This window comes from Podarcis melisellensis (assembly GCF_964234715.1).
Source record: "Podarcis melisellensis genome assembly, chromosome: 2".
Taxonomy (NCBI): Eukaryota; Metazoa; Chordata; class Lepidosauria; order Squamata; family Lacertidae; genus Podarcis; species Podarcis melisellensis.
The window spans coordinates 45,979,665-46,973,228 of NC_138529.1; the positions used below are offsets into that span (position 1 = coordinate 45,979,665).

A 993,564-nucleotide genomic window follows, 5' to 3' on the forward strand; every position below is an offset into this window, starting at 1 on the left:
ATGTGGGACAGTATTCATTGGGATGGCAGCATGTAAGGTAACATGACTGTCCCTAATAAAGAACAGTAAAGTGAACAATCCTGTGGTTGTGCCTATTTTTGTGCAGGAAGAAAGGGACTAAGGTTATGGGCAGCTGTCCTTTTGATGTACCCCTGCTCACAAAACCCCAGCACCAAATTGACTTCATCTTATTCTAGAGGATGGGGGAATTCTCTCAAAGAGATTTTATGACATGCATGGGGAGGACAAGGAAGTTGTCCCATTATGAGAGACTGGATTTTGCCCAGAAAATGGGGCAGGAGGGAATGGAAAGATTTTTATCATGGGGAAAGGCATAGTTAGCTGGCTAGAACTCTGTATAAGAGCACTCAACTTATCTTTTGTGGCTCTCACTTATTTCACACTCTAGATAATAGAATGAAACAGGCAGGTAAACCATGAATAACTTTAGTGCAGTTAAATCTTCATGTACTTGACCTCTGACAATACCATGCTGACTTCCTTAAAACTTCCCTTATCTCATTTTTCTCTGGTTTTGTTTTGTTCTTGATCTTTTAGGATGTCTCAAGCACTTTTCATTGTACAACAGCCTTGGTTATTTTAGGGTTTTTTATCTTTTAGGAACTCTCACACATCTATTGTTTATATTGAGTCTTTGATATTCTAAGTTGAAAAACTAGCAGGTGACAGAAAAGCCTTTGCATTTTTAGGAAAACATTGACAACCTGCCAGAATAAAGGAACATAAACATTGTAAACTGCTGGTCTTCTCATCCATATCATTTTTACTATAAATTCCCTGGAATGCATGGCAAAAGACCCCCTCTCCCTTTCAGCATTCCCTGCAGGAAAGGTTATTATTATTATTATTACTACTATTATTATTATTATTATTATTATTATTATTATTATTTATACCCCGCCCATATGGCTGAGTTTCCCCAGCCACTCTGGGTGGCTTCCAACAAATATTAAAATACAATGGTCTGTTAAACATTAAAAGCTTCCCTAAACAGGCCTGCCTTCAGATGTCTTCTAAAAGTCTGGTAGTTGTTGTTCTCTGACATCTGGTAGGAGGGCATTCCACAGGATGGGCGGCACTACCAAGAAGGCCCTCTGCCTGGTTCCCTGTAGCTTTGCTTCTCGCAGTGAGGAAACCGGCAGAAGGCCCTCGGTGCTAGACTTCAGCGTCCGGGCAGAACGATGGGGGTGGAGACACTCCTTCAGGTATACTGGACCGAGGCAGTTTAGGGCTTTAAAGGTCAACACCAACACTTTGAATTGTGCTCAGAAATGTACTGGGAGCCAATGTAGGTCTTTCGAGATCAGTGCTATGTGGTCTCAGTGGCCACCCCCAGTCACCAGTCTAGCTTCCGCATTCTGGATTAGTTTTAGTTTCCGGGTCACCTTCAAAGGTAGCCCCACGTAGAGCTCATTGCAGTAGTCCATGTGGGAGATAACTAGAGGATGCACCACTCTGGCAAGACAGTCTGTGGACAGGTAGGGTCTCAGCCTGCATACCAGATGGAGCTGGTAGACAGATGCCCTGGATACAGAATTGACCTGCGCCTCTATGGACAGCTGTGAGTTCAAAATGACTCCCAGGCTGCACACCTGGTCCTTCAGGGGACAGTTACACCATTCAGGACCAGGGAGTCCTCCACACCTGCCCACCTCCTGTCCCCCCAAAACAGTACTTCTGTCTTGTCACAAGTCAACCTCAATCTGTTAGCCACCATCCATCCTCCAAACGCCTTCCGACATTCACACAGGACCTTTCTGTGCAAATGGTTTGATTTGATTAATTTACTTCACTAATCTATTTTTATTCTTTGAAATGACTTTCACAGTTGGACAGCCTGGATATAGGAAAGGCTCATAAGCAGGGAGTGTAGGTGCCCATGGAGATCATCTCAACATATATGAGGAGCTAAATATTCAGAGAACTTAGCAGTTTTGCAAGACTCCATGATGGATAAGGGCCTCACCCAACAGAGTCTGCTAAGTGCTATGGCAGAAAGATTGTGAGGACAAAGTGGGGTGGAGGCAATGCCAGACCCATTCCTATGCAGTTAACCCCACTTCCCTTTTACACGTGCCTTAATTTGATGTAATAGTTTACATGTTTCATTGTAGTTGTACAATCTACAACTGTACAATGAAACACACACACAGTTTTTGATTGTCTATTTTGCTGCCCTTTTGCACTCTTTAGTAATGAGGAAATGTGAGGACAGGAGAACTACTTTGATTTCACATATATTTTAGCTTGATTGCCATTTTATTAATTTCCAGTAATTTGCTCTTGTGTAGCAAATATCAGCACATGCAACCAAATATTCACCACAAAGTACTGTGAAAAGTAACCTACCTCATAGGGTTCTTGTGAAAATAAAATGGGGAAGAAGAAACGCATGAATGCCACCTTGAGCTCCTTGGAGTTTAGGTGGGATGTTGGTTGGTTGGTTGGTTGGTTGGTTGGTCGGTCAGTCAGTCAGTCAGTTAAAACAATTACTGCTACTTCCTAGAGGAGGAAGAAACGTGGTGGTGGTGGTAAGTGACTCCCTGCTGAGGGGGAAAGAGGCAGCATTGTGTGGAGGTAACAGGATGTCCCAGGAGGTGTGCTGTCTTCCAGGTGCAAAGATTCCTTCCTTCTGATTCATGCAGGTAAAAATGATAAAGCCAGACACAGCCTTCAACATATAGCAAAGAACTATGAGACTCTGGGCAGGAAGCTGAAGGGCTTTGGGTTGCAGGTGGTTTTTTTAATCACTCCTTCCTATTGAAGACTGTGGCCCAGAAAGAACAAGGACAATACTGGGGGAAATTCCTCTATGAATTTTTAATGCATTGGTTTGTGCAAAACAAAAATCAGAGTGTGGTGAATATTCTTTAAATGAAATTTCTGATCCTAAGGTGGCATCTGATTGACTTCTGTGAGAACAGAATGCTGGACTAGATGAGCCACTGGTCTGATCCCATTGGGCTCCTCTTAGGTTATTTATGTCCCATTGCGGTTCTGAAATGTACCAGATGTCATGGGTTAACTTTAGCTCAAAAAAAAGCAACTCTTTTCAAATCACCTGTACAGTGGTACCTCAGATTACATACGCTTCAGGTTACATACACTTCAGGTTACAGACTCCGCTAACCCAGAAATAGTGCTTCAGGTTAATAACTTTACTTCAGGATGAGAACAGAAATCGTGCTCTGGTGGCACGGCGGCAGCAGGAGGCCCCATTACCTAAAGTGGTGTTTCAGGTTAAGAACGGTTTCAGGTTAAGAACGGACCTACAGAACGAATTAAATACTTAACCCGAGGTACCACCGTAATAAATGGCTATCTCATTTTCTCATTCATGTTAGCTACCATCCATATTGACTCCAAGTTTGTCGCTTTCTCCATCCAAATCTCAGTGACATCCAAAACAGCAACACTGGATTCACCATCATATCACACTATATTTTTTTGCAAATAATCAGTAACTGGCTGTCAGAAACATGGGCTTAGTTTCATAGAATTCCTAATTTTGTGCATTAGCTGTAATACTTCAGTGCTGCTGATGGAGGTCACTTTACTGATTGTCCTTCCCATCCAAGCAAGCTTTTCCATATAGATAACCCACATGTCTGAAAGATGATCTGGCATGCTACTTTTCTACATGGGGGAAGCATTTTGTGCGCATTAGGAAGAGCGTTCTGTCATCTGTGCCCACACCTGGCGTCTGGAGTGACACAGCCAAAACACCACTTTACCAACTCAGTGATACTTTGTCTCTAGCCATCCTCTAGCATTCATGGATGAAAATCGATAGAGTGACCCATTAACAGTAATTTCTGTCCATTTAGATCCATTGTGCTCAGGACTCCCTTGTTCGAGTCATTACACTTCCACCAGAACCAATGCTTTTCATCATTGCTTCATTAGTTCAGCATACAAAATAGTTTTGTTCCATAGTCCCAAGAGCTGGGTAGATTTATTAACCAACTAGGTTTCTGTTATTGGGCTGTTTTTCAGTGTGAGCAGCAGAATGAACTGCAAAACATAGAGTGGAAAACTCAAAAGATGATTCCAGCTCTAAAGATGAGAAAACTGCTATAGTTTGTCAGAAACGATTTGTGCAATAAGCGTAAGACATTTATGAGAAATTAGAAAAAACATTAATGTTTGTATACATTTATTGCTCTCCTCCTTTTTGATATCAAAAGTTGGTATCCAGTTCTATTGCAAAAAAAAATATAATAACCCCCCAAATTATCATAAATAGCAGTAACTATGGCAATAGCTTATGTTTTCCACCACTTATTGTGAAAGAAATTGGCTTGGATCTGGAGATGTCTTGCATGAGAAGAAAACCAGTTGCCCTCTGACAATGCAGCCTTGTCAAGTTCTTGCAGGGAGACCAGCAGTAGGCGTATCCAAGCCAATTACAGTCAGAGCCACCCACTGACTGATGATAAGATGGCAGACAAGTGAGGGCTGGCAATTGTCTGAGATTGGTGCGGCAACCATCCATTTGCCCTGAAATGGATCAGCCTTTACTTAATTTCCCAATGCTTCTGCAGCCTCCATGCCTTGTTGTGCAGAGAGCTTTTAATTTTTCTCTGTTGGTAGTTTTTTTGGTTATTGTTACTGATTGATCTTAATAGATTGTTATGTACTGCCCTGGGAATATTTGAGCCCGTAAGCACTCAGGAGCCATTTGGGGGGGCAATGCAAGGAGGTCTCATGGCAGGAGGGGAGGAGCCAGGAAAGCTCTATTGTGCAGACAAAGTTCCAATCTTGTCAGGATCCAGCCTGTCTTACACAGAATTTATTTGTAACTGTATTATGGAGTCCTCTATCTTTTTGAACTAAAAGAAGGCGTGAGCATTCATTTTATGGAAAATGGGGGGTTAAATAAATATTTTATAGAATCCATGCACTAAAACAAATGAGTTCTGGGTGGTCATGCATGCGTTTTCTCTATTTTTGTTAGCAGCAGCCAGGCTACTTTAGGATTACAAGGAGGATGGGGGTGGAGAGAGTATTTTTAGTTCAGTCTCTTTTTAGTTGAAGTCCTGGATACCATTTGCTGTTCACCCAAAGAAAAAGGCCCAGAGGGATTCTAAAGGCTCTGGGGACCAATGAATAAAACCAGCAATGCTATTGAGCCTTAGGATAAAGAAGCTCCCGAGAGAATGTCTAACCAAGCTAGTTAGAAAAGTTTATTAAAGCTACATTCCTAACCCCACATACCTGGGAGTAAACCCAGTTGAGTTCAATAGGACTTACTCAGTTTCTGAGAAGACATGGTTAGGATTGTCCTGTAAGTCACAGCCCTACCCTAGGTTTTCCCTGCCACTTTAGCCTTTGATAATATTTTTGAGGCAAAAGAATATTCCAGATGTTGCTGAACTACCACTCCTTTAATCCCTAGCCAGTAGTCACGTTTCTTAAGACTATTCGGAGTTGTAGTTCACAATATCTGGAGGGTCAAAGGTTCCCGACATCTGCTTTGAGACATCTAGGAAGAGGTCTTTTTTTAAAAAAAGACTTTATCCCACAGTGCTCAAGAATGAACAAAACCTAACCTATGAATCCAGAGAATCTATGAGAAATATAAATATTAAAGATGAAAATTCTGTTGAATAGTAAATTGATTATAATGGGAACATTGCTTCTTTTGTAAAAACATACAGTTTTGAGTGCCAAATTTATTTTCAAGCTGCATAACAGACAAAAGCCTACTAGAACAGAAGGCAATTGTAAAGAAATTGTTCTTATGATTAGTATGAGCCAACAGAACTCCTGCTACGAAGTGGTGCTATGTGTAAGAAAAGGAGGAAAAGTCTGTTCATGATATTGAGCAGAAATGAATCAGCACTTTTACCTGCAGGTTCGACACATTTAAAACACATTTTACTGGCTAATTAATTATACATTACTAAGCTATAACAATGACATCATATTCCTATTGATTGCAAGAAAAACCCTTTAGAACTCAATACCTGGATGAATTTCATTTTGCCACGTTGTTTCTGTCATAAAGTTTTAGAACTGCAGTTTAAAATAAAAGATGAGTTAATAGGATAGAAGGAAGGGATTGTTCCTTTTTCCTAGCTGTATGTCAGATGTGTCTGAAATCTGCATACCTCAGATTTACCTGTGGTGCAGTGAAGGGTGGTGCAGATTACAAAACCTGGCGTCGTTCTGCATCTTCCTAGAGCTGCCCTTATACTTCTTTTAGAATAATCTGTTGAGGTAAGGTCAGTGAGAAAAGGTTGACAGAGTGTAGTGTGACTAAATGTATACCTTCAAAGCTGCATTGTGTGAGCAAAAGAAACAAAACCACTTCTGCTTGGACAAATCAGCCCAACTGAAATCACCCATTTTCTCTGGGTGCCGCCAGGTGACATGTTGTCCCACACTTTCCAGCACATTTCCCCATCACTTTCCTTATCGCAAGAAGTCTGATCTTTGGGGAGAGCAGGTTTGCCGTGCACATGTTATCCACAGTGTATATCCATTCTGCACCCAGTGCTTTTTATATAAAAATGAGGTCCCAGTACTCATAGCTTGATAAAATGTAAAATGCCCGTGTCCCCCGTTCCTACACCCCTCCCCATTTTTCAGTTGAGTTTGTGATGAACTTTTAATTTAAAAGGGGGGATGATCTAAAATAGTTGTTTGACAAGATAATAATTTCATTGGTGTAGAAAATAAAAAAGTTGCTAGAGAAGAAAGGCAGAAAGACCTTATAGTTATAATACCATAATCCTACTACTTATATCCCCACTAACCCAGTAGAGCCGTAACAGGCAGGAAACATTTATTTATTGCTTTTTAAAAACACACCTTTGATTCCCTTCCTGAAACAGATCCCATTGATCCATTGGTAAAGTTCCAAATCCCCACCAACCATACCTTTGTTGTGCCTGAATACTCACCCTTCTCCTCTCCATTGTTTGCAAAATTGTTTTTTGCAATAACAAATTCCCATTAAATCCTTTTTGAGTGGTATGCCTTTGTTCCGATATGCCTAACTTTCTCTGGAGTACGCCCTGACATCAGGCACTACCTAGCCATTTATTTTTAACTCCCTCAAGATGAGGGCATTAACTTCTAAAATTGGACTATGGGAGCAAGTATTTTCTCTTCCAGCTTCAACTTTTTAAAATATTAATGTTCGAATAACTACATACCAGTTTGTTGAGAAATCCAAACTGCTTAGTAATTAATCCTTGCTACTGTACCACCCACTTTCAGTGCTATATAAACTCTGTTTAAATATAGAATGGGTGGCTACATAAGTTAAACAGCAACAGAAAACCAGTAATGAAGCCAAATTGAATAACAATACAGCAGCACTCCTAAGCAGCTGAAAACTAACATAAATGGCCATGTAGCAAACAGAAACTGAGGTGCCTCCACCCAAAAAAGCTTGGCTGTCACAGAGCTTCTGCTGTCCCCTCCCCCATAGTCTTGCAAAGCTGGGATCCGGGGAGGGTGGTGGCGCCTGCCCACCCATGCTAGGGAGAGCCCGGGGAGCCGACGTGGATGTCAGAGAACTGGACTTTCTGACAGGCAGAGAAGAAACAGATACAGTGGCAGGAGAGAGAGAATTCCTAAGGGAGGGTGGAGAGGCAGTTAGCCACAGGAATTCAACCTTTGTACACAGAGAGCAGGAATTCAGTTGCAAAGCTCAGATAATGACATAGACACAGAAATGGGGGGGGGGGGTGCAAGCACACACACACACCGATCTCGTAGACTCACAATATTAGCCGAGAAGTGTGAAATGGACAGGAAGAGAAGGTGGGGTTTTTCCTGTTGGGGGAAAAGCAGCGGAGCTCAGTTCCGGCAACTGTGTCATTGGAGGAAGACTGAAATTAGCGGAGCTCCAACCGGCTGGCGGAGGGGGGGGGAGACCCAAGCCTTACAGTGGACTTGGCAAGTGCAAAGCAGCCACCACCACCCCACTGGCAGCCCCAGTGCAGCCCTGCCTGGTGCTCCTCTCTGCACCACACTTGTGGGGAGCACCTATTGCACACTCCCTCAAAAATCTGCACCTGGGGCCATGGCACCCCTGGCACCCCCATGCTATGCCTCTGCCTGTACATCATATTAGAGCATTCCACCGGAAAAAAACCACTGTCTGTATCCAAGTTGTTCTTTCTTGGGAAAAACTGCATTTTGATGTATTTCCCCCCAAACCAGATTCAAATTGAGAAAAAGAATGACTTAAGCGCATTTAAGAGAGAATGGAGATGGGGTGATTGATAAGCAAAGCTTTACAATAGTCAACAAAATGAAATTTAATTAGAATAGCCAGCTCATAGGCTTCCAAGTAGCATCATTGTGGGAACAAAATTGTGGACTCAATAAGTCTTTGGCCTGTTCCAGTGTAGGACCCTTCTTATAATAGTCTGAGTAAGGTTTTTAGTTTAAAAATGACAAGTCATAGAAAGATTATAGTATGTTTAGTAGAACATATTGGATAGAAGTTCATGTAAAAGAAATATGAGTATAGTCCAAGAGGAAAATGATGCAATAATTTCTGCAGGTAAACCTATTTAAAGAGTAGATTAGCAATTGTAAGAGTATTGTTTGATTTATGTGTTATGTATTAATTTATTTTTTAATAAGGGCTCTGGAAACACTTATCTCTAGGATTCCCAGCACCACAGCCAAACCCATTTCAAAGACAGAACATGTTCATGTATCCCCCACACTTTAAAAATACATTTTGTTCACTCCAAGTCTTTTAACTTAAAACATCAGCGCAAAATCTAGGAAATGAGAATGTAGAACTCCTCTCTTTTTTCTTTTTTTCTCCTTTTGCAGCAATAGAAATGTGTGGAGATGAAATTGGAGGCATTCTGTGATCGGGCAAATTATGTGTACACTGAGCTTCTTCTGTGATGTTCAGATTGGCAAGCGGAGGAGTGAAAAGAATTGGCTAGGTGATAATGGGATGGAGAATTCCCGACATGTGTTCTGTCACTTTAGGACTGCAAGGGAGATTGTGATCACAAATTATTATCCCCAGGTGATTTTCACAGAACATCTACAAATTCTCTACTCTTTTCTCTAGCCCCATAGTCAGCAGGGGAGAGCATTCATTCCAGCTGGAGAAATAATAATCTGGTCTGGAGATTCTAAACCCCTACAATCACATTCCATTGTGATGGCCATAGAGGGAGAAACTACTGGTCGAAAGGCATTGCCTTCAGAGAGGAGGGTCTCACCTCAATCCAATAAATGAGTGCATAAAGATAATCATTATCCTCTTCCTAGTCACAATCCACTCCCAACAATGTTTTTAGATCTCAGGACTCCTCTCCTACAAAAACAAGTCTCCACCTCCCGCAAAGGAGTTGGCTGAGTTGAAGGAACTATTATAGGAGATGCAGTTAGTTCCTTTGATTTTGGAAGGAAGAGGAGAGAAATAAGATGAATTCCCTGGATTAGAATGGCTACTTTAAAAGTTATGGCTACTTTAAAAGCTTTTTTGGCTCATATGTAAAATAAGGGGCAAAGTCTATGTTATGTTAAATGTGTGATCACATTGTATATATTTGAGGGGGGGATAGATCCAGTCTCTAACTGGGGAGGGGATTAGTTCTTTCCTTTGCACCATGCTGCCAGTTAAATTGACTCTTGGAAACTGCTGGTTGCCCTTGGCACCAATTAGAACGTCCCTCCCACAGCAAGTAACAAGGGGGGGAGGGTCATCAGGACTGTGCTGCAATGGAAAGGGCTAATCACTGACCAGCTCCAAGCACTCTTAGATTAAACTGGTTTTCTGTATCTATTTCAACTGTTTTGGCAATCAGACTCTTTTGGCTGCACTGTATGTATCCAAGATTGCATTGGTTGCACCTGTGTTGGGAGACACTCTCAGTGACTCTCAATACGATTGATCATAGTATCATTCTAGATAAACTGTCTGGGCAGTTGGGCTGGGCAGTACTACCACTTGCATGGTTAACTCCAGAATATATTGCTGGGAGCATACTGTTCTGTTCTGTTGAATCTACACTATGAATCCCAAAAGATTATCTCCCATGCTATTTAATATCTGCATGAAACTGCTGAGTGAGGACATCTGAAGTTTGGGGGTATGTTATCACCAATATGCAGGTGACTATTTCTCCTTTATATCATAATCAGGTGAGGCAGCTGGCATGCTGAGCCAGTATCTGACCGTGGCAATAGACTGGATGAGGGCAATAAACTGAAATGCAATCCAGACAAGACATAAGCACATTTATTAAATGAAGTGATTCATAAGGACCAAGCAGGCTTTCTCCCTGGCAGACATTTATTTGACAACACAAGAAACATCATTGACATTTTGGAATTTTTACAGATTAACTCAAATACAAGAGCGGTGTTGATCTTTATTGATGCGGAGAAAGCCTTTGACAACATTTCTTGGATGTTTATGAAGAAAAATTTGGAAAGGATGGGAGTAGGGCGGGGGTTTGAAAATGGAATAGAAGCAATTTATTCAGAACAAAAAGCTAAATTGATAGTAAACAACGTGGTGACAGAGGAGTTCAAAATTGAAAAAGGGACACGACAGGGGTGCCCTCTATCTCCTCTGTTGTTTATTTCAGTCCTGGAGGTGCTATTGAACATGATTAGAAATGACCGGTTGACACAGGGAATTGTGGTCGGAGAGAAACAATATAAACTGAAAGCTTTTGCAGATGACTTGGTATTAACATTACAGGAGCCAGCCTCTAGTACTAAAAGAGTGTTAGAATTAATTTCTGACTTTGGTCGGGTGGCGGGATTCAAGCTGAATAAACAAAAAACTAAAGTTTTAGCAAAAAACTTGACAACTACTGAAATAGAGGAGTTCAGAAAAGAAACAGAACTAAATGTGGTTAAAAAAGTAAAGTATTTAGGGGTGCACCTGACCTCCAAAAATTTGAATTTGTTTAAGGACAATTATGAGAAATGTTGGTCAGAGATCAAAAGAGACTTGGAAACATGGTCAAGACTGAAACTTTCCTTGTTGGGCAGAATAGCTGCTATAAAGATGAATGTTTTGCCGAAAATGCTATTTTTGTTTCAGGCCCTCCAGATCGTGGATAAGGTGGAATGTTTTGGAAAATGGCAGAGGGATATATCTAAATTTGTCTGGCAGGGCAAAAAGCCCCGAATAAAGTTTAAAATACTAACAGATGCGAAAGAAAGAGGGGGGTTTGCCCTGCCGGACTTGAAGTTATATTATGAATCTGCAGCCCTCTGCTGGTTGAAGGATTGGATTTTGTTGGAGAACACCGATGTCCTCGACCTGGAGGGATTTGATAATGCTTTTGGGTGGCATGCATATTTGTGGTACGACAAGGTTAAAGTTCATAAATCGTTCAAAAACCATATTGTCAGAAGGGCAATTTTTATGGTCTGGTCAAAATATAAAGACTTATTGGAGAGTAAAACTCCGAGGTGGCTCTCACCGATGGAGGCCAAAGCACGTAAAAGACTCAATATGGAGGCCCACTGGCCTAAATATTGGGAAATAATTGAAAAAATTGGAGATAAATGGAGGTTGCAGAGTATGGAAAAGTTAAAAAACAAGGTGCGAGATTGGTTGCATTATGCTCAAATCCAGGAAGTTTTTAAAGCGGACAAAAAAGTGGGTTTCCAGGAGGAAAAATCGAAACTAGAGACAGAGTTGCTTGAGCCAAAATCTAAGTTAATATCGAGAATGTACAACTTGTTGCTTAAATGGAATACACAGGATGAGATTGTTAAATCCTCCATGATAAAGTGGGCGCAGGACTTGGGGCACAACATTATGTTTGAAGACTGGGAAAGGTTATGGAACACCGGAATGAAATTCACGGCATGTAGTGCCTTGAAGGAAAATATTATGAAAATGACATACCGGTGGTACATGACCCCAGTCAAGCTTGCAAAGATATATCACCTGTCTGATAATAAATGTTGGAAATGTAAAGAGGAGGAAGGGACATTTCTACACCTCTGGTGGACCTGCCCGAAGGTGAAGGCCTTCTGGGAGATGATACATAATGAACTAAAAAAGGTGCTTAGATTCACCTTACCCAAGAAACCGGAGGCCTTTCTCCTGGGCATGGTAGACCAGAGGGTGGCTAAGAAAGATAGAACTTTCTTTATGTACGCTACTACAGCAGCAAGGATCTTGATGGCAAAGCACTGGAAGACACAAAATCTACCCACACTGGAAGAATGGCAGACGCAGCTGATGGATTATATGGAACTGGCTGAAATGACTGGCAGAATTCGAGACTCGGGAGAAGAAGAAACGGAGGAAGTTTGGGAAAAATTTAAGGACTATTTGAAAAAGCATTATAAGTTGTATGAATGTTAAAAAATGCTTCTCTCTAGGAAATTATAGCTTCAGTATCGGTAAATCTTTGAATTGGTAAATAAGGCACAACAAGACAGAAGTGGTGTAATGAAATAATTTTATTGTGTTGAAACTAAAGATTAATGGATTCGGATGGAAATGTTTAGAGACCAGATATCACGATAAAATGGAAGATATATTATTATGTTTAAAATAAGTCAACAAATTGCTGAGGTTTTGGTTTTACAGAGAATGCAGTGTCCGGAAGATGGGGGGAGTCCACTAGATTTATGGAAACATGTATTTGGAATTTGAATTTTGTATATTATAAACCTAATAAAAATTATATTAAAAAAAAAAGACATAAGCACATTTAGTAGGTGGTTACTTGACCTGGATATGTGGACATTAATTAGTTCTGAATGGAATCGTACTTCCTGTAAAGCTGGCATGGCCAGACTTGGCCCTCCAGATGTTTTGGGACTACAATTCCCTTCATCCCTGACCACTGGTCCTGTTAGCTGTGGATGATGGGAGTTGTAGTCCCAAAACAGCTGGAGGGCCAAGTTTGGCCATGCCTACTGTAAAGGATCAAGGGTACTCCTGAATCTGTCGTTGAAGGCACCCACTCAGTCACCTACTTAACTGTCACATGGGAAGCAATCAAATCGCCCCCCCCATCAGTCTCCCAACCAGGGATCCAAAACCCTACAGAACAATATCACAGTGGCATATAATTCATTCAAAAGCAATCAAATGGGGTGCTGTAAGTGCCCTCATCCCAATGCCAAAGGGACAAGCCTCTAATGTGTCAGCCTACCATGCTGCTGCAGCTGGTCTTATAAAGTCTTTGGACTAGCCAGGTCTGCCCACACAGCTTTTGGAACTGCCTCCTCTAGCTACAGGTGTTACAAGTCAGTGGCTCAGCAGCAACAAAGAGCAGTTTCCCCAGTTCTGCAAGCAGCTACAGTAGTACCTCTAGTTACGAACTTAATTCGTTCCAGAGGCCTGTCCTTAACCTGAAACTGTTTTTAACTAGAGACGTGCTTTCGCTAATGGGGCCTCTTGCTGCTGCTGCACCACTGGCACCCGATTTCCGTTCTCATCCTGGGGCAAAGTTCTCAACTCGAGGTAACTCTTCCAGGTTAGCAGAGTTTATGACCTGAAGCATTTGTAAGTCAAGGTACCACTGTACAACTTTAGATCCGGCCAGTAATACCTCACAGACATACAGGACTAGAATTTTAAAAGGCATAAAAGACTCCTTAGATATTGGCATCTTATAATCATAATTGTCATATTATAATCATTATCATCCTAACAACAGCAACAACCCTCTATTGCATGCACCATGGTCTTAAACCTAAACATTTTGTTTAGGTTTAAGATTTTGGTTAGATTTTGGTTTGCTAGAAAGATGCTCCTTGGGTGTTCTTTGTGTGTAAGTAAACCAGAAAGAGCAAGGTGTGTAGTTTACTTTACCTTATTGTAATCTTCGTGTTTGGATCAGGCAGAATACTTTTTCTGCTGATTGTGAGAATTTAATGCTGATTTCCTCTGGAATTATGATTAGATTCATGCTGTACATTCTATAAGGTGGGGCCTTGTATATCCTTGTGAAGGGTCACAAATACAAGCCCATAACCACATAGTTTCAATGTGTATAGGAGCGTGCTTTGCTTTACACTTGATGGGGTAAAGGTTTATATCATTAGCTTCAAAGTGGGAACTATTATCCTACCATTATTTAGAAAACATTGGAGTGGTGTGCTCACAACAATTTACCCCAGGAAAAATTATTAGATTATTAAGGGATAAAGATGTTTTAACAGAATTTTATTCTCTTTTTATTTTAGTGCATGTGCTATATAACTTGAACTGCAAATCCATTTCACTGTGTTGCTTTCACAGGAGGTTGAATGTGAAATAATAGTTGGTTGGTTTTCCCTCACTTCCTGTGTTCTAATTGTGTTTCTTGAAAAAGGCTGTGTACTGTTCATACGCAGATGATAATAAATTAAATAACTGTAGAATAAACTGCAGCTGATTTAACTTGAATTGGTACAAACTGACATTTTCATTATGCTATTATTCTTCCTATGTCCCAGTTTTCCTAATGTGAGCATTGTGTTTAGAACTAATTTTCAAATATTTCACATTTCTTAATACTATTTGTCTGATTAATTAATGCATAATACATCCTGGAGACTAATTTGTTTATTCCTAGTGGACTCATTAGGAAGTTCTGTATGCATAAGAGATTAAATTTTAAGAGAGCTACCTTACAATGATTGAATCATACGTCTTTTTTCCTAAAGCCTGACAATAATGCAAGCTATGCTCCTTCCTTGAGCATGGTGGGGGTGGTAGCATTACTTCATGCTTTTGAACTTCATGCTTTTGAACAATATTTTTACTTTTGTGAATTGCGGAGCGGTACTGAAAAATGGAATTTCTATTATCTAATATCTATATGTGTGATTTACTTGGTAATAGAATGACTGGATGTAGTTGATGCAGAGGAACTTATGTTCAGCTAGTTATAGCCTGGTCCCCTTCCCCAAGTCTGAGCAACTGTCTCATTGAACTGTAGAGTTGGAAGGGATCCCAGAGTCATCTAGTCCAACCCCTTGAAATGCAGGCATCTTCGATAACTTAGATGAATAATGGCAGAATGCTGCAGTCTTTCTTTTAGATAGCTATTGAAGGGAAATTATTTTTATTTTGTTTTAACCTATAAATAACATATGGTATTATTTCTCATTCATTACCAATGTTGGGAATTGAGGTTCAATTTGGAATGGTGTATACTGTGGGGAACCCTTTTGGATGCTTATTCCATTTTCTCTTTCACTGTTTTCCTGATTATACTCACACTCATTCTCTCTCGCAAATACCAAACCTCTATTTGGCATAAGGGAAAACATGTATATTTTAAAAAAACAACCCTTGCTCTAGGCTCTCTGAATGAGACCATGTGTAGTTTGGCAATGCTCCTAGAGCCATACTACAGCTGCATTTTAAAGGTCCAGATGACCTCAGTGGTTTAGACTGCCTATTACCAACTTTGATTGGTATGCCACCTAAAACCATTCCTGAGCAGGGATAGCCTTGGCACATGATTGGTAGCCACATGATTAGACTACCATAATGTGCTGTATGTGCACATTAACTAACTACAGCTAATTAAAAGGCAGGTGCTAGCATCTGTACATCCAAGGTGAGTGCCTATCAAAATCTGAGCCCCATATTGGCTTTGGCTAAATTTAAACCCCACCAGTCTACTACCCTTAGTATTGCAAAATTGTCATGAGAGCACTTGGCCTAAATTTGTCAACCGAAAGCTTTACTTTTCTGGTTTATAACCGCAAGAGTTATTAACACTGGGCTTCAGTAAAGCAAATAATTTAATTAGATAGTGCTTATATGATATTGAGTGACAGAATTATTTGGCCGCGATAAGGAAATCTTGTCCATGGTATAATTATTTTCCACCTAGTCATCTTGAGACATTGGCACCCCATCTGCAAAATTTAACAATTCCAAAATACAGTAGTGATTTCACTTTCACAAGTGCTTTCACACAGCACACAACCACTCGTGTCACAGCTTCCTGATCGCCACCATTAGCTCTCCCTATTCCGCTGTCACAGCCAATAGACAGCTACCTTTGTCACAGCAAGCAGGAGCATGATTGGCGGCCGCTGGTGGCAATCAGGCGATTTTTGCAACACGAGCGGAAACCACCTATCAGCTACCCAATCACCGCCAGCGGCTGCCAATCACGCTCCTGCGTGCTGTGAAAAGGGCAGCTGTCTATTGGCTGCGACAGTGGAATCGGGAGGGCTAATGGTGGCGATCGGGCAGCTGTGATGTGAGTGGTTGTGTGCTGCGTTCTGGCGGGTGAGCGATTTTCGGCATTCCCCACCACCACCAACAATCAAGTGGCCAATTGCCACTTACAGTCTCAGGCTCGCACCAAAAAACCATTTGCCCGCTGCCCCCTCAGCACTACCCGTGTATAAGATGAATTTTGAACCTCATTTTGAACCTCATTTTTGGGTCAAAAATTGTGAACCTCATTTTTGGGTCAAAAAAGCTTGTCTTATACACTGAAAAATACGGTGGTTTCTGATAAATTTTACAGCCAAAAGACCAAGTGGCAATTGTTTCCAAACAAATTAATGCAGTCTTGCCTTTATTCCAAGGCACACTGGTATTCATAGCTCCGGGAGCCCAACAACTCGTTATGTAATGTGTATCTATCCTTAGCATATTGCATGCCATTCTTCTTTAAGCCTGCTTGCAAAGCTGGATTTTCAAACAAGTGTCCTTCCAACAGAACGAGAGGTGGATTTGTGCATGCTTGTGCACTTTACATAATAGATATTGCAAAAGTAATAATCGGCCTTACTATTAGAAGGATTATTTTTTCAATCAATTGTTACATAGTTCTTAAGACAGACTAACTCTATAGCCCTATAAAAGTCTATTTTTACTTGTACAGGCTCATGAAAAATGTTTAAATTTTAGAATCATTCTTTCATCCCTTGTAAAAAAATTGACTACTGATGGGCATTAATAATAATAATAATAAAAAGCTAAGAAATTGTTCAGTATTACTGGAACATTATTACAGTGCTGTTGAAAGCAAATTTTCTGTAAGAGAATTTGCTGGTATTTCTTCTCACAGGATATTAACTGTTTAAAGTCTAGTCATAGTTTATATCACATTATTAGTGAAATAGGCAAAGGCTTTGCCCCTTTGCTTTAATTTCAGCTTGCACATCACTTTTAATTTCAGCAAGCATTTTATAGATAAGAATCTTGTTTTTCTCCTATACATAAAGTAGAGAAGATACTGGAGTAGATAGAGTGACAGACAGACAACGATACATGTGCTGGTTAGTCCAGTTTGGTGACTATATATCCCCCAGGAATATATATTTGTACATAGATAATGGAACAACTGAAGTTTTGTGGGTAGGGCTTACAAGGGATTATGACGAGGTGAGTTGATTTGCTAGTGGGAATCATTCATATTGCTGTGGGATGATTAAACAGACAAAGGGAGATGCATCCCAAAACATATGGGGTGGGGAACATGTGGCTCTCCACAACTCCCATAATCCCTGACCTTTGGTCATGCTGGCTGGGGTGATAAGAATGCAAGTCCAACAACATCTGTAGGATCACAGGTTCTCCACACCAGTCCTACTATAACTACCTGGAGGTAGAAGCAATGGGACAACTAGAGCACTCCAGATCAAAATGGGGGCCTGTATAGTCCAGCATCCCTTTTCACACAGATCCTCCAGGACAACCCACAAAAATTGCAGTGTTTCTTTCTGTTGCTTTCATCCTCAGTAACTGATATTCAGTGAAACATTGCCTCTTATAGCTAGTTACTTAGCCATCCTTTCTAATAAGCATTGAAGTTCACTTATTCTCCATGAATCTTGTGGCAGTGAGTTCCATAATTTAATTGTGCATTATGTGAAAAGCATTACTTTACTTCGTTGGTCTATGTGGCTTAGCCAGACATAATGTGACTGTGCATCATCTGACTGACTAGCAGTCTCTGCTGCCAACCATGTCCTGCACCAGTGGCAGGATCTGCTAGCCAGGCAGTAAACTACAGTGCTAACTGAGCCATCTCTGCCTTCATGCTACCTCCCATCCATTGCTAGGTAAGGATGTCCTACCGCTCTCCCATCACTCACTCACAGTCAGTGCCCTCAAGGAGGTCAGAAAGCATCTCTCCCTCAAGTTACTGTTCTCTCTAGTAGTCACCATGACTATATAATTTCATTATAGGAAACTAAACATGAAATTTCTAGAAATATTAGGCAATTTCTAACAGAACTGAAAACTCACAAAATTCTTCAGGATCCAGATCAACCCTAGAAAAAGGCTACAGTTTGATAACTTGAAGACTTATTTACCTTCTCATTTTTGTTTCTATGTACTAGAAATGTACTATGTACTTCAGTAAGTGAGACTGAACTACAACCAGGGTGAGCTATGATCTCAATGTGAGTCAGATGATTCACAACATCAGTTCACTTCCTCAACCTCTCCCCATTTCCAATAAACTCACACTGCCTTTATTTAAAATGTTTGCACCAAATGGGCATTTAGTAGCAACATTTTTGGAATGTGCCCTGTACAAATGATTAAATTGAAAATATCAAATCTTTGAAATTCTCTCAGGAAGGAATTTGTGTCGTTTATAAATGTGTATCGGGTGTCCTACCCCTTAGAAGGAAAAGTTGTTGTCTCTTCACTTCAAGGAACCTAAAGCATAGCAAGAAGATTGTCACAGTTCTTCTCTAGGAAGAATTCTGCGTTCAGTGACTCTAACAGAGTTTGGGCAGGGGGGGTTGCACAATTAATAAGATGGTTAGACTTGGAACTAGGTGACAAAACTGTGAGCAAACCATAGAGATGTATATCCACTTCTTGTTGTATGTTTTTATTGCATTCAGCACAGACCTAATTATTATAGCTGTCTTTTTATTTAATGTGAAACCTAGATCTAATATAGGAGGTAGGAGAAACTTTATCAAAAGCCATATTGGTACTTTAAAGTACCGTTGATACCATTTCAATAATTAACAATGAATTATGACATTCTTCCAGTTGCCCTGGATTCTTTAATATTCATAGTGGCAAATGCCAACTACTTCAAGAAGTTTTGGAAAACAAGCATCTGATCTGTATCTTTAAAATCTTAACAAATTCCCATTTTTGTAACAGCAATTGTAACTAATTCTAAATCACCCTTGTGGTATAAAAACACATTTGATAGCACATATTGAGTTATGACAAACAGAGTGTAATACAACAAACATTTACTCAGTTAAACACTCTCTGTCCAGACAGTGTTTCAAACACTTTAAAAATGAATTCACAAACATTTCTCATGCTCGATGGGTGCTTGAGGTTTGCAGGGGAAGTAGGCAATGTCGGTTGAACAGAGAGTATACAGGACCATGGACAGCTCCAAGGAGCCCTGATAAGATAAGTTGGTAGAGCAAACAGAATGAGTGTAGTAGGCTGTAGCTCCCAAGTTGTTTATAGGAACCTTCAGTGGTGGCAGGCATGTGTTCACATGCTGTGATTGATGTTTCTGCCTTCATACATAGGAAATCCATAACATTTGCAGCATCCTTATGAAGGACATTTTGTTAACACATGCTCTATGTTACTATGCCAGCTCACAGGTAGACCAGCAAAACAAGCAATGTCACAAAATAAAAATATTTTTTTCTTTTCTATTTTAATTAGTGTTATGTATTGTGAGCTCCTAGTAGTAAATTATTTGGTGGGTGCTGCTTGTGCTTTAAAAAAAATGTTCTAGGCTTAATTTTTCTTCCCAGTGAACTCTCAAAATTTAATAGATAAGAAATACATTTGGGATCAGAAGGGGGCTCCTTTCATATCTCAGTTTTGTGAATGTGCCTTTTTGTGTGGTGTTCTGTTTGTCATTGTTGTGCTCCACAAGGACGGCATCTGTTGATGAGCTAGAGTTTTAAGAAGTATACCAATGATAAAACAATACTCTGTTAAAAAAAAAATCTCTTTAATGACAATAACATGTTTTGAATGTTATCCTTAGTAATTGCATTGCTGTAAGACCAATGTTTCATATTTTCTAACTATACACGTTATTTTTTATTCTATTTCCTTTTCAAGCTAAGTGATTATTGTTTTACTGTTGATAAGGTGAATATAGTTAAATTACACTCAACTATGAATATTGTAAGCATTTTAGGGTGAACATCAGAGTATCTACCCATTTGAATCTATAAATAATTAGAAATCAAAAGTAACTATCAAGTCAATCTGTAAGGAAAGGTAATAAAAGGTGAAGAAAGATAATAGAAAATCATAAGGCGAAATGAATGAGGCCATTCACTCTTAACACCTACTTTTGTGGAGGTGGTAGAGAATAAGATGGTGGCTTTCCTTAGGGACAGAAGCAGCATTGGCTTGGTTTAACATTTGAACAAGATCTATAACAAGAAAAGCAGTTATTTAATCAAAGTGTGTAGCATTTTTGTTGTATTTGTCAAACGTTCCATCAAAGAAAAAAAGTATTATTCATGCTTATAATGTAGCCTGACATTTATTAGTCATCTTGGCCATCAAACAGAAAGCTCTTTATGTTCAGTTCTATGAAGAGAGTTCTCCCTTAACCCAAGATCACACATTCGTGAACCTGTTTTCTGTGGTGATGATGCTGATTGTTAAGTACAGCAGCATCTGTCAGTTCTGTCACAAATATATTGTTATTGTCTCAGAAAAAGGAACGCCAAATGTGCATGCACATTTAAGAAATTCTTTTCAATACATCCTAGCCTTTCAAATTGTGTGTGTGTGTGGAGGGGGGCATGCTATGAATCAAGAACACAAGGTGAAGGACAGAGTGAGCCACTGAGCCATGCATCCTGCTGATGCTTCACTGAGAACAGATGGTATTCTGAAACAGTCCATTTGTGATCATTCCATAATAAAGATTAAAGTTGCATATTCCCTACCAGAGGTGCTTTCCCTAATCTGCCAATTTAGAGAGAAAGTCCTTAGTCTTCCTCTTTCTAGATTTTATCTTCAATTGTTGCAATTTGATTAGTCTTTCTATTCACTAAAGGTATGTATATATAATCTATCTGTGAAAATATTTCAGCTGTGTGCCTGTTTCTAGGATGTTTGAGGATGATAATTAGAAAATGCACCCAAGGCATTTCTCTCCATAAAGCTGTCCTTGTGAGCTAGAGAGAACAGGTAAGGGTGTGGGTGTTAGAGCAAGGTGACAGCTGGGACTGAGAGCTGAATGCACAGCAGGAAGGCAGATGTAAGTTAATTTTGTTCTTGTCATGAGTTGGCAACAAACTGTTATTTCCATTGACAATAATGGATCTAATTGGTATCATGACAGGCTGTGTGATGGCAGTCAAGCACACAAGATGGTTACTGAGAACAAATAAAAACAGACATTTTGCACCTGCATAGGGCAATGAGCTCACTCTCTTTTTAGGTTAATGTGGTGGCACTTTTGCCACTTTTTCCAGCTGCAGTTTTAGATGCACTTTTACAGCTATGATCCATTTTCACCTAATCTCCCACAGAACAGTTGGGTTGGTCTAATCCACCTGGTGCTTTCCTGTGACTAATTGAATTTTATGAGAGTCACATAAAAAGCACAGAGAGTAACAATGTTGGGCCCAACTACAAGGCTGCAGACAATAGCTATGATGCAGTGTTTGTTTATTCTCCATCATACTTTGGAACAGGAACTGATCCTATTTTTTGTACCGTTCATGAGCAGCAATTCTGTCATTATCGGGGGGGGGGGCAAAAATAGACACAAGTTTGCATTTGCATAATGTAGGCACTCCTCAATGACTGAATGAGGACATTTGGGTGCAAAAGTCTTCTGCCTCCATGAACTTATTATTGGTAGTTATACAGGTTTCAGATTAGCAGTTATTTGAACCTGCACCAGTGGGCGGTGAAACTGTGATTCAGTGGTTCAACTCCTGGCATCTGCAGAGGGGGTGAAAGTTGGAGATACTCCTATCTGATATGCCAGAGAGACACTGCCAGTAAGTGTAGACAGTACTGAGTTAAACACATCACTAGGCTGACTTGGTATAGTGAAGCTTTCTATGTTCCTAATTAATATATTGTATGCATTTCACTACATATTCCATTAGTCCAATCCAAAGAATTGGGCAATTGATAGTAAAATATACCAGTTGCTTGAAGACAGCATCGTCCCACAAATACTGTATGCTGTCATTGTAGGAAGATCAAGGATTTTCTCTGACATTGTGGATTCTTAATCAGAAGGTGTAAAAGTGTGTATGATATTTTATTTTACCTGATAAACATTTTGTTCATCCTTTACCAGGACTTCCTGACAAGAAAGAAATACTGTTTTAGAGGAACGCGCGCCCCCCCCCAGCTTTTGATACAACTCCCCCCTTTCTGGAATCAAAATTACTAACTTAAGCTCAGACACATACTTTAACTAGATAAAATCTAGTGTTGTAAAACATTCAAAAATGGCAAAGCATGGCAAAGCGAGTTCAGCAGTTACAAAAAGCTATTATAAATGCTCTTCTACATGCCTTGTTTAGCCAACCTGACAAATATATGGTATTATTAATACAGCTTTTTAAGTAATAGGTGTGTGTCAATTAGTGATCACAGATGCCTTGATAGGAGTTGGGGAACAATGTGGCCATTTAGATTTCTTCGGCCTCAAACAGTGGGATAAAAACAAAAGATCATATTTGGTGTCTATGGATTGGATTAAAATAATCATCTATAGTAGCAGGAGCTAGCACTACTCATCATCCTGCTAGTGCAATGGGGCTTTCTACTATCTCTTCCTAGTGTGTCCCCACCTCCACCTCCCAAATTGGCTGAGTGGGAGTTGGGAGAACCCACAGAACAACATAGGAAGGAGGAGAGAGGCAAGTGTTTCATCTGATAAGCATCTTTAGTACACCTGGGTACAGCTCATCAGGCCCAGAGATTTGAAATTATTTAAAGTGGCCCTTACTTACCTTGCATCATTTCTTTTGTTGCCACCAGGTTGGGCACTGCTTTCCTACAGAGACAAAGTAGGTATTGAGCAATTCTGTCTTCTGCCTATCACCCAATAGCATTTATCTGCACTCAGGACCTATTACTTGCTTTTTTTCTTCCTTCTTCTTCAAAGCCTCCCTTCCTTCTCCTCCCTTAGCCCAAATTTTTTTTAAAATTGTATTTAACCTGCCTTGCAAGCCTGAGTTCATTCTGAGCTTTGGCCCACCTGACCTTCTTCCTGCAACTGTTTGCTAGTTGTATATACTCCTCCTTTGTGATTTCCTTTTTCTTCCATTTCTTATGCATGCCCTTAAATCTCAGCTCATCTGTCAGCTCCTTATGCAGCCACACCAGTTTCTTTAGATGCCTCCCACTTTTATTTCTTGTTGGAATTGTCTGCATTTGTGCTTTCAATATTTCACCTTCAAGAAACTCCCATCTAACGTGGACTCCCTTCTCTTATTTCTAATGATGGAATCTCACCCACCAGCTCCTTAAGCTTTTTGAAATTCTTGAATCCCAGAAGAAAAGTGCACATCTGAATACAATGTATGGTTGTGTAATTTATACTGGTGTAGGAATCAAAGATACCAAATCTCCATTTCTGTAAACTTTTAGTCATAATAATTTTGTTCTCTGGCTTTTAATTTAAAATTCACATTCAGTGATTGTAGCCATGCAACAACAAGCACTGATGGGGAGCCGAGCATCTTGAGGATTATGTTGGCAAACACTGTTAAATTGAGTTTGTCATCTTGGTGTGATTGTATCAGAATTATGTTTGCTCTTAAATGTATTCCCATCAACATGCAATGAAACTTTAAGTATCATAATATCCTGTGTGTGTAATTCCTACAGGAATGTGTTTTGTGCCTCTGCTGATCAGCAGAGCCTTTACTGATCTAAAAGTGAGATGAGAATATGCCTTTGGAAATGGACAGGTAGTCCGATTGATTCCTGGGTTAATTTAAATGATATAAAAAGGGGCATCAAAGGATTAGTCAAAAACCTTTTTTAATATCCTTAGGATTTCATTCAGTGCTGTAATTTTTAATCCATAGAAGGATTCAGACAGAATACTCATGTGGTGAAAACTGAAGCAGAAATTGTAAGAGAGAGGGCATGGAAAGAAAAATTGTCAAGAGTTTATATCGAGGGACAAGCCAAACCAAATGAAGATGTGAAGTAGTCCAAGAGAGAGGCACTGCCATAAATAGATTCTAGTGTGATGTTTAGCATTGTTTCCAAATGTGTTTCTGCTGTGTGGCCTGTGGATCATGAATTTATATATTATTGATTTATTTCAGTAGCTTTCTCTCCTGACTTTCTACATCAAAGCGTATTTAAGGTGACTCAAAATAAAACAGCTACAATTCATAAAATAAAAATTACAAATGCTATGCAACAATAAAACAGTAAAAGCAGCTGTTAAAACATAATGGAAAGGCCAAATTAGGACAAGACTCCCCGGAATAAAATAATCTTCGCCACCTGCCAAAATGTGGGTAGCGACAGAGTCAAGTAGTGCTTCTCCTTAGGCAAGCTGTTCCACAATCTGGCATCACAACTGAGAAGGTAACCATGCTGAATCTCAGCCAGTAAGAGGAAGGTATCCATAACAGAGAGGAGTTCTAGGTATGTTTGCTAGAGATGATGTTTCCAAAGGCAATTAGCTTAAGATGCAACCAAGTAAAAATAAAGCATAGAGCAAAGCCAGAAATTTGAACTGAGCTCTGAAATAAATTCATAACCAGTACAGGTGGTTAAAGATCATAGTAATATGATCCAATCTTCTAGTCTTTGCCATAACTCTGGCAACCACATTCTGGATCAAACTGAAATTCCCATGCTTTCTTCAAAGACAGCCCCAAATGGAGTGTGTTACAGTAATCTAACCTGGAAGTAACTAGATGCTGGGTTTGGCTTTTTAAGGTAAGAATGCAGGTGCAATAGCAGTTAAGGTGATTCAATGGCACTCTGGGTCACCAATCACACTTGAGCATCCAGTAGAAGTGCTGGACCCAGGAGCCCCCTTAAGCTGCAAACTTGCTTCTTCAGTGGGAGTTTCCATGTATCATCAGGTCCTCAAGGAATTACACCCCTGTCTGGTCCTGATTAAGATTCAGTTTTTATAGCCTTATCCAATCCTAAACACTTACATATCTCCTACGTATCTCTTCCATAGTGCTTCAATATATCGCTGTGGGGTATAAAGATTCCCCCCTCAGATATTGCATCAAATGTTTAAAAAATGAATGGAAAAGTTATTTGCAGCCAGACTGGCTCTGCTTTTTACATAACTTTTGCATTGGCTCTTGTTAGTGCCACAATCAAATGTTCATAGCATTCCCAGATCAGGAATACATAATGGACAGGAAAGGAGAAACATACAATTCTATTTGTAATCTGCAGTGATGAGGGGCGGGGAAGCAAAATTAACTGTAAAGCAGATTGAAATGTGAAGTGAAAATGCTAGTTCCAAGACAAGATCTGAAATACTTTATCTATCCATTAAGCCAATATTATACACAATATTACATAATACAGTGGTACCTCGGGTTAAGTATTTAATTCGTTCCGGAGGTCATTCTTAACCTGAAACTGTTCTTAATCTGAAGCACCACTTTAGCTAATGGGGCCTCCCGCTACTGCACCACCGCCGCACGATTTCTGTTCTCATCCTGAAGCAAAGTTCTTAACCCAAGGCACTATTTCTGGGTTAGCGAAGTCTATAACCTGAAGTGTATGTAACCCGAGGTACCACTGTATTAGGAATATTTATCTAATTTGAAATAGTTTTTTGGCTTGTGGTATGACTGCAGCACATTGTGATACAAATGTGTGATGCAAATTACAAATGACTACATTTTAACACTTGGGAAAGAAAGATTTTTAATTCCCAGAGCTTCCACTTTAGCAGACCGCTGGCAAACATCACCAAGAATAAATTCCATGGAATAACAACTATATAATGTAGATTATGCAGACATCTTGAAAATAGCCAACTTTAAATGTAATGATGGATGGATGCAACTGTAGGCGAGTTTGGTATCCAAAACGAAAGTTAGTTTCTGGCAGCTTTCAGCTCCATTCATCATAAGTAAGAAACATAATTCTGCAGTTGCCTGATACCCATGATGAGTAGTGCTGGACAAGCTTCCCTCTGTACTGCTTATAAATTCCCATATCTCTCAAATTTGTAAGTCCCTGCAATACAGAAATCAGGTTCAGAGTGTGCATCTCCCAAATTCTGGAGATGAAACCCAGCAGTCTCCTTGACCCACCCTCTGTCAACTGTATTTGGCAACAACACCAAAGCAAGATGGATGGATGCAATTCAGTGTTTGAAGGCCTTGTTCACAGGCAGTTGTAAAGCTGCTGGTGAAGAAAAGTTTTAGCACAGCAGGATTCTTCAATAACCCAGCTACAATCTAGCTCATAATAAGGGGATAGATACAGTTTTGGCAAGTTGTGGTTTTAGTAGTAATGTTAAAAGGTTTGCCTGTAGGTTTTTTTAATGCCTGAAGGCAAGAAAATAGCCAGGCATTTGTTAATGAAGACTGAAGCTGATCAATGACATAACGTAGTCTCCATTCACAACTCCCACCTGAATCCTAGCAGCTGTATTCTGGACCAATTGCAATTTCCCATTTTTTAAAGTATCCCAGTGTTGTTGTGGTGGTTGACAATAAGGTTGATGGCATCATCAGTTGATCTGTATGTCACTTTTCCATGAGAAACAATGCCCAAAGTAGTTCATGCATCATACTAGAAAAACTGAATAAAATAAAACATTTACAGAAAACTTATTAACAATTACAAGACAAACCGGCAACATTTAAATAGTCATAGGAACAGCATATCAACAGGCCAATCAAAACATATAATGTTAATTTAATACAACACTAAGATTAAACAAACCATTCCTTTTTGTATAGGGGTACTCAAAGTACTGGCACCTTTTTTTCTTTTAAAAAAATGCAATGAAACAAACCATATTTCAAATCAGGAAGTGTCAAGTTTAAATGTCACCTCTGCCATGACGTCACTCAGGTCTTGCCCATACTTCCTCTTGTCCCACTGTTTCCAACAGGGGAAAACTGCTCTTTAGCATTCATTCGGTGCAAATGGCAATTTAGGTTTTCCTTAGATTGCCATTTGTTCAAAACTATCTCTAAAGAGCAGTTTTTCCCTTGGAAAGGAGTGGGGCCTAGAAAGTGCAGATCAAGCAGAAAACCACTTAGACTCGTGCTTTCTAGGCACAGCAGAAGCAGTAGTGTGGATGAGACCTCCGTCTCAGCCTCAGCCCCCCCCCACCACCACCACCCCAGCTGCAATATGGGGGATAATAACACAGACTTACCTTACAAATTTGTCATAAGGATTTCAGCTAGATAATATGTGTGACACATTTTGATCACCTGAAAATACTATCCAAGTGTTAACTATTATCATTATTATTAGCGATGAAAAACAGCGGGCAATGACAAATAGTAGCAAAAATGATGGCTAAAATCCAATAGTGTCCATTAGAGAGGAGAAGGGAACACAACTCCACCTTCCTCTCCTTTCCACTTGGGGCTCCCAAAATCTGCTGGTAGTAGGGGTAGTAGTAGGGTGGTATGGGGATCCTCTGAAACAGCTTGGGACAAAAAAGAGGAAGCAGGGATGCATTTGCACGCCATTATGTTTTTAATAAGACATATTGGGCAAAGTCTTATTCAAAGCTGCCCCCTAAACAAGACCACCACTGTCATTGGAATGGGCCAGCAGAGAAGCAGGGAACCAGACCTTACAAAACTCACAGCAAAGTGCATAACTGGGGTGGGCGAATCAGTTTCCTTTGAGTCTAGTTCATTTTCTCATATCTTTACCCAACATTCTGTTGACTTGCAATGTGAGTCCATGGTTAGCTTGAAAGAGGTCCCATGTTCAGTTCCTGGCACTGCAGGGAGGGCTGGGAAAGCCCTGCCTGAAACCACAGAAAGCCACTGTGAGTCAATATAGGAATACAAAGCTAGTTGGACCCTTCAGTTTGATTTTTGTGTAAGTTGGCTTCTTGTGTACTTTTCTGTTTTGTTACAGAGTTGTTTTGTGTAATATTGTGTTTAAATTACAGATAGGTAGCCGTGTTGGTCTGCCATAGTCAAAACAAAAAAAATTCCTTCCAGTAGCACCTTAAAGACAGACTAAGTTAGTTCTTGGTATGAGCTTTCGTGTGCATGCACACGAAAGCTCATACCAAGAACTAACTTAGTTGGTCTTTAAGGTGCTACTGGAAGGAATTTTTTTTGTTTTGATTGTGTTTAAAGTTTTTGTGTGGGTTTTTCATCTTGTTTTGCATGCATTCACGTATATATGCATAACTGAGTGATTGTATTCCATTTCCCTTTCACTCTTAATCTTCTTAAGCAACCCACAGGATTTCTCTCTTGGTACTGAGAATGCAGTTCGGGCTGCATCCTGCTGCTTTGTCTCTGCAAGTGTTTTCCCATCATTATGCTCTGTACCTATCACAACAGTACCTTTTGTATCCATATATCTCCTTACCTACCTGCCCCTCAACCTATGCATGCTGTCGGGTTTTTCTCTTTTGATGTTTATTTTTTATTTTATTTGGCTTTTTCTCCCATACTGCAGCACAGTCCACAGGACTCATCGGTACATCACCTTTTCCTTTCTGCTTTTTGTCTCCTCAAAGAAACATCACTTTGCATTTGAAAGCCTATGTTGCTTTGTCGAAACATGCTAGTGGTGAAATTATTCCCTTCCTAGCTGAACTGGTTGTCCAGATGAGATGAGAAAGGATATACCCTTACGTCTAAATAAGCGTGGTTTTATATGTAAGAGAGACACAAGCATATATATATATTTAAAAAAAGATTGAAAACCCATATTTTTACAAGAGATGAGAACTGTTACTGCAAAAGCCAGCAGACAACAAAATTTTGATCGGTAAGCCTCAGTAAGCAGGGAATGGACTGCATAGTTTTGACAAGTAATTCATACAATTCAAATTCCTAAAGCAGCCCTAAATCTATCTTAGAGGCGATAAGAGCATGAATGACAGGCCAGGTCTGATCTTTCTAGGAAAGGGCAGAGTTGGCATATTAGAGTTGTTTTTAAGCACACACACACTCCTAACCACTGCCATCACCAGAGCATCGATAGTACTTCCACTGTGAACCCTTTGCTTTAAGAGACCTGCAACCCCATTCAAATCAGGCTGAGTACAACAGTTCCCTCAATCAATAGCCCTTCTATCTTGTTTGCATTAAGCTTCAGCTTGCTTACCCTAAGCCAATTCAACATTGCTATCATACACTGATTCAAAATGTCCATAGAATGCCTGGGATCAAAAGGTGGAAATGCAAGATATTTCTGAGTATAATACACATACAGATAATATCCCAGCCCAAATCTCTTGATGATCTCTTCCAGTAGTTTCAAGTACAGTGGTACCTCGGGTTACAGACACTTCAGGTTACAGACTCTGCTAACCCAGAAATAGTACCTCGGGTTAAGAACTTTGCTTCAGGATGAGAACAGAAATCATGCTCTAGCGGTGCAGCAGCAACGGGAGGCCCCATTAGCTACAGTGGTACCTCAGGTTAAGAACAGTTTCAGGTTAAGAATGGACCTCCAGAACGAATTGAGTTCTTAACCTGAGGTACACTGTAAATGCACCACTTAATAAACCAATAGCTACTGGGTGAAGCAATAGTCTTCCAGTTCCAATAACGAGGACCTACCTCCAAGTAGGACTTGAGCTGTTTCAAAACAGTATATACACATATCGCAATCCTGTCCCACAGAGATGGTTCAAAGTAGATTGTATGAAAGCTACTAAGAGATCTAGGAATATCAACATGGTTTCACTCTTTTTCTCTGGCAAAAGTTATCCCCAGGGTGATCAAAGCAGTTTCTGTTCTGAACCAAGATGGAAATGCCGTATTTTTCCGTTTATAAGATGCCCCCATGTATAAGACACCCCCTATTTGGAGGGACTCAGATTTAAAAAAAATAGGGGAGATGTATCAATGTATAAGACACGCCCTAATTTTTCATATTATTTTTAGGGGGGAAACCTAGTCTTATACATGGAAAAATACGGTAATTAGTTTCAGCCAAGAACATGGAGCTGTTTTTCCACTTCACGCTTTATTGCCTTACCCAGAAAAGGCAAATTTGATACTGGGTGATTGTTATATAACCAACCAGATCATGTCATTTTTTTTTCTTTTTCAGGACACGTTTTATTATAGCCTCCTTCAGGACTATTGGAACCTCACCCTCCCACAGTGAGAAATGTATCATTTCTGTGACCCAGCTGGTAATAAATGCTTAACTGTGGGAGGGGAAATTCCAATAGCCCTTGCAGCAATTTGTAAATGCTGTAATTTCCATTTTTAATATTAGGAATAATAATGAATATTATTTACATTTTATGCTGTTATGCCGGATTGCATGCCATGTTGACGGTTCTCTTCTTCAGATCATCTCCTTTTAGCTGTACTTGACTAGAGCCTGTGGCAATTAGCTTTATATGTTTACATGTTACCTTATGATCACCACCATCTGTGTAGAAAATGAGACACCTGTTAAATTTAGATGTACATGTACATTTCTAGGATAATGTGAAAATACCTTGAGGAGACAAGGGAAGTATGCAAATCTTTGTACTTCTGAAGATTACATTCTGACTGTGGTTTCTTTCAAGTCTGTTCCATAGCTGTTCTCGATTCAGTATTATTAGTTTTTTCTTGCTTTACTTGGTCATGTTAATATATTTTAGAATGTTGAAGCCCACTTTTGGCCAGAGTTGCTTCATATCAGCATATTACTCTGGTTCTGAAAGCTACACACTAGCTGCCAACATATTCTGGAGCTGAGTTGAAGGCATAATCGTTAGTACAGGCAGAGGCAAACTCAGCCCTCCAGATGTTTTGGGACTACAACTCCCATCATACCTAGCTATCTGGAGCAGTGGTCAGGGATGATGGGAATTGTAGTCCCAAAACATCTGGAGGGCCATGTTTGCCTATGCCTGGGTTAGTATAGAAAGCCCTAGAGAGCCTAAGTCCAGGTTATCTAAAGGACCACCTTGTCCCTTATATCCTGGCAGGATATAATGAATGTAAACCGATTCTTTTTAAATTATTGGAGCAGTTTCTGTTGACAAGGTATTGTACCTAACTACTACCTATCTTAAGTAGGTCTACTCTGAGTAGGACTAGCATTGGTTACAACTGCCCAGGTTTGGGGCAGTTAAGCATTTTGAAATGGATACCAGTAACAATATATGCATATACAGTGCAATAGATAGAATAACTACAGTCATTTTGTGATCCTAGTTTTAAAAACTTGACATACTGCTGTCGGGGGGGGGGGGGGATCCACTTTTATTTTTAACTGAAGTGCAACTTGTATATTTTTCTTCCTTTAGTTCACACATGCACACACAACTTGTATAATTACACACATCCAAGAAATATATTGCTAATGAAAGCAACTTCCAGGTACTTTAAGAAGCTACTCTTTGAATCAAAAAATAAAAATAATAACATAACCTTGTACATGCCCCCAAGTTACTGGCAATAGGAATGTGGCCTAAATCATGATAAATTATCAGCATAATTGTGCCAGCTTCCCTTTTGCTGCTACACACAGAGTTGCTTTAATTAATTTTCCATTTTGAGCTAAAGCCATGACTATTTTATGTTAATATTATGTACAAGTATGACAATACAGTGTTATATGACTCTGTTAAATGTTCTTTCCATTTGCCTTGTCAATGTGATAAGGAATTCTACCCCTTTTCTTTGTACCAGATTTCAACTGTCTGTAACAGCATAGTAGCCTAAAGTTACATTGTGTTCATTGTCTCTGAAAAAATAAGCGTTAGAATAGAGCTCATCAAAAGGATACATAATACTGTATATCAAACCCTCTGAAACATTTCCCGTCTACACTAACGTGAACAGTTATCATTCTGAATCTGAACCCAGCAAGCTAACAATCAAATTTGCACAGAGGCCAGTGTTCACTGATTGTTTTGCACAACATTAGTGGGGGGTTTTATCTTGCAAATAAGGAACATATCTATTTGTAATTTTTTATGGGCACTTTCAGAAAACTGATATGGAAATGTGCATGAAGAATAGTTATATTGTTCTTACTACTTAAATCCATAAAGGTAAAGGGGCCCCTGACCATTAGGTCCAGTTGCGGACGACTCTGGGGTTGCGACGCTCATATCACTTTATTGGTCGAGGGAGCCGGCATACAGCTTCTGGATCATGTGGCCAGCATGACTAAGCCATTTCTGGCGAACCAGAGCAGTGCACGGAAATGCCGTTTATCTACTTATTTATCTACTTGCACTTTGATGTGCTTTCGAACTGCTAGGTTGGCAGGAGCAGGGACCAAGCAATGGGCGCTCACCCCATCGCGGGGATTCAAACCGCCAACCTTCTGATCGGCAAGCCCTAGGCTCTGTGGTTTAACCCACAGTGCCACCTGCGTCCCACTTAAATCCATACTGATAACCTAAACATGATTGCCCCGTATCTAAAGTTAAAGTCAGTACCAAATTTGGTCACAATATTTCAGCTTTAGCAGAATTATCCAAGGCCTTTGGGTTTATGCTGATGTTTTTGGAAGGAAGGTAAACTAGTTCTGATACAGTTATTCAAATATTAGGTCCTACACTTATTCTACATGGCAGGTAAAAAAGAATCAAGGTGAATTTTCCGGATACTGATTTTATAAAGCAATTTAGAAGAAAATTTAAATGAGGAGATATAAAGTCAAGCAAATTTCTCAAAACAGTGAAGGTGGGAATAGTCTACATCCCTATTCAATTTTAGCAGAAAAATAGTATTTGATCATTAATAATTTTGAACAAATATTTGAACAACAAATAATTTTTGTTGTTACTAAACCAAAGGAAGTTTTATTAAGCTACTAAAATGCACTTTCCTTTTGCACAACTGATTCTGTATATGGTCTGGTTCGAAAGGGATTTCATGACCATGTTTGGTCTGGGCACCTTTAGAAATTAATGTGGATCATTCCTCATTTATAAGTGTGAGAGAATGTCAGTGTGGGAGAAGGCAAGGTATTGGGCAGTACAACACAGAGCCACATGTTTAACTGTATCTGCAATTCACATAGAAGGTGGGAAGAGAGGTTGAATTGGATTTCAAGAGCAAATGTGGCATACCAGTAATGGTGCTGAACCTTTCCTCCTATCAGCAGATCCTCAGACCTATCCTTTATGCGATTGGGAAATATTTCAGTTCAGATACACAGATGTGCTGTAGTTTAGTTTGTTGTCATCTTAGAGCAAAAAGGCCATAAAATTCTTCTAAGTCAGTTAAAGTGTAGAGCAGGATTCACTTAACCAGCCCTGTCAGAATAAACCCTGTGCAAGGACTTCCTTTTGCACAATGGGTTCCCCGCCTTCCCCTTATAGACCCCCAAAATTCATTCTTGGGGGGGTCAGGAGAACCCCTAGAACAGTGCTTGGGCGGAGGACATTGAGGGTCGTTCCATATGGCAAGCTGAAGGGATGTAAGACAACAAGATTGGATTCCACTCACCATGTCTGACATCTAGAAAATAATGAACCATCTCATGATTTCCTCCCATTACATAGCCAGATAACTTTATAACAGTATTATTTTAAAGGTGTAAAGTGTGATCTGGAAACAAGGCCTTCTTCATTAAGACTATTTAGGACTGAAATACAGAATTTGTCTGGAGAAAGTACTGGTTGCAGGCACATGAATCAGTCAAACAACCATTGCTCACTTGTTGCTGAAAATCACTAGTTAAAAAGGGCATATTTATGTAGTCAATGAATATATTGAAATGTTTACAAATAAATCTGCTTCAGAATAACTGCAGTTGTGGGAATGAGGAACTGATAATATTTTTGTCTTACATAAATAATAATAATCCACAATGCTTCTGTTACTGATATAAAACCATAATGCAACAGAAGGCAATTTTTAAAACAAGAAGTCCGACAGGGATGAGCATGCTAGCTCTCCACCTCCTTGTTGTCATCCACATTGCCCTCTGACAGGTGGAGGGCAGTTGTGCTCTCCATGTGTTTTAAAGACCTGTGTTTCCAGCATCACCAGAAGCAGTGATGGGTGGAATGTCGGCCAGTTAATTGAAGGTGAATTCTGATAAGACAGAGGAGTTATATGTTATTGGTTTTGAGAGGTGGGGAGGTGGGCTAATCTAGATAGGGTTGCATTCCCATGAAGATGACTTGGAAACATCTACTGGTACAAAGGCAGCAGCCAGATTGCTGGCTGGGGTTCTATTTAGAACTCACATAACAACTATTCCAAAACAGTGCACTGGCTGCCAGTTTGTTTCTGGATCTGGTTCAAGATGCTCAAACAATTGTTTAGCGTGCAAAATGATTTGAACCCATATTTCTGAAAGATTGCATCCTTTCCTACAGAATCACCTGGATATTAAGACTGGCAGCAGGGGCCCTCTAGAGGTTTGGAAAGTGGCAGCTCAGGAAAGGGCCATCTCTAAATTGTAGAAGGTGTAACTGGCACCTTCATGATATGTCTTTCATTATATGCTGAAGACATACCATTTCACTGTGACCTTTGATACGTTTGTATATTGTTCTAACCTGACCTAGGACCTTTTGGTGGAGGTAAGAAAACAATGACTACAGCAGCCACCATCACCACCTTTAATTTGACATATTAAATGAAATAATGGACATGTGAAGAGGTACAAGGGAATATCTACATAAGCAGAGATATAGACTGGATATATTTAATTCATTTATAATATACCCTACACTTTAGGTTTACAGGACAGAGAAAACATATATACTAAAACCACAAGTTAACAGTAAAAAAACAAAAACTAAACAGAATATATACATAATATCAGTAAAAATTTAGAATATAAATCACTGCAAAATCATAACAGCCCAACTAAAAGGCAGAGGCAGAAAGGAAAGACCATTCTCAGTTCTCCTGCACCACCCACACCTGCTGACAAAATGAGGATATTATGTGCATATTTATGGACTCAAAACATTAAAATGTTATTGTCTTTGTTGTCCTCATCTATAATATTTTCCTTTGCCTTTTTCTTTACAAAGTGAAGAAAACATTGGATAATGAAAACAATCTTTGACTACAAACATCTTAGATGTAGCTTCTCTCCCCATCTTTTAAAAATCTTGCTCAGAGCTCAGACTCAACTGAAAGACTTAGATGGTAATTGCTAGACTCTTGGATGTTAATGTTCAAAGCTTTTGTATCTTTTCGGCATTTGAAGACACAAGTCACTAGGTACAATACAGCAGATGACATGCAAGGGTGTTAGAAAAAGCATTTCTATAAATTAATTACCATTACTAGCTTTCATATTCTTTATTAATCTAGGAAAAAACAAACATCAGAATAAATAAAAAGTTAAGTTATACTATGACATTACATTAATTTAATTTAAAGGGTAGCCCCATTACTTAAGATAGGTAGGTTTAAAAATACTTTGGTGTATCAGTTTGGACAGACTTAATAAATTCAACACCTTCACTGAAGATTGAAATCATCTTCACTTTATATGATTAATTTTGCAATTATTTTGCTTATTAATTTCACTTTCTGTGTTTCAGATCCAATGGCATGAAGGCTTTCATTGTGATTTCTTGTCTCTGTGGAGGACTTCCACTATTAAGATATGTGGGAAATTTTGCCCACTTACGCACTTTTCGTTTTACTTCTAGGTGTATGATCCTACCTTTTATTTATAAAACCTAGTATTTAATTGGATATAAACCCTCAATACAGTTTAAATATTTTTTACCAGTTTTTCCTAATCCATTTAATTGAACTCCACCTCATGAAATCACTAATGTCAGTCTGATGGACTTCCTCCGGCTTTTCTCTGAAGTCTTCCTTCTAGTCAGGTGCTTGAAGACCAGTACAGGGTCACAAAGATATCACAGTTGCCTCCTCTGGGAAATCTTCCTGCTTCCCAAGGTCAATGTCATCCTGCCACTGTGGCCTCAAGCTATCCTGGAAAACTGTCTCCAAAGTCTTCCTGTCTCAGCTCCTGTCTTCAATGGTTTTCAACTTGCCTTCTGCCTTTTCTTACAATCTTCAGTTCCTTCTCCTCTGGACTGTCCTCCCATTACATTCTCTCCTTTCAAAAACCATCAGACTTTCACTGAAATTCCAAACCCTTATTGCTCTATGACTAAGGACCAATGATTCTGAGTAAAATGTCCACTAAAGGGCCTATTACTATCCAATCCTTTTCAATTCTGGTACAATTAAAAACAAGATTCTGCTGTTAAGTATCATAATGGGAAACTTCACAAGCATGTAACCACCTCTTTTGAGACTGTTTCAGCCTTGTTTCTTCTTGGCAGGCTGCCAACTGAGCACCCACCCCTACCAACCTGTATCAATTCAGAAGTGAATTGCCAGTTTCTCCTCACTCTTTACAAAACAATCAGTCTTTATAACAAAACAACACTGGTGTTTTTAAATTTTCCCTCACAATATAACCATTTCCTCATACAACATTTGTCTTTGCTGTTACAGCAATATAGTTATATTTATCCCAAAACAAAAACTTGAAAACCTAAACTTAAACAGATGAAGTATTCCACTTGCATGTGAGCTAGAAAAAGTGGTTGATTTGTATAGAGCTACCCTTCAACGATTCAAGTAGTGTGTGTGTGTGTGTGTGTGTGTGTGTGTGTGTGTGTGTGTGCTAACTATGTTGAGTCACTTCTGTGTTTGGCACAGAGTTGGTGAATACAATTAATTTTTTAAGAAAGCAGTATCTACAAGAGAACCTGAATATTTAACACTGTCTTGTTTAGGATGCTTAAATGCCAAGATGGTCGTTGTTTCCTTAAAACCTATTCTCATGTACTTTCCTCTTAAAAATAAATTGATTTTGGATTTTTTTTAACGTAGGAATTGGCTCTCAAGTGCCCAATAAAAATGTTCTCTTTAAAAAGCCTTAAACACCCGCATTGCCTTATTTTGCTTATTCAGTGGATCTAATAAAATCTGGATGCTTTGAAGTATTGATTGGTGTAAAAGTGGTTTAGTGGCAGAATCATTACTTTTTTAATCTTGGGACTGCCAACCCTTACTCTTTTCAACCTTAGTTCAGGTTCTTCTATTAAGGACTGCCATTACTAATTGTTTTTACACATTGCTGGGACATTTCTAGTTCAAAAAGTTTTAAGTTCTTCAACAATATCTTAGTGTCTGCGTTCTTGAGACAATCCTTTAAAAAAAAACTTGATATATGGTGGCATGGATAAACAGAATGTAAGAAAAGTAGCAGGTAAAGATAAAATATAAATATGGACTTTCTGGTTAAATTTTTAACTATTAATCCTTGTTGCAAGTTGCTTTTTGTCTCATACCTGGAACTGGTGTTACTATTCCATCTTCCTTGTCACAATGAAAACATAGTCCATGTTTGAGCTTCCATGACTACAGTTACACGAATTCACCAGAATTCTGAAGAAAAGGTCATAGAGGGATGATACGTCAAAAAGAATATAATTAACAGTCAGAAAGATTAATATCAATGGTATTTAGTGAAATTGCCTTTTAGAGGAACACTCATCTATTACTTTGGTACTTAACACTTTCTTGCTGCTATAATGTTAGTTCTCTCTAAAAGCTTAAAAATATAGTCTCCTGTGACAGGGTGTCACATAATAAGCAAGCAGAAATCGGGGTTGTTAAGATAGTCAGTCACATTTGTCATAATATATGTAGTCCTTATCACCACCCAAGTGCAGACATGATGGAGTGATTTAAGGCTTAAGCCTGGTGCAGTAAGGCACCAGGCTCCGCCTCCATTGCAGGGTATTCTGGAAGCCTTTACAGTCCACAATGGCCACCACAAGCAGAAGCAGCTTGCCTGGTGGGATGGAGCTGCAAGGCTAAATTCCTGGCAGTGGTGTAACTGCCACTTGCTGGAAACGAGAGGAGGAGAGGTGAGGTGGTAGCAAGGTTGGAGTGATGCAGGCACAGTGGATTGGCTACCTCAGTGTGCCAATGCTACATGAACCTTCCTGCCATCTCCCTTCCAGTAAGCAACAACAACCCCAGTCAGGAAGCAAATGTTGTGGTTCCTCCCGATGGGGCAAGCTGCTTCTGGATATAAGGGTGCATAACGTAAGGTAGAGGCTAGGGTTTTTCTTTAAGATTTTTGGCTCTAGCACATAACTCTCAAGGGCAGCCTGTGGTCAAGGATGGTGGGAATGGTAGTTAAATTATTGAGAATTCTCTGTTACTAACAAGCAGCCCCAATGGGAGATGCTTTCAAGCCAAAATGTGATCCTCAGTTTTGCTATTAATCACATTTACTGAATAACAAAACTGACAAGATCATTCTTGCAGTATGAGGTGCTAATTTTAAATCACAACTGTTTTACTTTTCTTTACTTCAAAAATCCTTACTGGAACTATGTGCTCACGCACAGTGACAGAGTTCAAGGTGGAAAATAAGAAAGCAAGAAAAGTATTCAGTGATACAGTGGAAAGGGAAGTAAAGACTGTATGGAAAAATAGAAGAGACTGCGGGGGAAGGAATATGTCAACTGAAAACAAGTTATGGTGTAGAATAATTCTTCTCTTACAAATATACTCATCACCTGAAAATCCTTAGCTATAGGGCTCTTATGCTATTAGTTTGACACTTAAAGAACATGAACAAATTTTGTACAAAATAATGCTAAGTGGAGGTCTAAATAACTCCGCCTGCTAGTTAGATTGAAACACGTGGCTGCTGCAAAATTTTATTGTGATTGAGGGCCACTGAGAGCTGGATAGACCTTTCAAATTAAAAGAAAGAAAACTTTTTGTTTTGGAAGCATAGCTATATGTTGCTTCAGAATGGTGAATCCTCCTAAAAATAAAAAGGCCAACAGTATCCAACAAAAAACTTATATTCAGTTCTAAGGGTGATGATTTGATTTCAAGCAAGGTTTCTCTGATTAAAAGTCACAACACTTCAGTCTTTTAAAAATTCAAATAAAATCATTTGAGAAGTCAGGTTTGTAGGAAATAAAAGGTTGAAAAACACTGACTTAACTTCTTTATAAAGAAGAGGGAGAACTAGGAACTTGAGACTTTATCTGCCCTTTGACAATCGTTTTAAAAAGAGCACTCCTTATGTTTTTCCCGTTCTCCCCCCCCAGCCCCCGCAGCCTTCTATATGCCTTATCAATGTTATAGGGGGAAAGTGTATGCCATAAATCCTGAACTGTGTGCATGTGTGTGTGCATGAGAGAGAGAGAGAAACAATTCACAACAGAGGGTTCCCATCTCAGTCAAGATTTCTTTTATTTTTGAGGGGTGAAGAAGGAAAAAAGCTTTCCAAAAAATGTATAGCATCCTATCCATCCTTAAATATATTTATTAACTGATAAGATCCAATAGAAAATTAAATTGTACTATGCAGGGATACTATAAAGAAATACTATACAGGAGTTTTCCTTTTAAATATGTGGCTGTAATTTAGAATGCTGCATCTTACAAACCTGAAATTACAACTAACTCTCTCTCTCTCTCTCTCTCTCTCTCTCTACACACACACACACACACACACACACACATATGGTCTTTTCTAATAACTGTCTTTGCTAAGATGTGTGTTCCCATGAGAATACTACTGCTTCAGCTTCTTTGCTGGACAGAAATTGCAGCTGGATATTCATTTCACAAAAGGAAACAGTAAATGAGCCATGTAAATGCTGCTGGTATATTATGTGCTTTCTCTCCCTCCTGCTGTTGACTCCAGTTCCTCCTGAGCCCTGAAACTACACAAATCACCTTTGTGTTCACAAAGTGGTCCTTCAAGGATAGTCTAAAAATTGAAGAATAGGATGCATACACACAAACAAACAAACAAACAGACAAAATGTAGAAAGGGGTTCTGGTCACTTCACTGAATGTAAAATCAAATGGGAACAGCAGCCAACCATAGCTCCCTGGAGAAGGTGCTTATATGATGCACATGCGTATCGTAGTTAAATTTCGCATTTTCCAGTGTGCACTTAAACTGTCATAAGTGTACATGCAAAATATATTCTATGAAGTGACTGTAATAAAGTATCCTATACTCGTGGCTCTATTAGGGGTGTGCATTATCCTATATGCAATTATAAAGACAGTTAACAATGCAATCATGAATATAGCGGAATGGAGCTTGTATTCGTATATAATAATTAGAAGCATAGATGTAAAGTAATTAGGAGAATGAAAATCACTATGGGTTGTTCACTGCTGAACTAATGGGTAGACGTAACAGCATATCAAGAAGAGTTTGGATTTGATATCCCGCTTTATCACTACCTGAAGGAGTCTCAAAGTGGCTAACATTCTCCTTTCCCTTCCTCCCCCACATCTAACACTCTGTGAGGTGTGTGGGGCTGAGAGACTTCAGAGAAGTATGACTAGCCCAAGGTCACCCAGCAGCTGCATGTGGAGGAGCGGAGACGCGAACCCGGTTCCCCAGATTACGAGTCCACCACTCTTAACCACTACACCACACTGGCTCTCAAGCCATGGTTCAGGCTTGCCTTTTCAGCCCCTTGCAGTCAAGAAGTGTCATGTCTCTGCATCCAGCTGAAGGGCACTTTGTTAATTTTGCCCAGCCAGAGGTGCTCCAATATCCATGAGACTCTGGCTGGATCTACACTGATCTGTAAAAATGGTTTTTTTAAAAAAAAATCCCCGTAATATGGCTCTGAATGCAATTTTCCATTGATGAGGGATCGCTGCTCTACAGCGCCCTCTGGTATCAGATTTTTACACATTCTAAACATTCAAACTGATCAGTGTAGATTAGTCCTCTGTAATGGCTCAGTCTTAAAACAAAGCTTAATTCAGACAAAAACAAAAGTTCTTTTGTTATGTTACTCAGGGTTGGTTTTACAGCCATGACAAATAGACATCATGGAATTCAGTGCAAGGAAGGTTAAAAAGACACAGCCTACTCCTGTGAAAATTATTTATGTCGTTCTTCATATCTACATTGGTTAATACAGAAGAAGCAGCTTAGTTTTGTTTCTGTCTCTCAGCCAGGCTAATCATCATACTTTAAAATCTTGGGTCTGATTTCACTATATTAAAGTCATATTTTAACTATAATGGGATTTGTATCTGTCCCCTGGAAATTATTTCCAGTGCTTCAGATTGCAAGTGTTTTGAGGGTTGTTCTGCTCTTTGGTGTAAGAAGAATGGAGTGTTTTTTCAGGAATATTAAATTATCTGCATATATCTCCTCCAATCATATATTTCCTTCATATATTTCCTCCAATTCTTGACAATCAATTTTAAGTCTCATCTATTGGCCAAATTTAAGATGAATAAAGTTTCTGCCATTCCTACTAGGTTATCTGTTCTCTGAAATGCAAGCCAAGTGTAAGCCTTACAGTATGATGTTTACTCTAGCTCTGGTTTAAAGCATTAAATTCTCATGCTACTCCTATTAAACCACCATGCTTGTACAGCTCTTAATAAAACAGCAGAGGTTGGCACAATCCATCTCCTAAAATAGATCACTAAAATGATCTCTGAAAGTATATAAGTACTGCACACTACTATGCCAAATATTGACTTCCCTAGCTAACTCTCCATCACATAAAACTTATGAAGGCAATGTAAGTAAAGTTCAGCTGAAAGTAAAATATTGCAAAATGAATGGAGGGCATTTGTCAAAATGCTAAATTGGGAAGTTAAATAAGCACTGCAGTTGATCAATATTTCACAATGACTCACTCGTTTTCATGAAACTAGCAGGAGTGGAAACATAGAAACGTTTTCTATGCCAAATCAAACCTCATTACCTGATACAAGAGTCCTATGTACTGGCATGGCAACTTAGAGGAACTGGTCTTAAGTATCACAGCCAAACTGCTGGAACATCAATAGTCACTGGTGCTGCTCCAACTTGCCTCCTACCTCATGCAAGTACAGCAAAAGCAAGCATGGAAGGAAGCAGGAAAGATAAAGTTCTTTAATAGTAGGCATAGAACCCATTTGTTAGAGCCATCTGTACATTTATGTTCACAACAGAGCACTTTTTGTTTGTTTGTTTCATTTTCCTTGAGTTAGTTTTCCATTTATAACCTTGCATTTTAAGTACAGTGGTACCTCGGGTTAAGTACTTAATTCGTTCCGGAGGTCCGTTCTTAACCTGAAACTGTTCTTAACCCAAAGCACCACTTTAGCTAATGGGGCCTCCCGCTCCCTCTGCGCCGCCACTGCATGATTTCTGTTCTCATCCTGAAGCAAAGTTCTTAACCTGAGATAATATTTCTGGGTTAGCGGATCTGTAACCTGAAGCGTATGTAACCTGAAGTGTTTGTAACCCAAGGTACCACTGTAGAGGAGTAGTGAAGTGCTCAGAAATATCATGTAAGAAGAACCTTGCTGGATCAGGCCAGGCCCATGTAGTCCAACATCCTGTTCTCATAGTGGCCAACAAGATGCCTATCAGAAGCCCATAGCACTCTCCCCATTGCCTTTCCCAGCAGCTAGTATACAGAAGCATATACCAGTCCAACAGTTGATGCAGAACATAGTCATTATGGCCAGTAGTAGCCCTTGAGGAATACTCATAGGAATTCCATAAACATCTCCAGTTTTATCAAAAACAAGAGAACATCTCACAGTTCTGCTAGATTTTTGTCTAGCTCCCACAGATCTGGCTGGTGGGAAGGAACATCTTCCCTTCATTGATGAAGTTGTTGCCAGTGGCAGCAGCACCAGTTCCCAGACCTGTTGATCCATGACTGACATGGTTGTTGCTTCAGCTGCTGAGGTACAAAATCACTATCTGTATTTCAGTGGAAGGGCCATAAGATGTGGTTGCTTATCTGCCATACCTTCTCTTGAGAACTAAGAAGTTGAACTCATCCCTGAGTGTTCAGTACAGGACATAAGATAGGTGAAAATGATTACACTACAAGTGTTGATGGAAGAAGATAATTACACTACAAGTGAATGTGAAAATGAATTCCTTATAATAATTTGACAGCAAAATTGACTCAAATATAATGGAAATAATATTAACAGCAAAATCTTGTACAGTCCATGTTTTAAAATTATTTGATAATATATGGTCTACAAAAGTAGTTTTAAATCACAGAGTAGATGGGTTTTGAGGGGTTTTTTCCCTCTAAAAGTTAAGCTTATAAAAATCCTCTCCTGTGCATAATGAAAAATCTGTAGCTATAGTGTAGCTAATTGACTGAAATGTAAGTTTTTGGATGGAAGGGATCTTCATATGTTGTAAAACAGGCAGATATTTCTCTTTAGCTTTGAATATATTGTGTAACATAATTGAATTTTTAAAAATGATTGCTGAAGGAGGGTGAAGTCAGATCAGGTCTTTTAATCCTCAAGCTCATTCACAGCTGCAGACCAATGTACATAGAACTATGTTATTGCAATTCAGTCATGCAGGACCTCTTAGGGCATGAAAATTTCTGCTTGCTTTCTGTGCCTTTGTAAGTAAGAGCATCTTAAGTCACATTTTGCAGCTCTTAATAGAATTGTCATGCTCTTTTCCATGACAGGACTGAGCACACTTTTTCTGCTCTCACGTTTGGTGTTATCTTTAGTCTATCAATCAGAATTGAGTCTGGAAGGAAAGGGTCATGGCAGGGTGTGTTGGTGTGCATGTGCTGGCCTTGCTTTTGGCAGAGTGCTGTCTACTGTGATTCGTACATACACTGTACTTACAAAAAACAAGGCTGTGACTAGTTTCCACAGACCCAGCTATTTGCTTAGTACATTTGAGGATGTTCTTTGTTTCTAAAGAACTATAATAAAACAATGTGTTCTTGGTGTAATTCACTTACATCAAAGGGCAGGGTGTGAAAGATTCTCATAAATTTGAATACTTCCCACCTATGCATGTGCAAACAGCATGAGCATCATATATTAGAATATATTGGTCTTCATTGGGCCCAAATGAGTATATACTTTTTATTCAACCCAATGTCCCATTTCTGCCCTTGCACACACACTCAGCTGGTTGCAAGCAGTATCTTCTACACCAGGCACATAGAAGCTTTTCCAGGAGCCACATTACCTTTGAGCAACCCTCTGAGGGCCACACTCTAGTAGTGGATGGGGGCAGAAGCAAAAGTAGGTGGTTTAGCTGGACAATCAAAGCCATTTCCCTGGGTGTGGCCGCTGTGCATGCTGACAGCTTCAAGGACCCACAGGTGAGAGGTGGTTGCAGGGTGGGGACCAAAAGTGGGCAAACTACCCCAGAACTAGCACAATGTGTCCCCCACCAGAGGTACTACCCCTCCCCTCATACACCCCATTCAATTCAATTGAATCAAATTCCATCCAGTGATTCTAGAAATTTTAGTGTACAGAATGAATTAATCTATTTTAATCAAAACAAAGGAAATACATATTGGAAATACTCGAATGTCATATCAAGCCATAAAGAGAGCAATTTAGGAGGGGTTTATACAAAGAGATAATAATGGGGAAAATGCATGGGAAGAATAGGTCACAGCCTGAAAAATGCAAGATGAAGCGATAAAAATACGAGCAACACAAGATTGCATCGCTCTTTTGAATCTCCTTATGGCCGTACCGGGCCTGCCTTCCAAATCTTGGCACCCTTCTGCCTAATTTACTTTATTCTGATACAGAATGACCTTGGACCAGCTATTACTCACGGAGGAAAAGGCAGTGTAGGGATTTAACATTGAAGGCAAAACAAAGAAAAAGAAGAAAACAAGGGGCAGCACTAGAAGGTAAAAAAATACAAAGAGAAATAAGAAAGTCTCAAAATAGTTTGAAATAAGATTTATTCCTGAAAGCACAACATGTTTCATCAAATATCTTCCTCTGGGCATGTGTAAAAGAGGTGTAGAACAGCATAAATCACCTGAATGAATCAATAGTAAAGAATATGCATAATGAAATACTATACTAGCAGTGTACATTGTATTTATTATATGGTTTATATAATACATTGCTATATATTCTGCAACATTCTTAATCAAAGAATGAAAGAGATCATTGATTAATTTAAACTGACACTATTTTTTAAAACCATACTTTCTACATCTCTAGTTACTATAATGACACTTGTACCAGGAATTTTATTCTCAGAGGGAAACTGAAACACTACAAAATTCAGCTTTTTGTCCTGTAGCCCTGTGGATCAGAAACTACTAGTTCTTGGTGCCTGGACAGATTCATACCATACATTTAAATGCCATGATTTCACCTAAAGAATCTTGGGAACTGTAGTTTCCCCTCACAGGGATACAGTTCCTAGCATCTTGATCAAACCACAGTTCCCAGGATTCTTTGGGAAATCCCATGTTCTTGGGATGTCAGATGACATCAGAGGGCAAATGCAATGTGACTCTCTGATTTAATGTTCAATGGGGTGGGTAGAAGGTCATTCTCTGCATTGCCTGCCTACTATTCCTCTTACTTTTACATACACATCTGACATGTTCCTTACTAGTGTCTGCCTATGTCCCCAAGGTGGTTTACTGGTTCTGGTCTTGATCACCTTACACTTCCCCATTTTCACTTCAGAAATGCTGCTTCAAACTCTTGCCATCTCTTGCTCTGATAACACAATGTTCTTCACTCCTTGAGGTATATATTAAGCCAACCAATATACCACTTGTGAAGTGTATGGCGTGTTAGAAGAGGGTAGTAATTATAATATTATAATATAATTAATATAATATAATTTTATTATTTATACCCCTCCCATCTGGCTGGGTTTCCCCAGCCACTCTGGGCAGCTTCCCACAAAATATTAAAATACAGTAATGCATCAAACATTAAAAGCTTCCCTAAACAGGGCTGCCTTCAGATGTCTTCAAAAAGTCTGGTAGTTGTTGTTCTCTTTGACATCTGGTGGGAGGGCATTCCACAGGGCGGGTGCCACTACCGAGAAGGCCCTCTGCCTGGTTCCTTGTAACTTGGCTTCTTGCAGTGAGGGAACCACCAGAAGGCCCTCGGTGCTGGACCTCAGTGTCCGGGTAGAACGATGTGGGTGGAGACGCTCCTTCAGATATACTGGACCGAGGCCATTTAGGGCTTTAAAGGTCAGCACCAACACTTTGTGCTCAGAAACGTACTGTAGTGGGGGGCACATCATGCTTCTTCTAGGACAGTTTGTCCACCTTTGTTTCCCACCCTACACTCAGCAGACTGGCTCCTAATAATAATTAATAATTTTATTATTTGTACCCCACCCATCTGACTGGCTTGCCTAGAAGCTTTCAGCATGTGTCACACCCTGGGAATGGCTTCAACCTGCTCACAAGAAAAAATATGGTATGGGAATTATGTTAACACCTAGGGATGATTGAGAAATCTTTGCAATCTTTATGATACAAATTGACACAGTCCACACCCAACCCTACCACCCAGACTAATGCACAGATTGGAACATAGCAAACCATCAGAGTTCACACTTCTCTGCATGTTGCAACATAGTTCTCAACTCAGACATCATGTTGCCATGTATTTTAAAATGTATAATTTGAGATAACAGAGATATATTTAGAAATGTGCTTTTTAAGAGCAAGTACATTCAAAAATACATATTTATATATGAATTTTCACACATTTTTGTGAGGGGGCTGAGTTCCTTTCAGGGAAAAGGTTTATGAGTGAGCACGTGCAAAAGGGGGATGGTCTAGAAATTGGCTGATCACTCCATCCCTGTTGGCATCATTACTCCTGCAGGCATGCAGATTTCCATGCATACAATGCTTGCAGAGCAATCAAGTCTGCTTCCTTCCCCCATAGTTACTGATGCAGACAGCTGGAGCAGAACAGACTGTACTGTAGGGGAGCAGAACTATATCTGGTTGTTCTGGGTGTTCAGCTCTTATTTTAATATCATACATATTGGTCCCACTCAATATAGGAATATAAATTGAAGAGCAAAAGATTTTTAAATTTCTCTGTGTTTCACAGAATTAAATTGAACAAGTGAGGGCTGATTGATGTGGCAGTTGCAACAGCAGGAAAATCCTACCTCATGCTGACTTACAAATGGCTCCAGCAATACACCACCAGAAACCAAATTCAGCACAGACTTTACTTTTGACACACTAAGGTTAAGTAGAGCTATGCTGAAACTAGGCACTGTTTGTCATGAAATCTACTCTTTGGTGATTTTTCAAGGCCCCTTCTAAAGAATTTAGCCAGTCTTTTACAGAGTGCACACTCTCAGTTACATTCATGCCATTAGTGATGACATCTGTGAATGGCTACATAAATGTTGTAACATCATATGATCCCTTACTGGGTGGAATTCACCTTGAGACTAATTGTGAAGGAACAGAAGCAGCAAAAGCAGCCAGAGAAAAGGAAGTGTCACTGAAGCAGCATTAGCCAAGACAAACAATGGCATTGACAGGCACGAAAATGGTGAATATGGTTGCATGACTTTCAATAATAATAATAATAATAATAATAAATAATAAAATAATAATAATATATTGTTTATATCCCACCCATCTGGCTGGGTTTCCCCGGCCACTCTGGGTGGCTCCCAACTGAACATTAAAACACAATACACTCATACCTCATGTTGTGTCCGCTTTAGGTTGCGTGTTTTAGTCTTGCGTCCCACGGCAACCCAGAAGTACCGGAATGGGTACTTCTGTGCAGGAGCACCAAATCATGCTGCGCACCCGCGCAGACGTAGCACTTCAAGTTGCAGGCTTTTCATGTTACGGACGGGCCTCCAGAACGGATCCTGTCCATAACACGAGGTACCACCGTACAGCATACATAATTCATACACCACCAAAATACACGTTTGCTCAAGACTCAGGTATACAGCATAGGAGAACAGAAATAGGGGGGGGGATGTTACTGAACAGCTTCAGTAAGAGTTTGAGGGCAAGACAAGACATTATGACTACCAAAAATAAATAAATACTTGAGCACTTTCTGCAGCAAATGTGCATAGTATGCAAATAAAGCACCTGGACACAAGCATGTCAGTGACGTGATCAGGCCAGATTTCCTAACTACATGTAAATCTGTGTTTAAAGCTGCACCAAAATGCATATTTTACTTCCATGTTTATGTATTCAATGTCTAAAACATCAGTTTCACACTGGTATTTCAGCAATAATAGTTGCATTAGGTTGGCCTTGAATGATAGACTCTCCAAGTGTCCCTATTTTCCAGGGAATGTCCCTGATTTAGAGATGCCATCCCGGTTTTTTATTTGATCCTGGAATGTCCCACTTTTCCTTAGGATGTCCCTATTTTCATTGGAGAAATGTTGGAGCGTATGGAGTTATCCGACCCCTGAGCCGTCTGAAGGCAATCCTGTATAGGGAAGGTGCTTTTTAAATGTTTTATTATGTTTTTATATATATGTTGCAAGCTGCCCAAAGTGCTGGGGCAACCCAATGAGTTGTGTGGGGTATAAATAGCAAAATTATAATTATGGAATGAGACTTCTCTATTTTTCATCAAAGAAATGTTGGAGGGTGTGGAATTAGAAGAGAGGCAATCGTATTTTAATAGGCCTAAAGGCATTTTCCTATTTAAACTGAGTCTGCATAGGGATACTGAGCAGTGAGATGAAGAACACAGCAAGAAAAGAAGGGCAAGGGAAGCTCTGGAATGCCCTCACAGGGGTGGGTCTTTTAGGAGCTCTCATTTAGGAGATAGGTAAAGATGCATCACTTCTGCCAGGCTTTTAGTAGAGAGCAAGTTTGATAAGAAGCATAGCTTTTGGGAAATTATGCAATGGCTAGAATTGCTGTGGGTTTGCTGATATTGGGTTGTTTAAAATAAATACATAATATAATACAATGAAGACAACAAACTAAATAATAACTCTTAGTTATAGCCATGGAATTAATTCCATTAGCACAAGGGCTTCTGATTGTGCAACAGGACGCTCTGTGCCTCTCCTTGGCCTGTGCCCCCCCCATGTGTTCTGGGGTTTCTCCAACTCTCTAGAGCAGATTTGGAAGGTATGGAAAGAGGAGAGCGAGAGGAAGTCCTGATGCACACATGGAACTCCTTTCGCTAACTGGATGGCTTCACTGGATGCAACCCTCAACTGTTATTATATAGTTTACTGTCTTCATTGTTTTAGATTATGCATTTGCATAATTTTAAATTTGTAAACCACCTGGTGGCAATGGGCAGCATTGAAATCCATAACTAACTATCTAACTAACTATTAAGAAATACAATAATGAATATTATGTTCAATCTAGGATTACTACTGGCAAAACTGGAGAAGAAAACTGATTATATCTATTAGTTTAAAAATAGATTTTTCAAAAAATCACAGGAATCAGCCCTCCTAAGGTAGAGAGGAGGATTTGTAGCAGTATATCCACATACACACAACTGGCTTATGCTTTGTTCATTATCTTCAAAGGCACAGAGTGAATGAATCCAAAATGCACGGTGGCATGGAGAGATGAGAACTCTAGGAACTGAGAGCACAAAGTCACTTTGTAGCTTGGGATAGTCCCTCCTTGTATTCGCAAAACCACTTGCTTTGGATCCGAATTAATGCATTCCTGAACCATGCTGCACTCTGGAGAGCTGCTGAAAGTAGATGCCCTGTTGCCTCCACCTTTCTTCACAGAATCACAAAGTATACCGTACATCCTCTTTTCACAGTTTCCAGGAGTGCTTGCATATGTGAGAGTGAGACAGTGGGAAATTGTAATGGTGGGAGAAGGATCAAGACAAACGCCTTTTAATGACACGAACCTATCCTGCTTTGTTGCCTGTTCTTGATTTTTGTTGTTGTTGTTGTTTAAAAAACATTATTTTGCTTTCCTCTCATCATAACATTGACCAAAGTTATCTAATATTAATTCTGGAATTTCCATTTTGAGTCTTGATGCCTCGTTTATCTGGAACTGATCACAATTAACATCTGTTTTGAGCCAAAAGTACAGGCAGCACGTCAACTCAATGTTGTATGATATACATTTAGGCAGGTATAGATCTGATGAATTTCTAGATGGGGAAATAATGGGAGTGTGATTAATTGTGCCAAATGCCGTTTTTCCAACAGTGCATGAAAATTCACTGAAGAGACAGTAAACATTTATGTTGCAATCTACAGGGATGCACAAGCAAAAGGAGGCCAGAATTTCTTGGTTCCAGAGGCAAAGGTACCATGAAGGTGTGGGTTCAGTCAAGGGCTTGCCGATCAGAAGGTCAGCAGTGAGCTCCCATTGTTTGGTCCCAGCTCCTGCCCACCTGGCAGTTCAAAAGCACGTCAAAGTGCAAGTAGATAAATAAGTACTGCTCCAGCAGGAAGGTAAATGACATTTCCATGCACTCCTCTGGTTCGCCAGAAGCGGCTTTGTCATGCTGGCCACATGACCCGGAAGATGTCTGCAGACAAATGCCAGCTCCCTCAGCTTATAGAGCGAGATGAGCGCCGCAACCCCAGAGTCGTCTGCAACTGGACCTAACGGACCTTTACCTTTACCTAGATTGTTTTTGACTGAAGGCCTCAACCCCTGAGTGCTGACCCCTGGCCACTTAAAGGGTCAGTGCCTTCTGCTGTAACCATTGGTTCCTTCAGGGTAAAGGGGTTTCTACCTGTGAAGTTCTCTCCTTGGGGTTCTCTTGATCTCCTAAGGAGTCTGTAGATCAACCATTCAAGTCTGGTGGCAGAAGCATCTTTTTGGGACTCAGGAAAAGCTCTAGTGTTTGTGCAGCCACATAGGATTCACTAGTAAATGGCATTTATCTCTTCCTTGGAGCTGCAGTTGCCACAGGCCTGGATCCTGCTCCTAGGTCATTACAATTTCTAGAGCTAGGGATTTATATATAGTCTTGATCCTGTTACTCACAATACCCATATTCCACAAATTCCTCTGGTGATGATTATTCAATTTTATATTCCATTTTGGAATAAAGAAGCAAAATCATAGCAGAAATGAAGCAGTATTAGTGGTGGTGTCAGGAAGTACATGTAAGTATAGGTATATTTCACATATATTAATTGTTAAGAAGACCAGTTTAATGTTTTATGAGTCTTGGAAAAGAACACATAATCCGCTCTCTTCCAAATACATTGTTCAGATCCTTAAAAAGAATTTTAAAACAAAAAGTGACAGTTTAAAAATGCAAAGGGCTGGATGTAGTTGACATAAAGAAAAAATATGAACTGTTTTTTAAACATATATAATGCTGATTATAGAGTACATATCTACTCAGCTAATAAATTTATTTGTCAAACATTCCCTATACAATTAGGCAGCCATTGTGCAGAAAATTCTCCATCATACAAGAATTTACCTCCCTGTATGTGTCGCTATTTGGTGGCTCATTACATTTTTGTTTCTGTTAAGGGCAGATCCTCTCACTTTCTCTCCTTGAGCACATCTGTTAGTTGCAAAGAAAGTGAAGTGTTTGAGAAGTACTATTTCTAAGATTAAGCATTGCAAGATTATTGGAAGGATATGTGTCTTATCTGACATTACTGGAGAAGGAGTGCTATTTCTATAAAAGAAAGCAATGTGGTTCCTGTATATTGTGACTCAACATATTGACCAAATTTGGACATGATTTCATAACTGCAGTTTATGAAGCTATGGGAAAACTCTGTGGCCATATGCTGCTCCTTTCCCTCATGGTCTGACTTCAGCACATAGATCCTGGCTTCTATTAAGATAGATTTCCCCATTGCATTCTACCTGGAGAATTCGGGCTTAATATCAATTAATAAATTGGGAGGATCTTAATCAACATTAAGCCAGAATTCTTTGGTGAATGGGAAACTCTGGCTTAATGTAGGGCAGACTCTCCATGCCAATGGCATAGTTCAGTTGGTTAGAGTGGTGCTAATGATGTCAGGGTTGCAGGTTGCAGGTTCAATCCCCATATGGAAGAGCTGCACATTCCTGCATTGGACTACATGATCCTCAGGGTCCCTTCCAACTCTGCAATTTTATGATTCGAAGTAGAGGAGGGCGTAGTACATAGGCACAACTTCATTATAAAGCATGAGGTTGTGTAAAATCACAGCTATTGAATGAGAGCACAGGAAAATTAATTCAGATTTCTGCGAGACTTAAGAAATTCATACCAAAAAAGATCTACAGTAAAAATTGGTCATTACTGTGAATGTTCATATTTACTGATGATTGCAGCAGAAGTCCTCGTGCTTTGGCCTATATTATTGCCCCCACTAATCAACTGAGCTTCAATCTGCATTCAACTTTGAGTACCCTTCTTCTGTGCTAAGACTGCTAAGCATGCATAACATCTTCACAAAATGCCACTGCCTCAAATAATCAAACCATCCTGTGTTGGATTTCGGCAGCTAGCACCAATCCCCGCACTGGATCAAGTCTGGCATAACTGCATGTAAACATAACCAGGCTGGAAGCTGTGCTGAATAGCAATGGCTGATGACATGAGACACTTCCATCTTCCTCAGCAGCATATTAGAGGGGGAAAGCTGGCTGGGTCAAGGAGAATAGCATGTCAAAGTAGGGGAAATACCTTTGCCACAGCATGGGCAGCACAAGAGACATATTTGCTGGTGCAAAGCCTACATGGAACAGAGCCTTCCTGACATTGGGCACCAGAAGACAGAACTGAAATGCTGATAATGGGGAACTAGGTGGGAGAAGGAAACATTGGAATAAAGAGAGTACGCATGGAAAAGGGGAAGCCTGGTGAACTAAGTCCCAGGATTCCTACTTAAACATGGAACTAAACAAGGCTCTTCAAAAGACCTGAAAAAGTTTTGGGCTCTGATGGTATTCCAGGCTTGCCCTCCCCCATCTCCCACCCAATTAGACAGATAGAAATCATTACATATCCATTTCAAGCTCTGAATTTTGATGTAAAAATCTGTAGCATCATTCAGTTGGTTATGTTTGTCATTGTTACCAACTTTATTTGCTACACAGGATTTTACCCCCACCCCCTTTGTGTGTGTTTTAAGTTCACAGTCTTGTAATCAATTGCAGGTTTTTCTACAATAAGCATAGTGCCCTGCGGGAAGGAGGTATTAGAAAAAGTGATTTGTTTAGTAAACCACGTGTTTAAGATATTCTGTTATAAGTGCTGAGAGAGATTGGAAAGCTACATATGATTGAAATACTATTACTACAGGTTTCTGCTGTAGATGACTCTGTGATCTTCAGAGGAAGCGCGGTTTAGAAATTTAAATAATAATACAGGAAATAGATGTTGTCAGCTGGAAGTGATGGCCATATTAAATTCTGTAGTGGGATAGCTCTATTTCAGTTTGAAGCTTTACAACAAATACTTTATCTCATCATTTTACTGGACTGCCTAGAAAGTTCAAATCTTGGAGAAATGGATCTAGTGACACTTGGAAGATTCAGGAGGATGCCTTTCATACATTACTGCATCTGTGTAAGAGCTAGGAATGGGGGGAAATTCAGTTTTAAATTCTGTATTTACACTTTGCAAAACAATATGCAAAGCAAAACACCATCATCCATTGAAGTTTGCATTGCTCTGAATTTTGCAATGCATTTCTCTAGCCATGTAAAGTATAGAAAAAAGTGTATACTGGGGTAAAGTGTGCACAGAAATGCATATAAAGGTAAAATAACAGAATAATGCATTATATTAGGGTATTGTGCCTTGTAAAATGTGTATACTGTTTTGGGCAAAATTGCATCGAAAAATGTGAATGTTGGGAGAAATTCCTCCTAAAACGCTGGGAGTTTTTCATTAGGATTTTTTAAAAAAAATGCAAACTGATGTGGAAATGTGGGTAACTGAACTTAAGACTAGAAAAAAAAGAGAAACTTGGAGAAACTAAAATTGACAAATTCACTCATCCTTAGCAGGAGCCACTTCCCCATTGTATAGTGACTGTAAGAACAGGACTAGTCTTGTTGGCCAATGATCAATACTATAATATTGGGAGGGGCCATAGGCACTGCTGTGATACTATATGGAGAAGGCTACAGAAAATACAGCCCTGCTGCTCTCCTTCTTCTGTGAGCTTGACATTCTCATGGTAAAAAGATTTGAGTGTGTGTACAAAGGAGTGGAAGAATGAAAAGAGCCCTGCTGAATCAGACCAAAGGCCAATCTAGTCCAGTATCCTGTTTCCACAGTGGCTGCTTAGATGCCTCTGGGAAGCCCACAAGCAGGATATCAGGGTAATAGTACTCTCCTGCTGTTGTTCTTCAGTGGCTAGTATTCAGAGGCATGATTCCTCTGATCTTGAATATAGTATACAGCCAGCATGGTGTTGATAGCTTTATCCGTCACAAGAATAAATGAACTCTGTCTGCTGTTCCTTTCACCTACACTACACACCATAGTTGAGGAATAGAAACCTTACCTCCGATTCTCATTCATAACCATGACATTTTAATGATATGAGTCTCATATGGGGGGGGGGCGTATTCTGAGTTTATCATTAACAGTTTAGTATTATGCTTCAGCTACCTGACACACATTATTACACAAATAAAGGAATCATTCTGGATGTGTGTAAACCTATCAAAATAGATCTGTCTTTGACTATGGTCCACCAGACATCAGAACACTCTGCATTCTTATCTATATTTACAATAGGGCAAAAAACCTACATATTTTTTATTCTTTTGGGGGAGCGATTTCATCATGTCATGCAATAAAGAACAAGCTGTGGTCAGCTGAGCTTATTGCAGGATACCCATGCAGCCTCCACACGCGAAGACACCTGCATGCTTAGATCTGTGGACAGGAGAAACATGTGCAGCAGCCCCTCCACTGCTAAACAGTGATACACAACAACATCCTCCAAGTTCCAAGATCCATGCCTTTTGTCTAATTAAAGCTCCTCAATAATTACTGCAATAGTTTGTTACAGAAGAGCCCCATTCGTTTAATATTTCCCAAATTACTTTAAAATAAAGCAAAAACATTATCTAGCTTTCAAACTTTTTGAATCCTTCCAGCTGAGATTTCAGTTTAAGCAAATGCAGCATTGAAAAGTAAAATGGGTTTTCTCGCACCCACCCTCCTCCAACTGAAGCAATCACAGAGTTTCCAAGCAAGTAAAGCTCATCATTTTAGACTCACTTCTAACTACCTCCTGTGTCTGCAAAAGTATGGGTTTCTTAAAGATTCAGCCGTTAGCCCCTTTGAATTACTTAAGTCCACGCTGTTTGAGATCAGTTGCAACAGCTGCTTAATTTACTAGTTGTGCCTCTTAACTCTTTCTCAGCTCTGCTTTTCATTATTGCAACAAAGGTAAGTGTAGAGTAAATCAAAGAATGGCAAGTATTTCAATCACCTGTGAAGCCATGTCTGCCTTTATAAGCCGCAGATATGAAAGCTGCTTCTCTGGTCTATGTGGACACAGAGCACAATAATAGGGGGACAAGAGGCAGCTGTGCTTTAGACCACATGAGGCAATTTGCAGACACATTTTAATTGCCTTTTAGAGAGCATGAAGGAGTTCCAAATAGTCTAATGAGCTTCAGCAGACACCTGTGAAATGATTTTAAAAGGCTATGTAAAACCCAAACGAAGTATGAAATACACAACAAAACCAGCTTGCATACTATTCACCAAGAGAATGTGGGAATGAACAGTTCAATTTATGTGCTCACATTCCCACCTCTGAATAATAATGGAATCTATATGGACATTTTCCTGTAAATTTTCTTTCGGTCTTCTGATTTAATTAATAGCTGAATAGCAAAAAAGTGCCAAACTTTTAAACTTGGCTATGAGGAAAAAATGTAATCTAAAATTGTCACTCACATCTATAAAAGGTAAACTATTGACTGGTCTTGCCAATAGGTTTCTGGGTGACTAGGAATTGTGAGAGATTGATTTCTTGGGCAGTGAGCCTAAAACTTTTAAAATGGAAACAAGCCCCATTGATTCCAATGGAACTCCCCAAGCAGATATACTTAGCACAACAACTTTTACATTTGCTGGTGTAATTATTGGGAACTGTCTTCCTTTTATCTTGAAACATAAACAAGAAAGCAGCATGAATGGTCACTGTCCCGCTGGGTGTACTATGAAAACATTGTCAGGTTATACGCATTCAGTACTAGCTGAATGTCTTGTCCTGGCTGCTGCACTGAGGAAAAACAAAGTTATTGGAAATATAATGGATTTAATGTAAACCCTTCACCAGGGGAAGCACTATCACTCAGTTGCAGAGCATATGCTTTGTACACAGAAGAGCCCAGGCACCAGCATCTCCAGGTAGGGCTGTCTAAAACTCCAGGGAATCACTGCCTGTCAGAACAGACAATACTGAGGCAGAAGAACAATTATCTGACTTGGTGTAAGGCAGCTTCCGATGTCCACCATCTGTATCTTACAGAAGAAATCAGAAAAATAACCTGTTATCATCACAGTACTTTGAAGTGCTAGGTAGAGATATTCTGGTGCAGAAGCAAAGTTTTATTAAGATTTCAGTTTTCAGAGTTGTCTTGAAGAATTGGATCAAAAATCAACTGTTAAAATATTCAGGAGGGTTTTTACATGAAAATAATGTATACTATATATACTAAAAACAAAGTTTCTTGCTAAATTAGCATCATTGACTTTCTTGCTAAATTAGCATTTCAGTGACTTGTGGTCTTTGTTTTGTCCTTTTTTTAGTGGGGGCAGCAGGGGGAAGGAAGTGCTAAATACTTTTCACAAAAAGTGGCAGTGGAAGACACATACACACTCTTTCTCTTACATTACACATACAGCTGAAGAATATCATTTTGACAGGCAAAAGTATATATTTGACACTTTGCATTTCATCATTTGAACTCCCAAGATTGATTTGTGGCATGCAATAATGTTGTTGAAGGCCCTCTTGGAAACGTTATAGCTCTGAAATGAAGAGGATACCAAATGTTTTGCTTTACTGAAAGGAGAAAGGGGGAATTTGTTGTTTGAGTGACATGAATGAAATGACAGTTCATCTCTCGAATACAACATTGTGCTGTGAAGTTGCTATATCATTACTTCCTTTAGCAATGAAAAATTCCATTAAAACCACCCCTATCAGTCACATAGTCGCCGTATTGTACAACTGAGGTGGATAGAAAGGACAAAGCTAACATTGGGAGTGAGATTCAGCACTATCCTAAGGTACAGATTTGCTTAAAATAAATACTTGAGCTTTAAGGGAAACGTACACAGTCCCATCCCCACATCCTGCTTAATTTTTGTAAGGTTATCTTTTTGAATGCTTCTAAACAATCTAGACATGGTCAGGAAAGAAAGTTAGCTGTTTCATTTGTCAACACTCAAAATAGTGAAGGCAGAAGACTCTTGATGAAATGAATCTTCCAAACATAACTTATACTAAATATGGCATTTGGTCTCTATTTCTGTTCCAGACAGCTCTCTTTACAGTACTGAAGGGGTAAACAGCAGAAAGCGGTAACACAGGATCAGAGTGCCATTATAACAGTCAGCATGCCTGAGACTTGGCAGCACAGTGTCAATAACTGCAAAAATAATGTGACACAGTAGTCAAAAAGGCTCAGGATGACAAAGCAGCATGTGGTAACGTTAGAATTTAATTCAGGACATTAAGTAGTAACTACTGAATGTGCAAAGCAATTAAAACAGCAGTGGAACAAAGATTCGTAGTGAGAACATGAGTAATTCCTCAGAAGGAAATGGATATGAAGGCGGGCCACTGCTCCTGCATTATCCACACTCGGATAATTCTCTTGAAACCTGATGATGAGGATGGTGATGGTGATTGTTGTCCCTTGGCAATGCCATAGAGGGTTCACATCAACAATGCCTTTCAGGTTAGGGGTAGTGTTTACTATAAATCAGGAGTAGAACAAAACATTTCTTCCTAATTTTCTCAACTGTTCATGCACAGGTCTTATAAGTCCCTCGAAGGAGCTGTAAACTGAGGCAAACTCTGCATGTTCCAATTCCAGAATTAGTTTTAGTAAATTTTATTTAGCCCTATGCAGGCGTTCTTTCTCCTTGTATGATTAGAGCCAAGAGAGTGAGGATATGCTAGCTAACTCCACCCTCTCTGTCTGATCAGAATTAGACCCAATGCTCTCCACTTACTGGAGAGGGAACGTCTGTCTCATGGGGTCCTGCTATACTCATGTAAGGTCTCTGTGTTATTTAGGACCTGAATTATGCAAACCACTTTTACAACAGTCTCATTTGAATCCAGTTGATTTCCTAAGATAATAAGTTAGGTCATGTATGTTTCACATCATACAAGATCAAGCACTTTAATTTGTTAAATGGAAGCTAGTAATCGTTGTTCAAGGAGAGACACAAAGAGTTTTTTTCAAGTTACAGATCTCGGCTCTATGTGGGAATCCCACTTTGTGCCTCCTGCAAGATGTCGGGGGGAGCCAGCCCAATGCCTGAGTGAGGACCGCTGGCATGCTGACATCACTCTTGGCCAACCACACCATAGACTGGACCCGCCCTTTACTGAAAATCGGTCAGCAACATTGATTGGCTCTTGGGAGCAAGATCTAATGGGCAAACTGGAGAAAGAGCTTGCTTTCTCCTGTCCATTCCAGAATTATAAATCCAGGCCATGGCTTTGTCATTGTTGTCACTGCCTTCCCCCACCCACACTGCTTATATTAATAGATGATTTTGCTGTATAAAGGCAAGCCACAGGTACAACTGGGGTTTGGTGCAGTAAGGTTTTCACTTATGAATAACAGCAGCTATATATATATATAGTGGCAACTGAGGGTTTTTCTCCTCCCCCCAACTTTCTTTGTCGGCAGTGAGCCATTGGGCAGGATCCACAGCTGGGGTCTTGGGGGTTTCACACTATGGCCTCAGGTGTAGCTCAGTTGGAGACTGGATTTAGCTACCACACATCCAAGTTGCTGGTGGGGCCCATGCCATTATGGACCTAAGTGTTCCCCAGCTTGTAGACAAGCTTCCCAAGGTTTAAGCCGTGCTGAACCCTGGTATGTTGTATAACTAATAAAGTTGTGGTCATCTTTAACCCACATCAATCTCTGCACACTTCTTGTTCATGAACAACTTACTTTGCTATATGCGTGTGGTGCACAGCATGCATATTGACATCTTTTCTTTTCTTTTGCTATTTTAAAATCAAGCCAGTAGTGATAGTGATTTGGCTCACAGAAAAAGCAAACAAGGATAAAGGTATTAACAGGATTATTTAAAGGTCTGAGATCTTGTCACTTGGTGTGTAGTTGTGATATAAAATCTTAAGAGCTTCTGATGATGCTGTATTCTCCAGTACATTAGCCCAAGTGTTTTCTTCCCTAGATGACGTTACACCTGTATTGTTTGTTTCATTGTCAAACTGTATCTTCTGACAGTTGAATCCCAACACTGTGCGCTCCATTGATGTGATCAAACTTTCAAGTATAATTTAAGTGTTTCCCGGAAGTTTGGAAGCATTTGAATACTATCAGGATTTCTTTTCTTTGAACTATATATTATCAGAAAATCCTCTTTGTGTACCATGACTTTTAATTCTTTGAGCTACCCACACTGAATCACTGGGCATCTATACATAATTTTAACAGCTTTGGACTTAACACTGGATGGTGACTCCCAATAGAGTTGAGAAAAGCGTAGGAATCTGAAACTGAAAGCAAGAGGGTAAAGGTAAAGGTAAAGGTACCCCTGCCCGTACGGGCCAGTCTTGCCAGACTCTGGGGTTGTGCGCCCATCTCACTCAAGAGGCCAGGGGCCAGCGCTGTCCGAAGACACTTCCGGGTCACGTGGCCAGTGTGACATCGCTGCTCTGGCGAGCCAGAGCTGCACACGGAAACGCCGTGTGCACACGGAAACGCCGTTTACCTTCCCGCTAGAAAGCGGTCCCTATTTATCTACTTGCACCCAAGGGTGCTTTCGAACTGCTAGGTTGGCAGGCGCTGGGACCGAGCAACGGGAGCGCACCCCGCCGCGGGGATTCAAACCGCCGACCTTTCGATCGGCAAGCCCTAGGCGCTGAGGCTTTTACCCACAGCACCACGCGCAAGAGGGAGCCCAGCTCAATAACCAGGCAGACCCTGTCCTTGTCTGCCTTCCTGGCCACCCAGATGCAGAAATGAAAATGGCACTTCTTCTGCCACAAAATTCCCTTCCACTGTCAAGCAAAGAGTTTGTTTTGTTTCTCCTTGTCTTTGCTTTGAAGGGGGAGGGCTGTCAGGGTTTTCAAAACGTTTATTTGGTAAGTGCTTGCAAAACTCTTGACGCTTGCTAAGTATTCTCAAAGAATGCTCACAAATCCCCCAGTGGTTTTTGAGGCAAACAGATGAGTATTTGCCAATCAATAATAGACGCCACCCTTGTGTCAACATTTGTTTTAATACAGCTACTGTGCCCGTATCTGTCACATTTGGTGAGAAGAGCTATTGCAGTTCAGGCCCTTAATAATGTTGAGAGTCCCTGGCCTCTTGACTTCCCTTGGCACTTTCATCATTCTGTGTCAGTTTCATCAGAGCTTGGTGCTTAATTACACATGGGTGTTGGTGGTACTAGTCAATTTCTCTGCTGTTGCACCATGAGAGCCAATATGGTGTAGGGCTAGTATTGGACAATCCCAAAATCCATACACCAGAAAACTTACTTAGTGATTTGAGGAACTGTCACTGTGGATTTTGCAAAGTAGCCTTGTCCCATAAATAAATAAACAAACAAACAAAAAACCTGTGTTTAGTGAATGTGTGATAAAGTGGGATCATGACCTTTGACCAGTCCCACTGATGATGACATCCAGTTGCCAGACCCTCCAGGAACTGTGCATTCAGAAGTAGTTGAAAGGGCCCTGACATTGACAAAATGAATGTTTTGCAGCAGTTTGGAGACAAACCTCATTTAGATAGAATGAACCACCACATGTGAATGGCTTGATGTGTGATGCTACTGACATGCAAATGTGGGCTTGAGTGCCTTTCTCATTGTAGCTGTTTCATGTGAAGCAAGCCTACAGAATACTGAAATATGTGACAAAGCAGCATGAATTCCATTTATTAGGAAAATGTGGCAACTCTGATCTTTCCAAATAGATGTATAATGTTTCAATAAGCGTGTGGAAATTGAACACTACAATACTAGTGAAATTCCTAGTCCTAGGTATCAGTCAAGAATTTCTGCAGGAATCAGACATGGCAAAGCCAAGTCTTTCCTCATTATTATACATTATGTCATATGAGAAGCTGAGCAGCTTTTATATGTATAGAGTGAGTTGCCCACAAACAATCCTGTATCCATCATTGATTACCTAATTACACAGTCACTCTATCAGTAAATCAGCACAACATCTGTGACCCTTTATGTCACTGTTACAACCCCCTCCTCCTATCCCTCAGGAGTCTCACTGAGGCGATTCTGCTGACATAATATATTCATTATCCATTAGATCTGGCACATGCTCTGCAGTGCTCAATTACGATACAATCGAGCGAAGGGCCCAGTGTCAGCTGATGTAATGACTTTCTGATTATCTGTCTTTAAATGATGAATGAAATGAAAATGTACTACTCAAACCAAATATAACATTGTTAAAAAGACACCAAATGGCAAGTCTACGTGTGCCCGTTATGGTGTAATAGGGAGTAGATGAATGCTGTGCCTACGTTTCTTTTTTCTAATGCTTCAGAGCAACTAGAGAATCATCACATTGAAATCATGAATTTGTCACCTTTATATAGCACTGAAAATGTTCCTCAGGCTAGGGAATCTATCATAACATATTTGGATATATTTTTTAACACAGTGTAAATGTTTGAAGGGAAACCATGGCATTGATTACAAGTTATTCATGGCTCTTAAATTCATTATAATTTTATATTTCTATTTTTAAAAAGAAAAATTGTTTACAGGTATGAATGCATCTTTTTTTTGCTTTAAATAACTGAATTATTAGGTTATTATATTTATAGTGAGTGGTTATCAGATTTTTTTCCTTTCATTTCTGTAATGCAGAGGAAGGGGGAATAGACGCATTACAAAAACCAATATCTGCAAACATAATTACACGTACACACCCTTTCAGTTCCAATCACTGCTACGTGTGTGAGCTTGCATGAATGCATATCTGCCATTTACTTGCTGTCTTGTCCCTTTCAGCTACAGCTTTGACACAATTCTCTGAGTAACCCAGGTGGAAAAAAGGCTGCATTCTGTAATCTCAATTACATTTATCTCAGTTAAAAGCAACATGAAACAGCATGGGGACATCAGCACGGTGCATCCATGTTGCACATCCATGCATTTTTATGGGACTGGAAGGGTTCCTTTTTCCCTGTGGTAGTTTTTTAATTGTTGCAGGTAGTTTCCTCATTTCCTGTTCCCTATTAGGAGAACTTCGCTTGAGCTGTCCTAAGAGAAACTATCCAGGGCAAAACCAATAGTTGATAATGTAATATGCTGAATGCAACCTATTTAGCAAACAGAATCAGCCTAGGAGGATCAATTCAAGTTGACAGCTTCCGGGATCAATTATGCAACATGTAGACTGGCAAACAAACAAACATGTGCAAAATGGCAATCAGGGACTTGACGAGTGAACTCTGGAACACTGAAACGTAACTTCGACCAACTGCCCACCAGTGGCTCATCAGAAAATTGGCCCAGCAGCCACTGTTCTGGAGTTGTTTTGTCACTCATGTAACTGCTCCAAGCTTTTCTTATTGACTTTTTGAATATTAAATGCACAGCAGCAGTAGAGCTTACAGCTTTATGAACATTTGAACTAGGAAAGCTTCTAGGGACTTCAATAACACAGGCTCCAGTTCTTTGTGGGTAAATGTATTGTATGGGCCACCAGAGATTGAGCAATGTTTTCAAAAGGATATTTTAATATTGATAATATCTGTTTAAACAAGAATATAACAAAATGAGACATTTAATATCATGCCAGGATTATAAATAGGTGGGAGACTCAAACACATTTTGTTGCTCAAATAATTATGAAGCAGGTGTTCTACAGTGCAGTCAATTCTGCTCCTGTTTATAACTTTAGTTATTATTCCATTAATTATAATTGAAAATCCCATAAAGCTGCCTATTATTGTTCTCACTGAGTCCAACTTTAAATTAAAGCTTTCCATTTTAAACACACACACATGCACATTCCAAATAGCACTTTTGGGCTTCTGGTTGTTAGATCATTTGAGTGATCCAATTCATTCAGTCTTTCAAACCCGTTCAACCACTGCACTCCCAAGGGCAGGGACCTGCCACTTTGATTGCATGTAAACCAACAGGCACACCTACCAAGGGGAGCTTTATAAATAATAAATAGTAATGAAATATCTGAGTCTTTGAGAAACAAGAAAAATAAAATTTCTGTGTCACTTAGAAAGAATTCCAGCACAGTCTTATAATCTGTCACTATGTAACTTGTTTAGAGATTTAAAAAAAAGAAAACATTAGGTTTGAACAGAAGCAAAGAGTCTTCTCAAGTATCTTGAGTGCCAGAATGTTCTATGCAAGGTATTCTTGATTTTAAGCAGCAATCAGCCCTTTCCCATCTTTTTCCTCATTAGCAATCAGATAAAGAAGGAGATGTTGACCTGCCTCCCCCACAGTCCATGCGTTAGGGAAAAAGTCTGAAATAGGAAGACAGATCCACATGCATAGACTCCCCACACAATTTAGAACCCAGACTCCACAAGGTTCTAAACTCTGCAAAGGTTCTGGACATGGCTGGCAGGGAGAATGCAGTGTAGAAACAACAAACGCAGCAGGTTAGGATTCACAGCCAGAATGTTAATACCAAAAAATAGTAGCACGAAACAGGAAATGCAGTGCATGCTTAACTTTAAGCAGCATGGGGAATCCTATCCACATTATACCAGTTTTTAATGGTATAAACGTTTTTTTTAAAAATAGTTTATTCTATTAAGGAACATACAATATTAAAATTAAAGCTCATATCTAATTTCATAGAGCAGGAGCAACCAAATGTATGCTGGTTGAGCATGATGGCAGTTATAGTCCAAAAACATATGGAAGGCACCACATTCCTTAATGCTGCCACTGGGTATCTTACAATACTATACCTTGTGTGGTGGGGGGTGTTTTTTACATTGCTTTTCAGATTTCCCATTTAGCATCAGAGAATCTAAACAAGTACCACAGAGTTTTCTAGCAATGCCAACTTCAAATTTTAAGGGCCCTCAACATGGGCGTAGCCAGGATTTTTCTAGGGGGACAGGTTTTTGTTAGGGGGCAGAACATCAGATTCGTTTTAATTTTGATTGATTTAGGAGGGCAGCTGCCCCCCGGCTAAGCCCATGGCCCTCAAGCAAGATGACATCAGTAGGTCTCCTAAAAGTATGAGAGGTGGACACTAGGCCCAACAACTGATAGCAGGAGAAGGAGTACTTTAGGCAATTCATCGTATTCATTGTTAGTAGAGATGGGCAAGAGCTCTGAGACTGTATGATTGATTCATGATTTTACCAAGCCCTTCCCTGAAAGAAAACTGGGATGAAATCAAGAAAGTCCTGAGCTAATCTGAGCAGCTCAGAAGCTTAGTTATTGCACAAAGCCTCTCTCAGTTCTCCAAACACTTTCCTTACCTGGGCAGAAGCAATGGCAGCTACTGCAAAAGATAGGAGAAAGAACTGTCTGTCTCTCCCTCTCTCCCCCCCCTCTCCCTCCCTCCCTCCACAAGCTGTTAGTCAAACATATTACAGTGGTACCTCGGGTTAAGTACTTAATTCGTTCTGGAGGTCCGTTCTTAACCTGAAACTGTTCTCAGCCTGAAGCACCACTTTAGCTAATGGGGCCTCCTGCTACCACCACGCCGCCGGAGCCCAATTTCTGTTCTTATCCTGAAGCAAAGTTCTTAACCTGAAGCACTATTTCTAGCGGAGTCTGTAACCTGTAGCGTATATAACCTGCGGTACCACTGTAAATTCTTACATATCATGAGGATACGGCAGTCAGAATGTTGCTGTGTTTGATTTCACTGCCAGGTTAAAGTAAGGGAGAGGGGAAGCTTAACTCCCCTCCCACTGCCCGTTTGGTCCCTGTCCTCTCAAAAAAGCAAATGTTTTATCACATGGTATAAACTTGGAGGGAAAAGTTTAGTTTATTCATTACATGTTATATAAGGAAGGTTAAGTGTCCCTTCTTGTATAAAAAGAAAAAAAGATATTCAGAGCCCCTGACCCCTTTCTATTTGTGTTAAGAGACTGATTATACCTTGTGAGCTTTCCATGTTATTGCAGAAGGTTAGCTGACTGCATTGTGTCTCCCACTTAATGCAACAAGGTACTGCAACAACAAATATAAAACATTAGATATAATGTTGATCCTAAGATGTTCCAGAGGGATGGACACCTCTGAACTGAATATAATACTCTCTTTCATTGAACTGAGAATTATTTGCAAGAGGAAATGACAGTACATAAAAGGTGAGAATTCAAGGAGGAAGTCCTTTTAGATACATAATGTGTATTGAAGAAAGTGAGTGTTCCTTCAGTAATTATTATTAAACAGCAGCTACCCTTGTGCTTCTCAGTCTTGTTTTTACAAAACTGGAACTTCTTCACCTTCTGGATTTTATTTCAGAAAGCCCAGCAAGCCTGGCAAGGGGTAAAAAGGGTAAATGGACCCCTGACCGTTAGGTCCAGTCGTGGCCGACTCTGGGGTTGCAGCGCTCATCTCGCTTTATTGGCGAGGGAGCCGGTGTACAGCTTCCGGGTCATGTGGCCAGCATGACTAAGACGCTTCTGGTGAACCAGAGCAGCATATGGAAACGCCGTTTACCTTCCCACCAGAGCGGTACCTATTTATCTACTTGCACTTTGACGTGCTTTCGAACTGCTAGGTTGGCAGGAGCAGGGACCGAGCAACGGGAGCTCACCCCGTCACGGGGATTCGAACCGCCGACCTTCTGATCGGCAAGCCCTAGGCTCTGTGGTTTAACCCAGAGCGCCACCTGCGTCTCTTCTCAAGGGGTAGGTAGTAGCTAAGTGGCCGAGCACGAGCTTTGTATGCAAAAGCATCCAGGTTCAGTCCCTGGTGTTTCCAGCTTGGTCTGGGAAAGACTTACACCTTAACCCTCGAGTCAGTGTTAACAATACTGTATGGAGCTAGATGGTTCAATGGTCTAATATTGTATGAGAGCTTCCTATGTTCCTCCTGATGGAGACTCAGTTTAACATTGTGTTACAGGGTTACAGAAGCAGGAAATGCCCAAATGAATGAATGAATGCTTAAATGAATACTCCAAGTACACATATACGGTTGTCTCCAACTAAATTCTACTCAATGTAGACAAGTTATAATGAAGCCTAAGTTACGCAGGGTGTTAAGGGAGGGGCATACCTGAGGGGGACACACACATCATAGTCCTTCTGGGGTAGTTTGTTCACCTTTGGTTCCCACTCTGCACTCAGATCTCACCGGTGGCTCCTAGAAGCTGCCAGAATGGCATAGTGACCACACTCCGGTAAACGGCTTCAACTGACTGACTACATCTGGATCCAGCCCAATATCTTCCCTTCTGAAACTTGCCTGCTTTTAATGGATTTTCCTTGCAGAAGAGAAGGAAGAATGGCCATTCCAATACACTTTTGATACTTAAGTCCTAACATGTTGCCTAATAAGTTTTACTTGTTGCCAGTGTTACTGTTACTGCTTAGAATAACTAAAAACAACAGGAAGCATAAATAGGTTAACCTTAATTTATGTGAGTGGCACCTTCCTAATGACCTACAAAGCTGTTGTGAAAGATTGGCCATGATCCAGTAAGCCTACTGTCCTCTTGCAAACAGAATTGCCCTATTGCCTGCTATGAAAGAGAAAACAACATAGACAGAACTTTGGGTCACGGCCATTGTCACAAAAATTTGAAAACTGATGATCCAGAAGAATCAGTAAACTGTTTTAAAATCAGCTTTGCCTACATTATACATTGCTCAGTTATGCCAAGATATAATAGATGCCCAATATAATCAACACAACAGCTTCCTGATTATCTGCCTGTAAATGAAGAATGAATTGAATAAGTGACACTCTTCTTTAATATAGCATAGTTAGGATGTGAAGCAAAATCCTGATTTCATGTTCTTTCCACCCAAACATGTATTTTATTTTAATTCACTCCTGCAGTTGGTCTGCTGCTTGTTTTCCCTTCATCAAGATAAGCACTGATTGAACTACCTAAAACAGCATTCATCTTCATTTCTGCTTCCAAACAGCTCTAAAGGTGTTAAACATTGTTTAAATTGTTCTGTTTTCCCTTTCTGTGTTGCCTTGTTGATAAAAAAGAAACTTTCATTTATAAGAGATAGTGTTGGCAATAACTCAGTTTGCACTGGCACAGCATCAAGTCTAGTGTGAGTAATGTGCTGCAAAGGAAGGAACATTAAGGATGGAATACATTATTTATTGGCAATATTGCTATTATCTTTTTCATTTGCCAACTGAGATAATACAATTGTGCAATCAATAGCCTATTGGAAAGTCACAGTTGCCTTCATCCACCTCTACAAAAGCCTCAGTATGGGCCAAAACCACATAATGTGAGGGCCATAGATAGATAGATGATAGATAGATATAGATAGATAGATAGATAGATGATAGATAGATAGATAGATGATAGATGATATAGATAGAAGATAGATAGATAGATAGATATAGATAGATAGATAGATAGATAGATAGATAGATAGATGATAGATAGATAGATAGATAGATAGATAGATAGATAGATAGATAGATAGATGATAGATAGATAGATAGATAGATAGATAGATAGATAGATGATAGATGATAGATAGATAGATGATAGATGATAGAGATAGATAGATAGATAGATAGATAGATAGATAGATAGATAGATGATAGATAGATATAGATAGATGATAGATGATAGATGATAGATAGATGATAGATGATAGATAGATAGATAGATAGATAGATGATAGATAGATAGATAGATAGATAGATATAGATGATAGATATAGATAGATAGATAGATAGATAGATAGATAGATAGATGATAGATAGATTAGATAGATAGATAGATAGATAGATAGATAGATAGATAGATAGATAGATAGATGATGATAGATAGATAGATGTGATAAACTTAAATGACTTCATAAGGTGGTAGATCACTGCCAGTTTTTGATACTGGATAGTATATCACAGCCTACTTGAAGTTGGACATGCCTGCCCTATTTGAAATCCAGGAGAGCCCCTGTAAGTCAGTATAAGCACAACATCACTAAATGGACCAATAGTCTGTCTGTCTTGGGAACATGTGAATCTGCCTTGTACTATGTAGTAGTGTGAAGAAAGGTAGTATCTATCAAGGGAGTTTCTATCAAGTTACACAGTCAACTGGGCATTGCTGCTTCTTTTCCAGTGCTGCCTCACAACTGAAGAAAGGAATGATTTTTTTAAAATAAATAAACCCCCAGCCAAAAATAAAGTTATATATTTCTCAGATAATGAACTTTAATTTTGTGTTCTGAGTTTTGTGACTTTCTGATGAGAATATCTTTCTTTAAAAAAATACTTCCTACATTCTACTTGTTGAGTCCAGTTTTGCATTGAGCAGTGATCAGCACCACTGATGAAGCTATGGCTGGTAGGTTTCTTTGACATTCATCACTGTTTTAGAAAAAGAGATCCAATTAATTTTGAAAATTAATCAAAATATTACACACAACAGGAAGAAAGTCAATTTTAGAATTGTTGTTCACAATGTAGTGCTGCCTGGACAGTTTATACCAAGAATGAGCAGACTTTAGGCCTGTGGTATTAGATTGATTGATTGATTGATTGATTGATTGATTGATTTGTTTATTTATTTATTTATTTATTTCTAAACTCCTGAGATTTGCCAACTTGAGTCAGATGCAAAAGCCAAATACTTAGAATTAAAGAATTCTGACCCCAGAAATTTGTTATACCAGACTTCCACAACCTCGGCCCTCCAGATGAGACTACAATTCCCATCATCGCTGACAACTGGTCCTGAAAGCTAGGGATCATGGGAGTTGTAGGCCAAAAACATCTTGAGGTTGACAAAGCCTGTGTTACACAATCAAGAAATGAACTGAGTTCCATGCAAAATTCCACTTTGCTGAGTGTTACCACCCACCTTTCTCCATTTCAGGATCAATATTTTTAATGGAGTGTAGATTATTTTGTTATTACCATTGTTAAACAATCATGAGGCACAAACTGTTGCTGATCTATTTCAAATCATCCAGAGATCTACCAGAAATATAGACTACAGAATTAAAAATAGATTCTTTGTCAGCCTACATGTTTTCCTAGAATTTGCTCCATCACATTGATGGCCTGCACACACAAATCTTGCTCAACTGAATGCTCACTTTGGCTGTACAGCTAGTGCCTCTTGGCACCTGCTGACTCTTTGATTTATTAACCTGAGGCAGCCTAAAACTGGCCTAACCTGGCAAGATATATGCCTATGGTAGCCTGGAGGCAGTTGGATGTGATGAACACAGTCCTTTATATCACATCGTTTCTGCAAATGCAAAAGAACAGGCCAGAATCTCATGCCAGTTTTCTTCTGCAGCATGCTACCCAACAGTACATGAAGAAATAATTACAGTGTGCCCTAAGGATAATGATTATGTATTTCCATCTTTTGGTGGACAATGTGCTTTACATTTCATTTATCTTTGCAGTACCCCTATTGTGTATAGACGGTTGAGGTTGAGAAGATGGTAAATTTGATCCTCTAAGATCATGCAGGAAGCTTTATGGCTAAAAGGGAATTTGAACCTGGATTTTTGCATCCAACCCCAGCATATCTTCTCCTGTTGTATGCTCCCTGAAACATGTTTTCTGACCATATTCTTTCCTTTCCTTTAAGCTACAGAGTTTAAATAAATGAGAGCCTAATTGCTCCAAAGGAAAAGGGCTTGATTAAAGAAATGTACCAAACCCCTTACATAGCTTAAACCTAGGGATTAGATGATACTATAGATCAAGCTGCTTTGCTAGATTACTATATGCATTAAATTGCCAAAATGGGTTAACTGTATTTATTACGTTGTCTTGTTCCTTTGTCCACTTAAAATTACATTCTAAATCCATTTAATTTTTATACAGCTTAGGTGAACACTCATAGTGGTACTGGTACCTGTGAGCAGTTGTTTCCATTAAATGTGGAGGATGTAAAACAAAGAAATAGAAAATTGGGAAAGTGGGTGATCAGGACATGTCAGATTTATTCTATGTTTTGTTCTTGTTGATTTGTATCCCCCCAAAGTATTCAGGTTGAAATCTGTGACCCATCACATTGAAAGGTATATTTAAATAAATAAGAATGAGATCTAACCCTAGGACAAGAGTATGTTAACAGTGTCCACTCAGGGTGCAGTGCTGCTGCTAGCTGCATGTTTCTACACTAACACTGTATTCCTCCCAAGGAACATGTGGGTGAAGTTGCACCTAGCAGGACTGAGCCCTCCAGCTCCCTGGAGTGTGGTTGGTACTAAGGGGTAGGAGCCACAGCATCTCCCCACTCCTCCATCACAAATCTATAGCATTTAATTAAAAAAATTAAAACCAAACTTTTGAAATTAAACTCCCTGAATTGATTCAAGGCCAGATGCTGCTTGGGTGTTCTCCAGATTGGCTTGGGTCATGTCAGGGTGTGTACATGTTCAGAGCCCTAGAAACTAACAAAATGCATTATCTATTTATAATTCCCAGTGTTTTTGTTTTCTTAGAATTCCTGAGCAATGTGGGTTACTTTCAGCTTGTGTGTATGTGTACATACACACATATGTGTCTATTTCAGACCATTAATATATCTAGCTCAGTATTGTCAACTGGCAGTGGTATTCCAGGGTTTCAATCAGAGGCGTCTTCCAGCCCTAATTGGATATGCTACAAACTAGGACCTTCTTCATGCATGCAAGGCATGTGTGCTATCACTAAGTCATGACCTTTCCACAGTTAAAACATCGCTGAGGATAAGTATTGCTTTCTGAACAGGTTGCACAGCTGAATCTACCCAATCAAATCACCCATTGTCTTACTTCAACATTGCTGAACACTTTTTAGACACTGTTCTAAACCATCACCAAAATAGGTACTGCTTTAAACAAAAGCTTTAAAACAGTTTTGTTTATTTTGAAAACATGGCATCTGTGAGCTACCTATTCTGATTATTGTTGTCTCATTTCTGTTAATTATATTTTCATATATGGTGTGAGTTCATCAACTCTGCACACACATATATACGTTGGAAGGATAAATTTAATGACCATAACCCTCAACCACCACTGTATAACCAAAGAGCAAGATGACTAAAACATGTTAGGTAAAATGATTTCCATTTTATATCATAACTCCCAAAGTGTTAATTAAAAAATTGTTCTGGATCAGACTGAAATATAAGATGCTATTTCCATCCTACAGAAGAGAAAAATACCTTAAACTGGATGCCATTCATGAACAAGTGCAGTCCCTGTAGTTATTTCAAAAGTGACTTCCTTTAACTTTCAGACTTCACTTTACCGGAGTACCTGCAACTTGTGCACAGTGATTGATTATTCAGCACTGAAAGTCAGAAATCTCTGTCTGTTGCATGACAGAATCCATTTTGAATATCAGGATGGGGGGTGGGGAGTAGCAGAGCTTGTGTCTGTGTACTGAAGACTTTCTGGATAAATCAAAGTAAGCCCAGTAAAGCTAAATGCAAATTTTGCCTTGTAGACATTTCTTGTGTGAGGAAGATGCTATGCTTGGCTACTCTATAGTACCTGCTGCTAAGTGAAAACAAGTTAATACTATTTGGAAGCATGTGTAGAATCACTGAAAAGGGCAGCAAGCATTATAAATTCAGTATCAAAACAGCTCAAACGGCACAAAAAAATAGTGTACTTTGCGCAGCCTTATCCAGCCGGTGCCTTCCAGATGTTTTGGTATACAACTCTCATCAGCTCCCGCTGGGGCTGATAGGAGTTGTAGTCCCAAACATGTGATGGGCACCAGGTTGGAACAGGTTTTGGAACTGATAATTTGAGGACAAAGCTGACAAAATGTAAGTAGCACAGTTGTCCAGGTCTTTTAAAGCCAGAACATTTAGGATGTCTGCTCCTTATCCTAGGCATTGTGTTTCTTGGCTCATAATTTGAATACATGTAGAATATTCAAGAGAGTACTCTTCTCCTTGTTGGTGTTAATTGATATAATCCTGACTGACTCCACCAAAGCTCAGGGAAATGATTCAAATAAAATATGCATATGCAAACTAGCCACACTTAAGGTATGTTCTTTTCTTCTCCCTCTTCTTTTTGACAGCCAACAGGATCAGTGCCGTGGCTATATCCAAGGGGATCTCTGCTTTTGTCTGCAAGGCTTTTAAAAGCAGTGGGCAGAAGAGTATTGGCTGCTTTCTGGGCACACTTGAGAAGTGACAAATTGCTTCAGATATTATCCTCCTGGTTGCCTGAGATAGTGTTCCAAACATAGTGAAGCCTTTTATTGACTGTAAAGTGTGATACTAATTATCACTTAACACCTGTATAGTGCTTTTCATCTTCAAAGCATTTTACAAACAGTGACTAATTAATCCTTGCTGCATCCCTAGGAGGTGTGTGTTATTATCCCCATTATACGGATGAAGGAACTGAAGCAAAGCAGATTAGTGCCTCTCTTAAGACCACCAAGAGTGTCAGTGATGGAAGGGAAGTTCCTCAGGAGTTACTCACTGCCAATCTTTCACTCAGACCTCTGGGCCACAGCTCTGTGGGTAATTGATCTATCCACAGCAGCAGCTTAAGTTAGAAACTAACCAGCCATTTTAAGAATACTGCTCTTGATACATCTAATCCTCAGCCAGATGCACAAATGAGGTTCCCTGGAAACCATGTCGCAAGCATATAGTAACAAGGAGAACTGCCACACTCCGTGCTGCAAATAAAATGGGTGGAAATCAAGCAAGGATTTAAACATTGAGTGCTGCTGACTGAAAAGACCCTTAACTTTTTGCTCTCAGCATGAAACTATTGGGTCAAGGAAAACATACATTCTATTCCATAGCCAGTGCGTCAGTGTGTTGTGTGTGAAGGACAGGATGTTAAATCCACTACAACAACAAGGCTTATGAAAAGAAAAATAATTGTAGCGTTTAAAGCCTACATCTCTTAAGAATGAATCTGCCTGAGCAACTTGGTAAGCAACGTTGGTGCAACTGTGCCTGGGAAGAGGCCTTGATACCACAGCTCAATGCAAGGGTGAGGCAGTATTGTGTGCTAGGCCAGTAACACTCTCACATTGCCAACCAGTTTCTGTCTTTCCTCAGTGCTTAACACAGCAGTATTCTCTGTGAGTGGCTCTCCTCACAGCTTTAGGTTCAGGCACCTCAGGCTGAGCTCTGGTTGTGATGTCTGACAACAGACACTTGTTTCTTTTTGAAGTATTATCTCCGCATATTTGATTTTAAGTCTTTGTGATTCCTCAGCTGTTTTAAAGTCTACTCTTCCACACTATGCAGAATTTTTGAGATGTGCAGTGACTCCATCAGAGAAACTTGGGAGGGGCAGGTTGTATAACATAAGGTACCTTCAAAGTATTATGGTTCAGCCCAACTTCTTGCCTGCTGTGGTGTATAGAGCAACTTGCAGAAAGCTTCTGGCCCCATTATCAAACTAAGGTTAGCTGCCCGGGTCTAATCCAGGTCTACCAATGTATGGCTTATATAGCCTTTTGAAGCTCCATAATCACACACATTTTATGACATTCCCTCTAATAGCAAACTCAAGTGGTGATGCCAATCAGACAAACAGAACCATTACTACTACTGCTATTTAAATTTCTTACCTGTCCTCAGTGGCGTAGGGTGGGTTGTCAGCACCCAGGGCAAGGCAAGTAATTTGCACCCCCTAACCCGTGGATTTTAGTAGGTGCAGAGAGCTGCGAGTGCGAGCGCGCGCCCCCCCCAGATGTTGCGCCCGGTGTGGCCGGCCCCCCCTGCACCCCCCCACGCTACACCACTGCCTGTCCTTCACTATGAGGTCCCAGGTCAGGCTACAATTTTAAAATATAATAGTAAAAACATTTTTTTAAAAAAAATACAGTCAAAAGAATAGGGTGGGCCCTAAAATATGTATCTCTTCATAGGTATGTCCATCAGCCATGCTGAAGGCATTTTGACTGTCTAGTGACTTGGTTATTTTGTGTATCGAGTGTGAACTTGTAAAATAAATTAACTTTGATGAGATAATTAATGATTTTGCAATGTGATCTGCCAGGGAATTTTTTTTTTTAAAAAAAAGGTTACATAGCATTGGTCTAAACAAAAAAAAAATCCTTCCTGTAGCACCTTAAAGACCAACTAAGTTAGTTTGTACTGGACCCAAAACATTATGGCTACCCCCTGGGGGTTGGATTGAAGGTATGACTAGCTGATTGGAACCCTTAACAGCACTCATAATTGAAGGTGAGGGTTCACTGAAATGTTTTATTCCAGATATACATCTAAACCCATAAATCCCCAAATATTAGAAAATGCAAGGCAATTCTCTCCTCCAGCCTTTACACTTTTCCCCATACATTTTTCACCCTTCTTAACATGGTTCTCATAGTTGTTATACTTCCCATCTGCATAGACATCTTCCTCAGACAGCAGAACTTAATACAGATACTGCATCCCTCACTCAAAATTGACAGAATAATAAAGAGCTTTTATCCACCTGCACTATTTCTTTGTACACCAAGGTGTTCAAAGATCTCTAGACAACCTGGTTTTTAAATAATAAAAAAAGGAAGAAGAAGAAAATTAATATTTAACCAGATGATTATATTCTGTCTGCTTCATTAATTTTTTATTAATCTTGTGAAAACATTGTTGATGGAAAGGATATTGACAGTTGCAAAAAATCTTCTGTTAAATGGAGTCTTATTATTCTAAGCAGTAGAATCTAAGCAGCATGAAGCATCTTCACGACGTTGTTGGACAAATCCTGCACTTGGTTTCTAAATGGCATCAACAGTAATGGGCACTATTACTGCACAACTCAAATTTATTTCATAGGATGTTTATCTAGGTAATACAAAATTACAATAAAGATGAAGAAATTTTAGAGCAGCATCATGTAAACAATATCTAGGGTTGCCATATGTTCAGGAAAACCCGAACATGTCCTGGGGGGGGGGGCGCAACATGCCCACCCATGCAGATTTTTACATTTTAAAGGAAATGTCTGGAGTTGGGTGGGGGTGTTGGGCTTGGGCTTGGGCTAGGGCTGCTCTCCCTGGCTCGGGATGGCCATGGCTGCAGCTTGCAGAGCAGCCCAAGCCCAACCAACCTGCCCGCATGCCTCTTTTCCTGGCTCAGGCTGGCAGCAGCTAGAACTGTCCTCTTTTTTGCTCTTCAAGATATGGCAACCCTACGTGAACAATATGCTTCAAAACATCCAACCTTCAGCCAAGTATCTGTAAAGGTTTGCAAACTTATGTAGCTGGGCCCCATCAGCAGAACTGACTGCACAGTAATAAAAGTTTTGCTCAGGACTTTCTGCTAGGGATAGGCAAAATATGGCCTCCCAGAACTGAAGCTGCTAAAATTGGGGTCTGAAGTGGGGTTGGGGGGATGAAATTGTCCAATAGTCTAGAATAATGGCTAAACAGGAAAATTCTCTTTTCATTCATTTTGGCTCAGTTAATCTTAAATGAGACTATTTAATAGTTCATACTTGTGGATGAAGGAAGCAGTGGACCAAGAGAGGAGGACAGGAAGCAGTAGGCTCAGGGCTATTGCTTCCTTCAACAATATTAAAATAATACTAAACAATAATTAAAACTAGTCCAGAGCCATGTCACTTTATTCATGAGTAGAGAGGTTGAGAGCCATTTCACAGAATATTTATATCTTTGCACCTATAGGGTTCAACAATAGAGTTAACTGATCTTGCAAAATGCTGAACACAATACGTACCATCCACACAACTAAAAGACTTAGAAAAGTACAACTTTTTCAAAGTATTATAACAAACATATATGGAATTAGGGTATTGAGTTTTAATTATACAAAAGCTCCAACTTTGTTTCTAATTAGAAAGCACCATAAAGGGCAGATTTAAACTCTAGTATTAGTTATTGGAACCAGCTGTAATCTGCCAACATCTATTTTATGAGCGGTGCAATGTGTGTTTCTTTCTTTTAGCTTCTACTGACAAGATTAAACCTGACACCATAATGCAGGAACAAGACTAGTCCAATACTGCAAACAATTTTATGTTTTATTATCTGTAATATTTGCATACTGCAGCAAGCAATTACACCACAATTGTGCAGAGTCCAATCTCCGCAGTATAATGACTTCTTGATTATCTGTCTTTAGATGATGAATGCAAAGTCTCCTCAGCTTTTGAGCAATGGATGAGATGCTGCTTGTTACCACCTGAATCTCATCCCATTTTTAACATGTAAAAGATAGACTGAAAGTGTAAGCGTTCCTCCTGTCATTTCATCATCTTTCCACCCTTGGCTACAGGTGTTGAAATATGTGGCTATGTGTTGTGAATTTTGTTTCCATCTTAATTAGAGCTCATTTTAAGGGGAGGGGAGTCTCATTTTAAGGGAAGGGGGACAGGAACATTGGGTTAGTGTTATAGTTTCAGTACTGTGTTATAGCCAAATCTCTACAGACTGGTAATCTATATGTTCTGTGTTCATGGAAGTCCTCCCAGCACCCTCTCTAAAAATGCAGAGATCTGTCACTTCTAAGGTATATCAAATCTCTGCCCTTGGCACATCTACTGTTTGGTGGACAGACATCTTGTTTTAATATTGTTCATCACTAGCCCTTCATAGCTGCCTTTTGTATCACAAGCTGATAGTTTTAACTAGTGATTTTCTGTTTTCTAGACTCAAGGAAGACATCAAATCACTTCTGTGAAATGTTTTTGGAGTGTAACCTCTGCTGAAGCTCCTGTAAGATAATTGTTATGAATGACAGCAAGTGTGTCATGAATGAAATTGCTGAAAACTGTTTCTCATTCAGCCAAACAGCTTGTCAACTGACTATCCATGTGTTATAGCAACCCCACCAAAACAGTGCCATCTTCCTTCATTCTTGGTGATAAATTAATCTCTGAAGCTACAATCCTATCCATAGTTAGATAAGAGCAATTGTTATTGAATAGAGTAGAACTTACATCTGAGTAAACATGCATAGGAATCAACTTCTTGAATGATAAACCTTTTTTAATAATAATAATATTAATAATAATAATAATTTTTTATTTATACCCCGCCCTGCCCAGCCAAGACCGGGCTCAGGGCAGCTAACAACCAATAATAAAAACAAGTTGATTAAAATACAATTTAAAAAAGATTAGAATACAACATTAAAACATTAGGATGCAGCCTCTTCACAGGAGGAGAAAGGAAAAAGAAAGAGGGGGAGGGACTCAAACTGATTCTAAGCCAAAGGCCAGGTTGAACAACTCTGTCTTACAGGCCCTATGGAAAGAAATCAGATCCCGCAGGGCCCTGGTCTCATGAGACAGAGCGTTCCACCAGGCTGGAGCCAGTGTTGAGATGGCCCTGGCTCTGGTTGAGGCTAATCTAACTTCCTTAGGGCCCGGGACCTCTAGGGTGTTGCTGTATATGGATCTTAAGGTTCTCCGTGAGGCATACCAGGAGAGGCAGTCCCATAGGTACGAGGGTCCTAGGCTGTGAAACATTTTATAAAGCGTTTTCTCATAAAGCATTTTCCATGAAATTCTTAGTGGCCACCATTATAGCTTCTTTGCCTTAAATCAGACAAACTATAACCTTCCAGGTGTGTTGGGGTACAATTCCCATCAGCCTCAACTAGCATGGCTATTTTGGGCAGCAATGATGGAAATTGTAGTCCAACATTATATGGAGGGCCACAGATTTCTCTCCCCTGCCTCTAATAACTGTATGGGAGGGAAGCTTTTCTGGTGTGGGAATGCTAGAAGAAAAGGTTCATCTTTAAATATCTGCCAAGTAAGTATTTTGTTTTGTTTTTGATGGGAAGTGGGGAGAGAACTTGTCAGAGAATTGTGGATAAACCAACCTGTAGAAGTATTTAACTCATCTCAATTGCTCAGAGAAGGGGACTGTACAGCAGATCTGTTATAGAAGTATGTTATTCCTCAAGACAATCTGGGGATCTAGCGACTGAGCCGATGTAAGCTTGGGGTGTTGTCGAGCGTGCTTTACTGTACAAAGTATACAAAAGTGCCATTTGCAATCATTTTGAGTTTACGAAAAGGATATGTCAGATAGATCTCCAAAAACCTACTGTTTTCTTAGGTGGTCACAGACAGATGTGAAAATATAAGTACAATTCTACACAGCTTTATAGAAATAAGTATTATAAATGCACGTCTGTTCTTTTCAGAGTTGCACAACCCCCATTCATTTAAATATCAAGTGCTTCCTGATGCTAGGTAGCTGCTGGACATGCAGGAGTTAAAACTGGCAGGTTTAAAACTGATGAATAAACAGCTGGAGCTTGGCAAGTTATCACCTTGATCTCCATACAACAGCTCTCCAGCCTGTATTCCCACCTTCTGCCCATGTATTATTAAAACCATAGGGAGCAAAATGTAACTTGCCCTCATGGTTGGAATAAGTTTCCAGAGGTTACTGTATTCTTAGAGCTCTGGAGGAGAGAAAATCAATATTGTGATCCATCAAGGGATTATGCTTTTGCTTGGCTGACACTGTTAATTCCTATGTTCCCTTTGAAGTAGAGATGTGGAGTTTGGTACAATCATTCACTGTGTGCCACCTAAAGTAGGAACAAAGACTCCAAATTTAGTGTTTGACCTTTCCCATCAACAACAGCAAAAAATGCTCTTGTTTAGGCTTTGGCAGACTCTTAAATACAGCAAAATGTGAAGAGGGGCAATGATTTGAAGTTAGCATTTTGCTATGTTAGTCAATGCTATTAATCATTATCATATGAAAGTGGCTAAATTGAAAAATGTCAACAAAATAAACATGTATTGGGGGAGGGATAATTTTCCATTTTGTTTTTCCATACCTCTGCAGTAGGATATACAGGAAGTAATTACTTCCTATTATTGTAATCATCATCAACATTTGTTAAATTTCTATACTGCATTTCATCTGAAGACCACAGGGTGATTTACAATCCAGCAAGCCTGCAACTTACACACATTTAACTTGTGTGTATTCGGCATTAAGCGAGTGACAAATAAAAAATGCAAAAAATAAAAAGTAGGTGAGCACTGAAATTGAAATGGATAGCAATCACTACAACCTAAGTTTGTCCATATTTCTGCCCAGATGTTCTGTCTTCTATAGAGCTCTACCCATTTATGAAGCAAGATATGTGTGCCCTTTGGCATGCTACTCTCTCTCAGCTGAATTTATCTGCCAACGTATTGGTATGAGAATAAGATAAAATAAGAAATAAAGAAATCTAATTAATGAAAATTACTGAAGGCTAGTGAAAATATCCTTAAATGCTTCCATCAACCCTTTCCCCTCATCATGTGCCTCTCCAGGCTATATAATTGCATTTTAAGACTCTCTCCTCTGTGACCTGCTCTTTGTCTAAGAAAATATCTGATTTTTACTTGACTTCTACCACCCACACCACCTCTTGAGTCATGCATCCTGCTGAAGTTATTTGGATGGGAATTCTTCACAGCAAGCTACTAATATTTATAACCTTGAGGTTGTCTTTGATCCTAAATCATCTTTTAATTACCATTTTAGTTACACTAGAAAAAAATTATTCTATTACTTCCAGAACACAGCAAGGATAGAGCTGTTGCTGTCTCAAGAGGACACAGTTATTTTAAGGACTTTATTACTAATTATAGAAGGCTTATTACAGATTTGTTGTTCTTCAGCTGTCCAGAACATTTGTTTACTCAGAGTGCCTCGGATATGCTCCAGCAAACTTGTAGATTCATTGTCAGTTCTCTTCATACAAGAGAAAAATGGCATTTAAGCTACGAATTTTTGTTTGTCTGTATCACCAGCAGTTGTTGTATTGAATCCTTGATCTAGCCTTTCATATAGCAAGGGAACTAGCTAAGGCTGCAGCCCCACAATGCCATGTGTACATGCCAGGAAAAGCAACATATAGCAATCCTGGGGTGACATTTCTACTGCAACTTCAGACACGGCTAAACAGAGGGAAGCTGCTTTTCATTTTAAAATTAGCTTGCTTTGTCAGTCATGTGAGAAGTAGCGCATTATTAGAATTCTTCCTGCTTATCATTCTTCCTGCTTGTGTGCATATCGTTTTCTAGGATTACGAGCAGGTTTCTTAGGCATTGAATAGAAATAACTTCAAGCACAGATTAAGGTGGGGAAAATGTAGCCTACCAAATGTTTGGTAGCAGAAAGACCACAAACATATTGTGAAGAAGAAAGAATGGGGGGGGGGATTTGAGATTCTGGGGAAGTTTGACTGAGTGTGCTTGCAGGTGGGCTGTAAGTTTGCACAATATTTTGTAGTTACCTTGCACTTTCTAGTGGAATTATCCCATCATCTTTTTGACCACAAAAAGTCCTATAAGAAAAGTGACAGAAAAATTGCATTGCAAAGTGTTGCAACCAAATACTGGCAATGCGGTAACACCTCTCTGCAAACACATGAGCAGGAATTTTCAGTAAACATGTAATATCACATAGCCTTTATCGGGGCTTTTTTTCCAGCCAGAACTCGCCAGAACTCAGTTCCGGCCCTCTCAGGTGGGCGCCATTGCCATTCTAAGAGAATGAGGGTGGTATTCATGGCGAGTTCCAGCACCTCTCTTTCTAGAAAAATAGCGCTGGCCTCTATTCATGTTTTGTGCAAACATATCAGAATGAATACTCAATAAATAACTCATCAGCAAGGTCCCTTGGTGATCTAATTCCAAATACATACCTTTTCCTCCCTTCTACGGAATCACAGCATACTCACAGATCCCACTCCCACTATTGCTTGATTATAAAGGCTGCACCCAGCTCATCCCAGTTAGGTTCCAGTCCACATAGTTGGAAATACAGTATGGTATTAACCTCACATGGGTTGGTAGAGAACCAATGGCGGACATCCATTTCCTGTCACACGGCAATATTTATTACAGTCATATCTCTTGTTAGGTTCGGTTAAGGTTATGTCTTTTCAGGTTGCGCCCCGTGGCGACCTGGAAGTACCGGAAAGGGTTACTTCTGTGTTTCGCCGCATGCGCAAAAGCGGCAAATTGCAACCCATGCATGCACAGACGCGGGTTACGTTCTGCTCATGTTGCGAACAGGGCTCCGGAACAGATCCCCATTTGCAACCGGAGGCACCACTGTACTATATTTTGAAAGTGATCTCTATCCCACCTTTCTATCGCCTCTGTACTACAATGCCTTTCTGCTTGTTCCATTCACCTGCATAGTCATGGGTATGATTAGATCCAAAGATTTTAAACAGCCTCAGCAAGAAAGACCCCAAGAGGCAGTTTGTCACTAGACAAAACTGTAAAAGCCATTACAGGGGGTTGGACTAGACGAGCCTCAGGGCCCCTTATGATTCATTCTCAGCTTCATACTGGAAAGGAGAATGGGTAGTTATAAATAAAAACATTTGCATCGTGATGTATACAAAAGAATTTTAGTGGCTGTTATGGAAGGGTGAGGATTTTACTGTTGCATTGATATTCTGTGTGGTAGTCCACTGACTGGCATTTATCAATCTTATTTCAATTTACAGGTTTAACTATTTTTTTAAAAAATGCATGTTCTCTGATGTAGCTTCCAAAATACTCCTAGTTTTAGTCTGGAGGTATAAACGAAAATAATATAATGATGTAATAAAACCTGGAGTAAAGCAGTAACTCTGATGATGTACCCTGCAGCCCACAGAGATTGCTTACAGAATAATTGATTCCATCTTTTACACAGATTTTGTTTCCTTCTTTGTGCAGATCTTATTGATGAGTTTTTCCGACTCTCATGGTGTTACTAATGCAGCAAAGACTGCATTTGATAGATATCCTTCAGATAATTTTAAATATATCTTTGTACCTGTGAAAGTTCACTGTCAAATGAATTTCTTACACTTAGTACAGAGTGACATTTAATTTAGATGTTCAAAAATATAGATTATTGGATCTGGAGAGTTATACCTTGGTCATTAATGAGTGCAGAAGTGACATATGGTTGATGTTATTGTTTGCAGAATATCATACTGCCAGTGAAAATAACTATTAGAGGCAATCAAATACCTCCCAAAGGCATAAAGAAATCATTGCTTTTTTGTGGCAATCTTGTGATTTATCCAAAAGGCACTGTGTTATGGAACACCAGGGAATTTGAGAGACAGCACACCATAATCTGCAGGGTCATGACCTCATAGATTAACAAAATGATGACTTTGTGTTGTCAGGGTAATATTGTTCTTAAGACACACTATTGGCAAAGTGGGCTAGGCTGCTGGGATTAAAACTATGAGTTGATTTACATCCAAGGCAAAAATCTGAGCATAAGGGTCTCTCTATCAAGCAAATGACAGAGTTATAAAAGATTTTGCTTTGTGTTGAGCAAGTTCATTTAATGCAAGAACAAAGCATCAAAAACACAAACTCTATTAATAATCTCAGCTCTCTTCATTTGTTTTCTCAAAAGCAACATCTGTTTGCCTATCTGTTGTGTTTCTCTCAGCTTGTGGCTTTTCCAAGGAGTCAGGTGGCAACAGGCCTTTCACCTTTTCCCTCTTGTGCTTTTTTTAAATAAATTACCGTGATCTGAAGTGGTGCATGCTATTCAATTCAATTTCAACAGCTGATGAGATGGGGAAAGAAGACAGGATTTTACTGGATATTTTTAAAAATTGGAGTACTGCACGTTGAACTATTGACTGGTGATACTTTCTAAGATAAAGGGACTTCCAGGATATGCTGAGGGGATATTTTCTTTAAAAAAGTGGTGCTCACCCTGAAAGAACTCCTGCTGAAAAATAGGGGGGGCGTGTAGTCTTGTGCTTCAAATTGTCAAACTGAAAATGTGGCACACTAAGCAGGTTAGGTTTTGATAATCCAAAATGCATTTTATCTATTATGTATCTATTTTGTTTCAGAAATCAATTGTAGGTGTTCATCTCCCACCCATCTATTTGCCAAGCATCAAAATCCATCAGTGAGATGGAATAAAGCTACTTAATTAGCATTTGATATACAGCTTAATTAGGTCTTAATAAGGGGTAGTGCATCCTAAAATCAATTATCTTACTCTACTTAATAAGAACAGCTAATTAGCGGGTAAATCGCCACAGTTCCTCATCTATCCTACAGTTTTCAAGAGCCGTGCAAAGGAGATTATGCGGCGCAAATCCTCCACCCACCCACCCTATCCAGCTGGACTAGATTTACAAAGCATCTCGAAGGTGCTTTGCAAAGCAAGCTATTCTGCATTTAAAAAGAAGAATGGAGTGTAATTTATAGAAACCAAAGGCTTTACTTATGCAGAACTATGCATGAATTGATGGTGTCAGGTCACACAAATGACAAAAGCAAGCAGGGCCTATCTGTTCTGTTGCCTGGAGTAGTACTGCTGTATGCAATAAATATCTGTCCTTCAAATCATTTCTCTGTCTTACATGTTATGTAGAGCTCTGCTAAACTGACATGTCCGTTCTCTCTATCCAAGCTTATGTTTTGGGAAAGGCCTATCGAAGTGCTCCTTTTCTGTGCTAAGCCTACTTTTCTACTTGGAAAAGAGTAAAAGCAAAGCTTATATTAGGAATCAGGTGAAAGTGGAATTATTGCTGCCGCATGGACATAAACATGCATGTTTTTGCAACGTTTTGCCTCCCAAGGACTTGCAATCGTAAAAAGAAATCCAAAGCAGGGGGCAAGGAAGCTGGAAAGAAAGATTACATAGTAAGACTGCAAATGAATGAAGTGCCCAGCCCATGATATTTGGAAGGAAGGCAAAGAAGCAAATATTAGTACAAAAGGGCCATTGGACCAGTTACATCATATGTAGTTGGGTAAGTGGCATGGCAGGTCCAAGACGAAGGTGGTTAAACCCAGTAGTGGCTGGATGGGCAGATCAAAAGTGGGACAACCTTGTTATCTGGCTTCCCAGTGTAGCGGAAGTCAGGAACGAAGAGGAGGAGAGGCAAGCTAGCAGGTTGGTCAGTGTGCTACAGGTGCTGTGGCAAAGCCAATCCAACATGATACTCTTTTCATATCTATATACTAATGCTGATCTGAGCCTTCCAAAAGTCTATGTTTATTGTAGCCAACAAATGAGAAGGAGGCATTGGCAGACTTCAAGTATGTACAAGTGCATAAAAGGGGAACCAGTCCCATAAAAACTCAATGAAACTGAATACTGAGAGGATGACATTCTAATAATATGCAAACATAGACTCCAGTGGGTGGGTAAGCCCTGCACCTTCCACCACACTACTATTACCACTTTTAGAGCCATCCTTGTGTTTGAGGGCAAAGGTCTGAGGCAGAGAGCCTCCTCTACTACCAGAGGCTCTCTGTGGTTTAGAATCCTACACATTCAGTGTACATGAATCTCCCTCCTTCAGACCTTCACTCTCACCCTCATGGAGAGATCTAAATGCAGTGATGGTGACATGTAGAGGGGCTGGGCAGTGCCATCCCGATCCTGCTAGCATGTTTGTTTACACACAATAAGAACAAAAGGTCTAGCAGGCTTTGAATAGGATGAAATGTCAATCATATGTGATTGAGAATGAAACTGAGCAGCTTAACAGTAAAGCGGGAAGAACAGAGACATGGATATAAAATGAGTAGAACAAACCATCTCATTCCTTCCAGTAGCACCTTAAAGACCAACTAAGTCAGTTCTTGGTATGAGCTTTCGTGTGCATGCACACTTCTTCAGATACACAGTGTATCTGAAGAAGTGTGCATGCACACTAAAGCTCATACCAAGAACTGACTTAGTTGGTCTTTAAGGTGCTACTGGGAGGAATTTTTTTTGTTTTGACTATGGCAGACCAACACGGCTACCTATCTGTAACTGAAACCATCTCATTGTTTGGGTAGCCCACTTCCTGGTTCACACTGGTTCATTCTTTTAAAATGTCAGGAATGAAAGACAGTTTCACACAGGCATGAATGGAGAGATCCAAGATTTGAAGGTATCTGTGATTGGGCAAGAGTGTGTCCAGAGTGACTACCCCTTCAAAAATGTCCAAAATTCAGAGAGGGGATGAACCACCACCCACACAGCTCAATGAGGACTGAATTATGATTGACTATAGGAGGCGGGAAGGAAACAGGGTAGGATGGCATGGAATGGAGTGGACTGGACTGGGAAGGAATAGAATGGAATGGCATAGCTGGAAACGTGAACAGAAGCATTTAACTCTACAACATTTTGTTGCAAGGCTAATATTGTATCCTCCTAATCGTCATCTGGTTCATGGTTTAACATTTTATTGAGCAGCACTGCATAGCTATGAAATGAAAGATAATGATTTCCTTGTTTATATTCTGAGTGGGTTCAGTCAGATTTCTTTCAGTTTGTGGCATTGATCCCTTGATCATGATATTGTTCAGCCCACTCCTCACACTTCAAACTGTGAATAGATAAGCTTTGCGTAGGAAGATGCCTCAGCAATAAAACAGGAAGTTTTTCCAGTTTTTCTCACAATAAAAGATATGCGGTACAGTTCTATCCATATTTACCCTAAGTAAATCTCACTGTGCTAATGGAGACTTACTCTCAAGTAAGTGTCTGTAAGATTGCAGCAGCAGTAGTATCACTAATCTGCTGGTACCAAAATAACACAAATAAATGTATGAAACCCTGCACTTAATCCAGCCTGGAATCAACCTAATTCAAACATATACTCGGTGACATTCTGGATGCCAAGCAATTTATGTTGCATGTGGACTGTTTCACATGTTGGTCTACAATATTGTGTCTAGGTCAGCAGTAAGAAGCCCACGTCCCTGTAAATGGCAGTGGACTCCAGCTCCCATCAGCCCCAGCTAGCATGGCCAATGATCAAGGATGATGGGAGTTGGAAAGCCACAGGTTTCCATGTCTGCTGCCAACCCTCCAAGATAGATGCAGCACTGGAATGCATATTTCCCATGTGGTCTGAGAGATTCATATGTGGGAATTTCTAATATTCTCATGTATTGATAAGAGTTCCATCCATATTTCAGGGATTCTTCCATACACTAAAAATGGATCAGCTGGTCACACAAAATTTCACATCACCATAAAAGACTGCATTGCATAAACATAGTATATAAATGCCTTCTTAGTCCTGGTTATGTCATATTTCAGATTTGGAAGTTAAACAAGTGTGAACTTTCTGTCCTTTTCAAGCCATCATTTTATTGTCAGTGAGATCCACTTATTAAAAAGCAAAGATTAAGATGAAAAATGAGAGCTTGTACTAGTGTGAATTTTACCATTCTTTTTCTTGTCCTCATCTCAAGGTATCAGCCTCTGTGATAGGACTTTAGGAAAAGCAAAAATATCAAGAGTAACCCCATAAATTATACAATTCATCTGCATGTCCTAGTTAATTTGAAATAATCTAATTTTTCCTTCTTCAAACATAATACATTTTTATATTTTGTTTTCTGTATGTGTTGCTTAACTGCTTGACCTCTTTCATCTCTCTCTTCATTCTGAATCACAGTGTGAAAGGAAATAGGATAGAACTCTGTGTACTTACAGTCATTTTTGAGGTTGTTTAGCACATTCCAGTGGTTTTCTTATCTTTTTAAAAAAATAAACTTGCCAGGTAGGCCACAGATATATCTAATCTGCAAGTACATAATGCCTATAGAACTTTCCAGGGGACATTATTTGTTTGCTTCCAGCAGCCATTCTGTTCTCAGTATGGCTCACACAATAACTGGGAAATAAGTCATGGCTAACAACTGTGTTGCATATGAATTATAGTCCGTGACAGAGGGCAGAGGTGTTCATTCACAATACATAACAATACTGAAGTGAGTGCAGTTTTTCATTCATATCCAGATGTGCTATTCCATTTTAAAATAGAATGTGGATCAGAATGTGGATCCACATGCAAACTGCATACAGTTTTTTATATGTCTGCTCCCACTAGCCATGCAATGCTGCTTCTTGGAATGTTGTTGCGGACACTCTGGTATGAGAAAGTAGAGGTTGATTGGCATTTATGCACATGCACATTTGCTGGCACAAGCATTGAATGGGGGACATAATCAAATACTTTATGAGCCTTGACCATGCCTTTAAGGGTCTCTTAGGGCTTCAGGGCTGAATATAATTCTTTTGCCTGCTTGCACATTGGGCAAACAGATTTTTCTTCTGATCTGTACTGAATTCAGAGGTTGCTTAGGGGTAGGTGCTTTTAAATAGGTTGATTTGCTTAATTTGGTTGCATGGTTAAGTTGCTCACATTGTTGGCAGGGAGTTGTGAGAAAGGTTATGGTTAGATAGGGTAACAGGTGAGCACCCTTAGGCGCCTTTGAAGGTGAAGAGCATTTCTGGAGGTCAGCTTCTCTGGGTTATGAGGCCCTTAGCCTCGATATGGAACATTCTGGAGCCTCACCTGCCATATCTGCCTGTAGTTGTGGAACCCAGGAATGGGTAGGAAAGGAAGGCTACCCTACTCACAATAAGGTGGAGCCCAGTGTTTGAGGATATGCCTTGCCATGCCCCTTGGAATGAGCAAGGTGTGGCTTTCTCAAGATAGAAATCAAGTTAGTTCATGCTCTTCATATGTGCAGATATTTTTTAAATATGTGGCCCAAGTTCAACCCTTCACTTGTGCCTCACCCCTTTATTCCTGGGTCTGGTTGCAACAGTGTATAGAAATCTGCTTTCTCAATATATCAGTTGTCTTCCTTCAGTGGTTGTGTGACCACTGAGCTTCCTTGTGTACAAGCTTTCTTGCACAGCTAGCACAGTACTTTCTATTGAAGAATTATGTTAGAGACAATAAGGATTTCGCCCTATTTTTTTAACCATTTCTTTAACCAGCAAAGACACGATGCCTCATAATATAATCTCAAGTCCGATAGGGTTTGTAGCAACATTTAAACTATGGTTTCTGGAAACTAACTCAAGATCAAACCATAATTTTTTATCCTGGCTGGTTCCAATAAACTATGGTTTAAACTAACTACAGTCTTGGTTCATATGTAGCAACAAATTGCAATTAAACTAAATCAGAAAGCAGATGTTTCCAATTTCCTCCTCTTGTGCATGCTAGAGGGAAGTTTTTAATGACTGATGTTTTAATGTATTTTTAATCTTTTGTTGGAAGCTGCCCAGAGTGGCTGGGGAAACCCAGCCAGATGGGTGGGGTATAAATAAATTATTATTATTATTATTATTATTATTATTATTATTATTATTATTATTAAGGCCAAGGGGGGAATATGAAAGCCCAAGGTTGGATACCAAAACTTGCCTAAAATATGATTTAGAATTACTTCCAAACTGGGCCGGAGTTGCAAAGTTGTAGAATATTTGGGGTTTTTTTAATAAGCAGAAAGTCTTCTGTTATCATGGTGTATATGGAAGTGTTTCTGTAATATTGGACTTTTGGAAACTATTGTATTCCAGTTGGTTGCAAGAGGGCTTTCCCTGCTCAGTATTTCTGTCTGTGTTTATTGGAAGAAAACAGGTCACATTTGTGCTTTTTTCCTAACAAAAAGTAGTTCTACACATTAGTATATGTGGAGGTGCATTATGTTTGGGGTTTATTAACGGATTTCATTCTGCATCTGAGGAAATCTTAACAGTAAGAAATAATGTAGATTGCTTTAAAAATAATAATAACGAAGCCTGAAAACTGGCTAGGATACAGTAAACAATTATAGCATGATTATAAATAACTAGGAAATGCATGTGATAAGCTCTGGTAGATTTCCTTGCTCTTTGCTATAGGGATGAGCCACAGCTCAGTAACTCTGGGCCAAACACATGCTTTGTGTGTCAAAGAGTCCAGGTTTAATCCCTGGCAGTTCTGGATACAGAAAGGAAGACTTGTGGTTGAAACCCTGGACATCCACTGCCAATCAGTGTAGGCAATACTGAGCTAGATGGAGCAAATGTCTGACTTGGAATAAGGAAGCTTCCTATTTTCCAGTCCGGCTGAATAACACACAAGCATTGCTTGCATGGACAGAGTGGCAAAACCCATTTTCAGAAGTGAAAATTCTACAACGAGACAAGGAGAGATTGGGAACATAAGCAGTAAATAACAACATGCTACTCATCTGGGGAAATACAGGCTAATGCTGCTGCAGGAAATTATTGGGAAGTAAAAATCGAGAAAGTGATAATGCTGAGAAAGACTTCAAGAGTGATAGTAGAAAGCAAATTAAATATGAGTCTGCAAGGTGAAATGCTTGCTAAAAGAGCCAATGATGATCTGAGCTGCATGCACAAGAGCAACTCATTCCGAGAGAGGGATCTAATACTTCTCTTTCTGTAAGATTGTGCATCAACCACATGGGAAATGCAGTAATACTATATTCTGATCAGGGCACCTCACTGCAGAAAGATACTAATACAAATCAGAGAGGATGGAGAAGAAAGCACCAGAGAAAAACAGCAAGCTGAAGGGATTGTTGTGTGAGTTGACTGTGAGGCTCAAAAAATCCTAAGCATATTCATTTACTGAGTAATTTGATAGGAAATATTGTAAGCATCCCACAGGACTTCTAAAATCAATGCTTACACTCACTGAGTTCCTTGCAAAGCTTCTAATTAGATTCAAAAATACAAACAACCCCCATTTTCTTTTCAGCAGTAATGATTCTGCCCCCGCAAAAAAAATAAAAATCACCTGGTTTATGGGAAATGCATTAATAAATACTCTTTTAAAAAGAGTTTCCTTTATATTTCCCCCATATTTATTCTATATACAAGACCAAAGATGTAAACATGAGCCTCCTTTACATATGAATCCTGTGAAGGGATCAGCATACTATTATCAGGACTGGAGCAGGGCCACAATACAGGCCCTAGCCTAGCACTGGGCACAATGCTAGCCCTGTTCCAAGATGTCCACACAATGATGTAGTCCAGGGCTAGGCAACGTGGCACTGAACAAGACCCATCATCCCTTACCATTGGTCATGCTGGCTGAAGCTGATAGTTTTTGTCCAATAACCTCTGAAGAGCACCCCGTTGGCTACCCCTGTCACTGCACTGACTCAGCTGCTCCTGTGTAGGCTTGTTCACATCACATGTCCATGCCAATGCATGGACATCCTGGGCTGGGGCCCATAGCTTGATGCTGCTCCTGGTCATCACATGAAGTTCCCATTGCATAATTTAAGAAGAGGACCACAGTCAATAGGCACACTCTAGGAATAAACTAGGGATACTCCCCTACCTCAGATCACCGAAACCCAGAACCAATGAGGGCTCTTTCGAAGTAATTTGGGCTTCCCTGAAGTGGCTTAAAGTCAGTTTGGTGCACCTTGGAGATTTAGGGCTCATCCAGATTTCCTTTTGTGTCACGATTCACAGGCACAGGTTTGTGCTTTTTTCAGGTCCAGGTCCTAGACGTGTGTTTGTTTGTCCCGCTGCTTTCCCCAGGAAAACCCACTCTTTACCACTGAATTGCAACGAACTATTTTCTGCGGATTGTCATTTGTTCTGATTTGGTGGCAAACAGCAGGTTTTCCCAAGGAAAGCAGCAGAACCACAAAGCCCCACTCTGCCAGAACCCTACAGAGCACAGACCTGGAAAGTGTGGCACAACAGGAAGTCTGGATGATCCCTTAGAGGATGCATACAGTGTCAGCGTGTCAGGCTGATTATTTAAAAAGTGACATCCTTTCCATGCTCTCCATAAAAGGAAAATGCCAGGCAGGAAGAAGGCAAGTAGGGGTTGTTGTTTTGTGACTAATAGCTCTTAGTTTCAACCAGGGAATAATTTTACCAGAGCTCTTCTTCTTTCTTCCAGTCATAACGCTTTGGGGCATGATATAGAAGGAATAAGTTGTCTGTGTCAACTGAGCAGAAAACAAGAACACAAACTCAAGCTGTTTTTCATTCATCATAACTCCATAACCGTGTGTTTGCTCTGGAATGTGGACAAACACACACAGCAATTCCTCAAGCATCCCTAAGTATAGGTTTACTAAGGTTTCGCCCTTGCACTCCATCCTTCTTAACATTGCTGCTGAGTGAGCGGATTTAGAATGAGATTTGGTAGCCCTGATTGAACATGTTTTATATGTGTGATGCCTTTGCAGTTTTTCAACATTTGTTTTAATGTTGTATGAAATCTACTATGGAAATGCATTATGCTAGGTTTTGGTAAGTGGCAATACCAAGATCGGGACGCAGGTGGTGCTGTGGGTTAAAGCCTCAGCGCCTAGGACTTGCCGATCGAAAGGTCGGCGGTTCGAATCCCTGCGGCGGGGTGCGCTCCCGCTGCTTGGTCCCAGCGCCTGCCAACCTAGCAGTTCGAAAGCACCTCCGGGTGCAAGTAGATAAATAGGGACCGCTTACCAGCGGGAAGGTAAACGGCGTTTCCGTGTGCGGCTCTGGCTCGCCAGATGCAGCTTTGTCACGCTGGCCACGTGACCCGGAAGTGTCTCCGGACAGCGCTGGCCCCTGGCCTCTTAAGTGAGATGGGCGCACAACCCCAGAGTCTGTCAAGACTGGCCCGTACGGGCAGGGGTACCTTTACCTTTACCTTTTAATACCAAGATCAAGGCAAGTGTAGACTCCTTTGTACACCTGTTTATTGAGCAATCATTCTGATTTCACTTGCATAAAGCTTACACAGAGGTTAGACTATGTCTTATCAAGAATTCGTTCTGATTGATTGGGAGGCACCTTAATGTTTTCAGCGCTTAAGGCCTCTAAAGGTCTGCTCCAGCTCTGCTCCATGCAAACGAATCAGAATGAATGCTCAATAAGACCAGGTACAATCTAACCTTTGTATAAGCTTGGCAGGGGAATCAGGATAAATGCTCAGTAAACAGATCATCTAGAAGAGCCTTAAATTTCCACTATGCTCTTGAATATTTCCCACAAAACAGTATCAGTCTGGGGGCACCCTACATCATTTCAGAACATGTTAGAAGGGGGATGCTTTTACTATAGCAGCTGGAACAGTTGGGTTACTCTCTTCTTGGCTATTTTCTATCTTTGTACTCTGTTTCTTGTTTTGAAGATCACAGATATGCCCATCTCCTGTTCTTTTAAGCTTCAAGCCCAAATATTTTAGCTAACATGCCAAGCATTCCTCTCGTTGTAAAAAAACACACAATTGCAACTGAAATAAAAAGCATAATGAAGAAAACATTAATATTATATCCTATGGGTAGATTTTCTGCATGGTGTGTGGGGAATTAGGTGCACAAATCCCATTTATGCTAATAGGCCTTGCGTGTCTAATTCCTTATGCATCGCATTGCAAATTTACCCCCTAGTGTCTTTGATGATACAGAGGACCAGCTTGGATGGGGAGGGGGGGAGAAATGAGTGATTTATTTTATGATCCTGTCAATCATATTGGCAACCAGAGAAAACTGCAAAGCCAATTTTAACCTCTGTAGGAACAGCTATTTAGACCATATGTTTTCTCCTTGCCAGATGTCGTCATTCATCAATTTCTCATTAAGAAAACAGTATGTGTGTACAAAAGCAAAAACAAAACCAGAAAACCCCAAAACAGACAAATGTTTCCTTATTCTGTAAAAATTGCAGAAAATTGTATCACTTATTTCAGAGCCTCTTTTTTACAGTCTGGAGTCAAGTTGACAACATTCTCAAAAGATGTGGTCATTTGATGATGTTGCACCTGAACCAGTCACATATGAGCCAAATATTGTTCCAGAAAGAAGATAAAAATAAACAATTAGGGGGTTTTTTTAGTGAAAGAGCTTCTACACACTATCATCATCATCATCATCATTATTATTACATTAACTCTGACAGAAATTTATTTTAAAGTCAAGCTTTGGGAAACAAGATTAAAAAAATAATTCATTGGAATGTGTAAAATAAAGCAAGAGCTGCCAAATAGTAGCAGCTGGTTAATAGTATGGACACATCATATAATTAAGAAGGCCACCATTCTGGCAATGTTTTCATTTGCTTCGAAAGCTGCTGAAATGTGGCATTTGGCAATCTAGTTATCTTCTTTGGTAATAATAACAATGGTGTTGGTGTGCCCAAACAATTATTGGGGATTGGCACAGCGTGTTCAGTAATTCCCAGAGTAGGGCGCAGCAGAGCTGAGCCAAAACTACTTAGTTATTTGTCAGTATTTTTTTGTTGTCAAAAGCCATGCCCCACTTTTCAGTTATATTAGTTACTTCTTCAACAAGATTTGCCTATTGATATTGTCATGAGTGTTGACTTTCAGTGTCAAATGGCTACACCTGCCTGTGATCATGGCATCACATAGTCAAATATGATTGATTGGCTCTGCAGCATTGTGATATCACCCCCATTTATTATCTTTTACGGCTGGAACTAGAAACATTACTCACACTAAGGTGGAACTCAATGTGGCTTATGTGTGCACAGAACTAGGTCTGCTCACCCAGCAATACTTTGTCCCTCTCACACACTCCCCGGCATGTCCTCCACATGCCCCAAAACCTGTTCTAAGTCTCCCCCCACCCCAACCCTCCAGAACAGATCTGGGGGATCACTGGAACAGGAGAGGAAGGAAGTCCCTTGGTGAGCGCCAGCCAGGTGAGCTGGAGGCAGAGGGCAACGCCCCCTGCTGGGTGGTGCTCGGGCTCCCGCCCACAACCACTCCCCTCTCTTTCAGGGAGGAGAGTCTTAGTCTGACACTTATCCTAGGCCAGGGGTCTGCAACCTTTAAGACAAAAAGAGCCACTTGGACCCGTTTCTGAAGGGAAAAAAAACTGGGAGCCGCAAAACTCATCATTATAAAAATAACTTTTCTGTCCCTTTTTTATTATTTCTTTGTTTGACCCATCAGAATTACTCCTCCTCATAGAAATAAACGTTAAATTAACAAGTTACCTTTTTGTGTGTGAGTGTTCTTCACTCCCCTTCAAAACAGTGACCAGCGTACATGCCCCCTTTCAATGCAGTGACCAGCGTACATGCCCCTTACAATGTAGTGGGCGGGCGGGCGGGAAGGTGACGTCGGGACGGTGCATGACTAACGCACGCACCGCCCCCATGCGACGTCACAGCCAGTACAGCGCCCACAACAGTGGGGAGTGTCGGGGCGCATAATGCGCCTCCTCCCCTCGCTAGTATCCGCCCCGGAGCCGTGGCAAAGGTGTAAAAGAGCCACATGCGGTTCCAGAGCCGCAGGTTGCCGACCCCTGTCCTAGGTAATAAAAGAGCCAATAAGACATAAGCACACAAGCCTTACCTTATATTATAATGATAAAGACAGGAGATATATCTTATTTCGCAGCTTAAATGAGGAATGTAACCCAACTGCAATCAGTGGGGCTCACTTCCAAGTTTTTCTTCAAAATCAGTCTATGAATTGTATGTTTCAGACATGTTTCAGGACCATCAATATATGCCTGGATTACTGTGTTTCTTAAAAAGCAATCCGCTGAAAGGCAGACAAATACATTAATGACAGAATAAGCAGCTTTAGTCAGTATTTGTTTAGCTGAAGGCTGTCAAAGCACATAGGAATGTTAGTTTCATCCCTACAGTAGCAACTTTTAAATGTAGCTAAATAATGTACCTTCTGTTTTTATCAGAGCTTTTAATGTCTCCTAGAAAACAACAGGACATCATCCGCCCTCCTCAAATATAATGAAACTTCTTTGCTTTTATAAATACCATCAACATGTTGTAAATGTTTTGTAGGATGCTATTAAACAGCTGTTTTGTTATTAATATTTTAGTGCCCTGCATTTTTCCAGGAGGTATTGATGCTTGCTATTATTTCAAATGCTGCTTTTCATGGAGTTTTTTAATGGTTTGTGTATATCTCCAGACAGTTTCAAGTACTTCAGGCTGTCACAACATGTTAAGTAGGCAAATCCACCGACAGAGTAGTTTCAAGAAAGATAATTTTCTTTGCACAGCTTCTGCATTGCTTTGCCTGACTTATTAAGCAGGAACTGACTCACTGAAAAACAAGGCAAATAATTTAGAGAGCAGAAGATGTGCTGATGGTTAGGGGTGAACTCCTCAGAATTCTGAATTCTCTGCAGATGCTAGCCATTCTGAATCTTGCTTCTTTATTGTGTATTGTTTAAGAACTTTGGGGGGGGGTATTGTTGTTTTATCCCGTAATGTTAGTTATGGAATCCTATTATATCTGATGACACAGTATTTTGAAAGCCAAATTTGTAAAGAGCAGGAATAAAAATAGTACAGCTTCCCTACATTATATCTTTTGTGCCTTTTCATTATCTGGCCTCAACCCTGAAATGCCTGGGTATGCAGAAAGCCAAGGAAATTGTAATAAAAGTTATCTCAGCCTATTCAAATCCTAAATCTCTGTATTTATAGACTGGATATCAGTTCCCTTTCTTACATGATGAACTATTATTGTCCTTTGCTCCTTGTTGTGTATTGGATGGATTGTGATGCTGGGACCTGGGTTCTAATGTGTACTCAGACACGAAAACCCCTGGGTGGCATTAGACAAGTCATTTAGCTCAAATATTAACCCATCTCACAGGTTTGTAGCAAGGATAAAACTGGTCTTACCGATTTATGATCCCGCTCTTCTTGAAGGGAACATGGGATACAAATATAATTGTTGTTGTTGTTAACAATTCCTATTTATTAAATTTATTAAATAAAACTTTGTTTAGCCCCTTTGAGATCTATAATGACATCACAGTATAGACTGGTATAAATTGCACTATCATTCATGATATTGTTATGAGTTTGCTTTCAGATTTCTTGTTTTCTGTGAATAGGACCATCATTCTGGGTTATCTAGAAACAATACCTGGCCAGAGTCTTAGTGATATATTTCCATGAGAACTAAGACTTAAGGACAATTCCTCTAAGTCTTCTAAATGGAGAAAAAGCAAACCTCCCTACTACTTCTGCTAATGTCTCTGTGTGAAACAAGACAGTACAAACCTACAGTTTGGGAAAGAGATGAGGCCAGATTAAGAAAGGCACAGAGAATGCTAGTTTAGGCCTCTGTATATTTAACAGTGTTTTAGGATTCTGCCTGACTCTCTTTGAAGATCTGGTCTGGAGAAAAGGCCTGTTTAAGCTGGTCTTCACATATGCTCAACGTGTATATCTATTTAAAAAAAACAACTTCAAATATTACAAAATGTCATAAGCTCCAGCAACCTCCTTCCAAAGGAAACTAAACCTGCCGCACTGGAACTTCTCAGCACTTTAAATAGAGCAATAATAAAAAATGAAATACTTTGCACCAATGTTAGTTTAAGCATTTGTGTAACAGAAACCCAATTAATCTGTACCTAAAAAACTAATGTTTTAATAATGTATTGAAATTGTTCCTTACCACATCTTATTTCCCCATATATTTCTGATCATGCTCAAGTGCCGTGGAACCCACTATGTACTGCAAAATGAATACTTGCACCACTTCCCTGCTCCCACTTTCTGACAGATTTCATTATTCCATCTAAAAGTTGGACAAAATAAATCTAACTCTTATAAAAGAGGATCAGATTCTGTTCCATGTGTTGTTCAGCACCCAAATAAGTCTGAAATACAAAGAAATACTATATTTATTAAGGGAAATCTTCAGTGGTGCAAAAGATGCAGATCTGGGAAGGAAAAAGTACCGTAATCTAAAAACAAACTTTTTTTACAGCATTTGGCAAGCATAGATATGAACTAACTTCTACTATAGCAACTATACCTCTACAGCACATATCAAGTCCCAAACTAAGTAATAATTAATCCTCATATGCATAGGCGCCGACTCCATGGGGCCTGAGGGGGCCCGAGCCCCCTCAAAAATTCGTTTGGGGGGGCTCTGCCCCCCCAATAATTTAAGAAAATAAGCGGCGGCTCAGCTTGTCGGCCAGCTCGTCGGTGGCCATCGCGAACGAGAGGCGAGCAGCAGACGAGCTGATCCGGCCCGAGCGCGCCTCCTCCCGCTCGCTCGCCCGCCGCCGGTTCCGCCCCGACCCGCTGACTGGGCGCTCCGCGGCGCGGATGGGCGGCCGCCGGACGATGCCTGCGCAGGAGACGCCCAGACAGGCTGGTACGGCAGCAGCAGCAACAGGAGGAGGGGGTTTCAGTGGGAGGAGGGGACGCCTGACTCGGAAGGAAACCCCCCCCCCGCCCGCGTGCATCTGCCGTGTGGCCAGCCCGAATCCGAGCTGTCCCTACCCCGCGCCTCCATGGCTCTCTGCACAAGGCTGGGAAGCCAGCCTCACCGAGTCTCTCCCAGGAGAAGCGCGCAGGCGACGGCAGCACCTCCCGCCCCACAGGGGGCGACGTGCCTCTTTCTGCCCCGGGCCCGAGCAAGAATCCCCGATCGCCGCGGGAGAGGGTGGGCGCGCGCACCTAGCAGCAAAGGGAGCAGACGCCAGTTCCTTTTGCAGCAGCTGCAGATCGACTTCCACGTGGGGTCTCAGCTTGCTCCTAATGTTGATCATATGACTCTAAAATACTTTTAAAAAACTTTAAAACTCACTAATTTTCATCTAAAATTTAGAAAACTTCCCGGGGCAGGACCCCGGTATGGGCCCCCCCCCAATATTTTTTATAAGTCGGCGCCCCTGCTCATATGCACCCCAACCCCAAATGCCAACCTACAGCCAACCTACAGCCCATTCTCAAAACTGGTAGAACATTCCCTTCTTCCTCACCACTCCTCAGGCAAGTTCAGTAACAACCCCTTCATAAGCATGATAATCACCTAACTGTTCCTGTTTGGGGATAAATATTACTTTTCTGTGTAGCAGTATGGGCAAGCCAGGGAGTTGGGGCACCAACTATAAAGGGAGAGGCTGAGCATGTTCTTTTCATGCCAACTCTTCAGCTCTTCTGTTCCACGGCATATTTTCCATAATAAACACAACTGTAATCTTTCCCTCTTCCTATATTATACTTATTTAGTTATTATTATACTTACTAACTAACACAGAGAAGAGAACATGATCCACTTTTTTGATGTCTCTTGCCCACCTTTTGAACAGTAATTCATTTTGTACTGCTGAATGTGCTCCACTGCATTTGAGCACAATCAAGGGTATATGTTAAAGAGATCTGATGGGGTAAGGGGCACTGTTGTCACAATGGCACTGGAGCCTATCAGGAGCACAGATCAGCTCCTTTGCTAATCTCCAGGTAATTAGCTGTTTATCTTTAGTCTATCAAGCACATATCTAAGCATTACACAATCTGAGTGTTAAGTCAGTTCACATTCAGCCATATATAATAATTTTATATTCAGTTCAGCAATCATTACAATGTTATTTTCAAGTAATTTTCAAGTAATATCTGCAACTTGTCTTACTTAAAACCACCAGAGACCTTCTCCAGGCCCATATGGTTTCCATTAACAGTTTTCATTACAGGAAAAATAGGATGTCTATTGCATTTTTGGTTGGCGAGCACTTTCTGAGTTCAAATAATTACTTAATTAGCTAAGGCACTGAAACTGAGGTAGTTTATTCCAAGTAATTCAAGCATTTACTAGACTTCTAATAAACAAATTATGGAAATGACAAGTTGGTTCAGTAGAATCATGCCATAGTCTGTTATTTCCCATGTTCTTATGCAGTCTAGCCTAGTATTTGGTGTGCAGGTCAGTGCTTTGTTCTGATGTTAAGGATCTTGAGAGGTGTGTTTCTGAATTCTTATTTACTTCTTGGGAGAAAGGGAAAGTTGGGGGAGGGGTGGAAGTAGAGTGTAACATTCCCAGTGCTATTAAGAGAACCTGGTTAGTTTGCTGGTTGAAATCAACAGCACGGGGGGGGGGGATTAATTGGGCTTCTGTAAGCCATTTTTTGCATACAGGAGACTTTTTTGAACATCTGATTAAATCAGCTAATTAAAGCAGCTGACGCACACAACAATATTATGGAACTACTCTGGTAAATTTTATTCAAAGAGGAAATTTGATCTCTATAATAAATAAGCCACATTGTGTAGGTTCATGTCATGGGCCCCACAACCCTGACTGGCTCAGGGCTGGTGTGGCAATTAGTTTTGTCAAAGATAGTGTTGTTAGATAAGTTGTCAAAGGAATAAGAGGAAGAGGGTGCAGAGAATGCTCTCAGCAGGGAGTAGCCCAAAACTCAAGGACAGAGACCCCTTTGCCCTTTGCCTCTTTAGGCTTAGGTAGAGGACACAGTCCTGCATGCTCCATGGCTGGCCCATCTATGGAGTGAAGATATTCCCTAGGGTATATGCCAGTAGGGTTGGCTAGACAGCTGGAGGAAGAGGAGCCCACGGGGCTGACCTCCATCCCATCCCCAAGAATGTATTATCTCCATCACAGGGAACAGACCCATGTCCCCCCAAGAAGACCTGTGCCTCCAAGTGAGCCAGTCTCATAGGGAGAGTCTGGTGAGGGAAGGAACGAGTTGGTGAGAGGGGTGCGGCTATTTGTTGAGAATACCTTTGGCACTCGCTACCTGTATGTAGCCTGACCTGTAGAGTTTATAGTCTTAAATTAAGGTTTTCTTCCTACTTGTACATAAGAACCTCAGTTGTGGGGTTTTGACCAGGAGCCAGGGCAGTGTGAAGGACAGCTTGGCTTAAATATTGTTACTTTATTTTGACATCCCATTCATTCAATTTAGAATTCTCTTTCCCCTCACATAGGACTGAAATCAGAATCAATACACTGCGAGCAGAAGAGGCCTTTTCATCTTTTCTCCCAACTTTTTATTTATTTATTTAACGTCATTTCCAGAGCAACATTTTCTGAAACTGTACTTTTTAAAAATCTACAGAGACTGTTTTCTGAACTTCACTGTTCTTGGGAGGTTCTGAATAGTATAAAATGAAACACCATTCTGCAGAGTTAGAGACATGGATACTAAAGTCAACTTTTCTTTTCTTTTCTTTTCTACTTGGGACATCAAAATTACCCAGTTTACCATTTTCAGTGAATATATGAAAGCTTTGAACAGTACACAGTACTTTTTGTGGTGGGAGGTTTCTTTACTATTCTCAAGGTGTGATATGAATTACTGATAACAAAGGTTGAGTTCAACAACTTCATTCAATCTGAGATGACATGTCCAGATTCTTGGAACAAGAAAATGTTCTTTTCCAGCAAACATTATATTTATTTTATTTACTCCTCTCCTCTATGATAATCTGAAAACACAGGTGATTCAATCAGAAGTTTCAGGGACAGATGAGAAATAAACAAATCATTCTCTGGGCTATTCCACAACTAGCCTTGTGGCATTGAAATTGCTGTTGTCACCATCTTGTATCTTGCAGTTCCATCGACACTGATCCCTTGTATTGCTACCAGTCTTCTAGACACATTCATCTTCCCAAATAGCAGTGTTTTATCAAAAGGCATTGTTGATAGGGGTCCATAGCCAGTTCTATTGGAGCTCACGTTCCCCAACAGATCCCTTTTGCCCACCAGGGCACAGGATTGCCCCACAATAATTATAAGCATAGATAGATGTTCACACATTAAAAATAGCTGATGGGGAAAATCTACTATTGTAGGCATTATGTACAATAAATAAGCCTCTTCTGGTTGCTCCATATTTTATGTTCTAGGTCATTCACTATTTTAATTCACAAAACAGTGTCAAGGACAGGAGATCAGAATAGTTTGATCAAATAAATTGTACAGAAGATAAAACTATAAAAGCACAATAAATAAATCAGTAAAGCTGCTTTAGTTTGATTTTTTTTAAGCTTCTGATTGGAAATGAAGGATTATTAGAAGAAGGATTTTTAAAAGAAGAGGCACCCAGTGTAATTTTATATTTTCGGATTATATGATAAAAACGCCATGGAAATTCATCTAAAATTTGCTTACATAAGATGATTCAATAGTACCACATAATCCTTTCCAACTAACATAACTGAAGTGCATTACAAATTAAAGTACACACCATTTGTGGGGTGCTGTGTGTACTTTATGGCATAGGTGAATGAAATAATAGATAGAACCATCCCTAATACATCAATAATGTAATTAAAAATCATAATTCAAGATAGCATAATATTAAGAAATCATTTATTCTTTTTTGAAAAAAATTTCACGTTTCTTACTAGTGCATCATGAATGCTGTTTAACTTTCCTTTGCTTTCATGTGTAGAATATTTAAGTATGTGCCTGGTGGAAATGTGTATCCTAATTTAAACCATGAGTACTTTAATACAAAATCAGAGTTCATGAACACTTGGCAGCAAAAAATATATAATGTATGTTTACACATAGACCCCTATAGATTATTACAGGAAAGTGAGCTCACCGTGTTCTTCACTAGTACTCCTATCCATTAATTTAAAGTGTCAGCTAGTGATGACCAGACCCAACCCTTCTCTGTCCAATTTGGGAAAATTCTAATTAAATGGGGAAACGTGAATGTTTGATGTTCAGAATTAATCCAGATATAAATAAGACCCAGTCAGGGGTCCTGCCATGCTTCTGATGACATGAGAGGTAACATGACACAGGTTAAAGGCCTTCTCTCCCCAACCCCAAAGACCAAGGGGGCTTCTGCCTTGTCTTCCCCATCCACTGGTTGTAGTGTAGACAGGGCACCCCTTTTACACCTCACCACAGTCTAGATTTAAGTCCCACCACAGATGTAACTTGCCACCACAGTCCCTACCACCACAGTTCCTGTTTGGTAATAATATAAAAGGGAAGGGTTTTCTTCCTCTTTTGCATCTACCTATATGGAGGTGAAGTATTGTAGGAAGTATAGAAGTTATTTTCTTCGAATCCTGTGATTTACTGAATTCCAGCTGCTTTTATTAAATGCTTTTTCTGATTAACATCACTTACATTGTGTAAATGTATTATGCAAAATAGGTTTTTCATTTACTCTTTGGTTCCTCCAATTAAGGTTTTTTTTAAAAAAAAAGCAATAGAGAGCGAACATTTCAAAAGTGCTATTAAAAATCAATGCAAGTTTGATTAATGACCTATTTTCATATGCTTCTATTTCTGGCATAATGAAATTGGTAATTGATCTGCCTGTTTCATTTATCACTATAGTTACTCCCCATTTTGCCCCGCCTGTGCTACCTAACTAGTATCAATTGGACCAAAGCCTGTGATTCCACAGTATATTCAACGTTGCATCTCTGCATATTTGACTTCCAACCTGAAGGATCTGCACACACTTTCTTTAAGCACAATCTATTTTGTTTGCTCTACAGCATTTTAAACTACAAATTGCTTTTTAAAATCCCAATGCACACATTATTTCCCTGAATTCCTGTTTGAGGAAAGCTCTTGTGCCTGGCATCCAAACTGCCTTTGAAGTCCAGTGTTTGGTGAATAGTAATTTCAGTCAAGGTTCCAAGAGAGACTACTCTCCTTGGAGAATAGATACTGGGGATGGGGGAGAGGAGACTCAAACAAACCAGAGGCTCGTGCTCAGCATATACACATGTGTCCCTCAATATTATGTCACTATCCAATCCAGCAGAAGTAGAAACCAATATAGTTTCATAGTTGCCTCTAGTATTATGGTAGATCACAAAATGTTTGGAGGCCAATGGATTTCTGGGGTTCATCTTGACCCATATTTTCCATAACCTGAGCTGCTTTCGTCAACTTATTTCCCAAACTTACTGAGACAACAGGGATTGATGCAAAGGGATCACAGCAACCATGGGGCTGAATGGAGAAGCCCAGATGGCATCCGTAACCAGCTTAGGCTGCTACATCAACTACATCCTTCTCTGGAGAGGGTTGATCCTGATACAGTGATCCATGCCCTGTTCACATCCAGACTAGATATTATCTAGTCCTGTAAGGACTGCCTTTTAAGACAGTTCAAAAATTTCAGCGGGTTCCAAGTACATTTGCCAGTGTCCTGTTAGGGTAAAAGGCAGTCAGCATCAGCCACACATTTCCTATTCCAGTTGCTCTGGTTGCTGGTCCATTTCTGGGCTTAATTTGGGCCCATGCTATTTGTTGCAGCTAGTGCCATCTGCCCAAATGTTGAAATGTACTTCAGAGAGCCTCCTGGGGTGACCACCATTTAGGGCAGTCATTTGGGTGGCTACAAAAGAAAGGAACTTCTCTGCATTGTCCCCTCAGCTTTAGAATTCCCATCCTTCAGAGATACATTGGGTCACCACATTGCAGGGTCATGAAGATCTATCCTTATAGAAGTGACATTTAATTGCTGGACTGCAAATATGCTTAATTATACTTTCAGTCAACTTACTTCATATGTACTGTCATTTTTAGTAAAAACAATGTACTTGCTTATTTAAGGACTTCCCTTCCCTGGCACTCAAGCCTTCCCTGATGCTGCACTGAGTACCTAAGTGGTCACAGCTGAATGAGACCAACAGCACCCTGCTCTTTCACCCAGGTTCAGTGATACAGACCAGATTGGTCTCCTCATCCACAATCAGATCATGGATGAGAGAGGTCTTATTCAGAGCTGACCTGGCATCCAACAGCAGCAGCAGTAGGAACAGCAGCAGGAACAACAGCAGCAGCAGTCCTGAGGGCTGGCTGATAAGACAACCACAGTTGGTCTGGTGCCAGATCTGACCATGGACATAGCCAGGGGGGCAGTGGGCAGCTGCCCTCCCATCAAGTAAATCAATAAAAATGCTTAACTGAGGTACTCCACCCCCCACAAACAAAATTTCTGGCTATGCCCCCACAGCAGCCCCACTTTTATTCCACCAGCCAAGCTAGATGATGTTCAGCTGGGGGTGGAGTGGCAGTTGTTGCTGGGAGCTTCTGGGTCAGGGTTTTTGGCCTGTGAGGAAGCACATACACCCAGGAGTCCCACTGGGAAGCAGGCAACCACAGGTAGCTCTCGTAGGGGTGCTGTGCAAAGCAATGCAAGGCAATTTATGAAAAGATCCATTCTGAATGGGTGCCCCATGAGGTTGAGCATTAATAGGTTTTGCCTAGTATTAAGGTCTCCTATAGGCGCTGTGGTCTAAACCACAGAAGGTCAGAGGTTCGAATCCCCATGACGGGGTGAGCTCCCGTTGTTTGGTCCCAGCTCCTGCCCACCTAGCAGTTCAAATGCACATCAAAGTACAAGTAGATAAACAGGTACCGCTCTGGCGGGAAGGTAAACAGCGTTTGCATGCACTGCTCTGGTTCGCCAGAAGTGGCTTAGTCATGCTGGCCACATGACTCAGAAGCTGTCTGCAGACAAACGCCGGCTCCCTCGGTTTATAGAGTGAAAGGAGCGCGCAGCCCCAGAGTCGTCTGCGACTGGACCTAATGGTCAGGGGTACCTTTATTTTTACCTTTAACGCCTCCTGTAAGGACAGTGTTTCCCAGTTTGGTGCCCTCCAGACATTTTGGACTACAGCTCACATCATCTCTGACCATTGGTCATGCTGGCTAGAGATGATGGGAGTTGTAGGTCAAAACACCTGGGAGGAGGATAACCAGGATGCAATAGTAGTTCCTGGAAGTTGTTGGCTGTTCAGTAGCCAGCAAAAGTTCCTGTTTAAGATTAGCTAGATATGACGCTAGCACCTATATGTCCTCTACATCTCTTTAACTTTTGTGAACTAATTCACAATCCCTTTATGCTTTCTCATTTGCTTTCTCCGTTCAGCATATTGCTACTGAAAGGTCCTTTGGGTCTACTGAATCAAATAGCTGCATCTTACATTGGAAGGGTAGAGGATTCATAATCTCTCTCTCTCCCACCAAATTAGCAAAACTGTCCATCAAAACGATGGCCTTCATTTCATTTTCATTTTTACTCTGCACTTTGCAGTCTACAGCATGCTTGTTAATTAGCCATCACTGCACCTATACTGTGGTTTCTAAGAGTGCAGTGAAAGTTGAAAAGCATTAGGATAATAAGCAAGGCAGTAGGAAGATTACCAAGGATATACAATGTGGCTTCTTTTCCTATATTCTGTTTCATATCAGAATTAATCACTTCAATTTTGCCCACAACAGGTTTGCATTATAATGATGTTTAAACCTCCTAGTCTAATTAAGCTTGTGCTTTCATCTGTTAGATATGTGAGGTTTAGGTATGGTATCTAGCATTTCTGCTGTTCTGTTGGAGCTAAAACAAACAGAAAGAACTACTAACGTGAATGGAGGAATTGAGAACTTATCATAAGAGACAAGGTTAAAGAAGCTCATCCGGTTTAGCCAGGCAAAAAGGAAAGCTGACAGGAGTCATGATTATACTCTAGAAATAGCTCAGTGGGATTCGCAAAGAAACAGGGGAGAATCATACAAGCTGAATGTTTTAGAAATGATTTAGTACAAATAGGAATAAACAGGTCATGAATATATGTTATGCAGAGAATTAGAAATAGGAAGCTAGCAATTCTGGGAGAAGAGAATCTTTGTGATAGCCTCAGTGAAGGCTGTGTCAAACTACTTCCTCTGATTCAGATATTAATCACACATTGCAAAGTGGTCCTGAGCCATCTGAGAACATGGGGAACTGTGGCTAAATCCAGTGTATATGAATTCTTTATCTTATGTTTTGCAGTTATAAAATCTTAGAACAGGTTTTCTGCCAAGCTGAAGTACTCTGTTGCACTCTGAAATTTTAGCAATGTTTGGGAATTGAGATGGGAAATTGATGAAGAGTTCAGTGATCACGTGCTACAGAAAAATTTATCTGTGATGTTTATCTGGTGGGTTTTACCTCTAGACTCTACACAGTTCTGACCACATGGTGCATGATTGGGTTCCAGTAGGATACTCCTCTTTTAATAGCAAGATACATATAATCATAGAATTGTAGAGTTGGAAGTGACCCCAAGGATCATCTAGTCAACTAATCCAACCCCCTGCTATGTCTTTCTGTAGAAGGGACCTGGATTTGCTTGTCTAAGTTACAGCTATATATCTCCTTGACTAAGGCATTGCAAACATCTGTCAGATTTTGTTGCCAGCCATATGCCACATGGTGGTGCACTGTAGGGTTGTGTTCTGAATATCTTATGATTTCTATTCTATATTCAGATTTAGAAAATGTTATGCAGGTTGATATAATTTGATTTGGTGATCTTTCTTATATGCAATCAAACTAGATGTCACTTAGCATTGATAATATGATTACACTTTATAAGATGTTGATGGTAGAAGGTGGCAGTGTCACTGCAGATGTGTGAGATAAATGGAATAGTCAGATGAGTTTCCTCATCCTGCTCTTATGGTTATTTATTTATCCCTGTTAATATATGGTTATTAATCTGTGTTTTTATGCTTTCAAAATGAATATAATTTCATTGCCTTAAATGACCGCCCACATGTACTCTGTTTAAAAAAACTCTGCATTACAGATATCTCCTCTGATAACTATTCTTTTTCTAAGTATTTTGGGACATTTGCACATTAATTATTTGCTTAAGATATATCAAATCATAGTTGAATCAGCTTGCTAACTCTAGAAGATAAGATACCTCCAGTTTGAGAAGCCCTGTAAGATCAATGTATTTCTCTAGGTTATGGAATAAGGTTTTTGTTAAAACAATTGATGTTGGTTTTTTGGTTTTTGGTTTTGTTTTTTCCTTTGTTTTGTTTTATTTCTCCTGTTTTGTTTTTCTTGTTTTTCTTCCAGAAGTATTCAATGCAGTTTATCTTGGACTAGATGGATTTTTATTTTTATTTTCTATAACACTGGTCAACAACAAATTTGTTGTCTGCATTTTTTCAGCTGATATAGGACGAATCTGATGCGCTGAATCCAAAAATCACATTGGTTTTGCTCAATCAGGTCAAGTTTTTGAGTTATGGCCACATGTCATTTTTTTACATTTTTGTTCACATGTGCGCTTGTGTGGAGCATTTTAGAAGAAGTTGGCGGTGGTAAAATGCCATGTCGAATAATTGTTTTGGAAATGATTATTTTAATGACAAGAAGTATTCAGGTTCGATAGTTCTGGGTGATTATGTCAAAAAGGGACCAGTTTGAAGTCATGAAATCTTCCATAAATTGGAAGCGGCAAAGCATAAAGTTGGGGGATCAAAACCCCTGGCTCACTCAAGTACAGTGAAGGAAACTATGAAGGGGTGAAGTATGTGCTGGAGAAAATTGGTTATGATCAGCATAAGTGGTTTATTTGTGTTGACCTGAAGATGGTGAACTTTTTGTTGGGACAACAGTCTGGCTTCACCAAGTACCCATGTTTTCTGTGCATGTGGGATAGTAGGGACCGTGCTCAGCATTACACGAAGAAGGACAGGCCTGTGCGGGAGGAATTGGTGCCTTGAAGAAAAAGGAACGTCATCAACGACCCTCTGGTTTTTCCAGGATTTACCATGGAGAAGTTGAAAGCTGGCATCTTTGACAGTCCTCAGATCCGTCAGCTCATCAGAGATCCAGAGTTCAGAAACTCAATGAACGAAGTGGAACTGGAAGCGTGGAAGGCATTTGTTCTGGTAGTGAAGAACTTTCTTGGCAACAATAAGGCCAGAAACTACGCAGAACTTGTCAACAACATGCTGACTGCTTTCAGAAACCTGGGCTGCAACATGAGCGTCAAGATACACTACCTATTTTCACATATGGACCGGTTTCCTGAGAACCTGGGTTCAAAGAGTGACGAGCAAGGGGAGAGATTCCATCAGGACATGAAAGAGATGGAGACCAGGTATCAGGGTCGCTGGGACGCAGTCATGATGGCTGACTACTGTTGGACTCTGAAGAGAGACCTCCCTGTCGCTGAGCATTCCAGGAGTTCCAAGAAACGGAAGTTCAAGCCCTGAAGTTTGAAAAATGGTGAAGCAACATGCAATTTACGTGTACTTACCTTTATCAATGCCCACCATTCAGTTTACAGTAATCAATCTTTCTATCAGGTAATCAATATGTGTTGTTGGAAAAACATTTTTTTCTCTTAAAAACATATTTAGGATGATAAGTGTTGACAAAAATCAGCTGATATTGGCACAAAAATGTAATCGATTTTGTCACAAGATCTGATTTTTTTCAAATCAACATAGCACAAAAACCTGACCTGATGGAGAGAAACATATGCCATTTCCTGATTCAGCAGCGCAAAAATACCCTAAATCAGTTGTAGAAATCTAGACAACATTCAAAAAGTAAAAAATTGTTGCCCAGTGTAATATACCCAACTCTATATATGTGTGCAACTATATATGTTTGTCTGCAAAATGACCTATGGCAGGCAGAATTATTCTAAGTAGGATTACCAGTTGTGCTGTGGGTTAAACCACAGAGCCTAGAACTTGCCGATCAGAAGGTCGATGGTTCGGATCTCCGCGACGGGGTGAGCTCCCGTTGCTCCCTGCTCCTGCCAACCTATCAGTTCGAAAGCACGTCAAAGTGCAAGTAGATAAATAGGTACCGCTCCGGCGGGAAGGTATACGGCGTTTCCGTGCGCTGCTCTGGTTCTCCAGAGTCATGCTGGCCACATGACCCAAAAGCTGTATGCCGGATCCCTCGGCCAATAAAGCGAGATGAGCACCGCAACCCCAGAGTCATCAACGGCTGGACCTAATGGTCAGGGGTCCCTTTACCTTTAGGATTACCAGTGGGCAGAAGAATGAAGATTTACTCATCTAACCTGGTATCTTTATGCCATTGCTGCTGTTACCTTTGCCCTAGCCTCCAAAGTTCACTGTTCCCCTAACTCTTTGCTCTTTGCTCTTCCTTCCTTTCATCATTCCCCCAAGTCCTTAAGACACAAACTTAAATTCTTTGAAAAGTTAAAGTTCAAATGCAGGGTAAATAATATAAAAACAAAGAAGAAAAATATTGATTTGAATATTTTAATCAGGTAATTGTATGTTGAGAATACAATTCATATTATATTGGTGAAGATTTAAACTTGTTTTGAAAGGGGTGCAGATTACACACCACCTTGTTTATCTAATGTTTATGCAATGTGATTTTGAATATCACACAATTGTAATGATAGTAAAATCATAAAAGAATGGTAAAATGGCAAAATAATACAATTGAGAGATATGCAAGAGTAATATCTTATGCTTTCATCATATCTAATTTGTACTAGAGTTAGATATGGAAGGTTAAATGTTTTTGTAATAACCTGGTCCCAGATTAGCATTGAGTACAAATAGTCCAGTAGTAAACAGCGGTGGCACATGAGGAGCAATGAGGTGGCAGTGGTGCTGCTGGGTTGGGATAGGTTGGGAGCAAAGTTGAGGAAGTTCCAGGTTGGCAGTGATGATAATGCAACAGGTTTGCCTGCTATACTGAGTCCATCCAGACCACTAATGTCTACACTGAATGGCAGCAGTTTTCCAGGGTCTCAGACAAGGGGTCTTTCGCAGCCCTAGATGCCATGGATTGAAACAGGTTTTCTAGTTCCATACAAGGAAAATACTCTGCCCCAGGCATATGGGGAGTTTGATTAAGAACAAGGTCAGGTATGGATGAAAAACAGGTTTCCTGATTACACAGAACCCTATTCACAAGCAGGAACTTATGTGTTTGGGCTTTCTTTTTTACAGAACAAAATACTTGCCGTTGGGTTAGGGCTAAATGTGTGCCTCCCCTTCTCACTGTACACACTTAAGTCCTACATGCAAATGACAGTTCCATGTACGTGTGTGAGAGAAGAAGATATAATGAACTGTTTTGCATCTGTGCAGCAGTGGGGAGTATCAATTCTAGGTATATAAGATGCCTTACATTGACTTAAACCATTGGTCTGTATTGTCTACGGTATCGGGCTGCATGTTTCCAGGCTTTCAGGCATGGGACATCCTTAGCCCTACCTGGAGATGCCATGGGTTTAACCTGGGTCCTTCTCTGTGCTTTACCACTAAGCTATGGTCCTTCCCAAATTCTAGAACCTCTATGCCTTCATCCTCCTGACTGGGGAACAGTAATTTAAAAGCTGGCAGTGTGCATCATTTGTTTGGTGAGTAGATTTTTAGATGCTGCAATTATTTCTATATCACAGTGTTTTACTGCCGAGCAGAACTCAATGGGCTAATTGAATACCAAGTTTTGGCTGCTGTCCTTCAACTGCACTTCCCAGCCTTGTCCTTGTGGTTTGAGGAATGCAGACTGCATTGTTTCTGAAGTCTAAACAATAGCCAGTGACAAGCAACAGCAAAGCATCAAACAGAATCCATCCATTCCCCAATGACACAGATCCCCAGGCACTAAAAGTACAACAAGATTCCACAAGGAATGGTGCGTTCTAGAGAAATAAAGGCTCTGCCTGCATAAACTCTAATTGCATGTCATATGCTTTAAAAACCACCCACAAAAATACCACACTAGAATTACAAAGGAAGAGGCATCATTATCTTGTTCTTGTAGAATTAAAGAAATACCAATTAGCACTGCAATTTACCATTTTATAAGTATTATGAACACATAGGAAAACAAGCTTTGCTGCACTGCCAGATTTGTAAAACTAAGTTTTAAAAATCCTTGTGTGTTTTATATATCCTGGACTTTGGCTCAGAATAGTTTTGCTGAATTATATTTATGTTTCAAAAATTAAATCTGGGGCTATATTATTATACTATGAAATGCAAACAAAAATCAGGTAGGACTTCACAAGGAACAGTGTATTCATGCAACAAATGACATCAGAAAAAAGTTTAAGAGACCTTATAAAAAATGAAATTATTCTTATTTTGATTATACTATTTCTATAAAATTAAATGATGCCCATATTTAAAAAATAATAATGAAAGAATGAAAGCACAGAATTATTTTTGGAGTAGATGTGTTTTCCTGAATAAGGACTCAAGTATCTTTTTGATAAAATCTAGGCATATGAGGCTCTGAAGACCATTCATTTTCTACAGTAATAAAGCCAATGTTAATATTATTGCCAAACTTCCAGACAGTTAAGAAATACATACCATTCACAACTTCAGTTATTTGAAAATTATCTTTGCCTTTATAATTATGCATATTCAGTGAGACGTTCTTAAGGAAGTCCACATCATTGTAATTCTTTACAAATATTATTCATTTTTATGTGGATGTTTGGTGTGGTGTGGTTTTGACCAATTCATCCAGTTTGATTCAATTCATCCAGCTGATCTCCAGATAAATTAGATTAGAAGATTCTTACCTCTTTTAAATGCTTACCTGAAACTATATTCAAATCACTTAAGAGTAATTCTCAGTGCTTGAGCTCATTGTTTTGTATGCAGAGGTTCTCAGTCTCCAATTAAATCAATATAGATTTAATATAAAGCAGACACAACTTATCAGGTAACACATCACATTTTTAAAACTTATATCAACATTCTGTTTGTGAACATTATCTCACATCTTTCTGAAATGATCTAAAAGTGCCTCAGTTAGCAAAATATACAGTGTATACATTTCTGATTTCTGCCTTTCATCATGCTCCTTTTTAGTTTTTCTTTATTTTTTTCAATAATAAACAAAGCAAGAGAGTAAAGTCATCACCGACAGACTATTTAGGACTATTTAGATACAATGAATAATTTCAGTTGAGCATTTTTAGAACTAATGAAAGTTATCAGTGTATTACACAGCTGCATTTCAGTTTCTTTACTGGAGCCTGAAGAGAATAGAATTTATAAATAGATTAATGACCACTATTATATATGTGCACAGTAGTCAGTTCATTTTAAGATATTGTTTCCAAATATTTTAAATTCAGTGGGAGGGATTCACTTAATAAACCCCATCAGCAGAAGGCCTGCACAAAGGCTTCTGCTTGTGTAATGGGGCTTTCCCCCTTCTCCACACCATGTGAACCCTGTGTACCCCTTGAAATTGGCTTTCAGGGTCAGGAGAACCCCCAGAACAGCTCACAGTGGAAGAGGAAGCTGATTTTCTTGCACATATGGAACATTCATTGTAGTGCAGTATTTTGTAGTGCAGTGTATTTTGAATTCTACCCAATATCTGCTAATTAGAAAAGAGTATATTGTCATTGGAGCAGTGTGGGTCAGTTTTTAATTGACGGTTCATAAGAAATGTGATTGGAATTGGAATTGAATGGTTCAATAATAAAGTAAGCAGGGTGCTGGGATGAGATGAGGTTTGCTAAAAATCACCGGTAATCAGTTTGATCATTTTATGAGCAGAGGGCAGGCAATGACGCTTCTACTCAGCTGATTTGCATGGATCATCTGAAATGAGAGGACTCTGTGCCAGTGTGTGTCTGCCTCCATGTGGCTACTGAATGTGTCATGCCAGAGGGCTGACCAAGGGTAAATGTAACCCTTGGGCCAAAAAGGGCTGTTTATTTTTATTTTATTTTATTTTATTTATTTCTGGAGTCTCTCATCTGTCCTTCATCCTAAGGTCCCAAGATAGAAGATCCCAGGACATAAATTAATAATACTGATACAATACATAATGATCATCTAGTAAACCAAAAAGGAGCAACAATAAAAGAATAAGGCATGTAACAACTACTAATCCCATTTGCAAGGAGGACAACTTAAAAGAAACCCATTTCACTTCCAAATGTCAGAGTAAGCAGTAACTGGCAGAAGGTGTAAAGCAGGGATAGAGAACCTCTTAGCCTCCAGACATTTGTTATCCCATCTTCTGTGAGCTGCAGCCAGCATGGCCATTGGTTGAGGGTGATACTGGAAAGACAATCTTACTGCTTCTATACCCATTCAGTCACTGCACTCTGAAAGTGAGGGCCATCTGTAGATGCCGTCTTATCAGGAGATCCATTCTGCACAATATAGGAATCGACCTTTTAGTGTTGTGGCACATACCCTTTAGAATCCTATCACCTGGAATGTTGGACAAGTGCCATCTCTGTTGTCTTTTGGGTTCCTACTGAAGTGATTTCTTTTCCAGCAGACTTGTAAGTTGAGATGTTTCCAACATCTATACTGGAAATGTTTTCAAGATGTTTTTATTGTTTTATTTCTTGTTGTTTGACACCCTGGGCTCCTTTGGGAGGAAGGCAGGATATAAATTTTAAAAATGATGGTGGTGGTGGTGGGCACAGTATGTAGAGGGATTTCCGGTTAATCATCTCTGCACTACAATATAGTTATGGGGTTGAATGGGTGAACCACGGGCAATTAGTCCTCTATCTTACCACCATCCTATCACCCAGGCAAGCAGAATACATGGTCAGAGCTTTGGACCACATTCAGCTTAGGCAAAAGTAGAGTGAAGAGCAGAGCTGGTGAAGGCTGTGGCCTGGGGAAAGTCCCAGAGGCAAGATATGAAGGTCTTCTGGGTCACATTTCCTTACCTGTGCAATATGGTCTTCCAATGCATAGATCCTCCCCTTCAAGAAAAAAAGAAATACTATTTTTAGATTCCTCTTTGAGACATTACTAAAGAAACTTAAAATTATGGGAAGATGTAGAAGGGTAGAATAGACCATTGTAATAGACCTGTAAGCTGGACAAAGGTTGTAATTGGTGCTGATTTCTTCTGCTGTAGCACTTACTCTAATGCCACGTCATACTAGTCCGATATTAGAAAGTGCAACTGGATATGAGATTGAGACAATTCCATTTAAAATTAATGAAATATTGCTAGAGGTCAGTGTTATTCCATTTTATTGTTTCAAGAGCCTGTGTGTGTGTTTATATAGCCAAAGAATCTAACTTCTGTGGGCTGGGTTGGTGAGGGTTGTTGTGTTTCGTTTTTTGTCTTCTTTTACTGGACCTCTTTGTAAAGTAATCACCATCATTGTGTTCTTTAAAAACATCTTGCGCTCAACAAAGCAGCAGAATGTTGACCTCCATAAGCTTGGAGTGAAAGCATGTATCAGTGCCAGCCCATGCTTTGATTGAATCTTGGCTTGCTCCAAATAACTCTGTGCAGGCAGTTTTAACAGAAGGTGGCTTGTAAAATTACAGCTTGCTCAAAATTTAGCTGCCAGAATATTAACTCGAATAAAATATTCACAGCACATTTCCCCACTCCCAACTTCGACCTCTTGCTGAGCTTTTCAGTCTAGTGATGAAGTCTCCCATGTGTTCCTTTCCCTGATTAAATTGTAAAACCTTTGGTACAGGCCAACTTTTAGGGGGTGGGCAGTTTGGACAATCAGAGTTCCAAAATCTAGGATTATGTCAGGCTTTTAGGACTACACTGTCACAGCTTTAATAATAGCATCTTTAGCTAATTACAGGCCCGGACTAGCCATAGATACTTTTGATGCTTTGACATTGTGGTTGTGTGGGGTTGATGAGCCCCAATAATACCCCTTTTTGTTTCCCTTTCCTGTAGTCACGCCTTTGGAATCTCTAGTTACCCTTTTGTCCCACATTTCTCAGAGAGATTTCTCACACTGTGTTTTGTATTCAAGAATACAAAATACAGAATCAGTTATTAAGGGTGTGCATGTGTGTTATTCACCACTTGGCCTTTTAGGTACATTGAAGCAAGGCCTAAATCATTTCCTATGCACTGGTTCCATGTATTTTAAAGGGAAATGCAATAAGATGAATCTTCTAAAACAAAAGTAGTCAATGTGGTGCACTCCAGTTGTTGTAGACTGGCTACAGACTTGACAAAAAGCTATGGCTCAACATTAGAGTACATGCTTTGCACTCAAAGAGTTCCAGGTTCAGTCTCAGGCATCTCCAGGTACAGTTGGGAGACATCTCTGTCTGAAGCCCCATAGAACCCACATGCAGTCAGTGTAGCCAGTGTCTGATTCATTATAAAGCAGCTTGAGTCATTGAGAAAACCCTGAAAATCCATTCCTTCTCTCTTTGAAATGGTAACTTTTATTTACCAAACGGAGGGTCCTCCACGATCATGAGTGTTTTTTCAAGGCTGTATGTACCAATCAGAGACTGATAGGGATTATCTCAACAAACTATTGAATGCTTTTAGATATACAATACCCAGAACCGGGGAGGCCTGAGAACTGCTTGGGAAGGAGGCCTTAATATTAGTTTCACTAATTCAGAACGGGAAGCTCTTTGTACCAAGTAACACTTAAAATCCACCTCTGTAAAGATAAGGGAAGCACATTTAAAGCTAATTCACAGGTGGCCCTGGGCCCCTGTTCAGCTAAACCACATAATTCTGCCATATCCCCTTTGTGCTGGAAACATTATCCTCTGAAAGTCACCCTTTATCGATTAGGATGGTCCTGTGAAAAAGCAGTATTTACAACTGTAAGCAAAATTACACAATCTGTAGTACCTGACCGCACTGCTCTCCATATTCAGATAGGAGGTACACGATTTCCTGATGAATAAGATCTGATCCAAAATAGTCTTGAACTAAGCTCCAGCTGGAAAGACCTCAGCAGCTTCTCCATAAATTGATGGCATTCTAGGATCTGGCAGTTAGCTCCAGATGAAAAGCTGATGCAGCACTGGTTTCCATTTGTTATGTATGCAAATACAAAAGACAAAATCTTTCTCCCATCCCATCATCTATCAGTTCTCTATTTCCTGTATTGGCATATTCTTCGTAAACCATGACATTGTTTTACATTTGTTCTTTTGTGTTGTTCTTTTTGATTTTTAAAAAATATATCTTAAAAAGAAAAATGAAACAGGTAACTAGTAGTATTGCAATTCTTCCAGATGGACAGTGATTCTTAGTGGTTGCCACTAAGCAGTGGAATTCTCTTTCCCTGCAGGTTTACTAAAGGCCATTTTTTCATAGTGTCTTCAGGAAACCATGTAAGAGCTTTCCAACTTTGGTGATCTTGAACTTATTGACATGGGATTGCATATATTCATAACTTATCCCTACAAATCCTTTAATCCTTTAATAAATTATAGGATTAGCAGATATAGGATTGGGCTACTCCAATACCACATTGGGGGCTACCGACTCCCTTCTTTCATTATTTAATCAGAATCATAGTGCCTATATATTCACTAAAATGCTGTATGTTCAAATTCTTAATTGGTTATGTTGGCATTAGTTTTCAGTCCAGTGAAGTATATGCAGACTATTGTTCAGCAAACGCAGTTTGGCATAGTGGTCATAGTAAACCAGCTTTTACTCAGAGTAGACCCACTGAACTCAATGTACCAATTTAGTCATATTCATTAATTCTAATGAGACTAATCTGAATATAACTTAATTGAATACCACCCAGTGTCATTTCCAGATATTGGCAGCTGAGATGTATCTCTATTCATGAAGATGCTTTTATTAACAAAACTTAAAATGGGGTGGTCTGCTGCTAAAAGTTTAACAGGTCAAAAATCCTTTTTAATATGAACCCAAAGTAGCTCTTTGATCCCTGGCCAGAGGCCACAAATCTCAGGGAAAAAGAAATGGAGAGTAAACAGGCTCTCTCAGAGGACCTCTCATGTCAGGACTACTTAAATACATTCTCAGCAGTTTGATCAATATGCTTTCATGAAGGAGATAGCTGTGAAAATCCTAATTTTGAGAATTAAATTAAACATAAACTTGAAGACTTAATTTCTTGGTTGTCCAGCTGCTGAGAGTAACATCAACAGGGATTCTCTTTCCTAGCATTCTGTGAATCTGAACATGCAGTTGTTAAGACTCTGTGCTATTCATCTTAACTAAAGCACACAGAGAAATCCATTACATGTCAATATCTGAGGCACTGAAAAATTTAAAGAGTCTCAAATCTAGTTTACAAAATAACTCTTGGAGTTAATAACAGGGTAGGAAAAGAACATCTAATATGCAGCATTACAGCTCCTAGAATAATTTATCATTTATCATTCTAGACATTGCTGCATGGAAACATAAGACCTTCAGGTCACTGTTTGGCTCCAAGACCCAACCTGCTCATAGCTTAAGGGAAAAGATGAGGCTGATAGAAGTCACGATCACATTCTTCAAGCCACTTAAGCAAAATCACACTGAAGTAAATGGGACGACTCTGGAGAGACTAGCTTGAAGATAGAAGCCTTCTGTGTTTAAGTAGTATCATCCTTCAAATTGCCAAGCAATCATTAAAGCAGGGGAAAAAATCCACTGGTAATTCATAAGAGAGTTAATCCAAAAGCCACAATATACCAGCCTTACAAAAAGGATACACACATTGACATTCTTGTTTGGGTCAGTTGAAACAAAGAGCTTTGTAAAAGTTGGGGCCATTGGGTTGTATCCTAAACTGTTGTTGCACAAGTGAAACAAACTTCTACTAACAGGGCTGGAACATATTTTGAGGGGTGCACAAAGGGGTGAACAGTGGAGGAGAGGAAGGGGAAATCTCATTGCACAAGTGGAAATACACTCACACGTTTATGGGTACAACCCATAAATAAGAAAGTATATCAGAATGCCACATTTAAGCTACATTCCAGTAGATACAACACTTACCCCACCACCACCCAGTTACCTAATCAGCTATACCATGAGAAAAATTATCTCTTTTTCTCACTTTCTCTCATGCATCAGCTTCTTGTCCATCTTCTTTTATTATCTGTCACTCCTTGTGGTAGGCCTCTCCTTCTCTGTCTCTTTCTCCCTCCTTTTTGCCCATCTTTTCCTTCTCCAGCTATATTCTCATTCTCTCTCTCTCTCTCTCTCTCTCTCACACACACACACACACACACACAATCCATCTGTCTCACTTCCCCCATCTTCTCTCCCTTATCTCTCAGCTCCTTCTTGACACATGCTTTACCACCAACACAAGTACATTGTAGAATATTTTATATTTTCCTTTGTATAGTGCAAGATTCCTGGCTTAATGAAAGCTTCCCACACACCTAACAAGTATTTTTGTTGGAAATGTTAGTCATGTGCGTATTTTGAGAACAATGCCATCAGGTAATTTTTTTCCTTGTTTCCATTCTTGAGTCATTTTGAAAAATATCAGGGTTTTTTCTGATGAGCTATTACACTTCAAACATGCTAACTTGATCTGTCTGTCAGAAAACAAGAATGCTTATATACATCTGTTCCTGGCCCCATTCAATCATTTCCTCTGTGTGTAAATTAAACATGTGGATGAGGGCAAGAAGCTGCACCTGCTGGCCCTGCCTCTGCTTTTCAGCAGGTTGCAAACAATGCCTGCTGCACATAAAGCTGTATGAACATAGGCACTCCTTTTCAGATGTCCCACCCATTGGGCAGACAATAGGTATAGGGCTTCCAGATGTCATCCTGCTGCCCTCCACGGTTTTAGTCAACACATAGATGAAGCACTTGAATGAAGCTCCAATCAATGGCTTTTCCCATTAACCTAGCTCACTATATGATTTAATGTGTTGGTTTGCTTTCTTCCCTGATAAGATTCTTGTTTGATTTCTATTCTTCCTGACATTCGTTATGATAAACGAGAGACCTCAGCATCCAAAAAAATCACCTAACATATTTTCATAGCAGTTTTGTATATCCAGTTAGCAACTGCAAGAAATTAAATGTTGTATATAAATGCTATCAATAGTCATACATTTAATTCAGCCATTAGCAACCCCCGAATTAATCACAAGGAAATTTAAAAGGTTATAAAAATTATAATTATGGCCACTTCTTTAAAACCTATAAAACATATGTTTTCCTAAAATATCCTCATATTGAAAAATAAAACTTGGAGCCAAAAATAGGACCACCTAAAAGGGGAATCTTGTTTTCTTTCTTTCATCTGGTTCCCATTTCCCTGCTAATATGCATCTCAGTGCAGAACCAAGCAAGTTCCTTTAAACGGAGGTAAACACATATTCATCTCATTATTAATATTCTCTCTTTCTTGTGTTTGTATCAAAATATATATAACATACATTTTTGACTTTTCTAAATAGTGATCTGTTAGCTATGGAAGCATGGGATGGAAAAGTTTTGTTTTAATTCCACTACAACAATAATGAAAAATAGTAGTCCAATCACATCACATAATTATGCTGCATTTTTTAGTTAGAGAAATGGCTTGAACTGTCCCAAAGTGAATTGGCCAGAGAAAATAATTTGTAGCCCATTTAAGGATAAAGTGGTAAAGGGGCCTCAAGACATATGGTCTTTTTTATATTTAAAAAATGCAGGTATTAAATTGTCCACATTAAACTTGATAGATGATGATAGATAGGTAGATAGGTACATAGGTAGATAGATAGATGATTAGATAGATAGATAGATAGATAGATAGATAGATAGATAGATAGATAGATAGATAGATAGATAGATGATAGATAGATAGATGATAGATAGATAGATGATAGATAGATAGATAGATAGATAGATAGATAGATAGATAGATAGATAGATAGAGATATAAACTTACTTCGTTTTCAAATATTCCACCTTTTAATGAAATGGTAATTACCCAGTTTCAGTATCCTTACTATAGGATTGGATAGAAGCTAATAGTGGATGTCTTTTTCAAAAGCTGTAAAATAAATAATATCTGATAGATTGTTGGAAACTTGTTAAAGCCAAACAGAATAAAACAAATATATATATGCAAAGAATATAGTTTGGCTACACTGACCGGTTATTATATGTTATACAAAATATTGTTTATTTTAGAATTTCATGCTGTTCACTGTCCTGGAATCTATTGGATTTTAATATTTTAAATAAATGAATACATTAGATAAGACTTCCTGCATAGCATAGGTGTAGAAATCTGAGTATGTTATCCAAAACAGGTTGCTGCTGTTGTGCATTCATGACACTAACAAGGTGGGCTTCCATTTAACCCCATAAGCCAGTCCATTAATTTTTATTATACCTAGGACAAGTGGTGTAGATGTGCATTTCCTACCCAAGATATATTGGTACTGAGAGAATTGATAGCTGGTTCCTGGGAAAATAGGCAATTAAAGTGGTAGTCCTAATATTCTTTCAGATGTGTGAATCTTGAATAAAGGGAAAGTCTAGGCATACGCTAGTGTAATTTGTAGAGTTGGAAGCAAGGAGCAATACACTTTATCTGCTTTTGTGAGAAATAAATCATATTACATGTATTTGCTCTAATTACATAATTAGCCATTCAAATTACAGTATGTAAATACATAGTAATCAGCTAAATTTTGCTTAGAAAAACAAGGTAATTCCCACAACAGCAGCTACCTTTAAAGAATGTTAAGTTTAGGAAAATCTCAGGAAGTACAAGGAGAAAATTAACAGGGTGTAATTAAACCTCCAGTTAACTATGCAAATTGGCATCAAATGTGGATGCCAATTTACCATTGCCTGCTGTGTCCAGCATATGTCTGAAGTGTAGTGTATTATGGGCTGCATAGTGCACATCTAGAGTTACTATTCATTGTGAGAAGAAAATGCGGTCCGGATCTGAGATTCCCCTGTTGATTAAGAAGCTCTATATTTAAAAGTATGATTCTAAAAGTAAATCATTTTTTAATGCACTTTTCATAATAACATGTAAGTAGATTTTATATATTTTATAGGTCCACTTACTGATTACATCTGCTATCCATTAGGTCAGTAAGCTACTTTCACTGAAGTTTGTTTCGCATCAACACATTCTCATGTTTGTAACTTGCTCTGAGTCATTTTTTCTAGGAAAGCTACTAACCGTCTTCATCATCCAGGCCTCCAGACCCCAATGCTAGGACTTAGCAGCCACTGCTTGGCTAATTAATCTGTCATACAAAGGGCCTTCTTCAATCCTCTCACGTTTGCATATCATATTTCAGCTGATAAGTTTCATTAACAATCCAGAATTTTGGGGTCACTCTTAATGAAGCTCAGCTGAGTGGTGCTTGTGTCCGGTGACAAGACATTGTTCCTTTAACAAATGCTTTGAATTGGCTGCAGTCCCAAAGATAGCCAAAAACACAACAAATAAGCAAAAAAAAAGGTCAATCCCCACACCTCACTCCCCCCAAGGAAGGTGCCAATGGAATATTAATGAATATAATTGGACTGCAGAATGCATTTCAGCCAATTTCTTCATTTAAGTGTGCAGAAAAGGTATTTGCTTTCTGAGCTAAAGTACTTGGGAAGAAGCTTTTTGATATGGAAGAAGCTGATGAAGGATGTCTGGTCGTTCTTTAGCTTGAATACTAAGGTCCTGTTGCACATTTCTGATTATGCTGGGGGATCCTTGCTTTTCACTGATCCCCTTTTTCTCATGGTGTTTCCTAGGATAGCTATATCCCACATCATTCCAGACATATTTCCAAATCTCAGCAACTTTTCAGAGATGAGGGACAGCGCTCAGTCGGTAAAGCTTGAGACCCTTAATTTCAGGGTTATTGAAGTAGGAAGGGGAAGAGGAAAACAGCAGTTCTGTGAGCAGAAAATTACATGCACAATTTAGTTTCCAAAACATTGTTTTAACAAATTATTTTCCTGTACTTTTTTTGAAAGTTCACCTCTCTTATTGATGACCTTTGATGCTGTCCACACTCACCCCTGCTCACCTTTTTGGTGAAGCTAGTTTAGGGCACTTTCTTGAAGATACTTCAGCTAAATAAACATGCTGAAATGTATTTTAAGTATTCCTAAAGGTAAAGGTAAAGGTACCCCTGCCCGTACGGGCCAGTCTTGACAGATTCTGGGGTTGTGCGCCCATCTCACTCAAGAGGCCAGGGGCCAGCGCTGTCCGGAGACACTTCCGGGTCACATGGCCAGCGTGACAAAGCTGCATCTGGTGAGCCAGAGCCGCACACGGAAACGCCGTTTACCTTCCCGCTGGTAAGCGGTCCCTATTTATCTACTTGCACCCGGAGGTGCTTTCGAACTGCTAGGTTGGCAGGCGCTGGGACCGAGCAGCGGGAGCGCACCCCGCCACAGGGATTCGAACCGCCGACCTTTCAATCAGCAAGTCCTAGGCGCTGAGGCTTTAACCCACAGCGCCACCAAGACTGTACTATTCTGTCTTGGAACCAGATATACAAAGCAGCTCCTTAACAAATGGTCAGAATATCTGTTGCAGCTCTTTTCGTTAAAATCTTTCTGTTTTCTGTTGTACTTGTGATTAGGTAAATAAAAACATTATTCCCCATGGAATATCCATCCTCTGGTTTTAAATAATTGAATATAATTTCTGTAAATTGGTGGCTGTTGTATATGACTGGCATGTTTACCCAGATACAGTAAGAATTATTCTGAAAGCAATCTACTTAGCGTCTAGATGACATAAACACTTTTTTATAAGTCCCAGTGCATACTTTAATAGCCTCTGTTTTTCTCTTTTAAGCTTGTAACAAATCATTTAATGTCCCTAGTTTTTCTTCATTTGATCAGTTATACTTACATATTTATAGGCTCCATCAGGTACCACAAAAATACCACCAGAACACTATCAGAATTTCTTTTCTGATTAAGCATCAGAAATGATGTTACCTATCTTTCTTTCCAAGGAAGGGAAGACTCTAAATTGACAGAAGCAATACAAGAGGCATTATTTTGCTGAAAACCTATCAAAATTTGCAAATGCTTCTATCCAGAAAGCATGGTACACAGTAAAGTGACTTCATTAACAGTGCTTATGGCCCACAGCCGAGAGAATCCTACATTTGTCATTACCCAGATAGTTTACCACATTGTTTGTATATGATGAGGTAGTATCTAAAACAGTCTTCTTCATGCTACAAAGCCTTCAGAGTGGTTGCTTCGAAGGTATGGAATGAAGTTCCTGTGGAAATTCAGAAATTCACTCTGCTCACTGGTGTTAAAAAATCAGTACAAATGCAACCTATTTCATGAGCCTTTTGAGGATGGGTAATTGGGCTTGTTTCATTATCCTTCCAAACTTGTGATAGATTTGAGTAGCACAGAATATTGTTTTTAAATATTTATGTAATGTGTTTATGCCATAAATTTAAAGTTTTTACAACTGCATGTAACAAAATACAGGGACAAATGAAGTATAAAGCAGGAAAATTAAGCATCTTGGGTGGTATTGAACTAAGATTTATGCAGAGTAAAATTTAGTTGAATACCACCCCTTCTTCCAGTGATTTAAAACATTTAGATTATTAATTGACCCTCATCTAGATCTGATCAAATATGATAGTTGACTTACGTTAACAATCCTGCTGCCGCCATATCTGAAATGACTGCTGCAGCAGTGGCCGCTTAAGTAAGGGAAGCCAGGCAGTTGGCTTCAGACTACGCCAATGCATTGGGGAGGGGGACTATTTATACCAGCCCTGCTTTTCCTTTGGCCTATTGCCTACTTATTTCCCTGTGGGGTCGCAATGGTTTGGATCCCAATAACTACAAATGAAACTGCACTCTGGCAATGATACTTTCCTCCCGCTCCCCTGATTGCAGCTCCCTCTGCTCTCCAGCAGAAGCTTCTGAGAGCCACAGAGCACATTCACTCACACGGCATCATCTTTTGCTTTCAGGGCAGTGGCAATACAGGAGGGACTCATAGCTACAGTGCTAGTGGTAGTGTAGCAGGGTCCCTCAGGAACAATGGGAAAGAAAAATACAATGGCATTCTTTACAAAGGTTGAAAGACATGCCAAAACTAAACATAATGAGCAAGGACAGGGAGATTCCCCTTTCCCATCATGTTGGTCTGTACAAAAATGTTGAAACCTCTCTGCTCGAGCCACCAGTTGTTGGGGGGAGGGGAAGAATTAATTCCAACACCAAAATACCAAAAATAAATATATAAATAATTTAAAAATGGAATAAAAAAATGACATAGCATCCAAATGGTTGGGGAACTTCAGCTGCCACCCAAAAAAAAATCACTTGAGAGACTGAATATAACCCTCAGGCTATGGATTAGGCAACCCTGATTTAGAGCAAATTAATAATAGTAAAGTATCACTGAGATCAATGAAAGTTGAGTGCATATGTCCCATTTCTTCCTCTTAATTGCCCCCTCTGCAGCCCTTGAGTAGGAGGGTACATTAACCACAGAAATGAATAAAGTGGAGTGAGGGCATCTTCTTACAAGTTGTTGTCACCTACTGGGATTTGAAAAGAGAAACAACTAAGACCATGGACTCATTAATATAAGCCAGTGGCAGATGTGGCTTTTGTCTGTTTGTACTGACATTCAGCTGCACTGCCACAGGCTGCGCCAGTTGCGTTTCAGTCAACATTGACTGCAAAAATGAAGCTTTGACACTCAAAAAGCTGACGTTACCGTGCCAAAAGCCTTTCCATCCCAACTTCTGTGTGTGTAGTCACAAACATCGCAAGCTGAAGGTCAGCAGAGGAAAAGCTATGCCTGCCGCTGACTAAAAAGATCATACGAATACTAGACCAAAATTGGATTAAACATGTTTCTAGAAGACAATGAGTTATACATTCCTTTGGAACTGTTGTCAGGGTAGATGTGGTTATATCTATGCTCTTGACAAGGCATCTGTCTCTGCAAAGCAAATGCTCAACTCACAATTCCAGAAGTGTTTCAAAATCAAATTATTTATAATAAACCACACAGCTGTATTTTATATAGTGTGAATGTTGCAGGAAATATTTTCTTCTCCCCACATGTGATACTGTGTCCCTCTCTTCCGCCACCTTGTCCCTCTTTCTTTTCCAGGCATAGCTAATGTGGTACCATCCAAAAGTTAAGGACTACAACTCCCATCAGTGCCAGGCAACATGACCAATGATCAGGGATCGTGGAAATTGCAGCCCCTAACATCTGGATATTGCCACATTGGCTACCTGTCTTCTCCTCCACTGTGTCCACGTGTTCTTGGTCTCACATTACATTTCTTTCAAAACAACAACAACAACAATTTTATTATTTATACCCCGCCCAGCTGGCTGGGTTTCCCTAGCCACTCTAACCTGGAAGGGGGGGTCATTTTACTTCTATACTTTCAGTGCCGTTCAACCCTGTGCAAGTACTAGGAAGAAAGTAAGGTAAAGGTAAAGGGACCCCTGACCATTAGGTCCAGTCGTGACCGACTCTGGGGTTGCCGTGCTCATCTTGCTTTATTGGCCGAGGGAGCCGGAGTACAGCTTCCGGGTCATGTGGCCAGCATGACTAAGCCACTTCGGCGAACCAGAGCAGCGCACGGAAACGCCATTTATCTTCCTGCCGGAGCAGTACCTATTTATCTACTTGCACTTTGAAGTGCTTTCAAACTGCTAGGTTGGCAGGAGCAGGGACCGAGCAACGGGAGCTCACCCCGTCTCGGGGTTTCAAACCGCCGACCTTCTGATTGCCAAGTCCTAGGCTCTGTGGTTTAACCCACAATGCCACCCACGTCCCAGAAAGAAAGTACCATCCAGTAATTAAGGGCCGAAGGGCCCCTCCAGGTGCCCTTTTTATTGCAAGAGCAAATGTTTATTCTGAAAGTGTGGCCCAGAGGAAAAATGTTAAAGTACCACTGGCATAGCGAACGAAATTGAACCCCGAGGAACACCAAATTGAAGGCTCCACAGGGCCAAAAATAGCTCCCCAATCATCACTCTCTGGAAACAACCATCCAAGTTGGACCATAACCACCCACACCTAATTCTCTGCAGACCACAGCAACTCCCCCTCCCCGACCTTCAAGTCTGCCTTGATGTTGCACTGAGTACCCAGGTGGTACTCCACCCTGCTCACCACTGATACAGACCAGATCAGCCTCCTCATCCATAATCAGATCATGAATGAGGGAGATCTTACTCAGAGCTGACCCAGCATTCAGCAGCAGCAACAAAGGAGCTGGCTGATAAGACAACTGCAATTCTGCAGGTTGAAGGAGAGGCTAACTGCCTGTGCTGTGCACCCCTTATCCAGCCTGTCCCACCCTGCACTCCATACCTCTCCTTGCCCAGAACCACTGTGACTGGGGTCACCCCTGCTCTCCCCAGCTCTCCTCTTCCCAAGCACATCTTGCATCCCTTAAGTTTAAAAACACAAAACCCACAAAATTTACAAACACATGAGTTTAAAAGCTGGTAAAACCAATTTAAAGTATTTTGAACAATTAGGGCAATAATAACAGCCACAGAACTCTGCAAGCAAACCCTCTAAACAATACCCCAACCCAAGAGCCTGTTGGGTCACCTCAGCCTTTGTAACTGGAGTCAATCAGAGCCCTGCCCTCCCAGGTCAGGTGGGAAAGGCCTGCAAGGCAGGGAGCAGGTCTGACAGGACTCACAGCCAAGATGGTCGCATAAGGACCATAAGGATGGCATCATAAGATGGTGTCATAAGGACATAAGGACCAACAGATACTGGCTCAGTATAAAGGCTGAAATTACTACTGAGTGATTAGTTCCAAGAAAGCATTGGTATTTAAACCAACAAAAGCTTTCCAAACATTTGAAGTTGGCAGCATTGTCTCATTAGATATTAGCTGTGCAGGGAAAATACAGTTTTTAATGAAAAATGCTATTGTTCTGTCAAAAAAGAAAACACTAAATAGTTATATCAACAGTGAGAAACTTATCCCTTAAAATAAACAACATGTTTGCATAACATAGCATCTTTATAGCTTAATAGTGAGAGCATTGCTCAGTTATAAAAGGGAAAGGTTTGAACTGGATAAGTTGATATGTTTGTTTCTCAGTGTAGCTCCACCAATACTGAACGTGAGGGACTCCCAATGGACACATAAATGTGGGATCCCACTGAGATTGTCTGGAAACTACTATTCAACCCTGCAGTCACTATGGCAGTGGCTTCAAACAGATGGTCTTCATCCTAAGATGGGGAATGATTCCCATGATGACAGCAGCAAGCCAGTTGGAGGCAATTAGATTATTTGATCTGAGGAAAAAAGAGCATATTTGAACATACTGTAGGCACCAACCTAGGTAACAGAAAAGAGACTTTACATATGACTTTTAAAAGGCACATCAAGCCTGCACAGCATGTGAAAGAATCGCCAAGTGGACATGTATCTCAGCTTTTCTTCCTTGGCCAGAACCTGAATATTTAAATTTTTCAGACTCTTGAGGCATGCATGGAACAATTGCTTCCATACTGCAAAACACTCTTTAAAGGCATCTTATTTATGCTCTTTTTATATTAAAAAAAAAATCTCATGCACATTAAATTGTCAGCCAGGATCCTTCTCCTTCGCAGTGTTTTTACAGCGAGGCTTTAAAAGCATTTTAGGCTAGCTGTTATTGATTTCATCTATCATAACAAGTGGCTGATAAGTTGTAGGGCTTTCCCCCTTCCTTGCAAAAACAAATGTCTGATGTAAGTACTTGATAAGCTTTGTGCGGCCTATTATGCCTCCTTCTCCTAAAAATCTTCTAATAATATCGTTTTAAGGGGTAGAGGGTGAATTTTATTAATAAAAAGACATACATATTAATCAGAAAATTTTCCTACGGATTTTATTTCACCCGCCTTTGATTCCCAAGATAATAATATAGTTTTATATTTTCAGTAAATCTCAAATATTTTGGTAACACACACATATCTTGGGGTAGGCTGTGTGTCAATTTCTGTAGAGAGAAACAGGATTCTGAAGCAAGTGATGATTTCCTCCTCCATCAGCCCAGATATAGGGAGATACCTAAATGTTCCTGGCTGTGGGCCTTCACCGACCCACACTGGATTTGTGGGTGCAACTATACTACATACCTTACTGTACCCATTGCTTATTAATTTTATTTTTAAGATTATTTATAAGATTTCTTACCTGCCTTTCACTATAAGGTACCAGGATTGGTTAAAACAATATAATATATAGCTGGAAAACCCCAGAACAAATAAAACCATTACAATTATAAAAACAAGTAAAACTGTTCCAAGTGGAACAGAACAGTATAAATTCTACCAAAGTACCTACCAGTATAGGTCCTACCAAAGTACCTTAAAGGCCAAAGGCCAGGATAGAGGTGTGTGTCCTCAGCACTTGGCAAAAGCTGTACAATGAAAATCCAAGACACAGCTCAATGAGGAGGGAGTCCCACTATTTAGTGCCTGCATCAGAGAATGACCACTATTCCCCATACTTCTGAGCATAGTGAAAATACCAAGAGAGCCCCCTCTGCAGAGCTTAATACTTGAAAAGGTTTTGGCAAGTGTGCATGCACACGAAACAAACTTAGTTGGTTTCTAAGGTGCTACTGGAAGGATTTTTTTTAAATTTTGTTTCAAAGAGGAGAACAGTGCACCATATCTTTAGAACCTTTCCAAAGACACAGGGAAACATGAGCACTAGCTTTCATGGACTCTTTCCCAAAATATATTGCAATGATGAACATCAATATGCACCATGTCTTAAAAGGTAAAGGTAAAGGGACCCCTGACCATTAGGTCCAGTCGTGACCAACGCGGGTTGCGGTGCTTATCTCGCTTTATTGGCCGAGGGAGCTGGCGTACAGCTTCCGGGTCATGTGGCCAGCATGACTAAGCTGCTTCTGGAGAACCAGAGCAGCACATGGAAACGCCATTACCTTCCCGCCGGAGCAGTACCTATTTATCTACTTGCACTTTGATGTGCTTTCGAACTGCTAGGTTGGCAGGAGCAGGGACCGAGCAACGGGAGCTCACCCCATCGCGGGGTTTCAAACCGCCGACCTTCTGATTGGCAAGTCCTAGGCTCTGTGGTTTAACCCACAGCACCACCCACGTCTTAAAAGGTACAGTGTATTAATTTCCAACAGGCAAATGCAATGCAGAGCACAAATGCATACATGTCTTCTTAGAAGTACATCCTACTGTTCCATTAAGTGGACAATGGCTTGTAGCTTCAGAGATTACATCCTTTATGTATTCATATTATATTCATATATTTATATTAGATGTATGTTGATTAGATAAGCATGGCTTCTCCATCTCCCATAAAACTAAAACTGAGATCACTCAAAGAAATTAATTGGCAGTAGATAAAGGATGATGGCCAGTAACTTGGATGGCTTTGAAGTATTAGACGACTTAATGTGGGATTGGGTTGCTAAAGGTTAGCCATGGTGGCTAAATGGAACCTCCGAATTCAGAGGTAGTATGCTAATGAATATCAGTTGCTGAGTGGCAAAGGGCCAACAGACACTGTTTGTGAACTTCCTGTAAGTATCTGGTTGGCTACTGTATAAAACAGCATGTTGGACAAGATTAGGAGTGGGGAACCTTAAGACTAGGCCCTCTAGGCCTCTCTGTCTGGCCTTTGGAACTCTAGCCATCCTCTCCCCAGGCCCTCCTCACTGATCCTGTTTCACACACCCCAGTGGTTTTGGTTGGCTAGGATGTGTCCTTGAACTCTAGTGATACTTCTTGCTCATCTGGACATGGAACAGAGTGGGGTGCATGAGAGTGTGTGTAGCAACTAACCTTTTGTGAACTGCCCTGAGATCTTCAGATGAAGGGCAGTATACCATTTTTTTAAATAATAATATTACTATACAAAAATAAAATTTGCCTTTGTTCCGCCATCTGCCTTTGCTTCCAGCTGATAGATGTGAATGTGGCCATCAGTCTGAAAAAGTTCACCATCCTTGGATTAGAAGGACCTTCCCAATGTACTTAACATTGTGTTAGTTAGGTCTCATTTCTAATTCCATACATTTCCAACACAAAGAATTTATTTAGAGATCCTGCTGTCACTTCCATTTTCTCATCTCCTATTTCCCCTTGTTGCAAGATATCCTCTTGCTTCTTGCAGAAGACTTGATTTGAATCAATAGGTTATTGGGAAGAGCGCAATTAGCACTCTTTCATTCCTAATAGCACTGTCTGTTCAGCCACTTGTATGTTAATCACAAGAGTGTTGCATGAATCTCTTTTTCAATTACAAAGAGATTAAGAAACAAAGATAACTGTGGGCCTTTTATCTACCTGTTTTGGTGGTTTCCTTGTGCAGTCACATGCCATTTGTTCTTGTCTGCACTTTTGGTATCTCTATCTGCACATATTTGTCCTTCAGAATTGGGATACCCTCGTTTCCTAATGAATCATGCCTCGTGAAACTACAGGTTTTCAGGTGCCCACATCTGGTGGTTTTAGGTCAAGGGTGTTTAGACTGATACTGCAAAAAATCAAGATGGTAGTAAGCAAACTGTTTTTGATACAAATCTACTTGATTGTGATGCACAGGTTTCATTGTAATCTATACAATGGATGCATAATATTGTTACATGCACACCAGCTCTCTGAACAGTGAGAACCCCAGGTTCTGTTTCATTGGAATGAAGACACCTGATCTTACTGGCATTTTGTGGTATATGCTTTATTGTACACAGGTTGAGCACAGGGGAAGTTATAGCTTAACTCTAGCTGTCTCAAATTCACTGCTCCCATCAGATTTCTAGGGGAATTGCCAGCACAATCAAATTTCTTAAAGAGATAAATTCAACCCTCTGTCCTTCTCTCAGCCTTACTCAGGGTGATGCTTGTCTTTGACACAGAAATAGAATTGCGTGGACAGGCGGAGTCCCCAGATCCTGCGCGGTCCCCCCATCATGTGGAATAATGACTCAAGACAACGTGCTATGGGATTAAATTGGCCACAACTTTATCAAATTTCAAATGTGGGTAGACCTTGGCTCAGGCATTGGGCGTTCTCCCTCCCCAGTCCCCAGCCGGGGACCTAGGGAGCATCAAGGTTATCCAGTGGGGGGGGGATGGGCCGGCTCTGGAGAACATATGTTCAAGCAGAGATAGCCACCCCCGTAATGCCGCCGCTGCAGGGGAGAGCAATGACGACCTTTCGGCGTACGGTCAAAGCCTCCCTTCAGAAGACCCCTTTAACGGGGAACCCTGGTATCGCCGCCGCAAAAAGGAAGATGGACAAAAGGATTCCGCCCAAGGCCTGATACCGCCAAAGTTGTGACGTTTTGCAACGGGAAAGGCGAAACCTGCCAATGCAGGGAAATTCCTTTCCGGCCCTTTAACAGCGACCTTAACGTAGCAGCGCCCGCATACCTGTGAAGAAAAGTTAACCTGCAAAACCTGTGAGGAAAATTAACCTGCAAAATAAGACATTGACTGAGGGTGGGTAGGGTGAGAGAAGCTCTGGAGCCAAGTGAGACTTCCCAGGTAAGATCCTCCCTCCTTTGTGTGGGCAGGTAATCCCTCTCCTACCTGGCCTGGTCTCCTTCGCAACTCTTCCCCCAGGTGGGATTGGACAACTGACTGAGGTAGGCGGAGACCTCGAGGTATCCCACCTGAGGGAAGGCAAAGCCAAGCCTATGCTGTTGGAGCTGCTCCAGATCTAGGGGCTGCACGCGTCCACGCAAAGGGCGCCCCCCGTTTTAAGCGGGGAGCGGTCATTAGCACATTCCACAGCTGAGAGGAAGAAGGTCCTCTTCCCCGAGAGCCTGCTTTCTTCCAGAAGGTTCTCTATCCATAAAGCCCTATGGCAACAAATTGCCTGTACCTGACCAGCTATTTTACACAACAGAGCCAGACAGGCTTGGCAGGGTTGACCTCTTAGGCAGTCCTTTTACTGCAACCATAAAATCATTAAATTGGAACAGTTCTTTAGCTCAAACCTCAGGCTCACTGCAATCTTAGTAAATAAATATATTATTAAAATATTAAAATATATTTATTAAAATATACATTAAAATGCAATCTAATTATCATTTTAAATAATGAAATGTATATAGTTCTTGCCATTTAGTAGCTAGTAAGTAGTACAGCTGGTGAGCAACACTGTTCATTCTACCGTAAAACAGCAGCAATGAGATACTTGTTTAATGTGGCATATGATAGGTATAGAATGGTGTTTATAGACCTGGACTTCAAAATAATTTCCCCCTTGCAGTTATGCATGAAATATATATTTTTAGCAAAATATATCCCGAAAACACATTTCTTGACATTTGAATGAAAAGTGAAAGGCTTGCCTTAAAGTATTCAAAACAGTTTTTAAGTGGTTTGAGCAATGTTGACACCTGCTGATTTTATTGCAATCCTATATATGCTCCCAGTTGGCTGCATCACATGCATTTGTCTCTCACTCTGACCTTCATCCTCTTTCCAACTGTGTTTCTTCTTCACATTTTGCATCTTTCGTGCTTCATTGTTCTCTTGTTGAAGAATAGCGCACATGTATTGTTATCAAAATTCATTTCAACTTTATCACAGTGTTGTTTTTCACTTAGCCACATTCCAGCTTGTTTGTGTGAATTAGCCTATCTGTTTAATATCCAGTTTCTGTGGGACTTCTCCACAGGAGCAGTTATTTTTATGCAACACCTATCACATGAATTTTCAGGTACCACCATAAACTGCCAAAGATTTGTTTGTGGTACTGATTCTAGAGTCACTGTGGCCTCATCTGCACTATAAATTTAAAGCATTCTCATACCACTTTAAGCAGTTGTGGCTTCCCCCAAAGTATCCTGGGAAGTATTGTTTGTTAAAGGTGCTTAGAGTTGTTTAAAGGTAAAGGTACCCCTGCCCGTACGGGCCAGTCTTGACAGACTCTGGGGTTGTGCGCCCATCTCACTTAAGAGGCCAGGGGCCAGCACTGTCCGAAGACACTTCCGGGTCACGTGGCCAGTGTGACAAAGCTGCATCTGGCGAGCCAGAGCTGCACACGGAAACGCCGTTTACCTTCCCGCTGGTAAGCGGTCCCTATTTATCTACTTGCACCCGGAGGTGCTTTCGAACTGCTAGGTTGGCAGGCGCTGGGACCGAGCAGCGGGAGCGCACCCCGCCGCAGGGATTCGAACTGCCGACCTTTCGATCGGCAAGTCCTAGGCGCTGAGGCTTTAACCCACAGCGCCACCTGTGTCCCTTAGAAGACTCCTATTCCCCACACAGAGCTAATGACCAGAGTTCCCTGGCAATAGGGGTTGATTTTTAAACTACTCTAGAATTGTACCTCTGTGAGGGGAACAGAGGTCTCATAACAACACTCAGCAGCCTTAACAAACTACACTTCCCAAGATTTTAAAATAAATGGGAGCCATGATTGTTTAAAGCAATCTTACATAGCTTTAAATCTATAGTGCAGATAGGGCTATGTCATGTCTTGTACAAGAGACATTGACATAATTGTCACAAAAATGAACATCATATATTTACACCCTTGCTTTTGTCTTGTGGTCCCAGCTAGCTATCCCTGTGACTGTTAGCTATCTTCTTTTTTTCTTTTGCTTCCTTTCTTGGCACTCTCTCTTTGCCGTAGTTGTTTATCCATCTTTAAAGTTGCTCTCTAACTTCCCTGTTCTGAATCCATTTGTCTTCAATATGTGTTCTTTAGTACTGTCAAAACTTTCAGGTATCATCTTTAAATATGTCAGTGACTCTTGACTCATAGTAACATGCAGAATTAAAAGTGTGTGCTCTTTTCTTCTTTTATCATAGTTCAATCCCATTGGCTTGTAGAGCGATGATTGAGCTGTCATTCAAACCTTCACCTTAGCCTAGTAATGCTATTACAATACAGAGCTCAAACCATGTGTACTCCAGTTTTGTCAGGGAAAATGCAACCTAGTAATTTACAAGGTAGTTCTAGTTTTCTTAACATGTTATCTGCTGAGACTTATCATGAATTCACAAAAAATACTTTGGGGGTTTATTAATGAAGCCAAATATATCAATGCCACAACATTACCCAGTCTTCTGTCCCTTGAGATGAATAAACGATAGCTATAAACTTATGATCACTCTCCACTGAGTGACATTTTCACATTCTCTAGCTTTGTATGTCTTAAGGCCCCACCCAACTAGGGGGCTTTTTTCCAAGTGTATTCTGCAATGTGTCATTGACACAAGAATAGTGGATTTATAATGGACTGCTCACACATCAACCTGCTTTATTAGTTCTGTGATGATTCCCCAATGTACACTTGTGCTATGGTTCACAAAAGTGAGACTAAAACACACACACACACCAGAACATTTGTAGTATGAAAAGTTGAATGATTTCTGCAGGAAGTTATGGGAAATGCACAAATTGGAGAGGAAGCAATATGACCACACCAATATTTTTGTAAGGGCAAACAGGATTAAAAGTGGGATGCTGGCATATAATCACCCTGATACCATCATGAACACAAATAATCATGAATGCACAGTAAGAAGGATGTCTGGAGGGGCTACTGGTGGCAATCATTTTATTCTTGTACTAGTGTTTGAGTATTCTGAGATTTGTTTTTCTCTGGATTTATAAAACTTCTATTAACCTTTTTCTGATTGCCGGCGTCTTCTCAGTAAAATTACTTTGGCATGTCCAGTTAAGGATTTTGAAGTGGCTTCAGATATATTAAAAGTACAAAGATATAATTCATAAGCTACTAGGAATCTTGTAAGCTATTAGGAATTTTCCGGGAGGGATCTAAAGATTGTGGAATAAGTATTTGTCTATACTATTTGTCTGGCAACTTTCAACCCTTATGTGACTGTTCCATCCTGAGAACGAAATGAGAAATTTTGTGGACTACTGAACACTGATTTTTCACAGCAGAACGGTGCAGTTAGTTAACCTCAGCGTCTCTCTAGTTGTGTTTCATTGGGGAACTAATCAGCAGTTGATGACTAAGGCTGCAGTCCTCAGCATACTTATGGGAGTACTATGGAAATCAATGGGAGCTATTTTTGAATCAACAGGTTAAAGTGCAGTGTGTGCCTGCATTCATGTCTGCACTTGCATATAGTATAAATGTGTACTTCTCATTAACTTCAGCTCTTTATCAATACAATGATTTGAGCTGCATGATGGGTATGTCCTGAAGTGAAAGAAAATTTGAAGCGGGATTAAAACAAGCATATCAAGGAATTATGCTTTTGTTTCATAAATATATTCTTTAATTCTGTATTGTAAATGAAGGCCCTCATGAATGCATGCATGCATTGGTGTTCACTGTCATTCCCAAACTTACTTACTTTTGCATTATATTGGAATTTGCTTTTTGAACACAACACCATGTTTTCATTTTCTTCCATTCTGTTTTGAAACTGTTAGAAGCACCATAAGTTGGGGAAACAATTTATGAATGGCAACAAACAGTGCCGCTGTGAGTGTAGCTGAGTGCCCTGGCAGCATTGCTTGGAGGTGTTATTTCTAAACTGTTTGGCTAGCCACCCTTCACCTTTCGCAGCACTGGAAAAAAGAATGACCCTGTGGTCCCTGTATCATCAAAGAAGCTTCCTGGACATCCTTTCTTTCAGTGTTGGGAAGGCCGTAGGACAGCCAACTCAAATGCAGCACATCATTCTGAAAGCAATGTCAGTTAACTGAACAAAGCATGCCTTGACTCATGCACTGTTCTTGAACCAGCTGGCTCAACCTTTTCAGATCTGAAAGTGAGATGCTCCAGGTGACAATGTGATGACAATGTGATGTAGATGCTTCTGGACTTTTTCTGCACCTCACTCCCAGATGGTATACCATGTTTCTGGGAGAAAGGCTGACACCAGTGCTAATAATAATAATAATAATAATAATAATAATAATAATAATAATAATAATAATAATTATTATGTACCCCGCCCATCTGGCTGGGTTTCCCCAGCCACTCTGGGTGGCTTCCAACAAAGATGAAAAATACACTAAAATGTCACATATTAAAAACTTCCCTGAACAGGGCTGCCTTCAGGTGTCTTCTGAATGTCAGGTAGTTGTTTATCGCTTTGACATCTGATGGGAGGGCGTTCCACAGGGCGGGCGCCACTACCGAGAAGGCCCTCTGCCTGGTTCCCTGTAACTTGGCCTCTCGCAGTGAGGGAACTGCCAGAAGGCCCTCAGAGCTGGACCTCAGTGTCCAGGCAGAATGATGGGGGTGGAGACGCTCCTTCATATATACTGGACCTAGTCAGATCTGTTCTCAGGTTTCCCTCCCAGATCATTACATTCCTCTCAGCACTGAGGGTGAGAAGCTAGTACTTGCCCTTTAGTATTGGGAACATTAGTCAGCAAGGCAGTGGGTCACAGGCTGTCTCCAGAACATTGTGACCTGGGTACCAGGTCTCCGAGAGGCTTAGGGTGGTATAGTGGTTAAGAGCAGTAGACTTGTAATCTGGTGAACTGGGTTCGCGTCTCTGCTCCTCCACATGCAGCTGCTGGGTGACCTTGGGCCAGTCACACTTCTCTGAAGTCTCCTAGCCCCACACACCTCACAGAGTGTTTGTTTGTGGGAGAGTAGAAGAAGGGAAAGGAAAATATTAGCCGCTTTGAGACTCCTTCGGGTAGTGATAAAGTGGGATATCAGATCCAAACTCCTCCTCCTCCTCCTCTTCTTCTTCTTCTTAGTTGCAACCATCTGTCCTCCCTGGCTGAAGAGGTTGGCCATCCATGCTCTATACTATGGCTTCTGACATCCACTATTAGTAGAATAAGTGACTAATAATTACAGTACCCCTCTAGTTACTGGGCTTCATGGCTCATAAAAACGTGACCTCATATTTCTTACTATCAGCATATTAGGTGACTTTGTGTGGATGCATATTGTTGACAGTGGATGATTATACTTGCACCATAGACTGAGCCAAAGCGTTCAGTGCAAGATGCAGGACTGAAGAGTATCCAACTGCCAAAGAATCAGTCCATGTTGGTGAATGAATAAAGATGCATATTCAGGAGTTTTGCATCCATTCATTTTTGCTGTGTGTTATATTTTGCAGCATGTTCTACATGCTCCAGTTAACAACTTGCTTTTATTAACTATAAGGTATGTATCCTTATTATGGCAATTATACCCCGCCTCTGCTGCAAACCCCCCCCCCCCCACGTTTCCAGATCACATTAGTCCACTAGCAAACAAGGCAAAATTAATGTACAGTTCTGGGAATGGAACTACAATTGAGAGAAAAGAAACACTGCCCTGTCAATCTATTTCTTTAGTGCCAACTCCTGCCAAAAGGCAGCCATCCCAGAATAAGACAGGAGGATGTTATGGATTAGCTAGATTAAGAAAGATAACATAAAAACTAGGCTAATTGTCTGATCCGCAGCCCAGTTATTTTGATTAAGAGCTGATAATAGCACAATTGATTTCACTGATGTTAAATCACTTAAATCAAATTATTGAGGGCTGACTTAATTGTGGATTCAGACTCTTAATACTTCATAGTAAACTGTTATACAGAAATTCCAACTTTTTTAAAAAAATGGATTTAACATTATTGTAATTGCACATGTGACATGGACAGTGTGATGGCTACTCATGTTTGGGATCATGGGCAAGAGCTGTTTCCTCCTAGCTCTTTAGGATAAGACCTATTTAATAATGGAACTGATATACCTGGATGCATTCAGTGCTGCAGGAGGTGGGTGAGAAATCTACACAGAACCCTTTGCCCAGCAGTGCGGATATAATTCACATATGTGCCCCATTAACACATATAGTGCACATATCAAATTTTCAGTCAACTTTAAATCACAGACTTAACTGCTGCCTTCCTCCATCTTGCTTTGAGAGATTCCCACCTGCCCACCCTCAAGTTAGAGCCTTCACTGAGCATTTTTTTTCTCTCAACCTGATTGGCACAACCTGGTTGGTTTTTTTGTTTTTTTTGCCTTTCCCCTCAGTGAAATTATGGCTTTCATTTGTTAGGCTGAAGAACATAGTTTGTATGAGGGAAGAAATGGCATTGATCAGGATCAACATAGTATGGGGGAGCATAAGGGGCCAGAGGGGAGGATTGACCATGGCAAACCTAAGCATGGGTTCAGTAGCTGCCTGGTTGGAATCTGCACCCTGGTCTCCCAGTGAGACCTGGCTTGCTTCACATGCACCACAGCAAGGTTCAACACAGGCCAACTCCTGTTGTACAGCTTTGGAGCGATCCAAATGCAGCAGATCCATTCCATCAACATGGGGCTTCTGGAATGATGAACTTATCCAGGGACCCAATGCCATGCCAACCCTTGCCCTGCCTGCTGCTGTCAATAAATATTTGGTTACGTTGCTGCTTTCATGGGTCTCATAATGTGCCTGCCTGTGCAAAAAACTGTTGAAAACAATTAAGAGCATTTAAAGGTAATTACAATTAACAGCAAAAAGGATTAAAATATGTCAGCATCTGTGTGTCTGGATATGTTTGCCTGAACAAAAATGCTTTAAGCATTTACTATAATAACTGTGAAAGCAAGATCACTAAGAGCACAATTCTGTTCAGAAGTCAGTCTCATTGAGTCCAGTGAAGCTTAGACTGTGTGCGCTATACATGTATGTAAACTAACATAATAAAAAGGACAAATGTTGCTAGATAACTGAAGCATGATAAGAGGGGTTTGTGGTCCTTTAAGAAACACTTTATAAGAAAAGTGAACTTATTTACATGTTAGGCAATATCCAACTCTGGCATCCTGCTTGTACAACAGACCTCTGCTTGCACAAATGCCCTTCCTCTACTTCCCTTGAATGGGAGTTTGGGGGTGGCTGCTGTATCATTTTTTTCCCATTCAAGTTAATTTTGAAAAGTTTGACAGTTTACCTTTTCCAGTGCTTTCTTCTCCTACAGAACCTCACAGACTTTTAAGAATGAAGTAATTAACAATGCAATTATTTATGACTTGGCTTCTGAACCCCTGACTTATCTGGCAGCAAATCAGTATATCAAGTCCAAAGTTCAAAGACCAGGGGTCAGTCCATGGAAATAATAATAATAATAATAATAATAATAATAATAATAATAATAATAATTTTTATTTATATCCCGCCCTCCCCAGCCGAAGCTGGGCTCAGGGCGGCTAACAACACTCAAAATAATCCAACATTCTAAAAACATTCATTATAAAATTGATTAAAATCAAATTGATGGCAACCATTAAGCAAAACAAAGTCCAAAGGTCAGGAAATGTAGTCCAAGTAAGCAAAGTATGAAGTCTAGCAGTCAGGATACAGTCCAGAGTCAAACTCAAAGCATAGTCCCATAGAGGTCCAGGAGCAACAAAGCAAAGCTCTATCAATCTGGGTAGTTGAGCAGACATAGCACCACAGCTGTGCTTCCCTTTGGTAGTTTGCATTTCTGATTGCAGCATCTGGGCTTGATGAGGCATATGACCCTCACCTGTTCTAAGTGTACTTCAGCTGAAGAATCACACACCTCCTCCCAGAACTAGCAAGTCCCACCTAGCCAGCTAGTGAGCTGGACTATGGGTCCTTGCCTGCTTCAGCCTCCTGGAGCACCCCTGCAGCTGCTCCCTATACCTCAAATCCTGCTGTGTTTGTGGAGATAGGGGCCCCTCTGGCTCTGGTGATGGTTCCTGCTGCTCTGGTTCCTGTGCACTGACCACCATCTTCCATCACCCTGTGAGTACTTCCTCCCTCATCCCTTGCTTGCTACACCCCTCGCTGGGATCCTCTTCCTCCTCCCTGTTGTCCTGCCAGCTCATGAAACTTGGTTCACCCATTCTATATTTTGTTCTTATCGTTAGTAAACCAATAAGCACTGTCTCTTTCCATTTCTAAATACACCCTTTTGCACTTTTACTCGTGGGGGACAGATATGCTGCTGTAGTGAATTTCTTGCATTGGCAGGAGGTTGGGCTAGATGACCTTTGATGTCCCTTCCAACTATTTATGCCTGGCAAATGTTTGTTTGTCTGAAACATTTGACATAATAATAATAAAATTTTATTTATATCCCACCCTCCCCAGCCGAAGCTGGGCTCAGAGCGGCTAACAACAGTAAAGTAATACAGCATTCTAAAACCAATTCATTCTAAAATCAGTTCAAAATCAAATCAATGGCAACCATTAGGCCAGAGTTCTGTGAGGATTACCAAAGGAGGGGGTCAGGCTGTGCCTTGGCCAAAGGCCTGGTGGAACAGCTATGTCTTGCAGGCCCTGCAGAAAGATGTCAAGTCCCACAGGGCCCTAGTCTCTTGTGACAGAGCATCCCACCAGATCAGAGCCACAGCCAAAAAAGCCCTGGCTCTAGTTGAGGCCAGCCTAACCTCTCTGTGGCCTGGGACCTTCAAGATGTTTTGTTTGAAGACCTTTTCAACCTTCACTTTCCTTCACTTTCCAAGACACCACTGTTCACAGTATACAGTATTAAAATCATTAAATAATAATAACAAATGCAGAAACATGGCAGCAGATCAAGAATTAAAACTACCAGTAAACACAAGCATGTTAACCCAATAAAACCTCAAACAGCAAAACAGTTTTTATTTAGTGCATAAAGACCATCAAATTTGGCGCCAAGTCAATACAGTACATAAGGGGAGAAATGTTCCGCAAGAGAAGTTTTAGCACTTAACGCCTAGTAGCCATCCATCTCGCCTCTAAGAGCAGGAACACCAGAAGCAGGGCCTCCAACAAAAAGATTAACAAGCAGGTAGGTTCTTAAGTGAGCAGACAATAACCTGGTACTAGCCCAGAAGTGGGGAACTTTGGGCCCTTCAGATGCAATTTCCATCAGCCCCAGGAAGTATGGCTAATTGCTAAGGGTGATGGAAGTTGTAGTTCAGCAACATCTGGAGGGCCAAAGGTCCACCACACCTGTTCTAGTTCATTGAGGACTTTAAAATGGTAAACCAGTGAGTTGAGCTGAGCCTGCAAACAAACTGGCAGCCTGCAAAAATCTGTAGGTACTGGTGAGATGTACTTGTCTTTGAATATGCTCTTTTCTATATAGTCCAGTGATCCTTATCCTTGTGAGTTTAAGCCAGTAGATGTTTCCAAATAGTCTTGAAAGATAGTCCCACTTAAAACTTTGATATTTCTATGGTGATTGTGAATTATCAGGCCACTTTTTCTAAGAATGGTGATAAATGAACTGTGCATAACAACTGAGACTACTTAAAGGGGAGTGAATAAATCCCAATGAATGTGTCTAATAATAGACAGCACTATCTTTATAACTGTAGCCGCACACATTTGTATAATTAAATAATAATAATAGGGCCAGGCCAGGACATTTTATTCTCTGTGGTGAAGCACTAGGTGGTGTCTCTCCCACCACCAGTAGCCCATTCCGAGTGCAAAAGACTGCAGGTTCAATCTTACTCTGACACTGGCACAGCATGCTTTATTGCACCTAAGGCCATAAGCGAGTTTAAGACGTTCAAGGTAGATCATGTGACAAATACAGCTCTGTCCACTCTATGCCCCTCAGCAACTACCACCTGAGGAAGTTGCCTTACTCTGCCTAATGGTAGGATCAGCCCTCATTTAGAAGAAAGTTAAACGGAATTGCAGAGAAATGGGATATTCTGTACTCCATAGCACAATATGTAATGCAGGTCAATGTCCTCAGTTGTATCGTTACTATTTTTTTAAAAGTGGAAAACAGAATCTGAGAAATTGAGAAAATGAGGTTTTCAAACTGTAATCTAGAGTGAACATTAATTGCTGGCACTTTAATAAAAATAAACATATTCTGAAGCTCGCTGTACAGCCAGGCATTGTAGGAAGAAATTGTCAGCAAAGGAAGAGAATGTTACAGTCCAAACGACTTGTACAGTTGGGTTACAGCACTGGTTGGAAATCATACCTTTAAAGTATTTTTGTTGCAATCTTAGATATATTAGTGATTCACAGGAGCAAGCTCTTCCAACCTATAACTCTGTATATCTGATTCCAGGCACTACCTATAAGTGCAAAATATAAAATAAAATAGAAATCGTGAGACGCATCCATGTTCTCAGTTCTGGGTCCCATTTGTTCTCCTGTGATCAAGAAACCCTATGCTACACAAGCCTTTTGAACAGTCCTTTTGATCGCTTCCTCTCTATATACCCTTTCAACAATTACATAGTGAGATCTCATTATAATTCATAAATAATGTGGTGTGTTAGGTCACATCAGTGTAGAACTTTAAGTAAAGAAACTGGGACATGGCAACCTTCAAGGTAGAGCTCCTGCAGAGGCACAGTAGCACATTAATCTCTGGTGCTTTTTATTATTTCTTTTTCACCTCCCCATACAATTGGCATACCTACAGTCAGAAAGAACCTGAGAATGTAAGTAAAAATTCAGCAACCCTCACTATTCTTACAGGGTTCAATTTCTCTCACACCTCTTTGTGTAAGAATGGGCCAATCAAAATGACATTGTAAAGGGAAGTAAGCAGGATTGAAAAGCGTGTTAATTCATCTTCTGTCACCAACGAGAGCAGAGTTCAAACCAATCCAGAGAGACAAAAAAGGGCTTTCTGTGTGCGTGCTAAATGTGTAAAGTTGTCAAGAAAGAATTAGTTCAAACAAGCCTGGCCTATTTCCAGGCTATAAATGTACTCCTCTCGTAACTGCATGGCCTTTTCATTTTTAAATGAAGAGCACATGTATTGTAAGAAACAGAGATGGTTAGGATGTCATTAGTAGAGCTGAAAAGATGTCGAAGAAAAGATAAGAGCTCCTCCCCCCCCCCAAATACAAACCACTATATTGGACAGAAAGTACAATTGTATGAATAGGCACTTTCACGTGAAATAACTGTCCCAGAGTTTGATGAGGACCTTTTAGCCATTCTCTTTCTATGTGTTTGTTTTAAACCCCATCCCCTACAAGCAGATTTTTCTCTAGTCGTTAGAAGAAGATTGATGTTGGGAAGAAAGAATCAAGCCAATACTGTGTGCTGCTTTCAATTCCCTGCTACATTGTTTAGGTTACCCTTAAAATTATATTTCACCATTTATCTTGGTTTAGCAATATCTAAGCTCATAGATTTGTGACTGCTATTGCAATTACTTTTTTCCCCAATACACACAATTCTACATACTCTGCAAGCTACATTTGTTTCAGAGGAGTCAAATGCAAATGCTTACATGTTTTCTCGTCCACAGTCCAGCTACTCACACCCAGCCTTTCCTAGTCCTTACCCTACAGGTTTATTTATTTGATTTATATTCTGCTCTTCCTCCCAAAGGAGCCCAGGGTAGCAGATACAGCAATGATAAAACAATGAGAATATAACAACTAAAAACAGTTTAAAACATAGTTTTAAAAAGCATTTGACACATTCTCAACCTGTGATTACAGGGTTGCCAGGAAGAATGTCTGTCAGCCATCAAATAACTAGGTGACTATGAATGCTTTTAAATGTCTCATGAAAGCCAATAAAAAGGAAGACAGATGCCCCTCACCAGGGACAGCACACCACAAATGGGGAACTACCACTGACAAGGCCCTGTCACTGCCAGTCAGGTAGCCCCAGGCAGGTTTAGTTCCAGCAGGGATTGCAGCTCCCTCAAAATGTACATTGGGCATTTGTTGAGATCTGTTACAATTAGGCTATGTAAAGGAAACTATGTATGCCAACTACCAAATTTAATTCAATGCATGGGTATGTATTAGGCCAGGAACTGAGGTTAAAACCTAGGAAGAAATAAAATGTTTGATCTTCCCCACCACTTTAATTTTTATTCCCTTAATTCTGTGTTTGTTTGTTTTTTAATGCTGAAAAATGTTTCTTAATTTTTTGCAAATATTTCTTTCATGTTTTTGAGCTACAAAGCTTGGATTCATCCTGCTCTATTAAGAGTGAGGCAGTACCTTAGGGCGTTTGTGAGTAGGGAGTCTTCTGATCAGGGTAAGGCACCAGCTATGTGCTCCAGGCTCTGAAATGTGGGCAGCCTGCTAATGCTCTCCCTGGCATAGTTTATAGTTGTATTAACTGCACTGTGTGGGAAACCGCTTGTGAAAGTAGCAGCCCACACTCTACCTGTCTGCAACTGCTATACAGTATCTGCCTCCTCATTTTCAAGGGTATTAAAATTTTATCACAAACATTTAAAGAGGAAAAATACATTGACTTTTTCTGAAAGCAATTTGTTAATTAACATCAAAGGGATGAAATTTGACTTGCATTGCCTGGTGAGTGGCATTCTTCCATAGTCCTGGTTGCTATGGTGATGAAGGAAACTCGTTTGTTCCGGGTCATTCCTAAATTTGCACATGAAAGCATTAGAGATTACTGCTGTCTAATCAAGTTATATGGAAAAGTTTAAAGGGTGGTACCATGTTTTACAGCCATCAGCCCCCAACAGAATAAAATACAATTGCTGAAAAGAGGATTATCTCCTCCTTTTAAAAACATACTAGGAAAGTTCAAAATGCTTTAAAAGCCTATTTTTACCACACATCTTGATTTGTATGATACTTTTTAAACAGAAAGGATCAAATCCTGTTTCTAATAGGGCATTAATGTATGTATTGCCAAACCTGACAGCAGATTTTGCCTAATAGCTAAGAAATATGGATTGCATTATATTTTAAAAATATGGATCCCACTTTATATTAGGACTTCCACATCGGCATAAATACCTAGACAATGTTCTTTCATTGAGTAAAAAATAGAGCTACAGTTGCAAAGTAATACAGTACTAATTCAATGTTTCCATCTGGAGGATCTTGGACATGGGTGGCACTGTGGTCTAAACCACTGAGCCTCTTGCGCTTGCCAATCGGTAGGTCAGCAGTTCAAATCTGCACGACAGGGTGAGCCTGTTGCTCTGTACCAGCTTCTGCCAACCTAGCAGTGCAAAAGCATACCAGTGCAAGTAGATAAATAGGTACTGCTCCTTCCAGTAGCACCTTAGAGACCAGCTAAGTTAGTTATTGGTATGAGCTTTCGTGTGTATGCACACTTCTTCAGATACACTGAAACAGAAGTCTCCAGACCCTTATATATAGTGAGAGGGTGGGGAGGGGTATTACTCAGAAGGGTGGTGGAAATGGGTGATTGGTTGTTAGGTGTGGTAAACTTGTTGACGACTGTTAACAACTGCAATTGGTCTTACAGGAAAAAGCAAGGGGTAAGATGGCTAAAAATATATATTTATCAGGTCAACTGTGTTTCCATGCACTTTGGCACTCGTCACGGTCCTCCGTGTGCCAGTAGCAATTTAGTCATGTTGGCCACATGACCCAGAAAGCTGTCTGTGGACAAACGCCAGCTCCCTCAGCCTGAAAAGTCACCTTTGTCTGGACTTAGCCGTCCAGTGGTCCTTTACCTTACCTTTTACCTTACTTGGAGGATCCATGGAGTACTAATCTTGTTATTCAGGGTCAATTCAAGCAATATTCACTCATGCCCATCCTTTGCTCTGGGGCCACAGATTGCAGCTATAACCATGCCCAGGACTGGGAAAGTAGTTTATCCCTCTTTCATTAAGGGAGTTTTCTGCTCAAGAGTACATTTTGTTTGGTTTGTTATTTAATTGGTTGACTTTCAGATCTTCTTTCATTATTATATTTTGGATAAATATAACCAATTTTCCCCCATAGTATGGTTCACAAGTCTTCTTCCAGGGTGTGTTGGCATTTATCTACTTGCACTGGTATGCTTATCATTCCTCTTGAAGGTTCTAAAAACTTATCACCTTGCCCTGGTTCCGTAAGCCTTACTTAGTTCATCTTACCAGACCAAATGGATTTTTCTGTATACACTGGTACCTCAGGTTACATACGCTTCAGGTTACAGACTCCACTAACCCAGAAATAGTGCTTCAGGTTAAGAACTTTGCTTCAGGATGAGAACAGAAATCGTGCTTTGGCGGCACAACGGTAGCAGGAGTCCCCATTAGCTAAAGTGGTGCTTCAGGTTAAGAACAGTTTCAGGTTAAGTATGGACATCCGGAACGAATTAAGTACTTAACCTGAGGTACCACTGTACTTAGAATGGCACTAAGGCTGAGCTCCTCAGCTAAAATTAACTTCTATGATGAATATGTATATTCATTCATATTTATTTTAGTTAATATATTATAATTGTTAAAGTATGAAAAAGCAATTGTCATGTAAGCAATCAAGGAAGGGCCTTTTCTATAAAAAACAATTCTTATAGTTCATCTTCTTTTGAAATTTGTTAATGATATGCATGAATCTTTTTCACATAGGGTATGAAATATATATGACTCGGGCCATGAAAAATACAAGTGGTCCATATGTTATGGGACGGCAGCTGGATTTAGCACAATGAGTAAATCTAGCAAATCTGGAGTTTTTAGGAGCCTAGTTCTTGGTCCTCATTCTTATGATATATAAAAGGTGGATTTTCCGTTATCAGCCCATGAGCTCTTCTAGAATATGTTTCAGGACTTCTCAGAAAGATAGGATATGTTTATAAACAAGGTTTTCAAAGGGCCTATTCCTAGTACGGATGAACAAAGTCCTGTTATTATTTCACACTTTTGTTCTGCCTTTCATTCTGCTCTACTTTCTCCCAGCAAGAAAATAATAATAATGTTGGTAATGCAACCCTCTTTTGTGTGTGTGTGTGTGTGTGTGTGTGTGTGTGTTGACTATGTGCACATTAAAAAATAAGTTTTAGGCTTGAGCAAATTTTGAGATGTGTACTTAAAGTCTATATTATTGCCACTTCTCCAGAAGATTAGAGAGTTTAGATTGAGGTTTATTTATGTCTTTCTTTCTTTCTTTATTTATTTACTAAGTTACTTTTTTTTTAATGGCCACAGGATGTAAATTATTCTTCTTGACACTTATTCCTAATGAATTTGGACATTATTATGGATCGGGAACTAGCTGTTGAAATAATAGGAAAGGTCATCATGCTTGGATTGTTTTGAGTGCTGGATTTTGTCTGAGGTCTTCGATAGTATACTGTGAAAAATGCAGCATGAAAGAATGAATTGACTATAAAAGTCATGGCACAAATGCAACAGAGTACAATGAATCAGAGCACTACATTTCTGTTGCTAGTGGTACCACTTTTGTACTGTATTTGTATAATGTATCCGTATTCCAACTGGAGTTGTTTTAAATGCTCTAAATGCAGCATGTGAGGGCAATTAATTCAAATTGCAAATTACCTTTTGATTCAGTTCAGTTCTTCGCTCTGATTGCCGCTACACATAACTGTGATTTTGCCAGAAGAACAACTGCATTTCAGGCAAGTACAAAAGCTGTATGAAGCCAGCATTTCCATATATGAGATGCGTTGCTTAGTTTGAATTATGTCTTTTTGGCAGAGGATTTCTGGTGACCAGCTACAGCAGCCACTGAGTAACAAAGTGTGAAATGAATACTTGAAATTATACTTGGAGGCTGAAATTTATTATCCTAAAATGTCTCACAATTATGAACAAATTCAGATAAATCAGTCTGGTAAAGAATTGCTGAATACTAAATAGGATTAAATATTTGATAAATATTATTTTCAGTGATTAATCCAACCAGCTTTAATCACAGTGTTTCATTTCAATTTATTGGCCCTCCTATTTTATTAAGTTCTATGTTGATCCAAGATGACAGTGTTAATTTCTTTCATTATGCTCACAATTTTACATTTTATAAACCATATAGTCACTAATTTGGATTTGTTCATTCTTACAGATATTCTGCCCTGTTTCTTGAACAAAAAGAAGTATCAGTGGAGAGGCTGCATTAAAGAGGCAGTCATTTTAGAGGGAAAACGATTTTTCATAAGGCTAGAAACCAGGGTTATCTAAAGAAGCTGGACAGTAGGAGATGCAAGGGAGACAAAAGAAATACCCCCCCCCCCAAAAAAAAACAACCACTGCATAGTTAAACTAGAGAATACTCAAATCACAAGACATTGTGACAGTGGCCAGCAACTTGTACAGAGGTTTAAACAAGCATTGTTTGTTGTTGTTGGTTGGTTGGTTGGTTGGTTGTTTGGTTGTTGTTGTTGTTTAGTCGTTTAGTCATGTCTGACTCTTCGTGACCCCATGGACCAGAGTGCGCCAGGCACTTCTGTCTTCCACTGCCTCCCACAGTTTAGTCAAACTCATGCTGGTAGCTTCGAGAACACTGTTGTTAGCCGCCCTGAGCCGAAGCTGGGCTCAGGGTGGCTAACAACAATCAGAATAATCCAACATTCTAAAAACATTCATTATAAAATTAATTAAAATCAAATTGATGGCAACCATTAAAAGCAAAATTCTGTGCAGATTGCCAGAGGAGGGGGTCAGGCTGCACCCTGACCAAAGACCTGGTGGAACAGCTCTGTCTTGCAGGTCCTGCAGAAAGATGTCAGATCCCGCAGGGCCTGAGTCTCTTGTGACAGAGCGTTCCACCAGATTGGAGCCGTGGCTGAGAAAGCCCTGGCTCTAGTTGAAGCCAGCCTAAACTCTCTGTGGCCTGTGATCTTCAGGATGTTTTTATTGCAGACCGTAAATTTCTCTGTGGGACATACTAGGAGAGGCGGTCCCGTAGGGAATGTTTAGTCATTTAGTAGTGTCCAACTCTTTGTGACCCCATGGACCAGAGCACACCAGGCACTCCTGTCTTCTACTGCCTCCTGCAGTTTGGTCAAACTCATGTTGGTAGCTTCGAGAACACTGTCCAACCATCTCGTCCTCTGTCGTCCCCTTCTCCTTGTGCCCTCCATCTTTCCCAACATCAGGGTCTTTTCCAGGGAGTCTTCTCTTCTCATGAGGTGGCCAAAGTATTGGAGCCTCAGCTTCACGATCTGTCCTTCCAGTGAGCACTCAGGGCTGATTTCCTTTAGAATGGATAGGTTTGATCTTCTTGCAGTCCATGGGACTCTCAAGAGTCTCCTGCAGCACCATAATTCAAAAGCATCAATTCTTTGGCGATCAGCCTTCTTTATGGTCCAGCTCTCACTTCCATACATCACTACTGGGAAAACCTTAGCTTTAACTATATGGACCTTTGTTGGCAAGGTGATGTCCCAACTTTTTCTAACCAAAATCCAGGACAACCCACCACCTCCATGCTGCTGCCCCCCTCCCTTTTGGGACTTCCTGTAGGTTGACCTTTGTTCAGAACAAACATCACAGTTCTGATGCAGCAGCACTGTGCTTGGTGTGTGGGTGTGTGTGGGTGTGTGGGTGTGTGTGAGAGAGAGAGAATGTGTAAATAAACTACAATTCAACAGATGGAAGCTTCTGTTACTACAAATGTAATAAATGCACTAAAACCTACTTTTAAAAAAGTAAACCAAAAATATAAACCAACTAATGTTTTAAATTAAAACAACAGTTACTATGCTACATACGCAGAGTTTCTACATAGGAAGCCTTTTTTGAATTACAGCTTGGAATTTTATCTTAATCACAGCATGACACATAAATATATCTCACAGTTCTGACTGAATTATTTGTAATTTCCTATTCACCCTGGCAAGTATTTCAAGTGATGCTGCTGGATTCCAGAAAGGAGGGTTCAGGGCGAAATTTCTTATTACCCATGCCGAAACCCTGTTGAGCTTTACCTAAGCTCATAAACCAGGTTCAACATATTGTGGGTTTCCTCTGCCATTTTCTGCAGCAGCACCGGCAGGGTGTGGAGGGCCATTTCTGGTGCCATCACTAAGCCCCAAAGCCTCACTAACCGGAAGTTGCCAATGAAAAGCCTAAGTATATTACCTTGCGAGAGCTTCTGAGACCTAAGTTATGGGAAACAAACATTATCAGAGATATTTTTACTGGGAATTAACTACTGGTACAGCTGTAATTGGGACACGGGTGGCGCTGTGGTCTAAACCACTAAGTCTAGGGCTTGCTGATCGGAAGGTCGGCGGTTCGAATCCCCTGCTCCTGCCAACCTAGCAGTTTGAAAGCATGTCAAAGGCAGCTAGATTAGTTATATAGTCTTTTTATCACTATGCTCATCAGATCTTTCCTAGAAAGATTATTTGTTTACATATTTTTAAAAATTATACCCTATATCTCAAAGTAAAGAAAATTTAAAACACAAACTAAAACATCAGAGAGTAGAACATTAGAATAACATTCATGGTGCAAAGCATACCTGAAATAAAAACCATTCTAACCTGGCTTCTGAAACTTAGTGCAACGGTGCCTGCCTGATATTTAATAGGAAGGAGTTCCATAATTAGTTAAAATATATTGCAAAGAACTGTGTATGTGAGCAATAAGTATGTCCATCCTACGCTCACAGTCCGTGGACATATTTATATTTCAGTAGGTTATTCTCAACTAACTTTTTTCTTCATTGTCTACTGTCTGTTGCAAATGTGTCTTGATCAGACAGTAAACATATAATACCGACTTGTTTTTTGCCTCCCTTAGGGTTCACCCTCCCAAATATTGTAGTTTTGCAAACCTTGAGGCTTGCCCCACAACTTCTGACACCTCTCTTGTGTATAGAAGGTGCTGTTTTCATTATACAGGGATCAGCAATCACCCATGAACTTTGCAAGTGGAGGGAATAATAATGTTACACACCACCCCCAATCTCCAGGGAGGTCCATGGTGCTTACCCAGTGTTGTGGTTTTCTTTGGAATTGTGGCACAGTGGAGACTGTGGTGTCTTTATGATATATGGTTTTATTTACATACATATATGCAACCTGAGCCTACTGTGGAGGGTTTCCAGCTGCCATGTTGGATCCAAAACTGAAATCAGCCGTTTCTCTGTCTCCTGCTCTCTGCCTGCCACATAACACAGCTTCAGGCCCATATTGCTCTGACCCCTTTCCTGTCTGCTTCCTTTAACAGAGCCCAATGAGATTTCCCTCACTTACACCATCCACCTTGAAATCCTAAACCTAGTCTGGCTCTGCTCACCATCGCATCATAGGAGGAGGAGAGCACAGAGTAATTATTTTGTTAATTGCCCATTGCCTTCTTTTGTAATACATTATGACTGTTCTCTCCAGGCAATTTCCTGGTCAAAATAGACTGGTTTAGCCTGCACTTTAACACTGCTAAATCCAACACTTGGCACCCAGATTAAGACTCTGAGCATTTATTAATTTCTAACGTTTACCAGATCTGTTGTTTTGAGTGACTTACACCCACAAACTCTGACACCCAAAACATAATGACAAAATTATTCTACTGTGAAGGCACCACAAATACAAAGGTGCTATTCTCCTGGGTTTTTATGATAACTGGGTCTCCAGATCATATTTAAATAATATCTGGTAATTGTGTCGTACATCCAAAAACAGGTCAGGAGAAGTAGACGTTTCATAGAACATTTTTACTTTTTAGTGACATTTATAATGTCAAATACCTTTCAAGTGTCCATCTAAAACTTCCACTTACTTTAGACTACCTCAACTCTTTCAAGGCCACATTCTCAGGGTCCGTTAATCTCCTCCCACACTTGCCAGTCAGCATGATGTTGATTACAGTCATTCTGCAACTGTTAGTAACTCTACTTCCAAAAATACATATGAAAGGTTTTCTTTAGGGCTATTCAGCAGAAAACATCCACAGCACGGGAGCAACAGAGAGCTGGGCATCTTGCTTCTGTGTCTCCTTACATTAAACAGCAGAGAGCTCTCTCTGGCTGCAAAACAGTGTCTGGTGAGTTGTAGGAGCACCTCCCATGGTGAACCATAATGAGTGCTTCACCTCCCATAAACCTTTCCATCTGATTCATAGAAATTGGCTCCATGTAAACTCAAACTGTATTTTATGAGCTGACGATTAACTTAGCCAAAAATTAGATTAACTACTCTTTCAACAACTGCTGACTTTCTGCCAGGTATTCTTCTAGAAGACAAAAATACAGCATTTTCTGTGTTTAAGTGCCTGGCTTCTAAGACATGTTGATATTCTCAACCACCTTTTATCATATTTAATGTTATCCTGCTAAGTCTTTGCATCACTTATTAACAACCAGTTTCTTGCCAGCCTGGCATGAAGGACTTTCCTCCTACTCTCCCATCAAGCCTTCCGGCTGCTACAGATTGCTTATAAATATCTTTACTCCGGCAGGGAATGTTGATCTGTATGGCTCTCCAGTTGTGAGAGGTGGAACCTGGTCATTCATTAAACTGTTTAAAGGTCAATTTTCTTTCTCTAAAGGGCAATTTTATGTTCCCCAAATTTGGATTAAATAGGGTAGCCAATAAGGGATGGCTTAAACATGCAACTTTTTCTCGCTAGTATTCTTTATATGCCTGAGTTACATGAAGTTTTCATTTATTCTAGATGGTGTTCATGACATTCAGGGAAATCCTGCATTTAAGAGGTGCTTTTAATTAGAAAACAAAGAGCTCCTTGGTAGGAGAAAACTGCTGGACAACGAGATTATCATATCAATTGAAGAGTTTTCTCCTTAAGAGCCCTTTCTTATCCACAGCAGTGGCAAAGCAGCAGAAAATGGAAGTAGGAGCTGAACTCCAAATGGCAGTTCACTGAAGGGCTTTCCTTTTGCTGCTGTAAGGATCAGTGACATGAAGAAATATGGGACAAGGGGGTCAGCCTCTTTTCTTTGGCCTTAGCCCCACCACCAGCCGACTGTCCATTGTTCTCCCTGGCCGAGGGTGGGTCAAAGGCCAGCCCAAGCAGGTGGGTGGCACCCGCCCAGGTAAGCCCGCTTGGTGCTGCAAACCCCGCCCACCTGTGGGGAAGGGAGGGCGGAAATTGCTGCTGTAAAGATCAGTGACATGAAGAAATCTGAACAAAAAGCACTTGTTCCCATACCTGGCACTGGCATTCCTTGACTAGCTAATTTGGTAATTAACCCTGCCAATTAAAAAATGACCAACTTTATTTAGTTTGATTACAAGTTCTATTTTTTAAAACAATGAATTTAATGCTTATAGGAATACACTACTTCAAGAGTGTGTTTTTATAGGACAACCTGGTTGTACCAAATAGTAGAAATCATCGCTGGTGAATGGATTAAATTCCTGGCATAGCCAGACTAGCTTCCTGGTGAGGTAATGGCTCTCTAAGTATGGGCCATTAAGGTAACAATGGAAGTAACTCTGTGCCAGATGGCAAATGGGTGGGACTCAACTCACTGGTAGTCAGAAAGACAAAGGGCAGATGGGAGAGTTGTATGTGTGTAAGCTGGCAGCTGGGCAGCTGGGAGACAGCACCATGCCTGAATTCTATTGGAATACAAGGCTATACAGCTATGAGATAAGTATGACCCGTTGGGAGTCATAGAATCATAGAATCATTGAATCATAGAGTTGGAAGAAACCACAAGGGCCATCGAGTCCAACCCCCTGCCAAGCAGGAAACACCATCAGAGCACTCCTGACATATGGTTGTCAAGCCTCTGCTTAAAGACCTCCAAAGAAGGAGACTCCACCACACTCCTTGGCAGCAAATTCCACTGTCGAACAGCTCTTACTGTCAGGAAGTTCTTCCTAATGTTTAGGTGGAATCTTCTTTCTTGTAGTTTGGATCCATTGCTCCGTGTCCGCTTCTCTGGAGCAGCAGAAAACAACCTTTCTCCCTCCTCAATGCAGAATCATAACAAAAATTACAAACATTGAATCCAAAATAATATTATACAAACAAAAAAACCCGGAACATACAAAAAAAACAGAAAAGAAAAGGGGGAAAAAACAAAGGAAACAGAACTAAACAAAACAAAAAAGCACACATCTACAGAAAAAAACCCATATCATTACGTACATAAACACAAATTGACTTATTGAACAAAATAGGACTTACTTTTGAGAACGCATGTATAGGATTGCTTTATAAGGCTAAAATCCTGAACCACTTACCTGGGAGGAAGCCCTATTAAAATAAGTGGAGCTTTTCTGAGTAGACATGTGTAGGATTGTACTATAAAGATCCAAAGTTTCAATTCTGATATGAGTAAAATAGTTGTACAATTGTTACATTGTCCAAACCTGTAAGAAAAAGAAATTTTGTTTATTTTAATTTCCATTGCATTTTTTTAATAGGTACCTTGTTGCCTTACAAAAGTTGTAGTACAACAGGGAAAGCATATAAAGTATTAACTGGTGGGGGGAAACCCTAGAAGAAAAAACATTTCTGTCACAAAGTATCCACTTTTAAGTAATCTTTGAAGTTTGTCAAATGACTTCACATACAAAAATGTCCCTGCTTTGTTTCTTCTTTAAATAAAGCATTTGAACATTTTGGGGAGGCCTCAAATGTTAACTGGGTGATTACTTAATCACTGAGGTACTGCTAAAAATCTCATGAGACTACATATTCACTGTCTTAACCTTTTCATGTTTTATTTTGACAAATCATCCATTCAAATTTTTCATTTAATGTGTTCTCAAACACTTTTGCCAGTATATTATCCAGAATATTATCAAAGTATCAAGCTATTTGATAGGAATAATTTAACATGCCAAATTGGTTTCTGTAGCCTTGTCTGCATACACATATTCAGTGATACAGAACTACATGCACAAAGTGATAGGTGAATGGCCCATTTCCTTCACCCTTCCTATACAATCTGAGTTTAATCAGAATGAAGCAGACAGAAATACTCAGCCTGTTTAAATATGTAGGAAATAGAAAACAAAATGGTGGCCTACATGCAAGCTGTTGCATGTCTCTCTACAAAGTTTCTCCTAGGTTCATCACTGCTTTTTACATGCTTTGCATATAGTTTCCCCAATTAAGTAAAATTTTGAGCGTTATCTTTGCTGTAAGAACAGCAGTGAAGCTGATAATGCTGAGTTGAAAGAACTCCATTGTAGATGTGAAATTGACAAGTAATTTCAATCCCTACTTAATGTCACCTTCATAGTAAGGGAATTCTCTGCCCTCACAGAAGAGGTGATGGTAGTGATGGTAAGGGAAAGCTTGTTAATGTCATAACATTTATTTTAAGCATTTGTATACCAATCTCTGAGCTTTTTCTATATCTGATTTTAAAAAATCATTATTCTCAAGGGTTTAGTTTTTCTGGTGGAAGTTAAGTTGCATAGGGAAGTTAAGTTAATTGGGGAGGTCTGGGATTCTTGTCTACAATATCCATGTCATAAATTAAACCTGGCAGGTTATCATTGCATCCCTATTTTTAAGGTGTTTATAGTTCCATTTGCTGTCATTCCAGAATACCTACTTTATAAAGTACATATAATCTTATTTTAGACTCAAAGAGAGGCTATCACAAGTATGCTTAAAGAGGGACTAATGCTTATTCATGAGTAAGATTTAAACTAAGTGTCTGTGCCAGTGAGTGCATGGAATATATTCAAAAACCGTATACATAAAATGGCACAGCACACACAACACAAGCTGATTATGATAATGTATTAGTGCAAAGTTTTGAAAATCAGATCCTGTAAACATATACCATTAACTTTATGTTAATAAAATATTTTGCTCAATATGTTTTAAATTATTCATTTGTAGCAAGTCTAAAAATATAAAAGTTTTCTTATTATCATTCAATTTACATGATTACTTTACTTTCACATTTCTTTTCCTTTACCATAAACAGAGTATAAAATTCCCAATGAGCTTTTGGATATTTAAAATGTGTAATTTTTATGCACAAATTGAGGCAGTTAGGATTTTAACTTTGTGATTACTGTAAGGATAATTTCGGCTTCTGATTTTCAACTCTCTTACAGCTCAGTGAAATTGCTGTGTTTTCTGATTTGAGTCATTATTCTTCTTCTCATTAGGCACATGCTCCTCTTAAAAAACAGCAACAGAGTTTTACTACTCAGAAAGAGCAGATTTAATAGTGTTGCCCGCAACCCCAATTTCCGAAAAGTGAGAGATTCCAGGGGTACCAGGTGCTTATCCAAGGTTTGTGTTTACTTTTGGAAAATGAGGCATAATGGAGACTGTGGTGTCTTTATGATACATGGTATATATATATATATATATATATATATATATATATATATATGCAGGTTTTGGTGTCCTCGGGTGTCTTCCCGTGTAAAAGTTGGGGTGTCTAGGCGACGTTTCGACGAGGTCTCACTCGTCATCTTCAGGCTGGTGCTTTCGGCTTCTTGTTACTGGAACAGAGCAGTAACAAGAAGCCGAAAGCACCAGCCTGAAGATGACGAGTGAGACCTCGTCGAAACGTCGCCTAGACACCCCAACTTTTACACGGGAAGACACCCGAGGACACCAAAACCTGCATTCCTGTACCCGTGAAAATCTACGAAAGCATATATATATATATATACACAACCTGAGCCTATGATGGAAGTGTTCACAGCATTAACACCCAGAAAGGGTGTTTCTCCTATAAGTGTAGCCTTGGATCCAAACAGAAATCAACCATCATGCTCTGACCCTCTCCTTGGCTTGCTGCCTTGACTCCCCTGTAACCCAGTGTTTTTCAACCAGTGTGCAGTGGCACCCCAGGGTGCCTTGAATGATGGTCAGCGGTGCCTCAGGCAACACTGGTCTCTGTCCCCCTTCCTTTCCCTTCTTTCATCTGATGCCCTCTCTGCCTCCCACAGGCTTGCACAACTGTTTGTTGCAGCAGCCCTGGCTACAAGCTCCCCAGGCGAATGGTGCTTCTGGGGCTGGCCAGGGGGTGCTTCCCAGGCCTCTGTGGAGCAGTGTGAGGAGGCACCTCTCTTTGGGACAGGAGGGCAGTTCATAGACCAGGGGCGGCAGCTGCAGCTGCCCAGAGGACTCCCAAGGACAGGGGAGAAGAGAGGATGCTGAGGAAACACTCCACAAAGGAGGGTGTTCAAAAAGGGGTGAGGGGCTGCCGGCTCTGCTGGCAAGGAGTGACTTAGCTGGACTCCTGAGCCCCACAGGGGTGCCACAGAAAGAATGTATTTTGTCAAGGGATTTGTGGACCCAAAAAGGTTGAAAACTCTGCTTTAACCTATTTCCCTAGGTCACATCTCACACACACAATCAGATCTAAAACTCTAATTCAAACTCTGCCTTTATCTTCTAACTAAGTTGAGAGAGCAGCCCCTCCCATTTGTCACCTGGCACAGAGCCCCCTTCTCGTTGGCTTTCTTAATGGCTTATCATCTTCCTTTTGGATTTCTCTTCATTCTTCCTAGGAATGCTTCCAGACATTGTTCCTTGTTGCTGTTGCCAAACAAAATATGATAAGGAAAGTGTCTTTAGGAAGTAGGCATTAAGCAACAAAGGTTTTGGCAGTTATTTTATGCTGCTTTTGTACATTTGGAAGGCCACAGATGCTCATCTTGCAAGTCCATCTGGACTAACAATCACCATGAGGGCCAGCACAGTTCTCATGTGGATTATAGAAGCTTGTGTCTCCATCACTCACAAAACCCTTTGACTGGAAAGTGTCCTGTATGTATGTCATCTTGGTCTTGCTACTGGATCACAAGGCTCACTCTTCTGCTGCAGTACATCTGTAGGATAATATAATATTGGATGGAGAGGTGCTTTGATCCATTGCAACAAGGCATGCTTACTTAAATGGATCAATAGCCTATTTTCTTCCTTGGTTACTGAATCTTGGAAATATCATATTTCTACTCTCAGGTTATTCCCTGCTTTCTTGAAATTTCAGTGCTTTTTATGGGACTTTATTGCACAAGATTTTTGCCTTTCAGTCTTGCATTTCTAAACTATTGGTAAGATCTTATAAAGTATCAAGATGTAAGAAATTATAAGGTGCAAAAGTTTAAACTTCTTATTCCCATCTTTCAGCTTTTATCTATATAAAAACAAAAAAACTAAACATACACACACACATCCCAACCTCCCATTTAGTGGGTGAGCTAAGGTTAGCAACTTAAACTGTTTATTTCAGGAAAGTACAATAAAACCTGCAGCAGTTCAGAATGTTAAAGTACATCTTCCTGGGGAGCAACTGTGAGCAGACACATAACTGCAATTTTTTGTTTTGTTTTTTGCAGTATCTTACCACCTTGCTTCAGTAAAATGACCTTGGTATTCTAAGGTATTCATATAGAAGTCACTTTGCCACTTGAAGTTTAAAACTACTTGCCTTCCAGCCATCAGGCTGGCATTTTTATTCTGCTCAGGCAGCATTTGTTAATGCCATAAATGTCAGAGTTGATCAAGATTCCATCCAGGTTTCCCTTTTCTGTTATTGATTTGCATTTTATCACATTTATTTTTAAAACTTACTATGTCCACTGGATTCATTTACAACAACACTGCCTCCCCCACCAAAGGAGGGCCATGATAAATAGTTTATGTACAAGTTCTTGGAAGTCTATGCACACCCTGGGGATAAAAGAGTAATTCAAACATCAAGCTCATGGGGTTGTCATAAGCGATTGTCTTGTAGAACTGAGGGACAGAGAAATGCATTATCTACACAGAGTCCCAGTCAGATTTTTAAAGCTATTTTCTCTCTTGCATTTTTGCTTCTTTGCATTTTCCAAGTCATGTAAGGGGATCAGAAAATAATTGGATCTGGTCATCTTGCAGTAGAGAGCATTCAACTAGCCAGCCACTTGTCATGTTCAGTCTTAATGTCAAGGCTCCACTCCAAGCATACATTTTGCATCAACTTCACTGGGGCTGAGGGAAGCGAAGATTTGCTTAAAGCAATGTTCACTTTTCAAATAGCCTTGTACACCATGCCCTTTAAGTTATTAAAAGATTATCTAAGCAAATAATGTGGGACTCTAATATCAGCTTCTAGTATATCCATATCTTCTTAATATGTTTTTTTTAAAAAAAATTGGTGATGCCAAATTCATCAGATAATAGGTTAAGGAACACAGTCTAGCATGTGTGTATATGTTCCCTCCACCCCAGCTCCAATCCAGATTCAAAAGATCCCTTCATGTTTACTCAGAGTTAATGCCCGATAAATTAAATGGGGCTTACTTGTACCCTAGTCAATTAGAGCTTTTAAGGCAGTTTCTAGGGAGAAGAGGAACTTCCACCTACATCTTCACATGTTGAAAGGATGTAATCAAATCAGGAGGTGCCACTGTCAGCATGGATACAAATGGTTCCTGCCTGGACAGTTGCCTGGTGTGTGAGCATCAAGAGGCTTGGATATCTGGTCAGCAACCAACCTTGCATGGTTTTTAACATGGTGCTGCTGACTGCATTCACCATCAGCTCCACTTTGGCAGGGAACTCCATCACTGACCACCACTGCCTAAAGTCACAATATTGCTTTAAAAATGAAATGAAATAGAAATCTGACTAGTGTTCTTCCTACAGTCCAAGACTATTACCTTCCTGTTCTACATGACTCATTGAGAATTGTCAACAAACAGTGTTTTTCAGTGTTGACAGGAAACAAAAAAGAGCTCCATCTTTGGTTTTTATTTCCGTTATTTCAAGGATATCACCCTACATTTCACTCATGTGTACATAAAGACCATGTTCAGAGTGATATTGGTACTCACAAGAATCCCAAATAGTTGCAAAAGTATGGCAACCATTATCTGTGCAACCATAAGGTTTACATGTATCAGAGCAGTATTGTAAATAATGTGTATCTGAAGACCCCAGTTCTCACAACAACACTTTCTCATGAGTGCTTCCTATCATAGCTGTCAACGTTTCCCTTTTTAAAAGGGAAATTCCCTTATTCTGAATAGGATTTTCCCTTAAAAAAGGGAAAAGTTGACAGCTATGCTTCCTATATGGGGCAATTGTCCCATAGCCACATAGTTGAGAGATTTCAAAGCGGGCTGCCATTAAATTATTAATAAATGTGAACTAATGTTTGGTGGTTTATGTTGCTTTTCTATGTGGTTTCTTGTGGGTGGGGGAGAGATTCATTATGAGCACTTTCTTCCCAGCTTAAGTAAATAACAATTGTTTGTTTAAAAGCAAAGCTAGATAACTTGGACTATGGAATGAAAAGCTTTATAGCTGCTTCTTATCCATTGCACACCATCTAGCTTGTACACTTCGATAAAGTATCATATGGAAGCTTAATGTAATTTAGCATCTTTATATGAGATTCAGCTTCACAACTACTGAGAACTTGAAGGAATTGATGGCTTTTCAGCAGGAAAGTACAAATTTCAGCATGAAGTACAAACTGACCATAATGTATAGAAAATATTGGAAACCAGCCTGAATGCTAATAAGAAGAAAAATGGCATTTAAAAAAACGTATGAATAAGAATCTTGGTTGCTTTAATTAAGGGTTGCCTACATCAAAGGAGGACATTCAAAGCCATGCATGTGTATTAGTAAAGTATTTGCAAAGGAGCAGAGAAACTGGATACTTCCAAGAACGTCATAGTAAGGATGTTTCAGGAAATAGATTTCTGTGAGTTCTGATGTGAATTGACATGATCTGCACCTTTGGATCAGAACGTAATTATTATTTGGACTTTGGACTTTTCTGAATGTTGTGACAGAGGGCTCAGTTCAGAAAACCTATCCCAATGCATTGAAATGCATATTTTAGCATGAAATATATTTCGGAATGCATACATTTTCACCTTTTTCTTAATGAAAGTCTCAAAAGAAAAATAAAGATATATCTCAAAATTCTCTATAGAGTATTACACCTTTTGGCAAGACAATAGTTGATTTTTCTTTCCATGAAACATATAAATATATTTTAAGTGAACAGTTTAATAAAGTGATACATGGATACTGTGGCAGTAAAAAATAATTCTCATTTCAGATTTCTCTAAGTCATTAGATCCTGGTTACATTGATTTTGTTGGTCCACCCATTATACACTATCCTTCCTATCACAGTGAAAACTGTGTTTATTGTTTTTGTATTTTTCAGGACTGTGTGGATGCTACTTCTTATTATAACAGTCTTTCCAGTCATTTGTCTTTCATGAAGTCAGTAGGGTGGCAAAAGCTGACAATCTATGAAAATGTTGGAGACTTTGACAGTAGATAAAGTATTTGGATAAGAAAATATTCATTAAGCTACTCTTTCCCCAGCCCCCTTCACCACCCTAACTGAGATTACATATTTCTTACCATGGTACTTTTTAGAATAAACACATTTTCATTGCATGTTAAAGTAAACCTTGGTGGTTTCCCTCACTCTTTGCTCCATTTTATGCCAGTGTCAGCTTACTTTCCATTATCAATTTAGCACACAAACAGTTGAAGTTCTCTAGATTGTCCTCTAATTGGGTCAGTGTTGTATTTATGTGTGTCTGAATTTGTATATAAGGTCCAAATAAAATGTTACATGAGAAGTGTGACAAAAATCACCCATTTGTTTTTTACTGAATAGTTTGCTTGGAGGAATGGTAGGGGAAGAGTCTACATTAGCATTTGCACAGCTGTTTGTCTATTCACTTTACAAAGCTATTTTTCTTCCCCTAGGGATATTGATGATCCTCTGTCCCATTGGTTGAAATGGCCACTGAGGAGAATTTTAATTTGACAAATGGCTGTGCACACACACTATACCTCTAAAACACATTCAAAGCACACACCCTCAAAGAATTCTGGGCACTGGAGTTTACCCCTCACAGAGTTTCCATTTCCAGCAACACTTCACCAACTACAGTGCCCAGAATTCTTTGAAAGAGAAACATGTGCTTTGAATGTGCTTTAAATGTGTAGTGCGTATGCAGTCTTACTAACTGCTTTCTCACTCCTGATCACAGGTTCTGATGCCATTTGTCATATACTAAAAACCCCATAAATCATGTTTCTGCTGTGTAGCATATAATTTGACCCTAAGATGATGAAGATGATGTGGATGTGTATTTTCAGTTCTGTGGTGCTATGGACCTGACCCTTTGAGTCTTTAACATGGTGATATTTGCTAGTCTAAGAAGCTTGAAAAGTTGCCACATTGGATGCATCTATCCTTCATCGCTCAGAATAAGGAGGCCCTGTATAGCAACGATTCTTTTTCTATTTATTTATTTATTTATTTATTTATTTTAACAAGATTTATGTTTAAAACAGACCTGTAACTAATTTACATAAAATAATATAAAATATTAATAAGAAAATACCAATAATATCAACACACTTTAAAAAACAGTATATATAAAATGAAAAATATCAAACATTGTTTTTAAGATATTTCTCTTCATACAACTATGATTCCAGGACAGTTTACAGCTCATAGATCATAGAATTGTAGAGTTGGAAGGGACCCTGAGGATCATCTAGTCCAACCCCCTGCAATACAGGAATATGCAGCTATCCCAAATGGGGATCGAACCTGCAACCTTGGCATTATCAGCACCACACTCTAACCAACCGAGCTAGCTGCACACATGCTACTTATAATGCAACCAACATAATGAAATACAATAAAATTCAGCAAAATTCCAACCACAATTTAAAATTTTAACAATAAATTCGGTCCTTACCCAGCAATAAGCACCCGAGTGAGCAGAGAAATCTTTAGCAGGAATTGAAAACTTATCAGAATAAATGCATGCCTTCTTTCATAGAGGAAGGAGATTTCCCATTCTGGGTGCCATGACAGAGAAGACTGCCCAAGTTGCATCAGACCATATGGAAAGTGACACCATCCTGAAGAATGAAGGTAGGAATAAGGACACTGTGATTCTCTGATATAATGACAAACTGTGGAATATCAAGGCAGCTGTTACCTAAAAAGCAGAACTCATCCCTGCCCCTTGATGCAGGATCTATGTAGGGTAAAAGGAGTATATGATGTGGGATTGTGGGATTAAATGGTCTAAATTGCTGTTGAAAAGTCAGTCTTGCCTGTTCTTCTGGGAGCTGGTGCAGCTGATATTAGCAAATCTTTTTAAAAGTAATAGTGAAAAGTGACTTCAATTTTAAACCTGGGGACTGTGAGACTTTTCTCCAAGTATCAGATGTTTGGGAAACAGTGCAACACTGAAATATATGACTACCCCTAGCTATCTTCTTCTTTGGCGGTCGCTCGTAGCCAAGTAAGATTGTCTTCCATAACCACGATTTTAAAAGTGAGTCTATAAGTGACTGTGAGGCCAATTCTGGATCCACACATCCTTCCACAGTGGGGACATTGGGTTTGGGATAGGCTTTTGGAAGATGCCTGTGCGTGAATTTGTTTTATGTGTGTAGAGCAGTGCATGTTGACCAATGCACAGTCTTCACAGTAAGGCTTTATTCCGATGGCATGAGTAATCACGACGACCAGTAGATTCTTATCTGCTGCAGCCTTCATCTGCCTTCATAGCCGTTGTAACATACTGCTTGTTATCTTCTGCCTGTTCTACTATTGAGGAATTTCTTAGTCTAGCTCCTCCCCTTTGACCTTACCGCCTTGGGTGACCCTGCTGGGAGTACAGGACTCCCAATGGCTTCTCTCACAAGGGTCATAGGAACATGCAAGCCCACTCACCATGACAAGGTGATGATCCAGCAAGTGAACATAGGTCTCTATATCTAGGACAGTATATTGCAGTGGAACTCTGGGCAGCATTTGACATTTATTTTGCAGTGTTGACCTCTTAAGTATTAGGACACGAGGAGTTAGCCAGCAAAGTTGTTCGGCTGCACCCAGTTCAGGGGGAGAGCCTCTGGAACACATGGTCACTAGCTGCAAGCAGCTTGCAGGACATTTTGAGGTTTTTAGGTTGAGGTTTTTAATGTTATTGTACATCATTCTGATGTTTTGCAAGAAGGACGAATATAAATAAAATAAATAAATATTACTCATTGCATTCCACTCCCACATCTGACACACATCTGCCAAGACACACAAGCACATTATCTATCTAATCACTTCAATATATCCCACTTAGTCACCAACCACTATCACCAATCACTCATTTCACTATAGTCTTAGTGTTTATACTACTACAATTTTTAATAATAAAACACCTTGTTAATGTGTCATCCCCAAAATTATTATAGACAGAGCACCTCATTCATAGTTCTAGGACAATATATTTGCATATATATATATATATATATATATATATATATATATATATATGAGAATGAAATATGTTTAGGAGTGGGTGGTGCATTTGTTTGTGCTCCAGTAGAATACTGCTTTCTGTTTGCAGTATGCCAGTGTTTTCTTATAAATAAATGAATAAAGAATAAATCTAAACAAGAGAACAGAGAGAACAGCTTGGAAGCCTTGTTGATTTGTTCTCCTGTTGTTGTTTTTTCCCCTCAGCAGAAACTGCAAATTAATTTTGTTTCTTTTTTTCTCTTCCAGTTCTTTAACGGTGCCTGACAAAAACCAGGGGGACCACGAAAAAAACTTGGGAGTAAGTAATTAACATTCAAAGCCTTAGCATTCAGACACCTTTTATACTTTCTCTTGAATCCAACTAGCAAGACATTTCCAAACAAGCCTTTAATTAACAGGTGAGTTTAATTGATATGCGGGTTGTCTTTGACCAGCAAAGACCTTAGTGAGGAGGAGGGAGGACTCCATCATACTTACTCACAATTGAAGGCTATTAATCCATTTGCAGCTGAATCTCTGGTAAGGGGTGGGGGCTGGAATCAATTTACTGTCATGAAGGAAGAAGTCAGAAACCAAAAGGCTACAAAACAGCTTGGGGTTGGAATGAATCACTTTGCAGTAATTTAATGTGCCTTAATCAGAACCCTTTCTGAAGGATGAACACTCATTCTGAAGGACTGGAAGACTTCAAGTTTCCTTAGGATCTATTCAGGCACACACCTATTTTATTAACACCACTGCATACTTGCTTGGACTGTGTTGCATAATTACTTTTAGCACAGCTTATTAGATGAAGTTAATTCAAAATACCCTTTCTTAAAGTCATTCTTTCTGCAGCCTAGATGCATAAAACATAACCACTGATATCTATATGCTACTTATGCAAAATTGGTAATTGAGCCTGCAAATCACCTTAAAGCTAGCGAACCATCTGTTCCAAACTGGTATATGACAGGGTATTTGAATATGAGAGGATAATTATCAAACAACTATAGGCCTTCTTTGCTTGATCAGGTGAAAATATTATAGAGAACAGTGTTGGGTGGGGGTGGGGGTGTCCAATTTATACAACCTAGGGTGGAATTGTACATCTGCTGTCAATCAGGCTGCTATGCCGTGTTGCTGTTTGCTTGCTTTTTGCCTTTAGCGGTGTTAGGAGGGAACAGGAGGACTAAACCTCCCACAAATAAAAAAATGTTATTGGAAGTATTATTCAACACTTCCATCATGATGACAAACTTAACATGCAGCAAGGCAACCAATGCTGCACATGATACATAATATGCTAATGTTTTAGTAAGTATTTACTAAAATCTACATTCTTTTATTTGCATGCAAAATGTCAAATGCTTATGGTGTTCCTAGGTGTTTCATTGTATAGGCCAACCATGCCACTTGAACAGAGCTGCATAAAACTAGACAGTAAAAGCAAGTGGGTTTCAAATATGAATAGTTTTGTTGGAGGCGGTGGATTCTCCATCATTGGAGATTTTTAAGCAGAGGATGGAGGGTCATCTGTCTTGGATGCTTTAGTTGAGATTCCTGCATTGCAGGGGGCTGGACCCTTGAGGTCACGTCTAACTATGATTCTATATTTCACGAATGTTTTTCTTTGGGAAACTTTCAATGTGTGTATTTCACCCATTACATTCATGATATTGATAAAAAGGGGAGGAGGAATGGACAGTAAAATCTTTTAGCACTGTAAGTGCCTAAGCATGCAGCAGAAACAGTACGTAGAATTCCATGTGTCTCATTATGTTTTTGCTCACCAGCTTGTGTAAAGTATGAATGTATTATAATTAAGTTATAATAAACACCTGAAAATAGTTGTATATTCTTGTTTTAATAATATACCAGCTGGCCCATCGAGAATTTCATCCATTCCACATACAAAAATGTAATTGTTCTAAAGTAGTGATATCCCCATTTATCTTCCCTGGAAGACGATGTTTCATCGTCAGGTGGTCCTATCCTAATATATCATTAAAATAACTCAAGTCTTTCTCTATGTATTTTTAGAATCATATCTTTCACTATGGCTATATATAATTCATGCTGGTAAAATATGACATTTATCACATTTGTGAAGGGAGGACAAATAACCCATAGTAGAATGTGTGTAAATTAGGTACACTATTACAAGTTTTATATGCCTTCCTTTTCATTTGTTCTATTTTCTATTTAGGGGGAAATGTCCACATAGAATGTTCTCTTCCAGCTATCAGAAATGTATATTTTTATTGTGATTATAGCTTAGTATAGGTTTGATGTGATTGACTTGGAAGTGACGGATGTCTCTTTGAGGTGTGCCTAGTGTTTTTGCACACATGAGCTTTCAAGCACAGCATCAGAACAGAAGCAAGGGCTGGGTGTGGGATGATTTCCCCACATAGCATGCTCTGTGCACTTAGGACTTGTGGCGAGAGATCCAAAAGGCAGCAATCCATGCATGAGGTTTGTTTCTGTGCACACATCTGGACTGGGGTGTGTTTCAGCAAATCTGTCTTGGGGAAGGTATAGCAAGATTGAAAAAACTGCACAGCATGGACTATTTTAGAAGAGTGGAATGGAGAAGAACCCAAACTGCCCAGTGATTGTGCATATAGCGCAGTATTTTTCTAACAAAAAATAGAGGGAAGTGTCTGCACAAGAGATTAAAGAATGTTTGTCTCATTGTAAGGTTATAATAATAACTGCCCTTCTCTGATCACTAATTGCTTGTACTTGTGCCTCTGAATGTCAGGTTTGAACAGTTGGATAACAGTTAATTGGAGCATAAACTAGGAACACACTCCTTGTTGCTGTCCTGGGTATTATTATTACTTGTATTTTTGTTCCCTATCTTTGGTATATTTTAGATGCTAATTGTACATTAGATCTCTCCTAGTCTTTGAAGTACTACTTTTCATCTCTTCCTTTATCCTCTTTCATGCTTAAGATTTGCTGTTTTGGTGGCAGCACTCATATATTCATTAAGTATCGTGCACGCTTACATTTATTCTGATTTAAATAGCATTGTGTATTTATTTGTGACATGATAAGGAGGAAAGAAACAAAGGTTGGGTGAACTGGGCCACATTTATTAATTTAACATAACGGATTAGCAGGAAGGAACCAAGATATGGAATACTAACTGCACATAGAGCCAACCCTGGCAAGGGGAAGAGACAGCATTTCAGCTGCCTCTTCTTTTAAGCCCCATGCGTTCAGGTGAATAGGGAGGCCTCTGCTTCACTTCTTCCCAGGATCCTACAACTCCAAGAGGGTGTTGCATGTTGGCCTCAGTGGTGTCCTTTCCCAGCTAGCAGGTCCCACAGCCCTGAACGCAAATCTTGGGTCTACACCCTTCTCCTCAGGGTGTCCAAACCTTAATTGCCAGATAGTTTTCCGTATCTGTCTGCCAATTACCTTCTTAGAAAGCAACCAACACACACAAAAAACAGGTAAAAACCCAGCCCACAGGGCCAGTCAGATGGCAGGCAAAAGCTTCCTAGATAAAGGTAAAGGGACCCCTGACCATTTGGTCCAGTCGTGACAGACTCTGGGGTTGCAGCGCTCATCTCACTTTATTGGCCAAGGGAGCTGGCGTACAGCTTCCGGGTCATGTGGCTATCATGACTAAGTCGCTTCTGGTGAACCAGAGCAGCACACGGAAACGCCGTTTACCTTCCCGCCAGAGTGGTACCTATTTATCTATTTGCACTTTGATGTGCTTTCAAACAGCTAGGTTGGCAGGAGCAGGGACCGAGCAATGGGAGCTCACCCCGTCACGGGGATTCGAACCGCCAACCTTCTGATCGGCAAGTCCTAGGCTCTGTGGTTTAACCCACAGTGCCACCCACTTCCTACTCAGCCCCAAAAGGCAATAATTCAGTGCCTGTGGTGAATAAAGAGGAGTGGGGTGTGCCATAAAAGCTGCAGGAGGGTCAAGGGGAAGGCATCAATTACCTAACATCCACCTATCCAGATGGGAACAGTGCATCTTGCATGTGCACACATGAGGCCAGATGCTAGGCTTCCCTTCCCTAAGCAGCCGCAAAGCCTGGCAGCCATGGCAAGTGCTTCTGGTGTGCCAGCAGCATGATTCTACACTTGCCAGCATTGTTCTGCTGAAAAAACATAACTTAAAAATTGCACTGCTTAGTTAAACCAGTGTCCCTCTCTCCTGAATGGGCAAGATACCAAGATTTAAGTCTCCATTGCTGACATGAATCATGATCTATTCAAACAGGGATGATGGACCTGTGGCCCTACAGATGCTGTTGGACTCCAGCTCCCATCAGCCACAGCCAGTGGTCAAGGATGATAAGATCTGTAGTTCAGTAGTACCTGGAGAGTCGCAGGTTATCCATCCCTGTTCTAAAAGTTTTAAATACCGTAAGTTTCAGAAGTGATAGTCATTGCTCTGAGGCCACTGTCTGATGTTCTAACACAGTTGGTTTGTCCCTTTGGTGTTGGTTTCTATGCATATTTTATAGGGCCAGCAATATAACCTTCAACAAAGAAATGGAGGGGATGCAGCAACATTTAAAGTTTATTAAACATTCAGCACTATTACTTTCAGACATTGGGGATTTTCACTAACAGCTACTGCTACCAAAGTGCACAGAGAGCTGATAAAATAAACAGTTTAAAATTAATTCGGGAGCTAAATTGGCAGGATATTAACAAAATGGCTAAAATGAATGCTGGGAGATGAAAGTATTTTCTCCTGTGTTAAGGGATGAGTTCCAAAGAACATACTTACCTTTAAGTTGATGTCTGAGATTAGTCCTGATACTTGTCCTGCACAAGCTTTTTCCTCACAATTTCCTGTTCTAGGAAGAATCGAATTCCGTTTGCACCTCATCCTATATTATAAATATTATAACATATAATATTAGTTCATGAATAGAGCCACTGGTGAAGAATTAATTTTGTATGAATCTTAACAATGAAATGTATTGTATTTTTATGTATTTATATACAGCTTAATACCAAGACAGCTTCTAAGCTGTTACAAACATAAAAACTACAATATATGTATAAAAAAACAGAAAAATAAGCAAAACATAGCACTACATTTTGGAACATTCCACATTTTGAAGCTGATGCTTTATAATGCCACTTCAAAAGAGATATTGCAGCATCTACTCAGGACAGCATCTATTTGTGAGCAGATACTTCACCGTTCTGTTTCAAGTAGGAGGCAAGATTACCCACATTAAGCCCTCTAGATATTGTTGGACTACATTTCCTGTCGATGCTGACCATTCTCCATGAAGGCTAGGGCTGATCGGAGTTGTAGGCCATTATCTGATGGGCACATCCTTCCTTGTACAACTCAGCACATGTGTGTTTATTAACAAGAAAATTTACTTGCTATTCATGGGGTGGATAGTCAACCAAAAGTGTGAAGGACAGCAAAAGCACATTTTCGGACAGTTGGTTGGACCTGCTTGGTTGAGAAGGAAATACACAACTCAACTCTGGTGTGGACACAGTCTTGGGGATTACTATTCAGGTTGTCCAGAGGGATACCTCTTAATTACTTATAGCAATTCTGGTCTCAGTTACCTACCTTTCTATTACATGGCTGAAAGAAGAGAAATCCATGATATATTTTCAGTTCTTGAGGTGCCACCAAATAGCTTATTTGACTTGAAAGAACATATAGGTCTTGGTTCCTTTGCAGTGGGACAATTCATTCAACATAAAGGCCAAAAGCAACACTATGCATGTGTCACATTTCGTGGAACTACACACCTTGCTGGTGGCAACTTCCCTAGGTAAAGGGACCCCTGACCATTAGGTCCAGTTGCGGACGACTCTGGGGTTGTGGCGCTCATCTCGCTTTACTGGCGGAGGGAGCCGGTGTACATCTTCCGGGTCATGTGGCCAGCATGACTAAGCCGCTTCTGGCGAACCAGAGCAGCACACGGAAACGGCGTTTACCTTCCCGCCAGAACAGTACCTATTTATCTACTTGCACTTTGATGTGCTTTTGAACTGCTAGGTTGGCAGGAGCAGGGACCGAGAAACGGGACCTTACCCCGTCGCGGGGATTCGAACTGCCGACCTTCTGATTGGCAAGCCTTAGGCTTTGTGGTTTAGACCACAGCACCACCCGCAACTTCCCTACCCCACTCCTTTTGCCCCAGTCTGCAAAGGTGCATTGCTCACCATTATAAACACAAAAATAACACTATAGCATAAACCTTTATTTAATTTAGTTATTTACCTTTAATTTTTCTTGTGGAGACCACATTCCAAAAGAATTTCACCATCCACTTTGTCCTCTTTGATGAAAGCTCCATTCAAGTATTTATAAAGAATTGTTAAGAAAGCTTACATGGGGAATTGTAGTTTGAAAGTTGAAAGACTTTGCATATATATATAAAAAAACCTCACAGCCATCCTTGTTAGTTAACTGGTCTTTCACCAGATCAGAGCCTCTTTCCTTTGTGTGGCTAGACATGTGACTAAACCAATTTGCCCTCTAATCCACAGAGCATGCTGTCAACTCTGGGTGACGGTCTTTAGCAGTAGTGCTTACTTGACTACGACTACAATTGGGGAAAACTGAATAAAAACAGATCAATTGCTTATGTTTGATATTGCGTTTTTAGATGTTTCATTCTATTTCCATATATACATTTGACGAAATTGGTCTTTAAAATTACTTTTTACTTATCTTCCAGACTCTAGACTTTGAAGTAATACTTCAATGACAGCCGAACTGAGACATTTAACAGCTTCCTGAACAGACCTTTCTGTATTCTGTGCCATACTAAAGAACTCCTTTGCTCTTGAAAGTTTTCTCATGTAGGAGGCTATTAAAGTTATGAGGATGGGGTGAAAAATGTATAAATCCTGAGACTTAGCAATGATGTCATTATACCGGTCAATAAGATACATAGAAGCAAGGACTTTTCATGCTATCAAGATCAGCTAACCAAATCAGGATACACGAGCAATTAACTCTTTAATTAAGATGAATGGGAGACATTAGCCCTCCTTAAACCCTGCTCATCAGTACTCACAAATAGAAAAAGATGGATGTCTTCTTCCCAAGAATTGTAAGCTTTTATTTTTCATTTGTTGACAGCATCTCATTCTTTCTACTCTGTAAATAAATCCACTGAAGAACATTCTCAACCAGAGAATTAAAGCAGGCACAACCAATCAATGCAATCTTTCTTTGCTTAAAGGAACCATACATGAATTTAATTTAACCTTAAATGAAGTTACAATCAATGTACACTTTTAATTGAGAAAAATGAAGCGCTTTTTCTGCCCAAATGCCTGAGATCATATAAACTAATTTTACTGTGACACTTTAGAGGCCTGTTAAATACTGCAGATCCCTCACCCCTTTCTATGATGAGTCATCAGTACAAATTGTTGTGTTTGTAAATTGAGTGAATAATTCACTTAACCCAACAACTTTACACAGAGAAATCTTCTACTTACGTATGGATGAAAACTGATAATTGGTGTTTACAGTAATATGGTGCAGCAAGGAACAGATTTTCAATCAGATATACAACATGCAATTTAAAGTCTGGTACCTTTCTTATTAATATGATTATTGCTTTTAATAATCAGAGATTTGGATCCAGAGATGTCTTCTACAAGCAGAAAGTCAGCTGCAGTTGTGTAAAGCAGCCCCACTGATATTAGAAGCATGAAAATAAAATTTATATTATGAACATAAATTACAAAATAAATAACAAATGTGCACTTAGGGAATAGAAAACAGAAAATTTTGCATTGTGTGGCTTTTTCTTAACTACACCCAAGTAATATTTGGGCAGGCATAGGAACCAGGTGTAACTCCTTCAAAGGCATCTTTTGAAAGCTGCCGCCACTCCAGTATTTATACCAAAATATCTCAGATTTAGTAGGGCTCTGTGCTATGCATCCTCTACGAAAGACTATGTACAGTTACGGCCCTAACAGTAAAATAACAATCTCAGCCTGTTCCCCCCAAATTATCTCTTTTCTCCCGCAAGTCTTTCATGTTACTGCTTATGAGTGTTCCTGCAGGAAACAGAGAAACAGCACAACACAGGACTGGAAATCCTTTTGCGCAGATGAGGATCTGAACCTGTGCAGTGGTGGCTTCTTCTTTGTGGGTGGCTTCACTTGCACGCAGGGAATCAGCTCATGGAGGAGCAGCGGCCAGCACCATGCAGGGTGGATCCTCCCACTCAATAGTCATTAAATGGGAGGATCAAATCCAGTGTGGTGCCATGACCCCCCCAACCTTTAAAAAGGGATTTGGAGGTTTAAAAAACCTCATAAAACCCCTTAGCCCCACCCTCAGATTATTTCAGGGAGAGATCCAGAGTGGGGTGCGTAGCCCCCGGCCTGGCCAGAGCAAATGACTGTGATCCAGGGGCCAGAAATCAAGGCCACAGGGCAGATTGGGGATGTCCCTGAACCGCTCTGTTTGGTGGGTGGGTATCCAAAACAGACAATTTTGGCAAAACTGAAATAGTCATGTAAATAATAGAGAAGGTGTAGCACCCTGCTTGTGGTTAACGCTTAGCTGGAATGAAATATTCAACGCAGCAACAGAGAAATTAAAATAATAATTTATTTGTCAGACAAATAAATGAGAGGCACAGTGGTATATGGTTACCAAGCTCTGGCCTGCCTCCTGCCATTATGGCCAGCACTTATATTCCCTTAATCCAGCCCCCTTTGCTCCTCCTGGGGCTGCCTCTGTTCAATCAGCCTGGTTGGATTTCCTATTGGCTGATTGCTATAACTAATCACAAAAAGATACACCCATTTCCTTCTATCCTTATAAGGGAGACAAAGAGCTATATATATGACATATAAGTAATAATATATCTTACATGGAATCTTAATTACCAGCTCACCTCTTGCCCTATTGCCTTCTAAAACAAATGGTTAATCTTACATTTTTATCTTCAAGGATCTTGAGTTAATCATCATTGAAAGATCTCCTTCATTTGAGGGTCTTTTAAACAAATGCCTGACAACTATATATCAGAAGTGTTCGATGGCGTCTCCTGTCTGGCAAGGGGGGCTAGGCTCATTTGCCCCTCTGGTCTCCTATTGCAATATGACTCTATGAATCTAGCATTTCTTAAATCCTTTGCATAATTACATTTAAGCCAATATATTTAAGCTAATATATTTCATACATTATCATAGGTAGCCTTTTAAAAGAATAAAGCTTCTCAAAGTAAAAAGGAAGGAACTCAGTAAAAAACAGCTTTTAAAAGAAGCCTCTTTAGTTTACACTCCTCCTTTCACCCCCCTTTCCAGCCTAAAAATAAAGTAAAAAGAAGCTTCTTCTCCAGCCAAGTCAGTTGTCTTTTTCACTGCTCTTGGCCTTTCAACCTTAGGAAGAAGATATGGCTCATTTTACTGGGAGGCACATTGGTATTATTTTACTATTTACCCATTCTTAATAGTGTTTTTTCAGCCTTGGGGCAGCATATGTAATTCTCCCTTTTTATGACTTTGAGAATTGTTTTTTCTACCATAAATCAATGGGGCCCTCTTGTCTTAGGAGAAAACCTCTTGCCAAGGTTTTTTCTGCCTGGCATGAAACCTTTGAAAATCTAAGCCCATTTAATTTAGGAACCTGATCAAGATATAAGCCAATATAAGTCTTGATTAAAAATGCAGTCTATATTCAGATGCCACATTCCCCCCTTTCAAGCTCAAGGACCTTGCTTACCAAGCGTCCTTGATAGCTTGATCTTCATCATATTCCTGAGGTAAAGCTCTGTATAGGGCCATGATATGAGGTAGAGTTTCATTCGAAATCATCTTGCTAATTGTACTTCTAAAACATGAGATGATACATGGCACCATACATAAAACCATTATTACTACCGTCAAGAAAAACAAGCAAGACAATAATATCCCTTTGAGTCCCGCAACATTAGGTAACCAATTGGTGAGCCATCCCATATCCCATCCTTCCCATGTTTATACTTGGACATGTGCTATATTCTCCATCTTTGTAGCCAACACACGGATTGCCTCACCATTATCAGAAATGTTAAAGCAACAGGCATTCCCTGTCAAGTTCAAGACTCCACATAGGCCTCCCTGCCTGGCAAGTACATAATCCATTCCCATTTTCAGCTGCAAAATGGCGGCTCTACTTTCATCCAACTGTTGTGCAATAAGTCTCAAACTCTGGGCCGTTGCATTGGTTACAAGTTCCACTACTGCTTGCAATCGAATTATTCTGTTTAGATTATAAATAGGATCCCGTGCCCCTTGTATGAGCTCACCAGGATTCCAGGAGGCAGGATCATAATAGGCTATAATGCACTCTGGCGGCCAATCATCAGTACCGCTCCAACTTTGGGTACTTCCTCCTGCTATACGAGAAATATCAGCATTCCTTCGTGTTCGCTTAGCTGAACTAGTGGGCATAATCCACATTGGTGGTAATACCCATCCCAGGAAACAAGTCCCACTCCATTTGGAAGGGAGTTTCTTGTATGCCCATTCTCCACATATCCACCACAACCATCGGGTCTGAGGTTTTTGGTACGTGGAGTACAGAAGGCGAAAATATCAAAAGAGGTAGAGAGTTCACAGTGCAGTATGTTAGATTGCCTTTTTCTGTCACAGTTATGTTCCACACCACTTTCCATGCATAAATAAAAGGAGGTGCACAGGGCAAGGTATTCCGAGTTCGATACGTAGTACCGTTTGCCCAGGTTTGACTATTCTTAATATAATCCCAAGTATAGTGGCAATGAGAAGAGCCTATCATGGTAGGGTCAGCTGCATCTGATGATTTATGCACACAGATTTCCCCTTGCACAGGTATAACTCGTATTGGTTTAGTTGAGTTCCAACCGGGGAAATTCTGTACTTCTGTTTGGTGTGGCATTTCGCTTACCATACCAATGGCACTTAATGGTATTGGTAATAAGGGCATACCTCCCTCTGAATCATCTGGCCCAAGAGAGCAAACAAGGCAATTAGTCCTATTTGCAACATTGGCTATCATCTCAGCTAAGCCTACCCACATATTGTGGTCATGGCGGAATCCATATTTAGCAAATTTGGTCAGATTCATGGACCCTTCCCCTTCCCAAGGGATCAGGATTAATAATAAAATCATGTTGATGTCTAGCATATGCATTCCTTCCACAAAAGATTACCTTATTGTGATAGCAAATAATTATTAGTCCCAATATAATTCCCCCAGTGACAGAAATGGGGAACCACCAAGACCAAAACATATATCCCGAGGATCCCCAATGTGTAATATCACTTATAATTGTTCCACAAGGGGGCAGTCAATCAATTGTATAAGAGAATCTTCCCGTTCACAATTGCTGGTTTAGACGCTCCTCAAGCTTCAGGCGTGCGCAGGTCAGCCAGCTTCCAGGTTGTGGCTGCAGCAGGCCGGTCGTCAAATGTTGCCCGTGACCTAACCCGCTCCCGGTAGGGCTAGATACAGGGGTTTTTGGAGAGAGTCAGTTTTAAAGGATTAGAGGGGTCACCTTTGCATGTCCAACTGCCTTCAGACTTCTTTCAAACGAGAGTGATGAATCCAGGGGGTCACCTCAGCTACCTTCACCGCTGTTAGAATAGAGAGCAGGACGGTGTAAGGTCCACGCCACTTAGGTGCAAGTGGATCACGTTTCCACTCTTTCACCCATATGCTATGCCAGTCTGGAGCTGATGAATCGGCTTGGCAATGCTGCACGGCGTGTGCTTGAGGGCCCACCTGTTAAGATAAAAAAACAAACAAACACGGGAGAGAGACAAAAACACGGGAGAGATTGCACTTGTCCCTGTGTCACATGGTCTCCTATTTGTTTGAGGTCAGTTGGAATATCCTGAACAAAGGAGGGCGGCCTCCCATACAGGAGCTCAAAAGGTGACAACTTAAGTCTTTTTGTGGGTGCGCACCGAACACGAAACAGTGTTATGGGTCAGCAAGCACATGGGGATATTAAAGCAGCCTGTGCTTTTCCTTTGCAGGCTTGGCACAGCCCGGCCTGGTCCCTGGGGTGCAGGGCCGTAAGAGATGGAGGCAGGCTGGGCCCTCTCCCTCCTGGGTGAAGCACCTGCCGGAAGCCTCGTGGCAATCATCCCCCCCCCCCGGGGGCACACGCAACAGACACTGGGGCCAACGGAGCGTGGTGGGTTAGGGTGGCAAATGCCTCTCTGAGCTCCGCAGAAAAGCTGAACTTGCACCAGAGCCGCCTCTGACCCACATAATGGGCTATTGCCAGCTTGTATTTTAGGGAGCTGGTTTCTTGTTTTCAGCCTTGCAGCAGCAGTACCCGACTGCACACACTTAATGTGATCTCACAACAATCCTAGGAGGTAGGCCATGGTTATTCCCATTGTAGAAGAGAGGAGAAACGGAGTGATATAATGCCAGCAGTAGTATAAATATGTCCCCATACATGCACCATACAAATAAAGAGTGGACACATAGTCCTACAGATACAACCGACCCTTTGAGGGTGACCAAACTGTTGATGCGGCCCCCCGATGAATTTGAGTTTGACACCCCTGCTTTAGACATATTAGTGGGCTTCTGGCATGCCCTGCAGATGCCTTGCACAAGCGTCTGGCGGTAGGTAGTAAGCCTGGCCAGGTGATTTGCATTGTTTGGATCCCAATTAGGATCTTCCAAGGGAAAGTTGTCCTGGAGATGATGGTCAATATTATAAATATTTCCCACTCTGGCCTGCTCACGCAAATATATCTGTGCCTTTTCAATTATGTCTCTCCTTTCTTCAGTGGTGAAAAGAGTATTCAGGAGCTGGCGACAATCTGTCCAAATAGGACTATTACTATTGAGGTCACCAAGTCCATCATAGCCTGAGGTTTTTCTGCGAAAGATGGGGTGTTTTCCAATTCATCAGATCTGTAGTTGTGAATGGAATACATTGCAGGGTCGAAGTTCGAGGTGGCCGTGGTCCAGGTTGCCCATTAACCAGCACAGGCTCCTCAAGTGCATCAAATACTCTTCTAAGAGGGGCTACTACGTGACCTTTTTCTTCACTTTGCTCTAGGGGCCTCAAATCATAGGGGATGGTATTTGTCCCAAGGCGTTCTTTTAGCAGCTTTATACGCCTGGCTGTATTGCTTGCTGACCGATTAAGGTCTCCCTGTAACTTCTGTAATAATTCTCTAGGACTTGGATGTACAGGGGTTTGGGGTAGGCAATCAGTTGTTCCACTAAAAGAGACTGTAGATGGAGTTCTACTGGGACTCACAGGTGGAATAACCACTTCTGCTTGGGCTTCATTATAGGACTCCAATGCCTCCTGAAGATATTTATCATAATCTATCAAGGAATCAAGCTCTGTGACTCCACTCCCATTATTCATTCCAGTTTCTTGCCTTGGGGTTACAACTGGTGGAGGGTTTGAATTAGGCTCCCTTCGATGTGGAGCATAGGGGGGAGGTGGAAGCACCTCTTCCTCTGGTCCCTCAAAAATGGGTTTAAGTTTATTTGGCAAGATTCCTTTCCTAGCTTCGGCTTTTACAGCCAATAATTTGCATCGTTGGACTTTGCATTCCCTTATCCATGGAGGATTTTTTTTTTTTTTTTTTTTAATGTGCTCAGCCAGGAATCTATATATGAAAATTGTTCTGGGCACCCTCCAGTTTCTTTGGTGATGTTAAACCAAAGTTTGCTTACTAAATTTATATCAAAGGTTCCCTGGGATGGCCATCCAGTACTTTGTTTTGGCTACCCTAATTCACATAACGTTCTCAAGCGCTCTGGCGTCATTTTGACTCCATATGCCCCTGAGAAGGCTTTCTTAAAATTATTTAACATACATTCAAGAGGTGTATTTCCCCCTTTGAACCCCCAACTCCCATTGTATGGCCCTGTGAAGTATCCACTCAGTCACTCACACACACGCCTTACTGGGAAACGAAGTAGTACTCACTCCACACTTAGGTCAGCTACACATTGTACTTTCTCACACATGCAATGCACTAGATACTTCAACCACACTCTACCTCCCAATCTTCCCTTTTCCCTACACCAGATCACCATCTGATGTACCCAGCCACCTAGCGTACTCAGTTCCCCTTTACTGAGACGCAGAAGTTTGATCAGGACTTCTCTTCCTCCCAATTAATTGGAGGGCCAAAACCCCTTAGTGCACTTACCCTTAGCTGGTTGCCTGTTTATTTCTCTGGTCCCCCCCGGTCCGTCGCCGTCAGTGGACAGGGTATCAGACAGACGAGACTTCTGCGTTCCCCCTGGAAAAATTTACCAGTGCGCGCTGGGAAGCAGTTTAGAGATCCTCTCTCTTGTACCCTGTCCAATAGGGCGAAGGGGCTGCGTTCCAGCAGACCACTTATCCGAGTCGCAGGCACCATAAAATGTAGCACCCTGCTTGTGGTTAACGCTTAGCTGGAATGAAATATTCAACGCAGCAACAGAGAAATTAAAATAATAATTTATTTGTCAGACAAATAAATGAGAGGCACAGTGGTATATGGTTACCAAGCTCTGGCCTGCCTCCTGCCATTATGGCCAGCACTTATATTCCCTTAATCCAGCCCCCTTTGCTCCTCCTGGGGCTGCCTCTGTTCAATCAGCCTGGTTGGATTTCCTATTGGCTGATTGCTATAACTAATCACAAAAAGATACACCCATTTCCTTCTATCCTTATAAGGGAGACAAAGAGCTATATATATGACATATAAGTAATAATATATCTTACATGGAATCTTAATTACCAGCTCACCTCTTGCCCTATTGCCTTCTAAAACAAATGGTTAATCTTACATTTTTATCTTCAAGGATCTTGAGTTAATCATCATTGAAAGATCTCCTTCATTTGAGGGTCTTTTAAACAAATGCCTGACAACTATATATCAGAAGTGTTCGATGGCGTCTCCTGTCTGGCAAGGGGGGCTAGGCTCATTTGCCCCTCTGGTCTCCTATTGCAATATGACTCTATGAATCTAGCATTTCTTAAATCCTTTGCATAATTACATTTAAGCCAATATATTTAAGCTAATATATTTCATACATTATCATAGGTAGCCTTTTAAAAGAATAAAGCTTCTCAAAGTAAAAAGGAAGGAACTCAGTAAAAAACAGCTTTTAAAAGAAGCCTCTTTAGTTTACACTCCTCCTTTCACCCCCCTTTCCAGCCTAAAAATAAAGTAAAAAGAAGCTTCTTCTCCAGCCAAGTCAGTTGTCTTTTTCACTGCTCTTGGCCTTTCAACCTTAGGAAGAAGATATGGCTCATTTTACTGGGAGGCACATTGGTATTATTTTACTATTTACCCATTCTTAATAGTGTTTTTTCAGCCTTGGGGCAGCATATGTAATTCTCCCTTTTTATGACTTTGAGAATTGTTTTTTCTACCATAAATCAATGGGGCCCTCTTGTCTTAGGAGAAAACCTCTTGCCAAGGTTTTTTCTGCCTGGCATGAAACCTTTGAAAATCTAAGCCCATTTAATTTAGGAACCTGATCAAGATATAAGCCAATATAAGTCTTGATTAAAAATGCAGTCTATATTCAGATGCCACAAAGGCTTCACAGATTCCTACTGCTAAATCTTTTCTGGTGTTAATTTTGAACATTTGCCAACTCACAAAAAAGTATTTTCCAAGCTGGCCTATGTTTCCCAGCATATAATTTAATTCTGAGTCTGTGCAAGGAATACAGGGAGTGATTAACTAAAAACATCGAACATGGTTATTAAATAATTAAACCACCCTGAGATCTTTGGATGAAGGGTGATATACAAATTTAATTTTTAAAAGTGGTATTTATTTATAATATTAAATGTCTATCAACTATGATGCAGTTTTGAATGACACTACTGGCTCTTTCTGTATTAAATCTATCTGTCTGGGGTAGCTTTAAAGACACATTGGCCTGTGAGTGGTATCCCAGCATTTGCACCATAGAAGGTGCTTTTCCTATGTGAGACACCAGAGATAGACCAGGGAGTTGCATTCAGCAGCCATGAGCTGGATTCATTACTATCATAGCAAACCTGCTGGGAAAAGCTGGGCCCTTAGATGTACAATGATCACTACTGGAATGATCATTATACCTCTACAGAATCTATAGTAGTTCAGCCCCTGCTCAAAAAGTCATACCTTGGCACAGATTCCCCAGCCAGTTTTCCATTCCTTTCCCTCTCTTTCTAGGAACACTTGCTAAACCTATAAGCAATAATTCATTGGGAAAGTATGAGTTATTTAGACCTGTCTCCATTTGGCTTTCATGCCATGATACTTCAACACGAGTGATGATCTTCATCTAGAGAACAATTAAGGAAATTATAGCCCATTGTTGGCTGCTATTAGATCTTCCTGTGGACTTTTGATACTTTTCTCTTGAGACACTGGTGATTGCAGGCTATGCTTAATGTTCAAAAATATGTTGTCAGGTGTTACTACTCACTCAGAAGTCAGTGCTTGGTGGAGCCAAAGGTAAAAGTAGACTTTACCTTTGTGCTATGGACTAATTTTTACACAAACTCACACACTTCTCTCCACCCAGGCAAGCAAGAGTAAATATCAGAGTTCTAAGGCACACTCCAGTCAGGCAAAAACACTCAAGGACAGTACACAACAAGGATAGTGAGGGGTATGGCTTAGGAAGGCAATGTGGAGGGAAACTCTAAAGTGCCAAAGAGAGAGACCTGGAGGAAAACTCCTGACATAGAATGAAGTGGGAGATAGGCCACCATATGCATACTATTCTAATATCTTTATTTCTCCAGCCCTGTATCTTATCAGTGCCATTCTACTTCTATATACTGTACAGGGGTGGACTCCCTCACCTGGGAAGCCAAAGAGGCAGTGAGCACCCTTCTGTCTCTGCCGCCTGCGCCACCAGAAAAGGCTTCCAGTGGTACTTTGCCATTGATGGAAACAGCAGGGTGGGTGGGGTGCCTGTCCCTCAAAGCAACTGCTTCACCCCCTTTCATGGCTAGGCTGGCCCTGCTACTATGGTCCATTCAGGGAGCAATGGCAGTATAGTTCTCAGTACCTGTAACTAAAAAAATGCCTTCTGGAGGCTCATCAAATGCTATGCTTAATAACCAGAAACATTACAGTAACATTTTATTTGGGTTTTGATTGGAATTGGATTTAAAGTTCTTTCCCACTCCAGACAGTTCCTTTAAAGGTATAAGATTGAAGTTTAAGTAAATTAAATATATAAAGACCATTCTTTCTTTGACACACTCTGTTTGGGAATAAGTTCAGCTACTGGGCCCATATCAGTTCACACCAATGAGGTGAAGGGAGAGGAATTATTATTCAAGAACAAATATCACCAGTAATATATTTGCTGGTTTTCATGCTAATGCAAAAAGCTAAGATTTCGCCTAGTTAAGTGTACTCATCAAAGATTTAAAAAATATAAATATAAAAGGCAGCAGGGCAGGGATTTAATTCTCTAGTTTGTGCTTTTTAAAATCTCTCCTCTCCTGCTTCATTGGACTGGTTATTCACTGCCAGTGTTGCTCATGGTGTAATGTTAAATTATACAGGTAGCTTTTCTAGACTGTCAAGAATTTTGACTGTTCCAGCTCCCTGTTGTTCAGTCAGTGATCTGTTTACCAGCAGTTCTGTATATAGTGCAGGGGTTTGTTTTGTGTTTTTATGAGAAGCTCTGACAAAAGTGTCAAGGTTGCTTTTATTCAAGAATAAATGGAAACATTTGTTGCCATAGTCTCATAGGCTTAGATGCATGAACAATGTGGGTAGTAGTAGAATGTGATTAAGGCCAGGAAAAATGATGCCCTGATTTATTAATCACCATCCAATCTCATGCATACATTCCAGGAACAATGATGTGGCACAGGGCATTGCAGAATAAGAAATGCTAAATAATATAAATAGCATATTTGGGGAGATGGGGGAGCTCTTCTCTAGGAAACCCAGAATTATGAAGTATTACTAACTGATTCTTTAAAAATTAATGAAGCAGGCTTTCTTTTGAAAGAATTTTTTCAAGTACTATATTAAAAACAAAGATAGGTTTTATTTGCATTATATATATTGCAATGCTCTATAGAGCAGTGAAAGAGGAAGAAGCCACGGGGAAGATTCTAAAAATCTAAGCTCTGATGAAGAATGGATGAAGAATGGCTAAACTAGAGGTCGTGTTAATCAAATAATAATTTTATTTATATCCCGCCCTCCCCAGCCGAAGCTGGGCTCAGGGCGGCTAACAACAATCAGAATAATCCAACATTCTAAAAACATTCATTATAAAATTAATTAAAATCAAATGGATGGCAACCATTAAGCAAAATTCTGTGCAGATTGCCAGAGGAGGGGGTCAGGCTGCACCCTGACCAAAGGCCTGGTGGAACAGCTCTGTCTTGCAGGCCCTGCAGAAAGATGTCAGGTCCCGCAGGGCCTGAGTCTCTTGTGACAGAGCGTTCCACCAGATTGGAGCCGTGGCTTTGAAAGCCCTGGCTCTAGTTGAGGCCAGCCTAACCTCTCTGTGGCCTGTGATCTTCAGGATGTTTTTATTTGCAGACCGTAAATTTCTCTGTGGGACATACTAGGAGAGGCGGTCCCGTAGGGAATGTTTAGTCATTTAGTAGTGTCCAACTCTTTGTGACCCCATGGACCAGAGCACACCAGGCACTCCTGTCTTCTACTGCCTCCTGCAGTTTGGTCAAACTCATGTTGGTAGCTTCGAGAACACTGTCCAACCATCTCGTCCTCTGTCATCCCCTTCTCCTTGTGCCCTCCATCTTTCCCAACATCAGGGACTTTTCCAGGGAGTCTTCTCTTCTCATGAGGTGGCCAAAGTATTGGAGCCTCAGCTTAACGATCTGTCCTTCCAGTGAGCACTCTGGGCTGATTTCCTTAAGAATGGATAGGTTTGATCTTCTTGCAGTCCATGGGACTCTCAAGAGTCTCCTCCAGCACCATAATTCAAAAGCATCAATTCTTTGGCAATCAGCCTTCTTTATGGTCCAGCTCTCACTTCCATACATCACTACTGGGAAAACCATAGCTTTAACTATACAGACCTTTGTTGGCAAGGTGATGTCTCTGCTTTCTAAGATGCTGTCTAGGTTTGTCATTGCTTTTCTCCCAAGAAGCAGGCATCTTTTAATTTTGTGACTGCTATCACCATCTGTAGTGATCATGGAACCCAAGACAGTAAAATCTCTCACTGCCTCCATTTCTTCCCCTTCTATTTGCCAGGAGGTGATGGGAGCAGTGGCCATGATCTTTGTTTTTTTGATGTTGAGCTTCAGACCATTTTTTGCGCTCTCCTCTTTCACCCTCAATAAAAGGTTCTTTAATTCCTCCTCACTTTCTGCCATCTAGGTCGTGTCATCTGCATATCTGAGGTTGTTGATATTTCCATATGTCCATCTTGGGTGGCCCTGCATGGCATAGCTCATAGCTTCTCTGAGTTGTTCAAGCCCCTTCGCCAAGGCGTGATCCACGAAGGAGAATCACTTAAATAGCCATTGGCTAATTAATGGATGCAGGAGGGATGAACTGATGTGGGAGAAGGAGGCTTTAACCTACTTACCATGCAATTCCAAACCATGGAAATCCAATTCCAATACCATGCCTGCTGTTTGTCCTGGGGTGCTAATGGAAGTTTTCCTCCTGGGTGGGACAAATGGCATTGGGAGGAGAGGCTCAATTCATACTATGGTCGGGTTCCCACTGCACCATGGTCCTGATCCAGTTCAGCACCTCTACCCATTGTTATTTATTTATATAAATCATGAAAAGGGCTAATGATTCCATCAAATTTGTCCCGATAGATAGATGGATAGATGATAGAGGGTGTGTGTGTGTGCGTGTGTGTGTGTATACACAACTGTATAGACATGTCAGTCATTTCTGTTTGGAATCCGAGCACCATGCACTTTTCGGCATATTCTTTCCCATGTGTCATACATGAATCTAACCCACCTCCACTATTTCCATCAGCTGCCACAACTCTTCTCACTGGGAGAAAGTTTGAACAAACCAACGAAATGAAGCTATTGTCTATAAATGACATCACCACCTATAATAGAGAGCAAGAATAGTATTCCAATACATAAATATTATTGGCTGGAATTTTAGCAGACAAAGGCATGTCACCAACTATGGAAGATTTTTTATGTGAAGTGTGTGACTAAGGAAAAAAAGAGGCAGGTGTCTGGAAGTGCCCCTGGTGGGATCTCTTGTAGCAGCAGCTTACAGAAAGCTCCCAAACAATTCCACTGGATCCCAAGCTAATCCCACTGCTGTCATATGCTAGCATTAGGCCTACTACCTGTGCCAGTTCCAGGATGATGCAGTGATCTGCCTGCCTCCTACTGCCTTCCTCCCTGGCCCGTGTGAGTGGCAGAGTGACAGATGCAGTGGTGACCCACCTCTATATTAAGCCCCACTACTCTTCATCTGGATTATCACTGCTGCCTAAACTACCTTGTATTAGACACTTTTGTTCAGATAATGAGAGCAAAGTAGCATAAATGTTTCAAATCAATTCCCATGACTCCAGCCTCTCATAATCAGGACAATTGTTTGTAGGTCCATCCATGCATATACATTTTAGTTCTCAGCTGTGCAATTTAGCACTATTGGCCTTTTTCAGTATGGTAAACTGATATAATATGCATCTGACAGGTCCCTTCTACCCACTTTCACATCTCATAGTCAGATGGGGAGAATGGAAGTGGAAGAGCAGACGAGAATGATTTTCAGACGGGAGAACTGTACCAGAAATAACAAAAGGTATTTCAATAGGAACAAATGTAAGGTTCTACACTTAGGCAAGAATAACCAACTGAACAAATATAAGATGGGGGACACCTGGCTTGCCAGTAGCATATGGGTACCTCTGGTTTAGAACTTAATTCGTTCTGGAGGTACCACTTTAGCTAATGGGGCCTCCAGCTGCCGCTGCACCGCCGCAGTGCGATTTCTGTTCTCATCCTGAAGTAAAGTTCTTAACCTGAGATACTACTTCCAGGCTAACTGAGTCTGTAACCTGAAGTGTTTGTAACCCGAGGTACCACTGTAGTCATCTGCAAATATCTAAAGAGCTGTCACATAGAAAATGAAGCAAGCTTGTTTTATCCTGCTCTGGAGGGTAGGTCCTAAACCAATGGCTTCAGTGGCCTGGAGGTATTTAGATGGCCAGCTACAGGGAATCAGGCAGAGGGCCTTCTCAGTAGTGGTGCCTGCCCTGTGGAATGCCACCCCATCAGATGTCAAAAAGATAAACAACTACCTGACATTTAGAACACATGTGAAGGCAGCCCTGTTTAGGGGAATTTTTATTGTGTGACGTTTTAATGTATTTTTAATCTTTGTTGGAAGCCGCCCAGAGTAGCTGGGAAAACACAGCCAGATGAGCGGGGTACAAATAAATTATCATCATCATCATCTGTCATGGATGCTTTAGTTGCGATTTCTACATTTTAGGAAGTTGGACTAGATGACCCTTGGAGTCCCTTCCAGCTCTACAATTCTGTGATTCTATTGTTCATCCTGTGTTGCATTTGAGGAAGCAAAAACCTTGAAGCCTGCATTCAGAGTACTATGAATGCCAGGGATCTTACACAATGGCAGCACTTTACAATAGAGAGAGTGTGTGTGTGTAAAAATAATACACACCACACCTTGACCAGGGAAGAAGGCAATAACAGAATCCAAAGCATAAAATGTCAATAATGGAAATGTACAATGAAGCTATAATCAGAATGAATGCTAATCACTTCATTGCACAAACGACAATTCAGTAAAGTTCCTGTTTAATATTATGTGCAAACCAAGCTGCCAGGTTTTATTTGTCATTTGATATCAAACCAGCTCTAGTTCAGAATACTGGAAAACCCTCTCTTGTTCAGCTTTACCTCTTTAACCTCAAATGAAAACTGGCATTCCATCTGGATGATGTCCAAAGTGTCACATTTTGGTAGTCATCAACCACCTCGCCTTAGAAATCAGGAGTACTGATTAAACAATCAAGATATTTGAAATGTGGTGAGGGAGATGTACGTTCTTTGCATCCATAATTAGAATTCAGTGGTATTGCTAAAATGGATATATAGATTCCACATCTCAACCTGACTTTCATAAATTGGCTATATTAGAATAACGTCCACTTTTCACATTTGTATCTTGAAGCAACTCAAATTAAACATTTTGCAACAGTTCTTTTGTTATCACATTATTTTTAAACTTACCCTTGCAAAATGCATAGGATTGCAGATGCACATTCTCCCCTTTTGATGATATATGCCACTTGAAATTAAGCAAGCACACTTTACAAACACTTCAGTGACTATTGACATAAAAATCAAAGCTTGAGTCTGAAATTGTTTTTCACAAAAAGCAAATTCTGAACACAGCCATAAAACTTTGTCCATAAATTTCTTAGGAATGTAAGATTTATTTTAGAAATAATAATAATAAAAAACTTAACATGAAACTCACATGTTTGGTGAAACATTGTTCAACCAGAGTTATGCAATGGAATTTATCCTGCCTCTCCTTCCCCCTGCAGACCTTGGCTGGCCAAATGTGCTTTGGGAAGTCCACTAGGCTTCCACAGCAGATTGGGAGGCTGTGTGGAGGCTGCATGAGGGAAAAGAGGAAGGAGAAGCCCTCACCAAGACAGAGGTGCTGAGGGTGAATGGTCCCAATGGTTAAAAAAAATGGCAAGTTCTCTGTCTTGTGTGCAGCTGTACTCCCCAGAGCAGGTACCAAGTGTGGAGGTACTTTTGCATCCCGCTTTGTCACTGGAGGCTCTAGTATCCTTGGTGGTTAGGAGCACCTTTCGTCAGCTTTGGCTGGTACAACAGCTGCAGAAATTCCTGGACTGGGATAACGTGACCACATTGGTCTAGACATTTGTGACTGCAAGATTAGATAACTGCAGTGTGGGACTTCCCTTGATTTTAGTCCAGGAACGACAGCTAGTAGAGGGTGCTCCAGCACAGTTGCTGACGGGAGTGAGATGCTATCAGGATATTACACCCCGATCAGAGACCTGCGCTATTTGCTGACTTGTTACTGAACCAAATTCAAGGTGTTGCTATTAGCATATAAAACACTTAACAGCTTGGGAACAGTTTACTTAAAGTATCACCTTCCTCTATATGTGCCCATTGGATCAATTCAACCTGCAGAACTTTTGCAAGTGCCACATAATGTTCATTCTGCAGTTGCAAGGAATCAGCCTTTCACTGTAGCAGCGCCTACACTCTATAACTCTCTGCCTTCACTGTATTGTTTTCTGCACCTGGTAAATATTTCTGTTTAGTCAAGCCAACCCAAATATGTATACTTGACCTGTACTTTAACATGTAATTTCATTTTACAACCTTGTGGGGGTTTTTACCTGCTGATTTTATTTATATTTTGAAAATGTTTAGATCAACTTGCTTTTAACATTTAATGTTATTGGTATTTGCAACATACATTTTTAATTTTTTGTTAACCACTTAGAGGTCTTGATGAATAAGCAGTGTATAAATCCTGTTAAGTACAATTAAAAATTTAAAAAAATATTTTGGCAGAAGTCCATTCTCCTCATGGATGGACACATTAGGACTGTAACCCTTGCTTTTCACAGTACCAAGTATCCAAACCTGACAGACAATTCAAAGTTAAGATGAAGTTAAGCATCCATTTTTTTCAATGGGAAAGCTAAGCATACTCTCTCCCATTCAGAGCAAAGGCACCAGGGTCTTAACTTGGACTGAATCATGCCCCTAGCTTTAAACACCCCAAAAGCTTATGGGGTATCAAAAGCCAACATTGTGCTTATGTAATTTGCCCATTTTGTGCTGGGATGACCTATATATAGCACAATGTCTTTCACCGGAATACATGGGATCAGTAAATATTACTTAGCAAGCATATCAAATTAAGTGTTTTCTTATGATGAATGCAATGCCAATTAAGTAACTTGGTCAACTAAGTGCTTTGTGACTGGTGAAAAGCAATTTCTGTCTGGCAGGAGTATACACTTTTCCCCCAAATGGTTATTATCCTTGTATTTTGTTTTATGATTAATGATAATGTGGCTTATATTAATGGTCTCTTGACATTCTACTGGCATTATGCACTAAATGCATATGAAAGTAACATGAATTTCTCATTTGATGTACGATAGATAACTCTTGTGGTTTACACAAGTATGTATTAGGCATTTGGCGAGAATCCCTTATTTAGTGTTTGCAGGTGTGTGGTACATCATCCATTTCTAGAAGGCAATGATCCAAAAAGCCATGCGGCATATCATACAACAGTGTAAATTTAGATTATATGTCAGTGTTTTGGTGTCTCTTCAATTATTGTACCAATTAAATTAAGCAAAAGAAGGGTAAATCAGATTGATCTATAGCCAGTCTCTAATCTTCCATTCTTGGGCAAGGTGATTGAGTGGGTGGTTGTTGAACAACTCCAAGCACGCCTGGAGGATGCGGACCATTTGGATCCCTTCCTATCGGGATTCAGGCCTCACCATGGGACTGAAACTGCCTTGATCGCGCTGGTCGATGATCTCCGGCGAGCTAGGGACAGAGGTGAGAGCTGTTTCCTAGTTCTGCTGGATCTCTCAGCGGCTTTTGATACCTTTGACCATAACATCCTTCTGGACCATCTAGAGGGGCTGGGAGCTGGGGCACTGTTACACAGTGGTTCCACTCCTTTCTCCTGGGCTGTGTCCAGAAAGTGGTGTTGGGGAATGAGTGTTCAGACCCCTGGGCTCTCACTTGTGGGGTGCCTCAGGGTTCTGTCCTCTCCCCTATGCTTTTTAACATCTACACGAAGCCACTGGGAGAGATCATCAGGGGGTTTGGGCTAGGTGTTAATCAATATGTGGATGATACCCAGCTCTACCTCTCTTTTAAATCAGAACCAGTGAGGGCAGTGAAGGTCCTGTGTGAGTGTCTGGAGGCGGTTGGAGGATGGATGGCGGCTAACAGATTGAGGTTGAATCCTGACAAGGCAGAAGTACTGTTCTTTGGGGACAGAGAGTGGGCTGGTGTGGAGGATTCCCTGGCCCTGAATGGGGCAACTGTGCCCTGAAGGAGGTGCAGGTCAATTCTGTGTCCATGGCAGCTGTCTACCTGCTCCATCTGGTACACAGACTGAGACTCTACCTGCTTGCAGACTGTCTCGTCAGAGTGGTGCATGCTATAGTTATCTCCCACTTGGACTACTGCAATGCGCTCTATGTGGGGCTGCCTTTGAAGGTAACTCAGAAACTGCAATTAATACAGAATGCGGCAGCTAGACTGGTGAATGGGAGTGGCCACTGGGACCGTATATATTGGCTCCCAGTATGTATCTAAGCACAATTCAAAGTGTTGGTGCTGACCTTTAAAGTCCTAAACAGCATTGGTCCTGTATACCTGAAGTAGTGTCTCCAGCCCCATCATTCAGCCCAGACACTGAGAGTCAGTGCTGAGGGCCCTCTGGTGGTTCCCTCACTGCGAGAAGTGAGGTTACAGGGAACCAGGCAGAGGGTCTTCTCGGCAGTGGCACCTGCCCTGTGGAACACCCTCCCATCAGATGTCAAGGAAATAAGCAACTATCCTACTTCTAAAAGACCTCTGAAGGCAGCCCTGTTTATGGAAGTTTTTAATGTTTAATGCTGTAATGTGTTTTTAATATTCGATTGGGAGCTGCACAGAGTGGCTGGGGAAACCCAGCCAGATGGGCGGGGTATAAATAGTAAATTGTTGCTGCTGCTGCTGTTGTTAAAAGTGGTTCCATATTTTATTGCATTTTTTTTAAAAAAAAAATATTGCAGCTAGGAACTGCTCTTGCTGTTTTCTTGCTCTGATTTCATCTGTTTTAGAACCCAAATTTCACTACAGATTGTGTCTTATTTCATCTTCAATTCTATTTAGATTTATCATAAGTTAATCGAAAGTACATTCTGGCACTAGAAAGCATGAGAACCATGACTCTTAGTTCTGAGCTAAGACAGTCATCCAGCAATCATTGTGGTGAAGTCACTTAATGCTGCACAATGTTCTCATCTTCTTTAATTGCTCACTACACTTCCTGATAGTCAAAGAAACCTAATGACTTCTTGCTTCTGATAAACTTAAATAATTTCTTGTTATTTGTTTTTATGTAGCTGACTAATGCATTTAAATGTCTTCCCTTGGGTCTTTCAATCCTCCTTTTATGCTTATCTGTTGTTAATATTTTGTTCTCCCCCCCCCCCACTTCATTTGCCCAGGATTGCTGTTCTTACATTTTTACTGTATGAATGCTGTGTCTGGCTTACCCCACAATCATTAGAGGTTTCTTAAGGGATCGGCAACATCTAGCCATGTCCTGCAAGCCAAAATAATGCATCTCCTTCACACTGACTGCACAGGAGTAAAAAGTGCTCCTTACTCTGGGTGGGTGGGTGGGTGGGTGGGTACACCCACATGCATGTCATTATCAGATCATAAATGCACATAAAAATTTGAAAGTAAGGTGAACACTTATATGTAAGGTTAAACAATGAGTTTGTTGATTAAGAGAAATGCAGAAAATAAACACATAGCAGGGAAGAGTAAAATAATAATAATAATAATAATAATAATAATAATAATAATAATAATAAAATAATAATAATAATAATAATAATAATAATAATAATAATAATAATAATAATTTATTATTTATACCCCACCCATCTGGCTGAGTTTCCCCAGCCACTCTGGGCGGCTCCCAGTCAGTGTTAAAAACAGTACAGCATTACATATTAAAAACTTCCCTAAAAAGGGCTGCCTTAAGATGTCTTCTGAATGTCAGACAATTCTTTATCTCTTTGACATCTGATGGGAGGGCGTTCCACAGGGCGGGCGCCACTACCGAGAAGGCCCTCTGTCTGGTTCCCTGTAGCCTCACTTCTCGCAATGAGGGAACTGCCAGAAGGCCCTCGGCGCTGGATCTCAGTGTCCGGGCTGAACGATGGGGGTGGATAAGGGCAAACCACGGATAAGGCAATAACCATTTCCCATCAGTACCTACCTCTTAACAAGCAGCATAGAATTCAAAAGAAGTTATGTATAAACCTCAAGAATTCAGAATATTGTCTGATTATCCTGGAATAAGGAATGATGGAATACTAGACATGAGCTACAATCCTACATAACACTTGTTTTTCTCACAGAACTTAACATGGCTTACTTTGAAAACACATACATGGCACTGAACTATTGGGGTCTTGGTGAAACATTTGTTGAAGCCAGATTTGTTAAAACCAACAAGCCTATGCTGCTAGGAGGTTTCATAACTGTTCTGAAACCTTTTATTTCTGACCATTTTGATAATGCCTAATTATGTATCATCATAACAGACGGGTGTATTAACCACACTTAAGATCAATTTCCCCAGAGAATGTGGTTGCTTTCTGTTGGGGATGTTTTCAGTTTCAAAACATGTTGATGAAAAGGATATATATCAATAGAAATTAAGGTATAACACATTAATTTTGTTAATGCTGATTATATTTCAGAATGTCTATTCATTCTAGAATTCACCACTACAATAGTTATGTCATATTATTGGTGGTATCAGTGAGGTTGGATATAACTAAGACATACATCAGCATATACAAACAAGTCCTTATACCAGTCACATGGTATCACTATTCAGGCATGCCCCCCTCCCCCAGCAAGTAGTTCTCAAAATGTGTGGAGAGCAACCCAAAGGGACCTTTCTGTTCTCCTCTATGAGTCAGAATATGTTCTGTGTGTTCTAGATCACATAAATGGGCCGCAAAATAGATTGTTCTCAATGATTAGACAATATAGTTTCATAATATAGTAAGTGAGTAATTTCAAAATTATGCTAATGTGTGGGAAAGTATATTTGAGTATAACAAAGACTATGAAGAAAATGCCACAGCTAATTTGTTTTAAAAGAATTCTTATTTTAAAATAAAGGCCATAGAGAAAAGGCTTAAATGGTATATTGATGCGTTTTAACATTTATAATTGAAGGTCAGTTTTCAGTGATCTTTCTGGTCAAACATGTGTTATTTCAAGCAGGAGCCAGGGATCAAGTTTGGCATTTGTTACCTGATTTGCCTATATTTCATCTCAAATAGGTCTTGCCAGTTGCCACACTTACTGCCCTAGCTCATAACTAGACATTGACTGGGTGGCTGTGCCACCCTTCTAAGACCAGAATAGGCTTCTGATTCTGTATTCAAGAAAAGGTCTGTCCAAAACTGAGTAGACAAAAGCAACCACAATGTATAGAATATAAGCCAAGGAAGGTTTCCAGTTTGCGTAGCCATTAAAAAATTACCATTATTATTATTTTTACCATTCAGATGATGTTTCCTTTAGGTTAGCAACACCATTAGTTATATGAAAGGTTAAATGAATTGACACTTGCAACTGACCAGTAGCTAATTTTAATATGTAAGAAATGATACCCATGTTCTAATAGGAGAATGCTACATTTGTAACCAAGAACACGTTTAGGCTGGATCAGATAATACTTTCCCAGCCTGCCTGCCTAGTGCCAACTTAACCAACCCCAGTTATGCAGTAGGTACCATGGCTGAATATAGCCTATGTGCAAAACCTAACGTTTTAAGTGATTTTGTCTTGATTACATTCCAAATGAGTTGAGAGATTCTAGATTGGGATAGAGTAGAAATATTATCTTATCCAGTCCTTTATCAAATCTAGCTCATAAAACACAATTGATGGGAAATATAAATACCATAACAAATCCTAAACATGTTTACTTACAAACAACCCACTGTGTTCACTGGGGCTTATTTAGGTACAGGTATAATGGGTACCTTATATAGGTACAGGGTTACTAAGAAATGAAATCCCAGACAGGGCCTTGAAGAAGAAGGGGTGATGTTCTGGAAATAATGGCTGGCAGTTCCCAATGGCTTAGATTAAGCTATACTGGAAAAAGAAAATGCAACTGTAAATTTATAAAGGTTTAATCCCATCTGTGGTGTTCCCCAATACTTCCTTTGCTTTCGAACATGTGAATGAATGGTTCCTGTGGTCTGCAGAGCATGCAGACACGCATTGTGCTACATCACCTGACCAAGGGATCTCTGAAATATACAGGCTTTCTATGCACAAATATCTCAACCAACCTAGTGTTGGACACATTGCTAATTCACAATAATATTCTGGTTCCTGCTATCTTAAGTGAATCAGGATTTTCTTTACAAGGATAGATTTTGCAATTTAGTAAATTAAGTATGATTCTTTTCATCAACTTTTAGAATATGTGGCATGCTGATTATAACCTGATAAGAAGGCCTGTAATTGGATTTTATTCTATTCTATTATTGATAGGCTAATTCCTGTCCATTAGTTTCAAAACAAACACATGCCTTTCCCACACATTATGAACAGACCTAGATGAAGTTACTTGTGACCAAGACCTGAAATAGAGATATAGGCAGATGGAACAAAAATAGGGCCACTTTATTAAATGTTGAACCAAATCTCCAAGCAGAGGAGGCAAATTAGCCTCAGAGGTGGTCCCCATCTTGCAACTGGACCTTGCAGCCTTGAGCTGCAGGCCTCAGAAGCTGCCAATTTCTCCAGAGGAGCCCAAAGGACAGTGGAATGGGGATTCTGATTATTCATCAGGAATGTTCTGAGCTATACACCATGCAGAGGAAAACAACAACGAAAAAGTGACTTGTTGAAAAACAGTGGCACAATGGGAAAGTTGTATAAAGCACCTTATATCCAGGTGTGCATTTTCTTCAGCCACTTAGCTATCCCATGTCTGTCTCATATTCAACATGTCTACCCTGAACTACTTCTTCAAAGCCTTTCTCTCTGCAGTTACTCTGAGGCATGCAGCATTGCCTTTATCTTTATCTTTGAATGTGGGGATCAAAGGACAAGAAGGAATCAATCTGGCACTAATGATGTTGCCAAGCTTCATAATTTCTTTTCTTGCAATAGGAACAGTGACTATTTGTAATGCTAACACATTTGTTAGCTCCACCCAACATGGCGACGAAGGTAGTTACTAAGTAATTTCGCTTACTCTTATCAAAGTTTTAAGTGGTTTTAAGCAGTTTTTATCTTCCCCTGTTTTTATCCGAGAGTTTTAATGATCTGCTGGCTGTGCTTTTCAGGAAGGACTAAATTTGGCCTCTGGACCCAAGTTTATCCATCCATGGAGCCTGAGTTTTATTCAAAAAGAAACAAGAAGGCTCTTTTTGTGGAGGCTGTGAAGGGAGCTGCGTCATTCTACTGAGCAGCAGCCAGGAAGGCTTTGGAGCTGGGTCCTCAAACTTTTTCAGCAGAGGGCCGGTCCACTGTCCCTCAGATCTTGTGGGGGGAAGGACTATATTTTGAAGAAGAAAAAATAAAAGAGTGACGATGAGCAGCACGTGAAAAGGCTCCAGAGAGGAGCTGCTTTAAATGGCGGCCGCTTGAGAGGGGCGCTCAGCCAACCACGGCTCCTGTGTCTTGCAAGCGGCAGGGGCTGGCAGCGGCGGAGGGATGATGAGCAGAGTGCAAAAGGGCTCTGGAGAGGGACTGGCACCAACAAAGCCCAGCCCCCTTCCTCCTCTAGGCAGGGTGGGGAGAAGCCAGGAGGAGGGAGGGAGGAGGCACCATCACCATTGTGTGAGGGAGAATGAGGAAGAGGGAAAGAACACACACACACTGGCGATCCACCTGCTGGTGATCCACGTGGCGATTCCCGGACCGTCTGCAGGCCGGATTTGGAAGGCAATTGAGCCTGATCTGGCCCACGGGCCTTAGTTTGCCGACCCATGCTCTGGAGGAAGAAGAGGAGCAGCAGCCACAGCAGCCATGCCAAAACATGAATTCTTTGTAGACATGATCCATGAAGGGTGCCCTAATGCCGCTAGCTGTGTTCTCAACAAGCTGGGAGGTATTCAGTTTGAAATTGACCTGCCCAGCGACAAGGTGAATATAGACTCAGAGGACAGTGTTGACACCTTGCTGAACACCCTGAAGAAAACTGGGAAGGATGCCTCCTACCTTGGAGACAAATAGCCACACAGGAAGACTTGGCCAGTGGGGCTACTCTGCTTTAGGAAAGCAACGCTTAACATGGCTTCTGTCAGAAGGCAGCTGCTTACACTTCTGTCAATCTTCCTTTGACCACAGTTGCGCTGCCAGATGTTGGAGAAGAGGGGAAGGGTGGGAGGAAGAAGAAGTCCTTTGGTGGGGGAAGGACTATGAGAAATTTTGACCGCAGATGTCTCATGTCTTATCCTACAACAGTAGTGTTTCTTCTCTTTGGCCTTGTAATAAAACTTGAATCTGCTATATTCAAGTAGAAAAGAAAAGAAAAGAGAAAGGACTGCAATCTCAGTCACTGACTTTGCTGCCCTTATGTCTGGATCTCCCTCTCTGAAAACCTACATTATGACTTCTCTAAAATTTCATTTAAATTCCACAAGAAAACCCATAGGTTTTAGGAAACCTGTGCTTAATCTTCATCTGCAACTATAACCAATTTTAAGTAAATGTAACTGCATTTCCTCATGTTCATCGCTCACTATCCTGCTCTTAGGATGCAGGAATAGGGTTTCCCCCTTTCTTTTGAAACTGTGTAAGCAGCCAGTGTTGGTTCCATGTTGGTATAATAAGCTCATTTTTTCCTTACTCTACTTTCCTTATTCTACACTCAGAATAAATAAAATATCAGTTCTCTGCATTTTGCCCACATCGTTTATGATCTATTAACTAGATTCTAGTTCTATATAAAATGATTAATGCATCTATGATCATTTCAGAGAAAAGCTATATCCTACCTGGAAAATGTTCCTTTAGCATTTTCCCCCAACTTCATTTGCATTAAGTGGAAACCAGGACCGCTACTTTATGTTGAGACTGGTGATTCAGCTGGAGGTTGAAAACTACACGTAGCTTGTTATTCTGGGTGAAAGGTAGTTATGCTTAGGATTTCTTCCCACATCAAAGAGAGCAGTACTTTAATAGTCCAATGTTTACTTGGTATTTTCTGAACTATGTTATGTATGGCTCTCCTCATCTCACATCCATAGAATTTTAAAGAGCACCGTGGATCATCTGTTAAATCATCTGCTGTACAACTGGATGTTCTATGTGGAAGGCATCTTCAAAAAAATGTCAGCCATATCTTTTTCTTAAAGTCTCCAAGGAAGGAGGGTGAGTTTGGGGGGGGGGGTTACATCCTCTCTGGGCATATTCTATTGCTCTACTATCCATGCAGCTATGAATGTTTTGATTGTGAATATTTAGCCTAAATGTATCTCATTGTATATTAAGACTACAGCTCAATTAATTACTTCAGTGGTTTTCAACCAGTGTGCCGTGGCACCCTGGGGTGCTGTGAATGATGGTTGGGGTGCCACAGGAAACACTGGCCTCTGTCCCTCTTTGCTTCCCTCCCTCCTCTTATGCCCTCTTGCGCCTCCCAAAGGCTTGCACAGTTGTTCGTTGCAGCAGACGTGACTATAAGCTGCCCAGGTGAATGGTTCCTCTGGGGCTGGCCAGGGGGTGCTTCCCAGGCCCTGTGGGGCAGTGTGAAGAGGCACCTCTCTTTGGGGCAGGGGGGCAGCTCATAGACGAGGGGCAGCAGCTGCAGCTGCCCAGAGGACTCCCAAGGAGAGAGGAGAAGAGAGGAGGCTAAGGGAACACTCCACAAGGGAGAGTGTTCAAAAATAGGTGAGGGGCTGTCAGCTCTGCAGGCAAAGGGTGACATAACTGGGCTCCTGAGCCCCACAGGGCAGCCGCAGAAAGAATGTAGTTGGTCAAGGGATTTGTGGACCCAAAAAGGTTGAAAACCTCTGGATTACTTCAAACAGTACTGATGTTGATGGAACAGAAAGAGCAAGTGTATTGTGCTTTCCTTTAAATCTCTATTTTTCACCTGAAATACAAATTTATATCTTCCCACCCATCCTAGAGGATGGAAAGGCTGTCTTTTACTGGGAAGCTGATGCATCTCATAGGCAACAGAAATGCTGCTGCAATTTGGCATTTTGGAAAAGATAGAGAATGATGTAGAAGAACAAGAACCACAAGGCACTTGTGTGTGTGTGTCCCCCCCATGTCAAATCTAAAGCCATTCTCATCAGGTAGGTGGGCTATTATGCGAATAATGCAAAGAGGCAGGACTCCTATATTCTTAATAGCTGTATAAAATGGGGGGTTTTGCAGATCCAGTTTGCAGTGCAGGTGTGAAAAAGCCACTGGAACCAAATAGCTTCTTCCTTGCAACTATTGAAGAGAAAGGGACTCTGTTCTTTACATCTGGTTGCTTCTCTCTCTCCTATCTCTCTCTCTGTCTGTCTGCCACTCCTCCTCCCCCCTTTTTAAAAACAACCAATAAAAGAACACAAAAAGTCAAGGGAGTGATGATGCCAGTCACTTTGGGTCAAATCTCACCAGTTTAATAGTTTGTCCTTCGTTTCCAAACCACTGATTATGTGTGCCAAGCTCCACTCCTAGAATAAACAAAGCTATTTAAATATGTTCCATGCCACAGGTACCATCTGACCATTTGGGAGGAAATGCTACATCCAGGAGAACATCTAAAATATCTCTCCTTTCTCTTTAGAAGAGAAAATCCCATTTATACGCAGTCCACACTTCTAGATTCCAAATACCCTCAACACCATCTGTTCAATCCTGTCTGGATTAAGCTTGCTAGCTGTCACCAGTTAAGCATTATCTCCACTGATCAAGAATTTATACTGCTTCTCATGTAGTTGATATAAACTATGACATACTGATGTTATTTCACTTCAGTGCTCTGAAAACATCTCTCCATAAAGACAACTTCCAAGATCATAAGGGACAATACCCCATAACTCCTTATGAATACCCAGAGAGGGATAACAATAATCTCTTTAAATCAACATTGTTCACTTCCGCTAGAAATTGTAGCAGATCCAACACCAAGGTATAATAAATAAGCAGAAACAAATCTAGTAATATGAGTGCCCGTAAGGAGAGGGGCAATGGCTTAATGGTAGAAAGCATGCAAAAGATCTTAAATTCAATCCCTGGCAACTCTAGGTAGGGGTTTAAGAGACCACATTTCAAAACCTTAGAAAGCTGCTCCTAGCCCATACTGAGCTGGATGGACTGACAGTCTGCCTGTATATAAGGTAGCTTCCTATGTTTCTATCAAAAGGGTTATATGTCCCTTGCATATTCTGAACAAGATTTTTTGACACACCAGCCAAAGTGGTTTTGTTTAAGGGCAATTTGTGTATGGCAGATAAACTAGCAAACCACTTGAGATAAAATCTGAGTGGAAGAGTTCTGATATTCACTCTCAGTTTCAGATATGAAACAACATAATGAGAAAGGATCTCTTTCTGAACCTCTTCAGGGATCTGTCTAAAGACCAGGTTAAGAAGTCATCATCCTGCAATATGCTATGAGATTCTTACACATGCCATCTCTTAGGGTTTTTGCTTATTTGTGTGTGAATGGTTTTGTAAAAAGCATCTGCTAAATTGCAGGAGTGAGGGTGAACTGCAGTATTAAATGCTAAGCATATGTAATATCTTATTATCACCATTTTCTTCTAAGCTGGAATCCAGTAACTGTTTTAGTAGTGAATTAAGAGACAAATCCAAAATAAAACTACCTCCAGCAGGTATGCACTGTAAAAGATGCTTTAATGTGTTTCTGGACTCTAGCTGAGACCAGCTTGATGCACCATTCTCTTGTACAGTCCCTTCCTATAGAGAATAGGAATATACTTTGCAAAGATTTCAAAGAATGAGTAAGAATTGTTCTTGACTCTAAGACTAGGTAAGTAAGACTTGTGTCCTGCCACACATCTTCCTGCAGCCAATAATCTACAAGTCAGATTTTACTTCATTCTAATAAGGTAGCTGAGAGCTATGTGAGTGTTGTTTGTTTTCTTAGTATTTGAGTGAAGGCGGATTAACAATTCATCATGTATATGCTGCTATGCCCATCCTAATCCTACACCTTTTGCATAGCTAGGGGTTCTGTATATAAAAGAGGCAAACTTCTCCTGCAGATCTAAGAGCTATGGGGTATTTCTGATCCCAACATGTATAGATGAGAGTTTGGGAACACAGAAAAGGCAACCAATGAAAACTCTTGGGCTGCTCACAGCATGAACTTACTGAGAATGCCTCTGTAACAACCTCTGAGAGAGATGGACCAAAAAGAATAGGCTGAATACAAATGAACTCTCTCACAAGCCATTGCACCCTCCATTCCCTGTTTGATTTGAACACTGTAGAGAGTTCAGTAATGCTGGGACTCTGGTTATACTTTGTTTCCCATAATAAATATTATAATACATATATTTGTGGTTAAGACACATCATTTGGTCGATGGTTTTTCATGACTCACTGCTGTCATGAAATCAACGGTCCTGACATAATGCTGTTCACATACTACTCAGTGTGTGCTGAAACTCAGCCTGAAAGAGATCCCTGAAGGAAAATGTAGGCTTGTGAATAGTTACTGCCCCATTATATGAACCCATCTTTTGGAAGAAAGCTTATGGTAGAACACTGGTCCAGCCTCAAAATAGTATCTGCGGAAAACTGTATAATCTATAACAGCAATGGCTGTTATAGATTGAAGTTCTACATATAGCTAATGTTGAAATTACTGATTCATTGTGCCTGTATGCCAACAATATATAAATCATATATATCTGATAGGAGCTTGGCATGACTGTGAAGTTTCTCAGAATATGATCCTTAAACTCAGTGATGGTTTAGGTGGTTACCAAATTATGTGTGGCTTGTGAAAAGATGTTCAGAAGCTGATTTTAACAGCAAATGGGGACTGGATTGCCGCCAAAATATTACAGGCAGCAAAGACCTTAAAATGAAATACAGAAATTGGCCCACCTATGCTTAAACTGAGTAGTTTATTTGATTAAAGCATCTGGACTTTATCCCAAAGTATTCTTAAAATCTCCTCTGTATGTCCATTAAAGCTGGCCTGAAAGAATTCAGCACAATTTAATTGGTCACTCTGGTCACTTCAGAATATATTATGGCACTACTGAAATACATGAGCAATTTTAAAAGCTAGGAGTGAGACACTTTCCCCTTTTGCAAGTTTGGGAAGCATGTGAACACTCCCCCCCCCCCCCATTATTTCAAACCATCTTCTATCTAAATATTCTGTAAAATATATATCATGAAGTATGATAAAGTGTGGTACCTTATTTTGCTTGACTGAGTTTTTAACAGAGCTAAGGAGAATGTGGTTGTCCATTATTTGCATTATTTAGTAGCTGACAAATTTAGTGGCTGCCTTCAAGACTCCATAATTTACTTTGATTTCATTATGCCATCTGTCTGTCTGTCCGTCCGTCCGTCCGTCCATCCACACACATACTAGATTGAATCCAAATTCACTCCCATGGGCAAAAAAAGGAAGCATATTTACTGATTTCCACATGCATCCCTTCCAGCCCTCAGAATGCCACACTTCTGAATGGCTGGCAGTCAAGTTCCCTTCCCCTTCCACTGGCACAATCCCTCTTCCAGATCAAAGTCTTCCATAGACAGAAGAATCCTTTCAGTTTACGGAAGATGAAGTTTAGGCCCACTGTAGGCGCTAAATCACACAGGCCTGTGTTACATTGCATGACTCTGAAGTCTTGCTTACAAGCAGTTAAGACATACAGAATATTTCATTTATTTTCAGGCTCCCCTGCAGATATATTGCTAGACTATTTGATTTAACTACTGGGTGTTTTAGTCATCACATGAGTTCTTAATCTCAATCGAATTCTACAGAAATAAAATTATTTGATATGAAAACCTTTGATAATGCTAGTTTCATTTAACATTTCAAGCCTCATTTGTATCAGCTTAGTTCACTGAACTGCTAAAACACGGAGGATAGCACATCTTGTCTATACAGAGAGAAATCCTATAGATGTATTCTGTAGCCTGGAGGTGTATTACATAAAGTCACAATTATGTGTTTCTTAAGGAGGAGCCAAACATTCTAGTGTAATTTCTGTTCGTATATTTGTTGGCACAGCTGTAGCAGTAAAATAAAAATAAAAACACACACACACTGAGAGTTATTGGGAAATTAAGGAAATTGTTGCGATTTCTATTGAATACAAAGGATTATCGTTGGGAAAAGACTCGAGCATCTAAGAGAGAAATTCACAAAGGGGCAGAGCTTTGCTTGGTGATTTCACTGCAGAAGCTGCTGTATATCATGTGAAAAGTGGCTCCTTTCTCTTTAGCAGTGGGAACTGCTATGATGAAAACAAGGGAATCTCTGGGACCAGCTCTATACATGCCTTTTCTCTTGAGGATGCCCGTTTCTTCTTCCAGCTCTTAAGAGGAAGGCAGATGCCCCATAATGACCCACACAAATGAATAGCATGTGAATGTTTTTCCCCTCATAGCTGAATAGCAGCTGATATTATACATGATCTACCTTAAATATTTTATCTTTTTAAAATTTATTGTGCATCGCTAAAATATGGGGACATTTCAGCTTTAAATTGAGAAAGTGTGACAGAATATAACTTAAGGTGGTTTGGTCAAAGTGCTAATGGATATCGTAGCTTCTATTGTAAGCATTCATCCAGTTTATGCCCACAGTGGGAATAAATGAATAAATATGCTTTCATCCAGTCATGCTACACGAGCTACCACATTGTTTTGTAACCCTAAGTTAAATGGCAAAGCATATCCTCCTGCGTTTTTAAAAGCATAATTTGTGGCAGACTGAAAAATGCTCCCCTTTCAAAAGGCTTTCTAATATAGCAGCATCTGTGATGGACGGCTGCATGCCTTTGTAAAAAGCACCACTTTATAATGTGCTAAGCACTGCTTTTGACTATGTTTAGACTCCTGATTTCTTTTTCCTTTCCTTTTTAAAGTTATACTAAATGCTTTCGTCTTCACATGATCCTATATGCACTTATCTAAAGTCCCGTTGAACTCAGTGTCTACTATGGAGACATGTATGGGATAATTTTTTAAAAATGATCATAGGTGATAACCAGTCATGAACCTTCTGCGTATGAATGCTTTGTTGGCTTAGTGGGGCTGGTGAACTAGTTTCTGCAAATTGTGTGTGCTCAGATCTCAGAGCCTTTTCAAACACAGAAAGGAGCAATAGTATGCAACATCCGCCCGACGTACAGCTTCCACTTACCCAGTGGGGCTTTCCCTCTCTCCTCCCCCAAGCACCTCCACACCGCCTGCAATTAGATTGGGAGGGGCAGGGCAGGGGAACCCCTGAAACTGTGCATGGGGTAGAAGGGGAAAAACATTCCATCTGGCAAGCTGAATGCTTGCCCTGACAGAATTATCACCTTAGTGTGACACTGAATGTCTCCCTGTGAATCTTAGCCTTTTGCGTGTTGAGGTCCCCAAGCCACCCCCTAAATAAATCACAATTCACACACAAAAAAATGTTTAAGGTTTTTGGCATAATTTTGGCACAACTTTATTAAAATACATAATGTCCCCGCCCCAGGACAGAACTGACTTTCGGATTCCAGCGAAAGCCAGTGAGGGAAAACAATATTGGGGAGAGAATGGGGCTGGGCAGTGTACCGTCGCCCCTCCCCTCATCCTCCCAGGGGCTTGCACAGCCCTAGCCCCTTGCCAGGGATACGGACAAAAGTATGGGAAACCCCTGGATTCCTTTAATGGAATTCTCTTGCAGCAGCAGCATTGGAGGGGCAGGCACAACCAACCCTTACACCTCCACCAACCAATTTTTAACCAATGTGTAACCGCAACCTTACAAGTTGTGATGATTTGCTACGCAGTAGGCAAAAATCAAATGGCACCAGCCAATCTGCCAAATGGACAAAATTCCTACCAGGCCCCTGCCCCAAAAGCAGACGACCCCATGACAGGCATAGCAATGTCAAACACAACAGCCCAAAATTAGGGAGGGCAGTAGGGCGATCCGATGCAAGCAGCAAAAGAGACTGAAAAAACTGTGTGCCAAGAAAATATAACCTTCAGGCCATCCCTCTAATTGGTAACATCAAAATCTCCCAAACAATCCATATTGGCCCAATCACAGTCATGGCCATCCAAACAGTCCTACCCAGTAACCAAGAGGGGGTGTCCTGTTAGACCTCACTGCAACACATGCTCTCCATGAAGGAGAACACACTTTGTCTTAACCTAGTCAACAGGACTGTATGGTCTGCTCCCATTCCATAGAGGTGTAGTTACTGAAGCTTTTGTTAATATTGTGAGGTTTTGTATTGTGTTTAGTTTTACTATTGTTGAAAATTACATGTTCATCTGTTATAGTGCAATCCATCTTGAGTGAGTTTTGCTCATAAAGGCAACCTATAAATATTATAAATGAAATAAATATAAAAGTGTCAGAGACTGGGTGGACTACCAATGGCCCTCCTCTGGTCTTGATAGATGTCCTCCTATAGCTGCTTTGTACACAGAGATAAGAAAACAGGGCCCGGCTATTGGATCCAACAGAGCTTTCACCTTCCTCTTCAACAGAACTATTCCTTATTCAAATGCATGATACTGAATGCAACCCTTTGTTGGCATAGGCGATGAATCCCATGGCAGCTCAACTATGTTTTAAAATCAGGATAAAACAAAAGGACCAATACAAAAGACCAGCAAACATTTGCATGTGCTTACTTGGAAGCAGTGATCAAAATGTTAATTTCCTGTTGAACTACTGCACATAAAGATACTTAGTTAACTTAATCAAGTTATTTAAAAAAAGATATCTCTATGACATGAGCCTGAATATAGCTTACTATTGTTTGAAGATATCAAAGAATATAAAAGAATTATTCCAAGAGCATTAAAAAATAAGTAAAAGTAATTGTGCTGCAGTAATTTGGCAGAGCTTATGAAACAAGAAGTGTGAGATATAAAAGCAAGAGAAATGCGAAGCCTATCAATCAAATCAAGTTAGTATATGCACTCCTGACTCTTATGTTAGTTTCATTTGATTTTACTCTCTGAAATGTAACATTTTTAAATCAAATAGACACAAATCTGTTGTGGATCAGTCTGTGCGCTCTCTTTTCATCTTTCATTGCTAACATTATAGTAATTTTGGTAACTAATGGTGATGTGATGGTGATATTCATTAAGTGTTCAGTAAGTATTTCATTAGAGAGAAGTATTATTACAGGCCTTTATACCTAGTTGTGTTTTTAAAAAATAAGTCCACCTTCTTGAACATGGTCACATAATTATTTTCATATAAACTGCATGTATGTCTATGCATGCATTCACATGCACACATGACTCCTTGCAGCACTGTCCTGGGTGCTATAATCATATTGTCAGCAATGGTATATAAGACATGATTCCTCCAAAGTACAATACAGTTAGGGCCCACCACTTCTCCAAACAGTTTCGTGGGTTTGGTTTTCTTCAGAAGGAGGTAACTGGAGGTTGATTGGCATTTTTGACAGATCTGAGTCTATTTACAAATATACAGGTTGAATATAAACAAAGGTGCAGCTTAAACATTCCAAATTCACTACTCCAGAGAGGGGCATGGTATACCCTCAAATGCTGTTTGCTTACAAAGACTGAATTCAGCTCTCTCTTGTTGCTTCTTTTCTTCCTCTGTCTTACTCCCAGTTAAAAACTACAGTATTTTGCTCTTTTTAACACAAAGGCACCTGGATCTCATCAGCCGTGGGGTAGGGAAAGAGAAAGGAAAAAAACATTTCGATAGTTCCTAGCACTTTTGTTGTTGGCATCTGCCAATCTTGAGAGACAGTGGAATGTGCCACCTGGGCATGGGTAGGCAAACTATGGCCCGGGGCCGGATCCAGCCCAATTGCCTTCTAAATCTGGCCCGTGGACGGTCCTGGAATCAGCGTGTTTTTACATGAGTAGAATATGTGCTTTTATTTAAAATGCATCTCTGGGTTATTTGTGGGGCATAGGAATTCATCCCCCCCCCCAAAAAAAAATATAGTCCAGCCCTCCACAAGGTCTGAGGGACAGTGGACTGGCCTCCTGCTGAAAAAATTTGCTGACCCCTGCTCCAGGGGAAAGTCAAACCTGTGATAGTAGCACTCAAGTGACCTCGCTGGGGTGCAAACCTGAACAATGTGTATTGAAGGCCTGGGCTGCCCAGATGCCAAGCCCCCCCCAGACGTCGATGATGTGGTCGAAAGGAAAGCAGAGACAAAGGTTTGGCACCAGCTTGGCTGCAAGAGTTGCCAGAAGGAGGCATATGAGGTACCATCAAACTTTTTAGGGACTCTTCTCTGGTTTAGCCTTTGCTTCTCCCAAAGATATCCCACACAGCAGCGGAGGTTTAGGACCAGAGTTTTTCTTCTCCTAGTCTTCCCAGGTTGACAAGCCCCATATGCTCCTCACTTCCCTCTACAGAACATGCAGACCATTGGATCACTCTTGGTCTCATCCGCTCAATCCATTGAAGTCTGTCTTTGCATGTAAGGGAAGTCCCTAACTCACTGAGGGTTTGAGACTCATTGGCTACCTTCACTTGGTTTAGCTTGACAGTCGAAGCCGTTCCTAAGGTGTGGCTCCTGTTGTATGCTGACAGCTTCAAGGAGCCACAGGTGAGAGCTGAGTGCAGGGTGGGGCCAAAAGGTGAACAAACTACCCTGTGTCCTCCACCAGAGGTACTATCCCCCCCCAACACCCCTTACACTCATTCCTAGCACTATCTCCCTAATAATCTCTCTCATAAAACAAGATGCTTGACAACCTAAGACCATTAAAGAACATCTGCAGTGATTTGGGTCCCAATAACCACCTCCTGTCCAAATCTCCAATGTTACAATATTTTAAAGTTCTGGTTCTTTATACTGGAAAACTGAAGCATATAATTTACTCTCTCGTTGACATTTATGAGGCAGGGTCATTTTCTTTTTTGCATTTATTTTCATAAAATAATTAGCATCTGCTATATCTTGCTCTAGAGGTGTAACAGTTGTTATTATTATAAGGACTGATTTACATAGCCTGCAGACTCTTTCCAGCTTCAAATTTCTGCATGTATTAGTTTGCTACTCAACAGGTATAGCTAGATTGTGTTCCTGGTCACTGCAAACAAAGAATGGTGCACAATCCAATCTGCACATATTACTTAGTCTGCAACACAGACTGTATGTGTAGGAACAGCATAGGACTGAATGAATCAATTTATTTAGGTCACTGACTAGAGAGGAACAGCATATTTGGTTTTAGAAAAGGAAATGCACTATACTTTACCATTAAGGAGGCATGCACAGTTCTCCCTTACAAGTATTGTTAAAGTGCTACAATGCTTGTGCCCAGCCAATGATCATTGGAAAAGGAAAATTAAAGAGTTACAATAAACCCTATGAGAAACCTAAGTTGGACACATGGGAGGATATCAGACCTTCTGCTAGCTTTGCAGGAACTTACTTTCTTTTTAAGAATCCAACTCTACCTGTGAACAAGTAGTTAAGAGATGTACAAAGGTTTTTAAGTGGCTGCCACAAGTGGCACTTATTCACAAAAATAATAAATAATAAGCACCTTGCGGAGTTTTCACTGCAGAATAAAGTAGAAATCAAACATCTACTGTTTTCCAGTGCAAAATGTTAAGCACAATGCTTAGTTGTATGATTCTGCTTTTCATTACAAAAGTATTTGAAAAGTATTGAACTTTGTAAACCTCTCACAGAACTGCCATGATAACCGATGTGTTTTGTACAGTCTCCAGCACGTTGAAGTCGCATACTGAAGGAAGGCTTTTGATGTTACTAGAGCATAAATAATAATCGTCAGTGCCTTGTTTTTATTTTCCTTGCTAATAATGGTAACAGCAACAACAATTTTGTTTTCAAATAAACTGCCCCTATTTTATTTTTTCAAGTAATTTTGAATATTTTAAAAGTTGATAAATAGAAAACAGGATGTGAATCATCGTGGCATAACAAAGCAAATATCTTTATGTACCATTTATTACTAAATTTAACTCTTATCATCTGTGTTGTGAAATAATGCTGAGCATTGTTCAGGGAATCTCCAAATGCCCATATATGAAGAATGAAGTAATCAGTAATCATAACAGATGCTATGATTGCTTGTGAAAATATTAATCCACACTGAAAAACATCTACTTATCAAGCAAGCAAAATCTATATTTATTTATATCTATCTATTTTCAGTATGTTTTCTGTAATAGCAAGTTAGCAACATTTAAAGGTAAAGGACCCCTGACAGTTAAGTCCAGTCACAAACGACTCTGGGGTTGTGGCGCTCATCTCGCTTTACTGGCTAAGGGAGCAGATGTTTGTCCTCAGACAGTTTTTCCGGGTCATGTGGCCAGCATGACTAAGCCGCTTCTGGCAAAACCAGAGCAGCGCACGGAAACACAATTTACCTTCCCACAGGAGCAGTACCTATTTATTTACTTGCGCTATGATGTGCTTTCGAACTGCTAGGTTGGCAGGAGCAGGGACCAAGCAACGGGAGCTCACCCCATCGTGGGGATTCAAACTGCTGACCTTCCGATCGGCAAGCCCTAGGCTCAGTGGTTTAGACCACAGTGCCACCTGCGTCCCTTCAAAGGCTGCATGTACAAGTGTTTTTGCCAGCCCCTTCCCAAAAACCTCTCTTTTGCAGATAAGCAAGGGATTGCAGAGGGAAGATGGAGCAGAAAAGATTTATGGATCTAAGCCATAATCTAAAGAAAAATAGAAAGCTAAATTATATAATAGTGTGTATATTAAGATTCATATTGTGGTTGCATATTGTTTAACTTCCAGTGATTCCACCATTTCAGAATCTCAAGCTTTAAAAAATATTCTTATAAAGCAAGTGCTATTGAAATGAATGTGTACCTACCATGGAATACAAGAATGAGAGAATACCATACTACAAAATGCACATCATGCACATTGCTAGATCATTAGAGAGAACACCTCCCAAAGGTGAGTGCTTGTAGTTAGTTCCCAAGGACTTTAATACACAGGGCATTGTCAAGTCCTAGCTTGTTCCAGATTCTAAGGCAGTCTATTAACATTAAACAGATTTTCTTCATAGTCACAGTAACTGTAATTTTTGCATAGCCTAATGATGGTACTCACAGATCTGCTAGCACAGATCTGGAAAGGCATCACCAGAAACAAGGATACTAGTGCTCTATGACTAGCATAAACCTCATGGGAATGGGGTCTTTCTTTCACAGTATGAAAAAAACTTTTAAATGATGAATGAATAAAAGCATCTGATCTTCTGCGGCACTACTGTAGGAAAGATCTAAGTCTGAATAATAGCTAACCAGCAAATGTGTTAGTTCAAATGATTCTTGCATGTAGCACAATTCAACATTTCTTCTCATGGTAACTGATTTATCTTCCAATGTGTTGTTTAACAGTTGTGTGCTTTTTCGGGGGGGGGGGGAGAGACAGCATTAAGAAGCACATCATTTAATGCCCACACATGCATTCCCCATAGTGGCTGTAAATTATTTGGAGATATGTATGCATGATGCTGGCATCCATCTGTCTCAAGAGACAATAAAGTACGCCTCTGGGGGTAAAGTCAAGCTGTTGTGTCAGTAGCACGGAAGTGACTTTCCTGGGGCACAAGCCTGGGCAGTGTATATGGAGGTCTTGTGCTGCCCATACAACAGGACCCCCCCCCTCCAGCCTTGCTGATGTGTTCCAAAGGAAAGCAGAGCAATATTTTTGGCATCAATGTGCCTTATTAACTCTTTGACCCACAATTAATCTCATACACTCAATCTGCCAGAACCTGTCTTTGCATACACTCAATCTGCCAGAACCTGTCTTTGCATCCCTCCTTTGGTGAGGGAGACCTCACCAAGAGTTTGACTCCCATTGGCTACCCTCACCTAGTTTAGTCAGCCAGTCAAAGCCATTCCCAGGGGTGTGGCCACTGTTGCATGCTGACTGCTTCTAGGAGCCAGAGGTGAGAGCTAAGTGCAGGGTGGGGACCAGTGGTGGATGAACTACGCAGAAGCATGGCATGTCCCCCCAACAGAGGTACTACACCTCCCCTAACACCCCGGACATTCTGACCAAAGGTCATTCTGTCAAAAGAGTCCAGCTAAATAATGAATGGGTTAAAAGAATATCTAAAAATGACCACGTGAGGTCATCTTTTTTTTCCCTTTAACAAATTGGTGCTTCAGTTTAAAATTTTACACTGAGGTGGAAGTGCTCCATGGCTTACATTTTCCATTATCAATCTCATTTGCAAAATATTGTATTGTTCATGCATACTTTTACCTCTAATAGTTTATGTGTTGTTTATTATCTAAGTCTAGGAAAATAAGTGAACAAAAGTCATTCTTACACAATATTATAGCACCTGAGAACCATTACGGTGTGTACACACACACACACACACACACACACACACAAACACTTTGCAGAAGTAGCCAAAGATTGTAAATCTCTTTTCTCTTCTTGTTTGGAATGTTGAGGTGCTGGGATTTCCTCTGCTCGCTCCACCCCCACCCCCAATGCACACACCTCTTCTAGACTTTTTTCTCTCTCCCTCCACCTTCTCCCTCTCTCCTCTTGTGATGTGTGTGTGTGTTGAAGAGTGAGGTAGTACCTATCTTATAATAGAGTGGAATGTAGCTGGCTCCAAAAGCAGAACTCGGAAAACTTCCCATTTTGCACATGAATATGTTCTTTCTTTTACTCTCGCTCTCTTTTCAAAAGTATGGTACAGCTATGGAGCTATTGGGTGTGTTCTGCATTTCTTTATTCATTTCTTATTATTTTTAAAAATTATTTATTGTACAATTATTTATTGTACAATAACTTATTGTGGGGTCCCAATTTGGGGGGACCTGGGCCCTTTAGAGTTGGGGCTTTCACTCTGCAAGCATCTCTGGCTGTGTGTCTGCTTTCTGTTGCAAAGCACAATAGGATCTGGATTGTGTGGGTTGCTCTAACGCTACACTAATTCATCTGAGGAAATTAAAGGGGAAAGTCCATTATTTGAGGGAAAGGGATTTTATTTTCATACAGCAGAGGTTGGTTCTTTCACACAGAGGTCTTGACTGATGAACACTCATCTCACATAATTTATCAAGTTCATGGCATGCAGGTTTGCATTAATCTTTTGCAACAGTCCCCACTTCTAATTTAAGTGTTCATCATATTATTAATTTGCCTTTGACATCAGTTTCATGTGATCCCCACACTAGCCCTCCTCTGGTGTCACAGCCATGAAAGGGCAACATATAGAAAAGGGCTGTAGTGGCCTATCCCTGTTATCAAATGGCTCCCTCTGGATTCCCCGTGTCCTTGTATAACTTCTGTCTGCGGCAAGAGACATTTTGTTTCTGTGGAGGCTTCCTGCTTCACCCACTCCACATACAGAAACTGACTAGACTGGAAGTTGAAACTTCTTTTGATGCTGGCAATCAGATAGCATCCTTTACCAAACCTGAGGCTGCAGACGATCTTAGGGGCCCCAGGACAGCCCATGTGGCAACAGAGAGGAATGCCTAGGGAGCTCCGCAGGATTGAACAGGGGCTACTGCTGCCACTGCCCAGCATTCTGCCACTGGAGACAGTTGCCTCACTTTGGCTAATGATAGGGTCAGTCCTGTGAATATGAATACTGTATTATTACTACTACTATTACTACTGTTAAAATTTGTATACTGCCTTTCATCCAAAGATCGCAGGGTGATCTACAACATACAAATATGTCTATAGCACATCCATAGTGTTCTATAAGTGGGTTTAAGTTTAGAAAGTCAATATTTTTTTTCATACTTTAGTTTAAGGCCACTGACACCAATAAGAAGAAACTGGTTGTCAGGTAATGTCCTTCAAAGTTTTCCAGTTATATGATGAAGTATGGACAAAAAGGCATTTCCCTGGAAGTCTCTTTCATACAAAGGAGTGGGAAAGATGTTATTCTTCACTTGACACTTCAATCAAAATGTATTACTGAAGCATTTTGGACTTCTTTTGTGTACAACTGTGTGCTATCCAGCCTTCAAATAATTTTCTGATGTGGTTGTAAAAGCTCTATTCCGTTTTAATTAAGCTGCCCTTACAGAGCTCTCTTACAGATGACTGTATTGGTTCCTTGGCGAGAGGCTGAAGGCTTGCCTTTCAGTCCTGGCCAAGTTCTTTCACAATAAAAATTTTAAAAAGTGGCAGAGTTAGTTCACTAGCTTCTACTTGCCAAGCTGGAGGTTGGTAGATAGATGGAACCATCTATTTTTCTTCTTGAAACTATCTCAGGCTTACTACGTCTTCTTAAAATTTAAACTCATCATTCATTTGCTTGCATTCAAGAAACTATGCTATGTTCCTAGGAGATGTGTGCATATGGTAAAGGTAAAGAGACCTTTGACCGCTAGGTCGAGTCGTGGACAACTCTAGAGTTGTGGCGCTCATATCGCTTTACTGGCTGAGGGAGCCGGCGTACAGCTTCCGGGTCATGTGGCCAGCATGACTAAGCCGCTTCTGGCGAACCAGAGCAGCGCACAGAAACACTGTTTGCCTTCCCACTGGAGCGGTACCTATTTATCTACTTGGACTTTGATGTGCTTTTGAACTGCTAGGTTGGCAGGAGAAGGGATCAAGCAACGGGAGTTCACCCCGTCGCTGGGATTCAAACCGCCAACCTTCTGATCGGCAAGCCCTAGGCTCTGTGGTTTAGACCACAGCACCACCCGTGTCCTATGAAATATTTTGGGAGAAATGACAGTATTCCCAGGAGTCATCCTTACTTCTGGTTCAGCAATTGGACTGTTCATTGGAGTAGGTAGTCATTGCCTCCCTCTAGTTCTATTGATCACAGAAATAAAAGGCTGTAATGTTCAACTCTTCCCTGTGAAGTACCAAGTATATCCTGAGCAAAGTGAAGAGTATCCATTGCCATCACGATCCTTGACTTTTCTGCTGAAAAATAATACAACAATATAGTAAGCCTATTTGAAATTTCTGTAAATGTTATTGCTAGGTACACACAATTCTTATGAATGATGGGAGGGGGAGAAAGAAATGTTGGTGGAAAGTGCAGTGTCTTTAAAGCACAATTAGGCATGGGGATGTGAGAGAAGAACTGTATATAGAAATCACGTGCCCAGTTTAGATTTTCTCATCACTGTGATAGTCAGTAGAAATTGGGATATTTTTGAAATTTGTGTGGAGAAATGAGGCAAATCTTGGAATCTTTGTGTTCTGGGCCTGGAGTTTTGTGCATACAGGCCTTGCTGGATCCTTTTTTTTTTAAAGGCGTATTTATTTCTTTATTTGATTTCTTACCTGGCTTTCACCACAGGGCCTAGGGTGGGTGACAACACTATAAGAATAAAAGATTAAAATCAAGTAAAGCAAAATGAAGAATAGGGTGGGTCCTAAAAATATATTGCTCAGCTATCAGAGGGTAAAGAGATGAGGAAGGCGGATAAACAAGAGGTGTGTTTTTGACAAAGCATATGTGATCCTTACTTTAAAAATCCAGGATCCTTCAAGTGCACCATAGATTTTACTTTTACTTAGGGCCTCAGCCTGCCAGTAAATTCTTCCCCGTTCAGTTTTCCCCTAGTGCCGTTCCCTATTCCCCATAGCAACGTGCAAATGAAATGTCCACTGACTCCTTCGGTGCAATTATTAAAGAGGGCTTTTGGGGGGCGGGGGGGGGGGAGGCCAGCACGCCTAACAGCGCACGAGAGAGCCATCTTACCTGCCCCACCGCCATGGAGATGCTATGAGGAAACTCCACCCTTTCCCCTCCAGTGCTGTCAGGGACCTTGGTCCTGAGCCCCAAGCACTTGCTGGGAACTTGACATGCGACCCCTGCTACCTTTGCTGGCAAACGCCTCCCCGCCTCGCCAACGCTCGCCTATGCGGGACCTTCTCAGCAGCGGGAAAGCGCCTGGCGCGCGCGCGCGCGAAAGGGAGAAAAAATATATATCTGAGATTCCCTTAACTGCCTGAGCAGCCGCGAGGGAAAACAAATGCCGCCTTCGCGTCTCGCACCCTGCATAACCTCCCCAGCCGTGCACAGAGCAAAAAAAATAAACCAACCCAGCGGCCGCTATTCGCCGCCGCCGCGGCTGCCGCTCTGGCTTTAAAGCTGCTGCTGCTGCTGCTCTCGCTGTTTGCAGGCAGCCGGCGGCCGGGCGCGCCTGTGCACGGTACCCCTGCGCGCGCGCCACTGAGCCCGGGGATTGGCTCGCGCCCCCCATTCAGGAGCTCGTGCAACCTGGTGGTTGTGCCGCCCGCCGCTAGGCTGGATTCAGAGAGCAGCTGCCACTGAGCTGCTTGGGTGGCTAAGCTCGCAGGCAGGCAAGGCAGGCAGGCAGGCAAGGCAGGCAGCCTTCCTCCCTCGGCTCTCCCCGGCGCCGGTGGAGGCACGAGCCCGGCGACAGGAGAGACGCTTTGGCCGCTCGGGATATCGCGCCTTTCCCCCCCTCAGGAGGGGCCTCCCCTCCCACAGTGAAGGAATCCGTCAGGGCTCTGCTGGCGAAGTTACCTCACGGAGATGGTGTGAGGAGCTCCGGCTGCTCAACCTGCTGCTGCCGCCGCCGCTGGTAAACGCTCTTCACTTCTGTCGTGTAGTTGTCTGCATGCTTAAGGGGTTCTCCGAGCTCTGCATCGGCGCCTCAAACTGCAGCCCGCTCGCTCTTTCTCTTTCTCTCCCCCCCTACCCCCCCCCCGCTTTCTTTCGGTCTTCCCCTCCCTCCCCCCCCCCTTTGCCTCCCGTAATTGCACGCGAGTGCCGTCGACAACTTCGGCTGCTTTTTCGCTGGCGAGGGGTTTGTCTCCTTGGATTCAGCACTTGGAGAGAGGTCATTAGTTGCCCGAGTTCCAGGAGGACTCGCTCTCTTGTCCCTGCTCTAGAAGTGCTGCTGCTGCTTTTGCTTTCTCTGCCCATTAATTGTCATCTTTGGCTGTTGACATTTGTTGTGCTTTCAATGGAGTTTCCATGTTGTTGGTTTGTGGGCTGTTTATTAATAGTGGGTGGTTTCTATTGAACGTTATGTTATTTATTTATTTGGTCTTCAAGGCTCCTTTTTTTTTTGCACCCCCCAACACACATTTCAAGTGCAATTTCATTCCAGTTTTTGGGTAACGCGATAGATGAGAGAGGTGTCGTTTGACCCAGAAACTGCTTTGCAAAGGGGCACGTTGGTTGGAATAGTCAGAACTAAGAGCAAGAAAGCATTTGTATTCTATGTGTCATTTTTATTTTATTTTATATATGTTGCTATGCATTACTGCTGCAGATTTCCAGGAGGCAATAAAGGACAAACACTGCTCATGTTGCTTGCAAAGACCATAAACGTGGACGTGCTTTAGTGCATCACATACTGTCCAGTGCTTGAGCTGTTGCTAAATTCCACTTAATATGCATTCCAAAATGTGGTGGGAGAGGGAGATTGCTAGTTTTGTACTACTCATACCTAAGTCCAGTGTCTAGCATTTGCTGATATCACTCCTGGTAGACTTTACACTGTGTAGCAGCTTGATTTATTATCATCATGCCAATTGGTGTAGTGATATTTAGGTTAGCAAACCTGATGAAAGCAAATGGAGCTGCAAGGTGGCAGGCTTTTGATACCTTTGAATTATATCTCCTTTTAAGGTCTTCCTATCAAGCATAGCTTTAAATTTTAGGACAAACAATCATAACATATGTTTAGAACCGATGCATAAGATATGGACTAACTATATTTATCAGTTCTGTTTTTTAACAAAGTTTGTAATTGTATTAGTTCATTATGGAAGGGAAAATATGCAAGCCAGTCAGCAGTGGCTATAGAAACATTCAAGTTGCACTGTAAAACATACGTGATGCCAATGCTGCATGTAAAAAATAAGTCTAAATACAGCTTCAGGTTTTAGAGACACTCTGTTGAAATAATACTATATAAATTATACTTTGCCATGTTCAGCTGCATGAGTTTAAAAATGAAAGTCTTCCATAAATGAAACTCCAGGAGTCACTATAGTGTTACATTAAAATATGACCTTATATAAAACTTTTCTAAAGGTCATGAATTTCAGAAGAAATAGTCAGGATAGTAAACAGTTAATTATTAAATTAATTTAAATCATATAGTTCTTTTTTTGGTGGGGGGCGGGCGAGACTAACATCACAAATCACCTGCCCAAACTTTATCATTTAACATTAACTTGGGATATTAGTTGTGTGTTTTTTCTAGCTACCGTTTATAAAGCAAAACTGTATTATTCTTTTTACACTAAGACTGGCATATTTTAGTTTTGAGTCTTTCAATAGATGTCTTAAAAATTACTAATGTTATCAAACAACGTCAGTTTTCCTACCACTGACAAGGGTCATAGATGTCTTTCAAGCAAGCTTTGGCAAAATGCCAAAAAGAAAAAGCATTCACTTATATAAGTATGATATTCGAAGTAATTCAAGTTTTAAATATTGCTTTCCTTCTCAACTAATATTTAACAGTGTGCAAAATCCAATAAAAATAAGCACTTTCTCCCCATTGATTTCAATGAGAATCTCATGCTTAAATCTCTCTCATTAAACTAAACTAAACTAAACTAAAATACTTAGTTTGGGCTGGTTTGTGACATATGTTTTATCCTATGAATATGCATTACTTTAAATTATGCATTCTTTCAGTGTTGTTTGTCAAGTGATTTGGGGCATAATCTACTGGGAAGTGTTTATTGTGAATGCCATATTGAAATAAATGGGAGTTGCAGAATAGTGCTAACATGCTCTCACATAAGTCCTGTTCCTTTCAGTTGGACTTGCAGAAGAGAACTTCCTTGTAGATTGTGTGCCTGGTCACTGTTCTTATTAGGGTCACATGAATGTATTTGTTTGGCATTCAGTTGGACTGTTTTGGTATTTTGAATCAAGATGTTTGGTTTACAGAGTTTGTTATTACAAAGATATATTGGATTGGATTCTTCTGTGTCTATAGCACAGCAAACTCCACCCATCCACCCATTTCTAGGTGTGCTATCCCCACCTGTGTGTACTGGTTATGATCAGGGAATAAAATCTAGTCATTTCAGGCATTTGTCAGACGACTTTTTGGTTTCTTGGCATTTCTTGGTGCCAGAAATGACATTGTTTGCACAAACACTATAGTTGTTTCTATTTGATTTAGTACCCAATATTTGTTGGGTACTAAATCAAATAGAAACAACTATAGACATTGGCATGGTAAGTGAATATGCAAATCAGTATTTTATTTCTTAGGTTAAAAAAGCAATGCATGAAATACAGATGTTCACACTTCACAGTTTAAAACACAAAAACCCACCATGACTTCATTTTACTCATATGACTCAGAACTATTATATAGTTGGATCACTATTTTTTATTTAAAAAAACCCTCTGTCATAACTTCTATACTAAAATTAATAAGATTGTCTTTTTAGTTCATTAAAGTAACTTGAGTGTGATATGAACTTATATAAATAGAAGAGGACAATAGTGGCATGTGAAACAAATGGTTGACTCCCAAAATGAACCACTTGTGTCCTAAATCAGGGTGATGTATTTTCCTAAGTGCATATACTGGACTAGTTGTTTTAAAAGAGTGAACTTCTAAAGAGACTAAAAATATAATGGAATATAACTGCAAATATTTGTTTTGCTCAACTTTATGGAATTAGAATCTTGTTACTACCAAAAAAAGAAAAAAATACAAATGTTGCAAGGTAAGTGATGGATGCTAGTTTTATTTGCAAGAAGCACAACTTTCATCTTTATATGTTGTGAAGGGAAGAATAGTTGGATGAGAATACTGTCACAAATGATCCCCCTTGCAGAATGACCTATGCTTTAAATCTCTGTACCCTCCTCCAGAAGTCAAATAGCTACATAGGAAGGCAGACAAAAGGTGCCTGCAGTTGTTGGGTCAGAGAGAGAATTACTACTGCTCCAGGAGTATTGATCTGAGGCGGCTGACAGTCAGATTTGTCTGTCGTCTTAGGACTCATGTTGTATTTGGAAAAGACTGGAGGTGTCTGAGCTGACATTGTAATAAGGTTACTCCCCCCCTCCATTTTTAGAGTGATGGAGGCTAAACTAAGAGAGAATGACCTATATCCTAATCCTCAGCACATTTATTAAAATTCAGTCTCATTGATATAACTGTGCTCTGTTCCAAGTTAGTGAGTGTGTTTAGGATCTCAGCCTTGAAATCAGTGTGATATACTTCTAAGTAAATCTGTTCAGGTTCCTCTGTCAGTTCATTCAAGCCCTTTTTTGCAAATTAAATGGAGAGTCACTAGAACGCAGTATTACCAGCCAGTTCCCACTGACCTTTGAAAAGTAATGGATATATATAGTAACTGCTAGAGATGAATGTGATAATGTAATAATGTAACACAAGTATAGAATAATAATAATAAACCTTCTTAACAATAATTTTACCCAGAAGTTAAGATTTCTTCAAGTTTAAGGATTGTTGTAGTGAACATTTATAATTTAACATTTACTGTGTAAATATAGCTGTCAAATTCTTTTTGGAAAAAAGCTTTCCCCCCCCCCCTGCTTGTGTAATGCAAAGAGAAAAAGTAAAATAATACATAATTTATTTTATAAATTAATAGACCACTTTTTAATTCAAGTGCTTTGGGGTAGTTTACAAGTTAACAAACAGCACATTTACAGAATATGACAAGTGTTTGCTGTAAAACTAATGAGATCATTTCATGAATTAAGATGAAATGCAATTTTTCAGTCTAACTATGAGTGCCTCTTGTAAAATACTTGTTCTGGTATACATATATAGAAAAATATATCATTCTTACTTAGGACACAATGCACAGGGGGAATCAACTTTTGGGGGGATCTTTTGTTCACATTGTTATGTTTCCATGGCAATTAACATCAACGCATCATTTGTTTTGATTTCTAAATGTGCAGAACAATTCACATATAGTAGACCTGAAAACAGTATATGTAGGAGGTATGGTACTAAATGACTTTGTGCACGTATCAAGCTGTTTCAGTCATATAAAAGACTGTCTTTGTGCACCAGTGGTCTCTAGTCTTGTGGCACATTGTGCATTTACTCTTGCAGTTCTTCTTTATATGGGGTTTCAAAACAGCATTCTTTAAAATGAAAATGTAGCTGCAACATTGGTCTCATTTAATCCTCTAGAGGCATTTCTTATATTATATTGTGGCCTCTTCTATTAGCTGATCTTTGTATAGTATTATTGGTCTTTGTTGGGAATTCCCAGTGTCACTAATGTTCAGATATGGTTGTTTTTGTTTTTGTAAATTCTCTTTCCTGACTTCCTCAATATTAGAAAACAGACTTTTTTGATAAACAGTGTATTGATTTCGTCATATAAAATCTCTTATATTGTTATCTATAGATTCTTTTTTCACAGAAGGCAATCTATATGTTAAAGTAATAAATTGGTTCTTTTAAGTTTTATCGAATGACATTAATAATGTAGTAATCATCCCCAAAAGGGGATACAATTTGACATCTCAACAGCAAATACAGCATGCAGTTATAAGTTCCACTTTACTTTGAAGAGCTAGGAAATAACTCTTGGTGATTATTACATATAGCTAGGAAATAACTCTTGGTGATTATTACATATAGCAAACATTGTCTTATGAAGCGAGTTCTCAGCTACATTTGGGAATGGGAGACAACACACTTGCTTTATCTCCAGAGTTAAGAATGCAACAGAATTTATATCTGCAGACCTTTAGTTAACTAGTAAATAGGAGAAATATATAACCTACTTCAGACAATCAATAGTTTAGAATCTGAACTTTAGATGACTGCAAATGAATCATGGTGAACCCCATGCTTCCACACTGCTGTCCTCCTTTCTGTGTTTGTGTGCAATAGGAAGAGAGTGAGAGCTTCTACTTTCACCTGGAAACAAACCATAGTTCTTCAATGGGATCTGTTTTAACCAAAGCTGATTTAACAAACCAGGATCAAAGCAGCTCCTGCTTTGTTCATTTAACAAATGATGATGTTGATGATATTTATAGCATGTGACTGGGTTTCTCCAGCCACTCTGGGTGGCTTACAACATTTCCTTGGGTTAGAAGAAACCATAGATCTGCATACCAAAGTTGCAACTGTTGTTTGTTCTAAAATGAAAACGGAATGTTTCACTCTCTTTTTACAGTTAGAGGGGAAGTATAAAAGCTCAAGGCTCACAACAACTCATTTGCAATTAGTTAAACTATGGTTAGTTTATTGCCTGAAATGAGCTAAGTGGCATACTGAACAGTCTGACTATGGCCTGATCAATTGATTGATAAAACATTTACTCTCACACTTGCCTGCTTTCTTTTTTTTCATATGCAAAAGGATATTGAAGTCTTCAACTATAGAACAAACAACGGTTCTGTGCTACATATGGACCCAGCAGACTATGGTTTGTTCAAACCAAATGAAGTTAACAAGTGAGAATATCAAATCAGAGTTTGATTCTGGTTTGTTTAAATTAATTTTGGCTAAAACAAACCACATTTCCCAGAATTCATGTGTAACATAACTGCAGTTGGTTCTAAAGTGAAATGTTGGTTTATTCTAGCAAAACTATATAGCCAGTATACAAGAGTGAAGGTGAAATACAACCCACATTTCATAAGCATAATATTAAAGCCATACTGAAAGTTCTGTTGCAGGAGATACACTAATATATTCTAGAATACTTAATAAGGAAAGGGGCATTTAGATACGTATACAGATTATACCAGCTGCAGGTGGCTGGCTGTATTTCTCTCGTCACCCTGTCATCTGATGCAGAATTAATAATTTCTGGCAGAATGGCATCAGTCATTTACATTGTATAAAATCATTTTTTAAAAGGTCTGCATGCAGTGACAGTGAGTTGCAAGCAACATTTGAATGTGTGGGGAGGATGCCAAGTTAGAAGCCATGATGTTTTCAAAATGCATTCAGTTATATTTTGTTTTTAATAATAATTATAAACATATATTAAAGGTATTGTAAATGTTGTATGTGATCAGCTGGATTGTGCTGGGGGTGGGGGAAGAAACCATCTAGCAACTGCTGTCATCATTGAGAGGTCAGTACATTATATTGTAAATAGGAAAGCAACAGCACTCTGTGTTATTAAAATGTGAGTTGACTATTAGCTGTTTACCTTGTTTGCAAGTTATATTGGGGCATGGCCAATGCTATTCATGTGGGAGCAGAGCAGGACTTTGCCTTCATTCCCCTCCTCTGCAGACCTCTGTATGCCCCCGAATTCTTCTCCACAATGTTGGTGGACCATCTGAAGCGGGGGAAGGAAAGAAAGGTGAATTCTCTCTGGCCCATGTCTTAAGTGCAACCATACTCAGATATCTGCTGTGACAAGCTTATAAGGCACTTTGAGATAAGGTCATTCATCTCCATGACTACTTGGACACCGTTATTATGACAGATTCAGTAAAGATTTTTCATGTACTGTGTTGTCTGGTGGCATCAGTTTCTGAAAAAGGTATTTTAGTAACATATGCCCATCCTAGCCTACTCAAACTCACTAGGGGAAGTTGATTAGATTGTAGTTAACACGCTTTTGCTTGAAGTTGGTGCCTGCTTTCTCTTAAAGGGCAATAGCATGTTTGTTGCTCCTGAAAATCCCTGCCCTGGACCCAGAGATCTTTGACACCTTTTTCCCTGTTGAACTCTAGGCAGCTCAGCTCCAGACACTCCTGAAAAAAACAAATTATCCGGACTTATTGCAGTCTGACTATAGGCCAGCTTGGGGGACTGAATTAGTATTTGTTGCCTTGATAATCTTTATTGGGTATGGAGGTATGGAAGAGTGCAAACGTGTTGCTTCTCCTTGATCTGTCAGCAGTTTTTGATACCATTGACAATGGTATCCTCTTGGATCAGCTCTGTGGCTTGGAATTAGAAGCACTGTGTTAATCATAATTCTGCTCCTACCTGCAGGGTTGGTTTCAGATAGTAGTATTGAGTGGCTATAGTTCAGCCTCCTGTCTCTTCTGCTGTAGGGTGCTTTCCCCCCGTGCTATTTGAGAGTGGTTATTAGTGAATTTGGAGCATGGTGTAATCACACCAGCTAGGTATGTTGGGAGTTGTAACCCCAAACATCTGGAGAGCACCAAGTGGATGAACGTTGAATTGAAGGCCTTCTCCTCTGCTCATTCAGGATACAGCTGCCTGTGTTCACACTAAAGGTGGAAATGAAAATATGACTTGGTCAAACTCTATAGGATCCTGCCATTAGCAGGTATGATGCCCATGTGGCGAAGGATGTTTGTTTAGATTTATAAAAGACATTGTGAAATACGCTACATTTCAGCAGTGGTGCATCCTGTTTCGCCACCTGAGGTGAAATGGGAACAATCCGCCAGGCCAGGCCATCTCCTCCCCTGCCTGGTTTGTGTGGTGGTGCCTGCAACAATGGCAGCTCTCAGTGGAATCTCACTGGAAGCTGGCACTGCTGCCAACATAGCTTCTTCTCCAGTGGTGGGGTGAGCTGGGTTTCCACAGGGACACTGCCTTTGGGCTTCTGCTGCCCAAAGTGGCTGCTATCCCGCCTCATGAAGAGACTGGCCCTGATGCAAACATGTAAATTATAGCTCACTTTTCTTTTAAGAAATACATACTAGTAGATGGCCCACATTTTGATCTGAACTAATATTGTTCTATCATGTTGCAAAATGCATGTTAAAAGAATCTTGTATATACTGGGTGTGCATATGTTGCAGACTTTCCCAGGAATCGTTTGCAAATTTGAAATATGCCCAACTCTTAAGTGTAATGTTGCTACTATTGTAGCAGAATGATGCAGCACTTATCTAATTATAGGGGAGAAAAGAAGACTCTCTTTTTTATGTGTAGTGTCAAAAGAGAGTCTAGAAATCTGAATTGAAAATTAGGTTGAAATTGTCCCCTCTGACAGAGTTAGAGATTTCAATAATTAATATTAGGTTTATTTGCCCTTTCTTTTAGTCCCAATTTCATAAAACATACATTATTTAGGGCAACTAAATTAAGATATATGAAGTTCATTTGTTTCAGAGTAAATAATGTATTTGCTTTTTAACAATGAAAGAGACATAATTTTTTATTTTGTGTGTGTATTATTACATTATAGATTTTTTTTAAAAAAAATATGGTCCTAGGTTTCATCTAAAGGCACACTTTGCTGAAGCTAAGGAAATCTGAGTCTGGTTAGTGCCTGGCTCATTGCTGATCAATTGGGAACCACATGCACTCCTCCATGAGTAGGGTTGCTATACGTCCGGAATTTCCCGGACATAGCTGGAATACTGAAGTCTGAAGTCAGAGCTCAAAAACTTCTTTTTTTTTTTTTAGGTTTTGTATACAAAGCTCAACAACTCTGGGCAAAACTAAGAAAAGCTCAAAAACTTTTTTAAAAAAATAATTTTTATTAACCGACCAATCAAATCAAATCACATCACATAAATTCCGAATTACAAAGCCGAATTTTAAATTTTTGTTGAGGGGACCCATATTTCAAGTTCTGAAGGGGGATTCCGATCATCTTCTTGTTACTGCATTAATATCCAAATCAGTCCAAATAAAGTTCATAATTCTATCCAGTCTTATCTTGCTGTTTCCACATCACATCTTTTTCGTATATTTCCCCCCTTTTTTCTTTATGATCTCTTCTGATAACCTCCTTAAGCAGATAAACACCAATTATAATCCTGTGTGAACTTTCCATTCGTCCAATCCTCATATCGAGATGGTTTCCATATATCATCGCTTTCATAAATAACATCGCTCTTTCCATCATTTATCTCGCATTCTGTCGTTCTTAAGTCCCTCTGAGGAGTCTCACACACAATATAAAAGCAGCTCTATTCCTCCTCCCAGACTCAAGTCCTCCGACAGAGCTTACCAACATGGCGACGGTATTTTTAACTGCGTCATTCCAAAGCTCTTCTATTTTCCACGATCTTCTTAAAACATGCTTTGGTTAGAAAAATTATCTCCACACAGTCATAAATCCACAGCTTAAGTCATTAAAACGACGTTTCTGGCTTGTGGGGGGGGGGGATTCTTGTTTAATCACATAGAGGAAAGAAAGGAAAGTTTTTTTCCCCTCCCCCATCCAGTCCCTTTGCCATACCGAGTCTTGGCGTATCTTCTCATGATTTATTCTTGTTCCTCCGACTAGTCTTGTTTATCAGAGATCTCTTCAGTTAGCAGTCTTTTCTCCCCCTCCTTCCTTGAAATATGTGCATTCGCTTCCTCCTAATTGTTTCTTTTGAAGTTCTTGCAGCTAGAGGCGCGGATCAGAGACAGCGTCCAGGAGCGCCGAGATCCACAGGAGGGCATTATGCCTAGTGCCCCCATCCCCACAAATCTGGGGGTGGTATAGGGCACAGCAGGCAAGGGCAGCCCTCCCACAACCTTGGGGGGGTAGGGAGGCTATTTACTCCCATCACAGCCTCCTAAGTACCTCGTGTGGGTTGGAGAGATGTTATTGTCAGCCATCTTCCGATGCGCCCCTAGTGGCCCCTCCCGACAAGCTCAAAAACTTTTGTGTCCGGATGTTCACTTTTTGAAATATGCCAACTCTATCCTTGAGTTATGCTGCAGAAGAAAGGTGGGATGCAAATTTCAGTCTAATTAGACTGGCTTAAGTGCTTAAAAGTCACAAGAAGTTTTATCAACAAGAATTGTGTGAGAGAGAAAGAGGCAAGAGACAGAGACACACTGTGTGTGAGAAAGTGAGTGAGAGAGAAAGTGAGAGAGTGAGTGTGTGAGAGTGAGGGAGGAGGAAAAGAAAATATCTTGCATGCATTCAAAAGGATACATGGGAGTATAAATTACATTCAGTATGTATTTATCTTGTTTGCACTATAGTTCTTGGAATTCTACTATTGAACTTGAATTACTAGGATATTGTAGGTTTCTTTTTTCTTTTCTTTTCTTTTTTTATCTTAGAATATAAGAGATTAAACGCTAGCCATAAAATGGACCCAGATTTTAAATGGATAAAGCTTTTGAACATAGACTTCTTTTTCCATTCCGTTTAAAACTGATGTTGGCCAATTTTTCATTTTTTTAAAAAATAGTCTGGGAACTCCTTGAACAAAGCTTGAACAATCAGACCATGTTTCAAAAAACATGTAGTTTGTGTAATGTCTACACTGATCTGTCAAATAGGTGGTGGGTGAGAGAGAGAGAAAAAATCTTGTATGTTCCTGTAGCCTTAAGGCATCTTGTGGGAAACAGAATAGCATGACCTGGAATACTAATTCCATACTGACTGAACTGTATATATTCCTTACATTTTTCTCTTTAAAAACAGACTAGTTCCTGGTTTTGCAAAGTGGATATTATGAGCTGCTACCACTTCCCAAAAGCAAAGGCTTACTAACAAAACTAGTAAGCAAGAAAGGGATTGGCATACAAACGACATACCAAACACTGAGGAATCACAAGAGAGGAGAGCACTGTTGCATTCAGGTCCTGCTTGTGGATTTCCCATAAGCATCTGTGAAATGCATCTGGCCACTGTGAAAACAGGATGCTGAACTGATCCAGCATGCTTTTTTCTTATATTCTTAATTCAGACAAAGAACAAAGCTAGTCTTACCTATGCTTCCGCTTTGTAACAACAATAGGGCACTAACTAATGATATGAATTAATCTACAGCACCACCTAATAAATTTAAGTTTTAACCGTCTCAAAAATACCTGTTCAGAAGTTATTCGAGCACTAGTTTAGATGTTATCACATGCTGGGCCAGGCTGCCAAAGGAAAAATAGAGGAATGCTATATTGAATGTGGCCATTATCAATCATTCTACATGGACAAGTAGGACAGAGCTTGAACAGCTGTGCCTGCACTAAGGTTTTCTCTGCAAACAGACATGCAAAGTGGTAGAAATTAGCCTGGATTGTTTCACTTCAGACTTCTGGTGGATGAGAGTTATCATTTGTCACCATCTGGAGGGCCAAAGGTTCCACAGACATGGTCTAGACTAGAGGAAGAAAACGGAAGTTGTGGACCTCCAGATGTTGCTGGACTTCAACTCCCTTAACCCAATAAAGAACACAGTAACTTGAGTATAAGCCCTGTTGAACATACTGAGACTTCTGGTAAGCGTGTATATGACCCAGCACATAGTTGTCAAGTGTCCCTTATTTGAAGGGACAGTCCCTGATTCCAGCGCCATGTCCCGCTGCTGTCCCTTGTTGATGGATGTCCCAGCCAGGGAGGAGGGAGGCTCCAACTGTGTTGCTTGGCTGTGTTGCTCACCCAATAAGAAGTCTAAGAACGACTGGGGGTGGAGCTTGCATGCCTTGTGTGTGGCTAGTTAATGCAAGCTGAGGGGTTTTTTGAATGCTGGATGCCATTTTGTTGCACGTGCTGCTGCAAACTTTGCAGTGCAAAGCCAGGCTGGGGAGCCATCTTAAGTTGAGGGTGCATAGGCCTTGTGGTGCATGTGATTCAGATTCTATTCAGTTGAACCTCTGGTTAATAAGTTGGTTGGACAGTGTTCTCGAAGCTACCAGCATGAGTTTGACCAGACTGCAGGAGGACAGGAAGACTGGAGTGCCTGGAACAGGTGAGGCTGCAGGTCCCTTATTTTGGCTGCTGGTCCCTTATTTTCAAGGCTGCTGGTCCCTTATTTTCAAATCTGTAAGTTGACAACTATGACCCAGCACCGTGTAAGGGCTGATTGCATAATGCTTGAGAAACTGTAGACATCTTCAGTTCCTTGTAAACTGAGTATTTACAGTACCTTTCTTAAAAATTAAGCCATTATAACACAAGACTACATCAAGCTGGAATCAACTAAGTTGTTTCCTAGAGAAAGCCAGCACAATGAGTCCCTCTAGTGCAATGGGACTCCCTCCCTCTTCTCACACCCCACACCCTTCCCCAGATCTGTTTGGGGGGGGTCAGGAGAACCCTCAGAAAACATGGGAACTGGGAAGAGGGAATATCATTTTGTCTGGCAAGCAGAAATGCTTGTGCTAACAGGACAATCATATTGGCGCAATGTTGAATTCCACCTGGTGGAGTCATAGCTATGTTTACTCAAGAAGTTCTACTTGAGTTCAGTGGTACTCACTCTTAAATAAGCAGGCTACAATGCAGTGCACATGTGAAAGAACTCAGATATGCAGACTAATGGCATAAAGAAAGGCCTTTCAGCACAAGTAAAGCATGCAACTCAGCTTTAGGTATCTGCTAGACAGAAAACTTCATCTTTCCTATGTTTTTTCTTAACCTTATTTTATGTATTTAAGACTATAACTGTTCCATGGAGCAACAACACCACTTTATTCAACAGTTAGCAGTGAGAGCAACCGTGATGAGTTGCAGACTGGAGTTGTTTTCTTATCACTAAGGGAGAAACTAGCAACTCATTCTTTTTCCTGTTGCCAAAAGCACATTTTTGAACAAGAAAAGCTTCATTTTCACAAGCACCTGCATATGCTGTATATTGAGGGTGACTAAAGAACTACTGCAGTATCCCTGTTGCAAAATGCACCATATATATATATATTCTGAGCTTATATTAATTCTTGCTAAACATGCTTTTTGTAAGTGCCACTAGTCCAGAAAAACTCACCCAACTCTTCGTTTACCCCCAGAATGACTTTGCATATGATTCTCCTTGTAGCTTTGATTATTTTTATCCTCCGCTCAAGTGAAAATGCATGATTTTGCAGGTCATGGTTGCATGATTAGGTCTCCTCAGAATGTATATTTATGATCAAGCAGCTCTACAACATATTTGATGGCACATAGGAAACAGTTGGTGCCAGTACTTACTGGCTGCTCAACACCCTTGCATATTATTATTGTCATCCTGTGTAAAGAATGGTATAGCATGCATTTTAAAAAATATATCAAAATTTAAAAACCATCAATAAAAGAGACACCTGCAGCATATTTTCATGCTATTTTTACAACATTTTTGGACTTTATCCTAGGCAAGGTGCTCAAGCAGGTGGAGGCTAAATAAGGTATCTGCAGGAGGGCTGATTGTCTCCTCCCAAGCTGAAGTCCTTGCAATAAAAAGAAAAGGAATCCTATTTCGGATTTTACATAAATAAGTTTAATAATAAAGGTAACTTTTCCCCATACAGTTAATCATAATGCAGTCAGGCTACTTTTAAGCAGGCTAAAGTTGCTGCACTGAATTTTAAACACATAGCATGCACAGGCAGATTGATCATTCTACATTCAAAATATTATACACTATTCTTCCTTCTAAGCCCTGCTACCCTGATGTAAGATCAAAAGGGAAACATCTTTGACAATAAAATCTCAGCCTGACCACTTTTCTCCCTTTATCATTTTCTTTCTTAAAAAGAGATAGAGCCTAATAGACTAAAAACCTGAAAGACTTTTGATTAGCAACAAAGTTTGACAAAGTCCTAGGTAGATTTTTGCTTATTCATGGCCAAAGCCCTTATTTTTTTATGAATAATACTGAAACCCCTTATTTCTTTGTGAAACCTGCAAGCCACTTTTAATATAATATTAAAAGTATTCTTGTTTCTCTGATTAACATCTCTTATCTGTATCAAAATTTACACTGCAACTACAGTGGTACCTCGGGTTAAGTACTTAATTCGTTCTGGACGTCCGTTCTTAACCTGAAACTGTTTTTAACCTGATGCACCACTTTAGCCAATGGGGCCTCCCGCCGGAGCACGATTTCTGTTCTGTTCTAAGCAAAGTTCTTAACTTGAGGTACTATTTCTGGGTTAGCGGAGTCTGTAACCTGAAGCGTATGTAACCTGAAGCTTATGTAACCTGAGGTACCACTGTACTTCAAAATAAATTACGCTTGGTAGGGGGAAGACAAGGGATGCTGAAAAATCCATTGATAATTTAATAATTTAAAACTGAATGGCAAGGAGTTACTCTCTCCCTCATATGCATAGGTGGGGAGAGGGGGGGGGGACAGGCTGAACATACCACCACTGTCTTTTGACTTCAGCACACAAATCCAAATCTCTAGACCAAAATAAAATGAATAAAATATCTAAATAAGGAGTTTGCATAAATATAATTCACTTAATGTACTACACTGCTTAGGAAATGGCTACCATAGAAAATTGAGGGTAAACAGGAGTGAGAATCATGTGGTAATGGAATTTACACTTGGAGCAGAGAGGACAGGTGTACAGTCATCAGAAGGCCGTGGTCTGATGTCTAATTAAATTGGCAAAATATATTCAGTTCCTTTCTGACTACTGAACAATCTTTAACAACTTTTTTTGCTTTTAATAATTAAATCAGACTATGATTCTGTAGTAGGTGCAATAGTACATGCTTGCAAATTGCAGAAAGGCAGAATATTTACAGTTTCTGAGATTTCTAACCCATGAAATTGAGTTACAAAAGCAGCCAAATAGCTACGCAATTATCCAGCGTTTAGTTTCTTATTGTACTCCTCCTCCCTGTTCCTCAAATTCTTTGGCTGACTTCAGATTTCACCTCTTCTTGTCCTTGTTCTTGCCCTGTGAAACCCTGACCCTTGTATGCATCTTCCAGGAGTTGCCTTCTATCCATCACACTGTCAGGCGTGCCAGCCTTATTTTCTGATCCACCTGCTTCTCCCATTACCACATTTTGAGTTTAGTTCAGTGCACCACCTGTACTTAAGAAATCCTTCATGAGCAGCTATTTGAGATCATAGTTTTCTACTCAAGAAGCACCTCCTCTGTAGTGGAAAATGCTAGTCATGGGAGATAAAAAGAAATAACGGTGATGTTTGGTAGATAACTCAAAAATGGCTTTTGATCATTAGAAATGTATTTCATTTGTTCCAAGAAACTGAAATTGAACATAAATTTATGAATCTCTGTTCTGTTTTAATTTCCCCATTAGGCATTCCATATTACCTTCAAGGCCAAGAGTTGCTTGTTTACAAGTCAACAGTCTTTGGCCTTAGTTGAAATGTTGTTAAAACTAATCATGTGTAAACATGATTAGTCTCTGGATAGGAGAACACTGATAATTTATTATGTAAGCTATTATCCCTTTTTAGAGTGTTCAGAATGATTTCCACAAGGCTTCCAGTGGCTGTTCTATAAGTGGGAATAGGGGGGCGGGGGAAGGAAGGAAGGAAATATTGTAGGATTAGGAACCAGGAGTATTTTATATGAATAACAATAATAATATTTTTTTATTTATACCCCGCCTTTCCCAGCCAAGATCGGGCTCAGGGCAGCTAACACCGAATATAAATACAGTAAAAACATTTTTAAAAGCAAAACAAAAAATCCTAAACAAACAGTTGATTAAAATTCAAGTTATAATACAGTTTAAAATGCAGCTTAAATGCAGCGTCATTTTAGTGGTAGCCTATACGTAGATCAAAGCCATAAGGGGAGAAAACGTCAAATCCATGCTGGTCCTACATGGGCCAGCAAAAAGAGCCGAGGGAAAATTTATATACAAAATCCCATGTAAGGGTTCCATCAAAAAAACCAAAAATGACAGGGGGAGTTAGACCGAGTCCAGCCCAAAGGCCAAGCGGAACAGCTCCGTCTTGCAGGCCCTGCGGAAAGATGTAAAATCCTGCAGGGCCCTAGTCTCTTGTGACAGAGCATTCCACCAGGCCGGGGCCAGAACTGAAAAGGCCCTGGCCCGGTTGAGGCCAATCTAACCTCCTTGGGGCTCGGGACTTCCAAAATGTTGTTTTTTATGGACCTTAAGGTCCTCCACGGGGCATACCAGGAGAGGCGGTCCCATAGGTACGGGGGTCCAAGGCCGCATAGGGCTTTAAAGGTCAAAACCAGCACCTTAAACCTGGCCCTGTACTCCACTGGGAACCAGTACAGCTGGTAAAGCACTGGATGAATGTGATCCCGCGGCTTGTGATACTCTGACCTGATTGACTTGAATCTGATCTTAAACCCATAGGATGGCATATCCTTTCCACAAGAGCTTTCCATGCAGATTTTTCCATGAGAGGCCCTCTGGGGCAGATTCTGAGGGATGCATGGGGGCAGAAGGGAAGGGACAAGACGGGGATGTTGCATTGTACAAGCAGAAATCATTGTGTAAGTTGGTGCTCATCATTGGATATGGCCCAGAAAGGACTGACTCAATTAATGTCAGGATACTGGGGTTTCCGTGAAACACACCATAACTGTTTCTGTTTAATTTAATTAAAATTAATTAATTTTAAACTTGCATGAAATAAACTAGATTTTAATATCAGTTAAAGAGAGAAAATTATAGTTAGGATGTAAATCCAGATCTCTGTGTATGCATGCATGTTTTTTCACTAGGTGTTTAGTGTGGAATTGCCATGCTTCATTCACTCACTCTATCTAGCACATCCACATGACATCATCATACAATGATTAGTTCAGTGTTTTTCAGTAGAAAAGAATCTGTAGATGGAGCTGTCTCTTCCATCTTTTTTAAAGGGCAAGGTTTTGACATTGTCAATGACTTACTGGAAAGTAAACCTATACATCTCATCACTCTTAGCAGTGGCTGCCATTTTATGACCCTTTGATCTACTGGATCAAAGTGCATTCTGTGAGTAGAGGGACACAACTGGATGCAACAGGTAGAAAAAGCTAAATATTCCCAACGGTGTGGAAAGTCACTTGCAATAGAAAAGCAACAATTAGGTAGCAGTAGGAGCCACATGTCTGGAATCAGTGTGTGTGTGTGTGTGTGTGTGTGTGTGTGTGTGTGTGTGATATAAAATATAGGTTCACTTAGTCCATTTGACTTTATTGGCGCTAAATTAGCTTATGTCTTTAGTCTGTGAATTTCGCCCCCAATTGCAGACTGTGCCTGAAAAGACTTTTTCACATCAAGCCTGGTTATGTTGCTGTTTGTAGGGTAATACAAATTTTGTTACATTGTCACTAAATATTTTAAATTATTGATTTCATAATATTTTTATGTATGGGGAATAACTTCAGTGGATTTTTAGTGACTGTCACTGACAGCTTCTGTCAATAAAGAACAAGTTTATGTAAAATGCTAAGAATGGTATTCCAATGAAGACTGGTCAGAAACCACTTTCTGAACCAGAAGTTTGAAAAATGTTTATTCCTCTCTCTCTCTCTCATGGTTTTCTTTACTACCTAATTACCTTGTTGTGGTTGTTATAAATGACAAGGCTGGTCTTATTTACAATCATAAAGCCCTTTTTAGCTAATGTGAGATGAAAACTCCAACAATTGTTTTGTGTTTTGAGGAAAACCTGATACCTCTCTGTGTGGTGGGTGAAATAGGAACACACATTAAACACATGTTGACTGAACAGTCATAGTAGCTTAGAATTGCCTTCCCTAATTGTTATGAGTGATGATTTTTAGGTTAGCATGAAATACCTTTTACTATGGTGTCACTCGGCAGTCATGAATGGGCAAGTTTAAAGACTTGATTTTTAAATTGTTAATGCTTTTTCTGATAAAATCATATATATGTCTAATCAGGAAGAGGTCCCACTGAAATCAGTGAAGCTTACTAACTGGTAAAGTGAACAGATCAGAAGAGGCTTACTAATGGGTAAATGTTTCCTGGAATTTTTTCTCACCTTTGGAATGTGGCAGAAATGTTAAATTATTCGGAATGGCAGAACAGCAGTTCGTTACAAATTTGACGTCTGGTCTAGGTACTACATGGAGAGCACATTAACCACATTGTGCTTACGTTTGCTGGCAATGTCTATCCTGTATGGTTGACAGATTGGGTTTTCTGCTTTCTACCTCAGAAACTATCACCTCCAAAATTTCATTATGATTTGGCATGAGAAACCTCTGTGATGATTAGAATTTGTATTGTGCTTTCATAGGATGCAGCTTTGTGCGATGTCATATGTCTGCCCAGCCTGTTGGTCCAAGAGCCAGAATGTCTATGTGACTCTAGCATTCAGTTTTCTATGGCTGAAATGGTCAGTACTGATGTAAAGAAATATTTTATTCTGTGTGGATGTCCCTGCATTTCACAGATCTAATAGTGCTTGGTATGCCAGGCTTTGCAAGGATTCTCTCCTTCCAAATCACCATTTATGTCTCTGTTCAGCTCTTGCCATGAAGATACTGTAGTATTTATGTGTTGACTGTGAGAAAGCGCTTTCTAGCACTTAGCCACTGAAAGCAGTACAGTGCTAGGGTCACCATAAAAACCGAAAAATTCCAGTAATGTCGAGGGGGGTGGCGAGGGCTAAATTGGCGGCCAGGAAGAATTTTCAATTTAATAGTAAATGTTTAGGATTTCATCTGTTCCCTGGCGGAAGCTGAAGTGCTATGCAGCGGTCACTTCCTTATTGCCTCCTAGACAGCGATTTCGGAAGCCTGCTCACCACCCCATTATTCACCACTGCCAATCTCCCAACAACTTTGGAGTGACCGTGGTACAGATTTGTACTTCTTGAAATATGGGAACCCCATGCAGTGCATAGGTGGTGCTGTGGTGTAAACCACTGATCCTTGGGCTTGCCGATCGGAAGGTTGGCGGTTCGAATCCCCGTGATGGGGTGAGCTCCCGTTGCTCTGTCCCAGCTCCTGCCAACCTAGCAGTTCAAAAGCACGTCAAAGTGCAAGTAGATAAATAGGCACTGCTCTGGTGGGAAGGTAAACGGTATTTCTGTGCACTGCTCTGGTTTTGCCAGAAGCGGCTTAGTCATGCTGGCCACATGACCTGGAAAAACTGTTTGCGGACAAACGTCGGCTCCCTTGGTCAGTAAAGCGAGATGAGTGCCGCAACCCCAGAGTTGTTCGCGACTGGACTTAACTGTCAGGGGTCCTTTACCTTAACCTTTATGCAGTGCAAACAGACATCCTCCACACTTGAGTGTGCATTTCAATGCATGTTCATTTTAGTCACATGGTTTTCAATTTAGAAGCATGCTTCATTGATGTGTACAGTGGTACCTCGGGTTAAGAACTTAATTTGTTCTGGAGGTCCGTTCTTAACCTGAAGCTGTTCTTAACCTGAGGCACCACTTTAGCTAATGGGGCCCCCTGCTCCTGCCACGCCGCCAGAGCACGATTTCTGTTCTCATCCTGAAGCAAAGTTCTTAACCTGAGGTACTACCTCTGGGTTAGCGGAGTCTGTAACCTGAAGCATCTGTAACCTGAAGTGTATGTAACCCAAGGTACAACTGTATTATGATGTGTATTCAGCTTCTGTTTCTCCCAATCTCTCCTTAGGATGTGCAACAGTTTAACTGGCAGTTGTGCATGCTATCTTCTTTACTGAAAGAAAATAAATTGGATAGAATCAGACATTGGGAAGGCTTCAGATAATTGTCTGCACCAGCAGAACCACAATATTAATATCAGAAACTGAGCCTGGTGGACTGTAATGGTCTTTAGTAAGTCCTCACCTGCACCTTTAGATGTAGAAACATGGTCTTTCGTCATGCCCATTTTGGGCTTTATTTGGGCAATTTAGTTCCCTTCCAGCACAAAGATGTTTTTATTTTAGGAAGTTTTCCCAAACAATATCTCCTGATGGACTGAGCTGATTGTGTTTTATACAGTGCAATGTAAGGCACATTTAATCTGAAGTATGGTCTCTGTGGTGTTAGTTTTACAAGGACATTGACAGAGGTCTTTAGAAAAACGGAAGCCAACCTACAGCAATACACAATATTCTAAACCAGCTGTACTTAAAGGAAATAGAGGTATTATTTACCTGTAACTAACTATGCCAGCATGTGGATAGGGTTCTGCATTCCATTGAAAGCAATGAAGCATACTTAGACACATCCACACTTCAATGCATCCCAACATGCTTTCAATTTATGCCAACACATCTTTTCAAAACTCATATACTGTGTGCATACTGGATATTTAATCATCTAGCAAGTGATGCCCATGTGGAAACCTGGTTACACATATGGATGTCTATCGGTGGATTGGTTTTAAAATGCCAAGCTAATGACATAGCATACAAGCTTTAAAATATCTCTCCATAGAGTAGCTATTTCTTATGTTGATTCAAAGGTATTAAAGGTTTAGAAAAGGGAAAGGAAACAGATACATTGAAGGTAATATTCAAACCAGAGGGGGTGTGAATTTCATTATCTGAAATTCAATAAACCTTTTTTTAAAAGAAATATTTCTACTACTTTACTCTGATGACTATATTGAATGTCTTATGTCAGATATATTTCATGGTTGTTACAAATAATGCAATTGAACATATGTCTCTTATGTATTTAGTGAGCACTGTTTTAACATCTGCTGCTCTTCTGAAGGACAAAGAAAAGCAGTCTGGAGGAAATTGAGTTTTAGGAAACCTTTATATAGATGTAATTTTTTTAAAAAAACTAATTTCATTGAAAATAAGATACTGACAAAAATACTGCAACAATACTGGGCTCTAAAGTGTCTAATAACCTAGTAACAAACCACGACTAACAACTTCAACTCTTCCTAAGATCCAATTTGTTATGATAAGTTGGCTAGATTATGATGATGATGGGAAAGATCTTTTGGAACCAGTGAAATTAGCAACAAATTTGTCACTTGTTCATTAGATGGATGCAGAATATATGCAAGATGCATATGGTTCATAACTGCTGTACTAGAGGAAGATGAGAGCACAGTGGTATTTTGTAGTTATAAAGAGGATTTTCAACCAACTTTTGACATATGATATATAAATATAAGCCTCTCTGTGCATATTAATAAATGGTATCGTCCATATGCCAGACTTTTCCATTAAATCATGTCTCTAGCCTTTTCACTGCATTGTTTAGTGTCCAACATTAGAGCATATATTACATGAATTGTAATCCTTGTGGGGGAAAAGAAATGACATACACTTATAGAAATATTTCTTTGTGGGCACACAGTGAAGGACTTGAATTGGAGTACATTTTAAACTTTAAACAGAGAAAGTGTCTCAGCAATCCTCATTTTTCAGAACATTTTCCTACATTTTTTAAAATCCTAAATTAGCAGTTTGTAAATGAATGCACATTAAAGTGGCTGGCTGATACTTGCTTATTGGCATTTCAATATTGCAGCTTGCTCATTTTATAATTTACATTTTCAGTGCTACTCATGCATTTCAAATCTGTTGTCAATTTCAACTCTATTGTGAGGAGGCTTCTGTGGAATAAATGAAGAGGTGAAGGGGAAACTTGTCAGTTTCACTGCTCTTCTTTGCATCCATTATATGCAGTTGTCAAGGGTTATCTAAGATGCACATCCAGCTACATCTAAATTTCTCTTTCTCTCTTTCTCTTTCTGACTAGCATATGCAAAAGTTAGTTCAAACAGCTGTCAATACTTTGTTTTCCGATAAAAAATAATAATTTAGGTAGAACTGGGTATAAGGAAGGTTTGGCATATCCCTCAGCACCATAATACCTTAGAATTTGAATCTAATGCACATTATTTAAAGATACAGTTTAAGGCAGCCATGTTACCTACACCATCCTCTACTAACTAGCTTGACTTGGAGAAATGCAGTGTGGTGTAGTAGTCAGAGTGTTGGACTAGGACATGGGAGACCAGATGCTCATGGAGCTCACTGGGTGACTATGGGACAGTCACTGGCTTTCGGCCTAACCTATCTGATAGGGTTGTTGTGGGGATTAAATGAGGAGAGGGAGAGCTATGTGTGCCACTTAGAGTTTTTATAAAATGAGATGACCCACAGCATCCAAATCCACCAAAGAGACCCTGAGGTGGAAACCCATGAATAACTCTGAGAAGAATTACAGGTTGTAAGCCACTGAACTTGGAGTGGTAGTACAGATCATTAAGCAATTATCCAGACTGCTCTCTTGGATTAGCCCATCAACCACGTAAGACTGATTACTTTCTTTAAGACTGAACTGTGTGAACAACATACATATATTGAAGGTATCAATTACTGTTTAACTACACCAGAACACCACTTCTTTAAATCTTTCACATGTTCAGCTTAAGAGGTAGTGCTTATGCAGTCATATATTTTGAAACTGAGCAGATTAACAAGGGGTCGTGTGAGCTCTATCTAGAATTGTTAGCAAATGGCACCTCAAAATTGTCCACCCTATTTACAGTCAGAGAATTTGCGGAAACAATTTATCAAAGAGATTCTCAGAAGTGGGGCTTCTCCTATGACTTCCCATCCCCTGATTATGCAAGTGGTAGCATCAGTAACTATGTTGGTAGCCTGGCCACCATTTTGCATCCTTCACATAGAACCCAGAAAATAGCATCATTTCTGGGGAAGGATGGAATGGAGGCCACCGGAAAAAAACAATGAGAAATTATTTGGGGGGAATTATGGAAAGTGGCTTTTTTCTTGGCATGAGGCAATAAGAAAAATAAATATGAAGAAAGTTCTCAATACTATGCTGATAACTTTGGACTTGACTCTAGTTCTGCCTTTTTGCTGAAGCAACATTTCTGCAGTTATTACACTTGGAGCTGTCCAAGTGCTGCATTTCCTAATGTTCAGATAAAAGTAAATTCCTTTCTAACTCCCAATATGATCAATGAGTATCAAAGGCCTTGTATGCTGGATAAGTACTTTGTATTTATTGTTTATTTTATTTTATTTTATTTTATTTTATTTTATTTTATTTGGGTTGTTGTTTTATTAAATTATAAAACTTTAACTTGCACATCTTCTTTGATTGTGTTACTGAATTGACATTTTAAGAAAATATTTATTCAAAAGTTACAATACAGTTACAATATAATACATTTACAATTAATATATATCCCCTCCACAGACACTTCTGTGATAATGGTGGCATTAAAATATCGTGTTCTTCTTCAATAAAATAGAAACGGACATGATGATGTCCTTGGTATACTAGCACCCTTCCATCTGCACCCACATACTTTATCTCTCTTACTGAACTATGTATTACTAGACTAGGGGGGGAAAGGGGAAAAGCTTCAAGACAGTATGGTTTCAATAAGTCTTAATTACAATTAAATATATTAATTTTTATATGTTGATCCATAAGATTGCATACTGTTTTACAAAATATGTTGAACTTTAGGAGAAATAATGTTGCCTTGTCAAGTTATAGTGTCTATGGAATCATAGCACAGCTTTTTTAAATATCACAGATTCTTGTCTTAAGTGATAACTTTAAATAACTCCAGTGTGTTATTTATTTAAATTCATGTTAAGTATTTTATGCCAAACATCAAATGTACATGATTAGTAGATATGCCTAAAGCAGATTAGACACTGATATTTCATCTAAAAATATATTTCTGCTGTACACTTTAAACTTTTTGTTAATTTTGTCAAAAGTTGAGGATGACAGTGGGCAGATTTTTTAATGTATTTTCAACACTCCTAAAAGGACATAGGACATAGGGCAATGCACTATTTCTTGAGATGTTGTAACAGGAAAGGATCAGATTGCAGAATTACAATCCTACAACCTGCTGTCCACTCAATCACACCTGTGGATAGCACACATTGTTTTTCTGACTATCTACTTTGCAGATATATCTTTGGGGGGACCTGACTGCATGGAGAGAAGCAAAATTCCCCCATGACTATGTGCTCTTTGTGAGCTTAGTTCAGAGGAGTTGCATGACAGATTTAGATGATCGTACTGAGTCAAAGTACAGCCCATAGCAGAATCATTAGCTGCAGATAAAATTTCAACACAATAAGCAGGTTCACCATAGCTCAGGTCGATAAATAGCTTCTAATATTCCCATGAGATTAAAAGTCCAGAATACTAGGCATTCTACGCCTGTAGTGAAGACTTGATGCAGCAATATGGTTAAAGACAATATGTTTATTAAAATATAACAAGGAAAACTTTGACCACAGTAAAAAGAAGTATGGGCAGACCATTAGCTATGCTAACAGGCAGAAAAATATTGTGCCAAACCACCCCAGAGCAGCTCCCTAACCCAATCTGCTGTGGAGGGTGGCAAAACCATCTTCCCATAAAGGAAACCCCATGGTTCCAGTGTGCAGCATTCAGCAGGAGACACCTGCAAGGCTCCGAGAGACCCAACAGCCCCCACTAGACAGTCAACAATAGGAGGTAGCTATGCCCTCTACCCAACACACCTCAGGATGCTAACCACTATCTAAACCTCTTACATGCCTGAACTAAATGCCAAATAAACCAAACAGCCAAATTAAGCCATATCCCACACTAAGCCAATGGAAATCAGAGCAGTGTGAAGTGGTGAGGGGGGGAGCACCCAAAAATCAGCGTACTCCCAAAAAGTTCCTGTTCATCCCCAGTTTGGCACAGTGCTCAAGGGTGGGAGACCACTATGAAGATGAGAAGGAATACTTGGAGGAGAAACAAGCTGTTATAGGAAATTTCTCCCCACCCCCAAGCTTATTATCCCCAAACAAGCCACAGAGTATCATAGAATTGTAGCGTTTTGCCCAAACCTGTGAGCTTAGCTATCCAAGAATAGTGAAGAACATGTGTTCCTTCCCTTCAAAAGAAAGCCACATAAGACTTTCTTCTTCATTGGGGTGGACATCCTGAACTAAAGGTTGGAACCAACCTTAAATACCTTTTTTTTAAAATCCACAAAAGGGCTATCCCTGTCATAACTCTTGACACTTACTAGCATGAGATTGTGTAAGGGGTGTGACTCCACCACATAACTTTTATCAATTCAAGAACAACCTACCACTAGCGTGGAGAGGAAAATCCGCACAAACGCTCTAAAAACACTAGTAACATCAGCTTGTGACCAAAGGTACAGACAATCAGCTACTAATTCACACTTCAAAGCTCATAAATGGTAAGTTCAGAAAGGCCCTAAGTGCCACTCTGTGCTTTATATAGCCATCATAATTGCCACAGATACATTACTGTTAAAACCACTGTTTTGCACCTTAAAATGTATGCTTTGTCCTTAACTTTTTAAGCTATATTTTTTAAGCTATATTTTTTTAAGCTATATTTTTAAGCTATAATTTTTAAGCTATATTTACACATGCTTAGATGAAATTCCTCCAGCCACACTTTATGTGGAAAGCACTAGTATAGCCTAGCAAGCAGGGGCAGCCAATCTGTGTTGTAAATTGTTCCTCAACAAAATCACTCTGGTATACATTCCGCTTCATTTTAGCTTGCTGAATTACTTTTATGTTGCTTGATGTGGCTGGAGTCATTAACAATGATCTCAGAAATGGCTCATGCTTGAAGTTGAAATTTGCTGGCTCTGGCATGAAAAGCTCAGCCAAATCAAACACCCCAATCCTAAATATCCTTCCTTTGATTCTGTTCCACTGATTTAAATAGCACTTGCTATTGTCCATTTGGGATTGTACTTCCAGTATCAATCATCTATCTATCTATCTATCATCTATCTATCTATCTTATCTGTCACTAATATTTAATAGTCTGTTAATTTAAAGCAAATGTCTTAATATGTTTTCTCCCCAATCCTTTTTTAAATTCACCACAACCTTTGATGTCACAAATTGTGCTTTCTGAAATTGCTCCTACTAAAATCCCAGCTTTCCTAATTGGGCACCATGGATATAATATTGGCTGAATATATATCCTTCCAACTACTGATTTAAAAGTAGAATTACAATGTAATTGCAGTAATTTTAGTCCAGAATCAACCCAGTGTCAAGTCACAGTCAGTCTGTAGTTGCCTTTTGGGGCTTTGTGAATTGATTCAGTACTCTAGGAAAAGGCAGGCAAGGAACAGCATAATGGCCCTGTGCTCATTTGTTATATAATAGAGAGAACTAGACATGTGCATTCTGAAGTGAACAGATGTGTGGATGGTTAATTCTGTTGCCCTGACCAAGCGATTAAGGGAATTAAACCTGGCCCATTCCATTACGCTGAGTATCCTTACACCCACTCCTGTTTGAGGCAACACACTGCTTAAAGTGAAGAGTTATTGAAGAGTAGAACACAAAACAAACACTATCAATCACAAAGGTAACATTCAGCCTCTTTGCCTAAACACAGACATTTATGAATGCAGGATTCCCCTGATGTGACCAATTGAATTAGACTATTACAAAAAAGAATAGTGTGAGACAACCATTTGAGTTTGGCTTTGTGCTTTGGTTTAATGAAATTTGTATCTATTGAAGAGGAAAAAGCATCCATATAAAAATTGGGCCCCATTTTCTTTACAATATTGTAGTGTCAACAAATTTTATTTAAACTCTTCACTCTTTATCAAGCTTTCCTCAAGTATTCATTTAGGGTATCTTTAAATTTTGTTTGCCTCTTTTGTCCAAGGGAGAAAATGAAACAGTTTGGGAATCTGTGAAAATGGTTTTAAAAATGAAAATTCAGCTTTGCCAAGAAGACATTGCTGAGAAAAACTAGCTTGACTATAAATCAGATATGAATCAGACCACAATAACCTGACATTACATATATTAGTTATGCTAGTCAAGTTTTCCTATGATCATGACATCAGTCCCCAAGCCCTCTCATTTCTGAACAATGTTAATCTCAAACCTAAATTTGGCATTGTTAGACTGTGAACAAAGTACTTCACATCTATTTGGTGTGATGAAACTGGTATTCATTCAATGATACTATATTAAGATTTTTGCTCTTTTCAGCTCATTAATTGTCATATGTTACAATCATGATCTCTTAGGGAAAGCAGAGTTGCTTTTTAAAAATGTTTATACTGATAGCTTGCCAAGAATTTTTTTTAAGGTACAGGCAGTGCTTTTTTCAGGGGGGTACTCAAAGGTACGCAGTATCAGACCTTTAAATAATTTTTTTAAAAGTGTGACACTTACTGTAACAACTTCATAGTGAGTACCAGCACCTATTTTTCTAGGGGAAAAAAGCACTAGGTACAGGAATCCAGAACCTGACTTCTCTGGCTTAACTGTGAACATCAAAATATAGGTGGCAAAGAAGATGTCACCCTTACAGCACTTAAGAACAAGGATTTATTCATACAGCCATTTATTGGTGAATAGGGGAAAGAAGAGAAATACATTTTCTCTTACCCTATGGTGAAAACATAATGGGAGATTAAACATTGGGTGGATTTCTTGCACTCACAGGAGGGACTTTTGATGTACCAGAAGTTTTTTTTCTAATGCTACCTTCCACCAGATTCCCAGATCTCTGGAACTGATTTTTTAGGAGAAGCTGGGTGACAGGCACTGGCGGAGGAAGAGGGGTGCGGGGGGAGCACACCGCTCCCAACAGCGCGATCCCAGTGGGGTGCCATCACATGAAGCTCCACCACCGGTGACACGGTGGGAGGAATCTACAAAAAGTGTATCCCTTTCCATTAGTAGATGCTGCCACAAGAGGGTATGAGTTGGAACCCACTCATTACAAAGAAGCAGCAATGTTGTTTCCAGGTTCAGCAACAGGAATAAAATCTTTGCCATCCATACTTGAAAGAAAGGTTTGTAAAACCTCAAGGGCCTAATATGGTTTGTGTCTGCAATTTTCTCTGTTATAAAGTGTTGCATGAATTTTCATGTGATGTGCAGCAATTAACAACAAACAAAGCATCAAATCCTATGTCACTTACCTAGGAGTAAGCTTTATTGAACTTCATGACATTACTTCTGAGTAGACATGTTTATTTTTTTAAAAAGGAAAAATGCATGAGCATTGGTAAGGAGTGTATATATATCCTCAGTCATAAGAAGCAGCTACTACTTATAATAAGGATATGATTAGATGACCACTGACTATTGAGTGCTCTCCATAGATTTTAGATTACAGTAAAGCATAAAGAAAATCATTAGATCTTAATACTTTAATCTGTTTCAAATTTCAAGCTTTACAACAACTATAAGATTTAACACATAAGTTTGTTTTTAAATAATGCAGATTAATTACTAAGAAAAAATGAATCAGGCTTCACCAAGAACCCAGGGCAATCAGGAGGCAAAACACAAGGTTGGCGGACAATGGCACTTTTATTAATTTAGCAACAGTTATGCAGTAGGGAACAATTGTGTGAGATACTAACTGTGTATAACAAACTATGGGTTAGCCAGCTCCACCATTCATCTACCCCTGACCTTGAGCCCCACCCTTTCAGGTGAGTTGAGAGGCATTACTGCTTCACCTCCGTCTGGGGCCTTGGTTCAAGAAGGTGTCACAGATGGCCTCAAAGGTGCTCCTTAACCTACCAGTGGGTCCCACAGCCCTGAAAGCAGGTCTCAGCACTACATCATTTATCCTTGTGCTTAAGGATGCTTACCAAACCTTAACTACCTGGAACTTTCCCATACCTATCAGCCGTAGAGGATGACAAGCCTCAACTTAGCCACCTTCCCTTCACCACATGCAGATGACCTCTAGCAGACTGCTGCAGATCTGACAAAAATAAATTGCCCAAATCTGAAAGTTGTACAATATCAGTATGATACAGTTGACCCTATACATAAAGAAACTAAGAGGAATGATTTCTCCCTGGCCACTGGACAGGATGATTTTAACCTCCTTATTAACCTTTCTATGAATCCTATTAGGGAACCTAGGGTTACCTGCTTCCCACCAAACATGCCTGGGAAGAATATTAGACCAAATAGTAACCAACCCAGGCCACTGTTACCAGTACAGAGCCTGTACAGTTTTGTAAAATAAGTGCATTGCCCTTAAGGAGGCCCAGAATGTTACCACCCAAGAAGATAATTAAAATGTGAAGAGGATGCACAAGCTGAAAAGCACAGGCAACTGACAAATACTGTACACATCATTCTCTTCTGACACAGCTATTGGACTGCTTATGAGGGAAGCACCCCCAAATAAAATGCAAAGTGACTAAATAAAGGTCCTCACAGGGTACAACACAGGACTACATGAGTGGGGAAGGGGTTCAGAAACCAAAACACAAGATACTCAGACTTTCCATTGGGTTTTCAAAACCATGTAGAGGGAACAGCTGCAGAAATAAAGTAATCATATTTTGTACATTTCTAATGTTAGGATTGGAAGCTGCAGAGCAAGTTCCCAGTCAAATTGGAGCCCCTACTCTACCACAGTTGTTAAAGAGTTTCCACCTTGCTAGTTCAAAGCATGATGGCAGTTCTTTTCCAGTGACAGGGAAGAGTGGACAAGATGCCAGTTGCAGAAAATGTTACTTATTCTGGACATAGGAGCATAGTTCTTCTGTAATATGTAAGTTTCACAGGAAAAGGCAAGATGGAATGGATGTGAGCTGTTGGCACAAATGAGAATATGGCTTATTGGTTAGACAAATGTGCTGAATAGGATTTGTCATTGCAGCCACTCATATTTACTCTTCTCTCTCAGCACCACTGGTTGTTTTTCATTGTTGCCACAAAACTCCCACATCTCTACCTAAATTTTCTTAATATGGAACAGCACATAATTCACTCAGCTGTGTTACGTTCTCATTACTTTACTTTCCAGTAAAGATTATTGTGTGTCTACTCCAATAATATTTTTACACTTTATCAGATTGATGAGGGAAGGACTGAAAACACCTGCTACAAGATCACCTTTGGACTTTAGCAGTAATTATATCCACTTGAAACTAGATCTACTATCACCTTAAATTGGTAACTTGTGATAAAAGTGAAAAAGAAGAAGAAATCTATTAAAAATATCATTTCTTCAACTGATAATCAATATTTTTCAAAAGGCTTTCTTAGGTTTCTAATTTTTTTTTAAGGAATCATAACCTGCAATTGTCAGTATGTATATGTGTGCCAGAATATGTTTGTAAAGTCAAAAGGAACCAACAAGGCTTCTCAAAGCATAAATCTAACTGACATGCCTGATGCTTAGTGAGGTTGGCATAGTAGTCAGGCAGAAGGATCCCAGAAAACCATTTCAGGTCTTATTTATTCAATAGGCAGCTGATGCGTTTCAAGAGGAACCTAGCAGGATCACAATCCCTGCAAGTCTTACATTCTCATTAAGAAGTGAGTAGGTGGGTTTTGGAGTACATGAAAGCACTCTGCTCCTGGTAGGGATAACCTTTCTTGTCCTCATTAGGATGAGTGATGACAGCAGTGAGAAATAAAGTATTTTCAGTGTTCTTCTTCTTTAGTAGAGTAGCAACAACAAGAGGAAAACAGACCCACACTGTTTCTGCTCTTTAGGTTTATCAGACAGGAAAATACTTGGTTTGATGAGGTGCTTGTTAATGTAGAGCTCACTCTACATATTAATTTTTCATCACATTTCCGTATGGGTTATGCTGCATTTTGCCATTTTCTTTATTTTGCTTTCCCTCTCATATTGTTGTGTATGTGCAAGGATAGGTGGATGAGGGAAGGGGTGGGGTGGAATTCCACCAATGCTAATACCTCCTCCAAATGCAGTTTTTCCCATTAGGAAGTTTAAGAAGGCAAAGACCGTGAGCAGCAAAACTGAACACCACAGGCTTTCCCCCCCTGATTTGTCTACCCAGCCACACTTTTTCATGAAACATGAATTAGGCTTATGTAACAAGTAAACTTCCTTGGCAACTGTTTTAAACTACATAATGTTGGAAAGGAAATAGACTGTGATGGATTCATACATGCTCCTTCCATACATGCAAGGTAGTCCTGCAAAAGGCTCTCACTGGAGGAAAGCAGGAGAGGTGACTTTTGCCAGTACTCCTTTCCCTGTAACCCTCCCACATCACTTCCCATACACGGGGAGAGAGCAACTCTCTGGAGCAGACTAAGAAGAGGCTGAAAAAGAAATAGGAGAAAATCACATTCCACCCTCTTCTGCTGGCTGGACTGTCCCATTAGCAAAACTTGGACGTGTCCCTATTCAGTTTTCCAGAATGTAAAGAAAACCCTTGAAAAATACTTATTGATATGCTGGAAATTAGAAAGAAGGCTATCTTAATAAACAGTAGGTAAACCATGAAGATTGGTAGTGATGACCATCAACTTGAATGGCTTTAAAAGCAGATTAGTAAAGAAGGACAATGGCTACTAGCCATGATACCTATGCTATTCCTCCACAGCTGGAAGCAGTGTGCTTCTGAATACGAGTACTGTCGCTAGAAACCACAGGAGAGGACGCAGGTCCTTGTGCTCAGCTACTATGAGAACAGCATGGTGGACTAGATGGGCCCTTGGCCTGATCCAGCATGCTCCTTAATAGAGAAGCTTTCCCATCCTGTTTGATGACAGCAAATAGGCTTAACCAAACTGTGGAGATTTTGGTAGCAAACCGGTTGATAACAGTTTACCAAATTTAATTCCCATAAAGAGTAGGAAAACAAGCATTGGTAGTATCTTCCTACACATTCTCACAATAATTAGGTTATTTTGGAGGGGTACAGCACACATGTAGTAGTCATATCTATTTTTCAAATGCTTTGTCACTCAAGCTTGCTGTATATGGAATACATTCATAAAATATGAACAGTAATTTGATTTACAGGTAGGTAGCATTGCTGGTCTGTCGTAGTTGAAACAAAATTTTAAAATTCCTTCCAGTAGCACCTTAGAGACCAACTAAGTTTGTTATTGGTATGAGCTTTTGTGTGCATGCACACTTCTTCAGATCCACTGAAACAGAAGTCACCAGAACCTTATGTATAGTGAGAGGGTGGGGAGGGGTATTACTCAGAAGGGTGGTGGGAATGGGTGATTGGCTGATAGGTGTGGTAAACCTGATTGCATGTTTCCAAGATGTATGATTTGAATGCAATACTAAAGATAATGTTACGTAGAAGGACAAGCAGAATCTTGTGTGTTTTATTGTTCTATAAAAGCTGCTGTATAAATGAAACAATATTATATACTTAAATAAACAGAATATAATGGATACATGCATAGAAGGTAATATAAGAATGTCAACCGTTAATATTTCACAGCAGCAAAAATCAAGCATTCCATGTACTTTCTTGAGAGTAAATCCTGTCTACAAGGCACAGCTGCTGCAATTGTAAACTGTTTCTTGACCTACACTCATTAGAATCCTGTCACAATTGTTATTTGCAGTATTGTGTTGATTGGTATTGGTGATAATTCACATAGTTTTATATTCAGTTTAATAAATGAAAGATGTTATCAGTGTTTTTGTCACAAATGAAAACATTACATGTATGGATGAACATAATGTGTTCAGTGGTTTTTGGACATATAGTGCTCTAGGGAGTCTTCCATATTTGCATGTGCCATAGTCTGTCATTCTTTATAAAAATGTGTGAACTGAAATGTGAAAATGGATTGAACATAAAATACTGCCTTACAGAATTAACTTGTAAAGCAATTCAGTTAATCTGGTAGTTCAGAAGGCAAATGAATTTAAGTGGTTAGCATTTTTTTTTCTTGAGAAATAAAAAGGAAATAATTCCTCTCCCTCCCCCCAGCCCAATTTGAGCCTTACTTACTTGGACATACCTTCCACTGAATTCAGTAAGAGGTAGGAGGAGCACATCAAGTATTGCATTATTAGGTTTACTCCTAAAAATGTAACATTTCAATTTGTCCAATATGCAAACGTACTGATCAGTAAACATACCTGTAATTGCTAGTGTGTAATGAACTATGTTGGCTGCTTGTATTTAATTAAAAGGAAAAATAGACCTGGTAAAATTCCCAGGATGCCAAGATCCAGGTTTGGGGCAATTACTTCTTGGTGACAGCACCCCAGCAGAGATTTAAAATCACAAAATATGCAACAAAGTAAAGTGTGAAAATTTTAGGCTATTAAACCTTTTAAATATCCACGTCTAATTTTTTCAAAAGCAGCATACAAAAAGACCACGTTTGGTAAGTTAAAAATGGTTTACTTACAAATACTTCAAAAGGGCAAATTCATGTGCTTTTCTATACAGCAGCAGTAAGAAAAGGCAGGCAGTATAACTTAGGTTCCAAAATGTGAAATGTTTCTAAATTATTTGTATAGAAACACAAAGATGGATTGCTTAAACCATGTGATCTAAACTTGGAGCTTTTAGTTTATACCTCCTTACTGATAGGATTCACATGGTGGAGATGAGAGAACAAAGAGTTTGGTTACCCCTCCTCTTATGATGAGGGTGTGTGAGCTAGCTAAGCCTGGCAGGACAGCTTACTCTATGGTCTTAACCCGTGGTTTGTTTGTTTTTTTAAAGAAAAAAGTGTTGGTACTCACCATGAAGTAGTTACAGTAAGTGCCACATTTTTAACATGGGGGGGGATGTGCCAGTACTGCATACTTTGAGTACCCCTAGAAAAAAGTGCCAGTCTTAACCCCTTCATGTATTCGAGTTAAGTATGTTGGTTATATGAGGCTGATTTATCACACAAAATAGACATTACAGATCATCATGTAAATAACTGCATATTTGAGGACTGTGCTCTGGTTTCTGAAATGAGCTTAGACTGTTGATACTTTTAACCAATAAAAGGATTTAACACATTTTAATTAAAAATTGTATTTCGCTTTCCTGTTCTAATGACATCCTCAGTTGTTTTTTTAAAAAAGCAATAAAAACAAAAAGCAGCAGACAAATAATAACTAATAAATATATGAATAAGGAATCTGTATAAATATTAGAGCACTAGTAAGTGCAAAGTCTTCAATTGATGGAGGAACAGTTATAAATCAGGAGCCAAACTAACACCCCCAGGGCAAGGCTTTCAACACTGCATGCTAAGAGTGAAGGCAGTCCTGTGCATTCTAGCCAACTGTATCTCAGAAGTAAGTGGGATATGCAGAAGTACCTCCTAGACTGATCTTAGGAGACAGCAGATTCTGACTGGAGGGGGTTTTCTTAGTTACGATGGCACTAGGTCATTGAGGAATTTTAAGGTGATAATCAAAACTTTGAATTGGATCCAGAAAATGATTGATAGCTGTGCAGCTGATACAGCAAAGGAGTAACATGTTCCAAAGAACTGGCAAAAGTTAAAAAATGTAGAAGCCGCAATTTGTGCCATCTTCTCGATGGCCTTCAAAGGCAACCCTATGTAGGTCACAATTATAGTAATCCAGTCTAGATGAGACTTTGACTACTTTTGATACCTTGGACACAGAAACTCACTTGGCTAAACTGATTATTTGTGGCAGTGTTTTTTTTTTTTTTTGTATTAGAAGTCACCAGTATGGAGAAACGTCACCTCCCTTCCCTTTTGGCTACCAAGGGCAGCCATTTTGCTCTGGCACCCACCCACTTCTGTCAGGATATGAGTGCCAGCAGCTCGTTTTTCTTTTCAATCAAAACAAGTACTGATTTGCAGATGATTCACCCACTCCCCCATCACAGCCCCTGTCTGATCTTATTTGCTTCCTACCTTAGATAATGCTAAATTGGAAAATGTGCCTGGAAGGATCTCAGGAGAGGCATAGTGTTATTAGGCCCCAGTGTTCTCCCAGTAATGTATATAATGTAATGTATCTAAATTCAATAAATAAATAAATAAAGATTTAGGTAGGTAGCCGTGTTAGTCTGATGCAGTAAAAAAAAAAATCTAGTAGCACCTTAGAGACCAACTAAGTTTGTTCTGGTATAAGCTTTCGTGTACATGCACACTTCTTCAGATACACACATAAATAAAGTTATCATGAGTACACAGGAATACCACATGAAAAAGGGTTTTCACAAATGGCAATGATTCACATTTCTAAGTGGAAGGAGACAGTACAGTGCTTAACTGTACTGTGTTATGCATTGGATACTATTGTAGCTGTTGCTGTGAAAGAGTGTTCCCATGCCTCAACAATCTTAAACAATTAAGCTACTGGTGTGTTAGAAATCTAAGTCAAGACCAATGACCAATGCATTCAGAGAGCAAAAAGTGAATATAGAGAAATACAGTGGTACCTTGGCTTACAAACTTAATACGTTCCAGAAGTCCGTTCTTAAACCAAAGCATTCTTTAACCAAGGCGTGGTTTCCCATAGCAGCGGGGGACTCCATTTACAAATGGAACACACTCAACAGGAAGCGGAACATGTTCTGCTTCCAAGGCAAAGTTCACAAACGAAAACACCTACTTCTGGGTTTGCAGCGTTCTTAATCCAAGTGGTTCATAAACTAAGCTGTTCTTAAACCAAGGTACCACTGTATGTAGTTAGCATACAGCAAGGAAAATATACTAGTGAAACCAATGAATTCAGAGACCTTATTTTCTGGGAAGATTTTGTTGCAGGATATTTAACATACAGTCGTACCTCCGTTTATGTAATCCTCTGGTTACATAAACTTCAGGATGTGCGTGTGGGAAACCTGGAAGTATTTTACCGGGTTTTGCCCTGTGCGCATGCACAGAAGTGGTAGAGTGCTTCTGCACATGCGCAGAAGCGGTCCTCAGGTTGCGGAAACCTCAGGATCCGACCGGACCTCCAGAACGGATCCCATCCGCAACTGAAGGTACCACTGTACTACTTCACATTTTACAAGAAGCAGTGAAAAGAAAGTGTGAGTCATACTTCTGTTTTTCCACAGCTACAACTTTCCTCCTTGCAGCAAGATGTGCAGTCTCAACATGCATCTAAAACTTCCATCATTAAATATTAACTGAGAACATAAAAAGCATAAGTCAATTTTTCAGACATAACATGTCTCTTGTTCATTTACTGTTCATGTAAATTAGTATGATAAAAAAGTAGTTTCTTGCAGAACCACTTATACGCCGCTTATAAGTATATGGAGTAAAGCCGTAACTAATTGAGAAATATTTCAATTTTGCACAAGCATATAATGACGCATGTGCCCAGTAGAACTGTATTAGAACTGGAAATATTTGCGGAGCCTTCAGTTCCATCTTAGTCTATCCTATCTGAAACTATTTTAAAGCTGTTCAAATGGTTTAATTCATCTCCTAAGATTCCTGAGGCATATGCACGTCATGAATTCAGGCTGTGAGTGCTAGAAAAGCTCAGTCTTGATTTTATCTAGTTAGTGAACAGGTCTAAGTAAAACAGTTAAATAAATTGAGCACTTTCGTTCTAATTCCAAAGAAAAGGGTGAAGCGAGCCGAGAGAAAGCTCATCGGCTTGTGCCTTTGTTTAAATGGGGCCCAGCCATGACAGGGAGCCTCCGGGTAATACGGGACTCTGTCCCCTGCACCCAGAGGGGAGTTGGTGGCCACGTGGTCGACCGCAACTCCTCCCCACTGTTAAGTGGAGCGAATTTACTAATTATTGTGTACAAAGCATCATGGATTTTATTGTTAGAAGTTCCATTGAAATCAATGGGTTTACTTCTGAGTGAAGGCTTTCACTGTGACACTCATCAACAAGAGAGTATATTTATAACTCTTATTAGTGCCAAAAGTTTTAGGAGTGGCTTTATATAACCGTAATTTTCATATCAGATAGGTAATATTGGCTCAAAGAACATTGCTTCTTTATCAGTTTCTTTTAGGGCATTTTCAGGCTTGTTTTGTTGAACTGCTATTCCTCTCAAGCTTCTGCTTCCCTAATTTTAAAGATCAAATCAGTAGTTGTTATAATTAGGTGGGGCGGGAAGTCCATTCAGGGACACAAGGAAAAGCTTCACTGCTTTTCAAGCCCTCCAAGAAAAGACAATAAACATTTGGTCCAAAAATATTCAAGGCCTAATCTGCTAGCAAAGACTGCCACCAACTCATGTTAATCAAATAACCCAGATCAAAGATGCCTTGTTAAAACTGCTTCAGACTAAGGCTGTAATGCTAACCCCATTTACCTGAATTTACCCCATTTACCACTGGATTCAGTGTAACTTATTTCTAGGTAAACATAGCTAGGATTATATTGTAAAATATGTTCAAAACACAAGAAATGAGAATAAAAAAATGAGAAGATCTTTTCAAACAAAATTATTAGATGATGTCCAAGAAATGACACATGCCCTAACACATTTGTAGTAAACACATGTGGCTATTAAATTAATGTCAAGTCAAATCAACACAAAAGTCTCCTAAAGGTGACCCCACCTGTATGAAATGGGACATCTGCAAGCTGAGCTGCTAAAAATCATGTGTAAGTAAAAGGGATGAGCGCATGGAAATTTTTTCCTTTAGCAACTCTTTTCCCGTTTCTACAGTTCGCATAAATACATTTTTACTGTTTCATCCACATGTTGCAAATGGTTCCAAAATATTTTTGGCATGTGTCTTGTTTCCTTCACTCAAGCATGTCATGTTGGGATGGTCATCCTACCCCACTGGCAAAAGGGTAAGGTAGTCAGGAAGAAGTTAAGTAAGTGTACTCTAGCCATCTGTTTCTGTTGGAGGAGATAAATGTAGTTACTCTGAAACCTGGAGCTGTCCTCCTTGTCTCTTTAACTCCAGTTCCAGTGGGATACTTAGAAGTACACTACCTCTTAAATCAGATTTAACACTGAACTGCCACTGGAGAAATGCAAGTGCTGCAGCAGAATAGATAAATCCAATAGTATTTCCAGCTGTGTACTTACTCACTGACATGCAATCATTTTAAATTTATATGGCTTTACTAAACAACAGTGAATATGTTTTGGTAGTGTTTGTACCACTGTGTTCCAGTCTAATGGGGGGGGATATGTTTAAGATTAAAATGCTTAAGATTAAAATACTTCAGCTCTGGAGGTGAATTATTTTCAGCTATACTCTTACAAACATGCCTGATAGTACCTCTGTTCTTATTTGCAATGCACATATAAAACTACTATGCATTTATTAGTTTACAGTGTGTTAACATTATAATTACATCTTTGCATTCTTTCCCTTCATGAGATGTCACTTCAAATAGTATTCCAGATTTAAATATGCAAACCCAGAGACAATGTTACTATATAAAACAGACCTTTTATTTTTAAAGCACTGTTGGGTACATATATTGACATCAATTATTTCTTGTATACTTATATCATCACATGATAATTCTTAATAGGAATTTTAAAGCATATGTGAAGGCTTTTAGGAAGGAGCTATTGCTTGAGTGATTCTTACAACTTCTGGATTAATAACTTAATAGGATCATAACATAATACCATAGTTCAACCAAGCTCATATTGATAAATTTGCCTGAAATTATTCTAAAAATAAGTGGGTTCTTACACGAGTAGCATAGTTTGGTTCACAACCAGCATTTAAAACAAAAAACAAAACTTTATCTTGTTGAATTTTAAGCAGCTCAGCTATGTCCCCCCCCCCCAATATTTTAATTATTTGGTTCAGATTATGGATTTGATTAGCTCAGTGTATTAGGATGCATTATAAATTGAACATATTTTTTGTCAGAAATTCTTCTAGGAAATAGAATGTAAAATGACACTCTGCACATGTGCCAAAATGTGGTTTCAGTTAGTCTCTCTCCCCTCACCACCACCACCCCGTATTCATCACTGCTCAAAATTCAATTCCTGCTCTAATCTGTTCCTCACTCAACAAACCAATTGAAACAGGTCACTCCACCCAATGGCTGACAAGGAAGCCCCAAGCTCTGGTACTTTGGGCAGAAAGAGGTGTTACCAAAAAACTCAATTGAACTGGAAGTTTATATGTGCCACAGGAATATGTTCATAATCTGGCTTTGCTCTGAGCAACGAGGGCATCATTGCAGTAAGACAGAGAAATCCCCTAGAGTGCAAGCCATCACTTATCCAAGCAATGCCAGTCACAAGCGGGAGGTTGTAAATTGCCTAATTATTGCTCTCTGGAAGCCATTGCCATATCTTATACAAGTGAGTGTATAATTTGGCCATTAATATCTGTTGTGAATGAATGGATGGATGCCAACTGGCAAACACATCCTGATTTGAGCCACCCATGTGTGCACTTTGTGTTTTCTGAAGTACTTCAAGCTCATCCCATTTCTGTGAGTGTAAGAGCACCTTACTAAAATAAGAACTGGCAGGTAGAGATGCTGCTGTAACTTTGCTTAAGCCCTCACCAGGTGCTTTCATAACATACATTGAGGCACCAGGAAAAAACATTCGTCTTTTCCCAGGCCTTTGGCGAATTAAACCAGCTATGGCCTTTTAAATTGGTGCGGGGGATATTGCTTTTGCTTGTTACTATGCTATGTGTTTTCATATTGTAAACTGCCTTGCGTGTCGAGGTCCCCCAAGCCACCCCTAAATAAGTCACAATTCACACATAATTTTTGTTTAAGGTTTTTAGCATAATTTTGGCCACAACTTTATTAAAATACATAAATGTGAGTGGTTGCTTGGGCAGTGGTTATGACTATCTGTCCCTACGCCCAGGGACAGAACTGACTTCCAGATTCCAGTGAAAGCCAGTAAGGGAAAACAATATTGGGGAGAGCATTGAGCCAGGCACCAGACCCACATCCCCGCCCCCCGCATTCTCCCAGGGGCTTGTGCGGCCCTAAGCCCCGTTCAGGGGTACAGACAAAAGAATGGCAAGCCCCTGGATTCCTTTAATGGAATTCCCTTTCCGCAGCAGCATTGGAGGGGCAGGCACTGCCAATCCTTACCCCTCCACCAACCAATTTTTAAACCAATGCCTAACCACAACCTTACAAGTTGTGACGATTTGCTACGCAGTAGAGAAAAACCAAATGGCACCAGCAAATCAGCCAAATGGACAAAATTCCTACCAGGCCCCTGCCCCAAAAGCAGACGACCCCGTGACAGGCATAGCAAGGTCAATGCAATAGCCCTAGATTAGGGAGTGTGGGCAGGTGATCTGATGCATGCAGCAAAAGAGCCCAGTCAGTGCTGCGTGACTTGATTTTACAACCTTTGGTCCATCCCCTAAATGGCAACACCAAAATTTGCCCAGTAACCCAACCGCCCAATCACTGTGGATGGCCATCCATACTAACCTGCCCAGCAACAGAGGGGTGGCCTCTCAGACCCCACCGCAACACATGCTCTCTATGAAAGAGAACACACTTTGTGGTGCGTGGGTGAGAGGCGGTATGGAAATTTAATAAATTATAACAATCAAAAAATAATAAATTTAGCTGGTATGGTGGCAGGCTGTCCCAGAAAACCTTTTTCTTGTTATGTAATGGCTCCCATGTGCAGCTAGGACCTTTATGAGAAAGCATTTTAAAATTTAGGTTACATTTCACTGGTACCATTTTTGTATTACTGGGTGTACATTGCATGCAGAAGTGTTTCAGATTTCTGGAACCACTGCAGAAGACTGCTCCATGCTATATATTTTCACACAACATACACCTGTGAATAATAAAGGAACTGGTTTCCCGCTTTTTAACTTTAACTAAATCCTTTCATTGCCTCCTATTTTCTTTCCCTTGTCGTTGAACTGTGTTTGTTATTTTCTTTGGAATTAGATAGAACTCCTTTGTGGAGCCACTCCTCGGTGACTTTTCTTCATAGGATTCCCCACCCACCCCCCATTTTTGACCAGATTTGTTGGATTCACAGAAAACATGGGAGCTGATTGCTGGGCAAAAGAGGAAGTCACCCTAGGTGAAGGGTGCTCCAAAATGAAAAGCCTTGTCAAAGCTGTCTGGAGTATCAGTAGTTTTCCACATATCATTACAGTGAAAACCTCCAAAGCACAATTTGGTGTCAGGCAGGTATTAGCATCTTAACTTAACATCTTTCTAACTCCCAGGCATTTCTGCCACTTACTGGGAAAGGGAAAAGGTGGCAGCAAAGTCCTGCGCTTCTGCTGGTATGCTGTGCAGTGCTGACTTTGCTGCTGCCTTGCATCTTCCTCTCATCATCCAGTAAGCAACAGTGATGCTGCTGCTGGGAGGCTATTGCTGTGACTCTGCTCCACTGGGTAAGCTCCTCTGCTAACTCCAGTATTTCCTTGACCTCCCTCACTCTTTCAGCTCTTGCAAAATTGGGAAACCTATTACTTTGCATGTGAATTTTATCCTTCCTCTTTCATTCTCTCTCCCTGTAGCTCTGTAGCTAAGCTGGATCCTTAAGAGTCTGCCCAGCCTTTCCATATTTATAAAGAGTATAAGGTCTCTGCCTTCAGACTTCTCTTTTTCTATTTTTATAAGAGTAACTAAACATATGGTCCAGGCAATGTGGGTGAGTGGCCTGTGTAATGTATTATTAAGCCTTTTTGCTCTGGGTATTTTTGCAAGAGCTTGCCCAACCACAAAAGCTATTATTGTTACTCTTAAACCATTTTTTAAAAAATATAGATTAATATTATATTTGCAACCACGGTATGGTATTCTTCTAGCTGTGCAATTAAGTAAAATGTCAATTTGTTTTCATTGATCATCACTAAATTCCCCAGAGCAAACAAAATATTCATAACTAGTGCAATCCTGTCTATAGTATGCAATCATATCCATTAAAGATCACAAGCATAGTAATTTCCCAATATTAGCTTTCCTGTTAATACAGTGGTACCTCGGGTTACAGACGCTTTAGGTTACAGATGCTTCAGGTTACAGACTCCGCTAACCCAGAAATAGTACCTCGGATTAAGAACTTTGCTTCAGGATGAGAACAGAAATCACGCGGCGGTGGTGCGGCAACAGCGGGAGGCTCCGTTAGCTAAAGTGGTACCTCAGGTTAAGAACAGTTTCGGGTTAAGAGTGCACCTCCAGAACAAATTAAGTTCTTAACCCGAGGTACCACTGTACACATTTAAGATACATGTTCATGCATATGTGTGCACTGAGGTAACAGAGATGTGAGGTCCATGAGCTTGTCTGACCAAACTGGTAGTTCAGTCTATAGCTCTCTAACTCGATTCTATTTTCTTGAACTGTTTAGGTTGACAGTAGAAAGGATGGCTGAAGTTGCATTAGACTAAACATCAGTACATTTCCTTAATCTCAGAGTGATGTGTATTCTGATTCACATTCAAGTACCAATTTTATTTATTTATTTGCAGACTACAGATGCAAAATAGTTTCCAAGTAGTATACAGCATATTAAGGGAAAAGCAAGATATAAGCCTACGTGCTATGTGGGTGATGATCTTCCCAGTCTATGAGGTACAAGGGATAGGAAACCCACTATAACAGAAACATCTATGGACTCCTTCCAAGGTGTGGATTTTGTGAATGTATGTTTAGGCAGACATACCGGTACATTAGTTGTATTTCTGTTGGATTGTTAGTAATTGGGGAGCAAATGAAACAATGGCATTGACTCTTTCTTGTTCATTTTGCAAGTCTGTATGAGAATTCTTTAGTTTAAGGAAATGCCTACTTCTATGGAAAATATCGCAATTGTCTTCTCATGCTCGATTTTATGTTATAGATTTGTTTTGTTTTGTTTGTGCATGGGATTTCCCTCTCCTATTGTGATTTGTACATTTTAATAATCATATATATGGATATGCCTGGCTTACAAACAGACAATCAATAATACTACCTGTCATTACTGTTTCAACACCCACTACTTCTCCAGTGCCAGCTCCCTAATGAATATGTGAAGCCCAAGAGGGTGAGATGGAAGTGCATGGGTATATAAAACTGCAAGTTCCTGTAGAACTTGGACTAACTTGGCATGTGAGAGTAAAGGTGGGAAGCCTTTTGTCTTGGCTTCATACTCCGTAAAACTCAGTATTAACATTTTGTTTCATTTATATAGAATTTCTGTTCCAGTTATGTCAGTGGTATTTGTTCCCTTCACACTTTCCTCTTGTAGATTTTTTAAATGTACTAAGTTCCATAGCTGAGATAGCACTTAGTAAATACAGAGTGCAGCATTGTCTTAAATTAACATGTGTGGGTGGGATCAAATTGTTTATAGCTAGTGCTCGTGCTTAATATTTATTTTTATTCTTTGAGATATTAAGGCATTTTCTCAAAATGATGCAAGTATTTCTGTTCAATAGTTGCTTTTAAAACTATTTCAATTTATTCTCAGCACATATATTGTTGTTCCAAAATATTATCTGGTAGACTAGAAGAATGCACATTAATGTATAAAAATATGTTTTGCTTTCTCTAAAACGTCTTATAAATGTACCCATAAAATACATTATGTCTTAATGGAGTCTTTCAATAAATTATTGAGGATTTTTTTTTAACGAATTCATATTAATTTTTACTCACCAAGCTAAGCAGAGGTCCATGTGTCTATATAAAAACAAAGTGCATTATAACCTACTAATATGAAACCATTACCTCTTTCTGGTGAAAAAATAAATTATTATGACAGAGGGGTAGCTAATCTTTTTTGGCATCCCACCCCTCCAAAGTCCACATGCCAGCAGTAGTTGTAGCTATTTCACACATGTGTGCACACCCACGCACCCCTATACTCATCACACATGCACATTCACCACACATAAAACACACATAGGCACACCAGATATACAGGCATAAAACACGCCCTCTCTTACACTCACATACATACATACATATCATATTTTCCCATGTATAAGACTATGTTTTTTCCCTAAAAAATAATGTCCAAAATTTGGGGGCATCTTATACAAGGATAGATCTTCCCCCATTTTCTTAAATTGCAGTCCCCCAAAATACAGGGCGTCTTATACATGGGGGCATCTTACAGATGGAAAAATACGGTACGTACATACATACATACATACATAAATGCAAACAGAGAGTGCTGTTTATGTGCTCCATGTTCTGTGGTCTAAACCACTGAGCCTCTTGGGGTCACCAATCGGAAGGTCAGTGGTTCAAATCCGTGCGATGGGGTGAGCTCCCATTGCTCTGTCCCAGCTTCTGCCAACCTAGCAGTTCGAGAGCACACTAGTGCAAGTAGACAAGTAGGTACTGCTGCGGCAGGAAGGTAAGCAGCATTTTCTTGCACTCTGGTTTCCGTCACAGTGCTGGCCGCATGACCCAGAAAGCTGTCTTTGGACAAACCGCAAAGTCGACTTTGACTACACTTAACCGTCCAGGGGCCCTTTACCTTTACTTTCTACAATCCAACAGACTTTTTTTCTGTCAGCATTACCACTTTGCTGATATATGTTCAATTTGTACCTGCTTTTACATTATTAAGATGGTAAATAAAAACATCTATTTTTGCTTTATACCACTTATTACTGTCATAAATGTCTTCTTCTGAACAATCCCAATTTCTCAATGCTAATTTTGCGCATTGATTTCTAATCTATGGGCCTGTTCTTTTAGTCTTCAGTTGTTTTCTAATCTCATTAATACAATAAAATAATTAAATAGCAGTAGACCAATGATAGAGTGCTACAGTATATATTTCCTTCAGGCTTGATGTTTACATATTAAATCTCTGCTCCTAAGAACGCTTACCAGGTAGTAAGTCAGCTCTGAGTTTCTTCTGAGTAAACATGCATGGTATTGGATTGCACCAGTTAGTTTTCAGCACACTTCTTTATTTCAGATTTCTTTATCCCATCATAGATGATTCCTCTCACCTTCATTTCTCTAGGTGAAATATAAAAGTGTCATGTAAAACTGTTCCAGTAACCTCTCTGAAGTCAAAGGGCTCCAATCTAAAACTCTGCAGGGCTTTGATGTGTACATTGCCATCCATTAGCAGCACCTTCCACTTTCATTTCAGCGCTGGGAAATTCCTGCACACTGTGTGTGCGCGCAGATCATTTGCCAAAAGCTCCTTTCTCATGCAGAGCTGTGTGCTTTGGAGAAAAAATATATTACGTCCACTGCAATTCTGTTAACTGCTGAATTGATTTCCCTGTCAAGGAAGGAAAGCAGGTTGCGTGAATATGATATATATTTTTGTACGAGTCTTATTGGGGCACCAGAATCATTGAGTTTTTCTCCTTATGTTTGCTTTATAATGTTATTTTACATAATGTTTGTTCTGAGTGCAGTAAGATAACTGTATGCACATGACTGCTTCCTGTGGAAGGTCCTCAGTCAAGATTACAACATTAAAGACCTCATTAAAGAGGAGGGAAATCTCACTTAGAAAAACACATTAGGAGCCAACAACACATCTCAGTTTTTGTGGCAAAATCACCTGTTACAGCAACACTCTTAATGCTACTTACACTTATAAGATGTCAATGCATTTACCTGATGTTGGTACATGTCTGGAACAGTGCGCTGCGCTGCCCTACCACAGCTCCCCTCCACACTCCATGTAGCACAGACAACATTCCAGTCCCCTGGAATCTCAGCAGACACAGGATAAATTTCCCCTTGTACATTCTCACACAAACTGTTCACACACAAACACACACCAGTTCATGTTGACAGCACCACATAGTCACACATGTACATGGGTATCCCTATGCATGTCCACCCCACTTGGGACCCCTAGTCTAGAACAAGTTACCTTGAGAAGTGAGTGGCAAGACTGTTCCTCTTCTATTCAACCAGTGTTCCACCTGTATCTCCACCCTGTTTTGGCTGCTTCTCTGGTGCAGATGTGCTGGCAGAACAAATACACTGGCATAATATTGCACTATCATTGAGCAGTTCTACCCTATCAATCCTTTAGTTGATATATCTCAAGTACAGGATTTCACCCTATATTGTTGGTTGATATTATTACAATAGTGGTAACAGTAGTAATAGCATTTGAGAGAAGAGCCATGGTATTTTACTAAATATTATCAGAAAAGGAAGGGGAGATGTATTGCCTACTTATTGCAAAAATAGGTGTGCAAATGCCACCATATTAGTATTCTGCGTATCTGATCTCTTTCCGTCCACTTGGCACCACTACAAACCAAGGATATGATAAATTAATTTTAAACATTTGTTTCTTCCATGAAAAATCTTGTGATTTATTAGTTCATCTAAAACCCATTAAACATTTTCTCCCTTTGATTAAATAGTTCCATTTTAAAGGTTAATCAATGTCAGTCCAAGTTCTTTTGAAATTTTTAAAATAAAATTTTAAAATACAGGTAACAGTGTTTTGTATTGTAGCCAAAAACAGTGGCTGTGATTCATGCCCAGTAAACAAAAGTCCTATGCAAGGATTTCCATTTGTGCAATGGGGCTTCCCCCCACTCCCCCCCCCACTGAAATTGTTTCTGGGAGGGTCAGGAGAACAGCATACAGGGGAAGCAGAGGAGAAAATGTTCCATCTGCAAGCTGCAATGCTTGTTCAGACAGAATGTTTGCAATAGTGCAACTCAGAATTGCACATAATGAGTTGTGACATCTTAAAGGCTTACAAATTTATTGTGGCATACGATTTCTTGGGCCATAGCTACTTCATCAGATGCATGAAGTGGTCACATATGTAGGTGAGTATATGTACCCTGAATACAAAGAGAAGGACAAAAATGTCTCCTCCCAGGGTGAAGTCGTCCTCTTTTATTTTCCCCCATATCAGTTTCAGTCTGTTGGTTAGGTTTTCTAGCAAGTGAAGCTGACATAAAAACCTCACATATACACTAAGTATTACCACCCCTCCCCAACTCCTCTCCTCTCCCTGCTTCTTCTTCCCCAGCCTTATTCTGTATAACACTGATGTCTCACTTCAAATGTAAAAAAAGACTCTACAACCTGAAAAAAGTGACAGTGCATGTCTTTTGTAAATCAATAAAATATTGAATTAAAATTGTTTTTAAAAATAAAGCAATATAAATGTGCAAAAAAAGTCTTCCCCCCCCCAAAAAAATTGGATAAATAACACCTGGATTTATCATTCAGCCAGCTTGTAGTCTTTCCCTAGACCTCAAAACAAAGTCCTGATGATATTTTTAAAGCAGATTATTTCTAATCTGCCTATTGTGACCTTCCTCATATGACCTCCTGTTTTATTGCCTTGGATGGGCCATTTCACATAGTGAAACATTACTATGCTCAGTATGGCATGTACTGTATAAGCTAGCATTGCATCTTTATACTTCAGCTCATGAGTTAGAAATATGTTGAGGGCTCTGCCTCCTTTGAGTAAAAGACCTTTTGAAAATAATGCAATTTAATGATATTTTGATATTTAACCTTGGATAATGATATGCTCAGTGATTCTATAGCAGACAGAGGTAAATCAGATAACAATTTTATTTTAATTTCTTTCAGATTAATTTAATCAGACCTCATAGATAATTATTTGGCTACAATTCCCTTGTTTACCAAGTAATTATCATTTTAAAAATCTGTTTGGGTTAGCATTTAGCTCTTTTTTCATCCAAGGGGATCATAACTGTGATGGAATATCTATCAGCCAGCTCTTACAAGTGAAAGTAATTAAAATAAGTCTTTATTATTCTCTGTAGACAGTGAACTATAATAAAATTGAAATGAGTTGCTTAAAAATAGAGTATAAAAGCAGAAAATACTTCTTCAAAATGGAGAATAAAGTCAAAACCTGCTTAGTTCTGCTTAGTTTTACAAGGTTTTAATTGAATTAAAGGCTTCTGAAATTACACAAATTAGGACTGTGAAGCATGAGTGATTTTAGCTACTATACATAAGTCCTGACACTTGCATTTTAAGCAGTATGACAGAAACATAAAAGTGGACTTCAACAGTGACTTGTAGACTGTGAGTATTGTAAATGAAAAGAGTTTAAGGAAATAACCTTCTTTGAAGTCATTCTTTATATGAAGGACCCAATCCACTGACCCAAGCACACAGCACAGTTGCCCTTTCTGCCTGTTTATGAACTGCTGCAAAGTTCCTACATACAGTGATACCTCGGGTTACAATGCTTCAGGTTATATACGCTTCAGGTTACAGACTCCGCTAACCCAGGAATATTACCCCAGGTTAAGAACTTTGCTTCAGGATGAGAACAGAAATCGGGCTCCGGTGGTGCGGCAGCAGCAGGAGGCACCATTAGCTAAGGTGGTGCTTCAGGTTAAGAATAGTTTCAGGTTCAGAATGGACCTCTGGAACGAATTAAGTACTTAACCCGAGGTACCACTGTATTGCCAAAAGGAACAAGAAGTATAAGCGGATTTCTCAGCACATTGAGACAACATAGAGAGGGAAAGAGCCACTACCAGCTCCTGTTCAGAATGTTCCCTAAGGACCTAAACCTACCCCACTATTTTACTGGCAGGGGCAACTTACCTGTTACCACTACTCATTTGGCACAAGCACATTGAGGAGTGGGCTTCTTATTATGGGAGGCAGGTGTGAGAGAGTGCAGCAGCCTATTTGAGCACTTTTTCCTAAGGATTCAATGTATCAGTTATATTTATTTCCTAGAGCAAAACTTGTAGATTTGCAGCTATGAATAGCTGTTTCAAATATAGCAACAGGTTTATGAACAAGTATTGCTGATTTTAAAATAAGGGGGAAAGAGAACAAGATGTTTTCCATACATCAATGAGGAAAAATAGCACCGCATCCTATGCAATAGCAAGTTGGCAATGATCCTAACAAGCAATGCTACCTGATGGCTTTCAGAGCATAAACTATGCATAAATAATCCATTTCTCTGTCTCTTGAAGTGTGAAACACTGGGTTGGATACAGATTGTTAACATAAATCCCACAGAAAGGTGTATTCTGCAATAGACTGAGTCTGGTTCTGACCCAGCACATTCAACTCAGCACTAGATACCTTGCATTGTTGTAAACTAGGATCCAAACAACAGTGCAAAACAACTAGTACTGAGTTGGAAGTTATCCAGAGTGAATATTAATCTTGAATGCGGAGACAGCAAAAACAGGCCTCTGAAACTGGGAGCAGTGACTATTTTACAGTACAGCCTATGAAAAACTGTCATCTCATTAGGGATATCACAGACACTATTCAATATGTATGACCCCATTCCAGGCAGTACTCAGATTAAAATGGTAAACTCAGGAAAGAATTGTAGGGAAAATATGGCTTTTCTCTCCTATATCAGCAAATCACATACTGAGTTCTGGGGAAACCAAGTATTTTTGAAGCAGAAGCATCCTTTTTCCATGAGGATGTCTGAAACTCACACACCAAATGAATAGCATCTGATCATTTCACCTATTCTTCAGCCATATACACTAACACCTGCTATTTCCGTTGCCATTATGAAAAGTGTCTGCAGTAAATTAGTATTTATAACTGGTGCAGTCAAATGAAGGGGGGGGGGATACATATTTCAAAAACATTGCTTCATTACAAGCTAATGAACCCTGCCTTTAAAAGAGTAGAATAATTCATTCTAATGTCTTAAACTAGTGTACACAGTTTCAGTAACTTTAAGTGTCAGTAGGTAGGAAGGAAAAACTATATACTGCAAAAGGCTGCAAAATTATACTGAAAATAGAGGTAATGGAGGAGAATGTTAGCCTCTTTCCTTAAGTCATGCTAAGTTTGGATAGATTATCACCTGTATTCTATTAGATTTGAGCAGAAGTAGTTCTAAATTTCAAGAAAAATGTCATGGATCATCCCCCTCCCCCCCCCAAAAAATAAAGAATTTCTCCAAGCATGTGTTTTCCTTTCATGGAATCATAACACCATGCCAATTAGGATGTAATCCTATGTTGTACTCACTTTCCCACTTGAACTCAATGGGGCTTACTCCCCTGTTTCAGCATCAGTTACTTTTTAACACAACTCTTACATTGTAGAATGTAAAATGTCATTTATTTTTTGAAAGAATACATTGGAAACTGGCATATTACTTGGAATGTCAATTCATTGTAAAAATGCCCATATAATGGGCATATTTTGGGCAGTTTGTGTATGCACTGTATTAGAGCAAAGCATGACAACAGGGACTGCAAGAATTGTCACAATTGTAGATAGATAATTTGATATACATTATTCAGCAGGAAGCAGAGAGTAGGAATAAATGGACAGTTTTCTGAATGGAGAGATTTGGGAAGTGAAGTCCTCCATGGATCGGTCTTGGGAACTGTTTTTTAACTTGTTCATAAACAATCTGTAGGTAGGAGTAAACCACGAGGTGACCAAATTGGTTGATTATACAAAATTGTTCATTAAAACAAAATGAGATTGTGTGAAGGACCTCTCTAAACTGACAGAATGAGTGGTAAAATGGAAAACATAATTCATTGTAAACAAGTGTAAAGTGATGCATGGCTGGCCAAAAAATCTTAATTTCATATACACACTCAGAAGGTTTGAACTGGCAGTTACTAACTATGTACAAAACCTTGGGGTCATCGCAAATAGCTCAATGAAGATGTTGACCCAGTGTGCAGCAGCTGTGAAAAAGGCAAATTCCATGCTAGGGAAATTAGGAAAGAGATTTAAAAATAAAACCGTTCATACAATAATGCTGTTATATAAACCAATGGTGTGACTGCATTTAGAATAGTGTACAGTTCTGATAATCACACCTCAAAAGGGTTTTATACAGCTGGGAAAAGGTTCAGAAAAGGGCAACCAAAATGAGCAAAGTGAGAAAAGTTTATATCTTTCAGGACTTCTTAGTTTAGAGGAAATGCGAACAAGAGGTGACATGATAGAAAATTATCAGATTATAATAATTTTTATTTTATTTTTAAAAATTTATATCCCACCCATCTGACTGGTTTTTTTCAGCCACTCTGGGCAGCTTACGACTTATATAAAAATACAACAAAACATCAAACATTAAAAAAACAAAATATCCTATACAAGCAACAAACTAACTAATAAATCAATAGAAACCAATAACAACAACAACAACAATAACAACAACAGTAGCAATAATAACAGTTTACAGTTATACCCAAATTAAAATAACTGCCAACCCAAACTAAACATTTAACCAGCAAAAACGAAACAGAGGAACCAAAATTAGAACCGTTTAAAACATTTTAAAATATTTTAGCCAGTTGCCCCAACCCAAGAGTTGTTCCAGCAATGTCCCTCTGGCCTCCCAGGAGCCTCTTTTAGCCCAGGAGCCTGTTCAAGGTGAGTCTGGGCCCCGCCCCCTAGGCCAGGTGGAAATGGGGCTTGCAGCAGGGAGTGGTCTTCTTCCAGCAAATTATGTATGCCAGTGTTTCCCAACCTTGTGCCTCCAGATGTTTTTGGCCTACAACTCCCATCATCCCTAGCTAGCAAGACCAGTGGTCAGGGATGATGGGAATTGTAGTTCAAAAACAGCTGGAGGCCCAAGGTTGGGAAACACTGATGTATGCCATGAAGAAACAGAAAAGTTTTTCTCCTTCTCAACACTAGACCTCATGGACATCTAATAAAGTTGACTGTTGGATAATTCAGGACAGAGGAAAATAAAGTACTTTTCCTATGCAGCACTCCTACAGGAGAACACTATGTTTTACCTCCACTGTCAGAGGCAGTATGTCTCTGAATACCAGTTGCTGGGAATCATAAGTTGGCAGAATGCTGTTGCACTCATGTCCTGCTTGCAGGCTTCACACAGACATCTGAGTGGCCACTGTGAGGCCAGGACGGAGGACTAGGTAGACTTTTGGCCTGATTCAGCAGGCTCTCACATTCTTAGCATCTTGCCCTCTGTGGCTGTTGCACTAATCACAATTGCTTAATTGTTTAATGCTGTAAATGAGTGTGTCAGTGTGGAACCATTTACTCACCTGAAGCAAATAACACAAATAAACAGGTTAATTGATTACGGTAGCTTTTATAGAGTTGTGTTAGGGCAGAGATGAATTGCCCACAATGTGAGCAGCTCCAGAGCTGCTTCTGCTATCCCCCACCTGGACCCATTGGGCATGTCTGGGAGAAAAGCATCCAAAGGGAAAAGAGCAGCAGGTCCTGTTAGCTAGGGATGATGGGAGTTGTAGTCCCAAAACATCTGGAGGGCTGAGTTTGCCTATGCCTTGTTTAGTAGAACTCCCTACTTGAAGGGCCAGCCAAAGCCTGAGGCCTCTCTGCCTCAGTAAATCCCCCTGGTCCATTATTGGCTTCTGCCTGCCTAGACACTGTAACACTGAATAGGAAGACAATGGCAGCTGCTGCATGACCAAGTACTCCATGGCCAGCATCCAGTTGCACAGACTGGTGACTGAGGCATCCAGCCAAGCAACAGCTGCCCCAAATCTTGTTCTTCATAAAGTCCTGGGGCAAATTCTCACGAGACTTGAGGGAGATCCTACATAAGCCTCTCCCCATGTGGCCTGGCTACTGTCCATAGGTGACTATTGCCAAGCATGGTGCTCCAGCTGCTGCCTGGCCATGGAATGCCTGACAGGGCAGCTGCCACCACTGACTTTCTCCAGGCAAGGGAGGCTTGGCTAGGAGTTGCCCTGACTGAAACTGATTTGGGTATGATAAAAAAAACTCATTAAAAACCCATTTCACACACACACACGCACACACACACACACAGAGAGAGAATATAACATTTTTTTACAAAACACACATAGGAAAATTATTTACTCCTGAAGCCATGATGGAGGGCTTGACGCTCTGCATTAAAAGCTCGAGACTGAGAACTGTGAATGGAACAGTTAATCTCTCACCTCCACATGGAAGTAGAACTGTACCTTCCCCATTCCTTGTTGTGGTTACACTTGAAATCTATACTCCATGCATTAAGAATACTGAAGAATAATTGAGGCTGTTGTTTAATGAATATATGTTGCGTTTTTTGCCCTGGTATAACCACATTTATTTAATTAATTTTGAGACACCTCATGTGATGAGCTTCTAGGCTTTATGTTAAACATTTTAACATATTTGCTTTCTGTGCATATGAGAAGTCTGAACTTTTGGCAATAACGGACCTATTAATGGCATTCAAATAGACAGAGCCACTGATGTTCATGTATTAACGCAGCAACTACAACAAACCAGGAAGAATAATGTTTACTTTTATATTGTTCCAACCCTAATGTTTATTTTGTTGTTGTTAACAAATTGTAGATTTATAGATTTGTGTATACAAGAATTATGCACATTTGTATTTTAAACTTTAAGGAATATGTATGTTGTCCTAGGATAATACGTCATTGTGAGAGAGACATCTTTAGTCTTATAATTATAGCTGCGTGATGGGACCAGCAGATGGATTCAACTTGAAAATAATAACTGTGCCAAAGTAGGAATCTCAAGTGTCTAACTAATGTATTATGGAAGAAATTAAATGTTTTTAAAAAGATTCTACCGAGTATGGATTTCAGGAGTGTAATGACAAGAAGTTGAGAAGATAAAGCAATACCACAATATGTGGCGTTACGTTCCACTCACAGTTCTCAGTGCACAGTTTCAAGCCCTGTGGTCATTTTCCACCCCAGCATCAGATATATATAGTTAAAAAGAGATATAAGGATATAAAGACCAACGGTTTTGATCATATTTTTGAGAGAAGGTTGTGAACAAGGATGAACGTGTTTGGCCATTGTGCAAGGGCAAAGAGAAGCTGCTGTGTTCTCTCTTGCTGCTTCTCTTCCAATGCCATTGTCTTCTAACACTGCATGGTCCCACCTAATTAGGTTTCCTGTACTGAGCAAGATGACATTGTAGCCAAGAAAATAAAGCTACATTGCCTACCCATTTGGGTGGGGGGAGATAATATCTTTCTGTTACTAAGCAACTAGGCAATGCTTCCTCCTTGGCCCCTCTGCACTGCAACACTTTCATCAACCACATCAAAGTGCAACAAGATTGAGAACAGTGGCAAAAATGTGAAAAAGAGTACATTTGGATTTGAATCACCCAGAGTCAGTTTGTAATCTAATGGAACTCCTTCTTTACTCCCAAAACTTAGATGTGAAAAGAACAGTCCCATTTTAATCATTCCGCCCTCTAGGATTTGGGAATGAAGGGGATATCTTTAGGGTTTAATTGGATTCAGGGTCTGAGCTTACTAGAGCTACATTTTGTATTCATGTTGTATTTGTTAAACTGAACAAAGAAGTCCGCCAATTAACACTTTCCCTTCCTCCAATAATGCTTTTTAAAAATTAGACATATGAATTTATTATTTTAATTAAAAAGAAATTGAGCTTGGAGAACACTCCAACCTGTTAATTGATTTTTTTTAAATGATTGCTTAAATTATGTACAACTGAATAGCTCTCTGTTTTCCATTTTAATCTGCAGTGATATTGTTATCTTGTAATACAATACTAACATATGATTATATCTGCCATTAATGCAGTTAACAGTAGATGACAAATTTTATTAGGATATTTTAGGCTTAATTCCCCTCAGCTATGCAGCTATGAATCTGGAGTAACTGCGACAAAGATGATGGTACTGCAGCGGTGTAAAGTGGCTATAATTAAAAAGAATCAAGCCCTCTGTGTGTTGATGTAACAAATTATATTACGGAATATTTACATGCTACCTCCTGCAGTGAGCAGCTGGATTCCGTTTTTATCTTTTCTATTGAATGGAGAGCCACCTTGCCATTTGTAAAGTAGGAATCAGGAAACGGAACAGTCTCAACATTGGACTATTTATTTATTTATTTATTCTTCCTCTGTTTGTTAACATGTGCAAGACACTAAAATATCCTCGTACTATGCATACGTACCAACTGTACTAAAGATTCCATATTAGCACCCACAGCATATTGGCTGTATGTTCCTCAATATAAGGAATGCTGGTACAAAGGTGCTAGAAGCTGCAGCTGAGACCTCATGATAGCTCGGGAAGGGAAGGCTCTGAGCAGGCAAAAGGCAGGGCTACTATTGGACATCATTCTCTCCAGACTGACATTCTTATTTGTACCGATAAGATTGTTCTCTACTGCTGCTAGTGTTCTTTATTCTGGGAAGCTGGACCATCCTTAGCCAATGTGCAGGTGTGAACAAATAGGTAAAAAGGTGAACAAAAATGTTAGGGGGATCTGACCACCTTAACCTACAAAGGTAGTTTGGGTTTGCATTAACAGGTGCAGTGGGTAGCTGCTTTTAAATTCTGCTATGCTTTAAATTTCACCAGTTAGATATTTCATGTGTTGAGCCATGCATTAGGAGAACTTCATCACATAGTGAAGCTTATTTTCACTATGTATTAGAAGCCCTTGAGTGAAAATACCCTATAACATATCTTCAAACCAAAAGCACGCTCAACAAGTAGCTAAGCACTGGAGCATTGGGTGTAGAAAAGCTACTTCTTTACGTTTAACTTCCAGTGAGTAACAATTTACTTGCCATTAAATGGTGGTCTCACTCTCTCACTCTTCTGAGACTAGGCAATTCCTTCCTGGCTTAGATGTACTGCAGAAAAACATAACTTTAAATACATAAAGGAACTGAAGGAATATTTACAGCGTGTATTACTATGTAATGAGTATTAGGTCAAACAGTTGTCTTAATTGTGTAACTACTTACATGTGCATTTTATTCTTATAAGTGCTAGTTTGTACTTCCATCATCTCAATAGCAAAGATCCATTTTCATACATTGCTTACTTTTATTTTCAATCCAACTTGAAATGAAAATACAATTTATGGCATTTCTGAATATCCTTGAGGAGTTGTGTGTAAGAACTGCTCGTTTCTGTGGCTTCATGTAGTTGTTTTTTTTTTCAATGTAGTGCCACTGTGTATTCTGTGCTGTGTATTTAACTGTTTGCTGTTTTATGAACAATAAGAGATCTAAAATATTATCGTGTCTGTTCCTTTCTAGTGATAGTAAGTTTAATCACTTCACCAGTATTAGTACGTTCTACTGTAAATGGCAACAAAGTCTGTTAATTCCATATAGAAATATGAATGAAACCAGATCAACATTAAGGGGAAATAGATCAACGTTAAGGGGAAATAACAGTTGTCTTAATTGTGTAACTACTTACATGTGCATTTTATTCTTATAAGTGCTAGTTTGTACTTCCATCATCTCAATAGCAAAGATCCATTTTCATACATTGCTTACTTTTATTTTCAATCCAACTTGAAATGAAAATACAATTTATGGCATTTCTGAATATCCTTGAGGAGTTGTGTGTAAGAACTGCTCGTTTCTGTGGCTTCATGTAGTTGTTTTTTTTTTCAATGTAGTGCCACTGTGTATTCTGTGCTGTGTATTTAACTGTTTGCTGTTTTATGAACAATAAGAGATCTAAAATATTATCGTGTCTGCTCCTTTCTAGTGATAGTAAGTTTAATCACTTCACCAGTATTAGTACGTTCTACTGTAAATGGCAACAAAGTCTGTTAATTCCATATAGAAATATGAATGAAACCAGATCAACATTAAGGGGAAATAGATCAACGTTAAGGGGAAATAATTTTATCTGATGGTCTCTTTTTTTAAAAAACAACAACGAATCACCTGTTAAAGGTATGCTTTCTGTAATTGCTTGCTGCCATCCATGGTAATGTGAACAAGTGAATTTCTTTGTTTGTTTTGTCCTTTGATTTTGGCAAGCCAAATAACTCATTATTGATTCTCGGATAATCTGTTAATCTATGCAAGCACCCAACAGATAACCACTTTTATTTGGAAGTGAGAGCCACTGTATTCCAACAAGTAGAAAAAGAAAAAGAAATCCAATCTTTGCATTCTCACTTTCTCACTATGTAGTAATGACACGTCATATGACTTATGACATGTAACTTTTTCTGGTCTAGAGAGTTTCCATCCCAGCACTGGCTGTTCCTTAGAATCATATTGTAGTCTCTTTCTACTTGTTAGGTCCTGCATTATTTTTCACCTTCATGACACACTCAGCCAGCTACACAGAAAATATTCCCTTGATGTAGCTGTGCACATACCTTCATACACACACACACACACACACACACACACACACACCAAGGTAGCATCATATTCAGTTTAAAGGTAGATGTGCAGCAGATAGGGAGAGAAACTATTAGATGTCATCATACAAGTTTCCTCTTGAGATTTACAGGTACAGTGGTACCTCTTGTTAAGAACGTTGCTTCAGGATGAGAACAGAAATTGTGCGGTGGCAGCGGGAGGCCCCATTAGCTAAAGTGGTACCTCAGGTTAAGAACAGTTTCAGGTTACGAACGGACCTCCAGAACGAATTAAATTCTTAACCTGAGGTACCACTGTAGATATATACAGATAAGTAGATACCCTACTGTTCTCTGTTTCTTATATACCACCCTTCTCTTTGGCAGCTACGTGTTCATTGGCTAAGAAGTCTGGACTCTTTGTTGCTTTGTTCTGGTTGGACAATCTCTGAGAGACCTATTGGGGGGGTGTTGGAAATCCACCATTCTGGTAAGTGGATTGTGTGCTGCTCTGTGTGTAGCTTTAACCCGGTACTGCCTTATATTGCTTCTTCATGAGCTTTTACAAATTATCTTTCAAGTCATCTACAGAAACTACTTTAAAAAAAAACAAAAAAAAACCACCAACAGCATTTTCTAGTATTATCTAGCATTTTCCTTGGCAGTTCATTTGAACCTGATCAAACAGTTTTGGTGGGGGAAATTTTATTTCTTAGCTGTGCCTGCTTGGATTTACATTCTTGAATTTGTTCACCCTCAAAGAATGTCCTTGTATCAGTCTGGAACTTCTTTGTGGAAACTGATGCTGTTGCTACTATTATTGCTGCTGCCATTAAATAATACAAAAACAGTCAAGTAACTTTATCCAGTCTCTATATTGATAACATTGTGAATTTCCATTTAAAAATGAAATGTTTGCAGTGCAAAAATTAACAACTAGTAGCTAAAATGTTTGAAAGACACTCCATTATTTAATTATATTGTAGTACATATGCTCTGGCATTCTATCTAATTACTTACATTAACATTCTGTGTTAGTGTGTCCACTAAACCAACTTGACTGGGTTGGTAACACCTCAAGAAGATAAAGATAGCATAACCTCTGTAGCTGATCATTTTACAAATTCACTGTACATGCTAAAACTCACTTAAAATGTAGAAGATCATGTAGGTGCATCTTCCATCTGTGCTAATTACTATTTCAGAATACTAATTTTGATCTCTACTTGATAAAAGTACATTCCAGTCAGGACAAATAAGAAATAATAATAATAATATAGTAAATGATTATGCTTTAGAAGTTAGTTATGGATCCACCAACAAAGACTGCAACCTTTGATTGTATTGAACTTTGCTCAGGAATTGGTTTGATATTTAAATGTTGCCTTACTGCTTGAGAGCAACCACAGCACTACTAGGTTCGTCATATATGTGAGTTGGAAATTGTGTAGAAGGCCCAGCACAGTAATATTTTATTTCAGAGGAGGAACTTTCTTTAAAATGAGGGAATTAGATACAACAATTAGATAAAACAAAACTGAAGGCAACTCACTCTGTGATGACAGTCTGAGCCACTGGATGGTGCTAGAGGCTTGGAGGCTGAGCCAGTACTTGGAAGCTGGCCCTTACAAGAGCCCAATCTACCTCAGAGCCCAAATGGGTCTTCTCAAAGGACCAAAGGGAGAGATGCTGCCATGACCTGCCAGGGGGCTCCACTCTCCCCTTTCTCCCTAGCACCGAGAAAGGCTTTCTTTCTTTCTTTCTTTCTTTCTTTCTTTCTTTCTTTCTTTCTTTCTTTCTTTCAGGAGAGAGAGAGAGAAAGGGAAATAGGGGGAGGAGAGTTCTCAGTGTTCATTTGGCAAGAAGTTGTGGGTGGGAAAGAGGATGGTCTGGGGTGGGAATATATGTATCACTGTCTTTTGTGGGGAAGTTGTGGGTGGAAGAGAGGGTAGTCTTGGGATGGAGATATTGTGAGCTATTTGTTGGTTTAGAAGTTGAGATGGGAAAGGCTGTGCTGCTGAGGGGAAACTTAGATTGACAAGGGTAGGATGTTATCATAGAGAAGGATAGTATTTGCACTGAACAATGAAGCATTTGGGACTGAGTGCTTTTTGCCTCTTGTTTGTTTTGTATTTTATTCTGTTATGTCTTGTGAGTTGCCCAGAGAACAGGTGTTATTCAGTGGCCTATGTGTATACAGTGGATGAGTGAGTAACTAAGAAAATAAATAAATGTCATGAGGTAGGAAATTGAACCTAAATTGTAGATCATGCTTGTGAATATTTATGAAAGCTTGTTTTCCTTTATTTGTGTACCATTTGCCCAGATCTTACGAGATTTCCTGGAGCTGATCATAACATGTGTTACAGTAAAACAAGCAACATTCTGAACACTGAGTTGCTGGTCCAAGGGCAAAGGGTGGGGTAACTGGAGACACTCCTTCCATGATATTTCTGACAGACAAACCACAAGAGGTAAACAAAAATAAGCCTTGGTTACAGTTTGTGGTTTGCCCAGTGGCGGAGGAAGGGGGTGTGCGGGTCACCCCAGTGTCATCACTGGGTGTGTGTGACAAAATGATTCTTTTAAAAAAATGGGCTCATGAAACTTTTGCATAGGTGCCTGCAGGTTCCGCACTGCTTGAAACGGCAGCATGGAACTTGTGTCTGCCTACTGCCTCTCTCCCACAGCTGCCATACAACTGAAGGGGAGGCAGCGGAGAGGGTCTCTCCCCCGGGTGCAGGACACACACACACCCCGCACCAGGCACCCGAGTGGCTAGCTACGCCGCTGGGTTTGCCTGGAATGAGACAAACCATGAGCACAGCTTCAGACATAAATCTACAACAAACCATGGCTTAGGCCCAGGTAACAAGGCAGCAGCAGGACTGGGGGAGGAACACTGCAGCCATGATGTTTGCTCCACAAACCTGCCTATTTGTCTATTTTTGCTAAAGCATGGTTTTGCTTAGTATTATGTGTGAACATAGTGAGTGCTCGTGCAGTTAAACAAACACTTGTATTTTGAGAGGCAGAGAGAGTTGTGCACCCCTATGGCTTTCATGAATCATGAATTGTGTGTATAACTAAAGGATTGTGCCGAATATGCAGGATGGAGGGCATGTTCCATGTGCACAAGCAGAAGTGAGAGATTGCTAGGTGGACATAATAATCAGGAACACTGATTTGAGGAGCAGCAGGAGCCAATGCTGCTGGTGGGGTTTACATAAGAAAGCTTTTCATGAAGTCACCCCCTCTCTCTCCTGTGAAAGCAACATAAAACAGCCAAGTCTGTCAAGTAAGGAGACTGTCTCAGAAACCACTAGCTGGAGCTTCAGAAGGTGTGATGAAATAGGCAGGCATCTCTCCCAACCCCTGGTTGAAGACAGTGTCACTGCTAAGTAAAATAATAGTTAGACCAGGGGAAAAGGAGACTGTCTTGCCTTGAACTGGACTTGGAAGAATCTCAGAGGCTTGAATTGCTAAATTCTTGAAACATAATAGGGAACATGATATTGAAAGTGCATTTTACACCCCCCCCCAAAAAAAAGAAGCAGCCTGGGAACAGTAGTTTGTTAAGATTGCTGGGAATTGTAGCTCTGTGGTGTCCAAATGATAGATCCCAGGATTCTTTGGGCAAATTTTGCTTTAAATGTGCTTTAAATTTATGGCATGTACACAGCCTTAATTCTGCGAGCTTTTCTTTATTATGCTCAGCCTAGGGGTTGGACTAGATGGTCCTTGGGGTCCCTGCCAACTCTACAATTCCACAATATGTGGAAATAAACCCAAGGGATGAGTTGGCACTCCTGAAATTTCTCATCGCTCAGAGATTAAAGTGCATGTAGCAATACCTAGCATTATAAACATTATTGAAACGATGGTAGCTCAGTAAAATAATTCCCATTATTATTTTTAATATATAATGTGTTAGATCCAGATTTGCAGAGTTCTATTGACACTGAAGGACGGGACTGCAGAGGCAATTTTCACTGGTTCTTCCTGTAATCCCCTGTACACCTCTTGAAAATATTGGGGGAAGTAGTGTAGGGGAAAGGAGAGAATGGGGAAAATTACTTCCCCTCTTTCTTCCAGTGAGAAGCTACCACTGGATGCCAATCCAGTGAATGGAAGGAGGCCTCGAGTTCATTGGTGGAATAAGACTATATTCAACCCTTTATAATTTGTATGTTATTTACTTACATAGGCTTTTGCTAGATTGCAAGTAAACTATAGCTAATAATAGTATACAAATAAACATATCCATACTATTTTTGTGTTAAGTGAGACAAAACTTTGAACCTCTTCTTATGGCCTGTGTATATGTGTGTGTCATCAAAGGTAAAATTACTGGCAAGCCTGTGCACAGTGGCCACAAATTTTGCTGAGTTGGTCATTTGCATCTGCTGACATAATCAGTATTCATATTTGTAAGAAGACATCTCAGCTTCCCGTTCTGTGAAGTTTCCTAGTTCAGCAGATCAAATGGCATTGTCACACTGGCACTGATAATCCCTTTACCAAGTTGGACATTTTGTTTAAAAGAGATTGAAAAGTTCTGCCCAATAGCTCAGAAGCTAAATAAAACTAAGAAAAATAGTTTTTGAGCTATTTTTAATTAAATTTGCTGAAATCTAGACTTCTGACATTGGTTGCCATCTGCAGGGCCGTCTTACCCATAGGCACTAGGGCCGTGGGGCACTTGGCTGCTGGGCTCTCAGGGGCACCAGGCTGAGAGTCTCGGGCCCAAAAGTTGAGTCCAGAGAGGAGCCCGCCTTCTGGTCAGAGCGCTGCAATGGGCTCTTCTGCTGCGGGCGGCTCTGTGCCACAAGTTCAGGGGTGGCCAAGCCAGCGAGACGCTGAGGCTGCCAGCCAGCTCCACTCTCCTGCGAGCCTGGCATTGGGCAACCTGGTGGGGGCACCAGGCGGATCCTTGCACCCTGGCACTGCATACGCTTAAGACAGCCCTGACCATACGTCCGGATATTCCCAGGCATTTCAGCGATTTTTGCCCAGGTGCTGTTTACGAAGGCTGAATACCAGCTATGTCTCAGAAATTCCTGAGATATGGCAACCCTAATTTAATGTAAGTGCAAAATGATGCACATTTTGATACCTAGATGTTTTCCTTGTCAGTCACTCACAGCCACTTCAGACTCCTCACCTTAATGTGAAGTGGAAGTTTGTTTCCCTGTGTGACTTTGGGGGAAGAGAACTCCATATGATAATGAAACGTGGTTGTCCTCTTCTAACTTGAATGTATTCTCAGTGCTGTGGCTAATGCACTTACACATTTTATCTGTAGCGCCCTAGGCTATAAATAAATATTGTAGACGACAGGATTACTGAAAAAAAGATGTAATAGACAGTTTATGTATAAAATAAATAGTTAACCTAAAATCAAATAATTTTTCTTAGCTTAGAATATGGAATATGGTTTACCTGTTTTCCACTCTGTTTCCTTAGTAACAGATGCATCTGTTTATGTTCTCTTAGTCATTAAATCCAAAGTATGTAGCTGCTTCAAAATAATAATAACAGTTTCTCTGAATTGGCTAACTACTAATTGTTTCCTAAGAAATCTTACAGTGATAATGAGGCCAGAAAACACGGCCATAAGTACTGTTGGTAATGCATATGCCTCTCGTTACCCTGTGCTGGTTAGCAAACATTTCTAGTCTCATCAATGAATTATTGTGCATTTAACTATATGACACAAATGGAACTGTAATCATTACTGTTTCTGATTTATTTCAGACATTTGTTTGGATTTCATAGATTGCTTGGTAACTAATGATACTTTATCCACCCTACAGCTGTAACATAATCAACTCTGAAGACAGATAAATATAAAGAGGCTTAAACCCTGTACGTACAGTTATTTCACTCAGAGTCTTTTGACATCTTAAAGAATAACAAATTTTACTAATGCATAAACTTTGAAGGACTAAGACTTTGTGTTACTTTGGTTTTTTTGCTGCAGACTAACATGGCTACTCCTCTAGAATTTCCTATATCACTTGGTTTACTATTTTTCCATTTAAATACTTCACCAATAAAAAAGAATCTGGAAAATAACTGCTTACTCAGGGTGGATGATGTTTGCCACATGGCTTGGGCACGGTGGGTCCATGGAGGTCGCCATCTTCAAACATGGCAGGGGAGGGGAAGGTTACCTGGCGCCACCCACCTCCAGCCTCAGTGGTCTCTCTGGTATGCCAATCAGAGGCAGGGGCTTGGACGCCTATTTAAGCCTCCCCCTTGGCTCTTTATTGCCGGATTATCCATTGAACCACCCAGTCTGTTAGGAACATACACAATAGTGGAACGGGTGTGTGGTGTGGACCTTGCTATGGTTTACTTAATCTCCATATTCAGGGCCAGGGGGGAATTTTCTCCTGCAAGCAAGTTGGCTTTCAGGTTTTCGCCTACCTCATAGCAACCATCATAACTGGAGGATAAGGCCTTGGGCTTATCCTGGACCCCATTGGAGGGAGGGGTCCAAAAGAGGTGACTCTGTCCAGGAGTCCACAGAGGGACGGGTGGGGCAACACACCTTGCCCATTGGCAGCCTGTAAGGGGTCACAGCACCCAATCCATATTAGCGGTGACTCCTCAACCTATCAGGTAGCAGGCAGGCTGCCTGATGCTGGATACATGCCCAATGCCTTAGCCAAATCTACTATTTCCTGTAATCAATAAGGTTGTGGCCTAATTCAACCCAATACCAGTCTCCTGTGTACATTCTTGTGGCCCTCCCTGCATGTGCTGTGGCCATTATGTGCCTATGCCAGCAAACTTACTTAGCAGTGACTGCTGGGCGTACACAGCTATATATCCTTGGCTGCCTTACAGATTGACCTCTGCCAGCTCTGACTACCTTTTTGGGATGCGGAGCCTGAATCCAAGATTCCACAGCTCTTCAGCTGGAAATGGTCATGTAGCCCAGGTGCGAAACACAAAGGGGCAAAGCATCTGTTTGTGCTTTCACAAGAGATGGGTAAAGGCTTTGTTAAGTTTGAGGTTGGGCAAGGGGTGGAACCTGTGGCTGCCTCATATAGAGTTGCTTCGGCTGCAAAGGGCTTCCTTCAGGACACGGGGCTCTGAATCTGCACTTCTTAGTTGGATTCACTTCTTAGAATGAAGTGGACACTCTGCTTATATCATGAAGGAGCCACCACCACCTTTATCTCTACCCCTTCTGCTGCTCAAGGTAACATTTTGGCCCTTGATGGGTAAGTGACAGGTAGTACTATGCTGTACATGTGCTTACAGGTACCATGCACAAAACATTTATCTCAATGTTAGTGGTACTGCCTATCACCATAACTGGAAGAAGAGAAGGGCAGATTCGTGATTCATGATGATCCAAGGAGAAGGAACACTCATTCCACTTGCTTTTGCAATCTTGTGAAATCTCTTCAATTTTTTCAAGTTCTCACAAAGAATGATGGCAAGAAGCAAGTGGAAATTGAAGTGAGCCAAGGGGAGTTCAGCTATCGCTAACTGAAATTAGAAATGCATTAAGGTAGTGCAGTGTGATGATACCTGTGTACCTTTCAAAGTTGTAATGTGATGGGGGGTTTTGTTCTCTTAGATTGTATTCATATCTTATTTCTTGTTTTGGTTTGTTATATAATCAGGTGGGTTTTTTTATAAACCCTGGTAAATTATTTATATGTAAAGTAAATTTCTGGATTATTCATTTCTTTTTGGAAAGGAAATGCCTTTACATGAAAAATTATCCCTCACTTGCAATGGTTTGCTCAAAATGTTTATTGGACTGACCCCAAATTGCTATTTTTTGTAGAGCCTTTTAAGCAAAGGTGAAAAATCTCAAAAGGAGACAAGGTGAAAAATCTCAAAAGGAGGCAAGGAGTTGAGCTATAAATTAAAAGGAAATGCTAGTCGTATACCATAGAACAACCACTTCTTCCATCACATTTATGTGTGTTGAGGCTTGGCAAAATGACTGAGCTTCAAGACCGGCACATGATTGTTGACATGATCTTGCTAGCTTACATCTGAATTCATGATGGCCTCAGATATTATCACTATTCAATTTCTCAGATAAGACTCAACTGCATGGGTTGCATAGTATTTGTGTGCAACATATTTTTTATCACTTATAAAACTATCAAGGAAGCATATAACATAGAGATACACATTTAAGATTATTCTTTGTGTGTTTCTAAAGGATATTTCAGCAGTGTAGAGCAATCAAGCAATATTTTTGTTAACTACTTTTCTCTTTATTTTTCTGTTTTGTAAATAAAAAAAAGTGAAAGTTTTTTTTTTATCCATATGAATAAATCTAAACCTTCTTTCTTAAATAATTGCAGGGAATGTTTCCAGAGAGTGCAAGATAGTAAATGGTCCAGATACCAACATTTTTTATGGGCTTGGATTCTCTTTTGTATTCAGTGCTTTTTTTAGGAAGTTCACACACTCAGAAATTTAATTAACCTTAAATGTTTCAATAGGTTTTTTTGCTGGTTGTGTTTATACACTGCATGTTGTAGTGAACTGGGATTGTTGGGTGTGAATACTAGAATTTACCCTCCACAGTCCTTTGATTCCCTATTTCACTGCAGGCACATTCTTGAGAACATTACCCATTGATGGCTTATCCTAGCCTTTGAAAATTCATTGGGGGAAAGCTGAGAGTATCTGTCCAGTGTACCTGCATTTCAAAATAAAAGTAGAGGAAAATAAATCACAACCACTGTATTCAAATCACATTATATCCATAAAGTGCTTAAAGTTAATTTTCTCCAAACATATCATAAGTCTGCGTTCTGTCTGCTACCCTGTATCTATATAGCAGTCTAACAAAATTATAATGAAACATTTCTTCCACATAACTTACTGTTTTATAGCATTGAGTGTATTCACCAGACGAGAAAAGAATGTGAAAAACAAACCTTTTTCATCCAACAAAGGAAATAGGATGTTTGACAACATGCATTTGTCTACAAAATGCAATGCAATATCTGATGAAATATGCTTTGTCAATAAAATAAATTGCCAAAGAAAATGTAATCCTTTCTGAAAATGCATTTAGCTTTTAGACAGATATAAGCTCCCTGTTCAAAGTGCATTTTGTTCTTAGAATTATTTTGGATTTCCTGTCTGTCAAAATCTACAGATAAATATTTTGCTGTATATTCTGTCACAGGGTGCATATAAACCATTTAAAAATTAATTATGTAATTGAAAGTGTGAATTCAGTTAATTCGTTCAATTCAATTGACAACACCACAATTTTAATTAAAGGTGAAATTAAAAACCAAGGGCTTGGATCCAGTCTTTGCTGCCACTGGCAAGTAGCTCTAAGGGACTATACCTTTGTTAGTAAATAGAGACACACCCTAAAAGGACAATTTAGGGAGCCTGTGTACTGCTGTCAGTAGTTCACATGGCATCACACAAGCCTATATCTCTACATTTCAATACCAGACAGGCAGATTGTTATCATCCATTCCAGAAATTATTTCTTTCTGAAATCCAAATTTTTCCCATGTTTCTGAGTACAAATCAACCTAATGGTCCACACTGTACTGTGATGGAAATATACTTTTTCAGCAGGGGGCCGGTCCACTGTCCCTCAGACCTTTTGGGGGGCTGGACTATATTTTTTGGGGGGGATGAACGAATTCCAGTTCCCTACAAATAACCCAGAGATGCATTTTGAATAAAAGGACACATTCTACTCATGTAAAAACACCAGACAGGCCCCACAAATAATCCCGGACCGTCTGTGGGCTGGATTTAGAAGCCGATTGGGCCGGATCCGGCCCCTGGGCCTTAGTTTGCCTACCCATGGACTAGTGCCTTGAAATATACCAATCTGTTAATTTCATCCTCTTCCTCCGAAGAGTACTGGTCCAACCTGGTAATCAGCTAAATCTGTAGCAATGACTTCTAAGAGATTAATGGCTGCTTAATAGTTAGCTAATTATATATTGTCATAGTATTTCATGTCTTGGTAATTTTCATTGTTAATTGAAGCAGAAGAAGTCTCATGGGGCTTCCCTCCAGTGGGAGGGAGAGGCAGGAAAACACATGCCACTTCAATAGCCAATGGATCAATCCCTTTATAGAGGAGGCACCACTCTCAAGAAGCACCATCCTTCTTGCCACACACAGTGAACAGTACAGAATTAGTGAGTTGCCTTTAGGATTGGGAGGGCACCTTTGATTGACCTGCTGTTGTCTTTGTTTTTGCCTAGTCCACACTGTTCAGATTGGGGTGCAGGTGGATAATTGACTTCTAGTTGATTTTAGCTTGCTGCTACAAATTGACATTTAGAGTGGGCAGGGAACTAAGGTAAGCAGTGGAGACACGCTTGGGTTAACAACCTCACATTGCTGTCCTCCTTGAGGGGTTCTTTTGTCTGAAGTTCTTAGGACCTGAAGGAACCACCCTGCTGATGGTGGGGAAACGGACTTCCTTACTCATCTTCAGGTGATTTGACTATGAGATCAGGAGATTGCATTTGACCCATAGTTGCCCAAGACCACAGATAAAAATATTGAGATGCCCTTTATTCCAAGCCTGATGTTATTTGTTGCTCATTACTACATAGCTTTAAGCACTTGTTAATAAAGTTGTGAAGTTACACCGTATACACCGTTAATAAAGTTGTGAAGTTACACTTGCCTTACAGGTCTTTGTTCTAAGGTTGTGCAGGCAGCATGTAGCTGTGGAGATACATTATTTTTAAATATGTAGTCCTACAATGGTTCCAATATCTTTGTAAATAACTAATAATAATAATACATGATAAAAATCAACAGTTTAGTCAGAACTTGATCAAGCTGTGGAGACTTTCCAATAGGTACTTACTACTGCCGTAATCTTGGCTATCAATCCAGAATACCTTTCCACAACATTCCATATGTAGTTTGCAGTCTCTGTTGTGCACTTGATCTGCTAACGTATATAATAAGGGCAAAACATGTGCAACACAACAGTAAATCATTTGGGCTTTGGCTGGATATAGCAGCTACCCAGTTGTTTTATATTTACAATAGTCTTTTTACAGTGCTTCACTATTTTTCTGGTAAACAATATAAAGAGATTATATCAATGTAGGGAAAATACATCTTCAGTGAAACGGCCTTCAGGCTCTGAAGTAAGGCTGCCTATTTTTTTTTCATGCCTTTTTAATGCATATCACACTCTTTTTCAGGATTTGTTACAGGCAGGTAGCCGTGTTGGTCTGCCGTATTTGAAACAAAATAAAAAAAATCCTTCCAATAGCGCTTTAGAGACCAACTAAGTCTGTTATTGGTATGAGCTTTGGTGTGCATGCAAGTGTATCTGAAGAAGTGTGGATGCACACAAAAGCTCATACCAATAACGAACTTAGTTGGTCTCTAAGGTGCTACTGGAAGGATATTTTTTTAAAAAAAACAAAAACCAGTATTTGTCATTCATGCATGAAAGATGCCTATTTTGTGTATCATCCCTTTCTAAAAAATAAGTTAGGTTTGTTCAGTTTTTATTCATATATCAACCTAGTTTATGTAATTCCTTCCCATTCTAGTCTTCTAGTTTCTCACATAAAATCTGTGGGTAATTCTGCTTCGTCCATTATTAAACAGCTCACTGCTGTGTTCGTGTATCTCCTGTGTACTGTTTCCTCTGCTAGCTCCGAATTTCATCTTGCATTCCTTTAGTAATCTCGCAGTGGTTTGGCCCCTCTTTTTGATCACTTTTCTTCTGGTAGTGTCCAAGAATAGACGAATATTTCCTTTATTAATTGTCTACAGCACTATTCTGTCAAATCTGTGATTCTGAGCATATTTATTGCATTTCTTTACATGTTTTTTGCAAATCACTTAAAGGCTTTCTGTTAAGAAAGCAGTAAATAAATAAATAACCTCTAAAAGAAACATCTCACAATGTATTTTTTATCTGCCTTTCTGTCTTATATTTTTAAGTTTATTTTCTTGAGGGCTCCTTGGGGAATTGGGATATATTTATTTTCTGGCTTAAAACTATTATGTTTTTCATTTTCAGTCATGATGTAGCTTTCAGTTTCCATGAGGTTAAGGCTCTGTATGCCCTATTGACTTTACTGTTGACCTGTACCCTAGAAAGATTTTTAAAGATGTCATAAACCAGTAATTCGTTTTAGATGCTGAAGAAATGTTTTATTTTGATCTCTATTTTTCCTTGCTGAAATGGCAGAAAATGTATACATATTCATAATGATTGTATTAGATTTAGGTAAATATTTTTTAACTGGTTGAAGGTTTTATACTTCTTAATCTGAATGCATTTCTGTAAGTTTTAATTTCTTTGTATACCAGTTTTTGATAAAGGGTAGTTTATAATTAGAAAACACCAACGATGAAATGTTTTTCTTCCTCGTTGCAGTATCTAGAGGTAAACCCATTCTAATTAATATGGGGTTCAGAACAGCAACATCTCTTATGCATGCTTTAAAGGACATCATCAGGTGAATTTTAAAAATAGATGAAGGAAAATAAAGAAGAAAAGTTAAAAGTGGTAGACAAAAATGAGTTTTCTAGATTAATCACTCAAAATTAGTCTACTGCTAATTTGAATGAAAATGGCTACCTGTGACAGATTGTTAAAGCTATTAATATGCAGTTTATCAAACTTAAATAGATTGCATACAAACTCAACTGTTTCTACAAACATGGTTTTGAAGTAACGATTATGAATGTGCTTTGAAGATAGTAATTTGTGAACCCTTTAACTAGGAGACAACATATTATCACCTGGATGAGGAACTTGGTACAGTCCATTTATTTTCATGCAATGGAAGTGCCATTTATAAAACCATTAAAATGTAACCTTGAAATTAACATGATGAACCTACAAGGAATAATTAGACAGACAAAAAGAAATGGACTTATACAAGTGGAGGGCTACTTCTTATGCAAGCTTCTAAAATACCTGCTAATGAATAATTATTTTAACGAGACTGTGAGATTGCATTAACTCATATTAATGTGGTTTAATTGCTGGATGCCAGTGACAAAAAGTTCATTCTCAGATAGATATGCTAAGCAGTGATGTTATATTTTAGGTACTATTTCCCAGCTAGGAAAGCTATACTTCTAAGTCTCCAAGCTCATATTCTGGTGGAAAAGTATATGTTATTGATGAAACTGAACCTTTTATATTGGTGCCTGACCAGCGTGCTCCTATTATTTTACCATTCACTCCATTTTTGCAGTTATGCAGTAAACTAACTGCATCTAACAGTAATAAGCAACAATATAATAAAACAATTATCAAAATCATGAATAAGCAGCTAAAAATAGAATAGCAAAACAGCAGATGACTAAAATCCTCTGCTAGTGGCCTGCAGCAAGAAAATCGGCTCAATAGGCGGAAGTCCTCTCCAAGAATCATCACCTACCATTGGCAAGAAGTACACTGGCAAGAAGTATATTAATACACAGGCAGGATGATCTTCAGTATCATCCTGCCTGTATATTAATATACATCTTGCCAATAAAGGGAGCCTTTATAATCTGGTTCCAATTTATGTGGGTTTCACTTGTGCCTAGAAATGATCTAGCAGCTAGTAAAGCAATTGTAGTCACATAATATTCCCCAAAACTGGCCATGGTTAGCTGAGTAGCCACAGGCTCACAGCATTATGGGTTATCTGAAATTTCCAAACACTTTTCAAAAGCAGTTCCAAATAGAGCATGTCCTACTAGAGTAATTCACCTGAAAAATAACTAAGACACATGTAATCACAGCCAAGGAGCTCCTGGGACTGTGTGGGGCAGAGCAGCAGCAAGGTCAGGGTGTTTAGGCACACTGATGGGAGCATCAGATTGCCTTTGCCAGTATGCCTAGACTGTTCTGACCTCACTGGCATCCTGTCTAGCACTATTCCAGTGCAGAGCTGTGACACCACTGCTGGTCAGCCAGGTCCATGGCATTACCCTCCTTGCCAGCTGGTCCTATCATAGCAAGATCTAACATTTCATAGAATCAACACAATTAATCTCAGCTGTATAGAAGTGCACCTAACCACTGCGAACACCTGGACACTCAGGCTCAGAACCAGATCCAGGAACACTGGATCTGTGCCTTGAAGGACAATGCTGCTCCTCAAAACAGGTAAACCTTAATTTCTTACTCTGCCATTCTCTTCACTAGGAGCACCTCTGTCTTTTCTGTATTAAACTCCAATTTATTTGCACTCATCTAGTCCATTACCAATGCAAGGCATCAATTCAGCCTCCTTGGATTGAGATGGAAAGAAGAGATTCCCTTCTGATGTAATTAAGGTTTAGCTTATACCCAGCAAGAAATCAGTATTAACGGTGTTTTTTAAACAGGTTCCTTGCCCTTTCTTCTCATGCTGCACAATGAGCTGCTTTCCATTCCCCCTTGATTTGAAAAATGGTCTTCCATCTAATTCAGGGACAACTGTTTGTCAAAAATTAAAACAAAACAAAACAGACGGCTACTGGACACATTGCATAAATTAAAGCTACCACTTGTAGACCCATATGTCAGTGTCTAATAGAAAACTAGGTCAGATTCTCTGGACCAGGGGTAACCAATAGGGTTTTCTCCAGATGTTATTGGACTGCAACTTACATGAGGCCCAGTCAACATTTCCAGTGGTGATGGCAATTGTTGTCCAACAATATCTGGAGGCCACCCTTTTGGCCCATCTGCTTTAGAATTACACAAAATATAGGGGAATGAATTGTAATAATATATTATTTTACTTGTTATGAACTAGAGCATTTAAACATAGTGATACACTCTGAGCAAGAGAATTCATGGCCCAAGTGGATGTGAATATGCTTTAATATTATTGATTACTTTGAAGCCCCAGCTATTTAGCTTTTGGCTTGCTCCAATAATTATTTATCTGTTGTGTGCATAAAAAACTAAATACATTAGCAGCTAATGGATCACCGTTTAAGAAAATAAATCATTATGGTGCTTCTTAAAGTACTAAATTTAGTAAAACCAAGTCAGAAGCTTTTATCTCTTGAGCATATTTTATCAATCACAGTTTGAACTGCTGTAAACATCTTGATGTTCTGCATAGTTTTCATTAAGGACTTTAACCTAAGTAAAGTTGAATTCACCAGTTGGTAATCTGGTAATGGAACTGTAGACCTTTTAATTCTCCCACAGGAATGTTTCTTTTTGCTTAATGTAAAGCACATTTTTGAACATTGTGAATAGAGTCTTAAAGAGATTGGTTTTAATGTAGGTGTCATCTTTTCTTGTTTTCATCACAGAACTTGATGCAGAGATCTTTAGGAAAATAATAATATGCCAAGAAAATGGATGCAATCCTTACTCTAAGTAACATGAATTAGTGTGAAGGAAAAAGTATCATTATCATTAATTTAAAAGTCAAAATATAAATATTTTGGCACAAAGACAATTATTATGATTTGGCCTTCTGTGTTCCAAGTGCTTTTCTGCTATAAGCCTTGTTCTGGATCAAGCCGCTGGTAATTTTACTTTCTAGAAATAAGCAGTGGAAGACAGATAAAAATGCAATACATTCTCCTGTGTTACTGCTACCCATTAATCTCCATGTGTAAATAGTGCTTGTTGCTTCAATTGCTTGATATCAAAACAAAAGTTCAACAAAATTGGACAATAAACTAAATGAAAGCACAAGCTATGTAATTAGGCACCATCTTACTGTGCTGCATTTCTTATAGTTAATTGGTTTTCAATCACAATAAAACTCATTCTGAAAATACATTTCAGGTATCACTGTACCTGTCATTAATTAAATTAAAAACCAGATAATTGTGTGTATTATAAAATGTGAGTGTTCAGGTTTATTTATTTTTAAATCTAACTTAATGATCATCAGGAATGAATGAAACCAAAAGAACACGGTATACATTGCTAGCAATGTGTAAGGTATGCAAAATTATTTCAAGTTGTGAAAATAAAATTTAAGGCTAAGGCAAGACATTTGCATCATTTGAAAGTTTCATCATGATTTTGGTACATAATATTTTGTTTTAAAAATTACAGTACTATGTCTATTGCAAAGAAAAAGCAAAGGCTTTTTCGTAAATGTTCAGCTTAATGGACACTCTAACAAGATCCTGGAAGTCATGCATGCAAAACCTTGTCAAAATTTGGCTTCCAGAAGCTATCCATACAGAACTTGAAAACTCCCCTGAGTTCATGAAACAGTTTAAGTATATGGTTTTTTTAAAGGGTTATCAAGAGCCAATAGTGAACATAATATTTATCTTTTTCAAAGTTTTTGCATCAAATTCCCATGCTTCTAAACTTAGTTTCATTTATATATTTCAGAATTAACTTCTAAACTTAAATACTACGGTACCAGATGAAGCAATAAAAGCCCAGAAAAGCAAAAACACAGCCACACACTTTAACAACATCTTAAGATGCCCTTATCCACACCTTTCAAACTGATGTGTTGATGAGAACTTAGTATCCACTGAATTTTGTACTTCTCCTGTGCCAGATCCTGTGCCAGCTCTGCCCTCCCCTGCCCTTGAAATGCTGCAGGTGGGGATCTCGCTGGCAGTAATTTACTGCTGCCTGCTGTTTGAGCAGGTACATTGAGGCATTCCTTGACAACTGGGTCCCCTAATGACAGCAGAGGTTCCTGCAAAATGGAGGCTGGCAAAGCTGTTTAGCACTGGGCAGGAGGAAATCTCTGCCTTATGCAAATAGCAGATTAGGGGTCTGAATTGCTCTGCAATGTGAGCATGGAATGAAATTATATGCAAAAGTGACATTGACAGGACATAAATAGAATCCTCCATCTATATTAGATTGTGGTTATTGAGAACATACAAGGATGAACTATTGTTGTTGTTCTTGTTGTTATTCTAGTTTTGCTCTCACATGATAGTTTAACAAAGCACTCTGATTAGTTTAAAACAGGAAGCAGAAGTTTCTGATCATCTGGATCTGAACCCAGCCAAAGTATCAATGAAACAGCCAAATATTAACTGAATACGTATGAATATATAAAAAATAAAACATTATTTTATGAAGGTTTATGACAGCATTAGTGATATTATACAGAACCTGTGGGGAACTGCAAATATGAAGTGCAGAGTGCATCAAGGTTTCCAATAGTTTATCGTTAGAAAAGTTGTATACATCACCACATTTACCACAAAGGAATTTTATGATCAAGGAGAGGGAAGGAATCCTAGCTACAGGCACCTGAAATCTCTGGGATTAACCCATCTGTGAATTTCAGTGTACAAGCAATCATTTGTTTACAAGAAAGCAAAAAGTGGTTAAAACTATATCCACACATATACAATAGTATAGACAATTTTTAAAAAGCAAAAGATAAAATACTGTACAACATTGATGCTTAGAGTTTGAACTTGATTAATTTCTAGATTTCTTTAGGGTATCAAGTGAGCAACATGATCCCTGGATCCAATCAGTATTGCCTATCAATAACATCCTATGAAACAATCATATCCAAATTGATAATAGATAAAATGCAATAATATAGGGGATCCAAGATGACAAAACACTAGCAGAAAAGTATAGAAGGTCATTTCTCTAAGCTCTCTGCATGAAGCTAGAATTCCTTTTCATTGCAAGACTTTCAGCTAAGGGAGTGACCTTGATAGCCATATGTTCTCTCTTTATATGAATAGTTCTCTGACTTTTTAACAATGAGAATACTGCAGAAGGAAATATAAGAAAATACCTTAGTAAAGGCATAACTGTAGGTACACCAAATTGCTGGGAACATATGGCTTCTTATTTAAAACTTGCAAGGCTGGCTTTAGGAAAAACCAAACCTCTGATTTAATTGGGATCATCTATATGAAACATTTTACTGAGCCCTGGGGAATGATGTTTGGAAATAAAACGTCTTTTAGAATCAGAGTATGTGGGGGTTTTGGCATTATGTAATCAGCTTTTTATATGTTAAGACGTGGAACAGAGGGAACGCTGCCGTTTAACAACAGAATATTTTTAAAAATGGATTCCCATGTTCCCTCATATGACTTCCATCTAAGTATGTCTTCTCTGTTGAATTCGCTGTTTATTTCCCCCAAATCATGGTGATTTATCTGTGTCCATAAATTATTTGGCATTGGTTTTGACTGAGGGTGAGAATAGGATGTGGAGATCAATGCCAGGTTTTCAGGGTGCCCTGGGTCTCTGTTGGGCCCTCCTCCTATCAGTGAGCCACAACAGGCTTATCTCCCTGCAGTGGCTGTAAGAACTGCAAGCAGTGCTGGGCAGCTGGGTTTAGCCAACCATTTAAACTCCCACAATGTCACAGAACAACACTGAGTTCTGCGTTTTGGGAAAATAAAAGGATTGCAGATCCAGCCACTTTTCACTAACAGACCAGAAATAAAATAAATAAGTGTGTGTGTGTGTGTGTGTGTGTATGGGAAGCCTAAGGCAGCCCGTAACAGAAACCATTTCAATTGTAATAATGATGTCCTATGAATTGGGGAGGTATCTGTTTGTCTGAGAGCAGCATGGCCTTTCTATGATGAAAGAAGCCCAATTTTCACTACAGTGGTAAACCTGTGCTTGCTCTGTAGCATTCCAGCTCGGTGGTAGGGATACAGAGGAATGCTGTTCCATTTGAGCCCCACCACCACCTGTGGCCTGAACTGATTCAGCCAAGACATAGAGTTTACCACCTTAGAGAGCCCATAGTTTCTCAGTAATAATTAGCTAAAAGCTTACAAGAGATTTTTAGCTAATGTTATTTAATCTGATTAATCAGATATTATTAATGAGTCATTTAATGTTTGAGTTGCTTTTATGTGTAGCCTGATTTTTAATGCTGTTTTTATTATTTGGTCCACTGGTAAATACATTGCATAAATAGGAAAATATTGTTGGTCAGTGAACGACAGAAAAAATGGGAGGAAAGATGTCGCCTCATGGCATAAAAATTGCTTACTGTGCTGGTAGTGGCAGCAGTTGCAGCCCAGCGTTGACTGAAGGAGCCAAGGGCGGGGGGAGGGGCGGAAAGCTTCCACTTAAGAAGCTGGCATTGTCATTAGTTGCAAGGATTATCAGGACTTTTTTTAATAGGCCAATTGCAGCCAAGCTAAGGGACGGCACTTGTGAGGTGGACCTGACTTAAACCTGGCTTCACTCAAGTCTGTCTTGAATGCATTTAAACCAGTTGTGCTTGCTTCCAGCAGTGCAGTTGACAATGGATGTCCCACCCTCCCACCTTGCATGTTTTGCTCACCTCAAAACAAAGTCTATTCAGGCAGCTGGCCGTTGAGAAAGAAAATTGATATATTTGGGCAGAAAAAAAACATTTTCAACAAATGATGAAAACATGTTTGGACCTCCTTCATTGCTAAAGGAAGACAATCTCAAAGAACCTGCACAGAATACTGTACTCAGAGCAGAAGCTTGAGTCACAGGATGTGTTGAGCTGGGAGAGGCAGCAAGCGGCTATTTTCCAAGAAGCAGAAATTTGGAAAGGCAGCTTCAGTCTTCTCTAAGGTATTGACACTCTTGTTTCAGTTGTTGTAGGAAGCTCTAGAAACTTTGGAAGCTTTCCCACAATGCTGATGCAAGCCTGTTCCGTTTAGCAGCCCAGAATAGTTTTACTTCAATTGAAAAGAGGTACAATGGTTTGAGGTTCACTTGGAAGAAGTAGGATGGCATCCTGCTCCATCCCACGTCATTTTGAGCACTGTAGTTAGTGTGTGTGTGTGTGTGTGTGTGTGTGTGTGTAGAGGTTTCATTGCATGAAATTAGGAACTTCCTGATATGCTACCTATTAGATACTGAAATTATATTTCTAGCCTTTGCTGCAACTGCCAAAATTTTCCAAAGGGTTGAACTCACTGAGATAGTTTTGAAAATTTTGAATAGGAAGATCAGTCAACTAACCCATGGGAGTTTCATTTATGCAGATACAGTCATACCTCGGGTTACAGACGCTTCAGGTTGCGTTTTCTTTGGGGGGGTTGCGGACCACCGAAACCCGGAAGTACCGGAACGGGTTAGATCTGGGTTTTGGCGGTCACACATGTGCAGAAGCGCTAAATCGTGCTGTGAGCATGCGCAGACACGCCAAATTGCGACCTGCAAGTGCACAGACGCGCTGCTGTGGGTTGCGGACGCTGCGGATTGTGAATGTGCATACTGCACGGATCACGTTCGCAACCTGAGCGTCCACTGTACAGACTTGCATGACTCTAGAGCAGTAGCCCCATACCTAATAAATTCTAGCACTTTTATACTCTGTTTTGTTGTAGTAGCTGTGGAAGACCAACTGTGGGGAAAAAGCAAGTTGTATAGGAGCAGATATTAAAGTTCTGCATATAAATTTGTCAGATATTTGATTTTAAATTTTGAAAGACTGAAATCTAAATATTGAGTTCTGAATTCTGTATCATACTCTGAAAGTGAGGCATTCATTGTTGTTGCTTTGCCATTCAACATCATAAGACCAATAAAGATTGTAACTTACTGATAGAGCACGTGCTTTGTATGCAAAGGGTCCCAGGTTCAATCCCCAGTGTTTCTGATAGTGCTGGAAAGACACCAGCCTGAAACACTAGAGAACTTCTGCCAGTCAGTGCCAGCAATATTGAGCTAGAATGACCAATAATCTAATGTGGTAAAAGGTGGCTTTCAGTGCTCCAAATATTTATTTATGTACTTTAAAGTGCCTATATGCTGACTCTCAGAAGGCTTATGAAAAATAATTGGCCAAATACTAAACAGGATAATTTAGCTTCATGTGTATATGGTAGGATCATTATTCATTGTGTTAAGGGCCAGTATCTATTTTTTGTCTCTTTACAGCCTCGTCAGACCCCCAAACATTATTTATTAGACACATGTCTGTGTGCAATGTAAGAAAAACCTAAGTAATGAGGCCATTTATGCTCAGTTACATATTTTTAAAATATGAAAATGCGATGTGTTTTTTTCCCATTCCCTTCTTATTAAAATGGCTTTTGAAAAAGACATCCTGCTTATGAGATTAGATCGCTGGGAAGAACATACGGTAACATTTTGTATTCAAATAACTTAATCTTCTAAAGGAAATGAAGTATCTGAGCTTACTCATTAGTAAATAAATGAATTCACCATCTTTATATTCATCATCAGTCACCATTCAGTTGTGTCCAGTTTTACTAAGATTCTCTTACCAAAACCATTCCCTTTATTAAAGAAGTAACAGGACATTTGTTGAGGGACTTTGACTGGAATCCTGTAGCCACATTTCCAAGAGTAAAGCTCATTGAACTCAGTGAGACTTATTTCCAAGTAGTCAGACCCATGATTGCCATAGAGGTAATCAGGAAAAGAGCCTCAGCTATGAATGTTGAAAATAACCAAGAAAAATATTCCTTGGCTTCCTTGGGATACTGATGAGCAGCAGGGTGGCATAGAAGACAACTCCTAAGGGCTGAGGTCCCTTCACCCCCCCAATGAAATATTTGAGAGAGCAGTGCCCCCCAAAGTTGTTTGGCTTTGCCATTCATATGGGGTGTGTGCTGCATGTGATCAATTATGCAGGGCGGGTCTTACCTGTCCCCCCCCCCATATTTTATTTTAGATGGCACCCCTGGTAGATGGTACAGCAGCAGAATCCCTGATCTGTCTTTCTAGTCAAACAGATGCAGACTCTCCAGTCCAGCTCCAAACTGGGAGAGTTTCAGGTGCTGGACACAGAAGGGCTACTGACTACAGTGGTTCTCTCCTTGACATACAAACAATAGCCCTGCACATACACTCTTCCACGCCATTCAAACCTACTTACACTCCTAAATCCACTAACATCTATAGTTCCCATTCACAGATTTAAGTGTCCCAGTCAGCCAAAATCACCAACCTCTTGGTACCACCGTATCTACACTCACTTAGATTGCTGTGGCAACTTTGGAGTTTCAAGTCTTTGGAGTTGGCACAGCACCGAAATGTGTACTCTCTCAAGGCCCCTGTATCATTCATGATGCATTTTAAAGTATACCCAAATTCCTTTTCATAGCTTACAACAGCAAGTGCAGTATCTCAACAGTAAAACATGTAATAGGAAAACATTTCATTTCTACTGGGTATAATACCATAATATCATTTGTTGACGATGCACAGTTTAATTAAAGTAAACTTTCGAACATCAACTACAAATGAAAGTACAATAGAGGTGAATAGTGTGAAAACAGGCTGCCATCCTGCTCCACAAAACACAGGAATTGGGCTCAAGAGAAATTGTGGCTAGTGCTGTGCTGAAACCCTTCCTCTAATTTCTTGGGGGGGGGGAGACTTCCTGCAAAAGATCCTGCTATACATTCTGCCTGCTCCTGCTCAAAGTGAACTGAATTAGAGCTCAGAATTGGAACTGAGTTCAACATTGAAGCTCAGAATGAGCCCTGCCCTTTAGGATGAGGGCTGAGAACATTGGTTCTGAAACAGTGAGCAGGACCTAAAAACTTTCTGAATGAGAAAAGCTTAATTGCATGCCTTACTTGCTAGCAGGTTTTATGCTAAACTGTTACTATGATTTTTTAAAATTTAAAATACTTTTTGGTATACTGCATTAAGGGTCTTTGGCTGAAAAGCAACATATATGAACCACTAGTAACACAACATAGATATTCAAATAGTTTCCTGATGGAAAAGTGGTTTGTAATGTTAGATCTGTGAAGCGTTCGAGGTTGTAAGTATGAGAGACTTCTTGTAGATTTGTGTGCTTATTGGTCCAAGTGGTGCCTGGCTTTGAATTGTGTCTATGTGAATTGAAAGCCAGAGCTCTACTTATGACCATAATTTTGATTCCAGCATCTGTTCACATACAATTTAAACATCTTATCAATGCAATCCTCATAAAGATATGGATTTTCCATTTCTTGGAGTTGGGACTGGGTAGAATATTACTTATGGCAGTTGCTATTGTGCATATTTACTTATTATACAGTATATGCAGCTTGTACATTGTGCAACAACTTTATTGGATCCAGATTCTCTGCATTGCTGATTGTGTTTTTATTCATTTTAAATATACATTTTAAATATAAACATGGTTATTTGCCGGCAATGCTTAATTCCAATAAGGGTTATTATACAAGTAGCTTTTGGAGATAGGTAGCTACTGGCCACCAACTCATGGGAAATGGCCATGACTGACCCTGAGCATAAAACACTCAACATTGATGCTGCTGGTTCACAATCGACCAGACTCACTTCGAATGACAGCCTCCTAGAGAAGAACCTTCTTTTGGCAAGAAAAGCATTCAGAAGAACCACATATTCACGGTGTAGGCTTTGCATTGTTGAGCTCCTTTCTGTCAGCAATAGCACTGTCAGCCAAGGGCTCAGAACACTACCTTTCTCTCCACTATGTGCACTATGTGCTCTGATACACAGATCAAGGACCAGTTCCACGAGGAACTGGAGAAGGCTGTCCAAGTCTGCAAACACCGATTCCTGCTGGAAGATTCTGTGGATTGCCCTGAGACCTGCGGGTATAGGGCAGTATACAAATTCAATAAATAATAATAATAAAATAGATATCTCAATGCCAGGATTGGGGATGATCATCATACATGGAACAACTGCATAGGCCACTTTGGTATTGGCAGAGTGAATGAAAACAGACAAAGGCTGTTTCTGCAGTTCTCATATCAAAGTCTCTGCTTCACAAACACATTCTTCTCTACCAAGGCAAAATGGCAAGTGTTATGGAGACAACCAGGGTCAGGCCATTGGCACCAGCTGGACTTGATTATCACCAGGTAATTGGCACTGAACTGTGTTCATGACCTATAGCAAAAAGCAGAAAGTGCAGCCTCAGGTCAATACTGCCAGAATTGTTGTACCTGAAGTTTGTGAACGTTTCTCTCTGGACTCTGTGGAGTTCCGTTTTTGCCAACACAATTTCTCATACAAAGTTTACAGTGGGTTTAACTTAAACACTTACTTCTTTGATGTGTCTAGATCCAGCCCTAGTCAAACAAGCACTGCTGAACTGTGCTAGAGACATTGTTGAAGTAATGTGGAACCACATTGAAGAGGTAACCTACAACACAGCTATGTCCTCTTTTGGCAAAAGAGAGCAGCAGACCCCAACTGATTTTAGGGCGGCATTACAGACATGGAGCCTGTTATCACAGCAAAGCACAAGGCTCTATTGAATCACAAGTGTGTTCCCTGCAAGAAGGTGTGTTCTGCGCTGATAATGGCAAAGAGCAATGCCTATTGGATTTCCAGACAATGTGCCAGTGGCTACTGGCTAAAGCTGTGTCAGAGCATTCAGCTTGCTGCTGACAGTGGCAATACTCGCAAAATGGATGAAAGCATGAAGAAAACCTTTGGATCAACTGTCAGGAAAACTGCACTACTGAAACCCTTGTCTGGAGAAACCATCACAGACCACAGCAAGCAGATGAAGTGACTGGCAGAGCACTATGAATAACTATGAATAACTGACAGTATCCAGCTCTCTGCCTGTATTAGAAAAGCTGGGTGTCCCTCACTCCTCTGATGAGCTGAAGAACGCCATCAACTCTCAGGCATGTGGGAGCCCCAGGACAGGAAGGAATCCTGGAAGGTATGGGAGAATGTGATGCTGACGTCCATTACTCAGATGAAGGTCTACCAGGCATGTGTGTTGAGCATGCTGCGCTATGGAAGTGAGTCATGGGCAACTTACACCCACCAGGAGGAACACCTCAATGCCTTCCATATGTGCTGTGTCAGGAAGATTTTGGACATCACAAGGCAGGACAGAGTCTACAAAAAAATTGTGCTTTTCCAAGCCCACATTCCCAGCATGTTTGCTTTTTTATCTCAGTGATGTCTACTCTGGCAGGTCATGGAAGATGGCAGGAGCCTTTACATGGAGCTGGCTTCAGGCACCAGACCTGTTGGCAGACCAACTCTGTGTTATAAAGATGCTTGCAAGTGTGGCATGAAGGCTGGCAACATTAACCCTGCTGTGTGGGAATCTCCTGCAGATGACCACAGCACCTGGAGATAGACAGGTTGTGATTCCACAGCAGTGAACAGAGGAGAAATAACCGGACACATTCATCTACCCCAGCTGCAATAAAATATGCCTCTCCTATATCGGTTTCTACAGCCACAGCAGGCACTGTACCTCTCCGTGGTTTGACTGTACCCCATCTTTACACACACTTCCATTGTCTCTCAAGACAGATGGATGCCAACAATCTTATTGTATGAGTAGCTTATGGAGATTGGTAGCAAAATATTTCTCACCATCACCATAGGTATCTGGAGAATCCCTTATCATTCTGATCGATCTCTCAACTATAAATAAATGATTCTGGGGTCAATCTGAAAGGGGGGCGGGAATCATGAAAGACTGTTTTCCATGAAGTGTTTTTCAGATCTAACTGAAAATGGAATAAAGCATACGTCTTTCAGGTAGAACATGACCTTCTGCTTTTCTTTTAATTACTTAAGTTAATATGCATCTTGAATACTTCGTTGTTGTCATTTTTAAAGAGTTCTGTGGGGGGAAATAGTAATTTATGAAAATGATTCACTAAGCCAGCCATTTGTTTTGAGTTTCCTATAACATGAAGATGATCGCAATCTGCTATATCATGCTGTTAAAATGATGCATAAGCCCTACTAGCATTCTCAAATGATGGAGTATTATTGCAGCCTCTTAAATGTTGGGCACTGAGATAATTTGGCTGGTGTTGAGGGAAGAATGTACTATAACCCCTGTGGCTCAGCTTTCATTGAATAAATATAGCATGCTGCTTCTTTTGTTCTTCTTGTGTGTGAAAAAGCAATTAATATGTCCAAAAAGAAATATCACAAAATGTTTACTATTTTCTATAAAAATCTACATTAAGTCAGTTTTTTAAAGTTATTTGCACCATGTTGCAGGCTGTTATCTCCAAAACACCAAATGTTCCTTCTACCATATCCCTTACTGAAAGGTATAATAATTGTTCTATTAGTGTGTTTTTTACAGCTAACAGTAGTATGGTATCCAGAGATGCGAAGAGAAAATATGTTATTTCATTCTTTCTATTCAAGAAATAATTGCTACATACAGCAAATGAATCATATGCACAGATCATTCTCATTTAAATAATATATTGATTTCCCTTTAGCCATGAACTAAATTTGCACTCTGCATCCCAGGAGTCAAGGTTCCTATTCCAGAGAGGAGAAGGTTAATGTGTGTGTGTGTGTGTGTGTGTGTGTGTGTGTGTGTGTGTGTGTGTAGTCAGGTTTTTATTTGTATTTTTTCTTTCACCTTGCTGTATCAGAGACCTCCTTTTTATGGAATACAGAGCATACTTTCCCCAAGTTGCATTACACCCTCCTTATAGCCTGAAAATGCAGGATCCCTCTCACTGTGTCAAATATCTAATACATTGGGATGTGAAAAGGGTTTGGCCTAGTCCATTATCCATACCCTGTAAGGTCTCAAATCCAAAGGATAAACTTTAAAATAAAACAAAAACAACAACTGCAATGAATGAGAGGCTGTCATAAGGGATCTAGTGTGCCAAGTCCTAGGGATTCTGTAAGACTGCATGATCTTTTGCTCAAAGGCCACCTGTAGCCCTTAACATGCCTTAGTTGCAGTGTCCCTCAGGTGTCCAATCCGCATTCTGCCACATATGTCATCCCCCCATCCACTACCAAATTTTGCTTTCTGGAGGGGAGTACCATGTAAATCCCAGCAAGATAACATGAAGGGGGCATGATTAAGCTAGGGTGCACAGGGAGAGCCATTCCTCTGTGCCTTCTTCCCATTTAAATCACACTCATCTAAACCCACTAAATAATTATTTGGCATGTTGAGATGTGGGCAACCTCTCCCAGCTAGGATGAAGATGTGGTCAGCCCTTCTCCACACCAACAAGGAGACACTTTGAAGGTCAGGAGTTATGTATGTGTTTACATATACCACTGGTTTGTGGTTGCCCCACCCATCAACTTTTGCATGTGACCTTGATGTCCACAGCTGTATTACTCTGTGATCTCAAATATCCTAAGACTGACAAGATGCAATGAGGGGTGGGAATTTGTTGTCCTGTATTTGAAACTTGCCTATGCTTTCTTAGACAAGGCTGCCTGAAAGGCAGTATCAGAGGCTACCTTTTAGTAATGAGACTATCTCCTGCATTACAACCTACTAAATTCAAGCCAGAGGCTTTTGAGAAAAAAATCAGCCAGACTGTTTTGTTTGGGTTGGATTTTACTGACCAAAATAGCTAAAATTGTTCTGCAGGTGATTCAGTTTCATTTTGTTTTTGTTGTCGTTTCCTTTTTACATGTGGATTTTCCCCCTTTCAGTTTAATTGGATCTTCTTGCTTGCTCTTGTACACATTATTTCTTCCGTTTCTTCCTTTGCATACCCCTGGGACTGAAAGAAATTCTCAATTTCTTTGTACAGTAAATGGTTTAACTGGACTTCAATTTGTCACTGTTAACTCTTTCAGGTTTATGGGCTTCAAAAATTAAGACTTTTGCTCATTGAAAGACAAAAGGCTTGTATTTGGGAAAAGGTTAACTTTTAACTTTTAATGTATACAGGGATGAATTAAACTAACTGGCCCTGTCCGTGTTTGAAAAAAAGCAAAGGTCCTGACTTCCTTTGTCTCCTCAGCCCCTTGTTGGCATATAAGAGTCCACGAGAAGAGTGTCCTTGCAGAGTATTTTCTGCTTTTATTCTTAAAAGTCTCTATCTGCAAAACGACCGACCAACTGTACACACATCAACACTACCTGCTTTCTCCAACCAACCCACACCCAACACTAACATTGACCACTCTATATATACAGGTACAATTAGGTGAAAGGTTGCATGAGTCATTGTAGGCTGCTGACTCATGCTGACTTAGTTCTATTAGCATTAAAGAAACAGCGGTCAATTTTTGGCCGTGACAGGCCCCACCAGTAGAAGCCCGTGCAAGGAATTCTATTAGCATAATAGGGCCTTTGTTCTTTTCCTCCCACTGCTCTAGGGGAAAGTGTGGAGAGGGCAGGGCAGATGGTTCCATCAGGCAAGCAGAAATGCTACATTGAATTCCTCCCAGGGTATTTAACCTTCTGTTTTAGTGACAATTAAAACTGAAGAAACAAGAGAGCAAATTTAATCTTACTGAAATTTGATTAGCATGTCACTGATAGCTTCAAATGAGTGTGATCAAGGTTTAGATTTGTTTATTGCAACCTAAAACTAGAACATTAGGGAACTGAGGGGGGAAAGAGAATGGATATATTTTGCCGGTTTTGTCAATGGGTTAGCGTTTCCAAACTGCAGCTAATCTTCAGTATGGTTTGTTGGAAAAAAGGCAAATTCAACCCATAGTTTAAGAATCTGACTTGTTTCAGGATTTAGCCTTACATGCAGACCAGGCAAAATTATGGAATTTTGGCTGATACAGTAGATTGGATCAGTGCTCTGAACCCTATGTACTTCCTGTTCAAGGATTATGTCTTTCTTGGTGTAACTCAAGGTTCATATACTGTTGTTTAATAGGGATAGTAAACTTCCTGTACCTCTATTATTTCTTTGTTGTCCTTCTGACATTCTCCTCCAAATCACTACCTTCCCACACTTTCCCCTCCCTCAATCAATTTTTTTCTCCTTTTTGGAGTATCCCTGGTACTTGAAAATCAAGGTTGAGTGAGGGCAATATGTGGGAAGGCAGTGATTTGGAGGAGAACACAATAGGAAGAATGAAGAATTAATGGAGGTGCATGCAGGAAACTTACTATGTACTGTAAATTACTACAGTGTGGGTGAGCTCTTATAAATCACAGTTTTAGCTCAAGAGCAGCATGTAGACAGAATAGACAACTGAGCAGAGTAATTAATGCTGTGCTGGCTGCTAACAAGGAAAACGAGATTATCATCACAGCAAACTAAGGCAATGCAAAGACAGAAGGGAGGTGTTTCATTCTTGCATGCAGTGATCTGCGTAACTCGTTGTAACTTTTCATCATACACCCAGATCACAATCTTGATGGTAAAAACCTTTATAAGTCATCATCTTACATTCTTGCTATATATGTATAATGTCATAATTTGTATTCAGGCAAGTATGATGACTCATAATACTCCAGCATTCTGTGTTAATGGAACTGTTTTGCAGATTCTTGTGCTATTGATGCTGCGGTAATTCTCCAATCTGCTACAGTAGAAAAATGTTAAATAATAATGGGCTGTGGATCTGTTTACTTCATGCAGCAAAAAATGAAATGTCCTTGATACTACTGTTATTCCTCTTACATTCTGGTTTGAAAGGGCCTAGTTCAGCAAACAAATAGAGGGAACACATGGTTCACAGGTGGAACAAATAAAAATAAAATGAGGGTGGTTTGTTTATTGATGAGCATAGCAGCCAATGCTGTTTTACAGTTTAACAGCCTATGATTTTTACTCTTCACTTATAGCATACAAACTATCCCATTTTCTGCTTTACTACAGCATCAAAATGTGCAAAAGGTAGACACAAGTCACTGACATTCATCAAGAAACAAAGCTGTATGAACATTTAGTATAATTATTTATATAATATAATATAATATAATATAATATAATATAATATAATATAATAGCCAGAAAAGTGAGAAAGCCTTTTTACTCTGGGCTGATATGAGCCACTGAGTCACTGTCCTGTGCTTTTACAGTTACTCTGTTTTGTTTTTGTTTGCAATTCACCAGAAGGGAATGGGAAGAGGAACAATATAGACTTGAATCCAGGGACAAAGGTGCATTACACCTTCCAGATGCTGACAGCTGTACAAAGGTCCACTGAATTGGCACCAGGATCATGGGTGCCCAGGGCTGTGCACACCATGTGCACGTGCATCTGACAGCAGCACACCCATGGCATGCGCTGACATCACATGCCCGGGCATATTTTTTAGAGGGGGCATTCCCCACCGCAGACTCCCTCATTGGAGTCTGGCTCCTCGTTCCCAGTGACGGCTCTGCTCTAGGGTCAGGTCTGGCCTGGGGATAGAGTGGAGGAGAGGTGGTAGTGGCGGCAACGTTGCCACCCCTCTCCTGCACTAGGCTACATACAAGAGGGGGCAGCCAGCTCCCTCACACTTAGCCTCAACTCTGCTTGGGTGGAAAGTCACGGCGGCAGCTTTGCCACTGTGGCACCCCTCTCCTGCACTGGGAGGCAGTGGCAGCTGTGTTCCTGCAACGGCGTCTGTCTGCTGCATAGGACTGCTCCCAGCCGTGGCTCTGCTCCTGGGTCAGGTCTGATCCTGGAGGCAGAGAGAAGGGGCAGAGTTGCGGCAGTGTTGCCACCCCTCTCCTCAACTGGGTAGCACTACCCAAGGATGCTGCTAAGGCAACATTCTCATGCCCTGCCTGGCCACATCCCCTTGGCGTGCACGACCCTGGCACACAAAAAGAAATTGTGATTGCTCAGCCCCTTCATAGGGAATGTTGTGTGGTGAATGGGTAGATATTCATAAGATGCATCACTTTTTTATTTATTTTAAAAGTCACTTATAACTATCAAGGTGGGACAATGTTTGAGGATTTTGTAAACCTCTTTTTCAAAGCCAATCTCTGTTTAAGGAAATACTTTCCCTGTGTACAATGTGTACAATGGGACACATTAAGTTGTGCAGGCAGTGTGGGCTGTGCAAGTCACTGTGGTATTTCTATGTACAAATCAGATGGGAACTGGCCAGTTTTGACATATCCAATTTATCCCATTTGGACATACTGCATTATTAACAAACTATGAGGAGAAAAAAATAGATTAAAAAGTCTTAAAGCAAAAATGCAGACACTATTTAAGCAATGCACTTTAAAAAAAACCTCATGTACATGATTCAGCAATAGATTGGGAAGCTTAATTTTGGATTTCTGAAGCTTTGGTGTTGTGAATATTAAGGGTACACAATTGTTCTTGATGTGTCCAGGATTTTCATCTGCTTCCTCTTTTGTATACCTTTCCTCAAAGACTGTGCTATTCTTTATATGTGCATTTCACCCCTGAGAACAAATGTTTCACTGTTCTTTTTTCTATGATAAAAAAGATCAATGGCAGCAGCCTGACACTCATGAGCAATCTTATTATAGCAAACTACTGTTCACACCCAATGCAGGAAAACAATTTGGTAAAGAAATAGATTTGAATTTCAGGCTGCCAGAAGATTATTGCAAACCATGGAAAGAATACAATTTCATGAAATAATTACAATTGTGTTGCCGCTTACATTTCATAGAAATGTAGACATGTTACAGATATAGATAGACCTGAACACTGGGGAGGTATCTGCATGTTTCTGCTTACAGAGTAGTGCTTCTCAGGCCCCTCTGCATTCTCTTGTGCGCCTGAAATGTTATCCTGCCCCAGCTGCAGGGCACCCTTGAAAACAATAACCATGGAGTACAAGGAGCTGCTTTAGAAAGACAGGTGTCAGGGCTGAAACACAGGCAATGGTTCAAGGTGAGCAAGAATCTAGGAGGTCAAAGCCAAGAAACAAGCAGACCAGAAAGCAGGACTGAAGAGGAAACTAGAAGGCAGAACCATAAAACCATAGAAAGCAGGGCTTAAGGACAAACCAGCACCTCAAAATTCAGGGCAAACATGTTATTCAGACAAGGCTCAGTTTTACGGGAATCCCTTTTATGGCCTTTCTTGATGAAGAGGGGCCAGTGAGTCAATACACAAACACACACTCTGAATGAACGTGGTTTGTCTGTCCACCTGTTCTTTCTAGTTTGGATGCCTCTCAAGATAAAGTCTCAACAAAGTCAGTGGGTCTACTCTATGTAAAACTTAGCTGAATGCCACTAACTATTGTTAAAAACAGTTTTGGAGTTTCTGAAGAGTGAGGCTATTGATCATTACAGTCCTGTGAGTCTTGCTTGCATAAGACTTTATGATTAAGTAGATGCACTGGATGGAAACTAAGCTAGAGGTTTGTTACATGAGAACTGTGAAGTAAATATGATTTATTTATAGGGTCTATGCTTAAATAAAAATACTCCAGTGTGAAAGTATGTTTAACTTTTCCATTAATACATGGCATTAATTTGATAATCTAAACCATTGTGCATGGGGTAGGCTTTAGAATAGTGCCACTGGTCTGGGTACCTGTTTGGCACTGTTGCTGGGACGTGCTACAATTTGGGCCAGTGAAAGCACTGCAGTTAATCAATGCCAGACAGCTGCAATGTTCTGTCTCCCCAAAGTCAATGCCTGGTGTCAAATTGCATTTTTGGAAACATAACATGGTACCCATCCCATCATAAAATTGCCAGTGCTACTGGATAAGGGTCTGGTGGACAGGGGAGGAGGTGAGTGACTGATGGCACTACAACAGGGCTGTCTGAGATCCTAAGTGGAAGTGGGTGCTAGCAGCAATCCATGTGAGGGCCCAGTGGTATTAAAACCCCAGGCAGGACTAAAGCTGGGCCTTTGTGTCTGTGTGTGATTACAGCATGGATAGGCAAACTAAGGCCCGGGGGCCCAGATCCATCCCAATCGCCTTCTAAATCCGGCCCGCAGACAGTCTGGGAATCAGCGTGTTTTTACATGAGTGGAATGTGTGCTTTTATTTAAAATGCATCTCTGGGTTATTTGTGGGGCATAGGAATTTGTTAATTCCCCCCCCCCCAATATATATATATATTCCAGCCCCCCACAAAGTCTGAGGGACAGTGGACCGGCCCCCTGCTGAAAAAGTTTGCTGACCCCTGGATTACAATGTTGGAAGCTAAAGCATACATTACTCTGTGTCTACTTTTATATTTAGCAAGTTAGGACCATCCACTAATGGAACTTTAATAAAGGCAACCCCAAATTTGTGTGTGGGTTGCATTCCGGGTCACTGCATGCATTTGTGGAACGTGCATTACCCACCCCATTACACCCCCATCATGCCCTCTTCCAGATCCAAAAATGGCCCATTTGTGCATGGGCACACGTTCTTTGAACAAGTGCAAAATGGGAGTTTCCTGTACAGTGGTACCTCAGGTTAAGTACTTAATTTGTTCCGGAGGTCCATTCTTAACCTGAAACTGTTCTTAACCTGAAGCACCACTTTAGCTAATGGGGCCTCTTGCTGCTGCCGCACCGCCGGAGCACGATTTCTGTTCTCCTCCTGAAGCAAAGTTCTTAACCCGAGGTACTATTTCTGGGTTAGCGGAGTCTGTAACCTGAAGCGTATGTAACCTGAAGTGTATGTAACCCGAGGTACCACTGTTTAGTACTTTCCGGTTGAGTGTTCTGTTATAGATTTAGTTCAAAATAAGTTGTGACATAACTTCTAGGGAATAATTTTTAAATGAATTTATGTTACAGTACGCTGAGGAGAATTATTTTGCACTCCTAGTTTAAGAAAAGGATATCTTTTAGATAAGGTATTAATTAGCAGATAGTTAATTTAGGGCAAAATACTGAGCTTAATGTTTTGTGAATGGAAATGAGGGTGTCCCATGCTGATTGAGCTTCTCTTTTTATGCCCATAAATTTTACCCATAGCTCAAGCTGTGTCATTTTTGATACCAACTAATTACATTCAATCTAAGTAGATGGACAGCTAAAGTGAATCAGCAGGACAGCGTTAAATTAGCTCTGTCCACCCATGGTATGCTTGTTAGGAAGTCATGAATACCTTCTATTGGCTTTCTGTTAGTTTGTATGTGGCAGTATTTTCTTTTTAAATCTCATGAACAAAGAGTTGTGAATTACTGTACAAGATTTTCAGAGTTCTTGTTGGTGACAGTGCCAAAGCGTGAAAATGTTTTGTGACTTAACTTGGCTTCAAAATCATTTTAATGTTCTAATAAATATATTGGCTTAAAACTGCACAACAGTGTTATCAGAACATAATTTCTTCGCAAATATTTGCTCAAGTGCTGAAAGGCAATATTTAATATCCATAGCTGTAAAAATTGAAAAGTGTGAATCTCTTTTCCCAGAACATAAAGCATTTCTTTCTTCCAGATAGTTTGGTTTTTATGTCACCAAACAAATGTAATTGTTTCATTGGTTAAATTGTTGTTTATAAAAATAAATATCAGTTATCACACATTTTCTATGATAAAGTAATATTGTGTTCACAGGCGCAGTGTGCCCACCACCTGGGTGCCTTGCAGCTATGTTCACAGAGACACGGTACAACTTTCTTGGACAAAAATAGGCCACGTTTACAGGTGTGTTTTGGCTTAGGCATTGGGTAATTTCCCAATCAGTCAGCGCGTCTGCTGACTGCCAGTCCTGGGGTTGATTCTGAGACAGGATTGCCCCATAACATACATCAAGTAGGAACAACCCCTTAGAATCAACACCCTGGGAAGTGTTATGGCCCTCAGTCCCCGCTCTGGGTTTCAGACAGAAACACCTTCCCTAAGAACCCTTTAAGAGACCTCCCCCCTCCCCCATTCCTTATTATGGATCCCACCCAATGCCTTATCTGCCAATGTTGTAATGATTGCTATGAGGCAGGCAAAAACCCTGGTGGGTTTTCCCTGAGCCCTGCCCTCCCCATGGCACTATGTTTACCGTGCATGTTGATAGGTCAGTTTCACAGGCTGGCAAATTCAAACTCCCAATGACTGTCAGGAGAAGAATACTTCTCCCACCAGATTTTTTAAATTAGGGGCTGGGTCTACAACAGAACAATATGTTTCAGTGGATCAGATTCAGGTAAATAGATGCACTAGCAGGAACCAGTACAAGAAGTTCCATTAGTGCAATGACCTCCCCTCAGAAAACTCCCAGAAAAGAAATGCTTGTGCTGATAAACAATCTTCTTAACACTACACTGTATGCTACTCAATGTTTTATTAACAAGAGTTACATATCTTCATCTAGGAAATGCCATACACATGCGCAAAACACCATACCCTTTATTGCTTAATAGATAACAGTGGTCTAAGCCTGAAGGTCAACAATTTCAGGGAGAATGATAATATTATTGCCTATATATTTATGATAATGTCTTTATGTCTCTAGGGAACCAGTTGATACAGTGGCTAGCATGCTGAGTTAGCAACCAAGTTATCCGAAACAGTCTTGCACATATTAATTTCTCTCGGAGTTCCATGGTGTCATGTTCAGGGTATGTTCCCTGTTTCCTCTTTGGTTGTAGAACACAGGGTAACAGAGAGGCAAGCAGGACAAGTGAAATATCTCCATGAAATAAAAAATGCTGAGACTCTTAACTTTTGTCTTATAAAAATAAAACAAAGTGCCTGGCTGTAGAGGGATTTCTGCAATTACAATGGCATGTTTTTCAGTTGCCTTGATTATGGAAATGGTTTCTAGAGGCCACAGCTACATCTGTATAGGGTTCAGGTCATGGTACATTAGCTGTGTCCATACTAATGAATCCTTAGGGAGTCAACAAAGAATAAATTTACAATTAATCCATCTGTGTAGAAAAAAGCTATGGTGGTATTTGTTGGGCTTCCATGGACAGCGGCACATCTAATATCCCAGTGCCCATTCCTCTAGCCTTCTTTTTCTTCTGTTGCACAAGCACTCACAATCCATGGGATATTCAGTTCACAGTTTTTATTAGGGGATTACGTGCTACATCACACTCTGATAGTTACTCCCAGCAATGGCAGTGATGCATCCCCCTTTGCATTAAGGCAGCCTCACTGAGTTAGGATTTTAGACAGTCACCTCACCACCACCTCATCAGCCAGTGGTTCTACTCAAGAGCCCTTTAGTATCAAGTAAATACACTTCAACATTTATTTACATAGTCATTCCTACATACTGTTTGTATCACACCTTTCCCTGTAATGCATGCATGTGTCAGGGCACTCTTCTCTCTAGAGCGCAGTCTAGAAGGAATAGTATCAACCACACCTTTAGTCCTCAGCATCTTCCCCACATTCTTGGGAGCCTTGGCCAGAAGAATCCTGCTCCTCCCTTTAAATCTGTGCTCCTCCCCCAGTATCTGCTTTTCTCCTGCTGTTTAATCTCTTGCAGGAGACAAAAGTTTCTCCTGGTTTTTCTGCTGTATGGTCCAGCTGGCCTGATAAGTAGGCCAATGCCTCATTCCCAATCAAGTGGTGCCCTAGTTTGTCCTACAAATCTGGAGCTTTTCACCTGACGGTATGCAGTTTGGCCTCCCTAGATTTCTCCAATCATGGTGGCTCAACCACGTTTTACATCTACCTATGTGAGGTGTTTGCAAAGAAAGAACACTGAGAAGCTTTGTTGTTATAAGAAATTAAGAAAGAAGGATCAATTTGGTAAAGAATATATTGCATGCTGCAGTGTTTATATTCTGCACCCTGTAATCTACTCAAGACTGACACTGAAATATATCTTGTGAAACTTATACAACTTTCTTTGTGCTCATCATCAACTGGCTCCAGCATTAAACAATCTGCAAACTTACTGTTCATTTAGGAAACATCTCCACAGCACAAAAAGATTATCCTCTCTTTAAAGGGAAAATGTGCCTGTCCACAAACAAAAGAACTGTGAAGTCTTTCCTGAAACTGATTCAAGCATAATACCTACTCTTCCAGCCTTTGAGACTTAGTTACTAAAGGTAACTATTAAAATCAACATGATTCTCAGCTTTGTAGTTCTTCTCTATATTTACGGTGTATATAACAAAGATACCAACGTACTCCTCTTCTGGGGTGGGGGGGAATCTTTTCATCCTGTTTTTCCAGGCTGTATTCATCTTAGATGCTAACTTGTATCTCCTGATCTGGTTGTACAGAGATTGTACTTGCCACAGGCTTAACACAATTGTGGGAGACAGTATGGAAGGGATCAATAAAGCAGCATTAGACTTTGTGATAGTGAATCTCTACAGGACATTCTGGTTTAACTCTGTTTTCTGTGTTAACACTCTATACTTTCCCAGTGGGAAAGTGGTATTAAAAAAACAGAAAGGAATAGAAGAACAAAATGGGATGAGGCATTAAGAAATCACATCTTGTTATTTAACTAGGATTTTTTTTTAAAAAAATGAAAATAGGAAACAGTTCAAGACACATTTGCATAAAAGGAAATACACTATGGCACACAGATAAATAACAGGAGGTCTTCAGCTTGGCACAAAATAGGCAAGAGACAGAGTTAGAAGGAAAATAAGGAAGTGCCTGATTGCGCCAACTTTGTCCTTTCTTATTTACAAAGGGTGTGGTTTGAAGGCACAGTCAACTTGCTGAAACTAAGGAGGTCTCAGTCTGATCAATGCCAAGGATAAGAACCCATTTGGGAACTCCATGTATGCTACCTTGGGTTAAGACAGGATATCAATGTACTAAATACGTTTAAAAACTTGATGGTGAAGGGTGTATGTTTGCAGAGAAGATAGCAAGAGAGGTCAAAATGACTAGTACTGTACATAAAAATAAATTAGTATAAGATGTAGCTGACTCCATCCTGAAAATAGTTTATTCCTTTCACACTGTCAGTTTTAGGCACATCCCACTTTAATAAAAGTATACATAAATATTAGAAAAATATTGTTTCCTCACTCTTTCAAATTAGCAGCAAAACCAATGCTCACAGCAATAAGAATTTCAGCATGATTGCCTAAGAAATAACTGCTCATTTTGCCCAGTGTTTCTCCAATAATAATTGCACCTCGTTTTGTGATACACAAATATGCGTACACATTGAGCCACAGAACCACAAGCACAGCTGTGATCTGAAAGTTCTGTTCATCTGCTAAAGAATGGATGCCTGAACAGTAGAAGAAGTGTGCATGCACATGAAAGCTCATACCAATAACAAACATTGCTGGTCTCTAAGGTGCTACTGGAAGAATTTTTTTTATAATGTGTTATTCATTCATTTAGTTGATTTGGATACCCTGGTTTTATCCTGAAGGACCCCCAAAGCAGCTTCCATAAAATAATAAAACATTTTAAAATAAAACATTAGGAACATAGGAAATTGTTTTACAATGAATAAGACCATTGGTCCAGCTAGCTCACTACTGTATTTACACTGTTTACACACCATACATTTAAAGCACATGACTTCCCCCAAATAATCCTGGGAACTGTGGTTGTTAAGGGTACTGGTACTTCTGTGAGGGATAAACTCCCAAGATTCTTTGGGGGAAGTTGTGTTTTAAATGTATGGAATGCACACAGCCATGGACTCCACACTGACCAGCAGCAGCTCTCCAGGGCTTCCAACTGAAGTCTTTCCCAGTTTTTAAATAGCCCATGAGTACCGGTAATTTGTTTTAGTTTTTCTAATCTTGTCTCTGTTGCTCCCTCCTTATAAGAGACCTTGTGAGGGAACCCAACTCTTCTTTTCCCTAATCATCTGCTGAATGATTGTTTACAATAGAATCTTAACCCTCCTCCCAAGCCAAGTGAAACCTTCCTACTTTGAGAACAGTTCAATGGGAACAATGCTACATAAAGATATATCACAATTAGCAAGAGCATCCTTGGCTTAAGAAAAAACAAACAAACCTGGCTGCCACTCAGCCCAGTGATTTTCAGAGGTTTCAGGGAGTAGGATAAAAAAATACCTCCCAAAGATTTTTTTTAATATTTGAGGGCTTTTTCTTCAGTGTCCCATTACTGAAGAAACCACAGAAAACAGAAGAGAGTCACCAAAGTGTACATTCTTATTTGATCTCTTCCAGTTGGAAGATAACAAATGCGGAAATGAAATGGACTCACTTCTTGCAAAGGTTGCACAATTTTCCACCAAGAAGGAAGCTGTAATGTATTTTTGATGTGGATTTATTCCTTCCTTCCTTCCTGTACAGTACAGTATTGTACAATAGTAGCCATATACATACAATTTATATCTATTTAGCCACACAGTTATGGGACAGGTGTGCCATATCTATATATATATATAAAAGGGGAGAAAGGTTTCAGGAAAGGTTTTTGTCAGTCTCAGTGCAAGTAACAAGTGCTAGAAATCTCATTAGCTGCCTGTCATATGAAATTTAAAACTACCTTGGCCACTTGTGGCCATTAAAAGCTCCCATGCCACAGTTTATAGGAGAAAAATATTTCAGTCTAGCACTATGGCCAAATTCCAATTTATCTAATTAAATTCTGACTAAATATCACTTGTAGCCTAATCTGTTACCCTCGTGCCTTTTAAGTGAGGTATAGAAATGTCTTCACAGCTAAACAGTGTCCTTTTTGTGTCCAGTCTGGTAAAGAAAGTGTGTCTGAGGCTGAGGGGGGTGGTTTGGTAATCAGTCATTTCCCATGAAAAGCTATTTTAAACATTAAGATGCACCATATATACATTTATCACTATGTCCAAGCATTACATGTAACACAGGTTGGTCAGTTTTTTCAAGAATATGAGGCACTTTGTTTCAGTAGAAGGGGGCCTGTGCTATATCCACTGGTTACATAAAGAGAAGGGAGCTCTGTTGGTGCAAGATTCGCTCCACTACCCCATCCTACTACACAGCCCTGTACTGTACAGCCCAGCCCATACTGTTCAGGGCAGCCCACTGACTCTCTACAGGGGGTACCAGGAAAAGGAAAAGTACAAGCTGCCTTCCATTTATGTAACCACTGCATGCAATCCATCCTTTACTTTTTACAGCCTATATCCAATGATACTTCCCTCTCACTTACCTTGGCTCATAGGTCTGTCCTTGCTAAGAGGCCTAATCAAAAATAGCTACTCAGCAGCAGTAACAGGCAGCAGTAACAGCAGTAACACAGGGACCAGACATTGCCACAATCCCATATGCCAACTCTCTTCCCCCTTCCCCACCTTCTGCTTTGTGGTGACACTGATACAGGACCTAATAGTGTCAGCCATAACATAAGATCCTATTCACCTGCTCGTCTTACAATGTGGCATATGCTGTCATCACCTGCAGTGCTCTTCTGCTTTCTTCATAAGGCAAACACATCAGTCTCTATGCAAAAGCATAACCAGACACAAATCTGACACCAGAAATGGCAAATTTCAGAGAGCAGTGGGAATTTGATCCTCCCAGGGCAGAGTACAATGAAGTACAGTGGTACCTCAGGTTACATACGCTTCAGGTTACAGACTCTGCTAACCCAGAATTATTACCTCGGGTCAAGAACTTACCTTCAGGATGAGAACAGAAATCGTGCAACGGCTGTGCAGCAGCAGCAGGAGGCCCCATTAGCTAAAGTGGTGCTTCAGGTTAAGAACAGTTTCAGGTGAAGAACAGACCTCCAGAACGAATTATGTTCTTAACCCGGGGTGCCACTATACTCTAATGTGAAACTGTTGAATTAGAACTTACCAAGCAACTTGATTCTATTCATTTAGGTTTCAGTCATAACAATGGTTTCCTGTGCTACTACAGACAACCACAAACATAATGCTAGGATGATTTTGTTATCATCAGTTACTGATGTTGTGAATGGTTTGTTGTTGTTGCTTAGAAAATGACTTCATGGGCCTTATTTGGACTGTAGGCCAGAGGTCTACTGGATCACTCTTACCCATATGTTTAGCGGCACTCTTAAAGAAATCTAAAAGGTTACTAACACCTTTCAGAAAAGGCACTTGCCTAAATCCACTCTTTTCAGACGTCACTTTCAGATCTGCAAAATTCAAAGTATGTTTTTATTGTCTGCATTTACTAGCATGCCAGGTTCAGAGCAATGCTGTGAATGTTAGAAAAATATTTTATTGAATAATGTTAGGTTTTACCTAGGTTTACCTAAATTTTTCTTTTTTTCTTCATTAATAAATTGCATTAACCAATATTTTAAGTCGCTTTGAAAGGGAAAGGAATATAATGTCTTTTTTGTGTTTTACTTATTCTATTTTTTGGGGGGTTTTTTAGTATTTATCTCCTGTTAACACTTTCCTTTCCCAATGTCAACTTGTTTGGGGAGAATGAATGGACACTGTCTGGACCATATTCCTTTTTTCTGCTACATACAGTGATATGCGTCTTTCTAACTCAACTCAAGATGTGTTTTACTGATGGAAATTGCAAGTGACTATGCCACTTTTTATTACAAATGCAGTGAAAATTTTAAAGCAATTGCTATTTTTTGTATAGTTATCAAATTTTGTTTCAGTTTCAAGTTGGCACATTGAGTTCATTTTGCTATATAAAGAAGAATTTGTAATGTGTGGTTTAGTGACTAGGATCTGTTACCTGAAGTTCAAATCTCACGTCAATTCATCAATTTACTCAGTGGTGTTGGGCAGGCCAGTAGACCTCTGTCCACTGTTCTGCTATATACAGATATTAATTATGTTTTAAGTTTAGTAAGGTAACAGTGATACCTAGTTGTGCCTAGTTGTGCATTGGAACTCTGCTTGTGCAACAGGACTTGCTGTTCCTCTGCTCTCCTGTCCTGTCTTGTCCTGTCCTGTGTAGTTCCCCAAATGCCACCCAACTCTATTCCATATAGCAGGGGGGGGGGTATATGGCAGAAGAGTAATTCTGTAGGGGGGGGAGAGTAATTCTGCTCATATAATGTTGGATGACACCCAAATAATACTTTGAACTATCAAAAACCTTTGTAAATGCTAAATACATTTAAGGGAATAAGGGGAAGATATGTATTGCAAAAAAAGAGGGGCTCATATATCTTTTCAGTATTGTTGAATTGTCATACTTGTTTTGTAAGTTAAAATGTTATTTTCTCATGTGAAAATTATTGTATCAGGCTAACAATACTTAAGTATATGTGTCAATGCATGTTCCTCTCCTTCTGAAGTCCTTCATTCAACAGTACTGCATTGATTGTGGTAGGATTTGACTCAGCTGAAGAGTTCAGAATTTGACCTTCAGCTTTTGCTCAGCTGTGGAGCAACCGGATTACTGCAGGTTTGGCTATAACAGCTGTGTAGAGAATCACAATACCAACCATTGCTATTCAAGAATCAAACCAGAGCAGTTATTCCCTTGCTTTCATGGGCATTAAAACTGATCCTCAGTTAAATAAAAAATAGATTTTCCCTATCCTACTTTTTCATCAATGGCAAACAATGAAATCACAAGTGAAGACTTTTTTTAATACAGGGTTTGCAAGAGTATTTGTGGGCAAAGTCAGTGAAGCTCATTGTGGTACAGTTCCATCCAGTAATGCTTCAAGAATAACAGTATTTTTATTCTTTTGTCACTTTGGGAGATGAATCTAAGTGGGGGGTTTTTTTAGATGGATTCTTTTCTGGAAGTGTTGCACTCCAATGTTAGGAATATCCCAGCTCCAACCAATACTGTAAGTATCTAAATTTCTTTCTAATTCACTTACGTTCCAACTCCGCTTACAGAGATAAGCGTGATTCAAATATATAGTAGTTTACTAAAGAAAGAGCGAGTAAGCAACAGTAGACACAGTGTGACATCTTATCCCCACTTTTTGTTCCGCTCTTTCCAGTTATAGGTCTGCACTTTAACTATCTGTGTCTGAGCTTTTTTATTTTTTTGTGCTGAGCTTTCCCCACAAAAAACTCTTTTAAAAGCTGAATTGGAGCAAATGTAGATATGGGTTTTCTGTGGATTGACATTTGTTCCAAGTGAGCTTTAAAGAGTGGGTTTTTGTGGGAACAACAACAACAACAAAAAATAGTGCTCGGATACAGAGCTTGAAATCGCAGGTCATGCCTGGAAAGATCAGAGGAAGGATACTTGTGGATTAGCCCTAAGTCTCTTTCTACAACAAGTAGTTATTTTTCCTAATTATTTTGCACTTATTACTTATTACTTTTGTGAACTAGATTGGGAGAAATAGCAGGTGACTCGTGTATGTACTGCAACAGGCTTTGATTAACCATTTCCTTGCATTGACTCATTTAAACCTGCAGCAGCTGGGTGGACGATGAGCAAAGTGCAATTCCACAGTATTTTCCAGAGTATTTCCAGAAAGGTTGTGTACATCTAGCTTAAGTTCGGAATATATTGAATGCAGATGAATGGAGGAAAATGCTGTTGCTGTTATTTGTATCTTACTTTTGCATGAGCTTGTGTCAGTGATTTTCTAAAATGAAAGGTTTGGGTTCTGTGCCTGTTTGGATATCACACTGTCCTTCCCCAAACCTGGAAGATATTCTTCCAAATCTCGTTTTTAAGCGGCTGATTATGATTACACATTTGAACTAAGAGTATTACCTCACATTTTCTGCACTGAGGGTGTGTGTGTGTTTTAGATACTAAAAACTGTCTGTAAATGGAAGGAAGTCTTCCTCCCATTTTAAACGTTTTGTGTGTGCGTGTTTAGTTTTTGTCAGCTGATGTGTAGGTGTAAACAATACATGAATTACAAAATGTATGTCATGCAGTACAGCTTAATTTCTAAATAAGAGTTACCATGGAGTTGATATTGTCTGAAAAGCTTACTTGGGCCCTCTCCCTGTTCCCTGTCCATAGATTTGCAGAGATTGATTGATGTTTTTCAGTGAGGAGACAGTAGCAACTCGGTAGGGAGCCACCCAGAGTGGCTGGGGTATAAATAAATAAAAAATTGTTATTATTAATTATTATAGCACTCTGCACATGTGTAATGACACAGGTTCCTTAAAAAGTGCTGTACCAGTTCTGCTGAGATGAAAATGGTAAGGGTAAAAATTGCAGCCCTACCAAGTCAAAAGTTACCAGCCTCTGGCAGTATCTGTGTTTTCATTTCGGTGTTTTATCCCAACTGTTCCCCAAGAACATAGGGTTGCACTCTAAATAAGGCATATAGTAGGGGTTTCCTTTTGTAAAGGAAAGTAGTCAGTAATGCCTGCTTTCTTTCAATGTAACTTTTGTTATACCTAACGTTTGTGAGAACAAAACACATTAAAAGCATACTCTGTTTCATGTTGTTCTCTGTATGCAACCTAATTTAATAGAAGGCAAGCGGCTTTTTTCAGCTACCATGTCTATAAAAGAACAAGTGTGTTTGTGAACTCAATGTAGTACAGCACATCAGCATAGTTTTGGATTCATGTTGCACAGCAAATCTGTTATCCAGTTTACAGTACCTTAAGGAACCTAGTGATTTTGCAGTGTTGTTTAAGACAGAATGACTAATTTTTTTGCCAACCTCAATTGTCACAACTTTGGTGGATAAGGCCTTGGGTAGGATCCGTAGTCATGGACGGGGGTGGGGGTGGGGTTGTAAGCCTCTGCCTTCCCTCTCCAAGGAAACAAAGTATCCCATGAAAGGGATCCTAGGGGAGGTGCATCTGTCCGTAAACCCAGAATGGGGGCTGAGGGCCCATAGTATCCCCAAGGTGGCAATACTGACAGGTTCTCCTATTTGATGCATGTCAATAGGGAAATACAGTGGTACCTCAGGTTAAGTACTTAATTCGTTCCGGAGGTCCGTTCTTAACCTGAAACTGTTCTTAACCTGAAGCACCACTTTAGGTAATGGGGCCTCCTGCTGCCGCTGCGCCGCCGGAGCACGATTTCTGTTCTTATCCTGAAGCAAAGTTCTTAACCTGAAGCACTATTTCTGGGTTAGCAGAATCTGTAGCCTGAAGCTTATGTAACCTGAAGCGTATGTAATCTGAGGTACCACTGTACTATCCCAGGACTGACCCCCAGTGGTGATCAGCCAGCAGGTAGGTTGATTGATTAGGATATTCAATGCCCGAGCCCAAATTCCACTTGCATCTGCAATAAATAAATGTTGTGGCCTGTTTTGATTCCAAGAATTTCATTCTGTGGTAATTATATTCCTGCGCACTTGGCAACATGGGTGGTAGGCTCACTGTGCCTGGGCATGCCAGCTTCCACGTATATAGTGGGCACCCTGTGTCACAGATTAGGTTCCAATATGGCAACTGTGGGGTGGAAGGAACTGCATAACTTTGGGATGGGGCTGTATGTACCCCCCCCCATCGTCATCATGCTTTCACTCTTTCACTGCAACTAATGCCTGAAGAGGGTGCTTGGAGTGTCTAAATTAGCACTGAGCGATTCAGTATCTTGCGGTTCCTCTCTAGTAAACAAAACAAGAAGAGGAACCAATTGTGTTCAAAGCATATTTTGTAAAATCTATACTCATCTGCTAACGACTTGTAAGAACAGCCATAAGGTTGTTCATATTCAGACCAATACAGAGACATTTTGCATGGTTATGTTTGTCAGTGGCCTCAATATGCTTTTACTTCTTTCATCCTAATATTCCTCAGCTGAAAATTGCAGTTTTTACTACCATTTTTGGCAGCACCAAAAATGTTTTTGCATACAATCTTGGCCCCTTTATGAAAATTAATTTAGTTTCTACTCACTTGCACTATTAATTTAGTTTGCAGTCATCTGCCCCCAGTGACATCACCAAATAGGCGAAACTGACTTGTCTTCATAGCATTTTTAAATGATCAAATATGGAGAAGCATAGGCTATGGGAGATTCCCTAATTGGGTGGAATCGCTTGCGAGACTAATCCGGGAAGCATCAAGGGTGATTACACAATGTGAACATTGCACAATAAGGGGCGGGGTGGAATTCTGCTGCACCATAAACTTCTAGTTTCTACACCCCTCCAAAAAACTGGCAACCCTAGATTCAGCATGGAGTGCTGCGGAGTGCTTTGTTTTTAATGATGCTGACATTGTTGAAGCATGCTAACATTCTAATACACACAGAGAAGCAAAGGAAGCCTTTTGTCCATGAGGAAAGGGGGTGGAAATCCAGTGCGTCCATGGATTCAACATCAAGCAAACTTATTCCCCTGTCTTCTGCCCCCACACCCACCTTGCCTAGGATACACTACAATGAAAAGTTCTAGAAAACACAAATGCTTGATCACTGTTCGTGACATTTTTCATTGGTCTGAATAAGGATTTTGCCTGACTGTGACTTTTGTGTTTTAATCATCATAATGGCACTAATCCTGTCCACATCCACTACAACTGATGGTTTGTACGGGTTTAGAACAGTCCATGTGGCAACTGCTTCACATATTAAACCAAATTGCAGTGTAGTAATTGGACTTGCTGGAATATTATTATACTATATTCTACTAATGGTGATGTTCATTACATATCAGCTAAATTTCCTTCCCTTAACTTTGGGAAGAAATGCACAGTTTGCTTGTTTCATCCTGGTTATTATTCACATTCAGAAATTTTATTATTCCCCTTAGCTAGTATTATATAATACAAGTTTCATGGTTGAAATCTTGATCCAGCATAAAAGCCCACTAATATAAGAGAAGGGGAGGTGAGATTGTCAATTGCTGCTTCCTCCTAGAGCCCCTTCCCTAAAATCTGTTCCAGGGGATTTGGCTGCTCTTCCCAAAACCATGGAAAGTTTCACAGGGTGGGAGGAGGTTGTTGGATGAAAATGACCTTCCTTTTTTAAACATTGGTGTTGCCTCTGCTGAATCAAAAGCTGTTCTCCAAGCAGGATCCCAGCACTGGAATTCACCTAATATCTTTATTCCCTCCAGACTGAGGCCCAGATAATAATTAATCACAACTGCATGGAAGGTTTTTGCTCATGGTGCTATCTAGTACCCAAATCACTATTACTAGGACAGAGAGTGACACTCAAGTTGGGGTGCAGGGAATTATGTCAATTGCCCTACGCACATATTTTCTCCTTCTGGACGTTACCAAAGTATCCTGGGGCTGCAGTTCAGGGAAATGGTTTCTATACTGTTGTGGCAATGCGTGGCTATAGATCAGCCTTTGGTTGTGCATTTGGAACAGGTATGTGCCAAAGCCCGGCCTGATGGAATTACTTCCAACTAAAAATCCATAGAATTGCACTGTTAAGGTACTATTAATGTAAAGTGCAGATCAACCAGCAATTGTTTCGTAATAGCAGATTAATCAGTGTACATGAAGCATAATGTCATCTGCTGTCTTTGTGGTTCAGACTTCAAGTTCTAGTTCTCATGTTAAGATGATAGCGAAAGAGTTTTGACAGTTTTACCATACATCTTTTATTCAGAAAGACTTCTAATCCTGAACCTGCTGCTTTGTTTGAAATCAGGGAAATATTGATTAGCTGTGAGACTGCATGTAACTCACCAGTAGCTGAGGAGGGTATATACACTATGGAATTAGGACAGTTAAACACTGGAATCGATCAGCTCACTCTGCCGCTGCTGCTGCAGCAGCAGCAGCAGCAAGCAGTTCCTCTAAGCTATTAATTTTATTATTAGCACACCTGGAGACACAGTTTCCCTCAGGGAAAAGCAATTCAGTGTTGTGTGCTACAAAGACTAGTGGCATATGATCAATGAGGTAGCTGGGGCTATAAGCTTGTTTGGAATCCCTTTGATTTGAATTCAGGGTGGATAAAGGAATGTTGCCTTGATAATGCAAAGTTATAATCTCTTCCTCTGCTTCTTCATTTCACCATTTTTAATTACAATCAGTCCCCTTTCTGAAGAAGAAAATACCCTTTCTAGGGAGGAAGCCCTAGTGAATACTTTGAGTTACTTCTGCATGCCTAGGACTATGCTGTTGGAGGCAGCAAATTTAACTCTTCATTGGTGATAAGACCAAGATAACTTTTCATAGAATAGAATCATAGAATCATAGAGTTGGAAGACCACCACAAGGGCCATCGAGTCCAACCCCCTGCCAAGCAGGAAACACCATCAGAGCACTCCTGACATATGGTTGTCAAGCCTCTGCTTAAAGACCTCCAAAGAAGGAGACTCCACCACACTCCTTGGCAGCAAATTCCACTGTCGAACAGCTCTTACTGTCGGGAAGTTCTTCCTAATGTTTAGGTGGAATCTTCTTTCTTGTAGTTTGGATCCATTGTTCCATGTCCGCTTCTCTGGAGCAGCAGAAAACAACCTTTCTCCCTCCTCTATGTGACATCCTTTTATATATTTGAACATGGCTATCATATCACCCCTTAACCTCCTCTTCTCCAGGCTAAACATGCCCAGCTCCCTTAGCCGTTCCTCATAAGGCATCGTTTCCAGGCCTTTGGCCATTTTGGTTGCCCTCCTCTGGACACGTTCCAGTTTGTCAGTGTCCTTCTTGAACTGTGGTGCCCAGAACTGGACACAGTACTCCAGATGAGGTCTGACCAGAGCAGAATACAGTGGCACTATTACTTCCCTTGATCTAGATGCTATACTCCTATTGATGCAGCCAAGAATTGCATTCGCTTTTTTAGCTGCCACGTCACACTGTTGGCTCATGTCAAGTTTGTGGTCAACCAAGACTCCTAGATCCTTTTCACATGTACTGCTCTCAAGCCAGGTGTCACCCATCTTGTATTTGTGCCTCTCATTTTTTTTTCCATTCCTGTTCTCAAGGGAAGGGTCTTTCTTGCAAAGAAAGTGGCTTACTTTTGTCTTTTCCTGTTCCCTGCCAGCTGTTTTCAGCTCCACTTACTTCAGAGGGACATGCTCTCAAGAGTGCACAGAAAAGGAAATAATATTTGGGAAGCTGGTGGAGGTTTGATTAATTAGTGTTTGCCTCCATCATGCCTCCTGCTGCCAAACATTCCATTCTTTAAACTGTTTTATCATCTGATCAACCAACAACTGCTCCCATTAATAGGGAAGCTTGTTAAAGTCTTCTCTCTTCTTTTCCCTTTTTGTGCTGCTTTGGAATATATGTATATGATTTTTTGAACCAAAACTCTCGTATTTCTTATTGTTGGTTCTGTTGGAATGAAGGAAAGTAAAGACTGTTAAATTTAAGGGATGTCAGTATATTTGTCAATAACTGGAACTAATATTGGGAGGAAGAGAATTCAGTTCTCCCCTGAAATACTTTTTTGTTACTGTTTTAAATTAATTTCTTGAGCATAAGAACATAAGAAGAGCCGGTTGGATCAGGCAAATGGTTCATCTAATCCAATAAACTGTTGTGTGTGGAGGTCCCCAAGCCACCCCTCAAAATAATTCACAAATCACACGTAATTTAAGTTTAAGGTTTTTGGCACTATTTTGGCCACAACTTTATTAAAATACAAAATCTGTGAGTGGTTGCTTAGGCATTGGTTATGACTATTTGTCCCCCCCCCCCCCCGCCTGGGACAGAACTGACTATCCAAACTCCATCGGATGCCAGTGAAGGGAAAACAATGTTATGGATCAGTTGAGCTGAGTGATAGTCCCTCACCGCTCACCCAACCAGCTCCCCAAGGCTTGCCGGCCCTGGTCCCATTTCAGGGATTGGATGAAATTGTGGCAAGTCCCAGTATTCCTTTAAGGGAATTCCCTTCCAGCACCATTGGAGGGGCAGGAACAGCCTATCCTGACCCCTCCACCACCAATTTTTATAACCAATGCCTAACCGCAACCTTACACGTTATGACTAATTGCTAAGTAGTAGGCAAAAGCCAGATGACACCAGCCAATCAGCCAAATGTCAAAATTCCTACTAGGCCCCTGCCCCAAGGCAGACGATCCCATGACAGGCAAAGCAAGGTCAACCGGAACACAGGGCGGGCAGGCGGATGATCCGATGCAAACTGCGAAAGAGAAAGCAGAAGCAGTGAGCCCCAATATTTAAAGCCTAAGGTCCCAACCACCCAATTTGCTACAAGCAATTTGCCCCAGCAACCCGGTCACCCAATCGTTGCGCCAGGCCATAACCATTAACCAGCCTGGCAACAGAGGGCTGGCCTGGGAGCCCCCACCACAACCCGTGCTCTCATTTTAGGAAGAACACGCTTTCTCACAGTAGTCACTCAGATGCCTATGGAAAACCATCAAACAGGACTCAAGTACAAGAAAATGTTGTAAGTTCTGAATAAACAATGAATCAGACTGCTCAAGTAAACCTTTATAGTAAACAGAGCAAATGAGAGTTAAAACATAGTAGTGTAGATGATGTTTAAAATAAAATAAAACTGTTATTTATTTATTTATTTATATTTATTTATTTAAATATCACAGCAGCTTATAACAATAAAATATTTAAAACATAAATTAAACCTCCAAAATTTAAATATTTAAGAACTTTTTTCTTTAAAAAATGTAAAACTTCTTAGGAGCATTCAGGGTTTAAAAGCTACCTGAAATAAAACAGTTTTGACCAGGCACCTGAAACTCAGTAGGGATGGTTTAACTTCTTGTGGAAAGGAGCTCCATAGAGGTGGGCCTACAATGCTGAAAGCACAACTCCTTATTGACATGGTTGGTTCGATTTTCTTTGTATGTTGGTGTGTCTGTGATGTTGGTGGCAGCTGAGTTGATAGCTATCAGCTAACACAGTTCATGCCCAGACTTAGTACAGTTGAATTAACTGGATTAGAATAGATCCTGCCTGTTCACCCAGACCACCATCCCTAAATCATAACACTGTGCTCCTCCCACAATTACCTTTTTAACTTCTTAAGTGAGGCACTGGAGGAGGTCAAACCAAAATATGGAGGGAGCCACATCAATACTGGCATTGCGACTAACTTCCTTTTCCTTTTTTGCAAAGTCCATAAGCCTAATGGCCAAACTCACATACAAATGCCGCTGTGGGGTTGCCTTGACAGCATGGCCAACAGATGATAACCAAAAGAAGGGATGGAATAACCTCTCAATTTTATTCAATTTCCCACAAGTCTCCAGCATTTTTTTAAAAAAATATCCTGCCATAATATTAGTATGTATTTAAAAAATAAGCACATTTTTTTATTGCAGATTTGCTTAAAATACAAATTTTGGAGGCAATTTACTCTAATATGGTACAGTTTTGTATGCCATTTTCACTATCATATTTTTCTCCACATTTTCTCCCTAATACATGCATTTTTGTAAACATTGTTTGAATAACTACATCACAAAAGTGCAAATTTCTCATATTGTATTATACAGTGTGAATTTGATAAATTTGTCTTTAAATGCAAACTGAATCAAATTTCTACCCCATCCCTAGCATGGGTAATGCTAATAGCAGCAACACAGCTGAACCACTAGATAAACTAGGTTTTTTTTTCTTGGCCAGGCTTCCTCAACCTCGGCCCTCCAGATGTTTTGAGACTACAATTCCCATCATCCCTGACTACTGGTCCTGCTAGCTAGGGATCATGGGAGTTGTAGGCCAAAAACATCTGGAGGGCCGAGGCAGAGGAAGCATGTTCTAGGCTGTCAGCTGCCATCACTGCCAGATTCTGCTTGGCGACTCAGAAAAGAGACAAGGAGAAAACAGTCCTATCCAGGCTCTACAAATAGAGAGAAGAGAGACCCCCAGTTAAAACTGTTCCCACTTGTCTCACATCCAGTTGTGAAAGAGAGGGAGCATTTTTTACTGATACTCTCCACAGAGTGTTCATCAGTGTTTTCAAGATGGGGCTATCTTTCCTGACAAGTCATGTGAAGTTGTCAATGTTCTGGTAAGGGTGGGGATGCAAAAAAGAGAAACCAATCTGACATTCTCACTACAAATAAAATTTTGTTAGAGTTCATGTTGCCTCTTGCGTGAAGCTTGAATTCTGCTGTTCTGTATTAGTGCTATCAAATTCCCAGTTCTGAGGGTTTTCTGCCACTATGTAGGATTCTAAATGTCATGGAATGTGATTCTAAGCAACGAAGCATGTACATACAAACAAGGCAAATGCACAGGTGTATTGCATCAGTATGCAGTATGGGTGTGAAATACAAGGTGTGTTGTAGAAGCACACACTATGCATAGGATTTACAGTAGGCCCCTGTGTAATTTATTGGGCTGCAGCAAGTGAAGATTTCTAGATACACCCCTGTATATATTGCAAGTAAATCCAATATAAATTTTGTCTTCAGATATATTTATATATAGATAAAAATTAAACGTGCTGCTTCTGGTGTCAGTCAAGTCAGCCAGTAAAACGGTGTCAGTCAGTCTGGTGTAAAAATATAGGTATTATTTTTAAGAAAGTACTATGCATTCTTCACAGTTGAAGGTAAAAATGATATTAATACATGATGCAGTGAGAAGGACAGAGGTTTCAAATCACTCTTCTGCCTCTGGACCTTGCAAAATCTTGTTGTTTCAGAGCCATATTCTCTACAAACTGCATGTTCTTCTCGCTGGTTGTGTATCCTAGTCAACTGGGAATCAAGTAGCCAACGTGATGACATTGCAGTACCATGTAACCAGTTCACAACATTGGCCAGAATCTTTCTGTCCCCATTAAGGGTTCTTCCACACTTCAATTTGTCCCATGACTTCTAGGCAAGGGTCCAAGAGGTTTTTCTTTCGCCCTGCCATTTCTCCTGGGGAAAACATACTATTTACTGCTGAATCTAAACAGATGTCAATCGGGTTTTCTGCGGATCACCGTTTGTTCTGATTCAGCAGTAGACAGCAATGTTTTCCTGGGGAAAATGGCAGGACAAAATAAAAATCTCTTGGATCCATGCCTGGAAATCATGGGACAAAGGGAAGTGTGGTTGTGCCCTCACAGGGAGCCATGCTGTGAACACATTTGTCCCTCCTCAGTCACCCAAAGTGGATGCTTATGATGCAGGGGGCAGGGTGTTCTCAAGAAGTCCACTCTTCATTTCATTTCAGATCTTCTCAAGATTACTGTTTTTTACACTGTAAATACTCCTATTAGGATAGCTGTAAGGTTAGGGGATGTTACGATCTTAGCACTGCAGACGGACTGTGGCTTAATATTGGCAGGAAAGTACTGTAATTATAAGGTGGCTTATATTTTGGCAGTTACTGGGTAGCGTCTTACTTTTCTGTCATTAGTAATCTGTGATTTGTTGCTAAAATTCAATGCATGTGTGCAATGTAAAATATACTTGTCAGGAGGAAAAGGTAGGTTATGTTTCTCTATTTAAACAGCTGTAATTATAACACAAGTTCAAAAAGGCAGCAAAAGTACTGAAAACAGTTTATATAATTTGTGAGTCTTTAAGGAATATGTGGAATCATGAAAATCAGCTTATCAGCTTTTTCTTAAAACATCTGTACACTAAGCAAGGAGAGCAAAGAACCTTGCTGACCAAAAGGAACATTGTTGTGGTATGATTACAATAACCTCTTCCTTTCCGGTATGTTAGAAACACAGGTTTCTAGCCAAAAAGATCTTCTTAATGTTATCTTAGTTCTTTTCCTTTCCCACAACTTGCTGCAATTTGCTTGTTTGGGGGTTTTTTATTGGGTTTTATAAACAAGAATAATGTTATACAAACAAGTATAGCAAGTTACCTCATGGCAGTTGCTCTCCCTGGGACAGTGCTTAAATGAAAGGCTACTAATAGCAGGAGTTATGGACAGTAGAATGAAGAATAATGGTTTACAGTATTATTATTTTTAAAAAAACAACAACAAATAACTACACTTAAATAATTGGTGGGGGAAGGTTTCCTAAACTGAAAGATCAGTTAGATAGAATAATTTGATGAGCCAGATATTGAGGCAGGATGTATATCTGAGAATACACAGGATGGGTGGCATGTGAGAGTGTCTCTTACTAATGAAGAAATTGGTTATGACACCTACAGTTTTATACTTTGGAGGCATACATATCACTGTTTCCTTTTTTATAGTTCAGTAGCTTTTATAGTTAATTCAGCAAATGTGTCTGCATCATTAGTAAAATCTAAGGAGAGAAGTGTGATGAACTTTCTGTGTAGATTACCACAACTTCGCAAGTCTCTTCTATTATGTCTGTTTTACAAGGAAAATAAATATGTTCCACATGAAATCATTAACACAATATGTTTTTTTCTTAGCGAATGCCTTGTATTCAGAAATGGGGAGGAGATGTGGCTCTGTTTCAAACTGAACTACTATAAAGTGGTGCAGTTAAATATTATATCAACTGTACTAAATCTGCGTTACAAATGGTATGGCTAGTTGTGCGGGTGCAAAATATTTTATTTAAAGCTGCCCACTGAAGGATTAGGACATTTTGATTGCAGTGGAGATGGAGGAATATGTGCAGAACGTATGTCCCAATCAGATTACACACTCATCGGGGTTCTGCAGTGCATATTTGTTGCACAAAAAGTTGGGATTGGGATGGGTTATAGACGTGCACATTTCTGCCCTGAAAGGCAGGGGTGAATATAATTTTATAACTTGCATTTTAGAGATGTAAAAATATGAATGATTAAGCAGCTTAATTCTATTGTTCCCCTTCCACCCAAATAAAAACTGAGTTGGAGAAGAGAGGTACTGTAGGTTATATGTGCATGATAGTGGAACTCTCCCCCAGTCTTACATTCTCTATTGTTTTCCTGAGGCTACGGTAGTACCTCGGGTTAAGTACTTAATTCGTTCCAGAGATCCGTTCTTAACCTGAAACTGTTCTTAACCTGAAGCACCACTTTAGCTAATGGGGCCTCCCGCTGCCACTGTGCCACCGGAGCACGATTTCTGTTCTCATCCTGAAGCAAAGTTCTTAACCTGAGGTACTATTTCTGGGTTAGTGGACTCTGTAACCTGAAGCGTATGTAACCTGAAGCGTATGTAACCCGAGGTACCACTGTATTAGGAATGAAATATTGTCATATAAATCAAGAAGTAGGAGAAAGTACTGTGCCCCTGAAAAGTCCTGTGCATCGAGCCTCTTATATGCAGAATGTTTCTCAGTCTCTTGTTATACTAGAACTTGGGGCCATTCAATGAAGCTGCATGCTGGAAAATTGAGGACAGACAAAAGAAAGTACTTCACACAGCACAAAAATTCATGAAGTATAAGGTTATCAATGACCACTACTGGTGATGACTATGTTCTGCCTCTACTGTTGGAGGCAATATGTCTCTGAATACCAGTTTCTGGAAATCACAAATGGGAAGAGTGCTGTTGTGCTCATGTCCTGTTTATGGACTTCCCATAGGCATCTGGACAGAAACTGGACTTGATGGGCTCTTTGGCTCAATCCAGCAGGGTTGTATTTTTAAATAGTCTTAAATTACAAACTCTAAACATAATTTTGCTTAAACTGGGCATATTGTGTGTTAGCAACACTTTTATCCAACCAAGTGTAGCAAATCCAGATAAGTTCTTTCTTTGCAGAGACAATTAATACTTGTTAGTTTTTCTCAGTGACAAAAGAACTGAGCTGAAAAACAGAATTTTGTCATGGTAGCAGACCCATTTATCAGGACCATGTCATTTTCAAATCATCACAAAGCAATGTGAGAGTGGGAGTGAGAGATTTAAAGTGCAGAATAGGAAGTAGGATCTCAGCCTATTCCCCACCCACATTCTTCTCTCTTAAACCATGCTTCTTTAATATATTTTCTTCTGCTGTGTTAACATGAAGGACCAGGACCAAAGTAGGAAACCACTTTTTCAGGATTCCAGGTTAGAGTGGGGAGAAAGCAAGTATACCTGTCTATGCAATTTCCAGGCATTCCTCAAGCTCAGAGAATCAAGAAGGTACAGCACATTTCTTCCACCCTCTTTCATATTCAAGCTGGAGAGGGGTAGGCTGAAGCGTGTGTAGTTGTCTCTGTCTGCCAGGCACTCTGATTTCAAAGCACCCAGCAGGTACAGAGGCAAAATAATATGACACCCCTCTGCTTTTGTTCTGCTTCAAGCTGGAGAGGGGAACCAAAAGTACATTGTTTCTATGCCTATTGGTCATCTCCTTCAACCTCTCCAAGCTTGAAGCTGGAGAGTGAAGTAAAGGAATTGCCTGTGACCTATGCTATGTTTCAGAAACGCAGCAGAAGGTCAGGGCAGCTCCTGGAAACCAGCATGCCCACCAAAAATTTGTGGATACCTGCCAAAGAGACATAGGTGAGGAAAATGAAATTCTGAACTAGTGCTAGCTTTGAAGAAAAGGGAGAAGAATCATGTTCCACATTGCCTAATATATATATATAAATGATTGCTACTTCCATTGTAGTTCTTCCAGCAGATATATTATGCTTATCATAATATAAATTTAGTTAATACAGTTTTTCCCCCTCCCAGTGTATGATTTCACGAGCAGGAAATGTTATCTCAAGGTATCTGTTTAGGTAATGTAGTGCTCAAGAGTTTCAAACCGCAGTAAATACAGGGTCTTACTGTATGTTGTTAACATAATTTTTTTGTGAACACGCTGCTTGTTTTTGAACAGCTTTGGAGAGTGTGTAGCTTCAATTGCATGCTACTGCCACCTAGCATCAGTTAATAGCCTTGTGCTTAGATCTCTGAAATTTCCAGGGGAAAAACTGCATTTGAATTTTGATTTACTTTTTACAATGGCTATGATTCCTTTTTTTAATCAGAGAGGTATAAATAGTTATTTTACTTGAAATAGTCCCTCTCTTTTTAAAAGGTTTTGGTTCTTGTAGATGTAAGACAGTTCCAGCCCAAATCTTTAGTCAGATAAACTATTTACAGTATATGTGAACTTCATGCTGGTTTGAATGAATGTTTCTGTGCCTGAAGAATTATTACAGATAGGTATATAATTCCAGAGGGTGCCCAGAATATTGCACATTCCCATTCTGGAAATCAAGCACAGTAATGCTAAGCCTCGGACTCCTTGCTCTTCTTGCTGTGGAAATACTTCGTCACATCTAGCTGTACAGTCTTCTTTGTATCCAGTAATTAGCATATTTGATGTAATTATGAAATTAGTCATCCCCTACATGACTGCACGTAAACCTCTGCCTTGTCTAAGCACCAGGAGGTTTGTTACGCTGCATGACAACATGTAGAGAAGTAATTGAGAGAGATTGCAAATGCAGATGGAAGTTTCTAATGCAGGTTGCTTTGCGAGAAGCACAATCTGCAAACTTGCACGGTATTACTCTATTGAAAATCAATGCTGCAGTGAACAATTATCCTGGATCTGTTGTCTTTTGGTGTTGTGCGCTAATTTATAGTTTTCTAAAATATGATATGTTTAAGCAATTTTGCTAATAAGTGGAAACTGTACACTTACATTGTTACTTTATATAATAAATCCTTTATGGGCTGTAATACCAAATGTTAATCAATAGACATGCCAGAATAGCTTCCAATACAACCTTGTAGAGTTTCTTAAATTAATCCTTATTAAAAATATTGACTTGTTGTGACTTACTAGGCTTGCAACTGACAGAGTTTTTCATCCTAATTAGGAGGTTAGGCTCCAGTGCTTAGACTGCAGATAATAATCCAATGATTGTTTGTCTTGAAACATGAAAATCAAATTTTGCCAATTGTCACAATTATGGAAATTACTCAGGCTCTTAAAAACTCTTCGCTAAATATGTTTTCTTTTAAACAGACTCAAGCAGTGCTACTCAAGAGGATTTCTAATAAGGCAAACCAAATGGCATTCTCATATTAAACACCACATCAAAACCTATAACCTCAAATTGAAAGTATTTCAGGAGCACAGTAATTTTATTATATTTATAATTAAGTTGTGCTCTATTATCTAAACTTTTTAATGGACTGCATGGTGACATTACATTACTGGCAACCATGGTTAATATTTTTTTTACTAATTTTAAAAGGAAAGTATATATATTATCCTTGTCTTGCTTTTTTAACAGCAACAATATAAATATAAAGGAGTTACTCTGCTCATCCCAGAAAATTTTTTTTTAATTGGGGCTATAGATTTTGATGTCTTCTTTTCTATAAATATTCATTTGGTAGATTTTTAGATACATATTCATGCTTGTGTGTTAAAAGAAATGTTGTGTTTTCTTCTTGATAAATTGAGTGACTCTTCATTTGACAGTTTGATTTAAAGATTATATTCTCCCTCCCTTTTTCTACTGTAGCAAATATAGTGCAAATATTGTGAAATGGTCTCTCATTTTTAAATACACAGTGCTGGATATTAGGGTAATGTTATATGTTGAATACGAAATTGGAGAAAATTCAATATTACATCTGAGGAGCATATAAGTCTATTATTAAAATACGGAAAGGTGATTTGGTGTTAACACCACTTTAATCATTTGCTGGAAGCATAGAAAATACAACTTTATGAGCAGCTCCAAGCCTACAATACTTACAGGTTTTTAAAAACTCACAACCTTATATTTTTTAACATTTTTACCTTATTTTAAACATATTTCTATAGAAACATAATTTAAGCATTTAAAAGATAAATGTCACACACACACACATCACATTCTTTAACATCCCTACTTTTTAAAAAACATTTTGTCCTTAAAAATAATGTAAGAATGATGTTTTTAATTAGAAATTAGTCAACACACCAAAACTGAACTATTAATTACGATGCAATTTCTCTGCTGACATAAACTCCATTATTATTATCTACTTACATTTTCTTTTCTCTGTTAATTCTAAACCCCTTGCTAAGTTATATAATGAAAATATTTTACTCTGTGCATATAACTGATTATTATGCAGTACTGCATGTTAAATGAGCAATAAGGAATGTGAAATTAATATTCTTACAGAGTACAATGGTGCAGAATCTATTTGAAAGAATAGGATTTCCCACCACAACTTCACTTCAAAATACAATTTTTAGTTGTGAGTGCATGTTCCTGTGTATGTGTATTTTGAAAGTGTATTACTTTAAAGAATTGTTTTATAGAAAACAAGTGCAGTATTATAGAATAGCATCAGGAAGCAGCACGATTGGACACACTAAAGTGGAAAGGGGCAATGATTGAGTTGACACTCTTAAGAAAGCCTGTCCCTTGACCTTTGGAAAGAGTTTGTGTGGATACAGGGCTGTAATATGGAGAAGAGCTATAAAAATTGTGTTGCACAAGCAGAATTCTGCTTATTCTTCTGTGGATCCAACCCAATAATCATTTTACTGCGAAAGTTGGCTGCAATTACTTGTATTCTGTGGTGTTGTCAATTATACAACTTTTTTCTTCTTCAAATAACACCCCAGTGGTTTTAGATCTAAGTCCTCAAAGCCAGACAGTAAAACTGCATCATTCATGTACACTTCCAAACTACAGTATACTCTATGCACTGTTTTTTGGTTCATTGCACTAATCCATGCTGGATGGAGCCTGTTCAGTGTATTGACTAGTGATCAGCAGTGCTGTTCTAGAGTGTAGACAGACCCGAATCAATGGGCTCAATTTACAACAGAGATTCTGGTTAAACATTATAAAGAACATTATAAGCGTTCCCTCAGCCTTGAAAATTTAGATTGCATTACTAACAATGAAGGCCACCTTACAGTATTTGCTGTGTCACCTAATTTAAAAACGTAATAATCTTGGGTATTTTGGGGTGAAAAGGAGCCATTGTCCTTCTGTGTTAATACAAGTGTCTAGTTTTTCTTCAGCTTTTGCACTTCCAGAATGTTGTTGCTCAGTTTTTGTTTTAAAAAGCTATCATTGTTATTTATTTTGAATATTTATATACCAATTTTCATTTTTAAAAATCACAAGTTGAGAAATACAATTTTGAGGGGGAAATGTGGTTTAAAATTGCATATTAGTAAGGAAATTGGATTTAACAAATTTAAGAGTGAGCACATGGGTTGAAAATAACCAATCATCTTAATGTTGTGTGCAGTTAAATTCTGCACAAATAGATAAACAATAAAATGTGTCTAATAAAGTCTATGAAGCAATTAGTACTCAAGTGCTGTTTTGTCTGACTGCCCAAATAATCCCATTCAGTTCCAAAAAACACACATTATTTTTTACTTTTTTAATAAAATATTTTCACTAGATAGACACTTTAGAAATAATTAGGCATTAGTTTTCATAAATACTAAAAGTATGTGTTAATTCAGTTCAAAATATGTGAACCATACACTCTTTGATATTTGCCTGAAAAGATTCATTATTAACAAATGCTATGAGAAAGTACTCTTTCAAAATTGGTGCAGCACCTGAATGCTTTTAATAAGTGGTTGTCATCATTTTTTAGAGTCTTAGTTATGCCTACAAACCTTCCCTGGCAGCTTTCAACTTGTAAATTTTATATTTTGCAAACCTGCAATACTAAGTCTCCTTTAATAATAATGTACTTAACTTGGTTAGATATGCTTTCTTTCCTTCTGTATTTTTATTGATTTAAAGCAGGTGATCATGATCCTGCATACAGTAGTTCTTGCATGCAATGTGCATCCTTGTAAAATGGCACACTATATGAGGTGTAAATATAATAAATTAATTGTTCTAATAATTTTTTACATTTACACATATACTCAAGAAAATGACACAAGTAATCTCTAGACCTAGACCCCATGTGCACTGTACCTTTGAAGCAGTATCACACCACTTTAAAGAGTCATGGCTTTCGTCAAAGAATGCTGGGGAAGTGTAGTTTCTTAAATGTGCTGAGAGTTCTTGGCAGATCCTTATTCCCCTTACATAGGTAGAATTCCCAGAGTTCCTTGGGAAGAGAAGTTAACTAATAAGCCACTCTGTGAGCACTGATCACCACAGCTGGGTGGAGGGACATGTCTTCAACAGCAAGAGAATAAAAAATCATGATTTGATACACTATAAGTAAACACAACTTATTTATAACCAGCAGTTGAATGTATTGTTACTTTGTCTGATATTTTGTTAATGTGTGATTTCATTCTGATGAAAATGGGACTAGATAACATGTTTTTTTCTAGTTAGGTCATATTATAAGAGCTGAAGCATAACCCAGTTAATCTTTAAATCCTTGTATTGAAGATGGCGACTGCAGTTGTATTGAAGTCACTAGTTTTGGGAAAGTAAAATGTAATACAGTGGAACCTCGGATTACGTACCGTCTTCCTTACGAACACTTTGGGTAACGAGCTCTGCTACCCTGCAAGTAGATGCTCATGATTGCGAACTTTGCCCCGGGATGCAAGTAGAAGTCGTGTGCCAGCAGCACGGCAGCAGCGGGAGGCCCCATAAGGAAAGCACACCTCATGTTAAGAACGGTTTCGGGTTAAGAATGGACCTCCGGTACGAATTAAGTTCATAACCGGAGGTACCACTGTACACCCCATATTAAAAACTACAACTGCAGAATTTATCATAATAGATTTATCATCTGGGTGGGCGGCCGTTGCCGCATGGTGCAGCCATGGTGGGTTCAGAGGTGCCCTCTTCCAGCATTCAGGGACCAAAGGTTCCATTTTTAGTTTAAGACCTATTAGCTGACCTACCAAATTTCTTGCTTTTGAGATACACCTAATTTTTAGATCTAACTCTCAACTGAAACAGATTTTTGCCATTGTTCTAGCATGTTCCCCATTCACAAATATTTCCTGAACAGTTTCTATTTGTTTTAATGAACTTTTTCAACTGTATACAGAGCATGAGATGAATTGTTACATAAATACTCAGTGTATATAGTCTTATCTCCCAATGGTCACTATGTGCACCATCTGGAGGGGGGGGAAGAATCACTTCATATTCTTGGCAAGCAAGTTGTTGGCTATGTTAGGTGAGGGGCGGGGATTCATTTCATAACACAGCTCAGGTCCATTGCAAGCTAACTGACTTCCAGTTTGTCATATAAGTTTTTCCTTTGTAACCTAATTTAGTAATATGAATAGACAGAATAATATAATGATATACTTTGGAAAAATGACAAATGCTTAAATATGCAGCATTTTTATTATTCCAGTATTGCAGCTCACAGAGAAAATGATAAAATTAAATACTTTTTTTTTGTTTGACTTAAAATTGCAGAATATAACATCCCATACAATGAGTTGGATACAAATTCAGGTCTTAATTTCACACCCTTGCTTATTTTTGTTTTGTTTTCACTTGAAGTCAGCTAATATGGGGGGGAAAGGTAGCTGTATGAACATGCAGCAGTCCATAGGCTTAGTTACTGAGGGCTTGGTTACTGAGATTGTGATCCTTCAGTCCTCATGTTGAATGGCAGTTAAATAATTGCAGGGTTTGGGCCTTATTTATTTCCCCATCAAACCCCCTGTCACATCAGTGGAGAGTTTGCCTAAATGAAGCATGGAAAAGGTGGCCTTTCTTGCACTGGGATCACTGCTAGTCACTATCAACCTTGTGTGATTTATTGGGAGATGTGCAAGCTGAAAAATAATGACCTGATGTTAAAGGACAAAATGACTCTCATGAAAACCCTTTCCAGGTTAAAGTGGTAGAAGTCAACCCATAAGGCAACTATAAATACTTTCTGAAAGTCGTTTTAAAAACAAGACCATAGGAAGGGGTTTCTACAGTGTAATGAAAAGTACTGTAGTTATTCCTGATTTTAGTGAAAGTTACCTATGGAAGGATGTGATTAATTAATTGAAGTTTTTTATTTGTAAATGCTTCCTGTTAAACCAATGTGAATATGTCAGACTTTTAGCTTTGCTTCCTACTTTTCCAGTCCCTGTTATACTTCTGATCCTTCAATAAATAACAGCAAATACTTATTTTCTTGCATTTCATGCTATTACTATGGTAAACGTCCCACATATCATGATTATACATGTGAATTCATTGACTTCAACACTATGAACCCCGCAGCATTTATTCTTAGCAAATATAGCATTATTGTCTATGTAGCTATGTTTTGATTTATGTGAATTTTCGTAATCTTAAAATTCTGAACAATATAATCCTCACAGAAGTTCACTCACCTTCCTGGGTGGGCGATGTTACGGCCAGGCCACAGACCATGCAAGTGATCTGAGCAATGGCAGCCTGGATCACCCGGCTGTCCTTGTTTCGGCGTTCCCCTGGCAGTGGGCCCAACCAGCCAATGGGTTCACTTGGGCCTGCTCCCAGGGGTTGTTAAATTGCAGCCTGTCTGGCAGTCGTTCCTGCCTTTTCGTCAGATCTGCCTTTGATCACCAACCTCTCGTTTCCCCTTCTTGGGCAAAGTTCTTGAATTCTGGTCACAGGCCAGATCTAGGATCCATTGGAGTAATCTGATTTCAATCATGTTTTAGGCTGAGTTTTGGCATGGAAACTATTTTGGTTGCCCTGTCAGGAGAGGGACAGAGGGAGAGTGTCCCTGTTAATTCTCCTTGGTCTCTAAGCAGCTTTCAATATCACCAACCCAGATATCCTGCTGCTATTTGAGCTATGGGTGGGCAGCATCATTTTGCAGTGTTTCCAGTCCTACTTAGGTGGTCATTTTCAGAGAGTGGTGCTTGGAGGCTGTTGTTTAGACACATGGAGCCTTCAGTGTGAAGCTCCACAAGATTCAATATTATCCCACATGAAACCACTGAGTGGCACTTTCTTTGGCAAGTCAATAGAAAAATTGCAGGTTTTTGGCATTTTTGTTTTTAAAAAGCAACTTTGGGGTCTTCCTGGTTTTTACTTCTTGAAATATGTCAACCCTAACATACAGCTCTGCTTCTCCTTTGCAACTGCAGGTGTGGCAGTGAATGTGGTAGGTTGATATCTTGTCTTCGTAATGAACTGAATCAAAGAATCATAGGCTTGTAGAGTCGGAGGGTACTCCAAGGGTTATCTAGTCCAACCCCCTGCAATGCAGAAATATAATATTCTCAACTAAGAAATCCCTGACAAATGGTTATCCAATCTCTGCTTAAAAAGCTCCAAGGAATGAGAGTTCATGATCACTCGTACTCAAGTAAGATTGTCTTTCATGAACACTGTCTTAACACTGAGACTGTAAGTGACTGTGGAGGCAAATTCTGTATCCACACGTCCTTCCACAGTGGGGACATAGATTTCCAGGTGGGAGTTGATCATGGTGAGGGTTTGCCAAATGTACCTTTCTCTTAGCACATTCCTCCCTTTCGTCTCAAGTTCGAGCATCTTCAAAGTCCATGATACCTTTGGAAAATGCTGTTCTTCAATTGGAGCCATCGCAGGCCAGTGTTTCCCAGTTGTTGGTGTTTATACTACTTTTTATGATTTGCCTTGAGAAAGTCTTTAAACGTCTTTTGTTGACCACCAGCATTATGCTTTTCATTTTTAAGTTCAGAATAGAGTAGTTGCTTTATTCAGGCATCCAAATAACATGACCAGTCCAACGAAGTTGATGTTGAAGAAACATTGCTTTGACACTGGAGAACTTTGCTTTGCCCAGTTCACTGGCATTAGTTCACCTGTCTTCCCAAGTGATATGTAAACATTTTCAGAAACAGCATTGATGGAGTTGGAGGTGGTGTTTATAAGTGGTCCAGGTTTCACAAGCATACAGTAAAGTTGGTAGAACAATAGCTTTGTAAACAAGCATTTTGGTTTCCCAAAATGTTTGGTTTCACAAAATGTTCCCAAATGAATGTTCTGGTCCTCAAACACTCTGACTTCAGTCGGGAAAAAGCTGCATTTACAGAGCTCAGGCAATGCTGGATTTCGGCATCAATGTCAATCCTTGTGGTGCAGCACTTTGATTTTTGGGATGTTGAGCTTTCTGTAAAGGTAAAGGTACCCCTGACTGTTAATTCCAGTTGTGGGCGACTCTGGGGTTGCGGCGCTCATCTCGCTTTATTGTCTGAGGGAGCCGGCATACAGCTCCCAGGTCATGTGGCCAGCATGACTAAGCCGCTTCTGGTGAACCAGAGCAGCACACAGAAACACTGTTTACCTTCCCGCCGGAGCAGTACCTATTTATCTACTTGCATTTTGACGTGCTTTTGAACTGCTAGGTGGGCAGGAGCAGGGACCAAACAACGGGAGCTCATCCCGTCGAAGCTTTCTGTAAGCTTCTGCAAAGATATTTACGATGGTTTGGAGGTCATCCTCTGAGTGTGTGCACATTACATTGTCATCAGTATATTGAAGCTTTATGATAGAAGTTAGGGTAGCCTGACTCTTTTCTTTTAGCCTATTCAAATTAAAGAGCTTTCCATCTGTTCAATATATGATTTCTACCCTGGTGGGGAGTTTCCCTTTGACAATGTGTAGGATAATGGCAATGAAAATAATAAACAGAGTTGGGGCGATAACACAACCCTGTTTAACACCTGATCCCACTGTGAATGGTTCACTTTGAGAGTCATTGTTATCTGCAGTTGTTGCTGTCATGTTATCATAGAGGAGCAGAAGGATGTTCAAAGATTTATCCGGGCAGCCGTTTTATTGTGTCAAAGGCCTCAAAAGATAAAGGTAAAGGGACCCCTGACCATTAGGTCCAGTCGTGACCGACTCTGGGGTTGCGGCGCTCATCTCGCTTTATTGGCCAAGAGAGCTGGTGTACAGCTTCCGGGTCATCTGGCCAGCATGACTAAGCCACTTCTGGCAAACCAGAGCAGCACACAGAAATGCTGTTTACCTTCCCGCTGGAGTGGTACCTATTTATCTACTTGTACTGTGTTGCTTTCGAACTGCTAGGTTGGCAGGAGCAGGGACCAAGCAATGGGAGCTCACCCCATAGCGGGGATTCGAACCGCCGGACCTTCTGATCAGCAATTCCTAGGCTCTGTGGTTTAACCCACAGCACCACCCGCACCCCATCAAAGGCCTTAGTCAGGTTAATAAATGCCATATACAGGGGTTGGTTTTGCTCTCTGTATTTTTCACTGCTGTTGAGCAGTGAAAATCATGTTCACTGTCCCCCTAGAAGGCCAAAAACCATTTTGGGATTCAGGAAGGGTAGCCTTGGATATAGTTAGGAGATGGTTTGCTAAGATCCTTGCAAGAATTTTGCCAACCACACCTAATAAAGAGATCCCTCAATAGTTTCTGCAATCCATTGTATCACCTTTTTTAAAAAAGAGATTGATAATTTTGGCATCCCTAAAGTCTGCTAGGATCTCTTCTCTCCCAGATTTTTTTTGATGAGCTTGTGAAGTTGTGTAAGTTCAATTCTGCCCACTTTGAAGACTCAGGTCCTCTGACTTTCCTGTTTTTCATTTGGTTAATAGCTGTATACAACTCTCCAGGATTTGCAGATACTGCCACCACCCTCTGAGGTCCATCCCAGTGTCGAGCAGCTCTTACCATCAGAAAGTTCTTCCTGATGTTTAGTCGGAATCTCATTTCTTGTAACTTGAAGCCATTGGTTCAGATCCTACCCTCTGGAGCCAGAGGAAACAAGCTTGCTCCATCTTCCATGTAACAGCCCTTCAGATATTTGAAGATGGCTATCTTAGCTCAGTCTCCTTTTATCCAGGCCAAATATCCCCACCTCTTTCAATCGTTCTTTATCAGGCTTGGTTTCCAGACCCTTTATCATCTTGATCACCATCTTGTTCACCCTTCTTGCACACGTTACAGCTTGTCAATATCCTTCTTAAACTGTGGCACCCAGAAGTGGACATAGTACTCCAGATGTGACCCCGGCAGAATAGAGTGGTATTGTTACCGTACTTCTATTGATCTTGCATCTGTTGATGCAGCCTAGAATACCATTAGCTTTTTTTGCTGCTGCATTGCAGTGTTGAGTCATGTTAAGCTTGTGTACGAGAGCCAATAAACCACTTTGAGTATTTGGGGTGGTCCCTCCCCCTCCATCAAGTGGTATATAAATTTAAATAAGTAAATAAAGTAAATGGAATGGAGTATCTTTGAAGACACCATGGTCTACTGGCTAGAACCATGAACTGAGCATTTTGTTGTAGGTCCTCCTTGTAACATTCTCTAGATGATTGATTAGAGTGCTTCTAAAAGAATATGGGGCACGGGTGGCGCTGTGGTCTTAACCACAGAGCCTAGGGCTTGCCGATCGGAAGGTCGGCAGTTCGAATCCCCACAACGGGGTGAGCTCCCATTGTTCAGTCCCAGTTCCTTCCCACCTAGCAGTTCGAAAGCACGTTAAGTGCAAGTAGATAAATAGGTACCGCTCCGGCGGGAAAGTAAATGGCGTTTCGGTGTGCTGCTCTGGTTCGCCAGAAGTGGCTTAGTCATGCTGGCCACATGACCCGGAAGCTGTCTGCGGACAAACACCGGCTCCCTCGGCCTATAGAGCAAGATGAGCACGCAACCCCAGAGTCGTCCGCAACTTGACCTAACAGTCAGGGGTACCTTTACCTTTAAAATAATATTGCTCTTCTAATTTTTGCATATTCAGATACCTTGATTGATTGATTGATTGATTGATTGTTGCCCTGACCTTTATCAACATATATTACACCATACCTCTGTTTAGGCCTTTCTTCCTGGTTTAGTGTTTATCCATGTGGGTTTTGTAGGGATATTGAGACATATATTGATTTTGCTGAATGTATCTGGGCCATGTTGAAGGATAGTTTCTATTTTAATAGACCTTCCCTTATACATAGAATTCCTTTTTTTAAAAAATGTAAAAATACTATGAGTAATATCCAATGTTAGTCATATTCAGAACAGACCAAATGAAATGATTTTGACAATTGACTTCAATATGTCTTCTCTGAATATGACTTAGTTAGGTATCACTGTATACATATTTTTGTTGATAAGTGAAATGGACAGTGTAAGTTTTTAATACTAGAGCAACATTTATTTTGTAGTTATCTTGTTTATTCAAATTCAATGGCATTTTTTTATCAGAGCAGTTTAAAGTAAAATATTTAAAATATACATAAACACTGTATATATAGTTACCCTCATAAAGCTGGACCCTTGACTATTCATATATTCACCAGCAATTAAAGTATTCATTGAAACTAGAGTGAGAAACAATTACTAAGGAGAAATTCTTAAGCATGGAACCATAGGTTAATTAACATTTTTAATGCAATTAAAAGGTCAGAATATTATATTAAATATTTGAATGCAATTTCAATGAATTAATTTAAGAGATCATCTATAGAGCTAAGATAAATGTTCTTTACCAACACATACAGCATCTTAACAAAAAAATTGGCTAACTATACTTGACTGGTGAAATATGCTGTAAGATAACATAGAATATATTAAACATAAAGGGGAACAAGAACAGATTATTATAGATGGAAATTGGCAAGAAATGAAAGAATTGTTCAGTAAGGCAAACATTCCATCTTGATGAGAATTTTCATAGAAATACAATGAAAGCATATTGCCTCTGAACTACAAAATCATGCATCTCATTACTACTCTCCGCCCCCGCCCCCTGCAAAATTGTGGTAACTGTGAGTCGAGGACCCGCCACCCGCTTAGAGATAAAATAAGACACGAGGACACATGCATTTTAGATCAGTGGGTTAAATAAGGCCACAACTTTATTGGTTACAGCATGTGAGTGGTATTGGCTTAGGCATTGGATCAAACAAACTATACTTGACTCAACCCCGTCCAGCAGGAAGTCATTTTTGAGGGTTAACAGCTAGTGGGAGGAGCTTGTTGATGCAAGTTCCCCTGAAGTCATCGGGGGTTGTGCCACCAGCAGGGCATCAGACAGGATCCACGACCGCCAGATCCCTTTAATGGAATACCCAAAAGGAGGGGGAGTTGATGGCCACAAGCTGCCCTCCAACACACCACACATATTCCAGTGCCTAACCGCCACCCGAGGAGAGGTCTTGCTCTAAACCATTTCCAAACCATTTTTGTGTTCAGAGCTGCTTTTGGGAGTGATTTGGTTGCCCTGATTGATGACCTTCATTTGGAGATAGACAAGTGGGAGTTTGACCCTGCTGCTTCTGTACATTCTATCATCTGCTTTGGATACCATCAACATAGTATCCTCCTAGGAGATAGATATTTGGAGACACTTCTTCAGTGATTAAACTACTGTACTGCTTCCAGGAACAGGGAGAAAAAAACATTGGATAAGTGTTTCTTGGTCCTCTGGATCTTGAGCTCTGAGGGCCACAGGGCACTATATTGTTTCCTATGCTATTTGATATCTGTATAACCCCATTTGGAGCTGTCATTAGGAGATTTGGAGTGAGGTGTAATCATATGCTGATACTAAGCTTTTATTTTTCTGTAACTTCACAATCATGAGTGGCTATGTGTCTGGATGCAGTAGTGGGCTGATGAACTGAATCTGAAGATGGAGGGTGAGTGGTTCCTGAGTTCCCAACATCAAGCCTAGGCCTAAGCATGCATTGATCTCTGGATTGGAGCACTAGGCTTTAAGTAGTATTTTATGCATAGGTATCTTTATTGGGATGGTAGGCTGTAAATAAGGTAGGCTGTAAATAAGGCAATGTATTTCTGCATTCTGTGGGTGGACTAGGGGGGTTCAGTAATAGGATTTTTTTTTTACTGAATTCATAATAGTTTCAATTTTACCATTTACTAATTTGAAAAAATGATTGTATTAAATGTAATATACTGATGATTAGCTGAAGTTCATAAAAGAATTTGGTAGCAGGATATAAAATAGTAAATAAAGCTATGGAATTTTCCCCTTTTGGAATTCAATTCCTTATTCATTAAAGGTTTCAGTTGTCCATTTCTTTGTGTGTGTTTTTACCTTTTGCTTTTTTAGAGTTTTTACTGCCCGCTTTGAAATGTTAGGACAAAGGTTCACAGTAGGAAGTTGTGTTATTTCTGACAAAGTTTTGTGTGCATAAAGCACTGGGAATTCATGGTAACTAAGTTAATGGTTTATGTACACTAAAGGAAACTTTTATGCTCAAAGGTAGGCGGAACAAAGCTCCATTTACTTGTATAAGAAAAAACTTCAGTCTTTCGTCTACTGAAATCTAGGGCTTTTAAACTAATCTTTGAAATTATTTTTGGAGAAAGTTCTGGAAATGTGTAAATTATCTCCAACAATTCCCCTTTCCCAAATTATATGCTCCATGGTGTATCACAGAGAAAATAAACAGAAAAGGTATTGTGATAAATGAATCAATTAAAAGACTACAAGAAGACTCCAGTTGACACTTTTGCTGTCAAGTTTCAATCAACATATGCAATTCACACAACTAATTTAGCTCCCCTGGTCTAAGATTCCCCAGCCTAAAAAAACTTCCATCATGTGTCCATTTCAATAGCAGAGAATTCATACTGCTGGAGAGATACCCCTCCCAATTTCTTTCTTTCCCTATTTTTTTCAGATGTTTGGAGGAAAAGCTTTGAGCTTCTGCTGCCAAGATAGGGGAACTTGCTTACAGTATATGATTTAGCAAGTAAAAGGAAAACAAAGAGAATTGGCCAAACATAATGCATATACATGGTTTGTACTTGCATCTTTGTTTAAAATATAGATAGGGCAATCCTGATCAAGACCAAGTCAGTGTGTATGTATGTTAAAACTCTTTCCCCTCATACATATAAATCACAAAAATTGCTCCCTGTATCTGGGAGTTGCCCTGAAAGGAAAGCTATCAGTGCCAAGAGCAGCTTTTCTCATGGGGGTGGTTGTTAAGACCACCGCAAGACGGAAAGGATTTCTATCACTCTCCACCCCCACTGTGGTCCTAATTCAGATCACCCATTTAAAAAATAGACAGAAGGGCAAACAACACCTTGAATATAAAATGTAGTTTGACTCAAAGACTAGGGCTGGACTTGTCTGTCTTTGCTACAGCCTCAGAACAATTAAAGCTTCCATTATACGCACACAAACATTAGAATTAGTGTCATTGAACCCAATGGATACAAATGTGTTGGATCTGGCTCCAAATTGTATGTATGGAGATGCCGTCTGGGAAGCTGTCCAGCTCAGTTCTATTATTATTATTTTTGAGCTGTCACAGGACACAGGAATGCTGCCAAAAGAAACGTCCCCATATTGAGATCCCCCCTCTCCCTCATAATGTGTACTAGCAGCCATCATATGGCATGACATCATAGTGTCATAAGATTTTTTACTCATACCAGCATCAGTCAATAATGTAAGTGTGGGTGGAGAAATTCACAATGTGATGCCATCATGTCATGTATACATATTTTGGGGAGAAAGAAAGAGAGTTCCACACAAATATGTTGTTTTTGAAGCATATTATCAAAGTTGTTCTCAACATGAATATCTGAAAGTAACTGGAGTTACTTTGGATGTAATGTAGTATGAAAATTAAATATGTGCATACAATCTATTTTGTGCACAGCACAGCCAGACCTTTGCTGCTGCTGCTGCTGTTGCTGCTGCTGCTGTTGTTGCTTTAATTTTTGGTGCAGCAGTTCCTACTCCTTAAAGGACAATCTGATTTTTAAAGCTAAGAAGCAGGTCTCCCCAACACCCAGTGGGACATTCTATACCAGGGATGGTATCCTCTATATGTTGCTGAACTACATTTCTCTCAATCCAAGACAGCATAGGATGATGCGCACTGTAGTCCAATATCTGCTCTATAGCATAACTAGAAATGAGCATGCTGCTGCATACACGAATCTGCCATGTGTACCCTTTCGCATACGCAAGTGTCCAGCGACCCACATCCAGTGGAGCTGTGGGCACGCTAATGCAGTAGCAGAGTACCAGCAAGAAGCGAGGCTGTGGAGGCATTTGGCATCGCGAAAGCTGCTTTATTTACAGCAAATCAAAACAACAAACATAGCTAGTGTGAGCAACAGCTTCACACATGTCCTCTCTGTCCGAAAGCAGAGAACAAAGAAAAAATACAAAAGCACACAGAACGGAAGTACAGTGTCTGAGTTCCGTTCCCACACTCCTATCACAATGGAATGTAAACAGTGAATCAAGAGTTCCAACAGCAATGAGAGAATGAAATTACTAACAGTTTGTATCTCCTGAATTGGCCTTTCCCCTTTTCCTTTCTCATTAATGCTGCCGCCTTCTGATCTCACTGTCCTTCTCCCTTCTCTCCTATCCTTTATAGCTGAAATGTCATTTTCTTTATGTCCATCAGATATGGCAATAGCAGAAATGGTGTTGCCTTTTTATCCAAGATTGTCATGGCTTGCTTAATGGTGGCAGCATCTTTGAGCGGCATCTTCCATTGTGGAAATTGCAGCAGCGCCCATATGAAATTATATGTTCATCTAAATAATCCTCCACACAATTGTCAATCACTCGTGATCCTGATGGCAGCTCTACCTGCTAACAGGGTGATTTAACAATGCTACCATTATGTGTGAAACAAAATATTAAAAACATTGGTATATACTGTAGAGCGAATGTCCTGTGCTGTGCTGTCTTCACTCAAAGCAGTATAACATACTGGGGAATATATGCGCTTCCAACAGCTACGTACTGGATGTCAGAGGATGAGAGTCAGAGAACTTGAGTCAAAAAATGTAGATTAGATCTATGTACCTGCAACTGAAAAGATTGTGTGGGGGGGTTTGGTTTGTTTGTTTTTATATAAAAAAAGTCATTTATACATATCTGATTTTTAGAAGTCAATTTAGACAATCAATTTAGACAGTCATGGTCAAAAATTGTTTCTAAATTTGTTGCTTAATCGAAAGTATTCTCTAGTGATATGAATCCATTATACAAAATTGTTAAAGCATGCTTAACAATATTGTGTTAATTATGCAATGATAAATTATTTTATCTACCTTAACAACACTGTAGCAGTAGATAATTGTTCTTTTTATGCAAGAGGAAAGTATTTATAATTTAACAAAGACTAAGAACTTTGATCATAATGACTGATTTCTTTTTTTACATAACCACTAAAAAAATTGTAATAAATGTGATTCTAGTGGACAGGACATATTTTCTGTGTAGCATGATAAAAATCAAAAAGCCAGAGGAACCTTGTAGCTAACAAATGCACAGAGAAAAGCAACTACCATTCAGAACTCATGTTAAACCTGCAGTTTAACTACTGATTCCAAGTCACCTGAAGTAATTTATACTACTCTTTCGCCATTTGTTTTATTTCATTTATGCTGTAATTCATTCTCAGTCTTAACTAGCTATTCTATGTATCCATTTTTGCTTTGTAACTCATTTCAAACTACTTGACATGGACATGAATGTGAAACAGGAATACTTTTATTGTCTCTGTGTATTCACTAGTATAGGCTGTGCTGTACAGTGGTACCTCGGGTTACATACGCTTCAGGTTACATACGCTTCAGGTTACAGACTCTGCTAACCCAGAAATAGTACCTTGGGTTAAGAACTTTGCTTCAGGATGAGAACAGAAATCGTGCTCCAGCGGCACAGTGGCAGCAGGAGGCCCCATTAGCTAAAGTAGTGCTTCAGGTTAAGAACAGTTTCACGTTAAGAACGGACCTCCGGAACGAATTAAGTACTTAACCTGAGGTACCACTGTAGTGCCTAAATGGAAAGGAGAGAAGGCAGAATGAGGAGGGAAAAGAGAAAGATGGAGGAAGTTTACTGAGCGGAACATAGGAAGGGAGAAGCAGTCTTTATTGGTTGAGTAAATTCAAATAGAGAGATTCATGTCCCCAGTAAGGTTTTTACTGGATAATAACATGTGGAGATTGGTGTCCAGGTGGAAGAGCCAAGAGAAAGTCAAGCTGTTTTGGAGTAAGTGGCCATATCCAGGAATACTCTTGAAGACTGCCAAAATGCCAGAAAAGGTGAATCATGCATTCCCAGGCTGCACTGAGGGTGAAATGCAGAGCAAGTGCCTGGTCAGGAACTCTGCTTTCAGACACAGAACTTGGACTCTCGGCTCAAATATTCCTGAGGACTTGATTCTAAAGGTTAGCACATGGTTTAAACATAAATTAGGATACAGGCTGCAAAATTAGTAGCTCAGAAGCAGGGCTCTAAGATACATGGCTAGGCACAATCTAAGGCATTGTCGCAATCTTACACCCTTTTCAAGGGTGTGGTAGGCACAGTCATTCTCTTAGTTCTCTTCCCAAGCAAGGGGAGTGGGCAAGCAAGCGAACACCCCAAGTAGGCTGTGTTGGCTTGTACAGCTGCATTTGATGATGCACCCTTGGAGATGGGGCCTAAGTTTGCCTGGCCAACTTACTATCTGACTCAGGGTCTTGCATTTTCCCAGTTGCCAGGGCAGCCTTCATCTCCAGTGGCAGGGTGACAGCTGGTTTGTTCAACTCTGCAGCATGTGGAGAATGTGGTCTCCTAGGGGACAACCCAGACCCTCTCCACCAACAGATTCAGTAATCTCCTTCCATTCCTCCTCTCTCTTTCTGACAGAATGTCAACCAAGAGTTTTTTTCGACACAAAAGTGGGTGGACATGTCAAGGCTACTTTCTAAAAATATTATAGAAGATGCTGGATGAGTTTAATGTTCTATTGTTATGTTGCTCACCAAAGAAGTGTGGTGGCAAAACTTTAAATCATCTATGCAACAAAAAACCTTGGGTTGGACTAGTTGATACCTATGAATATGATGTCATATAGTATTTATCAGTTCCATCTACAAGTGATCCAAGGCCTTTAGCTGATTAACATTCTATGATGTATTAAGTGTGTTTGTTTTTTCATTTTTATATATTTAAGTTGTGAACTGCCTTGTGATCTTTAGATGAAGGGGGGTACACAAATTTAATTAATCATCATCATCATCTGAGGGTGGTGACCTAGGTACTCCCCATGCCCTCTAAGCAAAAAACTTCCCCCATACATATACATTTCTGTGATATTTAGACTTCCAAGCCTGAAGCAAAACTTCCAATATTGGAAACACATACTGAATACTAAAAGTATGCTGCCCGTGTGCTTAAAGTTATGCACATGTATATAAATTTGCCTAATATATGCAGGCTGATGGTTTTTACAATTGTAACACTGCAGGCTTTTAAGTAAGTATCTTATATTGGTTTTGGGTGTGTTTTTTTCCAGAAAACGATAGGTATTTGGTTTTCTATTGTTCTGCTTTTTTACCTTGTCTCATGGATTCTCACATTTTTAAAAAATAAGCTTGTTATGATTTTAAGAATTCACAGATTGTAATATACAAGTGGGTGTCTTCAAACATCTGGTTCTCCTGGTTACCTAAAATTGCTTCTTTTCAGAGTGATACTCTGAAGGGGGGGAAAGAACATCAAATGCTTCATGGTTCATGTATCCTGCTCTTAATCCTGGCAATCAGAGGAATACTGGTTTCAGGGTCTTGGCCACACTTTTTCTATAGCTAAGCTAGAAGCCATCTGTTGGCTTATCTTCTGTATATTAGTTATGTAAATCCATGGATGTTGCTGCTGCCATGAATGCTGCAAAACACATTTCTACCTGGTCTAGGGGTCGGGGCCCAGACTCACCCTGAACAGCTAAAAGAGGCTCCTGGGAGGCCAATGAGACATTGCTGGAACAACTCTTGGTTTGTGACAACTGGCTAAAATATTTTAAAATGTTTCTAATTTTGGTTCCTCTGAGTTGGTGTTGGTCAAATATTTAGTTGGAGTTGGTAGTTATTTTAATTTGGGTATAACTGTAAACGGTTTAGTGTTGTTGTTGTTATTGTTGTTGTTGTTGATTTCTATTGATTTCTTGGTTTGTTTGTTGCTTGTATAGGATATTTTGTTTTTTTAATGTTTGATTTGTTGTGGTTTTATATATGCTGTAAGCCACCCAGAGTGGCTGGGGAAACCCAGCCATATGGGCAGAATATAAATTTTAAAACAAGTTATGTCTGTCAGGCCCATAAAGATTCAGAGGTTGCATGAGTATTAATACAAGAGATTTGGGATGATGTAGTACAGAGATTGCCAACCCAGTGCCCATGGGCACACATTTCATGGCTCTCCTTTTTATTTATTTCCAATGGCAGGCACTTCCTTCACCCATGGAGGAGCTTTCTGAATGTCTGTGCTCAAGTATGTTCTTGCTATGTGTGTATTATTGAGAGATATCCACTTGGGCAGAGAGAAAGAGAGTGAGATATCTCTTGATGTGTGAGAGGGCGGAGGAAGCATACATGTACATGTGATCTGTAAGAAAGGGATGGGTGTATGTGCTGTGTGTACAGTCTGTGTGAGAGACTGAGGGATGCATATGCTAAGTATGTGACTGTGTGTGAGAGAAGCGTGTGTGTCTGTGGTCTATATGTGTGCATGTGCTCTGTGTGTGTGTATGTGTGTGAGAGAGAAAGGGAGAGAAAATGTGGTGTGGCCACATTGTATATTTTTCCTGGTACATGGAAACATTCCCTGTTTACCAACAGCATCATTGTGTGCATGATCTGCACAATCAGGACAAATAGGTGACTTCCCACAACAAGCATGTGATTAGAGGGAGTAGGGAGCAGCAAAGATGGCCCTCTGCTTTCGTGTGATGCCATGCCATCCACAGCAGCTATGATAAATTATGCCTGTCCCTCCATGGTACACATTTTGTGTTATGGCCTGCTCCCATGAGAGCCATTTTGTAACTGACACCTACAGCACTTTCTAACAATTTGTAATGTGCCTGCTGGTCGAAAAGGTTATTAACCCCTGATGTAGTAAGAGAGTTAAAAAATGCTTAGGCTGTGATCATTAGACTAAGGGAGCAATCCTAAACTGCTGAACACCGGTGGAGCTTTATGGTGGGTGAGAAAGCCAGTTGAAGAAAAAAAAGTATGATGAAAAAGGGAAATTATGAAGGAATACTAAGGAAGCGTTTGTGGTTTTTCTGAAACTTGCTTGTATAGCATGTGAATCTTAATGGTTCGTTCTTTAAAATTCACTGTGTGCTTCATTCTAATCTGCACACTTCATATGATGCTCTACATTTCAGACCCTCCTGCAGCTATAAAAGGAAGTAATTAAAGCTGTTTCCAATCTGTTTTTCTGTGTGTTGTTGCAGAGCAGGAGCTAATATCAGAGTGTCAAAAGGACTGTCATGTTGTTATCAGTGTGCATGCATAAATGAAAAGATTACAGCAGTTTGTTTTATCATCAATTTTTAAACTCTTCAATAAAAACATAGTTTTAATAAAATATAACTCATGCAGTTAAATCAAATTTCTTTCATTTGTTTCCATTAGGATCAATTACCCATATAGGTTTTTTAAAGCAATTAAAATTCTTTGTTGGCTGTTGTGTCTTTTTCACTTTAGTTTTCTAAGAAAGTGAGAAAATGTGACTTTACACATACACACAGATGTGCGCACACACAAACAAATGTATATTTAAGTCATCACTTCATACTTAAGCATTATTTTTATTTCTTGTAGGTGGAAAAGTAACCAGTCTCTGCCTTAAAGTTTTACATCAGTGGGAAAAAGTTTCCTTTTCTCCCAGAATTATGGATATAAAAGATCGAAGGCACCGCTCTTTGACAAGAGGCAGGTGTGGAAAGGAATGTCGCTACACAAGTTCATCACTGGACAGTGAGGACTGTAGAGTGCCTACTCAGAAGTCCTATAGTTCAAGTGAGACACTGAAGGCTTATGATCATGACACCAGAATGCACTATGGAAATCGAGTTACTGACCTAGTTCACAGAGAGTCTGATGAGTTTCCAAGACAAGGTATGTTCTAAGACACTTTTTTTTTTTACTTCAATGATACCATTACAGCACTATATTTAAGTGTCCATGCAGTTACTCTGCATTTGTATTGGAAGATGTGTTCAGCTGTGATTTGACATGCAAGTGCAAAATTCAGTTTTCATTGTGAAGTGAAGTGGTGAATATGTTAGCTTTGTCATATTCAGGAAGCCTTTCTAGATTCCTTCTTTTAACATAGAGGTATTAATAATTATTAGTATTAACCAGCTGTCATGTTGTCATATTTCCGGAGAGGCCCACATATTATACCCTTGTGTTATGTCACTAAGGTTCATTACAGGTATAACAGAGACATTTTCACTACTTATTTTTTTGTGGGACTAGCATTACTGATAAGATGAGTAAAACATTGTGATTAACATTTGGTAATCATTATCTATGAGGTACTTTGTAATTTATCCCGTATTTCTTACTGAAGTGAATTGAAATGTGGAGAATGTACACTTTTCCCTGACATAATTTTGTCACTGCATAAGCCTTACATTTAATTTAATTTAAAAATGGAGGGAGAAGACGCATCTAATTATTTTCAAGTTCATTAGTAGTTTGTTAGTGCCTCACACAGAATCAAAAGCCCATGTTACATTTTAGATTGACATAAATTCTTCACATGAATGTGTAAACTTCCTTTGATAACTTTTTTCCATTATAACAAAAACAATTGAGAGAAGTATCTTTACATGTTGTTTTTACTTTGCGTACATTTCTTTCAATGTTACTTTAAGTGACAATTTATTATGCTTCTGTGTCTTACCCTTTTCAGTGTGTGAATAATTCAAATACAGAAAAACATAGCCCAGACTTGTGATATGAAAAGTTCCAGATAGTCTGGCTATTAAGAGATAGTTGCATTCCTAAGGCAGGCATAAATGGTGGGTGGGGAAAACCAGCACACTTTTCAAATGTCCAGTTGTCATATAGAATATTAAGTCCTATAATCCCTTTGTAAGATTGATGTCAATGAAGTTATTTCTGTTGCTTTTCGTAGCCCAGAATGAATCCTAGGCAATACTTTTCTCAAAAGATTGTCTTCCCAGCAAAATTGATCCACAAGCATATATGGCTCCGTCTCATGGAAGAGTATTTGTTCAACATAGCTTTTAATTTTATCCTACTGTACAAAGCTAAAAGGACCTGATGCCCTCTAAACATGTTTTAAATTACTGTATGCATGTGCTTGGTTTGGATTGGAGCTAATAGCTCTTAGTGATAGAATTCCATGTGAGGTATTTGTTGTTTCTTTCAAAATTGTTAAAATTTCTTTGGCACTATGAACGTTAAATCACAGTATCTCTGTGCAGTAGATATATTCCCTGCCATTCTTCCAGTGAGCTAGGCAGCTTAAACTGCAGAATAGAGACTTATCTAAGGACCCCAGTGAGCTTTACTGCTGAATCAGCATCTGAATCTGGATTCCTCACATTCAGGCACAACAGCGTACACACTTCTTGTCAATGGTCCTTGTGATGTTTAAGTTGTAACTATGCTTCAGCTGAAGAACTGTTGCTCATGAAGTGTATAAATTATCCTGTGTTTGCATAGTTTCAAAACTGCAATAGGGTTTTTTGTTTCTAGATCACTGATTTTAAAACCCCTTCCCAACTTTCTTCTTCTTTCATGAAATTGCTTCAGCTTTCTTTTGGTATAAAATGGTTACCATCTTTGCTAGTTGTTGTGTACATTAGTTTCCCAAATACAATTATTTTCCCCTGGTATTATTTTTCTTTCCATATTTTGGCCTACTTACTATTTCTGTAACTACTAATTTACATTTCCTTGACTGTTTATTCCCACTTTGAAGTAAACAATATGTGTAGTAAATTAGCCTTGTATGAGTGTATTTTAAGGGTAACTGTATGCACTGCTAGAAAAAAACAACCTGTTACTCTATTGTTCTCTTGTTTGTTGGTGGATCAAGTATACAGGTGGTTACTAGCGGTACTTAAATATATGTCTGTCCTATGTATAATTTGATGGAAAGGAAACACAGTTTTCATGAAAGTTACAGTACATCTTGTGAACATTTTTTTTTCCTTTTAAAAAGTGCATTTTATTGCTAGCAAAGTATTCTGAATTCTAAGTACACTGGAATACTGCAGAATCACATATGTCAAGCTGGCAACTGCTGATTTGTGCCAACTGCACCGATTTGCCTCAGGATGCAGAATTAGATTTCAACAGAATAACTTGGAGTTTAAATGAGGTCACAAGATTTATTTACTGGAAACACTGAAATGGATTTATCAGGCCACTCTCTAGACATGAGGCTCATTCTATTAAATGGGGGCATTTGTCTGATTTGCTGGTCCACCCAATATTGGTTGTTCATGCAGTCCCCCTTTATCCACACAGGCCAAGAGCTTGCAATGAGGCTGCCCATAGGCTATAATAATATCACAAGGGAAGTAAAAGGTTTTTGTTGACTATCTTTCTTCCCCAATTCATAACAGCATAAATCTATCTTGGAATAACGTCTTGTTAGCAACTAGTGCCTTGTTGTGGCTCAGAGGTCACAGGAATAGAATGGGCATTAGTTGCAATGGACAGATATCTATAGAAGTCATGAGAATTAGACCTTTTTAATTAGTTTCATGGTAGATCTGGCCCCGCTCCTGTGGGTGCCATTGAGCAAGGTAACACTAGATGGACTTCATTGCCTTGTGTGGATGCCATTGAACAAGTTAATACCTTGTTGATGTAATAATATGTACAGTGGTACCTCAGGTTAAGTACTTAATTCGTTCCGAAGGTCCGTTCTTAACCTGAAACTGTTCTTAACCTGAACCCCTTTAGCTAATGGTACCTCGTGCTGCCGCCGCGCCGGCGGAGCACGATTTCTGTTCTTATCCTGAAGCAAAGTTCTTAACCTGAAGCACTATTTCTGGATTAGCGGAGTCTGTAACCTGAAGCGTATATAACCTGAAGCGTATGTAACCCGAGGTACCACTGTATTAGGTAAACACTGCAGAAAATTTTTATGCCACAATAAATTAAAAATTGTGCTTTTTCTGAGGACCCAACATGGTCTGGTCCAAAACAAACAAGATAGAGGCCTTTTTTTTAAAGGGTCATAATTTAATAATAGTATTGGGAGGATTTATATCTGGATGCTTTACTTGAGATATATCTTAATTGCATTAATTTAAAGCAGAGAGTCGTTGCAGTGTTTTTGTACTTTGCAAGGTAAAAGCAGGGAGTCTGTATAATATTCTGTGTGACTCTAGGTAGACATAGGATATGACTAATTATCAGTGTTGCCATCATAATTTTTTCTCTTGAAGATCTTGAACAACTTGGAAAAGGTGTGAAGACTGACACACAATTATTGCAAACTACAGTTAGAATGTTACATGATCAAAAGCCCCATCTCTTAGCTGTCACATAAGTATTACTGAGCACTCTCTTTTTTCACGTTGTAACCAAAGCCAATCTAGTAATCCATCTCCTCCAGGAATTATGAGGACAAATAGTATATGCTTTAAAATTTTAATATGTGCAGCCTACAAGGAATTATTTAATGATTTGATAAAGTCTTTTCTAATTTGTCATATGTGTTGATAAGTGTACAGTGCACATATTTATTGTACTTTCTTTTACAAGGAGGTCTAATTTCAGTGAAGCATAGCACAGTATCTGTATAGTATTGCTGTGTGGATCTTCCCTCTATTTTTTTATATTTTTTAAAATAAAAATAAAATTCCCCGGTTCTTTTTCTAATTTAGTTCAGTGGCATTAGTTAAGAAAATGGCAGTGATCTTGATATGCACTTCAGTTTGTCATGACATATCTACTGTTTTTTTTTAAAAAAAGTGTTCCCTTGCGATAGTTTAACCTTCTGACACAACTATAAAGTAAACTTTCATTCTTTTCATTTTCCACTATGGAGTGATAGCTACATAAATTAAAGAGGAACATGCATTCATAAAGCACCCAATTGAAAGTAATAACACAAATTCAAACAAGCTTTATCGGAGACTTGAAAATGAGGATTTAAATAGTAGCCCTCATGTACCCCCACCAGTGTCAGGTCTAGGAGAGGTCCCAAGCAGTAAACCTGATTCTTAAAGGATATGTAGCAACAAAAAGCATGCACATATCCTATTAAAGATAATGAAAGACTAATGAAAGACATGTCTGGCTTGCATAGATTAAGCTTCAGGTCTTAAACTTATATCCAGTCCATAAATAAATACCAAGGACTTCCACACATCTTTGTCTATTCTGTTGCAGCATCTTCCTATAGAAATTAAATAATGTGGGGGACACAACAATCAAACTTAAAATAGATCATTTTGAGCAACACTCAAAAGGAGGCACTGTGGGAAACACAAGTGGCATCATCCCACTAATAGCATCACTGGGATATTGTGGGAAATTTAAATAGTGGCTATGTCAGAAGAATCACAAGGAATTAGCTGCCCAGCACTCATCAGAACACCATGAAATAAAACGATTTAAACATGAGAGTCTGTGGCCTGAGGAGAGTCCAAAGGGCCTGTGTGTGCCCTTCAAGCCTGAAGTTTGCAACTCCTCACTCCTCATCTATGGGCTCAAGCCACTAGTACAGGGTTGCCATAAGTCTGGGGCAACCCAGACATCTCTTCTTTGGGGGGGGGGGGCAACATGCCCATCCAGGCAGATTTTTACATTTTAAAGGAAATGTCCGGGGCTTGGGGGGGAGTTGGGGGCTTGGACGGGGCGGGCTGCCACCACTGCCAGCCTGAGCCAGGGAAAGAGGTGTGTGGGTGTTCTGCATGCTGTGGTCACTGCCAGTCCAAGCCAGGGAAAGATGTACATAGGCGTAGCAGCCCCGCAGGCCCACACGCCTCTTTGCCCAGCTTGGGTTATCCTCTTTTTTTGCTCTTCAAGATATGGCAACCCTACACCAGTAGACATTGACTACTACCATATGTTGTGCTTGTGTAGGACAGAGGAATTACATTTTCATGTGAATAATCCTTAAAAGAATAGCATCGTGTGTGTGTGTGTGTGTGTGTGTGTGTGTGTGTGTGTGTGTAATTAGGGATGCCGACAAAACTTTTCTGACTTGGTTTCCTCTAACTCAAGATACCAGCCCTTACATAAAAGTATGTGTGTTTGTATATATTGCAACAATTGTAGTTATTTAGAATCTGCTTTGCTGCAGAAAAAAATAGATACTCACATGCTTGTGACATGCAATTACATACATAGATTTCCCTTTGCTTGCCTGGGGAAAATGTTATGTGACTCAAAGGAGCCTGTTAAAATGTGTTTCCTGCTGTCCCAGTGTCACTCTCTCTTCCATATCTTCCTGAAATTGCACATTAGCATAGCTTGCCAAGATTGCTATGAACTCTGTCTTTTAAAAACCCCCACAGAAACCCCTTTTGTGCAAGGTTCAAATAAACAAAAAATAAGCAGCTGTAACTGTTTTGTCCTAAGTGGTTGAATATACCATAATATTGATGCAGGACTGCCTGAAGACCCATTTGACTCATCTCTAGAACAAACTTAGATTAGTGGAGTTGACAAAGCAAATGGCATTCAGACATTTAAATATATAGCTTCCCATTCTTTACAAATACTTAGCTGTAAGTGTTTTAGAATGAATGCTAAAATACGTATCTCTGATTGCAGACCATATTGGAAACTGAGATTTACTGTCCCAAAGAGTAATGCTTACTCAGCCATCTGATGAGATCTGAGCACTAAACAGTTTGAGAGGGATGCATAAAACTGTTTTATTACAAGATGCTGTTATGAATTATTGCAGATTTCCTTATGGTATAATGCTGTTACCAAACAACATGCATGAATATTAGTAGTTTTATTTCTTCCTTGTACTTTTTTGGGGAGAATACTTGGATTATGGCTTCCAACAGTTTCCATGTATCCTCAGGTAATAGTCTATATAGAGACCTCTGCTCAGAACCAAAAGGTGCTTTAAAAAATTTGGGTCGCAGTATGTGGAAAGCTTCATTTTTTTGCCCATGAAACTGGTGTTAAATGGTAGCATCTCATAGGGATGGATGCAGAAAATAACCATTTTGCAACCATTAGTTGGTCTCTAAGGTGCTACTGGACATTTTTAAATGTTTTTATATATACTTCGAATGCATCAGATCAACACCTACCTGGATCGTTTTGCAGTTCGTTTTGTGAAACATTCAGTTGTTGTTAACTGACACCCTTTCTATCATTTTTATTAACAGATTACAATTTCTGTTTAATAAATGCAAAGCTGAAAGGGGGCTTGTTAATGGGACCAATTTTTTTATTATGTAGAAGACGTACGTGTGTGTGTGTGTGTGTGTGTGTGTGTGTGTGTGTCCGTGCGCGGGCGTGCACACACACACACACAGTCAGCTGGGACATTATTATTGATATAGTCTGATGGGACATTATTACTTAAAATTTTTAAAGTGTTGCCCTGGGAGGCAGCAAATTTTTATTTGTGTTGCTCGATCACACCATCACTTCATCTAGCATTTTCAAAAGATAGTTTTAGTTTAAAATTCCCTTCTCTTTTCATAAGGGATTTTCTAGCCCTCCAAATTGTCGGGGGGGGCCCCCTAAATTTATTGTTTCTTGTTCCTGCTACCACTAATTAGCATAAGGTGGAGGGGAGGGGGTTACTATTGGTTCTTTCTGTAATTCCCCATCTATCCTACATTCCCAGAGCTCTTTCTTCCAGAGATTCTTAATTCAAAATTCAAGATAATTTTTCATCTCACACTTTCCAAAAAAAACCTACAAGTTTTCTAGTGTGGAATCCTGGGACTGGAAAAGGGAAATAAATGGATCTCACCCAATATTTTGCCCTTAAGGCTCAAGCCCCTAAATATGAGCCCACATAATTAAGATTATATTTAACTGCAACCAGAGCAATAATATAATCAAGCAGATAAGAGTTTTGTTGCTATAAAAAGGGTTCTGCAACAGCAGGGTGCTTCAGTTATCCAAACTGTGAAGAGCTTGTGGGCCTGCAGCCGTTTTAAAATGGCTAAACCACGCCCCCCCCCCAGCCAGTTGGATTGGCTGGCTGGGGTGCATAACACAGGACCAGGACTCCAGTGACACAGGGGGCCCGGCCATGGGCACCTGAGAGCACAGGAAGCGATTCCCGCTCACAACCCCTCCCCTCTGGGAAGAGGAGAGGCTTTACTGCAAATCCTGATGATCAGTAGTCAGAGAGGATGTCAGAAGACTGGAATGGGGGGGGGGGGGACTTGAACACAATGATTTAGCTTTATCTAAATGCATGCCGTGGTCCCAGTCCCAGTGCTGCCCCTCCCAGTGCAGATGCTATAGCTAAGATGTAAAGGAACAAACATGACAAGATAACAGTCTGAGATAAAAATGGCCATAACTTTATTGATTTCAGATATAGGTGTACTTTGGCTCAGGCATTGAGTGTATATCCATTTCAGCCTCCTGCCGCAGAGCTGAAACATTTTATAGCACTGTGCCAAGGATTGTGGCCTCCCCAAAATGCCAGTCTACCAGGGTGGCCATTCCCAGGCTGCCTCTGGAAGCTCTATGGCCCATCTGCCACACACTTGGCTTCTGGACAGAGAATTCCGCCTAGACCCCTCTAATAGGGTATCCTGAGTACACACCTGTTCTTCGGTCAGAATGATACCCAAATTACCTCAAAACCTTGATGACTAGGATTCCACCCAGTGCCTTACCTGCCAAAGTTTGTGACATTTTCCTATGGGGGAGGCAAAAAAAAAGAGAAAACACAATGGGCCCAATGTGTAGTGGTTAAGAGCAGTGGACTCGTAATCTGGTGAACGGGGTTCGCTTCCCCGCTCCTCCACATGCAGCTGCTGGATGACCTTGGGCCAGTCACACTTCTTTGAAGTCTCTCAGCCTCACTCACTTCACAGAGTGTTTGTTGTGGGGGAGAAAGGGAAAAGGAGATTGTTAGCCGCTTTGAGAGTCCTTCGGGTAGTGATAAAGTGGGATATCAAGTCCAAACTCCTCCTCCTCTTCTTCCCAGCTCCCAATACGGCAAAACAGGATTAAAACAAATTACAATACAGTGCAGCATGAAGGGGGGGTTACTCTCTGCTGACTATGCTGAAAGTGTCATGTGCAGTCAGATTTTAAGTGTAGCTAGCAGACCAGAGTGGATGCATGCACGTTCCGGTCTGCCAGTGAAGCTCCACCCTCTCAAGTGTCCATGATTAGGCAGTTGAAATTAGAGCATTTGATGGGCAATCCTGCCTTGCTATGTGGCCAAATGATCTTCAACGGCCAGCTGTGGGCGCAGACACATGGAGTTGCCCCCAACATTGGGGGTGGGGTCCTCTTTGCGTGGGTATGATGTGTGTGCAGCCATGAATGCACATGCCGTTTTCAAACCCTGAAGAGTTTAAATGGGGTGCGGTGTGCTTATGTGTGCTCTGCTGACATGCGTAATGACCTAGATCACAGCCCCCACACAGACAGGGAGTTGCTTATACTAAGATGCAGGAGACAATGCCCACTTTTTATTTTAAATTAGATTTTTGATTAATATTTTACACTTTCATTTTGTAGTTGGATAGCTGTTTATTTAAAGTAAGTAAATATATTTTGGAGCAGAGAGTGATAGTCTACATACAATTACAGTACATACAATTACTGAAACAAATCAACAAAATGTAATTCTTCCATAAGAGTTGCCTGGAAGAAAACACCACTTACAGTTAGTTCGTCCCTGGAGAAGGCACAAATGTGACTTGTAAAGGGGGACTTCGCGTCTTTTTAAAAGCTATTGAATCCTCGGAGAAAGCATACATTTTACATAGAAGTGATTTGCAGTATAGAGTTGACACGCTGATCAATTAGCTAGTAGAATGATCTCCCTCAAATATTCCACGATGCCAAGAATGCAACCGAATAAGTAGCTGCTCACAATTTAAAATTCCATTGTTGGGTCTTTTAGCAAGGTTAAATTGGCTGGTTGCCAGTTTAGCAAGTCCATTGGCTGCCCCCTAGTCCTGGAGAATTTAGGAATGAATTTAGCAGCTCTTCCTGTTTGCTACCTACTACAGCTGCAGGCATCTCAAAAGAGGTACAGAAGCAATTATCAGCCCTGGCAAAGTGCTTGCTTGCTGCAGGACTCAGAAAGCATTTTGTCCTGCAGGTGGCCTTCTGTTGAAATAACTGAATATACTGTGTCAAGAAAACTATATATATATATTGCTGCAAGTGAAAGTTGCTGTTGGTTTGGACGATATTGACACACCTCAAATCTGGCCATCAAATGGAGAGGAGTGGTCTTTCTCTCCCCCCCCCCAGCTTGTTTGGCAGCAACGCATAGGCTAAAACCATGCAGTTGATTTCCTGGGGCTGGGAAACCAACTGCATGATTATCACCTACACATGTTGGACATTGCATGTATAGGCAGCATTTGCATATTCTGTCCCAAGTGGATGTGCAGAAGTGAGGGCAGTGCAGCAACTGGGCAAGGAGGGCCAGCATGCTTGTGTTCACATCAATGCCATGGCTGGCAAGTGGTGGTAGGATATGAGTATTGCCCCATCTGGCCCCAGTATTCTATGATAAAAGCCAGGGAAGAGCTATTCAATGGGTCCACATTTATAGAAATCTTGCCTAACTTTTTTGTTTTTGTTTTTGAATCACTTCATTTGTTTTAAAAGTTAATTTAATTGTGCAGAATAGGAGTTAACTAATGTGCTTTCTAAAATTTAGGATAAGCATATTTATTTTTAGGAGGTGTCGCTGGATTATCAGGTTGGGTTTAGGTTCCGCCTTCATGATGAGGCAGGAGGAAAAGACTCTTCTGGAATGTGATTGGTTACCAATCAGCTTTTTGCTCCTGCCTGTTTCTTCAATATAGGTACAGAGAGAAAAGTGGTGGCCTTCCATCCCACCTATCACAATACATCACGGGGTTTGCAGCTGACTTCTCAGTTAATTAGTCAACTGAAGGAGGCCTTAATTGTGTCTATTGCCTCTGAGATCTCTGATTCTCAATCTGGGAAGCAGAAGCAAACACAGCAGAGAACCCTCCCTTCCCAGACCACCCCCCTTGCTGATGGTGCTGGTGGTATGCTTCCTGGCTCAACTAATCTAGAGTGACACAGCAAGGAAACCTTTGGCCCACTGGTTATGCAATCTCATGTGGAAGGCTCCATCCCTGAGATGAAGAAGGTAGAATGGAGCAATGGTCAGATCTCTGAGTCCTCTTCCATACTAATTCCAACCTCCCTTCAGTTTTTTTTTTAAAAGGCCAGATTGCAAATAAATGTTTATGTCCTCTTTAAAATCCTCCTCAGTGGACAAACCTGTCACCATTTTAGTTTCTAGAAATCTGCTTCCTCAAAAAGGTGACTCTGAACTAAAGGACACCATGGAGAGATGAATAGACTTTGCCTTGTGCAGACTTCATGAGGCTGCTGCTTTTCATTTAGATAGGCTTGTGTTGCCTCCATTTTCTCAAGGGCATTTATCATATGGGTTGAATTATTGACTAACCCACAGCAGAATCCTGCCAGGGGTAGACAATCCCTGAAAAAGTTGTGCAGGGTTTGTCTACCCCTGGCAGGATCCTACTGTAGGTTATTCAATAATTCACTTGTCTTCAGTTCTTCTTCAGTTAGTGGCAGAAAATCAGTATTGATCTGTGGATTCTGAACTCTTTAATGTATGGATACAAAACAGAACTTTTGGCTCAGCCATGCCTCCATTTTGTCTCATCACCAATCTCCAAGGATCATGTGACAGTGTGTACACCAGCTTCTAGACATAGCAACCATCGATCCACTGCAATGGACAAGCAGTTCAGGGGCAGTGGTCACCTCTGGGGTCCTCCAATCTGATCAATTGAGTGGAGCTCAGGGCAGCCCACCTAATCCTTGTGCATTTCACTCCACACTTGAGGATCAAGCATATTTTTCTGTTCACTGATTCTACCACTGTGTGCATATATCAAAAACAGTGGCATCAGGAGTTGGGACTTACAGGCAGAGATTTTTCTGCTGTTCCAATGGACAGAACATCTTCTCAGCCTGCCAACAGAGCACATCTCAAGAGTGTCCAATGTACAGATAGATTGGCTAAGTTGCATCAGGCTGGATCCAGGAGAATGGACTTTGCACTCCCCATTGTTTTGCCAGCTTCAGTTTCACATGGGACTCTGCAAGGAGGACCTCTTCACTAGTTGGGGAAATCACCAACTTCCTAGGAATTTTTACAGGTTCCAGGGGCCTCAAACAGAAGGTTGGGATGCCCTCACATTCTCTTGGCCTCCTGGTCTACATTATGCATTTCCACGCACATCCATTCTCCAATAAATGCTGTGCCAGATATGCTGACCACCCCCCTTTTGGCTGCACAGACCATGGATGTCAGAGATTCTAGCTCTGGCAACATCACCCCCTTGGCCCATTCTTCTTCACCAGGACATGCTGTCCCAGGGCCCACTCATTCACTCTGCTCTCTGTTGTCTGTGTCTGACTGTATGTACTTTGAGTGGAGGCACCTGAAGTGACTGAGCCTCTCTCAACCATCCTGCATTCCCATCCTTCCATGAAGCATATATACCAGGCCACCTGTAAGACCTTTCTGAAGTGGTCCTTGGGCACAGCTATGTCAGTGGACAAGGTAGCAGTCCCTGACATCCTTGACCCAACACACTGAAGCGCCAAGTGGCACTCGATAATGCCTCCCACTTATTGGCACATCCTCTGCTGAAGCACATCCTTGATGGGACAGCCCTACTGTGTCTACTGGTGGCCCACAGTTTTCCTTCCTGGGATCTGCATGCTGTTGTCTCAGCCCTACAGAAGCCTACATTTGAACCCTTGGACAAATAGTTGTTACTTCCAGTTTTAAGAGTGTCAGAGTTGGAGACCCTATCCCATAACAAAGCATTTATCCATAAGGAATGGGCAGTTTTGAGAACTGACTCCTCCTCTCTACCCAAAGTTCTGTCAAGATTCCATGTTCTCCCTACATTTTGTCCCAACCTTTCTCACCCATTGGAAAAGCCTGGCACTCCATATGCCATCACAATGAAAGCTTTAAGCCACCTGGAGGAGCTAAACTTTTTGCCTAAGGAAGTAGGATGAAAGGAAACAAATAAGGAGCTAGTAAATCTACATTCTTTAGTCCTGGTTATGTATACCTTGAGTGCACACCTCACATCTAATAAGCTTATCATTGTGGTGGCATATGGAGTTTGAAGCTACCCCCATGACCTTCTGTTAGAGAGCCAGTGTGGTGTAGTGGTTAAGAGCGGTAGACTCATAATCTAGTGAACCGGGTTCACTTCCCCGCTCCTCCACATGCAGCTGCTGGGTGACCTTGGGCTAGTCACACTTCTCTGAAGTCTCTCAGCCCCACTCACCTCACAGAGTGTTTGTTGTGGGGGAGGAACGGAAAGCAGATTGTGAGCCACTTTGAGACTCCTTTGGGTAGTGATAAAGCAGGATATCAAATCCAAACTCTGCTTCTCTTCTACAGTTTATTCTGCTAGGGCAGCAGCCACTTCAGCAACTTTCTTTGATTGATATCTGTTAGGCAGCTACTTGGGTATCCCTGACTACATTCACAAGGCATCATAAGATGCCTTAGTGGAGGTCGCTTTTGGCCATATGGTCCTGCAGCAGGTCCTTCTGCCTTAGTAATCTCCAGTGCAGCTTGGAGTCACCCTAGTTGGATATGCTATGCTCCTGAAATAGTGCTGTTGGTACTTACCTGAATAGGATATTTAGGAAGGGTCGCTGGGCTATCAGGACCACACCCTAGTGGAGGCTGCAATGGTTTATAAGTTTGTGTTTGTGTTAGATTCATTGACAGTCGTTCATGAAGTGCCCCCCCTCTCTTTACCAGGAGGTGAGTTTTCTGTTATTTTCCTGATCAGGAGCCAATCGTATCTCTGAAGAGTTTTTTTTCCTCCTGCCTCATCCTCATGGTGAAGCCTAAGCCCAACTCAAAAACCCCACAATCCCTCCTAAATCTACCATTCAGTTAAGTAGCAATTGTACTTTATCAATGTATCTTAGTTTGTTTTCTAATAAAGTTGATGCTTTAAAAAATATTGATTGTTACTTGACACTATTTCAGAGGTTCACTGGCTGAACCTAACCCATGTCCTGACATATGTTCCAAATGATACACTGCCAAACTGAGAAAGAGGTTAGGATCACTATAATCATCAAACGTTTGACCGCATAAGAATAGTGTTTGTTATTTGTCAGCCATGATTCAGTGTTATAAATGAAATTCTGATGTTTCTGAGATAGCGATAGTGAATCTCTGGCAAAGTTAATCAAAGCACGCATTTGTGTTTTGTTCTCTGATTTCCATAATTTCTAAAATCAAATTTTTCCAAACTGCATTTGATTCTCTGTCTGAGTCTGTGCACGTGTATTCTTATGCATGCAATTAAATGTGTGCTCTCATATTAGCTTTCTTGCCAAATTCTTGTTAAAAAAAACATTGTAAATGCATATATTATCACCACGATCTGCTTCAAGCACTGAATTCATTAAGTAGATTGTTAATAAAATGGGGAATGATATATCACAATTTTAATGCTCTGTCTCCCAAAGTTAATGAAGAGTTATAATTTTCTAGACGACAAATTAAAAGGAGGTTAAAGTGGTTAGTAAGACTGCCTAGAGATTTAGCAACATTCTAATTAAAAGAAAGGGCATTAAAGCGAATTAAAATCTTGATTTTTGAAGGATTAAGAAGTATGAGTAATATGTGGTTTACTATTGCTGGAGGCCAACATTTCTATACAAGTGAGAAAGATACAGTAAACCTTATTGAAAGTCAAACGATTTCTTTCAAATAGGGTTTAGAAAAACCAAATGTTTCACACAAGTGCTAGTGAAACGTTCATTGACACAGTAGGATATATTTTCAAAGTCACAGAGAACTTTAACTGCATGGGTCCAATCAAAGACAACAGGGATCTTTCTTCCCAAATCACGAAGAATGGAAAAGGTATGCTCTGAAGCTAAGATTATTTATAAATATACCTTTATTGGTTAGATTACTTATATTGCACTATGTCATGTGTCTGCTAATGCGAAATGGTAAATAATTTATCCATTGTATTACATTGGCTCTTCTTTTAGCACTCCAACACAGGTTTAAATGATATCACTTTGCACCAGAGTGCATGGCTTCTACAACATTAATCTTGCCTTATGGTGCATACACCATGTTATATTGATAAGCCCTGAACCTGGCACTGAAGCATGTTATATGTTGATGTGGCTCCTTCTAACAGAAAAAAACCCAAGAAGGAGCCAGTTGTAGGGGGTGAGGGGAAGGAAAAGGGGAAATCTTGATGCAGAAGAGGAAAATATTAATTCGAATATATTCTGAACTGAGTTCTCCTCAGGGCATTATGATTATGAGTATTTTATGAATATAAATATTATAAAGCTATATTACAAACCATTTGTGCAAAGCCATTTTTATGAAACACGAAAATAAAATTTAAATTGTTTCTCGCAGTTTTTAGCAATAACAAAATTATGAAAAGGGTCAGGCAAATTATTTAATTACAATATTAAAACATGAGTAAAAAAAAATCAAAATATATTTACATAACTAATATCAATGGCGATAAGCTGAACAGTGGAAAAAAACCTGAAAAAAAGATTTCTAAAACCTTAAAAAAGTTATTAAAAGGCCCAAAACAAACACTGTTTACAAGAAGAAGGGGTTGTTGTATCTATACCTTCATTTCATGAATCCCCGTTAAAGTTATGTTTTATTTCCTTTTATAATTATTTTTTGCCATTATAATGACATAGCACCATTTTCTTACAGTGGACAGCAAGCAGTACATTAGTACACACACATAAACAGCACAAAGGTTGACCAATTAAGGGGCATCTGTAATCCTCCAGCTGCACTAAGCAAGAAAGCAATAAAATGGGCTGAATGTGCAAACAGAAAGCTTTCAATTAATATTAGAAAAGGCCTTCGCTGAATTGAATTTACTTATGAGTAGACATTACAAAAGCATCTTGGGCATGGAGGAAGGCTATTACTATTCTTTTTTAAAAAAATTACAACTTGCCAGTTTGTTTTTTTTAATCCCCTATTGAAGCACATTGAGATGTTAGGATTCAGTCTACTAGACCTAATTCTGAGACAGTGTTTAAATTAATCTTAGTACAATATTTTTAAAAACCCATTTAATTTAAATAATGAGGTAATGCCAAACAAATATTTAAACAATGTTTAGAGGGAGGTAGTGCCAAGAGAAATAAATTTACCCATGGAGATATGCCATACTTTGAAATATAGAACATTTCTTTGGCCCCTACTAAACATATGAAAAGTTCCTGAAGTACTTTCCTGTTAATGGGGATTGTAAGATTAAAAATAATACTGCAACTGTCAGGGGAATCCAGTTATTGGAAAGCTCACCTTGCTGACACCTAGACTGTGAAGTTCAGATTTCTAAAACCACAAGCAACACAGAGGAAAGAAAGAAAATTTCTGTAGTTACATCATAGGGTGAAATCCAGAGTGGGCAGGGGCCCTTGTGCTTTGCTCCCTAGCTGAAAGCAACTCTAGGAGGTCTGGGTCATTATTGAAATGCATTTCTCTTCTATAGCTCTTTCCCTGCTGGGCTCAGTCTCTGCTTCTGCTCTCCCTATGATCCAGGACACAACAGCAGGAAGAATAAAGGCACCTCTTCAGCTTATTTCTTTCTTCACTCACTTCCTAGGACATTGTAGGAAAAGATTTTTTATGGAACCCATACTTTTCAAGAAATGCTGAGGCAAACAATGGATCTGCTATCTATTAATCCAACAGAACCTATGCTCGTTGCTGCTGCTTGGACATATGTGCTGTGGCTCTAGGTCACTGAGAAATAGTGCAAGCCGTGACCATACCCTCCAACATTTCTCCAATGAAAATAAGGTCATTCTATTCTTTGTTTGTTTGTTTGTTTGTTTGTTTGTTTGTTTGTTTATATATGCTGGAAACCGCCCAGAGTGGCTGGGGAAACCCAGCCAGATGGACATGGTATAAACAATAAAATTATTATTATTATTTTACTTTTTATACCCTGGCCATCTGACTGGGTTGCCCAAGCCACTCTGGCCATCTTCCAAAATATATAATAACATAATAAAACATTAGAAACTTCCCTATACAGGGCTGCCTTCAGATGACTAGGGGTTCAGATACAGTGGTGCCCCGCAAGACGAATGCCTCGCAAGACGAAAAACCCGCAAGACGAAAGGGTTTTTCGGTTATTGCGTCGCTTCGCTAGACGATTTTCCCTATGGGCTTGCTTCGCAAGAAGAAAGCCCATAGGGAAATCTCCGGGGACCTCTTTTAAATGCTGGCGGTGGGGAGCAAAGCCTTTTCCCTCCCCTCCGGCCTTCAGAAGAGGTCCAGGAAGGCCGGCGGGGGCCGAAAGGCTTTGCTCCCCACCGGCAGCATTTTAAAAGCGGACCGGGATAGCAGGGAAGCGCTTCCCGCTATCCCGGACGGCTTTTGAAGGCAGGCGGGGGGGAGCAAAGACTTTCGCCCCCCGGCGGCCTTCAGAAGAGGTCCTGGACCTCTTTTGAAGGCCGGCGTGGGGCGAAAGTCTTTGCTCCCCCCTGCCTGCCTTCCCGGGAGAGCGGAAAAACGCGCTGCGATTCTCCGCTCTCCCCGACGGCTTTTGAAGGCAAGCAGGGGGGAGCAAAGACTTTTGCCCCCCGCCAGCCTTCAGAAGAGGTCCAGGACCTCTTCCGAAGGCGGGCGGGGGGCAAAAGTCTTTGTCCCCCCTGCCTGCCTTCCCGGGGGCTTTTAAATCGCCCCGGGACTGTCTCGAGGCGATTTAAAAGCCCCCGGACGGGTTTTGAAAGCAGGCGGGGGGGAGCAAAGACTTTCCCAGGAGAGCGGGAAGGCAGCGCTGCGTTTCTCCGCTCTCCCAGAAGGCAGGCAGGGGGGAGCAAAGACTTTTGCCCCCCGCCCGCCTTCAGAAGAGGTCCAGGACCTCTTCTGAAGGCGGGCGGGGGGCGGAAGTCTTTGCTCCCCCCCGCCTGCCTTCAAAAGCCGTCGGGGAGAGCGGAGAATCGCAGCGCATTTTTCCGCTCTCCCGGGAAGGCAGGCAGGGGGGAGCAAAGACTTTCGCCCCCCGCCGGCCTTCAGAAGAGGTCCAGGACCTCTTCTGAAGGCTGGCGGGGGGCAAAAGTCTTTGTCCCCCCTGCCTGCCTTCCCGGGTCTTTTAAATCGCCCCAGGACAGCGGAGAATTTTAAGATCGCCCCGGACGGCAGAGAAGTCCTCCGCTGTCCCGGGGTTTTTAAAATGCTGGCGGGCGGCAGCGAAGGTTTCGCTGCCGCCCGCCAGCATTTTAAAATCGCCCCGGGACAGGGGAGAAGTCTCCGCTGTCCCGGGAAGGTGGGGGGGGGAGAAGCAAAGACTTTCGCCCCCCGCCGGCCTTCAGAAGAGGTCGGGGGACAGACTGTCCCCGGACCTGGTCTGAAGGCGGTTTCCATAGGAACGCACTGATTGATTTTCAATGCATTCCTATGGGAAACCGTGCTTTGCAAGACGAAAAACTCGCAAGAGGAAAAGACTTGCGGAACGAATTCATTTTGTCTTGCGAGGCACCACTGTAACTCCATACACTCCAATATTTCTCTGATAAAAATAGGGACGTCCTAAGGACATTCCAGGATCAAATCAGAAACTGGGACAGCTTCTGTAAATTTGGGACTGTTCCTTGGAAAATTGGGACACTTGGAGGGTCCACATGGTGCAGTACCATGTTTACAAAGGAGCAGTTGCTGTCTCATGTTATGAAGATAGTCAAAATCTTCTTTAGACATTTTCACATATCCAAAACTTATCTTGGGGCAATGAGAAGTCGATCCATGGTTATTTGTTTTTTGTGCAGTATCAATGTTGAGATGGTGTTAAATTATGGGGAGGATACTAGCATTGCAGTTATCTCCAACATGCAAATATCTACCCGCTGATTTCTTGTCATAACCCATGGCTACTGCATGTTTGGTAAATAGTTTTTTACCCTTGTACTGAAGTCCCATAATCTTACGATTAAATATTACTTTTCATATTATCTAAAGAGATGAGTTGCAGGTAATTATTTTGTTGCCTGGTGTGTAGCTTAATAGTCTGAGATCATTAGGCAGTCTGTTTTGGGGTTTGGGTTTGTTTTTTGTTTTGTTTTGTTTAGCATTACTCATTCCACAACTGGAGTTAATCATTGCTCTTCTGGGCTGTTGGAAGGGCAAAGATTTATTTCTACCCAAATAGATTATCTCATATGGGTTTTTATTTTGTTGGATTTTTGTACCTTATATTAACTTTTAAAAGATTTTCCTTTTAAGGCGTATCAATTTATTCTTCAGCAGCTCTTCTGCTATGATGTGTGCCCTCAATTATTTTTAATCATTTCAAATATACCACCTAATAACTTCAAATGTTTGTAACTGTAGGTGTGCCACAGAATCCAGTTTCCCACATTTCGCACACAAAACTTTTTAAAAGAAGGCACAAATTTTGTTGCAACAATTCCCTATATTATAATACCCGTTAAATTCAGCACTGTTCCAATTTGTTCCATTCTTTTACCATTTTCACATTTTCTTCCATTCCTGACTATAATTTCAGGCTTTTGTTGTTTATTCTATAATGAATAATATAATAATCAAAGACATAAGGAGAGGAGAGGAAAAAGCAGCTGTTACCTTCCCATGTATGGTGTCCTAACTTAATGTAAAATACCCTAAGAACCAGATCCCTATATAATTGCTATTTAATGTCCTTTCCACTATTAATTCCCCCAAGCAAGCTTACATTGAATAACTAAAAATGCTGTGTGTGACAGTGTAAACAACAATGAAGGAGAAACATCATCCAGTAAAACAGCAAACAAATGATCAAAAATGAAAGGCCTCTTGGGCAACCCCCCCTCCAAAAAACCTATCAAATGCAGCCCATTTTCACCAATACCCATTGGCAAAGGGGGGGAGTGCACCTCCCCGGGCACCAGTTGGGGAAAGGGTGTCATTGCAGCCTACCCCCCCCCCAGGACACACGCCGAACACCGCACCCTCCCGGGACACACTCCACGCAACATCGGATGTGCGCCATGCCCCTGCATCGCTCGCCATGCCCCCGTGGGCGATGCGCCACGCCACCGCCTGTTCTCCGCTCCTGGGGCTGCAGCATGTTGCTCCACCACTGCCTATACCCACTATCAATTGCAGCCTTTTGTGCCATGCCTCATATTGTTCCAGAGAGTTCACCACCCACTTTTGGCTGCATTGGCAAAATACAATTCTCTGTCTTGCACTCGTAGAAGTGGTTCCACTAGCACAAAGCCACTATTGGATAAAAATTATTTGTTAACACTTGACCCCTCGATGTTTAGGTTTAGCAGTGCTGTGCCCATGACAGTACAGTTAGCATTGCTTCCAAAACATTCTCCTTGACCACAAAATCAGAGTTATTCCTCTGCTGGGATAGTTTAGTCAGTAAAGCATGAGATCCTTAATCTCAGGGTTGTGGGTTTTAGCCCTACTTTGGACAAAATATTCCTACATTGCATGCGGTTGGATGAGATTATCCTTGTGGTCCCTTCCAACTGAACATTCTTCAGACAAAATTTACTGTTCAGAGTCTCCAATGGAAGGACGTGATGCTTACTTTCATAAGCAATGTAATGTTGCAAGCAATATCACTTACCATCTTCATACAGTATTTAATATTGCATGCTGACTAAAACATATTCCTTCCTTTAGTATAACTAGCAAAACAAATGTTGCTAGTTACATGGTGGAAATGTTAATTTAATTAATCAGTGTTTTAATCTGTGCTGAGACACCTAAACCTACCTTAAAATAAGATGAGCGTCATCTTAAATAATTTCATGATAGTCTACAGCAATAAATCAGGGCAGTACTTGTCAAAACAGATTTCCATAATCGCTCAGTCATTTTAATAAGTAAATAATCATGTAATGTAAACCTGATTGTCCTCTCAAAATATGCACTTGATATAATTCACTTGTGAGCACTAAAACCCTTCACACAGATGTCTACAGGATTTGTTGTATCTTCTCTTTCAACTAAAGAAAGATGATATTGACTTTCACAGAAGTCTTCTGGCTGTTGCTGAAGTACAACTTGCACAATCAGATTGCAGTGTGTTTTCCCATGTGTTGCAAAGCAAATTATGGAAGGCTTGCCTTTTCCTCTGAAAACTTTATAAAGTTGAGACATAGATTGATTGATTATAACCTTCATTGGGCATTCTAACTTCTCTTATTGGGGATGCAAAGTAGACCCTACCTGTTCTTCTGCTAATTTGGATTATTTATTTATCTATTTGTACAGTTTGTCCAGAGGCTAAAGCTGGTACAGAATGCTGCAGCACAGCTGTTGAGTGGTGCTCCTTATTGGGCACATATCACGTTGGCGCTGAAGGAGCTGTGTTGGCTGCCTATTAGCCACTGAACCAGTTTTAAAGTTCTGCTGCTTACATACTAAGCCCTTAAAAAACTTTGGACCACTGCCCATTTAGGGCTGTGTTTTGCCATGCCCTGATGGTTATAGATTGCAGTAACACACAAGTTGGCTTTTTCACTTGCGGCACTAGTGTTGTGGAAAGTCATCATTGCTGAAAAATGAGAGGGCACATCAGTGCTGGAATTGCTGCTGAATCCTGAAGACACACCTGTTTAGACACACCTGAATTGAACTTCTCATTTCATTTCATGTTCTTTTATTTTTTTTAACTGTTCTTATTCTAATGCTTTTTTAATTGCTTCTTTTATTGTATATTTTGAGGATGTTTTAGTGTCCAGTATAATAGTCCAGCATAAGTTTGACCAAACTGCGGGAGGCAGTGGAAGACAGAAGTGCCTGGCATGCTCTGGTCCAGGGGGTCATGAAGAGTCGGGCACGACTAAATGACTAAACAACAACAACATAATAGTTCTTGTGTTTTTAAAATTATTTATTAATTTTTGTAGTTGTATGCCAAAATGGCTTCTAAGTGGTTTATAAGTTGCATATAAACAAACAAATAATAATATTTCTAACCTGCCCTTCACCAATTTCACTCCCCTGAAATTTGCTTTGGTTAAGACCTTCTAGAGCAGCCTTCCTCAAGTTTCACTCTATAACTCTCATCAGCCCAGCTAGTATGGCCATGGTGAGGGATGATGGGAGTTGCACTCTAAAACGTTTGGAAGGCACAAAGTTATGGAGGGTTCCTCTAAAGCATTTTAAGTGACATCCACAAAGTTTGATGTTTTCCTCTTCCTGCCCATGTACTTGGAAGACTGAATCTGTGTAAAGTTGAAGAATGTCGACCTATGAAAGAAAAAAATACATTTTATGTTAGGAATTTTGGAAAGTAAAGCTCAGTGACTGGTGAAGGCTATGACAGGAGAATTGGAAGAGACTTCTTTAAAATACTGACTTTCCCCACAGCCCATCAACTTATTCATGTTCTGAATCCCCAGAGCCCAATCCTGAAGTTCTCTCACATTCCATTCTGAATAAAATTTCATGACTGGACACAAAATAAATATAAGGATGAATTGGTGCATGTCAAAAGTAAAATAGCCATTTAGACAGATTACTGGTTTAGTTTAGACAAAAAACCAAACAGATTGTAATGACATTTAAGTACTGCATATATACAATATGTAATTTCATTTTGCTTTATGTATACCGTACCTGTCAGATCACAGCTTTCATAAATACAGGCAAGTTAATATTTTAACAGTACAAAAACACTACTATGAAGAACAGTAAGGTGAAGAATGGGTTGAGGAATGCATATATCTGCATTATTACACCATACTATCTTGAGCATGGGTCGGCAAACTAAGGCCTGGGGGCTGGATCTGACCCAATTGCCTTCTGGATCTGGCCTGTGGACAGTCCGGGAATCACCACGTGGATCTGATTCTGATCGTTCGGGCTGTGCCATCCCCCCCCCCCACACACACGCTGTGGCAGTGCCACCTCCCTCCCTCCTCCTGGCTTCTCCCCACTCTGCGGAGGAAGGGGGCTGAGCTTTGATTGGTGCCAGCATCAGCAGCGTGATCACTCAAGTGGACACCATTTAAAGCAGCCCCTCTCTGGAGCCCTTTCGTGCACTGCTTATTGTCCCGTTGCCGCAACCGCTGCTGTCTGGCCCCCCCACAAGGTCTGAGGAACAGTGGACCAGCCCCCTGCTGAAAATTTTTGCCCTGATCTTGAGGTTACTGCACCCTCTTACTGTGTGGTATAGCACTCTAATTCTGAAAGCCTGCTAGCTGCTTCTTTCACTCCAGGTCAAAATACAGGCACACACACCCCCACCTTATGTGCGGTTGACTTGTACATGACAATGTATAGGACAGTGCTGGGAAATAAATAAATAAATGGATTCAAACCAAGACATGGCGGGCGAGAGAACTGGAGAGTCTCCATGACTTGCAAGGAGACTCTCCCCGGAGCCCAAAGAGGACTTCGGTGAGGGCAGAGAAAGCCCCAAAGAGACCAGAGGCACAGCGGGGCTGCTCAACTTCCCTGCCTATCAGCTGACGTGTGGTAGCACAGCCACCACCGCTTTTCCATGCATCCTCCAACCCCCAGCTGGCCCCAGAGCTTCAACTCCAGTTGGAGAGTTGTGGGGGGAGAGTGCAGGGGGGAAATGGACCTGCTCATCATTTAAACAGAGAACACCGTACAGGCAATGGCCAATTCAGGCGTGTACAAGTGGTGTCTGATTGCGCACACACACATGGTGCCAAGCCCCCAAAACATCATGAAAAGGGGTGGAATGGGGCAGGGACGGAGCAGAGCAGGCTTATGTATGTAGGCATCCAGAACAGAACCCGCATGCAAAACAAGAATGGCCTGTATAAAAGATGGAATGGCTCAAGGCTCCAAGGGAGTTGAAACTCACTGGCAATGAAGCAAATTCCTGGAAAAGACTTATGCAAGACTTGACCATCTACATGGAAGCTACAGACAAGCATGAAAAATAATATCCGCAAAAGGTCGCAATATTTTTGCATATAGCAGGGAACAAGGTAGTAGGTTTTTTCCCATGCCATGCAAGTTAAGCCAGGAGGAACAGGCTAGTTTTTCAGTAGCTCTAAAGCTGAAAAATATTGCATGCCCAAGAGCAATGAGACTTATGAAAGATAAAAGTTTTGCCTCAGAGTGCAGCATGAAGGGGAATCAGTAAAAGAATTCCTTACTGACCTGAAACTGATGAGTCAGACATGCAACTTTGGGACCCTAACAGAGTCATTAATTAGAGATCAGATAGTGTTGGGAGTTAGAGACTGCAAACTGCAAAAAAGACTCCTGGAAGAATGTGATCTGACTCTAGAAAGGGCAATCAAGACTGCACCAATTGCTGCTGCAAGAGAGGCTAGAATGCAAGTCTCAGAGAGAAAAACTGCAAATGTTTCCATTAATACAATTAGTGGAGACAGAAGCCCCAGGAATCTTAGATGCAACAAGAGTAGGTTTTCATAGAAGAACCAGCCCCTGGGGGAAGAGAATGTAAAGAAACAAGGAAATAACAGAGATACTAGGCTGCAACGTGCAAACATCTCTGAATTAACACCTCACCAAAAGAAGCACATAAAATGACTTTCTTATTTGGGGTAGTACTAAAGCATAACTTGATTCACATCTATAGCAAGTTTTAGAAAGAGCTTAGGCTACAGCAGTGAAAATAAACTGTGAAAATGCATATTCAGATTAAAGGAAATAAACTTTCTGGGAGAAATATTAACTGATCAAGGACTTCTGATTGATCTGGAGGCAGGAGAGCCATCACAGTTATGCCCTCTCCCCAAGACAAAGAAAGGGTACAGAATTTTCTCGGCTTAATTTATACCCAACATGGAAATATTTTTACTCAGTCTGAGAGCACTTTTACAAAAAGATGGACAGGGGATGCAAACATGGCCCAGTAGGAGCTGCATTGATGGAATAATATGAGAAACACTTCAAGGGATCTCACCAGCTCCAAATGCAACTACATACAAATAGAAAAAGAGGCATTGCCTCTTGTATTTAGAGGGAGACTAATTTTAGCTTAAGCAGATTACAAACCTCAAGTCGTTATTGCAAAAAAGGGCCTATTTTTTCAGATGCAATTCTATGATATTTCCTTGGAGTTCGCACCTGGACAAGATTTAGTAGTGGCTGATGCATTGTCCAGAGCATAGTGGAAACAAGTAGCAAGACAGAGGGTGAGACAGAAAACATCAATTATAAAATTATAAAACTTGCCAGTGCCTACAAGAGCATGGACTAAACTGAGAGAAGCCAATGGTGATACCCTTCAATGGTCAAAATGGCCATCTCTACAGGCGTGTCAGGACACAGAATGCCAAGACCATATAATTATCATACAACTGAGCTCACAAATATGATTGTGACACCCAAAGCACTTATAGGCAGAAATGCTTATGAAAACGCATGATTTTTATCTATAGTCTCATTCTTTTGTGGCTACTAGAACCCTTTCTGGCTCTTCTCATGCATTTCTCTATCCCAAGATGCTCTTCATGCATTTTCATAAGCATTTGATGACGTTCCTTTCTTTGCAAGACACCAATTCCTCCCGCACAGGCCAGTCCTTCTTCGTGTAATGCTGAGCACGGTCCCTACTATCCCACATACACAGAAAACATTGGTACTTGGTGAAGTCAGACTGTTATCCCAACAAAAAGTTCACCATCTTCAGGTCAACACAAATAAACCACTTATGCTGATCATAACCAATTTTCTCCAGCACATACTTCACCACTTCATAGTTCTCCTTCAGTGTACTCGAGTGAGCCAGGGGTATAGAGGCAAACCGGTTGCCGTTGTGTAGCAGAACATATTTCAGTGATCTCTTGCTGCTGTCAATGAACAGTCTCCAATCTTTGGGTTCGTACTGTGGCACTCCAAGCTTGAGCAGAAGCTGCGCAATATCTGCACAGTACACCAAGTCCTTCTCTTCCGAGAAAAAATGGAGGTTTTATGACTTTAAACTGATCCCTTTTCGACATAATCACCCAGAACTGAATACTTCTTGTCATTAAAATAATCATTTCCAATCAAAACGATTATACAACATGGCATTTTACCCCTACCAACTTCTTCTAAAATGCTCCACACAAGCGTACATGTGAACAAAAACGTAAAAAACAACATGTGGCCATAGCTCAAAAACTTGACCTGATTGAGCAAAACCAATGTGATTTTTGGATTCAGCGCATCAGATTCGTCCTAAATCAACTGAAAAAATGCTGACAACAAATTTGTTGTTGACCAGTGTAATAATTCACTTGAAGTCTATTTTTTCCAGATATGGGATGCCTCAGATTCCCAGGAGTGATAATGGTCTTCAGTGTTCAGCATGAGAATTTAGTAAATTTACTAAGGACTATGATTTTATTCATGTAACATCAAATCTGAAATAGCCCAGTGTAATGGGTTGTAATGGGTTAACAGAAAGCAAAGTGAAAACTGTGAAGCGCTGGCTGAAAAAGGCCTTGGATTCCCAACAGTATAGCAGCAGGAGTACCAGGAGAAAGGAGCACAGTGGCTGGGATTACCTCTCCAGGAACCCTCACACTCACACATCTGTACTAAGCCATGTAAACCAGCTGACTATTGTTTTTTTTTAAACTCTAAAATGAAACACAGATCAAGGTCATTTAAAACTGACATTTTCCCCCTCTTCCACAAAATAAGAGATTTGATTAGAGCAACTGATTCAAGTAGATTTCTGCACAATTCTGCAAAGAATTATGATGCTCTTAATCGTGTCCAAGAACAGGAAGCTTTTGATGGCCATGTTCTTTGGTTAAACAATTTGCCAAGGCAGATTCAAAAGCTGCATCAAAGCATTGCCTTGAATAAAATGGCTATTGGCGGCTGCATTCAGAGAAGGATATCTGCATGTACTGTTGTTTCCACCACCAACAGTATTTATCCTCATCAGGGGATGCCAGGATATATTACTTCTTCTAAACGCGGGTGTTAAATATGGTCTTTCCAACTAAGAAGCATTTTAAATTAATTTTAGGAAATTTTAATGGACTGGAAATTGGTCTGAGATTTGAGAGTAGCAAATTTTCCTTCTGGCATCAGAAATGTGTTCCAGAAGCCCTAGTGAGGTAATAATCTTTATGGAAATGTCAGATGTTACATACCAATAGATGCTGCATTTGCAAGTTACTTATCTGAACACAGATGTTCCCAGAGCATTTTTAAGGCAGCAATTTCTGATAAAATATTAAACACAACATTTTATATTGTCACCTATCCTTTTCTCTTTGAACCTGTCGTTCTCAGCTTTCAATGTGTGCAAACAGTTGGCAGGGTAGTTTCAATTTCTGTGCTCTCTCCCATTCTAGTTTAGTGCTGTGATTGGACCAGAGCATAACAGTGATGCATTCCCTCTCTATGAGAATAATATGACTGGCTATATGAGCTACTCTACCCACTGTTCATGGTACTGTTTGTATAGTAATTTGTTATCGGAGCCATTTTGAGGTAACTGGATCTTACACTACAGCAGATGGATCATGTGGGAAGTAAACAACCCTGTCAGTGTCATCAGCCCTAAGGAGGATTGATATAGTTACTTTCCATATGGTTGTCTCATCCCATGTGATTCCTCCGTCCAAATGAGTATCTGAGTTGTGTGGAATCTAGCCATTGGAAGACCTTTCCACTTCCACCCTGCTTATAAATTCTTGACATTTATTTATTTCTTTATTTAACTTATATATTAAATTTATATCATACCCTTCCTATGAAAGGAATGCAGCACATGTCCCAATGCAGCACATAACAAGTGCTAAAACAATAAACCATCTACAAAACTAAATAGAGACTTGCATTACCAATGTCTCACATTGAATATAATTGATCTGTAAAAAAAAAAGACTCTGTGATCTGAAAAAAGAGACGTTGCACGTACTTTTGTAACTAAAGAAAATCTTCCATGTTGTTCTAAAATACCGGTAGTAGTGATGTTTATTGTACTTTGAATGTAATAAACCAGCCTTCATTTTCCAAATAAACCTCTGCAGGGATAGTTTTGCCAATGCTTATATTTTCTAAATCAGTCTGATAAATGTGGGTTGGAAATAATAGCACATTAGAAACCTTATCAGCATGTTATTCTTAATAGGTTGAATGTAATGTGCAGTTTATAACCAGCATGTTAGTCTACTGTATGCTATAAGCCTTGTGCATGTAAACTTACTTCCAATATCTGTTTAAAATTACAGCACAAGTTTGAAATTTAAAAGCACAATTAATGAATATTTTTAAAGCACTGGCAACAGACTTGTTTGTGTTGAATAATAATAACAAACTAAAAAGACCCAAAGAGATTCAGAATAATACCATGACTAAACAGTGGTATAGTAATGTAAGAGAGGTTCTCAAAAGAAACAAGATATGCCCACAAAAGGACGTTCCTTTTATGTCATGATTGCTTAGCCTTGGGAAGGACCCCTGTCAAAAGCTTTTAGAAAGTCAAAGTACACAGCATCAAAGCTGCCGCTTTTATCCTCATGTTTATTGATGGCTGTATGTCATGGTTTTCCTTTTACAAAATTCCTGACTTATCAAGTTTATCCATGTATTTAACCCATTTTTTTCCTCCATAGTAATTTTTTGCCAGCTCGTGAAGCACTAAAAGCAGCATCTCTGGCCTCTTGTCTTTAGAATTACTTCTAGGATTGTTTTAGCATGCAAGCATTTCTGATTATTATTATTACCATCAATTTATTGATCAGTTTCTGAACTGCCGTCTCAAGGCGATTCACACATAAGAGAATTAAAAACAGTGGAAAACACAAAAATGACAAATACATTTAAAACAAGGATAAAACCCTAACAAGTAGACATTTGTGGTAAAGACCGATTTATGCAGCTGGGAAAGCCAGGTGGGACAAAAATGTCTTCAATTTGTTTCTGGAAAGTGCAGATAGTGAGTGCCTGGCATAGCTTGCTAGGAATGCTATTCCATGGAACAGAGGCAGCCACACTAAAAGCCCTGCTCTGAGCTACTGTGGAGTTGGCCTCTGAGATCTTTGGAACTGACAGGAAATTCCCCACAGACTACAGAGCTCTATTGGGTGTATAAGAGATAAGGCAGTGTCTCAATAAACATGGTCCTGTACTACAGATTGTCTTATATGTTAGTACCAACACCTTGAACTTACTAGAGAACCAGAATTGTTCAGCAGATCCCATCCTTTTATAAATGTTATCTGTTATCTTAGCCAATTTGTACCAAGTAATATTCTCAATGTCCTTCAGTTTTGTTACCAGTATAGGAGTTACATTAAAGTAGCATTTATGATACTCTGCAATTGCCTTATCATCTTCAACAGTTATTATACAATGGCCATACAAAATTTCTGGTAGTCCAGCTATGTTTTCTAATAGATTTTGGGGAAACTCCTGTTTCCCACAATGAAGGAAGTTCAATATGAGACTTGGGTGCAGATTTGCATTTGGACTTCTTGTCATTTTACAACTGCTATCAAATTATTTTGGTTTAGAGCCTCCCAGTTCCAAGGAGTCTGTACAGCTAACTAAAATATTTTTAATAATCTCAATTTGCTGAAACAAATTACTATTATTACTTGTGATTAAAAATGATGACTACCTTGGATTATCACAAAAAAGGAAGTGTTAAGGGTATGGAGAAGACTAGGAAATCATAGATAAAATGTAATCATACCTCCACCTTGATTACTGTGTTCAATCATAGTAACTTATATAGGTGTTAATGTTAAGCAGAACAAGGAAACAAGTTGGGAAGTGGATGCTGGGAACAGGGAACAGGGGCAAGGCATTGGAGGGTTCCATGTACCTCCTAAGTTAGCCCTTCCTTTTAGTTGTAGATGCTTTCCCATCCCCAGTGCTGAAGTAAGATTTCACCACCAGTGCAGTCACTTTCTGTTTGTGGAATAGGAGGCTGCCATTTCATCCTTCACATGAAAAAAATCTCAGATCAGTCCTGTCTGTCACACACAGGACTTGGGGGTCATCTTAGCAGTAATTGTTAATGAAGGTTTATAGAAGCATTTCCCCACCCTGACCACGCTGTAGTTTGCAGGGAGTGTAATGGAGGGAAATCAGGCTGTGATGTTGTTGTGAGACTAGACCCTGTGTTTGTCTGGCTTTTAGACTGAGGATTTAGCTAGACTGGTAAAGAAAAAGTGATTTTTATGTGCTGTATGTGCGATATAACATTGTGCCACCAGTCCTGTTTTTCTCTACTTGTTTTCCCTGTTTAAATTTACAACGCTTTAAACTGAAACGCTTCTTGGATGTGTTTAGAGCTAGCCTGTGTGATCTAATTCACATTTGAATCTGTACTAACAAACAGTATCAACTTTTTTTAAAAAAATCAGAGAATGTGGCACAGCTGCTTCTTAAAGTATAATGGCAAATATTTTTTTGTGGCAGATTGTTTTAATCTTTGGAACTTGCTCTCCCCCCCCCCCAAGCAAATGGGAGAAGGAGAGTGTTTGAGTACTATTGAGGTTAATGACATTTGTAGAAGAGGTGGCGCACAATGATTGTTAAGGGTGCTAACTACAAGCAGAGCTTTGCCGTGGTGTAAGCCAGTGTTATGAAGAAGGGTCAGTTGCAATATCGATCCACAGAGATGATGTGGCTGTATAAGTGCTGAAGGAAGATCATCCTTTCAGCTGTGTCTTATACAAAGGTTCTGAGAGACAAAATCCAATAAAACGGGAAAGTAGCTTCTGAAAAAGCTGAAGCAAAAGGTTAAGTAGAAGACAATGGCTTTTGCCAGGCCTGTCTTTCACAGACAGTTTTAATAATTGATAATTAATTACATTAATGTTTTGGAACCTCCTTGGATATTTTTACTTGAGGTTCCAAGTATTTAATTGAATTTCTGTAGGGAGAGTGTTAATCATTCACTTAAGCCATATATTTATATTAGCCAGTGAAAGAACGAAGTCAAAGGGCTAATCTATTGAGTGAGCAAAGCATTGCTTTTCTGCTGGAGGCCATGCAGAGACTGCAAGTCTCTGAGGAGCCCTTATCCTGGAGACAGCTTGCTTTCAGTGCACTCCAGAGACCTTTGGAGCCAAGGATGTGAGTGACAGCTGTTCTTTTTGGATCAGCATAGAAGAGACGATGCTACTGTATTGCGATCCTCTTTTATCAAAGTGTTTTATCTAATGCATTAAATATCACGGTAAGCAGGATGGATTTTTGGCATAACACAGTCAAATTAAAATAACTTCAGAAGGAAATGTTTTAATTTTCTGAGTTTTGTTTGTCTTTTTATATGTCTGTGTTGGTAATGGCGCGGCCATGATAAGCCATCTAATATACAAACCTTTGAGGTGAAGATATTTTCCCCACCATCAATTTGTTTTGATTTTTGTGTGAATCCACCTGACATTTTACACAGAATCCAAAACTGCCATTTGGAGATCTGGAGATAGTAAGAAGATTGATTTTTTTAGCAATTGTTTAGCTTTTAAATTGCTGTTAATTTAGAATCTGAGTGACTCTGCATAACTGTCCCAAGGGCAAAAAAGGTCTGTCTAAAATTCTTTAAAACAATTTGGGTACAGGAAATACTTAATAATTTTTATTTGTATCCTGCCCTCTCCTGCCGAAGCTGGGCTCAGAACGGCTGACATCATAAAAATAATACAATATACATAAAAACTAGCAATCAAACGATTAAAACGTACCCTAAAATTAATTCAAATAAATTGAAATTAAGATTAGACTGGACAAATGGCAATCCTCAGATTAACATTGAAAGCAGTTAATACTCGCCAGGACCAACTATTTCCACTGATATTACAGTGATACCTCAGGTTAAGTACTTAATTCGTTCCAGAGGTCCGTACTTAACCTGAAACTGTTCTTAACCTGAAGCACCACTTTAGCTAATGGGGCCTCATGCTGCTGCCGTGCCGCCGGAGCACAATTTCTGTTCTCATCCTGAAGCAAAGTTCTTAACCTGAAGCACTATTTCTGGGTTAGTGGAGTCTGTAACCTGAAGCGTATGTAACCTGAAGCATATGTAACCTGAGTTACCACTATATAAGGACCTGTGAGCAGGCTGGGAAACCTCCTTTGTGTTTGTTCTTATACAAAGAGAAAATGAGTCAGGCTGAACCCTGGCCAAAGGCCTGGCGGAACAGCTCCATCTTGCAGGCCCTGCGAAAAGATGTTAAATTTCGCAGGTCCCCTGTCTCTTGTGAGAGAGCATTCCACCAGGCCGGGGCCACGACCGAAAAGGCGCTGACTCTGGCTAAAACCAGTCTAATCTCCCTGGGGCCTGGGATCTTCAGGGTGTTGTTATTTGTAGACCCTAAGGTCCTCCGTGGGGCATACCAGAAGATGTGGTCTATAAATGTAAATGTAAATAGCACATTGATATTTGCAAAAGTGTAGGTCTGTGCTCTTATATTACTAATTTTGTAAAAACCAAGGCATCTAAAATCAATTACTTCTGGTGCTAGTATATCTAGAAATAGACATCAGCAGTACAAAAACTTTTATATTTCAACACACCTCATGTGATAGTGTGTTTACTAAACTGAGTTTTTCTGTGTTACAAATACAAAAGCCCACTATAATAAATGCAGATTATAGAATTCTGCAAGCTTTCCATTTTTCTCTAGGGGAAAAATACACCTAGCAAAACCACTCAAGCTGCAATTCTAAAAGCACTTAGTTGAAAGTGAATCCAATGGAAGCCAACTGGAGTTTCTTCCAAGCAACATGACTATGATGGTGCGATATATCAGATAATTTCCATATACAGTGGTACCTCAGGTTAAGAACTTAATTCGTTCTGGAGGTCTGTTCTTAACCTGAAACTGTTCTTAACCTGAAGCACCACTTTAGCTAATGGGGCCTCCTGCTGCCGCTGTGCCACCGCTGCACAATTTCTGTTCTCATCCTGAAGCAAAGTTCTTAACCCAAGTTATATTTCTGGATTAGCTGAAAGCGTATGTAACCCGAGGTACCACTGTATTTCTTATTCACATTTTATTTTTAATTTCACTTAGATAAGTAATTTTAATTTTCCCCCATTCCTATATTATTATTACATTTCACAAACAAAAGCTAATGCTAGTGAAGTTGCTAAGTAATAGTGATACAATCTGCATAACGTTTAACCATCATGATTTTCAAATTTCCAAGGACAACTTTGAAGGAGTCAACTTCCTACACTTTAGCACTTTTGTATGGGAAACAAATGTGTTCATTTCTTGTATATCAGCAATTTTTTATGCCTCTTCCACTATGCATACATGTATTTCAAACTGTACATGCAATTATCAGTACAGTAATGATTATATGTGGTTTGCATGCTTTTACCTAACATGGAAGTGTTATTTGTGTAGGGCTAGGGTTATTTAAATTGGATCTCATTAGGCAGCAGTTCTGAGGGAGAATTATGTCAGGATTCTTCCAAATAAGTGTGTATAGGAATGCTGACTTACATTATCAAAGTGTTCTTTAGTGTAATATATTTCATTTGTAAACATTTTAAGGGGGAAACTAGATGGTCTGTGAAATGCATGACTGCATGTAATTTTTCATGTTTGAGAACAAAGTACATGGGGTTTAACTCTTTCCACCTCCTTAGTCTGCCAAAGCTGCACCTTAGTCTGCCAAAGCTGACATTCTACCCAGGAGGTAAGTTGCCACTGGTGCCAATAGTAGCTCCTTTTTCAGCAAGCCAGCCCTATCATTAGCCACAGTGAAACAGCTGCCTAATCTTGGGTTTCATGAAAGGGCAGCAAATTGTTAGTTGCTTTTATAATTTTTGTATTTTTACTAGCAGAAAATAAATAATGTGGGAATTTTTTCACTTTCAGAAAAAAACAAAGTGTTTGTTTGTTTGTACATTCAATTTATTGGTTGCTTTTTTTACCAAAATAACTAAGCAACTTGGAGTATAAAACAAGGAAAGAAAGAAACAGATACATTAAAACTGAAATTAAACTTAAAGGTAATTCTGTTTTGTTTTTCTTTAAAGCTTGATTAAAACAGGTTAGAAATCCCTCCCTCTGAGCTTTGGTCCCAGCCCTAAATATTATCTTCATTTGCAAAGTGATCATTACTTGTAAAAACAAATATTTTGCTATATTATCAGCAGTGGTACTGTAGAAACCACTGAACAACCAAAAAATAAATTAAAAATTTCAGCATATAATACTGACACTGTGTATCACCACCAATCTCATCTACTTGTGACCCTCCCAACCAAAGCTCTGCGTGAAGAGATAAGGTTTTCAACTGGCACCTAAAACTAAACAAAGACAGTGCCAGATAGATATGTGCATGCAGCTAATGATATGTGACAATGTATAATCAGGGTGAAATGGTCAGTGGCTGAAATTTTTGTTACGTTGGTTAGAGAGGAATCCCAGAAAATGTTTTTTTCTGGAAGTACAATTTCTTATGGATAATACATTTCTTAGATGCTGCTGTAATAAACACAAATTGTTCCACAACAGATTACTTAATATTGCAGCTTCAAAGGACAATCATAGTAAAATCCCTAAATTAACCCAATAAGGTCCCCCTTCATTCATTGGTCACATGAAGGGGACTCCATGTCATGACTAGAGAGTCAGGCTGCATTGCAGTGCATAGGATTCTACTGTGTCAAGGGGGCATCAAGGGGGCATCAAGGGGGCAGGGGCAAGGGCAAGGGCACAACACCATTTCCTGGTCATTGCATAAACTCGCCTGCACGTTATTAACATGCAGTGGCCACAGTTATATGGTTAGTTTCTAAATCTTACTATGATAGTCCTTTGAAGATGCTGTTCTAAGCATATATGGCCTTTTGAAATCAATGTGTTTAGAGAGTAAAAGGAGCCATTGATTATTGCCCTTGCATGGATCTGCTATCAATCGTTGGCATATGTCAGAGTCATCCAAAATTGGTTATGAATGCAACATAATAAGCACTGTATGTAGAGTTCAACTTTTTTATATAGCTGTCTGTCACAAAGTTCTGAAGTACATTTCTTTAAAGTCTCCCTGTCTCCTGAGGAAAGGGGGATAAGGCAGTGAGTCCCTGGACAGGATCTATGACTCATTATGTCAATCAAACCCTACTTCAGAGGGGAATAAAGAGATTTGTATCTCAAAGCTGTGCATAACGACTTCTCGGCTTTTCATTTCATATTTATGAGCGGTTTACTTTGAAGTGTTTATCAGGCAATACGCAGAAACATGAGAGAGCATTGCCTGAAACCATGTTCAAGTGTCTAATCTGTTAAATGCTTGCTGAGCAGGCTAGTTCATCAGTGCATGCAATGCAAAAAAGAAAAATATATAAACTTTCTGTTTTTGAGGTTCTGAAGCAGAATATTTCTATTAGCAATATAAAAAAGGATTATTAATGCCAGGCATTTTGAAATAATTGTACCATAGAAAACTTACAAAAGCAGTTAAATCCACATTCAAACAGAAGCTAGACGAAACTTAACAATATAGATAAAAATTACCACAGTGTGTACTCCAACACAGAATATTTAAGTTTGCAGAGGCCACCAGGCTCTTACTAATTCTATGAAAATTAGGACATCAAATAGGAAGAAATCTCAGGCTCCTTTGAGAGACATTCCTGGCATCCTATGAAAAAAGAAACACTTCCACCCTTGGTCTTTCAAGGAGATAACTGTTCCAAAATGCTTCCCATAGAGCCTGCCCTAGCTGCATATTTTAGCTATTAAACAGAAAATGATCCTAACTGAGACATTCATAACACAAGGTGAGATTAGCAATGCTATCCTAAATATGCTTATTCTGAAGCAAGTCCCACAGTGTTCGGTGGGGCTTGCCTCCAGTTAAATATGCATGGGATTGCAATGGATTACTAAGATTATTTTGCTTTCAAATTGGGCTTGTGATTGTACTATGATGGTGCAACTTAAATCATAAACTAGCAGTTCAGATCCATTCTATCTGTTTTCTAATATTTAAGTGTCTTCTCAGCAGCCCAAGTCTTATTTAATCATATGGCTAATCACAGGCTAATCCATGAACTGTTAGAAGAAGGAATACCAGAGTTTAAAATTAAATAGTCCCACTGACACTTAAATAAATACAGACGCTCAAATAAGTTCAAATTATTTGTCATCATAAACAGAAGGATTCTGAAATGTATGAGAGTCTTTGTAATCATCATGTTTTGGATCATTGTGTTGTCTCCTGTGTGGGATTCTGAAACCCAAACTGTATGATACACAATAACTTTGATCTTGCCATTAATAGATTTAATGCCTAGGTCACTGATAGTTTATAGGGATGGAGGAAATACTGAATAGACATTCCCATGCAAGGGATTTGATTAGAAGGGATTTGAAATGGTTTCTCTCCCAGATCACAGTCCAAAAATGTATCCATTAGATTCTGAGTCTCAAGTTCCCCACATAGAATTATTTCAGGAAATGGAGTAATCAATGATTTATGGTAGGGACATTCATTAGTAATCATGAGAACAACTCACAAATAATTGTATCTCAAAATAAGTTCCATTCCCACATGCACACACACACACACTGACATCTTTTCCAAATTAACTGCTACCCCCACCCCATCCAGTAGATGAGGTAGCAAATTATATATTGTAACATTTCCTCCTTTATGAGGAAAGGCTACAACATTTTGGTCTTTTAAATTTAGGGAAGAAATGGGATAAAGGAAGACAATGTGATAGAGGTTTATAAACTTATGAATGGCGTGGAGAAAGTGAAAGAGAAGTTTCCAAATCGAATTTACTTCCACAAGATATAACAATGGCCATCAATTTGAATGGCTTTGAAAGAGGATTAGACAAATTCATGGAGGATAAGGCTATCAGTGATGAGTAGTCACAATGATAAAGGCTATGTCCTACCTCCACCGTCAGATGCAGTATACCTCTCAATACCAGTTGCTGGGAATCACAAGCAGGGATAATGGTGCTTAAAGGCTTCCAGGGATCTGGTTGGCAACTGTGAGAACGGTATACAGTGGTACCTCGGGTTAAGAACTTAATTCGTTCTGGAGGTCCATTCTTAACCTGAAACTGTTCTTAACCTGAAGCACCACTTTAGCTAATGGGGTCTCCCGCTGCCACCACGCCACCGCCGCACAATTTCTGTTCTCCTCCTGAAGCAAAGTTCTTAACCCGAGGTACTATTTCTGGGTTAGCGGAATCTGTAACCTGAAGCGTTTGTAACCCAATGTACCACTGTATATTTCTGGGTACCAGATACTGGGGAGAAACAACAGAAGAAGGCTCTCACTTCATGAACTGTTTGTAAGCTACAAGAGGCATCTAGCTGATATCTATTGGTAATAGCATGCTGCTCCAGCAAGTCATTTTTATTATTTTATGTGCATATTGACTAGTGGATTAGAGTAAGGAAGTGTATAAGCTTAGTACATAAATGCAGAGAATCACATTCAGCTCCCTTTACAAACAATATGGAAGTTGGTAATCATCTAGTAATGCTGACCTGCATCAGCATTTGTTTACTTGTGACAATAGCACATTGTACTGTGCAGATTTTGTTTAAGGAAAGGGTCAGTATACTTGTCTGTGCTCCTGTCTGTATATTAAATTTACTGATGCCAGTCATTGGCAGATAAGGCAAACAAATAAATGAATCTTATGTTAAAACAGATACACCATCTGTAGGAATGAATGTTCGAGCTCATGGTTAATTGGCTGAGTTGGTGCCAAGTGCTCCATTTTATATCACTACAATAGAAATTGACCATGAAAGCAAGGAATTATTTCACAAGGTCTAAATAACAGTGGGGGGGGGGGATAAAATATAGCACACCACATTAAAAAGTGTTCCTGATTCAAAAACAGAAGTGAACAGTATAGCAGGGTAATGTGCTGTTCAATTCTGCTTATTTTGATATAATAGTATATGATTGAGACTCTGATATCTGTGCTTATTTTATTCATAGTTATAGTCATCAGATCCCATTAATGCTCCATTCCCACTGATTTTGGAATAAGCTTTGTGAAACAATGGTCTGGCATTTTTAATCTGCTAAACCAGAGGCTTTTTCTCTGTTCTCTCTCTCTGCTCTTCACCTTCTTCATTACATAAAAAGGCATATGTCCATTATTATTATTATTATTATTATTATTATTATTATTATTATTATTATAAAACTACTGGGTTTTATGAAATATTTTTCCAGAACCTTTGAGTGAGCAATAACATGTTTTTTATTTTAGAAATGCGTAAGTTCACACCAGTCAAATACATAGAAATATTTGCTATATAGTGATGTCAGACTCTTGTATCTTGCTCTGTAGGAGCTGTCACCAAGTTGGTGCCCTCCAGACATTATTGGACTGTAAGTCCCATCAGCCCTCAGCTAGCTGTGCTGGTTGGAGGTTGATGGAAATAGCAGTCTATTAACATCTGGAGGGCACCAAGTTGGGAAAGGCTGCTCTACAGGATTGGCTGTTTTCTAAAACCAGCACTAAGAGTTTCCACCCACCCACACTTCACTTTTATTACTCCCATAACCCTTTTTCTCATAACAAAGCATGCTTTTAAACTTGGTTAGCTTTTCTCTTTGTTTATGCGTGAGTCTGCTAAAATAAATAAGCCATGACTACATGGGTGCATGGAACCTCTTTCACATACTTTGTGAGCTTTGTTAAATTTCTATGTGGGTGTTTTGCTGTGATGTCCCTGCCTTCTTAACACAATTTTTATAGTACAGAGAGTCCTTCTAAGCAAAGATCTAACAGCTATTAAAGGAAGAGAACTCTTTACCTGTAACTGGGGTCATGCTAATCTATAGAATATTTTTTTTCCCCTTTTTGAACTGGCAAGTTATAAAGCAGAGTGTAAACAAGTTGTTTGATGTAACTGCATTCTACATTTCCAGCTCTGAAGACTGAAAATCACATAGACAGAAACCTTTACTTCATTCTGTTGGTTCAGTGCAGTGGTCTGTTTTGTACTAATTCAACAAGCCTTGTCAAATCAGATTGTCTTAATGAATGCTCCCATTGAATTATTTCCTGTCACCTTTGCCAGTAATTGTTATAAAAAACAATTTTGGGAAATTGCTATGTATGAATTGCCCTAATATGTGCAATGCTTAATTGAAAAGTGATTTAGAGGGATAAAATAAAAAAGACGATCTGACCTCCACTACTAATAATTAATCATCCTTGTTGAGTATTTATGTATGATTGGTTCTATCAAACCAGCTTGAGGCAGTGTGTAAACTGGGTCACCCCTTTTTATTTTGTGGTATTCCTGTGAGACAGGTTACCCAATGATTTCGTATGGATTTAAATCCTGGTCTTCATAGTCCAAATCCAGCATAAATGTGCAAATAGTTCTTGGAGCCTTGGGGCACTTCAGATTATTGCGTATGTATGTTTGTTTTTAAATGACCCAATGTGACCCATTAATTACCAGTCAGCCACATGGAAACCGCCTTCCCATGAATAATTCCCTCATGGCAGGGTGGGTGAGGATTGACTGCCTGAGTGTTAACCACAGAACTGGCATCTAATCAGAATGGGTACTGTTTACCCATTATCAGCAGTCACTCCGCACTCAGGAAGTCAAATTATTTAAACATTACCCCAACCACAAGGGACCTGCTTCCACACCTAGTGTTAATTTTAAAGGGCTCTAGTGCCAATCACAAAATGATTTGCCAGAATTCCATTTCAAAAACAGCTGGGATATGGGACTAGCTGTTCAAAGAAAACAAATTAAAACCATTTCAGTAGACTAGTGGAAACCCCTTCCATGAATGTAAACTGATATTTGAATCTCATCCATAGTCTCTGAGAAGGCCAAGCCTCATGCAGAGGGAAATATTTTCATTCATTGCTCCTATCCCACCCACTGCCTTGTCTTTATTATTTGCATATCCTGTTCCTTTCTTGTTAATATAACATTCCATCTGGTTTGTCTTTTCTTTGAATCTTTTGGCCCTGCCAAAAGGCTTCTGGTAAAATAGATATAGTTTTTGCATTTATGAACCACCCTGGACCCTAAGATAAGCATCTGGACCCTCTGATAAGCTGTACATTGCCCAACAAGGCAATCCAAAAAGTGTTGTCCAAGTGTATAATGTTTTATTGTATAACTTATGAATAAAGCAATTTGTAAGTTTGAAGAAATAGTCTACTTTTCCACAAGTACTACAGATATTATATGCATAATTTAAATTTTTTGAAAATTAGAATTAGCATTGGACATTTTATGCTTCTTGATGTAAGCCACCTTGATCTTTCTGGGCACGTTACTCATTATTACATTGAACACTGGTATAGAAGAACTATTGGTTTAGGTCAAATGGCAGTCTTGCAGTTCTGATGCATAAAGGTAAAGGTACCCCTGCCCATACGGGCCAGTCTTGACAGACTCTAGGGTTGTGCGCTCATCTCACTCTAGAGGCCGGGAGCCAGCACTGTCCGCAGACACTTCCGGGTCACGTGGCCAGTGTGACGAAGCTGCTCTGGCGAACTGGCACCAGAGCAGCACACGGAACGCCGTTTACCTTCCCGCTAGAAAGCGGTACCTATTTATCTACTTGCACTTAATTGTGCTTTCAAACTGCTAGGTGGGCAGGAGCTGGGACCGAACGACGGGAGCTCACCCCGCCACGGGGATTTGAACCGCCGACCATGCGATTGGCAAGTCCTAGGCGCTGAGGTTTTACCCACAGTGCCACCCGCATCCCTGCTCTGATGCATATTTCAGTTTATTAGAATAGTTAGCTTCTTATCTCAGGAGCCATGTGCATTTTGCCAGGCATTTAATTTTCAAAAAGCCGAAGTGCCTGAAAAAGCAAGTTCTTTATTTCTTTGTCCCATTCATTATAGTTCCAGTGATGACATACAAAATAACAAGAGGAGTCATTAAGTTCATTTCAGGCATCAAGTGTTACACTATTTTACGTCAAAACCAAATGCTAATTAGAGTGTAAACATCTGGGCATTTAAAGGATATTAAATTCTACAGCTTATCATTAAAATATATTACTGCATTTATAAAACAGCTTATTTAATGTATTCAGAATTTGATTATGTTCATGTTTGCTTTTGTTGCCAACCAAGAAGAATACATTTTAGATGTTTTGATATTCTCTGCTCATTTCAGGATCACTTAATAGTAGACTTCTTTCTTCATTGTAGCTTCATTATCCCCTTCAATTTTTAATAAATAAGCCACTTTTACAGATACATTTTCCATGGATATTGGTGAGCAAGTTGTTATGATTTTGCTTTGCTTGCTGAGTTTATAATTTTCAAATTCTTCATGTACAGTACTCTCATTTTCCATTGTTTAAAAGATTAATGCATTTGTGCGTGCGTGCATGAACACTTATTCCGAAATATAAATATGTGAATAAAAATCTGTTGATTTTGTGCTTGTACTGTATCCACATTTCCTATTTAAGTTTCATAGCATAAATATTTTTTTAAAAGATAAACCAAATATGTAGATAGAAACATGCATGCATACACAAAATGCGTAAAGCCTACAAGTTGCCATCGCTGGGAGTCTTGGCTTTGCGGCAGGTTCTTAAATGGCCAGGCGGGCCGGATTTAGAACCCTGGTGGACCTGATCTGGCCCAGGAGCCGTAGCTTGCCGATCCCTGGTGTAAAGAACTGTTCTGGTTGCAAGCTTCCATGGTGTAGGAGCATGAACCTTTTTATCCTTAAGAATCACCATATCTGCCAAGAATAATGTCTTTCCATAATAGCAAGGTAACTCCCATATGAACTTAATGAGACTGGATACAACTTGCACATGTACACAAGGTGGTAGTTTTTCTGGATTGAGTAGCAGGAAGGGAGGATACATTTCCTCATTTCCTCAAGGACATATCTTAAAAATTATACCTTTGAGCTATACAGTGTGTTAAGTATCCCGTCCATATGTATCTGCAAAACGAGAAACCCAACACCTTATCTGATTGGTCAATAGCTTTCCCCTCACTTTGTCTTTGCCAACTAGGACGTGGCATAAGATGGACAGGATTTTTTTTAATGTCTTCATTTTTGCCTGGAGAAGTTTTACCTGTTCATATCCAGAACAGAACACATACCATTGTCATATTGAAGTATGCTACAGTTTGTTTGTGAATTACTGAAACTAACTTTAGTATTCATACTGAGTGTGAATTATTATTTTCAGGCAACCACCTTTCTTTATCTTTAATCAGAGCCGTGGAGCTATTTTGCTGTCTCACCCACATACTTAACTGCTCATTCATGCTCCAAACTTTTAAAGAGACGTAGGAGGAAGGTATGGGGCAGAGAGCTTACTAGCAGTATTTTATATATCCTGGGGTTAATTTCTGCAGGTCTTAAGCAACTTCTGGTTTAGGAGCAAGGGGTGGGATACACTAGGATTGCAGCCTAAGTCTACCGTTGAAATCAACAGAACTTGAAAGCACTTCATTTGAGCTGAAACTTACTCATGGTATCTTCATTTATAGACATCAAGAATAGCAGCCTCCTCCCATCAGCATACAGGTTGATCGGTAAATAAAGGCGTAGGCATATCACTTACATGCTTTTATAGATATATCTATATATCTTTTAAAAATAAAAACTAAGAAAACAAATACATGTGCATTATGTATAACATGTACAATTCTGCAAAAATGAGTTGCGACTGAATACCACTAAATTTACTGAAAATCAATAAAATATTAATGCTAAAAGATCAAGCAAGCTTCATTTACGGTTCTTGGGGTACTTCCAACTATTCTAGGTATACAATTATAGAGTTATAGAGCAGCCATCGCTCACCTTCAGATGTTTTGGACTTCAACTGGGGGCTGCTGGGGCTGGAGCTCAAAATATCTGGAGGACACCAGGTAAAGACTGTTGAAAAGTAAGCCAATGCTTATAAGTTGTCCCAACTATAATACATTTTCCAGGTTTCCCTTCTCCATTTTAGGAAACTGATAAAAGTTGCTAGATGTGGGCAATGATCCACAGAACCATAAGACTATGTACATGAGCTCAATCAGAGTTTCGACTTGTTTTTTCTTAATAAGCTACCCTTGCCAAAGGCCACAGCGTGAACTATGTTTGCTACTAAGAGAACTTTATGATATAGTATGCAATTTGTGATTTAGCTTAGGCATACACTGCACTGCCTCATTTTACTTGTGTAGGCTTAAGGAACTCTTTAGGTTATAACCATTGAATATGTTGGCACAATATCATAGTATAGAAACACTTGCTTTGGTTTCTTGAAAATTTAAACGAAGAATCATTTAATGTAATGCTAAGTTTCATGAACAACATTTGGCTAACATACTGAGTTTCAAACACTGATCATTGTCAAAATAAATAATAATAATTTCCATTCTGTGCCTTCAAACCTTATTTGCAGTGCTTTTCTGCACACTCCATGGAGAACAGTGTTTCAAAGATGAGCAATATCATTTCTCCTCTCCTCTCCCAAGCACCCCCAATGCCCCCATCAGTCCTAGGGGGGTCAAGGGAAACCCCAAAACAGAGGGCAGGAGGAGGAGAGCTAATATTCTGTCAGACAAGTAGAAATGATTTTAATGATGGAAAGTTTGTGTTAGCATGAAAAAGAATTTTTCTCTCTGTATTGGCAGACCTAAGAATATAGAAATAAAGTCAGTTTTCTGGTTTAAGTGTTATTTTAATAATAGTGTTTATTAGTTATTTGAATAACTAGTTATTTGAATAATGGCAATTGAAAATAAGTCATAACAGCTGTACATATACAGCATACTGTATATACATACATACTGAACATACTTTTATTTCAGGATAGCTATTGTTGCTTGCTGTGCTACATTTCAATATTATCTGGGTAGGTATTTGCTTATCACTAATAAATTATGTCTATCCACTATTGATATTAAGTCTGGAGCTGTCAATTTCTGGAATAACATGTGTGCAAGCCTTTGCAATTCCCTTTTATTAATTAGCATTGGCTGCCATCTTCTTACACATGGGTCGGCAAACTAAGGCCCAGGGGCCGGATCTGGCCCAATTGCCTTCTAAATCCGGCCCACGGACAGTCCGGGAATCAGAGTGTTTCTACATGAGTAGAATGTGTCCTTTTATTTAAAATACATCTCTGTGTTATTTGTGGGGCATAGGAATTCATTCTTTTTTCTTTCTTTTTTCCAAAATATAGTCCGACCCCACACAAGGTCTGAGGGACAGTGCTGAAAAAGTGTGCTGACCCCTGTTCTTACATAATTCATAGGAGTCAGTGGTTTTTTAAACATCCACAAAAGAGAAAAGCATTGCATACACATGATAGCGAAAGTGACATGTTACCATTTAGGTATCCAGCTGTTTTTACTGAAGTATTTGTGGACCCTGCAACTCTTGAAAACACTTTTTCCCCCATACATGTTGCTATATTGTTCTGCCTGAACAGCCTTGCCAATATCTGCACACCTAGTTCTATACACGTTCTACATAAATGGAAAGGTAAAAAAAGGTCTGTTACTTTAATTTTCCAATAAATTTACATTTAAATTTAAAAGTGCTCTCAGGTTTTAATTATGTTTTTCCCTTCCTATTTTTTCCCTAGGAACTAACTTCACCCTTGCTGAACTAGGAATCTGTGAACCTTCTCCCCACCGAAGCGGCTACTGTTCGGACATAGGGATACTTCACCAAGGCTATTCCCTCAGCACTGGGTCTGATGCTGACTCAGATACAGAGGGAGGAATGTCTCCAGAGCACGCCATACGGCTGTGGGGGAGAGGGATTAAATCCAGGCGCAGTTCCGGTCTGTCAAGCCGTGAAAATTCTGCCCTTACCCTGACTGACTCTGACAATGACAATAAATCAGATGAGGAAAACGGTAGGCCTATTTCTCCCATAAATTTCATAATTTACATCTATAGGTGCATATTTAGGATCAGGTATTTGCTCTATAATATATTATAAAAGTTTTTATTTGCCCATTTTCCTTGTGAAATAAACATGTTGCTGCAATCATCTCAGTCATAGGTGAGCAACTGGCAGACCCGTAGTGCATCTATTTTAGTGAATTTGTTTGTTTTACAGGAGCAAGTTTTGTTGTTGTTGTTGTTGTTGTTTGCTTTTGCAGCTATTAGATCTTCCTAGGAATTTATGACAGGTCTCAGTTTTCCCAAAAGTCACATTTCTAGCCCTCGTATAGAGGTTTTGGATAAAAGCAAACATATTTGGATACAAAAAGTATAAACTACATTTTTTAAAAAAGCATTTCAAAACTGGATTGTGTACATATGACTGTCTCAGGCCACTAAATTGTATAAGGCTAGCATTGGATTGAAGTCATATTTGGGTAAATATGTCAGATATTTTTTTTATTTGAAAAACACAAAAGGTGGTTAGCCCTTGTTTTCTTTTTAAAAGTCTTTAGGAAAATAAAGGTTTCTTGTGTGTTATGCATAGCATGAAACTGTTTAGACACATGTTAAATTACAATTGTACAAGCAAAGGTATTAACGTTTTAAACATCTTGCTTTTCTCTTTGAAAAATCTTGTTTACCACAAGAAAATCAATGTTTTTTCACATCACCGATTTTTATAAAGTTTGGAGCTATATTATCATACAGATTGACAGGTGCCCCACTGGTTTAGTACCACTGCATGGACACTTACAAAGCTATCATTAATTTCTCACGCTTGTGCCCAGCAATGGCTTCCTACATAATAAACACTGTGTCCTTCAGATCCAAATCAATAACTTGTTAGGTATGCACCTTTTGAAAAGGTATAACAAGAGTCTATACTGTAGGAAAAAGCAGACACACACAGTGCAAATTTGCAAGGCACATGGGCTCAGTTGTTGTTGTTTTTCAAATGAATTTTATACATGGGCACTTGCCCATGTGAACTGTCATTGTGATGAATAGATTTCACTGAATCTATTTCTAATTCTTAGGGTTTTTTACTGCTATGGTTCAGCTGCTATATTAAACACACTTAAAAGCTCTATAAAAAAAACCCTGGCATTTTGATACTGAATGCTAATCACAGATTATATCATTCCACTTCAAAATAATAAACTGTCAATTTTCTTTTGGTATTAAATCAATTTTGGCACTTTCCTGTACATTTGCAAGTAGCTTAGTGGAAGCTTAATTGCAATAAATCACTCTAACATGAATATTTTCAACACTGGTGCTAATTCTAATTCACATTCTAGGCTTACAGGATGCCTCTTCACTTTTAGAGCTTCTTAAGATTGAATTCCATTTAAAAGTAGAATTCTATGAACATTGAAGTATTACTAGCTTTGAAAAATGTGTTGATTAACTGAAGTAATGTTTTTAAATATATATATATATATATATATATATATATATATATGCAGGTTTTGGTGTCCTCGGGTGTCTTCCCGTGTAAAAGTTGGGGTGTCTAGGCGACGTTTCGACGAGGTCTCACTCGTCATCTTCAGGCTGGTGCTTTCGGCTTCTTGTTACTGGAACAGAGCAGGATCTCAGTGTTTGAGTTCCTATAAATACTGTTGAGGGGGTGTGGTGTATAGCCCTCCCCACAAAAACTGACACCAGATCCAGAGGCACACAAAACGCTATCACCAATCAACCACACCAGACCCAAACCCAGACCCTCTCCACAGATAAATTACAGACACCATCCAGTAGCCAAACCATGGTGGCACCTCCGGATGCTGCACCCCCCTGCAATCCCTACACAGATCTGGCTGACACAGGCCACAAAACCACAGCTCGCCCCTATACACGAAGCCAAGCCAGAGCACAACTAAGTGCAGTACAGCCATCTTCTCAGAAAAACTCTTCACAAAGTTCAAGAGGTCAAGACACAAAGACTTTAGCAACTAATCCACACCTAATGACCCACCTAAGTGGTACTCAGGATATCACTCAAGAAATCACTCAAGATATCCCTCAAGTAATTAAGGAACAAAAGAAGAAAAGGCACACTAGCCTGGGAACTTCCTCTCTGCCCAGAACATTGGAGGCTATACACCACACCCCCTCAACAGTATTTATAGGAACTCAAACACTGAGATCCTGCTCTGTTCCAGTAACAAGAAGCCGAAAGCACCAGCCTGAAGATGACGAGTGAGACCTCGTCGAAACGTCGCCTAGACACCCCAACTTTTACACGGGAAGACACCCGAGGACACCAAAACCTGCATTCCTGTACCCGTGAAAATCTACGAAAGCATATATATATATATATATATATATATATATATATATATATATATATGAAAATGGATAACCACGACGGCTTTCCAGAATTTCAGAGACATAAGAGTAACCAAATAAAAATCTCTACAATTTTATTTATTATACAGCCACCTGGAAACCTAAAATCATTCATCTATCACAAGGTTTTCCACTTTTCCAGTTTTACAATTTGAATTCTAGTTTCAAAACAGTTTTAAAGCAGTGCCAAATAAAAGCTAGCATTTGTATGATAAAATGTTAACAAGATCGTTGAATCTCTAGATTACGAAAGCTACATTATATTCAAAATGAGTCTTCCAAGAAAGTGTATCCTTAAAATGAATTCCTAGTTATCTGAATTCATTACAATAATAAATCAATGACTTTTTAATTTATTGTTGATGTTTCTGATGTTCCTTTCCAAAGACTATAGCCTTGTTCTTTTGACTAATTAATCTTTAGATTTCCCTCTTTACTATATTTGCCAAGCCTAGACTATTGCCTATGTAGAGCTACATGTAAGTCTTATGGGGTCCAATTGAAGGGGGGGATTCTGTAATGTTTTTCTGCCTGAGTAAAGCATTACATCCATGTGAGTTTTTTGGCAAGGCAAGCAAAGGCCTAATCTGTACTGGTCCCAGGTTGTGGAATAACCTCCCTTGTGCCATCATTGTATGCTTTCTCAACAGTCGGTCAAGATGCACATCTTACCCTAAGCCTTTGGTTGAATAGATGCTTTCTTCCTCCTGCATTGATCTGTGTTGCTGTTTTATACACTCCTGTTTCGTCATTTTGTCATTGGTTGTTTTTCAATTTTATTTGGGATTTCAGTGTAAATTGCACTTTTTTTAATCGTGATATTTTTTGTAACCTACCCTAGGACCATTTGGTGAAGGGCAGGCTATAGGTACAAATAAATAAATAAACCCTTTCTCCCTCTCACCTTCCCAGGTAACTTGCTGGCAATAACTAGGTTGTTGCTCTCTCCCTAGTTCCTTGAATAGGACCATGTTAGCATCACAAGGGCTGGGGACTCAGCTGTAGCACCATTCTACCAGGGAGCAAGAGAGGTCTCCAGCAAGGCATATGCATCACTGCTCTTGTTGATGCCATGGCCACCAGGCCTTGTAAGTGGGAGTCAGGAAAAGCTACAAGGACTTATAAGCAAGGGTTGTGAGGTTGTGAGCAGGAGTTAAAAGGACTTGCAGCAGTTTGGACAGGTGTTCAGCAGGGCAGTGGGATTTGAATTCTTCTAGGAATAAACTTGTTTTGTTTTGTTTTTTGTTTGTCAAGCCTAATTCTGAACTCAGCCAGAAGGGTAGAACCATTTTTAATTTTATTATTTATTACTGAGGGGACTCCTGAAAGTTCAAAGAAGGATACTGTAGTCTTTCCTTGTGTGGGTATAAACTCAATTACAGTATTTTCAGTGTGCTGAATTGTCCAAACTGGCAGTGGCCAAATGTTCCCTGCTCTTGCTTTGATGCAAAAATGTATGAAAAATAGAGGATATATTGAATTGAATTCTATATTTGGAAACCTCATTGTGCTCCAGACAACTAGGGATGTAGCACCTCATCAAGAAGAGACACCTGTTAACAGTGAGTGCTTCTAATTGGTTTACTTTTAAGTAGGCCATGCTCAGCCACACTTTGGGTCCCTGTCACTGCCTCCTCTGACATCTGGTCCCTCTTTCCTTTCCCTCTTAAGAGCTCAGAACTTACCTGGGTCAGAAGAAGAGGTGTGTGGTGAAGGGAGCAAGGCTCTCCAGCTCCTTGGCAGAGCAGTACATTTCTCACAAGCTAATTGTGCTTATTTCTGCTGCCTTTATAATGTTATACAGTGCTGCCAAAGGTGTTTGCCATGTTTCAATATATGACCTGAAATATCAGGATTATAGCCTTCTCAGGGTTTCCGTCTCAGTAGGAATGAGGGCACAGGCTCATATATATATATATATATATATATATATATATATATATATATATATATGAATTTCGTGACCTGAGTTTGAGTAGACACAGCATCCCTAAAAATGTTTAAAAGTTAAGCAGAACTAACCTGCAACAAATAATTTACCAGCATATTGAGTCAATTCAGTGTAGTGTGATGTAGTGGCTAGAGTATTGGACTCAGACTAGGGGATCCAGCTTCAAATCATTCTGCAGCTGTTACTCTCAATGGGCGAGTCATAGGTCACACAGCCAAACCTACTTCACAGATTTGTTATGAAAATAAAATGGGAGAATGGCATGTACTGTAAGCCATATTGTTCCAAGGGGAAGGGTGGAATACAAACAGCAAGTATGCAACAAATATGTGGTCTTGCATTATTAAATTAGGGTGAAAAACAAAACTTTTATAGTTGATGAAATTTCAGGCAATAATTGTTTTTGTACATTCAGAATTGTTTCAACGATGTTTTCCTTTATTGGAATCTGCACTGTAGGTTTTTGCACACTTAGCTGGGAAGAAATCCCACTGAACTCCATAGGAATTATGCTTTGGGTTGCTTATTCACTGTATTTTAGCATTGGGCTTTCAGTGACATAAGGACAACTGAATATCTGGTGTTGAATTTCACAGATATAAGTCATTTAAAAATCTGAATACATTAGGAAGGGCTATACGTAGTACCGGTTTCTAGTGACTTGGACGTGTGTGAAGAATAATGTGGTCCCATTGGAAAACTGAAACTGAATGCAATTAAATGGTTAGACACAGGATGCAATAATATAAAGATGTAGTAAGTATTCTGGGGTATACTGAGTTTAGTAGGAAAAGGTTGTCCTGGTGGTAAGTACTGTAAATAGGTTAATACTTTGATCAAGTAGATGATTCTTACCAAAACTATTTTTTTACTTCTTAATAGAGGCATTTTTAATTAGATTAAATTAAAAATGGTAAAATTCACAAATAAATATTTTTAAAAGGTCACAAATATATTACTATATTGGATTCTGGCAGTTCATTTTCAACTAATACGCTTAAGTTTGGAATTTTACTTTTCCCTTTCAGACACATAATAACTGAACATCATTTTACAAGTAGAACAATGAAGTAAAATTCAAGACAGACTGGTTGGGTCTTGTGTTTCATTGATTAGTAACAAAGAAGCAGAAAAAATACAGTTAACATGTTCCTGAAGTTCCATTTAAATTTTATTACAAAACAACGTGTTAAATTTGTGTTAAAGTACATAGTATTTCACACATACATAGATTCCCCATCTTCGAATGTCTAAAAATATGGGGGGGGGGTTACCAAAAAATAAGGTTTAAAATTGGGGCTCGTAGTGCTGAGGATAGTGGTGAGGGGTGTTTTCTTAATTTGGAGTCCCCCAAAATAGGGGGCATCTTATACATGGGGGCGTCCGATACACAGAAAAATATGGTAGTTTGCTTCATGCTAGCATCCATTTAGCCCAGCACTGAGTGTCTAATGTTTCTGGAAGTTCAGGATCAGCATATGTGCAGATCGACATCTCCTGAAGTTTGTTCTCACCACCTGGCATTCATTGGTGTAGTGGTGAATTTTGAAGTGAAGGAGCTAATATGGCAGCTCTCATAGTCACAACACCAAGGAGATCCAATATCAATACTGCAAGGGAAAGTTTAAAATGCAGGCAGCTGTGTTGATTCTTTCTTATATATATTTACTCACACATCAAAGAGCAGCAGTACATGGCATAATAACCAATTTATTAGGATCAGCATGATCTCAATCCTATTCACAGTTTATTTGCATGGCAGAATGACTATGCTAGTGTCCTGGCAAGTGGGGCACTATTGTTTAATGAGAGTGGAAGGGGTGTCTGGCATGACTGACCACCAGATTGACTCTGCTTCAGCGTTTGCACTGGGCCAACATTCCTCCCACCTTGTCCCTCTCCCTCTTACTCCCACAAAGCAACAGCAACCACCAGAAAGCCAACACAGTGCTTCTGACTGCCTATAAATAGAGAATAATTTTACTTTATATTTTGGTGCAGTCCTCCTGAGTGAAAGGCAGGGGAAGGAGTATAGTTGCAGAATTCGTATCCTCCAACTGGCATTGTGGGATGTACAGTTGTGCCTTGGCTTTCGAACAGCTTTAGTTCTCGAATGTTTTGCCTCCTGAACGCTACAAACCCAGAAGTGACTGTTCTGATTTGTGAACTATTTTGGGAAGCTGAACATCTGACAGGATTTCTGTGGCTTCCTATTGGCTGCAGGAGCTTCCTGCAGCCAATCAGAAGCTGCACTTTGGTTTTCTGAATGTTTAGAAAGTCGAATGGACTCCCAGAACAGATTCCGTTCGACTTCCAAGGTACGACTGTACTTACCACTATTGGTCCTTGGTTTGCTACCTGTGTTTTTTTATTAAATCAAAGTGTCAGAATGTGTCTTGTTGGGCATGTGGCAGGGAGTTGCCAAGATACTGCATCAATTTTGGTGTACATTCCAGATGCTACTGCAGTTTAGCAAACACACAGCCTAGGGTGGGGATTGCTTTTGGATCCAGGTCTGCCACCAGAAGCCAATGGGTCCTCTGTGATAGAAGTGCTGTCCACCAACTTCAGCTGTTGTGCCAGCTGTGGCTGTTCCTGAACTAAGATAGCTTGACCACTGTATTCCAGCAACTGCTAATATCAAGACTGAATTATTGGTATGCACTCTTCATGGGGCTTCCCTTGCAGTTTGTCCAAAAGCTGAACAAACGTGCTGAATGCTGCAACACGATTGCTGACAAGAATAAGATCTTGCCAGCATATCACATCTCTGCTCAAATATTTACACTGGCTTCTGATTTGCTACCAGTTTAAGCTCAAGTAAGGATCACATTGCCTGTCACGTGCCTATTCAAGCATTTCAGTCTGAGCAAATACTCTAGCAGGTACCACATGAATGCTTTACATCTCTGAGAAGTTCGGTTTTCACTATTCCCTGTAACCCCTCCTCTTAGCAATAGGCAAGCACCCTCACTGTGTTGTTTTGGATGCCTTCTTTTATATGTACACGTACATATACAGTGTGTGTGTGTGTGTGTGTGTGTGTGTGTATATATATATATATATATATATATATATATATATATATATATATATATATTTGTAACCCTGTCTAAACTTGTACAAATATTGGAGATATATCTGTATATCTCTAACTTTTGTTGAAACTATTTGTAGATTTATAAATGTTTTAAATTGTTTTATGTGCACCACTTAGGGGTTGTTTTATTAAGAACTTTATAAATTCATATATTATACACACACACGCGCGCGCACACACACACACACACACACATAATGCAGAATAAACAGGTATTAAGGAAACTGTCCCCAGATGCAAAGAGAACTTGCATGGAGTCATGCATGTATTTGTCTCTACTTTATGTGTTCTCTAGTGGCACATTTACAAGGTCATTAAGTAAGGTATCAAGCTCTGTCACTTAAGTGGCTCTAAATTGTTTTTCTGTCAAAGCCCTAAGGGCGCTTCTGAGAGAAAATAGTTGGGGAGTGAGGGAATTTATCTAGTGGAGGTGGCTAAAGGACTTGACACACAGTCTGGGTTTCATACAGGTAAAGGGTTTATGCAATTCATTGTTCAGAAATACAATGAATCAAACGGAGTAAAATAAAAATATAAAATAATCTTTAAAACATTGCGTATGTAAGATAGTTGTGTAAATAGTATGTTAAAGAATTATACACCCCAGTTTCATGTGACAAAAATATCACCTGACAATGCCACAATGGCAACTGCACCATTGTATTGTATTTTGTTATATTTGTATCATAATTTTTAAATGTCAAAAGGTGACAAATACATATATGCATTTTAATAGATAAATTTAAAACTTTTAAATATCATGCACCATTAAATGCATATTTATATGTATATAACTGTTGTTATGTTCTGAATCATTCATGTGTGGTTTTCACATAAGCTTTCCCCCCTGGAAATATTTTAGGCCCAGATGCCATTATTTGTACCACATTCATGTATTCATTAGAGGTCTAGCCCCCTCACCACCCTCACACAGTCAGTAACAATCCCCATATGCTCATGCACACAATATCACACACTTTCTCACTCCCTACAACACACATATATCATGATCTGTTTCAGTCACCTTAATCCCTTACATGCTCACAACCATCTCCAGCACATTCATAATCACACATTTCACAGTGGAGCAAAAATGCAAAGGTAAAACAATGGAACAGTCGTCTTGTTTTCACCTCATTTTGACAGAGTAAATGTCACTGGGCAGACATGAGAAGGAGGTAACACACAAGGATGAACTTTCCCTCCTCTACTGTGCGCAAAATGCTCTGTGGACAGAAGGGCTTTCTACTGCCACTATGAATCCACAGTAACTGAGGAACTAATGGATGTTGGGGCCTCACAGTAGTGACAGGTATTTGTCATTGGCTGTAAGGAATTAGTGTGTAGCAGGACCCAGCAGCTTTGGGGTTTTCAGAGTGAATTATAATGTAGCAGTGCCAACTTCCTCTTTCTAATATTTCTAATATTTTAATATTCTGTCTTTATTGTGTTTTTAATATTCTGTTGGGAGTCGCCCAGATGGGTGGGGTATAAATTTGTTGTTGTTGTTGTTGTTGTTGTTGTCCCATTAAGTAAAAGGCAGGCATAGACTTATTAGCATGAAGATAAGTGATTGGAAAGTTGTTTGTTTTCCAGTAATTGCCTCCCTGGGTTTCAGCTGGTGCATGCAGGCTAGCTTTGTCTTGTGTCGTGCAAGACAGGTAAAAAGGACACTAGGACACTAGGGGTTGGATCCCACTCATGGAAATTTCCGCTGCCCCCATTTTCAGCCAGCCTCCTTCCACCTAGACCCCCTTGCCACAGCCCACCACATTCAGCAGTGACCACAATTCTCAAGCAGATTTGTTGAGCAATGCAGAGTGCTGAAGGAAGATGGGTCAGCTTCCGCCAGCCTCCTACCACATGCTTTTACTATTTTAAAGGAAATAGATTTTGCATAAAGTGTGTTAGTCATACTTAAAGTTTGGGGGGGGGGGAACCCATGGGTTTTTTCCACAGAGGCAAGGCGTGTAAAGAAGACACTGAATAGGCAGACAGAAAGAGTTTTTCACTGCTAACAAAGGCCTGACAGGAACATACAGGAGGGTGCCCTCGTCTAAACTTATTTTTGTTTGGCATATGTTCCCTGTTGAATCCGAGAATCCAGCTTGTGTGTAGGCATATTGCCATGTGGTATAGCAGCATGACTATAGGAAATAAACAATATATGAACATCTTTTGTTTGCTGGAGGCATGAATCACTTTCAAAAATCTTGAAAGGTAGCAGTTGAGTGTTCCCCACTGATGGTGAAGGGATTTTTCTTAACATTGGATTAACTTTCATGATTGAAAGGTTACCTTTTCCTCAGGAGGTAACCTTAGAGATGTGTCAGATCTGAATTAATTATATATAGGGCGTTGTGGAGACAAAACCTTTACAGATTTTTACAAGTGTTTCTCCTGACAAATGGAATTCACTCCAATTATTTCTAAATTTAATAGTCAGCATTTGGATGTAACAAAAGGACAGGCTGAGCTACAGTTTTAAAATTATATTTCTGTAAATGAAAGAAACCTAGGCAGTTATTAGCAGATTGAGATTCTGCACAAAACTCGTATTTTTGATAGTTTCTCTGAGATGATTAAAATACAACTTGCTAATTGCCTGTTGTGACAAACGTGGGTACATCATAAACCATTGCTTTATATAGGCATTTCGCCCCTCAAATAAACCATTATCTCATTATTTAGATCCTGGTGTTTTACTTGTAAGTTAGCTTATTCCAGCTACCACCAACCATTGGAATTCTTGTGCTATGCTTCCCCATCAACATGCTGAAATAAGACAGAATGCAGAGATATAATAACAGGCAGATATCAGGGACTCTTTACTGAGCATCTAAAGACCTCTACCTTGGTTCAACCCTGCCCCCAGTTCTTACAGGAGAAATTTTTCTGCAGCAAGAAAATAGCAGAGGGAAATCAGGTTTGTTTCTGGACATTTAAGAGTTATAGAGGTGTGCAGTACAGGCCAGAAGGCAGAATTATTCTATAGTATTAATGCAAAGATTAAGCCAAATTTAGCCAAATGGTTAAAAAAGAAATATAGAGACTTTGGTAGGAGAATACATATTTTATTCATTTTGTACTTGTATCAAGAATACAATGACTCGTGGCCATTGATAGCCTTATCCTTCATGAAATTGTCTAAGTCCCTTTTAATGTGGTTCAAGTTGTTGGCCATCACATATCTTGTGACAGATAATTCCACAGTTTAATTATGTACTGTGTGAAGGACTGTCTGACCTGATTCATGCCCCCCCTTTCAGCCTGAGGACCACTTTGCATCATGGACAACCTTCCGGTGACAGTGTGCGTAGGGCCAGAGCCAAACATGAGCCGGTGAATAAATGTGTTGCTTTTATTTGCATTGTAAACTATATTCCAGCCACATAAAAGCCAGAGGTTTCCAACACACAAGTCCATCTCTCCATTCTTCATCCATCCAAGCAACAGGCATTAGCACAGTTTGAGGTCACATTTCAACCAGGGTTAAAACATTCAAGAGAGTGGAGACAAACTAGAGCTTGAGGAGGGAGGCATTCCACATTCCAGCCTGTCTCCATTCTTGAGTGTTTTTGCCCTGGTTGAGGTATTATTTTGTAAACATTATTTGTGTGTGTGTGTGTGTGTGTGTGTGTGTGTGTATAAAAGCAATTTATTAATAAATAGCTCTAGGGGGCTGCATTTGGCCCCCAGGCCTCAGGTTCCTTACTGTATGGAAAGGGAATTCTGATGGAAATTAGCTCACCCACCCAAACAGCTGGGTAGTAGAGTTTATTTGTTTTAAAGAGTCAAGCATGCAGCTCCACTTGTTGGATCCACATAGTCTTCTGTACCTATGCTCATGGTTTCCTATGCAACATATAATATCTCAAATTGTGCCACAGCTTTGAAAGTTACACAGTATGTGTACTGTGCGCGGTTATCTCTTGTTTTACTTAATTTTATGAAAGTTTTCTTGGCAATAAGCCCCACTGGGTCCAACAGAACATCTTTCCTAGTACCTACAAATGCAATCTTAAATTCTCATCTTCAATGGTATCAGCTAGTTCCTTTTCTTACAATACAGTACTTTAGAATTGAATAGCTCCCCCCCCAATTGATTCATTTTTAATTGTTCATTTTTAATTCATTATCAGGTGTTACAACCTTCTTCTACTTTTGCAAATAAAAGAGATTATTTTCCCTTATGTAATCTTTTGTGTATTTATAATTATTTATCTGTCTGTCTCCATCTGCATTGATTTATGATTTAGAGCACTACATTTGAATATATCTACATATTCCAAAGTGAGTGTCCTTTAGCAAACAGAAAGAACAGAAGAACCTTCAGGAGAAATTATTGTTTAATAGTTTTTGTTAGCATTCCATTGTTAAAAGGAGAGCCTATGATACTTTTCATCTTATGCGGGAGAATGGCTATTTGTTATTGTAGCAGCATACCAATGTCCTTCAAAGATATCCAACAAATGTCCACCAAAGACCTTCAAAAATTCATATCGAAAGCATGCCATAGTCTAGAAAATAACTATGATCACTGTGTGCACAGTGGTGGTTCCACACTGCTTTGGATGCCACTCCAGGTGCCCCTCTGAACATTAGCTAGAAGTGTTTTGGTTGGTACAGCAAGGTGTAAAAGGAAAGGAGCATATGTCCCTTTTTACACCTCATTCAGCAGTGTTAATTTCATCTGAGTACTGCCACCATCAGTTACAGTTCTTATAGTTACCCAAAACTAGATAACCTTTTCTGCCCAAGAAGCAATAAGTTTCGTAGCTTCCTAAAGAAGCTGCAAGGAAATGACATTCCCTTTGCATCAAATCTTATTCCGAGAGGAGTACTTAGTGTGTGCATTTGTGCAGCCTGCATAGTAACAGACATTTTTTGATTGACTGATAGATAGATTGATTTTTATTGTCAGCCTCACTGAATAACAAAGGGACAAGTTTAAACTTTAACATTTCCTTGATTTATTTGTTTGTTAGATAGTATCATAAGATTACGAGCTGACATATATTAAACAGAGATTCCCTTTGCCTGCTTGGATGTAACAGCAGTGACAATTCTCTCCATACTTTGACTTCTGTGGAGTTGATAGGAGGACACTGAACTCTTCCTTTCTGTTTCTCAGATGGAATGGAAACAGCTGTAATAACGCTAAGTAAGAACTAATATTATTCAATCGGGGTTTAGAGCACACAATTGCCATGCATCTTTCACAATATGGATAAAAACTGTTTAGCACCTGCCTCTGGTGCATAGATAGTCTAAATGTGAACATGACTGAGATGCTCAAAAAGCTTAAAATAATTCTACTTTAATTTTAATTTCTCCTTAATTAAACCTTTTTTTTTTTTTTGCAGGGAACAGCCATAAAAGTTGTAATTTTCTCACACTTTCTCAAGTGGGTGTTTCTGATATTGCATATTTTATTAAAATTTAGATAACTACAATGGCTACTAAATTTAACGGATTTAGATGTTCTGGTATTGCTTTCAGTGACTGAAAAACAAAGAGAGAAAAACTTTAAGAAGAAACCTGTGTGAAAAGTTAGAAAGTTATTGTCTAAAGCCTAGCTATCAGCTTTAATCGAGACTTAAGACTCTATCCCTGTGGGTAAATATGCAGTGAATAATCAGCACTGTGGTGTGACACTATATTTTTCATGGTGCTTCCCTGCCATAGTCCTCCTGGGTATCTTTCACAAACAACATAGTTAAAGCTAATAAAATACCTAGACACCATGTCATGTACTCGAAATAGATGTGTTAGACTTAACTCTAACTTGTTTGCCTTCTATAATTTTTAATCAAGGTGTTGAAAGCTTCTTTTCCAGCAGAAATATTGGTTACCATCATTAAGGTAACCTATAATATTTCCTTGTCTTTTAATTGCTGAAAGAGTGATTCTACATGCCAATTCTTTTACATGCAGATTTGATTATTTGTAGGAAATATGTTCTTAATTCCAAAATACCCATTTAGTCTTCTCAGTGGTGTTTGATGTAAGCCTGATTATTCAGTCATGCAGTTTTGAAAACAGAACATTGGGGGGTCAGGGTTGATTTCTTGTATCTCTGATCTTTTGGATAAGAGCCTACAATTTACAGTTGCAGAAATACAAATCATAATGGAATGGATATATTTCATATTCTTTCAAACACTGTATTGGAACACAGTTGACTCAATAAAACTAATCCTAAAAACAAATACAACTGTGAGCAACGGACAACTCTCCCTCTGGAAACTGCTGGACAACAAGATTCTTGGATGGTACCACGTTTTTGAAATAATGTTTAAAAATGCTCCTTAGACTTAGGTGTTTTCAATAATATTTAATTTCTCTCCATGAGAAGATTGTCACTTGACAAAACACCAACTTTTCAAAGCATTCTGTACATGTGATGAAGCGTTCCTTTGTAAAGTTCTATGTTGCTGATGCCTTAGAGGAATAAAACATACGTGGCAAATCCTCCAGAAAGTCTTTTTCAAAAGAATGTATTAAAGATGAAATATAAGGGTTTTTAGATCAAAAGGATGATGATTTCTTTTTTAAAAAAGAGCTATAATATATTATAAATTATTCTGAAGGTATTATGAAGATGTACAAATGTGCATTAGGGAATAGCTGAAAAAGTTAGTAGTGACTTTGAAATTAATATAGATGCAGAGCTAAAGACAAAGAATACCCATACATTTGTTGTAAACCAATGGCATAACATGGTATAAATATTCACTTTATATACCTTTTCTGTTGCCTGAGTTCAAAGAGAAATATACTTTTTGAGATTCCTCCTGTGGTTTAAAATTATTTTGTCACTGAGCAGAAAGTGATATAAATTGCACAACAATATGAGTGCCATGAAAATAAGAAGAAGAAAGCTAAGTGCTAAGATCAGAGGATAATCATGCTATTGCAGTGAGTTTGTTTGGAGGACAAATGTTGTCTTTTCATGTCACTCAAATCTTGATGCACAGTGTGTGATTCCAAGCAAAGTAGCTAGAATTATATAACTCTCTTTTATGCTATTCAGAAATGCAGTTTTATCAAAATTTATCAAAGTTTACTGGAGAAGGCCATTCTTTCCCCCATTACACTTTAATCCACAGAAGATACTATTTGTGCCTAAGTACAAGTCATGCCTTCTCCATTACAACAACATACATATGGTAGTGCCATGTGTGCATGTGTGTGTGTGTGTGTGTGTGTGTGTGTGTGAGAGAGAGAGAGAGAGAGAGAGAGAGAGAGAGAGAGAGAGAGAGAGATTATATATATATATAGCTGGATATAGATGCATTAAGAAACCATTATTGGAATCCGATCTCTAACAAGTGTAACCACTCTGGCTGATACAACATTTGACTTCTCAACACGTGTATAGGGCAGAAGGTAATATACAAGTGATGCAGATAGGAATCGATTTTCTGATTACTGTTAATTTAGAAACAGATGCTTCAAGTTGATAACTTATAACGTTTAATATTAACTGAAACCTATTCATTTTCTTATTAGCTTAATTCAGTACACTTTCCCCAAGCCAGCCATAGAGTCCTGTGGGTGAGAGAGATCTGTACTGAATGTAGAAGAAGGGTTTCCAGAAGAGGGGGGATGGGTGAGCAACCTTACACCCCAAAGAAAAGATGCACAGGACTTACAAGCTCCTGTGCTATATATTCTCTGCATGACTGATTGTTGACTAGTATATCAAATATCTATAGAGGGCAATGATACAACCACATGCTTTGCTATATGATACTTGATATATGTAACTCTCGTACTTTTCCGTGTATAAGACGCCCCCATGTATAAGACGCCCCCTATTTTGGGGGACTGAAATTTCAGAAAATGGGGGGAAATGGCAAAAAGTTGTTGAGCTTTCTTTAGGGGGAATGCTGAAAATCGCTCACCCGCACATGTCGCAAAATCCGCCTCCCGTATGTCCCCTTGTCGGCAGAAGCTGCCAATTGCTCATCCAATTGCTGCAGCAATGGCCAATCAACACCACCCATTGACGCAGCAACCAATAATACACACAATAGTCACTGACAGCTGCAGCAGAAACTAATCAAACGTCCACCCCATGCACAACCCATGTGTAAGACGACCCCCACTTTTTAGCATAATTTTTAAGGAAAAAACCTAGTCTTATACATGAAAAAGTATGGTTGGGCAGCCTTAGGTACTGAGTTATGACCCAGATTTAATTATAGCCTCATTTTAATTGTATGGCTAATCAAATATTTAAGAAATAGGTGGTTTTAGGTAGACAGGTTTGTTACTGATGCAATTCTAATAAAAGTTGTTCATTTGCTGTTGTACCTTCAGTAAATAGTTTGTTAATAACCATCTCCAGAGAGAGAGCCGCATTTGATAACAGTAAAAGTAAGAAAGCATTTGCAGCATCTTAAAGACTAACAAATTTATTATTGCATTAGCTTTCTGTGCATCTGGTGAAGCAGGCTCTAGTCCATACAAAAATTTAGAAGGGGGATGCTTCAGTGTGAAGTACAATACAGTGGTACCTTGGGATGCGAATGGGATCTGTTCCGGAGCCCCGTTCGCATCCTGAAACGATTGCAACCCGCATCTGTGAGTGCGGGTTGCGTTTTGGCACTTCCACGCATGCGCGTGACGTCATTTTGACCCTCTGCGCACGCACATGTGGCAAACCTAGAAGTAACAGACTCTGTTACTTCCGGGTCACTGCAGAGCACAACCCGAAAATACTTAACTTGAAGCACATTTATCCCAAGGTATGACTGTACCTCAATTTGAACTAAAAATGAAGTTTGATTCGATTCATTTGGGATTCAGTGGAAGCAATGAATTCCAGTTGCAGTACAGATATTAACTTACCTAGCGTACTAAAAGATTGTGTTATCACTAATTACTGATATTTGAATGTTCATTGTACTTATCTTAAATAAATACTTCAAAAACTGTGGGTACGTTTCACACTGAGGGTACATTTTCCTGCCAGAGCAGTGGTATTTCCCCTCCCCCGCACCCCTGAAAGTGGTTCTGGGGGCTTCAGGAGAAGTTCCAGAACAGCGTGAAAGGGGAGCAGAGATGTAGTGATGGAATGATCAGAAGTGTGAAGCACTGAGTTCTTCCCTGTACTTATTCCATACTATTTTAATCTCACTGTTTACAGTTGTTTCCCACGCTCATAGCCTGCCAAACGAGGGTAGCACTTCATGCATCTGGTGCAATATACTTGAGTAAACCACCAAAGCTTACTAAATTTCTTAGTCATTAAAGGAATATAAGTTTATTTGTTTTGGTGGTGATGTTGCTAAGTTTTGTTTTGTTTTGTTTTGCTTTGCTTTGTTTGTGGAAGTTGGCCCTCGGCCTTTTCTGTTAGCATCAACAGTTTTACTTCCCTCCCTCTGTAGCTTTTGGATTTGATTGTTTTTGCACCTTTTCTTGCCTTTTTCCCTTGGTGACTTTGTAGTTTATTCTTTGAAATATCATTAGCAATGCTGAAATTTATTTGGAGTGTATGTATTTACAATAATTTCCCCACCTCCCATTAAGCATGCCAGTTATTCTGTGACACAACTATAAAGGTGTTTCATTTGTAGTGGCATTGACTAAAAGAGAATAATTAATTAATGTGTTGTTTCTCTATTGCAGACATTTTTGTTAATGCTCCAGAAACAATTTGTTTTGAAACAATATTGATTATAAATACATTTCTATTTTAAAACAGTAAATCACTATATTCTTTGCTGTTGTTAAAGCCTAATAAACATGTCACTTCCTTAGCTTATTTTCTACATCATATTTGACTGGCTGCTAGAAATGACTGTATTAAAATTGAATTATTTCCCACATGTAATAGGATGCATATATACACATATATTTATTGACAACAGAGAAATTCAGATTCCAGTTAGATTATTTAATTCCACCCTACATTGAGACCCTTATGGCAGGTTTGGCAACTAATTGTACCCAGGAAGGAAAAGTAGTTGATCTGAGTCAGAATATTGGATATATAATGGACCAGTTATCTGATAGTCCTTTAATTATAATGGTCTGTTAAAAAGGGGGGGGAGCACGCTGTGGCAAAAAACTGCTGCTTCTTTCACTATCTGAAATAAGATAGGTAACAGGCTTTGCACAAACTGTCTCCCACCCCTTTTATTCTCATTTCATGTAAGACAGCTAACTAGTGGGGAAAGGGTTTTATGGTTGTGTTGTGGAAAGAGAGCATGAGAGCCCAAGGCAGACTAAATGGTTGAATTCAGAGGCAAAGTCATATCTTAACAGAACCTGTTACATATGCATGGAGTCCAAAGGAAATTATTTCATTTAGCGGTCTATACCTTGAGTGTGAGTCATTGGTTATCTCTAGTACAGTGGTACCTCAGGTTATATATGCTTCAGGTTACAGACTCCGCTAACCCAGAAATAGTACCTCGGGTTAGGAACTTTGCTTCAGGATGAGAACAGAAATCGGGCTCCGGCAGTGTGGCAGCAGCAGGAGGCCCCATTAGCTAAAGTGGTGCTTCAGGTTAAGAACAGTTTCAGGTTAAGTACAGACCTTCGGAACGTATTAAGTACTTAACCTGTGGTACCACTGTACTGAACTGATGGTTCCCCATGAAGAACATTCAGCTCAGGTATGTAGGCTTGAGCAAAAAATTGCCACTGAAAATGGTGTTGATTTTTCTGACATTTGTACGTGCCTTTTAAAAGGGGTGAGGGCTCTGTTGGAACAAGTTCTTCTGATTCCAAAATGCAGGTACAGAAGCTTCTCACAAGATCTTTTTGACACACACCCCATTATCAATTACCAACCAGTTTATGTATGTTTTCTGATCTTGTAGAGTGCTTCCAGAATTTTACTCTTACTTAATAGCATTGTTTGTATACAATATTAAGGAAAGGCTACAATTAATGTCTCATTTATTCCAGAGTAATCCCAACAATGTCAATGAGACTTCTTCAGAGAAAATAAGTTTAGTACTGCAGCCAAATGTATTTTGTAATCCGTTGTTAGCAACACAACCAGCTAAGTGTGTGTTTAATATGAATTAACTTTCTTGCCCAAATTTCATTTAAAAATATGACACACAGAGGTTCATGCCAGCCATGAATTTCAAAGTACGTATAATAAAAAATTCTGCGAAGTCTGCCAACAAAAGCAGGAAAGCAGCAATGCGGCAGCAAGCAAAGGCTATAGCAGCCAAGACTGCTGCTTGTGGCTGGAAAGCCAAACAGGAAGTTTGTGACTGTTGCCATGGGAACAAAGGGGCAGTCCATTCTGTACTGAGCACCGGATGTTAGCTCAGTGGGTTTGTCATATGACCTGTACAGGATTTACATGGGCGGAGTTTATTCTAACTGCTGATGAGTGCAGACATGTTTTCTCTGTACTGAAGTAAAAGACAGGAATAAAAGATGTAAATAGATTTCTGTCTGCTTCTTTCCCCTCCCTGGGGACACCAAAGGGGAGAGAGGAGCAGTTGGTGTGTTTTCCTCACAGCCTGAGGAAAATCGCCGGAACGGACCTCGAGTATGTTTTATCCTGCCGGGAGTCGCCGGAGGGAGGTCTAAAGAATTCAGCCGGTGCCTGAACAGATAGGCACATACCTCAAGACGGGCTAGAATTCCAACATTGGTAGCAGACGCCGGTTGCTGTTTTCATCGACCTCTGCATCAAGAAGTGGCCTCCATGGAAGCCTGAGGTGAGAAGGCTGATTCTCTGCAGCCAGACGCTGACCAGAAGACTCTGAAAGCCAAGCAACGGAGCCCAGGTATGAGATTTTCGGGCTTAGAAGAGTGAAAGCAGATTGCGTTATTCTCTGCTTCACGGGGAGGAACGTTTGGGAACACAGCTCCAGTCAAAAGAGAAACCGCATTCCAAACATTCCTGTGGTTAATCCTGTCCAAGGGATGGAATGCACTGTTGCTAAGCAACGCCCTTCAGTGAAGGCCATGCCTCAGAGAGGAGAAGTGAAAGTTAAAATGGAATGTTTTGACTACACAGTCTGAAGAGCTCTTGGAAAATTCCAACGCAGCCAGCGTTGAGAGCTGCCAGGTGGCACAGATTGTAAACAAGCCAGCTATTGGATTTTAGAGGCTTGTGTTTGAGAGTCAATGCAAGGACTCAAGATGGATGCAAAGAAGGGAGCTTTGCCTTCTCCGCCCCTTTTGACCAGTGACAATTATGCATCTTGGTCTATCAAGATGAAGGCCTGCTGCAGAATCAGAGACTGTTTGGGGTGATTGAAAACCCCATTCCAGCAGCACCAACGCGTGCTTGGGAGTCACAGGATGTGAAGGCCAGAACGGCTATAATTCTGTGCGTGTCAGATTCGCAGTTGATCCACATACAAGATTTAGACCACGCGAAAGTTGTTTGGGACACGCTGAGAAGGACACATCAGAGAGATGCAGGTTCTTCAGCGTTGCTGTATTTTGAGAAGCTGACCAACCTGAGGCTTGCGCCTGATGGAGATGTTCAAGCGCACCTGACGGAAATGAAATTTCTGCGTCAGCAGATGGTGGAACGTAATTTCCGTCTGGATGAGGAAGTGTTTTGCTTCATGGTGATCAACAGCCTGAATCGGACTTACAAAACGGTTGCCAGTCAGCTGGGGTCTCTCCCAGCAGCTGATCTCACGTCGGAGAGGGTCTTTGCCGTTGTTCTTTGTGAACATGACAGACTTGCCGCCCTGGAAGTCAAGGACAAGGGGAGCAAAGAACGGAGTTCTAACGCCCCTACTGCTGTTGCTACTGGAGAAAGCGCCGAAGCTTTAAACGTTGTCCGATGCTACAATTGTGACCAGACTGGGCATCTTCAGCGGTACTGCAAGAAGCCACGTAAGAACAGAGGAGCCAAGGCGAGCTCCACAAAGTCTGAGGCGTCAGACAAAGGTCACACCAAGCCAAAGGCAAAGACTGCAAAAGCTTTGATGTCGCTAAAAGCCACACCAGAGGTGGGAAACTTCTTTGTCCTAGACACTGGAGCCACAGTTCACATGACAGGACACAGAGGACTATTTTCTACGTTTGAGAAGCAAAGCTTCGCGGTGCAACTAGCCAACGGTCAAATGCTGGAAGCGACCGGGATTGGAACTGTGTATCTTAAAAGTCTGAACTTGACTATAAGCAATGTTTACTTGGTTCCAGAGTTGAAGTTCAATCTGCTCAGCGTTTCACAGATTGCCAAGAAGGGACTAAAACTGTCCTATGATGATGAGAACTGTGAGATCTACAAAGATGGAGAGTTGTATCTTTCTGCCAAAGAGAAAGATGGACTGTATTTGTTGACTTTTGATCAAAGTGATTACATGGAATGTAATTCTTGTGATTCTAACATGATTTCTTTTACAGGTGTAGCCAAGAAGAACACCAAGCAGGTCACCTCGAGGGTCGACAAGGCATTTCAGCGGGTGTATGCTGATGTGATTGGTCCTCTAGCACCATCTAGAGGCAATGCAAAGTATTACCTAATATGTGTTGATTCTTTCACAGGTTTTGTCTGGATTTATCTTTTGGAGAGACCGAAAGAAGCCTTAGAAAGGTTTAAAGAGTTTTGTGACAAGGTTAAAAACATGCATGATGCTGACATAGATTGTCTTTGCACAGATGAGAAGCCAATTTTTCTTTTACAGGTGTTCCAGAGGTTCCTGAAGAAGAAAGGGATAAGACACAAAGTTGCTAGTTCTGAAGAAGCTTGGAACAAATGTGTCTGTAGTAGGGTGAACAAAGAATTGCAAAAGGGAATGGAAGCGCAATTGCTAAGTTCACATCTGCCACATGAGTACTGGGCTGAGTCGCTAATGTCATTCTGTTACACGTGGTTGAGAAAGTTTTCAAAGCAGTTGGGAAGTTCTCCTTTTGAGAAACTGTTCCACAGAAAACCTTCTGTTGCCCATTTCAAGGTTTTTGGGTCTCATGTGAGAACAGAAACTCCAGATGGGGTAAAGAATGCCAGAGGCATTTTTGTGGGTTATGAAAAGGGTCTCTACAGAGTAATTTTGTCTGAATCTGGAAAGGTGATTCTCACAAAATTTCTAGAGCGTGCTCCTGAACAGGAGAGAGTGATTGTTCACACATTTCCCATAGGAGATGATGATGATTCTGATGATGATGATGATGAGTTTGATCTTATTGAGTTCAGTAGTACTGATGATGACAGCGATAGCTCAGACAGCTCAGTTGTCACAGTCATTGAGAGGAAATCTCACACAATGACTAGACCCTCAGAAGAGGAGGATAAACCACTGATTAAGCTTAGTACTGGTTCTCCAGAAAGTTCAGAGGCTGAACCAGAAAGTAAAGGAGAGCAGCACCTCTTACGTAGGTCTGAGAGAGCAACGAAGGGTGTACCACCCAAGAGGTATTCACAAGCGTTTGCTAACTTATGTGTTGCTGTTGTAAACGACCAAGGTCTGATTGAAGCTGTGTCTGAGTCAGAGACAAAGGCACAACAGAGAGTTGCTAACCAAGGTAATGCAGATGCACTCATTCCTTGGAAGTCACACAACCAGAGAGGTACATTGGTAAAACCAGTGGAGGGTAGTTCCAAGGGTGGAACTGAAACAACAGGGGAATGTTATAAGTATAACAACTGTTTGTTTTCTTCTCTGGATGACGCTTTGCTCGCAGCACGCATTGATACTTTAGGGGGAGTATGTTATTCTAAAGCAGCAATGCGGCAGCAAGCAAAGGCTATAGCAGCCAAGACTGCTGCTTGTGGCTGGAAAGCCAAACAGGAAGTTTGTGACTGTTGCCATGGGAACAAAGGGGCAGTCCATTCTGTACTGAGCACCGGATGTTAGCTCAGTGGGTTTGTCATATGACCTGTACAGGATTTACATGGGCGGAGTTTATTCTAACTGCTGATGAGTGCAGACATGTTTTCTCTGTACTGAAGTAAAAGACAGGAATAAAAGATGTAAATAGATTTCTGTCTGCTTCTTTCCCCTCCCTGGGGACACCAAAGGGGAGAGAGGAGCAGTTGGTGTGTTTTCCTCACAGCCTGAGGAAAATCGCCGGAACGGACCTCGAGTATGTTTTATCCTGCCGGGAGTCGCCGGAGGGAGGTCTAAAGAATTCAGCCGGTGCCTGAACAGATAGGCACATACCTCAAGACGGGCTAGAATTCCAACAGGTTTCGGCTAAATACAAAGAGCAACATTATATGCTTAAATTTCACAAGTGTGTACCTTTCAACATTTGTTTTGCTTGTACAATGAGGAAAACTATTTAGTAACAATGGATTGCAGGGGTGGGGGGAATCCTGAAAGAAACTTCTGTATATCAAGTTACTGTAGCACATTGTACTAAACAGTTGAAACAGTTAAAACCTAAGCACATTTTTACAAGAAATTCTAAGGTCACCCATGTGCTACTTATAGCCCATTTTATGGATGTGTGCTCAGAGGTAAAGCCCACTGGTTTCAGTCAGTTTTAGTGTGCATAGGATTGCAGTCATAGTTTCTAATGTGTTACTTCTGAATGTTGCAAAAGAATATAAAAAGTAGATGTGAGGCCTTTTTGTAAGTTGTAATTCACTTTAGGTTTTGCTTTCTGTGGCATAAAGAATCCCAAATACATTAGAAATTGCCCCTAGACCATTTTTTAAAAAAATGTGTACAAAAGAATACTTGTTATGAAAATGGCCTAAGTTTGGGATAAAGAACAATGCAAAAAATTGTCTAGTACATTATAGCAGTAAAACAAATTTTCACTTGTTGGTGTTTAGTTACAAGCATGGAGGAAAACTGTATTGGGTATTGGTTCCAGAATTTTTCAAAATATTACCAGTGGTATTTCTGTTAGTCATTGAATATTTTGGATTTACCTTTTATCTTACCTTTTCTTACCCACTTTAGCTAAAGTTACTAATGACTTTAGGTTGCAATCCTAACTATGTCTCTAATTCAGTGGCGTTCACTCCTAGGTAAGTAGGGTTAGGAATGATGACTTAATGTATGATTCTATGATATTGTTAGTTTCATTGACATTAATGCCTCTAAGAAGGAGGGTTATAGAACTGACATGTTTGTTGCTGTTGCTTCTTAAAATGTATAAAGAAAACATTAAATGCCTTAAGTATTGGCACGGCCTGTACACATTTTAACAATATACATTTCATTTATGATATCATTCAAAATGAAGTTCAGGAAGTCACTCTTGATAGTAGTGTATCATGATCATCATGAGAGATCGATAACATTTAATGGGTTCATTTCAGTTGCAATTATTTCAAGTGAAGCCATAATGTACTTGAAAAGTGTGTTTTAGCTAATAAGAGCAAGATCATAGAGCACACATTGATGACATACAAAGTACTTGTACCTGCTTATGGGAATATTAGCAATTCAATGCTTAGAGTATTTTGATTTGTCTGTGTGTAGTGAGCTGACTCCTGCTAGCACAATTGTTTAGTTGAATGTGGCCCTTACTACTGTTCCAGGAATGTTGCTAGAAAAAATTGCTGCTTCCATCATTGTAAATGGAGTATGTGTACGCAGCTGGAAAGGAAACTGTCAAAGCTTCCCTCCTCATATACTTCAATGCTAGGATTCCACCCTACCCAGACCTCAAACCTAAGGAGCAGTGGCGTAGTGTGCACCTGGCGCAACATCTGGGGGTTAGGGTTAGGGGCGCAAATCCACGGGTTAGGGGGCGCAAATTACTTGCCTTGCCCTGGGTGCTGACAACCCATGCTACGCCACTGCTAAGGAGTAGGCAGAGTGAACCTCCAAGCAGATCTTCACACTGCCAGTGACTGAAGAGCCATTAGGTCTGGATGTTCCTGCCTCAGGACTAGAGGTCCTCACATCAGCTGCTTGGGTCCCTGGCCAGCTTCCAGATCCTTCAGAGATACAAGCAAACCTGGTGAGAAAGCCGGGCTGAGAGTCAGGAAGCGATGGAGGTTCTAGCACCTGTATTTTTATCTGATTTTGGAAGTTTTAATTGTATTGTTTTAGTATCAATATGTTTACTACCCTGGGTTTCTTTGGAGAAAGGTGTGGGGTGCAAATTACACGCATACATATATATATATATATATATATATATATATATATATATATACATGAAAAAGCTCCTAGTCTGAGCTGTTCCAAGCTCCAGTCTTCCTGACCCAGGAAAGAAATATTCAGTCTCAATTAATATTTGATGGCTTGCCACCTATTAAGTACCTGTTGTGCTTCTATGTGACATAATTACCATATACACAACTATCTCTGCACTTTTGATCAAATGAGTAATTGTTTCATTGTGTCTGTGAACAGTCTCCAAATTTCATGCACTCCCTGAAGTATATTTGAGATACCTACATTCCATTTTGCCATTTTTAAGAAAAGTAAAACAACGCAGCTAAGATTATTTACAGTACATTTTTGAAAAACCAGGAATCACTCCCTGTTTCTATGCTACTATTTTAGTAAAGTGAATGATATGGAATTTAAAGATGTATGTGGCCAGTTATTTGAACATACTCCTAAATAACTCCAGTATACAGTGTCAGATCTGGTTAATCAACATATTAGAAATATATTAGACAATCTTGATTAGGAAAATAGCAATCAGAAGTCTTCAGCTTCTTTCCATTTGCAGAGACAGATGGTACAATGGTGAACATTTTTTAAAAATGTAATTTTTAAAAAATGTGGTAGTCAGAATAATTTTGGAAAGGGTCTATTAAATTCAATCAGCCATATGTTCAGTAATTTTACTTGTTTTGTTCTGAGATACGGACATAAAATTTGCCAGTCTTTCAGCATGAATTTGACATTTTTCCTTCTTTCCTCCTACACAATTGAAATCCTTGAGAAGGTGCTAAATATCTGATACATCATTACTCAAACGCAGCAACAAACCTGTACATAGCCACTCCTAAATGAATTTAAATGAGCAGTTTATAGTTAGCTATAGTTTTTCTCAGTGGAATTCAGTGTGCTTGAAGATCTAATTGACTGGCAGCTTCCATAGTTCTGCATAAAATAGATCTAAAATTATTTCCAGATAAGTTCTCTGAGGAATGTATGTTAATCATCTTTCAGTTGTGGATATGATAACAGGATTATAAGTGCATCAGTGAAACACTAATTTGTTCTCCAACAAGTACACCTACTGCAAAAACCATCCTGTACTCATCAGGCATCTGTGTAGGTAGCTAATTCATATAATTGGTGTACAGTTCCGCTTTCTGTTCTTTAAAATTTTAGATAGGAAAATACTTGCTTCTTAAACTATTGATTGCTAGAATAATCCTATACATGGAAGACTTAATTTGGCTTCACCACAAGGAAAAGCCATAAATATTCACCTGATGCTTCCACTTTGATTCTGACAATGAGATTCTTTTGAAACTCACAGCAAAATAGCAAGGTAGCATGGTGATGGGCATCCCCTGATCGCTTCCATAAACATACGCAGCATCTGAACATTTATTTATTTCATGAAATTTATACACAATGAAAGAAAAATTCACAACCATACTTTAAAACATACAAAAGTTAAAATACTAAAATGTATTAAAATCACCTCATGGAAGTTTTGTTTAGCCATCCTCTGTGAGTTTGGTCTAATCTCTCTATTGAAGAGCCAGAACATGGTGGTGGTGGTGCTTCCCTGTGATTACATGTATCCAAGCTGCTCTAGTATAGGAATGCAAAAACAACATGGAAGGATTGAGATTTCATAGTAAGACCAAGACACACACACAACTATGGGATAAGTTTGGCATGCTTCTTCTAATTTGATGTATGTAATGCTATAGTAAGAATTGGATGTTATGATGTACAAGTGTCCTTCAATTAATATATACTGTACATATATGCATTGACAATTCAAAGACCTTCCTATCAAGAAATAAGGGCATGGCTATCAGGAAAGAAATACTGTATAACGTACAGCATACACGGTTATAGATGGAGATAGATAGTTTGGTTCAAGGGGAATCATCTCTAGGAAAAAATTTTTGGGAGAAAATATTAAAATTTAATAAAATTAATTGTTGATGTTTGAACACTAGAGGGTTCCACTAGAGAGCTGTATTTTTCCCTACACCATCATTCCATCATTTTTCTTTGCAAGTGCTGTAAGATTATTTACAGCCTATTTTGTGAAACCTATTTCAGAAGGCAAGATTATGTTCCATTACATGGGAGTAAGTATTGTTGAAATTAGCAAACATATTTAGAATTGCATTGTTAGTATTTGTCAGAAATTAGAAATTTGCTTGGTGAGAAGTTTTCTGATCTGGTTTTATTACTGCTGGGAGGAAAAACTATCTTTAAAACTCTGTAATTGTGTTCTGAGGTTGTTGGTGTTTTTAAAGAGATAAAATCCCATCTCACTAGGAATATATAACTTCTGGAGGTTACATTTAATGGTAAGAAGTGAATATGTTGCTTTCACTGCTGTGCATCTCCAGTAATATAATTTGAAGTGCTAGGGCCCCTTGCATCCATTTCTGAATCTATTATTAGTTGATTAAATTAACTGCCTGGATCAGTACAGTGAGAAGAGATGCAGTAATGATATTACAGAATTAGTATGCTATGATGAATTGTCAAGAAAAGTAACTGTGACAGCCCTGTGGCCATATGCACTTAGCCATGCAATTTATAGTCATTTGAAAAGCCAAGGACTTTTCAGTTTTGGTTAGGAAATTTGTTCTTGCTTTTGACAGAAGTGGAGGTATAGTTGTTGAAGAAGGGGTTTACAGTGGGGTTTACACTCTAAGGAGAAGATCATGAGGCTCTCTTTAGCAGTTAGCATGTGCAACTGTGAGCAAGGCACAGGGAAAGATGTCTCATATTACAGCTCTATAAACACACAAAATGTAACCGGCTGTACTTTTGAACAGACATGTGGAATAGATACATATACATGTATGGACCTTATGCATGAACTGACTAGAGAATGAACTGATCCACTGGGAATTCTGCTTTTTCTGTTGAACTTTATGAGACTTCTGTTGAAATCTACAAATTGATACAATGAATAGTATACCTTATTTATTCAAAAGTACAGCTGGTTACGTTTTGTGTGTTTATTGAGTATGTTCCATGTAACCATAGGTTTGTTGTTGTTGTTTTGTGCATATTGCAGCTCTGGCAATTCCTGAAATCAGATTTATATGATACTGTTGTTTCTTCACAGTTGCAAGAGATAATGTTACTCTGGGTAAGATAAAAGTAAATGCAATCACAATGTTCTTGTTTATAAAATACTTGTAAATCCTGGTCCAGTATATGCAGGCCATTGCTACAGATACAACCAGCTGTTGTTGCTTTCAGTGTATCTGAGTATATTTATTACAATAGATTTAAAAATACTAAAATGGTTGTCACTTCCTTTTCCCTCAAGAATCTGTAAACGAAATAAACTAATTGTTGGAGCAGCAGACGTTTTCATTATGAAATTTACATTGAGTATGAATAATTTTTCTGAAATAGCTGAATATATAGCTCACACTGAGTTGTATCAGATTGCTTCCCTATGCTCACAGAAGTCACTTGGACCCAGAGGAGGCAGAGGAGAGAGATTACTTTTGCTGGTTTCCCCCTCCCTCTGTAGGCACCTCTTCACCCTTCAGAGCCACTCAAGAGGGTTGGGGAATTACACACAACAGTTTGTGATATGGATAAAAATGAGAATTTGCAGTGGGGGTGGGGGAATTACCTTCTTCCCCTTCCTGTTCACAGAAGCCTCTGCTAAAGGAGAGGGACTTCCATGAGCACAGAAACAAAACTGGACAAATTTATATACGGTACTTTTGTGAGTTTAGGATGTTAAGGTGGGTGCCAGGCTCCTCTAATCCTGGGGTCTGGCAAGTCTAAAAATCTAATCAATACTTCTAATTTTTTGAATAGCCAGGCTAGCTTCCTGCTGATAGGTAAGAAGAACAAAAGAAATGGCTCTGTGGGAGACAGCAAATAACTCACAGTGAGAAGGAACAAAACCAGAGTTGAGAGTTTAGGAGTGAAGTGACCTAGGAGTGAAAAGCAGCAAGCTGGAGACAGTGTCCAGCATTTGAGATAATGTTTCTGTCTGAATTCCAGGCTATGGGGGAAACAAGAACCTTTTGGGGTGTTGTTGCTGTGAACCCCTCCATGGTAGGCTCAGGTTGTATATATGTGTAAATAAACCGTATATCATAAATATACCCATACCCTGGGTTTGTGCCTGGGACCCTTGGAATCTTGCACTGTGTTGTGATTGGAGTGATGTGCAACTGTGTATAAGTGTGTGAACCATTTTTTGTGGCTTCCACAAAAGCTCAGTTCTTCATAGAGTTTGAAGGGATTCCAAAGGTTCATATAGTCCTCCCCCTTGCAATGCAGGAATCTAACTGAAACATTCATGACAGAAGGCCACCCAACCTCTGCTTAAAAACCTCCAAGGAAGTAGAATCCACAACCTAGCAAAGGAGTTTGTTCCACTGTTGAAGAGTTCTAACTCCCAGAAAGTTCTTCCTGATGTTGAGTCAGAATCTCCTTTCTTGTCATTTGAAGCTATTGGTTTGAGTCCTACCCCCTAGAACAGGAGAAAACAAGCTTGCTTCATCTTTCATGGTATAGCCCTTTAGGTATTTGAAGATAGATATCATATCTTAAACGAGCAATGCAAAGAAATAGAGGAAAACAACAGAATGGGAAAAACCAGAGATCTGTTCAAGAAAATTGGAGATATGAAAGGAACATTTTATACAAAGATTACCATATTAAAAGACAAAAGTGGAAAGGACCTAACAGAAGCAGAAGACATCAAGAAGAGGTGGCAAGAATACACAGAGGAACTATACCAGAAAGAAATGGATGTCTCGTATACCCCAGGTAGTGTGGTTGCCGACCTTGAGCCAGACATCCTGGAGAGTGAAGTCAAATGGGCCTTAGAAAGCACTGCTAATAACAAGGCTAGTGGATATTCCAGCTGAACTATTTAAAATTTTAAAAGATGATGCTGTTAAGGTGCTACACTCAATATGCCAGCAAATTTGGAAAACTCAGCAGTGGCCAGAGGATTGGAGAAGATCAGTCTACATCCCAATCCCAAAGAAGGGCAGTGCCAAAGAATGTTCCAACTACCGCACAATTGCACTCATTTCACACGCTAGCAAGGTTATGCTTAAAATTCTACAAGGCAGGCTTAAGCAGTATGTGGACCGAGAACTCCCAGAAGTGCAAGCTGAATTTCGAAGGGGCAGATCACCTCATCTGTCTCCTGAGAAATCTCTATGTGGGACAAGAAGCTACAGTTAGAACTGGATATGGAACAACTTTTTAACAATTTACATTCAAGTTTTTGAAGATTTTTATTAGTGAGTTCCTTTTAAAAAAGGTACTTAGGGGATTCAGAAAAGATATTTGCAGAAATTGAATTGTCTATATTTTTCATATTTATGTTAGTTATAACATTTTAATTGGAAGTCACATACATACAGCTACATTCTCTAGTCCAAAATGTCCTCTATAAGCATCATAACTGTGTCTTCACTTCAATAATAGTAATATATCAAAATGAACTGCATCATGATGTAGCAAACATTCTCGCACCTTACTTTCTGTATAGAGTTTAAAGGGTACTCTAAATGGAATGAGATTAAGGCCACTTGGCTAAGAAACAGTCCAGCAAAGCGACCAGTGAAAGTGTGTGCCTTTGATGTCCATTCATTGAAGAAAAATATAGTAAGCAGCTAAATACTTTAATGCTTTCCACACATGAAAAGTCTAAAAGCTTCCATGTACACCATGAAGCCTCTACAGTTAAGGTTTTCACTGTCAGCAAAGAAAAATGAATGACTTTCAGCTTTAAAGTTTAAATGCCCTGCTCAGCAGGGAGTCTGGAGAGATTTGTTCAACTGAAATGAGCTTATAATAAAGCTTTCTTCCAAAGATAAGTAAAGACAACATTCAGTAGCTCAATACTCCCTTACCAGAAAACACAAATAGGTTTTCAGTGTGTTATGATGCTGCTAACGCCTCTTATGTGGTATGTTGAAATTCATACTAATACACTTTGCATACAGATAGTAAAAATGCCAAAGTGTCTGAGGTATTTTTTAGATCTTTTTATGTGGGAAGGAAATCTGATTGAATTTTAACACAGACCAATATAATGGCTATCAGAAATATTTTCAATTGTGTGTGTGTGTGTGTGTGTGTGTGTGTGTGTGTGTGTGTAATTATATATATAATTACATTTCATACAAATGTTTTAAATACAATACCCTGTGATCTTAGGGCTTTTATATATAGATGAATCTATAAATTTTCTCCTATACCCTCTGTTCAACTTCACATAATCTTTTTGTTTTTTTAACCTGCAGTGTTTGAATGTTTAGGATATAGGTTATCACTGAAAACATTGTCCATTTACCTGGTTTGTGTTCACTGTTTATCATGGGATTTTCAGTGCTGCTAATGAGCTGTTAACAAGCCATCAGTTAAGGTGTTCATGCAGATTAACACAGTAAACATTGAGGAATTGATGTATTTAGCATTAAAGTACGCTATCTCAAAACGCTATGGGATAACTCATTCTGATTTCAATCACTGTCCTTCCCTATGCAGTCTCCTTTATGTTGGTAAAGCATTCAACTTGGCAATTTTGTTTATACTATATTTACAAACTGCATACGTAGTTAAAATATCAATTAACCAAAGTCATGAAGAGTGGCAAATACAAGCAATCCAGAAACAAAACCAATTGCTATTGAGAATGTGCTCTAAATGGGTCTCAGTATCTGTTCTTAACCTGAGGTGCCACTTTAATTAATGGGGCTGCCGCCGCACCACTGCCGCCAGATTTCTGTTCTCATCCTGAAGCAAAGTTCTTAACCCGAGGTACTATTTCTGGGTTAGTGGAGTTGTAACCTGAAGTGTCTGTAACCCAAGGGACCACTGTATATGATTTAAGTTCATTCTCACCATCACCCACCCCCCCTTTTGCACAAATTCTCATTTCATTTTACTGTGTCCAACAAAGTGAGTTCTGCCTCTATAATCTTATTCCAACACATATTTTCCATTTTGAAATATTATACCCATCTTTCAACTGAAAGATTCTCAAGACAGCTTACAACTGACATTTAGCCTGGATAAGAGGAGGCTGAGAGAACCTATGATAGCCATCTTCAAATATCTAAAGGGCTGTCACATGGAAGATGGAGCAAGTTTGTTTTCTCCTGCTCTTTTTATAATTATGAATCTGGAAGCCATACTTCTATCTTAGATTGACCAGTACCTTGCCCTGTTTTAGATGGATACCATAGTGCAGGGGTGAGGAATCTTTTTCTGGCTGGCAGGTCAGAGCCCAACCTTTCCCACCTCCTGAAGGCCACTTTGACATGATAACTTTAAAGAAAAAGGCTCGCTGTCAGCACCAATTAGTTACCTATGCTGAAAGCAAATCCCTTTCAACACCAATCTGATTATCAGTGCAGATGGCAATCCCCACATTCTGCATTAGGAGTTGCCAAAGGAAAATCTTAGTGTAGTTGATGCTAGTGAGATTCACTGTCAGCAAGCCCCACTTGTCAAGCAATATTGGGACCACACTTTAATCTCCTGAGGTGTGGTTGGCTTGAGAAAATTGCTTCCTAAGCCAAATTAGGAACCCTGCTGAGCCTAATTTGACTTGTGGTCTGGAAGTTCACTATGCCTGCCACAGTGCAATGCGAGGCAGAAAGGAAGTCAGCTATGGTTAGCTTGGTAGAAAATGAAACACTGCGAGAAATCTCTGCACTATTCCTGCCATCGCCACCCCCAAACGTTAAAACTTACCCTCCCACTGCTTTAGTCTTTATTAGTTATGAACATCAAGATAAATGCTATCTTTGAATAAGCAGGCATGAAAGATTGCATGGATCATTTACAGTTAAATGCTTGTGTTTCTTCCTGTAGTTTCATCAGCAGGGCTTAAGCTGAACTGCTTTTCTGCTTGTGATTCCCAGAGCAAAACAGTATAGTCATCGCCCATTTCAGTTTGTACCTCAATGACATCAATACTTTGCTAACTAAATATATTTGTGTCCTTCCTGTTACCTTCCGCTGCAGTTCTTTAACTCTTATAATACTTTTGCAATGTCATTCCAAAATTCTTACTATAAGTCCTCACTATGTATGCCAGGCCATTTTGACCCCGGTGGTTTGAACACCTCCCTTTTGTGCTTAGCACTGCAATATTTTTTCCTTTTCATCTGTTTTGATAAGATGGAACAAAGTGGCACTTGTTTGGCTTTGCTGTAGAAAATGAAATTAGGAATAGTGTATGAGTGCTTCTTAGCTGACTGTGAGATTTAACACATTTTCGTCACTATATGGACGAGAGGGAAGGTTTTAATTGAGGAAGCTAAGCAACAAACATTCCTTGAATTTTCTAGTTCATATACACGTCAGGCAAAAATTGAGGTGGAGAATTGGCATACACAGCAGTTAGTGTTCTGAGAGGAACTTATTCCATAGAACAGCAGATCCTACTACATGAGATTATGTGCAAACGTTGATGGGTAACAATTGGTATATTAGGGCCTTGAAAAAATCAAACGGAAAAAGTATTTGCTTACATTTTTATAATTGATGATGAATTTAAAAGTGATTATATTAAGAATATTTAATTATCCTAATCATTTCTGTACATATAATAAGAAAAATAATTTCATTTCTCTAAATTCAATATCAAAACATGTCAGTTTCCTATAATTTGTAAGAGTTTTTCTGCTTACCATTATAGATGAATGAACAACACAAATACCCAATCATATAATAATTTAAAGCATAGGTCCAATTACAGAATTCAAATGTTTGAAGACATAGACAATCCTCCAAATTAATAGTAAAGAGAAAGGATTTCACTATACTTGCCAGCTTGTGGCTCCCACTACAGCTTAAATATATTTATCCTTTTCTTTCATTGTTTTGCTGGTGTGGTTCTTATTATTTTACTTAAGAGTAACAGTTCCCCTTATAAACCATCATTTTAGTCTGAGGTTTCTTTTTGTTCCCAATATTTTTTACCATTTTTATTATAATTCCAATATAAATTATTACACACACACACAAATACACAGAGATAGATAGATAGACACACTATGTGAAATAAGCACACTTCCATAAGTATTGGCATTTGAACACTTGCTTTTTAACCTGTTCACCCAGGTTTTACCTGAGAAGTGACCCAGCTATATTGCTGTACTAATCTGGTCTAATACTCTATGATGAATTTTGTATTTGTTTTATTGATGTAATTTTATTGGTTTTTAAAAAGGTTTATCGTTTTCAAAACAAACTTTATCGAAAGGGAAAATTCCTTCCCATCAAGCACAGTTGCTCCTCAAGCACAGTTCCAATCCAATTTAAATACACACAAATACTTCTTGTTCAAAGAAGTGTATATTTCCATATGTCCCAATGAGTTGCTGACAGTCTGTAGCCATGTTCATGGAGATAAATGAGATAAAGATTTTATAAAACTTGTCTGGTTTTTATGTTGTTTCTTCAGTTTCAAGGTTTGTTGTTTTCCCTTAAAATAAAGTCCCACACTTGTCTAAACCAGCATTTAGAATTCTCCAGTACTGAGTGATTATAAGGCACACTACATTCATTAGGCAAGTTATAAAGTCTTTCTGGGTGAAGTCCTGAGCGTCTGCAGAAGAGAGAGGAGAGAAGATAGTCTGTAGAGGAGATGGTAAGAAGAACAATCCTAGGGTCCATATTCTGAGTGCATTTCTCTTACAGAGGTTGATCAGAAAGGACACTTATCCCACATAGGATGCCAGCAGATATCATCAGTGGGTTCACCCAAGTATTATTTTCAAAGTTTTTTTTTAACTTGTTTGATTTGAAAGGTGTATTTCTTTTTTTCTGGCTAAACACAAACTCTTAGGGTTTTTAGATTCAGGTAGGTAGCCGTGGTGGTCTGACACAGTCAAAGTAAAATAAATAAATAAATAAATAAATGTCCAGTAGCACCTTATCTGAAGAAGCGTGCATGCACATGAAAGCTTATACCAGAACAAACTTAGTTGGTCTATAAGGTGCTAGTGGACAATTTTTTTATTTTTTATTTTTTAACCATTTGGGTTTTTCTGAGTTTTGGAAGCAAGTAGAGCAACAGGAACTGTGTGTCATGGAGCTTTGTTTGAGCAGAGCTGAAGAATTATTTTCAGCTCTGTATTCTGAAACTTTATAGCTAGGCATTAGGCTATTTAAGCAGATAGATGATGGATTCACTAAAATATTATCTTCATGAGCAAAAGCCCCCACCAGACACATAAATAGCTTGTCCTTTCAGAAATCCCAGAATAAAAGATGAAAGGACAGATGTCTTTCGGTTGTAATTTCACAGCTGGATCCATGCAAGAAATTTGATTGTTGTGAAAGCACATCATACAGATAGGGTATGCTAAAATTTACATTTTGTAAAAAAAGAAATATAGTCAACAACAACTGCTGGCAGCATCTGGCATTACTGTACATTCTTTCGTTGTTAACTCTTCTACATATATATTTATACCCTATGATATGCATTTTCTAAAATTGTTTTCAAATGTCTCATTTATTCTTCTAGTTTGATATAAAAATATAAGAGAAAAAGTTGTAGATTTGTAGAAAATAATACTAAGAATCTGCATGTGTTGCAATTTAATTAGTTTCTAGCAGTGACAAAATATGCATTTTTACACTGGCTAGCACCACACATTCTGGAGCAGCAGTTCCAAAAAGAAAAAAATACAAGAAACAAAGGAAGTCTAATTACAATACTGCTTTACAATAAGTGACTGCAATAATTTCAACTCTCTCTTGACACTGACATTGAAATACTATGTTCTGCTATGAAGAAGTAGATGCCAATCATATGTTTTCATGCGTCTGAATTCCCACATTTCTTTTTTGAACGTTAACTGCTGAAAGACAAAGTAATTATTTCTATTATTCATTATTATTCATTAGTGCAATTATGATACTGCTCTGGAGAGCAATATTGTACCAGGCACTATACCAAACAACAGGACTTCCTACCTAAAAGCAGGGCTTTTGTAGGGGGAACTCACAGGAACTCAGTTCTGGCAGCTCTCAGGTAGGCACTACTGCCACTCTAAGAGAATGGCACCTCTTTTTCTAGAAAAATAGCACTGCCTAAAAGAAAGAAAAAGAGCCCCCCTTCAACATTCAATTTTGGTGAAATGGATAGAGAAAACTAGGACATGGTATCAGTCAGTGTAAACACACAGACCTCTGTCTGCAAGCTACAGAGCACCAGAGGGTTGCTTTGGAAATATTATTCCTAAAAGAGGCAGTTATCAAAATTAAATTGCAAAATATCATATATGGAGCAGTCATGGCTTAGGTAGATCAGAAGTAACTTCTGTGTATGAGTGAAATTACAACAGAGTAAATATATAACTTAGCAGTGCCTGCAGATAATGCTTCATATTCTGCTGCAGGTATCAGAAACATACACATACAATAAAAATTTTGCAGTTTGTATAGTACAAAAATATGCTTCCAATTTTGCTCTTTCTTTTTTGCTCAAAGTAGCATACATATCCATAACCTGGATGTATATAAATGTTAACTTGACGGTGTTGTTACTTTTGCAGGTTTTATACTTCAGAGTTGCTGAGTAAATCATCTGTGCTAAATCCACTCATTAGCATTCAATTTACTTTTCCATCTCTTTGAAAGAACCATTCAAATGGATAGGGCACTTATTTTGTTTTGATTCCTTGGTGGAAAAATGTATTCACATAAGTAAGCATGCACTGAGTAGCTATAAATCATTATTTCTCAGATGACCAGTGTCAGCAGGAGTCTCATATACTTCACTGCTGGAGTTAAATTTCCAAATTCATTGAATAATTATTGGTGCTGCTCTTAGCAAGTAAGAGCATTTGCTTCTTTCTGATTCAGTTAATTTTTAAATGGTGCTTACCCATCAACAAGTCTAATTTTCTCATAAACGACTACACTGAAATTAAATTACGTCTCTGTTGTGTACAAGATAATGCACACACTGGTAATAATGACATATAGTATTGTCCCAATTCCCCTTTCTAGTCTACTGTTTCATATTACCCCCTGTTTAGCCCACCCCCTGAGTCTTTGTAATTTAATTGGTCACCTTTCAGATCATACTTAAACTTTCCTAAAGAAAAACATCATTTTTTAAAAAAAGTTTGTATATTTAAAGTATTTATTAATTGCCCTTCCTGTAAAGGAGCTGAGGGCAATGTACAACAATCGTAGGAACATCACAGCTCAAATATTAAAAGCATATACTAAAAAGAAATAGTAACAATTTGTTAAAACACTGATTCAAACATGGCTGCTGAGGGTTAAACACCTCATTATCAAAATATAAGTAAGCAAAAATATATTCAACTGACACATGTAGACTGGCAAACATCCCTAGGGGAGAGACTATTTCAGAATTGGGTGCTTGCCACAAAGAAGGCCCATCTCTGTACCCCAACCTTTCCAATCCTGATGGGGAACCGAAGACTAGATCCCTTAGCCAATCTTAAGGATCAGTTTGGCTGTAAAGGAGAAAGCACTCTTGTAGATATTTAGCCCAGGGCCATTTAGGATTTTGTAAGCCTTGAATCAAACCTTGAATCAAAATCAACAGTAACAGCAGCCAGTGCAGTGCCAGGCAGTACCCGCGAAAATGAGAGCTTAGGTTGGCAGTGCACCTTCGGTGTGTGCTTGCATGTGCAGGGCTACCACTGCTCTCCCAAAACTCCTTCATCCTTGCCCCATCAACTTTGCCCCTTGCAACTTGCCTGTTACCAAACTAATGAGCTCAGTGCTGCCATAGGAGGATGCCGTTGCCTGCACATTCCCGCACCTCTGAGCCACTGCTACTTCCTGCAAAAAGACAGGTGTGCCTTAGAGTAATTTCCTGCTCACTCTCAGTTTTAAGAAAAAATAGTTTATGTGTGTGCTGTAGAAGAGGAGTGCAGATAGAAGGACCATTTATATGGCAAAAGGATATATTTGCAGTTTCTGGGCAGGGCAACATATATTTTCAATAAAGCCTCTCCTTTTGCAAAGAGGGGAGGGGTTGTGGGTGGGACCCGATGTCTGCCTCATGCAGGGGGCATTGCCCCCTGCTCCCCCCACTCATCTGGCTGGTGCACCTCGCCCACAGGTAAGCCCCCAATCGAGTGGCTTGGAGGGGACGGGGTTTGCAGTTCAACTTGCTGCTGCGCCAGCCATTCGGCCTCATTTTCCGCCTTCCCGTCGAACCCTTTCCATATTATCACCCCTTCCCAACATGCAGCTTTCAGGTCTGCAAACATACCCAGGACTGTGATTTCCCATTTCCTGAAAGGCCAAGCGGACATTCTCTCTTGATGCCTTTGGAATGACTTTATATATTTTGCAATCCATGCAGACACCAATAGAACAGTACTGACAGACATAATTTATTTTTATTTGGAAAATGTTATTTAAGTTGTAACAGCTTGGTGAGGGAATAGAATGGTGGCAATAGGTGGCTATTTTAGATATCCTTTGTGGTTCACATTAGCAAGCTCTATAAACAATAACTCCATTAATTGGTAATGGTTGTTCTTCTATTTTTGAGGGTTTTCCCTACTTGCCAAATAAAATTATTAATAGGAAAAAATGCATTTGCCATTAAAAGAAGAACAAATAGCAGGAAATGTACCGTAGATAATAAATGTTCATGGTACTGATATAATCTTGCTGGGGGGAGCACACAACATTTTTGGGAGTGGGAAACCACATTTATTAATCATACATTGCACTTTGATTGTGGAAACCAGCAATTTTCCTGCAACCAAAGCACTACCTCAAGAAACACTGTTTCAGTTCTCCCCCATTTGACCCATCATCTGTATCTTTCACAGCAACCATGTTATAGCAGCAGAAAACAACTCTTAATTCGGAAAGTTCCTTATCTCTTCCTCAGCCCTATCATTACCTGAGGCAGGTCTGCCATGCTACAGAACCATAATGAGGTCTGTAGTATTTTGTGTTCTACCATCCTGATGGTGTCCATACTGTCAACAGACATGTGAGGAAAGTCACTAGTATTGTATTTTATTTGAGGAACTAAAACATCTGTTGTGAATATGAATGACCAGAGATTTGGTTAGGTTTGCACTATATCCATTCAACATGTGAACCACAAAGACCCAGTTCCCTATGGATCTAACCATTTATTACCTTGTCAGCCAGTTGCTAGAACACTGTTTTACTTTGCACAAATGCTCAAAAATATGGTGTCCTAGGGTTGAGGAGGGATGAGCTGGTCCTTCTGCTGTCACTAATTAGCAGCAGACCCAAGTCTAGGGTGGCATGGCACAGATCAGGGCTTTGCCGTGACTGGCATGAGCAATGGGGCTGCAAATGTGGTGGCTATGCTGCCGCAACACACTCCACTGCTGCCCAGCCATGGTTAGGATTGCTCTACTGAAGTGGAAGAGCACTGGGAAAAGGTAGGGCTCAACCCTTGGTGCTCCTGTTTGAAATGCTCTCTAACATTCTTTCCCCAATGGAGTTTCCCCAGAGTGGCACTTGTATTTCACCCAATTTAATTGATAGGCAATAGATCCAGGACAGACAAGGGAGGGGGGGGGGATATTCACACAACATATAATTAACATACAATTGGTGGGATTCACAGCCATGAGATGTGCTAGTGACTATTCGCCATGATGGCTAAATTAAATTTCCAGGTTTGTGGTCAATGTACCTGTAAATAGCAGTTGCAGAAGGGCAGGCATTCATGCCCTGCTAGTCATGCCTGTCTATTGTGGTAAGCAGAATCTTAGAGGGACCTTAGAACTAGGACTCTTGTTCTTAATGTTTGTAAACACATCTTTTACCCTTGCAAGCATGCCTCGAATACTGTTGGATAAAAAGGAAATTTGTGGGGAAATGGTTAAGCACTTGTACCACCCAATACATGTATTTGCATTTAACATATAGTTAATCCCCTAGGTGTAGGGACGCGGGTAACACTGTGGGTTAAACCACAGAGCCTAGGACTTGCCGATCAGCGGCAAGTTTGAATCCCCGTGACGGGATGAGCTGCTGTTGCTTGGTCCCTGCTCCTGCCAACCTAGGAGTTTGAAAGCACGTCAGAAGTGCAAGTAGATAAATAGGTAATGCTCCAGCGGGAAGGTAAACAGCGTTTCCGTGTGCTGCTCTGGTTCGCCAGAAGCAGCTTAGTCATGCCGGCCACATGACCCGGAAACTGTATGCCGGCTCCCTCAGCCAATAAAGCGAGATGAGCGCCGCAACCCCAGAGTCGGTCACGACTGGACCTAATGGTCAGGGGTCCCTTTACCTTTAATCCCCTAGGTGTATTGTTTGTGTTTTTATTTTAGAAACCATATCTTTGTGGGGGTGGGAACTTTTTTGAGGTGTGGGGGGGCTAGAGGTGAACAGAATACTTAAATGCCTAAAGGCAGAGGGCACAAAATAAACGAGTATCAGTGGTAACAAGATTCTATATTGTTGGTTATGACCAACATCCAGTGCTCATTTCGTGCCTAATTTACAGAAACCTGCATCCAGAGTAGACTCTGCAGATTACCTGCAAGTAGCAGCTGTATCTGAGTAATTATTACTACATACGGAATGTAGAAATATGAATGACTAGGAGGAAAAAAAGTCATTTCTAGTCTCTGCCTATCAGCTGGTAACATCTGTTTCAGGGACACCAGCTCCCATTAGCAGCCAAAGTAATTGAAATGAATTGCTGCTTATATGGAGCACAATGACCCTGTGTCTTTCTGGGCTATGTTGTGATAATGCGTCACTGCATGCACATATACTGTAAATAAGATTCGTGTTCTCTGCTGAGCATCTGTACCACTGTTTTGTTGTTGTTGTTTAATGCTGCTAAGCCACAAAGGGAAATGGGAAGCCTAGAAACTTCTGCCTGTTTCCACAAAGTCTTTGTGCATGATATCATTTCTTTTATTGTGAAGCATACCATGATATTTACTTAATAGAAATAAAATAGGTAATTTTAATGCACCCACCTCCACTTTATCTTCTTATGTTACATAGGTAAGAGGAGCTATATATAAGAAAACAAATGTGCTTAGTTCAGCTTTTTCTTTCAAGAAAATTTGATTAGGAATGTTGTAGTAGTTGTTACTGTCAGCCTTCTCAAACAGCTTAGGAAGCAATGCATGCCCGTGTAAAAATGACAATTACAGAAGTTATATTAGCAAATAAAGTGGTTTCACAGCTTTTGTGCAGCCAGAGTTCAAGTCTCCATATAAACACAAATATTTAAAAAAGGCTTGTGTTAATTTCACTTCATAAACTGAGGTGCTTAACATCTTCCCCTATGAATTCCCAGTGCAAGCAGGGGCAATTAGAAACTGAATTACAAAGTCAAGCATGTGTGTTTCACAGAACTGTTCCTATGCTTCAAAGCAGAAAATGGGGTAATCTGACCTAGAAACATGGCCAAAATCAGTCCTTGGTTTCATTTGAAACGGGGTGGGAGTGGGGAGTGATGTGCATACAAAATTTGCTGTGATGATTTTTCTATTTCTGTATTTTGCTCTTGTCCCAGTTATCACTTAAGTAGTTATTATTATAACAATTGCAGTCAGCTGTGCTGTTATATTTTAATATCAAATATGTGCCAAGAAAGAAAAAACACCCAAGATTATTCTTGTTTTGATTTTTGTGATAAACACAATTGCTTTGCTTGTACTCCTAGACCTCTGTTTAGAGAAAAATTACAAAATGCTACAAGCTGCACTGCAGGAACCCTTATCTACTCACCTGGCAGTAGAGCAAACATTAAAATCATCATCCTAATTTTAAGAATAGCAGCAAATTATTAGTTGGACCAAAGAATTATTGATTAATTGATTTATTAATGTGTTTGCCGTAGGGACGTCAGATAGGCCGCGCCCATTTTTGCAGGTTAGATCTGACTCCAAAATGCATATAATAGTTAAATCCTCTACATTAAGAGGAAGAAGAGAGCAATATGATTACATGTAAATAATTTTGTCCTGTGGCACCAAGAAAAGAATAGGAGTTTTTCCTGGCAAACTCATTAAAGATGGATGCAATTTAATTTTAAATAAAGAAGCTCAGCTGAAGCCCCTCAACCACTGTCATTTGCATGGTGATCTTAGAAGCTGCAATATAGATGTGCTAGGTCCTGTTTATTATATTTAGGAAACAATTTTAAAGAGCTTTGTAGTTTTACCATTGCTGGCAATTAATTTGTCCAGTAAAATAAGAAAGAGAACACTTTCATGTGCTGTGGTGTTTTAATTCTTTGCTGATATGTGATTAAGTATTCTCTTTCACATAGAACAAAGTGGCATGTTTCTTTGTTATTTTATTCTCTTGTTTTAGGATAGTGGTGAGTCCATTTCATCTTAATTTGAAAATTTCTTCTTGAAATTTAACTAAGGATTTAGTTCATTTATCAACTAGTTTTAAGTGCCACATTTCTTTCTTTCTTTCTTTCTTTCTTTCTTTCTTTCTTTCTTTCTTTCTTTCTTTCTTTCTTTCTTTCTTGTATAGGAAGGTTCAAATCAATAGGTGTTTTATCCAGAGATAAATGAAAACTTTAAAAACAGAGAATTGATTTAGAATAAAAGTTGGTTTCTGTTAAAGTAATGTCTGGAACAGGAATGAAGGGGAGTAACTGGTATACAAGGAAGCTGCAGGAATGGGAAGAAGGCAGGCAGGCAGGCAGGCAAGCAGACAATCAGAGATGTAGAAATTCACTCAGTGAAGGTGAGAATTTCTGGTTGTTGCACAGAGACTGATGGTTGATGTTGAAACATTTATTGTCAGAACAAGGAGAACAAACCATTTGAGGGGTGCTGTGCTGCAGCCTGAAAGAACAACTTTATCCATTCTGAACTATTAGGGGAAATCTATACATAGGTCGCTCCCTTTTCCAGTGCTGACTGGCTCTAACCATCACTTTTGCAATGATGAAAATGGATGGGTGAACTATTAGGTACAGTATATAATTTGTTCCATTCATAGTGATGAAGATGCATATAGTGCAACAACTGTATAAAACCTGTTAGGAGTTCAAAGAAAGAGCCTGAAACTAATCAATTTTATTATTCAGCTCAAGAAATCATGTTTTACATTCTTAGCCCATTGGACTGTTAAAGTACTAAGAGCATGTAAAATTATAATAAGCACATAGTAAAATCAACAACATAAATTAAAACAATAAAAGCAAGCCAGTGCACACCTACAACAAACTGATGCTTGCTAATTTTTGATATTCTCTCAGGAAAGCAGATTGCATCATAACAAACACACGTGTAAAATACATGTTTTATTGTTCATTAAACACTTCAGTTCGCCCGAAAGCTGTACGCTGGCTCCCTCGGCCAGTAAAACAAGATGAGCGCCGCAACTCCAGAGTTGTCCGCGACTGTACCTAACGGTCAGAGGTCCCTTTACCTTTACCTTTTTACACATGTTAAATTGTCTTAATTTGGAAAGTACTTAAACTGCTTGTAAACATGCAAAGGCTTTAGGGCATTCCTGATGTGATGGTCTCTGATTCAGTTTAATTTCTGCACGCTCTAGAAGTATAATGACATAAATCTAAAAATCTTAACTTGCTAAACAAGAATAATATCAATATTACTTGCAATATTACAAGTAGACTGTGGAAATTATTTTTAGCATGGAGGACTATGCCAATTTTCTAAAACATCAATCTGTAGATTCTTTGGTTTTAAGTGTGGATTGGGTAAAAAGCAGAGGCTTTTAGATAACTGAACCAGGAAGAAGAAACCCATTTTACTTGTTTCAATCGTTCATCTCTGGCACCAAGCTGTCTAGTCATATCAAAGCTGCAATTGAAACCATGTATCATGTATTAGTAGCTTGAAGTAACTTCATGTAGTAAACATGATCCTATAACATACTTGGAGCCAAGGATTTTTGTGGCGGCTGATAGATAATAAAGATTATTTAAAACAGAAAAGAAAAAGAAAAACCTTTTGCAAATCTTTCTCCAGTCAGGAATGGAGGCATCAGTAAAATGAAGAAGTGTCTACTTTTTTCAATTTAAAAATATTAATTGATGAGCACTGATTAACATGGAGAGCCTCTCCCAAAGAAAATATATTGCTCTATCCCTGCCTATTGCTCTAGCCATTCAGAATTTCAGATACTGTAATCACGAGCATGGGTCACCCAACATCCAGACTCTCCACACACACAAAACTGATTTTCTACTGGTCAGTGTCAAAAGGTTAATTTTCAGTTAGTATGCAGTAAATGTTTCTGCAACTCTATCCTATGCTGTGGCATATTTTAGATACAAAGGTTCATACTGGAACAGTAATGGCAAAATACATTTAATCCTCAGATTTTTGCAACAGATACAATTTGCATGTTTAAAAAGTTTTATTGCTCCTCAGTTTCTTAGAAATGTCACTCTCCAAACTGAATATTGAGGTTAAATCTAAAGAAACAAGGTTTTAAATTGCAGAATAATTTTCCTTTAGCAGACTTTCAGCTGTTGAAGCAATGGGGAGTGCCGTACATACGAGGATAGGAATGACTGCATTTAAGATGGACACATTGATATAGGACTGAGTAAAAAATGGCAGAACGTGTGAATGGGCACATTCTTCATGTCCTTGCCGGATACAGAATCTGTGTGGGTGAGAAATGACCTCAGAGGTTATGTGGGTGAAGAATTTGTGCCCCTAGAGATTTGAGTGTCTTTTTACACCTTTTTCAGATGCTTATCCTTGTCTGTTCCATTTCAACATGGACTTTAATATTCAATTTGCAAGCTCCGTTTTGATTAACTGTACAAGGCCATGCTACATTCTTCAGCACAAACTCAAGGACGTGTAGGCTTGAGGTGTATAAAATCTCATCTGTGATCATAATATTAGCTACACAAAGGAGATAGCTAGAAAACAACATTAAAGTGCTGGTACTGGAGCTCAAAGGAACTAATGTTTCTTTTGTTGGGTGGTTTGACTTTATCCTTCCTAGTGCTGTAGGTTCAAGTTCAGTTATGAAAATAATCTCATCCAATAGTTTTTAAAACTTTCCCATTCTTGGTTAATTCAGCATGGGAATCCATCGACTCTGATGCAAAGATGTCTTTGCTCACAGATTTCAGTAAATTGTCACATTCAAATCTAATCATCCTGGTTATTCAGAGTCAGCTTTGGAGCACAGGCCTTTTGCTAGCTGTACAGTTGTAACAAAAATACATATATTTTTAAAACACTTATTTTAGACACAGGGAACATATCTATACAGAGAAATTCGGGCCTCTTATTTTATTTTCACCTTGTTTAAGTGAAGGATATCAATGCTTACATGTATGGAAAATTAATTAAGTTGAATGACTAATTATTGTTGATATTTTTAGTTAGATCACTTGATGATGAATAGCTTAATCCTATCTATTTTAATACTATATCATAATTATGCATTTTGAAGTACTGTGCAGATGAAAGTTTAAACTGAAGCCCGTTTCATTACCGGAAAAGGGGTGGAGAAATGTATATTATTATTCACCTTGACCAAGGAAACTACTAATGAAATTGAAGAAAAAGTTCTGCCACTTTAAAATATAGTTATAAATATATTAGATAGTTACATGGGACAATTTATTGCTGGTGTGTGGTTGATACCCAGACTGGATTACTATTTGCAATTTGTTATGCTAATTTTGGGGGTTCATTAATATAGTTTTAATACCTCATGCAAACCAACCCCAGACTTCTCTCTGCCAGTTTTTATTCCTTAATAGAGGGGCAAATTTGTTTCCACAGTCAGAAACATACTCCCCACAATGGGAGGGCCTCTTCCAGTATTACTTTTTCATTTCTTGATAGGAGCCGCTGCCTACAAGAAAGAAGATTAAAGTGTCTACAAGTGTTTATCAGTCTTCACTAGTATTTGCTACATGGAGAGCTTACTGTTTGAGATGGAGGGAAATATAGACAAACCGGTAACCTTTCATCTGTGAGACAGACCTCTTGTGTGTATAGGCAAATTTAAAAGGAACGAGTGTGACATTCAGTCATTAGTCCAATCTTTTCATACTACCCACACAGATCTTTCCATCAATAACAGCAAGTTTTTGCTCAAGAGGTCCAAAGGGAAGGGAGGCTGTAAATTAAACACTCACAAGCAAGGACAGTCAGCAGGGAGCTAAGGTTGAATGTGTAGAAGTAGGAGGGGTCAAGGGGGCGAAAGTTGGACCAGAAAGTGATGGTGCCCACAAAATTCAAAGACAAATGAGGGAAAATTTGAGACAGTACTTAGAGCTGAGGGAAAGAAGTGCAGGAGAGTATTGTGCCAAGGGGTGTGGAATGTGAGGCCAGTTACCATCACACAGGGAAATGAAGGTTTGGGTGGCAGTTCCCTCCTCAGTCATACTTTCATTTTGTGACCCAGTTTTTGTACACTTTCCTGCTCATTTGTCTTGTTTCTTGCAACTATATTGTCCAAATCTTAATTAACGTTGATTTTTTTAAAGCACAAACTGGTTTTATTTTGAAACCCCTTTTCAAGCAATGGGAAATATTTGAAGGTAGAATTGTACTGAGTTAAAATTTCAAAGTAACAGAAACATCAAAGGCATATCATCTGGGTCAGAGAAAAACCTTGGCAGAATTGCTGATTGAACTCTTTTATTGTTGACCTACAGGACTTGAATAAACTTTCAAGGACACTTCTGAGGTCCTGTCAAATAAACTGCTATGCAAGCCCTTTCTGTTGGCCTGCAGCAATTATCTACCACCATTATTAAAATTTAGTTTTAGGGCATATTGGCACGCACACTTTCAGCTGTGTACAGATTTCCAAATGGTCATCTCTTTCTATAAATGAAGAAATAGGGAAAGCAGTAACAGATGTTCAGTGTTACTACAAGGCTTTATTAATGTGCATACTGAACATATTTGAATACTACCACTTTATAGGCCCTTGTTGATGTACGGTGTCTAATTTATATAGCTCAAACATGATCCAAAAGTGCTTAAGCCCAGGATTTCCTTTTATTTTACAAAAATGCCAAAATCCCTTTGAAATCCCAGTAATGTCTGGGAAGATCCAGACGTATGGCAGCCCTAATCTATGTGACACTTCTGGTCACATAAGATGCCCCCATTATTTTTTGCTGCTGATTTAAATTTTTGAATTCTCGTCTATAGTCACCCCTTAGACCAGGCATAGGCAAACTCGGCCCACCAGATATTTTGGGACTACAACTCCCATCATCCCTGACCACTGGTCCTGTTAGCTAGGGAAGACCCTTAGGGATGAAAGTGAGTGCAGGGGAAAAGAAAATGCAGTAGAACCCAGTTTCATAAATCCTGTTCCATGTGTATGACTTCCATGTGTATGTCCATTAACTTCAGTTGCTCTACTTTGAGTAGGACTAGTGTTAGATACAAGCCAACAAGGGCTCCCACTAGCATAACAGGGCTTCTTCCCCCTCTACTCCACCTGCAGCGCCAAAAAAAAATGACTCTGGGGGATTAGGAGAATCCCCAGAACACAATGAATGGTACCCATAGTTTAAGTCACCATTTGAAATTGAATTCAGATTCTAATAAAATTTGCAGGTAATTTTTTGTTGAAACCAGCATGCATTATTCTGGTTAATTTTATATTCCTGTTTTGTGTTTCAAGTACAGTAAATTTTATTGTTCAGAACCATCAACAACAGGAAAACCCTTTACCCATTGTTAGTAATTTTTAGAATTTATCAGTTATGCTCATGAAGTAAGTGGCTTTTGCAGTAGCTTCCAAAAATGTCTGTCTTCTGGCCTAACAAAGCAAAAAAACACACACAAAGAAACCCGCCTTGACAGGATAGCCTTTGCAAAATTATTGAATCTCTGGAGACAATTCTAATATTAATAAATTTCAAGGGAATGAGAAATACTTTTATCACTTGGAAAGGCTAGAAGAACATTTATCCAGCACAATGTCTAGCAATAACGAGAGATTTTTACAAGGTCGTTCATCTCTTCCTTCAGTAAATTGTTATATTCATAAATTGCATTTTTAAACTTCTCTGTTGTCTTCCTGTTTTCCATTACATTTATCCAAGGGTTTTCAAAGTTGTTGCTGTTTCTATGACCTGAGTATATTCCTTTTCTGTCCTAAAATCCATTGGCATATACATAAGAAACAAAAACTTCAAGATATTAGGTTTTTTAAATTTCAGAAATGAGTATAAGTTTTGTTTAGAAAGCTACATAAATTAGGTTGTTTCATTTCAACAGATAAATCATTTTGAACTACTAACTTCTTGGTATTAACGAGCAGAATAATCAGTTTACACTTGTTTAACGCTACATACATAATGCACTAGCTATTTCTTCTTTTGTCCACCATCTGTTAAAACTCCAGACAATTATACTTTGGTTTTAAGATGAGCAAATATTCTGCACATATCCTACTTCAACCAAATTTGTTTGAGGGTTGATCCATCATTCTACTTCCTATGTGCCATAGTGAACCCAGGGAATAGGCAGCTGCATCACTGCATCAGAAGACCTTGCAGAGTACATAATGTGGGTGGTACTATTAATTAGTTTAGAAGACTGATTAAAATCAGTGGACATAACTAAAGTAAATAACTTAAATGAATACTACCCTGTTGATATTTGGGGATTCTAACTGTAAATCAAAATGAGAAATAATCTGTTCTTTCTTTGCATGAGATGCTTAGCTTCCATTTATAAATCTGAGTCTACCACCCCCATCCAGCTGTCCTCATCCATATCAGGGAATGTCTACAATGATATGGGCTTTCATAATTACATTTCCAGATGGTTTGGAAGTCATATATACAAAAGGTGTGACACATATGATGCCCAATATCTGGACCTTGGAGCTGCTTGTATAGTTATTGATCCCAGACTGGGAGCCACTGAGCTGATGATTGATGCCAACAACTTTGTGACAAAGATGGTGGTGGTAGATTCACTATCCCCATTCATTCCAAAGAGGTGACTGGTGCTATCAAAAGTGATACTGCTGACCACCTGTTGGACAATCAGGCATTGACAGATGTTGTTTTATGTACATAATATCTCTTGATTGGAGCCAAGGAGTATAGCACAGAGATGAATATGCAGCAATTAATCAACTACTTGTGCTCCATATGCTGATTTACCCCTTTCATTTGAGAAATGTTCAACCCTCCTTCCAACTGCAGATCTTGTATAAATAAAAATTCCATTGGGCCATTTCCTGTAGTGAAAATGAAAAGAAAATGCATTTGCGATCTGCATTTGAGCATCAAACACTCTTCTAATTAAATTGTTCTTTTAGATCTTTTAGATATCCTATGGAGTGTGTTAAACCCTCTACAACAGATTAAATAAAAATGTTTTTTTTAAGAATAAAATTAGCCTGATGGGAAAAAGAGACCCAATCAACTGGGGATTATTTCAAGTGCTACATGAAAAATGCACACTTATCATCTATGTAATTAGATTTTAATAAACACTTTTGATAGATACCTTTAAAGATATATTTTAATGGCAAAGTGGTGTCGGTGTCATGACTAACAGTGTGAAGAGAGGGGCTTTTTTAAAGTTGGATTTTTAATTACATTTTAATTATGATAAGCTTTTTCTAAACTAAGGTATTTTCCCAAATGATTATTAATGTTATAAATCAGTGTTCAGAAAGTGATGCATTACTACAATGCCTCAGCCAGTAAAATAAACATAGGAACTGCTTGTATTTTTTTGTTCTAAGCTAGATAAAAATAATATTAAAAAATGTGCAAGCTTTGGCACACATGGAGTCCACTAAAAACAGCTTCTCCATGCGAACCAGGAAGTGACCTTTCCAGATAATGGAATGACTCTTCTTTTCGTATCTCTGTGATCTCCTGGGTGACACCCTTAGGCAGCTGGATGTGCATGCCTACTCCATCTGTTTCCCTCCCTCCCACGTCCCCTCTGCACGGCACTGGGCACTGGCAGCCCACGCTACACCACTGCTGGTTAGCAGCTTGTTTGCTGGAAGAAAACTATGAGGAAAAATTGATTTCCCCTCACTCTAAAATAGCCTTTTATGAATCAGTCACATTCATACCATTCATTTAAAGCAGCCTTAAGGCTGCCGACCTCACAGACTGACATATCCCAACACCCTTAACAAACTACAGTTCCCAGGATTCTTTGATGGAAGCAATGGCTGTTAAAGTAGTATAAGAATACTTTAAATGTATGACACAGAGAAGTTCCATTGACACAGCTGCTTCTCATCAATATCAATATTTGGTGAATGGTATTTGGACAGGGATGCTGATTGCTTATCTTTCTACTTAATTGCACCCTATAGTCCACTTAAATATATGTCTAAAACGTAAATTTACCATAGTAAACGAATATATATATATATATATATATATATGCAGGTTTTGGTGTCCTCGGGTGTCTTCCCGTGTAAAAGTTGGGGTGTCTAGGCGACGTTTCGACGAGGTCTCACTCGTCATCTTCAGGCTGGTGCTTTCGGCTTCTTGTTACTGGAACAGAGTTACTGGAACAGAGAGCTCTGTTCCAGTAACAAGAAGCCGAAAGCACCAGCCTGAAGATGACGAGTGAGACCTCGTCGAAACGTCGCCTAGACACCCCAACTTTTACACGGGAAGACACCCGAGGACACCAAAACCTGCATTCCTGTACCCGTGAAAATCTACGAAAGCATATATATATATATATATATATATATATATATATATATATATATCCATCCTCTCCGGTAAATAATAGTATTTACAGTATGATAGTATTTACAGCATTCATTGCATTCTTAGGGTCAGACTAGGTGTAAAATCTGTAAAGTTAGATCTATCTCAGTCTTCTTCTTTCATTAAAGCAACCACAGTGCCCTCAGATATGACCCATAGTTCTCGGGAAGGAGAGGTTACCTCCCAAAGTAACCTCTCTATTAGCAGTGGAGAAGGAAAAAAGATACCTCTATTGTACCTCCATTTCCATCTGCTGTGTATACTGTTAGCATGGGAGGAGTTTATGTCAATAATGGTGCATGAGGAAAAAGTTAACCCCTGTGGCCAGTTTTCCACCATGCAGTAGATTCTTTCAGCAACAGAAACAGTTTTGATGATCAAATGATGGGTCTTCTATGTCATGCCTAATGTGGCCCTTATTGGCTGCCTAGGCTTTTATCTGGTAGGATTAAAAACTCTGCTATATAAGAGTGTGCAAACAATACTGCACTGCCCATCAAGTAAGCAATTTCCCCCCCTGCGGTGTGGTATAATACTGCTTTGTGGAGAAACTGAATTAGTGGCCAACTTACTGTTCTGACTATGCGCACATATTTCTTTTCAGCTAGGCAAGTTTGTATTAATAATGTTTCTTTGGGGAATAGTGACAAAGTGCCAGGATGTCTAGAGTAAATTTTCTATTGATCAGCAAGACCCAAATTCACTCCAATTCGATATTATTTATGTTGGTAATTACTAAATAGAGTAGGCAGAGCCTGGACTGGAACCAAGATTGACATTCAGGCTTAATACTATAATGAGGCTTTAATAAACCAGTAATAGGCAGCTTCACAAAACGAAATGAGCAGTGATCACAAACACATAAATCAGTTGTGCAGATCTTAAATACATAAATGGTATTGATTTTTTAAAAATACTTTTTTTTTTGTCCAAATATAATTATAGACCAAGATAGCATTGCTTGATATGGCAACAGACCTTCGCAAAAAAACCAAAACATTTGCAAATATTGAAAAATGATACACTATGAACATTCTTGCATTTTTTAAAAAAGAAGCTTGGAGGTACACAAGGAAGGCAGAAGGGGTTATTTATGATGTCAACTGTACTGTGTCAAAACCCATCTGGTATCATACCACCAAGAGGTTGAGCTCCAGGGGTCATCAGTTTTATTTGTGGGGGAGACAGATGTGAGAAACCCTGTTAAAGATACATTCAGGTCCAGTTCCAGAGGCGCTAGTCGAAAGTCAAAGGGGGGCAGAGTTACATAATGTAGTCTAATGCAGGTGCTCAGGTATCAGATTCCAAAAGGGGAAGGCGCAAAGGGTGGAGATATGCAGGGCCAGGCCTTGAGATCCACTGATGGATCTCAACTAAGTGACAGGAGTTGAAGTGTAGCATAGTTGGCACTCTTGAGCGTAGTCTAGCTTTTGATTGGATTCTTGAGGTGCCTGGCTACGAGAAACCCTGGGCTGAGAACACCCCTAATGCCTTACAGCTTTCAGCAGTTAAACCTTGCCACAACAGCAGTGTCAATGAGAAAATGGGTAAGTAAAATCCATAGGATGGTATGCAATTGCATGTCCCATCAGTGAAAGGATTCCCACTTTTGGAATGGGACTTTTCCTCCTCTCCTCCCCCTATATATGCTACACAGCCTTCCTAGGGGTTGGGGAAACATATTCCTAAAACCAGAGGTAGCCTAAATAATAGGTTAGGCTCTGGACTAGGGTCACTGGAGAGAACCAGTCTAATACCCCAGTATCCACTGAATAAGTCTGCAGCACATTCTCTCTTCTCTGTCATATGCCTTATTCAATTTTCTTGAAGTAAGTATTGTTTGGGGGAAGTTTCAAAGCATGAAAACCACTTAGTCAAAAGGTCTATTATTTTATTAGAATGCAGGTGGAGGAATAAAAGGGAAATAGTTTGTAAAACAGAAGATATTTTTTGACTCACCTACACATTTGAAATTCTAAGATGCCCTAATCTCAGATACGCACAAAATAATTGTGAAGGGACAGTTGCCTGAAGTCGAAAGGAAGAGCTGAGAGCTGTCATAGGGCAGATAGGTGATGTTTTTGTGGTGCTCACAACAATGAAGAATGAAACCATGTGTATCTTTCAGGGCAAAGCCTTGACACTTAGGGCTAGGCAGGAGCATCATAACGTTGAAAATGAGACTTTGGCAGCTGCCTAGAGATCAAAACAGGTGAGAGTTGAAGCTCAAAATCTCTTCTTTTAAGACAGGCCACTAATATGATATTCAGTTAGCTGTGGACATATTGGATAATTGGTATGTGCTGAAGAAGTTAAGTGTGTGATGGTGCAGATAGGATACTTGGAGGACAAAAACTGAATTCTAAAATTCTCCACAAGTTCCATCTTAAAATCCACTCAAGTCCTCTCACGTGTTCAGTTTCCAAACTTTGCAGTTTTGGGTGGTCTTAGTTTCAGTAGTTGTCATAAACAAGGGTTCCAACCTGGACTGTGCATCAGATAGAGGTGTGATATTTTAATTTTTAACTATTTTAGTTTACTTCTACATTTTATTGCTTGCATGAATATGTCTGCATATTAGAACACTAATAGCATTTACTAGACCTATATTAATGTTTGCCCTAATCTAGCAAGGAAGATCCATGTTCAGTAGCAGCATCTTGCTCATGTAGCCAGTGCTGATGCATGTCTGAATGTGCACTGCATTTTTAAATTGATTTATTTCTTTTAAAACTTATATAAAACATTAAGCATCAGTACCTGAAGAATCTTCATTGGCAGAGTGTTCCACAGAGTGTTTTCCACTGCTGAAAAAATCCCTAATCCTCAGGTCTGTCCTGCTGAGGCGCTGGAGCAGTACCTCAGATGAAAACCAGAGCATTAAGGGTAAAATATATGAAAGAAGGTGGTCCTGCAATATAATGCTGCTCTCAGTCCTATAAATGCCCAAGATATATATTTCATACACATGTAGACACATTTTGATACACAAACTGGTATTGTACAATTGCATTAGGTTGTGCATACACATACAGCTATATGAAAGCAGTTCCTGCAACTAGAGAGGGTCAAGAGGGTCTCCCTTCCTTGTATGCTATCTGGGAGTTTTCCCGACTCTCCAAAGTGGATTTGGAGGAGGCACAAGAGGCATAGGGAGAGAGGAGGGGCCCCATGGTGCTAGTGTGAGTCCTTGAGCTGGCTTATACTAGTGGAATGAGTTTGTTGATTCCAGGCCATTGTATGTACAGGCACAAGTATGTAAACATTGAATACAATGGTGTAACAGATTATAACACTTTTATTAGTATTTGTGTTTGATTTATTTTACACACACACGGCCTAGTAGGAAAACTTCATTAATTAAAATTTTATAGAGGTCATGTGCTCAAAGCTGGATATCTTATTTGTGATGCATTTGCAAAATATTAAATGTGAAACTGTCAATTAAATTCATATATATAAACATACAAAACCTCTGAGAAATATCAAATGTGACTGAGGTAATATAGCATTAAACATTTTTTGAAAAACAACTGGATGTCTGGATTCTGACAAATCAGTTGGGAGAGGGTTTCTTAGAAAAAAACAAAAGAAATTATGCTGACACACTTTACTTTTGCTGATGAGGCACTGGTAAAGCAATGATGCAAGGAGCCACCTTAGACTAGTGTGGAACAATCAACATTGCCATTGCACTAGCATAATTAGACTAGTGTCTAATTGGTCTGATCAGCTGTGATGGTAAATTATTTATTTTTATTAAGAGATAGAAGCAAGGGCCACTTTTGTGGTTGTCCTAACTTGCAAATTGCACTGTTCTTAGCTTCACTCTGAAGGCTTGTGGTGTAAGCTTGTATACTGACTGTCTAATGGTAGTATCTACATATTTTAATGAGGAGGGGAATACAGAAAAGTGTATATATGCTGGCTCTTCATAAATCTACCTCATGCATTCTTCCTCTTGAAAACTGAATTGTTTCTTTTCATTAACATATGATAACTGGGATAGGTTTCGTATCACTATCCACCATTCCCATTTGGCTTGACATTTGCAGAGTTCAGATGCAGCGCTAATAATCTTTCTGTGCTGCTCATTCTAATGATGTCCATACAGTAAACGAGATGTGAGTACTGCCACCCTAATGAAAAGTATATGCGGGGCCAGAGGGGGGGAGAGGGAAGAGACCTGCTTAATTACAAAAAAACCCAAAAACTGTTGTGGGAATGAGTTGTTAGAAACATAATTGTTCTGATTGATTACTGAGATGTTAGAGAACTTATTTATGTATTTGTTTCTCTGTACATCAGTCTCCTTCCTTTGCTGCCTGTGTCGCTGATTTGCTGAAGTCACTTGTGTAATACTTTATTCTCCAACTGAATCCATCTTTTTATTCACAATAGACAGAGGAGGGCAATGTTAAAGTTATTTCAGAGTCTTATCTCACACAAATCCTGAACGTGTTGCAGATGCCTAAACTCACAAATAATTGCTGCAAGCAAAACATTGTTCCACCACATTATATCATCCAAATGTCTAGATCTCACTTGATATTATTCAGTAATTCAACACATGATAGAGCAAGCAAAATAAGGTAAGCAAAAAAGTTTGTTTGTTTGCTTTCTAGATAGGAGCCTTTTTTGTCCTCATCTTTCCCCAGAAGATCTTTAATAATAAATGGTTTTAGAGGGGCTTGCAGGAAGAGAAAAAGGAGCAAATATTTTCCCTTCAGAGCTCAGGTTTAAGAAAAGAAAGTAAATAATTAAGAAGTGTGGTGGTTGGAAATGCTCATAACTCTTTCACCATTTAATCTTTGACTTGTAGGCAGAAGTACATAATTGCCCTCAGTAACCCACAGGAGTGCTGACCACTTGCAGAATCCCAGTCCAGCTAATGGGGAAAAGTCAGTCATCTGCCCTGTACCAAGACAAAACTTAGGCTATTTTCACAGATGATGTTTAAATCACTTTTTGTACTTCCTCACATAATATGGATGTGCATTGGATAGAATTCAGATTCAGTTTAATACACCTTGGAACTTAAAAAACGTGAGCTTAACAAGCAACTCTTAAGGTTTCATCTTTGTTGTTCATTCTTTTTTCTTTCTTTGAGTATTTTCTAGCAATCTTTGGATCTATGTTCTTATCTTATTTACTCACTCTACATTATTTACTTTTAAGAATACAAAAAAAAAATTAATTAAGAAAGGGGTACATTTTGTAATGCAGACACCATATGCACTACCAGCCTGAAACTGCCTCTGGCTGGCAAGAGCTCCTTGCAGCAAGCCATTTTGTACATACTGGTTTGTCATATAGATCAGCCCTGACCTCTTAATTTGGCTGCATGCTATGAAAAGCCACGGAAAAGGATATTTGCCAGTGAAGAACAAAAGCCACAAGGTGTATGGAACAGTTTCATGTGGACTCCTTTTGGTTGTTGTATTGTGAGAAGCAGTCCTCAGCGTGGCTCATGAAAGTGTCCTTTACTTAGAGGTCAATCTTGGGCAGTTCTATTCATGTCCTTTTAGTTTCAGGAACACAAACAAACATTCCAAATCTAGTAAAAAAACCAGGAAATGTGTCATTCTCTTATGTAACTCTGTACCACCACCACCCCAGTCAGGAACATGCATGTTATGACTAGGGATGAGGGACAAATTCGATTTAGTTCTTATTGAAAGCTGAATCTACCAAATTCATACTTTCTGAAACAATATGAGAACCAAAATACAGCCACCCTTCAAAATTCCACGCAGACAAGGAAACCGTTCTCAGCACTACCTGGAGATGCTGGTGATTGAACCTGAGACCTCATGCATAGAAAGCAGATGCTCAACCACTGAGTTACAGCCCTTCCCCTGTACCATCACATTCTGTCTTGAACATCACCTTGAAATTCAATATTTTCTTATGCTTCAGATAGACAAACACCTGAGCAAAGGAAAGACCTATGTTTCTTCTTAGCTTTTCATATTGTTAGGCAATTTGAGACACTTAGCTCTATTTCTCAAAGCCATCTCACTAAGGAGGCTATGCAGGCCTGGACCAGGACCTGGATACAGTGGTAAGCTAGATTAGAGTGAATAAAGTAAGTTTGAATTCCAGCAAGTGCTGTGGATGAGTGGCTCCTATATCTGAAAAATGGACCTGTTTACTAGAGGCCCAGCTAACCCCTGTGGCTAGGAGCACCTTCCCAGAGTCTCATCAGATGTGGCAGTGGTAGCCATTCCTGGAGCTTGATAGCTTGACCGCAGTAATTCAGGCATTGGTAACTTCAAGACTGCATTACTGCAGAGCAATCTATGTGGGGCTTTCTGTGCAATTTGTCTGGAGTCTGCAGTTACTACAGAATGTTGCAGTTTGGTTGCTGACCCAAATGAGATTCTGCTAGCATAGTACACCTCTGCTCAAAGTTCTGCACTAGCGGCCCATTTGCCAGTGGCCCACATCCAAGGTCTCCAAGTATATGCAGCCCTTAACAGCTTGGAACTTGTTTAGCTGAGGGATTGCCTTGCCCCCTACATGCCTACTGAACCACTTTGATCTGCGGAACTTAAACACTTGCAATTACCATATGACATTTTCTCTGTATAGTCGTACCTTGGTTTCCGAACAGCTTAGTTCTTGAACTTTTTGGCTCCCGAATGTAGCAAACCTGGAAGTCAGTGTTCCGGTTTGCAAACTATTTTTGGAAGCTGAACGTCCAACGGGCCTTCCGTGGTTTCCAAACATTTTGGAAGTCGAACAGACTTCCGGAATGCATTCCATTGGACTTCCAAGGTACGGTTGTATCTGCAAGGACTTGGGCTTCCTGTGTGGCACCACCTGTGCTCTTCTAAAGAAGAAACAAATGCAAATACAGTGGTACCTCGGGTTAAGTACTTAATTCATTCCGGAGGTCTGTTCTTAACCTGAAACTGTTCTTAACCTGAGGCGCCACTTTAGCTATTGGGGCCTCCTGCTGCTGCCGTGCCGCTGGAGCACGATTTCTGTTCTCATCCTGAAGCAAAGTTCTTAACCCGAGGTAATATTTCTGGGTTAGCGGAGTATTTAACCTGAAGTGTATGTAACCTGAAGCGTTTGAAACCCGAGGTGCCACTGTAGTAATTAATAAGCCTAGGAATTGCATCACTCAATTTGTCAAGTTCTATGTTAGGAGCTTGAAACATACACAATGGTGGGAGAGGTTTTCAATATCATCTGATATTTATCTGATAACTGGAAACATTCTGTTTGTGTCAGGCATTTTTGCATAGTGTTCACCGTGTGCCAACCTTTTCATTACGTTTGAACTGTATGTTTCTTGTTTGTTTGCTACCAAGCATATGGCAGCTTCCCACCATCCCAGTTGGGCATTGAAGCACCCACCTGCAAGTCCATAAAATGTCCTTGGAAAAGGCAGAGCCCTTTGCAACAGAAGATTGCCATGCCAAAGGAACTAAGAGCACTGCTGTGCCATATGACAGGATACTAATGTCAACATAAATTAATATCAGGAAGACAGAAATAATTATAACAAAGATATAGTGCTAGAAAAGTTGTGCTTTACAGAATTTGAAATGAAACTGGTTAAGATACCATGACTCCATTTAGACAAAGAATGCAGAACCAGAGCTCTTTCAACTGTTGTTGGACTCCCAGTTTTCATTGGCCCCAGCCAGTGTGGCCAGTGGTCAGGATGTTGGATTGGTAGTCTAATAAGATTTGGAGGGCCACAGGTTCCACATTTCTGATTCAGGCCTATTCCCAAAAGCTTAAAGAGGGATCAGGCAGAAAGATCAGGGAATGGTGTTTACTGATGTATTTACATTTTTATTTTTACTAGTATTGTCTTTTTAGGTTGTCTACCACGTATACATTTATGGTTTTGCTTTAAATGGCCTGGGTCTAAGGTAACTGAAGGCTTGCCTCTTTCTGTTTGTTATCTGCATTTCTAAATTCATTGGGCGAAACACTGCCTTTCTGATGTTAGGCATTTGGCTAAAAGAAACAGGGCTTTCTCATTGCCGGTGTCTACTTTGAAGGACGTTCTTCCAAAGGACACCTGCCAGGCACATTCACTTTTCAAAGACACAGTGCTTTTATTCTAGAAAAAAAAGGTGCAGGGACTCATCACAAACAGACCTCTGTACTAGTAGTACAGGTGACTCCCCATTTGTGCAGAGGTTCCATTTTGGGGCCCTGCGGGCATATGCAAAATTGCATATAATGGGGAGCACCCTGGAGAGTCCTAGTGGCTCAAAGAGGAGACCCACTCCAGAGCCCAAAGAGAACGGCTTGCAGAGCTGACGTACAGGGAGGCGTCTTCCCTGTGGCTCAGCTCTGACAGTCCATGGAACAGCCTTGGCTCTTTGGCACAAGCAGGAGAGACAGGGCAGCTTGCAGAGCTGATGCGCTGGGCTTCTTACCATGCATTAGCTGTTAGCCTGGAGGCTGAAGAGCCCTTCTGTGCCTCCAGCTCACAAGGAGACCTTCTCTGGAGCCCGTGGAGGATGTCCCCTTCATGTTCCGGGGAGGGTCTCCTTGTGAGCCACAGGGATGAGGTGAGAGGTGCTGGAACTGTGTTCCGGCACGTTCCAGCTCAAAAAAGCCCTGCGAAGACTGATAAAGACTTTCCTTTCTTGTAGGAAACCAACAAGAACCATGAATGATGGTAGAACCTCTTAATAGAATTCCTACCCTTTCACAGGTTGTGAAGCCCAAAGTTCTATGTCTTTATCAAGTAATGCTATGACTGTGAAAAAAAACCAAAGAATAAATGCTTCCCATAGAGACCTTGCTTGCTTGTGTGAATTGTCATATTCAGAGTGTGCCATGCTACATATACATTCCTCCCCAAACACTCTATAATATATGTCAGGGTTTCAGGGAGAGAAGAGCAGATGGGGGAGGAGACAGAGAGCGAGGGGGAAGAATCCCAGAGAGAGGAGGAGGAGGATGACGATGACCAAAGGTCGTCCATGAGTTTGTCCAGTGAGTCAGAAGACTCCCAGAAGGGAGCCCCCCTGGTCAGACCAAAGGGGGGCCAAGGGGGAAGCAGGGAGGAACAGGGGGGCGAAGGGAGAAGCCTCAGTAGGAGTAGGACACAGGAGCCAGCTTCTCAGCCGGAACGGAGTGAAGGGGGTGGAGTTACCAGGGTGTCAGAGGGAGCAGAGCGTGAAAGAGACAGGGGGAGAAGATCGGAGCAGGACGCTCAGCCGGAAGGGGTGGAGAGTAGCACCGGGAGCAGTGTAGCGGTCGAGAGAAAGGTCAGAAGCAACGTACGCGCGCCAAGTTCAAAGGTAGAGGCGCGCGGAAGTGAGGAGAGCCCTGGGGAGGAGCCCGGCCCCAAAGCGAGAAGGAGGGGGGCGGAGGCGTCAGAGGATTCAGCCTCGGGCAAGTCCCGGCGAGGGGGAACCCAGGGGGGCAGAAAGACCCTGCGGAAAAGGAAGGAGAGGAAGAGGTGGTCCAGCACAAGCCTCTTAAATTGGTGCAGAGGCGGGACAGATTCAGAGGGTACTTCAGCGATCTAACGGTACAGACGTAGAGTCACAAAGATGGAGTGTAAACGCAACCATGATCTTCAATAAAGACTTTCTGTAAATAAACCGGATTGGAGTTGGGTCTCTTGTGAGCTGGGACCAGACGGGTGGCTCTGACAGTATATATCTAAATAGTATTTAGATTTTAATATTTAATAGGTTTATATTGATGCTTCCTTACATTAACCTAAAAGTGGATGAATTGAATAGTTTTTTTCTGTAGAAACTAGGTATAGATTAATATGCTAGTCAACTATAAATGCAGAGAACAGGGCATCATGAGTAGGTTTATAATCTTGGGTGATTGCCAACAATAGATTTTGCTTGCTATTCTTCAGTGGTTGTATTTATGAAGTGAATGCATTATCCTCAGATGTGATTCCATATATTAGGTGTAGAGAACAACTTAGCTCCTACGCAAGTGGTATGCATGATATTCATGCACTGGTCATCTGCCAGACTGTTTTGTGCTACTCATCCTGTTATTAAACTGAAACTTGGGGGTGATTTAAGAGTGTGTGATTGTCTCTTGAAATAATTGTGCATATAAAGGGTACAGAAAATATTTGCTAAAGTGAAACTGCTTTTGAGAACGTTTAAATTGCAACTGAATACTAAGGGTGCAAATGGCAGCACATAGACCCACTACATAGAAGCCAGTATAGTCCACACTGCCAGTAGTATGGCCAAGCCATTCACTCTAAGCAGAGAACCTCCTCCAGAAGCAATTAGAATGACCAAAATGTGTTTCAGAGATTTCAAGCTAAAGTATTTCTTTTCAAAATAGTTTTTCACCCATGATTTCTGCATCTTGGCTTTAGTTCTGTTAAATAAACCATGACACAGTGTAACATATCATGTGTTATTGTTCACCTGAGGTTGTATTTACCTAATTTTAAGACCCGCTAAGGAACAAATGATTGCTATTATGTCCTGATATGTAAAACCACAGAATTCAAAGAGGGTGCACTTTCTTTTTACCATGACTGTATTTGTTATTTTATAGAAACAATATGATCTGTGTTGGTGTGTGTGAAATTGATATCTTCCAATGCGGCATACATTGTCTTGCCTTGAGATATTTCACATTCACTTATATGCATATTACGGAATTTCAATTGCAGTATTGGTGGATTTTATTGCCTATGAAAATACTGAATTTCAGGCTTTATCCTATTCCAGATTCATAACAGCTTAGTAGTAAATGGTGAAATGTCTATGTTCTTCAAATAAAATATTCACAAAATTGCATGAATTGGACAGATACTCATCCTAAGGCTGTTTAGTATACCTCAAACTTTTATCTACCAAGATTCCTAGAACCTAGACAAGAGCTCAGCTGGTATAACATGAGACTCTTAATCTCAGGGCTGTGGGTTTGAACCCCACGTTGGGGAAAAGATTCCTGCACTGCAGGGGGTTGGACTAGATGATCCTAATGGTCCCTTCCAACTCTACAATTATAGGATATTATTAAGTGTGTTCAACTACAAGACCATAATGGAGATGGGTCATAGCTTAGCGATAATGCATGCTTGGCGTGCAGTAGGTCGCATGTTCAATGCCTGACATATCCAGGTAGGGCTGGGAATAGGAAACCCCTCCCAAAAAACACCTCCTGTCTAAAACACCGGAGAGTTGCTACCAACCTGAGCAGACAGTACTGAGCTAAACTAACCAATAGTCTCAACCTTGTGACGGCATTTTGCATACTCACCCTCATACTCCACTATACATATTACAGCGGTACCTCGGGTTAAGAACTTAATTCGTTCTGGAGGTCTGTTCTTAACCTGAAGCACCACTTTAGCTAATGGGGCCTCCTGCTGCTGCTGCACCACTGGGGCCCGATTTCTGTTCTCATCCTGAAGCAAAGTTCTTAACCCGAGGTACTATTTCTGGGTTAGCGGAGTCTGTAATCTGAAGCGTCTGTAACCTGAAGTGTCTGTAACCCAAGGTACCACTGCATATTGTTATGGTTACTGCACTGGAGATCCTATATTTGAAAAGGAAATCCCATTAACTTTCCTGCTTTTGCCTCTCACTCTCCTGTTAGTCTTATGAGAGCTCCTCAGGAAGTTCATCTTTCATGTTTCCCTGTCACAATGTTTCAGTTGCAATACTTCATGTCAGCCTTCAGTATGTCACTGTGCGCCATTTTCTTACAACCTCTCAATAAAGTTATGGCATCTGTTCACCTGAACATTTATCCTCCCACTCACACCTACTTCCACCTGCCTACTAAAAAAAATATAAAAAGAATAATTCACAGGAATCTTTTTTCAAAATATAAAAATAATGTACTCAGTGAATCTGGCTGTGACAAACACAAGCTTAATCAGTAGTTTTTGCAAATAATTACCCTTTTAATGGATTCAATAAAAATAAAAATACACAAATGGGAAAATGTCCTCAAGAGGCAAAAGAATGCTAACTTTAAGCCCTTTAAAAGTTGGAGACATGGTTTTTAAAAATTCAGCATTTTAAAACAATAGGTGGAATTCCTTTGCAGGATTAATTTGCCATCCCATTTGTTTTACTAGTCCCTTAAGATCAGTTTATCTGCCAATGTTATGCTTCATTCTTAAATGCTGATAGCCTTCCTGAAATAGTGTTTCTGGGAATGGAGTTTCAAAATAGCCTTTTTGATTCTCCATGCTGACTGAGATAAATGTAAAATTTTTACAATTGTAAATTACATCCTAGGTTAGTTGACTTGGCTTTTTTCACTCGTATCTGTGGCTTAGACATGGTAAGGGGAATAGAAATGGTGCAACCATGATTTCTATTACAACTGTAAAAACTGTATTTTCCTTAAATGAATATATTTTACTATTCAAAAATATAAATACACTTCAGTAAAAATATAAAGGACATGGGAAATTTAACTTCCTTTTATACTATTTTTGAGATTTTAAAAGGCTGGGCAAATAAAAAAAAACTACTTAATTTGGCACCAACAAGAATGCTATCTTAGTGCTAGTCTTACTTCCTTTTGGAGGGTATTCCAAAGCCAGGGTTCCCCTGCCAAGAAAGTCCCCTCCAAACTGAGCCTAGGGCTTGCCAATTGGAAGGTCGGCGGTTCGAATCTCCACAATAGGGTGAGCTCCCGTTGTTCGGCCCCAGCTCCTGCCATCCTAACAGTTCAAAAGCATGTCAAAGTACAAGTAGATAAGTAGGTACTGCTCCAGCGGGAAGGTAAACGGCGTTTCCGTGTGGTGCTCTGGTTAGCCAGGAGCGGTTTAGTCATGCTGGCCACATGACCCAGAAGTTGTCTGGCTCCCTCGGCCAGTAAAGTGAGATGAGCACCGCAACTCCAGAGTCGTTCGCGACTGGACCTATCAGTCGGGGATCCCTTTACTTTACCTTACATGGGTAAATACATAAAGCACCTCTCTTACAGACAGAACTCAGATAAGGGTCTCATTGGAGACCTTAATGTACAGGCAGCTTGATATATGCAAAAATACATATTTGGGTCCTTAGCAATTGAGGTCTTTAAAGGTAAACACAAGCATTTTTAATTGAGTTTGGAAACAAATAAAAACAGTGTAATTCCTTCAGAATAGATGTAATATGATTCTATCTAGACAAACCAGTCAGAATTCTGTGCTAATTGCATCTTCCGAATCAGCAGCCACATGTGCAATGCATTGCATTTATCCAACTGAAAGGTTGAATCACTATAGCCAGGTTATTTTTGAATCACTATAGCCAGCCGAAATTGGCAAAAGGTGATCTAAGGCTACTTGGATCTATAATTACAGTGTTGGAGTTGTATGCTTATTCCTTTGGTGGGAATGCAAACCCGCCAGTACTATTTGCACACCCAGTTCCTAGTCCTGGGAAGCACCTACTCAACTTGTCAGGGTTCAGCTCCAGTATATTGATCCTCATGTAGTTCATCACCAAGTCCTGACAGTGGTTCAGCATTTCTACAGCCTCACCTGATCAAGGTGACAAGGAGAAATAGTTGCCCTGTGACACCTAACTCCAAATTCCCAGGTTATTTCAACAAGGCATTTTATATAGATGTTTTTTAAAAATGGGTGATTAGATGGAAACTTGTGGGACTCTACAAATCAAATGCCATGAACTGAGCAAAAACCAAAACCAATCTTACCTTCTGAAACTGACCTTGCGCATATGTACAGAACCAACTGATTTTGAAAATTATTGTCTTGTGTCCTTATTTCACACTTGACCCTTCTGAATGGATATTGCAGTGCAAAAGTGATATTAGTGGCTTCATTCCAGTGGCGTAGCATGGGTTATCAGCACCCGGGGCAAGGCAAGTAATTTGCGCCCCCTAACCCATGGATTTGCGCCCCCTAATCCGTGGATTTGCGCCCCCTAACCCGTGGATTTCCCTAACCCCCAGATGTTGCGCCCGGTGCGGCCGGCCCCCCCTGCACCCCCCACGCTACGCCACTGCTTCATTCACCCATAACACTAGGGTCATGAGGATAAATCTATACAAGTCCCCCTTTCCTGTCTGATGTAGAATTGTTTTTGTTTACACATGTAAACTTCTTAAAACAAAATGTAGTAGAGGGAAATGCTTAATCACTGTGGTGCTTGCAAATCTTAACCAGGCAGTTCATTTGATAGTTTAACCTTTCCAGTGTAAATTATTGTTTGAGATACACCATTTAGCCTTCTGTAAAAGTGTTTTTTCCCCTACTTGCCTGAATGACAAACACATGTCACATATTTTATTTTATCCTGGGGTTACAACACAGTGTCTGTATAAACAGATGTATTTTATACCAACATCATAAATAACAGAATTCAGATACTAATTAAAATATTATAGCAGGAGAATCTAATATTTCACTCACACTACCCTGCTTAATGTGTAAGTATAACAATAGTGTAAATGGGATTTCAATTCAAGGAATCTACTTGAGGTTATAAAAATCTTACAGGGAATGGGAAGTAGAGTGGCTGAGCTCTGCTGAATTAGATCCTATTACCCTGCACTAATTAAAACTAAAGTTTCTAGCATGAAAGAGGTCCAAGTGACAGTATTTTAATAAGCAATGGTTGGTTTGTGATACATAATAGTTACAGCATACAATCTTTCTGTGCTAACCTTATCGTACTTACTAAATGCTTGTACAGTAGTACACACTTGTAACAGAGCCACATATTATCTTAATAAGAAGTATAAAGCTAGGATTAAATTTCATTCATCTCTTTAGCTAATGCATTTCTAAAATCAAGTTAAATAAGCAGTTGGCTGAGCACACAGGTCACGTTAATAAGTTCTGAGTCCAAGATTTAAGAAGGAGAATCTCTTGATTCCTTTATGGCCATTTGAGGATTATATAAAGGGCTTTATAACCATAATTTGCTTTTCTATTTAAACAAGGAATGTTTATGAGTAAATATAGTCTCAACTCCTATAGAAATTATAATATTTAGCATTAGTATTAACCCAAATTACCTTCCAAATAGTAGATAATAAAATATAAATCTTTTAAAATATGTACTGTATCTCATATTTCTATGTTGCAATCTTTTATTGCAAGCAACACCCAACACAGCATAGAAAGCAAAAAAAATCCTAAAATAAAAATGTCATGATTAAAATCATCAACAGAAATTTAAGCATGCATATGTGGCTTTCAAAGTGAAATTATAGAAATAATAATAATTTGCTAGTCCATATAGTTCTTTTTCCTCCTTAATATTCAATATTCCCTTATGGATCAATTCTTCCAGGCCCAGAGTACCTTCTGCAGGGTGCTAAACTGAATTGATAGTGCACAGTAGAGGTTACAGTTTGACACTGTAAATGCTCCTGCATGCCACTTTTCATTAATGTTCCAAATGTGGATATGTTTGCCAGTGCAAGATTGTAAGATATGTTTAGTGGATAACGGCTGTTCTCTGTAAGGTATTACTCCTTTCAGCTGCTTATGATTTGATTACAGTCAAAAAGGCTTTCACAGTAGCCTTAATTATAAATGGAGCATAGTAATCTGAAACCTGACATCACACAAACTGTAATCTTCCTCTGTCAGCATCAATTTAAAGGCATTCTCCTTCCTTCCTACCATTCTCATCTCTACCCCCCCCCCATTTATTTTAAATGCTGATTTGATCTTTCTGCTTAACTTTTTTTTCTTTTCGGGGTGTGTCCTACAATAATCCTTGTTTTCATTAGAATATAGGGCAACACACACAAAAGTACTATTATCCTTAGGTGGGCACTCCCAGAATTTTCCACCATTCATTAAGCGTGTGAACTGTTCTGTCAATATTTATGATGTTAGCACAAGCCCTTGATTGAGTTACAAACTTGTATTCAATTAGGGGGCATGTAATTTTGTAAATATTAAAAGCATAAAATGACAAAGGTTTTCCATCTGTGGTACCAGTCCTGCTCCATGTCTACCCAAATAATTTTTCCCCAGGATGATCTTAGATGATCTTACAACAAAGCTAAAAGGAAGAGAAGAAATCAATGACAAGCTCTCTTTTCTATTTATGTCACCCTTTCACATTCAGCATTGTGGTTAGAGCAGCTTTAAGAATGAGTTGAGTATTTAATGGAATAGCAACAATAGTTGATGTCAATTGGAAATGAAAAGGACTAGCATAGAATTTAATCTATATTATCCCAGAAATTGGTCAGAGCATGCCCCAACCTCATTTTAGCCTTGAAAGATAGACCTGTAATAGTGTGATATATAGTTCTCCAGACATAATAGATAGAGGGTAGTCTTTCTCTGTGTTGTGGAGGATTGCTGAGAGATTGCAAAGAAGAAAAAAATAAAACATCTTATAAAATAGAGAGAGTTCTGGAAATGATGGAACATTGCTGGAGGAGAAGGGAAGTAGTGCTCCAGGTATTCACAGTATTTTTAAAATTCCTACAGAAGTGCTGTCGTGCTTGTATAATATGACTAGTGATGTAGTAGAGTTGTCCTCAAGTTTCCTGTTTAAACAAACACTGTTGATTACTAAAATAACACTAAATTATTTTAATATAAAATGCAATTAAGATCTAGGGCCTCTAAGAACAGTCAACCATCTTATCAATATCTCTGGGAGACAGATGGCCCTCCTACAATTATTAACTCTTCACTCTCCCAGTGGAGTTGCATGCACTTTACTCCAAGGAAGTACTTGGTGTTTGTTGCCACAGGTTTTACAGGCACCATCCAATAGGTACCCAGCTGCTTGTGTAACCACATTTTACAGAGCTTTCTCTACCACAATGGTATTGCTGGTGGTGGTGGTATAATTCCCCAGTGTCAATGTATTGCACTTTCAACACTTAGGAAGCTCACCATTTTCATAAAAATACACCCTTGGCAGAAGACATCTGGATTCCCCATAGTGACTGAGTAACTGCTGCATTTTAAAGCCTCAAAAGGAACACCATTTTGGTTGTACTATGACCCATCAGCCTCCGTCTGGGCAGCCAGACAAAAGTACCTCCCCTTGGATCCCTTTAACAGATACCCTGATTCCTTGGACCGGGGTGGGGTGTTCCCAACTCTCTGTCCGCTTAGACTCAGGATCCAACCTAATGGCTTATCCATCACTTGAGTCGACCCCAAACTAGTCACATCTGCAACCCCAATCCCTAATGCCACTGCACACATAAAGCAACCAAACTTCATTGCCAGCTGACAAAAACGCACCAAATTGGGTCTGTATAGAGCCCCATTGTCAAATCTGATGCCAGGATGCCAAATGATCTGGTCCTGAGTGCCAACATGTGCTGCATCACCTTGTTCATTGACTCATGTTCCAGCAGTTCTGATCACAGAATTGTCATTACTGGGTGCATTGTGTACAATGCCTTGAGGTCCAGTGCTGCTGCGAATGTGAGGTTGATGCCTTTCTAGTTTACCAGGTTATTTTCACCTAGCTGAATGATCGGGGCATCTGGCAGGCTCACTACTGAATTGCATGAGGTCAGATAAGGCTTCAGGCCTTCCCATGTCATACCCCTTCGACAAAGCCATGTAATATGGCTTCAGCCCATGTGTTCAGGCTGAGATGTTGGCCCCATGGTGTTTGTGTAGCTTGCATCCATATCCAATATACAATGTTGTGATCACAGATCCACACAATCCACAGATCCACACACTCAACAGCAAGCTTTTTTAGCTCCAGCCATGCTTTCTCACCTTCTCCATTTTATCAGGAATGGGTGTTTGGGTCATGGAATAACCAAAAGAAATAAGTTATAGGGATATAATTGTATAACAAATGTCTCTTTAACCCTGGATCTAGAAAACAGTGGAATTTTAAATGAAGCAAGTAACAAACATTTGTCCCTAGGATGTAGGTTGTAGGAAAATTGAGCAGGGGGAGTAGGGAACAGAAAATTGAGCATAAGGGGGGAGAGAGCGTTTCTACCTGAAGAGCTATAACACAAATAACATGCTGACTTAGTTCACATGATCAAATCCTTGTTTAATATGTCAGAGTACACACAAACTCATATTTAGGACAGTATGGGTGGATCCCTCACACAGGGTGCCAAGTCTAGGAGGTGCAAAATTGAGAAGACATAATTTAGACGATCCATTTCGGAGTGCCAAATTTTGGGCTCCCACAGAGCATCATATGCAGATACTACATTTGAGTGGGAAAACAAGCTAGGAAGCTGCAGTCAACCATTTTGTGCAAACCAGGAACTGTGGATAATGGCCTGCAAACACCCAGGAAGTGAAAGCCAACTTTAAATCATGGTTTCATATCTTAGCTTGTTTAGAAACCATTAACCATAGTTTCCTAATTCACACCTAACAGGAAGCTATACGTAACTGCAGCATCGTGGTTTGCTTCTCCACTCACGTGAAGTGAGTAGCAAAGTAAGAGCTCAAGCATATCCTGATTTATTAAGCCAAATTTGATCATGCCATTGTGTTCATTGTAACACTGGAAGAAAATTATATATTACGTGTGGACTGTGTCTCAGAACATTAACATTGACAACCATGACAGAGCAGGCAGCCAAAGCCTATTTAAACTAGAGGAAGATTATTTATATGCCTTGCTGCTCACCTCCTACTGCTTAACTTCCTGCTTGGTCTAAAATGCCAAGCTTTGGCTTTAACAGAAGCATCATGGGAATTGTAGTCATCACCACAGGGAACTCTGCTGATTATCAGTGCCCACAGCTGCCCTCTATAGGCCTACAACCTCTTGTTTCTGTGCACTGGGAACAGTGTCCAAGGCAAAGGGAGGGCCGGGAGAAAAGAACAGCATTCCTTATTAACTTGAAGAGGAAGACAACATATGGCTAAATAAGAAACAGGTATTTCAGCTGACAAACCTAAGCCTAAACATTATGTTGGACTGAGGAAAATACCCCGAGGCTGATTACAGGCCTACTCATTCACCTGCGTTTGCCTCAAGACTTCATATGACTTTCAAGTCAGGGGATTTCTGCCAGTTCTGCCAGTATTTACCTTGATGAATAGTGAGAGAGGGGATTGAAGAAGCTTAAGCTTTATTCCTTACCTCCAGCCTGAAGAAACAGGTACTTTTATATATATATAAATGGGACATCGGTTATTATTTGAATGATCTGATTGGTGGTGTTGGGTTGGAGCTGTGCTACCCTGTTTTGTAGTGATTAGTCAGCATGCATGAACATGCTGCACATTCACAATAAACCACAATAAGTGTTTGAAAGACCCTTTATAAATGAGATATGGAAACTCTCTCGGATTAAACCATTCTTTAGACTAATGCATAGTATTACAATAATAACTGGATCCAAATAATTTGGGTCCCAAATAATTTAGACCCAAATATATGCAGGATATCAGAGACAACCCTTGTCCAAATTCCATGTTTAGGAGAAGTACATCACACGTATCTACAAAAAATATGAGGCCTTTTCTATGATGGTGCCACAACTGTGAAATACCCTGCTGATTGTGGTACTCCTGGAACTTAAACTATTATATCTGGCACCAGATTAAAACCTGTTTATTTGCTCATGTATTTTAGATGGTGGTGTTTTTAGTTAGTTGAATGCTTTTATTCCTCTTAATTTTATTGTATCGCTGCTTGCGTTTTATATTTGTGTCCCACCCTGAAAAGTATTTCTGGGTATAGGTCAATTTATAATAATTTAAAATAAGTATATAGAACTGAGATGCTTTAAATTCTGTGCTCACAATGCACTTATGTGCTGTATTTTTAAATTGGTAGAACTGCTTGAAAGGAAATTTGTTAACGTGAAGTAATAAAAAGGCTACTTTACATTTCCATAGCTTCAAAATATTAGGAAAGATACATTTTCTTGAAATAACAAGTGGGGATTTGATACGAATTTTTTTAAGGAAAGATATCTGAAGGTTTATTAGCTTGACAATTTGATGCTACTCTTGGGGACTTCACGATTCCTTGTCCATTCCTTGACACTCTGAAGTCCTTGTTGTGACATGGGCTACAGGGTCCTGGAAAGTGCATGCTTTGCATAAGTGTGACACCAGGTTTGATGTCTAGCATCTGCATTTTATTAATTTGGGAAGAATATATTGGTTTGATATTTTCAGCCATCAAATGGCAGTCAGAACCATTATAATGTGATAGGAAAATAAATGATAGCTTTGTTAAGATTTACTTGGTAAAAGACGTGCCCCATTGTTCTGAAGCCTCCTATAGCAGCTCAGCCCTTTATACTGTGCTTTCCCCCCTGCAGCCAGACATTTCTACTCCTTTCTTATTATGGTCTCTATGTTCTTCTGTATCTCCAGCAGAACCGAAGAACATGTTCTTCAGAGAGGTGGTTGTTGTTTAATTCCCTGGTGGGCAGGGTTTAAGCACTGTAAATCTCCCAACCATGCCTCTCTCATTAAATATCATTGCTTACAGCCTTTTATCCCATTGTAGAAATTGCCCTGTGAGAACTGGCAATAATGAGAATGGGGATAGATCAGTCAACATGTGTCCTAGATATCTTGTCTACATTTTGCGCTGTCATCATTCATGTTTCATCACAAATTCCACAGTGACAAGCTAAAAGGTTACCATTTAAAATGGTGATTAATGTAGTTGTGTTTGAAATTAGATCCACTGCAAATAATATGAACATAGATCTTATAAGTTGTTTCCAGTGCCTTTCTAAACTGGGGAACACATGTTCTTGGGTTAAAAGCTCAATGAGCATATGCTGGGGTTAATTATAATTCTCCCTATTTGAGATTACTAGGGAGGTGAGAGGGAAAAGGTTAGGAAACAGAACCACAGCTGACATTTATGAGCTTATCTTAATTAATATATCTTCTGTCCGGTGCATGAAATTACTTCCTCCTTTGCATGTGTCTGCATTAAAGCTATGTAGAGATCTGTGAGAAATAAGCGTATCTGTACTTTTAGACTATAGTAGCAATACTTCCTTGTTAGATAAAATTATTTCATATACTCAAAACTGAATATAAGGCATAAAATAAACAAGACACTTTGACTGTGGTACAGTGGTACCTCAGGTTAAGTACTTATATCGTTCTGGAGGTCCGTACTTAACTGAAATTGTTCTTAACCTGAAGCACCACTTTAGCTAACGGGTCCTCCTGCTGCTGCCGCGCCACTGGAGCACGATTTCTGTTCTCATCCTGAAGCAAAGTTCTTAACCTGAAGCACTATTTCTGGGTTAGCGGAGTCTGTAACCTGAAGCGTATGTAACCTGAAGCGTATGTAACCTGAGGTACCACTGTATAAAAAAGTACGGTAAAAGAGACTAGCTAAAAATTTGAATGACAGGAATGACAGAAGACTAGAAACTGATAGAATGAGGAACCCATGTGTTTTCTTAAGGTGTGAGACAGATCTCAATAACAGCTGGACTTTATATTTTCAAAAAATGGAGACGCCATTGTTTCCTTATCCCATAATTCTATGGGTGACCTGATAACTGCAGCACCTAACAGGGACTAGTTTATTGTTTGCAATCTCCATCTTAAGACTGCATTTAAATGCAGACCTCATGACTACAATATCCAACCTAATATTTGTATTTTTTTGTTTTTGATTCCTCATCCATCTCATCCCCTGCTTTGTCTACCATTTAGCCTGATGAAGAGTTCTGGGAAACTTTTAAGATTTCCTATTTTGTGATATTTTGGGTGGATCTTAATATGCATATAGCCCTCTTGTGTATTTTAATATTGGCTCTTATGGACCAATGCAGCTGTATTTCCTTTTTATGCAGCTTAAAAGTAACATCCAGCTACTGGAAATATTGGTTAGTGTCATATTGATTCAGGTAAAACTAATTGAGCTAGAAAACTGGATGTTCTTGGAAGAATAGGTGACCAGTAGGAAAGCAGACCATAACCCGTCTGATTCAGCCCTAGTGATAGAATTTTAGAGGAAGACAGTGTTCCTTTGACAAAATTACAATACAAGTCCTGCATGTATTCAAAACATATACCGAGCTAGATTAATATATGTATTAACATCAGCAATTAATTATTCGAAGGCATTACATTGCCTGCAACATTTGATACAACTGACAGAATTTAGCATACTGAATTAGCATATTGCAGTGTACTGCTATGGATGACCTATTTCTCTGTATCCTTTGAGAATTAAGATAGAGGAAGCTCTTGCAAGAGAATCCTTGACCTCAGCAGTTAGGCAGCAAGTCGATGGGTAGATGAAATACTGTAATCTCTATCAGGGCAGTGCAAGAGAACAGGGACGTTTGTCAGCATGAAGCAACCTTTAATTTTCTGTTTGTATGACATTGACTCAGACTTGGCTCATGTTCTCCAGTATAAAACTTCATAATTATGAAGTGCACACAAAGCCACATTCATACAAATTACCAAGTTTCCACAAATTTTCTCACCATGGTTGCCTTGGCAAATGTCCCTTCTGCAATATCTGTCCCTCCAGTGATAATCTTGAAGCTGAGTGCAACAGGGATGAGCCTCCATTTTTCCTCCTGAGCTATGGACTAAGATGGAGGGCAGGGGGTTGTTCCTATCATGCTGGCGTCGAATGTCTGATGCCAAAGACATCACAAGGGAGGGATAAGCCCAGCCATAATTTCTGACCACTGCAAAATGAAAATATACATTCAAGTTCCTCTAACCTAGCAAGGCTGAGCCATTTAAAGGGCACATCTACTGCATACTGATTATATCAGCTAACCACCTGTTGTGAGGGGATATTTTTACAGTATAGCAGTGAGCACAATAGTTATATATGATGATCTCTCGATTGGTTCCCATCTAAACAACTATAATTAGAACTGCAAATGTTGCCCGATGTGGTATATATCTAGCGCCAAAAAAGTGACATCTGTGTATTGGAACCTGCAGTGTGCAAGAACCAATCAAGCTGGATTTTCAAATTCACATTGTTTCTTCTTTTCATGATAGAGCACTGTGATAGCAGTTCTGGACACACACACACATGGTATACAGGAAAGTGAATGCTTTGGAAAAACTTGGGAATATTTTGGGTTGCTGCTTAATATTTTCATACATGAGCTCAGCAGTACCTGCAACACACAATCTACAATAACTGTAATAAAGTGTAACAAAGCGTTTGCAAGCTTGGTGTAATGGAGGGGGTTGGTATTGCATGGTAACAAGATGACTTTTTTCTAATATGGTTTTTAAATGTGATATTTGGAAACTATGATTTTAGTTTTTAGGTATCTTATTTAATCCAACCATAATACAAACACTAACATTTGCTCAATCTGCTTTATAAAATGTAGGATGAAGTTCTTACTTTAAGAAGGGCTTTGGTTATACAGTATGTTAAAAGAAGGAAAGTGGGTCTCATGTTGGGTTTCAATCTGAGGTAAGAATGTGTGTATCTCCTCATGTGATAAAATGTGAGAATGCCTTTCCTGGATATTATACTTGAAGCATGAAAACTAGATGCACAAATCTCTGCCAGATCCACTTTCTGCTGACTTGCCATAATGTTGAAAGCTCCTGAGAGTAAAAGGGAGATGTTTTAAACAGGAAAGGTTTTCCTTAAAGATGTAGGTAGGTAGCTGACCCTGAATAAAGTATCCTTCACTTTCAGTTCTGACTGAAAAAACTACTAAAGACTCTTTCTAGCTCTTTTAACATTGGAATCATCTTTAAAATTCAAATAAATTTTGGAAATAGAATGTGTTCTAAATAAAGCAAAAGTCATGAAGCAAATTCCTGCAGAAAATACAGAGAACAGATAAATAAAACACACATTTCTGCATATTTTCAGTTGAAAAATTATGATAACTGTAAAAGTGCTTACTATAAGAAACACAAATACTGTGAGTATGTCTGTGGAATTAAAACCTGAGATGGAGTTGTAGCGTTATAGTAGATCACATATATTGCATGTAAAACTCCCAGGTTATTTCCCTGAGTTCTTCAGGTAGGACTGGGAAATATTCCTCTTGGATACCTGTTGCCAGCCAGTTTAGAAAATATTAGCCTGAAGAAACGACACAAAATATGACAAGTTTTATAGAACATGGTTCAGCTTTATTTCCTGCACATGAAATGCAGCTTCCTATGAGATACACAATCACAAACATTGGAAGCATATAGTTTACAGCTCATGGTTAGTGATGATTGAGCTTAACCCATTTCAGATGACACAGTATGCCAAACCTTGGCTTAGCTCAGTGCAGTACAGGAGCAAAAGGACCAGGAAGAAGCAGAGTGCCATCCCAGTAAGCAACAGGTTGACTTACCATATTGTGTGAATGAGGCCATTATAGATCTTTGTCCAAAATACATTCTTAGCCTTCTGAAATTTTACTTTAGTGTTAAACTAGATGTATTTTCAAGGAATAAATGAGTAACAGTATACTGTATATCTTTTTCAGCGTATATATATTTCTCTTCTAATTAATTGAACATTATAGTCTCAGAGTAGATAGTGAATGTTAAATTAAGATTCTCACTTAAGGCACTTACCTTATTTATTAATAACCTACAGAATGTTGATGCATTTTTTGAGAAAGACATTTAAAAGGAGGGGAAAGGCTTTTGTAGAAAGAAAGGGCCTTACACTTAGTCAAAAATAATTTTAAAACTAAAAAAATCCATGAGGGATGGTCCAGTAAGTCCCTAATGTATGCCTTAGTTGCATAAAACTCTTCATGTGTAGGTGGGTAACCGATGGGGAGATGGATAGATCAGGCAAGTTGCTTGTGTTCTTGAACAAAACATGGTAAAAAGCCTTCAAATTATTTCACAAAGTTAAAGAGTAGTTATCATCCAGATCACATAAAGCTAGTTTGTCTTTCTCGTGATAATTGGGAAGGGGACTGTCTTAAAGGTAATTATAAAATTTATAATTGGGTGACTTGTAAAGGCAAACTGAGAGTTTGTCTTCTGATCCCAGAACTGAACTAAACCCTGAACTCCATTGACATTTAGGCCTAGCTTGTAATAGACTTGCCCATGCCATCCTCCCCACACTTTCCCACAATTTATATTAAAAATGTGAATGATCCAGTGTTATCAACAGTAGATATTTCTCTTAAGTAGAATTCTATCAGTATATATTTTTTTCCTAAGTAAATTCAACTGACAAAATTCAATTTACTTGAGATAAAATTTGGATGGATTATCTGGAAAGCATTCTTATAATGGTACTGATGTTGAATCACTCACTACTTCTTATACTACAATTGGTGCAAGCACTATATTCATATGAATGAGCTCATTTTGTATCTCTAAGTTATTACCAGAAGCAGGATTGTCCTTAGGGTGGTATTCAATTTTCTGATTCTTACTTTATATTTGTTCTGTACGTAATAGATAAGCACATCTAGTGCAAGAATATGTGCTTTACTTACTAGTATTTAATGATAGATTAATACCAAATAGTATTCTCATTATTTATTGTACTATGAAACTGATTTTTTTAAAGTTTACCCTAATGTAAATTACAGAAAAGCAGTGTATGGCACATGGATTTGTTTTTCTTTTCAGTGCTTTGATAACTAAGTCATCAGAGCTGTTTACATTTGAAAAAATCTATAATACTTAAATGTTGATTCCTTTTTTCTTTTCTAAGTCTGTATTTAAATCTGTTTTGTCGAAATAATAAATATAAGGGGTGAGGGGGTAGATTTCCTCTACCAATCTGATTTAAATGGAAAGCAACAGCCAAGCTAGCATAAGCTATTATGGTAGACATATATAAAACTTGACAACTTTGCTAAAATCCTCTTTCCTCTTCACTTTATATCTTTTCCCTTGTCTAACTGTAAACACCAGGACACTTGGGTAGCAATCCTGGATACAACAGGAAGTCCCATAAGAGAGAGTGCAAGTACAACTGAATGCAATTATTTTACTGTAGTGTGTAAAGTCCAGTGAACTCACATTTAATGGAGATTATGGTTCAAATCATATTCTGTGGTTGGATTATATATATGAATTATTAGTCTTCATTTCTAGAATGCTCACAAAATATCTGTCTTGTAATGGAAACAAAGCTTTGGACTACCAAATTACTTTTAACTTAAGCAGTTAACAAATTTATTTTAAATTTTCTGCTCAGATAAGGTCATACACATCTGTCCTATTGATTCTCATGGCCATTACAGCGACTTCTTGTCCTGTGTACCATGTTGAGGTATGAGGCTGGTAAAGGTGTGGCTGCCATCACTTTGAAGTTTGCAAGCAGTCTGTGTTGAAACCATTTTCAAACAGACTTCCAAGCTATGTTTCTCAGTACCCATCAGCTATGTAGTTTCAGGTGTTTGTTTGTTTGTTTTTTTAAAAGTTACAATAGAATACCAGCTCATCTACATTTTGTCCCTATGCTACCACCTTTGCTCATAATTGCCATGTTGTCTGCATTGTCTGAACCAAGTTATCATCTGTTTGAAGGACTAGTTCCTACTTTTTGGTGATAAGGGCAAATGAGCATCTTCGCCTCGATGCCTTGGCTACAAAGTCCTCAGTTTTCTAAACCAATCAAGGCAACACCCAATTGCTTATCGATTACTACTGAGAGCCCTAAGCACTTACATAACCTTCCAGTTAGTACCAAAACAGACCAACCAAGAGTCATGTATCCCTCTATTCAGAAAATTACAGGCAACCTCTATCTTTTGTTCACCTTGAAATTTCCCTTTCAGTTTCCACTGTGCTTTTTTGTTTTTCGAAAGCAAAGTTGTTGGACTCCTAGATCAGTGATGATCTTCCTCTTCCATCCTCCCCACTCACTCACCTGGATGAAATCCCTAGTTGCCTATGGCAACTAGGTAACATGTTAAACATGATAAAATCTTTCGCTCTTCTTCCATTCCTATTATTTCTTCTCTCTTTCTATCCACTTTCCAGTTTATACCACTTTCCCTTCCCTTTCCCCCACTTACATTGAAGCATCACAGCATTTCTACTCTTGGCTTGTAGCCACCTCATCTTTCTCTTTATCCATATCTTTTTCTCCCTTCCTCTCTTCTGGGACAAGCCTTCAGTAATTTGCCTTACAGTGTGCCTTTTTTAACTTTAGCAATAAAACCTGGTTTTTTTTCTGGAGCAGCTCTATACTCATATCAGTTTCTCCCTCCCAGGTGCCTAATGAGGGCATTCTGCTATCTAGACTTAGTTTCTCAAAGTTCCTCATGTGCTATGCCTGTGTGTTTGATTAAATGTATCTGGGCTACCTCTGCCAGCCTTACAGCAGCCTGTCCTCATGCCCAATACTGCCAGGGCTGTAGAGGATAGAGCTTCCCAGACACAAGACTAGAGTAATTCACCTACCATCATTGTGTTGCTCACTCCTGAACCTCGGAAATTTGGTTTCAGAAATGCATAGAAATGTGTGTCCCACACTAGAGTTGTAACAAACAAATATAAAAAATACATTTTAAGAATGCCTGGCTGGGGTTTGGAGATGTGAATGGCACAGTAAAGTCCAGCACATATATTTTAGCATAAGGTTTCATTGGTCAAAGTTCACTTAAATCACCAAATCACCTAAGTATCTGGATCCAGACTCATATACAACAATGTAGTGGTTAGTCTTTAAGTGCCATAATTTGGTGTTTCTACAGCAAACAAACGTGGCAGATGCCTAGTGGGACCTTTGATTTCTTCTTGAACAGCACTCTCCAACTCCACCTGCTCTAAAAATAGGTTGGCTTGCAGCACAGAAGAGGTGGAAGAAAGCAACTGTGAATAAAACACATGAACATTGCTACTGACTGTGCAGGTGTAGTCATGTGGTTCTCTTGAGTGCAGATCTGATTTGTTTACCACTACACGCCATTTTATTTCAAAGTTTAGTTAATCCACTACAACTTTTGATTTAAGCAAACAAATGAGTCTTTTTATCTCAGAAGCTGCCTTTTTAGGGATACTTTGAAACCCATGATGTGTCTGATGATATTTTGCCTAGAGGAAAATATTTAGTGCCATCATCTCTGAAACGTTGGCACTAATAGTGAGCGAGTTCATAATATATGCAGGGGCATTGAGAGAAGAGATTTATTAGCTGCCATGTAAATAAGATGTGTCAACAGAACAGAACATTTAAATTGTGCAGTGTTTTCATGATGTAAAAAATACAGAGGTGAAGTGGGGGTTTAATTAAATATATACACAGAGGTTAAGCCAAGATGTTTAATCAAGGTGTTTGTTAAAGCAGGATATAATAATGTCACGATAATGTTGTACAATAGTATCATATTGCATGATTAAAAATAGAAAGGCATGGTAGCATCAAACATTGCCGTCACCTAGTGAATTGCTATGCTTTATGTAAAGGTATCAGAAGCTGCCTTAGGCAAAGTCAGATCATCGTTCCACGTGACACTGTATTGTCCACTGCTGAGCAGTAGCTCTTCCTGGTTTCGGATATGGGTCTTTGCCAGGTGTCAGGGATTGAGGCTGGAACTGTCTGGATGCAAAGCATGTACTCAGCAATTGAGCTATGTTTCCCAATAGAAATGTAGTAGAGGACAGTTTAAGAAAACCAGCTTATTCCCTACAGCAATGCAATGGCCTTCAAAAAGCAATTAAGCTGCCTTCAGTAAACTGATATTCCTCCTCCAAGATCAATACTCAGCTGCACTTCTTACAAAGCTGATATGAAAATTTAAGTAATCTCCACAATTTAGGAGCTGACAAGGTAAAGGATAGTTAACTAGAATTAACCCTGATAGCAAAGACATGTGACAGACCAACATTTCATAACTCCATTGTAAAAGTGCAAATTGCTGATATTCTTCCTTCGCGGAAGTGGTTTGGGGGTTAAAAATAGTTGCTGTGGTGTTTCTTTAACTGATCTGAATAAGTAACAAATCATTTGCAGAAACCAGTGACATAGTCTATGCTTCATATTTAACTTGTACGTACCACCTTTTCAAGTGAGCAAGTATCAGTGCACTACATAAATAGGAGAGCTAAAGATGTAATTGCTGCAATTTAAACTGAAGTTTACTTCTGAGTGGAAGTTAATTTTTGTGCCTATTTTTAGTGAATAGTTTTTATTGTAAATAAGAGTTGGTAATCAGGCAAGTGATTTGTTGACACCGTTTTCATTTGTTATTGTATCATACAAGAAGTTTCTTTAATGTAGGACTATTTGATGGTACTCAGTCAATTATGGCTATGCATAAGAAGGAAGAATAAAAAGTAAACCTCTAAATTTCTGTGTCTAAAATAACCAGTTTGATTATTTTAGCTTCACTTATATCTTGCTCATTTTTTATGGGTAAGGTTGCAGTCCTAACAGTAGTTAACTAGAAATAAGACCCATTGAATCCAATAGTACTTCTGAGTACACATGGCAAGGATTCCATGGTAGAAAATTAATATTCAAATTCAACCACTGTTAAGATTTTATCTATTTACATTTTCCATTAACAGTTTTAAACAGTTTAAAAATTATGCATTCTCTTAAATTCACTTTTTTAAAAAAATGAAATGAAGCTGAAAGAGCAAATGTGCCCCCTGCCCCAATTCAATCAGATACAAACTCAGGAAGATGCTGAATTATTTTAACAATTAAGAAGAAGGAGCAGGGGGAGATTTATTGACAGGGTTCCAGAAAACCCTCTGCATGTATGTATGATACTTTTCTGCAAACATGGTCTCAGTGTCCTTATGGCATGAGCCCCCAGAGAGCTCTTGATATTTAAGAAAATGAAGCATGTGGAGCACTGCACATGATGGGGCTGGCTTAGTTATTTCCCTCTCTTTGGACAATAGGACCTTGACCTCATTTGTGAGTGATGAAGCTTCATGCCTTTTCTTTCTGTGTTATACACACACACACCTCTCTATCTCTATCTATCTCCATCTCTATCTATCTCTATCATCTCCATCTCCATCTCCATATCTATCTTTGTGGCCTTGCTGCCCCTGTACATAAAACCCACAAAATTACTATTGCTGTGCTATTCTGGAAAACGGGACATGGGTGGTGCTGTGGGTTAAACCACAGAGCCTAGGACTTGCCGATCAGAAGGTCGGCAGTTCGAATCCCTGCAACGGGGTGAGCTCCCGTTGCTTGGTCCCTGCTCCTGCCAACCTAGCAGTTCAAAAGCACGTCAAAGTGCAAGTAGATAAATAGGTACCACTCCAGTGGGAAGGTAAATGGCGTTTCCGTGCACTGCTCTGGTTCACCAGAAGCGGCTTAGTCATGCTGGCCACATGACCCGGAAGCTGTACGCCGGCTCCCTCGGCCAATAAAGCAAGATGAGCGCTGCAACCCCAGAGTCGGTCACGACTTGACCTAATGGTCAGGGGTCCCTTTACCTTTTACTTTTATTCTGGAAAACAAAGATAAAGCACTGGCTCTGTGGACTGGCATTAGTGAGACTATTGAAATAAAAGTTAAAATTTTATTCAAGTGACACAACTTTGGTACTGCATAAAACATAATCTGCAGGTATTATATGATAATATGCATTACTTCAAATGACATGTTTCTTTTTGGAAATGGCTACAAATTGTGATTAGCTGTTATTTTAGTTATAGAAAAGAAACAAATAAATAAAATGCTAAAAATACAAAATTGTATTGTGGTTTTGTTGCCATCAGCAGGAATCAGTTTGATAGTAAACGTGGTTGTAGTTAACCAAACTACAGTACCTGCAGCTCAGTTAGCCAGTGAACTGGATTTTGTTGTATATTTTGTATTACAATTTGAATTGAAAATTGAATTGAATTGAATATGTGCCAGATGCAATTTATTGCTGTGTCGTTTTTAATTAAAGTAGAGTTCTGGGTTTGTGTGCAGTTTAAACAGTATGGGTGAAAATAAGAAAATAAAAGAGAAATGTCTTGTGTTAATCATAAATAAAGGACAGTTGGCTGTTGCTTCACATTTGTGAAAGCCTTGTGTTTGAAACATGTAACTTCAATATGATTGTTATATGTATAAAATGCTTACTAAATTTGTGAAATGTGTCTTAGTGGTTGTATATACTTGTGGTAGTTTGACATACGTAGTTATGATAAAGTGTTGTGCATATAGACTTTTCTTTCTTTTTAAATAATTTTTTTCCAGCAAAATATGAACAAAGCATTAAACTTCCCCCAATTTCACTCGCTGGAACAGAAGTTTAATGTACTGTATCAGATTTTGTTATAAGCCTTCATTAGTGCCAGTCATCAGAGAGCTTGTTCAAATATTTTATAAAGGGGTACCATATTTTGATAAAATTGTCCACATCAGATATATTGTTCAAGGCATGCATCCTTTTTGTCAGTTGTTCAGATAAGGCAATTGTCCATACATTCTGTCTCCATTGAGTGACGTGTAGATGTTCAAGTCCTTTCCAGTTCTGTGCTGTGAGTAGACATAGACTTGTCATGTGGAGAACCTCTGGCTCTTGGGACTAATGAGGTCTCCCAAGCTTCCCATTTGGTCTGCCAGGCCATTTTGGCCAAGCCACATCCATATGCCACTCACCTGGCAGTATAACATGGTGTCTTGAAGTCTCAACAATCAGCAGATTATCAATGCTTAAATTATCATATTACCTGATGCCATTGTGCTGGGTGTTTGACAGGTGGACAGCCCCACTCACCTGACAAATTTTGACTGTGGCAGATGGGGGGTTAAGGACCTGGTCCGCTGGCTGGATCCAGTTCCCCACTCTTGCCTTATAATGATCAAACAGCTTTACTCTGTGCTCTATAGCAGATAAGAAAGACAATGTCTGTGGTTCACAACTGGCCAAACAAGTTCTTTTCTCCAGCACTCACATCTCTTTAATACAGTATTTTGATTCAATAATTTTAGGTCATTTAGTAGGACAGGCATTGTGTGTGCTTTTGTGTATCTTCCAGGGTGAATGTTTATGTAACTGAAATGTGTAATATTTTCGCCATTTCCCTTAATAAAGTTCCTAATCAGTGGTATTGTATTTTTACTTGGACTTTATCCATTCATGTTATAAATGTAATAACAAATTTTCTAATCCTCTTTGAAGCCTCCTATTATCTTATTTGAAGTGTTTTCTATAAGTCTGCAATGTTATAGGGAACAAGATCATTCTATAGCCTTTAGCCATATTCCCTTTTACTATGAACTCGTCAGCCTATTAAGGTTTCTTTTGGTCATTTGTTAGGTTTTGTTCTATTGTCTATTATAAAAGTGCTGCAGGAAGTGAGGCTGTTCTGATGAGCAGATTAACACCTTTGCCTTTAGTTCTGGGGTCAGGCAATTCATGCAACAGACTTTTAAGGAGCATTACATTCCTTTGTAAGTGTTTGGGGGTTTTTAAAATGTGGAATAAAGTAAATAAAGCTCAAAACTCCTGAAGATGTTATGGCAAGTTTTGTGAAAAAGAAAAGAAGAAAAGGGAGGGGTTAACCTTAGGGTAAATTCAAACTGGTAAAAACCAACCAATTGAAAAGTCAATCTCTGCTTTCAATTAAGCAGTTTTTAGGTCAGAAGAGACTGCTATATTATCAAGTGGTCTGCCCTTCTGAATATCAAAGTTATTTTCTATCAATAATACCTGCTTCAGTCTCGAAATGTCCACAAGGATATTCACCTTTTTATAGATTTAACTTGATGAAACATACAATTAGATCCTTTTTTAAAAAATTACCTATGCCTTCACTGGCAACGTTGCTTAAACTGGGAGAAATAGGTTTCACACAGTGGTCTGTTGGGAGATGAGGACTGAACACAGACTATTTATCATCCTATGCACACTTATATGGGAGTAAGACCTGAACATAAGCCTCAGAAGGAGCAGCAGCAAGTAGCAGACCCATTAGACTTAGTCCAAACAGAGGAGATGCAATAGCAAGGAATATGTGCCATTCTTCTGAGAAGCAGCCATTGGTGCCTGGACTTTGTGAGAGAAAGCGAAAGAGCTGTGCTAGAGGAGGGAGATAGAATTGTAAAGGCATGTTTGAGTGAGGAGTGGAAACATCAGGTCCTAGCTCCCAGTGATTGATAGCTAGCTGTATTGGGAGACATTAAAAAGCTAGCCATGGGCAGAGGATCACCATTCAGAGGGTGGCAACCCTGAAGGAGTGACTCCAAAGGGAATATTCACAAGTAGCCATGTGTTCAGTATAGTGGGCCCAATTTTGTTGAATTCCCTTCCAGCTGGGGTCAGACAGCCCCCCCCTTCCTGTTGAACTCCCACAGCTTACTGAATACTTTAAAAAAAATTATTCCAGGAGGCTTTTCAATTGAATTCTGAGTTTATAGTTTTAACTTATTTGTAGTCGTATTGTATTGTGTCTCTTGTATGCTGCTTAGAGTTTACTCTGATTAAATGGTATACAAATTGTTGAAATAAATAAAGTAGCTTCTGTGACTAGAAGTGCAAACACCCAGCTTTGGCTGCTTCACCAGCTATGATCCTTCCTAGACTTGGCTAACCATGTCTCAAGCTTTAGTCACGTCCTACCTGAACAACAGTAACATGCTATGCATTCAAGAACCACTTTTGAAGATAGTCTGGAGGCTGCAACCAGTGTACTAGGTTGGTAAGTGGGGAAGCCTGATGGTACCATGTTTTACCAGTCTGAAAACACTGCATTGGTTGCCAGTAAGCTACCAGGCTCAATCCAAGGTATTAGTACTGGCATATGGATTCCTAAATGGCTTGGGATCCAAGTAGGTAAAGGAATGCCTTTCCCAAGATCAACCATGCCACGCCCTACAATTGGCAAGTGAGCCCCTGTTGCTGCCACCTGAATTATGCCTGGTTAGTACCGACTCATGACGAGTCCTGCTCAGTAGTGGTTCCTTATTTGTGGAATGTCCTCCCTGATGAGGCTGCTTTGTGTCTTTCATTATTAGCTTTCAGGAGGCAATTTCAAACATTTTCATTTTATCCTAGCATTGGATGGCAGAAAGATACTGAAAGATACTGTAATTTTCCTTGAAATTATCAGCTTTGAGAGTAGGTGATTATTTTACATGTCTTAAATGGTTTTAATTGTTTTAAATATCTTTTACTGGTGTTTTATCAGTTAGAATCATAGAATTGTAGAGTTGGGCGGGACCACATGGGTACCGTATTTTTCGCTCTATAAGACGCATCCGACCATAAGACACACCTAGTTTTTAGAGGAGGAAAACAAGAAACAAGAAAGCAACACAAAGCCTCTTGAGCGAAGAGGCAGGAGTGCTCCAGCTGTGCTCAAGAGGCTTTACATGGCTTTCGCTGAAGCCAGGAGAGCAAGAGGGATCGGTGCGCACCGATCCCTCTTGCTCTCCTGGCTTCAGCGATAGCTGCGCAGCCTGCATTCGCTCCATAAGACGTACACACATTTCCCCTTACTTTTTAGGAGGGGGAAAGTGCATTTTATAGAGTGAAAAATACGGTAATCTAGTTCAACCCCCTGCTATGCAGTGTTGGAATTCTAGCCCGTCTTGAGGTATGTACCTATCTGTTCAGGCACCGGCTGAATTCCTTAGACCTCCCTCCGGCGACTCCCGGCAGGAATAAACATACTCGAGGTCCGTTCCGGCGATTTTCCTCAGGCTGTGAGGAAAACACACCAACTGCTCCTCTCTCCCCTTTGGTGTCCCCAGGGAGGGGAAAGAAGCAGACAAAAATCTATTTACATCTTTTATTCCTGTCTTTTACTTCAGTACAGAGAAAACATGTCTGTACTCATCAGCAGTTAGAATAAACTCCTCCCATGTACGTCCTGTACAGGTCATATGACAAACCCACTGAGCTAACATCCGGTGCTCAGTACAGAATGGACTGCCCCTTTGTTCCCATGGCAACAGTCACAAACTTCCTGTTTGGCTTTCCAGCCACAAGCAGCAGACTTGGCTGCTATAGCCTTTGCTTGCTGCCGCATTGCTGCTTTAGAATAACATACTCCCCCTAAAGTATCAATGCGTGCTGCGAGCAAAGCGTCATCCAGAGAAGAAAACAAACAGTTGTTATACTTATAACACTCCCCTGTTGTTTCAGTTCCACCCTTGGAACTACCCGCCACTGGTTTTACCAATGTACCTCTCTGGTTGTGTGACTTCCAAGGAATGAGTGCTTCTGCATTACCTTGGTTAGCAACTCTCTGTTGTGCCTTTGTCTCTGACTCGGACACAGCTTCAATTTGACCTTGGTCGTTTACAACAGCAACATATAAGTTAGCAAACTCTTGTGAATACCTCTTGGGTGGTACACCCTTCGTTGCTCTCTCAGACCTACGTAAGAGGTGCTGCTCTTCTTTGATTTCTGGTTCAGCCTCTGAACTCTCTGGAGAACCAGTACTAAGCTTAATCAGTGGTTCATCCTCCTCTTCTGAGGGTCTAGTCATTTTGTGAGATTTCCTCTCAATGACTGTGACAACTGAGCTATCTGAGCTATCGCTGTCATCATCAGTACTACTGAACTCAATAAGATCAAACTCATCATCATCATCATCAGAATCATCATCACCTGTGGGAAATGTTGGAACAATCACTCTCTCCTGTTCAGGAGCACTCTCTAGAAATTTTGTGAGAATCACCTGACCAGATTCAGACAGAATTACTCTGTAGAGACCTTTTTCATAACCCACAAAAATGCCTCTGGCATTCTTTACTCCACCTGGAGCTTCTGTCCTCACATGAGACCCAAAAACCTTGAAATGGGCAACAGAAGGTTTTCTGTGGTACAGTTTCTCAAAAGGAGAACATCCCAACTCTTTTGAAAACTTTCTCAACCACGTGTAACAATATGACATCAGCGATTCAGCCCAGTACTCATGTGGCAGATGTGAACTTAGCAATTGCGCATGCATTCCCTTTTGCAATTCTTTGTTCACTCTACTACAGACACATTTGTTCCAAGCTTGTTCGGAACTAGCAATTTTGTGTCTTATCCCTTTCTTCTTCAGGAACCTCTGGAACTCCTGTAAAAGAAAAATTGGCTTCTCGTCTGTGCAAAGACAATCTATGTCAGCATCATGCATATTTTTAACTTTGTCACAAAACTCTTTAAACCTTTCTAAGGCTTCTTTCGGTCTCTCCAAAAGATAAATCCAGACAAAACCTGTAAAAGAATCAACACATATTAGGTAATACTTTGCATTGCCTCTAGAAGGTGCTAGAGGACCAATCACATCAGCATACACCCGCTGAAATGCCTTGTTGACCCTCGAGGTCACCTGCTTGGCGTTTTCCTTGGCTACACCTGCAAAAGAAATCATGTTAGAATCACAAGAATTACATTTCATGTAATCACTTTGATCAAAAGTCAACAAATACAGTTCATCTTTCTCTTTGGCAGAAAGATACAACTCTCCATCTTTGTAGATCTCGCATTTCTGATCATCATAGGACAGTTTTAGTCCCTTCTTGGCAATCTGCGAAACGCTGAGCAGATTATACTTCAACTCTGGAACCAAATAAACATTGCTTATAGTCAAGTTCAGACTTTTAAGATACACAGTCCCAATTCCGGTCGCTTCCAGCTTTTGACCGTTGGCTAGTTGTACAGCGAAGCTTTGCTTCTCAAACGTAGAAAATAATCCTCTGTGTCCTGTCATGTGAACCGTCGCGCCCGTGTCTAGGACAAAGAAGTTTCCCACCTCTGGTGTGGCTTTTAGCGACATCAAAGCTTTTGCAGTCTTTGCCTTTGGCTTGGTGTGACCTTTGTCTGACGCCTCAGACTTTGTGGAGCTCGCCTTAGCTCCTCTGTTCTTACGTGGCTTCTTGCAGTACCGCTGAAGATGCCCAATCTGGTCACAATTGTAGCATCGGACAACGTTTAAAGCTACAGCGTCTCCTCCAGTAGCAACAGCAGTGGGGGTGTTAGAACTCCGTTCTTGTCTCCCCCTGTCCTTCACTTCCAGGGCGGCAAGTCTGTCATGTTCACAAAGAACCACGGCAAAGACCCTCTCCGAAGTCAAATCCGCTGCTGGGAGAGACCCCAGCTGACTGGCAACCGTTTTGTAAGTCCGATTCAGGCTGTTGATCACCATGAAGCAAAACACTTCCTCCTGCAAACGGAAATTGCGTTCCACCATCTGTTGACGCAGAAATTTCATTTCCGTCAGGTGCGCTTGAACATCTCCATCAGGCGCAAGCCTCAGGTTGGTCAGCTTCTCAAAATACAGCAACGCTGAAGAACCTGCATCTCTCTGATGTGTCCTTCTCAGCGTGTCCCAAACATGTTTCGCGTGGTCTAAATCTTGTATGTGGATCAACTGCGAATCTGACACGCACAGAATTATAGCCGTTCTGGCCTTCACATCCTGTGACTCCCAAGCACGCGTTGGTGCTGCTGGAATGGGGTTCTCAATCACCCCAAACAGTCTCTGATTCTGCAGCAAGGCCTTCATCTTGATAGACCAAGATGCATAATTGTCACTGGTCAGAAGGTCTGGAGTAGGCAGGCCTCCCCCCCTCTTGGCATCCATTTTGAGTCCTTGCACTGACTCTCAAACACAAGCCTCTAAAATCCAATAGCTGGCTTGTTTACACTCTGTGCCACCTGGCAGCTCTGAACGCTGGCTGCATTGGAAATTTCCAAGAGCTCTTCAGACTCTGAAGACAAAACATTCCATTTTAACTTTCACTTCTCCTCTCTGAGGCATGGCCTTCACTGAAGGGCGTCGCTTAGCAACAGTGCATTCCATCCCTTGGACAGGATTAACCACAGGAATGTTTGGAATGCGGTTTCTCTTTTGACTGGAGCTGTTTTTCCCAAACGTTTCTCCCCGTGAAGCAGAGAATAACTCAATCTGCATTCACACTTCTAAGCCCAAAAATCTCATACCTGGGCTCCGTTGCTTGGCTATCAGATTCCTCTGGTCAGCTTCTGGCTGCAGAGAATCAGCTTTCTCACCTCAGGCTTCCATGGAGGCCACTCCTTGATGCAGAGGTCGATGAAAACAGCAACCGGCGTCTGCTACCACTGTTGGAATTCTAGCCCGTCTTGAGGTATGTGCCTATCTGTTCAGGCACCGGCTGAATTCCTTAGACCTCCCTCCGGCGACTCCCGGCAGGAATAAACATACTCGAGGTCCGTTCCGGCGATTTTCCTCAGGCTGTGAGGAAAACACACCAACTGCTCCTCTCTCCCCTTTGGTGTCCCCAGGGAGGGGAAAGAAGCAGACAAAAATCTATTTACATCTTTTATTCCTGTCTTTTACTTCAGTACAGAGAAAACATGTCTGCACTCATCAGCAGTTAGAATAAACTCCTCCCATGTACGTCCTGTACAGGTCATATGACAAACCCACTGAGCTAACATCCGGTGCTCAGTACAGAATGGACTGCCCCTTTGTTCCCATGGCAACAGTCACAAACTTCCTGTTTGGCTTTCCAGCCACAAGCAGCAGACTTGGCTGCTATAGCCTTTGCTTGCTGCCGCATTGCTGCTTTAGAATAACATGCAGGAGTCTTTTTTCCACCGTGGTGCTTGAACCCATGACTCTGTGATTAAGAGTATCATGCTTTACCAACTGAGCTATCCCAGCATAGTGAAGAGGAGGTGTCCCTTCCTCTCAGAAGAAAGCCACACATTAAGTCATTTCTCCTTTTGGAGGATGGGTAGGAAATTTAAATAATAATAATAATAATAATAATAATAATAATAATAACAACAACAACAACAACAACAACAACAACAACAACAACCATAATGAGACTCATTTCCTCATATACATGCATATGATTGTATAGGTAGAATTCCTTAAGGAGACAGACCAGAGCAGCTAAAATGAGCCATTTACTCAATTCTAAGGCAAAACAAGAAGCTTCATGGAAGTCCATGAGCCTGGATCATCCTTCTGCCAGAAAGAATGATGGTCAGGGAATTTTAATGCTGATTTTAAAGATAGTTTTGAGTTTTTATTTTTTTTTTTTTATAAAAATTTTTATTAAGATTTTTTACAGATACATATTTAACAAACAAAATAGGTTTCATAACATCTTTTCATTCTATTGCGGACTCCCTCACGTCTCCCGCTTCCACTCTCATCATTAAAAACGAATTTTTCCAAGCAAATTATCATCTTGTTTATACTCTTAAGTGCAATGTTTAGGTTAAACTCAAATAAAAAATTATAATTTAATGGTAGACAGTTATTTCTGCTCTGGCTTCCTTGTTAGGATTCAACCAAATTACAATACTTTTGTAAATAAATCTTAAATTTCTTCCAGTCTTCTTCAACCCTCTCCTCTCCCAGGTCGCGGATTCTGCCAGTCATCTCAGCCAGTTGCATATAGTCCATCAGCTGCATCTGCCATTCTTCCAGTGTTGGTAGATCTTGTGTTTTCCAGCTCTTAGCAATAAGTATCCTTGCCGCCGTTGTAGCGTACATAAAAAATGTTCTATCCTTCTTTAACACGTTCTGGCCGACCATGCCCAGAAGGAAGGCCTCTGGTTTCTTGGTGAAGGTATACTTAAATACCTTTTTTAACTCATTATATATCATTTCCCAAAAGGCCTTCACTTTAGGGCAGGTCCACCAGAGGTGAAAGAATGTTCCTTCATTTTCCTTACATTTCCAACATTTGTTATCAGACGAATGGTATATTTTAGCCAATTTCACTGGGGTCATGTACCATCTATATATCATTTTCATTACATTTTCCTTCAGAGCATTACATGCTGTGAAGTTCAGCCCGGTAGTCCATAACCTTTCCCAGTCCTCAAACATAATGTTGTGCCCAATATCCTGGGCCCACTTTATCATAGCCGATTTAACCAATTCGTCTTGTGTGTTCCATTTCAGCAGCAAGTTATACATTTTTGAAAGTACCTTAGTCTTAGGTTCTAGCAGTTCTGTCTCCAGTTTCGATTTCTCCACCTGGAATCCTAACTTTTTATCAATCTTAAACACTTCCTTAATCTGAGCATAGTGTAACCAGTCTCGCACTTTATCTTTCATTTTCTCTAAACTCTGCAGTTTCCAATTGTCTCCATCCCTTTCTAGTATTTCCCAATATTTTGGCCAATTGGCCTCCATATTGGGTCTTTTTCGGGCCTTGGCCTCCAAAGGTGACAGCCACCTCGGTGTTTTGTTTTCTAATAAGTCTTTGTATCTTGTCCAGACATTAAATATTGCTTTTCTGACAATATGGTTCTTAAAGACCTTGTTGATCTTAACCTTGTCATACCATAAATATGCATGCCATCCAAATGCATTGTTAAAACCTTCCAAATCCAACACATCCGTGTCCTCCAGAAGTAGCCAGTCTTTTAGCCAGCAGAAAGCTGCGGCTTCATAGTACAACTTTAAGTCTGGCAGGGCAAAGCCCCCTCTTTCGATAGTTTTGAGTTTTTAAGTGTTGCTAGCTTTGTTAACCAAATTTTGAAAATTAATCTTGGTGGAATATAAGACAGTGGTTTAAATAATATACATAAAGAAATAAACACAAAAGCATGCAAGGAAACTGCTGCAGAGGTGTTTTAATTCCTCTTCTACCAGACTGCTGAAGAGCAGGGCCTAAGCACTGATGAAGCAGTCTTGTATAGAAACAACCAGAAATCATTAAAAATAGACTCTCAACTGAAGTATATGGTTCTACTTTTCTTGTTCAACGTGGTAGGGTCAAATGCAAACTGGTACTAAGTATCTTTAATTAAAATTCAGAATGACAGCACAATCCTATGTATATCTGTCAAAAGTGAGCTCCTCTCAGTGAGACATATTGCCAGATAAGTTAATACAGGATTGCAACCCGAAGCTGAGATACTTGAATCCTGTGGCTTTACAGAACCACTGTAATCAAGAACATGAGATTGTCGAATGTCTGCACTATCAGTCATAGAATGCAGTTATGAAGAAATATTAGCATGATGAGGTCTTCAGTTATCTGATAGTCTAACCTACTCTTTCTCATCCTAGATAATATCTTGGCCCTTCTGGGAATCAGTGGTGACACACATAGCATTAATTTTACAAGACTGGCACACAGTCTATAGTTTTAAATATCCTTTCAGTATGTATATCATCATATACATTATACACAATGCCAATGCTTCCAAAACAAATATTTTGAAATTTCTAACACTTAAAAAAATTCATTAGCAATCTAAACTGTAAAATCTCCACTAGTGTTTTTGAAAGTGAATTAATTCATGTATATAGTATGTCTGAATTAGTTTCAATAGCAGTTTATGATTTTTATAATTTAAGTCATTTATCAGGGCTGTACTGTAATTTTCCTCTTTTCTAGAATATATTTATATTGGATTTTTTTTCTTAATGCAGAAATTAGTTCTGGAATACACTGACCACTTATACTTCTGTAACAAATGCTTGAAAGGTCATATGCACATATAGAAGAAAGGCTGAAGTATTTGTGCATTTAAAATGATTTTTCATATTTTCTATTAAGTCAAATTATGTGGATAAAATCTGTGGTTTCTAGAAATGACAGAGACATTTATAAAGCTTAATAGCTATGTTTGGTTCATTATTGTAGTTGCATTGCTAAGGAAAACTTATAAAATGACTAATCTCTCAGTAAAGTGCCATTCACACTTACGGCATTGTGGGAATGATAATAATAGTCCTTGTAGGAACGAATAGAGCCTATTATTTGAAGTAAGCCAGTTACTTAAAAGATTGACAGTGTAAGGGGGATGTTGCCCTTGTAGACAATGCATGATGCTATGTTTGAATTTTAAGATCTTCTTTCTAACTTGAGTAAGGAGTGAGATTATAACGTTGCTATCACTGATTAAGTAGCAAGTTGCTGCAATGTTGTATTTCTTCCCAGTATTCAAACTGGTAGCCACTAAAACTATCCAGGCTTCAACAATACACTTAGTATGTTTAGTATGTAACTACTCTGGCAAATGTGATAAGCGGCTTTCCTTCCTCCCAACTCTAAAGCTGCATAATTGGGCTGGTGTCATTGATCTCTTCCACCATCCCAACTGCAAACTCAGGAGGAAAGTTGAAAATGGTTTGCCTGCTGTGTAGCCATGGTTCTTGAAGAGTCCAGGCCATGTTGGTATCTGTCTGTCTTCAGAGACAATGGAATGTGTCTCCAGTGGTGAAAGCAAACCACTGGGGAATCATAGCGTCTGCTGTGGCTGCAGACTGGTAACTTGTAACTGCTGCCTCCCACATTGTTTGCTGTGTTAGCAGCAACGAAGTGACCTCTCCAGGGCACAAGCCTGAGCAGTGTGTATGGAAGTCCTGGCCTACCCAGACGACAAGGCCCCACTCTCAGCCTTGCTGATGTGGCCTAAAGGAAGGCACAGCCATACATCTGGCACCAGTTTGGCTGCAGGAGTTTTTGGAAGGAGGCGTACAAAACACCATCCAAATGCCTTAGGAGCTCCACTCATGATTTGTGTAGGGTTTCCTCATTAGCTTTTTCTTCTCCCAAAGTTGTCCTGAAATGCAGTGGGTACAGATTTTTTTCCTCAGGTTTTACTCCTAAAACCTTTCTCATGAATGAGTATAGCTGCAAGATAGCAGAGGTTTAGGTCAGAGTTTTCCTTGTAGATGGGTTACCTTCCCAGGATGATGAGCCCCATCTTCCCCTCACTTCCCTCTACAGCACATGCACTAACCATGTTATTAGACTGAAGAAAGGCTCTGGCAGATTGAATGGACAAGACCAATCTTCGCATGCAGGGGAAGTCCCTCACTAAGGGTTTGAGACCCATTGGCTGTTCTCACTTGGATTAGATGACCAATCAAAGTTGTTTCCTGGGGGTGTGGCCGCTGTCGTATGCTGACAGCTTTTAGGAGCCACAGGTGATAGCTGAGTGCAGGGTGGGGACCAAAGGTGAGCAAACTACCTCAGAAGAAGCATGGTACGTCCCCCGCCTATGGTACTACCCCTCCCCTAACACCCTGTGGCCAAGTAGAGTGAAAACAATAAGTATGAAAGAATGATGAAAAGGTACATGCCATATTTCTCTATGGCAGGGGTCAGCAACCTTTTTTAGCCGTGGGCCAGTCCACCATCCCTCAGACCATGTGGTGCGGGCTGGATTGAGAAGGCGATTGGGCCGCATCCAGCCCCCGGGCCTTAGGTTGCCTACCCCTGCTCTATGGTATAGGGAGGATTGAGGGGCCACAGTTAACAGATAAACACAGTAAACAAGGAAAACTAGACTGAATCCAAATTTTGGAGCAGAAAAGAAAGGAAAATCCCAGTAATAATGTTCCACACAATACAGAACAAGCTAGTGGGAGAGTCAGCTTATATTATAAAAAAAGTGAGCTTAGCCTTTAAAATAGGTGCAATGTAGACTTTGGTTTTTCAAGGATAGAAAGGTTAAGAGATTTTTTTTTAAGGTGAAAAAGACTCATTTGAAAGTTTTACCTTTCAATTCAGTTGAAAACCAGTTAAAAACTAGTCTACTTTATTCAAGCTAAAGTGCAAGTTACAGCGTAAAACTACAGGATAACATGCACTTTAAAAAGTACTTTCAGTTCAGTATAATATCAGGTAAAAGCTAATTAGTTTTTATTTTTTATTTAAAAAAAGTTTTTAAAAGGAAGCTTCAACAAGAAGGAAGGAATCTTCCAAAGGGAGTTAATTCCCCACTAACTTGACACTCATTGTCTACTCCACACTTAATTAAGACCCATTTTCTACTCCCTATCTTCAAGGAACTAAATTGACCTAAAAGTTATACTCTGCTCACCACCTTCTCCTGGTGCTTGTCTGGATTCAAAACAAAATATGTAGGAATAACACTCAAAATGAGAAGAATAATTGCAGGACAGCTGTATATGGCAGTGCTATAGCTATTAGACCATCGTGAGCAGAAGAGTAGCTAATTTCGTTTCTGATTTCTTGGGTTTGGGACATAAATGATTATCTGTGTAAGTATACTCTATGCATGTGTTACAATTTTGTGTTGAAACGCATGGTACCATGTAGATGAGTCATGCTATTGTTTTAAGTACCTAATTAAGGAATATGCAGTTTGCCTAGAAAAGTATTCAAAACAAAAACGTAGGTGTATAAGTAAGACACTTGCAGCATGAGCTTGCCGACCACTACCCACAGTAATCCACAATAGGGCATTATTGCCAGTTAAGTGTAGCATATCAGTCCTCCAGAAAATGCAAATGCATTCTTCTCTTCCTTTTAACCTAATTAAGCCACCCAAGACACATCATGATTTTATCTGGTTTGACAAAGAAACCTTTATGACTGAGGCACTACCAGCACCCGTAGTCACATTAGCACTCATTAGCATTACTTAAGATTTAGAGCTCACCACCAGACACACAAGCAGCTCTTTTTGTGCACTACATAATTCTGCACACATCACCCTGGGTAGGAAACTAAGATTCCCATGAGATGCTGGTGTATAGACCTTTCTCCCACTTTTGTTCTATAAAAAACCCTCCCTTCAGTTTGTATTTTAATGTGAACCTACATAATTTATATTTTCTGGAAAAAGTTCAATTATTGCTGGTATAATCATCGTTTTACATCTGTAACAACATTAATATTTATCTTTGTCTTCTGTAAAAAATGCATTTTATTTTATTCTAAATTTTGGCTTGCTGTCTGATTAAAGACTCGATACAGGTTCCTCCTGTGTACCTGCATTTTCCCGCACATGGAAACAAAAAATACTGTAGTAGACATGTGCAGCGCAGTGCTCCATATATGAGAAAGTAAATGTAAACTCCTAGGCAGTTTGTAAAAGATGTGATAAAAATGAGCATGAACTGGGTAAACAACTTTGGCATGCATCACTATCTAATATATTTTTGGAAGGGATGTGTCACTTGAGTGTAGTGCAGACAAGACACTCCCATGCCCCATAGAGGTTTTTGCTGGTGGTTGTGTAGAATAAGCCTTCACACTGAAATGAAATGATGCTGTTGAACATGAAAGCCAGTCATAAGGTAGATGGCAAGTTTCATGTGCATCCCTGCCATGTACTTTTTATACACAGCCATTTTTGCTTTGCATTTTAGTATTTATTGGCTGCTGAAAAAGACAAGTTCTGCTATTTAACTTCAGGGACTTTTGCGACAGAGCTACACCAATTTTATTCCACGTGAATATGTTGACTTCAGCAGAGTTACATCAGCATGAAACTTGCACAACAGAGGAATAAATCAACCCACAAGATAAGCAGTGTGACTGCTTTACTGTGTAATTGGCTGTAAGTTTGCATTAGTGTACCTGGGGTGCATCTTTTATGGAAAGACTGAAAAAATAATGGAGGCTGTCCTAGCTTTTATTACCTTTTAACTTTTTTTGCTCCCTTAACACAAGGCTGATGCAGCCGAGCAAATTCTAAGGAAGCTGTAACTTTCAACAGCTGCTCTGTTAAAACCTTATGTAGCGACATGGAATCTCTGTTGGAGGCCTTCACGTCACCCTGTTGCTTCATGAAGTATTTATTAAATTTACAAAATATGTTGAAGCAGCACATCACTAATTGATGAGGTTTCTTTGGTTATCTTTTGTGTAGACTAGGGATATGGGGAAGATCATTTGTGATTCTGGAATAGTACTTGAGAAACAATAATTTGGAGAGATTATGCAGGGTATATTACATAATTTTTGCACATTACATTTCTTGCATTCTCTATATAAATTGTTACAAGCATTAGGCTGCAACCCTTCATCCAGTTCCATGATAGAAAGCCCCACTGAACTCCCTGAGTAAACATGCATAGATTTGAACTAAAAACATGAGCTTTGGTCTCTGGAGTTAAGAACATAAGAAGAGTTGTGTTGGATCAGACCAAATGCATAGAATCCTGTTCTCAAAGTAGCCAACCTGATTTCTGTGGGAAGTCACAAGCATGACTCAACAGTGTTGAGTGTTCCCCAATTCCCAAGCAACTGGTATTTAGAGGCATATCATATCTGATACGGGCTGTAATTATAGTCATCATGATTTGTCGCCATTAAGATCAGTTGTCTAACCCCCTTTTTAAGCTCTCCAAGTTAGTGAGCATCACTACACTGTGTGGCAGTGAATTCCACTGAAAAAGTACCTTGTCTGTCTTGAATCTTCCAATATTCATCTTCACTATATGACCCTAGGTTCCTATATTATGGGACAGGAAGAAAAACATAATACTGTCCACATCATGTCACTCATTACTTTGTCTTTCCCCCACTTAACTAAAAAACCCCAGATCTTGTAACCTTTCCTCATAGCAATTGTTACTGCCCGGGATGATAATTTGGGTTACCCTGTTTTGCATCCTTCTTGGCTCTAAAATATCATGTTCAGATTGCTTAGGAATCATGGCTTCTTGGCTTCTTTGTTTACGCTGAAGTCTTTGCTGACATATGTAGGAGTGAGGCCTACTGAACTCAGTGGTACTGACTTCTGAGTAGACATGTTTAGGATTGTGCTGTTGGGGTATATGTATACCTCCTTTAATAAAATCTTATCCGAGGACAATTTACATTACAATTTGAAATGCAATATAATAACTACTGTAATCACATATATAAGAATAAGAATAATATTCAAAATACTAAAACCATAAAATTGCTAGCACTCAATTATTTAAAATGACTTGAAAAAAAGAAAAATGTTTTATGCACAGAACTTGGGAGTGATCATGTCAACTGCCCAGTCATCTCCATACAGGAAGACTAATGCTCTTACAGGCTGTAACTCATTTTAAATGAGAACTCCTTGATGGCTTCAAGGAATTCTTCAGATTCTATCAGCCTCTAGGGGGCAGCATAATAGTTCTTATCCACTTGCAGAACGAAATAGTTGATGCAAGTCTGAACCTCATCAGTAAACGTTTTGACCTGGGGCTAGACAAACCTTTCCATAATTTGTACATTATCCTCGTATCCTGCAGAAAACACCAGATCAGAGTATAAGCTACTATAAATATAGGATTGTTGATGCATTGGACAACCCCGTGAAGATCTGAGCTACTTCAAATGGGGTAGCCTCAAATACTGAAGCCCCAAGGACAATAATCCTGAGTACAATAATCCTGAGTTGGTCTCTGACCTAGTATTAATCCTAATACTAGGTCAGAGACCAACTCAGACTGGGATGTGGTTGGACAGTACAGTGCACCAACAGAATCCAAAATCTGACACTAAAGCTAGATACAGACACTTGAATTCAGGACCTGGTTTTCTGGTGAGTGAGATAGAAATTTTGGGAAACTTCCTTCATCCTCCTAGGTTTCTCAGGTCAGTAAAGACAGCAGGTTTCAGTATGCTTTCTTAATCAAGTGGTCTGTGGCGTGGATGTATGTGTGGTCTTTCATTTGGACATTAAGTCTCCAAAGAATACACATTGTATTGCCATGTTTGTAACATCTTTCAAGGCTTTCCTGGAACTAGCGGCAGGATTAGGCTGGGCTTCAAATCTGAAATGTAAAATGGGTCCTGATCATGAATACCAGTTTCCATTCATATAGTGTTTAAAGGACATAATGCCTTGTGGTGTGTTTCTTGGTCTTTTGAAACAGGAATGGGAGCCAACCTGAAATTCAGGCTTGAAAAATAAAGAGCAGTGTGTTTAAATGTATATATCAACAGTCTTGAAGCCCAAAATGGTTATGCATGTTCTCTATACCTTTGAAAATTGGTTCGTTTCAAATTGTCATTTGAACTCATATCTGAGAACCAGAAAAATATATCCAATATCTTAATATTCATTAGAATAATCAAATTCCAACACTTTCAAACAAACTAAATGTGAAATAAGCAAGGTGGGCCAAATATGTCATTTTGCTCAAGCAACAAATAGATTTGGATAATTAGGCATTTTTAGTTATTTCTATAGAACACATTGTTGAAATAATTAATTTGTAGGTGTGTTCTTTTGCTGGTCATCTGCAAAGGCTTTCACTATGTAGCTTGCATTTCCTCCCCATTTGATTAATTGTTTAAGAGTTAAGGATCGTTATGTTTTAGAAAAGAGATGTTATTCCAGAAAACAGTTTTGTCTGAACAATGTAAACTTAATTACAGAACTAACTTCAAATGTTCTGATATTTTAAAGAGCATAGGGCATTCCATTTGCTCTTGACATTTCAACACATTTCAGATTTCTAAAGAGTTAACATTCAGTCTTAGCTTTGTGGATATATGCAGCAAGAGAGCAATACCTTCCACAGAATAATTAGAAGAGGTTATTGTTCTCCATTAGAAAATTCAGGCACTTAGATTTCATTCACTGACATTTCTTTGGCAAATAATCTCAGCCTCCTACCTGTTCTCTGTAGGCAAGTGATTAGCGGTGCTTATAAACAACGTTATATAAAATGTGGCTTAACTATACCTCCCTTGTCTAGTAAGGAGATATATGAATCTTTGCTTCCATTGGATCAGACTTCACATTATTTGATTTTTTTTAAATTACATCATTGTTTATCTTAGGGGTGGGCAATTGCCCTCCCATTTGCCCTCACAGAGCGTGAGATGTTTAGAATTCCTGAATGGGCTTTCCACGTGTGCTTTCATCCACACATTTTAAAATGTCATTTTCCTCCCACAACTGTCTCCACCACTCTTCCGTTCTTCACTTTTCCCTGCTCCAGAGGAAGCCTTGTAATTAATGATAGCCATAGGTGACAAAGAATTCCATGCAGGTGAGTTTTCCAGTGAAGGAGGGACAGAGCACTTAGTCAGCCCTCTGCAGCCAACATAAAAACTAAGTCGGAGGGAGGAAAACCACCTCCTCTGCACCCAGCATAAAAATGTAGCAGGCTTTCCATCCTTCCTCTGGCAGCCCCGAGCAGATTAGTAGTGAGGGGGGTTTTATTTTATTTTTGCAGGCTAGTACGTCTTGAGGGATTATTTATAGGGTTGCACAATAGTCTCAAAGCTTATCTTGGGCAGGTGAAAGTGGCACAAAGGCCAGGGACAGGGACACAGGGGCCCTGCCGACTTTGAGACAGACTTTTTGCATCACCTCACAAAAATTGGATACAAGAATGCTTGTTTGAGCACCTCATTCAGTTTTTCAAAATGCTCTTTATCTGGCTCTAGGCCATATGTTAAGTGGGCCTGTATGAAATGGGTTGGGTTTTTTACCATTTGGATTAACATCCTGTGCTTAATTGGTATGAGAAATAAGAAGTGTGCTAAAAACAATATAGCTGTCAGAAAGTAAGCTTATAATAATTCCAGTGACAACAGGATTTTTCATTGATCACTCAATATATAAAGTTGTTCTGTATCCAAAAGTGAGATGATTTGACTGCTAGTTGACTTGAGCTTCTTTCATTTATGCATCTTCTTTCAACATCCATCAAACAGCTGATCAGATGTCAAAGGACTGTAGGAACTGGAGAAGCCCCACTATCATAATCCACCAATTGTTTGGGAGCAGGGGGAAACAGCAGTTTTCTCCTTATAGTTCTAAGATCTGGAAATATCTAAATTGCAGGCCCAACTAGGGGTGGAACACACAGGTACCAGAAATGGCCACAGAGGGTTGGCTAGGATGATAAAGGTGATGTGTGATACCAGATATAGGCAGCAGAGTCATGGTGTCAGAACAAGGTTTGCAGCACCAGCAGTAGCTCCATGACAGCCACAGATGTTGCAAAGGATCATATATATCTGACTTGATGTCTGCCAGAGTTCCATCCCAAAGTGTTACAAATTTGAATAACAAGAATAAAAAGTCTGGCAATCCTATTCCTTGGTATCATACAAACTTACTGTGCAAGAAAAGTCATTACTGTTTCATCCGTAGCTTTGATCTTATGCTTCATTCCGTCACAAAATCTCAAGGGGGAGCAGGATCGCAACCACTTGCCCTGTGCCAGTTAATGTCTGCCTGCTGGTCCTGCTTCTAATGCCTATACCTTTAGTGGAATGTGAGAATAGGCTCTATAAGCTCAGAACTATGCATGCAAACCGTAATCAGCATTGGCCCAGAGGGATCTAAAATGAATTATGTGAGGCAGCTTATGCCAGGAATACCTATTGACAGAACAGGCTATTTCTACAAAAGGCCCAACCACACACCCATGCTAATCTTAAGGAAAACCATTTCAAAATATCAGATTGTTGGTTATAAATTAATCAGCAACAGTGCTTTGGTGGAGCGTAGGGTCCAGAGGGTCACGCTTGGAGATTGTTGCTCAACACCCTGGCTTTTGACTTGCTGAGTTCTACAAAATTTCATCTTGTCTCCTATGCATCTACATGAAACTACTGGTTTCAATTTAGTCTAAAGTGTTACAAAAAATGCATGATACTAAACAAACTCCTATGGAGATGATAGAAGGCCCTGAGCTAGTGTTTAGGGGCAGTATTAGACTGAATGTGATCAAAGTGAAACTTAATCCTAATAAGCCGGAAGTGCTGTTGTCTGGGGATGTTTTTATCTGGTTTTAGGTGGGTTTCATGTTTTGGATGGAGTTGTACTCTACCTTAAGAAACAGGTTTGTAGCTGGGGGGTGCTTCTGGATCTGCCACTGCAACTGGATGCCAAAGTTGTAGAGGTGGCTTTGGCAGATTTTGATTTGTTCACCATATGTGACCTTTCCTGGAGAAAACAGTCCAGCCATGGCTATTCATGCCTTAGTAACATACATCTTGGATTAGTATAATGTCATCCACATGGGACTACCTTTGAAAAGCATCCAGAAACTTCAATTGTTTCAAAATGTGGGCACCAAAGAATTAACTGGGACATAACGCATGTTGCATATTTTCTGATATTTTATCATTGGAACTGATTACCAATTTGTTTCTGGGCTCAAATAGTAGTGCTGCTTCTGACTTTTACATTTCAACCCTAACCATGCCTGCTTGGGGTAAGCCCTATTGTAGTTAGGATTGCAGCCTAAAGGTGCAGTTCAAACTCCTCAACCCCTTCTACAGGACTTTGCAGCTTGGCAGGGCCACTGCTGAATGTGCAGGCTTGCCGCTCATGGAGACTGCAGTTGAACAGGGGAAGGACAACTGCACTGGCTCCAGGCTGGATTCGATGTTCTCATGTGATGGCAGTGAGACCAGCTTAGGAACTCCTGGATCCCAGGCTCACTCAGTCTCTCCCTGTCCTCACAACATTCCATTTAATGGCTTTCTGCTGGGTCTCAGAGGTAGAGATCCTGACAGTAGCCCACCTGCCCAAAAATTTGGTGGCCCACTGCAGGTTAAGGGGCATTTAGATTGCTCTGCCTGTGTGTGTGCATGTGGTATTTGCTCTATTTTTATATGCTGCCTAGAAAGTGTTCTGTCCTATAAGTGACCTAAAAAACATGTTAAATACCGTTTTCACGCCTAAAGAGGATATTTGAGTCATGGTCAGGAACTCAAATGCATGCTGATTTTCAAAACATGTAACTGAAATCTAAGTTTAAAAAAATCTATACATTTTAAAGTTTAAGAAATAAACAACATATGTCTTAGAGTGTGTAGGAAGGAGCTCTAGGATGCATAACAAGTTAATCAAACTACACCATCAATGTTTGAAGAATTATAATGTTGACATTCTGCTTGTATGCTTCACAAGAAATCATGGGTAGACAATAACCTTTCATTAAATGTGCAACTAGTTATTCTAATAAATGTAACCAGAGTTGGGTGAAGACATGAATGAGGGTAAGAAGTCATGAAAATGGAAGAAATTTAAAGTAGGTATTTGTCAGGAGCTGGATTCAAGCATAGATCAGCAATAAAAATATGGTGTCAGTGATGTTAACTCAACCAAAACATTGCAGGCCTAGTAATCCCAACAACTCTTCCTGGTAGGTTTTGCCCCAGTGAGGAGGTTGTAAGGACTGAAGGTCCCCACCTTCCCACAACTGCTTAAGTCATCTCTCCAGGGTTTTTCCTAAGCAGTGATAGACTGTGTCTACACACAACCAGTCTTTTCCTGCCATTTTCATTTATCTGTGTGTTCTAAGAGACCAGGGGAGACAGGAGCTGGTCACAGCAAGAGGGGGAGACTCATCAGCTTGCTTCGTAGCTGCCTCTTGGCCCCCGTCCTCTCCAGTCTCTTTGCCCCTGAGCCTGGACTGCTCTCTGCCCCAGCCTCTTCCTGCTCACTAAACCCTGTTGCCCCTTCAGCTTCCAACACCTCCTCTTCCCAGTTTTCTCCCTCTTCTCTGACCACACATGGTTGTCTCACCACCATTCACCTGGCTTTGAGCCTTCTTCCCCTGGGGTTCCCCAACTGGTGCCTCCCACCACTCCTCTGTATCCAGCCAGTCCATGACAGTATTTTAGTGATGGAATAGAGGATAATGTTATATAATGATATGGTTAATTAAAATCAGAACCCTCTTAAATTCAGATTTTTTTTCTTTAATATATATTATTTCTTTAATATATATTATCAATCTGAAATATCACAACTACCTCAAAGTAAGCCCTATTCCTTCTTCTTCTTTTTTTAGTTCAGCTTTTCCTGTTACTGTATGTTGTATAAAGTGTAGTCAGGATGCATTTAGGTTACATTTTGTATTTATGTGTTTTAAGTACCTATACAACTTTGGTGGTGTTTTTGGTCGCACTCTATTCCTACACTCCATCCCTACTTTTTGGTTCCTCTGATCCCACTTCATATGTTGGGCATGATCACTGGCTTGCTGAGGGTTGTGGGGTGAGGTGGCTCTTTCTTGTATATTGCTAAAATTACTAGTGAGATATGTCCTACACAGTTATCATGGAGGATCAAAATACATTAACAGGAGGGATGTATTAAACTGCAGGATACTATTGTGACTTTAGAATTAGCAGTCATCAATAACACCCCCCCCCCTTTGCAATTCTCTCCCACTAACCTTTTGCTCTTTCCCTCCCCCCCCTCCGCCATTTCACACTGCCTTAGCTTAATTTGTCATCTAGTCCCTTTTTAGAAAGCAAACCTGTTTCTACTTCCCATACCATAATCCATGTCTGGTTGTTTTAACCGTGATTGCCTCAGTGACTTCCTATATCTTTCCATTTCGTGTATATCAGTGAGGATTTTGAGTTGTGTTACTTGTCTCTTAAAGACTACTTCCAGTGTTTTAGCATCATGTTAAAAAGGCTAGTCAGACTTCTGTGCTAGCAGCTTCATTAAAATTCTGTTCTGCACATCATCTGACTCACACTTTATAATCTATCAGAACACCTGTTTTCTTTACAATGGCCACAAGGCAGCTCAAAACACTGTGGTATTTAGCATTTAATAATGAGCACAAGATATGTATTTTTGACACTTAAAAATTTCTTTGGGAAAGTGCATGGAAAAGAGCCAAGTCTGAAGGAACAGCCCTCTCTTCCCATTCTATTAGATATATTTTTAAACCAAACTTAAACCAAACTAATGTGTGAATGAGTAATATTCTTTGTTATTTGTCAGTGGACTTTATTTCAGATTCTTGTAAAAAACTGCACAGCTTTTGCTCTAGGAAATCTCCATATGCAAGTAGCGGGGCAGAAATTTTGAGAGATTTTTATCTCCAATTAAATAAAAGATCAAAACAAATATTTACGTGTAATACATTCCACTTTGAGGATGCTTTAAAACTGAAAAAAAAATTGCCAACATCTGTCGCCTTAGACTTCACTTACTAACAGCAGCAGTGCCTACTGTTCTTTCTTGCAGTTAGGTTAAATTGAAACCTTTTGTATAAAAGTTAGTTTGATGTCTAAGAGCCAACATACTTATTATTATTTGACCCATCTTTAATCAAAGGAGTTTAAGATGGCACACGTGGTTATTTTCCTACCTACCTGCAAAGCAACTCTGTACAGTAAGTTAGAATGAAAATTACTGTCTGGTCTTAAGTCACCCAGTGAGCTTCATGGCTGATTGGGAATTTGAACTCAGACCATCCTGGTCCTAGGGCAAACTGCTAACTATTACAAAATTATTTGCAGGTGTGAGAGTGGCAGATCTATGTATTTAACTGTAGAAACGATGAAGTGTAAGGGTGCAATTTTAATAACAGAAGGATGCACATGTGAAGTATATTAAATCCTTCTCCAAACATTACTTTCCTCCCCTCAGCTACTCTTTTATCCCAGCTGGGATAACTTCCACTCTTGGAGTGTGACTGATGGAAAAACTGACTAGGAGAGAAAGGCTTTGGGGCAATGAGCTACAGTGATGGTAAGGATTTAGCATCCCTTATTTAGCATGCCCACTGTTGATTTAGCATGCCCACTGTTGACATCAGGTTCCACCTACTGCAGTCTATATGATTGCGATAGAACTCGTTGGAATCAATGTGTCACAAAGTGTTGCAAGCAAAGAATTGTCCATAATGGGCAAGTAATCCTATAGTTTTTGCCTCCTAACAGAGGACATTCTGCTGTGTTATCTTACCAGTGAGTGGATTAATGCGCTTCTTTTTTTGCTGAAGGGTCTGAATAAACATTTTCATTTACTCCCTACTGCGTCATTGACAAACAGAGCTGTTATCTAGAAACATTTTAGAGCACACAGTAAACAAAACTACACTCACCTACCAGTAATGCCTGTCTGGCTTTATACTGTTACGGAAACTCTCGTGCAGTCATCTGTATAGCCATGAAGAACAAGGGGAAAGAAAGGTAACCTTGTCATTTGACAAAGACACTTGTGCAGTCCACTAAGTATTGTTTGGTGGAGTCTGTGTTCAGCTGTAGGGCAATTTGTACTGTACAGACATGTAGAGGGAAACTTTTAGAAGCTAGTCACTCTGGAGAATCAGAAATTTCAGAGCAGAAATTTCAGAGTAAAAAACAAGAAGAAATGTTTGTATCAATTACCAAAGTTATAGCTGTGAGTGTTTTTTTTGGGGGAGGGGGTCCTGATTTTTAAAGCATACAGTAGTGTGATTTCAGTTCCTATGTACTCTGTCAAATGGAAACCGTACAAGCTAGTATCAATAGTGTTTATGTTTTTTCTTTTCTTCCTGAAGCCTATTACTTATTACTATTAGAGAGATCTCTTCTGAAAGAGGTGATTTCAATGCACATTTTCACTAAAGTACTCCAATCGGTCAGCTGCCAAGCCAGATGTGGCTTCTGAACAGTGAACATATCAGGTGTGGCAGCTAATGGAAAGGGAGGAGAAAAACATTCTGGAAGGAAAAGGAATGTCCAGACCGACAGAGCAATAGCTTGGTCTTCTAAACAATATTAGGTCTAACCTATTGCCACAGGTCACATCATTGTACCACAGAGATTTTACAAATGGATAAGTAGTCCTCCCTGTTGTCAGTAGAACAGTTAACCTTCATTTACTCGTAGCACGCACTCACTGCATTTCCAAAGAATACAATTTATGTGGTTTTGGTCTTTAAGAAAAACTGGAAAAGTTTTGCATGGAGTATAATAGCTTGTTTTCAAGTTACACAAAATAACAAACAGATGCCTATCATTATAACACAGTATGTTCTTTTCAGTAAATTGAATTGTAAAAGTTACATTGTGTTTTTTGATTACCTTGTTGTCTAGTCTGTTGAATAAAAAAACACACATTTTAGCCAAATAATTCTTAGGCTGCTTTTGAACTATGGTAATTAATCTGATAAATAACTCATTAAATGTATACATTGCAATACATCAATAAATGCCCCCTGTTTTTAAAGGAAAACTTTAAGGAAAGTTTTACTTCTGTGAGATGTCAAAAAGGAAAAAGCTGCCACTATTTTAAAAATAGGAAGTCATGTTGGCTGTTCTTCCTCATGTCAAGCCGGAAATATTTGTACAGACTTAGATTTGTGAGTTTAACTGACTAGTTTTTGAGACAATCAAAATGCTCTTTAGTTTTCATGTTATTCATTTTTTTCAAAGTTGATGTATGTGAGCATTTTTTACAATACAAATGGGAGAAGTGTGCATTCAAACCTCATATAACTGGGATATACATTTTTTTCATCTTTCTCCATTGCCTTGCTCAAGCAAATTCAAACAAAAAGAGTTTCTTCTAGTAATTAATTTCCTAATGAATTAGTATGCATTTTAAATCTCTTATTAAAGTTTTAATTGATTAATTCCACCTGATGGCTGATTAGGGATCCAAAAACATCCCTCTGTTTGGCTTAAAAAACAATCTGGTTCTTGTGAATATTTCCATTGGGGACTTGTAAAAACTTGAAAGAAGACATGCAAAAACCCACTTTCTAAAACCTGATCATCCTTTGCGTTACAAGCAAAGGTGAGTGGAAGAGGTGGGGTAAATTTAAATCACCTTTGCTTACATGGAGGTAGAATAACAGAAATAGGAGCAGAAGGGAGCATATTTCACTATCAGAAGTGTTCTGAAGTGCTGAAATAAAAAATGCTTCTAAGTATGTTCAGAAACATAATTTCATTAAAAATATATAATTAGAACTGGAGTTTTGGAAACCATAATTATTAGTATTCTGAACCTTGAAGATGTTTTTGAACTTGCTCAGAAATGTTATATTGAACAAGAGTCATAGGAACTGAAGCTTGTGCAGGCTTTAACCAAGTAGCTTCAAAACAGAGGGCTTTATGTAACTGCAGCTCCTCTGTTGTGATGGACTTCCATGCCTGCAAAGGAGCTTCCTTTTTCTCTCCAACCCCCTGCAGCCTATCAAAATCACCTGTAGTATGTTGGGGGACCCTTCAAAGCATATATTTGGAGTGCATGGGGTAGGAAAGGAAACAGAAGTCCTAGAACTTCACTGGAATAGCATTGGATGCATTTTTAGCAAAAGCAAATTTAACAAATCAGATCAGTGAAATAAAACATGCTGTATGAAAGAGTTCAAGCGCACACAGGACAGAATCCAACACTGCAAAAAGAATTTTTTCTAATCTAAACTGTTTCCCAGTAGATTTAGAGCCGGTGAGACTGCAGGGGAAGGAGAGGAAGGTGATGTTCTGGATCTCATTCACTTTTGTCTTGAATATTTCCAGAAGCTTTATTCTGGAATTCATGACAATGCCCAAACACAAATCAGGTTTTGCAGATCAGCAGTTAAAATGGAGCTTTAAAGTTCTTGATTAGGCATAAGCAAAGCTGTTGTCCAGCCATTGACACAGTTCATGCTAGGGATATCTGATGATACTGAAATGGGACTTCCTCCTAAAAATCCAGTTGGCTGCTCCCTGGGATCAGGTACCATACTGCCTTCCAGTTCTTCCTTTCCTCTCACCAGCCCTACCATGATGTCTCCATGGGGTTCAGAATACGTGAAGTTATGTTGCATGATCTGAAATTTGTTCTGGTCACACTTGGACAACTTTAGATTAGAACGTTTTAAAACCAAATAGGTATTTTATTTGTAAATTAGAAAAAGCATCAACAGGTATAGGATTTGTTTCTTTTCCTCTTTCTCTCTTTCACACACATGTATGTTTCTCCCAAAAGGACTTTGGGAGGTGAAATCTTGCTTGGGGGCTCTTGGTCAATGAGGCAAGGGAACCGGAGATTATTGTCAGTTGCAGATTTGGACCATGCGGAGAGAAAGGTAGTTTTGAAGTTTGTCTTTCTCAGTGTGGCATTCATTCTTAAAGGCAAATGGGAGAGGAAAGCAATAACTATCAGTGTAAGTCTGCCCTGTTCCAGCCCCTTTTCTGGCCACTTCTGGGTTGCATGAGGTGCGCATTAATGATCACATGTGTGCTGAACAAGTGTAAAATAGTCATTGCCTGCATACAATAGTATAATAAAAAATTACACATTTTTGTTAAATTATAATTGGAAAACTATGGTTTACAACTTCAGAACAAGCCAAGATATTAAGTCATGGTTTGAAGTTGGCATTAATAACTTGTCTTGCTCTGATGCTGTTAACCATAATTTCCCAATCTGAACAGAACAAGTAACTATACTTAATTGAAAAGGTCCTGATTTGTTTCCTCACACCAGAAGGGAGGGAAGCAGAATGACTCTATGTGTGCTTACAAATCTTGTTTGTATCAGAGCTTATTATGCAGAGGTACAGTTGTCTAGATCAGTCCTATGGCCCAGTTCATACACAACACTACCATAAAAATACATTAAAATAAAAATACATTAAAATACATTAAAAATATATAAAAATTATACATAAAAATTAGCCCCGTGCACTTCCTCTCTCTTCAACTGGGGCAGCTGCAATAAGGAGAACAGAAGCATCAGCTTCAGTTTTCAGCTTACCAATTTTATGTAAGCACAGGCAAAATGAACCCTGGGAGTTTATTTGCTTTGTCCAGGAAGATGACAAGTCTGCTTTTTTAATTAGTCACTGATACATTTCCAGAAGGAGGTTTCTCCATCACAAATATAACAGAGTTGGCTATTGGTAAATGAATTTAAGTACATAAACATACAATTACAAAAATAATAATAAAAAATGGCAGGCATTGTAGATTGCAGTGATAGAAAAAATGTTTGACATTGTTTAGTTAGCATCAAAACTAGACTTTCAGCCTTTCCTCTTCATGAGCAATAGGGAGAAGATCTTCAATGTCATATCAAAGCCATAGTATTATTTTTAAAATTTTAGTTAACAAATACAGAGAAATGTAAGATGACTCCACAGGACTGGGATCTCTTTCAAATAGAGCCCAGTGGAGATAATATATTGTGATGAAATTTATTGCATAGCATCAGAGATAATAAGGAAAATTATAGGTGTGGTTTTGTGTAGGTTAGTTCTTATTTTTAATCTTCTTGCCTATGGTGATTGAGGGTTGGGGTTAATGATGGTGATTGAGGGTTGGGGTTAATGCTGTTCATGTAATGAATATAAATCCATTAAGATCAAAATATCAGTTAAAATTACATGGAAGTGCCTCTAAAACTGCTCAAAGCCCCAGACTTCCTGTCTCGTGAATTAAGCTATTTTTAAACTAAGGAGACAAAATCATCCTTGATACTGCAGATAAGCCGTGCCTCTCAATATGGCTGGATTGATGAAGGGTCTGCAACTGTTATCTTGATTCCTTATGCTGCCTTTCCTTCCAAGTAAGATGAGAGCATGGCATTTTCTTTATAATTATGATAGCATGTGAGTTCTCTAGTACTATATTTTATTGAAACTTTCCCCCCTTTTCATATGACCTGCTTTAATATTTTTAATTATACTGAGATATTACAACCACAAAAATCGGAAGAAAGTAGGTATATGATATCAATCCTGATTGGGAGGCAATCACCACCATTTTCATTTCCAGTGTATTTTTAAGAGACATCTTTTTTTTGGGAAATGTACACAGGAGAACTGCTTTTCTTTTTTCATTACTATTCTGCTCCTGCCCCAACTCCTTGTCATGAGTTGGCAGGACAATGGGAAGGAGCGTGTAGCTGGGATTGGGGCATACCAGGGAAAGCTGGGCATGGGGAAGGAGAGGTTGGTGTAGGAAGTACAGGGTGACAGAAGGTGATGAGGGGATGGGGGCCAGCGCACAGGAAGCAGAGCAGCAGGACCCATCACCAGAGCCAGAGGGGCCTGTGTATCCACAAACACGGTGGGCTCTGAGGCATAGGGAGCAGTGAGCAGGGTGCTCCAGGAGGCTGAGGCAGGCAAGGGCCCACAGCCCAGCTCACTGGCTGACCAGGTGGGACTTGCTAGCTCTGGGAGGAGATGTGTGATTCCTTGACTGGAGTAGGCTTGGAACAGGTGAGGGTCACATGCCTCATCAAGCCCAGATGCTGAAATCAGCATGCAAAGGTATAAAAGGGCAGCAGAGCTGAGGTCCTGTGTCTGCTCACTGCTTATGTTGATGGACCTCAATTTGGATGCTCCAGGGTCTCTGCAGGACTTTGCCTCTGTTTGGACATGTGGATTGACACTGGACTGGAGACTTGATATACTGGCTTGCTGCCAGGTAGGCCAGTATTTCAGGATACTTTTTATCAGACCCATTGATTATATGAAGACATGTCCCTGCCATGACTTTATTCTCCCAAATATCCCTTTCCTGTTCTCAGGGCAGTTGTGAGTTTTCCTTCAATTCCCCCCCCCCCAGGTTTTCTGAACTTCATGGTTCCCTTCTCTTTCACTTGAAGGTTCCTTGCCAGAACCGCCTGTTATTTTGTCAGGTCCCTTGTTAATATCTATCTAGTTCTCCTTCCTTCACAACCTTTTCCTTCAGGAACTTTTATTCTTCCTACAGGTACATTGACACCTTGTTTGGCTTACCAAATGATGGTTGGTATCCCACGCTGTATGAGTGGCATTTCACTCACACAATGGGACTTCTCTATCAACTCCTATCTGTGTACCCCCCCCCCCACAAAACATGCCCCAGTGGGTCCCCAAACCCTCAGGAGCAGAAAATGAGGGTGCCTAAGGGTTTGGAAAGGAGGGAGAAGTTCTATTGCACAGGTGGAGGTCTGTTGTGCAAGCAGAAAGAAAAGATTGGATACAGCCCAACACATCCTCAGCTTCCAAAGCTTCGCTGTTTGGCTTCCAAGCATGATTGTTGCTATTTAAGAGGGGGGAGGACAAAATTCGGAATTCCAGTCCAAATCTTTCTTTTAGCTTTCTATTCCAATGTCTCCTTCACACGTCATTCAAGACACTCAGCAGCATCCCCAAACTCCAGTTGGGCATATAACATCTATAACCCTAATATATTTTCTGAAGGAAGCACAGCTGTTGTAGTTCATAGGAAACATATTGGCTATGTAAAATACATTGGAGGAACCCCTATACAGTATCAAAGGATTCTTCAGATTTGGCAGTGATATTCTGGTGCAATACATTTCAAATTGTTAACAAATTCCCAAACTACTGGCCAACCATTGGTGCAATACGGCAGATGATACCAATGATGTAATCCAAGACGGCCATAATGCAGGCCAGAAAGAAGTGTTGTTGTTTTTAAACTACAGATGAGCACACGGAGAAAAGGGCAAGTCAATTTCCCATTTAAAACTTCCTTGCTTCTTCAGTTGGGTGATCAACTGCAGTAAATAATTGACAGCTACATGCCCATTACTTTCCCCCGCACACTGTGGCTGTCTAGGATTCTCCAACAGAGTACAAAATTTGATCCTTATTTAAAAACATTCATAGAGTGTGACCTGGCTACAGTTCTTTTATGGCACCAGTAAATGAAACAAGCCTAAATGTCATTTTCTGAAAAAAGTGAATATTCTTCTGTACAAGCATTTAAACTAGTGTGTAAATAGCATTGGGTCCATAGGCCTTCACATTTATTATGGGTGAAGTAGCTGAATCCAGTCTCATTAAGTACGTTTAATAACTTCTAAAAATATGTTGTGCGTTATTCATTGATAACAGTGTAAAATCAGCCTTCTGACAAATTCCTTGTGCCACTTTTGTTTAGATAAAAAAGGGGTTATAATTAAATTATTTATATGACATTGTGCCATAAAAGAGAAAGTGTTACACTATTTAAAACAAAATGAGGCATATATAGCTGGATAAGTAACACTGGTAAGAATAAATCCGTAAACAAAATCATTTACCTAACTGAAAATAAGCCTGTAATGGTTCTTGGGGTACTTTGATATTGGTGGGTAGCTGACTGTGTGCCACTACTGCCGCTAACTTTCATTCATACTTTTGTGTGTAGTCACAAAACAGTATCAAAATTATTTCTGTTACAATGGGCGGATTTGCATAGTACAAGAATGCTTTATTTGCATTCTGTTCCTTATAGCTACAACATAAATTTTCTAAATCAGTTATGTTCACTGGTTGTATTTAATAGCTTTCCAAAGCTGACTTTTCAAAGTTGTTTGCTGTAACTGCATAAAATGGCATAGCTCTGTCATCTGTAAGCAACATGAACTGAACAAGATAGTTGGGAAGTGAAAAGGATTATTTCTATTGTTTTGCATTCTTCATTTCAGAAGCATCAAAGATGAGCCAAGTTTAAAAGTGGCACCAGTTAATGCAGCATAAAAGTGATGTGTGAAATGTGACATCTCTTTAACATTGAGAGAAAACACTTGCCTCCATTGAGTGCTTCTAAATGCAAAATATTGACACATCCTTATTATATTATACAAAAGGCTTTGTTCAGAGAGATAATTTTATAGAATGGGTAGTATCATGTGATCTTATTCATATTTATGAAATGCGATAACACAGAAAAAAGGTGTACTAGTGTACAGTAACTATCTTTCTAGACCTGCTTCAGTTTCAAAATGTTTTTCATTTCACACATCAGACACTAATTAGCAAATATCTAATTAGTGTTAGAAGATTGCTCATGGGAGTTTTGAAGCTTTAAGCTTTCGTGCATGCAGAAATAGTGACACTTTAGGTGCATTTGTTAAGGTACAGTAACTTTAAATGGTCCAACTTTTATTTTCCTGTGAAATGCCAGAAATTGCAATTAATTAAATAAATTAGAGGAAGCTGAATTAAACGCAAAAACAGAAAGTGCTTCTAAAGAGATAAACTGAAAGAAAACTTAAAATGGGAAAAGTGAAATATCTTCAGGCTGTTATCTTGGGGCTGGTGTACACATTATAAAAACTTTATTACCAGTCCTTCAAGATCAACTCTCCCCATCTAGACCTGTCCTCACCCTATGTGTATGGCTGGATGGGCCCTCTGTGTATCTCACTGTTGGCTAAAGAGCCATTATTGGGAACCAGGAAGATGGGCCTTGGTTGTGATGGCACCCAGACTGTGGAACTCCCTGTCCCAATAAATTCCTAATTTTGATACTGTTCAGACATTTTGATCAATGGGGGGTAAATAAAGCATCACTTATTGGTGGCATTTTATAAAGAAAGTGATAACAAATTGACACAAATAATAATGAGTTTAACTTCACATTTATTGTTGCTGTACAAAATGAGAAAAAATGTAATAATAAGAGTCCAACACTGATTTCAAGTTATTCAAAAGCTAGGTTATATTTTTGACTTAAGATTAATTTGAAAAAAGTTGTGAAGAATATTGTTGTTGCATCTATTATATAGCCAGTCTTCAACAATTAAATTAATAGTGAAATTCATTTCTTACAAAAACCTTCAAATACATATTGAGATTTTACAAGGAAAATGAAGGAGATTTAAGATAAAAATTGATTGTACTTGTTTCAGCAGCAAGCTGCATCAACACAAGTCTTCAAGGGTAAAGCAGCAATTCAGAGCAGAAATGTACTTCTGCTTGAAAGCAAAAAATAAAATATTAAAGGCTGGTAAAACAATGCTAAAATCTGTTTCACACAGGATTAGTAAAAGGGTGGAGTTGTTAATTCTAAACAGGCTCTATTCATCTATGTTATCAGGTGTCAAGTGCTTTTACCTTGACCTGAATTCCATTTCAGTGTTTCTTATGTGTGCTTCTCACTCCCCCCTCAATGAATATCTACACAAAGAAACAAGCTGCACTTTGATCATGATTTCAGTATAAGAATATGTATATCGAGCCTAACTTTTCATTGTGCAGATTACACAGAAACTGAGAGGGATTGGGAGGGGGGATCTTTTTGAGCTGATGTTCTTCAGAAATCGAAGACTTCTTTTCATACCTTTGTGCTTACATTTGCATTGCTTTTAAACTCACCTTATTTGTGTCAAAGCAAAAAATGCTATGACAGGAACATTTCATATTTAATGGAGGGTACCTATGGAAAGGCACCCTTAACTGTGGAAGCAGGATCCGTTCGCTGGGTTTAAGTATGCCTCAGCATTGCATCTTTCTTCTCTTTCTCAAAGAGTGAGCTAATCCCTCTGTCAGTATGAGTGTCCTAATTTAGAACTCAACACCCTCAGGCAATATTTCTGCCCTTTTCTTGTAATTGACATCTCAATGAGAATGCAAGAACATTCACCCACCCCCCTAGTAAATACTGCACCACACAGATGTCATTAAGGATTAAGGATGTTTAGTATTCAACAAATGTTATATACAACAAAGCAAAGTGCAGGCATGTTTGTTTATCTGAAATAAAAAGCCCCATTAATTTTATGCTATCATATGCCATGCTCTAACTGAAGCTCTGGGATGGGAATCATATTCTGTAAGATAAAACTAAGAAGTATGTATTGCATTACATTACATTACATTACAATGCATAACATTATTATATTATAGTTACAGATAGGTAGCCGTGTTGGTCTGCCATAGTCAAAACAAAAATTTTTTTCCTTCCAGTAGCACCTTAAAGACCAACTAAGTTAGTTCTTGGTATGAGCTTTTGTGTGCATGCACACTTCTTCAGATACACTGAAACAGAAGTTTCCAGACCCCTTCTATATAGTGAGAAGGTGGGGAGGGGTATTACTCAGAAGGGTGGTGGGAATGGGTGATTGGCAGATAGCTGGTGATGCATCTATTGTTTCACCTGTCTTTTCCAAAACAAACAAATGATCACTAATTTGTATTTACTTAACCATTTACATTCCTTTGTCAAGTGGATCATTGCATTATGAATGCAATTATGGTTGCAGTTTCCAAAGATAAAATTACAGCTGAAATTGTCTATGTGGCTAAACACCTTACATTTCTAAAAATGTGTTCCTGCACATGACCAGCTGGCCTAATTTATTTTCAGTCATTTGATTTAAAGATGCATGACTGACATCATGATGGCAAAGTTACATTAAGGCATTGCTTTATGCTCTATACATCCCATAATTATTTAATAACAAATGTGACATTCTTGAAGCAGTGGAGGAAGAGCTGCCTTTTTAATTTGGGTTTCACATGCTTACATTTTCAAAAATGAAAAATGCAAAGAATTGTGACTATATTGTCTGGCATAACCATATTGTACATTTTATACTGTCCACCTCCTTTAATTTTTTTATTTACTCCCAGGTTTGTGTAGGTATAGCCAATGTTCAGAGTGCAATATATGTGAAGACACACTTTTGCATTTGTTGATATTTATGTTATTTGCTGATGGCTGCACTGCATTTAACTGTTTCCAAACATGTTTGTCTTAAGGTGCTTTTCTTTTCCTTGGAGCTTATACCCCCTTCACTGGCAAACACTGTATTTCTAAAAATGTTTCAAATTTCTGCTTTTGAGGTAAATAATCTTGAAATGCCAATTGTTGCCTGAAAAGTGTTCTTTTTTAGAACAATGAAATAAAAATCATATAAACAACTATTGCTTTCTCAGACTACATTTTGTTTCTTTCCGATCTTCACATTGTTTGTGTGTGTTTGTGTGTGTGTGTTTCAAGATCAATTTCAGTTGTTTTTGCAAGAGTGAAAATGGAAGCTTGTGAGAGGCACATCCTTGAGGAATTCACAGGTTGTAACATTGTATTGGAGGAGGAAGAGTTGCCAAAAATTGCCTGTTTCAGGCTGATGAAGCAAAACTAGACATCTGCTAAATTATCATCTACCTAACATTTTTCCTTTTCAGTCAAATGCATTAGGGAAAAAAAAATTGTAGCTGTTGAAACAATCTGACAAGATATTTACTTAGCTGCTTGCTTGAGTTAACGGCACAGCACTCATCCTCTGATCTATACTGCCCACCAGCTCCTAAGATTTGTGCTGGACTTCAGCTTCAGAACCTGTTTTTCTGGACAGAATTTAACCCCAAAGCTCATAAATCAGTGGAGGGGGAAACTGCTTCTGAGCATATACAGAATGAATTCCCCATTAAATTGAATTACTGAATGCAGTCTTCATGTACTAGGACTTAGCAAGAAGGGTTTTGAAGTTGCAGAATGTGTCTTCTCTAGAACACTCCAGAGCACAGGTCTTTAAACATCTAAGTTTTATTGTTGCGAAATCTACACTATAGTCTTCTTTTTAGTTTGCAATAAATGTAGCAACACATTTTTTGTGCTACTACATGCCCTTTTGAAACGATATACTCAAGCTGTGCTACACATTTTTAGTGAGAATTCTACAACTTTCGTTTTCCCTTTCCTTTCAGTAGAAAAAAGACAATGAAAACAGAATAAAGAAAGATAAATTTTCCATTGTTCAGTGGAATATACTAGTACCAGCTCATCATTTATCTCTACTAACAATAGACAGAAATGAGCTTCTTTTTAGTTTAATCTTTGATCAATCATTTCTCTTGATTCTAAACGAAAAAATACAACAAATGAAATAGGAATGTATGTGATGGTTGGAGTTTTCATGAGACTTGCCTTGTCCCACTTTGTCTTGTTCAATGTAGCATTTATTATTTAGACAAAGTTGAAGCTCCCTAAATTGGTTGGCTCAGTTGTTACACTAAGAACTCACTGTGACAACCAGCAAGTTGAGAAACTGTATGTTACATAATATTGTAAGCTAGGGATACAACAGTATTATCTCAGCTCTATTCTTACTTAGGTTTTGCTGCATCCATTCTGTCTTCAGTCCTTTATTTTCTTTATACACAAGGAAAAAATACGGATGGGAGAAGGAAGAAATCGAACCACATAAGAAGCATGTGTGAATGTGAGATAGCCTGCTCTGGGAATAGCCTGTAGCTTTCCAGGCTGGTAAAGATTGCAAGAGCTCAGGATATGACACACTTCACCTCTGGGGAGACAAGAAAAGTGTCACCCACACCACTGCAAACCTTCAGGGAGCATCCTCTGCTTGCTCATTCACAGAGCTGCTTCAGTTTTCATCTCAAAGCAAGAAGAGCCCTATATAAAATCCATGCAATAAATCACTGCATTTCATTAGTTATTAATAGAAATTTTTCAAGTACCCCACTAGGCATTTCTGAGTTTCTGTGTCAGAAGCATACAGCACTTGAACACTGAGAAGATGTTTGTAAATGTATGTAGCATTTCAAAGGTTCCTTTTTAAAAAATAGAGATTCCATAACACTAACTCTTAAAAAATAATATTGTTAAATATTGTAGACAGCTCCTACAGTATGCTAAGAAATGAAAGTTACTGTAAAATAGTAAATTACATTTTTCTCAAATAAATACATAATTAAAAGATGATTTTTAAAAAAATTCTATACAAAATATTTGTACATATTTGTACGGCTAAAATCGAACATATTTGGGGAACTACAACTGTCATCTGCCAATTTGTCACTATGAAAGTTGTTGTTGAGCTTTTTCACCATGCAGGGATAAGATCTGTCAGTAGAAGCACTGATAAGCATACAATAATTTGGTAACTTATGCAAATAGCTTATTATTATTCCACCTCAGTGTTAAATTACACCTGTTTGGGGGTAGTGACAGTTACCGGTATATTGTGATCCTGTCATGGCTTTCTTTTCCAATGCAAATCTATATGTGTATTCAGAAGTAGGGCCCATTTAGGGCATTGGGGATTACTCTCAGATAGGTATGAATAGGATTGGAGTAAATTTAGTTGTTTAACATTTCACATGATTAGAGATGCTAGTGGTTTGGTTTTTTGTTTTTTAATTCAGAGGTTTTAATTAAATATTTCTGAAGCCAATTAATATTTTGAAATCTGTTTGCAGTATATTTTAAAAAACATAAAAACAATGAACAGAAGCAGAAAAACAGGAACATGTATATAGGAACGGTATTATAAACTTATAGTTATCCTAATTATAGGGCTATTGGAAATATCTTTTTGTATTGTTATACCTTATTATGCAAGAATTGCTTAATGTTATTCTATATTGAAATGTTTTCAATAGTTATTGTATATAACTATTGAAATTTTGTAAGTGTTTGAGCGAATTACACAATTTTTTTGATGTTGAAAGCTGCCATGAACATTGGTTTAACTATGGAAACGTGGCATACAAGTAAATAAGAATAATGACGATGGGGTGAATCCCAATGTGTGTTACATGTGCTTCGGACCACCATTTGAAGTCCTTGCTGTGAATTAGCAACTCTGTCTATCCAATGTCCAGACCATAGTTTTCATCTCAGGTTAATACAAAGGCAATAGAATGAGATATGTTCAAGGCCGATTTCAATTTTAACTACCTGAAACTTTTATTTTAATACTGATTGCTTCAATGCAACTGGGTGGCCATGTTTAGACCATGGCTTTCTTTGAACAATCTGCATTCAAGCACCTATCGTTAAATATTTCTCACTGCATTCCTTGCTTAACATGAGTGGAAATACATGAGACTTGGCTTACCATGACGTAGTGCTCCTGTCTCCAAGGGAACCTGGCATGACATTGGAGATCAGGTGCTCTTATATCATGTAGAGTTAGAATAGGTTCAGAAAACAGCAACCAAAATGATGGAGGTAGAGCAACTCCTTGAAAGTTTGCAGCTTGGTTTTGGGACTTTTTAGTGTAAAGATGAGTAACAAGTGACATGATAGAAGTTTATAAAATTATGCCACAAAGCTTTTCTTCCTCTTAAGACTGGAACTTATGAACATCCAATGAAGTTGAATGTTGGAAGGTTCAGGACAGATAAAACAAAATACTTCACACAGTGCATAGCTAGGGTATGGAACTCACTCCCACAAGAGGCCAACTTAGATGGCTTTAAAGGAGGTTTAGACAGATTAATGGAGGGGAAGGCTATCAGTCGTCTCAGGGTGGGTGACATTTTGCAAATACAAAATACATAATAAGTACATATAAAAAGACACAAAAAGTATTATTTATTTTACATTGCTTCATGAAGATGCACAAACTAAGGTATGATGTCTAGCTGATTAAAGCTGCTTACTTATCTGTTGTTCCACATGGTTCTCTTAATGTTTAAATTGGATATTCAGCCACTATGTGTGTAACTTAAGTATATTGTCATGGCATTTATCAGGTGTGTGGAAAACTTCATGAATGAGCACAGTTATACTATATGCTATAACATTCAAATTGGGCCTATGGGCCAAACAACACATTGAGGAAAAATTATGTGGTATGGACCTCCTACACCATTTCAGGGTATAATGATGGAATTGCATGTGTGAAAGCTTCCCGGCTGTGGAAAAACCGTTATGTCTGCTGGAAGAATTCCAGTCTAGATTTCTTTCTGACATTTTAACCCTTCATGCATGTGAATATTTTTAGCATGGATGGCACATACAGTTCCTTGCTGCCCAACATTATTTTTCAGAATATTTCAACACCAATGTAGAATATTCTGAAAAATAATGTGTGGGTGAATTTCTACTTTAAACCAATTCCAGACTGGTTAGCAGGCATAGTGTCTTCAAATTTTATTGACCATTGATATAGTGAAGGGATGTGGAGGAAAAGCTTGGGTCTAATTGCGATAAAATGTTTCTGCAAGAGTACTTTGTCTATATATTTTAATCTTCTCATCATCATTTTGGCTGCTGGACAACATATCTACTTAATACTTAATCCCTTTGTCAGTATAGGAGTCAGCAACATCTGTCACATATCAGCACACAGGGTGCATCTAGGGGTTGCTTAGGTTGGCCCCTGCCAAGGGCACAGGCCAGGGGGGCACAGAAATAGTGCCTATTCACTCTGCTTGGAGTGGCTAAGAGCTCACCTGCCCATCTGTGCACTCAAGAGGCGCACAGATAGATTGTATAGTGATACAGTTCCTTGCCAAGGGTGAAAGAGAGCCTAGGTGTGCCTTCAGCACAAACCAAAGTTTGTGTTTTATTGTCACTTGATATGTTATCTTATTTTAACTCTTCATATGAGGTAACTATTACTTTACTGCTCGGAATCATAAATGAGTTTCAAGCAGGACAAAGTTACAATGACTCATTGCCTCTGTAAAGAAAGCAGACTACAAAATTATTGTTGGCATCCATGTATGCTTTGATCTATTATTTAGTATTGCTTTGGTCTCAAAGGTGTGTGAGTGTTTGCTTCATGTTTGCATAATCTTAAAACAGATTAAAATATATTAGAGAAGTTAAATTTATGTTCATAGTAAGTATACTTAGGTAAAGGGTTAAACCACAGAGCCTAGGGTTTGCTGATCAGAAGGTTGGTTGTTCAAATCCCCATGACGGGGTGTGCTCCTATTGCTCAGTCCCTGCTCCTGCCAATCTAGCAGTTCGAAAGCACAAAGTGCAAGTAGATAAATAGGTACCACTCCGGCAGGAAGGTAAACGGCATTTCCATGTGCTGCTCTGGTTCACCAGAAGTGGCTTAGGCATGCTGGCCACATGACCCGGAAGCTGTACGCCGGCTCCCTCGGCCAATAAAGCGAGATGAGCGCCGCAACCCCAGAGTCGTCCGCAACTGGATCGAACGGTCAGGTGTCCCTTTATCTTTACCTTTATACTTAGGTATGATCCCTATTGTTGTTTCAACACTAAATTGGTATTGATAAGATTGAGGATGAGATAGATGTAAAGCACTGACCACTGTCACAGATCCATCTGAATCTGAGTCAGAATCGCAACCTGCTTCTTTCCCCTTCATGACAAGGACCAGGGCCAGGATTCCACTTTTTTCTGTTAGAAGCTGTTTCTTAGGCACTTGTAATGATGGGGCCTGCTTCAGGAGAGATAATGCCCTCTGTGGACGTGGGAAACCTCAGAAAACCTCTGCTATATAAACCAGAAAGACCAGTGCACCTCCTTATTCATTGCTAGTCCCCATTCCCATTTGTTCCAGTCCTGAAGTCCACCTGCCTCCATTGCCTTAAACAGACCACATGAATAAAGGCTTTCTCTGTGGAGGGGAGAGGTGACTACTACATTCTAATATCCTGAAAACAGTTCTTGATCTGATTTATTATGCAAAAATAAAACTGGGAGCTTTTGAACCAGTCATTATATAAACTACTTTGGAAGAATTTTCAGAATGGTTATAATGGATAATATATTATATTCTAGCTGCTGCATAATGGACTGACTGGTTTGTTGGTGCTAGTGAGATGCTGTTCATTATAGGTCGGTCCTATTCAATTGTTGATTCAGTTTGCTACTGTAAGTGGTAACACATAATTTCTTATCACTGGTCCCCATTTAAATACTTATCTGGCAGGCTTTTTATCTTGATCCTAGCATAGGCTATTCTGCATTGGACCTTATTCTGCTAAATCTGCTTTATTGATTTAGCCTGTAACCCTAAACACACTTACTAGAGAATAAGCCCCATTGAACAAAGTAGACTTTCCAAAGAAAACTTACACAGGGTTGTATGGTTAATATTCTTTTTGTGGTTTTCCTGATAACTTTCTGAGCCTAGTAGTTCCTTTCTCTGAAGTTTATACACATTTCTAGGTTGTTTTTTTTAATTAAGTCAAGGTAAATCCTAACTAATCAGATAACTTTTTTTATTTTGTAGGATAGTTAATTTTTCACAGGTTGGTTGATTTAATTGGTTTTCAACTCCTACTTTGATTAACTAGAGGTTTTGCATCACTATATTTTTAAATCACATTTTGCTGTAGTGCTTTATGGATGTAATGTTAACTCAGACTAACTACTGTATAGCTGTTTTTAATTAAACTATTCTAAATGAAAAGAAACTGACAACAGTGCAGATCTTTCAGGTAGTTTTAAATTGATGTGTGCTGTGCTTGCTCAGGATATGTTAATATACGTCCTTACGCATGAACAGGATTAATGCCATACCCTTCACTTACAGAATAAGACTAAAAATGACACCTTTTTATTCAGGCACCTAGGTAGTAGTTTGATCATAGTCGTGACTGTCTAGACATCATTGCCACAAGGAGAATGCCCCTGGTTTTAGTCTTTTGGCATCTGTTTGATCTGCTGTGCTGCTTGGGTATTCCTTCTGCATCATCAGCAACCACAATCCTAAGGAGTTTTCTGCTTTGCCCCTCTCCATTCTTGAGCATTTTCTCAGTTCAGACACTGTCAGTCCTGCTTTACATCAAAGACTATTCCTTCTCTCTTGCAGCCCAGCCTTAGAACAGGGTCACCCTTGGAGTCTTCCTGCATACTTTGTTCAGTATGCTACAGATGCTGCTGCTGGATCTCAAAATCATGTTCAGCTTCAGAGTACAATGGAACTTATATACATCAGAGAGGCATGACCTCTCTATATCTTCCCCACCAATAACATATAATTTGTGCCTTCATCATATGACATGCAGTTCTGAGAACAGCTTTGCAGCAAAGCTTGGGTAGGTCTTAGAAACTATCAGTTGCACTCCCACCCATATAGTGAAGGTCTCATATAGTCTGTCCCCCAGAAATATATATACACACACACAAAGTATATAGTCTGTACAGTGGTACCTCAGGTTACATACGCTTCAGGTTACATACGCTTCAGGTTACAGACTCCACTAACCCAGAAATAGTTCTTCAGGTTAAGAACTTTGCTTCAGGATGAGAACAGAAATCGTGCTCCGGTGGCGCGGCAGCAGCAGGAGGCCCCATTAGCTAAAGTGGTGCTTCAGGTTAAGAACAGTTTCAGGTTAAGAACAGACCTCCGGAACGAATTAAGTACTTAACCTGAGGTACCACTGTATATTATTTCAAAGTAAGTGAAACAGACACAGACTGCCAGAGTTAAGTCAAATGCATCATTCTCCTTCCTTTCCATTATGTGATCTTCCTTGGCCATTTTGTAGAGTGGTGGACAACTATAGAGCAAACTTTAAAAACAGAGGACACACTTTTTAATGGTGACAGCACTCGATCCTTCTAGACAGAAATGGACTTGTTTAAACTCGTTACATAAGAGAAATGACAGAGAAGGCTGACACTGATATACTCTGAGTTACTGTGCCCTAATAAAAATAAAGTGACATGAGCTGAGAAGTGATGTACCTATATTGTGTCAGGTTTGTGATGTATCTGTTGTAAGGCTGCACCCATTCAGTTTGGTCTTTTTGTGGGCCACTGTTGCAGCCAAGCCAGACCACTTTGATCTTACTTTGCCCCCCTGCCTGCATATCTGGGGTTGGACCGAGATAGAGATAGAGAAGTGAGGTATTTCAGACTGCCTAGAAGTGTCATGGCTGCAGCAGCAGCTGTAAGAGCCACCATGAGACATATAAGGATAGTTGGAGGCTGATTGTGTCTCCATGCAACCCACTATAATGACCAAAGCAAAAAGAAACACAAGTTCTTCAAATACTTTGCTTATTTTACATCCTCTCCTAATAATGTGGGAGCACCAGAGATCTTTCCTCTATGATCAACTGCACTCAAGGCTTTTAAGATGGCCACACATGGCTAAGGTTTTGAACCTGAGTCTCACAAGATTTTTTAATCCTATGCTACGGTGGAAAGTAGTGCACATCACCATAGTGATTACATCACCCTGCACTGTTTTATTCCATGTTATAACAATCTGTGGGTGGGTGAATGTCCGTTGTCTAGGCAATCAAGGCCACTGCTCCATGTTGTGCTTGGCCAAGCTGCTGTAGAAGAATGCTTACATATTGTCATAAATAATGTCTCCTGTTTCCTAGCCCAGTGCCTCCTCTCTGTATGGGATTGTACCCACCCCACATTAGCATGTTACAATGGTAATGGATGGCAGAGGTTTTCAACAGAGCAGCAGTTTTTTATGTTCAGTAGTATCTGGCACCTTCCACCTTGCAGCTGACAAACCAATAAGACAAGTCTTGTACCCTTAGTGTGGTCAGGATTCAGGGTCAATCAGCTCACCTACATTCTTGCCTTGACCATGGCCTGATGTAGACTACATATGTATATTAACTATGGTTATAGTTATTATGGCAGAAATTGGTCTTTCATTATAGCTGGATAGCTCAGGCGGTTAGAGCGTAGTGCTGACAATGCCAATGTTGCAGGTTCAATCCCCATAAGGGACAGCTGCATATTCCTGCCCTGTAGCTGGTTGGGCCTGATGATCCTCAGGCTCTCTTCCAACTCTTATAGATCCATAGATACCTCTTTATTTTTCTTCCTTCTTGAAAATGCAGTTAACTCATTGCAAATTCACTTTAAAAAAATTAAATTATAAAAAATACACGTGCATATTCATGATACATGTTTATTTGCATGGGTAATCTACCTGAATGGCATTGTAGATGCAATAAAAAGTATTAGCAATGGTTTTAGAATCAAAGGAAAGTGTTAATTCTTATGAAGTACCTGAGGTTCCACTGCTAAAATTAAGAAGCTGATGATTCTATACTTTCTCCCCCTACTGTGAATAGAATTAACTAGACACCAATTTACACCTCATTGTTAAGAGTAGCTGATTTGTCTACAAGTGAGACCACATTTACATCTTTTGTAATTTAGTTAAAAGGGGAAAAGGCATTTTCCTCTACTGCAAATCACGAAGCAAATATTTAATGTTAAATGAGTTCAAATGTTAAAATATACACAATTCTGAAAGAAAGGAAGAAGTGCCTGATTCTGTCATAATCTACTATACTGAAATATTAGTAATCTCTTCTGCCGTTAAAGAAATTGTTTTATGAAGTAGAATAATTACTATTGCGGAACTGAGAAACTTTAAAAGCAAAAGTTCCATGACTAGCATAATTAATACAAGTGAATAGGTAATATTGCTCAGATTACAATTATTAATATTTCAATTATAGAAATAATAGCCTGCAGAGAAGGAGAAAACAAGCTTCCTCCATCCTCCATGTGACAGCCCTTTTAAGTATTTGAAGGAGGCTATCATATCTCCTCTCAGTATCTTCTTTGTCAAGCTAAACATGCTCAGTTCCCTCAACAATTCCTTCTACAGCTTGGTTTCCAGACCATTGATCATCTTAGTTGCCTTCCTCTGCATATCTGCCTGCTTGTCAATATTCTTCTTAAATTTTGGCACCCAGAACTGGACACACTATTTTAGGTGTAGCCTGACCAAGGCAGAATAGAACCTAGGGCTTGCCTGATCAGAAGGTCGGTGGTTCGAATCCCCATGATGGGGTCAGCTCCCGTTGTTTGGTCTCTGCTCCTGCCAACCTAGCAGTTCAAAAGCACGTCAAAGTGCAAATAGGTACCGCTCCAGTGGGAAGGTAAATGGCGTTTCCATGCGCTGCTTTTGTTCGCCAGAAGTGGCTTAGTCATGCTGGCCACATGACCCGGAAGCTGTACACTGGCTTCCTAGGCCAATAAAGCAAGGTGAGAGCCGCAACCTCAGAGTTGCCCGCGACTGGACCTAATGGTCAGGGGTCCCTTTACCTTATTACTTCCCTTGATCAGGACCCTATACTTCTGTTAATGCAGCCTAGAATAACATTAGCTTTTTTTGCTGCTGCATCACACTGTTGACTCATGTTAAGGGTGTAGTCTCCTAAGATCCCTAGATCCCTAGATCCTGGTAAAGGTGTCCCCTATCTTATAGTTGTGCAGCTGGTTCTTCCTGCCTAAGTGTAGAACCTGACATTGGTTCCTATTGAAATTCATTTTGTTAGTTTTGTTCCAGTTCTTTAAAACTAACAAAATGCATTTCAGTATGGACAAATATCAGGTTCTGCACTTACGAATATCTTAATTGTTCAGCAGGTTCATGTGGGAGAAAGTAGTGTGGAACCTGGATGAAAGCATTGTGCATTGCTTGCAAATCACTGGGTGGTGGCATAGCTTTTTCCATGCTACTATGTTTAAGGGGATCAATTCACAAAAACTGCTGCCAATTCAGAAGTATTCAGACACAAAATAGGAAGCATTTGCTTATTTTCTAGGCATTTGGTTGCCTACAGGATTCTAAAACACTTTCTGATCTCTTGCATGCTACTTTATCCCCATGCGTCTCACTTGATGTAGGAATGTATTGTACAAGACAATATTCTTGCAGCTTTATTTCATATGACAATGAAAAGTTGTATATTTGTCAAGCTATATATAATAGCAAAACATAGATGTAAACTACTGCATATGTCTGGTAAGCAGCACTCAGTTTAGTGGATCACAATCTGGAAATGCCTAGCTTATAGCAATTTGCTAAGTATGTAAATGAAAACTGTAAGGGCAAATTTGCCCCTACACTGAAGGTTAGCTCATTAACACACTGCTACATGAATATTGTGCTGCTGCTCACAAGTTGTGCAAAGTGCAAACTAGTCCTCTGAGATGATACTAATTGCTCAAACTCTCTTCCCCTCATAATGTCTTACACATTATCTTGTGGACTCTGTTCGCAGGCGATAGAACTATTGAGGTAGCACTTTCATATTGTCCTTTATCAAAATGATTTTACTTTCTAAATAAACCTAATAAACTCTCATTTTGGTGAGCACTGCAACATGTACGTTTAACTGCTCCCTGAAAATTTAATAAATAAATAACCTTTGTGATAGGAAAGTAATTTTGTGGGTGCTAGATAAAGACAAAATGGAAAGTGTTTTTATTTTAATTTTATTTTAATTTTGCCTTGCATGGTTTATCAGATTCCTTCACCATGACCTTACTGAATGATATCTTTGCTCATTAATTCTTCAGAAAGCTTTTAAATCCAGTAAGATGCAGTGAATGAGAAACAGCAATAGGGTAATACAATTGAATAAAAAGATGAAGGGCAACGGAATACATTGATTTTAAAGCATCTGTAAGTAAACTAGTAGTGGCCACATTGGTTGACAGCATGCAATTCCTTTTGCTGTTTTGTTTTTTTTAAAAAACAAAACAAAACCATAGAGATGTTTAACACTATGAATAGAATTTTAAACTTGACTCCAGGAATTCTAATCCTACCAGGAGTGGCGATTAACTAGAGAGGAGGAGAGGCAATGTAACATAACGGAAAGCCCAATTTGCTCTGTGCTATAATTTTGTTCCCACAGAAGTGTTTAAAACCTGATAGTGCAGATGTCACCACTATTGAGATGCATATATTGGTTTTACCTTTATAGTCCCCTAGATAATTTTGTGTAAGTATAGCACTTGCAAAGAGTAAACCAGGCTTGTGTTCTTTTCACTGTCCTTTTCTCCCCTCTCAGTCATCACTTGGCAGGGAGCAGATCTGGGGACAAGTAAGAAGATATTTCACAGCAGAGGCTCTTAAAAAAAACAGGCACTATTTCAGGACCAGAAGGGAGCAAGCTTGGACGCGTGGATAAATGTATTGTCAGTGTGCTTTTTTGGTGAGCAAAGAAGTAGCGAGTTAGAAACATGCAGGTGCACATTTATGAAAATGGTGATCAAACTAGGTTTGCGTTTCAAGTGCACAGTTGTTTTTTAGATTATTTCAACTATTTTTGAAGATAGAATATTTATTTGTGTTTTTCCAGACTAGGGCCCTTAAATGTTATCCATGTCATGCCTCACATTAAGGCAAGCACTTTTGGTGTATGCACTATACTTCTAAAAGTACATAAAGTGTATCTGTTTTCCGTTCATAGAATCTTTTCTACAAAACAGTTATATTCATTGTGAGACACCAGTGCTATAGACAGTATAAGGTTGGGGAAGAAGAGATATAGGGAAAGAGAGAGGGGAGTTAGTAAACTTTTGTCCTTTTACATAGTCTGTATCCAATGTTTTTATGTCACTGTCATGTGGGTAGGCTCTCTTTCTGTTCATTTATTAGTTTTCATTGGTGCTGAGAGAGGTTAGGGGGCCCAGGGCATGGTTGGTTGACTTCAGTTCAGTGTCCAGAATTATTTGAGGGAAATAATGTATTTTGAATGTACTTGGGTGTGTACACAGGGCTGTATCCAGTGGTATTGCTCAGCTGATGTGTTTCTCCCTGTCAGTAGAAAAGGCAGCAAAGCATCTTTCAGTGATTCTTGCAACAGAGTTTCTGGGCAACCTCATAGATATATAGGTACCTTTCTCACAGATAGGTATAGATGTTGTAGCATATTATATTGTGAAGTTCATCTCACTCTCTCTGTCTCCTAGTTTCCAAAAGGTGTTAGTTATTTGTCATCCAGAATTGCAGTTTATCCCAGATTTCACAAATAACAGTCAGATTATTATGAAAAGAGCTTGTTGATAAGCTTGCTGAATTGCTTCTGTGATTGCCATAGGTGGGACTATACTGGAAAATGGCAACAGCTGCGGCAAACTGGCTTGCTGGTTGTTGTTTGTGTGTGTTTAAAAAAAATATTTTTAAAAAATCTGTAATACTGAATTTCTTTGCTTATGAATACTTCAGAAACTGTGTTTACTATAAAGCTTCTGCTCTGATGCTTCTGAATTTACAGTGTTGGAAAACATTCATAATAACTACCAAATAGTTTGCCGATGCCTGTATGCAACTGAGTGGAAGAGACAGTATATACTCAGTCATCAGCTTTTGCTGGAGCTTAATCTAGCTATTCCACAGGGGGAAGTAAATATTTGAAGAAATACAACATTTTTTTGATTTAATGTTGTTCTTGCTCTGCTCTATATGGCCAGTTTTTGGAATGATGGGTTACTTTCTATAGACATTTATGAGAAACCCCATGATTAAAAAGTTATGATTCAATCTTATCTAGCATATTTCATGGCTACACTATGTAAGTTTTTAACCAAATGTGTAGGTTCCTGAGGTACATAGTACTGTTATTAAACTGTGACTATTTGACAGAATTATCTAATTGAACCTCATGTTTGCCAAGGTAACCTAAAGCAGAGGCAAAGGGGACAGTTAGAAGGTATAATTGGGAATTCGGGAAGATGTGGAAGAATGTTTAACCACTTCTATGCCTGATTTAACTCTCTAAACGTTCCATTTCTACCTCAGCTGGGCTTGCTTCACGTTTAGGAGACTTGCTGGGCAAATAACAATTAAAAAGGCCAATGGGAATTTCAGGGAAGAATCATTGTGTAGTTGCTTAAGCATTTCTTCCATCTCGCCATTCAAATGCTGCTGTTGCTTGATATCTCCTTATAAGAAATGCCTGGAGTTGGGGAACATGTTTTTTCTCTCTTAACAAGTAGTTCTCCCCTTAAAAGATAAGTGGAATGGGAGAGTCTACCTTATACTTAAAGAAAATTCAGAGTAAAAATTCTGTTCCTACTGCCATCTGTACCAACCTCTTTTCTGTAATATACTAACAACAATCCAAACTATAGGAAGCCTGTGTAATTTACATTTGTGTAAATTATGCAATTGTAACTTATCCCTTTTCCTAACTCCATCCAGGAGTTTTTGCCAGTGTGAATTCTGTTGAATTGCTAGATCATTCAGTGCCAGCCCAAAGACATTTTGGGGCCTGAGGCAAACCACAAAATGGCCACCCTCCATTCCAGGGAAGAAGGGATAAGTGACGGTCTGCTTCAGGAACAAGGAGAGGGGAATAAAGATCTGCGTCGGGATTTGCTGCCCCAGTGGATCCTGCCGCCTGAGACAATTGTCTCACTTTGCCTCATGGGTAGGCTGGCCCTGCGATCATGTTGCTGAGCTGATTAAGAGTTTGGAATATGGGTAGGTCTCACCCCTTTCCATTCTCTCTCCACCACATCCCTGCCACTGCCCCACAACACCCTTTTGAGGGAACTGACACGGTCCTGGCTGATCTGGCTTCAGCTTAGTCAGCTGAGCTCTGGCTGGGCTGGGGTGGAGGCCTTACATTGATGTATCTCCAACTAAGGGGGGGTTGGGGATTGTTTGTTTACTGAAAGCAGGAGAGGAAGCTTTTGCAGCACCTGTGCCATCCATCAATGGCAAGCTTTACAGATAACAGTAAACCATGGTTTATTTATTATTCTATGGTTTTACTAGGGCTTGTTTACGGCCAGCATACCACAGTTTGAAGCCTTGGTTTGTTCTTGACCTATGAACTTGATTTGCTCTAATGGTTGGAATCCAGAACCCTTTCTTAACCACAGTTTGGCAATTTCATCCCAGATGCTCACCAACCTACAAAGGCTTTTGAGACAAGGGCACCTGGAAATCAAAAACAAACTTTGGAAAAATTAGACACGCTTTGTTTTATCGTATTGTGACTTGGCATTATGCAGAAACGTGGCCACTTGTTTGTCCATCCTTCCTTTCATCTTACATTTATATCCCACCTTTCCTTCAAGTTGTTCAAGATGGCATACAGGGTTTTCCCCACTCCCATTTTATTCGCACAACAATTCTGTAAGATAGGTTAACTGAGAAGCTGGCTATCTCAAAGTCATTCACTGCCTCTTCTTGGTTTAATTACCTGTATAAAGGATTAAATAGTCAATTAAGTAATATTTTTAAATTTATTCTTTTTTACAAAAGCTTTGTATCTAGTTATGTTCCTCTGTTTAACCCAAGGCTCTCTGATTCAATGATGGCTTACAATTCTAAATAGTGAGAGCCGAAAGCCATTTTTGTTGATTCCTCCTCCCTTCTGCAACACCCTCCCACATCTGCTACAGAGAGTTGGTAGATGCTTTGGAACAGTATGCGAAGTGGTATAGGGGACTTCAGAACAAAGGGAGAATGTGTCCTCTGTTGGATCAAAGAGCCTTATGTCACAATTAGATACAGGCACATACACTTTTGAATAAAATGCAAGCCCTTGGCACCTTTGTTTCGGATGCAGGCATATGATTTCTGCATTCCTCAAATGAGTCAGTATTCAGATTAAGTGGCATTTCTTTTCTGCCCTCATCTCCTCTCCAGTTAAAAAATATACTGTGCAAGCTGTTAAGAACCTTGAATGAGAGATAAATGAAAAAATAATGTGAAACCTACGTTATTGTGGTCTTAGTGCCTATTACAGGATGATTCACTAAGTTTTAAAGAACTAGCTGGGGATTCTGGGATTTCCCATCTGCAGGGGGAGAATTAAGTTTAAATCACTGAATCTGTACTTCACGGCATTTACCTGGGGCCATGTACTTTGCGTAGTCAGACAGTTAAATTTGGCTTTCAAGTATGCAGCCAGGGCTCAATATCTATCTATTGCTGTGAATAAATGCCACTTCTTACACTGTCACATGCAGTCACTACTCCACTTGAATAATAATAATCAGATATTATGCTGTTGGGCATTGCAAAAGTACATTTTGCCCACAAATCTGGTTCATTGGTCAGCACTGAGGTTGAGTAACTAACAGAAATTTGTGCTGTCTTACCACTAGTACATTTCCCTGCACTGTTGGAAAATTACATGTTTGATACCCCTAATCTCCTAAATTTTGGGCATTTGGTATCACAGCTTCAGACTATAGAAAGGCTAAAGAAATGAGAGGGCCTAGTTTGTAAGAGAAGGAAGCAGGAGGTCTTTCTCTTAAGTGTTAAACTTGCCTTATAATTGGCTTTTCTAAGGTGATGGTGAGAGAAACCTTTGATTAGTTGTTTCCCTAGAGCTAGGGAAACTTACATGAGGCTTGGGCTTGAAACCAATTATTTACATTTCCATGGAAAATGTCATTATTACTAAATTTTGCTCTGTAATAGTTATTCTAATGTGCTGTGGGATGACTTTTGCATGGCTCAGTAATGATGGTGGAGAAAATTTAACTCCAAGCACATTTTAAGAAGAAAAATAACTTGTATATATTCATGTAACTTAAGCACATAGTCTCTTTTGGGCAGTTCATATTCTCTTTCCTCACAGAGATAATTTACTTGTCAAAGTAAATTTTATACTGTTGAAATAGTAAAGGTAAAAAGTAAAGGTAAAGACCAGTCCAGTCAAAGGTGACTATGGGGTGTGGCGCTCATCTTGCTTTTCAGGCTGAGGGAGCCAGTGTTTGTCCATAGACAGCTTTCTAAGTCATGTGGCCAGCATGACTAAATCGCTTTTTGTGCAATGGGACACTGTGACGAGTGCCAGAGCACACAGAAGCACCATTTACCTTCCTGTCACAGTGGTACCTATTTATCTACTTGTACTGGTATGCTTTCGAACTGCTAGGTTGGCAGAAGCTGGGATAGAGCAATGGGAACTCACCCTGTTGTGCGGATTCAAATTGCCAACGTTCCATTCAACAAGCCCAAGAAGCTTAGTGGTTTAGACCACAGCGCCACCTGTGTCCCTGTTCAAATAATAGTCATGCTAGATTGTTAGGCTTCAGCAAGCCTTCCGATACTGACGGAACAATCTAAAGTTACACATAGTTTTAAATATGAGAATACAGTAGAACCTCCTCGGCACAGGTTACCTACAGAGTTTTGTCTGCACATCTATCTTTTGTTTAGGCCAAGTGAATTTGAGGATTAGTTTGGGAACATAGTTCATTTGAAAGCTCCCAATGTCCATTTTGGAATTGACATATTTATGATAAATGACAACTCATTATTGATTTAGAGAAGTACTACAGTGATAAACCTTCAGGAAAAGACTTTTCCGATGACAGAAAATTAAACTGAGTGCCCAGGAATTGAAAAGATATACTTTGCACTGGAAGAGCAAATGGTGTTGTTTTGCTCGCCATCACAAGGAAGTTTGGTTTGTAATGTGGCTAAAATAGAAGACAACTGTGACAAGGAACAACCAGGAAAGGAAGCCAGGAGAGTTAGTCCTCTCCTGTTTTTGAGAGTAGGAATGGTATTCAACTAAGTTTTACACAAGTGTAGACCTACTGGCATTAATGGACCTGACTTAATCATGTTCATTAATGTCAGTGGATCTACTCTGAATAAAACTTAGTTGAAAACCACCCATGGATGTGTGCTTCGTGCAAACCTTCATGCTTCTGGTGTGGTTCCTTATCAAAGATTCCTGAGTAAGCATCGCATTCATAGAATAAGTGCAAAGGTTCTCTTGTAGTCCAGTAACTCGTTAAAAAACCAGGAAGCAGAGAGTAGAAATAATAGTAATTTACTACTTGAACCCGCCTGTCTGACTGGGTTGCCCCAGCCACTCTGGGCAGTACTCTCAGTCAATCAGAGTATTGGGACCTGTCATAGGAGCCAATTCCTAGGGGCCGAGGTCCCTTTGGCTCGCCTCCCAATAAAATATTAGAGGGGGATGAGCCACTGCAAAGTTGATGGGCATTGCCATTCAAATTGTGTGTACGCACCATGTCTTGTGATCGATTGTGTAGGGCAGGGTTTACTCTCCACCCTCCCCTGCCACAATATTTTATTAAAGTTTGCATCCTTGGGGTCTTTGGATAGGGGTGATCAGTGAAGTAGCCAAATTTGCTGATGATACCAAATTGTTCAGGGCAATTAAAATACAGTAAAAAGCAGTAAAAAGGCAGGTGCAATTCAGTGTAGGATAGTGTAAAGTGGTGCACTTGAGGGCAAAAAAAACTCTTACTTTCACATATGCAGTCATGTGCTGTAAAGTGGCTGCGTCTGGATCAGGAACAGGATATTGGGGTAGCACAATGTTGATGTGCTTTTCAGCTGTGAAACAGGTGAATGCTATGCTGGCGGTAATTGAAAATAAAATTGACAACATAATGTCATTTGTACAAATCTATGGTACAACCATGCGTGGAATACTGTGTAAAGTTGTGGTCACCTCATCTGAAAACAGAAGATAGGTCTTTGGTATGATCCAACAGGGCTGTTTTTACATCCTTGGTGTGTGTGAGGGGGGCGGGGGGGGGGAGTTGTGCTATTTTTTGCTTCAACAACCTTTCCTGTAACTCCGGCTTGGTATGCAGATAGAAAATGTGGGCTACCAGATGTTGCTTTCTATTCCTAGATCTACCCTGATCTGAAAAACACTTTTTAAAAATCCCACGTAATATAGCTCTCAATGCAATTTCCCATTGACGATGGATCTCTGCTCTACAGCGCCCTCTGGTGTCACATTTTTATAACACGTTTTTAATGTTATGACTGACTAGTGTAGATTAGACCTATATGTGATCTTAATTTTAGTAAATAAATCTCACTCTTGTCCACAAGGAGCTGCTTGCTCTGCTGTTGGTTACAATCAGACCTGAAATAGCCAAACTTTGGCAGCCTGCATTGGGTCCCTCTAGGGATGGATGGTTTGAGAAGGTGTGGGACATTGACTTCTCTGAGCATTTCACCCAAGGTAGGAGAGTTCTAAGAAGGATTGTGAAATGAAACCATTTTGGAGTTGGGTGGGTACCATTTATATGTTTTGTAAATAAAAAATAGTGTGCTGCATGGGCCCCCAACAAGACAGGCCTCTATGAGGCAAGGCTTCCTTATCAATATGCGACACCTAGTTTCAACATCTCCATTCACAGAATGTTTCCTTATTATGTCTGCAAAGTGTACTGAACCTTCTGTTTATTTCATTCCACCTGCAATAACATGCTCGACGCAGTCGATCTTTGTTTCTTTATTGTTTGTGTTGTTGGTATGTGGTAATTTTTGAAAACTCAATGAACATTTTTTTAAAATGTTGGTAAATAAAACATATCAATGTGAGCAATAGGTATAGGAATGTGCTGAACATCAAATATAAATTCAATATATTTGGGGATGCAGTTTATGGTTCAAAGCTGAAATTCTAAATACCGTTCTCAGATTAAATTTTCATTCATATCTCTTATTTCTAAAACCAATCTAATGGCTGGCTAATTTGGCATATTGTTAGTTCTTGATCACAACTCCCCACCACCACCACTTTATTTCAGTGTAAAAATAACAGTGTGAACAGAGGGGAACGTCTATCATACTTTCCTTTTGAAGCACAGATTCAGCAGTGATAATGGTTTTCTCTCCCCCCCCCCTCTTTTTACAGTGCAAATTCAATTAGTAGCATTAAGCATTTGTTCAGGCTTTTGTTTACCAGTGGCAGTTTGTCAGTAGTTATAAGTAGAGTTCCATCTGCCAGTTAAACTCCATTGTAAATTGAGGTAGAAATTAGCAGTTCACTTTTAGAGGGAGGTGGCGAGGCAGTTCAAATGAATACGTGAACTAAAATTGTATGTAAATGTATTCCAGGATGAATTGTTGTTGTGCATGCTTCCCGGGCACAGGGAAATGACAGTGAGGTGAGAGCAGCACACATGGTGACTCTGGCTCCGTTTTCAAACCTAAGAGACAGAAGAATGTGCTGCTGAATATGAGGGAGGCAGGATGTCATGCTCAGTGAGAGGTAAACAGAAGATGCTAGACGCCTTTGCCTTATTCTGCAAGCGCTCTCCTTAAAACTCCTCCGTCTTGCTTTCCAGCTTATTCTGCTCTGCTCTGCCTCTCTCTTTCTCTCCCCCATTGTTCTCTCTCTTTTTCTTGTCTTTGATGCACATACGTTGTCACATTCCATTGACTCTCCCCTCTTCTCTGTTCTTACACTCACGCCTAGTGGTGCTTTAAGCCAGAGCTAGCAGCCTCTCGGGCGAGTTTTAGTCATGTGTGAAGCTCAGTTTGATCGAGCGCTCCTTTTCTGCCTTTTCACTCTTGCAAAAGATTAATAGGTGGCGTCACATTGCTCCCCTGCTCCTTCCCGCAGGAGGGACTTAAAAAGGACAACAAAAACTAATCACTTTCGATAAGAATTTTCTCGGAAAAAGGGACTTAGCCGTGCAATCTGCGATCGGTGCCAAGGACTGGGAAGGCTAGAGATGCTTCATACTGCTAACAAGGGAAGGAAGGCTTCCACCGAGGCAGGTAAGAAGTGCCTGCCTGCATCGGAGGGTTTGGTGGAGTCGCTTGATCCAAGCTGTAGATTTTAATCATTTCGCACCCAAGGAAGGCATCTTTAGTGGCAGATGGCAAGGATCTTGTGCGGGCTTTCTTTTGTTTGTGATGTTAAGTACCTGTAGTAATGTTGATGAATTGGAGCGTGATACGGATTCAATTGCAAACGGGCTTGTGTGGCAGCTGCATTTGCAAGGAATGCTTTTCTTTGCTTTTTTTAATATTCAGTGTGGACAGAACACAAATGCTGCTCTAGTGAAAGGCAGGACTTTGGCAGAAGGTTAAATTCAGTGCTTCAGGAAATCTCAAGGTGCAATTCCAGTTCCTCAGCTTGCAACCTTGCAGGTAGAAGGCATTCTGCCGTTTGTAGCACAATTAATCTTTAGTGCTTTCCGGTAGGGATTTGGTCTAACTGTGCTTGGTCAGTTGAGGCTAGATGGTGGCAATGCTATGTTTGTCCAGCATCACTGTTAAATGAGGAGAGCCCTTCCAAAGTGTTATGCAGTCCATTGCATGCTGTAGACACAAAGCATATAATAAATAGGCACCAAGAATCATATTCTGTGAAACGGGTCACCAAACTACCTAAATAGTATCCAGATTTAGTAAGCAACCACCGCATTAGAATAGTAGTTTAATGTCAGCTGTCAAATGGAGTTAACTCTGAAAGTGCTGCCTACAAGTGCACCTGGATTATAATAAAGGACTTCCTGTATAACAGCTACACAGAAAGAGGCTAATTATCAGTCAGAAGGTCTGAACTTTGGATTGGTGAATGGGAAATGCAATTATGTACCATACAACAGCCCTGGCTTTCATAGTTAGGCCCTTAATTTTTTTTAAAGGGAAGAGCATAGGTAGGATAGAAGGGCTGAAAGTAATATCACAATTAAATTTAACAGTCGCATGCTGTTTAATTGCTTTTTAAAGTTCACAGCTGCCAGGGTGTTTAGCAGTTTGGAAGTTCTTGCTTAAAGTCATTATCTGTATTTTGCAGTGCGTTTGTTTGTGTGTAAAATAGTTTTTAGTGTAAGACTACTCCCAACTTGATAGACTACTGTATTATTCTATCTGCAGTTGATGCATTCTTTTTCTGCCCCTCCTTTCCCCTAAGGTCTATTTAACTCCTTAACTAAAAGGAGGAACATTTAAATTCAGTCGAGGTATTGTTAAGATTGGTATCATTTTATTATTGCAATAGAATATACAAAAACTTACAGTAGTGCTTTTCCATGATAGAAAGATAATTTGAATGTAGACAATAGTATGGAAACAAGAATAATGAAAAATAGTATTGTAAACAAAATCTATGACTGACGTCTGTTCTCATATACTTGAAAATACATTTTACTTTGCAAGATATGTAAAAGTGAGCCACAGTGCCTCTGTTAATAGAATTGAACCCTCAGGGAGTATGGTTCCTCATCAGTGTATAGAAACGTAGGTGTTCACTCCCATTGCATGGTAGCTTTTTGTATGAAACCTGCCATTTAAAACAAACAAATGAAGAAGTGCAATATAGAACTGGTAGAACATGAAAAATCAAATTCATTGCCAAATAAAAAAAGTTGTATGTAGCTTATTGCAGTTTAAACCTCTGGAAGGTATGCGATGCAGCAGTACCTGTTTTAATTTTTTTAAAAAGCTAATATGATAAAAGCCAGTTCAGTTTTGCTTCTGTGTATCCTTGTGTCAGATGAAACGCAGCTGAATAATAATGGGTATGATTTTGAATATCAATTGTGGAAGAAATTCAAAGAATCTGAGATTCTGTTATGCAGAACCAAGTCTTTAAAAATGTTTTATACTGTAATAATAGTTAATAAAACAAAAGCTAACCTGCAATAAGTAATGCATATTCCATACCACTCAAAAGACAAATGTGGAAGGCTAATACGTCTAACATTGGTACTTTAAGCCAAAGGGCAATAGTAAAGCCTCTGTTTCCAAACCAAATTTCAGTTCATTCATAGCTCTCTCCTCCCCCACCCTTTTTGGCAGATGCTAACTTGCTTCTTCTAAACATTAACAGTGTGATTAATATGAATTGAAGCATTTTACAGATAATCCAGTAGATGCTGCTCTAGAGCAAAGGAAACATCATTTTATTTGTTGGGGGAGAAAGGAAGAGAGAGCAGTGCAATGGGAATATAAAAGCTCAAGAAAAAATCTTAAACATTGCTGATACTGCGTATGCAGGCTGCTGATTGAAGAGTAATGTGAGATCATTACATTTTCATACCATTCTATAGGGTGTTATTAAAACTGCAGCCACACTTACTGGAATTATCACAGTTCTGCTAGGCACATAGCACGTCTGCTATTTTAAATTGTAAAATCAGTTTACTGTACATTACTATGCAGAACATTTCATCACTGAATACTAAAGCCCTTTAACATGCAAATTTTCTAAGGGGAAGAGCTGAAATGGTGCACTCTTAAAAGAATAATGCCCAGATTCATTATAAAAATGTGCACTGGTTGCCAATGCCAAGTAAAATATTAAGAAATTAAAAACCTGCAGCCCTTAAATTAATAGAAATGAAATGCACTGACAGTTGTCTTCCTGGTGAATAGTCGGTGCTTAACAGAGTAATCTGTAAAAGAATCAGAAAGCGTAAATTGCTGATTGGAAAAGATCCATATCCATGAGTATTAAAAATCACACTATAATATTGTCAGTGGAGTAAGAAACACAAAAGCTGGATTTTGTAGTGAAAAGAGTAATGCAAGTAGACAGAGAGGAAATTTGTGTATTGCATACTGTAGTACCCTATGGTGCAACTCCTTCTTGTACTAGTAATCAGTAATAACATGACAAAGCAAACCCAGAGAGTTTTGCTATACAGCCACTTACTGATGCAATTTCAGGCAACCACTGACCTCTATCTGTGGGAATATTTATTTTTGGCAATGATCACCAAACCATCAGGTTTAAAATAGTGAGGAATTATTTTAAATATAGAACAGTTGCAGGATCCTTGCAATATAACAATAGTTGCTTTTCTAAGACATACTTTGTGATTCCTGGCTCTGTGTAGTTAACAGCTTTCAAAAACTTATTGGATTCAAGTACTTGGCTTAATAAGTTGTTGAATCACACATACCATCTTCTTGATTGTGCAAATATACTCAGGCCTTTATTATTCTATTATACCAGATTTAAAATTAATATTGAAATTATTTTGTAAGTCTTATTTTAATGTGTGCACATTGTAGTGTTTATTACAAACATTAAGATTGTTTAGCATATAGGTTTTTATATTAGCTCTATGAGATCTAATAACTCTGGATCTTCATATACATAGGAGCCTAGTTATATTTTTTTAGCTGTTAATGATTCAACTTATGTATGGACAGTAAGGACATTTGTATTTAGTCTGTGTTTAGGCTGAAGTAGAAGTTCAGTTTGTTATACAAACATATATAGAGATTCCCTTTTTGTAACTTCAAACACTATAGAATAATGTGGCAAACAGATTTCTTGTATTGGAATAGAAAGTACTTTCATGTGCTTCACTTTCAGATCATTTTTGTTACTTCAAAATCATAATGTTATTCTCTTCTGCCCGACATTTAATTAAATTAGGGTAAAAGTTAGAATTCTTTTTCAATTATTGACATGAAATCCTGAATTTTTATTTTTTTATTTGCATACTTAATGTTCTCATAAAATAAAAGGAATAAAATCAAGGCCTCGAATAGTTATATTTTGACCTGTTATATAAAAAATAAAATATCAGGAATTATATACAGTATCTATAATATAGCTGTTACTTTCTGTCATTCATGTTAATGCACAATACTGAGTGTAAATTTTATATGTGGCATAGATGAACTGGAATCTATGTACATAATGTCCTGATACTATTCTGTACCCACTCGTACAAGTGGGGGTTCCCCATAGATTGTACTGTATGATTTTTAATGTGTGCATGTATACAGGTCTGGTGCTTATATTTTAATGCCTTCATAAGAATGCTGCTCATATCACACACACTGAACACAATGGCTTTTAAAAGTGAAGATTTATAAAGCAACTCTTCAAGGATTTTTTATCCTTAAAAGTTTGATATAAGCTTTTAAAGCTTCTATTGAAAAGCTTGATAATCTGAGGAATGTCTGTGTGCTTGCGAAGGGTTTGGACATCCAAATGTGGTGTTGTTTAAGGGTTTTAAGATTCAATTAATATTTTCAATTTGTACTACTCTCACTAAAACTTCTGTATGCATCTCACCGCTTTTTATAGGACATGTAAAATTTACATCATGCATCACAGTGCTCAGTATGATGTAAAATGCTGTAACAACCTGATGCAAAGTGAAGTATTATGAAACCCAGAACTAATGGATGTCAGCCTTATACAATATCTGACCTGTTATTTTAACCGCGAAAAATCGTATGAATGATTTTTGTTTTCTCATGTTGTACTGGTGTTTTTATCAGCGCTGAAAAATGCATTGGTAAGATTGCAGAGCATTGCAGTGGAAATTTATTGATGAGACTTGCTAGTGTTCAGAATTTGCACTCATATCATTTGCATCAACAGAAATTATCTGTAATGCATTTTAATCGAAAAATTCCATCTATATAATTTGTCATATATAAAGACATACCAAATGTATGTGGGAACACAGGGGTAGAAATATAGTCTGTTGTTTAGTACAAGGGTAGAAATATAATCTGACCTACATTCCCAAATATTTATGGGTATCAAACTTCACTTTGGTGAGATTTTCTTATGGGCATGCCATCAAATCTCTTACTTGATGTATCTTACCGTTTTCTTAGGTCAATAACTGATATCACACTGGGAGGGTCTTTCCGCAGATACCATCAAAGCATCAGCGCAGAAACCAGTATCTTACCATGTCCAAAAAGCACTGACACCCACTTGTTATATATCACACATGCATTCATTTTATTCAGAGAATATTTCATACTTTGTAATGATATTTAATACAATATAAGAATACTTTAATTCTTAATAGTGTGAAACATAATTTGAATTGTGAATAAAGTAAAATAACTTTCTAAACAATTCAACAATATAATGCTTAGCTCCCACTTTGGAAAATGTAAGATATGCTGAACTCACATGCTTCCCATAATAGTCTCACATTGCTGCCAATATAGAAAAGAAATAAGTGTTGGCTTGCATAAGTGTATTTAGGAAACAATAAAATGTGTGTGTATTACTTCACATTTATAGTGTGTAAATGTATGCTTAGATCCTTTTGCTCTAGCATTTATGATTAAACAACAAATGTGTGCATATCTATATCTATATATATTTATATAATCACACAGTCTCTAGAGGTCAGTAGAATGTAAGGAATGGGCAGTTTTTCTGCTTTTTCAGTGAGGCCTGGAGAGTCCATAGACTAGTTCTCTTCATCTTAGAAATAATAAATATACTTTAAATTATGTTAAAAAATAAAGTTAAGAATGACCATACTGAAATAGAATAATATCTGTTCATGTTACAGAAATAAATTTAATCTATTTGTTTTAGGGATATGCCTGATAAATGTTCATATTTGTAGACAGAATTTTACAGAACCATAGATTCTTATAATTTATAGTTAAGTATCTTGCTATTTTTTTACACTTTTCTTCTTAGTTGGCTTTTAGAATTAATTGGGTTAAATTGTTGGGATATCAGGTTTTGGATAACAGAAGTTGAGAAAGATATTTTTAGTATTTAGAAAGCCTACCCATAGAGTATGTAGGAAATGTCACTACTGAATTGATTTCTTATTTGCTTTATTTATTGGGCACAGTGGGCATGCAATTGTATCATTATCTATTTTATGCTACAACAGCCCTTTGTGATAGGTTGAGCTGACTTAACAAAGGGCTTCCATGGCTGAGCAGGGTTTTGACCTGGAGTTTGCCACATCCTTGTGTAATAAATGGGGGTGAGTTTGCTCAACTCGCTTGACATGTTGAGAAAATAGTTTTGTAGAATAACATGGTAAAACCTCATTTCATGGACATGCTTTTGAGACAGCAAAGCACACATTTAGAAAAATAATCAGATTCAGATTTTCTGTAGTGATATCCTGAGTAGTGCAGGGAAGGCATCATTCTTTCTTAGCTCTACGATCCAGATTCTTGGGTTGTTGGACATCGATGAAAGCATTGTGTCATCAGAACCAGGGCAAGTAAGTATGATATAAATCTGTTGTCTCCCAAATAGAATGGTGCCAAACATGATGAACCTGGAAAAAATTAAGTAGATATATATTAAAGACAATATTTTTTAAATCAACATGTAATTAAAACTGGTTGATAGCTCTTCTTAATTAAAAGTTGTGTTATAATTGTAGTTGCCACCTTCTATTTCCCAAAGTCCTTTCTAAAATAAAAATGTAATGGGTTCAATTCTTAGTTCTCAACTATATTAGCAGTATCTTTGAAACTGGCTATTACAGACAGAAAATGCTGCATTTACTGCTCAGTGGAATAAAGCGGCAAGAACTCACTAATGTTGGAAGAGTTGTGATTAGCACTTTACATGATATGACCCTTATTGTTCTGTAAACAGATAATCAATAGAATACACTTCTGTTAAACCTACCAATATCTAAAACAACGAGGCAGGCCATTTTAGCAGTAGCATCTACATCAATTAATCTACAAAAGTCCTATAATTGCAGTATGTCATCTCTTGAGGAATAGAGGGAGTTGCATGCCTTTAAAAAAAATTAATAGAGCAATGTAAAAAGGTAATGAGATGATCATTTAAGCAATATGAAGGATATATATGTGCAGTTTTCTTTCTCAGCTCCTGGTGTCCTTGATGTCAAGTTTGGCAGCCATGATATTTCACTGTGGGCGGCCTTGTTTTTTTCATTTTCATATATCTTTTCAGTTAACAAATTACCTTATGTTAAGCATTTTAAGTTATCGGTTTTTAACAGTTTATGCTTATCTAACCATGTTGAGAAAAGTTTACAGCAAATTTGCCAAATATGCCTCACAAACAGCTGAATGGTCTCGTTTCGTGTCATATTTTGTTACGTACAGTGGTACCTTGGCTTTTGAACTTAATCCGTTCTGGGAGTCCGTTAGACTCCCAGAGCCATTTGAAAACCATTTGAAAGCTTCCTGCAGACATGTGGAAGCCACGTCGGAAGTTTGGTTTCCAAAATATGTTTGCAAACCATGTTTGAGGCGTTCGAGAGCCGATTTGTTTGGAAGCCAAGCCGTTCGAGCAGTTGTGTTTGGGAGACTATTTTGTTGATCGAACGCACATATCAAGGATGCCAGTGTTTCTGCTCCTAATTTCCATAGGATCCTTTAAATGAACAATTCACTGCAATGTTTGAACATGACATTATATATTATTGAACTAATTTGAGAGCAAAGAGTTCTGAGGACCATGAGAGGTAGGAGTCAGGACCTTATGATAATGACATAACTATCTTATGAATTGAAATATTAATCTGGGAAGGGAAAACATGGATAGCCTTTCTTGCTTTATGCTGCAGCCAGGAAACCACAACATATAGAGTTGCATCTGTACTTGGGCATGTTTAGAGTAGATCCACTGGAATTAATGGGACTTGCTAGCCACGATCAGTTTCAGAAGGTGTAGTGGAGCTGTACCATTCGCCTTCTCTCTGTATGCTTTGCTGCTGCCTACAGAGAAAACAGGGACAGGGTGAAATGGCAGTGAGGGTGGAGCTAGTCCAAAGTTCCTGCCAGTACATTTGTGCTGTGCTGACTTCACCACCTACTTCTGCTTCCTCAGTCCCACTATGCAGCAGCAACACAAATAGATGAAGGGCAGGTGAGAAGTCTGGATATAAGCCATCGATTATATGTATTTATTTTCTGCTTTTTGTTTCTTTCTGGTTTTACACTTTGCTTTTAATGTCATATAAAAATGAAAAAGTTTAAAAAGATTAAACATTAGGCAAAAAACAGATGACAGCATTTGTCTTAAAATTATAATAGCAGTAGTAGTAATAGTAGTAGTAGTAGTGGTAAAAATCATCAACACGTGTTGAATAATATCTCCTTTGCAGAAACCGTGGTATCTTTCTTAGTCAAAGTACCCTGCAATGACAGTAATAAGCAATGTCACAGCAAATAATAAAATATTTCATCCCATTATCCCCCGGTGCATACACTATGAAAAGCAGACTCAGAAAGCTCAGGTTAGGTTTGCTATCTTGACTATGGATGAGGATTAGTTAACATTAAATTGGTAATTGTTGGACTTCTGAAGAAGGATGCAACATCTTCAGCAGGAGCTTATTAAACTGTAAAATATGGATTGCCTTTACCCTAATGGCCTCTGAATCCTATTACCATCCCATTAGAGAGTGTGGGATTTTAGTAATTCTGTTGTTGTTTCCAGTGGGCAGTGAATATAATGGGGGAGGGCAGGGGTTAATGCAATTCATCTCTTTTAATACTTGTAACTCCGAGTCCCTTATCACTCTGTGTGGTTTCATTAGCTTTCTTTTTATTATTTTTTAATGCCAAGAGACTTTCTTCAAGCACCTCCAGAAAGAAACCTCATGCTTTCCTAACTTATCTATACTTTGTAAACAGAATAGAAATGAATAAGTTGGTATGTCAACACTTTACAAAATAGGCTGCAGCTTAGAAGTGTTTTAAATTACTGTCATTATGCCAAGAACAGTACTGAAACACTACTTCAGTCAAGACCATTATATTATTATTATTCATTTAGATTGTACTGGAACCCACCCTGTTCCAAAACAGTTTTAAATTCATAAGAACCAGAGAAGTTAAATTGTGTATTTGGTTACTTGGTATATTTTACATGTATTGTAGTATGATATTTAACAAAGTGTCATCAAGCTGTTGCCAAGTTTTGTATTGTTGTTTTCAGTAGTGTTCTCAGATCCTTCTTTCAAGAAAGTGATAAATTGAAGACAACAGTCATTCAGGGTTGATGTCTCCTTTGTTTGTTTGGGTTGAATGTGGATTGTTGCAACTATATGGAGATGCATATAATACTGTTGTGAATTTTGCGTGGTTTGCTCGACAGCTGTGGGCTAGATGTCCACAAAGTCCTCTTTTTAATGTTAAGACATTCATTATTGATAGTTTCAAGCTGTCATTGTTAGATCGGTTATAAGAAAAGGGTCCCAGTGTAGATTTGGAAGAGGTCATACTTGATGCTATGTGCATGTTTATCAAACTGTGTAGACCAGGGGTTGTCAACCTGGTCCCTACCGCCCACTAGTGGGCGTTTCAGGATTCTAGGTGGGCGGTAGGGGGTTCTACGGCACAAGCTGAATCCTCCTTCCATCGAGCACTGGTGGGCCGTAAGGAAATTTTACCATCAAGAAATATGCATAATAATAAACTTATTGGTTTTAGATAACTAGTATTTCTCGAAGCAATTCAGTGCCCACCCCATGAAGAATTACTTGACTTAGTGAACATGCCCTGTCCTAGGTTGTTCAGTTTTTTAAAGTACTGTGGATAAAGCTCATACTTTTTCTGAAATTTGATATTAGGCAAAAGTTTGAGGGTCTCATGCATTACATTGTAAATTGTAAGGCCAGCTGAACGCTCATCTGTGGTTAAAGGAAATAATGTGCCAAAGCAATAAAATTATTGAGCGAAAGAAAGAAGGAAGTAGCATAAGATTAGTGTTTAAATGTCTAGTGATTGATACATCAAGCACATGATCTCCAGCTGTTCTCATGGAAGGAAATAGCTCCACATTTTACATAGAAGAAAATGCACAATATACAGTTAGATAAAATACTGCATAGCAAACTTGAGTAAACTCTTTTAAACCCCTGATCTATCACCAGTTCTACACTAATACATTGTTAACCAGCATTTATTTGCTCTGTGTTGAAACTATATAGTCAGTGAAGCTTGCATTTCCAGCACAAGAAAGTGTTGGGTGAAGACACCAATTCTTTACTTTCCCCAGTTGATCCTTATTTTTATTGTGTACAGTTTGGGAGGGTAGAACCCATGTCTTGCATGCAAAAGTTCCCAAATTCAATTCTCATCATCTACTGGTAGAATTGTGAAAAGTCACACATCTGAAACCCTGGTAAGCCACGGCTGATTCATGTTTATAATACTGAGCTAGGTAGCCCAACTTCTTATGTTCTTAGGATAGTGATGGGGAGAGCCGAATTCATCAGTGTTCGTAACTGTTTAGATTGAATGCAGATAATATTTTCAACGTGTTTTACATGTCTTTGAAAATTGGAAGTTTTCATGGAGAGTGACATGGTTCTATTATTCAAAAAAGATGACCTTAGGACAGAAATAGGTGTAATTATACTTAAGATACAATTCTTATAAAGTATGAAGACCTCAACTTTTTTTCTATTTTATTTTCTGTGTGTATAAATTTAGAGAAAAAGAATGGTATCGTTTCCTGAAACCCACCTTTCTTATATTGTCATTGGCTTTTGGTGATTTGTGCCAAATACAGGAAGCATAAGTTGCACTACTATATTTGTGACTATCAAGAATGTCAAAAGTGGTGACTCACACACTGAAAGCACAAGCAAAAGGTATACACAAGTCCCACTTCAAGGGTTAATAATATACACTAACACAAGAAATTAAACTTTATCCTATTATTAACATCCAAATAGCCTCTCAGTCATACTTTTTTCTTCTTTCACTCATACTTCAAAAATAAAGTGAGGATCTGTGTGAAATAAGATGAGGAAGGATATAGGTTTATAGAGTAAAGAGCATAACACTAGTCAACAACAAATTTGTTGTCTGCGTTTTTTCAGTTGATTTAGGATGAATCTGATGCGCTGAATCCAAAAATCACATTGGTTTTGCTCAATCAGGTCAAGTTTTTGAGCTATGGCCACATGCCAGTGTGGTGTAGGGGTTAAGAGTGGTAGTCTCATAATCTGGGGAACCGGGTTCGCGTCTCCGCTCCTCCACTTGCAGCTGCTGGGTGACCTTGGGCCAGTCACACTTCTCTGAAGTCTCTCAGCCCCACTCACCTCACAGAGTGTTTGTTGTGGGTGAGGAAGGGAAAGGAGAATGTTAGCCGCTTTGAGACTCCTGAAGGGGAGTGAAAGGCGGGATATCAAATCCAAACTCTTCTTCTTCTTCTTTTACGTTTTTGTTCACATGTACGCTTGTGTAGAGCATTTTAGAAGAAGTTGGTGGGGGTAAAATGCCATGTCGAATAATTGTTTTGATTGGAAATAATTATTTTAATGACAAGAAGTATTCAGGTCCGATAGTTCTGGGTGATTATGTTGAAAAGGGATCAGTGTGAAGTCATAAAACCTCGAAATCTTCCATAAATTGGTGCGGCAAAGCATAAAGTTGGGGGATCAAAACTAAGTTAATGGGGCAGCTGCTTCACGAAGTATCCTGATCTTCAATCAGCATGTCGTCCTGTAGCTCATTGTGATGAAATTCCAGTGCCTATCTTCAGAGAACTTCCTGACATTAGTGACGAAGATGCCTCCAGTGTTGAAGGACACGAAGAAGAAGTGGTTCTTGAAGATGATGCTCCACATCCATTTTCCCAAAAGGAGTTGAATGATCTAGTTCGCGACCTCAGCTTGTCAAAGGACTCTGCCGAACTGTTGGCATCCAGATTGAAGGGAAAAAACCTCCTCTCTGACAGTGCTCGCATCAGCTTCTTCCGCAACAGTCATCAAGAGTACCTCTGTTTTTTCTCGGAAGAGAAGGACTTGGTGTACTGTGCAGATATTGCGCAGCTTCTCCTCAAGCTTGGAGTGCCACAGTATGAACCCAAAGATTGGAGACTGTTCATTGACAGCAGCAAGCGATCACTGAAATGTGTTCTGCTACACAACGGCAACCAGTTTGCCTCTATACCCCTGGCTCACTTGAGTACACTGAAGGAGAACTATGAAGCGGTGAAGTATGTGCTGGAGAAAATTGGTTATGATTAGCATAAGTGGTTTATTTGTGTTGACCTGAAGATGGTAAACTTTTTGTTGGGGCAACAGTCTGGCTTCACCAAGTACCCATGTTTTCTGTGCATGTGGGATAGTAGGGACCGTGCTCAGCATTACATGAAGAAGGACTGGCCTGTGCAAGGAATTGGTGCCTTGCAAAAAAAGGAACGTCATCAACGACCCTCTGGTGGACAGAGACAGAATACTCTTCCCACCGCTGCACATCAAGCTTGGCTTAATCAAGCACTTCACCAAGGCTCTGGAAAAGGATGGTGACTGCTTCACTTACTTGTGCCAGGCTTTTCCAGGATTGACCATGGAGAAGTTGAAAGCTGGCATCTTTGACGGTCCTCAGATCCGTCAGCTCATCAGAGATCCAGAGTTCGGAAACTCAATGAACGAAGTGGAACTAGAAGCGTGGAAGGCATTTGTTCTGGTAGTGAAGAACTTTCTTGGCAACAATAAGGCCAGAAACTACGCAGAACTTGTCAACAACATGCTGACTGCTTTCGGAAACCTGGGCTGCATATGCATTACCTATTTTCACATATGGACCGGTTTCCTGAGAACCTGGGTTCAATGAGTGATGAGCAGGGGGAGAGATTCCATCAAGACATGAAAGAGATGGAGACCAGGTATCAGGGTCGCTGGGACGCAGTCATGATGGCTGACTACTGTTGGACTCTGAAGAGAGACCTCCCTGCCGCTGGGCATTCCAGGAGTTCCAAGAAATGGAAGTTCAAGCCCTGAAGTTTGAAAAATGGTGAAGCAATATGCAATTTACGTGTTCTTACCTTTATCAATGCCCACCATTCAGTTTACAGTAAACCTGACCTGATGGAGAGAAACGGATGCCATTTCCTGATTCAGCAGTGCAAAAATACCCTAAATCAGTTGTAGAAATCTAGACAACATTCAAAAAATTGTTGCCCAGTGTAATCAGTCAGAAAATATGCTCTGTAAAGACTGAGAAAAGAGATAGTCAAGAAGAGAAGAAATTATATTGAAAGAAACTCATTCATACAATTTTGAATTTACTTCTTTCCATGTAGAAAACAGTTCCAGGGATTATAGCAAGCAGCATGCCAGGTAGAAGAAAAAAGAGGTAGGGAGAGTAAACACTGATGGCTAAATGGAACTTCTTTGTTCGGAATCTTCTGATCACTAGATGATGGGGACAGATCTCTCATGAGATCTCGCAGGACCTTCCCCAAAGGTCTCGTGCAACCTTCCAAGATGTTTCAGCAGCAGGGAAACTTGTAGTGGAAAGAGGTTTTAAGTCGTCCCCCCCCCTGCTTTGCAGACTCTGGGAAAGTTGCATGAGGGCTCCCGCGTGATCTCAGGTGGCCCTTCTGGGTCATGCCCCACCCCACTCTACCACCACTTTTTATTTTTTATATTTTCTGCTATCTGCATAAAGCTGTGATTGCATATGTAAAATCAATGTAAAATGAGCTCTGCCTGTACTTCTAATCATACATGAAGCAAAACCGGGGAGGAGATACAATGAATTTAATGGAGAGTTCAAACAAGCTCAAAATGTATACGTTACATGCAGTATCTATATGTAACATAAAAAAATCAAGGTGTTCAAGCTTTTGATTATTATAGATTAGATTATTTGCACACAACAGTGAATACAGGTTTCAGACACTTATGAAATCAACAAAATTATTCTAACTTGAACTCTTTGAACTTTTAATTTATTATTAAAGACAGAAGTAGAATCTTGCCTTCTGAACAAATGCTATCCTGCTAAATTATTGCCATCCTTTGTATCATTTACTCTTGTTGTTCTTATGCCCACAAGTTCCAGTTAGGATCTTCTGCAGCATGTTTCTTAATGTTTCTGGCATATCCTGCTGTTATGATATGACTCATGCTGTGCATGAAGCCAGCTGCTGTACTTGGTTGCCTCCTTAATGCGCTGGTACCCACTTTGTTTTCAACAACTGTAATCCAGACAGTGAACCTATCAGAGTAAGAAAGAAAACTTTTTTGTTGTTTTGTTACCTTGAATTACCCGCTAATTGGGGGTGGAGGATTGCTTAATTTCTGGCATCAGTACTGTTGCCTGGCAGCATAAATGCTAGTTACACATAATTTTGCAGAATGCTTTAGGAAATTAATAAGAAAGACGTGACTTCAGTAAAATATATTAATTCTATTTATAATTGACAGAATTGCTGCTCGGTAATGGGAGTTCAGTACAATACAGAGAAGTCCAGAAAAAGTATTTCAGTTAATAACAGAATATATGAATGGTCATCTCAAGACAAATGGGATATCTTGCTAGTGTTGAGTGGAATACATATACGTTTCTGAAACAGGTTGAACAGCATGATTTTATCAAGCAGCTGTAGGTATGATGGTGCGGTAGCAACTGAAGTAGCATTATTTATTATCAAGCAAATTCATTTATTAACTTATTATTTAAACGAGATAATAAATTGGAGTGTTATCCTTCAAAGCTTGAGAGTTGAGAGTTGACTGCACAATTTTCTTCGAATACATATAGATAGACAAGCTCCTTGAATGAAACTATAAAGTTAAAATAACATTTGGCAAAACAATTCCTTATAAACCTATAGAAGTCATTTTTTTAAGGACACGGTCCCTCCCTATATTTGAAATTGGAAGACAATGGTTATGCACAGTTATTTGAGCTTGAAAATGTTTTATTAAAATATAGAACAATGGATAACTGTGTACAGGCTATAACTGGATGAGTGAGCAACATGTTCCTGCATGCTGCCAAATAGCTCTCACTGTGCTTCTCCCCTTTCATGAGCAAAAACAACAGACCACGAATCTGGATTTACCATGACATCCAAGCCAGCACTTGTGGTTTATTTTCCCTAAACAAACCACAGTTGGGAAGCCAAGAACAAACCTTAGCTTCATATCGTAGTTTGTTTGGAGAGAAACAAGCCACGAGCTCCTGTTCAGACGTCACAGTAAGCCAAGGCTTATAGATGGTTGCTCTCACTCATACTAGAGGAGGCACACAGTGGAACTGATATGGCAGAATGCACTAGCAAGCTGATTATGGAAGGTCCGTGGCTGCGATGTCGCCTGATTGTGCCTGTAATAATTTGTTTCTATCCCCTTGTTTTTATATATGTGTTTGATGTGTTTCTGTTTTTACATGAAAAGTTCTGATTTTATTTGAAAACAGATAAACACATAATTATTAATTGCTATAATAAATCCTCTATCTCTATCAAATCAGTACAAGATTTTCATGTGATAAAAAGAAGTGATAAGTTGGCCTTCCTATTAAAACACAGCACAAGGATCTTATTCCAGTGTTGGAATGTATGGAGTTCCTTCATATAAGAAAACATTGTGGCACAGACACAAGCCCTGCCCACAATGTACCAAGTACCATTGTCTCATATTCAAACCTTCATTAAATTAATTCGAAGTTCTGAAGGAGGTTTCCAAGACTGTTCTCCTAAACACGCTTACAAATTTTCCCGTGATTGGGAGCACTGTCTAATTGGAACATAATTAGAAACCCTCTTCAGACCTTTGTGCAGAAATCTAAAGATGAGGCTGCACACCTGGAAATGTTAGGGGCAGGCCTTGCATGCTACCACTCCCCATGCCCCAGTTTACCATTTCACCTGAACATGCCTTGTTGCACAAGGACTGCAAGCTTTCACTCTTCTAACCTTCAAGACATATCTTTCTCAAAAAATCCAAAATATATTCTACTCCACAAAAATATTGTCTATCTGACCCATATGTACATGTATGTAACAGAGCAATTTGAATATTTTTGAACACTTGAGGACTGCCTTCTTCATATATTCTTCTCCACAAGATCCATTCAACATCTAAGCCTTGCTCCAGGTTGCTACATTTCAAATTAATCATGTTGTTTTTCATTAAAGATTTAAGGATTGTTGTTCAATAGATTTCAGGCAAAGATTTCAGATTGTGACTCTGGTAGGGAGAGGAATTTGGAGATTTTAATCCTTTGGTCGCCACTGAAGTCCTCATCAGTGCTGCAGGCATACCTCCTACTTGTATCACAGAAAGGCTCCCACTGAAATTGATAGGGGCACAAAGGTTTAATTGCCCCAACCCCTATGCCAGATTCCCATTCCAAATCAAGCAACCGATCTGGCTGTTTGTAGAAGAACAAGTTCAAACATTGTGATTACTATATAATGTATGGTTGGACCTAGGGTGTGGACACATTTTAGATTTCCTTCCTGACATCAAGTTATGATACGGTGACCAAATGTAAAACATATATTGCCATGTGTGAATAATATTGATTATCATGGTCATTTCTGTTATCCACAATGCAATCTCTGAATATACTATTTGAAGGAAACAATAATACATACTTATTTCTTATGAGAGTATCTGGCTTTCTGCTTTTACAATACAGTTTCATTTCTATCCTTTTAGTGCTCCTCATAATATCTCTTGAAGTATCCTCATTAGTGTGCACAGGCTCAGAATCCTTTTTGACCTCTCTAGTGGTATTGGTATTCTTACAGACATTGTGAATTCATTTAATATTGGAGAGTCATGGCCTTTGTTCAAAAGAGAAAAGGCCTATATGCAATCCTAAGCATCATAGCTATTGAGTATCTTCCTTTTCCTGTATAAAAATGGTTTAGAGCATATTTATCCCTGTTCAAGAACAACAGCTGCTTGAGGCTGTAGGATCAAACCAGCAATGTGGATGTTAAGCTGTTGAAAAAAATAAATATACAAGGCTTTACTCCTCATAAAACTTATTTTTGAGGATAGGGAATGTGGGAGGGAAGTTTTTAGCAAAAACATACTTAATGTGAATATTGTGTTGCAGAATGAGAATGAGAACATCACAATAGCCTGCTGGATTAGGCCAGTGGCCCATCTAGTCCAGCATCCTTTTCTCACAGTGGCCAATCAGATGCCTGTGGGAATTTAGCAAGCAGAACATGAGCACTTCTTCCACTACTTTCCCCTCTTGTGGATTCCAGCATTTCTGGAACCATTGCTGCCTCAATTAATACATCTCCTTGACAAAATCACAATTCATGTATATTCACAGTTCATCACGGGAAATGTAGTTGCCAATGGTATAAAATACATTTCCTCTCATGTGCTGTGTATATGCTTAAGCAGTGTATAGCCAAACGAACACTTTCTTATAAGGCTTCATTTAGCTAGCAACTTCACACAGTGTTGGTCGTGTGATTTAGCACGAAGCATAGGAAGCACCACTAAGAGCTTGCAAGAGGTTGTGAATCAATTTCTGATCAATCCCCTTTTTAGATTGTTACATCCATGCTGATCCTGGCAATTGCCCATCTGCCCCTTGAGCTATTGAGAGAGGTGGATTTAGGGGAGTTCAACTGGTTCAATTGCACTGGATGCAGAGCCTCAGGGGTGCTAGAACTTTGATATAGAATGGAAGGTGAGAGGCGGGGAGGCATGCACAGAATTTGGATGTCGCACAGGGTGCTACTAAAATTTGAGGTCCCAAGGTCTGCCGCTGCTATTTGGCACTAGCAGAGGGATCAGCACAACCTCCATGTAGCTTACAGGCATTACTGCTTGGATGGGAAATGTGGCAATCAGCATTGCTGGCTGCAGTTGTTGGGAGCTGGAGTCAAACAACATCAGGAGAAAAAAGGGTGGTCATGACAGTAAGGAAATGGTGCTACATATAGCAAGTAACATTTAAAAAAAAACTAGTTAGAGGGCTGTGCCATTATCATTGGCCTTATGATGAGTTTCACTATTTGTCAAAATTACAAAAAAATATAAATGAATGAATGAAACTGAGTTAATAAATGAATTTCATATGCCAAGACCCTAATTAATCTGATTTTCACCTTGGAACAACTGATTGATATTCCAGCTTCATTAGAAAAAACATGCTTTCACAGTATATTGGTGTTTATTTTCTTTGTGACGTAGTGTTAGTAAAAATAGAATGATTTTTAAAAGGAGGGTTGTAGGGAAGACGTCTGCTTTTTAACATTGCCTCCATCTTCTCCCCTGTGCATATCTCTCCGGAGACGTATAGTAAATCAGTGCCAAAAAAAATTCTGGCACCATTTTATTATTTCCATGGCGATCTTCAGCTCTCCTGAATACTCAAGGGGGGAGGAGGCTTTGTTATTTTAAAAGCAACTAGGATTTTGGTAATTAAAATGGGTAAATAGAGCAATAGTTCTAAATTTTGCCAACTGTAATGCATATGGATGACTATGAAAGCTAAGGAGGAATGTCATTTTTGGCATTACTCTTCTTGTAATGAAGGAAGGTTGGAAACTGGAACAAAATCTGGACCTTTTGAACCTGATGTCTTCCTATGGTTGTAGAGAAAAGTCACACGAGTTCTCATTATTTCTGCTGGGGGTGGGGCAAAGAAATTTTCTGGGGTTTTTTAGTTTAACTTCCCTGGAAAACTAAAGCTGCGTAACAGCCACAGATTGTGCCCTTTGAGGAGTGAGTAAATGTATGTTTTCTGTCAACATGATTGTAGCTCTTTAATGTCATAATCCTCCTTTGTATGTGGCATTTGTGATATTTAACTATTATTCATCTGACCTTTGCAGCGCTTAACAAATTACGACTATTCTGTCCCAAATTCTTGTACACAAAGCTCAGGAGAGCAGATGGCATCAAGGAACCCTATTCAATACAAGCTGTAGTTAGCCCTTTCTTCAAGCTGCATCCTACTTATCACTTTGCTGAATGCATACCATGCTGAGTTCTGGATGATTGGCAAAACAGCATCCACTACAGCCTTCTTTTGCAGCCTAACTCACTGCAGCTGAAACAAGATGTGGTGTGGGCCTTCCCTCAAAGAGTGGTTTGCTCTGATGTTGAAGCCAAAATCAGAGTTTTTGATATCCTTACTACTTTGTTCTCTTAGCAGTAGTTCATACCTCATAACTTCTCACAGACTTGGGAGTTCAAAGGGCAACAACTCTCTGCCAGTTACTCATATGCATTAATGTCCTCGGTCTTGTTCTCAGTTTACAAGCCATTGTAGGTCAGTTCCCACTGGTTAGGATGGTAGTAGCAATAGCACTGATTGACAAGTAATATAACTGCAAGTACTTGGCAATCAATATTTATCTTGGTTATAGGAGAAAATACAGATAATCCGATGGAGATGTTAGCTTTGGATGCCTCACCAAATGCATCACACTGTCAGCGAGGAGGGGAAGGGAAGGAGGCAGTGCATCCATCCTATTTTAGAGTCACATGTTGGGATTTGGAGCCAAGCCTTGGGCTTACACATCCTCTTTCAGCAAATAAAGAACCAGAGTCACATACATGTGTAGGTCCTTATTCTTAGTTCATCTAGCATCCGTGATTAGAAAGGATGTTGTGGCTTATATGTTAACCTGCTGTAAGTATATTGAATTTATAAATTGCCTTTTCTGATTAAATTGGAAAGTACATATATCTGCAGGAGGAAGTGGGGAAAAAGCACTCATCTTCCTACATCCTCTTTCACCTTTATGTGTTTTTTCCAGATGTGGGGAGGTAATCACATACACCACCTCATGATGGAGAGGGCAATGCAGGCCATGTGAGCATCAGGGGGACTCCTCGAGGGTGTAATTGTACCCAGGGCACCGCGTTTAGTGACCCCAGTTATAGGTGATGGAAGAAAGTTTAACTTCTGCTGCAACAGCAGACCGGCAAGTGCTCCCCCTAATTTCTCCAAAGGAATAACTACATTACAAGATCCATGCGAGCTTTTAGTCATTGTAAGAGGCAATATATTTTGCTACAATGTTGTTGTCCCAAGTTTGATTAATGGTGAGATATTTTAAAAATCACTGTTTATAGAACTATTATGTAGTGGATCGTCAATAACTGGTACATTGCATTTACATCTTTAGATGTTCTGGTATTAGCTTGAACACACAGTGCCCTAAACAATGGACACGGGTGCCACATTGGGGCCATCCGCAACACCTCTCACATCAAGGCTCCTCTTGAGATCTTTGTACTATGTCTGATGAAGTTTTATAAGTATGTACTGTCAAAAACACTTAGAAGCTTCTCCATAATTGAGAATCCTTATTACACAGGACTACTGTTTGCAGGGAGATTTGTAAGTCCAACAGAATATGCATAAGAACCTCTTCAGTCAGCAGCCCACATGACAGACAAGCATATCCATGCCCCTTTACATCGTTTAGCCCTTTGCATTTTCAGGCAAACATCTGTATATGCCATTTATCTTTATATGTTTCTTCTGAGCAATGTAAAAACGGTATGGCAGAAATAGTGAATATTGGTAATGTAACTCTGGTTGCAACCAAAGGGCATACTGTACACATAAAAGGGTAAATTAAGATTGCAGTGGAGCTGCAGCCCTGAAATTTATGCATTAATCAGTCCTGCTTCTACCCCTCCATACATTCAGAATTGACTGATCAAGTTTTGTATCTCAACAGAGGTATTCTGAAAACAATGTTTTTCATATCTTGGGGAATTGACAACTTTGTGTATATCCAGGCATACCCAGTAATGCCAACTCTGTTTGTGTGTGAGTTAGAGGACTGACTACAAATAATTCATTTCCACATTGGACCAGGAATGGGGATGTTATTGACTTGTCTTTTTTAAGAACGGTTCAGTAAATTACATAATCTGCGACAGTCATTGCTCATTTTTTATTTCCTTGGATCCCCACTACCCCTGTTCTGCATCTACTGGGGTAAGCAAAGTGTACATAAAGCTGGGATTAACTTGTGACATTCGAATTACCTTCATTCCACAGTTTGCTAAGTGAGGTAGAGAGTCCAGCATCACATTACATGATGATGGAAAAGTCAAGATGGTATTCTATTGGACAGTCTGATAACATTGACTTTTGCAGCTTCATTGCATGGTCCACTGAAGGAAGAAATGGAATGACAGACTAGACTGTGAAAGAGAAGGGTGGGTATAGGCTGCTGTGCATGTGAAATGAATCTATCAGCTCCCCCATTTCAAACCCTCTGATAACTATATAAGAGATGGGGTAACTGCACATATTTCTTTATGTGGAGTCAGTGTTCTTTAAACTTTGATGATATTTGAGTTGGAAGTGGATACTTCCAGGATTGATTTTTTTTTAGGCTATAGTGAAGCCCTCTTATTCTCCGAGGGGGAAAAGTGGGATCTAAATATATTTACCGGTTCTTCCAGAAGAGAGCTCTTATTTATTTGGTTATGAACCAATCATTTAAGAACATATTTTTAGCTTTCTTCTGTTTCTTTTATATATATCATTCTGGCTCTACTTGATATGAGAACTGCAAATAACCTAAATTAGTCTTGTAGCATTTATATCTTGTTAGGCTTCCTGCTTCAGAAAATATGCAGGGAAAAATGATTATATGTGGTATTCATCTAGAGGTTGATGAGTTTTTTATAATTACGAAGGTAGACATAATGAGATGAAAACATCTCTTTCTTTAGGCTCCCTGTGGAATTCCTACCTTTCATGTTGCTGTGTTGGGTTAACTATTTTCTGCCCAAGAAGCTGCCAGCATCAGTAAAATATGTTTGCTATAGTATTTGGTTTGACTGTTACACCACGGCATCTAAGGAATTAACTGGCAAAACTGCTATTAGTATTTGTGGGAATAGGTAACTGCTTGACTCCCACAGGTACATGGGTGGGCAATTACACCCTTTCCTATCTAATGTATTATGACAAATCTGTGCTCAGTGCAATTACTAATTCAACATTATTTAACTCATCTCTCCCCCTCCCCCGTTTTGCACTTTCATACATATTGAATTATGTTCTATATCCATTTATTTCTGAAGCACACAGCACACTCTTCAGTGTGATTTCGAAGAAGATCTTGATTTTAGGTCTTTCAATAAAGTGTTTCTTTTTTTGTAGATGGATGCCACTATTTTTTTTAAAAAAAAAATCATGCTGGGAATCTACTCATTCAATGAGGTCTGAGCCCATTAAACAATTTTGGAAGTTCTTTCTAATATTTAGTGAATACTATAAAGCATTTTGCCAGAGAATCTCTGAAGTACATAGTAGTTCAATTTATCATTTCCTGTGCACTGAGCAGCTTTAGAAGGAATCTATAAGAGCAGGGATATGAATCTTGAATATTTGATAAGCAGGGTTGAAACAATGTCCTTGATCTCAGTGTGTGGGTAGATTATAAATCAGTCTATGATTTAGTTTAAGGTGATAACATTTCTTAAAACCACATTTTTACAGTTTATCTCAATTAATAAGATAGTGTATAACATTTGCTGACAAATACTGTTCATTGCAATGTGTCTTAGGTTGCCTTTAATATCCTTCACTACAGTAAATAGTAAAGGCATTCTATATATTCGATGCTGATAGTTCAGCCTTTCCAACTCTTACATGCAAATCTTAGTGCAATTGGGCATAGATCTGCATTTGTCTGACATTTTTTTGTTTCTGTTGGCCAGTTTTTCCTCTTTGAATGAATACTTCAGTGGGCAGAGAAATGTACTCTAATATTTTATTACTTCTTATAGTTTTGAAATTGTAGTGTTTTTAATGTTTGAATCTTACATTGTTCACTGTCTTGAGTACTTTTTTGTGGGTGTCTATGTTATAAATATCTTCTGCCAGGAAGTTCCACAATGTAGAGCCTACCACACTAAAGGCTTGGTCCCCAGCAAAGGCCTCCTCAGCTTTGGAACAACCAGAGGTGCCACATCAGAGGATCTCATTGATGAAGGTAGAACATAAAGAATTGGGTGCTCCTTAACGTACTTTGGTTCCAAGTTATTTAGGGCTAAAATTCACACAATAACCTCAAACTTGACCTGGTAGCAAATTGCAATCAGTACGGCTCTCTCAGCAGAGGGGTAACATTTGCCAGTAACCTGCTCCCATGAGCAGTCTGGTTGCTGCATACTGCATAGTTGCAGCTTCCAGACCAGATACAAGGGCAGCCCCACATAAAATACATTACAGTAATAAAGTCATGAGGTTACCAATGCATGGGCCACTGTGGCCTCAGTAAACTAGTTTTAAATGGGAACCTGCCTGGTCTACCAGGTGCTAGAGTGCGGGGCAAGGGGGAGTCAAAGCTGTGGCTGCATATCTCTGTCCTACTTCAGCATATATCAAGGAAAGTGGCTGTTGTATTGCTTAATATGTCTAGGTGATTGTCTTTAAGAAGTTTAATTCCTATAGCTTCTATGTTGATGAATAATATTTAGGATTTATATAAGGATTTTCCCTGAATACTCAAAACAGTTCACATATGCATTATGTTGATAATTATTAGAATAAGGATGCCAATAAAGGGGAGTTATCTAAGGCAACCCACTGATCTCAATTCTGACTCAAGATTTGAACTGAGGGTTCCCTGCTCATGCTGTTAGCTACTGAATTCTAAAGCAGAAATGGGGCACCTGCGACCCTTCAGTGGTTGTTGGACTACAATTTCCATCAGCCCCAAGCAACATGGCCAAGGATAAAGGATGATGGGAATTGTCATTCGACAACACCCCCATCCCTGTTCTAACGAGATTGGTGAGTCTGCCTTATAAGTCCCCATTAACAATTGCTCATTTGGAAGTCTCATGTAAAATAATTGTGCATAAAGACATGGTAGCTCACATAACAAGTTTTCAAGTTCCCAATTCTGTAAGTGCAGCAATTAAGCGCACTGAAATGTTATTGCTTCTTCCATACCATAGCCTCTGGTAAGGAGGATGAAATGGAGAAAGTATGGCACATGACAAATGAACGGAATCCTTAAGGTACTTTGACAAAATTAGAGGCTTTAGTTTAAGTATAGCCCTGCACCTTTGCTTTGGGTCATTAATGGCTTGATTTTCCTTCCCTCAGTAAGTGATGCTGCTTCAGTAGACGCAGGACCAGCCCTTGATAATACAGTATGTGTAATGTAGAGTAATATCCCAGTCTGCATAAGGATAGCAACAGAAGGATGCAAAAGCAGTCTTCCATGCATGTATCCCTTGCTGGATCAGGTGCTGCAGATGAAAACAAGTTATTGACCTTCACTATGATCCTGTCAATTGGATGTACATATAGTTATCCTATTTTCATTGATAGCTGTGCATAATTACTCAAAACTAGAGCTGTACTGGGATGTTGTCAGATAAGGCTACCAGCCAGTTTAAAATATTGTTCAATTTTCCAGTGGTAATACCTCCTGGAGCTTTCTAGGAACTAAAATATTTTTTTCACATTTTGCTAATTTGCCCGAAGTACAGCTTTATAACATTAACTGTTAATTGAAATTTGATAAGAGTGCATTTGTTGAATGTTATGACTCTTCTATTCCCTGTTTAAAATATAGAATAATTATTGGCCATTTGTATCCAATGCCTAGACTGATGTATTTTTTCTTCTCACTTATCCCATATGTTTAGGATTCATAACATTTTGAGTGTTCCCAACACTTTTTTAAAAATCAGGTTATAAGTAGAGTTCTTACATCTCATGTAAACCACCTTCTTTCAGTGGAAATGATAATGTGCACTTCCTTACATTTGAATGTTCCAAATGTATATTTATTCCAATGGCCTTTTATCTAAACAAAACCCAAAAAAACCTTCTTACGGATGTTTCTAACAAAAGAAGCTTCTCAGAGGAGACTTGAAATGGCTATTTAATAGAAAATAAACAAGTTTTGAAAGTAGGCCATGCACATCACCAATAAACATGAAAATTTCATTGGTGGGACCTTCTATCCCCTGCCAAAGTGACCTTGCTTGGTGGAAAGATGACAAAGTGCTTTCCTGGCTGTGCCTGACAGCAATGCAATCGCAACACATTTGACAAATCGCTCACATTAAATCGGGGGGCACTTTCGGCAGCATTGGCGTCCCTATCCATCAGTCCTGATTACTACACAAACGTCAACCATGGCACAGAGCACATTTGTCAGGGGGAGTAAAAAGCAGTTGTTAGTAAGAACACTACCTGTCATACTAATGGACTAAGGCTTGTTGCTTTGTGACTTGCAGGAGCCAGCAAATTTGCAAAAAAAAATCAAAGCATACCTTTTATGGCTTGGCTAGTGTTTCCTGAAACTGTTTGTTCCACTTTCCCATGCCCCAAAGGAGGGGTTCCTCTTTAAAATGGAGAAGAACCACATGCCCTCACTCTGTGAATGAAAATTTCAACTCTGAAGTTTATTGTCTAACTAAAACGCTGTCTTTACTGATACAAGAAATACAGTACTTTGCAGTGTGCTCATTGCAATCAAAGAGATCTTAATCTTCATTGTTTCAACTGATTCAAGCCTTTTGGAGCTGTTTTCAGTTCTCCATATGTATACAGAAAGGAGGAAGATAAACATAATGTCAAGTATATATGCAGGGGTAGATTATTGAGACCAAAATATGAATTTTCATTTTCATTGTATTTGTAATGAAAACTGTAGGCCTAATTTGCTAGATCATATTCCATAAACAAATAAGCAAAAAGGAACTGTTGAGGACTTTATTTACTCAAAGTCCGAAAACAAGTTTATATCCTTCACTTTTATGCTATATCACATATCAGATATGTGTTATATGTTGCATCAGAAAAATAGCACTCTAGATTATTAAGATGGAAATATTGTCAGGCTGCTGGAACATCACACGTGCTGAAGAAGGTGACAGATTAAAGCACATTCTGGCAAGCAAATGCTAACAGACAGTCACTTTAATGTAAATGTGAAGTAGCTTGGTAAGTGGGAGGCCAAAATTTCCTAGAATGTCACAGATCACTCTGACAGCTTCACTATTAATTGTAAAGGCTATGACATAATCATTTGCCTCATGAAAAACATAGGGCACCATCTAGAGAAATTATACACACTTAAAATTCATTGAAAAATATGACCCAGAGAAATTTTCAATAAATTAATAATCCTTAAAACTTTGAAATTAAATATTAAGGTCCAGACATAGGGGACATATAGTTAGCTTGTGTGCTTGGAATCTTTTGGTTACTGTGGTTGGCTTGTGTATTTAATTGACATTTTAAATCAATTTGTATTGTAACTCACAAAGCAGGGATCTCCATCCGTTTTTGGCCCATGGCCACGTTTGCAAGCTGGAAAAACTTTCACAGGCACTGCATCCAAGTACACACTGCAATCTGTTCTTTTGGCTAAAGCAAACTGGTGGTGGGATGGGAATCTGGGTGCCAAGGAAGGCTCTGGGCATTACTTGTCCATGCAGGCCATGTTGGTGAACACAGTGAAAGCTCAGCCTTAGAGCTGAGTGTCTTCATTACTACTAAGCACATGTGCATTTTTATTTTTTAATTGATATAAATACACAGAGAGAGGGGAGGCTGTGCACACATTACATTTTATTCTAGAATTAATGAAGACTAGTTACTTGTTTTTTCTGCATAGTCTACACACCTGCCCAATCACATTGGACTTCTTACATCTGTTTTCAAATGGACACACTATGGGGTAATGCAGAATTAAACTGCATTGAGCTTTTATTTTTGGAATGAAACCAGTTTCTCAATAAGAGCTTTTCAATAGATATATTGAATAGATATATCTGTGAGTTTGGACATACAGCAGAAAATGTTAGCAAGACAACTAATGAAGTAGGAGTTGAGGAAGGTGAAACATCAAGAATTTTGTGGTAGTTTAAAGTTTAAACAATGGAGGGGAAATGATGTGCATTCTGAAAGAAAGTGTGGCGTTCCCAATAATTCTTACAAGGAGTGCGACAAATCATCTTGAAAGTTATCAAAGGGAAGGCTAGTGGAAGAAAACTCTGTGTGCCATCCACTCTGCTTAAAAACAGATTTCTCTCTGATAGCGAGACAACAGAAATCAGTTCCACATTTTATAAAATGCGATAGATAATTCCTTTCCTTTTAAGCTATCTTCTGTGTGGTTCCCCCTCCCCCTTCAGATATTTCTGTATCCATTAAGTAAAGACAAATCATTTGACCAGAGCAGCCACACACACCTTTATTCCTGTCTTGTCCACACATTGCAGACTAATAGTGGAGATGATTGTGTTAGCATAAGGTGCATGCCTTTTCACCCATCTAATAATTTCATAAATCTGCCTTTCCTGTTGGAATGGTAAACATTACAGTTACTTCAAACAAAAGTATGGCCTACACACTGCCTGCAATGAATGCTACACTATCATGCTATGCTGAAGTCGTCATACTCTTTATGTTCTACTGGGAATTGGGACGCTTTTGATTCTTTATTTTTTTGCCCCCAGGCCAGGGGATTTATAATGAAGCGCAGCACGCATTCAAGTATTAGGTTACCTTTTGGGCTTGTGTAGATATGAAGCTATGGAGGAAACCCAGCATGGTTTTTAACAAAGCCACGTTTTCTCTACAGCCTGTTAAAATGAGTAGTCAGTGTACAATTGATTTGTGCAATGAGGAGTGAAGAGTAGGACATAGTTGATACATGTTTCTGCTTAGTATTAAAGATATGAGGAATTGTTACACGCTGATGTTTTTTTTCTACATGACCTGTGAAATTTCAGTTTGTGAAATAATTATCTTTTATGAAACCTGAGACCGTAAGTACCTTTAATTGATTTTGAAAGCAAAGGGCAGGGGCACGCTTCATTACTTTCTGACAGTAGGATGTCTCCCTTGGTGGTTTTGCCCTAGGTTCATCAAGCAAACTTCTGGGTGGCCCAATAGAACGATTAATTCAGCTGAAATGATGAAGAATGAAAATGTTTCTAACTATATGTTTTCAATTTTTTGTTTGTTTATATGCTGTATTATTTTTACTGATCTGCTCTACCCCCACCCACGCGTTGTCTTCATATAAAACAAACAAATATTACATCTGCTACTAAGTAATGTAGATATAATAATGTAGGTTTTCTTCATAGAGTATGCTAACTTAAGACCTTGAAATCTCTTGTGCGGACCCTGACAATGTGCCTCACACTTAATTTTCTGGCATCATAGGCAAAATAAACCTTTAGGTGAGGAAAGGAGGACAGCTTTGTCACTAGCAGAAAGGGGTTTATCACCATGAGGCTGTTTCACACATCATTATAATGAATGTGGAAGATTTCAAACACTTGTTTACTGGAAAAAAGTGACTATATTCTTTTCCCGAAATTGTTAACCCACAAATGTGAAAAGCTTGAGTCAGCTGTTGACATCTGGACTTAGAAATATTCAGAAATGAAGGCCTTAATGAGTTTAGCTTTCCTTTTACCTGCTTCCTACTTTCCAATTCTTTAGCGTTTCGCATATCAAATTTAAAAATGCATGCCTCATCCCTTGAAGAAGAGGGAAGCTAAAAGCTCGATTTTTCAGAATTGTAATGTGTGTTGTGTGTTGGCATTTGTCTTAAGAGATAATGGAGTTTACCTCCAGGGGTGAAGTTAACCACTACACTAGCAGCACCAAAGTGACCTCCTCAGGGCACCAGCTGAGGCAGTGCGTATGCAGGTCCTGGGCTGACCAGATGACAAGACCCACCTCTTGGCTTCACTGTTGAGGCCCAAAGGAAAGCAGAGCAGTACATTTGGCACCAGCTTGGCTGCAGGAATTGCCAGAAGGAGATGTACGAGGCACAATCTAACTGTCTTAGGAACTCCACTTGGAATTTCTGTAGAATTTGCTCTTTAGTCCTAAAATATCTCACAAGACAGTGGAGTTTAGGATCAGAGTTTTCCTTCTTCTAGATCGGCTACCTTCCCAGGTTGATGAGCCCCATTTGTTCCTTATTTCCCTCCACAGCACATGTAGAAACTACCTTCTTGACTTTGGGACTACTATTGGTCTCATTCACTCAATCCTCCAGAGCCCGTTTTGCATGCGTGGTAACTCCCTAACTCACTGAGGGTTTGAGGGTTTCTTTTTGCAAGAGAAGGTGTCATTAACAAAATAATATTTAGCGTATTATATTTTTGCTTATTGAAGTAGTTTGAAAAAATGAAAAAAATAATTTTAATTTATTTTTCAAACAGATTTAATAGCTCTGAAATGTTTTAGAATATCTTACTTGCTTTCAGGTGTTAATCACTACACATCAAAAAATAACAGAAAATTTAAAAATGCTCAAAACCCTACATGTCCAATCAAAACACAACTTTAATTATTATTTTTTAAAAGGTTGTCATTACTTTTGTGCACTGATCACTTGCTTGCTTTTCATAAGATGCCATCTATTTTTAGAAGTGTTACCATCATGCTTTACACTGTATTAATTAGATTAAGAATGGATTAGATGAACTAAATCTACTATTAAAAGGCAATTCTATTGTGTACTGCAAAATACAACCACAATTCTTTCTTTTTTTCTGAATTGCAGATATCATTGGCACAAATTTCCATAAGCCTTATTTAGCTTATTTGTGCTTATGTGGCATTAAAATTGCAAGGAGAAGTAAAAAGTAAAATATTGTGCTAAATTGGATTGTATTTAGGGTGAACATTCCCACCTAGGTTGCTTTTTTGTTTCTGTATATCCACAAACACTGTATTTGTTGGTCAGCATATAACCATTTTTTGCATTGTTATTTAAGCATTAAATGTTTTAATGGGCTAGATCCAGACTTGTCCTTCTGTAAACAGGACTATTTCAGTATCTGAAGGGAATGAGAGTCAGAGGAGACCCCTGCTGGAAGAAGGAGATGGGATATACAGTACTTTTTGCTGTTTCCCTCTTCTTCCACCCATGGCTCTAGAAGGTTCCCAACTGGAGCAGTTTGTGGCAAGGGAAGTACGGGGTGGGTGGGGGGTTAATATTGTCTCAGGCAGAAGTGTCCTGTAAGAGGAGTTCTATTCACAGGAGTAAAGCCTATATTTTATTTTCCTTTGTTGTTTTGTATTGTGTGTATTAGTTGTGGGCCACCTTATGCCCTCAGTCTAATTTCACATGGTTGAAGGAATCAAGAGAGAGAGAAGGAAGGAAGGAAGGAAGGAAGGAAGGAAGGAAGGAAGGAAGGAAGGAAGGAAGGAAGGCAAAACTGATGGAAGGAGAAAAGGAGTTCAGACCTCTAGCAAGAGTGATCTGATCCTCCAGTAGTTTTCTGGATGGGGAGAAGCAAGGGATGTGGAGGAAAGAGAAAAGGGTCGCAGGAAGAAAAGGAGGTGACTTTTGCCACTTTTCACTCTTGCCCTTCCCCCTTCTGGCTTCAGCCCTGACCACTGACAGCATGCAGCTCTTGAATTTGGGCAGGTGAGAATATTATTCATGTGATTGGACCAGGGTTGCCAACTTGAATAAAATATTGGGGGGGGGGGGTAAATTCCATCCACATAATTGATCATATGATGTGGCACACACACACACCATTTGAATGGCAATGCCCATCAACCGGGGAGGAGGGGGCAGTCTCCTCAAATATTGAAGAGAGTAAACACAATTTCAAGCATCCCAGATGCTTTCAAATTGTTTATATCTTTCTGTTAATATTGTTCAAAGAACTTGTATTATTGAGCTTGTTGATGTTTGCAAAAATTAGATAAGATTTTTTAAATAAAGCATAAAAAACTTGTTCAACACTTACATTGTGAAGGATCAATGAATGTCTGTGTTTTGTCTACCATTTTGACTAGTTTTTTTTCATGGTTTTGAAAAATTGTTTCTTTGCTAATTCCAGCATATATTATCTTTTTTTACCTGCTAGCCAAATCATAATAAGGTTTTTCAAAGCAGAACAGCAAAAAGTTGCTTTCTCTCTAGGATTGAATGAAACAGTACCTTTCGTTTATCCAAAGAAGTTAATTTTACATTATGAGATCTCCAAGGAAAATTTATTAAAAGTGAAAGATCTGCATATTCATGAGTCATTGTTGCTGACAGCCACATACGTTTAAAGGGTACTTTATAGACTGAACCTAACATGGTTGCATTAGGGTGCAATTTGTTTTACAACAGTGCTAATTTATCTTTTTTAATGCAAGCAAACTGAGTGAAATTAGGAAATAAATAATTGTTATATTTTTGTTGAAGTTTCAATTATAAAGTGTGATGATTGGGAGAGAACATTTGAATTAGAAAAATAAAATGAAAGACAAAATGTTAACAAAATAATGCATTTTTATTTTCAGCGCTCAGAATAACAGCTTTAGCTTTTCTATACTTGTTTGTGTCCTAAAGTACAGTATGTTAAAAATAAGAAGGGGGGAGACCCTACAGACATGACAGTTGCTTAAAGTACCATTTCCAGTGATGGAAATGACAGCTTCTCCCTAGGGAGAAAGAAACAGCCTCACAGTCATTCTTTTCTGTATATGTACTATTCCAAATACTAGATAGAAGCCCATTTGGCTTGGTTTTTCATCACTTTGTTTTTCCTGTGTTTTCTTTTATTTGTTTTTCTGTTGTTTCTTTTAAAACTACTGCAGACATTTGTGAACCATGGACCTGTAAATTGGTCCATCTTTATTTTGTTACTTGTATTTCAAAAACCCCAAGCAAAAATGATAGAGGATAGAGGAGTACTTAAAATAGATGATTCTGAGAAAGCCTTAATTTTATAGAAACATGGGTAGTATTTGAAATAAATATTTATTCAGAGCTGGCAATTTTAATTGGAATAATTGTTTTGAATATGAGCTAGTACAATAATAATAGTAGAGAGAATAGCTATATTTCTTAAAACAACACAATTTTATATAAGAGATCAAATTTCATAGCTTCAGATGTAATATATATTGTCCCTCACATAGGAAGTCAGCCAACCTGCATTCATCCCTGTCTGTAACATTGAAAAGTAGATGGGTGGGGTGGAATGATAACTTCCCCTTATTTTCATTTTAGGGTACTGCACCAAAATGGGACGGCTCAGTGGTGTTATTTATATGTTTCATGTATTCTAGCTATACTGGAATTTATTCCACATGATATGATTATGGGACTATTTTTTATCTGGTGTAATCTCATAGAATTGGACAAGTGCAATAAAATATGGTTAGGTACCCTGTATATGAAAGAAGTAAAAAATTATAAATGTGTGCACTTATATCTCTGTGTCTCATGCAGTACCAACATGCAGAGTTTGTACTTGGCTAGCCATATCAGAAGCAGCCCTAAGGACTCATTAATCAAGCTAGTTTTGTCAAAATCAATTTGGCCAAAGAAAGAGGTGCAAAATTAGTTTCTCAAAGTGTCTTGCAAGGGTTGGTTGTTGGTTTTTCTAATCTGAAAATTTTCAGAAAAAATCATGGAAGAATTATACATGCCCAGATTTCTTTCTTCATACTTTTGACCAGGGGTAGGCAGACTAAGGCCCGGGGGCCAGATCCAGCCCAACCACCTTCTAATTCCAGCCCGCAGACGGTCCAGGAATCAGCGTGTTTTAACATGAGTAGAACGTGTCCTTTTATTTAAAATGCCTCTCTGAGTTATTGGAAAATTTGTTCATTCCCCCCCCCAAAAAGATCGTCCGGTCCACCACATGGTCTGAGGGACGGTGGCCCGGCCCACAGCTGGAAAAGGTTGCTGACCCCTGCTATTGACCTTCTAGATTGTTGTTTCAATTGCTTTGCATTCCTCATCAGATTCGTTTATGCTGGTTATCAAGCCAATTCTTCACATGATAACAAAGGTCATTTGCATGTTGTACATGCATCTTTTGTCTGAGACAGATATATCAACCCTACTGTTTAGTCCAGAAAAGAAATACTTTGTGAAAAATGGGATGTGAAATTATTGTGTGTTTTTGTTTTTGTTGTAAATTAATAAAAAAATATATTTAATAAAAAATAAAAATAAAAAACCCTACTGTTTAGGTAGGCAAATGTGGAAAATATTGGGGTAGGCCTTCCTATGTTTTGCCGTTTATCAGCTGCCCTTAGAAGCCACATGCATAGAAGTAGGTCTAGGAAGTACTAATCTTAATATTTGGCAGTAAAAGCCACCACTTCAACAAAAGAAGTGAACTGTGTCTCCTATTCTGTCTGTTATTCCCACTGCATACCAGGTACTTGGCTCTTGTAGTCAGATGTGTTTGTTATTTTTAGAAAGGGGAGTTCTGCTGCTTTGGCCGGAATCTCTGTAGTCCTGCATTCTGATTATGAGTTCACTGCTTGCCAAGAAGCTTCCCTGCAGATATCTGCTCTAGAGAATGGTTCTGTGTATGGCACTGACCCAGAAACACATTGTTCATGCTTTACAGGTAATAGCAAATTTCATTCTGAATCGAGATGTCCCTGCTGAACCAAAGACTTCAGATGCAACAGGATGAGCATAACAATGACTGAAAGTAGACTTAAAATGTAACATTCTCAGGGATTTATATATCACATTTGGAATATAGCAAATTTCAAACAGGCATGTTTAAATATACATTATGATGACATTTATGAATAGCTTTGCTTTGATCATTTGCACAAAACTTAACAAATCTAGTGGGGAGAAACATGATAATAATTAACAGCTGTGAATTTGCCTTCGTAAGTAATATTTATTAAAATGTTACACACACACATACACACAAAAATCAGATGGCAACGTTCATTACAAATTAAGGCAACATGTTATGCAAGTATCTTGTCATTTATAAGAGCTTTGTGAATGCGCACATAATAATTTGATACTTTTGTGGAGTTAGAAATTATGAATATAGATAATAAAATATTCAGAAGGAAGATTTAAATATTAACATTGCATTGGAATTATTTGGCAGCTGTGAATGTGGTAGGCAGAACTGTCTGCCAAACAGACAAGTTGATTTAGAGATCAGAGTGGGGTATACAGACCTACAGTTAACTCAGAAGGGACTACAGTTGTTAAAGTGACATTTTCATTCCTCTGGGAGAAAGTAGTTGCAGTAAAGTTTACAGATGCCCTGTTGGTTTGTCTGAAGTATAGCTGTGACACTGGTGCTAGAGGGATTTGTTTGGCAGACCTCTTTATGTGCTTGTGTGTGTATTTTTGTGAAGCTACAGTAATTGGTGGCAATTGAGGATGTGGACAAAACATAAAGGAAGAAAGGCTGCAGTGTATTAAATTAGATGTTTTTACCAGTAGCAAACCCCATCAGGACATAGATTTATGAACTCATTTTTGGGATTTGTGTGGAAACTATGCTAGCTATATACATTGTCTATTGAACAAATGCAATATAGATTTCTAAAATCCAAAGCACATCTTCCCATTGTTTATCTTTATCGCCCTCATTTTTCCTGATGTAGTTCCTGACTCTCCCTTTCTTCTCTGGTGGGTAACACAAACCAATTTGTGGTTTGCCTCAGGTGCCAGACTGGCCCTGATTGAGCCTAAGTTCTAAAATTCAAATACCTTGCAAAGGTAGTATCTATTGATATGCAGAGACCTAACATATTTAAAGGGATGGACATTTAATTGTAGTCATATTGCCTGGCAAGTGTCTCAACATTGATCACTTCAGAGAAGCATCCCTTCACATAGCTGTGTTTGCCAGCTGTCTGTGCTTTAGTATATGGATCTGGAAAGAGGATCAATTATCTAACTTGTGGCAATAAGCAGGAAAAGGTGATGGGGTAAGGCACTATATATATGCAAATATTCTTAAACTCCAAGTGGTTCCTTTCTTTCACTAAAAAAATTGTTTTTGTGCAAAACCAGACACAGAAAATGAAAGTGAGATGATTCATCTTAAATAGCAACAGTTGGGGAGTATAGTTCTATTATTGCATGCATTTTAGGCTTATTTTGCACACACGCCTTTCTTTCTCATATGTAGTCAATTTTGTTTATGCAATGTTCTCAGACTGGTTATAACACTTTGTATGCTTTCTAACACTCCTGCAATCTCCCAAAATTTCACAGCTTGCTATATCTTGTTTCTTCCATATTGCCAACCAAGAAAAGATTTGTAATACATTGTGCAAGCTTAGACTATTAATTCAGTCAATTCAGTTAAGATTAATTGTAAATATAACTAGCAGAGACAAGCCTTGTAGAGAACCTGGCCAATGACACACAGTACTAATCCTTCACATTCTAATGTAATCTTTAGCCCTCAAGGCCTTTTTGGGTGGCTTTCCACAGCATTTGATGCCCCTGTCACAGCCCTCACACTGCTTTCCCCAAGCCAGGTAAGTGAGGTGCTGGGTTTTAGAAAGGAGGTGTGAGAGGACTGGCAGGGTGCCTGAGTCCTCCCGCCTCCTTCCCAAAGCTTAGCTAATGCCTCCCCAGCTTACGTACCACTACGGTGGGAAGGTAAACGGCATTTCCGTGCGCTGCTCTGGTTCGACAGAAGCAGCTTAGTCATGCTGGCCACACGACCTGGAAGCTGTACACTGGCTCCCTCGGCCATTAAAGCAAGATGAGCGCCGCAACCCCAGAGTCGTCCGCGACGACCTAACGGTCAGGGGTCCCTTTACCTTTAAGACCATGTTATTTTAATGGCATGAACTTTTGTATACTACAAACCGCATTACCAGATTTTCAAACGGTGAGAAAAAAAAGATATGTATTCTTGTTCTTCTGCAATCTACTTGATATGTCAAGTGTGATATTTAGTTTTTGTGGGTTATAACAATTATTAGACCTCAACCACAAATGTACTCCAAGTGAAAGCCACATTAGTTTATTGGGATATATGTTTTATGATTGGGATATATGTTTTATGATACTGTGTTTGTGTGTGTGTAATATGTGTTATTTGTAAACATGTACTTGGAATCTGCTTATGAGTTCAGGAAAACTGTGTGCAAGCAATAAACATTCCTACCTAATAAGCACCTCCATTAAGAAAATCCTTCTGCTCATATTTTTGTGTTATGAGGTATTGTCCCCAATCCTGTTGGTTATTTTGTGAAAATATACTCTGTTTTGTCTAATCAAGTAGTTCTCAAGTTCATGTTTGATTGAATCATAACATAGAAGATCTGTAATGGAAATTCAAAGCTTTTGATTTAAAGCCTGCACTTGCTATTGGCAGATAGATGTATGTCAGTGTGAAAGTTTTTCAATTAGAATCCTAATATGGTTTTAAAAGTCCAACAGCTGTGAGTAATTATAATACACGCGTATGAATCCATGTGCAAACAGATTTATGCAGCAGTCCTCTTGCTAACTGTTTGCTTCAATAATTAAACATAGGTTAACAGGATGCTTAGTCATTTCTGTACAATATCCCCCCCCCTTAATTATTATTTGGACTTACGCATGTTTACAATAATTAGTGACAGCTAATGATATGAATTGAGTTTTTTGTGAATTTGGCATGCATAGCTCAATAATCACTATTGTACTAAAAAAAGGCAAAATGAGCTAAAGGGTAAAAAGATCCAAAAGTGTGCGTGTGTGTATGCACCAATTATATTATTCTCCACTGAAGCTAAAACATACTGTAAATGTGAAGATAGGATGGTACAATAGTACCACCTGCCACATCTCTCTGGCTTACTTGCCATGATGTTTGTATGGTTAGAAAGTTCACAAATAAATGAGCATTTAGCCTGCTCATGGGTAGACTAGATGTGGCTGGGTGCATGTGCCATTCCCAGTGTCCCTTGTCCACTGCCTCTCTCCCTCACTACAACCCTGGCTGTTACATATTTAGCATGAAAGTCTGAAGGGGGCAGCTGAATATGTTTACAATCTTTTGCACTATCAGAAACCTACAATTATCGGAGTTCTTGTTCTTGATGAGATATCTATCTGCATTCAGCTGAATACAGTTCAGGTATTTGTATTAGACACTCGACAGAGGGGAGGACAGTGTGCAGTGGACACTGAGAGTAGGTATGGTGTGGGTGCGCACCTGACTCCCTACACATAGGTATATAGTCCACCCGTGATCAGGTTAACTCTTTGAACATGGCTAGTGAAATGTTCATTTGGCTAGGGAAAATTTTAAGATATATTTACGAAATGTGTGTCAAGCTTAAATGCCCCATTAAGTAGATGGCCATAGGTTACACTCATAATTTTTATTCTGCACCAGCCTTTTTATTGACAGTACAGTGGTAGCTTGGGTTAAGAACTTAATTCGTTCCGGAGGTCCATTCTTAACCTGAAACTGCTCTTGACCTGAGGTACCACTTTAGCTAATGGGGTTGCCGCACAGACACCACGCGATTTCTGTTCTCACCCTGAAGCAAAGTTTTTAACCTGAGGTACTATTTCTGGGTTAGCGGAGTCTGTAACCTGAAGCGTCTATAACCTGAAGCATCTGTAACCCGAGGTACCACTGTATTTATTCATTTGCTTATTCCATATGCTTATTCCTTTGTTTTGTCTGGACTTCTCAAGTACTGGCTTGTAGTGTTTTCTGAAACTTCTAGTTCAATTGTAGTACAAATCTGTAAACTAACTAGATTTATGATAGGGTTTGTGACAGTGTGGAAGGCCTTCTCTTTCTCTATTTCCTACTCACTCTTCCTCATTATCTGTTTGAAAAGTATTCCTCCACCAACTGCACCATGTTTTTAATTAAAAAACACTCAAGTAGATTTATACATTCTGAAACATATATTTGTAAAAAGTAGTCAAAGAAATGGATGTGTCTCTAATTCTTTGATCTCTCTGACGCTTGTCTTACAAAGGAAACGATTTCATGAGACGAGCTCCTGAGACTATTTCATTTTCATGGCATGAATGCTTGAAGTAAATGTGGTGTATGGGGGTGCTTAAATATTCCTCTTGTACTTTGACCCACTGACCAAAAAATGTGTCATGTCCTTTCTCATTCACCTCTCACTTGAATAAAATTCCTGCTGCTCATTCATTCTCTAAGCCCAGCAGGTGTTGCTGCATGAAGCTGAGCTTTCGTGGAGAAACGCTCCCACAACAGCAGTACAATTTCATTTTTGCTACTTCTTTTAAAATAAGTTTAAAAATTGTTAGGAGGCTGCATACTGGAATGCATGCCTTCTTCACTGTTAAAATATGACAATTTTGACTAGTGCCTCCTTGCCTTCCTGTCAGTGATTATCTTCCCCGAACTCCTTCCTCACTGCAGTTGGAATATCTGAGGACCGGGAGGGAGGCTTCTGACACCTTTGCTCCCCCAGGATCTCAGATACATTTGCCACCAGAACCAGAAGGGCATAAGAAGCAGAAGCCCTGGCTTATGAGGAACGGATGTATGGTTGCTTCAACAGTCAGTTATTGACCAGACTGGCAGCTAGAACATCTCAGGACTGGGGGAAAAAAATTATATATACATTTGTCCTGCTGTAGTAACTAGAACATAAGAAGAACCATGCTGGATCAGGACAAAGACACTAATGGTCCATCAGTCTGTTCTTACTGTAGCCACCAGATGCCTATGGGAAGCCCATAAACAAACCCCGAGTGCTATTCTCACTTGTGACTCTGAGGTCTCTTTCAGTGGAGACAGAACATAGGCTTCATGGCTGGTAGACATTAAATTGTCCTGCATGAGTTTGTCTATTCCTTTTTTAAAGACATCCAAGTTTGTGGAGCCAGATTCCATAATTTATTTTTTAGTTTCCCTTTGCATCTGTGCTCTTTTTTGTTCTCTTCATTTGGACAAGACTTCCACTTTCTGAAGAAAGTTATCTTCCCTCTAATTGCATTTTTGGCTCTTGTTTGTTAGCCATGCTGGTTTTCCCTTGCGCTAGTGGCACCTTTCCTGATCTGACTTGTACTATTGTCTATTTTATTGGTTTAAATGTAATGGGAGGAATTCACTGTTGTGCTAAGTTGCAGTTTTTTCAGATTTCCAGAAGGAGCAACCCCCCTCTCCCCCCCTCTGCACCTGTTCTGGAGGTTCTCCTTAGTCTCCTGGTGGAAGGGGGAAAGCCCCACTTGTACAAGTGGAAGACCTTGTTCAGGGCTTCCACTGATTAGACTTGTTAAGTGAATGCCTCCCATTGTGTGCTGCCTCAAGAACTTTGGGTTAGTAGGTGAAGCTATAAATATGTCAAAATACATTTATTTGGGACAGGATCACATCCCTAGATACCTAAAAGTAAGAACCAATACCCATTATTATTTAAATATATACTAACAGTTTCTCTGTTTCACTGACAGTACACTTGCCTCCTTTACACACTAAATTTTCAGAGACCTACACTGTTACTCCTTATAGGGGATGGATTTCCCCTACACATGGTGAGCCACATTGGTGACTCCTGATTACTCTTTGCATCTTATACAGTGGTACCTTGGTTCTTGAACTTAATCTGTTACAGGAGTCCATTTGACTCCTGAAACAGTTTGAAAACCAAGGCACGGCTTCCTATGGGCTGCAGGAGCTTTCTGCACTCAGTCGGAAGGCATAGAAGCCACTTTGGACATTCGGCGTCCAAAAAATATTCACAAACCAGAACACACGATCCCAGGTTTGTGGCGTTTGGGAGCCGATTTGTTCAGGAGCCAAGCCATTCGACTAACAAGGTACCACTGTATCTGACACATCTGTCTTTAGGGGCATAGGAAACTGCAGGCTGTTATGCAAGGAAAGAGAGAGAGGACAGAAGCAGCTGTGGACTGAAAGAAAGGAGAGGGTGTGCCAAGAAAGGAAGAATGCTGGCAAAAGGAGACATCAAAAAAGAAGATTGTGGTTGGGTGGGTGCAGGTTCTGTGATGAGTTGGGACTGGGCTGCTAACCAGGAGGAGCACAACTTTGAAATCAGTGATACTGTGATGCAGAGGGTATTTTAGAGCAGTGTTTCCCAACCTTGTGCCTCCAGCTGTTTTTGAACTACAATTCCCATCATCCCTTGCCACTGGTCTTGATAGTCAGGGATGATGGGAGTTGTAGTTCAAAAACAGCTGGAGGCACAAGGTTGGGAAACACTGTTTTAGAGGAAGGAGCTGAAGTTTCACATACTGATCTGAAATAAACCACCAAAACTCAGGTCATAGGATGCAGCTCTCTTGCTTGTTGTCTTTAGAAAGCTTTGAAATTTTCTTGTATTTGGAAAACAGTCCTTTATGATAACTCTGAATGCTGTCTCTGCTTACTCTGAATGCTGCCTCAAATGTTGAATGGTGTATCCATATTGATTCTACTTGATATGTGTCTAAATGTGTTAAACACTTGAGCAGTGTTTAAATTAGACACTGGTGTGGCAGAATTGTCTCTCTAAAATGAAGTCACTAGATGTGTGCTGACATAGGTGTACATAACTGCAGAATGGGGCGAAACATGATTAAAGCCGGGGATGGGGGAAGTAATTTTAAAATAAAGAGAAACTGCATTTCAGATTCCAGAAGTGGTGGGGAAATTACCTGGGAAGTGAAGTGGTAGTTCAGCACACACATGGTGCTTTTAGTTCTTTAAATGGAAACCCCTATCCCCTTCTTTCTGTGTGATTGAGGAAAACTTGCATTTAAAGATATGAGTTTCTTGTGGCCATTTCTAGCCTGTTTCTCAGTGTAGGGCATGCTAAGGAGTTGCTATTCTTTCTGTACAAGCCTAATACACTGCAGACATGTTTTGACCCTGTTGTACATCAGCATTTAAATGGTTTGCCTTTGTTTTCAGTCTTGTTTCTAGCTAAGGCGTTTTTTAAAAAAACACTCACATAAAAGATTTCCATAAGAATGGTTGTCAGGAGAGTAGTAACACTAAAAAGTGCCCTGTCAGTTGTGACTTTCCTACTTTTTAGTGGATGTGCTAAAGGCATGACAGACAAAAAGAAATGGCAGAACTTGTGCTCAGAATGTTGTTGCCCATGTTGTCACTGATCAGACACAGTGACAGAAAGTGTAGAACAGAAATGCACAGACATTATTTGGTGCTATTAAGTAGCCCAACCACCACCTGTGTATCCTTATTCACTAATTACAATAGCTGATGTAATGGGCCTTGACATGCATTTTAATAGTACTTCCATCCTGAGCCAAGCCTCTTATCCATCTAGTGAGTTCAGTGTTTCATGATTTATCAGCTAAATCAAATTGCCATGGCACATGTTATTTCAGGGTACAGCTGTACTTTCTCTATCGAACCTAGTCACTTTAGCTCCAAATCATTTATTTCCTTTCAAAAAGAAAAAAAAGAAGAATAGATGAAGTAAAGAAATGCAGAAGTAACTTCTTAATTTACACTCTATAACAGTTAGCATATTACTAGTTGTTAACTGCCTAAATATGACTTGATGTCACTAGCAATCCTAATGGGAGATGACTTAGCATGCTATATTTTATATACCCTGCATCTCATTAATTCATTTATTATTTTATCTTATTTGTCAGAAGAAAATAGCCTCTCTCTTAATAGATGGGTATTTAATGAATGATATTTGAGAGTACATTCACTGTCCTTCTGTTGATATACAACAGCTTTAGCTTTCTCCTAATCTCTGTTGGTATGGAGATCAGGGAAACAGCATGAAAGGACGGCTTGAGGTGATTGGATAAATGAATTTCCCTGTTCATTAACACCACAATATTCAAGGGCTCAGTGTGTTACTTCAGCTTCATAGGACATAATTACATGTTTTGATTAGCAGATACATTTCCCTATCCTCAAGATGTCAACAAGGGTTCACGTGTATGACATATATAAACGGGTGCTAATTTCACTAGTCACAAAAACAAGGATCCCTAATTACAGTTGTAGCCTATCCTTTCAGTCAAGGTTGGTTCTACATTACTTCTCTGTGGTAGATTGCTGGGTTTCCTTCCTGCAGAGTGACCGCAGACAGTGGGCAGGAGTTGTTAGAAATCTCAAATCCAGCATACTCAGCAATTGCTGAACTGCTTGCTGCTCAAGTGTACATGATTAATGAAAGTCTGTACCCATTCTGAAGGATTTCTGCAGTCCAATAAGGTGCCAGGCATTTGTTATTTCTAACTCTTATAAGTTAACAACACATTTTGGGGGAATCTGTACAGGCTTGAGGGAAACAGATTAATTGAGATACTATTTGTAATAGCAGAAAAGGGAAGAGAAGAATTCTACAGTTAATTTAGGATAGGTTTATAATAATATTCACTTTTTATTAGTTCTAGTACAGAAAAATAGTTTAGAATAATTAGTTGTGCCACATATTATCTTTAATATTTGTTCCTCTTTTGGGACCAGTTTAAGAGAAATGCTAACTGTTTCATGCCCAGGAAAAGCTAGTCAGGTACAGCTAGTTTTGGTGCATGGATGAGACAATGGTGTTGGGAGGGATATGATTTGTTAGGTGACCAACCCTCTAGTTATTCTATCACATTATTCCAGTTGTCATAACCTTTTTGTTTAAGACAGTGATTTCCAACATAATGGCTGCAGAACCCAGGGCAGTTATTCCAAGGGATCCTTAAAGCCTCGTGCTGAGGCTAACTTTATGGAAGGAGCGTCAGGGCTATCCCTGTATGTTCAATCTGCTGCGGCCTGTCTTCCAGTCTCGGGGAACCATCAGAAGTACCCATCAGAGAATTTCAGTGATTAAGGTGGAGCATAAGGAATCAGATGGTTCTTAAGGTAATTCAGTTCTAAGGTGTTCAGTGCTTTGCCTAGTCACATAAGACTACCCAGTTATTCAGGAAGGATGAGATGACCTACGTACAAATTCCCTCTTTCCTCTTGGCCCATAAGAAAAGATGAATGTGCCCGTCTAAATTCAGTCCCCCTGTTGTCAACTTTGTCGCTAAGACAGTTGCAAGCAATACACCTTAACTGGAAACTGCAATGAAACCTGGGCTTCTCATAGAGATTCAGCTTCAGGATCTAAATCCACAACTTCCTTTTGCATATACCATTTCCAGCAGCATTTCTCTGCATTATCGTCATTTGATTATGTCATTGTTTGATGATCAGAGGAGCATTACAGTATTAAAATGAATTAAGTAACACAGTAAAAGTAACCTATTTAGTATTAAGGTAGCTTTAACAATCCAAAAATGAGCAGAAGATTCATTACTTTTAATATTTGAAGGAAAATTAATTCAGTATCTCATACTGCTGCTGATTTCATTTTCCTTCCTAGTTTAATTTAATGTCAGAGAAACTGCAGTGATATTTACATATTGTCTTTGCTCCCTGCAATATCGTTACTATCTTAAATTTCCCACCTGGTTCCATTTAATCTTATAATAGTTTTTTGGATGTAGACTTGTGGGAACATCATAAATGTTCAGGGAAAAGTGCACCACAGTGAGCTTCAGAAATTACATTAAAAACTTCCTGTATGTTTTAAATAAAAATGAAGCCGTGTAAGGCATAATAACCAAACAAATTAAACTGGTACGGTAATAGCTGATTTCCTGTGAATTCCTGCATCTGTCTTTGGCACATTAATTTCTTGGTTGTTTCTATTACAGTCGCTATTATCATTATTACTTATCACTGTAGCTAGTAACTTTTTCTGCACATACATTTCTGTTACAAAAATACATTCAGCCTGATTTATAACCAAAGTTAAACTCAGGTATTAAAAGTGGCTTCATGCATTATACAAAAGTACAAAAATAGGAAGTGTGAGTGAGCGTTCTTTGTTTCTACTTCTGGTTTAGGTGCCTTTTCTCCCAGTGACTGGGGAGATGCTGATACCATTATGTGGCCCTGTCTCTTTTTCTGTTCTTTTAGATGCAGTAGCCATTTTGTGTTATGTCACATACACACCCCAGGCAACTATTTTTTGACCCACAGCACTTTATCAAAGTTCCAAATGTGCCCAATAGCCCGCCCCCAAAGGTATTGATTTTATATTGTGAATATGTATGTTGGAAGCTCTCTTTGGAAGGTTTCACCCTAAAACATTGGTTGGCATCCGCCTGTCTTAGGAGACAGTGGAAGAGTGTGCCGTCAGGGGTAAAGTCAAACAATTGGAGAGTTACAGCACCTGCTGTGGCTGTAGAGACCAATATGGGAGAGACATGTTCTGTTGCAGTTGGGGCAGATGAAGGTACAGCCATACCTTGGTTTTCGAACAGAATGCATTCCGGAAGTCCTTTCAACTTCCGAAACGTTCGGAAACCAAGGTACGGCTTCTGATTGACTGCAGGAGCGTTTGGCTTCCGGGGCAAAGTTCACAAACCGGAACACCTACTTCCGGGTTTGCGACGTTCGAGTTCCAAGTTGTTCGTGAACTAAGCTTCTTCAAAAACCAAGGTATGACTGTAACTGGTTTTGCTCTTACAGATGCACCATGACTTTCTTCACTCTTTCTGTGCTCCCTCTAGCAGTCATTTATTCTCTGGTCACTGCTGTGGATACACAACCCTGACTGATTGTCTCTGTGCACAGCTGAGTTAATGTTACCAGCCATTTTTTATAGCCATCTCTGTAATGCAGAGTTGGTCTGCCAAAGGGCCTGGTGCCTGAAGCCTGCTTCCCATGGAGCACGTACTTGGGCTTCCTGCCATCTTCCATTCTGGGGCCCAAGTCAGTGCCTCTATATGTGAGTATACACACTTGGAATGTGAATGGCACATGTGCCTTGTGCAGTAAGAACACCAATGATGTTTAAAAGCACTGACAATAAGCTTTTGTTAATATGAGAGTAAAAATGCATTTATGTATGCTATTAGGTTAAACCTTCATCACTGCCAGACATAAATTGCAGCCTAATGTCACACTCTTAAAATATTTTACAACAGTACAAGGGACGGATTATGTCCTTGAATCCACATCTCCTCTATTGACTTCAGTATGATCTAATTAAGCGTTTAAGACTTTAAAGCACATATGACATGTACATGCAGGAATAACAATCAGGGAATGAAAGTGTGTCACAAACTGATGCACTCTGAAATTGAGGCAGACCCTTTTCTCTATTTTTTCCTGTTTCCTTTGTTTCTGATAGGGGTGGTGTTTGCCACAAACATGTTGTCTCGTACTACACACAGACTTCAAACTCTTATGGCAAATGGTGCATAGATAGATGGAATACTGGGGTGGAATGACAAGTAAAGAGGGAAATGTGAGAACAATAATGTATTTCAATTATTATTTAAAAAATGAATCAATTATAGCCCCACACATTGTTTCTTCTATTTGCTGTTAGATTGCACTAAACACTTGAACCTCATCAAAATTTTAAGCTGTGGGTGTACTAACTGCTCAACATTTGCCTGTGTTAGGATCCACAGTACCTTAGGGGACAATGATAATAAGTAGGAGGTAATCTTAGCCAAGGGGAGCACATCACAGCGAATTTAGTAAAACTCCCAAAATAACATACATAAAAAATAGAGATACTGGGACTGAAGCTTGCCTGGAAGCCATGCCTTTCTTATTTGAAACCCTGATTTAAAACCTTTCCTAGGGCTATGCCCCCTAGTTTTAAATCCCTCATGTTGGATCAGTTTGCTCAATTGTTCGAGGAAACCATTCTGCAATATATGGCAATGTACTTCTGTAATTGCTATGATTTCCAATGTTCTGTGGGAGTCATATTACCATCTGAGGTTGAAAACTAGTACAAACTAAGGGCTATGATAGGGTCAAGTGTGAATATCATATTTTTTATTTTTAAAAAATGCTTATTACGTTAAGATTTTTGTACATTCAGTCTCAACATTCAAAGCAAGCAATGATTTATATAGGGTAGAATACATTAAGTGAAACACCACGTAATCACAAACTTTTACTCCCAGAGCTACCTCTTTCCCCAAATCGCTGCTGTTTTCTTGTTTTCTATCTTCTTTGCCTTGCCTCTTCCCTTCCCACCAACATTTTCTCCAGCAAAAGTTGGAATCATGGAAAGTTATTTTAGAGTCTGTTTGATGTCAGTCTCTGGTGGCTAAATGTGTGTGACTGTTCTCGCACTGAAGTCAGATGGATGGCTGTCCGGAAAAGAGGGAGAGGCGGAGGGAAACACACAGCACAAGCTTTGATCTCTCCTGACTCCCTGTGGAATTCTTCCACCTTTTCATGTTGGGGATCAGTTAATTATTAGATGAAATTGGTTTGGGGACCAGAAATCATTCTGAAGACTCAGTTCTCATGCTGATGCCGAGTGTTCTTTGATCTGGGGCACTGTGGCTTTTAGAGGAGAAGAATATGTACCGTATCCCAAAAGTAGTGAGTCTCACTTGCAGAAGTGAATTAGCACAGTTGTCACTTTTAAATAGCCCTGTGTTTAACATGATTGCTGAAATTTGATCCTTTCCTTGCTTATAAGAGTATTATTATTGCAAACCTTCCACATAGGAGTCTCAGATTTCACAAAAGAAGCTCTATACAATACAAAGTTGCATTGTGTTGGTTGAATTTTGTATTTGTGTTAACCTTTATGAGCTGCCTTGGGGAAAATTTTGGTCAAAAGGAAGTATAGAAATAAATCATAGCATACCATAACATACTGTAGAAACTCAAGATATCAAAGCACTTCATTAATATGTTTGGCAGCATTTAACTTCACAGCAACCAACAATAATTATTGCATAGTTGGATTCTTTTTTGGTTGCTTTTGTCAATCATTATTCTACATTGTAACAAAGTTATCACTGAAGTATGTGTTTTGTTTTTAAATTTACTGCTTCCTTACATTCTGCACCAATAATCACATGATCTTTCTGGAATTCTTCTCTTAAATATTGAATCTCCTTATATCTCCTTATATCTCCCTTTACAAATATGAGCTAGTCTCACAATAGAAAGATATTTTCTTTCCTTGCTCATGAGTGAAATTTCCTGCCTTTCACTAGAAAAAGCAAGGTAATGTTTTATTTTTCATAATCTAAATGTGCAACAGTGGCTTCCATGCTACAAAGACAGCCTTGAAAGGACCCCATGTTAACACACTCTACTGTTGTTTATTACTATAGGTTTAGGAGGAAAACTCTGCTTTATGTACATACTCAAGAGGTTACCCCAAGGCAGATAAACTCCTACTTTACAGCCGATTAAGAATGATCCTCAGGCGTCCTTTATTGCCATGATTTTCAAGCTACCTTCAGGGATACCTTTCCATCTGCAGCCCAGTCTTGTGCATGTTTACTTGTAAGTTTGATTGGACTTTCTCCTGGGTCAGTAGGAAGTAGGAAGCGCCATGGTGCTATCAGATCTAGTCCAACATTTTGTTCCCACAGTGGCTAACTGAATGCCTCTGCAAAGCCCTCCAAGCAGGACATGAGCGCAGTAGCACTCTCCTTGCTTGTGTACCACAGCAACTGGCATTCAGAGGCATAACTCCCCTGATACTAGAAGCAATATATAGCAATCATGACAGTGGTTGAAACCAAGGACTTTCCATATGTAAAAAATCAAGCTGATGTTGATACTTACTTCATGTGAAAAGCTCATCAGGCCTATTGCGCATCACTATTTACATTTATGAACAAAGAGTGTTCCCTAAAAAACAACCAGCACTATCTTGCAATTTGTTTGCTTTTCAGGTTACCTGGTCCACCATTACTGATCATTTAATTGAGGAAGCCATGAACATTTTTCAAGGAAACCCTGATGTCCCTAGTAACTGGCCATTCTCAAAAATGTTTTTTAAAGGAAAAATATATATATTCTACTGAAATATGTTCTTGTATTTCATCCCATTTGTACTAACAGAACAGCACTAAGGAAATAACAACAAATAGAGTGATTCTGTCAAGCAAAGAAACAAACAAAAGAAAACAGATTAGAAATAAATAACTGTTTCTCCCCAGTACAGTGCCTAGGCCTTTCAAAAGGCAGACAAAAAATGAATCTTGTCACTTCTCTTTGCTTTGTTTGCATTGCTTTTATTTCAACATCCTTCATGGATATTAAATTATATAATTCTATTTCTAGGTCAGTTGAATGAGCTATATTGGTACCATGCAGACATGCAAGCTTTACTCCCAGTACTATACCCCAGAGGGGTATAGATTATTAATCAAATTCTAGAAACAATTTCATTGATAATACTAATACTACTAATAATAACAATAACAACAGTGCTTGCAAAAATAGAACAAGCTTGGAAACCTTAATATTAACTTTATTGAGTATGAGCTTTAAATTCCCCTTCTGTTTTTTGGTTCATTGTTTTCAGATTTTGCAGGTTCAATAATTTTGCTTCTGTGTGTTTCTTTTCTTCTAGTGGTTACTGTTTACCCCTGGTGGGTAACTTCAAGCCCAAGTGTAAAATGCAGCCCCAGGCCTCTCTGTCTGCCCCTCCCCCGACCACAACCCTGACTGGTCTGCTCCACACCCTCTTTAAGTTCTTTTGTGTGGCTGGAATGTGTCCTGGGACGTGATAATTTAACTTACTTGTTGTATATGTAGAAATCACTGGATTTTGTGTAGAAAGTAGCCTACTATACAAAGATATGAGCCACTTCAGTTGCTTAGTCCTCTTTGGACCTGCTTACCACTGAATTTGCTCCCCACCCCCTGAAGGTTGATCATTAGGGAATGCATCCTAAGGCTTAAAAGTTTCCCCACGCCATATTCTACCCTAGACCAGTTTATCATGTTTCTTATTCTTTGAACTCTATACCCTTTATACTCTATTATGTATATTATACTTTGAAACATGCATTTTACAAATGAGATACTTAGCACTGAGTTTGGTGTTTCAGTAAAGACATTTAAAAAACAAACTCCAAGGCTGTAGTCTTACCTGGAAGGCACACTTACATGGAAGTGAGTTCCATTGAACAAAAGGAGACATATCTCTAAGTAAACATGCATAGGATTGCTCTGTTGAATTCATGGTATATTTATAATTACATTTTCAAAATAAAATCATTTTTATCACACAGAACTATGAATAAAAAAATTAAGATAAGAAAATACGTTTGTTTGGAATGTGCAACTTCCATGAATGCTATATTATCAATATGGTAAAGAGAGCAGAAGAGAGGCATTTAACTAAAGGAACATGAAAGTTAATATCTGTTTTTATAAAAAACAAGCCAACAAACAAAGTACAGATACAGAAAATGGAAATAACTAATTAAGCAGCCATTTTGAAAGCAATCTTTAAATGGGTTCTTATATTGTACCAGTGACATGGGAACCACCACAGAATTGTTCTTTCCTGCATTGCAAGTATAATGTGAGTAAGAGTTCTGGGCCATGTGGTAGAAGCCCATCAGTGGTCTCCTGCTTCCTATTCCAGAATTATCTCACTTTCTAGAATGCTGGAGCTGTGGTAAGAACCGCAGCATGGTTTTCTTGCATTGCCTCAGCAGAATTGCTTCGCAGCGGTTCACACACTGGTGTAACATATAAATTGCAACTCCCAGATGTATATTCTAACAATTCCCATATTATAAGATACTGGGGAAGGAGGAGGCTTTCAGCACTTTGCTTCAAATGGCTGTGAGATACAATATGCCTTTACATACCTAGTGCATCTCTCACAGTGAAAAGAGTTCAGCATTTATTCTATTGTGGGCGATATCATATAGCAGTACAGTGGTGCCTCGCAAGACGAAATTAATTCGTTCCGCAAGTCTTTTCATCTTGCGAGTTTTTCGTCTTGCGAAGCACGGTTTCCCCATAGGAATGCATTGAAAATCAATCAAAGCGTTCCTATGGAAACCGCCTTCAGACCAGGTCCGGGGACAGTCTGTCCCCCAACCTCTTCTGAAGGCCGGCGGGGGGCGAAAGTCTTTGCTTCCCCCCCCGCCTGCCTTTAAAAGCCGTCCGGGACAGCGGAGAAACGCACTACGTTTCTCCGCTCTCCCAGGAAGGCAGGCAGGGGGGAACAAAGACTTTTGCCCCCCGCCGGCCTTCAGAAGAGGTCCAGGACCTCTTCTGAAGGCAGGCTGGGGGCAAAAGTCTTTGCTCCCCCCCGCCTGCCTTCAAAAGCCATCCGGGATAGCGGGAAGCGCTTCCCTGCTATCCCGGACTGCTTTTAAAATGCTGGCAGTGGGGAGCAAAGCCTTTCGGCCCCCACCGGCCTTCCTGGACCTCTTCTGAAGGCCGGAGGGGGGGGGGAAGGCTTTGCTCCCCACCGCCAGCATTTAAAAGAGGTCCCCGGAGATTTCCCTATGGGCTTTCTTCTTGCGAAGCAAGCCCATAGGGAAATTCGTTTTGCGAAGCGCCTCCAAAACGGAAAACCCTTTCGTCTAGCGGGTTTTTCGTCTTGCGAGGCGTTCGTCTTGCGGGGCACCACTGTAGTGGGAAACATTTGCTGCTTCAGATTTTATTGGCCTTCAAGCCACAACAGCTCATGGTCAGGATGGTGGGAGCTGTAGTGTAGCAAAACTTACACTGGAGGGTCACAGATTGCCCTGCCATGTACACTGCCATCTTCCAGAAAGTTTGCAGTGCTATGTTATTTGTTCCCACTAATGCCAGATCCTTTCAATTCATGAAAAGTTGCACGTCCCATTCAAATGAAAGCTCAATGACAAGTCAGTATAGTTCCAATCTCTGATGTTCTATGGACTCTGCATGTCATTAAATAATATGGCAATGTAGGTTTATGTGAGTTGTTGTTTGTTGTTCCAAATCCCACATATAAAAGCAAAAATAATAATACACTACTGTTCCCACAGTAAAGAAACCCAAAGAGGATTAATCATATCTGTCTAATAATAGTTGTTCCCTTTAGACGACCAGATGTGCTCTTTTGAAACCTATCAGAATCTGCAGTGGAAAATGTTATTCCCCTGTGAAACTAGCTTATAGAGAAACTAGCAGCTAAAAGAGACCTGTTGGAAAGGGTGGATTTGTATGGAGCATAAAGCTAGTATCACCACAAGACATAGATATACTAAGTATTCATGGATACATGAGACCCGGGACCCAAAGTAGGTGCTGGATTTTCAGTTATGCTTTCCTAATTAGGGTGCTGAAACCTTGGAATGTGTTCTTGGCCCTTAGAAAAATGTGTTCTTATTCTGCTACAAAGATCCACTGTTCATTGTTTTGAAAACATTTAAAGGGACATTTACAGAAGGTGTTGGCATATGTCATAAATGAAAGAAGGGTTTTGCAGAGATAGATACTAGAACCCAAAACCTGGAACCCTTTCTACAATGTGTCCATCAAGGCAACTGCTTCATTTTGCTTCATAATAAGGGTGCTGTTGGGTTGGATTCCAAAGTAACAGCAAATCATGATATCAGTTATTTGTTCTGTTGCCTTTTGCATAATGAAAACAGTTATATAAGCAGAGTCATTTCCTATTATCACTAGGCTTCATTAAAGCACTATCTAAATATTTGTCCTAGAATTACTTTATTTTAAAATGTTTTGACTTCATAGACAATACACAACTAGAGTATATACAGCAAACATTATCCTACAAATGTTGTATGATGCCTTATGTGTAAAAAAAAAAAACCACCACAAAAACAAATAAACCTTGGAATATTTTACTAATTGCATAAGCAGTTTGCAGACCATGTTCTCAAATGTGGGTATTATCAGACGTGTCCCTGACATCTTTGAGTAAGACTGGGAGAGATTCCCTTCTGAAACTCTGGGAAAATGCTGCCAGTTAGTAGATAATGCTGAGCTACCTAGACCAGTGGTCTAATTCAATTTAAGGTAGCTCCCTGAGGACCTCCTTAAATATATTTCCTCCACATATGTGTCATATATTGTATCAATTTTGAAGATACTTGTTTCTTCTTTCTGCCCTTATTTGGATATCATGCTAAAATATGGTTTCATGTTTTTATTGTTACAGGAAAGTAAAATTATGTTTACAAGTCCCAATTTCTGGGGTGGGGGGGACATGAGTTTCCTTTCTTAAGATCACTTTTTTAAAAATTCTGAGTAAGGCAGGAGGAGGCAGGTAGCAGCAGCAGGACCATTGCTGACTAGAAGATGAATACCTACCTTAGCATTCACACCCACATTCTACTGCACCTGTAGAACAGAAGCTTGTTGGAGAAGCCAAGAGGTTTGGCCAGTTAGCCTGTCTCAGGAAGATCAAGAACTATGGCACAGTGGTAGCTGGTTTCCAAAGGGGAAGCCTTTTTATTTGGAGGCACCACTGATGGTGGGTTGTCACTGACAGGCTAACCCTCATGCGATGGCTCCAAGTGTGACAAGATCAAGAGCAAATCCCATGGTTGATTGAAACAGCCAGACGTGGAGAGGATGTGAAGTAATATGGCTTCCACGTGAGAGGTGGGATACTGTGGAGCTGCATGTGGTGAGAGCATGTATGTGAGAGCTGCATGTGGTGAGAACATATATGCTACTCACAAAAACATACCTGGTGTAATTAGTGGGCATTGGTGGCAGTTTTTAATGTTTGATGTTTTATCGTGTTTTTACTATTCTGCTGGGAGCTGCCCAGAGTGGCTGGGGAAACCCAGCCAGATGGGCAGGGTATAATTATAATTATTAAATTATTCTTCTGTTTTGTGCTGGTTTGATTGATTAATTGTATCCTAATTGCATATTTCTTTTCTATTAATATGTTCACTGCTTTGATAGACTTTGGGCTAAAAAAAGTGGTATATAAAGAAAACATAACACAGCATAATGGATTGCTGCGAGAGAGAAACTGGTGATTTTGGAGTTCAGGGATAGGAGGTGACTCAGGTTTGTTCCCACAAGGCATATGTACACATTCTTACAGGGTCTGCCTGGTTTACCAGAACTGCTTTAAATATCAGGTATGCTTAACTGCCAGCTGAAATGTGCCCTCAAGTGTTTCTCCACAACAGAACTCTATAGCCATGGGCTGGAACAGCTTTTATTCCATCCACTGTAGGCTATTTCAGGATAAGTTGACAGGCTGTACTGTATCTTCTTACTCAATCACTTCTATTCACTGCATGCCAGTAGTATTTTCAGAATAGCACTCAACGATAAGGAAAAAGCAAACATGAATGGACTGCTGTGAATTTATTGGTACTCCAACTTCCCTTGATCAAAAGTCCTGCCAGCCGAGTAGCTTGTCTTGCCTGCTTAAAGAGTAACTTTCCACATCCCGTCTGACTAGCCAGAACATTTCTTATTCTGAGAGATAAAATGAGAGTTGGTGACTTAAGGATGGAATAAACAGGAGCAAAGATGGCTTGTCAGTGCCAAGCCTTGTCTTGGCAGCTGCCTCAGCAGAATGCATTTGATAAACTGTGATTGACAAAACACTATAGAGCGATAGCTTGAAGCTGAAATCAAGGTTCACAGGAAAGCAGGCTAACATTAGAATAACAGTTCAAGTACATAGACCTGTCACAAATCACTTCAGGTGTTAATACTTCAAGGAGATGAAATACGGATGAGAATTTTATGAAATGTTTGCAGAAATCATTGATATTACAGCCTATAATAAAGGATGGGTTTATTTGTTTTGTTTGTTCATGTTTAACATTTGAAATAATGTAACAGAATTCCTATTTTTCATTTCCATTTTGGGTAATAGCTTTTAAGATATGTAGTCATCTTTAAAATTGCAACAGAATCAGTAGCAAAGCGCCATTCAATTCCGTATTTTCATTGAACTACTTATAAAAGATAAAAATTAGGAACACTATAAATGATTTGTAGTTGAGGTTTATGATTTCTGAAAAGGTTGTTGGTATTTGGTTTAAAAATAAATCTACCTGAACCTTTTTCGTAATGAACTTTCCCCCACTAGAATTGTCACTAATGGCGAAATTATAAAGAGTTTACTATTGTGATTATGACAAACCAATTAGTGATAATGAATGAGGTGATGTTACAGGTTCTTTGCATACTTCTGTCACCCCCAAACTACTACTACTACTACTACTATTATTATTATTATTATTATTATTATTACTATTACTATTTACCCCGCCCATCTGGTTGGGTTCCCCCAGCCACTCTGGGCATCTTCCAACAGAATATTAAAAAGATGATAAAACATCAAACATTAAAAGCTTCCCTAATTACTTTTGAAATGATTCAAGTTTCCCCAGAAGAAAGACAGGAAACTATGTTTGGATCCAAAGGTGCTCTCCAGTGATAGAAGGAGTCCACTGACTTCCAACCCTCAGGAACATTTTTTTCCGGGAATGTAGGGTACTGCAGGAGCCAAAATCCCAGAGCTTTCCATGCAGTGCAATATCTGGATTTTATCTATGCCACAAGTTTATTAAGCAGCAGCTCAACCAAACTCTGAACTTTTCCAAACTAATACATGACCTGAATAATGCTCATGAGAAGAGGCAGAGGTGTACCTAGGATCCCTTGCTCCCTTGGTAAGGAGCTGTATAGGCAGCCCTCCGGGGGGGGGGATCACTTTACCACATGGAGAGGAAAAGCCACTTCCTAGGCTGTTCTCTCACCCAGGAAGGAGGGAGGAAGGCAGGACCTAGTCAAGTCCTCCAGGAAGGGGAAATTTTGAGGGCTGTGCGCACACACAAAAGTTGGGAGAATTAAAAAACTTCCATCAGTAGTGGGTGTGAAGAAGGCAGCAGCGATACCAGCCATCGCGTCACACCACCCACCCCCAATCTCAATTTCTTCTGAGGCGATTCTCATCCAGGCAATCTTCCTCGTATGCCTATCGCCCCACACAACAAACTCTTTCCAAAGTCAAGGCAATTTTTATGCCCCCTGCCCCCCCCGTCTGTGCCCTTGGAGAGAACTGGTTTTGCCAACCCCTAGGTATGCCCCTGAGAAGAGTTATCAAGCCCTAAACATCTCACCTTTGTATCAGTAATTGCATCCAAGGCAAACCACTTATGATAGCCAGCTAGTTTGCAAAGTTAGGCTGGGTAATTATTCCCCAGCCCAGTCTCTAGAGAAGCCCCTTACATTTAACTGGGACATGTGCAGTCTCTCTAGATCTATAGGGTTACGGTATGATGTACTTGCCAATTCAGTGTGCTGGTTCTTTGTCACAGGTAATGTTTTGGCAAAATGCAAAACATTGAGCTGGCATTGGGTCTCTTGTGACTGATCTCTTGTACACAAGGGCTGGGTACTAAGTTACAAAATGTCTTCCTTTCCTAACAGAGATAGCAGAAGAGAGCCTGTGGATATTTGATAGCTTGACCCCAAGTCCCTGGAAATCACAACTTCATTTTATGTTTCGCTCAACTTGCAATCTCTCAGCAAGGGACTAGTAATTGCTGGCTTTCACTTACTCCTGTGGGTCACTTTCATTTATTTTGTTTTTCTCTTCTATCTTTTAAAACAAAATTGTATATAGCAGTTGACGTATGAATAGACCTGAATCTTTTGACTGGGGAACAGATTCTCCAATTTTCTGTGAATGCCTCAACATTTATGCTGGGTCTGCCAGAATGCTCTCTTTTCACTGACATTATCTTTTCAATTAAAGCTATAACAATCTGATCAAGAAATTGCTAACTCTGGTTTTATTCCTCCACTCACAAAGGAGAAAGCAGAATAATATTTGGCAGATGATTTCCACTTCAGTGCCTACTGATACCTCTTGCTCTAAATGCTCCATCTGTAAGTTCCACAGGGACAGAGCTGGACCTATTCATAGAAAATGGATAGCTTCCATCATTTCAGATGGAAAATGCAGTGTTCATTTTAACAGGCCTGTCTTCCTTGGGCATGCTGCTTTATATTTCTGAGTGCTATATGATTGTGAAGGTTGCACAAGGTTAATGCACTCAAATACTAGCCTGCTCCGGTGCCAGGTCAGTCACTGGCTGGCTTCCTTGATCTGAGGCGCCTATGTGTATACTGGTGGCTTCATTCTAAGGTTAATAATAGGAGGCCACTGAAGACACTGAACAATTTGTCAATTTTAGCTGTCCTTACTCAATCAAATTATAATGCTACAGTAATAAGGATTCTGAAGTCCTCACTGATACCTTGGCCACTTAATAGTGTTCTTGAAAGGTTTGCTACTGCCAAGAATTATTGAAAAGCTTTGGTTAGATAGCCTTCTCTGTCTTCTGTGGTGGGTTGACTTTTTTATTTTGGCCAGCCTGCGTGTGGAGACATCTTTGCAAGATTGGCCAGAAGGGGAGAAGGATAGGAATGAGACTACTGAGACTGTAGATGAGGAGGAGCCGAGTGGGTCCTCAGATGATATCCCTGCCCTGCCACAACCTGACACCCCAGTGGAGGAGGGAGATCCAACAGAGTCATTCCCAGCTCTTTCCCTGGAGCAAGAGGTTGTTCCAGCAGCTGGGGAAGCACATAAGCTAGAGTCTTAACAGTGTGTTGACTTGGCTGACTCAGGCCCCATCTCTATCAGATACATTGGCATAAAGAGACCCAGCCCACTCACAGGAGTGCCCACTTACTTGCCCAGTCATATTGCTTGAGATGAAAACTGTGCAAATGACTTTGCCTGCCCCACTCTTCAAAAGGGAAGCCTGGAGTGTATTGGCTTTAGCCTAGTCATATGCATTCGAGTCCTGTTTCTGAATTGCTGAGGCTTGTAACCTGTGGCCTGGTCTGTGTTTAAACCGTGTAGTGACTTTTGGAATAAAGCCTCCATGAAATCAGTCTGAGAGTGGGAGCCAGAATGCTGGAGCTATTTCATTTCTGCATAGGACAGAAACATACATTCTAAAATTACTCTTTTGGGTTAATTTGCTTATCTCATGCTTTACTCAACATATAGATAAAAGTCACCAATATGTGCTGTGATCCTATTAGTGATCATGTATCTCTGTTATTGCTAAGAAGCTCATGGTTGAAGCTATATGTATCCAATTTTTCACTAGAATGTTAATTCATCCCCTGTGTTTGGGTATATTTTTCTTCCAGAAAAAGGAGACCAAAACAAAGCTCCGATGCAACCTATTGCTATCTCTGTTTTATGCATCACCAATTTTAATCCTCCCTATTAACCTGACAATTAAGATATTGATCTTGGTAGGCATAAGATCATGTCTTGCTCTTGGCAAAATGTTTTCAGGAAAAGCTCTCTTCTGACTATTATTTGCAACAGTGTTTTCTCGAATGGTAAGATGAGAATAGGAAATGGTCAGAATGTATGTAAGACATACCCTAGTAGTAGTATGGATGCCACCTCATATACACTTATTATCCAATCAAAACATTACAGAATTTGTGTCTGTATTATTAGGATATTCCTGTGGTTAAGTTAAGAAGATTGCTGCTTGCAGAGCTTAGACCAGCATAGCATATCACCTGTTCGTATAGCAGTCAGAAGCACATTGATAACCGCAGGAAAAAAAGAACAGTTTCCAATAAAACCGTGGCCAACCAACAATTCAGTGTATTCGCAGTGCCACTTCCATATTAACCATGCATGCAAAGCACCAGTCACCATGATAACATCATGTAACTCATTTGATGCCCCTTTGCATGTACATAATGTACATGCTGCCAGGAAATGTCCACAAAGTATCCATAAGTAGTGCCTGCATGTGTGCCACAGTTCCCACTTCTTTCGATGGTACTATCCACTTACCCGATTGTATCTTACTGCAAATATTTGGAAAACTGGCTTTATCATTTTCCCTTGTGGCTGTAACATCCCATGCCTGCTTTGGTCTGGTTTGGTTTTTATGTGTTTGTCTCATGAATTCCTATTTTGTTATTTCGGTTTTATGGCTAAAATTCAATTAAAATACCTAAAAAAATAGTGCATGCACAGATGCTTTATGTATGCTTCTCTGTATCGTATCTGGAATTGTTTAATGCCTGTGTTTTACAACTCAAGTGATAACAGGAACTCTTTTAATTCTGGAGTCTGTGACTTCTGACCAAGGATGGATATATCTGTCAATTTTAGTTTTTTTCAGTTTCTCAGTTTTCCACATTTCTGCAGCAATTTGTGATTATTATTTTTAATCCTCATGAAATCTGTTAGCATTTTAGTGTGAATTTCTCCTAATAAACACACATTAGATTTGTTTTTTTGCCTAATCTACACTTTTTTGCAAAACAGTTTCCACCACTGTAATGCATTTTTGTATGTTATATTCACTAATATATGTATTATTATGCACGCTTGATACTAATAAAATACACTTTTGTGCACATTACCTGGCTGAAAAAAATGCATTGGAGAAATCAGAGAAGTGCAAATTTCAAAGGATAGCTGTGCTTCGATTCATACCTTGTTTTGGAAAGTACGAATTTGGCAGGTTTTTCTTTAAAAGTGTCCTTAATCAAATTTTTCCCCCATCCTGACTTCTGATTGTTGATAATGAAGTACAGAAAATGGAAGGGAGACATTTTAAAACTAAATGTACTTTCCTACTAATTGAAAAGAGAAAATGTTACCTTTAAAAACAATGTATGAGATACTATTCCTTTGTATTTTATGAGCAGTTGTAACTACTTATCTAAAATAGTATATGCCACTGAGATGTTTGTGTTCTCATAGCAGAGGAATATGTTTTGGAGATACACAGAAAGTGTGTCCTATATCCTCACATTGCTGCCACTAGTGGTACCTTTATCTAAAATAGTATATGCCACTGAGATGTTTGTGTTCTCATAGCAGAGGAATATGTTTTGGAGATACACAGAAAGTGTGTCCTATATCCTCACATTGCTGCCATACAGTGGTACCTTTGTTCTCAAACATAATTCGTTTCGGAAGACTGTTCGAGTTCTGAAACGTCCAGAAATTGAGGCGCAAAGGGCTGTCTGTAAATTCAGTTGAGAAAACTGAAAAATACGCAGCGGAAGCAGTTTGACTTCTGAGGCACATTCAAAAACGGAAGCACTTCGGGTTTACGCCAGGTTTATGGCATTCGGGTTACGAAACGTTTATCAACGGTGACATTCAAGAACCAATATAACACTGTACTTTGCACTGAGGTTAATACAAAGATAAATATTTGAGTCCCTTTTTATATGGGTATCAGTTCCTGTGATGCAGTAAGTAATACTGTGCATGCTGATAATATATAGATATAGATATAAATGCAAAAATATATAATGTGTTTGCTTATGCCTAGGAGCTACATGTGCAATCACAAAAATGTTCAAATCTTTTTTATTTCCCTCCATTTTTTTATACTGTTACATTTTACTGTTGTGTGTGACAAATTGCTTCGTGCTATAGAGCCTTGCCAGCAATACACTTCAAAATATATGGCATAAAATATTAATGTGGACAATAAGCACCAACAATTTAGGGAAGTGTGGATGTCCATGTGGCTAAAAATAAATGTCAGTGCTCCAGTTTTGAAGTGATGCAAACATAGATCAAGAGTCTTACCTTGTAATGTTGTAATATGTACACTTCTGAATTGGAACCTGGGAAGAGAACAAATAAGGGTGTTTTTTTTACAAGTGTCAAATGAGTTATAATGAGCTAACAAATGCGCAAGTTAATGCCTGAGCAACACATTACAGTAGGGTGTATCATAATTAAATTGACTGTTCTACAATGAGCCTTAAAACACAGAAATTTGTAATTTAAAAAAGTGGGGGTTCTATGGTTAGCATATAAAGGAACAGATAATTCCGGATTCTGTGTTTCAGAAAGATGGTATTTGCAAGTCGTTTTAACAATGCATCATATAAATATGAAAAGCTAAGCTGTTTTTAGTTTAATTGGCTTGGTGAATGCAGTTCAGGCAAGAAGAACAGTCAATAACTACTTCTCTGGCTTCAAGGACAAGAAAAGATCAAACAACTCATCAGAAAGAAAATGTAAAAATGGACATAATAGTGTAAAACACAACAGAATAGGTAATTCTATCACTTAAAGATGATAGGTGTGTGTGAGAGAGAAACGACAAATCCTTTCTTTTACTGTATAATCAGATCAGATGAAGAAGCAGGCTTTCTGCAGCAGAGGGGGGCATAACAGCTCATATTCTATTGTCTTTGAGTTTTTGTTTCTGTCTTGTTACCTTCAAAGGTTGTTTTCATTTCTTCATAGCCTCTGTCTGCATGTGGAGATAGATTTCATTTAGAGTAGAATTAGTATGAGATCATTTTTAGTTTTAGTTATTGAATTTGATGTGGGGAGAGACACATACTTAATGAAGCAGAGTAAGACAAAAAGGGTTTGTACCAAACTGTGCCAGAGTTTTATATTCCAATACCTTTATAATACAGATGAATTTGCTCTATATTTCAAAAATTCTGATTCCTTCAATTCGTTTTTGTGTGTGCGAGAACAATGGCATGGTTTCCTCCACGGCTATAATAGCTGTGTAAGGTATTTAAGGCTCAAGGTCGATGGTTGTTGTTTTTTGCCAGTGTTGGGATTTGAACCTGACTTTTCCTGATCTAAGCCCAATGAGGAGTTTCTCAAATCCTGCTTTGTCTGCTTTGGGGATTGGAAGGAGTTTGATAACTGGTTTCCAGAAATAATATTGTAGAGAAAAAGTAAGCACATATAATTCTAAAGATAACTAATATAGGTTACTTTTAGATTCTAAAAGTACAGTCTCAATATTTAATAAACAACAGATTACTTTTCTTTTACCCTTTGATTACACTGCCCTCCTAGCAGCTATGATGACTGTAATCCCTGGGAACACACATTCTATAGTAGCAGTTTGTACGGTGCAGCAGAGTTGCATTTACCTCCTGACAACAACATCACTGCAGCTTACCTGGATGGAGCTAAGGTAGGGAGTGGTGAAGTTGGGGCTGTTCTGAAACACATGTGGGACCTTTAAATTGGCTCCATCAGTGCATCTGCACAGCCAGTGTTGTTATTCCAGCATGTTGGTTTTTTATAAGAAAATGCCATGGAGCGGTTCATGTACTATGAAGTTGAGTGTGGCAGCAATGGAATTAAAGGCTGTTGGAACTGAAGAGTGAGGGGGAAATGAGCATTTCAGAGATGATTGGAAAGACGCCAAGATGGCAGAGACTACCCATGGGGGGGGGGGAAGACCTGCAATGTGTTGATGAGCAGGAATATAACATAAGCATGAATTTGTGAAGGTTCATTGATGAGGCATATTACATAAAATAAATATGAAACCTGATGGGTAGGAGATTAAATTGTTCATCCTTAAGGCTTTGCTTACAAAATGCCCTCCTCTTAAAGAATAGTTTAGAGATTGCAGGTCATAGTGTACCCTATCCTTCCTGAAAACTGCAAAATCCATCAATGTCCCATTGAGATTAGTATCATTTTTTTTATAAAAAAAAGATGGTGTAGAATCTGAATAAAAGCTTAATAAGTAGATTATTTAGAACAATAGTCCTCATGAGAATGTTTGATTCTGAGTGTAGCTGCTAGAGAGAACCCTAAATGCAATTAGGTCTCACTCCATGTGTGTGTCAAAGGCAGTAGTCACATAGAGGTATCCCAAAAGATGACATTAAAAAAAAGTGTTCCAACATTTACATTTTTCATTCCTTTGGGTATCAGCAACAAAACCTTTGTTAAGAATTACTGGAGCCTTGGAAAACACACAGTAGAAAATTAGTTTTGAGAAACTTGTTTTAGATGTTTCACATCAAAAAGATGGATGCTTCTGCCACCATGGGGAAGCAGTTTGTTGTCCTCATCTGTAAGCTTTGTAATTGTTAGAAACTATTCTCCCAAGGTAGTCAGTGATAAGGACAAAAGGAAACTACTGTTTTCACTAAACACATACAAGTTATAAAGGGCAAACTAAACCAAGGCCAATTAAATCTCTCTCCCTTGTGTTGTAAATGCAGCCGCTGAACAAATATACAAAATAATTACAACACAAAACTGTATACTGTTACAGTGGTACCTCGGGTTACAGACGCTTCAGGTTACAGACGCTTCAGGTTACAGACTCCTCTAACCCAGAAATAGTACCTCGGGTTAAGAACTTTGCTTCAGGATGAGAACAGAAATTGTGCAGCAACGGTGCGGCGGCAGTAGGAGGCCCCGTTAGCTAAAGTGGTACCTCAGGTTAAGAACAGTTTCAGGTTAAGAACGGACCTCCAGAACGAATTAAGTTCTTAACCCGAGGTACCACTGTATATAGATTGCAGGAGTATAGTTTGCATATTAAGAAAATATGCAAGGTTTTACTGGGCATCATCATTATTAAAACTATTCAGAAAGGAGGGCAGAAAATATAAGGTCCATTGGTAAAGGGTAAAGGGACCCCTGACCGTTAGGTCCAGTCGTGGCCGACTCTGGGGTTGTGGCGCTCATCTCGCTTTATTGGCCGAGGGAGCCGGTGTACAGCTTCCGGATCATGTGGCCAGCATGACTAAGCTGCTTATGGCGAACCAGAGCAGCACACAGAAACACCGTTTACCTTCCCGCTGGAGCGGTACCTATTTATCTACTTGCACATCTTGCTTTCGAACTGCTAGGTTGGCAGGAGCAGGGACCGAGCAATGGGAGTTCAACCTGTTGTGGGGATTCGAACCACCGACCTTCTGATCGGCAAGCCCTAGTCTTTGTGGTTTAAGCCACAGCGCCACCCACGTCACATTGGTATTGGCCTACAAAGACTTTTCTTTCCACCTGTTTGCTGGACATTGCTACTATTTGACAATTTGCCCACAAAACAGGAAGAAAAATGTACTGTCCAGATGCTCAGGACCATACAGCTTAACATTTCCTCCCATGTCACTTCCCTCATGAAAACTGCACATGTGCAGGCACAGAGAGAAGAAATGTGTTTCCCTTTCTGGGGATAGTAAAGTTAGGCTGCTTTGAGGGATTGGCATGAGGGAACAGGTTCACACACACACAAAGCACAGTGCCAATCTATAGCAGTTCGTGTTAGTCATTGTGGCCGCTCTGATACAAGTTTCCAAAATGTAACCCTGAGGAATCCAATTGCACAAATGTCCTGGTGTAGAATAGTGGTCATCTGGTACTATTTTCTGGAACCCCAGGAGGCAACGTAGAAGGAAACCATGGTATTGTGACTTTGAGAGGTGGGCAGGCTGTATGCCTGAGCTGCCTCTAATTCCTGGATGTAACACAGATTCAATTCCTGGAATAGCCAGCTCGCTTTCTGGTGAGGTAGTTGCTGTCTAAGTATGGGTCGTTAGAGTAACAAAGAAAGTGGCTCAGTGCCAGAGGACAAATGAGTGGGCTTTTCCTCCCTCAACTGTCTGTTAGTTAGAGAGACAAAGAGTTGAGTTATGTGAGCTAGAGCTGTAGGCTGGGCAGAGGGGAGAGGCAGAGCCATGCCTGATCCCTGTTTGAATCAAAGGCTGTGAGTATGGGAGAAGCAAGACCCTCTTGAGGTGTTAGTGCTGTGAGACCCTCCATTGTAGGATCAGATTGTATATACATGTAAATAAGTCATATATCCATAGACAGCACAATCTCCCTTGGCGTCATTCTGAGGAAACTGAACCCTGTGTAAGTGCCTGGAACCCTTGGAATCTCATAACGCTTGGCGATTGGGGTGGTGCACAACACTATTAAAAGTTACTGAGAGGTGTTGGAGAAACAACAGGTCACTGTTTCTCTCACCTTCCACAAGGCTATTTCAGTCCCCAAACCAGTACGGAAGCTGTTTTGAAATTAAATAAGTTGGTTAGTGTGTTGTGCTGATAACGCCAAGGTTGCAGGTTCAATCTCTGTATGGAACAACTACGTATTCCTACATTGCAGGGGGTTGGACTAGATGATTCTCAGGGTCCCTTCTAACTCTATGATTCTAAGCTCCTACAAGCATTGTATGCCACCAAAGAAGTGCATAACTAAGAGCATTGCTCTTGGGCAGCCTTTTCTTCAGGAGAATCCAGGCAGGTTTGGGCAGGATACGGTCCAAGTAGATGAGCAGACTGTTTCGCTTCCAGGCTGCTTAAGCCTTCAATTGCACTTGTGCCATTCTTGGTGGAATGAGACCTGAGGCTCTGCGGTTCTCCAGGTCAGCTTGAAATCTAGTGTTTCTTATCCTGGATTCTGCATTTAGCCTTGTGACTCAGTCACAAATTGTGTTCCAGACACTAATAATTTGTTCTTGTACTACCATTTTACATGCTAAGAGCAGCTTAGCACCTTGGCAACTGTGTGGGGGGAGGGTGCAGGGCCTTAAGTATGGAGGGCATTGCATTTTGTGTTAAGGCCCAAAGACCTTTGGAGGAGATACAAAGCATCATGGAACATTTGACAAATGTCTTGTTCTACTATGAACTTTCTGATGCTAAGAGCCATTCAACAGTGGAACAGACTACCTCAGAAGGTGGTGGATTCTCCTTCGCTGGAGGTTTTTAAACAGATGGCCACCTGACCGAGATTATTTAGCTGTGATTCCTGCATTGCAGGACCAGATGAATAATTCTACAGTTCTATACACAGCATGTTGCACCAACCATATAACATTTCCTGTCACAAGAATGCAAGGGTTCGGGTTTTGCAGAATGCACACACTAATGTTCAAGAATCAAATCTGGCTTCAATGATCTATGTTTAAAAGAGGAAATACTTTGCCATGCACTACATAGTTAAGAAATGCAAGAATTATAGGCATGCATTACATTTTCATTCTAACGATTCATGTACAGTATATTGTGTAATCCTTAATTTTATGGTACCAAAAGGAGTGCTGCTAGGATCAGGAGTAAAGTTTTATGTAAACCGTAAATCTGGCATATTGCAGCTATAAAAATATTTATTTTACACGTTTAAATTCAGTGCCCTAAATATTTAGATCCTTACATGTATGAGTGTTCAGAGAAATTAACTCTCCAATTTTTGAAATTGTTTTATATATATATTCCAAATACTGAACACAGAGTCCTTGGAAATTAACCAGCAATACTGTTTTTGTTTGTTTGTGGCAAACCTTTCAGGATTTTATTTCAAAATAAGTGACCATCACACAGTACTGGGGAAAGAGACAAATAATTCTACTTCCTAAATACTGTTGGTTCCAAAGAGCAGTTATTTAAAATTAGGTCATTTAGTGGATTGTGGGAGGACGGAAGATTAAAGGTGATAGCTTGTTATGATTAGACTAGGGTTCTGCTTCTGTTCCTGACTCATTGCAAAGCATATTGTGTGGATGAGCTGCTTGTGGGAGGACATCTAATGTGAAAGTAAGGTAGGCTTATCTAAATAGCACCAAAAGGAATTCTGTGAAGGCACCTGCCTGATATCAGTAGGCAGGGAGTTCCAAAGTGTTGATGCTGCCGCACTAAACAATTCAGTTCTTGCAGATGTGGTGCAGGTATGGGGATGTATGGTGTGTTGAGGAGGGGTAGTATCTATGTCGTGATCCTTCTGTGGTAGTTTGTCTACCTTTAGTCCCTACCTTGCATTCAACTATCACCTGTGGCTCCTTGAAGCTGCCAGCATGTGATAGCGGCCACACCTCGGGAACGGCCTTGACTGGCTGACGAAACAAAGTGAGGGTAGCCAGTGGGTACCTTGGTGAGATAGGGACTTTCTGTGCATGCAAATACAGGCTCTGGCAGATTGAGCAGACAAGGCCAATAATAAGTCTAACGGTCAAGAAGGCAGTTTCTGCATGTGCTGTAGAGGGAAGTGAGAGGCAACCTAGGAAGGTAGAGAGCCCATCTAGGAGAAGGAAAATTGATGCTAAACCTCTGCTGCCTTAGGGGAAAAGGCTAAGGAGTAAACCCTACATAAATCTGGAGTGGAGTCCCTAAGACAATTGGATAGTGCCTTGTACACCTCCTTCCAGCAACTCCTGCAGCCTAGCTGGCCAAACGTATTGCTCTGTCTTTTTTGGACCACATCAGCAGGACCAATAGAGTCTTGTCATCTGGGCATTCCAGAAACTTCATATACACTGCACAGGTCTGCAACCCAGGGCGGTCAATTCGGTGCTGCTCATGCAGCACTTTGACTTCAGTCTCAGAGGCACACTCCATTGTCTCTTTACTGAAGCAGCAATAAGACAGGTCAGCATGTTTGGATAGAAATGGCCACAACTTTATTCATTACGGATGTCAGTTGGTTTGCCTCAGGCATTGGGTATGCATCCTGAATCAACCAGCCCAATTGTTGGTTGATCATTCTACCAGGGTTGATCCTGGGTTAAAGGATCCCCCCATGATGAAAATCAAAAAGTGCAAACCCACCAGGGTGCCATTTGGGGAATTCTAAGGCCTGTTAGCCCCTGTCTGGCCCTTGGACAGAACCTTTCCCCCTGGACCTATTTACCAAGGTAACCTGAAAATATGTTCCAGTTTCGACTAAGGATCCAATCCAGTGTGTTTTTCAGCCATAAAATTGTGACAGTTGCTATGAGGCAGGCAAAGCCCCTAGACAGGTCCAATTTGTTTGCGAGCGAGCAAATTTATCGCTGGCCTCGAATACAGCGACCAATAATTCCATAGCAGGGTCATGCATGTGCTCTACCATCTTACCTTTGGGCAGGGCACAGTGCAGCTGTGAAGGCAGACATGAGTGGATACAGGCTTCCCCAAAGCCTTTCTCTCAGATCAGCCATAATTGGTTGAACTGAATTCAAATAATTGACAGGAAGACCTAGCATCCCTCATGAATGGCTACAGCCAATGAAAAAGGATCCTCATTCTCCTTTCCAGCTTTTTATTTATTTTTTTCAAAAATCATGAACTCATATGCAATTCACACAAGTGACACATTGTTAATATCACATTTTTAATAGCAGTTCTTCATTGGACACTACAAACAAAAATGGGGCTCACCCCCTGCAATAGCAGCCCAAACCATGTCATAATATTCACAAATACATGTGTGTGTGTGTGTGTGTGTGTGTGTGTGTACGCTACTACGAGCAGCTTTACACCAGTTTTGGACACTTACAGCAGTCTGAAATGTTAAGAGAAGTTTTGGACACTTACAGCAGTCTGAAATGTTAAGAGAAGTGCTATAAATAAAAGCACTTTCTACTTTCATGAGCATGCACTTTTGGCATGCTAATTACATATGTACAATCGCCCAAAAGGCTTTAGCTCTGTTCCTGACAGAACAGAAAACACCTACCTCAAAACTGGTAATATGATGGAACTCTAGCCCAGAGAATTGGAAGGAGGGGACAGGGGATGGGAAAAACCTATGAACACAGAAAGTGGAGTGTGTTGGATTGGGCTGAAGTCACGATGACTATCTGGTAGAGAAACACACATGAGCGGCACAGCCCCAGCCCAAACCCAGAAGCAGCCCATTTCGCATGCCTCTCCTTCATACAACAGTGTGTGTGAGAGAAAAACCAAACAAATATACGAGGCACTTTCCCCTCTCTGCTACCTGGGGAACACTCGCCTTTGGTGGGCTCACCTTTCCTCCCCTGCCCCTCTATTCTCTCCACATAGTTTTTAAATGAATCAGGAAACTGCTCTTAACTTTACTTTTCTAGTCCTGCACCTTTGGCGCCATCCCAATGACTCACCGTACAAGGTGGGCTGAGCTCAGGGCTGGAGAGAAAGGGAGGGAAGGAGGGAGGGAGGGAGAACAAGAGGAGAAGGCAAGGCGACAGCAGGAGCACTTCTGTTGCCTTGTGAGATGAGAGGGCCGTGTGGTTGGGTGGAGTCATGGGATTCCATGGAGGACAATGCAGGAGCTGCTGAAGCAGATTGAGAGGACCGGGATGAGGGGACCTCTCTTTGAAGTCCCATCAGGAAAGCGTGGTCATTGCAATAAGGCTTCTTAAACCCTGTATCTTCCTCAACCTTCACTCTCCTCATCTGAGCAGCACAAGGAAGAGGGCTGAGTGCTGGAGACAGAGGGACTCCCTCCTTCCCCAGTGCCCAGTGCTGGGAACCAACCACATCGTCTCCAGTCCCATGAGGTGCTGGGGTGAACCTCCTCAGCTCCTTTGGTGAGAACGGTGGCAGTTTCACCTCACGGGGCTGGAGCCAATGCAGTTTGTTGTTTCAACCTCAAGGTGTATCGCCAGATCATGATGTTTAGCTGGTGATACATCACAATGTTGAAAACCTGACATCACCCAGCCTAATGTCCAGTGTGACAAAGCAACATCCTTGGAAGCTGCTGGAATACCAGGAGTGTCCAACACTGAGCTTGACCTCATTAGCTAGTATTATATATATTTGGAGTTAATTTCCTTTCTATGATGCCAGCTATAACAAGATATATTCCTCTTCATTTAATGTTGGGTGATCACTGGCAACTTTAAAATGAGAAAATGCTCTCTGAATTATTACATGGTTAGTTATGATGAAATCAACTATTTTTAGTAGATAACATTCAGTAGAAATCCTGAGTTCTGCATTTCTAAGTAGTTTTGACTTGACTACATATTTCTTAGTATTATTCATAGCTTTTTGCTTGCAATGAAGGGCCCTTGAAAATCTGCAATATTTTCTGGTGCTTTAAAATCAAGAGTTACTCATCAGACAGAAAGCTCAGCTGATTAGACCTGGACAAGAGCACCTGAAAATGACATGGTTTGAAACACTCATACCTTTCATATCAGTTTTTACAGACAGCAAACTTCTCTTTGTGTACAGTACAATAAGAGCTCTTAGCAGCCTGCTTTTGAAATCACACATGGGTCTAGCTTTTAGATACCTATTGAATGGCATAACATTTTTATGTCAAATCGGCTTAAGAAATCCAACTGATTGTAATGTGGTTAATTTGGTAACAAATTATCACTGATTTGTTATGAGAAGTCCCAAGGTCCATCACATTAGACAAGTGGGACTTGCAACCAAGTGTTGCAGTGTACCCTCGGCTTCTAAAAGGAGTGATCTTGCTCTGATTCCAGACTGCCATTAACAGAAGCTATGCTGTGCTGTTCAGGCTTTTTGGAGCATTCTTCCTCAACCCTAGTCCTCCTCTCCAAAATAAAGCTTTTAGGGCTTTCAGCAGGCCAACTTCTTCACTCTGCCTTATCCCTGCTCCCCTGTCCTCTCCTTCTCCCCACAACTGCTACAACAACATTCATAATGTCCTTATTGGGGGGGACTTTTTGTTACTTTTAATTTACAAACTTATATTTTATTTATGATTTATTTATTAAAATATTTATATTTCATCTTTTAGACAAATGTTCTCCATCTGCCAGGGTATCGCTGAATATATAGAAACTACAACCTTTCGGCTGAACTCATTTCACTTTGAAAGCAATGGACATTCAGCCACCCAAGTTCATTATTAGAGGAAACTAGATATCAGAGATCTTTTAAATGGCAGGTCATGTGTTTAGTATATAGTGTATCGTGGGTATGTCATTTTTGCAAAATATAATTCCTTCATCTGTAACATGGGAATACAAATGTGGGTCAGGACAGCCAACGTGTTGTCTTCCAGATGTTATGGACCACAACTCCTATCATTCCTGGCCATTGGGCATGCTGCCTGGATCTACAGGGAGCCATAGCCTGAAACAGCTGATGGGTATCCCATTGGCTACCCTGGCGTCAGGGAAGAGATAGAGTTAGAAGTTTCCAGTTTCCCAGAGGGAGAAAGATTTCCCCAAGGTGGGGAGGAGAGCAGTGAATCTAATAGAAGAGAGCAACAGGAACAACAGGGAAGGACAGGATGTTCACAGGAAAGGCAAGGGTTAAGTACTATTTCAGATTCGGAGGAGGGGAGATACAAGCCAGCTCTAGTGAGGAGGTTAGAAAAAAGAGCGGGAAAGCGAAAGGAACGGGGTGTTCGCCATTTTGAGAGTGGCTGGTCACAGAGAAGCAGAGCTCAGAAGGTATCTGAAATAAGTAACTCTGAGGCATAATAGCTAAAGATAAAAACCGTTTATAAGATGGTTTGTTAATACGCAATAAAAAGTTATAAAAGAACAAGAAGCGTTTGTGTGGTGATCTGACACCTGGTCTAATTCTTAAATAATAATAACTGGCTGTGTTTTGATATTAGTGAATTTCCACCTCATCCCATCATTTTTCCATGGAAATGCTCTGCATTGTGCACAGCTTATCATCAAATGTATCACAGATAATTTTTAAAATTGATTCCAGAGGTGCTGCAACTTTCATTTCCTCTACTGATTCACAAAACTGGATGTGTGCACAGGGGGTGATTGACCCCTGGTTTGGAGCCATATCAGCCCCACCTCCACCCCAGGAAAATTGTTCTCCTTGAGTTTACCTGCCTTTCTCTTCTCTCCTTATTCTTTCCCTTTTGTGTCTGTTAAATGGGGTCTTCTTGTTTTTAACCATCTTTATACCATACCCAGAACATCTTAGGTCTCTTATAAATGCCAAATAATAGTGGGTTTTTTATTAAGAAAAAAGAGAAGTACTCCATACCAGTGAGTAGTGGCACAAAAAAGGCTTGGTTATACTAATTTTTAAAAATGAGTTTAGTGTTGATATTCATAGATGCATTGAAAAATGTTTTGGTTAATCTGAATAGGACCTGTTTGATTTTTTTATATATGTCTTCCATTGCAAAATGCTTCTTAATATGCTTTCATAATGATTCCTAAAAAGTCAGAGAAATTACCTTTGTAACTAATACAGAGTGATATAAATTGGAAACATGTTATTAGGCTTATTCTGTTTATTCTCAGTTACTTGGTTTCCTGTCTAATTTGCATTCTGCAAAAATAATCCAGATGATGTTGATTCTTTATTAATATTTGTAAGTAAAGTAACTCAAGGCAAAATCTATGACTTAATATAAACAGACAATATTCACATTGAAAATTTGTTCATGAATGGTATAGTCCACGGGGACTAATATACATTACACCTAGTAATTCTATCAGCATGTTTTTGGGATATTAGATGTAGTTGCACAAAATGTTTTGCTGATGTGTGGTGGGTGGCGAAGGTGAACAATTCTCAAAATCCTGACTGCTGAACATGCCATCTAAAAATGCTTGTGTGACAATGAAGGCTGATGAAGAGCTGGTTCTAAAACTTATGTATTTTATTTTATTTAGATTTTCATACACAACTTTCTGAGACTTTGAAAGACAGACAGACAGGCTGGCAGCAGCTGGCTGAAACAAAGAACTCTCTAATACGTAAGGTTTTCATCTTCCTTAACCCTGTATTTCCTATAACTCAATTCACAGCCTTGCTAGCTGTGTGTTTCCAGCTTTGATTAGTCTAGCCAAATTTATATGATGTTTTTACTTTTATTTGTCTGTGTGCTTCTTGTTTGCTGGTCAATGTTACTGCTTAGAATTAGTTTATTCTTTTAAAAATATTGGTTTATGTATTGGATGGAGATCTCATTGTCAAGATACAGTACTGAAAGTGTGAGATGTACAGCACCTAGTGTTGAAAATATGGAAGGTTACATGCATTTTATCTTCTTAGAAAATGTGGTTACAGAATCTGATACTTGCCCTTTGACCGTTAAAATACAAAGTTTGTTTACTGCAAATGCTCCACTACTTCCGCTAGGACCTCTTCCACATAATATCCCCCCCCCGGGGGGGGGGTTCTAAAAGGATGCACATGAGAAATTTGATTATACATCCATGATGGATTCTTAGGAAAGCTACCAGGAGGATCTGGTCGGCATCTTGTCCTATGTAATAATCTTTTCTGAAAATTCTACACAAAAATAATTAGTTCAAATATTCCAAAAGTCCTTAAAGTAAATAATATTTTAAATAAATTACCTCAGTAACAAAAATGGTAGCGTATAGGCTTTTAACTCACTAAATCATTACATGGAACAACTTCTGTGAATGCAATGGAACTTTCCCTCCCTCTCCTTCTTGGTGCCTCACATACAATCCAGAAATCTGCTCCAGTGGGTTAAGGGAATCTCCAGAGCAGATTTGGGGTGCATGCAAGGGAAGGAGAGGAAGGTGGAGTTCTGTTGCACTCATATAAGTTGTTCTCTGTGTGCAGCGATGTAGTTTTATACTGTCCTTTGGTTTTTACTAACTTAGGCTGCTTCCTGTGCTATATTTTGGAAAACAATTCCTCAGTGCAGAATGAACTCACATGTATAAAAACATGGCTTTTACTTACTGCGTACGTGTGTGTGGAGGAGACCTTTCATTTTATAGTTGCTCCCGTGTGTGTTGCTGCTGACATAGAAGAGCCAAGTTTTATACATGTGAACACTGTTTATTAATTACTGTGTCTTGGACCCTGGATGGGCTCCTTCCATTTACAGAGAGCTGTTTCTATCTCAGGCCTCTGCCTGTCTGCTGACTTTAGCCCAGTTCAAACACCCCAAAACTCTCAATTTTCTCCTAACTCCCAGTGTGTTGAGGGAGGGGCACCCATTTGTCCTCTGGTGTAGAGCCACTTCCTTTGTTACCCTAATGACCAAGGTCATCTTAACCATATGCACCAGGGGTGCGGGGCGCCGGGCTCTCAGGGGCACCAGGCCGAGAGTCCGGTGCCCAAGAGTTGGAGTCCGGGGAAGAGCCCACCTGTCAGAGCGCCATGGTGGGCTCTTCTGCTGTGGGCTCTTCTGCGCCATGAGTTGGGGGGTGGGCGAGCCAGTGAGGCACTGAGGCGGCCGGCTAGCTCCACCCTCTTGCACGCCTGGGATTGGCATAGGGCCATGGAGAGGCCCGTCCAGCGCACGCTGCTTACACCACGAGGCTCCTGGCTTCGCTCAGTCGTCGATGCAGACGCCTTGGGCTGGTTTGTTGCGCCAGGGCTCCTTATGTTTATTGTTTTCTTTTCCTGAGCTCCCTAAAAAAAGGTTGACAACTCTGGGCAACCTGGGGGGAAGACGCCAGGCGGATAGTTGCATCCTGGCGCCGCATATGCTTAAGATGGCCCTGCTAATGACCCATACTTAGGTCCATTACTAAGAAGGTGGTCTGGCTATTCCAACTATCAAATCCTCACTGGATCTGGGAATTAGAAGGGACTCTGGCATATAGCCTACCCCCAAAAACCACCCTCACAACAATATATTATCCTGCCAGTGGGCTCTCATGTCCAGCCAATATACATTTGATATAATTTACATAAATAAACTTCTTTGAATGGGAATGATGCACACTGCAGTATATTCAGTTGTGCTGACTTGTAAAAGGTGCTGCCTAAACTTCAAGACCCATATGCAGCTGCAACATGATTCTTCCAAATGAAATTATTTGTGAGTGTGTTCTGCACATACAGCACATCCACACATTCGCCAGCTGGTCATCTAAGGACTGTCAGCTAACCCTTTGTTGCTAGCCAAGTCTGTTTTTATGCCAGTTTCCTTTATTTACTAATATTTGAAAAAGGTGGAGGGGTGCTCATAACAATGAAGGATGCTTGAGAAGTATGCTTCCAGTTGAAGACTCTAGCTGTAGATATTATCCAGATTAAGATTCAATGACATACTATATATTCCACACATATGTAGCCATAATTTTTGTAAGCTAACAAGGAACACTAGATATATGGTAAACATGTGATTGCTTATTTTCCTTTGTGTGTCTTTTTGGGAAGCTACTCTTCCTAGGGCTACTAACCAAAGTGCTAATATCTCATTATATGATCTTGTTATTTCTTCCACACAAGTGACCAGAACTGGTCTCAAATTATTCTTAGCTAACTTTCCTAACATGTCAAACATGAAACTTGAAACCTTTTGCATGAAAAGCATATTCTAGCCATGAGTGACAGGCTCTCATAACAACAAAAACGTAGCCCTGCTAGATGAGATAAAAAACTATCTTCTCCCGCATCCAGTTTCACACAGTGGCCAGCCAGATGCTCAGAAAAAGGACATGAGGCAGTAGTCCTTTTCTGCTATCGTTTCCCAGCAATGGTTAATTTGACCTAAAATGCTAAGAAAAGGCGCTTTGTCAGTCACCCACCCCACCTCATTCAGCTACCAAGTTTTGTTGACAAGGGAACAGTAATGTACTATAGCATTTCCAAATTCAGGAAGAAAATCATTTGTTTGGAAAGGTAGCATACGAGGAATACAAATTATAAACTACCCTTCACCCTAACATGCAGGGAGTTAATGGCACAAATGAATGTTCAAACATACATTTTCACTACAGTCTGAAACTACTTTTTCCTCAACTCTTTCACAGTCTGCAAGTGGTCTGTTTCTTATCACTTCAGGAAAATTTGTAATAATGACACCATGGTGTCTTAATATTCCCTGAAGGCTAGTTTCCTTTCCTTTCTTACAGGCTGTCAGACATGAATACTATGAAAACTTATGATCAGCCATTATATCGCAACATTCATAATGTGTCTCAGTATCTGCACCCAATAACCACAGTTGCTTAATTCATGCTAGGAATAATTTCCTCTCGAAACCTTTGCTTTCAATTTGAAACACTGTGTTTGCTTTGGTCCATTTTATTACAGTACTTGCCAGGAACTTGTTCTAGTAGAAAGGACAAATGCTGTTACTGGTATAGTTTGCACATGGTTACATCTAAAAAGAATCACATCATTCGCTGTAGAAAATTGAGTAATCCTATTGCTCTGACAACAATAATAATGATAAGCAAACTGAATATTTTGTTACAGATTTCATTTGTGTGTGTGATTATTTACCTCAGTTAAAGCACATGCTTATAAAATGCATTTTTACACATTAAGATATAACCCTTTAATTTATTATACCTTAATATGGGATGAGAATCATGTCTACATATATAATCTTAATGTAGTAATTCAGAAGTTGGGCATTGTATACTGAAATAACAGTATACTACATAAAATGACACAGATGTGGGAATTGGCAGTAATATCAGCATTGCAGTACTAGCAATTTGTTGAAAGAATTATGACCAAATCATGCATTTTGGTTCTGTGAATAGACAGATGGCACAGACTTTGTCATCTATCTGAGGACACATCCCTACAATGACTGCAGTATGTTTCAACAACACATGAGGCTATTGTAAAAGCAAAACCTTTGTTTCTCTGTAAAGATTAGATCCTACATGTATCTTCCATGAATGGAAGGACTCCTTATGTTAATGGAAGGTGTTTGATCCATCAGAGGATCCCACTGGTGGAAGGGCAGAAAAGACCATTTTTGCTAATTGCCCTGACTCCCCTGTAGCAGCACCCCATCCCAGTTCTAGAGGACCCCGCAATTGTGCAAAGCAGTTTTGGGAGGTGTGCCACAAGAGTTTCACTGAAACATTTGTGGTAGAAATAAGTTTTTGTGAGGGTGAATATTTTCCCCAAACCATTCTTACATGACATTCTTGTGGGGTTTTTATCACCTATTGGTACCTGCTTCTTTTCCTAACCTGCAAGTTGTAATTTAACAGGCTCCTTCCTGAAGTGATACCTATCAATCAGCAATTAAGTTGGCAGTTAATGATACCATGTCATTATAAAGCCAATAAGATATGGTTATGTGACCATCTTACCAAGCCAGGTCAGATTGAAGGTGATTTCACTCTTAAGTAGAAAAACATTTTAGCCCCATTTTGTATGGATTCCCAAACAATTATTGAAATAGGTGTACTTATTTCATGGAAGCAATGTTTTTAACAAAGTGTATTCCATTTTATTTTTGTGAGTAAGGTTGCTTTAAACATTCTGTGCATTCCACTAATAGTTTTGAGTATATATTCATTTTCAAAATATATACTCAAAACTATTAGTGGAATGCACAGAACATTTAATCTACTTTTCTTTTATTCTGTATTTTAAATGGCATAGAACTGCCTGTGTTCTAGACATACATAGCCTTTTTTCTAGATGAGCTCTTGCTTGTAGCTAGGGGAAAGCTTTCTATTGTGCTGTTGTTTGTGTTGATGACTACCACTTTTTGAAAATGGTTACACAAGTTAAAACTGCTTTGAATGTTTTACAGTAATCTTTTAATTGGTTTTTAACAATATATGAATTCTTGAAAATATTGTGAAAGCCAGTTAAAATGTGACAATAAAGCACTGTAAAAGCCAATTAAAAGGTTAAGATTGATTAAGCCTGGTTTTAAAGCCACTGGGCATGATGTGCAATGAGAGCTTGTTTAACATACTGCAAACTAAGGAGTCACTTGTTCAAATTTTTCTCAGCCATAAATTAACTAGATCTCAGGCATGCAACTATCTTAGTCATAGCCCTATATCTGCAGTGCAAGGATAACAATTCTGGATTAATTTATGAAGATACCTAAATGCATGTGATTTGCTTAAAACATTCTACAATTGCAGTGTGCATGATAATCATTATTGTACCTTCTCACAGTGCAATCTGACACAGATCTCAAAAGGTAAAAGGTAAAGGACCCCTGACAGTTAAGTCCAGTCGCAAATGACTCTGGGGTTGCGGCACTCATCTCGCTTTACTGGCCGAGGGAGCTGACGTTTGTCCACAGACAGTTTTTCCGGGTCATGTGGCCAGCATAACTAAGCCGCTTCTGGCGAAACCAGAGCAGCGCACGGAAACGCCATTTACCTTCCCACCGGAGCGGTATCTATTTATCTACTTGCACTTTGACGTGCTTTTGAACTGCTAGGTTGGCAGGAGCTGGGACAGAGCAACAGGGGCTCACCCCGTCGTGGGGATTCAAACTGCCCACCTTCCAATTGGCAAGCCCTAGGCTCTGTGGTTTAGACCACAGCACCACCTGTGTCCCAGATATATTGAGAAGTAGATACCAGTAAGTTCAGTGGGTTTTACTCCCAGGTACCTATGTATATATATCACTACTGTGGAACCTCAGTTTTCAAACGGCTCCATTGACGAATGATTCAGAACTCAAATGCCATAAACCCGGAAGTAAATGCTTCCGTCTTTGAATGCGCCTTGGAAGATGAACTTCTGAGGCAGCTTCCGTATTGAGTTTTTCCTATTAATTTTTCTGTTTTGAGGCTTCTGTATTGAGTTTTCGGTTTTTGACTATTTTGGAACTCGAATGGTCTTCCGGAATGGATTACGTTCGGAAACCGAGGTTCCACTGTAATATAATTTGCAGAAATGTGCAAAGGTTTTTTTTTAATTAATTATTCTTACCTCATTTATTTTCATAATATCACCAGTGCGGCTCAAAGATTACTCATTGAGCTTCATGGAATCACTGATCAGGAATCTAAATCAGTTATCTCCCTGACCAAACCCCAACGTGCACCTCACTATATTTGCTCATGCATTCTGTGTTCTGCTGGTGGTGCACAAAAAGGTTCTGTTTTGCAGTTCATTTACTCAGAAACTGAAGAACTGAGTTAAGTATAGTTTGCCATTTTTTCAGTTCCACAGCTGAAATGGCGCCATTGTACTTCATATTCATCTTTCTAACCCTTGCTGTCTCTCTCGTCCATTCTCTTACCTACTCTTATTTTATTCTGTACTGTTGATATTTAAATTCCAAGTTCTGTTGAATAGGGATATATCTTTTCCTCAAACAAGGTGATAGCTTGTATGTTTATTTTATTTTTTACCTTTACTACATTTACACCCTGCTTTTCTTTTTTCTTTTTACCTTTACTACATTTACACCCTGCTTTTCTTCCAACAAAATATCTGTGTAAAAGGCTTCTCTTCCTTTTATCTTCACAACAACCTCATGAGGTAGATAAAGCTGACGAGTAACTAGTCAAAGGTTTACCCTGTGGGTTTCAGGGATAAGTGGTTATTTGAATGTGAATCTTGTAAATCTTAGTCTGATACTAAGCCACACTTAGAATGACCAACTTCATTGTTATTTTTACTCTATGACACTGTTCATAAATACTTGACAGTGGAAGTTCCAGTATACAACATTGTAGACCACAACAGTGTGTGACACATTCTACTCTTGCTGAAGTTGGTGTGATTATTCTCATTGTATGAAAGTAGATTATATACAGACACTAGTTAGGTAATCACTGTGGTAGGGAATTGTGCTCGGTGCTGCTACCTATAAGCAAAAGGGGCAGATCAGCTTCCAACTTCAATATGTTACAAAGTTTCCTACAAAGTTTCTTTCTGATATTGTTCATTCAGAAAACTGAAAGGGGAAATCAAAAATTTCTCCATTCCTATTTGTGATGGTACCTGGGTATGGAGGCATGAGAAATAAGTTGTTGAATAAAGACATCTGGGACAGATGTCTACATCACTCCTGTTTCCCATATGTCTGTGGTGTTCTAGAAGTACTGTACTGAAATATTTTCATGTCCTTTATTTATTAATTTTCTGTGATAAATAAGCTTACAAACTGAATTATAAATTGCTTTCATCCAAAGAAGCCTAGTGCAAGAAGCAGGAAGGCACTTTCATTGTGGACTCATCTTCAGTATGCCCCTGCACCATACCCAACACCATCCTAACGTTCCCTTGACCCTCCCAATCAGCTTGTTTTGGGGGGAGGGGGGCTATGACAACAAGCTGGGAAAGCCCTGTTCTATGAACAAAACAGTGGCCATGATTTAAAAGTTTCAAGTCTTTGATTTTTAATTTCAGAGTGGCATCTATAAAACCTTTTAAGAGGTTTTAAGAAGGCCTTCATAGTATAGTTTATATTTCCAAAAGAAATGACAGGTGTATTTTAGCCTACTGTGACTGTATGGTTATGAATTTAGATCTCTAAAATTTCTGTCATTAATCTTAAAATAGCTACTAAAACACATAAACTTGGCAATTTTCACACCCAACTATTTCTATCGTCATAGAAAATTGCATTTAAATAAACCAGACACTGTTCACCCTGTTGCAATTCCACTGAAGGTAACCCAGTAATTAGTTTAGTCAACCCGGCTCCTTCACTCTAGGTTTCAAATATTTATTCCTATTGACTTCATACAGGTTATATGTTTATATAATAGGCAAGCAAAACTGTATTTACAGTACATCCTGCAGGTATGTGCACTGATTTCTACAGATGCCAGTTTCAGATTGAACAATTAATTTTCTTACAACATGCTGTTTTGCCCATGAATCATCTCTCAGTTCATGTTGTAAGCTACATTATGAAATATGTGTGCTTAGTATATAAAAATATAATTTGTAAGTATTGTATCAAATATATTGGAGGGGGGGTTAATTGCAGATTAGTTACTAGCAGAAAGAAAACTGACAACTGTGTGTGATAGAAACCCCCAAGACAGATTTATTCTTTGTTACAGAATTTGTGTCTTCAGAACACTCGTATTCGAACCACCAAATTTGCAAACTTTGTTTCTGAAATAAAACAGATTGCATCTTGCAAGATGGAGCTTCTGGCAAAATACAACATTGTGTCAGATTTATATAAACTTATATCGGTGCATTGTAACATGTCCTGGAGAATTTGAAACCATGAAAATAAGTGTTCATGTTTTATGAAATTCAATGACGGCAGATTTTAAAAAACAGCATTTTGTATGGCACTTTTTACATAGGTGGCAGTTTTTAACACAAGCTGTGACAAAATAAACACCATCTCTTAGTGCTGACTAATTCCATAGGATTAACGCTGGCTGATTTCATTCTATTTTTTAAAGCATTTTTTTCAGAAATAGCCAATGACACATGTGGTATAGAACAGAAGTGCTTACATATCGTTAGATGCCAGGCGAAAATGTTGTTCTCTGACCAGGCCTTTGGCTGAGTAACAGTCTATGGCCTTTTAAATTTATGTATTTTTTTGTCAGAGAGGGATTATTGGTTTGTTTGTTTGTTTTGTTTTATTATGTATTTTCTGTTCTCATTTTGTATTTTTGTGTTGTAATAGGCCCTGTGATCTTCGGATTAAGGGCAGTATACAAATTTAATAAATAATAATAATAATAATAATAATAATAATAATAATAATAGGGAAGTCAAGCATAAATACAGCTCAGCAATTGAAATGAATATGATTTCAGAGTGTTTTCCTTTGGGTGGATGCTGCTGCTTGTGTCAGAGGCCCTATGGGTAAGAAGTTCCCAAATCTCAAAATTGTGGAGTTCCTCTAGTAAGGGCATTAGATCAGCAATTGGAGTCTGGCTAGTTTTGCCATGACTGTAATATGAGGGGCCTAGTTGATATTGGCGTTCTGCTGCCTCTTGAAAACATACCTGTTTTGACAAGTGTTCCCTTGCAGTTGAACTTTCTGACCTAATTGTTTAATTCTTTTAACTCTTTCACTTGATATGCTTTTTAACAGGCTTGGTTTATTGTATATTTTAATTATGGATATATTGAATGTTTCGATGGAAATGTTTTTATGTGTATTTTAATTTTGTGTGGATATTTTATAATAGGTTTTATATTTGTAAACAACTTAGAAGCCATTTTGACATGTAAGTGGTATAAAGTGGTAGTCGTAGCAGCAGTAATACATATATGGATAGATAAATAGTATATATTTTATGTTTATATCCTACCTTTCTTCCAATGAGCTCAAGATGGAACAATACTCCTCCTCTTAATTTTATCCTCACAACAACCCTGTGAGGTAGATTAGGCTGAGAATAGTCCAACATTCTGACAACACACTGGCTCACTACTGTTACTAGTAATGGAGGCACATAAATGATTTAACTTGGCATAGGATCATAGACAGGCATTGCAATTTTATTTTCTTGGAAGTGATCCCAGATAGATTAATGGAAGTTACTTGCAAGAAAATTGTTTAGGATGACAAAATGCAGCATAATTATCTATATGTCTACTCAGAAAGAAGCCCTATTGAGGTCAATGGGGCTTAGTCCTGGAAAAGTATTGGATTGCAACCCAATACTACAACCCTGTGCACTTGGAAACAAGCTCCATTGAACACAGTGGGACTTGTGTCTAGGTAAGCATAACTAAGATTGGGCTGCACACACAATAGTGTATCCTTGATTATTTCCTGAAGTCGTTAAAGCTTGTGCACCTGTCTTTCAATTTACAATACAGTGGTACCTCGGGTTAAGTATTTAATTTGTTCCGGAGGTCCGTACTTAACCTGAAACTGTTCTTAACCTGAAGAACCACTTTAGCTAATGGGGCCTCCTGCTGCTGCCGCACCGCCGGAGCACGATTTCTGTTCTCATCCTGAAGCAAAGTTCTTAACATGAAGCACTATTTCTGGGTTAGCGGAGTCTGTAACCTGAAGCTTATGTAACCCGAGGTACCACTGTATTGTATTTTCTGTGGTATCCAGAAGGCATGAAGAAGCCTAGTTTATAATAATAATAATAATAATAATAATAATAATAATAATAATAATAATTTATTATTTGTACCCCGCCCATCTGGCTGGGTTTCCCCAGCCACTCTGGGAGGCTTCCAACAGAAATGAAAAATACACTAAAATGTCACATATTAAAAACTTCCCTGAACAGGGCTGCCTTCAGATGTCTTCTGAATGTCAGGTAGTTGTCCATCGCCTTGACATCCGGTGGGAGGGCATTCCACAGGGCGGGCGCCACCACCGAGAAGGCCCTCTGCCTGGTTCCCTGCAACTTGGCCTCTCGCAGGGAGGGAACCGCCAGAAGGCCCTCGGAGCTGGACCTCAGTGTCCGGGCAGAACGATGGGGGAGGAGACGCTCCTTCAGATATACTGGACCGAGGCCATTTAGGGCTTTAAAGGTCAGCACCAACACTTTGAATTGTGCTCGGAAACGTACTGGGAGCCAATGTAGGTCTTTCAAGACCGGTGTTATATGGTCTCGGCGGCCGCTCCCAGTCACCAGTCTAGCTGCCGCATTCTGGATTAGTTGTAGTTTCCGGGTCACCTTCAAAGGTAGCCCCACGTAGAGCGCATTGCAGTAGTCCAAGCGGGAGATAACCAGAGCATGTACCACTCTGGCAAGACAGTCCGCAGGCAGATAGGGTCTCAGCCTACGTACCAGATGGAGCTGGTAAACAGCTGCCCTGGATACAGATTTGACCTGTGCCTCCATGGACAGCTGTGAGTCCAAAATGACTCCCAGGCTGCGCACCTGGTCCTTCAGGGGCACAGTTACCCCATTCAGGACCAGGGAATCCTCCATACCTGCCCGCCTCCTGTCCCCCAAAAACAGTACTTCTGTCTTGTCAGGATTCAACCTCAATCTGTTAGCCGCCATCCATCCTCCAACCGCTTCCAGACACTCACACAGGACCTTTACCGCCTTCACTGGTTCTGATTTAAAAGAGAGGTAGAGCTGGGTATCATCTGCATACTGATGAACACCCAGCCCAAACCTCCTGATGATCCCTCCCAGCGGCTGCATGTAGATGTTGAAAAGCATGGGGGAGAGGACAGAACCCTGAGGCACCCCACAAGTGAGCGGCCAGGGGTCTGAACACTCACCCCCCACCACCACTTTCTGAACACGGCCCAGGAGGAAGGAGCGGAACCACTGTATGACAGTGCCCCCCGCTCCCAGCCCCTCAAGACGGTCCAGAAGGATGTCATGGTCGATGGTATCAAACGCCGCTGAGAGATCCAGCAGAACTAGGAAACAGCTCTCACCTTTGTCCCTAGCCCGCCGGAGATCATCAACCAGTGCGACCAAGGCAGTTTCAGTCCCATGATGAGGCCTGAATCCCGACTGGAAGGGATCCAAATGGTCCGCTTCTTCCAGGCGTGCCTGGAGTTGTTCAGCAACCACTCGCTCAATCACCTTGCCCAAGAATGGAAGGTTTGAGACTGGGCGATAATTGGCCATCGTGGCCGCATCTAAAGATGGTTTTTTAAGAAGCGGTTTGATAACCGCCTCTTTCAGCGGGTCTGGGAAGGCTCCCTCACGGAGGGAAGCATTCACCACCCCACGAAGCCCATCGCCCAGTCCTTCCCGGCTAGCTTTTATAAGCCAGGATGGGCAAGGATCCAGGAGACGGGTGGTTGGCTTCACTCGTCCAAGCAGCCTGTCCACATCCTCGGAGGTAACAGATTGAAATTGATCCCACACAACTTGACCAGACAGGACTCTAGCACTCTCCCGCCCCGGCCCTGCTCCCACGGTGGAGTCTACTTCTTCCCGAATCTGAGCGATTTTATCTGCAAAAAAATTTGCAAAATCATTGCAGGAGAACATGTGGCCCGTACTGGGCCCCGATGTTACAGGTGGTTCCGCTAAATTGTGAACCACCTGAAAGAGTCTCCTGCTGCTGTTTTCTGCAGATGCAATAGAGGCGGTGAAGAAAGTCTTCTTCGCCGTCGCTATCGCCACTTGGTAGGCTCGACGTTGAGCTCTAACCCGGTCAGATTCAGAATGAGTTATCCGCCACCGGCGCTCTAGCCGTCTCAACGATTGTTTCATTGCCCTCAGATCTGTGGAAAACCACGGGGCTCTCCGGGCTTCATGCAATCGGAGAGGGCGCTTCGGAGCCAAACAGTCAATAGCCCTGGTTAACTCCACATTCCAGCGGGCCACCAGGGAATCGGCTGAAAGGCCATCAACATGGGATAAAGCATCCCCTACCACTCTCTGGAAACCATTTGGATCCATTAAGTGGCGGGGGCGGACCATCCGAATCGGTCCCACCTCCCTGCAGAGGGGATGGGTCGCAGAGAAGTCTAGTTGCACCAGGAAGTGGTCTTTTTCAAACCTTAAGACACTGAGAAATTCATGGCAAACCTTTAGGGAAGCATCAGATATCATTATTTTCCCTCTTTTATAATCATTGATGTAAGGAAAGGACATCAGAAGACTTGGAAACACCATACCAGTGAGCACTGAAAGGCATACATTAGAGAAAGTTACAGATAAGGTAGCAAGACATTGTGGCGGCGGGGGGGGGGGAGATTAGAGCTTTAGTGAAAGAGCTTTCTCACTAAAACTGTCTTAATGCTTTGAAATAATGGCTCACACTAATGACTAAAATAATTGTAGAATATCTGGGGTGTTACTGTAATGACCGCGGAACAGCAAATGAATTAATCATTGTTAACGATGATGAATACTAAATTGATGAAGTCTAGCCTTGCCCATTAAATGGTTACTTTGTACCATAAAGATGGGTTTAGAGTAGACTAGGTTTTCCACATCTGTTTCACATGTGAATTGCTTGCTATTTTGTCTTTTAGTTTTCGTTGGGCTCTTCTTGGTTCCTCATGTCTTATTGAACTAGGGGAATAAAGTGGTCTAAGTAGGACTGACTTGCTATCAGTTGATCCAGTCTTTCACTACTGGAGACCTTCCTTGTTTCAGAAATATTAAACCTTGAAAGTAACTTCCATCTCCCTCCTTTTTCTCCACAAACAAGCACATTAACATGGACTCTACCCTGCTAGTATTTCCAAGATCCAATCTTATATCTTGTTTTATTCTAGTCTGTGCTTTGTTCTTCTCATCGCCTTGACTGTTCTTCTTCACTTTCCTCCCCCCAATTGTTTATTTGTTTAAAATACAAGAACCATTTAACACTTATCCAGCAGTACATCTAATGGTGTTTGTTTTATCCATTGACTCCAGACATGAACTTACACATTCAACATTTAAACATATTACTTAATGTAACCCCTTCACAGAGAATATTGAGCGGTTGGTATAACAAGGTCTTGATTTTGGCCTTTAACATAGTTAAAGAAATGGGTCCACATTTCTTGGAAGGTGTCTGTATTCATTATGCCTTTAATTGCCCTCCTCTGTCTGGTAAGATGCTCAGACATTGCTGTATCCCAGATATTATTTTTCCATGTGTTCAGGGGTATCTCAGTCTTTTTTCCATTGTTGAGCTATTGCTAATTGTATTGAGGTCAATAAGATACTATTTCTCTGTGGTGCAGGCTGGAACCTATGTCTATGTCCAAAGACTTGGAATAAGTCTTTGTAGGACTAAGGCACCCTGGCTTTTTGTTTCTGTGCTGTCTTTTCCAGATTTTAAAAAAATGTCCTTGCCAATCAAATCATTCTTTTACGGGGTTATTTATTTACTTATTTTATATCCCGCTTTTATGGCTACATTATCCAGCTCCTTAAGTCTTTGTAAAATGACTGCTGCAAGAAACTCATCTATAAGTATAGCCAATATGTGGAGACCACCTCTGACAGCCCCACCCTTATACAGGGTTCATACTGGTGTGGAGAGCCTATAGGTGTACAACTGTACATACACAGACGCTCTGGTGATGTTCCACTCAATATAGAGGTTATGACCAGAGCCATGCGGTTGCAAGAAGGAGCTACTTACTGTGATCACACAGCAACTTCCATGAATTAACTATATATGTAGAAATGGGATTCCTACAGCCTCTAAGTTATGAAGACTCACTTTAAAGATCTTGGTCTCTGGGTCCTATTCCCTTTTCCCCAGCTCTTTTAGATTTTTTATTATTTCCTTATCCACATAAGCTCGAGCTGAAATGCGTAGTCTAACATTAAGTGATATATTAATTAGTTAATGCATTTGATTCCCTGGTGGTCATCCATCCACACACTGACCATATCTAGTTCTGCTTAACTTCAGCAAGGTGGTGGTCTCATGTGACTTCAGGCTGGACCTTTGGCTACCTACCATGTTTATATGACATATTTATGGTGGATAGCAGGAGTGCCAGCTTGCCCAGGACTGTGGATGCCATGCAGCATGCATGGCCCTGGCACTGAAATTTGTGGGTGCTTGGGCCCCCAGGAAGTTGGCACCTATGGTGAATAACATTTTGCGTAATTCACATGGTTCATTTGAGTAACTCTAGCTGTTTGATAATAATATATGACCTAGGTAACTACAATTGAATTGAATTGTGTTCACCTAAGGTGTCATTCAGACACTACTTTATTCCGTCTTTCTGATCTTCCTTACATCTTATTAATTTTTGTATAGTATGTGATATTTCGCATGATGTAAAGGCAACTTCTGGAAATCTAGTGGATTCAACCCCATTAACTCAGAGAATTGTGGGACTTTTAAGTTGTAATTTTCCTATGATTTTCATGATCACACCACTGCTGCTCACGTGGCGAACTTTGGGGCAGATTCTGAACACATAATTCTTTCCCACTGTTTAAATATTTTGTGACATGGCAGCATATTGATGAAAAAGGAACAGTTGCATATTGTAACAGGTACTGCTGTGTAAAAGAAACATTAAAAATTGGGTCAGAATGTGCTAGCATTGTAACGAGTAAAACTAAAGCAGTAAACCCCATATCTGAATGCAATCTAATGTGAAAAGTTACTTTTCCTTTCTGCTCACCGCCTTACGAGGATTTTGTACAGCTTGAGTGAAACGGAGACAGATCTGTGCCTTAACTCATTACCTGTTTTCCATGTAATTTATTTTTGGAACATTTATCCTAAAAGACGGCTGACCCATGAGTTATCACTACTCTGAAGTCCTTTACTAAGGTAATTTAATTAACATCCATGTACTTATATCATCTCACTTTTCTTCTCAGAGCAACCAGGTTAACAATTCTAACCTTAATATTTAAGATTTTTTTTAGACCCAAAAGTGTGTTTTAACTTTGCTCTGACTACCAACGCTTTAATGAAGAACTTCTGTGTGGCTTTGAAGACTTTCTCCTCTTCTAGGTACCTAAGGAAGCTACAATAAAAGGAATAATTTATATCTGCTTTATCTGTTATATTTGAAAACATAAAATGTACATGAAAGATAATAATATTCCAACATCCCACCTCAAAACGACTGAGAACCACTTTCAACATAGTGGAATGTCTTAAAAGTACATTAGGCTACGACTTGACTGAAGCTAAGCAGATCTGGATCTGGTCTGTGCTTTGATGGGAAATCACCTAGGAACCGTGCACACACCACCTTGGGGGTTTCATGTTTGGACCTATGAGAATCTGGATTCAAAACTGAGTTTGAAGTCATAACATGGATTTTTGACACCATGTAAATCATTTTCCCCAGTAGTGGCTGGAGCTGTAGAACAAACCCATGAAGCTGTCCTCCAACATCTACATCTCTTCAGCTTCCCTGGAGGGGACTAAGGCTGGGGAGCATAGCAGCAAGTAAGCTGTAGTGATGCAAGTTTTGGGAGAGTGGCTGTGCCTCACCATAAATATTTGTGGTTTTTTTCCCTTTAATTTTTTTTAAAAAAATACAGTGTTCCCCCCCCCCCAAAAAAAATGTTTAGGGGTACTCTCATTTTGACTCAAGAAAATCACCATTTTATAGTTCAGATCGGGGGAAATAAATACAGTAAATGGACAAAAGTACAAAGATTCACAAAATGTTTAGGGGTATGCATACCCCCGAGTCCTCCAGAAAAAAAGCACTGAATATATATGATCCCTTTTACTGAATCTTCCCTGTACTGGGAAAAATGGACACCACACTTGGATAATAATGGGTTATGATTCTTCACATTTGTAATAGGTATTGACAATATTGAAATAACCAGGTGGGTGGAAATGTTTTTCAAAACCATTTTACGTGGGTTTTATAATTAGTTGCTCAAAGTCAGTTAGCTGTAAACAAAGCACTTAAAGAAACCATAGATCTCATATTGACTATATTATTTATATAGCTAACTGGATTTCTACTAGTAGCAATTTTTCTGCCCCAAAATGGTATGAAATAAGTCTGATACATATTTATGTATAAGGTGGAATATTGAATATTAATGACATTTGAGTCAATCCTTTTTTATCATTTCAAATGATATGTTACTTTGCATAAAATTAAAGATTATATCAGATGTCTCTTTGACTTGGCCTAAACTGAGTAAACCTTGAAGACATGAATTATCAAAAATCTCTTTGAAATATAGCCTTGCCCATTATGTATATTATGATTTCTGTTTTACTTTGAAACATCTTTCCAGTTGCTCTGCATGAAATTAGAACAGAAGATCACTTATGCATTCAAGTCTATTATGAATTTTCTGATGCTTTGATAAGGCAATAGATGAGTGAGAACGATTTTTGTCATATTCTTATTTATATAGCAATAGGGTTTGATTTGCTGAATGGGACTAGGAGATCTTTGTTGAACCAGTCAAACCCCAGTAGTGTTTCTTATAGAGTTTCTGCTATTTTGTCATTAGCCCTTTTCATACATTCCAAATCCAGCAAAGTTACCACAGGGCAGGAATCAGGAATAGCATCTCTTTGTTGCTGGTTCCGTAACCATTCTCATTTTACAAAATGCAGGGCTCAAAAATGAACCATCCTAGGGCACTCAAGCCTGTTTTCTGACATGGACCCAAAATAATGCTTTAAAAATAAACATTGTGTGTCCTGCATAGAGTTGGTATTATGTTTGTAATCAACTTTCTTATTTCTGTGGCATAGGTTCTCTTTGATAAAATAGTTTCTAGAACTTCTTCAAAAAGGCTTCAGGCCTAGTTTTAGAAAGAAAATCAAAGGTCACCTTGCAACATGACCTCTGCTGAAAAAGTGATGTGAAGAGTGAGACCCTGTTTATTTTTTGGACCTCTCAGTGCCTATCAGTATCATCAACCATGATAACTTTTAGGATAGGCTGTTGGGTTGCATGCTGGAAATACTGTGTTGTGGCAGTTCTGGTCTAGTTGCTGTAAACCACAGGAGGAGAGCTGCTTTTGTGCTCGAATCCTGCTTGCGGTTTTCAAACAGGCATTTGATTGGCCACTGTGAAAACAGGAGGCTGGCCTAGATGGGCCCTTGATTCAGAAAGCTCTACTTATGTTCTAACTTGCATGAATGAGGGATTCCAAAAGGTGGTACTTTGGGATTATTGCCTTACCCCGTGGTTATGGGATTGTTATGGGTTGTTATGGGATTCCAAATGGCTTTATTTTATGTCCCATGTTATTTAACATCTATATGAAACTGCTGAGATACATTATCCAGAATTTGTTGCCAATATGTTCATGACATCTAACTCTATTACTTATTTTCATCAGTGGATGTTTTGAATCAGTGTTTGGGCGCAGTAATAGGCTAGATGAGAGCCAGTTGACTGAGACATAATTTAGAAAAGATGGAGGTACTATTCATGGGAGCTTTTCCTGTGGAGCTGAATGATGTTCAGTCTGTTTTGTAGATTGTAAATTAATTATTTAGAAATTAATTAACTATTTTATATTACCATTGTCACACATGTTGTAGAAAGCTGCAGGCTATCCAGCTTTGAAAACTGGGCCTACACCAATACTCAACACAGTTGTGACCATTGCTGACCAGTGGTGTCTTGTGCAGAGGTGGATTTTGGGGAGTGGACCTGATTCGGTTGCAGAAGGTGCAAGATTGCACAACTGTTAATTAGAATGGAGCGTGACAGGTGGGGGGCACCCATTTTTTGTGTTGCGCAGGGCATTGCTGACACTTGAGACTGTCATGAGTCACACTGTTTATAAGCCCTGATGGTGTCATGAGCTTAGGATTGTTGTCAGTAAGACATACAACATTATTTGTGTCTTCGCCCAAGTGTTACCCTCTCCACTATCACTAAAGTGGGTGCTACTTTAAAACACACAGCTTATTTCTTGGTACTGGCAGATAATAATCTCTCTAATGCATCTTAGAAAGGGTGGGGTGGGGGAATTAACTTTAACACCTGTATGGCAAATTTTGTGTTTTTCTATTATCTGACAAATGTCTTTTTCAGCCCTGTTGAAAAGTTCACGGTTTATTACAGAGGTTGACTTGTAGTACACATTAGTCTGCACTCTAGGCAGTCGACATCACCTTGCAGAAGTAGTCTCTAGATGGTTAGCCATGGTCACCGTGTAAATGTCAAACTGTTAAAGTATTGCAGAGAAACATAGATTGGTGGCTCCTTTGAGACCAGAATGGATTGCTAGGAGAATCTCCAAAGAGCACTTGGCTGTCCATCAATGACCACATAACAAAATAAGGTCCCTTTGGTGGATTTTTTAAAAAGCAGTATTTTGGCAAAAGTAGCACTCTCATACTTAAACATTGGTTTATTTAAGTTAATCCCAATGACTCAATCCTATATTGAAAAGCCATTTCAGTGGTAAAGGGGAAGGGGTGTAAAAATAAGCACCCTGCAGCCATCCCATGACAGAGCATGTGTTATAGGAAAATTCAAAACCAAATCACAGCACACCACCAAAGCAACTCAAATGATAGGAAGTGCTGCATGGAACTATATCTCAGTAGCCTTACATTGCATCCACAGCCCACAAGGTATGACTCTGGTGATGTGAACCAGGAAAAAACAGGCATCAGTTGGCACAACATTTTACTTCTGGGTGCACACAGGAACATGGTAATACTGCATACACTTCTTATCCTGGAACCCTAACAAGTACTGTGCCTCAGGGCTCCCAAGTACAAAGCAAAACCAAAAACTATCCTCTGATGTGCTCCAGCAGCTAGGGATGACAGGACAGAGTATCCCACACATGAAAGGTCAAGGGACACTTTCAGTAATGTATGATTTCTTCAACTGTTTTCCGTTTCTCTCTTCTTCTTTACCATTGAGAATACTGTGTCTTGCCTGAATTGTATTGCTGCAGCACTCTTCCCTCCACCCTAGTGGAGAGCAGTGCCTCACACACAGGGAACGCATTCTGTGCAGGTAAGCCTCTGTTGGCAAAGGCCAGACACTCCAACCATTGCTTCCCATTATTGCTGACCAAACACTTTTTGTCTTGCAAGACCACACCCTGGATGCGTGGAGAAGAACTAACAGCCTCTGCGCACATGGGGTTTCACTGTAACTTTCAATGGGAGATTGGGACTTATAGTCACAGTCAGGGCAGACTACCCTTCCCTACTGAATGGGAGGCTGAACCATTTGTACTGGCAAAGCACTCAGGTGGCACCACTCCCTTACAAACAGCTACAGCCCTTCCCTGTTTCTGCTGTAGCTGTTTTTAAGTTTCTGCCTCTTGTTCCAGCTTCCACTTCTCTCTCTCCCTTTCCTCTTGACATGTCACTTTCCCACAGGTACAGGATCCATCTCTTACCCAGTTCTCTGTAAATCAGGAGAGTCAATTCATGACTGGCAACCATGGCCAGGTGTTTCCACCTGCTTGTTTGTGGGATTCCCAACCAACACAGGGATCCTACAGGGATGACTGGTTGGCAGTCCTGTTGATAAGACTTAATCTCCGCAGGCAGGATCTAGTCTGTTCCAGATGCTGTTCACTAAAGACTTCCAATATGCCACATGTTGTTTCTGAGTTTAATTGGCTCTAAATAGGTATTGAGCTGGGGGAGGGGGAGGGGGAGGGGGAGGATTGGTGAATTTGGTACAAACTAGGCTCCTCTACTTTTTCTGGCAGTGGACATTTCAGATTCACAAAGGTTCTGGTAGCTGCTGCAACAATATATGGAGTGATGGATGGATGGGTAGAGAACAGAGAGATGCTTCTAAGCAGGGCCACCCTAGTGAATGAACTGTTGGGATAGTAAGTAAAGTAAGTAATTTTTTATTTATACCCTGCTCTCCCTGGTCAAGACGGCTAACATCAAATGGGGTGTTGGGATTATTTCAGTTTTTAATTGCTTGCTGAAAGACTGCCTGAGGTGTGTTTGCTATCCATGCCATTTGGATTCACATGTAGGGGTACTGTGCCGCCTTGTGCAGGCACCATGCATTGGATCCCTTGGTGTCAGTGTGGTATTGTGCTCTGTGTCCTCACCACTGCATGCTGTGATTGGTGCACACTAGCCATGTTACCAGAGACACCATGACAAGACTGGCTTTCTGCTGAATCTTTTTTTCTTTTTCTTCCATGTTGCAGGCTAAGCACATATTAGTTAAGGTAGTGGTTCCACTAGTATCTTCAGCACAATGCAATTGTGATATAGGGTTGTCCTGTAAATTAGTAATCCTTTCATTCTTCTTTGGAATGTGACAAACAGAATGTGATCAAACAGTGGATATGTCTTCTTCCATGTTATCTTTCATGTGCCCCAATAACCTGTCAGTGATATCACATGTTAACTCACATATTGAAGGGGGGAGGTCTCTTCTTAGATGGATTTCTTGAGCGATTTGTTTCTAAGTATATTTTTCCTTATGACTGAAATCATAAGTTTATGAGAAAATGAATATTTTCTAAGTTAAAAGTGACCATTGCAGCATCAGAAAGGCTGGAAGATAGCAGTGACCCAGAAAAAAAGGGGAAGAGGCATTTTCTGTCCTTTGTTTGTAACCAACAAGTAGCATTTTGTGCAGAAAGAAAATGGAGTACTGCTCAGTCTAAGGAAGATAGATAGGACTGACATCTATTGATTTTGTAGTCTCTCTTTTTTGGTGATCCACATTATTGACATTGCTGTTGAGATGTTTCAGAGTTGGTAAAACTCAAAATGTCAGGAAAATATATGCTGTCTCAAGCATGCACAATGTTAAAAGAAAGAGTGTACTGCAACTCAGAGACCCTGGTGCTCCATAAAGCAAGGGTATTGAAAGTGATGAACACTTTATACTCCACTTAGAATGAAACATTTAAAAGCTATGGACTAGCTTTGTGAGTGTTTTAAAAATGACAGAATGTGAGCATTGTGGTTTTAAATCTAAGAAGTATATGCAGGGTGGGGGAGAGGGAGAAGGGGGAGGATACAGTATACAGTGGTACCTCAGGTTACATACGCTTCAGGTTACATACGCTTCAGGTTACAGACTCCGCTAACCCAGAAATAGTACCTCGGGTTAAAAACTTTGCTTCAGGATGAGAACAGAAATTGTGCTTCGGCGGCACAGCGGCAGCAGAAGGCCCCATTAGCTAAAGTGGTGCTTCAGGTTAAGAACAGTTTCAGGTTAAGAACGGACCTCCGGAACGAATTATGTACTTAACCTGAGGTACCACTGTATATATCACATTGGTATAGTTTTTTACACAGGTAGAATTGTCAATATCTCTCTCCCCCCCTTCCTCCAAATTTGCCCACTTCCTTAATCCCTTGCTTGTTTCTTCTTTGCTGGTTGGCAGCTGCCATTTTCAGGTAGAAACTATGCGGGGTGGGGATGAGGGGACTAGACTGGATAAATCAGAAAGGAGAGATCAGGCAAATCAGGTTTTCCCTTTGTGTCTCTTTTGCTGATTGGCTGTAGCCATTTCAGGAAGAAACCATTGAAAAGAGGGGGGGGGGGAGATCGGAAAAATCCCTGATTATAAATGTTTCCATAAGAAATAATGGAAATTTTGGACTTGTTATGTGAACGCTCGCCTAACAAATAATTTCCAGGGAATGTTTTGTGTTCAGTAAGTGGGCCCTGCATGTATTAGTTGTAAATAATCACTGAAGTTGTTATTACTCCATTGAAATTACTGTAGGGCCACAGTAATTCAGTTTTACTAGCAAACCGGAGGTTAAACTAACCCCTTTCAAGCGCCAGGAGGAGTGTGGAGAGCGTTCTCACGACACACCTACACACTGCAGCTGACACACTGACGTGTCACAACACGCAGTTTGGAAAGCTGTGCATAAGCTTTGGGTGGCACTCTTTCAGGTGGGGGCACCCCTCAGCACTGTGCCACAATTGTAAGCTGATGACAGCAAGTGTGTGTGGGAGCCTCAGCGGGTCCCTTCTATATCAGTCATTATTCTGTTTGTGAATACTGTTTTGCATCAATGTGCTTTTGATATTGTTTAGTGGCTACCCTATTCAATGAGGGTTTGATGAAACTGTTCCTGTTCTAATACTGCTCAAAATAGTTAATATATTATTGTGTAATTGTTTTATACCACATTGAGGGCTCTTTTGGGGCAGAAAAGTAGCCTATACATCTTAATAGAAAACAAATAAAGAAGGTTGCCTATCAGCCACCACTTCCTTTCACTGAGGAATCCATTGAACTCAATGAGACTTACTTTAAAATGGGAAGTATAGGACGGCACTGTTAATTAAGTCAGCTAACACATGATATAGTATTTAGTGGGATATTTAGGTACATATATTGTTGCCAGATAGTAAAGTTGGTTTTACCTTTTGTGTAACATGAATGTGTTGCATTGCCACATTTTGCTAAATCATGCATAGACTTTGTCATAAAATAAGCCTGCATAACACCCCCCCAAAAAAATAATTAGTCGAGATTACAACAGAACCTCAGCACCAAAGCAGATGCAGTTTGTATACATGCAGTGGGAATTGAGGCTCAAGCAAATTAGAACTCATTTTTCAGTGTACTTCCCAGCAGGAGTTCAGTGGGGAAAAAATCCTATTTACTTGCCATAAATGACACTATATTTCTTTCAACAAACCTCTCTGCAAGTTTGTGTGCATTTCCTTTATTAAATGATAAAATCATTTCTAGCTTTAGATTTTAGTGTGCTCCTGCTGGAGGCATTTGATTGTAGAGATCAAGTCTGTGACATTGCCAAGGCAGAGCATTTCTTATCCTTTCTACATTCTTGGAGTCACAGGGAGAGAACAATGACTTTTAAATTATTGTTTTAATGGGTATTTTAAAATCAAACCATAGTGTTTGCCTTCTCCAGACACACTGCAAGACTTTGACATATTTCCCAAAAGATTACACCACAAACAGAAAGCTATACCCTCTCGTGTGCTCCAGAGAGATTGTGCTTCTTTTTTAGCTTTAAAGAAAAGCACTTTCTAGTTGATTTCTAATGCCTAGGAAAGCTGCTGGATTGATAGGAGTTGATAATGAAGTTGTTTATTAAATCAGCAAGCACTTGTAATGTGAGCAGCAAGGGAGAGATCCCAGCTCTTTTCTGGCACAGCTCCCTGGTAGAATGGGTTAGAGGCCACTGCTGCAAGTGGTATGACCAGCATTCATTCACTTCTTGGCTGCCACAGAGGTGTCCAGCAGAGTTGTTGGCCATTTCCCATTGTTTCGTTGGCCTTGCCTGCCTGTGCTATGAGCACTTCTTTCAAAGAGTCAACAGCTCAGACAGCACTTCTTAACATACTTACCTGGGAATTAGCCCATCTCAACACTATAAGGCATACCTCTGAACTGAAGTGAACTGTAGCATGTAAGCAGCAACAGTTAATTAATGCAGTAATGGTTATTCAACTCATGGCAAAGTTTTTTTAGAAAGACTTCCATGCTCTGTCTGAATCTGGATGCTAAAGTTTCCCCTACCTCTACCCCAGGCTGCACCAACCCTAAAATAATGTTTCGGGCTGCTTTGAGTTCTTATCTGATACTGTGATTAGTGTGATTAATTTGCTGAATTGATGTTCTACTTCTCATCTCTTCCTGCAAATAAGTTCATTTTTTTGTATCCAGAAAACAATGGAACAACTGCAACTGGAATAGGGGGCACTTTTTGCACAAATGGACGCAATGCAGCCTAATTTTCAACTGTTAATGGATAGTGGTATAGTTTACATCTCAGTATTTTAATGCCCATAAAGCCATGCTCTTGTATAATCTGAGTGAAATACCTACTCATTATTGCAAACGTGTAAAATCATGTACCCAATGCATTTCTTGGCATGGTTGGCCATTAATTCAAAAGCCCAAATGTACCTTAGATTATACCAAGAAAGGATGCAGAATCTGAATTAGTTTGTCCAGAATGTTGTCTTCCTAAGCTACAGCCTTTACTTATCTGGGTTAATTTAGACTCATTCAAATTAGTGATATTCTATAAAATTCCTATATTAATAAGTTGTGAATTTACATTACAAATATGCTGAAGTCAGTGAGAATGGAAGTTAGCTGGAGATGGAAACCTTTCAAATGTTCTTATTCAGTACCTCCAGAATCTTAAAAAAAGAAAAGGCCACTTATAAACAAAAGAACAGGAACATTTTGTTAATTGATTTATTTCCTTTTTTTCACATGTGAAATCTAATTATAAGAGCATTTCCTTGAGAATCAGATCTGTTGAAACATATGTATACCTATTTATTAATTGAAGAGGAAAATTTTGCACTGGCAGAATTGCTGTGGAATTTAGATTGGCCATATGGAACATATATAAACCCTTCTGCTAATCATTTTCCTTTTTTTCTTAAATAAATACTGGGAATTTTTCACCTTAACAAGACACTGTTTCTGTCTAATTAAATTAAAGTGTTTTTTTAAAAAAATAAACCCTAAAATATATAGCTCTGCAATGTTTCTCAGGTTTTCTGCTATTATGTATACAAAGTTGCTTGGGTTAAAAAAACTGAGCGTAGCGTTCAGAGGTGTGGAATGCATGTCTATTTATGCATTGCTGAAAGAGAAGTTATGTATCACTGAAAAAAAGGATACAATGTCACATATGCTAATATCTCTGTATACAGTATGATCAGTAAGAGGTGTCTGACAATGAAAAGGACTCCTTTAGGAGGTTGTGGTCTCCTTCTTTGGAGGTTTTTAAACAGAGTTTGGATCGCCATCTGTAATGAATGCTTTAGTTGAGATTACAGCATCGCAGGGGGTTGACCAGATGACCCTTGGGTTACCTTCCAATTTTATGATCCTATAATTGCATCTTACACAGGGGGATTTGTTCCAAGGCTTCTGCATAGAGACAAAAATGTAAATACTCAAGCACTTGGAACTGCCCCTGCACAAGGTTACCAAGGTTTCCAGAGCAGTATACTGAAAAGCCTTGCCACTCTCCCAAAGCAACTCAGGAAGCTTAAAAGTTATTTTTTCACCAAATTTTCCTTGTGCAAAAAGAGCTCTCTGCCTTGCATGGGGAGTAAGACCTTCTCCACGCATTGGCTCCAGAAGCCCCAGGATGCTCTTGTTGGACTGTCTGTGTTCCCACAAAATCTCATGAAAGCATCCCAGTCCCAATGTGTGGTGAAGACCTTCCTCCCCAAGTAAGGCAGAGAGATTTTAAGCTTGCCACCTTGCTTGTATTTAACTTGCAGGATTTCAACCATCTGACCTTCAGCAGTGTGTGGTTGATATCAGGCAAGTTACATGTGTGTAAACTGCAGTCCTAGGGACGCGGGTGGCACTGTGGGTTAAACCATAGAGCCTAGGGCTTGCCGATCAGAAGGTCGGCGGTTTGAATCTCCGTGATGGGGTGAGCTCCCGTTGCTCGGTCCCTGCTCTTGCCAACCTAGCAGTTGGAAAGCACGTCAAAGTGCAAGAAGATAAATAGTTACCACTCCGGCGGGAAGGTAAATGGTGTTTCTGTGCGCTGCTCTGGTTCGCCAGAAGCGGCTTAGTCATGCTGGCCACATGACCCGGAAGCTGTACGCTGGCTCCCTCGGCCAATAAAGCGAGATGAGCACCGCAACCCCAGAGTCAGCCACGACTGGACCTAATGGTCAGGGGTCCCTTGACCTTTACCTTTAAACTGCAGTCTTACTGTAAAAGCCAACTTATTTAAAAAGGAGAGAGGGAGAAAGAAAGAAAGGTTGGCAGCTTTCTTATTTATCTTGTTTGCTATCATCTACAATATATTATAACAGCCTAACCTGAAGTTTACAAGGCCATGGGTAGGCTGACTCCATCCATGTATGGTCACAGCTGGTGAACTAGCTAAAGTTGATAAAAGGCACTCTGTACCATAAAGAATCCCCCACCTCCTGTGACAGAGATGGACAAGCATCTACGCTGCAAGCCTGTTCGTTCAGAGAGAGTGCAGCCCCATCCAAATAGAATGACTACCATTTACCCTGGGAGACAAACAGCCCATCAATAGTACTTTCACCTTATCTGAATTAAACTTCAGTTTGTTGACCATCCAGTCCAACAATGTGCACACTGGTGTAGTACCTCTGCTTCATCACCTGAATTAGCGGAAAAATAGAAATAGACCTGAGCTTTGTCTGAATACACATATCATTAATATATTTGGAATGAGGTGCTGTCTGTATTGAGTGTGTCCCTGGTATAATGCCAAAAATGCTACATAAAATTAATTGACCTTGTAATCAATAAAATTGTGGCCCATTTTAAACCCAGCTTGTACCCCCCCCCAACCATTCCCCGAGGCAGGCATAAACATTTATCATAGGAAAGGTCTGCCAGTTTGTAAGCACATAGACACATGTTTACAGATCTGCCTCAGTTCCAGGCTATGGATTATTCACAACTAGGGTACTTTCAACAGGTGGAATTTCTCTCTATCTTGCATTTGTGGAAATGCTGTACTTGGTGAAATTTTATCCACCAAATAACTGCACTGAGCTTCTGTGAGGTGGGGAAATGTATTATAACCCAATTCACTACTGAAGCATGGTTTGTCAAGGGCTTCTGTAAGCAGAAGGTCAAGGCTTTTACCAGGAAAGGTGGAGAGCTATGTAGAATTGTTAAGTGATTATGTTTTCTGAGTGGATAGACAATTAGATTATTCTTTCTGTGCCAACTGTGCTATGCAGCTGTGTTTTTTTTAATGGAATATAGACAAAGACCTTCTAAACCCAAGGACTTTTTCGATAACTTAGTGGGGTACTATTTTTATAGGATAATTGGTTGAGTAGTAGGTGCCTTTTAAAAATAATGGGTAGAGTCCAGCTAGAAACCTGTTTGTTTATAGAGAAATTTCTACACCCTGTCATTTAGCCTTGCAAACAAGCTCCAGGTAATGGTCTGCAAGTATTGCTTGTACCTACTGCCACCTCCCAGGACCTGCATGCTTGGAAAAAGCTCACGACACAATTTCCACCCAAAATAGGTAACACTGTAGTGTTAAGAATAATCAGGAAGATTTTATGACACCACAGCAACTCAGCCAATAATTGGGGAAAGGTGGGGGGAACAACTGACTTTCTCTGAATGTCACACCAACTTAGTAATTGGACATGTCTCAAAGACTGCAGCCATTATTTACTTCATGTTATGTCCCTTTTCAAAAATCTGCAGCTCTTTTAAGAAAGTAACAAAAGTACAGGGTTTTTGTGGCAAATCTATATCTGTGTTCTTTAATTTGATCCCAGATTGTTAATTTCTCTATAACCACAGTGCCCAACTAGGAGGGTGGTGGTGCAAAGAAAGGAGATATTAATCACACACACACGATAGCTTCTACGTTGCACATCTCATTCAAGGGAATGAGTACTTAATATAATTATCTACTAGCATATGAACTGTTACCTGGTAACATGTGAAATCAATTTGCTGCATTTGCCTAGTCTAAAACACAGGGAAAATTCTCAGAGGCATTGTGTTCCTTTCCCAGCTATCAGTCATGGATATTCATTAATACCATTACAGTTACCTGTGTAGGCTAGCATAGCTTAATGAAAATGTATTTCATTTAAAGGAGACTTCGTAACAGAGATCAAATGGCATAAATCACTTTTGGGAGGCATATGTAGTTGAGATACAGGCTAAAATCTATCCTATTTTACCTTGCATCTTAAATTCCCTTGTGTCATCTTACAGCCCATGTGCTGTTTTAGTGAGGCTCAGCTGTGCAATTTCTACCTTCCTGCAGGCAGTGATTCTTACAAGCAGACAATTACTGGTGTCAGCAAACATGTGGCTACGGTTCACTGTATGATTAGCTCTTAATATTTTGTTAAAGGAATAATTTGAGCACATCAGTGTGATTAGAGATAAACCATTTCTCAAGCGTGTCATGCCAGACTGTTTTAAGATTAAAGAGGTTGGAGTAAAATGTCATTTCCTGGCAGTTTAAATAAAACATTTAAAAATAAACAGGAAACAAGGGTTTAATTGTATCAGGTTGGAGTACCAGAGCCCAGGCCCCCAGATTGCTCTTAGGTAGCTGTGGCTCCTCATCTTTTACTACGACTATTCACTGGCCCTTTGTAATTCAAGGAGGTGTTGGCTACTGCTACACCTCCCAAGTGTTCTCTTATTGGATGGGCAAATAAGATAAAGAATCAACTGCCATAGCCCATATGCACTCACTGACCCCTCTTCCTCTGGTATTACACCCACCTGCAAGTGCTGATGGTAGAAATATGTGAACAAGCAAGCATGGGGTAGGTGGGCAGCAGCGGGATCTGGTGTGGGAGTGAGTGTGGGGATAGTCTAGATGTGGCAAGTGGCAAGCATCGTTGGCAAGGATGTGAAGTCACTGCCAGTGGCAGATGCTTATCTCTGGGAGACAAAGGCCCACATCATGTCAGGTCCTACACAGAAACTTGGATCCAGGCCTGAATTGTCTGTAGGAGTGAAGGAGAAAATTGATTCAGTTCATATATAAAGGTGAACCTACCAAATTCACACTTGCCAAAAACAATATGTGAACCAAACTGCAGCCATCCTTAAAAAATCAGACTGAGCCTGATTTCAGGATACAAGATTACCGTATGTGGTTGTACTTGAGTTTTCCTGTTTGATTCATTTTTACATGTGAACAATATGTATTGTCTTGCTGTATGGCATGAGACTGTCTTGCTGAAGTATTTGTATAAATATATCAGTTTTGAAAATGAATTAACACATTGGGGAGATTTTTTGTTTTGTTAGTGAAATGACATAAGCTTTTCTATGTTGTATAGTCAATGAGATAATTTATTCTTAGAGATGAGCCAGATGCCCTATCCAGACGAAAGAAGCAACTGAGGAACTCTGGAGATGGTGGGAAATGTTTCCCAACGTTGAAGAGTTTAACTGAATAATCACTGTGATGTTAAACTACCCAAGAGACTTTGGGGTTTTAGCAGCTAATTAAAAACAGGTGCAACAATCATTATTATATTGCCAAGCCTTTTAATTATTAAGGATGGGTTTTTAAATTATGACAGACTCATACTTGGTTTTCTTCGTACTTTCTTCTTTGCCGTGGGACAGAGTACTGAATATTATCTTCAGTATATAGTATTGATCTTTTGTACTCCTAGGAAGAGGTGTAAAAGCATGTACACTTAATAAAATGTGTACATGCTCCAATAGATAGTATACTACAGCCTACAATCAGATAGGGAATAACGATAGCCAAAAGCAAGAAATAATTTATTGCAGGGTGAGGGGTTGGTATTTTCCCAAACCCATAACTTAGGATGCATTCTCCTACTATTAATTACAGGTTAACACAGTACCAAATGTATTCAGTGGCTCTGCAGTTTGGATTTAAAAGACCTCTGCCTTTAAATCCAGATTTGGGACATGGCTAGATCTTTAGATGGTGTACTGTGTTCTGTGTTTGATCCTTTCATTTTCTGTATAATTACTGCAGTAACTCTGGTATGCAAATTCTTACATATTTTCCTATTGTACTTTTTCTGCTTGAATGACTGTTTCTAATTATAGATCTGTATCTTTTTCCAGCTATGGGGCTGATGGGTTTTGGAATATGATAGGAATATTATGTTAATATAATAATGATAATCAACTTTTGGAAATAAAGGGTAATGTAGGTTTTTCCTATATTACTAATTCAATTTTTCTTATAGATCAGGACAGGCATAGACTTTCTTCAATATGAAAAGGATCTCCAACCAGTTTAAGCTTACACGTTGGTGGGGCTCCATGTTCACAAAATTATTAATCTGTAAAGTTGGGCCAAAACATTAAAACAAATAAGTAGTTTACTGCATATGGAAAATTCAGAGTTATGTGTGCCTAGCAGCTCATTCCCAAATAGCGGCAATAGGATATCTTCTCATACTGCTGGGAGAACAACATTTCCATATTTAGTCTAACATGTGTAGTGGGTGGCCTATCAGTTACTTTGCTTATCCCTGGCATTTATTTTCTTAACATATCAAGATTTTGCATTGGGCTAGGGTAATAGCAACTGGTTCAAAATGGAACAGCCAAATTGTTAATGGGAACTGTTTGCCATGGGCATAAGGTAAAGGTAAAAGGACCCCTGACCATTAGGTCCAGTCGTGACCGACTCTGGGGTTGCGGCGCTCATCTCACTTTATTGGCCGAGGTAGCCAGCATACAGCTTCCAGGTCATGTGGCCAGCATGACTAAGCCGCTTCTGGTGAACCAGAGCAGCGCACGGAAACGCCGTTTACCTTCCTGCCGGAGCTGTACCTATTTATCTACATGCACTTTGACATGCTTTTGAACTGCTAGGTTTCCAGGAGCAGGGACCGAGCAACGAGAGCTTACCCCGTCGCAGGGATTTGAACCGCCGACCTTCTGATCGGCAAGTCCTAGGCTCTGTGGTTTAACCCACAGCACCACCCGCGTCCCGCCATGGGTATACTATATCAGTATTGAAAGCCCTGGAGACAATTTTGCTTCCATACTTGTCTTGGCCTTAAAAACCCTACATGACTTGATATCATGGTATCTGAAGACCATCGCCTTCCATGTAAGCTTGCCTGCCTGCCAGGATACTCATAAGAGGCCCCTCCACTTTCTGAGGTTAGCTGGGTGACTATGACAGATACGGCCTTTTCAATTGCCACTTATTCTGAAATGAAACGTAAGTGAAGCCAGTGCTATTTTTCTAGAAAAAGAGGTGCCAGAACACCTCCCTTATTCTCTTATAATGGCAATGGCACCCACCTGAGAGGTGCTGGAACTGAGTTCTGATGAGTTCTGGCTGAAAAAAGCCCTGGGTGAAGCACATGCTCTGATTATACAGAGACATTTCCCCTAATTTTCAGGATATCTCAGTTTTGAGTTAGCTCCATCATGTAAACAAATCAGTGATTTAAGTTAATTAAAGTGTTTCTTTTCTAGGATAATGCATTGTGTAAACATGCCTTTAATGGCAGAAATTATAATTAATTTAAATATATGCAATGTCAAATATTGATATTTAAGAATGGGCCATATTCAGCTATCTGATTCAATTTTTTTTTTAAGGAAACAAGAGAATTATTTATTTTTAATAGTATCCAAATATTCACTGTGCAATGGACCCTAATTAGCCAATTAAAAATACCACAATTATAACAAAACTGGAGTGAAAACTAATCAAAGGCTAACTTATATGCAGTAATCTGAAACCTTTTATTTTATCACTTCTAAATAATGCCTTTGCTTTAATTGTGCAAAGCAGTTTTTTTTAATTGGGAGGTTGTGTTATAGAGCAAACAGCTAAGCAGGGAATGGTACACCTATTGTCTCCATTTTTAATTCATAGTCTTTTTCACAGTTCGTTTACGTTTGGTGAGAGACATTTTTCTCATAGACACCTTGCAATTGGGGGAAAGAGAAGCTGGGGGATGTTCTTTCATTCTATTGCCTATTCTTTATGGGGGGGGTGACAGCATCACACGCGTAGGTCCTTTGTTTGTGCATTTATTTATTTTTATTGATATTGCGAGAGGTTAGGGGTTCCTGAGCTTGGTTGGTTGTGTTTAGTTGATAGCCGTGTGGCTTATCTGTGTGAGGGAGATGGGCTAAGTTGTTGGGTCAGTTTAGCCATATTCATTTCTATGCTGTTTGAGGGGATAGGTCATTGTCCTGTTGTGCTAAGTATGTAATAAAGGGGACCACATTGGCGTGAAGGCATTCTCCGTAGCTTGACCCCATGCTACTTTGAGTTTGTTGATTAACTTTTCTAGTAGGTTGATTTCCCATTCGTTTTGGTACTGGTGATCTATGTTCATTCGTGATAGGTCCTTCCAGTGGCTAGTTATGATATTTCTAGCTGCTGAGAGTAAGTGACTTATGAATTCCTTGTAGTGTGTGTTGTTGTCCTGGAAGATGTTTAATAGAGCGAGTTCTGGAGTTGTTTCTATTATCTGTTTTGTTATTTTGGAAATTTCCTGCAGCACTGATATGCAGAAGGAATGGACTTTGGGATATTGCCACCACATGTGGAGGTATGTGCCTATTGTGGTGGATCCTCTCCAGCATTTAGATGAAGTTCCTGTGCTAGCATCTGTGGTGTTAGGTACCATCTGTATATATGTTTTAGCGTGACTTCTCGTCCTTTGGCTGAGATGGACTTGAATGGTGGTTCAGTGTTTCCCAACCTTGTGCCTCCAGCTGTTTTTGAACTACAACTCCCATCATCCCTGACTAGCAAGACCAGTGGCAAGGGATGATGGGAATTGTAGTCCACAAACAGCTGGAGGCACAAGGTTGGGAAACATAGTCTAGACCATTGGATATGGTTTAATTCATGTCCTATGTTCTGCTCCTGTTGGTTGGTAATTGTGATAAGGTGGTCTGTAGTGTCTTGGAGTAGTATTTTATATATTGTAGAGACCACCCCTTTACTGTGTCCCTCTGTTCTTAGGAGGAGTTTCTCAAAGCTAGTCAGTGGCCTGCTGGCTGCTGTTTTCTATCCAGCCTTAGTACCCAGGCGTGCCAACTCTAGGGGGCTGAAGTGTCTTCAGTCCCCTCAATATTTGTTGGAAGGGGGAAGGGCCCCCTCAGAGGGTGGAGGAATCTGAGCGCAGAGCTGAGTGCAGTTCAACTTCAGTAGCCGGCTCTTCCAGAGGAGCGCTCAGCCTCCTCCAGACGCTGAAATCTTGGGGGCACCTTGGCGCCTCTGCCGGTATCCCTTATGTTTCAGGGACCACACTAGTCCTTATTCAGTAATGAACAAGCTTTAATAATTTACAAAGCATAAATTGTACATGCAAATACACCTTTATTAAGCAACTAAGGAATTCACTCCATATGACAGTATTGAAATATAAAAGCACTCATCAGTGCTTGTTTAGATTTTTCTGTTCAGTCTTTTGCAAATGTTTCAAAGCTTCCCCCAATCCATATTTATCCCCATTTTTAATCAGATAGTGGTGTCAGCTGTTTGAAGAAGAAGAAGAGAAATAATCCTAAGTGTCTATATCCCATTCCTTTGCATTAGCCAAAAGTCATTATACTCTTTTATAATAAATCATTTAGAAATATGGGTTTCTGATAGTTTACAATAAAAAAAGAAATGATAGAGAAGCAAAAAGGTTACATGATGACCAGTTGCAGTGGGAGATACAGAAGATGGCTTTGTGAGGGAATAGGCAAATAACAGTTCTCTTAGCAATTCAGGGGGCCTTGCTATGTCTGCTATGTCACATTTCTCTCAGATGAAATCACTTGGAATGGCCACAGATGGAACCTATATGACCAGCTCAGACATGGTCATTTATGAAACGGAATGAAAGAAAACTAAAGTGCTGTTAATGGTTGCCAAAGGAACCTATCAAATGGAAGTGTGAGTTTATTTGGTCATTACAACAGCCATATGGAAGATAGCAGGAAATATGTTTGTGGAATATATTCAGAAGGCTTCTGTGTACACCCCTAAAATAATGTGTAGATGTTACATGGTCGCACCAGCTCTTACTAGTTATAATTTATGCTGTTTTGTATAGATTCTGGGGTTCCACATGATAAGTTTGTGTGTGCAAATATGTATGTATGGCCCTTTTTTGAGCTGCCACAGTGATGACATTCCCAGAGGCTCACTTATGACTAATATGTTGTGGAAACTGCCCCTACGTCTGCAGTTTCACCCTCTTTCCAGATAGCAATCTGGATGAAGAATGAAACCTTCCCAGCAGTGTCCAATTGGCGGGACTTTCAAAGCTGGTTCTTATTCACAGTAGGATCATTTCAAGTTTCAAAGTATTTTATATCTCAGTAATTCTTACAATAGACCTGTTTGGTATATCAGTATTATTATCCCTCTATTGCAGATTTAGGAAATAGGGGCTGCTGGTATTATTCAAAGGAAGCTTGTCTAAAGCAATTTCGTGAATTTGTAGCTGAGCTGAAGTGTGAACCAGACATTTAACACTCATGTCCACTAAGCTATATTCAGATGTTACATTATATGCAAGGATAGTAGAATCATGAATCACTTCCATTTCTCACTAAATAGATATATGTAAAACACTCCTAGGAATTCAAGCTTCTGCAGTCCTTATATACACAGTAATTTTGGAATGAGCCCTAGAATGTCTTCAGAGCAGGTTGTCACCTTCACAATGGAAAGGGAGTGTGTTTGGATAGTCATCGATTATCTTCTATTTTGCTAGATAATATATGAAGCTAGAAATAATAATAAAGATATCTCTTTAAAATAGAGGAGAAAACCTATGAGTTATGCTTTAACTTATTCTTGACATCAATACTTGACAGTTGGAGACTTCTTTGAAATCGAACTTGTAGAACTTAGTATTTTAAGTCACAGAAGCTGTATATATTACCATTTCAGCTAAACATTAGCTCCTCATTAAAGTGTGTGGATCATGCTGCTGATGCACAGAAATATTTCAGAGCTTTTTGATCAAAAATTGAAAGCATCTTAATTGCGCCTCTATATTTTTTATTATAAAGATGGCTAACCACAGTGGGTGGGGTTGCATTTACTGTTTTATTCCAAAATATGAATTTTGTAAACATCCTGATTGACCCCAGTTGTATATTTTGTTTATTTGAAATGAGATGCTAACTCTTCTTGTAGTTGTATTTAATAAAAGGAATCCATTGATTATAAATAAATTCATTCAATTTGTTGGAACAGTCACTTTGATTTCCTATGAAACAGTATTTTGACTTTGAACAGCGAAGATGGGAGTGGGAACCTGTCTTACTTTCCTAACATAGGGTGGAGCATCCCAACACAAGGATAAGCAGCCACCAGGAATTTAGAGCATTAGCATGGAGGTGCCCATGTACCAAACGGTGATTAGCTTTAGGTGGTGAAGGGGACAAGGGAGAACCTGTTATTGGAAGCCATCTTTCAAGTCACTATAAACATGTTTGTTAGTTAATTTTAACGCTTGATGTTTTATGTTTTTAGATATGCTGTAAGCCGCCCAGGGTGGCCATAAGTGCAACAGAAACATGGTGGTTTTCTCAGTGTAGGCGAAATATTTGAGACTATCATGTGCTTGGGCTGTACACACACACATTTGAAAGTGAAATAAAAGATTGTGTGCCCACAGATGCAATCACATAATCCCTGTCCCAAAGTGCCTCCTACCTGTGTGCTCTAATTGCCCCGATCAAATAGAAGGAATAAAGAGGACTTGATGTGAGCCCAGCATGTACATATTTCTGCCTTTGCCTGACAGGTGAATGCCACTATTAGTTGGACACTGCTACTGCACACACAGAAAGAATAGTGCATTCCACATGCTGAATGTGCACTCAGCTTTAACAGTGCTTTGTGAGAATAAAACTGTTTTTGTTCATGGATCTCTCTCACTACACCAGGGTGATAGGTTTCAAAATGCAGTAATGTATGAGGCAGGCTGTTACAGTAGTTGTAGCAATGGAACAACCTCAATGTAAGTGAATTCTGACCTGGAAGTTCCATGGCTAATATAGCCATCTGCATAATTTAGAGCCTAATCCACACAATTTGTGCTGCAGGCACAAAACTTTGAAGATTCCTGTGCTAATCTCATTTGACAATTTTACCCCCTGTCATTAATATTCATAATTCTTTAAAACTATGTGCCATATTTTTAGACCTCCACATATGCTTGATTGTGAGAGAGTTTTAACTGAATTACAGGATGCTATTCTTTAAGGATTTGATTGGATATGACCTTAGTGAACTTTTATCAGCTGAATCTGGGTTTTCTGTTTTAGCCTGTTCCCTAAGGTTGTAGATTACTTTGACTAAAAACTTGTAGTCCCATTTTTATGGATATCATGACAAAAAGTGCCTAATCACATTTCAATTTTCTCTTTCACTTCACAGGTAGTACGTTCCTAGGCCTTACTGTTGTTTATGGATGCAAAGGTGGCATCATTTATCAGCAACAAAAGTTGCTTCACTTCTCTTATTGTGCTTCTCTAATGTTTTTCTAAGCTAAATAACAGATTTGTCTTTAAAGAAATGCTACGTTCTCTTGTCACTATAAATTCATGTCATCCAGGATAAATATAATTTTACTGCATTTCCAGTAAATATTTCTAACAATCAAAATGAAAGACAAATTGCCTTTAAATGTTTTACAGTTCTTCAGAGGGTTTAAAAGTATGGCTAGAAAGACATCTATTTATTTGAAATTTTGATTTTCTAGGTATTTTTCTGCTCCATTTTGTTGTCAGAATGTCAACAGTTTTCTTTACTACCAATTTCACATGATTATTTCTTTATACTTGTTAGCTCTTTCTGCCACTCTCTTGTCTTAAGTTGACTGGAAGACTAGAGTATTTTCATTAATGACATGTGGTGGCACTTTCCTTTATTGTTCACTGATGACTTTCTGACAGGGATAGATGATGTGCTTGGAGTTCCCAAGAAATTGTGATTCCATCTCTTAAAGGAAGAGCTTTGAGACAAGCCTGGTTATGGATGTGCCAAACTGACAATTTGACTTTTTTCCAAAACAAATGTGATCTAAAGTGGAAGTGCTTCATTATTGTTATTCTCAGTTGATGTTTTTCCTGACTCTCTGTAAAGAAAAAAAGTCAAACAAAAGCAATATCCTTTATGTTGACTCTAGAAAGACCCAGTATTTCAGTTTGCCCTACTGGAAACAGAGCTTGTTATCATTATGTGATTAATTTAGTGGTGGTCTTCCAGTAATTGCTGTCTTGATTGACACTCATTCAGATGGGGGATTCACATACCCCCAAGTGTTACTGGCTGAATTGAGGTTATGCAGCTTGAAGAGGTTGGGTCTGATCTAAATAAGTCTACCTTAAGATGGTCAAAGGTTTCCATAGAACAATGACAAATGTTATATTTCAATTCTAAACCTAGTTCCGCAGTTCTCCCCTTGTGGAAGGTTGGTATCTTTGCTTCTAAATCTTTTCAAGTGAGGTGGATTGAATTAAACCATGGTGACTTGAATCAGTAAATGTTAAGTTCAGAAAAGCAGTTCAGGGATTTGTCAAGAGAGCTCTTTAAATGGCAGGTCTGTGTGAACTGAGCTTTATACAGATACAGCCAGAAGTGGTCAACAGCAATTCCCATGATCTCAGCAGCTGCAAAAGGTGTTGTTGTAATAACTGCCAGCCATCTGTGCATCTGTGTACAACTGAGTTCAGCTAATACGTCTCCATCCTATCTCAGATTTGGGACAGCCAGGAAAAACTGCTTGGACAGAAAAGTATCTGGCTTATATTGGCTGGTGTTTTGCTTTATTGGCTATAGATAATCCAATCTACATCCATTTGAAGACAATCAGACAATTATCTTTCATTAATCTCCACAGACCCTATTTTCTGCCTGTGTATTTAGCAAGACTGTTATTCCAAACAAAACTACTTACCAGACTGGACAGGGAAACACTTGCCGATAGATAGATAGATAGATAGATAGATAGATAGATAGATAGATAGATAGATAGACCCACCCAGTCTTGAGATGCTTCAATAGCCTAAATGTGTGCTTTGTGAGGGTGCTTTTTATCCCATCACGTAAACTGTATCTCATTTTATAATATAAGTCACATGCCCCACTACATTATTTAAAATAGATCAGTAAGTAGTCTGCTTTGAATGAAAAATATGGTTTTGATGTAAAAGGGTGCTTAAATTTCCCACTTGAATTTCTCACAATAAATATAGTTTAATGCCTCCATTAGTTTGTATTTCTTTCTTTGTCATTTGAACTCTAGGAGATATATCCATGGAAAATATGGATGCTCAGAATAATCTATTTTGTCCTGTGTACAAAATACAGTACATAGATTGACCCCAGAGGACTCTTTGACAGGAATAGCAGGTGCAGCTGCATTTAGGGCCTATCCCCTTGGGAGAAAGCCATAAAAATAAACCTGGTCTGTTTAATTAATGAGTTTGAGGAACAAGAGTTGTAAAATGAACTTTAAATAAATGAAGAGAAACATTTTTGTTTTAACTTGTTACATTACAGGTGATAGTTTTGCTTAGAAACAAAAATGCATATTATGAAAAATATAATAGGAAACATTTGCCTGCCTTTCCAAATAATACAAAAGGGCACCCAATGGAATTTATTTGCAGCAAAATTGAAACAAATAAGTACCATTGGACTGTAGAGTTTATTGCAATAGAATTTCATATTAAAAGTGAGACAGGCATAATACCAGAGAACTGCTACGCCCTATAGTGGGTCATGCATGGATGCTACTGCTTCGAGTTTTGCCTTCAACGTTTTGTGGAATATTTTGTGCAATCTTCATAAACTCTACGGTGCTTTATTTAAGTGAAGGCACAAACCCAAAGCAAAAGACACAGAAAGCAGACATCTTGGTTCTTTTAACATGATCAATTTATTCCAGTGTAAATAGTGTTGCAATTAAGGATCACACATGGCAGTTTCAGGTCTTCCATAACCATTTCCAATGCTGTGCTACAAAGCTAGTGTATTATGGTGTATTATCCATAAATAGCTTTTACTGTTATTTGCCCCACTAGTAGTGTTCAGAGTGTATATTAGAATACACCTAAGCTTTCATGTCTTTGTTTTTATGCAACCATGCTATTAGTATTTTCCTGAGGTTTTTTTTAATTAAACGTACATTGTCAATTAGGATTAAATCTTTCATCATTTTGCATCTTAAAAATGTGTATTCATTTGCTACCAGAAATGTGAATAGTAATTGCATTTTCTTCCAGTTAATAACCGGGGCTTGACTTAATGGGGAACAGCAACAACAGAATTTAAAAGTCCTATAATTGTTGCCTAAAAGTGAATCAGCAGCAGCTCCCATTTATCAGTTAATGTACAATGCTTCACTGTTGGATACCTGATCAAAACATGGAAAGGGGGGAAATACCAAGCCCTTGGAGCCCACAAGTTGATGTAGAGGAGGATGTGGGAAGGGGGGGCAGGGAGAGAAACAAGGTAGCCCAGTTGACTACATAGATAGATTGCATTTATAGTGTGTGTGTGTGTGTGTGTGTGTGTGTGTGTGTGTGTGTGTGTAACTATTCAGAAATAAAACGTGCTGATATATGTGGCATTGAATCTAGCATTACAGCAGCTATTCAAAATGACACAAAGCACAGTAGGGATTGCAGTGGGGAGTAACTTTTTTTTCCTCTTGCAGTGTTTGAAATCTTCCCATTAACTGAACACAATTTGCAACAGCAAACATATGGATCATTCTCATTAAAAATAAAGAAAATTGTTTGAAATAAACCTCAAAGAAGGAGAACAAGAGTCTCTTTTTACTTCAGGAAATGATTCTCTTCTTGTTGTTAAGACAGAGGAGTAATGGAGTTAAATTAGAGCAACCGTCAGTTTGATAGGTTTAGTGAGAGATAAAGCTACAGTACAATCGCCAAGCTCACTCAACTATGGAGAGAGGGAAAGAAATAGCAAGCTGGTTAAGTAACCTGCGTTTAAATAATGATCTGTCCTCATTGCTTTCCATCAAGCAAAGCACTTATAACTGGTCGTATGCTTGATGAGAGCAGGAAAAAGATCTGGTTTGATGTTGGTTTTTCAGTTAATTGTAGGATCATGGAAGCAGGTTATGCCTGGGAGTCTGTAAAAGAAACAAAACACCTATGTATTATTAAGGCTAGCCAATTACTTTTAAGATAGCAGTCAAAGGAAAATTTCACATTTGTTTATATTGTGCTAAGGAAAAACTTGCCTTCATTCTGCTTTCACTCTCTGATGGTTTATCTAATAACTTGAGTCACATAAAGAAATAAGATCTACCTTTTGTATTAACACAAAGGGCCATTTTGCCAAGTATTCTGACTCTAGTTGTGACCAGCCGGATAGTCCTTCAGGACATTCAAGAGGGGCCCTTCAGCACACAGGAAAGAGAAGGAAGAAATTATCTCTGAAAATACTGTTTACCATCCCACATCTTGTGGTAATGAATTACGCAGAATAATTGCTTGTTTTGTGAAGAAATGTTAATTGCTTGTTTTGTGGTGAGCCAAGGCAGCCTGGCAGTGGCATGCTAATGGGGACTGGGCACACTTGTGGGCCACGGCAGCCTGGGTGGGTGAGAGGTGGGGATGGGGCAGCATGATTCGAGTGTGTCTGAGATTTGGAACAGAAAATATGGGACCATATGCCATGCCAAAGTAGCTCCTGAATCCTTTCCCAGCTGAGAATCAATGCAAGCTGCAGAAAAATTGCTGGCTTTCCTGACTGACATCCTGCATGTTTACAGATGCAAGCAAGCGAACGAGCGACCTATGTACAGTGGTACTTTTGTTTACGAACTTAATCCGTTCCCGAAGTCTGTTCTTAAACCAAATCTGTTCTTAAACCGAGGCGCACTTTCCCTAATGAGGCCTCCTGCCTCTGGCCTTCCACAATTCAGCTTCTGTTCGTAGACCGAGGTAAGGTTCACTACTTCCGGTTTTGCGGAGTTCATAAACTGAATAGTTCGTTAACAGGGCTGTTCGTAAACCGAGGTACCACTGTAAAGCCTTTGTCAGAAAAGGTCACCCAGCTCAGCTTCAGACACCCCCTTTGGTGATTTCAGGGGTGTGACTGGGCTCAGCTGATTTGGTGAAAAACTCCAGAGTTCTTCTCAATGTACTTGATTCTGTATACTCGATTCTGACCAAACTAAGTTGCCTAGGAGTATACATTTTCAGAGTTAATGCTAAATATGTAACCTCCGGTAAATAAGCCACCATAGTTGCTAGAAGGCCATGAAAATTTGTGTCCCAGGATTTTTAGACTCGCCTACCCAGCTGAAACCTAAGGGGAGCATTGGTTGTGAGGTGTGAAATATATTGGCATTATTTTCTGCTCTCCTACCCCACTAGGTTGGTGTCAACCCTTCTAATATAAGTAAGGGGTGTTATTGCACATGTTTTATAATCAGCTGGCATCTCCTGCCCTTGATCTTATTCAGGATACCTTTATCCTGACTGCACCTATTGATTCAGAAAAGTGTGCTTCTGTAATATTTTATAAATATAATGAAATCTTTCTTTTATTTTCTAATGTGGATTACTGAACTATCTTCAAATAATGAAAATTCAGGGATGACTCTAAAAATAATTCATTTTGGTGAACAAAGCAGAGACAAAGACCATTATTAAGAAGCAATAGTGGTTTTGCTGCACATTGCAAAGAATAATTTGCATTACATATGATAAGGTATTTAGCTTATTTAAGCTGAATACTTTTGTTGGTGACACCAGCAAATATTTGAGAACTTTTTTCAGATTCAGGAACTTAGACAACTCCCACCCACCCCAATCACCATGTTAGCTAACTATTTTTGTTGTTGTTGTTTCTTATAGCTTCTATCCTATGAATTTACATTACAATAAATTGCACCATGGTTCCACCTAGGCCAGTAGTGTCCACTTTAAAAACAGCTGTTCAAGAAATGCTCCTGTCTAGTGCCCAGTTTCCATCACCACCACCATACAGTGGTACCTCTGGTACCGTTCCGGAGGTCTGTTCTTAACCTGAAACTGTTCTTAACCCGAGGTACCACTTTAGCTAATGGGGCCTCCTGCTGCCCCTGCACGATTTCTGTTCTCATCCTGGGGCAAAGTTCTTAACCCGAGGTTCTACTTCCGGGTTAGCAGAGTCTGTAACCCGAAGTGTTTGTAACCTGAAGCGTTTGTAACCCGAGGCACCACTGTATAGACTTGGTACTAATCTTACCAGTGAAATTGGGTAGCTGTCTAGTAAGCAGGTCAGGGAACAAGATTTCCAAATTAGCAGGGAAGCTGTACAACTACAGAGTGAAACTGAGCACTGAGTCACATGAAGTGTTGGATGAGCAACTGCTATACATAAACTTAACAGCTTTATACTGGGCCTACTACCCCAACTCTTCCTGAAACATCAGTAGGATGCCTCCAGAGTACATGTTTGTTTTAGATTCCTCCTCCTAAGTAGGGTTCAAGGAATTGAGACATCACACTTAGTGCATTACAGCATAGATTGCACATTGTATTTACACATTGCACAGCTAAAACATATCTTGGTGGGTGGGGAGAACCTGCAGAACTCTGTGCCCAACAAGATATAATATTCTTCCAAGATTGCATGATAATAAAACTTGTGTGGATTGCAAAATAGTTCAACAGAGAACTTGAATTGGTCTGAATTCAGAGGCCATCTGGGGTCCCCACCCCATTTTACCAAAAAAGTAGGAAAGTGCAGTCAGAATTTGTAATATCTTTCTTTTGTAACTTGACCCTTTGTGCTCATTATTACTGAGGAACATTTTATTATTCTTGGGAAAATAATTTTAATGAATACGATGGTAATTTATTTTTAAAATCACATCCTTATTCTAATTTGTAATTAACACAAATGGCCTACTATTTTTATTGAGCATGCCATTAATATTGAGAGGCTTGGTATGGTTAATGAAAAATGTTATATTTCAAATAGCAATTTGAAAGCATTTATAAATCAGTTTGTTAACTCAATGTTGTTGGGGTTTTTTTTAAAAAAAAAATGATAGTGGTGTATATCTTACAGCTGTGCCAAATATAAAACTTTGCCTTTGTTGGGGCTTGAGGAATTTTCTTTAGCTTTTTCTGGTATGGCAGATCTTTACAGATTGATCCTTTAAAATCAGCTAACATTTAGGTTTCTCTTAGAACTTGATAAGAAGCATTTTGCTTTCCCTGACAATATATTGTGCAGTCCAATCATTTAAGTCAAAGGCTCTGAAATCCTCAAATTTCTGCAATCATGCTTCAAATGTACAATGTCATCCTCTCTCTTCCTGATGCCCCTTCCTCCAGTCTCCTTGTGGGAGGGGATTTGATAGCAGGTAGAGGTGGGCTGGATGAATGTGAACACTGCTGAGACTGCTGGTCCTTATGTGAGTTCAAGCAGAGGTACTTGCATAGCCAAACATGCCAACACTAAATGTGCATTCCAATCCTAGCTTATGTAGATATAGATATGAATGGTTTTGTTGTCATTTCTACACTGTACAACCAGCTATACAAACCAATTTATAAAGATAAAAACAGTATCTGCATGATAAATAGCTACACATAACTGCCTTACTGAGCCAAACTTCCACACAAATAAATAAAAACAGTTGCCTTGTGTCAGCCTTGAGCACAGGATATAACCTTTCAGGTTAAGAAGGAACCTCAATAACTTAAGGAATAGGCTGTTGCATTAGATCAGTGGATCATCTAGGCCAGTATGCTGTTTCCCACAGTGATTAGCCATATGCCTCTAGGAAAATCCACAAGAAGGGAATGAAGGCAAGAGCCCTCCCCAGGAGTACCAGACCTTTGTGTTTGCCATGTTCTTTCTAAGGACAGTTTACCTCTTTGGGGGACAGTGGCGATTGTGGCCTGGTGCGGCCTTGGTGAGCCAGGGGGAGAGGGGGTCTGTCACCCATTGGCTTTGGCTGGTCGCAGAGCATAGCTGTCAATGTTTCCCTTTTTTAAAGGAAAATTCCCTTATTCCGAATAGGATTCCTCGCAAGAAAAGGGAAAAGTTGACAGCTATGTCGCAGAGCTCTCAGGATTGCCCACTCAAATATTTTTTTTAAACTGGCCAATTATGGCTTTTGAAGGGAGGAGCCAAGCCTGCTGGAATCCTGGCTGTGCTTGGGGCAGGCTGAGCATTTGGGTATTGCAGAGTTCTGTCCAGTGGTCCAGACAGGTGCAGTCAGGCCATAGAACACCCAACTGGCATCTGGGTAGGATCGCCTCATTTAATCTGTGTAATGATAATCCCTAAACCCAGGATCACCGCTAAAGGAGTAACCAATCAGAAGGTGGGTTGGTTGATTTAGGATACTTACCCAGTGCCTATGCCAAAACCTACTACAGTGGTACCTCGGGTTACATACGCTTCAGGTTACAGACTCCTCTAACCCAGAAATAGTACCTTGGGTTAAGAACTTTGCTTCAGGATGAGAACAGAAATCGTGCTCCGGCAGCGCGGCAGCAGCAGGAGGCCCATTAGCTAAAGTGGTGCTTCAGGTTAAGAACAGTTTCAGGTTAAGTATGGACCTCCGGAACGAATTAAGTACTTAACCCAAGGTACCACTGTATATCTGTAAACAATAAAGTTATGGCCAATTTTAATCCCCCATTATTGACAGGCCAGTTGAAAATGACTATTTCTTCCAAATTACTTGGCAGCAGGGGAGAACTTTGGTAATCTGGTACTATGCCCAAAATTTGGTGCCCCCAAATGGATCTTCTCAATTTTGCACCCCCTCAGTTTGACTCCTTGTGCGGGGAAACCGCCTGCATTGCTGTAAATCTGGTGCTGTTGGCAGCCTGCATCTTCTCAAAGGTCTTCCACTGTTCTCATTTGGTGTGGGTGCATTCTGTGTGCTTGGCTACTAAATTCACCGTTGCTGAAAGATCAAGTCACCACAGTCTTTAGCATGCCATGAGAAGTGCATTGTGTAATCAGTTCAAGATGTTGTGCTGTTTTCCAAGCACAGTAACAGGGAGAAAGGAAATGCCCAAAGAAATTAAAAAGTTAAAATTTAAACACAGACAATTACAAAATGTCCATCATACCTTATCTCCTCAGTTTTCAACATTTCTCTTGTGCATGAGAAATATAATATTTAGAGCATCCATCAACCAGTATATACTCACTGATTCCAGAAAGGTTTCCCACTCTCAGAAGCCAATTATTTCCATGTAAAGGGAAGCACAATGAGAAGCTGGTTTTGTAGGAAAAACAATTTTAAATTAAACATTAATTGAATGAAGTTTAAAAGCTTCTTTTACATACATTTCAATATATATATATATATCTTTAAGGGCTTGTCACAATGTATTAACCTGGTGAAATGCTAAAATGTCATGTGCATTACATGTATAGGATACACTTGGCACTTGGCTGTCAGCAGGGGGAAACTTCTACAACTAATTTCTGAGGAACTGCAGGATGAAAAGCAAAGCAAAGAAAAAAGAACGGAGGGGAGATGGGGAGGGGTGTGTGTGTGTGTGTTTGTTCAGTCTCCTGCCCAGATGAATCCTGAGTTTACTCAGATGGGATTTGCTTATGATTTTCACCTTTGAAAAGGGAGAAAAACATAAAAGGCAGGCATTATGCCACACATTCAAATGTACAGCTCGTTAATGTTGCTTCCACAATTACTGAAGGTTAGTAAAGTTGGAGCCTTTTTCTTTGTCAGTTTATTTGTTTGGAAATAGCTGTGCCTTGCATTATTGTGGGTAATGTTTTTTGGACCCGGATTCTCCTGTTAGGCTAGCAGATCTCATTATTTTTTATGTCAGAAGTCAAGAATAATATTAGTATATAGATGTACTTGCACCCACAATTGTAAATCCAAGTTTTCTTTTTAACAGAAAGAATTTAGGCCTCACGTTTGTGAGAGGAAATTTTGAATGTGTAGTCTAATAATTTCCCATTTTGCCCCACCCCAAAGGCAGCAAATAATCTTATTAAAACTACCTTTTAAGTCTGTGTAATTTGAAATACGCCCCCCCGCCCCAAACAAAAATGATGTATATGTGTGTGTCGTCCGTCCCCCCCGCCGCCACCGCCAGCAAGATTCTCCCTGTATTAGGAATGGTTTGGGATATTGTGATAGAGATTGTGAAAGAGTTGACATAAATTGTCCCCTCCATTACTTTGAGCAAGCCATTGTTTCTGGTTATCTGAATTTGTTAATCTGGGTATTCCGAATTGCTTTATAATTGCTTTATCAAAAGTTCAGGCTGGATCAAAGTGGCGTGAGTGGATGTCTACTCCTGCAAGGGGGGGCTCCTCTTCATCTCGCAGTCTCCTGCAGAGCCCCACACCCTCAAAACCTGATTCACAGGGTTTGGGGGGGGGACACATGGGGTGGTGGTGATGAGAAATTGGAAGACATTGCAGAAGCAAATATTTGTTGCACAAATGGACAGACATCATTTTAACATTTTAACCTTTTAAAATTCTTTTGCAAATGGGGAAATGGTTGGAGAGAGAATATGTTGTATATGGGAATGCAAAGGAAACGGAAGTATATCAAAGTTTTACCCTATGCTGCTAAACAGAATAAGCTCAAACTATGCCTTTAGAAAAAAAATGCAATTATTCAAATAATACTGTTGAAAATTGACTCTGGAATCATTCTGTGACCCTTTCCTACAGGAACATAAGAACAATCCATTATGTGTTTCATACTTATATTTTAACAGGACTAAAATGAGGATTTATTTTTCCTTCCATGTGTTTCTTGTCATGCACATAGTTACAACAAGTTGCACTTAATTATCACATTAATTAATAATGCAGATTCCTGGACCTACTTGGTCAGAGCTACAGCATAAAGGAATAAGAGAGAAGAGCAAGCAAAGCATACTATGGTTTTACACTGTTTTAAAATGGGATCAGGTAAATTCATTGTGAATATAAATAGTGTTAGGCGTGATAGCTGTATGCTAACTCCAGGATCAGAGTGGAAGTCCTCCAAGTCTGTTTTAGTTGTCTGCTCTTGCTCTGCCTCTTTACATGAGAACTTCCTCCTAGCATCCCATTCTAGATTTCTGTGTGGCTCTTTTGTTGTCTTCTCAGACTCGGTGTGTTCAAAACAAAATATTTATTTTTCATTCAAACGTAATTCTATTTTCAAATACACTGTTCATCGTGTAGAATCGTTCTGCCTGAAAAAAGAAATACAAAAGGCATTCATCCACCTTGTATCGGGGCTATGCTTTTTTCAAGCTTTAAAATGTAAGAATCTCCTTGGGAAGGATTATTTGTTTCCTTCCTAGATTTTGAATTAACATTATTTGAAAGCGGGAGAAACTTAAAATAACACAGTTGATGGCCCTTTGCTGAATAATAAAGGTTTGTATTTAAAATAACCTTGAAGGAATGTGCTTGTCATTTGTATCTCAGCCATTCATAATTCATCACAATTATTGCTTCAGTATCTAAGTAACATGAAATATACAAGGTGCCTGTGAAATTCAAGTTATTTAACAGTCAGTTGCAAAGTGCAAATTAGTAATTCCCAATTTGCTAAGTATGATTTAAATATCATGGTAATGACAACCAGCCTTCTAGTTTCTAAGAATGTGTAAGCAGTTGTCCTCTGATGCATCCCTCCATCTCAGCAGCACACAACTGACTCCAAAACCAAGATATCTTACCAAGAGAAGGTGGCAAATGCCCATTGTTGCAGATTGCTTTCACTTCTGAGTAGGGGCCATCACAGTGAGGAATCTTGGGTTGGTTTTTCCTTTCTTGATTTTGAGAGACAGATAGCTTAATAGTAGGAGCTTTTCTTGATAAGTAAATCCCACTTGCTGGGACGTACTTTAAAATTCATATACCTAAGAGTAATCTTAGCATGACATTTAAAAACAAAAAAAAAAACACCAACTATGTAGTAATGGAATAGCATCGTTTTCAACCATTTTGTAAAATGAGCATTTGGAGTAGGATGCTAGAGTATTCTATGTGTAAATTGGAAATGAATGAAGTGCTGATAGGGACCATCTTTTGAGGTGTCATGGAACAGTTCAAGCTGTACTTTATTTCTATATCCTGTATTATTTGATTGTGAGCAGAAATAGTGTGTTACTATAAACTTCCTGAAGCCATGGGAGGACAGCATTCTTTTTGCAAGTTTTGTTTGAAAATTTGAATATATATGTACTTTGATTCATTATTATTTAGAAGTAAAAGTCATATTTCAAATCTTTTGAAACTGCAGATAAAATAATTAGTGGAAACAGGTTTAAACAGGGGAGTGGGATTGTTATGTTAGGTAAAGTGAGACACGGGTTAAGAAGGATTGAGAATATATATATATATATATTTCCAATGGGGTGGCCCCACCAGATATCAAACAATTTCTGAAAAATAAGCCACTACAAACTAGTTATGTTTTATTCATGTTATTATTATCATCAGCAGCAATAATGGAGGTATTGCTGTTATTTATTGCATTAATGGGCATACGTATGGGTGATTCACAGCAAAATTAGTTGTATGTTTCTTTGGCATCTTGAGAAATGAAATATTATTTGTTTCTAAGTTTATGTGCAGGTGGGGTTTGGGGTTCCTGTTTTCTGCTGTGAATGTAGTAATAACCAGCATCATGTTCAGGAAATAAATTAACAGATGTATTGTCCCAACATGCTTGAGGCTAGCCTGAGGAGCTTGCTGCTCTTTAGAACAGTAGTTTGATTCCCACATTGTCTGATGAGCTGAGCAATGTAAATCGCTGTGGCTATCAATTTCCTCAGTTCTTGAAGTGGTGGAAAGTAGAACTTGGGAGAGGAAAGGAAGTTATTGTTTTTGTACATCTCCAGGCAGAAGCCTACTGAGACTCTTTGTATTATTCTGAATACTGAGTATATCAGCCATCGGGAATATTATATTAATATTAAGATTATCCATGTGCACTCAGAGGTTTCCAGCCTAATCCTAAGACTTGCTGTGCAGCCAAATACTGAAGAATGGACACAAAAGTTAGTGCAATTATATAAGGTATTATATTGTTGTAGCATTGAGATGGGGGCGTGAATGTTGTATTTGGGACCCAACCAAGTCTCTTATTTTGTATCTGTAATATGGGAGTTTGTAGTAGTAGGGACTGCTGAAATGGCCAAACCAGTTTTCTTGTTTAGTTAATGGTCCTAGCCAGGCCTGTAAGCACGGTATTTAAAGAGTTGGTCAAGTACAGATATGTTGGCATGACAACAATTGTCTGGTGATGCCCTTTCAGGAGAGGTAGGTTCACATCATCTTGTAGGCAGGAGAACAATAGTGCAAGAGCTAGCATTTGTCTAGGGTGCTGGAGGTGGGAGGACACAGAGGCTTGTCTTGCTCTCTGTGCTGAATTCAAAGCTATGGCTCTGGAACACGCCCCCCCCCAAAAAAAAACCTATTGGGGAAGAAAGACCTATTCAAGTATTAATGCTGTGCATCCTACCATCTTGTGCTCAGATTATATACAGTGGTACCTTGGGTTACAAAAGTTTCGGGTTACAAACACTTCAGGTTACAAACTCAGCTAATCCAGAAGTAGTACCTTGGGTTGTGAACTTTGCCCCAGGATGAGAACAGAAATTGCACAGCGGCGGCAGGAGGCCCCATTAGCTAAAGTGGTACCTCAGGTTAAGAGCAGTTTCGGGTTAAGAAAGGACCTCCGGTGCAAATTAAGTTCGTAACCCAAGGTACCACTGTATATGTGTGTGTAAATAAAGCCATTCATTCAAAGGGAAACCAAAACCTGGGTAAGAACTGGAACTCCTGAAGTCTCTTGGTGCTTAGGAATTGAGGTACATGGAACAATATTATACTTATTTTTCAGTAAAACTATAATGCATAAACAATAATATTAAGTCCAAGTAAAATAATTATGAAAGAAAGACAAAACCAGGTGGAAAGTGGAAGTATATTTCCTTGTATTCACATACATATGGACCATGATTCCATTGCTGCTTTTCTTGCTCATGCTGCTTTGCTTACTGTAATTGTAATGAGGTGGAATTTTGTGTGACTAGATTAGCAATGGTAGGATAGTGCACTTATTTTGCAATTATGAAGACAATATCTATTCCTGTTAAACCAAGGGGCCCCTGCAAATTCCCTCAATACTCCATTTCATTGCTGCTCCCACCTGGTTTTCAGTTCTGTATGTGGGGGGTGGGGGTCCTGTTTTGGCTGCATATGTGAGAGCCCTAACAGCCTGAACATTGAAAACAGAGGGAATTATGGGATACAATCTAGCCAAAGTACCCTTATGTGTCATTCATTTCAGTGGAGAGTTAAGCAATTACTTAACCCTCTGCCACTGAAAACAAAGGTGTTTTTCGAGTTTGGGTTGAGTTCTTTTTATTGACTTCCATGCAATAGAAATGCTCTCTGTGCTGTGCTTTGTCTCCTTCTTGCAATGCAGTTTAGAAGCCGCAAGCTGCCTTCTCAAGGAAACTATTTCAGAGTAATCCTTCTGAGGATTTCAGCCTCTCCTTGTATATGTTGCAGTACCATCTCCGGTCTTTTTAGTTTTGACCCAATTCTGAAACATTCAACTAGAGATGGTTCATTAAGTTTATAGTGATACTGCAAGACAATCAAAATTCCACTAGCTATTTCTCATTCTTTTTCAGCAAAAGGGTATACTTATTTATCATCCTGCATTTAAAAGCAAGTAAAGCTTTATTTTTTTAAGTGCTTCATAGGCTCATATAAAATCTTAATTTCTGTTCCTATTACAGAATATTATTGGGCTTGTTCTTTATTTTAAGATTTTTATCCAGCTTGGCTAACCCTGGTTGATCAGTATTTCAAAACAGTGATATATACTGAAGTCTTCCCATATTTAAGCAAGTAATTCAGTATGATACATGGGTACAACTGCTTTAACTATAGGGCAGAACCTTAGTGAGTTATCTGCTGATTCAGGACCAAAGTATACATGACATTGTCACATGCTTCAACCAACCTGGCCACATTACTTCGGAGCAGGGAAAGAGAGTATCTGGATTGGAGCCTTGTACAGGTTTGCAGAAAGTAGCACTTTAGGAGACAGCTGCTTTTTCTCCAAAATAGAAACAACCAGCAAAAGAATGCTTGCTTAAACATATAAGTTTGGCCCTCAGTGCATCTTCTACTACAGACCACAAAGGGGAATGTTTCATCTGCAAAAGTTACGGTGTTCTGTACCTTTTTCCTACATGTTCAGACAGAAGGTTGTTGGCTGAAATACTTGTTGGTTGATTCAGGGCTCATCCACAACATGCCTAAAGTTGACTTGTAGGTCACTTGACATGATGTTTGGTTGCAACTTGCAAGTTGTTTTGGGTTACCTTGGGCCAGATAAAGTGACTAACAAATTCTAATGATGATGATGGCGTTTCTACTAATATGTTGGCTTATCTGAATCTAAAATCTATTTTTTCACTAACCAATGGTAACATTAAAAGGTTTTCTAATTTAGTGTTGAGGTCTTCTCATTTCCCCCTGTCTCTTCTCATCTTTGCTATTGACCCCTCCTCATCCAGACAACACCAACCCTACTTACCTCATTTCTTTCGTGTTGTTTTTTTTAAAAATATTTTTATTAGTTTTTACACATATTAATAACAATACAAAACAAACACAAACATCAAAAACAGACAACAAAAATTGACTTCCCCATGCCTTCCCTTCGCCACATCCTTATTTTACCATTTTTTCGAGCAACTCATCAATCAGTCTTTGATTAAGTCCCTTTTGGATTTCCCTAAAGTTTAAGATTTACAGCTGTAGTTCTTTGTTTCCTACCCCTTAACATCTTATCAGTCCACAATTTTACAGTAATTTTTTAGATATACTTTAAATTTCCCCCAGTCCTCCTCCACTGTCTCTTTCCTCTGGTCACGGATTCTGCCGGTCATCTCTGCCAGTCCCATATATTCGATCACCTTCGATTGCCATTCTTCCAGAGTAGGTAATTCTTGCATCTTCCAATACTTTGCCAACAGGATTCTTGCTGCTGTAGTTGCATACATAAAAAATGTCTTATCCTTCTTTGATACCAGTTGGCCGACCATGCCCAAGAGAAAAGCCTCCGGTTTCTTTACAAATGTCCACTTAAGGACTTTCTTAATTTCGTTATAGATCATTTCCCAGTAGGCCTTAATCTTGTATAATTTGCTGCTGAAATGGAATACACAGGATGAAACAGTGAAATCAGCTATGATTAAATGGGCACAGGATATTGGTCATGACATTATGTTTGACGACTGGGAACAGTTATGGACCACCGGTGTTAAATTTACGGCATGTAATGCCCTGAAAGAGAATATAATGAAAATGATCTATAGGTGGTACATGACCCCAGTCAAACTTGCAAAGATTTACCATTTGCCCAATAACAAATGCTGGAAATGTAATGAGGCTGAAGGTACCTTTTACCATCTTTGGTGGACCATTTCTTTCGTGTTGTTGATGCTGTTAATTTCTTGGTGAATTTACTGTACATTGGGTGAATTTACAAGTCCCTTTGCACTTAATGGGGCTTACTTCTGAGTAGGAGTGCTTGAGGCTGAGTTGTTATATGTGTTAGTCAGTAACGATTGCAGGATGGATTTTCCTTAGTCTGTTTGTAAGATAACTAGTAGTTCTGGGGCATGAAGTTTAGTGCTAGCTTACTTGTTCATTACTGAGAGGGATTGTTTGAGGAAGAGACATACCCCCTCCCCAGCTTGCAAACCACACACACTTTGGCAAAGGAACAAACCCAAAGCCCTCTTTTCTCTCCCTACTCCTTCAACTTGCAAAACCTTTCCTTATTTCTTTTTCTCCTATTCCTTCCCTCCCATTAGGATCCAACTCCTAGGGGTTGTGGGGGCTTTGGCCCCACAATAAAATATTTGAGGGGGTCGGGCACCCCAAAGTTGATGGCCATTGCCATTCAAAGGGTGTGCATGCACTGTGTCATGTGACTGATTATGAGGGGTGGGGCTTACCTGGGGCCCCACAATATCTTATTCAAGTTGGCACCCCTGGGCAGCAAATGAGCCAGAGCTGATACTCAAGCTGCTCAGATAGACCAAGCTAGGCTGCCACCCTTGCTTCAGTGTGTGCATGGCCTCTATTTTCCCTAGCATCCCAGACACCTGCATGCAAGTGGCAAATGGGCAAGGGAGGAAGGCAGGCTGGCTAAGATAGAGACCACGCTGGAACCTGGCTCCTTGCTTCTCATGGTCGGGGTTTGTGCTCCTTCTAAGGTATTTACAGCAATAACGTGCAGCACAGTCTAGTAATAAAAAAGAAATAATATTGTTGCACGCCATCCCAATCTCTGAGCAGTGCAAGATTGCAGGGGTTCCAGGCGTTTACTCAAAGCTCGTGTTTCCTTCGGAATGAGGGAAAGACTGCGGTGTCTTTATGATATATAGTTTTCACACTTGCTGGATCTAGGGCTTAGAAGGGTCTCAGCAGTCAGGCTACCCCTGCCAACTAATAACAATTTGATGAAACACATACCCCAAAAGCACCCACACAGCACATGAATTTCCCTTCTTTCTACCAGAAGCAGTACACAGTGAGAGGTTTGTGGGGTATTGCTTATGCAAAGCCACGGGCAGAAAATTATAACGGGCAATGTTATACAAAATATGCAGATGTGTGTTCCTTGTAAGAACAGTTTGTGGGAGCAATGAACAAACCACATACGTATGGAGGCACAGAGGGCTATAGTGCACAAAATGGATTTGAGATGTGGATGAGTCCTTCGTGTCTGTGCTCACAGCCAGAGATTCAGGAAGTATGTCTGGAAAAGGATGTTCATGCACCAACTGAGGCTGAGCAAGCTGGTATTGATTCTGCAGTTATTTCAATGGATATGTGTAGGTGCAGATCATTGTTAAAGGACAGATTAGCCCAGTTCAGGTCTATACAATGCACAGTATTAGATATACAGCAGAAGTGCAACCAGTCTCCAACAGCTGGCCTAGAGTGTATTGACAATTATATTGGTCATGGTGTTTGGAGCTGCTAGACATGTACTGATTACCTGGGCCATTCACTGTTGCTAATATGAATGTGTGCTGTATGAGGTGGAGCTGAGATTGTCAGGAAAGAATGTCTCTGCTCAGCAGCTTGAAGATGCTAAGCTGCCACAGAAATGTTAACAGTCCAAGAAATACAAAACAGGCAATTATGTAATCATTTCAATGTAATTAGTAATTTCCGACTCTGAAAAGAAGGGTAAATCAAAGTAGCATTGGAAGCATAGCCTCAGTTTAGAGGATGTTTCCATTGCACACTTTTTCTATAACAGCTTCTCTTCAAGCTTTCCCCCAATATTTATTTTAGTCTAATTAGCTCTTACCTATATCTCTGTGAAATTCTGTATGCCTATTATTGTGTTAGTATTGTCTCATGTCTTACCAACAGGTGCACGATACTATTTTTTTTAATCATGTGATGTTTGGAAACCAGATTTTGTGGCATGGTAGAATTTCTAAATGAAGATAAATTTAAACTCCTTTATCTTAAAATAAGCACATTTCCTGCCTTGTTCTTAATGTTTCATATACGTGCCTATGCTGTGAAAGTATGTATGTATGTGCCTGGCTCTACAGTATGGAACTGACATTGAGTGGTCAATCAGCGGCCTTTCTGTAACTAAAATGGTGTGCTGACCTATTCAGACATGGAAGCAAAATATCATCTTTGCTTACCAAATGATGTAAGAGAAGAATAATTATAGAATCAAATACAAAATTCTTGTTCTATGTATTAATGAACCTGGTGCCAGAAACATTTAATGTATTCCTATAACCATTGGAGAGTAAGGATAGTAGGTAAGATGGAATAGGATGCTGCTCACAGCACTGGCTGTTAGTTTAGAGCCTGTGGAGAAGCTCTGACAGCAATGAGCCTACAGCAAAGTTTGTAGAGAGAGAAGCACCTAGTGAGCCAAACATGTGGGCCCAGAGACAAAGGGGGTCTCTGTTGTGAGCTATTAAAAGCCCCTTAGTTTTTGAGAAGGGGGGAAGCCACAAAGAAAGAAGCTGAATGTTAACCAGGCGGTGAACTGGGTTAACTTTCTCTTAACTGGGGTCAGAAATTTGCAGAAACACTCACATATAGTTACCTGAGTAAATAAAAAAAGTTCCTTCCATGAAGAGAGTGTCCTGATGTGCAGAGGGACAGACAACAACTGACATTCATTTTCAATTTTGCGCTGTGAAATACACACTTCAGTTGATATTTACTAATCCTAGCTTTCTTATTAGCAATGGTGACTAACCCAATAGATGCTAATAAGAATGTCTCTCAATAACTCAGTGCTTGCTGCTTCTTCTTTGTACTGGAAGGGTTACCTTCCAGACATAGTTGCCAAACGTAGGAAAAATTAAGTGATTCTACAAATGAAGTTATCTCATGTGCTTCCATTATTGTGGATAATTTTCTGATCAGAGCTTACTGTTCACCCCGAGTACAAAATGGAATCGTGTGGTGATGGTTTTCAGCTGCTTTGCCGTTTTTTGTTGCATACCTGTGAGGAATTCGTTGTTTGCATTTTCTTTCTTGACAATCTGGCAATGTTTTTAGCTGCATGAGAAACATTGTTTACATAGTGTTCTCTAGAGAGCAGACTACATTTACCTTTGCCTTTCGTTCTAAACTGAGCATCTTTTAGTCATGAAGGACATATGGGCCTGCGAGGATTGAATTTACCTAGTTTTATCCACATCTAGTCTATTACCCACACACTGGGATGAAAACTTTCAGAATGCATATTTATGATCTCAAGATAAATGTTCATTCTCTCTATCAATGGGGTGCTTTACCATACCTACTGTGTGTGGCACTCTCTCTTATGACTGATGGATATGCATATGCAAATAGGTATGCAGATGAAGTCATAGCACTCTGAGAAAATGCTTCCAGTAAGGTCTTTTTAGTTCAGAAATAGAATGATAACACACTTAGAGATAAATTAATTGAAAGCCTGAGGTGAGCATCTTGGCACTTTTATAGCCAGTCATGTTGGATATCTGACACCTAAAAAAATATATTAGAGAAGCTGGTTTTATATTTGTAATCTCAGCAGCATAACCTCTACACATAGCCTCACAAACACACTGATCTCCCGCCCTTTAAACTTAACATAAACTTATTCAAGACAGTATTTTTTGGCCTGGGTGGAACTGCACATTTTAGCAATGCTACAAGTCAGAAAGTGTTATCTCTTGAAGGGGAAAAAATGTATTATTTTAAAATATGCAGAAAAACTCTTTGCCAACAGAATTGATGTCAACAGTGAACATTTCTCACTTCGTGCAACCTACAGGAGCCAACTTTATATTTTGTGCATATCTGAGTGAACATGCAAATTAAGGTTTTGGCTTACCGTGATAATTTTAAGCTAAAGGCTGCTATCTTTTACTATATACTTAAGGATGCATGCTTATATAAGTAGGCTACAATAAAAGTGAGGCAATAGTAAAAGAGTTAATAGTTTGATCTCAGGAATGTAGTTAATTAAATGTACCTTATTAATACAAACATGGATGAATATTTCATTTAATGCAATAAAATATATAGAGGTCTGCGCTGCAGGAAAACAAGATGTTATAATATCAAATACAGCCTTCTATCTCTCTATCTATCTTTCTGTGCATCTATCTATATGCACAACACACTGTCAGGAGCATAAAAATATTTTTAACCAATATCAAAATGTTTAAAAACTAAAACAGCAGCACAAAGAAATTCCTAATGCAGACCAATAAATGACTGTTACAATTTAAAAAGAGAGCAATAACTGTTTCCAAATCCAGCAGATAATTTAAACCAAAGACAGACTGAAATAAAAAGGCTTTAAAGCCTGCTTTAGGATATTCTTCTCTATTTAGAATTCTTTCTGCACAGACTTCTATCCTGAGATCACTGTGCAGAGCTTAAAAGAAAGCAAATTATATCTCAGGCTGCATATATATAGTCTACCTTCTAAAAGTCTTCAAGACAGTATACAATATTTGAGAGTCAAGATTACCAAAGTACAGTAAACTGAAAAGTCACAATTATTGTATTCAAGCTTTACTGTTCAATGAAAAGGGGGGAGAGAGTTGAGAAGTAAAATTTCCAAAAATTTTGAAGCCGTGTGGCATGGGGAAATTCAAGGGGAAATATATATTTGGGGGGGGGGGGTTGAAAAAAAAAAGGTGTTCACCTTTTTTCAGGCCGGTTAATTCCTTGTTTGTTCTATCTCTTGTTGAATTTTCTCTGTGCCTCTAGTTCCTTTACTGTCTGGCTTTGATTGTTACTTATTTTCACAACCTTTAAGTATCAGTAGCCTCCATATTTCTTCCTCTCCCACCTTAATGCTCCCGGCAGTTAAGGCTATGGAAGCTGAAACTGATAGTTCTCAGTGGGGAGTTAGCCAGTCCCCCCCCCCCTTTTCTAACTTTCCCAGCTCCTTGCTAACTATCTGCAACAACTGGCTATTGTTCAGCCTGCTTCTTTGCCTGCATTTAAATGGTAAAGAAACAGAAGAAATTCTCACATTTTTCATGAAAAGATGTGAGAAAAAGAGGGAAAGGGACCAGGACCCCTTGAATACTACATTGGTACATTTTTGTTCTATCAGAAAAATTGTCATCATATTTATAATAGATAAATATTTTTCATTATATTCATCAGAAATGCGTTTCCCAGGGATGTTTGAGTCTTCAAATCATGGCATGGGTCACTGCCCCTGTTACCACACCCGTCATGACCCTTTGTTGAGGGTGGAGCCTGGTACCTTCTTGCTAAGTGTTCCTCTCCATGATACCATCAAGCCTAGCTGCAGAATCCCTTCACTATAGAATAATGCAGGGGTACACACTTCCAAAATATGAGAAAAATGGGAGGAGCCAGGCATGTGCTTTGGCCAACATAAGCCCAGCAAGCGCTTCAGTTAGAGGAGGGGGCATAAACAGTTGGTTAGAGCATGGTGCTGAAGAGCTTTCCATACCTTTCATGTTGGTGACACACTTTTTAGATATGCATCATTTGCGACACAGTAATTCAGTTTTACTAGCAAACTGGAGGTTAAACTAACCCCTTTCCAGTGTTTGCACAACACACTTACACATTGCCCCCGACACACTAACGTGTCACGACACACAGTTTGGAAAGCTCTGGACTAGCCTATTTAATGGAGCTTCCTTTTAAGGCTCTGTGAAATTTGGTGGTATGCATTAAGTAATCATAATGCCTAGGTAGGATCAGTGAAGACTCTGGTTCAGTCTAGACTAAAGCTAAACCATGGACAAGCATATATGGGTTCCCAGGGAGAAGATCATGGCCACTTTTTTCCTCTCCAGGCCTACTGCTGCCATGCTGCTGTAAGCTGAGCCATGTTTGGCTTGGTCTTACATCCAAACCCAGGCTTCTGTTTTATCTGCCCCAGACAAACCATGAGTGGTAAGTCATCGAACAAACCACGGCTATGCTTCATGGCTTGTCTGGAGTTAAATTTGGCTGCAATCACAACACGAAGCCAAACAAACCATGGCTTAGCCCACAGCAGCAGGAGCCGAGATGTAGCAAAGCAGCTGCAGTCTTCTATCTGGCACCCCATATATTTCTTCATTCACAATAAACCCTGCTTTAGCTTAGCATTACATGTGAACTGGGTCTCTGGCAAAAGAGCACCTGAGTTCAAATGACCATTAATATCACTTTGTGGCCTAGAGCAGTTTACCATCTGTCAGCCAACCTGCCTTGCAGGATTAAAGGGGATAAATTGAGTAATCCCATGAAAATTATTCATTTCTTGGAAGAGTTGAGATACACGTGATAAATAAATTCTACATTTACTTTGTACTGTTCAGTCTTCAGAGCCAGTAGGTAGCTTTTGCGTGTGTATCTGTATTTGTGTGTGAGAAAGACTACATTTTATTACAAATTATGAGCACAATTCAGCTAGAGTTAAGCAGTTTAACTTTAGTTGCCCCACATTTCCAGTTACCAAAAGGTTTTCTCTTTAACTTACAAGTTGTACGGTATATCAAAACGATAGTTTTCTTTAAAAATAATGATCAGGTCATCATATATTGAAAGTTGTGTGAACAGTCAAAAGTTGCTGCCAATTAAAATGTTCCCCAAACAGCTAAAGTGCTCCATGCAATGTCAGAAATACTGACAAACCTCCCAAAGCAGAGTCTTTAAAATCCGAAAGTTCTGCTCTTTTGCTCAAAGTTCTAGAAGTTCAAAAAGAAAGGGAAGGGGAGGCTATTGAAATAAAGAAAAACTGTATTATATTCCAAAGTTGTTTCAGTATGTTTAAGAGTTGGAAATAATCCTCTGTAGCTCAATAAAAAAGAAATATCAATGCCTTATAAGCCCACTTCAGTCATTCTTTCTTTTCTTTTTTTAAAAACTTTCCCTTTGAAGCTAAACACTTGATGGATTAGCCAAGTGCTAAAGAAAATGCCCTCTTTTATGTGTGAAAGCTTCGTAATTGCTGCAGAAAGATGCTTAGTGGCTCATAATATACATATAATCAGATTAGTTTTGAATCTTACCTCAGCTGAGAGTGTAGAAATCATCCAATTTGTGAATGTTTTTAGTGTCTTCTGTTTTTGTTTTTTAAAAAATATGTGCATTTTTGTTACCCTCAAAGAGTTCCAACAACAAGTTCATATCAGCATCTTAGTAAGCAGGGCAGGTGAATGTTTAATAGTTCAGTAAGAGGAATATTACACCTCTGTCTAAGGCTCTGAATAAGTTTTTGTCTGATAGTTGTGTATTCTGGATATGCCACTTAGTACTCTAAGGCCAGATTGTACAGTTAAATTATTGAGAAAGATACAGTTGGCAAATCTTCTCTCAAAGCTCAGTGCCATGACTGCCTCTGATCCTTTAATTATCTTACCTTGTGTGGTTGTAATATTTTCCTTCACGGGACTAGTTATCAAGCAGTGGAGATGTGCAAAATTGGAATCAATTTAAACAGTCATATCTCAAGACAGCCTCTGTGAAACCTGGAAGCTTTCAAAAAGACCAGACATGAGTGACCTGGTGCCCCATTGAAAAAAACCATTTCTTCCTTCTTTTACCTATCCTTTTATGGTAATAATTAATTATAAGAGGTCCAAAATGATAAGAAATAATACAAAGTATATGGTTGCATTTACTGAATCCAAGTTAGAATGTAACCCCATATATGCCACTATTAGTAATGTCTGTATCCTACATCCAGCATCAGCGGCAGCCTGCCTCTAAATACTAGTTACTGGAAACCTGAACAGAAGAATTTCATTGCACTTGTGTCAGCCATGTGGGTTTCGTATAGGCATCTGTTTGGCCACTGGATGCTGTGCTAGATTACCCATTATTCTGATCCAGCAGGGATCTTCTTATGTCTACTCAGAAGTAAGTTCTGTTAAGTTCAGTGAGGCTTACTCCTAGGTAAGTAGTATAGGATTGCAGCCTTAACGTTCATATTTCCATGTTGTTGTCCCTGAAAGCATGCCATTACACAATCTTCCACTGTTGTCCTATTATTTTCACCACGTCAGCACTGGTGAGGACATGGTATGAGTCTAGGAGAGTCAAATCCCAGCTGACCAGACTTTCAAGGTAGTTTTCCTTCTTAAAGACAGATATATTGCCACCACAGACACATGATGACCGCAGCCGGTGCTGGGTCCCTCTCACACACCCAAATCAAGCTAGATGGATCTCTCTTTGCATCAGCTGAAGAGCACAGGACTGCTTCAAAGACCAGCTTTTTCCAGCTGCTGCCCACATAGCCAAAGCAAGCCATCCCCTCGCCATGGAGTTGAAGCTTTCCCTTCTGCACCCCACCTGAGAGGATGGTGCTGCTTGATTTGGTACACACACCCAAACGAGTCCTTTGCAAGCTTCTCTCAGCTTCTGATTTGAGGAATTGAAAGTGGCTGCAGGACTGCTTCAGAGAGTAGTACTGGGAAGGAAAAGCAGGTCCAATTTAGTGCAAGCTGCTCCCCACACCTTGAGCAAGGTGTGATCCTACTGTCCATCAGCTGGTGTGTGAGTGGAAGCATGCCTTGCTCCAGCAAAGGAACCTCAGGAGTCCACTTTAAGCTTCAGCTTGTTCCTTTGAACCCTTAGCTGACCCACACTTGACATCATGTATGATATTTGATGTAAGGCAGGTAACCATGGTTTCCTCAAGAGAGTCTCACAGGCCAAATGGTCCACAGGGCCTCACCCCCACCCCCATATGTGTATTTTTTTGCAGACATTACTTGGTTGGAGAACTGCATTGCAAAATTCAGAGAACTGCAACTATCAAAGGATGGGTGTACTTTAGTATTGTTTCTGAAACTGCAAATTAAGTAGGTTTGCCTTTAAATGCAAATTGAATCAAATATTTCCTCCATATGTGCTGCAAGTGCAAGATTGGTTCTAAAGCAATGAGACTACTAAAATGGGAAGTGTCCTCATTTCCCCCTAAAAATAAAAATATGTTTTTTTTAAAAAGGGGGGGGGGAAGGAAGGAAAATGCACCCTCTTGTATCTCAAAAAGAACAGCATTGGATTTTGCTGGTTTTATGTTAGAGGTGACTGTTAACTCAGCTGTATACATTATTTTATATAGACTACTATATGTTCTTCATTACAAATCATGATGCTTTCTGATCATGGTAGACCAGGAATGAAGAATCTCAGGCTTGGAGGCTTAATGCAAATCCCCAAGGCCTTCTATCCTACCCTTTGTACTTTCCCCTCTCCATAACCATTTGCCAGCAACATCCCTATTGACCCTGCTTTGTTCTTCAGCTGACTTATTTTGCCTGTCTGAAATATACCCATGAACTCTGATAATACCTCTTGCTGGACTGGATAGAGGATCGAGACGTGTATTTTGTGTGTGTGTGTGTGTGTGTGTGTGAGGGAGAGAGAGAGAGAGAGAGAGAGAGAGAGAACTAACTAGCCTACGTGTACAAAGGCAAATTTCACCTTTCAGAGGGTTGCTCAGAAAAGAATGCATAAAATACTGTGTAGCAGTTGTCATAGAGCAGTATGACAGTTCTGTCTGTCATGATAGATCTATAATGGTTGATTCACACATATAAGTAATCACTTGATGCTAGTCTGCATGTGTGTACCAGCTTTCAATTACCTGCCAGTGTGGGAATTTCTTTTAGGATATAGTTAATTATCAGAATCAGTCTATGCAATTCCCAGTACAGTGGTACCTCGGGTTACAAACACCTCGGGTTACAAACACTTCAGGTTACAGACTCTGCTAACCCGGAAGTAGAACCTCAGGTTAATAACTTTGCCCCAGGATGAGAACAGAAATCATGCAGCGGCAGCAGGAGGCCCCATTTGCTAAAGAGGTACCTCAGGTTAAGAACTGTTTCAGGTTACGAATGGACCTCTGGAACGAATTAAGTTCGTAATCAGAGCTACCTCTGTACATTGAAGTGGACATCTGATAACTTTGTTGATATAGATTACCATAGTATCAGATTAGATTACGTATACAGAAAAGCAATGCTATCCATAGACTGGCCATTAACATGATAAATGAATAAAGGTGTTTTTCTTGTTCCCTAAGTTATACTTTAGTTTAAACTGCTGACAGGCCTTTTGCTTATAAATTATATTTAACTGTAAACTATGAAGGATTGCAGTATTTTCTGTTTAAAGATGAGTTATAAACCATTTTAAAGAGCTACAATTTATTTGCCTATGTGGTTTGGTATTAAAATGTGAAATTAAAATGAAATCATAAAATGTGCAGCCTTACTTTAATGTTCATCAAAAGAAGGCAGTAATGATAACGGGATTAATCAATTCAGTACATGCACAATGGTGGAAGGAATAAGTCAAAAGGTTTTTCAAATACTCTCTGCAATGCAATGCAAGTTTCCTATATTGTGTATTCTGTGATTGAGAGCCATGCTGTTGGGATGAGCTTAGACTGTTTTGACAATTTTATCCTGCTTAAATTGGATTTTTAAAAGTGCAGAAATTGATGTTGTGCTACTTGGAGTATATTTTAAAAGATACCAGCACTTCAAAGAGAGCTACTGAAAGTTAATCTAATGCAAACATTTCTTAGTCCAGTATAGCAGCATAAGTTCAAGGTATCCTGGGGTAACGCTAAATTAGAATGCATCTCTAGTGTCTAGGAAAATAGAACTATTAACCTTCCATCCCCACCCCACCCCCGGCCCTTATAAGTGGAAGAGAGACTATGACAGCATCCTCCAAGATTGGGAGAGATAATGTAGACATATGAAACATTTGGTGTGATCCTCTTGTATAAACTCTTCTCCTTATTGGCCTGCTAAAGTGTATTCTGTCTGACAGAATTCTGAAGCAGCCAAATATTTTTACCTTTCGTAACTACCAGGTAAATTAGGTCTTTAAACAAGGCATGTGCATTGTAGGCTATACTAGCCCCTAAAAGCTTAAAGCATTTTTTTTAATGAAGGCAGAGAGATGGAGCGATCTGCTTGATAATAAAGCTTAGCTTTAATGCCAGCTTCATGCTGTTACAGCATATTACTAAACAGCAAGAAATGTGGCACAGATGTTGTGGCAGCCATATTTTACACCCTCCAAAAGGTCATGTCGCTTGTTATTACATTCAGAATCAATATTAAGTGAGCGTTCCAAATTTCAACTGTCAGTTGAATTTATTGCTGCACACCAAGGCTGAAGGGTTTTCGACTGCAATTCAAGCAAGGTAACATATTGCTAATATAGGGACACTTTTAGTAGAAGCAGGTGACCCACATATGAGTAGAAAAGGTCAGTTTAAAATATCTACAAGAAAATCTTGTAATGGTCACTATCAGGAAGGATGCATAAGCAGACAAACGTGCTCTTGAATAGACAGAGTAGATTCCTACAAACTAATATCTGTGGAATGTTATGTCTGTGTAGTTTAATTACCATTTGACAAATGTCAAAATAATTTTCGAGTTTAGATTGTTTAATAGAGTTCACTGAAAAGCAACTCCAGTACACAAAAGAAAACAAAAATGGTTTGATGTGTTTTTCCTACATGCATAAACATGCATAAATTTTGCGAACTGCTGTGTTGGGATTGCATTTAGATTGGAGGGGCAGTGTCACTTCAATAACATTTGATCCAGATTATTTTAGGCTTGTCCTGCTGTGATGTGCGTAAGCTGTTTCTAGACAAACGCAAACAGGTAACAGAGACCTTGCACATATACAGGCAACTGCTTGAATTTTTCTTTTTGAATGAGTTCAGATTAACAGCCCAAAGGGGGAGGAACTCAAGCAGTTCCTCAAGGACTTACCAAATCTCTTAGCCACACTTCTGGCTACTTCTTTATTAGTGTTATCATTGTAGAACATCTGCTAAAATTACTCTGGTACAACTATCACTACTGTTCTGTAACCAAAATAATGATCAAAGCCCAAAGTGCAATCTGAGTTCCAAACACATAAGCTGCCAAGGAGTTGACGGTGCCCAGGTGTACCCACAAGGTTCTTGTATTCAGATGATTTTGCAGTTCTTACCAGAAAATAAACAGGTGCAGAAAGTAAGCTTAGAGCCAGTGTGAATTTATAGTTGTCGCTGAGCACAAGCTCATCCACCAGAATTTAAATTTGTCTTCAGTCATGAGTTCTAAAGGTGAGTGCACTAGTAGAGCCTAAGCTTTTTCTTCCTGGGTTTCACAAGGCAGGACTGCAATTATTATGTTAACTTTTACACTGGCCCAGAAACAGGTATCTTTTACTTTAACCACTGTGCCCCCTGTTTTATATTTATGTGAGCTTTGATCCTTGGTAAGGAATATTTTTCTCCAGGTTTTTTTTTAACCCATAATGTTTGTTTGCCTGCCACACTTTCTTGCTAACCTTTGTGGTTATGGCTCACCCTTAATTCCACTGCAGAATTGTATGTCATATTCCACAGAAAGTATGCAGTTCAGTATTAAAATAAGGTCCACCCAGTGTGCTGTGTATATGCTTGGACATGCATCCCACATGACCCTGTAGATTACTACCCCACTGGTCACCTCAGAAGCAGTAACCCCATCCCTTGTTAACAATTTCCATAGATGTAGCAGCAAATATGCTGCAGCAAAAATGACAAAGGGCCTTCTGGCACCTTAAAGACTAATGAATTTATTAAGACAGAAGCTTTCATGGACTGCAAACTCATTTTACATGCATACACCTTGTGACTTGTATTCTGTGCCCAAGTATAAAAAGAGAAATTTGTCTGTAAAGGCTGCTACACCAGCAAACAATTATTTAGTGACACACTGAGCGTAGCACAGACTACTGCTTTGGCATGAAACAGATACCTCAATATTATTGTGTGCAGTGCTGCATGCAGTTATCTGCATTTGAAATCCACAGACTGTTTCTCACACTCATCTTCATATTAATGCAGCTGCACTGTTAAATTGGTTGTGTTTATTATTATTCACAATGCATTTTCTGTCAAATAATACCTGGCTTGGTCTATCACACTCCAAACATTTTGCGTGTTAGTGTTGCGCTTTTAAATTAAGGCAATGTCAGCTTAATCCTATGCATACTTCCTCCTTAATAAGTCAGTTCACCAGGGCTTTCCAGACAGTGTACCAATCCTAAATAAAATTATAAGTAAGCACCATTGAATACAGTGGGATTTACAAGTAAACATGTATAATATTCCATTGTTATTATTTTTAAATACAATATTATATCCACTTACATTGGACCAAATTCCATTGAACTCTAATGGGACTTCTGGGTAGACATATATAAGATGCTGTTGTAAGACCCTGCATTTCAAATGTGAAATCTGTTTTTGCACAGTAGCATTCACACTGAAGAACCTCCCATAAAACCTTTAATTTTTGTTTCAAAGTCCTACCACCAAGACTACACGTTTGCTAAAGAAAACTCCCTGACTAATGAAAGTTCATATTAAGACTACCTGACAAAGACTAAGCATAGTAGGTACTAAAGCCAATCTTAGAGATCCTGATTCCTTTTGTTTCTTGAAATAATAATACTGTATATATATATTAATGGAATGTAGCCTTCAGTGCTAGGATAGCTGCTCGCCAGCTCCAATTTTAGCATGTACAACATGCTAAAATGTGAATGGGGTGTCAAAAAAGCTGGAAGGTTAAACCTAGTTGTTGGATTTTGAATAAATCCCTCAAGGTGTAATAAAATGCTTAGTGATTAGATTCTGATAGAGCACCAAAAAACAGTTCAAATGAAGTTTAGTAACTTAAGGCTGATAGGAACAATCCCTGAAACATGTCAACATAGTGAAAGGCAGGTTAAAACTATTTGTTCCTTGCAAACTTGTCAAAAGCCACACTCCTCAATGCCTCTGGTGAATGAGAACAGCTTCCAGGTGACCAGGTGATCTCCAGTTTCATCTTTTCTTTTTCTACTTCTTAAGAAAGAAAGAAAAACTTTAATAAGTAATGTTGTGATGAGCACTTCCAGATTTTTCCCCACAAACAATTGTCTTTTGGAATTATACTTGTGGAAGGATGAAATTTGCTTGAAAATCTAAAATAGATTCTTCCTTATACAAAAAGCAGAATCACAGAATCCTAGTTGGAAGGGACCACAAGGATCATCTACTACTCCAACCCCTTGCAATGCAGGAATCTTTCATCCAGTGTGGGGCTCAGATCCACAGCCCTGAGATTAGTGTCCCATGCTCCACCACCTGAGCTACCCCTTAAACTCATTATTTTCTCTTAGTAATTACAAGATGTACATCTGTCTATTTTTGTTTGTTTGTTTTGGATTTTAAAAAACAATATATATAAACAACTGGCAAAGGGGGGAAATGTAAGATGTCATTAGCCTGTTTAATTGTCTGCCCATTGCTGACATCTTCCACTCATGTCTGCCCACAATTATGCATGCAGTCACTCAGGAAACATTTAAAGAAGAATGCAAACCTCAGCTAGAGCCCCTGGTGCCCCAAACCATTAAAATTATAGATTATGTTATTAGGGCGTATTTTCAGGTCTCACTTTCAGTATTCTGTTAGCAACCAAAAGACTAGGAAGGCGATTTTGTCGTAAACTACCAACTATTGTATGTTACAGGGGAAAACAAAACAACAAAAATGAAACACTGAATTAGTTTGAATACAAAACAAACCTTTGATTTACATGAGTTTGTTTTGATCAATTCATTTTTTTTCCTGGTAGTGAAACCAAAAATATTGCTAGCACCTAGAGGTAATTACACCTGGCACTTCCTTTCACTGTGTTGATTTTGCATCTATAGTAATTGCTAATAGACTGTTTTCCCGCTGCATCTGCCGATCAGCTCAACATGTTCTCCCGTAGTTTTTCAAACTATATGGCTAGCTTGAAAAGTAGAGGGGTGCCGTACAGCAACTAATGATACCTGAACATGTTTCCTAACAATTGGCATCTATTTTCTGACAATTTGACTGTTATTTTCGCACAGAACGCCTACCTCTACCTTTCAAATAAGTTTTATACCAAAAATACACTTATTTTAGGATACCAGAAGAATGTTGTTAAATAATAAATAATTCCAATTAAGGATGAGATTTGAGCTGAATGGTAAACAAACGTTGGGCCTGCAAGGTTCTCACAAAGTGATGTGACAGAAACCTTTGATGGTGTGGTTTTTAACCAATATTCAGTAGTTAGTGTATTAATGTAAGGTGTCTGATTTCTTAGGTTGCATACAGATACGTATCATGAAATCCCTCTAACATGAATCTCGAGCAACCTTTAAAACCTTTCAACTTATACTGGAAGAGCAGGGTTTCCTTCTTCCCTGCTCTCCATAGCACATTTCTTTCTCGTGTGTTAATTATGGATTACCTTTCCCCACCCCACCAAACACACAAACCCCATCATGCTTTTATGAGGCTGTGGGAAATAAGTTAAATTATTATTTTAAAAGAAACAGAACACAGGTGAATAGCTTTTCTGAGATACGGTAGTTAACAAATAGTGTGAATATTCTGTTACTTCATGTTTAAAATTGATGTTCTTGATGTTCTTAAAATGTGGCAAGACCAAAATAGCTTTGAACTTTGAATAAATTCCCTCAGGTATTGGGGGCATAACACTCCTGTCAGCACTCTTAAACGTGTCTTGTTTTCACCTCTTTTTCTCTGTGACTATCAATTATTCATATGGCAGTATAAGTATCAATAGTATTTATGAATAAATAAATGGGAGGTTTTTGCCCTGAGATGGTAGCTTTTAAATTAGATAGTTTCATTATATGTGGGAAAGAGACCTGTAATTGGAAAACATGCTATTTCCTTGTGAAGCCAGTGTTGTGGGCAGTGCAGTAAATAAAACTTGTGTTGGAAGAAGGAAGACCATTGTATAGTACAACTTGGGCTTTTATGGCTGTTCTATTAAAAGAAAGTAAGCTATACATTCAGCAATGTTCTCTTGGTCTGAATAAATTGGTTTGCAGAGCTATGAGTACTTACACCTAACAAAACAGTGCAGCTGTATTATAGCTGTGTTATGTGTATTGTAATTTCCAACCTTAAGTTCCATGGGAGCCTTGAAGCTTGTGCCATTGGTGTTAATGGGGAAGATCTTGAACTTCTGGGTTCTCCCACCAGATCAGCTAAGTTTATATGGACAATAGATAGCGACCATATGTGTGGGGAGCATATTCAGATCAAGATGTGGCACTGGGGAGGAGGATTGGTCATTTTTCACCCCATAATTTTTCTAGTTAAAAGTAGTTTCAAAAATAAAAATTATGGGACAATCTATTGATGGATCTTTGGGTCATGTCAAGTTTGGTCGTAAATATGGAAAAGGTTCCACACACAGTGAAGTATATCAGCAGATTCAGTAGATGCTTGGTTGCATACTCCATTCTTTGTCTGTTGCAGTCCAAAGGTTTAAATGATGCTGAAATGGTAATTTTGATCCTGTCAATGTAATTAATTGAGATGATAACGACATAGCCATGCTCTCATGAAAGTTGGGTGCAAATATCAATGGGCTGACTGTAACCACACTGACCAAACTCTGGTAAAAAGCTGTAGTAGCAACAAATAGTGTGTTCTTTGCCTGTGTTCTTTTAACAAAATTCTACCACAATTATAAAATTGTCAGTCACCCTATCTTTTTTTGACATTTATCTTGCTGAGATGGAAACTTTACCAAAATGACTCTGTGAGAACAATCTGAGTCAAAAGCCCTATTTTACCAATAGAGATAAATCTAAATAGAATTCCCTCAGTGATTCACCCCCATAACATTTCAGATGCAGTTCAAAAACTGATGAACCAAATGCTGCTGAAAATAAACCCATCTTTCAATGGAGCCAGCTAGGGAATTCCATCTTTGTGACTTGTTATATTTGCCCTAGATGAAGATAAATGGCTAGCATTTTTAAAGAAGTTTACAAGTTTGGTAATTGTCTTTTAGCAGGCTAGAAATAAAATGGTAAGGTTTGTGTTTTTGTTTTTTAACCTCTGGCAAGTAATTCCTGTAATGCAGTCCAATTTATTTAGAAGAATTGGTTTGCACAAACAGGCTATATACAGATTCACCCAAATGCATCAGCAATTATCGTAGAAGGGATTGTCATTTAAAAAAACCCCACACTATTCTTTTTTGCAGTGTTAAGTGTTTTGCAGCAAGAACAACTGGGATAGTCTTTTTATTAAGATTCTGGTTTTTTAAGATTTAACTACTTCTGTTACTTTCAGTAATAAATCTACATTTCAGTAAGTTAAAAATAACCCAAATTCAGTGAGCAAAAAACATTTTAAAGTTATTGCACTCCGTAGAGGAATGATGAAAATGTTTTTGTTTTTTTAAAGTGTATTGGGTACACTTGTGAAAAAGGTACTTCAATTTGTGGGGTGTTGGTTTTCTGTTTTGTTCTTCAAAGTACAAACTCTGGAATATTAGCTAGTGAGAAATAAGTTTGTGATGACAGGAGAACAGGGGACTGTGTGGCGTATACCCTCCCCTGGCACATTCTGATTTATTAAACTTTAGCATAAACTCTTCAAGCTTCCTTGGTCCTGATTTTCAAATGCATGAATTGTAAATGATAGTTGGCTTGTCCATGCAAACAGCAAGTATTGGGCTTCAGTTCTCCAACTTGGAAGTTCTTTGTCTTAATTCCAAGTATATAGAAATTAGCTGTGGTTTTAGTCAGTGTTGATGCAAAGGCACTTTACACATTCTCATGGGAACTCTCTTCTTTATTAGTATTTTGTATGTTGTAAATCTGGCTGTAGATAATGCAAATAAATTTAAGGACTTAGGTTTGTTGCTAAGCAAAAGTGATCATTCAAACTAAAACTTTCTCAGTTTCAAAGATCAGGGCTGAGGAAAGGTAATTTCCATCCCTTGCCTCCATAGCTACAGAAAGCAGAAAAGCTAGTAAAACATGTATCATAATTGAGCCAAGTGGCTGGACTGGCTGTAGCTCTAAAAGTTCCAAGGCAGATAACTTTGAGTTGAATATTTCATGTATAGTCCAACGTCAGTTTAAAGCGTAGAGAAGTGATGGGCCCGGCAATTTTCTGTAAGAGATTGCGCATCTAGCTAATTAAGAGAATAGGCAAATCGGTTTAGTTCCTCCCTTACTGCTTTCTTGTTGTTAGTTACAGCTGTGAGAAATGTAGATGTAGCACAGATACCGTGAAAAATGAAGCTCATCAAACACTGTATGGGAAAAACAATTGTCAACTATTGTTCCCCTGCCCATCAGTTCAAGCACAGACATCTTTCTAAGTGGTTTGCAGCTGAAACAAAATACACTTTCACAGGGATAGCACACAGTACCTTAGAAGGGACTTTCGTGCTGGGAAGCTCTTCCAATATCCATTTATCTTCCTCCCACTTAGGACTAATAATTTTCATTGCTTTTAAGATTATAATCGTAAATATATTAATTATTCAAGCCAGGCTATCTCTCATAAAACATCTGCTTTTCCTCTTACATAGCAAGTGCTTCTCTTTTATCATTCCTTAAAAACAGAAAGAATGAAGCCAAATCTTCATTGCTTAGTAATAAATCCAATTTATGATCATCCAAAGCATTATTTTTGCTTGCTTTTTATATGGATTTAATATGGTGTATATTTCAAAGGGCTTCCTCCCTCAAACCAGTAGCCTTTCTAGGGTTTCCACCAAATTTTTCTTTAAGAAAAAATTGAGGTCAGATTTTGGAGTTTAATAGGAAATATCAGGCTTCTTCAAAAACTTGTTTCAGTAAGAACACAAGAAGAGCCTTCAGGATCAGGCCAAAGGCCTAGCTAGTCCAGCATTCTGTTCTCACATGAGCCATTCAAATGCCTGTTGGAAACCCACAGAACAGAACTAATGACACTCTTCCCATATGTGCTTCCCTCTGGTATCAGAGGCATAGCCATTGTCTCTGAACATAGCCATTGTGGCTAGTACTGGTCACTGATAGCATTATCCTCCAATGATTTGTCTCATACTCTTTTAAAGCCATCCACATTGATGGTCATAAGTACATACTGTGGGAGCAAATTAAATGGTTTAGCTTTGCACTTTGTGAAGAAGTACATATGTTTGTCCGTCTCAAATCTTTCAACATTGAACTCCACTGGATAACTAAGGGATGATGAGAGACAAAGTCCAAAAACATCTTAATGACCACATGTTCCCCTTCCCTGCTTTACTTGAAAATACAACACTAATATAGTACTGAGGTGCTGGTGATTTCAATACTTCGGTCAAAGAAGAACCATTGTGGTTTGTTTGCTAAGTTTGTTACTTGCCTACATACTTGTTTCACAAATTGTACAGTGTAGCACATCAAAACCTTTAGGTTTTCCTGGGTAAAAGGAAACCTAGTTCTCATCCCAGTGCTATGGCTATAGTGATTGTTTAGTGACAAGGTGAAGGAAAAACAGGGAGTGGGAAAGAGGATAATGTAGCATGACAGCAAGTGAGGCTAATATGTACCAAACCAAACAACAGAATGGTTTTTAGGTTAATGCACTGTCTGGAGAAGAACTGCTGACATAGACCTTGAGATCTGTGCCACTGAGAGCTACTGTGCTGATAGGCATATTGCTGCCAAAAAAGAAAAAGAAATTGTGCAGTGCCTTATTCCACGAGACAGGTGACAGCAGTTTCTTAAAAGAAAATGTTTAATCATTTGTTACAATCTTGTCTCCTTTACCTTTCTGAATATCTTGGGCATCATGATTGGAAATGCAGGGAGGAGGGTTAGATGCAACTAAAACCTCACCCCTCATGAAGCTGCTGTTTGTCACAAGAGAGAATTCATATTAGCAAGCGCAATTTTCATTGCTATCAAGGTATAGGGAAAAGGGTTACATCCACTTCTGTACAAGCTGCAGTCCTAATCTGGATCAGGGCTTCCCATCACATTTGTTTTTACACAGAGAGAAAAAACAGACAAGTTAAACAGTCACCAATTTAGTTAACTTCTAGTTTGGCCCTTTTATTGGGAAGACCCAAGTTCAAATATTCACTCAGATATGGGTGGCCATGGACCAACCACTCTCTTTTATTCAGCTGTTATGAAAATAAACTTGAAGGATCATATGCACCACTCTGACCTCCTTAGACAAAGGGATCTATGCATGTATGTATGTCTATCAACACAAGCAGATAAGAATTTCCTTGTAGGATGCTGTACTCCATCATTCCCGCAATGACATGCGTGTGTAAATTACCATCATGTGCATCTTTATATGAATGTTTGTGAAGAGATAGATATAAATTATTGCTTGGGGAATGGCTTGAAATGGACTCACATTGAACAATGATTTGAATGAACAGCACACGTTCATACAGGCTGGTGTTGCAGGAGAATATTCCTCTTGTTTGCATATCTCTTGATAACATAATAGACACATTTTGCTTGTGCTTAATATAGGTATTTGTAGTAAAGATGTGCCTGTGAGTGCCTCAGGACATAAAATAATTATTGCTTGTGAACTACTTGTGTGGCATTATGAACATAACCAAAAGAGGTTGACCTTGGAGAGCATGTTACAACATGTATTCTATCTTGTGTGCAACAGAGGTATCAGCAGAATCTGTTATTCTACCAACTTTCTTCTCATGATTTCTTTCTACTTGTCGCACATTTTTCCAGACTTAGTCCTTGGCAAAATATGTTTGTTTTCTTAATAAATATAGTTATTTAGAAAAAGAATCCTCTGGCTAAGGAACTAATTCCTTTGTGTATATTTCCGATTTCAGCAGCTATTCATCTTCTTTTTTCCCCCTGGAGGGTTGGAGAAGATTGGCAAAATATGAAGATATAGAAAGAGGGTACAAAACAAACCAATATTTGCCTTTTCCACAGTTTAAACAATAATAGTTGAATGTGACTTTAAGCTATAGCATCTCTTACTCAACTATGACAAAGCATCATCTGAGCAACACACATAACAGTTATCTAATGTCAAGTAGCACCTCTGAGACAGACTAATTTTAGTAGCATATAAGCTTCTGTAAGTTATGGCCTACGTTGTGAGGCTAGAATTAGAAGTAATGGAAGCAGGCAGGCAGTGTATTACAGAGTTGCATTGTACGTATTTAGAGAAAGGGATGCTTTTACCTGACTAGTTTGTGACCTTGAACTATGAGAGTGCCTCTTGCTTGCATGGATGGAGAGGTGTGGGCAGTGTGGGAGTATGTAGAAACTTCTGGCTTTTGCGTAGCTCAAATATTGCCACACCTGTGTTCAACCAACTTTAGCCTCTGGCCTCACCCACCACTGGCATGCAAACCCGGGAAGGTTGCCCATGACAAAATGCAGCCCCCAGGCTCAAAAAGTTTCACCACCGTAGCAGCTTCTTTGAACTGTTTCAGTCATGGTTTCTTCTGTGGTTTTGGGAAAGTTTCCATAATGGAGTTACTTCATTTCAAGGAATATATAGTACCAGTATGCTAATACTGAAACTCTTTCCAGAAAGCTAAGCAATAATGCATATTGCAACAACTCTCAGGGATTTTGCCTCTTTTTCTCAAAGTTTCCAGCTGAAGGAAAATGTCAGGGCTGTTTTCTAAAGGACCATTCCCCACCAGGTATTTTCAGTAGAGTCTGTATTCCCAGCCTTTTCTCTCCACTTTAAGGTTAAATCCACCCTATTTTCCATTGTGTACTTTCCAGTCTTACAGTGCACTCCTAAGCATGTTAACTTGGAAATAAATCCCGCTGAGTTCTGTGTGATTCACTCTGTGGTGAGTGTGCTTATGATTGCATTCCTTTCTCTCTGACTGAGATTCATCAATATGAACACAATAAATCTATGAACACATGAGAAAGCAAGTAATAATACTTCTGCCATAAGAGGAACTAGCTTGAGAATCAGTAAATGTCTATAGGCCCCACTGAATTGTCTGAGCTCTTAGGCTTCACCTCCTGAACAGCCCTCAGTTTTCTACATCTCAGAAAGGTGGTATTGAAGAATCAACCACTTAGAGGCCATTTGCTGTGGACTCATGGAAAAGATAAAGTGCAAACTAGCTCTAATCAAAGGGAGCAATTCAATGTAGCATTATGGCAGTTGTTCTGAAAGCACAGACTTTTCAGCTTGCCAGTTGAAACAATCTCCCCTCTCCTCCCCACGCACTGTTCTGGGGGATTTCCTGATGTCCAAGCAAACCATTTTGGGGAAAGAGAGGGAGCAAGTCCTGTTGCTCCAGCAGAAGCCATTGTGCAAATGAAATTGTCAGAAAATATTGTACTAATTTCTAGTAACTTTATTAATCCATGCAAATAATTTGAAGGGACTAGGCCTTACTTATGATAGTCATTGCCTTCTAAACCTATTTCATTCAGATATCGAATTGCTGGTCTTGTAATAAAAATACAGTGGAACCTTGGGTTGCGAACGTGATCCGTGCGGGAGGCACGTTCACAGCCCACTGTGTTCGCAACCCGCAGTGCCGCGTCTGCACACATGCGTGACGTGATTCGGCACTTCTGCACATGCGCAAAGTGCAATTTAGTGCCGAAACCCAGAAGTTCCAGTACTTCCAGGTTTCGGCACGTCCGTAACCAAAAATGTGCAACCCGCAGCGATCACAACCCGAGGTATGACTGTACGTAACTTGTCCTTCAGATCAGCCTCCATAGCTGAGAAAAGGGAAAGTAGCAGTGCAACACTGATTTTTTAGAAATAATCCAGGGGGGACCCTGGGAAATACAATCCTGGTTAGTATTGTTAAAGATAATATAACCAAGTATATAGGTTATTTCTTGCTGAAGCTGAGCCTGTATGTCCTGTCTGTTAGAGCTCTTCGCGAGTGTCAAGAGGATAGATAGAGGTGATCCAGTTAACACAGTGTATTTGGAGTTTTAAACAGCTTTGAAAAAGGCACCTCACCAAAAACTACTGCATAAGCTTAGTGGTCATGGAGTAAGAGGAGAAGAGTTGGTTAAGTAGCAGGAATAAGAGAGTGGGGATAAACGGATAGCTCCCGAAGTAGAGAGATGTAGATAATGGAGTCCCCCACAGATCAGTACTGGGACTTGTTCTTTCTAACTTGTTCATAAATGATCTAGCATTAGAAGTGAGCAATGAGATGGCCAGGTTTCTGATACTAGTTGTTCAGAGTTATTAAAACAAAAAGGGATTATGAAGAGCTCCAAAAGGACCTCTCAAAGTTTAGTGAATAGGTGGTAAAATGTCAAATGCAGTTTCAATGTAAACAAGTGCAAAATAGTGCATGTCAGGACAAAACAAACATATACAGTCGAAATTTGAACTGATGGTGACTGGTGACTGATCAGGAAAGAGATCTTTGGGTCATAGTGGAGAACTCAGTGAAGATGTCGACTCAGTGTGTGTGGCAGCTATGCCAAAGGCAAATTCTATGCTAGGGATCATTAGGAAATGAATTGAAAATAAAACTGCAGACATCATAATGCTCTTATACGAATATATGATACAACCACATTTGTGTGCAGTTCTGGTCACCTCACCTCCAAAAGAATATTGTAGAGTTGAAAAGGTTCAGAATGATCAAAGGGATTGAGCAACATCCCTGTGAGAAAAGGTTGCGGCATTTGAGCCTTTTTAGGTTAGAGGAAATGTAAGAGGTGGCATAAAAGTTTATAAAATTATGCATGGCACGGAGAAAGTGGACAGAGAAAATCTGTTCTCCTTCTCACTATGCTAGGACTTGTTCGGAACCTCTTTGTGATCTTCAGATGAAGGGCGGTATACAAATTAAACAAACAAACAAATACGTGTGGAATGCTTCTTTATGCAGTACATGGTTAAACTATGGAACTTCCATGAGACACAGTGATTATCATCAACTTGGGTGGCTATAAAATAAGATTAGACAAATTCATGGAGGGTAAGTCTGTCAATGGCTTCTGAAAACCAGTTGCTGAATATTGCAAGAGGGGAGAGTGTTGTTGTGTTCAGGTCTTGCTTGTAAACCAGAACAGGCATCTGGTTGGCCACTGTGAGAAACAGATGCTGGAATAGATGGGCCATTGGCCTGATCCAGCAGGCTTTTATTGTGTTCATCACAAAATTAAGAACAACATTGGAAATCTCGACATCCAGTGGATGATAACCCCAACATCCCTCTGACAAATTTTTAAGTATGACTTGTAGTCAAGATAATTACACCAAAAACTGCTTTAAACCCCATTGTTGTCAGGATGATAGGAGATTAAATGAAATGTTGATCAGCAGTAGTTTTCTTTTTGATGTGGGGAATTGGAAATAGTTTTCCAAGTTCTTCCAAAGGAGTAACAGCGATGTGTGCAGAACTGGAGAGTAGTTTGTGTACTGCCATAGCCTGTAGAAGATTTTAGCTTTAACTTATGTTTATCAAAGAGCCAAGTGCATTTTGAAGCTTTATCTTCAATGCATGCAATCCTAAGCATGTTTTTTCAGAATTAAGTTCCGCACAGTTCAATGGAATTTACTCCATGATAAAAGTGCTTAGGGTTGCAACTTTGCACAAAATGATTAGACAATTGATGCTGATATAATTGGGAAATGGAGTGTTTCTGGTCATGAAGCAAAAGTTTAGTGTGCTAAACTGCTAAAAGATATTTCCAAAAAGATTATCAGACCCTAAGGAGATTATCTGGGACAAGACATTTCATTATTAGAGAAAAGCAGCAGATGTGCAAGCTCAAAATCTTTTAAAAATCTGGCCATCATTACAAAAACTAAAGATCAGTCTGATGCCTTGGAAGCAAAATAAATAAACAAGTCTTAAAGCTTTGGTGATTTGGGACCCAGATTATCCATATACTAGCCCAAACCAAACTTCCAGAGCTTAAGATCCTGAACAGTATATAAATTTGGAACCTTCTCTAAGGACCGCATTTTGCACAGCTATTTTTGCACTGTTATTTCCCACCTTGTGATATGTACAGTAGTTGCTTAGTGTATCGTTTCTCCTGGGTGCTTGGCTGCTGACATTGATTTATTTAAAATAAAAATGCGCTGAAGCATTTATTTGAGAAATGAGAACACTGAAATTTATAGAAATTTGTAGAAAATGCCACAGAGAAAAAAGTGAAAAGCACAGCAATGTGTGTGAATTACAGGTATCCTCTTGCAATGTTGCTTTTACATTGTGATATATTTGCAAAGCGATAAGGTTACGTAGACATCATGGGTGATTAGCTGCACTTGATCAAAATTCACATGTTTTAATTTGGCAAGTGTTAAAAACGATCAGGTTCAGTATAGGTTGTTTTTTTGCTGGTAGGGGGTTAAGCAAGGAACATTGACATTATTTTATCATGTGGAAGATTTTTTAAAACTTAAATTGCTCTGATGCTAAAGTGGTGTTTTTCATAATAATCCTATTTGGAATACTCCAGTATATAATTCCATAAGGAAGGAACCAGTATGGCTGTATCAAAATGTATTTTTAGTTTATGAAAGTAAGTACAGAATTGTATAAAATGAGGAGGGAATTATAGGTTTTCTGAGCCTTGTAGTAGAATTGTGCCATAGAGATATAGCTACTTCTTGAATTTTATAGGTTGGGGGGGGGGGCTGAAGTGTTTGTCACTGTTATAGGATTAGGTTGTTAGTCTGGATGTCATCTTTGGATCCCTTCCAAGCCTATGATTTTATAATTGTAGAATGGGATTATGTAGAGGAAGAGGTTGTATAAGTGATCAAACCAGTCTCCTTTTTAAGCCAGGTCTGCTAAGTATCCCTTTGCATGACTAAACAGTTGGCTAAGTACAGGCGTGTTGCCTTACAAACTACAACTCTGAGATGCTTCCAGGAGACGGAGGCAGGCCTTCCCACCCTACATGGCTGGAGGCATGAAAAATAAGCCAGGGACCCATCTTGTCTTATCTTGAACTGGGAAAAGTCAAGAGAGGCTTGGTTTGGTTTCTGTGTGGAACCAAAGCTTTGACTTTGGAACCCCTATTTACAAACCTCAAAGAGAAGCAAAATCTGTTGTGGTGGTAATCAGGCTGTGGTGACCCATGCTGTGCTTACCTTCCATATGGACTACTCTAGAGTGGGAATGTCATTCAAAAAGTTCTAGACTGGTTTGAACTGCAGCTTCCAGATATTGAGAGGGACTGCTACATATCATACAAATCTTAAAGGAGCTCCACTGGCTGCTGCTATGCTTACAGTCTGAATTCATGGTGCTGCTGTTAACCCACAATGTCCCAAATTAATCTGAGTCAACATTTCTCGGTATATCATCTAGTCTGTACTTTGAGCAGTGACATGTGATAGAGCCTTCTCCAAATGTGGAAATAGTTTTTCAGCACCAGGGAATTAATGAGTAGATAGTCACTGCTGTGGTCAATATATTTTGTTTTACTATTATTTTATCTGTTTTTACTGTGTTGATTTATTAGTTGTTTTGTTACTTACCCTGGAATATTTTGATGAAGAGGAGATCAAAACTGTACCTAAATAAATAAATAGTATGGTTGAACTGTGGAATTTGCTACTACAAGATAATGATAGCTGGCAACTTGGATGGCTTTAAGAGAGAATTATACATATTCCTGGAGGATACGGCTGTCTATTGCTACTGGTCCAGATAGCTATATTACCTTCAATATTGGAGAAACGTATGCTACTGGAGACCAGTTACTAATAATCACAAGTGGGAGAGTGCTATGGCACTCATGTCTTACTTTTGTGGGCTTCCAATGGGCATTTAAAGGAACAGAATGCTGGACCTTATTGGCCTATATTCTGATCTGGCAGGATTCTTCTTATGCTCTTCATGTTAGTCTATAATCCCATCCACACTTACTTGAGAGTAAGCCCCAGAGATCACAGCTATACTGATTGTTCAGTTTGTGCCATTGCTCTCAGTTCCTTGCTTTTGACCTCTCTCCAATCTATGAATTCATTTCTTATCAGCTGCAAATCTTTATCCAGTGAGCCTGTTAAATAAGCTGGTTGAGGCATGTTTTATATGTGAGAACATTAAGAACTGTATGTGAGGTTAGATGTTCCAGTTAAAATGCAGCCTTTGTCAAACATATCTACGCTCACATTTATTCATTAGTGGTATTTTCCTGCTAACACTGATAGTAAACATCTTGGAATTTGCTTCAGATCTCCCACCCACCAAGGTGAAGTCCCACAAGAGTTTAGTTTACCCAAGGAACTCTTAATCATCTAAAGAAATATGTATTTTTTGATTACCTCCTACACATGTTTTTCTTGTAGTGGCACGTTCTCATGATGACTTAATATTACCAGTAGATACTTCCATGCCTCATAGTTCTAACGAAGGTCAGAAAGTTCACAAAGTTTAAACCAACCAATGTTATATTCAGAATAATCAGTAGCTGTTTTCCTGAAATGGAACTGGGAGACAAAAATACACTCTTCCTTATAGGAGTGCAGCAACGAAACAACAAGGCAGAAGTTTGCGTAAGTAGTGAGTATCTTGTAAGTTGTTTAAATTCTACTACTATGATATTAATATAAATATTCATATAAAGAAGTAGCAATTACTTCAAGAGTTAACAGCAAAATAGAAATACAAGCCACCAAGTGGCGGAATAATTTTTAAAATGATTTTCATTAGGTTTAAGTACTTTTGTTCAATACTTCCTCTTTCTCACTATTTCTTTCCTTATTTTCATCTGCTCTGTGGTGTGCCCCCAAAAATGAATGAAGGTTCTACTTTGGGAACAAACAAATTAGTCACAGATTCCAGAGTATTCTTCAGGTCAGCAGTCCTCAGCAAAATAGCACCTATTTTGTTATTATTAGAGTAGCCCTCAAATGCATGAATTCCAATGATTCAAGAAAAATAGGGAAAGAAAGATAAACATAAGTTGCTGATTTACAGGATACCATACAGTGTTTTTAGTTGTGTTCACATTCAAATAAACAGGGAGAGTAGTTCAGATACTAGATCTGCATTGGTTCGATAGATCAGTGAGTACATGAAAGTGAAGGATATATAACTCAGTGTTTCTGGGTAGAGAATGGGTTAATTTATCCATCTCTGCATCTTCCACAAAGATGGACTGATCTTCCACAGTCTGGGTAAGTTTACAGAGCTGTCACTAACAAGATATGTCTAGGTGGCTTCATCATAATGAAGATAAAAGCATACCCATTGCTGCTATAGATTTTCCTGCCTTAATGATGCCTGCAAAATGTGTTTTATTGTTTAGTAGAATCCCTTTCAGAGAAACTTGTTTAAAGGGCCATCTGAAATTGCCAGAGGACCAAAAGTGTTACCCTTCATTGATGGGCAAAGAAGCAAACTGAACAGTGTGTGTATGTGTAAGCAGGCACATGCTGTAACAATGCAGTGATGTCTCAGGCAGTTGTGTTTGTAAAATTCCCAATTACAGAAAAAGATTCGGAGAGCTTTTTGCTATAAGTAATTATGCCACTACCAGAAGAAAAGTGATAAGGAACTTCATTGTGTAATAATTTAAGTTGAGTTTCTTTTAAAAATGGTTCGTATACCCTGGGGTGGACTTTGGTAAACTTTCATAACATGGTGCCCTGTACGAGATCAAAATTTGGTGTTTCCAGATGGATCTTCTCAATTACGGATCTGCACTATTTTTCACCCTCTCGCCTTGGTGCCCTGGGCAGAGGAACCGCCTACACCACCCTAAATTGGGTGCTGATATACCTAGGCACGGGTTGCATTGTATGTCCTGGTTTGTAATTTTGCTTACTTCTGCAAATATATTTTCCCCAAATGGTTGCACTAATTCACATGTCCACCACATATGGAAATTTGTGCCAATTACCTTGCAACATGTCTAGTGTGCTGAAGAGGATGCTTTGTCTATATAGCTGTGTTAGATGCCAACTTAAAAGAGTTTTCTCTAATGTGCATTGATGTTGATTTTAGGGGGAGGGGTTGACCAGGGGAAGAGCCTTAGAGAGCTGTCAGAAGTCAGGGACATTCAGTCCTTGGGGCTGCTTTGTTGGGGCAAGACCTACTGGGAAGAGTTGCTGTGATCCCTAGGCCTGCACTGTTTTGGTTTCTTTGAATAAAGAATAAAGAGTTCACTAACACCAAGTGGCTTATTGCTGACCTGCTCCCTCTAATGCCTCTACCCCCTGTGTGCATGTTTAGATGTGGACTAAAGACATAGCAGGGAATTCAGCACTGAGTTATGTCAAATGTTCCATCAGCATAAACATTACAGCTAGCCAGATGGAATGATCCCTACTCTCCTCCCCTGCATGCTATTCTAGATACCATCCCACAGCCCTGAGTCAATTTCAAGAGGCGGTGAAGGAGGGAGGGAGGGGAGCCCTTATGTGCAAGCAGAAGTCCTTGCAAAGTCCTTGTTTCCGCTGATGAATCCCGCCCATACTTATTTCTGGGGCCCTTTGAGTCATGGATAGTTATTGCAATCTCAGCTGCTGCCCTGGGTTCCCATGGGGAAACGGGTAGTATAAAAATAAAACAAACTAATCTAAACTAAAATAAAATAAACTATAAAATAATCTATAACTCAAGGCAATTCCTTTGGATTTATCTTTCAACAGTCAGTCTGCATTCAGTGCCCACTTTGTATGCCCACTGGACTATCTTAGGATCATGGGGTTGGGTGGTGTGTTTGTGTGTGCCCAATTTTAGTGGCATTAAAATTTTGAGTTACTGCATTCATTTCTACAGGAAGCCCTCACTTCCAATCCTGGGAATATATAAAAATAGTTTCTCAGCAGGAACAAAGAAATGACCTTTACAAACAATGAGATGGTTCTCTCTACACTTTTATATTTATGTGTCTCTTCTTCCATCTGCTTTTTCCATCCTCTGCATTCCATTCCCCTCCCCATCAGGTATCACACTTCTTTTAACTGTTAGCCCGTATGTGGCAGGAATTCATTTATAATTTTTGAATGTTGTGCTTCTGTAAACCTTTGGGTTACGTTGACTCTGCTGCAAACTTCCTCTTGTGCTTGGGTGGTGCCTGTTGTTGTTGTTTAGTCGTTTTAGTCGTGTTCGACTCTCCTGACTGCATGAACCAGAGCATGCCTTGGAAATTCTCACTTTCTTCTCAAAGCTTCTCCTTTTTTTATGTCCATGGAGTTTTCTTGGCAAAATACTGGAGTGGTTTGCCAGTTTCTTCTCCAAAGACACTGTATTAGAATCAGTATTTAGATGACAATGATGATTACAAAAGACACCATAGTTCTTCAGTGCTCTATCAACCTACTCTTTATCTGAAAAAGCTTTCCTAGACTATCCTTTGACTCCAGAAAGTGAGGATATTAAAATTCTACATTTTTGTTATTATATGTGACTTATAACTAAATTATAATAAGCACCATCTAACGACTTGATTTTTAGCTTCATGAAACCCTATTTGCTTCAATGGGGACATTTTGCTTTTGTAAATGCATATAGAATTGTTTCTGCCAAACATAAACTGGAAAACTATAAGCTAGGGCTTGCTGAATGGCAATCAGGCTATGATTGCTCCCTCAGACTGCTCGTGTATTATTTCCGTTACCAGTTAATATTCAGTGTGTGGCTATAAAACTTAAAACAAACAGGGCCTCGGATAGAAAGAGAGAGAGAATATAGTGCAAACTTGAAGGGCAGTCACAGTGCAAAAGGTGTTTATCAAGTCCTATCAGGAATGGTGAAGAGATAATATTTCAAGATATTTTAATCAGCACAATCTGCATATTTATTACATGTTGAGTCTCTTCGTATCAGCTATACAGCTGGAAAATGTTGCCACATATTAAAAAGCTGGAATATGTTGCCTGTAAAAGATAATGAATGTCAAAGAACTTTTTGCCAGTGTTCTTTAACTGATAAAGTTTCTGTCAGGCGCTTCTTGCAAGCCCAGTCAGGCAGATTTTTTACTTTTGACCACTGTGTAAAAGACCATTCTATTTAACTAAAACATTTGCTGCTGTTCACCATTTCTGAAACCTACACAGTAAAGTGTTTTGGGATCCTTGGGTTACTGCAAAGGAAGCGAATAAACTGTGTTAAGTGCTGTGGCTTATGGGAAAAAATAATATCCCAAAGCTTTACTCTACATCGAGCATTCTTTATAAATTTGAAACACGGTAACTCAGTGTGGCACATGACTGAATGGAGCTAAGTTTTCTGAACAAAGGAGGTGCCCATATAGAGGGAGGTGATTGAAGGACGTAGCATTTCCCTGGCAAAGTCACGGCTTCATGTTTAATTTAACAAAACATTAAACATTTCATGTTTAATTTAATGAAACAGAAGAACATTAGGATTTATAACCTTAATGACACCATGTCAAGTGCTATATAATATGAACTGCACTGCATCTTGCAAAGGACGTGCATACATAGAAAATAGATTCCAAGTGCTTTTTGCTGTGTCATTGGTGTGTGGCGGGGGAGGGGCAGAAAACAACTTCAGCAACAACAATAGCAAAAGCAACACATTAGGCATGCAACACTAGCCGAGCTAATTTTAGGGGTGCTATTAGGAGGCATTTAGGCAAATCTTCTAGCATTTAGCATCAGCACAAATGCAGTTGTTTCCTTACTACTGGTACCTCTGAAAAAAAAGGTCAGATGCTGTTCAAGGGAAGAAAAGATCACTCCTTAACTCTTACCTAGCGGAAGGTTTGGAAAAACTACAACACCAAAGAGGCAAAGTTGGCTCCAAAATTTTTTAGTAAAGTAACTGAATTATGAGCAGATACTAATTGAACTTCCAGAGCTGCTGTCAGATTAACTGTATCCCCATATATTATTTTAGCCATTAGATCATATGGCTGTGTTGATGGGTAGCATTTTGCCTTTTTTGTAGAAAGGAAAGTATTCCTTTATTATTTTTGAAATGCTGATAAATAAGCAATCATTTCAACTGCATCTGAGTGTGCTTTTGACATTTTTGGCAGTCCTTTTTTTTGGAATATGGAAAATGCTTCTTCAAAAGATAATGAATTATGTTAGTAAATAATTGTATAGAATCTTCATGAATTGTTTCAAAAACAGTAAGGAACTATTTTTTTCACTTGTGAATAATTCTCAGCTCAAAATGTGAGTTGTGATTGTCAAGTATTTGTAAACCCACTTCCAAAGACAAAATAACCTTTCTATAATAATTATTAATTAAGTTTTTTTAAAAATGTTCACGTTTCCCCAGACCAGGTATGTTCACCAGTCCCTAAACTGAGAACTGCAGGCTTAGTTCAGGAACTTTGGAATGCAAATGTGAAAATACCCAGTCTTCTGAAAGATTTCTGAGCACTTAAGGTTTGCTGGGAACTGTAGTTCTATGAGGTGTAAACCATGGTGCCCAGAATTCTTTGAGGGATAGAATGTGTTTCAAATGCGCTTTAAAGGTACAGTGTGTACATAACCTGAATCTCTCTGTAATGAAGAACATTACCTGTCATTAAAGAGAATACAGTTATACCTTGGGTTAAAGTCGCTTTAGGTTGAGCGTTTTCAGGTTGCGTTCCGTAGCGACCCAGAAGTAACGGAACGGGTTGCTTCCAGGTTTCACTGCTTGCGCATGCGCAGACACTCAAAATAACGTCATGCGCATTCGCAGAAGCAGCGAATCGCGACCCGCGCACGCACAGACGCGGGTTGTATTCCGCTCAGGATGCGACTGGGGCTCCAGAACGGATCCCACTCGCATCCAGAGGTACCACTGTACGTTAGTCTCTACTCACGCACTGTATTGTGTGCTGACTGAAACCTTATGAATTCTGGCGTGCGGACAGATAATAGTAGGGGAACATAGGACCTATCTATGTTCATCCACTTTTTGTTGCAGTCCGAAGCTCCAAAAAGCATAGGAAATGTGCAGGAACATCAAGCCTGAGTAGAAGCCTGAATATGCAGTACTTCAGTTGCCTTGTCATGCCAGTGAGAGGATCATTCGGTGAGGGGTGAGGAATGCTTTAATTTCTCAACTATCCACTGCATCGTCATGATACTGCCTTGTGGTAACACTTCCTAGTGACACTTGGTTGAGGAGGAATTGTTCACTGTTTCTTTCGCCTTTTTACCACTCATGACTGTCATCAGTATTAGATAGTTACTATCCAGTAACTCCGGGATTGTGCAGAATGAAACTTGGTAGTGCAAGTTGTGCTTTTGTAATTCCTTTTTACCTTTTGAGACAGGGAAAAAGAAAACTAAGTATTTCCTAGAAAAAGGTTCTTTGTGCAAATTCAACCCATTTCACTACAGTAGTTATGTCCAATATCAGTAACCAGCTTACCAAGTGTTAAGGTTCAATAAACCTTGCCACAACAGAGCAGCCAGGAAGGAGGAGTGACTGGATTGTTGTGGCAGCTTATGGGACATCTGAGTTGCCACATGAACTGGTAATATTGTGAGAGCTTATTGAACCCTTTGGTTTGCCTTTATTAAGTTACAACAATGGAGAGAAAGAGGCAGCCTGTCCTGTTTCACTTCCTGGGGCAAAATAGGAAGGTACTGCCGCTGCCCCTTGCCAAAGCCTCACTTACCAGGGTTGTGCAGCAGTGGTGGCACAACCCTGGTGGAAGGGGCTGGTGCGGCCCCCCACAGAGGCACCGCCCTATGGGATTCCACTGCCCGAGGTGGCTGCTTCAGCCATGGGTGGGCCATAGAGAGGCCAAGAAAGGAACAAGCTGTGGCTTGGCTGCCGTTGCAGAACCTGGCCACAGACAAAAGAAAATATATGCAGGCAGCAGCACTCCCCTCCTTCTGTTCTGCAGCTGCAGGGAGGTCAAGGGCAAACTCAAACAGCAGGAGAACTTGTCAGCTGCCCCCTTCCCTTAGGGCCTAGACAGAATTTGAGAAACTATTCTAAGTACACTTTGCAAACTGTCCCTCTCTGTGCTGCAGATGAATTCATCAGTCAGGACATGCACAGCATGCTGCCAGCAAGGTTGGATGTGGGTTCTGGAGGAAGAAAGGTAAATAGCTAGGTTGTATAATCTCCTGAAAGCTTCTCATCCTCTAATGACTAACAGGGTCATTCAGCACATACTGCTGAAGTGGGTGGAATTTTCACCATTTCATTTGCAGTTCACCTTTCAAATGATGGGCAAAGCAATCGAATAGCAACACATTAACTCAAATACACTCCAGGTACATATTATTGTTCATGGTAGCAGATCGTTTTGATTGTTATAAACCACTAAATGTGATTGCATTGGCACTTAATGAGCATTAGAGTGGCTGACAGTGACCTTTGAGTCCAAGATTCTCCAAACAGGATTAGAATACATACTTTGCTTATCTCCAAACTCTGTGGTTTGGAGAGGAGCAGTTGTTTGACTATTCACCACCTTCTTTATACTGCTGATACAGCTAAGCTTTCAAAAGTAATAAATGTCTGAGGAATAGAAAGATTGGGCACAGTTATTAAGTGCTGTTGCAGGACGACAACTTGTGGAATGGTATTTGGCAGGTTCTGGATCCCAGATGCTTGTAGGCTGACAAACTGTAGATTTCAGATGCAGTTTCTTTTCTGAAAATCAAAGAGCAGCTTAGCTTCTTGCTAGCGAGCAGCTAGTTGATTGTGGCTTGTGCACATAAGATTATAGCCTAGCAAATAACATTCTGTGTGAGAGCGAAATATACTGTAAACCTATACACAATAGATAGAATATGAGATTCAGACTGTTAACTGACATCAATAATTAAATAAGGAATATTCAATATTTTATATATTTTCCCTTTGGATTCTGGTTGTTTCTTTCAAGATTCCTGAGATGAGATTTAATATCAGTTGCACTTCAAAGCTTTTGTATAAAAACATAAGATATGCCATTTTTTCATTCAACTGTGATAGCACAATGAGTACAATCTAGGGTTGTTATTCTGTAGAGTAATATTCCAGTTGTGTGGATATGAACACCATACCTCCCTCCCTTGTGTGGGAGCTATGTTCTACCACTTCCCCATACTTTATGCCAAGTGCTTTGGACAGTTTCTCATGCAAAGGATTTTGAGGGAGTTAAGAAATGTTGCAGAAGAGATTAGGAGGAATGCAAAAATACACAGGGCATAAGAAGCCCTGATTTCAGGGTTACAGAAATATCCTAATAGTGCTGAGAACAGCTGTTTTACAGTGGTTGTACAGTTTTGTTTTGGCACAAACATATCATGGCTGTTTTCTTCGTATGCCCGAAGAATTTTGTTTGCATCTCCCTACATAGGATTTATTTAATTTTGGTCCTTAACCTAGAATCCAGATTAATTGTTACTTAAAATAAATCAGAACTGTATTTTTTTCCTGAGCCCTGTACCCTTTGACATTTTAAAAAACAACATTGTATTAATAATGTGGAACATGCTACTTGCTCTGTCTGATACAGCTCCCACATTAGCCAGATGGAAATGACAAAAGACAAATATGCAGAAATTACTTCTATTAATTTTCAAGACAGCCAGTGTTGTGGATAATATAAACATTTGTAATTGTCTTAATAATCTCTCTAGAAAGAATGCAACAACCCTAACAGTTTGTGATTCATTTCAGTTTTTCAGCTTTTCTCCTGGGGAATTGTTATGCTAGCAAAATTTTAATCAACTGTTTCACTGGCAATATTGAATTTAGAAAGTTAGTAGCTACTAGTTACTGCATGACTTCATTAGTATACAGGAAAATCAGCCATTCTACAGTGATTAACATCTATTCAGAACTCAGAATGTATTATGGGTTCTAAATTATCTTAGGAATTAATGCAATCTTTTCAGAGGGCTTAAAATATGATAATAGATACAGCATTACTAGCACCTGGAGCTCAAGGTACCAAAGTTATTAAATATGGTTGTAATTATATTTATTATTATAGAGATCTAAATGAGGAAAAAACTAAATGTAATGAGCATGAATAAAATAGTGATTCTTTATTGAAAGTCTGTTAAAGAAATATGTCCTTATATATGAAATTGATATTTTGTGCTGCTTTTTCAGAAGTATGTTTATGAACTTTCTTGTTAAATCTGATAGCATTTTCCAGTTGCTTTTGCTAATACCACTGTCTGGTTGTTTACAAAACCACTTTGTACATCTATAGCAGGGATTGTCAACCTGGTCCCTACCACCCACTAGTGGGCGTTTCAGAATTCTAGGTGGGCAGTAGGGGATTCTACAGCACAAGCCGAATCCTCCTTCCATCGAGGGCGGAAAGGAAATTTTACCATCAAGAAAGATGCATTAGTGGGTGGTAGGTGTAAAAAGGTTGACTACCCCTGATCTATAGTCACAAAAGAAAACAGGACAAGCAAAACAGAGAAACCATCGCTCATCCACTCCTCATGGGATCAGCAGTGTGCTGAGACTCTTCTGCTTTTGATTAGGCACTACGTCTGAACCCTAAAATGTGGTTAATATTAACTATAGTTTGTTGAAACATTTATTTAAGCCATGGTTTACACCAAACAAAGCACAGTTAAGATAAACCAGTTTTGGGTTGAGATTACATGACAAGGCACAGTTAATCAGAACTGAAAGCTTCCAAACTCCTCCCTGCAGCTGCACCAGAGGAAATGAAGGGGGAAAGCCAGAAAGGCACATGCTTATACAGGTTTATTCCCAACCTAGAGAGACATAGTTTACTGTGTTTTCTGAACATAATCATTACATGACTGTATAGCTTTATTTCAAAGCCTGAAATCTGAGATTCTACAATCCATCAGTTAGATTTAGCTAAAGTCACTGGTATAAATGGTCTTAACTTTCCCTTCTGTTGGTACAGTGGTACCTCAGGTTACATACGCTTCAGATTACAGACTCCGCTAACCCAGAAATAGTGCTTCAGGTTAAGAACTTTGCTTCAGGATGAGAATCGTGCTCCAGCGGCGCGGCAGCAGCAGGAGGCACCATTAGCTAAAGTGATGCTTCAGGTTAAGAACAGTTTCAGGTTAAGTACAGACCTCCAGAACAAATTAAGTACTTAACCTGAGGTACCACTGTATAGGCATGTCTAACATTGGGCTGTTGCAAAAATATGACATTTTAAATATTCTGAACTGTTCTAGGTGGAGTTACTTTCTGGCTATGTTTTCTAACAATGTAAGAGAAAGGTTGGGCTCATAATTTTAATTGTTCAACCTTTTCAGGTTTTATTTTCTTACCAAGATTCTTCCCTTTTGCATTCCTAAAACAATATTTGATAAAATAAACACATATTAAGAATATATCAGTGATTTAACTAAAAATAATAATCTTGAAGGTGAGACTTTCAAAATACAAACTACCAGTGATTTCAGTATAAAATATAAAATGAATTTTCCTTTTCAAAGAATTTGAATGAGCCTGCATAAAATAATGTTTTCAAGGAAGCGTTACATCCTATTAGATCAATATTAAGGATTGTGCCACTCCTGGTCTGTGGGAGTTTCCCCTACAGACTCCCTAAGTATGTACATAATCCATAAATCAGTACTGCTACACATCCTAATTAATTGTACCTTCCTTGTACCAGTTTCTGAAATGAACAGAGGTTGCATATCAATTATATGTGGGGTATTTTTTAATTTTTTTTTTACCATTTACTTTATTTTATTCATTTTATATCAGATCTTTCTTACAACCCAAGCACAGTGATTTACTGCATGAACATGTTCTCCAATAATTTCAACTATGATACTGGACCTTGCACAAAAAGTGTGAAAATCTTCTTCCTCAAGTTTAGTTAATGGAGGACCCTTGGTGATGAACCCCATATGTGCATCATAACATCCTGAACCTGAATAAGAATGGCTGTATCAGGGAATTTATATGCAGTTTTCCTTGCTCAACTGCAAAAAGCCTCTGTTGCAAGAAGGGTTGGTTCCTAGTAAAACTAAACAGTAGAGTAGAAGATAAATAAGATATCTAATTTCCTCACCCCAAAGAAATGAAGAGGCAAGTCAATAAACAGTGTAATTATGAATTCATTCAGAAAGAAAAATAATGACTTTCTGAAGTGACACAGCCAAATCCAATAACTAACGGTTTGCCAGGCAATAATAATGGTATTTGTATCTCTTTTAATTGACTTTAACCTTTCCCTTCATCTGCGAACTATTAAAAAATTAAAGAGGAAAGTATTTAGAGACACAGATTTACATCAGTGCATGGCTCACATGCTTTTAATGAGGTCAAAGCAATAAAGAGCCTGAGCAGTTTCTGTAGTCTAGATGATGAATGGCTGTCTCATGCCGTGCTTAGTGGATACTGTAGGTTTGCAGCTGTTGTTTGTATATTAAGCTAGAGGTTTACACCTGGGGGAGAAAATATCTCTTGAGTATCTTTCCTCTCAGGTCCTTCTTCAAGGTGTAGCTTTTAAATCATGTTGGTGGAAGCAAGTCGGATTGCTATAAAATGAAGCTCGCAGCAACATATGAAAATTCAATGTCAAATCAACAGTTGTCAATATCTGGCACCAAATTTCCTCATTTCAGTGCAACCAAAGGCTACACTAGTTATTTGGGGCTTGTTTTAGTTTTACCATCTACACGCCATACTTGAATATTAAAGCTTCATAGCACTTCAGTAGATGTGGGCTGAGCTGTGAATTTGTGTAGTAAAGCAACTTTACATCTGCTTTACTATCCAACCCAGATTGGTTTAATTGATAAATCACGCTAATTTCACTACTGGAATTGGCACTCAGAACTCTTTAGCCCAGCATAAATTGCTGCAGATCCTGAGCGACAGCAGTACCCAACTATGGGCAGTGCCAGAGAGGAGGCAGGAGAGGCAAGCACCCCACAAACAAGGGACTCACCCCTCTTCTCTCCTATGGCTGAACTCCTGCAATATATGGCTATTTTTCATTTAGAAATACTAATGTGTGGGACACAACTTGTAAACCTAGAAATGTTATATCCTCCCTACACATTTTTTTCCTAACCACAATGAAGGCATCCAGGATATCAGCCACATATTGGCAGGGCTGGGTTGGAATAAACCACTGTTTAGTAAAACAAGATTATGTTCCTTTGCTTGTCTGTAAAGCTGATCTTAGCTTGTTCAACAAAGCACAGATAAAGCACACTGTATTTGGTGCTACATGAGAATATGGCCGGTATATCCACACAAAAATCATTTAGTCATGGTGGTCATGTATAGGAGATGCTGCCCCATTTCCTAACAAACCCAACCAAAATAATAAGGCATGTACTAGCACTCTTAAGGGGATAATTCTATTAGAGAACAATGTTTATGTGCCTATTCCATAGTTCCCCACGTTTTTATTAAATCATCTGCCATGCATCATAACACGCCACTCCATTTTAGCATATAAATTATTATGGTAGTTGCTGTGATAGCGTTACAGAGGGAGACTTGCTAACAGGTTCTGTACAGGGGCAGGTAATAAAGATTTTGCAGGTAAATATTGAAAAGTATTTAAGTATTGTTTGGCCTTTTTAAGTCAGGTCAAACAACAGCTAGTTGGCTTTGTATGAACTGTCATTGTTAAACAGATCATGTAGCCACTAGTATCCCTCTGTAGCCTTTGTTTATGTCTATATTGATTCTTCCTTTGTCTTATATGTTTACTGTACCTTCAGAGAAATCTGGAATATTGGCTAGTAATACTGCTGAGCCTTCAACACCAGTTAAGGTGATTACGATTAAAAACAAAACAAAACATAACAGCACATATACCAGTAATGCAGCAAATATAGCTCTTGGAGATACATTTGACTGCTTTGAACTGACTCGTGTTTTTATCAGCATAGAATAGAAAACTTGGTTAGAGATTCTTCATGTACTACAAAATTTACAGATACACAAAGTATACCTGATATACCCTCTAGTGGCACAAATGTGATGTAAGGAAGCCCAGAATCAATTATGATTCATTGGGCCTTTTTGCACATAATGCTAAAAACCATGGCTTAGAACTACAGAAAGAAGTCTAAGCAGGGCTCTGGTTCATTCTCCTTCTCTGGCTAGTGATGTTAGGAAACTTGGTTATTTTAACTATGGTTTTTCAAGCAAACCAGGATCAGACAGTGGCTTTTGAATCCTGACTTCTTAACAAACCATAGTTTAAAGTAACCCAAGTCCCTCAGACCTAAGTTTGTTCCTAATAGGCAACACTTTTTATGTTTAAAAGTTAAAATATATGCTTCCAGTTTCTTTCTGCACAAGCCCAAGTCTTGTTGAGGCTTATTCTAGGAGCATTATAGCGGTACCTCTGGTTACGAACTTAATTCGTTCCGGAGGTCCGTTCTTAACCTGAAACCGTTCTTAACCTGAGGTACCACTTTAGCTAATGGGGCCTTCCGCTGCCGCTGCTGCGTGGCCGCACGATTTCTGTTCTCATCCTGAGGTAAAGTTCTTAACCCGAGGTACTACTTCTGGGTTAGTGGAGTCTGTAACCCGAGGTGTTTGTAACCCGAGGTACCACTCTATGTGCAAAATGGGTGTTGTGTACATGCAGGCCAAAATTGTGAGTATCTCTTGGTAATTATGTAACAATTTAACTACACATCTGTATTTGCTTACCCTAAATATTTGGATGCTGTCTTTCTCTACTTTTAGTAAATATGGCGTATGCACAATGTAGCTAACAATTTTGTAACGTGTGAAAGATTCCGTAGCCATCTGCAATAATTTCCCACCTGCCTGCTCCTCATTCCTCTTGATGTCAGTCGTTTACAGAATTAATCTTGCTGTGTTGTTCCACATTAATGTATATGTATGACTTCCCCATTTTACAGGATTAGTGGAAGTGAATAGTTTCAGAATGGTAAATAAGAACCTGCTAGACATTCCACACATTTTAATTACTATTTTTGTTGTTGTTGCATTCCTGCTTAATATCAATTTTGTTCCACTGAAAAATATCAAAAGCTCAAATATTTTAAGTTGGTTGAAGTAAGTCCCCTGGCTCACATCACATGTGCAGTGCAATTTATACAGTAAGCTGCATTGTCTAAGAATAGAATTGTGAGGGCATGCATGAATGCTGACTAGAATCCTACGGGAAATGAAAGCTGCATAAGTGAAGGAGTAAACGTTTTCAAGAAACTTAGGAGGGAAATCTGTGTTAAAGAGACAGAGAGACATGTAGCTACCTTCAATTTATTAAAATAAAAACATTGACTAAGTTTAGGAGAGAGAGCACTTTAAATCTAAATGAATTAGGTCCCTAGAAGACAGTTCTGTGTTTGTACACAAGTTTATTAATAACTCATTATTGGTTTTTTTAATGATAGTAAATTATGAAGGGCTAAAAATACCCTCAAGCGTAATTGAAAAACATTATGTCTACTAATTGCCACTGATTTCTGCAAACAGTTATTTTTCTTTGGCCTATTAACGTAATTTGAATTTTTAATTGCAGTTTATAATTGTCTTTAGAGTTAACAGGCCTCTTCAGTTTAACTTCTCTTAAGAATGTGATTCTGAATATTTACATCACTGGAACTTGGCTTTAGGTAAGGGCCACAGCTCAGTGGCAGAGCATATGCTTTGCATGCAGAAAGTGTTTCTGTATGTACTTCTTAATATCTGCTTTAGACTTCAGCCCTAAAGACTGACTGAGGGGCCTTAGGATGCAATGCAAATACTGCTCCCCTGTCAGAGGAGAGCTCTGCTGGAGGGGTGGTATCCCCAGAGAAGCCTGTTCCACATGTCCACAGAAAGCTCTGCAGATGTAGAAAAGGATTGTGGGAGGCACTGGATCTGCAGGATCCAAATCCCCCTTGATTTTATTGGCATTGCACAAGCTAAATAACTAATATAGCTCTATTTATTATTATTTTAATAGTAATGGTAATAATAATATCTCAAATGTAAATCCTACCAGCTAACTTGGAAACCATTTCTAGCCATCTTATATGTGTGATAGCTGTTTGCAGTTAAGTCAGAGGTGAAGCTTCTCTGAGAGAGAACATATTCAACCCCTTCCTGGAAGCATACTCTTCTTGCTTCATCTGCCTCAACTTGTGATGCTCAGTACTGAAAATAGCTGTGACAGAGCTCAATTAATCTCTACATTAAGCTTCTCTCTAGAATGGTCTCTAAAATTAGGGGAGTTAAACACTCCTAATGATGTGCTGGAGGGTTTCCTTTCCTCCTCTGATCCAAAGTGGCCATTCCAGTTCCAAAACTCACTTTTCCTCTTGTACCTCCTCTTGAACCCTGGCAAAATATATGAAACATCAAAGCACTGTTTAATGTTGTGACACCTTGTTAGAAATTTGGCTAAAGGCAAGGCACACTAGAAGACTGAAAAAAGGCTTTGTAGTGTCAACTGTTTATATAAAATAATTTCAACTGGTTTGTGCTTCTTCATAACTTTTCAGAAGTTAGATTGGGGAATCGTACTACTGCTTTTATCTAATTCATATGGTAAAGCTGTTACTGCTTAATGCAGTTTCGTGCCTGTAAGCAAGGCATCTATTATACAAACGGCATCTGTTAGCCATCTTTACCGAGAGACATTTTATCCTTTCAGACTGAAAGCCACTGTCTTATTACTGTTATTTTTCCCTCGCACATGATAAGACAGTATATTGACTGTCGTTTAAAACTTAAAGGAACTACAGTGACAGACAAATGCCCTAGACATCCCTATTTCTGTCACTCTGTATACAAATGGTTTCAAACTAGTTTCTCTTCTTTCCTTTAAACCAAGAGCCTCCAGGTAATCTTCTCAATTAGTCCCTAGGGCTCTGGAGAGTCAAGGAAGTGCAATTCTCTTAACAGCGTCTAAAATTATAGGTTCGGGATAAAATTAAGGTTGATGCTTTAACCAATCTGGCAAAGGAAAGAGAGAGAAAGAGAGAGGCAGAGAGGAGAATGCTGGCCCTTTTGGCTTATTATAGGGCAGGGGGAAATATGTGATTGACTTTTCATAGAGAATTGTGTTATTTCCCTTTTGGCGAATTAAAGTAATAACTAAGTATTCTTTTTACCCATCTGTCAGGTGATATAAATGTATATGAGAAGTGCTCCCCCTCCCCCGGTCTCTCCCTCCACCACCCCCTCCATATTTTTCTCTCTTTCTTTCTAGCCGAACATTCTCAGTCGACTCCCATGTACTCAGGTTGGCCTATCAATGGGAACCCGTAGAGAGAATAATTTTTTTGCCACAAGCCAGTTAACTGCTTACCATCCAACTATCAAATGATTTATTTGTTTATTATTTGTTTGTCATATGTTTATCTTCCTAGTAATTTCTAAATGGAAATAATATTCTACAGCCAATATGTGCAACTGTAATTAAAACTTTGCTAACAGTGAATAGGACAGGATTTTGAGGAGGAGCAAAATGTAATAATTAGATTGTTCCACAACATTTTATCTCAACTGATATATGTACACACATTAGTTTATTATGAATATTATATCAGGGAAGCTTTTAATGTTTGATGTTTTATTGTGTTTTTAATATTCTGCTGGGAGCCGCCCAGAGTGGCTGGGGAAATCCAGCCAGATGGACGGGGTATTATTATTATTATTAGTCTGACTGCAGACACACCATAGATATAAAGCACATGATGTCTGCTAAAGAATCCTGGGAACTGTAGTTTGTTAAGGGAGCTTAACAAATTGTAGTGCCTGAATCATGCTTGAAATGTATGACCTGTATGCAGCCCATTCATGGTCAGTTGGGCTTACAAATACAGAAGTTCAGTAACCTTTATCAGATTTTAAAATAATGCTGAGATCTAGTGACAGATTTAGAACTTTTACATGCCAATGTTTCTTTCTTTCAAGTATTAAACACTGTTTACTCCTTTGGCTATCTCGTCTCATAGCTGCATATGCTTAATTAAAAATTCATCATATTTCTAGGAGATGATAAACTACATTCATTTCATGCATCATCTCTTTAGCTCCATGACAGCTCTTTATTTTGACAGACTAACAACAACACAAGGTTTCAACACAATGTGGAGTTAATGTTGCTATCTGCCTCTTACGGAGTAATCTTCACATCCCTGCTATTTAGGCTAACCCTAAGTTGCTCAGTTAACTAGGCAGTGTGAAATCTCCTGTGAAGCTGTATTTGTAGGTCTGACAAATATTGCACAGAATTTTTAAATGTAAAAAGAACACAAGAGACAAGGCTCACAGTCTGGGATTGCCTCTGGATCCAGCTTTGTCAATGGAGGACTAGGTAGCCTCAGTGGTTGGAAGCACCTTGTAGCAGCTGCAACTGATGCAACAGCTACAACCATACCTGGACTGGGAAAGCTTAGCCACAGTAGTTCGTGCATCAGTTATTTCAATCATGCATTTTTGCAATGCACTCTGTGGGGCTTCCCTTGTCTTTCACCCAGAAGCTGCAGCTAGCGAAGAATGTTACAGCACGATTGCTGGTGAGAGTGATAACCTGACAGCATATAACACCTCTGCACCGAGATCTGCACAGGTTGTCGTTTTGCTACCTGGCCAAGTTCAAGGTGTTACTATTACTATATAAAGCTCTTAACAGCTTGGGACCAGTTTACTTATGAGATCGCCTTACCCCACGTGTGCCCACTTGAGTGTTTCAAATGGTTGCACTGACACTGTTACAGGAGCCTCATAATGCTCATTCCGCATTTCTAATAAATTTATCTTTTAGTGCGGCAGCACCCAAACTTTGAAACGCCCTGCCTATTGATATCTGGCAGGTGCCTTCAAAGCACACTTTTTTTGGCACCTGCTAAAAAGATTTTTCTTTAGGCAAACCTATCCAGGCATGTAGAATGTTGACATTTGTTTTAATCTGTTGTGTTGTTGTTTTTAGCTTATCATTGTTTTTTATTATTTTTGAAGGTTTTAAGTTGTTTAACTTTGTTTACTGATCATGTCATTGTTTTCTTCTTTTTGTAAACCATTTTTGAGTTGGTTTTTTTTACAGTCAAGTCTATACATTTTATGAAATAAAGACATCCATTAGGTTTCCTTAAGAACTATTTTACTTAGAAGAGTTCAAGCAAAGTATTGCACTACATAAAAACGAGAGCTAACATACAGCACAATTTCTCCAAAAGCTATCCAGAACACACTACAAGTGAAAATACGGTTTTAAGGAAATCCATACCCAGTGACTATAGAAATAAAGCACTCATCCCAGAGAAGAGCCCCTGGGAGAAGCAGTTCTAGGCGTTCCTTCTGCAGCATGCCTTCTCTTAACTTACAGTCATTTCCTCAAGGTTAGCAGTAAACAGTCACAAAGAATGTTCCCGGACATATTTTTCAACAATGGAAACAATGGCTATTTTGAGCTTCAGGATATATTAAAAAATAATATTTATTTTTTCTTTGAAACCCCATATCCCTTCCTTCGTTCTAATAACATAAACTGTTGGTTTTTAAAATAATATTTCTTATTCTTATTAATTATCTAGCGTCTGTGAGGTCTTCCTTTTTATCTGAAGCATTGTTCTCTCTTAATTCAGGAGAGAGATAAAGACAGATATATAGGTAGGCACTTTTAAACTTGTTTTCTGTTGACTTCAAAACACAATGTTAAAAAGGATCTAGCTTAAATAATGGGGTAAAAGCATTAGTAGGTCTGTTAGTGAAAATGGAATCAAACAGAGTAAATGAAGCTACTAAAATAAAAATTATTTCAGTTCATTTCCCCCCTCTTAATATCTACAACATTATTTTATTTTAAAAATACTGTAGTCTGATATTCATGACTTTGGACCTGGAGTCCCAAAGGGGTTTATTGTGTTATTTAAATGTGCATGGAAGCATGGGTGTAACCAAGGGACAGGGCATGGAGGGGCGGCTGCCCCCCCCCATCAATAAAAATACATAGCAAACTGAGGTTCTGCTCCCCCAACAAAAATCCTGGCTATGCCCATGAATGGAAGGAGATTTGCACAGGCCCAGAAGCATTTTCCCCTTCATACAGTATGCAACCCTCCAAGCCATCATTTTGGATGAAGCAGAGATGTCTATCTTTCCAGCCGTACCATGGCTGGAAGCTATCACCCTGAGGGACAACGTGTTTTTATACCAACCTGCAGTTATTTCCGATCTATGGGCAAGCTCTCCTCCGTGCTTCATTATGACCACAAGTGCAACTGTCTGGGACATAGGAGATGGCCTATTTGGTGGCTGCGTGGAACTCTCTACTTTGGAAGACTCATTTGGGCCTCTCTCTTCTGTCTTTTTGCTATTTGGCAAAGATGTTCCTCTTTCAGCATTATTTATATGATGCCCAGTACAAGAGATCTGAGTAGGAGCCTACAACATAAAAATAATCACATTATAATAAAACACAGAAAAAGCAACAAATAAAAAAGTAAATTGGCACTTTAAAACAGAGAGCAGATAAAAAAAACATGTAGCCAAATTAATTAAAACAGAGACCACAGGCATAAAAAAACACACCACAAATCTGAACACTGTTAAAACCACAACATAATTCTAAATAGTGAGAAAATAAACAGTGTTTACCTGATGCTAAAAAGAAAGAGGAACACCAGGTCTCCTTGGGAAGGGTATTCCATAATCAGGTAGGAGCGGAATGACTTCTGAAAAGTCACTTTCCCTCCTAGCAGGGCTCCAGATTATGATATCAGCATTCAGGTATATAGTTGTGGGGAGAGGCAATCCATCAGAATCTGAGCCCCAGCTGTGAAGGGTTCTGAATATCAAACCCAACACTTTGAATTGAGCTCAGAAACACACCCAAAGTTGAATCCAAAACTTTACCTTAACTTTTGAGCACCAGGCAACCAATATGACTGATTTCAACTTGTAACAAACATAACATTGGCTCTTGGGGCTGCAGTCTTTAACCAAATTTGATGAAATTTTGGTTGCAAGCCAATACTAGCACTTATTCCAAAGAGTTTTAGAAGCCTATTAAAAATTACAAAATGGCATCAAATTGAAATTGATTTTGGTAAACTGGCATAATATGTACACTATATTACTGAACCTACTGAATTAGTTCTGGAAAATCTCCTTGAAATAAGATCCCTGAGTTAGTTGGGTCAGACAGCATGGGACATGACATCTGTCTTATTTTGTCCCAGAATAAGTTGAAGTTAAAGATGGAGGTAAACGCAACCTGCTCTTTTAGGCACTTCCCCTCTGTTGACTGATTGCATTTTTGACAGTGAAAATGTGCACACTAGTGCTCCATCCACCTTTAATGACAGACTGTTGTTGTTGTTTTTTATTGCTTGAGCCTTTGTGTGGGTATCGTTATGGCTTATAGTTTGACCATGGCATTTTGGGAGAAAATGAAAAAGCAGTATAAATGTAAATGTAAAAAGATACAGCTCATTCTGTCTTTGAAATTGTTGGTGTGAAAAGAGCTCAACAGTGTTTTATTTAAACAAGGTCTGCTTCAACCTTGATTGACTTGCAGTAAATTGCCTGGTACGAGAGGCAAAAGGAAGTGGATAGAAAAATGGCAATCAGCACCAAATGTTTCACATATTGATTGACAAGCACCAGAGATGTGCTAGAGTAAGATAAATTGGCCAACGGGTCCCATCTTGACAGCTCCTGAGATGGGAAAATTGTTCTTGTTAATTTGCTGCTGGAACCTTGTCATTTACCGGGATATACATTTGAGTGTCTTCTAATTGTGTAAACAAAGTTTGGATATGTACATAGCATATTTCAACCGTGGATTTAAAAAAAAAATCTGCACTTTTATAAAAGTTGTAAAGGGGCTTAAGATTAAATGTGTAAAAAGAGAAAAAGGAGTGTGAAACTAGCTACTTTGAAGAGCTACCTTCCCCTGAAATACAGTAAATTACTCTGCTGTCACTTGTAGAGTCCATTTTCAGAACTGTATAAGTTCACAGAAACAGTGCCATGGTGAGAGGTCTGAAACAAGATCCAAAGGTTTTCCTTGGTTAGATATTCCCATGACAACTTTTATAGCTAGTAAGGCTGTCCACCAACAATATGAAAAGATATATATGTTATATACAAATTACAAATACTTTTGTGCTAAGGTCACAAGAATCTGGGGGAGAAGGGAGGAGAGAATTTTTTGTCCTTAATTTTTTAAAAAATGTATCCTGATTGCTGTTTAAAGTCTACATCTACAAATCTTATATTTTAGTCCCCATTGTTTCCTAACATTCCCAGGAACAGATTTTCAGGGAGCTACAGGAGAAGGGGGAAAGTATACCATGAACTCTGTTCTTTTCATTGAAGGAAAATTACGATCCAAGCCAATATGTAAAAGAATCTTTAACATAATAGTGCAGGCTTTCCATGATAGCTGTTTTTGTGTGTATTCAAATGGAGTCAGGTATGGCAAATGCAAACAGGCTGGATCGAGAGAGAGAGAGAGAGAGAGAGAGAGAGAGAGAGAGAGAGAGAGAGAGAGAGAACTGAATTGTGCTGCTGTTATGCTCTCAGTATATGTTATATATCTTTGAAATTGATTAAATAAATACATTTCCCAAAACCTTAATTCAGGGCATGCCTTATGCTGATGTTTAAAGATGGTAAAGAGTTAACACCTAGTCTTGGGTATTTTAGTTGGATTTTAAATTAGTCTGTCTGTGACATTGACATAGTCTAGCTTGAGAAATGCTAAATTGTTACAGCTCTGAATATTCTCATTTTACTTTCAAAAAGTGTGATCTTTCCCACCTACTCCTAACTCTAGCTGCTTGAATCACTAATTATTGCTATGATTTCAAAGGATTCTTCATGCAGTGCATAAAATAATGAAAGAACGGTATGTTTCATGGAAACTTTCATCTTGGAAAATGATTGCTTTGAGAATGTTTCAATTTGTAGGCTGTTCATTCTAAAGTAGCAATAAATCAATAGCAAATATAAGATATCTGCTTAAACTTATATTAAAATTAGTCTAAAACAGCTGAAACATAGCAGATGCCATAATTCCCTGCTCCCCAATACTCAGCTAGTTTCACTCATAAAAGACAGTTTACAACACTAGCTCAGGATGTGCCAAATTTTGCAGTTTTCATTATTGGCTGGGTGGTGGTGGGATTGCCAAGGCTTTTCTGAGACAGCCACCATATAACCTCTCCATGTGTCCTCACTCCACGCACATTGCACAGACTGAGAGCCAGTGTGGTGTAGTGGTTAAGAGCGGTGGACTCGTAATCTGGTGAACCGGGTTCACGTCTCCGCTCCTTCACATGCAGCTGGTGGGTGACCTTGGGCTAGTCACACTTCTCTGAAGTCTCTCAGCCCCACTCACCTCACAGAGTGTTTGTTGTAGTGGAGGAAAGGAAAGGAGATTGTTGACCGCTTTGAGACTCCTTAAAGGGAGTGAAAGGTGGGATATCAAGTCCAAACTCTTCTTCTTCTTCTTCTTCTTCTTCTTCTTCTTCATCATCATCATCGGTGGTCTTTTTAAATTTATTTATTTATTGTAAATCACAGCAGTCACAGCAAGACAAAAAGAGACAAGACATTATTTTTAGTGATGGGTGGATCCCCTCTCTTGTGCCTGTTTAAATGAGATTAATTTGAATAACATCTAATCTTTTAAAAAATATTTATATATCACCCTTTGTGAAAAATTGATTTCAGGGTGAGTCACAATAATACAATTTCTTTAAAACAAGCACATTAACACTTATAAATTATCTTAAAGCAGCATTGGAGCACAACTTAATTGTAAGATTTCCCAGAGTTGCTGGAGGTGGTGCAACACTTTAGGGTCTCTGATCTATATGGGATGGGACTGTGTTCTTATACATTCATTTTGTCAAAATGTTTTCTCTCAGTTTTATATTATAATCAATCATAATTTGATTTTGGATCCTAAATTAGTGCTTCTGTGGCTGGTGTTAAATTACTGCTTTGAACCTCGGGGTTCCATCTCATACTCTAGTCTCTTTTCTCTTAGCTGCTGCCAGGCTGGAGATAGCTGTCACGTGGAAAACAGGAAAATTCTTACTTTGCCTTCCTGGTATGCATGTATATGGGAAATAGCACTTTCTGAACACTTGGTGCAACACAGAAGACTTATTAATTGACAGGCAAAGAGAGTGAGATTTTTAGGCACGTGTTCTTTGTTTATTGATTACATCAATAAGTCAGCACAGTTATTTCAATCCCCTATAATATATGCATCTCTGTGAAGAGGACTAATCAGCAGGCCTATTATCTATGTACTCTGTTGTTACTTTTTGTAACTGACATTCTAATAATATGTACCCCATGTGTTGTTTTTGTTTTTATGTTATGTTTATGGGAAACATGTTGCTCCTGGTAACGCCACAAGGAATGTAATGGTTTTGAGGCTTCCTTGCAGTCTTCACCCTCCTGAAAGCCCACCTGCCATCTTATTTCCTCTAACTTACTGAGGTGAGGAAATGTGAGGACAGAGGGCTCTTGGTGCTGCTGTGCAAGAACTTCCAGGAATGCTGGGGACCATGTAGTGTAGTTTCTCTCTGTAAAAACTCTGTAAAGTTCATGACAGCGTATGTATTATTATCCCTTACTGCTTCCATATGAGGGTATGTGTACATAATATGCATATGTGTGCTGTGTCCTTTGTGAAAGGCTAGTGCAGACTTCATCACATGAAATGTACATTTGACTGGCATTATTGGCAAGGCAAAGTGTTTGGAATTTGTCTGAAAAGGGCAAATGTCCTTTTTGCAACTTACCATGCAACAAAAAATGTCCCTCGACAGAAATTATTTTAATCAGATATGATTTTCCTACATATTTCTCCATTATGTGAACTAATATAGGGAGAACAAAAATGATTATTTAAAAGCATATGTGTGTGTGTGTGTGTGTGTGTGTGTGTGTAATGTATAAAAAAGAAGTTGGGAGATTCATGAGGTTTACAACTCAATTCTGTGCATAGTTACTCAGAGGTAAGTCCCACTGTATTCAATGGGATTGCAACTTTAAAATGTGAAGGGATAGGTGGCAGAAGCCAAGGCATGTTCACACATCTGTTTCTTATTGAGAAAAAATAAAATCTTCAATCAACCCTTGCCATCTTGAACATCGGATTTTCATTCACCTTATACAAACTGATCGCTCTATATAGTGTCTTTAAAAAAGGCCATGAGAGTGAGAATAATACTACATAATTGACATTTAGGATGAAAAGAGATTAATACTAGAAATAAATGGCTGTGATATGTTTTCCAGTCATCATAACAACATAGACCTTGTTAAAGTGTGGGTTTGCTGAAGTTGAAAGCCCAAGTCATTATATTCTCATCTTGTTAAAAAATCTGATGGCCCTTTCTTTTTTAGTTAAAGAAGGATAAATAATATAAACAATTTACAACTAAAAGATGTAAAGGTTTTGCAGCTGCTGAATGTCTTTTGGGAGATTAGATTCTATAATGAGAAGATATAACCCTCATTTTACAAAATCTGTTGCTGTCTTGGGAAAAAAACATCACTGAATAAGATTAGAAAATTCTTTTCGTTCTTGAAACCATTACAGTTGCAGGCTGATTACTTGGCATATGCTTAATGATATCTTCATAGCTGAGAAGCAATAATTTGTTAAAGTTAAAAGAAATAAGTGAGAGTCCAAGTGAGAAAGCTCATATTTAATTATACATATTTATTGTTAGATATATGTGACTTTATCTAACACAGTAGGTTCAGTTTTCACAAACATGCGCCTATGGTTGTCCCATAAAAAAACAAACCACTTTGGGATGATAACAGATAGGCAAACTAGATATGGCATGAACATTTTGTAAATAGGGTGCCTTGTGATATATATTTTTAAAAAGCAAAACAGCTATGGACTCCCAGATTCAGATGACAACTGTAGCTCCAGGAAGTGGGGGTTTAACTCTTTCCAAATGCTTTCTCCAGGGTGGAAACCACCAGCCAAAGCTGCTTATTTTGCTTAGGGCAATTTATGGTAGGGTTGGCATATTTCCTGACGTATCCAGAACACTGCAGTTGGAAACAGTGTCTAGGTGTAAATTGCTATAAATGTCCAGGAAAATCCGGCAGTGTTGTTTGTTTTTGTGAACAACTCTGGGGGGGGAAAAAGCAAAAAGCAAAACAAGCTCAACAACTTTTCTTTCCGGATTTTCACTGTTTGAAATATGGCAACCCTAGCTTATTGGAATGACTACAATTTGTAATTTATATTGGGAACTCTTGTGGCTGGGAGATCCTATTCACAGATGTCCTGCATTGCGGCTAATTTCGCCCTTACAGAACATAATTTTTGTGAGATTTGGATTTCAGATGAGGAAAATGCAATAGCTACTATCTAACTCCAGATGTTGCTGTACTAAAGCTTCCATCATCCCTGACTGTTAGCCATGCTGGCTTGAACTGATGGGAGTTGGAGTCAATTAACATCTGGAGGGTCCAGGCTCTCTGTCCTTGCTATACATGGTATAATAAGGCAATAGAATCTTTGGATCCCAGGCAAGCTATTTAATTTTACTGGGCCTTGAGAACACAGGCAGACATCATATGAAGAAAAATATACTGTATTTTAAAAACAACTTCTGAATGTCCGTGTAAAACATAAGATGGTGTTTAACGATGTTTTACTTTCAGTAGCCTGTAACTTGAGTAGCCGTATTGAAATTAATGGACTTAACTTAGTCATGTTCATTAATTTCAGTGGATCTACTTTCAGTAAACCTTAGCTGACTATCACCCACAGTCTTGGGAACTTGGTGTTGGTATATTTTGTATATTTACAATTAGAAAATTCTTTCTGTCATAAAATAAAAATGAAGACACGATCGGCAAAGTATAGAGCAGAATTTTTGCTCCCTTAATTGTGATTTTCTAAGGAAAGCTGGAAAGGGAAGGAGTACTGTCTCCAAATAGACAATCACTTTTGTGTTTATCTGAAATGTGACTAATTGCAAAGTGGTTTCTTAGTAGCAGAATCAGCAGCAGAGTTCAGGTGCCTCATTCTGGGCATTGTGTAGGCAGAACAAACTATTAGCTGTCAGTCTGATGTCTGTGATCTGTCATGCTGTGCCATCTTGAAGATAGTCAGCAGTTGTAGTGCAGCCCTCTGCCCATTGGAATCTGGTGATTTGAGAAAATAAAGTCCTGTGTGGCCTGAAATAAAGTCCTATGTGGCCGGATTCTGGCCTGGCTCCTCTGCCTGAGCAATTTGTCTCACAATGCAGTTACCGAATCTCCTTCCTGCCTCCCAGCCACCACCTGACAAAGAGCCTACTGAGTGTGCTGTAATATATCTTTCAATTTGCATTATTGTGTCCCACATTACTATCCATTTTACACCATTCTGGCATATTTAACAATATTTTCCACTCTTTAAAATTACATTAATATTGCTGACAGCATAGATGCTTCAATTAGGCTGTCTTTGAATAGGAGCCAGAGTCTCCCCCCCCTTTTTTGTCCCTTTTTCAGATTCATGTGAAAGGAGAAGTTGACATTTTTCATTAGAATGAGAGCTTAGATAATATTTTAATGTGGTTTTCTGTTTATATTGCTACCTTTGCATTTTCTTAGGAAAGGCAGGATGCAACCTCTTTCAGGCTTTTCTATTTATTGGACTGCTCTGAAATGCATAAATACTTCCTGACTGCTCTGAATGAGGATTTTTCTGCTATGCTAATGAGTACAAATAAGAAAATGCATCCAAATGTGGCTAGGTTAGCCGTCATGTTATTTTAGCAACGAAGTGGGTGCAATTAACTTGAAGTGCCACAATGTGTAGTGTCAGAGATCTTCAGTGGGCGATTTTTAAATTCACCACAACAAAGAACATCACAATCATTTTTCCTCACTTCCATATTGTGCCAAAGAAATGAGAACTAAAAGTTTGTGGCCTTTTGATACTGTTTCTCGAGAAACTACTCATTAGTCCAGTAGTGGGTATCTGATTCATTCTTTAGTTCTGTCACATGACTGACAGAACTGTAGAACTGCAGCTTGCCTCGCAAAACGATCTTGGGTTTTGGCACACACTTCAGAAGTCAGAGAGTTTGTATCTTTGCCTCTGGTTGATGATAGAACAAGGTGTGCAGCTACAATGACTTGCATCATACGTAACGTGAATTTATATCTTTCTATAAGTTCAGCTTTTTTCATATAAGATCAGCTGAAAATGCCCTATTGTTGGTATCCTCTTTGTGCCAAGGCTTGGCTTGTTGTTATTGTTGTTTAGTCATTTATTCGTGTCCGACTCTTCGTGACCCCATGGACCAGAGTACGCCAGGCACTCCCGTCTTCCACTGCCTCCCGCAGTTTGGTCAAACTCATGCTGGTAGCTTTGAGAACACTGTCCAATCATATCGTCCTCTGTTGTCCCCTTCTCCTTGTGCCCTCCATCTTTCCCAACATCAGGATCTTTTCCAGGGAGTCTTCTCTTCTCATGAGATGGCCAAAGTATTGGAGCCTCAGCTTCACGATCTGTCCTTCCAGTGAGCACTCAGGGCTGATTTCCTTAAGAATGGAGAGGTTTGATCTTCTTGCAGTCCATCGGACTCTCAAGAGTCTCCTCCAACACCATAATTCAAAAGCATCAATTCTTTGGTGATCAGCCTTCTTTATGGTCCAGCTCTAAGGCTTGGCTTAGCATGTCATATAAACCCAAGATTTTAGTTAAGCTTTCTCCTCAACATGCTAAGCCAAACATTTATTTAGCTGCCAAGCTGTGCTGAGCTAAAATGACTGAGAAGGACCAAAGCAGCTGAAACTTCCTTCCTGGAACCTAGCATGTTCACACTAAGCCTTGGTTTGGTTTAGCATTATATGAGAAGGCAGACAGTCTGTATGTATGTGAGAAGGCCTTCTCTCAAAGATATATATCCAGCATTTTTGAAGGATGCAGACCATGTGGACAGAGGCTATGCACCTCTCTGTTGCAGGTACAGTCCAAATGAGGTGGTCAGAGCCTGCCACCATCACACAGCTGCATGGTCCATGTATTGATAATATCATTTGCAGATCAAAAGTTCATCGAGGACTGGGGAAAATTAGCTGAATACTGGGAATGTATAAGTGATAACGGAATAACGTTAGTGGCATTTAGAGAAGCTCTGTAACAGCATAAGAAATATTGTAAAAAAGCAAAATAGAAGAGGGGGGTAGGTATAAAGGCAATACCAATATTTGGAAATGTGTATTTAAAGAAATTAGAATTTGGATGATTGGCAGAGAAGCTGAAGGAAGTCAAAAACCGAAAAGTTTAATAGAAATTGTAATGTGGTATGCATGTATGGAAAATTAATAAAAGATAATTAAAAAAAGATAATATCATTTGCATTCATTTTAGTAAGCTCTTTCATGGGTATGTTAAAAATTGTAAACAAACAAACAAAGAACAGGTTGAGAGAGATCTGAGAGCCTGTAAAAATGTTTTAGTTTTTGATCTGAGCTGGAGAAAAATCAAAGATCTTGGCATTTGGGCTAGCTTTCCACAAACCAAGGTTTTTTTCCCCCTTCACAGAGACTCCTGCTGGAGTATGAAGGTCAGACAGCAACTTTTTAAATTTTTGCCAGTCTCCCGTTCCACCTGCAGCCCCTTCTGCCATCTCTCAAGATGCTTCAGAAGGTCCCAGAACAGATATTTGAGGGAGAAAATGACTATCAGGGGAAGGCAAAATTGGGAAAATGTAATGCAGTGCTATTGCCAGTGGAAGCTTAGTTAGGATGTAAGCCGAGGCCTTCATTTGATGCACACTTTTATGAATCCCCCAAGTTGTTATTTGAGCAAGTGCAAATGATTTTTTTCCTAGCCACTCAACTAGAGTTTCTGACATGAGAATTACACCCTTTGTGGCTTTTATTTTAAACTGTTGCAGTACATTTCCACAACTTTAAAGAGACAAGGAGAGACAGATAACAGAGGACCACCTGAATTTTACATATTAGTTTGAATTAACCACCTAATTATTTGGCCACATGCTTCTAGACATACGGAATATTCCAGTCACATATACCATAAGGATAAATGCATGAAACCTTTGTTTTAAGATCATGTACTTTATTAAAATATGGACACAATATCAGCTATCTTTTCGCTGGAAGGAATTCTCATATCTTGTCAAATGTATTTATTGTACAAAATGGGTCAAAAAATGCACAAAATGGGGAATCTCATTAGACTCAAGCATTTAACTATTTGTCCTACAGTGTACAGTATATACTGTTTTGACTAGCCTGTATATAGATGCCACCTTGACTTTCACATCTGTGGACAGATTGTTGCCACAAGCATATCTTCTCCTGAACTAAAAGCAATGTAGCAAGTGAAGGACTGTGACTACTGCATACATAAATATGTCCACATGCTTCAGATGAAGAAGGTTGGGAGGCTCTTATTTTTCTTACCACCAGTTGAAACTGCCTTCTGAATATGCAGAAGAGGGATTCATGCCAGAATACACATTTTTCTAATATGAGTTCTCTCCTACTCTTTTTAATGTAAATATTAAGTATACAATAGTAGATATAAATTTGTAAACAATTAGCTCCAAATTGCTGAGGGTCTAACAACATGTTGTGCAGGCGTTTATAATATAATCTCCTGATATTTCACTTTCACTTTCAACTGCAGGTGTTCCCTAATTGGATTGGGGCAGCAGCAAATGGGAGAGGATATTTAACACTTTCTCCCTGTTTTCCAGATCTAAATGCTCCCCTTCCCCAAATACGTGACTCAGAAAAACATACAGTTACACAAGGTGCCTTTTCCCTGTTTTCCCCCTGTGATAAATTCTGAGCTGGAATTTCATTAAATTACAGGTTAAATAAATTCTAAGACTCATAATTAACCTGTAAGATATGGTAACCTTTAATTTTATAACATGAGAGAGCTATCACTTGAAACCTGTGATGTGAAAATGCTGGGTAAACATCACCTTATGGTGATTTTAGCACATCAGAAGTGGTCATGGGAATTGACTCTCATGTAGGCCTGCAGAAGCTAACTTGCATATTATCCTGCTCTATTTGCTCTCCAAGAGTGAGGAAGTTGTTTTCTTTCCTGGATGCCTGAGCAATAAGAGTATGCATGGTGTACTGCACATAACCAGGCTTTTCTTATGCTCTCATTTTTCTCAATAAGTCAGGGTTACTGATTTCCCATGATGGTCCTTGTGAGACTCCAAAGCAAGACTGTTCATGGGTTGTCATGCTTCTGAAGTATTTCTTAATTTTAACAGTCATCACTCTGTGACAAAGACATTTTGAAGCCTAATGGCTAAGCCATCTACAGGATTGTAGATATAAGACTGATTCTTACTAGTGGCTGTTTCCTCCTCACTGATACAGAGGTAGTAAAAGCTGTCAAACATAGGGGACTCTCGTGTAATTTGAGCTTCAGTTACTGGCATGCCAGGAGATGGGCTTGTACTTAATGATAGTACCACTCCATGCATTAGTGAGCTTGATCCCTTGCTATTCTCAATATATTTCTAATTGCTTGTAGAAATGGGACAAGTATTGAACGGGGAAATTTGAAATGCAAACTTCCCCCACTTGTAAAGCGCAGTCCAAATTGAAAGGAGGTCCAGCCCTTTTCAAGCTGGGTCTGAATCAAATTGGAGTTGGCACTCTTCTTCTACCGCTGTCTTATTCCCTCTGCGAACTAGGGACTGATGAAGTGGTTACCTCAGGCAGCAGATCTGGGCCCAAGGAGCATGTCCTTCACTGCCATGTCATGGGCCTGCCACACTCCCATGTCACTCCTCCTCCATGCCCTGCAGCTGCCGCGGTCACCTCCACCTCCGCTTCAGCCATGCTCCTGCTGTGGGAGGATGGGAGCTGTGTGGCTTGCCTGCAGGAAGAGGGGTGTGTGGTGGCAGCATGGCACACCCTCAGTGGAAATGAAGGAAGCGGGAGCATGGTACCATGCACACCCATGGAGGAGTAGGTGTGGCAGCAAGTTTTTTTTTTTTGTTTCAGGTGGCAAAATGTATTGGGCCAGCCACACCTACCACACCTTCTCCAATAAAGAAGGGCTTACTTTGTGACAGGATAATAGATAGCATTTAGCATAATCATAATCATAATAATATTGTATACTTTCCTTCATCCACAGATCTCAGGGTGCTCCACAATATAAAATGCTAGTTCACATTTTCATATGTGTGTGCCCACAGTCATTATCTTAGGCAAAGGGATAGTACGGGAAACAAAGGTTTCCAGCTGACACAAAAGGCCAATGGCGACGCTTCTTGGCCTTTTCTTACTTATATTGTATGTTATTCCCTGTCATGGATCCTGAGAGGAAACAATGCTGTGCTCTTCACCATTTCTTATCCCAAATTGTATTCAAGATAAGGCATTTCTGTTTGGGAAGGGTGGGGACTGGGGTGTCAACTTGAATTAAATATTGCGGGGGCTCAGGTAATCCCCACCCTGCATAACTAATCACATAACACGGTGAACACACACCTTTTGAATGGCAATGCCCATCAACTTTGTAGGTGCTGGCCTCCTCAAAAAAATTATTGCGGGGACCAAAGCCCCCATGGCCCCTAGGAGTTGGCTCCTATGGGTGGGGACTAGCAAGAAGCAGGGCAAGGAGGAATGTGGTGGCTGCTAAATGGGACTTTTCAAGTGTTCATATGAAATGCTTGAAAATTGCATTAATTTTTCCTCCACAAATGTGTTTGGGAACTTTTCATACTCTCCCTTTTTTGTGTGTGCATGAAAAGCTCAGAGATAGGGAACACAACTCTACTCTTGGCCAGCACTTTTTACAGTGCAGCAATCATATATCATTTCTAAGGTTGACTACAATTTGGATGATGAAACTTGTCTCACATTATACAATAGTATAATAGCTACTAATTTGAAGTAAAATAGGATTGGTTTATGGCCTGTGCCTGTTCTCTCATTTGCTCTAAGTTTGTGTGTGTGTTTGAAGAAGTTACCTTATTTTATTTTGTTTTTGTTTCTTTCTGGTATTTGCATAGTTCTGTAAACATTTACTAATATGTCACTGAAAAATATTTACAAATATTGGGAAACAACTTTATGACTTTGTGATTTTACAGAAATCTTTACTAATCATGGTAACAATAAATACTTTAATAATTGTGCTAAATATAAAATTAAAAATGATGGACTGGATAGATGTATTATGAGTATTATCCGTTCTGTACTTTTGCAGTATGTGCAGTATGTTTCATATATATCAAATGATTAGGGCTGCGCAATTTATTTAAAAAGATTGTATTTAATTATTATGACCCGCATATCACTTTAAAAAAATTTTTTACCACTTCTTCTTAAATATGGTCAAGCTGAGCTCATGCTAGAAAACACACACATATGGCTGAGCATATGTGGATTACAAAATATGAAAATCCTTCCTGGTTTTCCTTATATTTCACATGTGGTGTTTAAACACAGTCAGAATGTGTGAGAATTTCTCATATACAGGATATTTTTCCCATGCAAGGTGTGTCAAATATAATTCTTGATGCTTGAGTCATTTTGTTGTAAAGAGAACCACAATAAATCTGAATCTGTATATTAATTTTCTCTGACATACAGTGTAATATTTCACAAGGATATACATGTCATGGGTTTATGACATCAACTTTGGTCCTCTTATCACCAGTAAACACATCTCTTAGATAAGGTTAGGAAAAAGAGTTATTGGTACTGAAAAAGTGCTTGGCTGCTTTTGTAGCAAACCTTGAAGCTTGCATTTTTTTGCTTCCATTTCACCCAAGGCAGTAATGCTTTTTTAAATGTACATAACAGTTTTTACACACCCACCGTGACCTACTGGGTTGTCTAAAATGCAGGCATACATTTAGTCAGGTGCTGTTGCAATTGATTAATTGCTATGAGCCAATAGCTGTGGTTAGGGCCAACATCCAAAAAAGAGTGCTCCTGAAGTTTCGGAGAGGGGGAGTGGAAGCTACAATGATTTTATGAGAATGGCCATATTGCTGTGAAATTACAGAACTTTTGGTGCACAGCAGTTAGGAGAAATGTCACTGTCAGCCAGGCCTCTTTCTGCGTTTCAACTTACACTGCAGGGATGGGGGCACAATCCACCCTATGGCTGTGCCTTGGAAGTGTCTCCTACTGATAATGCACCATGGGGTCTTCCAAAGTACAATTCCTGCTTTAGAAGCCTGCTCTGATGTTGATTGTTTTAGTGATGCAAATATCTGTGATTCTTCAAATCTGTCATTTCACACAGTCTGTTTTAAGAATGAAAGGGGAGGAGGGCAAAATCCCCAAGTCCATGTTGCTTGAGATTTACATTTCTCAACAGTATATAAATCAGCCTTTAGTACTGGATAAATGTATCATTAACTTTGATGATATCTGCAAGCCCCTTTGTATATTTTACTGCATGATTATAACTAGCTGTATAAACCATAGTTGAAAATAACTACAGTAAAATCCCATTTCTCTAGCATTTGTAGCTAGTTCATATATGCAGCAGAGCTTTGTATGCCTCACTGACCTTGGCAGCAATACAGAGGTCACATTTCCACATGGTTAAGCTACTCCTGAACAATTTCTCCATCTCACCAGACACAAACCATTTTTACTCCTCCCAAAAATCAGTCAAGCAGCAGGTCTTCTCTAATTTCTTTTTCCCTGACAAGGATGATGAATATGTGCAATGCAAAGAATCTCCTGCCATCTATCCTTCCATGTTTGAAGTGCTAAAGCAAGAAAGAAGCTTGGGCATTTAGGTGCTTCAGTCATTAGGAACTATACTGTAATTGCAGAGAATTGTCCAGACCCTAGGCAAGCAACTCTGTTGAGTCAGCATTTAAAGCTGAGGCCTTAAAACATGTATTCCTGCACTAAGTTCTGTTGAATGGCTGGCTTGGTGTGGTGAGCTGGAAAAATAATATAGGAAAGGGAGCATATAGAAAGATGTTTTTCTCTGTTGTGCATTGATGGGTTTCTATCTGGAAGATAGAAGCAGTTAGAAATATGAGTTGGTAGATGTACAATTCTGGTTAAACCAAAGAATGTTTTGGCTTAACTTAATTCTAATTTGTCCACCATATATTTTCAGCAACAAAATACAATATATACATTATTTTTGTTCTGGTACCTGTTTGCACAATTTACAACTACAATTCAATACATTCTCTATTATGTGGATATACAGAGTTTTTGAAAGCCAATAACGTACAGCCACAAAGTTACATAAATACCCTGCGGGTAAGATAGTGTTTAAACAAATTTCCAGGGGAAACAGACCCACAGAATGACTTTCTCAAGTGCCTTGGAGATTGTGCTATGAAAGCACTTCACTGAGGGCACACACTGTGTTCTGGAATGTAACCATGAAGACTATGCTCTGGGTAGATTGTGTAAGGTGGAATGTGCTGGTGTGTACAACATATTAATCCATTTCAAAATCATGATTATGCTGGAATGCAATTTGCTTTGGCAAATTAAAATTCATGTGCTTATGTGTGGAACTCTGACACAGATTTAAAATAAACATGCCAAGATGGGACAGGTGCCCCCTGAGTCTACAAAAAAAGACAGCTAATTTTATTAGGACTGTTATACATAAGCCTGGGAGTTTACCTTTCCTTGATGGTGCCATAATACTCCTGAAAGATCAGACCCTCCAAAGAACATGTTACACTTAGTTTTGCTCATTTTCCTTGGCTTTCAAATTATTTCTGGACCCAATTCCAGTGTAGTATTATGTTCAGTGTTTTAAAGATTCTGTCCTGCATAATTGAAGACCATCTTTCCACATAGTTTAATCTTTTAAGGTTAACAGAGCAGCCTTCCATCCATTTTCCTTCCCTTTCAGACTCAGAGGAGGTTCTTATTGGTTGTTCCACAAACCCTTCTGGAACCAGCAAAACCCACTTCACAACACCTTGTACACCTTGCAGGATAATTAAAACTAGAGATGGGCAAGCTGTCTCCAGATACATTGGGTTAATTTGGCAACAAGTGAATTCTTCATCCGAAATTGGAGAGAACTCTGATTATTCTTCTGAGTTAGGAATGCCTCATGTTCCACCAGCCATACCTGTTCCCAAATAACCTTTGTTTCAGTGCCCATCCAGTACATCCCCATTTCCGTTACTTGCCTATTAAGTGACAGCTGGCAGGAAACATAATGGCGGTGCACAGGAAGAGAATTCCTTCCTTCCTTCTTTGTCCCACAGCATGTTGAGTGTCAGTAGTTGAAAGGGATTCATGGGGGATGTTCTTAAAAGAGCTACTTCAATTGCTATTCTGCTGGCGGGGGCAACAAGAGGGAAGGACAGAAGGAAGTAGGAGAAAACTCATTCCTCTCTGCATGTTAAAACACATGCCACTTCTGCTTGCCAAGTAAGGGAAGAGGGAGTGTTTTTTTTGGGAATGGGGATTATGGTAACAGGGAGAGCTCCCAAGGATGTGGGAAGGGAAGCCAGGAATTATTTTCCAGCTCAGACTTGATCTGATACAGGGTGAAATTTCAAAAGCTGTTGTCTGGTTTCAGGCAGGTTTTTACAAACCCACAAAGTTTTTCTTTGAGTCTGACTTGAGAGAATGTTATCAGCACCCTAGTTAGAATTTGGGTTGCTATTTGAGAGAGATTTTCCTGGGACTACTTAGCTAGTTTAGCATTGCTGCTGATACTGAGTTAGGATACGTTTCTCATTTATGTTATGAAACTAAAATGGGTTTTGTTTTTTTGCTTTTGTATTCATTTTATTGTGCAATGCTTTGTAGATTCTGTGTGTAATTCTGTAGTAGTTGTAGTAGTAGCAGCAGCAGGAGTCAAAATAATTTATTGCCTGAATTTACAAAAATGGAGCAACATCTGCAATGGCTTACTGAGGTGTGCATTACTGGTACTTATGAGGGATATATTTTTTAATCCTGTTGCCTTTCACTCCCATCTCTCAGTGAATGGAGGCTTCAATATGAAGCTGTTTTGTGAATAATGCTTTTGTTTTTTAAACGGGCTTGAATGTGTCAGTCAAGTTTTCTGAGTCCAGTTCATATCATTTTTCTTTACAACATTCAGAAACCCTGGTTCAGCAGAGCAGAAAACAACAGAGGGAGGAGTGCTGTTTTCTTTTAGGTACTGAAAATAACTGGCTTACAAAATGCTTCCAAGTGGGATTTTTATTCTGTGATTGTGGATCTGTGAATCTCCTCAAACATAATGCTGATGCTAGATCAATTGGTGGGTATAGAAAACTGCCTGTTCCCTCTAAAACAAATTATTGGCATTAAAACTTTCTTATATTAAAAAAATTAGTGAAGAGGGGGTTTTAAGTGTGTGTGTTCAGTGCTGTTTTACAAATAGGTTTTATTTTCATTCATCTAGCATCGGTTCATATAGCCTGATACAGGCTGATGCTGTGAAGACATTATCAGGAGAGGCCAATCCCCTTTCTTGGAATGCCTTGTCAACACAGCTGATCATACCGTCTTGAATATGATGCAAAGGGGAGAGTCAATACCAATTGACAATGGGTATCTTGATTCAGCCCCAGCTGTAATCATATGTGGTAACAAACAATTTCAGTGTTACTGTTTGTGGTTTCTTTCATTACATTCATTGCTGAACTTTGATCCCTCTGTCCTCTTTCCCAGGTCGTCCCATTCCACCTACATCCTCGTCTAGCCTTCTCCCATCCGCTCAGCTGCCCAGTTCCCATAATCCACCACCAGTTAGCTGCCAGATGCCCTTGCTAGACAGCAATACTTCCCATCAAATAATGGATACCAACCCTGATGAGGAGTTCTCCCCAAATTCATACCTGCTAAGAGCATGCTCAGGGCCACAGCAGACTTCCAGCAGTGGTAAGGAAACACTATACATGTGGCATTTGATTATAAAATTCTTAGCTCAAATGAGCAATTTCTAGTTGTCATGAAAACAGTGACTCAAGCATGAACATTGTGAGAAATGGGCAAATATTTGTAACTGTGAAAAACTGGAGGTTTTGAATGCTTTATTAGATTAATGTTTTATATCTTGATAGATGAATATTCATTTGATATCTCATTGACAAAGTTTTATTTGGGAGTGTTTCCTTTGAATTAGTAGTTACCTATATGAAACTGAAACCATTAATGTGCCTTATTAACTGATGGAAATCTTCATGTATGGTTTGTACTTGTTTGTAGGAAAAATATAACCGATAGGGTTTTCACTGCTTTGCATTTATATAGAATAATACATTGGCTTTTAAAATGCAAAATGTTAAGCTGGCCCTGTTGTTATGTTTCACACTATCCTCATATTGGTATTAACAGCTGATCCTAACTTTCCGGTCTTCATGCAATGGTGATGCCCTTTGAAATTGACTTCTGGCTTATAAAACATTTAGATTGTATTTTTAAATGAGAAAGTAGGTTCCATTTTACATGAGAAATAGGTTCTGATTTGCATAACTCAGTGCTTGCAGAAGATCCTTTCACAAGTCAGAGTTCAGATGCTGTAAAAGCATTGTAGAGTACTTGGAAAAACCAGGTACAGGTGGTTTTCACACACCGGCACCAAAAATTTGGGAAACCTAAATCAACAGACTGGTAGCCTGTGATTCTTCACTTCGTTTAAAGGTTAGTTTGGTTTCAATGCTCATTCCAATATTCAGTATCATTTTAGATTCTGTATAAAAGTCTTTGGAGGCTCTGCCATTTCAAATTTAGACCTTTTTTACTCTTTGACCTTTTTAAAAATAAAAGTAAAGAATCTTATTATCCCAATTTTTCTATTATAGTACCATTTTAAAGTAGTGTAACATGTCTGCTTATTATATGCTATTAATATGTCACAATGCTTAATGGATGTGTTAATCCAGAACTAGTAAATAAAATAAAACTTTTTACTTGAGTTTTTGCTTTAACACATTAGAGTGAACAGTATTATCAGCATTTATGAGCTGTAAAACTGGAGGAATGAACTTGAGTTGGAATCTGCTGTCATTTCTCTTGAGAAGGAAGCATAAGAGATCACAATTCTCTTAAGATGTCCGCCATTCATGATTGGTGAATCATGGACCCCCGTGTGAGAGGCAGGGATGTGTGGGAGAACAAAGGGAAGCTTGCAAGTGTGAGCTGGGAAGGTCCACCCCTTTCTGTGTGAGAGAAGGGTTAAGATCTTTACATTTGTTTTCTCTTTTCTCTTTTTGTTTTCATTTAGATTAGTATGTTTTTTATGGTGCTGTATTATGAAAAAGCATCAATATTTTGTTAATGAAAAAAGATAGCCACCATTCATGATTAAGGTTGCCACCTTAAATTGTTATTCTAAGCATGGTTACATGGAAGTTTAAAGTTTCACCATTATGAGGTGTTGTGATAAGAAATTTGTATAATATTATTCTCTAGTAGTTGTCTTCTCCAATTTTAGTTATATAGATATGGATATTATATATTTAGCATTTACTGCATTCAGATTAAACATCTGAAATCATGTTCCTTGTATATTTATGTATTTTGATTTTATTATAAACCACTTCAAAATTAGTGAAAAGTACACAGTCCTTAAATTAACTAACACAAATAGACAGCAAAATAGGTTTAAACATTATTATTATTAAACATTTATTTACACCCCACCTTTCTCCTTGATTAGACTCAGGGTGGCTGACGTTGCCCTAAACGTTTAAGCCAGTCTATTTGAAGGGGGTCTGAATTCACTTTGCTCATTCACCTGCTGGTATTATAGCACGTCTTGCAACCAAACCTTTAAAGTATTTCAAAAATCATTAAAAGCGCCATGCTGCTTTGTGTTTCTTCTGGCATTTTTACTTTCACACTTCCTTCCTTTTTAGAATGGAGCATGAAATAGGTCATACGCTCTAGTTATGTGCTTCTCATTTTAAAAGTAGGATAATCAGGTAATTCAACAATAATCAGTCCTGAATGCAAATATGCAGTGGTTATTTTTCAGCTACATTTTCCTGAAATGTGTAGCACTGCAAGATAAATACCTCCTTTTTTCAGTGGCGTTAGATTGTGACTTTTCTGATTCAGTAGCAGCCTGGAACCTGTAGGTGTAGCTTGGATGATTTAATGCATTTGTATTATTGGGTCGTCTTTCTTTTTTCAAGATGTACAAGAGCAATGCAGTAATTGCACCTGAATAAATTAGTAAGAATGCATGCAGTTTGCAGGCTGATTTTCAAAGTATCAAAATAATTCATGCTGCTGTAAATTAACAAACTGTTGACCCATGTATTTCCACCCTTAAAAATCCTAGAGCCAAGATTCATTATTATTATGAAGAGGGGTGCAGGGGAAATATGTATCTAGTACTTCTTGTAGATAAGAATTCTTAGATTTTGAAATTCAAGGGTGTTAGGTGAGATCTAGCATGTTTACTTTTTTTTGTCCTGATTTAACAAATAGAGGCGCTGTTGGGTGCAGGTTTAAAATAATTGTGTGAGTTTGAACTAGTGTACTAAGTTCATTGTGTTGCCTTTAATAAAGTATCACTTAGACAAACGATTTATGCTACTTGACTTAAATGTATACTTATGTTTATGTCAACCCTCACAATTAGAGACTAATTCCTAGATCTGTTTATTATGAGTCTTTCCAAAGATGAGCAGATAGTCATCTGATTACACTGCTCTGTGCCTTTCCTGCTAACTATTCTTCATATACATGGAAAATTCCTATGCTTAAAAAATACATAATCAAATCTCTCATCAAATGAGCAATCTATTGTTGATATTATGAAGGTCTTTAATCTACAATAAATCTTTATTAGAACTCATCAGAGCTTACAGTTTGAGAGAAATTAGATTCTAGCACTCTTAAAATGACATTACATCATTGAGGTGATTGGTTTATCATTTGCAGAAGTGACATCAATCATAACTAGCATAACCACGCAGCAAATGATTTCAACCTTTTTACAGCAGAATGATGTTTAATTGCTCAAAACTAGCATTAAAGTTAAATAGAAAAATGCACTTTCTTCAAATACAATGCCAACTTACTGTAAAATATTTATTTTTAAAAAACTTTCAGAAAAAAATATAATTAAAAATATGTAGAAATTAATAATATGTAGAATTTCTTATTATTCATTGGTTTCTGTCTAATTGCAGCATAGCAGATGAAGTGATTTTTGATAGGAATTTTTGACTGGGGAGGGGAAGGATGGGTTGTATTTTATTCCCGGTGTGTGTAGTCCTGATGAAACATGTTCTGGTGGCCTATATATATATCTGGATTAGATTGCTCACCATGCAGTTAAGATAACATAAAGTTTGGTCCTCAGTTGCAATTTTTGGTCCTCAATTGCAATTTTTTGCAGTTAAAATACATTGATTTTAAATACTTTTTCTTTCATTTCTTTCATAATTTTTTTGTGTAGCCCAACTGCAGTAAATGCAATGGTGTATTTGTACATGTTATTGCAATTACATTATTCTGGTAGTTGCAGTTTTGGACAAAATAAGAATAGATACTGATGCTCAAATCTAGAATCCCATTTGTGAGTGACACACCTCTCTATATATTGAGTTACAAATTAAAAGGCTGCTCTTCAAACTTGCAGCAAGGGCTCTCTTTGAGTTGCAAGTAATACGGATGAAAGAGAAAAATAATAGAGTTATTGTAGAGTTAGAAGGGACCCAAGGGTCATCTAGTCCAACCCCCTGTAATACAGGAATCTCAACGAAAGCAGATGGCAATCCAACTTCTGGATTGGATTGGATTGATCTTTATTACGGCCATTGGCCCATCACACGACAGTTTCCCATACCACCATAATGTACTTGAACCTCCAAATTTAAAACCTCCAAAACTTACAAAAAACAGACAAGAACCAAAGCAAAACAAAAACAAAAGACCAACATCATACATTACAATAAATTTGTAACATAAACATCGCCCTCTGCTCATAAATTAATAGAAGACATCAATGGTGATATTACCTAATTACATCCTAAAACATAGATCATGGTTTAAAGGGATTATCCGAGCCACACAAGAGTCCGTTTCTCTTCTTTAGGGATAGGACGCTGATCAAGAATCTGGCAACCATGAGTGATCTTAGGGGGTCATCATCATTTAATAAATATCTCAGTTTGGCTTCAGTCGTATCATCGGCAATTCCCTTAAGATATTGAGCAAGAAACTTGCTCCTGGCCGATAAATGAAAAGCACAATCAAGAATTATGTGATGCAACGATTCCGGTGCCTCACAATTACAATCACATAAGAGCGATATCTGTCCATTGGAGAATCTATTTCTCAGCACGTTCGATGGGAAGGTGTTGAATCTTGCCTTTACAAAGGCATATCTATGAGCCGAAGAAGTTAAGGAATTCAAATAGTTTGGGAGCCTTAAGAAGGGTAATAAACCAAGGTTTAGAGGTGAGCAGGTACCATTGCCCAAGACCATTTTCTGCTGCAAGTCCATCTCCTCTAGTTTACAGGTTACTGTTCTTTTAGCTGGAACTATGTCCTGCTCTAGTAATTTGGATGGGGAGATTCCCATTGCTGTAATTTTCAGCTGTAAATTTTTTACCCATGGGCTCTGGAAATCATCTCTCCACATACATTGTATCAAGTACAAGTTTGGGAGATTGTGCCATAGAGATAACCAGTGACAAAGTATGTGCTTCCACAGAGCGTTTTCCAGGGATACAGTGTTAAGTTCCATGCGTAACGCTGTATTACTTACACAGTTGGGCAGTTTCAATATCCCTCTTAAAAACTGATTTTGAATAACCTCTAGGTGAGATAGATTGACAAAAGTCCCCCAAATTGAGATGGCATAAGCAATTGTCGGAATCACCTTGGCCTTGAAGACTTTCAACGCCGATGGGATATGAAGGGCCCCATCGGTGAAGAAGAATCGCAAGATCGCCAAGGAGATAGCTTTGGCTCTATTTGTAACATAGGCTACATGGGCCTTCCATCTAAGGTTATGTTGTAACCAAACTCCCAAATATTGGAATTTATAGACTTGTTCGATGGCTCTCCCATCAGAGTTTCCGGCTCTTTGAGAAAACTAGTATCTTAGATTTTCCATAATTAATTGTAAGGGAATTTGCGTTACAGTATAATCCAAAAATTTTCAAGGCCCTCCTGAGACCTACTCTAGAAAAGGAAAGGATGACTGCATCATCCGCATATAGTAACAAAGGGCAGCGATAAAGTGCTAGGCGGGGTGCATGAATCCTTTCTTGAGCCTCTATTAGGGGAGTCCTCATGTCGCTTATGAACAAATTGAACAGGAATGGAGCCAATATACAACCCTGTCGGACACCTCTGTTAATGGGAATTGAATTGGTGAGATCACCCTCCGGGGTGAATCTCACTCTAGCCGCTGAGTTCTCATGGAGTTTGATTATTAGCCAGAGAAGCCTTCTGTCAATGCCCCAGCGGGTGAGTTTTTCCCAGAGGATGTTCCTGGGGATACTATCGAATGCTGCCCTTAGGTCAATGAATGCCACACAGAGTTGGCCACCCTTTGGGGTGGAATATTTCCAGGCAAGATGCTGTAAAATTAGAATATGATTAATTGTTGACTGTTTTGGGCGGAATCCAGCTTGTTCGGGCCCAATTAATTTTTTCTCTTCGGACCACTGGATAAGTCTGTTCAGCAGGAAGCGGGCATACAGTTTCCCCACTATTGAGAGCAGACTGATATTTCTGTAATTCCCCGGGTCATCTGGTGAGCCCTTTTTGTGGATTGGAACGATAACAGCGTCCTTCCATACTTCCGGGATCATTCCAGAGTTGTTAACGGCATCGAAGATGGTCGCCAGGACTTTGGCCTACCAGTCCACATGGTATTTTATAGCTTCTGCCGGGATCAGGTCTGGCCCAGGTGCTTTCCCTGTTTTGAGTTTAACGATCAAATCATGGATGTCTTCTGGATCGGTGGGGGGCCAGAGGGGAAGCTGATCTTGGAATTCATCTCTTGTGTTAGCAATACAGTCAGTTGTGGCAAAGTAATTTTTTAAGTAAGATTCCCAAACCGGGGCAGGAATAATAGTCAAAGGGTATCTTTTAGTTCTTTTATTTACCAGGAGCCAAAATTGTCTGGAGTTCCGTGATGATGAGGCTTCTATGATTGCCCGCCATTGATTCGCTTGCCATTCCTGTCTGGCTTCCTTTTGAATTTGCTTGTAGGCCGATTTTGCTTGGAAATATTCTTTTGGCAAGACCGTTGCCCCGGAGGCTTTATACTCTTTGTAGATGTTACCAAGAAGTTGTCTAGCCTGTTTACAAGCACTGTTAAACCACAATGCACCTATCTTCCTTTGTGTTCGGTTTATTTTATGCGTCGGAACAGAGGAAAAAAGACGTTAGATCTTCCGACAAATTCGAGAATAGTCTTAGAGTTTGGTCATAATCATCATAATCCTCGATTAAGCCTGAATATGCTTGTTTTAGTCCTTGTTGGAAATATGCTGAGTATTTTTGGGCCTGTAGTTCGGACCATTTGACACTTTTGATTTGCAATACTGAGTTCGTAATCAGATGTGTTGGGTGTCTGTCTCCATCTGGGGTCCAGTCTATAGTCATTATGGCGACCAACGGTAGGTGGTCGCTCAATTGAATATTTTCAACTTTAAAATGGGAAAATTTGGGGAATATGTCATGAGATACTAACATATAATCCAGGACACTGTTTGCAGAGGAGCTTATGTGTGTAAACTCACCCGGTACGTCAGGCGGGCAGTTCCCGTTTAGAATCACTAGGTTTAGACGTAGTACCAATTGGTAAAGAAGGGTTCCTGCTTCATTTACCCTTTTGTCTTTGGAAAGTCTTTGATTATGGAGGGAGAGGTCATTAATGAATTCTGGGCTTATCCACCATTTGGCTTTGATTAAAGACTCCCAGTTGGTTGCAATGCGAGCATTGAAATCCCCCTGCTATAACATTGGGTATATTGGCAATCCAACTTCTGCTTAACTACCTCCAGGGAAAGAGAGGGTGGGAGACAGTTCCACTGTCTAGCAGTTCTTACTCTTTTGTTGTTACCTTGGTTTTGAATGCCGCACCTTAGCAAATACCAGCCTTGCACTAAAGCCCTATAATTTTATTCACAAAAAATAAGTAAAACATTTGACACATGGACATTGTATTGGTTTGAATTATATTCAGTCATCCAATTCATATTAATACTATCTGCATTTGCCTATCATGGTAAACCACAGTTAATAGTTTACCATGAAGGCACAGATTGCTTTTCATGTTAAGGGAAGAGTGAAGGAGGAGTAAGATAAAATCTCTGGCTTAGTTTCCTTTTGAACTGGGGATTTGTTCTTGGCTCCCCAATCACAGTTTATATGAGTGCAGTAGACCATGATCCGCACTTATAGCACAAAGTGATTTCTTGAAGGAGGCATGAAGAAGGAGTGGTCTCTACATTCACAGTAACTGTGGTAATTCCAGTAAAATTAACTATGGTTATGTCAGGGAACTGACATCTAAAGCGCCGCAGGTGCAAAGGCTCCCTGAGGTTGAGAGAGCAGTAGCAGCGGAAGAGGGAACCAGTAGAGGGCGAGCAAGAACTCCAAGGGAAAGTGAGTCGGAGGGATGGCTCAGAGACGCTTCAAGTGAAACCAGTGGGGAGGTCTCAGGACCTCCTATAGGGACACCCACACCTCGACGGAAACTGTCACGCCGAGAGGCCAGACGACGTGTTTCCGTTAAGGAGCTTTTATGTTGGAAACGTTTCCGAAAGCAGCCACTTTCGGATTCTACTAGTGATTGACGCAGCCATGCTGGAGGGGCTCCGTCACAGGCAGAGGTTTGAAAACCTGATCAAACTCTGAGGGACTTGCTTTTTACGCACAAGCAGCTCATCGTCCCATCACAGCAATCCGAAAGTCACCGAAAGCCAGCTTGTGCAGAGAGAAGCATCATGAGCAACCCAGCCGGAACCGGGGGTGCAGGAGCAGCTGGAGGGGGTCCAAGCCTGGAAGAAAGGTACAGAGCGTTGGAGATCCAGTTGGCGCTGCAAACGGCGAGGCTTGAGGAGAGGAGGGCTCAGGATGCAGAAAAGGGAAAGGAGAAAACCACCCCGCTCGCCAGAAAGGTACCAGGATTGGTGCAGAAATTCGGGGGGGATCCCAGGAACTATCATGCCTTTAGAACAGAGATGCAATACGCTCTAAACTTGCAGTTTGATGACTTCCCCGACGAGGAATCGCGAGTGGCGTATGTGATTGGCCATCTCGAATCCGGGGCGAAAGATTGGGTTAGACCCCTGATGGCAGCGAATAATGAGATCTTAAAGGACACGAGGAAGTTTTTTCGTGCCATGGACCTGATGTTTTCCAGCGATATTGAGCAGGGGGTGGTGCGAAGGCAGTTAATGGCTTGCCAGCAAGGAAGCAGATCTGTCCGTGAGTACTGGACTGAATTTACTATGCTGATTCATAAATTGGGGTGGGACCTATCGGCGGAGCCCATCCAAATGCTTTTCGAAGAGGGGCTTTCTTCAACCGTCAAAGATGAGCTTTCCCGGGGGCCCAGGGCGGAGTCTATGGACCAATTAACCAAATCTGCGCTGGCCATAGGAGCGCGCCAGGAGGCGAGGGCTTTGGAAAGGCGGGAAGGGAAAGGAGACCGTTGGAGGGAGTTCCGCATTCCAGACATTCCAGAGCCATCTTTCCCGCCGGCAGAGCCGATGGAAGTTGGAACAGCGCGGGCGCGCGCAGTTTCAAATCCCAGTGAAGGGCGGAAGAAGGAGGGAAAGAGCGCCAAGAGATGTTATCTCTGCCAACAGCCAGGGCACTTTGCCAGAGTCTGCCCACAAAGAAAGGAATGGCAAGGGATGGCAGGAGCTGTTGGGGGAAAGGAAGAGGAAAGCAAGGAGCAAGTAAAAGCCAACGCCTGGCTGCCACCGTCGGGGCACAGCAGCCAGGCCAAAGAGCAATGAAAGTGCCCATGCCAGAACCTCCCAGACCTGCTTTAGTGATAGAGGTGTTACTAGAACTGCCAAACGGACACCCACTAAAGGTCAAGGCGCTTTTGGATTCAGGCAGCTCCTGTAATTTCATGAGTAAGGAGTTTGCAGCTGAGCACCAGATACAGACCATCCCTTTAAGTAACCCCTTGCAGGTGACTACGATTGACGGCAGAGAGCTGTTGGGGGGAGAAGTTAGCCAACAGACTGTCCCGATGATAATGAGAGTGGCAAGGCACACCGAACAGATAGCGTTTAATGTGGCCATCCTGGGAGGAGCGCCCATCATTTTGGGGATGAGCTGGCTGGCGCTACACGATCCGCTAGTGGGCTGGCATCAGAGGGTGGTCTCCTTTGGGTCAGCGCATTGCCTAGAACACTGCAAGGAGGGGAAGGTCTCGGGAGGAGACAGAGTCACCCTAGCGGGGATGGAAGTGATGGGCAAAGGGAAGGTGCCCCCGCAATACGCAGATCTGAGCAACGTATTCAGCGAAAGGGAAGCAGACAAACTGCCACCGCATAGACCCTTTGACTGTCAAATCAACCTACTCCCAGGGGCCCAACTCCCAGTAGGCAAGCTGTACGCCATGTCAGACAGGGAGATGCAGGAGCTGAGGGAGTTCATTGACAAAAACTTGAAGCGAGGTTTCATCAGAGAGTCCCGAGCGGTGGGGGGCAGCCCAGTGTTTTTTGTGGACAAAAAGAACACAGACAAACCGAGACTGGTGTGTGACTTTAGGGCCCTCAATGCAGTGTCGGAGCCCCTGGCTTTCCCTATGCCCCGAATTGACGACATTTTGACCAGAGTAAGGAAGGGAAAGATTTTTACAAAACTGGACCTGCGGGGGGCGTACAATCTGATACGCATAAGGAAGGGAGATGAATGGAAGACCACCATGTTTACCCCTTTGGGAGCCTTTGAATACCTCGTTATGCCCTTCGGTCTACAAGGGGGCTCCGCCTGTTTTCAAGCTTTTATAAACCACGTTCTGGGACCTTTGCTCTACAAGAACTGTGTGGCCTTTTTAGACGACGTGTTGGTGTATTCGGAAGATGAGGAACAGCATGTGAGGGACGTTCGAGAAGTGTTGGGCAGGCTGCAAGCCAACCAGCTGTGGGTGAAACTGGAGAAGTGCCAGTTTCATACCAAGGAGGTGGAATTCCTGGGGTACCGCTTGTCAGACAAGGGATTGGCCATGGATCCAGGCAAGGTTCAAGCGGTACTGGAATGGAAGACACCGAAGACCAAGAAGGACGTGCAAAGATTCTTGGGGTTTGGGAACTTTTATCGGAAGTTCATCAAGAACTTTGCCCACTTGACGGCGCCCATCACCGACTGCCTCAGCAGCAAGAAGAAATTTGTTTGGACGGTGGAGGCGGATCGAGCCTTTGAAGAACTGAAAAGGGCTTTCGCCTCGGAAGAACAACTTCTGCATGTGGATTTACAAAAACCCATGAGAGTGGAAACAGATGCATCCGACCGGGCTATAGGGGCGGTCCTTCTTCAACCGGGGAGGAGTGCGTCGGAGTGGAGACCGTGTGCATTCTTCTCGCGGAAACTGAATAAGTCCGAGAGGAATTACACGGTGTATGACAGGGAACTACTTGCCATTCACGAAGCATTCCGGAGGTGGAGACATTTATTAATTGGGGCACAACACAAGGTGCAAGTGTGCACCGACCACAAAAATTTAGAGTATTGGAGAACAGCTCGAGTGCTCAACCAACGACAAGTGAGATGGGCACAGGAATTCTCCAAATTTAACTTTGAGATTTGTTATGTGCCAGGCCCAGAAAACGTCAGGGCGGATGCGCTCTCACGCAAACCAGAATATTGGGAAGGGGAGGAGGTGATCGAAGAGAGACATGTCATCCCGGAGGACCGCTGGGTGTGTGGGGCGGCGCTGGTGGGGCAACGGGAACTGGTGGAGGAAACGGAAAATGATGAATATGCCCAGGATAAGCTCAGAGGTCTCAGGGGGGAGGGCGAGAGCCCCGGAGGTTTTGAGGAAAGAAATGGGGCATTGTATTACAAAGGGGCACTGTATATACCCGAAGGTGAATTGAGGGGGAGAGTACTCAAGCAGTTGCATGATAGCCCCACGGCGGGACATTTTGGGCAACACAAAACCATGTGGTTGGTTACCAGGGAATTTTGGTGGCCTAAGGTGAGGGAAGATGTAAGGGAGTATGTAAGAGGGTGTGACCAATGTCAGCGAGCCAAAGGGGAAAGAAGGGCGCCGGCAGGGTTATTAGAACCTTTACCCACACCAGAACGGCCTTGGGAAGCGATATCAATAGATTTTATGACGGATCTGCCAAGGTCCAAGGGGAAAACAGCCATCATGGTAGTAGTAGACCTGTTAACTAAGATGTGCCATTTTGTAGCATGCTCACATGCAGTCACAGCGGAAGAAACGGCGAAGTTGTTTGTGGAACATATCTTTAGGTTGCACGGGGCTCCCTCGAGGGTGATCTCAGATCGAGGCAAACAATTTACTTCCAGGTTCTGGAGGAAGCTCATGAGCTTGCTACACGTGGAAGTTAATTTTTCAACTGCCCGGCACCCTGAAACCAACGGGCAGGCGGAAAGGGCAAATGGCATTCTTCAACAATATCTTAGGTGTTATGTCAATGACAGAGAGAACGATTGGGTCGAAAAGTTGGCGTTGGCAGAATTTGCCTACAATAATGCAGAGAATGTGTCCACAGGGATGAGTCCCTTTTTGGCTAATTACGGGTGTCACCCCAGGGCATTTCCAGGGGAAGGAGGGGAGAGATGGAGCGTTCCAGCGGCTGAACATTTTGTAGAAGAGATGGAAGCCATCCATCAGCAGCTCCAGCTCAACTTAGAAAGGGCCAAGGCACAATATAAGAAGCAGGCAGACAAGAACAGAAGGGAAGGTGAAACCATAAGGGTGGGGAATCAAGTGTGGTTGTCAACCCAAGGGTTGCCGTTCAAAGGGGGTTGTAAGAAACTGAGGCCCAGAAGATTGGGACCCTTTGAGGTGATTCAGCAGGTCAACCCGGTAGCTTTCAAACTCCGATTACCCAACCACATGAAATTGCACCCAGTGTTCCACAGGTCGTTACTGTCACCATACAGGGGGGGACGTGAAGGGGAGCACGTCAGGGGACCAGCCTTGGAAGAGAGGGAACGCCGCAACCATGTAGCGGAAATCCTCGATTCCAGGTGGAAGGGTAATCAGGTGGAGTATTTGGTGGCGTGGGAAGGGGAACCGGAGTCAGAAAACACCTGGGTAAGTGCAGAGGAAGTCAATGACGAGGTTTTAACAGAAACGTTCCACCAAAGGTTCCCGAGGAAACCTCAGCCTATAGCAAGGTTTAGGAGGGAGTATTTCGGCACCACCGATGAGGAAGAGGAAATGGAAGGGTTCGCGGAGTCGGAGTTGGAAGATGGAGTGGACTCTGATGACGAAGAGTACCTAGAGAGTAGGAACAGCAACAAGTGGAAGGAAGTGTTCGCGACGTCGGAAGATGAGGGAGGTTCTTTCAGGGGTTTTACCTCCTCACCGCCAGTAGGAGAGGAGACGGGAGGGGGTGAAGGGGGCCCTGGAGGGGAGGTGGATGTCAGGGAACTGACATCTAAAGCGCCGCAGGTGCAAAGGCTCCCTGAGGTTGAGAGAGCAGTAGCAGCGGAAGAGGGAACCAGTAGAGGGCGAGCAAGAACTCCAAGGGAAAGTGAGTCGGAGGGATGGCTCAGAGACGCTTCAAGTGAAACCAGTGGGGAGGTCTCAGGACCTCCTATAGGGACACCCACACCTCGACGGAAACTGTCACGCCGAGAGGCCAGACGACGTGTTTCCGTTAAGGAGCTTTTATGTTGGAAACGTTTCCGAAAGCAGCCACTTTCGGATTCTACTAGTGATTGACGCAGCCATGCTGGAGGGGCTCCGTCACAGGCAGAGGTTTGAAAACCTGATCAAACTCTGAGGGACTTGCTTTTTACGCACAAGCAGCTCATCGTCCCATCACAGGTTATAAACATGGCCATTATGTGTATAATATAGAAATGAATGCAAGTTCTAATGAATTACAAATAAAGCAAATTATTGTGAAGGAGCAAGCAGTATTGAATTATTTCCAAAGTGGTGTATTATGAACAGTACATTGCATAAGGTTATATAATCTTAAAATTAACAGTACTAACACTGCCCTAAAGGAGCCCTATTTTGTTGTGTTTTGTTTTTATTTCATCCCTCTTGGTGGTTTCCATATACTCCTCTAAGAGAGCTTAAAACATTCTGTTTTATGACCTTCTGCAATCTGGGTTTACAGAAATGGGTATCTCTATTTTCTAGCAGTATAATTTAAAGCCCTATGACAAATCATTAAAAATGGAATCCCACAGATACAGAATGGAGTCTCCTGCAGATGGCTGAGTATCACCCCTTACTAAATGGGAAAAAATAGATTGTGTATTTTTCAGCTTACATGGTAGAAAATACATTTGCAACAACAAAAATCCTGAATCCTTAGCTTTTCTTTTCTTATGCGCAATAAAATCATTGACTTTGAGTTATTTTAACAGACTAAATAAAAGGGTTTGGGCAGCTCAATAGGTAGCGCCTTCATCTCTTTGCCAGAAGGACATTGGTTTAAGCTGTAGATAAGAAACCTAGGCATGCGTATCCATCCCAGCTTGACTTCTGTAGCTGCTAGATCGCTAGAGGAACTTCTCTTCTGTGTTAAAGTGGGCTCAGTTGTAAGGGCATTAAAGATCCCCTGGCACTTTTCAAACTAGAGTGAGCTGGTCAATTCTTTTTTAAAAAATAAATTAATATAAAATCCCTGGAAATATATTTTGGCTTAAGAGTTCCGGGCCTTTACCATCACAGACCCCCTGCTACCATCCAGATGGATGCAGGGCTCATGCAAGGTCAATAGATCCTGAAGTACTGCCAACATGAAGAATTTGTCCAAAGGAAGAAAAGAAAAGCCACGTATGCCCAAGATGTAGAATTAAATCATTATTAGGTTGAAGTGCAAAAGCCCACTGACATGACTTTTTTTTCCTTGCATGATTCAGGTTTTTCTTAAATCATTATTTTGATTTATATTTGGTCAGCGGAGTACTTGTATGTTACAGCATAGACTTTCTAGAGCCATGCAAGTCATGATATTTTAATTAAATAAAAACCACCCTCTCATTGTGCTCCCAGAGTAATTACGGTAGTTACTAGTTTTTGGCAAATCATATTCCGCTCTTACATCAAAACTGGAAAACTATTCTTGCCCTTTGGAAATGTATCATGAAGACAAGGCCACACAGATGATGCATAAGGAAGACAAACTGTAATGCAAGATGGTTATGGATGATTTCTGGTCATGCTGGTATAGTTCAAATGAACGCCTTTAGATGTGTGATAGTTCAAGATGGACAGTGAGATTGAAAAAGATGTCAACCACACCACATGCCTGGGCTCAGCAGTGGGAATCAACAAAAATGCCATGGTCATTATGGCTTCATATTGACTTTGCAGACTTTTTGTAAAGGAGGGCAGGGAATCTTTTCCAGTTGGGCCGGATCCTGGTTCCTTTTCAAACACATCTTAATATCCTATTGTAAATGAGCCAATGACATTGGCAGTCAGTTAGATTTGCATTGTTTGTAGCCCATGTCCATTATAAAATGACAGTGTGCTTTCTTGCCCTTTCCATTTCTGCTTTATTTTGAGAGAATATCAGGGTTTTTTTCTAATTGGCAAGGCAAAGCTTAACTCCCAGCTATGTAGAAAAAAATCACAGGGTCACATGCAATTGTTGTGTGCTGTTAAAACGATTAAAATGTTCCATTTGGGCACTTACGCTTATTATAACTGAATTTAGTGCTTTGAAATCACTATTCGATTAACAGTGCAAAGTTCATTTTTTCCCTTTATGGTACCGATTAAGGTAGCAGGGACAAGGTCTCTCCCCCTTATGTGTTTTATGAGGAGTATTAGTCTGCTGCTGCAAAAATAAGTTTTGTGGCGCCTTAAAAACTAGCCAGTTTATTATGGAATAAACTCTAATCTATTAAAATTTAGGCATAACATTAAGGTGCTGCAAGATTCTTTGCTGTTTCTGTTTTAACAGTTAATTTCAAATTTGATATGTCAACGAAAGAGTTGGTAATGCAGGTCGTTTGAATTAGCCTACTGTATGCTCATGCTGTACTGATTTGAAGACATATGCATGTAATAGGCCTACTATAAGATAATGATTAAGTGAGGAGACAGGTGATTAACTTCTCTAAAAATATACCATGGAAAACTCATCACTACCCACTAATTCTAGCTATGTGTTTAAAAAACAGAAATGACATGAAATTGGCATCACCTTGTGACAGTTTCAAGAGCGCTTGCCTGATGTTTGGAAGTATTTTGTTCATGTTTTACGTAGGGAACAGAACAATTTGGTTCTTTTTCAAGAGAACATAAGTGCATGCCATTGCTTGTGGCAGGGGTCAGTAACCTTTTGAACTTGAGGGCACATTTTGAATTTTGAGAGATTGCAGTCACAAAATGGCATAACACAACTTGTCTGCCAAGGAGGGCATGGCGTAACAAAAATTTAGAGAGAGTACAGACAGTTATGGTGAATCGTTTCTCATAATTCTATATCCAATAGGTTAACTTATTGAATTTCTGCCCGTAAGATAAGACAGAAGCAAAAGTACTTTAAAGAGGTGAGGTAAACAGCAGTACTTTGGGACCCCAAGTACCAGTATTTGTATTGCTTGCTGCCCAGAAAACACTGACAGGTGGGAGCAAGCAGGCTTGCTCATTTCCTATAAATCCTTTACAGGCAACTCACATGTTTGTGTGGGCGTTGCATTCCTGGTCATTGTGTGCTTGCGTGCAATCGCATATAATCGGAACGCTCATTGAAAATGCCTGCAAATACCCTGGTCCGCTCCTGCCCCACCCCTTTTTGTGACATTTTCAGGTCACTTCTGGGTTTGGCGCGATACATATTGAATGCGCCCCTGCCAAGGGGCACCAATGAAGTCATTCACAGACAATATGGTGCCCACAGGTGCCATGTTGGTGATCCCTGATTTATGGGATTATTATAGTGCAGTTGTTGTGCTACTTACCTACTGAATTAGACATGAAGGGCATCAAGCCCCACTGCACAGCAACAGTGACCATTGAGGCTCTGACTAGGTTCAACTAATTAAGACAGCTGATGTATTTTTATTACCAGCCCTGGGATTCCCACATTCAATTCTCTGAGCAGTCCAGTGACTCACAGAATCGAGCTTTAAAGTCCTAACGTTTGCATTTATGCTGTGGCATGCAATTTATGGTACTCAGCTTAGACAAAGTGCTTAGGAAGGATCCACAAAAATACATACACAGAGAAATACACATGCACACATTTTATTTCCATGGGTTTACCTATTTCTTTCCTTGGCTCTTTCAGTCTGCAGTGTAAGGTGACCTAGCTTTCAAATTTCTTCACACATTTTAATGCATAATTGATTGGTTTTCATATTAATTTCAAGCCTGATCCTTAGAAATTCTAAAGGGCTGTTCAGAAACAATCCCCCGCTCTTAGAATGTAAGTGAAGATTGCCATAGATTTCCGTCTTTTGTAATGATCACTGCTTCTCCATCAGACGTGCCTTGCTCAGACATCTATGATTCTATGATTTCGCTTAGAGTTCAAAGCCCTTTAGGCCTCAGTGAGATGATCTCTTGGGATTTAGTCACATTTTGCCATAAGCATCTTTGTTTCAACTCTGGAACAAGTGTTAAAAGTCTTAGGTTTTTATTTTAGTAGTTTGATAGTTGTATTCGTTCATTTATCACAGGAAGGAAGACAACCTACCTGCATTAACACACCAAAGACTTAAGTGAGAGAAATGTTCAGGACTATGGAGAAAATAAGGTGCTGTGATAAAGGACCTTCAAACGTATTTCTGAACTAATGTTCTGCTTTTGTGTATAAAGGTATATCCAATAACAAAAATACCTGCTCATTTTCTGTAAAGTTAATAAAGCTTGCATCCTGCAAGTATAGATATGTTTGTGGCTGCTACTGGGAGTCTGTTTTGCCCCAGTATGAACACAATTCAAGGGTGGGACGATACAATGGAAGCCCCATGGAACAGGATTCTGTTCCATGTGTGACTTGTGAAGCTGTGCTTGGCTCTATTATGAAGTGAACTTCATATCTCAGATTTTGACCATTCAATGTCCAAAAGTTTGGTTTTAAGATTTTTGTAATAACTAGGGTGCCTTGGGCCAAATTTAAAGTTCTAGAAGTCTGGAAATATATTGCCCATTTTGGAATACACTTCATGTGTTCCATTTCAAGGAAACGATGTTCAGACTATTAAGTATTCTGAATGCCTGGGGTTGTCTCTCTGTGTGCAAAATTACAATTTTTAATGCTTCTTGTTTCAAAGTAAAGCTATACAAATAGTATGTTTTAAGATGCTTTGAATGGTAGAGTCAAAATGGGCCCCCAGTTTCACTATCCCATTTGCAGGCAGTAAAATTGGGGTACATTTTGGTAATTTTTCATGAGGATTAAAACGAAGGCAAAAAGGAGGGGAAGGTGGCAGCTGTGGGTTGGTATACACATTTCCCTCTGCAGCTGCATTATAAGCAAAGCTATGTGATGATATTGTGAAACTGGTGGTGAGAAAATCTGAGCTGGGGTGTGGTTCCACTATGTTCTACACACCCACACAAATCCAGGTTGAATATTCTCTACATAGAGCTTATATTTCTGAGGGTTTCCCCCCAGTAAACTGGATGTTTTGGATTATATGTGAACCAGATTTCAGCCTTGGGTTGTGTGCAATAACCTAATAACATGATATTGCAATGATTGAATCAGTTACTCATTCTCAAACACACACACACACACACACACAGTGGTGCTGTATCCAAAAGCATATTTTATGGAGGGAGGTATCCATTGTATAATATATTTCTTTTCTACCTTTGGAACATCCATGAGGTTCAGTGTTTGTGTTGCTGTGTGCATTTGCCTATAATATAGTTGTTTGCCTATAAAGTAGCTTCTGCTTGCTTCTGGATCCAATTGTGTGGGATAACCACACTCATATAACCAGCATGCTTAAGTCTAATTAATGCATGAAAGGGTTAAGACTATAGACTATGCCCTGCCAGGAAAGAAATTAGTAATCAAGACTTTTGTCCCCTGCCACCTGAGAAATTCAGCATGTGAAAATGTTTGAGCTAATTGTTCCAGCTCAGCTGCATGACTCTCACAAGCCACTCTTGAGTTCCTATACCAATAATCTAGGAGCTTTTACCACTTTGTAACCAAGCTAAGGTTTACTGCCTGTACAACTTTTCTGAGGAAAAAGAACATGAATCAGACATTTGAAGAGCGGGTAAGTAAACCACTATTTTGAACTTACCAAAAGTGTGGTCTTTTCCTATGGTGGGGGAAGAGGGAAATTTTGGGACTCATTTGGAAGGACATGTTTTAAAGGTCTAGCCACCTATATTTCCACACTTTGCTGCACATTTAGTGACTTTAAATCTCTACTGGAGTTGTCTCACCAAAGAGTACTGGCTGATACTTTTTAAATTCAAATAGTATAACTTCTTTTAAAGATATTCAGTGTGAATGAGGACAACATAATTAAAATTATAAGAGGTGTTTCATAAACTACGTTATTTAAATAAAAATCCATTCACTCTTACATTTTATAGTGTCTGAGATTATGCCTGAGTGGAGCTATGGCCCATCAGCCCCCACCTGGGAATCTAGACGGAAGCACCTCCACCCTGGATCCCCTTAACGAAATTCCCCGGACTGGCAGAACATAAGAAAGGTCCTCTGTTGAATGTGAATGGATCATGCAGTTACTCCCAATCCAGAGACAAAACAGAATTGCCTGATTAAGATTAAGCTGCCATCGTTGGGTATCTGCACAAGTCACTGCTTAGAGCAGGGGTCAGCAAGGTTTACCTTGCCTGGGCCGGTTCACTCCAGCGGAGATCCCTCCGTGGGCCGGATTGCGTGTGCGGCTGCAATTTCTGGCGTCTGAGCCTGCACAGACACGATTTCTGGCACCGCAAAAGCGAGTCCCCACGCCGCGCTGCACCAATTTAGCGCAGCAGCGGGGACTCGCAAAGTGGGCAGCTCGGTTCGGGGCAGCTCGTGGGCTGGTTAGACGACCCCGGTGGGCCTGGCTTAGAACTTCCTTCCTTCTACTCTGTATTCCTGCATAGTATGTCCCCAGGGTTTGTGGCCTCTAATTTGACATGCATGTTTTTGGGGTTTTTTGGACTTGGTATATTATATAGGCTAGGTTTCTTCCCGGTATTTATTTTCCCCCTAGACTGTTTGACCTGCATTTTAAAACTGATAATTGCTTCATTAAGATTGGTTTTTTTGAATGATTTCACAGTTATTATAAAAGTCAAATTATATTAATAGCATACATAGATAAATAGTTAGCTAAATATCTAAAAAGCTACTGATCATAGTTAAGGACGTCGTGAGTGACTTGAGAAAGGGGGCAATATTTGTCTTTCAAATAAACAGCATCGTAAGGAAAATATTTGATGGCTTTACTATCAGTTTTGAAAGCATACAAGACACAATTATTCTACAAGTTTCATTGCTATTTTCGGGAATTTATTAGAACTGTGTTACATAGGAGCATATGTTCTGATTGGCACAGACCCCAGTTTAACCAGGTTGAAGGGTAGGTTGTTACTCCTATTTCACTAAGCATGTGCAAGCAAATGACTTGTGAATATACAGTGCAGGAGGTCATTGAATAAAAGGAGTGACCTAAATGATACTCGGATCTTACTTAATGGGATTTATGACAAGATGGGACTTCCTCAAATGCACTGTGGAGCAAAAATGGCCCCAGGATGGAGGATAGTTGCTCTCATCCTTTTACATCACTGGCATAATCATTTCATAAAGAGAAATGGTTAACAAAAAAGTAAGCTTTTGCTACGGAAGCTTTGACTGCTAAATATATAAATCCCCTGCTCCCAGAAGTGCCCCCCAATCCTTAAGGATTTCTTCAGTCCACCCCGAATGTGCTGAAGTGCCTCCCCACTTTCACAGTTTGAGAATGGGGCTTCAAAGGTCTGGAGGCACTTTATTATCAGATCACATCACTTCCCCGCAAAGATCCGAACGGCTATTTAAGTGATGCTTGTTTTCTGGTGTTCATTAATGGGTGCTTCTATTTTTTTATTTGAACTGGTCTATATCTTTTACCTTGCAAGGCTGAAAAGTGTATACTAACATTAGTATAAATAAAAAGGCAAATGAATGTTACTGAGTTCAAAAGGCAGTTTGTTCTCATGCAGTTAGTACATACATCATCTTTTTTGCTCAGCTTTCCCATAAAACAATCTTCGTAGAAAATCCCTTAGTCACTGTTTTTAAAGGGGGTGGGATTGGTATGATATGGAACATGTGCATGTGCTGCTTTGGATTGTGACCAGGAGAGAGAGAGTGTGTGTGCTCATTTGTGGGCACGTGCATTTTTTGAGAAATTCTTTTGGACAAAGGCATGGAAAATGGCATTATCTGTAATTAGAAATAATAATCTGTAATTGGTTCATTTGCCATATTTCTACAGTTCTGATTTAGTTGAACAATGTGATCATTATGCCACCAGTTTTCAATAGAGGTGTCACAATGAAAAATAATTGCAATATTCCACAATATTAACTGCACCCTAATTGCAAAAGTTTTGAAATATAATTACCATGAAAGCTAATGCGACAGGGAACATTAAGCATAATTAGTGTATTTTATTTTTTTTAGAAAAATAAAAAACTGTTAGAAGCTTGTTATTGTCTCCTAAGGTAGCTTCAAATTAGCTGGATGTAGAGCACTTTCATCTAGCTTTTCCATAATTTTCATTATTAACACAGAATGTAATAAATTTATTTGACGTATCCCACACCTGCCAGCGCTGCAGGAGTGAGCATCTAATGCATTCAGGTCCCAAGCTTTCTCACAGAAACTGTCAGCGTGTCCAGAGAGGTGTCAGTGGGTAAGCTTATTCTTATAAGTAAAACTCAATTGCACACCACAGTACTGTGATTTAACACTTGAACTGTGTTTTGAACCGTTTTACTGCCTAACCACTGAACTTCATATAAGAAGTTCTATACTTTTAAACAAGCCAGATTCATAAGCCATGGTTTGACTTTTGATTTTTTTAAATTGGACAGAGTAGGTTTTAAACTGGAATGGAATTTCAAGCGGAGATTCTGTGAAATGGTGGTGAAATCCTTCTCCTAGAACACAGGAGGAGAGGAGAGGGAAGCAGAGGAGACCAGGTGAATCTGAGGCTTCACTCAGGCTTATTTCAATTTAGGCTGGTAATGCTAAATAATATTTTAGCGTTTTGTGCAAACCTGGCCATTCATATGGTCCAATGGTAAATGGTGAAGCACAATGTTTAAGAGAATGAGCTGGTAAATTCTCAGTTCAGACCAGTGAATTCACATAATTGTTTTAGACAACCCACTTTCTTTCAGCTTCTGCTTTCCTTAATGACCTACCTAACAGGTTTACCTACCTTTTCAGACAGCAGTGTGTAAACTGGTGTATGGTGGCCCTGGCAGTATGAGAGTTGGTATAGCACAGTGTCTAAGAGAATGAGCTATAAATCCAGAAGTTTCACCTCTGCCATGCACTTTCTAGGTAGCCTGAGATGGCTCAGTTGGTAGAGCATAAGAATATTAATCTCAGGGTTGTGTGTTTGAGCCACACATTGGGCAAAAGATTCCTCCATTACAGGGGTTGGACTAGATGACCCTTGTAGTCCCAACTCTACAATCCTATTATTCTAAGTCACACTCTCTCAGCTTCAGATGCTCCATCTGCTATATGGAGATAATACTGATTTATCTTACAGGATTGTTTCAAGGATTACAACTAGATAATACTGGTGAAGCACTTCAAACATTTGAAAGCACTACACAAACATAATGTATTATTATCAGTGGTTTATTGCAGCAGTAACATCAGCAGTAAAGTACTTTAGTTCTATATAGTTACTGCTACTAGAGAAACTACCACTGCTCTTCTCTGTTGTCCTGAGGCAGAGAAGAAATGTACGTATGATTATGTATAAATCATACAGTAGTTCCAGATCTAGCTGTAGTTCCAGTATTAAACGTACCCCTTAGATAATAATGGTTTAGTGCTTTCAGCAATATATTCATATAGTGTTTTATCAAAAGGTTTAAGGTTCCAGGTTGTCTAAATTGTGTTTTCACACAATTAGCCATCTTCAAATATCTGAAGGGCTATCACATGGAGGATAGCCCTTGTTTTCTCCTGCTTTGGAAGGTAGGACTCGATCCAGTGGCTTCAAGTTACAAGAAAGGAGATTCCAACTAGACGTGTGTAAAAACTTTCTGACACTAAGAGCTGTTTGACAGTGGAACAGTCTCCCTTGGGATATTGTAGACTCTCCTTCCTTGGAGGTTTTTAAGCAGAGTTTGGATGGTTATCTGTCATGGATGCTTTAGTTGAGATTCCTGCATTGCAGGGGGTTGGACTAGATTACCCTTGGGTCCCTTCCAGCTCTAAGATTCTTTTACAAAGTTTTCTAGCAGTATCATTGATTTATTATATTTTAAATTTCTCCTTTTAAAATGTAGCCTCCCTGTCAACCTAAATATTCTGTCCTTCATACTGAAAATATGGACTATGCATTACTGCGAACAGATTTAGCTTTCAAACTTCAGAGTGCTAAAACAGGCAAGCTTCCTTTCAATCTGGTTTTACCCTTTTAAAAATATTTGTTTAACTGAAGCTTTAAGCCTATCATTAACATTAATGACTTCATTTTTTAGAATTCAGAAAATGTCAAAGTACAGAAATGGAAGGTAGTTTTTTGAATTGTGCTCTGTCAAAGGACATTATAGCACCTTTTTTGAAATGGATAATAAGATGACCCCTTTACCCCTTTCTATAGGTTAACTGTGGCTCATTTGTGCTACATAAAATAATAACTTTCTTTGCATTTCTGTTATCAGAGATATCTGGTGAGTTTTCAGTGCTCAGGTAGAAATTTCTCTCTGCCCATTTGAGAGGTGCTTTTTATTATTGATTATCTATTATGCATACCATTCTTAATTAGTAGTGTGCTAGCACAGCTCATGTTAGGATTACACTGAAAATCTACAAACCTTCAAATAAAAGACATTATCAAAACACTATATTAACTCACAGTCCAATCCTATATAAATATTAAGCCAGGAACTCACAACAAAGAAAATCCCAAATGGTGTGAAAACAGGTGACACCAAGAACAACTAATCAGAGACTATGCCAGCAAAAACACAGTTAATGGGCATCCTCACAGAGGCAGTTAATTGCCCTTCCCTGCTCTGGCCCACCATAATGCCCAGATCCACAGCTTTCAAGAAAACAAAAAAGTAACTTTTATTGAACCTCAGATCTAAGTAAAAATGTGCAGACACTATTCTCATTTGCTTTATAAGAAATTCTCCTGCTTTTTAACAAAGCAGTGATTGGCATTTAGGAAAGCAGTTTTAGCCAATTAGACAAATAGAAGACTTGGGTAAAATGTACATTATCTAGCCTTTTGATTTGTTGTAAAGAATTTACACTGGTCTTCCCTGTTGGAGAAATTACTAATACTCAATATAAAACAGTTAAGGTATCCAGGAATTTAATGTAGAATTATGTATTCAGATAATAAATTTATATGGTGACATTCAGTGATGTCCACCCTCTTGCAGGACTTCCAGTTTCTCTTCCCTTCCCTCCCCAAGCCCATTGTGCACCCAAAAATAACTGCTGTGGGGGTTCCCCGCAACTTTCACAGTTTAGTCGCCTTAAAGAATACAAAGATTTCATCAGGAGCCTCCTTTTCTGCTCCTATGACTGTGTAGTAGGGCATAAAGTTTCTATTTCTGCTGTGTGCCCCCACCCCCATTTCACTTATAATTATTGCTACAACCTCTTTCCTCAAAAGGTGATCATTGCCATCATCTGGTAGTGGGACTCATTTTCTCACCTGTTTCCTATTGAAATACCCCCCCACCCTGGCAATGAACTACATGGGTGGTACCCAAGGACAGCAAGCATCTCCAAACAAAGAGCTTGCCCTCCTCCCACTCCCATTGTTGGACTCCTGTCATTAACATATACTGTTATTTTTCATTCAGAGATCTTAGCATATGGAACACTACTGAGCCACCCCGAAATATACTTTCCCCCTTCTGTGCTACCCTTTGCCCCCTGGTGTTTCCACTGATGAACTACTGATCTGTGAACATAGCCTCTTTTGAGACTATAGTAGTTATTGATAACTTATAAAATATATATTCCATAAACAATATACCCCCACAAAAAAGCAGCAAATGGGCAACTTCCTTTGTATCACATAAGGGCACCAGGCTAGGGAGTTCAGGGCAGAACATATGACACATTCTATTCTCACCACCACTTTCTCCCCATGCCCCTCGGTATCTGTTACTGTATCTTGCTCCATCTAATAATAGGGCTGGCCCTACTTTTCTCCATTGTCTCAAAAAAAAGTCCCCTAATATTTTGATCTCAGCAAATAGTCAAAAGCAGGCCTGAAAGTTAACAGTCTTGCAGGCCTTCCTAGTATCTCTGGAGCAGCTTCTCTCTTCTTGGGCTAGGCTGGACTACTGGACTCTTTTGAGAATCATTAGCTAGGGTTGCCATACTTCAAACAGTGAAAACCTGGACACTTTTCTGACAAAAAAAAATTGCAAAAAAATGACACTGCCAACATGGGTTGCCATACATTCGGATTTTCATGGACATTTAGCCAATTTCTGCCCGGACACTGCTTCCGACTGCAATATTCTGGGTATGTCTGGGAAATTCCGGACGTATGGCAACCCTAAGTTAGCCTACCCTGAAACACTGCATACTGAATGTGCTCCAACAGTGAGCTCTGCTACTAATAATACTTCAAGCACTGGAAAAAGCATTGCTTATAACAATATACAACAACAAAATTTTCCAGTATTCCTTCATAGTGCAAGAAACCACATCGCCAGCTCTTGCTGGAGCACAGAGTAGAAGTGTAGGGAGGATCTCTTGTCAGATGAACACCACGATCAGGGCTTTCTCTCTGCAGGGATCTCTGCTGCCAAATCTGCTTTCAGACATGCTAGTCTGTTCTTATTCTTCTGTTGTGAACTTTTGCCTGTTGTATCTACAGTGCATCTGTAAAAAATATTTTACGTTGTTCAGCAAGCTGGTACAGAAGGACATGCTGAAAGAAATTCAGACTGGATGAATGAGTCAGTCACCTACACCCACTGTTCCAGACAACAGCTTTTGTCAGTGGGTCAGCAAAAATCACCAGTCCTTGAGAACAGATCCAGCACAGTTCTTGTCACCAGTTTCCTGATTTCTAGTACTTTGCTTGCCTGCTTCAGCATTCAAGGGGCAGAGTTGTCTGTTGCTCCTCTTTTAAAGATGACTGCGTGTGCCTATGATACGCAGTAATTCATTTGATGGTAACTTACTCCTTTGTTTGGCTTAAGTTAGCAAGAACCATGTTATTTGTTAAAGCATGAAACAGGGAGTGTGGAATCTTATTGGAGGCTTACATTAATTTCCTGATGCTACAGGTGTTTTCACATCTTCCCTTTTAATAGAATATATATTAGCTGGGCAATTCCTGCTGATGCTAATTGTTTAGGTAAAAAAACAACAACCTCAGTATACTTCTACTCTAATTAACATTCATTTTAGTCACCTCAGAACACTTAAAATTTTCTTGTCTCTTCACCCAAAATAAGTCAATTTACGTCATGGCAGAGGAATGCACTACAAAGTCACTTGAAAGCTGGTGGACTGGTACCTCCTTATATGCCCAGTGCACTAAATATTTCAATGAACACAACAGAAGTGACTTTCTCTTTGCTAACTTTGCTTTTAGCATTTGGTTTTACTAGTAGTGAATTTGTCACTTGCTTCTGGATTCAGTTTCATATATTCAATGGGGAAAGTGCATCTCAAGTTATTAGGAGATGGAGAAAGATCCATCCTCCTAAAAATGCTCAGATCTTAAGGGAAAACTGAAGGAAATTGTTGGGAAGGTCAGTTGCTTGAAGCTCTTTTAAAACATCTATAATACCAGCTCACAAACAGCAAGTATTATAATTCAACAATGTGTGTACTCTGGTAAAAAGGAAGAGCTCCAAACAGCTGGTTTGGTTTTGAGTTATTAGAAGGTGAGTCCAAGGAAACCTTAGAAAGATTGCATTATATTTGTTAGCTCTGGTTTGTGGAAGATCTGACAAGCTCCACAGAAGGGGAAATGGCTAGCTGGGTGCTGATCCTGATGAAGCTATTCCAGGAAGGTGTGCTCAATTCGTTTCACATATACAGGAAAGGGACCAGGAACTGAACATTGGCCCTGTCTCTCTGCACTTTCAGTTAAGTTCATATATATTTTATCAATAAAGGGAATTTTTGTTTGAGTCAGTACTTTATTATTCCTTTAGAGCTGAACTCTACTTTGGTGCTGTGGTGTGTTATGGTTTGCATTTCTAATTCTTTGTTTTCTTTATTTTTGTAACATTTAAATAATAGAAGATAGAATTTTGAAGCCTGCACATTGGGCTGCTCTTTGTTTTTTGTCCCCATAAAACCTAGTAGAGTTTATACCAGTATTAAAACATTGTCTCGTCAGGCAAACAGCTTTAATATTTCTGGACGTGCTTTGGATGGGATAGAGGGAGAAGGATGAGGCCCACTCAGGATGAGGCCCATTCATTAAAAACAACACGTGATTGACCTTGTTGAAGTGCTGTTGTTCAGAGTTTCTCCACTGGATAAAGAGCAAGCATTTGGCAATGCTCCTCTGTCAGGAAGGATGCATGAGTATTGCAGACATCTCCCCCATGGGCAATTACTCTGAGATGCTAATGCAGAGGAAGCAGAAAGAGGGGTGGGAAATTGGGACAGGAAACATGAGAGCCATTGAAAATTATGACAAATGTACCCAGAGTGCAAGCAAGGCTTTGCATTGTGATCTACATACCAAATTTTTAAAAGGTTTTGTCGACATAATTGTGCTATCCTTTAATCTACGTTACCGAGCAATTAGCCTTGTTGTGTGGACTTCTCTGTGTGCATATTCATGCATATGTGTGTCTATATGTTTGTGCATGCAAGCACTTATTACATTGTGCTATTTCAGTAATGTGTAATTTCTATTTCTTGCTTTTATCTGGAGGCCTCTCGTATTACATTTAGATTGTATCCTTTATCATCCCAAATTGACATTTATGCTTTTACTTCTATTGTTTGCCGAGCTCCTCTCTGGTGTGGATCAACAATTTGTTTTAATCTGTGTCACTTCTCTTATCTCCCCCGACACAGAGATGCAGTCGTTTTGCACTAGCGTACGCCTCCAGAGGTTATGTTAGCAACAGTGGGATGAAGGGTTTTTTCCCTCCCACGCCAGCCTAAAATGCTGGTGAACGTTAATTGCTTATCCAGTTAGTTTATAAGAATGCAGAGATGACTGAACACATGAAAACAGTTTTGACAAAAGTAATGGAATGCTACTGCCAGCAAATAAATAAATCTTATTTCCATAAAAGAATATTGTGGCAATGGATAGGAAGGAAGTCATAGAATGCAGAAAATTATAATTTAAAGATGAGTTATTCACTATTCCTAGAGAGCATAGTCCTGGCTTAGCTGAATACTACTGTTACTACTTTCTATTGTTTATGCTGCTTAGCTGGAAATACACTGAAGCGGCGTTATTTTTACTTTTTTCTAAATGGCTTTAACTTTTTTTAAAAATCTAATCTGTGAAGGATTCATGTGGAATAAATGGAAGAGAGTTCAATGGGGGGGGGGGGACCTGAGCCTTTTAAAGTTAATCTCTGTGTGTATTGTTGGCTGTTAAGAGTTTTTCCTTAACCTCCTCCATTATGATAGTTAGATTTATTTCTTGTTTTGTTATCCAAATAAACAAAGTAGCTAAATGCTTCTATTTTAAAACCAACCAACCAGCTTGTTGAAATAATAATAAAAATTATCATCATAATAATCTCCTGCTGTAGGAGATGACACATTTCTTCCCATATTTAAAATATTGGAGAGCTCACCTCCAAGCAACAGTGTTTTCTGTAATTTGGAAAGCAGAAAGGTTGCAGACATTTTGCACCAATAATTTATTATTTTATAATAATAGATACATAAAAAGAATATTATCCAGTTAACATGTATTACATTTGGGTTTAGCATACTGAGAAAATACAAAGTCCATACAGATCCAGGCTCTGTGTATATTTTTATTTGTAACTTTAGTAGTAATAGTAGTAGTAGTAAAATTTGTATACTGTTCTTTATCCCCAGTTCTCAGGGTGGTTCACAACATAAAAAGATAAAATAAAAGCCCAAAATACATACAGTTGAGTTGATAGATGAAAATCCTTAGGTTCAGCTTACATATGAAGTGGATTTCATACACTGTAAGGTCAGCAGAATCATAACAAGAGAAAGATGTGAATTAATCTAATGAGTTTCAGATCCTACTGGTCCCTCTGTAAAGAAATTCAGAAAACGTCTTTAAAACTCCTTAAGAAATAGAAGAAATGGTACAGCTGAATTTTGAACCACTATTCTCTGTATTTCTCTGTATTTCCCTGTTTTTTTGCTTCTGCTTCCAGTTCATTTCTGGGGTTCCCATTCTTGTTACATACTATTTGTTATGAAATATGATCCTATCTGGCCTTGTGTCCAAAATAAGAAACCATGCTGTTTGGTGTGACCCCAAATATCCTTAGGAATGCTCCTTGTAACTTTTCGGATTGTCTGAATCACGGTTGGGAATTCTTTCTTGGCCCTATAATATTCCAGCTTTAGTGAATTTTCTGTTTAAAAGTGGCCCTGGATTACATGTGTGTGTTTGTTTTTATTTATATTGTTAAAATCTGCATTTATTTCATAAAAATGTGCCACATAAAATGCAATAAAAAACTATATATCCTAGTGTATACTAATCAATAAGCCAGTAGAACATGCCCACAGCATAAACTATGCTACCTCCTGAAGTTTGAAAGCCCGAGAGTTGCTTTTCCAGCATCCCCTGCAGCACTGCAAAGGGCATTGCAGCTGTGTTGGAACTAAAGCTGAATGAAGAGGTAACATCTGAGCTCATACATATACTGATCCCAGTGTTGCTGGCATGGTTCACATGCACACATCATGCAACTGTCACCTAGCTGTTCCTCTTCCTTAACAACATGCCCCTCACCCTGGCCGGAAGAGTGCCAGGGAGCAGCATGCTGGAAAAGAACATGGTTGGATATTGCTTCTTCGTACTGCTTGCCTTGTGCTCCCTTCCTTTTTTGTGTCTCTCCATTATCTAGCTTATTAAATTCATCCTGGGAAATGTTGAAGGGCCTAGTAATCCATGCATTTGACATTGTTGCACGAACAGAAACCCTGTTGCTCCACCCAAGAATAACAGATGTAGCCTTTCCAAGGCGTGTTATATCTCCTTTTCCTTCCCACCTCCTCCCGCTAGGCACATGCTATTCTATTTTATGTGTTCAGTGTATCGTGCCAGTTTTACTGTTGAATGCAAAATTAGGGTATATTTCTTTTCTTCTTTTTTACACTTATTGTTTGCCTTTATTCTTTTATTTCTTGTGAAGATTAGTAATATTAACTACTGCCGTAAACACAAAAAATGCAATGTTCTGAAACAAATGGATGTATTTTCTTTCCTGTCTTAACACATTTGTGTAATTGTTTACGTCGGTATTGTTTTATTGTGGCTACAGTTTTGGCAGTGTCGTAAAATTTAGGTCCTGCGAAAAGGAAGCAGGATAATGCATTGTCTCTCCTTGTGGGGTAATTTGCCATTCGTTGCTGCAAGCTTGCTTCATTTATATAGTATCTTTGTACTTATCAAACATCTACATGACTACTTAAGTAATGCCAAAACAAAAGAAGCATTATAGTACCCACTGTGCAAACAGTGTTGTTAGTACTATTAGGAATCATTAGTTCTTATCAGCAATGTTAGCAGCTGGAATATCCGGCAACTCAGGGGGGCTCAGAAATGTTCTTCAGTCATTATAGGTCCCTGCCATTCTTGTAAATACTGATTCTAATCAAATTCAGTAGTAGGAAAGCATAGAAACTGACAAAATTGGTAGAGAAAAAAATATTTATGAAACTTTCCTTTTATTGCTTAAGGCTCTGTTTTGTACAAAGATAAGACTGCTGCCCCTTAGATAGGAGTATGAGTGAACAGTTCAGCTCTGCCTTTCTGTCCTCTTCATGCTCTGGTTCTCAGGACAACACTGTTATCTCCAGAGAAAATGCAGCTCAAAGCATTACAGATGTCTAGTACAAGTGGAAGCCATATTGATGGTTATTGCTTTAAAAAGAAGCATGCTCAGATCTGCTCACTGAGCCCTCAGGAGATAGCAGTGTTTATTTTCTAGAAAGTATTGAAAACATTCAGTAGGATGTTTTTCTACTGAAGGCTCTCTTTTTTTCTAATGCTGAATGTTGTTGGCTTTTTTATAATGGTATCTTAATTAAAGCTTAGAAATAATTATTTTAACACTACATACTGACTTATTTTCCATATATTGTATGTCAGGGTTTTTTTGGGGGGGGGTGGGATTAATAAAAAATATAAACAATATGTACTATGCTTGTTGCTCAAATTAAACTTGACATGCAGTTGCATGTATCTTTCCAGTGGCATTTAGGTTTAATCAAAAGAAGCCTCAGGAGCTTGTAAGTGTAAGGGGAAGTTCTGCTTAACCCTTTCTCTGGATATTTTTTGCTCAATCCACTCCTCCAACTGTTCTCAATTCATGGGGACCAATATATACTAATTGCTTCTTTCAGAGTCCCCTCCCCCCCAAAAAGAAGTGGTTTGAGACTGAAAACAATGGCTTTTGAATTTCCTTAGGTATTACATTTGATGTTCTGTGCTAAGGTTGCCGAGTCACATCTTAGAGATCCTATCTAATATCCTACCTATTTCTGCAGTCACCAAAGAAAACACAGCCACATTTTCCTTCCTTGATGATAGCCCACCGGGCCCTCCCACATGTTACCGGACATATTCACCTGGTTTTTGTAAACCACTTTGAGATTTATTTATTTTTTACAATTGAGCAGTACTGTATATCATTTTTATTAAACTAATTAACAAGTCCTAGCTGCAGCAGGTGGGGGGAAGGGAATTAAGGCCAAGGGAGAAAGGACAGATGCAGCCATGTCTGTTCTCTTTCATAATGGTAAGGCTGTTAAAAAGAAAACCATGAAGAAGAGGAGTGTTCTTTGCTCGATCTAAAAGCATCATTGGTATCCCCACCCCGCTTCTATGCTCCATGCACTGCTTTTTTCATCAACACTACAGCCTGCTGCTGTTTCAGGCTACTATATTCAGGTCTACAGATGCTAGAGATTCAGAATTGCATTTCTGGCAGAGTCTTGAACCACACTTTAGAAAACCTGAAACTTGGGTTGTATCCAAAGGAGTACTGAGGATTTCCAATTGTGCAAAAGGACATCACCCGTCTCCTTCCCCATGTACCTCCTGACTCTGTTCTAAGTGTTCCTCCAATCCTCTAGCAGATTTGGACAGGGTGGAGGGCACTTGGGAGGGAGGAGAGAGAGGCGGAAGTCCCACTGCACAAAAGGAAATCGTTGTTCTGATCGGACACATTAGTTGGCTCTTTGTAAGTCCCCTTGGCTTTTTGTAAGTCTGTAACCAATATGTTATGCAAACGTACTTGCAGGTGACCACACACATTATTTTTGGAATATGAAGAATGGATTAAAAATTTTCATCTCAGGCATGTAAATGAATTAAAATGGACTTAAGATGTTGGCTAATAGGTCTGCAATATTTAACCAGCTTAACTGCTTTTAAAAAGTCAGCTAAAAAGTGTTTCCCTTAAGTAATTATTTTAAATATAAGTACTTGGTTGTTGCCGTCTGCAAATTTTATATCTTAAAAGAGGCATTCACTACTGTGTTGAGGGAGAATAGGGAATCACCTTTCTAAGATGATGTCTGCTGTGCGCCCTTTAAAAGCAAAGTTTTTATACCTATTGTTTTCTCTTTGACAAATCTTTTCAGCTAGATTGAAGCTATGATTGTTTACTGAGAAGTAAGCATGGCATTTGCTGTTCTGCACCTGTTCATCTTTAGATCACGTTGTTGTTACTCAAACTCGGTCCTTTGCAGGTTGCCTTTTTTTCAGTTGGTATGATCTTGGCCCAGGCTGAAGGTTTGAAAAAATAGCACTATTCTTTTCTACTCTCCTGATGCATTGCAATTGTAGTTTACATAATAAATAGTGTTATTCACAGTTGCCACTATTTTTGATTATCCATCAGATACAGTAGTACCTTGCTTCTCAAACTTAATCTGTTCTGGGAGTCGGTTTGACTCCCAAAACTGTTCAAAAACCAAGGTGCGGCTTCTAATTGGCTGCAGGAGCTTTCTGCACTCAAGTGGAAACCGCGTCGAACGTTCGGCTTCCAAAAAATGTTTGCAAACCGGAACACTTACTTCCAGGTTTGTGGTGTTTGGGAGCCGATTTGTTTGGGAGCCAAGCCTGAACCAGTACCACTATAACCATTTTCCTGACTCCAGGGTTTGTAGTTTGACTGTCTGTGATTATCATGTGTTTTTGAAAGAAGAAGCCCAAAGGAAGTGATGGTAGACTTAGATGTATTGGGTGCAGATGGAGACAGAATTCCATATACAAACTCCAGCAATTGTGGAACCTCTTTCTAATAAACTACACTAGCACTACAAGTCTGCACTTCTTCAGGGCAAGAAACAAAACAAAATACTTAAAATCATTGTGTGTGAATGACACAGAACCTCAGGCAGCAAGACATCTCTCCCCCCGCCCCCCGGAAAAAAAATGTTATAACAAACAGAAACAAATCCAATCATCTCCCTCATCTCCCCTTCCTGAAAAGCTGTCAATGGCCACATGCAGTAAAGAAGTTACAATGGAAATTGCTCAAAAACACAGAGAGAGCTGCAGTATTTTAAATGTGATCATTTAAAATATGCGTGTGAGTGAAACATGACATGATGTGAAAGTTCCTGCATTGTTTCTCACCAGAGCAAGACGGCCAGGTTGCTCACCAGAGCAAGACAGTTTGAGCATATTACACTGATCCTGGTCCAGCTGCACTGGCTACCAGTTTCCGGGCCCAATTCAAAGTGCTGGTTTTGACATTGTTGTTGTTGTTTAGTCGTTTAGTCGTGTCCGACCCTTCGTGACCCCATGGACCAGAGCACGCCAGGCACTCCTGTCTTCCACTGCCTCCCGCAGTTTGGTCAAACTCATGCTGGTAGCTTCGAGAACACTGTCCAACCATCTCGTCCTCTTGTGCCCTCCATCTTTCCCAGCATCAGGGTCTTCTCCAGGGAGTCTTTTCTTCTCATGAGGTGGCCAAGTATTGGAGCCTCAGCTTCACGATCTGTCCTTCCAGTGAGCACTCAGGGCTAATTTCCTTAAGAATGGATAGGTTTGATCTTCTTGCAGTCCATGGGACTCTCAAGAGTCTCCTCCAGACCATAATTCAAAAGCATCAATTCTTTGGTGATCAGCCTTCTTTATGGTCCAGCTTTCACTTCCATACATCACTACTGGGAAAACCATAGCTTTTACTATACGGACCTTTGTCGGCAAGGTGATGTCTCTACTTTTTAAGATGCTGTCTAGGTTTGTCATTGCTTTTCTCCCAAGAAGCAGGTGTCTTTTAATTTCGTGGCTGCTGTCACCATCTGCAGTGATCATGGAACCCAAGAAAGTAAAATCTCTCACTGCCTCCATTTCTTCCCCTTCTATTTGCCAGGAGGTGATGGGACCAGTGGCCATGATCTTCGTTTTTTTGATGTTGAGCTTCAGACCATATTTTGCGCTCTCCTCTTTCACCCTCAATAAAAGGTTCTTTAATTCTTTCGGTGATCTTAATTCCAGCTAGGGATCCAGCCTTTCGCATGATGAATTCTGCGTATAAGTTAAATAAGCAGGGAGACATTATACAGCCTTGTTGTACTCCTTTCCCAATTTTGAACCAATCCGTTGTTCCATATCCAGTTCTAACTGTAGCTTCTTGTCCCACATAGAGATTTCTCAGGAGACAGATGGGGAGATCAGGCACTCCCATTTCTTTAAGAACTTGCCATAGTTTGCTGTGGTCGACACAGTCAAAGGCTTTTGCATAGTCAATGAAGAAGAAGTAGATGTCTTTCTGGAACTCTCTAGCTTTCTCCATAATCCAGCACATGTTTGCAATTTGGTCTCTGGTTTTGACATATAAAGCCTTAAATGGCTCAGAACCGCAATACCTCAAGGACTGCCTCTTTCCATATGAACCAGTCCTGACCCTGAGATCATCTTCTGAGGCTCTTTCTCGTGTGCCTCCTCTTCAAGAGGTTCAGAAGGCGGTAACACAAGAACGGGCCTTTTCTGCAGTGGATTCCTGTCTGTGGAATGCTCTCACCAGGGAAGTTCACCTTGCACCTTCATTATACACCTTTAGGCACCAGGCAAAAACGTTCCTTCTTAACCAGGCCTTTGTTGACTTAATTGACATCTTATGTCCTTATAAATTGTGGGGGTTTTTTTTGGGGGGGGGGGTTATTGGGTTGTTGTTGTTTATTTTGATTGTGCATTTTGTGGATTTATATCCCCTGAGACCTCTGAGCATAGGGGGTTATATAAATTCAAACAACAACAACTATTTGAAGCACAATAAATAAATATTTGAAGCTCTCTTGCACCACTGAGGCCTTTTTTGCCTCAAGTGACAGAATGGAATTCAAAAGGAATTCCAGTTGTAGTTGTATATTTAAATATTGCTTTAGATTGCTATTCTGATTTGTAGCCAATCTGGGACCTAGTAGTGAATGGTGGATTATAAAATTTTGTATAATGCATGTATACACAAAGAATATTGTCAAACTAGAAAACGTACTGAAAAAGAGACAAATATAATCAATGGGGTGGAGCATCTCCTTTTTGAGGAAAGCTTATGATGTTTGAGGGCTTATTAGTTTAGGAGGAAAGTGAGTAAAGGGGGATGTGATAGAGGTGCATAAAATGATGGCTGGCATGGGATATGGTTTTCTCCCTCTCATAATATAGGCGACTCTCCAATTACACTCGGGATACTCCAGAGATAGTGCATAATGCCAAAATTGTGCATAGCCAGAACACATTGGGGTCAGTGGGATTGCCAATGTCTTTTTTTCAGACACCCACCTCCTTTCTGCCTCCATTTTATTTTATTTTTTATTTATTTTTTTGCCAACCATGTAAAGTTGAATGTGCACAAGTTAAATGCTCATGAGCTGCAAGTTACTTGTTCTAAAACCAGGAGTGGCTCATGTGATGGGCAGAGCCAGAGCAATAGCATTCCAACAAGTCAAAACATGGTGTCATCCAATGACATTGAACGGTGTAAGATTCTGGAAAGAAATAAGTCTACAAAACCTAACTAAACTATAGAAATTGCTATTACTAGGTGTAGTGAACGCTATCAATTTGGAGGACTTTTAAAAGAGATTAAACAGATTAATGGAGGATCAATGACTATTAGTCATAATGCCAATATGTTATCTTCAGTATCAAAGATACCAGTTGCTAGGAGACATGAGCAACTAGACAGGCTTATGGGTCTGATCCAGCATGGTGGTTCTTATGTTCTTACAGTTATGCTTACTTTCATGTAAATGTCCATAGAATTGCAACCTTTATTGTTTGAATAATTGATGAATCAACTAAAACACACGATTTCTTGGCTAAGATTTTTTAAATTGGGTGTCACCCCTGGTGGCTCAACATTCTACATTTCCATTGAATAATAATTGTAAATGAATAATCTCTGAATGACTTTTTATATCACCCACCACATACGTTAGCACACTGGTGGAATAGGAGGTAGAACGGAATAACTGTAGGGAACCCATTGTGCCTGCCCTCTCCCTGTATTTCAAACTGAAATTGAGCACTATCTTTTATGTTTTGGTTTGAATTTTTCAAAGGCAGGCTCTGATTCATTGTTGGATCAAAACGGAGATACAGATAACTGGATTCTTACTGAACTTTCTTTTCATATACTTCTAAAATTGTTTGTGTGGTCTGCCAGTTTTGCAGTAATAGTAGTTCCGATCAGAATAGGATTGGGTTAAATAAAAGGGTTTTTTTTAAAAAAAAGAAAAACGTAGCTGATTATACAGTGAATGATTCAGACTGAAATCTTAAATGCATTTAGAGTCGACTTTGAGTAGATATCCATAGGATTGAACTGTTAGATGCATAAATGTTTCCACTTTAGGTACTGTGCTGTGGTTTGCCATAGCCACATTATAAGATAGCATTGCAGTATGTTCTCAGAGATAAAGTAATGCCAGACTTATTGATGTAGTACTATTCTGGTCCCAGAACTTGTTTAGGAGAACATTACTCTTGCAGAGCTAACATTTTGCTGTTGGTAAGCTCCTCTCAGGTCTTCGGACAAAGAGCAATATATAATTTTTAAAATAAATAAAACAAGAATATAGAACAAATTTGGTCTCAGATGAAGGAGTGCAGGTAGGATGGGGAAACAATCTTGAAAAATCACCTTCTAATTACTTTTTTTCTCTTCTACTTCACTATAAAAGTGGTGGTTGGTTTTTCTCTCCAAAACTAAAAGAAGCAACATCACAATTCTCTAGAATCTACAAACAATATTCATGTATTACTCTTGCTAGCCAGTTGCCACATTACAGTGGTGCCTCGCAAGGCGAAATTAATTCGTTCCACAAGTTTTTTCGTCTTGCAAGTTTTTCGTCTTGCGAAGCACAGTTTCCCATAGGAATGCATTGAAAATCAATCAATGCGTTCCTATGGAAACCGCCTTCAGACCAGGTCCGGGGACAGTCTGTCCCCCGACCTCTTCTGAAGGCTGGGGGGGGGGACAAGGGCTTTTCTTCCCACCCCCAGCATTTTAAAAAACCCCGGGACAGCAGAGGACTTCTCCGCTGTCCCGGGGTTTTTTAAAATGCTGGCGGGTGGCAGCAAAGGCTTCGCTGCTACCCGCCAGCATTTTAAGATCGCCCCGGACAGCGGAGAAGTCCTCCGCTGTCCCAGGCTTTTTTAAAATGCTGGCGGGCGGCAGCGAAGGCTTCGCTGCCACCCGCCAGCATTTTAAGATCGCCCCAGGCAGCGGAGGACTTCTCCGCTGTCCCGGGGCGATTTTAAAGCCCCCGGGAAGGCAGGCGGGGGGGAGCAAAGACTTTCGCCCCCCGCCAGCCTTCAGAAGAGGTCCAGGACCTCTTCTGAAGGCCAGCGGGGGGCGAAAGTCTTTGCTCCCCCCCGCCTGCCTTCAAAAGCCGTCCGGGATAGCGGAGAAACGCGCTGCGTTTCTCCACTCTCCCGGGAAGGCAGGCAGGCAGGGGGGAGCAAAGACTTTTGCCCCCCGCCGGCCTTCAGAAGAGGTCCAGGACCTCTTCTGAAGGCCGGCGGGGGGCGAAAGTCTTTGCTCCCCCCCCCCGCCTGCCTTCAAAAGCCGTCCGGGATAGCGGGAAGTGCTTCCCTGCTATCCCGGACCGCTTTTAAAATGCTGGCAGTGGGGAGCAAAGCCTTTCAGCCCCCGTCGGCCTTCCTGGACCTCTTCTGAAGGCCGGAGGGGGGGGAAAGGCTTTGCTCCCCACCGCCAGCATTTAAAAGAGGTCCCCGGAGATTTCCCTATGGGCTTCCTTCTTGCGAAGCAAGCCCATAGGGAAATTCGTCTTGCGAAGCAACTCGCGAACGGAAAACCCTTTCATCTTGCGGGTTTTCCGTCTTGCGAGGCATTCGTCTTGCGGGGCACCACTGTACTGTTTTATTTATGTAAGTGCATAATCCCATATGCAGCTATAAATTGCTGTCCATGTACATAATTCATTCCTTAGATATATGTGGGATATGCAGTCGGATTTTGATTTCTGTGTGTAGGAAAGAACATGTACATGTCTGAAGCCATACTTAATTTTAGAATATACTACAAAGCTTGACAAAAAATTCTGCTAGAAACTATGGGCTTCCTTGTACAAAATGCAAGTTGCAAACAAACCGTCTGCTTGCTTGCTTAATATTCTTATTGCAATTAATAGGACATCTTTGGATTTACATACTCTCAGTGGATAACCAACACACACACATGCACACAGACACCACTTGCTAATTCATGTTTGTGCTTTTCTTTGTGAGGCAGTCTTTGAGGATGTTTCCTAGAGCTTTTATAAAAACATGTAAACAAATTGAAATATAGAAGCCATTGTACACATGCCTTTAGGAATCCGACACAGATGTGGAGCTAGGATTTTATTCTTTGTGGATTTTTTTTTAGCTCCGTTTGCTTTGTAGCTGATTTTCTCCCTTGTTCCATAAAGAATAGTTTTGGCTTCTGTATCTCAGTTCCCTCATGTGCAAATTAGACTTTTTTATTTTAAAAAGTAATTCAACCCAATTTCTAGTACTTATCCTTCGTTATATGCAATTTTGAAAAGCTGTCATCAGCCAGAGCATTCTTTTCTTCAAGTAAATGCCTTGTATGTCCTACAGGATCACATTATCTTTTCAGCTCAGTCCACTGTAGAAGGTTATATAATCCCCCCCTGCCCCCCAAAAGGAAAATGGTAACTTTTAGGATAGCATGTTTAAACAAGTAATACTACTGTGGCATGTATGTTTGAGAGGTGACACTTCCAGATTCATAAGTGTTTTGGGGGGAGAGAGGGGGTGGGTCTATACCCTGGACTTTAAAATGTTGAAATATTGGATAGTGGTTTGGGTTGGGGGTAGTGAGACAAAGGCCTGGTTCAAACAGAACACTAAATGGTAGTTTGCTTATTTGGCTTTTTGAGGATCATTAACTATGTTTGGTTGTGGCCAACAAGCCATAATCTAAAACCATAGTTTGAAATTGACTGAAACAGCTTGCAGTAACTATGGTTTGTTGTTAGTTTGGCAGGAAGGCTTGGGACAGTTCATGGTTGGAGCTGCAGGCAAGACTGATGGCCAAAGCAAACATAGCACAGAGTCATGAATCTGTTTGCTTACACCAGTGATGGATGGGTTGCCTGGTTTTTTAAATGAAAAACAGCCCTAAATACTGGAGTGGAACAGGAAGTGAGTCTGATTGCCTTCCTTGTCTGTCGGTCCTCTCAGAATCCTTTTCTCCACAGGAGGAAAAAGATATAGCTGTGGGGGGTGGGCAGAAAAATAGCTGTGGGAAGAGGGCTTTGCCTGCACCATTTCACACCAATCACCTTGTCCAAACCTTAGTTTAATGGGGGTGGGGGCTGTCAAGGTAAACACACCAGCAACTATTTGCTGCATCCAGTTTTGCTCAAAAGCTAACGAGCAAGGTCTATACCAGAAAAAGGTAACGTGAAGTGTTGATCCATTGATGGTCTGAAGCTTATTGATTGCTGGAATACTCCTGCAGAGATGTGCATGCACCACGAGTCCTCAGATAAAGGAACAGTATTTTTTGCTTCTGAGGTATGCACTCTAATGAGGCTGCCTCAGATTGGCTTGATGGTGAAGGTGGAATGCCCAGCACTGAGAAAGTTTCCACAGATTAATATGAGGATATTTGCCAGGAAACATGTTTTGCTGGGGGAAAGGAAGCACAATTCCTGGTGTTTCTTCCCCTAGGAAGAAACAACACAATAAGAAACAGCACAATAAGAAACAACATAGATATAGGATTGTCTGTAGCTATGGATTGTGGCTAACACTGTGTGTAAACCACTTGCAGAATAATCAGGAGTGTGTACACAGCCTTGTTTGAAAAATTGGACTCCCAGTGCTGCTTTTATTCCGTTCTGGAGGGGTGAGGGAAATAAGAGTATGAATTCAAGGTGCGTGAAGCATGCATGCATGCCCACATATACAAACAAATGCAAGATATATTCTTCTTCATGTCTAGAGAGTCCCTTTGTCTCCTCCAAATCATCTCTGCCTCTGAGTCCCACACCAAAGGCAGGATAAGAGTCATAGCTATCTTCCCATTATAGCTCTGGGGAATATCATCTGAGGAAAAGTATAGACTCAAGAGCAGTAACACAGAGCTGCTTCCTAGTGTTGTAAGTAACCATGCAGAAAAATAGTATAAAGGTCACTCTTATCATAGCCTAGGACTGTTAGTTCCCCACCCATAGTGCTCTTTCCATTCTAGCTGTGAGAAACTAGAGGAAAATGATTATTTCCTGAATGAGAGCTGGAAGCACCTTCAGGCAGAGCCATTTTCCCCATTGATTCAGATGCACTGAAAGAAAGATCTGAAGCCGCAAAGTCTAAGCAATTAATAATTTCAGGGAAAGTTTTAATACAGAAATACAAGACTCAGCAATATGCTCAGATAGATCCTTAGGGAAAGCAACTGTTCATTTCTTTATGCTCACATGTTTTGATTTGAAAAGTGTCTTTTTCTTTTTAGTTTTCTTTTGTTAGAATTGGATCTGTATTAGAATAGGGTTGATCTTTGATTTATTTTTAAATAGAGTAAGTAGAGTGGTACTCCTGTCTTCTGTACTCTGTAAGGCCAGTCTAACATAGTTGGGAAAGAAGAACATCCTCACTTCAAGAATTGATCTTTATCACACCTTCAATTGCCTTGTATGGGGTGTTAGGGGTGGGGTAGTACCTCCATTGGGGGATACATCATGCTCCTTCTGGGGTAGCTTGTCCACTTTTGGTCCCCACCCTGCACTCAGTTCTCACCTGTGGCTTCTAGAAGCTGTCAGCATGCGACAGCAGCCACGCCCCAAGAAATGGTTTCAACTGACTGGCTAAACCAGGTGAGGGTAGCTGATGGGTTAAAACTCATGGTGAGTTAGGCATTTCCCCTGCATGAGCAGACGAGACCAATAGTGGGCCCAATGGTCAAGAAGGCATTGACCATAGAGGGAAATGAGGGGCAGATTGATTTTGGAAGGTAGCCCATCTAGTAGGACAACTCTGAACTTAAACCTCTGCTTCCCTACAGGACATCTTTGGGATAACAAACGCTAACTTACACAAATCCAGAGCAGAGTCCCTAATGCAGTTGAATACCCTTGTGCGCCTCCTTGCTGGTACCAAATATGCTTTCCTTTGGACCACATCAGCAAGGCCAAGAGGGGCGTCTTGTCTGGGCAGCCCAGGACCTCCATGCACACTGGGCAGACTTGTGCCCCATGGAGGTCACTTTGGTGCTGCTAACACAATAGTTTGGCTTCTCCCCTGGAGGCCCACTCCATTGTCTCTCAAGACAGATGGATGCCAACAAGACAGAAACAAACAAACAAAAATTCCACAACTACAGTGTATGTGGTGCATTCAGGGACCAAAGATTTAACCTTGTCAAGTATATCCACCAATTCAGTATGACCAACCAAAGTCATATGGCTCTTCTGATGTTCAGAACGCACATGATCAGTGTGCAAGGAGTGCAGGATCATGGTGGCAGGCCCCAGCTCCATATCACATAGATTAATTAGACTGTTTGCACGATCCCCACACGCATACAAATTATATGCATGCTAGTTCTGTAAAAGCTGTAAGAAGCCGTGGAAAAACAGGTACTTGATCATATAGATCAACCTAGATGCACACAGTTTGCATATGTGGTGATGTGGTGCGCAGAAAGTCTAGTGAATACATGGGGCATTAGCTGGGCAGCTATCTTAGTTCTCCTTCTCCAATACACGTTCACTGTAGATGCTTTGAATGTCTGAACGGGACTTGTTGGGAGCATCTTTTTCTGAGTGCATGACTGTTGCTTTAGGAATATGCACTCAGAAGAGGAAACACACTACTGACTATTTATGGTGAAAGTGCGGGTGATCCCTCAGTCATATAGGATGGCCATGTGTGCTGATTTACAGATGACAGCCCTCTGTTTGAAGATGCCATTAATTTGAAGTGCTATCTGATTCCAAGTCCAGCTGAAAAATAAAGGGCCATACAAAGGGAGAACAGGGGCCTGAGCAGGTCATGGTCACAGGTTTGCCTACTATGGTGAAATATGTTGCATTTCTGTTTAAATTACAGTAATAATTTCTAAATCTTCATATATACATATGGATTATAACATGTAAAATTAAAGCAAACCAGTGCCCCCCTTTGTCTTCTTTTTTATCTATGCACTTTCTTTGGCATTGTGCAAGTGGCCACTGTTGTAATAACTTTGCCGATACCAATGCAGAAGAATCATTTTAAGTTTTCAAAACACTTAATTGCATTTAAATGTTTTAGGCAAATCTGATAAATAGTAATTACTTGCACAATAATGTAATCAGAATCCTTGTGAAACATGATTTTGAGAACTTCTATCTTGTAACAACGCACTGCTGAGAGTAGAACATTATTACTTTTAGCTTTGCTTATGATAAGAGGTGACTATGAATGAGAGGAGATATTATATAAAGTAAAACAATCCTTTGGATGTGTGGTGGAAAGAGTAAAACATTCTGATGTTTATAAAGCAGTTACATTCCGCAACATGTTGTTCTCTTATTTTTCAGGCAAATGTATGGCAGTAAATATTCAATTCGTTTTATAGCACAGATTAGTCAAACATCTACAGTGTTTCTAAGTGGTAGTAATTAACATTCATGTCAATGTTCATTGTGCTCTGCAGCGTAGTTTAACTGGAAGGTTAGTTAAAAAACGCTTCAAGACAGAAATTCACACACCTGCGTACCTGACGAGATTAAGAATTACCTTGTTTAGAGATTTTGATGGTGGAATATGTTCCCCCCCCCTGCCTTCAAGATTAATAATAGTCTACATCAGTATTTTGCCCTGCTGTGTAAAGATCCCTCCTATCCTATATCCCATGACCTTTTCTCAATTGCTGCCAGCAACATTATTTCCCTTCAAAATGGGGATTTTTGACATTAACCTAGTTCTTCCTTCCTGACACAGGAGCAGCTTAGGAAGCTGCCTTATACCTTAGTCAGACCATTGATATCCCGGGTACATCTACATCACCACACTTCCCCTCAAGTGTGTTGACATTTTACCATTTGACCTGCACCCTGCAACAACTCCAGACAGAGAACCTCTGTAGAGAGCAATCTGTTTTATTTTTCTAATTCTGTTTTTAGTTGAGATGGTTGGGGCAGGGGAGGAGACAGCTTATAGGTTTTCATGGTAAATTATATATATTGGCATCTAGGGACTTTAAGCCTCCAGTATCTTTGGTACAAAACTGCCTCATGTGATTGGCAATGCACTACAGCTTCAATTCAGAATATCTGTGATGACTATAAGCACCTGTGGAATTTGTACAACTGCAGAGGCTCTTTTGGGGCTGTGCCAACCTGTGCAATACACATCTGTCTTGCAAGGCTTCATTCTGGGCTTAATTAAGCATTATGGAAGACACAAGGCTTCTGCCAGTGCCCCATAATATCATCTATTGAAATTTCACATGAAGTGGCATCATTACTTCACATGTTGAGCTGAGCCTGGCACTGAAAACATGTCTTGGGGTTGCTCCCTAGTGAACCCTGGTTTAGATTAAATCCTGTCTTGATTTGGCAATTCTGCCTATATATTACTATTCAAAGTTGGATGTTTTTAAGGAGTATCATCAATATTATTTATTAAAAATAACATTTTTTATTTATCTTAGAGGTGGAGTATTGGTTACAGTCACTTCTTGAATGGTGCTAAAAATGTTTTCCTACGAGAGGGTGTGATTATTTTCACCTGCCCCTTAGTTTAAAAGCACATACTCCAATTGACCTTGTATATCACATTGTGTGTCTGCTCAGTGTTGCTGGCTGGTTGGAGTGCTGAGCTTTCCCAATCACTGTTTCTAGTGCTTGTGCAGGTAGGGATTCCTGCCCTGGGGAAGGGTGTATTCAGGAAGATCCAAATGGAAACCATAACGCGTTATTCTGTCCCTCGTGATTTGTGTTCTTGTCTTTTTTTAGTGGGCAATTTCCTGTTGAACTATGATTAAATAATAGCACCAAAAATTTAATTTCTTATGTAATTCCGCTTTTCTTACTCTTGAGTACAAAGCACTAAAGCACAGCCAACACACAAAAACCTCATCAACTATTGTTATCTTCCTCTATCTGATACATTTAAACCGTTAGAACACTTTTTTCTAGTTGAGATGTAAAGATTTTGAAGATTTGTGGTCATTAAAAGGCTTTTACCACTTCTTCAAGAGTGCAGATGTTAATCCAGAGATTGTAGCCAAATTGCAATTTGGGTAATTATTGCCTGCCTGTCTCCATTCCCTTGTGAATGTAATTGGATCAAGTATGACTGCCTTCTTCATTTCTTATTCCTACGCTCTTATGTAGTATTATGTAGTCTACCCATTGTTATAATAGGTTGCTGTATTCCACTAGAGCAGCCACATGCCAGTGCTACAGTGAAGTGAACTACATACATGCATAATTAGAGGTATAAGTTGCTTCCAACTTCCATAAATATTGCTGCTGTTAGAGTTTAATATCCCTACATCCCAGCAAACATTCTTCCTTTTAAGAAGCATTGGGGGGGATTAAGTGTCAAAATCTCAATATTTCTTGTGCCGTATCTCATTAAATTGGCACAGTTATGATATCATTTTGCCTTTGACCTTTGGATTCAGCAGTGTTGTGAGCAGCTATTTTGCCTTTTCAACTTACCCAGCTGTTTTTGGACAGTTTCAGTGTTAGAAGGTGGTTGGACTTCATTGAATTCTGTTTCTTGTATCTTTAAATTGAATTTCTATCCCCCACCCCACTCAAAAGGTAGAAGCAGTTTCATCATTTACAAAGTGCTGAATATTTTCTCACATTACAACTTCAGTGTCCCAAGTAGCCTGCTTGAAATTGACAAAAGAGGTCCAAAGACTTGCCCGGGTGGGGAGAGATAGCAATCAGATTGCTTTGCAATGACAGTATTTTCTTTTTAGCTTCATGCTTCACTACATGGCTGGTTCTTTGACCAAAAAAGAAAAAGCTTGCTTCAGGATCCTTGTAAAGTTTATAGAATATAGGACTTCACTGAGCTGTAACTCCTCAGATGAGGTGAAGTTGCAGCTAGATATTTCTTTGCCTATGCTGGTTCCTTGCACAAGAGACAAGTCTAAATGGCTTGTAGATTATTTTAAATGTGTTTATGGAAGATGCACTTATTGGTTTGTTTGTTTATTATTAATTTTTGTGTTCTTATTCTGTATTTTTATGTTGTGAACCACCCTGTTCGGATGAAGCGTGGCATACAGATTTAAGAAATTATTATTATTATTATTCATTATTTAGACCTCCTGATTAATAAATTGATATTTTCCTTGCACTGAAATCCTGTTCAAACTCTGTGCTAAGGGCTTGTAATGACTAAAGCCCCAAGTGTAATAGCTAAAGTTGGAACAAGAAGAATTTAAATTTTTGATGAAGCCAAGCGCTGGGAGATGATGATAATGCCTCTCGAAAAATATTGGAGCCATTTCATGTTATTGAGCAACATTCACCTTATATTTTCACAAACTTTTCAGCAGGGATTTTGTAGACCTTAATGGTATTGTAGATATCCTCGGAGTAATCAAAAGATTATTTCATACTAATAGGCTCTTCTTCTCGAGAGGGTGGCGAAATACTTCAGATAGCGTTGATTTATTCAAATCCTTGTACAACATTCCATTTTGTGAAAATTTGTGTGAGAAAAAAAGATATGGCTTTAATAGGCCATATAAAATAATGACTTCCAGATGACTCCCTACAATCGCTAAAACAATAAAAATGACACATAACTTAAGGATGAGCAGATTTTGCTATTTTTCCATGGGTTGTCTGCTGCATGTTTCATTAAGTCAATACAATATGGACAATTTTGTTATTTTTTGGAGCTGGTGCATGCATAGTGTGCTTCCATTTGCATTAATTATTATTTTAATCTGAATTATCTATCTGCACAAGCTTTCATGTAAACTGAATCAGTGATTTTGATTTTTTTAGTATGTGAAGGTGCATATGAGCACACATTCTCACTGAATAAAAAAGCATGGCTGTGCATGGGATGGGTAGGGCTGCAGAGCATTATTTATTGTTTATTTAAATTTCTATCCTGCCCTTCCTCCAAAAAGAGATTTGTGTCTGGAGTGACTACTGTTTTCCCAAGCATTACCGTATTTTTCGCTCTATAAGACGCACCAGACCACAAGACACACCTAGTTTTTGGAGGAAGAAAACAAGAAAAAAAATATTCTGAATCCCAGAAGCCAGAACAGCAAGAGGGATCGCTGCGCAGTGAAAGCAGCAATCCCTCTTGCTGTTCTGGCTTCTGGGATAGCTGCGCAGCCTGCATTCGCTCCATAAGACGCACACACATTTCCCCTTACTTTTTAGGAGGGAAAAAGTGAGTCTTATAGAGCAAAATATACGGTGTATATATTTATAGAAGCAAAAGTATACACAATTGCATTCCAGGTTTACAGGTCAGCCTTCTCCCACATTATACTTACACAATCCATAATACCCTTGTCAGGGGCCACACTCTGAGCACACTCATCAAATCATTGCTCCCATGATACTCCTGCACATCAGCCATATGTTAAGAGAAGTGTGAAAAGGCAGGGCTGCCAAGCTAGAGGGAACACAGCAGAACACAGCAAACCATCCATTTTAACCTTAATGCATGTGAAGAGGAAACCCTTTATCAATGGAATAGCTGGGGTGGTTTTCGTTTGCACTGCAACAGAGCAGTCCTAACACTATTCCCCCTCCACCACCACTACCTGGGCTGCTATTTACATTACAAAACATAAGCATATTTATTGCATTCCCACATTTAACTTTCTTGTTTGGCCCTCAGAGTTAGTTGATACTCTGTTAAGCCACCTAAGAATAGTGTTTCTGTTATATCCATTGTATGATAGCCTGATTACATGAAAACATAATGTATAGTTCAAGTACTGTTCTAGGGGGAAACAGTTGTGCACCTGATTCCAGAATTTTTCATCTTGGATGGCATGTGCTTGGCAGCAGTGCTCATTTTCAGAATGCGCTGGAAAAGAAGCCACCTTCTAACACAATTATTCTTACATCACTGTGACAATTTTCAGGCTCCCTCATGGACCATCTAGAGAACAATCAGATTTTCAAGCTGTGCTCAGCTAATGATCTTTTTGTGTGAAAAATGTCAACAGACTGGAACTTTAGCCAAAACGGTTTTTGTAGAAGAGCATTTTTAGGTTGTTAAAGGGAGGATATTACTGGTTTTATTGTTTTTAAGTGCATCTACTTTTGGGATCAAACTTTACATGTTTTAAGAAGTTCTGTTTTGTATCTGGAACTGCTCAAATTACCATAGTGGAGAGGAAATTTACATTGTACTTTTATTGCTAAAATCATATGCAGCGTAAATACTGTTGGCACACACAGCTACTTTGAATGAGCGAGGTATTTTGTTCTATCAGCTCCCAGAGCTGGACTGATGAATTGGATGTATACGTTTGAAGCAATTTTGATGCTTTGCCTTAAAGTAACAAGATTACAAATTAGCTGGGAGTAATACTGGCGTTTGGCATATTTCGTAACTTACCTTTGCCTCATTTTTCAACATTTGCTATATGTCCTCAGCTATTTTTAGGAATGGAGCCATGTATTGGTCATTGTAGTTGCTGCTATTTAATGAAGGGTGTTAAAGCTCACATCACATTCTGTCAGTAAGTATGAGTAAGCTACAGCCAATGTGGCATTTCAGAGGCTCTGTTGGTATGGAACTTTGATACAGAAAAGAGATTGCTCTGCAATTTGACTGTGCTCACAGATGTTTTTCCTGATTTCAGCAGGATTTTAAGTGAAGCTTTGAGGTGAGAGATTAACTAGGCTATCTTTGAAATCCCTATGTAGTGCGGTTTTAGCAAGAGTCTATAGTGCACATGCCAGAGTATCTCAGCTTGCAAAGTGATTTGATAATGCCGGGAAAGTGGTAGGTCAGTATTCTTGCATAAAATGGTGCAGAAAATTAAGAGTGACAATAGTCAAGAGATGGTGTTTGGCTTTAGGAGAGATCTGTAGGCAGCTGAAAAGGCATGAAGTATTATCAACATAACTAGGACAGCATGTGGAATAAGATAGTAGACCTGTAATTCCCAGTGTTCATTTGCAAGCATTGCGCTAGAATTGGTAGTCAGGGTGTAGAGTGAATGCCTAGACTCTAAACACCCTATGCACTTCAAATAACTCTCCACAGCTAATCTTCTATTCCTGATTTGCAATTTCAAGCTTGAAGATCAAATTATGCATCTTTTTGGAAAGGAAAGGCCCTTGCACTCCTCCTATGCATGGGGAAACAGAGAGGGCAACAACCTCTAACACCGCTATATTTTTGAAGGCGTTTGATCTGTGCAGGTTCTCCATGCAGCTTCATCAGATTAGGGAGTTCATAACTTCCACTTTCCACACCTCAGCTTATTCTAGGAAAGAGGCTATATAATCATTTATCATGCCTTACTAACTTTGTGATTGGACCGCTATACGACACATTCTATATAGTGGTGCTGTTTATTATTGTTTCCCTTGCAAAAATAATAAATTATAGCACACCTCTTGTTTGGGATGACCTGCTGAAAGTAGTCTTCCAGGGTCAGCACCAAGCCACCTGCAATTTTCAAACAAAACTGTGTCGGCTTTTGACTTGAACAGTAGTTTTATGCATTGTACCAACATACCTGAACTAGTTCTTCCAAGTGCCATTGCAATCTCTCAGTCTGATAGAGATGATTCTCTTGCTTGTACTAAAGATACTCATTTATATAGAGATACACCAAAATATAATTGCTTTGGTAAATAATAATGTGGTATGCAAACCGTATTATTTATACTTTTGAAGATATACACCCTGCTTTATAAGGCCAAAGCATCTCAGAGTGGCTAACAGATAACTAAAAGCAATACCACTTAAAAATTAACAAGGATCATGGCTCAACAATATAACGACTTGTTTTATATGGGAATAAGATAATGGAATGTGTCTTAGAATAAGTAGAAAGTGTCATTTAATGCATTTTTGGAGGCATCAATTTGATCTATTAAGGTGACATTGGTGTTTATCTGCCTTTCACTGTAAGGTCCCAGGGCAGGTGACAACAATTAAAACAGTGTTAAACACAGTATTGTGCTGTTAATACATAGCAATAATAATGTTTATTATTTGTTAGCGTTTTATTGATTCAGTAACCACCATGTTCTTTAAAAATGATTTTAAGCCAATTTTGAGCTTCTTAAATGTAAACTAGGAAGACTACCTACTGAATATAAAAAGAGAAATACTGTTAAATGCTAGCTCTTGTAATGAATATATTTGGGAAGTAGTGTACAAACAAATTGGTAAATAACTAATTTTTCTACTTTAATACAATCAAACAAAACCCTAAAAATGTTATTAATGTCTTTCCTCCCCCCAAAAATGTTTAAAGTTATTTCCTGGATCATGACTGTTGTTCGTTTATACTTTCTAATATAATAAAGCTAAGACACATTCCATTATCTTATTCCCATATAAAACAAGTCGTTATATTGTTGAGCCATGATGTATACCTACAATTTTGTAAGGATGTTTGGATAAAATACATAATTAGTGCACAGTGTGTCGAAGCTATTTCGGGGATATTGGCTGAATTAATTTGAAGTGAAAAATGTTATAAAAGTTTCCTAAATTTATGTGCAATGCATGCATTTGCATTCTTTCACCCACTCAAATGTATTTACTAGATATAAATCTGGGACTGAAAGCTTTTGTTGATTGATAGGTTGATTTAAAAAAAGTTGGGCAGCGGCCATATTGTATCTCCTAAAATGCAATGCCCAAAGCTCACTTCCTATATGAAAGTGCTATTGCTGCTGAATAAAGTGTATCCAGGGGGAATTGAAAGGGACTGGTACCTGCTGTACTACTGGGGGACCAAAATGGTGGCATGCATGCTGTTTGGGGGCCTTACAACAGGGACACAGGCCAGGTAGGCATTGGCAAGCTGTGCATGCCTGAGGAACAAGTGTGAATGACTGGCAGCTGCTGTTCAGCTGTGAAGCCAAATTCCAGTGGTTGGTGGGCTGTGGAGATAATTCAACATTTGTCTATAGAATCTGGCGACTGGGGAGATCTTAAGGAACAATATAACTTTTCATTATTGTTGCTGTTTTGAAATATACATTATCTCTTTCTATGACAAGTTTCTGTGTACATTATATGATTACGCCCACTATAAAAACTAATTTCGCTGGCTCTCTTTGCCTTGATCTCCTTCATCTACTTACTCAATGAGAGGTCAAGTCCAGAAAATGATTTAGGGAACCACGGTAATTCTTTTATTGTAGCATAGCCTAGAGCCCTTCCCTGGTGGTGACTGTTCCTCATATTGGGAAATACAGAACAGATTGCAGCAGCTGTTCTTGCAGCGCACACTAAATAGTTACAATGCTCTCTACTGACCGATGAAGAGATGAGAGGAAAAAGGGAGCCATTCCCCACAATGTAAACTAGTATATTCTAGTTGAGTGTACACAGAATACACTCAGCAAGGAGCTTCAGACAATCCTGGTTCTGATTATTGCCTTACATATGTGTTTTAATCTGTTTGTCATGTTCATATTTAACACTTTTTAGGTATGCACCTTTAGTAAATAATTTGTATAGAGGTTTCCATTCCTGCTTCTCTGGTGGTTGTCTCTGCAGCTCATTCTCCTTATTATATATGTGAATGGAACAAAGTGGTGGTGACACAGCACAGGCAGTGTGTTATGTTAAAAGCCATGGACACTGGGGGGTTTGAGGAGGGAAGTTTAACTCTTTCCATGCCATAATCCCAACAAAAACAACTTCTTGAAAGCTTCTAGTAGCATTTTTAGGGAAGCTCCCACTGATAAAAGCAGTTTTGGAAAGGTGATTTTTGTTGAAATCGTGATGTGGAGAAAAATGGTTAAATGGGTATAGCTTTGAAGAGGTGATTTTTGTTTAGGCTCTTGACATAGAGAGAAGGAATTTAACTACTCCCATAGCCAGTTTTGCAAACGCTTCTTAGGTTTGATTGCGAGAACGGTTTTTCGCTCTTGTCCACGCATAGATTGCTAGAATGTGCACTCCAAAAGTTAACTATATGATCTTTTTTGTGGTACTTCTAAACCACAGGTTTTCTGTTCAGCATTTTTGAAGAAGCCTATAGTTATGTTCATACATGTTTATATACAGGTAACTCGCAACTTGCGCTTATTTTACATATATGGTCACAACTTTGCATGTGTGGGTGAGGAATAAATGGAGAGCAGAGGAAGCCTACTCTCACTTTATTTACTCCCACCACCACTCCCTACCTAGCTTTGGGAAAGCATCATGAGCCTTAGGTCAGCATCTGTTCCCAGCTTGGCAAGGAGGCCCTAGGGCTGTGGCACTGGCAGGGTCCTAGGGCCCTCCTGTCTTCTTCCCCAAGTAGGACAAATAGCCCTCAACCTTGCAGGCAGAGGGTGATTCCGACCATTCCCACTTAAAATGTGAGTTAGCTGCATTCATATTTTTAAAAACTAACTTAAATTCCTCAACTTTTGTTTAGAACATCTTTGTTCCTAACTACAACACTTTCCTCACTGATATTTTCTTTAATTATTTGATTCATTAAATACATAATGTATTTTCACGTTTCTCAAAATAAACATACATCAGTATAATTACGATTTTGCTAATGTTATTTTTACTAATTATTGTTCTCTAGAAATTTACAAATTAGTGTAATTATTAAACATGCTATTAATATTTCACTTGCCTGTTACATTTGGTTTTTTTGTCTTCCATTCATTTTGAAGACTTACATAATGTAGGGTATCTTTTTTACAAATTATCTAATTGCCTTTATTATTTAAAACTGTAGATTTTAAGCTCATTGATTAGATGACCATGTACTTTTAAATACTCCAGTTACTTTAGTAGGAATATTGTACAACATTTTATTTACGTATTCATTTAGAACATTTATATCCTATCTTTCTTTTTTTCTATTTTGGAGGTGAGTAGGTATATGTTTTGTTCCCTAGCAACCTTCCTTCAAGGCACTGAACAGACGAAAACCTTCTCAGTTTCAGAAAGGTTACTATATTGTGTGCCTTCAAATTATGCTGTGGACCAGAATGGTTTGAAGCAATCTAAAGTCAGATGAATGCATTGCCAGAGTGGTATAGGAGCCATGTTCTTCTGGTCCAAGCCAAACTGCTCTGGCAATGTGTAAAACATGTGAGGTAGACTCACATAATATCCTATTTAAGCTGTTACTTAGAGTAGCATGAGACTAAATGTCAGGCAAGTGGCTTCCATGCTTTTCTGGTGACCTGTGGATCAGGATTAAAGAAAGAATCAGATGCTAATGTGAAAAGGAAAGAGTTGCTTAACATTCTTCATATACACATAGCTGCTTCTGTTCTTAAGTGGTATCTTTTCAAAAGAGCTGAAGTTTATCTGTTTCCTTTAGAACATAGTTCTAAGAACACTTACTTGGTAAGTGAACATAGTTTTGGGTTAAAGTGTTTAGGTTTGATTGTTTCCCAAAATATTGGGAAATTCATAGTTATTTATTACTTCTCTTTTCCCTTTTAGGCCCTTCAAATCATCACAGCCAGTCAACTCTGAGACCACCTCTTCCACCACCTCACAATCATACTCTATCCCATCATCACTCTTCTGCCAACTCCCTCAACAGGAACTCCCTAACTAATCGACGGAACCAGATCCATGCACCAGCTCCTGCTCCGAATGATCTAGCCACCACTCCTGAATCTGTTCAGTTACAGGACAGCTGGGTGCTTAATAGCAATGTGCCACTTGAGACCAGGTAGGCTATCAATAAAAGATTGACATTTGGTGAAATTGACTGGAAGGCATTATGACTTTGAATGCCATTGGTCCAGTTCATATATAACACTAAGCCAAACCACGGCTTATCATGAATGCTCATGTTTCTGGAGCAAAGATTATGGCCCCTGTGCTCCTCCTGTAGCCTATCCATGACTAAACCATGGCTTAGCATTATGTCTGAATCCAGGCTTGTGGTGTGTCAACCCAAACGAACCATGACTAGGAATCCAAGAGCAAACCTTAGTTACAGCTCAGAGCTGACCCCATGTTTGGATATAATGCTCAACCAAATTATGGTTTAGTCCAGGATTAGCATAGGATTCGGGATGATTGCAGCAGCCACAAACTTCACATGTTTTCACATTAGTGCAAAATCATGGTTTGGCCTTATAATTATGTGTGAACTGGATCAGTGTATGTGTCTGGTTTCTGAGATAAGTAACCAATATTTGGATACATTGTTTCCGATAAGCAGCAATTTTATTTGGATACTTACAATCAAATGTTATCAAGTTATACTTAAGTGCTTCATAAAATTATAGATACGATCTAGTCAGACATAAGCATTTTGAGAACCCCTTAATTCCAATGGGAGACATTCAAGTAAGTGCCTATCTCAATGGGACTTAGATGCTTCACTTTGGCTGAATTGCCCATAGAAATTACAATTGCCAGTAAGGAAAGTGTTTCTCAAAAACAAAAGAATATGCCTAAATGGAAAGACAGTGGTTTAGGTGTGTGCTGAAGTAATTTCACCAACTACTGTATTTAATTTCTAAACTAATATAAACTCATTTAAAAACAAATGTTGGTCAGCTCAGCTTATCTTTGTTTGCTTTATTTGAATACTGATTTATTCTTCTGACAGTGTTTTGGGAGACCTGGAGAAACAATCCCAGATTCAAGACTGACAGAACAATACTTTTAATTTATATTTCATGCAACGTACAGGCTCACTTAAATCCCTTTTGTACATACTGTCAGTTTGATGTCTGTGGGGAAGACAGTAATGTTTAAAAGGTACTGTGCTTGTTAACTGATGACACATAGAAAAAATTATACAATTTACTGTTTGTAAATTCCCTCCATTATTATTATATTTTATATATGTTTTCTTCTTTTATTAAATTCATCCTCAGTTTATGAATGCAGAAAAATTGAGATTCTTCAAAATGCCAGAATAGTCATAACTCTTTATTTATTTTTTTCTTTGTACAATCCCTTTCTCACCTGCTCCTCTGGCGAAGTTCCTTGGCACTGTTTAGTTCACAGTTCCCCATGGATACATTATTGCTAGTTCTTAACATCCCATCCTAGTAGTACACATCACTAGCGCCCCAGACATCATCTCTACTGATGGATTTGGATGAACTGGTGAAGCCTTGTGCAAATCCCTTTTGATTTTTTCCCCTGAATTTGCTAATTAAAATGTTACAATGCAGAATGAAATTATGGTCTGAATAGGTTAGGGGTTGGAGATGTGGTACCTGATGCAACATAGATGCCTTCATTTAAGAAGTGAAAGTCATTTTTGTGTTGTAACATAGTTCCAGGGGTAACAAGCTTAACAGTGAGGAAGCAGTATGACAGAAGCAGCAACAATTACTGCAAAGGTCCAAAGTAGGTAACAGCATACACAGTTTGTCTGAGTAGATGTGCACATAGTGTCCAAATGAGTCAAAATAGAGGCTGAAGTGAGGAAATGGGATATTTACATGGGCGGACATGAAACCTAATGAATCAGGCATTCAGATATGAGACGGGAGATTAGGGTGGTAAGGCTTTGCACCTGTCTACTACTGTAGTGAGTCCTTGGCAAGATTTCACTCAGAGAATGCCGGTGAAAGGCTAGAGACTGGTGGCTGGACAGGACCTAATGGTGGCCTTGACACTTCTAAAACTTGTTCTGAAAAATATTTAACAGTGAATTTATGTTAATTCCCTTCACTCCTGAAAGCAATGTCATTGAATACTATCAAATACTTTAAAAGGTTAATATTGGGAATGAAATAAAATAACTAAGACTTCATGGTCAATCTCTGTGTTTTTGGAAGGTAAAAGATTTCCCCCCACTTAGCTCTACTGTAGTAGATGTAGAAAAGAGAACTCTAAACTACTAAATAGCTGTAATTTAGTATTTTTATGTCATCCTATTGCAGAGGGTCCATGAAAAGTTTGTGAGGCGTGGAGAATCAAGGCCAAAGGTGAAAGAAAAGCTATCACAAACCAGCGGCAACCGTAGACACAATAAGTGAATGTAGTCTCAACTACAGAACCCCCCAGAGCATATTTCTTTGACTCAAGAAGGTTGTAAGGGATAAGGATGTTTTGGCCAGCTGCCCAGGCCTTGTTCTTTGCTGCCAAATTTGTTGGGAATAAGTCAGCTACAATTTGTGGCTTAATCTTGGCTAGTATAGTGGATCTGGCACTTATTGCTGAGAATTGCACTGATGAAAATTCTGACCCTATTTTGACACACTGAACCTTCCAAGTTTCTCAGTGTTACCATTTCTAAAATTAGATTACAAAGGGTTATGAGGCATCCAGCTATTTCAGAACATTGTTGAGGTTTAGCTTACAGGCTGTGGACACAGTGTATCTGCCTGTAGAAGTTGCTGTGGACTAAGATTTAAAATATATTCTCTCTCTCTCATCCACAATATACCTTTTCCATGAGGCATTTGCTGAATTCTTCTTGTTCATGATACTGGAACCATAGGACGATTCTTTGTAGAGGAATACATGTGATGTGCTATGATCATAAGTTCATCTTACTCAGAAGTGAATTATATTTAAAGTAACAGTATAAGCAGATAACCCAGTTTCTTATAGTTCATCATGAGATGTTAACCTTTTCAGAGATTTTAAGTGTTCTCAATTTCTTGTGAAATTAAGTTCTGTCACTTAATCTCAATATACCTATATCTTTTAAAATTAATCCATAATTTAGTTCCTTCTTTTACAAATACTAGGACCTGTAATTTTTTATTGGGAAAATCAGAGAAACAACGGGACTCATTCCCCTGAAATCATGCTTTATGACTTTAGCTTACTTCATTGACATTGTACTCCCAGTTGGCCACAGACTTTTCACATTGCACTGCACTTTAATTTTACAGTTTTCTTGGTCTTCCTTGAAATGTGGCAGCTTATTAATCTCAATATTGGGACTTTTGCGATCTATACTAAACACCTCTTAGAAACGAAAGTTTATTTTTATTATGTTTTGTTCACTCCCCCCCCCCCTTTTAGCATGAAATGATGCAATTGTTTATGTATAACTTCTCCCCAGACACAGATAGATAGCCGTGTTCGTCTGCCATAGTCAAAACAAAACAAAAATTCTTTCCAGTAGCACCTTAAAGATCAACTAAGTTAGTTCTTGGTATGAGATTTCGTGTGCATCTGAAGAAGTGTGCATGCACACGAAAGCTCATACCAAGAACTAACTTAGTTGGTCTTTAAGGTGCTACTGGAAAGAATTTTTTTTTTGTTTCTCCCCAGACATTTAGAGTTAAGTGTTGCAATGAAATACATTGTTTTCCCTATGTAGCACAAAATAATACAATTACGTGTACAGAAATTCTCCCCAACCATTTAGCATTTGGTTTCCTTAAATATTTGCAAACTCTTGTAAACTTTGATAGTGTTGACTTGGAAGTGGGGTACTTATCATAAGAGAGCAGTCATATCCTTGACTAAAGTGATGTGACTGTGTCACAAAGGTGCTATGTTTCATTTCTTCAGTAGTTGCTGTTTCACCATTAGGTATGAAACTTTATGTTTTCTTATTTGGTTGTCTGTTTGGTTGACTTCCTTTTTGCAAAAGATCCACATTTTCTAGTCTGGTCATATCAATTTATTGCTATTCAAACAGTCATTTTTATTGAGGTGAATTATGAGCAGCCTGATAACAAATATTCAGACTTAGATAACATAATTTGACGTTGAGTAGGGAAACAGTTTTTTGTTTAAAGGCTTAATTACTTTGAAATATTCTTCATGAGAGCTCTGTTGATGGTTCCATGCTTTACAGTGCAAGTTTACATCATTGCCTTCAATGTGTTAGGCTCCTTTGTTATGGAAACCACACATCGGCCATTTGCAGATGCCAATCAAAGGCATAATGGCTCATAAATTAGGGTAACCCAAAAGCTATTATAGATTTCCTTTGAAAGGATATTTGTCAAAGATTGCATGATGTCCTAATGCCAGTTCTGATGCCTGCCTGGTGTTATTTATATTGGTATGAATTAAGTCTGCATTACTGTAATTAGCAATGCTTTAGTCTGGAGAGAAAGAAAAAAGTTTAAATAGCAAGAGAAATTAGGGCTATTCTTGAGCACTGCAAGAATATTTTTCTTTCATTTTTGTCAGTAACCAGGGTTTTGCGTAATTTTAAATATTTGTTTCTTTATTTAATGAATTTCAGACACTAGGCAGATACTTCTGGTCTTCTAGGGACCTTATAATAGCAGAACTTTTTATCAAGAACCTACTTTGTAGGTTGTATAAGTCCACTTACCGTTACCCAGTTCAGCAGTTCTTTGAAGTTTCACCGCCTTCCCCAGTGGATCTGCCTCTGCCTCTGGATGATGGGGCTTAATGCTGACCTCACCGGCTGGGAAGTGGATCCAAGCCTGCCTGCAGTTTGGCCAATAACAGGCAGGCTTGGAGGCAGGGTTCTCCTTGAGGGAAGGCCTGACGAAGCACATAGGCATCCCTCAGGTCCGCTCCCAGCGCATTTAAGGTTCCTTGCCCTGGCCCCCTGCACTCAGTTGTAGTCTCTGCCCCGCCCTCCAAATGATAGGGTATCCCGTTAAAGGGATCCGGGAGGAGTGGCTTTTTCGTACTCCCAGGTGAGGGCTTGGGCCACAGCACTGCTCAAGGCGGCGATCCCTGCAAGGGTCCCTCTATTTGATGTAAATCATAGGACTCCCCCATTGCCGGTTTGACCCTGATTCACTTCCATCAGGCGGGTCAGAAGTAATTGTCAATCCTCTTACATCTGTAGTCAGTAAAGTTGTGGCGTTATTTGACCCAGTTTAAACTGTGTTGCTCTATTCATTCTGTCCAGTCAAGGGGCAGTGAGGGTGCGGAACCTGGCAGCCTGCATTGTATGATGACACAATGTGTCAGTGTGTCTGGCTACTAACCAGAAAGTTGGTGGTTTGAGCGCATCCAGAGACAGGATTCCTGCATTGCAGGGAACTGGACTATATGGCCCTCTGGGTCCCTTCCAGCTCTATGATTCTATGGCTTCTATGGCTAATTCCCTCTCAGCCATGAAGCTCACTGAATGATTTGGGCCAGTGAATATTTCTCATCTTTCTCAATCTTCATTACAAGCTTGTTGTGAGGGTAAAATAGTGATGGAAAATATTCCTTGGAGGAATATTACCAAGATAACAAATGAATAAAATATGCTTAAATCATAACCCTAGTCAATGTGTACAATGGTGTGAGGGAGGCTTGTGATTTTGAAAATTGCAACTATAGCCCTATTTGGATATTCATTTTACTCATGTGAAGACAATTGCACAATGAACAGAGGAAGTGCACTGTTAAGTCCTGCCCCTTTTTTTATAGCGCTGCATGGGCTGGAGGCTAAATTTGTGAATGAGGAGCTTCCTCTACTCATAGGGCCTTCACACATGATTTTGAACCCTAAGGAACCCAGTGTACAGCCAATTTGAAAAAGACAAATTCCATGCAAGGGATCATTAGGAAAGAAATTAAAATTAAAATGGCAAGTATCATGATTTCATAAATATATGGTGCAACCATATTTGGAATGCTGCATACGGTTCTGGTCTCTCCACCTTAAAAATAATATTGCACAGTGGGGAAAGCTTCAGAAAAGGGCAACCAGACTGATCAAGGGGATGGATAAATTCTCCTATGAGGAAAGGTTATAGCATTTGGGACTTTTTAGTTTAAAGAAAATGTGAATAAGAGGAGACATGATAGAAGTGTATAGAATTACTCACGGTATGGAGAAAGTGGATAGAGACAATTTTCTCTCCCTGTCTTATAACACTTGCACTCACTGCCATCCAGTGAAGGTGAATGTTGGAAGGTTCAGGACAGATGAAATAAAATACTTTACATAACACCTAAACTGTAAAATTCACTCCCACAAGAAGCAATGATAGATAGCTCTAAAAGACAAATTCATGGAGGATAAGGCTATCCGTGGCTACTGACCCTGATAGATACATTCTACCTCCACAGTTGGAGATGGTGTGGTTCTAAATACTAGTTCCTGAAAACCACTGGAGAGAATGCTGTTGTGCTCAGATGCTGTTTGTGGGCTTCCCATAAGCATCTGGTTTGCCTCTGTGAGATCAGGATATGGGACTAGATGGGACCCTGGCCTCATCCAGCAGGCTCTTCTTATAGTCTTATATCACACTGGAGGGGATGAGGCTTGCCAGTATGTCTCCACTTTCCATTGAATGACTTTCTGCAGCAGTGGACTTAATACCTGAATACTTAGTTTTCTGCTGAGAGCAGGATAGAAATATTTTACGTATGTGTGTTTTTTTGCTTGCACTCTGATTCTGAGTCTACGAACCCTGTTTTTGAGAAGGAGTAGGTGGTGGCAATCATATTATTTCTGTATTAACTGGCTGGTGATGGCCCTTAATGACAAGCTTTAAAATGTAATAATATTTTAGAGGTGGAATGTCTTATTTAATGTGATATTATTATTTTTTTGACAATCAGAAAAGGCATGTCCTTCTGGAGATTTAAACAAGCTTGAGAGTCTGCCCTTCTCTCGGGGGAGGTTATGAGGCTTAACTCATTAATTAACATGAGTAGCTTTCATATTCTCCTCATTCAAACAAAACAAACAAACAAAACAAACCCCACAACCCTCCACTGAAGGGCAACGTGATATTAGCTTTATTGATACTGTTAATAACAAATGCGTGGTATGCTGGGACATTATAACTATCGGCAAGAAGCCCTGTGAGGTCAGAAGGCGTCTGACAGCTCATTTAAAAAAATAATCTTCCTCCTTCAGATGTAGAAGCTCAAAGAGAATTGCCTGGAGCTTAATGTTATTTTTGTGCCTGCAACACACAGTTGGAAAGTTCTTCTTCTACTCAGTGTAGGTACACATGCATGCCTGCTGGCTCATTGCATTCTCTCCCAAAATACTTCTCAGGACAGTTCATTTTATATTGTACTCATCCATATGCACATATCTGACAGCAATCCAGAGCTTTCACCACATTCTGTTTCATCACACTACAGGAGCAGAAAGTGTGCTGTAAGGAAGATCACATCTAGGTTCTTTCGAAAAGGTTAATTCTGGGCACAAGATTAACATGATCTTAAATATACCCTAGAAATGTCAAGTAGGCAATTGTATACAGTGGTACCTCAGGTTACATACACTTCAGGTTACATACGCTTCAGGTTACAGACTCCGCTAACCCAGAAATAGTGCTTCAGGTTAAGAACTTTGCTTCAGGATGAGAACAGAAATTGTGCTCCGGCAGCGCGGCAGCAGCAGGAGGCCCCATTAGCTAAAGTGGTGCTTCAGGTTAAGAACAGTTACAGGTTAAGAATGGACCTCCGGAACGAATTAAGTACTTAACCCGAGGTACCACTGTATAGGTAAATGACAGCTTGATTCATAGTACAACATCCTTAGACCATTTTATTCCTATTTATATTAGTGCACACATGAACCAAGCAATACCCTTCTCTTGGTCCTGTCACCCTCATAGGCACACTTGCTAGGGAAGTGGGAGAGGGCCTTCTTGGTGGCTGCTCCCAGACTTAGGAACTCTCTTCCTACAGAAACTGTCCTTCTGCCAGCAGGTGAAGACTTTCTTGTTCCAACACACTTTTGGACTGCTTTTATTGAAGGGCTGGTGCCATGCTGTTTTTATGGTAACCATCCGTATCATATAGATTAGAGATTTTCCAAACTGTGTGCGGAAGTGTGTTGTGCCACGCTGGATCAACCAGTTGATTTCCAGTCTTTTTACCTGAGGAGAATTCTGCCTCCACTGAAGCGACTGAAGCCTCTTGGGTTGCGGGGCAGCACACTCCTTTTCTGCCCAGCCTGCCTGTCCCCACCAGCTGCACCACAGCGCATGCTCCACTTGCTGCGCCTTCTTCGGCTGTGGCCTGTCAGGGGTCTGTGCGTGTTGGGTGGGTGGGTTCTGGCGCACAAGGAGGGGTCAGTGCCAGGGGTGTACAGGCGCTCCTGCCCGGAGAGTCTGTTTATTCAGGAGAGCCCGTTTATTCAGCATCACAGCCTTGCCCTGCACACATTTCTGTGCACAGCAAATAGGCAGGTGATCTGTGCTGATCACCATGGCAGCTCCAGTGGGCTTGATTCCTGCAGATCAACACCACCATTTAAAAGCAAACACCTACAGGGGGTGGATTTAAAGATCTGACAGTTCTGAACCCTTTTAATGCTTTTTTTTTTGCAAATGCCTTGCTCCCAGGCTGAACTTGATGGTTGCAAAGAAATGGGATTCCTGATCTGCATCCTCGCTTGAAGTCCAGTTCCCCCCACTCTAGTCTCTGAAAAGCAGCAACAAATCATCCTTTTTCGCAGTTATTTACTCACCTTTCCTCCAAATGCACCAACCTCCACCAACACTACTCCCGGAAGATCCCAAAGCCATTTTATTTTCTCCCCAGGGTGGCTAGAGCAGAATAGTGTAGTATTTAAATGCCCCCTCACACACAAAATAGTCTCTCCAGGAGTTTTGGGCCTCTCTAGCCAATGGGACAATCTCTAGTTTAACCCTTGGAACACCTCACCAGACAGAGAGAGAAACAAAGAGAAAGAGAACAAGGACAACTTATTTCCAGGTTTGCAGCAAGTAAAACAACACGAAACATACAACTGTGCTTTATCAGCACAAAAGCAGGCACTGAGGCTGCAATCCAAGTTGCAAGGCTGCTGGGGATGCGGCAGCCGTACGATCCCAGGCTGGGATTGAGGGGTGCATGCTTACGCCCTTCCCGCGCTGCCCTCCCCAGAGCCAAGCCTTGCAAGGCTGCTCAGAGAGGGCAGTGTGGGGATGTGGCAATCATGTGCCCTTCGATTGGGGTGCATGGCTGTTGCGTCTCCACACCATTCTGCCCAAGCAACCTTACACGGCTCAGATCCAGGGATGGTGGCGCGAGGAGCAATGCTGCTTGGGGCTGGTGTTGCCCCAGCTGCAAAGGGGGTTGGGTGCACACATACACCCACCCTGGGCGGCTTACAGGCACATTCCACCCCTGAAGAGTGCCTCCGGTTTGCTAGTAAAACTTAATTTTTGTGTTGTGAAATGATGCATGTCTAAAAAGTGTGTCACCAACATGAAAAGTTTGGAAAGCACTGATATATGTAGTTGATAGTTAGTTAGTTAGTTAGTTAGTTAGTTAGTTAGTTAGTTAGTTAGATGATAGATAGATAGATCAATAGATATCAATGTTTAATTGTTTCTTAATTTTTTTCTATGTTTTTAGCTCTTCCTATTTTTATATGTAAGCTGTCTTGAATCCATGTCAGAGAAAAGGTGAGGTATAAATAGATATAATAATAAAAAGACGAGCATGTGTTATGTTGTGTTACCAATTGGAAAAGCAAGTGTCTGTCTTCATTGATTTCTCAAACCCCACAATGTGGCAATGTACATGTGCCTTCCTTGAGGCAAAATCAAACTTTTTGATCTCTGACTAGGTGAAGGCCATTCCCCTATAGACCTATGAAATGACACAGGAGTGCAAGTGTCAGCATTTCCCTGTTACAAGGAAAATAGCATCTCAGCTGTAGAAAATGAACTAGTTCCCCGCAAGGTGCTACCACTTATTTACCGTAGACATGTGATGCTACAGCAGCAATTCTATTGTTCCTCTACCTGATTTAAGATATTTTCTCAGCACACATATGTCCCTTTAGGCTCAGCTTAATGCTTTGACAGAATGAGTTGCCTAAAAACTGGCACCTGCCTTTTAGTCTAACATTCTACTTTCCTGTCAGGCAACTTTCAAGCACTGTGTTTCTGCGTGTCCAAATGTGTCTGTGTTAAGAGTACCAAGATGGCAGTGACAAGCTATTCTGGAACTTAAGGCACCGCACTTGACAGCCTGACTTAACACTTGCATTTTTTTATGTTTATTTTTTAAAAAAGCTTTGCCTCTGTGGCCTAAGGAACTAGCATTTTTTTAAAAAAAACATTAACCGTTGGAAGACTGGTGTGCCACGTTTTAGATAAAGCTGTGCTAGAAACATGTTTGCTCCTGAAAGGCTTCAGAATGTGCTTGAGTAGGTATTAAGTGCCACAATGTATATGTGTTGATTCTAAATCATTGTTTCCCTACCTAATGGCATTTCCTTGGCTACCAAACCATGAACAGTTACTTGAATATTGATTATATGCTGTAGGCCAGCAAACATACTGAAACAGCAAGTTGTGCCTATCTGTGACCATGGGCATATGTTTGTGTGGACAAAGGAGATGCCTCTCCATATGTTTGTACTTACAGCTTATCTGTGCATATGCTTATCTATCTGGAGACATACACTTGAAATAGAATTCTAATCCTCTGTTTCATTCTTTAATTACTGAATTCAAGCTGCTTCACACATGACATTTTTCTTACATTTTCCTTGGAGGAAGAGCATACAGCATTATGAGTTAGGATCATATATTTTATAATGTAAATATATCTTGGGAATCTATTGCCAGTAGTGGATTCCCAGTACACAGACACACACACACGTGTAAGATAGGCATGTGTGTAATCTTTACCCATGAAGATGTGCACTTTTTGTTACCTACATCCATGTGGACTTGGGCAGCTAGTGTATCAGTTTCACTTGGCGCCTGTCTGTCTGTGACAATGCCCTAAATAGACATTTTTTATTTGGTCATAGGGACTTAGAATTTGTGTCCCATTTTCTAGGATCTTGTTCTAGGTTAACTTCCGCTCCTGTTGTGCGTCCGCCCTGTGGAACACCCTCCTATCAGATCTCAAAGAGATAAACAAGTACCTGACATTCAGAAGACATCTTAAGGCAGACCTGTTCAGGGAAGTTTTTAATGTATGACATATTAGTGTATTTTTGGTCTTTGTGGAAGCTGCCCAGAGTGGCTGGGGAAACCTAGCCAGATGGGCGGGGTACAAATAATAAATTATTATTATTATTTAATCTGAATATTGCATAGTCCAATAAAGATGTAGCATTAGTAGCATTTTTTAATTCAGATTTGATATTGATGTCTTCAAGTAGATCAGTGTTTTTACCCAGGCACTGTGCTTTTATTTTGGAAGTTTAGTTTGTTCCCTGCTGACTTGGCTCACTTGACACACTCATCCATGCTATGAGTTAGCAGGACCTGCACAAACTTCTAGTTACAGGTAGGTAGCCATAGTCTGCCATAGTCGAAACAAAATTAAAAAAAAAAATCCTCCCAGTAGCACCTTATTGGTATGAGCTTCTGGGAAGATGCTCATAAATACTTTGTTCCCCGTGGTTCTTTTTCCTCCCTTGCCACACTGAGCTAAACCCCAGCTTGTGATTTAAGCTCTTTCCTCACTAACCCCAAGCTGTGGTTAAGCTTTGTTCTTGGGGTTCACAAGGAGAGAGCATAACCGCAAGCCCAGTTTTTGGACAGTATGCTCAGCTCAACTCAGTATGGCATAGAAGAAAAAAAGGACTCAGGAGGAGCAAAATGCTTGCAATCTGCTCTCCAAAAGCCCACATGTTGCCACATTCCTGGTGAGCCATAGTTTGGCTTATTTTGTTGAGCAAACCAGGCCCTTATCATAGAATTGTAGAATTGGAAGGGACCCCAAGGGTCATCTAGTCCAACTCCCTGCCATGCAGGAATCACAACTATCCATGACAGATGGTCATCTTTCAAAGGCAAGAGAGACACCCAGGTTTGAAAGTTGTTTTGAAATCCCACTGTGTATAATGAACTGCTCACCTGAGGGAGTTTGATCATCTCCTTTATCAGAGGGTCTTGTGATTTCTTCTTTGGACGTCTTGGTAACCTTGCTCATCTGTCCACCCCCTACTGACTTTTCATCTTCTTATGGGAAGCTCTTAAAATACAGTGTAGGACAGGGGTAACCAATGTGGTGCTCTACAGGTGTTGTTGGACTATTACTCCCATCATCTCTGTTCCTTGGCCTCGTTGGCTGAGGATCATAGGAGTTATAGTCCAACAACATATGGAAGGCACCATGTTGGCTACCCCTAGTGCAGGAGTAAAATCACAATAAAAAAGTCGTCAGGATCTCTCCCACTGGGCCTTTGCTAATAGAGGCATTGTAGGAGAGGTGACAGTCCTGCTAAAGTTGGAAGTGATGTCTAATTTGCCTTCTTCCCACTCCCACCTGGGAATTGGTGGGGGGGGGGGAATGACAGACTGGGGAAGATAGAGAGGGAAGGCACACTTCAGATGGTGGGTTCATGAATGGCACACCATGGTTATCCCAGGAGTCAGCATTTTGTATCAGGCATCAGCTCAGTGCTATGAAGCTCCTGCTGGCGAGGGGAAGCAAAGCAATACCAGTATGGTAGAAATAGGAGTGTATTTAAAAGGTTTTATCTTTATTGAAATCAGAGTCTGTCAATACTATTCTAAAAGAATAGTAGCTTTGCTTCCATTCCTAACCCTCAATGTAATCCTAAGAAGGTTGTGCTCTTTAGCCTTTTGTTCTGATTATGACTATTCTCCTGTAAACTTATATTTATTTTCTAGCCCACTTGCAAATGGCTGTATGTTGCTGCTTATTTCTAGAGAGACTGTTACAAATGGAAGCGTGATTAATAAGCTGTTAACTATATTTTTGGTGAGATACTTAAGATATCACTGCAATCTCCCTTCCACAAAGAAGAAGCTGCTGTCCTAGAAAATTACAGCTTCAGGAGCACAAAGAGTTCTGCTAGCTCCCCGTGTGCACTCCTCACTTTCTAGACATGACTCATGCTTAGTATTCTTTTCCAGTGTGCTATTACACAGATTCTCTTCTTTCCTGTCTTTCATTATGACTTCTAATCTGACATCCTCCATAACCAACCTTTCTATCTATAGTGCTAAGTATCATATGCCACAGACACTGCTTTTTTTTAAGAAAAGGAATGGATTAATCTCAATGCTCAGGAAACAAAGAACAGATATCGTTGTTCCAAGGACTGGTAATGTTCATAAACAATGTGAAAATATTTGCCTTTTTTCTATTCTTTTCTTTTTCTCCTTGTACATTCAGATCCTTCCATGTTTTTAGGCTCTAGCTGGTTCCCACATGTGTGGACATTACTTGATTATAGTACAGCTGATGAGCTGTAGTTGAATGTGTGAACCACCTCCTAGTCTTAAGGAGCAAAGCACCATTTCTGCATGACTCCTGTTTCTTCTTAAGGGGTTTTATATGTGAATAGCCTTCTGTGGAAGGTATCCCTTGCATGAAAGTTATGTAGTATCATGCACGTATGTAGAGAGAGTGCACATTCATTTGTTAAACAGTAGAGCTTTTGGTATCTGTAAGTCAAATCTAATTTCCCTAGAAATTCCAGTACAATTGAACTATGTAATGTGATCAACCAAAATGACTCCCAGAACAGGTTAAAACATATTAAGAATACAGTCAGAAAATATGAACATGTGCTTTGCATCTGTTGTGGCTTCAACAGGTATGCCTGTTCCCATGAATGATGGGTAAATAGTGGAAATAACACAGAGACAGTTTTTATTTAACCTAGGAAATCCACACATACACGCAAGATATAATGGACAACACAGTATCTTCAAATTTTGTCCCTGAAGCAGGATATGTCACCATACCTAATAGCAGGGCTGTCAGTAAAATAGGGTTAGGCATCTACATTAAGAAGAAATTACGTATATAGCCTAATTGCATTTATGGATCCTACACATCATCTAATGGATCTTACAGCATTATGTTTTCTCACTTCCTCTGCCCTCCCAGTATAGCAATAAGTAAAGCAAACCTTAATCAAATAGTTACTAGTTGAAACTCCAGGGCTATTAATATCTATTTTAGGATAACTGCAACTTTTACTGGCATCTAATGCTGACAGCAACCCCTGGGTAATGCTTGAAAATCATGTGTGAAACAATTTTCTTTTAAGTGCCAGTTCTAATTAGTATATCAAGAGTGTTTCTTTCACATCAGTATCACCTAGAACAACAGCTGTGTTACTGTATTTAATTTAATTCCAATAATTAATAAATACACGTTCTTAAACCTGTATCAACCAAATCAGCAGTTCTGTTACTGTATTTAGTCTGCTATTAATTATGCTATTAATTATGCAAAAGTCAGCTAAGTTTAAGAGTGATGCAAGGTCAATTATGTGGACTACCATATTTTTCGCTCCATAAGGCGCACCTGACCATAAGGCTTTTTTGGGGGAGAATTCAATAAAAAAAATATGCGGCTCTTAGGGGCTTTTACGGGAGGTGGGAAGTGAGAGAGCCTCGCTCTGTCCCTTCCCCCACTTCCCGCAAAAGCCAGGGATAGCCGCACACAGCCTCCCCAGGGCAGCAGGATGAAGGCTCCCTGCTGCCCTGTGGAGGCTTCGCGGGCTACCCCAGAGCTGCTCAGGAGCTTGTTGGAGCTGGCGGGGGAAGCCCGGGTTTTCCCCACCCCCAGCCCCCAAAAGCAGGTCGGGGAAGCACTTTCCCCCTTCGCCAGCCCCAAAGAGCAGGTCGGGGCTGGCGGGGGAAGCCCAGGTCCCCCCCCCAGCCCCAGGGACCACACATTCACTCCATAAGATGCACAGACATTTCCCCTTAGATTTTAAGAGGAAAAAGTGTGTCTTATGGAGCGAAAAATATAGTATATACAGCTTTTTAAAATGAGGGTGGGGATATTTAAAAGAATGAAGTGACTGTGGCCTTCATTCATAGGAACTTAGGATACTGTCTTATTCCAGGGCAGCCTAATTGTCCACCCTGCTCAGTATTGTCTCCTGTGACTGGCAACAGGTCTCTGGGGCCTCAGGCAGAGGCTATTCACATAACTGCTATCCTCTGCTTTTAACTGGAATTAAACTTGGGACGTTGTCTATTACTGAACTCTGGCTCTTCCTAGAATCAGTCAGTGTGCCCAGGAAACTGTTGCCTTGACAAAGGCTTATTTAGAATCAATTCTACCGGTTTTGCATGCAAATTTATTTAGGTCTCTTAAGGTGAAATGACAATATGTCAGTCATGAAGCTCTCTTTATATCTCACAACTACTTCTATTATTGTTGGTGGTGGTGGTTTTTTTTTTCTTCTGTTATAATGTTAGGATTTTTTCCTGAATGGCACGATAATATTCTGTTTTCTGGTTGGCCTTCTATTTGGTGTTTTTGTTTTTGGAAAGGTTCCTATCACCAAGGTTCCTATCACCTAATTCTCTGTGAGTACTGCTATTTCCATAGCATAGACAATAAGGAATGCTAGAAAAGAATTTGAGAAGCACACTGCTAAGAACATAAAGACCAACAAATAAAAATTCTTTAAATACATTAGTAGCAGGAGACTGGCCCGGGAGGTGGTTGGATATTTGGATGACAAATTAGAATTAGGGGAGAACTGAGGTAGCCAGGTTTTCTGGTGGTACCAAATGTTTCAGAGTGGTTAAAACAAAAAGGGATTGCAGAGAGTTCCAAAAAGGATTTCTCCAAACTGGGTGAATTAGCAGCAAAATGCCAAATATAATTCAATGTAAGTAAGTGTAGAGTGATGCACATTGGGATCAAAAATATTAATTTCACATATATGTTGATGAGGTCTGGATTGGTGGTTACTGCCAGGAATGAAACATTTGAGTTATAGTGGATAACTCAATTAAGATGCCGACCCAAGATCCAGCAGCTGTGAAAAATTCAATGCTAGGAATCATTAGGTAAGGAATTGAAAATAAAACTGCCAATATCATAATGCCATAATACAAATCTATGGTGCAGCCACACCTGGAATCCTGGGTTGGATCCAGCTAAGTTCTGCACAGATTAATGAACCTGGACTAGCCATATTTGTTAATTTAAATGGGCCTGAGCAGAACTCTGTTCATTACAACCAATGGTGTACGCTACTTTTCGCCTTGCCTCAAAAATGACATTGTACAGCTAGAAATGGTTCAGAAAAGAGCAACTGGGCTGTTCTAGTGAATGGAGACTCTCCCCTATGAGAAAAAGTTACAGCATTTGGTGCTTTATATTTAGAGAAAATGTGAATAAGAGAAGACATGATTGAAGGATATAGAATTGTTCATGGTATGGAGAAAGTGGATAGAGACTAGTTTTTCCCCCTGTCTTATAACACTAGAACTCATTTACATCCAGTGAAGCTGAATGTTGGAAGGTTCAGAACAGACGACAGAAAGTACTTCTTCACTCAGCACATAGTTAAACTATGGATTTTGCTCCACAAGGAGTAGTTATGACCACCCACTTGAACGGCTGTGCCACTATTTTACTTCATATTCCAAAACAGCTGAGTTATTCGTCTGTCCTGTATTTGTTAACTGTGCTTCATTTGTTTGCATTTCAGGCATTTCTTGTTCAAGACATCTTCTGGAACAACTCCTCTATTCAGCAGTTCTTCCCCTGGATACCCTTTGACCTCAGGAACAGTTTACACACCACCTCCCAGACTGCTACCAAGAAATACTTTTTCCAGAAATGCGTTCAAGCTGAAAAAGCCCTCTAAGTACTGTAGCTGGAAATGTGCTGCTTTATCAGCGATTGCTGCTGCGATCTTGCTCGCCATCCTGCTGGCCTATTTCATAGGTAAGTCCATATTTCAAAAAAATCTCACATGAAGTGTGCAACTGCTTCACTCCACCCTGCCGTGCCCCTCATCCAAAATCCCTTTCTTCAATTATTTGGGGGTAGGGTGAGAGAAATACATTGCTTAAAGACACTGGAGGTTTTAGAATCTAATCTAATTTTAATTAGATAGGAGGGCTGTTGTTTTCTAAATTTGTTAGCATATATACCAAGCTTTTTTAATAGTTTGGGCTACGAAATACTTCACTGTAAAACCCTGAAGCATGCCCAGTTTGTATTGTTACAACCTAATTCTCTCAGTTTTATACATCCTGAGTTGAATGGGGCAGGCAGAATAGCTGGCAGAATAGCTAGTGAATTGGAATACTGTATAGCCACTATTTCTTTTTTACAGGTTTTGTTCTCTGCACAATAATTGGTACTTTGAAAGTCAACATACATAAAGCCCCTCTTTAACTTTTGTTCTTATTCCATCGTGTCATGCTCTATGGCACTGATTTAGCTGCTCCATACTCTTGCATTGTTAGATTGCGTATTGTCTTTGTTTCTGAATCAGCTTGTTCCGTGTACTATTGGCTGGTCCTGGTATTGATCTTTTACGTGTCCTCAGATGTTAAGTCTACTGTATCAAGACAATCTGGCAGTGAATGGGCTTTTCCACCTCCACCATAATTCTAATGACAGCCATAAGTTTGCTAAAAATCAAATAACCTACATAATTTACAAACTTCATTCTTTGATTACATAAAAGCCACTGTCTCAGTTATTAAACATGCAACCATTAATTAGAGTGCATGCTGCAAGCTGCACATATCTATACATTTTGCTTTTGACAGAGGTCTTTTTGCTGGGAGTTTGAAGATTATGTATAGAAATACAAGCAAAAAAGCTTTAATTTTGCCCAAGATACATGTGTGGCAAATAAAAGGGAGAAAAATATGAATGAATAATGGCATTTGTTAGTGGAGAGTGAATTTCCTTTAAAAGGAACCAAACTAGTATTTGTGCAGTCTGCATCCCTCTTCTACATTAGACTCTAATCCTAAATACACTTAAAAGGTAAAGGTAAAGGTACCCCTGCCCGTACGGGCCAGTCTTGACAGACTCTGGGGTTGTGCGCCCATCTCACTTAAGAGGCCAGGGGCCAGCGCTGTCCGGAGACACTTCCGGGTCACGTGGCCAGCGTGACATCGCTGCTCTGGCGAGCCAGAGCCGCACACGGAAACGCCGTTTACCTTCCCGCTGGTAAGCGGTCCCTATTTATCTACTTGCACCTGGAGGTGCTTTGGAACTGCTAGGTTGGCAGGCGCTGGGACCGAGCAGCGGGAGCGCACCCCGCCGCAGGGATTCGAACCGCCGACCTTTCGATCGGCAAGTCCTAGGCGCTGAGGCTTTAACCCACAGCGCCACCTGCGTCCCTAAATACACTTACTAGGTAATAAAATCCCATATAGTAGAACTTACTTCTGAGTAAGTATGCCTAGGATTGCATTGCTCATCTTCTGTACCTGGCACAAAAGCTAATTCATTGTTTAACATTCATGAACATTTATTAACATTTTCATTGGAGAGCGAGGATTAAAACAGTCAAAATAAGGTGTCAGCCTGGTAAGTGTCAAGATGGAAAACTTTTTGGAACCCATAGAAACAGCACTGGACTTTCTGAAGAGTGGTATAGAAGTATACAGTCATACCTCGGGTTACAAACGCTGCGGGTTGCGCGTTTTCAGGTTGCGAACCGCGCCGAACCCGGAAGTACCAGAATGGGTTATTTCTGGGTTTCAGCGCTCGCACATGCGCAAAAACGTAAAATGACGTCATGCACAGACAAGACGCTTCAGGCTGCGAAGACTGCGGGTTGCGAATGTGCCTCCCGCACAGATCACATTCGCAATCCGAGGTATGACTGTAATAGAAAAATATTTTGAATCCTACTGAGTGTTATTGTGGCTAACATTATTTGTGTTGTTCTGTTTTGAAAATTCTACTTCCAGATGTGTATTTAAGATGTATGCTGTTTGTTACTTTGCAAAAGGTATTCCATTAAAACTGTGGCCACACTCCCTCTGGAAGCTACTTAAAATGCTTCTGTGGCAGTGCTGGGTGTTTGGAAGCCCTGCCTTATACCATGTGCTGTAGCAGTTAAGTAGTTTGTATGGCAGTGCTGAACACCCACGCTGCAACTATACTGGCAGAGAAACTGTACACAGGATTGGAAGAACACACAGGTTAAGTGCTAAAAGTGCTTGCAAATGTTATCCCCAGCTGTGAAGAAGTGCCACCATAGGGAAGCATTTATCAGCCTCCATATGGTGGAGTAACATTTCAATTGGCTGCCAGTAAGACGAGTACAGGAATTAAATTGCCGTTAAGCATTTCTTAAATTCTGTTTTTTATAGATACAGATAAATTCATTTATATACAATGTACAGTTTAACTTTTCAAATAAGTTGTCCACAACATGCTTCTAAGCCGTGACCTTAGCAAGATTTGATATTTAATTTACAGGCGTCATTATTATATTAGATGGAAATAGAATATTGTAGGTGAATATTTCAGGGCATCATACTACACTAGCTAGAGGTTAAACAACAACAAAAAAAGCCACCCTTAATTATTTCATTAAAAACCCATGTTTCTATTCTCATATTGGTAACATGTAAAGTCAGTTACTACAAAAGTACAAATATAATGTGCATGGTAAAGTATGTGGAGTGTATTATGTTCCATATGATATTTATTACACATATGCATGTTTATGCACCCCCAAAGAGGTTCAACAGAAATGTTTTGGTTTTTTTCTTGGAGGCATTTAGGCTGGAAAATTTAGCTCTGTGCCCATCTTTCACTTTTACCTGAAACAGTAATGCTGGACAACAAAAGCAACAGCATAAAATTAAAAGCAAGACGAAAAAGTTTTATCTCAGGGAAAAAGAAGATGGAAACGTATTAAAGTTTTGAAGATAGAACTATTTTTAAAGAGCTGGTTTTTATAGAGCAGTTTCAACAGCTTTCATGTATTATTTTTTGTCGTCTGTGCTCCCTCCTACTTTTGCACAAATGCAATTGACTAAGATGTGGCAGTTTTACATAATTAAAAAGAAAGCAGGTGCATCAGTTCAGCAGTAAGTTTTCTTTAAGGGGTTTCTCTGTGTGATCCTTCTAACATCATGTGACATATATATTGTACATTATGTTGTTGTGTTGTGTTTCTTTAAGCATCAGCACATTGTGTCAAAAACTTGTCACCACTTTGTCAGATATTTCTGAAAGCCCCAAACCAAAATATAAAATCCATTGTGAAGGCTATGAGATTGGGATTTAGTCCTTTTAAAACAGGTGTGCCTCTAAAACAGTGGATCAAGTGATAAACCCAGAAAAAAATACAGTCAGCATTGCTCTGAGTAGTTAATATGAAGCATATACCACAAACCCTATTGTTGGCCTAACATTGCTCTTTGTAGCTGGATCAGAGATGAAAGCGTTTGTCAGTTAAATTCATTTTTGTTCTCTCCTTCCATGCCAAACTTTGAGAATTAGAAAGTCACCTTGTCATTTTTTTTCGCTGCAGTAATTCTTTCCAAATGTAAAATGCCATATTTTAAGTGTTCCTCTAAACTACTCTGACTTCTGTCAATCTGACTCTGAGCTTGGAAAAGCATCAGGCCATCAACATGTCAGTATGTTAAAAGCGTGGTAATTTTGGGTACTTAGGGTTTCCTTGGGAAACAATAGAAGTATTATTTTCTAGGAAAGCTAAAAGCCTGCAATGTATTTAAAGTTGTTCTACTTGAAAATTGATATGTTGAGACTCATACTGATGAATTTTAGAGTGCTGGGACTATTTTGCTGCCTTCCATCATGTGAAATAGACCTGGACTTGGGGAAATAAAGGGGAAATGACAGAAAAAGATGGTGAAGAAGAGACACTTATATAACAGCCCTAGTGTATGCACAGAATAGGGAGAATACAATCCATTTAGTTCTCAGCTTTTGACTGAAAATGTAGATAATATTACTATTTCAGACCTTAAATCATCAGTTCTCTCTTGTAAATTGATTAAATAAAAGATTGACCCATGATGGTCTACATTTTGGCACAAGAAGGCAAGTATAACAAGAAAACTTCCAATTCCTACAATCTGTTACGTTAACATAGTAGCTCATAAGATCAACCATAAGATTTTCAGAACTGGTGTCATAACTGTACCTTGGGATTTGACCACACACTCCATCCCCAGTTGGCACAGAAACTGCTGTCTTTGGCTACTTTCCTACAATCCAGCTTTGCAACATAGTCAACCATATTCAGTATTCTAACAGGAACGTAATTAGCACAATCTTAACACCTATTAAGTTTTCATAGTAATATATTTCCATGCCTAGTAGGGCTCAGCTGTTTCATAGTTGGCCAGTTAAATCACATCACCAAAAGTGATGGAAGATGTATCAGGATGTTGCCTAACACTTTGGGCTTCAGCTAGGGATGGGGACCGTGACTAAGGTAGATGCAACAACAGTACCATCAAACAAATATATAGTAATAAATGTGACACAAACCATGGTTGAGCGAAAAAATAAGTCCCAGGTCTGAAAAGTTTGAGGACTACTATCCTAGTAAACATTACATGCAGACTGGGCTGACATCAGTATGAGGCACAATTGCTTGCTGCCTCTCCTACTGATCAAGCCTACATGATATTTGGGTGTATTAAAAGGGTTTTCATGCTTTTACTTACATATATCCTATATTTAGTTATCTGCTCCTCTGTAAAGACACTTATATAGCTTCCTGTTATTTAAAAGTGTTTGCATGCATTTCTGTTAACTCTTTCCATCCCCTGAGTATTTTTCCCCCTGAAGCAGGGGTGTTAGGAAGTACCGTAATCAGCCATTTCTCTAGCCAGCACTGCTCTCCTATGCATTATAGTCCTTACTTCTATCCATAATATTTTCACTGCCCAATAGTTACACAGTTGCTGCAGGATTGAGGCTAACATTAATGTGACATCAGCAGTAAGACCGAAATTCTAGCATGTCTTTAAAAAAATATGTCTACACATGTCAAGGATGTCATGGTACTGGTACACGATTTGTAGCATTGAGGGGGAAACTGCAGGTTTCATTATACATGCAAGAAACCCCAAAGCAAATGACATAGTTTTAGAGTAACAACTTTGATATATGTGTATTTATTTTTAAAAAAACCCTGTATCATTAATTAGATATATTAAGTTATTAATTGGATATATACTAGTTGGATATGTTGATATATGAATGCTTTCAGATTTATAATTCATTACAATCCAGAGATGACTTAGAACATGTTTAACTAGAAATGTTTGAGAGGTTATACAAACACTAAAACAGTAAAGAATATCTCAGTCTGTGAAAATTGGATAACTACATCTATATGGTTGGAAAGAACTTACTTTTGGCTGGCTGCCACCTTTGGCACTGGCACTACAATGACTGCAGTTGGATTTAGTTGAAGGTCAAGGTGAATGAGCCAATTAAAGAGTAAATTAAGATTTTTTTGGCTCTGTCTTTCAGTTAGGATACAAAGAGAAAGTGCTAGCAAGACTGAAATGATTACCTTATTCATCACATTGTTTTTTTACCTATCCCCCCCCCTCTCTCTCTCTCTCTCACACACACACCCAATCACTAAGGTTTTTAGTTTTCTAGTTTCATATGTTTGCCACCTAACATTTTATGCTATTTTATCTTTTACATTTCTGCTCCCTGAAGTCAATAATTTTATATCAGAAACTTGAAGTGCTCGAATATATTTTTTAAAATTGGCTTGCAATATCCTTAATATGCTATTTCTCTCCATTTTCACCACTACTAAGATACAGAAGTGTTCACACATCATGGTAAGCCATGGTTAATGGTTTGCTATGGATGAGCAGATTGCTCCTGCTTTGCTTCTCTCCTAGAGTGAGGGGGGGGGGCACAGACCAAATCACAATATTTCGCTTACCTGTGTGAGAATTGAACCAGGAATTGTGCTTTGTTTATCTCTAAACAAGCTGTGATCTGGAGCCAAGTTTTGTCATTTGCTTCCACTCGCAGTCTCCTTCACTCAAACAAACTACAATTTCCAGTTCATAATAATCCATGCTCTGCCGACATCCTGGATTGACTCCTGAAATGTGCTTTACATGATGTTGCCCTTGAATATGATATGGAAATTGCAGCTAGTGCAGAATGTGGTCGCCAGGGTGTTGGTGGGAACAGTGGGCTGGTCACATACAACTCTATTCTGAAACAGCTGCACTGGTTGCCAGGTCCACTTCAAGGTTCTTATGTTGACATCTAAAGCCGTTAATGACCATGGGTACAAATACATGAGAAACCGCTTTATCCTGTATTAGCTCACCCATGCATTAAGATCAGTAATGGAGGCTGTTCTGGTGGTCCCTCAGTTAAATGAGCCATGTTGTATGGGAACTTTTTCGATAGTAGCTCCACTTCTGTGGAATGAACTCACTGAGTAGTGTTTTGCCCCTGCTTTATATCCATATAAAAACTCACATTTTGTCAGGCTTTTAGGGGCTGCTTAAGTTCTTTTTATAAGTTTTGGTCTAATTGTGACATTTATGTATTGATTGGAATTGTTTTAATGTTTTGGTTTATTGAGTATTATGCTTTGTATTACTTTGTTCTGATGCAAGCTGTCCTATGACTGTTTTGGTGAAGAACAGTATAGAAATATATTTTAAAAACAAATAAATCAGTCACATGTCTGAGGGAGAACATGTGTTTGGTTTCAACAAAGGCTTTTAAAAGACTTGTGACTTTTGTTGCTATGATTTGTAATCTGGAAATCAGCAGCTGGTTTGTTTGAGTGGTTGCAGTGTTGTGTGACTTCTTCTTTGGCTATACTGTACAGAAATTGCAACTAAGATTTCCTCCTATAGGCATACCTGGTGTTTTCTGTACTGGAAAACAGTAATTGCATAATTAGGACTGCAATCCTATGCATTCTCACTTGGAGATAAGCTCCACTGAAGTCAGAGGGACGCTTCCCTCCAAAAGAATAAGCCTAGAATTGGGCTGTGCAAGTGAAAAACATTAACATATGGGCATGAATGTTGCAAATCATTATGATGTGACCAAAGGGGCTTGGAATATTAAAGAAGTATTTTTAAAGCCCTTTGTGAAAGCACCTGCAAGTTTTAAGGAATGCCCTGAGCAACTAGTCCCCAGAGCCTATCCAGAATTTCATCCCAATGTCTTTGTACCACACATATTAATTTTAGCGTACAGGAAGCCTTTACTTCTAGCTATCGTCATTTTGCTGTTATGCCTTCTTCGGATCCATTAGAGTGAATTCCTCCCCGGTGGCCTCTTCTGCATTACTTTGGGACACGGCTGTAAATTTGTTGCAAACTTTATTCACAGGGGGTTATTGTCTTAGTAAGTACTTCATAATACCTCTCATTCTGATTACACTTCTGATGCAATTGTGGCTTTTTTCTTGCTTAGATTACACTAGATGTCTTTTTACAGCCAAAGTTAATGAAAACTTTCACTACAGTCAGGAGAAGCCTCTGTTTTCCTTCTGTACTGTTTTGGTTTTTTTTGCAAGTTGATTTAATAAAACAGTGGAAAATATATGTAGGTTGGGTTTCAATCTTACTTCAGTGCACTAGGGAATTTATTCAGGATTTGAAGGAGCTCTTCCTTTGCAAACACTTCTTTAGCCAAGACTCCAAATCTCTACTTCACAAAAGGGCAGAACCAAATGGGTAGAACTGATAGCAAATTCAGCACTAGTGAATGAGCAAGATTCCATAAATTATTACTTTACTCTTGTATTGAGACTTTTTTGTGGAAAGCAACAAATGCATTCAATTAATAATAATAATTTGTGGGTTTTTAAAATTTTTCGCTCTATAACACGCACCCGACCATAACACGCACATAGTTTTTAGAGGAGGAAAACAAGAAAGAAAAAATATTCTAAACGAAACAGTGGATGTATGATTTTTGTGGTTCATGCTGTGGCCACAGACATGTGATCTGACGGTGAGTTTGGGGTAGCCCAATGCAAAAATCCTGAGGATCCATGTGGATCCATGCTTTGTAACCACATTTTTGCACTACTGCGGCCCCAGGCAACCGTGGGTGCGTGATTTTTTTGGTGCAAGCTGTAGCCGTGGACATGCTATGTGATCTGATGGTGAATTTGGGGTGACCCAGTGCAAAAATCCTGAGGATCCATGTGGATCCGTGCTTTGTAACCACATTTTAAGTGGGGAGGGAAGGAAAAGCACTCAAGGGACAAGGAACACGCGTGGGGTGGGTGGAGAAGGATGCTGTTAATAATGAAGAAGAGGGGTATAAGAGGAGAAGGCTCCTCTCCTCTCCCGCTTTGCTCCTTTAAAGGCTCTGCTTCTTCCTCCCTGCTGAAAAACTTTGCTACTATTTAGCCAGCTGAGTGGAGAGGAGAGAGGGACAGAGAGCCTGCTTGCGAAAAACTTTGCTGCTATTTAGCGAGCTGTTCCCTCCCTCCTCCCCGGCTCGCTGAAAAAAACAGCTCCAGACTCATGTAAGCGGCTCCTTTCCTCTCCTGCTTTGCTCCTTTAAAGCAAGCAGGCTCTCTGTCCCTCTCTCCTCCCCACTCAGTGGCTCTTCTCCCGCTTTGCTGTTTCAAAGTGAGCCACGGAGGAGGGAAGGAAGGGGAACCATGGATCCTCTGCTCACGACTGCAGCAGATCCCCCCACCATCCGTAGGCATTCGCTCCATAACACGCACAGACATTTCCCCTTACTTTCTAGGAGGAAAAAAGTGAGTGTTATGGTGCGAAAAATACGGTACTTAAATTATGGTACAGTTGGTGTTCTGAAGTGACATGACACACTCTGGTTTCCAGGGAATACAATTCTCTATAGGTGGCATAAAAGTTTTACAATTGGCTTCAGGACTGTAAGCTTCTTTCTAGCTCCCTCCTGGGCCATTTTAGGGATCATCTCTTCAAAGGATGTTTTTGCCTGCATTGCCTGGCCCTTTGATAAGATTTGTCTGCATCATATCATAGCCATGCATACTGATACTAGGCCATTACTCGGCAGGAAGAGTGAGCTTGAAGTCCACTCCTACCAGAAATATCAGTGTTAAATAACTTGTGTGACAATTCACTCTGAAAGGTCAGTGTTCAATAGCCCTCGAAATTTCTCATTTCTTTCCCAAGGGGGGTTGCACAGTGGGCTGCAGAATAGAGCATACTGCAGGACACTAGTGTTTGACTTGATTAATTTGCAATTGGCTGCAATGAATCCAGTGTTGTGTGTGATTTGACTGTGTAGGTATTGTTAATGTACTTGGTTTGTTGTGCATGGCCCCCTGTGTTTGAGTTCCACATTCCCAGACCCAGACTTCTGAAACACAGGTTTTTAAAAGTTCCTGCTCTCTGAAAGAAGGGTTGTTGGGCTCTTAACTAACTCACAATTTGCTCCCTAAATGGGAAATGCAGTCCTTTCTCTGGTTTAGTGTGTTGAATTTTTTAATAGACTAAGGCTTTCTTTTTCATTATTACAGGTTATATTTTGGTACATTAAAACTGAGTGCTTAGGCAGTTATGATGTAGAACATACACAACTGGATCGTCTGACACTTTAAAGTGGTTTTGTGGGCTCCAATTTTATTTGAAAAACAGCATTTAGAAAGTTAAAAAACAACCCAAAAAACTTTCCACGTGTATTTCCCCAATCTACACCACTCACTCTTCTGATGACTGGAACAACAGAGTTAGTTACCCAGTGTCTTTCTCCCACCCCAAGTGGCTATAATAGCAGCTTCATAATCAGATAAAATGGATGTGTTTACGCTACTCCTGTCAAAATCAAAACTCACCCACAGCTGCTTTGAAGAGGTAAAAACATGTTACGAGATCCCACCACAGGACTGTGGCGTTACATTAAAATAGGTCCACGTTAAAATTAATTGTGAACACCCGGTTTTGCATAATAAGGGAAATTCCAGGGAGATTGAAATCTCAAGTTACTCATTCTCAGTTGGGAAAATATTTCCTTTTTCCTGACAAAAGACTTGCATTTCACTGCCACTAGCAGAAGAATGAGGAAGAACACAATCCAGATCCCAGGTGCTGCCCAGAGGAGCTTAACAGAATAACAGGGCCACCACTCCATCCACAAGCTGGAGTGAAAGGTGGGGCAGGTAGATCACAGCAATTGAACACAAACTGGGCCTCATATTGTCAAGTGATGGTGGTGGAGCCAGCTGTATTGGATCCTGAGTTGGCTTAGCCCCTTCCACCCTTGGGAAACTACATTTTTGAGTTTTCCATTGGCTGCGGGAAACCTGCCAGTAGCATTTTACCCCATTCTCATGCTTAGGAGGCAGAACAGGGATCTCTGTGGTGGCGGAGTGATGCTGATGGAGACTAGCAAGGCTGGGTGGAGGGACACCTCTGTCCAGTCTAACCTGGACTCCCTGTCCCCCACACCTGACACTAAGGGAGGGTTAACTCACACCTTTTATTTTGCAGTGTTAAGGTGTCTAGGAAATTTTTTTGGATTGTCATTATCATCATTCTTTCCCATATTCCTCTGGACTTCTGTATACATGTGTTTGTGTCTATGTGTAACAAAGGATTTTAAGCCTTATCTCTCTCCACTTAATTCACTCTGCATCCATAGTACTTCTTTATGCTTCTGAAGACATTTTTTCTTAGAACCTTCAAGACTGGGCTTGCATGATGTGTCTCAGGCACATTAGAACTGTGGAGCTATTCTGTCCGTATATTATAGCATTTAAAATTTACCTGAGAGGTTAGTGTATACTTATCTTCAAAGCATAAACAAAGTGCAAATGAGAAATTTATCAACAACAATGAAAGTGTTTCCCATTTTAGCTGTGGGTTTAACTATATTTTTCTAAGCAGAATGTGTTCTATTTTAAGTTGCATTTTAAAAGTCAGAGCATGTATAGCATTAAACTTCTTCAGAATAAATCACATTCTTTAAGTTTTACAGTATTGTTTTGCTGCATATGGATTAAAGCAACAATTAAGATACCGTCTCAGTAATACAATAAATGCCCCCAAAACCTGAGGAAGGATACACAAAAGAGCAGGAAAGTAAGTGAGAAAATGATGAGAAAGCAAACAAAGTGTAAAAAGTAGGTATGAAATAAAGAGTGTGAAAATAATAATTAGAAAGGGTAATAAAAATGCTGCAATGTAGCATTTTGTGGTGGAATGTGGGAATGAAACTGACAGGAGATATAGAATTCTATCAAATTTTAGGCACAGTTTTCTATGATGAAGTGAATAAATATCTCTTCAGTAAATTCTGCCTTTGCCTAAACAATAATGCTAGTAAAAACAACACCTGTTCGCTCTAATTAACTTCACATCCTGATTATTCAGAATTAATTTCTATAAGGGTCCCCCCCATTCATTTTATTGTATTGTTGCTGAATCTAAGCTGATTTTGGTGACGTAAATATATTGGAAAGTGAAAATATTACTAAATGTAATTGAATCTACAGGGATAGGAATATTCATTTATAGTAGAGTGCTTAGAACTAAAGGGTCTGACATTTTGCTGCCTGAAGAAAAGGACAAGATCGCCCCTTACAATTCTACGTGCCAAAGCTAACTAGAATGGCAATTCAATATTTATAAACTGGGTATAGGACAGAGATCCTTTACCACACCTAAAGGCAGGAGGCTCACTTAGGTGTTGGAAGGCAAGTTAAATGCAATACACCAGCTCCCCAACACCATACAACCAACCCCTCAGTATCTGTTGCCTGATGTGGCAGCCTCACTCTGCCTAACAATAGTTCTGGGCCTAGCACTCCCACTTGACAACGGCAATATGAGGATTCATCTTCCAGACCCTCCCTCACACAGAGAGAGGGAGCATTAGCTTGCCCAGGCTCCTGCACCTTTAAGAGGGAGCTCCAGCAAACATAGATTGCATGAGAAGCTGCACTCATTTAAATTCCACCTTCTACACAACTATGGACTCTGTAAGTGCCCTGTCTTTTTTTCTCTCTCTGGCTGCCATAGTTATTGTGACTTTGGTCCCTGTTCTCCACTGAATCCAACAGCTTATTAAAGGCCTGTCCAAGACAGTGTGTTGTCTGAGGCAGTGGGTAAGATGATACCCCACTGTTCCATGTACAGAAGCAAAAAGTCTGGCAGTTTTATTTCAAAACTAGAGCAGGATAATGTCATCTGCTATACCGTAAGGCAGCAGGCTAGTTTTGAGGGTACAGGACAGACTACATGACACACACAACTCTTTCTTTCCACAGAACGTCTTTCCACAGAAGGGTGCAGTCAAGGAATTGCCATCACACCACACACACACACACACACACACACACACACACACACACACTGCAGCTTCTGCCAGCTGAGGCAATCACCTAATTCTGCCTAATGGGGAACATGAGGCCTGGGTGGTAAATGTGGCCTACCATGCCTCTCTGTTTCGTCCTTGGGACTTTCTCAAGACTGCACAATTCACTTGCCCTGCTCTTCCTTCTTCTTGAGTGCTTTTATCTGGGTAGAATGTTTTCTTGTACTATGATAATTCATTTTTGCTAAGATCTCTGGTTTCCAGTAGGCCTTTTCTAAGAAACTTACAGGAAGTAGAAACTTCTTGACTTACTATCCGCCCCCCCCCCACAAGCAGAATATGGTGAGATAGGTTTCCATTTGCCTGCTGGGTACACATACTCTATTTACTTGATATTTATTTGCTTTGCTCAAGTTGATTTGGATTAGAAGAGACTTTCTGAAAGGTCAATTGGCCCGTTGCTAATATAGGTACTGCACTTGAGCACTAATGTGTTCTGTTGTAGGAAGTAGTTAGGCGCTGGCGTGGACATAAGCTAAAACATTATGCTTTAAATATAACTTGAAGTGGAAACATATTGTTTATAACCTTGAAGGAAACTACAGCAAAGCGGGTTTTGAAATGTTTGGTCTTTATGTTTACTACAAGAGGAGATGCTCCTCACAAATGTTATATGTCAAGTAAACTATTTGGTCTTGAGTATGTGCACTTCAAGATATTTCTATGGAAACTAAAAGCCTCCAGTATCTTTTATGAAATGCTACATTTCTTAATGTTCTAACTTTCTCTAAATCAATTGTGCTCTTCTGATTGTCCTAATTTAAAGTTTATTATTTTTTGCTTATTCATTTTATTATTTTAGCTAACCTCACTCAAAAACATGCTACAATTTTTTTAAAAGTAAGAACTTTTACACTCAATTTTGGAATAAATTGCAGGCCACACAGTCCAGCCAAAGTTAGTCACATTGAGTCCCACAGAAATCAATCAGACTTAACATAGGTAAAGGGACCCCTGACAGTTAAGTCCAGTTGCGAACGACTCTGGGGGTGTGGCACCCATCTCACTTTACAGGCTGAGGGAGCCAGTGTTTGTCCGCTCCGCAGACAGATTTTCTGGGTCATGTGGCCATCATGACTAAACCGCTTCTGGTGCAACGGAGCACTGACATCAGGGCAGCGCACGGAAACGTCGTTTACCTTCCCGCCGGAGTGGTACCTACTTGCACTTTTTTTGGTGTGCTTTCGAACTGCTAGGTTGGCAGGAGCTGGGACTGAGCAATGGGAGCTCACCCCATCGTGGGGGTTCGAAACCACTGACCTTTTGATCGGCAAGCCCAAGGCCTAGTGGTTCAGACCACAGTGCCACCCACGTCCCTTAGACTTAACATAGTTGTGGCTAAAGCCTATTCTATCACTTTCAACCTAATTCCCCCCGAATTGTTCACATACATATTTGTATACATTTATAAAGTATAACTCTCTCCACTTTCACAACATACTTCTCTATGCCCTCCCCCACAAAGTTCTCCAAGAAAAAAAGAATAAGTTAGTTGTGCTTTATTGTATTGATTGTTTGCTTTCTCATCTGGTGAACTAACAAGAAATGTTATTTTATTTCATAAATTACAATAAACAACACAAACATAGTAAATAAAGACCCTATGGGAAATATGATTATGTTGAGATAAAGGGCAAACGCAGAAACAGTCACTGAAGTACTGGTACCAGTTTACAATTTTGTTAATGTTGCGTTTGAGACTGGGAAATTGAAAAGAAAATTTGCTAACCAGGTGATAACAAATTATATGATGTTCATTAGTATGAAATCCTCTTTTAAAAATGGAGCTTCTATGACATGATAAGAAAAGCAATGACAAACCTAGAGAGAATCTTAAAAAGCAGAGACATCACATTGCCAACAAAGGTCTGTATAGTTAAAGCTATGGTTTTCCCAGTAGTGATGTATGGAAGTAAGAGCTAGACCATAAAGAAGGCTAATTGCCGAAGAATTGATGCTTTTGAATTATGGTGCTGGAGGAAACTCTTGAGAGTCCGATGGACTGCAAGAAGATCAAACCTATCCATTCTTAAGGAAATCAGCCCTGAGTGCTCACTGGAGGGACAGATCGTGAAGCTGAGGCTCCAATACTTTGGCCACCTCATGAGAAGAGAAGACTCCCTGGAAAAGACCCTGATGTTGGGAAAGATGGAGGGCACAAGGAGAAGGAGACGACAGAGGACAAGATTGTTGGATGGTGTTCTCGAAGCTGCCAGCATGAGTTTGACCAAACTGCGGGAGGCAGTGGAAGACAGGAGTGCCTGGCGTGCTCTGGTCCATGGGGTCACGAAGAGTCGGACACGACTAAACGACTAAACAACAAAATGACATGATAAACATTGGGTTGAAAAGAAACAATATCAGGGTGTTGCCATAGCTCAGTGTAAATTCCTGTGGGCATTACAACTTCCCATGTGGACTTGGTGCTGACCACATGTACAAGGTCTTGCTTTGGAGGCATTTATTCGCTAAGACAAAATATTATGTCAAGAAGTTTACAAAATCTACATTGGTCACTATTCAATTGCCCTAGTGCACATTTGGGACTATGCAGGGGTGGGGTGAGTAAACATCAAATTTAGAAGATGAAAATGATTTTACCATGCATAGCAGGGAGGGACAACCTGTACCTCTCCAGATTTGTTGATCTACAACTCAGACCGCTCCTGATGATTGACCATGCTGGCTGGGGTTGATAAAAGTTTAAGTCCTGCGACATCTGAAGGGCCAAGAGATACCACTGATATAAAGGCATAATTGTAATGTGAGTGCACGAAAGAGGAAGAAAACAGAAAAAGGATCTTAAAAGAGTTATAAAATCGGAACCTTTAAGAATGTTCAAGGCAACAATTATGTACTGTTGCACTCAGTTTCTTTGTATAGTAACCATTATTATATGATTAAAGGAATCAGCATAAAGCCATTTCCAACAGTGTTCAGAAAGCTATAAAGGCAGACGGCCCTTTGTGGACCTGCCTGTTGTAAATATTCAGAGGCTTGAAGATTATTCTTACTCTAACATGAGTATATAGTAGCTTCAATTTTTGAGCCTAATCTTATCTTGTTAACACTTGATTTTAAAATATGGTATACGTAATCCATTTCTTTACAAACCTAAATGGTATTTAAAAGTCACTAGAGTTCTCTGGTGTGGATCAGATATTTAGGTTTAGAATATTTGGGTTCTTGATAGTTTTAAATCTCAGGAATTTATCAGAAAAATCCTAAAATAAATATTGGCAAAGCAGCATTTTAAAAGCTAATTCTTTAATACTAACCAGACAGCTTGGATGAGGAATAAGCTTCAATAAATGGGAAACAGGCTGCAAGGGCCTTCACTATGAAGAGTAGTGAGGATGTGGAAATAGAAATGGGTTTTTCATTACCTGAGGGATTATGCTCAGACAAGAAATGCCGAATATGCTGAGGACCACAGCTGCACTTTGTCTGCTGTTGTATTAACAGATAATAGTGAAACAATGAAGCTGTGCAAGAAACAGCTATTAGTTCTCAGAAATACAGAAACAGTTACTTTCCTTTTCTTTAGCTTGAATTGCCCTGTTTGCACCATGGTGTATGTCCAGTGTCTAACATTTTATAAACAACAGATTTGTAAATTAATATGCATTCTGCTTGTGTGCACTTAAAAGGCTCACAGAAAGCAGGTGATGGTTTCACACATTTCTGTTTTTTCTCACTCCTTTGTTACAATTGCTTCTGGGGCTTTAGTCACCACTGAAGTTAAGCTGACTCCCAGGTTTACTCTTACTCCATTTATTGAAAACATGAAGAGCTGTCTCCACAACATCATAATTGCTAACACTCATATTCTCACACTTCCATCTCCATCTTCTTTCTAACACAGGCCTGTTGAGTTCAAAAACTGAGGCGAAATCTTGACTGTGGGGTGCTGTTGTTTTTTGGCCATATACCATTTAATCTCCTTTCCATTCCTTGTACGCTACTGTAGATTTGTTCTGCCTTTGTCTTCATATATACATAGTTTGCTATTTTCTTCATTCTGTGCAAGATTGAATTCCACTTGACCTTTCACACTTACATCTGACAATTTCTGATTAGAGACATTCTTAGTAATGGACTACTTTTCCTTACCTTATAGGCTTTCTGGGTTTTCTCCTGGTTTAGTTGCCATACTATCATATCTACATGTGATGTTAGCTTTGTTGCTTCCAAACATGTCTTTTTTTGTAAACTGGGTATGCAGTGCTGTTTAAACCACCACCCTCTGGAAATAATTTTCATTCCTCTGCTGCTGTTAGAATAGAGTTCTTCACTCTATTTAAACCTAGTCTCAGTACCCTAGCCCCCCCCCCCCAACCTGGTTAACTCCTAACCAATTGGCACTGAGGGCTGCACCTGCCAAGTTTTCTATTTGGTCCTCATGGGCACAGCAACCTCTGCTATTTCAGGCACAGCAGAGTTGATGTTGACCCTTGGCTGCTAAGTTCCCTCAATGTCTCACTCTTGTGATAATTTAATTCCTTCACAGACTTTCCACTACAACCTGTGATTCCAATTCTTGGCTCCTTGCTGGCTTCCCTAGCCTCTGCAAGCCACAGTCTCCTTTCCCTGGCCTTTTGCTCCCACTTCCAGATTCTGCTGCTGCTTCACATGATGACCTGACCGCAATGACAGTCTCCAAAGGCTGAATAACTTGACCAGCCTTTTATGCTCAATCAAGTTCTCCTTCCAGCTAATATTTTAAAATTTGAGTGGAAATCTCCCCTTGCATCAGGCCACAAATCTGGTCCAAAGGGGTGAGGCAGAATGTCCAATGATCTGTCTGGTTATAAACTCACCAGGTTTCTGTTGGTATTTTAGGTTTTTTTTGTAATTTGGCTAAAGAAGAAAAGGGTAATTTCCTGGGTGCCTAGATCCAGGTTTGAGGCAAGTACTCTTTGGTGAGATTTAAAATCACAAAACATGTGGCAGAGTAGAGTGTGGAAATAGAGGCTGTTAGACCTTTAAAATATCTTCTCCTTAGTTCAAGAGTTTCCCACTTCCCCTTAGTGTAGAAAGAGACTGCACGTTTGAAGAGTTTGTAAGAAAAACCATTTTTAACTTACCAAAGAAAGATTAATGTGCTTTTCCATACAGTAGCAAGAAAAGACAGGCAGTACAAGTTAGTTTCAAAATTAATAAGTGTTTCTAAATTATTTGCATAGAAATACAAATAAAGCCACACAGTCTATGCTTGGAGCAACCAATCCCGACATCCTTACTGGTTGGTTACATGGTGGAAAAGAGAGAGAGAACAAAGGCTTTGATATAACCCTTTCTCCCAAGCTTAGGGCGTGTCACCTAGCTAAACCTTGCAAGATAGCTTAGTCTATGGTCTCAACCTCTCCATGCATTAAGCATATTTTGTTATATTAGGATGAATTGTCCCACAATTTCAGTCTGCTATATATAGGACCTTTCTCTCAAAGCAGTTCTTGTTTTGACGGAACGTTAACTCACAGTTCAACTGCTCCAGTCACCTGCAGTACTATTGAATATACATTATATTTCTTACAGCCCCTAGCAGCAAGTGAATATAATGTATACAGAATGAATTCCTATAAATATTACTTTAAAAACAAAATTTTACCTCATAAAATCTATTTAAAGAAGAATAATCTCTCTACAGCCCTGCACCTATTTAAAAAACATCATGTGATTTCTGAGTAATGTAATGAAAATCTTGTAAAGTAAGTCTCAATGAACTAGTGGCTGAGAGGGCCATACCTACCCTGATACAAATCTCACCCTGGGTGTTGATGGAATATATTCAAATGAAATGTGCATTACTGTCAGGACAGGTGCTAGAAGCAGGTCAGTCATAACTCACACAACTTCAGTGAAGTTAATTCTTTATTCAAAGAAACAAACAGCTCCAGAGAGCAGGCCTAGTGAGCACAGCAACTCTTCCCTGTAGATCTTGCCCCAATGAAACATCTGCAAGGACTGAAGATCCCCAGCGTCCTACAGCTGCCTAAGCCTCCTCCACTCCCAGATCCTTACCAAGCAACCTGAGACTCTGTTGATGAGTCAGTCTCTGCTCTGCCCTCTTCATACCTCTTCTGATCCTGGGAGACCAGGGGGAAAGGAGCTGGTCTCAGCAGGAGGAGGAGACCCACTGGCTTCTTCAGCAGCCTGACTGATCTCTGCCTCTCCGACCCCCCCCCCCCCACTTATGCCTCTGATTCTAGACTGCTCTTCCACAGACTCTTCTGGATCACCAAAATCCTGTTACATCTTCAGCTTCTGACACCACCCCCTCTCAGTCTGCTCCCTCTGACCATGCATTGTCGTCGCACCACCAATCCCCTGACTCTTGAGCCTTCTTCCCCTGGGATTCTCTTGGGGGTTCCCTAGCTGGTGCATCACTCCACTCCTCTGCATCCAGCCAGACAGCTAGGCTTAAGTCCTTGGCCCTGCCACATCCCTACTCACACTTGTTTGGGCAAAGACCAGCATTCTTGGTGACCTTTGGCTGGTCACTGCTTCTCAGTCTGACCTACCTCACAGGATTGTTGTCAGGATTAAATGAGGAGAAGGAGACCCATGTATGCTTCCTTTAGCTCCTTGGAGAAAAAGATGGGCTATAAATGCAGTAAATAAAATAAAATAAATAAAATAAAGCAGGCTCAATCAGTTTCAATAAGGGCAGGAGAGGGGATTGCACTGGCTTAGGAACTTTTTCTCCAAAATGTTACAATATTAAAACAGATGGAAATGGACACCAGCATTTCTAAGCACCTGGATACGCTTGCCTAAACAAGAATATTTTTAGCTTGTACAGAAAATAATACACTGAAGGCACCTGCTTGATACCAGTAGGCAGGGAGTTCCAAAGTACATGTGGTGCCACACTAAAAGATTAAGTTCTTGCCAATGTGGAATGGGTATTATGTGGCACTTGTAATAGTGCCAGTTCCACTAACTGAAGCAGTCAAGAGGGGGCAGGATGTTTGTGGGATCGTCTTACCGCAGTGTTATGCCACTATCTCTGCAATAGCATCCCTGTCTGTCGATGGTACAGAAATAAGAACGGGACCTATTTCCTTCTTTGATGGGACTGTTCCACAGTAGCTTCTTTTCCGAACAAAATCTTCACTGAAATTAAAGACAACGGACAAGGACCATATGCCCATAGCCATACTAATTCTGGCACTTCTTAACATCTGGAGTGGCCAGATCAAGGATGACAAGTGCAGACCTTTTTAGCCCTATGGCTGGCTGAATGTTGGTTACTAATTATTCAAAAAACTTGTAGGCCGTTTCTCTCAAGGCATGGTATGATAAAGTCTGGCAGTACTGGAAAATATGTCACAAAAGGTATGCTTCCTTAAGGGCAGCTTAAGAAAGACACTTTTAATATTGCATGGCAAGTATTTATTGATCATGTTGCAAATGAAAACACCTTTCATAGATTCCCAGCATCATAACCAGTTTTTATTTTTTCTTCTTCAGTTGGTCCTTTTTATTGTGTTTCTCTTGAGTTGTTATATATAAAATAAAATTTGGTTTAAAAAAATCACATATGCAGCAGAGATTACAAATTACTTCTGTGATTTAGTTTGACTTGTGTAGAGAGAGTATTAGGAAAGTCCCATGATTTTCTGTAACCCTCTGTTGCATGTCTGACCCACAGAACAAAACCTGCTGCTCACCTGCAGTGTGTCTCTGGAAAACGTTTCATTTTGCTTTCTATTATTATTTAAAACATTATCCTCCCGCCTCCCTCATTAATTCCACTTAATAGCGTAAATATGGTTTATTAAGAATACAAGCAGATCTTGGCCACAGTCACTTTGGCATGTTTGTCTAGGACTAAAAGTGGTTATGGTTGCGTTTACAGTATTATAAGCCCCCAAGAGTTTTAATTCTGTTTGCAAGAAGTTCTCTCAGCTTGACTGTGAGTTTTTACTGTTATTCTTTACATTAGGCAGCACAGGATTCAGGAGTTCTCATTTCCTATTTCCTACTAATCCCTAGATGTTGTTTTACTCTCCTTGTTGTGGCAAGAAAGGTTACATGCCATTCCCAGTGTGTGATGAGATTTCTATGAATAGCTCTAGAGAAACTGTAGAAGGAATCTTTTGCCCTGCTGTGATCAACATGGGTAAGGGTGGTCAAAATCACTTGAAAATACCTATGTTGACAAGAAGGTGGATCCTGGAAATAATCTACCCAAAAGCACAAATAGTCAAGTTCTTCGGGGCAAGCCTCATATTAATCTATTGCTTTGCAGACCACTTATGCACTGAAAGCAATAAGCTTTTGATTGAATTTGCAGTGACCTGAAAGGCTACTTAACCCATACTAGCATAATGACATGTAAATATGTGTGTGTGTTTAAGCATCTTTTGCTGATTGATATTGAACTGAAAAAAGAAATTGAGCTGTACATGCCATATGATGCCATTAAACAAATTATTGAATTTGCAGTTAATTGACTGAAGAGTACAGTTAATTAATACTGGGATATATTTTCTTGCTGTTTCTATTTTAGCTGTGTTTTGCAGTGAAATTTAAATGGTGCTCTTAGTTTAACAATAATAATGTTGTGTTAAAAGTAACACATTATTGAACTTGGATGAAATCAGATCAATGGAAAATACTTCATTGATTACTTCTAATATAAAGAATGGGATTTACAATTAACCAATAAAAGATTCTTACTGCCTCCTCTGGTCTTTTCCCAGCTAAATAGTCACAGGGGTGTTAACCATGTGTTAACCCAGAGTCGCTGTGAAATCCTCACAATTCAGCAGTTCCAGAGTTTTACCATTTACTTATTTTTTTTAAAAAAAATGTTTATAGGTTTTACATAATTTTATACATTTTATCTTTAACTGTTTCGAAATATTAAAATAAAAGGTTCTTTCAAACCTTCGGACCTCCTTCCTTCCCTCCATGGGTTCCATATTCAAAGAAAAATATTATTTACCGTTACCTATCTGTTATATATCCATAGTTACCAAAGTTACCATTTACTTATTTTACACATAAAGCCAAAACTTTAGAAATGAACAGCATGAAAAAGCTGCCCACTAAAGTTTTAATGTAGGCCTCTGAATTCTTAATATGCTTCATTCTGTGGAAACGTCAAAAATAATTGTTGGTGATCGTATAAATTCTCATTTTGGCCAGCAAAGAAACTGGCATAAAAAATTTTTTTAAGTGTAAATGCCGATTGCAACATTTGAAGTTTGCTTCCTTTGGGCTTGTTTTCTCTTTTTTGATCTGTTTATGGAGATTAGAAAACATGGAAGAACAGGAAGCGTGGGATATATTTTTGAACTGATTAGTTAACTCGTAAATGAAAAGCTAGTTGGAGCCAGGGCTGTCCCTAGAGAAGGAGGCAGATATTGACAACTGCCCCAGGCTAAGCACTTTGGGAGTCCTTGAATCTGGCATAAGTGACTACAGGTGGCAGTCTTCCTGCCTGGTCAGACCTGCCATCTTCTGCCCACTCACAAGACTTTCTCCCTTCTCCTTTCCTAGACCAAGAAAGAAGGTAGGAAGTGGAGGTGGAAGACACTGTTGGTACAGAATTGGAGGGGAGGAGTAGTCCATTGCTGTTAAAAGTTGCAGCAAAACATTCCATCTTGGCTGTATTCCTCACTCACCAGATTCCTTCAGGTTCTGTGCCTGATTCACCAGATTTCTCCAAGCTTTACCACCTCTTAAACCATTAGGTTGTGTTCAGCCTTTGCCTCTGTCCCTGTGTTGTTATTTAACTCAAAACGCTGCAGACCTATTTTACAATCAAATGTTGCAAATATAGAAAAAACAATTGCTTTGATGTCATAATGCAAAAGTGAGCGGGGGAGAGACAATTATATTCTCTTAACATTATCCTTTTAAAGTCTTAGTAGCACAGAGAACCTCTGCCAGGGAGATTTTGATACCACACTTTATTTGTTTTGTTTTATTTACTTCCTTTCATTTATTAAATTGGAGAGCCCATGAGTCTCCAGGCATTGCTGCATTAATTAAAAATAACATGATGCAAAATTCACAAGTGATGTGCTGTAAAGTTTTTAGTATAATTATTTCTCCCCCCCCCCTTAAAAACCCTTCACCTTATTAGGAGAAATACAAACTACCGAGGTTAAATGTTTTAATAAGAACCTAATTTTTTCCCTGAGAGAAATAGATGCTGTGATTGAAATTAAACATGGAACCATGCTGTTTGTGATTAATGCTAGCAAATAGGAGGCAAAAGGAAACTGTGATTTTTATAATAGAGATAGGTACTCTAAACAGTGTTCCTGCAATCAAAAGGATACATTAATGGGGAACTTATTTGTCACTGAAATGGATGGTATACTTTGATATACACAAGACAAGGTTTGATTTAATGGTGCAGTGATTTCTGAAGCCATATTCTACAAAACACATTTGCAGTCATTTTACAACTGATGTGTTAATTTAGTGGCCCGTTTGGATGATCAAATCCTGACTTAATAAACCAGGATATGGATACACTGTGGGTACACCAATCTTTTGCTACTTTTTGCAAAACAAACCAGGAAGCTGCAATTAATCATGGCTTCCTTTTACATCTGCAGTGGGAACTATGGTGAATGTGTTCCAAATAAACCAGATTTGGATGCCATATTTAAATATGGCTTCTGGATCTTGGCCTATTTACAAACCATTCACCGGAGTTCCCAATTCAGAAGTTGTGTGTGTGTCTGTCAGTAGCCCAAGGTTGTAAATTTTAAACTATTGTAAAGGGACAATGAGAAAAATGACGAACTTGATGGGTTATTTTACTCCTACTGTAGACATTATGCTGTGCTACATCTCTGAGCAAGTGCTTCCTTGACTTCAGTTAATTGCTCTCCATTTCTATGAGTTTAAGAAGGTATGAAAGACAGAATAAATTATTACCTACCATTAATGTTTTACCATGCCAGAAATGCAAATATATTTCAAGCCAATCTTCTGTAAATATGTTGTCTGGCATGAACTGAGACTTCTTTGCAACTGCTTCTTGTGAATTTTGTCTCTAAAGTCTTAGATATTGCTGGAATTTTGCTTTGGTTTTTTATTCAGAATTTTCCAATGCACTGTAAGGATAATGCTCATGTAAGTAACACAACATCTGAAAACGTTCCCCCTCCCTGCAAGTCTTGCCAAGCACAGTGAAAGCTTTAGATAATACTGAGCAGTGGGCCAAGACAATTTTCTCTGAATTGTCCATAGTGAGGCACCAATTTTCATGCAAGGGAATTAAATTTGATGTGATACAATTTAATTAACAGTACAACATGCATTAATTACAAAAGTTAAAGTTGACTTGCTGTGATCAGACAATTGCTTTCTCTTCATATTACTCATTTTCGATTACCAGCATTAAGTTTTGACTTCTTTGTCCAGAGACATTACAAAACTGAACAGTAGAACTGCAAGCATAAAGTGATCCACACTGAGGCAATAAAATAAAGCCATAAACTTCACATATAGATGCACAGTTGGGATCTATACTGGTGGTGCAGACCAGGAAAAAATATATTGCGGTTGTGGTGGATAGTTCAGTGATACACAAACCCAATGTGCAGCACCTGTGAAAAAGGTGAATTCCATTGTTAGGGATCATTAGGGAAAGGATTGAAAACTTCCAATATTCTAATGCTTTTGTGAAAACCTTTGGTGTGACTTGCTGTGTACAGTTCTGGTGACCCCACCTCAGAAAGGATATTGTAGAGGTAGAAAAGGTTCAGAAAAGGTCAGCCAAAATTATCTAGGTAGGGTGGGAGGATGTAGCAATTTGCCTATAGGAGGTTATAATGTTCAAGACTTCTTAGTTTATGGGGCAGGGCTCTTAATACAGGATGACACATAACATGCAATAGGTATTACTGAAAGCAGGATAAGGATACTCATACGACCCTGAAAGTGGCAAGGTTCCTGGTCGCTGTCCTTACCCAAAAGCGACGCCAAGGAGCACTACAAGCTAACTAAGGCGTAGTATGCCATTCTATTTTATAGTATTTTAGTGTTATTGTGGTGTTTTAGCGGCTGTTTTTTTTTTTCTTCCCACGTACACAAGCTGTTATTTATGTGTTGTTTTTACTTGTATGGGCCTATGGCCGTAATAAATATTGTTGTTGTTGTATTACTGAAACCTAGTGGGATGAAACTAATGAATGGAATGTAGAAATTGAGGGATACAACGTGCCCAAAAGAAATAGGCATAGGAAGGGTGGAGGAGAAGCATTATATGTAAATGGCGTGTACACTAGTGAAAAGAATCATGACTTAGAGTGTGGCAGGCTGATAGCAAGTATATGGGTAAAAATTGTAGGAGAGGGAAATAACAGTAACCTTATTATGGGTGTCTGCCATAGACCTCTGTGAGCCTGAAATTTCCCATTCTGCCAGCTGACAACCAATACTGTTCACATAGAATCATAGAGTTGTACCTTTCACTGATATTTCTATGTGGGGTAGGTGTGGGATTCCAGTATAGCATATCTGTACATGTGACAAAAAGCACACTGTTTTTTAAACCCAGAAGCAAAGTGTTACATCCTATGTAGTCTTTAAAATGTGCTTTTTATTGGTTTCGTCACATCTTCATCCCAGAATCCATTAGCTTTAGAATTGTCAGGAAATGGAGACAAATGTGTTAATGCTAGTACATTTGCAATATATTACTTTCAGTGAAAAAGAAGACTAAAAATATTGGGACAATATTATGTGTAATCCTATCTTATTTTTCACTGCACCAGCTTGATGTGCAGTATCAGTGCTTTCATTCTGCCAAGAGTAATGTTACAGTGTCTGCCTGATAATTGTTCAGATATCTTTTCAATTACAGCATTCGACACTGTTTGTGACAGCTACGTCATATATAAGGGTGCCTTACAAAGGATGTGTTTAAAGTATTTTGTTACATGCCTGCTGCATTCTTATTTACATTTACTCAGTCAGCAACCTTCTTGTTCCCTCTCTTGTATTTATCATATATGCTTCTACAATGCCTCTCCACCCACCCATAACCACACTCCCTGTGATTCCAAGGCTTGCTTTTAAAAATGTATATATTTTGGTATTGTTTCAGAGAACCTGTTAATAATAACAGGTGTACAGCATTAGAAGCACATTACAAAACATCAATGATAAAATCATAATAAAAAACATACTGACAGCTGACAGCCTACTAGTAAAATAGTCATCATAATAACAATCCTTTCCCCCCCACTTTCATAGGACATAGATTGTTTAATAGCCATAAGCCTGGGTAAAGAGGAATGTTTTTTCCTGGCATGGTGCCAGGCAAGCCTCTCTGAGGAGAGCGTTCCACAATCGGAGTCATCACAGAAAAGGCTTGTTCTCTTTTTGGCACCCTCCAAACCTCTCTGGGATGGGGGCCATAGAGAAAGGAGTCATGTGACAAGTGCAGGGTCTGTGTCGGTTTTTATGGGGAGAGGTGATCCTGAAGTCCTGAGCAATATATGACTTTATAGGCCAAAAGCAGCCCTTTGAATTGGGCCCAGAAACTAATCAGCAGTCAGTTCAATTGTGCCAGTATTGGTGTTATATGCTCAAACCGTCTTGCTCTAGTGAGCAGCCTGGCTATTGCATTTTGCACCAGCTGAGGTTTCCAAACCAACTTCAGAGGCAGCCCTACACATAACACATTACAGTAATCCAACTTAGAGGTTATCAGAATGTATACCACAGAAGTTAGGCCATCCCTGTCCAGATAGGGCATGGCTGGGCCACCAGCCAAAGCTGGCAGAAGGCACTCCGCATCATTCTGCACTACCCGGAAAAGCTCTGCTGGGTGGCATAGTGAGGATGCAATTGAAGCTTAAAGTATGCCTTCTTTGTTGCGTTCACTGTCACTGAGTGAGCTCCAAAATGTACACTCACCATGGTTTGGTTGTATTCATCTGGAGTTTTCCTCCACTTGTGTTCAAGCTGTCTCCCAGCTTGCTTCTTTGCCCTAAGCTTGGGAGTATACCACAGAACCAATTGGGCTCCACAAAGCAGGAGAGGACACTCAGGCGCAATTGTGTTGATGGCCAAGCCATATGGATACAGATTGACCAAGCTCTCAATAGGAGTCATATCAGTCAGAAAAAAACCCATAGTCTTCTGGAAGCCTATTGGATCCATCAGCCTCTCAGGGCGGACCATCCCAATAGGTCCTCCACCTCTGCAGGGGGGACAGAGTACTGAAAATCTAAAGCACAATGGGAAGTGATCTGACCATGACAAAGGATAGATGTCCTATATCCCCCACCTTCAGATCACCCTCTTCCCATCCAGTCCCTTCCCATCCCACCCATACAAGACCCATAGTCTGACCTGGGACATGCATTGGGCCAGTGACATGTTGGGACAGCCCCATGGTTCTCATGGTAGCCATAAAGTCTTGAGCCACCCCAGAGCCAACCACCTCAGCATGAATGTTTAAGTCTCCAGAATCAGCAGTTTGGTAGTTTTCAACACTGCTTCTGAGATCAGACTCGGGTGGTAAACCAGCAGAATCTCCAGTCTGTCCTGATTACCCAGTGCCAGGACCCTCAGAATCACATAACCTATGAAACCAATCACAGAACCTATGATTGGGCATATTCTCAGAACCATGATATGTTGTGTGAGCAAAAGATGTGTAAAGATCATACATCTTAGGAAAATCAAATACAGTGGACGCTCTGGTTGCAAACATGATCCGTGCGGGAAGCACATTCGCAACCCACAGCATTCACAACCTGCAGCGCCGTGTCTGTGCACACACGGGTTGCGATTCGACGCTTCTGCGCATGCACAAGAGCCGAAACCCGGAAGTAACCTATTCCGGTACTTCTTGGTACAGCGCGGTGCACAACCCGAAATCATGCAACCTGAAACATCTGTAACCTGAGGTATGACTGTACTCAATGCTAATCTGGCTCACCCAAGATATCATTTGCACATTGCTCAGTGCATACATACGCAATGGCAACATCACCAAGGCCAATGAGTTATCTAGCTGTCACCCTTGCTCCAATCACAAGATATCTTTTTCTCACAGTCTTACAATTTACAAGGTTGGGGAGTCACTTAGAGGGGTAGCAGTCTTGCAGTTTGCTTATTTGGCAGCCTCCTAAAATTGCCACCACAGTTCATCCCAAAGTGAAGCCAAACCCTGTAGGCTTGGTTCTTCGTTTCTTGGCTGCAACATCCCCTTTGAAATCTGTCAGGAATTTTTGTGAAAGAAAACTGCATATAGATTGAAGTATTAGCGCCTATGTTTCTTAATGCACTTACAACCTGCTGCAGAGAAAATATCTGGTGTAAAGGAGAAGAATGGCTGAAATGGCAATCACTTTGAAATTAAAGAAACAAAGTCTGTCCTCTTTATACTGAGGGCATTTAACAATCTGGCACTGGTATGAAAAAAGAGAGAGACAGGGCTCTTTTTTTCAACCAGAACTCACTAGAACTAAGTTCTGGCACCTCTCAGGTGGGTGCCATTGCCATTATAAGAGAACAAGGGAGGTTGTTCATGTTGAGTTCCAGAGCCTCTTTTTCTAGAAAAATAGCACTTGGTAGAGGTCTTCATGTTTCAGTGTATACTCTGTGCACGTAGAGCTTCACCTGCACTTCATGAAACATATATATTGTATTACAACTGTGTAAATAATATATTTTGTGATATCTAGCCTTTTAAGCCCAGGATAGCTGTGCTGCAGGCTCAGGCTTGCTTTTTCAATTTAAATTGTAAATATTTCACTGGATGCAGCAGGCTTCTATGTGTCAGCTGTCATCTGCTCCTGGGTCCCACTCAGACTGTGCCTTACAGCTCTAGAACGTAATAGTATCCTGAATTTACTTAAGGTAAAGGAATAGTTTCAGCCCTATCTGACATTGTTAAAATTGCTTGTGGTGGCAACACTGAGTGATTTTGTTGGAACAGTTGGCAGTTGGTGGTATCAGTTCACCACTGGACACACCCCTTTCCTTCCTTCCTTCCTTCCTTCCTTCCTTCCTTCCTTCCTTCCTTCCTTCCTTCCTTCCTTCGTCTTGTTCTGAAGACACCAAACCAGCTCACCTTTACAGAACCAGAAGATACAATTGGTGGCTTCATAACAACTTCCATGTTTCTAGAAAACTTGTCCAATGTGCCTCCTTATTCCTTGGGCTCAGTAAAACAGTTTGAGATGGCTCCTCTACTCCTAGCATGCTTACCTACTCTTTTGTGACAGTAACTTGTGGACTTTTGTGGAGTAACTCTTTTTGTTACTCCAAATAAAGGTATTGCCCAACTGTTGGCATTTTTCTTAGGGGACCAACATAGCTTTTCTTGTGTTTTATGTACCTTGGAAGAACGACAAATTTAACTGTTCAAGAGCATGATCTACATCCAGTAGTGTTTGGTGATATATTGATAAAATGTCTGAAACCAGTATAGTGCTCAGATTGCGATACTGGTTTCAGACAATTTGAACTGGCAATACATTGCCTGGGGAAGAAAGAAGCAGCCAAGATAAATTCCAGACATCGTGATATATCAGAATATTGCAGTATTTAGCTGCTGATATATCACAATATTGAAAACCAGATATCACCCAGCCCTACCAGCTGAAGAGGAACTTTGCTTTTGAGGGCTTATGCAATATTTTCCAAATTTTGGCTTGTTTGCTTCTGCTATCTTACTTATCATTTCAGGCTGATGGCAGATCCCTAACAGCTGGACTTTATATTTCAAAAAATGGGGACCAGCCATTTCTTCTTTGTTTTAGATGTAAATTTCAACCTCTAGCATCTAACAGAGACCAATCCATCAATGTCTGTAATATTCATTTTGAGTCTAGGTCTAAATGCAGATCTTTTAGCTATAACTTGTACCCAATTTTCACAAATTGGTTGGTCCATTTTAATTGATATTGCTCAACTGCAGATTTATTTCCCCTGTAAACTTTCCTTTTTTAAAGGAAATATTCTGCATTTCTTACAAGGAGTTATGAAAACGCAAAGGAATCTATAACATGCTTGTATTAATCATCTTTGCCTACAGGCATCTGTCTTGTAAAGGGAGATTTTAGGTCTTCAAAGGAATGGCTTATGAATCCTACCTAGCTTCACATATGTGTGGCCATAGGTAAAAATAACACTTGGAGAAAGACTCTGTAATAGTAGCAATTTTGAGATTAGATATGAAAATGAGCAAATTCCTTAGAAGTTATGTATGTTTCAAGGCAAGTGTAGAATGTGTGCTGTGCTAGAGTAGAGAATTTGTGTTTGTGGGCATATCCACATGGTAACTTTCCACACTGGCCATGTTGCACACTAACATAATGTTTTCTGAAAATAGCCTCTGGGACAATTTAATTCTATGTAAAATCATGTAATTAGCAATGTGGAATCATGGGGTGGGGGAGCCTTGGACAGAAATAACTCATTTGACTTACCTGCAGTCATCAAGAGCAATAAATTGTTGTTGGCATCTGTCTGTCTTGGAAGACAATAAAAGAGTGCCTCCTCAGGGGTGAGGTCAAACCATTTCTGGTTTACAATTTCTGCTGTGGCTGTAGAGACTGATACAGGAGAGACATGTTTTGTTGCAGCTGGGGAATATGAAGATATCTAGTTGTGAATGATGCAGGTGTACCATGGTGTTTCTTTTTCTGTGTGCTCCCAGCAGACATTCCTCCTCTGGTTACTGCTGTGGATACATGACATTACTGATTGTCTCCAGGTGCTGCAGTCATCAGCAAGTGATTCTCACATGGTAGGGTTAATGTTGCCAGCCTTCATTTTTCATTTGCTGACATTTTTGTAATGCACATTTGGTCTGCTAATGTGCCTGGTGCCTGAAATCATCTACCTGTAGAACACATCCTTGGGGATCCTGCCATCTTTCTTTCTGTGAACATGACCAAGCTAGGGTAGACAGTCCTGAGAGGAGGGTGGACATGCTAGAAAAGTGGGCTTGGGAGGACACATCTTTGAGGCACTGTCTTGCTATGTGATGTCCAAAATCTTCCTGATTCACTGCTTGTGGAAGGCATTGAGGCATCACTCCTGACAGGTGTAAGCTGCGCACATATCACTGTCATAAAGCAGCATCCTCACCATGCATGCCTGGTAGGCCTTCATCTTGGTTCTGGTCTTTAATATCACCTTCTCCTATACCCCTTTTTATAGGTGAGCCATTGCCATGGCTGCCTTCCAATATGCTTCTCTCTCTCTCCCCCCCCCCTCTCTTTTTCTCTCTCTCTCTCTCTCTCTCTCTCTCTCTCTCTCTCATTTATTTAGTTTTTCAAATTTTGAAATTTATAAACAAATGTCAAACAACCAAAATAGAAAGAGAATTTCTTAGATTCCCCTGGACTTCCCTCATCCCTTTTGTGGGTCTTTATGTTAACTTTTTCCTCCTGCATCTTCTCTATTAATCCAAATCTTTTAAGTCTCCATTACAACCATAATTCAGTATTAAACTACAAGTGTGCCAATACACTTGTCCAGCTCATTGTCAATTGAGAGGCTGCTGGTTATGGCAGAGCCCAGGTAGATAAAATCATCTACCACCTCAAGCATGTGGTCACCAATGCTGATGAGCTGGGTGCTGGTGACTTCCTGACCCAGGAGCAATATAACTGAATGTATTGTGTACAAATTTGAGGTGTCTAGGTGTGTCATACTGCCCTATGACGATTTGTTGTTCTTAGGGCTGGCTTTTTATATATATATAAAAAGAAAATTACCCATTTTTATTTCTAAAAATAAGGTATGTGACCGGATATTACGCAAAATCCCTTTCATCAGACCCTTCTTACTTTCCGTTAGCTTCTTGATCCTTTTTATGCACCCTCCATTTTCTGTGGTTTAGTTTGATCCTGTTTCTGGGGGAGAATGAAGAAGAAAAAATAAAGTGAAAATCCACCCTTCTTGGGATTTCAACAGGATCAGGCTTTAGCAGCATTCAAAGATGAGGGTATAGCTATCAAAAAGGGTATAAATCAACCCTTTAATCACAACCAGAGCCACGCCAGAAAAATAACATAGTTCTTTTTGAAAAGACAAGACAGTGTTATTTACCATTTCTCCTCAGGGGTAGGTTTGCATATACAAAGAAGTTGGGCAAAATGGCTTTGAATTTTGCTCCCTGATTCTCTGCCTGATTTGAACTGAAAAGCTGGAGTGGGCAGGTCCGTAGCTTTGCAAAGAACTATGGTTGACATGTTCTATTTTGTCTCAGGTTTACTGCCACACCAGTTTGATGGCTGGCCAACTGCAGACCCCAGCAGCATTTTTGTTGGTATCTGTCAATCATACATGCCCTGGAATGATTTCAAGGGTATACAACCTGCCACATAACATCCACATTAGATGGTATCATGAACAGGGAAAGCTGATAGGTCACATGTGTTTGCATGCAATGCAGAATCTCTGGGAAAACTAGTGCAATGAGACAGGTTGTTTCAAACTGTGGATGATATTGTTGAAAATCTCTGCATGAAAATATTTCATAAAAAGTAAGCTCTAAGCAATCACACACCATTTAAAAGCATTTTTCCACTGAGTCCAGGGAAAATATAAGCATAGACTCTTATATGTGCGTGCATGATGTCTTTCTTTCACGGCAAAGGATCACAGTTTCACTGCTACTAGCTACAGTGTAAAGTATTTTAAATCTCTGCAATATTGCATGTATAGATACAAAATGATAATGCATTGATAGGGCAGACTTTACTGAAAGCTTTAAAGTTGCAGTCATAATGTGCAATCCAAGTAGTTTTGATAACTCAAACCTTCTCTTGAACAAGGTATATTCCTGCCTCAGTAAGGCTCTTCTTGAATCTGGGTTCACTATCACTTAGGTCCTTCTTGCAGTCCATATGTAGTAGTCTGCTTCTCTTCTTTCCCGCCCCCCCTCCTCTGCCTTGAATGTCAGTTCTGACAACAGAAGTGCCCAGCCTCCCACCTGTTTTTGAATTACAAAGTGTAGGTGAAGGTGCCTCTAAGGTGATATCCAGAGTTTTCCTGATCTGGAAGGTTGGGAAAATTCATTTGCATGAGTCTGAAACTTCCCATTCAAAATTAAACATAAGATGCCACAGCTGCAGCACTCCTGTCTTCCCAGCTAAGTAAGCAGATATTATGTTGAGACTCTAGGCTAACAAAGCCTGGTGTGATGCAGAGATTACACAGATAAGTGCCAGAGATGTGATTCTGGCACCTTTTGTAGTGCTTTCTGTTCTCTGCCAATTGATTTGTGGCATAGAAGTGGCTTCCCTTGCCAGTCCTTCAACATAGGGATTTGTTGGCACAATAGTGATGGGGACCAGTGGGAGAGAATTGCCTTAAGGGTAAATGGAAAGGATGTAGGAAAAACAATAAAACCACAGCACTTCAGTTGTTTTGGAAGTATCTGGACACCCTGAAATTCTTGATTCACATCCCAAATTTTCTTCTCTGCAGGCAGGTTTGTTTAAATTGCATGCAGAAATCATAATTTGCCCTTGCTTTTGTATATCAAAGCCAGTCATATAATCTCAGGCACAATTATTATGAATGCTACTGTATTCAAAGAGCTGGTGTCAGTCATTGTCCATTTTATGCATATTAAACAGTTGATGTAAATACTAGTATCCTTATCCAGAAAAGGTGATCCATGTGCAGGAGCATGACTTTGCATCCATATCAAGAACTACAAATTGAATGAGCATCTTTATGCAGAAGTCATCTATTACTTTTAGTGGGTATGTTTTTGGATGAGCAGTAGAATGCAAATTCCCATTTGTGTTTGGATATGGATGTGCATCCCATTGAAAGTAATACAGCACAGATAGACGACTTTCACATTTGGATGTTTGTCTGATTAATGTTTGCAGTTCCTGATATTCATATGGAAGCCTGCTTTTGTTCATGGATTGCCTTTTCCTGATCAGGGCGAAAGGGATGCATTCTTTCAGTTACCTTGCCTGCCCTGTTATACTACCTACAACATAATTTATTGCACTGTCAGACCTTCTCCTATCTGTTATGAAGTTGATGGATTATCACACACCTATATTAAAATTATGAAGCATAGAATATATTTCAACTCCTGGGCTCTAAGCTTCAGGTGTGCTTGCTATTAACTTTCAAAAATGCACCCTTTATATAGCCTACTTTTCCACCCAGGCACATTTTCTGTTTTCATAATTTCTATAGTAGTGTAAGCATTATGAGTTTCAGAACCTTGGCAAAACCAGCACTGTGCCTAAAGGTGAGATAATCAGAGCATGCACATAGGGACATTATTTGAGCACCATATCATTGGACTGCACAGAACATCCCTAGCTTATTCCAAGGGCAACCATGAAATTTAATTTAGAATTTTACAGTCACATTTTGAATTGAAAATCTCAGTAATAACTTTCCCTTTGCTCAGCCTTTTAACTGTGAAATTCAGTTGGGGAGTTTCAGAGCAGCAGGTAATGCTGCATCACTCTGGAGGGATTTTGCCAATACTGTGCTAAAGTGCTTGCAAGTGTCATTTCCATATTTAACTAATTTCAGTTTTTAATTAGCTCCATGTGAAAAATGAGAGTTCAAGCTGAGCTAAGCTGTCAGCACACACTCTTGTTTCCTTTCTAACCTCCCAGGATGATCAGTTACGGGGATAGGGAGGCGTGATACAACAAGCTTAATCTTTCAGGAGTCCTGTTCCTTGGCAGTGAGCAACCGTGTTGGGTCTATCTAGATCTATTGGGCAAAAATGAGTCTCAGTATATTTCAGAAGTACATTTTTTGGTTTATCTGAGAAATCTGACAGATACTTTGGCACACCCTACAATAGGAATATGTCTATTATATCACTAGTGAGTAATATTAGTCACTTGTTAGCTTGTAACCATGCAATCATTGTCTTGGGTCCCTTGGGTTCCGTTGGGATCTGACATAGTTTGACAGCTCCAGATGGAAAAGAAAGAGGAAAAGCTGAACGGAAGAGGTGGTGCTGGAGCTGGGGACAGAAGAGCAGGACATCGTCCCCCCCTCCCCCAAGAAACAGGCAGTGCCTTCATTGGTGGGGTGAGGTGCACGTGTCTGTGCACACAACAAATCCGTAGGGCAAGAAAGTATTGTGAGTAAGTTTGCCCCACCTCATCTTAGAAAGCTTGGTAGGAGAGGGGTGTTAACTGTTGGGACATCTTCATAGCTTCCATTAAGTTATGAAAAAATTCACTTGCTTATGTACCTTGAAATCTTGATTTCTGGGCTTTGCTGTGGAGCGTGTACTGCTATTAGCTGGCATAAAGATTTCTTCCTTACTCTCAAAGAAGAGCTGCTGTTGTCGTGTTTTGGGATAAGAACCTGACAGTGATTCTTTATTTTATGCGAAAACCTTCAACCAGATAGCCTTATCATGTACCTTCTTGCACCTTTGCAAACTCCAAAGAGAAGCAGTCTTAATCCTAGGCCAGGGGTCTTCAAACTACAGCCTGCAGGCTGGATGCGGCCCACTAGGTTCATAAATCCGGCCCACAAACCCTGCCACCCACTCAGTCAGTCCCCGCGTGCTGAGGTAAATTTGAAGTGGTGAGGCATTTCCTTGAAAAGAAGCCGCGGACGCCTCGCCACGTGAGGATTGCCTGCATGGGTGGCAATGCTTCTGCGGCTTCTGATTGGCTGCAGGAAGCTCCTTGGGAGCGCATCTTGGGAGTGCGGCAGCAGTGGCTCTACCAATGAAAGGCTGCATCAGTGTTTACCTCATCGCGGCGTGGAGCCTTTCATTAGTAGAACCGCCGCTGATGCGCGGAGCCTGGGATCCCTCGTCGAGCGTGAAGAGGCGTTGTCACCGCAGCCAGCTCTCAACCACAGGCAGAGCTATTCGGGCAGCAGCAGCGACAGAGGAGGTGGTTGGAAAGGGAGGGGAGGGGGAGAGAGAAGCCCCCCTCCGCCGGGAACCCCGCCACCCAGGGCTGGGGTCGACCCCTGATCACATCTTCTTTCAGTCTCCAGATATATAAGTTTGCGTGTGTGTGTACGGGTGTATGTATATACTTCATATGAATGAAAATATGGCATAAGCACTGACCATTTGCATTACTGCTGAGCGTTGGTTAGCAGTGACAAATATGGAACCAGATATTGACCATCTCATTAGCCAAAAGCAGGCTCATATTTCCCATTGAAATACTTAAAAAAATATGTTGATTAAAATTGTTCTTCATTTTAAATATTGTACTGTATTTCCTGTTTTTTGTGCACTACAAATAAAATATGTGCAGTGTGCATAGGAATTCATTCATATTTTTTTCAAAATATCTGGCCCCCGACAGTGTCTGAGGGACAGTGAACCGGCCCCCTGTTTAAAAAGTTTGAGGACCTCTGTCCTAGACGATAGAGTGCTCTGGTTACATTTGTGCTATGTGGTCTCCCTTGCCTCCTTCAACTGTTAAGTGATTTTGCATTCTGTTCCATGATGCACAACAAGGATTGAGATGTTTTTGATTAAATCTATGTGCAAAAAGCCTTCATGCTGCATCCTCCTTAAAGTGTGTATGGAATGTTATTTTTGTAAATGGGAATAAGTTTAGAAAACAATGTTGTGGAAACTGTTGGGGGACCAGGATTTCTACTACACAAATACCATTTTAATAATTTAAATACCATTTAATATCATTTTAATACCATTTTCTTCCCAAAAGAAAGAATTAATCAGAATTTTAAACTAATATTTTAATGTAAAATTGACAGTGGAAAATTAGTAATAAAACCCAGTGGAAAATTGAGAATAAGGTATTCCTGATGCTAATACTTACAGAGATGAGTAACTTCTGCTATCCTCAATTTCTCTCTATCCATTTGTTCCAAGAAAGTAGCAGTGCAGCAATTTTCACTTATAAGTGACAGGATTAGTATGGACAGCCACTTATAGTAGTCAGTAACTGATTTCCTTTGTTAAGACTATAAAATCAAATACATTTTTTCATGAATTAAAACAGATGGAGGAAAATTTCGGCTATGACAAATGTGTCTAGGCATTTAAAGGGTATTGCTAATCTGCAAAGAAAGAAGCTGAAATCTCAGTAGCTGGATTTTGCAGGTACTGAAATATGAAGCAGTGATTCATTCTTAAAACTATGCAAGAATCTAGTTTGTAATTCTATGCTTGAAAACGGGGTGGGGGGAATCAAACCTTCAGAGTTAATAGTGGGTATGCAGAGTCTAATTTTTGTATTTGATTCTCAGTCTAACATCTTCATTTCTGTTGAGGTGCTCAAGACCCAGTCTCAAAGACAAATAATAGAAGCTTGGGAACCAGCTTTGCTGCCCTCATAACTACTTCTTGCTACTACCAAAAGTCCCAATGATATTTATTTTGGTTCAGGTCCATGTATACAGCTTTCCCCACTACCTATGTGAGCAAGAGTAGTGAAAACTAACTGGTGTTCAGTTTTCCCATGCATGTATGAACTACTTCTAATTAAATATGTGATTGACAGATCAACTCATGTTCCATGCACAAACCATATCTATAGCCAGGGGTAGGCAACCTAAGGCCCATGGGCCACAAGCAGCCCATGGGGGTCGTTTAACTGGCCCATGAGCCACCCCCAAACTGAGCCGCCCGCTTGGTGAGTCCCTGTGCACTGCGCTAAACCGCCGCAGCCAGGCACAGGGACTCGCTTCTGCAGCACCAGAAATCGCCTCTGCGCAAACGCCGGAAATCATGGGTGCGCCGGAAATCATGCACAATCTGGCCCATGGAGGGATCTCCACTGGAGTGAACTGGCCCAGGCAAGGTAAACCTTGCCAAGCCCTGTCTATAGCAATATATCAGTATAGTACTATCAGCGTCACCTGTGAAGATATGTTGATAAGCATCAGAAAATAAAGGTATATCTGGATTGTCTGCAAGTTGTCTTTCAACCATTGAGCTGTGTATTTGTACAATTAGGCAATCCTTGTTCCATTCACCTTCATTTTGGATCACTTAGAATTTTGTCAAGCCAAGGTGAGTGATAGACATACATTTACAGATAAATACATAATGTGACAATCCTGAACCTTGGGCACATGCTATCTTGGTTTTTTTCTTTGTAAGATAATGCTTTCAGACAGATATGTGTCTATCACTAAATGTGTATTGGTGTATTTTGAGGAGACCTTTCATAAATCACTTGTGCCACCTATCAAATATTAAGCATGCACAGTTGCATAAGAACACCAGAAAGTGTTAGCATGGATTTATGCATCAAAATATTATGGGATCTGTAATACTAAATATTAATAATTTGAAGAACCCAGCAACTGGCTACAAGAAGGAGAGATTGCAAGGGTATCAATATTAATGGAATCCAAAAAAACAGAGTAGCTAACTGATTTAGCTTAGTTCTGTTCTATAATATGTTGTTTGGCCAAATGTTTCTAAGGTGTTCCTAGACTCTTAGATTCTAGAGCTGTTTTAAACTGATTTAAATATTGTGTAATCTTGTGTTTGAATATGCTCTAAGAAACCACTATAATCCGTCTCTTTGGGAATATGAGAGAACTTGTTAAAGCTCTTGCACGGGTGGTTTCTTAGGTCAGTGAAACTATCCCATATTTTGAATTCTTTGACTCTGCATTTTGCAGAGGTTGCAGGGCCACACAGTGTTTGAAACTCCCATTGTTCTAGGTGCATTTTGCCACATGGAATTTCATTGGCACGAGCGGTTTCTGAGCTCTGGGTGCAGTACTGCGCCTAAGATTTCAGATTAAAACAGCAGAGTGGAAGGAAAGGAGGACCTTTTTTCTGCCACCCCACTTCCAGCTATTCTCTGAAGACTGGAGAAAAGACCCTCTTAAGAATATTAGGGGGGTGGGCAGGGGAAGGACTAGACCATGTGAAAAATGAACATAATATTCTAGCTGCAGATAATTAATTTTCAGCTTTGTGTTCTTATAAAAAAAGCGCACCTAGACATTCCATTGTTGCACTCATAACCTAGGTTTAAGGTGCCATTTAGCTCCCAGCTTTCATATCTCAGTTTCTAACACAGGGGCCACAAACCTTCTTGCATTTATGGTGGCATTGTGATATTACACCAAACATTTGGTCAACTGTTTTTACAGAAATAGATCTAATATATAGCACAACTATTTTATTGTCTCCTTTATTAGCCTTGTGGGAGGATTTAGAATGATTCTTGTCAACATTTACAGTATGCCATAGCGAGATGTTAGGTTTTTTTATGGTGGCTGCTAATTTAGAGATAGCTAGAACTTGGTGTTCTGCAATAGGTTTTTTTATTGATTTTTAGTGTGCTTGAGTCTGGGCAGTTGCTCTGGCAGTAAACCTGGCATGCCAATTCCAAGCAGCCGGGGTAAAATGAACCCATTATCTTTTTATGTCACTTGGTAATCATTTATTTCACATATGCAATGTGAGGACCATACAAGACAACTGCCCTAGATTGTTTGCAATCTGTGGATAGATGTAAAGATTTTGTCTGTTTTTCATGTACTTTCTTATATATCTGCATTGTTTTTGACTGCATTAGCTGTTCCTTGTGGAGAAACATATGTGCTTATTGTTCATATTTTATTGTTACATTTTGAAAATAAAAATACATTTCAAAAATTCATGATTTAGGTAACACTAGCCAGATTCAATTGTAACCATTGTTTTCAAACCTACTTTCCACAATAGTTTCTAATGCTGATTTATGAAGAAACCAGTTGCATTGATGCTACTGAGACTCTCCGTCTTGGTTCATGCCAGCATGGTAACGGAGGATGACATTCAGCCCAGAAAAGAGAGAGCTCCAGTGATGGCTCCTAATTTGCAAACCTTGGTTTGCAAGGAGTTAATGATATGCTTGCACCAAACTAATGCATGCAATGAGCACTCTGCCTTTTATTGGTAATTAAGAACTTTGACAGGTCATGCATGATCATTTTAGCTCTCGTTTATTTTAAACTTTCCACAACTGGGAACTTGGCTACTGCTCCTCTCTTAAAATAACACAATAGCCACCATATTTTGAACGGTGAATTGTATTAAAGTAAGCTGGCACATGGCAGACAGTTTTCATTCCTCACCCAGAGGCACTCTCAGATAATTACACAACAGCAGGGTCCCTGTTTTACCACATACTTAAGCCTAATGTTTAATCCTATCTTGAATATGCTACAATGGTTCCAAATTCAAATGCACATCTAGTAAAGGTGTACTACCTTAGATGTTACTACAATGTTTCCCTAAAAAGTACCTCTTTTACAATTCTGCACTTTTCCTGCTTCCTACCCAATTTCATTCCTGCTGGGAACAGTCAGAGAAAACTGTCAAGTAAAAGTATAGCTGTGTCTTCTGCTTTTTAGATGCATTTTAAACGTGCCCTATCTACAGATACAATTTTGTCTAGCTAAAGGAAGGAAAGGGCCTAGAATCACTATTTTCTAAGATGGCTGGTATGAGGAGGGGGCTAGGCTCCTGGGCACAGACTTTTGCTTCATGGTGCAGAGAAAGCGGATGGCAAAGCTTTCAACCGTCCCTTATTTGGCAGGAAACTCCCTTATCCCAGCGCCGTGTCCCGCTGCTGTCCCTTATTGATGATGTCCCTTAAATTTCCCGGGTTTCAAAGGAAGCAGCTCCTCTCCCTCCCTCCCTGCCAGCCAGGGAAGAGGGAGGCTCCAACTGTGTTGCTTGGCTGCCCGGCCCGCCCCCCCTGGCCTCCTCTCACCAGCCTCGCCCCCCAGGAACCCCTCCTCGACAGGACTGAGGAGCCTTGAGAGGAGAGCGAGGGCAACCATAGAGAAAGCAGTTCAGAGAGAGGAGGAGAGGCGGAGGTGCGGGCAGGTGTTCCAAGGGCTAACCATAGAGGGGGAAAGCGGAGGAAGGACCGCAAGCGCTTCTCCCATAGATTTGTAGTGGTAGACTAGCATAGATGGTCTGATCTGCGGGTTTACTTCGGGCGCTATTCCCCCCCCCCCTTCCTCCTGCCCTGCCTGATGGAACTGAGAGCTGCAGATGGAGCACGAGAGAAAAGATACAGAACTGCAGCAGCATCTTCGTAGCTTGGACTTCGTTTTGCACGAAATGTGGTTGCTGCTTGTAGTTATTTAATTGCAGTGTTTCATCAGCGGGTGTCTTGAGCAGCAACCTCTGGAAACGAAGGGCTAAAAACCGGCGCTGCTCTCCCAAATTATCTGGTCCCTTTTAACTTTGTATTTCAGCTGGTTGACTAAAATCCCTTATTTTGGCTTCTGATCCCTTATTTTCGAGGCTGCTGGTCCCTTATTTTCAAATCTGTAAGTTAACAGCTATGGCGGATGGGGAGACATCTCTCTCTCTCGCTCTTCCTCTCTCTCCCCCCCCCCATAACTCTAAAACCTGGGGGCATCCAGTGAAGCTGAATAGAGAGCGATTTAGGATAGACCAAAGGAAGTACTTCACATAACCAGGACCAGCCCAATATATTTTGGTGCCTTAACAGGCCCCGTAAATGCCAGCTCCCTCAAGTCTAGGCACATGGTACTCAAAGCTAGCCAAGTTATTTTTGCACCTGGGGAAGGAAACCCCGGAAGCACCTCTTCTCCCTTCAGGACAGTAAAATTGTAAAAATAATAAATAAAATAATATACCAATCTTTGATGATACTGAAAACCAGCTGCCTCACTTTGCCCAATGTTATGACTGACCCAGTAGAAAGCACATAGTTAAAGTAGAAAATTTGCTATCTCAAGATGTAGTAAAAGGGGGTGGTTTATTTGTTATTTGTACTTGTAGCCCACTCTTCATCACACTGTGATCTATACACCTTATGATCTTTCTGTGAAGGGAGGGATAGAAAATTAATAAAAAAATACAAACTGTCCCAGGGTTGGTTACATAAATAACATAAATAACAAATTAGGCAAATACATGGTAGGGGAGAAATTTGATTCAGTTCACATTTAAAACCAAATTTATCAACTTTGCACTTTCTGACACACATGGGAAATGAAACACAGCCCTCCTTAAAAATCCACACACCTGATTTTTGTAATGCACTTTTCCAACCAACCAGTGTTTACCAAAAAAGCATATATTAGGTAAACATGTGCATACAATGACTACATTAGTGAAAAATATATTTAAAATGAATTATATTAGGAGAAATTGCTAACAAAAATGTATACATTAGTCAAAACTGCATGCAAATTGTGTTTATTGGGAGAAATTCACATTAAATAAATATTGCCAATTGCTGCAGAGTTGTGGAGAGAACTTAAATTGGCAGATCCTTCCATCCCTAATGGTAGTTGCTTATAAATGGCTTCTTTGCATGATGGATATATATTACCTCCAGTATCAGAGGCAGTGTGCCTCTGAATGCCAGTTGCGGGGAAACATGGGTTTGAGAGTGCTTTTGCATTCATATCCTGCTTGTGGGCTTTGCATAGGCACCTGGTTGTTCGTTGTTAGAACAGAAATTTGGACTAGATAAATCTTTGGTCTGAATCCGCAGGGCTCTTACATTCTTACTGCTGTATTTATCACACACAACAAAGTTGTTTTGCACACATGTAAACAAGGTCCTAAGTCTACCTGCAATATTATTTTTCTAGACCAAATCCATTCATGCTTGCTTGATCAGTGGTAATTACAGGCACTTTTGTTTGGTTCCCCAAAATTTTGTGTTTTGCATATTTTAATGGATCTGTCAATAATAAGTTGTTACTTGTTTTGGCTTACTGTGATGCAGTGAGATACAAATAAAAATGTGTGTTAGAATCTTAGAATTACTGGCATTATGTTGTATATTGAAGATAACACATGTGGAATTGATGCATAGTAAAAAGGGGCTGATGGGAAATGGATCGTAGACTGTATTTGACATGTGTGCCCTTTTCCATGTAAAATACAATGTATTATTCTTGTTCTTTATTTTCATTCAGGTCCTCTAGCCAAAGAGGACACAGGGCAAAGAGACTGCATTTTGAATCTTAAGGTTGCCACAAAAGCAGGCTCATTATATTTGGTTTCAGGAATTGATGAATCTTGTGCCAATTTTCTGCTCTCTGTACAATCTAAGGTCTGTCATGAGAATAGATGAATGGTGTTGCTGCAATATGTTCTCTTGCACAGCCTTTGTCCTAAGATTTCAAATTCTGAATGCAGCATGCAGTGCTGTTATCATTCTTGTGACAAAAATTGCATTCGCAAAGTGGCACAAAATCAAAACATTTCTTCAAGAGGACTGAAGGGAAGAAATACAAAAAGAGAATAAAACAGAAGTTTGTTCTCATTGCTGTCAGAATAGAAGATAGAAAACTAATGATAATACAGGTTGTTACTATTGTTCCAGTTCTTTTTAAACATGCTTTCTGGTGGTGCTTCAGGGAATTTAAAGCCAGATCTTGTGATTTTTATTTTATTTTATAAAAAAAACTGTAATGTAATTCCAAGTGTGTGTAAGCTTTTCAAGTATTTTGGAAGCAGAAAGACTAAAATTGGACACGGAGGGGTAAATTTTCAAAGCATTGCATGGGCGATAGGCGCACAAATCCCATTACAGCTAATGGGATTTGTGGGCGTATCTGTCGTGCATTGCTTTGAAAATTCATTCCATTCCATTCACGCAATGCAGGCCTGGAGAAGAAATATCACTGACTCAGTTTTGAAAGACGATTTTGTGTTTATTTCACCCAAATCCTCTTTTACATATAAGTACGCTGAAAAGCATTAGATGACTCCCATTCCCTTTTTGGAAACAGGGATCCAAAATGAAGCAAGGCATACATTTTAAAGGAACCTGGACTCTTCCTTACTGCCCACCCCCACCCCAGGCTGTTGGCTGCTATCATTCATCCTTCATCAATATCCATGCTGACAGCCATTAGTTCCCCTGTTTTCCCCACCTACTGACAGAAGTAGCTGTGGATGGATAACAGATAAATGAAAAGGATTCCTCGTTCTCTTGCCTTCTTCCACCTATATATCAAGCAGCAAGTAAGAGGCTTTATTCTAGAACTGCAAGTAATAGTAAACATCAACATGTACAGCAGAACATGAACTCAGTATGTGATTTAATGCACACACTAAAATGCACATACTATGATTATTACATAGAAGTAGATGCCATTGAGCTAAAAATGACTTACAAGCAAGAGTGTGTAGGTTTGCAGCCATAATCTTGGAAAATATAATTTGAGAACAATCATGCTTTGCCGCTTGCAGCATACAGCAACACACATTTGCAATGCTACATTTTTATCATTGAGATACACCGATTTAGCAGCTTCCTGGCATTAGATTGCTTAATCTAGAGTCTCTGTGTAGTGACACCTAGCTAATTTTGCCACTTACATGAAATTATACCCTCTAAAGACATGTAAAGACTATCATTTGTGACACCTAAGCTTACCATTATGTGCCTCTACCATTCCCATAACTAAAACTGGTCCTCAGCCATTTGTTAACCATGTTTAGATTTTTTTAAAAAATAATAATAATTGGGTACCAGGTTTTAGCTTTGGAACTGGGCCATCAAGCAGCCTTTTTATGACTCATTCTGAAGCCTGCAAAAACAGCCAATGGCACATGCAGAATGGCTTTCTGTGGGAAATGCCTTAGGTAATTTGATCCTGTAGATCTGCTGGGATTTAAAAACAATGCTTGAGGCATCTGTGCTGGGGAATGATTGGTAATTGGGTTCACATTGCAAGGTACCGTATTTCTGCCACAACATAAGTTAAAGCACCACAAGGCTGTTAAGAAGCCAAGAGGTCCAGGTTGAATGTACTGAAAGAACATGTTGATGCTTAAAGATACCTGGGCTTTCAAGGCAGCCTAGAGAAGCAGCATCTGAACAGATGTGACTTGCATTTACAGGCCGGTTACAAGACAGATCTCACTGGTTAAATCAGAGGTGGCGAAACTTTTTGGCCTCATGGGTCAGATCTTGATCTCCCTCATTCCACAGGCGAACTTTGATAGGTCAGCAGGGACACTCGCCTGTCAATAATTTGACATCATGTTTGTGGGCAGGATTCAACCAACAGTGGAAGGCTGTGCAAGAACTTCTGCTACTGCAAGGCAACTTCCGCCCTCTCCTCCCCTTACATGACCCCTTCACCTCCCCAGTTGTGAGGGGTCAGAAGAACCTAGAACTGTGAGCAAAGGGAGAAGAGGGCAGATTGTTCCATTAGGCAAGCAGGCATGCTTGCACTGGGGGAGCAATCTTTTTAGTGCTACATTGAATCCCTCCCTATGTCAGGTTACTTATGAGTAGGAGATCCCAACCACCTGTGACCATTGACCCACAGGAGCCCACCAGCCCATTCCCCTCAGAGAACATGCTGGCAAAAAAGCACTCAGCAGAGTTAAACTCTCTGCTTGACAGCTGATGTGTGGGAAGGGTTTGATGCTGTGTTCTGCAGGGTCTGTTTTACCAGCATATAACCCACAGGGAATGTGTTTGCAAAGCACTGCCACAACACACTGGATTGAACCTCACCCATCAGCTGACATCACCTGTTAACATGCCAGTTCTCCGAGTGAAGAGCAAAAATGTGTAGAAAGTGACCCCATTGTTTAGGTTTCGGTTTTAATTTCCCAGTCCCAATGTTTAACAAAAATTCATTTGCACACCTTTGACAGCAACATACCTTTCTTGCTTTCTTTATATTTACTTGTAGTACTAATCTTCTGGGGTTTGATTCACAGTTATAAAGTCCGAACCAATGATGTTGTATAAAACAAATTTTATTATAAGTCAAGAGCCTAGCATCTATTGAAGACTTGGCCTTGCAAACTTAACTGTCTTTCATTTAAGATGAGCAGTGGGTATTTTCTTCTCCTGCTATATATTGACAATGCTGATCCTTAAAAAAATCTTCAGCTCTTGATAACCCTCTCTCTAAACACAGTGTGTATCTGGCTACTGTGTTTACACAAGCAGATGACGATGTCACTCCACATATTTCATCTAATACGTATTGATTGGTTCTTTATCCTTTGCCAGACACTTCTGTGTGAGAACAGTTTAGCAATGCCCCACAAAGCTGCTGTGACCTCAGTATGTGAAGGATACGATCTCTTGTTTCCCTATGTGATTGCTCAAAGTCTCAACAACTATGTTGCTTGTTAGCAAAATCAGAGTTGCATCTAGCTATGCTCATTCTGCTTTGTATTCCCCCCCAAGGGAAAAACACCACATGGATGTGGGTGTTTGTGTGGGGTGCTTATTAAAGCTGTCTGTGGACTAATGCCGGCTCCCTCGGCCTGAAGCAAGATGAGCGCCTCACCCCATAGTTGCCTTTGACTGGACTTCATCGTCCTTTACCTTTTACCTTAATATATGTACCCCTTCACACATTTCTGTGGAAGTCAGCCCAGGAGGATTTTGTCACTTTAGACTCATACATTTTTTATGGCTGATTGCACTAAGCAGCCTCAAACATAATGTTGTAAGGCCTGGGCCTGCTTCACCACGTAGCTGCTCTGTTGGCCCTTTATCCTGACCCTCAAGACCCAGCTATTCCATTTCCAGGCCTCTCTTGAGTAGGTCCTGTCAATGGTGATGAATTGTACATTCCTTCTGAACTGTAGCCATAACTACCATTGGAGACTAGGCCTACCAAATTCATTTCACTTGTGACCCCTGCTACATTTGAACCAGACTCTCCTGAGAGAAACTGTTTTTAAAAATTAACCCACTGTGTCCTCTTTCCAGTCCTTCAACGGCTGACTGGCCATTTGTAAGGTAGAGAACGGAACTCAGCAAAACCATTTAGTGCTCAACACAGACTAGGAACGAAGTATATTTGTGAAGAATAATACCTCCAAACTCATTAACTGGTCTTGCACATTAATAATTCAAAGCACATTTAATTATTGCACTGGTTGTAATGAGGCAAGTTTTTCAGATAGATCTGAGCAATTGGAAATGGGGGACAAAGCTACATAATTTGCTGCATAGGGGTAATACTGAGTTCTGTAAATCCTGAAGGAAGGAAGGTTGGTTAGTTGACGGATAGTCCTTAAGGATGCTGGGTCACAATTTGGGGTTCATGAATGTATTCGTCCTTTTAAACTGCCTGGTGACACGAGACAGCCATCACTTGCTGCTTCTATTGTCTGCCTGCTTCCCTCGCCCACAGTAAGGCACATCAGGAGTCCTGCTGAAAAGGGCAGGTGACTGGACTGGAAAAGGAATGGACAGGATATACCATGGCTGCCTTGCTCCCCTCTGCACTGGGAACTTGAAAGATGCAAGGCTGTTCTCTGGCAACTCTTCATGTTGGTGACATAAGGAGCAGGAGCATCTGTAATCTGTGACCTGTTCCTTTATAAACGAAACCTGGCATTAGAAAATCAGGAAGGATTTCACAAGGATAGCTCAAAAGGCAGGCAGATGTAGTACAGTCAAGCCAGCAGTCATATTCCATATATGAATCTTTGGACTATTAAAATATCACTGTCCTATCACTTACTTTAAACCAGCTATTCTTAAGGCAGTGCTCCTAGGTCTTTAAAAGCTGGGATCTTCTGGAGGGTCCTGTTCCCCTTGTACTTCTGAGGAGGTATGGGCATGTTGGCATATGCAAATTTTATGCAAATATGTACCATGGATCTTTCCCCTGAATATTATGAGTATCTAAGTACTTAGCAATACCCCTGCTGCTTGTGTCTTTCAAACTATGTGTTGTAATTGGACTTCAATATATTGCACTTGAAAGAGTCAGTTTTGCTCCTCAGAATTTAAGGTAATATGGTTGATGTTTATTTCCTTATGGTGGGCACACACACCTGAGGGCCATTTCACAGAGAGTAGACAGGGAGCTGCAGACAAATTGCAGTGTTGGGGAACATATTCAGAGCCAAACTAGACATCAATTTGTGTAGCAAGCAGCAATGTCTAAGCATGGTCGTAACCAGGATCATTGGGGGGGGGGCAAAACTGAGCTACCCATGATGTGATTGGTCAGATAGTTAAGTATTTTTACTTATTTACTTTATTCCCCCCCCGCCCCCGCCCCTTGCCATGCCCATGTCTGTGAGGTTTTTAAAAAAATATATAGGTGGGTTCTTTTGGTACTGCAGCATACAGGAGGAAACGTTTATTTATTCACTTTCAAGCTGGGATCCAGACAGAAAGATTATCCCTGCAAATTAAGGTTTTTTTGGCGGGGGGGGGAAGCTCCCTTGGGTGCTAACCCTCGTAGGCATGGTGGGAGAGTATTTCTGGATTGCAGTGGAAGAGAAAAAGGATACCCCCATGTGCTGCAGTCTTGATGACAATCCCACACACCCTTGCACTTACAATTGAATAAAGACAAAAGCACATCTGTAGCAGCATGATAAGCATTTAGCATAACATGTAGCATGGTCCTCATACTATACAATTTTAGGTGTAAACATCTTTAAGCAGCTATAAAATGTAACATGTGAAATGGCTCTTTGTTCATAGGTGCTTTTGAGAAGTCTGTTTCTCCAGAGACAACACAGACACAAAAGAAAGGAGTGTAACCTGTAAAACAATGCTTCTCTCATACTACTTTCAACCTCTTAAAAACTATGGTTAGGCTTAACTATTATTTTTCCACCCTCTTTTTTTACAGTTCCTAGGTGTCTTCCAGAAAGGTAAAGACAATGACACGAAAGCAAATGTTTTCTGATTAATCACCGGCTAATAGCGACTGTTAATTAAACAGTTGCTTTCCCCAGTGAGTTTTAAATGTCCTCTACACAATGAGATCCAAAAATGAACTCTACACATGTTAAAACACTGAAGAAAGGCTTTGCATTTATTGTGAAATGTATTACGCACATTTCAGTTCTAAATAGAGGCAGCTGTCAGACTTTCAACTGGATTCTTGGCATGTTTACTCAGCAGTAAGTCCCCCTTATTCGGTGGAACTGACTTCTATCTGATTGTGCACACTATTGCAGTCTTTGCACAACAAAATAATATGATTTTATTTTGAGGAATGTTTTGTCTTTGTACTTTTTTATAGTGGCATGTTAATGAACCACTTTTTGTCTCTTATCCAGTTATTTTTATTATATGTAGTCTTATCTATATATTTTTCATTGTACTACACTGAAGCAGTTCAACAAATATAAAATACATTGCTCCCATGCATTACACCCCCTGCCCCGAAAAAAGCTTTTTTCCCTCCTGAAGCAGCTTTATTTTAAAATGGTTTCCTCTTCCCTCATGTCTTTTGTAATGTATACATTGTATGTTTATTTTTCCCGGCTTTCTGTGTCTTGCAGCAATGCATATGCTTGGGCTAAACTGGCAGCTACAACCAGCAGATGGACACACCTTTAACAATGGGATACGGACTGGATTGCCAGGCTCTGATGATGTAGCAACAATGCCATCTGGAGGTAAAGGTGAGGATTCAGCTGCATCTTTTGCTGTTTGTAGAACAACCAGTCTTTCACATACCACAACCTGTAGTTAAGGCTTTAAAATAAATGTATTTCATTTGAGTATATTAAAAACATTATTCATGGTCCACTTCCAGGAGTACTGTTACTTGCATCATTCTTCTCCCTGAATTCCACTTGTACTGCCATATCTGGCAAAATTGCAACAGTTTTAAAAGGGACCTTATCCTGCAGTTTCAGCTTTAATACATATCCCTAGCAGTTCTGAGCAACAATAATATGGACTGCTGAACTTCACATCCCATACTGTGGATAGCTTGGAAATTTTAAAGAGATGCATAACCAGAGTGAGGGGAAACAACATGGGGATTGCTTCTGAAGAAATAGATTATTGCTTCCATGCTTGCTTCATTGGGAAACTAAGAAAAAACAGAGGTTATATGGAAAAATGGTAGGATGGTCATTTTCCTTTTGAAATTTGTATATTTGAAGGAAAGCACAAACCATTTTTGTTTATAAAACATATGCTGAGGACTTTCAGGTCACCATATAAACTCTAGATTTTTGATCAATTATGCTGAGGGTAGTTAACATCATGAATAGAGTTGCCAACTCCTTCCCCTCCGCCACCCCAGCCTTCTTTTCCCTTTGCTGTGGCTTGATATGCAGATACTAGCAAGCACTAAAATTTATCTCAGTGCCATAGAAGTTTTTACTTGCTGATTTCTGAAAAGTGAACTGCTGTTAACGACACAAGCCCAAGCTAGGTAGGACATACTTCTTATGGCCAGTTGATAATCCTAATCCTGACTAGACCTCAAACACATAGACCTCACAATGAAGGGGATTGTTTCCGATTTACTCCCCTGTGGGCTTGCTGCTGCTCTTTCTGTCAAGGCCCTTGTGTGGCACGACAGGCAGAAGCTCAGCAAGCAGACCCTTTTCTGTCACAGAGATGAAGACGTAAGAGTCCTCACCTGTTGAATTTTTCTGCCTGTAATACAAATGCTGATGACACAGGAGTCTTGCCGGGGGTGGGGGGAGATTACCACATTTATCATGTACTGGCAGTCTCCAGGACTAGAGCAGAAAAGAAAGAAATGGATGATTTAGGAGCAGCTAGAAAAGAGCAAAAAAATTACAACCAAATGTACAGCAAAAAGAGTCGTGTGGCACCTTAAAAAAAGTAACAAATTATATTATGTCATCAGCTTTTTTTATCTAGAGGCCCTCTCATCAGATATAAAGAAATTAATGATCTTTGAATATTATATTTGAACCCATATGTTCTTCTCTGCAATAATAAAACAAACTTCAAAAAGACATGACATGGTAGCAGAAGAAGTCTGAAAGGTTTGCTGCCTTTTCCTTTTCATTCACTTAATTTAAGGCTAATGTTGCCAGGCCAGCAGTTTTTAAGAAGCCCTCTGTCAAGCTTTTCACACACCAGCTGTTTCAGGTCCTGCCTCCTCGGTTGTGCAGAATGACCTTTCATAATTGACAGAGCCCAGGATGAAGCCAGCAACTACTTTAAAAAGATGATAGCCTTCCAAACTGAGAGAGACACATGTTAGCCCTTGAAATATGAGCAGCAAGATAACTCTGTCTTATGCTACCTTTTTGCAGTGTGGAAGTAAATGTGAACCTCTTAGGTTGAAAACCTCACTTGCATCTGAGTAAACATGCATAGGGCTGGCTATATAAGAAGCATTGTCTCCCTGTATTCAGGGGTGAGTGCACGTTTTGCTGTTGAAAACTGGCCAGATGTTCTTCTTGTACTAATAAACTTGGTATTTTATCAAAGCATGATCAGAAGCTGAAAGTAATGTAGTATGTTGAGTGGGCATTTGTCATTACATTTGTCATTTGTCTGCTTTGGTCAGAAAAACTGTGGAGAAACAGAGGGAAGGATAAACATTACAGCAGTACACAATATTTGTCTGCTGCTAATTAATCAGGGTATGCTACGGGGTCACAGCCTGACCTACTGTGGGTTTTACCTGGAACACTATCACTATTCAAATGTGTGGTTAAAAATTAAGAAGTGGTTTCCAAAATGCATGTTTCAGCTAAATGTATGTCCCAGGTCTAAAATGGTTGAAAATTACTAATCTACAAATATCTAAAGAGAATAAGCACCAGATAGAGAGGGGGGATTTTTCACACAGTGCAGGTAGGCATAGTTGTTCCATCCATAACTCCTAAATAATTCAAATGATAGAATAGTGGGTAAACAATCAAATGGATTATTTCTAGTTCTAATTTTTCTATGCTATGATGTCCTGACTTCTAAATATGCTCAGGTTATTAGACACAGTAACCTAGGAAGTGTGACCTGCTATGTACAGCTTGGTATTGCAAATGGTAGAATGTATTATAAATGTATTATAAATGTATTATAAAAATCAGCTTACCAATTATTTTGAACATGTGATCATTCTAACATGCAAGCACGTGTGGAGTAAGAAATTAACGCATTGCACCGTATTGCTCCTCTTCATCTTCTTTGATATTTGAAATGGAAGCCCTCAAAATGTCAAATTCCATATATCCAGCACCCTTGTCTATCCCACAAAGCATTGTTGCATTTAGTCATTTGCATTTAGGCTGTGTTTTAATCAAGGTATGCAATGTGTTGTGGGATGCTTAACCTTATTAAGTACTGTACCAAGTAAATTATACCTTAGGGCACATTAAGATGCAAACAAGCAAAAGGATGTAATGTGAATTCATGCAGCATTGAACATTGGTAAAGGTTTTGATTTCTCATAAATTTCAGTGTACTACTTTCAAAGCACTGTAATTGATGTGAAATCCATTATTATTACTCATGTGAAATACAATTAATGTGAATTATTTAGTATTACATCACTTGTTTGTGAATTGTTATTGTTTATATTTTTATTGAATTTATATCCCACCCTTCCTCCTGAAGGAGTCAAGGAGGCCAGAGGCTTTGATAATCCTTCATCCTTAGCATTTGTACTCTGAGATACTGTACATCACACTTGTCACCTTTCTGATGAAGTTGAAGTGAACCCATGATATAGTGATTTGTCAAACCTTTAGTCACTACATGGGTGGCTAACTACGTGGGGTACCAGACAATAATTTCTGGTTGTGACCTTCCCATGCAGTGGCAAGATGCACTGTGCTTACCCCAGAGGCTTCTGTCAAAAATAAGAACAGTGGGATTGGCCAAAAACTGTTCCATTAGACGCGCAGCACAATAAAAGGAGCTGCCCCACAGGGTAGGCAGTGTCAGGAGCACATTTCCACCCCATTTCCTGCCAGTTTGTCTATGGAAAAGAATGAGGGGTTCCTGAAGTGGAGGTTGGAAGAAGATACTCTCCCTGCTCAGCTGATTGTGGATGGTCAACAGAAGGAAAATCTAGAGAAGGAAGAATATAATTTTAGGATGATGTCTTGTCTGCCTGGCTAAACATTGTGTGAACCTTAACTCAACACATCTTCTCTGAATGACATGTGGGCATAAATAAGACCAAGGCAGCTGAACTCACCTAAGGCACCACCAAGAACAGCTCTGACTCTGTCCAGTGTATTTTGACAATCTTTAAGAAGCTGTGGCATATTGAGCAAACATTTATTCATCCATGGGGTGTTTGCTCAACATGCCACAGTTAGTCGCTGGCTTCAGGGCTTGGGGGGAGGGGGATTTTGACCACAGGTGGATTGGCTGGGTCCTGTGAGTTTTTTCCTTCCTGAAAGCAATCTTCACAACCTTGGAGTGGATCCTTAGTAGGGAGGAGCATGGGAGGGGCACCTCACCCCAATCCAGCATGGAATCCCCTTAAGGGACCTTAGAGGGTGGTGCTTTCCAGAAGCTCAGCTTCAGGGCTGGTGGGCCACAGCACCCCCTACTAGTGATTGGATGAGGTCCACTGGAAGCTGTTCACACTATGGCAGACCTCAACAGTGGTTGAATAACATGGATACATGCTCAGTAGAGTTGTGGCCCAATTTAATCCAGCACCACCACAGCTTCACTGTGTCTGGGTCTTAAATCTTCCAAACTTCCTTGATATTGGTTAATATGAGCTCAGTTCTGAGAAACAAAATGTGCTATCCTGGGCACATTCAATAATGTTATGAGTCAATTTGTCTGTCTGAGATGCAGCTTATGCTGCTATTGTCCATGCTGTGTCATTTTCAGAATATCCTTTTGAAGGGAGGATAAAAATGGATACCTTTGGCCTCAGATTCCCCCCCCCCCCCCACACACACACACTCGGGCATGCTTGAGAAGTAATGAGCTCCACTCTGCAGTGCACATGACAAAACAATAATTTGAACTGGGTAAATAACACCCGTCTAAAAATAAATAATGGAGAAAGGAGATCAATCTTATATTTACAGGTGGCTAAATACATATTTGATTTACAGATCAAAATGACTTCCCTGGGTAAAAAGAAGAAATAAGCATTTAAAACTTCCTTTCATATAGACTTGTGATAAAAGAGAAAAAACTGCAAAGTATTTTTAGCAGCTATGAGACCTGAGATAAGCAAACTCCAAGACACCAGCTTGCAGCATTTTTAAATTCTGCCACTGTTATTCTATTCTAGAGTATTATAGTTTAGCTAAAGGCTCACCTCTTCTTTTTTTTTAGATTTTCTCCATGGTTTCTTCTAGCTTATGCTACATCAGAATGTTACTGATGGTTTGCATTAGCCCCCTGAAATATGCACATGTAAATGAACAGATTGACAAACAGTGGGTGAAAATGGAGGATGCAAGCATTCCTGTAGACCAGAGTTTTTCAACATTTTTGTGTCCACGTCTTCCTTGACCAACTGCATTCTTTCTGCGGCACCCCTGTGGGGCTCAGGAGCCCAGTTATGTCACCCCTTGCCTGCCAAGCTGGCAGCTTCTCACCCTTTTCGAACACCCTTGTGGAGTGTTTCCTCGACCTCCTCTCCTCTCTCCTTGGGAGTCCTCTGAGCTCCCCCCCCCCAAAGAGAAGTGACTCCTCACACTGTCCAGCGGGGCCCTGGATCCTGTCTGTCCATTCCCAACAGCAAAGGCTGGTGGACTGGCTGGCGTAGGGTCCCTCGCCCACTTGCTTACTTATTCCAATGCTGCCTCAGCTCCTGGCAACCAGCTCTCCCTGGTCAACCCCAGAGGCACCTGAGGAACCTGTAGCCAGTACTGCTGCAAGATTTTGGAAGGCAGAGACACAAGAAGGCATCAGGGGAAGGGAGGGAAGGAAAGAGGAACAGAGGCCAGTGTTGCCCGCGGCACCCCTGACCATCATTCAAGGCACTCCAGGGTGCCATGGCACACTGGTTGAAAACCACTGCTGTAGACCATGAAAACAAAATGGATCAATGCTGGAAATAAATACATTTGTTTAAGCTATCTAGGACCGCTGGAGTGTCTTTAGTGCAAAATTTGTTACTCTGTGTGTGTGTGTGTGTGTGTGTGTGTGTGTGTGTGTGTGTGTGTGTGTATATATATATATATATATATATATATATATATATATATATGCTTTCGTAGATTTTCACGGGTACAGGAATGCAGGTTTTGGTGTCCTCGGGTGTCTTCCCGTGTAAAAGTTGGGGTGTCTAGGCGACGTTTCGACGAGGTCTCACTCGTCATCTTCAGGCTGGTGCTTTCGGCTTCTTGTTACTGGAACAGAGCAGGATCTCAGTGTTTGAGTTCCTATAAATACTGTTGAGGGGGTGTGGTGTATAGCCTCCAATGTTCTGGGCAGAGAGGAAGTTCCCAGGCTAGTGTGCCTTTTCTTCTTTTGTTCCTTAATTACTTGAGGGATATCCTGAGTGATTTCTTGAGTGATATCCTGAGTACCACTTAGGTGGGTCATTAGGTGTGGATTAGTTGCTAAAGTCTTTGTGTCTTGACCTCTTGAACTTTGTGAAGAGTTTTTCTGAGAAGATGGCTGTACTGCACTTAGTTGTGCTCTGGCTTGGCTTCGTGTATAGGGGCGAGCTGTGGTTTTGTGGCTTGTGTCAGCCAGATCTGTGTAGGGATTGCAGGGGTGTGCAGCCTACACCCCAAAATACAATTCACTATGGAAATAGAAGCCAACAACCAACTTCCCTTCCTTGACGTCCTAATCTACAAAAAACCGGATGGCTCCCTAGGACACACTATCTACCGGAAAAAAACACACACCAACCGCTACTTACATGCACAATCACACCACCACCCTGCACAAATAAACTCCGTAGCCAAGACTCTCATCTCCAGAACCAAACGCCTGGCTGACAAAGACCACTTGACAACTGAGTTACAGAATCTCTCAAATGTGTTAATTGCCAATGGATACCAGCAAAACAGGGTTACGAAGCTAATCCAAAAAGAAACACCCCCCAAAAACCAAGACACAGAAGAAAACAATGGCATGGCCCTCCTTCCTTATATCAAGGGCACTACAGATAAAATTAGCAAAATCCTCCATAAACACAATATCAAAACAGCCTTTTGCACCAACCAAAAAATAGCCAATATCCTCAGAAACCCCAAGGATAAAATCCAGTTGGAAAACCAAGGGGTCTATGAAATACCCTGCAAAGTCTGCCCAGCCACGTACATTGGACAAACAAACAGACGAATAAATGCACGTATCGCAGAACACAAGAATGCCGTCAAAAAAGAAGAAAAAACTTCCTCTCTTTTCCAACACATGAAAGAAACAGGACACGAAATTAATTTTGCAGACTCCAAATTGCTCTTTAACATGGAACATCACCACAAGAGAATAATCATGGAAGCCATCGAGATAGAGAAACACCCTCACAACATGAACAAGCGTGACGACACATCCCGCTTGCCAGACATCTGGAAATTAGCCCTCCCCACAAAAACTGACACCAGATCCAGAGGCACACAGAACGCCATCACCAATCAACCACACCAGACCCAAACCCAGACCCTCTCCACAGATAAATTACAGACACCATCCAGCAGCCAAACCATGGAGGCACCTCCGGATGCTGCACCCCCCTGCAATCCCTACACAGATCTGGCTGACACAAGCCACAAAACCACAGCTCGCCCCTATACACGAAGCCAAGCCAGAGCACAACTAAGTGCAGTACAGCCATCTTCTCAGAAAAACTCTTCACAAAGTTCAAGAGGTCAAGACACAAAGACTTTAGCAACTAATCCACACCTAATGACCCACCTAAGTGGTACTCAGGATATCACTCAAGAAATCACTCAGGATATCCCTCAAGTAATTAAGGAACAAAAGAAGAAAAGGCACACTAGCCTGGGAACTTCCTCTCTGCCCAGAACATTGGAGGCTATACACCACACCCCCTCAACAGTATTTATAGGAACTCAAACACTGAGATCCTGCTCTGTTCCAGTAACAAGAAGCCGAAAGCACCAGCCTGAAGATGACGAGTGAGACCTCGTCGAAACGTCGCCTAGACACCCCAACTTTTACACGGGAAGACACCCGAGGACACCAAAACCTGCATATATATATATAATATACACACACACTCACACATGCATAAGATTTGCAGTGCTTTAGTTTTAGAAACAAAGTAGATCAGACTGGATATGAGTTTATTTAATGGCAACATTGCAGCCTGGTTGTATTTATGTGTTATACACCATTCCAATCTCCAAGTGGTGTGAAATTCAAGGGGTTCCAGGCGCCTTTATGATATATGGTAGATTTACACATATATACGATGGAGGGGTTCACAGCATTAACACCCTATTCCAGGAATTTGTATCCTTGCTTAGATTTTAACATTTACTGGATCCACGAATTAATAGGGTCTCGGTATGTAGCCTAGCCCCACCGTAAAAAAACTCATATGTTTCATTTACTGTTTCATGCCTAGGTCTGAGCTGTTAGTACTCTTTCTGCCTATCTAATCACACAGTACTGAACTCTCTCTCTCTCTCTCTCTCTCTCTCTCTCTCTCTCTCTCTCACACACACACACACACACACACACACACACACACACGTCATGGGAGCAGCCTTCCCCCCCCTGTATGTTTATTTTAGTATTTTGACCATCTGAAATGTGTTCTTTTCTTCTACATTTAAAAAAACTGTTAGTGTTCATTTAGAGCAAGTAAGTTGACATTGCAGCTTTGTGAGAGATAGGCACTTTTTTAGTTCTAGGAAGTAAAGCAGTAGTTACTACAGGAGAATGTAGACTCAGCAGAACTATAAGCAAGTGCTATTAGCAGAATTTATTGACAGCTCAAAACTGTATCATATATGGCATGAACTGTGTTAATAGACAATGAAATACAAGTCTTCTGAGCCCTTCTAAGAGTTCAAATGATCCCTGGGCTAGTTGCACTGCCTATAGAATTAATGGGAATGAAGTGTGATGTCTTACAAAATACTCAGTATTCAGTTTTATTTGCTACAGATAAAAATATGTGGTGCAGAATAATTTCTAAAGCAGATTTATGCAGGCGTACTTTATAACTTTTGTTAAATTTTACAGGTACTCTTGTAGGGGCTTCATTTCTATAACCTACTTTGCAGCATCTTTTTATCATTTCAGTTTTAGATGAACTAAGTCAGGGGTCAGCAACCTAAGACCCATGGGCCGGAAGCGGCCTGCGGAGGTCATTTGACCGGCCCACGAGCCACACCCAAACTGAGTTGCCCGCTCGCACGCTGTGCTAAACTGGCACAGCACGATGCAGGGACTTGCTTCCATGGTGCCGAAAATCGCCCCTGCGCATGCACAGATGTTGGAAATCACAAGCTTGCACACCCACACAAGTGCACAATCCAGCCCATGGAGGGATCCCCACGGGGCCAAACCGGCCCAGGCAAGATAAACCTTGCTGACCCCTGAACTAAGTCTAAGGAGACAAAACTGTTCAAAACTTATTTGCCTCTAATGCTTGTAGGAGACTCTACTATTTTTAATTGTATTTCTTTTTAATTGATTGAAATATTTGAAATTTGTTCCTGAGTTGTGCACTGCCTAAATATCCACAATTCCATAGAATTATAACATTTGAATGGGATGTCAAATTGATTTGTTTAACATCACCATGAAAAAAGGATGATAACTCATGTAGCTCACCAATTTAGTCCATTATTCCTAAAGTACATCTTCAAAGATCTGTATTAAATAGCCTATCCACTGCAGTAACAAGAAGTATGAAATATGCAAGTATGAGGCTACTACAGTGGTCTTTCCATCACAGCCTTTGACTTCTGCCTTCCACTTTAAAACACCTGTTACTTTTGCAGAAGGAGTTAGCTGTTCTAGAGCCCAAAGCTAAGTTTTTCAGAGAGCTTCTTATTAACTTCACTGCAGTTTGGTTCATGCTTATGAAATATTCAGATAAGGAAATTGAAAACAAAGTTAATTAATTCTGCAAATACTCCTTACTACGCAAGTATGCTGAAGGCACATGATATATGTATTCTCCACCATTTCAGTACAGGGGACATTTTTCAGTTACTACAATGCCATTTGCTTATCACATCTTTAATGTGCCAGTATGCCTCAATTAAAGAGAAAACATATCTTAATGAAACATACAAGCCAATAATTGATAATATGGAAGGGCATACAGTGGACAAAAAAGAGAAACAAGTTATTTTAAAAACATCTTCCTGTCTTTGCACTGTGACAGTGTCCATAGGTGTAAGGCTGTCCCTCCACTGGTATAGTATTTGAATGGAATCTATTCATATACAATTTAACGTTTGTAGGATTAAATTGCGCAGTCAAGTGAGCCGGTTTGGCTTACTTGCATAGAACTTGGAATCTCTGTGATGCAACGGGTCAGTTCATATGGCTGTTAACCAGGTTGGTGGTTCGAGCCCACCCAGGGACAGCTGTGGGCAGGATTCATGCATTGCAGGGGATTGGACTAGATGACACTCAAGATCCCTTCCAACTCTATGGTTCATGTGGATAAACCCTGTTCAAAAACTATACCCATGTGTGGGTGACTTGAGTGGTGAAAGTGGCGATGGGCATCTCCAATGGGCTCCCTCACTACAAATGGGAAAAGTTAGGGTAGAGTGGTTTGGTTTATAAGACAATGTTATATATTCATTTTGCTAGCTCTTGTTTCACAATAAGCTGGTAGAACAAAGAATCAGAAGTTCTGTCTTCTTCTCCTACCCATCGGAAGGTATCCATGGGGTCATACTTGGGCTCAATTTCCAAAGCATTGCCAATGGCTTGGCAGTGGTGTTTTGCTGCTCTCTTAGCCCAGCCCACTGCTGTGATCTTACAGCAACCCTTCAAGCAATCATGTAGGGTTGACTTAGGCTTTTGTGGGGAAGCATCACTTTGGCTTAAGCCAACTAGAGTCCATTGTCATCTTGGAAGCAGAGATCAACAAAGCTTAGCAGAGAAAGGGAAACTGTAGGGCAGATGTTTGTTGACTTACTGCTGAATATTATGTGCATATATCATGGTCCTCTTACCAGGTTCAGGAGCAGATAATGTGATCTGTTACCCACAATAGAGGTGTGTCAATCCACAAGAAGGTATTATTTTATTTAAAAGTTAAAATCTGGACATGTTTTTAACCTATGGAAACTTCCTCATTGGATTATATTCTCCCCATACTGCTCCAAACAACAGAATTGTATGGCACCTTAAATTATGCCTTAAGCCTTTAGTTCTTACATTGACATAAGATTCTGTGTTGTTTTTGAACAAATAGTAAAGCTGTTATGTTTTCGTTATTTGACTCATTGCTTGGGTAACCTTGGGTCTATAGTCCAAGCATGGAAGTTACAATATTAGGAAAAGCTTTGTTGTCTTAATTGAATGATGAAATCTGCATCAATTTGCAAATACATGGCACTTCTTACGTTCTTAAGTGATAGATGCAAATTACACCTTTTATATTCTAGCCTTTCTATCCATCACTGCCACTGACTGATGTGCTACCCTTAGTACATTGCCATGTTCTTGATAGTTGGTATTTCTCTTTTTATTATGAGGATGCCAATACCTGGTTGTGTTGCTTGGTTCCTCAAGGTACTTACAGATCTTCAGATGAAAGACAGTGCTTGTAGAAAGGATCATTGTTCCATTATGAATCTTCACTTGATACCTCTTGAGGATGATGAGTTGCTCAGGCATACCCACATAGGCATGTTGCTTGATATTACATTAATCCCATTCGTTCCATTCGTAGCCAACATGCTCTTGTGTTTCTCTTTGCCTTTTCTTTGTCCTCGGATATTGTTGAAGACCCATTAACCTAGAAAATTCAAAAAAGACACAGCTTATTGAAAACTGTTATTCAAAGATTAACAATGTTCAGTCAAAGCATTCTCTTACCATGTAAAGACATTGGCAACAGAATATGTTTAAATGGCTTTTCATTACATGCAAGTGTAAGCCTCAAGAGCACAGGCAATTTGGAATTTAAAATTGAAAACTTGTTGCAGTGGTAATTACATTTAAAGACAATGGATGCAGAGGATATGTTTTGGTACTTACTTGGATTATACACACTTCCCTGCCACATTGTTATGCCCTTGTTGAAAGTGCTGTCTCTCACAGATAATATTTGGCAAAAATTATGACAGATTTTGGCAAACTGATTCACTTCCAGAGGTGTAACTATATCCTAGATGTGTGTTCTTATATGGGTGCAAATTTATCTAAACCATATTTGTGATCATGTCAAACATATCAGATTTAACAATCTGAATTAAAAACATATAGTAATATAAACTTCTATAAATATTAGAAGGGTAGAAAAAAGCTTCAATTTTATCACATACTTTAAAGCAGCTGGACAGCTGAAACTGAAATAAGATTCACAATCTTGAAATACTTTCATTTTATTTTAATTAAGGTTTCTATCCAGTCCCTCATCATTGCCTCTGAAAATCTTAACACCTGTGCAACTCTGTATTGGGAGAGGTGTTCCTGAGCTCCAATTTTTTAAGCAACACTTTGAATTGGATCATGTAACATATACGTAGTTAGTACAGATCTCATAGAATCAAAGTAAATAAAATAAGCTGATCTACTTAACAATCTGGCAGTAACATTCTGCACTAACCGTAGTTTTTGAACCATATTCAAGGGAATTCCATGTTGAAAGTGTTACAGAGTTTCATAATCCAAACGGGAGATTACCAGAAGATGGATCTCTGTGGCCAGCAGTGACCAGGAATGCCATAGCTGGTGAACTAGCTAAACATCATAATAAGCGCTCCATGGCACTGACACTACCTGATAATACTGTAAGCTATTCAACTGCCCAAGTCACCGAATTAAATTGAATTGCAGAAGCTCCAATATACACAATATTTGTTCTACTAACTTATGGAATTAATTGTTGAAAGATGTGACTTTTAGTCAAGGTTCTTTAAATCATTAGACAAATATTGGGATGATTGTTGCCTTTGTGCCATGTTTGTGAGCTGCTTTGGAGCACCTGGTTGTCATGTCAAAGATGGTTCTGCATGAAATGAAATGATCCAGCAAGGCAATTCTTATGTCCTCATGGTTATACTACCACACACCAATAATGAACAAAAAAATCCACTCTAAAAGCGACAAAATTATGCAGACAAAATCATGAAGCTCGACCTACCTTATGTTGCTGAAAAGACAAATAATGGGCGATGCTCTTATTTATTTTATTTAAAAATATTTTTCTGCCACTCTTCATCCAAAATCTCACAGTTTTCCCAGGTGCAGTCCAAAGTTGCTTGTTCAGAAAGTTGTTGTTTGTCAAGAATCAGCAAGGAGTTCTTAACTATATTGGAGAGATAATTTTATTTTTCAGCTGGTCAAGTTTCAAGCAACACAAGCCTTTGGAAAACAATACATTTGGTTTCATTCTAATCTTATATTTAGCAGAAGCAAATCTAAAATTAATGGACTTGGGTTTTACTTTTTTTAATAGTGTGGTTGTTTACGAACTTGCTTGGTATTTGACATATGATGAATAAAATTCCTCAATCAGTGAATTTACATTGAAATTACCCCCTTCCTTTCCCTTTTGAAATTACTGCCTTACTTTCCCATGTGGATTTATTTTTATATCCCATTCACATTAGGATGTTGAAAAGGCTGCAAGGAGCTTTTAATGTGCTTAGCTGCCTCTCTGCTCTTATTATGTTTGATCAGTAAAGAGCAATCATGGAATTAAAAATGGGAGAGGAAGCTGTATGCAAGATTTCAGAAGCCCCAGGGAGCAAGTTTATAGCTTTCTAAGAAGCAGATTCTCACACTTACACTGAAATAACTCTATTGAAAGCAGTGTATTTTCACTACTTTTTTTTAAAGAAATGGGTTGATAAATTAGTCTTGTCAATTAAGTTTTTCTTTGACGTCTAAGATTGCCACACAGTTTCATCTTAAATGAGACTGCTAAATATATAGCTATTTGAATCTGACTTTCATCTGCTTTTATTGGCTCTTGTCTTCCAGGACCTTGGGCCTCTAGAAACAACAGCATAGATAGCGGGGAGGCAGAGGTCGGACGGAGGGTCACTCAGGAAGTACCACAAGGAGTATTCTGGCGGTCACAAATCCATATCACACAGCCACAATTCCTGAAATTCAATATCTCGTTAGGGAAGGATGCCCTTTTTGCTGTATACATAAGAAGAGGACTGCCACCTTCACATGTACAGGTATTGTATGAAGATGTTTCATGGGGGGAAGTGTTAGTGATTATTTTAATTCTTCGGTGGGATTATGTTCTAGGATCTGGAGATACAGAGTTTCTGAAAGAATTTTGTGAGTTTCCCTGCCTCCACTTCACCTTATTGGCTGCTACTGTAGGAGTGAGGAAATTCAGCAGTACCCACCAAGTTGTTTTGTATTACTAGACTTTGCTGTGAATGGAGAAGAAAGAGAATGTACAGAAGTGCTGTTTTCTGCAAAACCTTTGCATTTCCCATAACATTTCTTGTCAGAGTGAGCTTCTGCAGAACATATGGAATATTATCTGTGTCCTAGGTTGCCTTGCTGTGTGTTAATTTGTAGTAGCATTTTTATGGATGCAGCTCTTCTACATTTTCATCATTTGGGATGTTCTTAGTTTGAAGAGAGAATTACCAGGTGAAAATTCAGTTCCATCTCCTTAACATAGCTCAAACACAGCAGATCCATAAGGCACATTCTATCCTGGGATTTTACTTTATTGTTGTCTTGAATAAGTTTTTAAATCCACAAATCTTGGCTTAAGCTTTCTCCTGAGTGAGCTTTTTCCCTGCAGGAGCCTACAGCTCAAGCATTCCCCAGACAAAAGCTTCAATTCTTCTTTTATCCTGGCTTGAGTTAACAATATTCACCTATTTCAATAACCAAAAATTATGCACTAACTTTCTGCACAGCTATAAAGCTTGACAATAGGGTAACTCAACTGAGCAGGATCCATCGATTGCTTAATGTGATTCTAGAAACAAACAGTCAGCCTGTTCCATATCAAAATGAAAGCAGCAATAAAAGCCCCCCCCCTTTACATCTCACTAGATTAATAGAAATAATCTGAATTTGACATTGGATGTTGCCCTAAAGTTAAAATTGAAAACACCATGTTCCTTCAGTTTAAAAATGTGATCTGTGAAAAGAGCATAAAACTTCACTTGACAGTTCATCACTGATGAGTGCTGATATGCCAAAGCAAGTCGAATCCTTTGTGGGAACAAGTCAATAATCAGAAAATTAGGTACATGATTAACCTGAGACTATGAAGACTCAGATCCTGTCTGAGAGCTCCAATGAGATTGAAACTTCTCTGTATTACTGTTTAGCAAATATTCCAAGAGCCTAGTTTAGTCAGTCAAACTGATGGAGCTGTATACTTGTTCAGAATATGTTTTGCAATTCTGTGGATAGGGAGTAGTGTTTCAGAGGGACAGCAAAATTCCATAAATGTTGGCTTGCAATGCTTGTGAGCTTAACATAAAAGAATGCAGTGCTATCTCAGGCAAATTGGTTTCTATCATGTGGCAAATTATAAAATATTTGCCAAACGTTTTGCCTCCCCCCCCCCCCCCGCAAGTGAAGGGGCTGTCAGGAGGAGTGAGAGTTCCTATAATAATGTTTAGTGGTAAGCTGTAGGTACAATATTATTCAGCTGAGTGTCATTAGCGGCTGAGTTGCTAAGGACCGGGTGGCAAGTTTGTGCTGAATTCCAAACTGACATTTCCCAGTGCATTTTAGACTGTGGGATATGTTGGTGAGACGTCCGTAGGATATGTTGGTGAGAAAGAGTTTTTATAGTAAGTTTTGCTAAACTTTCTTACAAGGTAACCACACTAAAAAGTTAAAAATTGTTTATTTGTCATTATAGAAAGAAACAGTATGAGGTGCCCTGAGGTAATTTTCCTGTGAACATTTGCATGATAGTACAGGGAGTAGAAATAGCAAGGGAGAAAAAGGGAGGTAGTGAAAGGGAAGGAATCCGTTGACTAAGAGAAAGCTCTAGATAATACTTACCCTTTAGAGACACTTCAGAGATTCAAAGAACACAGCAAAAGAAGAGAGATCACAATGCTCTTCCTTTTTTACTTTTGGTGTTGCATGGGACTTGCAGTATCTCCATGGGAAAACTTCTTTTGCTTCTTCTTTGAAGGTTCAAACTACTTCTTAGGAACTTGCCTTGCCTGAATATGCTTCACTCATTGTATTCTTTTGTAATTAGCATTTCATGCTTCAAAAACACAAATAACAACAGAACCCATTAAATGCAGCATGAAGGCATACATTCCAAGAAGTGGGGGAAATGCAAAACTGAATAATTCCAAGATGCAACACTCAACACTTCATAGGAGCATGAAGGACAACTTCACCTCAAAACCAAGGAAGCACTGCATCCAATTGCATTTTCTTCTGTTATATCAACAGCTTCTCTGTGAGGAGCAGGATAGACAAGATTGCAAATAAAAGGCTGGTGAAGAGAAAAATTCTTTGTAACAAGCCTATGCCTGATGTTGGGGAGGGCGGGAGGTGAGGAAGCTGGATGGTTTAGAAGTGGGAGGAAAAAAGGAAGTAGAACAGTTCAGCCTGATGTTCACCTGAAAGGAAGTGGCATGGCTATATTTTTGTTTGAAAAAGAAGTGGGATGTCAACCCATCCTATCCAGCCTTACTTTGAATTGTTATAACAATTTGGAGTTATTTTTTTAAAAAAATACAAATCTTGCACAAAGCATAGGAAGGGGCTTTTTATTGGTTTACAGGAGCTAGGTTTGTTATAACAGGAGTAGGGAGATCTGTGGTGCTCCAGATGTTGGGATCAGATAGAATCATAGAGTTGGAGGGGACCATGAGGATCATCTCATGGTCCAACCTCCTGCAATGCAGGAATATGCAGCTGTCCCATACGGGGATCGAACCTGCAGCCTTTGGTTATCAGCACCAACTGAGCTATCCAGGCTAAATTTGTTAGACTTAGCTTCTTATCAGCCTAAGCCAGCATAGGCAATGCTCAAGGGTGATGGGAGCTGTAGTCCAAGAACACCTGAAGGGCCACAGGTTCCATAGCTGCTTTACAATAACTCTTAACATTTTTGTTTCTATACGGTGGCTCTTTATGTTTACAGATCCATTCTTTCCTAAGAAATATAGTTCTTTTGAGATGTCTAGAATGGTCAGTGCTCAACATTTTCAAAGACCTCTTTGCTGCGTAGGTAGATTCTGCAGCATTTCTTCCTGATTAGCAGAAATGCTGTCACTGTCTTTCATTACGTGGCCCCCATCTTACACTTTTATCTGTCTATACATGGCTTTAGGGAGAATGTGACAGGATTTTTGTCTGGGGCTGGTTTGCTCTAACAGTAAAATATTCTTTGATTTAATTAGTTAGCTATAATTCGTGCAGCACCTCAAATGACAAAAAGTAGCTCATCCCTTCTTCCCCACCCCCATTTTGTAGTATCATCATAATACTTCTGTGTAAAGAACCATATAGAAATTCAAAACATTGCCAGTTATCATAGGATACATTAAAGGAATTTTCTTTGTACTCAGCAAACTGCTCACATGACAGTGTAATGTTGTTAAGAGGTAACTTAAGTAAGATTACAGGTCAGGTTCTGCAAGTATTGATTGGTCCAAAACTTTATTTATTACTGGTATTATTTAATTTATTACTAGTGTCATGAAAGCCGAGGTTTTCCCTTTTTGTTTGAGTAAACTGCTCTGATGAACAACTAAACATGGAATAGAGACAACAAAATATACAAGACACTCTGCAAGCATGTTACCTTTCCCCAGGGCTCTGTTGTATACATAAATTAAACAGGCATTTTCAGTGGGTCAACTCGAATGGCGTATCTGTTTAACAATAGTGTTGCACTTCTAGTTGTGGAATGAGACCAGGTCCCTGCAGCTACAGCCAATTCAAACCATTTTAGCTCCTCAGTGTGCTGTTCCTCTTCGATCCTACCAACTGCTGAGCCTGCCTGCTGTCTGAGATAGAATCAGTATCAGACGCAGGGGAGGCAGAAGAGTCTGCCAACACAATCCAAGCAGAGCAGCATGTTGCCAGTGAGAAATGTCAGCTTTTATTGCTACACTGTTCTGTGTTGACCCTCAGTGAGCAAACCTTCCAAAGAGCAATAAACTTTGTTTTTCCAAGGGTGTTATCCCAATCAGGATATTTTCCAAAAGGCTAATGACTGTGTCTTTAACCTCTCCTTCCTCCCCAACCTCCTCTTGACAGCTAGGTTTAAATAACATTTGTCAAAGATGCTAGACTGAGGGACTGATAAAAAGCCTTTGTGCTTTTTATTTTTCATACCAATGTATATGTTGGATTCAACCTTTTAGTTCTACTGTGCTCTCCTAAGACATAGTTGTAACTGAAGTGATAAACCTGTGACTTGGCTGTTTCATTTCAGGTGGTAGGTGGGAATTCACATGATTGCATGCTCCTTCATAAACCATCACCACCATCAGAAATTCTGCATAGGCAGTTTCTTATGTGAATAGATTTTTGTATGGAGGAGCACTCAGTCTGGACTGAAGTAGTCCAGCATACACCTAGAGTTATAATTTCAGTGGTAACTAAGCTTAAGAATATTAGCCAGATTTACATTTGGATCACTAGTGGGTCCTCTATTTCTACGAGCAAAGCACCAGGCACATGTTTGGCATCTGGAAGAAAACCTCTGAGAACCTTTTCATTTTGTTACTGAAAGCAGTTCCACAATTCTAGAGGAGGGTGACCCTCATTTTTTGGAAAATAAATACTTTACTAAATAAAGATTTAAGAATCATTTAGCAAAACTCACTTTGCAATACAATGGTTAGTTTTCATAATGGAGGCATATTAAAGATTCAAGGCAAGCATCTTCCAAATGACTCATCCTTTTATAAGAAATCTATTTGGTTTGTGCATGCCAGTGTTAGGGGACACATAGTTATGGTAACTTAATATTGAGTGCATACATCTTTCTTTCAGACACATCCATCTATCTCTATCAGCAGCTAGAGAGATAAATGTTCCTGAAACAAGACACATTTTCATTGGGAACTATTACAATATTTGATATGTTTGTGTATAAATCGTAAGACTGTATCCATAAAAGGGCTTTAAAGGCTATCAGGCTGCCATATACTCTAAAATTCTCACACATTGATGATAAAGAAGTCTGTACCAATCTATGTGGAATTATGTCCAAGATGAGGGAACAGGTTTTGTTCAATTAAGTTCAGAGCATTATACATCTCATTTAGGACATACTCCATTCCTCAAACAATTTGGGTTGGATGTTATCATCAGCCTACAATTATTGGTGACCAGATATTTCTGCTTGCTTCTAGTTTTATTAGTTTCATATTAATACAGTTTATTCAAATGAAGGTACCTTTATTTGATGTCGACTATTGGTACAGACGTGTTTCATATGAGATCCTAAGCAATTGGTCTCCATTAGAATTCCTGTTGATGTGCCCAACAATGGGTTATATAGCTGCTTTGTAGTACTCTTGATTCGGGTAGGTAGCAGTCAAAATAAATTTAAAAATTGCCCAGTAGCACCTTAGAGACCAACTAAGTTTGTTCTGGAAGGTGCTACCGGACAATTTTTTTAATTTATTACAATACTCTTGTGAGCTAAATGGTTGAGGGCTAGTGTCCAGTGCTAAATTTGACCTGAGGCAATGCTATTTCTCAGCTACCCAGCTTATCAGGATACCATGCAGGATAAGCTAGTTGATACCACCACACCAGCATAGAAATGTCTCAGCGATGATGCAGGAATGCTAACCATTAGGAAAGGGTTAAAAAATAAAACTGCCAATATAATAATGCTGTTATGCAAATCTATGTTGTGAACGCACTTGGAATACTGCATACAGTTCTGAATACTGCATACAGTTCTGATTACGTAAACTTCGGGATGTGTGCACGGCAAACCCGGAAGTATTTTACCGGGTTTCGCCGTGTGCGCGTGTGCAGAAGTGGTCCTCAGGTTGCAGAAACCTCAGGATTTGACCGGACCTCTGGAACGGATCCCGTCCGCAACCAGAGTACCACTGCATTCTGTTGGAAGCCACCCAGAATGGCTGGGGCAACCCAGGCAGATGGGTGGGATACAAGAAATAAGAATATGAATACCACCAATTTAAATTTATAATGAAATGCCTTTCCTTGATCTTCTATCCAATAGTATGATTTCATGGAGCGTTTGGATGGGAAAGAGAAATGGAGTGTGGTGGAATCTCCACGAGAGCGCCGGAGCATCCAGACTCTCGTCCAGAATGAAGCTGTATTTGTTCAGTACTTGGATGTGGGGTCCTGGCACCTTGCCTTTTACAATGATGGAAAGGATAAAGAAGTCGTGTCTTTCAATACTGTTATTTTGGGTATGTATGCCTTGGCTGTGGCCTCTGCGATTGGTTGGCTGTAAGATGTGGAAAAGATGTTCAGGGTGCAATTTTAAACAAATTTACTTTATTGAATTCAGTATAGTCAGGGACTGCATGATTTTAATAAATACAAATTTAGCAATCATGCTTGAATCTAAGGGGGGAAAGACAGACCTGCCTCAGATATTACACAATGTGACAATGACCAAATAAATTATTAATGCTTTTTCTTTGTGTTATAGTTTACAGTGTCTGATAAGAAAAAATTGTAGAACTTCCTTTTTTGAGGGGTGTGATGGTGGGTGTGGGAGGGTTATTGGGTTGTTCTTGTTTTATGTTGAATATGTATTTTGTGTTTTTATATTGTGATTTTATCCTGTGAATTGCCCTGAGACCTGTGCGTATAGGACAGTATACAAATTTAATAAATAACAACAACAACAATAATAATAATAATAAATTGCACTAAGGCCCGTCTTACCTGCTACTTGGCAGGAAGCTGTGGGTGGGGCCTAATGCAGCCAGGCAGGGCTCCTCCTCTGGTTCCAGCATGACAGTGGGAGTAACTTCCTTTTCAGTCAGCCCTACTGACCACAGGGGTTGTGGGCTTTTCAACCAATCACATGCAAGTTGGGGGGCCTGCGGTTTTGGAGCAGACCAGAGGGAAAACATTTGTCCTCCAGTTTGTTTGCACTAAGGATAGTCTTTAATATATAGTACAATATACATAATGTTTAAAATCAACAAAATTAGATGGAAATTCTCTGTAGAAATTTGAAGAAATGTTGCTATCAAGAAAGATCGTTTGGGCTTTCCTGGCAGTATAAATTTTCCCAGAAACAGGAAATAGCCAAGAAGTAGGTTGTAATAACAGAATATGCATATGTGTACATACAAACACATTTTGACTGTTGGCATCTGTCTGTCTCAAGAGACAATGGAGTGTGCCTCTGGGGGTGAAGCCAAACTGCTGCAGACTGCTGTGGCTGCATACATTGGTAACTCGTAACTGCTGCCTTCCACGCTGTTTTTACTGCCTTAGTAAGCATCAGAATAACCTCTCTGGGATGCAAGGCTGGGTAGTGCATATAGAGGCCCTGGGCTGCCCATGCAACAAGACCCTGCTTCTTAGCCTTCTGATGTGGTTTAAAGGAAAGCAGAGCAATGCATTTGTCTTCACTGCAGGAATTGCCAGAAGGAGGCAAGTAAGATGCCATCCTACTGTCATGGACACTTCACTCCGGTTTGTGTAGGCTTTACTCCTTAGCCCTTTCTTCTCCCGAATATGTCCTGCAAGGCAGTGGGTACAGATTTTTCTTCTAGTTTTCCTCCCGAAGACTTTCTCACAAATTAGTATGGCTGCAATGCAACAGAGGTTTGGTTTTCCTTCTCTTAGATGGGCCACCTTCCCAGTTTGATGAGCCCCATCTGGCCCTCATTTCCCTCTACAGCACATGTAGTGACTGCCTTCTTGACTGTTGGACCCACTGTTGGTCTCATCCACTCAGTCCACTGAAGCTTGTATTTGCATGCAGGGGAAGTCCCAAACTCATGGAGGGTTTAAGACCCATGGGCTACCCTCACCTGGTTTAGCCATCCAGTCAAAGCCAGTCCTGGGGTGGGTCCACTGTCACATGCTGACAGCTTCTAGAAGCCACAGGTGAGAGCTGAATGCAGGATGGGGAGTAAAGGTAGACAAACTACTCCAGAGGGAGCATGATGTGTCCAACACCAGAGGTGCTACAGCTCCACTAAGATCCCATACACCCCATGCAAACACATAATTGAGATATATACAGTATACACCTTGCCACAATAGACACAGATGCCCAACATGCCAAAGATATCCTAGTAATGCATGTTCGGTAGCTTGCTACATTTTCGTCTATATAGCTTGGTCTGAAAGTGTTGCTAGAAATGAAGTACAGTTTATGAGAAAGTCGAAGGTAATAGGTGTAATAGTTAGGTACAAGTCTTGATGGTGCAATGATAGTAATTGGCCTGAAATGTGAAGAAAAGAACAGTCTTTTATTCAGTTCAGAGGTTCTTTGACACATATCTATTATGAGAACTTTCAGCATCGAGATAGATTGAGAGGTCTGAAATCTCGACCCAGATGAAATAGAAGAAAAAATGCCAATGTCAACCAGATATCCTCATACTAAATACACAGACGATCTGAATATATAGGAATATTATTCAATGCATGAGAGAACTAGAAAATGTTTACAGCCAGTTTATATAATTCCTATCAAGTACTGTAAATAATGTTCAAAAATGCTGATGATTATTATTGGCAATGCCCTTTTTACTACATGGTTTATTTTTTGTCTTACTACATGGTTTTTGGTTTACTATATGGTTTGCTTTTTGTCATTTCAATTGGTATATAATTTCAGAAGATTGAACAATAGCAGTAGTACTTTTTTTTTGCTCTTTATATTTTACAGAAGTATATAAATTATTTGTGTCTGTAAACACACACAGGCATAAGTTCATAAAGTACATTGCACTTTTATTCAGCCCTATTCAGTTATGATCCACACAATTGTAACCATGTGGACAGGGAGACTCAACACTTTTGCTCTGTTGCAGACCCTGCTCCCCACACCAGCCTCAAATTAGGAAAATACTTATAGCTGGGAAGCCTGCCATACAGATTTGGAACCCTGATAATATAGTAGCTGATTTTGTATTCCATTGCTATTTTTTTGGCCGGACATTTTCTATCAGAGTACTAGGAAGCAAACTGAATTCTGGAATTTCTGTAGAGTCTCCCAACAGTACCTCCTTATGGGTTTTTCCCCTAAATATTTTCAGTACTTCTACAAATCTTGTCCCTGCTATTTTGGCTGCATAAACAGCAGCACTCACAGTCTAAATATAAGAAATACAAGGAATGACACGAAGGGTGAAATGAATAGCTTTTGGAAAAGTGAAAAGTATTGCCAGAGGCAGTAATCTAAAATATGACCTCATATTAAGATGAGATACAAAATACTCTCAGCAATAACTCTTATGTAGTATGTAGCTGCAATTCCCATTGAATTTCTTCAGACTTTTTTCTGAATAGACATGATAAGATTCCATTGTTAAAAGAAGGGTTGTACTTTCAGCGTTTTCTAAATGTATAACTTTTTAAATTGCAGATTTTCGCTGTTAAATTTATGCACTAATAATTTACATGTGACAGAATTATGGTTATTGTGTTATAAGTTTGAAAGTAATTGATTAATAGGGTGGATAAAAACAAAAGTAGCTGTAAAATCAAGCTTTCAAACATGGAGGTCCTTTACATATGCTTTCCTACATTTATGCAAATGAAGAACATTTTCACATGAAATACAGCAATAATAACACAATTTCTATATTGAGATTGATGCAGTATTATGCTTGTGCTTCCAGTATCTCAAACATAAGTATAATACGTTAAGCTGTGGAAAACAGGTTGAAAAATTGCCACATTAGCATGCTTTGTGCATGCAAATCTATTGTCAAGGTACAGCAATTACCACACACAAAAGCTACATACAGTAACAAAAACCACATCTTATATAGGAACCTCCCTTCTGACTCATAATATACGATTGCAGTCGGTTACCAAAGTTACAATGACTCGTTCTAATCATTAGCGCAAGAGACCCCTGGCTGTGACTGTGTAATTTGGACTCATTATATGACAGAAGGGACCTCTCTGCTTCTTCTTTTCCTCATATGGAAAATAGGTCTGTTTAATGCCTACAAGTGCAATATAATAGGTTTTTTCCATGTAGCGGAAACACCAGCTTTGCCAAAGAAAAAGAAAATGGAAAAAGTTTACAGAAACCACCTGTTAAACACAGTCTTTGTGATTCAAGAATCCTTAAGAGATATACTTCTTAGAAGTGTTAACATTTTTGTCTTTCTTCAGGTAACTTCTGATTATGGAGTTCAGTTGTTGTACATTGTGTGTGACCATTAAAAAATAACATCACCATAGACTAAAAAGGGAGCGGCTAACACATTAATTGCACCTGTCTTTCAGATTCTGTGCAGGACTGTCCACGTAATTGTCATGGGAATGGCGAATGTGTGTCTGGAATTTGTCACTGTTTTCCTGGCTACCATGGAGCAGATTGTGCTAAAGGTAGTGTTATATTTGTCTTCAAATATTCCTCATTATGTCTTTTATCCTGTACTATAGGAATCATTTGTCATTGTAGTGAAAATGATTTGTGTAACATTTTACCTAAGACATATTGGAGTTCTGTTTTCCTGTAGGACTTTTGAAAGCGAGACTTAATTTCTGTGCTACGCTATACAAGAAAAAAAGAATCAAATGTAGAGTGAGTAGCAGCCCAATCCTACAAATGCATCTTTCCATCTCCATCTCACACCCAGGAAATATTAACATTAAATTGTACAATTGATAAAGTCCGGGTTTGTTTAGATCATTGACACTGGCATCTCTTTTATTCTCACACTGGTGTAAAGCCTGTTGCATTTAATCCTATGATTTTGCAGAAAGTATTTTGTAGCATGTTTTTTCAAGTGTAAGGCTTTTTTAGGTTACTGCAACATTTAGGACTTAAAAGCATAGGGCTATTATACTTACTAAGTATATTTAAGAGGTTCCTAAAGATGTTTCCTGCCAGTTAATTCCAATGGGACAAACACTAGAGTTCGGCTGTCCACATATGTAGCATATAACACACAAAGAAAGGTAAGTTGCTGTTGTTGTTACTATTATTATTACTAATGCATATACAGTAGCATCTATTAATATTAATACTATTAATGTATATATTGTAGCCTAACCATGAGATTTCTGTTGTACACATTTTTAGGATCACATTATATATGGCATGATCCTTCTCTATGTGGGGAGTCTTCCCATGTGATTTAGCAACCTGATTGCCCAGGGACAGGAGCAGCAGCACGTTTTTGGGTGCAGTGCTGAACGTGTGGCCCCACAACCCCTTTCACTGTGCTTGCGCTCCACATATTAGTCATGCATGAAGGCTAGTATTGAGATGACATCTTCTGGCTACATGATCCCTGTTTTCTTGTAATCCCTCTTTTGTTACAATCTGTTGGATATATGCCTGACAATGTTTGCACCATCCGTCAAGCAGTGTAAAGAAGAAAGTAAACTTGTTAGGAAATAGTAAGACAACATTTTTTTCAAACAGCAATAACAGTTTGAGAAGTAAAGTGTTGATAAGTCATCTTTTAACAGAAGAAATCTAATGACTCTGCCCATTTTGGGGATACAGCTTAGGTTGAAAAGGTGACTATTTAAGTTGACCAGAGTGACTGGAGAGAGAGAGAGAGAGAGAGAGAGAGAGAGAGAGAGAGAGAGAGAGAGAGAGTTTTAACTCAGAATGGTATGATTTTGTCATATATGTGAAAAAGAAAACTAATGTAATCCCAGTGATTAATCGTCTCAGTATGCTACTTTGTAAAACTCATTTTTGTTTATTTATGCTGTAGAAACAGTAAGAATAATAGTGATACTTGTTATCTTCATGCTGTACATTGCAAAGAATATTTGCTTTGCCTGTTAATCTCTTGAAGTGAATTTTATTTATCCTTTAAGTTCAGAAATTTATTTATGTTTTAAGGTATGTTCTTTGTGTGTCTCTACACGCAAAATTTATTTCATTTTTTAAAAGGCATTTTAGCCAGCTCTTAAATTACTTAGCCAGTTTAAATGCTATAAAGAAGCAATTTTTATATGTGATTGGAGAAGTAACCACAGCAAGGAAAAATCAAGGGAACATATGTCTTGTGAAAGGGTTTCCATGCGTTATATTGTTACATGATATTCACCTACTGCTGAGATATCCATTGCATCTTCCTTAGTTGGTTGTCATGTTTGTTTCTGCATCACTCTTAAGGAAAAACAAAAAAACAACAACAAAACAACAACAACAACCCTGGACTCATTTTCAATAAGTTACACTTTCTCTATGGGGTCCACAGGAATTTCAAACACACTTACTAGGGAGTAAGCCCCATTGGACACAGTGGCTATTACTTCTGAGTAAAAATGCATAGGATTGCATAGCACGTGTCTTGAAAACTGAAGGCTTGCATTACTTTCGTAAATGATTAATATAAATAGGTCTGTGGCTATTGTAGCTAACTTAAAGGGCGGTATTTGATTCTGAGATATGTGATTCTTGCACTCAGAGAAATTAACAATGCAGACCTATACATGTTTATTCAGAAGTAAGACCCAATGGGACTTAAACCCCAGTACATGTGCTTAAGACTATGCTGTGAGACACAACTAGCAATATCCAGTTAGTGGCATTTACACTACCATTTAAGCAGATAAGCTTAAGCAAATAAAGATAAAAACCATTTCTTTACCTTAATAATTTAAATTGATTTTTTGTTACCTTTAGATAACTACTTTGTACTACCACCACCCTGCTACAATTACGTCCCCTTTCTGTCCATAAAAGTGTTTTGCTTTCTTAAGCTCATTTTTTTGTCAGCATTGCCCCCCCCCACCCTGTGTGGCTTCATCATTTTACTGCTTTCACTTCGTTTATTTTTGACTGCTGGCAAAGAATGGTCCTATTTCAATAAGTATCAATATAAGGGTAGGTTGTTGTTGTAGTTGTTTTTGTAAATTTCATTAATAGCCTTCCATTTTGTTTTGTTTAAAATAATTAAACATTAAACATAGAACATCCATTTTCATGTTTAAATGCTTACTGTTTGATTACCACCTCTGACAAGCTGAGTACTCATGCCATATCCACTCCCTATGTTACATGAATTCTTGTGACCTCCTGTATAGGAATTTGACAAGGTAAATTTCAAATTAGTGGGTAAGTAAGTAGATACTAACTACTGGAAATGACAACTCCTGCTGGTCCACATCTGTCACTGAAGGCCAAACAATGTTACTATTAGAAAACACAGACATTGTCTTTAATTAGACATTGGTGAAAGTATGTTGGCATTCTCCAAATATTTAGTTGCTCAGCAGCTTGTAGGCAAAGCAGGGGCTCTCACATATGCAAATAACAAAAATGTGCATTGCAGTCATGCTGTTTGGAACTTGCCTGTGAAACTATTACCTTGAGAGAAATCGAGGAGTTGTCATAATGGTAGCAGGCATACATTTCCCTTTCTTAAATAAGACTAATGAAACTTTAATCATTGTTGATCACTTCTCATGCAGTTGTTTTTTTTTAATCGGGAAAGGCTCAATATCTACAAATCTACCATCTCGTTAGGTTCCTTTTACTCATTATCCATAGAGCATTCACAGCATTTACAAAGTCTGTGTCAGAAGGAGAAGTAATGTAATCAACAGGGGCATTAAACCATTGTTAGCAACATGGGCATAGTCAGGATTTATGTTGGGGGGGACAGGCTTCATGTTGGGGGGGACAGGCTTCATGTTGGGGGGCAGAACCTCAGTTAAGTATTTTTTAAATTTACTTAATACTTAAATTTATTTTATTTATGGGGGCAGCTGCCCCCCGCCTCCCCTTTGCTAGGCCCATGGTTAGCAACATAGGGGTTTGTAAATTTGGTATGCATATTCATTGCATGGACCCATTTAATTAATAACAGTGTGATAACTATGGGAAGGAGTTCAATGTTGCGCTCTTCTGATCATTCTGTCAGTGCAAGCTTGCTAGATGGAACAATCCTGACACACTGTTCTGGTGTTCCCTTGACCATACAGAGTGGGTTGGTGGAGAGGAGAAGAAAGAAAGCTGGGTTGGAAAGCCGGATCATAGATTGTTAAGCGGCTTGTCCCTGTAAATACATTTTAAAATGTGATTTCTTCACAGTACTAATGGGATTTTCTGGGCCCAATACACCATATGTGATGGGCCCTCCACCCATCTGTAGGCTCCTAGTCCATGCAAGATGTCCAGCAACTAGAAAGCAGGAAAATTCCCTACATGCACAGAGATAACTTAAGACAGTTAGTCAATATACATTATATGATTAAATAACCCAGCCAGGAGAAGCACCCACCATTCTATGTATTCCTTATAGAACTCAGGTGGAATCATATATTCTCCAAGAGCTTTATTTGATTCCAAGTAAAATTCATCATTTAAAATAATGTAACATTTTCACAATGTATTCCTTATAGAACTCAGGTGGAATCATATATTCTCCAGGAGCTTTATTTGATTCCAAGTAAAATTCATCAGTTAAAATAATATAACATTTTCACCATAAAGCAAATAATAGTATCATAAAATCAATGTAACAAAAATACTGCAATTCAACTACTATGGTATAATACTATTCCATGAGCTAGATTTCACAATAAGCCTAGGTGTGAAGGTACATTTTGATTATGCAGTAGAAGCTCATTATTAATGTGGTCATCTATGTCTCCAATGGAAGGGAATTCCACACTAGTATGTGACTGCTGAAAAGGCCCTCCCTTGAGTCCTCACCTAACCCAACCATTGTTGGTGGGACAACAAGAAGGTCTCCTCTACTGACTGTAAAGTCTGGAAAGGTTGGTTTGGGTAGAGGAGCTCCAACAGATAGTTGTGCCTCAAGTCATTCAAGATTTCTGTCCACTGCCCTGTCTGCTTCTGTCCACTGCTAATCATATCCACGCGGTGGTAGCAGGTACAGCCCTGCATGGCTGGAGGGAGACTGTCTTGCACGGCCTCCTGTCGTCACAGTCAGTTTCACCCATGGGGGTTGGCAGGATTGGCTGCCAAAAACATCAAATTCAAATTGACCAATCATGCTCGGGGGAGGGGGGCACGGTGCTTTGGTCGCAGACCTTACAGAGCCAGTCTTCTGTCAGGTCCACAACAAAGGCATAAAATTCAGCTGCGTTGTGGTCAGACAGCACAGACCAGAATTGGTCATGCCGACCAACTACCCAGTATGTTCTGGCTCTGCCTGGAGGACAGTAGGCAGAACATGTGTGTGGCCTTGTTATGAAATTACTCTGCTGCCATATTCGGGGCCAGGGCAGAATTTGCCTGCAGACAAATTGGGCTTGTCTTGGGGTTCTACCTTCCTCATAGCTACTATCACAACTTTGCTTGAAAGAAGCATTGGATTGGATCCTTTGGTCAAAAGCTAGGGGGTGCCCCACCTCTGGATCTTGGATCAAAATTCAGGGCATGCAGGTAAAGGGTCCAGGGGTAGGGTTCTGTTAGAAATTCCAGACAGGGACTGATGGGCCATAGAACACCCCAAATGACAACCTGGTGGGATCGCCCAATTCAATCTGCATCATAGGGGGATCCTTAACCCCTGGATCAATCTTTACTGAGCTATCAGCCAGTAATCGGGTTGGCTGATTCAGGATACATACCCAGTGCCTATGCCAAAACCAAATTGCCTCCGTAATCAATAAAGTTGTAGCCATTTCAATCCCATCATGGTGTCTTCCCATTTTGTTACATCTACGCTTCCAGATCCTTCCCCTCTATGAGCTCCTGCCCACTGTACAGGAGTCCTCAAATGTTTCCTTCCTGAGTCAGTATCCGAATCTAATTGCTCCACACTTCTCTAAATTTGTGACTGCATTTGGATTTTGTGTACAGTTCTGGTTGCCTCACTTCAGAAAGGTTATTTGAGAGTTAGAAAAGGACATCCAAATTGATCAAGGGGTTGGGACATTTCCTGTATATGAAAAGGTTACAGAATTTGGGACTTGTCAGTTTAAAGGTGACAAGATAGAAGTGTATAAAATTATACATGTCATGGAGAAATAGTACAGAGAAACGTTTTCCTTCCTCTTTCATAGCACTACAACTTGTGGATATCCACTGAAGATTCAGGATAGGGTGGGGGGTGTTGCTTCTTCTTGCAGCTCATAGTTAAATTATGGAACTCAGTCCCATAGGAGGCAGTGATGGCCACTAGCTTGGATGATTTTAAAAGAGGAATAGGCAAAATCTTGGTGGATAAGGCTATCAGTGAATACTACCATGATGGCTGTGTTCCACCTCCATGGTTGGAGGCAGTAATGCTTCTGAATACCAGTTGCTGGAAACCAAAGGAGGGAAGAGTGCTCTTGTGCTCAGGTCCTGCTTATGGGTTTCCCACAGGCATCTGGTTGGCCACTGTAAGAACACAATACCAGATTGAATGGGCCATTGGTCTGATCCACCAGGCTCTTACATTCTTATGTCTTTGCTCCTCTTTTTCATCCTTTCCAGTTGCTCATAGCTGCTGGTACTAGCAAGTCTTGAACCCAGTGATCTGCCTTCTGTTATTCTTAAAGGCTTTTTTTTACCCAAGCAGCTTAAGTGCTTATTGATTGAGAACTTTTATAACTCTCAAAATGGAGGCAGCCTCATATCTCTACAGGTATTTAAAATGAATTGAATTAATCATGGGCTTAAAAGTCTCTAGTGATCTTGGTTAACTTCTCTGGGTTTAATTAAAACATCTGTGCACTTTTAATTTATCGATTCATCCAACTCATATGTCATGTTTTTAACACACCCCAGCATGCTCTGCATCATTTTTAACCCGATTTCCACTTAACTAAAGCAATTAAATTCACCCCGGATTAATTAAAGCATCTATACTTTAGTGCTTAAGTCAGCGTGTGCTGCTTTCCCCACATGGCTTCTGAATGTCAGGAATTTGACACACCTGATGATTTTTTTGTCCTTCTATGATTCTCTTTTTTTGCCTGTTAATGTGTAGTTTGATAGCACTGGAATAAGAAATTTAAATTATTACCACAGTTCTCATTAGGAGAATGGTCATACATTTGTGTCTCTGTATCTGTTTCTCTTGCAGTTTTTAAAACCAAGAGTACTGAATGTAAAGTAATATAAAGCTTTGTAAGCCTTACCTGGTTTTCTGTTATCTATACCACAAATGGCAAATCGGTGCCCATAGTTTTACTTACAATGAAAGAAGAAGTAAGTTGTAAGATAGAATAAAAATATATCATTAAAGGTTGCATTTCTGTTTGAGAATTTCCCAAAGTATGCCTGAGTGAGTATCATCCATAATTGGGAATCCTTTTTTGCTAGATGGTGTCAGTCTTATTTATGGTGATCAACGACTCCTGAGAAGGTCAGTTTGTGTGGTAAAAATGGTATTGTGCACCTACAATACCAATGTGACCACATTTTAAAGGCCACTTAACAATAAAACAGGATAACAGCCTCTATCCCTATCTGAAGTCTGTTTAAAATGCAATTACTACTAGAGAAGTACTACCCTGCAGTGACTTCACACAAAAACAATACATTTTTATATTTGTCTTTTAAATTAGTATTTAAAAATTGAAAAGCAATGTAAACTATTTTTTCATAATATTTCAAAATTCAGAAAATAACAAACCTATATAGCTGATATTTCCAAACATTATGTAAATGGAACCCACCCTCAGAAGAAAAAGCTTTTGTAGCAGCAACCAGATCATGATGACAAATTTTGAACCTAAGCTTCATTTGGATGGAAGCTAGACGAGCATGATTCAAGAAAACAGACAGTGTCTCCTGGTCTCAACCAACTGGACAGCCACCCACTCAAGAAACTCCTCTGCTTCTAAATTCAACATTCAGCTATGCATTGTCAACATGAATGCTTTGAACAACCAGTCATATTGGCTGCAGCTCTGCTTGGAACTAAAGGAGTATTTTTGTCCTTGAAAGTTTAGTGTCAGCAGGGAATCTATACTTGCTGGTGCCAAACAAAACATGCAATTTAGTTAGTCTTATCTTTCCTAGATGTGGACGCGGGTGGCGTTGTGGGTAAAACCTTAGCGCCTAGGGCTTGCCGATCGAATGGTTGGCAGTTTGAATCCCCGCGGCGGGGTGAGCTCCCGTCTTTCGGTCCCAGCTCCTGCCCACCTAGCAGTTTGAAAGCACCCTTAAGTGCAAGTAGATTAATAGGTACCGCTTTATAGCGGGAAGGTAAACAGTGTTTCTGTGTGCTGCGCTGGTGCAGGCTCGCCAGAGCAGCTTCATCACGCTGGCCACGTGACCCAGAAGTGTCTCCAGACAGCGCTGGCCCCCGGCCTCTTAAGTGAGATGGGCGCACAACCCTAGAGTCGGACACGACTGGCCCGTACGGGCAGGGCTACCTTTACCTTATCTTTCCTAGATAGCAGGTATGCAGATCTTAAGGGAAGTTAGCCTGAGAATTTGGTGGTGAAAGAGAGAAAACTGGGATTAGGAAACACATTGAGTTAAACTAAGGAGACAGGAATTGTTAGTATGGGGGGCTGGCCATGTGAGAACAGAAATAGAAAAAAAGAGTTGGAAAGAGGGGTTTTTCTGTTGGAAATGTCCTGAATGAGGATGGGAATGAAAGAGGGAAAATAGTTGAAATGGTTTTGGGAAAATATTGAAATCCCCCTCTTTTAAAACATACATTCTGAAGACTGTGCTGGGTTTCAAGATTGAAGGGTTAAATAAGATTATATAATTCTGACAGATAAGAAAACCCAACATCTTCACTTCCTGCTCATTGCTTGGAAAGTAAAATAGATTGCCTGTTTGTGAAGCATTTTGTTCACAACTGAAGTTTTTTTCCAGGTTAGAGTAAAATTAGATATGGAATAAGTTTGTAGTTTTCAGCTTAGACCCTAGTGAACCACCATCCATCTTTCTCATTGGGGAAAACATATACAATATCACAGCAGCAGCAGTTTAATTTCTGCTAAAAAGAACATTTTGGCTTGAGTTATTACAGATGCAGAATTAATTATCCTCTTGAGGAAGGATTCTCACAGGGTCAGCTTGAAGAGCACTGGTAATAAATTCATTGCACATCTGTCTACAGCATACTTCCCAGTGGTCTGTGGAATAATGAACTTCTGTCTTAAATTGTCATTTACTTCTGAAATAATAAAAGACAGGATTTCCACCATACTGTCTAATACAGCCCAGTCCATAAAGCTTCAGCCTGCTCCTGTGAGTGCTTGTGCTGAGGGAGCAGACTGCAGGGCCCTGCACTGGGACTTGCCTTTTCTACACAGGATTAGCTCCCCCTTCTTTGCTGCAGCATAGCTCAGAATTACATATTACAGCTCTGTGTTTAAGCCGCAGTAAGGAGTCTTCACGTGACAGCTTTTGAAAACATGACAGCAGCTGCCACACAGAATGCCTTTGAGATAGGGATGTCCACTGAAATTTTAGCAGCTGTTACTGCTTTGTTTTAGGGTTTTTTTAAAAAAAGTTTTATAGTGTAGATAATGGGTAGGCAAACTAAGGCCCGGGGGCTTTAGTGTTTTTACATGAGTAGAATGTATGCTTTTATTTAAAATGCATCTCTGGGTTATTTGTGGGGCATAGGAATTCATTCATTTCCCCCCCTTCAAAATGTAGTCCAGCCCCCCCACAAGGTCTGAGGGACAGTCGACCGGCCCCCTGCTGAAAAAGTTTGCTGACGCCTGGTGTAGATTATATTGTTATGGTCTTCATTGCCTTGGGCTCCTGCAGGAAGAAGGGTTGAATGAATGAATGAATGAATGAATGTGGAGAGCCTTTCTCATAGTGACCGTGCTAGAGTGGAGAATGTTCCAAGTGATAAGGAGGAGGAGATACATGTTAAGTGTTAGAAAGTTCTTGTGGAACTTTCCCCACATGCATACATTTTCCATTGCTTTCATAACGGAGAGTGAAATGAACAGATAGTTGAGCTATGAATAACAGTTGGACTGCCCTGACAGAGGGAGTGAGCTGCAGAAGCACAAACCTGAGCTTTCCTGAGTGTTATTCAGGAAACATAATGACCATGACTTGGGCGGGGATCCCACCATTTTCTGCGTCATCATAATGAGAAATAACCTGCAATTTATTGCTTTGGTCTAATTAAATAGATTTTTTTAAAAAAATCATGTTGGGCAGTGTCAGAAACGAAAATTCATGTGGTTTGTGACATAACTATGAATCAGAAGCCAGTAAATGCTTTCTACTGTGAAGCCTCTACATTTTTTCTTTGTGCACATGTATGTATGTACTGTTTTGTATGTATTGTGTTATGTAACATCAGCATGATATTTCCTTTCTTAAAAAGAACTTCATTCAACAATCAACATAAACTTACATACCGATACACAACAACACACATTACATTATATACATCATTAGCCACAAATTTTACATATATCTATTTTACATTCCATTCATTTCAAAATAAATATGATGTAAACTAATTAACTAATTAAGTGGGTATCAATAATCTTCTTCTTAGAATCCCTTGAAAACAAATGAGTTCAGTCCGCTCCTTCTGTGAGCATAATTCCTAAGCACACCAGGTGGTTACAAAGAATGGGACAGGACGTCTATGCATGCATTCGTTGATTGAGCTGAGAGAGGAGGGTTAGACAGGATATGAGAAATGCACTGAGACTTTCTATTCTTGGAGCAGCCTCACACAGCACTTATAAACACATATTGACATTAATAGAAATAGCTAATACCTAAAATAGTAATAGCTTACAGTCATTATTTGATTTTTAAAAATGACCTTTCTATAAATATATACATAACTATATAACATAAGTATAAAAAGGTAAAGGGACCCCTGGCTGTTAGGTCCAGTGGCAGACGACGCTGGGGTTGCAGCGCTCATCTCGCTTTATTGGCCGAGGGAGCCGGCATACAGCTTCCGGGTCATGTGGCCAGCATGACTAAGCCGCTTCTGGCGACCCAGAGCAGCGCACAGAAACACCGTTTACTTTCCTGCCGGAGTGGTACCTATTTATCTACTTGCACTTTGACATGCTTTCAAACTGCTAGGTGGGCAGGAGCTAGGACCGAGCAACGGGAGCTCACCCCATTGCAGGGATTCAAATCGCCGACCTTCTGATCGGCAAGCCCTAGGCTCTGTGGTTTAGACCACAGCGCCACCCACGTCCCATAACATAAGTATACCTTCATGTTAATATGCACATATTCAGGTCTTCATGCTTTTGAACGGCTAAAATGTAAGGAGTAATTACAGTTTTCTATAACATTTCAGTTATTTGCGTTAAGGATGTTTACAATACGATAATCGTTATTGTCGTCCCATACAGAACAACGAAATTGAAAAATCTACATAAAACATTCAAAACCCAACAAGCCTGCTATCCCAGCTATCCCAACCTGGTTAGCCCCCTAATAACTCTGATACCCCATTTTTAAATACAATATACTCCCATAGAGACCTGTTACACTGCGTTTAAAACCAAAATTGCATTTGGGTAGAAACTGTTTCTCAGGCGGCTAGTCCTAGTCTTTATAACCCTGTACCTTCTTCCAGAAGGCAGAAGCTGAAAGAGATCATTTCCGGGGTGCGCACTATCCTGCGCTATCTCTGCAGCTTTCTTGCGGCACCTGGCAGCATAGATTTGATCCAAGGTGGGAAGAGTGCACCCAGTTATTGACTCCGCAGTCTTTACAACCCTGGACAGCATTGTTTTTTTCCTGACCATGCAGCTCCCAAACCACACACACAGACCATAAGTTAATACACTCTCCACAGTACAATGGTAAAATGCCATCAACAGGTCCTTTGAGCGATTGTTTTTCCAGAGGATTCTCAGAAAATATAACCTCTGCTGTGCTCTCTTCACCAGGTCTTTGCTGTTTTCTCCCCAGGTTAGGTCATCTCTCAACTCTATTCCCAGAAATCGAAACACCGAGACCTGTTCCACGCACTTCCCCTCAATAATAAGTGGCATTTCCTAAAGTCCACAATAATTTCTTTTGTTTTCTTTAAATTAAGGAGTAAGTTGTTTCTCCTGCACCACTCCCCCAACTGCTCAACTTCCTTCTAATAGGCCACCTCCTCCTCTCCAGCCATGATTAAACCAACCACTGTTGTATCATCTGCAAACTTAATGATCTTATTACTGGGGTATTTGGGGGCACAGTCAGTTGTATAGAGCGTATATAAAAGCGGGCTCAACACGCACCCCTGTGGCGTCCCCGTATTCATGATGAGATCTGCAGAGATGTGGGAACCCATCCTGACCCATTGGGAATGGTTTGATAGAAAATCTAATATCCACCTGCACAAACATGGTGGAAGTCCCAGGTCTAATAGTTTGGGCACCAATCAATGCGGAAAAATAGTATTAAATGCAGAACTAAAATCTACAAATAACAGTCTCGCATAGTTCCCTTGCTTCGCCAAATTAGTCAAGACAGCATGTAAAGCCATTGCCACAGCATCTTCCCTGGATCTCACATTATAATAATACATTATTATAATGTATCTTTCATGTTATTATTTTGACTTAGAGCCCAGCTAGTCCGAAAGGTTCCTTCGTTTAGATGTTACTACCGTGTCAAACAATGTTCATCCTTAATAATACTATCTCTATTCTTGGTTTTTAAACTTGTTTATTTTATTGTGTTTTTTTGATTAAGGATGTTTTAATGCCCTATTGTATTTGATGCTGTATACCTTAATTGTCTATTGCTTTTATAGTTGTGACTATAAAATGCATGGAAATTATTTTTCTTTCATATGCAAAGATAATGCTGTAATATTCAATATCCACAGTTGTGTGCTGCTTGATACAGAGATTTATTAAGTAATAGATTTCAGATTATAAATTGTGCAAAATGAGAAAGTGAACCTATTTATTGAAATTATATCCACTGTTGAAATAAAATGAAATTCAGACCCCAAAGTTGGGGTCTCTTTTCATCAAGTATAGGTTGTTCAGTAAAAGTTATTTGCATCTCTCATAGATCTATAGGTTCTCAAAGATCAATCAGAGCAGCATGACTTGCATTTTCCATTAAATCACAATTTGAAGTCTGTTGCTTATGAGTATAGTCTTACCCATAGCCTTGTACACAGTCAGTATGTGGATATATATGCATGACATGCTGTTACCTTTTTTTCTCTAATTCAATTTTCCAGCTGCGTGCCCAGTTCTGTGCAGTGGCAATGGACAATACACCAAAGGAGCCTGTTTGTGCTACAGTGGCTGGAAAGGGCCAGAGTGTGATGTACCAATAAGCCAGTGTATTGATCCTTCATGCGGGGGCCACGGTTCTTGCATTGAAGGGAACTGCGTCTGCTCTGTTGGCTACAAAGGCGAAAACTGTGAGGAAGGTAAATGCTACAATACAAACTATATTTTTGCAGCTTTTGTTGAGTAAAGGGGGTGAGAGAACAAAAAGAAATGTGCCATAATGCAGTGGTTACAATAAGAATAATAGTACTGGACAATAATCTCAGGAATTCAGTACCTCCTGTGTTATTGGCTGGTAGAACTTTTATTTATACTTCTTTTCTTCCATGTACTTAGAGTCCTAATCATTCTACCAATTGCAGAATAGTATATACCATAGGTAAATCTGAGTGATTCTTTTGTTGAAGAGTCCAGATCCATCTTTTCTTTCTTTTGAAATATGGATTATATTTATTGAACGTTTTTAAAGTGCAAAATGCAGAACAAAACAAATAAAAAAGACGGTATATAAAATGGCATAATTGGAAACCCATAAAAGCAAACACTTCAGTCATAATTAATTCAGAAAAAGAGGAACCAGATTTGAAAGACTACAGGTATCCATGTCACTTAGTGACCCCATGTAGAGTAAATTATTATTGTTACATGCAATCACGTTGAATTAAAGGAAAGTAGATGGTACACAGAAAGGACGGCAATTTAATGAATTCTAAAAAGCACTTTGTATTGAACATTTAAGTAGCTGCAGTTTTCTGCAGAAGGAGTTGGGGGCAGAGAAGAGAAGTGGAATCGAACATGACCATATATGGCCAACAATGAAGCATTTTAATGATTTTTGTATATGGTTAATTTTTGTAAGGTGTTGCATGCCATAAATGGAGAGATTTCATTTAATACTGCTGCTTTCAGAAGCATACTCCACTTTGCCAGAAAATAAGGTGCTACAGTCGAAGCATGCAAAGTAGCTGGTTCCATGTACAGCAGAAGATATATGCAATCAGCATCCAGTGCTATGTTCCTACTAAATTATCATGTAAGGAATGCATGTGATAGTGTGGACCGTTCTCTGTTCTTGAGCATACCCGTCCTCGGGGGATGAGCATGTCAAATTTTTACCTACATATTTAGAATTCAGTGTCAGGACATACTTGTAGGCAAAGGAATCACTCCTTTCAAGGGAAAGTAAGAGGTAATTTGAAACACCTCCAGCTTCCTTTTATATTAGCACATATTGCAGGAATAGTAGAAGCATGCTGATTTGCTTCAACCTCTTCTAAAGTCATTTGCAAAGGCAGCTTCCTTGTTTAGTGCACTTCCTTAATTGCTAAGGTAAAGTGAGTCCTGCTGTGGCAGTATGTGTGCCACATGTAGGTTCCGGATCATGGGGAGGCTTCTAAGTGCAGGAGGATACACTTAGATTCTGCTTAGAGATCTTTCCATTTGGGAAGATGATGCAGCAGGTGGGAGCACTGTGTGCAGCCCTGGCGTCATCTCCATGCATTAACTCTACACAGTTTGGAATAATGTGTGAATAAGGCTATCGAGTAAGTCTGTAGCTGAGAGCAGTTTAAGACACAAGAGTGTCATGTGTCAGGTGAAAATAACCTATTGAAAAGAAAACTGAGAGCAGAGGAACACAGGGATGTACCTGCTCAACAGTGCTTGCTCGAGGCATTTTGCTGCCTCATCTAGAGCCCAAATGACATGCACCCCTTGTACGGCTAGAGCCACACACATTTAAAAGTCTTGCTGCAAAATTCACACACCAATTCCTTTCCAAGTTGCTTTACCCTGCTGCACAGAAAAGCCAGCCCTGTTTCTGAAGCCTCTCATAACTGGGGGTTATGGTTGATGGATATATTTTGCATCTCCGTAAATGCATTCTGCCCCACCCTTGCTGTATAGCTGTAAAATAATAAGATTTGGGTTACCAGCCCTCTAATACTATATTTCATAGTAGGAGAAGGTTTTTGTGTGTGAGGCCTGTTCCTTATCCCTTATCCCCTCCACTCCTGAAACTCAACCCTCACCTGATGTCTCACCTTGCCCCAAATATGCCCACTTGACCACTTTGATCTGTCTCATGTTACTTGTTTTGCAGTTGTAAAATATCAATCTTTCAGTATAGCAGTACCTGTACTTTGGACCTCCTTGCCTACTGATATCAGACAGGTGCCTTTGCTGTGCTTTTTTCAGCATGTTTGTTTGAGCAAATGTATCCAAACATGACTGTTGACGTGTTTGTTTGTTTTTGGTTTTAATTTTCTGTTTTTATTTTTTAAGTGCACATATTGATAATTTTAATATTTAACCTGAACAGAACTACAAAGCTCTGTTGCAGGTTGGAGGTGTACACAGAAGCACTCCTCTTATGGAATATGCTTCCACATTTTGTTGTGGGCTTCAGATGTATGCTGCTAATGCCTTAATGGCCATTTAGTCTCCATTAGTTTTATCACATTGTGTTTCCCCATGGATAATGTACAGAGGAACTGTCTGATTGGGACATGCAATAGGGTCTGACAAATCTTGTATCAAAAATGAAAGTGGAATTACTTCAGACAGATTTCGGGCTTGGGGCTTAATTGTCCTGGTAGAATCTCTCCAAAGTGAAGTGGGGACCTTTTTGTGGTGCTTCAGAGGTTCAGATGTTTTAAAAATGCTGCAAATAGTGGATTTGCAAAAATTCAAACATTTCTTGTTAGATTTGCCATATAAATAAAATGCCATGGTTAGAGGGGGATATTCATAACTGATAGATCTAAGCTTCTAATTAAATGGCATGCTTTTACCAGAGCTCTCTACACACTGCGCTTTGGGGAAGAGATGTTGAAACAATGTGTATCACCTTGTTCTCTTGTCTGTGGTCTTTGCTAGTTCTGCTGGTTGTGCTTGATTGAAAACTGCTGGACATGGTCTCTGTGTCTTATTTCCACACATCCTCTCCTGTCAAATCAGTGTTGCACTTTGTTTCTGTGAGTTTTGGTGTGAACTGAGCAGAACACAAGGCTCAAGTTATTTTTTAAATCATATGTCTCTGGCTCCACTGTTCTGACGTTTCCTTTACAATGTATGACGTTTTAATAATAACATTGCTGTTCATAAAAAAACCACGAGAATTGAAGCATTTGCCTTTTAGTTATCTCACCCCCCACTTTAAAATCCACTTTAAAGGTGCACAACACTAATATCTCTGGACCTCTTGATTGTAGTTTTTGATTGCTTAACTCTTTCATTGCCCAAAACATGTGTGTTCATCTTTCCAAAGGTGCTACCATGCAAGCCATTTCCATCCAATTCTGCCAATAATATAATCCTTTTGGGGGGGAGGAATTAAAGACGCTCAGCACAAAAATCTGTAAACATTTTTTAGTTTGGCAAATGTAGTTTGGCAGACATTATCCACTCAGAAGTGGGGGGGCCTCTACTTTGCTTGCACATTTCATCCATTTCTGTCAAAAGAATTTTTCCATAATGCGGAAGGCATGAGTTTCATTTTCCAAGTCAAGATTCAAACTCCAAGCAGAATTGGACAGCTTCCAAAGCACTTTGGATTGAATTTTGCTCTTGTTCAGAGCACAGAAGTGGGGGCTGGACCAAATCTTGTAAGCAGTGTGAATTCCCCTACTATCTGATCTAAAGCTTACTGAAGTGAAAGCTATTAATATTACCTAAGCCTTTAATAAAAGTGTATTATTTCTATGTCTGTGTGTGTGTGTGTGTGTGTGTGTGAGAGAGAGAGAGAGAGAGAGAGAGAGAGAGAGAGAGAGCGCGCGCGCAACAGAGGCAGAGGCAGGGGCAGTGATTGATGATCACTACATTATTGCATAAAGTGCTTACAAATACCTGGCATTTTATGTACAGTAGCCATGCATGCATATAGTAATGCTGGCTTTCAGAATGTACACTGCAGTTTTTTGTATCCGACATAATTACAGGGGCTCATTCATCTACTTAAAAACTACTTACAAGATGAGCACATTTTCCTTTGAAAGAAATGCTATAATAGATTTTCAAAATTAAACCTAGGAAATGTTAATGCTGTATAACACATTAATGTTTATAGTCCATGGTCAATTATTACTGTTAATGTCTATACATGTTCATACTCATGACATTTTGTTATTCCATTTCAGCTGTCCTTTACAAGTCATAGTAGTCAGAACCTGTGTTGCCTTTCCCTCAAACTAGTTTTCATCTCCAAGTTATCAGAGTATGGGAAAGGAATACTATCAGCTACAGGCAGATCACCTTTGTACTGCAGTTCCTTTACATTTTCCATAAACACTTGAACATTAATGAAATCCTGTTCTTTTTAAAAACTCTTTGTGACTGCTAGAGTCTGACCTTCCTTTGTGTTAGTAAAAAGGGTGCAAATAATTTCATCAAAAGCATGGAAGGATAAGAAATTTGAAAGATAAATCGATTTTAGAAAGCAGTGTGTTTTAACTACAAGCATAGAAGGTGAAATAACATGACGAGAAAGGTTAAAATAACCTTTTGCACGCCTCATTTGAAAAAACAGATTTCCATAGTATTGGCACATGTTCTTTTAAACACTTTCGTTTTACAAACATTATGCACAGTTCTTCAAAGGTTTCTGAATAGAATAGTACAGGATTAACCTGTGGCCCTTGAGATGTTGCTGGACTACAACTCCCATAACCCCTGGCTATTGACCTTGCTGGCCAGGACTGATGGGAGGTGGAGTCCAACAAGATCTGGGGGGGGACACAGCTTCCCCACCCCTTTAGTAGTGTAGATAATTAATAGTAAGGCAGTTCCTCAACAGTTTTAAAATCTTGTTGCGTTGCATTTCAGGAATTAACACAGTAACAAAACACATAAACATACCTGAATTTTTATTAAAGGGTAAAAATCTTCTCTATTGATTTGTGCTTTTGGAAAGAATGATCAAGGTTGATTCATATGCTACTTTCCAGCTAGGAAATGGAATTGGATACTGTAGGTCAGCATTTTCCCCCCGCTAGCTTTTTATTTCAGATATTCATCATAGTCATATCGTTCAAACAATTTACCTGAAATGGCCATGGCACCAAAATCAATATTTGTGATCTACAAATTTTGCTGCATAAACACTGTTGCTCTATTAAGTCTGCACACAAAAATGAAAATAGCTAACTTGTCAGGCTTCATTCAATGCAATTTGGGGTAGAAAGTGAGTGAAATTAACAAATTAGGTTAGGTTAACAGTGTTTTTCTTGTCACTTTCATGGTTGAGCCATTTTTCAATGGCATTTAACTTTGTAAGTGTAATTCTTGGCCCTAGAGGAGCTTACAGAACACATTGTCGGGGAAACTCCTTGACCTTCTTTTTTGTCCTTGTGGGAATAAATTACACTCACTCTCCCCTTTTGTCAATCCATGGAGGCTTCATCACTAAATGAGTTCTAATGATCTGAGCTCTAAGGGGTTGCAGATTCTAAGTCTCATATTGTTAAGACAACTTTTGAGATGCACTGTCTAAGTATGATAGGCTCCATTCACAAATCCTTTCTGAATAATATTGGACATCCTTCTAAAAAAGAAAATGGGCTGTGATTCAGGGCCTTTTCTCACCCCCTGAGCCTGTAGCAACTAGTGCTGACATCACTCTGTAGCTAGACTGTCATGCGCATGATAATGCTATGTGATGAACTGAAGCTTACTGGGTGGGGAGGTTGATGTCTCAGGACGGGGTGGGTGCACTGGTGAATCCAATCCAGGTTTCCTATTGATGTACCTTTGTAGTCATAACTGCACCACTGCTCTGCCCACCCCTACACTGTCCCAGTAAGCAGCAGTAACATCACTATTGCTAGGCATTCCTGGTATCTATTTTATGTGAACTAGATATGGAGCCAGGAATCTGTAACACACATTTGCCTAGTACAGGAATAGTGAGCCTGTAACCCCCCCAAATGTTGCTGGACTACAACAACCACCATCCAGAACCATTGGCCATGCTGGCTGGGGTTGATGAGTACCGGAGTCCAACAACATACGGAGGACTACAAGTTCTCTACACCTGGCCTAGTACAATGGGGGAAAGTGATTAGCTTAATTAATTCTGTGCAGATTAGTAGCAGTGAGCCTTTTCTGTTCAAGTGACGCAGACGGTGTGTGTGCTTCCAGACCGTCACTATTTTCAGGTGGGATTCAATACCATACCACCAAGTTCAGGGTGTGCAATTCTAGTTCATTCACAGGTCTTGCGCAGCAAACCCACTTCCCCCAAAGATCAGGCTTCTTGCAATAAGGAAAGTGACTGGGGAAATGCAATGAAAGTGTGGGATAACAATTGCTTTGATGCAACATCATCTGACTTCCTCACAAACAAATCAGAATGAATGCTCGTTAAATACCCAACATCATCTAGCCTCCCTGTGAACAAATCAGGACGAACAATCAATAAAGAGGTCATCTGGAAGGGATCTTGTATCCATTAACGAACTTTGATACTTTCTCTCTGACTTACTTGCATCTCATTCAAGGTAATTGAAAGGTGAATGCTTTTAATTCCTTCTCCATTGCTTTCAAAGTTTATTCACATTTAAAGGAAACAGCTCTCCTTTTGCATGCCAAGAGGCAGCTGTGTCTGGGAGTGCTTTAGCTTAGTTTAGGCTAGTACAGCAACCTGCTCATAGTTACACATTTGAATTAGCTCCATCTAGACTGGATTATGGTAACACAGTCTAACTTCAGCTAGTTGAAAATACTGCTGCAAGAGTTCTGGCTAGTGCTGGTTTCTTGGAGAGTATTACTTTACAGCTATATCAATAGTACTACTTAGTAGTCTATTTCCAGGTACAACTCAGAGTGGGAGGTATATGTTTAAAGCCTTACACAAATCAGCTTTGGACCATGATATTTAAAGGACCATCTCCCCCACTTCCCCATATGAATCTGTGATCAACTGGTGATGCCCTTCTGCACATCACACTACCTTCTGAGGCACAGTCGCTCCTAGAGGGCCTTTTTCTGTTGTGACACTCAAAGCAGACAACCCTTCCCCAAATGATTTGTTCACAAGTGGCCTGTTCAATGAAGAAAACACCTCTTTTTCAGTAAATTCTTGGTTGGTCTGCTGCTTACATTTTTGTTCATTCATCTGCTACTTGTTTATTTGCTCTAGATGCTGCCTGTAATTTATTATTTAGATTGTATTTTTTCAAATGGTTTTATTTTCTTACCTACACAGCAAATGTGTACATCTTTGGAATCTATAAAACAAATTAATCTGGCTGGTATTCTTGCACTTTGACAATGCTAGAGAACCTCCTGATATACCTTTTGGCACTATGTCCCTGATATCCTCAGTGAGATTAAGGATGCAGTCCTACACACATTTAGGACTAAGTCCCATAGATCTTTGGAGGAGACATTTTTGGCAGTGAGTCTTACTTATGAGTAAACATGCATAGGCTCAACTTATGCTAAACTAGTATCTTTAGAATTTTGTTTTAAACAACCAAGGCTGCATACATACCGCACATTTAAAGCATGTCCATCCACCCCCACCCCCAAGAATCCTGGGAACTGTAATTTGTTAAAGGTGCTCTGTAAACTACTGTTCCCATGCTTCTTTGGGCAGGTGGGGAATGTGCTTTAAAAGTATGGTGTGCATAGAACTCAAGTTTTTTCTTTCATAAAGCAAAATGCCAGAAGATGATGAAAATGAGGGTTGGAATTTCTGCATTTTATTCTTAGCAAAACTTAGGTGCTACTAAAGGTGTATTGTTGTTGTTAAATTTAAAGACTGGCACAAGTGTGAATCCATAGTGGTAAAGGCACATAACAAATTAAAATTAACAAGGGATATTGACATAGTTGGTGAGCCCGGCTGTGTACATTAAAAGTAAGAAAAACCATGGGTTGCCATCTCTGTGTAAAAGGCAAGCTAGTGACACATACAAAAACCATAATTTTTCAGTGCCTACTCTGCTTCAGTTTTCACCGAGAGAGACAAATTAATCAGATGAAGATAACCAAGAAAGAGAAGAAATACAGGTCGGGGCAGGAAATGAATAGATCATATTTTAATAAATTTAAATCAACATGGTCTGATGAAGTATACGTTTGGGTGCTGAGGGAATTAGCTGAAGAAATTGCAAAGCTATTAGCAATTATCTTTGAGGGCTCCTGGAAGTCAGGTGAAGGGAAGCTAGAGAGAAATGCAAGGGTCAGGAATTATAGATCAGTTTGTTTTATTTCTGAAAAAGGTAAAATAAATGATGAAAAGATGAAAACCAGCTTGTGAGCAAATGGAAGGAAATGGGATGGTTGTTAGTAGCCAAAATGGATTGTTAAACTAGTCATACTAAATAAATCCATGATGAAGATCCATGAGCCCATTAAGCCACATTACTTGCAGTTGTATACTGATGAAGTCCCGTTAGCTTCAACAGTTTATGGATTGTGGCCTCTAGTTTTTCTTTTATGGGACAGCTGCTATATTGGGTGGATAATATGTAGTTTAAACTCTTTATTTCATTTCATTAATTCTTTGTATGCAGTTATCCAGTATGCTCTTTGAGGATGATGTACAATTGAAAGAAAAATGATCACTTCAGACCAGTGCTATTTAAAAAAAAAAAAGTGGTGCCGGAACTCACTAGGAACGCCTTCCTTGTTCTCTTATAATGGCAATGGCACCTACCTGAGAGGTGCCAGAACTCAGTTCCAGTGAGTTCTGACTGAGAAAATGCCCTTTTTCCTACTTTCTTAGAATGGATGTAGCTCTAAACTGAAAATATTCAGCATTCGCATGTTATATGAAAGACGAAGAGAGCTTAAAACCTTAATCATTATAAAATAATGATTTTCAGCCACCATGGCAAAAGTATCTTCCTCCTGGGCTGGGATACTTTCTGCATGCTAGTATGTTTGTTTCTGCCCTGGCATCCTTCTCACATTTTTTTTCCTTCTCACCATCATCAACCATGCATCAAACACCATGGACCATGGTAAAACAGAGGTGGCTTTTGAGGCCCTGCTTGAAGAAACAATATGATAATTCTTTGGGGAAGATGTAGCTAGAGATTAGAAACTGACAGAATTATAAGTTAGTACACTCATGATACTTCTTGGAAGTAACAATGTTTTCTGTTTTTGTGTGTGGGCACAAGACGCCACCAAATGGGTTGTCATCCTCCAATCACTCGAAGGCAGAAAAGCATCATTACTCCAAAATGATCTTTAGAGTTATCCTTCCCTTGGAGAGCCAGATCATTTTTCCTGTCTCTCTTGAAAGGGATCTGATTTTGATGGTTGCCTGTGGCCTTCTAATTCTGGTTCCGTATAGGTGTTCAAGTGCAGAGAATTTGGGTGCAGTGAGGAATGTGTGTGTGATTACAGACTTAGGGTAAAGTTACCATTTTCTCTCTTAATTCAGAACTCTCTTTGTCTGGGATTTACCCCTGCCCCTGTACATTGTTGCTGATCTTTCTCTGAGGCATCACCTTCCCCTCAGCATCTGTATATGTTAGATTCCCTTGCTAATTAATTCATAGCTGATTTCCCCTTTCCTATTTAATTAATTCTTACTTTATCTCTCCCCTATTGATCAGTTCTACAACTAATCATATATACCTTGACCTGATCAACCTCTAAACTCATCCCTTTCATAATCAGTTGCCAGATTTTATACAAAATTTTCTGAGCTGCTGCTTACCACCTGTTTAAAATCCTACCTAGCTGGGTCTCAACTTACTGAACCAATTATTCAGCAACATGACAAAAACATCAAACTAAAGGGCAGTCAAGTCCTCACTCAAGACCAGAAGGACATGCTAATTAGCTTTCATGCTGGACATGGCAGACCTAGAGGAGTAGAGATATGGCATGGCAACTGGCACATGTCATTTTCTGAGTGCTAAAGGTGCAAGTGGAAGTGCAAAATGGCCTGATAGACCCTGTGGGAGTGATGGAGGGCACCAGAGCTGGACAAAACCCAAACAGCCTCGCAGTGGCGGTAGGTCACACAGTCCCAAGAGAGTTTGTATGTTCTACAGTAGCAACAGTAGCAGGCACTGTATTGAAATCCTTGAGACCCAAGTATGCTAGAATTTCCTAGACATTTTGGGTGGGATTCAAAGTAGTGGAAGTGCCCCTGTACACTCTAAATCTGTTCTTGTTGTTCCCCCAACCCAGCAGAGCAGTCTGGGGAGTAGGGGCTTTGTTGTGGAAGGAGAAGGAAAAAAAGGTTCCATTGTGTGAGTGGGCCCTATTCTGTGCATGCAACAATTTGGAAGGTAGAAGAAAGCCAAGTCAAGCACGAGTTCTTAATTACAAATTTCTTGTAATATCCAGCTGGAATGGGAAGAGTTTAAGAAAAGGAGCCAAAAGTGATTGGTCTCCTCAGGTGAACCAATGAAGAAACTCTGAAGTCCCATCATATCTGCTGTAACCTGATGAAACGTGTGGGGTTAAATGGCAGTTAAAGGAGTAATGTGGTGACGCTTCTCTCAGCAGTGTGGATGGAAAGGCCTTCCAGTTCCATCTTTCCTTTTACTGATGGAAAATGCTAATATTTATTTTGGGGGGAAGCTTTACCCCACCAAGAAATGCATTTTGTGCCCTTATGTGTCCCTTCCTGGATCCCATCCCACTCACCCACCCCCGATACTACCACTGTTCAACAGCCACACAGAATGATTCAAAGTACAGAACTTAAGAATGTGTGTTTTGGCTGCTTAGCAAACTCATATCAGTAATGCTGATGGGGGCTTGGCAAGGTGGCATTTCTATCTCGCAGAACTACTCAGTGCAGAGTGGCAGGAGAAATTAAGGAAAAGGGGACTCCAAACCCCATCACAGGTAAAATAGCTGCTGGGATAAAATAGCTCACATTTTCAGATACAGATGCTTGTGTGGAAACAGCCAATTGTCACAAGTTCTTCAAAAGTTGTGCCCTTGTTTGGCATGTTCATTGGGGATCTGATGTTTTCCTGATCAGCACATTTAGTGGGATTGTTCAGTACTATTATTCCCACCAAATCTGCCCCTCTCCCACTTGAACATAACAGCGCTGGTGTGAATGTATGGTACACTGGAGTCATTTGAAGAACTGGGGGGGGGGGAGTGTGTGTCTATCAATATGGATATCTTGTGTTGACAACCTGGTTTATGCTGACTTAAGCATTCAGATTGACATCTTAAATTAGGTAACAGAAAGAGAGAGAGCCTTTCCATCTCTGTTGTTGCCTTTCCATCTCTTCTCAATAGGATAAAGCTTTTGTAAATTAGAGGGGTAATTATTTTGAGAGATTCTACAGAAAAACACAAAGGATTAGATTCTCAATGACTCTCAGTTACAGAAATTGCTATGTACAGGTTTGTGCTGTTGGAACATCTGCAGAATTACCGTAGAACTGAAGAAAAGCCACTTAGGTATCCCAATGTTTGGAATATTGTGGAGTGTTTTCAAATTAGCCCTGCCTGCGACTTTGTTTTGATGATCTCTCCTTCCTTTGTTTTTCTGACTAGATTCAGCTTTTGGAATTTCTTCCAGAGCAAGCAGAGTGACCTTTTTATATTTTCAGATTCCCAAAATAGATAGCCTAAAGAACAACTGCACGTGTTTGCTCTAGTTCATTGCAGCAAGGCGGAACCTGCTGAGCACAGATCCATCAAATGGTGTCAATTCAGACTGTACATTCTGTGCACTGACCTTTTTCACAGAGTGTTTGTTTTGTTTTTGTTTTTTTGTGTGTTTTTAGTTGATTGCTTGGATCCTTCCTGCTCCAACCATGGTATCTGTGTAAATGGAGAGTGTCTCTGCAGCCCAGGCTGGGGAGGCTTAAATTGTGAACTTCCACGTGCCCAGTGCCCAGACCAGTGTAGTGGGCATGGCACATACCTCTCTGACACAGGCCTCTGTAACTGTGATCCCAACTGGATGGGACCAGACTGCTCCGTTGGTAAGAAAAACATTTAATTTGTGCAATTTATTTTCGCCTTTTGAAATCTTGATAGTCAATGGTCCTTGACTACTCATTCAAGATAGTACAAATCAGTGATTCAGCTCAGTAACTCAACTGTTACAGTGACTACTACACTTCTAAGGTAAGTTCAGACACCTATATTGAAGCTCTCTTAATGATTCTGATGAGTCTGCTACTTCTCTCACACATGAAGGTATAGTATATGGCACATATTTTTTCATTCTATTTTTTTCATTGATTAGAGTAATACAATGTAATTTTGAAATTTAGTTCTTGCCCCACCATTCTCACTTTATATTTTAAGGTAAAATGTTGATTGTCCCCTCCTCACGTATCCATATGATTCTTGGTAACTAACATGATTCCATCCTACTTACTCTCACTCCTTAAAAGGTATCTGAATGATAATGTAGCTGGCATATATTGCTGATAAATAAGGTCAAAATACAAAAGACTTACATTTCCAATTTATTTCATTTTTGGAGGCTGTATTTTGTAGCATGGTCATGAAGAGGCATCTTGGCATCTAGATGTGGCAGTTCAGGGTACATCCAACAAATTGGTGATTTAAAAATGTAATCATTTTCTTAGGTATTAATTGGGGTGAATCTTGGAGCTAGGCTGGTTTACTCAGATGTCTGTAGCATAAATTTCACTTTGAAGTGGTCGGTCTTGTTGGCTTTCTCGGCAGAATTGCAAAGGCTTGAGTAGGTCGTAGCAACCATTTGAGTTCCAAAGGTGTACCCCTTCTGCATATCTTGCCGATGATAGTGCAAATCCCTAAATCCAAGATGCTGCCAGTACCCATGACAATGTTTGGCAATAACTGAATTCCTCTTTTTTCTCCCTCCAGAAGTGTGCTCTGTAGACTGTGGCACCCATGGTGTCTGCATTGGCGGAGCATGTCGCTGTGAAGAGGGCTGGACGGGGGTAGCCTGTGACCAACGTGTCTGCCATCCCCGCTGCACAGAGCATGGAACTTGTAAAGATGGGAAATGTGAATGCCGAGAGGGCTGGAATGGGGAGCACTGCACCATTGGTAGGCAAACGACAGCCACCGAAACAGGCACATATTGCTTTCTTTTCATAACTTGTAGAAACATAGTTACTATTGTGTATGGCAAAGGGCTGTCCCTTTATGGACTCTTATGCTTCCAATTTTTAGTGTTAATGTGGTCTTTGTTTTTTATGCTGACATTTGTATTTATGATTTGGTTGAGATGTGGGTTGTTTTATATTTTATAAATAATTAATTTTATAACTGCAGTTTTATAACTGGAGCAGTCATCAGTTTCTATCAAAAAATATTTAGATTTTAAGTTTTTATAAGCAAACAAACAGCACTAGCTTCATTTCTGAAACCCCAAGCAGGAAAATCTGTTTCAAGTCAGTACTAAGTTAAATTGTATACTGATGTAAACTAGGTTTCCACTAAATGATATACTATTTATTCTATGTGGGTATTACCTACAAGATGAGATTTTCAACTAAATTTTAGTGTGTGTGTGTTTCAACAAATGTCCTTCTTTTTTCACTTCCTGACCTGATGCTTCCTGCTTATTAAATATTCCATTCAAAACACATCACCACAATACCCATCAAGAGCAGGGGTCAAGTTGAGGGGGAACTGGCTTCCCGTTGTTACAGAAATAGCTCCCTAGCATTTTCATGCGTTGTTCTGTGACAGTGGTCATGGTGTTTGCCTATAGACTGACACAGCATGGGAGGGCCGAGCCAATGCTACAGCATGCTGGTATACCCTTTCCAAACAGCATGCTACTCAGCACAGCTTTGGAATCATGCCGAGTGCCATGACTAACACAATTGCATCTCCACTGTGATATGTCAGCCTGGAAAGTAATAACAAACATATATCGCTTCAGATGTTTTTGACCATTTTGAATTTTAAACCTAAGTTACTTAATTTATCCTTTCAAGATGTATGCTGTGCATGGAAAACCCAGATAGCTGCTGAGAATTTACTTATGTTGTGTACAAAAGTAATACAAGACTGAGCACATCATTATTTGTAAACCTGGAAGAAAAACCTCAAGAATGTGTGCCTGTTTTCTTTTTTCCTGAGCCATTTATTTAGATAACGAATTCTTTTCAAAATGTCCAGGAGAATTAAAAACAAGCAGTTATTCAATATTTCTTTTTTTTAACGTTTCTTTGGTGGGTGAATGAAACATTTTTAAAAAGGACAAATTATAATTGAAATTATGATGGCAACTGGAGACTCTAAAAGGACAACCCTATTACCAGTGACTTGTTTTTGTTTTAAACCAAAGTTATTGGATGTGTTTGTCAGAATTTAATTTTATTTTTTGTTAAGTGTCTTTTTTTTAAGTCTCTTTGGGTAGCTAAACCTTTTGGGACACACACTTAAATTAGAAAGAGAAATGACCTTTAAAATATATATATCCTGCACATATTTAAAGGTGATGCTAGCCTACTGCTATAGCATACTTCTAACACAGTTTATAAACATTGAATCGATATTCCCAAGCAGATGCAGGCTGGTTTTCTGTTTTTGTTTTTGTTTTGGCCTTATGCATCTCTACAGCAACAGCAGCAGCATCTCTTCTAATGTGGTTCATTTATGGGGTAAATTTCAAGACTAATTTCGGTTTATATGAATGTTGTGTCTAATCAATAATTGTTCCAAAAAGGTTTACCTTATTCCACTAACTTTGTGTTAACGTCTTTATTCTTAAAAACGTCTTCATGTATTTTTGTAACCTAAGTGTCTTACAGTGCAGTCCTATGCATATCTACTCAGAAGTAAGTCCAAATTAATTCAGTGAGACTTACCCTCAGGTAAGTGTGTATAGGACTGCAATCTTAGTTTGATGTTACTGTGCACCCAACAAGATGAATGTATTTAGATTGCTCGGATATGATTTGTTCTAGATAACACTTTACGCCTACTGGTTAATAGTTCCAACTATAAAGGCTAAACTATGAAGAAAACATTTTACCTTGCTTTTCACAAGTGAGAGGAAAAAACAACCACTTTTGAAGTACTGTCAATGTGCACTGTCACAGTCTTTCCTGCAAATAATTTCCAAAGCATTGTCTACAGATTTGAACTTTGTTTTTCCAGTGTGAAATATTGACACATAAGCACTCCTCTCAAACTTTGTAGGACTTAGGAGTCGTATAAAAACTGTAGCCTTATTATTGGTGAATAGAAAATATACTGAGAATGATGTGGTCTTATTATGCTTTAGGATTGGAGCTTACAGAATCTTAAAATGTTTACAAAATTAACTTGAACGTTTATCCTTCGGTTTCTATTTTTTCCTATTTTTTTCAACAAGTGAATCTCAGCATCTTCATTTTTTCTTTTTACTTCAGTCCTGCCAGGAGCTTCATGTACATAGAAGTAAACTTCCCCATAATTTTTCCAAGCTGATGAAGAAATGTGATTCCACATCCTGCCCCCCTCCCCAAATCACCCTCTTCCTTTCCAAAACTTTCCTTGACAGTGGTGGTGCTAACACTGGGCTTCACAGCAAGGAGGACCTTGAGGAATGCTGTCCTAGGTTCCCTCAGGTTATGTAGTTTACTTGGGGGGTCCTGGTGTCCAGAATGCAGCTGCAGAAGTGTTCTCAATAAAATTAAAGCCCCAGCCCCTACTGTCCCCAGTGTTATTACACCAACTGCAAGATTAATTCAAGTGTAAAGGGTAGGAGATGTAAATGCACATAGTCTGCTGCTTCTGAGGTGGTACTAAGCTCAGTACAAGCAACAGAGAGGGTTTGGGCTTGGCTCATAATGGGCTGAGAATTCTGAAATACAGGATTTTATTTTTGACACAAACTCTCACCTATTCTAGACGTGGATGCTCACTACAGCTAAAAACAGTACTGTAGAACTACTGTAGAACACGCAGTGCAGTAACAATAATATATATGTTGAAAATGATGCGTTTTCAGTCTTAAGAGGTTAAGTGACTATATCTAACTGGAAAAGTGGTAATGCAAAAACCTTATGCACCATTTAAAAAATGTGCTCATGCCACTGATCTTCACTTAAACAGCCACAGTAGGTGGTGGCCTTATGTCAATGAAGTAGATCCCAGAGATCTTTCTGTATGGCATATTGCAACCACTATCCCATTCCTGCACCTGCTAACTCACAGAGAAAAACAGCTCCCTGCAGTGATAATGAAGGTCTGTGATGTACTTATGAAGTGATTTACAATCATCGGATAAGGTTATAATGAAACCATAGAACAGAAATTACAACTGAGCAACAACAAAAAGAAATATGCCAACGCAAAGTGAATTCTTGAACATATTACATGCTAAAATTTTACCATGAGAGTTTGGGGTTGGTTTGTTTTTGTTCTGTGATTTGTTTGATGATTTCCATGTGAAAACCAGAGGTTGCTTTTTTGCTTAGATCATCCACTGCCCAGTTGTTATATATACAGAGCCCCATTAAATGTATTGTTGCTTTGTTAACCTCCACTGGGCCTAGATTTCAATCATAAATATGCTGCCACACTGGACATCTCATGTGAATGGCATTTATTTTCACATGGCAAGAATGATTGTGCAGGAGTGCAGGTAAACATATCCCATAGACCTTACAGAGGAGCAAATTTGTCTCGCAGTGGTACTTCAGTGTTGAAGCTGATCATCACATCTGGTGATGGTATTGAATTTTTTCAAGGAGGCCGGTGACATTGTGCCCCAGAAGTGATGAGGGCATCCCTCAGCAACACATTTCTATGAACAGAGAAAAACGGCCACCTAAAGGTTCATGACTAAGAATATCCCTTAAGTCTGGTATCTTGCTGAGGTGTGGGAGCTATTGGCTTGCAAATTATTGCGCCTTAAATTTGGAACTCAGTAAACCCAGATTAATAAGTTTCATGCAATGTGATAGCTATGATGAAAAAATAGTTTTGCTGGATCCAAATAAAAATTTAAACAATGAGAGAACACATTTAAACCAGTTAGGTTTGTAAATGTGTTTTGCAAACCTGTGGGATACTGTTGACCCCTAATACCATTTTTAGTGATATTAAGGAAAGTGGGTGATTTGCCTACTATAAAATAAACAAAATATTAGGGTGGGGTGGATGTTTTACCTTCTATGTTTCTTTCCCACATGAAATAAACAGTACAGATTCTGAGCTAAACATCTATAGACATGACAAGTAACTAATTACTTTAAATAGCATTTGTTTGAGTCAGTGTGACCCGTAGCACATGTATGTGCATTACGTAAAGAATCATAAAGCTAAAAACATTGATTTTTTTCACTTAAAAAATGAAGGGCTGATTAAACACCCATGGTTGAGGACTCTTGGAATACAGAGTTGTAGAATATTTTACATAGAAGTCTTGTTAATGTTTTTCAGGGCTGCTGCGGGGTGTTTGATCCCACTTTTCAATGAAGAGTTAAACTGAGCTTTACTCACATGTATAATACTTTTTAAAACAGCACACACTCAAATACATGTAATATTTGGTATTCTATTTTATTCAACTGGATATTTCTGTGGCAAAAGCCCATGTAAAAGTGCTCTCATTTTGGACCCTATTCCTTGGAATGACAAAACAATAATATTGTACATTAGATTGTGACTATTGGTATTCACCACTAATCTTACTGTGTAGAGCAGTAGATATTGTTTTGGTAAGATCACCTTAAAACATTTGCCCTTTTAGGCATCATACAAACATTCTGCTTTTTCCAGGCCCAGGGAGCAGAAGGGGTGGAGAGTATTAGGGAAGGGGGAAAGAGTTGCAGCCGATCAAGAATATTGCTTGCATTTCATCTACTGTTATAGCTAAGTCAGTAATCAACAAATCTATGCCCAGTAGAACATTGTGTTGCCTTCCAGCACTGCTGGATAGTTTTGTCCCATTAGAATACTCTTTGTGTCAAATATTTCTTTTTTTTTTCTTACTGATTTCCTTAAAGTAATTACAATAATAGCTTTAAAAAAGCAGAAACAATTTCCGCAAGAGATGGGATAAAATTTGAAGATAACAAAGAGGGAAATGTGCTACCTCTGACAAAAGCAAGCAATTCTGAAAAAGTGCTGGGGAGGAGAGGGTGTCATATTCCTGTAGTTATTTCTAGCCCTTTCACTCCAATCTATAAGAAAGTGAGAAAAAGGACATGACTTGATAAAGAATACAAATGCCACCTTCTGCTTAATCAACAAAGTTTCTACAATAGAGATTTAAATGTCTTCATGCAATGTGATCAATACTGCATCTTCTTTTGTGCGAGAGAACATATGACATTTGCCTAAATCTATGTTGAAACAAAATTATAATGAAATAATACCATAATTGCCAAGCAGTCTTCCCAGGCACACCTGAGTTTAGTAAAATAAACTGTGGCTTTGCCAGCCAAGTAGTCCGAGGTCGCTGGGGCCAGGGTGCAGGAAGCAACAACAATGGTGTTACAGTGTCTTAGGATCAAAATCACCACAATTTTCTTGTTTGCTAGTGCAGCAATCGTCTGCCTCTCCCCCCGCTCTGGCCTCCATGTGTGGAAAGGCTGTTGATGCTGTGGTGATCCCATTGGTTGGTAACTGCGCACTAATAGGTCTTAGTAGCACATTCCTGTGCAAGTTTACTCAGAAATAATTCACGTTGTGTTGAATAGAACTTACTCTCAAATAAATATGTCTAGGATTACAGCCTAAGTATCAATGATTTAGTGGAATTTTAAAGTGTGCTTCATTTTTTGTAGCTTGCATCTACTTGGGTGACAATTTTGTTCTATCTGCTGGTAGGGTAAAAACATAATTAATTATATTCAGGCTTTACTTAGAATCAACAGTTGCTTGTTGTATGATCTTCTAGGAACAGATAAAACACAATTTCAATAGGAATATCAGTTATCTGTCACTTAACTTCGCTCCTCTAGTCATGACTAGAAAATGCCACACAATGTTGCCATTTTTCGCCTTTCCATTTATTTATGTGCAAAACATACAACCTTATTCCTTCTCTGGGCCACTTTAAAAGGCAATCAGTGTACTTCTCAGCTGTGTTCCTCTCCCCTGTGTCATGCAGGACTTCAAAGAGCTGCATCCTGCAGATATTTGTAAATAACTTCCTGACTTAAATAAGAATATTCCTTTCCTGTGTCTACATGGGCTATATTGATTTTTCTATCAATTCTCAAACTTTTATGAAGCCCCAGAAAGAAAAGAAAAATGAAATAGGATTGATCAAGCTGCTGATCTAACTGCTAAAAGGACAGAGCTGAGTTTGCTGTCCTGAAGTGTATTTACTGCACTAGCCAACTGTTAATGTTCCAACAATGTGTTTTCTATGTTATTTTATACCCTGTAGTGTCAAGCACCAGTTTCCGTGAGTGAAGGTATTACACGGTATTGCTGGAGACAAAATAACAGAGATATTTTAACTGTAGAGATAAACTCTGGTGGTAGTTGGGCGCTCACTATTGGAAGTCAAATAAAAAGTAGGGAACTTCTTAAAAAGAAGAAAATCTCAGAGCCACACATGAAAATGATTTGCAGAATTGGTCTGTACATTATTATTTTATAATAATGCATCATAACATCATACTTTTAATTCTTGAATGAAAAATCCAGAATATTCAGCTAACTATTGAGACTGAAATCATGCCTTTCCAGACACCAGCTGCATATTGAAGTTGTATGCATATAGAAATTTGCAAATGATCTGGGTGATATTCTCTTGTAGAGCTCAGATGAAGCACACTCACTGAGGTCAGTGGAACTACTTGTAAGTAAACTTGCAAAGTTCAACCTTTATCTTTTTAAAAAATAAAAGTAAGCAAAAAAATCTTTGTTAAATAATTATTTATTTATTTATTTATTTATTTATTTATTTATTTATTTATTTATTTATTTATTATTTATACCCCACCCATCTGGCTGGGTTTCCCCACCCACTCTGGGCTGTTTCCAACAAAAGATGAAAAATACATTAAAACATCAGTCATTAAAAACTTCCCTAAACAGGGCTGCCTTCAGATGTCTTCTAAATGTCAGATAGTTGTTTATTTATTTGACATTTGATGGGCTAGACAGTGGCATTATTTCCACAGGCATCATGTATGGTTTTATGGAGATGCCTTAGGGTTGTAAACACAAATTCTCCACCAACTTTATCCTCATCAAGACCTAGCATGAAGGTGAAGGGCTGATCCTGGTATTGGCACTATCTCAGTATAATTCAATCATTTCTGCTACTAGTTGAATATATTTGAAAAAAACATTCTCCTATGACTTATCACTCTTTACACCAAAAATGTAACTGAGCCTCTCAGGTTCTTTATGTACATACCTGAGTGTTACTAATGTGGGATAAGAAGCAAAAGACACATTTTACAATTTGATTTACATTGTAGTCTGATATATTAATAGGAATCGTAGGATGAAAATAAATAATGCCCTTGTAAGAGTCTTACTACATGCGACACTGACCATGCCATTTGGCCTTGAGTGCAGATGTGGCATGGAGGGTAGGCAGAATTGCATTGATGCAACTCATTGGGTGAATTCCATCTAATATCGTTTATCATTTAAAGCCAAATCGCACAATGTGTGATCTAGGCTGTCCCCAGCAATTTAGCAATGATTCCAATAATCACTCTGGCTGAAAAATGTATTGTGCAGTTGCAAAAATTCCTGCCAGATTACAGCAACTGTTGCATGTGTAGACTGACTGATTTACAGCATTCTCCTTATAATAGGTTGCTCCAGATGCAGGACATGCAGCTGGTTTTTCATGATGTGAACTACTCAGTGGCAGCTGATGTGCAAGAGACCGTCTGTACTTGTCCTCCCCACCCCACCCCCACAGCAGCTTGGATGAGGTTTTATGTGATCCCAGTGTTTAATTTGTAATGGCAATTGTCATGTCACGTGTTTTTCATCAAGACTATTTTTCCCCCTTTGGGTTTTCAAACAAGCAAACGAGCAAGTTGTTTCTTTTCATTCCTGTTTCAATCCTATCCTATAAGACTCATAGCATTCTAAATCCTATAAGATTTTCATAGTACTCTGAGAAACTATGCAAATCAAAAGGCACTAGGTTTGCTGTATTGGTAACAGGGAACCATAATTTTGAAAAACTGCCATTCAAGATGCAGGTTTATTGCTTTTCTCCTAATCCCATTATATCTTTATTCTATATTGATGCATTAGCAGTCCAGTGCAGAGTAGCTCAATCAACTTACAAAGAACAAGGCATGTTATTTATGCACAGCAAAGAAGGACAGCATGTAGGCATTTTCAGGTAGTTATTCTGCATCAAATTACAGGAGTTAATAGAGGTATTTTTTTCATATAATTAAACATTGATTCATTTCTTAATACAAAAATTTGAAATATACAAGCACTGGTAACTTTAGAATATGTGTTCAATTTTATATGAGTTCTAAGTCAAAACCACAAAGAAGGTGATTATGTTTTCTTTAGGTATATGTTAAATAACAAAGCTGTTAGTGAATAATATATGTAGCTAGAATTTCAGCTGCGTGCATTTTAATTTTCTCCAAAAGGTCCACCAAATATCTTGAACATGGTCCCAATTCACTATACTACTGAAAACGATAACACCATTAGCATGATAGTGATAGGTCCATTCCAAAGTGCTATTAATACTTTTTTTAATATGTGAAGGATATTGGAATACAGGCGGCCCCCTGTTTAAGTGTGTTCAATATGTGGACCCGGAAGTGACTGAGAAACATCATAAAGATGTCACTGAAATGTCACTAAAAGGGTAGAGCAGGTGTCTGCAGTCTTTTTCAATGGGTTTCAGTTATACACGACCAACGCGCACTGTGCCTTGGAACATAACCCCTTCGTAAACGGCGGGCTGCCTGTATATATAATTAATTAAAAGTATAGAAATTATAGTCTCATATTTTATCCAGAAAGCTGCATTAAAGTGGGGAGGGAGAGAAAATAAGTATCTTACTAGTTTAGTAATAACATTTTACTTAATTCTCTTTCTTTACAAGCTAGTGATTTATTGATCACAAAAGTGGTTCAGCATCAAAATACTGATCTCAAATGGCTTGGAATCTCCCACAAGGAGAAAAATGATGTTATTTTTGCAAATTCAGTTTGTGCAAATACAAAAGGAGTAACTGCCATTGATGATTGTAATTCTCATAAAACCAAAGAAACGTCAGTACAGATGAGAGAACATTCTTTTGTTTTTACCACTGGGAATGGTGGAAAGTGGCACTTGGTTCTTTCAGCATGCTGCCATCAACTTTTCAGCACATTGTGAATATAAACTAAGCCGACGTCTTTTGCTTTTCACTTTAATGAAGCAAGGCAGAATGTGTGTTTTTGCTCTTGCAGACCTATTCCCTCTGTGAGCCAATAAAGAAATTAGCATCATAGCACAAAGCTTTATGGCAGCAGCTTGCTTATCATTAAAGTTAGAAAGCAGGGTTTAATTTTCTTTTTTAAAAAATATCTGCATTCCTTTGATTTTAAAGTATCATAGCACTTTTACTGGGGGTTTTTTGCATGCCACGTCAAAGTTTATTTCATGATAATTATTTGTTCTTTTTTAAAATAAAAAATAAAGCACAATATGAGACAGCATTAGGGTTACAGCATTTGATAAGCTGTACTTCCTGCTTATCTATTTTCAAAGTCTTACAGGACTGCTTATCATATGTGGTCAGGCAGCAGTGCAGGACAGGAACTCCCCATCCCCTTGGCTCCAATGAGGGACATGGCCAGGGGTTTTCCCAGGCTGGCACAACCCTGTTTGGTCTTCATCCCAGCCAGCTGGGATTGTAGCCTGCCCTCAAATTGCCAATGGTGGGCAAGCTGCAGTACTGGCTCCGCCCTGGGGGCGGACTGGACCAAGCTCACAGGCTTCACTACAGTCTACTCCTGGGCACTTTCCACCTCTTCATCAGCTCCTCATCTGTTTTCAAAGTCTTACAGTAACAGTTCACAGGTAGCATAACAGTAACAAGTCTTGTGTTTTCTGAATGTAATTTCCAAGATGCAGCATTGATTTCTGACTGAACCTCTTGTTTTGCTTTGTTTATATTTGTGTTTTAGAAAGTTAGTAGGTATAGGGAAAACAAATGGAATTTGTCATTGGTTTCTTTGTTCTGATAGGAATTGATAATAAAAGCAAGGAAAAGAAAAGAAGTGTGCAAATGGTTAGACCCATTGATTCCTTAACTGGCATCATAGAAACAAAATTGTATTTTACTATTGTTTCTCTAGAATCGTTATTAATTGATTCCTTATTGGAATACCAATCCCCACATTTCTGATTATGGCCTGCTCCATAGAGAGCATGTTCTGAGAAACTGATGGAAAAAATAAAAGTGTGAAATACATCAATTACAGTGGGAAAATACAGAGTGGTTTGGCATTGGATCAAGGGCATCTATAGTTTAACTAAAATTGCAGTAGTAACTGTGTTTTTTTAAAAAAGAATTATGAAGCAGTATATACTGAAGCACTTTAAATCTCAGAGAAACAAGGAGCAAAGGCCAGCATGCTGGTGTAAGGTATTTTTGTGCAATCTGGCTGCTGCTGTTGTTATTGTGTGTTTCCTAGATTAATTCTTTACATATTATTACATACATGTTTTTAATGCAATAAATGCAGAAATGTGAAGGGAAGGGGGATCCAGATCTTTTTTCTGCAGATACTTGCTGTTGCATTTCTTTCCTGTTCTGTTCTGTGTACTATACTGTTCTTAGTGAAAGTAGCCTCTGATCTATGGGTCTAACCGTATATAATGTATAGGAGCTGCGTGTGATATTATTAGGGATGGTAGGTGTGCTTTATTGTGCAAAGGACATCAGCAACATACCTGGTTGACGACCTGCAGGAGTTAGGTGCCTGTGCACCCCAGGTGCTCCACACAACCAGAAACAGCCTCATTCTCTTATGTGGGAGAACTGGGAAGGGGAGCAGAATGATTTGTGATCGCATTCCATATGAGCATTAGATATCCCTTGTGAATATTGGGTTGGAATGGTGCAGTTACAGAAAACACAGCTTTCAGATAACTCTGATTAAGAGCAAACTGTTTTATAAATTATAAGGAGAAAAATGCTTTAAATGCATTAAGTAGATATCATTCCTGGATTTGTACACTGACCAGAAAGAGACTCTTGGGTCATTACACAGTTGCATAAAATCCTGATTAAGAAGGATTTTCACAACAGACCATAACTGCTTTAAGAAAGCTGTTAAGAAAATCTGCTAATTAAGCATCCAGTTAAAAGTGCATCCAAATATGTGTTTACATTCTATATAAATTCTTTTCCACTGATGAATGTACTTTATATTTCCCATTTTCCATTGCAATGCCTCATGGTAAAATTCAGGGTGAAATTCTACAACAGGGTCTAGAACAGGGTTGGCTAAACTGTGCCCCTCCAGATGTTGTTTATTTGTTAACCATGCATCAATGTTTAGATTATGATACATATCCAAAAAACACAAGGAATACTAAAAGCAGCAAATAATTCAGCAAGAAACAACCGGGAGTCAGCTCAGTAATCTCCAAAGGCTAGGAGGAATAAATACGTCTTCATTTGACATCTGAAGACCAATTGTATGAGGGACAGTTTTATCACCACCAGGAAAAAGTCCCCACAACTGGGACACCATATAAAAGAGAAGTCTGCTCTGAGTCCCCACTGAATGAACTTTTATAGACAAGACCACCAGCAGAAACTCCCCTAAAAATATTAAGGCACAGGCTGACAGATCATGGGAGAGACACAACTTCAAGTTATTGTCTTATACACTGGAGTCAGCACCTTGAATTGGGCCTGTAGTAAATGGGCAGCAAGTGCAGTACTCTGATGCAATTCAGTCTCATGGCAATACTCTTCAATCTACCAGCAAAGTCCTTCTTCAGGGTTCATCTGTGGCACTAAAACCATTAATGTAACCTTACCTAATCATAAATTAAGGTAATCTCATCCCTCATATACCCAATTGGTCTCTGTGTTCTGCAGGGGAAAGCATCCTGCAAATACCATCTTATCAGGAGCTTCATTCCTCACAGTTTCAGAATGGGGCTTTTAGTGTGGTGACACCTACGCTTTGTGACTTGCTATATACGGTGGTACCTTAGGTTAAGAACTTAATTCATTCTGGAGGTCCGTTCTTAACCTGAAAGTGTTCTTAACCTGAGGTACCACTTTAGCTAATGGGGCCTCCCGCGCCGCCGCTGCATGATTTCTGTTCTCATCCTGAAGCAAAGTTCTTAACCTGAGGTACTATTTCTGGGTTAGTGGAGTCTGTAACCTGAAGCATCTGTAACCCAAGGTACAGGAAGGCACTGTGGTCTAATACCCGTGACAGGGTGAGCTCCTGCTGCTCGGTCGCTGCTCCTGCCAACCTAGCAGTCCAAAGCACGTCAAAGTGCAAGTAGATAAATAGGTACAGCTCTGGCGGGAAGGTAAATGGCATTTCCGTGTGCTGCTCTGGTTCGCCAGAAGCGGCTTAGTCATGCTGGCCACATGACTTGGAAAAACTGTCTGCGGACAAATTTCGGCTCCATTAGCCAGTAAAGCAAGATGAGCGCCACAACCCCAGAGTCGTCCATGACTGGACTTAACAGTCAGGGGTCCCTTTACCTTTATATATCAGGTAGGCATCATTTCTATTGTCTTTTTGGCCTCTGCTGAACATTTTCATCTTTCAACAAGCCTTCTAAGTGGATATTTTTATCCCAGCCAGTATCTATTCTTGGTTTGTAATTGTTTTAACTGTTACTCTTTTTGGCAACTGATATATAATAATAACCTTATATTATACTACTTGCTGGTCCTCCTGCATTCCATAACATCTGAAGCGCCTTTCATTTTGGTGGTTAGTTTGACATTATTCCAAACATACTTACCAACTTTGTCAAGGGCTCCTTCCTGATACAAATGTTTTATTCCTGTTCAAGTAGCAAGTTGTTGTTCACTATGGATCCAAGGAAGCAAAATGTATTAATTATTTTAAAGGGAGAATTTTTAGGTTGATCTGAGATGGTTGCATGACAATTTATCCCATGGCTGTGGTTGTCTTAAGGAAACTAAGAAGATGAATAAAGGAGGCAACAGGTTTTCTACTTTGCTTTGTTCATGAGCTATGAGCACAGCAACAACCATTCCCTAATGGAGACATGCCGCACTTTGGACAAGCAAGACTACATTACTGATCATCTAATGCGGTTTGGAAAAAAATGAGTTTTTACAAATAGAAGGAGCCCACGTCAATGTGCAAATAGAAGGAATTTGTGCAATGAAGGAGCCCAAATGTAGTAGTTAGTAGAATGTACATGCTACATGTAGTCCCTGCATATAGTACAGATTAAAGAAAGGGATTAGGAGAGCTTTACAAAAGCTGTTCACACTAAGGATGAGCTTCACAATAAACATTTTACCTGTGACCTTCTGGTATTGGAACCATTTTTTCAGGATATCAGCAGTGCAGAAATGTTGGAAATTGTATTTCAAAGTTTTTTTTTTCAAAATATGTAGATCCATCATCACTTTTTGTCACAGTTTTGTCACATCTTTGCCCCTCACTGTCCTGGAGCATATCTATGTCTCCCTCTGTCATACTTTAGCTGTAGGATTCCTCACGATGGATGACCTAGAGGCCCCGGACCGTAGCGAAGCTCAGGAAGAGTCAGGAATCTTAGTCTAAGGAGCCTGGGGATCACCCTACATGTAGTGCCAGCAGCTCCAGCTTGAAAGTCTCAGTACCAAGCTGAAGGAACTGTTGGAACAATATCTTTCTAGTAGCTCTGTATGGCAGTCACAACTAATTTACCTGAACTGCTGCCTCTTGACCATGCCCCTGCCTGAACTGATAGATATCTTTCATAGCCCCTGGGCTGGTTTGGGGGTCTTACAGCAGAGCCTTTCCATCTGGGACCTTGCCCTGAAATGGAGCATTTTCCCATTTACAAATAATTCCTCCTTTGGAATTGTGTGACTAGGATAGCTGTTGTATTTGTCTCTCAGGACCCATGTATCTCAGTACATTTTTTCTGGTACTGTGTGTGTAATGGGTTGGGGGAGGAATTTTGAAATGTCATTGTTAAGTAGCTTGGATCTGGGAAAAGGTAATACCTTGCCTTAGTTTCTGCAAATGCACAAGTGTATTAAGGCATAAAAGAAATGGTTCTGTTTTAAACCAGTCTTTGAACCCCATTGAGGCCATGCTGTTACTAGTTTCTAAATTCCTTCTTCATAGCCAAAAGGGAGAAGTTTGTCATTCCTGGTTTAGTATTATGTCTGAACCAGCCCTTTAAATTGATGTGAGCTGTTGGATTGAGCTGCTATTAGTGCTGGGATATAATGCACTGCCATATGAAATCAAGAACAAGGATGCTGCCATGTCCTTAAGACTTTCAGAAGTTATCAAATCATTGGGTTCTCGGTTAAAGATTGCTTACTGTGCGATATGTAGTATTTGCAGTAGTCTACTTCATGTTACAATGGCCTAGAAGTGCAATTCTTCCTAGATGCAGACAGATTTATGGCACTCTGTATTCATCATACTTCATCTCCTGAGGGAACCAAGTAACTTTTTGACAGGAGCCCATAGTATCTTTGTTTTTCAAAAGGGAACCTGTTTCTTTGTAAACTCATGTTCAGTAGTTGTATAACAATACTCTGTGGTTTAATCTGATCTCAAAAACTAATACTGTTTACTAAATCTCGTATGAATCTGTCAACAATACCTTTAACATGACACAAATGCAACCGGCAGGACTAAATTTCATTGAGTACTGCTTAAATCTGTGTTTGTGATCATTTTCCCCGTCCTTCAAAATAAAACCAAAGACTGCTTTTCAACTTGTTATAGATTCTACAGAGAAGAAATGCAGCTGTAAGAATGCCAAGGTCTGAGTTCATTAGGAATGTGCAAGGTACAATCCATAGGAGTTATTGATTTTTCAACCTTATTGGAAAAAATCAGTCATGCTTTTCTTTTTTCGCAGAAAGAACCGTGTGTGTGTGCGCGCGCAAGCGCGCGCGCGCATGCACACGCTTTTCTGATAACATTCCACATCAACAAAACATGAACAAAAACGATACAACAAAGAAAAAGAAAAATCTTTCCTTTCAAAGATTTCAAGGAATTGACAAAAAAAAAATCTGAAAATATTCTACTCCATTCTATTCCAGATTTGCAAATCTGTTCTAATTACTTTCCAAGCCCTTGAGTAATTATCATTCAAGATATTGCAGTTATTTACTGTTAATCATATCCCCAGGTATTTTACTTTTTTTTCACTCTTGCAAACTGATGTGGAACAATAAGAACCAAATTTAAGATTGGAAAAATGAGAAATGGAAAGAAACAGAAACTTACATATTTGTCCACCTCTAATATCCACTACAAATAACCATATACTGTAAACTTAAAAACAAAAACAAAAACCACACCAAATCCTATGTACCAATACCCCTCTGTTCTCCATATTCCAAGTCTGAAAAGTTTAGTTAGGGTTTAATATGTGAGTTAAATTGGTAACTCATTTTGAGAGCTTAGCATACATTTTACTTAAGCTGTTTAACAAGTTCCACCATTCATAAACTAGACTTATTATGGAAGTTTAATCAATTTTGAAATGAACATAGAATCCTATACTAGGAAACCATGTTAATTTGGGTCTTGTTGCTTTATGCTCTCAAGTTCACAGTGATTTATTTATACTTTAATACCATTATCCATAGTATATAGTATAGGGTGGGGATTTTCTAATTGTTTCTTGTTCTTATATAAAAGAACTTTAATCATCTATATTTGCATTGATATTGCAAAAAAAATAAATTTACAAAACTTACTGAGTCAGGTAAGTTCATTCTCTTAATTAATAGCCTTTCCCAATCCTCCTCTAATATTGATTTAGGCAAGCTGAGAACCAAAAGGTCAAGAAAAGGTAACTTCTTATCCAGATATGTGGTCTTGCTAGATCATGTTGAGGCACACTGCTGGAGACATCCAAGAGCTCTGCCCTCATTTACTTATGTTTTGCCCATTCTGATAAGCTATCTGCTCGACTGTGTACAGTATACTGAAGTTGAACAAAGAGAGCTTTTTAAAAAACATTTTCTGTCATATATTGTAAGGAAGAAAACTATGCTGTTTAATGCAGAGAATGATGTTTCCCAAGTTGTATCTCTGCAACACATGAAGTCAATATTTGTATTGATGCATTCTGTCCACACATAGGATTAATATGTGGAGCACAGGGTGTGCCTTCTGGCTCCACTTCTGACATTGAGTGTGCATTGGGTGTGCATTGAGTGTGGACAATTGCAGCTGATGCAATCCTTTACAGGTGCCCATGCTCAATGCATAGACACTGGGGAGTGGAGATGGCACAACATATGATCTAAGGGACAGTTTTGTGGGCTGTTGCCTGCCTGTAGCCAGCCTTTCTCAACCTGTGGGTCCCCAGATGTTGTTGAACTACAACTCCCATCACCCCTAGCTAGCAAGGCCAGAGCTCAGGGATGATGGGAGTTGTAGTCCAACAACATCTGGGGACCCACAGGTTGAGAATTGCTGCAAGACCAACACCAGATTTAGGGTGGTGTGGGTGGTTCCCTTATTCAGGGCACAACGGAAAGCAAGAGGGATGACAGCATGAAAATAAGAAATATGGAGAGGGGTTTTGTCATCAGTTAGGGAGCCATCACTTAGAGAAGCGTGCCCCTGTTCATACATTGCCTATTGCATGGAAGGAGCATGTGAGAGGGCCAGGCCTGTACAGACGGTGGGGGGAGCCAGGTATACATACCCTGGGCCTTGCTGGGATAAGCAAGGCAAGGTTCTGCCAGGAACCAGCTGCTTTTTTGATTGAGTTTATAGTAGGGTTGCCATATTTCAAAAAGTAAAAGCCAGGACACCCCAAATGTTGTTGAGTTGTTGTTTTTTACAAAAACCTGCTATTTTTCAATTGACTTGCCTAAGATCCAGGACAAAGTACCGCCTTTCAGAAATCCCTCCCCCCCCCCCCGGATGTCAATTCCAGCTTTGAAATCCCATTAATGTTAACTTTATTCTAACAAGACTGCCACCCCAGGGCTCAGACAAGCTCTGCACAGGCCTGGATAGGGCTATTGTTACTCTAAATAACTGATAGGCTAAAAAGCTGTCATGAAAATATACCTGTATATTAATTTGGAGACTAAGAAATCTACGCTAGCATAGTTAAAGTAGTGTATTATGTGAAGCTAATGGAAACCTGTCCTAGTATAATGTCCTTCTGTTTCAGAAGCCCATTGATAATATCTTTTGTTAACATATTTCATATATATAGGGTTACAGCAGTGTACCTATCTTTAGGATACTCTGCTTGCATTAAGTTTCCCGTTTACTTTAAAACTCTGGCTCGAGTTTCTGTAAGGAATGATTGAAGTGCTCATTATTTACCTACATAGATAGTACTCATATTGTTGTGTTGCAACAGAATTCTTTGTGAGAGCGTTTGGAGTTTTATAAAACTGTTAGCACTATTCTAGCATGCAGAGTTTGATTCCTGCTCTTCAAGATAATTTGGTAAAGAGCCTTAGTAAGTGTTAGATGAATATATGGTAAGCATCTCATGATACTCCAGTCACCACCAGCTCTTATACATATTCAGGAAGTTTTTAGGAGCAAGTAATTTAGATTGAAATGTAAATATATTGCATGAAAATAATGGACACGCTTTTAACAATTATTACTCCATAGATGATTGTGTAGACATCTAGGTATTGTATAAATGGGCTCTTAAGACAAGCTATATGTATATATATCTATCAGTCTATCTAGCTATCTATCTAATGGTTGACAAAGCAGTTTTGTGTTGTCTGCCAAATAAATATTTATGCGGAGATAATTTGAATGTGCTTTTTTGCATTTATAAAGATCCTAAGTAGCCACTACTTTGCACTTAGAGCTTTTTGTCAAAGCTAAATTTATCCTTCATTTACACAGCTTTTTAGAAGGGACACATGCACAAAGCAACCCATGTTGACGTAAATAATTAGATCACATTGTGGACTATCTATACACTAGCTTTTAGGTATTTATTATATTTTAATGGAAACTGTTTCTGATTTTTTATATGTTTATGAAATATAAAATCTGTCTTTGGAAGGCCACAAATGGAATGAACTTTGCTGTGGTGGTAAAGTGTTTCCTAGCAACACCATGTCCGTTATAGTCTTCCTTCCTTCCTTTTTCAAGCTAAAAGCAAAGTCATGTCTATTAATTCCCAGCTGCAATGAAAACTTTTTCAGAGATTTTGTTCATGTTTTCATCTTGCTCAGATGTACTGGGGGAGAAACCCCCTCTGCTACTCTGATCTGTTTATCTCTCTCCAATTTCCCTTCAACAAGAAAACCCAGAGTGTATATATTCACAATTAATGCTCATTTTACATTTAAAACAAATCAGGTGTCCTGCAACATGATGCCTCCCTTGATATAGTATCATTGTGGTTGTTCAGACAGCTTGCATGACATGCTGAAGAGGTAAAATAAAACATCTTCAAGATTTATTTTAGACTGCACAGAGTACTTGCCTCCTTTTGTGCCTGTATAATGCAAGCAGTTCTTTTTTTCTGCCTGAGAGCAGGGTGAATAGTACTTTCTAAGAACACTTTATGAGAAGCAGAAGGAGTTTTATAGGGCTTGTTAGTATGTAGTGATTCTTGGCCATTATAAACTGAGGTTGCCTTCTCCAGGCTTGTGAAAAACAAGCCCACATCACACAGCTGGCAGTAGCAACAGAGAGCTCAAGGACTAGCTGTGAAAGGAAAGTGAACAGTTTACCTTCAAAAAAGAAATGGTCCAGATTAGACATAATGGTTCAGCAATAGTACCGGTAGGTATACCATACCTAAAATAAGTTGAAGTATCCAATTCCCTCCCGCCTAAAGCTGTACACATACTTTCTGTTCAAATAGAAAAGATTATATGAAGGCATAGTTAAGGCTGATGTACTGCTTCTCTGAGGAACCTGTCAGCACTAGCTGAGTGTTGCAAATTGTACCTTGAAGTTGTCCCCTGTCTGTTTTGAAAAAGTAAAAATGGGTGTAAAGGTAAAGGGACCCCTGTCCATTAGGTCCACTCTCGGACGACTCTGGGGTTGCGGGGCTTATATCTCTTTATTGGCTAAGGGAGCTGGCGTACAGCTTCTGAGTCATGTGGCCAGCATGACTAAGCCATTTCTGGTGAACCAGAGCAGTGCACGGAAACGCCGTTTACCTTCCCGCCGGAGTGGTACCTATTTATCTACTTGCACTTTGACGTGCTTTCAAACTGCTAGGTTGGCAGGAGCAGGGACCGAGCAACGGGAGCTTACCCCGTCGCAGGGATTCGAACCGCCATTCCCCAGAGGATGTCCCCTGACACCAGTGCTTGTGCTTACTGCTCTTCAAGATAGGGAAATATGCCCTGATTTTTTTTGGTGCAGGGTTGTTGCTTGAACGTTCCTGCTAGAAACATTCCCAAGGATTTTTCTCAAAGAACAATTTTATTTTATTTTACTTCATCACAGTAAACAAGCAAGATATGTGATGTTATCTCCAATATTGTGCAGCTGTCATAACCAAGAGGCACCATCCATATTCACATTTATTATTGCTTCTGGCATTAAAACTGATTCTTTTGGATTTTTGGTCACAATCCTGAAAAACTTATGTGTAATTATGGCGATGTCAGTGTGACTATTTTTTGAGGCAGAGATTATAAAATAGCATGATCTGTATAATAATTAAGGGTCTTGGATATTCCCATTATAGATCAGATCATGTCCTTTTGGTTAGCTTACCAGCCTTTGATCTGTATCACATTGATGCATCAAATGCCATCACATGAATGAGAAAATATATTCCTGAAAGAAGTTGCTCAAGCACTCTTGTTCCTGATTCCTATTCTCTATGTCTATGTTTTACTGATCAAAAAGTACAGGTCCTATTTCCTCTGAGACTTTTTTACCTTCTGGATGCTGACTGCCAAAGCTTTCCTATTATCCATTTTGCTTTTCTGTGTGATCAGAATTGTCTGTACACATTTGTATGTTCAGAACAACGAAACATTTAAACAGAACTACTCACTTTACAGATCATAGGGACCTACTGAAATTCTTAGCTTCCATGTAATTCCACATGTCAAAATAGTGCGAGATCATTAATAAATATCCAAGCCCATTTAAAAAGTGTTCAATGAAATGGAAGAGAGAACAAGTAACTATTCACTTCACTTCAATTTTTAATTCATTTTTATGGTTAAAGAGTCAAACTACTGCTTGTTTGTAGTATGTTAAACTGTAGCTTCAGTGGGATTATGTTTCTTTAGTTGGCACTGAATCATCATCTCATTCCTGAATCTTGTATATATTTGTAGCTGTGACTCAAGAAGGCTTAAAGATATTGTTTAGATTTAATTTCCCACTGAATTTCTTTATGCAACAGCTTGGCTTGGCTGTGCTAGACCACAGTTGTTGATGGGTGGTTCTGGTGCACATAAATCACTTTCTGCTTCATCACAAGCACATTCTATGATCCTGTGGTTCTAAGTTCCAGGCCAGTTCACTGCGTTAGTGCAACTCCACAAGTCATGACATTCTATTGCTGCAGGGGTCAGCGCTCCACATCCATTAGTGTTGCAGCTCACCAAATTATGCAATCAGAACACAAATTACTTTGCCTCCAATTTGTGAAAGGGGTTTCAGCTATTAGATGTTTTTAACCTTCTTGTGTTTTTGTACAAGGGAGGCTGCAATTTTTACTGTGACATGGTTACTCCTGAGTAGTTTGGTTGTAGCCTTTGGCTGCTGCAGAATTCCAAGTGTGTATTTTAAAAATCCAGGGAAATCCAAGACTTAAAATTAGTTGGTAGGAAGGAAAGACACCCTTAATAATTTGGAGCCCTTAAATGATCTTCGCTATTTTAAGGTAGCTTCGCAGGTAATAAGATACGACACTAAGTAGAATGAGTGCACTCATTTTCCCACCCATAACCATATTTTGTATAAAGTGCACATTTATTTTGAAATGTTCCATTTCAGAGTTTTGTACAAGCCCACAATCTAGGTTATAGAACCCCGATATAGCAAAAATGCACATGGATTAAATTTCCTTTTATTGAGATTACACTTGTCCCCTAATAATTTATAGATACTTGTAGCAGGAATCCAACCACAGTCTCAGATTCTTTGGGGGGATGCTTATATAGAGCTAGTAACATGTCATAAAATTATAGATATTCAAATGTAAAAAAAAAATAGGAATAAGATCTAGCTGTAGTAGAAGCTTAATTCTTTTTTGCTATTAAAATCAACCCTAAAGATACATTTATGACACTGAAGACTACATGTATTTTTACGCATTATTTCTCTTTTGCCTTCTACTTCCCATAGTCATCCTCTAAGCAAAAAGATGTTCCTTACACCAGCAAGCATGTTTGATACAGCCTTCAGCTTTCTTTTTGAGTGCACAGTAACATTGTTTAATGTGCCTTGAGCATAGAATCTTAGTGCAAATAGTATTTCTTGTACTTATCTTCTTCATTTCTTCAACCAGATGGCTGCCCTGATTTGTGCAATGGCAATGGGAGATGCACACTCGGTCAGAACAGCTGGCAGTGTGTCTGCCAGACCGGCTGGAGAGGGCCTGGATGCAATGTTGCTATGGAAACCTCCTGTGCTGATAACAAGGATAATGAGGGAGGTGAGCAAAAGTCTTCCAATTCCCAGCCCCTAAAGAACAGAGGGTTATGTGCGGCTTCGTCATGAGTCATTTTACTAGAGAAAGACCCCCTCTCCTACTATTGTCAAGTGTTGTTGTTACATTTCCTTCGAAACAAATGAGATGGAGAAAGAAGAGCTCTTGTGGGGGAAATGATGTGACCTTAAAGACTTCTTTTTAAAATGTAGAGCTTCATTCATCTCTGGTGAAACTAAGGTTTTTGCTGCCGGAGTTTACAGTTGGGAATTGTATGGTTTAGAACTTTAGGACTCGGTCCTGTCTTCAGGTATGCACCCTTTATGACCTAAAAGTCCAGAAAAGCAGCCTGCACTACACATTATTCAAGCAAAGATACAGCTGATTAAGTAGGATACTTTACAAAGTACTGTAAATATTTGTTAGAGCAAAGATGACAGGCAGAATCTTAGACAAAGGTAACACAAGAAACTTTATATTCTACGTTCAGAGATGCAGTTGAAAAGCCAGCTGCCAATCACCTGAAATCATATAGGACATCACATGTTGGCAGATAAAAAGATGGTTAGGCTTCTGAAGCCCACAAGGGGCTTCTAAAGGCCTGCCAGTTGGGGTGTGTGGAGTTTTGAAGGCACTGCACACCTGGCTCCTGAAGTGCTGCGGATCAGATGTCTGAAAGCGCCGCACAGTGCTCTTTGCAGGCGGCTTGCAAGAGCCCTGAGCTGTGCTTTAAAGTCCTGCTGATCAGACAATTTTAATCCATATTTAGTGTTTCATTTTAGCACCAGAGGTGGATTTAGGGCAGCATGACTGGTTCCCTCACACGGTGCACAGGGGCTAGGGGGGTGCCTTCCCGCCTCCTTCCCAATGCCACCCCGTTAGCATTCATCCTGCTCCTTCACCCAGGGTTGTTTTGGCGAGGGTTCGGCCCCAGGATCAGTCAATCTATTTCTCAAACCTACTAGACAAGCAAAAAGCACTGATGCAATGCATTATAATTTGCTTACATTTTAAGGTATTGGAACAAACCTTGGGGACATACATCTCCCTCAAGCTATTGGGCTAACTATACTTGCCAGAATTGCAAACAGGAATGGCTGCCTCCAAAATAGCTATGTAAATAAGAACAGAATGAACCTTGCTGGTTCAGCCCATACTGCCATCTCTTGCATTACTCTGTGTTCTAAGGCATTCAGCTTGTTACCTCTGGAAATGTCATAAGTAGGTCATAAAGGCATCTCCTTTTCTTTACTCATAGTATCTGATAATCAAGGACCATGTTCCCTCTTAACACAGAGGCCTCACTTAGAAGTTATGTGTAATAGGTTTATCATGCCTATTGTTCATGGATTTGTGTAATATTTGGCCATCACCAGATAATGTAAAAATGAATTCTTTGTGTGAATGATATCTTCCATGAGAAAAGGCTTTCTATATAGTCTGTCCTGAACCTGTCAATTTCATTTCCATCTATTTATCATTTCATTTATAATTTCAGCTCTAACTAGCCCTTTCCCAAACTGACAAACTGAATTGTTTATTGCAATAGAAATAATTTATTGCTACTTCATTTGAAATATTGAATACTTAACTTGACATTTGATCAAAAATAGTGGATGCAATGACGTCTAAATCTCTCAGTGCCACGTATGTTATTGTAGAAACATTCCTTTCCAAGCAACCTTTTCAAAAATTTGATAAAAGTAGACTTCAGATCAGAATTCATCAACTTTTCATGAAGTCTTCAATACAGTACCTAGTGCCATATGATAATTAACAAAACTAATTGCTCTGTTAATCATTAAATATTTGCTCAGCATTTTCAACTAATAAATTTCTCCTTGTCTTGTCATCATTTCAAGAAGTATTTCTAAATGTTTTAATAAAAACCCTGATGCAGCATTCCCAACATGAAAAACTATTCTAGGACATCAAGATACACATTTGAGTAAGTTTGCCAAATAGCTTCAATAATTATGACCAAGTACTCAGAAGCCATGGGAAGAGGAAACATTCTAATCCTAGAAAAATTGCAGAAACTACTACAACAGAAGCACACAGGCATCTTCTCAGTAGCTGCCTCATTGTTATGTAAAATATTTATCCTGGAGGCTCACCTTCACATATACCCGCAGCTACATGCCACTAACTCTTTCAGTAATCCACTTCTGAAAATATTTTGAATGTATGTCTGAAGGACTTGCCCAATGTCACAGAGGAAACTTGTGACTGAGCCAAGAGTTAAAACCAGCCATTCTTTCTGCTACTCCGAATATCATTTTTCATCTCTATTGGAGCTGCTTTTTCTAAATTCTTTGGGTGTTCTTCATAAGAGAGCTCACAGAAATCTTCCGATTTCCATAATAGAGCTTCACCTCTCCATTTGTCTCTGCCTGCTGTGACATCCCCATAACCGTAGAATTTGAGTTACTTGTGACCCAATACTCGTTTGCTCTTGTAGTCTGTTTCCTTACTCCACACTGCTGCTGTGTTAACAAATTTTCATGCTTCTTCTCCCTTCAATATTTTTATAGGGTTACACCACAGGGTGCCCTTGACCAGAATTTCTCCATAATTGTATGGCTGTTGGCAATTATCTTTAGTGGAAAACAGTGATAATGTTGTACTTTTAAGCATTTAAAGAAGCTAAAGTGTTGTTTACTAGATTTTCTGTCTGCTGGTTTGCAGGAGGGGGCAGGATGCCCGGTGGTTTCTCTCTTTGTGCTTCCTTCTTTGTGTTCTTATGTCCAGCTGCTACAGCCTTAAAGGTAGAAAACTGCTCACAAAGGAGATACATAATCAAGGATGCTTTTGGTTTGCCATATAGAGATTATTAGTTAGAATCATACCTTTAAGTAGTCTCTCGTCTTTATAAAGGCAGGGTCATGTTCAGCCTTACATGAGGCATAAATCAGATCCAAGGTGTAGAAATGTCAAACTAAAAGAAAAAATGCCATTCTACTAAATGTTTAGAGAGTGAATTCTAAGCTTTCAGCAGGTTATCTTCAGGTCAGAATCTCTGTAGGAGTTAAGTATAATTATTTCTGGTATGCTTTTGCTGTCCTTCCCATGGAGGGGAGTTCTGTATTCCTAATTATGGATATCTGCTAGTCTTATTAATCATACAAATACAGCTGGACGCAGTGAAATCTCAGTCACATACTAGTATTCTGTTGTGGGGGTGGAACAAAATTTAAGTACCTTTTCATACAGAAATAAAATAAATTTCTGTGCCCAGGAGAAGAATGGCACAGTGTATGTGTCTTATGAAATACGGTATTTGTTTCTGATTTCATTAAACTGATTTTTTTTTAACATATAAAGTGTGTGTGTGTGTGTGTGTGTGTGTGTGTGAAAGGTGAGGCTTTTTATAAAATAATTTTCCAAAGGTGGCAGTCTAATTAAAAGATAGCGTTTTCCTGAGGCCAACTCCCTGTTAAAGGCTTTCATTCCAGAATCCTTTTTTGGTTTTAAAAAGATGTTTGAAGTCCATTAATTTACTCTTTGCAGCATCCTTTAAAATTTAATCCCTCTTCTAATCAAGTCCTCAGTAGTCTAAATAACTGTTAAGTATCTTTGGTGGGGATTATGAACAGTTATTCAAGATTATATGACGAATCTAATACTCACAGTACTGTGATTAAATCTATAAATCTCTCAAAATGGCACATATAACCATTTAAAACACCATGGACTTAATTCAGAGAATTAAAATATTTCAAAACAAGATTCACAGGATAACAAAAGGCTAAAAGTTATTATCAAGTACAGACTTTTCTGGATTTCCAGTGTTAATAGCAACAATTAGATTGCTTGCAAACCTTGGGGTTATGTGAGTAGACAGCTGCAAAATCGCATGTGCTTTTGGCTGGAGAGAGAGTCAGAGTAATGGTTGGTTTCTGTTTGGATCCAAGGCTGTGGTTATGGTGGAAGCAACACAGTTTTGGGGTGTTAGTGCTGTGAACCCCTCCATCGTGGGCTCAGTTTGTATTATGTGTAAATAAAGACCCCAGTCTCCACTGTGCCTCATTCCAAAAGGAAACACAAACTGTAGTTAAGCACCCGGAACTCCTGGATTCTAGCACCACTCAGAGATTGGGGTGGTGTGCAACAGTATGTACATATAGCATTGAGCCAGAAACTCAAAATATTCCTCATCACTATTTTAGCTTATTGCAATTATATTCCTTCTTAGTATTTGTCAGGGAACTGCCATCTAAAGCGCCGGGGGCGCAAAGGCTCACTGAGGTTGAGAGAGGAGTAGCAGCGGAAGAGGGAACCAGTAGAGGGCGAGCAAGAACTCCAAGGGAAAGTGAGTCGGAGGGATGGCTCAGAGACACTTCCAGCGAAAACAGTGGGGAGGTCTCAGGACCTCCTATAGGGACACCCACACCTCGCCGGAAACTGTCACGCCGAGAGGCCAGACGACGTGTTTCCGTTAAAGAGCTTTTATGTTGGAAAAGATTCCGAAAGCAGCCACTTTCGGATTCTACTAGTGATTGACGCAGCCATGCTGGAGGGGCTCCGTCACAGGCAGAGGTTTGAAAACCTGATCAAACTCTGAGGGACTTGCATTTTACGCACAAGCAGCTCATCGTCCCATCACAGCAATCCGAAAGACACCGAAAGCCAGCTTGTGCAGGGAGAAGCATCATGAGCAACCCAGCCGGAACCGGAGGAGCAGGAGCAGCTGGAGGGGGTCCAAGCCTGGAAGAAAGGTACAGGGCGTTGGAGATCCAGTTGGCGCTGCAAACGGCGAGGCTTGAGGAGAGGAGGGCTCAGGATGCAGAAAAGGGAAAGGAGAAAACCACCCCGCTCGCCAGAAAGGTACCAGGATTGGTGCAGAAATTCGGGGGGGATCCCAGGAACTATCATGCCTTTAGAACAGAGATGCAATACGCTCTAAACTTGCAGTTTGATGACTTCCCCGACGAGGAATCGCGAGTGGCTTTTGTGATTGGCCATCTCGAATCCGGGGCGAAAGATTGGGTTAGACCCCTGATGGCAGCGAATAATGAGATCCTAAAGGACACGAGGAAGTTTTTTCGTGCCATGGACCTGATGTTTTCCAGCGATATTGAGCAGGGGGTGGTGCGAAGGCAGTTAATGGCTTGCCAGCAAGGAAGCAGATCTGTCCGTGAGTACTGGACTGAATTTACTATGCTGATTCATAAATTGGGGTGGGACCTATCGGCGGAGCCCATCCAAATGCTTTTCGAAGAGGGGCTTTCTTCAACCGTCAAAGATGAGCTTTCCCGGGGGCCCAGGGCGGAGTCTATGGATCAGTTAACCAAATCTGCGCTGTCCATAGGAGCGCGCCAGGAGGCGAGGGCTTTGGAAAAGCGGGAAGGGAAAGGAGACCGTTGGAGGGAGTTCCGCATTCCAGACATTCCAGAGCCACCTTTCCCGCCGGCAGAGCCGATGGAAGTTGGAACAGCGCGGGCGCGCGCAGTTTCAAATCCCAGTGAAGGGCGGAAGAAGGAGGGAAAGAGCGCCAAGAGATGTTATCTCTGCCAACAGCCAGGGCACTTTGCCAGAGTCTGCCCACAAAGAAAGGAATGGCAAGGGATGGCAGGAGCTGTTGGGGGAAAGGAAGAGGAAGGCAAGGAGCAAGTAAAAGCCAACGCCTGGCTGCCACCGTCGGGGCACAGCAGCCAGGCCAAAGAGCAGTGAAAGTGCCCACACCGGAACCTCCCAGACCCGCTTTAGTGATAGAGGTGTTACTAGAACTGCCAAACGGACACCCACTAAAGATCAAGGCGCTTTTGGATTCAGGCAGCTCCTGTAATTTCATGAGTAAGGAGTTTGCAGCTGAGCATCAGATACAGACCATCCCTTTAAGTAACCCCTTGCAGGTGACTACGATTGACGGCAGAGAGCTGTTGGGGGGAGAAGTTAGCCAACAGACTGTCCCGATGATAATGAGGGTGGCAAGGCACACCGAACAGATAGCGTTTAATGTGGCCATCCTGGGAGGAGCGCCCATCATTTTAGGGATGAGCTGGCTGGCGCTACACGATCCGCTAGTGGGCTGGCATCAGAGGGTGGTCTCCTTTGGGTCAGCGCATTGCCTAGAACACTGCAAGGAGGGGAAGGTTTCGGGAGGAGACAGAGTCACCCTAGCCGGGATGGAAGTAATGGACAAAGGGAAGGTGCCCCCGCAATACGCAGATCTGAGCAACGTATTCAGCGAAAGGGAAGCAGACAAACTGCCACCGCATAGACCCTTTGACTGTCAAATCAACCTACTCCCTGGGGCCCAACTCCCAGTAGGCAAGCTGTACGCCATGTCAGACAGGGAGATGCAGGAGCTGAGGGAGTTCATTGACAAAAACCTGAAGCGAGGTTTCATCAGAGAGTCCCGAGCGGTGGGGGGCAGCCCAGTGTTTTTTGTGGACAAAAAGAACACAGACAAACCGAGACTGGTGTGTGACTTTAGGGCCCTCAATGCAGTGTCGGAACCCCTGGCTTTCCCTATGCCCCGAATTGATGACATTTTGACCAGAGTAAGGAAGGGAAAGATTTTTACAAAGCTGGACCTGCGGGGGGCGTACAATCTGATACGCATAAGGAAGGGAGATGAATGGAAGACCACCATGTTTACCCCTTTGGGAGCCTTTGAATACCTCGTTATGCCCTTCGGTCTACAAGGGGGCTCCGCGTGTTTTCAAGCTTTTATGAACCACGTTCTGGGACCTTTGCTCTACAAGAATTGTGTGGCCTTTTTAGACGACGTGTTGGTGTATTCGGAAGATGAGGAACAGCATGTGAGGGACGTTCGAGAAGTGTTGGGCAGGCTGCAAGCCAACCAGCTGTGGGTGAAACTGGAGAAGTGCCAGTTTCATACCAAGGAGGTGGAATTCCTGGGGTACCGCTTGTCAGACAAGGGATTGGCCATGGATCCAGGCAAGGTCCAAGCGGTACTGGAATGGAAGACACCGAAGACCAAGAAGGACGTGCAAAGATTCTTGGGGTTTGGGAACTTTTATCGGAAGTTCATCAAGAACTTTGCCCACTTGACGGCGCCCATCACCGACTGCCTCAGCAGCAAGAAGAAATTTGTTTGGACGGTAGAGGCGGATCGAGCCTTTGAAGAACTGAAAAGGGCTTTCGCCTCGGAAGAACAACTTCTGCATGTGGATTTACGAAAACCCATGAGAGTGGAAACCGATGCATCCGACCGGGCGGTAGGGGCGGTCCTTCTTCAACCGGGGAGGAGTGCGTCGGAGTGGAGACCGTGTGCCTTCTTCTCGCGGAAGCTGAATAAATCCGAGAGGAATTACACGGTGTATGACAGGGAACTACTTGCCATTCACGAAGCATTCCGGAGGTGGAGACATTTATTAATTGGGGCACAACACAAGGTGCAAGTGTGCACCGACCACAAGAATTTAGAGTATTGGAGAACAGCTCGAGTGCTCAACCAACGACAAGTGAGATGGGCACAGGAATTCTCCAAATTCAACTTTGAAATTTGTTATGTGCCAGGCCCAGAAAACGTCAGGGCGGACGCGCTCTCACGCAAACCAGAGTATTGGGAAGGGGAGGGGGTGATCGAAGAGAGACATGTCATCCCTGAGGACCGCTGGGTGTGTGGGGCGGCGCTGGTGGGGCAACGAGAACTGGTAGAGGAAACGGAAAATGATGAATATGCCCAGGATAAGCTCAGAGGTCTCAGGGGGGAGGGCGAGAGTCCCGGAGGTTTTGAGGAAAGAAATGGGGCATTGTATTACAAAGGGGCACTGTATATACCCGAAGGTGAATTGAGGGGGAGAGTACTCAAGCAGTTGCATGATAGCCCCACGGCGGGACATTTTGGACAACACAAGACCATGTGGTTGGTTACCAGGGAATTTTGGTGGCCTAAGGTGAGGGAAGATGTAAGGGAGTATGTAAGAGGGTGTGACCAATGTCAGCGAGCCAAAGGGGAAAGAAGGGCGCCGGCAGGGTTATTAGAACCATTACCCACACCAGAACGGCCTTGGGAAGCGATATCAATAGATTTTATGACGGATCTGCCAAAGTCCAAGGGGAAAACAGCCATCATGGTAGTAGTAGACCTGTTAACTAAGATGTGCCACTTTGTAGCATGCTCACATGCAGTCACAGCGGAAGAAACAGCGAAGTTGTTTGTAGAACACATCTTTAGGTTGCACGGGGCTCCCTTGAGGGTGATCTCAGATCGCGGCAAACAATTTACTTCCAGGTTCTGGAGGAAGCTCATGAGCTTGCTGCACGTGGAAGTCAATTTTTCAACTGCCCGGCACCCTGAAACCAACGGGCAGGCGGAAAGAGCAAATGGCATTCTTCAACAATATCTGAGGTGTTATGTCAATGACAGAGAGAACGATTGGGTCGAAAAGTTGGCGTTGGCAGAATTTGCCTACAATAATGCGGAGAATGTGTCCACAGGGATGAGTCCCTTTTTGGCTAATTACGGGTGTCACCCCAGGGCATTTCCAGGGGAAGGAGGGGAGAGATGGAGCGTCCCAGCGGCTGAACATTTTGTAGAAGAGATGGAAGCGATCCATCATCAGCTCCAGCTCAACTTAGAAAGGGCTAAGGCACAATATAAGAAGCAGGCAGACAAGAACAGAAGGGAAGGTGAAACCATAAGGGTGGGGGATCAAGTGTGGTTGTCAACCCAAGGGTTGCCGTTCAAAGGGGGTTGTAAGAAATTGAGGCCCAGAAGATTGGGACCCTTTGAGGTCATTCAGCAGGTCAACCCGGTAGCTTTCAAACTCCGATTACCCAACCACATGAAATTGCACCCAGTGTTCCACAGGTCGTTACTGTCACCATACAGGGAGGGACGTGAAGGGGAGTACGTCAGGGGACCAGCCTTGGAAGAGAGGGAACGCCGCAACCATGTAGCGGAAATCCTCGATTCCAGGTGGAAGGGAAATCAGGTGGAGTATTTGGTGGCGTGGGAAGGGGAACCGGAGTCAGAAAACACCTGGGTAAGTGCAGAGGAAGTCAATGACGAGGTTTTAACAGAAACGTTCCACCAAAGGTTCCCGAGGAAACCTCAGCCGATAGCAAGGTTTAGGAGGGAGTATTTCGGCACCACCGATGAGGAAGAGGAAATGGAAGGGTTCGCGGAGTCGGAGTTGGAAGAGGGAGTGGACTCCGATGACGAAGATTACCGAGAGAGTAGGAACAGCAACAAGTGGAGGGAAGTGTTCGCGACGTCGGAAGATGAGGGAGGTTCTTTCAGGGGTTTTACCTCCTCACCGCCAGTAGGGGAGGAGACGGGAGGGGGTGAAGGGGGCCCTGGAGGGGAGGTGGATGTCAGGGAACTGCCATCTAAAGCGCCGGGGGCGCAAAGGCTCACTGAGGTTGAGAGAGGAGTAGCAGCGGAAGAGGGAACCAGTAGAGGACGAGCAAGAACTCCAAGGGAAAGTGAGTCGGAGGGATGGCTCAGAGACACTTCCAGCGAAAACAGTGGGGAGGTCTCAGGACCTCCTATAGGGACACCCACACCTCGCCGGAAACTGTCACGCCGAGAGGCCAGACGACGTGTTTCCGTTAAAGAGCTTTTATGTTGGAAAAGATTCCGAAAGCAGCCACTTTCGGATTCTACTAGTGATTGACGCAGCCATGCTGGAGGGGCTCCGTCACAGGCAGAGGTTTGAAAACCTGATCAAACTCTGAGGGACTTGCATTTTACGCACAAGCAGCTCATCGTCCCATCACAGTATTGAAAACTCTACCTATTAAAATCTACCTAAACTTTGGAAAGTCTTGAGAAATTTTTGTATAATGCAAAATGCCGTTGTGAAATGTCCATATGCATAAAACATCTATATATATGGCATTGCCCATTTACTTCAGTTGCCAGCCTGATATCCCAAAATCACAGAACACACTGGTATAATAGCTAAGAGGATTTTCTCCAGGAATTTGGGATATAGCATATTCTTTCTTTCTCTCTCTCTCTCTCCGTCCTAAGCCTATCTCCCACTCCTACTGCCTCTACGCATATGCGCACGCACACACACAAAATTAAAAAGAGTATCTCATTATTTATGTATAATTTACAGGCTCTTGCTCCTATTTTTAGAAAGTCTCAAAGCAGCTTAAAAAATGGAGGGAATATCATGAAATTAAACATTCCATCAGTGATTAAGGCCTAAAATCAATAATTGATCACATAAATACCCATTGAAACAAACAAACAGAAACCCCTCCTTTTTATAATTACATCTTGTTTTGGTTTTCAAAATATTGCACATCATAGAAAATACTATTCAATATGAAGGAAAATATACCACAGAAGCCCAATCTGGAGCAGCAGGTTTCCCAATTTGTGTCTTTTGCACAAAATAATATTAGAGGGGAATTTTGCAAGGTATGCTGCACAATCTTCCAGGGGGTGGTTCCATTTCTAACTTAAGCCTGTAGCTGTAAATTAATTTTTTCTTCCTTTCATAGGTAAATTCACTTCTAGAGCAATACTGTTTCTGAACATGTTTGCCCTGTTCATATATTGGAATGTAAGGGTGTGTTTTTAAGTTTCTTAGAACAAATAATTTTGAAACGAAAGGGGGGGAATGGGAAAGGGAAAGGGGAAAAGTGGATCCTGCCCTTCTGCAATAATTATTTGGACAAGCTTTGCTTTTATAGAACAGTGAATCCTGTGATTTGATATTTCATCAGGCCTGTGATAGTTAAGATAATACAAGTATTTCACAGCACAAAAGCAAATCATGTAATTTAGCTTGCCTCATCAAGCTTTGCCACAGCAGGGGTCTCTAATTCAAGTCAGACAAAAGATTTATAAGGTTCTCAATACAAATACCCACAATACCTCAGGAGATAAAAAGGCTCCCTAAAGCAAATACAATAGACCTGGTTCTCAAAGGCATCTTTAAAATTGCTACTATAATAAACAATTGGTATCTATTATTGACAGTTTTAAATATGTATAAAATATAGGCAGCATCTGCAGCAAATATGGGCCTTCGCATGAGTCACTAAATCCTCATTTGCTTGTTTTTCTAACTTAAAGAAAATATCTTTTATACTTTGTAACAAAGCCTTTGCACTTCTTGCCTTCCCAAAACTGTTACTGACATTAACTTTATTGATTCTGGCAATGACTCAGTTGGGAAAGCAGCTACAGAGGACACGAGTGCAGTAGAGCTAGTGCTAGCATTTTCAAAAATTGGCACTTGGCACTTGCAACCAGTTGAGCAGGCCCAGAGGTTTCAGCTGATCATTTTCAGGGACCAGAGTTGTGTTCCAGGCTTCTGGTTATCAAAAAGAAAAGAAAAAGGGAATACATCTATTAGGGTGGCAATATTCAGAAGACATAAAGCAGGTCACTCAAACAGTGGCATCAGTTGCCTCCTCAACTATGCTTCTGTTTCTTGAGCATCTACAGATAGCAGGCAATGTTCTCTTTGGACTGAATGAGTAGTGTACCTCCATCAATACCTGCTATACCTACTTCTTTACAGGACAAAATATCCCCTCCGCTGTACTTGGTCATGTGCTTAAACAACAGCCATCATGCTATCCTGTAACAATCTGTAATCTTATCCATTTATTATTCCTTGAGTATATTAGCCTAATAACACACTACGAAAGGGGAGTTTTAATGTTTTACTAGGTAATATCCACTAACCGCGGGACGCGGGTGGCGCTGTGGGTTAAACCACAGAGCCTAGGACTTGCCGTTCAGAAGGTCGGCGGTTCGAATCCCCGCGACAGGGTGAGTTCCCGTTGCTCGGTCCCTGCTCCTGCAAACCTAGCAGTTTGAAAGCACGTCAAAGTGCAAGTAGATAAATAGGTACCGCTCCAGTGGGAAGGTAAACATCGTTTCCGTGCGCTGCTCTGGTTTGCCAGAAGTGGCTTAGTCATGCTGGCCACATGACCCGAAAGCTGTACGCCGGATCCCTCGGCCAATAAAGCTAGATGAGCGCTGCAACCCCAGAGTCGGCCACAACTGGACCTAATGGTCAGGGTTCCCTTTACCTTTTTATCCACTAACCGGGGACTTTGGGTGGGCAGCCGTTGCCATGCCTGCAGTGGGTTCACGGAGGCCGCCATCTTCCAGTGTGGCTGGGGGAGGTTATGGCTGGCGCTGTCCACCTCCAGCCGCATTGGGGTAAGGGCGGACAGTGATAACTTAGCCAGTTGGGGGCAGGGGCTTGGAGGCTGTGAACATCCCGCCCCCAGCCTTTTTTCCACCCACTCTGGCTTAATCTGTTGACAGAGGGGCCCAACTGATTTACTGTCTCTCACTGGGTCCCTTTGATCCATTATCCTCTTAATGGCCCATTCCCCTAGGCAGTCACCTCATGAGGAAGCTAGCCTGTCTTAATTAGCGTTTAACACTTTCTAGATCCAGGGATTAGAGTTGTCTGTATCTTAACACCCCAAGGCTTGATTAAATTCTAACACTCACTGAATCCATGGATTATAAGTGTCTAGTACCCACAAACTCATAACAGCAGAAAACTGTGATAATCATGTAATTTAACAACAACTCACAAAACTGTGGTTGATAAAACAGACATCTTGCAATTAGTTAGTCAACTAAAACACAGTGCGCTAAAAATAATCAGTTGTTAACCTACTTACTTGCCAAATTGTCTCTGTAAATACAGGTGGTTATAAAATAAGATGGGAAATAGATTAGAAATACTCTAGTTATTTCCTGATTAAAATCTTTGGAAAAGTAAATTAAATTGTCATAGCTGGTATATCTTTTGCTTATCCAGAACATTCCAGCTTCCCTTAGGAATGCTTTTCATTGACAAATCTGATGATCGGGTCATGAGTTTGTGGAAGCAGCAAAGCAAGGAGGAGGAGAAGCTGTATAATCCCCTGGTTTAATGAAAAGACAAGTATGAATTTGCTGCAACAACGGGACCATATTTATATACTGGTATAATCATCACTCACATTGAGTTCAGTAGAGTTAGCCACTTGGGATAGTTGAGTTGAGCTGTGTTATAAAGCAGATAGAGGTTCTTCATTATTTCAGCTTCCATTCCGGATTATTTACTGCTGCAATTTGACCAATTATCTTCCTACAAAACCACTTTTTGACATAAAAAATATAAATTCCTGACACTTTTAGAAAGGGGATGAACGAAAGCTATTGCTTTTAATTTATTCCACTGTATTCTTATATTAATGTAGCTTTCCCTAAAGTTTAGGGAATGTTACATGAGATACTGTGTGCATGCATGCACATGCAGATGCATACATTGTATGAAAAAATTGGTTAGCCTATATTTCATCATTTTTTATTATATTATTTAAATTATTTATTTATCATATAATTTCAATGGCACTTAACCTTCATCAAGGTTGTGTGTGTGATTTTCTGCCCCAGTGAGATTTCCAATGTATGCTGGGTGGGGAGAGGGTGTGAACCGCAGGTAATATTTGTGTCTCCAGTGTCGGATGAAGTGTGCTTGACAATACCCAATACTCTAGGGCCAAAAAAAACTTACTCAGAAGAGGCAGAATTTGTCTCTGCTGAATGCTTGCTCTTGCATATTGAATAAACAGCACCATTTCTGTTCTTTTCATTAGCTATGATTTTTATTTTCTGTTGCAAACAACAAAAATATAATTTAAAGTGAAAATATTGTAAACTGCCTAGAATTATTTTTATTACAATTGAAAACAAACATAAACTAATATTAATGAATTTGGTGGGTGTTTTTCTAACCCATTAAAAAACCTTCAAGGAAACTGCCATTGATTAAAGAACGGTTCCCAAATAACATTATATAGTTTCTGCCAGCCTGTTGACACTTTCTTGATCTTTCCTTGATCATTTGTCATGGGGGGGGAGATGATGGGGCTTTCTAACATTGGCTGGGGTAGTAAATGCACGCCAGTGGCAAAGTGTGTGTGTGTGTGTGTGTGTGTGTTGTTTCTGGAAGGAAAATGGTAAGTGACAACTGGCTAAAAATTTGGGATGTTGTTGTACAGGTAACAATTTGTAACAATGTCCTAGAAGTGCTACCCTGCAGATCTACTTATGTGTAAATTGAACAATAATATGTGTGCCTGGGGTAAGGTTTTAACCCCAGAAAAATAGGTTAAGCATAGCAGCGTTTGCTGAATACCAACATATTTGAATTTCATTTGTAAGACTATGTGATCTATATTTTCATCTATAACATATCAGGTTTTGAGGTTTTAACATTTTCCCTTTAATATTCCAACTTGTTTATTAGAATGTTAGCTTTCAGGGTTTCCTAAGTTTATTTAAATGGAAAATGAGGTAAACTAAATATGTATTTTATCTGTTAAGCAGAATAATAAATGTATAATTCTTAAGCTTGAAGATACCCTTATTTTCCTTTCAAATAAAGTTATGTGAAACTTAAAAGTGTTACCTACTCTCACTAGCAAATATTGCTTCAGTAAAATATATTCATTTGTATGCCTCATTACCCAGGATCAATACAGTGATAATACAAATGTATACAGTGTAATATATAAAAATGTGTGAGTGTTTGAATAATTGGTGTGACTGTAGACTTTCTAAAGTTCTTCAATATTACATTTTCCTTTGTGCTCCCATTTGCAAAGCAATCTTGTGCTTGGTTATTCTATTGTAATCCCACTGTGTTCAATAGGATTAACCCCCTAGTAAGTGTGTTTAGAATTGCAGCATTAGAGTTTCAGAAAGACTTGCTATTGCTAATGCTAGACCTGAATGTGCTTCCCTAGTAATGGGAAATTGGTCAATGGGAAATGGGCATTTGCACTTTGGATGTTTTCTCTCCAGGTACACTTCATATCTTCTTTGGACATCTATTGTAATGTGTCCTGTCACTGTGTACATTACATTATCATAATTTCACACAGATATTTGACAGTGTGCTGAAATTGAAAGGGCTTTTGTGTTTCCAAAGCATCTAAGCAAAACAAGCAAAAACATGAATATGCATCATAGTTGAGCAGTGCCGATTTCTATGCAGTCGTAGGTTTGGAACCTCCAGCCTGTGGGTCAAATTTGACCCAGCATGGGTCCCACTTTGGCCTATAAGACCAAGCACACCCACCTGTCCCAAATTTTGCATCACATCAGGTGTGGGTTAGTTGCAGCCAACCGCTACAGAAAGCTGTATTTAAGTGATGGGCAGTGGGTTCAAGTATGCTGCATTGTCTGCAAGACTGAGTTCTCTGTTGATCATGCAGCAGATCCCTATAGAAACAGCTTTGCCAGGCCTATGCTCAGCACTGGGGGAGTGCTGAGCACAGGGCTTCCAAAGTGCTTTGCACAGCACTTGCCAAATGCCCCACTCCCAGCTCTGCAAACTCTTTATTCAGCACCAAGCAAAGGGCTAGCAAAGACCCTTGCGCTGTGTTACCTGCCCTCCTCTTTTTAAAAAAACATCCCGTCTAATATAGAGTTCTACAGAACTTGAAAACTTACTTCTTTTCTTTTTTTACTTTTTGGTTGGCCTAATAAAAGTATTGCCCAGTCAGAGATTTTATATTTATTTTTTTATGTGGATTCTTTGTACAGACCTAACCATGAAACCTATAGTGTATTATTCTTATGTAGAGGTGTGTGCATATTTCAATTTAGTATCTAAGCAGTGTTATTCAGGTTTCTCACTGGTATTGAATGGAGACATTTCTAGCCCCCCTAGGTCCTGAACTGGTACTTCAGAACAGTTTGATTGCCTCCTTGATTGTTTGCGAGATAACTGTAAGATTGGCAGTGACAGGGTAATTTACTGAAGATTGCAATGTCAGACTATATCCAAGGGGGCTCGCTGGCATGAAGATGTTATTCACATGACTGACAGGCCACTGGGAGATTGGTGTGCCAATTTAAAGTTCATGGTGTCGTCAAAAGTGTTCAGCCGCTGCAGCCCATAATCATGCAACTTGATGAGGTCATTATAGGCATAACATATTCTCACCCCCATAGACATAGCAAAACACACACACACACAATAGCTTGAGCAGGTAAATATAAATTTGCGGAAAGGGAGTAATTTCTATCCTGTGTCTTGCCTTTTTGATTCTTTAATGTATTGATAGGATTCTCTTCTCTCACAGTTGCCTGAACAAAAGCACTGAGCAAACTAAAAGCAGAAGACAATTTTCAGTCTGTAGTGGTAGAAATACAAGAAACCTAGGAAGGATATCAAGGAAAAAGTGTTCAGGCTTTAATGGAAAAACTGGCTTGAATTATTATTGGAACCCAATTATTTTCTCACATTGATTATATAAAGTGGGTAGCAAATGGACTGCAAAGGATGGGGGTGGATCATCCTTGCTCCATGACAGAAACAGGCTTCAAGATGAATAGGGATCCTAACGTGTAAAGGCTGCTGACCTTAAAAGAAAAACATATACAGCTCAAACAACAAGGAGAACTAATCAAGAACTGTTTCATTTTTAATTTTTCTAAGAGATTGCATTGTCCATGGGTAATAATACCAACAGAGAAAAGGTCTACAATAAAGCCCATGCAAGCTCAAGGAGAGTATTATTTATTTATTGAACTTATAGCCCAATCCACCACAAGGTATTGGGACAGATAACAGTTTATTAATTATTCTGCCCTCTCCCTGGATAGCCAACAAAATTCAGTTTGAATAAATTTCTTGTCCCATTTTCAAGGTGTAAATATTCAGCCTTTAGCAGATTTATGAGTGAAAAAACTTTCCAAAGGTATGGGGTTGCCAGTAGTGGATGGTGCATTGGGGCAGCAGCATTCACCTGACCTCTGGTGAGTCATGTTGCTGCTGCTTACCAAGCAGTGGTGGGGAGGGGGGAGAATGGCATGGCGCATGCACACCAGCTGAAGCACCAGATTGACTCCATTGGTGTGTCTAAACTAAGCCACTTATTTCTCCTCCTCTACCTCTCCATAAGCAGCATTAATGCAACGAACCTGAGATCAGGTAAGTGCTGCCACCCACCATGTCTTCCACTACTAGCAGTCCTTGAGAATTTCCTCCACACATGTTCTTCCAAAACAGTTTTGGATTACGGCTCGCCCTATCAAGAGACAGAATGAGGCAGCCACCTAATGCATCAAATATTGAGGGGTAGAAAGTGGACAAAGTTCTGTGTGCTACTTTACCTGCCATGCCCCCTAAGCTAGTTTACTGTCCCAAGGTGAAGGGGAGGACTTTGTCCCATTGCCAGAATCAGACTAAGCGTCAACTGTCAATCTAATCACCTTTTATATATGGGGTGGCAGCGGGTAGGGGGTGACATCATCTTGTCCTGTGCCCCAGACAGAAAAATTTCCTATTTCTGGTTGATCTTAAATACAGTAATGTTGTCTAGGACACCAAGACAGCAAACACCATATATGAAACAAGGGGGTAGCAATAAGTTAGTACAGTTAATATATACAACGTATATTATTTTCAGTGATACTTGTAATTTCATTGTATGGAAATAACTGAGCGCTACAACCAATCTGAATGCTTGCAGACAGCAAAAGCATTGGGGCTACTTCTATCCATGAATGAACAACAACAACAACAGCCTGTGTGTTTTTGCTTTCAGATGGCCTCGTTGACTGCCTTGATCCAGACTGCTGCCTCCAGTCGACTTGTCAGAATAGCCTGCTATGCCGTGGTTCACGTGACCCTCTAGACATTATACAACAAAGTCACTCTGGTTCACCAACTGTAAAGTCATTCTATGATCGAATCAAGCTTTTAGTGGGGAAAGACAGCACTCATATAATCCCAGGAGAAAATCCTTTCAACAGCAGGTAATGGCCAAAAATATGATTTTATAGAGACGGGGAAGTACTTCTGACACAAGTTTTAATAATGGCTTAACATGGATTGCTGCTTTTAGAAATGATATTCTCTTCCATCTTGAGGTAAAATCTCATTCTAGGGGCTTGTGATTTTCTAACACTGTCGTCAGGATGCTTGCTTTCAACTCTAGTTCCATATAGGCATAAACCCAGAATACTTTGTTATTCTGCATTGAAATGTTAAGAGAACCAAAAGAATAGCTAAGTGATTGAAGCCAACATGGCCTCAATTTAAATACAATCAGTTCAGTTTTTGAATGGCACCATTTTCAAATGTTTTGGCTCCTGGACGCCAAAAACCTGGAAGTAAATGCTCCGGTTTTCGAACATTTTTCAGAACCCGAACATCCAACACAGCTTCTGTTTTGAGTTTCCCTATTTAATTGAGGCTTCCGCTTTCAGTTTTCGGTTTTCAAACATCTTGGAAGTTGAACAGCTTTCCGGAATGGATTACGTTCAAAAGCCAAGGTTCCACTGTACGTTCCTGTAGTCTGTTACCTGAAACTGAAGAGATCAGAGTCAAGATTGAATGTGCATTTGTGCAGGAGTAAACACATCTAGAATAGTATTCTTTGTTCCCAAATAATCTTTCAGAACTGACATTAAATTGCATTTCTTTCCTAGTCTTGTATCTCTTATACGAGGTCAAGTGGTGACTACAGATGGAACTCCACTCGTTGGAGTCAATGTGTCATTTGTCAAGTTTCCCAAGTATGGCTATACCATCACTCGCCAGGATGGCACGTAAGTCTACTTGCTTCATTTAGTGTTTGCCCTGTTTAGTATGCAGTATCTGTGCAGATTAACAGGTGGTGCTATCTAATGAAACCATGTGGTATTATGTATGGAATTCCTACTGGGCTAAAGAGCTTTCAAGAAAACAAAAAAGTAATTTTTCACATGGCATTTGAATACTAACTGAAATAAATATGAAAGGGCTGACTTCTGAAAATAATGTGTTAGCAGTCGAGCTTATTTTCTCAGAAACTCTACTATATCTCTGAAAACATTTGTGGGCTACAGCAATATCCAGCTGAGACCAGAAATACTTAATTTTGAAATTCAAGGCAGGATAACATTCATATGGGGGGCAGTGAGTGGGGTGGGGAGTTCTTTGTAAAACAGTGTGTTATCTTAAAAAGTTCCTATTTTCCCCTTTCCATTCTGAAAATCCACTATCTTCAGAGTTTCTTGGGGGCAGAACACAATCAAAGGAGTATAATTGAATATACTTAGACAGTTTCCTGCTGCGTGAAGAAGTGTGTCCTGTTTTCCTATTTATCATCTGATTTGAAGTTCACACAACTTCAGCGCAAACAAAAATGCAACATGTCACGCTTTACCTAATTTATTGGATATGGCAATAAAATAATACATCTCTGAAAAAGGCATTGTGACTATTTACAGCAGTATGCACTCATATAAAATAGTTTGAATTGGAATAACTAATCAGAAACCAAGCTGTGGCTAGGGGGTGGTTTCAAGTTGCTGTTGCACAGCTGCAATACTAAGCTTTCCAGGTTTTATGTAGGACAAATACCACACTAACCATGGTGGTTCAGGGCTTTGATACATTACATTGTTCCATCTGTATCTTTGCTTCATAGAATTTTGTTTGCTCAAAGCTACCTGCCATTCAACGTTTTATAGTTTTTCATGAATGCATTTGCATTGTTTTTCAAGGGTTATTCACAGGAGCAACATAGTGGTAGCTACGCCCCAGTCAGTGCTTTACCATGTTTCAGAAACCCATGTGCATTCTTTTTTTCAAGGGCTGTTAACAGCAGCTCCATGTTCACAGTGGAAATTCTCAAAGTTTGCATTAGAATGCATCCTTGAATCAAGAAAATGAATATTTGGACTTTCCTATGTATACATGGGAGGAGAGAAACAGCCTGTTAGGCAAGCTACTTGTCTTTGTTCTGAAAGAACTCAGAATTTTTAAAAAGCAATTCAGAGCCATATCCGTAACAGGTTTTTTTTTGGGGGGGGGATAAAAAAGGAACCAATCTTGTTTGAAACTAGTGCTTTACACTCTCCATTTCTCAGCTTTGCTGATACAAACGAGAGATAGCATGCAGTACAGAACAGTATTGCTTCCTGGATTAAATGACGGGAGAGAATATGACCTCTCCAGTTATGGCAAGTATTTGGGAGGGTTTAGCTCTTCTCTACCAGATGTCTTCACCTCCCTAGGAAAGCCAATCTCTCATTTTGAAAACCACAGGTTTACTAGGTTCATTAGAGGAAATGTTTAGTGTTTTTAAATTCTGGAGAGAAACATTTTCTTCATTTTGAAATTGATCCAGCACAGAGAGCAGTCATGCAAATTTCCATCATTGCTCTCTGCCATCTGCCACAACCTAATGAAAGGATGGTTAGGATTAAATCACAAAAACATTTACGTGGAATCTGATAATATTTTGTAGATGTCATCCTGCATACTCATTTAAGACCATCTCTGTACTACTCTTCTAAACTATTATAAAACTTTCATGATTTCCTCATGGAACCATTGGAATTTTTGTGAGGGTACTTAAAATTATTTAGTGGTGAACCTTATTGAACTGTCATTTTTAGAGTTCCCAGAAGGGAAGAGGATTCCTAGTATTACAGACATTGCTTCAGGCTATACATACAATACATATCCATATTGTATCATTAATTCCCCTTTGATCTTTGCATGAAGGGCAGTACAGTGGTACCTTGGTTTGCAACCGTTTTGGATTACAACCATCTTGGTTTACAACCACGTCAAAGACTGAAGTGTGTGTCCCTTTTTTTGTTATTACAACCAATTGGGGGGGCCATTGGCGAAAGCACACCTTGGGTTACAACCTGTTTTGGTTTACAACCAGACCTCCGGAACAGATTATGGTTATAAACAAGGTATCGCTGTATACAAAAAATATGCTGTTGTTGTTGTAGTAGTAGTAGTTACTAGGCTATATCTGCATCTATGACTTCTATAATGAGAACATGTGAACAGCAGATAAGTAAAATATATACACGTGTCTCACATTTCTTCTATAGAAGAACCTTTCTGGATGTAATCCAACATTCAGTTCCCACAGTGACCAACCAGATGTCCATAGGAAGCCCACAAGCAGGACATGAGCACAATAGCACTATCGCATTTTTGATCCCCAGCAGCTGGTATTTTGAGGTGTGCTGCCATTGATAGAAAAATAATACAACCTTCATTACTACTAATAATTGATTCTCTTGTCCTCCAAGAATTTGTTTGATCCTTTCTTTAAAAGCCATCCAAGTTGGTGGCCACCACTGCAGTCCCAAAGTTTAACTATGCAGTGTGTAAAAAAAAAGAAGAAGCCTGAGCCTTTAGTGTCATTGGCTCGGTGCTGTGGAATACACTGTCTAATAGACATTCAGTGGGCACCTTCTATGCCAACTTTTAAATGCCTGCTGGAAACTTTTTTTATTCTGCCACGCCTATGCAGGAAATTAAGAGTACATCTCTCACAATGGTTTATTGATGCTTGTTTTTAGCATATTTGTTTTTAAATTGCTTTTAATCTTTGTATGTTTTTTTAATCTTTTTAATGTTGTAAACCACTTTGATATGTTTTGTGATTTAGCAGTATATAAATGCTGCTTCAAATAAATCCTTCAGTGGATGACCCTTTGTTCTAGTATTATGAGAGGAAGACCATATCTTCATCTACTTTCCCTACACTATGCATAATTTTATACATAATTTTACATAATTTCCCCCTTTCTCCCTTTTTTCTAAATTAAGTATCTCCACATGATCTCTCTTGTAGGGGATTTGTTCCAGCCCCTTGATAGCTTTGGTTGCACTTTTCTGCACCTTTTCCAGCTCTGCAATATCTTTTTTTGCAGTGCAGCAACTAGAATTGTACACAGTATACCAAGTGTGGTCACACCATATATTTGTATAAAGGTGTTATGATATTGGCAGTTTATTTTTCTTTCCCTTTCTTAATGATCCCTAATATGCAGTTCACCTTTTTCATAAGTGCTAGATCATAATTTTCATCTGGCTATCCACCACAATATCACTTTCCTGTTTGGTCATCAACAGCTCACACCCCATAAGCATATATGTGAAATTGGGGTTGTTGTTGTTTTGCGGGTGGCACTGTGGGTTAAACCACTGAGCCTAGGGCTTGCCTATCAGAAGGTCAGCGGTTTGAATCCCCGTGACAGGGTGAGCTCCCATTGCTCGGTCCCTGCTCCTGCCAACCTAGCAGTTCGAAAGAACGTCAAAGTGCAACTAGATAAATAGGTACTGCTCTGGCGGGAAGGTAAACGGCATTTCCGTGCGCTACTCTGGTTCGCCAGAAGTGGCTTAGTCATGCTGGCCACATGACCCAGAAGCTGTATGCCGGCTCCCTCGGCCAGTAAAGCAACCCCAGAGTCGGCCACGACTGGACCTAATGGTCAGGGGTCCCTTTACCTTTACACTGTACCACATTTGCCATTTTAATGCAATTTTGAAGAGCCTCGCAATTACTATCTGTTTTTAGCACCCTGATTAAGTTGGTGTCATCAGCAAACTCGGTCACCTCACTGCTCACCTGTAATTTCACATCATTTATGAACAACTTAAAAAGCACCAGTTCCCATACAGATTAATGGGGAAACCCACTTCCTACATCTCTCTATCATGAGAACTATTTGTCCCTTAGCTAGTAACTGTTCCATAAGAGAATAAAACCTGTCCTGTTATCATATGACTGTCAAGAGACTATGGGAAAGAACTTGATCAAAAAATTGTTGAAAGGTCAAGTGCACAGTGTCTACAGGATCACCTGTACCCACATGCTTATTGACACTCAAATACACTCTGAAAAGTTTGTTAGACAAGACTTACTTTTACAGGAGCCATGCTGATTCTTCTTTAGCAAGTCTTGTTCTCAGGTGAATAGCATCAGGAGGCAGCGAGTTGCTAGTTTTTACTTTGTCAATAAAGACTTAGAATTCATCTCATCACCACTATTTGCATGTGTTCTTCAGACTCCCCTTCTGAGAATGTTAGATCAGGCACAGGGATTTTCCCACATCTGTTGATTTTCCCACATCTCTGAAATCTCATGCGTTGTAAATTACTCTGTGCTCTGATTTGAAGGGAAGGATGAGCTACGAAAATTTCTAAATAAATGTGTAAATTTACTTTTTTTAACACACTCCCTTGTTGTTCAAAGGTTCAGCTACATCCTAAACTTTTTGAATCAGTGTATATAAGCACTACAGTCACACCAGTAACTACACATTTTTTGCAGGATATTGCATCATGCCACAGCCCCACCTTGTACATATACCGTATTTACACAAATGAAATGCACACCTTTTTAGGCCAAATTACGTTGTGGAAATTAGGGTGCGCATTAGATTTGATGGGGCATTTACATTTGCCAGCAAATACTTTTTTGGTTTCAAGGTTTTGAAAATTGAGGTGCACATTAGATTCAATAGTGCATTAGATTCACATAAATACTGCAGTGTGGGTTGATGGTTAATATGATGTGCCGCCAGTGAGCCAACTGTTGTTGATCTAGGTATAACCTAAGTCAGCAATTGCCTCCAACAGGTCTTGATCATTCATTATTCGATACTCTCCTACGTTTCATTGTCTGTTCTAGCCTTACCAAACCTGGTGACCTCAAGATGTTTTGGACTACAACTCCCATCCCAATCTCAGCCAGCATGACCAATAATCTGGGGGGGGGGCACCAAGTTGGTAAAGGCTGGCCTATTCCCTTGTCTCACTCTATAATTATTCCTGATGTGAACTTCAAAATTTCCTAGGTTTGACTTGATTGCGAATGGAGGAGCATCTCTAACTCTACACTTTGAGCGAGCACCATTCATGAGCCAAGAGAGGACAGTATGGCTGCCATGGAACAGCTTCTATGCCATGGATACACTTGCAATGAAGACTGAAGAGAATTCCATTCCTAGCTGTGATTTAAGTGGTTTTATCCGGCCTGATCCAGTTATAATTTCATCTCCACTCTCCACATTCTTCAGTGATGCTCCTGGCCGAAACCCCATTGTTCCAGAGACTCAGGTATCAAGCATGAATGTAAAAACAGCCACAAGCAGGTGATCGTGCGGAAAGTGTGAAGGGGGAGACACACATATCCAAATACTTCAGAATATATAGCAGGCACAAGTTAGGGGCCATGGCTGGCCAGGGCTCACTGGCATGGGGAGATGCTCAACCCTTCGCATATTTGGTATTTATCAAACACTAATATAAATACAGTAAATGTTGCTGCTGAATAATGTTTAATCAGATTAAAATCTTTAATTTGGACTTGAAATGGTGAAATCCTTGTCTAGACATTCTTTGTGGCCGTTTCTGACATTGCATTTCTGAACAAAATTGGGTACAAAACTTCTGGAGGCGAAAGTCTTAATCACATCCATAAAGACAGGCATGAGTATTTCATGTACATAGAATTATTGTAGTAACAAAACAAATACGTGTCAGACTTGTGTCTGTCCTTGCTGACAACATGTGTTTCCTTTTTACACATCTACCAGAAGTGTGGTTTTTTTAAAAAAGAAACTATAAAAGTGACCAAAATATCCAGAAATCTTACTTTAAATTGGGCCATTGCAGGAAGACCAGATTAAAACATCTCAGCAGCAAAAAGTCATCAGTCTTGAAATAAAACACATGATATATCTTTTTAATTTTTATTTTTTTAAAAAAACTCTCTTCCGGTGCATATTTGAAGTGTGCTTTGTGTTCTCACTCAGGTTCTTCATGAAGAAATTGAAGTCCCAGGCTCCAACATAAAACTCTGCTATCTGAGTTCCCGTACTGCTGGATACAAATCTTTGCTTAAGATCACCATGACACAATCACTTGTGCCTCTGAACTTAATTAAAGTACATCTGATGGTTGCAGTGGAAGGACATCTTTTTCAAAAGTCATTTCAAGCATCTCCCAACTTGGCTTACACTTTTATTTGGGACAAAACGGATGCTTATGGCCAGAAGGTTTATGGGCTCTCAGATGCTGTAGGTAAGCCATCAGATTCACATTTTGCAGGTTTTAAGTATTGGCTGTTATGCTAACAGCAGTATCTTAAATTTCATCTGGGAAAAAAGCCATTACAGCATAACTGATGTCACATGTGTCCTTTGTGTGTTCGAAGATAATACTTTGCTTATTTATTGATTTATCATATTTGTATTTTGGCGGAGCTTAGGACAGTTTATATGTTTTCCTCATACAGTGAGCTAGATGAAGCTTAGAGAGAACTTCATTAGGCCACAACTGAGCTTCATTCCTGAACGATGCATTGCATCCAGTTCCTATTAGGCCTAGTTTGACTTTCCATCCACTACAACACACGAGCTTTCTGGTAAAAAATATATATGTAAGGAACTCAGTGTTTTAATATATACTCACAAAACTGTTTGTGTGTGCATTAAAAATATATATTATGCACTGTGCTTACCACAAGAAATATCAGGAAGCCAGTGTGGACTGTGGCTTTTTTCTCAGTAAAAGTGCAGTGGCAAACCCGTTTGGTACCACATAATGGGTGGCTTCTTCAGATTCCATAAATAACTATTACAGTAAACAATAAATAGGTTCATGTTAAATTTGGAGCAAGGGCAAAGTCAATTTGGTAGGAGTGATCGATTGCAATTTATATTTTCTAAAGGTCTCCACATGAAGAAACCTCACTACGGTATATTTAGTGCATCAGTTAATGTATTAACACTCTTTTTCACTTTTTTCATAATCACATACTGTATTGAGCATATATATTGAATACAGTCAGTGCTGAACAGCCAGTTAATTAAAAATAGAATCTAGCCTTTTCATCATAACTGACTTCCCCCCTATTTCTCCCTCATTAAATCAGTCATTTGCTCCCACCCCTCCCCCAAACTATCAGGATCTATAGTTCCCCTGGGTATAAGTGAACCAAGTTTTTCAGTCAACTGCAGTCAATTATCTGAATTTAATTCAGAATAAAAGATAATATATTGGGAACAGTAGTTTGTGGTAGAGGACAAATCATTCACAATCACTGATTATTGATACATATTTTTCAGTATCTGTGGGATTTGAGTATGAGACCTGTCCTAGTCTGATTTTATGGGAGAAAAGAACTGCCCTGCTCCAAGGATTTGAACTTGACCCCTCAAATCTAGGGGGCTGGTCTTTGGAAAAACATCATGTGCTTAATATAAAAAGTGGTAAGTTCACCAATTTTAATATGTATTTAAGCTTTGGGTACAAGCCCTATTCTCATGGTTGCCTCCAGAATATCAAGGAGTGCTTGTGCTGGCATCTGATGGGTGGTACTCACACAAGCGATTATTTGCATGCCAACCATAAGCATTACATATGGTGTTCATTGACTGGTTTATAGCACACTGCAGCAAACAGTTGAAATATATTGAGGGTTCTCTGTCTGCCTTTGGCCTTTTTGAATTACCGTATTTTTCGCCCTATAGGACACACTTTTTCCACTCCAAAAATGAAGGGGAAATGTGTGTGTGTCCTATGGGGCAAATGCAGGCTTTCGCTGAAGCCTGGAGAGCGAGAGGCGTCGGTGCGCACCGATGCCTCTCGCTCTCCAGGCTCCAGGAAGCTATCCGCAAGCCTTGCACGCCCGGGGGGAGTTCCCCCGGGCGCGCAAGGCTTGCAGGCGGCATCCTGCAGCGCAGAGCACGGGGCGCCCTTCGGAGGACGCCCCGTGCTTTGCGCTGGTGTCAGATCTCCCCCCGGGAGCGCAAGGCTTGCAGGCAGCAGCCGGCAGCGTGTAGCACGGGGCGCCCTTCAGTGGAACAAAAGGTAAAACAGCTGTGACCAGGGCTAAGTGAAAATAAACAGTTGCTAGTGGCAGCTGCAAGCAAGAGAGCAAGGGACATCGCATAAAGTGGTTTGGACCTATACTGGGGGGAAAGGAGTCGGTGGATGTGTTGGATCCTAAACAGTCACCAGTGGTAAACTGGCTCAGCCACCTAACAGTCATTTGTTATGAATTATTGTAAGTCCTTGCTTTTCTTCTTGTTAGGTATTCTACACAAAGGTAGTGGAGAGAATCAGTTTCTAACGCAGCAGCCTGCTGTAATCTCCAGCATCATGGGAAATGGTCGTCGAAGGAGTATTTCCTGTCCAAGTTGTAATGGTCTTGCTGAAGGAAACAAACTTCTGGCCCCTGTGGCACTTGCGGTAGGAATTGATGGAAGCCTGTTTGTCGGGGATTTCAACTACATTCGGCGCATCTTTCCTTCTAGGAATGTCACTAGCATTTTGGAATTAAGGTAATTCTGCTGCTATGTGCACCGCTACAAATGCCTTTGTACTTGGTCCTTCTTTCTAGTTTTCCTATATCGTTGTTGCTTTCAGCACTACCTGCCACTGTAGCTTAGTATGTAAACATGAATGACTCAATTTAGGGAAGGCTGCTGGATCAGAGTATATTTGAAGTTGCCTTATCCCTTCTTCCAAAGATTGCAATAGGAATTCAAGCAGCAGTTTAGCCGCACCATTTTCTGTTAAGGCGACCTGGAATCAGATGGGCTCCTCCCCCATACACACGATGGATAGTTATATTTAGGGTTCCTCCAGACTGGTGGTTTTTGGGCAGGTGTATTGTGCAACCCGTGATTGACACCATAACAGTGTATTAGTGGTGGATTTATAACTGAATCATCCACATATAGTTCCTCTTTGTTGGTTGTTCTGCAGTGCTTCCCAGGTGTTACTGCATTACTCCTGTCTGGAGAGGTAAACTTGCTCTATAGTGCAACAAAAGCAGGGCAAAACTCCCCACAATGAAACATTTGTTGTATGAAAAATTAAAGGATTTTAGAAGGAAATTATGGGTTGTACAGCTGTTTTAAACGCAGCAGTATGACCAAGACAGCTGAAACTTTTGCAGAGGCAAATGTGATTGAAAGTGTGATCACATATAACTGCCTGATAACATAATGAGCACGGTCATGTTTCAGTATGCCACTGAATACCATTTCCTGGAATTTGTTGCTGTTATGTCTTGATTGTAGGCTACTTTGAAGTATCTAGTTGTGGTTACTGTAAGAAATAGGATTCTGGACTGCACTAACCCAGTGATTGATTTGACAGGGCTCAACTTCTGTTCTCATGTATATAGCAAAACAGGCATCCCACAGCATGGCTTACAAACATTGCAAGATAAATAGGTATTGGTATTAGTATTGGTATATGTATGCACATATATGTGTGATATATATATACATCCTGGCCCTAAAATTTAATATAAAATCTCATCTTACAGTGCTGAGATAAACACTGATTAATACTGTGTGAATTTACAAAGCTCAGTGTCGCTTTGCTCTGTTATAAAACAGCACTTCTGCTCAGTTAGACAGCACATAAGATGAATAACTGCACTGACAGTCAAACCTGCCTTAAGTGACAATTTTAGGGACTGAAGAGGAAAGCCAGTTGCAAAGTAGAGATGGGCTCAGGGTTTAAAAACTCTTGTGGTTCAATTGTTTGAATGGAAAGGATATTAGCACATTTCACTTTTGTCAGGCCTACACTGCATCAAGCCTGCTGACAGGCAGCTGCCAACTCTTTTCACTGTCAGTATAAAAGACAGGACGGTTTTACACATGACGTTTTTTCAGTGATCCAGAAAGTTTCTTACAAAAAAAAATGCCTTGAGGGGCTATTCCAGCAGGGAACTATCTTGTGACTGTTGTGCTTCATCCTTAAATTAACCTAAGGCTAAAGCTAAAAAGAGGTTTCCTTTGCCATGTCTTCTTGTCGCATAAGATAAAATGTTATGTTTGCTTTATAGCCTTTACCTCAGCTAACTGTTCTCCTTTCCCCCCTCTTTCTTTTCTGTTTCTTTCCTATAAAGAAATAAAGAATTTAAACATAGGTAAGACCAAAACCACAATCGTTATTTACTATAGTTTGTTCCATTGTGTTTACTTTTTCTGTTGTGCTTTTTTTGCAATGTTCTGTTTTAAATGTATCAAATATAGCAACATTAATATGCTAATTGTGTGTTATGAATATGATAAGCATTAGCAATTATACACTGCAGTCAAAAAGCAACCAAATAAGTTCTGACAGCAATTAGGAATGTCTAATGGAATGCAAGTATAATGAACCCCAAGTTAACTTTTATATGAGCACTTCTCCCTGCAGTCTGTAATTGGCTTAAATGGTTGAGGCAAACTACAGCAGTGGCTTTTGTAAATTCTGGAGAGGGTTCAGAAGGCACTAATGAACTGGAAATGGGTCAAAAACTCATTTCCAACTCATTAATTTTTTTCTTGATTCAGCTCCTCCCTTCCTTTTAATACAATATTAGTTGGTTGATCTGTTATTATTTCAAATAGAGTTTGAATTCTTTTGCAAAATAATTAATTCCTTTCTTGGTCAGTTTCTCTGCTCACTCTTTAGGTGCATGTACATCTTGGACATTACAGTAGAAGCATAGTAGAAGCATGAAACACTCATGCATCTGCTTGCTGGCACCAGTGGCTATTCCTGGAGCTGCCTGTATTCAAAAGTTAATTTACTGCAAAATAAAACAAATAAAACATTACACTAAACACTCAAGGTATTAGCTCATTAACCCAGTTGGACCAGGATAAATATATTGGCCCTGTAACTCAAACGGTGTCTGAGATAGTGTAAGCCTCCTGCTGGGTTTGATAAATATAATTGCTCTCCTCTTTCACAATGACTGAAAATATGTATTATAAGTTGCCAACTGTGGCATGAACCTGTGGAAACAAAAAATGAAGCTTCTAGATTAATTAGATGGAATTCATGTTGTTGAAGGGTGTGATGTGTATGCTAGGAGAGCCCAGGGCTCTATTAATATATCCACACTGTGGCCAAAATGATGTTACTTCCTGCCGTTTCCCTCACTTCCTGGCTTACTCTTTAAGTACCTTCTTTTGTCTGAGTAGATGCTGTGGTGAGTGCCACACAAGCTGTAGCTGCTTGTAACTGACAAAAACTGGTATCCATATGCTAAAGAGTAAAAAAATAAATAAATCAGTACATCAGTGTTAAAAATGGAATGCATTTGTATTGGTTAGAACTAAGTTTAGTGGTAGATGTTAATTTAAAAAAAGGTGTGTGTTAATATATCAAAGTAGAAAATAAGGGGAAGCTATATTTCTTAAGTTTCCTGTGAAATCAATGCTGTCTATTTGAAAAAAGAATCGTCTTAATATAAGTGTTAAAAGGAAAGCATTTGACCCGATAAATGGACATAAAAGAAAAAAAATAGTGTATTGGAAATAAAGGAAACATGTGCACAAGTGCACAACTGTGCTCATTGCTTAACATTACCAATATCACAAATTTGCTTCTGTTGTCCCAAACATGGAAAAGTTATACTTTTGGTGCATGTCAGGGGTAGCTAATGTGGTACCCACCAGATATTGTCATATTACAACTCCCATCAGCCTCAGGAAATGATCAGATATATATAAGAATAGTCAAACACCACTTAAATGAAAATGCTGCTGTATTGTAACAACACAATGATGAAAATCAAAGTTGGTTAGAAAGGCGATTAAAGGCGGTGACCAGAAAGGAGTTTGATAATGTGTGGGTTTAGAGTATTATGACCTTCTTATATTATAGCATTACAAAACTCTAATGATAAGCTGAATGCTGGAGGTATAAATACTATAAAACAGATGTGTGGCAAATTTGGTGGAAATATCCACCAACTTACACACGATTGACTCACATGAGACTGCGTATATGCGTGGTGCCAAGAATAATTAAATAAATAGATTCAAACCAGCAAATGGTGAGAGAGAGCTGGAGAATCCTTGTGGCTCACAAGGAGACCCTCCTTGGAGCCCAAAGAGGACTTCATAGAGGGCAGAGGAAGCCCCAAAGAGACCGGAGGGGCCGCCTATATTAGCATATTTATATTAAAGGATACTGAACTAGGAAGGAGGAATGATGAAATTGTGGTTGTATTTGTGGCTGTTTGCGGTGTGTGTAGTTCTGGTCATTAAAAGAATAATTAACAAAGGATGGAATTCAACATCACTCTATGCTGAACATTTTGTTGATGTGAACGTATCGTCCTGTCAGGTGGAACTATGCCCCCCTCACACTGCAAGCTGTTTTGCGGGATTTTCTGGGCAACCCAAGCAAATTTAGTGGGGAAGAAGGTGGGGGAAACCTAAATGCGTAAATGGAAGCCCCTGCAGAGGGCTTCTGCTGACTGTATTTGTTAGGTGAATCCCACCCAGAATATTTAATTTTAAAATAATACTGATTAAGATCAACACCATTAACCATCTTGCTAAAATGGCAGCTGCTCAAAAGGGTTTTTGTATTTCCTGTTATGTACTGAAGTTCTCCCCCTGGGCCAGCAGGGGGATACTGTAGATAGTTATGCAAATGAAGGATCGAAAGTGACGTTCAGTGATTGGATACATACTGTAGATAGTTATGCAAATGAAGGATCGAAAGTGACGTTCAGTGATTGGATAGTTTTAGAAAGTTGTTACAGTAACGAGGTTCTGGAGCTCTATATAAGCAGGCTGACTGAGCCCTTCAGTCCAGTTCTGTTCCAGCTTACAAATAAAGAGATGCTTTGGAGAAATTGCTGTGTCGTCTGATATGTTCACCCACAACTTTAAAAAATGCATTTATAGCATCATAATGTTATAACAACCTTTCATTTAAGTGGTATTTCACTGTTATGTGTGTGTTTTTAATAGCATTGAAATAATTTTTGACTATAAAAAGGGGGTAATAAAATAGCTGCACTGCCCACACAGAAAGTACAGTATGTGTGTGCTAAGCTTAATAGGTTCCTCTGTCCACTACATCCCTACCCAAATAAGAACTCCATCATTTTAAAAAGATAGAATTGCAAAAAGGGGTCATTTACAGCTATAGAGGTTGTACCACTCTCTTATTTTTCAAACTTTTTGTTTTGTGAGAAAGGGCAAAAGAACTAGGATGGCAATGACTGGATGGCAACATCATGCACCCCCCCCCCATAAAAAGTGAATTAACAAAACATAGCAATGCTGCACTAAATACCTAAGCGGAAGCATCTCAGCATTTTATTCTCCCAATATTCCAGTATTACCAAGAAGCAGTATTCATAATAGGGCTCTGCAGTCAAAGGGGCAAACTGGATTACCCAGGTTAGGAGCCCAGGTCTACCAGACCCCTACGCTGTCTCTCTCCCACATGCTCCACTTCTGTGCTAGGGAACATCTTTGTCTGTATGGTTATTGTCCTTAGACCAGTTTTAACACATACTTGTGCAGCTTGCAATACTATTGCAACATTGCATGTTATGATATTGTGCTAGGATGGCAGTTGTAGTGGCCTGCCCTAAAAACATATTTACCAGGGTAACCATAGGATAGGACTATAAGAGTCTCACAATGTCACAGGTGCTCCCTCTGAAAACAATTAACAAAAGATTGGATTTTTGTTGTATCTATATCTTCATCCACAAACATCCTACCAAAAATCTGGGTAACACCTAACTATTCTGTCCGCAAGAATGCCTACTTCTGTACTTGTCTCAACATAACCCCTTGCTCATGGGGTTTGGTTTTGTTTATCTCAAAAATCCAAGAGTGTGGCTCTTCAGAGGCCAGTAGGTCCAACTGCAGAGAAATAACTAGATCATTCACTTTCTGTCTTTGTCCTGCTGATTTTTAAAGCCTCTACTGGCTTTTAAAGAAGTTTGCCCCATATCACCCATGGCTGGCATCTGCAGAAATCTTGTTTAAAATACTCATTACATCTGCCTGTTTTTAGCCAGGCATGTTTGTGCAGGAACTTCTCCATTTAGTCCAGTTGTCTATTTGAATAGCTGAGGCTGACATTTCTAAATTTGCAGGTGGCTCACTGGCTCCACACCTCGAACAGCTGTCAAAACAGATTTATTAGAAATAAGGTAATACTTCAAGACATCCACTGACCCCACAAGATAGGGGGGAAACTTCAGCAGAACATTAGCTTAGCTTACTGTCAAATCTGGGGAACTTGTTGCTTGTTTCAGTTAGCACTGCAGCCTTGCACAAATAATATAATGGGCTTTCTATGGTATGAAGACACAGAGAAAACAGGTTTACCTCAAAACTAAGGCATTATAAGCTTGACTGCTACAGCCCAATTCTATTGATGTACATTAATTTTGGGGGCACAAGCTATTGCTTGTACTGCTGCAGTTAGCACTGAATCCTATTTCTGACAAGGGAAACAAAATCATCCAATTGTTCCTCACCAAAGAAAGTAATGGTGATGTTAGCGATATCAGTTGATGTTAGCAATTGACCAGTGGCCTATAAGTTGTCCTCATAGAGATGGATATATTATCAGCATCTTCTCTGCAGCAATGTATTACAACCTTTAGCTATGATTTCTTGGAGACTTGTTGGGGTGGTGTGAGATAACCAGAGGGCTGTTGATACACCTGAGTGACATGGGCAGAAATAAGACAAAAGCATGCAACCTATAAAATAGGAATCTGCAGTCTATTCCTGCTTCCAAATTAGAGTGCAGTAGCAACATCTTTCCACTCCACTTCTGTTTGTTGCATTGTAGTGAATGAATATCTTGTGCTCAGTGAACCATTTTGTTGCTATTGTATTCTCCATCAAATAACCTATGAAGGAGGTACAAGAAAAGGAGCATTTTAAATACTCAACACTTTAGTGCATGGTTCAGGACTTTTACACTCTTACCTCCCCCTCCCCCTGATATATTCATGACTTTTCCAGGAGTCCCATTTTAATAACAATATGACCAAGAGCCCAGTCTCAAAACCTGTTTTTAATACCCCAAGGTATCTCAATAGTGAAGTAATTGTAAAAGGGGAAAGTACTTTTTCATAAAGTGAATAGTTGACTATGGAATTCACTTCTACAAGATGCAATGATAGCCCACAACAGATAGCTTTTAAACAAGATTAGACAAATTCCGGAATGATATAGCTATCAATGGCTACTAGTCATGATGGCTATATAGTATCCCCAAATCTATGGGGAACAACAGCAAAAGAAAGCTACTGCCTTTCCATTTGTCTTGGTAGATTTGCCATAGGACTAGACAGAGCTTTGGTCTAATCCAGCAGAGCTATTCTCATATTCAAATGTACTTCTGAGTATATGCTGCTAATTTTGTTGGATATTTTATATGAGGGGATATCTATAAATACTTTATAAATCATAAAATAAATCTTCCCTCCTACAGAGTAACCATTGTTATCCCAAAACATTTGCGATTAGGAAGTAAGACTTCAAATTGTAAAGCCCCCACAAGGCCCTTTCAGGCATTGGAGAATAAGGTCTGCAGTGCTGAACCTGCTATACTCCTGTATAGCATGTTCGCAGTGGAGCCATGCGATGGAAATTTGACAGATAGGATGGGGCAAGCAAGGGCATTGTTGCTGTCTCCTTATTACAGGACCCCTATAATGCCCGAATCCAGTAGTTCACAGTTTAGAAACTAAAAGCTGGTTACCACTTTTGCCACTATACTGGTGTTTTTATGTCACAAATACACAGATTTGGAATCTTAGCTGTTTTTCCATCTGTGTCTTTAGAGTTTAAAGGAAAAGAAAAAAATCAGGACAGTGTTTCAGTGTCACAAAGTACATACTTAGATAGTGCAGCAAAGGGTTTTATGTCAGATTGAGGGTGAAAACATACATGCATTCAGAAGTGTGATGGAATGGTGTCAACATGCATGAGGCATTTGTTTTCAGGGCAGAGAATGTGCATAGAACTCAATTCCACCACCCTTAGGATGCCCTGGTTGTGTTCTGAAAGCACATGAGGCCAGCATCTTGCTGCAGCTGAGCAGGCCTTGGTCTGGTCAGTACATGACTAAATGACCATCTGGGAACTACTTGTACACCACCTTGGGTTCCATGACAGAAGAAAAGTGGAGTAAAAAGGCAAGAAGATAGATGATAGATAGATAGATAGATAGATAGATAGATAGATAGATAGATAGATGATAGATAGATAGATAGATAGATAGATAGATAGATAGATAGATGATAGATGGATGGATAGATAGATGATAGATAGATAGATAGATAGATAGATAGATAGATAGATAGAGATAGATAGATAGATAGATAGATAGATAGATAGATAGATAGATAGATAGATAGATAGGATGTATGTCAGTCTTTTCTCAAAGTAATGTGGAAGTAGTCCACAGCATAGGGTTTACCAGACGGAGAATGATTTAGGATGTTTTTATTCTGAGTAATAAGAAAGACTTTTCTGTCTTGCTTCTTCAGTACTAACCTTAAATGTGAGGTCAGCATCTTGGAATACCTAAATGGTAGTGTTAACCTCTAACCATCACAAGCTGACCATCTTATTATAAAGCGTTACAGAACTCTTTATTTTAAAAAACATATCTATGAAGAGTGAAGAATGAGAAGGGAAAGGACTGCAATTAAAAATTATGAGATTATTCGTCTTTTATGCAGCTTCAGGGCAGGCTGTAGTGTATTCTATTATTTGGCACAGTGGGAAGACAGCTAAAGATTTTACGAGGAGGCACAGATGCTGTACCTTTTTTCAAAAATAATTTACAGCTTCTTGTCAGAAGACATCTCACGTTGGCTTCCCATATATTTTGCATTTGTGGCTACATTATTTTTCAAACTCTGTACCTAAATGAAACAGCCATGCTCTGTAAAATAGATGGATTCACATGGGTGGTAAAAAGCAATCCATAAATGGAAGCTAATGAGAACCATATATATATTCAGTGTCCAAATTATTGAGATATAAAACAATTTCCAGTTGTCAAAAAGATACAGAATGATGTAATATTCAGAGGAAGATTGACTAGAAGCCAAGGTGAACTGGTCTTATACAAGGCAAACACTTCCTAACAGTTAGTGAGTGTAGCTGTTAAGAGCCAGTGTCTAACGCATCTAGCCCAATCCTGTGCAAGTTTACTCAGAAGTAAATCCCACTCTATTCAACAGAACATCTTTTCTATAAAGTGTGCATGGGATTGCAGACATAATTTGAGATGGGACACCTTGCCAGAGTTTATTAAATTACATAAGTTGCTATGTCGCTGCCTTCTACCCAGCAGCCCCTGTTCAGATTCATTTATTTATTTGTCACTTTTTTATCCAACCCTTCATCCAAGATGGTATCCATGGCATTACCTATGTAGTCCTCACAGCAACCTGTGAAGTAAGAGCAGGCTCAGAGATAGCAACTTGCCCCAGGCCAACAAGTGGCACAGAAGGGATTTGATGCTGAGTTTCTCACACCCAAACTCTACTCTAATATAACCAAATTAAGGGATGGGACTGAGAAAAGGGCAAGCTTTGCCAAACCTAATGTTACACTGTTGTGGGGTGGAGGGTGGGAGTCACCCTCAGACAGAAGGGTGGTGGGACTGATACTATCTACATTTCTTGCCCAAGACTATCCCTGTCATATCCCAGTTCATTACTGACAAGAACTATGCTTTGTGGGGTCTGGTTTAGCCATTGTGTTTTCTCTTTCTTCTCTTCTAAAGCAACAACCCTGCCCACAAGTACTACCTAGCTGTGGATCCTGTTTCGGGCTCACTCTATGTATCAGACACCAACAGCCGCCGTATTTACAAAGTCAAAACCCTTACTGGTGCAAAAGACCTAGCTGGAAATTCTGAAGTAGTGGCAGGTACAGGGGAGCAGTGTCTGCCTTTTGATGAAGCCAGGTGTGGTGACGGAGGGAAAGCAGTGGATGCAACTTTAATGAGCCCACGAGGTAAGGGATGTAAAAGGTTGCACAAACTATAATCTGAAGCTAGACTGAATCTATATACAGTGGTACCTCGGGTTAAGTACTTAATTCGTTCCGGAGGTCCGTTCTTAACCTGAAACTGTTCTTATCCTGAAGCACCACTTTAGCTAATGGGGCCTCCTGCTGCCACCGCGCCTCCAGAGCACAATTTCTGTTCTCATCCTGAAGGAAAGTTCTTAACCCGAGGTTCTATTTCTGGGTTAGCACAATCTGTAACCTGAAGCGTATGTAACCCGACGTACCACTGTCTAATTATCTGGTAATTAAAACACTGCTTGCTGACTTATTTTTTTAATCTCTGGTTGAATCACAGCAGGTTGGCAAGTGTTTCCCACAGACAATTCTTTTCATGGGGTTTGCATGCAGCCCCTGTTCCTTTGCAAAACAACAATAACCTTCACATTCCATTGTGGAGAAGAAGTACAAACAGTCAGGATTGTCTGAAGCAAAATCTTTTTGGAGATGCAAAAGTGTCTGTTATTTTGGGCAAAGGTGGTTGGCACTGTCTGGTCTATATCCTGTTTCTGCAAAAGACACAAAAGCCAGACTTTATTTTCCATTTTAATAATATGTAATTTTTTTAAAAAATGAAAAGATTGTATGGAATAATGGTTCTTAGGTTAATGTTTCCTTTGCTTGCTTGTCAATATTGCACTTAAAAAAACTGCAGCCTAAGTGCCTACGCTTCAGCTAGTCTTCCCTTTGGGAATGAATGAAAGTAGAGCAGAAGAAATATAAACAAACACTGTATAAAAGAAATGTCTACCTATTGGAAGAGTATAAATTCCAGCTTCAGTGGCTCATATAAATAAATAATTCTGACTCAATAAATTTGAAAAGCACAGCTGAAGCGAACCATAAAAATCTGACATTCAAACACTTAGGGTATTTTTCAATATAAAAATGATAAACATTAATTTTGTAACTTGCTTGTTCCTCTTAAAATAAACCAATATGAAGTCCTCTAGCTTTTTCTGCAGCATGAGTTTTCTTTCATTGTGCTAATTAAATTCACCTTAGTGGCACCAAACACAGAAGCTATTACCTTACATGATGTAGGCAGCATAACTGGTGGTACTTTTCCTTACCAAAACTGCCTTGGTGCCCATGCTTCTGTAGCTCAAGGACAGTAACATCTGAAGGAAAGGAAGAAGCACTTAAAGGATAAGAAGGTAGTGTTTACACATGTACTTGTTCAGGCATATACACATGGGTATCCAGCCAAAATGTGTTTACAAAGAACTTGTGACTGGAGTCACAGTGCACCAGGGGGAGGTTGCCTTGCCTAATGACTGGAGATTGGCTACAATATCTACAGTAGTACAGTTTTTGGTGGGGCAACGAAAGCTCAGATTTATTACAGCATAGAGAACAAACAGATACTAAGACTATACATATACACAGCGGACTAGATGGATAGTTATTTCAATTAGTTTATTTTCTGCAAAAAAATAAATTGAAAAGTAGTGTCAGCTTTATATATTTGTATATAATACCAGGAAACTAGTGGTGTTACTGTTAGCTTGTAAATTAATTTGTTGAGAATTTAGAACCAAAGATTTCATTCACTCTAATGGAGCAGTACTTTTGAGATGGTTGAAATGGCGTCGTACTTCGGCTCAAAAAGTCAGAAGCAAATACTTACAAGTGAGGGACAGCTACAATAATTGGTGAATTTATCAGCAAACCATGAGGTCAGACAACTCATTTTTACTTTCTTTGCACCCTGGTAGGAATTGCAGTAGATAAGTATGGCCTTATGTATTTTGTTGATGCTACAATGATCCGAAAAGTTGATCAGAATGGAATAATATCAACTCTGCTTGGCTCTAATGACCTAACTGCTGTTCGGCCACTAAGCTGTGATTCCAGCATGGATGTTACCCAGGTAGAGTGTTACTTCTTGTTTGTAATAAAACAGATGGTTATTTATTTTGGATAAATGCCTAGTTGTTCTCCCTAGGTAACACTGTGTATTCCAATCTGATGGGGAAAAGGGGTTTTGAATGTAGTGATGATGAAATACAGTTACTGATATAACAAACAAGTTTTCTCTGCAGCAGATGACATATCTCAGTGATAGAAAAATAGAGCTGTGGTCATATTGTGTTTAATTGGCTTTGCTTTTCCTATATATCTTTGAAGCGTTTAGTCCCATGTACTGCATATATCATTACTCAGTGTAAGCACTGTGTGTAGTTTTAATAAATAGAGAAAAGAAATGTGTCCAAGTGAACTACACACAGCGTAGCTCTTTGAGTTGCTCAGTTAAGATTTGAGCAATTAGTTGTTATTTCATACATAGAATAATAGAATTGTAGAGTTGGAAGGGACCCTGTGGGTTATCTAGTCCAACCTCCCTGAATGCAGGAATCTCAGTACATAATTTATATGTGTTCAAAGAAATGTCCAGATTGTTCTAAAACCAGTCCTAACTTATTGTGCCTCTTGTAGGTGCGCCTGGAGTGGCCGACTGACCTTGCTGTTAATCCAATGGATAACTCCCTGTATGTACTGGAGAACAATGTCATTTTGCGGATCACTGAGAACCATCAGGTTAGCATCATTGCTGGCCGTCCAATGCACTGCCAGGTTCCTGGTATAGACTACTCTCTCAGCAAACTGGCCATTCATTCTGCACTGGAGTCAGCCAGTGCCATTGCCATCTCACACACTGGAATTCTTTACATCAGTGAAACAGATGAGAAAAAAATTAACCGGCTTCGCCAGGTCACCACGAATGGCGAGATTTGCCTCTTGGCTGGGGCAGCTTCAGACTGCGACTGCAAAAATGATGTCAACTGTAATTGCTACGCTGGCGATGATGCTTATGCCACTGATGCCATCTTAAATACCCCATCCTCCTTAGCAGTGGCACCAGATGGCACTATTTACATAGCAGATCTTGGAAATATACGTATCAGGGCTGTCAGCAAAAACAAACCTGTTCTTAACTCTTTCAACCAATATGAAATTGCGTCTCCGGGAGAGCAGGAACTGTATGTCTTCAACATTGACGGTATCCACCAATATACCCTCAGCCTTGTTACGGGAGAATATCTATATAATTTCACCTATAGTGCCGATAATGATGTGACGGAGGTGATTGATAACAATGGCAACTCTCTAAAAATTCGGCGGGATACCAATGGAGCACCACGTCATTTTCTAATGCCTGACAATCAAATAGTGACTCTTGCTGTTGGCACAAATGGTGGGCTTAAGGTAGTGTCAACCCAGACCTTGGAACTTGGATTAATGACTTATCATGGGAGCAGTGGTCTCTTGGCAACAAAAAGTGATGAGACAGCATGGACGACCTTTTATGAGTAAGGCTCTTTTCAAAATAATGTTGCACATTCATTTTGTGTCTAGCTGATAAACAGGTAGGACTTCATGATGGTTCAAGGACAAGGCAGCATTTTCTGTGCCTCAAAAGACCACTAGTTTTGCGCAAATTTTCTTATTTGGCATAATCTACTCTAAATTCCTTTGGGGGATTTCTGCGTAATTGAAAACCGCTTTTCAAATTTGGCAAGGTCAAAGGAGGAGGCTTGAGATGGGTGAAAGAATTTTCAGGTAAGGTTAGACGGGTAGAGAATTATACAGAGAAGAACTATACTGTGAATTAACTGGTGGTCTTCGTTTTAGAGAAAAGCATAGGAACATATAAAACTGCCTTAACAGAGTCAGATCAGCAGTTCATCTAGCTTAGCATTGCCTATACCAGGGGTCTGCAACCCGCGGCTCCGGAGCCGCATGTGGCTCTTTTACACCTTTGCCGTGGCTCCGGAGCGGATACTAGCGAGGGGAGGAGGCGCATTGTGCGCCCCGACACTCCCCACTGTGGCGAGCGCTGTACTGGCTGTGATGTCGCATGGGGGCGGTGTGTGTGTTAGTCACGCACCGTCCCGACATCACCTTCTCGCCCGCCCGCCCGCTACATTGTAAGGGGCATGTACGCTGGTCACTGCATTGAAAGGGGGCATGTACGCTGGTCACTGTTTTGAAGGGGAGTGAAGAACACAAACAAAAAGGTAACTTGTTAATTTAACGTTTATTTCTATGAGGAGGAGTAATTCTGAGAAACAAAGAAATAATAAAAAAGTGGCAAAAAAAATATTTTTATAATGATGAGTTTTGCGGCTTCCCGTTGTTTTTTCTTTGGAAACAGGTCCAAGTGGCTCTTTTTGTCTTAAAGGTTGCAGACCCCTGGCCTATACTCTCAGGCAGCAGCTCCTATGACTGCAGATAGGACATTCCCATCCCTCCCTGGATTGAGCTTCAAACCTTATGCATGTAAGACAGATAGTCTAATACTGAGCTCTGGCCCTTCCTTAGAATATCTGCCTTTAAATTTTATTTATTTATTTACAAATGTGCACATCTTTTCAGTGCAGCTCAGAGAATACGGTAATGACATTCAAGTGAATTTGGATAACTGCTAATGTTTTGAATGTCCTTTGGAGAAGCAGCTGTATTACAGTGTCCAGCAGCCTAAAATGCAACTACAATTTATGGATATTTAGGATGCATGCATATGTATAGCAGCTGCCAGGATAGGACCCAGCTTTCACGATCCTGCATGCCACGACAGAGAATATTTCCCATACAGTACTTGCTCTGCCCAACTCATAACCTAATAAATGATGGCTACACCCTACTAAGCTTTCTTTCTCCAGGGATTTCAATACTGCAGTTTCTTTTGGAACTCAGATGACAAGTCTTGCTGTTCAAATGGGCAGGATATTGGGACCGTGCTCTATCTGGGCAGATAAAGCATTGATTGACTTTGCTGATTGCTCATTCCTCAGATTGTTGAGGAAATTGGATCCTAAGGTATCTGAAAGAAATTTAGTGTGACTTATATAATTTCTAGAGAGCTCAAAATTACACTCGTTTCAGGAACTAGTAGATGAGAAAGACAAAATTTCCTCTTTAACTGAAACAGATGACAGATAAGATAATAGGGTGCGTGTGCGTGTGCATGCGTGTCTGTACAGGAAAACCAGTGTCATTAACCAATGTTTTTCCAAAGAGTGTCCTCAGCTATATATTTTGCCAGTGTTGTAGAATTTCTTCAAGTAAGTGACATTCTGCAAATACTGATTATGAAAAATATGAATATGCAGATGTAGGTGATTAAGGGTAAAATGTTTAGCTGCCTACTGATAGTTATGTGGCATCTCTTGTCCTTTATATGGAGTTCACACCCTTCTAAGAAAGCACATCAACTTGCCATGTGACACAGTAGGCTGGGGTGGTTAGTATTCATAAGTAGAGTCCTTGTCAGGGAAGTATCCATCCCCACTGTTGGAAATCAAATATTTTCCAAGATAAGATTGCTTTTGATAGCACTTATTGACAGCCACCCAGTTATCTGTCAGTTGTAAATGGAAAAAGATTAATCCACCATCTATTAAGAAATGGTATATGGGATTAGGCTACATGGTCAAACTAACCAATGTGATAAGATTAAGAGAGAGGAAGCAACAAAATGATTTGTTTATACATAAATGGAGCTTGTTTATTCACTACAAGAATGGCAAGGTACAGGAAGCACTTCAGCCACATGCTGTGTTAGGAACAGTATGATTAGTAAGCTGGTTTTTGGTTTTCTTCCCCCCCCCCTTTTTTCTATTGCCCCCTAAAATAAATTTTATTTAATTTTGAGAGTTTAAAAGAATTATCTAAATGTTTACTATTAGCTTACATACACCCTTAACATTACTCTGATTTGTTTTTCTTTTCCATTTTGTAGGTACAATATGTAAGGATTACTATGATTAATGTGCTTCCCACTGGTGATTAATTACAATTGTATTATTTATTGTATTATTTATTGTATCAACATATTTACCTTGGTAAGAATTCAGTGTCACACTCTTCTCATCGTTCCATTAGCACAGGCTTTCCTTTTTGCCAGACAATCTCCCTGCATGCTGTTCTTGGGGTTCTCCTGAACCTCCAGACCAGACCAGAGGGGAGAGTTCTGCTAGCAAGGAGCGCTCACACTGGCTTCCACTAGTGCCAGGTTACTTGAATCTGGGCTCTTGGGTTGTATTAAACCAAACCCTACTCAGTCTACCAATTGAAATTAATTAACCTAAGTCATGCCATAAATGAATCATAGAATTGTAAAGTTGGAAGGGATCCTGAGAGTCATCTAATCCAACATCCTGCAATGCAGAAATCTCAACTAAAGCATCCATGACAGGTGGCCATCCATCCTCTGCTTAAAAACCTCCAAGGAAGGAGTGTCCACAACCTGCCAAGAGAATCTGTTCCACTGTCAAAGAGCTCTTACTGTCAGAAAGTTCTTCCTGGTGTTTAGTCAGAATCTCCTTTCTTGTCACTTGAAGCCATTGTTCAAGTCCTACCCTCCGGAGCAGGAGAAAACAAGCTTGCTACATCTTTCACGTGACAGCCCTTCAGATACTTGAAGATGGCTATCATCTCTCCTCTCGGGTCTCCTTTTCCCCCCAAGCTAAACATCCTCAACTCCCTCAGCCATTTCTCATAAGGTTTGGTTTCCAGACCCTTACCTTGAGTATTGTGGTGGCCACTGCGCATTTTCCAGCTTGTCAATATCCTTCTTAAATTGTGGCTCCATGTTCATTAACGTCAGTGACTTTTCTCTAGTATTCAATCCCACCCCTACTTTTTTCATGCTTATATATGTTTGTATGGACGTTTGGTATAAAAAAGTAAACAAAACTTTTTTTCTTTTTGCAATAGATCTGCTTGCTGGGGAAAGCTTCCGTCTTAAGGGGAAGTCTGGGCAAGCAGCAGATCTATGCGCAAGGAAGCACCCTAGCCTTCTGCTTCACTTAAGTATGGTCTGCCCAGTGTTCCTCACAGCGGCTCAGTTCAGCGATAATAATGCTAAGCTATTGTTTAGAAATACGTGAGTGAGCCTGGGCAAGCCTCAGGCTTGCATATTTGGTTGTTTATTTCTCCTCTGATGCAGCCACAAATAAATTGGAAGCATCCATTTCCTGGTTTAAACTAATTGCCGTTTCTTGTTACATTCAGACTGGGGCAAGCTGTCTTTAGTTTATACTGTGGCTTCCTGAAACAGGCCAAGGTCAAACCCAGACTTATTATCCTGGCTTGTTTCAATAAATGCTAGTTTAAACTATTTATGATCCGTATCAATTTTGCATACATTCTATCTCATTTCTGCATTAGTCTGCATTTTTTTAAAAAAAAAATCTGCATGAAAATTTGTATTTAAATATGCTGTTCTGTCACAGAATGAAAATGTATTTCTACACTTTTTTCCTTTTACTAAAATGCACATTATAATGCATTTTGGTATGTTTTGAGAGCCAAGAACTGTATTACAGAATTCAGAGAAGTGTGATAATTATGTTTCAGTTAGTACAGGAGTTGTGGATCAGGTCTGTTTGCACTGGAATTAATAAAAGCCAAATTCTTCAAGCTTCCTTAGTTTTAACAAACCAAAATTCACTGGTTCAGACATAATGACAGACTAGAGTTAGTTTCAGCTAGGTAGTGGATTCTTCGAATCTCCTTGTGGCTGTAGCAGAAGAGTGGTGTGTGTAGAGGTTTTTACATATGCACTGGACTAATGTGTCTACAGACATCAAAGACAAACATTGTGGTGAAGTACATTCCTCTTCATTTTATCAGTGCGTCCTCCAGAAAATGAATATAACTATTTCAGCTTTTCTTGAGGAAAAAAACTGTCGCAAAGACACCCTATGTATGTTTCATGTCTCCCCCACACCCTAAAAAATAAACCTTACTTTTTAGAATACTCAGGGCACCATTAGATCAGGCTACTTGTTGGTAATTATTAATTGTTACGTGGCCTCTTCAAAGTATAATGTGTACACCATACAACTATATTCAAGGACATAAAAAGCTATGGACACATAGCTGATATAGTTGGAAACTAACTATCATTTCTAAAGCTATCTCTTTTTTTAGGTATTGATGGAGTTTTTCAATGGAGTAGGAGAGCACTGCCACCTGCTGATCATTTTGTAGAATAGCCACTTGTAAATGTGTGTTTCATGGATCTTGCTGATGGAGTTACATTATTATTTTTTGAACCAGGAGATGTGTGACCACCTTGTCATTCCTTGTCTGAAAGACAGTTTACAATGATATTGAAACAGGCTTCATCTAGAGTAACATGAAGCGGTTTCATGAACAGTAAACTACTGGAGGTTTTTAAGCAGAGCTTGGATGGCCATCTGTCATGCATTGAGATTCCTACATTGCAGGAGGTTGGACTAGATGACCCCTCGGTATCCCTTCCAACAGTATGATTCTATGATTCTGTACTACATAGTTTGTTGGGGGGTTTTAGGCTCACTAGTGCAGGCATACAAATATACACCTTTTAAAGCTAACCGTGGTTACAAAAAGAAAGAAACGCTTTTTTGGTGAATAATAAAAATTTATGATTAAGGTAATAACTAACAGCAGATTTGGGCAGTGTAACTTTGGAGGGTTCACACTTTAGAGAGCTCCCATTAGATAATGGCAGAGTTAGGTGCTCCTGTGTCCTATAGAATAACTCACCTATTTTGAAAACACTGAATAGGATTGACTCCAATTGTTCAGAATTTTGTGACTGTGGATGATATGAAAACAGTCTAATTGGTATATTGGCTAAAATGTTCCATGTACATTCTGCTGAGCCTTGTATATTTTAAACGCCAAGTTGCTGGCTAAGCCCACTAGGGAATGAATTGTCACAGGCAAATGTAAGATTTACAAGAACAAATATAGCAGTCAGGCATAACCATGCATAAGGGACACCCAAAACAATCCAAGATACTAGGAGCAATTTGAGCAACCTGAAATACGTTAGGGGAAATAGTAGCAGGATTCATGGAATCATAGAATTTGAGAGTTGGAAGGGACGCTGAAGGTCAACTAGTTCAACCCCCTGTAATGCAGGAATCTTTTGTCCAACGTGAGCCTCGAACCCACAGCCCTGAGATTAAGAGTCTCATTCATGTAAACCAATGTAAACCAGTTTCTCCTAAATTAATGAACATGGTGTAGAATCTGACATGTGAATGCCTGGCAATTATTTTAACCATAGGGCTAATTAGTAGTGATACGTTACATCATTTAGAAATAAACACCACATACTGAAAGAAACTACCATGGCCATAAAGTGATCCCATTCTCCTCCCCATCCTCAGTTTCCTCTAACTAATGTTCCTAGATCAGGGCATTTTCTTCAGATTAATGACTCTCCAGCATTTCTGAGATACTAACTCCTCCCAGCCGCTCATCAGTTCCCAGGAAATGTCCTGCTCCATCATAGTTATTGCTTAATAAATGTATTTATAGCTGCCTACTGCCTGGGTCCGTGCAATAATTAAGTCACATTATTGAGCACCTAACGCAACCCAGTCAGGAGGACTCCTTTCCAGATGATGACAAGCAGGACAGCAGCTGCCATTCCCCATATGCTATTCAGTCTGCTGCTTACCTTTCCTCCTGGACAAGTCTAGAAAGAGTTACACAATGGGACAATTTGCCAGTTTCAGTTATTAGTGCCTCATTAACACATCACTATTCCCCCTTGCTCCCCCCCCCATGTCTCTTGAGAAACAGATAGCATTAATTTTCTGCTCCTCCCCAAAAATTGCTGATCCAGAGGTTTTTTAAAAAAATGATCAAAGCAATTTGCACCAAATGACTTTTTTCTTCTGCCAAATCAAGTAATTTTTATCATATACATAATTTTAAATTACTTTATTAAATCCAGTTATGCCATGAGAGAAGGCATTAATAGCTCTATTCCCCGAACAATGATTGGTGTTTTCTATTGCTTCAGGAGTAGATACCACCCACTTTTTCTCAGTAATTCTTTTTGTGAGGTTCTAATCCTGATAAAATGTTATTGCTTATTTCTGAACCCCTTCTGCTTGCATATTTGTTTATTAATTCATCTTGAGATTATTATTATTTAATTCTGTTCTGCAGCCAAAAAAGTATCACAGAGCAGAAAAAAGGAGGAGCAAAGACTATCCCTGCCATCAAGGATTGTGAAGGCTAGGTAGACGAAAGAAACACAAACACACACACACACACACACACACATTAAGGCTGCAATTCTGAAGCTTAGGGGACTGTGGGGACAGAGGCTGGAGGTGTTTTTTCTGCCTTATCCAGTGTTCTGCCACAAAGGGGAGGAAATAAGCAAGATTGGATTACATCAGCTCCTGGGCTGGTGTAATTTCCTTGCTAGTTTTTTTGGGGGGGAGGTTGGGACTGGGGAGGCTATGCATTCTTTGGATCCATGCCTTCCCCTGCTCCCCTACCTGGCATACCCTCCTTTTGACCCTAGCGACCTCACAGCCTCTGACATCAGTATAGCAAATGCCTCTGAGGTTGCCACAGGAGTGAGGAGGGGGAAACTGGCCCTCTCTGTCAAAATTGCGCCTCTGCCCTTCTGACACAAAGATCTGCCTAACCTTATCACTGAGTGTAGCATTATGTATTTCAATTGGAGCTGCAATAACTGCGGAGTAAAGATTCCTCCAAAGTACCTTTAGCTTCAAAATGTACAGCATTTGGTCACAGCAGATCCCAAACTTGTCCAGAGGCTGCTCCCCCATGGTGGGAGCAGAACCGCAGCTAGGTGATCTTCCACCCCTGGCAGAACCGCCCAGATTGTGCCCCCTAGCCACGGACAAATTAGCTCTTCTTTCCGCCTCTCCTCCAACCCCCAACCCTCCATTTCCACCCATTCAATTCACCCTCTATTAAAAACCATTTCTTATGAGGCAATAATCGATATTTATATTTATGGACATATTTTTAGCTGATTTTTTGCGACCCCATCTCTTGCACCCCTGGCAGGGGCCCACCTCACACACCCCTAGCTACGGCCCTGGGTGGGAGTCAGCAACTTCCATACCAACCAAAATAACTACAGAAACAAGGAAATCAGGACACACAGTTTTCCCTAAAGATCACTTTTATCTGTGGCCAATTTATTGGTCCTATTCACTGGCTCATTTCACACATAATACCAAGTCACAGTGAGAAAAACATTTCATAGCATTTCATAGCAAGACACGATTTGGAATGTAGTGGATGTAACCACTAACTATAGGTTGTATTTGCTGTCCAAACCAAAACTGCAAATGGTTCTTTGTGAGATACTAACATAATTTGCTGGTTCAGGTGCAGTGGCAAACTATGATATATCTTAGATGAGTTATTGCACAAGTGCGTATCAGGAGAAGGAAGCACATGAACAGAAGTGGTTTGCCTGAGATACAATGCCCTGATATGCACCTGTGTGCTGACTCTTCTGAAATGTAGGTAAAAAATTTTGTATGCTAAATTATTTACATTTAAAGCTTTTAAAATGTATTGCTTTTTTTGCAATTTAGATTTTAACGTTTCCAAGAGTGACATTTGGACTTTGCTTATTCTTCCTTCTCCCAGCTGAAATTTCTGCTGTCCCTCTCACAGACATTTCCAGGCAGATAATGTCACTGCACACTTTGAAGAATGAAATTCTCTGCAATATGTTTTTAGTTTATCTTATGAGGGGAAAATGGAAAGAATGGTTGCTCAGTAAGCAGAGGCAAAGAGAAGATGTTCTTGCACTCTGTAAATATACCAGGAATTAAAACTGAGTATCCAAATAACCATTCTCCAGGAAGATTCATAGGGGAAAAGGCATCCCCAAAGGTTTGCTAGATGCAGCATACTCCTTTCTGGTCCTAGGATTCTATTTGCCTTGGCACATGAATCTAACAGTTAATTGTTTCTCTAAAATGCTGGTGCATCCTTGATTTTGATACTGAAAAATATTGTACACCATTCATCTTTGCTGTAATAATTTGCTCCTGTGATATTTTCATTTCCATTCTCTAGACTTTCACATCTGTTTCATATTTTTTAACTTCAGAAAGTACATGTATATATTGGCTCCATTCATTTTTGAAAAGTTAAATATGTGGGACTTCTTTCTTGCATCTTTTAGTTATGATCACGAAGGACGCCTAACCAATGTGACTCGCCCTACTGGTGTAGTAACCAGCCTTCATCGTGAAATGGAAAAGTCCATTACTATTGATATTGAAAACTCCAACCGGGACGATGATGTCACTGTAATTACCAATCTCTCCTCTGTGGAGGCATCCTATACAGTTGTTCAAGGTATAGAAATGCTTCTCAAAAGAATCATTATCCAATAACAATAATCACTTCTTAGTTAACGAATGTCTACATCACTACCACCATTTCCATAGGACTGGAAGGAAGCATAGATATTATATGTTCTGTTGCTATGCAAATGCATTTGTTCACAGAAAAATAATTTCATGTCCTGTGGATCATTCCAGTTCAAAAAGGAAATCAGATTGTTCAGCATTTTTTTAATGCTTCCCATATAAGATCTAATGACAAGTTTGAGAAGAAGCTATATCCATACATTAAAAACGTTTCTCAAGGGTGATAGAAGAGCCACCCAAGATGAGCTCCTTCCAGACCTCAACACATTTGTACTTCTTAGGCCAGGACTAACCCAGATCTGCAACTTCTCACTCAATGCAATACATATCTTGCATTGATTATCCATCCTGGGGATCCAGGTGACAACCAAGCTTTTATTTTGAAAGCCATTTATTCTTCTTCATGCTCCCTGTGCAGACATACATGTGTGTTAGGTACCTGTGTAGAGCTTATCTCAGGAGCTTTCTAAAGCTGAAACCTGTGAACTAGTGCACATGGTCCCTCTCTTCAAGCAAAAATATCTTACCTATTGTACATGCCTCAAGGAGGAGGAAAACTCTTTCCTTCAGTTTTCTTTTGACTGATACAACAGTCACATTGAAGAAACCTTCCTAGTGGAGATTCTCTTCAGTGAGCTTTATTAAGTCCCTGTCTTTTTGTGGTTTGTTAGGAAACTTTTACTTACTCGATTTACATTAATTAGATGGTTTTTTCATGGTTTGTGGTTGTTTATTTTAATCAGGTTGCTTCTTCCTTTGCCCTGTGCACCTATGGGGCAGTGGGTCTTGTTTCCCAAGTATTCACAGAGATGGAACTAAGATACAGATCTCCAACAGCTGTGATGGCTGCCTCATCTGTTTAGGAAATAAATCCTGCCCTCAGGGGAAGGAATTTGCTAAACAAGGTTGCAGGAACTGATTGGTCATCATATTTCTGTGCTTTTCTCTGGAAGTGAATTTTGTGGACATCTTATATTATGGCCTTTGAGTTCACTTGCTTCCACCTCCCTTGTACTTGGGTTGTTGGCTCACCCATGGGCACATGACACTTATTTGTTATAATTTAAAATTGCCCTTTTGGCAGCTGTTACATCAGCTAGCATGTGACTTATTCTGTGACTCACCATATCTTTGCAACCATCAAGATAAAGTGTTTTTATACTTTGATAATGGTATTTGTTTGTCTAAAGTTATATCCAATTCCATCTCAGTCAAGATTTGGTTCTTCTGCATGTTTTCCTGACATGGAAAGCACCTTTCAATTGCCACACGTTTAGAGGGCTTCGTCCTGCCCAGTTGATAGAATTTACGTTTCTTCCAAAAAAGCCATGTTTACCTGCGTGACCCAATGTAATGATGTTCATAAAGCTTTACACCTTGGGTGTTTGAGCAAGGTCTGATGTATAATTCATTAGAGCTTTCTAAGCAGGGTGTTGCTGTTTTTTGCCTGGTATTAATGAATACCAGTCACTAATTGATGTTACCTTAGATGATCACAGCTCACATACCCTTTCCCGCTAAAGATGCCTCATTCTCAACTGGGACATTTTTCGTGTCTCAGTCATGAGGCAAAGGACATTATTTCCCCCCTTGAGGCATGTGCAGCAATTAAATCATTGTACCTTGAGGGGAAAGGCATGAGTGTCTTATCCTGAACTTCTACTCTTGAAAGTTTCCAGGGCATGCTCTGCACAGATGCAGCGAACAGATGTGTGAGTGCATTACCATGCACACAAAAATCAAGTACAGCCCAAACGTGGAATGATGAAGAGGTCCCAATGAAAGAAGATTGGATATAGAAACTAATAGAGTATGCAGAAATGGCGAAACTTACTGGAAGAATTAAGAAATCAAGAACAACAAATTTTTCAGAAAGCAATGGAAGGGGTTTATTGAGTATTAACAAACAAACTGTAAACATGAGAGAATAGACGATTAAAAGAATAAGTTAAGGCAATTTGGAGTATGCAGGAAAGGATGAAAATAAATGTAAGGAACCGAAGAAAGAGGGAGAAGGGAGTCAAAATTGAAAATGTTAAAATTATGGTTAAATGATTGTAATGTATATAAGTGAAAATTATATATATATATATTTTAAATCAAGTACAGATAAGCAAGCTGGTGTTTCTCCCCATGGTATCTCTCCCGTGGGTCAGTTTAAAGTATTTTTATTCACTCACCTATTTTCCTGTGACCCATTTACCTCTAGTCTGAGGTCAGGAGAGAGTTGCCAAGAGAACTAACAGTCTTGTTTATTCTGTTAAGGAAGGCTTAGATTTCCTCAGCTTCAGAAGACGAATTTACAGCATAGCCACTGCAGCAGGGATTTGTAAGGGAGTTAATGGGAGCCTTACAAAAGCAATTCCATATTTCATATGCTATGACACTGTTACCAAAACTGCAGTGAAATGAATTTTGTTGATTTTTTTAAAATTGAGAAATAATGTCACTGAAAACAAACATTGTCACACAACAATAGCCTTCTGACATATAAATGCCAACATTTATGAACTATTTGCCTGTGTTGCAATGCCTTTATTTCTGTGCTACTAGATGATTAATTATGTAGATCTTTACTTTCTGACAGAAGGATAGAGGTTCTTGGATAGCAGCTGGTCACAGCATTGCTTTGCTGGAGAAACTCTTTTTATTATTCTAAAGAATAGGTCTGGTTGCAACAGCCACTTGAGAGTATAACCAAGTCATAAACTTGGTTTTATTTCTGTAACTTCTGTCAGTCAGTAAAAAGCCAGGTGTCTGTTTGGCTAGTACTATTTATTCAAGACAGAATGAAGAGTGACACTCTCACAAAAGATTATGTCTGGCAGCTCATTCTGAGTGAGCATCATGCCTTAAGGACCAAAACCTAATCTATAACATTGCGCCACACACACACACACACACACACACACACATATATATACACACACACACTAATAGAGCTCTTAAACCAGTTTAAAAGGAAAACCTGCTTATTTCTAAGAAAAGGCTCCAGCCATCTCTTTTTTCATTTCCAACTTGAATTGATTTCTTGCTGACCCAACACTTCAATTAAAATAATTTTTCCTCAGATTATACATGTAGCCACAGATATCAATGATATTTGCTATAAAAATATCAATATACATGTAGCCACAAATATCAATGATATTTGCTATAAAAAATATCAATATACATTTTGATTTACAATTAAGAAGCAAGTGGGAAACAAAATCCTAATAAACTGAAACCCCTCTGCTGGCTTCAAATTTTTAATAATGTTGTTCTTTACATAAACCACTAACATCTCAAATACCGTACCCACTTCCTCACCACACAACAGTTGCTGAGAAACATCATTTTAGATTTGCAGATGCACCATGAAAGCCTAGAAAATTAGGTAATATGTTTTCTTTATGACTAATGCTGCTAAGTTTCCCCCCACCCCTGTTATTGCTTCAGATCAAGTGAGGAACAGCTATCAGCTCTGCAATAATGGCACCTTAAGGGTGATGTATGCCAATGGAATGAGTATTAGCTTCCACAGCGAACCACATGTGCTAGCCGGTACTGTGACCCCAACCATAGGACGATGCAATATTTCCTTGCCAATGGAGAATGGCTTAAATTCCATAGAGTGGCGCCTCAGAAAGGAACAAATTAAAGGAAAAGTTACTGTGTTTGGAAGAAAGCTCAGGGTAAGTTCAACCCAGTCCTACAATAAAACAAGTTGCTTCAGAAATGGGGACTATTATCAATTCCTATATGCTGTATCATTTATTTCATATAAAATGTGAAAGTGATATATGCCTGGGTTATTTGAACTAAATTAACTATATGTAAGAGCTGTTTGACAGTGGAATTTGCTGCCAAGGAGTGTGGTGGAGTCTCCTTCTTTGGAGGTCTTTAAGCAGAGGCTTGACAACCATATGTCAGGAGTGCTCTGATGGTGTTTCCTGCTTGGCAGGGGGTTGGACTTGATGGCCCTTGTGGTCTCTTCCAACTCTATGATTCTATGTACACATAAGCTTCAAGCTCTGTTTGCAAATTCTATCCCACAATCCATTCACCAAAATCAACCCCACCCCAATCTGAGCTACAGTATTAGAAGTGAGCCTGACTGGGATAAAGCCCCAGAAAGAAGGGACTAAAGAGGGGAAGAAGGGACAATTTAAATTGTAGCTCCTGACCATAATGTTAACTGGGGCACACCTGGCTTTGATGAATGGTGCCTGCAGTTGTCATATGGTTTGCTCCTCAGTGAGGTAAAATGCACTCCAAGGATAACCGGTCAAGCATTGTTTTTCAGGTGTACACCATTCCATACTGTATCTCCTTACAACAATTTGAAATGATACAGCCCTAGGCACTATCTGAACTATAGATTAAAGTGGCATGATACTAGTTTCAAACTGTCAAGGCTTCACCCAACGGTTCCTGGGTACTGTAGTTCGCTAAAGGTGCTGAAAGTTGTTAGGAGATCCCTATTCCCTTCTTTCCAGAGAACTCTGGGAATTGTAGCCCTATGAGGGGAATAGGGTTTTTTTACAACTCTCAGCACCCTTTGCAAACAACACTTCCCATTATTCTTGCGGGGGGGTGACTATTTTAAGTGGTATGATACTGATTTAAATGTATAGCGCAGATGGGTCCTCATTGACTAATAATCCAGTACAACAAAAGACAAGGGTGGTGGGTGGGACGCAGGTGGTGCTGTGGGTTAAACCACAGAGCCTAGGACTTGCCGATCAGAAGGTCGGCGGTTCGAATCCCCGCGATGGGGCGAGCTCCCGTTGCTCGGTCCCTGTTCCTGCCAGTTCGAAACCACGTCAAGTGCAAGTAGATAAATAGGTACCACTCTGGCGGGAAGGTAAACGGCATTTCCGTGCACTGCTCTGGTTCACCAGAAGCAGCTTAGTCATGCTGGCCACATGGAAGCTGTACGCCGGCTTCCTCGGCCAATAAAGCGAGATGAGCGCTGCAACCCCAGAGTCGGTCATGACTGGACCTAATGGTCAGGGTTCCCTTTACCCTTTACCTTTTACGTACAACAAAAGATCACAGTAGAAGAGCATTTAAAAAGCCAGATAAACTAAACATTCATAAAAGCCTACTTGAATAAACAAGCATTCCTGACACTAAAAAGATAACACAGATAGTGTCAGGCAAGGCAGTAAGTTCCAAAGACAGGGCACTACAACAGAAAAGGGCCCTAGGCAATGTTATTCCCTATCCTATTGTGACTGGGCTGTTGGTATGATCTGCTGTATTTTTGGCAAAATAGAGAACCATATATGCTACTTCAGCTGTGTATGCGTTCCACCAAACATTTCAGGGTGGGGGGCACAAAAAGGTTGAGGAATTCTGGGCTATTTCATTTGCATAGCTCAGAGTCTGAAATCCTGCAGAACACAGTCACATTCGGCAGTTATCTTTTGAAACTTTTTGTAGTCACATCATTCCATATTTACCATTGTAGATTCTTCTTTTTAAATATATATATATATGTATATATATGATGTTTTTATTTATTTTTATGGTGCAGTTCTTTGATCAGGGAGTGAAGACAATGAATGTTCCACACCCACACACCACAACCCAACTTCAAATATTTGCAGAGGTTGTGTTATACTCTTTGCATGAAATCAACTCTGCAGTTTGAGGAGGCTCTCAAATAATAAGACCCTAAAATAAATGGATATAGTCCTGGCTCTGAGTAATAAAGCCTTAATAGAAATACTTGCAGTAATTAGCAGAAGTTAGATGTACAAGTATTGGAGCTGAATTCTTGCCAGAGTTAGATTTTTATTTTTATTTTTTGCACCATGTATATGCAAATCAAAACATAGCTTTATCTATCAACACCTCAGCATTTAATTGTCTTGTGTTAGTTCCTGTAACAGTAATCACATATCCATTTAGCTCTTTTAAATGAAAATCACTATGAGATTATAACAGGTTGAGTGGACTGAAAGTGCAATTTGAAAACAAGAGGGAAAGCGTTGAATGTATTTGCATCTCATTTATTTTAATTCAGCATTTTTTCAAACTGCATAGTGAATGAAATTAAAAAGCTTCACTAGAAAATAGCAAAGGAGCAGACAGGAGGCATAAAATACAACACACAGGTCAGTCACAGACGACACCTTGGTGAAGTGCTGGCCTCCAGATGGAGACAAATGGTGAAGGCTTGTGATTAATGGCGATGCCTCAATATGTCTGTGATTTGCAACTGTGATTTGGCTGAAAATAGCAGATTTTGAGCCAGCAGTAACAGCACAACCCTATGCATGTCTACTGACAAGTAAACCTTGTATCAGCAGAGCTTACTCCAAGGTAAGTGTGCATAGGATTAGAGTCTTGGTCTACAGTGCTAAACACCTTTTGATGGAGCCTGGTGGGACTTACTTCTAAGGTTTTTAAAATTTCTGCCAGCTACTTAATGGACTGATATGCCCAATGTGTGTGTGGGGGGGGGTGTCAAATAATTGTTTTGGGGAAATGGACAATACAGGAGACAATCATTTCATGCAGAGGTTCTGTTCCTGGCCCCTGCAAGTATTGACAGAGCATAAGTATGTTCCCCTTGTTATGCCCCATTATACCCTCTTCTGGGTCCAAAAGGACCCGCTCATGAGTGATCACGCTTCAATTGGACGCACCTAAAATGGTTGCCACCTGTATTTGAATTGTACAACTAAGAAGGAATTCTTAATCTTGCTTGGAAACAACACCCAATTCAGAAGCTTTCCCCCTTAAATTTCAACATTCAGAATCTGTTTTGGTTTCCTCAACAGTGAGAGAAAGGAATTATTGATAGTGAAGGAAAGGATGTCTGCACATGTTCAAAAGCACTGTCTTCTTACTATTTCATATGCTCCTGCATGGAGCACTGACTCAAAAAGCAAGCTGCATGTATAAGCTCAGGGGAACTATGAGATGATGTATATTTTGGTCTTGTTTTCTCAAGCATCAGGAATGGAGAATACTTTACACAGAAGCAAGCGAACACATTTGATTGTGTTCTGTGTTTAAGGAGGGGTTGTTTTCCCCCTTTCCTTTCCTTTGCTGTTGATGGTTTGGAAGAGTGTCCAGAGCATTACTAACGAGGTTGGAGGTGAACTTGAGAAAGTCAGGTAATGGTAGCACCTTGACAGAAACTTGTTAATTGGTTTCAGTTCCCAAATATATTTTTGATTTTTGAAAGTGAGGTTTTAACAGATTTTTTAGCATCACATCCAGTTAGGGCTCTTGCATGCATTTACTCAGAATGCATAGAGTTAAGTTTGCAGAAATCCACTGGAATGTGGCACTCAATAAGTTTCCACCAACGTGATTTGGCCCTCAGTCTGTACATTTCCCCACCCATGCTACGGAGGAGGACTGAACTCCTGTTGGAAATAGAAATATGGACAACGTGGATCCTGGTCTGATGCAACTTTTATTTATTTCTTTTTGCCAATTGTGTGAAAAGACACTGGCTATGATAGTGCCACAAGGAAGACTCCTGGGAAAATGGAACATTCAGTGGCTTTCCAAGTCTAAAACTAGGGGGATGGGGCTGGAAATCATGCTGAACCATTAGCACGCCTATATAAAAGACCTCTGCTAAGCATGCTCTTTGCAATGACTAGAGAAGTTGTTTCTGCCCCTTTATGCCTGTGCTGCATAAAGTTCTACTTTTAATCAATCAGGTGAAAACCATGATTAAGCTTGCAGAACAAGAGGTGTGCTATAATTTTGTTGTGTAGACAAGTATTAGCACCTACTGACAAAATAAGTTATCAGCCAGAAATTGAATGCTAGTCTGTTTTATGTGAGTCCTCATGAAGACTGATCTCTTTTGCATACAACTTAATTTCAAGTGAGAAATGTTTTCTGGAAGAGTCAGTAAGCAGTCGTAGGAATTGCCTCTTGTGACTTACACAAGCCTGGAAGAACAGGTGTGTGGGTAGGTGGCAGAAGAAAGGCAAAATAGTTTACTAGATAATTTAAAGTCATGCCGTTGATAATAATGTTATTCTTGTTCCCAGAGAGAGTGGGAATGTGGGAATTAGTCATTTTGTTTGGGTTTCCATATAATTAATATGACACAGCAATTATACTCTGTGGTGCTTCTTACTCTGCCAGTAGAAAATGATGTTTTGGAGCAGGTGCTCTATGTTCCTGAGTAATGTTTATGAAGCTTGTTTGCTTGCACATAGACACATCCATACATATTCCATTATTAGAATGGTGCATCAGAGATTAGTCATTCTCATAATAATCATGTAGTTTCTCTCCACAGTTCCAGATGGTGAACTGAAGTGGTGGTTGCCTAACCACGATGTCCCAGAGTATAGCTAAGTAGAACTTTGTGATCCAGACCACCTGGATTCAAAATACGGGGCAACATTAAGCCATTAATTTGAGCATTTGCTTTTGGAAGCTAGTACTGTAACAAAACACTCTGTATCGGAATGATGGCATATAATAAACTCAGTTCTGCCACGCCTACTTCCCAGGGTCTGGTTGTAGGATGAGGGTGAGATTATAAAAGCAAGCAGGCAGTAAAAGTGCAAAATGTATTACGTTCACCATGTCTCCTAAATCAGCCAGGTACTCTGTCTGCCTCAGAGAATGCGCAAAAAAGTCAGAGCCTGATTGTGGCACCTCAAAAAGGATACAGTAGAGATGGGAAAGGTTCAGAAAAAGGCAACCAAAATTATCAAGGGCCTGGAGCAATTCCTGTAGAAAGAAAGGTCACATCTGAGGCTTTTCAGCTCAGAGAAAAGGCAAGTAAGGGGCAACATTATAAAGGTGTGTAAAACTGGACATGATGAGAAAAAAGAATAGACTGGGAGAAGTTTCTCTCTCTCTCATAATAATAGAACTTGGGGTCATCCATAGATGTTGAAAGACTGAGGACTGAAGTATTCCTCATGCAACACATAGTTAAACTATGGAATTCACTCCCACATGACAGAGTGATAGCCACCAACTTGGATGGCATTAAAGGAGGTTAAGACATACCGTATTTTTCTGTGTATAAGACGCCCTCAGGTATAAGAAACTCCCTATTTTTGAGAACTATTTAAGAAAATGGGGAGAGATGTATCCGTGTATAAGACGCCCTCAAATTTTTGACATTATTTTTTATGGAAAAAAACCTATACGGAAAAATACAGTATTTTTGGAGGATAAAGCTACCAATGGCTACTAGCCACGGAGGCTCTGTTCTGCCTCAGTATGCCTCTGAGTACTAGTTGCTAGGAATCACAAGTTGGGAGAGTGCTGTTTTGAAGATGACTATTAGTGGGCACCCTCTTTCTCCACCTAAGATTACACACACACACAAATGAGATGTAGGCAGATGTAGGTTTCTTTTTGGGGACCTCTGAAATGCAGGGTAAGAATTTTGACTTCTTATTGTTGCTTAAACGAAGATTCATTTAAAAATAAAAAAGCTACTCGTTTCTTTGGAGACAGCCTACTTGGCAGTATCAAAACCTTTTCTGGGAAATCCTGCATGAATAGTGATTTTTACGACTTATCCACTGAGGAAATGAAAACCATGGTAAAGAGAGACCTACTTCATTAAGTGGAAAAAATCAGAATGCAGAAAATGAATGATAATTAAAAATTATTTCCTTACAAATATAGAGTTGTATTAATTTTCAAATTGCTTTCTCTGTAACAGAATTCCTACAGAGTGGGTTGGGGTGGGAATTGAGCTCACGCTTGCTGTGAAAATAATTCAGAATAACTTTCATGTCCTCAAGAAAGGCTGGGGGTCTATTTCCATATTGTTTGATGTGCTGTTTAAATTTGGATAAGAGAAAATGTTGCTTAATCAAAGCTACTGTAAAATATAAGCTGAAGAACAGATTCTCAGGAACCGATGAATACTTCTTAAGTAGTCACTGCTGTCAAAAGATATCTAATTTAAAGACTTCTACTTTATTAATGGTGCATTCACAATTAAATTGCTTAAGAAGCTTTATTAGATTACAGGGTTGGCCTGGATTCTTTGGTCCGTCTCCAGTGAATGCAGTTATTTATCTTTCGTATTACAGCATTCACTGTTTGCACATGACACATTTAAGGTTACTACAATTCCTTGTTCTCACTTTTGAAAGACCCCAAACCACCAACTTCTTACATGTTGTGTGTTTATTGTGTGACCTTCAAAAATATGAATCTGAAGAAAGTGACAGCCACCTATGAAAGAGGAATATGGCATCCATTTGGCATAGTTACCGTTGACTAAGACCCAATGCAAAGATTACAGCTGCAATGTGGAAAGATGCTGTAAATGCTTTGCTGTGTTGGGGGCTCTGCTTGGAGGGCCAATCTGAAAGCTGCTTACCTTAAAGATCGTTCCAGTCACATCCAGAGGGTTCATTTGCTTCTGCCAACCATATGACCAGGACATGGCGTCTCCCACCATGTTCCAGCACTTGTGCATTTTAAAAGTTCTGCTGTAAGACTGGGGAAGGAATTACTTGTTTGGGTGTAAACAGGTAGAGTTGAGAGTTGATCTATAGGTTACCTCCTTTTATAAGAAATTAGTGAACTATTTGAGAACAGAATAAAGATGACATGATTCTAGTCTCCATCAAACGATTTTTATCAGAGCAAGTAATTATTGTACATTGCAAGTATATTACCCTCATGTGGACATCCATTTACTGTGGGAATTCTTGGAGGAATATCAGCAAACAAGGGCTTAAAGCTTCTTTGTGCTAGTATGTACTGGAAGGAAGGAAGGAAGGAAGGAAGGAAGGAAGGAAGGAAGGAAGGAAGGAAGGAAGGTTCAAAGGGTACTTTGCACTGGAATGAGAATGTGGTGACTATATGACTAGGGCAGAAGGCAGTTTTCCAGGGGGAAATGGCAGGTTATTTAGTCTGCAATCTCCATCTTGGAAGCAAACTAAAAGCTGGCATTATAGCTGCAACATCCACCGTAATTCTTGTACTTTTCTTACCATAACCCCCCATCCCATTCCACCTTGCTTTGTCCACCTTCTTGCCTAATGAAGAGCTCTGGAGATCTCAGAAAGGTTGGCCCGGATTTGTGACATTTTATCATGAAAGAGATGTGTATTGGATTAGGTATTGGATCTCACAATTTGCTGCTTAGGATTCAAACAAATGGGAATAACTGGCTTACCTGAGGCCCATAACATTTGGTGCCAGATCAGCTGACTACCTTAAATTTCTTGAAGCATGCAAAATCCACAGAATAAATATTTTGGTTGGTCGTAACCAAGTGTTGCCTAACTGTGGACTGTGAAAAACAAATAAGAGAATGCTTTACATTGTTCTTATTAATCCAGGTTGCTTCTCAGAAAACAAAAAGATTTATTTTGAAAGAGGGTTGGGGCCATGTCTTTTGTTAAACAGATTACAGTATTCATTGGGAGCCAATGGCAGGTAAATAGTTGGAGATTTCTCTGGAATATTCTAAATGGGGAAGATGTTACCCGCTTCTGTTATAGGAAAGGTGCAGGTTTTTTGTGTGTGTGGTTTTGGAACAAAGAAACACAGAATGAGATAGAGACAGAAGCAAGAGCCAGCAAGCTGAAGTCTATCAGTTTGCTGTGGAAGCATATTGGGTTGCAGATAACTTTCTCCAGGGAACTGATGCATACAGTGGATTAGCTGCCTGGTAGGGAAGCATTATCCTGTTTGTCCCACCTGTGCTCCACTTGGAAATTAATCAAACATTACTGAAATGCCAGAAGTCTCCAATGATCTTTCCTCCAAAAGGAGGAAAGGTAAGCACTGCACTTGAAACTTCCCACTGCATGGTGAGAAAAGGTTTTGAAGGAAATCAGTGGAATTGTAGAGTTGGAAGTGATCCCAAATATCATCTAGTCCACCCCCTTGTCAAGCTTTAAAATTCAGGCCTGCTGCCGTTCAGTCTAAAATGTTATTATCTTTTATTTGAAAACTCAGCAGCATTCCTGTGGCAAGTTGTAGTTGTAGTTGTTGTTGTTGTTGTTTAGTCGTGTCTGACTCTTTGTGACCCCATGGACCAGAGCACGCCAGGCACGCCTGTCTTCCACTGCCTCCCGCAGTTTGGTCAACTCATGTTGGTAGCTTCGAGAACATTGTCCAACCATCTCGCCCTCTGTCGTCCCCTTCTTCTTGTGCCCTCAATCTTTCCCAACATCAGGGTCTTTTCCAAGGAGTCTTCTCGTCTCATGAGGTGGCCAAAGTATTGGAGCCTCAGCTTCAGGATCTGTCCTTCTAGTGAGCACTCAGGGCTGATTTCCTTAAGAATGGAGAGGTTTGATCTTCTTGCAGCCCATGGGACTCTCAAGAGTCTCCTCCAGCACCATAATTCAAAAGCATCAATTCTTCGGTGATCAGCCTTCTTTATGGTCCAGCTCTCACTTCCGTACATCACTACTGGGAAAACCATAGCTTTAACTATACGGACCTTTGTTGGCAAGGTGATGTCTCTGCTTTATAAGATGCTGCCTAGGTTTGTCATTGCTTTTCTCCCAAGAAGCAGGCGTCTTTTAATTTTGTGACTGCTGTCACCATCTGCAGTGATCATGGAGCCCAATAAAGTAAAATCTCTCACTGCCTCCATTTCTTCCCCTTCTATTTGCCAGAAGGTGATGGGACCAGTGGGCATGCTTAGTTTTTTTGATGTTGAGCTTCAGACCATATTTTGTGCTCTCCTCTTTCACCCTCTGGCAAGTACAACATGTCAATTGGTCCCAACATTTTGAATTCTTACCGATGTTTGCTCTCTCACCAGGATGCATGGATATGGAGTGACCTGGTTGTCAGGAATTTCTTAAGAGGATATAGATGTGTTTACTTCCTTTGTGATTTCAAAATTTAAGTGTATGAAGGAATTGGGCTACTTGTATGGACCGTTGCTTATCAGAGGGACACACATATCTTTCCTGTCTGTTACATATCTCTCTTGTTTTGAGGAGTGTATGGTTAATGCAGAAACCTAGCAAATACTCAGAGGCTCAAATATCAATATAATGTAAACTCCATAGCTGCTGGAAGTTTAAAAACTTCAAATTTCCTTGACACAGTAACCTGAGGGGAGGAGCTTGTGATTGACAGGAGAAATCTATATACATAGGTAGCTGGGAGAAGATAGCTGAAATGATAAAGAAGAGTTTTGTAAGTGAGTAGTTTAAGGCAGTGAGTAAATTTAGGAGGGACACGTCATTATGCTAGTCCACACTAGTTCCACACATTGCCCTATTTGCATTTGCATTTACACACAGAGAGCACGTTTTTGCTGCAGGAATGTCAGCAGAAGCATTTCAGAAACTGACTTTTTGTTTTCTGTCTCTGTATAGAATCTTACCCACATTAGTGTGAGAAGCACTAGCTCAGGCTAATGAATGTTGACTGTGTTGCAGGCTGATTTCAAGTTCCCTAGCTTGTCATTAAGCAACACAGCAGCATCTTTCTGGCTGTGAGTCAGCTCATCAGCATGCATGTTCAGCAGGGACAGGAATGCCCATGGCCTTATACTACACTTGTGCAGATGCGATAGTCCACTCTTTTTTCAATCTGTTACTGTCTTTCCTGGGGCAGCAGTCAAATGTAATTTATAGCTTAGCCAATACTTGTGCTACAGAGCACCTTGCTGAGCAAGGCAATGAGAATTTCTCTTAGAAGCTCTCCATCTGACTGACTGGGGCCTGTATTAAAAGCATGATAAATGTAAAGTAACAGATGTCATTGGGGAAAGTGGTTAGAATTTGAGAGGTGAAAAGGGGAAATGCTACTATTAGATGTGTCATCCTATAGTATGTCTCATATTCAATCCCAAACACATTTTCCCTGACCATCTTTTCATACTCATATACTGTACCAGATTTCAGGCATGTCAGATCTACTTTTTCTTCTAGAACCCCCAATATCTATTAGTCAGGACCAGGTGCAGAAGATATAGAATTAAAGCACAGGGTGCCTCTGAGCACATTCTGCCCCTACGAATTTGTTTTCAGTACTAGAACCCAAACTAAGCTCAGTCCACTTCTGGTTGGTTTTCTTCACTTTAGCAATCTAAAGCCTTTTGTTGTTGTTGCCGCTGCTGTTGTCGTTGTTGCTATTGTTAAACAGCTGAATGTAGATTTACTGCAAATCATCCAGTCTTACCTTCTGATCACCCCTATCCTATACTATCTAGAATCCCATATCATTTATGAACATCACAATACTGTAATTATTAGTCCGTGACCCATATAGATAGCACTCTTAAATGTAAAAGTTGCTTGTAACACTTAGGGCTCATGCTAATATTTTCAGATCTGCTTGCCTGAAAGTATGCTCCTGCTATGAGCCTGGCTATCTTATAGCCTTGCAAAAGGTTCATCCTCTGAAGTTCAGTTCTGGTTAAATTTTTGGGCTGCTTTTTCTAGCCAGGTAAGGGTGGGTGGGAGAGAAATCATTGCTGGATAAGAAATATATGTAGTCTTTTTCTTGCTCACTTACCCCGATGCCTCTGGGCATCATTTTTTAATATTTCTGATATTACTGAATAGTGTCTTGTGAGAGTATTCAGACGGGTTAACTAGAAGGCCGAGTTTGAGTGAGGAGAAGTAGAGTTGTGAGGATGCAGTCTACTTGCGTCTTCATTCAGGAGGGGAGTGATCTTCTAAATAGAGAAGAATCCCAAGCAAGTTAAAAGGGGTGTAGTGATCCCCTGGGTCTGTTATACTACTAGAAGTACCTCAGAAGTGTGACTGTTGGGTTGGGACATTGACAGAAAGTACACATTGTTTAAAAACCAAAGTATTAAGCTGTAACACTGCAACAACTTAGTTAAGGAACTGAAGTGAAATAAGCTAATTTATCATCTAGTCTAGAAACCTGTAACATCTAACTTAGAGAGTAATAATTCAAAACAAGCAACTAGAGTTTAAAAACACTGTGTGTTAACTACCTTGTTTAAAAGCCTTAACATCCACTAGATTTAGTATTAATAAGTTAACTGTTTCCTCAAAGAACTTTATTTCCTGACACCTTTTGTTCTACCAACATAGTTCTGTATAATAAATCTTTCTTATTTGTTCAACTTCTGCCTGAGTCTCCAATATCAAAGTTTTACCTCACACAAAAACCGTAAGATAACCTGTTTGGTTATAGGGTCAACGGAGGGGGTGTTTAATATTCCAGACCACTGTATCGAACTGTTGCAAGTAAAGTAACTAGTTTGAGAAGAAGATCAACATCCAATTACAAAAAGATGCAATTATTTTATTGTCATGTAAAACATTTAGAGCTAAAAGTTCTAAGTAAATCTGTTTGGAAATTTACTAGTGAACTTACTGAATGCTCCTCCTACATGGTTCTTACACTGAATTTCTAAACGACAAATTATTTACTGAAGTAAACAAAATTATCTTTTGTTTAAACAGGTCCATGGAAGGAACTTGCTTTCCATTGATTATGACAGAAACATTCGTACAGAGAAAATATACGATGATCACAGAAAGTTTACACTGCGTATTATTTATGATCAATTGGGACGCCCTTTTCTCTGGCTACCCAGCAGTGGGCTTGCTGCTGTGAATGTATCCTATTTCTCCAATGGGCGGCTGGCTGGACTTCAGCGTGGTGCCATGAGTGAAAGGACAGATATTGATAAACAAGGCAGGATTATTTCCCGCATGTTTGCTGATGGAAAAGTATGGAGTTACACATACCTGGAAAAAGTAGGTAACTTTTGCCATGAGCAACAGCATTACAGATATGGAATAGCATCTATTGTGGGAAATATCTAAACATAGACATGCACCTAATATATTGCAAACATTGATGTACAAATAGTTAAAAGTGTGTGCCAAAGAGTTTCTAACAGCAGAATCATAAGCATTTACTCAGAAGTATTCCTCCTTATGTCTATTGGGGCTTACTCCTTGGTAAGTGTGTTTAGGATTGTAACATATATTAATTAGTAGAAATTCTTTTATAACCTTTTGGCATTTTGGTCCTGCCATAAAGCAGGAAAGACTACCACATATACATGCACCTTTGTTATGAAAGGTCTTCTAAATGTCAGTTTCTGGTAAGAAAACTGTAAGCTTAATATCACTGACTAAACCAGGTGGAATAGCAACGCATAGTTTATCTCTTAACCTCCTCTAGGAAGATTAGTTGTTTATGCCATGTTTACCTTTCTAGGTGAGTTTTTTAAAATTATGCATTAATTTTAAAAGAAACCCAAACTATTGGGTGGTATTCAACTAAGTTTTAGACAGAACATACCCCTTGAAATTAATGGACATAACTAAATTTGGTCCATGAATTTCAGTGGGTCTAGGCACTGAATAAAGCCACCACCATTTGTTAATTAATTGGGGAGGAATTCAACATCACACTAAGGCAATTGTTCCATCAAGGCAAGCATTTTAACTTGCCAGACAGAACAATCTGCCCTCCTTCCTCTGTGTGCTGTTTCGGGATTTACCTGGCACACACCCACCTGAGCCAATTTTGGTTTGGAGGAGGGGGCAAAGCCCCATTGCGGAAACCTCATTAGTTGAATCCTACCCTTATTATATCTTAAGTAACAATGTCAGGATCCAGAAAGGAGGCGACTTTTTAAAAAATTGCATTTCCCCCTCTTTAAATATAGTGCATGAAATGAATAGAATTTGACAAAATGCAGTTTAGGTTATCAATTTTAGTTTAGATCTGACAATTGCGTTTTTTACTAGCTACTTGGCATATGTATTAAAAATATATTAATGGCAGTGGGTGGAACTGTCACATACATAGAAGTAATTTTCAGTGTTTCTTTAAACTTATTAATGTTTTCAGGATTGGAATTCTAAAACTTTATTTGGTACGCTCTTGACCGTACAACATATAATTAATATTCTTTATGGTTTTTTATAGTCTATGGTACTACTACTTCAGAGTCAGCGGCAGTACATCTTTGAATATGATTCTTCAGACCGACTACATGCTGTCACTATGCCAAGCATTGCTCGTCACAGTATGTCCACTCACACATCTATCGGCTATATTCGCAATATTTATAACCCTCCAGAGAGTAATGCCTCCGTAATTTTTGATTACAGCGATGATGGAAGGATTTTGAAAACATCTTTTTTAGGAACTGGTCGGCAGGTTTTCTACAAATATGGAAAATTATCCAAGTTGTCGGAAATAGTTTATGACAGTACAGCAGTGACTTTTGGATACGACGAAACAACTGGAGTTCTCAAGATGGTAAACCTACAGAGTGGAGGCTTTTCTTGTACAATCCGCTATCGTAAAATTGGCCCTCTGGTTGACAAACAGATTTACAGATTCTCTGAGGAAGGTATGGTCAATGCGAGGTTTGATTATACCTATCATGATAATAGTTTTCGAATTGCTAGCATCAAGCCTATAATAAGTGAGATACCTCTTCCAGTTGACCTTTATCGTTACGATGAAATCTCAGGCAAAGTAGAACACTTCGGCAAATTTGGGGTAATCTATTATGATATAAATCAAATAATCACTACAGCTGTAATGACACTGAGCAAACACTTTGATACACATGGACGCATTAAAGAAGTTCAGTATGAAATGTTCCGATCGCTCATGTATTGGATGACAGTGCAATACGACAGCATGGGGAGGGTAACTAAGAGAGAATTGAAGCTTGGGCCCTATGCCAACACAACTAAATACACCTATGATTATGATGGAGATGGGCAACTCCAAAGTGTGGCAGTCAATGATAGACCAAACTGGCGTTATAGTTATGATCTAAATGGCAACTTGCATCTATTGAATCCCGGAAACAGTGTACGATTGATGCCACTGCGCTATGATCTAAGAGATAGGATTACACGCCTAGGTGATATGCAGTATAAAATCGATGATGATGGCTTTCTGTGTCAAAGAGGTTCTGACATATTTGAGTACAATTCCAAAGGGCTCTTAACAAGAGCTTACAATAAGGCTAATGGATGGAGTATTCAGTACCGTTATGATGGAGTAGGAAGACGGGCTTCTTACAAGACCAACTTGGGACACCACCTTCAATACTTTTATGCTGATCTTCACAACCCAACCAGAATAACACATGTGTATAATCATTCAAATTCAGAAATTACCTCTCTTTACTATGATCTGCAAGGTCATCTGTTTGCAATGGAAAGCAGCAGTGGAGAAGAATACTATGTTGCCTCAGATAACACGGGTACACCTCTGGCAGTGTTCAGTATCAATGGCCTCATGATCAAGCAACTCCAGTACACGGCATATGGGGAAATCTACTATGATTCTAATCCTGACTTCCAGATAGTAATTGGATTTCATGGAGGATTGTATGATCCCTTAACAAAACTGGTCCATTTTACTCAGAGGGATTATGATGTTTTGGCTGGACGTTGGACCTCTCCCGACTATACAATGTGGAAAAATATTGGTAAGGAACCTGCCCCATTCAACTTGTATATGTTCAAGAGCAACAACCCTCTCAGCAATGAACTGGATTTAAAGAACTATGTGACAGGTGAGAAATAATTTGTGGTTTAGGAATCTGTGGAAGTTAGATTTGTGGAACGTGTATAGGATAGATTTTGTATTTGGGTAAATAATATAGTATCAAATAAGACTTCAGAATCCTTCTGCTTGGAAAAAAATGGAAGTTTATTTTCAGTTTAAAACTTTGGGACTCAGCAGTACAGAGAAAGGGTCTCATGGCTTCATGTTTTTCAAATTGGGATGAAGTCCTTCATCCAGTTCTGTGGCCTTAAGGTACTCTGAAATTAGCTGATATCACCCCACCTGATAACAAATCAGCATATTTGACCTTGATCCCCAAAGTTTCTAAGCTGACTGGGAGAACAAACAAAACCACTGAAGTTCATGCATATGAAGAAAGCTTGCCAATTTAAAATGCTGAATGCCGTACAAGAGCTTCATGTTTATCTCTTTGTAAGACACTGTGCTAATGACAGTTTGCAAGCAGACCTCACCTTGATTTACAGATGCAATACCACTGCTTCCTTCATTGTACAGATGGGAACACTGCAGTCATGCAGCCATTTAATTCAGTGAGTTTTTAGCCATTGCCTTGAGAAAAGTTGTATGCAAAGGTCCATTAAATAAACTAGTGCTAGAACTGAGAAGTAAAGCCACATTGCTAACAACAAATATAGTATCTGGCTCATAATGTCCTGGAAGTGAAAATGATGCCATCATCCTAAAAAGATTGAGGATCAAGCCCAGTAGGAGTTACAGTTTAAAGCCCAGCTGGGTGGGGGGCAGGCATAAACCTTACAATTTAAAATAATTCTTCCTCCTGAGAACTATTAAGAAACATTTGGAGATAGTAAATATAAACTGCATGCCTTGAGCTTGGGTGGAAGTTGTAACTTCTACTCCGCTGGTACTAATTTGCCTCTTAGTAGAATCACACAGTGCTGAACTAGATGCTAACTATTTCTTAAAAGAAAGGCAATTAAGAGCTATTCAAGAGAAAATCTTTCAGAATAGAACATGGAGTGTGCCATAATTAAAGTCACAGCCTTTTTTATGACTAAGAACCCCCTCCCCATAAATGCAGCTACTATAATTTCAGGGGAGGTTAAAACTTCAAGGAACAGTAAATTATATTTCAAGAAAGTGGAAGTATATATGATTAGGTTATTCGGGATTTCATTGGACATGTATTGTTTCTTAAAAGTCACCTTGGCGTTTGGGATAACTACATTGTGATATACTCTTAATAAAGGCTGCAAAAAGGGGGGAAGGGAGAGGACTGAATAGTGGTCTGAAAGTGTTATGTTAAATCTCAGCTCTAAGTGTAGCAACAGTGGAAAAGGGGGCATGTTGAGTGTAAAAAATGGTTGGAAGAGGAAGAGTTAAGGACTGTTACTATCCGCTGTTCTATGTTTAAAGTTAGAGGCTCCTGAGGCTGCTTTTTATTTTATTCTTAAGAAACCATGGGCCTTTTGCCATGTAACATCTGTTAGGGCTTCTATGGTCTTGGCTCATTTTCAGACTAGTTGAACTATCAATATTTGCTTGAAGCTGCAACAATAATTATTCACACATACAGAGAAGGAATAGGTTATCCTGTCATATTATACATTTATTAAACCCCTGGTGAAGTAGCTGCTCAGCACTGCTTTCTAAGTTGACAGTCCCTTCAGCTTTCCATAAACAACTGCTCTGCACACATTTAGTAGGCAAAAATAAGTGCAGACATACTTTAGCTGAGGCCACAATTTCTTCTAGGATTAAATGATTTGCTGAAAACAGGGACTTTGAGAAACAGGCAGTGGATGACATCCAACAATGCCCTGGTAGACTTCCACTCATATACCAGGACTCCTCTGTACTTTGCAGCCCTCATGCCCCCAATATCTGCTCCAGAGGCTTCCCCAACCCTCTTTTGGGGGGATAACATGGAGGGGCTGCAGGTGTGGAGGGGAATCTGTTTATCTGATGGCGGATAGACACTGTTGTATTTTGACATTATCCTCCCATCATAGTGAAACTAGCTGAGGTAAAATATTTGTCACGGTACTTGAGAACATTTTGTGGAATAATCATTTCAATGTGTAACCACAAAATTAGATATTATAAAGTATTTGGTATGCTCAGAAGTTCTTTTAAAATTTATTGGTAGTAATAGTAGAACTGAGAGCATTTATGTGCTACCTTTTCTCATAGGGAGCTCAGGGCGGTATATATAGTTTCCCACCTCACCCTATTTTATCCTCACAAAACCCTGTAATGTATGTTAGGCTGAGAAATAGTGACTGGCACAAGATGACTTAACTTTATAGCTAAGTGGACCTTGGTCTCCCAGGTCCAGGTCCAGGTCTCCTTGGTCCAGCACTCTAATAACTACAGCACACTGGCTCTTAGGATTCCTGTGGGTTAAATATAATTTAGAAGAGGGCTTCCCTTTCAGTAATCTGTTTTTAGTGCAAATGTCACAACACCTGTCCTTTACACTTGCTGGGGAATTTTTGTTATCCAAATGTCAAAGTAAAAAAGAAAGAAGTAGGGTAGAAATCTTGAAACTCTTCTCCTGCCTTATAATTAGGAGTTCAGGGTCACTGCTACAGATGTTTACTGCACACCTTCAAGTCTCACACATATTTACTTTTAATTCTCAGATGTGAAAAGCTGGTTAGTGATGTTTGGCTTTCAGCTCAGCAACATTATACCTGGCTTCCCAAGAGCAAAAATGTACTTTGTTCCACCTCCTTATGAGCTGTCAGTGTCTCAGGCATGTGAAAAGGGACAGGTAAGTAAAAGCTCTTTCTCACCACATGGTAAATTTACCTTGGTTCGTGTTGCATTTAGCATTATTTTGCAAATTAACAATAGCAAGCATACTTGAGAAAGTAAAGTAAAACTGATGAAACTGAAGAAAACTGAATCAGCTGGATTTCACACTCTGCACATTTGTTTGCTGTCAACACAGATTATTACCATCATTGCAGCATGCAGACCTTTCTGGATTTACCTTTGAAATGCTACTTGATTAACATGGATTAAAACCTCCCACAATAATTTTTCAGACATTCATTTTGTAATATACACCTTTTCTGCTCACCTTTTATATAAGCATTAAAAATTGTGATATGTGGTTAATTGTCATGCATAAAGTCAAGATGCATGCTTGAATCAAAATAATGCCAAAATCCTTAGTATTTTATTTGGTAGAGTTTTGGATTTGTGGGCAACTTGCAATTTTTGCTTCTCAGTTTAGTTAAACATAATGTAAGAGGGATCATCTCTCAAAAATTACCTCAAATTATTTGCTAAAATTTAGCTGCAAACATTAGTTGAACTATTTATTGATACAAATCCAAAAATAATCTCAGATGCACTTTTTATTTTGGATTAAAATAGTAAAAATATGTTTTGGATTTTAAAAGCTTGAATAATTTTGGGCTAATTCATTCTCGTGAATATAGTCAAAAACTTTTCTTTTTTTTTTTTGGCCTTTGTTAATGTCAGAATTGGATGTGGTATCTCTCCTCTGCAAAATACTTCAGATACCACATTGTAAATTATGTTCACAAATGCATAAGATTTTGCATGGTTACTACTAGCTTGAATCTCATTTGATAACTTTTAAAAATGGGTTTGACAAATTTATAAAGGTTAAGGCTACCAATGGCTTCCAGTCGTGGTGGCCATGTGCTACCACCAGGTAAGTCTCTGCAGGGTTGATGTCAACACCTGGCAACCTTGGACAGCTGCCAGGGCCCACTGCCTACTCTGGGCTCCCTTTAACTTTTTTTTCTGGCCTGGCAGTCTGGGCATCTGTAGCCAGCTAGACCTAGTAATACTTTTAATTTCCCTCAATTTCCTTATCGATCTTGGTGAGCAGGATCTCAATCTTAGGGCTTCGGCATGTTTGCATGGGTACAGTGAGACCTTAAAATAGTGTGGCCCCAAACTGCTTGGGGCTTTAAACACCAGCACTTTAAATTGAGCCCAGAACTGAACAGGAAGTAAATGCAGTTAATATAGTAGTGCTGTTATATGTTCTTAATGCCTGGCTCCCTACAAGTGTTAGAGCAGTTGCTTTCTGTGCCAGGTAAAGTTTCAAAATAATATTTAAAGTCTGCCCCATGCAGAACACATTACAATTGTATTGCACAGAATCTCTGTGCACTTGCATAAATCGTGAGGTTTAGGTATAACTTGATTAGTATCATAGTAAAATGATCTGCAAGAGAAATTATTCATGTGAATTGGGCTTTCAATGAGAATTATAGCACAGGTGGCTTCCTAAATGCTATTGTATCTCAACTCCCATCAGTTCTGAACAGCATGGGCAATGGGTGATGTAGTCCAGCTGCATCTGGAATCCACAGATTCACTATCCCTGAATTAAATAATCCCTTACTGTTTGTGCTTCAACAATAATGTAACTTTTCTCCCTCTTTTTTTTTCTAGTTAATTACTGGAGTCCAGCAGACAACAGAGAGGCACAACCAAGCTTTCATGGCCCTTGAGGGACAAGTCATATCTAAAAGATTACATGCCAATATAAGAGAGAAAGCAGGTCACTGGTTTGCAACCACCACTCCTATTATTGGCAAGGGGATCATGTTTGCCGTGAAGGAAGGCAGAGTAACCACAGGGGTTTCAAGTGTCACAACGGAAGACAGCCGAAAGATCGCCTCAGTGCTTAACAATGCTTACTACTTGGAAAAGATGCACTATAGCATTGAGGGGAAGGACACCCATTATTTTGTCAAGATTGGCTCATCTGACGGCGACCTTGTTACCCTGGCAATGACCAGTGGGCGTAAGGTGCTGGACAGTGGAGTAAACGTTACGGTGTCCCAGCCAACCCTCCTAATCAATGGAAGGACTCGAAGGTTTACAAATATTGAATTCCAGTACTCCACCTTGCTCCTTAACATACGCTATGGCCTGACCCCTGACACACTGGATGAAGAGAAGGCAAGAGTGCTGGACCAAGCTCGGCAGCGAGCCTTGGGGTCAGCCTGGGCCAAAGAACAGCAGAAGGCACGGGATGGCAAAGAGGGTAGCCGCCTGTGGACTGAAGGAGAGAAGCAGCAGCTTTTGAGCACAGGGAGGGTTCAAGGTTATGAAGGATACTATGTGCTCCCAGTGGAGCAGTACCCAGAGCTGGCAGACAGTAGCAGCAACATCCAGTTCTTAAGACAGAATGAAATGGGAAAGAGGTAACAAATTAACCTGCTGTCATCCTTGTCTGGATGAACCAGTAGTTACAACTGTTATCTCCTCTCCTAAGGAGATGAAGACCAACGGGGGCACTTGGCTGAGCTACTTTGGGATAGTAAGTGGCAAGAAAGCTCACATTTTTTGAGTTCAATGCTGCTATCCAAGTGATTAAAAACCACATCCTGAAGTGGACTAAAGCCAGACTGAAAACTTTAAACCGTGCAGATTCAAAAGTACCCCATAAATATTACCCACTTGTTCTGGGTCTAAAGAAAACATAAATCAAAACAGAAAAAAATATTTAAAGAGAAGGCCTCATCTTATATTACCTCACTCCACTCACACGTGAGCAAACTTTTCAAGATATTCAAGAGGGCCACCCACCTCCACTAGACCAGCTGATGGGGAAAGATTCTTCAGGCTGCTTGTTTGATAAACATTCAAGAGGTTTTTTCATTTAAAAGCAAAATACAGGTGCATTTAATACATGACTTCTGGGGTGATTTGTGTGTAGCAACTGGAAGAAATGAGAACAGGAGCAACAGAGCACTGGAAATAGCAAAAGAAGTATATTAAGGAATATAAACCTGCACTTGCACTCCAACCCTGCTTTTGTCTGGCCTAAAGTTAATTTATTCAAAGAGGGCAGAGTGTAAAGTTCAATTCAAAATGGTGGCTATAAATCACTACTGATAAATTTCATACTCTGTATGTCTTTGAAGATTCCATTGTGGACAGTATAACACAGTTACAGGGTGTAGTCTGTTTAGATTCAGTAGTTTGTTGGTATCAGTTCTAGTAGAGCTGTGGGCATTGTGTTAACACTATTGCAAATGGGCACCAATTCAGATCACCCTGTACATACATCAGCCAGAAGGCACAATCACTGTTTCAGATTTTAAAAAAAGAAAAAATTATTAGTGTGTTTGTTTGGTCGAGAAACTGAGACAATCACATTATGGTCACCGAGGGCGGGGGGGAGAAATTAAAAAATATATAAAAACAAGTCTAATAAGAACTTTGGTACAGAACTTTTTTGTAATATACATGTATGAATTGTTCATTGAGTTTTTATATTAATTTTAATTTGCTGCTAAGCAAAGAATAGAGACAGGCAAAGATAATTTATGGCAAAGTGTTTAAATTGTTTATACATAAATAAAGTCTCTAAAACTCCTGTGAATGTAATGTCTTCTGTTTTAGAGATGTCCTGAAAAAAATGAATAGAATAATAGTCAGCAGTGGGGAAATATTACATTATGTTTCTTTCAGATGTAATGCTTTAAGACTTGTATATGAGGAGGTAAAGATAGCTTGACAGCTATACATATATTAACGGCCGTCCTTTCCAGATAAGGCCTTTTGGAGAATTGCCCTTTCCACTGTTCTAATGTACATGGTTGCCTACTTCATTGACTTTGTATGATAAGACTCAGTAGAAAGAAACTCCTGTTACAGACAAGGTTGATGATTTAATTGACCCACCATAGTAGTGTCTTGCTTGACAAATCTTGCATATTACATTTTTGATAATGTGACAAATATGCATAAGCAAATGTGTGATTTATATATATTTGTGTTCTGGGACTGCCTGGAGCTCCCCAAAGACCGTGCACTTCATGACTCACAGGTTTGTCGCGCTATATAGCACAAAGCAGTCCATGGTAATATGCAGCATGTGCAAACTTAGCAATGTCTTCCTCTTTCTTAGATGTTCCTTTTGCTCCCCCACCCTACACATTCCGTTGGATTTTAAAATCCAGGAACTGTTCAACTGGCCTTCTACACTGTGGCTGTAACGTAAGAAAATATGGTTGCCTGGTTAGAACAATAAACCCAGAAAAGTAGTCTGCAATATAGTAGTGTATGAGGAATTGTATTTTACACTACAATATAAACTATCATAGCTTTCCAAACAAATCTTGGGATTGGTGAATGACTCGTGAAATGTCTAGTACCCCTCATAGTACCCAGGGCTACCATGGGAGATTGCTATTAAATTACCTTAAGCAAGTGTTTAGAAATGCCCATGATTTTGTACTTGGAGTGTCATGTATTAAAATAAAATATGAGATCCAGCCCTCTCATAAGGCAGAGTGAGGCAGCAGCCTCAAGTGGCAAATGCTGGGAAGCAGTAGCCAGATGTTCAAGGACAGAAAAGTAAGTACTGTGCCGCTTGCCCTTAGGCTGCTCTCCATAGGTATAGGTGTCATAGAGCAGGGATGTCCAACAGGTCAAAAAAGCTCAACAACTTTGACCTGAACCTCTCCCCCAAAAGGGGTAGATCACTGCCAGGTGTTTTTTTTTATGTGAGTAGATCGCAGTCTCTTGCAGGTTTTGTTTATCAGTAGGTTATGCCCATGTGGGATTTCAAAACAGACACACCCAAATAGTAATTATCCCTTGCATTTCCTGGAGTTCAATCAAACCAGCCTCATAGGTGCTTCAAACACAGTGTTTCCCCAGAATATCAGGGCAACTGTCACAGCATCTAGGCACATTGCTCATGGTTGACCCAGTGCTTGTAGTTCATTTCTGAAAGCAGCAGCACAAACAGTGGGAGAAGACCGAGTAAAGCTGGCTCAAACAATTAGTAGCATCCACTTAGCAGCAGATAAAACAAGAGCTGCTAACACTTTCTACCTCACACAGAATATGGGGAGCTGATTTCTTTGTCAAACAGAGGGGAGCAAGTGTTGCAATCCTGTGAAGAAACTACAATGAGGAAAAGTATAGCCACCCTCCACCTTCCCAGACTGCTTGTGTGCTGCACTGAACAGGATTCTCCTACAAGGTTGTGTTGAACTTTATCTCAGCTTCAGTTGACACAACCTGTAGCTTGCACAGGTGAGCTAAATGGTTGGCAGCTGCTTGGAATGCTGGCCTTAAGCCTATTCTCCTTCCAGCACAGGTGCAAAGAGATCCCACCCAGGCAGCAATCACACCACAGTTTTCTGTGGCAAGTTGTTGAGGACACTTTGCAGTATTAGAGGAAAAGAAAGGCACCATTGTTCTGCTTATTCTTTTCCTGCCTTAAATTGATATGTACTCAGGAAAGGTATGTGTTGTTTCCTTCTGTCTCATATTTGCCTTTTTACAGTCCGTTCATCATGCAGTTTGAATTAGTTGGAGTGGATGTAGCAAGAGACAATCGAAGAACCTATGTGAAGCAGAAAGCAGGAGGTATATTGGCCCTAACAGGAAGTTGAAATAAGAACTATTGTTTTAGTAATTCTTGTATACCTACAGAGCCTGTCACTCAACAATCTGTTTAACTCCTTTGTGTAGATATTTTGCCAGCAGGGCCTAAGAGGCCTACCATTAAGTAATGTTCAGACTGCAGTGTCACTGAATGTAAGTAGTCCCGTAGTTTAAAAGGATTTTTCTGCATTCCTTGTTCTGTTTCCTTGCTAGGTCAGCTATCTGGTGCTGTACAATTCCTCAAGAAGCAAGTACTGTAACTACCTTCCCGAACACCTTTCACTTGGCAAGAACGAAAAGCCTATTGAGCATGGCATAACACAGGGTGAATTTGGTTTTCACTGAGATGTAGTTAACATTTTTCTTTAAAGATTTTCTACCTTACCTTTTAACCATGTTATCCCCAATGTATCTCACAACTTATTGTTTAAAATAATATGTAATCTTTATTGTCTGACATGCATATTTTAGAAATGAGACCAAGCACAGAAGAATGTAGACAAAAATAAAGTTTACAAACAGCAAAAAGAAATCCATTCAAATTGAATGCTATTAAACACCTTTTTATAAGGAACCTTGAGCTAAAGTTCTAGCAAAGTGGGTGCCAAGTGGATGGATACGGATAAGTCCAAGTCAATAATCAGAGTGCATAAGGACAATATTGAATTATTTCTTGGATGCAGCACTTCAGAAAAGAAGGAATCAACTTTCCTTTAATAGCTAATAGAATGGGCTTCATGCATGTATGCTACTGAAATTGAAGGAATACATGTATATAAGCTACTGAGTGTGCATGAGGGCAATAATGGCAATGAAACATAAGCATTTCACGTAATTGGTTAACAGATTTCTATAACTAAAACAGCCATGTTACTACAAATCCCAGCCCAAAATCCATTTAAGATACCAGATGACTTTTTGTTGAGCTGCTAGCTCCCATAGCTCAACCATCAACTCTGGCCTTTGTCTTCCTGACTACCAGAGTTGAGAGGAAACCACTCCAATTTTCTGTCTGGCACAAAGCCACGTCCTCTGTTACCTTAATGACCCAAACTTAGGTTATTATCTCGGCACGCAGCTGAATCCTCCCCCAACACACTCGAAATGTATTTTATCTTCTGTGTCATGCTTAAGATTCAACTGTTAGCACCCTTTCTGCCTCTCTAGTCACACTCTACTACAGTGGTACCTCGGGTTAAGTACTTAATTCATTCCGGAGGTCCATTCTTAACCTTAAACTGTTCTTAACCTGAAGCACCACTTTAGCTAATGGGGGCCTCCCACTGCCACTGTGTCACCAGAGCACAATTTCTGTTCTCATCCTGCAGCAAAGTTCTTAACCTGAGGTACTATTTCTGGGTTAGCGGAGTCTGTAACCTGAAGCGTATGTAACCTGAAGCGTATGTAACCCGAGGTACCACTGTACAGGCTTCCTCAAACTCAGCCTTCCAGATGTTTTGAGACTACAATTCCCATCATCCCTGACCACTGATCCTGCTAGCTAGGGATCATGGGAGTTGTAGGCCAAAAATATCTAGAGGACCAAGTCTGAGGAAGTCTGCTCTACTATATACAACCTGAGCCTGCTGTAGAGGGGTTCAAAGCATTACACTCAAAGCCCGTTCTGTCTTTCTCATGGCTGCAGCTTTGGATCTAAAACTGCCAGCCCTTCTTATGTGGTAACCCCTGCTTTTTCCAGCTGGTAAAATGCATCATCCCCTTCATGGATCACTGCCTTGCTGTGGCGAAGGGGCTTGAATAACTCGGAGAAGCTATGAGCTACGCCATGCAGGGCCACCCAAGATGGACAGGTGATAGTGGAGAGTTTTGACCAAATGTGATCCACCTGGAGCAGGAACCGGCAAGCCACTCCAGTATCCCTGCCAAGAAAACTCCATGGACAAAGGCAAAAGGCATATAAAAGTTATGACGCTGGAAGATGAGCCCCTCAGGTCAGAAGGCGTCCAACATGCTACTGAGGAAGAGCGGAGGACAAGTACAAGTAGATTCAGAGCTAATGAAGCGGCTGGGCCAAAGCCGAAAGGACGCTCAGTTGCGGATATGCCTGGAAGCGAAAGGAAAGTCCAATGCTGTAAAGCAAAATATTGCATAGGAACCTGGAATATAAGAACCATGAACCTTGGTAAGTTGGATGTGGTCAAAAATGAGATGGCAAGAATAAATATTGACATCCTGGGCATCAATGAACTAAAATGGACGGGAATGGGCAAATTCAGTTCGGATGACCATCATATCTACTACTGTGGGCAAGAATCCCGTAAAAGAAATGGAGTGGCCCTCATAGTCAACAAAAGAGTGGCAAAAGCTGTATTGGGATGCAATCTCAAAAATGATAGAATGATCTCGATACGAATCCAAGGCAGACCTTTTAACATCACAGTAATCCAAGTTTATGCACTAACCACTGGTGCTGAAGAAACTGAAATTGACCAATTCTATGAAGACTTACAACATCTTATAGAATTGACACCAAAGAAGGATGTTCTTCTCATTATAGGGGATTGGAATGCTAAAGTAGGGAGTCAAGAGATAAAAGGAACAACTGGCAAGTTTGGCCTTGGAGTTCAAAACGAAGCAGGGCAAAGGCTAATAGAGTTCTGCCAAGAGAACAAGCTGGTCATCACAAACACTCTTTTCCAACAACACAAGAGATGACTCTACACATGGATATCACCAGATGGGCAGCATCAAAATCAGATTGATTATATTCTCTGCAGCCAAAGATGTAGAAGCTCTATACAGTCAGCAAAAACAAGACCTGGAGCGGACTGTGGCTCAGATCATCAGCTTCTTATAGCAAAATTCAAGCTTAAACTGAAGAAAGTAGGAAAAACCACTGGGCCAGAAAGATACAATCTAAGTCAAATCCCTTATGAATACAGAGTGGAAGTCAGGAATAGGTTTAAGGATTTAGATTTGGTGGGCAGAGTGCCTGAAGAACTATGGATGGAGGCTCGCAACATTATACAGGAGGCAGCAACTAAAACCATCCCAATGAATAGGAAATGCAAGAAAGCAAAGTGGCTGTCCAACAAGGCCTTACAAATAGCGGAGGAGAGAAGGCAAGCAAAATGCGAGGGAGATAGTAAAAGATACAGGAAATTGAATACAGATTTCCAAAAAATAGCAAGGAGAGACAAGAAGGCTTTCTTAAACGAGCAATGCAAAGAAATAGAAGAAAACAACAGAATGGGAAGAACCAGAGATCTGTTCAAGAAAATTGGAGATATGAAAGGGACATTTTTTACAAAGATTACCATAATAAAGGACAAAAGTGGTAAGGACCTAACAGAAGCAGAAGACATCAAGAAGAGGTGGCAAGAATACACAGAGGAACTATACCAGAAAGAAATGGATGTCTCGTATACCCCAGGTAGTGTGGTTGCTGACCTTGAGCCAGACATCCTGGAGAGTGAAGTCAAATGGGCCTTAGAAAGCACTGCAAATAACAAGGCCAGTGGAAGTGATGGTATTCCAGCTGAACTACTTAAAATTTTAAAAGATGATGCTGTTAAGGTGCTACACTCAATATGCCAGCAAGTTTGGAAAACTCAGCAGTGGCCAGAGGATTGGAGAAGATCAGTCAACATCCCAATCCCAAAGAAGGGCAGTGCCAAAGAATGCTCCAACTACCGCACAATTGCACTCCTTTCACACGCTAGCAAGGTTATGCTTAAAATTCTACAAGGAAGGCTCAAGCAGTATATGGACCCAGAAGTGCAAGCTGGATTTAGAAGAGGCAGAGGAACCAGAGACCAAATTGCAAACATGCGCTGGATTATGGAGAAAGCTAGAGAGTTCCAGAAAGACATCTACTTCTGCTTCATTGACTATGCAAAAGCCTTTGACTGTGTCGACCACAGCAAACTATGGCAAGTTCTTAAAGAAATGGGAGTGCCTGATCACCTCATCTGTCTCCTGAGAAATTTCTATGTGGGACAAGAAGCTACAGTTAGAACTGGATATGGAACAACTGATTGGTTCAAAATTGGGAAAGGAGTACAACAAGGCTGTATATTGTCTCCCTGCTTATTTAACTTATATGCAGAATTCATCATGCGAAAGGCTGGGCTGGATGAATCCCAAGCCGGAATTAAGATTGCCGGAAGAAATATCAACAACCTCAGATATGCAGATGACACAACCTTGATGGCAGAAAGTGAGGAGGAATTAAAGAACCTTTTAATGAGGGTGAAAGAGGAGAGTGCAACATATGGTCTGAAGCTCAACATCAAAAAAACGAAGATCATGGCCACTGGGCCCATCACCTCCTGGCCAATAGAAGGGGAAGAAATGGAGGAAGTGAGAGATTTTACTTTATTGGGCTCCATGATCACTGCAGATGGTGGCAGCAGTCACGAAATTAAAAGACGCCTGCTCCTTGGGAGAAAGGCAATGGCAAACCTAGACAGCATCTTAAAAAGCAGATACATCACCTTGCCAACAAAGGTCCATATAGTTAAAGCCATGGTTTTCCCAGTAGTGATGTATGGAAGTGAGAGCTGGACCATAAAGAAGGCTGATCACCGAAGAATTGATTCTTTTGAATTATGGTCCTGGAGGAAACTCTTGAGAGTCCCATGGACCGCAAGAAGATCAAACCTATCCATTCTTAAGGAAATCAGCCCTGAGTGCTCACTGGAAGGACAGATCGTGAAGCTGAGGCTCCAATACTTTGGCCACCTCATGAGAAGAGAAGACTCCCTGGAAAAGGCCCTGATGTTGGGAAAGATTGAGGGCACAAGAAGAAGGGGACGACAGAGGGCGAGATGGTTGGACAGTGTTCTCGAAGCTACAAACATGAGTCTGACCAAACTGCGGGAGGCAGTGGAAGACAGGCGTGCCTGGCGTGCTCTGGTCCATGGGGTCACAGAAGAGTCAGACACGACTAAACAACAACAACAAAATGCATCATTGCATCATTGCCCACTCCAGTTCTGCCCCTCCCTACTGCAATTCTGCCTTTTGTCTCCTGCTAACTATCTCTAGCCCAGGATGGGACTCCACCCCTCTGCATCTGGCAGAGAGTCTTTGCTTTGTTGATGGCTTCCTTGATGAGTCACCAACCTGTCTTTGTTTGCTTAACGACTTGGCCATTCAGGGTGGCCTGGACACAGGAATACAGATTTCGCCTGTATTTTACCATGCTAAACCCAATGTTTGGTATCCAGAAATTTGAAAGGGAATCCAGGCACCCCACAAATCCTTAACAATATGTTTACTGTAGTGATTTGTTTTATAGTAATATTGTCTGTAAAAACATATCAAAGATGCTTGGAAACAGAAAAGAAGTTACCAAAATACAAGCGCATTGATTCTGGGTAAATACAAGAAGCCCAGGTAATTCCAGGTAAAATATCAAGTCACTTGGTGGATGAATGCTCCTTACAATAAAATTCTTAATTTATTGTTGGCTAATTCTAACTTACTAGTTGCCCTCTATTATGCACTATCTAAACTGGGATATAGATGGATTTCTAATTATAGTAGACCCCAACATGTTATTGTCATTAATAGGGTTGTTTAAACCGGAATAGACATAAAATCCTAAGTTAGGGACCATTCTGCCAAAATGCCATGACAAAATAACTATATATAAGTAAAGGCAAGCCTATGATCAGGGTTTATAATAACAACAACAATTAAGATTCTGCACTAAAATTGCTAGCTAGAGGATGGCGTCCTCCAACACACCTTTGGGCAATAGGCTAACGGGAGGTGCAGGGCAGGCCATGTGGTGCGCACATCTCTGTTCTCCTACATTGTCCCATCACTTCTTGCCCTCAGTATCTATTCCTTGGGGCAACTGCCTCAGTTTGCCTAATGGTAGGGCTGGCTCAGGAACCTGTTAATTTCATCCATTGTTCCATCAGCAGTTGTCACAATCAGAGGGACCTCAGCAGAAAGGAGCGGGGAGAAAACAGTCTTGCCTTCCTAACTTCTTTACTGGAGACTGCCAGCACATTTATGCTTTTTGTACAATAATTCTTTTGATATTCAGCTTTGTTTCCAAAAAAATGAAGGAAAAGCAGGAGGGGGAAGGTAAATTTGTATTTAAGCTTAAAAATGAGCAGTGAACTGTTTTTGATCCCTAAATGATTGCAGGCCAAACAAGCTTTGTTGCTGATCTCAGTCATTCCTATAGTCAATGTTAAATGTTAGTATCCCTTTTTCTTTTGGTGGTGTACCATTACTATGAAACCACATGGTGGCAGTCTTGTCAAAGATTCCAAAGAACTTTCCCTCTTTGAGAGATGTTGATGAAGATGATTCTTTTTCACACAGTCCTAAAGCTGTGTTCATTGTGATACCAAGTTCTGCACTAAGCATAATAATGAAACTGGGCCTAATTTTCTTGTAAAACTTTTTTTCACATTAACTTTTGAATTAAATCTCTTAAATCTATTTTTTCAACATTCACAAAACCTCTAGCCTAGTAGTAGATGTGATGGAATAGGTTTTGTATTCTGTTCAGGGTTTGAAATTGGACATTCAAGAAACACACTGTTGGCTAATCACCAGCAACCTGGTTTCTCAGTTTTGGAGATAAACGGAATACCTCCCACAGCCTAAGTGAACTGGTACAATTTCTCCAAACCATGTATTTGATCAATTTAGATTTCAAATCATTAATATTTATTGTTGCATTTAGTGGTCCAGCACTGGAAGTAAGCTCACTGCAATGTTCAGCTTGCCGTAGGCCACAAGATGAGCTTATTGTAAAGGAGAATTTTTAACTAAGCACTTGCTGGTTTGTGATTTCGTCTCTTAACTACAGTACTATGCTGCCTTTCAAGAATATGAAACTGTCAAATAGAAGAACTACTTCAAGGTGTATAAGATAATTGCCATACACGTATGGGGCGGAGCTTCATTGTTCACTTAAAACAGTAGCCTGAACCTTTCATTTCAGAGGCTCTCTGTTGCAAATCAAAAGCAAACATGACAGGGAAACTCTCAAGCCATAAGCCATCCCTATTATAGCCCCTCTATCACCAAATGTTGTTGGTTACTGAGATTTAGTGGAGAAGGGGCTTAAGCAATGAACAATCACATGCAAAAGTAATAGCATTTGCATTTATAAGGCATTATGTGTTTTCACTTAAACTGGTACATTTAATGTAAACATACACTAGGCAGAATTCTCATTTACGTTAAAGAAGCCTGATTTGCTTTTATTTTATTCAACCAATGATCACACAGGCATAAATAGTGGAAAAGAAACACTTGCCTCCAAAACAATACTAAGGTGTTGCTCGTATTTGCTAGTTTCATTTGGGGGGAAAATGTGGTTTGGTAGGTGGATATTTGCCAACGTACAGGTATTTGAATATTGATTGTGTAAACATGTATAAATTAATCAAAAATATGTGAAGGCAAGCCAGACATTGTCTCTGGACCCATTTGCACTAAACACATGTGAAAGTTATTTAATACTTTTTTAAAAGATGTATTTGTTAGGTTATCAAAAATGTGACATTGTCCTAAGAAGCATTATAATCTTTTTCTCACAAGCTACCTTTTAAAGAAGGCTGCTTCACACATTACATTACCTTTAAATTGTAAACAAATGCAGGCAACAAACATGCCATTTCAGCAAGGCATAAAGCTTGGAAGTGACTGATTCAGAATCTGGCTACTTCCTCCAGGTTCATCTACACGTTTGCTAATATATGATGACTGAAGTAGGTTCTTGTTGATATCCTCTGTTCAAAGGTCATTGCAAATGCAGTCTCGTGAAGATCCTTAGAATTATCCTACTTCATTTTATTACAGTTTTCCAAGATCTTCAGATAAGGAATTGCCCTCCACACCTCGGTCATATTCAGCAGATCCTGGAGCTCCTGTACCTTTTATACCTTTGCACTTCGGAAACTTTTTGCAGAAATAGCTTTTCCTGCTGCTTTAGCACCACCACCAAGTTATACCAAGCCCTAGGGGTTTATCTACATTTACGTTCCCTCTGCTTTTTCCACGCATGGTTTGCGCTTTAAAGCTTTGTGAGTGCCATTTTATTTTTGTTCTGAAGCTTTCCCTGTGAAAAGCTGCTCTTTAAAGCTGAATGGGAGCAAACAGCAATCCATGGAAAACCTGAATTGCCATTTGTTGCGCCTCAGCTTTCAAGAGCAGGTTTTTGTGGGAAAAGCTCTAGGCAGAAAGAAAGTAGCACTCAGACACAGAGCTTTAAAGCGCAAACCTCTGCCTGCAAAGAGCAAGGCAAAAGGTAAGAGTGGATAAGCCCTAGTAAAGGTACAGGTAGTTCTATATTGAATAGAGAAGTCCCACTGCATGCTTTCATGAAGACTGACATAAAAATTTACCTTGATGTAGGAAAACATGTCTGTAATATTTAATAATGCAACTAGGGAGTTTTGTTATTTAAAAGTTATAAGAAAAGTCTTAAGATAAGCATTTTGCTCAGCCATGGGAAACGGACAGAACTGGATGTCAGCATGACTGGAGGGTCACTAAATGAAGCAACTAATATATTCCAGATGTCTTGTGAGAAGAAGCATGTATTTACAAATACAGAGCATATTTTCTTTAAGTCCCAACAATGAGCATTTCCTCATTTTTGTAAAAGTACTTTGCTTCATGACATTTAGTAGACTTCATGGAAACTCTAGATTTTGTATTGGCAAATGTGGAAAATGTTAACTCTATCTTCTGTAAACCTCGGATTTAGTGTAATCATTCCACAGGGCAAATGACTATTTTTATGATGCTAACTTTCTCAGCCTATGTTGCTTCTGCCACAGTCAGAACAGTACAGTGGTACCTCGGGTTACAGACGCTTCAGGTTACAGACTCCGCTAACCCAGAAATAGTACCTCGGGTTAAGAACTTTGCTTCAAGATGAGAACAGAAATCGTGCTCCAGCAGCACGGCGGCAGTGGGAGGCCCCATTAGCTAAAGTGGTGCTTTAGGTTAAGAACAGTTTCAGGTTAAGAACGGACCTCCAGAACAAATTAAGTACTTAACCCGAGGTACCACTGTACAATGTTCTGCTATTTTGAGAACCTTGAAAGACTCATGGGCTTGAAGTGACTTGAGAACTTTGATCTTATTCTCATGGTTGATTTCATATTGGATCTTAACCTATCAACTAACTACAAATTAATGGTGTGAAAGAATTGGGGACATGCAAGATTTTAGTGTTTCCTGACTGAGGTATCAGGACACAAGAAGTTTGTTTATATTTCACATTTTTCTCAGTCTGGGACTCAAGGTGGCTTACACAGATAAAATAGAACAAGCTAAAAACAATGGGGAAAACAATCATTAAATTGCAATTAAACACTAACAGAATTAAAATAGTATTTTAAAATCCATTAAATGCAGGCAGTAACATTAAAATTATTACAGCACCAGCCCTTTCCTCAAAAACAGTCCATTCCAAAAGACCTGTTGGAATAGAAAGTTTAGGAATAACTAAAAAGACCTGTTGGAATAGAAAGTTTCTTCACCCGCTGGCAAGAGAACAGTCTAACCTCTCTAGAAAAGTTCAAAGTCTGGGGCAGCCACTGAGAAGGCCCTTTCATATAACCCTACCATGCATGCCTGTGAGGATGGTTAGGCTGAGAGAAGGATTTCCCTTAAAGATCTTGGAGCATGGGCAAGTTTGTATGAGGGAATACAATTTTTCAGATGGCCTAGATCTAAGTTGCATTGGGGCTTTATAGGTCACAACCAGCACTTTCACTTGCGTCCAGAAATAGGGTGGTAGCCATGGAGCTGTTGGAACAAGATTGTCGTATGCTTCCCATAACCAGACCCAGCAATAGTCAGGCTGCTGCTCTGTGAGACAGTTGAAGTTTCTGAACTCTTTTTGAAGGCAGCCCCACCTTGAGTCTTCGGGGGAGTCCCACATCACTAAAGCTGAAGATGTGTATTGCCTGCACAATAGTATATAACATAGTCCATCTGCAGCACTTGGCAGCTGCAGGAGAAACTTTTTGGACACAGTGAATTGTGCTGCCACTTCCCAAACTCAGAACAGACCAGTATGTATTCAAAAAAGGCAAGTGGGACAGCTGACTCCCTGGATGAACCATAATCCCCATATTCTAACTTTTGTAGAACCTGAGATATGACACTGTTGATTCTGACCCCTTTTCACCAGATGAGGGAGAGCTCTTTTCCCTGCCCCATCCCAAACTTTCTGTCTCTCATCCACCTTTACTTGCCATGCAGGGAATTGCTGATGCTGGTTTCAGCTCCAACTGAAAAACTACTGCTCACCCAGGGAATTCTGTTCAACCCTCCCCTCCTTCTTCTTCATCGTCTCTCAACCAGCAGGTTGGTATGAAGCAAGTGCCTTGGACACCCTTCTGAATTCCAGCTGATTATTATTGGCCACAAAACAATACATGTTACAATCATATTCCACTACTATTAGACAAAAGCATGCAGTAGTTTTTCACCTTGATCTAAAAGTTTCCCAAAACATGCACTGAAAACAGATAAACGTTTCTGGAAAAACCACCCCAGCAAGGTCTTGTAGGAAGGTGAATTCATGAAGTCACTCATCAAATGTTTAACTAATTTAAAACAAGCCATTTTTTATCCCCTCTCTCCAAATTTGGCACAGTTCACCCTCGGAATTTCTAATTCTATGCAGACTTGTTACATATTAGGCAGATGAACTATTTCCTCACTTTAATCCATAGAACCTACTGCCCCTACCATTTCTCATTATAATGGCAGAATGTTATTCAGCCAGTTCACCCTTAACATAGGGCAGGGGTCCCCAAACTAAGGCCGCGGGCCAGATAAGGCCCGAAGGATTCATTTATCCTGCCCGCTGTGACCCCCACCACCTGCTGCTGCCGCCTGCTACTACCGACGCTGTGCTGCACAGCTGCCCACTTCCGGGTCGGAGAAACACCAGAAATAGCTTGTGTGCATGCGCAAGCGTTATTTGCGCATGCTCAAGCATTATTTCTGGTGCACATCTGGGTCGGAGGAGGCCCATGCACATGCTCACAAGCTATTTCCGGTGCTCTGGCCCGGAAGTGCACCAGAAATAGCATGTGTGCATGCGTATGTGCACGTGCTCTCCCGCCCTCTGGCCCACCGCACAATCGGCGCTGGAGACACCGGCCCGAGGCGCAGTAAATTTGCTGACCCCTGCCATAGGGTCACAACTAGTCCTATAACTAGAAGGGCTCAGGAATGCAAGTACCTTGGAGCATCCTTCATTTGTTCACATTATTTGTGTTTGCCCAGCAGTTGCCACACTAGCATATCTCTGCAAGGGACTAAGTCCAAACTGGGGAAGATCTTGCACAGGAAGAAGAAAACAACATTGCTTTCACCTACACGCCTAGTTTAAAACATTGCCACATGTCTGCTAAGCAACACTGGTTGCTATGAACCATCCGCCCAGAGCTCCATTTCTAGCATTGCTCACAGTGTCCTGCCGCAACTGGCTTTGTCAACAAATGAATGAGTTATTTGAAGTATGTTTGTTTATGCTTTTTAATATCCACAGTTCTGATTTATGTAGCTTATGTTTCCCCATATAACCAAAAGACTGACATGCATACAGTAGTTTCCATTATATGCAAGCACTGACTCATAGACTGCAATCCTGAGTCCACTTACATTTGGATTAAATTTCATTTAATTAAATGGGGTTTACTTCTGAGTATATACCAAAAGTATATGCTGCGCAATTAACTTTCAGTAAGGAACCATGAACTGATTGTAACTGTTTGCTTGTTATTCCTTTATTAATAATTGACAAATATTTTGTGTGCACAAGAGATTTTATGAAAGGCTGTGAAATGTATCATTAAGAAAACACACACCTAGATTTAAAAGCAAGCAGATGAACCCAAAGAGAGTGTTGCGGGTTTGTGTGTGGGTGTAAAAGAAGTAGTGAAGTCCCCTGCACCCAGCAGTTATTTAAAAAGTGTCCTAGCAATCAAGAAATATACTCCTGACTGGCCAAGTTTCCTTATTAACTTCTGAGCAAATACAATGAACCAGCAGGCAATACAAATAAAGCCAAATCAAAGGACATTCCAGCAGTATCTGTGCCCATAGTGCTGACCCACCAAGCTTTCTTTAAAAAAAACTAATTTAAATATGATTCTCACCAACTGAGCCCTGGTATGACAGGCTAGAGCACAATAATGAACCACCAAGCAGGCAATGCAGCATCTGGCCCAGCAACACAAATAAATAGCTCTCAGCTGAAAATGTATTTACTCCTTCTTTGCATTCCCCCATTCCTGAGTGGCATAGAATGTAAGGAGATTTCACAGAACAAATTCCAGAGAAGTAGCCACATTAAGCTGCTTCAGTGTTAAGGAGGGGGAGGCAGGAGGAGAGAGAGGGGTGAAGTATTGTGGTGGCTTAAAGACAGAAATGTCCTGTGGCAGAAATATTATGCCACAATAAGGCCTTGAAGGTGCCACAAAACTTAGTGCAACCCTCTCAATATGTAGTTGGACTTATGTCCTCCTGTATCCAGTGGGGTTTACTCCCTAGTTAGTATCTCTAGGATTGCAGCCTGAGTTGTTTTCACAGGACAAGTTTTATTTGGAAGGCGATAAGTACCAAAGACAAAACACATTCATCTATCTATCTTCAAGAGTACAAAAGGCATTATGTGGCACAGAAGCAATTTCATTTGTACCTCAGAAGTCGAACAGAATCCGTTCCCGAAGTCTGTTCAACTTCCAAAACGTTCGATAACCAAGGCGCAGCTTCCAATTGGCTGCAGGAGCTTCCTGCATGCAATTGGAAGCTGCGGAAGCTGCATCGGACATTCGGCTTCCAAAGAACGTTCACAAACCGGGACACTCACTTCCAGGTTTGCGGCGTTTGGGAGCGAAAATGTTTTCTGTTCCAGGAAAAGCTTTACCTGTTGACACAATGAATAGCTAGGACAGTTGTTTTCCTGATCAATTGACCACACTATCCTACATTCAGTGTCCTCCGTATCCAAAGCAAATGGCCTCATGTTGCTGCCACCATGCACTTGAAACCTGTACTCCGTAAACATGTTTCACATTTGGATCAATATTTCAGAGGATTGACCTACTTGGTAATGCTCTCTTGCTCTCTCTATGCCTGGTGGGGGGAAGCTTTTTTAAAAACTGAGGCAGCAAGGAAAGAGGATAAAGCAGATAACCTTATTCTCAAATATGAATTCTATCTCTTTCCATATTACACCACCAGCACCCATTACTGATAGACTGCAAAACAGAAAGTAAGCCCACTAAACCATTCATACATGCAATGTGTGCCTGAATAGGATATCAGTGCCTGGGAAGCCTTAAGGTCCTCACTTTGCAAGTCCCCCTCCATATTTTCCCTAATGAAATGATTATAAGTGAGAGCTTGGGACCAACACAAGATACTTGAGTCCATAGTCTTTTTTATCCACATTGCTGACAGTGTCTTACATCAACGGTAGAAACAACTGGTTGCCCTTCTAGCATCTGCAGGTTTTAGTGGTAAGGAATTAAGTATTTCTCTTGCTACAGACCTAATTGTAGAGTGATTGGAATTTCTACTGCAGGTGTACAAAGTACTAATGATTACAAAGGTGATGCAGAACAAACAGGCTGCTGAGTTACTTAACAATCACCAGCCAAGCCCTGTCACTTAAATTCCACATGACTCATGCCTCCAGAGCAGGTGCATGCCTGACACACATTCCATAGGAAGAGTGTGCTTCACTGAGTGATGTTTGCTCTGTACTTAACAGGTTATGACATCCCAAGGCCTACTCCTTTCTAGTAAAGGTGGAGGTGTATTTTTTTTGTTCTTTAAAAAGCTTTTGACCATGTTGCCACTGGGCTTCATAGCACCTCTGTTCTCTCCCCCTCCCCCAATTTCTTTTTATTGGAGCAGCACTGAGCACAGAACTGCACATTATGGGAGAAATATTGCACCCGTCCAAAACAGTAGCCTGCATCTCCTCTGCTTTTCTCTCCAAGTAAAATGTAATAAGAGGGGATGTCTGACATGAAGTCATCACAACCCAAAGTTTTCCACTTCAAGCAGTGAAAGTGGATTAAAGGACCACAACAATGAACACACAGATCTGAAAACTAATATTGGGCTTAATATCACATATAACCTACTTGTTCCAGGCCAACAATGAGAATACACACACACACACACACACACACACACACACACACACACACAGTCAGTCCTTTTTTCTAAAAAATGTTTAGGGGTACTCTCATTTTCCTATTAATTGAAATACTGCCCCTCAATTAGGCCAAACTCAGATTCACAAAATGTTTAGGGGTATGCGTACCCCCGCATACCCCCAGAAAAATCTCTCTCTCTCTCTCTCTCTCTCTCTCACACACACACACACACACACACACTGCTATGATTACTGGGATTCCCCTAGATTATGTGTTAGGCAAGTAGAAGTGATACACTGTGTCATGAAACCGATCTCTTTAGCATAGGTTTCTTTAGCATATCCTGTTTCTCTGTTTAGTAAACAAAACTCAAGTCCATGGATTGACAGCGAGGTCATCTCTGGGCCAGGACAACCAACTTCAGGGGAATAACCCTTGGCAGAATGTTCCCTCCATTTCCCATCCTTCAGGGTAGGTAGAATGAAGTAATGAAGTGATGCTATATCTTTCTAAACATCCATCCATCAACTTCTACTGCAATCACATTCCACAGCAGGAGGGCATACAAGATGTTGCTGGGGGGCGGGGAGTAATATATCCAATACTTCCTGCTTGTGACAAAAATAGGGGACGCAGAGTTTCTCTTTAAACTTCCTGTCTACTCCCAGCCTGTTTATTAGTTTCCCAAAGGACCAAACTTACTTTAAAAGTTCAGGACATTGTAACCATGCTGGACATCCATCAGGTCTCCAGAGGCACTTTACTAAAATCCTTCATTACTATCTGGGACGCAAGCCTGGTAATAAGGGAATTTCACAAGGCACAGTATGAAGTTGAAGAGCAAGAGTTTATTTACAGATATTAGAATTTGCACAGTGTTTAAAACAATGCTTATAAAAAGCAGCCAAGCACTTAAAAAGTAGAAAATACTGGATTGCTGGTTTAGAAGTTATGGCTAGCAAGGTTCTCTAATAACTTACGTAGTGATCCACAAGTACTTTTTCAAAACAGAGACTGATGTATGTTGTTTGTTGAAAAAAAGGAGAAGCAGGAACTGTGTTCCATGCCTGGTCATGCAGGGCTACAATTTCTCCAAAAGAGAATCTCATGCATACACTTGGATTTGCTATGAGAGTTGAGAATTTACCAAATCAGGATTAATAGAAAAGGGGAAGGATTTAAAGACTAGCCAGTCAGAATATGAATTGTCACGGTTACTGCATGCATTTGCAGGTAGGGATAGAATTTATACCAACAGATTTTTAAATGTTGAGAGATTAAAGATTGTAAGAACCCCCTACACCCCCACAGAGTAGTCTGCCAGGAAGGATTGCTTCTAATGCACTCAGGAGACACGCAGCGTTGAGATAACTTCACATAAGAGCAAGATCAAATAGGTGGGGATGAGATTTGAGGCTTCATAGATATAGAACCAGGATGGAAGAAAGGACTCTAGTCTTGGCATAGGCGCCGACTCCATGGGGCCTGAGGGGGCCCGAGCCCCCTCAAAAATTTGTTTGGGGGGGCTCTGCCCCCCCAATAATTTAAGAAAATTATTAGTTATATTATGCTTTGTAAAATCACAAAATTATGTTGGTATTTTTTATTTTCCTTGTTTGACGATAGTTACCTTTTAAAATACATTCAGTAATGAGTTAAAACAAAGCCACTCCCGATCTAGAGAGGGGGTGGGGTTGCGGGCTCTCGACCCATCAGCCCCGCGAGAAGCGGGGATTCCCCCTAGCTCATTAATATTCACCGCCCACGGCGGCAGCCAATGGGCTGTCGCAAAGGGCGGGCCCTCACAGGTTCACTTAAGGTCGGGGCAGCCCGGGGCTCGCCCCTTTCATTCCCCCAGAAGCAGCGGTTTGGAGGTCTTGGGCCCCCCCCAATATTTTTTATAAGTCGGTATGGGCCCCCGCCCCCCCCCAATATTTTTTATAAGTCGGCGCCCCTGAGTCTTGGGCAGATGTAACAAACTCTTCTCATACAAATGATCACTCATTCTGCACATACTATTACTTACTGTTAGATTCTTATCCGGCTGCTTCATGGTGCATTTGTTTGCTCTGCAATGGCCTGTCTGCTAATATATTGTTGCATGCCACACCAATCTCTGAGCGGTGCAAGATTCCAGGAGCTTACCCAGAGTTCGTGCTTCTTTTTAGAAATGAGTGGAGACTATGGTGTGTCTTTATGATACATGGTTTAGTTACACATACGTATATACAATCTGAGCCTACAATAGAGGGGTTCACAACATGAACACCCTAAATGGCCTTGTTTCTCCCATAGCCACAGCCTTGGATTCAAACAGAAATCAGCCATGGCTCTCTCTGTCTTTCCAGCCTGCAACTTTTCCCTCTAGGTCACATCACAGCAAACCCTAAATTTCCCTACAATCCAGGCTTTATTTGTTCTCACTATCTGAGTGTTGAGGGAGGGCACCCAGCCATGTGCATCTCCCACAAAGCCTCTTCCTTTGTTCTCCTTACACCTCACCAGGAGGCTAGCCTGGCCTGATTAGCTGTTAACACTTGCTGGACCTAGGGAACCGACACCCACAAACTTATAACAATATTATCATATTTACCGTAATCATTCAAAATGAACCTCATCCACTTTCAGCATGTAAGATGGCCAGCCATGCCCTATGTAAAGGTAAAGGTAAAGGTACCCCTGACTGTTAGGTCCAGTCGTGGATGACTCTGGGGTTGCGGTGCTCATCCCACTTTACTGGCCGAGGGAGCCAGCGTTTGTCCGCAGACAGCTTCCGGGTCATGTGGCCAGCATGACTAAGCTGCTTCTGGCGAACCAGAGTAGCACCACCCAAAAAAAGTACCCCAAAGCAAAACAGCAACCAATTAGGGAGAGGTAGCACAAAACAGGAATAGCTGAGGAGTCTACAGAGGGAGAATCTCCCTTCATTCTGTACAACAAAGAGAACAGCAAACAAAGTACTGGTATTAGGCATTCTTATCTGCATGGCTTTTCAAGCACTAAGGAGACAAAAGCATTACACAGAGCTCATACTCACCTAAATCTGGCAGGCCTTGTAGGGGTAGCTAGCA

At 39.8% G+C, this 993,564-nt stretch overlaps 1 protein-coding gene, 4 long non-coding RNA genes and 1 pseudogene across 25 annotated transcripts; 2 read left to right on the forward strand and 4 right to left on the reverse strand.

The window, feature by feature from the left end:
* Positions 1-2,918: 2,918 nt before the first annotated feature.
* Positions 2,919-7,137, reverse strand: LOC309363144. The gene is made up of 3 exons (XR_014165272.1): positions 6,930-7,137; positions 6,146-6,235; positions 2,919-3,018 (listed from the first exon to the last, which is right to left on the reverse strand). It is a non-coding gene; the product is annotated as an uncharacterized lncRNA (long non-coding RNA).
* A 19,433-nt stretch (positions 7,138-26,570) lies between these two features.
* LOC309362722 lies at positions 26,571-30,480 on the reverse strand. The gene is made up of 3 exons (XR_014165092.1): positions 30,370-30,480; positions 27,802-27,899; positions 26,571-26,704 (listed from the first exon to the last, which is right to left on the reverse strand). It is a non-coding gene; the product is annotated as an uncharacterized lncRNA (long non-coding RNA).
* Positions 30,481-193,740: 163,260 nt separating this feature from the next.
* Positions 193,741-194,222, forward strand: LOC309364257 (copper transport protein ATOX1 pseudogene; annotated as a pseudogene). The gene has a single exon. The product of its transcript is annotated as a copper transport protein ATOX1 pseudogene (transcript).
* Positions 194,223-269,458: 75,236 nt separating this feature from the next.
* On the forward strand, positions 269,459-974,337 carry TENM2 (teneurin transmembrane protein 2). 20 transcript variants are annotated; one of them, XM_081899086.1, is made up of 33 exons: positions 269,459-269,544; positions 345,511-345,807; positions 389,444-389,719; positions 595,041-595,124; positions 710,077-710,133; positions 710,652-710,861; positions 763,587-763,821; positions 780,388-780,626; positions 829,228-829,350; positions 842,756-842,961; positions 848,952-849,147; positions 853,175-853,276; positions 865,981-866,175; positions 877,756-877,956; positions 878,834-879,046; positions 900,549-900,695; positions 918,204-918,414; positions 919,090-919,209; positions 924,259-924,520; positions 925,219-925,486; positions 926,533-926,676; positions 927,501-927,750; positions 929,337-929,357; positions 933,333-933,389; positions 936,998-937,230; positions 939,000-939,154; positions 939,721-940,595; positions 949,262-949,437; positions 952,953-953,188; positions 964,880-965,176; positions 966,363-967,977; positions 970,598-970,728; positions 972,396-974,337. In XM_081899086.1, the coding sequence occupies exons 2-33, from the start codon at positions 345,582-345,584 to the stop codon at positions 973,155-973,157; spliced, it is 8,523 nt and encodes a 2,840-aa protein (XP_081755212.1). In that variant the 5' UTR covers positions 269,459-269,544; positions 345,511-345,581; the 3' UTR covers positions 973,158-974,337. The 20 variants fall into 20 exon arrangements, with proteins under 20 accessions (XP_081755212.1, XP_081755223.1, XP_081755226.1 ...); XM_081899097.1 differs by having other exon boundaries at positions 878,834-879,019; XM_081899100.1 differs by lacking the exon at positions 933,333-933,389.
* Positions 833,986-841,969, reverse strand: LOC309363148. Its single transcript, XR_014165276.1, has 3 exons — positions 841,914-841,969; positions 840,346-840,563; positions 833,986-834,043 (listed from the first exon to the last, which is right to left on the reverse strand). It is a non-coding gene; the product is annotated as an uncharacterized lncRNA (long non-coding RNA).
* On the reverse strand, positions 960,084-961,423 carry LOC309363149. Its single transcript, XR_014165277.1, has 2 exons — positions 960,643-961,423; positions 960,084-960,224 (listed from the first exon to the last, which is right to left on the reverse strand). It is a non-coding gene; the product is annotated as an uncharacterized lncRNA (long non-coding RNA).
* Positions 974,338-993,564: the final 19,227 nt, after the last annotated feature.

Bases quoted from the DNA above. Each gene is read 5' to 3' on its own strand.
- TENM2 (XM_081899086.1), top strand. From the start codon at position 345,582: ATGGATATAAAAGATCGAAGGCACCGCTCTTTGACAAGAGGCAGGTGT. The intron at 763,822-780,387 runs GTAGGCTATCAA...TTTGCATTTCAG, and splicing joins AATGTGCCACTTGAGACCAG to GCATTTCTTGTTCAAGACAT. The intron at 933,390-936,997 runs GTAATACTTCAA...TCTCTTCTAAAG, and splicing joins ACAGATTTATTAGAAATAAG to CAACAACCCTGCCCACAAGT.